The 1151217-nt window shown below is 46.9% G+C and overlaps 11 protein-coding genes and 1 pseudogene across 24 annotated transcripts; 4 read left to right on the plus strand and 8 right to left on the minus strand.

Annotated features, from left to right (window-relative positions):
- Positions 1-13029: 13029 nt before the first annotated feature.
- On the minus strand, positions 13030-79495 carry PIK3R5 (phosphoinositide-3-kinase regulatory subunit 5). Of its 2 annotated transcripts, none has more exons than XM_081162507.1 (19): positions 79355-79492; positions 36596-36714; positions 34746-34846; positions 32658-32726; positions 31779-31917; positions 24445-24514; positions 21607-21781; positions 20890-21043; positions 20150-20233; positions 19157-19886; positions 18871-19030; positions 18431-18556; positions 17790-17918; positions 17512-17605; positions 17246-17322; positions 14899-14992; positions 14738-14820; positions 14069-14181; positions 13030-13931 (listed from the first exon to the last, which is right to left on the minus strand). In XM_081162507.1, the coding sequence occupies exons 2-19, from the start codon at positions 36699-36701 to the stop codon at positions 13784-13786; spliced, it is 2652 nt and encodes an 883-aa protein (XP_081018633.1). In that variant the 5' UTR covers positions 36702-36714; positions 79355-79492; the 3' UTR covers positions 13030-13783. The 2 variants fall into 2 exon arrangements, with proteins under 2 accessions (XP_081018633.1, XP_081018632.1); XM_081162506.1 differs by having other exon boundaries at positions 13031-13931; positions 17790-17921; positions 79355-79495.
- A 21165-nt stretch (positions 79496-100660) lies between these two features.
- On the plus strand, positions 100661-287770 carry NTN1 (netrin 1). 2 transcript variants are annotated; one of them, XM_081162896.1, is made up of 7 exons: positions 100661-100739; positions 116178-117259; positions 228476-228664; positions 240789-240938; positions 242347-242400; positions 273443-273517; positions 287440-287770. In XM_081162896.1, the coding sequence occupies exons 2-7, from the start codon at positions 116242-116244 to the stop codon at positions 287766-287768; spliced, it is 1815 nt and encodes a 604-aa protein (XP_081019022.1). In that variant the 5' UTR covers positions 100661-100739; positions 116178-116241; the 3' UTR covers positions 287769-287770. The 2 variants fall into 2 exon arrangements, with proteins under 2 accessions (XP_081019022.1, XP_081019021.1); XM_081162895.1 differs by lacking the exon at positions 100661-100739 and adding an exon at positions 115646-115739.
- Positions 186555-186998, minus strand: LOC308569258 (multiple coagulation factor deficiency protein 2 pseudogene; annotated as a pseudogene). Its single transcript has one exon. The product of its transcript is annotated as a multiple coagulation factor deficiency protein 2 pseudogene (transcript).
- On the minus strand, positions 251324-518250 carry STX8 (syntaxin 8). Of its 6 annotated transcripts, none has more exons than XM_081162901.1 (9): positions 517642-517819; positions 511701-511800; positions 505908-506002; positions 497470-497580; positions 473539-473663; positions 458744-458836; positions 380793-380894; positions 290732-290786; positions 251324-251348 (listed from the first exon to the last, which is right to left on the minus strand). In XM_081162901.1, the coding sequence occupies exons 1-9, from the start codon at positions 517656-517658 to the stop codon at positions 251339-251341; spliced, it is 708 nt and encodes a 235-aa protein (XP_081019027.1). In that variant the 5' UTR covers positions 517659-517819; the 3' UTR covers positions 251324-251338. The 6 variants fall into 6 exon arrangements, with proteins under 6 accessions (XP_081019027.1, XP_081019024.1, XP_081019025.1 ...); XM_081162898.1 differs by lacking the exon at positions 251324-251348 and adding an exon at positions 277814-277978; XM_081162899.1 differs by lacking the exon at positions 251324-251348 and adding an exon at positions 285551-285602.
- A 139-nt stretch (positions 518251-518389) lies between these two features.
- CFAP52 (cilia and flagella associated protein 52) lies at positions 518390-558291 on the plus strand. 2 transcript variants are annotated; one of them, XM_081162391.1, is made up of 14 exons: positions 518390-518526; positions 526967-527166; positions 527771-527907; positions 531669-531797; positions 533713-533812; positions 534657-534773; positions 538083-538183; positions 541156-541326; positions 545922-546070; positions 549063-549208; positions 551940-552091; positions 554108-554210; positions 556673-556784; positions 557630-558291. In XM_081162391.1, exons 1-14 carry the CDS (start codon positions 518457-518459, stop codon positions 557803-557805), a joined length of 1863 nt encoding a protein of 620 aa, XP_081018517.1. In that variant the 5' UTR covers positions 518390-518456; the 3' UTR covers positions 557806-558291. The 2 variants fall into 2 exon arrangements, with proteins under 2 accessions (XP_081018517.1, XP_081018516.1); XM_081162390.1 differs by having other exon boundaries at positions 518399-518526; positions 533713-533824; positions 557630-558288.
- Positions 558292-559897: 1606 nt separating this feature from the next.
- USP43 (ubiquitin specific peptidase 43) lies at positions 559898-617182 on the plus strand (the record flags this gene model as incomplete). The annotated part of the gene is made up of 15 exons (XM_081162536.1): positions 559898-560407; positions 569041-569172; positions 576368-576471; positions 584355-584447; positions 586085-586220; positions 588966-589101; positions 590356-590491; positions 592686-592800; positions 595656-595759; positions 599979-600056; positions 600968-601094; positions 601197-601545; positions 603630-603788; positions 604750-604914; positions 615475-617182. 15 exons carry the CDS (start codon positions 559898-559900, stop codon positions 616518-616520), a joined length of 3390 nt encoding a protein of 1129 aa, XP_081018662.1. The 3' UTR covers positions 616521-617182.
- An 8963-nt stretch (positions 617183-626145) lies between these two features.
- DHRS7C (dehydrogenase/reductase 7C) lies at positions 626146-641857 on the minus strand. Its single transcript, XM_081161967.1, has 7 exons — positions 641706-641857; positions 641334-641493; positions 633140-633252; positions 631152-631362; positions 629183-629275; positions 627991-628146; positions 626146-627056 (listed from the first exon to the last, which is right to left on the minus strand). The coding sequence occupies exons 2-7, from the start codon at positions 641485-641487 to the stop codon at positions 626848-626850; spliced, it is 936 nt and encodes a 311-aa protein (XP_081018093.1). The 5' UTR covers positions 641488-641493; positions 641706-641857; the 3' UTR covers positions 626146-626847.
- A 23018-nt stretch (positions 641858-664875) lies between these two features.
- Positions 664876-724743, plus strand: GLP2R (glucagon like peptide 2 receptor; the record flags this gene model as incomplete). Its single annotated transcript, XM_081162050.1, has 13 exons — positions 664876-665019; positions 671479-671566; positions 673545-673649; positions 678021-678160; positions 689203-689309; positions 691387-691540; positions 693429-693588; positions 694781-694841; positions 696287-696356; positions 708056-708144; positions 715192-715330; positions 723076-723117; positions 724408-724743. The coding sequence occupies 13 exons, from the start codon at positions 664876-664878 to the stop codon at positions 724741-724743; spliced, it is 1635 nt and encodes a 544-aa protein (XP_081018176.1).
- Positions 724744-730508: 5765 nt separating this feature from the next.
- Positions 730509-736456, minus strand: RCVRN (recoverin; the record flags this gene model as incomplete). The annotated part of the gene is made up of 3 exons (XM_081162392.1): positions 730509-730630; positions 733518-733629; positions 736076-736456. 3 exons carry the CDS (start codon positions 736454-736456, stop codon positions 730509-730511), a joined length of 615 nt encoding a protein of 204 aa, XP_081018518.1.
- A 4086-nt stretch (positions 736457-740542) lies between these two features.
- On the minus strand, positions 740543-945658 carry GAS7 (growth arrest specific 7). 5 transcript variants are annotated; one of them, XM_081115676.1, is made up of 14 exons: positions 945023-945658; positions 820567-820687; positions 796820-796900; positions 786232-786317; positions 778305-778358; positions 770676-770765; positions 767354-767469; positions 764508-764582; positions 759743-759821; positions 753180-753308; positions 752336-752459; positions 748564-748643; positions 747051-747149; positions 740543-746377 (listed from the first exon to the last, which is right to left on the minus strand). In XM_081115676.1, the coding sequence occupies exons 1-14, from the start codon at positions 945203-945205 to the stop codon at positions 746264-746266; spliced, it is 1431 nt and encodes a 476-aa protein (XP_080971802.1). In that variant the 5' UTR covers positions 945206-945658; the 3' UTR covers positions 740543-746263. The 5 variants fall into 5 exon arrangements, with proteins under 5 accessions (XP_080971802.1, XP_080971805.1, XP_080971806.1 ...); XM_081115679.1 differs by lacking the exon at positions 945023-945658 and adding an exon at positions 848836-848937; XM_081115680.1 differs by lacking the exon at positions 945023-945658 and adding an exon at positions 848556-848635.
- Positions 945659-1013216: 67558 nt separating this feature from the next.
- Positions 1013217-1060387, minus strand: MYH13 (myosin heavy chain 13; the record flags this gene model as incomplete). The annotated part of the gene is made up of 39 exons (XM_081162051.1): positions 1013217-1013231; positions 1013606-1013740; positions 1015058-1015153; positions 1015240-1015344; positions 1017491-1017661; positions 1017953-1018078; positions 1019915-1020118; positions 1020196-1020504; positions 1021232-1021356; positions 1021984-1022149; positions 1022761-1022944; positions 1023305-1023501; positions 1025204-1025322; positions 1025408-1025534; positions 1027824-1028213; positions 1029013-1029103; positions 1029197-1029342; positions 1030353-1030529; positions 1030886-1031128; positions 1033111-1033366; positions 1034949-1035085; positions 1036173-1036296; positions 1037432-1037549; positions 1040469-1040556; positions 1040653-1040726; positions 1042782-1043091; positions 1043871-1044041; positions 1044160-1044309; positions 1044962-1045080; positions 1048332-1048470; positions 1050750-1050853; positions 1050957-1051055; positions 1051148-1051211; positions 1055243-1055335; positions 1056175-1056286; positions 1056376-1056403; positions 1057893-1058049; positions 1058134-1058277; positions 1060184-1060387. 39 exons carry the CDS (start codon positions 1060385-1060387, stop codon positions 1013217-1013219), a joined length of 5817 nt encoding a protein of 1938 aa, XP_081018177.1.
- A 29967-nt stretch (positions 1060388-1090354) lies between these two features.
- On the minus strand, positions 1090355-1119604 carry LOC308546572 (myosin-8). Its single transcript, XM_081115675.1, has 39 exons — positions 1119561-1119604; positions 1117841-1118074; positions 1117019-1117162; positions 1116777-1116933; positions 1114096-1114123; positions 1113884-1113995; positions 1113700-1113792; positions 1113506-1113569; positions 1112738-1112836; positions 1112543-1112646; positions 1112219-1112357; positions 1110927-1111045; positions 1110662-1110811; positions 1109452-1109622; positions 1106837-1107146; positions 1106660-1106727; positions 1105054-1105141; positions 1104853-1104970; positions 1104363-1104486; positions 1104124-1104260; positions 1102373-1102628; positions 1100461-1100703; positions 1100195-1100371; positions 1099969-1100114; positions 1099796-1099886; positions 1099315-1099704; positions 1098771-1098897; positions 1098328-1098446; positions 1098004-1098200; positions 1096766-1096949; positions 1096518-1096683; positions 1096297-1096421; positions 1095072-1095380; positions 1094188-1094391; positions 1092871-1092996; positions 1092615-1092785; positions 1092324-1092428; positions 1091666-1091761; positions 1090355-1090630 (listed from the first exon to the last, which is right to left on the minus strand). The coding sequence occupies exons 2-39, from the start codon at positions 1118042-1118044 to the stop codon at positions 1090478-1090480; spliced, it is 5814 nt and encodes a 1937-aa protein (XP_080971801.1). The 5' UTR covers positions 1118045-1118074; positions 1119561-1119604; the 3' UTR covers positions 1090355-1090477.
- Positions 1119605-1151217: the final 31613 nt, after the last annotated feature.

Genomic DNA, 1151217 nt, shown 5'->3' on the forward strand with positions numbered 1-1151217 from the left:
GGGGAATCTTTTTTCTGCCAAGGGCCATTTGGATATTTATAACATCATTCGAGAGCCATACAAAATTATCAGCTTAAAAATTAGCTATGAAAAAAGCTCCTAGATTTATTGAATTTCAAGTCCTGCCTGCAGCTGCCTTGGCAGGGCCAGACCTGTGTCATTCCCCCCTTCCCGGTTTAAAGGGTCAGCCTTCCCTGCGCAGGTACAGCATGCACTTGCTGAAATAGGCTCGAATGTGTCTACACATTCTGCTGTTATGAGGGTTTGGGTAGTTTACGGCTTTGGAAAATTAAGAGTAATGCTATGCACATTCCTGTAAATGTCTTCTGGGGAACATGTGGGTGCATTTTTGTGGAGTATTTCTGCACAAGGAATCACTTGGGACATCGGGATGCTTATATTCAGAGTCTTCCTAACGGGTGCGCATCCGGTGCTCACACCTGCCCTGGGAGAGTTTGGTTGCTCCCAGCCTCGCCCACAATTGGCATTTCATGACTTTTCGTTTTAGCCATTCTGAAGGATGTGTGAAAGGCACACAGAAAGCTCAGAAGCTGCTGGGTAGCCCACAGATCCTGGACGTTTGCAGGCAACAGAAGGGCAATCTGGTCAACCTCAGTCGCTGCTGGGCGGTTCCTTAGCATCTGACGGAAAACAAAGAAGGTTGAGGAGCTATTTTCGCGGCGCGGGGCGGCGTTATCACCACAGGCTCTCGAAGGGATCACATCCTGGGAGACACACAATTTGGGGACAGCGGCAAACAAAAGCTCATCGTTCCAGATGGTTACTAGCCGGCGTCTTACACCCTTCCTGCAACTCTTGCGCAGGTGGGTCAGAGGACCTCCTGGGCAGTACCAGCAGCGGACCGGACCCCACGTTCGTCTGCAGCCCCCCAGCTCCCGCAGAGCGCCCGCTGGCGGGGCGGACGGGCCCCATCTAACGCCAAGTTCAGACTGTCTCTGAGATAGAGGTGTGGCTTTCTTGGGGGGCAGTCCAGAGGTCAGCAGCGGCCGTCTGACTGCAGGACAACTGCAGACAAGCGGGGGGGCCAGGCCCAGGGAACCCTGAGGGACACGGGGAGGCCACCGCCGAGGCCGCCCCACTGCCCGCTGAGAGCCAGTGCGCCCCCCCCCCCCGCGGCCTGAGCGGGCGCAGCGCTCCCGCGGGGCTGAACCCGCTGCTCAGTGCACCCCGCTTGTGGAGTCAGTGGACAAGCGGACAAGAGGGACCCCCCTCTGCAGGCCGCGCCCACGGAGACCTAGCGCTGCGGCCGCAGCCCGGAGGAGCTGCGCCTCGGCGCCAACCAGCGCAGCCAGCTGCCCGAGGCCTTCTTTGGGCTCCTGAGCCTGCGCAAGCTGCGCCTGAGCGACGGAGGGACCCCGCGGCTGACCCCGGGGGTCGCCAACTTCGTGCAGTTGTCGGAGCTGGACATGTCCGGGGACACATCCCCGAGATCGCCGAGAGACTGCGGACTACGGGGCATCCCTTGTGCAGGCTCCTGGCTGCACTCGGCTGCACAGCCTGGCTCGCCGGCCCTGAAAGACGGACCCTGGCAGGCGCTGCCCGGGAGTCTGGGCAACCTCCCCAACCTGGTGGCCCTGGAGCTGCGGCTGAGCCTGCTCAAGTCCCTGCCCGCGACCTTGTCTTTGGGGTCTGGGAGGCAATGATGTGGAAGTGCTGCCTGGCACCCTCGGGGGACACCCCGGGGCTCTGCCCACCCTGCGGAGCTGTGGCTGGCCCGGAGCCAGCCGCGGACACTGCGCCTGGAGCTCGGGAGCCTGCGCGCCTGGGGTGCCCGGGGGTGTGGAGAGCCGGCTGGAGGTGGGGGGCTGTGTGGCACTCAGTGTCCTGAGGGACGAGCGCCCCGCCATCCTGCCGCCGGAGCCCGCGCACACGGCGCAGCTGCGGGTGCGGGCCGGGTCTGGCAGCGGGCTGCAGAGATCGCGGTTTTCGCTCCCCCGCCTCAACCTCAAGGCCCCGCGGCCGGCGCAGGATCGGGCGCGGCCGGTGCTCCGCTTCCAGACCTGGGACAACGCCCCTCGGTGCGAAGGTGCGCACGGCCACCTGCTGTCCCCGCCGCCCCTGCCCAGCCTCGAGGCCCCGGGGCAGCCCTTCTAGAGCTGAAGCGACACCCTGCTCAGCCAAGTCGGTGTCCTCCAGTTCCCGGGGACCCCTCAGGCGACGAGGACACCTAGGAGGCAGCTGCGGAGAAGCAGGACCCGCAGCATCGGCCCCGCCCCGCCCCGGCGCGCCCAGGTGACCGGGATGCGCGTGGAAGAGCCGCAGAGCGAAGCCTCCGCAGGGCTCGCCGCCCGCGGCCCTGGGAACAGCGCCCCCGTGCGGGTGGCCGGAGCTGAGCGGCGCCGCCCGAGCGCCCCTGTTCCCCGCCCAACGCAGGCCCTGCGGAGGGCGCCGGGGTGACGCTCGGGCGGTTCTCAGGGAGTCCCAGGGGGACGGAGCAAGCGGCTGCCCACCTCCCCCCGCCTGCGCTCGCCTGGTCACTCACCCCCTTGGAAGACCTCTGCCCGCACGCCAGCACCTCCCCGGGCCCCCTGTCCCTGGATTTTGCTGAGGAGCTGAGGCTCCTTGGAACCGTCTATAGGCCCTCGCCAGATGCCACGAGCCCCAAGGGGGCGACTCTGTGCTGCGGCCAGGACTCTGCGGTCTGGGCCTGGTGCCCTCCTAGAGAGTCGGGTACCTCCCCCGGACTTGGGATGGGGGCCCTGCAGAGTCCAACACCACACTTACCCAGTCTTTTAACCTGGGTGTTAGTACTTTATTTTTTTATTTTATTTTTTTATTTTATTTTATTATTTTATTTTATTTTATTAAATATATATTTATTGATTTCAGAGAGAGGAAGGGAGAGGGAGAGAGAGAGAGAAACATCAGTGTAGAAACATCAATGATGAGTCATTGATCGGCTGCCTCTGTGCCCCCTACCAGGGATCCAGCCGGCAACCTGGGCATGTGCCCTGACCCAGAATCGAACAGCGAACTCCTGGATTGTAGGTCGATGCTCATCCCCCGAGCCACGTGGGCTGGGCTGGGTGTTAGTATTTTAAAGAGATCCCTCAAGAGTTCTGGTCCCTGACTCACTGCACCCTCCCCAGCCTCTTGGCAAGACTGTAACTAGTGATGTTTGTACAACCAAAGACTATTTTGTGGCTTAAGGAGAATAAAAGTGGCTATATTGTACCTTTGAAAGCAAAAGAAATGTTGCTTTTGTGATTTTTTTTTTCTTCCTCAGTGTGGATCAGACGTGAAAACCTGATCATGTGCATTACAGAGGTTAGTCACAGCTTCCTAGGGGGTCTGGAAGGATGCTCTCTTGCCAACTGAAGCCTACAGGCACTCAGATGGGAGCACTGTCGGGAAGGGACCTGTTCTTCAGCAGCGATTTTTCCTCTTTGATTAAGAATTTTGTGCTTACCAATCAAGACAGGCTTGTGAGACACATCCTCCTGGCGTGTGTAGGTGTCCCCTGCTCTTGCTTATAACTTCCCTTGTCTTGACCACTGTTTCCCTCTGATTTGCTAAAGTCAGCAGAACAAAGGACCTGTGCAACCATAACACTGCATGACCTGGAACTCAGTGTTTTCTTTTCTGTAAATGCAGGGGGAAAAAGTGCATTTTCTGGGTCAGTCACTTCCGGAGGAAAAAAACTCCAGATGCTAAGAAGGTGCGTCTTCCTTGCTGGCTTTCCCCGGAGAACCAGCCCAATTCCAGATTTCTGAAGGGAGTGAGGATTAATAGTGCAGTGCCAGAAAATGCCTTTCTAGAAAGACCCGTGGCCTTGCTTCCACGAGCAGTTGTATTCCCTTTACATGGCACCTGTTGCTGTCCTGGGGGTTGGGGTACGTCTATGTGTGAGTTGGTGTGGTGTGATTGCATGCACGTGTGTGTGTCTTTCCTCTGGAGTTATACCCCCCCACCCTTACAGAGCAAAATTTCATTAAAAAAAAATCCCTTTGCCATTGCTTTATGGTTAGAGGTGTGTTCTCTCTCTACCCTAACTGGATGTCCTTCAGTGCCACTCTGACACTGACCACCCAGAGTTACTATCAGATCCTGCAAGTGAGGGACAAAGTCCTTTCTTCAGACACCAGCCACACTTTGGGGACCTCCAGGCCTCCCACATTTCCAAAAGATGGGCTATAAATTCAGGGGTTCCCATGACACCTTAAGTTTGACAGTTCACTATCAATGACTCACAGAACTCAGGAAAGCTCTATACTTGTTATGACATTTTATTATAGAGGGCACACGTAAGGCGAGGTCTGGGAGGGCCCTCGGAGCAGAGCTCCCATGCCCTCCCCCTGTGGAGTCAGGGCAGCTCGCCTTCCCAGCACATCAAACAAAAAATTCCAGTTAGCTGTGCAGTGTCCAGCATTTTTATGGAGGTTTCATTCTGTAGGCATAATTGATTAAAGCGCTGGCCACAGGACTGGAGTCGGTCTCTGCCTGCCCTCCCCTCTCCTGTCTTTGGCCTTGGTTACTTTATGGCGACATGATCACACCTGTCTGAGCATCTACATTGGGTGCAGCATTTATATAACAGATAAAGCAATAGTATCAACATGAATATACCTAGTATTTGGAGGAGTGAGTGTGGGGTACACATAGTAGGTTTTTAGTTTCAATGTATTTCTCAATACGCTTGACTATCAATATCGGTTTTATAATTTTACCAACAATGCCAGTGTTAGACCATATTGCAGTGTTGGTAGATGTAACCTGAAAAATAAAGGTCAAAAGGTACTAGCACATTCCTGGAATTCCTTCTAGTCGATAATTAGTCCAGTCTATCACCACATCTCGTGATGAAAATGTCCCCTGGGGCAAGGCCACACAGGTGTGCAGCCTTTATTTGAGGCTCAGGTTCCGAAAGAAGGAATGGTCTCAGCTACAAACTGCTTCACCCTCGCAGGCATCTGGCCTAATAGAGCTAAGAGCCTTGTGTGAAAAATATGGGATTTCTCTCATTGCACAACCCATGGCTTCATTCCTTTACCCTCAGCTATTATTTCCCCTTTTTTTCCATTGGTACAGGACTAATGGGTGATTCCTACCCCTAAGCCATAAAGGTGTTCTCATCCTTAACCCCATTTGTGCCAGATGCAGTGAAAGCACAACCCGCTCAATCAGGGCCTTAGGAATTCTGACATAAAAGTGTAAAAGCATATTTGCAATTTCTTGCCTAGGAATCATGCCTACTTCTGACCATGGTGGTTGCAGCCCAGTCCTGAAATTACTGCCTCAGGTAGGAAAAAGTTGTGATGTGGGGAAGAAAGTAAAATATATAGACATACCATTATTTCCTGCGATGGGAAGGGTGGCATAGTCATACCAGCCTCCTCTCCCCCACCCACCCGGGCAACCGCAGTATGACTCTGATGCTAACCACCCAGAGTTAGCATCAGGTCCCAGAACTTAAGGGCAAAGGATCCCATGACTGTCCTTACATCAGATGCAATTTGGAGATCCCTAGGTCACCCATACTTGTGACAGCTGGGCTATATATTCTGGGGGTCACACAGCCTGTCAGATTCAATGATTCTGTGGACACAATTCATAGAACCAAGGAAAGCACTATCATCACAATTAGAGTTTCATTATAGAAGAGGCACATAGGTGAGGCCTAAAGGGTTCTGGCTGCAGAGCTTCCAGGCCCTCTCCCTGTGGACCCCACCTCCTCACCCTCCTGACACATCCGTGTTCACCAACCTGGAAGGTCCACTGAGCACTGGCTTCCAGAGATTTTATTGGGGCGTCACCATGTAGGCATGATTAGCTACATCAGTGGTTGAAGGGCTCTGGTTTCATGGAACCCTGGAAGGTCTGAGCACTGCAGAAGCAGCAAGGCCTCACGAGAAGTAGGAGGAAGGGGTGAGCCCCTCTCTCTTATCACCTTCTCGCTCACGTTTACGTTTCTAAAAATTGGGTGGTGGAGGGCATATATGACTTGAGCAGCGAGGATGAAGACTCTCCACGTCAGTGACAACGCTCAAGGTCGGATCCAACCGGAGTGTTACCACCAACAGTCGGGCTACACCTGCTGCTGTGGAGATTGAGGAAGTGGGGTATGAAGTCAGAAAAGGTCATATGGAGGTTTGTGCTGCTTTCTTTTCATATTCTAACGACATTTAGTAAGAGGTATCGTGTCTACGGATTTAGAGTGCGCTGCTTTTGTAGTCATTTTTTGTTGCTGCTTTGTTATGTAAGGTAATCATTTCCAGAAGACCGGTTCTTGCTGTGTCTGCTTCCACCAAATATCAAGTCCTTTGGTTATGTTGGGTTGGCCTGTCTTGGGAGTTGAGCATGAGATGGGCTGGGCTGAGCTGTGATGGCAGGAATCTGGTGGGACACAGCTCTCTCAAAGACACTTGATCCCTAGTGTGCGAGCCAGGGGTGAGCCGGGGGATGGGTGAGAAGTAGACCCCTTTCCTCTGCACTCTCAGGTCTTGCAGCAGCACCTTCGTGTTTTGTCCTCATGTCTACTCCCTGGTGCTAAGAGGGGCTCCCAGGGTTGGTAACATAAAGAATGTTTCCTCTCAGCTTTGTGCACATGCTCCAAGATCTTTCTGGAGAGGTAGGTGGGAAGCACCTCCTGAGGCACATTTCTCACCTCTACTCTTCACCCAAATCCCAAGTCATAAGACTAAGAATGAAAACCGCACTGGTTTCCACAAAAGAGAGGCCGATGTCCAGCTGCCCCCCCCCAGACCCTCCAGGGCTGGCAGGAATTCTAGAGGACTGTGTGAAGGGGCTACGTGGCCTGCTCCACTTACTTGCTCTCTCAGTCCCACTGACCTGGTCTCTGGGGATTGACCTGGCCCAGGACAGGGCCTCCAGGCAGTAGGGCCAGGGAGTCACTGCCCCTCTCAGAGCCCACTGCTCCCCACAGCCCAGTCACACCCTCCCTGTGACCATGCCTCAAGCTGCCCAGGACCCCCACCCTCCCAGTCCTTCCTAGTCTTGGGGACAACCCTGGAAGATACCATGTATTTACGTGCCCACACCTGCTGTGGAACCCCCATGGCTTCCCTTACAGACTAAAAGAGATTGAACAAGTTATTGTATCCCTAGTTTCATGTTCTCCAAGTGGCTATGGAACTTACAGGGCTGTTGTGAGGATTAGATGTCTTCCAAGTAAGGTCACCACAGGCACAGGACAGTCACTTGTTATGTGGAGTTGGTTGTCACTCTGTCCCAGAGCCAAGCCCAACCCCAGGCCCATGACAGGTGCTCCATGGGTTTGGATGGATTGGCTAACTGGTCAATGAATTGATTAGGGAGGGTGTATATAAAGTACGCGCGTTGGGGATTTTCTATCTTTACTGCCAGCACTGTTGTTCCGTGGAGTGTGCCAGCACTAACTGGGGTGATAACCATGGGAAGCAGAGTTGTACTTTATATCCATCCACCCTTTTAGCTGGTCGTCTTATTTTGGGGGAGGGGAAGGGAGTTTTGATCTTTAACACCATCAACATTTTTTTAACTTTAGCGTTTAAAAAAATTACACAAGTAATTCATAAATACTACATTTTCATTATAAAAATACTCAAACATTAGAGCAGTACATAGAGTTAAAAGGAGAGACCCCTTCTCCTCCTTCCCAGTTTTGTCAACCAAAGATCATCACCATTAACTGAACGCTAACAGGAGTCCCCACTCTGCTGAGGGGCGAGGGAGAGACTTCATTTGGAAAAAAGAGCTCCGCTGTGAGGCCCTTGAGTCGCAAACTGCGGACCACAGCCACCTAGATGCTCCCCCGGCGCCGCGGGCAGCTGGCTTATATAAAGAGAAGCTCCGGCCCCTGCCCCTGATTGGCCCATTTTCATGCAGATGAGGAATCCAAATTCACACGGTTTCATTGGTCCCAATAGCACCGTCCTGATTGGTCGGCTCCATCGTTCTGTTTGGTCAGCAAGATGCAAATGAGGGTATCGTTTGGCAGCTCTGATTGGACAGGGCAGGGCTTCAGCCCATTTGTCAAATTTTGATCCTCAGAGCTCTCTTGTGAGGGTCAACTCGGCAGGCAGGCGCCGTGGGGGGCTGGCAGCAGCCGGCGGCTGGTCCCTGACATGCAGTGTGTGCCGGGGCCTTTGTAAGTAATGACTGTGAGACTCTAATTATGAATTTGAGCCCAGTTAACCACAAGGAGTCCTTCTTGGCAGGTATATTCTTTCTCAGGGTTGAAGATTTCTTTTCCCTCCCCACCCAGTGATAACCACAGTCAGGAGCTGGGGTGATTTATACAAACTGTTCTTCACTGGCTTAGTTTCTTTGGAGATACTTACGTATCAGTTTGTAAGGATTAACCACCACATTGTTTTCTTAAATTTAAACGTCTGTGTTTTCTGGACGAGTAATACATTTACATGGGACGAGATGGGAAAAGATGCAGAGAAAATCAGCTCACTTCCGCTTCCACAGGCTACCCTTTAAGTGGGTGAAGAAAACCTTGTGAGCCCCTCCCCCACCCCAGGCCTCTCTTTGCAAGTGTACCTGTCCCCCTCCAGACTCCTCATACCCTGGGGCCACTCTGGAACAGGGTGAGGGACAGAGAGAACTTCAGGTTGCTGTGGAAAGTGGGGTTTGGTCTCCCCCTTACTTCTCGTGTTCTCAGGGTCAGCCTGGAGAGGGAGGCCATGGGGACCCTCTCTCCCTGCCCCAGCCCCATGTCTTTGTTTCCCTCATACCATAGGCTTATCCCCGGGGCTGGAGGAGCAGAGTAGGGGAGAGGTCTGCAAACCTCCCAGAATTTGGAGGAGGAGCTGGAGCCTGCTGTCTGTATAAAATACCATCATAGTCACTGTTTCCTTCTTGCAAATGAATTCCTGCCAAGAAGGGGGACTGGCAGGCAGGTCAAGAAGGCTGGGGGTTGACTAGGAGATCAGTGAGAAAACTCAAAGACCTCAACCCTTTATTACCTATGCAAATTGCCTAACTCTCACTCCCTGGCACCAACACACACACACACACACACACGTTCCCAAAAGGGGGCACATGCTACCTGTCTGGACTCTCATCCTTGCAAGCTTCTAGCGGCACAGCACAGGCCCCTCCTCCTCTCTGGGTCTCAGTTTCCTCGTCTGGAACCTGAGGCATTGGAGAGGATGTCTGCAAAGCCCTTGCAGTTTTCTCTGTCCCCAGACAACCCTGGTTCTGGCCTCTGAGACTTGTGGCTCCAGATTGCTCAGAGAGGGATTCTGGTGCTGATGCTGGGAGGCCCCAGGAGAACCTGATTTATGGGCAGGGCTGGGGGAGGGCACAGAAGCAAGAAGCCCTAACATCCCAGTGCTGGAGGGGGTAGTAGGGTGATAGCAGGGGATGGGAAGTCTGGATCTCTGGGGGAGGCACCCATCAGTGGGGTCCACCCTCATCTCCAGAGCCTGCAAAGCTGCAGGGGCCGGATACCTCTGGTGCTTCCACTTTGAGCAGACTGAGGGCTATGGGGGGTCCCTGCCCCACAGTTGTGGGAGAGCTGTTTCTCTGGAAGAGGCATGGACTGCATGTCAGGACCTCAGGGACAGGGCTGAGAATGGCGACAGACATTCTGGGCTCCAGAGGAAGCTCCAAATTGCCAGGAGAGAACAAACTGATAAATTGGGCTTCATTAAAATCAAGACCATCTGCTCGGCAAAAGGCACTGTTAAGAAAATGAAAAGACAAGCCGCAGACTGGAAGAAATATTTGCAAAACATGTATCTGAAAAAGGACTGGTATCCAAAATATACAAAGAAAACTTATAATTTAACATTAAGAAAGCAAACAACCCAATTTAAAAATGGGCAAAATATCTGAACAGACACCTCACCAAAGAAGATATGCCATGGCAAATAAACACATGAAAAGATTCTCAACATCATAGTCATTGGGGAATTGAAAATTAAGGCAACAATGATATCACTACATACCCATTAGAATGGATAAAACCCAAAATGCTGACAACACCAAATGCTAATGAAGATGTGGAGCCACAGGAACGCTCATCCATTTGGTGAGAGTGAAAAGGGCACAGCCACTTTGGAAGACAGTCTGACATTTGTTTTAAAACTAAACATGCTTCTACCATATGATTGAGTAATTGTGCTTTTTGGTATTTATCCAAATGAGCTGGAAATACACGTCCACACAAAAAAGCAACACATGAATGTTTATAGCAGCTTTATTCATAAATGCCCCAAATTGGCATTTACCAAGAAGCCCTTCAGTAAGTGAATGAATAAATAAACTGGGGTGCATCAATACGATGGAGCATTATTCAGCAACAGAAAGAAATGAGCTAGGAAACCATGAAAAGACATAGAACAGCCTTAAATGCATATTGCTAGGTGAAAGAACTCAATCTGAAAAGGCCACATACTGTATGGTTCCAACTATATAATATTCTGGAAAATGTGTAACAATGGAGGCATTAAAAAGATGATTGGTTTCCAGTCTAATTAAGAAGATAATAGTTTGAGTTTCTTTATTATATATTTATTTCTTTTTATCAAATTGGCAAATTATATTTTTGAGAAATTTCTTCATTTTAATCCAAACTGCCAAATTTATTGGTGAATATGTAATACCCTTTTATTACCATTTTTAGTGTGTAAAGGACTTGTAGAGATGTCTAATTTTCATTCATGATATTGATAATTTGTTCTCTCATCAGTCTTGCTCAGGACTTATCAATCAGTATGTTGGTTTTCTAATTTATAGATTCCTGTTCTTACACTTATTTCCTTCCTTCTACTTTCTTTAGGATTGATCTACTGTTCTTTCTCTTGCTTTTTGAGATATAAATGTAAATCATTGATTTTTAGTGATTGCTCCATCCTAAGATATGATTTTATGGCAATAAATTTCCTCCTAAGCATTGCTTTAGCATCCCAAGAGTTTCAATATCATACATTCATTATTAACCAGTTCAATATATTTTCTAGCTTCCTTTTTAAAAATTTCTTTTCGACTTAAGATTTGTCTATGGATGTTGTGCTTAATTCTCAAGCAGTTGGGATTTTCTAGTAATATTTTTGTTATTGATAGTTTAATTTCATTGTAGTCAGATAACATACTTTGTTTGGTTTCAATCATCTGAAATTTGATATTCTACTTGTATTTAAAAGTAATGTGAATTCTGTTGTCAGGCACAGTGTTCTATTTCAAAGAGGTCACATTTATTAATTGTTTTGTCCAGGTCCTCTATATCACTACTGATTTTTTGTCTATTTGTTCTATCAGCTATTGAAAGAAGTGTGTTAAAGTCTTTCATTATGGTTGTGGAGATGTTAATTCTGTCAGTTTCTGCTTTATAGTTTTGTTTTTTTTAAATTTTTTTAATTTAAAAAATTTTTAAAATATATCTTTATTGATTTCAGAGAGAGGAAAGGAGAGGGAGAGAGAGAGACAGAAACATCAATGATGAGAGAGTCATTGATCAAACCCACAACCCGGGCATGTGCCCTGACTGGGAATCGAACCCTGATCGCCTGGATCCTAGGTCGACGCTCAACCGCTGAGCCATGCCCGGCCGGGCTCTGCTTTATAGTTTAAATGTATGTTATTGGGTGCATACAGATTCATGATTGTGGTATCTTTTTCTTGGACTGACTCTTTGATCTTTATAAAATGTCCCTCTCCTGTAATGCTTCTTGCCTTAAGATCTTTGTCTGAAGTTAATATAACACCACCAGCCTTTTGGGTCAGGTTTGCATGGTGTTATCCTTTTGCTTTTAGCTTTTCTATGTCCTTAGATTCAAAGTGTGTCTTTTGTGAACAGTGTATAATTTCTTTTTTTAAAATCATTGGACAATACTAGGTATGAAATTCTAAGTTGCGCACTTTGAGGGTGTCATTTCGTTGTCTTCTGGTTTCCATTGTTTCTGCTGAGAAGAGAGGCCTCAGTTTAATTACTGATCCCATGACGAGAAAGTGTATTTTTTTCCTTGGGCTCTCTTTTTTTTCATTACCTTTTTTCCCCCCAGGAATTTGACAATGAGGTGCCTGTGTGTTTTAAAAAGTAAACTCCAGAATTTATTGGAATTTCACTAGCTTTTCTATTATCTCTTTCTGTTTCAGGAGCCAATCCAGGGTACTGCACTGCATTTAGTTTTTGGGTTTCTTTAGTCTTCTTTGGTCCTTCCTTGTTTTTCATGACACTGACTGTCTAGAGGAACTGGTCAGGTGATCCTGTGGAATGTCCCACAATCTGGGTTATCTGATACTTTCTTCATGATTAGAGTAGGGTTATGGGATTTTGGAAAGCAATCAGAGGTGAAGTGCTCTTCCCATGTAATTTTGTTTTTATCCTGTGTGAGATTTGCTGAGTTTATTGAATCGACGAGTTGATGTGCTCCTTTAATTTTGGTCAATTGAATGTTGGGAGGAGATACTGTGCCAGGCCCAGACCCTAGGAGGCATCACATATCTCTACTTACCTGTCTTGTGCTAACATGCTGGCCCACGGTGCCTGAGAGACCCACCAAGCAGACTGGAACCCAACCTGCAGCTCGGAGTCAAGCCACTCTGAGCCCAACCTAGATCAAGGGATCCCTAAATGTCCTATAGATGCGTGAGCAAGAATAGATAATCACAGTGTAGTCTGCAGAGTATTAGTGTGCTTTACTGTTGGCAGTGGCTGGCTGATGCAGAGCTAGAGCCTCTCGCGGTTCCTTCTTCCTCCGCCTGAGCAGCTGTGTTTGGAGCCTGGTGCTTACGTACCTCTCCCAGGTCACAGGTGTCCTCCCCCATCCCTTTACCTTCTCTTCCCTCCCTCCCTATGACCCAATTCTAAAAACTGCCCCAGGCTCAGAGCCCAGCATTGAGCTCACTTCCCTTCCCCTCAGCAGCATAGGGCTTAAATGGAAGTGTCGGAAAACTTAAGCACAAGTACATTTTCTGCAGCGAGGAAAATTACAAAAAGAGAAACAGAACAACCCCCAAGAATCTTATTTTTGCAATATGTGAAATGTGGAATGATTTATGTGAACTGCCCAGCTAGCAGTTAATTGTCATGCAGCACAATTATTCCAGGTCATTAAATACAAGACTAATACGTTTTATTTAACAATAATATTAAATTTAATTCATTTATACTTGGACACCCATTGGTAATGTAGTAGGACAACCTGTTCACTCAACAAAAAATATTGAGGGTGTATGTCTGACCACTCTCTGGAGCCTGGCCGGGGCAGGGTAGGAGTGGCGCCACCGGACAGGAGCTGGCTGTGTCCGTGTCTCAAGTTGTGAATACTCTGGGCTGGGGTTTCATGGGCTCCTACAGGCCCAGAACCTTTGGAACAGGACAAAGCAGGAGAAGGGGAGGAAGAAGGGGCTCTGTGCGGGATACAATCGTCTGCGTCCCCTGAACTCCAGGCACGAAGGGCTCCCCCAAGCCTTTGGCAAAGGAAGGAGTGGGCCTGGCTGCAGGCTGGGAGGAGCCCTAAACCACACCCCAGAGCACCAGAGCCTCCAGTCTTTCTTCTAGAAAGGATTCTTGACCATGTCAGTGGCCGGGGCCTTCAGAGATCGGCTCTCCTTTCTACCTCGAGGAATCTGAGGGGCTGTATGGCCAGGCCCCTCACTCCCTAAAGCTTGTTTTTGTCCCAAGGCGCCAGAAACCACCGATGCCCTGCCTCCTGCCCGCTGCCCAGTGCAGGGCCCACAGCAGGAGTCTGATCCAGCACAGGGCCAGGTGGTTCTCCACAAAGAGCAAGGCCCTCACAGCGGACTGCGGGAGAGGCTCAGGACAGGCTGCTTCATGGTTTTCTGTCCTTGCTGGTGCAGGGCCTCGCTAGGGCAGAGCTCCGCTGAAAGTCATGATGGGCAGGCAGAGGAGGGAGCAGAGGTCCGGTGTGGCCTGGGCCAGTGGGTGGGGCGACCTCTGGGGTTGGGGGCAGAGGTTGCTCTTCTCTGGCTTGTAGCAAGGTGAGACCTCACACCTGTGGGGCAGGGAGGGAGAAAGGACAGGCCTCACATCCCTCCAGCGACTTCCAGGCCTCTGGGTGGGAATGTACAGAAACTGACCCCTTCCCTCAACCTCCCTCAGCTGAAGCAGAGCTAGGGCCCCCTTTCCTACCTGACCACACTCTGTAGGATCTTCCTCTCATCTTGGTCCAGACACACTGCAAAGGGGCAGCTTCTGGAGCCGATAATCTGTACCTTGTCCACTTTGATCTGCGAGGTGCTTATCTAGAAGGAAGGCCCAGGTCAGGCCCAGAGCCCTGGCCACAGAGATCCCAGCCCTCCGCAGTTCCTTCCCTGGGAACTGCCCAACCAGTTCTGGGGCAGGGGTAGGGGTGGGAGTGTGTCTGGCAGCGCTTTAAGGCTACTGGCCAGCTCAGGGGAGGGGCTCTGAGGACTCTATCAGGCCCTGGCCCTTCTCCAGTCTCTGCCCTTTCCCAAAGCAAGTGCCCTCCGAGAAGCTGAGCTGTTCCCTGCCCTCCCTGGGAGGACCCTGGGGCTCCGACCCAGCCGCTCTGCCCAGGCTTAGGGCGGAACCCTTCCAGTAACAAATCCTCTCACAGAGGACCCCTTCCTCCTAACATCCCACAGCACTCCACATGTGTGTGCACCCCAAACCACACCCCTCACCTGCCTCTCCTGCCACCCACAGCCCCCGACGGCCCTGGACACCCTTCCTCTCTCTCATACACACACATGCACGTGTGCACACACACACACAGGTGCATGCACACCCCCTGTACGCCTCCCGAGGGTGAGGCTTCAAGGGGAGGGAAGCCCTTACCTGGTTAAAGCCTTTCTTGGATTTGGGGTTTTGCCTCTTCACCACTTCCGTCAGGTTTAGCGTCAGGGCCTCTATGCCAGAGTCTGCAGGGCAGGGGCGCTCAGGCCAGGCTTAGAAATCCTCCCTGCCACCCCCACCCCGTGCCCTGCCCACCCACTAACCTAGCTCCTCCTGCTTTCGGCAGGCCTTGTTGAGGTTGATGGAGGTGCAGACCTTCTCCATGTTGCTCCAGCGACTTCGCCCACTGATGGCCCCCTGGGAAGGCAGCAAAGCCAGATCCTCTCAGCTTGGAGGCCCCGGTGCCTGCTACCCTCCCTTCTAAGAGGAGGCCCAGATCACCAGTGACAGGGAGCTGCCTGTCGTCAGCACACCCAGGAAGTCTCTCATTCACCCAGGTCTGCCATCTCCTTCACTAAGAGCCCCTGACCCCTGTCTAGACCTTGGTGACTCCGGGGAGGGGTGTCATGTCACTGGCTTGGTCCATGGGTAAGCCTTGTGACCAGTCCATAGGACATAAATGCTGAGAGCACCTCAAGGGGTGGTCTTGATGACCTCCCGCTGAGCCCAGACAGAGGAAGAGAGGGGCCCACAGGCCTGGAGTTCCTGGCAGAGCCAGTCCGGATACCCCCTTTCATTGGGGATCTCCATGTTGCCAAACCCAAGAGTGTTTCTCAGTCCTTGGGCAGTCCCAAGGTCAGCTCATTTGACCTTACAGGAGAATCTGATTCTGTTCACCCCTCTCCTCTCCGGGGCTTTTGGGATGGCATACTCCTGGTTCTCTACCTTCCTGGTTGGGCCTCAGCCTGCAGTCACACGTCACAGGTCTCAGGACCTTCTCCTGCTCTTTGCACTCCTACTTTCTCCATTAGGGAGCCTCGACCACCTATACACCCATCCTCATGTTTCACGTCTGAGTTCAGGCCCATCCATCCAACTATTCTGACTTCTTCCTGCTACCTCTCAAGGGCACTGCAGACTCACATGTCCCACATTCATGATCTGTCCCTACCGGACCTGGGCTGCTTCTTAGAAAACTGTGCTATTAGTCTCAGAAGACTGAAATCCAGGAGTCTGGGCTTCTCCTTTTCCAACCCATCCCTAAGCCCTGCTGCTCACATAATCCACATGTAGCTCCCACTTCTTTCCATCTCCACCACCACCAGCCTAGTGCTGGCTGCCCGCATTTCTCTCCTGGAAAACCACCAGAGCCTTGCTATGTCCCCTGGGGACCCCTCCAATCTGTTCTCCACAGAGCTGCAGAGGGAGCTTCCAAACCTCAAATCTGATCATGTCACACGCATTCCCAGCACCACCCCAAACTTAAACCCCTTCAAGGGACGCCCATTGCTCTCAGGACAGGACAGAACTCCCCTCATTACAATCAAGACCCTTGGTGTTCCGGCCCCGCCTATCTCTTTAGCCTCACTTCATCGCCCTTAACGTTCGTGTTCTTCCGCCACGGGGCCTTTGAACATGCTGTTTCCTCTGTCTGGAGAATACAGCCCTCTCTTTTTAGCTTAACTAACTCCTGGTTTTCTTTCCAATAGTGACTCAATGTCGCTTCTCCAGGAAGCCTAGCCTAACTTTCCTGACTGGGTTGAATAATCCCCTTAGAGGTTCTCACAGTACCATGTACCTCTCCTTCATCTGATGGTCACAGTTGTAATTACACATCTGTGGGTTCATCTAGCCAATGCCTACCATCCGCCCTAGGCTGTAAGCATTTTGTTCACTCTTGAGAACACACCTGTGCCCAGAACCACGTCTGGGACACGGTAGGTGTTAACAGACACCTGGCTCACAGCTCTCAGGCTCAGTCCTCCTGCCCACCTCCATGGCCACCAAATGTAATGTAGCCCATCATCACCATCCCATCAGCCCTCTGATTGCCTCGCCATCACTCACCACTCTGAAGTTATCTTGGTCATTTCCTTGTTTCCTTGCTCCTTACCTGTCTCCTCTAAGAAAGCTAGAGAAGGCCCAGTCCTCCCTGCTTACAGGTTTCCCCTTGCCTGGCACAGAGCCTGGCAGGAGTAGGTGCTCAATGACAATCTTTTGAATGGTTGAAGGAAGGAAGAAAGAAAAGAAGGCAGGAGGGTTCCCCATTGATGAGGTCAAGCCTCTTGTGGCCTGTGCCCCAGGGTGTGACATGCTAAGAGACTCATGCCCTCTGGTGTGCTCATGGGCACCCCCTCCCACCTCAAACATCTCCTCAGTGCCTCACGCCATCCCACCTCCCACGCCAGGCACACCAGCCACAGACCATGGCCTCTCCCTCACTGTGCCTCTGGAGCCCCACCCTTGACCACTCTCCACCTTAGTCCAGTATCCAGGCCCTGAAACTTCATGGAAGCTGCTGAGCACACTCGGGTGGGGGGAGAACTACGGGTGGGAGGCTTTCTGCAGCCTCCAGCTTAAAAACTGGGGCCCAGGAGCCCGAGTCTGGCTCTGGGTGAGGAGGATCAGGAGCAGATCCCAGAAGGACGTGGGCCCTAGCATGGGTCTTACCTTGCTGTAAATAATCTGTAGTGTTAGCGGGACGGCCTCCCGGTCCCCATCAATGCCCAGCCTCTTGCTGCCGGGACCTGTGCCACACACAGACAGACCCTTCACTTAGTGCCACTTACAGACCCTGGGGCTCTTCTTCCCTCCCAACCCCCACTCATCACCTCTGGCCCTGCTTTCCGGTGACCCTGACTCCCAGGGCTCTGCCTCCTGGGGCCCCACCTCCTCACCCCTCTACCTGTCTCCACCGGGACCTAGGCAGCACTCACCTGAAGCCTTGATGGCTCGTGTGGCAGCAGAGTGACCCAGCTCCAGGGAATGAATGAAGATCTCCGATGTCTTCTCCCCGGTGATGAAGGTCAGCTGGAGAGGGCAAGACCAGGGCATCAGTGTGGATCTCCTGTAGGGGGACCCACCAGGCTCCTCCGGCACAGGGCTAGGGGCTACCATGGGGTGGGGACAGGACCTACAGGCCCAACAGGGCACAGCTGGGACCCGGCGATGGTGAGGGGGCCTGGCAGGAGGCTCGGGTGGCAAGCCACATTACCTCTGTCTGATACACCTGCAGCAGCACCGGCCTTGCGGCGAAGCGGCAATAGTAGAGCAGCATGTCGGCCAGGATGGGCAGCTGGCTGGGGGAGCCCTCCAGGGGTCGGGAGTCCGCCTTCAGGGACTGCTGCTGGGTAGGGGGAGCCCAGCCCAGAGGGACCGGTGGACAGAGAGTGAGAGGAAGGGAAGGTGAGAGGAAGAGAGGCCGAGGAACACACACACATGCGGAGAAGAGATGCAGAGGAGAGAGCCAGGGAGGGGAGAGTGAGACGAAAGCAGGAAACAGGATGGTCAGGGGAGGACCCACAGCTCAGTCTCCACACCTCTCCCTGACCTGGCACCTGGGCCTCGAGGAAGGCCCCTGGCAGAGCTGGACAAAGCTGAGCTGAGGATGGGGGCTGAGGCCTAAGGTCCCTGGATCCTTCTGAGGACCCTCCTGTCACTGTAGTGAATCCCCTCCTTGCCCACATTGCCCTGCATTCAGGTTCAGTTCTCCTTCTCATCTACTCTCTCTGCTCGTTTCCAAGTGTGCCTGGTCCTCCGTGGAATCCTCAAGCTGGACCTCCCCAAACCAGGGCCTTCTGGGTTAGGCTGGGCGACTGCAGCCTGGGTCACTCTTCTCTCCCCAGGGCCACTTACCTGGCATAGGACTTCGGGGGGCAGGTGCATGAGGCCCAGCACGTTGCGTTCATACCAGGGGTCGAGCATGCCGAGGTAGTGGGAGATATCATTGGTGCTCTCCTCCCACTGGGCCGGGCCCAGCTCCTGAGGCAAGGGGTGACAGTCATTCCCAGAGACCCAGGAGGCCTGCCATCATAGCTGGAGGGCCCTGGGTGGCCCCGCAGCCCTAATCTGAGTTTCCCCCTGCCCTTGGACAAGTCTGACAACTTTCAGTCTGTGTCATACAGCAAAAATACCACCCCCAAGTGCAGGGCAGGGAGTGAGGGCCAGGTGGAGGAGGTGTCCTACAAACACAAGTGACTGCTTTTGGTGACTTCCAACCAGCCCTTCAGGTACCTGGAACCTGCTCATGTCTACTCTACTTTCCCACCCGATTTGGTCCACGGCTGGGAACGTACTGCAGGGCTGGGGTGCCTCGGGGAGTCTGGGGGCAGTAGGGGTGTCTGGCTCAGAGTGGCTGGGGTGCTGGAGCTGGTGCCCTGGCTCCGCTTCACGGGCACATAGAAGAACTGTAGCTTGAAGAACCGAGAGAGGAGCGGGCGATTGCTCTCCAGCTGCCTGGCAACAGAAGATGGAGAAGGGCTCCTGGGTCCGGGTCAGACCTAAGCCTCAAGCCTCAGATGCCACCAGCACCCCCCTCCCCCGCTACCCAGGGCCGAGAGGTGCACCCAGCCCAGCTCTTACCGCAGGTTGCTGTACGCCCGAGCTACCTTCCCTGAAATGCGATCGGAGCCGAAGACCACAACGCGGAGTGTGGAGGCCTTGGGGTCTTCGTCCCCACTCAGGAAGGGGCGGCGGCGCTGGTGGCGGGAGGCGGGGGCCAGGAGCCAGCTGGGCAGCTGGGTGCTGAGCTTGGGCTGGGGCAGGGAGCGGGAGCGCTGGGCCCGGGCTGGGGGCAGCGCCGGGCTGCCCAGGGGGCTGCAGAGGCTCCCGGCCCGCCGCAGGGGCGGCACAGTGTCCGAGCTGCCCTCCAGGCCCCGAGAGTCCCTCCGCAGCACCAGCTGGCTGGTGCTCTTGAAGAGTTTATAGATCCTGTTAAACTTCTGCCCGGGCCTGCGGTGGCCCCGGCGCTCCTGGCTGCCGGGCCTCCTGGGCCACTCGGGGGAGCTCTCCTCGCTGTCCTCCACGTAGCCGCTGTCCACGCCGTCCGAGAGCCCCGAGACGAAGGAGGTCAGCAGCTGGCGGGAGAGGGTGGCCCCGGAGGCCTGGGACGAGGCGAGGGACAGGGCGGAGTCCCGGGAGGCCTCGGAGCTGGTGGAAAGCAGTGAGTCCCTCTTGGCACACTGCGCGTCCGTTTCCAAGTCCTCTTCCTCCCCCTCCTCCTCCTCTTCCTCCTCCTCATCGTCGTAGTCGTCCCCCAGGAGCCCCGGCTGCAGCAGCTCCTGTTCCTTGAGCAGGATCTCCTGCAGGACATCTGCACGGAAGCAAGGGAGGCACCTCTGGGCACCTGGCCTCGGAGACCCCTCTCACTCAGCTTTGGGAGGGTGGCAGGTCCAGGCAGAATGGACTCGGGGGGAAGAGGGCAGGGGGGCCACGGCCAGCCCAGGGCTCCAAGCGCCACCCTCTGCTCTGCCCAGGGCCTGCTCAGCTGGGAGAGCTGCTGGGGAGTGGGGGCTGCTGCACGGGCCGGGCAGTTTGGGGGGTGGGCACCACAAGGGCCGCCAGCCTGCCGCTTACCAAAGCTGTCCTGGTTCCAGCTGTAGGTGTAGCACCTGGCCACAGGGATGGGAATGGTGCGCAGCTTGCAGGGCTTGGCAGTATCTGTAAGAACAGGGTGGGCGGAGGGTGAGGCCTGGGAAGGAGCCTTGAGATTGGCCAGCCTAGTTCCTTCGCCTTAGAGAAGAGAGCAGAGTGGGAGAGGATGGGCCCCGGGCCACGAAGTTGGGGTGCCGGGCTCGCAGCCAGAGGGCCTTCTTTCAAGGGCACCGTGGGGGTGCCCTTTTAGAAGCTGTGTCACTGTGGCAAAGTCACATTTTACAGGGTCCAAGCAGGAAAACAGGGCACTATCTCTAGAGGTGTTGTGAGGATATTGTGCCCCTTTTCTTTGGTAACAGAGTTGTGGAGAGGAAATTCCCAGGCTCCTTGGGGTGAAGTGTGACCCTGTGACTAAAGTGAGCCAAGGTGACACATGTAGATGTCCCACGTGCAACTTCCATATTATCTTCAGTGTAAAAAGAAAGGCCTTTGCCCATGATGAGCACCCGCTTCTCCCCTTCCCACAAGCCCCCATATGATGGCAACCCAGCCTTAACCTGTAGGCAGGAGCCATGCACCAGGGATGGTGGAGCAAGGTGATGAGAAGCATGGGTCCCTGAGTGACCGTGTGGAGCAGAACCACAAGGCTGACCTGGACAGCTCACCGCGGGAGCCAGAGCAGATGATGGGGGAAGTGGGCCCCCCTACCCCAGGAGCCTCACCTAAGACATCAGGGAAGCCAGCTTTCTCTCCCACTGCCTTCAGCTTGGCCCTGAGCCACCTCCGGGCCTCGGCCGCATCCCCGATGCCAGATGCCAGCTCCTGTGCCTCTGCAGTCTCCGTGAAGATGTCCTCGAGCTCTGCCAGGGTCTTGGACTGAAATCCCAGGAGGAGAAAGGCTTGCTCCTTTACCATCGCCTGGCTGCCTGGCTCCACTTCCCAGGGTCTTACTGAGAGCAGCAGGGAGCAGTCCCCTTCCCAGCCTCATCACCCATCTCTACCCACAGACCAGGGAGCCAGGCCTGCCTCCAACCCCCTAGCTCAGGAAATGGTCATGAGAGGAAGGTTCAGAGCCAGAGCACTGCAGAGTTGGGAGGGACTTCAGAGGTCACCACTGCAGCCCAGAGAGGGAAAAGGGCTGTTCAGGGCCACACAGCTGACATGTCACAAGGTGAGGACCAGAAACCTGGTCTTCCAGCTTCAGTCTAAATCTCCTTCCTCTGAGGCTGTGCCCACCCACCCTGGTCAGGACCAGCACAACAGAAACCCTCTTGACAAGGCCAGCTCTCCAACCACTGCCTGCCATGCCCTTGGGGTGAGGGAGGCCAGTGTACCCTGGAGATTGCAGCACTAAGACGAGGCAGAGAGGAGACCCTGCCTCTCCAGAGAGGCATTCTGCTAGAAGGGGGCAGTGTTAAGCCCAGGCCCCAGACACATACCTGCAGCCTACTGTGCAGACCTGGGAGGTCACAGTGGGCCCCAAAGGTGGCCTGGAAGGCATGCAGGAGCAGGGTGATGTAGGCGCTATGCGGTGAGTGCCCGGGCGTGCTCAGCTTGTTGGCCACGGCGAGGAACTCTGCCTGCACCTCCACCGGGTTCAGCAGCAGTACGGTGCTGGGGATACAGAGGATGGCTGTGGGGATGGGGGCGCAGCCACTCACCTCGCACTGGGGCCGAGTCCCGCTGAGCCCAGGCGTCCTCTCAGCCCAGGCAGGGCCTGCGGCCCAGAGAGAGGTGGGGGCTCAACGGTCCTGGTTTCAAGAGGGAAGTTTATGGTCTACTTTTAAAAATATATATATATTTTTATTGATTTCAGAGAGAGGAAGGGGAGAGAGAGATAGAAACACCAATGGTGAGTCATTGATCGGCTGCCTCCTGCACGCCTCCTACTGGGGATTAAGCCCGAAACCCAGGCATGTGCCCTGACAGGGGAATTACACTGCGACCTCCTAGATCCCAGGTCGATGCTCAACCGCTGAGCCACGCCGGCTGAGCTATGGTCTACTTTTGAGTATTTTTCACCCAGTGTTTTCAAAGACCTTTTAAAAACTGTACTTAATTTTAAAAAATAAATTTTACCTTAATTTTTATATAAACATTTTTTTTCTACAGGACATCCAAATGGATATAAGATTACTCAAAAGAGGATTGTATTTTAGATGAGGTGACTTGAAGCCAGGTGATCATTTTGGGGAGGGGGAAGCAGGCACACATATGCTGTGGTTTAGAGGGGCTGCAATTCCAGCCCATGCACCCCTGCTCCTCAAGCTGAGGGTGTGGTGTGGGGTGGCGTCTGCCAGGAGGAAGGGAGGCCATGTCAGGGCTGCATCTCAGTCCTCCACCCCCAGGGAACCCTTTTCTAACGTGCCCAAGCCATCACACAGGCCAGCGTTGGGCTGGGGAGGAGTGTGCGCCCAGCCACCTCCGCCTCTCCTCCTGCTCCACCCTGGGCTCCTCCTTGGTGCCAGTGCTGACATTTGTTCATTATGAAAATTTCAAGCATACACAAATGTTAAGAGAATCACGAACTCTGGGGGTGTCGATCACTAGTTAACGGTTAACAACACAGGACTGTTCTCACTTCGCCCACGTGGACCCTCATCTCTGCATTTTCTCGAAGTGTACTAGAGCCATCGTGGTGTTATTAGACCTGTAAATGCCTTAGTGTGCATCGCACACATTAAATGCCTTAGTGTGCATCTCATGCTCTCAAATCTGTGCTGTGTTTACACTCAGCAGAAAGCAGCACCAGGCAGGTGGCCTTCTCTCCAGTCTCTGCAGACATCTGTCCTCGAGCGGGGCCCTGGGCTCAGGACCAGGCTCTGTCAGAGGCATCATCATTTGGGGAGAGATTATTTTTTACTTCTCTATTTGTAAGAAAAAGGAGGCAGGCTCACACAAGCAGCCCCTAAATGAGCCCCTCCCCTTTCCTGAGGGCTTGATCATTCCTTCCAGGGACGTGCGCTGAGCCCCACTGTGTGCAGGACGGGCCCAGCCACGCCTGTGCCTTGCCACCTGCACGATGCCTTGCTATCATTCCCATCTTACAGAAAACAGAAGCGAGGCCATCTCTCAGCCTGAGACCTTCTACTAACCTCTCTGCACCTCAGCTCCCTGACCTTAGAAATACCTTTTCCATAAGGTTAACATGAGGATTGGAGGAAGCAGCGATGCTGCCCGAAGCTCAGTAAGTGCCGGGCAGACGATGGTGAACATTCACCAGCCACCTGCCTCAGCTCCAGGAGGTAGCTTATTTACTTACTAAACTAGCATTTACTAAACACTTCTATGCCTTTCTGTCTCTCTTGAAACCTACCACTGGCTTTTTTGTTGCCGAGAAGGGCCTCAACAAATGTTTGCTCAGCGGGGTGAATGCGCAGTGACCCCCTGGGGCTGAGGATGGGGCGGGACTGGGGTGACTACAATTGCTGCTGGTGGAGGCTCGAGTGTCTGGGCTCCCAGGTGTCTAAATGAGGCCGCACCCACCCCTGGAGACCTGCTGGAGGGCCCTCAGAATGGAGGCTTCTTTTCTAGTGTTTGTCAAACTGCGGGCTGGGACCCGTGAGCAGGCAATGAAATCACTTTGGGGAGTCACAACCAGAACTGCCTTTTAAATGAAATGAACTAGAATGGGACAGAGCCCATCCTATGAGGTAAGGGTAAGTTTCGTTTCATGAAACTGGTTTCAGCTGTGTGTGTGTGTGTGTGTGTGTGTGTGTGTGTGTATGTGTGCACGTGCACATGCCAGGCTGTTGTATAAAATTAATTTTTTATTGTATATTCTGGTAAAAAACAGTTTGGAAAATGCTGTTTTAGTAAGAGGCAGAAAGACACGTGGAAAGAGCATGGGATTTTGACTAAGACTGAGGTTCAAATCCTGGCTTGGACGCTTACTAGCTGTGTGACCTTGGGGAAGTTATTTGGCCTCTCTGACCTCCAGTTTCCTCATCTGAAAAGTGGGGTAAAGTGAGGTAATGTCTGCCCAGCACCTGGCATGATCAATGCAGCTGATTCTTAACCTTTTTATTTTTTAAGTCTCAGACCTGTTTCGGAATCTGATGAGGGACCCTCAGCCAGTGGCTCTGTGCACAAAACATCACCAGCAATTCAAGGGTTCCCGGTCTAAGCCTGTCTGTGGGTGGCCTGGGTGGGAGGGGTGCAGTGAGAGGGAACACAGGATGCAGGGGTGGGGTGGTGTAGAAATGGTGTAACAGTGGGGGTGCAGTCCCATCCCTATCCTCACCCCACACGGTTTCTCCCTCCCCAAGAGCACTCACACAGTGGAGCTGCGGTGATTCCGAATGGGCAGGCCCTGCTCAGCCCTCACCAGTCGCTGGTAGGAGATTCCTGTGGCCGAGGGGGGAAAGAAAAGAATAGAGTTCCTGGGTTTACCTGTTCCTTCAGCACCCCTGGCCTGTGGTGCAGTGAGCAGGCTCGGACGGTGAGGCTGGAGTTCCTGGGTGAGGTCAGGACAAGGGGCCCTTTTCTTTTACTCTGTAATGTTTTTAATGGGGAACCCACACCCCATGGACTCACGGCTTCAGCTCCCCTTCTACCTCTAGTGACGGCCGAGCTGGCCACACAGCTGGGAGGGGGCAGCAGCCGGTAAGATCACTCTCCCTCCACATCAGGCTTCCTCCCAAATGCGCACCATCGACCATCTGCTTCCGAGCCCACTGCCCTCCTGAAGCTGCCCCCCTGAAGTCACAGAGCCCAGTGCCTCAACCTCATCAGCATTCCCCTTGAGTTGCCTTTTTTTGAGTCTTTGATCCTGCTGAGCACTTTCGCCTTGAAACTCGCTCTCCATCAGTCTCCACGACAAGGAACATTCTGTCACATCTTCTATTTCTCTACTTGCTTATACCTTAGGCACCTTAATGGTCTCACGTGGGGATCGCGGCGCAGTTGGAGCTGGGAGCTGCTTCCTATCAGCTATGCCGACTCCGTGTAACCTTGTTGTAGGCCTGATTTTGCTGTTGGGGGACTTTCAGGAGGACATCTGTGACCCTTGGCACACCCTCAGCCAGAGGGAGTTACTTCCAGAGCTGAGTATCCTAGATACCAACCGTTCCCAAGTGAAGCACAGAGAGTCAGATGAAACTTCCCCTCCTCGAGCCCCACAAAGACATTTAAAAAAAAAATCTGGTAGAAGGCAATCCAGGGTTGTCACAGTGGTCCCACAAACATTCCGGGCCAGGTTTCTCCCATCTTTCTTCTCCAGCATCCTTGGTGGGAGACATGGTCCTCAAGGTTGTTTCATTGTCTAAGACGGCTGCTGGAGTGCCGGCCATCATGTCCTCATTCCAGTTAAAAGATGGGGGGAAGTGAGGGGGGTGCAAAAAGTTTAAGCCACTGTTACTGTAGGCTTTCATTTATAGGCTCCATCCTAGCTAATTACACCTGTGATCTCCGGAACATCTGCCCTCCACTCCTTCCCCCAAGTCTCTCCCTATAATATCGTGATATAAGAAGAAATATATATTTGTATTTATTTGTATATATAAATATTCATCCCCAGTTCCTGAGACAGTACTCCTAAAATCTTTTAATTTCCTGAGTGTGGGGTGAGAGGAGCATCTTTTACTATTTATAACAAGCCCCTTTAACTGGACCTGAGTTTATGCTAATGAGGTGACTCTTGGTGGGTCCCTAGACAGCTTCCAGCTGGGAGCTGGTTGCCCTATGGAACCAATGATGTGATTGATTAGAGGGTTAGAACTTTCAGCCCTCCCCCAGCAACCTTCAGGATGTGGAAAGGGGCTGGAGACTGAGTTAATCATCAATAGCCAGAAGGGTGGTGCACCCCAACTCCACAGGGACAGAAGCTCCTACACTCAGGACCCTTCCAGACCTCACCCTATGTGTATCTTCATCTGTATCCTTTATAATAAACTAGTAAATGTAAGTAAAGTGCTTTCCTGAGTTCTTCAAGCTGCTTTAGCAAATTAATGGCCCTGAGGAGGGAGTTATGGGAACCCCTGATTTGTAGCTGGTTGGTCAAAAGTAAGAGACACCTGGGCTTGTGACTGGGCAGTCTTGTGGGACTGAGCCCTTAACCTGTGGGGTCTGCACTGACTCCACGTAGTCAGTGTCAGAACTGAAATGAATCACTGCACACTCAGCTGGTGTCTGGAGAGTTGAAGAATTGGTTGGTGTGGTGGGGAAACTCCCATGCATCTGGTGTCAAGAGTGTTCTGTGAGTAAAAACAGCACAGACCCTCTCCTACTAGGCAGTGTTGGTTGACTTTCCCTTAAGGGGTCTAAATCTTTCATCCCATAATCAGAGACAAAAAGTAGGAGATGCAAATGTTTATGATCAGTAATGTCCCAAGAGAAACTTATTGCCACTGAAGATATTCACAGTCCACCTGCCACCAGTTGATAGGCAGAACTGACCTCACCCATGTTTGTTCCTGATTGACAGGAGGTCCAAGGGTGGGAAGGCACTAAGTGAAAGGAAAGGGGCAGGAGAAATTGCCCAAGGGCAGAAAGTGCTTGGGATCCAGGATGGCCCAGGGTCTTTCAGTCATGCAGTCACCTGCCTAGGTCTTTAGGTAGAAACAAAGCATTATGCAATGTGAGAATGTAGTTTTTTGACTCAAGCAGACATGGGTTCAAGTGGTAGAGCTCTTGGTAGCTATGTGACCAAGGCAAGCTACTTAATTGTCTAGCCTTCAGTTTCATCATCTGAAAGATGGAAATACTAGTAACTGTCCAGGGCTCTGTCTGAGGATAGATGGGACTGACTCTCAGTATTTAATGCACCATAAGCACACAGGTAACTCAGCCAGTGCCACCACCACCACCACCACCACCACCACCATCATCATCGTCATCAACAACAACAATTACAGTCTTGCTTTTAACAAGGAGACCTGTCTCAGGTCATCAACTAATAAGTGACAAAGCATAGGTCTTTGACATACCAAGGCCCATGTTTCTTCTCTTACACTTGACTTTACAGCTTGGGCAAGAACCACCAAGCTCCTCTGAGTTGTGGTTGTTTCATGTAGAAAATGGGGACAATGTCATTTTTCCATTTAATTTCATCAGGCTATGGTCTGGGTGGCATGCAATCATTGAGGCTGGTGCACTTCGAGTGACTCACACATATGATGTCCACTGCCACCCCTCAGAATTATAGATAAATTCTTTGCAGTCAAGTATTGTGGTCACACAGCCATGCGGTCATGAAGTAAATATTCAACAAACATGTGGGCTTAACCTAAGAGGGCTGTGGTGGGCAGGACCTGGTGGCACTGACGTGAGGTTTCCTGCCACCCCCAGAGTGGAGGCCGTAGACACCCTATTGGGGGTGGAGTCAGGAAGAAGGGGGAGGCCCGAAGGCTTCATAACCTGCCCGCTTCCTCTGCTACCCAACCACATCAAAGTGGAGTAAACTGTTTCATTCATCTCCATGGCAACTGGCTCCCCAAGGCTCCTTGGGTGGAGGGCCAGCTCTTCAGGTTCCTTGTCATCTTCTCCCTATGATCTTGCCAGGACCTCTCTCTCTTAAGCTAACACACCCCAAACCCTATTGCCCAAGCAATGTGCAACCAATATAGGTCAGCATTTATCCTCACAAACTGCTCTTTCATGGAGATCTTTTTATACTGTGATTTTATAGATGAGGAAACTGAGGCTCCTATAAATAAAATGTCTTGCCAGCAGCCCCACAGCTCCAGAATTTGAAACCACAGGTCTGACACCTAGTACTGGTAACCGATAAGTGATGGGCCTCAGCCTCTCCTCCCGAGCTCACTCGCCGGCCTCCACTCCAGCCCCTCCCTGCCTCCTCCCATCGCCACCCTCAGCGGGGCTTCCTAGGGGTGGGGCACCCGGCAATAACTCACAAACAGAACCACAGGCCTCTAAAAATCACACTAAAGCATTTTCTGACAAGTCCACCCAAGGCTCCTGCAGATGAGGGTGGTTTTGTTTAACTTACTACTTGCTGTTGATGAGGGCCCCGGTTCTGTGAAATCAGAGGTTAACTGGAGGACGTGAGATGAGTGTGTTCTGTTCCACACAAAAGATCCCCTCAAGGGTTACGGTCTTATTCTCCTCCGTGGTATTAACTAATTTTATATCTAATTTCGCAGCCTTGTTCTAGGTTATACGAGAACCTTGCTTCAGCTCCTTACACCCTCCTCTACACCAGCTCTGTCATCTTGCTGGTTCCCTCCGTAACAAGAGGAACACATCTGTGACATGGGCTCGCTACGCGCTTGAATGAGAGTTCGTTTTTTTCATTGTTTGGGGACAACTCTGTGACATGAGAAAGAGATGGTTTCCTGTTTCAGTTCTGCTTTCCCTGGAAGAGAAGTTCTTAGCACCGGCAGCCCGGCCCGAGGATCCCTCTCCACCCGTCTGCCTTCTCCTAGGTCAACAGCATACCTGAGGCCTCACGGGGTCCCCCGGGCCAATGTCCAGGGGCAGGCCCTCAGCAGTGAGAGGCAAGAGCTCCAAGGGTCCTCCCTGCTTTGAGGCGCTGCTCTGCCTGGCCCTGGCCCCCAGGCTTAGAACCCCGTGTTTCAGCGTCTGGGCCTCGCCACAGCCCGCCCCTCGGCTCCACATCTGCTCGCCGGGCGGCCCCGGGGCACAGCTCCTGCTCAGCTGTCCCCAGAACACCTCCAGGCGCAGCGTGCATGCAGAGGGGAGCCAGCTGGTTCCTTGAAATTGGGAAGCGGTCTCCGCACACGCAGGTGACAGCCCTCCCCCAGCCCAGCATCTCCTTCAGCCATTTCAAAGTAAGAAAGAGCAGTTTAAATTTCTGGCATAGACTGAAGGCCCTGCCGAGGCATCTGCAATGAAATCTTTTCTGTCTAAATTATAAACAGAAAGAAAACTCTGCATTCTTGTTAAAGGAATTCTGGTCACCAGCAAGAAGCCCAGAAGTGATCTAGATCTACTTGTTTCGGGGGGCAGGGGGAAGGATGGGAATGGAAGAGATTAACCTCAACTCGTCTGTTCATTCAGGCCTCGGGAAGTTAGGTTGACAGTTTCTCGATTCATCATGTGCCCAAGCACCTTTCCCACTGCCTTCTCCTCGGGGTCTTCCTGATTTCTTAACTCTTCCACCCATGTCTCTCCCATAAGGTGAGGCCCATGTCAGAGGTAGACTTGGGTGACGGCCAGCCTCAGCCTGTGACTGCTCTGCTCTCTTGTAACAACACACAGCTGACTGGCTGGGGGCAGACAGGTCTGATGACTGGCTGGGGAAGGGAGTCTGAACCCCTCAAAGGACTCTGCAGACAGAGCGCCACTCCTGAGCTTCCTGGGGTTCACGGATTGTTGGGGAATAGGACTTGGTACTTCTGTGTGTGTTTAATGTGCACAGCGAGAATTAAACACTGTCAGTACGAAATAGGGCTTTTAAATCTTTTAAATATAGATTTAAAAGAAAAAAATGGGATTACAACATACACAGTATTTGGGGGCCTGCTTTTTGAAAACTCAAGTTACTCAACATCTTTTGAACTTGGTCATTGTATTTCTATATCATTTTTAATGATGAACTAGCATTCCACAAAACGGCATGCTACTCAACCACGTTCAATATTTAGGTTTTGGGGAATTGGTAGATTATTATAAAGAACGCATCAGTGAACATCCTTGTGGGAGAATCTTTGCATATCCATGATTGTTCAAATTTCTAGGAACGGAAATGCTGGGTGAAAGGATATTCTCTTTAATGTTTTAGAGAACACAGCCCCCTTTTCCAGACCAATACTGGTATTTAAAAAAAAAAATTGCCAATTTGTTAGTGGGAAAATGGTGTTTCACTGTTAAGTTTTGCATTTTTTTTATTACTAGTGAGGGCGAATGTTTTTTGGGGAGGTGTTCCTTTTTTCCCCATGACTCATTTGTACCACTTTGTTACATAATACATTTTTTTACTATTTCATTTGTTTCTACCTATTTTATTTTGTGTCAATATTTATGTATTCTTTTACCAATAGTGTATGATTTTAATAGCTATATATAGCCTTAGAGTACCTTCAAAGACCTAGTAAGGAAATAGCCATCCTCACTCTTTAAGAATACATAAATATATAATAAATGCATAGATAAATGCTATTGTAGAGAACTTCTTTCAGATAGACTTTATCTAGTTTGTTGAACTTTAAAAGATGTTGACATTTTGATCATGGTAACATATATTTCTATAACACCTGATATTACTACAATATTGACTCAGTCTAGCAACATGTCTTTTAAATTATTTATCCTTCAGTTAAATTTGTTTTCTCTATGTAGGTTAGTTGCATTTATTTTATATTTGTAGTTGCTATTAAAAATTGTGGGTTTTTTTTTTCATATGTCTTCTTACTGGTTAATATCATTATATGGCAAAGCTCTTAGCTTCCTGTTTACTAGTCTGACAGTTCTTCCAGTGATCCTGTCAGTCTTGATAAATAAGCAATTGTTTGATTTCTATCTATTAAAATTTTACCTTCTCTGGAAGAGGAAATATTGTTCTTTTTTTTGCATAAGCAAAATACTTATAAGTATGAAAAGATCACTGACTTCAATGGAAATGCCCCTACTATTTCACTGTGGATTGCTACCTTGTTAAGAACACTTCCGTATATTAATAGTTTTCGTATATTAGAGGGGTTTTAAATATCAGAAATGAATGTTGAATTTTATCAGATGTTTTAGAGGCACCTATTCAGGTGCCTTTAAAGTCACCTATTCAGGTGACTTTATTCCTTTGAGCTACTGATGTGATGAGCTACTCTAATATCAGGCCACCTCTCAGTAAACCATACTTATGTTTCCTCTTGTTCAACAATAGTTTTCTTCGACCTCATTTTCATGTGTTTTATACCATCTGCAATTTCCCAAGAATTCCTACTTTTCAGGTGCCACATATGAAAATGTCGACAGTACCAGGCCCTTGTCCACGCTCGTCACGGTGCCCATTAACCACCAGCCTGTCCATCCCTACCACCAGCCACCCCCCATGGCCAGAACTGGATCTACCCGCACATACATTTCCCTACTTGCTCCTGACGCAGAGAACAAACGAGGAGCTTGTGTCACTATGGTGGGGGCTTCGCTGTTTGACCTGGGCAGCCTCAGAGACCATTTGCAGAGCAGAGTAGAGGCACAGGCCACAGGGTGGGGTCTCCTTGCCCTGAACCCCTGCTCAGCTTCCCCTAAGAATTCTTCCTTTTTTTTTTTTCTTTTTATCTTTACCCAAGGACTTTTTCTGATTTGGGGGGGGGGCATTTATCGGTTGCCTCCTGTACACCCCTCTCCCTCTCCATTCCAGACACCACGCCAGGAATCAAACCTGCAACCTAGGCATGTGCTCTGACTGGTCATCGAACCCGAGACCTGCCGGTGTACCGGAAAACGCTCCTACCAACTGAGCCACGCTGGCCAGGGCGAGAATTCCTCCTCGAGTTCCTGCCCGCGTTCGCTTTCAGCCATCAGATGCTGGTGCACATACGGCACACACAGCACCACAAGGAGGAGACTCCAAGGCTTTGAAACGGGGCCATGGGCAGACATGAGCTGAAGGCTGAGAGGTGAGGGGATCGCAGCCAAATAACAGTTCCAGCAGAACCCCTGCTCCAGGGGCAAGCGACGCGTCACCTACCTGGGGCCTTGAGCTCAGCATCGATGAAGGTGAGCAGCTCCTGGCTGATGCTGCTGTAAGGGACGGGCCAGGTCAGGAACTGGTGGTAGGTTCTGGCTGCTTTCAGAAGGAGATCCGAGTCTGGCGGGAAGTGTGGTGTCTGGAATGGAGAGGGAGGGGCAAGCAGAGGAGTCTGGGTGAGAGAAAGGGCGCTGATATTCCAGAAGGGAGCCTGCTACTTTTCTGGAATGTTCCACAAAGGGCGCACACTTCCCGGGAGCAGTATGTCTAAGAACAAGGTCAGGAAGCCCTGGAAGGAACCCATCGGGAGGGGGTTACGGATAGGCAGGAGGGCGCCAAGGGATGTCTCTACGGGAAGGGCCTTGTTTTTACTAAACGCTACAGGACAGCACCTCCCTGAAAGGCTGGAGGTCACCTTAACCGGCGCCGTTGCTGCCTCGCACTTGGGGGGATGGCCTTCGGTGCCTGAACCGCATTGATCTTTCCTACAGGGAAGTGTTTGTTCTTCGGCGTGAACGGTCTCAATGTACATGGAATCATTTGATGCCCCTGCTCTGGCGAATAGGGGATGATTACCCTGGGTAAACTGCCCGCTGCGGTACAAGGTGCAGCGGACATAAAATCTCTTTAACAGGGTCTTCCCGCGGCCCGTGAGCAGGCTGCGACAGCCGTGCCCCCTGGCGCCCGGACACCCGGGCGCACAGCACCCGCACGGAGCCGCCGGAGGCCTCTCACGGTGGCTAAGCTGCAGCCACCGGAAGGCTGACAAGCACCTCGAGTGTCCCTGCTGGACAGTGTTCTCTCCGGTGCTTACCCTCGGAGCTGTGGGTGGCTCTGTCCCCTCCCCAGGCCCCCAGCCCAGCCCACCCTGGAACTTACGCAGAGGACAGTGGAGTAGAAGAGCAGGGCCAGGGGGGTGAGGAGGTCATAGGTGCCCTCCTTCTGGACCTGTGGAGGGGACAGGGGCGGAGGGTGAGGCCCATTCACGGGTGCGGAACACAGCAGCGCTTTCTTGTTCTTTCTCAAGTGGAAAATCAATGCAACCACAAGACAAAAATTTGGAAAATAGAAGCTGGAAAAAAAAAACACCCCACTCATAATGCCCCCTTCCAAACTCAACCGCAGCTAACGTCTCAAGATACCTCTCCTTACACCGGTTTTTTCTGTGTATTTTCCACTGCAAAGTTGTAATCCTAGTGTGTATATTTTTACTCTTAATGTCTTTTACATATAATATTATAAATGAATTTGTTTTGTTACATGACCTCTAAGACCACCTTTTGTTCCCCTCCTGGTTATACATTTATCTGTTATTTGTATGGGAAATGTTCTTTTCCAGTTTCTTGCTTGTCTTGTTGAAGTTTATGGACTTATTTTATGTATGTGAATTATGTGTTAATTTTTTCCTTTTTGGATTTTTGCTTTGTCATGCGAGGATCATGTGAATACTCTTATAGATTTTCTTCTTTTCTTTTGAAGCTTTACTTTCTTAAATTTAAGTCTTTAATACACCTACAATTCCATGTGCTGTATGGTATGAATTAGGATTCTCACTCTGTATTTTTCCAAATGTTTAATCAATTTCCTCAAAGCCATTTAATAAATATTATTGATGTAATTTTATTACATATTAAACTGTGTTAATATCCTTTGATAATGTCCATTATTTTTTTAGCTGCATAATATTCTTTCTGGTAGATATCTATAATTTATTAGTTTCATTTTAGACATTTGAGATTATTCCTTGCTATTTAATTACTTTGGCAATGAAAACCTTTGAGCAAACTTCTTTTTCTGTAATTTGTCTGATTTATCTAGGATAGAGTTCAAGAAATGACTCAACTGATCAAGATTATACACATATTTATGACCTTGGAAACATATTGCCAATTGCTTTCCAAAAGGATTTTGCCATTTGTAGTATCTTATATGTGGGAAAGTACCAGCTTCACTATACCCTTCTCTGCATTGCTGATCATAATTTTTTGTTAATTTGCTAGGCAAAGGCCGTCTCATCATGGTTTTAATTTGCATTTTTTTTTTTATCACTGGGGCAACATTTTTCCCGTATACGTTTACAAGTTCTAGTTATTCTTTTGTGCATTGTCTTTTTGATAGTGCTCACCCACCACAGCACATATGTACCTGTCTCTGCTGTGCCTGGTGACCTCAGCAGGCTCAAATGTAAAATTCTCCTTTTCTTTATCCTGAAGAGACCGTGCATCTGCTCCCCTATCACTGCACAGCAGTTGATCTTTATATTTGGGTTTGTAAGTTAAGCACCCCAGAGGAGGGTTAGCTCTCCTAAGGTGGTTTGCTTGTAAGTGCACCAGGTAAACAGTGGTGCTAGAACTGGGATCTTGGGTGTCTTGATAAACCAAGTCTTTCTTCGTATAGGTAAAGGGTCAGCTAAATGAGAAAGTCAAATGTTTCCAACTCAGTCATGTATTTAAACAAAAACAAAACTTTAAGGAGAATTCTTTAGAAAAGAGCCAGGATCTTCCTTGGGGACTCACAGCTGTCCTGGAGCCCCAGCCCAGCTCAGCATTAAGTGAACCCTTCCTCTTAGACATAAAAGCCTACTATTCACCTGTTAGAGGAGGTCTCAGTTTACCTCCCCAATCAGTTTTCTCTTGTGTGTCTTTGTTTTTATGGATCTTCTTGAGGAAAGGAATTCAGTTGGCTTCCTCCCTTCTTTCTAGGCAATACCTTGACCTACAAGCAATGTCTGTCTTAAGCAGCTTACAAGACCCTGGTTCACGTATCATATGTTCTCACTCAGAGGGTGACATCCCTTTCCACAAAACTTCAACCCACAGCTGACACAGAGAGCCCGCAGGTTCCCAGTGCCTTTGCCAAGCCCCTTGGTGGCCCAGGCGCCCTAGAACTGACATTCTGTGGGGGCCTCTTTCTTGACTCCACGAGGCAGATCCCAGCTCTGCCCTTCAGCCCCTGGGCGGCCCTCACCTCTCGTGTTTTCTGCAGTATCTGCTCCAGGAGGATGAGGAAGTGACCCGGGTCCCTGCTGACCAGCTCCTGCAGGCTCCAGCAGTTCAGACACAGCCCGGCTGCAAAGGGAAGGCCAGAGGTCAGTCTGGGGTTGGAGAGAAGTGGGGATCCCTGGGCTCTCACTGGAGCATTCCTTTATAAAGTAAGAGTCTTAGAAAATTCTGGATCAACACTCAACCCTATCATGCCCCATTAAGACATAATGACAAGTTTCTTATTCCTAAAAGCTCAAGAAACACAGAGAGGGGCAGGGCCGATGCGCTGGCCCCGACTCTGGTCCCTGTGCATCTGGAGAGCACCAGTTCTCCCACTGCCTGCCCTGTTTCCCACAGTAGGTGCTGGAACCTCCAAGATGCAGGGAAGGAGGGTAGAGGCAGAGCTGGCTGAAGATAAGAAGAAGAGCCATGGTGACCCCCACCCTCGCCCCAACACAAGGCTGAGTCTCTGACAGCCACGGGACTTCCCAGGACTGCCTGGAATGGAGCCCAGGAAGGGGAAGCTGCATTCATTTATATTTTGAAAGCTACAATGAACACTTTATCATTCTAACTTCCCCAGACTTTCCTTATTTTCTCAATTTCTGTTTCTCTACAGTCAGCAAGGGTAAACCCCTAAAAATGAAAAGGGTAGTTCCGGAGGCACACACGTGCGTGTGTGTGTGTGTGCGTGTGCACAGTGGGGAGTGAGAGCACTGGGGGCACAAGTGGCTAGACCGTGAGTTTCATGGAGCTCCAGGCCCCCTCATGTGCACGGGCTCCTCCCAAAGTCCTGGAGGCCCCTAACAGTGTGCTTCGTGTGGTCGTAGGTTTTTGTAAAATTTGTAAAAGTCAGATATTTTTGTATTTTACTTAATGATGGCCCTGTCAACTCTATAAGCGTAAAACCTGGGTAGGAGGCAAGAAGAAAAATACTGCCACTTATTGACCGCCTACTATGTGCCAGGCCTCTGCATACACTATACCCATTGAACCTGCCATCCTCCCTTGGAAGGTGGGAGGAAGGTGGTTCCTATTGTTAATATTTTCACTTTACAGAGAAGACAAGTGATGTCCTGAGAGGTTAAGTGACTCGCACAAGTTTTTATAGCCAGTGAGAGTGAATTTAATCCAGATTGGTTTAATTCCAAAGGCCAAGAAAAGCCTCTCAGAGAAGGTGATGTGTGAGCTGAGACCTGGATGAGAAAGGCCCAGCTGCACACAGTTCTGAGGGAAGAATTCCAGGCAGCAAGTACAAAGGTCCTGGGGTAGGAAGGAGCCAGGTATGTTCAAGGAGCAGTGGGTATCTCTCTCAAGGGGTAATTAGGGAAATAGGGGATAGGAAAAATCTTTACAAGCATAAGGAATTATTACAATTAGCCACCGGACTTTCAGAGACAGAACTGCCCCAGCCTGCAGAAACCGCCATTTCTCAGTCCTGGGGAACATGGAACATGAAGGCCCCCAGCTCCCTGTAAACAGAATTCTGGGGAGAGCTGTCTATGAATTCCCAGCTGTTCTTTCGGAATCAGCTGGTGCGGCATTTCTCAGCAGGTTCAATAGCTACCGTGCTCCTAGCATATGCTAGGGAAGCAGGATCCAGCCCTGAGAAGGGGGAGGGAGAGAGCATGGAGGAGAAACTGCCGCATACTGAGGGCCCCCTCTCCATCAGGTGCTGTGCCAAGCACCTGCCCAAGTGAGGTCCAGGGGTTTGCAAAGACACACAGAGATGGAACCAGAATCTGCCAGCTTCCATGCCCGGGCCAGTGCTCACTGCAGCCCCTGAGGCTTCCTTGGGCCTTAAGAGCACCTCCCTAGTTCCCGCAGACCTACCTGACCAGGAGGTGGAGCGGCGGCGGTTGAAGCTGAGTCCGTGCAAGCAGCGCTCCAGGGCGTGCAGGATGCGGTCCTCTGTGCACGTTGTGGCCCCTGGCTGCATCCTGAGTCATTGCCTGCATGGAGACAGACTCGGTCAGCCCGGAGACCCCCAGGTGTGAGAAGGACACGGCACTCACAGCCCAGTGCCACCAGCCTTGCTATTGCTTGGGTGCTGTGGGCACAGCATGGGGGGCTTACAGCTGCCTCCAGGGCTGGAATGGCCCCTGGGGGGTGCTGCTCTGAGTGGCAGGAAGGGGTGCTCCTGCAGCCCAATGGCACAATGCTACAGGAAGTAAGGGACAGGAGTGAGAGGTGCCTGCCCCATGAGCAGTGATGAGTGTCTCCAAGAGCCTGGGGAGAACCCAGGGAGTAGCCAGACCCAAGTAGGCTGGGCAGGAGGACCTCAAGGGAACCATCAGAACCACTTGGGGATTTTTTTGCATTTCCAGGCCTGCATCTCCCAACCCCAGGGATGGGCAGAGCACAGAGATCCCCCTCAGTGCACTGGGCACTCCAACGCCCCCCCAGCCTGCCACAACCTCTGCTTGGGTGCCAGAGCTGCGGGCACCTCTTCCTTTTCTGCCTTCACCTCCACTTTTGCCATTTTTCTTTCCTTTCTCTGAGGCTTGGCAGTGTACCAGTTATCCAAAGACCCTGATAGGCGCCCCGCCCTTGTCCTAGTGAGGAGAGACCCAGGGTGCTTAGCTCAGGCTGGAGGGCCACTGAGGAGGGGACTTAAGAGGGGGTTTTAGCACCAGATGGGGAACTGTGGAAAGTGCCAAATTCTAAGAGCCTCCAGAAGGTCCAGCCCTGCTTCTCAGTTATGTGGAAGGGTCCTCAGGGTCCCCTGATGTCTTAATGGTGGATGTGCTAGGTAAGCTTTCAGGACATGGAAGCTATCATGCCCCAGTCTTTGCCACAACTATTTCCCTAGGGAATTCACTGCATTTACTGGCCAGGCAGCCTCCACTGCTGGCCAAGCAGGCCAGGTGAGGGAGGGAAGCTGAAGAAGCAGCGGTCCAGCTCTGTGGAACTGGGGACAGACCAGGAAACCACAAGCAGAAGCACAAAGCTTAGCTGAGCCATGCAAACAACATGCAAAGAGTTATGTGATCTCAAGCTGGACTCAGACACGTGATGGGCAGTCAGCTCACAGGGGCCCCAGAAGGCACATCCCCTGCTCCCCCAGCCAGGGAGGAACCACCATCCAGGGAAACGTAGCCCTTGTGAGCTGTCCAGCATCACATCACTTCAGTGATGTCCCTGGGATGCAGCGGTCTGCATGCATTTATTCTTTCATGTCGTTAATGACCACCTACTATGTGTCAGGCAGTAGGGACACAGCATAGAATGAAGCAGGGTAGCTCCTTGGTAGGCGACAAACATTAAAAAACAATTTATCAGACAAAGAAAGAGTTCATCGCAGAAGGTGGCTATAAAGAAAGTGGTGGTACTGGGAGGGGGCTGGATGGGGAGCCCACTCTAGGTTGTCGGAGGTCAGTGAAACCTCTCAGAAGGGATGTTTGAGATGAGGCAGTCAGGAGAAAAGTTAGGGGGAAATGGCCCAGAAAGAGGAGACAGCATGTGCAAAGGTCTGGGCATAGGAACGAGCCTGCCAGGGACTGAGAGCCTGGAGCACAGGCCAGCTTTCCAGGTCCCACACCTTCCAGCTGCTGAGCTGGCTGACTGAGTTCAAAAACCTCTCACTAGTTCTTCAGGTCATGGACCTTGGGCATTTCCATTTGTGGCACCTCAAAGCCTGAAGATGCCTTCCAGGGCAACTTTCACAGTCTCCTTCGGGCCTTTGTCGGCTGATTCCCCATTGTAGTCCAGGCAGTGAGTCCGTGACCCTGAGCCAGGCCAGCAGAGTTCAGGTTTCTAGGCCCCTCCCTCACCTGGGCTGTGCTGTTACCTGGCCTGGATGCAGGTCCCTGGGAAGAGACACTTGTGATAAGGCCTCACCCTTCTGCCGTCAGTGGCAGCCCAAACGCAAGAAGCGTTCAAGCCTGATCCTGCTCAGGCTGGGGACTAACGGTACCTGCTGGAGGAGCTGGGACACCAGGCACCTTCAAGGGATGAGCTTGGGACATAAACGGCTAGCTGGCCGGAGTGTCATCAGCAGGTCTTTGTCTCCCCTGGCTGATGTCTTCCCTTGAGCCCCAGGGCAGGTTATTATTATTATTATTGATTTCAGAGAGAGGAAGGGAGAGGGAGAGAGAAATAGAAACATCAGTGATGGGAGAGTCACCGAATGGCTGCCTCCTGCACGCCCCCTACTGGGGACTGAGCCCCTGGCGTGTGCCCTGACTGGGAACTGAACCAAGATCTCCTGGATCACAGGTCGATGCTCAAATGCTGAGCCACACTGGCGGGCCCAGGGAAGGTTTTTGGAGGGAGCTCAGGGGTCAGCCCCCTACAAGTCCTTCATTTCACCAAAGGGGAAGCAGAGACCCGGAGGGGAGGAGGGGCTGCCTGGGGGGGGGGCAGGCTGGGATGATCAGCACGGGTGTCTGCAGACAAGGGTGTCAATTAGGACCGCCGTGTTCCCAAATGGTGCCAAGGCCCAGCCCTGAGGACAAAAGGTGCCTGATGACCTATCAGCTGAAGTTCTGGGAGTCCCAGTGAGCTGTCAGGGATGGGGACCAGCCACCGCACCGGGGGAGTGGTGGTGGCTGACTGGGAGGCGTTGGTGCAGAAGCGGAGCAGCGGCCACCGCCCTGCTCTGTGGGCACAAGGACACTGACACTGGGGAGAGGCCGGTTGCCAGCCAAGGACAGAGGGCCTTTAAGAGAAGCCAGTATCCAGGCTGCCGGCTGGGGACTCCGCCCTTCGGTTCTCAGTTCACTCTCCACGCAGCCAGCGCTTTTCCTTCTGTGCTCCCCGCCAGCCACGCAGGGCTGAGCGGAGGAGCAGAGGGGCAGCTGGCAGGGCCACTGCTGGTAAGGCAAAGACCTGAGCTCCCTGTGGGGAAGGGCAGAGGGGGACTCTAGAAACAAAAGCGGGACTTGAGCAGTTTTGCTGATACTTCACCCTGGAGGGCCCCCAGCATGAGGGAAGCTTAGCAGTGGAGGCCTGAAGGTTGGATCACCTTTGGGGGCAGCTGGGGGGGGGTGGAGCAGCAGGATGAAGAGCTGGAAAATCTGTGGCACAGAGAAGTTAAACAGCTGGCCTAAGGTCATGCAGCTAGGAGGCTGCAAAGCCGGGGTATGAACCCAGGGAGTCTGGCTCTGACCACTACCACACATTGGCCCTCAGCACCATCAACCGCAGTTACTAGAAGAAAAATAAAACCAATTTGTGCTTCCACCCCACAAGTGAAGACAATGAACTATAATATGATCTTGCTTTAAGTGGTCCCAACTCCCGGTTGCTGGGAATCTTGAGGCCACATGTCTGTCTACACAGCTGCTGCCTCCAAAGACAGGACCAGGGCTCATGGAAGCAGCATTCTTGGCTGAGCTGGGCGATGAGCACTGTGGCCCACGGCGCCCAGGTGTCTCCAGTCTGGAGCAAGCACTTTACCATGGGAACTGGGTGTAAACACACCCGCTGCCCAGCCAAGCTGCAATGGATAAGTCGGTTGGTTGTGTCACGAGGCAGGAATGAGTCACCCTGCTCTATTGCGCCCCACTATAGCTGATGCAAACACAAGATGCAAATGAACAGTCTCTGCCAAGGCCCTTTCTGCCTCAGCCCCATCCTTAGGGGTCCGAACGCAGTGTCCTTCACAGAGGCTAACGGCTGCTCCCCACACACCTCCAGTGCCTGCCGGCCCCTGCTCTTTCCTTCTCCGGCCCCTGGGACTTTCCCACCTCCTGGCCTCAGAGTTCCTGGATGCTCACTGGAGGCAGCCTCGGCCTCCTCCACTGATGGGCACTGGGCAGAGCTCCCAGTATGCCAGCCTTCCTGGCACTGGAGGCCATTTAGAGCTTGCCCCCAAGCTCCTCTTAGAGGCAGGACTTGCCCAAGGCCATGGGGGCCCAGCAGGGATCCTCAGTTGAGCTGCCCTGGGGGTTAATCCAGCTCACTGCCTGGTCCTTGGGCACCATCATTTCCGTTTGATGACTTAATCAGCAGCTGTTTCTTGTGACTCGTCAGCAGAGTCAGCAGAACTCAGTGGTTTTGAGGTGGAGATGAAGGGGGAAGAAAGTGGCACCTCACTCTCTCCAGTGATGATGCCCTGGCACCCATGCCAAGCCCCCCTCTCCACCCTGCTGCAGCAGCTCCATTGTGAAATTCAGTGGCTGCCGGGAATGGGAATGCCCCCACATCCGCGGTGGGGAGTGTTGAAACAGTCAACAGCGGGGATTGCCCCCATCTCCAGTTCCTCTTTTGAGCCAGTAAGGATGAGTCTTTACTGGGGACCCTGAACAGGACAAGGTGGTGTTAACATGACCCATTGATGCAAAACAGGGGTCATCTTCCCTGCTGTGCAGGACTGGTCAGAGGGGCAGGGTCTGCCTGGTCCCAGCTTCCTGGGGCAGCCCCACATGGGGCAGGGAAAAGGGCATCTTTTCTTGGGGGACTTCTCAAACAGGGGGGAATGGCAGAGTTGGAGGGCCCGCATATCATAGGGAGGGAAACACGATCCTCCAGACTCTGGCGGGCACCCCACACTGCTTCTCTGGTGTTCTGGAATATTCCAGGCCCATGCTTGGAAGCCTTAGTCCCACAGGGGGAGTAAGAGAGACACCAAGACTCTGACCCCACCTGCTTTGGTCCTGGGTCACTCCCCTGTGGCTTGACCTCCCTTCCGGTCCCCACTCTCCTCCTCATGACTTTTTAAGGCATAATCTCTTCTGAGACCTAAGTTTAAAGATTCTCACACTTCCAAAATAGGAGGTAAATAGCAGAAACTAAAGAGATCGGGATGCAAAGGGGAAAGAAGAGTAGTGAGACGGGGGTGGGAGTGAATGAGAAGCTCACTTTCCTGGGAATGGCTTTATGTATGGTTTTGACTCTTAGGACCACAGCAATATTCTACACACCCCAAATTAAAGAAAGAGCTCAAATGCAACAGGATCCTGGGGAAGGGTAAAAAATGAAATGCGAGCAATAACAAATTAACCTAACTGTGTTATAAACAATTACCATAAACACATTGAAAGGGATGGACCGTGAAACAACTAACCTGAGGAGCCCCTGAAAGTAGCACCTTGAATGGATCCTATAAGGCTACGGACAGAAAGGACTACATATAAACACTGTTTTCTAGTCACCACACCTGTTTCTCATAGGGATGTGGGCGAAAAATCCTGGCACTTCTTTATGTGTGTGCTAGGATTGAACAAAGAAGTAAATATATCACAGACCCTGAGAGTCAGTGTCTCGCTGTTGGAGAAAGAAGCTACCAAAAAAAAGGGTGTGAAAGTCTAGAATGAACCAACCTTATGGTGTTAGGCTGAAATTGGAGAGATCGGCATGAACTCATGGTTTTTAATGTATATACAGATAGATGCGTATGGAAGTAAGAAAATGTGTATATGCTTGGATTAATATGCATACATATATTTTCCACCTCTGTCTGCTGAGAGAGCCTAGAAGCGACAACGTCCCAGTAGCAGTGAGCTCCCCTAATGCCCAGACCTTGGTTTCTAAATACCGCTCTCTAATCAAAGGAACTAGGGCTCCTTAGAGAAATGGCTGATTCTAGGTCAGGGGCAGAAAACATACAAGATAAACCTGGAGCACCTTGGAGTGCCAGGAAACAAGTTAATACTTGCAGAAGGATAACAAGTGTCAAATGGACATGGGAGCTAGCTTGAAGGAGCTTTCAATGGCCAAAGCCAAAATAATTTGAAAAACACAAAACATATAATGAAAGGGCTGGGTTATAATTCATAGGTTGAAGTAAACACCCATGAGTCTACACTATTGTTATAAATAATAAAAATTTTAAAACAAATGCAGAAGAAACAGGTTTCCTTGACAAAAGAATTACAATTAACACATGTGAAGAATAAGAGAAATACAAAATCATCATTAGGCAAACACCACAGTAGCAATTTTACAGGCAAGAGCCACTAATGGATGCTAAAATCTATGGGTGAAAATCTGAGAGGAAACAGAATATTTGCATAATCTCAGAGTATTTCCCCCAAGAAACTGATCAATTATAAAGGGGAAGATAATAATTTTAGAGTGGAGAAACTCAGCACCACCTAAACCTTAAGATCAAAGTTAGTATCACCAATAAGAAGACATCAACAACACATATCCCATGATATGATGTATGATGCACTGAAAGGGACATGACATCATGTCTGTCGGATGCTTCCAAAAACACATAACTGCAATCTAATCATGAGAAAAGATCATTCAAAACCCAATAGAAAGAAATGCTATTTGACTGACCAGTACTCACCAAAGTGTCAAGGTCATAAAAGATAAGCAAAGACTGAGGAACTGTCACCGATTAGAGGAAACTAAGGAGACACAAAAAGCTAAATGCAATGTCACCATAAAGTGTTCATGCCCAGTTTGCATTTGTGTCTATCACTGATTTGGTGTCACCTAAGAGGATAGGACATGCCAGGTGTGATCTTGGAGTCTGCGAGAGCTCAAGGTTGATCAGAATGAATATATGGAAAATGTTTGGAATAGTGCCTGGCACAAAACAACCATTCAATAAATGCTGCCTATTAACTATCAGGGTATTTTCCTGACATATGTAGTTCTGCTGCCCAACCCTAGATGCCTTTGAGACTGGGCTGAGAAATAAAACACTCCCTGGATGATTCTATGCATAGTCAGGCTCCGAAGGTAATGCTTTCTATTTTACAAATACTACACATACACACACACTAGACTGTGAGATCAGGAGGGCACCTTAAGATACTCGAGTACAACTCTCCCATTCTACAGAGGAAAAATGGAGACTCTGAAGGACTTCCTCAGATTAGAGAGTGGCAAATCTATAACTAGAAATGGAGCCTAGAACCCACCCCAGGAGAGTCATGGCACCTCCTGCTTAGGTGGGAGTCTCACTGCTGCCCCTCAGCGAGTGACCTCAGCGCCTCTCCTCTAGGCTATTTTTGGAATCCTTCTGCAATTTCTCACATGTCAATTCTGTGAATTTAAGTTTTTGACAGTATCATTCACTTTAATCAAGATTTAAAATTTCATTAGCAAATATCTGAATCTAGAATTCCTAAATAAAATTTAAAATTATATCTGAATCAGTGATTTTAGACCCTCGTTCAATCTTAATGTTGTAATATTTTATATATATATGTGTGTGTGTGTGTATATATATATATATATATATATATATATATATATATATATTCTCACCCAAGGATATGTTTTTATTGATTTTAGAGAGAGAGGAAGGAGGAGAGAGGGAAACATCAGTTGCCTCCCATTTAAGCCCTGACCTGAGATCGAACCCTCAACCTTTTGGTGTAGGGGATGGTGCTCCAACCAACTGAGCCATGTAGCCAGGGCTTAATGTTGTAATAGTATGTCTTCTTTTAACTCAGGACTGATTTGTAGTAAGTATTTTTACACTACATCACCATTCTTTAAGTAATTATTTTTGACATTTATAGTAAATGTAATAACGAAAACAGCAACGTTTGTTTGTTTCATTGCTGGTTGTTTTGTTTGTTTAGTGCCACGCCATCCCTATTTACGAGTTCTTTATTGTGATTCATTTCTTGCTCAGCTGGGGTATTTCGAGTAAGTTCAGGAAGAGTGTGTGGGCAAGGTACTTTCTAAGACTATATGTCATATGTCATTGCTGAGGCTCACTATAAATTTTGGCTTTGCCAAATATAAAATTGGCACAATTCATTTTGTTCACCCCCAAAATGTTTATAGAAACCCAAAATAATCAACTGAAAAGCTGGCTATAACAAAAAAAATAGAATTAGGTAAGGGGGTTGGGTACGAATTAAAATAGAAATTTAGTTTATTCAACTTTACAAATAACAAGACAGAAGTTATGTTACAAGAAGACCCCCATATATAATAGCAACAAAAAGAACAAAAGAAGAAAAAACAAACTTTACAAATGTGCAAAATCTGAATGAAATAAAACTTTTGATGGACATAAAAGCAGGCAAATAACTGGAAATGCACACCCTGTTGTTAGACATATAGAATTAATTCAAAATGGGCCAGAGACAAAATGTAAAGAGCTTAAACTATAAAACTTTTAGAAAAAAATCTAGGTGCAAAGCTTCATCACATTAGACTTGGCAATGGTTTCCTGGACACGACACTAAAAGCACAAGCAACAGAAGAAAAAATAGATAAAATGGATGACCGATAAAAAATAGATAAAATTTGAAACTCTGTGCATCGAAAGAAACAACAGAGTGAAAGGGAACCCTACCGCATAGGGGGACATTTTGCAAATCATATATCTGATAAGAAGTTAGTTAATACCAGAATATGTAAAGATCTGCTATAAACTCAACAATAACAAAACAAACAACCCAATTTCAAAATGGACAAAGGACCTGACTAAGCATCCCTGCAAAGAAGACATACAAATGACCAATAAGCACATGAAAATATGCTCAACATCACTAATCATTAGGGAAATGAAAATCAAAACCACAGCGCGCTCACACCTGCCAGGATGGCTCCATCAACAAATCAACAAACAAGCGCTGGCGAGGGGGTGGAGAAAGGGAGCCCTGGTACACAGCTGGTGGGAATGCAGACTGGGGCAGCCACTGTGGAAAACAGGATGGAGGTTCCTCAAAAAATTAAAAATGGAGCTGCCTTTTGACCCAGTGATCCCACTCCTGGGAATATATCTTAAGAATCCCAAAACACCAATCAGAAAGAACATATGCACCCCTATGTTCATAGCAGGTTGTTTACAATAGCCAAGATCTGGAAACAGCCCAGGTGCCCATCAGTAGATGAGTAGATAAAAAAGCTGTGATACATTTACACAATCGAACACTACAGGCTGTAAAAAAGAAGGAAATCTTACCTTTTTCGACAGCATGAATGGACCTAGAGAGCATTATGCTAAGTGAAATAAGCCAGTCAGAGAAAGACACGTACCATACAATCTCATTTATATGTGGAATCTAATAAACAAAATAAACTGACAACAAAAGAGAACCAGAGGCATAGGATACATGGAACAGCCTGACAGAGGTCAGAGGGGAAGGAGGTGGGGGGAGTAGCTAAAGAACATATACACACAGCCCGTGGATACAGACAACAGAGTGGCGGAGGCCAGGGGAGGGGTGGCGGGGGCTGGGTGGAGGTGGGCAAAGGGGGAGAGAATGGGGGATATTTGTAATAGCGTCAACAATAAAAAAAAAAAAATAAGAAAAAGAAAGAAAGAAAGGAAGGAAGGAAGGAAGGAAGGAAGGAAGGAAGGAAGGAAGGAAGGAAGGAAGGAAGGAAGGAAGGAAGGAAGGAAGGAAGGAAGAAAGAAAGAGAGAGAGAGAGAGAGAGAGAGAAAACCTCACAATGAGATACATCTTCACACCCATTAGGATGGCCATTATCAAAAACAAAACAAAACGAAAACAAGTGTCAGCAAGGATGTGAAGAAGTTGCAACCTTTAGGCGTTGCTGGTGGGGATGTGAAATGGTGCGGCCACTGTGGAAAACAGTTTGCTGGTTCCTCAAAAAATTAAAAATAGGATGACTACAATCCAATAATGCCAGTTCTGGGTATACATCCAAAAGAACGGAAAGCAGGTCCTTGAACAGACATTGCACACCCGTGTTCACAGTGGTATCATCCACAATAGCCAGAAGGGGGAAGCAACCCAAGGGGCATGGACAGGTGAATGGCTAAGCCAAATGGGGTTTCTACAAACAGTGGAATGCCATCTGGCCTTGAAAGGGAAGGGAATCCTGACACCTGCTCCAACATGGATGAACTTTGAGGACATGGTGCTAAGTGAAATAAGCCAGTCACAAGAAGATGACTATGATTCCACTTACGTGGGGTACATAGGGCCTCTTCGCGTCCTAGAGAGTTCTAGGCTGGGCTCAATGGGACAGGAAACAGAGCGGTGGTTGCCAGAGGCCGGGGGAGGCGGGGAAGGGGGTGCCATGTTTAATGGGCACCGAGTTTCAGTTTTACAAGATGAAAAGAGTTCTGGAGATCAGCTGCACGATGTGAAAGTACTTAACACTGCTGAACTCCACACTTAAAAATGGGTAAGACAATACATTTTAGGTCAAGCGCATTTTACTACAGTGTTTAAAAAGAGCTAAAAAAGAATTAACGTCTTTATGATATTATATAGGAATGTCAATTGTCTTTAAGTTTCAGTCTAGAAAACAGGAAGGGAGGGAGGGAGGGAGGGAGGGAGGGAGGGAGGGAGGGAGGGAGGGAGGAAGGAAGGGAGGAAGGAAGGGAGGAAGGAGGGGAGGAAGGGGCTGTTCTGTGTCAGGTACTATACTGGGCACTGTCACCTGACTGTCTAGTCTAATGAGCATACTCACCCCATAACATGATCACAGTTGTCACAATTCCTGCAGTACAGGGAGTTATTTGCCCAAGTTCCAGCGGTCGCCGTTCCCATGGCCTGAGCTGGAAGCACATCAAAGTCGGCCTGACTCCCGAAGCCCACGTTCCCTCCTTTGCCATGTTCACAAGAAATCATTTCTACGGGCTTCCAGACAAGAGCCTGAGAATGCGGTTTCGCCTCTGCGTTATAGTTGAGGCTTCCAGGGAAGACGTCTTGCATGAAAAGTGCCTGAATTCCTTCTCACTGTCAGTGATTCATTCCCATGGCGTAGGGTTACTCACTTCCTCTGTCCTACCTTATTTTTCAAGATGTAAGATTCCCAGAGGGACAATTAGCTAAGAAATGAATCTATTACGGCAGCAACAGGGGATAGTGGGCAGAGGAAGGACTCCAGGGCCAGGAGAGGGAGGAAATGTGAAAAGGTAGGTGGAGACGGCGTGGGGTGGGGCAGGGGGCAGGAGGGGGCAGGGTGAAGCACAAGTGTGCACAGAGGGGACCCGCTAAGGGGGCACAGATAAGCCTCTGCCTACTTCCCAGCTTTGCTCATGTTCTTCTTTACCAAGGAAAGGGCCCAGGAATGCTCAGGAAAACCAAGCGGTGGTTCAGACCAAGAAGAAATGAGATGAGAAATGGAGGAGGTAAGGAGAAAGATGCTAACACGCATACAACAGTGACTCTCTGCCGGACAATGTGCTTAGGGCTTGAAGCACGTGACCTCATTGATTCTGAACAACTCACTAAAACTCTGAACATCCAGGGATGGGGAAAGTGCAGCTCCAGGTGGTAAAATGGCTTTCCCAAGGATGCACAACAAGCAAGCAGCCCAGGCAGAATTTGAACCCAGGTCTGTCTGGCTCCCTTCTGCCCAGGCAATCATCTGGAAGAGTACTGAAAAGAAAACACGATGCCTGCAGTCGCCTTTGCATATAATAATTATAATAATAGCAGCTAATGCTAATTGAGAGCTTACTATGTGCTGGGCACTGTCCTGAGTGTTTTCTATGAATTAACTCATTGAATCTATATGAGGAGGGTACCCTCTTATTTCCCATCTTAAAAATGAGGAGGCAGGCACAGTGTTCTCTTGGCTGGTAAGTGATGTAGGTACTTTTTTGGCATGTCCTAGGCAATTTTGCTTCTCTATGCACATGAAAGGAAACCATAAATGGAGCCAGAGATGGGTGAATTGAAATGACTGCCAAGATGGGGAACCAGAGAAAGACTAAGAATTTACCAAGGTATAAACTCGAGGCAGCAACCAAATTCTACGGGCCTCTAGGCTAACCCATGGGCACCTGGCCCTGGAGACTGTCCAACCCAGCCACCTTTCAAAGGTAGAGCCTCCCTTGTTAGCCAGCAAATGCTCACAGAATGCCAAGGCAGAAAGTGAAGTAGATGTAAAAACTCAAGAACGGCCAATTACACGTGTGTTGGCAGCCAGCCGATTTTTCGGGATGTGGAAAAGGACTGTGGTTGTGACAAATTGCACTCATCACAGGCTGCTCGCTCTCTGCAGAATCATTTTCCGTTTGTAAGACAGGCATGAATACTTCATAGTTTGGGGCAAAGAAGATTTTATGGAGCACTATGACTTCCAGATGCTCTACTAGTGGAAAAAATGGGGCACAGATGGGTCTAATCCATCATCTCCTCCGCTGGCCATCTTTTCTCCCCTCCCAGGGTGAAAACCATGTAGCACCCCATTGTCTCTCTGTTAATCCAACAGCAGGTAATTGCTCTCAGACACAGGCATATCCATCTTCTTTAGTCTCCTTTCCTCTTCACCTCTTGCCCAGTTATATAAGAGGAGTCTCTCCCCTCTCCCCTCTGCACCCCATTCATGAATACGGCTTATTCATGCCAGAAAAACTTCTCTAACAAGGAAAGAAACCATCAATGTTTGTGGACAGAATTGAAATCAGACACTCCTCCTGATACTTGGTGTGATTTTTACAGCTTTTTATGAAACAGACACCGATTTCAAGAGTCCCACTTAGCCAACCTAGAACTCCCTGGCACTCTGAGGGGCGATTTACTGTGACACGAGGACAGCAGGCATTGACGCAATCTCTCCCAACTTCTTACCAGATATACCCATGAAGACTAGGACAAAGGAAGACCATGGGCACAGGGTCCAAACTGAAAACCAAGGACAAAGGGAGACCATGGGCACAGGGTCCAAACTGAAAACCAAGGACAAAGGAAGGCCACGGGCACAGGGTCCAAACTGAAAACCAATACTGACAGGCTGGAGTCAAGGGCTGACACCATGTCTAAACCAGATGGAAACGGATTAAGGAAACCTAGACTTCAGTGCGGGGCAAAATCTCTGCAGAAGGTGGGCAGCCTTTTCAGATATTTGATCTCCTTCTGTCTTTTCCTTCAATGAGAACTGGTGGGTCACATTTGCTGAAAGGCGGAAATTTGGGAAGAAGACAATTTGAGAGGGGAAAACAAGCGTCCTACTTTGTCCCGGTGATCGCCCAGTTTGACCCCAATGGGGAGGTCTGGGCGGCAGCTCTGACTTCGGGAGTTAACTGAGTGCACTGGTCCCTGACACTGTGAAGTGTGTCGGGGGAGGGAGGCGCCCAGGGCTCAGCTCTGGGGTGCCCGCTGTTAAGAGGCGGCACATGAAGAACCAGCAAAAGGGCGCTGAGAAGGTGCAGCTCATAAAGTGAGAGGACAACGTGATGTCACAGAAACTCCAAACAAGAGTGTTTCAAGGAGGGCGTGTGGAAAGCTGCTGCGAGATCCACAGAATGAAGGCAGAGGCGCGGCCACTGGACTTGGTGACACGGAAGTTTTTTGTAGCCTTGGAAGAGTAAGCGGAGGGTGATAGGACCTAATGGAACAGGCAGAGGAGACAAAGGGAGGTGGGAGAGAGGCAACTCCTCTGAGTTTTGCTTAGAAATGGGGTTTATGAGATGCCTCAGTATCCTTCTGCTAACTTCCTTTTGGTTCCTTACATAGCACAAGTTCATTTCTGGTAATTTGACCAAAAGGACCCTAAGATGCCTCTAATTATGTTTTTTAAAGATCTATATCTACATCTAAAAAAAACTATTCTATCTGACCACTTGCCAAAGTGTTAACATGTGGTTATCTTCAAGAGGCAGGATGAGATATAGTTTTTATTTTTTCTATAAACATTTTAATAACACATTTCACGCATTGTTGTGATCACACAGATTATAGGTGTTAAGTATATAAGAAATGAACAATGGTTCTGGGAAAGTGGAGTAGATGTACTTTTCCCTATTCCTCCTGCTAAGTACAAATACAAACCTGGGACATGGATATAAAAAACTAACATAAAAAAGACTCTGAAGGTGGAGAGAAAGCAGACCAGGTAGAGACCTTGGACCAAGAAGCAACATGGTGGCAAAATCCCTGGGATTTCTTTTTGCCTTGTATATCTTAGACTTAGAGCTAAAGAGCCTCCAAACTGGAAACACCAATGGGTGCAGACAAAAAAAAAAAAAAAAGCCCCCAAAGAAAAGCCTACTCTCTCTAGCCAAAGGACTAGGAAAGGGATAGTTTAGCAAGACAGAAAACTTTAAGACAATAATCTCTCTATTCCAGCCAAAACCTGCAGAAAAAACTATAGTACCATCTCCACCAACAAAGGCCTAGATGGGGAGTGTAGTCTTCACTCTGGTCAGGCACCCCTATATATAATGAGGTTAGGGGTGCCCTAACCATGGGTGGTATCTGAGAAATCCAAGTAGGGGGCCAAACTTTTCATACTCATTGGCAGTAATGAGCTCCCTTCCACCCTCCTATCAGTGGAGACCTCTGGGGAGCCTAGACTTTCAGCCCACCAGACAATAAAGAGCACCCATCCCTGGGGCGGTGTCAGAGGAAACCTAGCCAGGGAGTCAAGACTTTCACTACTGCCCAGTGGTAATGAAATCATTTCCTCAACCCTGTGGTGTCAATGGACAGTGATGAGGCACTTCTGTCCCGCCCAGCCAGGAGGGTATTAGTGAAGGCCTAATGGGAAGCCAGAATTCCCACTTCCCCCAGCAGTAATAAGCAGCACCTCCCAGATTTCAGTGGAAGCTGAGAATGGGATGTGGATTCCCATCCTCCCCTGACAGTAATGAGGCGGCGTCCCCCACCCCCGTGCCCCCTTTCAGGGACATGTTAGAGAAAATGAAAGGTTTAAATAGATCCAGAGCCTCATAACTCTCATCATACCCAAAATGTCCAGGTTTCGATAGAAAATAACTTGTCATATCAAGACCAAGGGAGAGCTCAAACTGAATAATAAAGGCAATCAACAGATGCCAACAGCAAAATGACAGGTGTTAAAATTGTCTGAAAAAGATTTTAAAGCAGCCATCATTAAAAATGCTTCAATGAACACTATAAACAAATGAAAACTAGAAAAGTCTCAGCAAAGAACTAGGAGAGATAAATAAGTATCAAATGGAAATTTTAGAACTGAAAAATACAATAAATGAAATTTTAAAAAACTCAGTGGATGGGCTCAACAAGAAGAATGGAGGGGACAGAGGGAATGATCAATGAAATTTAATTTAAAACAATAACTTTATCCAGTCTGAACAACAGAGAGAAAATAAACTGAAGAAGAATTAACAGAGCCTCAGAGATCTGTGGGACTATAACAAAAGGTCTAACATTCATGTCGTCCGAGTTCCAGAACTGAAAAAGTACTCAGAGAAATAATGACTGAAAACTTGGCAAATCTGGCAAAATATATAAAACTACAGATTCAAGGAGCTCTGTGAATCCTAAACAGGATAAAGCCAAGAAACACACACCAAGACACATCATAGGCAAACTTCCGAAAACTAAAGACAAAGAAAAAAATCTTGAAAGCGGCAGGACAGGAACAATACCTCCCCTTAGAGGAGAAACAATTCAAATGACAATGGATTTCTCATCAGAAGTCACAAAGGCCAAAAGGCATGGAACAACACTTTTCAGGAGCTGAAAGAAAAGGACTGTCAAACCCAGAATTCTATAACCAGTAGAAATGTCTTTCAGGAATGAAGGGGAAATCAAGACATTCTAGATGAAGGAAAACTAGGAGAATTTGTTACCAGTGTATATACCTTAAAAGAATAGCTAAAGGGAATTCTCTAAACAGAAAGATTATAAAAGAAAAATATCTTAGAACATCAGAAATGAAGAAAGAGCATGGCAAGAGAAAATCTAGGTAAAGACAATAGACTTTCCTTATCTTGAGTTTTCTAAATTATGTTTGATAGTTGGATCAAAAATGATAACATTGTCTGATGTGGTTCTAACTATATGCAGAGTAAATATCTAAGACAATTTTATAACAAATGGGAAAGGTAATGGGGCCTAAAGGGAGGTAAGGCTTCCACACTTTATTAGAATTGGTAAAATTATGACATCATTAGACTGATAAATTATGTATATATAATGTTACTCCTAGAATAACCACTAAAAATGCTATACAAAGAGACACATACAAAAAACATCGATAAATCAAAATTAATTCTAAAAAATATTCAAGTAATCCATAGGAAAGCAGAAAAAAAAACCCACACAGAAATGACAATAAAAACAGAAAACAAATAATAAATAGCAGATTAAAGCTTAAGTTTAATAATTACATTAAATTTAACTGGGCTAAACTTACCAATTAAAAGACAGAGATTGGTAGCGGATTACAAAACATGCCCCAACTATTTGCTGTCTACAATAAGATTCATTTCCAAATATAATGATACAGGCAAGTTGAAAGTAATAAATGTATGAAGATATATCATGTAAATGTTAATCAAAAGAAAGCAGAAGGGGATATTTTAGTACCAGATAAAGCTGACTTCAAAGCAAGGAAAATTACCAGAGACAGAGAGGGACACTATATAATGACAAAAAAGTCAATCCACCAAGAAGATATGGTAATCCTAAATGTGATTTCACCAAACAACAGAGTTGTCAAATATGTGAAGTAAAAGCTGATAAAACGGAAAAAAGAAATGGACAAATCCATAATTATAGTTGAAGACGTCAACATCCCTCTCTCAACAACTGATAGAACACGAGCAAGGATACAAAAGAACTCTAATACCATTGGCCAACGACCTAATCAATATTTCTAGAACACTTCAGCCAACAACAGCAGAATACACATTCTTTTCAAGTACCCATGGAACATATACCAAGTTAGAACATATCCTGGGCCATAAAACCAACTTCAACACATTTAAAAGAATTGAAATCATAGTGTGTTCTATAACCACAATAGAATCAAACTAGAAAGCGATAACAGAAATAAAAAAGAAAATCTCCAAGCATTTAGAAACTACATATACAGCTAAATAATGGGTCAGAGAGAAAGTCTCGAGGTAATTCCAGAAATACATTGAACAGAATGAAAATGAAAGGAAATTTATAGCACTAAATATATACATTAGAACAGCCACGTGGCCCAGCAATTTCACTCCTGGGCATTCATGTCAGAGAAATGAAAACTTGTGTTCACACAAAAACCTGTACATGAATGTTTACAGCACCTTTATTCAGAATAGCCCCAATCTGGAAACAACCCAGATGGCCTTCAGTGGGTGAAGAGTTAAACTAGGGTACATCTCTGTACCCTGGAATGCTATTCGGTGGTAAAAAGGAAAAGAATTATTAATATGCACAACATCCAGAAAATTATGCTGAACTAAAAAGCCAGCCCCAAAAGATTACCTACTATATGACTCCATTTCTATTACTTTTAAAAAAAAATCCTCACCTGAGGATTTATCTTTATTGATTTTAGAGAGAAAGGAAAAGAGAGGGAAACATCCATGTGAGAGAGAAACATCAATCAGTAGAGAAACATTGATGTGAGACAGAAACAGCCATCAGTTGCCTCCCATATGAGCCCGACCAGGAATCAAACCCATAACCTTTGGTGTACAGGACAATGCTCCAATCAATTGAGCCACCCTGCCAGGGCAATACATAACATTTTTGAAATGACAAAAATCATAGAATGATCACAGGCTGGGAGAAATATTCACAATACCTATATCTGACAAACTTGTATTCCAGAACTGAACAAATAGGAACAGCCGCTTCACAAGAAATATCCAATGTCGATAAACACATAAAAATATGCTCAGCATTAGTCATCAGGGAAGTGCAGATTTAAAGCTGTACGAGATTACACTACACCAGAACTGCTAAAATTAGAAAGACGGACGACACCACGCTGGCGAGGATATGGAAGGACCATACACTACTGGTAGAATCATAGAATGGTGCGATCACGTTGAAAATCAGCTTGGTATTTTTATAAAGTTGGCAAATACCTATCCTTTTGACCCAATAATTCCACTTATTTACCCCAAATACACGAAAACACATGTCGACAAAAGAGACTTGTGCAAAAATGTTCATACCAGTTATATTCCTAATATATGTGTAGTAACAAGTACAAGGACAAAAAACATGTGTGGATAAAGCCGGACACAGGTGTTTTACGGTTCCATTTACAGGAAGTTCTAAAACAGGCAAAACGAATCCATGATGAAATAATCAAAAAGGTAGTTGGATCTGGGAGGCGCCGGGAGAGACGACCAGGAATCGGGACGAGGGAACTTTCTGGGATGATGGAAATATTCGATATCTCGATAGGAATATAGGTTACGTGGGTGTATGGATTGTCCACAACTCATCAAACTGTACAATAAAATTTGTGCATTTCACTGTATGCAAACCGTACCTCAATTTAAAAAATTTTTAAAGTCATATAACACTAAGTATATAGAATAAATCTTCAAAGTTTTCTTAGCCTGACCATTTAGCTGTGCCCCACACACACTCTCTCTCTCTCTCTCTCTCTCTCTCTCTCTCTCTACCTCAGTTTGGCCTCTTACCCTTCCAGGCCTTTTTAATGCTTCCATATGCCCGCATCGATAGCCGCACACATGCATTTCCTGCTCACACACATGGGATCACAGCACAGACACTGTTCCATGCAGAGCTGTCTCCCAAAAAGTGCATCTGACTGCCATTCCCTTCCTGCCCCTTAAAACTTTCTGATGGTTTTGTCCCAATGCCTTAGGACACAGTTTGACCTCCTAACCCGGCTCACACGACCCCCAGGGGTCTGGCCCTCCTTCCTGAGCAGCCTCAGGCCCTCGCTGGGCCTCTCCTTAAGGAACCCTCCTGCGCGTGCTCCCTCTGCCCGAGACGCCCTCCGCCTGAACCGTTTCCACCGGCTGCCCCTGCTTTTGATGTGGCTCCTAATGTGCATTTTTCTGTCTTCCATTTACAAGGTCACTTTTTCAGGGAAGGCCTCCTGAGGCTCCCCCGGGCTGGGTTGGGGGCCCACCCCACCCTCTCTGTTTCCTCTAGGCCTGTGTTTTAACTGTTTTGTTTTTTAAATTTTTATTTTACTTACTGATTTGAGACAGGCTTTGACTTGTTGTTCCACTTACTTATGCATTTCACTGGTTGATTCTTGCATGTTCCCTGACCAAGGCTCGAACCCACAACCTTGGCATATCGGGATGATGCTCTAACCAGCTGAGCTGCCTGGCCAGGGCTGTAACTGTTTTCTCTACTGGACTTTCAGCTTTGATGACAGTGGCCCTCCACCAGGCTAACGGTTCTAGCCCCGGTGTCTTGCATAGGGCCCAGCCGGATTCTCCCTGGACAGTTACCTGAATATGGAAATATGCCCTGCAAACCGAAAGCCCCACCCAAATCTGTGGCCATGATGCAGTGACCACAGGAGCAATAGGGGAGATTCCTCAGGCCTCAAGGGAAAATCACAACTATTGTAACTTCCCAGTGAGTCAGTCCTCGGAGGTGTCGAACAGGTCGCTGTTGGCCACCCAGGGTGTGGCAGGTTGCCTCCAAGACCTGCTTCCTCCCGTATTTCCTCTGCCAGAGGCAAAGGAAGGGATTCTGGTCAGAACCCAAGCTTTCTAGGAGCTGTTCCTCAGGCCACAGAGGACAAACACAGGACAACTTATGGTGCTATTAAATTCTTTCCTTCTGTACATTGTTCCCGCCCCTCATTCTGTCCCATGCCAATAAGGCAACCACCTTGGGGGAGGAGGTTTGTGGCAGAAGAGTTACAAAAACTGAGCTCCTGGGAAGCTCCTGGCAGGATGGATGGGGTGCAGAGCTGGTTTCAGTTGCTGTAAGGAGGTGAAGATGGTTCTTTCTTTTCTTTTTATTAACTTTAATTCTTAGAGCAGTTTTAGGTTTTGCCCCACTCCACAGCCTCCCGCCCACAGTTTCCTCTCTTATTAATATCTTCCATTAGTGAGGTATATTTGTTACAATTGATGAAACAATATCGATACTATAGTATTAATTAAAGCGCAAAGTTCACTTTGTTGTACAGTTTTACAGGTTTTGCCAAATACAAAATGTCATGTATCCACCATTACAATATCACACAGAATAGTTTCGCTGCCCTAAAAATCCCCTGTGCTCTATCTACTCATCTCTTCCCCTCTCTCCAACCCCTGGCAACGACTGATCTTTCTACTGTCTCTATAGCTTTGCCTTTTCCAGAATGTCACAGTTGACATACGTTATGTAGACTTTTCAGATTGGCTTTTTTTCCACTTAATAACATGCATTTAAGGCTCCTCCATGCCTTTTCATGGTTTCACAGCTCATTTTTTTCTACTGCTAAATAATATTCTAGTTTGTGCAAGTCCCATGGTTTGTTTATCCATTCACCTACCAAAGGACATCTTGGTTGGCTTCTAAATTTTGGCACTGATGAATAAAGCTGCTATAAACACTCATGTGCAGGTTTTTGTGTGGAAGTAAGTTTTTAATTCACTTGAAGCATGATTGTTGGATCATATGACAAGACTTCTTAGCTTTCTAAGAAACTGTTAAAGTGTCTTCTAAAGTGGCTGTGCCATTTTACATTCCTACCTACTAGCAGTGACTCAGAGTTCCTATTGCTCCACACACTCGTCCACATTTGGTGTTGTCAGTGTTTTGGATTTTAGCTATTCTAACAGATATTTAGAGGTATCTCACTGATGTAACTTCCAGTTCCCTAATGGCATATGATGCTGAGAATCTTTTTATATGCTTATTAGTCATCTGTATATCTTCTTTGGTGAGTGATTCAGATCTTTTGCCTACTTTTAAAAATTCGGTTATTTTCTTACTGTTGAGTTTTAAGAATTCTTTGTATATTTTGGATACAAGTCCTTTATCAGATAAATGTTTTGCAAATACTTCTCCTAGTCTATGGCTTGCCTTTTCACGGAGCAGAAGTTTTAAATTTTTCTTTCATGGATTGTGCTTTTGGTGTTATATCTAAAAATTCATTGCTGCCTGGGTGGGCGTGGCTCAGCGGTTGAACATGGACCTAGGATCCCGGCGATCGGGGTTCAATTCCTGGTCAAGGCACATGCCCGGGTTGCGGGCTCAGTCCCCAGTTGGGGGAGTGCAGGAGGCAGCCAATCAATGACTCTCATCATTGATGTTTCTATCTCTCTCTCCCTCTCCTTTCCTCTCTCTGAAATCAATAAAGATATATTTAAAAAAAAAAAAATTCATTGCCAAACCCAAGGTCATCTAAGATTTCTTCTGTTATCTTCTAGGAGTTTTATAGTTTTGCATTTTACCTTTAGGTGTATGATCCACTTTGAGTTCACTTTTGTGAAAGACTTAAGGTTAGTGTCTCAGTCCACTCTTTGCTATGGATACCCAGTTGTTCCAGCACCATTTATTTATACTTTCTCTAGCGAACTGCCTTTGCTACTCTGTCAAAGATCAATTGCTTATATTTGTGATGGTCTTTTTCTGGGTTCTCTATCCTGTCCCATTGATCTGTTTGCCTATTTTTTCACCTATGTCACATTCTTTTGATTGCTACAGCTTTACAGAAAGTCTTAAAGCCAGGTAATGTCAGTTCTCTAACTTTGCTCTTTTTCTTCAAGATTCTTTTGGCTGTTCCTTACAAGGTTGTGTCGGATTGCTTAATTCTTGGTACCAGAAATCCTTATATACAAGTATAGGCACCTGATTTTTTTTAAAAGTCCCTTTGGAGCAAAAAAGGTAGGTAATTACTATTAATACTATTATTATTTTTTTGCAAATCAATCAAAATTATACCTATTTTTGTCAGATCGGCCAAAACTATATATTTTGTGTGCCGCAGAATTTTAGTAACTAGTTTATGTGTGCCACAAAGTGAAAAAATGTTGAAAATCACTATTGTAGAGAATTCCTATCATTTGCTACTTAAATGTTTGGTAAAGTTTACCAGTGAAACCATCTGGCCCTGGTGCTTTCTGTTGGGGAAGCTTATTAATAATTGATTAAATTTCTTTAAAAGATATAGATGTATTCAGATGATCTATCTATCCTGTATGAGCTTTGACAGACTGTGTCTTTCAAGAATTGATCCATTTCACCTAAGTTATCAAATTTGTGGGCACAGGGTTGTCCACAGTGTTCCTCGGTTATGCCCATGAATTGGTAGTGGTTTCTTAACTTTTTAAAATTTGGATATAATTCACATAACATAAAATTGAGCATTTTAAAGTGCACATTTCAGTGGTTTTTAGCATATTCACTACATTGTCCAACCATAACTGTCATCTAAATCCAGAATATTTCCATCAGCCCGAAAAGAAACCTCATATTTATTAGCAGTCACTCCCTTCTTCTCCCCCCATCACCTGGCAACCACTAATCTACTTTCTGTCTCTATGAATTTCCTTTTTCTTTACATTTCATATAAATGGAATCATATAATATGTGGTCTTTGGCATCTGGCTTTTTTTTTTTTTTTTTTTTACTTAGTATGTTTTCTAGCTTCATCCACGTTGTAGCATGTAGCAGAACTTTTTTATGACTGAATATTATTTGATTGCATGGACATACCATGGCTATTTCTTAAATCAATTTATGGACCAACATTCATATTGGACATCTGGGGGCTACCTGCTCCCAGCCCAATGCCAAGAAAAAAGACGAGACATTATCCTGGGGTGCAGTTTTCCCCTCTGCAGGAGGGACAGTAATTAATGAACCTAGGCTGGAGTCTCCTCTGTAATGAAACAGAATTCTGCTTGAGCCTCGTGGGCTTAAATAAACTGCCGCCACTGTGACCAGCTATGGTGAAGTTCTCACTTCCTGCCAGGCACTAGACCAGGGAAGCATGGGCACATGGAGAATCCTCCAAAGTAGGCCTTGACCCCCATTTACCCATAAGGAAACCATGGTTCTGAGAGATAAAGCCACTACCTCAGGGTCTGTAGCAGCAATGCCAACGCCGGGCTGCCTAATACCAAAGCCCCCCCTCGCTGCCTAGTAGCAGGAATTCCTGACCTTTTAATGCCCTAGACCCATGTGGCAACCTGGAGAAACTGACAGACCCCTCTTCAGAAGAATGTTTTAAAGGCATGAAATAAAATCCCTGAGACTGCAACAGAAGTGAATTACACTGAAACGTAAGTATCAGTTTTTTAAATAATCAGGTTTGTGACGTGGTGTTACACGTTCTTCTCATTAACACGCTAAATAACAAACTCCAGCAGGAAGGCTAGTCACTAGGATCACTTAGAAGTAGTAAAAAGCATAAAAGACACTTGAGGTACCTTCACAACTACAAAGGAATACAAAAACATCTGGATAAGAAAACATCTGGACCAAGGCACAGGTGCTAGTAATATGACCACGGTTTGTTGCCTACATTTGTAACTGAAGTTCAGTTAGAGGAGAGCGCAAATAAAGATGCTGTATGTTTCCCAGCGAAGCCCACGGACCCTTGGGTAAGAGTCTCTGCTCCCCGGAGGAAAGGGAATGTGGGCCGGGAGAGAAGGGCGACCCGCCCCTCCCCGGGCCTGTTGGTGCCTCAGGATGCCCGTCACATTCAGCAGTCCTGGTGTGAGGAGGGGTCACCTTCCCGCCCACTATCTCTGCCTAGTCCGGGATTCCTCGAACCTGCTTCTTTTCTGGGAAGCTCCCTAAACAGTGTTTCAGTTTCTCATGCTGGTCCCCTTCTGTCTTAGTCGTATACGTCCTATCTCTCGTTGGACAGTTTAATGTCTTTTAAAACATCCCCTGTGAGGTTTGGGGAGTTTCTCATCTCTCATATCAGGCTTCTTATATGACTTCAGAAGGGCAGCCCCCGAGGCGGTTCCCCTGGGAGAAGGGGCAGGCCCAGCTGAAGGTGTGGTACAGAGGCACAGCCAGGAGGGGGGCTCTGGGGCACAGCTCCCGGCATAGGGAGCCACTGCCCTCACCTCCTGAGGGCCGGGCTTGGGCGCGGACAATAAAAGCCATGTAACTTCTCTGGACGTCAGTTTCCTCATCCATAAAATGGGAAACGGGCCTCTCCATAGTGGCACATTATGGGATGGGGAGTGGACAGCAAGAAGGCTTGACTACATCCCCAAAGCTGCTCAGAGTTCATCCCTGACAGGATGAGACCCAGGAAAACCTTGCCAGGGACATCTGGAAGCAGCAGCTCTTCCTTGCACTTGACTGAAGGCCCAGTGCACACACCGTCACAGTCCCCACCCCACCTCCACCCCTGCCTCCTGCGTGTCTGAGAACCACCTAAGGAAGGGTGGTCTGGGGCAGAGCCAGAACTGGGACCCAGACCTCCCCGCCCCCTTCCCTTTCCTCCTCTCTAATCAAGGATCTGTCTATTCTGGGGCCCTTGGAAAGTCCCCAGCTTCTCTCAGCCTCAGTGTCTCCATAGATAAAGTGACTTCTGAGGGTCCCTCCAGCTTCATTCTGACCCAGGAGGGATGAAGGATTTCCCTTCCCAGCCACATCACCCCCGTCGGCCGGCAACAGGACAGCTGCCCCAGCTGCAGCAGGTCCTGGTCCTCAGAGACCACTCTGTTTCCTGTCCAACCACCGTGATAAAGGTGGGGGAGGAGCGGGGCGGAGGGGAGAACGGCAGGTGCAGGGAAGCCCGACTCCAAGCTGCAAACGTGACCAAGACACCTGTTTCCAAGGTCGCCTAGACCTGCCCCCTGCCCACAGCAGTGATTGGGGAGGGGGAAGAAGGTGGCCTGGGCAAGAGGGACACGGTATGCACAGGATGGGGCTGGAAAGGCAGGGCTGAGCAGAAAAACCCTTAACACAACCTGAGGCTGAGACAGATGAAAGGGGTTCAAAAACAAAAACAAAAAAGTCAAAACGTACACCAGCAGCCCCAATGTTTCCTGTTTTTCTAACAAATCACCAATGATTTCCAAGAAAAGCAAGCTGTGCTGTGCTGGGCCTTGGGCACAGCCGCAGAATTTGCACATCTGGCCTGTGCTTCGAGAGAGCAGCAGGACCGGGCACAGGATGTGGCAGGGCCACCCCAGAGGTCTGTTGCTCAAGGAGCACAGGGCACGGGCCAGGAGCTCTCCAGGGATCCAGCTGCCGGCCATGCCTCAGTTTGCTCAGGACCCCAGGGCAAGCAGGAGGCTCCTCCCGTGCTTAGAGGGCTCTTTCGGAGGACTCACACGGACGGGCTTCCCCGGGCCTGTCTGAATTCTCTGAGAATTTCCAGGCAGCAGAGTGTGGGGGCGCCAGGGAGGCCAGGTGTTCTGAGAGACTGGGAGCAGATAGCACAAGGACAAGGCACTCTGATAAGTGGGCCCCTAGCCCCCAACCCTCTCCACCCCTTCTCAACTTCTCTCCCTCTTGCTTGTCTCACAGGGTTCTGGGCTTTTTCCAAAACCCCTGGAGTGATGGGCAGACCCTAGAGCTGGGGCTAAAGATCAGTGTCCTCAGCCCAGGACCCCCACCCTTCTTACCGGGGCCACCTGCTCCTCCCTCAGCCTGCCACAGCCTGCCTGACCCCCCTCCAGAAATACACAGCAGCCCCCTGGAGAGCCCCCCATCCCACCCCACCCCGTGGCAGCCCTGTCCCAAGCCCTCTTCTCTCCTCCATCTCTAACCAGAGCCTCCCCTCTCCAGCCGGCTCACCACCACCTTCCCTGACGGTTCTTCTAGACAGAGGGCCAAGCCTTTGTTCACATAGAAAATTGAGCGACCCCACCTCACCCATTCAGGCTGGGGGGATACAATCCTATGCAGACCGGTATGCCCCTGCTGAGCCCCACCAGCACCAGCCGTCCCCAGGGCAGGGCCGGGGGCAGGCTGTGAGTGGGGGTCTGGGATGGGAGCCCAGAACCCTGTGAGAGCCCAGCCTCATCTGCCTGCAGCCTTGTTCCTATTTGGCTGATACCCCAGTGCGCAGACCGACCCACAGGTCAACGCCACACACACACATTTATTTTGCTGAACTGTTTGAAAGTAAGTTTCAGGTTGAAGACGTCGTGATGAGTCACTCCTAAATATTAGATTTAACCATATTGAACAGGAGCAGGTATGAGCAAGTTCATATGGTTCAATCTAAGACTTTAGCAAGGATCCCTTGAGAACAAGGAAGGACATTCTCCACCCTGTTGATACCATTCCTGCAGTAAGAGAATAACTATTACCCGTAGCATCTGCTGTGCCCCAGGCATACGCACTCTCGCAGGACACCCGCTCAGTGCCTGAGCACCCACCTTCCCCCTGCTGCGGGACCTCACACTACAGGGGCGAGCAGTCAGGGAGGCAGGCCGCTGGCTTTGGCAACCATCTCACGCTGGCAGTTCACTCTGGACAGGGTGCAAAGCAGACATCTGAAAATCCACTACAGCCCAGTGACAACACCAAGTGAGAATTCCTCCCCAGGGAAATAGGAGGTACATTCTGAGACTGTATTTTCCGAAGACGCTCGCATCTTCCATCCTGTAGCCTCTTCTACAATGCAGCCTTGCCACGTCCCCATTAAGAGGTGGAATCTAATTCTCCTCCCCGTAAATATGGGTGGGCTTGTCACTGCTTCAACCAGTAGATGACAGCGGAAGTGACTGTGTGTGGCTTTCTGAGCTAGGTCATTAAGACAGTGCAGCTACTGCCTCATTTGCTAGAACACCGGCACTTGGTGCTCTGCCCTCTCCTGTAAGTAATCTGACTGTCCATCTAGGGGTTGGAAGCCCAAGCCAGTTGGAGAGGCCACTGTAGGCATGCCGACTACAGTTCCAGTCCCCAGCTAGTCAGGTCTTCCCAGCAGAGGCCCCAGGGTTGTTGAAGACAGACAAGCCATCCCCGGTGTGCTCCACCCAAATCCCTGGTTCACAGAATCCATGAGCAGGTAAAAATAATCCCAGTCTCCTACCATATGTTTTGGGTCGTTTGTTGCACAGCAATAGTATCTGGAACATACATCTGGTAGAGGCCCCACCCCTTGACAGCGACCAGGCCACATAACCAGAAAAGCACAGATGGAGCAGCTAGAGACAAAGCTACTCAGAGATGGGTGCCATCCCCCAGGCAGCTAAGTAACCATAGCATTTCAGAAGTAAAAGGGCCCCCCTAGAGGGTTGACTAAATAAACCATCTTTGGTCCAACCCAAATTCACTGATTCAAATAATAAGTTTCCTTACTAAGTGAATATGACCACAGATACTTTGCTGGGTGCTGGGGCAGACCCAAAGATGACTAATTCGCTGTCCTTCTTTTCAGATATTAACATTTGCTGATGCCAGCCTGGAAGTTGCCACATTCTGAAGATGAGAATGACCACAGCAACACACCAGGAACACTCCTGCCTCAGGACCTTTGCACTTGCTGTTCCCTCTGCCTGGAGTGCTCTTTTCCCAGATGTCCACTTGGCTCACTCCCTCACCTCTGTCCAGTTTTTGTATTATATTCTCAACAAGGACTTCTGGCCAACCCCACCTCTGGCACATCCTGCTTTATTTTTCCACCCATCTTATCACCGACTGACACACAAAACATGCTTCTTATTTATTGCGCTTATCATCTATCTCTCTTCTCCAGCCCCATTAGATTAAACTCCATGAGGGCTTAGAAGAGTGCCTGGCACATATCTGCTGGATGAATAAATGAATATTGAATGAAGAAGAAATGATACAGAGGTTTGAAAGAAAATAAAAGAAGAGAGAAGCACATGGGATCACACACACATAGCTTAACTGAGATATGGATGCTGCTTCTCACATGAATATAAAATTGACCCACAGAAAGGCCAAGGGAAGCAGCATTGCACCTTGGCAGTACCTGGGAGTCTCATTAGGTTAAAACCAGGCTGTCCGATAAACCCTTGCTCTTCTGATCAGGAGGAAGGTTGAGGAACTATCTCTTGGAAGGCTGAGGAAGCAGTAAGAAAAACTATTCCATTTTGTGTCTTTGATTCTGACCAAGAATAATGAAAGGTTTGTAAAATAGGAGTGAGGGGAAGACAGGGAGAAAATGACCATGTCACCTCAAAGTTTAGACTAATCACGGAAGAAAATGCTAGACAGTCAGACACATGTCTTAGACTTTAAGAAAGTGGAATCAGAGAGGGTGGCATAACAGGAAAAGAAAACTCTGAAAATTAAATTCTGAAGGCACAGAGTCTCATGAGAATATAGGGGCACCAGTGTGACTTTCTGGGGTACAAGCAAACGATGAAAGTGAGGTTGCCAAACACGAATGGACACAAAAGAGCAAGAGTGAGCAGGCATGAAAGGAAGTCTTGAGAAAAACACCAAAGACACCAAGAAGGGCCCATAGAGTTGTTTTCAGAGCCTAAACTTGGACAGATTAGTCCAACCCCTCAGGACAGGTGGGGCAGTCGTCACAGATGCCCGAGAGAGAGCAGAACTGCTCCACTGTTATTTCCTCCATCTTTTCCTGCAAGGAGGATGGTTATCTTCCTGGAAACATGGACCAAAGATGGTTTATTTAGTCAACAGACCATATATATATATGAAGGGCCTATTATTGGAGGGACTTTACTGGGGAGAGGTGTCCAGAAATCTCAAGGAGCTCATGGCCAGAGGGAAAGATGGACATCTAAGAGGCCCATCATCTCCATACAAAGTGTTAGGAGCTGCAACAAATACAAAAAATACAGACAACCCAATAGAAAAATGGGCAAAACACTTGAATAGACCCTAAGAGGATATCCAAATGGCCAATAAACATGAAAAGGTGCTCAATTTCATTAGTCATAAGAAATGCAAATTCAAATCATGATGCAATACCACTAGACACCCACCAGAATGGCTTAAATGAAAGAGATGGAAAACGCTGCTTGTGAGGGTATGAAGCACCTTGGACCCTCAGGGCTGCAAGGGAGAGTGTGAACTGGTACAGCCACTTTGCAAATGGAAAACCGGTTAGCAGTACCACTAAAGCACAAGCTGGGCATGCCCTACGGCACAGCAACTCCGCTCCTAGGAGTGTACTCAAAAGTTCACAGCAACACCATTCAAAATAACCTTCAAACCAGACACTACCCAATGGGTGAGTGTCCCAGTGGAAGTTAGGATGGGACAGATGCACTAGGAACTTGGAGGAGGGAGAAGGTCAGTTAGCAAAGCTTCCCCAAGAGGATAGCTTCTGAGATAGCTCTTCAGGAAGGAGAAGCTGCCCTGGGATTCGGGCATGGTGGAGGGAAAATGGACAGAGGCAAGAGGTGTGAGCCTGCATGGTTCCTTTGGGGAATGGCCAGGCATTCAACCCCACTGCAAGATAAAGTATCCTGCACAGAGCATGCTGGGCAATGAAGCTGCATGAGCTGGGGTGGCAGATGGCACATGGCTTTATATGCCAAGCTAAGTGCTTAAGGGTTTACTCAAGGGCCACATAGATCCATTGCCAAATTTTCAACTGGTACGTCCACTTTCCAAGTGGAAATGACACGTCAGCCTTGTATTTAGAAGACTATAGCAGCCGGGGGTGAGGGGGAGACTGGGGGGCAGGGTCCAACATGGAGGGCTCTGAAGTCAAACAGGGGGTTGACTGAAAATGAGTTGAGGATTGCAGATGGGGATAGATAGAGACACCTCAGAGTCATAAAGAAACTTGAGGTTGTGAAAGGGAACTGCCACTGATAACCTTTGAAGAATCAGAGAAAATGAAAGATGCACAAGAGAGACAGAGAGTGAGACAGAGTAAGAAGGAGACAGACACTAGAAAAGGCTGTCTCAGTTTTGGAGAACATGAAAAAGGTAGACTCTTGGCAACTACAGCCTCTGAGCTCGCCAGCCCCCTGGCAGTGATCTCCACATGCGATGAGGAGACAGCTCATGAACACTCAGCAAATGACCTAGGGCTCACCAGGAGCTGGAACAGTCACCAACAGCACAGGTATGACCAGAAATGCCACAAAAAGAGCATATCGGGATTTTGTGTATGCTTTTAGATCGTTAGAATGTGCCATTTAAAAAATTGTGGCAAAATAAAAATAACATAAAATTTATCATTTTAACCACTTTTAACGTACAGCTCTGTAGCATTCAGTATACTCACACTGTTGTGTAACCATCACCACCATCATCTCCAAGACGTTTCCATTGTCTCAGACTAAAATTGTACCCCTTAAACACTATGTCCCCATTCTGCCTCCTCCCAGCCCGCTGTAACCATCATTCTGCTTTCTGACTCTGTGAGTTTGACTCATAGGTACCTAATATAAGTGGGATTATACAGTATTTGTCCTTTTGTGTCTGGCTTATTTCACTTAGTATAATGTCTTCAAATTTCTTTCATGTTGTAGCATGTGTCAAAATTTCCTTCCTTTTTAAGGCTAAATAATATTATTCCATGGGATATATATACCACTTTTTGTTTACCCATTCATCCGTAGATAGACATATGAGCTGCTTCCATCCTTTGACATAGCATGCTATTTTTTAATGGATGGTTGTCAACAGGACTTAGAAGGCATGCTTACTGTACAACAGAAGGGATGAAGAACACTTATATGACAGTGAAGATCCACAAAGATCTCAAGCCAGTAGAGATCAGATGTGGCTGAGACTCAAAATTGTCCTTCTACATCCATTCACCCCTCTTCTATAGTAATGTAATTTTTGGAAATTTTAGATTACATTTCCCAGATTCTCTTGTAACTAACTGTGGTCATATGACTAAATTCTGGCCAATGGAAAAAGAGCAAACACTGACGGGTGCAATTTCCAAATGCCTTTAAATGGAAGAGGCACGTGTTCTTCCTTTCTCCCCCTCCTGCAACTGGAATGCAGATGTAATTGTAATTGCTAGAGCAGCCATCATGGGCCATGAGGTGAAAACTATGTTGAAGGAGGGGGAGCAACAAGATAGAAGGAGTATAGGTTCCCAGCCTATGAAGATGACATGTAAAGTCTGGATGACTTATTCTCAGACTATTACATGAGAGAGACATTAACCCCTATTTTATCTAAGCCGTGACTATTTTGGGTCTCTCCACTATAACCTCAAACCAATATACTAACTAATATTTCAGTCGACAGTGAGCTAGTCTCAGAAGCAACACTGTGTTTTTGTTTTTCATTTCCTGTGTCGTTTAGATACAGCTGGTGGGATTTTTCCCAAATTTGTAGAGTATGTTTCATGGTCTGACCTTAAATAGAGACCACATGGTGTACCCAAAATTCCCTTGTAAGGGGACACCTCATAACAGCTGGAGGCATCCTCCAGAGAAGCAGCATACACCTTCTGTACTGCATACCCACCTCTGCGGATCCTACTCTGGGGCAGCAACAGCAGAGATGCAGTTACTTAAAGGTCAGACATTCTTTGGAACAAACTGGGTTGGCCAGCTAGTGTTGAAGCAATTCAGGTTGCGAGAGTACAGTTTTGGTAAATGAATTAGATCTAATCTCTTACTGGTCAATAAAAAGGTACCATGAAAATAAAGGATGGGCATTATAAAACTTTTCCTCCTTAAACAAGATAAAAGAGTTTAGTGAAAGATAATGTTTCCAAGGCGAACCTATGGAGATGGTAAAAGATCAGTGATTGTCAAGGGCAGGAGGAGAGGGAGAGATGAATAGGTACAGCATGGAGGAATTTTAGGGTAGTAAAAATACTCTATGCTGTTATAATAATGGATATATATCATTACACATTTATCTAAACCCATAGAATATACAACACCAAGAGTGAACCCTAAGGTAAATTATGGACTTTGGGTGATTATGATGTGTCAATGTAGGTTCATCCATGGTATAAAAAAATAATGTGCCATTTGGATGAGTAATGTTGATAATGGGGGAAGCAATACATGAGTAGGGGCAGGGGACCTATGGGAAATCTCTGTACTTTCCTCTCACTTTTGTTGTAAGCCTAAATTTCCTCTAGAAAATTAAAAATTCCTTTAAAAATAATAATGTTTCCACCTCCATCTACTGAGCAGGTCTTACAAACAATGCAGCCAATGAGAAGAAATTCCTCATCTTTGATGAGAAGACTCTCTGAGGGCACTGAGCTCTGGACCTACGGTGCAATTCAACTGTGGTCCCAACCCAACCAATCCCTTTGAAATTCCCTACACAGGAGCTTTGACGGAAACCCAGTAGGGTTAAGCCATGGCCCACGAAGAGGCATTCTCGGTCAGCCACGTCCATCTCAGAGGGAATGTTGACCATAATAGTGTCTTCCTTGGGCCAGGGGTGGGAGAAGACTAGCAGCTCTTTCTTTATCCACTGCATCCCATAGGTGGCCTTGTACTGAGGGTTTACCTCTGGGAACTCCCACAAGTCCCCATCACCTTGTCTTTCTAACTGACTCAGGCATCTTCTAGAACAACCTCCTCTCCAGACCCCTAAGTAGCTCACATGCCTCGGGCCTAAGCTCCTTAACCTCACTAGTTCAGAAATGCATTTTCTTGATGCTACGCAAAGCTAGTCCTTGCTGAACCCCACCCCTCAGGCCAACCTCTATCTCTTTCAAGTAGGTTTTTATTGTCAGTTTTTTGAAAGGGCCCAGCCCTTTTCTGTTTCCCTTCCTTTGCATTTTATAGCAAACCTCCCTACACAAACCAGTATTATTGCACTATGACCTGCAGGCTTAGGCTCCTGTTTCGATGTCATAGGAGTCCTTCACACCTCTGCCCTGCAGCTGGGCAGCTCTTGTTCCACATCCTTCCTCTAATGGTTCAGAGAGAGAATTTACCACAGGAAACAACCTCAGTCATTGAAGTCAGGTGGTGAGGGTGAGCCCCGTCTTTGGGTCACCCATTCTTGGATCACCCATTCACCAGAAAGGAAATATGGAATATTCCTGTTCCCAGAGTCAAGAGAGCCAGAAGCACTTTTCTAGACCTATTCAGCTACTTGTATTGGGGCCAGAGATAGCAAGGGGTCCTGGACACAGGCTTGTGTTCTTGTGGGTGCCATGATGGGGGTTCCAGGCTGGTGGGAGGGTGCCCCAGGGCTGCCATGGTCCTTTGAGGAAGCAGGTGGGCATGGAGCAGGCATCACTGTCCATCTTGGGTGAACTCTGCATTGGAATGGGAGGCTCTCTCTCCCGGGGAGTCCTTTCCACCCTCAGAAAGCCCTCTTTCCTCTCCAAAGGCAATTCCTCTTCAGAAAAAGAGCACTGTCCTTGCTGACCCTGACCAGCACCTGCTTGGGAGCAATAGAAGGCTGTGTCTTTCTGCTCTAAACGGTTCCGCATTAGACTAGCAGGGCCACACTGGTGAACAAGTTTGCAAGTTCTAAAGGGCAATATGCAAATTACTAATGATGATTAGTAATACTTTGTTTTCTCCCAATTTAAAAGCCTGAATTCTACATCTTCCTTGACCTCTTCCAGGGTCCCTTCACTCAGGCACCCCCTAGGGATGTTTGAAGAATCCCCAGAAATCCTCCAAGCATTTCTTTCCTCCACTCCCCCTGAAAGCATAGCTCCTGATTGCCCCACAGCTGCCGGACTGGCAGAACAGGAAGCCCCTCTGCCTAGTAAACACCCTGTTGCAAACAGATACTTCCCCAGGCTCCTGTAAAGCAGAGGTCACCAGCCTGGGAGGAGCCTGATTGTGGACAGTTCCCCAGGTCTTCCCCCATCAGACTTAGAGAACTGCGCATCTTAAATCTGACTAACCTGGAGGGTGGGGACAGGACTGCCAAAGGGTGGAGGCTCAGCGTCTGCAGCTTTCCAGGGGCTCATGGGGTCTGAAGCAACTCAGAGGACACCTGGCTTGCCCACATTGGAGGGAAAAGACACATGGTTTTGTCCCTTCAGATACCCAGACAAGGCCAGGAAGGTGCCTACAGGGTGCAGTCCTTGAGGGGGAAGATGACTGAACCCCACAATGATCTCAGATGGGGGACAGCCCAGCTGCCAGGTCAACAGCTATCCTAGGTTGAGGCTGCTCAACCAGGCAACCTTTCATTCAGCAAACAATGACTGAGCACCGCCCGACGCTGGCCCTTCCAGGCACTGGGCAGTCAGTGCTGACCACAATGGTAGGGAGAGCGTTGGGAGGGGCAAGAACACACGTTAGGTCTTGGGGAAACTGAGTCTGGCAGTCTGGCTAGAGGAGAGGGAGGGAATTCATGGAGAAGACTCAAAGAGCGGGACTCACCTTGGAAACCTGAACAGAAGACAAAGGATTTTGGACTTTCCCTATGAGGCAGGGTAGCGTTGAAGGTTTCCAAACACGATGAAGGAGCTTTCACAACAAAAATCTCCTGGCGAAGCAAGGAGGAGACTGTGGCCCAGAAGCACCCTGAGCAGACACAGTGACGAAAGCTGAATTAGACGGCAGGGGGAACGATGGGGAACTGAGAGAAGCAGGAGCCCCGGGAAAGGAAGCGCCCTCAAAACAGATGGGAAGGAGACTAGACTCGGGCCGTGAGCACACAGTGCAACAGGCAGACAATGTACTGCAGAGCCGGACACCTGGAACTTAAACTTCCATATGTTACTGACCAACGTTACTCCAATAAATTTAATTTAAAAAAAAAAACTGGCTGGATAGTGAGACCAGGAAGATGGAGGGAAAACTCAGAGATGACTCTAAGCTTTCAAGACCGGGAGTCTGATTTCACTAGAGACAAAACGGGGAAGTCTGCGGAGGAAGCTTGCTCTGTGGACGAAGAGCGGGGCTCTGGACGGTGCTGAAGACGAAACAGTGAACATAACCAGCAAGGGCTTGGGGGAGGGAGACGAGCACGTCGGGGAGGCAAGAACGGGAGTCTGCAGGGGAACAGGGGGACGTATAAGTGCTAAGAGAAAAGGCTCCAGGCGGAAATGTTGGGTATAAATGCCACAGAAACGTCAAAGAGAGATGCAGGCTGGGAGCAGGCCATTGGAATTTGCCATTACGAAGCCACCAGTGACCTTAGAGGAAGCCACCCAATAGAGGAGCATGGGCAGGGGAAGGTGTGGGAACACGATGGTCTGAAGAAGAATCAGTAGTCGTGGGAGTCCTGCCATAAGAAGAGCACCATGGGGGAAGAAGCAGGTCCCCCCTCGGCTCAGCCCAGCACAGTAGGTCCCACTGTTGAAGGAGAGACTTGAAAAACTCACTGGATGTCAGGACAATAGAGGCTATTTGATCCAGGAGGGAAAAGCCTTCGGGGAGATGAAGAGGTAAGCAAGGGACAGCTGGGACTTGAGGTCCCATGTCCTATTCCCATCCTCTAGCCTGAACGTCACACCACAGCCCTATTTTCTCTTAAGCGCAATACCAGGCCAAGGAAAGTTCTCTGAGCTTTTAGTTCTCTCAAAATGAAACCCCCAAGATGTCAGTACAGACATGAATGCAAAATGCAAAGGCCTATGAAACGCTGGCTCAGAAACTCCAAAAACAAGAGGCCATTCATTCCCAGCTCAGCCTGCAGGCTGGGTAGGTTGGCCTTGAGAACTTATCTCAGTCAGCCACAGAGGAAGGGGAGCTTCAGAGTGGAGCTCCATTCCTTTAGTTCACCAGGTGTCGGGGGGAGCCAAGAATAAGTGACCCCAAGAGCAGCCGGTGCTCTGGCATAGGCACTGGGGGAGGGTCCCGCATCCTGTGAGGGCCCCAGTGTCCTTCACCACGGAGAGCTACAGGATCTAAGCACCAAAGTGCTCCTGCTCTGGGGGAACAGGCTGGGAAGCAAGGCTACGGGATTTGTGAGGAAACCTCCCGGCTTTGGTATTTGTTTATTCAAGGCCAACAAACTTCCTAATTCAAATTATGTTCTCAGAACCACCAATTTTCCTACAACCAGTCAGACACAGCCAGTACGATTTGGAGAACTAGACACTCTCAGAAACGGCGCGATCTTGGTCTTCATTCTCACAGCTGTCGTTTCTAACATCTGACATGTATTTTCCCTGAATATTTCCCCCAGCAGGGAACTCACTACAACAAGGCCGCCTGTCCACAGTTGCTCGGTGCTGGATTTCTCCAAGATCTTCCTTGCAGCAAGCTGAGGTCTATGTCCTCACAATGTCTCTTCATTAGTGCTTTTTCCTTCTGGAGCGAGATCTCCACAGAGGAGGCCTTCACTTTTCCCAAAGGATGCTGCCGTTCAAACATCTGAGGCGAGATGTTACTTCGCCTTGGGTCCTCTTCTTAGAGGGAACATCTCTATTTCTTTAATCGTTCTGTGTTTTGGCACCAGCATCTCGGTTACCTTTCTCTGGGTACAAAGTGGTTGATCACCATGCCCACTAAACGCGGCACATGGAGCTGAACTGCCCTCCAGATGGCTCCAAGCAGCTCAGTGTTGGAAATGGACCAAGAGTCAGACATGGCTCTCAGGTGCCGGTGTGGGAGCATGAGGTGACAGGTGTGTGCCTGAGAGAACTAAGGAAGAGAGGAGAGGAGAGGAAGCTCAGGGAGTAGGAAACCAAGAATCCAGCAGGAAGGGACCTGAAGGCCAGAGCCTTTCTCCCAACTTCCAGGGGACAGACCATTGCCCTGCAGGATACGCTGGCCCCCGAGTGGAGGGAAAAATGAAATGCGTCCCAATAACTTTGTGAAGTCAGCACATCAAACCCCGACAACAGCGGGGACAGGAAGGGAAAAGCCAGGCCGACCTCACTTGTGAGTATAGATGTAAAAACCCTCCAGAAAATCACAGCAAATCAAACCTAGCTGTATTAAAAGAATAAAACTTTGACCAAGCGCAGTTTACTCCAGAAGTGCAAGGAGGGTTCCACTTAAGGAAGTTGATACAGTGCGCCACATACACCTATCTCAAGGTGAAAGAACACAAGAATTTCCCAGCAGCTGCTTAAAGAAGCATTTGACAAGCTTACCTTCCATTCCCGCTGTTTAAAATCCTTAGAAACGAGAACTGAAGCAAACATGTTCACACATGGCGCCTGACTTCAAGGCACCGGCTCTAAAGAGCTGTGACCACATCAGAGAAACAAAGGCCCAAGCCTATGCCAGACCCTGGAACCAGCGGGGGGAGGGCACGGATATCTGCGCAGCAGCTGCCCCTCTGCCTCCTTGACCTTCTCTACGGATGTGAATGGCCACGAACACCCATTTTCTCAACTCTCATTCCCAGCCTTAAATCTAGGTCTCTGGTTGGGGTGGGGGAGGGGATGGGGAGCAGAGGGCTTCTTGTAAGGGCACCACCAGCAAAAGTGATGCTCTTTAATCAACTGGGAATGGGTTGAGTTCAAGACTTGATGAGAAATGCAGAAAGCCTATGCGAGGCGGTGGCTCCGTGAGTGGTGGGGGAGCTCAGCCCTCCTGCTGCTGAAATCCTGCCAGTGAGTCCAGCACCCTCCCTCTGCAGTCTGCAGGTCTCCGTGACCCGTCACCACCCCCAGCTTGCCTCCGACAACAGCTGGGGTTATTCAAAGAAATCGGTGAAGAGCAAGTCCCGTTTTCTAGAGCAAGGGGATATTAAACTGGGTTACTGGGTGGACTGCAAGGTTTGAGAAGACCCTGAAGTTTTATCCAAAACATTGAGAGAGAGAGAGAGAGAGAGAGAGAGAGAGAGAGCATGCACAATCGCGCACACACGTGCTTTTTGGGAAGAGGGGAAGAAGATCTATCACTCTGTTCAGTTTTTCAAAGAGGCCCGTTATCTAAAGAGAGTTTGAAACTCGTCTTTAGAGCTGTGGGTGTATCACCACCACCAAAGCAGTATTACATGAAATGTTAAAGAGTCTTCCTTAAGAAGAAGAGAAAAGATAAAATAAAATAAAAAATAAAAAAAAAGAAGAAGAGAAAAGATCCAAAGTATGAGCAATAAAATGGCAATAAATACATACCTATCAACAATTGAATCTAAAAATCAAAATACATGAATGAGGAGTCTAATAACAAAATAAACTGATGGATGAAGTAGAACCAGAGACATGGAAACATGGAACAGACTGAAGGATCTCAGAGGGAAGGGGGGAGGAGGGGCAGGGAAAGTATAACCGAAGAACTTCCATGCATAACCCCGCACAGGGAACAGTGCGGTCAAGGCCTGGGGTGCGGTGGGACCCGGGAGTGGGGGGCAACGGGGGGACAAAAGAGGGGAACATCTGTAATACTCTCAACAATAAAGGCTTAAGTAAAATTTTAAAAAGGGCTGTAGGTGTAGATGTGATCTAACAGACCCAGAAAATGCAAAGAGGAGGCAGGTCGCCTCAGCCAGGCTGTGTGGAAGTGGCTGTGTGAAGATTTGCCTGACAAGAGTCAAAACCACCACACCACTCAGGAGGAAATGCTCAGACTCCAAACCCAGAGATCCGTCTGCAACGTCTTCGCGGCTCTGGGGCGACAACTTGGGATGTGGGGGCTGAACAGGTGACTTCATAGATGATACAGAAAACCAGAGTTTCTTAACTCTGCAAGAAGAGCAGCTCCCGAGAGGGACGTAAGGAAGGCCCAGCAAATGCTGCGATGGCTTTCTGTAGACGGGGACACCCTTTACCGTTGGTGGCCAGCACGAAAGCACACCTGCAGAGGACCCCGGCACGGAGCAGGCAGCCTCACCGAAACGCACTCCCTCGTGACGAGCGGCAAAGGAAAAGGGAGGCCTGTAACAGTATGTGTGGCCACTGTGGTTAGGCTAGGCTTTGGAGTGGGGGAGGCAGGGAAGGAGGAGATGCAGGGGATGAGCCCTGGTCACTGAGCGAGGTGCCTGCCGGCAGTTATCTCATCGAATTGTCACAGGGCAGGAAGCCTACATAACCCCACAGAGTTGTTGAAAGGAATACCTCAGAGGGTGCACCCAAAGAACACTTAGCACCTGTCTGCTAAATGCTAGGTATTACTATTACTGGCATTACTATTTTCTCCATTTCATATCTCGAGTCTCAACTCAAATACGACTTCTTTAGAGAAGCCTTTCCTTAACTCCCAAACTATCCCGGGCTCCCTTTACACGCTCTCACAGAACTCCACAATTCTCGTGATGGCCATGAAGTGATGTATGTGTCTAGTGTCTTGCCTACTAGACTATAATTTCCATAGGAGCAGGAGCACTGTATGTCTTGCTCAGGAGGAGTCCAGCACATGCCTGGCACACAGAAAGTGCTCCATGTTGAAATGCTGGAGGTTAGGAACGGGGCACAGAAAGCAACCGGTGCCACGCTGCCATACAGATGGGGAAATCGACACCCAGAGAGATACACGGATTTACCCAAGGTCACATGGCTAGGAGGGAAGGACTCAGGCAGAAACAAGAATCCCTAACTCCATGGGAGGCAGAAGCCCGGAAGCCACCTTCAGCCCTCGTGCCCAAGCCCTGCCCCCCACAAGGGAACCACACAGGCTTATTTGCCTAGATCAACAACAGCAGCAAGACTCTGGAGGACATGAAAATGAAAAGCACACCACTCCCTCCTGACCCCACCCTCCTGCCCTCCACATTCAGGCAGCTTCTACTGTTAATGTGCATAGACTTCTTGCTTAGGAGACCCTACAGGGTTTCATGGTGACAGCTTAACAGCCACACTGAGCATCAGGTGGCTCTGGTGAGCAAGCCACCAAGCCACTGGTCAGACCCTGCAGGCCAGGCTGGTCCGTGCTCCGGTAGGAGAATCTAATAGACATGACAAGCACAGAAGGAGGGAGTGCTCGGTGCTGTGGAGCGAGGAGGTTGAGGAGACTTCAGAGATGACGATGCTTGAGCTGGGCATCCAAGGATGACTTCATGGTCCACAGGCAGGTAGAGGAAGGCGAAGGGCAATGGGGCAGAAGGACTGGCACGTGCAAAGGCACCAAGGGTTGCCTGAGCTTCCGAAGATGAAGCAGGCTGGGCGGCGGAAGGCTTCCTAGTCACGCTAGTGGGGATGGGTCTTCTCCGGAGGGCAGTGGCAGCTCTTCAGGGTTTGCAGCTGAAAAGTGACTTGCTCTAATTTGTTGTCTTACATCACCATGGCAGCTGGAGAGGGGCTGGACTGGGAGTTGGGGGCAGCTGCAGGCTGGAGGCAGGAGTTTCCCACTGGGACCAAACTCTAAAGCCCAAAGCCTAGAATCCAAATTGGTAACTCACTAGGCTCAAGAAGGACCCAGTGTCTACTCTGTGCCACCAAAGTCACCCACTTCTTCCTACTCATCGCCCTCACCCTACTATTGGGTACACCTTGCTATAGCGATATCTCACTTACCCAGAAGTCACTTAAGTGATAACTCAACTATCCAGAACCTAGCTGCTAGCCTGGAAGCAGACAGAAAAGACCTGAGGACAGCCACATTTATGCCTCAAAAGTCATGCCCCACAGGGCATGAACTTCACACCTAAGAGGACACACAGGGTGCCCCTCAAGCTTAATGATCTCTGGTCAAGAGCAGACGCCAGCCAGAGTCAGTCCAGCTCTACCACTTTCTAGCCATGTGGCCTTGGCCATCAGTTTGCTCATGCATAAAATGGGGACAACAGCTGTGGCTATTTCAGAGTGTGGCTATGAAGATTAAAGAAGATGAAATACCGGGGGAAAGGAGAACAAGAAAGATGAAACAAACAGGAAGAAAACGTGTCCTGAACAGAACCAAGGTACAAAGGAGAATGGCAGGTAGAACCATGTGATATTTTCAAGAACTTACTAAATCAGACACAATGTACTACATTTATAAATGCAAGCAACAGCACATTTTACAAAGATTTCCTTTAGAACTAGACATATTGAAAAGTTTTGGTGTTTAGAAGGTAGAGCGACTGGAAAAATTAATGTATGCAAATTTATTTATGGGAATGGCAATGCTGTGTGTACCTGTGTACTTCTAAAGTGTCCCTCAAAATTTGTAAAACATACATCATGTTTAACAGAATCTAAGATGTCATCAATTGTAAGGTGCACCATTCTTTTGTGTGCCACTAAGGAAGAAGCATTGCTATCTATTCTAATGGGAAGATCCCATAGATGGTAAGATGCATCTTGATTTCAGAGTTGTTAAAATGTGAAAGTATGTACATCTTCAAGTCAATGGAAATCCGAATATGCAATGTGCTTGCTGTGGGAGTGTCTCTTCCTCCCCTTGGGCAGAAGTAAGATATATTCTTTCCTTCACCCACCCCCTATCTCCATCTAGGCCAGAGGCTCAAAAATCAAACATAACACCTCTCCTTTGACCTCCTGGTGATCACTCTATCTTGTCCTTCCAGAAGCTTCCTCTCTCTCTCCAGAAGCTGATCCAGAAGCTTTCAGCCTACCTATAGCTCAGCCAAACTATGGTTCACAGGGGTCCCACAGAGCTACCAGCTCAGCCCCTTGGGGTGAGCCTCTTTGAACCAAGGCCAAGTTTGCACAGCTTGAGTGCTCAGCTGAACCCAAGATGGTGTCTCCAGCTCTAGGCTGCGGAGGCAAAAAAAGGTCCGGGCTCTCCTCTTCTCCCACTTTTCAACCAGCAGGCCCACAATCAATGACTAACCTGGGCAAGTGCAGCAGCCTCCAGCACCTGCCTCCTCAGCCTTCGCTATGGAGCCTCTCACAATCACCACTCCAGTAACCCAAACACACTTTGGCCCAGTGCCACCTGTTATTCTTGGAAGAAACAAAAGGGGTGCATGGGACGGAGAACAAGCAGGCAGGGGAGGTGGCTTCCACTGCAGCTTGGGGAGAGAAGATATTCATCATCCCCCACCCAAGCTAGAGATAAGGGGGAAGGATTTCTTAAAACCCTCATGAAGCCCAGCACACAGAGAGCCCTCCTGCCCCACAGTCCTCTCCGGTTATGCTTCAAAAAGTGAGGGAGGGTATCCTGAAGCAGGAAGAGAGAGCGTGACCATCCTACACCATGGTGACCACACCAAGGAAGAGATAAGCCCTGACTCCCATTCTTTGGTTCTGCAAACACCCAGAGAACAGCCTCCCTGGGCAGCTGCTCTTATCACACTTTTCTCATTCAATAGTCCCACAGCCCTGAGAAGTTGCTATTAGAGCCCATTTTACAGACAGGGAAACAGGCTGGGAGAGCGGCAGTAAGATGCTCAAGATCACACCGCTGGGCCTGGCTGGAACTCAGGTGTCCTTTCCATGCCACAGGGGGTCCCCAAGCAATGCTCCAGAGCCATGCTCCCGGAGCTCGCTCAGGCTGCAGACCATGGATCGCGGCCCCCACCTCTGGAGCGCGGCGCTGCGGGCCAGGCCCTGGAGAATGTGCTTTAACAAGCCCGGGAACCTGTGCCTTCCCAGGTGGTCTGAGGCCGGGAGGCAGGAAACGGTGGATGGAAAGGTACAGCGTCCACGGGAGGCGGGAAGAGGAGGGCATCCCGGAGGGGCCGGGCGGGCAGACCTGGCCTACTTTCAGTCCCCATTTTGCCTAAACCCACCCCTCCCCTCCGCACCCAGGCTTGTTAACTCACTAGATACCACATCCTGCTGCTTTCATCTCGCCTTCCTTTTCCCTCTGAACAATCTCCTTCCTCCTGCTGACCTGAACTTCTTGCTTATTTACCCCAGGACCCGGACGGGCCAGCCGGCACGCGCGCGCGCAAACCCATGCACACGCACACGCACATGCACACGCACACACACACACGCACACTCACGCAAAGGACAGGCGGGGTGTCAACCCAGATCCCCCGACAGTGCCAAGCGCGCAGTTCTGCAGACCGACGGCCACTGCCAGGGGCGCGCGCTCGCTGGCGGGGGGACGCGCTTCTACGACTCCCGGGTCCTGCCGGCAAAGGACCCTCGAGGCCAACGCTCCTTGGAAGAGTTCCCGGGAGGAGAGGTGCAGGCTCCTTGACCCCACGACGCCCGGCGGCCTGGGCAGGCGGCAGGAAGCCTCGGCCACACTCGGGTCGCACAGAGCCAGGCGGTCCCGCCGCAGCCACCTAGCCAGCGGCAGACGGTCCCCGGAACACCCCTTCTGTCTCCAGGATTACCGGGAACGCGGGTGTGCGGACCCCCCGCCCCGGCAGCGGCTCCTGTCCACGGAGCCCTAAGACAGCAAGACCTGTCCAGCCTGCCCGCTGCCGCAGAGCCTCCGCTTCCCGACCGTCCGCGCCCGCGCCCGCGCCCGCTCCGGCGCTGCCCGGAGTGCCAGGCTTGCCCTCGACGCCCCCCGCGCCGGCCACACACCTGCGGTCCCCGCCGGGCGCCAAGCCCCTGTCCAGCGACGACTCCCCGCGACTCGGGGTGCGGTCGGGACCGCCGCACCTGGGCAGGAGTGGCCGGGCAGGTCCCGGCATCTGCCCAGGCTCCTCTCCAGCTGCGGGCGGGGCCTCCCCGGGGCGGGGCGGGGCTTGCTCTGGGGCGGGGCCGGGCGCGGCGGCTGCTCGGCGGGCCTCCCGCGCCACCTAGTGGCGGGGCCGCGCGCGGGGGGCGGGCCTGGCCCGCGCGCCCTCGGAGCCCGGCGGCGGCCGCGCTCTCAGCCCCGCCGCCCTCGGAAGCGACGGGCCCTGACCCGCGGGGCCAGGGTCCGAGGGACGCCAGCACCGACCCCCGGGAGTCAGGCGCGGATCCGCCGCGGGACGGACGCGCGTTCCGGCCCCCACAGGAGAGGGGGCGGGGCCGGGGAGGCTCGGGTGGGGTGGGGGCTTCGGGGAACCAGGAGAAAGGGGAAGCTCCGAAGAGCCGCTTCCTTCTCGCGCCGAGCCCCAGCGCCCCACTTCCTTTTACTACTTCTATTTTCTTTCGGTGCTCGCAGCATCCAAAAGTCTGCGGCACTTCTGCGCAGCGAGGCGCCTGGACCCGCACCCTCCGCAGAAACCCCCCAGAAGCGCCAGCCCGCCCGGACTCGGGGCGCCGCCCCGCCTTCCCGCGCCTCGTCGGCTCTCAGCTCCCCCAGGGGCACAGGGGTCGCCTCCAGAGCCAAGGCCCTCTTCTTGCCTCCCCTTCTGTCCCCACAGACGACGCAGCAGGTGTCGTTATGCCAAGAGTTGGGTCCCGAATCCTGGGGGGCGCTGCACGTCCCTGTGCCTCGGTTTCCCCAATAACGCGACGGCGACAGGAAGGCCGGCCGCCGGGCGAGGCAGCCCCCTTGCCGTGAGAGAGTCGCCCTTTATTGTGGAGTTAGCAAAGGGCAAGGCTGCCGTTTTCACTTCCACTACTGATGAGACTGTGTCACAATATCTGTCAGAGGCGTTCAAAGCCGCCACAAGGCTGTACGTTATTGTGGGTCGAAAGCCACAGCCCTACCTGAGGCTTTGAGGGATGTGAGCACCCATGACTTTTCTCTTCCCGACTCCCTAAATGCCCCCCCTCCAAAAGCAACTTCCCCAAAGGCGCAGAAACAGAAAGTACCCTTGGGTGAACACGGGGGACTGGCTCCAGCCTATAGCAAGGATTCAAATTCACCACTGCACCCCCACCCACGCCACCATTTTACAAATAAGGAACCAGGGCCACCAAAGATTGTGAAAGGACACACCTAAGGTCATACGACTTGATGAGTGTGGGCAACGAAAAGGAGAGGGGGGGTGGGCAAGAAGGAGGTAGCCCGGAGGTGGCCGGAGTCAGGGGGGGCATTGCGGGCAGAGGGGGTAGAACTGCTCTGGAATGAGGAACAGAGTGGCAAGAGTGACGCCGTGTGTGCCAGAGCGACGTGTGGGATTATGAGGTCACTTTGAAAGCTACAGAAGACGCTAGAGAGGTTATGGCATCTTTCTCTTCTTCCGTGTCCTTGGCTTTCCTAACACTGAAGACTGGGAGCTGAAGCAGAGGTGCCCCTCCGAGGTCCCTACCAGGAAGCCTTGCATCCCATGCAGCCCACTTAGTCCCATCCTGCATCCGCCCGAGGTGGGCATCCTCTGCTCCACCAGCAGTGAGACCCAGATGTAGAGATTTCACGTTGTCCCACCGCGGGCTCAGGGAGCTGCGCCTGTGTCTCCCTGGGCCTGGAGGGCACACAGGCCACCAGCCCCAGGCCTGATCAGCACCTGACACCTGTTGGCCGCAACGTAGAACTACAGCTACTGGGGCACCTTTGACTGCCACCTCCCCGAAGCAGCTGGTGAGACTCAAGGTGCCTCTGTCACTCATGTGGCACCTGATCTTGTACCACTTTGTGCAGCTCTGTTGTTGCTTCATTTAAAAATATGTCTATTTTTATCTCAAAGACGAGTCTGGCTGTCTCCACTTCCTCATCTGACATTTATTTCTCAGTTTTGAGGATTACCCACCTTGACTTCTCCTCTATCTCTGGCCAATGTTTCTGTTTTCTTTTCCTGGCTTCATACTCCTCTTCATTTCTTAAACACAGGAATGCATGAGGTTTCATTGGAGGCTGCTTCTCTTCTGCCTGGGCAACCCTGACCCATGCCCATCATATCGATCCCTTCCAAATCTACAGCCCAAGCTTCTCTCTGAGATCCAGACCTAGAGTTCCAAGGGCTGACTGCACATCTAGACCTGGATAGCCCAAAGGCAACTTAATCACTCCATGTCCAGAAATGAATTTATCTTTCCCTAAATCTCTTCTCCTGCCTTACCTATCTCAGTTAACATCTTAACTACCCACCCAATCTCAATACTAGAGACCTCGCTATATAAGTAACATATCCAGAATATGTAAAGAACCCCTATAACTCAAAAATAAAAAAGACAATCTAATTTTAAAATGGGCAAAAGACTTGAACAGATACTTTACAAAAGAAGACTTACAAACAGCCAATAAGTGCGTGAAAAAGTGCTCATTAGTCATTGGGGAAATGCAAATTAAAACCACAAAGTACCACTTTAAAGCAATTAGAACAGCACCAAATGTTGACAAGGATGTGAAGCCACTGGAACTCGAGTGCATTGCTTATAGCAGGGTAAAGTGGCATATCTGCTTTGGAAAACTGATTGGCAGCATCTAATAAAACTGAATATACATCTCCATCTGGCCCAGCAGTTCTGCTGTTGGAAATATATCCAAGATAAATGAATTTATATGTCCACACAGAAACATATATTAATGATTATACCAGTTTTATTTATAATAGTCCAAGACTAGAAACTACCCAAATGTCTGTTAATAGGAGAACAGATAAAAAACAATTGTGGGGGGCAAAGGGGAGAAAATGGGAACATCTGTAATATTGTCAACAATAAATTTTTTAAAACACACACAATTGTGGCACATAGGGTGGGACAAAAGTAGGTTTAGAGTTGTTCATATGGAAAATAATACAAAAATAAATAATAATACAAGAATAAACTGTGTTTCGGGTACTTATAACTGTAAACCTACTTTTGCCCCACCTTGTATTTTTTTACTTATTTTTATTGTTGACAGTATTTCAGATGTTCCCCATTCTCCCCCCCCCAAATAAATAATGTCAGTCAGGATGTGATAGGAACACAAAATTGAATGCCAACGGTAGCACATGAACCCGACCCTTTACAAATGAATTACATAACTCTACTGAGGAGGGTGGAGACAAAACCACTAAGCTAAATAAACCAGGAAAACTGTATTTTGACTGCATACTGTAAGGCTAAAGACAGAAGGAACTATATACACACACTAGTCTCATTAGTAAATCTGTTTCTCACAGGGCTGAGGGTTAGCAGTTCTTAAACTCTTACATTCTTAAGACTGAACAAATAAATAAACGTATTATAAATAATGAGAGCCAAGTTTCTCACTGCTGGTGAAAGAAATTACAGATATGGAAAAGTAAAAAGCTAGAATGAATCCTGTGTTATTAGACTGGAATAGCGTGTGCTTATGGTTCTAGATAAATAGATACAGACAGACCAACAGACAGACAGACACAGATACTAATCGATCTGCATTTCCTAGCTCTGTCTTCGGAAAAAGGTCAACACTATCATAATGAGACAGAGCAACATTATTTATCTCTTGATTTGATGCACCAAGAACAGCACAACATCATTTCTGTATTATTTTTGGCAAAAATGCCTTACTTCAGTCCAATCAGGAGACGCATTGGACTAATCCAAACTGAGGGGCAGTCTATAAAATCTTCAACAGTATAAAGGTTGGGAAACACAAAGAAAGACTGAGGGGCTGTCACAGATTGTCACACAACACTTCTGGATTGGATCCTGGACCAGAAAAAGGACAGTAGTGGGACAGTTGGCAAAATTTAAATAAAGTCTGTAGATTTCAATAATCATACTATGTTTTATGTATAATGCTAACATTTGGGAAAGCTGTGTGAAAGTTTTATGGGAACCTTATGCAACTTTTTATATAACTCCGATATTATTGCAAAATATAAATTTTAAAAAGCAAAAAATAAATGTTGCAAATATTACAAACTTTTGAAGAACTTCCCGTTTTACTTTCCTTATTACTAAAACTTAAAAAAAAAAAACTATAGACCACTCTTTTCTATGATACAAATATAAAAATCTGAAACAAAATAAGTACAGCCCTGCCAGAGTAGCTCAGTTGGTCGAGCATCATCCTGTGCATGGAAAGGCTGCCTGTTGGATTCCTGGTCAGGGCACAGGGTTGTGGGTTCGATACCAGTTGGGGCTAGTAAGGAAGGCAACTGATCGATGTTTCTCTCTCACATCTCTCCCTGTCTTTCTCTCTCTCTCCCCCCCCCCCCCGCCTTCCTTTCTCTAAGCATGTGGTTGGGTGAGGATTTAAAATAAATAAATAAGTGCAACTTGTATCTAGCCTTTAATTAAAATAGTAATATGCTGTGACAAAGTAGGATCTGTTCAAGGAATGCCAACATTTACCTGAGCCTAAGGGGATTCGGGCATATTCAGTGGCTCGATTGGACTGGTTGCCCACCAGCAGCGATGAGTAAGAGTCAGGGGCCTGCCAGGGGGGGGTTATGGGTGGGTCCTGGGTTGCAAGATGAGGCGTGGTCTCCAGTGGAAGCTCCAGAGATCAATATGGGAAACTTAAGGCCTGACTGATCAATTGCCATTCTAAAGTTCAGAATGGACATTTGGGGAGGAGCTGATGAGGGTGGGGGGGCCAGCCTTCACCCTCCATCCCTCCCAAGCCAGCCCATTGATGTTTCTACGGGTAAGGGTGTGACCGCTGTCCCAGGTCAGCCTCACAGGTTGGCATCTGAACCTTATGGAGGAAAGATCTTCAGGCAGCAGTGTAAGAAGCAGTTTCCGTTAAGGTCCTGGAGACCTGGGGGACAGCAGCAACACAACAGGGTGGGGTAGGTTTGGGAGGGGAGCACACAATGAAGGAAGATTTGAAGGGAGCTGGAGGACTGGAGCAGGGGTCAGAAGCTCAAATGTCTCCAAGCGCCAAACAGGTCAAACTCCTGGGCAGAACTGGTGAGATGGTGACATTTTGTGGCAACATTGTTTATAGTCTGTGCCTCCTGAAACAAGCCCTGTTGAAATTTCAACACCCCCCCCCCCCCCGAGTTCAATAAGGTTTTCTTTCCCCACACAGCTTTTTCATATTCTTCTCATGATTTCTTTTCTGGAGGCATTTTACATTGTACTCTTTCAACAGGCACACTGTGTATATTAAACATAAAGGAATAGTCTTCACTTCCACCAAAAAATATGCCTCCTCCCAGTTTTCTGGAAGCATATATCCCTCTTGGCCTCTTTTATTTTTCCACATTTGCTAGAGACTTGATTACAAGAAATATTTCACTTTTACCTAATTCCAATATAAGAAAAACAATTGCACAAATACAAAAACTGGCACCTGACCCCTGACCTTGACGTCTGGGAACAATAAGGTATGGAGACAATAGGGTTTGGAAAGGATGCAAATGAGGAGACTTCTAAAGGAGGCCCCTTGGGGGCCCAGCTTCAGCCCACTGTGGCCATTGGACATGCAGAAGTGATGTGGTCAGATTTTACAATTTTTAAAGAAAGCCAAAAATTGGAATTCTTACTCTGAAATCTCCCAGTTTTTAAATGTTAGAAATTCAAAATAATATTTTAAAACTCCTTGCAGACCAAATCAGACATGACCTGCTGGCTTTCAGTTTGTGACATCTGTTCTATATTGTTCAGGTGGGAGCTGCAGCAGCGAGGTCTGAGTTATTTCTGCTAATGTGAGCTAATTTGTTCCCACTGGCTTGGGAGACAGTTTATGCAAAGGAGGGTCAATGTTAAAAGTTTATTAATGTTGTTCATCATATGAATGGGACACAGGAGAAAAACTGCAAAATTATCTTAATAGGATGCACCCTGATGAAAACTCTTAGGGACTAGGAATAAAAAGACTTTGTCAAGATGATAAATGTATATCTCAAGCGAACAGACAATATGATACCCAGTAATGACCTGGAATGGAGAGCGAATGTAGTCCTTTGTAACAAAGGCATTGCTACAAAAACAAAGAGCAAAGCAAGGATGTCATACTGTGAATCCTGTCAACAATATTCTGAAATTTAAGGAAAAACAATAAGAATAGTAAATAAGAGACATAAATTTGGGGAGGAAGTCAAGCTTATGATTATTTGCAAAAGATACAATTGTCTACCTGAGACACCCTAGCACATGGACCAGGGAATGTTTAGAACTCATGGGAGAGTTTGGTAAAGTAGCTGAACAAAAATATATATAATTCAGTAGTTTTCTAGACAACAGCAATGATCAAACAGGAAATAAAGCTCATTCACCCCAGCAACAAAGTGCTGAGGAATAGGAAATTCAAGGGACATAGAATAGCCAAAACATCTAGAAAAAGAAAAGGGAAGTTGGAGGACTCGAACTCCTTGATTTAAAAACTTATTGCAAAGCTACAGATACAATCTGTGGAGTATAATTGAGAGTCCAGAAATAAACCCTCACATTCACAATCAGGTGATTTTTCGCAAGGGTGCCTAGACAATTCAAAGGGGAAGGGATTGTTGCTGAGGTAATTGGATATCCATATGAAAAAGAATGAAGTTGTGTCCCTAACTCACACCACACACAGAAATTAATTTGAAATTGATCAAAGACTTAAATGTAAGTGTTAAAACTATAAAACTCTTAGAAGAAAACAGATGTAAATCTCTGTGACCTTGAATTAGACAATTTTTTAAAGATATAACATCAAAATCACAAGCAACAAAAGAAAAATTAAATAAGATGTCCATTATCAAAATTGAAAACTTTTGTCTTTCAAGGACACCATCAAAAAACAAAAGACAACCCATAGAAAATTTTTGAAATCATACATATGATAGGGAACTTAAATCTAGACTATATAAAGAACTTCTACAATTCAATAAAAAGACCAATACATTGAAAATGGACAAAGGACATGAACAGATATTTCTCAAAAAAAGATGCACAAATGGTCAACAAGCATTTGAAAAATTTCTCAATATCATTAGCCATCGGAGAGATGCAAATCGAAGCCACAATGAAATACCACTTCACATCCACTATAATAAAAAAGACAGGTAATAACAAGTGTTGAGAGGAATGTAGAGAATTTGGAACAGTCACTGCTGATGGGAATGTAAATGGTGCAGCTGCTTTGGAACACAGTCTGGCAGCTTCAAAAGGCTAAACATGTCGAATATAAAGAGTATATTAGAGTTTATTTGAGCCAAACAGAAGATATGCCTGGAAGCAAGTTCTCAACATTTATATATGTTTAATTTTTTATTTTTCAATTATAATTGGCATTCAGTATTATATTAGTCTCAGGTTTACACCACTGTGGTCAGACACTTACATAACTTACGATGTGATCCCCCCAGTAAGTCTAGTACCCAACTTGCATCGTATATAGTTATTACAATATTATTGAGTATATTCCCCATGCTGTACTCTGTATCCCCATAAGTATTTTTAACTGCCAATTTGTACTTCTTAATCCCTTCACCTTTTTCACCCAGCTCCCCAAACCCCCTCTCATCCAACAACCGTCAGTTTGTTCTCTGTATCTATGAGTTTGCTACTGGGTGTTTTTTTAATATTCCACATATAAGTGAAATCACATGGTATTTGCCCTTCTCTGTCCGACTCATTTCACTGAGCATAATACCTCCCAGGTTCATTCATGCTGTCACAAATTGTAAGATTTCATTCTTTTTTATGGCTGAGTAGTATTCCATTGTATATATGTACCACCTTTTCTTTACTCAATTGTCTATTGGTGGGCATTTTGATTGCTTCCACATCTTCACTGTTGTAACTAATGCTGCAATAAACATAGGAATGCACATATATCTTTTAGGAATTAGTGTTCTGGATTTCTTCAGATAAATACCCAGGAGTGGGATTGCTGGGTCATAATGTAGTTCTATTTTTAATTTTTTGAGGAACCTCCAAACTATTTTCCACAATGGCTATACCAATTTGCAGTCTCTGTGGGTCTATTTCTTGATTCTCTGTCTTTTTCATTGATTTATGTGTGTATCTTTATGCCAATACCACTCTGTCTTGATTACTGTAGTTTAATAATGTCTTGAAACAGGTAGTGTAAATGCTCACATTTTCAGGTAAATTTTAGACTCACTTTGTCAATTTAAATCCAAAAGATGCCTACTGGGATTTCACTTGGAATTTCATTGAATCTATAGATCAGTTTGGGCAGAATTCATATCTTACAAGGATTGAGTCTTTTCATACGTGAACACGATATATCTTTCTATTTATATTGGTCTTTTAAAATTTCTCTCATCAATGTCTTATAGTTTTCAGTATATGGGTCTTTAATCTTTTTACCAGATTTATCACTAGGTGCTTCATATTTTCTGATGCTACTGTAGTAAGAATTGTCTTTTATTTCAATTTTCAATGACTTGTTGGTAGTCTATAGAGATGTAATTGATTTTGCATATTGATCTTACATCCTGAAACTTTGCTATGCTTCTTATTGGTGCGAGTAGCTTTTTGTACATTCTTTGGGATTTCTACATAAACAATTATGCTCTCTGTGAATAAAAATTATTTATTTAGCTGTCTACTTTCTGTTGAGCTGTGTTGAATTTACCAGGAGTGCTGTTAGATCCATCCATTCTTAATTTCAGATATCACAGTCCTTGGTACTGGAATCACCACTTGATTCTTCTTCAGATCCAATTCTCCACTGAAGTTTTCCATCTTTTCATCCATTTTGTCTGTCTTTCCTCTGTTTTCTTTAACATACTTATAAGAGTCATTTTAAAGTCCTTGTCTGATTACTCCAACATCTGGAGCACCTGCAGATCTGCTCCCTTTCCCCCCCTCTTGATAATCGGTCATGTTTACTGCCTCCGTACTTGTCACATTCATTTTTATTGTGTGCTGGACAATGTTTATAAAAGAACCAGGGAGACTGAAGTCAATGTTATTTTCTTCCAGTGAGGGTGTGTCCTCTCCTGGGTTAGGCTCATCGAATGAGGGGTTGACCGTCTCAGTCCGATCAGAAACAAGTGAGTTCAGGAATGGGTCACAGCTCTGGCTCCCCTCAGTGCTCTTCTGCTTTCAGACGTCTCCATGGCGAGACCTGTCATGTATTTCTTATATGCCACTCTCTCTAGCAGGACTTGGACTTCTAAGCACTAGAAGACCACAGGCGACTTCATGCTACATATACAACCCAGCTCCCCAGCCCCATGCTACCCCAGCTCTCAGCAAATACCCCTCAGGGAAATCCACCGTTCAGCCTGAGAACCCTCTGGATTCCAGGCCCCGTGCAGGCCATGCGGCGGCTGTTAAAGGCACTGCTGGTCTCTCTTCCCCCTGCTGAGGCCCGATCCTCAGTCTGTGCTCAGGTTCAACAAATGTCCTTTGGAAGAAAAAGGTTATTGATCTTGGCTCACCTAAGACATTTTCTTCCTTTTCTGAAATTTTAGTTAATCTAATTTTCTTTGCTTCCTCAGCTCTTTGACATGCTTAAAAATATGATTTCTGTAATTTCTCCAGTTGTTTCTAATTGTTGCAACAGAAGCTTCCCACTACTTACTACATTCTAGTTGGCACTAGAAGTTCCCATACAGATTAAACATTTAAATGTGAAGAACAAAACTTTAAAACTTTGAAGAGAAAACATAGGGGCATATCTTTATGACCACAGGTTAAAGAAGGATTTCTTAAACATGAAGGAAAGTTTTAATCATAAAATAAGGTTAAAATATTTAAACCGCCTTAAAATTCATATTTCTATTAATTAAAAGACACTATAAAGAAAGTAAAGACAAACCTCAAACTTAGAGAATATATTTCCAACACATGTAACTAACAGTTAATATCCAGAATACTATACTCATATAAATTAGTAAGTTAAAGAAAACATCTAAGTAGAAAATGAGTAGAAGACATGAACTTGCATTTCACAGGGGGAAAAGCATATAAGAAGCACAATCTTATTAGTAGTCAGCACAAACATCACAAAAGTGGGGGTAGTGGTTGACTTTACAAAAGAGATAGGGTTGTGATCGGAGAGAAGGCCATGGCAGGCTTGGGTGGGAAAGGGGTAATATTTTATTTTTTGGTGGTAGTTAACACATTTTATAATTATTTATTAAGCTGTGCACATGCACTGGTTTTAAAGTTCTTTCAAGATAGACATCTTGTTTCTTTATATCAACAGGCACAGCAATATTACACTTTTTAGACCTGGGAGCCATTTCTCTCCTTAAGATAATTCGATGTAGTTTGACTTTGTCTCACCATATTTTCATGTTTTTCTCATAAGGCGACCTCATCACTAGCATTTGCTGGCACCTGGGAGGAGCCTCACTGCTATCCTCATGCGTTAACACCAGCAGGATTTGGAGATTCCAATTCTCAATGTCTCGACTCAAACCACTGTGTCAGCTGTGCATGGCCTGAGGCCCAACCCTGTGGTCATCACCCCCCCCCCCCTTCTCCTTGATCCTGGCTGTCTTGCATCCCCTACCTGCACTAGGGGTCGGCAGCCCCTCCCTCGGCAGCAGAACAGGACCCGATTCTTCTAAACCAGCTGCTTATAAAGCAGGGGTCTTTAACCATGCTTATGTCAAGGACCTGTTTGGCAACCCAATGAAGCCTATGAACTCCATTTTAGAATAAAGTTTTCAATCCATAAGATAAAATACATAAGACTCCAAAGCTTTAACGTAAATTTTTAAAAACTGGAAATCCGGTAATGCGTGCTTCTTTATTAATGTGTTAAACAACATGACCCAGTGACGGGTCTAACAGCTGGCAGAATTGTGACATAGCGATAGGTGAAAATGATATTTCCAGTTATCTGCAGCACTGTATTGTGAAATAAAAAGATCTGCTCATTGCGACAAAGTCACAGGTACTGTTTGTTGACACTACTATGATTTCTTGCGTGCATTCATTACTAAAGGGAATGCTAAATTTCAGTGAGAGGCCAGTGAAAATTAAGGTGTGTATTTTTCCTCTGTAAGGTGGGCAGCTCCAGGTTAAGAATCCTGAAGTGTGGATGGAAACTTACTCCCACTAGGGGGCGCTGGCATTTTAGGAAGGAGAGTTAGCTCCTAGCTGAGGGCAAGTAAACTACCCAGGACAGGCTCCTGCCCTCTTCTCTGGTGGCCTCAGCTCTCACAGCCCCAGACCACCTCTTCTTCACCCCTGCCCACCTCCCTCACACACTTGCCTTGGTGACAGGGATGCATAACTCTTGGTGTAATTGTCTGTAACTCACACAGAGGCTGCTGGGGATGAATCATCTGCCTACCAGCGCTCAGAGGGTTGCCAACGGGGTGGACACCACTCAAAGCTGCCCTTGGCTGTAACAATAGCCCTCGCTCCGGGTCAGCCCAGCCAGCAAGAGCTCACAGGAGTATCACAGGCTCTGGTTCCAGGCCCACTGCCTGAGCCCTGCCATTCCTCTTTCGGTGGCTGGTGGGAAGCCAGGGCTCACAGGGGCAGCTTCTAATGAATTCTCAGTAGGGCCACAAGCCTTCTGGAAAGTTCTCTCCTCATATTTGGGGGCCCCTCAGGAGAGAATAATGATCTGCATGTTGCCTGCACCTTGAGTGGTGATGCTGTGATAGTCAGGGCCGCCTATGGTTGCAGCTTCCCTGGCTAATTCCTCCAGGAATGAGAGTGGAAATAACTTCTTCGGGAGCAGGGTTTGATTCCGTTGCTGTCATTTTCCATGTATGAAGCAGAGGAAAGTGTCACTCTTGCTACCCTGTGTCCCCACTGGTAGTTCAGCTGGCTTTGGAATCCCCTGGGAGGCAGTGCGATGGAGTGGTTAAGAAGCAGACTCCAAACAGCCTGAACCAGAAACCTTGGCCCTGCCACCTACCATACATGTGACTTTAGGAGAGCTATTTAACTGCTGTGCCTCCGTTTCCTCCTCTCCAAAACGGAGATACAAATAGTCCTGACCTTACAAGGTTGTTGTGTAGATTAAATGACATGTCACACAGAAAGCACTTAGAAGAGTGCCCAAATCACAGTAAGTGTCAAAAGGGATTTTGCTATTATTAATAATTGGCATGAATGTTATAAAATAAGTAAAATATTTCAGCTATTTCTTCTCTCCTTTGCTCCACTTACCCAAAATTCCATTCCAATTTCTCCCTCCTTTCATGATTCTGTTTTTATCTGAGAAATTAGTCTTTTTCCCCCTTTCTTAAGAGTTTATTCTTTTTCCTCCAAACTTGCCCCGCCCCTCCCTATTGCTTTTTATGGGGAGAGCAGTGGAACAAGGATAGGAGGTGGAGCCCAAAGATCTGCATCTAGTCCTGCGTCTGTGCTTCTCCTCCATGAGCCTCAGTTAAACGTCTTGGGTCCCTTTTATTTAAAGTGTAGGTTTTATTGTTATGCAGGCATGGTGAGGCCAACTGATCAGGAGACAACCGTTACTGAAAAGAGAGTTTCTTACAGTTCCCGTGCCCTGCAGGGCCACAGGAGGAGGCACCAGGGTCAGTCATGAGACATAGGAATGAAAGGAAAACAGGGCAAGAGGCTCTATTGTGGTTTTCATGGGAAAGGCAAGGCAGAGCAGGGTAAGCCGGTTCAGGATTGGCTAGTTTGAATCAGTTCAGCGGGCTCTGAGGAGAAGGGATATCTCTAATTGTGGTTACATGGCCATAAGGTAATTAGGACTGGAGAGATAGTGGCCTAACCTGTGATAGCTTGGGTATGGGCTCTGAGTTGGTTGGTTTGCATATCAAAGGCATGCTCACAGGGGAATGGTTGACTATCTCTAGGAATTAAAGATAACCCTAGGAGGCCTGTCCCTCCAGAATCGGCAAGGCCCCAGATGCCAAGCATCAAGGATACGGCAAATAAGAAAAGAGAGTTGATTCACCCTTCTGCTGTGGATGTGGTTTCATCGGTCTCTTTATACATGTCCAACATATATATTTCTATTATCACCATGACTTTTGATCTGATCTAGAGGTTAAGGATATGGTCTCTGGGAGTGACATCACCGAGAGGGCGAGGTAGGAGACCCCAGCCTCTGTACCCTGACAAAGACCCATAATTAGACAGCCACCCACAAACAAAAATAGCTCTGGGAGAGTTCATTTAAGAAACTTTAGTCCTCCCAGCTGTATACCTCCATGTCCCTGGCCTGACTCCTTCCACCAGCCTTTACTGCTATGTGCATGTCCAAGGTGAAATCCTGCAAGGCACACCTACAGTCAGGGCTTCTACAACCACCAGCATGCCTATAGTTGGCCCTGGCCCTTGCTGCTGGCCTTGGCCTTCACCACTACGTGTGTTTGTGTTTGCAATCGACCTAGCCACTACACAAGCCCCTACAGCTGACACCACAGCCCATTGTATGCACACCACTGGCTCCAGCAACCACTGCTGCCTGCCTTGGTCCCTAACTGCTGGACCTGGAGACACTGCTGAGGACCCTGACAGCCCTTGCAGCCACTACAGATGTCCCAAAGCACTCATCAAGAATCATGCAGTTGTTGATGCTGTGGACCCCAGTGGCCTGAGCTGATGAGACATCACGCCTCCCCTCTGACCCAGAGCCTCCACATGCACCTGCACTTTGTGCCCTGCACTACTAGACCCAGGGTCACAGCACGCTCCAGCATTCTCCAACCACAGGTGAAGGTCTTTCCTTGTTGAAGTCCATCTATAAAGTCTGGAAAAGGTGAGTGCTTTTTCCAATGTGCAGATACCTGTAAAAGGCTACAGGGACCATGAAGAATCAGGGAAACGTGAGACCACCAAAGGAACATTTTCAATAACTGACTCCAAAGAGATGGAGATACATAAATTGCCCAGCAAAGAATTAAAAATGATTGTTCTAAAGATGCTCAGAGAGTCATAAGAAAACACAGATAAACTCTTCAATGAAATCATGAACACAATACAAGAACAAAATAAGAAGTTCAATAAAGAGATAGAAAACATCAAAAAGAACCAAACAGAAATATTGGAGCTGAAGAATACAATGACTGAACTAAAGAATTCAAAAGAGAGCTACAATAGCAGATTGGGCCACGCTGGAGAAAGAATCAGTGAGTTGGAAGACAGATCCACTTAGATGATCCAGTCAGAGGAGCAAAAAGAAAAAGAATAGAAAGGAATTGGATAAGGGGTTAGTAGCCAAATATATAAGGAACTCATACAACTCAAGAGCAAACAAAACAAAACAAAACAACAAAAAAACAAAATTAAAAAAACATACAACCCACACAATCAGATTAAAAAATGAGCAGAGGACTTGTCTTTTTTCTTCAATGCAAATGGCCAACGGGTACATGAAAAGATGCTCAGCATCACTAAATCACCAGGGAAATGCAAATCGAAACCACAATGAGATACCACCTCACACCTGTTAGAACAGCTATTATCAAAAGGGCAAGAAATAACAAGTTGGCAAGGAGAAAAGGAAACCCTTGTGCACTGCTGGCGGGAACTTAAATAGGTGCAGCTACTACAGAAAACAGTGCGGAGGTTCCTCAAAAACTAAAATTGGGACTGCCATATGATCGAGCAATTCTAACGTAGGTATATATGCAAAGGAAATGATATCTGCACCCCCATGTTCACTGTAGCATTATTCACAATAGCCAAGACATGGAAACAGCCTAAGTGCCCATTGACAGATGAGTGGAGAAAGAAAATGTTTATTTATGTATGGATTTATTTACTTAGTGGAAAATTATTCAGCCATAAAAAAGAAGGAAACCCTGCCATTTACAGAAACGTGGATAGTCCTTGAGGGCTTATGCTAAGTAAAATAATTAGACAGAAGGACAAATACTTTTTGATCTCACTTAAATAAGGAAGCTAAAAAAGCTTAATTCATGGAAACCAAGAGTCGAATGGTGCTTTCCAGGAACTGAGGGGTGGGGGAAATGGGGCAGTGATGGTCAATAGGTACAGACTTTCAGTTATAAAATGAGTAAGTTCTGGGAATATGCCATGCAGTGTGGTGGCTACAGTTAACAATACTGTATTTGTCTACTTGAAAGTCATTATGAGAGTAGAGCTTTAATGTTCTCACTGTAACAAAAACAATGACAACAAAATATAATTATGTGAGGCGAAGCATGTGGAAACCAACCTTATTGTGGTCATCATTTCACAACATATTTATGTAGCAAACCATCACATTGTACACCTAAAACTAGCATTATGTTGTATGCCAATTATATCTTAATAAAGCTGGGGGAGATTTTTCTTTAAAAAATGATACAGCCTGGCCGGGCGTGGGTCAGCGGTTGAGCATCGACCTAGGATCCAGGAGATCGCGGTTCGATTCCCGGTCAGGGCATGTGCCCGGGCTGCGGGCTCGATCCCCAGTCGGGGGCGTGCAGGAGGCGGCGATCAATGATGACCCTCTGTTCATTGATGTTTCAACTCTCTCTCCCTCTCCCTTCCTCTCTCTGAAGTCCATAAAATATATTAATTTTTTTTAAAAAAAGAGAGTCAGATGACCTGGGCTCAAATGCCGGCTCTGTCGTTCTGTAGCTGTGTGACTTTGAGACAGTTATTTAACCTGTCTGTGCCTCCGTTTCCTCATTTGTAAAACAGGGATGATAATATTTTATTTCATAGCATCGTGAGCATTAGGAGGACTAATACTGTACAGCTCTTAGAACAGGTTGGGCACATAGTGAGTGATCAATAAATGTCCACTAGCATGATTTCCTGACCGCATCAAGTTGCCTTCTGAGCCAGGGCCTGCCCCTTGCTGCCATGGTTACCAGAAAGGCTCCTCCCACTCTCTTCACCTGGATAACACCTTCTCATCCCTTAGATTTCAACAGAAATGTCACTTCCTCGGGGACATCGGTGTCCCTGCCCCCTGCTCTCTATAGCCATTGTTACAATCCCTCACAGGGTTCCTATATTCCTCGTGGCGCTTACCTTCCCTGCAATCACATAGCTGTTTGTGTGTTGTTTACTGATGTCTGTCTTTCCCCTCAGGCTGTGAGCCCTGTGAGAACAGGGACTGTGTCTGCCCAGTTTCCTCTGTACACATGGTGCCTGGCATGCAGGAGGTGGTCAATAAATGTCTGGGTACTAGATAAGTGACACAGGCTTACGCTGCAGGTGTATGGAGGAGCCATCTGGACTGTTGTCTGAAGAGCAGAGATACAGAGTGAGAGGCTTCTGACCTTTTCATTTGATGATGGGAAGGCTTCTGGGCTCTTCGTCTGCCCCTTCAGACCAAAGTCTGGGAAGGAATTCTTGAGGCATTCGAACCTGTGTGAGATGACCAGCTGGCCCCAAGACATCAATTGGCAGAGGTGATGGAATGTGTGCAGAAACACGCAGCTGCCCTGCTCAGGAAAGATCCAGTCTTGGTTTGCTAAAGCAGCTGAATTCCAGGAATACCAGCAGGGAGATTGGGTCATGTCATACCTGCCTCTCAGGACAAACAAGCTGACAGTCAGGGCGGGGTGGGGGAGGTACCGTAGCCGCTGAGAGAAAGGAAGGGCCAGATGCAGGGACCGGAAAAAGCCCCGTAGCAGGTCGAGGTGGACATAATTGATGGAGCCCGGTGAGCGAGCCTGTACATGCCAGCTTGTCAAAACCTTGTCCCAAGGAGTCCTGGTCTCGCCAGCCCCTCCCTGAGAAAGCAGAGCAAGAATAGCTTGAGATTGACATGCCAAGCAAGTGGACGGCAGGAAATTCTCACAGACCAGGGCTTGCTCAGAGGCCCCGGCCCCTCTGGCTAAAATCAGGATTATGTCTGCGCTGATTTACTTCCCAGCTGGGTCTTAGGAAAAGCTCGAAAAGACCCCTGGGTTATGCCAGAGACTGGCAGGCGAGGCCAGCCTCCCTTAGGCCTCCCCTTTCTGGACAAAGAGCCAACACAAAGAGGGACGGAGGAAAAGGCCCCACCCACAGCCTCTTTCTCTCTGGAACCCCTTTGAGTCCCAGCTCTAGTCCCAGACAAGAGTATTTGTGCGGGCTAGAGAAAAGCAAGAGCCCTTTACAAGTTGAGCCCTTAGCAGACTAAGTGCCCACTTTGCTAGAAATGCCCACAGCAATTTGACCCCAGACCAGAGGTCCTCAACAGAGTAGTCAGGGACCGGAGGTGCCAGTAGTCTGCAGCGCACACAGGGGGACACTCCTGCACCACACAATGTCCCATACATCTTTTATTTATTTTTATTTTTTATTTTTAATCCTCACCTGAAGGTATTTTTTCCATTGCTTTTCAGAGAGAGTGGGAGGGGGAGAGAGAGAGAGAGAAACATCGATGTGAAAGTAACACATCGATTGGTTGCCTCGCTCTTGCACATGCCCAGACCAAGGCCAGGGATCAAGCCTGCAACCCAGGGACGAGCCCTTGACTGAAATCGAACCCGGGATCCTTCAGTCTGAGAGCCGACGTTCTAACCACTGAACCAAACCGCCTAGGGCCCATACATGTTTTAAAAGTTGCACTGGACATTCATTAAGAAGAAAAATCATCTGTGCCCAGAGTCTAACTTTATTTTGTCTATGAATACAAAGGTTTGGTTTACTTTTGTCTTGATGAACAATTTTAACATTTCCAGGAAGGCAACTTGACCAAGAACTGTTGGCCACTTTGGAAAATCATATTGTTTCGTGCAATGCCACTCAAGATGTTGGAATCACCAGAAGGACACACCTGTATCAGACATCATATGTTCTTGGTAATTCTAATTATAGATGGAGGCATTCAGTTATTTCCTTATGTCATCTAATGTAGCTGCGCCAAGCATTCACACACTGAAATGCATGTTACTTTACTATATGTGACTTTATTTTCTTCCTTATATTACCATCAGGTCGTTTGTTGATATGGGGGAGGAAATTATGTGTGTTGGAAAACTATATTGTCTATAAATTTCATCTCAGAATGATAAGGGAGGGTGTTACAAACTATCTGTGATGAAGAGGAGGGGCTGCTGTGGGAAAACTCACAAGTGCTTCACTGCCTTGGTTGGATGGCAGGACATCCGCTGGGATGTGGCTGATGTTTTACCTTAAGCATGCACTTGGTTTGTAGACATGCACTGGTTTCTCCGGGTTGGAGAAAATTTTGTCCAGTGAGTGGCACTGAACAGAGAAATTTGCTGAATTATAGGTGATATTGGTATATGTAGCTCACAGATGGAACCGTCACAACAACAGCACTAGCAAATAATTTGCATGGTTTATCAAAGCCCAGAGTTTACTGTGCACGGGACCCTAGGGCCCTTTTCATTGCCCGGAGTGTTGCGCCTCCGCCATCTAGTGGGACAAAGGAAAGTAGCAGGTATGCGAGAAGCGAAGCACTTTAATTTGCAGATGGTTAACAATAATAACTGAATAATATTATCAGCAAACGCTTATGGAGTGCCTACCACAGACTGTCATTTTCTCATGATAGTTATTAACTCACTTAATCCTTACACAATCCTTATGACATGGGCACTATTATCCCCATTTATCACATGAAGAAACTGAGGCACAGAGAAGGTAAGTGGCTCGACTATGTTCAAGGCAGGGCTGGGATTTGAACCCTGGCGCCTGGCTCCGCAGATGCTCTTCTTAATCAATGCATTATGGCCTTGCAAAGCTGAGAATCAAAAACTATACTGAGTCTGCAGGGCTTCCTGCAGCCGTTTCTTTCAGGGCAGGAGGATTGACAAGAGAGAGGAAGAACAGAAAGTTAATATTAGGACATGGTAAGATCCAGAAAACCCTTGCCTTTGCATGAGCCATGAAAATCTTTGTGCACAAGTGGAGGAGGGTGTTTCATTCTTTTGGCAGATTGTAGGGCCCTGAAATTGCTAAACCCCAATTGTGTTGTAAGCTTCATGAGGGCAAAGCCCACATCTCTTTGTTTACCTCTGTATCACAGGTACTTACTCCAGTACCTGGCATGTATTGAGTGCTCAATAAGCATTTTTTCATATACTACTTGCATTGAGACAGAATTCGCACACCACACAATTCATCCATCTAAAATGTACAATACAGTGGTGTTTCATATAGTCACAGAGTTGTGCAAACATTGTCACAATCAATTTTTATCACCACAAAAAGAAAACCCAGTCTCATAACCATTCATTTCTCATTGTGCCCAACCCCCATCCTTAGTCCTAGGCAACCGCTAATCTACTTCCTGTCTCTCAGGATTTGCTTGTTCTGTGCATTTTATAGCAAATGGAGCCACACAATATGCGGCCTTTGAGAACTGCCTTCTTTCACTCAGCACATTGTTTTCAAGCCTCATCCATGTTGTAGCATGTATCAGTACTCCATTCCTTTTTAGGGCTGAGTTACATTGCACTATATTGCCACATTTTATTTATTCATTCATTCGTTCTTGGCCATTTTGGGTTGTTTCTACCTTTTGGCTATTGTGAATAATGCTGCTATGAACATTTGTATCCAAGTGCAGGCCCTTCTGTTGGCATCTCTCTGGGGTGGAATGATTATCCAGGAATGGACTTGCTGGGTCACATGGTAACTATGTTTCACCTTCTGAGGCACTGCCAGGCTGTCTTCCAATAGCTGCACCCTGCTTTTCCATTCCCGCCAGGAATGTTCTAATATCTCCACATCCTCACCAGCACTTGTTATTATGTCTTTTGATTTTAGCCACCCTAGCTAAGTGGTATCTTAGCTAGGTGCTGTGAAGTGGTATCCTTGTGGCGGGGCTGCTGCTTTTGCATCAGAGACTAATAGACTCCCAGGCTGTTGGAACTGGATGGGGCCTTGGCAATCACGTAGCCTAATTTGTTCATTTTACAGGCGAAGCAGCGAAGGTGAAGAGAGAAGGGGCTAACCCAAGCTCACGTTAGTAAAAGAGGCAGTAACATAATCTATAGAGTTTTTTTTTTTCCTTTAAAAGGTCAAGAAAACTAAAGACAGATGTCTAAAAAGGGATGGGAGCCTGACTCCCATTATTCTCTAAGTCTAGAAGTTTCTACAACTATAAAAACCAGAAGACAATGAATCAATAACTAATAACTGACAGTCCCAAATAGTTCCGCTCATGGATCCTCTATGAGTCTCAGCCATGGAGCCAACTAAGCACTTTTCATTCGCTTCCCTGTTTCATGCTAACAAGATCCCTACCTTACAGAGCTGTAAGTGTGAATTAAAGGTTTCTGGATCCTCTATCCTGTAGAAAATCCTAAGCCTAACTACTGTCTGTGATAAGTTAACAGAGACATTCTTGGACATGCAAAGACTCAGAAAATCCACCGTCCACACGCCCTTCCCCCAGGGGTTACTCAAAGTAGCATTTCAGTTGTGTGAGAAAGTAATCAAAATAAGCAACTGAGGAACGAAGAAGACTTTTATGTAACAGAAATGGTAAACAATGAAGACCAGAAAACTGTGTTAACTATTAATGCACTTTGAAATCTCAATGCAAATACTAAACATAATTTTTGAAAGAGAAGACAGATGATGTTAACTATTAGTAATGGCCTGAAGCTGCGTCGCAGGTGAGCTCCGCGGCGCGTCCCGGGGCCCGGGGCGCACTCCCTCCCCTGCGCTTGGAGGAGGCGCGGGGAACAGGGGTGCTCCGGCGCTTCCCAGGCCGGCTCCCGCTTCTCGCCTGACGTACGCGGAGTCCCCTCGCCCTTCCCTTGGGTCCTCTTAAACTTTTCTGTTTCAGGGGTGTGCATGACACATTTCCCCAGTTTTCGGTGGCGACAGTTCTCCATCGCTTCAGTCATTTCAGTGGTGATTGGAGGAGCGTGTCCCTCGCCATTTTGGACCAAGGCCGAGAGCACCAGTTTGACAAGGACTTAGGGCGCTGCCTGAGATGATGACAGTGGGGGACATAATCGCACGTCCTTGGACAGGATTTCTCAACCCTCTCTAGCCCTTTCCCCGGCGCCCGCAGCATCAGTGCTCCCGCCCCCCTCTCCATAGATTTCTCCATCCCCAGGCCAACCAAAGCTACAGTGGGTAGGATGGCTGGCTCTCTCCTGGGTATCCGCGTGTCCCGAATGATACCCATCCTGTCCTCCTGTGCTTCTGGCTCAACTCCGCTGGAGCGGGCGCGGCAGGGCGCGCAGCGGCAGCGAGGGGCCCGGGTTCTGCCCGGGGCGGCCTGGGAAGCAGGGTGGCCGCGGGGGCGAGGAGCCGCGAGAGCCCGGCGGGCCTGACACCACCTGGCGGAGTCTCGGGGAAGAGTCTTAAAGGCGCGCGCTCCTCGGCGCCCCGCGCACTCCAGCGGGAGCCGCCGAGAGCTCGCCTCCCTTCCCACCCCGCGCCTCGGGAGGTAAGTGCCGGCCGCCGGCCGCAGTCGGGGTCTCCGTGGGGGAGGCCCCCGGGCGGCCTGCGCTCGCCAAGCCCGGGCCCGGGCTGCGGTTGGAGGGCGGCGCCCAAGTTTTCTGAAGGCCTCGGAGGGGAGCTGGAGCGGCGCAGTGCCGGGGTGGGGATGGCGCGGGTGGCCGCGAGCTGGGGCCGTCTGGGGGCGACCTTCCGCGGCGGGGCTTCGGGGAGAGACACCCGCGCGCGGCGCACGCGCGAGCCCCGGCCCCCGCGCCCCGAGCGCTTGGCGCGCTCTGGCCGCGGTCCCAGCGAGCCCCAGCCCGCTGGAGCCGCCACCCTGCTCCGCGCCTTCCTGCCCGCCCGGGGCCCTTCGCAGCCCTCTCGCCCCGCGGTCGCGCCCGGTCACGCCGGCTGGTCGCGCTCGGCGGTCCGCCAAGCGCGCCCTGGCCCCGCCGCGCCCGCGCCCCGGGCCACCCCGCCCGGCCTCTCGGCGCTGCGCCCCTCGCCTTCCCCACCTCCAGCCGCTCGCTATTTTCACACCTCCCAGTGCCCCGGCCCCGGCGCCCGATTCAGTTCTTAGTAATTAATTTGGCGTTTCAGAATGGTCACCGGGCTGGATAATGGGCGCATTCATCCCTCGGGCTAATCTGAACAGAGGTGGGAAGAAAGGCTTTCACAGACAGAAAATGCCATTCGCCGAGCGCTCAAAGGGGCTGTCACTCCGGGGATAAATCGCCGCCGCGCCCGCCGGCTCCTCTGGCCATTTCCATACAGCCCCGGCCGCGCTGCGGACCCGCCGGCCCCGGCCCGGCTCCCGGGGATCAGTCACTCGAGTGCCTCCGACGGGAAAGTCGGGCGAGAGCGAGACCCGGGCAGGGGCCAAGGGGAAGCGAAAAAGCAGGGGCTCGGGTTGAGGCCGCGGGGGACAAAGAGCTTGATTAGAAAATCAAATGCTAATCGAGAAGGGGGCGCGGCTAATTCCAGGCGCCGGCGTTGGGGCTGGCGCTTGGGGAGCGTCCGTCCCAAACCCCGCGGCTCGCAAAACAGGAGGACCCGCGCGGCCCACGGCGGTCCGCCCGTGCCTGGGACCACACAGCAAGTTTCTGGGTCTCCCAAACTGTGCGTGGGACCCGATGCACACGCGCGGATCACAGAAGCAGGGCCCGCCGGTGCAGCCCTGGACCCTCACCAGAGGTTTAACTCCTGGTTCCCTGCGCCCGCAGGGGTGGGGGGGTGAATCGCGCCCTCCGTGGCCTCCCACGGGCCATTCCTGCCTGGACCCCAGGGTGTGCCCCGGGGCATCAGCTGAGGGTGTAGGCGGCTTTATCTTCTGACCTCTTCTTGACCCGGGGTCGCCCCGAGTGTTGGGCACAAACGGCCTCCGGGCTCTGAAGACTGGGGCCTTTCCTTGGCGGCGCCCCCTGCCCTTTGGCCAAGCCGGATGGTGCGCCGCAGCGGCAGCCCAAACCCGGAGCCCGGGGCGGGGAGCAGGGCCGGCTGGGCTCTCTCCAGGGTGCGGCTCCAGGCACTTGACTTTTCTGCCCTCGGGGCTCACGGTGTGAACGCCTTTTGGGGCCCCGTGGGACCCTCCCATCTGGGGGAGAGAAGGAGCCCTGGGCTTCTAAGTTCTAAGCTCGGCTTGGCTGACAGGCTGGAATGACAAGGGAAGCAGTTGGCCGGTCAGAAGCGACATTCCTGGAATGGCCAGATGGGTGTCCCAGAGTGAATAGGGGGCCCAATCCCATGCCACTTCCATTTCTGAATGGAAGTCACACCTCCCTCGAGTCTCACTTTCCTTGTCTGCAAAGCAAGACTGAAATGGGATCACATTAGGCTCCAAGGGCAGTGTCCCTCAGTGGAAGGATCCCACACAGGGATCCAGCCACAGCCCCTGGCATCTCTCCAAGTCTCACCAACACCTCTCCTTGCAGCTTCAGTGACTCCCCCATTTTTTCTCGGGCTGCTTCCATCCACCTTTGCTGCTCCTGGGTTTTGGTGTCCAGCTCTCCTTGAAACTAAACATTCTAAGAGCTGGAAGGGGCCTTTCAAAGATTCAAGGGCCATTGCGCAGATGGCGATACTGAGACCCCAAGTGCCTGCCAGCGTCATGCAGCTTGTCAGAGAACTTGAGCTAGAGTGGATTTCACAGCAGAGTGAATCTCAGACTCAGCAGCAGCCCCTGTCCCCACCACCAGAGAGAGCGTCCCTTGGTCTGGGGAGGAGCTTAGAAACCCGCATTTTAAACAAACGTCCTAAAGCATATTGATGTAGGTGGTATGGGGGCTGCTTAGGGAAATGCAGCCCAGACTGGGCTTTCCTCCACAGCCCCTTCCCCCCCATGACCACAGACCGAGCTTTCTTTCCTGGGCTCATGTTCCAACAGCAGCACTGTCTTGACTGTCTCCCATCGCTATTGGAGGCCCGTATGGGCGGAGTCTCCTTCTAGGCGATGCCTCTGGATCCCCTGAACTTGCCACCTGTAAGGGAGCAGCTGTAGGCAGGCCAAGCACCCCACCGGATGAGGAGTAGTCTAAGAGGGCCCCAGACTCCCTGGACATTGAGCCCCAACACACTTTGGGGCTGTACCTAACACTGTGCATCACAAACCCCACACGGACAGTACAAATATGCCCCGAGGGCCCCTTAGCAAGACAAACCCTGCCATCACCAGGGACAGAGCGGCGTGCCATAGGGGATCCGTGCCAGCAATAACCTGGGTGCAGGCTGTGGCCCAGAATACCCGACACCTGCTCCTTCACCATGCTGGGGCTCGGAGGAGAGAAGGTGGGGGGCAGGAGAAAGGTCTGGAAGAGTTGGGGGGAGGAGACACTGTTAAGAACAGAGAGGGGGCCGGGGAGGGGATGTGTCCTTATTTATGTAAGCCATTTGTAGCTGTGGATTGTAAAACTAGGCAGGATTCTCTGGAGTAATTCATAGTGTTTGGACAAGACAAACATTGTTCTGCTTTAAACAAACCTCCAGAAAGGTCAGCCTGGTTCATCCCTTTGCTGCAAGTTGCTGAGACTATCCAGATGATGAGGAAAGCAGATCCTAGCGGAGGGGCCCGGGCAGGAGCAGTTGTCTCCTGAGCCTTTTGGATCCAGGGTGAGGGCACTCAGCCCAGGGACGGTCCTTGGCCCCCACTGAGAAGGGCTGGCTCCTGCTCTGGAGCCAAGAGACATGGTTATGTGTGTGTGTGTGTGTGTGTGTGTATGTATCACAGATGATGAGATCTTGATGATGCCAAAGAACATCCAAGTTCTGGAGCAAGGCCAACATGTCCTGCATGGTGAGTCTTCTTTATGTGGGTGAAGAACTGACGGGAAACGAAGGTTTGTGGGTACAGACCCAAATTAGACCCACTAAACCCAAGCCTAGATATGCTCCTGGACACCAAGAAATCACTGTTCCTTTCATATGGATGCACTGGCTGCCCCCCCCGCCCCCCGCCCTTGCTCATTTTGCAAACATTTTTTGAGAGCCTGCTATTTGCCAGGTGTTGAGTGTGCAGTAGCAAGCAATCAAGATGTCGCACCCAGTCACGGAGACTACATTCTGACTCCTCCACCCCAACCCCACTCCTGTTTTCCCTAAGAAGAGAAACTTCTCACAGTTTCACTTCCAGCACCTCTATTATCGCCACTGCCTCTATAAGGCCCTGGCTCAGACAACATATCAGTTCCCAGACCGAGCCTGGGAGCCAGCACAGTGTTCTGTAGGTGTGAGCCGTCGCTGTGATTGTAATTACGACTGTGATCATAGACTCCACTCTCGAGGGATCTACCTGAGCCCAAGCTGAAGTGAATACTTTTTATTGATACTCATTTTTCATGATCATTGACTTATTATGACTTAGTGAATAGTAAAGTATTGTTAACACTGAGTCCAGTCTTTCTGTAGTGCTAGTTGTCACTGTCCTATACATGATCTCCAGTTGCCCAGGGCAGCTTGTCATCTCCTCAAGAGGGTGGTGTCCCTGTGGTAACCATGGTGATGGCAGTGGCACTGGTTAACTGGTTCCATACAACTTTATAAATATTACATTTGTTTAGGGCTTTGGACACTTCAGGGTCTTTTGAATATACTTTTTTACTCAGTACTCCTGATATCCATGGGAGACTTGGATGGATGGAAGGAAGGGAGGGAGGGAGGAAGAAAGGAAGGAGGCAAATAATATTACTCTCCACATTTTTCAGAAAAGGAAATTGATACTCAGAGAGGTGAACTGACTTGCCCACTGTCTTAGTTCAGGCTGTATAACAGGATACCATAGATCGGGTAGCTTGAGCAACGAACATCTGTTTCTCATAGTTCTGGAGGCTGGGAAGTCTAAGACCAAGGTGCTGACCAGTCTGGTGCCCGATGAAGGCTCTTTCTGGTTTTTAGACAGCTGCCTTCTTGCTGTGTCCTCACATGGTGGAAAGAGAGATTATGTCTCTCATATCTCTTCCGAAAAGGGCACTAATCCCACCACTGGGGATGAGGGCTTCGATACATGACTGGGGAGGGGCACACTCATTTAGTCCATAGCACCTACTGTTTCAGAGGTGTGAAGGTCAGGGGGGGTGTATGGCTGGAGCACAATCCAAGGAGTCCTCTTGGTCCTGCATTATCCTGCCCACCACCTAAGGAGCTTTCTGCAAACAGGGCTAGGAACCTGGGCTCCCTGGGAGACCCCATAAACCAGGTGCCCAGTGAGAGGCTAGGAGGTAGCTTTCTAGGCTAGACCATGTCCATCCAGCCTATGTCTAGTTTCTGGCATCAATCTGGGTGCTAGCATGGTGGCGATCCTTGCCTGATGTTAGCATCAGTGAGAGAGGCCCTCTCCTTCCCCCCAAATTCTACTTATCTTTAATACCTTGTTATGGTTGAATAATTCATGTACTTAACCAATCTGTTAGGAATCAATCATCCAAGTCTGTTTTCATCCTGTACCACCTCTTGAAATGAAGCCCCCCTAAATTTTCTCCTCATGTGATGTACAGACCAGTCATACCTGATTTTACTATTTGGGGAAAATAAGCTGTTTTACATAGCTGACTTTTTGCAGTTAACAGATTACTCCTTTAAGCATAAAAACTTTTTATGTAATAATATTTCATGAAAAACATTTTCCCATCAAAATCATGATATTTTTCCACCTAAGTCAGCAGGATTGAATATATAGAAGGTGCTCCCTAGGTGTGGTTGAATGGATGACCCACAACCTATTTTGATGACTTAGCCATCCTTGGGAACATCAGCTCCTAGGTAATTTGCTCTGCCTCCTTGCCTCAGTTTCCTCACTTGTAAACTGGGGAGCACTGGATGGATGCTCTCTAGGGGCTCCTTCTCTTTTTCTGTCTCCACTGAGCTCTAATACAGTAATAAATCTGGGTGGGACCTGTCCTGAGTCCCTGGGTGGTGGTTGGGGTAGATTCTACTGTTGGCTGTCAGTTCTCATCATAATAATGTCCAGTAGTCACCCATTCCCCCGAGGATCCTAACCTGTGTTTCTCTGTGATCCTGGAAGAACAGACGATGCCTGACCTCAGCTTACAAACCCTCCTAAGTGAGGAACTTCTGGCTCCCCTGTGGACTAATGTCCCTGATATTGGGGGTCTTCTTCCTCAAATGCTCAGGAGGCTACCAACTTACTTCTGGAATATGTTCAAAATAATAAACAGTACAGCAACCTTGGCCTCCAGAAAAGGGGGTTTACACTACCTTAATGTTAAGAGCAAAGGCTTGGTAAGCTTATGTCGAAGGCGCTGAACTCAGCATTGTAGGAGGTAAAGGACAGTGAGACATGGCCACAGCTCCAAAGACCCAAGGGAAGACTTCACGAGCATTTCAAAACCAGAGTGTTAGTTCCCTCTCTTTGCTCCTTTCCTTTACCCCAAGCTTGCCTTTTAATATTTGCAAGGGATCTTCTTAATTCTGGCATTTCTGGGGTTTTGGTGTATAAGCTTCCCCTGGCAACTGTAAGAAACTCCCACAAACTGGGTGGCTTAAAGCAACAGAAATTTATTCTTTCACATTTCTGGAGGCCAGAAGTTTGAAATCTCTATCACTGGATTAAAATCAAGGGATGCGCTCCCCCCACAGGCTCTGGAGGGGAATGAATTCCTTGTCTCTTTCAGCTTCTGTGGCTGCCGATATTCCTTGGCTTGTGGCTGCACCAGTCCATGCCCCTGTCTTCACATGGCCATCTCCTCTTCTATCCTGTCAGATCTCCCTCTGCCTCTCTCTTATAAGGACATTGTGATGGCATTTAGGACCCACCCAAATAATCCATGATGATATTCCCTTCTCAAGGTTCTTAACTTAATCGCATCTGCAAAGACTTTTTTTTTTGTCGTGTAAGGTAACATTCACAGGTTCCAGAGATTAAGACATGGATATTGTTTGGGGGGGGGGCATTTTCAGCCAAATACAGCTGGTCACTACCATCAATTGGCCATAATTCTGTGGTCTTTGATTAATTTTAATGAGTTTGTAGCACTCTTCTATTGTGTGCCAGGCAGGCTGTTAAACACTAAAGATTCAGAGGGAAGAGACACAATTCCTTCCTCAAGAAGCTCATGGATTAATCAGGGGAACAATATAATATTAGAGCTATGGAGGAAAGCAACTCCAGGGCCTTGGAGGTACCTAGGATGGATCCCAAAGAGTTCAAATTACATATCAATATCTGCAAGGCCCTGCATTCGCTGCCCTATACTTACCCCTCTGACTTCACCTCCTCCCACTCCCCACCTGGCTCACCAAGGCCCCACCAAGCTGGCCTCCTTCCTGTGCCTTACTTAAGTCCAGCTCTGCCTTAGGACCTTTGCACTTGCTGTTTCCTCTGCCTGGAATGCACGTCCCCCTCTCCCCAATATCCCACAGCTCCCTTCCTCACTTATCTCTGCTCAACTGGGTCCTTCTCAGAGACCCCAACCCCAACTACCTTGTCGAAAACCCACCTTTCCTCTTGGCCCTCTCTGTCCCCTCCTCTGCTTTGTGTTCCTAGCACTTATCACAATCAAGGCACTTGTGTCTGGACCACCTCTACCTCCACAAGCATTTTGAGATGTGATAACTTAAGAACTTCCTAGAAGATCCTAAATGCATATTTTCAGTTTTTATTTCTACTTCTCTTCCTGAGAATGTATTTAGCTGTTTTTGGCCTTATTAAAACAACGGGCTAAATTTCCAGTAGATTCGAATGGGGTTGGGCTCTTCTAGGGGGAATTTGTAAATGTGAGAAGGAATTTTTAAGTTGTCATAATGACTAGTGTGTGTCAAGGGTGGAGCCTCCTGGCATTTAGTGGACAGGGGGCAGGGATGCTCAGTGTCCTGTAGCGGGCAGGGCTGTTCTGCCCAGTGAAGAATTTTCTGATCCCAAATGCCAGTAGAGCCTCTGTGGAGAAACACTCTTAAGGAAGTAGTTTGTATTCGATTCCTAAAATAGTATTGTTCAACCTTAATTGATAACCTTTCATCCTGTAAGAATATTTTGAATTATTTCTCCCCAATGCATCACCTTCTGCTAAACCTGCCTGCATTCCGTGGCCCATTCACACAACCTCTTGACGTCCTCCAGTTCACCCCTTTCCTCTTGGCATCAATCCAGTGTCACCTCTAAATTTTGAGGTTTCACTGAGAAGAGTCCCTCCCCTTCATATTTTGTCTAAATATTCAATGACATGAGCCCCAATTTGGGGCTCAGAGCCCCACCTAGAGAACCATCCTTTTATTTGCATCTTTTGTTTCCTGCCTTCAAGGCCAGGCTTCCATCCATGACAAAGCTTCCCCCATGGTGCCCCATTCTCTTTATTTTAATAGCATTCAGGGTGGAACCTTGTCAAAAACTTTTTGCAAATGAAAATAAATTACATCTGCTGGTTCCCCTTATCCACAGGCATTTCACCCCTTCAAAGACCTCTGGTAGATTAAAGGATTTGCCGGATTTGGGGTTTGTATGGTTTCTATGCCCAACTCCTGAGTCCTCAGCCAAGAAGCCTGCAATAGGAGAGGCCTGAGCTGAAGATGCAGATAAACAACACTGAAGAAACAGACACATCTCCAGGAACCCTCCGCGCTATCCAGGCCTGCTCTCCCTGCTCTAAAACCTTTCCAGAACAGCCACACTTCCCCAAGTCCTGCCCAGGGACCTGGGATGGAGCCCTTGAGCAATCCCCATGAGGCGGGTTAGGTGAGCTGAGCTCTAGAAGCCTTGAGAGGATGCCCCGAATTCTTCCAGGGTGAGGGATCTGGGAGCCTGATCTGACAATTATAAATATTTTAAAAACCCTCTGAACTATCGCATGCTGAGTCTCTACTCTGTTCCAGCTTCTTTCCTTTCAGATACATCTTTGTAATCATCCTGACAAACCTATAAAGTGTGATGACTCCCATTTGACCATGAGAAAACTGATGCTCAGATGGGTCAAGCAAGGTCATATAACCAGTTAGTGGCAAATTGGAATCAAATTGGTCTGGGTTGAATTCTTTCCGTTTCCAAAAGAAACACAGTGGAGCCAGGCTACACTGACCCTTTCGGACGGGCCAGATGCTGGGACTACCTCTGTTGCTACAATTTCCAGCCTATGTTGTGAGTCTCGCAAATCAAATCATTTAATGTCTGTCTTCTTAACTGAACTAGATAGATGAGCTCAGAAGCACGGCTGAGCCAGGTCACAGCTCATATTTCTGGTAGACCTGACTTCCTTCCCCCTGTCTCCAGATCGCCAAGACCCATTTATGTTGGAAAGCTTATTGCAATCAAGCCCCTCTTGCCTATAGGTGCTAAGAGCTTCAAACACTGGAACCAGACCATTTTAGTTCAAATCTCTGCTCCTCTACTTACCAGTGATGTCATCTTCAGCAGATTCCTTCTCTGTGTCTCAGTTTCCTCCTCTGCAGAATGGTGATAATAGTACTTACTTCATAAGGTTGTTATGAGTATTATGAGTTAATGACTGATAAAGTGCTTGGAAGAATGCTTGGCCCAGAGTAAGCATTACATACATGCTTGATGTAAAAAGTAAAACCCCAGTCATGCCCAATAAGAAGGCCCCTCAGGCCATCTCATTTCTCCTGAGCCCTTACTCTCTTCCTGTCCTCTGCTCACAAGCCACTAGCCAGTGCCATCTGGTGCCCCCATCCCTGAGAGATGCCCTCCCCTGCACCCTCCCCCTGTTCACCAATTGCCCCACAGCCTTGCCCCATGCACACTGCAGCCCCCTTCAGTGGGGCTCTCCTCCCACACCGAATACACCCAGTGCCCCGGATGGGGGAGCTGTTGTCATCCTCAGTCCCCAACATTCCTTTCGTCTCCACTAAAAAAAAAAAATCCAGCAACACCCTGTTCCTTTAAGGCCAGAACCACACAGCTGGTCCACCTTCCACATCTCATGCTTGGAATCTCCTCTCCATCTAGGTCAGTGATTTTCAACCTTTTTTCATCTCATGGCACACATAAACTAATTACTAACATTCTGCAGCACACCAAAATATATATTTTGCCAATCAGACCAAAAAAAAAAAGGTATACTTTTGATTCATTCCTGTCAGATGGCTATTGTTGTGTTGGCTGTTGTCATTTTTAAATTTTTATTTGGCAGTCTAAGGGAAATGAGTTCAGTGCCCCTGACTAAATAGTCAGGTGTTGCAGGTTTTAAAAATTCTGCGGCACACCCGTTAATAATCACTGATCTAGATCATTTCCCTTTCTTTGAAGACACCAGCACCTGGTTCAGTTTTCATCTCTGCCCCAAGCCTTGATGTTGGTCCCAAATGTATTTAATACCCAGGTGGATAGCCCATTGGGTACCTTGACCTCTCCAGGCATCTTCGCCTGGGCTTCCCAGCAGAACCTAACCCTCAGTGGGCCTAGTCACCACCCAGAGTTGTTCCACCCTGGAATCTTCAACTCAGACTCCTGGTTTTGGGGTGCACAATCTCCTAAGTTATTCCCCACATTTCTTTTATTTTCCTGCATCCTTTAGACCAGCTCTGGCCACTAGAACTTTTGGTGATGGTAGAAATGTTCTTTATTGACTCTATCCATATCAGGGGTAACTGAGGAACCTTGCTTCAGACTTTATTTAACTTCAATTCATTTGAGCTGAAACTGAAATAGCTACATGTGCTTCCTGGACATCATATTTAACAGCACAGCTCTAGACCCCGGGCATCTCTGTTTCCCCTTCTATCCAAGCCCCGTCTTCACTTCCTTCTGTCTTTAGCTTTGTCTCCATGGCCTGTGACATCAGCTACCCTTGCCCCCTTGTCCTTCTGTCCCACCGCCTGGAACAAACCCTGAACTCTAGATTAATCCAGCTGTTCTGCTTCCTCTAGGTCTACACGGGAGGCTGCTGAGCAGTGCCGGGGGGAGGGGAGTCCTGTGACTTTGCTGCTTTGCTGGTTTGCATTCTTTCTCTAGATAGTCACCCACTTCAATGGGACCTTTATCTGCCGGCACACATTACCCTTTCTGTAATGACCCAATCAGGCCCTCTCCCGATTCCCAAGCTCCTGCTCCCACCTGCTCCCTCACTCTCAGCAGGTGGGGCCACTTCCGATTCCATTGTAACAGGAGCAGCTTTCCGACCACCTGACCACACATTTTACAAGGCTGGTTTTCTCTGTCCAGCCTTTCTCCTCCTGTGCCTTCCTATCAACATTTAGGCAAGTTTAAATAGCCTTATCTTATAGACAACAATAAAACCCCCAACCTTCCCTCCATCCCCTGCTATCACCCTACCTCCTTCCTACCACTTGTTTTCACACTTCTCGAAAGGTGTCTACACTCACTGTCTTCTACTTTCTCACCTCCCGTTCACTGCGTAACTTGAGGCAGTCTGGCTTCTGTCCTCACCACTCCTCACGGCCACTGCTGGCCAAGGTCACCAGTGGCTTCCTTGTATTTTAGTCCAAAGGGCTCCTTTCAGATCTTATCTCGACCTTGAAAGCCTGTGACACTGCTCACTGCCCCTCCTCCCTTGAACTTGCCTGTTGGTTTCTAGGACACCTGACTCTACTGTTTCCCTCCTTCTGTTTTGGCTACTTGTAAGTTTTCTGGAAACTGCCACATTCTCTGCTTCCTAGGGTGACCCTCAGGCTTCAGGTAAGGCTGGGTGCCAAGAATGGCAGCTCCCCCTCCTGACACAGTCCTTGCAGAAACACCTGGGAATTTGCTCTCTCACCCAACAGCCACATAGTTGTGTTTTGAACTCTAGTTTGTACCATGGATCCCACTGCTTAGAGCCTGACAGTCTGTGCGGCTGGGTATTTACAACCCCCACTTGTAGAAGCTCTCACAACACTTGGACATCTGTTTTTTTCATCTGTCCCCTCAAAAGGTAGCATGCTTTTGGAAGGGACAATGACAAATTAGAGGGCATTGGGAAAGTCTGCGGAGTAGTCAGAAAACAATGTCCCGTGAGAAATCTTTAAAAGAACCAGGAACATTGAGCCTAGAAGACCTAAAACGGGGATGGTAGAGAGCCGATTTCAAAAATGTGAAGAGGCAGAACCTTGGTCTGGGCTGCTGCGTGGAGCTGGAATTGGACCAACCGTACAAGTGACAGGGAGGTGGGTTTGGATGGAGGTAGACAGGTTCTATTGTGTCCCAGAATGTTCCAGGCCTCCAATATACAAGGTGAGACAGTCCTGCTCACCAGGAACTACTAAAGAAGATAAGCTTAGGCCTAGGTGACCACGATCAAAGTGGAAAGCTTTCCCCCAACTCCCCTTCAGAAGACCGCTGACCTAAGCTCAGCTGGCAGGGAGTGTACTTTCAAACCTGTTGCCACTCAAGGGCCATCAGAAGCTCTGAGGACAGAAAAGGCAGCGGAAGGAAGGCAGGCTTGGAGGGCGCTTGGTGACCAAGCAGGCTGGGTGCTGAGCGGGGCGCTGATTTGCCTCTGTCAGCCCCTCCTTGTCAGTGTGTCCTTTCCTGTGTTTTGGTGTGCTGCCATCAGCTGATATTGTGGCCATCACAACAACTGCCCCACAGAGCCCACTGCAGTGACGGTTAGGGGATGTTGCTGAGAGTGTTTGCTCGGCACCTCCCACTGTGTTCCGTTTATGACCCCCCCCCCCCCGGAAAAATTCCTGGTTGATTTTAGTCTCAAGAATAGTTGTAATTCTCTTGAGTAATAGGTCTGTTTTTATCTCATGGACATGGGGAATTGTGTAACTGACACGGTCTCCTTTTCATTTTGGCTGGTGGGGGTAGGGAGGTGGGAGGGGGAAACTTAGGGACAAATTTTCGGCCCACCCACAGGAGGTGAAAAGGGCACTCCAGGGTGCATTTTGGCTTCATTCCCATCTCTACTTGGTCTCCCCTTTTGGTTTTTCTTTTTCCTCTTAGCTTTCCTTCTTATTTTACTACACAAAATCGAGAATATACGAGCAAAAATAAATAAAAACCACCTCTAATCTCACTATCTAGAGATAACCACAATCAACAATGCTGTCTTTGTATGCATATTTAAAAAAAAATAAAAATGACAGTATACTGTGCATAGTGTGTTTTGGGCTATTGCTTTTTTCATTTTATAATTTTATTAATTCAATTTATTTATTAAATAATTTCAAATTTCTATAAAGATCTAGCAAATTAATACTAAGAACTAACATTTCTACATCCACCTACTATGTGCCTGGCTTTATGTATATTTACATATACATATATGTGAACATATATTGATGTAGATTATATAAGTACAATATTTATACATATTATAAGCTATAATATTCCTGTCAACTCATTTGATGCTCACAACCCTATAAGGTAGATGATATTGTACCCCTTTTGAAAATGAGGCACAGAAAGTTGCAAAACGTGCCAGTGGCACACTCTGGCTCCAGAGCATGTGCTCCTAACTGCTATGCTCCCTATCCTACCACTGGAATTTCACAGTCCACAGTGGTTAAACATTTCACTTATCTCCTTTCAGCTTACTTTCTAATTCATGTTGTTTTGCTATGATTTGGTACCCTTGTAAGTTATCTGAAATCCTCTCTGCCATAAGGTCCTAAGGCATAACTAACCAGTGTAGAGTGGTAGTGACACAAGAAGGCAAAGCTAAAGTGCTGCCCCAGAGGAGAGGATGGGCCCAGGCTGTCCTGCAAAGGAATGGATGTAGCTCCTTGGGCTGGGTGAACTCTCATGCCTGGAAGAGCTGGCTTGGGTGGCTGTCTCTCAGGGGTGCCGGGAAATGGTTCTTCCAAGACAGAGCTGGGCCAGAGGAGCCCTGAGGCCCTTTCTTAGAGTCTCAGAGTTTATGAAAATGCCAATAAGACAAAATGACGCACTTAATGGAGCTAATACAGCAAGTCAGCTTTTGGGCCAGAACCAGGACCCTGGGCTTTCAATGCAGATCTATGACTAGTAAGTAAACCAACAGAAATTTAGTTCCAAACTCTCAGCCCAGTGTATTCTTTTCCCAGAGCTCTTTGGCTGAGGCTGCAAGACGGTCAAAGGATTCTGTCACTGCCCTCAGTCCTTTTGTTAAGGTGGCAGAGAATGAGGCAAGACGGAGAAGCTGGGTGGCCTTGAGCATACCCCATGAGACTATAATTGGGTGGGAATATCCATTCGACAAATGTGAGGAGAGGAAGGAGCCCAGGTTTCTATTCCTGGATTTGATGTTTTCTAGATGGGAGATTTGGGCAAGTTTCTTCACCTCCTGAGACCTTAGTGTCCTCATCTGCAAAAAGGGGTTAATACCTGCTTTGTGACGCTGCTGAGGGGCTCCACGAGATAGTTTAGGATGTAGCACCCTTCAAAACCTGAGCCAGAAGGAAGTACTATAAGCCTGCCTCAGGGGGTCTGGGGAGGCCTGGGCTGGGCTTCCCCCAGCCTGAGGCTCCGAAGACCGGTCCAGAGGGGCTTAGGCCAGTGCCCAGGTGCTGTCCCCGCCTTCCTTCCCCTTCAGTCTCCTGCTCACCTCAGCCCCTCCGGCCAGAAAGGAGCCACGTCCCTGTCAATAGGCCCAACCGCACAGTGACAACTGTGTGTGTGGGGGGGAGGGGGAGGAGTACGAAGGAGCAGCCCCTTCTCGCCAGACCCCGGGGGCTCGGGGCAGGAGGGGTGAGCAGGCAGAGGTTACACCCTCCTCTGCTTCGTGACCTCGGGCTGTTCGCGACAGGGGCGCGGCGCTGTACGCGGTGCCACCGGGGCCCTAAGGCAGGGCTAGAGGAAGGCCCGACCTCGGCGCAGCAAAGAAAACAAACACAGATGTGTTCGGATGGGACCGGGAGGGAGACGACCGTCCCCTCCCCCACCCCGGCTCGGCTCGCGCGCTCCCGGAGGCGCGGGGCTGGCGGAAACCTGCGAGCCTCGGAGCAGCGCGGGGCCGGAGCGAGGCTGACAGTCCCGGGCCGGCCCCTCCTCCCTCCCCGGGGTGCGCGCGGGCCCAGCCTCCTCTCCGGGGTTTCCCCGGGCGCTCTTCTAGCTTTCTCTTTGTCTCTGCTTTTCTTCCTCGGGCTCCCGGGTTCCCACCCGCCGGCGCTCTCGCGCTCTCCCTCCCCGCGTCCCAGGCCGGTTCCCTTTAACTTTCTTCTTTCCCGGGGTGAAAACTTTGCTCCCGAGCGGGCGGCTGCTCGCCGACGTTATTGGCCGGCGCCCCGCCCGGCGGCCCCGCCCCCCGCCCCCGCGCTCCCCTCCGCCCCCCACTCCGGGCGCGAGTGGCCGCAGCGGCGGAGCCTCGGGAGGCGTGCGTGCGTGTGTGTGAGTACGCGCCCGCGAGCGTGAGTGTGCGTGCGCCCCGGGCGCGGGCTGGGCAGCGCTCGCACCGCGGCGGGAGACTGGCGGCCGCGTCGTCACTCGGGCGAGAGAGGCGGCGGCGGCGGCAGCGGCCGGGCCGGGGCCGGGGCTGGGGAGCGGCGGCCGCGCCGGGCATGGAGCTGACAAGCCCGCGCTGAGGAGGACGCGTCCGCCAGCAGCCAGGGAGAGGCTCCCGCCGTCCGGCGTGCGGGCTCCCCGGCGAGGGCCGCGCAAACTTTTCTTTCTCTTTTGCCCTTTCCAGAGGTAAAGTCCCGAATGCGGAGTCTCCGGCGGGGACGCGACCTGGGGCAGCGGAGAGGGACCTCAGGCTGCGGGAGGAAGGGGCGCGGGTCGTGCGGGGTGGAGGGCCCCGGCGCTCTCCTGCGCCCGAGACTCGGGGTGCTGGGCGGGCTGGCTGCGGACGGGAAGACGGGCGCGGGCATGCCCCTCGGGCGGCGTGGAGGCGGTGGCGGCGGGGAAGCCGAGCACTCGCCCGCGGCCCCGGTTCGGCCCCGGGCCGGGGAGAAGCGCGGGCGATGCTGGCTTGGGGGTCTCCGGAATCGCTTTCCTCCGCGAGGCGGGCAGTCCTCCGCGGGATGGGTGCTGGGGAAGCCGGGCGTTCGCCCGCACCCCGGCTCTTTGCCCCTCGGGGGTAGAGGGCGCGGGGCGGGCGGGCTGAGCGCGGCTCCCCTCTCTCCGCAGGCGCCTTGTGCGGCGGGCCGACCGACTCCTCGGCGCGGCGGGGCCGGGGCACGCTGGACGCGGCATGATGCGCGCCGTGTGGGAGGCGCTGGCGGCGCTGGCGGCGGTGGCGTGCCTGGTGGGCGCGGTGCGCGGCGGGCCGGGGCTCAGCATGTTCGCGGGCCAGGCGGCGCAGCCCGACCCCTGCTCGGACGAGAACGGCCATCCGCGCCGCTGCATCCCCGACTTTGTCAACGCGGCTTTCGGCAAGGACGTGCGCGTGTCCAGCACCTGTGGCCGGCCCCCGGCGCGCTACTGCGTGGTGAGCGAGCGCGGCGAGGAGCGGCTGCGCTCCTGCCACCTCTGCAACGCGTCCGACCCCAAGAAGGCGCACCCGCCCGCCTTCCTCACCGACCTCAACAACCCGCACAACCTGACGTGCTGGCAGTCTGAGAACTACCTGCAGTTCCCGCACAACGTCACGCTCACGCTGTCGCTGGGCAAGAAGTTTGAGGTGACCTACGTGAGCCTCCAGTTCTGCTCTCCGCGGCCCGAGTCCATGGCCATCTACAAGTCCATGGACTACGGGCGCACGTGGGTGCCCTTCCAGTTCTACTCCACGCAGTGCCGCAAGATGTACAACCGGCCGCACCGCGCGCCCATCACCAAGCAGAACGAGCAGGAGGCCGTGTGCACCGACTCGCACACGGACATGCGCCCGCTCTCGGGCGGCCTCATCGCCTTCAGCACGCTGGACGGGCGGCCCTCGGCGCACGACTTCGACAACTCGCCGGTGCTGCAGGACTGGGTCACGGCCACCGACATCCGCGTGGCCTTCAGCCGCCTGCACACTTTCGGCGACGAGAACGAGGACGACTCGGAGCTGGCGCGCGACTCGTACTTTTACGCCGTGTCGGACCTGCAGGTGGGCGGCCGCTGCAAGTGCAACGGCCACGCGGCCCGCTGCGTGCGCGACCGCGACGACAGCCTGGTGTGCGACTGCAGGCACAACACGGCCGGCCCCGAGTGCGACCGCTGCAAGCCCTTCCACTACGACCGGCCCTGGCAGCGCGCCACCGCGCGCGAGGCCAACGAGTGCGTGGGTGAGTGGGGCGACGCGGGGGCGCGGGCAGGGGCGCGGGCGGGCGCGGAGGCGGGCGGCTGTTCCCCGGCCTCGCAGCCGCGAGCTCTCGCGAGCGCCGGCGGCGGCTGCACCGAGGGTCATCCGCGGCGGTGATGCGGCCGGAGCGGTGGGAGGCTCGTTCCCGGAGGTCGTGGACCCAGGAGCGCAGGGAGCAGGACCACTCGCCCTCGTGGTGCTGGCCCTGGACTCTCGGGTTCGCGCCCAGTGCGCTCTGCACAGCCAAGAAAAAGCACGAGAAATGCTACGGGGAGAGGGTTTTGCAGAAAACTTGCCGACCCGTCCCTCTAACCTCGGATCCAAATGCAAACACTCATTGCCTTACCCTCAGTTTGGCGGGACCCTGGGATCCACCTCGCTCCCCCCACTTGGCCCTTTCCTAGCGCTGCAGCTGGGCTCGCGGTTGGGGATCCCGGCCGGGTTCCCGGGATGTTCTAGCCACACAACCAAAAAAATCCCTTGGGAGATGGCAAAGGGATTTGCAGTTTGGGGCCAGTTCAGTACCCGACGAATATCCCTCCTACGCCCTCCGTTTATCTTTTATGGTTTGAAAAAAAAAGAATTTTTTTTTTCCTTTTGGACAGCGTGTTTGTGTTAGCAAAAGAATGATGTGATTTAAATTAATTGCTATCTACAGATTACAAAGGAGAGTTCAGTAATTATTTTAAACGACTTCAATTCTGGTTCAAAAAATAAGCATACCAGATTTGTTAGTGTCAGAATTTGGTGAAATTAAACAGTTTTAAATTAACTAAGGGTCCAGATTCTCCCTGTTTAATGGGGTTTCAGTTCCTGAAAGAGAAAACTGACAAAACCGGCACTGGCAAATAGTTTTGTCAGAAATGAGGCTTAAAAAGGGGGATGCTTTCTATTTCTGAATTGTACAACTTTGCTGCTATAGAAACTCTCAGGCACCAGTTTCTCCCCGGGAGGGGTTGGGAGGAGGGGCAGGTAGTAAGACAATATTTTACGTTTCCAGTATGGGATGTAAATTCCCAAATCACTCTTTTTATTTTAAAGAAAATTACTTAGTTTGTAAAGTGCCGTTTGGTGTGCATCTTTTGTGAACGTATAGACTTTTCCTCCGCCTCTTCCCACCCCCAAACAGCCAGTGTGAGTCTCTTCAGTTGCTTTACCCTCTGAAGCACATTACAAAGTAGGCTGGTCCCCACAAACACACGTTTTAAGGTCTGGTTCTGATTAATTGTGTCATGTTGTTGTCGAATAGTTTGTGCCTCATGACTGTGGATGCAGACTTTTGAGCAACTGAATGGAAAACATGTCTTGGAGAGCTGGGTTGGCCTGGAGGCCCAGGAAGGCCTCCTGGTCTGCGGAGGGCTGTGCCTCCTGTTGCATGGCGGGCCCTCTATTTTTGCACTCAGTGTGTCCCGATTTTGCAGACCTAATTGTTTGTGCTCCCTCCTTTAAGAGACGGAACTGGTCGCCAGTTTGAAGAGTCTTTTCAGGATTCCGTAGTGAGATAGTAGTTACACCCGGAATTAGTGGCCTTTGAGAATAAAATTCCTTTGATCTGCTCAAGTTCTTCAGAAATATTGGTTTTTCCCATCTCTTCCCCCTTTCCTCTTTTCTTTTCTTCCTTTTGTGCGTAAAACCCCGTATTGACATTCCAAGGGCCTCCCAGGGTTTTGCTATCAGTTTTAGTTTGTATGTGCATATGAAAGATACCTTTGAATTGTCACCAGCAGGGTCTAATTGGACAGATGCAAGTGAATACATTGAGGAAAAGAAACTGGGTGCCGTGGTAACACTTTACTGGTTTGAAGATTTGTCTTAGTGCTAGATTTGTTCAGATTCATCAGCCAGCCCTCTCTCTCCCTGTCTCTTTGGATGTGGAGACAGAGCCCACATTTGCTGTAACAATAGTCATGCACTTGAAATAACCCCTATAGTTTAGGATTTTGTCTTTTGACTACAGCACTAACTATGCACAAATTGGATTGACCGTTTTTTTTTTAAGCCAAATTGAGCAGTCAACATATTAACTAATGTAATTAGTAAGCCTTTTTGCTCAAAAAGTTTAATTAGGCCTAATAAGTACATAATCTACATGACAAATAATCAGCTAACAATATTTTCTGTTTTTTTTTTACTGAAGTTATTTTAATTCTCAGTAGTTAAAGCATCTTTAAGTTTTGCCAATTAGCCAATTATTCGGTCATCTTATAAAAAAGCAAAGCCAATTCAGCTCTCTTAAAAGTTATTTATAGTTTCTTTTTTTGAATAGATATTCTGATATCTTGTAGATGCAGACGAGAAAGTCAGGTTGAAGTTCCCATAAAGTCTTAATTGAAGTCTTAGTGATTTTTCCATCATTCTGCGAAAGAGAAAGCCAGCAAAGACAATTTAAAAGTGATTTACAATGAAAGGTCGAGCTTTTTATGAAAAGGCCCTGTAGTGGAGATGTGTGAATGAATTAGTATTTGACAGGTGTTCTGAGACACTACAGGGCACTGTGCTAGGAAAAAGCTTTAATAAATCCTTCAAACACTAACTTTTGTACTATCAGCGGCTCAGACTTTTTTCTCCAACATAATCCCATCTTGTGAATTTCACACTGTTGACATATAAATTCAAGCTACCCAGATTATTTACAACTAAGGCAAATTAAAGAAGTATATATATTTTTCATCCCAAAAAATCAGTCTTGATAAAAATGAAGCATTGTCACTATGCTATTCTGTCTTTGCCTTTATAAAGTGAGGCATGATTAAAAATAGACCGAAATGTTGTCCTTCCCCAGGTTAACCCTCCTCCGCCCTAAAACTCTAAAAAAACTTTTGATATTGTTATTTCACTACATGGTTCTCCTGTTTAGGGCCAAAGTACTTTCAGATTACTAAGAAATGCATTTATCCTGTAGGTTTTCTTTTCTTTGGTCAAACTTTCTTTTTGGTGGTGTTTCAAGGTTGAGTTCTCAAATGTGGACTTTTGTAAAATCCAACTTTATTTTAAATTCAATTTTGGATTTCTTCCGGGGGGGAAAAAACCCTCAAAATAATATGAAGGACAAGACTATATATAACGTTACAGCCTCGACAGCTCTCAGTGGAATAACTAAATACTTTCTTCCGCCCATATGTATCAGCAGTGTTCACATGCTTTTATACACATGTGCATTTACATTCATGGTGTAAAGAAGCATCCATGCATGGTGGGGGGGGAGTACATTCAAGGAAAAATGCATGAACAGTTTTAAGCCACCTGGGTTGCTAGGCCCTTTTTTCCCCTTCCTTTTTTTTTTTTTTCCAAAAGAGCATCTGAAGACCATATTGTGTTTCATAAATTATTGACATCAGTTTTAATCAGTGTCCCCCTGACTTCGGAGCTGTGTTAGTATTTAGTGCCTGACTAAGCATGCTGTTTAATCTTACTGTGGGGATGTCAGCATGAACCCCTGCCTGGTTTGTGACAGGGTGAGCTTGTGAAAACTCGTTTTGCGACTCACTCTCTGGTTTTGCATTGCCCAGCTGAAACCCAAAACCCACACAAAAGACATCTCTGCAAGATGAGCACCGTGCTGGGCTGGCCTGGCCTGGCCTCCTATGGTCATGGGTACCTGCAACATAATGCTCATAATTGTTTAAACATGGCTTTGGGAGGGAGTTTTTCATGCTGCAGTTGGCTCCAGTGTTTGGGCCTACCATCATCCCAGCAAGAGAGGGAGGTTATATTGGTGGTGGTGCCATGAGAAATCCAATGCCCCACTAAAGACGCTTGCAAAGTCAGAAGGCTAAGAACATTATTTGCTGCCTGATCCAGAGTCTGGCACATAGCTGTAGATCAGTGAATGTTTTCTTAGTCATAGTAATTATTATAATTATTGTCATTGTGATGATTAACTCTTGAGGGCTTATTTTTTGCCAAGCGCTCACATTAACTTAGTCATTTAATCATTGCGACGATGCTAATCATAGGCACTATTATTGTTTTTATTTTACAGATGGGGAAACCATAACCTAGAGACATTAAAAGGTTTACCCAAAGGGCACTAGCTATTAGTACTACCTATGGCTAGTAGGTGGTGGAGCTGGGACTCCTGTCTGATGTTTATGCTTTTATAGCATCCTCTGTGCTGCCTCTCCATAGAATGGGTGGATGGATGGATGGATGGATGAGTGGCTGTTACGCATCCATGTATAGGAGAAAAGTTGGTACAACCTGTTACTTCTTGCTAGGACTGCAGGTGGTCCCCTTGTTATATTACATAATACTGTTGTGTTATCATATTTCTTATGTTTATACATGCTCAAATACGAAAGCATATGTAAGAAGTTGTCCTGTGTGTTAGCCACCAGGCCTCATGGGAGCTGCAGTTAGGATTATAAGTGAAGAGACTTTAGATACTTTCTTGCAGGTGCTCAGAATCCACAGGCGTTGCGATGGCCCAGTCTTTCTTGATTGCAGGGCCTGTGATCTCTCTCAAAGATGGTAGATCAGAGCTCATAACCAGAAAATCCTCTTTAATAAGGCCTCCCCTTTCTCCCTAGTGCTCAGATTCCTCTGCTTCTCTGGAACATATTGAAAAAAAATCTAGACAGTGGCCAAGAAGCGTTGTTAAAAAGAGGAGTTTAATGGCATATCCTGGTCACCAGTGTGGTGCTGGTAGGTGCAGCTTATGTGTGTCAGCAGCACAGGGCTATCATTTATCTCTGTTGTCCCTGTGGCAGCTGGAGTGAGGGTCTTTCTGGGATCCTTATGAGTGCCTGGTGGGCAGGGAGGCTGGGCTCTACTGTCTCCAGGAAGAGAGACAGAGTTTTGTCAGGGTAATCCTTGTGGGGTGGGTCTCTGCGATTCCAGGCTCTGCCAAGCTCTCCTTTGGCCCTCCCCAGACTTCTCTCCAACCTCTTCCTCCTGTAGAAAAATGAGATCCTCGGAAAAGTATTAGAGACTTTATGTCCAGAGAAAATATTGGAAAGGCAGTGGGTTGAAATTCAAATGTTCCCTGGAAGGAATCCCCTCATTTTCTGCTCACAGCTGGTATCGATATTTCCTTCTTGAGATGAGTTGTGCTTTTCATTAAGTCGATTTTTTGTCTTGGGATTAAACCAACATTGTATTCTTAATAGACTTTTATGTTTACACTTCAAAAGTGCACTGGGTTGGTATTCGTGTTATCTTGATGGCTTCTATGGTTTCTGCTATGCACACTGGCCTCACCAAAATAAATGGCTCTCTGGGGAACTGGATTATAAAACAGCCTTATCTGTGGATGCACAAGTATGGATAGCTTGTGAGCCAGGATTTTTTTCTCTCTTTTAGAAGTGGCAGACATCCTTGGGTTTCCGAAGTGCCTTATATTAATGGGAGACCAGAGGTGTAGGAGGGCTTATGAACTGCTCAGGACTTAAGCCTAATACTTGCAGAGCGGCCCACAGTGTTTTGCCTGTCATCTGGAAAGACTCACATCAGCACTTGTGGTCTCCAAAGCCTTGGAAGGTGTGGCACTGGTTGGGATGGCGAGGGAACTGCAGAGTTTAGGGTGTCAGTCCACAGTGGTTGTCAGGTTGCATCCTGAAAACAGACTACAAACCCCTACTAAATGCCAGCCATGGTACCAGATGCTTTACATGTGCTTTGTTTCAGTTAATCAGGTCGCCACAAGGAATGGAAGCTTTTCCAAAACAGATGTCCCTGCCACCAAAGGGTAGTTTTTGCACAAACTGAACTAAGTGTGGACAAGTATGCAGGGTGCATACTGGCTTATTCAATGACACCACTGGATACAGAATAGGGGTATCAGCAGTGCTTGTTTTTTAAAATATATTTTTACTGATTTTTAGAGAGAGAGAGAGAGAAAGGGAGACAGACAGAGACATTTATGGCTGCTTCCTGCACGCCCCCTACTGGGTATTGAGCCTGTAACCCCAGGCATGTGCCCTAACTGAGTATTGAACCAGTGACCTATTGGTGCATGGGAGGACACTCAACCACTGAGCGACACCAGCCAGGCCAGCAGTGCTTGTTTTGAAGGCTGATTGGCATAAAAGCTGTGTTCTGTTGTAACCAGCTCCAAGGCACTGTATTTTTGAATAGCACCTGAAATAAGTGAGCTGCCTGGGACAGTCCTCCAGACACAGGGCTCTTTGCCTTCATGCTGACTACTATCCTGAGGTTTGACTCATGTAGCACAACACAGTGAATTCAGTATTACCTTCCCTTATTCTTATTTTAAAAATGTATCTCCATTGTAAACTCAGAACTAAATTTTATTCTGCCTTTGAAATTTCGTATAATGTATGTGAATCCCCTTCACACCATGTCAGAAACAGAGACCCATTTCAGTTGTCAGTCCTTTGCCTGTAGAAGTAATGTTCCTCCTCATCCCCAGCTTCTGGGAGACCTGAGCTAGGTGGGTGTTCAGCCCTGGCCATGTTATTTTGTGCCAGTTCTACCCTCTGACAGAGAAGGGACTGTGGTCCTAAGATGGATGAGATGGGGAATGCTTCTCCTCTGAGCCTTTTCCTTCTAACACTGCAGTGCCTGGCCCAAACCTCCTTTGCGATTGATATTTCCATCAGAGGTGTTCTCTGGCCCTCAGAGAACAAGGGAAGATATCGTTGAGGGGACAGGTGTACGGGAGTACTGCCAAGGAATGGAGGAGTGTGCTCTGCCTTTTCCTGTGTTAGGGCCATTCCCAGAGATTACTGGTCCTGCTGCTGGGATTAGCATAGTAGCTGCAGTTAAGTTGAAACAAATTCATGTTGCAGCACATTTATGCACATAAGGAAGACCCAGAAGAAGTCTCTGTAGGTATGGTGGACTTCCAGGCTTTTTAAAGGGGTGGCTTTCCAGAGAACAAAGAAAATATTTTGGGCAGAAAGTAACACCCTACCTAGTTCATTATATATGAACTATAACTAATAAATCTTCCCAACTTAGCTAGGGCCTGGAAGAAGACTGGAAACCTGCAGCTGTGGAGGATTCAAGACTAGAGCATGCAAAGTGCCAGCCCTCCTTACATGGTCAAGTTCTAGTTGGGGACCCATCCATGTCCCCTCCTGGCTGTTGCTGTTACTAGATTTTCTAGATTGTTCCCCCAGTCCTTTCCTGCCTACAAATGAGAGCATTGGTTGTCATGTCCAAGTTTTACACGTTCCTGAGGCTCCACACCTGTTAGACAATCTGTAAGACCACAGGGATCTTTGAAAGGGCAGGATCTGAATAACTGAGTCCGAGGTAACAAGGAAATGAGATATCTCTTTTAATTTCTGGGGGCCTAGATATTGTGCTATATTCCATATCTGAGGTCCCAAAGTAAGCCCTGGCCAGTGTGGCTCAGTTGCTGAAGCCTCTCTCCATGCACCAAAAGGGCGCAGGTTCTATCCCTGGTCAGGGCACATTCCCGGGTTTTGGGCAGCCGATCAGTGTTTCTCTCTCTTCCCCTCTCTCTCCAGCTCCCTTTCTCTCTCTCTCAAATCAATGAAAATATATTTTTAAAAATGCATCCAAAGTGATGGACACTTCCTGCCTGCCCGCTGGTCAGTGTCAGGGTTGGGAGTGGCCGTGGTGAGGACATAGTAAGTACACCAGCACTCCCCAGCTCCGAAACCAGGGCAGACATTGCTAATCAATCACAGCACTCTTTTCTCCTAAGTTCAGAAATGGTCCTAGGGTATTGGAACCCTTCTCAATATAATACCCTAGGCAGCCATGACTACTTATCCAGAATTAGCCTGAGAGAGGAAAACCATACGCCGCTTTCAGTCTCAGAAGACTTTCCCCTGCGCCCCAGCCTGCAGGTGAGCAGGTACCCTGTAGGTGGATATTCCTGGAGCGGTCAGTGGTCAGGTGGCTCTGCTGGCTCTGGGATGTAAAGAAGTATGAAGTGGATGCCCTCCCCGCAGGTGGAATACACTCCCGTCTGGGAGGCTGTGCATGTGGGAAGATGAATACTTGTACTAATCGTAAACATGGGTGGGCCTTCAGAGTGAGGAAATTTGCCAAATGCCCGGGACACAGGGGAGGTGCTGAGGGCCTTGATGCGGGTGTCTGATTGGGCTCCTGTGTCATGGGAGCACTGGAGTGTAGATCACTTCATGTGTTTCCTCTGCACTTGTTCTGTCTTCGTGTGTTTATTCTTTCATGCCAAGCTGGTCTAGAGACCAAAGTTCCCCGAAAAGGGCAGTCTTCCTGGGAGCCGCAGCTCTGCAGGTGCCTGTGTCCCTCAGCTGGGAGAGCTCCAGGGCTGCCTGGGGCTCAGACGAAAGCTCCCCACTGCCCACAGTGTGAAGGAAACCACACCCCAGCTGGGGTCACACTCCCCCCACTGCATGAGGCTTGCTGGGGCCCTGCCCAGCTTGGGGTGTAATTTTTCCCACCTGAGGAGTTGGACCCTTGACCCCAAACCCTGTCCTTGTGGCATTGAGAAGCGAGGACTCCCCAAGCAGGCCACTTCCCTCGCTGGCGCTCTGCTTACATTTGGGCCGCGCAGAAAGTGCTGAACAATAACAGCCCCAACCCCAGCATGAGAAAGGAAACACATTGTGTTTACAGATACAGAATTTGGCATCCGAAACATGAAAGTACCTTTGGGTTGGGCGCCCCAGGGCAGGGCAGGGCTGTTGGACACCAGCCCCCCTGCTCTGAGTCCTGCGGCCAACTTGTTTCCTCTGCCCGAAGCCAGACCTCAGAGGTGGGCAGGTTGATCTCAGCCAACTCTTTATTCCCAGACCCAGCCCTGTCTCACTTCATGGCTCAGACCGGGGGAGAATTCACGGCGGCGAGAAAGCGCTTGGCCTTCACAGCTGCCACAGGGAGGAAGTTGCTTCTCACTCCAATCCACAGAAATCAATTCTCCTCAAGCCACATTTTCAGGCAGATTTGCTGTCCTGATACCCAGAAGTGCTGGGGGAAGAATGGGCTGGGCATTCCCCTGTATTTCCCACCCTATTTATTGCTGGAACCAGGATTCGACAGCTGCTTTTGTTGTTGTTGGGTTTTGCTTTTTTATAAATCAAAAATCTCTGCAGAAGAAAATGACCCAGTGAAAGTGAAAAGCAAGTATGGCTTTTTCTGATCCACAGGAAATAGTTCTAAAATCAAGATCAGAGAGCTCAGCATTTTATTTAATAATGTACAAAATACCAAGTGTATGTTGTAGGGGTTATGGCTGAGAGCCCGTCTCTAGCTTCAGACTGCCTGGGGCTAAATCCAGCTCCCCCCACAGTGTGTGAGCGTGGGCACCCTCCTTGAGCTGTCTGGGCCCTCGCTGTCTTAGTGTCCTGGGGCTGTGCTCGAGACCACGTTGTATGTGGGGCAGGATGGGGAGTGAGAGGAACCCTTGCATTCTGCTAGGGAGGGGCTCAGAAGAGGGCTGTGAAGGACGCCCAGAGGCAGGGTGCTCATCCTCAACTTGGGGCTTTTGTCAGTGATCATTTCTGTAACTCGTACTATCACCATGCTCAGTTCTAAACACTTGATAGATATATTACCTCTTTCAGGCCTCATAACGGCCTTATGAGGTGGGGTCTATTATTATTAAGTGAACTTTATTCAAGTATAGCATACACACAGGAGAGCACATGAACTGTAAGCGTACAGCTCTAAGACGGCTCCCTTTGTGACCACACCTGCATAACCACACCCGGAAGCCGCCCCATGCCCCCTTCCCGTCACACGTGGCCTGCCCACTGTACATTGGGTTTGACTCTGTTTTTTGAACTTTCTATAAATTGAATCGTAATCTGGCTTTTTTTGCTCAGTAGTAAATTTGTGGTATTTGTCCATTGTAGTCGTAGTTTTATTAGTTTTCATTGCTTTATAGTGATCTGTGATATACACATGATGCATTTATTTATTTGTTCCATTTATGGTGGACATTTGGGTTGTTTCCAGATTTTAGCTATTAAAAATAACGCTGCTGTGTCCATACCTGCCCATGTCTTTTCATGCACATATGGACGCATTTCTGTTGGGTATGTATCTAGAAGTGGAATCACTGGGTCCCAGGGTAGGTATCTCTTCGGCTATAGTAGAAGGTGGTTGGTTATACATTGGTTATACATTTTGTAGAAAGTTTTATACATCATTTTATAGGTGAAGAAATAGAGGCACACAGAAGTTACCTAATGTGCCTGAGGCCACACAGCTATCTAGCAAGTGGTAGAGTTGCAACTGGAATATAAGCGGTGTGGCTCTGGAGTCTTGCCTTTTCACCACCCTACTTGGTTGCCTCTCATCTTTAATCTGTACATATCCCGTCAAGGAAAACTGGTAACACCGGGGGGTGGAGGTGGGCAGAGGTGACTTTGGGTAAGTTCCTTTACTTCTCTGGGCCTTGTTTTTCTCTTCTGTAAAATGAGGGGTTGAGCCATGAAGACCGTCTTCAGCTCTGATACTCTGTTCCAGTGGGATGCCCCTCCTTGAGGACTTTCCAATCTACATTACCCACCGCCCTTCAATCCCATCTCAGCCAGAAGCAGCTCTACGACTTGAATGACGTTCTTAACCCCTCCATTCAATGGGGGCTCCCTCAAAAGACAGCTTAGGCTCTGATTGGGGGACCTCACTTGGGCCTGCCCTCCAAGACTACTGGGAGTTTCCCCACCTCTCACTCACCAGCTCTTCCATGTGGGTGTGGGAAGACATGGGACCTGTCCTTCCTTACCCTCTGGCATGTCAGCTAGCCAGTCCTCTCTCCACATCACACATGTGTAGTCTGCTCATCTGTGTCACTAGCTCAGTCATTAAGAAATATTTTCATAAGGCTCCCTTATGCCCTTTTCCAGTTATCCACCCCCTCCCCCCACTGTGTTGACTTCTAACACCAAGATTTCATTTGCTAGTTCTTGTGCTTCATGTAGGTGAAGTTATAGTGTATGTTCTCTTTAATACCTGGCTTCTTTTGCTCAATGTTATTTCTTTGTAAAGAGTTTTAAACATAACTTATCCTGTAGTCCTTTTTAGTTTGATGGATGGTCTCAGCTTCTTGGGGGGGACTGATCCTCCTGTGTTTTGTTTGCCGACCTTTCCTTATAGTGAATGATTTCCTTGTGTGCTCTGCACTGTTTGACTGTGAGACTGCTTATCTTTATTGGGGATTTTGTGGAAATCCCACTGGTCTTAGTTCTGGTGGAAATGTTTCTGTTGAGTGATTTTGCCAGATATCCTAGAGTTATCATTGGCTTGGGACTGATTTTTCCCTTAATTAATTATCTTGGAAATTCCTGTATCCAGTGAGGAGTGTGCCTTTTGCCTCTGATCTGTAGCAGGCCTGAGTTTCATTTTCCTACTTAAGGCTTTTTCTCCTTTTAGAGTTTCGCTGTCACCTTCGGTTGATGGACTGAGACTTCTAGTCTCCCTTCCACTCGGGGTACATGCAGAAGGTCCAGGCTTTTTTGCCACCTGGATTACTGCTAGAGTCCTAACTGGTCTCCCTGCCTCTATCCTTGTCCTTCAACCCCCCTGTGTGTTCTTACTGGTAGTTCTCTCAGATATCTGAATGGATGGCTTCCCCAGCTCCTCTAAGTCTTTTTGATCAGTTGTCATTTCTCAGTGCAGTCTGCCCTGACTATCCTGTTTAATATCCTAAAACCATTTCCTTATCTGTGCCTGACTGTCTGTCCCTTCCCCCCCCCCACACAAACACACATACACACTCTCACACTCCTGATCACTCTTATCTGGCTCTATTTTCTATCCCCATAATACAGGGGTGGGCAAAAGTTAGGTATATAATTGTTCATATAAAAAAAATAAAGGTTATGATTATTACAGTAGCTTTATTGGCCCTGTGTTTGGCATACTCACAACTGTAAATGTATGTTTGCCCACCCCTGTATTTATCACCTTCTAACATACTACGTAGTTTACTTATTTATTATGTTTATTAACTGTCTTCCCATCCTCCCGCTTGTTTCATTCTAACTCTTATTAGATATAAATTGATGTAAAGGCAGGAATCCTTGTCTGTTTTGTTGACATGGGGCCTGGCATGTTAGTAGGTTCTCGTTTCTAACTCCTGGCCTTGTAAGAACCAAGGCCCCATCTGTGTGTGGATTCTAAAACCCAAGCCCATAGCCAGTAAGGCCTATTCCAGGTCTAATAATGTTTCTTTCCTCTTATCTTCTCCCTCCCTCCCCTCCCACTCATTCATACCTCATGATCACCATGGCCTCAGTGTTTCTTTTAAATACTTTGGCTTTCTGATTTTTATTTCCTCTAACACCTGGGGATTTCCTTCTATTTCTTGTGAGATCTGCTACACATTAAATATTTTTAAAAATTACATTTCATCTAGGATTTTTAGATGTTTGCAGTGGTAGGAGATCTGCATTAGCTCAGTCTACTTGGTTGCCAGAACTCAAGCTGTATGTTTTCGTCTGTCGTGTATCTGGCATTGTGACATACGGTGTGAAGGTAAAGATTTCCATTTTTCCATCAAATATTTAGCCAGTTATTCAATGACAGTTATTGAAAAAAAGTTATTCTCACTGATTTGAGATGCCACATTTCTTATAAAGGCTTAAGCATTGTATAAACTTGGATCTTTTTTTTCGGATTTTCCAGTTTGTTTTCCTGATCTGTCATTTTCCTGCCACTTCCTATCTGTCTGGGTCGTATGTTTCAGAATCTGGTGGGTTCAGTATTTCTCATTCTTTCCCAGATATTCTCATTGCTATTTTTATTTATTTATGCATAGACTTTAGATGGTTTGCCAAGTTTCAATACAAATGCCATTAGTAATTTGATGGCTGTATTGTTAAAATAAACTTGGTGAACATTGATAATCTTACACTTTTTAAATTGTAACAGTATCAATATAACTGTTGCACTTAATGATTTGGTTATTTAAATGTCTCCATTAGGATTGTTAGGATATCAAAAGGGTTAGGATATAAGTCTGGATAAAATCACAAATTGTGTGTTTCTCTTTGGTTCTTCCAGATAAATTTTAAAAACAGTCTTATTGAAGTATAATTGAAATTCAGTAAATGGCACATATTTAGAGAGTGTTATTTGGTAAGTTTGATATATGTGTATACCTATGACATCATTACCACACTGAAGGTAAAGAACATATTCCTCAGCCTCACATGTTTCTGAATGCTCCTTGGTAATCCCTCCCACACCTCTCCCCCTTTTCACCATTGTACTTTCTGTCACTTTATATTAGTTTGCCTTTTCTAGATTTTTACATAAATGGAGTCATATAGTATATACTCTTTTCTGTCTGTTTTCTTTCAATCTGCATGATGATTTTGAGACTCATTCATGATGTTTTGTGCGTCAATAGTTCACTTCTTTTTATTGCGGATAGTAGTCCATTGTATGGATGGACATACCACAATTTATCCATTCACCTGTAGATGGACATTTAAATTATTTCTAGTTTTGGGCTTTTACAGATAAAGCAGCTATGAACATTCCTATACACATTTTGCATGGACATAGGCTTTCATGTCTCTTAGGTAAATACCTACGAGAGGAATGACTGGTGATATGGTAGGTGTATGTTTAACTTCTAAAGAAACTGCCAAAGTTATTCAAGAGCCAGATGTGATGTCGCAAGGCAGTTTTATTTACTTGCAGCAAGTAAAGGAGACGGGGATTCACATCTAAAGCTCTCTATCCCAGTGGAGGCTTAGTTAGCTATTGCTTAGATACGCTGTTTAGTCAGTCACACATTGATTTCTTCTTTGCAGTTAGCTACACTTATCCTGTTGAGTTTCTGTCAAGCCCATCCTGTTTGCATCTGCATCTGCATCTGCAATATATCATGTGTTACATTTTAACATTTAGCAAGAACAACTTTTAGTTTAGCACTGCCCAGACCTTAAGACCCTTGCCCTATATAACAATTCCCCCGAGAATTTTTAAAAAAAAAATATCTATTGATTTCACAGAGATGAAGGGAGAGGGGGAGAGAGAGAGAAACATCAATGATGAGATTCATTGATCAGCTGCCTCTTGCACGCCCCTGACTGGGGATCAAGCCCGCAACCCGGGCAAGTGCCCTGACCGGGAGTCGAACTGCGATCTCCTGGATCCTAGGTCAGTGCTCAACTGCTGAGCCACGGCCGGCCGGGCACCCCGAGATTTTTCATTCCTCATTCTCAAGGGAATGTGGACGAGGGTCATACTTCTGTAACTGCTTCCTGCCTGGACATGGACCCAGTATGTCTTTGAGTTAGGAGGAGTGAAATTCTCTGGCTGCCTGGCTTACGAAAGTCTTGGTTCCCCTAGGTTCTGGGGTTCCTGAGAACAGGAGTGCATAAAGAGAGCACTACTCTAACAGGAGACGTATGCTGTAAGAGATGAGGCAGAGGCCAGGAGATATCAAGGAGACCGAGACCCTGCCACTCATAAACTCACACTCTGGTGGGGATCTAATGAGCAAGATGGGCCAGAGTGACAGCCTCCCTGAGAACAAAGAGCTCTAAGCCTCTCAGAATTGATGCCAGCAAGGGAGAGAAGGGGAGGTGCTGTCACATTCAAACCTCTCCCCATATGATCCAGGACACCAAACCATGATATTTGTTCAGGAATCACATATCAAGCTGCTGGTCTATCCAGATCTTTGGAGGAGTGGTAGGATCTGGGCAGGATGTGACTGCAGAAAGGGGGAGCCCAGTGAATGGATCGCAGCAGTCCCCAACGGGGAGGGGCTACCAGCTGTGACAGTTCGACACCATATCCAGCCATTGTCCCATGGTTTCTCAAGCCCAGTGATGCTTGCCATGTGGGTGAGTGAAAACCTGCATTTTTGTAAGACACTTTGGCCTGGGGAGGGAGGACAGCTCGGGAGGAAGTCCTAACGTAGCCCTCTGCATCCGCTGTCTTGGGACAGGGCACCCCAGAAAAGCCCCCCGTGGTGGCAGGAGGCACTCCCGGGGAATCCACACAGGAGGAGTGTTAAGTTAGATAAAGCCAAACACGTGAGGCCATGCTGTCAGGCCCACCCAGCACACGGCCCTCTATGGCCAGACATCCCATCAGACACCGTGCCCTAGTTAGCTAGCTACACAGCTACAGCTCAGAGACTGAGGCCCTTCTGAAAATAAAGATTCAGGGAGAGACCACCGCTCACTCACTACACCTCTTTTTCTGGTGCCGGGACAAGCCTTGCGATGAGTAGATCACTTGAGATCTATATAACCACAGTTGACATCTTTCACAGAGTGTGGCTCCTTTACCCCTTGTCCCCAGACTGGGAACAGTAGGAGCTCAAGACTGAAAGTAGGAACAGGAAACAGCTGTGGGCACAGGTAATGCAGCAGGGGAGAAAAGTAAGGAGAGTCAGCGTGGGCACGAGGGGCTGCTCACAGAAGGCATCACCCCACTCACTTCTTGGCTGCACCATTTCCCGGGGCCCCAGATGCCCACACTAGCAGAGTCACCTGCAGGTACAGGTCCCAGGTCCTCTCAGTTCCTCTGGCTTCTGCACTCCTAGAGAAGATGGGCTGAGAAAGCCCTTCCCAGGGTTTCCCCCCCATGTTCCAGACAGGTGGGGACTGTGAGAGGCAGAGGACAGGCCCAGGATGTCTGATTTAACAGTCATGGCTCACGTGGCACAAACTGCTTAAAAGGAAGGTTCTGGGTGGCATGGCCTCCCTGCCCCTGGCCTGTTCCAGCTCCCCCCTCAGCAGTGCAGTACTCTGTTCCTATACTTCTGTGCCTGCCTCCAGCTGTGACAAAACACTGGGCTGCTCCACCCTGCTTCTACCGCAGGCCAGGTACCGGGGCAGCCCATTCCACTGCCAGTCAGCAGGTTCCCAGAGCCATAGGGGCTGCTGCCCAGTCTGAGTGGGGACCACTCCCGAGGAGGGGACGCAGCTTGGAAGCACCCAGTCCCACCTGTGGATGCAGACAGCAAGCGCGCTCACCTTGACCTGCTAATAGAACATCTCTATCAATGAGACGTTTTGAAGAGCTGTGACATGTAACTTTCCCCCTTTATCCTTCAGGGGAGGAGAAGCAGCATGAGTCTCATTCACACGGCTCGTAGGTAAAACTAGTATTTCTTCCCATATAACCCAAGGTCATAAACACCATTAGTCATGGACTGGCCCCCTGGACAGCCAAACCTTTGCTGCCCAGTCTTGCTTGTAAGAGAGCCCCTCCTTTATCCCAGATCACCTCCACTGGAAACCATGAGCTCACTTGCTGGTCCTCAGTGAAGGCGGTGCGGCCTCTATGGTGGGACCCCACTGCTGTTTAGGGAGCTGCAAGACTTGGAGGCCATTCCCATTTCCCATTCTTAGTTCTACCCTGGCTGTGGGTGCTCTAGAAAGTGCGCTCCTTGGGTGGAGGTAAGGTGGGGGTTGTGTGAGAAAATGTATGTATAAAAAAGTGATTCTAAATGATCTCAAGGGAAACCCTGAAACCCACGGGATCAATGAAGCTGTACCAGGAAACTGCCTCCTGATTCTATAGTAGACCCCCAGCCTGGAGCAAGGCTGCCTGGGACAGGGCAGGCAGCTTCTTACCATTGACCCATTTGTTATATTTCTTAATTTATATAAGTGCCTTATTTCTAAGTCAAATAAAAAGATCCAGTTCTAGAGAATGTACCCCAAGGGGCTGCATTCAGGGATAGAATTTGAGCTTCCCATATCTGGCACATTTACATATGTGACAGACAAGGCAAAACCAAATGTCCACGTAAGGAACAAAATCTAACTCCTGCAGGACAGACAGCCTTGCCAGAGATTGTCACCTGAAGGTGTCTTCGAGTGGTCACCAGAATGGAAACTACGTTTCTGACAACCCTACAGCCCAAACAGAAATAGAACTGCCAATTAAAGGGACCACAGGGGCGGACCTACCCACCTCCTTTCCAAAATGCCGAACGGAACAGGTTCAGGTTCTGCTTCACTGTTGAGGCAGGCCAGGCAGCCGTTCCAGTGGTGAGCACCAAGTCAGAGTCTCCTGTAAACAGATCCTCTGTCCAGTGGAGACGCAGATGAATGAGCCCTGGACGAGCTGCCACTGCCGACTGCTTCACCAAGTGTCTACACCAGGCCGAGAGGGAGTCCTTTTAGGGGAATCCTAAGTCAGTCGTCAGATTTGTTAATGAACTCAAGGGATTCATCTCTTGGGGTGCTGTATTCAAGGATGAGAGGTGGCTGTGTAACAGGGTAGTTTTATTTACTTGTGTAAAGGAGACGGGTGACCCACATCCAAAGCTGTCTCCCAGAAGGGAAGTTTAGCCATTGCTTATATACACTATTTAGTCAATTACACATTGATTCCTCCTTTGCAGTCCTGTTGAGTTCCTGTCAAGCTCATCTTGTTTACAGCTGCATCTGCAAAATACTAATACTGTGCTACATTTTATCTTTTAGCAAGAATAGCATTTAATAATAACATTTAGAACTGTCTAGATCTTGAGACCCTTGTCTTATCTAACAAAACTGTTTTCCAAAATGCTTGTACCACTTTATATTCCTACAGCAGTGTATCACAATTCTAGTTTCTCCAGTTCCAGTTTGCTCATTAGCATTCAGTATGGTCAGTCTTTTTAGTTTTAGTCATTCCAATAGGTATGTTAGCAGATAGCTTTACAATTTTAAGTGTTGTAATCCAGAAGCATTGAACATTTCCATTTATTTATGTCTTCTTTTATGCCCTTCTGTAGAATATATAAATATCTTTGTATTAGCCTCACGCTTAAAAATTTATTTTTGTATATAGCTTTTATTACTATTATGAAAGGGAGTTTTTTCCTTCTCATTTTATTTTCTAACTGGGTATTGCTGACATGAAGGAAAGCTATTGATATTTATATTTATATTGTGTATTGTGTAACTGCAGCTTCACTGAACTCTTTAAATTAGTTCTCATAGTGTTTCAGTTAGTTATCTTCTCTTGGGTTTTTTTCTTGTTCAGCTATAATTCACAAATCTTGACTATTTTAGTTCTTCTTTTCCAATCCCTGCACTTTTGCTTTTTTTGTCTTATTGCATTGGCTAGAACTTCAAAGTTATGGTATAATAATGGTAAGATAAACCCTTGGGTTGATCCTGACTTGAGTGGGAATGTTCTAGAGTCTCACCATTAAGTATCTTTTTTTTTTTTTTTTTTATATCTTTATTGATTTTAGAGAGAGGAAAGGAGAGGGAGAGAGAGAGACAGAAACATCAATGATGAGAGAGTCATTGATCAAGCCCACAACCGGGCATGTGCCCTGACCGGGAATCGAACCCTGATCGCCTGGATCCCAGGTCGACGCTCAACCGCTTGAGCCACGCCCGGCCGGGCACCATTAAATATCTTGTTTGTTACAAGTTTCAGGTAGATATTCCTTACTGTGCTCAATGGAGTGACCTCTAGTCTTGGTTTAGTGGGAGACTTGCTCCTTTTTGTTATTATTGTTTTAAATCAAGAATATGTGGAATGTTAATCCTTTGGATATCAGTCAGAATGATCATACAATACTTCTGCTTCAACTGTTAATGTAATGAATTATATTAATTGATTTCCTAAGTTCTTTAACAGTTTTATTTTGAAATATAATTCACACACCATACAATTCACCTATTTATAGTGTACAATTCGGTGGTTTTAGTATGTTTAGAATGGTACAACCATCACTAAAATTAATCCTCCCTGCACATTTTTCTCATCTCTAAAAGAAACCTTGTACCACCACTCAAGCTCTGGGCAACCACTAATCTACTTTCAGTCTCTCTGAATTTACATATTATGGATGTTTCAGATAAATGGATGTACATTGATTTACAGTATGTGTTCTTTTGTGACTGACTTCTTTCAGTTAGCTTAATATTTTCATGCTTCCATCCATGTTTTAGCATGTGTTAGTACTTCATTCTTTGTGTGGCTAAATAATACTTCACATCTCATTTATTTATTCATCAGTTGATGGGCATTTGGGTGGTTTCTACTTTTTGGCTGTTGTGAATAATGCTCCTGTGAACATTGATGTGTACAGGTTTTTATATGGATATGTGGTTTTATTTCTCTTGGATTTATACTTAAGAGTGGAATTGCTGGGTCACATGGTAACTGTGTTTAATGTTTTGAGGAGCTGCCAGGCTGTATTCCAATGCAGCTACACCATTCTATAGTCCCACTAGCAACACTCAAGGATTCGAATTTCTCCACATTCTTGTCAGTACTTATTCTCTGTCTTTTTGATTAGAGCCATTCTGGTGAATGTGAAGTGATACCTCATTGTGGTTTTGTGGTTTTCTGAGTTTGAACTATCCTAGCATTCTTGGAATATAGTCTTCTTGGTGATACGTTGTTCTTTGCTAATACTTTATTTTTGATTTTTATGTCTGTTCAAAAGTGAGATTTGTCTGAGCCTTTTTCTCCTTATATTGCCTTTTGTATCAGGACTATCCTAATCTTATGAAATGAAGTGAGAACTTTCCATTCTCTTGTATGCTCTGGAATAATTTAAGTGGCATGAGAAATATCTGTTCCTTGAAGACTTGTTAGAATGAGCCCATCTGGGCCCTGGGCCATTGTTGGAGGTAGTTATTTGATAACCATTTCAGTTTCTTGCATGCTTGTATGTTTATTCAGGAATTTTTCAACTGCTTTTTTAGTCAAACCTGGTAATTTCTTTTCCAAGAAAATAATCATTTATCCAGATTTTCATTTTTAAGCATAGTTGTATATGGCAATCACTAAAAATATTTTTAAAAATTTCCATATGTGGCTGGCTCTATTACCTTTCTAATAGTGAATGTTTATTCATACTCTCTCTTTGCCTAAGTTTGTTTGTTTTCTTGACATTTTTTAAAGTGATGATGATAACACCTGAAGGGCCCTGTGCTAAGTACTTTGCATGCACAGTCTAATTTTAAAAATCTTTACAACTCTGTGAATTGAGTACTATTATTCTCATTTACAGGTGGTTGAGAGATTTAGAAATTTAACTTGTCTGATGTCACACAGCTGTAATTTAAACAAGATCTTTCTGCTCTCAGAACTGGGGATCTTATCTGCTATTTTAGGTTGCCAGTTACTTTTGAATGCTTTATTGTTTTTAAGTTTCTAATTTATGTTTATTAATTAATTTCTTATTTAGGCTTTTGTGGACCTCCTAATAGTTTTAGTTGAATGCTAAGTTCAAATAATATTATTATTTTCTTATTTCTCTTTAGCAGTAAAGCCATCGAAGGTAATGACTTTTTCTTTCTAGTGTTGCTTTGACCACTTACATTAGTTTCAGTTTGCACTGCTCTCGCTGCTGCTGTTTTACAATGAATGCATCATAATAGTTTTGATTCTCATTTGGCTCCTGGAGTTACTTAAGAATTGGATTTTCATTTCCAGGAGCAAATATCCTCAAAATATATATTTTGTTATTAATTTCCAATTTTATTTTATTGCAGCTGGTACTTTTCTAAAAATAATCTTGTGTGTGTATATAAGGTCATTTTGTTGCTGTTCTATGGGACGTGATGGAGAACTCTGTTTTTAGGGTATACACTTCATTGTATTTCTTAAATCAATCTTACTGATTACATTCTTCAGGTACTCTGTCTTCTCAGTTTTAGTTTTGCCTACTTGGAGCAAAAACACAATATTAGTGGGAGACTCTCACATATCACTCTCAGTATTTAACAAGTTAAGTGACCAAGTCACCCAGCCTTTTCAAAGTTAAGAGATGTGCAAAAGCATGGAAAGCAAATGCACATCAAGTAAAAGCAGGGGTCTCAACATCGTATCTGAAATGTAGAGTTCACAGCAGAGTGCTCCAAGTAGGACAGAGCTGGTTGTTTCATTCTGACAGTAGAAAAAGTGCATTGCCTCATGAACTTTAATGGACACCCCCTGGCCTCTGTCTGCTCCTTGGGGGAAGGGGGGAGTTGGAAAGTGATTTCTCAGTCCCTTCCAGCACTCCCATTCCATGATGATGGTTTTGGGGTTCCCTACCAAGTGGTGCCAAGGAGGGAATTAACTGGAAATGAGAATCAGAAGCAAAGAAAAGGTCAGAGTGACTCCTAGCTGAAACTGGCACAGTTTGAGCTGACAGCTGGGGCCGAGATGATTGCTTTGGCTCATTCCTGTCTTTACACGAGCATCTGCCTCATTGCCTTTTGGCCTGGCAAAGGAGATTTGCTGAAATAGAAGCCAGTCTGCAAGAACAAGATGGTGAGGCCGCAAGAACTCACTGATACGGGGTGCCACCTCCTGTAATGAAATCTGACCCCAAAGGGCTTCATGTGGCTCTGGAATATGCCACCACCACCCTCCAGGAGCTCTCAGCTGTCCGGAAGGCCGTTCTCATAGGTGCCTTCCTGTGCGAACAGGCCAGTTACCCAGCCCCATGCCTGCCTCTGTTTCTCCCCATTCTTCTGCCAAGGGGTGATTCATTCATGGGAGAGAGCGGCATGCGTTTCACAGGGTACCAGAGCCATGAGAAAGACTGAAAAATAATGAGCCATGCATCTAATTTAGGAAGTTTAAAATAATTAACAGAATCATCCAGAAAAAATGGCGGGGGGGGGGGGATAAAAATAAGAGCAGGAGTCATTGAGCTACAAAACAAATATTCAAGAGAGGATCAACCAAAGCCAAAAGTTGGTTGTTTGGAAAGACTAATAAAATAAACAAATGTCTGGAAAGACAGGTTAAGAAAAAAAGGAGAAAGCACAGATAAACCACATCAGGAATGAAAAAGACATAACTAGAGATCTGACAGAGCCTAAGAAATAATACTGTGAACAACTTTATGCTAATAAAGTTTAAAAGTCTGACCTCTAGGATCTTGGTCAGACCCTTGGAGTAGTTCTCATATTGCTGTCCAGAGGTGATCTACATCAAAATTTCTCAGGAACCAAATAAAAAAACCAGGTAACTTGGATGTCATCAAAATTTAAAATTTGTGCTTCAGAGGAATGAACAAACAACCCACAGAATGGGGAAGTTTTTAAACACCATATATTCGATGTATCCAGAATATATAAATATTATAATATATAAAGAAATCTTACAACTCAACACAAAGACAACCCAACAAAAACAGTCAAAGGACTTAACAGGCATTTCTCCAAAGAAGACATGCAGGTGGCCACATGAAAAAATGTCCACGTAATTGGCCATCAGAGAAATTTAAATTAAGACCATAATGAGATACCACTTCACACTCACCAGGACAGGTAATAATCAAAACAACCGGTAATAACCAGTGTTGAAAGGATGTGGAGAAATGGGGACCTTTGTTCAGACACTGCTGGTGGGAATAGAAGGTGATGCAGCTGTCTTAGGAAATCGTTCCTTACGAGGTTAAATAGTCTCAATGCGACCCAGCAGTTCCCCTCCTGGTGTGTACCTGAGAGGTGAAAATGCATATCCACATAAAAGCCTGTACACAGATGTCCATTTCAGGATGATTCTTCATAGCCAAAAAGTGGGAACAGCTCCACCATTGAACGGGCAAATGAAGTTTGGTGTGTCCACACAATGGAATATTTTCCCCCCATCTGAAGGGGTAGAGTACTAACACGTGCTTAAACATGGATATGTCTTGAAAACTTTGTGATCATTGAAAGCCAGTCACAGAAGACCACGTACTGTCTGATTCTACTCATAAGAAATGTCCAGAACCGGCAAATCCGTACAGAGCCTGAAGGGAGGGGTAAGTGGGGAGTGACTATTTAATGGGTATATATTTTCTTTTTGAGATGGCGAAAATGTTCTGGAATTAGGTAGTGTTGATGAACAACCATGTGAATATACTAAACACTATGGAATTGTACACTTTTGAAGGGTAAATTATATGGTATGGGAATGATAACTTAAAAACTCTTATGGGGGGTGGGAAATGCTCATTAAAATGTGTATTTCTGAGTCTTCCCTAGCTTAATGAAGTCACATCTTTGGAGGTAGGGCCTAGAAATCGATACTTTGGTTAATACTGCAGATGAAATCAGTACCCAGAGAGGTTTAAACATCACTGCCCACATTTCCTTTTAGTAGAATTCAAGTAGTAAACGTAAAACAGAATGATGGAACTAGAAAATCACTCTCTGGGGGGAAAAATCCCAACAATAGTTGTAGAGAGTCACAATGTTTGCTAAAGTTGGTGGGTGAAAGTGCGATGAGAATTAGAAAACTCTCAGAGTGTCAGAGTATCTCCCCACAAGTTCAAAAGGAAAAAAAAGTCGCTTTGCAGTGAAGACACCAGGCAGAGAGCGCCTAACCAAGTGATCAGAATGAACATAAGCAGTGATGGGATGACTGCTGATTCCACATGCCTCCTGATAGGATGCGCTGAGGAGGAGCCTGCTAAGAATGCATAACCTGAGTTTAATCATGGAGAAACATCAGATAATCCTAAATGAGAGACATTCTATAAAATAAATGGCTAGTACTCTTCCAGCATATCAAGGTCATTAAGGACAGAGTGAGAGACTGTCACAGCCCGGAGGAGACGAAGGAGACATGAAACCTACATGCAGTGTCTGATTCTGGATTGGAGCCATTCTGGCCCAGGAAAGGACATGAGTGGGACAGCTGGCAAAATCTGAGTAAGATCTGTGGCTTTCAATGTCCTAGATTTGATAACTGTGGGATGGGTGTATTAGATATATACATTTGGGGAAGATGGGTGAAGGGTATACAGGAATTCTTTGCACCATTTTTCAACTTTTTTGGTAAGGTTAAATTATTCCAAATTTGAAAAATTAAAAAAGAAATCTCTATCCTAGAGCATGGTGGGCCCCAGTGTGCAAACCACTGGTGTCGTAGAAAGAACTCTGGCTTTGGAATCAGCAAGTCTCAGCTGGACACCTAGCTCCATCAAAGACCAGCTAGACCTTGAGACTCTGAGCCTCAGCTTGTCATCTGTGAAATGGAGATAATCATGTCTATGTCCAAGAATTGTTGGATGGTTAAAATGAAACGATGTAGGTAACATCCTAAGTGTCTGCATATATCAAGTGCTCAGGAAATGCCACCCCTCCCCAGCGGTTCACACCCTCGGCGTTATCTCCCCACTTGTCCACCTCAGGTCCCTCGGAGGATCAGTCCTCTGGGCTGGGCTGTTCTGGCCTGGCCAGGGGCCATCTGAGCTTCCTGGCCTGGCAGCTGAGAAAAGGTGCATCATGGGAGAGGGGGATTTGACCGAGGTTGCAGTGGGGAAAGCCTGGCCTGGGAGCTTTCTCACAGGCTTTCCTTGGCAGGCTGCTTAAAGTTACACCAACTTCAAACAAAAAGAGTTTTCAGACACAAAGAAAGGCTCAACCTGGCCAGTGCCAGGCCTGGTTTGGCATTTGAATTCAGAAATCCAAGTTCTCGGTGCTCAGACAGGCCAGACCATCCTGGAAGTTCTCCTGCCCCCACTCCAGGAATGCCAAGAACCTACAGTAGAGCTCTCCTCCAGGCCTGCTCCAATTGTTGACCCTGGGTCCAAATTAATGAGAGTTAAATAAGAGCCAGTGCCCCCACGGAGTTTATTCTGCTGACAGCTGAGACTGGGCGGCCGGCCCAAAGGTGGAGGCCCTCCTACCTGCCTTCACTTTTAACTCCTCCCCACTGTGCAGCATGTGGGTGTGCGGGCTGGGGTGGTTTTCTTTACTGATTATTTAATTTATTTACTTTTCCAAGTTTTTGGGAAAGAATTGACAATCACTGTATAAGGTTTAAAGGGAGGTGTACATACAGCATGATAGTTTGATATACGTATAGCATTGTGAAATGATTACCACAATAGGTTTAATTAGCATCCATCATCTTATATAGACACACTGAAAAGAAAAAAATTATTGTGATGAGAACCCTGGCTCTCCTCTCTTAACAGCTTTCCCGTACACCATATGGCAGTGTTAACGACAGTCATCCTGCTGAAATCACATCCCTACTGCTTCCTTATAACTGGAAGTTTGTACCTTTGTAGCATATCCCTTTTGTTTAAAAACAGCAGGCAGTGTTAGCTTCCCATTGGGCCAGGTATTTTTTCGGTTGTGTTTTTACTTAGGCCCCTCTATGTTCTGTCACTTGGGACGTCCCTGTGACAAAAGGGACCCAAGAGGGTGAGCCAGAGTTAAAGGCACAGTTATAGAACATTGGAATGACCGAGTGCATTTTAAATGTGCTTTCCCCGTGAACTTGGCAATTCCACCTCTCAGTGCCCACCCTAGAGAAACACACACGTGCACAGAAAGGCACGTGCAAATGTGTTTGTCCCAGATTTGTATAGATCTAGATCCATCTTTCTCTATTACCTTCATTGTTTATTGTCTTGCTATTACCCCCCCCCCCCCAGAGGACACAGCCTTAAGAGCTACCAATAAGACAATGGCTAAATAAACAGGTATACACATGGTAGAATTTAATGCGTCAGGTAAAATCATAAATCCCTGTGTGTGCCCAAGGACAGGACTCCGTGATACACGAAGTATGATACCACTTACATATCAAAACAAAATCACGCCTCGTCTGTCTCTGGTGCCCAATGCTCCCCCGAGCAGGGGGGCTTCACCCTCCTTGACTCTGTCCTGTCACAGCCCTGGCACAAATAAGCTCTCACTGGCTCCTTTAGCAATAGCTGTAGTTTCAGGAAATTTGTGACTTAACTGAGTTTGCTGTTATTATGTGGATTATAATATTCAATCATTAAATTAATGAAGAACCAGGCTCAGAGTTGATTCTTTCTCAGTGCTGAACTGCACCATGTAATTGGCAAACTAGAGCCTGTGGGCCAAATTCTGCCTGTTGCCTGTGCTGTAAATAAACTTGTATTGGAACTCAGCCACACCCATTTGTTTATGGGTTGTCTGTGGCTGCTTTCCCTACAGCAGCAGAGCTGAGTAGTTGCAAGAGACCCTGTGGCCTGCAAAGCCTAAAATAGTCATTATCTGGCCTTTTACTGAGTTTGTTGAGCCTTGTCCTGAATCCTTCTAGACCAGCTCCGTTTCTTGCAGTACCTGGGGGATATTGAGAGGAATTTGCCCTTCCTGCTGTTGCTGTATGACTCTGGGGTTTGGAAGAGCTCTCTGGAAAAGCCTGAACTAAAGGTTGCTTTATTATGAATCAATCATTAAGAAAGTTGCTGCAGCCCTGGCCGGTGTGGCCAGTGGGTAGAGTGTCGGCCGTTGCACCGAAGGGTGGCAGGTTTGATCCCCAGCTCTGTCGTGGGTTTGCTTCCTGCCTCCGGTCAGGGCGCATGCAGGAGGCAACCAGTCAATGTGTCTCTCTCACGTCTGTGTTTCTCTCTCTCTCTCTGCCCCTCTCTCCCTCCCTTCCCCTCTCTCTGAAAAGCAATGGAAAAAAGTATCCTCAGGTGATGATTAACCAAAAAAAAAAAAAAAAAAAAAAAGAAAGTTGCTGCATCCCCTTGATCTCCAGCTCAAAGTCCTGCAGCACCGTCCTGTTGAATGGAGGTTCTCTGTGGGCATTAGCTCTGCAACCTCTGAAATGCTTTGTTTCCTAAATCCCCAGCCCCAGCAGACTGCACAGGCCTCTGGCTGTTATCTTTGTGTCCTCAGGGCCTAGCAGAATGTTGGCACGTAGCAGGTGCGTAATAAATATGCAGAGGGTAAATATACCAGTGAATATTATTTTTTTAAAAATAGCATCATCTTCAGTTTCTTTTTGCCCCCGGATGGCCTGTTTAGAGAGTACCCACCAGGAATTAAAGAAATCCATTCACCTGAATGAAATGACCAGTTGTATGAATGTCTAGCAAATGGTTCACGGCTCTAGTGCTCCACGGGTAAAAGGGGAGTGTTTCTCTTCCGCTGGGGCCCTGATGAAGGTGGAAAGTGAGCTAGGTGCAGCGTGGAGCAGGCCCATTTTGCCACAAATACTTTGGCTCCACCAGGTCCAGGGACACACTTACCCATCGCTTTTGTTGAGGCTGCTGAGATGTTTCCCCAGGGACTGGGTGGCCCCCCCTTTTGCTTTGGCAGGGATCCCCTGATGGTTGCCTGACATCTGGTTTTGAGGTCATATGTAGGAAATGCGAGGCTGCCATGAGAAGGGGGACTCCGGCCTGATGGGAACTCAGGGGGACACGGGAACACAATTCTTTCTCCCAGAGAACCTAGCAACTGGGTTAGTGTTTCCCGAAGAGTTTTTGTCTGATTCACGAGCTAATTTCAGCAGCGGGCGATTATCTTGAACAGTGAGCCACAGAGTGACGTCCCTGACAAGCTGCCGTGTTAACCTCGGGAAGAACCACTCATTCGGGCCTGTCTCCCGCGTGGAAGCAGAGCAGCCCTGCCCAGGTTTATCCCCCCTGCCTCACGGGGAAGTGGCTCCTGCTTTCTCTTTGCACCAGGATGGAGGGCGAAGTAAGGGGGGTCAGCTCAGGAAGGATTAACCCCCCTGTTTGTTCTGTAAAGGGGATATTCATCTTGCCTTGTGGAGAGGGTCTTTATTGGGATGAAAAGTTCCCCCGTGCAATATTTATCAAAAGGTGCCTTCAGAAAGCAGGAACGGCGGGGGGTGGGGGGTGGGGGGGGACACGGGACACGACGCTTCAAAACAAGAGAGTACAAGAATACACTATCTCTATTTTGCTTGCGAACTAACAAGCAGAATAGAGACAGACTTACGGATAGAGAGCAGGCTGACAGCTGTGGGGGTGGGGGGGAGAAAGATCTCATGGACTCAGGCTACTGTGTGGTGATTGGGGTGTGTGTGGTGTGTGTGTGTGTGTGTGTGGAAGGTAAAGGGGGTGAATGGTCATGGACGGAGACTTGACTCGGGGTGGCGAATGCACAGTACAGTGTACATGCGATGTGTTGTAGAATTGTGCACCTGAAACCTGTATAATTTTGTTAATCAGTGTCACCTCCAATAAAGTCAATAAAAAGGAAAGAAAGAAAGAAAGAAAGAAAGAAAGAAAGAAAGAAAGAAAGAAAGAAAGAAAGAAAGAAAACACTCTAAATAACTGAAATGAGAGGGCAAGTTGAATCTGGCCAGTGAGGAGGGAGATTATGCCAAGTGGTGGAGCTTGCAGGGGCCCAAGCCTCTCCCTGGCCCACAGTCCACCCATCAGCCTCCAGCCAGGCGACACAGCAAGAGCTTTGGGATGCTAATGGCCCTTTAGCAATGCTAAATGGAGCATTTCTGCTGCAACAAAGGAGCAAAATGAGGGGAGAAAGGCATTATCGTTGTGAAGTTTCCTTAGGGTAGGACCAAACAGTGGCGTTTTGAATGGACAGTGTAAAAGTTTTATCTGTGTTATGAAAAAGAAGAGTAACGTGCACATGCCCCCTTGGCAGTGGCTTGTTGGGTTCGGTGGGGACCAGAGTGGCTCAGTAGAGGCTGGACTGGAGTTTGCTGGCTTGAGCCCCTCCTGGGCAAAGGGCCGCAGGTCCAGTTGACTGCTAGGGTCTGAGACACCTCTACCTGCCTCGCTGTCTTCCTTGAAGTGCTTGCTCATTCATGCACTCATTTACTCAGTCCGTTCATTCACTGACTCACTTTCCCATTCATTCATTCATCCATTCATTCAGTTATGCACTCATTCCACCAGCAGTCAGATGCTGAATACCCACTGTGTCCAGGCAGAGTTCTGAATGCTGCACACACGATGGTGGACAAGCAGGGCCTCTGCTCTCAGGAAGCCAATGTTCTTTCTGCGAGATAGATGTTAGAGAAATAATGATGGGGGGTGGGGTGGGGTAAGAGCTTGGAGGGCAGCGGCAGGCAAGGCTCAGGGGAGGCCTCTCTGAGGAGGTCGCTTCGGGCTGAGACCTGAATGCAGAGGTTGGAGGGGAGGCCATTCTCTGTTGAGAATGGTGCAGAAGTCCTGATGCAGCAAGGAGCTTGCTGTGTTTGAGGAACAGAGAAAAGACTGGTGGGAAGGAAGGTGCAGAGAGGAGAGGCTGCAGAGGGGAAGGCAGGAGGGCTGCGTTCAGCATGGGTTCTGTGGGCTCCGGAACAGGCTAAGTTTTATTCTGAGGACCATGGGAAGCTCTTGGAGGATTTCAGGTAGACTGGTGGCCTGTCTGGCTGCTGGTGGGTAATGCAGGGAAGAGTCCTGGGATGATGGCTGTGATCCAGGGGCTGCCCAGCTTGAGTGGACAGTGTGGGGTAGTGCTTGATGGCCTGGGGCTGTTTGGGGCAGAGGGAGAGCAAGCACTAGCATTCTTGTGGGGTGGGGCACCATTCATTAGCCCAGGTCATTGGGAATATGCCTGTGGAGTGTGATACTCAAAACAGGTGATCACTCACCCCAGCTTACCCAGGCTCTGCTCAGAGTCCAGAAATAGGATTTCCACCCTATGAGATTAAGGAAAAGCAGCAGAGCCCTGAGGCCCAGAGCCCTGAGGATGAACTTGGAAGGAGCAGTTATCAAGCACTGATGGAGGGAACCCTTCTGCTGAAAGTAAAAGGCAGGGCGATCACACCTGCAGAGAACAGCCTGCAGCTCTGTCCCTTTTATCTTCTGTGCCTGTACCTCAGCAATCCTTTGTATCAGACGTCCTTTTGCCCTACAGTACACCCCCAGTGGCCGGTAGGGAGGGACTAGGAGCATTTCGTGGAGCCTCAGAATGTAACTTGGACATATTCTTTTCATTATCAAGGGCAGGGGACACCAGGGAGAAATAAAATGATCAGCAATCTGATACCGGAGTACTCACTCAGGTCTCAGTCCAAAGGTACCTCCTCAGAGAGAACTCCCCTGAGCCTTGGCCCAGACTGTTGTTGCTGAGCAAGCCCTGAGACATGCTCTGAGGTCAGCTAGGACACTTTAACCCCTTGGGTCACAGGTGGCATCAGGGGACTGTGCTCCATTCAGGTGAGTGGGGTGGGGGGTGGATCAGGCTGCAGGCAGCAGGAAGGCTGTTACTGGAATCAGGAGAGAGAGCAGCCGTGCCTGGGTTGGTGGCCTAGGGGATGGGAAAGAAGTGAGTGGGTCTTTTGAAGGAAGAAATGATAAGATTTGGGGCTGGTCCAGTGTCAAGGATGAAGAGGAACTGGAGAAACAGTCAAGAGAACGCACTGTGCATGCGTGCTCGCTGCACGACCTGCCTCAGCAGCCAGCGGACACCCTCTGTGATGCTGTGGGGCTTGCCTCTTGCCCACCTGCTTGCCTTTCAGATGCTCTTTTATCCTCAAGATTTTTTTTCATACAGAATCTCATGGGAAAACTCAGAGGGGTAAAAAAGGTGAAAGTTGAGCTGCTCTGGCTGAAGGAGGTATTGGTGAAGGGGGCTGGCTGAAGTGAGTCAACCTGACATCTCCCCAAAGGACCCCTAGGGATCTGGGGGGAAATGGTTTGTAAAGAGAGGCCTGGAACCCAATTATACAACCTTTTATTTTTTACCTCACTGAATTTACTATGTAAACAAGCAATCTGGTACGTTGGCTGAAATAATTTCATCACTTACTCCTCAGGTTGATTGCACACAGTTCTGCGTGACCTGGAGTCTGTTTCCTAGTGGTGGCCCGGGGTTATCACTGTCTTGTTTGCTTTTGTTCTTCTTGCTGATCTGCTCTCCAGGGGCAATAGTCTGACCTGTTCGCCTCTTTCCTGGTGACCCCTTCTCACTCTGGTTAACGCACCTTCATCTCCCTGTTTTCATTGCTTTCTCAGGTATTTTCCATTCCTTAATACTTGGACTGCTATTTCTTCCTTGATTTTGTAATTCACCTGCTGATTGCAGTTTACAAAACATCTCCATAAAGATGTCAGGTGGGAAGGCAGTATTGTTGGCCCACAATGCAGGCCACAATCAGGTTTGAGAGATCCCATGTAAGGAAACCTTCCAGAAAGTTATAGGTGGCTCCTTCCAGTGCAACACTTTTTATATCATCTTAGTCATTTTGAATAATAGTCTTCCTGAAATGCATTTAGTTTTTATCTGCCTTAAACAGAGCACCCAAACAGTCTTTTTCTTAATGACTCAGGTGATCTGTATGAAGGTCGTTACTGCAGTTTGTTTAATGTAATGTACAGAAGTGTGTAGGACTCTATGCCATGGCCCCAAATGGCTCCAGATGGCTAACCAAGTCTTAACAATCAGCATTGTGTATTAAAAGTCTCACTTTTCCTGTCCATAAAATGGGGGCAATTATACCTATCCTACAGGATTTCGGTGAGGATTAGGGTCTACAGAGGATATTTGACCCATGGTAGGGACTAAGAAAACAAAAAGTAGCTTAAAGAAAAGAATGAAAACTTACAATAGATGCTAAGGAGGTCAGGTGTTTTTCACTGTCAGTTTTCTTACTGTGATTGATCTGATTTCGTGTTTGAGCCCCAGGTATCAGTAACCTTCCCCACCCCAGTGCTTGTCTATTAGGAGGTGAGAGAGACTGATGATGTAGTAGTTTAAGAGCCCACATTTTGGAGTCAGACTGCCTGGGTTCTAGTCCTGTCTCTGCCACTCCCTGGCCATTGACTCTGAGCAAGTTCCTTAATTTCTCTGCGTCTCAGTTTATGCATCAGAAAAATGGGGATAATATTAAGTACCACCTCGCAGGCCTGTTGTGAGCATTAAATGAGTTAATGCACATGAAACTCTTAGCAAAATGCCTGGAAGCTAGTAAGCCCTTTGTATTGTCATTCATTGTGATGCCTACCTACTGGTGTGCTGGGGCCTGGGTATACTGTGAGGGTGTAACATGAAGGTGTCTGAGGCTCTGTTCCTGCCTACAAATAACCCTGGGGGAAAATGGGCAGAAACACATTGAGGAACTCATGTAGATAAGCATAGAATTACCGTGTGACCCAGCAAATTCCACTCCGAGGTATATACTCAAAAGAATTGAAAGCAGGGAATGAAATTGGACCTTGTACACCAGTGTTCATGTCAGCATTATTAACAATAGCCAGAAAGGTGGAAACAACCCACCCTGGCTGGTAGTTCAGTGGTTAGAGCATTGGCCTGTGGACCCAAGGGTCTGGGGTTCGATTCTTAGTCAAGGGTACATACCTCCGTTGCAGGTTCCCCTCCCTGGCCCGGGCCTGTGTGGGAGGCAACCAACTGATGTGTCCCTCTCGCATTGATGTTTCTCTCTTCCTCCCTTCCTCCCTCCCTTCCACTCTTTCTAGAAATCAATGGAGAAAATGTCCTTGGGTGAGGATTTAAAAAAGAAAAGTGGTGGAAACAACCCAAATATTCATCAGTGGATAAATGGGTAAACACAATGTGTTACATACACACAATGGAATATTACTCAGCTGTAAAAAGAAATGAAGTACTGATACATGCTACCATAAGAACATGCTAAGTAAGTGAAATAATACAGACTCACAAGGTCACATATTATATGATTCCAATTTTGTGAAATATCCAGAATGGGCAAAGCCATAGAGACAGAAAGCAAGCTAGTGGTTGCTTAATGGGTATGGAGTTTCCTTTGGGAGCGATGAAATGGTTTGGAACTAGCCAGATGGTTGTACAACACTGTGAATGGACTGAATGCCACTGAGTTGTACGCTTTAAGTGGTTAATTTTATGTTATGTGAATTTCGCCTCAGTTTAAAAAAAGATTCATGCCGATGGGAAGACCCCAGAGGGCGAGTCTGAACCACCAGGGTCATGTGCAGCTGAGTGTCTGTGAGCACTGAGGAGAAGGAGAGGCTGGCAGGGGGCCAGAATGACGCTAGTCAGAGGAAATGGGACACACATTGCGTGTGTGTTAATGTGTGTGTGTTTATATTTATATAAAACACTAGCCATTATGATTAGGGTAGGATATATAGGGACAAAAGTATATTTTATAACAAGATGCGGCACCAGCAGTGGGCTTTGGGACATGCACAGCTGACAGCAGAGGAGGCCATCATGCTCTTTGCAGAATGCCAGGTTGTGTGTCTGTTTTGTCCTTGGCTAGCTAGCACTCAAGTGTGATAGCAGGGAGCAGGCAACAGAGGAGTAGGAGAAATGTCTAACTGAAAAAGCATTAAGTTGAGAAAATTATTTTATAACTAGTTTCTCTGCCACAGTTGCTTTAATTGAGTCACCTTAGGTTGGTTTACTTTGTGCTGGGGAGAGACTGCCATGTTCTGTTGTGAAAGTACAACATTCCAGTCCACCCGGTAGAGCCCCACAGTTCCCAGGGAGGAGAGGAGGTCTGGTAGGAGAGGAGGGGAGGGCTCAGTCTGGGTTACTAGGTTCTCTTTCCTAGGAAATTGAGACTTAGGTGATGGTGGGAGAATGGGTTGAGGAAGGTGGCAGATTCTGGGTGAGTACAGTGAGCGATGCTGGCCCAGAGGGAAAGTGTGGATCTGGCATTTTCAGGGGACATCCCATCAGTGGGAGAGTCTGGCTAGAACCTAGGCTTGGAGTGGGAGAGAAGTAAGGGATGGAGCAGGATGGGGCCAGGTTAACGAATGGGGGATTTATATAATGCAAGTGGTCGTCATACGTTAGCATGCATCAGAGAGTCAGTTACAGATTGCTGGGGCCCTCCCCAGAGGTTCAGTAGGTCTGTGGTAGGGCCCCAGAATTTGTACTTCTGAGAAGTTCCCAGGTAGTGCTGGAACCTTCTGGTCTGGCACCATACTTGGAGAACCACTAACAGGCAATGGGGAACAAGGACCAGTTTTTAGTAGGGTTGCGTCTGGTGGAACGATGCAAATGGTGGCCATGGGGCATGGCCGTGAGAGCAATAACTCCTTAGGTCAGGTGCCTTTGTTTCTCAGTCAGTCTCAGGTCTCAGTAGATCTTTAGCCTCGGATGCCCAACCTGTTAACACAAAATCTTTGAGGCCTTTATAGTGTGATGACCAGAGATTTTCTTTTTTTAAATATATCTTTATTGATTTCAGAGAGAGGAAAGGAGAGGGAGAGAGAGAGATAGAAACATCAATGAAGAGAGAGTCACTGATCGGCTGCAGCCCGCAACCCGGGCATGTGCCCTGACCGGGAATCGAACCCCGATCGCCTGGATCCCAGGTTGATGCTTAACCACTGAGCCACACCCGGCCGGGCCAGAGATTTTCTTTGTGTGAAGTTTCCCCAACTCCAAATTTGGGGCTGTGGGCTACCAGAATATTCATATGACCCTTCATGGGTTAGAGAAGCAATCTAGAAAAATGACGTTTCTAAAGTGCTGAGATATTCAGGAGGTTTTAATGAATTATAAAGACACTGAACAGAATATATAGATTCAGATCCTTTCTGGAAATTTCAGGCTATGTGATTGTTGAGCCAGAATGTTTCTCAAGCTTTTTGACACGTTTTTTGAGACCCCTATCCAATATTCTCCTGCAGAAATATGGCTTCTCCAGGTGTGCATTTAACACTGGCTTCTTTGCAGCCAGCCAAGTCTTGAGCTAAGGGAAAAAGCCCTCCTACCCTTGGTTTCAAAGGTTTTAAAATGCTAATTCACAGCCACGAAGAATTCTGACAGCCTGGAATGCTATTCAGGGCAATCAGGCACCTTGATTATTGCAGAAGTGTGAGAGGTAAATTGCTGCTACCCAAGAAGTCAGCCTGCTTTTAAAGAGAAAGCTCAGACAAATAGCACATTAAATTCTGTTCAGGCATCACATTTCATGTACCATGTGATGAGAGTATCTGACACCCAGTATATCCGTAGGTGTGACAATGTCAACTCATGGCAGAGATTCTAACAGCTTTGCCAGCATTGCTTCATGTTAGAAAAAAAATACAGGGTTGTGGCAAATACTTTCAGAATTTGTCACATGCCTATCTAAAACCCGAAAGCACATTTTCTGCAACTTTGACTTCTCTGTTTTCCACTGAGAAATCCTGCCCCAGAGATTAGACTGTCATACCTTTTTTTTTTTTAAGGAAAGACTGATTTTCAGCCATCCTGTAGCCTTTTATAGATAACATTAATGCCTTAAAGCTTTTTTGTGTTTTTGCCACAATACGCACAAAATGGTGTTTTTCCATGGTTCAACGTCAAAGGCAGGATTTAGACCATAATCGGAAGGTTCCACGCCTTTCTATGAAGGGGGTTAGCATGCGTGTTCAGTAGAGTGAAGATTCTCTTTTAGCCAAGACTGATACATGCCTCGAGGGAGCCATTGTCGTAGCCCGCTGCTTCTGGGACAGAGAGAAACCCATCTGGATTTCTTTACCCAGGGTTTTCCAGCATGATTTACGTACTTTTAAAATCATCAAGTAAGCAATACAGCGCATCCTAGTTACCAATCCCTTATTTGGCTATTTCTTGTTCAAGATCAAGTGGGTGGTTGTAGCCTGTTGCTGTCCTTGGAGGAGAGGAAAGAGGCATTGTCTTGTCTTGTAGGGATGCAGAAACCAAATCAGAGGGGAGGAAAATGTGTGTTTTGAGTAAATAGTCCTATTCCTTTGCTGATTACAGTAACTGGTTAGGGCTGTTTGCAGGTAGGTCTGTGCATCCATCCATATCTTGCACAGCCTTCCCTCCTGGCTACTCCTCCTCTACCTGACCTTTCCATTCAGGAGCTCACCCCGGAGTTCTCTCCTCTCCTTTGACATGTTCTGTCTGTAGATGACCTCACCCTGTCTCTTGACTTTACATAAAGCTATGCAGAGCCTCCTCTCAGTTTCACCTCTCTGGCCTTGACCTCTCTTCTGAGCTCTAAACCCCACCATTCCCTATTTCTCACCTCCACTGGGATATCTAATAGGGGCCTCAAACTGGTTTGATTCGTTTCCGCGTTTGCAGCAGGGGAAACACTCTCTGCTTTAAACCCCAAGTGGCTTCTGTTGCATCCCCTGCCCGTGGCACGCCAGCCTGCCTCTCAGTGTGCGTTCCCCACTCTGCAGCCACTCTGGCCTCCCTTCTTCAGACTCCCTGAGCTCCAGCCTGCTCTTTCTTTCTCCCTGACTAGCAGTGCTACAGACCCCTAGCATCATATCCTCATGTTTTCACCACCTGAAATGATCTTGTTTACATATTCGCTCACTCGTTTGATGCCTGTCTTTTCTGACACTGGACTGCAAATGCCCTTAGGGCAGGCACTGAGTCTGCTTGAGGCCTCTGTGTCCCAGTCCCTGGACCAGCATGTGAGTTCAGCAGAAATCTACACTGGACAAAGTAAGCCTGGAGGATCACGAGCGGACACTGTGCTGGGCTCCTATCAAATCGTGGACAGTGTGCTTGCGTAAGGGAAACGTGGAAGTTTAAACACTTTACCATTTACTGACTAGTTCCCAGAAAGGCAGGAAAGCTTAATTTAAACAAACTATTATAATGAACAGAGTTAACCATAAATGCACACAATCCTCATTTATCAATTTGCTAATCCTAGCTGCTCTGGGAGAATATTTACCTTTGGTTTAAGAGTATGTATAGTCATGTGTCTGTATTCAAGACATTAAAAAGTGGGTAAAATGCAATAACCTATATCATTGTCTGATTAAGAAAGTCACTAATTGTGTTAAAGACATAGGCTTGCATTGGTTGCATTCAATCAGAGGCAGTTCAGTAGAAGATATTCAGAACGGCTGACTTGGATCCATGGATCGTGTAAGTAAGTAGTACTGAGAATATCACCGTTGGTGTTGGTAGGGATGTGAACAAGGCAGTGACTCAAGCGACTGAAGGCGCCTTTAGCAGAGTGGGAAGTAGAGTAGGAGGAAGGTGTATGTGCCCCGAGCTTTAGAGTACGCCACAGGAAAGAATACGTACTTTGGATCTTAGTTTCTTTGAGCTTCTTTCTACCGTAGAATAATGGTTTCATGATAATAAATATACTTGTCCATGAAATAAATACATTTTATATAACTACGCTCCAGTCACCCTCCTTCACGTGGAGTTCGAGGCCCTTCTCAGTCTGTCCCTAACTTCCATCTTTCTAACTTGTTCGGCCACCTCCCTTGGCTCATTAAGTTTGTGCTGCACCAGTACCCTTGGGTCTGGGTGAGTTCTCCCGGGCATCTCTGCCTGTCTAGCCCCTCGCCAGGTGGGGTGGGGTAGGGGCTCCAGGCTTGGAGATGACTGCCTCGCCTCATTCCTCAGCCAGGATGCTCCCTGCCCAGGTGCTGGATCTCCGGGTACAAACTCACATTGGCTTCTGCCTCCATAGGGCTTAGGTTGTGTCTCCCAGCACAGCGCCTCTGATGAGATACTTCATAAAGGTTTATTGGCTGGATAAATGAAAAAACAGCCAAGCTAAAAAGGGATTGATGAGTTTATGAAGGACCTCTCTGGTGTGACTACAGTCAGATTATGTTCTCTAGTTAAGGCGCACCCCCTTTTTTATAGTTTTTCCCCCTCACTTTAAATCTTGAGAGGCAACAGTGTGTCAACCTCAAGTTTTCAGTGGGGGACCTAAGATGCAGGAGGGGTAGTGGCCTTAGGGATGCCCACCCACCCCTCCATCAGTGTGGGAATAAGCTCGCCTGCTTTTCTGAGTAGCACACTGAATTTTCCTATCCTTGCCCATGGCCTCTGGCTTCTCTGCCTGGCTCCCTCCACTGTTCACAAAGCCCGGGTACCAAGAGCCCTGTGCTGATGAGTTTCACAATCCTGTGGGGATTGCGCGCTGCTCAGACACTTTTCTCAACTGTTAAACTTGAACCTCTTCGACACCAAGATCTCACTTCCCCTCCCAGGAATTTTCCTATTAAAACATTTTAAAGGTCTATTCAACTAGTTTATAGTTATGGGAATTAAAAAAAAAAAAAGAGTGGAAATTAAGTTTTAGGAACATTTCTTTCTGGTCTTCTTTACAGATCAGTTTAATTTCCACTTTATTGGCTTGTTATTCCAAAGCAGAAGAATGAACATTTTTTTCTTTCATGTTTCATAATTAAAAAGCCCTCAGCAGACTACATATAAACTATTTTGGTTTGAATATGGATTCATCACTTTCACTTTGTTAAAAAAAAGTAATGGAGCCAAGAAGGTCCTTTTCTTTTCCAGAAGAGTTTGAATCTTCTGAGCGACGTCCTTCCTCAGACTGCCCCTGTTCTCCACAGTGGAGGCCTTACCGCATTTGCATCTCAGGGACCTAGCTTCTTGGGATTTGGGGACAGAAGGGCCAAATGGCAGTTTGAAGTAAGAATATGAGAGTCTGAGCGGAAGTGTTACATGGGGCTTCCTGTTGATCCTAGTGAAAGACTGGCCAGGTTGGCCCATACCCCCCCCCCCCAAATTAAGGAAATGTTTGAAGTTTTGATCCCCTATTTGTGGCCCTAATATGTTTCACCTTTGCCTCCCTTGGCGAGTGTACCAAGGCCCAGTGTCATGCTGCAGGCCTAATGAGTCACCTACGCACCACCCTCCTGGGAAGGTATTGGTGGGGAACCCAGATACAAGCAGGCAGCCTTTTGGGGGAAGGCTTGAGTTAGTCTAGCTGTGTTCCAGGCACGCGGCTGAGAGCTTTTCTACCCTGAGCACACTGGAAATACCACACTCGCCTCTCCTTAGTAGGCTGTGTAGTCTAGAGGCCTAAAAGGTGGGACTCCTGTGCCAGACTCTAGGCTCAAGCACCACTTCTGTCATGTACTAACTCTGTGACGTTCGACATGTGTCTTAGCCACTCTGTGACTTGGGTTCTCCTTCTCTCTCTTGGGGGTGATATTAATGCCCCTCTTATGATTGCTGTGAGTTAAATGAGTCAGTTCAAGTGCTTGGGGGACAGTATTTGGTTCAAAGCAAGTACTCAATAAAAGTTAGCTCTCTAGGTTTTACTTAAGCTTCTGGTTAGGACAACTTAGAAAATTTCATCTGTGGTTGTATGAAACTCATTTCACTATTCAGAGAGGTCCCAGAGACACAGGGAGCTATGGACATAGGACAATCACAACTCCTTTAGCCTGACCTCCTGGGACTTTGGAAAAGTACAGTGTGATGAAAAGATGGAATTAGAACCTAAATCTCTTATCTCCTTGTGCACTTGTACCACCACTCTAAGCTGCCACTGGCTTGGAGCTCACAGTTAAGAGACATGTGTTTTATGGGGTCACACCTACAACTGGGGCTTCCCAAGACTTCTGGGATACTCTGCAAATGCTCCTGCCGTGTGTGACTGCCACATTGCTTCCCGCCAGAGCCTTCTCTGGTCCTCAGCTCATCCTGCTCCCCACAGACCTTCGTTCCTTCAGCCTCTTGGAACTTTCCTATTGAGAGAAAAGCCACAAACCACGGAGGCTGCAGAGCTCCTGAACCAGCTCTTTTTTACCTCTGTCAGCTGCCCAACAGAGAAGTCTGCTTTCTCGGGACACAGATCTAACTTTGATGTCACATGGATTGCCTGACACCAATGCCCTTGGGCACGGTGACTTTCTTTAGTATTTCTCAAGCATTTAAAGGGCGGCCTCTGGAACTGCCACGGTAAGCTCCTGGCATGGTCCAGGGCTTGCTCTAAGCCTGTTTTGATCACTTTTCTAATACAATAATATCTCTTCACATTCTCAGTAATTAGACTTTCATCCCTCTGTTCTACTCTGCTTGACCTTTATCTTAAATTAAATTTTTTATATGAAGTTGGAAAAAAACCCCAACAAACCAAAATGTGTTTGCAGAGACAAAAATGTATTAAAATGAATTCTAGTTTCTACATCTGGCACTGGAGGACTTGGCTTAGCTGACCCTGGGTCTAAGGGTGTGCCCACCTGCCTGCCTGGGTGGAGGGAGACCCCCCACAGATACCCTTCAGCCAGAGGCCTGGAACGGAGGCCTGGGGACAATGTGGCAGTCACGCGGTGGCTGATTTCACTTGAATTGTTTCCCCTACAACCGAGAGGGACTTAAACTGCAAACATATGTCTCCGCAGTCATGTCCAGGGTCTCATTTCCCTCCAGGATTCCTAAGACTCTCTGAGTTCCAGCCTGATGTCTGAATAGATGCTGGTGAGTCTGAGAGATAGGGATGTGAGAAGTTGCCTTATGTGGCATGGTGGTCCCTCTGTTTCCCAGTCCCTAGCAGATGTTGCAGTTTCAGCATCCCTATGCAGGGCTCAGAAAACCTGCATCGGCCTTTGAGGGGTCTGAGCAGACAGGCAACCCAGAGAGATGGGAGGGAAGCCAGGGCTGGGAGACAGGGCTGTTTGCCCTTCACAGAGCTGAGCTCTGCCAAGATGTCTCTGGGCCCAGAGCCCCAAGGGAAGCACCTTCTGTGACCACCATTTCCTGGGTGTCTGCAAGAAGTCCCTTGCCCATCTCTCCAGCCTCACACCAGCCCCCTCCCCGGTGGCCCTGGAGCCTGGGTTATTTGCTGTTTTTTCAAACTAGCACCACACCCTTGGACTGTCTGCCAAGAAGGACCATTGTTCATGAGAATTCCTCCCTGGCTCCAGCTAACCCTTAGATGCACTTTTCTGGGGTTGTGCCCTGAATTCTTCCTTGTCTTTTTTAAGGGCCCCCCCCTCCTGACTTATTCTAGCCATCTCTGAACCCAGCCTTCTGGGCAAGCCAGCCTTTGTCATTGAAAAAGCTTTGGAAGGTCGGCAGGGGTGCAGAGGCGCAGTCCTTGGGGGAATCTGAAGTGGCCGCTTGACCGGGCTCTGAAACAACTCTGGGTCGTGGGCACGGCTGCAGAGAGGAGGCAGGGAGGCCGACCTCAGGTGGAGAAGGTGGGCAGGGCATCTCAGCTGGGGGTGCAGAGAGCCATGGGGAGCGAGTGGAGGTGGGGGTGGGGTGGGAATCAGAGGGAGGCTAAGGAATGAAAACCAGTATCTCCCCCACCAGCGCCGAGCTGATTAACCTGTAGAAGTGGAGGCCCTGCCAAGCCCAACTTCCTTGTTTCCAGAAACCTTGGCACGGAGGCCCCGCTTCTGGCAGAGGCCCGTCCTCATCAGGGAACCAGCAGAGCAGCTGCTGTGATTCTCTTTTTCCTCGCATTTCTGGCAATCTCAAATGGGACTGTTTACTTTTTTCTTCCCCTTTCCTTCCCCACCCTCCTGTAGCAGGGAGTTGGTTCTGGTTAATGTTGAAGATCATAACATGATTACCCCAAGTCTCATGAAATTAAATCACTTTTCTTCAAAGAGAAAGGGGTGGGGGGACCGTCTGGCTGGTAGGCCAGCGAGGGACGAGCGGATATTGAAAGCAGGCTGGCAGCCGCGCTCCAGTGTGCCCAGTGGAGGCGGGCAAGGAGGAGGCAGCCGCGCAGGGGCCCCCGCTTTGCAAATGGTGGCAGTGGCGGTGGCATTGGCAGTGGCTCGGAGGAGTCAGGTCTCCCACCTGTGCCCCAGACACCTGTCTCACAAGTGCAAGGAATGGTGGTGGGAGCTAGTGAAGGTGTGTGTGTGTGGGGGGGTTCAGAGAGCAGAACCTGAAGGTGAGTCATCTGGGAAGAAATTGAACCCTTAGAGCAAGTCCCCGTGAGAGATCTCCATCGCGTCCTGCCCCAGGAGTTCATCAGGGCAGAGCACAACTTAGGGCAGCTTTCCCATAGGCATAGCCTGGGAAGGTGATAACGTCAGTGGTGGGATGGGGCATGTGCGTGTGTATCTTTCTTTGCATCAGATTTTCACAGGCTCATTAAATTTTAAGGGTCCATTTTTCAGAGGGGACTCTAGTGATTCTCCAGCATCTGACCTCCCACCCAGTGCAGGGATCCCCTGGACACTTAACCCTGACCCAGAAGGCTCAGCTTCTGCTTTGTCGCCTCCTGCAGCGGGTGTCCACTGTCTGGCAAGGTCAGTTCTTGGAGAGACGTGCTGGAAGTCGCACCTGTTCATCCCAGCTGTGCCTTCCGGGAATGCAGAACAGTGTGGTCCAGCTTGCTCAGGGCCTGGCCCGTGGTAGGTGTGTGGAAAGTGCTTGCTGTGAGCATGCCCATTGCTGTCTCTTCGGCAGGGCAGGCTGTTGGGATCATCCATTTTCTTGGTGCAGCAGGTTCAGCACCCACTGTTTGGGTGTTTCCTGAGCTGGTTGCCCACCGTTTTTCAATGGTCCTGCAAGGGAAACAGGAAAGAGGGAAGCCATTTGGAAAAAGGACCTGGAAGATGCTTGATTCTTGTTGCCAGTGTCCCCGCATCTTGAGCTCTTTGTCTGGGGACAGAAAGTAGCCTGGGAGGCCCAGGAATCGGAGGATATGTTGAGTGAAGACTTTAGGGAATTGGTCTGATGGCAACAAGAGCCAGAGGGCACCATGTAGGCAATGAAAGGAACATCCGAGAGAGGGCATTGAAATCTAACTGGCGCAGGAAGGAGACTTAGGTTGGTGCGGGTGGCAGAGTGTGTAAGTTCGGCAGTTGCATTTTTCAGAAGGATTAGGGATGGGACTCGGCCAGCTCACTCCTGTTGGAGCTCCGTGCTGTGACTCACTCTCATCAGGGGTCACTGAGCGTCTCTTTGTGCGCGGCCTTGGGCTGAACTCCTCACCTGGCCAGCCTTCTCGAAAATGTGTGTCATTCCTTACAAGGCAGAGTCGTGGAGCGGTGAGCGGGTGTGCAAATCAGTGGAAATTCATCTCCACCATTGGAAAAAACAACTCCAAGTTCATGACTTGTTGGCTTCAGAGGTGTGACTGTAAAGGATGGAGCCGACTTTTGTGTTTTTCACCAAACAGACCCTACTTGACAGGTCCCCATCCACTTTAGTGGCCACCTCGGGAGGAAAAGCATTTCTTCCACTGGCCTGTGGAGCTGTTTTACCAGCCCCAGCGGGGAAAGCCAGTTTTGTTACTTTGTGGTCACGATTTGTTTTTATCCAACAACTACATCACCCAAGCGTGGTCCTGGAGGCTAGATTCACCAGATTGACACCCAAAGGCTGGGACTGGATATTAAAGTGCTCTCTGGATCCAGAGGTCACAGAACTGCCACCATCCAGGATGTTCAGAATGTTCTGAGGGCAGCTCCCTGAGACAAGTCCCAGAAATGTTTTGGGCGATGGTGTCATTGTTGGAGTAAATGAGCAGTCCTCACCCCACCTTCCCCAACACCCAAGGGTCTTACTCAAAGAATGTGAGGATGTGGAATGTTCTGGATTGTCAAAAGGTCAGTCTCACCATGCTGTGGTCGGGCCCAGTTGGTTTGTGTAGCACAACTCTCTTTGAGAGGCAGTATAGCACAGTGGTTAAGGGCATGGATTCTGGAGCCAGACTACCAGAGTTCAAATCTCAGCCTTATCACCTAATGATGATATGACCTTGGGCTTGAAGTTAGGGAGGCCCCATGGGCTTGGCCACCCCTCAACCCCAGGGGAGTCCTTGAGGTGATGCCACCAGATCCTGGAGCCCCTTGAGGTATTTTAGAAACGGTTGGTCAAAGAGATGAAGCCCAAGGTTATTTACTCAGCTGGTGTCACTCATGGGAGCTGTGGAAGACATACAACCCCTGTGTCCTTTAATACTCATGATAGCCACCACCTCCACTGATAAAAGGGGGCCCCTGTGCTGAAGTGGAGCAGACTCAACCCCAGGTGAATAGCCTGCAGAGCCCCCTGTCCATCCTGCCCCTACACACACTGCCACAGATGGGAAGTACTTCAAGGGTTGGTGATAGGGATGCTCAGACATGCCCCCTTTCCCGCTAGTTCACAGGTTTTCACCCTTCAGCATGCTCAGCAAATAACTAGAGTCCCAAATAAATACATTGACCGTGCATTTTGTGTTATTATTGGTGATTTAAATATTTTGACAATAAATTATTGCCACTCCTGTGTGACTTTATCAACCACCACCCAGGGTGAGTGTCCCTAAGCTGGGACTCAGGTGTCCTGGCTCCGTACAGTCAGAGGTGCTCCTTTGTTGGGAGGTGGCTCCTCTCCACTTATTCTAGGAAATCCAGTGCAGACCATCATCATATCCCTAAATGATGGTGATTTAGAGTAACTTGACTCCCAGTTTTGGGTCAAGAGTGTGAGTCCTAGCGTTTTGCTTACGTTGCATAGAAGTCAGAGGGGGAGGAAACACATTTTAGAAGCTGATACCTTGGCCATGGTGCCGCTTTCCCCTCTCTTTCCTGGAAGTGCACCCTGCCCTGTTCTGCAGCAGGCAATGGCCAGACAGTTGGGTGAATGTAGCCATGTTATTATTTTCTTTCCCATTTGGGGCATCTTGGAATCAACAAAGGAAAAGACAGAAGAAAGAACTGATAGCAGCTGGAGATAAAGGTCTCCAAAATGTGGGCAATGGAAATGGAAAGGTTTTTTTTTTTTTAGAGAAAAGAAATGGAAGAAATGATGTAGGTTTTGGCCAGGAAGAGGGACAAAGTTTGGGGCTACATGTTGTTTGAGGAGCAGACCCAGGAGAACTTAAGTTCAGATGCATTAGAGGTGAGAGGGAGGGCATCCAGAGGCAACAGGATATCGGAGGTGGAGCACTGGGCTGGGAGTTTTCAGAAGACTTGGTTTCTGATTCAGGCTATACCGGCAGCTCATTTTAGCGCTTTGAGCAAGTCACTTCCCCTTTCTGAACCTCAGTGTCCTCATTGCAAAGTGGAGCTAATAATCCCCAGCTCCCTCACAAGGTGACTGAAGAGCAAATGAGCTAAGACAAAGATGACACACTTTCTTTTTAAGGTGCCATAATAATAATAATAATAATTATTATTATTATTACTGTTACTTTAAAAAATATTTTTTATTGATTTCTAGAGAGAGAGAGAGGAAGGGACAAGGGAGAGAGAAAAACATCAGTGTGAGAGTAAAACGTCGATTGGCTGCCTCCTGCACACCTTCTACTGGGGATCAAGCCTGAAACCTGGGCATGTGCCCCGACTGGGAATAGAACCGGCAACCTCTCGGTGCATGGGATGACGCCCAGCCAACTGAGCCTGCTGCCAGGGCTTATTGTTATTATTGTTAATATGATGTAGCTTGTAGAAATGAAGTAGGGAAAGGTTGGGAAGATGAACTTCAACTGTTAGTAAAATGTCCAGGAGGACTGGAAAGATGGTGGAGACATTGTTGGAGGAAACTGAAGGCAGAAGAAGTGATGTATAAAGCACCCTGTTTCATCTCATCTTAGACAAGGTATCCAGAACCTCAGCCCCACAGGAGGGCTAAGCATCCCTCTGAGTGGCATGGCAGAGCCGAGGCTCCATCACCGTCTATGGGTCATCAGTATTTGTGGAGGCTTATGGGGTCCTAGGCTCCATGCTGGGAATGTGAAGGTCAACAGGTTTCATTACCATGACTCAGCTCTCGTGCTCCCATTCCCAGGCAGTGGGCAAGCTCTGCTTATCCGCACTGAGCATGGTTGGTTGTTCTGTCTTCTCCCTCTCTTGCTCCTGTTTTACTTTGAACCCTTTCTTTCGGGTACGTAGAAACCGAACCATGAGTCTGGGGTACATCAGGCTGGAAAGACATCACACAACTAGGGATGCTTCCAGTGGTTTCTATGGTCTCCCCAACATTCCTCCTCACCTGGCCCTGGGGGAGGAGACCCCCTGCAGGAAGCAGGCCTGAAATGGCGAGGCAGGAGAAGCTGGATGGAACACAGCTCCTGGAGTCCTCTGTGTGCAGGAACCGAGGTCCTAATGAAAGGGCCCCCTGCAGACCTCTGCCTCACGCTGTTGGGGTGGAACCCTGCTCGGGGACGGTGGTTTGTTAATCCTGGGGGAGGCAGGTGCCCAGGGGTGAGCCGTGGTGGCTGGTGCTTGATCTCCTCCAGCCTGGCTGCTTCTTCAGTGTCTGAGACACTTCTTCCTGAGCTCTGGGCTTGCCCCTGGTCCTCTGAAAGTGTCTTGCATAATGAGATGAGCGGGGAGCTTATCTTTTCTCCCCTCCCCTCTGGATTGATGGCTTCAGGGGTCAGCAGTGTTTCTTTTTTCTTGAACACCATCTCCTTCCCCTAACACCCCTTCTCGCTGCTTCTGGCCCCCGAAGGAGGAGCGGTCCCCCAGGCAGCCCTGATTCCTGGATCTCCACAGGCTCCCGCAGTTTCTTCAGCACATCGTTGAAACAGTTTACCTGAGGTAACCAATGACCTTGGTAGCTAGGTTCACTGGCCCTGCCTGCCATCCCTGAAGCATTTGGCCTCACAGACCTCTTTCCCCTTTGAAAGTCTCCTCACCCTTATCTTCATGAGCATGATTTCTCCTCGCATTTCTGCTCAGGCCTGGCCTCCTCCAGCTCCCAAAATGTGGGTGCGTCCGAGGTGAGCCCTGCCTCTATAGTTGTCATCCCAATGACTTCGCTTATTCTTAGATGTGAGATGTAAATGATTCCGAGTTGTCCATCTTTTCTAGTCATTTTGGAAACATCAAATCTCGTGATCTCAAACTTAGAACATCTGAAATCTCATGCACAAGCCAAAATGTATTCTCTGTTGTCTTCTGTGGATAGGCAGAGGAGAGCCCCCAGGAGCGCCGTCTGGGTCGTCGTTGCCTTCTCAACCAGTCGCCCAGTCTTGCTGGTTATCTCTTTGTAACATCCCATCGCACCTGTTCCTCCCACTCTTATTGCCGGCACCCACGCTCTCTTCACCTGGAGGCTTGATGACCCTCCCAACTAGTCTCCTAATCCGCCCCCTTCCCGCCAGATCCCACCTGTGCCCCAGATCCACACTCACTGTTGTAAAGCACCTCCTTCCATCCCGACACGTCAGTCAGGAAGCAGACCTGCTGGCACAGAGAGGGTGCTAAGCTCAGGCCTGCCTACCTTAACAGTTTTACTCCTTTGAGGAAAAGATTGATGACAGGCCGGCAAAGTTATGAATCGCAGGAAGCTGGGGTGTGTGTGGAGTGGGATAGCCATAGGGGAAGCCCTTTAATGTCCTGTAGTTGAAGGCAAGAGTTGGCTGGATAATCAAATAAGTCAGATAAACATTTAAATATTTGATTTTAACTTAAGACATGTAAATGTACATTCATTTGCCAAGCTTTTGATGTAGGGCCAAGGCATTTTCTTTGAGTTTGGGTCTGCTGGTTGGGTTCTGTGTTCTTTCTTGTGCATAAACCTTGCCCGCAACACATCGTCTCTAGTCTCCAGTTTCATTAAAGGGCAGCAAGTCTCTAGAGAAGCTTGTGAAGTTATCTGAATTCAGAATCTTATATTTTTTATAACTTCTTTCCAGTCTTTTCCAGATACCCTCTCACATCTCGGTTGACAGCACTTCTTTTGTAAACGTAGTGACTTGCTTTGGTTGAGTCTTTCCAGTTTTGTTTTTGTAGAAACTACAGAGCTCCTCACGCTGTTTTAAGTGAGCGGGGAACCCACACAACTGCCTGGTGAGAGCAGCAGCGCTCAGGCGCGGGGCAGAGAGCCCGGCAGCCACGAGCAGTGCTCAGAGCTGTGGACACTGGTCTGAGGGCTTCACAGAGAGGAGAAGGTGTAAGTTATACTGGTGAGTGCAGTGAGTAGAGAGAGTGGTCAGGAGAGGTTTTGTTTTATAAGTTTGGATGACAGAATTAACTGAGCTAACCTAATCAGATGAAAATTTTGTGGGGATAAACCTAAAGTCTTTGCCATAGGTCCAAAGAATGAATAGCATTATTACAGTGTGATGGATAAACATATTATACCAGAGAGACCTAAGGGTTTAGTTGAAGGGAAAATTTATGAGTCAACTATGCAATGCGGCTGCCAAAGGAATCTAATGGAATCTTCCATCACTGATCATCTCCCCGACGTTCCTTCCACCCCTCCTCATCTGCGTACAGCCCAGTCGCCCTGGGGTGAGGATTGTCTATGATTTGTTTAATCCAATTGGGATGACTCCATCTTCTTTGCCACATGGTTGATCAACACACAGCATTTCCCTGGCTACAGAAATTGATTCAGGAATAGATGTCTGACCCAGTTTGGTCCAAAGAGATGTAAGAGGACATTGGCTACAGGCTGTTGTAATTAGGTACCTAACTTCTGGAGAAGATCCTGGGAGCCAGCCCCTTTCTCTCTTTTACCTTGGATGGTATGTGGATACAAAGCCTGGAACTGCCTCATCCATTTTGCCACCTTGAGGAACACCCACCCTAGGAAGATACTGATACCACAGAGGCCTAGAGGACAGATAGAAGATGCCCAGGTCTTGATGACATCTTAAATGAAACCAGTTCTACCTCCAGACCTTTCAGTTACCCAAACCAGAAAATTCTCTTAAGCCATTTTGACTTGTGTTTTCTGTTAGTTGGCACATAGAGAATCTTAGTTGCCACAGAGCTGAGAACCCTCGCTTCCTTGGGGAGAGACACACATGCTTGGAACACTGCATTTGCTTCTGGGCTCTGTCTTGTAGGGGCGCATTAGGAACTACAGAGCGGCTGATACAGACCTGCTTGGCTCAGGAAGGGATGTGGAATCAGATTTTAAAAGCATATACGATGGGGGCAATGATTGACTTTGATGTATAGATTCACAACAGCGCTCATTTAAATGGACAGCTCAACATATACATTTTAAAAGGATACGGTTTTGTAGAAACGTGGAATGATTCATTTTTCAGGAGCACGTGTGTTGCATGCGATGAGATATACTTGCAGCCTCCAAGAACATGCCGGGAATAGCAAGAGAACATTTGCACAAAGGCACAGGATGATTTCAATAAAAAGAAGCTGTTTCGTCTAGTCATTTTGTGGGAGGGAACCCAAATCCCAAATTGTCATCATTCCAGTATAGAAATAGCCACCAGAGTGTTGTTTTCACAAGAGGCTGTCTCAGGGTGGCCCTCGAGGGAGTGTGGAATGACTTGTTCAGGAGATTTCGTCTGGGGAGCGATATCCCTTGAGAGCTGGCTCCTCTTCCCAGCCTCACTGCAAGCGGAGGTGGCAGGAGACCTCCAGACGCGCTGCAGCTCACCCCACCGCCCTGCGGGCTCCCTCAGCTCTTGTCCTGCTTGTTGCAGCTTTAACACTTCCTTCTGATACTTAGAGTAACAGGAGCGAAGCCAGCAGCTTCTCTCCCTTTACCAGGACGCTACAGAAACAAACAAGGAACGAGCTGTGCGACTTGGGCAGGGACTGCCTGGTTAGCTGTAGGCTGTTTCTGTAACGCAGAAACCTCAAAACACACGGGCTCAAGCAAAGTGGATGTTTATTTCTCTTTCACTTAATAGCTCGGAAGTAGGGGCTGAGCCGGGCGAATAGGCAGCTCTGCTCCATGATGTCGTTCAGGACAGGACCAGCCTCTGCCTCGTTGCCCTGCCGCCCTCTGGGGTGTTGTCTGACTGCATGGTAGACGCTGTTTCCCCAGAGCCCGGTGTTCATACCAGGCTGCCAGAGAGTGCAGAGTGATTGCCCTTAAGGAAGAGACATGGAAGTGGCATGGGTCATTTCCACTCACTTGCATCCCCTTGAACTTGTTAGGGCCACACCTAGCTGTAAGGTAGCCTGAGAAATACAATCTCAAGCGGGTGGCCATGTGCCCACATAACTAAAAGGAAGGGGCCAGATAGGTATTGGGGACAATTAGCTTCTCTGCTATAGAGCCTCGGTTCCTGTGTCTATAGAACACTGTCTGTAGGATCATGAACAGCCTCTCCAGCCCTTGCCTTAACCCCACTAAGCCTCAGTACCTTCACCTGTAAAATGAGCACCCAGGTGGATGCTCATCCCGCAAACCCTGAGAGGAGTCAGAGTTCACCCCTCTTTTCTCAGGACAGCTGCCCCTCTTATTTGGGGCTCTGGGCCTGTGCTGATTTGCCCAATAACTTTCAAATGAATTCACCAACTGATGGAGAAATAACAGAAGTACTGACCTCCAGACACACGGGAAAGGACTTTGCCCAGCACCCATGCATAGGTGGGCACTCGCTGAAATGGGAGCTGCCATTACAGCTCTTTTCATTCGGCCAGTCAACACATAGGTTTTGTGTTTGGGGTGCTGGAGATTCAGCAGTAAACACACCAGTCAAAAGCCCAGCCCCCGGGGAGCTCATGTTCTAGTGGGGGGGCGGGCAGGGGGACATACTCAGGGAGAATTGTCAATTCTTCTGACCTCCCTCCTGCCTGGCTCTCAATATTACCAAACATGGGATTTCCAAGGGGGGCTCTTTGCAGGTCTTCCAGGCGGTTGCTTGCTGTTAGCATTTATCGAGCACCTTCTACGTGCCCAGCACTGGGCCAAGCACTTTGCATACATCGTCTCATTTAATTCTCACTGGGACCATATGAAGTTGAATTAGTATTCCCATTTTAGAAGTGAGAAAAACGAAGCTCATAAAGGTTAGACAGCTTAACCAAGGTCACACAGCAAGTTTATCTGAGTCAGACTCAGGATTCAAGCCTAGGCTGCCTGCTCTGGAGCCTTAATGTACCCACCACACTAGAAAGAGGAGTGGGGTTGGCCAGGTGTGCCGGGGCCAGGAGCATTCCAGGGAGAGGAAGGTACAGGCCCTGGGCCCAGAGATAACAGAGTGCTGGGTGCAGGTGAGGACCCAAAGAGACTGTGTGGCTGGAGTCCTGTGGGTGCAGGGAGAGAAGAGGCCGGGCAGTAGGATCCAACCCACAAGCCCTCAGTGGCCACGTTTAGCACTTGGACTCCAGGGGACGGAAGTAGGAGGAAGATGTTGAAGGGCTTTAACCAGAAAGGGGGCCTGTGTGGATTTGTGCTTAGAAGGATCACCCTAATCGCAAAGGAGACGGAGCTGAGGAGGGGGAGACTGAGGCAGGGAGACAGCAGTTGTGGGGAGGTCTGAAGTGACTGCTTCCCCATGTGAAAGTCCTGGGGCCAAAAGAGGATGCTCCTTGGTACATGCAGTTATCCTTGTGTTCCCTCAGGGTGCTCATCCCGCAAACCCTGAGAGGATCAGTCAGAGCTCGCCCCTCTTTTCTCAGGACAGCTGCCCCTCTTATTTGGGGCTCTGGGCCTGTGCCGATTTGCCCAATAACTTTTAAATGAATTCATGAACTGATGGAGAAAGTGGTCGCTCTGTCTTCTATATATTTCCTTTTCGAAGGCTGAAGGAAAGGTCCACATTAAAGCAGGACTTGTGCTTCCTAAAGAGTCCACCCTTTTGAGGACTGTGACCTTGTAGAACATAAGAGAGGGAGGTTTACATCTGGGTGTGCCCTGAGTGCTCCTGTGCTGTGGCCACTTGACCCTACAACCTGGTCTGGGGAGAGTGCAGTGTGTGTCTGAGCCACTCCTCTCAAGGCTGGGGTCTGGCCCAGGAAGGGCAAGGTTAAGGGGTCCCCTAGGTCCCAGGGTAATAAAGATGGCTCTTGGGCATCCAGCCCCAGGGAGCTTATAATCTCAGAAGCAGATGTAGAAACACCCATTTCACGAGGAGGCTAAATGAAGCGACTTTGTCCCATGCTCCCAGATGCTGTCCCCTCCTTCCCTGGGGCTGCAGCCTGACTTTTGGTGACTTTCCTGGAGAGAGTGGGGCTGCTGTGTCCAGAGCTGAGGGCTGCATTGCCAGGCTGGGTGAGTGAGCCAGAACCCCAGCTCCTCTTAGCTGGCATCAGTAGTGAACAGGTGGCCCTGACGGGGAAAGGCAGGAGGCAGGAGGCAAGGGGAACAGCTGAAGGTCATGCTGAGATGGTCCTGTGGGCTCCCAGGTGGGCATCCATCTGCAGATCAGCCTCAAGGGTCCTGTGGCCACCTGCTCTGTGACTTTAAATTCCCCGTCGTCCTGCTCTTGAAGATCTGGAGGGATCCCTATGAGTTGGGATCAGGAGTTGTGGGTCCTAGGCCCAGGTTTATCACCAGTTCACTGGGCATTGTGGGGCCTACCCTTCCCCTCTCTGGGCCTCAGTCTCCTTTTTAAGAAACAAGGGGTTGGCGTTAGACATCATCTGAGGTCCCTGTCAGCTAAGAGGCTGGATGGTTCTCTGGAGCCCTTTGGACCCCAGTGATGCTAAATAGGGGTCCTAGATAGGTGAGTGGTCAGGCTCCAGGTCCATCTCTACACCACTACCAGGTGGATTGGGCATTTGGAGACCTCGGGCAGACCTGGAAGCCTGGGACACGTTTAGATGTCTCAGATTTGGGGTTTTTCTGCTTCAATTATCTTCTTTGCAGGATTTGGGTTTTTAGACAGGGTTGGCAGCTTGGCTGAGCCACGGTAACTATTTCCGAGCTGGCTGGAAGCATGCATGGAGGACCTCAGGGTTGAAAATCTGTTCATCTTCCAGTATCAAGAGTGTGAATGATTTTAAACAGCCTCGCTCTGGGTTCCTTGTGGCCAACCATCATGAAACCTCTCTCGCACCTATTCACCCTGCAAAGTGTGATGTGTCTGATTTATTTAAATGGCTGAGTTGACTGATTAATTTCTCTGTAGCCCCATGCCTGGACCTTGGCTGGCTGCCGGGATGGAGGTGATGGATGTGGGGTTGGTTCTCCCAGCCCAGGGGATGTTCCTCTCTGTTGTGGAGAACCGAGAAAACCAGGTGCAAGGAGCCTGATCTGAGCTCTCTTTATTATTAAATTAACACACATATTTTTGTTGCTCTCCAATTTTTACTTTTTATGCCTGATAAACACGTTGGAGCCACTCTGGAAGACAATAATTTCCTGTTGAGAACGTGCACCTTCATGGAAGTTTTGCTTCTGTCTTTCTGATGCTCCCTCTTCCAGGTCCCTGGGGGTTTCTTGCTGTTGGTCAAACTGAGTGTTCATTTCCCCTTGGAGCACCCCTGCTGTGGCGCGGCCCCTGCCCACACAGCCCCCTGAGCCTGGACGCCCTCAGCAGCTCTGGGACCTTCTCCCTCTGCTCCCCACAAACACTGCAGTGCTGGAGACGGGACTTGTGTTCACAGCTGCAGCCGCTTGTGCGTGATCGTCTTTTTCCAGTCTGGGGTTTCATCTCCCTTTTATAACCTGGCTCCTGCCACCAGCCTCCTGCACTTTCTGGCGACCACTTGTTAGAGTGGCTAAACAGATTTTTTAAAAATACTAACAAAACTATCTGGACACAGCAGCATAGTTACTAAGCAAAATTAACACTGCTCCATTTTGTACCCAGAAATCCCGAAGCCCATGTCACCTCCCATCCTTTTGAGGCCCAGTGGGGAGATGGCATTTGAGGACATGAGGGATCTGCTGAGGCCTCAGTACAGGCTATGGGCTGTGAGCAGAGAATGGGATTAACACCTGTTTCCTTCCAGCTTCAGGCATTGATTCATCTTTTGGTGGGAACTGGGGGCCAGTGCCCTAGGCTGGCTGTTCATTATTCTCACTTTCTCAGGCAATCAGGGACTCATCCTGTGATACCGAGGAAGAAAGTCATTTAATGTCTCTGGCCATTGGCGAGCAGAGATATGGGCGTAGCGATGCTGGTTTATGACGCTGGATGGTGTGCGAGGCAGCTGCTCTCACGAATTTGCTGGGGCTGACTTCTTGCTGCCTACCTTCCCTGGCCACCTCTGATCGGCTGCAGAAACCGGGGCAAGTGCCTGGGGAACATTTAGCTTTTTGTTGTGAGGAGAGGAGAATTAGAAAGTCAAATGCCCTTGTGGACTGGCAGCCAAAGAGAAGGGGGCAGGGATGCTGGTGGGGCCTGGCGGAGGCTCAGCCACACTCGGGGTGCTCGTCCATCCTGAGACTGTGGCAGGGAGGGAAGGGCTGGCCAAGGGCCGGGAGGAGGTCCTGCTGCCCCACCATACTCTCTAGTCCCGAGGCCAGCGGGGCGGAGCCGACCAAAGGGAGATGGGCTGAAAGAGTGCCAGCTTGAGAAGGGCACTGATGCCAGGCAGAGAAGTCGGCAGTGCCAAATGAAGGGCCCCTGGAGTGATGGTTATGTCTCACTTTCTACAGAAACACCTCGTCTGTTTGACCTTATCAGAGAGTATGCTTTGCTTCCTGAGTGGCTTCTAAAGAACTGAAGCTCCTCTGTCAGTCTTTAAAAATTGAACTATTTTGTGTGTTAAGCTTTTTAAAAAAATTGTGGTAAAATACTCATAACATGAAACTTACCATCTTAACCATTTTTAAGTGTACAGTTCAGTGGTGTTAAGTATATTTACATTACTGTTGTGCAACCATCACCACCATCTATTTCCAGAACTTTTTTTATCGTTACAAGCTGAACCTTCGTTTCCATTCAACACTAACTCCCCACCCTGCTGCCCCACCCCTGGCAGCCACCACTCTACTTTCTGTCTCTATGAATTTGACTGCTTTAGGTGCATCATATAAATGGAACCATACAGTATTCGTCCTATTGTGACTAGCTCATTTTATTTGACATAATGTCCCCAAGGTTCATCCATGCTGTAGCATGTATCAGAATTTCCTTTATTTTAAAGACTGATTATGTCCTATTCTATGCACACATCACATTTTGTTCATTTGTCCGTCTGTTGACGGACACTTGGGCTGCTTCCACCTCTTGGCTATTATGAATAGTGTTGCTATGGATATGGGTGTACTCAAGCTTTCTTTTACAAATAACTTTTGAAAAATGTTTTTTCTTATGTCAGAATCACTTGAAAACTTTTTAAAAATGTAGACAAGTTAACATCAAAATTACAATTAAATTACAGAACAGTTATCTATGAGAACCACCTGAAGTCTAGCTGAACAGGAGTCCTGTAACTAAGGATTAAAGAAGCCACAGTGAGACTGGTAGGAGGGGTGGAGATGCAGAAGGGGCTGATTCCACATCCATCTGTGGCCATTAAAAATTGGGAGGGATATCTCAGATGCAGAGGTTCCCCCCTGAGGAGTGAGGGGTCCCAGCCCCACACTAGGCCCTCTACCCCAGGGTTCTAGTGCCAGGAAGAGAAGTCCCCATAACTACTGGCTGTAAGAACCAGCAGGACCGTGGCTGAGTGCAACTAAGGGCTGCTACAGTCCCAGGCGCTCCTCTTAAAGGGCCAGTTTTACTCCAACTCACTCACTCTGAGCTTCAGCACTGGAGCAGCAGCTTGAAAGGCACACAAGGACACATGGAAGGAACTGAATTGTCTGGCTTCAGGAGAGGGCTAGCAGGGCAGCTTTCTCCCAGACAGAGGTGCTGGCAGAAGCCATTATTCCTTTGCTGAGACCTCCCCCTGCAGGTGCAGGTGGGCACCATATCTGAATCTCCACAACCTGACTAACACTGTTTAACACCCCCCCCCCACTCTTCCCTTCCCCACCACCCCACATTATTCCCTGAGACCCTGCCCCACCCAACTTGCAGGCCCGCCCAAACCCCTTCCATTGGCATTTCCATATAAGTGGCCTGTCTTCATGTAGTGGACTTTCCTAATATCTCTCAAAGATTCCAAACAAGCAGCATCTGGCTTTGGTGTACCCTGTACCTCTTGTTAAACAGCTCCAAGCCCTGCAATAGCATCAGCCAGCTTCCATTCACAGCTTGGCCTCTCCCAAGGGCCACCTCCAAATCCAGCACAGGGGATAACCATTTGCAGATTGTTTTGTAGCTAGCTCATGCAGGTCCCAGAGCCAGTGCACCCAGTGTACAGCTTCAGTTCACACTAGAGTACCACGCAACCCACCTCTGGTAGTGACACACTCAAGGAGCAGACTAGGCAGGTGCCAGAGCCGTGCTGTGAAGTGAGTCCTGCTCCATGGGGTGGGCCCCTGCACAACAGCTCCTCCCTTGTAGTTGCAGCGTGTCCTCAAATAGCCCTATGTGTGTGTGTGTGTGGGGGGGTGTGTGTCAATCTTTCTCATTGACATGCCCACAACAATCAAGGTTCAACTACAACAGGAGGATGCAGACAGCCCACATGGGGGACACACTTGGAACACCCCACTTGGGCGACCAACTGGGGAGGCTGTGCTGTTGGGCCCCACAGGACATTTACTACATAAGGCCACTCTATCAAGACTGGGAGATGTAGCAGCTCTACCTAATACAGAGAAACAAACACATGGAGGCAGCCAAAATGAAGAGACAGAAACGTGTCTCAAATGAAACAGGACAAAACTCCAGAAGAACTAAATAAAATGGAGACAGTTCCCAGCACTGGTTATAAGGATGCTCAATAAATATAGGGGAAGAATACTTGGGGTGGTGAACACACAATACGATATACAGATGATGTATTATAGGAGTGTACAACTGACACCTATATAATTTTATTAACCAATGTCACCCCAATAAATTGAATGAAAAATGAAATAAAAATTTGAAGAGTTAATTTGAGCAGCGCCAAATTTGGAAGTGGTTAAGAGCTCAGGGAGGAACTTTTATAAAGAAAAGGCAGAAGCAAAACACAGGGGAAGAACAGATCAACTTGGTGAGTACTTAAAGAGATAGGAAACATAAAAATAAAGATAGAAAACATAAAAAAGGGCCAGTCAGAAATGAAGAATACAGTAACTGGAATGAAGAATACACTAGAAGGAATCAACCATAAATTAGCTGAAGCAAAGAGATCAAATCAGCAATTTGGAAGATAAGGAGGCAGAAAACATCCAATCAGAACAGCAAAAAGAAAAAATTTAAAAAAATGAGCATAGTTTAAGGCACCTCTGGGACAACATCAAATATACCAACCTCTATATCACATAGGTGCTGGAAGGATAAGGGAGAGAGAGCAAGGGATTGAGGACCTATTTGAAAAATTAATGACAGAAAACTTCTCAAACTTGTTGAAGGAAATAGACACACAAGTCCAAAAAGCACAGAGAGTCCTAAACAAGAGGAACCCAAAGACTCCCACACCAAGACACATCATAATTAAAATACCAAGGGTTAAAGACAAAGAGAGACTCTTAAAAGCAGTAAGAGAAAAGCAGTTAGTTACCTACAGAGGAGCTCCCATAAGACTGTCAGCTGATTTCTCAACAGAAACATTGCAGGCCAAAGGGACTGGCAAGAAATACTCCAAGTGATGAAAAGCAAAGACCTACAACCAAGATTACCCAGCAACGCTATCATTTGGAATTGAAGATAAAGAGCTTCCCTGACAAGAAAAAGATAAAGGAGTTCATCACCAGCAAACCAGTATTACAAGAAAAGCTAAAGGATCTTCTTTAAAATAAGAAAAAAGAAAGATAAAAAATATGAGTAATTAAATGACAACAAGTACATATCTACCAACAATTACTTTAAATGCAAATGGATGAAACACTTTAATCAAAAGGCACAGGGTGGTTAAATTGATAAGAATACAAGGCCCATACATATTTTGTCTATAAGACTCACTTCAGATCGAAACACACACAGAATGAAAGTAAAGAAATGAAAAAAGATATTTCATGAAAATGGAAACAAACAAAAAAAGGTGGGGGAGCAGCAATACTTATACCAGACAAAATAGACTTTAAGCTCGGCCGGTGTGGCTGAGTGGTTGAGCATTGACACAGGAGGTCACGGTTTGATTCCTGGTCAGGTCACATGCTGGGTTTCAGGCTCGATCCCTGGTAGGGGATGTGCAGGAGGCAGCCAATCGATGACACTCTCATCATTGATGTTTCTTTCTCTCCCTCTCCCCCTCCTTTCTCTGAAATAAATTTAAAAAAAAAGGCCATATCAAGAGACAAAGAAGGATAGAGCAGTTCTGCTTCTGGGCATTTATCTGAATAAACCCAAAACACAAATTTGAGAAGACATGCATTCATATGTTCACTGCTGTATTATTTACAATAATGAAGATATGGAAGTAATCTAAGTGCCCATTAAATGGATACAGATGATTTGGTACATATATACAATGGAATATTAGTCATAAAAAAGAATGAAATCTTGTCATTTGCAGCAACATGGATGGACCTAGAGTGTATTGTGCGGAGTGGAGTAAGTTTGACAGAGGAAGACAAATTACCTGTGATTCGCTTACATGCAGAACTCTAGAGAGCAAAATTAATGAACAAACAAAATAGAAAGAAAGTCATAGATACAGAGAAAATTTTGAAGGTAGCCAGTGGTGAGGGGGGTTTGGGGGCTAGGTGAAAAAGGTAAAGGGATTAAGAAGCAAAAATTGGTAGTTACAAAATAGTTATGGGGATGTAAAATATATGGGGTTAGAGGGTGTGTGACTATAGGGAATATAGTCAATAATATTGTAATAATTATGTATGATGTCAGTTCGGTACTAGATTTATCAGGGTGATCACTTTGTAAATTATATAAAGGTCTAATCATTGGGTTATATATGCCTGAAACTAATATAATACTATACATCAAGTGTAATTGAAAAATTACAGGTCATTAAATTCTGTAAAGCTCTAAACATTATATGTTGTAATAATTATCAAAGATGGAAAGGGCAATTATTTAATAAAGCTGGAAATTTGAGAGTAAAAAAAAATGTAGACAAGTTAAAAGAAAAAGTCACCCATAATCTCATTATCCAGGGAAACTTTTGGTATGGATATGTTTACAATTTGATACATATACTTCTGTTTCACTTATTACTGCACGTATACATTCAGTTTCTAACAACGGGATTTTACGTTCAAGCATACACTATTTTGTAACTTGCTTTTTTCAACTTACCAATATCTTGACTCTATTGTGGTAACACAATTTTAATAATTGCTTAGTGTTTTAGTGCATGAATGTACCACAAATCCTAACCAGGTTTGCTCTACTTTTCCAGTTTTTCCCCATTACCAACAGCGTGTGAAGTGCATCCTTGGAGCTTAACCTCTTGTACATGTTTAGCCATTTCTTTGGGATAGATTCTTAGAATCACAATTGGTGGGTTAGAGGGTGTGTACATTTTTAAATCTTGTGAGTCTTTCATACATATTGGCAAATTTCCTGTCAAGTAGGTTTTACTTACTTGCATTTTAATCAGCAGCATGGAAGAGTAGTGCTTTACCCATCCCCTCAGATACTGAGGATGATCATTTAAAAATTCTTTGCCAATCTGAATGTAAGAAATACCGTCTTGGTTTAAGAAGTATGCATTTTTTTGAACATTTAAAAAATATGTTTGTTAGCTGTCTGTATCCTTCTTTTGGGAATTGCTTATTCATGCCCTTTGTGTATTTTTCCATGGGGGATTAATATTTTCTTATTAACTTATAAGAAACCTTTGTATATCAAGGATGTAAATTGTTTGTTCTATCAATTGCCAACAGTTTTACCACAGTTTGCCCTTTGCCTCTCAGTTTTGCTACTAGTGCTTACTGATATAAAAAATGCTTTTATTTTCATGTAGAGAGATTTCTAAGTGTTTTTAAGTTCTGCATCCAGTGTCATGCTTAGCGATTATGCTTCTCTAATATGTTATAGATACACATCTACATTTTAGTTTGTTCTAATACTTTCATAGTTAAATTGTGAATCCTTTTCACACTTAAATCTTGAATTCATTTCTAAAAAGATCTGATGTCTCATGTGAGATAAAGACTCCAACCTTACATTTTCCCAACACTGTCCTTCTACTTGTTCAAAAGGCTCCCTTTGTCATCTGTTAGTTCTCACATATTCTTGGTTCTGTTTCTGGAGTTCTTTCTGTCCAATGATATGAACCTCTGTTCTTTTGCCAATTCCACGCTCTTTTAATATTTTAATTATATTAGGGCATGAATCCCATGATTACAAAATTTCTTGGCTGTTCGCTTGCATTTTATTTCCAAATGAATTTTAGAGTGATTTGGTCAACTTGGAAGAAAATTCTTCTGTGATTCTGATTGAAATTGCATTAAGTTTGTGGATGAATGTTGAGGGAATTGGAATCTTTATAACATTGGGGCTGCTCATCTGGAACTTCAGTATGCCCAGCAGATGTTCACATGGTTTTTTCATATAGGTCCCTGTACACTTCTTAAGTTGACACTTGGGCATTTTGAGTTGTTTGCAGCCAGGGTGAATGTTATCTTTTCCCAGTATATTTCCTAATTGTTTGCTGTTGGTATATATACAAGAAATTGATTTTCATGTATTTAGTAATTGGCTTGCTCATTGAACTGAGGGATAGTCTTCCTGGGTTTTATGGCAGTTTGCTATAGCATCTTCATAGCATCTTCTGTCTTTCTTTTCAGTGTTTCTGTTATTCATTCTCTTTTCTTGTCTTGTTGCATTGGTTACACCATCTAGAACAACTGTAACAGTAAGAATGACAGCAGGCACCGTTGTCTTAATTCTAAGTTAAGGGGGAAGGTCTCTAGTGTTTCAAATGTCACTGCTAATCTTATTTTAATGTGTCAGATAGTACATAATTAAACTTCATTTTATAATACAGTAATATTCCAGGGTTAAATGGGTGTTACATTGACTGTGGGTCCCAAACTTCTATTTTTCTCGCACTCCCATTCTCTTTCTCTTGCAGTAGTGAGCTACTGAAACTTTTCTTGTATTGTTTCTCTTATTCCCAGGCTATTATCAATTGTTTCTGCTATCACTGGATCTACTTCCAAAAGTTAACCCTCTCCCCTTCTTTCTTTTTTTTTAAACCATTGTTTTAATTGAGAATGCAAAACATTTTAAGCACTACAAAAGTAAAAACTGGAAAGCAAAAAATTCAAACATTACAATAATAAGTGTCTCCCTCTCACAGCAAATGCTTGTTCACTTTGAGAAAGGCAGCGTTTTGTATCCTTCCAGATGTGTTCACTGCATATACCAGAACATATATGAATGTATATCTTTGTATTTCTTTACACAAATAGAAGCATACTCTTCACACAATTAAGTGTTTTCTTTCACTTAATACATTGTGGCAATCTTTCTAGATCAGCACATATGAATGCAGGCAACGTTGTTTATATAGTCCCTGGTGTATTTAGGTTTTCCCAGTCTTTTGCTCTAACAAAAACAGCTACAATGAACATCTGTACAAATATATGCCTTCACTCTTCTTTTCTGATTTTTTTTGCTTCTCATATACTTACTTCTCCCTCCCTCTCTCCCTCCCTGATTCTATAAGGAATATCCTAGATGTATATTTGTGTAAATTCATAATTTCTTTATAATAAATTCCTACACATGAAATTTCTGGCCCAAAGGATAAGCTTATTTTATTTTATTATTTTATTTTATATTTTATTTTATTTTATTTTATTTTTAAAAAATATATCTTTATTGATTTCAGAGAGAGGAAAGGAGAGGGAGAGAGAGAGATAGAAACATCAATGATGAGAGAGTCATTGATCGAGCCCGCAACCCGGGCATGTGCCCTGACTGGGAATTGAACCCTGATCGCCTGGATCCTAGGTCGACGCTCAACTGCTGAGCCACACCTGGCCGGGCGATAAGCATATTTTAAATTTAAATTCGCTTTCCAAAAAGATCAAAGCAATCATGTTTCTACCAGAAATACATGAGAATTCTTCAAACTCTTGCCCACAATAGTATTTTAAAAAAATTTTGCCTGTGTATTAGGCAAAATAATTATCACCTATATTTTTAAAAGTTGAATTGATTTTTCTCAATTTAAAAATCTACATATTTATTTTTTTACCTTTATTTTTAAAAATATTTTTATTGATTTTTTTTAGAGAGGAGGAGAGAGAGAAACACTGATGTAAGAGCAAAACATCGATTGACTGCCTTCTGCATGGGAATCGAGCCCGTGACCTGCGTGTGTGCCCTGACTGAGAATCGAACCAGCAAACTTTGGGTGCACGGGACTATGTCCAGCCAACTGAGCTACAATGGCCAGTGCCATTTAAAAATAATCTACATTATTTTTAAAATATTAAACAATGTAGAAAAACGGTAATGAGAAAAAGTTACTGATTAATCCGTTTCTGCTGAGAAATAATCACCACTTACATTTTAATGCAGTCCTTCAAGACATCTTGCTGTATGTAATTGTGCATACATTTTACCCTGTTTTGTTAGGAACCTGCATTTTCTGCTCAGCAATATGTCATAAATATCTGAACTGGTCAGTAAGAAGCTCTGCATGTTCATTTTAATAGCTTATTATGTGGATTTCTAGAATTCATGTAAACAACTCCCTTTGTCTACCTTATGATGCAAATAATTTTTTTCCATTGTGGCATTTGCCTTTTAATTATGTTTGTGGGTTTTCTTTTAATCCATAGGACGTGTCAGTATCTCTCTTCAAGGGTTTTACCTTTGTCATTCTCCTGCCAAACTGAAACTTTCTCTAGCCAGCTAACCTCTGCTTCCCTAACTTATGTGTTTTAGTTCATGCTGTTCCCTGTCTGGAGGGCCTTCCCTACCAGTGTCCAGCTGCTGAGATACCCTTTCCATTGTTCCTAGTCTATCTCAAACTTCCCTTCCTCCATGAAGCCTCCTCGATTCTCTATAAAAAGACATTTTTTTCTCCACTAGATTCACCAGGTCCTGCCTACATTATGTTCATATCTTACTTGTGACAATTATCAAAATTTTCCTAATAGTTACGTTCTTGTAGACCATACGCTCTTTGAGGGCTGGGACCATCTTCCATGTCTCTGACTCTAGTGTCACCCAACTCAATGCTTGGTGCATTGCAGGGCCTCCATAAGTACTTGCTAGACTGAATCAGATTCACTTTGGGTAGACCAACAGATCAGGTCTAGTTCAGGGAGCTCATTGGCATGATTCCTGAGCAAGACCAGACATGGGTTACTCTTAGTTCCTTTACTAAGGAACAACAAACCGAGTGGAGATTGCAGAGTCTCCATATTTGTGGTTTGTTGTTCCTAAGAATTGCACACTTGTTATTTGTTGGCTCTTACACATGCCGACCCAGTGACATCTGGCTCTCTTGGCGAAAGGCCTGGCCCTTGGGACACTGTTATGAGCAAACAATGCCTGAGGAGCAGGCCGGCTGTGTTTAATCCAGCCCAGGGCCCACAACAGTGACCTGGCGGGGTGAGTGGAGAATTTAGCCTTATCTTGTGTAACACACCTCGAGCCTGGGTTTCATCACGCGGCCTGGCTGCCTGGAAGGCATGGCGACAGCCTTGTAAGACATTGAGATCCCTGCTGTGTCTTCTTGTTGGGAGGTTTGTGAGCTGTCCCTAAAACATAAGAGAAAATAATAAACAGGTCAAGGCGCTCAGCTTCAGTAGTCATCAGGGAAGCACAGATTGAAAACCACAAGGCACTGCCGCTGCAGAGCCACCGAAATGGCTAAAAGTTTGAAAAAGAGAACATCAGGTATTGGCAAAATACTCTGCTGGCAGGAGTGTAAAGTGGTACAGTCATTCTGGAAAACTGTTTGGCTTTATCTACTCAAGTGGATATGTGTAACCATACAACCCGGAAATTCCACTGCTAGGTAACGCACCCGTAAGAAATGTGTACCTGTGCTACCAAGAGACGTGTGTTATAATGTTCATAGCGACACTCTCTGTAATAGTCCCAACCTGGACCCTAGTCATAAATACCTATCAACAGTAAAATAGAAAATAAATTGTAACGTGCCATTCAGTGGGGTGCCATACAAGAATGAGTGTGAACAGCCCACAGCTACGTGCAACAGTTGGCTGAACCTCACAGACATGTGCTGAGTAATAAAAGCCGGATACACACTATACGATTCCACTTATGCAAAGTGCACAAACAGGCGAAGCTAATGCATGCTGTTGGAAGTCAGGGTGTTGGTCACCCTGTGGCGGGGATGGGTGCTACAGGAAGGGCCATCTGAGGAGCGCAGTAGTGTCCTGGTTCTTGATCTGGGTGCTATTACGTGGATGTGTTCAGTTTGGGAAAATTCCATGAACAGTACACTTACCTGAGCAGTTTTCTGACAAATATTATACGTCAAGAACAAGTTTAGAAGTAATTGACAGGATATATACCCAAAAGAATTGAAAGCAGGGACTTGAATAGATATTTGTACACCCATGTTCATAGCAGCATTACTGACATTAGCTGAAAGGTGGAAGCAGCCCAAGGGTCCAGTGATGGATGAGTGGATAAACAAAATGTAGTGAGTGTGTGTGGGTGTGTATATATATATACACACACACATATATTTCTACACATATGTATGTATACACACACACACACACACACACATATATATGTATAAACACACATGCATACAATGGGATATTATTCAGCCCTAAAAAGGAAGGAAATTCTGCCACATGCTATACATGGAGGAACCTCGAAGACATTATGATAAGTGAAGTAAGCCAGACACAAGGTGACGAATACTGTATGATTTCTCTTATATGAGGTTCATGGAGTAGTCCAGTTCATAGAGACAGAAAGTAGTAGATGGTGGTTATCAGGGCCTGGGGGAGAGGGAGGGATGGGGGTTGGTGTTTAATGGGGACAGAGTTCCAGTTTGGGAAGGGGAAAGGGTTCTAGAGATGATGGTGGTGATGGTTGCACAGCAGTGTGGACATTCTTAATGCCACCGAGTTGTGGCATTAAAAAATGATTAAGATAGTAGATTCTGTTATGTGTATTTTGCCACACACAAAAAAGTAGATGATTGTAAATGATTATTGAGAGCACAAGGCCGAGAGGCCAGTGAGAAGCTCTGGCAGGAGGTGCTGCTGCTGAGCCCAGGAGGGGACCTCTGGGGGCAGAGGGTCTCTGGAAACCACCCGAGGGGTGGAGAAGGCCCCGTGTGACCTTAGAGGTAACAATAGGGTCAGAACCACTGGGCAAACAGGTTGACATGTCGAAACTGGCACATTTGCAAGTGCTCGTGCCAGCCGGAATGAACTCTGTCTTGCTGGCACGTCGGGCTGAGTGTTTGCCCCCACAACACCCTGGGCTGGCTGGTTTCTGCACTCAGCACAGCATTCCCGGCAGGTCCAGGAGACAGGAGGCTTCAGAGGAGGTCATTCGGCCTGTGGAAGGCAGGATTTCCCATGTGGGCTCTATTCTGTGGAGTGAGACGTTGGAACCACAGTCCTGACGTGACAGCCAGGGCCCACTGCCCACAGGACATTTCAGAGTCAGAGTAGAATTCCCCCGCACTGCGGGGCCAGGCCCGGGTCACAGTGAGTGCCTCCAAGTGGGACAGGGGTAGAAGACCTGTGGCCAAGTCTCACTGTGGCAGTAGAGGCCCTGCTGACCATGTGGGGCCCTGGGGAAGCACCTTGTACCCCGGGGCCCTTTGGGGGCAGAGCTCAAGCCTTCCATCTGGGACAGAACCCTGGGGAACTGTGCAGGCGGGTGCTTTGTCCTGAGTGTCCACTTGGAAATGGGAAGGCATGGTGTTCATTCTTTTACCAATAGGGACAGGGTCCCCAGAAAAGGTTCCTCCTGACACCTGGACTGCTGGGCCAGCCCTGGCTGGTCAGCTCAGGCCACTCTGTCTGCTAGGGCCTAGGAAACTGGCTCTTCCCCACCCCACCCCAGGCTTGTCTCTAGGGCAGCCAGCGCCTCTGTGAGCCTTCCCTGGAGGATCTGGAGCCTGGTATGTGTGAATGGTGGCCCAGAAAGGCTTAAGAACATTTTTGGGCTGAGGAAAGAATGTTCTCAGCCGGCAGGTGGATGTAGGAGGCATTAACCCAGAATAATTTTTCCTGCCCTGACAGCTTTGTTAGAAATCTATGGAGACATGGGAGTTCCTTGGTGTTTGTGATTTTATCCCTCGCTTCCGTGTGGAGAGAGTGGTGGGGGCAAGGACTCCATGCTAAGGAGAAACAGGGTTTGCCCCTAAAAGGTTTCTTATTTTGGTTGCTTGGGATCTCTCTCTTTCCCTCCCTTGTCCCTCCCTCCCTGCCTTTCTCTCTCCCTCTCCCCACTGTCCTCCATGACGTTGATGGAGAACAGCCAGTTCTTTAGGAGCTGTGGGAATCCCCCACCCCAACCCATGGGTGGGATAGGAAAGGAGGCTTCACAAAGATAGAGGGGAGAGGGCTGAAGAGAAGGAACAGAAATGAAGAATGGTGAGCTTACATGTTCTGGGGTTCTGATTAGAGTATGCTTGCTGGGGGGCAGGGGAACCAGGAGACCTAGGTCAGGGGTTCCTGAAGTGTGACCTCAGGATGCATCAGCATCCCCTGGGAAATTGTCAGCAATGCAAATTATGCAGCCTACCTCAGATGCACTGAACCAGAGCCTGCATTTTAACAAGGCTCTCCAGGTGATTCATATGAGAAGGGCTGAATGGGCCACACTCGCAGGCCTGGAGATGCGAGGTGGCGCGTCTGTGATCCCACGGGTGGTTAATTGCAGAAGTGAAACTTTCTACCTGCTGTGTGGGTGAGATGGGGCAGAGTTAGTACCTGACTCTTAGGACTAGGGATTTGTGCCTGGGTAAACCCATTTGCGTTTCGTATCTTGGGGACAGAAGTTTTACATGAGCTATGATCGTGGAAGGATGGTAGAACTGGGAAGACGGAGACCTGCCTCAGAATTCACGCACACAGCTGATTACCCGAAATGCTGTGGGCCTAGATCTCACCACCAGTTTGCCATCTGGTTGCTGACATTGCAAAACATACTTTGTTCGGTCAGCAGCAGCATCATTGTCGTCATCACAGCACTGACCCTTTTTCAGGCGTTACTGGGATCTGTGCCCTGTGCTTAACATGCGGGTTATCTCACTTGTCACACCAACCACACAGTCACTTAAAATTGAGGAAACTGAGGCTCACGTAGATGATGGAAGAGATGGAATTTGGATCAAGGCCCAGGTGACTCTACCGTCACACTTGTTTACACTGGGTAGGTTACATATGGCTGTAGTACCTTTTGTATTTGTGATATTATACGGATTTTATGGTTCTGGGGCAGAAGTTATCCTGAAAAGTGCCAAATCTGTTTAGTTATTATTACCATATGTTGAAGTAGATCAGACATTTTATAGTATAAATTCTAATGTCTGTATCAGTTTAAGTTTCCATATGCACTTTAATTGTTTTTTAATTATAAAGACTGAAATGGAAATTCTGTATCTCAGCCAGTTGAGAGAAAAGAATCCTAAATGCTCAAATAAGCGTGATTTATGCTGTTGCCAAAAAACACACAAAGTGAAGGACATGTGGGCACTGTCTCCTTAGTTATGATTGCTTGCAGATTATACATTTGAAGTGAAAGAGAAAGTTGGGAGTGGGGAGGCGCCCTGTAAACAGGGAGACATTGGATTACATTTAGGCTCATTCAGCTGGGAATGGGACGTAGATGGCCAGGGAGGGGATGGCCAGCTTCTCCCAACTTTCCCCATAGGTTGGGGCCGTTTTGGTGATTGGTTTATTGGTTTTTTCACTTTTGGTGGGGGGTGGTTGGCAAACTATGGTCCATGGGCAAAATCCAGCCAGCCAGCCCGCTGTGTTTGTAAATAAAATTGTATTGGAACGTAGCCACACTCGTTTGCACACTGCCCACGGCTGCTATCACACTACAAGGGCAGAGATGAGTTGCTGAGACAGAAACTGTATATGGTCTGCAAAACCAAGTGTTTACTGTCTGCTCCTTTACATTAAAAAGTTTCCCAGACCCTGACGTAATATTACCTTTTGGATGTTTTCTAAGTTTTCTTTCTGCTGTGTGTCATAAATGCTTGAAACTCGTTCGTTCATTGGTTAATTTATTTGTCAAATATGGTTTAATCATACTGGTAAGAAATCTTAGCTAAGGGGCCGTGGGTTATGAGGGGAAAGGTATAATCAAAGGCCATGGGCTTGGCCCAGCCGGCGTGGCTCGGGTTGAGCATCAACCTAGGATCCAGATCGCGGTTTGATTTCTGGTCAGGCCACATGGCTCAGGTTCTGGGCTTGATCCCTGTTGTAGGGCATGCAGAAGGCAGCCGATCAATGACTCTCTCTCCTCATTCATGTTTCTCTCTCTCTCCCCCTCTTCCTCTCTCTCTGTCTCTCTCAAATCAATAAAGATATATTAAAAAAAAAAAAAAAAAAAAGACCCTGGGCTTGATAAGAAGACACATTTGGTGAACTTGCCATGATCAGGGTTCTTAGCTACAGATAACAGAATTCACTAACTCAAGCAGAAAGGGACTCATTGGTTAATAATTTGGATAACTCTCAGAACTGTTGAGAGGGCTGAAGAAAATACAGGAGCAAAATCCCCAAACCACCCCCAGAACAAGCCACCAAGGGAGCTGCTGCCTCTTTCAGTCAGGAAGTTGCAGAACCAGGTAGCGGAGCTCCAGGACCACACCCCGCACGGCCTGTCCCTTGAGACGACGCCCGCCCTGGCTCTGCCCTGGCTGTGTCCCTGCGGACTCACATGAAGCCCTAGCCACGCACAGAACCTAGCTTCAGGGGAGTCTGAGGGGTTTCAAGCTCTCCAGCCCCTGGATGTTGATAAGACAGTCTGCAGCCGCGAAGCCACTACCTCTGTAGCTTTGCCTTGAAAGATAAATATAGAGTGTTCAACTCCTTTACCTCTGTATTAAATTTTGAGAACTTAACACATTATTCAGTAAACATAGCAAATGAGACTGACCCCGAATACCCAAGAGAGCAGGAGTAGGTACTATGGATGTCATTCCCAGACCCATCTCCCCATCCCACCTACTTACTTTTTTGTCCCATCAGTTCTATTTGTCATATAACCAGAATTTATTATATAAATATTTCAAAATAATTAGATTTTACGAGAATAGTTTACAGTTTAGCTATGATTGCACAAATACTGGAAACAGGAAACCATTTTTACAAATACATGTTTTCTTATAAGAATACTTTAATAAAGAAAATAAGTCTCTCTACTTCTTACAGGAAAATTTATGCAGTTTTCCCCTCATTCAACCATCCTTTTAGGTTTTCTATCGCGGCATGTCCACCACATCCAATAAACCAGATTATTATTTGCTGCTGCTGCTCATTTTCGACAGCTGTTGAGATTCACACTGTTAGGAGTTTTTAGGCTTCTTTTTCTAATTTTTCTTGAAAGAATTCACATATTTAGGCTAGAAGAGGTCATTCAAACAACACTCCTTCCAAATATAACTTGTATCAAGTTAATCACTGTGCTTGGTGGATGACCTTTTCACTTCTCACTTGGGCTACAGCAGCTAGCAGTTTTACCCCTGCTGTATCAAGCAGAAGGGATAAATCCTTTCATTCCCAAGTTTCTAAACTGCAGAAATGAAACCCTAGAAACAAGAGTTAAATAGAAATATTAAGAAAGCTAAAACATTTGCTGTTGATTAGAGGACACTTTTAAATCCAAGGTCTCTCCCAGGTTGAAGAAGACATAAAATAAAGTATAAGGATATGGGAGTAGTTTTATAAAATTTTGAACTGAAAAAAGGTTAAGCACTTAGGTCAGTGATATATCATATCCAAAGTGCCAGAAGGTACGGACTCTGGCTAGCTGAACTCAGTGTTTGACGCTCGTGTTATGCTGTGGCTTTGAAATAGCTTAATCGATACGTGCCCAAGGCAAGTAAGCGTTTAGCCAGGGGAACTTTACAGTTTCCTGACCACGTTTACCTTAAGAGACGGGACCCTCAAGGGGAAACATTTGGCATTCATTCCATTCCTTCACTGTTACTGAAAAGTGTGTCCTCTTGGCAAAGCTCATCTTACTTTTCAGCCAGCATGAATTAAAACCGAGAGAACACCACCGTTCAACAGTCAACGTTCCTGAGCACTCAGCTCCAGTTATCCACCAGTCTTCACAAAATTCTTCAATCAAGCCCTTGCCCAGCAGGAGATTTAACAGTACTTGGGGACTACAACATGTCCCGTGTCTCTTCTCTTTTATTTCTCTTGATTTCTCTTTCTCATTTCAGTGTAACAGTTGCTACAGGTTTTTACCAAAACACTTCAGCGGTAGTTGGAAAGGAGTCCTTTTGCATTGCCGAAAGTGTTCAATCACGTTATATCGGGCCATGTTTGCATAATAACTAGGAGATGGTAAAAAAATGCCTACTGTCGTGATTTTGCAAACTCAGGGTTGTCGAGGTACCCATCACTGTTCTTGTCATCCCCTCTTAAAACACCATCTATTAAGCAGTTCTTCCCTCCTTGGTGGTGCCTGTTCATTCCCCTCTTTCTCATGGACATCGGTGGTGGCTGTGGATAGTTCTAGGCCGTCAAGCAAATTACTGCCATCATAATCATGCATGTTGCAGTAATGGAGCTGCAGTAATGGAGCTGCAGTTCTTGTGGGGACATCTCCTCCTCTGGTTTGTTGATGACACCAAGATGTTCCATGATACGCTCTTCGTCGTGCACTGTGTTCTTGTCCAGGTCCATGCCGCCCAGATGGGAGGAGCCAGCCCCCGGACTCCGGGGCCCTGGCACCTGGGGCACAAAGGGCCCAAGGCAGGCCGCACAGGAAGGGGGTCTGAGCAGCTGCAGAGACCTCATAGTCACTGATACCCTTGCTCCCCTGCCCGCCCCATTTATCTTTCAGAGCTCTGGAGCCAGCACCTTCAGGTGGAAGGGGGTGGAAGGTCTGCATTCTCAGAACGCTGTATCTCACCACTTTCCAGGAAGTGGTAGTGATGTACTCAGTGTGTGTTTCTTCTATGTCTTTCTTTTTACTTACTATTATTTTTTAAAATAAGAGAACATTGTTGCCACAGTACCTTTGAAGGACCTTTCATTCTCCTGTTTGGTTCTATTAAACTCTCTTCTTCCCGGAGACAAATAGTATCGTCCACTTATCTTTCCATATTTTCAACTTTTACTCCATGTGTGTGTCTGTGCACAATACAGAGGGTTGTTTATGAGTTAATAGGTTTATCTAAAGGCTGTCACACCAGATGTATCATTTTGCAGTTTGCTCTGTTTTTGAGATGGATCCATGTGGCTTCATCGGGTCATATGATGTGACATTGTATAAACAAGCTACAGTTCATTTGTTCATTTCCTATTGATGGCCATGCAGCCTGTCCCCAGTTTTTGTTATTATAAACATTGCTGCAATCAGCAGCTCTGTCTGTCCATCCCGGGGTTGTGTTCAGATTTCTCTAGGATAGACACCGGGAACCAGAATTGTTCGGCTGTTTCCAGCACTACTGGGTCCTGTCAGGTTGCTGTCTAAGATGACTGCTCAAATTCCCACCAGTGCTACATGGAGGTTTTCATTTCCCTGTTTTAGCTAACACTTGATATTATCAGAGTTGTATGTTTTTGCCAGTCCAGTGGGTGTGTTGTTTAAATTTGCATTTGCATTGTTTTAATTTGGGTATGACTGATTATTAGTGAGGTTGAGCATCTTTTCAAATATATATTGGCTATTCAAGTTTCCTGTCTATAACGTGAATACTCATAGCGTGTGTGTGTGCGTGCCTGTGTGTGTTCTGTTGGGTTGTCTTTTTCTTGTTTATTTGTTGGAGCTCTTTATATATTCTGGTTACAATTCTTTGTTATATGTGGTACCATTATTTGCCCCTAACCTGTCATTGTCATTTTTCCCTCTGTCCTTTGTATCCTCTGACCTGGTTTTGCTTCATGCACATGCCTGAATGAGGGCAGAAAGATGCTTCTCCACCAGATGCCACCTGACTCAGAATGTCAGCTTCTGTATCAGTGAGAAAACCCGAAACCCTTTTAGCTGCTGCCCCTTGGGGGTGGGAAGAACAGAATCTTTTTCCTTCTTTCCACCTCCTACCTCTTTCTGAATCTAGGCATGTTAGTTTTCTAGGACTGCTGTAAGAGATTACCATGATCTGGTGACTTACAACAACAGAAATTTATTTTTCCATAGTCAGGAGGCCAGAAGTCCGAAATTAAAGTGTTTACAGGGATGATTTCTTTTGGAGGCTCATCCCTCTCTCTTAGTGTCTGATGGCTGCTGCCAACCCTTGGAGACACACGACTCCAGTCTCTGCTTCCATCTTCACGTGGTCTTCCCTTCTGTGGGTCTCAGTGTCATCTTCTTTTCTGTTTCTTATAAGAACACCCATCATTGGATTTCGGGCCCAACCTAAACTCAATTTAATTACATCTGTAAGGACCCTGTTTCTAAATAAGGTCACTGGGAATTAGGACATGAACATATATGTTGGGGACTATTCAACTCACTATGTTAGGCAAACTCCACAGATCCCAGAGAACAACTAGGCTAAATGCAGGGTGTCTATGTGTGTGTATGGGGTGTGTGGTGCTTGGGAGGGTATAGGGGAGGAAAAGTACATCCTGAGAGAGGTACTGTGTTCTGTGAGGTGCCATTTCCCCAGACAGGAAGAGCTGTATGTGTTGGACATGTAGTTTATTAGAGCCACAGTCCCAGAAAACAGGCTGTGGGAGTAAAGGAAGGTGCCCCTTAGGTGAGCAGGCACAAGCCAGGCAGAACCTTGGAAATGGCCACCAACCTGTACCCCTGCCATTGAGCTGAGCAGGTGACTGTACCCCTGCAAAAGTGGGCTGAGAGGGGACCAAGGGTGGGCTACTCTGTCCCTTAACAGATATTAAACTTTATAGGAAAACAAATAAGGCCCATAGAGAAAATAGAGCAGAACCAAGAAAAAAGAGCACCGCTGACCCTCCTTATTTGTGGAGTCCATATTTGTGAATTTACCCACTCACTATAATTTATTTGTATCCCCCAAAACAAGACTCGAGGTCCTTTCACAGATATCGTGGCCTGAGCAGAGCAGTTAGGAATCTATCTGAGTCACCTGCTGTGCATGAACCCAGCCAAGGGAGAGCAAAGCCAGGCTCTGCTTTCCTGTTTCAGCTCATGCTGTGAACAAGTATTTTTTATAGTCTAGTTGGTGCATTTTTTGAATTTTTGTGCTTGTCGATTTCATTATTTCAAGTGGCCCCCAAGTATATGCTGAAGTTCAGCCTAGTGTCCCTAAGCCCCAGGGGCTATGATATGCCTTATGGAGAAAAAGTGTGTAGATAAGCTGCCTTCAGGCATGAATTATGCTGCTCTTGGCCACGAGTTCCATGCTAATGGTCAACAATGAATCTAAAATGAGGTGTCTTTAAATAGGAACACACATAAAACAAGGGTCATTATTGATCCATTTGTGAAAATGTGGCCAGAAGCTTGCAGGAACCCAGGTCTGTATTTCCCTTAGGAGCAATGGTTCAGAATTCGCTAATCGAGGGTTGCCAGCAGTTTGATAGACTATGACTACCAGGAATAATGAGAACCAACTGAATCTGAAAGAGCCCACCTCTGAAGATGATTATACCATGAGATCCGGGAGCAGATGTCAGGAAATCGGCACCCTCTAGTTGCAAGGAGGCGCGCTCTCTGTGCAACCGGAGCCAGCGTTCCCCAGCAGAGAACAGTCTGAGATTAGAAGGCATCAGGATAAGATGGAGGTGGAGATGGAATATAGGGAAAGATTACAAGAAAACTAAAAAGTTAATTGCAGAGTCAAAATCCATACAGCGCAGAGTGAGGAGTAGAAAATGTGTCCAACAATAGATTCGTTCAATAAACACTAATATAGCTGTAAAGTGAACTAGCTGTGATTGAGCTACTAAGGTACTGTGCCTTACTTATTGACTTAAAAGGAGTATGGAAAAAGCAGAATTTAAACTGGCAAAAAGGTCTGGGTGACTGTATTTAAGGTGGGGTACACATTACCTTTAGTATACAACATGCTTATGTTTCTGTAGTGTTTGATTTTTTTTTTGCAAAAAAATATATTGATGCATTAACTTGAGTTAAATTAAAGTGGGGGTAAGGGGGAAAAAGGCATTGTCAATGTGAACTGCTGGGAAACACTTCCTCCAGTGGAAACACTTCCACCCCAGAAGAGGTGATAAGAGACATTATTGTCTCGTAGCTCCGGGTCCTCCCTGACTGCCTCACCACACCTGTGTCTGTGAGCATCTCCCTCTTCAGACTGTGGACCACCTGAGGGCAGCTTTCGTGTTTCTGAAGCCCCACACCGTGGGCGGCTTGTGTGAGATGCTCAGGGCCTTCTTCTTGTGGGGAGGAGTGGTGGAGGTGCAGGACCCAGCCTGGGGTTGCGTCCGAAAGCTCTGCCCCATATCCTTCTGTTCCCGGGCTGCCTCCACTCCTCTCCTGCCTCCAGCCCAGCTTCTTGAGGGCAGGAACTGCGACACATGGGAGCGTCCAGTGACGGTGGGAGAGAGAAGGACTGAGGAGCTTGAGCTCGTTCAGTTGGGTGGACCAGAAGGTGTGCAAGACTGATTCAGGAAGTTCAAGGCTTTTGAGAGACCTTTTAAGAGGTGGTTGTGAGGGGCTCTGCAAAGATCCACTATGTCCGTGTGGGCTGAGCACATCTCCCCAGGGCGGGCTGGGGTATACAGGTGTCCTGCTGAGCAGTTAACCTGTTGGTTTCCTTCTGAGAGCTTAAGTCAGGAACAGAAAGCAGTGTCTCTGCTAAAACTGTCCTTGTCCACAGAAGTTCCTGGAGCTGGACAGATCCCGGCTGAGATGGAGAGAAGGATTTGATAAATGCTGTAAATGCTCCCACTTGTCGGCCAGAGTTCATTTAGACACAGCTTCGCAGACACAATAGGAGGCCTCAGAAGGAAAGGAGGCAGGCAGGAGCGAGCTCTTTGCACTGACTCATCTTTCCCCGGGGCTGGTGACACATGGCTCTGACATTTTCTGAGGCTGCAGCTCCCAGAGACCCCTGGAGGCTCTGGGGCAGCCTTGGATGACCACTGCTCTTGACTGCCCCATGTGTGGAGGAGAGCCCGGGAGGTGGATAGGAGAGAGGTCCTTGCCGTCTCCTAGGCCTCAGAGGAAGGGATCCACGTCTCCCTCCCTGTGAACAGTCGGAGAATTTTCCTCTCATAAACAAAACAAACATGAGCTGATAGGGTGGAGGCCCCAGAGAGTCTGGGTGGCCCTTTCTTCAGCCTCTCTGCAGTTGTTTCTCCAGGGGGCAGAGTGTGGAAGCTTCTTAGAGGCCCAGAAAGCCGCCTGTAGGTCTCAGCGTCGTATCTGGTTAACCGGTGCTGGCCAGGGCTCTGTTGCTCTTGGAGAAGAGGCTGTGAGCTTTTCAGATCCTGTCCACACAGGCAAGTGGCTCAGCAGAACCCAGAGCGATGGAGCAGGTGCTCCCTGGCCAGGGCAGGCCATGTGGTGTCGTGGGCAGAGCCCCCCTGGGGCCAGGCGGCAGCACCCCGTTTTGGCCCACCCACCCTCCAACTAGCTGGGTGGCCTTCGCCAGCCCTCACTTCACGGGGCCTCAGCCGCCCCATCTTTTGCTCCAGAGGGTCACGCTGGATGGTGTCTGCCAGCTGTTTGCCTCTCTGAACCACTGAGATGGTGTGGGCTTCCTCCTGACGCCCCTCCTCCCCTGTCCCCCGTCTCTTCCACAGTCTCACAGACTTACCCCGTTTTGTTTCTGAAGCTGAAACCCCAGGCCTTTCTGTGGAGCTGAGGAAGATGGTGTTCCCCTCAGCCTGAAAACTGGGGCCAGAGAACATGCCATCCATCACGTCCTCATTGTCACTGTGGAAGGTCCCGGAAGGTCAGCTTCCAACTGCCTCCCCGTACAGAGTCCTGTCTGTATTGCTCGGGGGCTGCCCTTTCACAGAGCCAGTGGGAAAGTATCCCTTGTCGTCCCCAGAAGAGGTGATAAGAGACATTATTTTGAAGGTTGACAAGTAGAAGTTCGGAGAATGCGATGCTCTATTAAAGTACAAGGGCAGATAGAACTATTTTGAAGCGATGAGCACATCCTATTTATTTTATCGCTGATTGAGTATATTTTGTCTACTTTTGGGAAGGGTTTGTGGCCGAGGTACAAGGGGTGGCTTTTGATATGAAAATGTGCATTGTGACAACCTGAATGGGGTGTGGGAGGGGGGCAGAGAGGGCCCCCGCTTGGCAGAGGAGGGGCCCCGATGCGGGTCCAGCCCAGCCGGGGCGACACCAGGGAAGCGTCGAGGCGTGAAAGGGTGCTTTTAGGAAAGTCTGGATCAGACATGATGTTATAGGAAAAAATGCAGCGTCTAAGGAAACAGCGCGTGAATGGAGAGAAAGCCGAGAGACGGGGCAGGGAGGCAGGGAGGTCATAAAACAGATTGTCATCGGGAGCTGGGCAAAGGGGCCGTGCTGCTGGCTGGAGAGAAGATGGCAGAGACTCCCTGCTTCCCAAGGGAAGGCCGAGCCTCGGGGTGGAACAGCTGCGGGGTGGCCGGTGAGGCCACGGGCAGGCAGGCCTGTGCATTTCTGAAGCATGAGGACAGCAGCAGCCTCGGACAGAGCCACTGCCCCTTGGCCTGTGCCAGCGGGAGAAGCTGTGCCTGTGCAGGGCTGTGCCCTCTCACCTTGACCCCCAAACCTCTGGGGTGGGCAACAGGGTCTGCAGTGGGGGAAAGGACTCACCTTGTCCGAGACACTCTTTGGAGATGAGTGAGAGGCATGGAATCTGGCCCCCTTTGTCCACTCTGCGACAGGTACCTTGTCACATCCAGGTGCTGCCACTGTCCAAGTGACCTGGGGCAGGTTATTCTTTGTGCCTCAGTTTCCTCACCTGTAAAAGGGGGTTAATGTCAGTGCCTACCTCAGAGGGATGGAAGGATTAAATTAATTCTTTTTTTTAATGTCAATATTTTATTTATAGCCAAAATGGAACTTTTTTTTCTTTTAACACCTTGCTGACTGGTCACGAGTATACACGTTTCTGTGTCCGAACGTTGCTGACTGGTCGCAAGATAACTCATGTCTGCACTTGAATTAATTTAAGTAATTTTAAACACCTTGCTGACCGGTCACGACAGAAAAGTGTAGCCGGCCTCATGGGCAAGTTCTGGCTCGAAATAGCTGGTCAGCAAGGCTTAACTTCCCCAGCGTTAAAGAAGCTAACTTATCAGTGATAGTTTCATGTGCCCTTCTGAGTTTACCTCTTTTTCAAATCAGAGTGTTATGGGGTGTGACATTTTCTCATGAACCAGTGATGCATACGTAAGTTTAAAATTACTTTGATTACTGAAATGTTCTTTGCTAGAACATTTCTGTGAGTTGATTTAAAAAATAAAATAGCCCTGGCCAGGGTGTCTCAATTGGTTGAATGTTGTCCCGTATACTGAAAGGTCGCTGGTTCAATTCCTGGTCAGGGCACATACCCAGGTTGTGGGTTTGATCCCCCGTTGGGGTGTGTGTGGGAGGTAACTAATTGATATTTCTCTCTCGCATCAGTGTTTCTCTCTCCTCCCTCTCCCTCTCCCTCTTTCTCTAAAATCAATAAAAAAATATAAAGTCAAATCAAATCAAGGGAACTTTCTAATTTGTTGTGGGATATTAGTAAACGAAATGCATGAATCCGGTTTGGAGGAGCAGGACAGCTCCCTGGGCTTCCAGGAGGCTGGTGGAGGCCCGAGCTGGCTTACTGAGCCTTGTTTCTAATAGGGGCTCCACAGGCCCTGGGGACAGTGGAAAGTGACACCCTGCTGGCATTGGTGGAGGGATGGGGTATTAGCAGCCTTTACAGGGCCACTGGTAAAGGGGTTCATTCAACAGCAAGCATTAGTTTTGTTTTTTTTAACCCTCACTTGAGGATGGAGGGTGTGTGTGTGTGTGTGTGTGTGTGTATACACACACACACACACATATATATATATATATATATATATATATTTTTTTTTTTTTTTTTTTTTTTTTCCATTGCTTTTCAGAGAGTGGGAGAGAGATAGAAACATCAATGTGAAAGAGACACATCAATTGGCTGCCTCCTGCATGCACCCTGGACTGGGGCCAGGGGTCGAGCCTGCAACCAAGGTACGTGCCCTTGACCGGAATCAGACCCAAGGCCCTTCAGCCTGCGGGCCGACACTCTAACCACTGGGCCAAACTGGCCAGGGCACAAGGCGGTTCTGAGCCTGGAGTGACTTGTGAGGACTCGGCATGCAGTAGCAGGTACTCCGTGAGTGCCAGGCTCCTCCTGGAACTTCCACTCGTTTGTAGGTTCGTAGCTCCACCTCCTCCCCATTTTCACCTCAGGCCGGACCAAGGGGCACTCGATGTTTCACTTCTTGAGGAACTGCCGGACTGGTTCCCAAAGTGGTGGCACCATTTGACGTTCCCACAGGAATGCGTGAGGGCTCCACTTCCTCCACATCCTCACCAGCACTGCTGAGTATTTGCCTGTCGATTCTAGACATTGCAGTAGGTACGCATTGGTATCTCGCGGTAGCTTTGGGTTGCATTTCCCTGATGGCTAGGGCTGTTAAGCCTCTTTTCTTGTGCTTATTATAAGGCCATTGTGTATCTTCTTTGGAGAAATGTCCGTTCAGATCCTTTGCCGATTTAAACTGGTCAGTCAGTTGTTAGGAATGCTTGGAGGAAGGCCTTGCACATGGGAAGTGCTGGCGAGTTACTGTTAGGGAGAGTCCCCAGGACTTGGCTGCCCAACTACTCACCTACCCATGCTAAGGATTTAGGGGTGCTGCATAAATGACCAGGCATGCAGAGCTGGTGGCTCTATGTTCCCTTCAGATATTTCCCAGCTTGGGGAGAGGCTGGAACATTTGCCATCCCATCACAGGCCAAACACCCACCAGACTTTTTTTTTTTTTTTTTTAATATATCTTTATTGATTTCAGAGAGAGGAAAAGAGAGGGAGAGACAGAGAGAGAAACATCAATGATGAGAGAGTCATTGATTGAGCCCGCAACCCGGGCATGTGCCCTGACCGGGAATCGAACCCCGATCGCCTGGATCCTAGGTCGACGCTCAACTGCTGAGTCACGCCCGGCCGGGCTCCACCAGACTTTTTGGATGGGGGGTTTCCTCAAGTCCCTATGGTGGGGCACGGGCCTGCCCATACCTGACTGCCTTTGGTGATGACTTCAGTGCCGCTCAGGATCTGGATTCACCCATGCGCCCCTGAGCAGCTGCTGGCGGAGGTTGTCACACACACAGTGTCATGGGGGCCACATGAAGACCTCCTGAGTCCTGCCCACCTCTCCTTACAGCACCTTCCTCCTGTGCTTTGTCACTGCACTTACTCAGCCCGCCTTATTTGTACCAGCAGCTTGCTGCTCAGGTGGTACAAGCTTTGGCTCAGTATAAGCTTTCCTTTTCATTTTGTTTTTGCTTAAAAATACTCCGGTTTTTCCAAGAGGTGATCAGTCCTTGGTGACGATTGATCTTAGTTTGACCTCAGCATTTCAAGTACAGCAGGTCCTCAAATAACAAATGTTGTTTTGCTCAACCTTGTTGTAACGTTGATGAGAAAAAAAATTGATGCCGGGGCCACTGTGTGGAGTTTGCACTTCCATCCCATGTCCACGTGGTTTTCTCCGGGGACTCCGGTTTCCTCCCACATCCCAAAGCTGTGCCTGTGAAGTGACTTGGCAAGTCTCAGTTGTCCCAGTAAGAGTGAGTATGAGGGTGTATGTGTGAGGGATGGATTCCGCCTTGTGCCCTGAGCTGCTGGGGTAGGCTCCGGACACCCGTGACTCTCAGTTGGAATAAGCCGGTTGGAAAAATAATGATCTGACTTGTTTTTATTAATCTTTCTTATATGTATGTATAGCTCATGTTTTATTTCAGTGTTTAATAGTAGAAGTGTTTTAAGTCTTTATTTAGAAGTTTGGTGATGTCTTTGACCAGAACTATGCTCTAGAAACTTAACTCTTGTTTATGTCAGTTAACCTGTGGTGAAATGGGTTTTATTATACATTCATTGTTTTGCTTAAACTTGAGGTTTCCAAGAACCTATCGATGTTGGGTGAGGACCTCTTTGGCGCTCCCTGGAGACCTGTTGTGAGCCCCAAGAGAAGCGACAGCCAAGGACCTGGAGGATTAAGCGACCAAGCTATCTGTCATCCTGCCTGGTGGAACAAGGGGGGAGTCACCCTGTTTCCGTACAGGGCCATGAAGGGCAAGGAAAATTAGGGTGCACGGGTCTGGATGGACACATTGGGCGGATAGCTGATGTCATAATTTGAATGAGCCAGTCCTACGGTGAACTAGGTCCGGGCAGCCAGCTTGTTAGTGACCCCACTGGTGATAAAACTCCTGTTGTCTCCCAAAGGACAGTTTTCCCCTTTTCCTAGGGGCCATTTATATCCAACTTCTCGTTCCCATGGCCTCCTTCACTCCTTTCTCCTCGAGCGCCTCTGGCTGCCCCCTCTCCTCGCTGTGCTGGGGGGGGGTGCTTAATTTTCCCTCCCGCAGTATAATATCTGGCAATCGCGCCTCATCCTACTTTGATTTCCTCCCCACCTTCTCCGTTAATCCGTGCCTGCTGAAAGCGTGCTTCCTGCGATTTTCCCTGCTCAGCTCAGGCGCTGCTTTCCTCCCTGGGACCTCTCGGCGTTTCTGTGCATACCTATGATTATTACGATCCTGGCTCTGGGATAACGTGTGCTTGCTCACATGCGCTCCGCGGAGGCTCCGCTACCTTCCCACACCTCCCGCGCCCGTGAGGATCGTGATCTGCAGCATCCCGCACCTGGTCAGCCGAACCAGGGCTCAGCCAGGGTTGGCAGCTCCGGTCGGGAACACGTGTTTCCCTGGACACAGAGCACCTGCCCATCCACTGCCACAAAACACCCGCCCCTCCACCGCCCGGTCTTTTCCTCTCCCTGCGATCGCACCTACTTCCTTAAACCAGTCCTCCTGTTACCATTCCCAGACCTCTCAATGTCTCCGTCACCTCCCCTGAAACCCTTCAGTTGGTCAGTGACCCTCTTCTCGATGTGGGAAAGGTGGACTGTGACCCGGTCAGTGCCAGAGGGGTGTTACCTTTCTCAATCGTAGACATTTGGGGGTCTACAGAGTTAGTTTCAGAATTACACTTTTTTTTTTTTTTTTTTTTAGCAGCAACACTCCCCCCAATACCCACGAGTCCCCTCCAGTGTGATTCATAACTAACAGATGGTGACTTGGAAGGGAGGCGCTGGAGTTCGGGGCAGTGGCCTTAATGTCCCAGTGGTCCTCCTGTCCAGGGGACAGGGCTGCTGTAAAGAGAAAGAGTGGGTCATGGGAGTGTAACGTACCCAGGAGACGGGCAGGCTGTCAAGGCGTAACCCCAGCTCCTCATCTCCTGCTTTTGTTTCTGATTAAGTTTTTTTATTGTTTTTTTCTCGTGTTGCAAAGGCGATGCCTGTCAGTTGTAGAAAACTTAGAAGATAATGCTAGGAACAGTGAATCCCACCAGCCTGAGGGACTGTTAATGCCTAGAGTATCTCTCGCCTCGCAGACCTTTTCCCACGTGTGTGTGTTTCTGCTGTGCCTGCAGCCACACTACTTTTTACTTAATGTATTTTTGTCATCTTTCTGTGTCATTGAATAGTGTTCTAACCTGTGGTTTTGTGTGGCTGTGTAGTATTGCATCTTTGGATGTACATGATTCAGTTAATCAGGCATTTCAACGTGCGTGTTTGGGCTGTTTTCGCATCTTTTGCATTCCAAGCTTTGCTGTGTGGAATTGTCCTTCTGAGCTTATCCTCCTGCTGTTCGTTCTCAGCGTTCCCTACGGATAAATCCCTAGATGAGGGGCTGCTAGCTCAAAGAGCAAGCACATGTTTAAGACTTTTGATATGCGTTTTATTATTGCTTTCCCTAAAATGCTTGTCCCTGTTTCTTTATACGTATCCTGCATTAGTTACTCTAAAAAAATATTGTCCAACTTGGAAGACAGAAAGTGGTATTTGGTTGTTTTAATTTGTACGTCTTCGAAAACTAACCAGGAAGATTGAATAGTTTTGTAAGTTTATATTTTGTGTATTACCTTTTGGGGTATTTATATATTTTTCTAGTAAGAGTTCATCTTTTTTCTTAATGAATTCTTTATATGTTAAGATTGTAACTTTTTAAAATTTTTTTTATTCTTACCTGAGGACATTATTTCCATTGCTTTCCAGAGAGAGTGGGAGGGAGAGAGAAAGAGAAACATTGATGTGGGAGAGACACATCGATTGGTTGCCTCCTGCAGGTGCCCAGGCCAGCGATTGAGCCTGCAACCGAGGTTTGTGCCCTTGACTGGAACTGAACCAAATGACCCTTTAGTCTAAGGGCCAGTGCTCTAACCACTGAGCCAAACCAGCCAAAGCAAAGATTTTTGTAACTTTCCATCTTTTATCTTAAGAGTTATTTCTTTCAGGTTGCTATTGCTTTTATTGTTATTTAAATTTTAAAATGTGTGTGCTTTTTGACATAGACAGTTTAAAATTGTCATATATCCAGATATATGTTTTATGATTTTTTTACTTCTGATGTCATCCTCTGGAAAGCTCTTCTGACCTCCAAGATTATATGAGTATTTACTTACATTTCCGTCTAGTAATTTTTGTTTTACATGTAAACTTCTGATCTGTCTGAAACGTCTTGGTAGACGGCACATAAGTAGAGTATAACCACTACGCTTTTTGAGTCTAGACCAGCTGCCTTAGCACCGCTTATTACTCAACCTGTCCTTTTTCCAGTTTTCCCCTCATTTTATGAAGTAAACAGGTCTCACTTTAGACTTTCTGTTTGATTAAATTCTCTCTCTATTCTCATGCCAGTTCACGCTGTTTTGATTCTTGTGGCTGACGACACACTTTGAGGCTCTGGGAAGCCTTGGGAACGGCACAACACCATGCAAATGCAAAGGACTGTTCAGGTCGCCGTTCCCAGTCTTTGTGTATGTTACGGTCGCTGTCCTCCCCGGTGACAGTAAATAATCTGTGTTTATTAAAGCTCTTCTTTAGGGATCCTCAGTAGAGTAACTTTGCCGTTTGAACCAGCCGGTGCTCAGGTCTGTTAATAAATGTTTGGCTTGTCCCCTGCCCTGAGCTGTGCACAGAGCCCGGTACCCAGGAGAGAGAGGCAGGGCGGTGTCAGCCCAGGCCCCTCAGTTTCACTGCCATGTCATAATCACATCCGTTTTTCTTAAAAATCAGCAACCCCACTCTGCTGACTCATGTTCTTGACTCCTGGACGCTTTCTTCCCTAGCCGGGCACAATCCTTGCTTTCCCCTTCCTGATGGGGGGATTCCTGGTGGAAATGTGGTGGGGGACCCGGAGCTCGAGCAGGGTGGGGACGCCGCTTCCTCATGCCCTCGCTGGGCTGTTGCCATGACAGTCGGCCGGACAGACACGTTGTCCCTGTGCTCTCCTCCCTCCAGCTCTCTCTCACTCTCCTTCCTGAACTCAGAGGGAGTGTGTGGGTGGGAAGCTGCTGGGTGGTCTGCCCAGACTTCCAAGGGATCCTCGACCACACCCAGGGCCTAAGAGGGGCCTGGGCCTCCCTCAGACCACACTCAGCCGTGCTTTCTTTTCCAGCGATGCCTTCAATGATAGTGACGGTGAGGAAGAGCCGGTGATGACCAGGCAGTAGCCAGTGATGGGGTGGACACCCCGCAGAGGTCTCCTGTGCACAGATGCATAGTTGCGTTACTGAGCACCTACCTGCTTTGTGCCCGAAATGATGGTGGATACTGTGGGCAGTTAAAAGAAAGCTGCGTTTCAGCTTGCTCTCACTCTGTTAGCCAAGGCTGCAGTCAAGCAGTTGAGCTCCCAGCTTCCAGACCCTGGGACCTGACGGTTCGGTTTGAAACCCTGACTGCCACTACTGTGATACTTGGACAAATGACTGAAGTTTCTGTGCCGCAGGTTCCTCATCTGTGGAATGGGAGTGATGCTTCCCAGGGTCATTGTGAGGATTAAAGAGTTAGTATATAGGAACGTCACAGTGCCTGGAACATGCCGTGTTTGCAGTTATTCTTGTTGCTGTTGTTGCATGTGTATAACACGTGTCTTTCCTATACTCCCGCGAGCCGAGAGCCTGCTGTCCTTTCTGTGTTCACCGCTGCACAGCCTTCCACAGGCTGGACACCCAGTAAATACATTACTGATAATACGAATGCGAATTATTACTGATCCCTCCCTCTGCAGGCTCTTTGTTACGTTACCTGATCTAAGTTTCAAACAGCTTTTAAATGAGGGTTTATGTGTGTTTTACAGATGACGAACCCAGGGAGACTAAGGAACTCCCCGGAGGCTGCCCAGCCAACAAGTGGCTGGGCCATGAGTCACCCCCAGTCAGCCTGACCCCAAAGCAGCGTCAGGATGAATGGGCGAGTGACGAATGGGGTGGGGACATTTGAAAGAAGAAGAAGAAGACAATACAGCATTTAAGGAATTTAATAGATCTATTGGTGTGGGCGACGTAGAGAGGAAGGGCCGATGGGCAGTCAGGAGGGAGACGAGTGGACTTCACGACATTTGGTTTGTGAAGGAAATGAAAACACTCTTGGAGCTGAGGCGTGCTGTGATCCTGCTTGCATTTTCGTAAGATCAGCCTCATAAGGCTGCTCTGTTGGAGGCCGGGGGAGGACTTGGGAGTTTCCAGCTCAGAGATGATGGAGGCTTGGGTGTGGTGGGATGACGGGGAAAGTGGGCACATTCGGGATCCTTGTGGGAGGTGGTGCCACCAGAACTTGGTAGGTTACTTGTGGAAACAGAGTAAAGAAATGGACCTGAGTTCCTCTCAAGTGATTGTGCAACTCTGAAGTTAGGAGCCACTCGGAGGGCACGGGTGCTGTGGTGACGGGTGAGAGCAGTGGCTTCTGTGTCCCCAGTTTGTGACCTGAGGAGCATGGTGTAGGCTGAGAGTGGGACGTTCAGAGGGGGCGGCAGGTGCAGAGGAGGAGGGACCAGGCTCTGTGGCCTGATTTCCCTGGGTGCACTGTGCCTCTGCTGGGCACACTTGGCCTTAAAAACCACTTTGGGCTCAGGGAGCCGGAGAGGCAAGTACCATGTACCTGCACCATCCCCCCCCCCCTCCGGAATGGTAGAAGGTCTCCTGAGAATGTGCTTTTTTATTAATGAGACACAAGTGGCTCAGGGAGAGTTAATCTTCCTAGGAATCAAAGAAATGTCAAGTTCATCTAAGGGTATCCTAAGTGACCATGGCCTCTGTGGTCTGGGAGTGGGAGCTTCTGATTCGATCCACTCCCTCCAGAACCTTCCTGTGGTTTACCAGGAGGGTGGGAGGGTGTTGAAGGATGGGCCACAAAGAACACGATGCTTCTGGCAGTCAGCCCTGGACCCAGAGGACCAGCGGGAGGGCAGTGGAGGTGGCTCTCTAGCCTGACGTCTGTGCATGACCCCCCAGTGCACAGCCGAGGGAACACCCTCATCCACCCCCTCCCCCACCCCCTCAGACTCCCGTTTCTAGACTGATGTTCTTCATCTGAACCTAATGCTGTCCCTGGATGTCTTCCTTGGATTCAGTTCCTGGGAGGAGGAAGAACCCGGAGTCCTTGACGTGACTGTCCCTTTGGTAGATTACCAGGGCGTCCCCTCGCCCGTCCCTCAAGGCCTCTAGCGTGTTTCATCTCTGCCCCGTGTGAAGGGCTGCCTGGAGCCAGTTCACCTACACCGAGTGCGGAGTGGTGACCAAAGTCAGAACCTTCCTGGAATTTCCAGGCACTGAGCGAACAGAAAGAAATGGTCCCTAGAGCTGGGGAAAAAAAATCCCATTTGACGTTTATCCGAGGTGCTATGGAACAGAAGAAAGAGAATTTAAAAATGAACCAAGGGGCCTGCAGCCCCATCTTGGACGCTACCCCGAGTGACCGGGCCAGGGCCTCCTTTCTTCGCTTGCAAAACCGGGGGCTGGCTCTCATCTCCAGGCCCCTTTCGGCAGTAACACTATCCCGTGCAGCACTCGCTTTCATTACCTAGCCCGGCAAAAGAGCGAGGGCTGAGATTAACACCCTCAGTTACGTCTTTGCAGAGCTCAGACCTGAGGAAATTGAAAAACACTCCAGCCAGCATGGAATTGGGTTTACAGTGCATTCACTGGAGACGCCAGTGGGCCTCATTAAAAGGCACTTTATCTGCAAGGCCCCAGAGAGTGGCCCGAGCCGAGGAAGAGCAGAGACAGAAATGGAGGCGGACTCGCGGGCCGCCTGCTGCAGTGGAAAGAATGCGGGACTGTGGGTTTCAGCTGCGCCTCCTGCTCCGACTGCTGCACTCACCGGTGCTTTCATTCCCTGATGGCTTTTCCTCTCTGGGAGGAAACAGTCCCTTCAAGCGCCAGCATTCTGAGTGACCTAGTGAATTTCATCACGGCCGAGGTTTGTTCGCGTCTAAGGTTTGTGCATATGTTAAAAGGAAAAACAAAAACAAAAATGAAAATGGGAATGCCCCCAGAGCACGTCCTACTCGGCATCTGCCCCGAATCTCCTGACTCCGAGTCGCCGTCGCTGGTGCCTGTTTTCTACCGGTCCTCTCCCACGCTGCGGGTTAGAGGCTCATTTGTAGCCACTGACTCGTGAGCCGCCCCGATGGCCTGGCTGACATCTGTTCCAGAAATGGCAAAATGTAGAAAAATGTGTGTCCTCAGGATTGATCGACTCTCATTCAACAGAGAGTTTGAAAACTGTGGGCTCATGGGGCCAGCAGTTGTGTCTATACCTCCTCCAGGAACCAGGCCGCTTGGGTGTTGGTTCTAGGAGAAGGTGCCTTATTGGGGAGCAGGCTCTTGGTGTGCCGGTGCTCATGCTCTAGAAGTTACGTCTGTCCCTAAAGCCATCAAGGGCTCGCTCTGACACCCGTGATGGAAGCCTGGTGACGCCCGGGTCAGGCTGGTCGGTAGCTGTCTCTCCTGCTCTCTCTCCATGATGTGCGTTAGCGAGCAAGTTTAGATTTCTCACCTGTGGGAGGCAGGTGATGGGGTGGGGAGGGCAGGGCCTTTGGGGTGGGTCAGACAGGTTTCCTCCCAGCTCTTTCATTCCTGCAGGTCAGGCAGGTTGTCATGTGCTTGTCCCTTAGCCATGAGATGGAGGTAACCCTGAGGACTAAGGGAGGTGGCAGGGAGGCCCCTCCTCCCCTTACCTAGGTGCCGGGGGAGTTGCTCAAAGACTCAGAGCCTGTCCTCCAGGGGTTTCCGATCTTGTTTGGCAGTCTCTTTCCCCAAAGCCCAGGAGGGGACAGCTCCCACTGGCTGCCCCTCAAACTTAACCACCGAGGGCCAAAGACATCTGCTCCCCAGACCTGCTCCCACCCTGGGTTTCCCCCTTTGGCCCCTGACATCTCTTGGACCCTAAATACCTCAGGGCATTCCCCTTCTTAACATGCTGGTGTACAACCTCCGGGTCTGCCTGAGCCCCCCTCCAGTGGGTTTCCCCTTCTTTCCCCCCAGTCCACACCTGCAAGCTCCATAGTGTCCGTCCCAAGTGTGCAAGGCCTTGCAGCACAGTGGTGGTTCTTACCTGCCGTGAGCATTGTATCCCTGTTATCTTAGTGTCTTGGACTCTTGATTCTCTCACTGATACTGAGGCTAGGTGTGCTTATATCCACCGCGGAGCTCTCTGTCCCCCCTCTGCCTGGGGCTGGGTCAGGTGCCTCTCCTCTGTCCGGGCCCTAATTTCCTGTGTGTGTTGCAATTATGGTCTCCTGGCTCTTCCTCCAGACTGGCAGGCATACTCAGGGCCTTTGCACTGCCCGTCTCTTCTCCTGAAGTGTCCTCCTGCATCTCTGCATCGCTCACATGTCACCTACTTGATGAGGCCTCCATAGCCCCCTATTTAAAATCCCAACCCTTCTCTCTGACATCCGGTACCCCTGTCCTACGCCCCCCCCCCCGCCTTATTTCCCTTCATGACACTATCACCCTCTTATACGCCACACGATTTCTTCGGCGCCTTGTTGATTGTCCGGCTGCAGTCACTGGCGACAGGGAATTTTGCCTATTTGTTCCCTGCTGAATCCCCTGTGCCTGGCACAGTGCCTGGCGTGTAGCTTTCAATAGATACTTGCTGGATGAATGAGTGAATGAATGAAGTGCATTTTCCCCATTTTAAATGGTCCATTTTGGCCTGCCCTCCCCTCGATTCTGGCCTCCTGGAGGGCAGGGCCACGTTCTGTTTGTCTTTGTTTTGGCCGTAGTATTTCCTGGGTGCCTTTTTGATGAATGGATGGTGTCCCAGCCTCTGTCTGAATTCTGCCTGTAAATGGAAATCAGAGCATGCACTTTGGTCTTTGAAAGGCGAGCTTTTTGGGTGGTTTCTCTTCAGCATTCACCCCTTGATCACCTACCCATGTACCCGCTCTTTTCCTCTCCCCCAGCCCCTCATGCACACATTTTGGGCTCATTATTTCCTCATTTTGTCCACTAACAAGCCATGTGCTTTCAGGAACATTATACACGCCCACCTCCAAGCCTTTGCTCCTGCTGTCCCCCCTGCCAGGAATGCCCTCGCCCTTGGCCTCCTGGAAAACTCCTACGCATCCCTCACTTGCTTTGTACCCTTCTTCCCTGTGCACACCCTGAATGTCCCTCCCTTCTAGCAGGGGCCCACTCCTAGGTCATGCCTACCTTCTGCACTAGTATATGAACTTTCAAGCCAGCTACCACATCCTGTGCTCCTTTGTGCTCCTTGGCATGAGGCTGACCTGTACGTTTATCAGGCGAACCAGCAAGAAAATGAATATTTCCACCAGGCTAATACAAAGCTCCATCCACACTTGGGATGAGTGTGGTCCCGCCTGACTCCTGGAGCATTTTAAATGCCACTGGTTAGAGTTGTGGCCAGATCCCTGTGCCGATTGTAAATGCTCACAGCCTGATACGAGTTCTTTCTCCCCTGTAACTGCTGACCACATGGTCACTACTCAGAGCCATGCCAACTTCCCCCAAGCCCTGGGCAACTGATTAGTCTCCTTCCTGACCCCTCCCGGGGCCCTGAGAGTGCACCTCTCCAGTGGGGAGGTCTGCTGCTACCCCTGGGGGAGTCTGAGGGCTGATCGCATCCTCTGGGAAGGAGGCAAGTGTAGAGCACTGAGCTGCAGCTGCAGGTGTATCTCCTCGCCCCACTTGTCCTTCCGGGAGGAAGTCTGGCTGCAGAGCCGTGGTCAGGAGGTCAGGTGTCTGCCCGAGGACGTGCTGCCGGAGGAGCTGGGCAGCCCAGCGTGGGCAGAGCCACCTCTCCTCCCTGTGTCCTGGCATTTGGCTGTGTCTGAACCTGGGCCGTAGGTCTACTCAGCAGGTTTGGTCTAGACCTCTAGTGACCATGGGGTGTGTGAACTGGGGCCCTCGCTTCATTCTTGTCGGAGTTGAAAAGCACGTGGGCCGCCGTGGCCTTCTGTTCTGTGAAGGGACCTTCCTAGCGAGTGTGTGAAAGCCCCACTAGTCACAGAAATGGGGATCTCCCGAAATACGGACCCCTTTGTTCTGGGGCTGATAATAGCTCTCCTCTTGCCCTCAGATGACTGGTTTCTTGCCAGTTCCTCCTTAGTGATAACTGGGTGTACCCCCTGCACCCCACTTCTTGGAACTTCTAGGGTTGCAGCCACCTCTACCTCAGAGCAGTCTGACTGGATCTTACGTGAATAATAAAGGTTGGCTTTATCGGGGAGTCTTACTCCTTGTATGTTAATACCACCTGAGGAGCTTTAAAAAACTGCCCAGCCAGGACCTCACTTGGACTAATTAATTAATCAGATTAATCAGTTTCCTACCCATACGTTTTTCTTTTTAAAGCTTTCCCGGTGAGTCCACTGTGCAGCAGGAGGAGAGAACCGTCAGGACAGACGACCACTCCACTGCTCAAACCAGTTAGTCCCTTTGTACAGCCCTGTGCTTTCAGGGGCCCCCTCGGTGCACAGATGCCCACGCTCGGCCCGGGGGCAGAGTGAGTGCAGACTCAGCCCCTGCTTTGCAGGAGGCAGGGTTTAAGCCTGAGGCTGGTGCTCTTTCTCATGGTGGCTGCTTGTTAGGTATTTGCAGACCTGAAATGAACCTCACCAGGACCACTCAATATTGGATTCTGGGAGAGGTGAGCAAACTTGTTCTAGGACTCGACGGTCCAGTTTGGGATGCCTGTCCCTGAGCCCCAGGCCCCTAGGGTGCCGCCTTCTGAATGAACACCCCATCCACGTGCCCGCAGCCCCGTAACCCCGTTACTTGAACCAAACCCTCTGAGCTCTCTACCTGGAAACTGGCATCCCCATCCGCTCCAGGGACCCCGTGAGACACGGTGTCCCCCAGCTCCTGACTCTCCCAGGTCCCCCCTCCTTTTTCCATCCCCACTCCTCCAGCTGAGGTCTTCATCTTCACCCACCTTTTCCAGGTCTTTGCATCTCCACCCTCATCACCCCCTGATCTGGTCTTTCCTCACCATCAGAGGGTCCCTGTCCTGTGGAAAGTGTGTGAGACCAGCTGCCATCTGGGTCTGAAAGTGTGCCCCCACCCCCAGCACACCTTTGCCTACCTCTGTGCCTGTCTCCAGCTGCGACCCCCTCGTAGCCTTCCCACCAGCCTCCCACCGGCCAGACCGTGCTGAGGCCAGTCTCATGCAAGGTTGCTTCTTGCCTCTGAGCCTTTGCACGTCCTGCTCCCTGCCCTTGGAAGACTCAGGTTTCTCCTGCTCCCAGCAGTTAGTTCATTAGCCACTCTCAGGGGTCCACTACGTAGTCGTTTGTGACCTTCAGACTCTTGCCTGACCCCTGGAGCAGAGGATTGGTTAAGTCCCATGTTGCTTGGAGCCCATCGAATTCTGCCGCAATTGTGAAGACCACTGGCACTGGTGGGTGCTGATGGTGCTCACAGGGCCCGTTCCTTCTGGAGAGACTGGACTCTGGCTTCTGGCACCATCGTGTCACCTACAGATTGAGGTTCTGGAGTGACTGCAGTGGAGTCCTTGCCCTAAGGTCACCCCTGGCTTCCAGAGCTTGTAGGGCATTGGACTGGCTTTGCTTTGGGAGACCAGAGTTGCAGCCCTGGGCCCACCGGTGCCAGATGGGGGATAGCTGAGTACTGGCTGAACCCGGACCACACTCAGAGTGCACTCCCCACCCAAACGCATTCCGTGTCACAGCCCCGGCAGATACGTGTGCACTCGCACACACCTGTCCTCACGTCCTGCTGAAAACTCTGAGCCCATTTCCTCACATTTTCCTGGTACACCAGACCAGGCTGCTTTCTGGAATCTTTCTAGAGTCAGTCCCCGCTGAGGAGAAGCTGTCCCGGGCCGTGGAAGGGACCGCTTTCCCTGGATGGAGTGGGCGGGAACTTCTCCACCAGCCGGCCAGCGGCCAGGGTCAGGGAATGAGCGCTGGCCTCCGTCGTCCTCCCTGTCCCAAACCAACTGAAATGTATTTTATTCTGAAATAGTTACAAGGGGAGTAACAGTTAAGAGGATAGATAGTGTAGCGAATGCGTATGTGTCCACCTTCAGCGGCACCAAATGGCAACATTCTGCTTGCTTTCTTTTGCTTTATTCTTTTTTTTTTTTAAGAAATTGATCTTTAGGAAGCCCCACCCTCATCCCCACCTCAGTCCTGCAGAGTGGGAACGTGCAGTGTGGAGACAGGGAAAGGCCCCAGGAACCAGTGCTCAAGCCCTTCCCTCTGGCCCCGCCACACGCTCCTCACGGACGGAGGCTCTTCCGCAGTGGGACCCCTGCCCTCCGACCTTTCCTTCCCTGATGCCACTGCCCTGCTTCTCACTCGTGGGCAGAAAGTGGATGGAGGGAGGGCAAAGGGAGGCCTCCATCTCTTCAGTATCCAAAAAGGAACATACATGGATGGTAAGAAAAAATAAAGTTACTCTCCCTCAGGGGTCAGGAGAGAGAGGCTGATGACCCAAACTCCCATGTTGTTCTGTAGCTTTCCTCTGCCTGGAATGCCTTTCCCCCTCCCCCATATACAATCTTCTATCTGTTCCTCAAGGCCTAGCTCAGGTGACACCTCCTCTGTGAAGGTTCCTGTCAGCCAGTCAGAAGTGTTCTCTGCATTTGCTAAACCCTCCTTGCATATTATCGGTGCCTGGAATTGAGTTGTGTCCATGCTTTGTCCCTCCGTCCCTCCCTCCCACCAGGCAGTAACTTCGAGGAGGCCAGTGACTGAGTCTCCTGTTTATTTTTGTATCCCCCCACCCACTGGCCCAGGTGGGTGGGCATGAAGATTTGATGAGTGAATGAATGAATGAATGAATGCAGAGTGCCCTGTTGCTGGGGCAGGCATGTCTCTACTAGTAAGAGCTGGCAAGCATACTGGGTGTCCCGGGCTGGACCTGGAGCTTCCTCCGCGTCTGGTTCTGGGAAGGAGACAGGTGTTTCGGGACGCCCAGGCCAGAGGCTGTGTCCCTGCAGTTTGCTCTGGGCCGGCCCCACTGAAGTCCCGCTAGTCCCATCGTAGAGAATCATGAGCAACAGGACAGGATCCAGGTCCCCGCCCCAGCCAGCCTCCCTTGCTCCCCACAGTGAGGCCTGCAGCCTCCAGAAGCCACAAGGCCTGCCGGTTTGCAGGAATCCCGGTGTGTTTTTTCCCGTCGAGTGACTTTAAATCGTCTTTAAAATGATTGCTCAACTTGAAAACCCCTGCCGGCGGTGTCTGTGGTGGTTTGGATCCTGCTCCACATTTCATTCCTTTCCCCAAATTGTTCATTATTTCATTTGCATAAATTTCAGTGGTGAGATATTGCCCCAGGCCTAGGAAGCTCAAATAGACCTCGTAATGGGGCAGCAGAGATGAGGGGCAGACTCAGTCTGGCCGAGGCGTGTGTGCCTGATTTTCTCGGCTCTGTCTTCTGCAAGAGCTCCTGCAAGGGCAACTGCCCAGGAAGGCAAGAATGCGCTGCTTCCAGGAGGCGCAGGACCGCGGCCCTGCCTGTCCCTGGCCTTGACCCGTCCCCTTCTCTCTGCATGTTGTCACCAAAGTTCCTTGTCCAGGCGGGAGACAGAGCCAGACAAACCCTCGCTCCCACCTGGGCTCTGGCATCCCCTCCCCATCAGTCAATCCATCCACGCCGACTTATTGAGCGCCATGCAGGGTACTGACAGCCAGGCGCTCGGTGCTGCCACGGGCAGACTCAGAAGCGAAAGGCACAAGGAGATAAGACTCTTGTGCGCGGGCCAGTGTGGACAAGACAAGGCAGCTGTGTTAGGTGCCAGGCCAGGGTTGCAGGCAGTCAGAGCTTTGGGGGGGATGGGTGGGGTGTGGGGGAGAGAACTTGACCTGAGGGCTGAAGACGGGACTTATGGTAGTGAAAGTCGGCCAGCTCTCTGGCGCTGAGCTCCCCACCAGTGTGCCCGAGGCCGGCCTCCAGCTATAAGCAGCCCGCCCAGGGCTGCAGCCCCTCGGTGTACCTGAGGGTGCTGTTTCTTGACGCGGCATGTGGTGGAGGAGGTTAGGATGGCTGCTCTGGCTCAAGTCGATGGATGCCACGGAGGAGGGGGTGTAACAGGGGTCTTTGAGGAGAGTGAGTAGGGGGGTGGGGCTGGAGCACAGCGGAGGGGAGTTGTGGTGATGGGGTTGGGAAGATGCGAGGAGCCTCGAATGTCAAGCTCTGGAATCTAGATGTGTCCGTTAGGCTCAGTGGAGCCAGGGCAGGTTTCTGATCAGACAAAGGGCCTGATAAAAAACACTTTAGACCTGTCGGTTGAGCAGTGGTGTGGGCATAGGGGGAAGGAGTTGGGGGCGGGAGCTCAGACCTGACACCCACGTGGGCGGGAAGTGGGCACAGAGAGGGCAGAGGGGGCCCCCAGCCGGCAGCCTGGATTTCTTAGATGTGGCGCCTGCACCCACACTTCTCAGCCTCCCTTGAGGCAGCGCAGAGGAAACCCAGTTTCTACCAAACACTGGCTTCAGGGTTGAAGGTGAGGCTGTTGCAAGGACAGACTTGGCCTTCACCTGGCCAGGCCCAGGCAGGGAGCTTGCTGGGACCTAACAGATTTCAGTTCCAAGAGGAATGATTTCCTCACTCTCTCCAGAAAATCAGTCCATCCCACGTCTCTCAGCGTTTGCCAAGAACTTCTGTGAGCCCGCATGCTTCTGTGTCTGGTGAGATAACGGGGGAGAAGTAGTGCATGGCCATGTCCTCAAGGACCAACCAGAACCACATTCCGTGGAATTTAAATGAAACATTTTTGGACCATGACACACAGTAAAAATATATTTATCATTATGAATCATGACCTAGTAATCTATCTATCCATCCGTCCAAAATAAAATTGTAACGAACCCTTACAGTGTGTGGTTCACCTGATATTTTCTGTTTGCTTCTATTTTTTTAAATGCTGCCTCACAATCCACTGAACGATCTCAGGACCCGCTCAAGGGTTGTACCTTCCCTTTGCTAAGGCTGGAGAGTTGAAGCCAGCACACTCACACCAGGTGGAGTCGGGGGGAGCGGCATGCTGCTTAAAGGGCCGCCTGGCGGTGGCATGGCTGTGCGCGCTCTGGGTCACAGGAAAGGGAGGTTGGCGCTGTGGACCGTGGTAGAGAGCCGGCGCTCGGCAGTGATGATGGCCTCGCTTCCAGCTGACTCTGCTCCCACCTTGGGCAGTGCAGCAGGGATGGCTACCCGGCCTCTGAAACAACAGAAACAAAACTATAGGATGGCACTTTAAAAATAAAAACACAAAAACAGTGTACCACTGAGCTGACAAGAGAGTAAAGGCATCTGTTGAAGCCCACAAAGTGCAAGTGGAATTATAGGGGTGAGCAAGTACAGGACTGACCGTGGGCGGGCGGTTATATGCCCGACCCTTGGGACCTGGAGTCCCCTCTGTGGGACTCGGGACCACAGGTAAAGGCAGGAAGTCTAATGGGGGATGGCCACAGAAAGCTTAGACCCTAAAGGGCCATACTCCCAGTGTAAAGGCCCACAAGAAAGAGACCTGCTGTGCAGAGGGGAGGGTGAGGAGACCAGCCTGTCTTGACCTCCTCACTGGACAGAGGTGGGAAGGCTGACTCCAAAGAAGTCATAACCACGAGCCAGCTCTTGGGTGGGTTTAAACCCAAATTCAAGACCCCTGAGAGGTCACGGGTGATTGTGACTTGGACTAGGGACAGAAGTAGAAGAATGTGGGAGAGATTTGGGATTTAAGAGTAAACAGGACGTGGTGATTAGATAACAGGATTGAGGGAGTGGGGGGTGACAGAGGTGACTCCTGTATTTCCAGCTTGCACTGTGGGTAGATGAGAGCATCCTGCCCTGGAAGACAACTGCATTTGGGAGAGACTATCATGACTTTGATCTTGGATCATGTTAAGTTTGAAGTGCCCCTCTGAGATCCAAGATGCAGGGCAGGTAGTTGGATACAGGTGTCAGGAGCTCCAAGCAGATTTCTGGACTGGGGACATCAATCTGGGAGTCATTTTTTCCCCAGGAAGGTAATTGAATTGGGTTAGATTATCAAGGGAGATAGTCCAGTGAAAGGAGAGCAGGCCCATGTTCTCCTGGGAGAACTGCAGCTTTGATTAAGGACAGGCATGGAAGGGAGACAGGCCCATAGGAGGCAAACCAGGTGTGTGTGCTACTATTGAACACCGGAGGAAGCGAGGGCTGCCCAGGGGATGTGGTGAATGGTCTTAAAACTGCTGAGCGGTCTAATAGGGCAGATGGAAACAGCGATTGGATTCGCAACATTGTGGTTGTGGGTGACCTTAGCATGGTATCAGCCTGCTCACCCAAGAGTCGCAGGTTTGATTCCTGGTCAAGGGCACGTACCTGGGTTGCAGGTTCCATCCCTGGCTCCAGTCGGGGCCCGTGCAGGAGGCAACCAATCGACGTGTCTCTCTGCATTGACGTTTCTCTCTGTCTCTGTCTCTGTCTCTGTCTCTGTCTCTGTCTCTGTCTCTGTCTCTGTCTCTGTCTGTCTCTCCCACACCATACCCTTCCACTCTCTAAAAATCAATGGAAAACTATCCTCAGGTGAGGATTAACACGCAAAGAAGTATTCTGGTGCAACAATGGCACAAAGAAGGCAGAGCAGCAGGGCAGAGTGAGCCTGAGGGGAGGCGATGGCCAAGCTGAGCTGGGAAGGCCAGGAGAGAGGGTGGCTGGGGGAGATGTGGGCTGGAGGGAGGGCTTTTAAACAGGAGCGATCCAGAGCACAGCTTTCAGTAGAACGAGGGGACGAAGGGAGCCAAAAGCAAGAGACTGAGTACCTGAGCGAGAAGGGACGGTTTATTCTTCCTGCAGGAGCCGAGCGCGTAAGTACAGGAGCCAGTGTGGGGGCTGGTTCTGCACAGAGAGGGTGAGGGTGCTGGTCCTCCTGACGGGGGCTTCAGGGTGGGAGCAGCAGGTCGGAGGAGCTCTTGTTTAACGACCTCCATTTGCTCTGAGGAACAGAAGGTGAGGCCACAAACCGCCCCTGTGGAGATGAGGTGGGAGACGGTAGGGCTGGAGGTTTCAAGAGGGTGGGGAGTACTTGAAACAGGGAATTGTTCTAAGGAGTGGGAGAGAGCTGACAAGTCTCAGGACCCATTCATTCATGCACTCACTGACTCCCCAATATCACTGTGTATCTACTCTGCACCAGCCACTGTGGTCTAGGCCACGGGGGTGTATCAGTGAACAAAACAGACAAAAAACCCCCCAAATCCTGCCCTCACGGAGCTTAGATTAGGGAAGCATAGTAAATAAACAAACATATGAAGTGTGTACATGCTATGATATAATGAACAGAATCACTGTGAAGTATGTGTGTGTTGTCGGGTGATACGTGCTATGGCGGAAACTGGCAGAGGAGACGGGTGTGGGAGGGCTCGGTGGCGCGTGTCCGGAGCAGACCTCACCGAGAAGGGACGGGGGCTAAGACCTGAAGGCGATGAGGGAGTGGAGTGTGACTGGAGAGACCCTTTGTGGTCATGGATTTATGGAAGTGACCATCTTTCCTGTGGTGTGACTTCCCCAGAAGGGCTGGCCGTTTGGCTGGGAGTACAGAAGAAAGAAGTTCATGGTGATAAAGGGGCCACACACCTAAGGATCCCGGGCCTTGACTGACTTGTTCGGATGGATGCTGGTGTGGCCCGTGAGGGTGGCAGGGTGAAGGGTGGAGAGAAGGCAGAGGTGTGGCCAGGGGGCCTGGGGGGAGATGGACGAACCTGAGCCTTAGATGGGAAAGGAGATCCCCTGGAAGCTCTTGTCTTTGGCTGGAATGTGAGGGGTGCAGGGATTGCCTCTGAGGCCCCACCGGCGAGCTTCACCACCGGGCGCGCACCAGTTCCTTCCGTTCCCTGCAGCGGAGGCCTCTGGAGGTGTGCGGTGGGCCGGGGTGCGCAGTGGGCAAGGGTGCGCGGTGGGCCGGGGTGCGTGGTGGGCCGGGGTGCGCGGTGGGTGGGCCTGCGTTTCTGCTGCCTTGTGCCTCGTGTGCGCGGTTCTCCTCACCCTGCCTCTTGTCTGTCTGCCTCACTGCCGGAGTTCAGCTCCTCCTTCTCCCTGGGTTCAAATTCTCCGTAAATGAAAAGTAAGGACAATTTGGAGATGGCTCCTTCCGGGGCTAAATAGCATTGATCTGAGTGGGGAAAGCTGGTCACCACCATTTTGGCTCCTCAGAGAGACTTTTCCCTCCTGTACTGTTCTGGACTCTTCTGGATGGTTTGGGTCTGCGAAGGAAAGATCGTCACCGTGAGAGTCCCTTAGAACTCTGGGTGCAGACCCTGGCGGGTGACTGCGGGAGCAGTGGTGTGTGAAACTGCCCTCTGAGGTGGGCTGGTCTTGCTCTCCCAGGGACAGAGAGGCCTGTGGGGTAACCTCCATTCCTAGTGTTCCCCTCGCAGGGCATCCTGAGTGGATTGCTCTCTGCTTTTGGGTCTGTCTCCCGTGAGGAGCCCCTCCAGGGCACAGACCTTCTTAGCCCGTGTCACCAGCATCCAGTAGGCAGACCTTCCTCAGGCTCCTGAAACTGTTTTCAGAATGATAACAGGGACTGGTCCCCTGTGCCAGCTGCTGTTAACAGGGGAGCACCATTATTGTCCTCATTCCCAGATAAGGAAACTGAGGCACAGAGGTCAACTGACCGGCCCGAGGTCAAGTTCACTGTGCTGGCGTGTGACAGGCCGGATTGAACTGGTGCATCCAGCTCCAGGCTTACCTTCTGCACAGTGTTTTACAAGCCTTATCTCATCTGATAAAGGGGTGTTTGTAATTACTACTTCTTTAGGGACTGGTAGAGGTCAGGTGACCTGGCCCAGGTGGCATAGGTAGGAGATTGGAACAGGCTCGGATCCCCCTCTTGGCACCTCCTGCTCCTGCCTCAGTGGCATTTGCTGAGGAAACAGACCAGCAAATGGATGAAACCAAGTCCCCACTGGGCCTAATGAATCCTGCTGTTACAGCTTGTTTGCATTTGTTAAGTTAATTCGTTTTCCAGACAGAACCACAGACCAGTGTCCCTGCCTCCTTCCCAGTGTACCCCGCCCCCGGGGGCCCTAACGTCCGCCCTAGGCCATGTCAGTCTCCTAGCTCTGGGCCAGGGACAAGAAGGGGCTCGCTGGCCAGGACAAGAGGCTGACCATGAGGACAGTGGTGTCTGGCTGGGCTCCTTGCTCCCTGGCTGGGGCCGGCGCATGTAATCTGAACTGTGGAGGGAAGTTTACTGCACAATAAAGGGAGAATGGCCCGCTTTGGGGACAATTAAAGCCATATTACTGTGGAATTACAGAGGACGCCCGGGGAATTAGCCAAATCCAAAGCAGCCAGAAGTACCAGGGCCAAGAAATGTGGGGCGTTCACATGTGGGTTCCCCCACTCACACTTGTACAAGGAACCTGTCTGGTTCCCAAACCCCCTAATTTTAGGGCAAGGAAAGACATTTCCAAAGACTTTACCTGAGGGGAACTATTGTCATAAAACAACCCCCGCCTGGCCCAGCTTGTGCCTTAAATAGTTCTATTCTGGTTCCAAAGCCAACCGAGTCACCAGAGGAGGTCCAGCGGAAAGGGCTAACTAACCCCACCATATGCAGCTGGGAAGGGAGGGACGGGCCAGGATTCTGAGCTGGAGCCGAGCAGGGTTCCATTCCAGATCCCCCTTGAGCTCAGCCACAGCCTCGCTGTCCTCACCTGTGAAATGGGTGTGAACACGCCTTCCTCACCCACTGTTTGGGAGAATGTTGGGTGGATAAAGTCTATAAAAGTCAGCCCCCAGTGCCTCCACTTTTTTATTTTATAGCTTCCCTTGGTGAGAATAATTATAAAGTTGTACAGTGTTGGGGGTTTAGAAGACCAAATGTGTTTGCACTAGTTTTCCATCTGGCCCCCCCATGGAGAGGAAGAGGGGTAGGATTTTGTGTTTCTGAGGTCACTGGTTGGGTGGCTTCAGCTGTCTAGGGTCAGGAGCCCCCCTCGGGAGGCCTCCGCACATTCCTTGCTCGTCTCCGTGGCTTATTACCTTGAGAGTGGTGAATGCTTCATGATGGGGAAACTGAGGAAGTTTGGAAAGGGGCAAAGTGGGACACTGGTGATCCCTGCTTCAGGAGGTCGTGAAGGGGAAATGTAATTGTGGGTATCTGGTGCTTCCCTCGGTGCACAGACACGACTCCAGGTGGCTCACCTGTCACTGCTGTGGGGTGGCTAGGATGGGTTGCGATGGGCAGGTGTAAGCTGTTTTCACTTTCAGCCCTGCCCTCTGCTCCCCACCGCTTGCCTCTCTCACCCTTCAGGCCATGGCTGGGCACTGCTCTCTGCCTTCCCTTTCTTAGGGCCCCCCGAGGTGCCTCAGCGTACAGCTGTGTGGGTGCATTTCTGCACAAGATTGGTCTGCCTGAAGCCCTTGAAACCTTGGAAGACTGGCTAGCTTTTTAACTAAGCCACTGCTGTCGGTGCTGTTGTGCACCGACTCCTCGCTGTGAGGAAGTGGTGGCAAGTCCCCAGGCCGTGTTCTCTAGCTGTAGCTGATAACTTAGGACATCGCCCCAGAAGAGACATTTAGCTCGCTTTCTGCAAATAAATCCCCCATGTTTGCCCACCGGTAAGTTCTTCCGTTGTCTTCTTCCTGCATGCACAGTCCCTACCCCAAGGACGGAGGGTCATTATAGACTGGGAGACTTCTCAGGACGCTTCCACCAACTCAACTAAGACGATTGACAAGGCTGCCGTGGCTGGCTGGCGCAGTTGGTTACAGCATCGTCCCGATACGCCAAGGTTGCGGGGTTGATCCCTGGTCAGGGCGCATACAAGAATCAACCAGCGAGTGCATCAATAAGTGGAATGACTAATCGATCTTTCTCTCTCTCAATCATTTTTTTATTTTTATTTTTTTTAAGAGTGTTAACAAGGCCAGTCCTAGCCTCAAATCTGGAAGGTTCTCGCAGCCCAGAGGTGGAACAGTGTCTCCTCTAAGGCCCTTTGAGATGGAAGGAACTTTGTCAGTCTAGTTTGATCCCCTCCTCAGAGCTGGACTCTCCTACTGTGTCCCTGGACTCGAACGCCTCCAGAAGCAACAAGATCTCTCTCTCTCTCTCTCTCTCTCTCTCTCTCTCTCTCTCTCTCAGGGTGCCCCATTCTGTTCTTGGTCAGCTGGAATCTGCCTTTCCCTGTCACTTTCTCAATTCTGTGGCAGGCCACCGACATGCTTCAGTGATATGATGATGTTTAATTGAAGTCTTTCGTTGTAATCTCATGAATACTTCGCTGATATCCAAGTACATTTTACCTACTGGTTTTATTAAAATAACTGGATTAATAATTTGGGTTCAGAGTTTGATCAGTTTCACCGCGAAGCATGTTCTGATGAAAATGGCCTTTTTTGGGTAAAGATTTTGGGCCATTCTGGTCATAATTGCCTTCCTCCTCCAGTTTCTCCCTGAACAGCCGTATGAGTCCACATGGGGATCTTTGCATGTGGAATTGAGGCATTCTAGGGAACATCAGAGCCCTGCGAGAGCCTGGTGTGGAGTTCGCAGCCAGGAGAACACTTCTTGGGTCATCAGATGAGCTGGGTCGTTCCCTTCTCTCACATTTCCATGTAGTCTCGGGCAGGATTTCTGTTCTCATTTAGCAGATGGAGAAAGGAAAGTTATTAAGGAAGGTCAAGGTGACACCAAAGAGGAACCTAAGAATCAGACAACCCTTGGGGCTCAGAAAAGCCCCAACGGGCCTCTTTCCTGTGGGTCCTGTTGAATCGAGGGTCCTCTTAACCTCCTTTGGGGCTTGCAGGTATAAGAAGATCAGAGTTTCCTCTGATTAAAAATTGTTGTGTAAAATCACACGTTAGGTGAAGCCCATGTTTGATTGGGGTCTGCAGGGTGTTGGAGGTAGGATCACCAGGCAACACGTGGGCATACTTTTACTAAAAAGTATTTGTTGAAATTCTGATTTAACTGGGCATCCTGTATTTTTATTTGCTAAGCCTGGCAGCCCTCGGCAGGTAAATTAGGAAAACTAGAAGGCATGTTGTTGGTGACCTGGAGTGGCCCAGGGGATCCTCGTTTCAGCCTGTCTCCATTCACGAGCAAGAACCTCGACCTGTTGGGCTCACCTGGCTCTGTGCGTGGGGTCGCATTGCTGGAGCAGTTTCGGCGGCAGGTTAGGTTGGTGTCTGAGCTTAAAAACTCAAGTCAAAGTTAACTGAAGAGTTGAACTAAATAGCTGAGAGGGATGCTGCCTGTGGGACAGTGCAGGGAGTGATGGTGTCCTGGGAACTGCACGCTTTCCTGCCTGGTGTCACGGGTGTGGAACTGACTGCAAGTCGTTAAACCTCCCTCGCCGCCAGCCTCTCCCACTCCCGCTGGAGCCGGGCCTAGCATCTCCAGGCTGGCATGGCATCTCCAGGCTGGCATGCGCCAGACTCGGTGATGGGACCCATTACAGATGGGAAATGACTCCGGGAAGCCAGGGGCCAGGCCTGGCCAGCGTGGCTGGCAAATCAGCGCTCATCTGACCGTTTAATAAAGCGCAGGGAGTTTGCACCACCTCTGGGAAAAGGGCTGGAAGGGAGCCCTGTGCTGCCAGACAGGCATGTGGGCAGGGTGACGGGCCACAGGCAAAGAGGGTTTCATGGCAGCCCAACCGCGGGCGCAGCTTTCCTCAGACAGCTCTTCTAGTTGGAAAATTCTCAGCCTTCAGAAGTGGATTCCAGCAGCCATGGGGGTTTATCAAGTTCTTTCTGCACCGGCTGGCCGGCCGTGCCACCCTCACCTCCTTGCTGGAGGTCTGGAAAGAGCCCCGAGTTAGGAGTGCTCCCTAACTAGTTCCAGGTCCCTGGCAAGGTCGCTCTGCCCACTGGGGCCTCATTTCTCTCATCTCTCCATGACAAGAAGGGAGACTGGGAAACCTCGGAGCCTGCACCAGCCCCAGGAGCCCATGTCTACCCTTGGAGGACGCCATCCCTTCCCCCTGTGGCTGAAGATCTTGGGTGTGGATGGGAGTGGGCTGAGTGTTCATCAGGGTCCTGTCATAAGAAAGAAGCAAGACCCCCTGTCTCTGGGCCTCTATTTTGAAACCAGTACCCTTGAGAGCAAGAGAATTTGCATCTGGTAGCCAGTAGCCACCAAAAGTTGTGGAAGAGCGTAGTGACGAGGCAAGAGGAGTGTTTGGAGAGGGGCTGGGGTGGAGGGTGGATTGGAGTTGGGAATGCCACATGGTGGGCCAGGGCTGAAGTCCCCCAGGGAGGTGACGGGGCAGGGCCCGCTCTGGCCTGGCCGCCTGGGGAGGGCCCTGCAAAGGGAGCATCTGAGGAAGGTTGCAGACAAAGGGCTGAGGACTGCCCAGGGCCGAGTAAAGCCTCCTCGGCATTTCCTCCGCGGAGAGGGGCCTGCCCGGCCGAGAGGAGGATGTTTGTGCAGCAGGAGCCCAGTTATTCCTTCGCAGTGGAAGGCCTGGGAGACGTTAGGAGGGGATTGTTTCAAAGCCTTAGGGGGAGGTGCAGCAGCCAGAAAAGGGCAGGGGAAAGAAAAGGCTAAGATGTTTACAGAGAAAAAAGTCAGTGGAAAATATGATGGTGAGGTCAAGCCGATTCCGGGGATGGCCCTGCGCAGTCAACTGGGGAGGGGCCGGTGGCCCCGCACAGCGGGAGAGAATGCCACTAGGCTGTGCTTTGGGGAGAGCTGTCACTCCCTGCTACCCCTAATCTTCCCTGTGGCCCCATCCCAGCCCCACGAATGCCCCCTCTCTCTCCCCCCCCCCCAATCTGTTCACGGCCCATCTCCCAGCCCAGATGGAGTCCACATACCTGTGTGCTTGCAGGAGGCAGGACTCACAGACCTCAGATGTGTCCCCTGCCCAGTCCTTTCTCCAGAAGCCCCCAGAGGGTCTGGCTGGGTTTGGGCTCCCAACAGCTCTTTTGTCTGACATCTTGACAAAGGGGCCAGGCCTTTCCCAAGCCCCACAGGTGTGAAGAGCTTGTTACCCTAGTGTTTGTTCAGCCCTATTAGTGGCCTGAAGGACTGTTGACAGAGGGCCCCTTTGTGTGGGACTCGACTAAAGCTCTCTAAGCCCTCGACAAACACAGGCCACTTATCTCCCAGGACTTTATCAGAAGCCATCTAAAGCCCGCCTTGGCAGGGAGCTCCGGCCTCCTGACTGCCGCCTGCACTGGGTTCCTGAAGCGTTGCCCAGTTCCCTTTTGTTTTCCACCTTCCCTACCATCTCGATCCACCTCTTGTCGATTATGTTTCTGATATCAGAGATGAAGCCCCGGGCCAGGGTCAGAGATTCTGTGCTCAAGTTGGAGTTTTTAAAACAATGTGTGGCTTTGCAGGCCTGTCTCTGAGGCGGAGGTGCTGTCCGAGAGGTCGGGGGCTCCCCACGCTGAGACGCAGCTTCAGGAGCTCCAGGCCCACCAGGGAAGTTCCCTGTTGCTAACTGCCCTTGTGGAAAACTCTCAGCAAGGCCTCCCCAGCGGACCCCCACATGCCTAAAAAGGGGACTACTTTTTCCTCCTCAGAATGCTTTTCTCTGCCCAGTACCTAGAGGTATCCTTGCCTCACCCTCTCCTTCTGGAAGACCCAGGTGGCCACCGGTGCTGTCAGCGACTCCCCTTCTGAGGCTGTTCCTGTGCTGAAGGCACCTTCACCTTCACCTTCACCTTGAGTGACTGGAAGCCTACACGACGCCCCTTCAGGGCCATGGTATCACTGTGCCCCATCTGATCTACCTGCGCTGGTGGTGCTCTCACTGCTCGGCCCTGTCACCTGCCTGCGTAGTCCCACCCCTGTGGCGGGTTCGCACCTGCAGCACTCCCCTCATGAACTCCCAGGTACCCTCCCGGAGCTTCCCTGCTGGCGTGAATCTGCCCCTTACCTCCTAGGAGTTTTGGTTCCTGCAGCTATAGACTTTTAGGCCAGAAAGAACTCAGAGACCATCAGACCCAATGTCTTCATTTTATTTAAAAAATTGATTTTAGAGAAGAAGGTGGGGGGTGGAGAGAGACATCGATGTGAGAGAGGAACATCGATTGGTTGCCTCCCCTCCCGCACGTGCCCCAACCGGGATTCAAACGTGCAACCTTTTGGTGTGTGGGATGATGCTCTAACCAACTGAGCCACCCCACCAGGGCCCAGTGTCTTCATTTTTCAGATGACAACGTGGAGGCTCAGGGAGGCCATGTGGGCTTTCCAGGGTCACACACCTGGGTGAGGTACGGGGCCAGGACTAGAGCCCAGGTACCATGTCTCCTGGATCAGGTCTAGCTCTCTCTCCCTCATCCTTGCTGCCTTGTGTGCTGTTTGGTTTTTACTTAATAATAATTACATCACATGTGGGCTCCGAGATCCTTAGACATCTCCTTTCTCTTCTGCATTGTCAGTGGTTATTATTATCACTGGTTCTCAAAGTGTGGCCCGCAAACAGGCAGCTCAGCCTCACCTGGGAATTGTTAGTGCACATGCCCATGCTCCACCCACAGCCTACTGATCAGAGACTCCTGGGGGGGGGGGGGCTCAGCTGTCTGTGTGTTGATGGGCAATCCTGGTGATTCTATGGGCCCGAGTTTGAGAACCGTCACGTGTTGGGGGTTTTGGGAAGGAGTTAATGGCTAGTCGAACTGAAATAAGAGCTGGAGAGTAGGAAGATGGGAACAGTTTTGAGACAGAGAAATGCAGGGGTGTTGACCCCAGAGCAGCTGTGCTCCTCAGAAGCTGACACGTTGGGCTCCATGTATATTTGTTGGCTTAGATGTGGGTCCTGCTGGGGATGTCGTTGGTAACCCCATCTCATGTTTTGAGGTGCCATATCTTTCCTATGTGTTCTCTGGCACCCCCAAGAGTCCCATAGAACATCCTTACCTCACCTAGGCCCTGTCTCGCTCAGCATGGACTATTGACTCTCTTCTTATAGCAAAACAAGTCCCGTTCTCCTGGCCATTTCTGTGATGCTTTTTAACAGTTTATTTAAAAATAAAATTGACACAAGCACACCTGAAATGATTGCAAACCCTAGAGCCGTGACTGGAACCAAACTGCACCTGTGTGATGTTCTCTCTTAGCGGTTGCCCAGCCTCTTTGGCTTACCTGCCTGGTCGCCACTGCATTGTCCTGGCTGGTTGATGTCTCCGCTGACAAGCGTTAAACCCTGTGTTGGGCAGTGGAGGTGGGCCTTGGAGTGAGGTGGCAGTGACACTAGCATTAGCCAAGCTTTTATCATACCAGGTATCTCCAAAGACTCTGTGAGGGCAGAGATGACATCTTTCTGGCTCAGAGTGTGCCCAGGTGCTGTCAGGAGCCAAGTGTGGGGAGTGGTGACTGCTCGGCTTGGTCATTTCAGGAAAAGCTGAAAACTGGGCTCAGAGTAGACACCACTGGGGGCAGAATACTTAACATTTATAAACAAGGGTCAAACAATTTCTAAATAAATAGTGTACCAAATAGAGTAAATAATAAATAGAAGGAAATACAAACTACCCCAAACCCTTAAAAATAACTCTCAAATATTTTTATTATCCTGAAATAGTCATTTAAGGAGGTGTTTCTTTTGAAACCATGCCTCTGCCCACTGCTCCAATGCAGAGCCCCCCCCCCCCCGTCATAAACTCTCCCCTTTACCTTCCTGGGAACTGTCTCCCAGATATTTTTTTCTGTTTAGTTTCAGTTCTGCCCACCAGCAGCAGTAACATCACTCACCTGGGTGCTTGTTGGATTTGAAGGCTCCCAGGCCCAGCCCAGATCTCCCGAGTCAGAATCTGATTTGAACTGGGTGCCAGGGTGACCCTTGTGCCCAATGCAGCTGGAGCAGGGCTGGCAAGACTCTTCGTCTGGGCTCTGATTCTCTTCTCTTCTCCGGCCCTGTCTTCTGCACCGCATCCCATCCTCTCTCTCACCCCAGTAGAGCACATGGCCTCTCCACTGTCGGTGCTGATAGCACTCAGCTCGGGTGGAAACTCCAGACCTGTTAAGTGGCTACTAAAGCACTGCCCACTTGAGAACCACTGCTCTAATCCTCACGGCCCCCAGGAAGTTGTGGACACTGTATGTGGTGAGTAGGTCTCATGGTCCTTACCCAGCAGCCACAGGTGAAATTAGCAAAAGAACTGGTGAGAAGCAACACCCGCCCCACCCTGCAAGTGCCCATCATGCCCCAGCCTGCCCCGGGGGCCTAGACACATGGAAGTGGGCAGGTGTGAGAGCTGTGCTAACGGGTACACAGGAAGCCCAGGGCTGGGGACCAATGTCCTGCATACAAACCCCAGCCTGCAGATGGTGCGTATGGCCAGTTATCTTGGACAGTGAGCTACAGATATTTCAATCCAAAATTCCCTGTTATGCAGAAATAACATGGGGCAACCTTCTCAAAAGAACTGCCCTGGGAAGGAGGGAAGAGCGTTGGTGGGGATCCTGTGTGCTGGAAGGGCAGAGGAGGGTCCTGGGTCCAGCACAGAGCCTTGGAGGAGGCCCATCACCTGTGACCTTCCTGCTCCATTGAAAGCCCCTGAGCCGCATGAAATCTGGGGGAGCCAGGCCCAGACATCCTGAGAGACAGGGCTGGGATATGGCTTAACTATATCCGCTGGATTCTTTCTGGGCCTGGGATAGCCCTGGTGGAATTGGGGGTTAGTTCATCAGGGCCTTTCGGGAGGGGGCCAGCACCTGTGTCTGGTAAACTCCTCAGACCAGCGGATGCAGAGTCAGTAACTGTGTGCAAGGCCCTACTTGGGGTCTTCAGAGGAGTCCAGGGCATCCTAGATGTGATCTCTTCTCCTAAAGTTCTGCAGTCTACTTGGATGGACAGAAGCTGTATTGCTGAGTTAAAGCAATAATACAAGTTTTAAATACTTCAAAGCAACAATAAAAGAAATGTCGCAAGGCCATGCCTTGTCAGGGTGTAGTCTAGGCAGGCTGCACAATCTTCCGTTCATCTACCTATCTACTTTCTGCCCACCCACCCACCTGCCCATCCATTCACTGACCTATCCACCTATTCACCCACCTATCTATCCACACTCATCTACCCACCCACCATCCACTCATCCATACATTCACCCACTCATCCATCCATCATCTATCCATCCATCATCCATCCATCATCCATCCATCCATCCACCCACCCATTCATATTCTGACTGACTTACTCACTTTGCTGTCTCTCACTTGTGCAACAAAAACACTGAGGTCTGCTCTGGGCTGGAGGGTGTAAGGACAGACACTGTTCCTGTCCTCCAGGAGCCAACACAGCTGAGGAGAGCATTTGTCTCACTTTATCTAAGAACTTGCTGCTGAGAGTGCTCGTCTGTCCCTCCCCCTCCCCCAGAAGGGGAGCCCTGGACAGCTGAGAGTGCACTGCCCATCCGTGTCTCCCTCCTGGCTCGTGGCACAGGGCCTGGCAGGTAGCTGGAGTGCCTGGCCCTGTCTTGGATTGAACTGGCCTGAGGGTGGTAAAGGGTTGCACAGTCCAGATGGGTGGGAGAGGCTTGGAAAAGTTAAAGGAGTGGTGGTGAGAACTTTTCATAGGAGAAAAAAATAGAACCCCATCTCCTGGGCCCCATTTCCTGTCAGGTTTCTGGTTAGGGAGTGGGGGGCGGGGGGGCTTCTGCTGCCTCCCCCCTGCTCCATGTTATCCCCCTGGGTCTGAAATGCAGCCACATATGATGTATCCTTGGTGATCCCCACATGACAGTTGAGGGGGGCATAGAGCTTGGGGTCTAGACCAGGCCAGTTCTCTCTGGGTACCCGGGGGACCCCCGACAGGACGTGGTGCCTTGCAGGCTCCTTGGAAGTTGTGCTCCCCTATCCCCCGCCCTTCTCCCCAGGGCTGACCTCTCTGTTCTCACAAAGCTGCCCTTTCCTTTCCGCCTTGAAATCTGATAATGAAACTAATACCCAATATTTTTGCCTCCAAGAGAGGCAGGAGATAAACAGGAAGGCGCAAGGGATTAAGGTGTCTCTCTGAGAAAGGGGCTGGGGACAGGTTGGGAGTTGGATGACATCTCTGTGTGGAGCCCGGGAATCCAGATGTGAGCTTCTTTGCCTGATGCATTTTTCCATTTGTGCAGAGAAAATAAAACAAAGAGAAAAGAAAACAAGTTGTAAAATACTTTGCAAAAGGTTGAGCGTGGGCAATTGCCACTTGATGTCCCCTGACAGCTCCAAGAACGGGGAGGGAGGGGAGCCCTGCTTTTTGATGTTCAGCCTCCGAGTTTTCTTTTGTGTGACCAATTGTTTGAAGAACCTTTTGTTGGTGTAAGGTGCATATGGGAGAGAGATACCAGGACAAGGTTTTCCTTGGGGTGGGGGTAGGGTGGGACCCCTCAGCAGGGGCTCAGGCTGGGGTGGCCCTGTTTAGGGAATGGGGGACAGTTGAGTCATCCTTACAGAGGAGAACACAGGATTAGCATCTGCCTCCAAGAAGGACCAAGAAGACATTGCTACTGAGGCCTTTTCTAGGACAGGGGGCCTGAGGAAGTAAGACCTGGGTGATCTTTCCAGATCCCTGGTCCTGGGCAGGTGTGCAGGCCCTGCGACTTCTATGCTAGTAGGAGAGACCCCGTTCCAGGCTGTAGTCTAGACCCAGCTGTTGTTTCTTCCAGTGATGCGGGTCCTTTCTCCTGGGGCCAGAATACCTGGGTTCCAGTCCTGGGCCCCCCATTTACTGGCTTGGTGGTGCCAGGCTGCTGGTAGGTCTCCTAACCACTCTGAGCAGCCCCCTGTCATCCTGGACTGGTTGAGTGAATCCAAAGGGACAGTGAACTTGTGTATGCATGACGATCCCCTGTACTGGTGGGCTGTAGCTTCTATCTGTACTTAGTTGAGCTCAGCCCCAGGGCTGGAGGTGCTGAGGGATGCTTGGAAAGCTCTCAGGAGTCTGTCTCTGGCTTATGGTGTCCAGCTGCTTCCAGACCTGAGGCATGAGCTGCATCTTCTGTCTCCCCACTGAGCCTCCTCTAAGGCATTTGTCCATCTCCACTTGTAAATCAAGTGACTAATGGGTGCGTGATTTGGAGGGTGACTCCGGGAAGGACATTTAAAGAAGCTTATTTTAACATCACAGAGAAAAATTAAAGGGGCAAATATTTTGTTAAAACCACAAACGTAATACATGAATAAGAAACTGGTAAAAACATTTGCAGCTTTTATATTAGAAAAGACAAATGGTCTTTTGTGGTTTTTTTAAATCCTCACCAAGGATATTTTTTCCATTGCTTTTCAGAGAGAGTAAAAGGGAGCGAGTGAGAGAGAGAGAAACATTGATGTGAGAGAGACACATCGACTGGTTGCCTGCCACACAAGCCCTGGTCTGGGGCCAGGGATGGAGCCTGCAACTGAGGGTACCTGCCCTTGACTGGAATCGAACTCGAGACCCTTCAGTCTGCAGGCTGATGCTCTAACCACTGAGACAAGCCGGCCGGGGCAACAAATGGTTTTTAATCCATCATATTTAAGAGCGCTAGACATCGTGGAAAAAAACACCTTATTTGAAAACTAGGCAAATGGCATGAACAGGCAACGCACAAAAAATGAAATATAAATAGAAAAACAAACAGAGAAATGTCCAACCTCACTGGTAATCAAAGACATGCAAATGAAAATCATGTGTGTGTGTGTGTGTTTTCCAGACGAATTGGCAACGATTGAAAAAAAAGAATGCTGATACCAAATGCATATTGTTATTCTTTTCAAGGGTGTGTCGAAATAAGAGCTCTCATATCCTGCTGACGGGAGTGGAAGGCTTTCGTGAGGGGAATTTGGCAATTTGGATCCCAAGTTAAAACATGTAGACCCAGCCCTGGCCAGTGTTGTTCAGTGGTTAGAGCGTAGGCCCGCAAACCAAAGGGTTGTAGGTTCGATTCCTGGTTGAGGGCACGTAACTGGGTTGCAGGTTCCAACCCTGCCCCAGACACCGATGTGTCTGTCTCTCTCTCTCCCCTTCCATTTCTCCCTTCCATGTTCTCTAAAATCCAATGGAAAAAATATCCTTGGGTGAGGTATTAACAAAAAATGTAGACCCAAAATTTAACTACCAATTCTGTCTTGAGACTGTTGTACAACAGTCACCAGAGCAGAGTATAAATTGGCGAATTCAAAGGTGGTTATCAATGTGTTGTTTATAATAGTCAAAAACTGGAAACAACCTAAACCTAACTACCCAGCCCAGGGAGGCCCTGCTTTTAAATGCACCCACTGCAGATCCAGGCAGCCCCGTTACACAAATCCGAACAGTGGTGGACCAGACAAGCTTTCAAAATTATGAAGAACATTATCTGACACTAAAAAATGTTCACTGTTATGAGGAAATGGGCTGTGAACCTGAGAGGTACAAGTGTGATCCATGTCTGTAGGACAGAATTAAACAGCTCCACGGCTGAGCAGATGCTAATTAAAGCCTGCAAGGACGGACCCCCGTGTTAACAGCAGTTGGTGGAACTTTGCAGTTTTTTCCTTTCTGCTTTTGTTTTTCAAGGGTCTGGCATTAAACATGTATTTCCTTAAAAATTACATAAAATGCAATTTAAAACATGCTTAGCACGAAAGCAGGGCAAATTATGCTACTGGGGGGAACAAGGTTGGGCCGGATCTAAGCTGGAGTTATCTTGGTTAGAGACCTAAGGAAGCAGACAGTAGGCTTCCCAGGGTGCTATGAGGGGGGCGGTGTGGGGGCCGTGCCGGGTGCCTGGGGAGCCCATAGCCCTCTTGCCAAAGCCAGGCTGGTGGGAGGTGGAAGTGACCTGGAGACCAGGACACGGAAGATGAGAGGGATGCAGCCATATGCGGAGGGGGCTTGGGAGAAGAGGGTCCTAGGAGGCATTTGCAGCGTCATAGAGGGGGCAGGCAGGGGGTCCTCACACGGGGCATGCTGTAGAGACTGAAAAAAGTTTGCTCACTATTGAAAGTTTTAAAGTGAGAAGAGGAAGCAGAATCAGTGTGTTCAGAGCCCTGGAGGCCGTGGAAATGATTTAGATTTTATACAGAGGTACTGGGAGCACGGAATGATCTTCAGGAGGTAAGGGACATCCTGGGCTTGGTGCTGAGAGCCCCTGCTCTGGTGACAGTGTTGAGAACAGCCTAGAGGGCTCATCTCAGGAGACCCGCTGAGGCCTGGCAGCCTGCAGAGCAGTGGATGGATTTGGAGGACTCGCCTCTGGGGAGTGCAGACCCCAAAGCGGAAGCTGGAAATACGGGTTTGGGAGTCAGGAGCCCAGAGGCGGTCCTGCGACCAGCCGTGAGGGGTGAACGAGGCCGGCCTGGAGAGCAGCAGTGCAGGGGGAAAGGGTGCCGAGCCCCACGGAGCAGGAAGGCAAGAGGCAGAGGGGAGAAGGAGTGGGCAGAGGGAAGCCTGAGATCCAGGCGCTGGACCTCTCCTTGGTTTGCAGATGGCTGCCTTCTCCCTGTGCCCTCGCTTGGTATTTCTCTGTGCGAGTATGTGTGCCTGGTGTGTTCCTGCGTGTCCAGATTTCCTCTTCTGAGGACACCAGTCAGATTGGAAGAAGGCCCACCCTTCACAGCCTCATTTTAACGTAATCACCTCTTTCCAGGCCCAATCTCCAAACCCAGTCCCAGCCGCCGTGCTGGGGTTAGGGCAGCATAGGAATGGGGGTGGGCGCAGGAGGATGCCGGCTGCCCTCCCCACTCCGAGGTGTGTGCCTGGGCCGGGTGCTGCGGGAACTGGAATCTGCCCCCGGGAGGGAGCAGGAGCCTCGCCGGCTCAGGGACTGCGAGGTGGTGATAAGCGCGCCTGGATGAGCAGGCGAGAAAGGAGCAGCCCTGCGAGAAAGGACTGCCGTCGGGCGGGGGGCGGGGGCAGAGGCCCGGGCTCCCAGGTGCCCTCGCTGACGGCTCTCCTGCCTCCCCCACAGCCTGCAGCTGCAACCTGCACGCGCGGCGCTGCCGCTTCAACATGGAGCTGTACAAGCTGTCGGGGCGCAAGAGCGGGGGCGTCTGCCTCAACTGCCGCCACAACACGGCCGGCCGCCACTGCCACTACTGCAAGGAGGGTTACTACCGCGACATGGGCAAGCCCATCACCCACCGGAAGGCCTGCAAAGGTAGGTGCAGGGCGGGGGCCGGGCGCCAGCCCCTGCTGTCTGCTCGGCGCTCCCGTCCTGTGTCTCCTCTCCATAATCGCGCGCGCGCGGGGCCTCGCAGGTGCCCGGAGGTGTGCAGCGAAACAAAGGGGCGATGCAGAAGGGACTCCAAGGAGAGGAAAGGAGAAGGTGTGATCTCTGCGAGGGTGCAGGGCGCCCCGCCCCCTCCCAGCTGCTGTCCCTGCGCACAGGTGTGCCGCATACCACAGGGCGGGGGTCACGTCCACCGGGCTTACCGTGCGCACAAAGGACTCTCTTTTACCAAAACTGGGCAGACGGATTTCTTTGGATGTTTTGGGCACCTCCTGCCCCCACCCCCAGCACTGCACAGACAGACACTGCACAGGGGCAGGGTCTCAGAAGGAACATTTAATCCACCTGCAAATAGTTTTACTTCTCAGGACAAAAAAAAATTAAAGGGAGACTCTATTTTCGTTCACTGAAGCAAACGCTAATGTTTTTAACTTTGTGCTGTTTCTTTTCTCCCATGGACACAGATGAAGCAATGGTGGGGTGACTCAAAAGAGCTGATGAAATGCCAGGGAACTTCATGATGTGGGGCCCCCACCCCACATTAGCGTTTGGGAATTGCAGGAATCGGGGCTCTTTGGGTCCAGAATTTGGGGCCTGGAGCCAGGGCTTGCTGTGAGCATGGCTGCCTAAGATGATGTCTCTGAGGGCTCTTGGGCGACACTTGAGAGACCCAGGCCATGGCAGACTCAGGCCTGGATGATGAATTACAGCAGAGAAATCCTTCTGGCCTTTGGATGAAGCCAGAGTAGCATCATCTTAACAGGAAATCCACCAGATGTTGGGCACTTGTACGCAGGACCAATTACATGACTTGCGGCCTAAGTGCAAAATGAAAATACAGGACTTCTTGTTCAGGAATTACTAAGAGTATCAAAATGGCAGCAGTGGAGCTTCAACCAAGCACGTGCCCTTGTGAGCACAGGGCCCATGAAGCTGGCCTGGCTTGGAAGGGGACACTTTTCTCCAAAAAACCAGGTTCCCAGTCTGCATCTTCCAGGAGAAATCTGCTCCATTCCAAGTGAACAGGTGGCTCCAAGTAAGCTCTCCTTTCAGATGTGTGTACTTAAGGCTGCCTCTGGTGGTTGTCAAGAGAAATTTAAGCATAAAGGTAGTTAGGCTACTTCCACATCAAAAAAACAACTCATCCAGGTGAGAATCCCCCAGGAAACTTTGAGCAGGGACTGAGAAGGTGGCCTGGGCAGAGGGACCCAAGAAACGCCTACAGTGGCAGGAAGGCACAAGCAGGGACATGACCAGAGAGAGGGGGCTTTGGGTTTTCAGAGAACATAATTGGAAGGTAATCCAACTCCTTCACCTATGCCTGAGTGTTCATTGTATTTCACGTACAGAAGAAATTGAAGCCAAGGTCTGTAAACAACTGCTTGCACATAGAGTTCTTGGAGATTTGGCCAAGAAACTTTAATCAAAAGTGGCCACTCAGTTGGATAAATGGAGAAATCTGCCAGTGGGTGAGAAGGTCCGGGCTCTGCCTGTCAGTGTTTGCTGTCAGAGCAGGAAAGGTGTGTCCCCTGGAGAGACAGGAAGGAGCAGGGTCTTGGCTGTCTTGCCACTTGCCTCCCCTCCCTCTCCTCCTCTGTTGCAGTGGGAGGGATAAGGCCACGTGTGACCTCTTACCACTCTGAGTGAGATGTCACGAAGCCACAGGATTCTGGGACCCTGCAGATCCTCCTCTGGGGCTCTACCACCTGGTAAATGGTGTGTAGACACCCAGGAGGAACAGATGAAGGCAGGCGCAGGTGCGGTCCCATCTTACTGCTTCAAATGCTGTGGTCAGCCTTAGTGGCTGTGCCTTCTCTCTGGGCCCTGGACAGCAGCTGCCTGTAGGCTTGGGGGGAACACTGAGAGAAGAACCCACAGAAGAGAAATGTATAGATGGATACTGCTCAGAAGGGTACCTGCATATCCTGCTGGGGAACTGTGACAGGAAAGGGTGGGACTCTGTGTGTCCTGACTGGTGAGGAAAGACAGTGCTTCCAGGATCCTGCCACCTGATTGGTGAGGGAAAAGCATTCCTTGAAGGGCTTCATAATTGGTGAAAAGAGACGCTGCCTAAAAGAACCGCTCTCTGAGTAGTAAGGAAGGTGAATGTGGCCCGAAACCTCCTGCCGTTTCATTGGCGAGGAGAGGCGTCTCTTGGACGTTCTGGGTTTCCCCCTCTGCCCCTCTTTTCCTGATGTCACCCCCTCAGGCGATGTGGGAACTTTGAATCCTCAGTTCCCTCGCAGGACACTTCTCACCAAAGAGAGACCCTGCAGTCTTGTCAGGAACCAGCTACAGATGCTGGCTGGGGGATGTGTACCCTTGGGATCTGCTAATGGGAGTCTCTTCACCTCCACGGAGTCCACTGTCCCGTCTTCCCAGGGCTGGATGGTTTAAGGAAGTGAGTCCTTTGCTGGAAGCATTTGGCCCAGTATTTTGACCTCTAGTGGTTTGCTCTCAGAGACTTCCAAAATCTTGTAGCTGAGGAGCTGCCCCCAGGCCCTGGCCTCCTGGGGTTGACCTCCGGGAGCCCACAGCCCTCAGGTGAAGGCTGCACTCCTACTCCTTTGGTCTGTTTCAGATGCTTTTCACAGGGGAACTGGGACAACTGCAGTGGCTCTTGACTCAGGTTGGCAGTTGACTTGAGGAAGGTTAGGAATGGAATCGGGGCCCTCTTTACCCCCTGACTTCCCAGGGCCTGGGAGGAGCCCGGCAGGGGGCTGAGGCCACCCATACACTCCTGGCGATTGGCTGACTCCCAGCCTTGTTCAGTTTAGAGCAGGGGTGGACCCAGACAAGAACGGTTTGGAGCAAGGGCATTAGATTCCAAACGTGATTATGCAGTCCCCCATTTGGGAAGTTTCGTAGCAACAAATTTGTTGGGTTCTTTCTCCTGTCCTGTGGTTTAGAAGCAAGCCTGGCTGGCGGGGCTGGTGCATACAAAGGGCTGTAATAAACATGCCCAGGGAACAGGCGGCTGCACTCTCCGGCCATTCAGCGCAATTTCACAGCACTGGGAAGGCCTCATTATGGCGCGGGCTGTTGTCCTATACAAAGTCAGATGAGATGAATTTCTCTCTTTTCTCTGCAGAATGGTTTGTGAATGATACTCGTCCTGGAATCTGTCAAAAGATAGGCGTTTTGTTTACCATTTGTCTTCTTTATGGACTGGGGGGGGCACTTTCTCTTTGGAGCGAGCAAAGAAAATGTTGCCATTTAACCATTTCAGCCATGCCTTCATTTAAATGATATTAATTTATCATCTTCCCAAACCATCTGTGATGGATAAAGACATTCCAGGGGCCTCCCGTGAACCGAATTGCGATGAGAATTAAGAAATTAGCCACCGCATCTAGCATCCTGCACAAAGGGCTTTCGTTCCATCTCACTGAGCAGCCTGTTCCTTTCACTCATTGCCCTGCCCCCTTCGAGTCCACAGTCAACGGGCTGAATGCAGGCTGCGGGGAAGGTGCAGAGACCTCGGAAGACGCAGGCAGTGGCGGAGCAGCGGTCCTCACTCGCTGGGCCCGGGCGCACGAGCTGCTCCCATCCACCCGTTTCTTCGGGCGGCTCTGCCAGGGGTCGGGGAAGAAGCCAGCACCTCGGGCCACCCCCTGTGGCTCCCTCCCCACTGTGCATCTTTCCATTTCTTTCTCACTCTAGATTCTTTTCTTTCACATCAGGACATCCTCAGTACAGCAGGTTCTTGAATAACATCATTTCACTGAACGTTGTTTTGTTATGATGTTAATGAGATGCGTAGGAACTTGACTGGTTTATATCAGCCAGTCTATGGTAAAATTGGTTTTGTGGTATATTATTTCACTTAGAGTCACAGAAGCTGCCTGTATCTTTGTCTCTAACTTGTGTGGAGGTTCTCATATTTGGCTGTACTTTGGAATCACCTGGAAATTAGAAAATACTGATGCCTGAGTCCTGCCCTTAGAGATTCTGGTTTAATGCATGGGTCCAGGTGAGACCTGGGTCCTGGGAACCTGAAAAGCCTCCCAAGGTGGGTCAAATGTGTAGCCAAGGCTGAGAACCAGGGCAGTGGGAGAATAAGAAATGAGGACAGTGAGCTTGCTCTTGGGTTGAGAAAGGTGGCCTAGGCCCCAGGGTTTATTTTTTTAAGGGGAGAGACTTACTATCAGTGTATTTAAATGTTTTTTTTTTTTTTTTATGCCTCTTGATGAAAACTGGGTGGAGGGGGTGTGTAATTAAAAAATTTAAAATTTAAATCTTTCCAGGAGAAGCTGGGAGCTTAGCTAGTGCAGCCTGGTGTTCTAGTGTCCAGGTGAGAGCCTGGGATTGGGTGGACATCACTGCTAGGTTGTGTGCGTGTGCACGTGTGTGTACGTCAAGATGTGATCATTTGAGTGTTTAGTCAGAGCAGACCTAGGAATCTGGGACCCCACCCCTTCCTGACTCTAAGGTAGTGTCCATGCAGCCCATAAAAGCGTGAAAGCATCGAGTGCCCCTTCACTTTGTGGGTCCCTTGTCACATTTCCATTTCCTATCACTTCAGGGGCTGTGGGGAAAAGGGTTGGTCATCGTAGGCAGGAAAGGTACTCAGTGCCTGGAGCAGCTCCCAGCTTAGAGGGCAGAGGCTTCAACCCAAGGAGTGGACTCTATTAGGGTGCAATTAACACCAGTACCCCTGGGGAGAGAGGAAGTCAGAAGAAGAGAAAATTCCCATAGAAGCTCAAGGCTCAACTCCAACTGTGGCCTCTGTGGGTGCATCCTATCCTGTTCTTGGGGGGATTTGGGGAAGGGGGTCAGAAATCCTGATCTCCAGATTTTGGCTCTAAGTTTAAAGCCTATAGAGCAGGGGTGGGGAACCTTTTTTCTGCCAAGGGCCATTTGGATATTTATAACATCATTCGTGAGCCATACAAGACTATCAACTTAAAAATTAGCCTGCTATATTTGGTCAAACATTTAATTAACTCACCCCTAATGTGATGACTGGAACTGCTTCTCTTTGGTAAGGCCCTGGCAGGGCCAGACCAAATGATTTCTCAGGCCATACACAGCCCGCTGGCTGGACATTCCCCACCCCTGCTATAGAGGCAAGTCGAGTGACCTCCCTAGACCGAAGTGTCCACATCTATGACTCAGACTCAGATCTGTGGTCCTGAGCCCCATCCAGCTTTGATATTCCACATCCCGTGTGCTTTTTAAAAATAATCAACATTTTATCAGTCCCTGATATAACAGCACATTGTCTTATGTCAGTGAAGCTTGTGATCTGAGAAACTGGACAAGCTGCAGAAATCAGGCGGAGGTGGTTTTGTTCCAAGGTCTTTACAAATGAAGAGTCCTCACTCTTGTGTCTCGGCCCACACAGTGCCCTGCTCTAAACTTGCATCTAAACCAGCCCTGTGTCTCATTCCCCTGGGCATCTTTAGCCACTTTCTTTGCCTTTCTGGGTGCCAGTGCCCTGTCTCTGAAGCCCGCTCTCATCCCAATTCTCTGGTCTTGAGCAGAAAAGCCTCCTGACCTTGAGCTCCTCTGTTAACGGAGGACATTGCATTTGGGAAATAGCTTAAATAGCTTTTGCCACCAGGAGAGCAGCAGGTGGGCCCCAGACAGCAGCCGTGGGATGAATAGCTATTAAAAGCATGGACCTTGGATTATCGAGACCAGGGTTCAAGTGCCAGGTATGGACTCCTTGGTGCCTCAGTGCCTCAGTTTTCTCACCTGAAAATGGGTTAATAACAGTCTCCTTCCTCCTAAAGTTATGGTGTAGATTAAAAGAAGTGATGTACAGGAGGTTCCTCGCACGTGGCATCACCCCATACCGGTTAGCTCGTAGGGTTATTTGTGCAGTTAGGGGGAACTAGAACAACCAGAAGGTCCTGGGGATTTGTCCGAATGCCATTGCACACTCTGGATAAAGGATTTGCACACTTTGGGAGCAAAAATGACAAATGAATTGAACTGCAGAGATGAGCGTCTGGCAGCTGCTCGCGGAGGCCCTGTGTCTCCGGAGAGGTGGGGACAGGCTGTGTGTGTATAAACATGGTTGTGAAAGTGCCCCTAAGAGACAGGCAGCCCCTGCCCGCCTGCGTGCAGACTCGCCCGCCCCCGCCCCCGCCCCCCATGGGGAACCATCTGTAGGAGCTGAGCCTTTCCCCTCAGCTGTAAATCAGGTGCAGGAAGACTCTAGTTAACTAGATCAGGAGGGTCAAATAACCCAGTTTGGGATTACGGGGCTCCCCTCCCCTTCCACTTCCTGCTGTCTGCACCTTGATCCGAGAGTGGCAGGGGAAAGGAGAGGTCGAGCAACTTGAAACATTTATTCTTTTGTGCCTCGTTAGCGACTGCTGGGAGGAAGAAAAGCATAGCTGCGGAGGAGGTTGAGGCAGACAGCTGAGGTGAAGTTTGTGGATTATCTGTGGATTTAAATGCTCCTCCCTCCCTCATTAGCAGGGAGGGTCTAGGGGCAGGGAGTGCTCTGTGGCCAGGTGGGATCTGCGGGGGTGGTCCTCCCTGCTCGACCCCCTCGTTTCCTCCAGATTCACAGGGTAAGTCAAATTGGCCCCTTCCCCGGGGGAGGGCGGCAAATTTGCCCCCAGTTTGGTCTTTGATTCCGCAAGTATTTATTGAGCACCTGCTATTTGCAGGAACTGAGGTTACAGTGGTGCCCAAAACAGACCCCTTTCCTCGGAGCCTGCTCTCTGGGGGGAGGTTGACAATAAACAAAGAAGAAAAAAAAAGCATAAGATGATTATAAATTGTGATGAGTTACACGAAGGAAGTAAAGAGAGTAGAAGCAGAGTGTAAGTGGGGGGAGCCGCTCCCCACGGTGGCCAGGCCGGACCTCTCTCTCTGAGGACTGGACCTTTGAGAGGAGGCCTGGGGAGCGAGGAGTGAGCAGCTGTGGGGAAGCTGAGGACAGAGCAGCACCCGTGTCCGTAAGCAGGAAAGGGCTGGCAGGCTGGGGGCAGAAGGGAGGCGAGGGAGGGCAGGGTCCACTGCCGCAGGATTTGCCCTGACTCAGCCGCACACTCCCCCTTCCTTTGTGTCTGGCGTGCAGATGCACAGGCCAGTCTTACCCAGAGCAGGGAAGGATGGCTCACCCTCCCCGGTGCCACAGGTCGGTGAGCACCTTTGCGATGACCTGCAGGCCTTGGAGTCCCAGGCGGCCTCAGGGTTGGCTCTAGGGAGCAGCCCCGTCCACATCCACGGATAGCTGTGTCCTGGGATTCGGGGCAAGGCAGGGTCTCTGCCTACCACCTCTACACCTCGGAGGCCCTGTGAGTGCGAGGAAGGGCATTTCCCTTTGGACCATGGTTGGGGAGGGACTGCCTTCAGCACCTGGTGGTGGGGCACTTTTTTTGTAAAGGACAGGAAAGACACTGATGATACTGGATTAGGGCCCACCCTAATGACTGCGTCTTAATTAGCTCTTTAAAGACCTTAAGATATAGTCATGTTCTGAAGTATTGGGGCAAGGACTTGAAATGTTTGAATTTGGGGGGGGGGGGGCATAATTCAGTCCATAACGTAAGTTCAGGCCCAAAGCTGTCCTTCACGCCTGGCTGGTGGCCTGGCTGGCGGCTGTTGGTAACATCTGAAGTGAGGATCGGTGCTGTGGTTGGCCTGTCTCCCACCCTCATATGTCCTGGGATCAGTGCCATTTGAAGGTCCTCTCTGACCCCAAAGGCCCCTAGAGCCGGGTCTCAGGAAAAACAGCCAGACCTCCTGATAGGAGCCCAGGATGGACTCCCAAAGGCCATGGTGTGAGCCTCAGTGAGAGGGGGTTAGCCGCGGATGTGTGTCTTCCCCTGAGGGAGGCTGTGGGCCCTTAGGGATCCAGGACAGCTCCGGAAACCCTGGTGTACTGCTCTTAGCTGACAGAAACTGGGTCTCAACGAGGACACCCTGGCACTACTCGGTGGACAGTGGTGTCAGGCAGGCCACCGGTGGGTGTGGATGGAAGGCCTGATGTGTCCAGCAGTATAAGTGAGCACTTTCGCTGAACCTTCGGTCAGGACACTGCAATGAGCTGCAGCAGTGGGGTGATGGTCCCCGGGTCAGGCTGCCGCCCTGGGTCCTTGGACTGTTAAGTCCAAGGCTTGAGCTGTTAAGTTGAAAGTGACTTTAGTGGGAGTGTGGACCTCTGTCCTTACAGGTGAGCAAGCAAGGCACTAACCCAGGGTCACACTGGCAGGACTGGCCCAGATCTGGGTCTCCTGATGTCCACCTGGAACCACCTGTGTGCCCTGAGCATCTGTCCCTGTCTGGTGGCCCAGAGCAAGGACAGCCGGGCTTCTCCTCTGTACCTGGAGGCCCTCCAGCCCGCCTCGCTCGTGAGAAACCTAATCCTGCTGCCTTCTCAGGGCCCCGAGCTTCCGTCTGCTCTCACCTTCCTCTTGATGGAAAAGCCCTGGGGTAGATTGTTTCCCATGACCAGGTGCTGCCTGCTCTGTGCAAACGAGGTGACCTGCCTTGGAAGAGATTGACCTCTGCTGAAAAAAGTGGCTGACTTCCAGGGAAATGGGAGTCATGAAATGGGCTTCCTGTGGCGGAACACGTCCTGAGCCAGACCGAGTTCTCAGAATCAGGGAGGCTCTCTTCATCCCCTCAGCAGACCCCCTGCAAAGGAGACGACCTCCACTCAACTGAACTCTAGTTCTCTCCAGCTCAGCCCCGCCCCTCCCCACTGTGTGTCTGTGCGCTCACTTGTGTTCCTCTGTTTGTGTGTGTCTGTGTGTCAGGGTTGAAGAAATACAGCAGGATCCCTTTGGCTTTCTCCCTCTGAGGGTCAGGGCCTGGGGCCTCCCTGGTATCCGGTGGGATGGCTCAGCCCCCCCTTCCTTTGACACTGCTCGCTTGATTCCCTTGTCCCAGGCTGCAGAAGAACTCACTGTGGGTGCTGTCCCACTCCTCTTTGCACAGAGGGGTAATTTGGACTTTTCCTTATAAAAGGGATTTTGGGAGAAGTCCTTGCTTTGAATGCAGTGCAAGTCTGCCTGTTAGGATTGTATTTGACCTTGCGTAATGAAACCCATCTAGCCTTGGTTTCAACAGGTTTGAGCATGACTTTCTCCTTTCAATGAGAAGAGGGGTGTGAGGACCAGAGCTGATGACTATGAGAATGTGGACACCCTAAGGTGTTCACAGGTGTCTGGGTGGTGGCTCTATGTTGGAGGCATTTCTCTCTTGATGATCCCACTGCCTTGGAGGAGACCAGACTAACTTTCTGAGCACCCCCACCCCAACTCTGTGGGACCCTGGTGGCTTCTCTTCCTGGAACACTGACTTAAGTGGAAGCACAGTTAGCTTCCTTTAGACAAGGCTAAGGGCCAGTTGGTCAGAGTCTGCAGAATCTTGGGAGAAAGATTTGAAACCAAGATAAAGCATCCCCTCCTTTAATCATAGGATGGGTCCTTAGGAAATACCTGCTCCACCCAGCAGGCAGCTGCCCCAGCATCACAGAGGATGGCCCTCAGCTCCACCTGACCTCAGCTGGCCAGCTGAGAGGTCACCACAGACCTCCTGCTGCTCCCCCTATTTCTTCTCTGCCACCTTCTGCCACGGTAGAGATGACCTAGACTGATGCGTGGTGCCTGCAGGTGACTTAGCTCTGACCCTTCAGTGACTGTGCAGCCTTTGGTGACTCTGCTCAGCCAAGTCCGAGGGTCCTGCAGTCAAGCGTGCACAGCAGTGTTCTGTCAGCACTGAGGGGCGGTGTCTTGGCGTGCATCTTAGCCTTACCAGCAAGCTTTGCAAGCAGGCCAGGGACGTCGGCTGGCAGGAGCCTCTGGTCCACACCCGACTGGTACTGTGTCAGGAGCTCGGGACAGTAGGATCCTGTGCTGTGACCCTCTGCTTTCATGAGGCCAACCGAGAAACACTGCCCATGCGTGAAGGCCCTTCCCATCACAGGGGTGGGTTTAGGAGGCTGGAGGGAAAGGTCAGTGGGTTCTCCAACCATCCCCTCCCTCACATAATCCACAGCTTGCGTGGAGGCGGAGTCTTTTCTTACTGAGTAAACAAGCAAACAAACAAAAAGAAGAAAAGAAAAAACAATAAGGAATGAACTTGAATCTAGGGTAGATTTAAGAAGATGAGTTTCTAGCCGAAGGACTTACTGCTGTCTACAGGGGCAAGACGGGGACAGTCCATCCCCTCCTGTGGGTCCAGCACTGCAAGAGCCCCGCAGACCATCCACCAGGCCGCCTGCTTGGCACCCAGGGCCTTTTGCCCCAGGCCTGTGTCTCCCCTGCCCTCCTCTAACCAGGCACGGAGCACCCACCATCAGGACCCCCACTCCTCCAAGAGTTTCAGGAAACTCACACACGTCCAGACAGAACTTCAACAAACAATTCCTCACATTCCTCTCCTCTCTGCTCTCCCCTCCTCCTTCCTTCCTCTTGCTAATTCTCAGCAGCCACTCCTGGGCCCGCGGCTGGCTGGAAGAGGCTGCGTCTTCATTCTCAGACTCGAGCCTTCACCGCTAGCAGTGCTGGCTGGAGAAGCCCTAGTTTAGCTCTTTTAGGAGCTCTGCTCTTGGATTCCCCCCCCCCCCCCAATTTAGAGCAGAAGTACATAGCAGCTTGTGGCACCAGTTGAAATTGCTGCAGGATGCCTCCCCGAAGACCCTCCCATTCCCTTGGGAGTTGGGGAGGGAAAGGGGGAGAGAGAGGGGGAGACGGAACACTTGCCTCCTTCATCCCGGCTTCCCTTCCCTCTCCCACTCTGAGCCCATTGCCTGGACTCAGGGTGCAGCAGGGGATTCGGGGTCCTGTTGCTGGTGCGGCACCTTCTGCCCAGGCATCAGGTGTTGGTGGGTGTCTCAGTCAGCTCCGGCTGCTGTAACAAAACACCATAGACTTAGACAACAGATACCTATTTCTCATGGTCTGGAGGCTGCGAAGTCCAGGATGAAGGTGCCTGCAGATCCAGTGTCCGGTGAGGGCCCGCTGCCTGGTTTGCAGCGGCTGCCTCCTTGCTGAGTGCGCATGGAGATCTCTCTTGTCTTACAAAGGCGTCATTCCACCGGGAGGTCCCACCCTCATGACCTCATCTAAACCTAATTACCTCCCAGGGGCCCCACCTCCTAATACCATTACAGTGGTGGTTAAGTCTTGAACATAGGAATTTGGGGGATACAAACATTCAGTTCATAGCAGTGGGATGTGTCCCCAGTGTCCCCTGGCCACTGCATTGCTGGAATTGGGTCCTTAGAACACGGAGGAAGCATCAGGACACAGTGTGACAGAATGGGCGGCCCTAGCTCTCCGGCCTTTTACAAACCAGGAGGGTGGGTGTGGGGTGTGCTCTTCCGAGCAGTGGCCACTGGCCTGAAAATGGGGGCCTCACTTCACTGCCCAGCTTAACCATTTCCTCTCTGTGAGACCCTTGGGGAGGGTTCCTTCACCTCCCAGTTTTGCACATTTATTAAATGATTACTGTGACTCTTCCCAATGCTACGGTTTCTAGGCTTTGTGATCCAGAAGCCTCAGAGCCCTCGCCCAGCTGCAAATAAGGGCAGGTGGGCAGAGCAGGGGGGGGGCAGCAGTCTGGAGGGTCGCACCTCCCTGGTGACTCCCTCTGACCTGGCAAACCCCAGGGCTCCATCAGGCTTCGAACCCTGTCCCTTCCATCCAGAGGGTCAGCAAGGAAGTTTGTGGGGGCCAGCTGCGGGTGGGGTGGAGGAATGAGAATGCATGACCTCACCCCATCTAGAGGTGTACCTCTTAGTTCTGGCTCCTCCGCTCATGATCGGACTGCATTCCTGAAAACATACTTGAATGTTGGCCATCCTCACTGGCCTTTGGAAGGGCTCCCCAACTTCACTCTCCAGCTGCCAAAACAGCCCTTTTGAGTCAGTGCATTCTGATTTTTATTCCCCATTTCCAGGTAGGCAGGTGGCCAGTTATCAGAGCTTTGGAATGTGTGTGGGCTTGGCTGGGCCCACTCCCCTATTCCTGCTCTTCCCCTGGGGTGGGGTCCGTGGGGTGCCCCTGAGTGGGGAAGGACCCCAGGAGAGGGTGTGCACTGGTCCCTTCCTGCTGACCTTCCTGTTGTGTGTCCTCCACAGCCTGTGATTGCCACCCCGTGGGCGCTGCTGGCAAAACCTGCAACCAGACCACTGGTCAGTGTCCCTGCAAGGATGGCGTGACCGGCATCACCTGCAACCGCTGCGCCAAAGGCTACCAGCAGAGCCGCTCTCCCATCGCCCCCTGCATAAGTACGTGCTGGGTACCCTGCTCCTCAAGGCTCTGGCTGGGGTGCGGGGCGGAGGGCCCTTTCTGGAGGTTGGTCCTGACATCCAGTGAGTGCAGCCTCAAGGATGTGCATCTCTGTGCTTGGTGGGACCCCCAAGCCCCTAGCGCTCTTGCAGAAGCAGCTAGAGCTCAGCAGAGCCAGCCTGTCTGTGACTGTCCTGACAAACAGTGAGTCAGGGTGGAGGCGAGCCTCCCTCCTAAGCCCAGGTTCTGTTTCCATGTGCAACCTTGACCTTGGACCTGGGGTGGGCCTGTTCCTGGGGCCACCATTGCTGCTGTGGGAATTCCAATACCCCTTTCCCCTGGCAGATTCTGAACAGAAAGGACTGACCTCACAGGGCCTTGGAGGGACACTGGGCAGGGCTCCTGTGGCCCTTGTGAAGGATGGGAGCACCCCCGAGGGTCCTGGAGGCCCCATCTGGCCAGCCATTACCCCTTAGGTGCTGGAACTTGGAGACAGGGTGAGCAAGGTGGCAGGGGCTGCTCAGGGGCCTTGGCTCAGCTGCTCTTAATATTTTACAACTGGTAGAATCGCACAGGTGTCATAAGCAGAGAACTAGCCCTGGTGGAAGTCAAGCCTGGTTGAGTGCAGGACGGGCCTAAACCCAGAAAGGAGGGCAGAGGAAGGACCGGAGCCCAGCCTGCCTGGGAGGTTGGCCCAGCACCTGGTTTTATAGGCTTAAAGTTGTGTGTGTGTGTGTTCACCTTTTAAAAATGATTGAAACAGAAACCAAAAGAATACTGTTTTAGGATGTGTGAAAATGATATGAAAGTTTGGTATCTGTGAGTAAAGTTTTATGGGGACTCAGCCGTGCCCGCTGTTCATAAGCACCTGTGGCGGTCTTTGAACCGTGTGCACAGAATAGAGCAGTTACAACAGGGACCGTGTAACTGGGCAGCTGAAATACCCTCTAGCTGGCCCTCTACAGGAAAGGTTGGCCCTCCTGCTTTAGGGTTTCAGCGGCCCTCAGGTCTGGAGGGCACTGGCTTTTCTCGTCTGTCACAAGGTACTTGGAACAAGAGACTGGGGTTCCTCACCCCAGCAGTCCCCGTGGATCTTGCAGGGAACCCCTTCACACACACATCCCACCCTGTCTGCCTGACCTGCCTCCTCCCCGCTCCCGTCCGTCCTCAACAATGAGGAGTGTCAGCGTCCCTGCCGGGTGGAGGGCCAGCTGCCACAGAACAGGCACGTGCCTGGGCGCCCGCGCCTGCTTGGTCCGCTCCCCGACCATCCTTTCCTGGAGCTGAGGCGTGGTGGCGGTGGGGGTGCTGGGAGGCCGGGAGGGGTCTGTGCTGTGCTTTTTTCTCTAAGGTCAAAAATAACATCATCTCACCTGCTTTCTCTTCCTCCCGTCCTGAACCACGCAGAGATCCCTGTGGCACCACCAACCACCGCAGCCAGCAGCGTGGAGGAGCCGGAAGGTAGGCCTTCCCCTTCCTGATCATTTCTTGCTTTGGTTGTGGGGCAGGGTGGGAAGGGGAGGGGGGTTAGAGGGGCCAGAACCCTCCAAACCACCATCAGGACACTACTTGGCGTGAGTGGTACCCCTGGGCGTGAGTGGTACCCCTGGGCGTGAGTGGTACCCCTGGGCGTGAGTGGTACCCCTGGGCGTGAATGGTACCCTGGGCTGGACTGAGGAAGATGGAGCCACAGGGCATTTTTCTGTGAGGCCCCCCCCCCAAGAATAAAAGAAAGGGGGTTCAATTCAGAGAAAGATAAGAATCACATCATCTTACTCATAAGTGTAATCTAGTGAGCAAAATAAACCGATAACCAAAATAGATCCGGAGACCTAGGAGCGTGGAGCAGACTGAGGGATCTCCGAGGGAAGGTGGGGGTGGTGGGTGGGTGGGAAGAGATTAACCTAAGAACTTATGTGCGTCTATGCATAACCCATGGACACGGACAATAGTGTGGGGAAGGCCTGGGGCGGGGTGCAGGTTGGAGGGGATTGATGGGGGGAAAGGGGGACATTTGTAATGCTTTCAATGGTAACGATAAATTTTAAAAAAATAAATAAAAGAAGGGGGGTTATTAGCGCCTGCGGGCTAGCCTTTCCCCAAGCCCGGGATTCCCAGAGCTGCTCCTCTTGCTCATCCATGTTAAACTGCCTGCCAGCCCAACACCATTCGAGTGGGGGCCGTGTAACCCCTTCCCGGGGCTGCCGAGAAAGATCTGGGATGGAGGTGACAAAGGCGTTCTGAGCACAGGAACAGGAACACGGGTCCACAAACAGAAATTGGAGTTGGGGACAGGAGGAAAATCACACCTCCATTGTCCCTCCCCTCTCACTGAAACTGAGCATTTCCTCTGTGGCAAAGTTGGGCCACAAGCCACAGCAGGGTCAGCAGCACCGGTGGCGGGGCCCCAGCAGAAATCACAGCTCTCGTCACATCCGTTGGAGTTGGTGCAGATGTCATGAAGTACCATTCCACTCACCATGGCTTTAAAATTACGGGAGTCACTGACCTGCTGCTCTATCCTGATTTATAATCATTGATAAAGGAGCGCGTGCATTACGTAACGACCGTAAATCTGGGGTTTTGAAAATATTTGGATAAGTGTGTTTTAGTAGATTAGTTTCCTTTGTGATGTTGACGAAAACGTCCAGCCTTAAGGAAAAGCCTTACAAGAGTTTATTTGAGCCAAACTGACCATAATTGCAGGGAAGCAAAATCTCAGCGGATTGAGAAAATGCCCTGGGGAATGGCCGTTTTGCAGCTTATTTTATACATTAGAACCAAAGGAGGAGATTTTAGGCGGGTCCCAGGAAGTCCATTGGTGGTAGATTAAGGGGATGGGAGAAACAAAGCAGGGAAATCTCTGGGACTGGGTAAAAAGCAAAATGGGGGAGACACTTCTTTTATACATTGGTGAGTACAGGATAGTTAATAGGTATCATTTACAGCACATGGAGATGATATTGGGGACAGGTCACAATGAGGGGCTCTGTGGTCTCTGGTGTGGAAGTTGTGCCCTGAGGGGTCTGGAAAAGGAGATCACTCTGACGTTTCAAAGGCATGTTACCGTAAATGCAAAATGACACCAGACAGGCTCACTTAAGGTAAAAATTGACCTTTGTCAAGGAAGCTACAGGCCTAGGACGTAACCACCTGCCATGACCCACTTTTAGTTGGGAGTTGTATGTTCAGACCATCCTGTGTGGTTATTTTCAGTCTCTTGAGTTTGTAAGGCCACCATGCCGGCCTCCCCTGAGCTTGTCAGTTTAGCCTGTGGCCCCTTTTCCATCCACAGCAGTCCTATGTATTTTATTTTTGGATTTAAGACATTACTGTGAGAAAGGGTCTCTGGGTGTCACCAGTCCTTGGCACAAGAAAGATCACACGGATCTCAGAGCATGGCTGGATGGGGTGCCACGGGGCGAGCAGGCCAGGCTTGTACCCAGCATCCTGGTCTGGGGTCACACAGGCCTCTTGTGTACTGGCACCTGGAGTAGAAGTGGGAACGGGGGCCAGGAAGAGTGACAGTGGGGCCCCACGTGGACCTCAGTGCCAGCTCTAGGGATCCTTTCCCTCTCTCCAGGTAGTACTGTAGGGAGATGTGGGGAAGGCTTGCACACCTACGTGAGTGCCTGAGTATTTTAGAGTAAAGACAAAACTTTTTGAGTGTTGTCAGGTCACTGGGAACTTGAGAGAAAACAGATTTTAAACTTGCATGTAGGCAGTCAACAAACAGCCCTCAGTTAGGAAAGGACAGAAAACTTCAGGGAGCCCTGAGGCCATACCCAGGAGACCAGAGATATTCTGGCCTTAGGTCATGGGTAGAGTCTTCAGTCACCTTCGGTTGAGCTGTGAGGGACCCTTGCAGGAGAACTAGCGCTGGATCCAGAGGAAGCATCCCGGGCACCCGGGAAGTGCAATGGCAGAAGCCAGCATAGGGGTGGGGAAGCTCTTTCTGTAAACATACGACTCAAAGGCACATCCCCAACCCAGCCCTAGGGCAGCACGGCTCTGAGCGAGAAGACACTTCCATTTAACAGAGTCTTGACTCTTGCTTCCTTGATGTGACATCAGCTGCCTCTGAACTCACCTGGACAAGCTCTTTGGGCTGTGCACCCAGCTCACCTGAGGCCGAGGCAGGTCTTCCTCTCTCGCCTCCTGTTTTTCTAGTCCCTGCTGCAGTTTTGGCTTTTCCCCTTGCAAATCAGAAATGGGCAAATGGAAAAAAAATAGAGGGGAAAAGACGGCACCTCATGAGATTTCTGTGGGGGCCACAGAAGCTGGTGGCAAGCACCCACGATCGTCTTTCAACCAGACAGAAGATTCCTGAGCAAGTCTTTACAAACACTTGTAGCGTCCTCCTTTGAAAAGTCTTTTTAAGCGCTTGGTTAGTTAATTAACTTTCTGGCTCCTTTTGGTTTTGTTACTGTTTATTTCCTTTCTTCCTTCTGAACCTTTAAAAGCATGACCTAAATGGGAGCAAGCAGTAAATAAACACTTACAAAGCGCTTTTCTCACAGACGGGCTGGGCGAACAGGTGTGATGCCTATAGCTTTGACCAGACCCTTTCGGACCTTCTCCGGTGGTCTGTGGCTGCCCAGGATCTCTGGTGCCCACACCAAAGAAACTAGGGCCAGGCCTGGGCCTCAGGCGCTGGACTCTGGGCCTGCCACCGCACGGCCGGCCTCGTCTCGGTAGGCAGGACGATGTGGGCAGGAGGCCAGGGGGCCCCCCCGGGAAGCTGGGCCTGGGAGCATAGAACTTCCAAGCCTGTCAATTCTTGCAGTGTTTGAATAGGGAAGGCCTCCGTGCCAGGCTGCCTGAGAAAAGCTTATTTACTTTTGCCTGCGTAGCAGAGGAGAATTAATAAACTGAGAATTTGTCCTGAAAGCTGACGGACATAACCTCACCCTGAACCCATCCCCTTGCAGGGCCAGCTCCCTTAGGGAATGCTGTCCACCTGCTGTCTGAGCTGGCTGGAACCCCATCACGGCGCGGGGAGGCCAGGAACGCCATGCCCGTGGGAGGTCCGGAGCCAGAAGGCAGATAGGGACCACCCACTCCAAACCCACCTACTTCTGGTTGTAGAGACCTCCACCCCCTGGGCTAAAAGAGGCCCAGCCCCCTGCCTTCCTTCGGCCTCCATTGGCTGCCTGCACGTTTGTTGGGGTTTGTGGAGGCCACTTGGTTCAGCAGGATGAGTCCCAGTTTGGACCAGGGGATCTGGGGTTGATTCTCTACTGGCTGTGAGGCCTTGGACATGCAAAGACTTATTTCTGCCTCCCTCCCTGGGGGAAAAACGGGGGGCTTTCCTGCCTTGCTTCTCAGGGTAGGAGTGACCTTCTTTCTCCTGGTAAGTTTTCTTCCACTTCAAAAATGCCTGCTTGCTCTGATGATTAGTTTCCTCTATAGTCCCCTGCAAAGGTCTCTGTGGACAGAGGCACCAGTAAATAGTTAACTATCTGACTGGGGTAGGGCCTGATGCCTGGTGTTTGCCATTTTCCCTGGTGTAATCACTCCCTCATGGCTGGTTTCAGACACGCCATCTGATGTCATTGAACATATAGTTGGGAAGAGATGCGTATGATTGGCTCTCAGAGCCCGTGTGAGTTGCCTCCACCCAGCACTGCTGTGGGCTTCCCCGGGAGATGGACTATAGGCATCGGAACATGGAAATGCAGAGGCAGGAAGGGCCGCCTCTCAGCAGGCCGAGAGGCTGTGGTCTCTCATTGGCTTCCTTGGTGCCAAGGGGCACAACTGTCTTGTGAGTGGAGGCTGGACTCGGGATGGAGGTGCAAGAGCAAGGAGCCAACTCCTGGGCTCCCCACCTCCCAACAGGGTCTTGGGCCCTCCCTCTGGGCCCTACGTGGTGCCTTCTGCAACCTGCTTCAGTGTCCCCAGCCTTGGGGGGCTCACCTTAGCGATATCACACCTGGTGGCCTCTCAGTGCTTCCATTTTTTCATGGAAGAAAATTAGGTTTATGTAGACCTGCAACCCGGAGAAGCTTGGATTGCCCTCGTTTTAGACTTTTTGTTTTCTAGGACAGGAAATAGGTGGTGCGAATGAAAAACGAGCTGACAAGACGTGGGTGCGATACTGGCCAGGTGCTGGGGGGGCGGAGGGTGGAGGAGAGGACGCTGAGTTGGGAGCCCGAGACCTGAACTCTGCCTCATCTTGTTTCCTCCTCTGGAAAGCAGGGTATTGATGACACCCCTCCCCCGTGGAGGTGGCTGTGGGCACTAAATGAATGATCCAGATAAAGCACTGGAGTCAGTGGTGGGCTCACCACGAATGCCCAGTGGGAACCCAGTGGAGCAGAATGGGAATCGCAGACACCGCAGTGCATCGAGGGTTTGAGCCGAGTTCAGGTCTCTGTCGGCTCCTCATTGGGAAGGTGGGATTGGCAGTAGGAGGTGTGGCCTGAGGACTAGTGTGCAGGATCAGCTAAATGGAAAGCTCTTGAGGAGACCTTAGAGGGGGGAACAGGGCTGCCCAACACCAAGGTGGCTGAAGGAACTCCAGGCGGCCTCGTCACATCCTTTCCAGCAGCTGATGTTAGACCCTGAACCCAGCAGAGAGCTGGAGACTAGAAATCAATTACAGGTCAAATGCTTGCCTTCACAACAGCCGAAAGGTGGGAGCAGCCTGAATGTCCACCTGTGGGTGTCCATCGGTGCAAGAGTGGATAAACAGTGTGGCGTGTTCACACAGCAGAATAGTACTCGGTCATAAAAAGGAATGAAGTAGTGACACAGGCCACAACTCCGATGAACCTCAGAAACATCATGCTAAGTGAAAGAAGCCAGATGCAAGAGGCCATATAGTGTATGATTCCAGTTATATGAAATGCCCCAGATTAGCAAACCCTGAGACAGAAATTAGATTAGTAGTTGCCAGGGACTGGGAGGAAGGAAGCGTGGAGAGTGACTGATGGGCGCAGGCTTTCCTTTGGGGTGGTGGGAAGTTCTGGAACTAGGCAGTGGTGATGGGCTGTACAACCTTGTGAATGTGCTTAATGCCACTGGGCTGAATGAACTCTTTAAAAATGGCTAAAATGTCAAGTGCTTGAGGTCAGGGTCCCAGGGTGAAGTGGATCTGGCTTGTTGGGTTGGCGCGAGTGGAGGGCAGGAGCCACAGGGCCAGGGCGCTGGGGCATGAGTGTGCCTTCCTGTCCACTTGCTCACTGAGAGACTTTTGCGGGCAGGGGGTGTCTCTTAGCACCTCCCCACCCCACCTCCAAGCAGGAATAGCTCAGCCAGCACAAGAAATGGCAGGTGCCCTCTGCTGCCTCCCCGGCACATGGCCTTGTGTTAAGTGGAAGAGGCCTGGCTGCACAGCCTACAGCCTTTCTCCTTTTGGGGTCATATCAGCCCTAGGTAAGGGGGCCTTCAGCACTCCTGGATTAGGAGAAAGGGACCTGAGGGTCCGTGGGGGGATGGCTGGCTGGAGCCAGGGTGGCTGATGTGCAGATAGCCCAGGCCACATAGAAGGAGGTCTGTGCATAGACGGAGGCCTGGCTTTCAAAGCGCAGCGTGAAACAGGATGTGAGGCTGCCCAGGATCAGCTGTTTAGGAAATGACCATCAGCTAATTATTACCCTGAAAAGAGACTGACCCAGACTCATGGGAAAAGAGAAATCGATTCTGGCTAATGAAGGAGAAGCGACAGTGTTTACACAGCGCTTACGCTGTGCTAGGCTCTCTTCTCGGCGATTAACCGTTGAGTCATCTCTTCGCCCGTATGAGGGCGGTGCGCCTGGTTAGCCCCCGTTACCCGGGAGGAAGCTGGCAGGGAGGTCTCCTGGCCTCAGCGCCTGTGAATGGCATTGACCTCTGTCGTTCGGCCTCTCTGTGGTTATGCTAGTTACTTAATTTAGGATAATTTTTTTAATATTTCTGAAAGGGTGGTAACATCCTACCAAGACAAACTCACATGTCCACGGGGGACCTGAAACCAAGGAAGAGACAGAGGGGCAGCCACTTAACAGCCTACGCGTTCTGCCAGTGCCACTTAAAGTGGCCCTTGAGAGAGTGGTTGGTTAGTGTGTGGGGCTGGTGGGGCTGAGGCCGCAGGATCTGGGCATGGGAGAACCTGTTAGCAGAGCTCTGTCCCTTTGTCACAAAGCAGCCCAAGTGAGACAGGGCAGATGAATCCGCTTATACCAGAAAACCAGCTGGGGGCGGGGGGCGGGGGAGGGTTCAGGGCCTTCCTCACACGCAGGACAGCCCTTGCATGGCAAGTGCCTGTAGAGAATCAGCTGGAAATTGCTCAGAATTCTGCAGGGAGGCCATTACAAACTTAACACACAGAGGTCAGTAACTTTTCTTGTGTATCGACAACTAGTTACAAAGCAGTGTCCTAGCGACTGAAGAGCATGTAATGGGATATCCAGCCTATAGAAAGTGCTCCACGAATGCACATCATTTTTATGATAATGGAAACAAAATCGCAGTGAGAATAGCAACATATCAAACACAGAGAAATAAATGTAGCGATAAGAGTACAGAATGTACATTAAAAGAAAGGGTAAAGCTTTCCCAAGGGACACTAAAGAAGACCAGAAAAAGAAAGCGAACGGTCTTGCCATGTTCGGGGAGAGCAAAACTTAAAATTGTAAAATATCAATTCTCCTTGAAATAATCTGTAAGGTTAGCATAATTCTAGTCAAAGCCCTAATTGGATAGGACAAGATTCTAAAATTCAGCTAGAGAAATAAATGAGTGAGAACAGCCAAGAATTTTTTTAAAGCCAGAGGGATAAAGGGTGACTTGCCCTACCAGATTTTTTAAATATTGTAAACAGGATATTTAAATTAGTGTGATACTGACATAGGAATCAAGAAACCACCAAAGCTGAGTGGAAAGTCCAGAAATAGACTCAAATATAAACCCAAGAACTTAGTATGGTAAAGCTGTGATTATAAATTGATGAGGAAAGGATGATCAGTAAATAGTGTAGGGAAAACTGGCTATTTATTTTAAAATAATAAAATTATGTTTCTACTGGATGCTGTAAACCAACATAAATCCCAGTGGATTAAATATTTATATATATATATTTTAATGAATCCTTAAAAGTTCTAGAATAAAACATCAGTATCAATGCAATAATGAGATGTGGGAGGCTTTCTGGATGTGATACAAAGGTCAGAAAGTATAAAGGGAAAGATTTTAAGTAGATAAAAATAGAAAACTTCTGTATTTCAAAAATCTCTATAAGCAACATACAAGGCAAGCTAAAAGCTGGGAAAAATATATGTGACACGAATGACCAAAGATTAATAGCTTCATTAAATAAAGAGCATTTACAATTCAATAAGAAACGGAGAGCTCCTAATGAAAAATTGGGCTGAAAAAATGGACTAGAAGGTTAGAGAATTTGTACAAATGGCAATAAGCATCTGAAGTATTACACTCACGAGTAATAAAGAAATAACATTAACAAGAATACTATTTTTGAAAGAAACACAAAACATTAAAATGACACCATTTAGAAAATAAAAATTAATCCCCAGCGTTGAAAGGGTTGGGGAAATAGGCACTCACTACGCTGGTGATGGAGGGGTAATTTGGTACCACTTTTATGAAAGGTGATTTGGCCTCATGTATCAAAATGCATCTCTGATCCCATCCTTTCATTTCTAGAAATTTAGGCTAAGGAAATAGTGATGTGTGCCAAGATTTAGCTACAAGCTCACTCATTGCAGCGTCATTTATAATAACAAAAGAGGGAGACAACTTAATATCTTTCATAGAGTTTTGGCTACTCAATTATGGGACATCCCTAGAATTATGTTGTAAGAAAACATTTAAATAGGAAACGGGAAGGTGCAATATATTGCCAAAGCAGATTACACAACAGATTACAAGTGGAGGGTCAGCTTTAATTGGTGGAAAGTCTGGTTTATAGAGTATTTCAAATAAATTATTTTATTGTGCTCATATATTTCTGTGGTTCTCAGCCAGTGGCTGTTTTGCCCCCCAGAGACATGTGGCCATTTCTAGAGACATTTTTGATGACCACAGCTTGGGGAAGGGTGCTGCTGGCATCCAGTGGGGAGAGGCCAGTGGTGCTGCTCAACATCCTGGGTCGCCCGGGACCACCCACCCACAACAGAGAACTGTCTGACCCCAAAGGCTAATAGTGCTGAGGTTGGGAAGCCCTGGGTGTTATGCAGCATGAAGCCTATGTGTTCTCTCTGACGGTACTGAGGAGAGATGCCACTGTATTCAGAGATAACCGGCTCGTTTTTGAGTTACACATCACACCGACACGATGTCGCCGAGGGTTTAGAAAGCTGTCTTTTCTCAAATCAGCAAGCAGTGTCTGTGGGGCCACAGGAATGCTACGTTCTTCACGTAGGAAGTGTTTTGCCAGGTCTTTTTTCCATGGTGAAATTTAGCCCAACCTAAAATGAAATTTATCCCAAATTCTGAGTTTTACTACAAATGACCGTATTTTGAATTAATTTGATTATTAATTGTTAAACTTTTCATTATGAAAAAATCTCAGAAAAGCAGAGAGAATAGTGGTGGGTACCCCTGCCTGTCGCCTAGAAGTAACAATTGACATTTGGTCCCATTTGCCTCAACAGTTTTTTTGCTGAAATATTTTAAAGAAAAGCTGATGTGTGACATTTCACCCCTGAATCTTTCAGAATGCCATCTCTGGAAATAACATTCTCCCACATCTCAGGAGCATCATTACACCTAACAAAATGAACAGTTCTTCACTATCATCTGATAACAGTCCATCGTCAGACATTCTTGGTTATCCCCCCGATGTCTTTTATAGCTGGTTTGCTAAGTAGTTTAATTATTAAAGCATTTTGCAATAACGTGCTTCACAAAGCACTCTATTTAGAAGAACATCTGGGTCCCCAGGCGTGGGCTGCTCTCGGGGATGTGAGGCACATGGAGTGGCGTGGCAAACGAAACGTGCTAGCCACATGTTCCATGTCGGCATCATTCATCTCATGCGCTTAAAGAAGAGGCAGGGCCACATCCAGCCCAGACTTCAGCCCACCCTCTGGTTTTAGGGGTGGAGGGTTGCAAGTTCTGCGCTTCCTTCAGGGAACTGTCCCTAAGGAAGGGGCACCTCCATAGCGGAGGGGACAGAGAAGTTAGATCGCACAGTAAGTCCTTGCCACACTTCATGGTGGCAGCAGAGGGTTCAGAAGCTAAAAGACATTCAGCAGCGATTTAAGGTGCCCATCAAGGGCCTGAAGCCGGGCTTCTCGGTCCCTGGCACTGCCAACAGCAGGGCTGGAGAGTTCTTAGTTTTTTGGGGGGAGGGCTGTCCTGTGCATTTGGGACAGTACTCAGCATCTCTGGCCTCTGCCCTCAGATTTCCTGGCATCGGCCCAGTCCCCCAGAATGCTCCAGGAAAGGAAGCCAGAGACCGAGCCAGGGGACCCAGGGACCTGTGGGTGGGACCCGCTCACTCGCCCTGGCTGGAGACCAGACTGATCCCATATGTATTAGGTTGGACTGAAAGGGATTGCCATTTTATTTGACTATTTGTGACCTACAAAAATGGCAAGTTCATGTGGTCCAATGTACTGTTTACTTCCCCTTGGCCAGGAGACCCCTCTCCGGGCAGCCTGCATGAAGCAGTTTCTCACTCTGTCTCTGTCTCTGACTCTCTTTCTCTCTGAGTTTCTCTCTGGGTCCTTCTGTCCTTCTGTCTTTCTTTTCCACCCCTCTCCACCACCTTCCGGATCCCTCCCTTTCCCTGGTCTCCTCCCCACCCCCTTTCTCTCCCCTCTATGGGGGCTGCACAAAGGGCTGGGGCAGAGGTCAGGCTGGGGGTGAGCAGGGCTGGGAGAGCTCAGCTGCCCCCAGCCGGCACCCCAGGGAGCACAAAGGAGTCATTTGCATTGTGTGTTCCAGGCCCCCCATTGTTTCCCTGTGGCGGGGGCGTTGCAGGTGGAGCAGCCACCACCCAAGAGCAGGGTAAAGGGATGAGCTGGGAGGCCAGAGGGGCAAGGGGGCGTGGAATACTTAGCCCCTTTCCCACTGGGGACTCAAGGGGTATGGCTGATGGGAATGGGACAAGTGACAGGTGCCAGTGAGGGAGAGGATTGGAATCCCCAGGTCCCGCCCCATGTCACACACATGTCACAGGGTCCTTGTTGGCAGAGGAGGGGGCGGGGATGCCGACTGCAGAACTGGGCTGAGGCAGGGTGGATGCGGAGACTCCCTCCCTCCATCCCCAGGGTGGCCCCGAGGCCCTCAGCACACAGACGGTCCTCTTTCTTGTCTGGCTTGCTGTCAGGCTTGGGCAGGGAGAACGTCAACAGCCACTGAACTGGGGTGAGTCAAGTCCCCAATCCTGGAGGGGGGCAGTACCCACAGTGGTCCCTTTGATTTCCTAAATATCCTGCCAGACTTTAAACATCCTAGTGTGCTCTGTCTGCCATAACAAAACACCATAGACTGTGTGGCTTAAACAACAGAAACTTATTTTCTCACAGTTCTAGAGACTGAAAGTCGAGTTCAGGGTGCAGCATGGCTGGGTTCTACTGAGTACCTCCTCCTGTTTGCAGACGGCTCACTTCTTGCTGTGTCCCCACAGGGCAGGGAGAGAGCTCTCTGGTGCCTCTTCTTATAAGGGCCCTAATTCCATCTCTTGGGCCCCACCCTCTTGACCTCATCTAACTCTACTTACCTTCCAAAGGCCCTACCTCCAGACACCATCACATTGGGGGTTAGGGCTTCAACGTAGGCATTTTGATGGGACACAATTCAGTCCGTAGCAAGTAGTAATAGCAGCAATCTTAAATATAATCATTTACTTAAGAGCATGGATTTTGAATATTTCATGACCTTCCCCCCCTTCCTAATTAAAGTGTCCTGCAGGCCACTTGATAGTTTTGGGCTCAGTCTTCTCAATGGAATGAGGGAATTGGGCTAAGTAATCAATTTGGTCCCCTCCCAGCTCAGAATTCCCTGGGTCTAAGCTGGTTGGGAGACCCACTGTTCGCAGGGCCTGGCAGCCACAGAGCCCTTGCCTTAGAGATTCTTTCAGGGCTGTGTTGAGGGGACTGTGGGTCATTTGGACCAAGGAGGGTACTCAGACCCAAGGGAGGGAAGGAGAAGAGGAGAATGGCCTGGGGACACCACCTGTCTCCTGCCACATCTGGTATGACGCTCAGCCTCTCCCCAACCCTAACCCCAACCCCCACCTCCTGCTGAACAAGGACTCTGCTCCCTGCTGCACTGTCCCTGTGCTCCTAAAGCTATAAGCATGGACACATGAAAAAAGTCCCTGCTCTGCCCCAGGGTGTGACCACACAGATTGTGGACCTTGTGTCTTTGCCCCCAGGTGGAGCACAGAGCTTTAATTCAGTAAGAGCAGTGGCTCTGCATCTCAGGGGGCAGTGTCCCCTTCCTGTCCCTTCCACTGGGAAGGTCAGCCTCTCCCTAGGAAAGATGGTGGCAAGAGTCATTTGCACTGTTTTGTGGTCTCTGTTCAAGAGTAAAGTGTATTGTAGGATTGAGGAAAGGAAAAAGCCCTTTTGTAGAGAGTCTGAAATGAATTTATTTTGTGCAGTGAGATACCTGAAAACCAGGATGTTCTGGACCAGCTTGCATCTGCTCACGTGGGCTCATGAGAATTGACTGTGGGCATCTCTTCCCAGCTTTGCGTTCAGGGCATCATGCTGGTACTTTGATATTGGCCATGATGGGAATATTTACACTTTGGAAATAGGCACATGCTACAGCTCAAGGCTTTTCTTCTCGGACAGCTGGTTGTTAAATATTTCTCAGCATTTCTCTGAGAAGGTTTCCTGGGAGTGGAATTTTGGATCTCAATACCTGTAGGAAACCTAGAGATAGATCATACAATCTGGCCACCAGATTTGACAGATGGGGAGACTAGGCCCAGAGGAGAACAGTGACTTGCCCTAGGGTTGACGGCGGCATCCATGAGGACACAGTCTTCCACTTTTGTTAACAATAGTGCCTCAAGCAAGCCTCCTTTCAAGTGGTAAGCTGTGGAGAGAAATCAGACCTGGGGACTTGGAAAAGATTGCTCCTGCTGCAGAGGTTAGAAATTCATGATTGTTTGGAGTAGCAGCTTTAGTGAAACTGCTTTAAAATTTTCTTCAAGCCAAACTGGGTTAGGCTTCCACCTGCTGCCATCCTTGCTCACCACCCCCACTGCCCCCAACGAGCAGGTTGGGATACTTCCCTGGTTTCCTGGCCAAGCATTCCTTCTGTCCCATGAGGTCACCTCCTTCAGCCCCAGGATGGGAAGATGTACTTTAGCGACTAGATGTCCCTGCAGGCCCTGACGTCTTTACAGTAGGGCCCATCTTCACCAGCTGGAGAGACCTTGGAGAAGATGCTGATCTTTTAGGCCTGATAGTCTAGAATCATCCAGACTCTGGACTTCACCTGTCCTTCATCTTTATGGCAGATGTACTGCTGTGGATAGGACAGGAGGCGGAATTCCAGCTGTTCATTTGGGTAACCAGGGGCCTTGATGCCTAAGGGTCCCCAGGGAACCCAGACAAGGATTCTTGTGCCGATGATTTGACGAGGAGGTGTTCTCAGGAGAAACTAGTAAGGGAAAGAGGGAGGCCAGGCAGGGCAGGGGAAAAAGCTAGGGAAACACATGGGTTCAAGAGAAGTCAGGTGTCAGTGTGATCCCATGGGAGCTCTGGAGAGTGAATTGTGCTGAAGTTGTCCTGCTTAAAGCAAGAGGGCTGGGAAGTCATACCTGTCCACATAGCTGGCCATTGGCCAGAGCTTCCCGCTGGGGAGGGGTATGTGTAACCTCTCCCAGGTATTTCCAAGCAGAGCAGTTTTTATAACGCAAGGATGAGCCTTCAGAGAAAGCGCATGTGGGAGCTGTTAGCTGCAAGCACCACAGCAGCTGGAGGTAGGGGTTCTGGCCCAGAGGTAGGCGTACTGGCCCAGTGGAGAGGCTCTGGGCAGGGCACCAGCCACAGCTGCTCTGCTTGGTAAGTTATTTGGGGGAAAGGGGAGTTTTATTGGGGGAAGGAGAGTTTTATTGGGACTTAGGGGCCATCTGTGGATTTCTGTTTTGTCCACTCTCCAGCAGCCCTGTACCATAGAAAGACCCGGTGGAGGTCCTCTGGGGTTGCATGTCCTCCCTCTGATGTCCAACCAGTCAGTCAGTCGTGGCAGTTTTGTATCTCTTGTCCCTCTCTTCTCTACCGTGTGTACCGCCCTTGTGTTGGCCAGGGCAGACTACATGCTGTAACAAGCAGCCCCAATGGTCCGGTGCAGCATCACAGGTGTCCTGGTTGGGAGGCTACCTCCCAACCGTGAGTCGGGTCCAGGTATCTCCCACCATGTGGTTCTGCCATCCCCTAGGGCCTCAGACTTATTGCTGGTCTGGAGAGAGAGAGAGCATAGGGGAGTACATCAGAGACTTTTCTGGGCTGTGCCTGAAAGTATCATGCATCGCTTCTACCCGTGACATTGGCCAGAGCTTCATCACATGACCACAGCTAACCGCAAGGGGTGCTGGATAATGTAGTCCAGAGGCCCAGGAGGGAAATGAAATGGTGTTTGGTAACTACATGCAGCCTTCGCCGTAGACCTTTTTGTTCACTCTGCTGACTGTGGGCATTTGCGGCCACCTCTCATTGTGGAGCAGCAGTTATTGGCATCAGAGAGTGGTGGTGAACGTCAAGGGTCTTTTCTCTGTGTAGGAAGCAGTCCTGGCCGAGGGGTGTGCCTCCTGCAGGACAGCTGCCTGGGTTTGGGGTGTAGCGCCCCCCCTAGGGAACTAAGCAAAGGCGACACTGGGTTCCAAGGCATGACCTCATTGGCACTGGCTTAACCAGCTGGGTTAACTGGCCAGCCAAGCAGCCGGGTGGATGCTACGGGGCTGCAGGCAGCCCTGTCTTTCATGACCTTCCCAGGGAGCCCAGCTTAGTCTCCCCTCCTCCGGTCCGCTGAATTGCCCTTTAGTGGTGACAGCAGCTCTAGGCTGTGTCTACCATTGGCTCTTGCTGGAAAAGCGTATCGACAGCCAACTGGATCCCCATTGGGACAGCTTTGTTTTCCCTGCTGAACACAAAATCCCCTGTTCACTCAGAGAGCCGACAAGGAGACCCCGTGGGGCTGGCCCTGTAGGAGCAGATAGCAGTGAATGCAGCGCCCGGATGGCTTCAGCTTGTTAAAGGCGGGTACACAGGATAGCTGTGCCCTCCGAGGGAGGCAGAATGGGGGGCATGGAGCTGCTACAGCGGATTAGCAGCGCAGACGGCCGGCGGCAGGTGCAGCCTTCCTGCAGTTTGGAAGGGTTTAGGAAATGCCGATCTTGTGCTCCGCGATCCTGCCTGTGGCCTCATCTGGGCTGCAGGCTGAAAGGGGGCTTCTTGCCCAGCTAGGCTTGGTAGTGGTTTTGAGTACCCCTGCCTTCCCCCAACTCCCAGAATTCCCTGGGAATTCCGATCCGAGGATTTGTGCACTTGTCTGTTTATTTTCCTTTCGTTTGTTCATCGGCTGCGCATTTACTGAGGGCCCGCCCGGGTTAGTGCTGGGGTTACAGAGATGGTTGTAGAACACGGAGCCCTGGGTTCAAGGGCCCCTGGCTTACTGTGCAAGAACGACACATAAATAGGTGGTTCTGCTTCAGGCTGTTACCTGTTAGAGTGGACACATATCAGCAGATGCCCACATGGCCCTGTATGGGCCTCCCAGTGTCAGGCTGGGCTGAGAGCCTGCTGTGTCTGTTCTGCCCTCATTCAGAGGGTTAAGTCCAAGGGGGCATCACACCTCCAAACAAGCTGCTGTTTGCTAATGGCACTGATGGCAGGTAAGGAGAACCAATGGCATAGCTGGAAATAATCTGGGCTCCACAAGCAAAACCTCTACAAAGTCTGTCTTACATGGCAGAGTTTGCATCTTAAAGCTCGGAGGCTGTATGCCTTGGCTTTGCTGTAGGCTCGGTCTCTATGTCTTTCCCTGGTAGAGCTGGGGGCACCCCGTCTGCCCAGCCAGACACCCTTCTTCCAGCCTGGCAGCTCGTTCCAGGGAGCAGGAGCCTCCATCTGTACTCTCCGCTGAGGTGTGCAGGGCTCATGTCTGGTGCAAGAGTTTTCGTTTTGACTCTGACAGGAGATGTTTGAATCTGTTCCTTTGCTCCAGATTTCAATGAGCACATTATAGTGGGGAGGGGTGAAGGGGCTGGTTTGGACCTCAGGGTACCCTAAAGCCTGACCTCCTAAGGGCGGAGGCCTGTGAAGTCCAAAGGCTCTGAGTAGCTTGTCCCAGGGGCCCAGATACTTACTTCCCAGTTTCTAACAGGAGCTGGTGCCAGGAATGGAGCTAGATGGCGTTGCCCACACATGTGGCCTCCTTTGTGGGGGAAAGCTGGTTAGTCCTTTGTCCACCACATTGTCTCGGGAGCCTCTCCAGGAGGCCTGTGTGTGAGCTCGCCGCAGGCCAGGTACAACACTTGGGGGGAGTCTGTGGACTCACAGCCACGCCCTAGCTCCCGAGGTGCATCATTCATTCCAGCTCCCTTTGGTCTGTGGGTGGTGGGTGGGAGTTAGGGAGTGGACCTTGAGGGTGCCCTCTGAGACTGGGAGACATATGTGGAGCACCCATTGGAAATCCTGTGTTTGGGGAGTTCCTGGAGACAGAAGAGATGGTTCAGAAGCGGAAGACTGGTATAGAAGATGAACTAGGCCATCGTGCTAAAGCCTAGATGCATCCAGGTGGGGAGTGCAGGGCAGGGGTGAAGTTCAGAGTGTCCACGGGCCTCTTGGTGACCTTCAGCCTCTAGGCCTTCAGCGGCTTTCGGGGAAGACAGCAGGCCTCTTCCCGGAATGTGAGGAGGACTCTCACTTTCTGCAGGGGGCTTAGGCCTGTGGTTACCTGGAGTATAGAGAATTCTTTACTTAAACATAGTACTTTACCCCCAGCCTCTCCCCACCCCTGTGCATGGGAAGGCAGCACAGTCTGGTCTCGACAGGGAGGGTTTCAGTATCTGCCTGTTGTTGTGGAATGGCAGCCCCCGTAAATATGGTTTTCAGACACCTGAGGTGAATTCATTGACCTACCATGCACTTTTAAAAAATTTCAACCATTTTGGATGGAAATCCTTCCCAAAGGAAACCCCAGCTCTCCTGCCTTATTACGCCATGCACATGGAACAGGATTTCACCTGTTGGATGGTACAGCCGTCGCAAAAGCGGACTGGGCTGTGATCCAGTCCTAATCTCGAGTCTGTCTCGGCTGTTTGAGGACTGTTTGCTTCTGTTCAAAATAGCCCTTAGGTATTCTGTGTCTGCATTTTGTGGTTTCATAGTTTTTCGCCCCTTCTCAGCCCTCTGTTTGCTAGCTGTTCCTTCTTCCTGCTGATGGGTCAGTCTGTAGAGTCCCCACCCTTTAAATATGTAGATCCCAAGGTACTACGTTCTAGGAATGGCTGTAACATTTATTATCGGTGTTTGGGAGGAAAGGACAACTAACTATGAATGAAGACCTGAGGGACTTCCTTTGTGCTGGCAATTGGCTGCTTAGACTTACTCCTTCCTGGCTCTCACCTGTGTTCCAGAGACAGGTAAGCAGGTAAGTGGCCTGCAGTTAAGTAGGATTCTGTCCGTACTCAACACAGCTGTCTGGAAAGTAAAACGGAGACAGGCTTAGTCTCTTCAGTTCTCATGCCAGAGAACTGAGGACCAGAGAGGAGAAGAGGGACCAGCTTGGTGGGGGTTCTAAGAGCCGTGTCCTTGGGTTTGAGGAACCAGGAAGGCTTGAGGGGGAGGGGTGCTTTCTCTGAAAGTCCTGAGAGCTGATCTGTTGGTTAAACAGGCCTGTGCCGGGCTGATCCAGAAGGTGGAACTTAGGCCGTCTGGGAGGAGTTATAGAATCAGGTGAGCTCAGCCGGAGGAAGTCTGTTGAGGCAGCAGGATGGTGCCAGCAGGTGCCAGGGTGGACCCACCTTCAAGCGCCCTTTTAGCTCCGAGGCCGGTGTCCAGTCTGTCAGTAGTTGGCAAATGACAGAGTAAACAGGGATGGCAGGAATGTGCCAGCTCTGCCCAAGGAGCCAGGAGCACTGTATTGAGTTCTGGGCTCCCGTGGGCTGAGGTCGATTGGTAAAGTCTGTCGTGAGCCTGGGGGGGTGGGGGGGGTGGGGAGCTGGTGGCCTGTGAGCTGCCTGTTTGCTTCTCTTGTGTCCACACTTGCTCCCAATCAGGGCTCCTCTGGCAACCCTCTTTTTTCCCCCTAGAGATAAGTTGGTCATCATCAAGCCTTCCAGAGTAGGGACCCCGAGTTCCATGCCTGCACCTTCCTTCCCCTGGCAGCCTGTGGGCACAGCCGCATTTCCTAAGGGCTGGCTGGTGGGAGGGGCGGGGCATCGGGGTGGCGGCTGAGTGTGGGAAGGGGCATGGCAGGAGGGTGGATTGGGGGGAGGGGCAGGCACACAGAGGTTCTTCCTGAGGACAGGCCGCTGAGGGGAGATCCCTTAAGAGGGGGCAGCCACTGCATTGGGGTGGGCGGAGGTTAGGGTCATTGCCTAATGGTCATCAGGTTGCCCATGGCTTTCGGAACAACGCTCTGGGTGGCCCTGACCTGGAATGAAGGGCAGCTAGTGTTAGTGAAACTGCCCCCACTGGCAGGTGACCTTGGACACTGAATACTCTGGGCCTCAGTTTTCTCTCACGTGTAATGGGAGCGACAGTCCTCATACCACCTGCCTGGCCTCCTTACAGGTCCTGTGCTGCTCAGATCGAGTTGTGGGTGGAAGGTGCTAGTGAGGGCTTCCAGGTGTGGACTCTCACTGTCCCCTAGGGGTGGGCTGAGCTCCATCTGGGCCACGTGGGTTGGACGTGGTCTCCCCCTGGGGAGGAGGCAGCATCTGCAGGCAGGAAACAGGGTGAGCCCACCACCTGTGGGGCTGGTGCAGCCCTCTCCATGGTAGAATTGACCCTCTCAGCATAGTTCCCACTGGCTGGGGAGGACTGGGGTGGGCAGCCGAGGGCCAGGAGAAAATTCTAGATGTCCAGGAGCTGGTTCAGCCCACTGAGTCTCCTGCCTCCAGTCAGGAGGGCTTTTTGCAGCCCTGAAGGCTCTGGGCAAGAGGCTTTAATCTAATTACATGCTTTATTTGAGCCAATTTGTTTTCCAATCCATCTTGTTCAGCAAGAAGAAAGAACATGCTGGGGACTCACGGCACCCTCTGGTTCCAAGTGGAGAAGGGGCTGCTCTCCTGCCTCACATGGCCAGGGCAGCCCTGACCTCTCCCAGCCCGGCCACCCCACCCCCAAACCGGCTGCAGGTTGCCTTGCCCCCCAGGGAGGGAGCTGGAGCCGCTCAGCCGCTTACATCTGCTCCGGGAGAGAAAGCTTGGCTTGCTGGTCCCCCCTTCAGAAAGCCCAGCCCAGTGCGCCTGTTCCCTTTTCTTCCCGAGTCCCAGTGCACCAGGCAGGACTGAAACAGGATGGGCTCCAAGGCAGGTGACCTGGCAGGGACTCTCAGTCCCCGAGGTCACCCCAGCTCCGAGCCATTCTGGCTCCTCCTGTGAGAGCTGCCCTCAGAATTCCAGGCCCAGTATTTTAAATCTGCAAATCTATTTTCATAATAAGGCAGGGGATTTAGAATCTGTGTTATTGAAGTCCAAACAAAACACCAGAGCCCTTCAAACCTCCCTGGAGAGGGGAGATTTATCGGCTCCTGCTGCACTCCCCAAGTGTCAGCTTTTTGTTTTGTGGCATTTTCCAGGATTGTCTTTTTCCGCCCTCCCTTCAGAATCCTGCTTAGGGCCTTTGCTTTCCTGCTGTTTACACAGGCTCCTCTGGGCAGGCTCCCTTGCCAGGCGCTGTCTTCTGCCCGGGGACTAGGGAGTGAAGGGATCTGTAGGGCCACAGGTCTCGTTGTTGGCCACAGGTGGTGGTCGCCAAGGTCCGTTTTATTTAACTCATTCAACAAATACTTATTGAGGACTTGTACGTGTCCTGGGCCCCAGGGCCTCTGTCTTCAGGGAGGGAGGCGGAAAATTAACCAAACTGAAAAATTCATACTTGCACCTGGGACAAGTGCTGGGAGGGAACCAAGTCCCTAAAGACGACTTAGCTTTTCTGGACAGCAAAAGGTCAGTGCATGCTTGAGTGAGAAATTTAAAAAAATTTTAATTGGGTGTGCCAGCAATACGAGAATGATTTTCTTTTAATGGCTGTTAAATTATAGTAAAAAATAGTGATAGATAACCATTTTTAGAGCTTACCATGTCAGGCTTCATCTCACTAAAACTTCAAAGAATTACACACTCTCACCCCATTTAATAAATGAGGAAGCTGAGTTCAGAGAGGTGCAGTCACATGCTCACGAACACACAGCTTGAAAGTCACAGACCCGGCATTTTGAGGTTGTTTGTAGCCTAGCTGATAACTGCTGCCCAGCATCCCGCAGCCCTAAGTTCATCACTATCCCGAGACACACCTTTCCCACCAGTGCAATGGGACGTATCCCGGGTCCAGGGAGAGGCAAGCTGTCTAACGTACACTCCAGATCCCCAAAACATCAGGCCAGGACCTGCAGAAAGCTCTATTGCCCAGAGCTCGAGGCTGTTGCTTCTCAGATGTCAGCTGCTCATTCTGACATAGGTGTCCAGGCCTTCTGATTTCTAGTGCTACTAAATCATGCCCTTTGTTGTCAGAAAGCTTAGCAGGTTAAAAAGACGCCTAAGCCCATCACTCGGTCTTTCTCCCGAGGTCACCAGAATAATTGCAAAGGGAGCTAGCTGACTGTGTCTTTCATCCGGGGCGCCTGTATTTGTGGTTTGTGGTCCAAGCAGTCTTGTATCTCACAGGAGCAACTGCATGCAGCTGATTTTACACCACCGTGTTCATGGTCACATGCCAGTGGGTCAACGAGCATGCAGTGGTGACGGGCACTGCGGGAGAGGAGGCAGGCAGACACTGCCACAGCCTGAGAAGGGTGCTAGAACATAGAGGTGCCCAGCTGTGCCTGGGAGCAGAGAGGAAGGCTGCACCGGGAAATGACACAGGAATGGGTTGCAAGAAGGTCTCTGAGGGGAAAGGCATTGATGGCTGAGCTGTGAACGGCCCACCTCGGTCTTGGGCTTTCCCAGTGTCCATGGGGTGTGGTTCCCTTCTTGCCAGATAGTGTGCAGACAATAGGGTGCAGGCCCCACTAGCTGGAATGGAGGAGATGTGTGAACAGAGCAGATGTCCCAAGGCCCTGGACCTTGGGCACAGGCCAGGTCTTCCTGTGGATCTGATGTCCGCTTCATTTGGACACCTCTCTCTGGCTTGCTGCCTGGCTCTGGGTCCACAGCGTAACCCGGAGAGGGTCTTGGGGGCAGATGTGCTCCTCTTGGGAGCTCCTTTGCTCAGACCCACACCAGCTGGCTTCCTGGTTTGGGTTGGTTGTAAAGTTTCAGCTGAGGCCTGGGGCCAGCTCACTCCATCTCAGATCTGAGCTCGCCTCCTTGCCTCATGAGGCCCACTGCTGGGGCCCCACCTGCCCACTGCTCTGCCATTCACCATCATTCAGCTGGGGCCTCCTGAGGCCGCCTTGAGCCCATCACTCCCAGTTAGCAGCAGCTTCTCATCCTTCAGGTCCCAGCTGAAAGGTCATCTCCTTGAGAGACCATCTCTGACATCCCTTGTCACTCTCACTGCACCATAGTTATTTCCTCCTAAACTCTATGAGTAGGCAGGACGGTTATTATTACTACCCCCATTTCACTGATGGGGAGACTGAGGCTGGTGGTGGTCAGATAATGGGGCTGGTGATGCGATCCCTTTATATAAGAAACAACCACTTTCTTGGGAGCCCTTTTCAGTCCGTTAACACTTCCAGCCACAGAGGAGACATGGCCTTGGTGAGCTGCTGAGGGCATTTGGAGTGGAAACATCAAGGTCTGCTTTTTGGGGAGAAAGGGAAATGGGATTTGAGGTGACAGACCCGGGCCTGATGTTTGAAGCTGTCACCGCGGGTGGCTTTCTGGGGAAGGTATGAGAAAGGGGAGCGCCCGCCCCTGCTCTAACCAGCTGAGCCCCGGGACCCCAGCTGGGTGGGGGAGAGCACCCAGTGCTTGGTTCACCAGCACAAAGCCCACACATCCTACTTGTCCACCGGAATGTTTATTTGCAGCCCTTGAGAAAGAACAAGACTCCTCTGGCAGAACGGCTGGCTGCTTAGGCTTCTAAGAGCTTGGAAGCTGGTTCTTTGTAACTGCACAGAGTGGATATGGTGTTCCCCTAACCTCAGGTGGGAGGTGGGCCTGGGCGGCCCAGGGCCAATCACTGATAGTGAGAGAGTGAAGGCCTCCCTCATCCCATGCCACAGAAGACCCTACACCCAGCACCCCCCATGACCCAGGCCTGGCTAGAACTCTCGGTGGCTTTGCATCACATTTCAGATAGAATCCAGACCGTCTCCAGCCCCACACTGCGCTCAGGCTATGTGGCTCATCTTCTGTGCCTCTCTTCTCTCACTCTGGCAAGGCACCCAGCCTTTATCCAGTCCCTGGCCCGATCCTGCCTCCGGCTTTGCACAGGCTGTCCTTCCTGCTTGGAACGCTCTTGCCTCAGCTCTTAGCCCCACATCCTTCACACTGTTCCGGTCTCGGTCCTGTGTTACCTCCTCGGGAACTTCCCCTAACACCCTGGCTACGGCCATATCCTCACTCCCAGGCACTTCCCTGTGCACACAGTTGGCTGGCAGCTCACTTTTCCTTTGTCTCTTGGATTTAACATTTGTGGCATTGGGAGAGGGCGAAGCCACGCGCACACGCAGCACGTCTCAACAGGGAAACCCCATGGGTTAGGAATACAAGTGTGGCCTTGTTAAATACAGATGTCATCTCACTATAGGGTTCACCCCCACCACCTGTAAGTATGTGGTTCCCACCCTCACTGGAGAAGAGACTCACCTCAGAGTTTTAAACACAACATTGCGTACCCGTGGCAGTAAAACTAAAAATATAGACACGACAAACCAGACATAGTCCCACCTCCCAGCGTTTCAGTGCGTGGTATGTTCTAGAATAAAAGCCATACCCCTGCCATGGTTGACAAGCTCCCGCAAACCACTGAGCCTCATCTCTGGCTGGCCCCCCTCACCAGCTCCAGGCTCCTCCTTTTGGTCCCTCACACCTGCCTGGCCTGGGTGTTTCACAGGACTGACTCCTTGCCGTCTAAATATCGCCGCCTCACACTGGCCTTCGTATCTAGGTAATTCTCCGGACCCCTCCTCTCCCTGCTTGCTCCCCATTGTCTACCTGCTTAGCGTCTTCTTTGTTGCATTTCCCTGTTGGTTTAAGTTGCATTTCTCTGGTTATTTGAGATGGAACATTTTTATTTCTCTTTATTCCCTTTTTTCCTCTTTTGTGAGTTGCTTGTTCCTCTCCTTTGAATTTTAGGTCGCTTGTCCTTTTTATTGATTCAAGAAAGCTCTTTATATATTAAAGACACTTGTCCTTTGCCATCTATGTTGCAAACACTTTGGTGTGTTTTTCCAGTTATTTGCCCCCATAGGTTGCAAGGCAGCTCATGCCCAGCTGCTCTGATAGTGTATTGCTAGAGGCTGCCTTGTTTGGGGGGGGGGGGGGCCCTTGGGCTTTCTATGCCAGAGCCCAAAGTTAAATGGGCATTATGCTGTGGAGGCAAGTAGGGCTTGGAGGTGATACAGTAGGTGGGTGAGACCAGCACAGGTTTGGAGAGGTGTGTCGCTGCTCAAGAGTTGCCTTGGACCCCAGCTCTCCCAGAGGTAGCTGTTCCCTGGGCAAAGTATTTGTAGGTGAGGGTGCTAACAAGGTGGTCTTACCAGGGGAGAGTCATTTAGTCACCTGTTTTAGGACCAAGAGGTGAGAGTTGGCTTCACAGGGAGTGCCTCCTCCATCTGCACCCCACGATGGCTGTTATGAAACCTGTGGAGGGCTGAGGCATCTGGAAAATCGCACACACATCTGGAAAATCACACACACTGAAAACTGGACTCTGGCCTGAGGAGTTCCAGGCAGCTCAGTGGCTCCAGGTCCAATGTAGCCAAGACACACTCTCTGGGCAGACTGGCCTAACCTGTCTTTTGTCACCTGCTGGTGGGCAGAGTAGCTTAGCCAAAGTGGATGGAGCCAGCTGGGCACCACTTCTAGCCCCAGTGCCTGGAACTCTTGTACCCCGGGGGGGAGGGCAGGAGCTCGTCCCCTGCACCCAGCCCGTGGAGTCTGAAACTCACCCAGCCCTCCAGGTCTGTGTCCTGGGATGGACCCTGATAGCTGGGTGTTCATTGCTCATTACCCGCACAGCGCCACTTTCCTGAGTCCCACAGCCCAGAAGCAGAGGGGCAGGGGTACTGCTGAGAGCGAGACCTTGGCCAGCTCCCGCCCTGCTCCAAGGGAGGCGCCAGATGCAGCGCCCCTGGCTCCAACCAGGGATCTCTGGGCCCCGCCTGCCATATGCTCGGAGATGAGCTTCGATCTGCCGAGCAGGCCTGCCCAGCAGGATTTTTGGCACCTGGGCACAGGAGGCAGACCCAAGGGGCCAGCTACTCAAGGTGGAGGAAGAGGAGGGAGGGGCTTGGCCACTGGGATTGGGCCTGCGAGGCCCCTTCTTGGTTCTTGGCTGTGGGTTGGTCAGCAGGGCAGGTGGGAGGAATAAAAGGGAGGGTTGGCTGCTCCCAGGAGGAGCCAGGACGCCAGCCAGCCAGCCAGGATGGGCCTGCTGCGAGCTGCAGATGGTGGCCTCCAGGTCTCAGCAGCTCTCCCCGGGACAGAGCCATCCTAGTGGGGAGCCAGGCGGTCCCCGAGTTTTTCCCTGGCAGCTCCCATCTTATTGGGGAGGAAGGAAGGTGACACTGGTGCAGGGGCCCTTGCAGATCTTCCAGTATTTACCTGCACCCTTTTGTAGCCCCAGATGGTCCTCTAAGAGTGTAGGGGCAGGGCGCTTTTTGCTCACCCCTTACTCGCTACTTCTGTGTGTAGCCAGGGCTGGTGGGGGCCCAGCCACTGGGTCCAGCAAGGATGGGAACCTGCTGGGCATAAAATATTGGGGCCCATTTGGTAAATGAGGTCAATCAGCTGATCGGCAGGGGCTGTGTGTGTGTAAGCTTATGCTGGCTTTTATATTAGGGCTGAACCATATGAACCTGCTTTTTTTTTAAAGCTGAAAAAATGATTGATTTTGGGCACTTTCATGTGGTTCATCCTAATAGCTTTCCATTTTTCTCTGTGTTTCTGACCACATCACATTGCATGAAAAAGACACATCCTTTACATGTCCAAGTGGACTCAGTCTTTGAAACTGTCTGGATCCAGTGATTTCTTAAGATTATTTCTCTATTCAGATTTGATATCTCTTCTTTACTTCAACTTGGTCATTTATGTGATGTGTTTCATTCAGATTTCCAAGATTTTAGCCTGAAGCTATATGCAGTAGCCTTAGAATTTATAAAATCTTTCGTTTGTGGCTATGCCTCCTCCCTACTTCCTAATGTGCATGCTTTCTCTCTCTCTCATAATTAGACATGACAGTGTATTGTTTGTTTGGGGTTTTTTGTTCTTGTTTTTAGTTTGTTGGTTTTGGGGCTTTATTGAGAATCAATTCTTGGATGTATTTATAACTCTGAGATTTTCAGTATCTACTTTACCAATATCTACATCTGTTGTTATTAATTCTTTCCCCCTGCATCAGGTTTTGTTTTGCTTGTTTCTAACTTCTAGACTAGAATACACTTTATTTATTCATTCTTTTTTGCTTAAAATAAATACTATTTGTTACATCGTGGTCAGGAAATGTGGCCTGTACAGTTTCAGCTCCTTGGAATTAATTTAGCATTCTTTTATACTTATGTGTTTCTGTCTGTTCCTTTTTGTATTTCTAACAGTATTTGTTTAATATACTTCAGTAAGATGTTATTCCACACAAAACCACATTCTTTTAGAAGCCTACAACTTCTTCTTTAAAGTTGTAAACTTAAACATTTTCCTTTATTTAGTTGTGTCCCTCTAGAAAAGTTATTTAATATACTTGATCCGTTTTTCAATAGAGTTGCATCCATTCTACAGTCATTGTTTTGTTTTTAGATAGCTGCTCTTCTGTGGTCTTAATTTATCACAATTGCTTTTTGTGTATTCTACTTTTCCTGTTTTTATTTTCTTTTGGTATATTACCTATAATTTATTTGCTATCTTCTCTTGTGTTTTGTGGGTTTTTCAAAAAGCACTATTTGATCTAATAGCTCTAAATTGTCAGAGTAAAGCTCGTAATAGCATCTTTTGCATTCTGCCTACTTAAGACAGAGTGGTACTTCCTACCTCATTTGATTTCTCAGTTTTTGTTAATATGATCTAAAAGTTTCAGATCATATTTAAATCACATTAACATAAAGTTAGTATGATCTAAATTTCTATAGTCCTTTATACATACTTACGCATTTTCTGGTGTTCCCTTTGAAACATTTTAAAGTCACTTTGACATATGCCTTCAGTTTTAGAACCAAATTTGAAATCTCTATGTTCCCTGGTTTCGGTGCTCACCACTGGTATGTTCATACTGTGACTTTTCCCTCTTAAACTCCCCTTTTGATTCATTTCATGGTGGGAAAATATCCTCAAGTATTTCTCTCAAAAAGGATATATGATTGGAGAATTTTCAGAACCCTGTACCCTTGAGAATGCCTTTTGTTTATCATGGGCTGCACACATATGAGACAGTCTAGCTAGGTATAAAATTCTTGGGTCACAAACGTTTCACTCCTCAAGACCTATAGACACTGCCCCATGGTCTACAGGCCAGCTGCTGCTTCTTGATCTTTAATCTGTATGTGGTTTTCGCTCATCTTGGTGTTTCATAGGTTTTGCAAAGATATGTCTAGGTGTTGGTGTCTTTTCCTTGATTAAAAAGTAAATAAAATCAGTGAGCCCTTTCTCTGTGCACATGTAGGTCTTTCTTTAGCTTAGGAATACTGTCGTGGGTTATTGTTTCTATTCCATTTGGCCTCTGCTGTAGTTCTCTCCCAATTATATGTCACCTCACTACTCTTCCACTGTATCCTTATCATTTTCCCTTTCATAGTTTCCGTGTCTCTACCCTTTTCCTCTAAATTTTGGGAGGACTTCTTCAATTTATTCTCTACATTCCTGAATCAGCGTTCTACAGTATCATTTTTTTTTTTTACTGTTTCCAGAGTGGAGTTTAACTGTGCCACTGGGTTTTTAGGTTTTGTTTTTCCAGCTCTTCTTTCTCTCCTACGCCACCCTTTTTATGTCATCATATATGGCCATTTCAGATTAGCCTAGTCTCCCCTTATGGCTTTCTTCTCTTATTTCACAGAGGATATCTTGTTAGATTTTTTTTTTTGTCATATTGTCTATGACTGTTTTCGAGCTATGGCAACAGAATTTTGAATAGTTGTGATCAAGACCGTATGGCCTGCAAAACCTAAAATATTTACTTTTGGCACTTTGCAAAAAAAATTGCAGCTCCCTGTACGAGCATGACAGCTGGATTCCTGTTTGGCGCCAAGTGGGATGGTGGGGGGATGTATGCAGCTCCACCTCCAATCCCTGGTTCTACCAGACTTTTCCTGGATTCAGTCTGTCCACAGAGGTGGTCTTCTGTCTCCTCTGCCTGATTTTCCCGCTCTCTCCATCAGTAACTTAGAAATGCAGGTTCAGATATCCACTGCAAACACTGTCCTTCCAGTCCCTATCCTTCCGGAAGCTTCCCCCCAAGAAGGAGGCCACTGCCACCAGTGCCCCACCCACTTCCTGCCCACTTGTTTTCTGGTTGTCGTCTCTCTGCCATTTTCCCTTCTTTTAGGATCTTTCTGTTCATCAGACAAAGAACTGTGTCCGGAGGTAAAACCTGGACAGGTTTAGCTTGTTCTACCACCATCTGCCTTTAATTAATAGAGATTGCTCCCAGATTCCAGCATTGGGTCATCTATCAGTTTCGTTTTTGGCATCAGTGTGAATTTTCATTTTTTTCATTGTCTTTATAGCTATTTTGGAACAAAGCAAGGAGGGGCTACATGGGCGACTGCCAAGTAGATGCCATTTTGAAGAAGTCGAAGCTGCGCTTTAAAGCTGTGGCTTGTCCATCTTGAAGCAGTCTCTCTAGCTTTGTGTGTATTTGATAAAAGAAGAAAATACAGGAACATTTCCCTTATCCAGGGACCACTCGTCCAGTGACCTCAGTTCTCTGGCATACAACCAAAACAAAGAGTCCACAGCAGCCAGAGAGCTGCCGGTGTCCGCGTCCCGGGGGTTGTTCACTTTACCCAGAGGAGAGCATCGCAGCCTCTTACTCCAGGCCGTTTACCCGTGTTTTACGTACAGGCCAACACACCCGGTCTTTCTGTTTCCTTTCAACTAAATTGGAAGCAGCAAATCTGAAGAGAGTAGGGGACATTTTACAGCAAGAAGCACACTGCCCTGACAAGAGTTTCTGGCTGACCCAAAGGAAAGGCAGGACCCCCACACAAAAAATACACCTACACCTGCTCAGCGGCTGGCTCCATTTCCCGTAGGGGCAGCCAGCCCGCGTTTCTCTGTGTGAGCCCACTCCCCTCTTCCCACACTCACCTGTCCAGCCTTCCCCTGCCGAGATGGGTGCTCTGTGCAAGTCGTGGGTGCAGACACTCTGTCTCCTTCTGCCACAGCTGTAGTTGATCCAGACAGTGGTTTCTAACCCTGGCTGCACATTAGAATCACCTGGGGAACTTTATAAATCTGGACACTCGGGCTGTCCCTTAACCAATAACCAGAATGTCTTGGTGGGACTCAGGCATGGGTGTTTTTTACAGCTTCTGGCTAATTCCACTGCATGGTGCAGATTGGGAACAAGGGGATTAGGAGCTCAGACTCTGCAGCCAGACCACCTCATCTGTAAATGGGGCTGATGGGCAGGGTAGAGAGCCACGCAGCGGGCCCCATTAGTGCCTTGAGTGGCTGCCCCCCCAGAGGTGCAGACTGGATATTATGGGGATGGCTATGATTCACAAGCAGGGTCTTGAGCCGAGCTAACTAGGCAGTGATGGGTGCCACACGTTCTAGTAGGATTCCTGTCTCAGGTGGATGCTCGGCTCTGAAAAGAAGAGCTGTAGATGTTACTGGGAGGGAGAGTGGAGAGAGGGAAGGGAGGAGGGGAGAGCTGGAGGTGCAGGGGTGGGTTGTCCCAGGACTCGGCTACCTTCCCTTCCGGCAGTGCAGAGTTTACTTGGGGTGGGCACCGGGAACCTTTCTGATCTCCCATTTTCTGGTCTTTAAGGGGTATTTGGTCCCTGCCTGATGGGGTTGCTGTGAGGCGCTAAGAGCTGACGTGCTTCGAGGCTCTCTCTCCCTGGCTGTCAACCTCAGGGCTGAGATGCAGGATGTGGCTGGACCCACGCAGAGGGGGCAGGGTGCAGATTTCCTCCTGACCAGAATGCAATACTGACGGGGCCAGTGACTTTCCTAAAAAATAACCAGAAGTGACGAGAGTGGATTGAAGGCTGTCCCTGGAATAACGTCACCCAGCACCACTCACATTCCAATTCGCTTTCCTAAGTGGAGACAGCAGGGTGGGGCGCCAGCCAGTGTACCCAGGACCACAGGACTTACGCACAACCTGGTGTAGCCACAGCCGTGGCTTTGCTGTGAGCGTCATCTGTCCCTGAGCTGGCAGAGATGTGGCTGAGAGCAGCGGTTCCCGACAGTGAAGTGCAGTGTGACGATGGTGGTGACTGCCATTTATCTGTGTGCTCAGGCGACCTCCCCTCAGCTTAACCTCTCGGACTTGGCCATGGTAGAGTGCAGGCCACTCTCTCTGGATAACCAGTCCCTGCATTCCACGAGCTGCTTCCTCCAGTGACCAGCCAGCCAGCCAGCCAGCTGGCAGGAGGGACTGGCTCTATAGCCTCTGGTGCCCGGAGCAGGGCATCCTGGGTTTGGGGGGACCAAGGGCTCAGACCCCAGGGGAGCAGGCAGGGGACTGTTTTTTTCTCAATTCCTGAGACTGGTTTCTAACTAGGTGCCCCAGGAAGCTGGCTCAGGAGGCATTAGGGAGCTGCCAGTCTGTGATCCCAGGGCAGTGGGGTGGAGCTGTTTCGACTTTAATTGAGGCACCGTCAGTGTATCTCAGGCCCTTGAAGGAGGCAGCAACCTCCTATGGGGTGAGATGCTGACTTGGAGGTGATCTCTGACTATTTCCTGAGACCTCAGCCATGGGTTGCAGGGGAAGGGCGCTGCGAGGCCTGACTTCATGCTCTAGCTTTGTCCTGTGCTCCCATGCATATTGCTCCTTACCCCTAACTTGGCCTTGGTTTTCCACTCTGCAGAACGAGAGGCTGGCAGCTGCTCCTAGCCAGTCACTTATGTCTCTATATGTGTGTCCCCTTCACCTTTTTAGTCTCCCATCCCCACTCCTCACCGGGACATATACCCAGCCCGCAGTCCACGAGTTGCTGGGACGCAGGGTGCTCCTTATTCCCAGCTCTGAGCTTAACACCCTGCTCCCACCAAGGGGAATGTTGGTATTTACTGAGACACAGCATGAGCCCAGTGATTCTGACATCCCAGGCCTGCCTTCAAGACCCAGTCTCGGTGTTTGCTGTCTGGGATGCATTGGGCAGGTGGCCTCAGTTTTCGTAGCTGCAGAATGGGAATAGCACCCACACATCAAAGCATGGTTGTGAGAATTGAGCGCGAACCAGCACGTCAAGTAGTGGTGCAGGGCAGGCTGGAGTGGTTAATTGGGCCTCTGTGGACCTCAGGAGGGTGTTATACCCCGTCCAGAGAGCAGCAGGAGCTTGCAGGGAAAGAGTGTGATGGGCTGGGGTTGGAGGTGTGCTTTTGGTGGGCTGCCACAGGCCACCCTCAGGAGAAGCAGGCCCGATTTCTGGCGGGCCCAGGATCCTCCACTCCCTGCCTGGCTCATACTCGGCCTGTGGGAAGCCCCGCAGTGATACCTGGCAGCCGCAGGCCAGCCGCCCTGTCTCAGCAGTAGGGCCCATTAGAACTGAACTCGTCTGCAGGGGCATTTTACTTGCACACTCCAGTAGAGTGGACACCAAAGGGGTTTTCTAATACTTCATGGGCTGCTAATTTCCTCCGTGACCTCTTTTGTTGGGGCCTGACCCCAGCCAGAGGCTCCGCACCGTGAAAGCCAGCGCCTGACACAGACCCGGGGCGCGGGGTGACAATGAGGCCTCTATCGGCTTTAATCAGACTCCACTTGCGTCTTAAGAACGGGGGGAATTTGTGTGGCGCTCAGAAGCCCTGGGTGGCACAAAACGGGAGCCCCCAGAGTCCCTCACGGAGGCCAAGCGGGCTCTGTGTGGCAGCTAAAGGATTCATCAGACTGGAGGGGGTGGGTCCGGCAGGGGCCCTTTGTCCCAAGCGCCTCTTTAGAAGCCAGACCTGTCCTGAATGGCTGCCTGCTCAGCCTGGCCCATGGGTATCACAGGCCTCTGGGTATTTAGGGAGGCGGCCTCCCCACTTGCCCGCCAGCCTATTCAGCACCAGCCTAATTAGGTTTTGTCTGTGCTCTCCCCTCCCCTGCAGACTGTGATTCCTACTGCAAGGCCTCCAAAGGGAAGCTGAAGATTAACATGAAAAAGTACTGCAAGAAGGACTATGGTGAGTGAGGTGGGGCGGGGCCCCGTGGCCAGCAAGCAGCTGGGGTTGCGGTGCAAGTGGCCCTGTGTGGGTGATGAAGTCCTTGTGACCGAACAGGATCCGAGCTGGACAGATCCCACGCCCAGGATTTCTCATCTCTTCCATCCCAGTCCTTGGAGGCGAGGGGCATAAGGGCCACAGGGACTGGGTTTACACCCCAACCCTGCAGGGCAGCACCCAGGCCGGGGTGGGAGGTGGGGGGGGGTGTCCATTCTGCAAACATTCAACCTGAGACTCTGTTGCTCGAAGTGAGGTCCATGGTATGTTTAAAATGCAGATTCCTGAAGCTAGAGGGGCTGAGGTGGGTCAGGGAATCTGCCTTTTAAACAGCTCCCTGGTCATTCTGATACACCTGACGTTTCAACACAACCAATGGCAGCTACGGGGCTGCCAGCCCTGGGAGCCACCTGCAGAGAAATCCTGTCACCTGAGCCCTCAGGCTCCCTAAACTGGGAAGGGCTGTCCTGTCCCCCTACACTCTGTGCACTGTTCTCCCTTCCCTGGGGACAGCGAGCCCCCTGCACCCTTCCTCTGTTGAGCTCCCCTTTCCCACCTCCTTGTGCTCTTGTTGAGAATCTCCTGAGCCAGCCCCTCACAGTGGGAGGTGAGGTCCCTGAGAGTGTTCTCACTAGCCAGACACCATGTGACACAGGGTCACAGCCTGGCTTTGGTCCTGGGTCCTGGTGGGTAGGAGGCAGTTGGGGAGCCTGCAGGAGGAGGGGAAGCATTACTGGCCCATGGGCAGTTGTGTGCAAACAGCTGAGGGGGCGCTTCAGAGCAGGACAAGCAAACAAGTCCCAGAGAATCATGCAGCCGTCCACTGGCAGAGCCAGAAGGCCCCTGTGTAGAGACTGAGGCATCTGCGTGGGCAGCCAAGGTCCGGGTCACCCAGCCAGGAAGTAATAACACAGCCTAGGGCTGGCCTTCCCACCGTGGGCCCTCTTCCTGACCTGCTAGGTCTGGCTGATTTGGGCTGGCATTGGTCTTCCGTCTTCCAGACCTGGCTCCAGCTGGATATGACCAGGTCTCACCTGTCCGCTCTCCAGCTGACCCCTCCAGGGCCTTGGTGGCCCTGCCCACTCCAGCCTCACTCTGGCTCCCTCTTCTGCCTAGTTTTCCAGGTCTGCCCTGGTCATGCTCCTCCCGTGGGACCTGGGGCAAGTCCAGCTACTTTCCTGAGCCCCAGTGTCCTTGTCTGTGACACAGAGGTGTCGCACCTACTGTGCATGCATGGAAAGCACCCAGCCCAGCCCCAATGTCTAACAGGCTCCCAGTACAGTGACCTTTACCAGTTCACAGCGAGCTGGGTGGGCAGGGAGGAAGGAAGGACCAGAGATGGAAGACGGGGTGAGAGGTAAGGCCCCTGGATGAGGGGGCCTCACGGCACAGACCCTGCACTCCACCCCTTTTCACCCTGGGCCTCTGGGAGCCTGGCCCTGGAAGGCAGGCCCCATGGGGTCCTAACTAGGCCAGCTATCTGAACGGAATGTGAGGGTTTTTTTCTTTAATAAGGACAATGGTTGGGACCTTTTAGCAGAATGAAGTGAGTGATGAGGCCCAAAGGAACCCGAAGGAATCTTGAGAACTTCCGAAATGTTCTCATTTTACTGCGTGTGCACATACACGTGTGCTCACACACACACACCCCACTCTGCCGCCCTGGCGCACCCCCGCCGTGGCCTCGGCCTCCCACAGGATGAGGCAGAGTCAATTCCGAAGGGGCCAGGCCATGCACATCCCTGTTCAGACCCCTCAGCCGTTCCACAGTAGGTTCCTGAAAGCCCTTAAAGTGTTTGCATCCTGTGGCAATGCAGAAACTTCCAGCTCCCTCTGGAAAGCAAACCTTGGTTTTGAAAACAAACTTTGAAGTGGTTTCAAGGTAAAGGATGCCCTGTCTGTGAGCCAGGGTGGCAGCCACAAGGAGAGGCCCCGGGTGGGGCCCTGGACCCCTGAAAGAAGTGCAAGTAGGGGTGTCCCTCCCACACCAGGAGCAGGCCTGGGCCGGCCCAGGGGGAGATGAGCAGGAGGAGGGTGAGAGGAGGGTGCTGGCCTGGGGATCGGCGAGTAGGTGAGGCCCCAGAACAGGCCAGGCAGGGAGGCCGGGGCCACATAACCTCTACTCCGACACCTGGCAGGGAGCCAATTAGGAAGTAGGGTTCCTTCACCTACAGACAGCACGGGGATGGTCCAGAAGCTGCTAATTAGAACTTGGGTTTGCACCCCTGCTGGGTGATGAGCGGGCTCCTCCTCCAAGGCCAGCTGTTGCATAGCGAGGATTTGGGTCTCCATGGACCAGAGCAGTGGCTGGGGGAGGCGGGGCAAGAGGAATGCCTAGGGGCTGGCTGGGGGTGTGCGTGTCCTGCCCTGTGTTCTCGCGTGGCGTGCATGTTTGCCAGTGAGAGAGGGCCCAGCCTGGGTAGGGTTGGGGTGGGCACCAAGCAAGGCAAGAAGGCATTGGGGTGAGGGAGGGACTCAGGACCACACCCCTCCATGCTTCTCACATTTATCCGGAGAGAGCCCAGGAACAGGGAAGGGTGGTTGGTCCATTTCTCTTGTAGGGAAGGGAGCCCCAGAATCTGGACACAGATTCCTGATTTGCTCAGTGACTTTGGACAGGGATCCTCACCAGCCTGGGCCTCAGGGTCCTCATCTGTCAATGGAGGTGTGACCAAGGAGCCCTGACATCCTTCTAGATCCAGATCATGGCTCCACCATGCCAGGTGCCATCTCCAAGGGCAGGGGTCCACAGTGACACTGTCATTGCAGTACCCCCCCCCCCCCCCAAGGGCCACCTCAGTCCTCTGTTGCCCTCTAGGGGAATCCAGCTCACCTTGCAAATGCTTGACAGTGCCTGCGAGAAGGCTAGTGTGGGCCAGTTGTTCACGGAGGACAGTTTTTATTATTTTCAAGTGTATTAGCAGTTCTGCCAGCTTCTCAGGAAACCCAGCCTTGGAGGCCCATCCTTTCCGTAAATGCTCTAAGTGAGTGTGTGACTGCGAGTGGGTGTGTGTTCACAGGGTCTACATCCTCTGTTCTGATACAGGGCACAGTCAGAGCGTCTCTGCTGGAGTCGCCCTCTCTGATGCTTGTTCTGGGAGCCGGGCTCCCCAGCCTCTGCCAGTAGCATGCAGGGGATCAGGATGACTGATGACACCTTGTTCCCAAGCATCTGTTGTGTGAAGGTGTCGGGCCAGCCCTGCCCAAGGGCTGGGTACCTCGGCTGATGTGGGAAACACCCCTGGAGCCTCCCCACTGGCATGGCGTGGAAGAGGCAGAGGAGGGCCTCACTCGCCCACTTCCCTGACCCGCCCTCACCCCACCCAGGCTGGGCCTCAGCTCAGCCGACCCCAGGCCCTGGCTCTCAGCCTCCCGACTTTCTCCCCTTCTCCCTTCCTTCCTCTTTACTCATCCTGGCCCTGTTCCTTCGGAGGAGCCGGTGCTCACTCACCTCCTCATGTTTGCACAATCTCCCGCCATCTCACACAGCTGCTGTGCACAGTCACTCCCATGCACATGTACATACATGCACACACATGCACACGAGCACACAGAGCACACATGCACACACAAAGCCCAGTGGTGCATAGCCAAAGGAGTCCTGCTTATTTACGCACCTGTCCCTACCCCAAGTGCTTCCCTCCTTGTAAACTCGGTTGAGTGCCTGCTGGGTGGCCCATCCTGCTCTGGGTGCTGAGCTTACAGATATGGAGGAGACAGAAGCTTAGCCCCCAAGGAGCTTCCAGTCTAGGAGAGGTACAGACACAGATGAGGGCATAGGAGGCGGATGTGTAGCTGGGGTCCAGCCTGAGGTGGGCATAAGCAAGACAGCCTGCCCTCTGAACAGGGCAGGGAGGGAGGGCTTCCTGGAGGAGGGAGCCCCAGTAGCCAGTGTTCACTGGGCAAACCAGGGCTCTCAGGCAGAGGGAGAAATTCTCCAAGCACAGAAGTACAAACAGCTGGGGAAATGGAAGAAGAGTGTGGGGTGCTGGGTGCAGGTGGGGGCCAGGGAGAGGCTAGTGTGGGCCTCAGCAACCATATCCACGATCATGTCCAGAAACACTCTGACCCCACTGGGAGCCAGTTCAGCTCCTGCTGGCCCCAGGGGCTCCTGCCCACTCCCCGAGCCACTGCCTCGGGTGGCCCGTGTGTCGCTGCAGGCCTCTTCCTTCCCCCTGAGATTCAGACAGAGGGGAGACAGACAGTCACACTCTGGAAGGTGAGGTAATCTCACTTTTGCCAGTTCTTGGAAAAATTATCCATTCCCAGAAATGTTTATTAGTCACCCCTTTGTTGAAAGATGTTTTGGCACCACCAGATGGAAAAATCAAACGCCTTTCACAGGATGATTTGTCTCGAGTATTCCTCCTGAGATCCCACAGGGCCACTGCTGAGGAGACAGCTCAAGGGGGATTCTGTTGGCACCTGTGGGGAGAAGCTGGGTTTGTGGGGCTATGTAAGTTCACATGTGCTTTCTTGGGGCCCCATGGCAGAGGTGGGCCTGGGGACCTAAGCGGAACCCCAATTTGTAGCAACACACCCGGGTGTGCCCTGGTACCTCCCAGGGCAGTGGACACCCAGGGAAGAGCCTCGGCAGGCCAGTGACTGTTGGTCCCCGGCAGGCCCTGGCCCGGGCAGCCCACAGCCTCGTTCTCACTCCTAGTGAGCTCTCCAAGGCTCCTGCGACACAGGAATTAGTTTCGGTCGATGGGATCTCAAGGCTCAAGATGATGAAATAACATGCCCAAGATCAGGAGCCCCAAGGCTGAGGTCTCTCTACTCCCCCGTGCCAGGGCCTGTGGGCACACAATCCCTGAGGGCGCTCAAGAGCTGGTTCCCTCACAGGGCCCTTGACTCTGAGCTCCTGATAAGCGTCAGGGGAGGCCACAGAGATCTCTTCATTGGAGTCACCGTGCTGTTGTGATTGTCACAGCGGTGGGGCTGTGGGAGGTGATGGAGCCGAGGTGACGGGTATCATAGTGGGGATGTCAGTGATGGTGGCACAGCCATTCTGGTGAGGGGCCTGGCCTTGTAGAGGAGGATCATGGGCAGAACCACGATGGAGGACAGGGACACCAGCCGCGGGGGGGTGCGAGGGCGTGGGCGGTGGGAATGCCTGCAGGGGCTGTGGCGCTGCGGGGGTTAGCGGTGTGACGCCGGTGGAGACGGGAGATGATGCCCGGCCCTTGTTCAGCTGCTCACGCTGGGAATCAGATGCGCAGGGTGGGCAGGAAAGTCACACACTTGGGCCTTTCTTTCTCCAACTCGCCCCGGGCATATGGGGCCTCCCAACACATGGTGGCCTTTCCCCCTCTCTCTACCCCTTCCCCTTCCTCTTCTTGACCTCGGGGTCAGTAGCTATTCTGACCAAGACCAATCCCTTCAAGTGCGGAGAACCAGGCGGTTACCAGCCGTGTCCTGAAGACGAAGTTGCTGCGTCTGCAGGCTGCTGTGACTCCGGGCTTGGGCGTGGGTGCAGATGTTAGAGGAGCACTCTGGGCGCTGTCCCCCAACACGGAAGGCTGCCTGGGGAGCCGGGCAATTGGCAGAACCCTTGCTGAGGCCAGAGGCAGCTGGCAATAGTGAGGCCAGCCCCCTACCGGCAAGCATTGCCCAGAGCTCCGGGGAGCAGGAGCAGCCCAGCCAGCAGCACGTGGCGTGGTGTTTCAGAGGCTCACTGACCCTTCCCTGGGGGTCACCGGCCCCCTGGGGTCCTCCGATTTCCCCACCAGATGTGACCTTCCCCCCGCCCCCAGGGAGTACCGGCCCCATATGGAGGCCAGATGTGGAGCTGGGTCCGCATGAGTCAGCCTGGGGTCCTGGAATGCGGGTGACCACCAGGTTGGGCAGGGAGGGCTGGTGGGCCTGTGTGACAGCTCAACATAAAAGCCCACAGGGTGCTGCATTGATGGGGATCTCTTGCCACGGGTTGGTGGGTGGGGGGCACTGCAGTCCTTCCTAACACCGTGACTTCCATCCCCTCAGACGGGAGCTGAGTCAGGCCCTGCACCTCTATCCCTCCCAGCGAGCTCCAGGGCGGTGGCTCCAGTGAGGCCTGCCCTGGGGTCTGGCAGCTCCCAGCCCTCATCTGTCCCCTCTCTGGAGCTTCCTTCTGTCTTTGCTCCTCACATTATTTTCCCTCCTCTGGACATCCTGTTTTTTGGGAAGGAGGGGTGGGTAGGGAAGGCTTTAGGAAGCCACAAAAACCATATAATGAAAGATATACCTCCTCCCATTTTCCAGATGTGGACACTGAGGCTCAGAGTGGGGCTGGGGGAGACAGGGATCTGTGTAAGGTGCCTTGAAAGCTGGTGCAGTCGGGGCTGGGGACACAGGTCGTGCTTCTTGGACAGCCAAACAACACTTGTCCTCTCCCCTCTCAGCAGGGACCTGTCTCTGGAGTCACAGAGCACTTCTCCCACCCATGCTGGACTCAGATGGGCATTTTCCCTAGTGGGGTCAATCTGGTGGGTCTAGATGCTCCCCTTCCCCTGAGGTTAGTGCCTTTGGCACCAAGCACCTCAGTCACTGTTCCTGGGGCTTCCTCCCTGAGACCTGCCTGGATCTGGGAGGCAGTCTTCACATACCTACCAGCTCCGCCGGCCTGTGCAGGACCTGAGATGGGAGATTGGGGCAGGCTCATCACCACACCTGAGGTCACCACACCCTCCCCTGCAGCCAGGAGCTGTCACAGATCAGGAACACCTTTTCAAGTGCCCTTGACAACCAAATTGATCCCCCAGGTGAATGTGCCAGGCTAAGGGTCACACCCATCCTGGGGCTGTGGCCTCCCTAGCAGGGCTCTGGTGTCCAGTCTGGGTCTTGCTTTGTTCCAGGTCTGAGCCCCTTTTTTGGGTCTCCCTGGAGAAGCAAGTTTCATCCTTGGGGGGTGGTTTGACTTTTAGGAGCTGGAGCAACTGTGGTATTCAGAGGGGACAGGAGGGGACAAAAGTAGCTGTTGGGTGCCCACTCCCCTAGGACAGGGCTGTACACATGTGTCCTGGGGAGGAGGGGCTGCTTTCCTGCAAAGGGGCTCCCTGGAGGCTGGGGGCTTACTGGGGAAGTGGTTGTGGTCAGGACTGTTGCTGGGGGGCTCTTAGATGGGCCATGCTTCCCCGTGGAGTAGGATTAATTTGCAGCCAGAGCCCCCTCTGCACCAGGCGTTCTACGAACTCTGGAGGCTGAGGAGCCCCGAGGGACTTGGCAGTGATGAGGGCCTGGGCTGATGCCATGTGGGGGAAAGCCAACCCTCTCGCCTTCTTTTCCAGAGGCTGGGACCCCACTGATGCTGAGGGGGTGGGGAACCCTCATTGCCTGACCTCTCCAGTCAGGTGGTCCCCAGCGGCACAGCCAGCAGGCCTTGCCCTCCGTCTGTGGGCTGGTGGGGGGAGCAGGCTAGGTGCTCCAGCCAGCCTGGGAGCAGGTGTGGGTAGTGGAGCATCTCATGAGGCTTTGTGAGGCCCTCAGAGAGGGGAGTCTCACCCCTCCTCCAGGGTGACACTCTGGCAGCCCTGGCCATGCACGGGGGGGGGGGGGGGGCACGGGGGCAAGCACTGCATTAGGAGCCCCTCAGGCTCTCTCAGTTCCTCCTGACTGGGAGAGGGGGACATCCTGGGGTGTCCTCCCTGGTGGCGGGCTCTATCTCTCTTGGGCTCCTTGTCTAGAGAGACCAGCCGCAGTGATGAGAGCACCTAGCCTGGGGCAGGATATGGCCCACCCAGCTCCACTCTCCTACCTGATGTCTTTTTAAAGAGTTTGGCCCTCCCGTTCCCAGATGTCCTGAGGTCCCTTCCTCTGGGGATCCCTATGCAGTCAGATGGTCTCAGGCACCTAACCCCTGTCCCCTCCCAAGAACACAGCCTGAGCACTGCGACCTGGCAGGGGAAACTGAGGCAGCCTCCACATTGCTGTTGGTTCTCATGGGCGTAACATTCCTCCTTTGGCTGAGGGGAGGAAAGGGGAACCTTTAGCCAGCTCTCAGTTGGGTGATCCTACTTCACTCAAGCTCTGAGGCAGGGCCTTTGGGGGGCTGGGGGTGGGGCAGCCCCTGGATTCCTGAGGATTCCTGGAGGTGGGTATGTGGAGCTGGTGGCTGGATCTGGCCACAGTGAGCCTCCAGCCCCACCTCATTTAATGAAAACTGGGCAGAGGCTGCTGTAACTCCCGTCTCGGGTGTGTGGGCCCTGCCGGCCGCCCTGCAAGCCCCATGTGCTCCATGTGCTCCCCAGCCCACGGCAGGTTAGCTGCCCCGAGAGCAAGAGTTGGCCCTGCTCAGCGGTTCCTTACCTTCACAGGGGACTGGGAAACATGTGGTCAGAGCTGCATTTTATGAAAGCAGCTGCAACTCATGACATGCTTTCTATGCTGGGAGATTTATGGGGCTGCATGGTTTTAATGGTTTCTGTGGGGTTAGTGTCCTCCCCCCATTCATCCTGGCTGCTGTCTCAGAGGCAGATGGGTGACAAGCCTTCCCTAGCTGTACTGGCCTAACAGGAAGGTATGGCTGGGCTGGGGGGAGGCCAGGGGCTGACCACCCAAGTCTCCTTGGGAGGGGCAGCTGCTGGGAAGCCCCTGGGGGCCTGCTGCAAGCAGCCCGTAAATCTAGGAGACCTCCAGGAGGCAGGAAGCCTCCCTACAGAGGTGTCCAGCGCTCAGGGCTTGTGGGGAGAGGAACGCAGCCGGCAGCCCCAGGGGCCTGGGCCAGGGCCACTCCCCCGGGCCGCCCCAGCAGGTTGTCTGTCTCAGGTGGGCTGGGCCCGCAGAGGGATGAGTAACAACTGTATACTCCCTGACCTAGCAGCTTTCCTAGAGCCTGGCCAGGGCCTGGAGCTTTGATCCCAGCCCTGGGGGTGGCGCGGTATTGTCTCCAAAATCTGTGGGGTGGGAGCATCAGTCAGCTGGAAGCTGCCTCCTGCCACTGACTGTCCAAGGTGGTGGCAATGCCAGGTCCTCAGAGGGCCCAGTGCTGATGGCTCCAGGTCTCCTGGGCCAGGGCTGGCGCTGGGGAGGGAGAGCGGCAGGCTTTGAATGAACGGGTGGAGGACGGGGAGCGCGCCCCACTCCGGAGGAATCCGAGCACAGGAAGGGAACCAACCTGGAGCTTCCCACTTCTCAGATTGCCTTTGATGGCCTGAAAATTTCCCAGCGTGGGAGTCTGTAGAGGTTGAGGCACCCTGGGCAAGATAGCCAGAGGTCTGCTCCTCTGGAAGGACACACAGGTGCCTGGCACTGGGCCGGGGACAGCAGCTGAGAGGACTCCCCAGGGCTGGGCCAGGCCCCCGGTCTGCCCGGTGCCCGCCTCCTAGTCCCCTGCCCCTCGGCCAGAACCAACCCAGCTCCGGCACAAGCTCTTCTTACTGATTGGCCTCCATGGGCCTGGCCCTCAGTCCCCTCCTTGTTCCCTTGGGGTCACAGCGTCCCTCCAGAGCCAAGCACAGGCTTCTGCTGAGGGACAGAGGCATGTGCCTCTGCCAGTCCAAGTGGCAGGCTTGAGTCAGTCCTCACAGCCTTGCCCAGTGGCCAAGAAGGGTCACTTGCATGAAAGGCCTTCCTGTGAGCCCCGGAATTACTGGGGGGTGGCTGCTGCTCTGGCTGCCTGCAGTCTTGCTAACAGCTCCGCGCTGGCCAGCTGCAGGAAAGGGGTGTTGACTCCACAGGTACAGGCAGCTCAGGGACTCCGAGGCCAAGAGACAAGTGCAGCCTGGCCCCTGGGACCTGCAGGCCTTGCTCCCTGGGGCCTGCTCCCTTCCACCTCACTTTTCCATGGATGTCTGTTCCCTCCTGCAGACCCGCTTCCTCCACAGCTTGTTGGGGGCACCCCTAGGTGCCACGGCTGCGTGGGGTTTTCTGGAGCCAGCCTCATCCATCCCACTTTGTGGGCTCCGGTTCGCACCCCAGTGTCCGCTTTTGTCTGCGCTGAGAGCAGAGCTCCATGGGGCGTTTGCAGCAGTCGCCCAGCCTGAGCCCTCGTTTTCTGTGCGGGCATTCGAGGTGTGGACCCTGAGATGGGACCACTTATCTCTGAGGCTGGGTCCAGGCTACCTTTCTGGCCAGCGTCTGCCTCAGCCACTCCCTTGTCCCTGCTTCAGGGAAGGGCTCCTCTGCCTTCCAGCTGCGTCCTTTTTCCTGCAGACCAGTCTCTGGTTTAAGGGGTCTCAGTGCACCTCTTACTATCCTCTTCTAGTCTCACCGCCGGCCTTCGTGAGGGTCATCTCACCTCCCTCAATTCTGAATACAGGGTGGGGGGGTTCTCTCCATGTCCCATGCTCTGGTCTCACTGGGGTCAATTTAAGACCTCAGTTCAAGGGGGCTGAGGCGTCCTAAGGTCTGAGACTAATTGGCCTGGAGTGACTGTTGTGTGGGTGTAAGGGGCCCGCCCTCGGAGCCATGGTCCTGGGATGGGCAGAGCTGCCGAGGTCACTGTGCCCAGCCCCGGTCGGGTGATGCACAGCCCCCAGGAGACCATGGTCATTCCCAGCTCCCAGCAGCAGGGCTGTCGGAGGTGGCAGCAGCCTTGGTGCTGTGCCGGGCAGTGCCATGCTGTGCCGGGCTGAGTGCGCCGGGAGCGTGCTGAGCAGCTCTGCCTGAGGTCACCGCTTCAGTGTGTATTTTGAATATTTTCAGCTGTATGTGCACTGCGGGGACTTGGCCCGTGCACTGCGTGTGCAGCTCATACTTGGTGGGCTGTGTAATGTGCGGAGGCGTTGCCAAGGGCAGCGGAAATGTGGATTTTTTCCAGTATAATCACACGAATCCTACCACCACCCTCCCCAGCCCCTGCCCTGGGTCTGTGCTGTCTCACCCCATGGTGAGGGAGCTGCCAGGAGCTGCTAGGGTGGGAGGGGCACAAGGGCCAGCGCTTTGTCCCAGTTGACCGGTGTCCCCTGCTTTGACGCCTGGATTCTCTAGAATAGCGAGGTTTCCAGGGAAGGGTACCCCTCAGGCTGTGTCCTCAGCGTTAAGTGGAGGCCCTTCAGGCCCATGCTGGTGGCTCCTGGGGCAGTGTGTGTGGGGATGCTCTGGAAGCCCTGCCTGGTGATCAGGGCTTTCCCAGGGTGGGGGATTCAGATCAGGGAAGGTGGGGCCAGCTTCAGGCCCTCCTGTGAAGGGCCATGTTCTTTGGAGTCCAGGGAATAGGAAGACCTGGCCCTGTCCAGCCAGTCCTCAGAACGGATGGGGACCCTCAGGCCTGCCTCCCACCTGGCCCGCAGCTGAGGCCCAGCATCTTGGAGAGTCACTGATTCTAGTTGCTGGGGCTGCCAGGACGAGGCACCACAGGCGGGGGCTTAAACAACAGACATTTATTTTCTCACAGTTCCAGAGGTTGGAAGCACTAGATCAAGGTGTCAGCAGGGTTGGTTTCTTCTGAGGCCTCTCTCCTGAGCTTGCAGGTGGCTCTGTGTGTGTCTGTGCCCCAGTTTCCTCTTATGAGGGCAGCAGTCATATTGGATTGGGGCCCACTCCAATAACTTCATTGTAACTTAATCACCCCTTTAAAGACCCCATTTCCAAATATGGCCACCTTCTGAGGTCCTGGGAGTTAGGAATTCAACATATGAATTTGGGCATCAGTTCAGCGTGTAACACCAATAGATGCTCCGGGCCTAGGATCGATGTGAAATTCTCCAGCGGCCCCAGCCAGAGCTGCCTTCTGTAGCATCCTTATCAGACCCCCCGGCCCTCCCTGGCTGGGGAGACTGGCTGGCTGGGCATCTGTGGTCCCATCCAGGGGAACCGCCACGTCCTGAGGGAGGCTCATTCAGTATTCAGCTCAGTCCCGAGGAGAGGAAACCAGGGCTCTCAGGGAAGGAGGGGGGGCGCTCCCCGTTGCTTAGCTAAGGGGCACTCAGTTGCCACGGTGACCTCTCTCTGCACAGTCAAACACACACAACCCAGCCACTTCTCTTGGGCTGGAGGGTTCCCTGCCCCCCATTAGAGTTCACACTGAGTGTTGAGTCCCTTGGTGACAAAAACATGGAAACGGTTGCCATGGCAGCCATTCTTTGGAGCCCTCAGACTGGAGTGCAAAGTTCAGGATGCCCAGGAACAGCTGAACTGAAAATATGGGAAAATCTGCAACTTCCCTCATCCAGAAGGATGAGTTGGATGGTGTTTGATGCTTTCCTGGGCCCAGCCATCCCTGCCCCTCCCTACCACCCCGGGCACAGGAAGGGCCCTGGGAGTGAAGGTGGCAGAGTGGCCCACAGAATCCTTGAGAGAAGTCAGCCAGCAAGGGAGGCCAGGCTGAACTGTGGGTGGGCCCAGTGCCTGGAGCTGTAAGTGGGCAGGTGGTGACCCCTAGGCATTCCCCAGGGACACATCCTCCTGGTTGCTGAAGCCCCTGAGCCTGCTGTGACTCAGTTTCTTTACCTGTAATATGGAGGGACAAACTGCTGCTCCTTTCTCAGGAGGGCTCAAGTCCACTCAGCTGCCAGGGTAGTCTTCAACCTGGTCCAGGGGTGAAGGGTACAGGGCATTCTGGGTGGGCTCAGCAAGGGGAAGGTGCCCCTTTCTGACCAAGGGGATGGGGAATATGGCCCTGGGCAGTTGGACCTGGCCCAGAGAGCTGGGGTGTGGTCAGTTCCTATAGACTTCCTCTAGTCTCCCTGGATCCTCTAGACTGGGATCTGAGTCCATGAATGGAGGTCATTGTGGCAGAGGCCTCTCCATTTATCCCTTGGACTGGGGGGAGTGAATATGTATCCCTCCATCAGCAGTTCTCCAAGTAGGCCCTATGGGGCTCTGGTGGCTGAAATGCACCAAGCAAGAGGCTCTGCAGTCAGGGTTGTTTGGGAAATCAACACATGCATGTGCGCATGTGCACGTGTAAACACACACAATTTTTAGATTAAAGGCTCTGAAAAGTCCTGCAGTAAGGAAATCTCTTGACTTTAAGCTAGTACTTGAAAAATATATTTGAGCAACATTTTCCCTCTTTTTGTTTTAAAGTATTTTCTCCTATTTTTAAAAAACCTCTTAATATTCTGCAAAAATAACATTTGGTGACCTTGGCTAGGGCACTGATTTTCAGTGTGTTCTCTGGATCAGCAGCTTCAGCAGCACTTGGGAATTTGTGAGAAATGCTGCTTCTCCCCCCTACCCCAGATCTGCTGAATTAGATACTCATGTTTTGACAAGTCCTTTGATTCGAGGACTCCTACAGTAGGGGAAAGAGCAGAGAATTGGGAGGAAGAGGAGTGACCTGGCGAATTTGAGAGGTGAGGGTGGTAGGGAGGGCAGCCTGGCAGGGATGTGAAGTGGGCACTACAGGAACCGTGGACTCTGGAAGAGGTGCTGTGGGCACCTTGAAGGGCAGGTTCGGGGTGCACTGCACCTGGGCACTGAGATCCCATTATGATTTTCTCAGGGTCAAGGGCAAAGTTGTGTGTCTGGAGGTGTCAGGAGGCTTGGTGTTAAGTGGTTGGGGCCTTTGAAAATGCCTAGGGGCGCCCACCTGAGGAAGTCCTGTGTCCTGTCCATCCAGCACTGCTCTGAAGGCACCTGCCCTGGGCAGATGGACTCTACCCAGAGTGCTGGGCTCCGGGTCAGTTCCCGTAGGTTTCTTCTTGCCTTCCTGGACCCTAAGAACCTAAGAGGGGGCTTGTCCCCAAAGGCAGTGCTGGGTGCACTTCAAAATAGGCATGAGGTAAGGCTTCTGAAGCGGTGGCCCCGGCCCAGGTGTCAGGAGGTGGGGTTCCTCCTCCTGGCCACCATTCACCCATCCCGTGGGACACCCTGTGCAGTCACTTCCCAGCTCCGTCAGCTAGGCTGCCCCACTGTCAGCCTCGGAGAGGGAACAGGCAGACAGGGCCGACCTGGCCAAGGAGCTGGGGACACGGGCGGCACCCGGGTCCTGTGGCCCACCGCCTGCCTGTGCTTCCTTGCAGCCGTCCAGATCCACATCCTGAAGGCAGACAAGGCGGGGGACTGGTGGAAGTTCACGGTGAACATCATCTCCGTGTACAAGCAGGGCACCAGCCGCATTCGGCGCGGTGACCAGAGCCTGTGGATCCGCTCGCGGGACATCGCTTGCAAGTGCCCGAAAATCAAGCCCCTCAAGAAGTACCTGCTGCTGGGCAACGCGGAGGACTCGCCGGACCAGAGCGGCATCGTGGCGGACAAGAGCAGCCTGGTGATCCAGTGGCGGGACACGTGGGCGCGGCGGCTGCGCAAGTTCCAGCAGCGCGAGAAGAAGGGCAAGTGCAAGAAGGCCTAGCGGAGCGGGCGGCGCGGGCCTCCCGCAGGGCTTCCCGGGCGGGGCGGCGGGCTCGCGGCCTCTCCCGGCGGCCCCGCCCCTCGCCCCGAGCGCCGGGCGGAGCCGCAGCGGGGAGGGGGCGCAGCGGGCGGCCTGGGACCCGCGGCGAGACTTAGCTACCTCACGGCCCTTCCAGAGCAGGGACGCGCCTAGGGCCGGGCGGGTCGCGTGGCGGGGGCACGGGCGCAGCGCCGGGCGTGGTTCGGGAGAAGGGGACGTGAGGAGAACTGTGAATTCTCAGGCCCCCAGGTGGGCCGGGGTCCCGAGCGAGCCCGGCCAAACCACCCCCCAAACACAAAAGACCGAAAATCCCCCCCTTTCCCCCGACCCTTCCTTGTCACAGGACCCCCTGGTTGGGATCATTTGGGCCCCAGCTAAAAGGGGCTACGCAGGCATTTGGGGGCGGCTGAAGCAGCCTGTGCCACCAGGATTCCCCATGCGGGCTGTGGCCTCCTTTGCCACCTGCTGAGGTGGTCCTCCTGGGTGGGGTGAGGCAGAAGCCCCTGCTGGCGCCGCCCCTGCCCAGCTGGGGTTTGGGTGCAGGCCCAGGATTCTGGCCCATGCAGAGGGCCGTGGACCTAAAGACACCCCTGAGGAGCTCAAGCCGGGTGGTCACTGCCTCACACTGGAGCTGCCTGTTGGAGGAGGCACTGGGAAGGCACTACCTCCCAGAGAGTTTCCTTTCTGGAAACTTGGAACCAGCCCCTTTATGACATTTTCCAGGGGAGGGGGGAGGGGCACTGGCTGGGTTTATGGCAGTGACACTATTTGTGTAATGACATCAGCTCCCACAAGGCCCCTCAGCAGTGTCTACAGCTGGGAAGGGCCTGGATGGGCATGGAATGCAGGCTGCAAAGGAGGTTAGGCCCGGCTGGGGGAAGGGGCTGGCGGGAGCTGGGACTGGGTCTGCTGGCTCAGCAAGGTGCCAGCCTGCCTGAGCCATGGGCAGGCAGGGCCAGGAATGACCAGGTTCCTGGCTACCAAGGAGACCACGACCACTTCTTGTTGCTGCCCTCACTCCTGGCTCCCCAAGGGAAGGGACAGAGGCTGCTAGGCCGAGAGAGCCTATTGCAGCCGCCCCCGCCCTGGCCTGCCCCTGCACCTGTCTTGGTCTAGCCTGGGCAGTACCTGGCCTACACCTTCCCAGCTTCCCCCTTTGTGGAGGCCTCCCATGCCCCCAGGTGTGGCCAGACCCCCTTTCCAGAGCTGCCTAGAGACACTGTCTTCCAGCAGGCAGCCCAGACCCTCAGGTCCTAGTGTCTCGCCCAGGGCCTGTTCCTGTGCTGGGGCCTGCTGCCTCCTGCCCCTGAGCTCTGCACTGCCCAGAGGCCACCCCCGCACACTGACTTAGAGGCCTGGCTCCCTTCTCAGTCAGGAAACCAGTTTCATTTTCCTGCTGGAGTGTGCCTGCTCAGAGGGTGACACTAAGTATGAGGCGTGGTCGCCGTGGTCCGGCTCCCACCCTCCCCCGCCTCCTCTGCCTCGGCCCATACCCTGGCCGCCATTGAGGGAGCACCTGCTCTGTGCCTGGCACTTTACCCCTACACCCTCCTGTTGTCCTCACGACAACCCCGTGAGACAGGGATTCTCACCCCCACACTCACCAGCAAGGAAACTGAAGCACCTGTGCCCAAGGTAACCAGAAAAATAAGGGGCCGTGCTGCCCCTGCTCACTGCACACTGGCTTTGTGGCCTGCCCACCAGGTTCCCGTAGCAGGCTGCCAGGGTGCTCCTGGGGTGGCCACCACTGAGACACCAGGCCTGGTGACTGCTCTAGAGAATAGAAGTGTGTGTGTGGAAATGGGCACAATAACATCTTCAGAGGGGTGCAAGAGAGGTGGGTGAAGCTGGTTGTAAGTTCACCATAGTGCACCCCTGGAAGGCCCAGGTTCTGGACGGCAGGCCTTAGCTAACCTAAGATGAAGTAGAAAGGACATTTGGCTGCCCGGGGGTGTTTGGAGGGATTCCAGGAGACTGGCAGAGATGCCCCTGGGGGCAGGGAGAGGACAGAATGGCCTTGGGAAGGGATACTTGTCTCTCTGAATCCAGGCCCAAGACGGAGCGTAGGGACCTCTCTCCTAGCAGTGAGCCCTCTGACGCCAGCGTCGTTCGCTGAGTGCCATTAGCATCTAGGAGTTCTTGGCATTTTGCTGCCCATAATCCTTTATTGGCATTTACTGTTTGGGCTGTTGTCCTGTTTCTATTTACACCCGTCTGTCTTCTCTGCCCTGCCCAGAAGGGCCGTGGCAGCCCCACCACCTCCCACCCTGGGTCTGAGTCACCCCAGGTCCATCAAAGGGCCACCTCTGATGGTCTCCGAGGCCCCAGCTCTGGAGACAGAAGCCTGCCAAGCAATAATGCATCTTGCTTTAAATTCAACCAGCCTCTAGGCTCACCCTCCTGCTCAGCACCCTGAGGGCAAAGGCCATCCAGCCTACCTGGTGGCCTGGCCCCTGGGGAATATGTCAGAGTGGCCAGGTGGGGGTGAAGACATTGTTGGGATTTCAGTCATCATAGGCCTTCCGCATCTCACTGGCCCAGCCCGAACCCAGCCCACTGCTCCTGAATCCAGGTACCCAACTCCAGCAGTGGGGACCCCTCCTTGGGAAAGCACCCTCTTCCACCCCCGCCCGTCCCAGGGAGGAGATGGGAATAGGAATTGAGGTGCCCATCTGTACAGTTAGGAAGGGATGTAAAATGGAACTAGATTTTGATTTTGAAGAGTGTATTAACCAGAATTGTGATATGTAGATGTTTAAAGAAAAACCTACCAGATTAGTCTTTTTTTTTAAAAAAAAACAGATTCCCCAGTTGCCCTTTTTCTGGAGCCCCTGACAGTGGAGTGACCTTCTTTATTGACACGCAGTAACGCTGAAGATTGGGGTGTAGGGAAGGGGGAGGATATGGGGTTGCCCCAGACTCACCTGCAGGCTGTGGCTTCTGTCCTGAGTGCAAGGTGGGAGGCAGCCTCCGCAGGTCCTGGGAAATGGGAGGAAGTGACACCTCTAGTCCAACCAAGGAGGCTGTGAGCTGCCCCAAGGCCCCTAGTGACCTCCTGGAATTCTGCCTCCATAGTAGCGTGCAGGAAATGGGTACAGACTTTCTTGGGTTTACTCCAGGTTGGAATGAAATCAAGGAGACTCGGAGGGATCAGGAAATAGTCCCTCCAGGAAACTGAAAAACGTTGGGGTCTCAGTGCTCAGAGGAAGCCCCCTCCCCATCACATCCCACCAGAGAGACAGAGTAGGCAAACTATACTCACTGATGTGGTTCCTGGGCTGAGGTTCACGGCGCAGCCATGCCATACCCTAGGGGTATCACTCCTTGTGTCATTGGACATCCTTCCCACCCCCATTCCTGAGTGCACTACCCACCCTCCCTCCACTCCCTGCTGGGTTCTGGAATTCTGATCATTCAGAATGGTAAATGTTTAGTTGTGACCATGACATATTGTTTGGGTCAGTGTTCCTTTCCAATGCATACTAATATATTATGGTTATTATATATGAATATATTTAATGACATGGAAAAAGTTGTGGATTTTTTTAAGTTTTTTGTTTTGTTTAGAGTTGTAATGGACCCAGATGGAACTTGTAACTTGGGCCCCACATGATAGAACTAAATTCAGATATCAATTAAATAAACTCTTGTACACTGTTCTCTGTCTTCCAGTCTTTACTGGTGGTCTGAGCTGTGGGTGGTGGGCATGCAGGGAGAGAGAAGCATGGCAGGCCTTTATGCCACTTAAGGAATATCGATTCTGGTCTGAGAACTCCCAGCAAGCCAGAGCGCCACTGATTTTTCACAAAGCCTGAGACAGAACTCCACCTACCAAAAAAAAAAAAGGGCAGCTTTGCTTGTGAAGTCCTAGGGCCTTGCAGTCTCCAAGTGTGATTTTAAGCTAAAAGTCTCTCAAATGGGTCAAGCTGTATTTAAGTCCCCGAGAACCATCCCTGGGATCCATCCTTGCCACTCCTTGGAGTTCCAGGTCCGGGGCACCGCAGGGGAGGGCAGAGGTCTCCCCACCTGCCCTAAATTCAGCACCCCGGCAGAGTATACCTTGGAATATCCCCACCTGATTCAGAACCTGCAAGTGTCTTGCCTTTCACAGATCTAGTTTCCTCTATTAAAGCCAACAGGAGACTCACGAGAGAAGACAGCAGGATTAGTAAAACTCAAGAGTTTTTTTTCCAAGCCATTGCTAAAGGCTTTGTGCGGTGCAGGGATGGGGCCACTGCCAGCGCCACGCAGCCACCAGGAGCTGAGCTCACTGGGTTTCTGAGAAACTATATTTAAATCTCCGAATGGTTGTGATTTCTTTATTAAACAAACAATTCAGTCATTAGGAACATGTTGTGTTGCTATGCGAAGCGGAGCCGATCGTCACCAGGAAGTTGTAATTTCTGCACCCAGCTGTTTTGAAGACAAGTCTCCGCGATGGGCCTGGTCGGCCCCTCAGCAACACAGATCCCGCTGGCACCTGGGAGGCATGGGCGGCCTTTCCCTGCAGCATGGGGAGCTGGCTGAAGTGCCATTAGCCTCTCCTCAGGAAGAAACAGGCCAGCCCAGCCTCCTCAGAGGGTCTGGCTCTAGGGAACAGGAGCTGTGTTCTCAGACCAGGGGTCAAAGCCAGGGCAGCTAGATACAGCGGTGGCTGGTCTTATGTCAAGATCAGTCTCAGGTGTAAGTCTCTGCTGGCATGGCAGTTCCTGACACTGGGTGGTCAGGGGCAGGAAGCAAGTCTTAGGTAGCTGGACAGGCCAGGAATAAAACTAGCCTTTTCTGCGATCTCAGGCTCTTCCCAAGGCCAGTTCAGACCCAGCTGGGCCAGCTGCAGGATTGAGTGCCTGCCCAGAGACCAGGGTTCAGGGTTTGTGCTACACTTGGAAATGTGACTCTTGGCTTTGGTCATTCTTTTTTCTTTTTTTAAATATATTTTTACTGATTTTAGAGAGAGAGGAAGGGAGAAAGAGAAACATGGATCAGCTGCCTCCTGCACACCCCCTACTGGGGATGGAGCCAGAAACCCAGGCATGTGCATGACCTGGTATTGAACTGGCGACCTCTTGGTGCATGGGACAATGCCCAGCCAACTGAGCCACACTGGCCAGGGCTGGTCATTCTGTTCAAGGGTCCAGTTCTCAAAGACTTTCACAATGTGGCTTTTTCCTGTCCTTCTTAAAACAGTTGTCTGTGACTGTCTTCTCCTTCGGAACTCCACCAGTGCTGGGCATGCTGGCAGTTGCAGCCTGTCCCAGGCTGGAAGGAAACACTGTTGATCAGAGACACTAGAGGCCATCCCAGAGCCTGCTTAACTCTCTAGCCTGAGAGAGGTGGCACTGACAGCCGCCAGGCTCGACGCAGGAAATAAGCTGGGTCTCTGCTAAGTCCCAAGGTGGTTGGAAAAGTCCATTTCAGAGGCTGGGATGGTTAGGCACAGGGAAGCTGAGCGATCCCTATTAGGACTCAGGGCCCAGCGCAGTCAAAAGCCCAGGGCCAGCTGAGTGAGAGGGCTTCCCAGGGTCAGCCGACTTTCAGAGGGGTGCACTCATTCGCAAAGCCCACCCGGCCCTTCCCAGAGACAGCGCCCTGGGACGGGACTGCCTACTCATGGCAGAGACACCCCTGGGTTTCAGACTTCGTTGCACAGACACCTCTTTCTATGCTCTTAAGACTAAATAAAGACGTAAGAAATATGCCAAGAAAAACTGGGAGTGAATGACGAACAGAGCCAGTGAGAAATAGAGCAACGGATGGATGAACTCATTGCTTTATCAGACTGGAGTCTCAACAGGGCAGCAGCTCATTTCTGGACAGAGCTGAACTGGGAAGTCTGAAGACGTACAAAGCAACTGGAGGAAAGATGAATCTTGGCCCAGTTTTTTAAATAAAGGGGGAAAACCCCACTTAATCAGAGGGGCTGTTAGCTAGGCAAGAGGTGATCTTTAGTCTTTACCAATAGTTCTCCTGCAGCCCGAAGCTGAAGCAGGGATGAGGGTTCTCGGAAGGCTAGGCCCCTTTACTGACAGGAGGAAAGAGCAGCTGGGCTGGCCGCGGGTCTGACTAGTCAGGAGCCGTCCTGCAGCCTGGAGGAGGAGGAGGAGGAGGAGGAGGAGGAGGAGGGTCCCAAGCTCGGCCGGGCCCAGGAAGTCTTGCCGGGAACAGATTGTCCTGGGGCTAATGCAGACTAAGGTCTGTTACCGTTTCTACTAATGATGAAGTTTCAGCGGAGCAAGAGGACCAGTTGTAACCAGGTATCTGGATTTCTTTATATGGTATCCAGACTCAAAATGCTTATAATTAATAATCAGTTAAGTTAAACAATACTTATACTGTTATTTTAATTAAGTCTATTTTCATTAAAAAACATCCAAGGTATGGGTGCTAAATCCCAGTCTTGCCCCTTTTCTTTGTGCTTAGCTTAAGGTCTTACTGCTCACATGACAGGCTCAGAGCCTGGGCCATGGCAGCTGCACTCCTGATACCTTTGAAGGGGACGCGTAGGCCTGACCCACCCAGCCAGAGAATGTTACTCTAGAGTGGGTCTTGATGCAACAGACCCCCCAAGGTGGCTCGGGAATTCCTTTCCACTTCTGGTCTGCCCTGCGGCTCCAAGTGGGGTGGGTGTCTCATGGGAGAAGCCCCCAAGAAAGCTAAGGAGCGGGGAGCCTTCATGCCCAGCAACGCCCCTCCCTCTGGGCCCAGCACTGCCCGAGGCCTGGACAGCAGGTCCTTGCAGTCTAACCCGGCCAGCCTTTCACCCCCTCCCCTGCCTGCAGGTCCAGAGAAGTGAAGTCACTTGTCCAGGTCGCCCAGCTAGCAGTGCTGGCCGGGCCTGGAGCCCACTCATCTAGAGAACAGAAGCTGTTGTGTGCAGACATCAGCTCAGTGTTTGGCTTGAAAAGGCCTTTCCGTGCGGCTGAGCCAGAACGCCGTGGCTCTGGTTCAAGACGCCCACGAGTTGCCGGGGCTCCGTGCTGAGCAAGTCAAGAGGAGGTGAGAAAGTCAAACAAACCTTCAATGCTGCCTCCCATGAGCCCCAAAGTGGGGGGCTCCAAGGAGACACTGTTTATATAGATTTGGGGGTTTGCACGACAACACTGAGAGATGTGGCTCTCCAGATTCTTGATCTTCTGTTGGGTGAGCCATTAGCAACCACTTCGCTCCCACCCCACAAGCAAAATGCGTCCCAGGATGCCTTCCCGTCCGAAAACCCTTTGGCTCCCTGTCCAGCAAGGTTCCTCTCCTTTGGGAACATACCCATCTTGAGACAAGCCTGCTTCCACTTCCTCCCCTTCGTTCTGCAATCCAGTTCCCCAGCACCAGGGCTCATGCTCATGCCGGTCTCCACTCCCTGCCCTCTCATCCCCTTGGCACTTGCCATCTAAACACAGCCTGGCTGTTATGCTGAATCTGCGCCCAGGGCCTCACCATCTGAGGCCAGCCTGGGTCTGCGTGTTGGCAGCCCTGGAGGCTGGTGGGTGTCAGGGTCCACAGAGACAGGGGAGCTCTGCTCTGCTCTGCCCCACTGCATGCCCTCAGGAGTTTGCTTGGTAGCGGTAGGAGGCGAGTAGGACAGAATCCATGAGTATGGATCTGGAGACCACCTGGCCCAGCGGGTTTAGATTTGGGCTAGAAGAGTCCTATTTCCGCTGAGCCGAGCAGTGGCTCTGTGCTTATGTGCCCACCTACCCACAGCCGCCCTGAGGCGGGGGATGCTCTCCACTTTCTGGGGGGAGGACATATGGAGGCCCCCGGCCACACCGCTGGGAAGAGGTGTGGTCACTGCTGGGGCCATTCACCACCTAGCTCAGGCCCTCTGCCTTCAGGGCACTTTTGGTCCCGACCAGTGAACTGTGAACCCAGGAGATGGCTTACTTCTGAGTGAAACGCCACTGCTAGTGTCGCGTGCCTCCGCCAGAGCTCACAGTGGCTCTTCCACTGGCTCAGGTTCTGGATGAGATGTCGTCAGAGACCCTCATTGACCTGTGAGGGAGGGACTTAGAGCTAGAGCAAGACACCTAGGTCTGGGGCAGGTCTGGGGTGGGTCCAGGCCGCTCCCACTTGGGTGGGTGTCCTGACTGTTCTGCTGACCGGGAGACAGGGCTGGCTGCTGCTCACAGGAGAGGAGTGTGTCATCGCCACATGCACCCCAGGTGGGAGGATTGCTCAGCTGGAGCAGGGCCAGGTGGAGCCTTGAGGTGACCCAGCCCCTCTAGGGAACCGCTGCCAGGAACAGGGTCACAACACTTTGCAGTGATTTACACTTCACCACCCAGGAAGTCACAGCCCCCCTCCCCCGCAGGCTGGGTGTCTGGCCCAGATCTTCACACTACACCAGAGTCTCAGGCCTCAGGGTCCAAGGAAAAATCACTGTGCCAGAAGCACCTTGCTCTTCCTCCAGCCTGTCCCTGTCCACAGGGGGTCAAGTCACCCCCCCTAGGATTCCCCCACCACAGGCCTGTTCCCTGCTTTTATTCAGTGACATCTTGTACTTTGGAACTTGCCCTGTCACCAACCTAATTTCTTTCCCCTTTTGCCAAGGAGGGCAAAGCAAGGTGAGCTGGCCCAGCCTGCTCTCTATTCAGATAGGAGAGAGGGCACGAAGCTGGGCCCACCACCCTCTAACCTGGAACTTGCCGATGCTCCCAGGGGCCGGGGATCCCCTGCAGGCCTGCCCCGTCTGCCCTTTCCCATGCACGCGCACACGGACGCACTGTGTACATCGCACGCTGGGTTGTCAGAGCCAGTCTAGGAGCCAAGTAAGGCACTGTTCTCCTGACTTCATAACCACACCCTTCTCTGAACCCTAAGCAGTACTTCTCAGACTGATCACTTCCCACCCCACCCACCGCATGCAATAGACTTCACCCTGGCTGCCTGGACAGATGTTCAGCCTTGGAAATGGTTAACTCTTACAAAGAAATGAAAGAGAACATGCTTCTAGGTCTAGAAGGCGATTCCAGTAGAGCCCAGAAAAGTTCTCAGCAATGGCAGCACCACCGGGAGCAGTGAGCCTGGCGGGAGAGGGCAGGATGGTCACACACAGGAACAGGTGTCTGTGGCACTGCCTGTGTCACAGCCTCACGTCGCTCCCTCCTCGCCTGAACTGTTCACTGTTTCCTACATGGACATGTGACTTCCCTAGCAGACCAGACGCTCAAGGTTACTAACTGCCCATTTGTTCAGTACGCCCCAGGTGCCAGTGCACTTTGGGGTGGGTGGAATCACTAGTAGCCGTGGGCAGTGACCACCGAGAAACCTTGGGCTAGCACCGAAATGACAAAGGCAGGACCAGAAGGGCCACACTGAGCCTGAGGCTCCATTGGCTCCAGAGCCGCCGCACAATTTGCTTTTACTGAGGCAACACATCGAGAGTTCAGAGCTTTGAGGGAATTTATTGAGAGCAGCTTTCATGTATCAAAAGGGTGCTGGGCTTTTCTCCATCACTGGCAGGTGTCAGAGCTGGTGGTCCTTTTATTGCCACTATTTGGTAGGCCAGACTGCAACGACCACAATAGCCACGAGCAGCAATAAAATCACCATTATCATTCCTGAAAAACAAGCACAGAAGACGCCTTTCAGTGACTCGCTCCGACGAACATCACGATCCCAAGTATCTTCAGGGAGGACGCTGTGCGCAGTTCTCCCGGCCGCCTGTTCCCCGGGAGCCTTTCCTTTGTGCTTCGATGTGTGACGGTATCAGCAGCCCCAGGGCGTGGGCGCTGCACAGCTCTGGCTTTGTGGGTAGTGGGGTGCAAAAGGGAGGGCTTGGGGGACGCTGCTGAGGTTGCACCCCACCACCTCAAGTTGTGCCAGCAAAGTGTAGGAGCTCCTGACAGGACTGGGGGGACCTGGGTGAGCTCCCCCCTCATTCAGCACTTGAGCATGCTCAGCCCCCAGGTGTGCAGCCTGGCCCTGCTTTCTGTTTGTTCTGATGAGACACCAATAAAGCAACGGGCTTTCGAGTTCACGAGGAAATTCATTCTAGAATCCATTATCTCCACTATCCACATGGCTTTCCCTTTTCTTCTGGAGCCCAAAATACTATGTCATCCATTTGTAAAAATATCCACTAGAGGGGCTTTTTCTTCACATACACATTTTTATGTTAGTATTTTTTCTGTTTTATTTCCTAAAATTTTTGGCTGGGGAAGACAAAGGAGAGCACCAGCCCGCCTGGCCAGTCTGCTCCCTGGGCTCAGCTCTCCAGCTCCTGCATCGGGACTCTTGATCGCCCATTCCTGCAGCGCTGATGGAGGCGGCCCCTTCACTCACTCAGCTCACGTCTCCCACACTTCCCAGCATGTAGTGAGCGCTCGCCATGGCCAGGCACCCGAGGCCAGCATGGTCGTGGCATGTGGCATGTGGCATATGCCAGGGACAGGTGTGGCTACTACCAAGGAAGCACTCAATCACTGTTTGCCCACTGAAGCATCCCTGAGCTACTGAGGCCCCAAGAGGCAAGTGAGGAGCAGATGGTTAAAGCACCTGAAAATGCTCCATAAAGTAACAGGTGAGTCGACCCCACAGGATCATGTGGTTGTTGGCCACCAGGGCTGCCACCTCAGACGGAGCTGTTTCTGGAAAGGTCAGGGTCCTGAGAGTTCAATGACGTGCTCTCACAGGAAGCCATTAACATGTTATTGATCTCATTAACTAGATAACCGCTGGTTACATTTGGCTATTTCAATTTCAATTAATTAAAGGGAAATAAAGTTAAAAATCCAATGTCTCAGTTGCACTAACCATATTTCAAGTGCTTCAGAGCCACACATGGCCAGTGGGTAGCATGATGCACAGAGACAATGAAGAGCATTTCCACCATCCTAGAAAGTTCTTTTGGACAGAACAGAGAGCGTGGAGCTTTGATTACTTCATTCACTGCTGCACCCCAGCTGCCATGATGGTGCCTGGAGTGGGGCTCATTGAATGAATGAATGAATGGCTGCTCGATGAATTTTCAACACTCACTCTGCACTTGGGTAGCTTCCCACACTGGGAATTCTGTTTTTCCCTCTTCTTGAGTCAGTTTTGATAAATTATATTTTTCTGGGAAATTGCCCATTTTTTTCTGAGTATTTAAAAGTGCTGGCGTAAAACTGTTCATTATCTTCTTATGATTTGGATACTACACTCAATCTGTAGCCCTGACTGGGATCAGTTGATGAGTGTGTCGTCCCGATAGGCCAAGGATTCGGGTTTGATCCCTGGTCAGGGCACATGCAAGAATCAACCAGTGAGTGCATCAATAAGTGAAACAAGTCGATGTTTCCCCCCCCCACCCCATCTCTCCCTTTCTCTCTAAAATCAATAAATAAAAATTAAAAAAAATTTCAACAATTTCTTCTTTGGCCCAATTATTTAGAACTGTGTTTTGAAATTTCCAATGATATTGGAACATAATTATCAATATATATATATACTTTTAAATGCTGAGATAATAATGCATGTGCTATATTTTGATGTGAAAATATCTGTGATTTCTATTGGTGACAAAGTCACAAGTTCTACTAACATTACTGTGGCCTGTTAACTATCTTCTTAATTGAAGAAAATGCTAAATCTCAATTAGAGGTTAGTGAAAATAAGAATGCAATTAGCTTTCTCCTCCGCATCCACAGGCTCCTGAATTCCATCCGCAGATCGCAGGGTTCACTGTAGTTCAGTGTGAATTTAAAACAGCACGTCCACAGTTTTAAATACTGAGAAGTGACTTAAAAATATATGCAAGCTTCCCTGTCATCTCCCCGTGACAAGGGATACATGCTTTTCTAGTGCACACCCTTTCTCTGATGATCTGATCCTTTGAGAATACTCCCTTTGGGGAATTGAGACCCCCCCCCCCCCAACCTATCTTCATGTGAACATAGACCTAGGCCTCTACATCAGGGTTCAGCAAACTGTGGCCCATGGCCAAATCTGGCTTGTGGGCTGTTTCATACAGCCCATAAGCTAAGAATGGTTTATATATATTTAAAAGGTTGTCAGAAAAGAAAAAGAAGATGTCCCACTGTCCGCGGTCTGCAGAGCCTAACCTATTTACTATCTGGCCTCTGCAGAGCTGCGCTGGGCCTGCTCTGTGTCACTGTGGCTGATAATGATCCAGCTGCACATCAGTTCACTCATTCAGGTTCCGGTTTCCAGTTCTCTCTCCATTTATTTCATCTGGGGATTTCCTTTCTTCCTTGTAAATTCAGCTATACCTGAACATTATAGGGGGTGTTGTAATATTTTATCTAGCATTTCAAGATGCTTGTAGTGAGGTGTGTGCGTGTTTGAAGATTATCTCTATCGATCTTCTTGCCAGACCAGAAGAAAAAATCTTCTTTTCATTCATTTCTGCCTCCACAAACATCTTTAGTTTGATCAAGAGCTCCACCTGGGTAGGAATCCCACTACTGGACTGGGGTGGAAGGTTTATACTGCACAACATAAAAAATGGAAATGGGGAAAGCAGACAGAGTGGGGTGGAGCTTCAGGGGCAATGGCTGGCCCCCAGAGCCTAGGCTTGGCCTGAGACGAAGGGGAGGAGTGAGTTTTTGAGGAAGGGAGAGAGAGCATGAGTGGGGTTTCAGGAAGCGGCACTGTCACGTGCTCAGGCAGGATCAGAGTTGGGGAACACTTGAGTCCAAGAAGCTCCTTGTGCAGCAAGGGTTCTGGCCTGAGGCTGTGACGGCCCAAAGGAGAGGCTGACACAAGTGGCCTTGAATTTTCAAATCGGTGATTAGGAGAAAGCAGAATGAGCGATGGGAACAAAGAAACCAAGAACAGTAACTGGTTAGGAAGCAGCAGCCACGCATCCGGTTTTAGTCCAAACACACGAAGCTTGCAGGGCAAGGGAAGAGCCTCAAGGCATCAGTGGCTCCACCATCTCCTACTTGGGATGGGCCACTGCAGTGGACTGACCTGCCCTGCAGCTCCTTTTACCCAATCCACTCTCCACAACTTCGCTGGAATGGAAATCGGGTCAGGTGACTCCCAGGCTTAAACCTCTTCGATGGCTTAAACTCAAATCCAAACTCTTCGCCATGGCTGAAGACCCTGCAGCCTGGACCTTGCCGCCCCTGAAGCCACACTCCGCACCTGTGCTCTAGCCATCCCAGCCTTCGGTCCCTGCAGCAGGCCATGCTCCTTGTCTCCCAGCCTTACTCATGCACCCTTTCCACCCAGACGGCGCCGCCCACTCATGGCCCAGTTAATCCCTATGCATCCTCCAACCTCACATCAGTGTCCCTGAAGGACTCCGTCTAGACCTCCAGGTGACTGTACTCTTGTTGTCCCTTTACATCTCTCTAGTGGCCCTTCTTCAACCACAACTTAGGTCCTCAGTGATCCTCTGTCTCCATCACTGGCCCACGGGTATCTATGGCAGACACTGCCTGTCAAGTCAATGCTGTATCCTCACTCCTGGAACAGAGCCTGGCTCCAAAACGGGCCCGACACACCCTTTCTATATAAGCAAATAACGTCTGAATATCTGGATGGCACCAGAGAGCCAGTAACAAAGACACACAAGCAATATAGTTGGTAGTGAGAGAGTAGCTGAGCCAAGGGGTCAAGAAAAGAGACAATTCAAAAAATGGTCAGTGCTGGTCCCCAAACGCTGCAGACACACTAGAGGACGAAGAAACAGGTCTGGGCTCCCGAGGCCTTCAAAGCGCAGTGTTAGCAGAAGGGCGGCAGGTCTGTCGAACGACTATTAATACAGAGACTTCTCTTTAAGCTGCTAATTGCTCTGTCACAGAAACTGTGAACTGTACAAACGTGCCACAGTAAAGGTGTGACAGGGCACACAATACCTGTGAAAAGTGGAAATGCACTTCAGCTATGGACACCAGAGATAGTGTCACTGATAGTGTGTGATAAACTAGTCTTGTCCCAAGATGAAAAGGGGACCCTGAGAGCAATGGCTACTAAGACTTACGTTTCAAACCCTTTCAGAACAAACAGAGCCTTCGGGGCAGGAGATTTTCAACAGGTTTAAGTAAACTGGTGTGCCCCGAGGGTCAACGGAGGAAGTCATTCTAAGATGGCAAGTGACAGTGATAAGCAAAAGCCAGTTTTGAATTCTTTTGGACAAAGAATAGGTGTTGACACACCTTATCACCGCAGTCCCCCTCTTTAAGAGTGTGGCTCTCCCGGAATGTGACCGCGGCCCTGGCATCTTTCTTGAACGGAGGCTCTCTCCTCTAAGGGACGTTTTAGAAAGAGGAACCCAGGGCCTTCGGGAGAGCTCAGCCAGGCTGCAGGTGGGACAGTCACACACGTGGGTCTGTACTGACTCCATGGGGGGGGGGGTGTCCCCTCACTGAGTTCTCAGCAGCAGACAGTTACAGACAACAGCACTGAGGTTCTGGGAGGCTCGCTCTCCTAAGGCCCTAGAGCTGCTAAGAGGAAGAGCTGGAACTGGAATGGAGGTGGAGCTGACCCTTGGGCCATGCTCGTCCCCTTTCTCTGCAATGGGGGGGGGGGGCTGTGGCGTTCAGGGGACAGTGTGGGGCTGATCAGGGAGAGAGGCCCAGGCTTCTTTGGGCTGCAAAACTGGCGTAAAGAGTTTCTTCTTCCTTTTCTCCCTCCTTCTCTTTCCTTTCTCCTCCCTTCCTTCTTACGACGCTTAAGGGAGGAAAACTTCCACTACAAAAGGAGACAGAGTAGGATGAGCAGCGATGACCTCCTCCCTCAGCCTGAACAAAGGTCGCTCACGGCCAGTCTGGCGGCCACCTCACCTGCTCCCTGCCCCGCGTGTCACTCGCAGCGAATCCCAGATAGGCCTCATTAGCAAATACTTCAGTAAGTAACACTAAGAAGAAAAAGCTGCCACCACCACACTGCGAGGGTTTACAGGTGCCTTCCTTCTTTCTTTTCTGAAAATAGTTTATTGATTTTTTGAGAGAGGGAGGGAAACATCGATACGAGCGCGCAACATGGATCGGCTGCCTCCTGGGGACTGAGCCCGCAGCCCGGGCATGTGCCTGACGGGGCATCGAGCCAGTGACCTCCTGGTGCACGGGTGACCAACCAGCTGAGCCACACTGGCCAGGGAAGTTTACAATTTCTTAAAGACAGAGGCGGGAAGACTCTCCGACTCGGCAGAGGAGGAATGCGGTTCCAGCTAGAGGACAGGAGAGCGCCCGCGGGGGCCAGGAGAAGAGCTTGAACAGCATCCAGTCAGACGCGAGAGAACTTCTTTCTCTTGCCTCAGAGCAGTGCTTAACCCTCAGGGGTCCAGTCATCCATCCCCCAGCCAAGGAAATATTTGACATTTCAGGACGAGGAAAGACAGCGGAACTTCTGGGAACCTGCCAGCTTCGGGAACAATGAGCGCTCTCTGCCCCCACCCAGCACAGAAACACCTGGCGAGCTCCTGCTGGCGGGTCACTTCCTGGCGCTTCGCTAGGCCTGCACGGGCACCTGGAGGCAGGCTTCCCTTCCGACACTGGTGCCCCTTCCAGGCGGGCATGGGGTGCCAGTTACAGGAGCGGAAAAAATGTCCCTTTCCTTTGGTCAGTTTACCAGATGAGTATTACTCAACCACTTATAATATTTACAAGTCCAGCTCATAGCAATTAAAAAAAGATGTAAGAAAACAAACTCCTTTTCAAACTGGGAAAGGATATGAAACAGTCTCTCAGGAACAGTGTTGTTTTCTGAAGATTGTTCATCTGGATTAATGGTCCATATTTTTTTTCCAGTGAAACGCTGGAAACCTGCAAATTATGGAGGCTGTGCTGCCAACACCTCTGCCGCAGCTGAGCTAGGTAACAGCTCATGCTCACTAATGAGGGCTGGGGGGAGCCTGGCTTTTCCCCAGAGCAGACCTCCGACTGGCCACTTCTCCCTTCAGCTGTGGGAAATGCAGGAGATAAGAACGGTGGGAGAGGAGGGGGGATGGAGGGGTGAGGGGGTGGGAGGCAGGGGATTTGAAGGGCAAGTTTATCTGGGAGTCTTTTTATCTGGTTCTGTTTATCACAAGGAAAGCCATACTGGTTACCTGCTGTTGGTTGCTTTGAACCAAAATATATCTCCTATTGTCTGCCCGGTTCCCCACGCTGGAGACGTCAGGGCGGACAGACAATTCCCATGCAGCTAATGACCTCGAGAGATCCGCAGAGGACATTTCTGCAAGGATCCTGCAGGTGTGTTTTCCCCAGCTGTGCCCACCACCAGGTGACATTTGCTTAAGTATCAGCCAGTCGGTTCTCACTGGTTCGATTTTGGGCAGCAGGCTCCTGGTTAAGGTGGGGGAATAAGCAGGAGAGACGACCAAACTGGAACATTTGTTTTCAAAAGTTCATGTAAATGTTCCCTCTAATCCCATTACTGGGCAAATAAGCTAAGAAAAGAGGAGACGCGGCGCAGAGGTGAACACGTTTACATTCCGATTTTCAGACTGAATGGCTGGAGGCCTGCAGTTACCCTTGGGATCACCCAGGGCTGGGCTTGCTGGTTCCTGAGCTGTTTGCCTCGCTAGTCAGCTGCAGGCCTGGGCCCCTCCACCTGCCTCCAGTCGCCCACAAGCCTCAGCCGCACCAGGAACCCCCCTGGGACTCGGGTTTGCCCAGACACGGGTGGTGGGTGACAGGCACCTAGGGGCTCCGCTGACTATACTTCACGCCTCGGTTCTCCACTTTCATCTCCCCCAGTAGCACTCTCATTAAAACACTGTGCACAAGTCCCTGATTTGCTGAGTTTGGTTTTGTTCTTACCTGGCCTTCGCCCCACCCCTCTAGGCTCTCCTTCCTCTGTTGGTGGGTAAAGCTTCCCCTCTCTCCTCGGGTGACCTCACACCCTCTTCTCCTCGACTTCCTCCCCTCCCCCCGGGCCAAGGTGCTGAGCTCAGCCCAGATCCCACCTCCTCCGGGGAGACTGCTCGGCCCCGACTGAAGCGTGGCTGCCCTGGAGTCAGAGGCACACTTAACAGCCAGGCCTCTACTCTTACCTGCTGCCCTCCGTCTTTAAACTCTCACATTATCTAATATCTCTTTCCTGAGGTCACGATCTCTGAGGACAGGGCCATGCGGTAGAAGGGACACTGGTTTTGGGAGTCTGGGAGATCTGGCTTCAAGCCTGTCACTTTCTGGCTATGAGACGCTGGGGAAGTTCCTTAACTCTGGGTTCCAGCATCTGGAAAGCAAGCCTAAAAAGACCGATTTCTAGGCTTGTTGTGAGGGTTCAATAAGATGGACACGAAACTTCTAGACCCGACGAACTGGCACGCCGTAAATGGAAGCACGATGACAGTTATCACTGCTCCTGTAACCCACTGCCCGAGAATGGTGCCTTGTGTGCCCCCGATGCTCCCTAAACGGCCTGGGAGAGAGCTGGCCTCAGTCTAACAACAGAAATAAAATGTCGTTCAGAGGAGAGCAGCGAGGAGAGCAGCAAACACAGCGCACCTGGGAGGCATCTGGGTGGAAACAGCCCGATTCTAGCCGGGGCGGGCGGGGGCGGGCGTTGGAGAGGCTGGGAGTTCAGGGTGGAATATCTGGCAGCGACCGCGTCGGTCATCGGCCACAGGAAGGGCAGCTGTGCTGGGCGAGCACTGGCTGGGGTCCCGCAAGCGGAGCGCGGCCAAGCGGACGCCAGGTGAGCGGAGCTGAGCGGCCGCGTGAGGCCTTTGGGGGGGGGGGGGGGGCAGGGGCACCCAGGCGCCAAGGACGGTGGCAGGCTCCGCTCGAGGGGGTGAGAGCGAACCCAAGGGGGGCTGGAGGGTCTGCAGGAAGTCGGGGGAAGCGCTGAGGTTGTGCCTGGCTCTGTAGCCTGCTCAGCTACGTGGGAGGACGGGCGGAGAGGGGCTCAGGGCCAGGGAGCTGGGCCCTTCAGCTACGATGGCGCAAATGATGATGATAATGACAACAAAATAACGACGGCAAGACCAGAAGTGGAAACTACAGGCGGTCCCGCCGCGCCGCGAGGCACGTGCGCACACCGCTCCGTGCTTAGTCTTGCTCTCACCAGGCAGCGGGCTGAACAAAGTCCCTGCTTCACAGGTGAGGGCGGCGGCGGCCACCTGCCGCGGGCCCTGGGCAGAGCCGGGCTCGGCTGAGGGCAGGGCGGACTTGGGCGACTGGCCACGTTCTCTGGAGGGAGGGAAGTGGGGCTGAACCGGCCTGGGGCCAGGGCTCAGAGGGAGGAGGCGACCTGGAGGACTCGGGAGTCCTGCAGGTGAGGTGGAAACCCACGGTTTGTGACACAAAAGCGAGAGTGTAACTGTAGAAGGAACAGTGTCACTCCTCACAGAAATGCACCAGGAGGCGACGGCGGCCTAGAGTCCGCCCGTGGCGGTCCTGACTGCAGACAAAGCACCAGAACGAAACGCGACTTACCCGTCCCGCACTGAGCGACTGTGCTGCGTCTCTGCGGTGCGTGTTCCCCGAGCCCAGAGGGGGAAGCGGAGGGCCCAGGACCGCAGCCTGGCTCCGGACGCCATCTCTGCACCCGCTTCCTGGGGGCTCAGGAGGGAAAACGCGTTTCTCAAGGCTGCGGGGGTCACGTGGGCTCGTCAAGGCCAAGGGCCCGCACGTGGGCAGTGCTGACTAAACACTGGCTCCATTCCGCAAAGTGCAAGCTTCCTGAAGGCAAACCCCGCGGTCCTCTCTGAGGTGACTGTGGAGTGGCAAGCCCGGGGCCCCAGGCATGTCTAGGACAGATCTGTGCTGAGGTGACATAGGGAGGGCAGGGGCGCCTTCCTTCCGCTGGCACTCGGCCCTGTGCTCTGCCAGCCCGGGCCCACCTGGGGCAAATCATCCTCCCAGCCCCTGGGCTGGCGCCACCTCGATGCAGACAAGAGGCAGCGCTCTGCGTGAAGAGAAAACCATGCGAGAATCAACTCTAAGGAGAAGGCAACTCTGGGGGAAGAGAGCAGTGAGGGGGAGGCTGGGAGGGGACCGCTCTGGGCAGGAAGCTGAGAGGGGCGGGGCTGGGACGAGGGAAAAAGGGACTTGCCCAGAAACAGGAAATTAAAAGGAATTAAGACTGCACGAGCCGGGCAGAGGAGCTGGACGGAGGCCTGGTGAGCGGAGGTTCCCGGGTCCAGGCGTCAGGTGGCTGCCACTGCCACAGGTGGTGAGGCGAACACCCAGTAGTCAATGGAGACCCATGTGAGAGCTCGTCTCGCTGGCCCAGGGACAGTCAGGCCGCAGGAAGGGGTCAGACGTGTTGGTCAAGCTGTCCCAAGGGACAGCTGACCAAGGGCACTGTACCGGGTAAGGTCTGCCAGAGATAGTTAGATTGGTCTGCGCCAACAAATGTTCCCTGAGTGCCCACTGTGGGTCATGCCCAGTGGGTGCAAAGACACACTGGCTCATTGAGGGTCTCCAAGTCTCGTGAGGCAGAAAAACCAACCCAAGCTGCCTTCCCCTAAATGAAACACAGATGCTCTGCAGGTGACACCGTCCTTAGAGAGTCTAAAAACTCAGCCACTATTGTTGCTTCCTGCGCAGAAAGTGCTGACTAGTTTCTAGGCCGCATCCCGTCCTTAAAGTGCGATTCATTTCCCTTCCCTGAAACAGGTTCAGCCCAGCAATCACCGCAATTCAACAGCAGAATCCAATTGTAAATAGATAATCCGTCATATCGGCAGTCAAAAGCAGCCTAGGATGAGTTGTCAAGTCAACAATTTACTGCCGATTCTCTGGCGCTATCAGTGTTTGCTAAGAAACATCCCCTTGTTGTGCCGCGTGTTGCTCCTGGGAATGGGAATCTGTCTGGAGTCTGGCAGAAGTTCAAGTGTCTTTGAAAAGACAGTCAGGAACTCTGTTATGGATATCTTGTTTTGACAATTCCCTCTTGACTAAGTGTCAAAAGATTTCTGGATGGCTCCAGTCAGGCTGTGGATTCACCATTCCAGCCCTTCATCTGGGCTGTACAGACCAGCAGCCGTCACCTGGCATCAATCAGGGACGTGGGCGAGGCGGCGGGAGGGCGCTGCTGCCCCAGTTCTAACTCAGGTACGAGTGGGGCAGCCATCAACACAATCCTTTCTCAATACATCAAATGCTGATCCATCTGATTTTTTAAAAAGCAAATCATTTGACCAAGATGCAAAAGGCTACTGGGTGGTAGATCTGAACTGAGTCTCTGAATTCCAAATCTCAAAACAGCACTTTATTGGTGGGGGGCTGTCGCCATGCCTGTCCAACTTGACCCTGCCGCTATGATACACAGCTGATGGGTCCGTGGTGGAGCCCAACTGAGGCCAGCCAGGCTCTTCTCAAGGAATTTTGGCTTTTGGACTGAGCAGTGTGGGGACCAGTCACAGTAGCTGTGACAGTCTGGTGGGGTGGTCCACAAACTCAGGCGGAAGGTCCCAGGACATGCCTGTGTTCCGACTCCTCCTGAGACGTGGCTGGCCCAATTATCCCTCAGATTCTCGCAAGTAACCCAACATCATTCCAATAAATTACATGTTGTTTAACCTAAATGAGCCAGTCATTTCCTCTTACTTGTAACCAAGACCTTTCAGGAAAGACACCATCAGCAAAAGTAACTGTTTGTTTCTAATTATTTGGAAAAATATGAATAACATAAGAACAGTTACGCTTTACCAATTTACTGCTGAAAGGACAGCTTGAAGGCACTGCTTCTCTGAGGGTACAGCCTTGGGCACCCAGCATCTAACTGTGAACAGGCTGAGGTATGGACTGAAATATCTGTCTCCATAAAGAGGCCTTCTCAGACGCCAAGATCTTCTCTCTCACAGTCACATGTCCTATTTTACAAGTACCCTTTGATTAATGCATAGCTGTCCTGAGGAGTCAACGTGAGTAGGAGATGCATTCAAACAGTATTCGGAGCAAAGCTCAGGGCAGGAAGAGTGCCTTCTGTGTAAACAAAGCTGACAAGACCTCCCCCCTTGGGATCCCTCCTCCCCCAGGGCCCACCATGCAGCGCCCAGCAGGTGTCTGGCTTAGGCAGGTTCCAGGTGAACCCACGTTCCTGCCACCACAGGGCTCTTCCTAAGAGCCACTTCTACCACCATCAGCGGTGCGAGGCCCCTTATACGTTATATACACTCACACACTGAGTTGCTCAGTAAACGTTAAGTCAACAAACGAAACAGAAGGTCCCACTTCTGATGTTTAGGAAAGCAAAAACTATTGGTAACCTCTGGATTTGCACCTCTATTGGCTTTCGATTTATCTAACACATATTGATTGAGCCTGCACAGGGTTCTGGGCACTGTTCTTGGCACTGGGGACACAGCAATGAACATAACAGACAAGGATCCCTGCCTTCAACCTCACTGAGTTGCTGTTCATGTGTGTGCGTGTGTACGCGTGTGCTAAGGGGTGCAAGTGGGTGAAGACAGACAAAAACCTAAATGAGTAAATTGTGTAATGTGCCTGCTAAGTGCTGAAAAGAAAAATACAGCTTATCTCTCTCCTATTGTGAATGCTAGGTGGTAGCTCAAAACATGTATCCCCTTTCCCTCAGGTTCCAGGAGAACATGGAGGAAGGGGTGCTAACACTTGCCAGAAACTGGCCATCCACAGTGGGATTTGGAAACATTGCAGGGAAGATTAGGGTGCCTTCCTACAGGGCATCAGGAGCCTGCCATCCCTGAATGTTAATAATATGTAAGCTTAGAAATAACACATTACGAAGGTTTGCTGGAATGAAGGGTGATGTAATGACAACTGGAAACAGAAAAGGGACTTATTGTGGAGTGTAGAGAAGGCGAGCTGGAGAGGAAGAACTTGTCAGCGGGTGCCCAGCACTTTGCAGGGCAGGAACCCCTGGTCAGTGACCTCTGCGCCTGCCTGGCCTGTGGGGACATGGGTCTAACACGAAGCAGCGGCACCCCAATTCTTCCTTGACAGTCTTCTGCCCAAATGAAAAGTATGCTTCTTAAACTGACACTGTGGCCTGCACTGAGGGGTTCACTTTATAACAGCTCTGGCTGAGAGTCACCCGGTACCGGTCACCAGCTGGCTGCTGGAATCGAATGGAAGCCAGGTTGTGGTGGGAGAAGTAGGATGAAATAACAGACGCGAGATGTCACCAAAAGTTTGCAAGAATCCTGGTAAGTGCATTTCAACTGATGTGGGGACTGCTTAGCACGGTTTCTGGTGCTTTAGGTGGAGAGCCACTCTGTCATCTTGGAGGCCACATCTGCCCCCACCTAATCTCAGCATTCCTTTGGCCTCCAAGGTGACATGGATTATATATAACCAACAGCAGAAGAAAGATGGCTGTTAAGAGCTGTGGGAGCAAAGAAAAATAAGGGCTGGAGAGAGCAGCCAGATGCGGTCCTTTCCCTTTAAGAGCAGAGTCTTTTCCCAAATAACCAGAGCATATGTCATGATCACTCAGTTTGGCTGTGAAGCCTGCCCTCATCGCTGCAGCAGAAAAATTAGCTCTACTGTGTTCAAAAGGTCACCTGCTTTTAGTGGTCCCCATTCAGCAACTGTAGGCTCTTTGTCCCATTAACTTCTGCACGGTGTGTGCCACTTCCCAACCGTGTGGCAGAACAGTGGAGGATGGGAACGTGTGTGCACAAATACAAGCATAACAACTAGAGTTGCAACACGGGCTGGGAAGCCAGGTGTTTTGCATTCAAGTCACGGCGCTGCCATTGGGTAAGGGATCCAGTCCTCTGAGCCTAAAGTCAGGCGGACACCACTAACGGTGAGCTCCCTGACATGTCCTGGAGAAGAGACGAGGTCAGATGCGCCTAGTGCCGAGCATACTACCTGGCACATGGCATGTCCTCAAGTGCCACTAGCTGCTATTACTACCTACTGGAAACTGTTCTTGCTACAAAAGGGGTGTTCACAACCGTCAATGTTCAGACAGAAGACACTCTGATCTGCCCCCTCTCGTGATCACCTTGGCCACCCCCATCTTCTCCGTTGCGAGACAAGAGCACAGGAGAAAGGGACCTCTGAGGAGAAGCAGCCAGCCGCCTGCCCTCAGGCATGACAAGTGCCAGTGTGACCAATGTGGCTGCCACACTCTGCTTGGAAACCTCGACCTTGTTCTTCAGAGGCTCCATCATGAAAAGAGATTTTGAAATTTATGCTCATGCAAAATCTTCCAATCAGCTTTATGTGCAAATGTATAAAAACTCCTAAACAAAGCACTGCAATTTCTATTTGCTCTATCAGAAGGGAAGCGGGTCTCCTACTCAGAGATGCCTGGTGGCAGGGATGGAGTGGAACGAACAGGCACACAGGTCGGCTGCTAGCCTTTCCTTAGTAGCAGGAAGGGAGCCATCAGAGTTGTGAGCCCATGGGCAGCACTGACACTGGTAGAGCGAGAACCAAAGAGAGACTTGGAAGCTGCTCTGTACCGGGCCATGGAAAAAGGGCCTCCTACCAAAAGTAGCAGCAGGCTTGAAGTTCGATCTGGGAAACATGCAGGCGCAAGAGGGACATGCAGGCTACAGAGCTGGGACGCCCAGTGCATGGAAACACTACAGGCACAGGCACACCGTGGAGGGAAGGGTCTCTCCCTATATTGTAGGGAAGGCTGTGACGACATCATCTCCATTCAGCACTATCCTCACACACTTTTCACCCCAAGGACATCCTTCTGTGAATAGCACACCGTCCAAACCATAACCTGACCATGGCAGAGAGGGCGCTGCTGGTAGTGGTGACTCACGGTGGCAGCAAATGGTGGGCGCTGCTAAGTAAAAACTTGGCGTGGAAACTGGGTGCCCTCCAGAACCCTCTGACACTGTGCCCAGCTTTAGTGATGTCACCAGTGAAACCACTGAAAAGAAATGGACAGATCCCTGGCTATACATTCCAGAATGTGACTGGCCTAGCAACTGCTGGGCAAGGGTTCTGTTGGCAAGAAGATGAACAAGGGCATCTGAGGCCCAGGGACGCACGTAGCGGAGCCGAAAGCCTGGGAACAGCTGCTGTGAGGGAAGCGGACGGGACTCTCATGCCACTGTTCAAGGATAAGGCGACTGAGGTAGAAGGCCACCTCCTCCCCCTTCCTCCGCAGGTGGTCCAGGTGGAAGGGGCTGCAGTGGACCAGAAACAGAATCACGGGAAGGGACACCGATGCTACAACGGAGCGCCACGGGTTGCACGTGAGCCGGTTCCATCCAGTACCAGGTGTTTGCCTGTCACATCCCAGGCACAAAACCACCAAATATCTGCCCTTCCATGGGTATTGCTAGTGCAAATAACAAAAGTGTTTGAAGACAATATTAAAATGACATCAACGTTTCCTTATCCATTCTTCAGAAAAAAGTAGGACAGACAATTCCAAATGTCATATTTGACTTTAAAATATTTGTTGGCTTACGTGGTCTGTCAGATATTCCAGAAATCATTTCAAAGGAAAAGTAAAAAGTTGAGTTATGACCCATTCCCAGTGAAAGGACCCGGCTTCCCCCGGCCTCTCCTCCCCGCCGCCTCCTCGCGCCTCGGCGCCTGCAGGGACTGTGCGCGCGGCTTCGAGCACTGGCGGCTTCCACGGGCTTCCACCAACCCGGCACCTGGCACCCACCACCAGCTTTAGGCTTTAGCTCAGAAATGCTCCCTCCCTCCCCAGTGCCATGTGGCTCTCAAGCCCCAGGCAGTCTTAGGATTGCTTTTGCTAGGCTTTTTCTAAATAGTGAACCACAGGTTACAGAAATAAATTTGTTATTTGGGTAAATTAAAGATTGGTTCATGGTTTAAGTCTGTAAGTTCTTTCAGAGGACAGACCATGCATTTCCATGTCTGTGTCCCAGCATGTTGCACACCGGTGACCAGCACAGACATCATTTAATACACACTCAACATGCTTTTGTGTTCTGGCTGATTGGACTCAATTGTTTAGATTGTTTAGGCTCAAATATTGGTTGGATACTAAGAGTCAATAGTGTGGATTTCAAATGACATTTTTACTTGGTGGTAGTTAACGTGGAGATATTCTAGCAGCTAGAACAGTACTTCATACATAGTAAGTGTTCAATAAATGTGTGTTGAAAAATGAATGAGTGAGTGAATGAATAAATGAAAGGGTATAAACTATCAATGAAGTAGGTTACTAAGGAGTATTGGTTCTAAAGAACTATAAAAGAATGCAAGTAAAGTAAGTACAGTTGGTACTGCCAAACTCAAAATATACTGCCCATTAGTAATTTGAATATAAAATTCTAGGAGAATATATTGTATATGTATCTTTCAAATAAATAAATAAACAGAGTTACATTTTAGTGAAATGTTGGGATTTTACCAGATACTCATGGGTTTCTTTCTAATACAGATGATTCAGGCTCAGAATTCTCAGCCAAGTGGGCCCTTTTTGTATTGAATCCAAAAGTTCCAATTTAGATTTCATTCATTCCCTGTAACTTTTTATCACCCCTATTTGCAGATATTCCTGGAAAGGTTATTACCAAAAAATCACCTAAAGCTAGAAATGCCACGCTTATGTTTAGAGCAGCGCTACTCACTGCATGACCTCAGGTGCATCAGCATCGCCTGAGAGCTGGTCAGAAATGTAACTTCAAGGGCCCAACCTCACACCTACTGAGTCTGAGGCACTGGGGTCAGGGAGCTGGGTGTTAACAAGCCCTCCATGTAATTCTTCTGGCACTGAAGTTTGAGAACCACTGGTTTAGAGGTTAGGATCAAAAGTTCACTAGAAGTTCTCTGCAGTATATAATAAAATATCACCTGTTAATGTGATAGGAAGAGATGTGGCTTTCTCTGGGGACATGAAGACAATGAGTTGGGGGTCCCCCGCTAGTGGGAAGGCCACTGTCCTGGGGGCAAAAGAGGCACCCACTGACTGTCCTTGCTGGAGACATACAGTCTCATGAAGAAGTAGAGCAGTTGGGGTTGTGTTTGACACACAAACTCATTTGTTGTCACAATTCACCCTGTCCCACACCAACATTACCTTGGCCTCATTTCTTCTTGACAGGAGAGTTCTGTTCTGCGTAGGTCTGCAGGACCATAGCAGCTGCTGGAGTGGCCAAAAGACTGCTCACCCTTAAATATAGTCAATGAATCATCTCCGCTGGATCGACAGACTTTTCTATTTAGCATCAGGTTGAGCCAGATGGCCTTCCCTGCTAGGGAACTCTGACCCTCTTCTTGGTCACAGAAGCCCAAGGACAGGCCCAAGAGAGGAAGAAGAACCTGAGATGAGAACTACATGGCAGAAGAAGCTGGTATGATTTCAGTGTCATATGTAATCGCTGGACGCAAACGGGCCAGGGTGACATTTGTTTCCCCCCATCAGGGGTCCATTTGTATTTCTGGTGTGCCTGAAGAATGAGGATTGGGATGCTGGAGCACTGGGTGCAAACTAAGTCACGAGGACCAGCTGCAGCTGCCTGCCATCGCAGAGGGCCCCCAAGCCCGCGTGCTGGAGCTGGCTTTACAGCAGGGCAGACTCGCTGCTCACTGCCTCCTCTGAGCACCGGGTGAGGAAATGAGAGCGGGAATGTCCAATGATTAGTTCCTTATGGTCCTGACATTCTTGAAGTACACTCTTTACACCCCCTGGAACACTTCTGCATTCTTGATGGCAGGGCTGCAGTGTAAGTTTTTCCTTTTAGAGCACTCACTGTCTTTTATTGACTCTCAATATCCTAGGAGCAAGACTTGCCCCCCCTTCACGCCCCTCCTTCACCACTGCCACGCTCTCCACGCCATTCCTTGTTCTCTTTCTAAGAATGCAATAAACATTTCAGCACAATCTTTTCAATCCACATTATTTATAATATTCTGAACATCCATCGAGCCTGGCTAGAATGCTTGGTAATAAATCAAACTTAACAACAACAAAAGAGGAAGGGGGGAAAAAAAATCACCCTTTGGCTGGGCTAAAGCCTGAGACATTTCATTCCCCAAAGGGTTTAGTTATGTTAGGAAAAGTGAGATGGGGATGAGACTCGGGGTTTAGAATGACAGAGCCAGGAACTCAAATCTATAGGCATAATCATAACTTTGTAGAAATCTCAAACAAACTTACCTCTGAGGGGTGTCAGGAGGGTAAATGAGATACGTGGGAAGCACTCTGAGTGCCGAACAAAAGCAACTGGAGCCCAGTTCTCCTTTCTGGGTCCAAAAGGTCATCTTCTTGGAACGAAGAGGCTAAGAGCCCTCCTCCTCGCCTAGAGCCCACTCTTTGCTAATTAACATCCCTCTGCAGGCCCGAATGTGGGTGGGGGTGAGCCCTGAAATGGGGCCTGCAACAGAGCCCAGCAGGCAGTGTGATTATGGTGGCCTGGCCATGAGGTCCCGGCTCCAGTAGCCACCCTCTCAGCGGTGACCCTGCCCTCCCCTTCCCCCGCCAGGGAGGACCACGCCAGGCCACACACAGCCAGAGGTCCCTCTACAGAACGATTCGGCTCCTGCCTGGGGTGGGAAGCGGAACCTGTCCCACACCCATACTGGGTGGCGCTGTGCAGGTTTATATAGTCTGACTTTCTCCTCACAAAGAGAGGATCTGGCTCAAGAGCTTGCTGATGATTTCAAAATTTATCTAAACAAATGTGGAGGCCAGCACAGGCAATTGGCTAATTGCATAATTGGCCTGAGGCCTTCCTGCTTTGGCGATGTCCCCACTCATTCCGAATCTCGCCCTGGAAATCCAAGCTGCTCAGCCTGGCCGCGGAGCAGGCGTGTGTTTACGGGGCTAGACCTCAGCTGAGCGGCTCTGCTGGTGTATAGTCTGCCTGCTCGGCCGCCGGCTCGTGAGTGGCCCCTGACAGCTTCCTGGCTATGAGGTGCCGCTGCTTTTCCATTCTTGCTGAAGGCATTGAATATACGGTTAGAGTAACTGAATCACAACCATCTTTTTATCGTTGGTCTCAGGCTGGGGTGGGGAAATGGCCCTAACTGGCTGGTTATGAGACTTTTCCTTATGAAAGTCAGGCAAGAAAGTAACTTTTCTTATTAAAATTGTCAAGGTTGCCAACTAATCTTGTGCTTCACCACTCTACCACTTTACATTTCAACCTAATTTGCTCTTTTTATAGGTCAGATTTTGTCACCTGCTCGCTGGATTGGCTGGCAGTTAGGTCTCAACCAACGTCCTAGAAGGGATTCGGCACCAGCTTTGTTTGTTCATCACTTCCACCAGTGTCCAAAAAAAACAAACCAAATTTACGGATGGTACATTTGTTTAAGTCTTCTAAACCTGACAGTCTCTTTCTAATGTCTGTACATGACAGGAACCACAGCATCTCACTGCTTGACTATTACAGTTAATGGTCTGTTTACAGCCTCCACTTCTGCTCTCATGACACAGATGTCCTCTTCGCCCAGACTCTCAGGGCTGAGTGGTTTACCCAGACCTCTTGGGTTTCTTCCTCAGTATATTTCCACTCTCACTCCCAGCATCCATGTGGACTTCCTCCCACAGCTCCCACCTCCTAGGCTGAACTCTTCTACCCTTGGGGCTCCCCCCATCGCTCCTAAATAGAGGGCGGGTGTGCCTGACGCTGGGACACCACGGCTGCTCCCTCTGCTTCCTCCCTTAGTGCCCTCTCCCTGGTCATTCCACCTTTCCGACCTGACCACCTGTATACGCTACCTTCCTGTCTTTACTCATGTAGTGACAGTGACATGTCAGGAATGGTTCAGCCCATGACTTTACAGCCACACAGCTTTGGTTCTAATCCTGGCTACCCCACTGCCCATCGGTGTGATTACAGGCAAGGTACTTCACCTGTCTGGGCGGCACCCGTAAAATGGGGGTAACAGTAGTATATATAATGTACTGGGCATGGTATCTGTAACACAGTAAATACTCAATAAACACTCACTTTTCTTATTATGTATTAAGGCTTAGCAGACATGCTTTCTGGCGTGCCCAAAGCCCCTTCAAATGGGATCTGTTTTGACCAAAGCTCTGACTGGGGGATGAGCCAAGGCATCTGTGGTTTACACCTCATGATCCCACCCATCGAGCCACGGTGACGTGGGCACACAGAGGGGTCAGCCAGTCCACAGGCTGGCCTGCTGCCTCATGAAGCTGAACTGGGTAAACAGGTTTCCTCCAGAGTTGGACTGGGAGGTAAGGAGCAGTGCAGGCTTGCCAGGGCTGCCTTGGTTCCTAACAATGGCAACATGTGTCCTTATAATAAACCCACCTTTACTGGGCAATGTGAGTGATTCTAACTCCCCACCCCCACCCAAAAGATCTCCCAAAGAACAAAATTTTAATAAATACATAGCTCATGCAACAGATACATGCATTTTAAACAAAGGAAAGAATTTGACTAAATGGATAAATTGTGGGTCATCAGCAAGAAGGCTGAAAGGCCTTCACTTTTATTGTTGTTGTTAATCTCACCTAAGGATATTTTTTTCCAGTGATTTTTAGAGAGAGTGGAAGGGAGAGGGAAGGAGGGAGAGAGAAACATCAATGTGAGAGAGAGACATGCCCCAACCGGGGCTGGGGATCCAACCTGCAGCCCAGGTATGTGCCCTTGACTGGGAATCGAACCTGCCTACTATACCTCAGATGAAAACTTCCGAAGCTTTCTGGGCACAGGCTGTGGGCAGAGCTATGAGAAGGAACGGCTGGAAATGACAGCTGGCGAAGGTTAGTGAGGGTGGGGCTTAAAAGGTTCACGATGGGGTCCAGGCTGCGTAGACAGAAGAGAAGCAAGTCACTCTCCATCTATCACTAACTTACTCTGCGCTGGGTACCGTGTTAGGTGCTGGGAACAGATAGTGGTCAAGAGGGACTGACACCTGGGCCCAAGGCATTTACATGCTAATGGGTGAGGCAGACATCCAGATAACCACACAGTGAAATAATTACAGATCACCGGTAAGTGTTTAGGAAACAAACGAGGTGCTATGATTAGAGCTACTGTAAGGGAGTGGTCAGATAGGGGGTGATAAGTTGGGACCTGAAAGTAACGGATTCTGTCACAAAAAAGCTGGGCGAAGACCATTCCAGTTGGAGGGAGTAGTAACCACAGGATACTTGGGGATTTCTCAGACTGGGAAGTGAGCCACTGTGGCCAGAACTGCCCTATGAGAAAGAGAAATCAAGATGGGTTTGGTGATACAGTAAGAGAGGAGACTAAGTTCTATGGGGCCTTGGAGGCCATGGTAAGGAGATGGATTTTATTCAAGAACAAGGGAAGCCACCAATGGGTTTAAGCAGGGAGCTGCAATATCTCATTTGCATTGTCCAGACACTGTGCCACAGGGTGGAGACTGGACAGTCTTCGGGGACGTGTAAAGTTGACAAGGCCTTCTTGAGTGAACTCTCACAGCATCGAGGCAAGAGGGTAGGGGGTGGGGGATGGCAGTGGAGATGGAGGCATTTGAAATATATTTTAAGGTAGAATTCCCAGAGCTTCCTTTTGGATACAAAAGAAGGCTGTGATGCTAGAAGGAGAGGAAACAAGATTTCAACTTGGAATAACTAGGTCAGTGGTGCCATTTACTGAGGTGGCGAGAGCAAGAGGGTTCTGGCTATACTGCTCAGGGCTCGGATGAAGACAGCGTATTTGCAGCTGGGGGAGCGTACACATCTAAAGCTCAGAAGGCGGATCCTGCTCGGCATGAAACAGTAGCTCCCTGACGCCTGCTGCAGAGCTGTGTGCGGGCAGGAGGCGAGGAGAGATCACAGAGGGCCCTAAGAGTTGTCACAAAAGGAATCTGGGCAATGGGAAGTCCCTGAAATGCTTCATTTAGGGGGGGACTGGTGGTGGAGGGAAGGGTTGATACAAGCAAATCCACATTTTCCAATGCTCGCACCGGCTGCGGAGTGGAGATTGGCAAGGAGGAGAACTGGAGACGGGGAGATGGGTCAGGAAACAAGCGGAGTAATCCTGAAGGGGACGGGCAACTGAAGGAAAGGAGCACGGAAGGGCACGACTTCCACAGATACAAGGAGGGCGGATCAACAAGAAGAGACATCAGCTTGGATGTGGGGCCTGAGCGAGAAGGCGCGCCAGGAACAACTCCTGAGAACCTGGCTTGAGAAACCGAGTGGTTGGTGGTCTTGCTCATCAAAACAGAAAACAGAAGAGCAGGGCTGGAGAAGATCACGAGTCCAGTTCTGGACCTCTTGGGTATTATTTCGAGCAAGTTTTGACAGCACGATAATTTGTTTTTCTTCCACTGGGATTACATAGAACTTGTCTGTTGGGCCAGCAAGCCATTGAGGAAAGTTTCCTGTTCTGGGGGGCTTGGGGGCAGACCTGCATCTACTGTATGTATCCTACATGTGAAGCAGATACAGCTCCTTGGAGTGACTATAAAAGTGGTAAAAAGGCTCAGGTGTGGGTCCAGCACCAATGGCTGGTAGAGGCCTCCCTGGCAAGGCCCACTTTAGGGCCTTCTGCCCCCACTCCCCTCAGAGGCTATGTGCGAGGCCACTTCCCCATTTCCCCCTCTACCCCAAGACCCCCAGGTAGCCATTCTGTTTTGAACATTTGCTATTATTTGGGTTAGTAGTTGATGATATCTTCTTACTAAATCCCTCCTCTTTGACATCCTAGGATGCATTCCTTCATTCATTATATTCCTTCAAGCATTCTATTGTTCTAAAGATGGCGAGAGAGTTTTCAATGGAAAGGCATGTATTCAGAAGCCATGCTTTTATTAATGAAGCATTAGTGCCTCTGGGTATCTGTTTTCTTACAACGATTGCCATCACCTTGGTCCTTAGACTCGGCTTTTTGTCAGTGTAAAGATGGGTCAGCCAAAGGGAAGCTGGCTCCTCTCTCTACTTGACACTCGCTGGAAATCTATTTGGCCAAGAGCAGAGCTGAGGCTCTCTGCTCACCTGTGGCAGCACACCCAACAAAGGAGAGATCCTGGCAGCAAATATCCAGGGGAGAGCTAAACCTGCACATCTGAGTACATAGAATGAGCATATAGCTTTATGGGGATGAATGTTTTTCTTTACCCAAATAGGAGCTGTGTGCATCAGTCGTCTAGCAAACAGATACCCAAGACCCCAGCACAGGATGAAGCAGGAGTGCTCATGTGCTTGTTGTGGAACCCAGGTGAGGGCACCAGGGGGTAGGAGAGTGCAGGACATCAGACAGGTGTCCCCAACAGGAAAAATGGGGCTCACAGTGACAGACCCCAAAACTGAACGTGACCCCGGGCGATCAGCACCTGAGAGAAGGAGCTTTCCAGAGCTCACACGGCCGCCCGGAGGAACTTCTGAGCCCCCTGCCACCAAATGATCCCCTTTCCTCTGACAACCAGTGGTGGGGAATTAGAAATTACTTTTCTAAAATGAAGGAGGTTTTTCCTTTCTCAGAGTGTTCACTGCATGGGGGTAAAGTCTAAACTCAAGAAAAGGACTCACTTTGCCAACTTGGAATGCAGAGCTTTTGCGATGGATGGAAAGACACCCTTTTCATTTCATAAGTTTAAACATCTCTTTATATGAAAAACAATTTTCTTAAGCAACTAAATGTTTCCAACAATTTCTGTCTACAGGGATTAAATTATAGTTCTGGAATTATTTTCTTAATCAAACACAAAATTATTATTGTCTATTCCAAGAAGCCTGATGGAAAGTGTAACCTGAATAATATTCAGGGATTTTCTTTTGAAGCCGAGAGCCAGCAATTACTGTTCTGGAAAAGGCGGTTTCACTGCAGCGCGTTTCCTCGGGAGAGGAAATGATTTTTGAGAATACTGAAGCCTTTTTTATTCTAAAGCAGGCTCGCAACACCTGTACACAATCTTTCTAGACAACAATAAGACTTTTCTGAGGTTTCATGTCATGACCATTTAATTTAATAGCTCTGAGAGTTTAAACAGGACACTAATACCTCAGTTAACTGGCACGATTGGAGAACTGGGGATTCCAGTTAACTTAATTTTCCATCCACTAATAGTAACCCATTTATGCAATGAAATTTCCTCGGCAGGATATAGGGGATCTGGACATCTCTTTCCAGGTATGTACAATTGTATGTTTTGTCTCTCATTTTACATTTTTAAAAAGAAAAATCAGCATTTTGCCCTCCATAAATCTTCAAATTAGTAAACCATAAGCAACCACATATAAGAGGCCTCATAGGGGTGGGGGTGGGGAGGTCAGGGGAGTAACTTTAACTCTGATAGTCTTCGCTAAAGAAAACAAACCTAGCGAGGAAAATAAAATCTATTTCTCTCATCCACGAAGCATTTGCTCAGCATGCTGGGCATTGACCTGCACCCAGGGGACAGAGATAAACAATCCATGGTTTTTTTTGGACCTTAGAAGCTCACAGTTTACATATAGATAAAATCGAAAACTTCAGAAGATATGAGAAATGACAAGTGTTTAAAATTTTTTTCTTAAAAGCATAAAAATCTACTATTGCTTTTGAAAAGTCAAAGCAAATGAAACTTATTTTTTGAAATTAGTGAAATGAAAATAAATTTAAAGTTGTCTCTAATCTTTTAACCAGCAGAATAAGGACTTGTTTTATATCTTGACTTCAATTTAGCAGAACTAGAAAGCTTCAAAAGTTCTTAGAAATGTAACAGGTAAATGGCTAAAAATAACCCCCAAAGTTTCTAATTTGACTTCCGTGGGACCCAAAGACCCTAGGTCCTCCTGAGTCTCTTGCTAGATTTATATTTTAATTAACACATGTAAAGTCTTGTAAAGTCATGGGTGTGGCTCGGTTTCCTTCCTCTGATGGCTTCCAGCAGTCAACCTTGGCCTTAAGATTTTAAGTTTTCTGTGACGCTGGGTTCCATTCTCCCTGGTTCCCATGCCCCAACCCTCTGGAGATCTTGATTCAGTGGTTCTGTGATGAAGCACAAGAATTTGGATTTTTAGTAAGAATATCATGTGATCCTTATCATCAAAGAAATTTGGAAAATATGAACGTGGATAATATGATTTGCCTAAGGCTGGTGGTGGGAGGAAAGAGCAGATTCCCAGGCCCCAGGATCTGGAGTCAGGTTCAGTAAACCTGGGGTTGGGCTCAGGAATCCGCATTTTTAATGAGCACCTCAGGTAACATCTGGTCAACAGAAAATTGCCCTTGTTGCTGATGAGCCGCCAAATTCTATTCTGCAAGTGTTGGACATAAAACAACCCGAATCGGGAGGAATCAATGTTGAGATCCAAAGTAGTGACACAAAGGGGGGAGGGGGCATCCAGGACATCTTGGTGCACCTGGGCCCAGCTGCTTCCAGCAGTTCCAGATCTAACCCACATGGACCATTTCTCGAAGAACTGCCTCCGGAAGCCAGGGCAAGCCCAAAGCACTTGGAAAGGTGCCCGTCTGCCCCTTCCCTACATGGGGGAGATCTAGGGTGCCTTTCGGTACAACTGTGGTAAGTCTCACACAGCCATCACTTGAGGAAAAGACACACGAAGTGCCAAAATGTCTTTGGACTAGTCATGGCCGGGTTATATCACGCTTGGAAATCGCAACAAAACTATTACACGTACCATCACCCGGTCATAAGTGAACACGCTGTTTACTACAAATTCTGCTGAAATAAACCTGTCTTCACACACAGTTGCTAAGGCACTCGTGCTGGGCAAAACAAATACTTTAAAGACAAACAATACCTTCACATTTTCCCTTCAGAAGTGACTAATTTACTCAATACCTCGGACCAGCTGTAATGAACCGCTTCTGGAATCCCCATAGAACTTGCACTTCACACTTGCTCATAACTACACCAACCGCGCCGGGAATGCCAAGGGAAATAGCAGACTTGGTCAAGCTCGAAAAGAGAAAAAAACAGGGCGGATCATAAATGGGATAAGACTCCACTTGAACGCTTCCCCATGAAGTCAGCCCAAGGTTCGTCCAAATGGTTGAACTCCAAAAGCACCTCTGCAGCCCAGCTGCCTTGATTTCACTCTGCCCACACGGCTCGAATTTGCAACTTAAATATTCAGTACGGAAACAGTTACTGAGCTGTTAGCACAGGACTGCTCTCCAAAGGGAGACACAAAGGCCCACGTTTCAGGCCACACACACCGATCCCTGCCTTCTACATGTCCGTGTGCAACACAAGTGTTTGGGCTCTGGGAGACTATTCTGCCGGCTGGGTTGGGTGGGAACTTAAAACAAAGCTTGTCTTGAAGGCCGCCAGGGCTGAAGAGTTTTATGCGTGTGTAGCACACACGGTTCTTTTTCATTTTGGAGAGCAAAGGCGCTTTTTTAGAAACAGGTTGCGGGGAGGCTTTGCGGCGGTATTTCACCTCCGTACATCTTTCAAGTTTGATAGCTCATAAGCGCAGGGCTTTGGGGCTCGTCTTGAGCCTCAGACAGCTCTAAGCTGTCCGCAGCAGCTGCGGAGGCCGGTCTTTATGTGAAATGAAGAAATAATTGCTTTGGGGAACAAAGGGAAGGAAAAAAGCCCTGTGAGCTGAACGACACGGCCCCTGGGATTGTGTGCGGTATGTAGTCCCGATTAATACTGTTTAGTGTGGTAAAAAGGAATCCCAGAGCAGTCCCAGGGAGCCGAAGTGTGACGCGGCCGCGGGCGGAGGGTCCGAGGCATAGCTGGGATCAAACTGCAGCTATGCCCTGGTTCGCCCCACAACCTTGACAAAGGGCCTTCGCCTCGCAGGGTCCTTTCCTTATTTTCAAGGTGGGGACAGCACTGCCTGCCTCGCGGGGCTGTGATGAAGATTGGGGGGGATGGCGCCTGTAATGTGCTGATTCTGTGCAACACAGCAAATCGAACCCCCACGCTGCCCCCCCCCCCAACTCCACCTGGAGGGGGGAAATGATACAAATCTATAAACCAAAAGTAAGGGCAGAAAATAGTATCCAATCAGAATCTCGGGTAAAATGTGGGGAGCCAATGGACAAGTGATAAGTGACTTAGAGTAAAAGAGGAAACTGATTGGAGGGTGGGGTGGGGGCCCAAAGTAGGTCTTTGATTGGTGTGCTGGGTCCCTGGGAAGGCTCGGAGGTGGGAGGTATTTCTGAAGGAAGAGCTAACAACAGGGGGCTGGGTAAGACTACATGGGGCCCAGTTACACCCCAGGCCCCTCCTCCGCCCCACACAACTAGGCAAACTGCTCAATGGAGAAACTGGGCTGAAGGAGTGACAGGTGCAGAAGGAAGGGACAAGACAAGGGGGTGAAAATAGGGAGATTAAATACCAGTTTTCATATGAAATGGTGAGCTTGCTGCCCTCATCCACCATGAGGCTCCCAGGCGCTAGCAACGAAGCTTATACTCACCAGGCAGGAGATGACAGCAGAAGGGAAGGAGAAAAGAGAAGAGACCTAACAGATAGAGGTGTTTGGGGTCCCCAATAAAATGACTAGGTCCTTCTCTGTCTGATAACCCTTTTAGGAAACCCACAACTCAACACGCCCACCCACGCATGTGGAGCTTTTAGATGTCTTTATAGTGCTTCGTTCCCAAACATTAGTGGGTAGCCAAGCGTTGGTAGACATTTGATGAAAAAGTAGACATCCCCTCAACAACAACAACAACAACAACAACACAGAAAAAAAGAATTCGGCGAAAAGATACAATGCAAAGAACAGAAGAGAACTTTAGAGAAACACTAAGATCCTCAGAAACGTATTTTACCTCTATGAAACAAAACAGAATAGTATTTTAAAATCAGAAAACTTAAGAGTTACAAAAATAAGACAACAGTGAAGACATCTGGTAGAAGAATTTGAAGGTGTTGTCAAAGAGGTGCTCCAGAAATGAGCAAAAAGATGGAGAAATGGAAAACAGGAAACAAAACGGTAAGGAAATGGGAGGGTTTGCCAGGAAGGCCCATGTCATTCCTCCCGTGTCCTCTGCTGGAAAGGGCACTCTCTGGGGCCTTCCCCACTTGACCTAAGGCCAGCTTCAGGAGGCAGGTACCGCAGGGCAGTGGTGAGCGAGTTCTGGGAAGCAAGGTGTCTGTCAGTTCCAACAGTATCAACTCCAAAAGATGTCGCTACCCACCAAACTCAGGGAGTTTCTGTGTGCTCTATAAAGTCGCTGTTAAATTAGACGCTTTAATTACCGTGATGCACATTCAGTACTAGGGAAAGGCTTGACTTCCTTGAAAAAGGGTATTTCTTTTCTAGTAGATATTATCTTTGTGAAACACACCCCAGTTCCCTGTTTTGCTTTGGTTCTTCAGGATCCTGTTCTTGGTGCTAAACTGGATACTCAGACATGGCATCAGTTTAGCAACTTGGTATGTTCTATTTAGGTTTTCATATTACAACACATTTAAACATTTCCTATTTCAGATTTAGCAACTTTGAGATCTTACACACACACACACGATGTTGTAAGCTGCTCCCCCCCCCTTTGGAACACAGAGGTTACAAATTACAAATAAACCTATCGCGGGACAGAGCCTGGACTATCTTTGTTCGAGTTTGCTCTACCAGGTTCTTTATTTCAAGGTGGGGGAAGAGACCAGGCTTTGAACTGCCTGCAAGCCTTGCTAGCCTGTCTTCCTTACCCGCCATTGTATCCTTAAGTCCTGGTCTGCAGGCCAGACGCCGCGCGTTTACCCATCTGTTTATGATGTTGTGTATATTCTGCTGTTGTTTCCAAGGAACGGTTCTTTGTGAAATCCTCCAGTCTTGCCTAGCTGAACGAAGGGGAGCGGGACTGTTTTCCTCACATGTCTGTGCTCCTGAGTGTTGGGTCCTGCCAGCTCACCAGACCAGAACCGGAATTCGGGACTGAGCCATTAGAGCTGGGGGCAGATGCTGTGAATCCAGGGGGTATGGGACCAGGCCAGAGGTGGATGGGCGCTGTGCCTGCCCACTGGGCAATTCCCTTCCATGGCCAAAGGACAACTTCAGATGAATAAATAGATACTAAGTTTATGAATCTTATAAGGGTGAGAGCAAACGCGTCTTAAAAGTCAGTGGCGTAATCTCAGTCTTGGTGCCAGTTGGTGGGCTTCGGCATAGCTGGCTTTGGAGACCTGCCAGTGCGGGTTAGGTGTGTCACCACCACGGGGTGGAGGAGGGAGTGACAGGCACACAAGATCAAGAGGGTTCCTGGTTCCTGGTTCGGGAATTCAGAATGCTCAGCTGAACGATAGTTTGGGACTAAAATAGAATCTGTTTACTAAACTTGTCTCCTTTATAATACAACACAGACTTCAGAAAGATAATCATACAGCAAAGTAAAGAGAAAGCACCCAACTATTTCTCTAGCTACCTGCGAAGGCTAACCTCCATCATGCTTTATTCCAAGGCCTATAGGAGAAGCTTCCTCTTCCCACCTCCAATGAGAAGAACCCCCTTTGAAATGTCACCACCAAACCCCTCCACGGCGCAGCTCCATGCCTGGCTTCAGCTGGCAGGGCTTGCAAAGCCTCCCACTTAACCACCCTGAGCTGGTCTGGAAAAGCAGAGCCAACAAGTCTTCCCTCTTCCCCTCACTGGCTGTCCTCCGGCTCTTTTTCAGAATTTTCTCCTCAGTCCCTGGGCCCCAAATCCTCAGATACCACTGGGTATTCAAATGCCATGTCCTCTACCCTTCTCCCCAAACACGGGGCTGCACACCTGGCCAGCAAGCTGACTCTTTGAAGACGATTTTCGGTCCAGATTAGAGTAATCTGACAGAAGATGGAAGAACACATGAAGGCTTGACGGCTTTCATGATGGGTATTGGTTGGTTAAGCACATTTCAATTCAATTCACCAACATTATCAAATTGAGTAGAATCCCTGGGTAACTGCTGGGCGACTGTAGCCATATACCTCCATGTCTGTTGGATAAATGAGGAAAAATAGCAACAAATACAACACTGACTTTGCGCCAAGCATGCTTTCACTCTCTCAGTCCGCCCAAATTTCCTATTAGAGAGACTTCTCTACCTCTTGTTTCTTGTGTTATGCCACCCTTCTCACTAATAGTTCTCTGCTGGCCCTGTGGTCAAATTAGCAAGATATAGTGGCAAACGGCATAGCAATAGGTGTCAGCAAACCCGGACCCTCCGTTTCCAGGTAAGGAAATGGAAACAAGGTCACACGGCCAGTAGGTAATGGAGCTGGATTCAAGCCCAGAAAGTCAGCTGCAGAACTGCACCCGCAGCCACTGCATGGCAGCCTCCTAGACGCCAGTCACCGCGCGCTGACCGGTGCAGGGGGCGCCACAGGTCTGGAACTTCCCACTATTTTTTAAAATGAGAGCATTATCATTTGGGGAGAGGGATGCTGTACATTTGTGAGGCAGCTTGGAGAATTCTCAAATACTCGCTTAAGGGCCTTTTGAGTTGGTAACTACACTGACGTAGAAGATGTGATCAAGTCCAGTGACCCACCCAAGAAAACATTATCATGGGAAAGGACTCTTAAAAAAGCATGGGCGGAGGGAAGGTACCTCAGTGATGAGACATCAGGAAGTGGGGAGCCATGCGGGGGCCTAACCTAATAGTGCCAGTGTCCTCATAAAGAAGAGACACCAGAGCCCCCCCCCCCTTGTGCATCCATGGAGGAAAGGCCATGTGAGGGTGCAGCAAGAAGGCAGCCACCTGCAACTCAAGGAGAGGCCTCACCAGAGATCAACTCTGCTGGCACCTTGATCTTGAACCTCCTGTCTCCAGAACTGGGAGAAAATAAATTTCTGTTGTCTAAGCCACCCAGACTGTGGTATTTTGTTATGACAGCCCACGCAGACTAATACTGTGAGCCTTGGCCTGCCACCCCCCGGCCCTTGGCCAGCACGGATTCATCTTTCAAAACGTGGCGTTCTCTCTCCCATGCCGCCTTTCCCATCTACCCCACCCACCTTCTCCTCGATGCGCTCACCACATAGAGAGATCTTATCTTAGGACGCAGAACACTTCACTGACTTAATTAAAGAAACGTCTGTCTGCCCCTGCTAGACTCTGAGCCCTTTGAAAGAAGAGACTGTCTTATTCAACTATATATTCCTAGTCCCTGGCACGTAGCAGGCATTTGATCATGGTTTATGGGCTACATGAAGAAATGAGTGGATTTAGGACATTGTCTTAAAAAATGTACATTAGTATAAATGTTATGACATGATTTATTCACGTACTCATTTATTCAACAATCGAGAAGTAAGTGGATAGGAGAAAAAAGCAGTAAGTGGTTAAAAGAGAAGACTAAAAAATGGGGACCCTTCTAGATAATAAAGAAATGACAAGATGAAGAATTAGCTGTGCAAGAGAATAAAATATCAGTTATTTGTATGAACTGCTCGCCCTGTGGCATGATGATAGTCTGTAATTAAATGCGCAGGATGGCAGGATGGCAGGATGGAGGGTGGGCTAAGTGAGCTCCAAAGGGGGCGTGTGCTGGCTGACTCCTGCTTCCGCTCACACCAGTTCGGTGGCTCTGGGCAGGCTACTGAACTTCTCTGGGCTTCAGTGGCCTCATCTTTGTTTTAGAACAGTAAATTTTACTGAAGTATAACACATATACAGAAAAGCACACACGTTGTTAAGGTAAGCGCTCGGTGAGTTTTCTAGTTGCCACATCTCATCAACGGGGATGACAGTACCTGTCACACAGGGTGAGCCTGGGTTCAATGATACTACGTTCGTTGAGTACTCAGGATAGTGCCCAAAACACAGGGCGCCCCCGTAAATATTAGCTCTTATCAACTTATGTTTGCCTAATGGAACTGCAGGTCTAAGCCTGATTCAGAGATGCTCAAGGCTTCTATCATTATTCACGTAGCCTGGAAGCACATCTCCAGGCCCAAGGAACACATTGTGGGCACCACTCCCACTCCGCTGTGGATACAGAACTTTACCACCAGAACCAAGCATGAGAACCTCATTACTGCCACCTCTCCTGCCACTCCGGCTGGATGCCATCACTCTCCATCTGCTTAAAATGCCAAGTAAGCTTGGAGTTGTAAATAGGGCTAAAGGAGGCAAGAGAACAGATTTGGAAATGCTGCCTTGGTTGGTACCCGAGAGAGAGAAAATGAAAACCTTCAATTTCAACATGGGACCAGCTGAGTGAGGTTCCAGTGCCAGGCAGTGGCAGATACCCAGTAAAGTGTATTAGCCAAGGGCACAGTCCAAGGGCACATTCCTGAAAGGACACTCTGGGGCCCCCGTGGATGCTAAGCAGCATTCCTAACACAAGCTGTCTCCATGCACCTAACAGGCCAGACCACGTGGCCGCCTAGTTGGGGGTAACCTGGTAAGTAAAAGCAAGTCCTTTCTGCTCCCAATGTCCTCCCAGCACAGGTTCTGGGTGCCCGAAATTCTACCAAAGGGAGATTACAGTTGATGTCACGGTCATTCTCGTACTCTGCTCCCATGGGAAGGAGAAGTATCACTGGAGGAGACAACACTTTCTGTCCCCAACATCCGAGCATGAATGCACTTAGGGGAGTCCCTTGCTCTTAAGCAGAAGCAGGTGGAAAAGTGAGGCACGCAGGATGGAGGAAGGTGTGTGAGGAAGTGAGAAGCAGGGAGGGAACTGGGAGAAGAGTCAGGTACAGAAGAGGAACTGCCTGACCTCGGTGCTTCTGCCCAGGGCCAGCCAAGGCACCTGTAGGCATGGAAGAGGGCCTGGCAGTGAAAGGCAGATGGGGCAAAGAGTCCAGGTTTTCCTAAGTGACCTTCCAACATCTTCCTCACCCTGTCCCACGGCTGCCTTGTTTTTCCCCTCTTCCAAGTAACAGATGTACCTCTGTTGTTCACCTTTATAAAAAAACCGAAAACGTAACCAGAACCTGAATGGCATTCATCTTTGCAAACACTCCTGGGCAGCTCCTCAGAAGATCCAGGTTCTCCTAAGTAGTGACGCCAGATGTGGCTCAGAAGAAAGATGCTGGAGGGGATTTACAGCCTGTGACCAATTAGCCAGATGGGCCACCCTTCGCACCTGGCTTTCCTCTCGGTGCTCTGCGAGCCCTCTCACTTTCATTGGCTCTCCATTAGTTGAAGAAGGTCATTCCCTTTGGCCTAAGGGTTCATTGTCTGAGGGCCATCTTGGGTTCACATCTGCTCTTGGACTTCGGATGGCACTGGCGACCAGGATAAGCTTTCCCCAACGTGCATTTTAGCACAGGCGCCATGACCTTTGCTCCTAGATTCATATCTCACCATCATTTTCCATGCGTTTGGGAGCTCCAGCTTCAGCTGGTGCAAATGTGCTTACATGATTAATTCCAAACATATGCTGCACAGAATGCAAGGTCTTACCGTATCTGCATACCATTTACAAAGCAAACTTTTAGCTATGAAACCACTGGTGTGGAGAAGGGGACTGGCTGCCTTTCTGCATTCACTCCTGCGCTACTTAACCTAACACTGGTTACACTATTTCTTGCTTCCAGTCAGTGGCGCAGGGATACTTCTCTTTCTAGAAGCAATCCTTTCAAGTTCTTTGTTGCTCTGAATGCAATGTAAACTCCTTGGGTTTGCCTCAATCAATGGACTTTACCAGCTCTTGGAGGTGAAGAGAACTTTAAATGGTTATCTAATCTAGATCTTTGAACTTAGGCCTGGTACAAACATAAATCACACAAGATAAACATTTATCTCACCCATTTTTACAAATTTCCAGAGCTGAAAATTCCCCAACTGTTTCAAAAGCCAAAGAAATGAGACATGACACATATTTACAAAGGCATTAGCATGCCTTACACATGCACTTTCCCTCCCAGACGTGGGTTTACTTTCCCAAGAAGAGCGCCATTTGCAAGCACAAAACAAAATGACAAATGTCAGTTCTTCGGACCAGCATTTACTTCCCATGCACTTTCTGACTGACATTTCCTCTCCACCTTCCTTCTTCCTTTGGCTAGGGGAGGCAGCACATGCCATCTTGCTTATACCATCTCAGGCATCATCGAAAACTTTGTACAAGGTCAGGTTCTTACTCCTATTCCATAAATATCCTTACATTTAAACCCATGTCGACCACCCCCACCCCCAACAATTCTTCACCAACCAACCCCAAAATTCTTTTGTATTCTTGTCATTTCAAGTCAGATCTTGGCACTTTCTTTCTGTTCTTTTTATTTTGGCAAACTTATTCCCTGTGTACGAGTGACAAACTTACAGTGTCTAATATCCATCTTTGGTTGTAAAAGCCCTAATATAATAAACAGGATGGGAAGGGAGTATGCCTTTTATGTCTAAAGAAAACCCATAGCATGTAGTACTAGGAAACACTGAAAATTTGAGTGATGGAAGAGTGTCAGATATCAGGTCTCTGAATACCTAATTCAGAGTTCCCTGGGTTATGTAAAAATTATACAGGGAGGAAAGCTTTAAAAATTAGATGTCAACACTGGATCATATTTTAAGCCTAGGATAGAAGGTAAAATACTAAGATGAAGATACAGAAATTAAGCTGGTCCCCTTCCATTGGGCAGAATTTTCCTAGCCCACTGCGTATGTCAGTTACTGCAGAAGAACTTTAGAATCATGATGCCAAGTAGCCCCCAAGCTCCCTTTGGAATTCTAAATTAGATGGCATGAAATTTATATATTAACTTAGAGGAAACCTACATCTCCACAATGTGAGCCAGCCTCTCTTGGAATATAGCATATTCCTACATGTATTAAAATCTTCTCTGTCTGTAGCTCTAGCTTTTCCTGCCTATCAACTGTCACCCCAACCAACCTGCACACCATTTAGATAAAACAGCCTGTCTTCACCCTTGACCAAAGGCTAAGCCAAACACAATAACCCACCTTTCAGGGGGAGATGCAAGACCCCAGCCAGCCCACAGAGAACCCTTCCCCATGACCCTCCTAACTGCTGTAAGGAAGGAACCTTTCCGCGGAGGAAGGATGCGAATGTGGGGCTGCAGGGGCCATGCCCTCCGCCGCGACGAGCAAGCCGGTCTGTGGCGGGAGGGAGCAAGGCCAAAGCAGAAACAGGGACCAGATGGGATGCAGCCCCACCACTAACCCAAATGGTGTGTCGGTGTCTTAGAAACAAGTGCTCCTCGCCCACGTGCCACACAACTGCTGTCCTTGATACATAAATCGCCGCCGCCGCTGCCCACGGTGGGAAGCCCTTGGATTCAGGGCTGTTCAGAGCCCTGCGATCCTAATGGGCAGAGTCCTGGGGGCTTTGAGAGTCACGTTCCACTTCCTGAGGCCTCAGAGCGGCCCTGATTCCTGCGGCTCTCCCTTTGAGCTGTGACAGCCTCAATTACAGTTATGATTAACTGCGTCCACTCCTCCCCTTACTTTGCCTCACCCAGGGTTGGGCTTTGAACCTTAGAGGCATTTTATAGCTTTATTCATAGGTCCTACTTCTTGTTGAGTTTTTTGGTAGCTATTGTTAACATGATCTTTTCTCTGCTCCCTGTGACATTTTCTAACTGTTATGGGTGCTACATGAGAAAACAACTTTGTATATTTGTATATTTATTTTATAATTGGCAAAGGATTTGGCTTTCTTTTTAGTTCTTCCACTGATTCTCTTGAAATTTCCAGGTAGAAGGTTGTAAGTATTTACAAACATGATGATAATTTTAATTCCTCTTTATGAACTAATTTGTATATTGTAGAGGTTAGATTTTTAAGTTAGCGATACATATCAATGGTGCGAAGGGACATTCTAATTTTCTCCCTGAGCTGATCTTCTCACTTTTTTACCATCAAGGAAGATGGTAGCATTTAGCTCGTGAGCTTTTATGCAGCATGACAATAAAGTGCCCTTTAATGTCTACTTTAAACATTTCATTCCTTTTTTTAAAACTAAGAACAGATACTCAATTTTATTAAATGCCTTTTTAGTGTCTATTAAGGTGATCATATGGCTTTTCTCCATTTATTAATGTGGAGAATAATATTAGGCCCCGGCCCACGCTGCTCAGTGTTACAGGGTCAGCCTGCGCACTAAGGGCAGCAGGTTCTGGTCAAGTGCAGTAGCTGGGCTGCAGGCTCATCCCACCCCGGCAGGGGTGTGTTTGGGAGGCAGGCAACCAATCGATATGTCTCTCTCTCATCAGTGTTTCTCTCTCTCTGTCTCTCCCCCCCCATTCTACTCTCTCTAAAAAGCAATGGAAAAAATATCCTTGGGTGAGGACTGACAAAAAAAAAGAAAAAAAAAGAATTATGCTAATATATTTCCTAACACTAGCCCCTCTTTGCATTCTTGAGATGATTTGACTTGGGCGCAGTGCTTCATTCCTTTAAAAGAGTACTGAATTGCTAGTGTTTTATTTATGATTTTTCTTTTTAGGACAATCATATTCATAAGTGAGACTGGACTACAGATTTGTGTGTATATGTTGTCTTTGTTGGGTTTTGATATCAGAATTACTCAAACTTTATAAAATGAAACGGGAAGCTCTCCTTTCCCTCTATACTCTGAAAGCAGTTTACATAACATGGAAATTATTTTTTCAGGGATGTTTGAAAGAATTTGCCTATAAAAGTGTTTCGCACCAGAGCAGCTTTGGGAAGATGTGTGCTTTTGTTTTTTCTTTTTGCCATTGCACTTGACATACATTTACCTATTTGATTAGCCTTTTCAAGTAGACAACTTTGATGTTATTAATAAGTCTAATATTTGTATGTATTCAAGTACGCTAGTTACCCTCCTCTCAAAGCTATCGATAACCTTTTCTGACTATGGGTCATTACATTTGCATTCTCCATGTTTTAATATCTCATTGGACCTATTTCAATAGTAATCTCTACACAAGATGACTTGGTAAGAGCCAAATCCTCCCGGTCCTCACCCAATTCTACAGGGTGCTGACACTGCCTTGTAAATACCCTGTACCCCTCTGCCCACACCAACAGTGCTGGCAGTACTGTTTTTTGTGCTATTAATGACATTTCTTTATATGCTTGATTTTATAGGCCTGCTTTTTAAGGAATTTATTCACACTCACACAACTTAATCCTAAAAATTAGGTGGCAGGAGACTGCTTAACAGATTTCTATTAAAATAACTGTAATAACATAATTAAATATATTTAGAGATAATGCACATGTGGTAGTTAAAGAAATGAATGCTTCAACATAATTTGTTAACTTTAAGCAAGCCATTACAAGAAAGCGATGAGCTCATGCAAGAATTGGCCGGTTTATGAGAGGAGATGGAAGAAAAAAGTCTAGAAAAACGGGGCCTTCCGGAGTTGGAAAGGCCACGCTTTGTAGGACCTCGAACAGCGGGGGATGGGACTGTGGGTGGACCCAGCCCTTCTAATGGCCTCCATGAAGCCAAAGAAAGAGGTTCAGCCCAGTGGCAGAGGTCAGGTTTACTGTTGCCCCTCCCAAATCTATCATTTCAGGTAACCCCAAAGTAGCTGCTTTTAAAATGGGGAAGACAGCATTAATCCAGTCGGAAGTCAGAAAACCAAGCATAACTATGTACAGAAATGGTGTACAACTGCTGTACTCGAAGGTGATGCCTGGCACAATGAATGAAAGTTTTATATAACTTCTGAAAGAAACCCTACACCTGGGGATGAGATGGGAAGGAGAGATACACATAGCTTGTGTTTTAGTTTTTGAGGTCCCTAGACCATGGGGAACCACCTCAGAACCAGCTGGAGGCCTTCCATCAACTCAGCAGTCCTGGCCTTTGAGCAGGACTCAGGAAATGGATAGGGTTTGGGGTTGTCTCCCTTGGGAAGAGGGTGTGTTCTCTGTGTGAGTTGACTGGTGGCCTGGCCGCAGGGAAGATCGCTGGATTAGTCCATCGGGGTTCCCGTTCCGTTCCCTTTCTTCAACAGTAATAGATACGCTCCCATCTAGGTGAGCATGTGCCTAACTTCGCACTAATGGGCAGTGAGCAGAGGCGATGTGCCCCACTCCCAGGTCGGAGGACATCAGCGATGCATGTTAACACTCTCCTCTTCCTGAAGCGTAGCATGATGCCCCTAAGCCTGGCTTTGACCCTGGGGATGGGGGTCCATACAGCACAGGGAGACACAAGGCAGAGAGAGAGAGAGAGAGCGCCAAGAATGACCCCAGGAAAAGGCAAAACCAGCAGGAACAGGCTTCAGATCAGGGATCATCAGGGACTGGAAGGGGAGGTGGGGAAGGAAGGAACTGACCACTGAGGAGCATGAGGGAACTATTTGGGGTGGTGGGAATATTCAATATTTTGCCTGTGCTGGTGGTTACTCAACTATATTTGCTTGTCAATATTCCTGAAACTGGTCACATAAAAATGTTGAATTTTACTGTATGTAAGTTAAACCTCAATATATTTGACTTTAGCAAAAAGGAAAGAATAACCCACTGGAGAACTGACCTCCCTTTTTCTAAAATATTTTAAATTTTTATACAGTTGTAATTATCAATCTTTTTTTAAAAAAGTGTTTTTAGAATTGATTTTTAGAGAAAGAGGAAGAGAGAGGGAGAGGGAGAGAAAGAGAAACATCGATGTGAGAAAGATCAATCGGTTGCCTCTCCTATGTACCCCGACCTGGATCGAACCCACAACCTGGGCATGTGCCCTGACTGAGAATTGAACCAGCAACCTTTCGGTGCATGGGGTGATGCTCAACCAACTGAGCCACACCAGCCAGGGCTCGGTCTTTTATGATACTAAGATTTTGAGTCATGGCAAGGTCATCTCCACTCCAAGGACAAAAAGGAATTCTATGGATTTTTCCTAGAATTTTAATGGTTTTGTTTGTTGCATTTAAAACTTTGACCCATTAGGAGTTTATCCTGGATGGGGTATAGACCCACCTTTTTCTTTTTAAAAATAGCTATCAGTTGTTCTAATACCATTCATTTAATTTAATAAGTCCACCCTTATTCCTACTGATTATGGTCATAACCATGATTATATACTAATTTGGAAGATTAATTTTAAGTCCTAGCAATTTATTTTAACCTTTTGGCTTGAAATATATATAAGTTATGTGATATTCCTTAAAATATCTTCTTTTACATGTTGTAGAATTAATATATGTTTAAAAGAATTAACACATTTACTGAATAAAATATAAACAAAACTTGAAAAATGAAATAGCCCTAATTCTGCTATTTACCAACATTAATAATTTTATGTGTATATGATACACACACACACACACACACACACGGTGTTGAATAAGCTACTATAATAATCATATTGGAATCACATACATTTAACCCTTGAACAACATGGGTTTGAACTGCATGGGTCCACTTACATGTGGATTATATGCAAAAAATCATAAGCAAAGTCAAAAGACAAATAAGGAAAAATTATTTGAAACTCATTATCACCAAAGAGTCTTTTTCCTAATGTATAAAGGTCTCCATAAAACTGGTAAGACGAAGACTAGCAGTAGAAAAATGCACTAAGAACATCAACATGCTGTTCAGAACAAAGAGAAATACAAACAGTCATTAAAACATATTAAAAGGTATTCTGTTTCACTCTTAAGAAAAACATAAAACAAAGCTATTAGGCTGAACCATATGAAATCACTGAGGGCCTACCATTTCTGACCTACATAAATTGCAATTTCATGTGGTTCAACCTAATACAATGAAATAATATTTTTCATCAGATTGGCAAAATTCCAGAAGCTGAGCAACGCACTCTGAGTTCGGCCGTGGGGAAAGCTCTCACACAACACTGCTGGGGACACCCGGACAGTTTCCACAAACGGCGGCCTGGCAAAACTCATCAAAATTTCCGTGTCTGTGATCCTATAGATATACCTATGCGCACATACAATAACGAATGTGCAAGATGCAGAAGATACATATATAACATATATTATACATATATAATATGCTACCTTTCATAAGGGGGGAAGGAATATAACACACACACACATACATATATTTTTCCTATTTGCTTGTATCTGCAAAAAGAACACTAGGAGGAGACCTGAGAAACTGTTAGAAGGGGTTACCTATATGGGGAAGAGAAAGAGGCAAGAAGACAGGAGAAAACTTCTCAGGGTTTACCTTGTTCATTGTATCGGGGGTAAATCAAAATCAAAAGTAAATAGAAAAGTTAAAAAGTTAAATTACAGGCATTTGGGAAAATTGACCACTAAAACAATTCACTGGCCACAGTTGTAAGTAATCAAGGTCATTACAATATATAATTTATGTACTTCCAAAGATTTTTCTCACTACCAACAAAATAAACAAATCCCCATGAATCTAAACTCCCTCACCAGGCGGATTATTTTCCATTTGCCTCTCTGGATCCTTTCTCCATTCTTCTCTGCACTCTGGATCTGGGGTGGGGATGACCCCCACATACTGCATCACCTGGATCTCCTGCCTTTGGCTTCCTCTTGGGTTTGGCGAATGGAGGCACTGCCTGGAGGTCAGAGGTCAGGAGGAGCCAGGCTGGAGTATTCTGGTCTCTCCTTGGGTCAGCACCCCCCCCCCCCTCGCTGTCTGCTGGCCACTTCTCCAGCTCCAGCTCCAGCTCTCACTAAGCTTCAGCAACACTGTCTTCTCCCCTTGCTCCCTTGGGATGGGGGATGGGTACGAGCAATGATTTCCCACTGTTGCTAGTCCCCATGTACCCCACTATCTCTTGCTGGCTCCCTCATCCCTGCTAACACCTCTGTAAGTTACCCAGCTGAGAATGCCATCTATTTTATGCTGGAAACCAGGCTGATACATTCAGTCACCTGTTTCTTAGAAAAACCACTCAGAATTCATTCTTTTCTCATATTTATATCCCAAGGCCAGTTTATTTATGGAATATTTCACACACACACATTTTGTGAACCTATGCTTTCTAGGCTCACAATTTTTCTTCCCCTGTCTTCCTTTTAACAAGGGTCTTAAATTCTTTCTGGGGAGCCATCAGTTAAGCCACGAACTCGCCCCAATATCCTTCTCCAGAAATACTTTTAACAACTGAACTCTCATCTATCCACCCACTCATTCAGCAAATACTGTTTGAGAACTTAGGAGCTGAGATTATAATGGCATGAAAAAAACAGACAAGGTCCTGTGCAGGTGCTAGGAAGCAAGACGTGGGCGTGCACAAGAGTCTCTGGTATGGGGACGAAAGGGGCTTCCTGGAGGAAGTGAGGGCTGAGCTGGGATCTGAAGGACAGGAGCGCACTGACCAAGCAGAGAGGGCGAGCGGGCAGAGGGGAGAGCAGGCGCTCCTGGTTCCTGTTCCCACAGCCTTCTTCCCACAGGAACCTGCTCCCCTCCCTCTAACCTTTCTGAGCTTCCCCTAGGAGTCAGGTGATGTGGGAAACAGCATCTTTGTTCCGACCCAATTTCCATCCAACCTCCGCCCGCTTCCAGACCTTCAATTCTACATAACCCTCTCTACCTCTAAGGACATGGTGCAGAAGAGCTGCATCTCCTTTCAAAGTAAACTGTATTCCAGTGACTGTTTTCCTACATAGAAAATCCATTTTGACTTGCTAAGTTGATGGGTTTAGTACTAAACATTTCAAGAATATGAAATGAATCTAAAAAAAATACAATCAGAAAATTATAGGAAGAGTATTTTATTTTTTCCTAAATGATTTTTCTGCTTGTGTGCTTGCATATGGGCAGCTTATCCTCAATTCTGACAACTAAGGAAAAGGGGTTAGGGGTGGGGGCAAATGAGAGAGATCCGCTGGAAAAAACAGAAACAAAAACCTCCCCAACTTCCCCAAGTTGCTGACATCTAGAGCTATTTGCAAAGCTGCTAGTCCCATCTCCAGAAGGCATTTTTCTCACCCGTTTACACTGCAAGGGATGAAGCAAACATTTTTAAGATTTCAGCTTTTCGGATGCGAGGTCCTCGTGATAAAGGGTGTTTTCAAGACCTCTTCTTCACGGAACCTGCCAGCTAACATGGGAAACCATTAGCCCGGGCCGCTACAATTAACTCGGGGCTGCTTGGTGAAAGGCTCACACAATTCCCAGCTACTTATCATGCAAACAACCTGGGGGACTCATTTTCCTCGCAGTGCAGTAGGAGGGGTCAATTACTGAGATAAGTAGATTATTGGGGAAAAAGTCACCCGCAGAGGCCTTATGGAATGATTAAGCCCTGGGAAATTCATCCCCTGAAGTCCCTGGCCCGACAGTGCACACTCTTTCCTGACTCCTAGAGAATCGACAATGAAGAACCTTCTCTGGAAGCAATAAGTATTCCCACTGCTGAATTTTCATGTAACTTTCCAGACCAGTGGGCTCTTTAGTTTTGATGGGTGAGATTCACCAAACATGAAGCAAATTAAAGAAAAGGGGAGAGGTTATCAGATTTGTAAGATTTTAAAAAATTTCTAAAGTAGAAGTACAAATGCTAAAGCTAATAAAATGATTAGAAAATATAGTCTTACTGACCTCCTTGCATTAGCTTCAAAAACTCCATATAGCCCCGTCTGGTGTGGCTCAGCTGGCTGGAGTGTTGTACTGTGCACCAAAGGTGGCGGGTTCTATACCCGGTCAGGGCACATACCTAGGCTGCGGGTTCGATCCCCAGTTGGGGAGCATGCGGGAGGCAGCCGATCGATGTTTCTCTCTCACATAGATCTCTCTCTCTCTCTCTCTCTCTCTCTCTCTCTCTCCCCCTTCCTCTCTCTATCTATGGAAACCATTTCATATTTGATTAAGAGTCATGCTCAAGTCTATTGTGACAAACTTATCTTCTCTGTAAGAAGTACTTCCTTATACATTAGTCAATAATCAAGTTGACTATTATTAAAGTTGATGAACAGCCTGAAATAATGTTTCAGAAAAAATAGATACAGAAAAGTAACAGAAATAAATGTAACCATGATCCGGAGACAGAAAATGAACGCTTATTTTTTTCACAAGAGGGAAAAACCAACCAACCGACCAGGAGCTCTGATAACCAAGATCTAAATAAGAGGACTTCATGGAGGAGGCTGCTGGCATCAACGTGGACTTCGCGCCCGGCGACTGCCCTGGGAGCGGCTGGCAGGAGCACGCACGCCTTTCCCTGGGAGGAGGGCCCTCCGCGGCCACCAGAGACATCCCCAAGCAGGGCAGTGCACACTCTCACCATTCTTGGAAACACTCAAGGAATCACCAACTCTTTAAGTCAGGCTCAGATGGAAACACTTGATTTAACGGAGTGAAATTCCTCTGCTTGCTCTCCTACAGGCGGAGCAGTCACTGACTCCAGGAACTTAGGCTTCCTCCCACCTGCCGGATAAAGCCGAAGAGCTGGAGAGCATTCGCCTGAGCCAAGGCCGGGGGCGAGGACCAAGGCGGCTGAGGGGGCTTCTGGGGGAAGAGCAGGGAAGACAAAGCAGCGACTCTTCTTTTTTTTAAGGGAAGACTGGCTTTGTGGGGTACAATGTAACCTGTTCCTCTGTCTCAACATGAAACCTTCAGTAAACTGTACTTCATTAAAATTCTTAAAGCTGTTTTGTATGTGCACCATGGGTACATGCTCGTTTGGGGAGGAAAGTGTGACATGATGTACTGGGGTTAACCTTTTGGGGTGGGGTGTTTGGGGGTAGCGGTGGGAGTGGTCCACGGTGATCTGTTCCCATTCAGTTTATAATATGGCTGCCCCATTGCTACAGGTGGAACACCTGAAGCTTAAGAGGTTAAGGAACTTGGCCAAGGTCTCAGTGCTTGAGCTGGGGTGCAAACCTACACTGTCTGATTTTGGAACTCAAGTCTAACACCACGCTGGACTCAGAAGACAGGGGAGGGAAAAAGTAGCAGTTGACGTCCCAAACTGCTATGCTTCATTTATGAAAGTAAGCAAAACGGGAGATAACAGAACTGGTATTTGTAGGGTAATACAGAAATCCATCACCCTAGATATTCAATAGTTGCCTGAACACATTTATCAACAATAGCATAACACTATATCAAAAGAATTGAGATTCAAATCAGAAGGCACAGCAAGGAAATAATAAGAAAGCTAAAAGGGAAACTTTTTCATTAAAAGATGGCAGGTATATTAATGGAGTACTGCTTTTTGAAACCACAATATGAGATAGTAACAGTGAGATATTAATCATATTTATGATTAAACAGAAAACATTTTTAATATCCACATAAAGATGCACAGATATCTTAGCATCTTTTTTTTGTTGTTAATCCTTGCCCGAGGATATTTTTTCCATTGAATTTTAGAGAGAGTGGAAGGGAGGGAGGGGGAGAGAGAGAGAAACATTGATGTGAGAGAGACACTGACTGGTTGCCTCCCACACCGGGCCTGGGATTGACCTGCAACCCAGGTATGTGTCCTTGATGGGGAATCGGACCTGTGACCCTTGGGTGCACAGGCCGATGCTCTACCACTGAGCAACACTGGCCAGGGCTCTTGGCATCTTTTAAAACAGACAAAGGGAATGTAAACAGAGTCCAGTTATTATCAACACTGACAGTTTGAATCCCAGCTCAACCATTTACTAGCTGTGTGGCCTTGGGCAAATTGCTCAACCTCTCTGTGCTTCAGTTTCTTCATCTGTAGAATGTGAACATTAAATGCCCCTATCTCATTGGATAGTTGTGAGGATTCAATGAGTTAATCTATCGAAGTGCTTGGAACAATGCCTGGTACATGGTAAGCACTTTATAAGCATTAGCTAATATTACATTCTTATTACTAATCATGTGGGAGCAGGGGCTATGTTAATTAGCACAGCACATTAAGGGTTATCATAAGATATCATAAGAGACAGTGAACGTGCAGGTAGGTTGAAAGTGAGGAAACTGCATGCTGGTGGGTGTGTAGTTGAAATGAACACCTGCTGGGTTGAGACTTACAGGGAAAGAAAGCTGGACTAATATGTCAGCAGGATAGAGGCGACTGTGAGACAGAAGGTCCCTCGGATTAAGAGCAGGCCTGAGCGGAGTGAGAAAGTGGACTGATACATGGTTGGGGTCAGAGAGGGACTTCAGAAGTGACGCAGTTCCAGGTATGCGAACTCCAGGATGCAGCCGTGCAGGCGGAGAAACGATGAAACTACAGAGTTGGATACGTCATTCCCTAGCACAGCAGCCCAAAGGTGGGCCAAATGGGTAACTGTGAACTGAGTGTCAAAATCCTCAAGAAACCTGGTGGATGAGTGGAATGTCAAAACATGGTATCGGTGGGGGTTTTGTTGTTGTCAATGACAACATCCACTCTTGTTAGTTTAAGCAAAGGGGATTTTTTTTTTTTTTTTAAAGGGTACTGAGCGCTTAATAAAATCTTCAGGATGACCAGAAAACCAGATGTGGAGGCTACGTGACCAGGACCTGTAGAGCCAACCGCACAGGACAATCCCGCGCCACTGCTGCAGCTGCCCGCCACATGCCAGCAGGACCACAGGAACCAGGGGCTGCACTCTGCTGAGCTCCCCACAAGGAGGTGAACACCCCCAAGCACCACACCCGCCTGAACATCCCATCTCCCTGCGCATCGCTAACACCTCACAGCGGTCACTTCTATCTCAAGTCCTCTTAGGTAGAAGCCAAGCCACATGTGGATTCCTTGTGGCAAGGAGTCTGCGAAACCAGTTTTTAATTCTCCAACCTCTGTAATTCAGTGAGGAAAGGGAGGGCAGGGCTGAAGCGGGTGGTGCGGATGCCAATCACAACTGTCTGCCAGCACCAGCCAGGAGAATGGACAGAGGCTGATACTGCAGGGCACGGGCTTCCCCATGGGATTACAGAAGATCAGGGTGCTGAGAGGGGGGCGCTGGGGAGCTGTCCTTTCATGGTGCCCAGACATTCAAGTCATGAACAGTCAAGACCCTCAACTGAACGAGGTGCTGTCAGAGGAAATCTATGCTTTAATTAAGCCAGCGCTAGAAGCAATGTTCCAGGAAGAGGGAATTCCTCAGGACGACATATTGTGACCAGCTTTGAAATTCTGGGTCCAGCTGAGATGAATTTCTCCTTGTAATCTGGACTCACCCTGCACTACGCTCTCCTCACCATTTCCACTTGTCCACTTGTCTTTCAATGGGCCATTTTCCAATGAGCCTGTTTTAATTTCCCTCCCTCCTCACACACTTGCAGGAAGTAATTTCTTCCTTTACTTTAAACTCTCAGAACACTTTACCTGCACTGTTCTCATACCATTTCTCTCATTTTGCCTGGTCTTTAAGAGTAATTTATCTTGTTCAGTATTTATCTTGTTTAGTCTAGTAAGAAAGAAATACTAAACAAGATAAACGAATATTCTATAGCTGAGCACTGAGGGTGAGGCTGAGAAAATTCTGAAGGTGGGACTTGCTTACTGAAGATGTGCCGGTTTCCTAAGTCACTTAAAGGAGTTTCGGTACTCTACATGGCAGTTTTTGCAAAGTGTAACAATTCCATGACAATCAAGCTTTCCTGCATGCCAAAAAAAGAAGAAAAAAGTGTTTTAGATTCATCTCTCCTTAAGCCCAGGCATATATCTGATGGACTTCTGTGTTCTTCTCGGCTCGCAGCACAGTTCATTGTATTCTAAAAATCTTTGATGAATGAAGAATGAATGAGTTATCATATGCCCTTCACTGTATTATTTGCCAAGTTCCCATTTCTGTGAGGAAAAGGATTGCCAGGGAGCCAGATAAAATGTCTGAGGTTCATTCTAACAAAAAAGCTAAACCTATAAAAATGCACATAATTCTGGGCCTTGCTCTACCCACCTATGTTATGGGCTTCTCACTAGACTATGAGACTGGAGATATATCTTTCACATCTTTATATATCCTGTAATGCCTACTGTAGTACATGCTCGAAGAATATTTGTTGGCTTGTCTAAGCCCCAGATGTGGAGAGGCCCTGAACTCTGTCTTAATGAGGATGTCTACTAAGATTTCTATATGACACATCTGGATAGATGAATAGCAATATCAGGTATCAGATCAGATTTACTCTGGAAAAGATATGGTTTCAGGGGAGATAAAAAGGGTGAGAGGCGTAAAGGAGGTATAGCTCTGCAACGAAGAGAACTGGAGAGGAATCATCAGTGAAAGAGAGGTTTCCACAAAGTTCTGGAAGACAGAAGACAAATGGGATAGGGCTGACTGCTCAAGCTAAGGAGGAAGCTGTGGCCTGGAAAACACACGATGCGCCATAACTGAAGGGGGCGCCAACTTGCCAAGCACAATTTCTGAGAGGCTCCAGACAGAGAGAGAGCAAGCAGAGTGAGAAATGGAAATAAAAACAGGATTCAGCCCACTGGCATGGCTCAGCCACTGAGCATCGACCTAGGATCCAGGAGATCTCAGTTCAATTCTGCGTCAGGGCACATGGCCGGCTTGCGGCCTCGATCCCCAGTCGGGGGTGTGCAGGAGGCAGCCGATCAATGACGACTCTCTCATCATTGATGTTTCTATCTCTCTCTCCCTTTCTGTCTCTGAAATCAATGAAAAAATATATTTTTTAAAAAAACAGGATTCATTTTAAATTTTTTTATATGGCTCCTCCCACCTACCAGGTGGCAAAACCACCAGGCACCCGAGAGTTTATACCTATATAAATGCTCGAGTTACTAGAGCTGCTAGTGTGGGTCCTGCTGCCCCAGAATAGTCTTCTGCTTTTTGGCAAAAGGTGGGGAAGATGCTCCCCAGCAACCAGGCTTTGAGGCCTATTGGTCAACCATATACATAAAAAAGCTCCACTTACATAGAGCTTCCCATCAGCCTTTCTACTTCCAGATCTGCGCATATGAACTCATTCCCAAGGTTCATCAAGCATTTAAAGCAAAGCCCATAGCATGATAAAGCACAGAGGAACCAACAGGAAAACTGACCCTGGAGGATACAGAGATAATTCTGTTAACAGAAGAGAACTTAGAACAAAACACAACATGACCAAAATCTCTAGAGAGTATTCTTGAAGAGACTTGGGAAAAATACTACCCATAAAACAAAGGCAGGCTCCAGTAAAAAAGGCACAATCAAGACTAAGAAAGAGCTTTTACGAATTAAAAGACCAACGACCAGATGTGTTGTTCTGACATTTGGAAACCACAACAATAAAATAAAGACCCTGGAGAGAGCAGGACATCTGGCTTTCGAGGGGGAACCTCTATGCCACGCATGACGAGTGAGGAACTGAAAGATGGGTGATGTTAAGAGCAAGAGGCTTTTTGTTCAAAAGTATGCTGAGCGCCATACTGTGGCAGGGGAGGCAAGCACAAGGCTGGGCCAAAGCTCCATAGACTATTTGGGCGAAAGACAGGCCAGGCCCTGGATTTTCTTACATGGATGTCAACAAGAACAGAGGCATCACCCAGGGAGAGGCTACACTGATGGAGCATTTGGAGAGTCCCAAGAGGTACATCCCTGGAACAAAAATGATCTCTGCTGGCATTACGAAGAGTGCAGAAAGGGCAGGCCTGTAGCTTATATCAGAAAAGCTACTAGTGAGTAATAGTTGGCCACTACCTTATTAATTACAAACATCTCCTGGCTTTTTTTTTATGTGTGCCATATTTAAATTGATCTCTTACATCAGAATTCAGATCGTGAGTGGCTGACAGAATATTTCTTTAGGGCAGTCCAATTTAAGTAAGATTGGCTTGTGGTTAAATGAATACGATCAGCGAGCACTACCACTGATGGCCCTCCTGAAGATATGACTGGACCTGAGTCGTAACATTCAACGTTCCACAGGGGTGGTGAGTGCCATCTCAGAACTGGTAGGACACTGGTTTATATTTAGAGTACGCGACTGCTTGCATTAGTATGTTTAAACACTGAGGAAATCCCTTCACTGCCTCGTAGACCAGCAAGCTCGCTGTGTTTTGGGTTGCGTTCATCAGCCTGTTAAAGGCAAGGGCTGGAGATAAGCTGGCTGTGTCCACTTTATCTTTTTGGTCACAACTGTGTCAACTGAACTAAAATTCCCTATATCTATACTGCTGCCTTTTACTGAATGAAAGGCATTTTAGTGTGGTTTATGTATAATATCAAATACAGAATATTGAACACTTCTCACATTTTATAGATGCTCTATAAGGTGAGATGCTTTTAAAATTCAGCATGACAGCCCTGTCGGGCGTGGCTCATCAGTTGAGCATCGACCTAGGAACCAGGAGATCACGGTTCGGTTCCCCATCAGGGCACATGCCCGGGTTGCGGGCTTGATCCCCAGTGTGGGGCATGCAGGAGGCAGCCGGTCAATGACTCTCTCATCATTGATGTTTCTATCTCTCTCTCCCTCTCCCTTCCTCTCTCTGAAATCAATAAAGATATATTTAAAAAAACAAAATTCAGCATGATAAGATATAGACGCAATGCTTATGAATTCTTTAAGTCAGACTAAGTTATAATTCAGGACTGTCTTGAAGAGCTAGCTATTCAAAAACACAACTGCAAGCATGACCGTATACACATGATCGGCAGTGGCGCTTTTGCCAGCTCACGGGGAGGAGTAAAGTACAGGAGACTAGATCATTATCACAGAATTGTAAATTATGTGACCATAATGCTTAAGATAATTAGAAACAAAATCACAGATCAAAAGAAGAAGAAAAAAGAAGAAAGACCCTAAAAGCTTCCAAAGTGAAAAATAAACAATATGACGGTGACAGGATAAATAAGAACAGATCACAAACAAAGGACCAAGAATCAGACTGGCACGGACTTCTCCTCAGCAACACTAGACCTTATTAGACGTTAAAGCAAGTTCTGAGTAATTTACCAGTTAGAATTCTGCACCCAGTCAAGCCATTGGTGGAGCATGAGGCTAGAATAAAACATTTCTATGTGTGAGAATTCGTAAAGCATACCGACTACTTTTGCCCCCTTATTCAGGAAATTGAGGGTACTGTTCAGCAAAACGAGGGTTAAAATGCTGAGAAGAAGGACGACATGAGATCAGAGACATGGTGTAAGTACACAGGACAGTAACAAATAGAAATACCAGGGTGACAAACGTGCAAAAAGCCCAGAAAGAAACAAAAACAACCTAGTTCAGGTCAGAGTAGGAAGGGGGTCTGGAAGGGAAAACCTCCAGGAAAACACACAAACCAGCAAAAGGTAAACAACAAACAAATGAAAAGATAAACAAATAAAATCCTTGAGAGATGATGTGATAAATATTCCCATGTGGAAATTACTGTGAGGCACTTCAAAGAGATGTTGACACATTGGGAAGACTTACTCACAAACGCGTTGAAAACTGAACAAAAGGAAAAAGGAATTACTGAGATCTGGAAAATCAAAAAGTCACATAAAACAGAAAATATAACAGCATTATTCCACTTGATTCAGCAGTAAACATATTTACAGAGTCATAATTCCAACCAGATCAGAACAGGAAACCGAGGGTTTGGGGATTTAGGTTTCCAGGGAAAGCAGGGGATTCAGGTTAGAAAAACTTCAAAACAAAACAAAGGCAAGGAATGTAAGAGGAAAAGAAAGGCAACTGTAAACTCCAAGCAATATAAAAGGCAGTATAATTTTTCTGGTATAAGAAGCTGTTTAGAACAAGAGAATTAGAACAGAAAGCTGGTAGGCTTTTAGAAGAATGAAATGGATTTAAAAGGGTAGAGTTAGAAGCTGGAAGGCACCAGGGGTGCAGTGAAAAAGACACATGCTGCTCCTCCCAACAAGTGAAGAGGAAAAGCCACCAGAGGAATTACAAAACCAACAACAAAATCGGAAAATAATTTTAGCAAACTGAAATGTGGCGCGGTTTTAAACTGATGATGGAATGTAAGAAAAGAGAATAGACTCAGCATTCTCCTTTGACTTAGAATTTATAGGGAAGGAAATATAATCAACCACAGCGCACGCCCTGGTTCTTCAGTGCATGGTATTCACACAGGTGTGATAATATAAAAGCCATCTGCTGGCATTTAACTTGGAATGTACAGAAATCTTAATTGTGGTCAAAATGGGATGCTGGTTGTCAACAAGTGGGCAGAAGTGAAGGGTAAGAGAGATGAGAAGAGGTGGAAGTGAGGTGAGGCAAGCACACTGTCCAAAATCAGCTGAGGTTTAAGGGCTACTAATTAAAGGCACAAAAGTAATAGACAGAGGAGTATAGACAATGATGCTGGAAAGAGGAGCGGTATGCATGGAGTGGGAGTGAAACCCTATATACCGGACCAGGAAAGTAATAGGTAATGTCTAAAGTTGAGAAATAAAAAACGGTGTATAGTCCGGCCAGCATGGTTCAGCGGTTGAGCATCAACCTAGGATCCAGGAGATCGCGGTTCGATTCCAGGTCAGGGCACATGCCTGGGTTGTGTATTTGATCCCCAGCAGGGGGCACGCAGGAGGCAGCCGATCAATGACTCTCATCATTGATGTTTCTCTCTTTCTCTCTCTCTCTCTCCTTCCTCTCTCTGAAATCAATAAAGATATATATATTTAAAAAGATGTATAAATACATTATTAATTAATATCCAAGCAATCACCAGAAGAAGGAAAAGCCAAAACGGTTGCAAGTGATGGACTCTAGGGATCAGGAAGGGAATAGGAGGGATGAGGCCAGGGACTGGTTGATTTTTAAAACCCACGTACATGCATTAATTCTTTAGAAGTAAATAAATAGTGAATATTTCGGCTCATGACTGCTAAGAAGTTAACCTTTGACGTGTACTACTGGATACACTTACTTTTCCTAGTGTGCCCTCTCTCTGGTTATCGAGCACTACACCCAGATGGCATCCCACAGGGCACGAAGTAAAGGATGTAGGAGGTATAAATGGTGGGTTACCGGTCATCCTAGGGAATTTCTACTACACGTCATGAAAGAGGAAGATCTCCCCCGGGCTTACTGCCGGATAACCCTGGGTCTCACCAGGCTTCCATGCTCCTGCTGGACAGAATAAGTGAAATGTCTTATACTTTCCCTTTGAAAGCACCAGGAGCAGCTCGAGGATTTGCACAGCAGAATGAAAGAGGAGCTGTCACTTAGTTCCTTAGGACTCACAGCTTGAAAGGAAAGGGGAGGCCCACAGGGGGCCTGAGGACCAAGCCCAGCAGGGGAGGCTGAGCACTTCCACAGCCCAGGGGGTGGGACCACAGCTCTTAAAGCCACAGATCTCCTCTGTAGGCACAGAGACCCTCTCAGCAGGAATCCATTCACACCAGTCACCCTTGGAGACTGCTATTTATGCTAAAGAAATTTATCCCATTCCATTGTATGTTTCTTGTCCAGAGTTCTCTTGGATCCCTTGTTTAAGGCCTTAGTCCTATATTGTGAGCAGTGGAATGGACAGGCCATTTAAGAGGGCAGAGATGGCTAATGATGGGTCTGTTAGCTTTGCAGTCAGTCTTTCCTTTGTGAACCAAACCCAATTTGGGTGCATTTGCTTAAAAAAAAAAAAAAGAAAGAAAAAAGAAAAAAGCAACCCTCCATTCGTGGTTGAAGAAATGTTAGCTGTGTTCCATTTCTTTTACCAGGAAAAAACATCCAACGCTAATAAAAGCTTTATAATATTTATAATCCATCCTTTTGGTTGGAATACATATGCAATTATTTCAAGTGTAGGTGTAAACACTGCAGCTGTAGCTCCTTAAGATTGGAAGGATATTAAAAAATAGAAGGCCTTTTCATCACGACAAAGATGCTAATTTTTATCTCGCAAAAAGTAAGGGGAAGCCCCTTCTGAAATGTTCTCTTTTGAGGCAGAATTTAAACGTATGCTACTGCTTTCATGAATTCTGTGAGCCAAATCCTTATAAATCCTGTGAGCTGACAGATCAATTATTCCTTTTAACAGCTAATGAACTAATAACCCTTGGAAATAGAAAAAAATACTTCAGGGGAAAAATCAATTAAAGGCTACATAGCAATAAAAAACAATTAAATTCATTATAGCTTTTTAAAGAGAGCTATGTTTTGTTTGAAAGCTATGATTTTTAAATTAAAAACATGTCAAATAACCTTGTATTTTATAAACATCATAAATATTCCTAAAATATGCCTTAATCTCCTGTCAGGGGAAGGGAACTGAGAAAGGGCAGGAAAAAAGAAAGGGAGAGAGACAGGCACTGGAGAAGACATCAGTGAGATGGGGTTACCAAGCCTGCTCCGGGCAAGGCTTTGTGGTAGGCTCCCGGGGAACCAGAGAGGGCAGGGGCACCCGCGCACAGTGCTGGGGAAAAGGGAGAGACCGGAGAGAGGAGGGAGACACTGTGTTACTCCAGGATCCACTGGGCTAGGAGTGTGAGCACAGGAAGCTTGTACTAAGTAAATATTTTGCTAACAGAGGGGTCTGGGGGTGGCAGTGGTAGGAGCTGGCATATAGGAGAGGTTGGGCATTCAAGGGTTAGATTCAGAGAACACGGAGGGCTGGAATAGGTGACAGAAAGTGAGCAGGAAGAAGGGAGTGCGCGAGGGCAGCGGAGTGAGCTCTGACCCCAAGAATGAAACGGTGTCTTCTGGGCGAGCATAGGTCCTACGTTGTGGGAGAAGGTCAAGGACTTGAACGGTTCAAAAACTGAAGCAGTGGGAAGGTGAGTAAATTACTCGCCCAAGGTCATGTGGCATCACACACACCACTGTGCTTGTATGTAAAAGAGAGTCTGTATGCCTGCTGGTTTTTAATTGAGGAACTAGAGAGTGGTGATTGTCCAGCTCCTGGCTGGCGAGCACTGCTCTCCTTCCTTCCTGCAATGCAGTTCTTGAAAGGGAAAAGCAAAGTCTTATTTTAAATTGAGTGAGTCGTCTTTTTTCTACATTAAAATCTCTGGAGGATGATGCCCCAGAGCATCGTATGCCTTAGAGGCAGGCTCCAGAGCTCTCCACTCAGGAAGCTCCTCTGCAGGGTGGCACGGGGCATAGAAAGGGGAACTTGGAGTCAGAAGACCTGGGGTGGAACCAGAGCTCCTGTGTTATGTGGCCTCATTTGCTCAAACTGTAAAATGGGGATAATTAAATCACACCTCAAGATGTGAGTAGGAAATAAAATGAAATAACACTGATAAATCAGAATCCACCTGTGTAGCCTTATAAAGGACCCAGACCCAACTGTGGACCCATGGCCCTGTCAAGGTAAAGCCAGAAGGGCCCCAGGCTTGGTCTACTGCTCTGCTGTCGCCATCTGGATGTTCTTACTAACTTCTGCACAAGGGACGCTCATTTTCATTTTTCACAGGGCCCCACAAATTACGTAGCTCATCTTGGGTAAAGCTACAGGGTTGAATGGGAGGAGTTCAGGAAGATGTGCACCTTTGACAAATCACTCCCAGTGGAGCTGGAGGTTTGCAGTGGACACAGTTCTTTTAGTTGCTCAGTGCCTGAACCCATTTCTTACTTCTGAGGAATTCTCAGCTATGTGAACTTTGGTAGGAGGCAGAGTCGAAAGGGCCAAATGTTGGCATTCCTCTCTATCCCTGCCAGCTAGTCTGCAGCCAGCGAGGTGCTACGACTTTGGAGCACAGAGACTTCATTTTGATGGTGGTGGCAGCAACATCAGTTCTCCAGGGACATCAGAGGCAACCTCTCTAGCTATAGCCTCTGGTGTCTCCCGGTGAGTGCAAGGTAATGAGGGTGTCTAGCAGCTGTGGCAATGAGACCCTCCACTAGTAGGTTTTGGTTCTGTGGTGGGTTGTGGTTATGGTTCCCGCCACCTTTGGTTTCTCTCCATGTTCCAGCCTGGCTCTCCAGCCTTCTCAATGATTTATTTTCAAACTACTCAAATCCTTTTAATAAATTCTTTTTATACTTAAGTAATCAGAGATGGTTTCGGTTGTTTATAGCCACAACTTTTTCTGGTTCACAGTCGGACTCCGTTATGGAGTCACTACCCTGATGCACACGCAGCTGATAGAAAGCGGGTGAGTCCCATGTCCTGAGGCAGAACTTGGAGGGTCACGCCCCTGGTGATGACATGAGTGCTGGTACATGCCCGCACGGGGCGACCTAGGAGGTCATTGGGTCCACACTCCTTCTGAAAGTAGGAATCCTTCCAAAACAATTCAGTGTCTAAGTGAGATTCAAATAAAGTTGCTCATGACAGCCAGAGGTATGCTAGGCACAAAGCCTTACTGTGGGAGACAAGCCTAAGGCCTGGCAGCTCCCCGTTCTGCCCTTCCAGGCCATGGTCCTCTTAGCACTTGTGAGGATATCCCTACCTGTCATCAAACTGTCAAGGATGAAGTTCAGGGACATTTTCCATCCCTCATGGCCAGGAGACTGAATGCCATTCCTTCAGAGGATGTAATTAAGATGGTAGGAGAGTCGCTAGTGGATTTCCAGCGCATGACAGGTTACAGTGCTCTGGGACCCTCTGGAAACCAGGGACCACCCAGTAAAGACCCCACACAAATATTACTGCCACATAGACAACCGCAAAGTGGGACATGGTGATGCTGCTGCTGGCACCTGGGCCATGGACATCCCTGGAAATTATGTTTTATTCCCCATTTTGCCAAGGGTTGGGAAGGAGGCGAAATGAGAGTTCTGACAAGCTCTTTTCTAACACTGGAACTGAACTCCTGGCTGAAACAAAATCACCTGATCGCTGGCATTATAGCTGTCTCTACAGAACCACTTGGCTGGCTGGGTGGTTTCCCAGCCACTGACGAGTGACACCGGTTCCAGAATAGGGCCATTAGCCTGTTCCAGCAGAAAAACCCACTTACGTATGAGGGGCCTCCCTAGGAAGCAACCACCCAACTCTGTCTGATTAGCAGAGCAGGGACAGAAGGGCTGCAGTGACAGAGATGTAGTGGGTAAGATGCAGAGTCACTTCAGGTCCCGTCAGACCACTCAGGTCTGCAAGGTGGTTCTCAGGGCAGGACACTTAATGCCAAAGCAATGAGTAGGGTTCCTCCCCTCACTGCCAAGCGAATGGCAAGTGGAGAGTGTTGGCCAAGGGCTGCCAGGTATCACAGGTCAGGAGAGGCAGAGATGAAGGAATAAGGTAATTATCATTTATTTGGGATCTGAAACTGGATCTCATAAAGTCAGGCAAACAAGGGCCAGGGCTGGGTTACTAAGAGCAGCAGATCCTGAAGGGCACCTGCTCAGAGGAAGCAGCTCATCAGGCCAAGAGGAATGTAGGGTTGCAGGGCCCTGCCCTGGGGGGCGGGGGAGGGAGTAGAGGTACCCTGGGGGGTCAGGGCAGCTTCAAAGGGAAAGGGAGAGAGGTGGGCAGGGAGAGAGAGGGAAAGGGAGAGCCTCTGGCTCTTGGGCTTTCCAGAGAGTAAAGTGCTCATACCAGGGCTTTATTTGAATTTATCACCTCTTATTAGTGTCTTTTGAAATGCGAATTAGCTGATTAGCCGCCGCTCACAGCCTCCCAACTGCTCTTTATTCTCCAGCTTCAGCAACTTTGTTCTAAATCCGGTGGGCCACAGTAGCCCACCAGGGGGAAAGTATTCTCAAGGTTACAGAAGTGACCAGGCAAACTTCCCTGGCCCGGGGAAGGAGGCTGCAGGGAGACTGTGCCTGACGCCGGCTCCAGCCACCCCTGGCTGACATACAAGCCCTGGGAGGACACCGCTGGCCTCTCCCGTTAGCCCTCAGCCCGTCGGGGCGGCTTACTGCGCCCAGGACCGGTGAAAGCACATGCCTGGACTCCTCTACCCCAGCGCTTCTTTGTTTCCTATATTCATTTTATAAAAAGTTCATTAGTTCTAGGTCCCTCAGGAATGTCCTTGCACTTGCTTAGCTTTCTGTTGGGGCTCTGGGCTCACATTTATGAACAAGGGATGACCCCTGGCAGAGCCTCGTCCGCACTTGCTCCTGCCTCCAGTTTGGCAACACGACACAAAGGGGGAGCGGCGTGTATACACTTTCCAGGCTGCGCCCCTATTCAGAGGGGGCTGCAGCTTCTGCGTAATGGGCCCCCTACAGACAAAGCCAGCAAGTTTCTTAATTAAGTCTAAGTGAAAGACAGATCCCGCTTACAGCTTCAGAGAACCTTCCTTCAGAACTTCAAACACCCCCGAGACTGCCTATCAACTCCAGGCACCAATAACCAGCGAGCAATTTTTTCTCTTTTTTAAATATAGAATGCCAAGCCTCGGGCGCCAACTCTTCAGCCCCCTCTCACTTTCCCTGAGTTTTAGACATGCCTCTGGTTTATAAAACAGGAAACAAAGGGACTTCTTGTGTGTCGGGGGAGCCCTCGGAGGGGCTGCATTTCACTAGGGCCTTCCCCAAAGCGCAGTGCTGTCTAAAGGGCTCTTTAACTGGTTTCGTCTCATTAACATTTCCATAAGGTATCAAAGGGTGCGCTGAGAACCAGCGTGTGTCCGTGTGTCACGGAGGGACAAATCCTAGCATGGAATTATATGAAAAATTAATTATTAGCTAATTGCCTTTTCCAAGATGGGATTTCTCACCAGTCCCCACCCCCTGCCCCACTTTCTACCCCAGGCCCAGGAACCCTCTCTCAGACAGACCTTTCTGTTTCCTGGGCTTTGCTGTGATAATGTTCTGTGCAAACAGAAACCAATTATTGTGCAGCAGTAAGTCACCAGGAGTATGAATTGCTTTAATTTCCCCCCTTTTACCAGCTGCCCAGGGTGGGCTGTGAGGTGGCTGCAATCCTGACTCCGGAGTGAATTCTAAAGCAGCACCGAGGCCGGTGTCCCGCAGGGGAAATGATGGTCAAAAATAAAAACTAGCTTTTGTTGTGAGAAGCTAATCAGTGACAGACGGTTCCAAAAGCGCGCTTTCCACTCTGGGTTTGCATCCCCGACGCTGCTTTTCCCAGTGACTCCTGTGCACCTGACTAGCTTGTAAAAATGTCACCTTACTGTTCAAGTGCTAAACGCCCAGTCTTTCCTCGCTGTTCTCTTCTGCCTGCCCCTTTTTGCCTTTTTCCTTCTGCAATTCTTTGCTTTCTCATTAGAAATGCCCAGCAACGTCTGGCAGACAAAGACACTACAAACAAAGTGCATGGAAAGGGGAAAAAAATTAAAAAGGAGAAAAGTGCAGAGGAATCCTTCATTCACTGATGTCCAGAATACATTAATATCTGAAGCTGCTGGCACAGCGCGGAGGGCTCGGCGGCTAACAATGTGCGCAATGATTCCGAGGCTGGGATCTTTAAACAAACGCCGCGCTGTCATGGCCACCAGGACGGGGGATAATGGCAATATTAGCTGACCTTCGTTTTGTTGTTTCTTCAGACCTGACTGCTGGACCTCTGTTTGCTTGTTACTAGGATTTCTTGGCTAAAAAATTTTTAGCATTTCCCAGGCAATACAAGAGCCAGTTTATTAGGCAAATAAACTCAGCCTGAAGCAGTCTTTTCTGTTCCGCTGCCTAAAGGGAGCCGGGGGAACTGGAATGAGGGTGGAGCTGGCGTCGCGTCGGGAGAAGACCAAGAATCGGGATCTCATCATGTCCCTTCATCCGAAGCACCGACGGCCAACGGGGACGGATCTGACGGATTCTGCAAATCATCAAGCCACCATGCTGGCTTTGGGTAAATTAACCACCACTATCCACGGCGTTAGGAAGGCAAGGCTCACAAGAGACAAGGACAATATAGCAGCCTTCTTCCTCCAGGCGGCCAGCTCTTCGGTGGCATTTCACTTATCCCAAGTGTACGAGCCTCTGGAGACTATGTTATAACACATTCAAGTGGAGCTGACAGTATTGCATGTCATTCATCTGTCATAATTACCTAAACACACTTATGTTACCTAAACCACTCCCTGGTGACAATCTAAATGATGTTAATAAAGTAGGTGCTACGGAGCTGCACCCTCTTTCAGAGCCTTTAGGATGCAGAGGGTGGGCCTTCTGGCCGCCCAGACTATCACAACTGGCAATCACTACATTTATGTGTCTGTTTCCTGCCTCTCTTCCCTCCCTCCCCTGCAATATTAGCCCGTTAGGGCAAAGACCACCGTTGTACCCCACCTCACCCAGCACAGCACCCAGCACCCTATATATCCTCGCCTCGCCAAAGGAGATGACAGGATTTTTTGCCTGTCTTTGGAAAAATGCACCATATCTTCGAAAGCTTTCAGCTGCCACACCCAAAAGGTACGAGATGCAATACTGCCTACAGTGTGGTATTTCTCCTCTGAAAATGAACAGGAGAGTTCAAGTTTCCTGTGGTTCTCGACTTTCAAATGAAAATATATCTGATAATAAATGCAAGACATGTTTACTCTTGCTTAAAGAGGAGGTCACGTGAAAAGATATGATATACACACTTTTTCAATAAGGTATATGGTCATTGGAGTTGGAAACTATATAAAGACAGAGAAAATTTCAGACTCCAGGAAGTAAGAAAAGCAAGTTACATGGCACGTGCGATATGATCCCAAAATGGTTTTAAGAAGGTAGCACATGTAGACATAGGTATGCACCCCCGCACACGCAAAGACTGGAAACATACACCCCAAACGGTAAGGGTGGTTGTAGGTGGTGAGTTTTTATTGTGTTTACTATCCTCTAGTTTGCCATTTTCCGCAGTAAACCAATTATATTTAAAATCAGGAAAAACCTTCAATAAGCTTTTTGTAATAAGGAAATACCTATTAAATGAGCTACATCTCTGCCTCAAGAGTTTCGAGAAATAAATTATAGTTAAATTAAAACAACAGGCACCCAAATGGTGTCTTATACACATGTGTGCGTATTTGCGCGCGCGCGCACACACACACGTGCTCCCCGGGTGTACATGCCCAAGGCTACAGAGAAACACGAGGCGGGGTTCTGTGGCTATTTATTTATGCATTTATTTTTGAGTTTATTGAGACAAAGTTGCTATGAGTCCAGAGGAAGTTCTCTCTTAGCTTAAAGCAACCGGGTTTCCCAGGTCTGGGTTTAAAAGATTATAGGCAAGGACGCTCACATACTCTGAAGAGGTGTGACAGTCCAGGCTGAGGGGTATTTAGAGCTGTCAAGAGCTGTGAATTAGCATTTCAGATCCTTCTACAAACGTCTCCGGCGTGAGGCCTCAGCACCTTGTATAAGGCAAAGGCTGTGTGCAAAGCAGGTGAACACCCTTTTCCATAAGGAGTGGAAGCCAAAGGAATGTTAGAGACCCAGGGACCAAACACAACCTCACAGACACAGTCCACAGTGACCGTGTCAGCAGTTAGCAATGAGAACATTGCTTTAGATGTTTAATTGGGCACTTAGAGGGGTAGTAACAAGGCCTGAGGGAAAAGAGTCAGGGTGATGTGGGATATCTGATAGTATTTACTCATCAAGGTTCTCCTGTTAGCATCACTCTCTGTTCATTTCTACTCTAGTTCCTGCAAGGCAGCAGCAAGAAATGGGATGGGGAAATGAAGTTCAGAACAATTAAATGCCTATTTCAACTTAAAACGTTCCCTTGAGAATGTAATTTTAATGTAAAATGGCCCAACTGCTCAGGACACATTAGAAGGAAACAGAGAGCTTCACACATCAGAAAGACTCCCAGACGATGCCTAGGAAGGCTGGAAATACATTCCTGAAACATGTCATCCCTTCACGTGCATGTGAAAAATGCCTGGAAAATTCTCTGGGAAAAATACATGAAGGGGACCAAAAGTTTTATCACCCTGAAGCAGCTTTTTGGGATATGGATTTGGTTATTAAGAAACAAGACTCAGAAACTCTGACCCTCCTCCCTTTCCTACTCAAGAGATTCAGACAGAAAAACCTGCTTCAGGATGTTAGGATGTTCGTCTTAGCCTGACCTGAATTAAGTATGGGAAATAGGAGGGCTTCAGGCAGCGGCCTGTGAGCCAGAATCCCCCTATCCCGCGTGTGCCCCATTGTTTCTGAGCTGCCTAGAGAATGTGCCTGCCAAGTGTGTTCCTCTCTTCCTCAACCACCCATACACTGCCCACTCACTTCTGAAATCTAAGACCCAGTCCCCATCCTTGTCTCCTAGTCCAAAATGTTGTATATGCCCAACGTGGCCACACTCTTTGGAATTTTCATGCCTTCATGAATTCTCCATGGAGGAGGGAGGGAGGGAGGGAGGGAGGGAGGGAGGAGTGGGAGGAGGGAGAATATGAGCATGGGCTTGCGTGTGTGTTGGGGGCCAGTGTGGTTGGGGGCCTGGGGCCACATCCTGCTTGGCTACAGAAACCATGTTATGGAGGCTGGGCTTTATCCTGAGGGCCCTGGGGTGCCACTAAGCTGGGAAAGACTTGATCAGATCCCCTGCAGACACACGGCTCTGGCCCACTCCAGGGCTTCAGTTCATCCCACACCCTCAGCCTGAAGTTTCTCACTCATTTCAAACTTTCAAAATCTCACTCATCTTTTCTGCACCAATTCAAATGCCTTCCAGTCACCATGGCTGGAAATCAGCTCTCTCTCGACCTCGAGCTTCTATAGCACTGTGGATGGACCACTTGAATGGCCCTCTCCAAGCCACTCTATTTCTGCAGTCACACCTTTTTTTTTAAATATATATATATATCTCTTTATCGATTTCAGAGAGAGGAAGGGAGAGGGAGAGAGAGAGATAGAAACATCAATGATGAGAGTCATTGATCGGCTGCAGCCCATAACCCGGACATGTGCCCAGCCCGGTAATCGAACCCTGCTCTCCCGGATCCTAGGTCGATGCTCAACCACTGAGCCACGCCTGGCTGGGCTGCAGTCACATCTTATCTACCATCTCACCTCTAATACTAGGCTGAAGCTTTTCAAAGAATAGTTTCCAAGGATCGCCTATCTCAGGATCACCTGAGGTTGCTAGTTAGACAAAGAGGCCCAAGACCCCCTGAATGGGTTCCTCTGCATGTGGGGCTCAGATGTTTGCATTTTAAGAAGCACTCCAGGCGATGCTCATGAATACCAGGGCTGGAAAATCAGGGTACGGCCTCCTTGAGAGCCGGGCATCTCATAAATCCCACAGTCTGACACTATGCCTCTGTGTACAACCTTGGCCCACCATTTCTCAGGTACACAAGCAAATGAGGTGTTTTAACTCCCTCTCTACCTATCCACGATTAAATAACAAATCGTGGTGCTTCCAAAACAAACCGAGAACACTTGAGGAAGTTCTCTAAATACAGAAAAGGGCTCCCTCATCAGCAACCTGTACTCAATCTACTGGGCTACACTCCGAGAGGGCTTTTCCTCTAAGAGCGGGAATGTGTCTGGCTTCTCTCCTCATGGATATAAGACAACCCTGGAATCAAGCTTTCCCACAGAGGCGACGTGGGGATCAAAAGAGATGTGTATCTTTGAAAGCACCGTGGACACTACTTCCTCTTATTACCATTACCTTTTAAGCAGGTCATAGAGGAGCCAGGAAACCCTGATCACATTCTCCCTGTGTTACTGTGGTTGTGAGGTTTCTCTCTCTCTCCCACTAGACTTTAAGCACCTTACAGGCATGACCATGGCCGGTGCACCTCGGGACCCTCCCTGCAGCTCATCATTGCTGAAGGGACTCAATAAACATGTGATGAGTGGATGACAGATGACTATGTCACAGCGGCCCAAATGTAATAAATAATAGCTCATTTGGAATCTGCACCTGTGGGAGAATTCTCTGAACACCTGCTGAAGCCAGTACTCCTGTTTTCTCAGCCTATCAAAGAGGGCAGCTGTTCCATTTCCTCTGTGACTGTCCCCCACTCATCTAACCTGGAAAGGGCTGTGACCTTCCCCAGCATCCCAGCTCTCCCAGCATTCAACAGGCCCACTAAGTAGACTTGCCTTTAACATCAACTTAGGAAAATGCCTTTTAGAAACTGATTTCATTGAACATTTTCGTAAAATGAAAATAACAAGGAGCTATTAAAGGTATCTGGCTACATTAATTAATGGAGACGTTATAGCACTAATTTCACCTGCAGAAGGACAGAGTGATAAACACGATCGTATCTCTCTCCCATCATTTAAATCCCATCTTCATAGGATGACATTCAATTCCTGGTTTTCCAGAGGAATGACTTTTACAGATCCCATCCTAGGAAGCAGTGTCCCTTTAGTTTGTGTCTGTCACTGAATGCATTCCTGTTTCATATCCATGCAGCATGTGAGGTCGTCTTTACATTGTCACTTTAAGGGCCTGTGTTCCTTTGGTAGGCCCCACCTTTAAAGTAGGATGGGAAAATGTTAAATTAAGCAATTTCCCAGGGAAATTGAGACTTCTGACCTTCCTTGAAAAATGAAGGGGGCCCGAAAGGCTACCTTGCTGCAATTGCCAGGGGCTGACGCCTTTGAGGGAGGGAGCTGGGTCAATGGCCCACCCCAGGCTCACCTGTTTCTGCACCAGCCTGACTGCGCTGCCCCACGGTGACCACACAGGGGGAGGCCCGGCTCCTTTCCAGAAGATACTTATGTTCATGGATTGCTAATAAATACACACCCGCCACAGAGTATTAGCCACGACCAAAACCAACTCTTAAGTGTAGCTGAAGGAAGACTGGAAGTAGAACAACAACGGAGGGAAGGCCCCAAGGTGAACAAATGCTCAGAAGCAGAAATGGACAGGCTAGGTTTAGAGTGGAGATAACTGGTTTGGTTGGAGTGGAAGGCCACCACAGGGGTCCAGGAGGAAGGTGGTGGCTGAAGCAGAGGGGAGAGAGGCTGCAGAGGGCGTCAGATCCAGAGCCAGGGACCTGGGCTATGTTCTAGGGGCAAGCTGGAGCTCTGGATGGTTTGCCACTAGCAGCATGGCAAAATGGGAGTGCTGATCACAATGGTCACCGGGGGCCATATCGCAGATGCACAGGAGAAAAGTGAGACCAGAGACGGGAACACTGGTGAGCCCACGCACAAAGGTGCAGTAACAACAACCCAGTCCTCATGAGAGTGGGGACAGGGTGAAGCAGAGGGAAGAGACCGAGTGAGTAATACTGTGCCTGGGGAGCAGAGGGCACTGCAGGAAGAGGGGCAGAATGTGAAAAAGTGGTCCGGCTGGAGCTGCTGCAGAGCGGTGCTGCCACTCACAAACACCGGAGGGAGGCTGGCTGGCCGCTCTGGCTTCGAGTGTGTACAGGGATGCGTGTTTGTGGTAGCAGGGTGGGAGGCTGTCAATGACGAATTGGGTCTGAGACATGTTGAGGACCAGGGAGTGACAGGGCAGTGAGAAGACAGACGTGCAGACGGGAGCACACGCAGGGAGAGTGAGTGGTGAGGACGGCTGGAACCAGAGGGTGGAGGAGATTCCTGAGAAAGCAGAGCAGAGGATGGCCAGAGCCGCCAAACAGCAACACTTCTGCTCTGGTTCAAGAAACAGTGGAGATTTAAGTCTTCCATATGTAGCCTTAGAAACCAAACCCAACTGTTGTCCTGGATACGCCCAGCCTCTCCAAGTTTTTCCGAGCCTTTGGCATGATGGATGGGGCTCAGTTTACCCGGAGACAGTAAAATCAGATGAAGGGGGGTAATTACAGCTGTTCTCTCCACTGCTGGTGCAAAGCAGCCAAGACGAGGCCACAATAAAACTACGTCTATTTAAACAGCCAAACTGATCATCGTAACTGTTTCTTTTTTCCTCTTAAAAACCCCCCACACCTTTAGAGCTATATTCCTGCTTTCCAAAGCCTCTCATATAAAGAACCCTAAAGTGAAAGATGCCAAAATAATCCTAGACCTTAAAGAGGCCTTGATTTATCATTTCACAACTGGTTCCCATGCATCCCCCCTTCCATGCCCTTTCCACTTTTTCAGAACTTAACTATAAATTCTGCCACCAGATCAGGAAGGCAGGCAGGGTGGTGATGGATGTGAGACCGGGGTGGGGAGGGTGAAGTGCAGGTCCCGACTGGGAACAGATAAGCATGCACAGTGGCACGGCTGGAGGCTGCTTGCAGATTTCTCACAGGCTGTTCCAGTGATGACTCAACCGGCGACCCTCCCCCCGCCTGCTCCCCCCGCCCTCCCCATCTGCCCTTCCAGGCCTCCCTTCTGCTACTGACTCTAGCTCTGTGCACTGCTGAGCTGGGGAAATGAGGCTTCCACTCCTGGTTTAGGTTCTTTTTTGAAAAATATCAGGTTAATGAATTCTAATTAAAAAATAAAGTTAATTTTCTTTTTTTTCTTTTAATTTATCTTTACTGTTGAAAGTATTACAGATGTTCCCTTTTTCCTTCCCCCATTAACCCCCTCCACACTGCCCCCACCCCTCCTCAGGCCCTCCCTGCACCTGGGCTGGGGTTCCTTACCCTAAAAAAAATTTTCTTTTTAGAATAGATAATGAAAAAATGAGGCCCAAGCACAAGAACTGACTATGGTACAATGAGATAAGTTACAAAACATAAAAATAGCCACTTACAGCAAAGTTAATCTACCTTGCTCATGTCCCAGGACTTTAGCTGCACAGGTATAGGGCTCTTCTTTGCATTTACTTGATTTCACCTTTTAAACAAAGAGGAGCACTTCCCATTTGATAGGGGGATGGGGGACTGGGACAAGTAGGGTCCAGAAAACTGAGGAGACTCCAGGTAAAATGTGGAAGTCGGGGAGCCTGTCTTTTTTCTTTTTTTTTAATTACAGGAGAGAGAGAGGGAGATTAAGAAATATCAATGTGAAAGAGAGACATCGATCGGTTGTCTCCTGCACATACTCTGAACAGGGCTTGAACCCACAGCCTAGGTATGTGCCCTGACTAGGAATTGAACCCGCAAACCCCTGTGCATGGGATGGCGCTCCAACCAACGGAGCCACCGGCCAGGGCGGACAGTCTGTCTTTGACATCAAACTTTTCTCTCTTTCTGTGCTCCCCTCCTACCACCTGGTCCTCATCTGCCCAGCACCCAGGGACCCTGAGATCTCACTCACAATGCTGTCCCTGGCTTGCCAAGATGGCATTCTCCCGTCGCAGGGCTGTCCCTGGCCCAGTGCCACCTCATCCAGGCCTTCCCTCCCCCCCCCCCCCCCCCCCGGGTACTTATTTCCCCATTCAAGTTCCAACTTCCGTAATATGATTTCCTGGTGATATATATATTTTAAATCAAATTAAGTTACTGTAAAGGTAAAGAACAAACTCTCTGAACCCTTGGCCCCATGCACATCACACCAGCTTTTGCATCTACATTAGTAATTTGTTAACGTAAATCACTGGTCATAACCTGGCAGCGAGGGAGCCAGGTCCGGTCTGCAGCTATGTTCTGACCTGGGCACTGTTTTAAAAACTGGCAAGTTTCACATACAATCAGGATTTTCTCTTTCACCCTTTGCACCCCACCCCCCCAAGCCTCTCTCTTCTTTTTAAAGAAGGCAGCCGCTCCTCTGGCAGCCCAGGGCCCACTCTCCGGAGACTGAAACGCAAGTACCTGCTCAGGGCATGTGCTCCAGTTTGGAGGGTTCACCGCTCCCAACTGTTAGGGCCTGGTCCGTGGCTCCAATTTTCTTTATCGGACTGGCTTTGAATTTGTGACCTGGACCTAACTAACTCTCTAGATCAAGGGTGGGGAACGTCTGGCCTCAGGGCCATATACGGCCTGTGAAATCATTTGGTCTGGTCCTGCCAAGGCAACTGCAGGCGGGACTTCAAATTCAATAAGTCTAGGAGCTTTTTTCATAGCTAATTTTTAAGTTGATAATTTTGCATGGCCTTCGAACGATGTTATAAATATCCAAATGGCCCTTGGCAGAAAAAAGGTTCCCCACCCTGCTCTAGGTGAGGGCACAATTAAAGAACTTCGCAGCAGTGGGGAGAAGAAATCTTTTGAGGTATGGGCCTTTCTGCTACAAAACCAGACATCTGTAATGCTAATCCAGACATCCATGATCTTCACATTTATAATCCAACCAGGAAATCTGGAGACAAGTCACTGTAGGTTCCTCACTACTGAGACCAAGAGAAGGCATCATGTGCAGGAGCGGATTCCACAGGGCACACAGGAGGCTTCTCTACTTTCCCTTCTTTCCTTTCAGTACCACTCAGCGCCCCTTCTCCCCCTCTCTCATCTTTGAAATCTCTCTTTCCACTTCTTCTACCTGCCCCCCCCCCAGCTCTCCTCCACTCAGCCATGTATTACCCCAGGAGTGCTCATCTTGCCACACTTGGCCTGTCTGTCCCACTAACCTCAATCCTCAACACTCTGATGTGCCATGAAAAATTAAGAACGTTTGAGAGGCACCAGGGAAAGAAAAAGTTTAGCAAATGATGACCACAAACCACTAGCATTGGCTGCATCTGGTCACTTCCTGTACAAAACTCAAAAACTTTATCAAACACTCGATGGGGGGTCTTCTTGATTGCACAGGTCTGGGGGGAAATTTCACACGCATCCAAATCAAGTATTTTAGGAAACAGAAAACAAACTCAGCAAGCAGGCGGCCAGGAAGTGCACAGGCTCCAGGAGCTTCTGACTTGCTGACTGGTGACAGTGACCCCACTGCACAGTTTGCTGAATCAGATCCAGTGCTCCATCCTGGCCAGTCTTTATCACAGTGACAAAAAGGGACACACTCAGAGAGCAAGCTGCAAAAGTTAGATGTATCCTCAACTTATCCCCTGCTCACTTTAATAGCCTATTGTCATTCTATAGAAAACTGTTTTCCATTTCTAAGCCAGGAAACCCCAGTCCTCCCAAACCGCCTGTGCTGCCTGAAATCATAGGGTCCTAGAGAAGTAACTTTTAATACGAATTGGTCCTTGCTTTTAATGGCTTTTTTCTTTTTATCATTTTAACGTATACATTCATTGGTATTAATTACATTCACCGCGTGTACAACCATCACTACTATCTTTATCCAGAACTTTTTCATCATTGGAGAGGAAATCTCATACCCATTAAGCAATGTCGCCCCATTCCCTCCCGTTCTCTAGCCCCTGACAACCACTGATCTGCTGGCTGTCTCTGTAAACTTCGCTCTTCTAGACATTTTGTATGAATGGAATCATTCCATATGTGGCCTTTTGGGTCTGGCTTCTTTCAGTTAACATAATGTTTCAAAGTGCATCCACACTGTAGCATGTATCGGTACTTCATTTTTTTTCTGGCTGAGTAACATTCCATTGCATGGTGTGTGTGTAAGCTTCGCAAAATGAATGTTGGTGGCTCGGTACTGTGTGGCTGCAAGCAACTAAACTTAAGGGATTTACCCATATGACAGGTGGCATTTCTTTTTAGCAGTGTTAGACATCTGAGTATGGTAGACTACGAGGACAAAATCCAAGTGCACCTGACCCATACCATTCATACGTGGTAACTTTCTATCTGCATTCAAATTCCATCTTTCCAGACTGCTGAGTTGCTAGGTTGCCACACGGCTGCAGACTGCTAAATTTGATTACTCTGTTCATGTATCTTGCCTCCTCTGTAATTAATAAGGAATCCGTGATGATTTGAGACTAAGAATACCCTAGTTCCCACAATCTTTTACCCAATGGCTTAGCATTCATTGATGATTCTGAAACAATTATCCTGGTGGTTGCAAAATGGTGATTTTAGAATTTTATCCTACATTTATTAGCTTGCAAGAAAACCCTCTCCCTGCCCTCACCTCTGCCTTTTTTGACTATCATTGTGGACTCATGGATGCATTTTTAAAATTCAGTGTTTACGACCATCATTCCTATCATTTTCATTTTTATTGCTCTAATTGCCAAAAATTTGACCAGTGGGAGTCCCTGTACGCCAGCTCCTGTGTTCTTGTCATATGTCCTCCTCATTGTATGTCCATTTCTTTGATTTCTGACAAAATACACTGTAAGCTTGACTTATATTTCTCTGCCCCAGACCTGGAATTAGCAGTTTCTACAAGGAGCCTTGGTTCCTTTTTGTGGCAAATAGTATTTAGAACTCAAAATCTGGGTGCTAATTGTGCTCACTGCTACTGAAGTATCCTTGCTTCTAGGCTCTTTCGGTGGTTAAAAGTAGAAAATTAAAAATAAATAAACAAAGTAGAACATTTATTATTTTTTAGTCATGAATCCACAATGATACTGCTAATTCAAATCTAACACCATAAAGTTTGTTCTTACTTTTCCCATTTGCTCATTGCATCTCCCTGGTTCCTGGTTGCTACACAGATGATGAACAGAGAAGAGCAGTGGAGAGAGAAAGACTGGGAAGGAGAAAGAAGGGAAAAAAGACTAGAAAGAGAGAAGGTGGGAAGAGGCGAGAGGGAGAGCACAGGCATACAGGGAGCACCCAGCACTCCAGACTAGAGATGCAGCTTCAAGGTGGGTGTGTTAGGTTCCACGTGATTGGCTGTCAGAGTCCAGGGCCCATCCAAGTGAGCCCCTCGGGGGCAGCTAGGGCCACAGGGCTGGTTGCCCAGAGAAAGCTACTTAGGATTATCTGCAGCCTCCTCTCACTGAAGTGAAGGACAGGGACACCGACTTGCAGCATTACTAGGGAGGAAAGAGAAATTACTACCTGTGGGAGTTACTACCCTCAAAATGAACACATCAGCCCTGGGAGGAAAGGCTGAACAGAGAGCCTCAAGTCCCGACACAGAAATTCTCGAAAGGGCTCCTTATAGTCTTTCGTCACCTACAAACTGAACAGCTCTCCAGGTATCAGGTGAAGCCAGAGACACTCGCTTGGCTAACTGAACTGAGCAGTGTAGACAAGCAGAGTTTGTCTGCCACTTTGGACAGAAAGACTTAGATAATAAAACTCCAGGGTTCATGTTGAGGGTTACTATTGGTATAATCAGTAGTAATTTTATTTCTGTTTTTCTAAAGAACCCACTTATGTCCTTAAATAGCTAAATCTTCTAATTTGCCAAATCAAGTTATATTGTGTTCAGCTTGGAGAGGGTTAGAAGAGGCAGTCATAGGACAACTCCTTCCCGGGTGGTTTCCTTTACCCCGTCCTTACAGCAAGCGAGATCGCAGTCACAGTCTCCACCTTGCAGTGTTACAAACATGCTTTCTCAGCACTTACGGGCTAACAGGGCTTCTTTCCTGAAAAACTTGCCTAAGGTCCAGCATTTATTTATGCAACTGGCAAATGAAGCTATTTTTGTTGGGGAAGGAGGGATATTTAAACTTAATCATATTATAACTGTTAAACTGATCGGAGCCATCACATGCCACCAAAAATGTAAGCCGCAGCTTAAGGAATACTTATGTCAGGAGACAACCCCCAGGAAGCAGTTCCAGATCTCATTTTTTAAAAAAGAAAGAGAAGCAGAGTTAAAAAAGAGACAAAAGAGATGTAAAATTAGATCACAAAGAATAGCCGGTTTTTTTTGGAAGGGCTGGAAGTTTAACCTTTCTCGGGAACAGAAACATAAAACAAATTCAGTGTCACAGTAAGACGTGTCTGCTGCCTAACAAAAAAAGATGTTACTGAAATTACCTAAGAAGTATAATCTCAGAGGACTGAGAACAGGAATAGAGAAGTCTCTGCAAATCAGGCATTCCAGGCAGAAAACTTCCTTCCAGGTTCCAAAAATAAACTGCCAATATTTTAGATGTATGGGTACAGTATATCATTAATCAGTTAACTATGCTTTACTAATATTAATAGGATTGCAAGAATATAGTAACAATAATCCTTCATTCAGTTATACTTATCTTTAAAACATCCTCTAGTTTTTAAAGCCATTTTTGTTCCTATTTCTATTTTTATTTAGGCAAATCAAATAGATAATTATTAAGATTCTGTTACCACACCTTGTAAAAAGTGGCTGCGTGGACCAGTGTGGCACATTATTTTAGAGATGCCAAAGAATTTTAGAAATTATATTATCCTAACTCTGCTATAATTTTGTGGAATAGAGAGCACCAAGTATTTATTCAGTTTTTAATTAGAAAAAAAAGTTATTGTAATAAAATACACATAACATAAAACCTACCCCCTTAACCACCTTCAAGTGAACAGCTCAGTGGCATTAAGCATATTTACACTGTTGTGGTGCCGCCACCATATTAACTCATTTCTGAAAGTGACCACTTTCACCCGGGCAGGTGGCTCAGTGGCTGCAGCATCATCCCAAACACTGAAAGGCTGCAGGTTTGATTCCTGGTCAGGGCACATACCTAGGTTGTGGGTTTGATCCCTGGTCAGGGCAAGTATGGGAAGCAACTGATGGATGTTTTCTTTCTTTTTTCTTTCTCTCTCTCTCTCTCTCTCTCTCTCTCTCTTTTCCTCCCTCCCCTCCCCTCCCTTCTCCTCCCCTGCCCTTCTCTCTCCCCCCACCCCTCTCTAAATCAATAAACATATCCTCAGGTGAAGATATAAAAAAAAGGTAAAGTATTTTAAAAATAAAGTGACCATTTTTAGTTTTCTTTCCAATTCTCTGTGTATTTACAGGTATGAGGTTATACCAGACAAATGGCAACACGGTGATGAAAACCTTAGCTCTATTCCTGCAATCAATTTTTAAAAATAAGACTTTTCAGAAATCCAAGTCATTTTGAAAGGAATTGCTGCTTAAGGTCCAAAAAGGGGAGAAGAGCTCTAAGGAGTACAAATCAGGTGAGCAAACGGGCCGTTCAGGGCACGTGCTCTGCCAGGGCCACCGAGATGCACGCCTGCTGCCGTCAGCTCCCAGCGCAGGTCCGTGCGATACAGCAGCCCTGAGGTGCTGCCACGGGGGGAGGCCTGCGTCACGGACCACTGATACTCAGTCCAATACAAAGGTCATTTTGCTGCTAATCCGGAGAAATTGAACTCAGTGTTCACAATCATGGACAGAGAAGACCCAACAGTGATAGAAAACGAGCCCCAAATCAATTATTCTAAGGAATTTAACGCTGGTTCAGTGACTGAAAATTGTCATCATTGCCTGGCTCTGAAATACAAAGGAAATGTGAGTAAAAAAATAAATACCGAGTCCCCAGAGAGGCTCTGTGGGAGCTGATTAATGGATCCCTGGAGCTGATAAAAACTTTAATGAATGCAACAACGCAGAGAGTCAAGTTCTTTAAAAGTTAATATTAGGACTCGTAATATTGCATTTCCAAAGGGTTTAGTAAAGGAGACTTCTTTGTTTTCTGACCACAAATTCCCTTAAACTACCCAACCCCTCCTGCTCCACTCTAACACGTGCAGTTCGAAGTGGGCATCTGTGTTGTTAGGACCAAAAAGAAGTCACAGGGCAGGTCCTCTGCACTGTCAGCTCTGCTTTGCAACTGAGCCACTGTTCACATGGGCACCACCCTGAGGTGTGCGGCCTGGTGCCCTGCAGCAGCAGCAGGGATTCACTCATGGACAGAGCAGTGTGGCCAACAGAGAGGCTTTGTAGAGAGTTAGAAATGACTGCTGCCACTATGAATTGCTATAATTTCTAAAAATGTTATAAGGTCCTTCTTTAATTTTGCTTGTTTCTATGTATACCCTGAGAAAGTAGATACCTACTAAGACGGGCTTTTGGTGGCTACCTGGGCCCAAATTTTAAAAACCAGAGCCTAGCAGCTACTTCTACACAGGGGCCTCTCAAGCAAACTGCACTTCGGGAGAAGCCTGCACTGAGCTGCCTGCCTGCACTGTGTCCCTGCCATTGAGCAGCCCTTACAAAGGAGCCCCTGGAGTCCTATTTCAACCAACAGGACTGAGGCTTTCCCCATCCAGTAGGAGCTGTGTGGCTCCACACAACCAGAACACCTCTATTCTGACCAATCAGGACAGTGCCTTTTGGGCCAATCAAACTTCAAGGATTTGGAGTCCTCATTTGCATGATAACAGACCAATCAGGGACTAGGGGCAGGGACTTCTGTCCATAAAAACCAGCTCCCTTCTGGCTCAGGGAGCACACTTGCCCTTCCGACTAAGACTGCATTTCCATCTGCCAGAGGAGGCCAGCACTGTCCAGCCAGAGGGCCTGGCCTGGGGGCTGCCTCACAGTGGTGCTGTTTTCACAGCTTTGCTGTATCATGGTTGAGCTGTTTGCATTGAGTAAAGTTTCCTTCTTCATCACTCCCCAAATTGGGGATTCCTGTTGGGGTTGAACTGGGCCACTGGTTGACACGATTCAAGTCTATCAATCAATGGTGATTGTTTCTCCTTGGCAATGTGGGGTATCACGGCTAATAGTGAGGTCAAGCAAGCTCATTCTCTGAGTGCATACTAGTAACCGGCTGGGCTGGAGGACCTCAAACAGAATGACAAGCACTAGAAAGTCAGGAAAGCAATCTGACATTAAAATTTTTGTTTTGATAATACACAAAGAAGAGAATCCACTTGAGAGTAATTGTGAGTTTAATAACCTGAATCCAGCTACATGTCCACTGAATCCATTTTATTGTTATAATTCTTAAGGGGGGAGAGGCAGGAAACTCTCAACCAAAACTTAAATTTTAGGGAACTTTCTCAAAAAATAAAAAAATGCCTACCAGCTCACTTTAAAAAATATAACTAAAAATAGCCCCAGAGCTATAATACCAACTTGAGAGAAAAGCATAAGGAATCTCTCTATTCACCAATTCAGGACTGAAGACTTATTCTCAATAACCCATTCCTTAATTTTCCTATCCAAATACATACCACCAAACTTTCTCATACCTTCCATTGCAACATTTCCCTTTCTTTCTTGTTTTGTTTTGATGAGAAAAATTATGTTTCTTCAAAAATTTTTTCAACCAACACAGCAATACATAACACTTAAGGTAAAAGTCTGTTGAGGTATGATTTACCTCTGCAAGTATCCCACCTGGTGCTCACCTCCCTTGTGAAAGGAAGAAATTGACAAAGGTCTGACCAAGGTCTGATTCACTGGTGTGTGTGTGTGTGTGTGTGTGTGTAGAGGGTGGAGGGGAGTGTCTAGTTATCGTCAAAGGGGTATGGAAGGAGGATGAGAGAGTTGGATGGAATCTCAAAGACCATCTAGTCTAAGCCATTGATTTTATATGTAAAAAGACATCAAGTGACTTCCCTCCCAGGCTTACCCAGCCTGCGTGATTATAGTCACAGCAGAATCCAATTCTTCATTTCACTTCAATTTACAAATATCAAATCAAATCAATATATGAATGAGAAGCACTTAAGTGTAAAGGTGAACCCCTGAAGAATTAGGTTGGGCTGGCAAAATATCCTGAGCCACGACAGGGGCTCTTCCCCCACAGGCAAATAACAGAGGCAACATATACTTTGAGTACACAAAGCATACTTTGTCCCAAGCCTACTGATAGTCTTTCTAAATGCAGCCAGTGCTTGCTGGTCCCATAGGGCTGGGGGAAAGCTGATGAATTCATTGGCGGGTAAACATGACCAGAAAACACGCACAAACACGTACATCAGCAGTAGCGTGAGCCGAGGCCCGTACGGTGTAATTATTATTCCATAACAACATAAGCCACTCTTGGAAATCACACCTTATCTTTCCAAACCACAGCAAGCAAAAACAGTAATCAAAAAATGATTCTACTTTGTGATCATTTCTGACCCCCTTGATGATAGCAGAAGCCACTACCTCGGAACAGATTACAGGAGCGTGGAGGCCTCTGAGGTGGTCACGGTGATAGCACTGAGGCTGTCAGCCCCTATCAATCACCTCCCATTAAATAAAGGTTTTCCAATTTTGTGCTTCTCTCAAAAGCTTTGTTTTGCCTGGATTAAGCTGAAGCATCAACATTTGAACTTACTGTTCTTATTACTACTCCCTAAATAAATGCTATGAGCAGAAAAACTAGCATTTCCATAGTAGGAACTTGAAATCAAAGCTGACAACAGTGATGTGGCCACATATAAAAGATACCTGGCCACAAACACTTCATAGATGCGCATCATACAAACTTCACGAGCAACCCCAGGGCCCAGGAGGGAGGAAGCATTTAACGAGCCAAGAGAAGGAGAGGCCTGCAAGTTGTACATTTTAGCTCCTGCAATGAATACTGAGCAACTCCAGTGTATCTACCTGTGTGCCATGGCACTCTCAGATTTCAGAAGCAGGTCTCCTAAGAGTTTTACTACCTGGCACCTGTTACCTTCATAAAGGAGAAAAGTCATTTTTCTAAAATACAACAGATATTTTAGATATACAGCAGTTTATATATCTAAAATAAACAGATTTATTAGTTTTTAAACTTCCCCCATTTAAAATAAACAGGGGGGCAGTTTATATCAACTGAAAAAGGCATGTCTAAAAATAAGAGCACCTAAGAAGGGACTCATTTATCTTTGTAATCCTGAGAGCCGAGTAGACGTTTGCTGCATTAAGACACCAGACCCATAAGAGGAGGGTCCGCTCATGTAAATATAACCAAGGTTACAATCATGCACGTTCTTCTGTACCAACAGACAGACTTTTCATCCTGATCTTTAATGGCTACATAAACGGGACAAGAGCCAGGAATAGAGCGGTAAGAACAGAAAGTGATGAAGAGGCAAGAGACATATTTCAGAGTTAGTCTCAAACAGGCCTAGGGACTAACTAGTTAGATGTGAAAGAAAGAGGTCCCAAAGTACTACATTGTAACATGTGTTATTTGGCCCACACAGAATTTTTTTAAATGTTAATTTATTGTCAACATTAAAATATTGGGAGATTTCACTTAAAGATCTAGATTTCAGGCTTCTCTTAAAAAAATAAACAAACAGATGATCTGGCGATTCTAGGCCTGCACCCCCACTGGCAGGAATCTGCTGTTCATTCTCTCCTTTGCCACTGGAGATCATCTCAGTGGCCTACTTCATGAATGAAGGTTTCCTGTCTGGCCTCTGAAAGCATTTGAAGTGATTTTGGAAGGTTTGAGCCTGAAAAAATAGGAAGCATGGAAGAGGAAGCCTATTTGGGGATAAAGTTAATGAGTCTACAAAGAACATATACAGATTGAGAGGGTGCTGGGGACAGTCAAGAGACAGTGATTGTAAGCGGATGAAAACACAGGCCTTGAGGTTCAGGTGCAGTTCCGATCTGAGATGCAGAACGGTTAGCTGCCCATGACGTCACCCAAGAGTCAATGAAAATTGACTCTTAAAGAAAAATTGTTAAGAGGAAAAGAGCAGAGGACTGAACCCTAGGTACTGTCCTCAACAGAAGAAGAAAGAAAAGAATGAAAGAGACAAAGGGAGACTGAATTAGCACCAGAGACTCTCCAAGACCAGGTCCTACCTGTCCAGCTTCATTTTCTAGCCTCTCCAGCAGGTCCCCTCGATCCCAGCCAGCCAGTCCTATTTGTTGTTTGAGAAACCGAGTACTGTTGCCTGCCTTAGTGCCTCCTTCAGACCTGTTTCTCCTACCGCCTGAAATGCTGTTTTCTCCCCCTGCCTTTGTTACATTTCTATTCGACTTTCTACAACGAGCTTGAGTGGCCCCAGTGAGGTGGCTTCCACAGTGCCCTGTGTACAACTAGCAGGGCCCTCCTGGCGCTGCCCTCAGCTCGCTGCCTTCCTGTTAGGCTGAGTGCCAGGCACCAGGCCTTCTCCAGCTTCTGACCCTCAGTGCCTGGCGTGGCATCCAGCAAAGAGCAGAAGCAGGGAAAGAAAGGAGTAAGCAGCTGGAGCAGTAGATAGATCTCGGGTAGTGCTGTCACCGAAATCAAGGAAGAGCCATTTCTAATAGAACAATCTCGAATACCAGGAGTCATTCCAGGAGGCTGAGTGGAGGGAGGCACTGTATTTTAGCAAGAACCCGTCACTAGTAAGTTTAGGTGGGGGACGGTTTCTGATACATTATTGGCAAGTAATTTGGTAATATGTATCAAAAGGCTTACCACGGCTCACACCCCGGGTCTAAATAAATCTCTTTGGGAAATCTATCCGAAATGGACAACATGTTTTGTTTGTTTGGCTTTTCAGATTTAACTTTCATGTCCATTTTGAGGGAGCTCCCATCACGTGTCCTGGCAGGAGCCAATGCGCTGCTTCCCACTTGGGATGCCAACGAGGCCAGATTCTTCCTCTGCCCACCCCTGGCAGCCTAGCCTGGCCATCCCGGCACTCCTCTGAGCAGGGGAGGTGGAGAAGGTCAGAAACAGTGGCCTCACTCAGCAGCTCTGGCTGCACAGTCCGACCTGGCTCTCCCTGCGCAGGGACCACTGCTCTGACCCCCAGCCCTCTGGCTTCCTGTCACTTTTCTGAACCTCAAACAACCTTCTAATCAGGGCCCCATTTTTATAAGACAGCCAGAGCCAGTCTCTGATTCTGGCCCTGGAAACATCCTGATACCCTAACTTATAGGGAAAAAACACACACACCCTAAATACGGGGAAAAGCATGATGAATGCAATGCAACATTATCTATACAGCAAAATGTGGACATAATCTAAACTCCCCCAAACAGGAGTACTTAAGTAAGTGAGAGTACAGCCAGGTGAAAGACTAGCACTAATGGTATTAAAAGGAAAACAGGTTTACAATAAAATGTTACAAATAGAAGTTTCAAAAATACAGTATTACTGTACTCTTACAAAATTATTATTTGTAGAAAAAAAAATGACTGGAAATACCAACATATTGAATAGAAGTATCTTTTCCTTAAAATTTTAATTAATTTTTAAATTACAAAAGTAATACAGGTTTACTGCAAACAATTCTAAAGATACCTTAAGAACACATTGACAATTTCCTGTCACCTAGCTCCAAGCCTGGCCTCCCCGCAGCACCAGTGTCAATTAGATCTGCTGCCCACATCTTCTCCAAGGGCTACCGACCTCTACACAGCACTTACTGGATCCTTCCGTCTTCCCTCTTTCCCTCTATCCTCAAGTGTCCCTCCCTCCTTCTCTTAAAGGGGATTATAGATCCTGTTTATTGTAGTTTTGCGCTTTACCAAAAGAAGCTTCTTCTTTTCATCCCTCAGGACTCTGCTCAGTGTTGTGCCCTCTTGGAAACCTCTGCACCCCCTTGGCTGACTTAGACCCTTTTCTTCTGAGGCACATATTAGTGATTTACGAGTGTGTCCCTCCAATACACTCTAAGTTCCCGGGGGCAGGAGCTGTGCCCTGTGTACCTTTCAGCTCCAGTACCTCACCTGGTGCCTGACCTTAGGTGACGCCCAAGACGGTGCTGGCGTGGAAGAAGAAAGGGCAATACGGCTTTGAAGGCGCACAGGCATTAGTAGGGGACCGGGTATTTCTCCACAGAGACCGAACGAGCGATGACACGAGGAAATACACACACATACACGTAAAGAAAAGGGGAGCTGAGGGATTTAACTAGACTATCTCAACAAAGGCGGGCAAAGGAAAGAAGAAAAGTCAGGAAACAATAGCCAAGAAGAATATTCTGGTAAACAGTCAGGCAAATAAAAGAACCTGCACAGTTATTCTTTGGCTTCAGGTTGTTTGAGTTTGCAGAAAGCTTTAAAAGTAATCCCTTGAGAGATTAAACTGTCTCTAAGGTCAGTTAAGTAAACCAGACTGCCTGGAATTCACTTTCCTACCTGTGTTGTATTGGGCTCCAAAGAGCTAACGTAAGAGAAAGTGTGTCCAGTGCGATGTAAAGATCAGGTGGCACCATCCCAGCCCATGCATGCACCTGAGCGCGGTGCCGTTCACTAACTTCCTGGTGGGTAATGGGTGTCAGCAACAAAATTCCAAATTGCAGTAGTATTTTTAAAAAACCAACTGTTTCTAATCGTGGCTGACTTCATAGCTCCTGAGTGTCCCTGCATAACTTACTCAGGGTGGCACCACTGTCCCTAAAGGCCCCTGCGTGCTAGCTTCAAACAGAGCCTCTGAGTCTTATCTACTGACTCAGCTTTTGACAATCAACTTAAACTTACATTTTTAACATAGCTGGCCTTTATTAAGGACCCTCTAGAACCAGTCATGATGTCACCCAACTTGCTCTCATTAGTTTGCAGAATAACCACGGGTTCTAGTAATTGTTACCCTCATTTTATAGAGTAGGGAGCTGAGACTGAGGGCAAACGGCTCAACCCAAGTTGTAAGTGGCAGAGCCTGCACTGTGGCCCAGGTCTGTCTGGCTCCACACCCACGCTGTCCTGCGCTCATCTTAACCACTGAGCCGCTCCCCCCCCCCCCCAAGACGACCACCTTCCGAGGAGCCGAAGGCAAACCAGTGGTTTCAGGTTGAGAAAGTGTTCATGCAAATGTCAGTTAGGCTGATGTCTAACCACATTGCTGAAACCTTGCAAAAATCACAATAAATGTGCTTAGACAACATTACGTAATAGTCAATATGCTGAGAAGCAAGACTGTCCCTCACCCCGAGTCATTCAGGCTGCTTCGTCTGGCCCTTCACAATTGGCCCCGTCCCTCAGACTCAGACGAGCTCTATTTTGAATTCTAATGGGACCGAGGCGCGCTGAATATTTAAACTGCAGCTACACAGATCCTGCTTCTGCACAGATGTCCTCAGTACAAGTATCAGACCTGAAAATGCACGTAAGTACCAATGGAAAAGATCAGACTATTTTGCATTTAGAAGCTGGAAAAAGACAATATTGTTTTCTACTTGATGCTATAATTGAGGTGCGGGTAGGTGAAGAAAAGAGAGAAAAAAACCCCTGCAAAGATCTCAGTTAAAATTTTAAAGCCCAGGCTCCAAGAAGAAGGTTCACAAAGAGGTGCCTGAATCCTTTGTTAACAACTGAACAAACAAATTCATCACCAGGCCCTTCTGTGTGGCCCCCTCAAAATCTGTCTGTACTTATAACCGGGAATTTCCTCCCTGTGAAGGCATTTATGACTGATGATCAGACCGGCCGGGAAGATCTGCCGAGGACACGGAAACAAAAGACCATTTCACGGTTCACAGCCTATTTCGCACTCGCGCTCCCTAAAGTAAATGACGTGCCGGCTGCCCTCCCGGCCCGCTCAAGTGCAGGCAGGGACAGAGTGCCACTGACCAGCAACCCACTTACACATGAGTGAGCCACTACTCTCCACCCCAAATAGTTAAAACATACCTCGCTTGCAGTTTCATGTACGTATGTGTGTGTGTACATATGAAACGACCAATCTGGGCTCACATTTGGGAGAAGCAGGTGATTAACTCCCGGCTCTGTCTTGAGTCTCCCGGACCAAGGCCCTGCCCCCCAAACGCCTTTCTTATTAAGATCAGAAGTTAACTTCCATGGCCTTTGGCTATCCTCTTGTAAATGCCAACACTTCGAGGAAGGGGATATGGTTTATTCTTTCCTGAGCTGTCTCTCTGGGTGATGCTCGCTTCCACTGGTATCAAATATGTCCACCGAGTTTTGAATTTCAGGGTTTTTAAAAAATTTCTAGAAGTTCTACTTGGTCCCTTTTCACATTTTCTATGGCACTCTTTATAGTCTCCTGTTCTCTGAAGATACTTTCTTGCTTGTCATTTCTTTCTTTAAATGTGATAAGCATAACTGATTTTATAACCCATGTCTTATCATTCTAATGCTGCAGGTCTGTGTAGATGGGTTCCCTTGGGAGTTGCTGGTCCTGGCTCGTGTTCTGTTTCTATATATCCTAGGTTATCTTGACTGTGTGCTGGTCATTGCCCTGAAAAATTTATTTTGGGTTGAATCCTAGCGACTTAGTATAAATATGCTTTTCTCCAGAGAGGCATTTCCTTGTGTTTGCCAGGTACCTGGAGCTGTAACAGGTGAGTCCGCCTCAAACCAAACTCAGGGTATGAGGTTTCCTGGCCCACCCTGAGTGTGGATACCCAGGGTGTGAACCACACGAGGGCCTTTTTGTGACCACACCTGTCAGGAAATGTAATTTTTCCTTTCTTTTACTTCTCCTATTGTGTTCAGTGCCAAGGCTGCCTTCTCCACAATTCTCAAAGGCAAGTTTGCTTCTGGTTCACTTTTATCCTAAGGGTGCAGCTCTTTGGGGCCCCAGTTTAATAATAATAATAGTAATTATTATTAATAATAATAATATCAGTAATAATAGGAAGGATCTCCTATTACATTTCCCATTTGGAGCGGGCTCAGGGCTTGACGTTTGCTTGGCTTGCCTGCCCCTCTCAGGCTGTGGAAGTCCCTGGCTTCTGTCTGCAAAAGGGCTCTATCAGATAAAAAGAGAAACTACTAGAAAGTACCTGAGTTTAGAGGCTAGAGACAAGACAACGGGTCAGGTTAGTATGGTGGTTCCTCAAAAAAATGAAGCACCATTTGATACAGCAACTCCACTTCTGGGTATATGGACAGAACATCACGGACTTGAACCAATGCTCGTGTACACCTGTTCATAGTGGAATCCTTCACAATAGTCAAGAGTCCACTGACAGAAATGGACAAACAAAACGTAGTACATACACTCAATGGAACAGTATTTAGCTAAAAAAAAAGGGAAGGAAATTCTGACACATGCTACAACGTAGAGGAATATTGGACACATTATGTGAAATAAGCCAGACACAAAAGGATGACTACTGTGTGATTCCACTTATATGAGGTTCCTAGAGTAGAGACAGAAAGTAGGATGGTAACTGGCAGGGGTAGGGGAGGGTATGGGGAGTCAGTGTTTAATGGAGGGACAGAGTCTCAGTTTGGGAAGGTGAGAAGTTCTGGAGGTGATGGCGGTGATGGCGGCACAACCATGTCAATGTGCTTAGCACTGAAAAATAGTTGCAATGGTAAATTTTAGGGTATATATATTTTACCACAATAAAACACATTTTTAAAATAAAAGGTCTGGCTAATTTTGCCAAGGGCTGCTAGACCCACTCAGCAAAATTCCACAACATGCCTTGTGTTCAAAGGCTTAATACTGACCAATGAAAGTCTTAGAAGTTAATTGCTGGGTGTCATAAATACAAGTCTGACCTCCCTAGAGCTTCGGAGGCCACATGCTGAACCTGCATCAATGTGGGAAAACTAGCACCGCTTGTCAACAAACACATATATAATTACACATTTCCCTTAAAAATGTAAGTGCAACACGTGTTCCTTCAGAGGTATCAGGCATCAGAAATGGTATCAGGATTGTCATTCAGGTGTTGATCTACAATATTAATGGAACTGCTAAGTAAATATTAGGGAAAAATGGAAGGGATAAGAGATACAAATCTCTAAAGTATTTCCATTGGAAGAATAAAGAAATTTCTTCTTTTTGTACTTAACATGGTTGTACTGTCGCATGTCTCCCTTCTGATCACTATGTATAATTCTGCTACAGATAATATATGTTAAATACAATGTATACCTGCTATGCAGCCACTATGTAACAAACAACTAAACATAAATGAGGCATGAGATAAATGTACAGTTGAAATATTTTAAGATACAAAGTTTTGAAAACATGCATTTCAGTAATTCTGGGAGTCTCTGAACTTCTTCTATTAAAAAAGAAAGAAAAAGTTCAGCTCAGAAGGTTTTATGGAAATTTCTGGGTATAAAACCAACACTAGGTAATACCATAAAATAAAAAACTGGCAAAACAGTAGAAGTCATATCCTCTCTCTTTTTTGTTTGTTAATCCTCACCAGAGGATATTTTTTTCTATTGATTTTTTTTTTTTTTTTTTTAGAGAGACTGTAAAGGAGGGAGGGAGGGGGAGCGAGAGAGAAACATCAATGTGACAGAAACACATCGATTGGTTGCCTCCCACACTCGCCTCAACCGGGGCTGGGGATCAAACCTGCAACTTAAGTATGTGCCCTTGTGCCCTTGACCAGGAATGAAACCCGAGACCCTTTGGTGTGCGGGCCGACACTGACCACTGAGCGACACTGGCCAGGGCAGAAGCAGCATCCTTCACTGTGACCCCATGAATGGCCCACACTGAGGCCACTACACTGCAAACACAAAATTTACCGACATGCCTATGAATATGTTCATTTCCAAATAACAGCAGCACACGTGAAAAAGACCTCAGGAAAGGTACCAGCGAATCGGAGGAGCCTTCCTCCTTCGGACATATAGTGATAACAGCTAAGACTTGCTCGTTGCTTACTAAGCGCCAAACACTGTTCTAGTGCTGTGTACCTACATCTCTGCTTCTGTATCCTCTTTATCAATATCATCTAAAACTTCATCTGTATCCGTATCAATCCATTTACTCCCTACAACACCCTCTCGTTCCCATCTCAAGGATGAGAAACCCGAGGCGAAGGGGAGCGTGGGCTTCCCCAGGGTCATACAACTGGTGAGTGGGGAAGCTGGGGGTGAGTTCTGGCTCTAGAGCCCACTACCCACTATGCTCTGGGGCCTCTCCACATAAACACGGAAATTCGGGGAAGACGGGTAGCATTAGGCTCTTTCCACATTCTATACAGTTTAATTTTGATAACCAGGTCATTCACCTTTTTACAGCTGAAGAAACTAAGGCTCACCAAGATTAAGTTTATACAGAAATCAACAATAATAAGAGAGGGGGTGGGAGTGAACCCACGTTGCTCTGTCTCCAAAGTTTCAGGGTCAAGTGCAAAGAACAAAGACCCTGTGGGACCAAGTTATATGAGAAGGTTGGGAAGGCACAATCGAGGAGGCTGGCTTTTGGCAGGAGGAAGCAAGCACATGCCTCCAGGAACAGAAGCACGGAGTAGGTGGGTAACTGATGGATGAGAACTGGGGTGGGGGGAGCAGAACAGGTGATAAAAGGGAAGCAGGTAGGCCCCTCAGAGTTTCACCTCCCCTGAGGCTCTGGAGTCCCCAGCTGCCCGGTTCTCTCGCCTGTTGTTCTAGATTTCTGTTTAACCAGTAAACACAGGCGAGGAAGGCGGTGCTTCTCAGGGTGCACGGCTCAGGTGACCCTCGCACAGAGATCTTTATTCTAAAAGATCAGAGGGATCCATTATATTTTTCATACTGTAAGGGCTACAAGTTGAGCAAAGCATGTGCTCCGATCGATAGGTTTTCATCATGTTGTATTTTTATTTACAGTAAAAGCATTAGCTTGATAAACGGTGCACCTTTGTGGGATGAGGCACCATGACAATCACTGTGATTACTCCTAAGGTCCCCAGCACTTACCATCACTGGCCTCAGGGCAAGGCACTGGACTCAGGCTGTGTGTAATTTAAATCACACAAACTCGGCATCAAACTTCACAGAACAGCAAGTACCTGCATCAGCACTGCTTGGTGTGCTTGTTACATGGTGAACACTCTTGAACTCCGACCTGGCCCTACTCGCTCAGAACCTCTGGTGGGGAGGGGCTGGGAATCAGCCTTTTAAATCACTCTGAGTGATCCTTATCTTGGCATGTGAATGCCCATTTTACTTACAAGGTACTAAGAAGTAAAATGATTGCCAAAGATAACATCGCCAAATACAGGATTTGGACTCACTTGAGCTTCAGAACCTGGGCTCTTAACTGCTCTGGAGTTCTATCTTCAACAATTAAGCTTGTGATTCAATTAAAACCAGGCACAACAGTGAAAGAGATTGCCTTTAAAACCAGATCTGGCACCATCAATCTGCACACTGTCATCCAATTTCCCAAACTATCATTCTCTATAAGCACACAGAAGGTTTCTTATTTTAAATTTTAAAAAATTAATGCATTATACTTCCCCTGAGCTCCTAACAATTCATTTCAGTTTAACAGACTTAGGCTATCTGTGAGCAGTTTCAGTGCTTCATCAGATGGGACTGGCTGCGTCAGAAGCGCAGCCAAACCCCTGCAGTAATTAGCAAACGTGGGAAAGTCAAAGCAGAGCGGACCGCAAGCGGGCAGAGGCGGCACCCTAACTACGGCCCTGGCTCACCACAGGATGCCGACTTTCTGTCCACCAGAGTCACACGCCGGGTTTCAGTGCGGAGCCTCTCGTCTGTGTTCTCCACCAGGTTGGCAAGGTCATCAATTATCTCTAGAAAGGAAAACAAAGATGCATGGTTAACCCTCCAAAATACCCTGGCTCACAGCAGGCTAGCAGAGCTGCGGTGGTCCTTCCCAGGAAAAACTGTCCCAGGCAGCCAGCAGAGGCAAAGCACTCCTGTGTGTTCCTCGAAAACTGCCATTCTCATTCAGAAAAGGGGGGAAACGGTCGTGGTAAAGAAAAAACCTGGCTCAACACAATTTCCAGAGACAGGGGAGAAACATCAAAAGTTCAGGGGAAAGAAAGCATGCCCAACGAGTGTACGGGAAGCCAAGTGTCATTCAGGTGATAAAGGTGACAGACCGACTTCAGGGACAACTGGGGTCCTTCTTAAGAAAACTACTTGATGCTGAAATCTAGTCGCCAAGAATGGAGAAGCCAGAGACCATAGAGAACATGGCGCGCGCTGCACCCATTTAAGTGCTGAGCAGAGAAGAAACAGATAATGGGTTCGGTTACGGGAAGGTGAAGGCGGAACTACAGCTGGAAGCCAGGACGCCGGGGCAGGTGGAAGAAACTGAAGGGGAATCTCTTCATCACTCACAGCAGAGCCGCGTTAAGCTGTTAAAAAGTAAAACAGAGTAACTTAGAGCTTTATAAAATCACCAAAGCTTCAATGTTTTATGAAATGTTTTTTGTTAACCTCAGATGGATTTTTTTAGTAATTACTCTCTTGTAAAGAATCCTTTATGTGGTTTGTTTTTTCATTTTTAACACTAATCTTTTAAAAGCGAACTTAAGCACTAAATATTTAAGGTAGCATATATAGTATGACCCTAATTATGTAAAAATATTTCCACCTACCCTTTTATATGTGTAAACCTAGAAGGACATATCTGGATGATGTTAACCTATCGTCAGCAATGACTATTTCTAGGTGGTGGGATCCTGGGTGACCCTCCTTATATTTTCTTCAGTGTCTGAATTTTTTTTATGATGAAAATGTTATTTTTTCCATTTTGACTCTCTTTTCCTCCCTCCTTTCCCCTCTTCCTCTCTTGCTCACTGATTGCTTTAGAGGTACGTTGTCCTACACACATCACCACTTTTCTTACCAATAAAACAAACAAGGGCGTCAGGGGGCTCCTGGAACGAGGCTGAGCTGAGCTCCGAAGGCCCCGCGGGCGCGCCCTGCAAGGAGGGCGGCCTGCGGAGGCGGAGAGTGGCGCTCCCCCTCCAGCCTCCTGCGGCCATTCCTGCAACTTCTTTTTACTCACAGGCCCTGAGATTTTGTATTCTAATTATTTGTTTGCATGCCTTCCTTTCCCAGAGAGACTAGGGCAGAAACTAACTTGTATTCAGTTCTATACCTCCCACCCCAGGAGAGTACCTGGTACACGGCAAGATAACATAAATACTGAAAGATAAAGGCGATGAATGAATGGAGACTCCCAGATGAAAGCACTGAACAATTCCTAAGCACTTTGATGCTTCTTTAAAAAGTGAATCTAAGCCAAGTTTGTCAAGTACTCATATAACACCTGTCCCGAAAATCCACTATTCATTCACAAGTCTCTATGCCCTTGTCCACAATGACATCCTCTCTCCTGTCTGTCCTTTCACCTACCTAAAAGCTCTACCGAGGTCCCCTCTTCCTTTGAAATACTGGCGACCCCAAGAGTTGTTTATTTTTACTCTATAGTACTATCAGGGTGATTTTATATACCTTTTAGTTCATCGATATTTAAATTAAAAATGTGAGAGTTTTCTGCTCTATAAAGCTCTCCAAAATTCTTGACCCATACAGCCAACTGCCTACTACTTATCTCTACCTTGAAATTCCTACAAACTTCTGACTCTCAAGGTCTCTAAAACTGAACTCTTCATGTTTCCCCGAATCTCAAGTCCCTCCAATAATGGCACCGCCGCTCCTCTGCTTGCCCAAGACAGAAATCTTAGGACTTACTTGACCTTCTCCCTTCCCCTTCTCTTACACTGGACGCTCCATTTTTTGGCCACTCTCAATCCTAACATTCCTCTTAAACTCTACTATTACTAATATCTAGCAAAAATTTTCCAGTGTTGCTCAGACAATGTCCTAACTTACCTTCCTGTTTCTACTCCTGAGTCCTTGTGATCCATTCTCCATACTATAGCCAGGGACATGTTTTTTTCATATTTCAATTAATTAAAATTTAAATAGCCATGTGTGGCTAGTGACTATTATATTGAGTTACAAAGCTCTAAGTATTTTTTTCAAAAAAAGAAAACCCAAACACATACCCACTACCACTATCACCACCACAACTAAGTTATTGCTTTTAAAAAAAATCAACAGAGGGAATAAAAATAAATATTAAAAGTGCATGATTCACTTAAGAGGCGGCAAAAAGGCAAAGAGGAACAAAGAAGAGACAGAACAAAAAGAATCTAGGTACCCAGAAGGCAGACTAAACCCCACTGTATTAGTTGTCAGTTAAACATAAACGGAAAAACTGCTCAATTAAAAAACAAAGAATGTCAGGCAAGATTTAAAACAAAGACAACACAACTATATGCTTTCACAAGAAACTCATTTTAAATATAAAACACAGAAAGTATTTGCATGAGAAAGCTGGCTGGTTTTATTAACATCAGACCAGGCAGACTTCAAGCCAAGGAGCGTGATCAGAGATAATAAGGGCGTTTTCTCGTGAAAGAACACACGTGACAAAAATGGGAAAATCCCGGGTATCTGAATATTAGGAAACTGCCTGTAAATAACCCCCGGGATAATGACCATGACAGTCCAAAATAAGAGTTTGTGGGATGCAACTAAAGCAGTGCTGAGGGGGAAGTTTATTGCTTAAAACACATATATCAGAAAAGAAGAAAGGTATAAAAATCAATGATCAGACTACAGGCAATAGTCATCCGATCATTTCAATGAGTGCATGAAACGGATTAGGCAGAATTCAGTGGTCAATCAGGATACAGGTTCTCAACAAAATGGGAAAGAAAGGGAGGGCCTTCCCCCTGATGAAGGGCAGGTACAAAAACCTTACTTGAACAGCACCCTTAATGGGGGGCACAGAACACTTTCCCTAGGATCAGGAGCAAGGCGAGGGTGTCTGCTCTGACGACCTCTGGTGAACGCTTTGTTAGAAGTCCTACACTGTTTAACAGGAAGAAAAAGGCAGAGAGATTTAAAGAGAGGGTGCAAACGTGTATATCTGACATGACTGTGTACATAGAACATTCTATGGAATCCATTTAAAAAATAACAGATTAAGTGAATTTAACAAGTCCACAGATACAAAATCAATTGTAAAGAGCAATGTATTTCTATATACTAGTGACAAGTGAAAAAATGAAAGTAAAAAACAATATCATCTAAAATAGCATCAAAAACTACATCAAATACTAGAAATAAATCTAACAAAAAATGTGCAAGACCTCTATGCTGAAAACTATAAAACACTGTGGGAGAAATCAAAGACCTAAACAAATGGAGAGCTATACCACATTCATGGATTACAAGACGCAATGTCTTAAAGTTATCTGTCCATTCTCCTCAACTGATCTATAGGTTCAGTGCAATTCCAATCAAATTCCTAGCAGGCTTTAAAAATGAAATTGGCAAGCCAATTCTAAAATGTGCATGGAATGCAAGCGATTTAGAATTGCCAAAATAATCTTGACAAAGAAAAAAATTCAAGATTTATTATAAATATGTAATAACCAAGAGACTGTGGTGTTGGAATAAGTATAGACAAACAGATCAATAGAACAAAACAGAATCCAGAGATAGACCTTGTCTGTGTGTGTGTGTGTGTGTGTCCGTTAATTCTCAACAAAGCTGTCAATAGCAAAATCAGTCAAACAGGGAAAGAAAAGCCTTTTTAACAAATGATGTCGGGACAAGTGGATGCCTGTATGGGGAAATAAAAAAGAATCTTGACCTTTCCTCCCACCATACACAAAAAATTAACTTGAGATGGCTCATAGATCTAACTGTAAAACCTAGAATTGTACATCTCCTAGAAGGAAAACTAGAAAACACTCATGAACTGGGTGGGCAAAAATTCTTGGACAGAACATAAAAAGTCTATCCACCAAAGACAAAAAACACTGGTCAATTGGACTTCATAAAAAAATTTTTTTCTGCTCATCCAAAGATACCACTAACAAAATTAATATACAGACTGGTAAATATTTACAGGCCATATATCTAAGTATTTGTATTTAGAATATATAAAAAGAACTCCTACCTATTAACATTAAACATAACAAACAGACCTAATTTTAAAACAGGCAAAAGATCTGAACAGGTGTTTTGTTAAAGGAGATGTACAAATGGCCAATATGCACATGAAGAGGGGCATTAGTCATTAGGGAAATGCAAATTTCAACCACAGCAAGTACTACTCCATGCCTGTTAGAATGCTAAAATTAATGCTAATTACTGGGGAAGGTTTGGCACAAAATTAATTGGCGAAGTGTTTGTCAGTTTAATCAAGTTAACCATACGTCTACCCTATGACCAGAAATTTCACCCCTAAGTATTTAACAAACAAAAGTAAAAACATATTACCCAAAAAGACCTTGTACAAAGCAGTCTTATTTGTTAAAACCCAAAACTAGAAACGGCACCAATACCCATCCACAGGAGAATGAATAAGGAAGTTGGGGTTTGTCTGTACGATGGAATACTATTCAGCAATAAAAACAAAGAGCTACTTATCAATACAGCAACTGTGTAAACCTCAAAAGCACTTTGTTGGCTAAACTAAGAAAATGAAATCAATATACACGTGATGATTCCATTTATATGAAGTATAAAGATAAACCTAATCTGGATAGAAATCAGAAAGTACTTGCTCCTGGGGATGGAGGGACTCACTAGAAAGGGAAATGGAATTTTCCAGAGGATGGAAATGTTCTAAATAGTCACACAAATGTACATAGTTGTCAAAACACACAGAACTGAACATTAAAGATCTGTGCATTTTGTTGTATGCAAATTATACCTCAATTAAAAAACGTAAATCTGAAAAATATAAAGTTTACAATATTATACTATTCCTAAGATTTTCCAGGAAGGGAGGAAGGGAAGAAGGAAGGAAGGAAGACATGCAGACAGGTCTACATGCATAGATGCTGGAAAGACAAAGCGAATGATTCTAACAAAATTTTAGAGCTGAGAGCAGTCATGGGATCATCTCGTTGCTCCCTGCCTTTTAAGATACCCTGGCAGTGGAGCGGTTAATCTTTTGCTGAACACTCCCAATGACTGGTAACATGGAAACTCATGAGAAAGCCAGCTCCATGGCTGAGCTGGAGGATGACTAGTTATTGTAAGGCTCTGTGTATTGAGCTGAAAATCTGCCTGCTGTCAACTTCTACCTTAGTTATTGCTAGAGCAACACAATTCCAGTGTTCTTCCACAGGACAGTTCCCCTCATATCTCTTCTAGGCTAAAGACACTTTGCTCCAAACTTTAGCAGATCCTCAGAGGGAGAGATTTTTAGATCTGGTGACACCTTGATGCTTTGGGCACAGTATTCACCCTGAAATACATGCAAGGACTTGGATACATCATTTCAGTTTTGTCTAGTCAGCAAAGAGCACAGCTGAGTTTATTTTAGTAGCATATATACAAGTGGATTTTTACCATCCATTCCTCATGTCCTCTCAGGATATTCCACAGTAACACTTATGCATCCTATAGTTGCTTGGTACACTGTTTTTATGCAACCAATAAAGGCCAGAATTTCATGACATGCTTTAAGGTCGCAATATGTGATAGAACACTCAGGCTTAGTAAGCCTCTGTCACTATGAGCAAGTCAAGCACAAAATATTCCTTGTCTGACACTAAATATGTTAGCTGTCACATATTAACTGGGTTTCTTGATAGATTTCTTCTTGAATTAGTAAGTATTCAAAACTTTGAGGTAAATAAAAATTTTGTAACAGATAAGCTCAGCAAAAATCAGTAGTAAACACTGAAGGAGTTAATAGTTTAATATTAGACCAAATGCAAAGTTTTTCATTTTGGTTGGTAAATCTCTTCTGATTACTAGCCTGTTGTTTTTGTTTGTTTAAAACAACTCTATTTTTAAGTTATGAAAGTTATTTAATTGAAGTTTATAAATGAGGGCAAAACAGTAAAAAAAATATCCAAATGCCCCAGTCATCACATCTGTGTTCCATTCTAAGATTTGCCAAAAACATATATTTTTATATAATTGCGATATATAAGCCTTTGCCCCCCTTTAACGTGATATCATTTTTACTCTTTCATGTTGCTACACCACCTTCACAGTTATAATTTTTAATGGTTACAAAATATTCATTCATTAAATAAGCACTCATTAAAAATAACCCAGTGTGAAATACTTAGAATGCGTCTCTATTTCTACATGAGTCAATGAATTCTTCCCTCTATTATCATCTACCTTCTTTTGTATCATTTCCCGAAGTTAACCAAGTGTGATTATGGTGTCTACAGGACTTTGAAACACATGCCAGATCAGTTTCTAAAGGTTTATACTGCCACTGTTGGTTGGTTTGATAGGATTACTCCCCTTGCCAGTTACTATGACCTCAGGAGATTTCCCAGGGCAGGGAGGCCAGGGGATTCCCACCCTGCACCCGCCTCTAAGGTGGGAATTCCCCCAACCAGAGTCTATTACGAGCAAACTAAACACAGGTTTCAGGGCGCAGGTTCAGAAACAACCAGCTGACGCTTTCAGATTCCTGACAGTACTGCTTCCAAAGAGAAACTGATATTTGGCTTCCTGGTAAGTATTTGCATTCGGTTTCCAGAAGGAGCCTATATTTCTACCGTGCTAATTTGAGACACCAAGTGCCATTCCGACACTGAATGTTAAAAATGGGCAATGTAAAGTACGATGCAAAATTAACAGGATCTAAAGCAGTAACAAATATTATATGGCATCAAAATACCTGACTCCAATTATATTTCATGTTTTCTACTCCCAATTACTGTCTCAATAAATTCTATGTAAAGGCAGACAGTGTGCTGTACATTTTCAGATGATTCTGGTGCCTTTTTGTACCCATAATGGATGCTAGCAGTTGTAAAGTCATTACACTATTATGCCTCTCATTTATACTGCTAGTAACACTGGAAGACAAATATCAAAAAACAAACAGTGAATAAAGAGATTTTCTTGAGTGTATTAGTTTAACTCCCTCTATTTCCAATAATGGAAACAGAAGGGGGAAGTGACCTCTAATAACACCCAGTACTAGAAAAAATCATCGAATATATTACAGAAGCCAGGACAAGAAAGACCAGTGGGTGCCTCAGCAAGGAAAAGCCCTAACCCTCTGGCACCCGAGGGCAGGGCAGTGGGCAGGAAACTCCAGCGCCCCAGCAGAGCCTCTGGGGAGCGCCCAGGCTTCGGGGGGCCAGGAGAAATGGCCTTGGCCACCCCTGCTCCAGCATCCGGGTGGGAACAGGCGGCCGGGCTGGCAGAAAGCACAGGCGCCTTCTTTCCTCCTCTCCACTCCCAGCCATGGCCTCTCACTCCTGCATCTGGGCCTGGAAGCACGGGCCTAGGCTAAGCTGGCGCCCCCCCCGCCCCCCAACAGCAGACAGGCTCTGATCTCGGACAGAAGAGGAGCCAGCAGCCAGCAGGTACGAATACAGAGCTGGAAATGAGGGGCACCTGAGGGGTGTTCGGGGCACCGTCCTCTCCCCATCCCTCGTCCCTGCTGCCCTAGAAAACACAATTCCTTCCAGGTATGAGAAACCTTGAATCGCAGGCTTCTTCATTTTAAAACCAGACTCGAGAGGACACTAAATCAACGCGAGCAGAACAGAGAGCCTCCACTTAGATGGCTAGAAACGCTGCGTCCAGGCAGAAACACAACTGTCAAATTAAACGCCACAACAAAGGAGGTTAGACAGATTGTAATCTAAAGAAGAGATTTAGAAAACAAGCTTCAACCATCTCCCAGAAGCCACAGAAAAAGGGTAGAGAGGGCAAAGTATGGGAGGAAAAACTAAGAGACAGGGATAAAGATCTAGGAAAAGTGAAGGAGGAACAATCAGTGAATAAATAATAAGTTTTCTTTGAGCTGAAAAAACATTTGAGTTTTAATATTTTTAAAAAAACCACACCAAACTCTGAACATTAATGAAAGAGGTCTTGAAATATCTCATGAAGTTTCTGAATTTCAGAATAAAAGAAAAAAAATAATTAATTAAAAAATTAATTAATTTAAAGAATTAAAGAGAATTAATTAAACTGGCATCAGACTGCTCCTGTGAAACACTGAATATGAGAAGACAATGGGAAAAGGGTCCGAGGGGCAAAGGCCGTAACCTAAGGATTGGAAACCCAGCCGCGTGCGGTGGACGCTCATGGGAAGGAGGGAGGCGCCCTGCAAGGTCTAGGGCACCGCTCGCTGCCTAACGCCGAGTGAGGCAGGAAACAGGAGCACGGCCTGAAGCGAAACTGCACAGGCGTGTGACAGTCAAGTTCCTGGACCAAGAAAGGCTGCCACTCCCCTCTGCTTGGGCTCCTGAAGCCAGCCCGTGCCTTTGGCCGGAGCCTCACCTGGGGGTCGCTTGGTCGTGTTTTTTTTCACTCTTCCCACGCTGCAGTGAAGCCCGTGATGCCCTCCACGGCATCACAGGGCTGCCCCAACCCACCACCGCCTGCCCACCTTTAATCCTGGTGTCTGCGAGAGCACCTGGCGCTGCCACAAAACAGGTTTCACGATCCAGCAAGATCATCTTCCTACCTTTCTTCATGACAAACAGCAATATCACTCGGACACGCTATTCTGCCAAACAGCTCCGAACCGACAGAACACAAAATAAGTGGCAGAAAGACAGACCGAGTGCGGCAAATAACACAGGCCAGACGTTCAATGTAGGGGGCTGAGTGGCCGAGAGCTCTGCCCCAGGCTGCACTAAGCGTCACTGCCCGAGGGTGTGATCTGCTGGCCTAGCTCCCGTTCCCTGGAAGCGTGCAGAGGTACTCAGAGCCAGAGAAAGACATAAATGATCAGTGTGCCATAATGAACTGTTCCATGTGTGTTCTGTACGCATACATGTATACAGATACATTTATGTGTAAATAGATACATTTATGTTCATATATACATTTATGTTTATATACATATATGCATGTGAGTATATATATCTCAGAAGATAAGATATTTTATATTATATATTATTTTTCTGAGAGATACATATATCTTAGAAAAATATTTCAGAGACAAATATCATTATGAAAGCACCCCACAGTATTATGTATACCACTCAGATACCATTCCTAGGGGGAAAAAATTAAAGTATTTTCAGATGATGAAGAAATAAGTGGAAAAAAGGGAAATCAAGATTGATTAAGTCAGGATATAATAATATAAAATGTAAAATAAATCATAGTACGTAATCAATCTATTAAATATGAACTATAATCCACATACAGGAGAGTACATGTACAGTTCAATGAATTATTACAAAGTGAATACTCATTTAATTATCACTGAGGTCAAGAAAAAGGTGGCGGCAGGAACCTCAACACCCTTCTCCCTCCTCATCTCCCTGCCCCCTTATCATCACTACCTCCTCCCTCTTCCCGCAAAGCAACTACCATTCTGAATTTTATGGAATCACTTCCATGCCTTTTTGTATTGTTTTATCACCCATAAGAAGTCAAAGATTCACACCACTTTGCAACCACTTATGTACTAATTGATTCAGGGAAGGATCATCAATTAATGGTAAACCAATGGGTGAAGGGTTGTTGGGAAGCAGCATATTCATTGTCTCAAAGTATCATCTCATGGGTTCCTTCTTAGTTAGAGAGTGGAAAGGGTACCTTTACAATGATGAAATATGGCAGATATTACCTTAACCAAGTGAGCGAACTTAACCTCAGCAATGATGGGACAAACTATCATTTTAGATCTCCTTAGGTAATGCAATGAAAACTATATAACTATACTTCTGTGGTCTTTTACCAAAAATGTTTAACTGAAGTCTAGTAATAAGGAAACACTCAGACAAATCCAGATTGTGGGAAATCCTACAAGACAATTAGCACGATTCTCTAAAAATGAACATGGCAAAAATGGGGGAAGGGGGAGGTGTTCTAAATTAAAGGGCATTAGAGAGACAAGACAAATAAACGCGATCTTTAATCTGTGAATACTGGAGTGACCCCTCAAAAAAAATAAGAGATTGAATAACATTATTGGGGCAATTGGAGAAGTTTAAATATGAACTCCACATTAAACAATATTACCATATCTAAGTTAAGTTTCTTGAGTATGCTAATGATATTGTAGTTCCAACTTAGAAAGTTAGTTGGAACTTGTGGCCTCAAGTCAATCAAGTCAAATGCCTGCTAAAACACAAAAATACCAACATCCCTGTAGGATTTAAACAAGAGTCAGAGTCTCATAACATAATCATCAAAATGTCCAAGATACAACCCAAAATTACTTAGCACATGAAGAACCAGAAAATCTCAAGATATGTGAGAAAAGACAATCAACAGATGCCAATGCTGAGATGACACAGTTGTTAGTTACCTGACAAAGACTTTAAAGCAGATATAATAAAAATGCCCAACATTCAAGGTGAACACTCTTGAATTAAATGAAAAAGTAGTTTCAGCAAAGAAACAGAAAATATAGAGAAGAACCAAATGCAAATTTTGAAACTGAAAAATGCAATAATCAAATTAGAAAAAACCTCACTGGATGGGCTCAATATCAGTATGGAGACGACAGAGGAAAGAGGCAGTGAACTGGAAGATAGGAAAATAGAAATTATTCAATCCGAACAAAAGGGAGAAAACAGTGGGGTGAGGGGAATTACCACAGCCTCAGGGACCTGGGGACAATCACAAAAGGTCAAACATGTCGTCAAAGTCCCCGAAAGAGAGCAAAAGAGTGTGGAGCAACAAAAATATTTGAAGAAACAATGGCTGACATTTTCTTAAATTGGGCAGAAAACATAAACTTACATACATACTCAAGAAGCTCAGCAAACCCCAAACAAGATAAACACAAAGAAATCCATGCCCAGACACCTCATATCCAAACTGTTGAACACTAAAGACAAAGAAAAAAAATCTTGAAAACAACCAAAGAAAAATTTGACACACTACTTACAGGTGAAGACACATTACTTCCAGGTGAACAAAGAGTTGAAAGAAAAAAGAAAGTGTAATATTTTAAAAGTTCAACTGAAAAGACTGTCAACACAGAATTCTATATCCAGTGAAAATATCCTTCAGGAATGAAGGTGGAAGAAACATTGTCAGATGACTACGTACTAAGAAAATTTGTGTCAGCAGACCAAAAAACAAACAACAAAACCAAGCCAACAACAACAAAAACTGCTAAAGAAAGTTTTTCAGACAGAAGGGAAATCATACGAGTAGGAAATCTGGAACATCAGAAACAATAAAGGCAGAGCAACATAAATGGGAAGCATCTGGGTAAATATAACAGTGTTCTCCAAGTGAGTTCTTTAATATTTGTTTGACAGTTGGAAGCAAAACCTATAAGGTCTGGTTTCCAATACACATAGTATTGGAAAGGTAGGGTAAAGGAACCCATACAGTGGTAAGTTTCTACACCCCAATGAAGTGGTAAAAATATTGATTCTAAGCTGACTATAAAATGTAAGTATATATATTGTCTTCCCTAATAACAACTAACATAATCTATACGAAGAGACATAGTAAAGGACCTGGCTGGGTAATTCAGTTGGTTGGAAGATCGTCCCAATAGGACGAGGTTGCAGGTTCAATCTCTGGTCAGGGCACATAGAGGAAGCAACTAATGAATGCATAAATGGGTGGAACAATAAATAGATGTTTCCCTCTCTCTTTTCCCTCCCCCCTTTTCTTACTCTCTCTCTTTAAAAATCCATAAAGAAAAAAAGGAGATATAGTAAAAACACAACAGGAAAATTTTAATGGAATACTAAAGACATTCATATAGATTATCCAATTTATATGATATTCTCCAAAAGACAAAACTACAGTGCTGAAGTACAGATCAGTGGCTGTGGCCAAAGGTCAGGGATGGGGGAAGGTACAACCGCAGAGGAATAGCACAGGGGAGTTTTGGGGAATGATGGAACTGTTCTGTGTCCTGACTGTGGCAGCAGTTACACAAATCTATATATGTGTTAAAATCCACAGTACTTGCCCTAGCCAGTTTGACTCAGTGGCTAGAGCATCGGCCTGCGGACTGAAGGGTCCTGGGTTCGATTTTGGCCTAAGGGCATGTACCTTAGTTGCAGGCTCAATCCCTGGCCCTGGTCAGGAGGCAACCAATCAATGTGTCTCTCTCACATTGGTGTTTCTCTCTCTCTCCCTTCCACTCTCTCTGCAAAGCAATGGAAAAAATACCCTCAGGTGAGGATTAAAAAAAATAATAATGATAAAAAATCCACAGTACTATACACACACACACACACACACACAGAGTCAATTTTGCTGTGTGTAAATTTAAAATTTATAATGAACAAAGAGTGGTATGGGTAAAGGTGGAATCTCAGAAAACACTGTATATAAACAATAAGAAGAGTAAAACAGAAGAGGAGTAAAAATAGAAGCAATGAAGGAGGCAAACAGCCCTGAAGAAAACGCTGTGAGGGGAGTAGCACTGCAGGAAGGGTGCGGCACACGCCACGTCGGGCAGCCGGCGCGGGCCTGCCGACAGCTGCTTTGGGTGTGGGAGGTCAGGGGAAGCGGAGGGCAATTCTCCCGAGCTGCAGAAGCGAACGCATGCCAAATGTGGGAAAGAGGAGGCGGCCAGGCTGGACTAGAGAAGTATAGAAAGCTCACACTACATAAAACCAGAACAACTACTAATATTTACGAAACACTTGCTATGTGCTAAGCCACTGTTTTCCAATCCTGAGTTGTATATGCCTAGTTATAGTTAAAGTTAAAAAAGTTCTTCCACACCCCTGTGTTAATACGTGATTCTATTTAAGTTATTTAATTAAATAAAAAATAAATGTAAGTAAACGTTCTTTATGCTTACAGCTCTTTATGCTTACAGCTCTTTATTTCATAGTTCTAAGAATAAATATTCATATTAAAAATAAAAACCACAAAATTAAAATTCTAATAATAACTTAATCTTAACAGATAAAGCTTGTTTTGTGACTACTAAATGGCTGCTGAAAACATGGACATGATACTGACTAAGACATTGGTCCTTTGGACTGTCCTGCTATTCTTCATTCCAACTGTGGAGACATCCTTTACACAGTGCACAGGGACAGCCTTGGCCTTCTCCTGGAAGCAAATACATCGTTACGCATTAGGTGTATCTTTGTTTCTCATCAGTCAAGAACCACTGGGATCCAAGACAATTACACACACAGATACAAACGTGGGCAAGAACTGCATGGCAAGACACAATACAGTGGTCACCCTGATGACACAGAATATTCTTTTAATTGCTAAATATTTTTCTTAAATGTTACCATCAGTAGAAAAATACAAAATTTAAAAACAGTCATTAAAAACAAACCCAGAGCCCAGAGGAGACATCATCAGCCCTAATTTGAAGACACAATGCTAAAAGCATAACACACGTCATGTGAATTCAGGCCATTAAACAACCCTATGATAGGTACAATAAATAAAGACCTCACTAGTTCTCCTAGCCCTCAATAAAAGCTTTACTTTAAAAAATGTAAGCCACATCAGAATTCTTGCTAAATAAGGTAAGAAAAATATCCTTCCCATTATTTGAGAAGACTGGAATCCTGGCGATAATGTGCTCAGCTCTGACTGAAATGATTTATGGATAATCAACATGTGTTTTCTAGCACCCTGCATGCATAAAAAGGTTACATACTGTATGAATCCAATTATATGACATTCTGGAAAAGGCTGAACTACAGAGAGAATAAAATAATCAGTGGTTGCCAGGAGTTTGGAAGAAAGAGAGAAGGAATAAATAAGTGGGGCACAGGGGATTTTTAGGGAAGTAAAAATATTCTACACAATATTGTAATGGTAGATATGTGACGTTAGGCATTTGTCAAAACCTACAGAACTTTACGGCACAAAGAGTGAACCTTATGAATGTAAATTTTTAAGAAATCACTTAGGAGGCTGTGGGTTCCAGGAAAGAATGCAGACTGTGATAAGAGCATCTAAATGTTCTACAAATGTAGAAAAAAATACCCCTGAAAGGGGTGGAAAGGAAAGGTGATGACTTAAGTTACTATGGAAATGAGTGGCGGCTGTAAGACTAAAGGCAAAAGGCACTGCGCATAAATCAGCTCTGTACTCTGGGTGATAAAGTAGTTTTCTACAGGGGTATGAGCTAATTCAGGTACTGCTCAACATATATATTGAAACTGAATAATTAAGGAAATAGATGATGGATGGTGGGAGCCAAATTCTCACTGCTGGAGTGGGAGTTTAAAGAGAAGCAAGGGGATGAGGCTAGAATAATCCCTGCCATAATGAATTAGTTAGAGACATCAGTATGAACTCATGTTTAACTTAATATAAAAATGGTTACACATCGATATGTGTATATATACAGGTCAGTAAACATACATGTATTTCTGGGCTTTGTCAACTGACAAAGAATTAAAAAAAGCAACACTCCAGTAGCAATGAACACACCCAGTGCCCAGATCTTGGTTTCTAACACCCATCACTAATTTTAAAAAATGGCTAATTCTAGGGCTGGGGCAGAAAATACTCAAGAGGAGTCTGAAACATCTGATAGTACCAGAAACAAAGGAAATGCTTTAAAAAACAAACACATCCGTGTGGGTATGCAAAGGAGCACAGGACCCAACCAACAAAATAAAGTAGAAACAAAATAAAGTAGCTTTAGATTATAGCCAAAAGTGTAAAGTACATTTTCATGAGTCCATGCTGATAAAAACACATGACTGAGTCAATTTATAAATGGGAAGGACGAGACAAATCCCCTGTGCAGAATTCCAAATAGTTTATGCAGATACTCATCTTCAGAGAGAGGGGAGAGTAACTCCGGGGTCCTTGGGTGTGGGCTGCAGGTAGTGACTTCTTTCCAAGACGTCAAGCATGGAAATGAGGGAGGGGGCAGGCGTAACTTCATGGTGAAGCCTGGCAAACAAGACCTCAGGCAGGCTATCGAGGTCAACAATCAATCACAAAGCACGCTGACAGTATGTACCCTTGACATGGTCCGATAAAAATGGCACTTTACCTCTGTGGGCTTCCTCCTAATAACTTATAACTCGAGTCTTCTCATGAGAAAAACATCGGACAAAGTCTAGCTGTGTAGTATCCTACAAAATACCTGCCCACGATCCCTCAGAACTGTCAACATCATCAAACACAGTGTCTGAGGAATGGCCCCAGATGAGCTGCCTAGAGACAGGGCAGCGAAATATAACATGGTGTCCTGATGGGATCCTGGGACTGAAAAAGGACACCCGGTAAAAACTAAGGAAATCGGAACAAACTAGGGACTTTAGTTAATAATTATATATTGATACTGGTTCATTAAATGTAAAAAAATATACCATGCTAATAATGTAAGATGTTAATAATAGGGGAAACTACTTACGAGATATATGGGAAGCCTCCTGTACTACTCAAATTTTCTGTAAATCTAAAACTGTTATAACGAATAAAGTTTATTATTTTCAAAAAAAAACACCTACAGCTAACATACTTAAAGATGACACATTAAACATTTTCCCCAAGATCAAAAACAAGGCAAATATGTCTATTAGTCTTATTGTATCTTATCAATGTTTTAGAAAACAAAAAAACCCAGAGTTGGAAAAGTTATACCATCTGATGTCAAGGATTCCTATAAAGCTGCGGCGATCAGGACAGCCAAGACAGTGCGGTATGGACCGATGTCAAGGATTCCTATAAAGCTGCGGCGATCAGGACAGTCAAGACAGCGCGGTATGGACCGATGTCAAGGATTCCTATAAAGCTGCGGCGATCAGGACAGTCAAGACAGCGCGGTACAGACCGATGTCAAGGAACAGGAAAGGGCCCAAAACAGATTCACACGTGGGGCCTCACGAGTTTCCACTGATATCCACACGACCTCAGGTTCCATGAGAAATGTCAGCAGGCCTATTTCTTCAGTTTTCTTAGGAACCCTGCTTATGTGCAAGAGTGAGAACACAGTGAGGGAATGTACGAATTCTTGAGAGGCTCCGGAGAGCAGTATACTGTTTCTGCTAATCCTTAGGAGAAGCCCGTGAGGCAAGTGTTACCAGAGGTGAAGTTCAAAGGGGTTAAGTGATTTGCAGCTACGCAGCTGGTAAGTGGCGAAGTTGGTCTAAACTGCAGTCTGATTCCAGAGGCTTTTTAGTCACATTCAGAAGAAAAAGGAAGACACCAGATCAAACATCCCAAGGCTGCCTTGTTTGTTCTGTTCTGTTTTGCATTGTTTGAAAGATGACATCATTCAAGTTTCCCCTATGAAATATCTTCTAAACTGCTGTTAAGTAAATGTTTAATTGCACTTTATTACAATGAACAAATTAGTTTATTAAGCCAAATTTATGATCCAGTTGGGTGCTTCTGCATGCTGTGTATATACTTCGTAGTAACTCAGGGCTAATTTTTGCATAGTCAGTGGAATTGTGGAAATGCTATGAAACTAAAAAATAATCTTACTGCTATAAAAATGCACAGTTGTTGCTTGTTATGCTTTATCTTGTTGGTCATTATCATGATTGTCTAATACCATGGCTGTGGTCAAGAATTTAACTTCCAATGGAGCCAAGGTCATTTGCTAGCATTATTTTCCCTCTCACAATTGATTAAAGGGACCCAAACTATTAGATCTCCGCTCCCTCTGAAAAATAGCACATATCTCCAATCCAACAGGATATGTGTCTCTGAGTAATTTCCTTTCCTCCGGGACTCAAAAATGCTAAGAGGAGATCACAGCCTTTTATTTCCATATCTGGCCCTACAACTGAATATTTAGAGCATATTTATGATACTGAATATTTAGAGCATGTTCAAATTCTTATAACATAGGAAGTAAAACACATAAATCCAAAAAGAGACCATTAGGAATGGAGAAAGTCTCAAACATTATTTCTGGGTTCTTCCTCTTAGATCTCAACAAAACAGACTAGCTTTTAATGAAGTTCAAAAAATGGTGTTATTTCTAAGTTAGGGATTACGCTCCCTGTTTCAACTGGATTTCACATAAATGAAGAATTTTAAATATACTTATGATGATGGTAACACAATTTTAATGCACCGTAGCTATGTATTATTGCATCTGATACACCTTACAATCTTGAAAGGTAGATAGGGAAACTGTTACTGCATTTCATAGATGTCAAACAGGCCCACACAGATTATGTAACTTGTCCAAGTTACCCCACGAGTAAGTGGTAACGCACATGAATACGGGTCTCTGGATTTCAATTCAAAAGATTTGCTCAGTAGCTTATGCCTCTCATGTCTCAAATTTCAGGTCCATGTCTAACTCCAGACTAAACATAGTCTGCGTTTTTCCCATTCCACAGGAGCATCGCCTAGATTTCTCCTCATTTCCCTTTCTTACAGAAGGTCCCTGATAAAGGTCGGATAGTGGGCAAGACTTAGGTTCTGGGAGATTGAGTACCATGGCACCTACCAGTCAGGAGGTTGAAATGAACTGTGTACTTTTGTTTTCTTTAAAAAAACAAACAACTTGAAGAAGAAACATTTTTTCCATTCAAGAAGAAAACATTCCTCCTTTGCAGAGGTTACCTACCTTTTCCCCAACTAGTTTCCATACTCTGGACGTACTTTAGGTGTGTTTCTCCACTCGAAAAAGGGGGTGTAAAGGAAAGAAATCTACGCCAACATTTTCCTGAGGCCAGAATTTACAGGCAGGTCTCTTAGAGCCACAGTCCACCCACATATCTTTGACTTTCTGGTTACATACACAGTTTTAATAATCATAGTGTTTTACTTTATATGTATTTTTAAAACACTCCCAGCATAGAAAAAAAATCCAAACGCAAAGTACTATATGAAGCGTAGAACAAAAAATGGTGGACGGGGGTCCACTGATTAAAGAACTGTTGGCCTGAAAATGTCCCAATTTTATAAGATGTATCAATAGACTGATACTTTGCATTACATTTTATTCCTCTATGCCAGTAACCAAATCTACTGCCTCTCGGCTCCAAATTCACCATTCTTCACTGCTGACTCTGCCACTAATGGGCTGAACTCAAAGCATCTCTCCTTTGCAGTGAGCACAATGTTACACCTTATCAGTAGGGGGCGCTGGAGGGCCAATGCAAGAGGTCAGGGCCACTCCAGGGTCTGGTGTGCTAATGTTTTTCCTGCTGCTGTGCCTGTACCAGTGACTATGGGTACAAACAACATCCAGTAGTGCTGGGCCCAGTTGTGAGCCCAGAGTAACAACCCTTCAGTGCACTCAGAGCCTCAGCCTGGTGACCACCTTGTCATGGTCCTTCCGACAAGCACACCATGCACCATCCTGCCAGTGGGTCAGCTCCCAGTGCCAGGACTCCCGCCATGTGCCCGCCTATCAGCTTCCACCTGCCTTCAACCCCAAGAAGTGTTTCCTGCTCGCCAGTCCTGTCTGTGGCTTCTCACTAGCTGGCCTCAGTTCACCTTCAACTCCAGAGCAGAGTTTTCTGTGGACCAGCTCTGGCCTGGACACCCCAACGAACTCCTCTGCCATCAACTGGGCTGTGAAGTCCGCACCTTCTCCAGTGAGGTCTGGATCCCTGTTGGGAGCTCTGTGTCTGGGATACTGGACACTGCTGAGGAAGTGGGTCTGGTGTAATAAAAGGGGGATTACTAAATAAAAGTGTGCCTACTAAAATATATGAGCCCCAGTTCACTACCCCTCCTCCCTGAATCTCTTTCCCCAATCAGCACCTAGAACACTAGGGGCAGACACCCCCTCAGAGGAGACTGGAGGGTTATGGTCCGGAAACAGACTAGCCCAAGAGAAAAGATGTATATATTCTGACATTTCAAACTCCTATAATGAAATGGATGGGCCCCCCCTCTGCTGCCCTGAAGTGAGGCCCACCAGTTAAACTCCAGCCAACACAAGTCCTTCCGATCAATTTTTGGTTCCTCGCTTTAAAATACGAGCATTTAGAATCAACAGACATTTGAAAAAAGGTTCCAAAACAAGGGGGCGGGCAATACACACACACACACACACACACACACACGCACACGCGCGCGCGCGCCCCTCAGAGAGAAAAGAAAACAATGTATCCACAAAATTATTACCAAAGGGTAAAGAGGAACTCTCAGAGGACAAGAAAGCGTTCTTAGAAATTAGGATAGCAATAGCTGAGTCTTCATTGTGGTGATGGTTACATGAATCTACCCGTGACAGAATGACATTGAACTACAAGCACACACTGTCCCAATGTCAAATTCCTGGTTTGGATACTGTGCTATAATAATAGAAGATGTAGCCACTGAGAGAAGTGGGTGAAGGGAATATGGGGCCACTGTATTACCTTTATAACTTTCTGTGAATCTGTAATGATTTCAGAATAAAAAGCTTTTTTAAGAGGCTAGTGAAAGAGGGAGACAGAAAGAATTAGAAGGAAGCTAGAGCTGACATCATTTAAGAAATAAAGCAGTAACAAAGGACTGATATGCATATCTGCATAGCCAGTGGACACAGACAATAGTGTGGTGAAGGCCTGGGGGTGAGGGGCTGGGAGGAGGGGGCTAAGGGGGCGATGGGGGGACATCTGGAATACTGTCAACCATTAAAAAAAGAGGTAAAGCAGTGCGACAAAGCAATGACAAACAAGAGAAAAAGGTTTTAATTAAATGTAGGATCAATTCTTGAGGCCTACACTGACAAACAGGAACTACAGAGAGAGAGAGAAAAGAGAAAAATCCTATGGAGGAAATTAACAATCAAATAAGAAAGTTCCCCCAAATTTAAGAACATGAGCGCCCTGCTGAAAAGTGAGGAAGAAGTGTTGAGAACAATGAATGAAAAAAGTCACACCCGTCACACTGGGAAAGCTCAGAATGCTGGAGATGAAAAGGCTCTGAAAGCTTCCAGAAGGCGAGGGATGGAAGGAAGCTAGCTTGCGTGCAATGGGAGCCGGAGCGAGCCTATCCACCCTCAGCCCTGGAAGCGGAGCTCGTGGAGGGAAGTCTTCAAGCTTCCCAGACTCACCCCCCTCCCCAGGGCAGTCACTCTTAGAGAAGGTAGAATAAAATGATTTTCAAACGTGTGAGGACTTAACATTTTTTACCTCCCATACACCTTTTTTTTGGGAAGTTCCTGGAGGATGTGCTTCACCAAAAAGGGGGGAAGGAAGAAAAGGGAAGACCTGAGATCCAGAAAACAGAGGAATACACATAAGAGAGACAAAGACACCCCCCATTTCCAGGGCGGAGGCGCAGGGACATCCCTCGGGCTGGGAGGCAGCTGCCTGAGAGCAGTTGGTTCAGGTTGGACCAGCGAGGTACAGGCTCCAGCCACACGATGAAACTGGCAGACTACTGATCTGGCCTAAATTGTGGGCCCCTCCCCCTGCCCCCAATTCATATGATGAAGTCCTAGCCCTCAAGGCAGCTGTATTAGGAGGTGGGGCCTTTGGGAGGTACTTTAGCCCTGAGGGTGGAGCCCTCATAAATGGGATTACTACCCTATAAAGGAGACCCCAAGGTGCTGCCTAGCCCCTTCGGCCACTTGAGGACACAGGAGAAGCCTGCAGCTGGAGGAGGGCCCTCACCTGGCCATGCTGGCTCCTGATTTCAGACTCCCGCTTCCAGAACTGTGAGAAATAAATTTCTATTGTTTATAAGCCTCTCAGTCTGCGCTGTTTTGTCACAGCAGCCAGAATGGACTAAGGAAGCTACCCACAGTGTTTGTCTATATTGAAAGGAATTTTACAATTCTGTCAGAGGTTTGTTTTTGTGTTTTTCAAGGGAGGTGGGATAAAAAAAGTAGCAATAAAGACAACTAAGCAAATTAAAAAATAAGAAGGGCAATTACTGACTTTAAAGGGAAAATGGTATAAGGAAATAACATCTAATTCTAGTACACACCGTGGCTCGGGCATGAGCAATACTAACACAGTCATAACTTTGTAAATACTAATTTAACTAAAATGTGTGAGCAACGGGAGGGGGAAGTATGTACATATAGGGTGACTGTAGGTTAATTAACATCTACCTTTGGAGGAAGTCAAAAGAGTCTAAGATTGAAAACATTAAGAAATAGCAGCACATTATTTTGAAACATAAATATTGTACTATGGATGTGGACATATAAACTGCTAAAAAATAAGAAGTTACTACTTCTTGGGGGAAGGACTTTGAGGAGGGGAGGGCTGATGGGGAGATCTGCTTCTCCTAAGCCCTCTAAGTCTCTCTGATTTTTCAAACTATGTAGAGGTATTATTCTGATAAAAAATAAAATTTAATTAAAAAAAAAAAAAAGTCCAAAGAAGAACTTTAAATGAAAAACACTACATGTTTTTTACACGACAAAAATCATGAAGGTCTTGGAAACAGTGCTTAGGCAATGAAGAGCCATTGGAGGGTTTTAGCAAGAAAGTGACGAGATCAGAACTGTATTTTACAAAGAAATTATTGAGACAGAAAAAACAAAGGATGGAGTGCAAGAGGGAGAGTTTGAAGATGAAATTTCTAGTGGACACACTGGTGTGAGGAAAGAGCACCCAGGGCTCCGTTTGTGGTAGGAATATCAGAAGAGCATAAATGCTGGCTACCACGAGAATGTTGCAATATCCATTTATCTGGTAGTCCTCTGACCATAAGTTAGTATTCAATACAAGGAAGGGGAAAGCCAGTCCGAATTACCGTAGTCTTCTTGTAGGACATCTTCTCATATATGGACAAAGAACTACCCTGAGTTATGAGTCAGTCTTTCAAGAGGTTTCACCTAGTGTGGATTTCACCACGTCCCCATGAGACCACCCTTGAGAAAGCTGACCGGCCAAGTCCTGGACCTCTGGGCCGGAAGGCCACACCTTGAAAGCAATGGCGCTGGGTGAAAACCGCAAAGCTACACTTAGTCACACACCCTTTCACTTGTCAGGCTCTGCCTACACGTTTAGGAACAGAGATGAAAAAAACATCAGGTTATCTCTTATTTTCTTTAATAATGTGGCCACAAAAAGATGGATCAGAGAAAACGAGGTAGACAGTGTATCTGGATTTCAGGAAGACATGTGATGAAAGAACTGAAGCTATTATATCCTGCTATTAATCAATTAGAAATGAGTCCTAGTTTGCAAAACAGTGGGGAGGGAGTGCCCTGTGAATGTCCATGAGAACCGGGGATTCTGAGAAATAAGTACAGATACACCAGAAAGAAAAGTAAGAGTCATACCTACCCGAATGCACTGAGGGCCAAGCCACAAACTGGAAGTCAAAGTTAGGTCCAGGTCTGCCCCCAATATCCCCCCTTTATTGCTTAGATCCTCACTCCTCCAAGTGTGGTCCTCAGGCCAGCAGCAGGGGCTTCCCCGGGGGCCTGTTAGACAAGCAGGCCCCACCTCAGAACTAATGAATCAAAATCTACATTTTAACAAGGTCCCTTGTGATACTGATGCCCATTAAAGTTTGAGAAGCACTGACTCAGAAGAGGGAGAGAGGAATCCTTCTAGCCTTCTCCTCCCTGGTGCTTCTTCAGATGGTGCCGGAACCACCCTGGTGCCCAAAACTGCCAAGGCAGCCATGTGATGTGATGTTCACAGTGTGAAAGTGGGAAGGGGGATCTGGCACCTCAGCCTCTTCTAGAAATGGACTGCGGGACAATCAATTGTTTCTTAGGAGCTTGGTTTTACACTAAAATTAGAGCACAAGTATGAAGCACAGATTTTCCTTCTAGCTGCCTATTTTATTTAAACAAAAAATACTAAACATTAATTTTAGTTGTACTTAATTGAATAATTTCTCAGGGGAATAGTTCAGGGAGAGTTTAAAACTGCCTGTTTCCAAAAGCCATTACAAATTGGCATATACTCTAATGTCACCGTGCCAACCCAAACAGCGTGCTTCAGTGTCCCTGGGGCCGCCTTCTCTCCAGATGTGTTCTGAACTCCTAGTAATAGAATGCAGGCAAAAACCATATTTACACGAAGTAGTATTTTGAATACCCTTTTCCAATTATCTGGAATGAGATAATAGATCCCTAATTGGAAGCACTGGGTGGGGGGAAGATCAGGTCTGTGGTTTCTCCCTGTGAATGCTTTTTATTAGTACAAACTAAGAGCGTCTGAGCAAGAGTAAAAGAACTCTTCTTTGCCACACTTAATCATCTGAGCATCTATAAAGTTAGAAACTAGCCCATGGTCACCTCTAATTAACTGGCTGATTTTTAAAAGATTGATCTTTTCCTACGAATCATAAATACGAAAGGACTGGGGTTGGAGGAGGGAGAAATGAAACTCGAGTGAAAGAAATCCAAAAAACACTCTGGCAAGAGAACAGACCAAGGCGGGTGGTGTGCAGGTGTTGCTGCCCCCCACCGCCCCCCGACCCCATCCCACCCAAATGCCCTGGACTCTGCTCCAGGCTCACATGAATGGCACGGTCCTGCACTCCTCTCAGTTCCGACTTGTGATGCTGAGGACAGGCCTGCGAGGGAAGCCATCCTGTTCCTGACTGATTTCGTACCTCGCATCCCAAATTAAATCTGCCGATAAGGAATCATCTTTTTAATCTCTAACTTAAGCATGTATAGACAAAAATTAAGTAACGGATTTTACATTTTTTGCTAAATTGAAGTTTCCATCTTTACCATTTCTCTAATAAGCATCCATTTAAAATTGAGGTGTAAGTCAAGTGTTTCTGTACAAATCGGCCCAGGGTTCCGTCCCGGCGGGACTGGCCCCCACACCACACGCGCTGTAACGTGCCACGCAGTCACGGCGTGCGCGGTGACTGAAGCTGCCTGCTTCCACAGATGTCACAGGGAAGCCATCTGAAACACTGCGCATAAATGCAGCTGTTCCTGGCTGTTAGCAAGATACACTTGGAAATCTTGTTCCCTAAAGTGTTCAAAACTGGAAAGGGTTTTCTAAATAAAAGTTAATTATCGAATTCCATGTGTTGACAAGCAAACACTCTAATGTTTATGCTTCAACTTGACAAAGGAAATTTAAGCATATTACCCAGAAACCTCTAAAGAAAACAAAGTCCATGTATGGTATTTACTTCATTACATTTTTTTTCCTAAAATGTTTAAAAACACTTTTATCATGGAATGTAACATGCAAAGAGAAAAAAGACTTACATGTACAGTTTAACAGATAGCAGCAAAGCGAAAACTGTATAACCATCACATGTTTGCCCAGCTGGCACTGCAACACTATACCTACCAATCTACTTAGTGAAAACCTAAACTCATTCACGCAACCATGCAATCCACAAACTGCGTGCCATACTGTTATGTGCAAACTTAAACACTTTCCCAAATAGTACTTGCTAGCATATTTGCTCAAATAACTACCGCAAGTCCTTAATTGTCACCTACCTGAGATTCAAAGAAAATAACTACCTAACTCTATCATAAGGACAGGGGGCATTTTCCTCCAATAAATCTACACTAGAGGCTTGTGCTCTTGGGATGCTTAACAATATATCACTTCTGAAAGGACCACGAGAAAGGGCTTGGTGGTCAGTAACACCCAGATGTGAACTTTTCTCTCTGACCTGCACCAGCCGTGAGTGATGTTCCCACCGTCCCTCTGATTAACCCCTGAAGTTAGGCCTCTTCCCACAGAACAAAGGGCTCCCCCCTTGGGAGCTACTGAGAGCTTTCCCAAGCACCTTGCTAACTGGCTTCAACTTCACATCTGAAACAAGCATTTGTTCCAGTATAAAGACACTAAAATCCCTGGTTACAAGATTAATGTTCTTTTAGCTCTAAGAGAAGCTTAATCCATGGCTTTGCTTTAAGAGAAACAGTTTTCAAGTAAACTCACTTTGTGAGATTCTCAGAAGCAGCTCAGCTGTTTCCAAATCGCACATCGGAAAATTCCTATGTTACATAGTCCAGGATAATCAATGTTAAAACAATATACAAAACAGCATCATTTCCTTACTAGGCACCATTTCTTTCAGGAAAGGAGGGAGACATTTAAACCAAGATGGTAATTTAAGCCAATAATCTACAAACTCGGGTGTGCAAGATGATTCACTGGAATGTGGAAAGAAAAAATGGAAACTTCTATTAATGCGCTGTATTTTAAAAAATCTCAGCCTTTTCTAATTTTAGGAGCCACATAATATAGGTAACAGTAGTACATATAACCTTATAAATGTAATTATAAAAGAATATTCTAGAGAGTTGCCCATAATTTTTACCCATAATGCAATGCACGATCTAAAAATGTTGGAGGCCATCATATTAAGAGTGGTGTAGAGTATCTATAGAAAAATACAAGAAGATGTGAACCAAGAGTCTAAAAGTTAAATATCTTTGTCATTATTCAAGAAAACATTAAATACGCCCTCATAGATAATTGAGCATTTGGTCACCTTGAGTTGTGAGAAGGGTAAAAACCATACAAACACATCGTCCAAAGAATATAGGAGTGAAAAGTTCACATTCGGGAAAGTGGAATGAGGGACATAAGAGGATTCTCTGTATTAGTTTGGCAACTTCCCTACAAATCTACAATCAGTTCAAAACAAAACACTTAAAAGCACTTTGTAACTAATCATAGCACCAAAATTTGCAAATTATTTTCAATAAAGCAGAGTGCAGGTTAACCCTAACTTCTCCCTGCATTTCCTAACACCCAGGCTCTGCCGCGCCCCCCTCACCGTCGCTGCTCCACCCGTAACAGGGGCAATTAGGGGTCAACTCACCGCTCCACTTCCCGGCAGCATTTTGAGAGCTTTTGTCAAAATGTTTGTTCATGGAGTGTTCTTCAACTATAAAAATGATTTGTCTTGGGTTCTGACTAATGACGAAAATAGCTGAGAACTGGGGAGCCATAAAGGAAGTGAGAGGAAGGAGAGAATGGCCATAATCAAAGGGAAAGATAAGGGAAGAGTTTCGGGATCTGATTAGATGTTCGCTTTAGTAGAAAAATGGTAACGGGACAAAGATCCTTGACAGTCAATAGGTATTGAACCAACCATGTGTCAGACACTGGACAGAGCACTGGGGCCACGAGAGTGCCTGGGGCAGACACACCCGATCCCCAGGATGCTTACAGTCCAGTCTACACTAGAGCAGACCCGGGAGGAGACTGGCAGTGTGAGAAGTCACGGAGCGAGCTAGGCCAGTGGCAGGCGCAAAAGGAGAGGCCGGGAGGAGGGACAATGAGGAACAGAACTCCCTGACTTGTCACCATGAGAAGAAAGCCTCTGCTCACAGGCAAACTGATTAGTGCTCAGTGGGTCTTTTCCCTTGAGACACAGGATGGCGGGCAAACCCGACACTGTTATTGGACATAAGTCAGCGCTGGCCTAGCTCCGCTCCCGTGACTTCTCACACTGCCAGTCTCCTCCCGGGTCTGCTCTGGTGTAGACTGGACTGTAAGCGTCCTGGGGGCCGGGGTGTGTCTGCCCCAGGCACTCTCGTGGCCCCAGTGGCCCCAGAGGCCAATGGCAGTGGGATGAGGAGCTACGAGGTCAGGGGTACAGCTGTGACTGTCATAAGGAGACCTGCTTCCAGAAGTCTGGGGTTAGTCACAGCTGAGCACCCCAGAAGGAAGGGGCTTCCTGAAGGTCACACAGGAAGTCCTCAGGCCCAAGCTGAGGGCTGTGAAGGGTCGCCTTTATCTCTCCACTGCTTTCTCTTCTTTTCTTATCTACCCCAGCCAGGGCGCTGCCCAGGCCTGAAGGAACAAGCCACAGTCCTACAGGAACAACCACTGAGTTCCAGGCTTTCAAACTAACCCATCACATCTGTCCTTGGAATAGCTGCTGAGTGAATCAATGAATCCTGGATCCTGGGTCAGGAGCACCTGAGCGAAGGTGGTGAAGCAGCCATGAATGTGTCCCTCCCCTCCCCTCCCCCCTCCTCCCCTCCCCTCCCCTCCCCTCCCCTCCCCTCCCCTCCCCTCCCCTCCCCTCCCCTCCCCTCCCCTCCCCTCCCCTCCCTTCCCTTCCCTTCCCTTCCCTTCCTTTCCTTTCCTTCATCCATCCATCCATCCATCCATCCATCCATCCATCCATCCATGAAAGCAAATGCCAACATCCAAGAAGTGGTGACTCCCCAGCACAGAATCCTGGAGACGGAAGCTACAGAGCTTCCATAGAGGGGCAGAAGAGCATCAGTCAGATTGGAGGGGAGGGGACAGGACACGGTGGAGGGGAGGGAACAGCATACTGTAGTTCCCTGTGGTATAGGATTTAACAAAATTTCCAGCCTGTCATAGGCCAGTGCTTCTGCACAATGCAGCAAAAGTAAATTACTAGGAAAGTGAAATTGAAAAAAATCCACAACATGCAGACCCACTAACAGTGCATCTGGATGGATGTCACGGCAATGCCAAAATGCCATCTAAAGGTCTGAATTCTTCCTCTTGATTTGTGTACTTAGCTCAATGTGCATCTCTAACAAATAGTGGAGGGCAGGCTCCGGTCCAGTGACCACAGTTTGGGCCAGGGGACTTGCCTGAGCTGAGTTCACACAGCGAGCACACTATTGGTACTTCTGAAGTGCTCATCAAAACTACAGCTGCTGCCCAGCGTGTCCCAGGACCAGACAGCTCTAACCAGGGTCAACCACGAGAACCAGTCATGCACAACTCTGCTCACGTCTTTTTACCTTGCCTAGTCATAACACACAGCTTTAGGAGCTTGTTTTGACTTGATACCTGAAGCCTGAGTTCTGCATATCACACTTCCCCACAGCATGAGGAAGAACAGTAGGTCTCCAGGGAGACTTGTGGCCAGGGCAGTGGATGGCCTCTTCTTCTGGCACCTTCAGGCTTCTTTTCCTTTCTACAGACTCCTCTCCTTCTGCCTTTCAACACTCACCTCAGTCTGGGTTCCTCTCCTTGTGCCTTAAGCTTATTATAAAAAACCCTCAAGCCATCCAGTTGGGGATGTGCAGGAGGCAGCCAATCAATGACTCTCTCATCATTGATGTTTCTAACTCTTTCCCTTCCTCTCTCTGAAATCAATAAGGATATATTTTTTAAAAACAACAAAAAACCCTCAAGATCCCTCACTTGACCTTGATGCCCTCACAAGTTCTCTCCTGTCCTGATTTGCACCTTCCTATCACTGACAGGTTCCTGGCACCTGGGGTCTACTCCTGTGGGTCTGTAACCTCTTCAGATAAGGTCCTAGAACCTGGCTTCCACCCCTAATTCACTCAAGTGAAACTGGTCCCATATCAATCACCTCAAGATACAACTATTGCAAAAGCAATGGCTTTTCTTCTTGGCCACCTTACATCAACTCCCCATGGCTTTCCAAACAGGCTGGCCCCCTCACCTTTGAAAACGTCTTCTGTGAATCCCACAAAAGCACTCCCCTGTGTCTGCTGGCTCACACCCCTCTTCTACGCTGGCCTTTTCTTCCTCTGGTGTGTTCCCAAGTCTTTGTCCTGGGCCCCTCTTGCTTGTAATGGTAGTGACTCCTAGATTTATTACAACTTGACCACGACCCCCAAGGGAACAACTCCGGGTAGTCAATTCCCTTGCGCTCTAGCTCCCTATGTCCAAGTATCTCTGGAGCCACATCAATGTGAAGGTCCCACCTTACCTTACACAAGCTTCCCAGGTCTGGGGGCACATAAGAGCGCCTGGGGCTCTCTTAAGTAATACCACCCCTGGGCTCCACACCCAGAGATTCTGACCTGATTGGACCGGAAGTGGGGCTAAGTCTTTTTTCTTTAACACGAAGTGTTTAAAGGATTGCCAGAGAACAATGCTTTCTGAACATGGCTGCACACACTGGAAGCATCTGGGGGCTTTAAAAAGGCAGATGCCTGGTTCCTTCTCCCATAAATTCTGATTGAATTAGTTGTAGCCTAATAAACAATGCCCTTGGTCTATGACCCTGGGACTTCCTTAGTGACATGAGTATCTTTTGTTTTTCATAACAAGCCCCTTTCACCATACCCGAGTTTATACTAAGGGGGTGACTCTTGGTGACACCCCCCCCCCCCATAGCTTCAGGATGGGGGCTGGTCACAAGAAGGAACCACATGACTAGAGAGGACTGAAACATTCAGTCCCACCCCTGGGACTCTGGGAAGAGGAACAGGGCTGAAGGTTGAGTTCAGTCACCAAGGGTCAATGATTTAATCAATCTTGCTTGAGTAATGGAACTTCCATAAAAACCCTAAACAATGGGATTCTGAGAGCTTCTGGACTGGTGAAAGCATCTGCCTCTTGGTATTGGGTGCAGGCTGGACACTGGGATTTTAAAAACTCCCCAGATGATTCTAATATGTAGCAAAAGCCGAGAACCACTGCCGGGACAACGTGTGTACATGTGAACCTGCCTTTCACCCCAAGTAAGATCTTCCTTCTGATCCCAATACACCTTAGCTTCACAGCCACAGTGCGCCTGTTTCTTAAATCGATATACCAGTGTGACTCAGTGCTTCGTAACAGTCCGGTACACTCACTGCTGTTTTGCGTGCATGTGGCTTTCCCTCCCTGGGGCAATGCAGTTCTGAAGATTCACTGTTTTCTAGTTCCCTCCCCACACGCCCAGTGTCAGCCACACTGCCAGGCCTACAGCAGGTACGCAGCACACTGCTGGCTAAAAATTACTCTTCAGGCAGGAATGCTGAATCTAAGCCCAAATTCCTTGCCACATTAAGGCTTCTTGAGGGAAATCAGGGAGTCGTACACTTCTTTGTAATCTCCTGTGACAGCTATCATGGTTCTTTGCATTTTTTATACTAACTCAAGATTTATTAGTTTGTGGCCGCAGAATCTGAAACAGCAATCTTAATGTACTCTTTTTTTCCCCAGAGAGAAATTTTACATTGTAAAAGTGTTTATTTTGAGGGGGGGAAAAAGTTTTCACATCATAATTGATTAAATTGACCATTCCCTCCACTAAGTAGCAAAAACTTTTCCAGAGAGTTTTAAGAATTGAGTCAATCCTACAAACATTATTCTAAAGAAAAATGAGGCACTAAAAGGAAGTATAGAATAAATCCCCATTAGGAGATGGTTCTAGAGCTAAACCAGAAAAGACCAAGAAACCCAAATAAAATACAGTGAACTAGGTTCTCCTCAGAGCTTGCCCTTTGCCATGCTCTTTCCAGTTTTCTGGAAAATAGGAAAATGTCTTAATTGAGAATTGTCTTAATTGAATACCAACAGTCTCTAACTTACTTTACAAAAGTCGGTTAACAATCAATGACCTTTTAAAACAAGGGGGGTGCACTATGGATTCCAAACCCATGTGGCATCAGCCGGGATCAAGCACAGAAGGTGGGAGGTGGAAGCTGGACTGCAGCCGCAAGGTCAACAGATGGGGTAGATATTCAGCATCTGGTGATCGTTTCATAATGTATATAAATATCGAATCACTATGATGAACACCTGAAACTAACAAGATATTGTATGCCAATCATATTCAATAAAAAGAAAAAAGAACTCTGTACCCAAGAATGCCCAGGGCTGCTCACAGTGGGCGCTGAACACCTTCGTTACCAGAGCCAGTCACTGGGCCGTAGACAGGCAATGGCCTCAGGATCACCCCAGACTGCAGGGGCCACTCACACCTCCACTGGGAGGACTGTGTTTTCTGAGCTTGCAGTCCACTCTCTTGCTCTTACAGAACCCGATTTTGCTAAAACAAACAAAATGAAGGAGGGAGAGAGGCCGGAGGAACACATGTCCCGTCTAGCTACTAAGCCTCAGAGGATTCACAGGAACTCTGGATGAATTAGGAATTATCTGAGTGTGAATTAGGAATTAACTTCTATTTTAGGATACTTAGGATAACTTTTCAACGACTGTGTGAAGGTCGCCCTGTTGTGCACTGACTATCGTAGAATAACCTGTGCCATGGAATTAAACTACAATGGATCGACTTGCTGAACCCCTGCCATAGTCACCCTTCTGAATTAGTGTTGGGCTGTGCGGATGAAGAATTAGTAACACTTCTCATGCTCTCTCTCACAACACTCATTCTGAAAACTTAGAAAAGCAGGATCTCCTCAAGTATTCTTAGATGGGTAACCCCAGGGCATATGAAACACGCTCAATAAACATTCACTGACTGAATGAGTCCTAGGAACTCATCAATTGTACTGAACATCCGCCGCTGGGGACCCTTAGAAGTCCCTGTCCGCAGCAGCTGCCCCAAACCTCTGCAAGTCTCTAAGCCCTTGACCCCACACCCACCTCCTCTCTCCTTCTCAGCAGGTGCTCCTGCCAATTATCTCACAGAGAAAAAGGGGCCCTTTAGGAAAAGACACTGCCAAGTTCTCTCCCCTCTCTCTTGCTCTTACAGAACCCGATTTTGCTAAAACAAACAAAACGGAGGGAGAGGGGCAGGAGGAACTCATGTCCTGTCTAGCTGCTCCACCTCTAAACTCGCCTGCAGGCGCCCGTGGGCTCTGTCTCTGTGGCCTTTTCTCTTCCTCCAAGGAGGACCTGCCACCTGCCTGCTGGATCCCAATATGCGCCCCCGCTCTCTGGACCCTGCTCCACCTACAGCTCTCTTGTATCTACAAGGAGATGAAGATGGCTCCCTCCTCAGCCTGCAAACAGGCTCACATCTTTCCCTTCCTATTAAAAACCAGCCCTGAAGCTCATGCTTTTAGAGCTGCCTTCTTCCCTTTAACGCCAACCCTCTCGAGAAGCTAGTGTACACTTCTGCCTCCGCAACTGGACCCGCACTCACTCTTGTCCCATTACAGCTGGCCCTGTGCATTGTTCTGGGGACACTGCTCCTGCCGAGGTAAGTCCATGAGCTCCCTGAGAATCCCAATGGCTTCTTTTTAGTTTCCACCCTACTGACCTTTCTATGGAACCTGATACTTCTCAGGAGCCTGGACTCCTTAATTCCTCACTGCCCTTCTTCATGGATCTGAATTCCCATCTTCTCCCACCACAACAGGGTCTCTCAGCATAGGATTGTGAACCGGCATTTATGGGCAAATGTATGGCCATGTTCATAAAAAAGCACCAGCTTTTCAGAGGGCTCTATGATCTCCCCCAAAGTGAAGAAACACGGTTGGACTACTGTAATGGCCTCCTTACTCACTTCTCTGCCTCCATCCTTACATCTATCTAATCCTTACGCCTACCCAACTCCTAGCTAACCCAGCCTTCACATCACTATCAAAACTATTTTTCAGATTATCTCAGGTGGTGGCCAATCTGACCTGCCTTCTCCTACTATATTATAAAGTTTACAATACAATATACCGGAATACAGCCATGCTGACTCACTTACATACTTACCATGGGCTACCTTTTTCCTCCTGAGGTGTGAATGGCTTTTTCTTTTATTGAGGTGAAATTCACATAACACAAACTAACAATTTTAAAGTGAACAATTCAGTGGCATCGAGTACACTCACAATGTTGGGCAATCACCACCTCCATCTAGTTCCAAGCCTTTTCATCTCCTCAAAAGAATACCCTGCACCCATTAAACAGTTGCTTTCCAAAGTCCCCTCTCCCCAGTCCCTGGCAACCACTTACCTACTTTGTGTCTATGGATTTGCCTATTCTAGGCATTTCATATAAATGAAATCATACAATATATGACCTTTTGTGTCTGACTTCTCTCACTTAGCATAACATTTCTGAGGTTCATCTACATTATAGCATGTTTCAGAACTTCATTCCTTTTCATGACTGCATAATATTCCATCGTACATATCACATTCTGTTTACCGAACTATAGCTGCTTTTGTACTACAACTGTAGAGGTCAGAGAAGAATAGGTGGGGCAGAGGCTGTATGGCCTGTAGCAAAGCTGAAAATATTTATTATCTGGCTCTTTATAAAAAAAAAAATTGACAACCACTGGATTATGCATGTTTTGACGTTCAGACGTAGTGATTTTGAAAATCAGCATGTTAATAATCACTGAAGCACTATATGGAACAGAAAAATACTGGAAACGAAATGTCTATCACTAGAGAACTGGTTAATTATGATCAATCCACACTGTGTAATACCATGCACTCCTCAGAGGATTCAGGTAAATGTGTACATGCTGACAGGGAAAGATTTCTTGGTTGGATTAGGTTTAAAAAGCAAAGGATTACAATACATATACTATCTACGTATAGTATATATTCCCTTTTTCTTAAAAAAATGAAAAGCCATAAATAAGTACATATGTACATATCTGCATAAAAATTCCCTGACAATCACAGGAAACTTTCACTGACTACATTGTACCTTTCTGTACTGTCTGAAATTTCTAACTTTGCATGTGCATTTGTTAGCACTGTTAAAAGATATTAACGAAATGAGGAAATTATGGTCTATTTATTTTTATTCTTTACAAATCTCTGTATTTACATGTAAACATGAAAAAGCAATCTAATAAATATGTTTTTAAAGAGGAAAATAAAAGAGAATTCAAAACCTGTCAAAACCTGATGTGAGTTATGTTTTGTGTTTTTAAAATGAACTTTCTTTTTTTTCACTTATAGATCAGTGGTCCTCCAAAGAAAAAAGAAAAGTTTCTACCACAGCTAGACACCGCACCAGATGACCTTTCCAGATGCCACCCACGTCAGTCCTGAACTAGGTTTCGATCCTGGGTCCACTGATTATTATTGAAAAGCATACCATACCTGTCAGCCACGTGACACTGCAAATCTCCTACTGCCAGAGCTCAGGACGCGGTGACTTGGCCTTCCACACGCCAGTCAGCCATGGCAGGTTGGTTTGCATGGTTTATCTATATGTGCTGATGGTCCTTAAACATTTTCCAGATGTGGTGACCTCATAAAACTGCCACTACCACAGGCTGTGAAAGAATTGCACCAAGACTGTATTCTTCCGATCCCCCAACTATTACAACGCGCTGGGCTCCTGGCTGGGCAGCCTCCTAAGTTCTGCAGGTAGGTTGGGCACCAGTCTTGAGCCTTGACAACGATTGCCAAGCGGCTGGGCAGCAGGGCAACTCTGCAGCTGCCATGCCTTCCCTGTTTGTGCCCCAGGGCCAGGAACTTGCCCATTCCTTGTTCCTTGGGATTTAAGCTTCTGCTTTGTTCTGGGTTCCTGCAGGATTGGGGTCTGCCTTATTTTCCCAACCAGTCTATCCTTGAACCCTACCCCTTTGGTCAGGTCCCCATAACTTGCTGCTGAAATTCCCTGTCAAGTATCAACCGACTCCAGATGCCCAAACAGGCTAATGCTATTCTGCCCTTGCCTCCCAGGATCTCTGTGTGCCCGTGGCCTCCTCTTAGACCTGCCTCAGGTAGCAGGGCTGACCTTCCTCCCTAGATCCTTTCTTCTCCCACCGTGAAACTCTGGTTGCTAGATCCTTTCCCCTCCACTCTTGCCTACTACTGATCGAACCCTACTTACAGTATCAGCTTTCTCATCGAAGCTTTCTGAGCAGGTCACTGGAGCAAGATAGATACTTGTAGTGTATTTTCTTCCAGGTTACAAAATAAAATTAACTGAGGAACCGACCCCGAGTTGAAAATAGTATCTTCTTGATGCTGCCAATATACAAGGCACTTTCCTTCCAAGGAGGCAAGGATACGGCAGCCCTCTTCCCTCCCTTAGGGAGTTTGAAATTCAGTGGAGAAAAAACAAATTGAGAAGTAACTATAAATAATCCAGCACAAAGAACACTCCAAGACATGAGAGGCACAAAGTGCTCCGGGGTGTAAAGGCTGATCACCCCCAACGGCGAGCACAGGGACAAGGGGTGAATGAGGGGCGTCTGCAGTGGATACTGACGAACGACCGGGGTTTCTACAGGGTGGGATGTGGGCCACAGTTCCTGACTAGGAGAAAGTCTATTTATCATCTCCTGTATGAGTAGTGAGCAAATCTGGCCTCCTGTCAATACTGCTCCCTAATCAGCTGGCTTTCCATCTGAAACACTATATATTATATCATCCAAAGCTGGTCGGGGAAAACACTTCTTTTAGGGAGTCATCATTCACCCCTTTGTGAAACTGCAAAAACTTTTAATTTATCACATTCCCCCATCCAGCTTCTTTCTTTTCAATAGCCTCATATATTTACTGTATGTTTAAATTATGTATACTATTAGCATCTGTATGATAAATGTCACGCTTCCTGACTATCATTAAAACAAAGACATGGGCCTGAAGTGAGGGGCACTCTACTTGTTCACCCCACTTAATGATACAGGTGCCAGCCATCGAGCACGGCACGGACCTTAACCTCTGCCACCTAAAGGGGTTCACAGCGAAGCGTGAACCATTTCAAAAAATTTCATTACAATCCATTGTGATGAAAATTGTTATTTATTAAGATGTTACCTTCAGTAATACTTGCAGAATAATTGCAGTGCAGGATCTAATGCTTCTTTCTAGTTAAGTGACAGGTAAACTGTACAGCTTCGCCGGCTGTGCTAAGCCTGGAAGGCTCCCTGAGGTAGTTTGCTAATGTCCTGCTCAGCTCAGATCCCCGTGGTTCCTGGAGTTATGAATGTCAGCCCTGCAAAAAAGACTCAGCACACACATCGAAAGGCCTGCACATCTGCAGATGAGTCAGTCTCCGTCTCTGCCCTTCTCTCTTACACATACGCGCACACACATACACGCACACATGCACACACACACACATGCACTACATATAGCTGAAACATGGCTTCAAGGTTACATCCTTTCTGCTGTAATACTTGCCCCTCTTTTCTCCAGCAGGATCAGCCCACCACTAAAAGGCACCTTGCTAATTAGAACCCAGACAATGTCTTTTAATTTGATACAGTGCCAAAGTAGCCCCCAAACCCTGAATTTCGACATACTGAAGGATTTCTCCTATGTTAATAAAGAACTGGGGTGGAAAAATCTATTCTCTAAAGATTTTCAGAGGTGCTGGCCTGAGAAAACAAAATAACTCAATGTAAGTTATGTCTAGATGTATTTATTAGTTAAGAGGTGGAAAGGTAGTCTAAAATTCATATTTTACCACTAATTACCTTCTAATTTCTACAATTTTTCACCACTACCTTCAGCTTCCCAAAGTTCATGTTTCCTAGTTTCGCCTCACTAAATGGGGGTGGAGGCGAAAGTTGGTTTCTAGAGGCGTACAGGCATTTGCCAATTTGCAAAAAGAATGAATTCTAAAAGCATATTAGTGAGTTGGTTGTTTATAATTTAAGAACGCCAGAAGACATTTTCTCATAGAAATAATGTATCCATGGCAGACTGGTACCCTGGCAGCCCATAAAACCTACATACGCCTTATCTTAGGACTAATAGTATTAATCCAGTCATACCTGACACCATATACAACAGTCTCAACCTGAGTCTACTGTGAAATGCCAGGAACACACCTTCCCGGTGTGGCAGTGGCTGTCACCTTGGCATCCTGAGACTTGTCTACTAAAGGAGCAGGACAAAGTTCACGTGGGTGACCTACACGTTCCTGAAAAACCTTACATTCTGCAAAATCACACTCTCAAAATAACAGAGTTTATGGTGGAAAACACCGTTAGGGGCAGACCACTTGAAACCTATGTAACTTTGTAACCAGAGAACTAGCCAAAAGAGTAATTAATACCCAGGGAGATGAGTTGGACAGCCCAGGCAAGCAGTTCAGCTGAGGCTGCGGCTGCCTCAGGGGGTATTAAATATGCACGTGACAAAGTGGCAGGGTTGCCCTGCACATGCGGTAAGGCTGTGAGCCCGAGGGCTGCTGTTAAGCTGGACATGGAGGGAGTGCTCTTGCCAAGGGCCCAGACTCCTTTGAGGCTGGGGTGCCTTCTCTGGGGATGGGGCTCTGGGTGCAGCTGCTCATTTTTAATTTTCTTAAAATAGAGTTGAAAGGGTGTCTGCTGCCTGTGAGGGGACTTTTCTTTCTTGCCCAAGGCTGTAATTCTACTCCTGCAATTCCTGCTCCTCTTGCCAAAGAAAAAACAGCCTCTGAACCAATCCAACCTCCAGGATCTACTGATGTCATTTCTCTACTTTTCAGCTGAGCTATGGAACAGGGTGCTGTAGCAGATCAACAGTGCTCCTAGGGTCAGGGCTTGTTGACTCCTCAGGGTCTCCACCTGGTTAGAGGAAGGCCTTTCCTAGGTCTCTCATCTCCAAAAACTCTGAATTAGAGAAGAAGGGGCAGCCATCCGACAGGAGGTAACTTCTCTGGACATCACGGCAATTCAGGGAATTCTTTTGTATTCTACCTCGTCATCAGAAGTGATTCTTAATCTCTCTCAAAGTATGTGAATCCTGGGTAGGTCAGGCTGATTGCGAGATCAGCCCTGTCCAAGAGAAATGGAATATGAGCCACAAATGAAATAAAAAAATTTTAGTAGCTACATTAAAAAGTAAAAAGAAACAAATATACCTAATATTGTATTTTATACAACCTAGTATATCCAAAGTATGCTTGTTAAGTTTTAAACTTAACAAGATTTTTGCATTCTTTTTCTCCTGTATTATTTTGCCTACATAGCACATCTCGATCTGGATTAATCATATTTCAAGTGCTCAAAAGCCAGGAGTGGCCAGTGACTCCTGCATTAGACAGCACAGTTCTATTCAGATCTTCTGTGGAGAGCGAAGTATCATATTTCTAAAGGTTCATAATTAAAATAATATACAACCCAATGAAGCACAAAAAACATTTAAGTTCATATTCCTATTCCCACAAAGGGTACCTTTCACACGTTAGTTTCAATGCAAATTTATTAGTTCTTAACTTCCTAGAACATTCGTTAACCAGAACATCCCACTCCCTAACTACACTCAGTGCTTGAATTTTTAACAGCTTTATTAAGATATGATTCACATACCATAAATTCACCCATTTAAAGTATATAATTTAATGGTTTTTGATATATTTCATTAATTTTAAAAAACTGTGGTGAAGTGCCCAGCCCGAGAGGCTCAGTTGGCTGAGTGTCGTCCGGCGCACTGGAAGGTTGTGGGTTAGATCCCAGGTCAGGGCACGTGCCTGGGTTGTGGGTTCAATCCCCAGTCAGGGAGCCAGGGTGCGTACAGGAGGCAACCAATCGATGTTTCTCTTTCTCTCCCTCTCTTCCCTCTCTCCCTCTCTCCTTTCCCCTCTAAAATCAATGAGCAAGTTCTTGGGTGAGGATTTAAAAAATTAAAAATGGTATTAACTGTAATAGATTGAAGACACACAACTCTACCATAATTTTAAGTTAAAAACAAATATTTGAAGAAATAAAATTCTAATTCTAATGCTTTACTTCAACATTTGCTTCAAACAGGAAAACACTGCATTACGGATTTTTTTTTTAACCTGTTTTTTGTTTTGTTTTTTGTTTAAGTTCTCAAGATAAAATAAAGACGTTCTAATCGATTTTATATATTTTATTCTGGTAAAACAAGATGTGGAGAAAAGACTTCAGAGTACCAAACAGTTCATTAACTCGGCACGGCCCCTCACATGGGCAGCGCCCGCGGGTAGGTGCGCCGGCTGGCGGCTCGGGTCACTCTCGGCGTGTCGCTGGGAGCAACTCCCACTCCTGGGAAGAGGCTGGCACGCAGCTCGAGTCTGCGGCAAGCGCTGGGACACATGCATGGAAAAGTGGGATTTAATATCTCTTGATTTGCATTTGCCATTTATTTCCAAACCTTTGCATCTACATAACAAAAAAAAAAGCCCCGTACTCAGACATATACTATACTAAGTATTAGCTCCTGAAATAAAAGGCTAGGAAGCAATTTTAGGCACAGTTACCACAAATGTGTTTGGGGAACTTTCACCTTGTTTCTCATAAACTAGAAAGTGTACTTCATGTTTCTTTTGATTTCTAATGACCAATGCGTTTAAACTATTAACATTTCATTTGCAACACGTGTCTGTTTCAGAACTAGCAGCTGGACTATTTATTTTGCTAGCTAGTGATAGAATTAAATACAGAGTCTTTGAAAACATTTACCAGCTTTCCCTCTGACCTTCTGTGTACTTTCCAAATCAGGCGGCTTTGATTTTTATTAGCTAAAGGTTTACATACTGCAATGCTAACACTGTTACCTTCAGAATAAATTGTTTATAGCTCAGGTGCGGTTTGAAATATTTTCCTCCACGCAATGCTCTTGAGACTGAGGAGAAGAAAGTTGAACTCGGTCACTCCAGAGCAACAATTTTCCTTTGTGAGTCAAACAATATTCAGGCCGCACAGATATAGATGCAGTCAGGGAAACCAGTTGTGAAAACAGCCCTAGTCCTCTGCAAAACCACAGGCTTCCTCTGTGAGTTCCCAAGTGCTTCATAATCACAAAATCACTATCCTCACGGAGGGCCCCGTCATGCGTTCTTAAGATTTATTCCTTGACACTAGCGTTTTGACATGGTAGACAAGACATGAGCTTGGAACCCAGACCAATTGGACTTAAAATCACGACTCTTGCCTATTAGCCATAGAGTCTTAACCAAATACCTTAACCTGAGTCATAGTTTCTAGCTCTGCAAAGTGGAAATAACTATTCCTGCCTCATAACTTGACTGTGAGCACTTGCATTGAACAGATGCTCGATTCAGTGGTTTCTGATGGAGTCAAAACTCCCCCTTCACAAAGCCTTTCCCAATATCTCCAGCCCACAACATCGCTCATTACACATTCATTCATTCACTCAGTCAGAAACGACCTATTGGCTTCACTGGAGATGAAAAGACAAGTCAGATGGGGCCCTTCTCTTGAGGAACACACACAGTACGTCTGGGGGTCCCAGATATTAAGTGGGGGAAATCCAGACTAGTGAATACTTTAGTCACTTCAGCAAGTCCTGCAGGGGCCACAGAAGGCGTCACCTCTTCCTAGGGAAGTGGGGAAGGGTTTAAGGAGATAACATTTGAACTATGACTGTTGTTTAGATAAGGAAGGCGGGAAGAGCATCATGAGTAGAGGGAACGGCAAGTGTGAAGGCAGAGGTATAGAATGGACTGTTGTATTCAGTGTGGCTACTCAAGAGATGAGGCTGCCTAGGGCCCAAGATGGGCTATGGTATGCCAACCTCCACAAGTGGATATTTTATTCTCAATGTGACAGGAGCCACTAGAAGTTTTCAGCACGAAAACAACACAATCAGATTTGCTTTTAAGAAGCTAATTCTGTCTGTAGAGGGGACAACTGGCTGGAGCACAGAAAAGCCCAGTGACAGAAAACCTGCTGGGCTGCAGCCGCAGCCCCCAAAGGGGAAGATGGAGTCTTCCATGAAAACAGAGGTGATACACTGTGAGAAGCTGTGAGACGGTTTCAGAGGTGAAGTCAATGGAATTTAGTGTCTGGTGGCAGATGTCTAACCTGGAAGATAAGCTGGATAGTGACACCGATAACCTGAAAGAATTGCAAGGAGCAGAACAGGTTTGTGGGGGGAGATGATGAATTAAGTTTTTAGACATAGGGCATTGGAAGTACTTAGGTGAAGATGCTGAGTAAAGTTGGAAATACAGATCCAGGATTGTGGAAAATTACAGATTGAAACATGATCAGCATTTATATAAGGTTGAAGCCACAGGCACAGATTAGGGTGTGGATTAGCCCTGAGGAACAGAAAAGGACCCCAATAACAGCATGCAGAGTAAGAGGAATCAAAGAACAGGCTCGGATTTAAGTGATGCTTACCTGTATGACTCAGTATGTACTTAATTATATGTTGCCTTTTATCATTACTATTATCTTATATTTAAATTTTTTAATTTATTGATTTTAGAAAGAGAGGAAAGGAGAGAGAGAGAGAGAGAGACATCGATTTGTTGTCCCACTTATTAATGCATTCATTGGTTGAATCTTGTATGCGCCCTGACTGGGGATTGAACCCGCAACCTTGGTGCATCGGGATGACACTCCAACCAACTGAGCTATCCGGCCAGGAAGCCTTTTATCATTATTTATCTGCACTGTGAGAACATACAGTCTCCCCAAATAGATTAAAAAGATAGTGCTTATACCCATTGCTTAAGGAGCACCCGGAACAGTAACAGGCATGTAAAAGACACAGAATTGATATAGAAGAAACTTACATGGAGTACAAGAAAATTAGAGTTGCATTTTAAAAGGGCCTTAAGTATTGGCCTAAGGAATTTTAACATCAACCAACAGATAAGAAAACAACCAAAGTGTTTTGAGCATTGAAGTTATGAGACAAAAATAGTATTTTTAAAAGATTTATGGAGGGTGGAAGAAAAATAGAGCTTCTGCAGCAAAGGAACCCATTAGGAATGAACTGTGGAAGGGAGCCACTGGTCCTCGGGGAATGCTGGAGCCCAAGGGGATATAATCCACCCCGCTGACAAATGGAACAACATGCATGGGCCCCAATTTTTTAAAAATTGGACCCCGCCTCTGACTTGCCAAAAAAGAGACCAAGGATTGCATGAAAGGTGATTAAGAAGAGGGCAGGGAGAATGGGAAAAGTAGGCAAGGGTATCTATTTACTTAAAAAAGTGGTAAGAGCCCTGGTATACTTGAGATAACAGGAAGAAGGGGGCTAGGCACCTAAAATGGTTACAATTTTGAAAAACATCAATACAGTTGTCCCCCCTTATTTGTGGTTTCACTTTCCGAGGTTTCAGTTACCCATGACCAACCACGGTCTGAAAATATTACATGAACAATTCCAGAAATAAACAATTCATAAGTTTCACGCTGCACGTCGGTCTGAGCAGCGTGATGAAATCTTGTGCCGTCCTGCTTGATCCCAACTGTTTCCCTCTGTCCAGCATCTCCACGCGGTATCCACTCCCTGCCCATAAGTCACTTAAGAGTCGCCTTGGTCAACAGATCAACTGTCACAGTATTGTGGTGCTTGTGCTCAAGTCACCTGTATTTCACTTAATTACGGCCTCAAAGAACAAGAGTAGTTAAAACTTTATCATAGGGGTGTGTGTGCAGGAAAAAACAGTATAGGGTTCGGTACTATCTGCGGCTTCAGTCATCCACTGGGGGACTTGCAACGTCTCCCCTGCAGATGGGGGGACTGCTGTACAGACACATAGACACACGCAAATCTGTGGAGGGTCAGATCACCATGCTTAGGACAGAATCTTCTCTTTATGCTACTCGGGGTTTAATCATCAGAATAACAATTATGATGGCGATGAACATAATATAGTGGATGACGGAGAACTCCCTGAAAAGTCTGAAAGATATTTGGCCTATATCACCATAGCCGAGCTCTGGGATCAGGGATATAGGTGGATTTACCAAAGAAAAGGCAGCATTGTGTGTATGCTGCCCCCACCATCTGTTCTTCCCCTGGGTTAGCAGAATGAGACAAACTCTCTGGGCAAGATATTGATTCACATTTTTCAAGTGCTGACTCCTGGTTTGGATACAGAGCTGAGGTCAGAATTCTCGTGTCTTTTTCCAACCAAACCGATTTTAAGACAGGCAAGCAATCACAGAATGCTCCTCCATGCAATAAATATGAAAATACTTAACCTCCCGAGGGTATTACGAAGCATAAATCATGTCTTTAAAGGCCCCGTGACAAGTTGAAATGAAAAGCATTCAAAGTAGAAAAACACAATGAGAGCACTACCAGAGCCACTCACTGAATTTTGTGTAGATAGTTGTCCCATTAACTCAATGAGTTTTATGGTTTTGAAAGTGTTCATCAATAGCTAAACATTAGGTTGCTAAAATAGTCCAGGACTCACTCATCTGCCTAAATATGCTACAGACTCCACATTTATCAACTTGCTCAAATGGCTACTTTCTGTGCTTTCCTTCCTTCCTTCCTCCCCTTCCTCTCTCCCCTCTTCCCTCCCCCCCTTTCTCTCTCTCTCTCTCTGTCTCTCTCTGTCTCTCTCTGTCTCTCTCTCTCTTGTACTTCTTAAAGGAGCCATTAACAAGAGGATTCACTCATCAGGGCGGAAAATGACTTGCAGCTGGAAGATCTGACTACAGGCATGGATCCATCTAAGGCTGATAACAGATTTCAGGGAAAGGATGTGGGAGCCATGCACTCAATGGAGAGTAAGAAGGGCAGGGATTACCTTTGAACTGCCCCACGAGTGAACAAATAAAATCCCATGAGCGTGACAACTGTAGCCTTTTCAGTCACGAAAGGGCTGACTCAAGTAATATGAACTACAGATTAAACTATAAAAATCGCAGCTACACATGTACTCCATGAGCTTATTGAATGTTAAGCCTCGAAAGTTTGCTACTCCTCTTACAAAAGCAAACTAGTTGTTGTGCCATTTAAAAGAGATTAATCCAATTAATATTATACCTACCAGACTAGGCCTTGTATCTATGAGCAGTTTGGTTCTCTCTTCGCTTTATCATGTCAGCCAAAGAAACTAAGTTGGAGGAGATCACAACCACCACTTTCCTCTTTGGGAAAGCCCAACCACTCATCCAACTTAGGAATCTCCTCATGCTCCCAGCCTCACGTTTACTTGCAGCCACTGCAGTGATTCTATGATTGTATTTAATCATCAGAAAGTGCTTCCTAAGGTAAAAACCAGAGTTCCATCCATTGGTCCTAGTTTTGGCCTCCAGAGTAAAGTGAAACAAGCCTATTTCTACTTTAAACTTTGATAATCTCTCCTTTAAAACACATCTCTCTTTCCCCCTCTTAAATACCTGGGCCCTAGCAAATCCAAGGGTGATGCGAGGCCCGGTAGTTTGGGCCTTGTCTGGGAGCTTGTTGGAAATGCAGAGTCCCAGACCCCCCAGGCCTCCTGACTCAGAATCTGTAGTGTATGTAACAAGAGTCCCAGGTAATTCACTTGCACATGAAAGTCCGGGAAACGTTGCTTTAGACCAGTGGTTGGTAAACATTTTCTGCAATGGGCCAGATGGTAAACATTTTAGGCTTCGCAGGCCATATGTCTTTGTCACAACTGCTCAGCTCTGCTGTTACAGTGCAAGAGCAGCCACAGATAAAATGTAGCTGAGCAAGCAGAGCTGCATAAAGAAACTTTAGGGACGCTGAAGTTTGAATTTTAACTTTCACTTTGTGAAATCATTTACTGCTTTTGGGTTTTTCCACCATTTAAAAATATAAAAATGTAAACTCTTCCTTGTGTACTGTACAAAAGCAGGCAGTGGGCTGTAGCTTGCTGGGCCCACTCTCTACCCTGGTATTTCAATGGGAACATGACAATACTGCTAGTTCTACCTGGACCTGGCCCCAACTCTAGGCCATGTATCCCAGTTCCTCAAGGTGGCCTGGGCTGAACCAAACACAACAGGTGATGTTTAACATTATCAAGCAGAGCAAGACCATTATTTCTTTTTCTTTTTACACAGTATTTCTGTTAATGTAGACTGATGCTTAACACCACACTTACTTTAATATAGCAGTACACCACACAGCTGGATAGTGCATTTGTGAACAATTAAAAGGCATTTAACCTTTTGCAAAGTGGACTTTTAACTTCAATTGTCATATCTTCTCAAACTATAATTAATGGTTACTACTAACACTACCATACTTTCCTCTATATGAATTTTGCCGTTTTTATCAAGAAAGCACCATTGATATTCCTTCCTGATTGGGGGGGGGGGGGGGTTGGAGCTGGAACACACACCACACACTACCATTTTTAAAATCCTCACCAGAACGTCCCCTGTGCACATGAAAAGTAAAAAGGTACGTGGCAAAGGGCATTCTGTTAGTAGGTTCCTCTCCATGGAGGATTTTTCAAATTTGCTAAGGACAGAGAAGGGAAAGATGAGGGCCAAGTATGGTGGTGGCATAAAGTCACCCATTTCCAGAACCCTGGAAAATGTCACGAGTAAAGGGACAGGAAGAAGGAGCTCAGAAAGGAGCTGAGAGTTATATCCGCAATCTAATGGCTCCCAACCTGAGCTGCTCCACTACATCTTACACGGGAAAACACTGCATGAGATGACTTTAAAGACACTAACTCTAAAGTGTGGAGATTTGTCATTGGTGCCATTACTTATCTAGTTATCTCTTATACGTCCCCCTAGACCTCCCTTCAGACCCACCACCAAAGCTTGCGGATGCCTCCTTTTTCTCTCTCAAACGTACCCCTCTTTCCATCCTTATGGTCACCATCCTGGTTAATGCTTCACCCCAAAATTACTGCAGTTGTCTCCATTGGCCAGACATCCAGAGTAGTTCACACCACTGCCCGATTAAATCCACATGAATCACTTTTTGTGTTTTTGGTACCGTCCCTGTCCTCCTAAACGATCTTCAGTAGTTTCCCAATACCTAAAACATGAGCCCCATACCCTTGGTACACTTCGGTCTTCCCAAAGCTCCTACCCACGCCTCCTCCACATCACTATGACCGGCCTCCTCTCGGTCCCCAGCACCCGGGGGCTGATTTCACTTGTTTGCCTCAACCCTTCTCACGTGCTTCCCTCACCTCTAAGCTGGGCTCCACATTCCCACCTCAGGCCAAGTGGGAGGCATAAAAATATATTCAGATAACTGACAATCCTGACTATAGGAAGGCAAATGCTAAGATGGGCACGGGCACGTTAGAAGAGAACAGATTAAAATGAGAAGGGACCTTGGAGATTGTCCTCACTTTCCCCAAGCTCTCTGGCTGCCGCTACACACACCCTTCCAGTTAACAGTAGTACCCGCAGACCCCAGCCCTAGGCCCTCAGCTCTTTCCTGTGCTCAGCAGCCCGGCTTTGCTCACCTGCATACACGCTGACTCTCAGATCTAAAGTTCAGGTTCCTAGTTCTCCACTGAGCGCCACTCAAAAGCTAACCCTCTCTGACATGCCTAACTTAAGAGTATCTCAGGCACCTCTGAACAAAATCTGCCCACTTCCCTCCACTGTCTCCCCCAAACCCAATTGTTCCGGTCTAGCCCAACATTATCTCATGACTGAACTATTTTGAGCCACCTCTTAACTGGTTCCCCATCTTTAATCCCGATCCCCTCCTGTCCATGATCCACATTACCAAAAAGTCACCCTTCCTTTCTGCAAATTTAATTGGCCATCGTGGAGCCACGGGGGTAAGTCGTGGCGGAGGGAGGCAGGCACCGCCTCTAAGTGGAAGAGGTGAGCAGCAGCAGCGCTGTATTAGCAGCTCAGGATGTTGAGGACACGTAAGGCATCCTATTGGGACTCACCAAAATATTCAAAGAGGGGAGTCAGTGAGAACTTGAAATTAATGTTAATACACCCTCAGTGGGTATTAATATTAATATAAATTCATATATACTCAAAAGCTGGTGAAATCGGGAGTTGTTCTGGCTATAGATTGGTAACTATTTGGATCATTCCATAGACAGAAGAGCCAAGGGGGCTATGGAGAGTTTGCTGAGATATTTGAGAAGATCCTAGTAAACCATGGCAGTTCATATCTGAGAGGATAATCACACCCTTCTATAACATGTCCTCCTGGCACACAACCTTCAAAGAAAGGCTTGGGGCCTAGAGGATCTTTATCCAACCCAGGAGGGCAATACCACTATTCTTATGAGTCTGGAATATTCATGTTTGGGGCTGAATAGTTAAATCAACTATTAAAAGCAGCTACAGGGTCTTCAATCTTTTCCTCTTTGCTAAAACACAACTAAGAATTGAGTCACTCATTCATCAAACATCTATTGTGTGCCTATTATGTATAAGTGGAGAGCACAGAGATGACGCACACACACCCTCTGTCCTATAGGAACTTGAAATCCAGCAACGTGGTGCAGTCTGCTACAGCTTCATGTGGAATATACCGGAAGGTGCCATTAAGCTCATCTAATATAAGTGCTTACTAAACCAGAAATTGCTTCTATGGCTCAAGAAGAATGGCCCAGCTGAGCAGCAATTCGCAAAGTGATTTCCACTCTCTCCAGAGGTTCCTCCTTTCTGTTTCATCTACTTTACTTTCATTGGCTCCTCCACGGGGCTGGAGATCCCACTCTCTATGGAGAAATGAGTACTCCACCCACCCGACCAGGGAGTGAAGAACTCCATTGCTCCTTTATACCTCTGTACTGAATGACAATGGAATCTGTTTACCCAGCTAACATGACCATAGACAAGAAAGGACAATAATTTGTGTCACTAAGTCTCCACCAGATGATACACAACTTTTCCTTCTGACCCTTCTTCAAAGTTTCCCACTTTGCCTTCCCCTATCCATGAATGGCTTCCTCATCCGCCATTCATTCATTCACACACACCAAAAATACACCACAGCACTGTATTGGAGTCGGTTCAGTACAAAAAGACCTTCCTGGCACTCCAGCTTCCATCGCAGGTCCTCGCTCCATTCCTCATTCGCATAACCTTTCATGCATCCTTCTTAGTTACATCGTCAGCTCTACCAACTCAAATCCCTCTGCTAGGCCATGGCTTCGGGCCTACTCAGGCACCCCTCTGCCCTAGTGAACTTTAAGAAAGGTCTCTTAAAAGTTCACAAGTAATAAGACAACATTGTGTGTTACGATTAGCACTGATTCAATGGAATTATTTCCAGCCCAGCTGGTGATCAATCTGTGTTGGACGGCAACGTGTCTGCCGGTACAAATGAGCTGGTGCCCTCTGCCACATATCTACCTTAATTACTAATAATAATAAACTTAAATTAAAGCTTTATAGCATATTTCATATCAGTATCAAAATGTTGGCTTCACCTTGAGCTTGGAGAAATCAACTAAAATTCCAAACCCCAGGATCTTTTCATATTGCAGTGAGAAGTCTCCAGAGATGGTACAGCAGGCATGGGCACACAATCTTTACCAAAGAAAAACAAAAGATATTTATCATGTGAGGGGGATGTGTGTGTGTGTGTGTGTGTGTGTGTGTGTGTACGTGACTATATACATACATCTAGTTTTTCTTTTTTTAGTGCTACTTCCTGACCCCTCAGAACAATTTTCTTAGGACATTAGCTGTGGACATTTGCATGGATTTTGCAATAGCTGGCTGTGTAAAGGGAGACAGACTTTTTGTCTTTACCCCCGAAAAGAATGGAAACAGACTCTTCCTTTCAAAAGTTGGCAGAGCTAAGTGGCAGAGGGGTCCAGCTCATTTGTACAGGCAAACACGTTGCCGTCTAACACAGATTGATCACCAGCTGGGAAGCAAGTCATTCCGCTGTAGGCTCACAATAACATTGGCTCTCCGCTGCTCTGCTGACCATCAGCGGCAGATTGATGTGCAGCTCTCGGAGCGAAGGAGCTGGCTGCAGAGGAGCGCTTGGAGAAGCTAAGCAGGTTGCGAGTGTATTAGTCATGGACTCCCTGCCTAGAAAAACAAAAGTTTCCCACCTTTCTGACCTGAGTTTGGAGAACTATTAGGGGCCGAGTTTGCTTTGTGACTTGGGAGGCTGCGTACAGCTTTCCAGAGCAACATAAAAAATGAATACCTATTGGCACTTCCCGGTGAAATGCCAAAATCCACAAAGAGAAATGACCAAGGGGCATTTTTTTTCCTCTTTTCCCACTGCGAGTGAGAAAGAAGAGACATGATATTTCATGTCACTGCCAGAGAGTTTGTTTTGTAAAAACAAATGAAGACGTACAGCTTGTTACACCATTTGGAGAAGAGAGTCTAGGGTCTCAGAAAAAGAAGAACATTTTGCTGCGTTTCTTCTAGGATGATGAGACCGAAACCCCCGAAACAAAGAGCTTTAAAATGCCATGCCAGCAGGCGAGGCATGCTTGCTGCTTAGGCAAATGGGCACCTAAGTGACAGATTTGAAAAACAGGTCAACCTGCTGATGTGTTTTATTTTGTGTAAGCTTGAGTTATTAAATTTTCCAAAATTTTTGCACTTTTTAAAAACTATTAACGTGACACTTGCAACCTATTCCTTTTTAAAGCATTTTGAAACTTTAGGTACATTAACGTTTCAATAGTGGTTTTCTGCGCTGGTTTTTCATCGTCTTCTAATAACAGACATTTTAACCAAAGACAGTTAGCACAAGAAAGTGGAGTAATTACACGGGGGGGGCAGGGACTACCGTATGGCTAAAGCCGATAAGAATGCCTGGCACATAGCAGATCCTCACTAAGGATTTGCTGACTGACTGCCTATTTGAGGGAAGCCGGCTCAGCAGCACCATTACTTATTTTGCTAGCCTAATAGAAGGTTTAACGGCAAATTTTCCTGAGCAATCTTCCCACAACTTTCACATCACATCTTAATGAAGAGACACAATCGTGATTATACCATTTCTGCTATGACCACTTGGTCCACCATGAACACTACTAAATTAAAGCTGAATATAAAGAAGACAGCTAGCCCAGGGGATTAATTTCTGCAGAGCTAGTGAGGACACAAACTACTGTTTTCCTTCTCACGGGGGTGCTGTACGGGTTCCTCTCCACAAAGATAGGAAGAAATAAATATGTAGTAGTTAATGGCGGGGAGAAGCAACAGTTTTCTGGCAGTAGTTCAAAGCCAGGAAACGTCGCCATTTCCAGAGAGTTGCATGTACTTTTCAGCAAAAAGGTTTGTGATAGCACTTCCTAATGAAATGCCAAAATCCACACCGAGAATGACTGAGTAGCGGGGTTTTTTCTGTTTTCCCACTGAGAGTGAGATAGAAGATACATGATGTTTCATGTCACCGCCAAAATGGTTTGTTTTGTAACAATATATGGAGAGAGACAGATTATTACACCACCTGTACTATACTATGTGCTAGTATGTTAATAGGTAATTAATCTTGATTTGATAGGGTTTAAGATTTTTATTTTTTGGCACATATGCTCAAGCTATTATGTTATAAATCTCAAACATTTCAGCAAATGTCATCCTGATCGTTCCCTACTGCACAGAACACTACTAGTGAAATATTCAAGGTCAGGAACTTGGATTCTTTACCCACTGTATTCAGGAAAACCAATTTATTGTTCTGTCTTAGTAAAGAGGGGTGATTTCTTTGGGGCCTATATCATATTGGCAGCCAATCTAGAAAACTTAGAATTACTTTTAGGCAATGGAGGTTTGTTAAGTACATTAAGCTGTCTCTGTGAATTTAAACGCATACCCTGTCGCTATTACTATGATAAAACTTGAAGTTCAACATTTTATACTACTTTTTAAGAATTAATTGTGTGCTTGATATGTTTGAATGGTGCACAAGATCTAACATAAATCAAGAGTATGTTTTTGCAAAGGAGTAAAAAAATCTTAGGAAGGTTTTGAGGTGTTTTAAAAGAAACTGTAATATTGAATGGTAGTGGTTTAGCACGCTAATTTTCTCATCAATTTATTGGAATAAACATAATTAACTATGTTTGTCATTAAACCAAATTACTATGTAACATTATTTAAATTGAACAAAAGTTAAGCACTTTCTAAAATATAAAATGTAGGTGAATTTGCCTACTCACTGATATTTAGTTGTAACCCCCAAATATAGTACTTGGGGCATTTTGACAGCCATTACTGAACGCGTCAAAGTGGTGAAAACCTGTCACCTGACCGACACAACATTCCAGCAGAGGTGAAGCTAGACGGTGTCCCCACTTCTTGTTTTCACGTCTCATACCCGAAACAAGGGTCTCTTTCCTGGTCTATGTAGTGCCATATTTTTCATAGTTTTGTGCTTTTTGTTAGTGATTTTGCTTGTTTAGAGTAACCCACAAGTACCGGATGTGACGTGCCTTACAGGGAAAGTGCATGTCTTAGGTAAGCTTTGCTCAGGTTGTTGACCATGAGCTCAATGCTAATGAATCAGCAAAATTTATGAAATGATGTGTCTTTAAGTAGAAACACACTTAAAACAAGGCCACATATTGGTCAGTTGTGAAAATGCTGAGGCAAAAGGCTCGTGGGAACCTAACCCTGTGTCTCCCTTGGGAGCGGTGGCTTAGTAGCCACTAATTCGGTGTTCACGGTGACTTAATAGAACATAAGAACTGCAAATAATGAGAATCCACTCTAATTATTTTTTAAAATGACCTTAATACAAAACTTTCACTATTCAGAGAGTGTTCTCTACACTTAAAATGTATTAAAGAAACCAATTTTTAAAGAGATACTAAAAATGGCTAAATTTTTTTTAATGACAATACTAAGAGCTGACAAGAATAAGGTGCAGCTGAAGTTTTCATACACTGCTGGTGGGACTGCAACCAGTGCAGACACTCTGGGAAACAGTTTGTCACTGTCGTAGGGAACTAAACAGATGCTTACCACGTAAACCAGCAACCCCACTCCGAGGTATTTACCCAGGAGAAATAAAAGCATCTGTTCACGCAAAAATTTAAACATAAATGTTTGTAGCAGCTTTACTCAACAGCGTCAAGAGCTGGAAACAACTCCAACTTGGTGAGTGAATAAAGGAATTATTGTACAGAGATACAATGGGATACTCTTCAGCAAGAAAAAGAAAAAAACTACTGATACACACGACAATATGAGTGAGTCTCAAATGCATTTCTTCTTGATGATAGTCAGAAGAGCTATATACTGCATGATTCCATTTTATTCCATTTTGAAAAAGGCAAAACTGTAGGGACAGAAAATAAATCTGTGATGCTCAGAGGCTGGGGGTGGAAGGAGGAGCTGGCTGCAATGGGGAATGAGAGAACTTTTGGGGGTAATGGACCTGTTCCATATCATGATTGTCTATGTTTATTAAAATTCAGAACTGTTCACAAAAAGGACAAAATTTACTACTATACGTAAATAATAACTCAATAAACCTAACACACACACACACAAAGGTAACACAGGACAGTACTGCTTTAATTACAGACATCCCTTCAAATTCTCCTCTGATGTTTACCGATGTTCACAGGCACAGTTTTATCTAGCTATGATATAAAGTGATGATTTCTTCTGCTTTTTAAAAATGATTAATTTTGCCAGTCCAGCAAAGACCAGCATGATGATCTGGCCAGGTAAGACCCCTTAATCAGCTTCAAGTCAGCACCTTTTCTGTGCTCATGCAGAAGCATTTCTCATGACCTGGTTTTAGTTCTTGGTGGTCTTCTCAGGACTTCGTGCATATATATATGCTCTTAAGTACCAATGAAAGAAGTCAACAGACATTCTGAAACAAGGCCTCTTTGTGGCCTTCCTCCCTGAGAGGTGCCACCTTCTCCTGCCCTCTAACAACAGAACAATCATTCACAGAGCATAGCCTGGGTACCATGCCCCAAGCTTAGCCCCGGGAATAAAAAAATGGATCAACAGCTTGCCTTATATCACGTCCTCGCTCTAGCTTCAAATAATGGTGTCTCCATGAACTTTACCCCTCAAAACTTCTGGCATGAGTTCTATTTTAGAATTCTCTCCTTTGTTTATACTCTCTCCTTTCCAGCATTTATCTTCTGAATTATTCACTTCTCCCAGATTTAATCCTCACCATAATTCCATTAACTTCTTAAAGTCTGACTCAAAGAGTAGTCTGAGCTGATTCTGCTTAAATCCATCTTCTTGTGGAGAAAAAAACAGGATCACACAAGTCAATGTCATTTCATCTCATCTCATCTTTTCATCTCACACTTTGTTACTAAGTGTGCTCTCTATGACGAGAAACAATCCCAGTTTGAGAACTTATACAAGGCACCATTTCGATGTTTAATGTAATCCTCCAAAGTAAGCACTAATTCCCTTTGGGTACAATGGTTTTCATAATTTTTCTAAATGAAATGGTGTCTCTGACATAGATATGGCCCCTGCTAGAGTTCACGGTTTCTAATGACTTACAGAACTTAAAATATTATAGACTTTGTGGCAGGTAAAAGTAACTAGAATCCCTACTCCAAGAGTTATAATTTAGCTCCCACAATACACACGTCCAAATTATTTGTATAATTTTATAAATAAACCCGTCTCTAAGTTTTCCTTTCAAGAAAAAATGAGCACTTATGAAAGAATGAAAAAATACTCAAGGTGCTGGTTTTTCCCCAAATCATAGCAAACAAATGTGCAATTTAAATATACACATATATACATATATACACATTCGCACACACTTGCACATAGTTCCTGAATTCTTAGAAAACTGAATAAAAGTTTCACGGCTTAGAAAATCTGAGTTGCACAGTTTGCTTGTTTTCTCTTATTTGGTTTAATTCAAGCTGTATCTGATGTATGCTTCTCTCTTAATCCAATTAAGTTATCTTGATAATTTACATTTAAAATGTAGAGGCACTTACTGTAGTTTTTCTAAATATAAGGTGCATGAATTGTTCTATTCGCATCAAATAATAACGAGCAACTATAAGATATGTCCCAACAGCAATTTCACTATCATTATGATAGTGCTGTTATGAGACTCAAATTCTAGTTACTCAGCAGTAACTATAATGTAATCTGGTTTCTTCTTTGATGTTTCATTCTAAGTATCTTAACTTATTTTCACCCCAGACATTCCCAGTACCTGCATGCTTCTTGGTGGAGCCTTTGTCTTGCCTAGAAATACCTGAAACGATTAGCAATACTTTCCCTTCTTTCAAACACAAGGGTGCTTGTGGGGAAGAAAACTGATGCTGGAGAAAGGTGGGATAAGAGGGAAAGAAAATTCTCTTCAATCTTTAACGGAATTTAGCTAGCAAATTAAAAAAAAAAAATCTTTGTTCAACTAGAAGCTTAATATAAATGTGTTCCTATTTCTAAACAATAGTTCTTAGTTATGCAATTATAATGCTTCCTAGGAGGGGGAATCAGTGCTTTCAAACACACTATCGCTCTGAGAGATTCAGGTGGGAGGTAAGTACCCAACTTTGGGGGTTGATGCTGAGCCTGAAGAAGTGCAGCCAAGAATAAGCACAGTGCATATGGCCACACTGACAGGGACTTCTGGCCCTGGGTGACAGCAGAACAACTCAGGCTCTTGTATACACGTGAGCACCTGAAAGGCCAGCACTGCAGGGTCAAGTTACGTGAAGAGGCTTCCCCATGAGTGGACTTCCAAGTCCCCCCCAGCTGTCGATGCTGAAGTTCACTTGGGAACTCAGATAGCCAAGCGTCTCAGCAGGACGGGCTGGACCTCCACCTTTTTAATCCCTTCTTGTTTCTAGAGCCCAACTTGGTGAGAAATTGGTGTGGGGAGCCAAAAGGTCAATTTCCTAGGCCCCAAAACTCACTGATACTGGTTCATGGTGTAGGTTCATCCAACCCATTGTAAAAGTCCAGGAAAACCAGGACAGATAAGTATAAATCAGCTTAGTTGCTACAGCTCCAGTAAAAACACGCTTACCTGTGAAGAAAATACTATTGTTATTAACACTGACTTTACCCTAATAGGAGATACAAAGTACTGTTTGAAGGCTCTATCCGTGCCTATGTTGAGCCTTCAAACAGCACTTTATAACTCCTATTATCCATCTTTCTTGTAAAACAGTGTAATTCTCTGTTCACAATGCTGCCTTTGCCACTAGAGTGCATAATCTTTGGGGAGGGGAACATATTTCCATTTCTCTTTGTATCTAGTACCTCGCACAGTGCAACTGGTGGATGTTGAATAAATGTTTGCTGAGTTAATAAGTAAACGGTGCCATGAGTCTTGCTCTACTGGGAGGGCGTATTGTTAAGACCCTCTGAACCCTTCTATAAAGTCTCTGTCCCTGACTAGGGGGATGACAGAGAAGCATGGCTTATAAATAAAGAAGAGGGAAGGGTAGGGTGTGGGATGTTGCTCTATCCAAATGGTTTTCAGTGACAAAACACGCCAATGCCAAAGATGCAAAGGAGGAGTCCAAAAAAAATCATTTCATAAGATTAAATAGGAAAAGTCTATATTTATAAATATGTTTTCTGAGTTTTAAAATATGCATAATTAAATAATAAACTGAATAGCATAAGTAGATGATTATTTCAAGTATAGACTTAAAAGTATATATTTATTCCAAGTCGAGCAAGAAATTGGTAGGGGAGTAGGGTCTTCCTTTTGGAAAAATAAGGAATTATATTCACGAGTGCATTTTTACGAGAGAAGATAAATAGTTGTGAAGGCTTTTGGGGATACCAGGGAAGGCATAGCAAGGGAAATATTTTGGCATGTTAGTGTGAAAAAAAGAGCAAATGAAAAAATTACAGTATAGTAAGTAATTAAAACAATAGTTGAGTAAAAACCAGTAAGATTTTGACTATGGCGGCAGGAAGGGAAGGATAGGAAAGGAGGCGCCCCAGATACGGACGACAATACAGAAACCAGCACACAGTCAATGTGCTGTGCAGGTGGCACATTTCATTACTAACAAAGTAGGCAGCTATACTCGCACAGCTCTCCGTCCAGGACGCTCTCAAAATTATTTATAAAGCCTTATGACTCACCTACTGTAAGGGAAAGTCTGCAACCAATAAGCTGAACTAAGGTTCTGACCATTTCTCATATGAAAAACCACGCTCATGAACTCCTCTGTGGTATACAGCTCGTCCCCATCTGGGATTTAGGCATGTGATTTACTATGCCCGGCACACACACCCTCCCCCCACTGCCCTAACAATACAACTGTGGTTTACACAGAAGCCAGATCCTGAGAGGGACCATCATGACCAAAAATGTTAAGTATATTAAATATGCAATCAGTAGAGGAGGCCCTCACTAGATGGGCAGAGAGAGGCTGGGTGCCATGATAAGCGAAGTCCTGGTTTCCCATGGACATGATCTTCGTCTACTTTGGAAACAGACTGTGCTGGTGAAGGGGAGGGGGAGAAGGCAGTAAGGCTGAGCAACTGTATTTGGGACGTGGGGGTGAAGCAAATGCAGAGGTGGGTGAGGGTCTCAGGATGGTCTGTGGGGAAGAAATTACAAAAACTAATTTGAAACCCAGAGGTGGTAGAGAAAAGGCCTGGAAACCAACCGAAATAGCAGTTGATCTTTGGCCTCTCAGATCTTAAACTGGGCCGAGCCTCTGGCTGAGTTCACCGGGGCCATTGAGCAGCTGTCCGATGATAACCGCTTTCATAGTTGTCAGCAACATGTGGTCAGAGCCAGTCCTGGGGCTGTTCCCACTCTGTGGAGGTGGAGAAGGGGGTCTATGTTTCCCTTCATTTCTACCTCTGCTTGAGCTATCCTAAATTAGGAAATCATCTGGATTTGTAAAAATAATCACTTCTTGGCATGTTCACAGAGTCGGCTGAAATGTTATTTTGGAAAGGAGAATTTGAATGCCCCGAGGTCACAATAGGAAATGAATCTGGCAATTTGAAAGAGCACCTGCTGAAGTTCCAGGCCATCTCAGTATTCAAATAATTTATCCATCCTCCCAAATAGCTTTTGTGTGTTTTCTTTCTTTCTTTTTTTTTTTTTAAGAGTTTTAAGTTATTACACTTAGTATCAGAAAACAGCCCTGCTTCTTTATATGTGCATTCTGGAGCTTTTCTCCAACACTTTTTCACAATTCAACAAATACTCATTTAGAGTCGACTTTATACACAGTACTCTGCTAAGCACATATGTATCAATCAGAAAGCTTAGGCTGCAAGCAGCAGAAAATCATTCTCAAACTAGACTAAACAAACAACTTAGAAACTTGTCTCATGGGCTGAGGAATTCAGGGGTAGCTCCAGGGTCAGCTGATTCAGAATTTGAGCAAAGTCATTAAGTATCCAGGTTCTCTTCATCTCTGTATTCCTTTCCTGTTGCTGTTGTAACAAATTACCATAGACTAAGTGGCTTAAAACAACACAAACTTCTTACCTTACAGTTCTGGAGGTTGGAAGTCTGATGCGGGCCTCACTGGGTTAAAATCAGTGTGTCAGTAGGGCTGCGTTCCTTTCTGCAGGCTCAAGGGAAGAGCCTGTTTCCTTGCCTTTGCCAGGTTCTAGAGGCTGCCTGCATTCCTTGGTTCATGGCCCCTTCCAGCTTCAAAGCCAGCGATGACTGGTTGAGTCTTTCTCACACTGCATCCCTCTGACACTGACTTTCCTGCCTCCCTTTTCCACTTTTAAGGACCCTTGTGATTATATTGGGCCCAATGATTATCCAGATGGGCCCAATATAATACAAAATAATCTCTCCATCTCAAGGCCCATACTCTTAATCACATCTGCAAGTCCCTTCTGCAGTGTAAAGTAATACAGTCATAGGTTCCAGGGACTAGGAACTGAATCTTTTAGGGCTATTTGGCCTACCGTAATCTCTACCCCTCTAGACTCAGTGTGGGCTTTGCCTTCAGGTTTGTTCCTGTCAGAGTTCATAAATGGTAATTAGAGTAGCTCCAAGTCTCATATCCAGACTAACCTTCCAGAGGAAGGAAAGGGTGAGCCGCATCTTTCTTGCATCTCTTTCTTAGAAGGAAAAGGAAACCTTTGCTATAGGTATGACTGAGATGGGTCACCCGCCCTTTATCAATCCAAGTTTTGACAAGGAGAATAGGTTCACTGTAATTTCAGAGACTAATAATTTGGGATGGTTGTAGGAGAGTCAGCCACCATATTCACTAGAATGTAGCAAATGCCAAGAAGGGAAGAGAATTACTATTTATAGGATACTTATAACTAAAGGTCCACTCCAGTGCTGGATGTTTTACATGTCATCTTGCTTAATCTCACATCAATCCCATGAGGTAGGTATTAAACCAATTTTACCAAAACAACTGAGGCTCAGTCTGAATTTTTCTATTTATTCTAGTTATATATACTTTGTATATACCATTTCATCTACAAATGGAGATGCAGACATACTGGTTATTAAGGACAGGAGAGCAGATGAAATCCAGTGTTCTTTACCAAAAGAAGATCCTTTGATACTATGACAGTGTTGTCAAAAGTAATCACGACTCTGAGCAGCCTACCTATCGCTTGCTAGTAAACAGGCCAGGGGTCCTAACTTCAAGTCTATGGTTCTCCAAAGGTCAGAAATCTGAATTCCCAGTGCAGTGTGCACACACCTGAGGCTGCTTAGGCTGCTGCTCCCCGATAAAGACAATGACACGTGATGAAATGACGTGGAGGCTAAGCACCAAGAGTCTGAATTTTACAGGTGTATCAGTCAGGGGCCAATCGAAAGAGAAATACCAGTTATTTTAACAGAGAAAATTTAATATAGAGAATTGTGAACAAGGTATGAGGTTGTTAGCTAGGTAACCCTTTGAAAGGGTAAAAACACAACTCTAAGGTATTGTGGGGCAGTACAAGTACAAAAAGGAAAAAGTTAAAATTACTAAAATTAGGGAGCCTGGAGGTGCGCTCTAAGGAAATGATACCCAAGTTTTAGAGGAGGAGGTGATATTTAGCGGGTGTCAGGGTCCGGGGACAGCCCAGGGAGCTGATCCTACGAGTGCTGAAGAGCTAGCTGGAAACTGTGCGTTGGGCGGGCACTTCCAAAGGAGCTGTGCGAGGCGAGCAGCGGAGCAAACCAGGGCTCGGCCTGTCTCCCCCGCCCTCTAGTGCGCCCTACAGGCCGAGCTGATTGGGAAGCCAGCTGGCTGGCCAGAAGGAGGGTGCAGGGTGCCAGCCTCCACCCCAAGGAGAGCAAGGAGGGTGTCTGGGCTGAAAGACGACGGCTTAATACAGAGGACAACGAGCGACTATCCTGTGGTGCCAGCGGCAAAGCCTCATTTCAGGTCCTGTCCACTTCTGTGAATGATACAGGAGAGGCACGGGCTGATTTAAAGAACAGCAGTCACAGCTGTCACACTCTGGAACTGCTTTGTTAGCTTTTGGGACAGCGCTTTCCCCCCTCTACAGAACCATCACAACACCACTAATTCCTGAATGTGGCTATCACTCCCATTCCTTTCTGGGGGTGGAGGGTGGACAAGAATCTAGTCATGTTTGTATTATAAACAGCTCTTAAAAAGTGACTACATTCACAACTTATTTTTGTCATGCAGGGAGACAGTGGTTAAAAGAATCTACTTTGTCATCCGACGGCTCTGGGTTCAAATCCTGATTTTGACCTTAGTAGCCGTATGACTTCAGACAAGTTCCTTCACTGCCTCAGCCTCACTCTCCTAGCTGTTCCAGGGGGACAGACAGAAATAGTACTTACCCCATGTTTGCTGTGAAGATGAACTTAATTAATTACCACCATAAAACTTATTAAGTTGGCCGTCAACTGGTTTTTCCCCCAAGTCTGGGAAAGAAAAATGCTGCCCATCCCACTTTTGAGAAAACTGCTTTGTAGCCTTCCCACAGCATGCTCACCTCGACAGCTCCAATCTCATTGTACTGTGATTATTTTTAATAAATAATCATCTTTCCAAATAAAATGAGAGTTTCTTAAAAGTAGAACTGCATATTTTTCACCATGTACACGGTTCGGGAAAACAACTGTGGTTTTGCCTGACAGATCTGAACAATGGATCAACTTCAAATACGAGCTGACCCCCAGAATGGCGCACTGGGAGGGGTGGAGCTGATGTGGATCACCGTGGAGAGGGGGGATTTTCAGAGGCAGGAGGATGGTGATGGGGGGTGTCAGAATCACCTGGAACTTTCCAAAGGCACATCTCCTAACCTACCACCCCCCTAGATTCTGGCACATCCCCCTAAGGAAATTACGAATACAGAGCTCCTTTGGGAGTCAGAGAGAAGACGCTGCAGTGTCTGTTCCTCCAGGTTTCCCCACCCACTTCCCACAGGTGCTGGCTGCAAATTCACACTCTCCCTGGGTTTGGGTCTGGATAACTGGCTATCCTCTGGGCTTACTGTGAATCCACTCTTACTGAGAAGGCAAGACTGTCTCTTCTTTCCTCTCTATTGGCCTCTGTCTCTATAAGCACCAGAAGATGGGGACCCACTATCCAGGTCACAGCCTTATAAAGTTCAAGGGAGAAATATCCATTCGGCCTGGGCCCCGAAGGCAGTGAAGAAAGACCTCTCTAGTCTCCTACGAAGAAGGGAACGGAGTCTCACCGAGGAATCATGTAAGAGAACCCGATTCCAGAACAGGGCCCTATGCCTAATGGGCCTGACAGCACACAGCCTCAGAAGTCTCCACCGCTTCACTGCTTTGTGATCTCAGGCAAGTATTCAAGTCTCTGAGTGTCAGTTTCCTCACAGGGTTGCTGCGAGGATTAAATACACTACACACAAGCCAGGAAGAACAGTTCCTAGAACAGAGCAGGCACCCAATATGCACTGCCAATTGTATGGATTTTTTTCCCTACTACAGAATTACTGATGATAAAAAGTATCACTGGAATCTGTTTCATCAAGAGACCTTTTTTTTAGTATTAAGCACTTCCCTCCAAATAAAAATAACTCTCCAATTCAAAGTCAATATTTATCAAAGAACTGAAATATTCTGCTTTTCGATAGTTATCGTATATGCTCTATACCTTTCTTAAATCTGATTCTTAAAAATCAGCAGCTGCAAGAGGCAATTATCAAAAAGACCAGTTGCTTTAGAAAAAGATGTCCTAAGGTATTCCTATAAGTAGAAAGGTATGCTGAAGGGTTTAAGTTATGATCTGCAAGTCTGACTATTTTAGGAATACACCTACGGCACAGGCACACGTTTACACCTCTATTACCGTCCACCGCCAGCTACAACCCTGAGATCAGGTCTCAGACTTAGATGCGCCGTAGGCTGAGTGAGTGACGGCTGAACAACTGAACGCTTTTTCCTTTAGATTCACAAAGCAGCACAAGAAGGAAAGAAAGGCATTGAAATAGGAAATCAAACCACGATTTCTGGTCTCCGGTTTTTACTAAGTACAATTCTAAGATCCCTGGAGGGCTCTATGCGCTGAAAAAGTTCAAGTCTGTGTCTCTAGTGAGGAGTGTCAGGAGTGGGCACATGATAAAGGTTCCAAACAAGCGCAGCAGCCAGACGCAGGGACCAGCCACAGGACGGAAGTGCCCTCTGGTGCCCTTCTCAGCCTCTTAAGACACAGACCGTTGGTCAGGCCTTCAAGCTTGTAGGTTTAATATATTCCCCACCACGAAGCGATTCCGATTATTCCTCTGCCCCGGGTCATGCAATTTTCTCTCCTTTCTCCCAAAACACTTCCTCAGTAATAGGCAGAGGGTTATTACTTCAGGTTGTTGTTTTTTTAAAACTGGAGAAACGTCAGGCATGTTATTTTCAGAGTGATTTAAACAGCTCCAGTGTCATAACTAAACAGAAAGAATAAAGATGCTAAAATATTAATCATCCCGCCCAGTTGTCCACCCGGAATAGCTGAGCATGGCAACACACTGCTGTGTCCTGGCTCCGTGTCCACACTGCAGCTCACAAACACTCCCTTTCCTGAACATATGGAGCGATCTCAGCAAAGAATTCGCCTCAGTGAACCCTGACTAGCCAATCAAAACCAGAAGGTTCCAAGTTCAGTGACTAATATCAGGAATGAATTGTGCGTGGTGAAAAGGAAATTTTGTGCAGTGGAGAAATTTATACCCTGAGATCAGCCATATCACAGGTGTGCAGGATCACCTGGAGAAACTGAACTTTCAAAAAGGCGAGTTCAAACATTTCTTCAAGCAGCACGCCTGTCATCACCGGGGATGAAAAACTAAATAGCGCTCTGCGGTGTCTGAGCACCGTGACCACAGCAGGGCCGCCTGGCACTGTGGACTTCCATCCAGGGCTCGCCGGGGCAGTCACTGTGCTAAGTCCTGCAGAGGCCTGATGCTCTTTAGTTTAATCCTCACAGCCCGAAAGGTAGGTGCTATCGACCCTGGCCTGTGGGGAGAGAAGCCTGGAAAGATTAAGTCAGTTGCTCTTGGTCACACAGCTAGAGAATGAGGGGAAGGGAGGGAAGGGGCCTGTCTCTCCAATTCCAAGGCCTTTGTTCTTCGCCACCATACTACTCAGTATTCTTTAACCTCTTTCTTATGCCCTGAAGTTCACAGAAAAAGATTTTTTTAAAACCTGGGAAAATTAGAGGGAAGAAATATTCAAACATGAATAGACACAGGTTGAGCAGGATGGTCTTGGGAAGGATGGGGGTGGGGGCACCCATGTCCAAAGTGGACTACATTCATTAATCACCATGGGAGATAAATTAAGTACTACTTCCAAGACGAAAGACATTTTGGCTGCTGAGAGGGACCAACATTTTGACATTTCAACATAGAGTGTGTGAATAAGCATTGGAGAGACATTTACCAGCTCTTCAAATTCTATATAAAACCATAAAAACTCAAGAACGTATTACAGATTCTTAGCCAGTCTCAGCCTAAAAGATGTATGATATTAAACCCCCACACTCGTTTCCAACAACAAAGTGCTTTCGTCCCCTCTTCCCTGGCCCAACAGGGTGAACAAGGGCAGCGGTGGGGCCAGTGGTCCGCAAGAACCAGTAGAGCCTCAACTCAACAGGAACCACCTGCAAAGCACAAGGCACCGTGATGACAATCGCTTCGCATGTACCCAGCAGTGTGCTCTTTGTATGTTTTATAGCATTTAACTCTCACCAACCCTGTGAGATGAGCACTACTATTTGCCCACTTTAAAAATGAAACAACTGAGGTATAGAAAAGAGTTAAGCAATTTGCCTGAGTCTCATACTTAATCGCTGAGGCTACGCTGCAGGCCCCACAGAGTGAAACACGGTGCCGACCATCCAGATTTTACAATAATGTGAAGATAAGGAGAGGTTTCCCTAGCTCCAGGGTTAAGGAGCAGGGGAGTGGCCACCCACTTATGACACCTCGAGGAGTGGTAAGTGTGCTCAGTTAATTGGGGGAGGAGATCTTCCTGGAGGAGGGGGCTCACTTTGGAAAAGGAAGAGGGAAGAGGGAAGAAAAAAAACACAGCACCCAAGTGTCCCAAATCCAACTTCTACACTCTCCCGCTTCCCTGAAGGCAGACACCTTCTCCCTGGAGAACCTGGCAAGCTGTGGTGCTCACCCCACCCTGCAGAGTGGCTCAGGGCTGGGGAAGACTCCAGGAAGCGACTCCAGATCGCAGAGTCCAGGGGTCACCCGCTCTGACCCTCCCGCTTGTTCTAGTCTCGTCCAGGGCCTTTTGTCCAACACAGCAATTTCCATCCCCCGCTATTTTATCAAATTTTAATTAGAAAGGCTCTTGAGTTGATGTTAGATACACGAAAATACTCCTTGGGAAGGAAATACTTTGTTCTATTTTAAAAGGTAGAGAAAGCATAAAAGCTAAATCCTAAGGAAAACCATCTTATTTTCAACTGAATTGGAAGGTTGGTTCTTTCAGTAGTTTCTTGTGGGGAAGTTCACTGGTCTCCAATTAAAAATCTGCTCATTTCATCTTTCCTTTAATTAATTAGTTAGTTAGTAGTAAGAATTACCAACATGTGAAATTTTTAAAGGAATAAAACTATAAATCCAACTGGTTTTCTTTTTTAAAGTAAAAGGGGTGGGATGCTGAAAATGCAGTTAGGAGAACATTGGTGGGTATAAAATAAAGCAAATGATCATTTCTGCTGGGCGTGGGTTTTTTATTCTTATTTCCCAGTTCCTGAAGAGAAAGAACCCTTTACACCTGCTGACAGATTCCAGTTGTTTTTGAATCAGCTCTAACTGAGTAACAACTTTAAAACACAGAAGGCCCTGAAATATAAAGGTCCCATAACAATACATGTTGAACTATAAAAGGTAAGGAAAGATATAATGGTCCACATTTTCACCCAATTACTAACAAAGCTATGGTTAGAAATAGGGAGATGCAATATACTGATTTATTTTCAACGATTTATAAACATCTTTTGAAAAGGTTGGATAGGGGGTCAATCATTTCCAGAGACACACATTCTAGTTTACTCACATCCTATCTGACCTGTTGATTTCTTACTCTATAGACCTAGCAATTTTGAAACGCTTAAAACTGATCCAATATGTGGTGGACCCAAAGGAGAGGCACCACCCGGTTCCGTTCCCCCCTTATGGAAGGACGTTTTGGCCCTGCTGCTGCGAATGGTGTCAGCAGATGGCCTTAGGCCCTCGGCCTCCTTAGGACTGTCTCAAGGGCACAGAGCTGTCTTGCCCAAGGACATACTCTTCCCAAGGTATTCCATATTCACGACTGATCAAGATGGAGGTACAAAGGCTCAGACATGTGAATTCAACATGGGCCAACTCTGACAGACCGTTTTGGCTCTAGAACTGACTTCCCATGGGGTTGGCAGAGGCTGTGTCCGAGCTCAGCTTCTCTTGCCCATCCTGCTTGCATGGCCTCCCTCTCACAGGTGTTGACCTCACAGATACCCCTAATAAACATCCTGCACACTAAACTCCCTCCTGTGTCTGCTCCCGAGAGAATCCAACCTGTGATTCAATGCCTCTATGACTAAAAACAGATATTCCATTTCCAAGGTAAGTGGCACAAGTTAAATGAAGGGATGTGAAAAAATCTCGCATAATTATCTTGGTACTTTTCCTCCTTTATTGGACCTACACTCCATGGGGCTTTAAAATTTGACCTAGCCTGGCCGGGTGTGGCTCAGCGGTTGAGCATCGACCTAGGATCCAGGCGATCGGGGTTTGATTCCTGGTCAGGGCACATGCCTGGGTTGCGGGCTCGATCAATAACTTTCTCATCATTGATGTTTCTATCTCTCTCTCCCTCTCCTTTCCTCTCTCTGAAATCAAGAAAGATATATTTTAAAAATAATAATAAAAAAATAAAATAAAATTCGACCTAGAAGACCGAGCAGCTCAGCCTGCTTTGGTCTTCTGAATTATTCCATGTAAAGGAGCACAAGGGAATTCTCAGTAAGGCAAGGTGAGATACCTGGTTAGCCCACAAAGTCCCTGAGCAGCGTAAGTAGTACTGCTACCTGGTCCTTCAGTGAACTCCTAGGCCATCAGGTGTGTTCCTGTTCAAACCTAAGTCTAAGCCCACCTCTGTCTCTCTCCCGCTATCCCTCTCATTCACATACACATGCTCCATGTCTCTTTCTCTCCCTCCATATGGAAACCCGAGGTCTAGCTATAGTGGTGCTAGTCAGATTACATGTGCACAAGTGATAGAAGATGGAAATTGAATATGATCATCTCATTAATTTACATCCCAAACTACCACTTTGAGTCCAATCTCTGCATGAGCCCAGGGAAACATGCCCATAAGCGCAGCTACTGACTTCTTCCTAGCCTCCCTGCCCATTTCTGGCAAGAAAAAGTACAAGAGAAAGTATTATTTTTAAAACAAAGCAAAGGAAAAATGGATACTCTTACACTCTTTGATTGGATGACAAAATAAAATAGTAAAGGTGTATTCACCCTACTCCCATCCCCAGGGGCTGGCCAAGCTTAGGATGAGCTGAGTAGCACAGACCCTACGTGAGTTAAGAGGGAATCCAGAAACAGAAGTGTGGGTCACTTCTGTACACACAGCCTCAAGTGATGCCCCCCGAATGACTGCAGGGGCTACAGGAACACACTGGGGTCTCCCGAAGTTCACTTAGTCATAGGTGTACAACACTCACCACTGAAGCATACTTGAAGGCTCATTATATGTACAGGGGTAAGGAAAGCAGGTTTACAAGGAACCCTGTGCCCAAGTGCACTTGAGTCCAGCAAGCGGACCACAAGAATGTGTCAATAATGGAGGCCGGCAACGTGAGCGCTTAAGAGATTGTACCTAACTGCCCTATGCCATTGTGACATTCTTTCAAGTGAATAAAGCTATTACAATTATCATAACTTGCTTGCCTTTTTCCATACAAACAATTGTAAACCTGCTTCTGCCAACCCCTGTAAACATGTTGTAATTGACTAATTGTTAATTCTTTAGTATACAGTGAATTTTTTTTAACATTGTGTTTATAAATGTCAAATGAACCAAATTGACTGACAGAACCCTTTACCTTTGATCTCAACCCAGTTCCTAAAGTGGATGAGTTTAAAATAGTGACAACAATTGTATTAATAATAAAAATAAAATAAAAGGTCTTTATCACAGCATTCAAAACGTTTTCTCTAAGATTTCTCTCTCTCCTGGCAGCACCATCCAGACTGAAAGAGAACATGGTGTCCGTACCCAAAACAAACTGTCAAGACTGCGTTACCTGCCCGCTGCAGCAACTTTAAGGATCTTAAATCAATTGAAACTACTGCTCAGCAACTTCCGTCCCTCTCTTACGCTGTCTTTCCCTGCAAAGCACTTGGTTCTAATCAGACCACTTCCTTCCTGCTGCTTTGGTTTTTATTACCAAAGTTCTTCAGTCCTTTTCACCACCCCATATGCTAAACAACTTCCACTCTTAGAAGCACATTCTCTGAGACCCCTAAGGAGAAGCCAGGCTCAGCTAAAGGTCTTCAATAATGGAACCGGCCTTCAAATATTCTAGATGAAGCTGAGAAGAGACGGAGTTTGTCTTCAGTGGCTGTCACTGTTTTTCTGCACCCCTTTCCTTATGAAGGGCGCACTCCTGCTTTTCTCAGGAGTCAAGCGTTCTATCCCTCCCCACACCCTGCAATCCCAGGGAAATGGAGGAGCCCGATGAATAAATCACAGCTCATGTAGGCCTCTGTCCAGAAAAGAATGGTGCAGCAGGCCCAACCACTTTGCTTAGAAAGGCCTGCTTACAAAGATGGCTCCCAGCTCGGCGTCTGGGAACTTGAATCTGGGGAGGGTTCCCCAATTGGTAAGAGCGGTCACTGCTCCTAATCTGTATGAACAATATGGTTTATGCCGAACACCTGCTTTCCTTCCGGGGATCTGGAATCTGGGGAGCGGACAGGCAGAGGGGGCCTTCGTGACTGATACCCTCAAAACACCCTGGGCCCCGAGTCTTCAATGAGCTTCTGGGCTGGCAACATTTCACAGGTGTTGTCACCCAGGTTGTTGAGGGACTTAAGCACATCCTATGTGACTCCACTGAAAGAGGCCCTCAGAGGCTGGTGCCTGGTTTTCCCTGGACTTCACCCTATGCCCCTTTTCTCTTTGCTGATTTTGCTTTGTATCCTTTCACTGTAACAACCATAACCAGGAGTATAACTAGAATCGATTTCCATTATTCGTGGTAGTTATGTTCTAGAAATCACCATGAATGCTGAACTGACAAACACTGAACCACTGCTCCTAAAGGAAGTAGGAATATATGTGTGTGTACACATTTTATTTCTCTATATATCTACATACAGACATCTACATATATATATATTGCACATGGACTATATCGTAAATCCTAGAAATAACTCATGGTGGTAGATTCTATTTTCTTTATTTTTTTAAAGCGAAAACAAGTTCAGAAGTGTTAGCTGACCTGCCTGAGGCGCCCCCCTAACAGGAGCCAGAATTGGGATTCAAACCCATCCAAATGGCCCCAGAGCCAGAGCCTCCATCCTTTGGTCATCTCGGCATGAGAGCAGAAATAAAAAGGCAGAGCATTGCCTTATTTGACCTTGGCTGAGAATGTACGCAATAGATCACTCAAATTTTTCAACTCTTTACACGTGTCTGTGAATAATTGCAAAAGCACTGCTGGTATTGGTTTGGGGGTTAGCAATTTTAGTGAGTAGGCAAGTATATACTGAGTTCTATGAGTGCTTCTGGCAAATCACCAAACGGGAGGGTGGTCTTGGGCACCCCTGACATAGGCTCCAAGAAGAGCCCCAGGTTTCCCCTTCCTGCAAAGGCACCGAGGAGAGGAGCAATATTATCATTGGGCCAAGTGGCAGGAGGGTGAGCCTCCAGTGTGGCCTGCTCTTTGCAGCTGTGATCACTTTGGCCTTTTCTCTGAGATTCTCTTTGGTCTCTCATTTTGGCTTGCTTTTCTGCCCTCCATTCTCCAATTCAGTTGCTATAGTTGGCATGACAGCCTCCCTCTTGGAAGTCAAATAGGAACTGTGGTGAGCCCCAGGGGAAAGGAGGCCTGATGAATCACGAGGCCAGCTGTCCTGGGACCTGAGGATAAATGCCCTTTTCCTTGACAACTGTTTCCACAGCTTGTCCTTTGGAAAATCCTTGCCTCTCTCTCATTAGATGCCCTCTCAGCCTGACCAGGGTGAAGAAAAATATATGGGCCTAAAAAGAAAGGGGTAAAGGAGGCACTAGACAGAAGGGAGAAATAAGTCCTTGTGACCCAAAGTGGGCCCAACCCAGCTCATCATCAGAGTTACAGCTAGTGGCAAAGCCAGATGATAAACACGGTGCATGTGTCTGAATATTGTTTTTGCAGACAGCAATTTCAAAGACTCTGGGTTCCTCATGTAGCCAAAGATTTAGTCAACCATGCCTCTGTAATGAAGCCTCGGGAAAACTTTTGAACACTGAGGTTCGGGGAGCTCCTAGGTTGGTGAACACATTGATGTGCTTTGGGAGGACGACATACCTGGGGTGGGCCTTATGGGCGCACGCACCCTAACACCTTGTCCTAACTACTCTTCCATTTGGCTTTCCTGAGATGTATCCTTTATAACAAAACAGTAGGATAAGTATAGCATTTTCCTGAGTGCTGCGAGTCTTTCTAGCAAATTACTAAACCCTGAAGGGAAATGATGGGAACCCTGTGTTTAGAGTCATCGGGCAGAAGTGATCAGGAACAGCTGGGACTTGCAGCTGGCATCTGAAGCAACAAGTCTTTTGGGATTGAGCCCTTAAACCTGTGGAATCTGACATTAACTCCAGGTAAATAGTGTCAAGATTGAATTAAATTATTGGATACCCAGTTGGTGTCAGACAATTGTTGGAATGACACAATTGCCCTTGCTACCTCTCTCTCTCTCTCTCTCTCTCTCTCTCTCCCAGCAGCCCCCATTCCTATAAACTAGTCCCTTCCTAGAGATGAAAAATGAATGTTCAGATAAAAAACCAATTTTACACTTACCAAGCATTTAGTACTATAAGTGCATGGAAAATAATCACCTTGCATATCTCTGTCTTATCTTTAGGCAAATTCATCTATAAACACATTAGATGATAGCTTGGAGGTATCACTCAAATCACAAAAGCCCTAAAAAACAAGACTATATTACAAACTTGTTTAATTGAAGCTTCCAGAACACTAGCTGTTTCAGCAAAACAATTTCTATAGGTAGCATGACCTCATAAAAAATATAAAGATATACTGAGCTTGAGACAGTAAGCACACATAGCTGCCCATTTCCTTCCCAAGACACAATGAAATGTCAGTAAATATATTTTTGAAAGAATGAATCTATGGTGGCACTGAAAACACGAAGGCGTGCTAACAGTAAATAAGTGATTTTAAAGTCTTTCTTTAAAAAATGAAGATAATTGGGACTGTATTGACAAATGAACAAAAACTGAAAAAAATGCAACATTAAATACATGATCAGAGACACAGACCAGAGTTCTTTCTTCCCGATAGAACCCTGGAGAGGCTCCGAGCTTAGAGTCCATTTCTACTGGGGGCTAAAAAATGGCCTACAAAGAAGGGGCTGTCAGGCAGCAATCAGGGCATCTGAGCGGAGAGTCCTCTACAGAGCAGCTGAGCCAGTGTCCCTCACCCCGGTCCTCTGTAGACTGCAGTCTGCAGTCTTGGGTCCGAGCTAGGACCACTGGAGTAGCGCTCTCTAAAGAGGAAGGTTTGCCTGCGCAGTACCCAGGGTGTTGGGGTTCAGGTGAGCGAATGAATCAAAAGAAGAGCCTCTAGGATGGACACAGCAGAGTAAAGAAAGAAAATACATAAGTCACCCCAAGATTAAGGTTCTCCTTACCTGTGTAATTTTGGGGGAAGGGTTACAGCAAAGGGTCTTGAACCTGCTGTGTCTTCTTTTACTAACCACACACCCGAAAGGGAAACCTGCCTCCTGGTCTATCCTGCCCACTTATACTGAGTACACAACCAATCCTCCCATTCAAGAACGAAGGTTTGGGCCCTGCTGGGCATGGCTCAGCGGTTCAGCATCGACCTAGGATCCAGGAGGCTGGGGTTTGATTCCCGGTCTATGCACATCTCTGGGTTGCAGGCTCGATCCCCAGCAGGGGGTGTGCAGGAGGCAGCCATCAATATTCTCTCATCATTGATGTTTCTCTCTCTCTCTCTCTCTCCCTTCCTCTCTCTGAAATCAAAAAAGATGTATTTTTTGAAAGAGGGGAGGGGAGGGGAGGGGAGGGGAGGGGAGGGGAGGGGAGGGGAGGGGAGGGGAGGGGAGGGGAGGGGAGGGGAGGGGAGGGGAGGGGAGGGGAGGGGAGGGGAGGGGAGGGGAGGAAGAAAGAAGGAAAGAAGGAAGGTTTGGGGTAAATAAACCCACCTAAACACAAAGAACGCCTATGTCAGCTGCCTCTACTCATCGACATGGGTCTTTAATTCATAAATATGAAGTCAATGAAGAATTAGCAGCTATGGAAGGAAAAGCCCATAGCATGTATATGAGTTTGCTAGGGCTGCCATAACAAAGTACCAAGACCAGGTGGCTGAAACCACAGAAACTTATTTTCTCACAAGTCTAGAGGCTCGATGTATGAGATCAAGGGGCCAGCAAGATTGATTTCTCCTGAGGCCCCTCCCTTTAGTTTGCAGATGGCCATCTTCTCCCTGTATCTTCCCATGGTATTCTCTCTTCTTATAAGGATGTCAGTCATACTGGATTGGACCCACCCTAATGATCATATTTTTACTTAATTATCTCTTTAAAGACACTATTTCCAAATACTGTCACATTCTGCAGTTTGGGGAGTTAGGACTTCACATACGGATCTTTTAAAAAAATATATCTTTATTGATTTCAGAGAGAGGAAAGGAGAGGGAGAGAGAGAGATAGAAACATCAATGATGAGAGAGTCATTGATAGGCTGCAGCCCACAACCCAGGCATATGCCCTGACCGGGAATCGAACCCCAATTGCCTGGATCCTAGGTCGACGCTCAACTGCTGAGCCACGCCCGGGGCAGGCCACATACAGATTTTGAGGGGACGTAATTCAGCCCATAAGAAAATTAAAGAGAAAGACTGAGATGAACAAACCGAAATTTTATCAAGAGGAAACAGAAATAATGCGAGGAGCAGACGGAAAATTTTAAAGTTCTACCTAGTACCATTCAAAGGTTTAAAAGATTCTACAAGGTGAAAAACATACTTCTGTAAATAAATAAAAAAAAAGGTAACATGAGCATTAAAGCTTCTTGGTATTTAAAAGTACAGTTCTCAAAATTAAAAAAAAAATCAATTAGAAGAGCTAAGTAGTAGAATGGCTACAACAAACTTAATAGAAATCAGTAAAACATGTTGGTAAATCTAAACAAATACTATAAAAAGGGGGGGAGAGCCTTCCGTTTAAAACCACATGAAAGCTGTCAGGAGGAAAGTTTAAGAATCCCACATGTGATGTATTTAGTGACACTCATTTGCTCTAGACTTTGTTAGAAAAATGTAACTTAGGTGTGCATGTTAAAAATATAAGAGTAACTGTGGCCCAAGGTGGGTGGCCTAACTGAGCATCTCCCTCTTAGACGGGGATGGGGGCAAGTTTTATGAGTCTTCCCATAAAACTGCCATCTCCCAGCTCCTGGCTTTATGTGGGGAGCCCACTCTCAGCCCCTCCCAATGCACAGCGACAACAGCCTCAATTCCCATCTCTGCATGAGTGTTAGAATGCTAGGCCCCGAGGTCTGTATCTGGTCCGGTTTTCTGAGGGCCATGAGACTTCAACTCCACTCGCCATTAGAGGGTGTGCCTTCATTTCCAACACCTGAGAACCCCCTTTCTTGCTTCCAAACTCAGCTAAGAATTGGAAGCCAATCTTTAAAAATACAGGAGCAGGCAAAAGGAGGTTTACAGTTGTGAGCACATAAAAGAGTTTATTCTTGTTATTATTTATCGATTATTATATTATTTTCCATATGGACAACTGTAAACCTACTGTGCCCACCCCTGTATTTTATCTAATATTTCCAAGTGTTTGGAAAAAGGGAGTGGTGGGACTCCCCCTTCAGCCCAGCCTACCATTTTGATCAAAAGTCTATACTGTGAATAAATAGAGTTAATAATAAAAAATACATTTAGAGTGTTTACAATGTGTGAAGCGCTATCCTAAGAGCTTCACATATCAACTCATTTCGTCTTCATAATAACGCTGTAAAATAGGCACGAAAATCCCCATTTTAGAGACAAGAAAGCTGGGCAGAGGAAGAGTAAGTAACTTGCTCGAGGTCACGTAGCTAATATGTATCAGAGGCAGTGTGGCCCCTACCCGCTCAATACTGCCCCTGTGATAGTCACTTGTGCCATTCGACCAGCATTTTTGGCTCTCCTCCCCTCTCAGCAAGATACATTCGTATGATCAGACCTCCTGGTGGTTGGGTGGGGGCACATGATTACCTGCGACCAGAGTCGTGAATGAAACTGACACATCACTTCTGGGCCAGCGCATTTAACTGCAGGAACAGGGCCCTCTGGAGCTCTTGTAACTCTCTGGCACAGTGACCAGTAACATTTGAAATTGTGGCGATTCTGTCAGCCAGGGATCTTAAATAACTATGCCCACCACTGACCCAACCAGAGTTGGTTTTCTACTGTTGCTGTAACAAATAACTACAAACTTAGTGGCTTAAAACACAAACATATTATCTTACAGTTCTGGAGGTTAGAAGTCTGACATGAGTGGCACAGGGCTAAAACCTGGTGAGAGCAGGGCTGGATTCCTTTTGGGAGGCTCTAGGGGAGAATTAAACTTCCTTGCCTTTCCCAGCTTCTGGAGCTGTGGCGTTCCTTGGCTTGTGGCCCCTCTTCCATCCTGCAAGCCAGCAACAAGAGATGGAGCCCCTCTCACATTACATCACTCTGAACTCTAACTTCCACCTCTGCCTTCCACTTTCAAGGGCCTCTGTGGTTACACTGGGCCCACCCAGATAATCCAGAATAATTTTCCTAAGGTCAGCTGATTTAGCAACCTTAATTCCACCTGCAACCTGATGCCCCTTGGCCATGTAACCTAACAGAGTCACAGGTTCCAGTATGTAGGCATCTTTTTTTTTTTTGGCAGGGGGGCGGGGGAGATGTTCTTCTGCCTACTGCAATACTCTATACCAATCACACCAGCATCTCAGGGATGAGGCCCCCAGATGATTTCAGTGTGCTGACAAATTTGAGAACCAGTGCCCTTGTTGAATATGTGGAGAGAATATATTTAGTCTTCTACTTTAATATTGCCTCTCATACTTTCACATTAGATATAAATCCCACACAGGCACAGGAGACCATCACACAGGTACGTATCTACCCATCTGCCATTCCAGCCACAGACACTCTTATCATATTTTTCGCTGCTGTTGTTTTTTGTTAATCCTTACCCGAAGATATTTTTTCCACTGATTTTTCAGAGAGAGTGGAAGGGAGGGAGGGGAGAGAAAGAGAGAGGGAAACATCGATGTGAGACACATCAATTGGTTGCCTCCCAGATGCCCCCCCCCCCCCCCAACAGGCACAGGGATCGAAAAGGCAACCCAGGAATCAAACCTTCGACCCTTCAGTGGGTGTCACTCCAACCACTGAGCCACACCAGCCAGGGCTCTTCCCATCACATTTTAACCCCAACCTTTTCACTTCTTCCTCCACGCCTCCCCAATCCTCATCGTCACTCTAGCCCCAGCTGTGTACATGGATACAGAGACGAACGAGGTAGTTTTCCATTAGTTGCCAAAATAAGCTGGTTTCTCGGTGGTGGCCTCCCCGAGAGACTGAGTTACGCTGGTGGTTTGCTAACATGCACATTTGCTCCTCAGAAATAGGGCAGAGTCAGCCATTTTCTTTCACAGGAGCCGAGAGGCTCTGAGGATAAAAATGATATCCCTGCTAGGACTATAATCAGCCTCCATTCCTTTTGTAAAAATCAAAAAGGCCATTATATCTGTAGGTGCTGAGAACAGGGCCGCAGCTCCATCTGGGTTTTGCTTGTGACCTGAGTGTGCAATGGGGAATCTGGGACAGTGCAGAAGGACAGTGCTTTTGCTGTAACTTTTCTACTTGACTTACTGACCTACTGAACTCTTCCCTTGGTTTTCGTTAAATGAGAGAACAATAGGCTAAGATAAAGGCCAAGCAGGCCACTTGGGAATGAAGCATCAAAACCCTCTTGACAAAACACAACATAACCACAGAGCCGAAGGGCCAAATAACCATCCACTTAGAAATTCCATTTCCAGCTTTCTCGTGTAGAGCTGAAAAGGGCCTGACCAATACCAGTAATTATTCCGTTCATATGCCAGGGGCCACGCTTGATGAGGAAAAGGGGTGGCATGCGAGTGGCCGGCAACCTAAGTGTGTAGTGGGCGTGGGGCTGGGAGCTGCTGAAGGTGCGGGTGGGCAGAAGAGGGCAGTGCAGGCCTGACCAAGCCCAGCCCCTGGAGTCAGAGCTTAGTGCTTCGGTTCATGGTGAACGGTATGGAAGGCTGGGCACAAAGGGCTCCCGTGAGACTACCCAGACGCAGTCCCGAGCGAAGAGCTGTGTGCTGGTTTACTGGAAAATTCCTTAAAGTTCATACTCAAGAGGACAGGGCCTTTTGAAAAGAACACAAACGAGAAAGTGAACAGGACTGAGCTGACTGAAGCAATGTCGCTGAGGCCTAATTTTGGCATTGGCCAAACCTTAAAGTTGGCACCAAGAAGAGCCAGATGCACGGCTCTGGTGGATAAAACGGCTGCTCCACACATCGCTGCTCGTGTGCCAGTCCCCATCATTTCTCTCGATGCTCAAATACCCCCAAGTTGGCCAATCCTCTTTCTGTCTGTCAATCTTTGCCTTTCCTTGCTTTCTGAAAGAAACCCAGGAGATAAGGAAGACCACTTGTCTCAGCAGCAGCAATGCTGCCATTGAGGAGACCGGTGTGTCCTTTGAAAGAGCTAGAAAATAACGGCTATGCTCCCTGAAGGACACACAGTGATCAGAGCTTTCATCTACTTTCCAGTGAACTGCCATTATAAAGGTACACTAGAGCCCTTCAGGAAAGTATGCGGGAGGCTGAATAACATACACCCACATCCTGGCCCCTGGAATCTGTGGGTGTTACCTTATATGGCTAAGGGACTTTGCAGGTGTGCTAATAAATTAAGAATAAAAAAGGGGAAGGGATTAAGACGTAAAATTGCCAATATAAAGACAGTCACAAGGATGTAAAGTACAGCATAGGGAATATAGTCAATAACACTGTAATAACTGTGTACGGTGTCAGATGGGTACTAAACTTATTGAGGTGATCACTTCATAAGTTACATAAATAACTAATCACTATGTTGTACACCTGACACTAATAGAATATTATGTTAACTGTAATTGAAAAAATTTTAATTATAAATTAATTAATTAAAGATGAGATGGAGAGATTATCCTGGGTTATGTGGTTGGGGCCTAAATGTAATCACAAATGTCCTTATAAAAGGGAGGCAGAGAAATCTCACACAGAAGGCAATGTGACAACTGAAGCAAGATGCTATGGTGCTGGCTTCAAAGATGAAGGAAGGGGCCATGAGCAGAGAGATGCAGGGAAGATAATTCTAGAAGCTAGAAAAGGCCAAGAAATGACTTCTCCCCAGGGCCTTGGAAAGGACACCTTCATTTCAGTCCAGTGACACTGATTTCAGACTTCTGAGCTTCAAAACTATAAAGGAGTATTGTGTGTGTTGTTTTAAGCCACTAAGTTTGTGATGATAACTTATTAGAATAGCAACTAACTCAGGTTTGGCCTGGGCTTTGGGAGCTTTAAAAGCTCCACAGGTGATTCTAACATGCAGCAAAAGTATGATAACTACTGAACTAGAGAAAAGACAAGATAAGAACATGCTGGCATGATTGCTTATGTGGGAAAAATGTATGGTGATTTCCTCTGGGAAGTCAGCAAGTCACTTCACCAAAGAATGAACCATCAATTCTTGACCATCTACCCACAGTGGCCTATCTAAGTATATCATAGATGGCATGCTTCACCAGTGTGGTACAGACGGGGGTGCTTCACCAGTGCAGTATTAGATGGGCATGCTTCACCAGAGGGTCACGGATGAGCATGCTTCACCGCTGTGGTCATAGACAGGCAAGCTTCACCAGTGGGTAATAGATGGGCATGATTCACCAGTGGGTAATAGATAGGCATGCTTCACCACTGTGGTCATAGATAGGTATGCTTCACCAGTATGGTATAGATGGGCATGCTTCACCAGTGGGTCATAGATGAGCATGCTTCACCACTGTGGTCATAGACAGGCATGCTTCGCCAATGGGTAACAGACGGGCATGATTCACCAGTGGGTAATAGGTGGGCATGCTTCACCAGTGTGGTCATAGACACGTATGTTCACCAGTATGGTATAGATGGGCATGCCTCACCAGTGTGGTCATAGGCATGCTTCACTGGTGTGGTCCAGATGGTCATGCTTCACTGGTGTGGTCCAGATGGGCATGCTTCACCGGTGTGGTACAGATGGGCATGCTTCACTGGTGTGGTAAAGATGGGCATGCTTTACCGGTGTGGTCATAGAAAGGCATGCTTCACCGGTATGGTGTCCTTTCTAGTCTGACCCACTGCATAGGCTAAATTTCCTTGGGATAACGAACATTATACATATGATAGGCAGATTTTCTACAGAGCTAACTTTCTTACTAATACTGTCATTCACGGAAGGAATGAGCCAATGACTAAATTATATGCAAATACATGAATCAGCACATTCACAGGAGCACCATCAGGAAAGGGCTAAACTGTCTTCCCCTCTGTGCTTAAATGATGAAAAACCACTATTAGGATTATAAAGATGCAGAGTTTCTCCATTTGCTTTAACAATCTATTTGCCTATGATGAATTTATTTATTTATTGATGACACATAAATGGAATAGTGCTATGGGAACAAATGAACTCATTTTTCATGGAGATCAAGAAAAGTACCACTTGTACAATTTTGACAGGGGCAGCCCTCCCTCCGGAGCCAGCATTCGCCTGCTCCTGGGGCTTCCATGCTTGCTCATACATGATAACTTTACTTGGAAGCCATTCCATCATGAGCCTCCATAGTACTATCACAAAATGCTAAAACTTACACCCTCTCACGTTTTACTTTTCTCTCCCTATTTTGTCTTCTCTGGAGAGGAAGCTGGTGAGGTAGAAAAGGCAGTCACATTACATAATCTGAAAGCCTGAGTTGGAATTTCAGTTCCGTCACGTATAAATGATGTGATAGTAGGAGGTCCCTCTGCCAGTCTGAGCTTCATCTCTAACAAACAGAGATACCACTGCCTTCATGGTGTTGATAAAATGACACATATGAAAGTGCTTAGCACGTAGTAGGAGCTTCACTGAAGCTCAGCTTCCACACATCACCCCTATACTGAAGCTTCTCATGCCTCTTGTCTTTGGTTGTCCTCTCATGAGCTCTGGCACCGTATCTCCCACTGTCTACTCAGATCTCTCACCGGCATCTCCAACTGGACACATCTGAACTGGATTTATGATCTCCACTCACAAACCAGTGGCTTCCCAATTGCCCTGAACAAGCCCATCACAGTTAAAGCGCCACCGGTCCTCAGCCTCCACCCTCTCCTCTGCATTCCTACTCTCAACTCTCATGCAGGCTCCAGGACTGTCGCAACTCACACCTCACACGTCAAGCCCAAGAGCCTGGCCTGCAGGCACTTAAGTTAAAGCTCTGTCTCTTCCAAGCCAGCTAGCCTGTGGATTGCAAATGCATCTTCCTTCAAACAGATTCACCACATCAAGCCCTGAATAAAGATCCTCAAGCACTTTCTTGCCCTGCAGCTGGTATTTGTGATGGTTTGTGATGGAAGAGGAACCGCTCCACCAGGCTTGCAGATGACAGTCCCCGCAGCTTTCGAGTGCCTCACATCAGCGTACAATGCACTGAGCAACTTCACCGCATTACACATGAAGGAAAGCTCTTGGAATAAATGGATCGTAAAACAAGGTATTTTTAAAAGTAGCTCCAGAGAACTGGAAATTTTTTACCAAATTTCTTTATAGAGCATTTAGTAACTACAATCTAGATCTGCACAAACCACCCTCAATTGCATTAAATATAATCATCCATTGATATTAAACCATGATACATGCTTTGTAATATTAAAATCATTTAACAAATATTCGAGCCTTCAGTATTTATACTAAATGGCAAATCTGGTCAATCTCAGAAATGTTCTTACCATTTTGTTCCTCCAGCTCATTCCCAATCTCTTGCCCCATTTGTTTTTGGCGACTTATGATAGAGGAAAGGGCATCAAGGCCTGCATCCTGTTCTGAAAGAAAAAGTAAAGCAATTATCTAAAAACCAAAGGAAAACAATTTCATACCCAGGTCTGTAACACAACTCAATACATGACAAAAGTAACATTTTAAATTAGTCAGAAAAAAGAGAGAGAAAACAGTTAACATTAAATTTAAAAAATTAAATACCCACCTCCTACCTTAAACTAAAATGATTTCCAGATGAATTAAAATTTTAAATATTAAAAATGAACATAAGATTTGACTACATAAGCATTTAAACTTTTGAATATTTAATACATAAAGAGCATGTACAGATCAGTAAGAAAGACTTACTCTTCCAATTTTTAAAATGGGCAAAGATAGACAAGAAATGAAAATGAAAAAAAAAAAAAAGCTAATGCCCAGGGTTGACTAAAGTGTGAAGAACTAAAAGCTCCTAGGTACTGGGTCATGCGAGGACAGTTCACAGTCCTTTCTAGAGAAGAAACTGGGCCTAGCGTTTCATCTATCAATTTCACGGCTAGGAACGTATGGAAGAAACATTCGGGCCGCATGCAAGACGTCCACACAATGGCTTTCCTGGAAACCTCGCCTCCTGTGCTGGTTATCAATGTATTGCCTCTCAGCTCCAAATGGACCCCTTTTTGGCTGCTCTGTGAAAATAGACCTGGGCCCCTTAAATATTTTCTTCTTTGCCAACTCTGTCAGTAGAGGGGACTGCAGAGACATCTCAGGGGGCCAGGGTGGCTTCCGGCCTCCAGCCTGCTCTCTGGCCAGGCTCCCGCGGTGCACAGGGGCCAGCAGGACCCCAAGGCCAGCAGCTTCTGCCAATGCACCCTCTCCTTGGGCAGCTTTGTAGGAGAGTGCCTGCCTCCAGTTAGACACTCTCATGAAGAGCAGCCCCGGCACCCTAGAGGGCAGATTCTAGCAAGTTCTACCAGCTTGGCTGCGCACCACAGTGACTTCTCTGAAGTGGTTACTCTAATTTCCTGTTATAGTTAATAATTCTGCATATTAAACTTTCCCTGTTCAACTCTCTTTCTCCTAATTGGACCCATACCGATACATTTATAACAGTGAAAAACTGGAAACTATCCAAATACCCAAATACTGTGATTTGTTTAAAAACGTATAATATAGCCATATAATAAAACACTGCATAGCAATTCGAAGACATATTGTCCATGTATATTCTGATGTTGTAAAAGAAGTCCATGATATGTTACTAAGTAAAAAAGCAGGACACAAAACAATAAATAGTAAAATAGAATTTTTGTTTTAAAAAATGTATTGCTTTTCTAGATTTTGAAAATTTAAAGAGAAAAGAACTCAAGTTACAAAAGGTTCTTTCTTTAAAATTTGATATTGGTTTGTTCTTTGGAGTCTCAGTGATCTCTTTGTAAGGACTTTTTCCTTTGATTTCAGGTGTGTATGAAAGAACATTCTGAGGCTGAATCTGAGGGTTCTTTCTACTCCAGCAATAAGCCAGATGAGGGTAACATGCCAACTGTGGCTTCATTTGTTGATGGGGTTTTTTAAATGGCTCGTTCACATGAAGGCATATCTACAAAAGCAGAAATCTCAAAGGTCTTCTTATCCAAGACCACGTTAACATTTACTTATATTTTTTCCCAGTCTTTTTATGGAATTAAGCCATTACACTTAACTCGTTAATTCATCTGGAATTTATTTAAACTAATGGTGTGAGGTAAGGACCCCTTAGTGACATTTCTTGACACAACGTATTTTTTAAACTATACAAATGACCTGCTTTCTCCAGGGATCATTCTAAGGGACCATTTTATAGCAAAATCTCTTTATAATGAGGTCCTTTTGGTCTTTAGTAACAACCTCTTGGATGGCCTCCAAGAAAAATCTATCATCAACCCAGTGCAGCTATAGGATGACCGATATTATAGCAAAATTCCAAATGCATCCCCAAAATAATCTATATATAGGACTGAGGGTCAAGTATCAACATGAATTAAAAGGTAAAACAATTTAAAAAGAGGAAAGGAGATTCCTCTACAGCTTCCAAATAGAAAAAGAATCATTAAGGTTATGAAGTTGCTTTATCTAGTAGAGACATATATTATCTACTGTGAAAAATAGATATTCTGTACTCTTTTCTCTCAACTTCGACTCACTTCATGGCTTAACTACTTAAAGGTTCTCTCTCTAATGCAAAACAGAAAAAGGGCTAAAAATTCTGCTCCACTCACATCATTTCTGTAAGAACTTAGCACTTCGTCACTACCATTAAGTGCTATAACAAATCTTCATTCCACAGCCCAAAGACACAGACAGTCCACGGAACTGAGATACTGAATATGTAATAATGACATTGACGACCTGAGCTTCTTCCAAGTCCTAAAGTGAAATTTCCAAGGGGAGGTGGTATGGTCATCTTAGAGACAATGAACAAAATAAAATGCTGCTACTTACAAAAATATAAACAGTGAAGAATCTTGCAGACAGTCATGTAGAACCATGCAAAACTATGATGTCATACTGAACAGCGCAATACTGTCAGCTGCCCTACCCTACACATATCCCAAGTCATTACATCACAATAGGTCATCTGAAACACACCACACTCTATCAATCATTCTTCAGTTTTATAATGATGTTAATTTTAAAAAATGGATGACTACTGTGATACATAGAATAATGGCCCCCTAAAGATGTCCACTTCCTAGTCCCTGCAACCTGGGAATACATGACCTTACTCAGCATAAAGAACTTTGTAGTTGTGATTAAGATTAATTCATTTGAAATCAGAGATTATTCTGAATTATCCAGGTGGACCCAGTGTAATCATGAGTCCTTAAAACAGAGAACATTTTCTAACTGCAGTCACAGGGAGACATGAAGAAGGATCTGAGAGATTCAACTTGCTGGCTTTGAAGGTTGGAGAAGGTAACAATAAGCCCTGGGATGCTGGCGGCCTCTAGAAGCTGGAAAAGGCAAGGACATGCATTCTCTTCTGGTGCCTCCATCAAGGAACCCAGCCCTGCCAACACCTTGATCCTAGCCCAGTGAGACCTACAGTGAACTTCTGACCTAAGGAACTGTAAAATAATAAATTTGTATTTTAAGTCACTAAATTTGCACTGATTTATTATGATAGACTAGAAAACTAATAAAATCATTTTTGGAAATCTCTTTGGAATAATGAGGTGTTTGGAGATTTTCTATCTTTAGATATTCAGAAAAACCATCTTCTAACTAAATATGTAATTGTGGGAGGACTATCTGGTGGCTGTAGATTAAAAATAAAGAGACAGTCACCATACTGTATTCTTACCAAAAATAACAAGCTTGATTCTGATCAAGCCACTAAATCTAACTACCAATTTACAGAAAATATGTGGGACAGGGAAATATTTTAATATATGGGCATACAAACAGCAAGATCTAGATGATGGGAAACTACATGGGAAATGACCATTTCTTCAACCAAAAAACTGGAAAGAAAAAAAGAGAGAGAGTTGGCAAAGTAACCTATCTATTAAAGAAACTGAGGGACATCAATTAGTTGTAATGTACAGACTATATTCAGATCCTCAATTGAACCACCTAAAAATAACAAAACCAAACATCATGGGACAATCGGGGAAATCTGAGCGCTGGATGTTTGGTTATATTATGGAATTATTGTTAACTTGTTAAGGGTGATAATGGCATTATAATTATATTTCTAAAAAACAGTCCTTGTCTGTTAAAAACAGTTTTGAGATATATTCTGGAATATTCACCAATGAAATAATATAATACGTGAGATTTTCTTCAAAAATAATCCATGGGCTAGGTAGCTGGGTGGAGGGAGATACGGATGAAACAGGATGGACTAAGAGTTGGTAATTGCTGAAACAACTGATGGGTAAAGTGGAATCATTTTCTTATTCGCTCTACTTTTATATGTTTGAAATTTTCCACAGCAAAAAATTATCAACATTTTAATAAGTAAATAAAACAGAGGAACAGTTCTAAGAGCTGCAACCTCAGGCCCCTGAGCACATGACAAGGGCCCCAAGGGCCGGGCTGGGTCTTCTTTCCCTAAGTCTTGGCCCCAGTTCAGAGCCCAACTGGTGGCACAGAGCAAGTACTTAATAAATAATGTTTAAATCAAGGAATAACCAAAGGGTTTGTAGAAGAAGGAAATATAGTCTCTACTAGACTGGTCAATACAATACAGTCTTCTGAGCTCAGGTGGTAGAACAGTAATTGAGGTTATATTGTCCAGTGCCCAGGGAGAAGCAATGGAAACCCTCACATTTCACATACAGAAGCTCTCCCTGGGTAAGAAGAAACAAACGAGGAAAAGGTTAGGTCCAGCTGGGTAAGGTTAGTCACTTTATCCACACTGCAAAGAGTCTTAGAGCAAGATCTGAGAATGGATGCTTTTTTTTGAGATTTCAGTGAAGGGCTCCTAGTCTAGGTGACAGTCACAAGAAAGGATATCTTCAAAGGAAGCTGTCTGTGAAGGAAGGACTGCAGGGGTTCAAGTTCGGTACTAAGACTTGCCGGTGCACAATGGAGTCTGGCTAGCCACCTTCCCCACCATTGCTTCACATGAAAATATTTAGAGACCCAAGAACACAGAAATCGAGACCTGCCGTGCAACTTTCTGTGAGAATCTAGAAAGAACACCTATAAAATAACAGTTAAGAATAGATGGGACTAATTAAGAAACCCCAACAACAAAGACCTCCTGAGTGAATGCAGAACAATACCTCGTACCTTCTCCAAGGTTTGTCATCGACTCAGACACATGGGTCTGTACTAATCAAAAAGTTAGCTTCCTTAGCTCTATCTCAGGAATTTTTGAGGTGACCTAGTTACTGTCATCGCCTCACCCATCTTATGCCTAAGGTCCATTTGCGCCTCAAATTACAGCGCAAGTAACACAGAAGCCAAGATTGGCTAACTGGTAATAATGAGGTCTAGCTTCTAAGTTAGGAAAGGAAGGCATTCATTGGCTTAAGTCCAAGTTCTGCCAATAAACTGTTACTTTAGGATGACTTTCAAAGTGTTTCAAAGGGTCAACTAAAGTACAAGAAGGCTAAGAGAGTCCATGGGCAAAAGGTAGTTAGAAATGACCCTTCATGGTTCTGTATTTTTATTTAGTGCAGGACCTGGCGATGGAGCAAAGCCATAGTAACCTCAGAACATCACCACGACTCTTGAGGCAGAGAAAAGGCTAAGAATGGCTTTATGTAAAGATTTACTTCCATTTTTGTGTTTATTCTTGAAAATCAACTTGCTAGGAAAGCAAAGAGGGATATAGCATTTCAAAACACAAAGGTAAACGTAGATAAACAAACTGACCTACAATATGCGCTGCTACTCTCCTCCATTCCTTCACTCCCCACCCTCCAACAAGCCCCACAGGCTTTCCGAGGGTGGGCATCTCAGGAAGGATGCTCTGTCTTGGAAACTCACTGACAGAAACTTGCAGGTGGCATCCTGTCATATCCAACCTACGGCAATCTCTGAATGCAGCACCTTCCCAGTGAGACGATACTTTTCCCAACTGAACAGCTTTTCCTGGCAAAAAGCTACAATGCCAGAAAATTCCTGAGCATGATCTAGTAAGACCCACTTTTCAGGAACCGTGAATCCTTAAGAATGAAGCACTGCTAATGAGGGTCTGATTTTTCTACTTTGCTTCAAACATGACAATGGTGAGGTATGTACAATTGAAGATATGAGGGTGTCATAGTGGGTATTTTCACGATAGAATTATACTTCTGCTTCTGGCCAAATGAGTGGACACGGACCAGATTTACTTCTGCCCTGAAACTTGGAGGACAAAAACACACAAAACCAAAAGCAAAATATACAAAACAATAGTTTCAATACACAGACATCAGGAATTGCAGGGCAGTGATCCCTGAGATGGGAAACAAATGAGATGAGATCTTAAGCTGCCCCAGATTAGTGCCTTGAGAGAGTTGCCAGCCTGTGATGTTGGGACAGAGGAATCCAGGTAGACCCTGGCCATCTCCCTGAGTTGAAAAGAATCCAAATAGGTCAAGGTGGCTAGAGTATATAGGGCACAGGACCAGAGAGGAGAGAACACTGGAGGTTTGCACAGGGTCCACCTTGAGGCTTCAGCTGAGTGTTGATCAGGGCATTTCTGTGAGGAAACTAACCAAGGCTGGGGAAAGAACCACCTGAAAGGGACCTCTGGGCTCAAACAAGATTGGACAAAGTTCTTATTCCCACTGACCAGGTCACCCCATAATTCACAAGGCAGAGTACAGGCAGACATACCTCGTTTTATCACACTTCGCTTTACTGCACTTCGCAGATGTTGTATTTTTTACAAATTTAAGGCAAGACCCTCCACTAGCAATAAGATTACAACTCACTTTATTGTGATACTCACATTGTTGCACTGATCTGGAACCAAACCTGCAATATCCCCAAGGTATGTCTGTACTCAGAATGGTTTTGGCTCAGTAGTTGGGTAAATTACCGCTAGACTGGTGCCAGCAAACATTTTCTATAAAGGGCTAGATATTACATATTTTAGACTTTGTGGTTCATACAGTCTTGAGACCAACTGCTAAACTCTGCTGCTGTATCAGAAAAGCATCCATCGATAAAATGGATGAGCATGGCTGTGTTCCCATAAAACTTTATTTATGGACAATAAACTTCGAATTTCATATAATTTTTACAGTCACAAAATATTCTTCTTTTGACTTTTTTTGAACATTTTTAGTTTGTAAAAACATTTTTAGTTTGCAGACCATACAAAAACAGGTAGCAGGCCAGATATAGCAGAGAGGTTATGGTCTGCTAAACCCTGCTCTAAAGTAAACATTGATCTGGTACACATTGTAAAGCAAGACCCAAATAACTGTATCCCAGAAAAAAATCTCAATAATATTCCTAGAAATACAAAAATATCCAGTACCAAACAAAGAAAAATTCATAATACCTGGTTTTCAAATGAATGCTTCAACTCTAAGATTAGAAACAAGGCTAAGATGTTTGCTCTCACCATTTCTATTCAACTCAACACTGTATTGGAGGTCATAGCAAGGGCAATAAGGCAAGAAAAAAATAAAGCCATCCAGATTGAAATGAAGAAGTAAAACTATACCAACTGAAAAATAGAGACCATCAGAGTGGATCAAAACACAAGAGCCAACTATGTGTTGTCTACAAGAACCCCACTTTAAGTCTAAAACTATATATAGATTCAAAGTAAATATATGGAGAAAGATATACCATGCTAACACTAATCAAAAGAAAGCAGGAGTAGCTATATTAATTTCGGACAGAGCTGACTTCAAAGCAAATAAAGTTATCGGGCATAAAGAGGGGCATTATGCAATTACAAGGGGAAGGTCAATTCTCTAAAAAGACAATCCTTAATGTGTATGTGCCTAATAACAGAGCATCAAACTAAATGAGGCAACAAGTGATTGAAGTGCAAGGAGAAATAGATGAATCCACTACCATCATTGGAGACCTCAACATCTATCTTTTAGGAATGGACAGATCCAGCAGGTAGAAAATCAGTAAAAACATAAACTTAACACCATCAATCAACTGCATATAATGGACATCTATAGACTTCATTAAACAACAGCAGAATAAACATTGTTCTCAAGCTTACATGGGACAGTCACCAAGACAGACCACATTCTGAGCCTTAAAACACACTTACACAAATTTAAAGTAGAAATCATATGATGTTTGCCCTCAGACTCTAATGGAATTAAACTAGAAATCAATAACAGGAAGATAAATGGAAATTACCAAAATATACAGCGATTAAACAACATACTTTTAAATAACACATGCATCAAAGAAGAAATCTCAAGAGAAATTTTAAAATATTTTGAACTAATGAAAATGAAAACACAACTTATCAAAATTTATGGGATGCAGCAAAAGCTGTATATAGAGAAAAATTGATAGCACTGATGGCATGTATTAGAAAAGAAGATCTAAGAGCAATAATCTAAGCTTCCATCTAAGAAACTAGAAAAAGAGCAAATTAAAAAAAAAATAAGCAAAAGAAAAGAAATAAGAATTAGAGCAGCAATCAATAAAACTGCAAACAGGAAATCAAAAAACCAATGCCAGTTCTTTGAAAAGATAAAAAAAAATCAGTAAGCTTCTAACCATGTTAAATAAGAAAAAAAAAAAGACACAAATTAGTAGTAGAAATGAAAGAGGAAACATCAGTACAGATCTCATGGACATTAAAAGGATAATAAAAAATATTAAAATAGAACAACTCTATGACACCAAATTTGATAACCTAGATGAAATGGACCAACTTCTTGAAACTCACACAAGAAGAAAGACAATCTGAATAGGCTTATAGCTAAAGAAATTGAATTAACAATTAATAACCACCCCAAAAGAAAGCACCAGGCCCAGAAGGGTTCATTGTTGAAGTCTACCAAACATTTAAGGAAGAAATTAGAAACAAAAAAATACTTCCTAATTCATTCTACGAGGCCACCATAGACATGGCAACTTCCTAGGTCCTTAACATGCAGAACAGGAAACTGGAAATCTGGCAAAGACTTTTTAGATATGACGCCAAAGGCACTGAGGCAAATAATTGATAAGCTGGACTTCATTAAAATGTAAAACTTATGCTCTGTGAAAGACACTGTCAAGAAAATGAAAGGACAAGCCATAGAGTGGGAGAAAATATTTGCAAAAGACATATCTGATAAAGGTCAGTTTTCCAAAATACACAAAAATTCTTAATGGGCCAAAGACCTTAATAGATACCTCACCAAAGAAGATATATATGGATGGCAAATAAGGATATGAAAAAATGTTCCACATATGTCATCAGAGACATGTAAATTAAAACAATGAGATACCACCACATACCTATTAGAATGGCAAAATCTGAAACTGACAACATTAAATGCTGGAGAGGATGCAGAGCAACAGGAACTCTCATTCATTGCTGGTGGGAATGCAAAATGGTATCGCTGCTTTGGAAGACAGTTTGGTGACTTTTTGTAAAACTAAATATACTCTTACCATACAATCCAGCGATCACACACCTTGGTATTTACCCAAAGAGTTGGAAACTTACGTGCCCACAAAACCCTGCATGCAGGTATTTATAGCAGCTTTGTTCATAATTGCCAAAACTGGGAGAACTGGCAGGTCCTTCAGTAGATGAATGAATAAACTTGGTACATCCAGAATATGGAATATTATTCAGTGCTAAAAAGAAATCAAAATTGGACAGATGCATGCAAAAGAATGAAACTAGACCACCAACTTTCACCATACACACAAAAAAACCTCAAAATGGATAAAAGACTTAACTGTAAGTCATGAAACCATAAAAATCCTGGAAGAAAACAGGCAGTAAAGTCACAGACATCCCACGTAGTGGACTTTTCACTGATACATCCCCTAGGGCAAGAGAAACAAAGGAAAAAATAAACATACGGGACTACATCAAACTAAAAAGCCTCTGCACAGCAAAAGAAAACAGCCTCAAAATACAAAGGAACCCCACGGTCTGGGAAAACATATTTGCCAAGGATGAATCTGATAAGGGGCTAATTTCCAAAGTGTACAAAGAACTCATAGCACTCAGCAAGAGAAAGACAAATAACCCAATTAAGAAATGGGCAAAGGACTTAAATAGACACTTCTCCAAAGAGGACATACGGATGGCCAAGGGACACATGAGAAAATGCTCGACGTCGCTAATCATCAGAGAGATGCAAATTAAAACCACAATGAGGTATCACTTCACACCTGTCAGAATGGCTGCCATCAATAAATCAACAAACGACATGTGCTGATGAGGGTGTGAAGAAAGGGGAACCCTAGTACACTGCTGGTAGGAATGCAGACTGGTGCAACCACTATGGAAAACAGTATGGAGGTTCCTCAAAAAATTAAAAATGGAGCTGCTGTTCAACCCAGTGATTCCACTCCTAGGAATGTATCCTAAGAATCCTGAAACATTCATCAGAAAGGATATATGTACCCCGATGTTCATAGCAGCACAGTTTACAATAGCTAAGATCTGGAAACAGCCCAAGTGCCCATCAGTAGATGAGTGGATAAAAAAGCTGTGGGGCATTCACACCATGGACTACTACGCAGCTGTAAAGAAGAATCTCGTACCCTTTGGGACAGTATGGATGGACCTTGAGAATATTATGCTAAGTGAAATAAGCCAGGCAGCGAAAGACAAATATCACATGATCTCGCTTATACGTGGAATCTAAAGAACTTAATAAACTGATGAACAGAATAGATTCAATGACATGGAAGCATAGATGAGACTGATGAATGTCAGAGAGATGGAGGAGGGCGGGTGGGTGGAGGGGGAGAGAGTAACCAAAGAATTTATGTGCATATATACACAACCCAAGGACATGGACAATGGTGGGGAGAGGGACTGGGGAGGGGGAAGGAACAGGGTGGAATGGGTCACTGGGGAGAAAAAGGGACATCTGTAAAAAAAAGAAATCAGGTATCCTATTACCAAATGAAAGACGTCAATCTAAAAAAGCTACATACTGTATAATTCCAACTATATGACATTCTGGAAAAGGCAAAACATGGAGACAGTAAAAAGATCAGAGGTTACAAAGGATTGAGGGGAGAGGGAAGGATAAGTAGGCAGGGCACAGAGGATTTTTAGGGCACTAGAAATACTCTGTATGTTACTCTGATGATGGATACTTGTCATTATATATTTATCAAAACACACTGAATGTACAATACCAAGAGTGAACCTTAAGATAAACTTATAGACTTTGGGTGATTATGATAAGTCAACGTAGGTTCACTAAGTGTAACAAATGTACCATTCTGGTGGGGATGTTAATGGGGGAGGACTATGCATGTGTAGGGGCAGGGGTTATGTGGGAACTCCATATCTTCCTCTAAGTTTTGCTGTGTACCTAAGACTGCTCTAAAAAAATTGTCTTAGAAGAAGTAAAACTGTCTTTGTTTACAGACAACATAATTACTGTATTTAAAAAGTCCTACCTAGTCTACAAAAAATAACCTATTAGAACAAGTCATTAGGTTTTAAAAAGTTGCACGATCCAAGATAAATATATAAAAATCAATTGTAATTTTATATACTAGCAACAATCAGAAATAAAAATGTTAAAATGTCACTGAGAATAAAAATATGAAATACTAAGAGATAAATATGATAAAACATGTATAATATATGCATAGTAAAAATTTCAAAAACAATGCTGAGAAAATTTTTTAAAAACTAAATAAATGGAGAGAGATACTGTATTCATGGATCAGAAGTTTAATATTGTTAAAGTGTCAATTCTCCCCCATTTAATTTTAAGATTAAATATAATCCCAATCAAAATTTCAAGGTTTTTTTCTTGTAGAAATTGAAAGCAGATTCTAAAATTCACATGAAAATGCAAAAGACCCAGCATATCCAATAAATATTTTTAAAAATGTTTTCATTGATTTTAGAGAGAGAAGAAGGGAGAGGGAGAGAGAGATAGAAACACTGATGAGAGAGAAACATCCATCAGCTGCCTCTTGCACACCCCCTATGGGGATCGAGCCTGCAAGCTGGGCACATGCCCTGACCAGGAATCAAACTGACGACCTTCTGGTGCATGGGTCGACACCCAACCAACTGAGTGAGCCACACTGGCCGGGTTCCAAAAAATTTTTAAAATAAGGTTGGAAGACTTACACGACCTGACTTAAAGACTTACAAAGACTCTTATCTGAGACAGTATGACATTGATGTAAAGATAAACAAACAGACCAATGGGACAGAATGAAGAGTCCAGAAATAGGCCCACACATATATGGTCCATTGATTTTTGATACAGGTAGACTAATTCAGCAGAGAAAGGATAGTCTTTTTTTTTAAAAAAGGTGCTGGGACAGGTAGATATACAAATGCAAAACAAACGAATAAAAACCTACCCCCAAACCAGAATTTCTACTTATACCCCTCTACATAAAAAGTTAACTCAAAGTAGATCACAGACTTAATGTAAAACTTAAAACTGTAAAGTTTCTAGAAAAAACACACAAATCTTTGTGGCTATAGATAGTCAAAGATTTCTAATTGGACTTCATCAAAATTAAGAACTTCCGCTCTTTAAAAGATTATCGTTAAAGTATGAAAAATGCATAGATGGAGAGAAAATATTTGTAAAACTATATGTGACAAATAACAGATAAAAGGGTATATAAGAAAATTCTTACAACTCAATAGCAGAAGACAAACAACCCAATTAAAAACAGGTAAACAATTTGAACAGACACTTCACCAGAGAAGACAAACTGATAGCAAAGAAGTACATACAAAGATTCATTACAGTAAACCCTCGATTTTGTGGACCTTGGTTTAACAGACTTCGGATTTTTAAAAAAATATGTTTTTATTGATTTCAGAGAGAGGAAGGGAGAGGGAGAGAGAGAAACATCAATGATGAGAGAGAGCCATTGACTGGCTACCTCCCGCATGCCCCCTAATGGGGATCAAGCCTGAAGCCCCGGCATGTGCCCTGACCAAGAACTGTGACCTCCTGGTTCATGGGTCAATGCTCAACCACTGAGCCATGCCGGCCAGGCTTGGATTTAACAAACAAAATTTCCAGTCAGTACGTCATATGTGAAAATTAACACCCTCGTAATTTTAAAATGCTTTCAACCAAGATTTAATTATAATTAAATTAACAGGTTATTTTTTTTGTTTTAATTCACTGTTATTTTTAACGAATTTTAGCAAATAGGCCATATGTTGGAAAAAACACTGTCCTAATTTCACCAACGTAAATAAATATTACACATCTACAACTATAGTCTACATATTTAAATCCAAGAGTCACTACTCGTAAACAACGTTCGGCAAATGATTAGCATGTGATCATCACACACTGGGCACAGTAATCGGTTCTGTTGTCACATGGTGTGACTTTCTGCAGCAGTTTTAATGCACAGGCCCATGTTCCAACTTGTGTTGAGCCACACCCTAGCTGTGTGTATTTGTTTACTCTCGGTGCCTGTGAATGCACACATTTACTAGATCTATTCAGTATAAATTTAAAATTACTATAATACATATAGAAAACTTTTCTGTGAAATTATTTTCATACATACTTAAGTTACACAAAAGTGTCTATATAAGTCAAAACAGGAAAACTAACTGATTTGTCAATTTTTTAACATATGCGTTTGGAAAACCTATTTATTATATAATGGACTTTGGGCTTTAACAAACATCCTCTCACCCGAATCAGTCTGTTATATGGAGGTTTTACTGTAGTCATTAGGGAGATACATATTAGAACCACAATGACATGCAACACACACCAATTAAAATATCTAAAATTAGAAAGACCAGCTATACCAAGTTTGGTGAGAAACTGAAACAAACAGAAGACATTTTTTGATGGTGGTGTAATGTAGTACAACCACTTTCAAAACTAGTATAGCAATTTCTTTTACAATTAAACATACACCTACATTGACCACTCATTCCACTGGTGGGATTTACCTAAGAAAATAAAAATTTAGTCTATACAAAGACTTGCATAAGAACATTCATAGCAATTTTATTTGGAATACTGAAATACTCATCAACAGGTGAATGGATACAAAGATGTAGTCAATTCAAACCAGGTAATACTATTCTGCAACACAGAAGAATGAAATACTGACCCATTCGACAATGTGGATGAATCTTAAAATAATTATGCTTAGATAAAGAAGCCAGACTCCCTCCTCCCAAAAGGAGTACACACTGTATGATTCCATTTATGCAAAACTATAGAAAATAGAAACTAATTTATAGTGACAGGAAGCAGATCAGCAGCTGTCTAGGGACTGGGGGAGGGACAATAGTAAGAATTACAAAGAGAATTGAAGAGAACTTCTGGGAGTAACGATTATGTTCATTATTTTGATTACGGTGATGGCTGCACAGGTGCATACATATGTCAAAGCGGGCCGAATCACATACGCCGTGTGCTACTTATCATGTCAACTACACCTCAATAAAGCTGCTTTAAAAAGTAGAATTAGAAAGAATAACATGTCGATACTGACATGAAAAAATGTCCATGACACATATGAAGTAAAAAATAAAAAAGCTGTGGAATTATATATACCATAATCCCACTTATGCAAAATAGGTGAGCTTATACTGAGTATATATATGTATGGACAGACAGTCTGAGGAAATATATACTAATTTGTTTATATATTGGGGAAGCAATAAGGAGAGCTTTTTATTTTATATATCCCTGTACTGTCTGAACTTTGTATAACAATCATGCATTACTTCTGAAATTTAGAAAATAGAGGACAGTAAAAAAATAATTAGCAGGTTTAAAAGCCACTGGGCAAGATGAACTTGAAGGTAAAGGCAAACGGACTTATTTTACAGAGAAAAAGTCGGAGTCTTGTGTTTGGAGACTAAATTCCCAATTGTGGAGAAGAGGGGGGCACGCCTGCCTCGGGTTCCCTGGCTCCCCAGCCGCAGAGCTGCCGGAGCTCCCACTCCCAGCAGAGAATCAACACCTCCGTGTTACCCCAATGGATGATGCCACTGTCTGTTCTTCAGGTATCCTGAGGCACAAAACTACCAAGGGCTTTAAAAGACCATCAGTTCTGCCTCTGATCTTCGGTGGGTGTCAGGAAGATTCAAGGCTACAGTAAAAACCTGACAAGATTTCCGAGCCCACACTCCTTGGGTATTCAGTACCTTGTATGATCTTTTGCTGCTGTTGCCGGATTTCATCAAAGCCCAAGCCTCTGGTCTCCTCTGGCTCCTCAAAGAGCCAAGGATTGGGTACTTCTCGCTTAGCCCCTCCTGGCATCAGGCTGGACCTAAGAACAAGATTAAATGTGTTACAGAACTCAAAAAATATCGCTGTGCTGCAAACTACTCCCACCAGTGCGGAGGAGGCCAGCCTCGAATGCTTTGAAAATTCAATTCAGCCACAATTTATTGCATCCTTCGCTTATGCCAGCAACTGTGTTCAGTGCTAGAAGAGACACGAGGCCAAATAAGCACAAGCCTAGAGCTCTGGAGAATGACCGCCCGTTAAGGAGGCTATGGCAGCAGGTAATGCTCTGACTAATCCTCCGAGATATGCTTGATTCAATAATCACAAATGAGGGCCTTACATCTCAGAAACACAAGGCCAATGGAAGTGGCCTTTTTAAGGACAAAGTCTGTTCTCACAGGCTATGTAACATCAAAGGCACAAACTTTATCTCAAGAAGATACAAACTTGCGACGACAGGTTATAGCATTTAAAAATGACCATATAATTTTCTATTAATGGGTGTTTGGTAGCTTGCAGATAGAAACACATGCAGGGTTTTCAAATCCAATTTTATGAATATAATGTAGCATCCATAACATAATAAACAAATTCTGAATGATCAATCTTAATCTTTACCCCCTCTAGTACGCCACATGCCCGTCTGCACGAGACACGTTGGTCTCTTTGCTGTCTGAAGAACAAGGCACATGCGCTTTCAGCCCCAGTCCCGTGTTTATAGGAATCTTCTCAAGTGTCTCCTCTCCTGTCCCCACCTGCGCACATTCTGTCCAAGCCACAGGGACCATCTTGTTCATGAAACCATCTCTGACCACTTCAACCCAGATGTGAACAGTCACTCACTTTAGAGTTCACAGGATTCATAAAAAATGATGACGACAATGGTGACGTAACAGTAGTAGCAGTGACAACAATAGCTAACATGTATTAAGCATTTGTTATGTGCAGGGCCAGCTCCAAGAGACTCACATGCATTCATTCACATTATTTGTAATTCTTCCGGCCCTCTTTTCACATCTCTCCTATTGCCTACAAATACTGCAGCCCTGTTGTTTAACCGTTTGCACAAGCGAGCTTCATGTGGACTAGGTAGGGGCAGGAACTGAAAATCTCTGTGCCGGGACTGCGCACGGCCCGCAGCACTTCAGCATAAGCTCCGATCCTGGCTCCTCCACCTACCGGCACTCTAGAAACATCTGCCTCAGACAGCTGCTGGGGAATACATAAAATAATTCATTCACTTGAAAAACATCTACTTAGGATTTACTGTGTGGTAGGCATTGTTCTCATCAATGGGGATGAGGGACAAAAACAGAATATTCACAAAACAGACCAAAATCTCTGCCCTTACAAAGCACACATTTTGTTATGGGTGCTCCTTTCATTCTGGTTGGGGGCAAACAATGTGCAAAATGTGCACAAGTGCTTGATGCAGAGCTTGGAAGCTACTCACCATTCAATAAACGTTAATTATCATCGGTCCACCAATGGCCATACTGTATGCACGGGAGGCACTGAAATATGATTCTCCAATAAGTGATAACATCTCAAAAAGGCCATATTAGCTTCATTTTTAGCTCAGCACTATAAAACCTACGGAAGAACATGGTATGTACCAAGAAACAAACCCATCAAAACTGGAAGAAAATTAGATCATCTAAGATTTAAAGCACAGAGCCAGTCCCTCTACTCCAGTACTTTCTTCCACGTCAATGAAAAGGCAGACAGGCTTCTTTAAAGCCTCGCTTGACCTGGTTGGCCCCAAATATCTAAAACATCAAGGTTTCAGATTTATTCCCTATAATAATCATTCGATTTCATGTAATTTTGAAGACAAGGGAAGAAAGCAACAAAAAAAGGGAAAGAAAGAAGGACGTTTACAGCCAAAGGACACCCCAAACTCTTACACCATTGTGCAAGTGCCAGCTCTTGATCAAAACAGGAGTCGTGGGCTACTGCACACGGTCCACTGCAAACGCAAGTGCCGACACCAGCACGGCGGGTCAGGGGAGTGAAAGGGCATCTATCACCGCTGTGAGCATCCATTCAAATGAGTACACCGCACCTCACTTCACAGGAGACCCTGTCCCTCTAAAGCTAATGATGGAATGTCCCACTGGCAGTTCTTGCCACACCTAGAGCACATTATTTTTAATTATTAAGTAAGAAAATTGTTTCAGCAATCTCAAAAACCAGCAAATTAGAAATGCAGCCTCTAACTATATGTGTATTTACAACACCTATTAGAGAATAAAAGTACAACATGGGCACAATTTAATATTAATATCACAGAAAAAACAGCAGCACATCAACACCACACATACAGGAAAGACTGTCCCAGGGCTGAATTCAGACCTACAAACGTTCTAAGCACGCGCCCTGGCCGATGTGGCTCAGTTGGTTGGAGCTCCGTCCCATACACAGAAAGGTGGTGGGTTCGATTCCTGATCAGGGTACATACCTAGGTTGCGGGTTTGATCCGTGGTTGGGGTGTGTGCGGGAGGCAACCGATCACTCTCACGCGCTCTCTCTCCCTCCCTCTCTTTCTCTAAAAATAAAATTACATTAAAAAGTAAAAAAATAAAGCACAAAACTTAAAAAAAAGTTATAAGCACTGAAAAAGTTATCTTGGTTGTACTCTCACAGTGAGTTTCCTGTAAAAGCAATAGTGAGATGTGGTAAAAATGACTCCCTAGTGCCTTCTTTCTTGGTTATCTGATTCCAAAATTTCTGTTAAGTTTTTCAAGGCTGAGCCACCTCTCTCTCTCTTTTCTTTTGGTGTCTGTACTTTGCTCATGCCCCAAGCCTGTGGGCAATCCAGCAATGGCCATGCCCTTACTAACAAAGCAGGTAAGAGCACAGGTGTCACCATGTAGAAGACCTGACTTCCTTTTCCATAGGTTTTATGCTCAACTTAATCTTTGGACGGATGCCTATTAACACTCAGTATTCTCCTAGGTAAAAAGGAAAATATGAAAGAATTTATGACTTAGTTCTTGCTTTCAAGGAGTTTATAGTCAAACTGAAAAGAAAAATGAACCACACGTGAAGCAATTGCTAACTGAAATCAGAGAGCTGCAGTTTTGTGTCCCTGGGCACTTCCAGTAACCTCTTCAGCCCATAAAACTAGAGAACTAAGTAGGTCAATGGTTTTCAAAAGTTCTGGTCCAGCGCCTGAGGACTGAGACGCCCGCATTAATAGTGGGGCTGGGAGGTGAGCCGGGGGGCTCATCTTGGTGGGAAGCCAGGTATTCCTTTTACTCCTACAAAAGATGATTTTCTATCACCGGACATCACTGAATTAGATGATATGTGAGATCCTTACAGCTTTAATTAAACTTTTTTCTCATTAAGTAGTAAATTGCATTATTAAGAACAGAGGAAAAGGAACAATTTCCCCACAAAATCCACTCTCTTCTCCCCCATCTGCCTATTTTCAGTTCAAGACCACCACAGACCCACTGGCCCAGGCCCAACACCTTGGAATAATTGCTGACTCTCTCGTGCCCCACAGCATCTAACCCATTAGCAAATCCCTCAGAACATATCTAAAACCTGACCATCGCTCCTTTATCCTATTGCCCTGCCCTAGTGCTCCTGTCTCCAGCTTCTACTCCTACCCTCTACAATCGACTCCCCACATCGCTATCAGAGTGATCACTAAAAATAAATCTGCTTCCTCTGCTCAAAACCTTCCCATTCACCCTTAAAATACAACATCTTTACTGTAACCTATAAGCCACACTAGCCTCCTTGCTGCTTCTAGAACACATTGAGCACATTCACATCTCTGGGCCTTTGTACCTGCTGCCCCTCCTACCCATCACAGCTAAGGCACTCTCCCCCCAAAGATGGTCATGTGGCCTTGCTCCCTAATTCATTCTACTCTGCTCAAATGCAATCTCAGTCAGGTTTCCCTGACCACTCTAAAATAGTACCCTTCCCTATAACTCCTTAGCCCCCCCATCCTGTTTTATTTTTCTTTATAGTACTTAAACCACCTGCTATTATATAATATATATTTGTTGAATTTCTGTCCCCTACACAAGACGATAAACTCCACAAGGGTAGGGACTGTCTTGTTTGTCACTATATCCTCAGTGCCTGGAATAATGGGCACTGAAAAAAAAGGTTGAATGAATTAACTTATTCAGCAAAAAACACAACTGAATGAATGGTATAAACAAGCATAGTCAGGAAATGATAGTAGTATACGCTGGTGCTGTGTTTTGTGGTTTCAAAGGCATTTCACAAGCATTATTTCATTTGAATTGTACACAATCCTGTATGTAAGTCAGGGTTGGTATTACTGACAAGAAAACCAAGGTAAAGAAACATCACAGTGACTTTCTCCAGGTCACACACTTAGTGGCAGAGCTAAAGGTTCAACCCACAGCTTCTGACTCTTAACCCAAGGCACTTGCTGTCTACCATCGTGGGAAAGGTTTCATAAGGTAAGGAGGCTGGGGACAGCTTGAAGTAGGGGTAAGGTTTAGCTACGTGCAAGAGAGAGGGGTGGAAAGGCATCCCAAGGCAGGGTAAGAACAGCAACGATGTCTCCGAGGCAGGGAATGTGAGCCATATATTTGAGTGGGATAACAGTGGGTAGCGGGTGAAATTAGAGTGGCTGGATCTAGTAGTCTTGATTCCAAACGAGGGAGCCATCGTGAACTTCTGTCCTCCTAGACGATTTCATCCTCACACTTCCAGAATCTTGTCATTTTAGCCGCTAGCTGTTCTCCAGGCTAGAAATCCTCAAGCAACAACTCTCCTATTCGCAGCCAAACTTCCCTAAACAATGAACTTTGCTCATCAATTCTATACTTCCCGACCCTCCCAGTTCGTTCTTCAACCTCTATCAAGGTTCTTCTCACCCATAATCTTACTGCCAAATCTCTTCCCAGGTTTTACTCTGCCCCTCTTTGAGGCTCACCTGTCACGGCTAACCCTAACCCTTCCCCGTGAACCTCTCCTCTCCTGGCGTCTTCCTTATAGCTCTCTCCCACCGACAGAGCCTTCTCTGTAATGTGCAGGTAACTCTTCCTCCATCTGCCCCTTAAATATTAATGTTCTTCAGGAATTCTGTTGAGATCTCTTTTCACTTCGTTGTCTCTCTCTGGGCAGTTTTATCAGTTCCAGTGATTTCAGCTGTGAGAACAGGAGCCGGCAGTGCTTAAACACTTTATGCCCCAACACAAACTCGACAGTACACTTTCCCTTGAGTGATTACGGTGCTGGATTCTTACCTGGGGGTGGGAGAGAGGCACGCTCCCTTCCCTAGCAGGGCAATATCGGAATCTGGGGGCGGAGAGTGGACTCTAAAGAATGAAACAAATGAACAAAGAAAATAGGAAGAGACTCAGAGATAGAGAACAGGCTGATGGTTGCCAGAGGGGACAAGGGATGGGAGACTGAGTGGGTGAAAGAGGGGAAAGTGTTAAGAAGTACAAACTGGTAGTCACAAAATAGTCCCAGGCTTATAAAGTCCAGAATAGAGAATATAGTCAGAAATATTGCAGTAACTACATATGGTGCCAGGTGGGTACTGGAAATATCAAGGGAAACACTTTGTAAAGTATATGATTGCCCAACCACTATGCTGTTCACTTGAAACTAATACAAAATAATACTGAATTAAACTGTAATTGAAAAACAATTTTTTTTAACTGGGGGGGGTGGAGGAAGGAAAAGCACATAGTTAAAAAGAACCCCCATGTAAAATCCTGGTGAGGCGTGTCTTTCCAGCCCTCATTCTGGTGGAAAATTACTGTGTTAAAGGCCTCCAAATTTATCTCTACCCATGAGACTTTCCTACAGGCTCTGCATCTGCATTTATTGTTTTCATTTAGGACTCTCCAACTGATAGTCCGCTCCAAACCCAGTATGTCCAAAATCAAGTTCATTACTTTCACCCCGAATCCGTTTCCCTCCTCTGCTCCCTATGCTGGTTAGCAGCATCACTGTATTCCCAAATCATCCAAACCTTCCCCCACCCCACATCTCGTCAATATCCGAGGCCTCCCTCAGAGGTGGTCCTCAAGTATGTGCCCTCATTTCCGTTGCCATGGGCACTGCCTTGGCTCAGACTCTTGTCAGCTCTCATGTGAAAGATGGTCGTAGCTGGTCTCCCTGTTCCCAGTCACCCTCATTCAAATCATCTCATCCTCTGCAGCCAGAACTCTCTCTCTAAAGCAGTCTCGCCATCACATTTCCCTACTTGCGAACTTCCACAGCCCCCTAGAAGGTACAGATCAAGTTTAAGCTTTACAATATGGCCCCGTTATCTCTGCAACGTCATCTGCCAACACCCCCTTCCACCCCGCTTCCTTCAGCCTACAGGCTGCTCACCACTTCTCAGACAAAGGCACAAACTTTCACACTCTCATGTTTTTGTATGAGTCTGGAGGGCCCCCACCCCCACCCCTTTGTCCATCTGGCAAAATTCTATTCATCCCCTAAGGCTCAACTCAAATGTCACTTCTGCTGCTTGGTCTTTCCTGATCCCCATCTCCACCCCCTTCCCTCAAATCAATCATCCCCGGTGCTCCCATGGCACTTTGTTCAAAGCCTCTAACGTGGCATTTATCAAGCAGGATTGTAGTTCGTTATTTACTCATCTGTCTCCCTTCCTAAATGATGAGCTCTGTAAGGAAAGAGGCCACAGGACAGCCATGTTTACACCACTAGTGCCAAGTAAACAGCGCATGCTGGAGACGAAGCCTCAGTGCAAGTTTATGACACAGAACTAGGAAAACCACTGAGCTTATATGCAAGAGAGACAAAATGAGGGGGGCAGTTAACATTTTTATCATGAGATTTTTTTTAAAGCAAAGAAAATTTAATCATCTGCTACCCGCCTTTAAGACTTTAGCAGCAAAGGCTGATACTGCCCCAGCAGATGGAGAGAACAGTACTTGAAAGGGAATTCCATCACTAAACACCTTGTAGCTCGGCCCCACTTTTGGAAGGACAACGAAGGAGTGTTTCTCCTTTGAAAAGTAAGTTAAAGAAAGGAAATGCTTAAATACCATCCTTCCCAGATTAGGACAAATTCGAAATGGTTTTTTAAATAAATAAATACTTTTTATTCATAGTTTTTCAAGATGGAAGTTATCCAAAAAATGGAACTTGTCAAATAAATGCCACAATTAATAAATAGGTAGCTGTATCTTAAAAAGATTTTACCAAAAAATGATATAGTCACTTCTAAAACTATAAAAATATTGCATTTCCATCCCCCGAAGCAAATAATGTTCATTATTAAATTATAATACCTGAAGGGGGTCACAGATAATGCATGTTTTTCTGCTGACAAATGTAGTTGAAGCTCTTAGAGTTCACAGGGAGGGCGTTCTTATCAACTGAATGCAGAGTTGAAAAAGCAGTGAATTCCAAGAAGTAGCTTTCTTTCGCTTTGCTTAACATTTCAAAAAGATGTCAAAATGACTATAGAACATGTTTGTTTTATCTAAAAAAAAAACCTCAGTGAGTACTCACAGCCCACAGGGAGGTTTGCAGCTAGGACTAAGAAGGTATTTCTCCAGTGTCGGTGAATTGTGGAAATGCTACTATGGTATGAAAGGGTAATTCCTGTTTCAAAACTTTTTCTGTTAGTTTCTCCCTGTGATTCTAAAGATGCACAGTGGCTCAAATTTCAATCAGAAATAGATTCTTTGACATCAATTGTTTAGAGGTAAAAAAAAAATCTGGCAGCAACGTGCAGACTGGGTCACACTGAGGAGAGCTGCAGCCGGGGGGTGGCCCAGGGGCGAGTGTCCTTTAGGGGGAAAGTGATGAGGGTCTGGACACGGGAAATGACAAGAAGGAACAGCAGACTGCCAAACTCGGTGACTTGGGGGAACTAGCACGACTTAGGAAAGGGAAAGTTTTCATTTCCTTTCAGAATTTTCTCCAGCTTCAACACAGTTCCTTGTAACAACCCTGAAGTAAAATTGCTTCTTTAAAATCATGACCTATGGATGGATGTTTACTTGTAGCCGTACTGACTAAATGGATAACTTCTTCTGTCCAGCGCTCTGTCCTATTCTTTTCTCTATCCCACCCACCTGTCTGTCCACCTGTCCTTCCTGCAAACACTGAGGACTTTCTGTGCCAGGCACTAATCTACGGTCTTGGAAGTGAACAGGACAAATACCTGACCTCAGAGAGCTGATACTCCAGGGATAACAAATTCCTAAACTGCCCTTTGCAAAGTAAATGCTTGAAATAACTATTGTTTGTTAAGTTGAATAAATCATCTTTATTGTGCATTAGTCCAGAACAGTGAGAACTCAAACAAGGAAAATAACTTATGTGTCACCCAAGGAAATTCTCACCACAGCATCTTTAAAATCTACCGCGCTGAAATATGTTTCTAATTTTAAACAAATCCCATTTTATCCCTATTTGTTGGTGGCTAAATTTACCAATAAAAATTTTTAACATTAAATTAAAAACCTAACCAAACAGTTCACAGAAATACAGAAATGCAGGCTGGAAAAGGCCATGAAGGCATTATTTTGGCCTCCAATCTAAATGTGAGAAATCCCAGCGTGGTAATACTGAGAGTCATGCAGCAGTCTAGAATAAGACAAGTACAAGCAAAGGGACAATTCTTCACCTGAGTGTGGCTGTCGCCATACTCGAAGAGGGGCAGGGAGGGGCGCTATACAAAAACACAGAAATTCTAAGTGAAAGATGAAGCAGCTGCTCTGCAAAATTTATGGTGACTGAGAGCCATCTGCTGGTTACCAACTGAAGTTCAACTACAAAACATGTCAAGCGACCCAATAACTACCGTTTATTATAAGCAGCTCCTTCTTTTATCACACAATGCGCTCTCGGAAACATGTTTCAAAACGGAATGAGCCAAATACAATATCATGCTTACGTAGCACAAGGGAGTTTCTAGTGCCAGCGCTGTGCCTTTTTGGACCCTATTTTAAATAAGAAACACTCTGCATCTTCTTTCACTTTGTTCTGCACAACTGAACACTTACACAACAAATCCAATGAGTGCCCAACCAAGGTTAGCAATGTGCACTTAGGCATTTGGCACGCCCAGTGATTCCATCTTTGTGTCCACTCTACTGTTTTGCTCCACATTTGTTTCCATTCTCACTCATTTTATAAAATAAAGATTAAATGCACTAAAATATTCAATAAATTGTGCAAATTAACACTGTTCTATGGATAAAGATGCAAGTCTAGTGAAACAAAATTATTAGCTGGCAGTGAGTACAATTAAACACTCTACAGTGTTTAAACTCTAGTGTCAAAAATTTTACAATAGAATTTGCCAGCTGATATAAAAAATCCAAACCTGGCATTAAAAGACTACTTAAGGGTGTCAATGAATGATGTGTATATACTCAAAATGCACAAAAGCCAATGGCCACCTATACAGTCATCATTTCCACCTCAATGACCTTGCTTTTTATCACATCAATTAATCGGATACAGATCTAAAACCCCGAATTAATGATATGGGCACCCATGCTTTTAACTATGGCATGCTTTCCCTCTGTGGGCAGGGCCTGGAAGCTCCCAGGTGATTTTTATGCAACTAGTTGGGATCCTATATGCAGATTGGTACAGAGATTATTGGTCTAGAAAGGATAGGATTAGAGAAAGTACAAAAGTTGGCAGGAAAATATCTGGTGTACAAATTTATTCACTCCACATAGGCTATCTCAAGTCCCGTTTCTTCCATGGTCTTCTCAATTTCCTCCACCTCACGTGTCTCTCTCCTTTTTCTATGGAGGTCACTTATGGCCCACACCACACAATTCAGCACTTAATTATAAGCTATCACGAACTATTCTCTAATTACTTTGTGCAAGGTAGAAAGACCTCTCCAAATGGCATGCCACTTCTGGATCCCCTCTGCTAGAACAGAGACAGCAAGTGTTCATAATGTTTATAAAGCACTTTCCAAAGCAAAAATGTGCATGTTCCCATGTATTTATCTTATTTGAACTTCACAATGTTTTGAGGAGTCATGATTATCTGCATTTGACAGAAAAATGGAGTCAAAATTCAAACCTAGGTTTTCTAAACCCTTTTTCCTTCCACTGAATTATACATGCAAAGTTAGCAATATGCTGCTGGAACGTACGGAGGTAGATAATATTATCTAGTAGGTGCAACGAGCAAGAAGGCGGCAGTGTTCCCATAGCCAGTGAGAACTGCACAATGACAGTTCCTCCAAAGGAACCATGACAGGGCAGCAAAATTAAGAGAGAACAGGCTCGAGGGACAAAGCCATAGCAAAGGACAAGAAGGCTTTCAGGTTCTTTCTCTGCTGTTTACTTGCCTTGGGCACAGTGACTTCTCTGAGAATCAGTCTCCTCATCTGTAAACCAAAAAAGTTACCCCTTCTCTGCCTCCCTCTGAAAATTAATATGAGGGTCAAATAAAATAGCATATGAAAGTGCTTGCTAAATAGAGAAGAGAGGGAGGGAGACATAGGAAACTCAATAAAGAAGAAAAAATATTTTTAGCAGTTTCTTAAAAATTTCACTTATAAAAAGCGCAAGTTGAAAAGTATTAAATCGGCTTTTCAAAAAATCAACGTTAAGTGCCTTACAGAACGGTGTGCACAGGTAACTCCTCCTTCTGCTCACTCAGGGGCCAGAGCTCTCCCCCTCCAATTCCCAGACAATTTTTATAATTTAGAGTTAACGCCTATGGGGGTACCAAATCTTTTTATTTTCCCTGTCAAAAGTCACAACTATATCAGTAGTTAAGGACTGCAATGCAAAACAAGATGGCCATACTTCACTTGTCAGACGGTCAAACCCAACAAGTTCTATAACACACAGCCAGCCACGGGGTAGGGAAATGGGCTCTCCCATATTCAGGGGTGGGCAAAACCTATATAGGTGTAAGTGAAACACAGTTTATTCTTGTATTTTTGTTATTTATTAGTGTTATTTATTATTGTATTATTTATTGTATTACAGTTGTAAACCTACTTTTGCCCACCCATATATGGTAAAAGACATGGAACTATAAATATACATAATGTCAATTTCCTTTTTTTTTAAAGTATATCTTTATTGATTTCAGAGAGAGGAAGGGAGAGGGACAGAGAGGAAAACATTAATGATGACAGAGTCATCATTGATCAGCTGCCTCCTGCACGCCCCCTACTGGGGATGGAGTCCGCAACCCAGGCATGTGCCCTGACCTGGAACAGAACCCCAATCTCCTGGATCCTAGGTCGATGCTCCACCGCTGAGCCATGCCCGGCCGGGCTCAGTTTCCTTCTTTTGATATTGTACTATAATTACTTCAGATGTAACCATTGGGAGAAATGGGATTAAAGGTAAATGGGACCCCTCTGTTCTATCTTTGCAGTTTCCTAGTAATCCATAATTTTTTTCAAAATGAAATATTTTAAAAATGTTTGAATCAATTGAGTAGTCTAAGATTAAATGATTAGAATTAGAAAAGTATATGGCAGAGATTTTTTTTTTTTTACTTTTTAATTACAGGTTCAGGTAGAAAATCAAACTAAAAGGTCAGCTAAAACCATTAGGAAAAAAGCAAAGACTAGGGATAGTTACACATCCATGATCATAAATTCTAACATTTTATCAGGCAATCCTTGCGGGGGGAGGGGGGATAAACATAACAGGATAGGCAAAAGTAGATTTACTGTTGTGATTATGCAAAACACAGAGTTTATTCCTGTATTATTATTTATTAATTACTGTATTATTTTCCATATAAGCTGTAAACCTACTTTTGCCTCATCCTGTACTGCTGGAGGGGGCATTAAGCATTACAACTTTCAAGAAACAGACATGGCAGGGCCTGTTAAATTTTGAACACCCGTACCTTCTGTTCCAGTAATCCCACTTTGGGGACTCTGTCCTACAGAAATAGAAGCCACTCATTCTTTATGGATCTTTGCTGCAACATTGGCTGTAATGACAAAAAACTAAACAACCCAATATCCATCAAATGGAGAATGGTTGTAATGATTACATATTCATATTATAGAATAAAATAGCTACTGAAAATAATTTTGTTAGATCTAGTGATTTGGAGGAATGCCCAGATGTAAATGAAAAAAGTAAATTACAGCCCTGGCCAGTGTGGCTCAGTTGGCTGGGAGTCGGCCTGTGCACCAAAAGGTTGCTGGTTTGATGCCCAGTCAGGGCACATGCCCAGGTTGCAGGCTCCATCCCCGGTAGAGGGCATGCAGGAGGCAGTCGATCCATGTTTCATTCTCACATCAGTCTCTCTCTCTTTCTCTCTCTCTTCCTTCCCTTCCTCTCTCTCTAAAAATCAATAAAAATATTAATAAATAAATAATTTTTTAAAAAACTACAGAGTATGTATAGTACAATTCTGTTTTCATTAAGAAACAGGAAAAGAAAACCCCCATTTATGTAAATATATATGTGTAATCATTTGTATAAGCACAGATGAATGTGGGGAAGGAAACCCTTAAAACAGTTAACACTGGTTACTTTAGGAGACTGGCACTGGAGGGGAAGGAGAGAAACTGTAGACTTTGGGTTATACCTCAGTATGGTTTGACTTGTTACAATAAACATGTATCATGTCGATAATTTGTTTTGAATCCAATAAAGATGAGTCATTTCCCATGGAGAGGTGGGACAGAAGGGACCATAATAGGGGAACAAATACCCACAAAAGTAAAAGATGACAAGTGAAGATTGTTAGAAAGAGGTATTGAAAGCAAACCCTCTTCTTTCAAAATTAAGTGGAAACAAAAACTAAAATAAAAAAAAACACCAAAATTGAACATCTTTTCTGGGGGAAAGAGCAATGGAAGAGAAAGATATGAAAGGAAAAGGCAAGGAAGGCAGATTAGAGAGAGAGAGAAAGGAGAACAGACTGGGGGTGGGGCGAATGTCTACAGCCAGGCACTGGGAAGACAGTGAAAATGACAAGTGGGTCTGCAGGTCCACAAAGGAACAGGAGGTAGAGAGCTGAAAAGTGGGATGGCCCTTTTCTAAAGTTAGGCAGTACGAGCGATCCTAACATCCTCGCCTCGCCTTCAAGGGGGAAGAAGGCTAACTTTGCAAGATCTAGAATCTGGAACCAATGGTCTGAGGAACTTTCCCCTTCTACTGGCTTATATCTCCATCTTGTGGTCTGCTCAGAACATAGCCCTTAGTGTGTGTGTATGTATATATAGGCATGCATGCATATGTATGTGTATAAGTGTACATATGGTTATATACATACATAAATACACTTACGAGTATACATGCATTATATATACTTATATATCATACTTATATATAAGTATATGTACATAAATATACATATGTATATATAAGTATATATACATAAGTATACATGTGTATTATAAGTATACTTATATACAGAAGTATATATACATACATACACATATATGTATAATACATGTGTGTATTAAATAAAAATGTTTGTGTGTATATGTACTTGCATACAGATTTTTAAATTCAAGTAGAACATACAAACAGAAAAACCTTAAGTGTGTAGCTCAAAGATAATTCACAAAGTGAACACCCCCAGTAAATCACTATCCAAGGCAAAAAACAGCCCTCCCAGAACTCCAGGACCCCTCATGCCCCCTTCTGGTCACTAAGCCCCCAAAGGGAGATACTTCTGTGACTTATGACACCATAGAAAGTCAGCCTTTATAGGAAGGGAACCACAGGGCCTGTGCCCTTCTGTTTGGCTCGCTGTGCTCAACACTATGTTTGGTGCTTCACCCACTGTGCGGTGTGCAGTTGTAGATCATGCTCTCACGTTTGCTGGGCAGTATGGCTGTATAAATATGCCGTGATGCAACTGCTCACTATGGTGTAGATGTTCTTGGGTTGTTTCCAGGTAGGGCTACTAAGAATAATGCTACTATAAACAGTTTTGTACCTGTCCTCTCTACACTTCCGTTTTAGGAGATACAAACAATTTTCCAAAGTGGTTGTACAGCTGACAATCCCACCAGTAATATATGAGAATTACAGTTACTCCACATCCTAGTGACACTTGACTTGTCTGTCATTTTAATTCCGGCAGGTGCACTAATATGACACCATGGTTTTAGTGTGCCATCTCCTGATGGTTGGTGAGGTTGAAAACCTTTTCGTATGTTTACCAGTCATGGGGTGTTTTCTTTGGCTAAGTCCAACTCCAAGTGTTCTGCCTACTTGTTTTCTGCCTGTTTTTTCTTTCTTCTTGATTACAGACGTTCTTTATATGAGACAGTACAACTCCCGAGTCAGATAGATGCATTGCAAATACAGATTCCCGTACTGTGGCTTGCCTTTTCACTCTCTTTGAGATATTTTTTAATAAACAGAATTTCTTATTTCAATGAAATGCAACTTCTCGTGTTTCCTTCATATTTAGCCCTTTTTCTGTCCTGAAGAATCTTGCTCTCTCCCAAGGCTGTAGGAGATACTCTCCTGTTTTCTTCTAAAAGCTTTCTAGTTTTACCTTTCACACTGACATTTCCAATCCTTTTGGGGTTGATTTTTATGGAGGGCGACAGCAGGGGCTACGATTCATTTTCCCCACACTGCTACGCAGCTGGCTGAGCACTGTTCATGGAAGAGGTCATTTTTTTCTCCACTGCATTGCACAGTCACCTTTGTCATCAATCAAGTGGCAATGCATGTGTGGAACTGTTTCTGGACTCTTATTTTGTTCCATTGGCTTAATTGCCTATTCTTCAGCTAACACCACACTGCAGCTTTAAGGTAAGAGTTGATAACATAACGTGAGTCCTTAAGCCTTTTGTTCTTCAAAATTGCCTTGGCTTTCCTTGGCTCATTAACTGCCATATAAACCTCAGAATCAGCTTAAATGACAAACAAAAATAAAACAAAAAACTGGCTGGTGACTCCAGAGATCAGTTTTAAATCGACAGCTCAATTTTGAGATAACTGACATCCTTAAGGTATTTGAGTGTTCTGGACTGTAATCATGGTATATCCATCCCTCTATTAGGTTTTCCTTAATTTCTCTAAATAACGTTTATAGTTATGAGTGCAGAGGTTTCTTGTGTCTTTCACTTGATTCATTCCTACATATTTCATGTTTTTAGTGCTATTATAGCTTCTTTTTAATCATTTTTATTTGATATTTCTTTGTTGTCCAGCTTTCAAAACCTCCTGAGGAGAGAAACTACCAGGTTGTTACTGCTAACCTGTTTACGAATGGACTATGCAACATTATAAAGGATTTCAAGTTTTACTGTAATCCCAAATTTTAAAAAAAACAGTTGTGTCACCCTTTTCTGGAATCTGATTAGCTGATTCCAGAGGTCACATTAAAAAAAAGCAAAACTCTTTAAAAAGAAGTACAGTGACAGAAGAGTAGCCTTTTCATGTAACCAAACATAATAAAGCCTCAAAATTAATGGTACTAGCACCAGGGGTAGACAAAGAGACCAATGGAACACAGTACAAAGTCCAGAAACAGACCCAAATATATATGGGATTGAATTACATGATAAATCTCACCATCTCAAAATTTGTGAGGAAAAGATGGACAAGTCAGTAAAAAAAAAAAAAAATGTTGTCAGTCACAAAATTAGGGTAGCCAAAGTAGGAAAAAAGTTGGACTCATAGTTTTCACTAAATTAATTTACAAATGGATCAAATTTTTAACAATTAAAAAATAAAATCATGAAAGTACTAAAAAAAAAACAAAAGCGTGGGATAATTTCTCCATACTTAGTTCACTATAGTTACATATAATAACTACATAAAACTCTACTAAGAAATAATTAAAACTATCTGCAAATATAGAATATATTTGGAATAGGATACAGAAGTTTACTAAGACTCTCTCTGGGAAGACAATACGGGAACAGGCACTCACATAAATTGCTAGCACAAGTCATTCCTAGTTCTGTGAAAATCATAAATACATCCCTTTGACCTGGCCATCCTACTTCTAAGAACTTACCTAAAGGTACACTTTCACACGCATGACACCTTACATCTAAGGTTATTCACCACTATATTTTTGTGCTAGGCTTTGGTCCCTAGGTAAACTAGCTCCCCACTGATATTCTCTCAAAGCACAACATAAAGTACTCTTCTGCTGCACTTGCTTATTGTACGATCCTTTAATTCGTGCCTGTCTCTCTCACTGCACTGCACATAGCTCAAATGCACAAACTAGGTGTTTGTTGTTGTTTTGGTTTTTGCTACCACATTTCCAGCACTATTGCTTGGCACATAGTAGGCACTCAATAAATACCTACTTAATGAAAGAAGGTTTCTATTTACCAGACATTTTGGATTACTTATTTTTTATTAAATTAGCAGGGAATTTTAATATTCTTGACTATACTTAATACCACCTTGGTTCAGCTATCCTTGTGCTCACTGAAATAGAGAGAAAAGCAAAGCTTTCCTGATTTCAACACATCCTTTACACATCAGAAAACCTAGGAAGTTAATGTGTTTCTGGGACATACGTTGAATTTTCAGGGCTCATTCATTGTGACACATGGGCAGGCTAATGATGCAGGTATAAATCCCTTAGCAATTTCTTACTTCTAGAAGAGGAGGCTGGTCATACGTAAATAACTTTAAACAACATGAAGTATAAATCAGTGATTCTTAGAAATAAAGAATACATTGGAAGGAATAAACAGCAGGTTAGAGCAAGCTGAGGTTCAGATCAGTGAATTAGAAGATGGTGTAGAAAAAAATCATTCAATCAGAGATCCAAAGAGAAAAAAACAATTAAAAAACAGGAAGACAGCCTAAGGGAGCTGTGGGACAACATGAAATTTAACAATATTCACATCATAGGAGTGCCAGAGGAGACCTAAAGTAAGCAAGGGTTAGGGAACCTGTTTGAAGAAATAATGGCAGAAAACTTCCCTAACCTGGTCAAGGAAAAAGTCACACAAGTTCAGGAGGCACAGAGAGCCCCAAGCAAGAAGGACCCAAAGAGGCCCACACCCAGACACATCACAATTAAAATGCCAAAAATTCAAGACAAAGAGAGAATACTAAAGGCAGCAAGAGAAAAGCAATCTGTTACCTACAAGGAGCTCCCATAAGGCTGTCAGAAAACTTCTCATCAGAAACTCTACAGGCCAGAAGAGAATGGCATGAAGTATTCAAGGTAATACAAAACAAGGATCTGAAACCAAGACTACTCTATCCAGCAAGGCTATCATTCAAAATAGATGGTGAAATAAGGTGCTTCCCAGACAAAAAAAGAGTAAAGGAGTTTATCACAACCAAACCAGCATTGCAGGAAATGTTAAAGGGACTGCTGTAATAAGAAGAAGAAATAGAGAGAGAAACATAGGCATAAAGAATTAAAATGGCAATAAATAAGGACCTATCAATAATAACCTTAAGGACTTTAAGGGAGGGATCAACAGCAATACAGTCACAGTTGTGGACTTTAACACCCCGCTGACTTCACTGGATAGATCTTCCAAACAAAAAGTCAACACAGAAACAGTGACTAAATGACACACTAGATCAGATGGATTTAAATGATATTTACAGAACATTTCACTCCAAAGCTACGGAATATACATTCCTCTCAAGTGCACATGGGTCATTCTCAAAAATAGACCACATGTTAGGACACAAAGCCAGTCTCTACAAGTTCAAGAAGCATGAAATCATATTAAGCATCTTAGATCACAAGGGCATGAAATTAGAAATCAACTACAGTAAAAACACTCAAAAACATTCAAACACATGGGGGCTAAATAACATGTTATTAAACAATGAATGGGTTACCAATAAGATCAAGAAAGAAATCAAAAACTCCCTGGTAACAAATGAAAATGAATACACAACAACCCAAAATCTATGGGACACAGCGAAAGCAGTCCTAAGAGGGAAGTTCATAGCACTGCAGGTCTACCTCAAAAAGCAAGAAACATTTTTAGTAAACTATCTAACCCTACAACTTAAAGAATTAGAAAGCTCCCCTGTGAAGCCGTCCGGACCAGGGCTTTTGTTTGCTGGGAGGTTTTTTATTACTGCTTTGATTTCATCAGTTGTTAGTGGCCTATGCAGGTTTTCTGATTCTTCCTGATTCAGTTTTACATGATCTCACTCATATGTGGAATCTAATAAACAAATAAACTGAGGAACAAAACAGACCCAGAGTCACAGAAGCATGGAACAGACTGATGAATCTCAGTGGGAAGTCGGGGATGGGGGAGTGGGTGGGGAGAGATTAATCAAAGAACTTACATGCATATATGCATAACCCATGGGCACAGACAATAGTGTGGTGAAGGCCTGGGGGGGGGGGGATGTGAGGTGGAGGGGAATCAATGGGGAAAAAAAGGGGGAATATCTGTAATACTTTCAACAATAATGATAAATTTTTTTTAAATGTAAAAAATTAAAAAACAAAAATAAATCAGTGATTCTTTAGGAAGTCTCAGTACTATCGGATACAAATCATGCCTCTTATAAACCAAGCTTAAAATTCCAATAAAATATTCAATGATTTAAAATGGGGGAGGGACAGTACTTTCAATGTAATATTTAATGTAAATTTTTTCTTGTCTACATTGGCCATGATATGAAATATAAATTGGAAGTATCATACTTTCATTAGCAGCTCAAATATCTGAAGTTAAATTTAAATGAAATGTTTACATTTCTTTATCATCTTCTACTCTTTTGAGTTTAGCAACTGGTCTGCTCGTTAATACACTATTCCTGACACATAACTTCCATCTTAACCTCTAAATAACTTCCTATTTCCTCTAATCCTCAACATAGTGGGTGGTGTGAAGATTAAAGGTTAGCCAATTAGCCACCCACTATAGCCGAGTTAATCACATAATCTTCGAGATGGTCACAGAGCAGTGGAGTACGCAATGATTTTTTTTCTTTTTACAGACAAAGATTCAACTAATTGTGAGACTCAGCAATGCTCTCAAATATAAAGGGCAGCAGGGTTCAATCAGAAACTGTGTCATTGCTTTATAAGTCATGGCTTATCTTCTAAGAGACACAGAGACTTCTTTAACAAGTTTCCAAATGCCCTAAATTAGTGAACCATTGCTTATTTAGACCAAAGTCTCACATCAAGGCTTCCTGCTTTAGAATAATGATCAGTAATCCGTAAGGTAGAGCTAAGATTCCATCACATGACAGCTACGCATTCAATTATGCGATTGCCCCCACTAATGTCTGTCTAAAGGAAATGCTAATCCAAGCTGAAGTTTGACAATACTCTTCTCCTTAATAAGGCCACATACGAAGAGGAAGAGAAGGGGAGGGGGGCAGAAGGACCCCTGGGAACAAGGGATGGGGAAGAATGAGAGAGGAGGCAAAGGGTGTGGGTGGGAGTGAGAGAGAAGCACACAAAGGAGACAGGAAAGCGGTCAGAGCTCCAGAAGGACACAGAGAATCAGCAGGTTCCCAGTGAGTCCTGGTCGGGGAAACTGGTCTCGTGGGGCTGCCGGCAGTCATCACGGGGCTCTGAAATACTGATGAGCAGGTGAACCCCAGCTCTCCAACAGGAAACGTGCTGTGGTGATAACCTGGCGTTAATGAGAAATGTGCCATAGACAGCACGTCTACATTTTAAAGTTCCAATAAGGATTTCTGGTCCAAATGTTTCTGTAGGTCATGACCTAAAGGAAAGACACAGGCCACCACCACCCTCCCCCCAGTGACAGGGCAACCCGCACTGATATCAAGACTTACAAAAGCAAACAAAAATGTGGGAGCATTTTTGAGATTAGAGAAGCAAACAGAAACGCTGGAGGAGCCCAGAACTAGAAACTGACCATGAAGGGGATGGAGGAAGTCTCTGTGAATCACTGCAGATATCAGATACACTGACTGGCAGGAAAGGGAAAGGAGGTTTCTCCAAAGACAGAGCTGAAAGGTTCCTGACAGTTGGTATCAGAAATGATTAGGCAACCTGACAATCAGGAGGCAAGATGGAAAATTTGAACTGTGAACCAAAACTGGTCATGTCTACAACTAAATTCAGATCTTCAGAAGGCTAGGTCCATGCAGAAGAATTATTAGGGTATGAGAGTTGGGGATGGAACAGGAGGCCTCAAATGTGGGGTTTACGGGCTTAAAAAAAAAAAAAGGCAAAAATAACACTGACATAGGGAGATGAGCAAAATCAAAGACCAGAAACTCTGACCTCACATCTAATCTTCTTCTGGCAATCTACTTTAACTTAAACACTTACTCATTCACTTGTCCGTACTTACACTGTTTGACTCTAGAAAGCCTACAGGTGCTATTGTCCCTGACAAGTTGAGTCCATGCCATCAGGGTGTCCATTTCAAAGCCCCTGAACAGATTTCTGAGGGGTCTTTCTACATAGTATTTAAGAATGATTCTATCTAGTACACATTTTGTTATTGATCAGATTCTGCTGGGATGTCTTATGATCTGAACTTTTTGGACAGTTATGGGCTGAATTGTGCCCCCTACAAATAGTCATATGTTGAAGCCCTAACTCCCAAAACCTGAGAATATAACAATATTTGAAGACAGCTTCTTTAAAGAGGTAATTCAGTTGAAATGAGGTCTTTAGAATGAGCCCTAATTCATATGACTGGTATCTTTATAAGAAGAGGGACCGTGGACACAGATTTACAAAGAGAAATGACCATGTGAAGACAGAGAGACATCTACAAGCCAAGGAGAGAGGCCTTGGACAGATCCCTGCATCACGGTCCTCAGAAGGAACCAGTCCTGCTGCTCACACAATAGCTTTGGACTTCTAGACTCCAGAACCACGAGAAAACACATTTCTGTTGTTTAAGCTTCCAAGTGTATTAGAGCAGCTCTAGCAAACTAATATAGGCAGGTACGTGTAACATATTCCTGGTAGGGTGGGTACAGTGGGTCTGAAGAAGTCCTAGTGCAATAAGGATTCAGCAGTAATTCACCTTCCAGGTCACCTAGCACTCTCTTTTCTCTTTTACCTGCCTCATTCACTTTCCTCACAGAGACTAGTATCACAGCACCACATTAGTTTCTTACTCTGGACCAGACCCCATGCCATCTGGAATAGACCAGCACTGTCTGTTAGGGCCATTTTTACCTTTCTCCTCGCTTGTCAGGAGTCACTTCTACTCTCCAGTGCTTACCTACATCTAAACAGGCTTCTTCCAGAGGCTTATTCTGAACTGCTCTACACTTCTGGTCCTGAACAAAAAAGATGCAACGATATATATGCTTCCCTTTGTTTCATCTTGGAGCATGTCAAAAATCCTGGCAGGTTTCCTAAATTACTTCAAACACTCAAACATTGGTTACTGTTGTTTCGCAGCTTCTCCTCAGTCCCTGTGCCACCCCAACTGTTCACCAAGTGACACCTGTAGGCCCACAATGTGCCCCAGCGGCAGGAGTTCAAAGGTCTCAAAAGGGCTCCATCCCAAATACCTCTGCCATCAACCTGCCTTATCCCTAAAATTCTCCCATCAATTAATTTACTTTGGACTCAAGGAGGCTTCAGCTAAAACGCCCCCAGAAGATAAGTCACTGCCAGCCATGGGTCCCCCATTGTGAGATGAACGTGGGCCCATTTAATAGCACAACAAGCAACAAGCTGGGCGCTGAAAGGAGGTACACAGAACAAGATTCAGAGGGGCAATGGGAGGGCAGAGGACCAGGCGCAGAACACGGAACAAGACTGGCCAGGGAGGCCAGGACTTGAGCACTCAGGGGTGGAACAAGGACAGGAGGTCTCCTGGAAACAAAGGCAGCATCGTGAACCACCGTGAGTCACCTACTACCCCCTCCTCCCCTAACCGTGCACATGTTCCAGGAATAACATCTTACGTTTGTAAAGGTTTTAGAGCTTACAAAGCCCTTCACACGACAATCCTCATCTGGTCCAAACAACAATGAAAAAAAGGCAGAATACAGGTACCCATTTCAAGGTCAATGATTTGAAGCTCAGACGACTGAGTGACTAGTGAGCAAGAGAGCTGAGTCCTTCTAACTCCTGCTCCAGCTTTTTATGGCGCAGTGGATGAGTTCCCATCTGAAGACACAGAGACCTAGAGGAAATCCAACCTCTGAGACTGATTAGTTTACAATCTTGTGCAGCTTACTTGACTCCTCTGAGCCACAGTTTCTCTTCTGTAAAATGGGGATGTTATAAAGATCTCCTGAGCAAAGGCCCTTAAAGAGCTTAGCACAGTGCCTGGCACATAGAAAACAAACAGCAGACATAAGCCATTAGCTCTCATTGCTAGTATCCCACGACACAAAGCATTTCATTGCTAGTATCCCACGACACAAAGGTTTTACTTGCTGCCTGTTGACTCACCTGAGCAGTGGCCCCAGCATGACTGTCACCCAGGCCTCTCACCAGACTACTAATTCAGACTCTGCAAGTATATGGCCCAAACACTTGTATTTATTTTCTTTTCTCTCTCTCTCCTTTTTTTATTTCTTATATGCCTCCTGAGTGATTCTAATGCGAAGTGCCACAATTAAGAACAAATGCTACAGCCCAGCTGGGCGTGGCTCAGCGGTTGAGCATCGGCCTAGGATCCAGGAGATCAGAGTTCAATTCCCGGTCAGGGCACATGCCCGGGTTGCAGGCTCCATCCTCAGTCGGGGGCGTGCAGGAGGCAGCTGATCAATGACTCTCATCATTGATATTTCTATCTCTCTCTCTCCCTTCCTCTCTCTGAAATCAATAAAGATATATTTAAAAAAAAAAAAAAAAAGAACAAATGCTATAAAGCAGTTATTTGTCGAACTGCACGGGACATTCAAATCACCCGAGGTCTTGTTACAATGCAGACTCAGTAGGGCTGGGGTGGGGCCAGAGACTGCATTTCTAACATGCTCCCAGGTAACCTGGACACTACTCATATACAAGCCACACTTTAAATAGCAAGGATACAGAGGTTACCACAGGAGAGGAGGGGGTGACAGGAAAAAAAGGAGCGGGGTGAGAAGCAAGAGGGGCCCAAACAACAACCAAACCTCAAAGATCTAATGAACGCACAAGTTGGCCCCGTCAGCATCAGTAAATGACACAGTGAAGAGCATAAGCAAGGCCTGGCCTGGAGGACCCATCAAATGGTAACTGATGTAACTGTCTGCGGTGGGACGTGGTAATGGACCTGGGTCGAAACCACTGCCCCTGGGAAGTCAGATTACTCCTGAGCAGGAGCTAAGCAGGAACAAGCTGCCTCCCCACAAGCGCAGCAGCATCCCTGGTGGGGAAGAGGGAGAGGGAGTTTCTACCCTAAGCTCATTTCCTTCCGAGATTGTTCCCACCATGATTTGAAGGGAGTTCTGGAAGCAGGGGGCCAACTCTAAAGATGTAACAATTATGGCTCATTAACCTCAACTTTGGAAAGCTGGACCACTTCTCCGGGTCCTCCAGCAGAGCCAGGTACAGAGCGGCTGTCACCTCCAGGGAGTGTGAGTCACTCGCCAGCAAAGAACGAAGAATCCAACTGCTGCCTCCTCTGCCGCCGTGAGCCACAGACTAAATCTTACCAGGACACATTTTTTTCAAGGTGCCAATTGAAAAAAAAACGTTTTCCCAGATAAGTGCGTGACCTCAGGAATTTAAAGGGCAGCTGACACAGTGGAAAGTTCAACCAAGGAATGCAAAAGGTATTTTCTGACTCTGCCTGTATTCTACCTAAATATCCTTCCTTTAAGGTAGGATTCCGCTGAACATACCCGGTTTACCCAGACCTAGAAAATTAATGCAAACAAAACTGAACAGATATGATAGGAAAACACTACAGATGAACAGAATATATTTTACTAGTTAAAGGAATGAAGCCATTTGGGAAACAGTTGTACTCTACAAATAACCCTTCACCCACCACGCAATCCCTGTAAATGGAAACACCATACCTGATGAGATCTGGCTCTGCACCCTCGTTCCTATAGGATGCCAGGAGTAGTCTCTCTCGAGTTACAAGATCATCCAGTAGGTTCTGTCTTCGGTCCCCTTCAAGCTGTGTTCTGCAGACATCTGTTAAGGTCCAACAGTGCTGAGTGACCCAGTTTTACCTACAGCATTATGAAGTGAGTTCTCCAAGTCAGCTGGGACTGTTACAGACTCTAATCCATCCTATCAGAAGAGACTTGAACCACCCCTCTTCTCCTGCTCTGACCTTCAACTTCACTGGTCCTTCAAGTAAAGAACCTTGATTGACCATGGCAAGGAACTTACAAACACTGGCAGGGACCCACCACACAATTCCTTCACCGAGAAATACAGTAAATAAGTAGTATTTTCCTCCCAGCCACCAACACGGAAATGATTATTCCTGGCCAGCAGGACAGCCAGACTCAGTGAGTCCTTACGTTTTGAATTACAGCTGTCCATGGTCAAGGGTGTTTTCCTAGACATCAATACCCTAAATACTCTGTTAAAAAATTTTTTTAAAAAAAAGGTTTATATATTGCCCTTTCTGCCATGCTAACACCTATTAATACCTCAAATGTATTTTGTAAAGTGCTACTGTATGCAACAGATTTGCTCTAAAAGTTGTTACCATCAGTTCATTATTTAAATACACTGCATGATCTTTGAAGAAAATTGTAAGGAAATAATCATAGTTTACAACTGCTAATCTACTAAGTATGCTAGGCTAGGAAACCTGTTAGTCCACTCTTGACCAGTATCTATGTTCATGAACTAGTTATCTCACCTTTTTGGATCTGTTTCCTTCTGTGTAAAGCCAGATAAACTCTAACCCCTTTTTCCAGCACAATTTATAAGTTATGGTTAAAAAACTAAATAAATCAATACTAAATCCAGAGTTTTATATATTAGCTTTCTTGAAGCAAACTACATGAATTCTTCTAGGCTGAGTGTGTGTGTGTGTGTGTGTGTGTGTGTGTATCCATGTGTGCTTTAAAAAACAAAATAAAGGAGCTGTAGATGGAGAAAACTCCTGCCATAAAAAGAACAGGTTGGGAAAGCTAAGGAACACTTTTGAAAGGACATATCTGACACAAGGTGTAAAAAGTAAGCACAAAAATAAGTCACCTCAACATGCTACATTTTATCTGGCTTTTACTTTTTTATTAAATGGCCTTCGTTTTATTAGAGCTGAAACACTGGTGATTCAAAGTAGCCCTGGCCACCACTACCTAGCTCTAGTGAGAGTTAGTGAGAGTTAGAAAGTGCATTCACAGACACTTTTCTTTTTAAAAGAGGGGTAGCAACCGCTGCATTTAGGCGTCCCAAAATTTGAAGGAATTGGCAGGATCAAGTCGTAGCATCCCATTTCCTGGGTGGAAAAACTGTGGCCCAGTGAATCTACTTTTGTTAGAACTTTTGTTGCTAATTTTGAATACAAAGAGCTGGCCAACTAATAAAATAGTAAATAAAGCTGTAAAAGATTTCCCCCAGTAACAGACAGTCATTAGAAAAATCACATATCTCCCAAACCAATGTAGCTAAGTGTTAGTGGCTTTAGATATTAAATAAATAAATAAATAAATTCTCTCAACACTGCCGAATGTTGTGCTTTTCTGAATAAAATTACTACCACTGCTTTTCCATTTCCTACTTGACTATAGACACTAAGGTGCCCATCTTGGAAACCATGAAGCAACAACTGTAACTAAGAAACAGTGGGCTTAAGTACTTCTTCTGTATTAATAGAAGGACCAAATAGTAGCCTTTCAATCACTGCAACATCAAGAATAAATATTGATGTGCTTCAAAATAGTGGTAAATTGTCAATAAAGCAGAGGGCTTTTCTTCTATCCAAAAGAAGCTCCTCAGAAAACAAAAACAAAATGACAGAAGCTATAACATGAATTACACAGGACAAAATGGGAATTTTAAATTGTGGAATTAATTACATCTCAATACCATACTCAACCTACTCTGGCAACCACCTGTGACTTTCAGTGTCCAACCACCTGAGCAAACATAAGCTGAACTATAATCCAATATTACAAATTAAACACAGATTTAACCGGCTCAAGGACTTAAACATAAAAAGTAAAATGATAAGAGTATCCTCAGAAGAGACATAGGACAATAATCTTGAAGTAGTAAAAATCTTTTTAGATTGAAAACCTAGAGGCATGAAGAAAAAGATAAATCTGGCCATATAAAAATTTTAAATGTCTGCCAAAAAAATTACAAGTTACAGATTGATAGTGGCAAATTTAGAAAGGCAAAAGACATAACAGAGCACAAGGAAAAACACTAATAACTCTCGTCAAAGGAAAAACACTCAGTTTTGCTTTAGTAAAAGAAATGCAAATTGAAATAATATGTCAGTTTCAGCTATCGGGTAGGGAACTGTGGGGAGGCAGCTCCAGAAAGCGCTGGGGAATCAGGCACTCTCACATTCTTGGCAGGAATGTAGACAGGTTCAACCAATGGCCAGATTGCCTTCCAAATATCTAACGAAATTTAAATGGCACCTTCTTCGAACAGGAATTCCTTCTGCACATATAGTCACATATCTATACAAAGACTCAGAAAGAAAGATGTTCACTGCAGCATTATTTATAACAGCCAAATATTGGAAACATCCTAAAATTAATAAGGAACTAGTGCATCTACCCAGTGGAATGTTTTGCAGCTCCCAAAAACCAGGGAAGCTTCTTATGTACTGAGAATAATGATAATATTTCTGAGCACTGACATGTGCTTACATGAGTTATATGACATGGAATCATCTGCAAAACGCAGTGTTAAACCAAAAAATAAAAATAAAAAAAGCAGTAGCAGCAAAGAGCTAAACAGTAAGTAGCACATTCCCACTGCATTAAAAAAATCAAACAGCCATACATGTGTTTGTATATACACAGAAAATCTCTAGAAGAATATGCAAATTACTGCCTCTGAGGAGGGGGAGCTAGGAATTCCAGATGTGAGAGAGACTTATTTTTCATTGAATATTGTTTCTGTTGTTTGACTCTGCCATATGCTAATTAATAAAAACATGTTTCAAAACCATATGTATAGTATTATACCTGCATTTGTATTTACTTGTTCATGCCTAGTTGGGATGACAGGTCCCAACATTGACATCCTTAGCGATGAAGGACAAGATGGAACGGTGGGGGTGAGGAAAAGAGAGCAGAGTCACTGGTAAAAAATCTAACAAAAAGAAGAGTGTAGGAAGAAAGTACTTTTAACAATAAAAATAACAGACAAGTTTTAAAATTTAGCAGACACTAGTTACAAATTTAAGTACAACTTGGTGGTTATGTTTTGTAATATCACAGACGGTTACAGCTAGAAGAGGCCCGGAGGTCCCCGGCCCCAGCGTTCTTGCCCCCCACCAGGCCGCGGGGGCCCAGTGAGGCTAAGGCATGAGGCTGGGAAGGCAGTGCTGGGCTAGAGCAGGCTTTCTGCTCTAAACCAAGGCTTTCCCACCACATCGTGCTGCTCACTTCATCTTGCTACTTCTTAGCGTCCTGTTAAAAACAGTAGCAAAACCGGTGATGCTAATTCAGAACATTCCCAGAGACTCCCTGTAAACCCAGGCAAACTGAACAACACTCCACCTCTTCATGTTTCTTTTCATCTATTCATTCGGAGGACAGGGCATAGGAGATGGGGGTAGGGGTTGTTAACAAGAGGCTAAAGAATCATCTGGGCAATGATCCCACTGCGTGTATGCACACTCGTGGTAGGTGCGGTGTGGGGGACAGGGAAGGAAGGAACAGAAAACTGGGCAGTGCTGGGATCGCCTCTTCCACCAACATGGTGAATAACCCAGGAAGATCGGGGGACAAATGAGGAGAAGGGAGCGCTAACCACCACAGCGCTTTGTCCTCAGCGAGGATGACTTTACCTGTAATTATAGCCAATTCAAGGAGATGCAAGGTTGTAAGTGAAAGCAGGTCCTGATTTCGTAATACCCACGTTCCCACGCCCAGCTTCCCTGCATGGCCCGGTAAGCACTCAGAGCCTAAGACAAGCGGAGTGAAGAGGGTGCGCCCAGAGGATGCCCCACTGCTCTCCAGCTCCAGGGCTGTCTCTCTATTTTGCAGAAGGCTTGAGGGTCTAGGCAGCCTTCCTTGTGAATGAACTGCTCTGGAGAAGGAAGCAGATGGCAGATGATTCCTCCCCAGGCCAGGCCAGGCCAGGCCAGGCCAGAAGAACTGCACGCAGAAGCAGTTTAGACTCCGAGAGACCAGATTTTTCTAGCTCGCAAAGCATTTCGCTTTTTTTTTTTTTTAACCAAAACAAACTCTGCTCAATATCTGTCATGTACAGGCCAGGTTCTTACCTTCCTCAAAGCACTGATTACAGTTTGCAAGTGCTATTTTAGTACAATCACTATCTGGGTGCTTTGCTATAACCTCCTTACATTGTGATAAACACCACGAGGAAGGGCTGTCAATAAATTCTCAGTGGTGGCTGTAACTTTCACAAGAATAAAGTAACAAGTAGCAGCTAATCTTCAAGGAGGGCTTATTACAGGCAAAGCACCTTCCAGCATATAATTTAATTCTCACAGTCCTATAAACCAGGCCTATTTTGTTAACCTTTTTTTTCCACAGACGAGAAAAACCAAGCACAAAGAGATTAAGTAACTTGTCCAAGGTTACACAGTGAGTGTTGTCAACTACCTTTTATTAAACACCCACCATGTGGGGGTCCAGTCCTGGGATGTGCTATAAATAAAAATATTTCCTTCAACTTTCTCAACAGCCTCACAGAGTGTGATTACTCCTGCTCTACAAAATGAAACTAAGGTCCAGAGAGGCTGACTTGCTCAGTCTGTCTGGTTCCAGAGCCAGTGTCCCTCCTCTACCAGCAGCGCCCAGACCTGGGTTTTGTGGAGCAGAAACATTTCCAAACAAACTGGGGAAGGAGGGAGACTTATAAAGTTACCAACTATACATTTTTGCCATGTATGAGATTCAAAAAAACCACAGACAAAACTGCTTTTACTATCGTGCTGAAAAACAGGGAAATTTTAACACTAAAAACTACAAAGAGCCATGTGAGAGACCATAAATCAAAGTTTCTGTTGACATAAACACAACCTTGTCCTTAGTTTCCTCACATTACCAGGCACCAGGGGAAGCGCTCAAGGGCAAGTGCTGAGTTTGGGAACCACTTCACCTCCATGGGAGCCACGTGGCTACCACTAAAATCTATCCATTTAGCCTCTCCACACCCGCATTTGTTCGGGTGTGTTATCAGGTGATGGCTGCATCTGTCTATCTACCTATCTACCTACCTCCCCCCCCCAAAATAATACAAAGTGGGGGAAAGTTATTCATAAATTTTAACAAATTATTCTACAGAACTTCTCCCAAGACACCAAAATACCTTTTGATACTGATCCCTTTGTAAAGAGATTTTAAAATTCTCTTTATTTGCTGCCTTTGAAAACCCAAGATTCATGAAAAGCCAATCCTATGAATAATCTGAGTGCTACCTGCTTGGAGCACACACTTTCTCAACTGGTGAGGCAATTAAAATTCCCATCTCAAAGGAGCAATGTGAATAGAGGTTAATATTTTTCAGCAATTTAAACTCTCTGGCTGCAGGCCTTTGGTTTATGAATTGCAAACTAACCAATTCAAATGCACGGAACTTTCATTTTAATTTCACATTTATTCTTGCCAGAAGAAAAATACTTTTTCAGGAAAGTGCAATAACACTTATGCCTAAACTCCATGAATTTAACTGTTTGGAAGGCATTTTCATAGGACTTATCTTTCTGGCAACTCCTAGTGTTCTTTGGAAAGCTTCACAAATGCAGTAAGGCATAAATTTACTCAGTAAAGTACTATAAACTCTCAACTACCCGACACAGTAAGGAAATGTGGCATTCAAATATTCACATTTAAAAAGTCACCCAACATTAATTATGCCTCAAAAAACAGGATTAAAAAGTCAGTCTATTGGCGATTTATGGAGAAAACCTTTTCTAAGAATTACAACATCATAAAGTATACCTAATAAGCCACAGAGAACACTGTTTAATCTTTCTGATGATTAAGAAGGGTCTTGAGGATCTGCACTATAAACAGCATTTGTCTTGGCACTGCAGCAACGTGCCAATTAACAGGGAATTCTAGTTGAAGACAAACCAAGTGACACTTGACTGTGATTTCTACTAAAGGAGAATTCAGCTTTTAAGCAACTGGCTTTGGGGCCAGACAGCCCTGCGTTTGCATCTCAGCTCTTCCATTTCACAGCTGTGGGGCCCAGGGCAAGTTCTCAAAGGTTCCTCCCCTCAGTGTAAAAACTCCTCTGCGGGAAGGAAGAATTCTCTTTCCAACTCCATCAGTGCCTTGGGGTACAAAGTCTGACCTGGCCTCAATGCCCTTTTTGTAAAGAAGGGAAGCCGCCACCCAAACAAACAAACATTATGAGGTTAGCAGGACTGACAAGCTGCTATCTGATATGCCTTAAATCTGGAGGATAACTGCCACAATATCTACGAAGAGGAAGGTTGGGGAAGGGAAGATGTGAGGGGGAAAGGGAATTAAAAAGAGGCTTCATAACATAGACACTACATCTTTCTTTCCACTCTATCAAAAGAAAGCCTCCCTGAAAATAGAGGTCTGGAGCGCCCCCATGGGGTCAGATTATCTAAATTTCATCCTTAGTATTGGTTTCAGTTCCGGCAGAAACAGACCCAATTGTCTGAAAAAATATATAGGATTTTAAAGGAAACTGTCATATTCCAGTTCAGTTTTTTATTTCCCCTAGGAAATTCTAAATTATCCACATTAAGGTCCTTAAATATTTTCATAATTCTGTTTGGTATTTTTAAATGCTTAGTGCTTACTCCAGCAATTCTAAGATCACCACAAAACCAGTCTATAATATTTCAAAAGATGGTCAGCCCACGAGCACGGAGAAGAACAAAGTACATTATTACTGTGGAATGCCTACTACTCTCTATAATTAATAACCGCCAGAAATTATTAATAGAGAAAAGTAAAAGTTCTTATTCTGTATTTTTATGCTCTAGATGCTTAGCGCATAAATATTATTAGATGAATAATAATCAATTACTTCAATGAAAGTTAGCAAGTACATAGTTGTTAACTTTGCCTTGTGTAACAATACTTAGTTTCCTTTCTAATAAAACGTCACACCTTGGTCTCATGTGCAGACTTCCCCATACTTAATACTAAAAGTGGAGAAAATAGCCCTACCAATCTGAAACTGCTTGAGTTCTATGTATTAAGACCTGTCGATTTTGATAAAATAAAAACTCTTAATATAACAGATTAACTGTGCAGTAAGTAATAAATGATACCAGATGTAGGGTAAAGTTACAAACTAAATGTATCAGAATATTCCAATTATGTTAAAAAATAAGGTCCCACTTACTTAATGAAATTAAACTTGTACTTTGAAACCTTAGTCGGTTAATAACTGAATATTTGGAAAATCATGCAACTAATCTAAACAAACCTCCCTGGTGACATAAAGGGGGTTACACTTGGAGAAAAATATATTTCAAAACATTTTCTACTGTTTTATCTAAAAAACTACATTCCTACATTTTCCCATATTTAAAAGTGGGCAGTAACAACTATTTCCTGAGATACTACAATTTGGGCTTTGGATATGAACTGCTGACAGTTTAAAGAAATGATGAAGAGAGGACCAGTTTGAGGTCAGTTCTCAAACCAATATAAATTCAGGATTTATTAGTTAATAGAGGTCACATGTATTTTGATAAATTGATCAGATTATGAATTTCTAAAAAATAAAAAAAGTGTTTTAATACTTGACAGTGTTGGTGGAAGGTCGAGATGATGACACAACCTGCTTCAAGCAACTGCTCCCCCCTCAAAAAAATTTCCCAACCCTCAGGCAGTGTCTTGTACACTATGGAATAATAACAAGGCAAACAAGCTCCATCTCAATAATCTACATACACAGAAAAAAAATGTATGGTCTCTATTGGTATTGGCCTCTCGGAAAAGAAAATGGATCATTCAAAACTCAGGAACTCCCAAAGCAGTCACACTCGGCCCGCGGTGGAAGTTCCTGCCGGAGCAGGGCGGCCCTCCTCTGGGCAGTCCAGGCAGCAGCAGCGCGGGCTCTATGTAAACACACTGACAGAAGGCACTGGCTTCCTGCGCTGCAAAGGCTACACCCAAGCAAGTTCATTCCTTCAGGATGTCTTGCTTGGCCAGCATATACATTCACTGTAAAACATGTAACAGACACTTAGAACAGAAACCAACATTATAGGCAATATTTTGGAAACCAGGTCTTCCTCAAGCTGTGGAAAAATCTGGGTGGCCCAGATTACTTCCTTTCTTAAAATAAGACTGTTTTTCCGCCCACTCTAGGAAAGAGGTGGAAATGTTTACATGGATACATCTGATGTGTTGACACAGCTCTTAGCAATAAGTCCTTCAAAAGGGCGATCTTTTCCTTCAGATTCTGCAACAAAGCTCTGATTGTCACGGTAAGCTGAAAAGAAAAGAACACATACTAAGTATGCTGGTCCAGACGGATAGAATCTACTAAAAGTATCATGTAAACACTGCTTTATGCATATTAGTCCATCAAGGGAGGGCTGGAAGACACACTTAGCCAGCCTCCCAATGACAACCTCAGAGTCGAAGGGATCTTAATGGTCACTACAGTCTGACCAGGTGGTAAGCCAGTCCATATCTGAACACTGACATTGACCAGAAACTGTCACTTTGCCCTTATACTGACTTCTTTCCCCTGAGAATCGACCCTCTGATCCCATCTGTCCCCCTCAGAGCCATGCGAGAAACTGTTCCCCCGGCTTTGTTGCCCCTAGTGAGAACTCCACGATGCACTCAACCCTGCTTCAAACGACAAGACGTCAGGTCCCATTGCCACCAAGGCCAGTCTTCTCTAAACACACTGGTGTACTTATAATTCGTTTAAAAGTTTTATAGCCATGTGTTCTTTTTACACAAGAGGAATGTTAACCATACATCGCTCTTTTTCCAGGATTGTGTGAATTTTTTCCAGTCATTTTATAAACACACAGGAAATTTCTGTTTGTGACTCTAAGTGCTACTTTAAAGGATGGAGGAAGAGTGGAGAGAGCCTTTCGGGAATTTAGAAATGTGAAGAATAAAATTGCCCCTGTAAATTAAACACTGTCAGCCATGGATGAAACCAGAGATACGTTTAAAAAGACAAACTATCACAGGTTTCATTTGCTGTCTTGTTAAAAGTATACAACTACAGTGGAAGCAGGGGCTCCCTCCTTAGATTGACAGTGAACACCAGAAACTAGCCAAGGGTTACACACATGAAACAATCCTCAAAGGTATCAACAGCCAAGAAAAGTCTAACCTTAACTATTCTAATACCTCTGGGAACCACAGAAAAACCACCCAAGTGTTTATGGGGAAACAACAAGGAGGGGGGATTTCTTTTCATTCAAGAAGAGCTAAAAAACAAACAAAAAAGCAACACACACACACACACACACACTCCCTGGCCTAAGAAGGGTCTACAAAATTAGAGACCAAAAGTATTCAAGAGATGAAAGAGTATGTAGCCATTAAGAAGTATGACTGAAATATAAATTTGTTAACATAGTAAGATATCCATCATAATTTATTAAAAACAACAACAAATCAAGTCATAAAACAAAATGTCACCCGCATAGGGAAAAAACAATCCAGGAACTAAATACATCAAAATCGCAAGAGTGGTTACCTAAGCAGTGGGGAAATGATTACTTTTATAATCAGGAAAAAATTTTTAGTATCATAATTTAACAGAAACTTTCCAAAGCACAGAAAAAAGAAGAACACTTAATTCATATTTCAGGCTAACACACGCTGGTAACAAGCACTGACAGAGATACAGGAAAAAGGAAACCACATGCCAATCTCCATTAAGGATTATAAATATAAGTCTTTTTAAAATGTTAGCAAAGCAAATTCAGAAATATATTAAAAATTATAATATACCACCACCAAGTAGAATTTACCCTAGTAGTTTAAGAATAGTTTGATGTTAGAAAATCTAATAATAAAGTTAATAGTGTTAATGATTAAAAATGGAATAAACATATGATTAATACAGCATGGGAAAAATTAATTAAAAACAAAACAAAGAAAGAAAACTATGAATGGAACTCTACTGCCTTAATTGCAACATTATTTAACTTTGGTCTAGAAGTTCTGACCAATGCAATAAGATAAAGAAATATATAAGAGCTAGAAAGGAGATGAAATATCACTATTTGCAGATTGTTAATAGTTTATTTGGAAAAGTTAAGAGAATCAACTGAAAGATTACTAGAAACAGGAAAAGAATTCACTATGCTGATCAAACATAAAATGAAAAAATCAAGGGCATTCCTAAATTCAGTAATATCTAGGGAGAAGTTTTTCAATAATTATTTTTAAACATCATTAACAAGATCAACACAATCTAAATATTATCTAGCGCAGCACCTGGCATACAGTAACTGCAGAAAATACTGCTGAAGAAATGCGTAAAAGGAAACAATCGTAAAAATGTAAATGCTCTCCAGTTTAATCTATAATTATAGTACACATCTATTCAAAATCCCACTTGGAGCTGGCCGGGCATGGCTCAGCAGCTGAGCATTGACCTAGGATCCAGGAGACTGCAGTTCGATTCCCGGTCAGGGCACATGCCCAGGTTGCAGGCTCCAACCCCGGTCGGGGGCCTGCAGGAGGCAGCCGATCAATGACTCTCTCATCATTGATGTTTCTATCTCTCTCCCCCATCCCTTCCTCTCTCTGAAATCAATAAAGATATTAAAAAAAAAAAAAAATCCCACTTGGAGTTCTTTTATAGGAGAGGAGGTGGTAATTTGAGGCACGGCACAAAATTCTTTTTAACAAAGCTGTGAAAGATCACTCTAAAAGAAGGATGAATGAAGAAGAATATAGAAAATTTAGGATTGGTATAATAAAGGGGCAGTAAACAATCAGATATTAACTCTTTATAAAAACTACAAGAGTATGATGCTGGCAGTTACCAACAACTTCATTAGTGCAACAGAACAGAAGGTCCAGAAACAGTACAGTTGTGTAAAAATTCAGTGAATGAAATACAGAATGTTTTGTATGTTGGGAGGGGAAGGTAATTAATAATTTAGCAAGTGGACAGGGAGGATCAGATGCCTACACTATATCAAAATAAAACTCAAATATTATAAAGATTTATGTGTTTAAAAAATAAAAACAGAAGAAAAGCTTAAGAGGTAGGCACAGGTAGACAGCTATCCAAAGACATTGACAAGGTCTGTATATTGATACTGAACTCAGAAACCAATTGTTTGTCTTTACCTGTCTGCTAATGAGAAGTCATAATAATAGTTATACTTGTTCTTTGTTTTTTTCTATTTAATCTAACTATTTGTGATTATCGAACATGTATAACTATTCATACTCTTCTATGGCTTATGTTAATGTTATACAAGATGCCAAGTACAGAAAATGAGACAGACAGCAAAACTTGGATTATGATAATTCACAGGATAGAACTGATCCAGAGTGTTTTTTCGCAGAGAAGGCCGTAAGACCAGACTGCCTTCCAATTACCTGCCCTTCCTTTTGGGGGAGAAATTCGGCCTCCACTCAGATCCCATGGTAACGGCATTGCCCCATCCCCAAAGGTCAACAAGATGATGTTGATACTGAGACCTCCTAGGAATGAACCTTCCTAGACCCGAGAGACCACACTTTCTGACTAGAAGGTTGATCATCAAAGCATCCTTCGCATTGATTTATGACCAAAAGGGACAACTGTGGATGAAAAAGGGGGTTCTATGGAAAGTAACCTTAGAGGGTGATCTGACCATAAATCCCTAACTGGGCAGGTCATGGTGGGTTGTCGTGCCCCAGGCCTATAACTTCTTTAGTGAAAGGTTTTAAGGCAGCCCCATCCATTGTTCTTGTACATCTGGGTTAAAACACCTTTGAAATACCAGAAGTAATACCCCTGGAAGCGGGTATTACCCTCAAGAGAGCAAATCATCTTGTTAACTATCTATAATCCAATTTCCACTGTGCTTTCTCCAGTCTTCCTTACTCCCTCCTCAATCTCAGATGCATAAAAAAGCTGCAAAACTGTCCTTTTCCAGAGCATTTGCTATCTTGCTCCCTAGCATCGTTTTACCTCATAAAAATTCAAAAACAACTTAGACAATTAAGGAAAATATTATAAATAGAGCTCTGAGTGTGAAAGACCTTTTTTTCAGGTTTTTTTTTTTCTTTTCATTTTCAACTGACATAAAATATTATATTAGTTTCAGGTGTACAGCATAGTGATTAAAAAGCCTTTCTGAGTATTATCTCCCCTTCCCCTATAAGAAAAGACCACAAATAAAAATACTTGTAATTTCAAAAAAAATTTTTTGAAGTACATGTTAAAAAATGTCATTTATAAATCAAAAGCCAAATTAATAGAAAAATATTTGTACCAAGTATGTCCGATCAAAGTTTAATATAGTTAATCAGAAATGGTATAGAAATATAATCCTGTAATACAAGATTAAAATTCAAAAGGCTTAAAATTTTCTACAGCCTAAATTGAAGAATTTGCTCTAATCTGGACAATAATCTAGCCACAATGAAAACTCATTTACAATTAGAAATAATCTAACTGCCCAAGAAGATAGTACTGGTTAAATGGATCAGAGATCCAAATGTTAAAAAAGCAACCCATACATTTACTAGAAGAAAACAGGAATAAGTTCCTTTATAACTCTGCAAATATAAAAGCTATGAGTGAAAACAGAGAAGCAATTAAATGATAGTGAACTTAAAAAAAAAACACCTTCAATGAAAGAAGATACCATAAGCAAAGTCAAAAACATATAATAAAGGAGGCATACTAATTATACTATATAATAAAGAGCTCATCTGTCTAATATATAAGGAGCTCTCGAAGACTAAAAAGGCCAATAATCCAATAGAAAAATGGGCAAAAGACAAGAAGTTAGTTCACAAAAATATATATATAACAGTGCTTAAGCATGTGAAAACATACACTTAACTTGATTCATAAAAATCCAAATTAAAACTACACTGAAATATCATATCTCACTTATCAGATTGGCAAAAATTCAGAAGATGGACAACAGGTCAGCCTGTGAAGAAATAGAAACTCTCGCACATCCCTGGCAGGGGTGCCAAAAGTGATAACCCCTGTGGAAGAGAGTTTGGCAACAAGTAAAAAAAAAAATTCACACGTCTTGGTTCTGAGACTTTGCCCTTAAAAGACACTCTGCAAATACAAAGAAGAAAAGCACAAAGCTATTTATTATGGCGTTATTCATAACAATAAAAGACTGGAAACAACCTAAATGCCCATTTTTAGAAAACAGATTAAATGAGTACATCTACACACCAGAATACTATACAGCCCTAATGAATTAATATGGAGAGATTTCTGCGATATATTACTAAATAAAATGAGCAGGATACAAAAGAGCGTTTTGTTTAAAGGAAGAGAAAAATACACACACACAGAGAGATGCTCATTTCTGCAAAAAGTAACACAGGAGGAATAAACCCAAAATGAGCGAAAGTGGTGAGCTACAGGACACAGGTGAAGAAAGGATGGGGAAGTATGAGACAGAAACAAGACTTTAAGTGTAGCTTTGCATATAATTTTGACTTTTTTTAACAATATAAATGTTTTACATATTTAAAATTAAATCAACAAGGTGAGGAGGGAAAAGTAAACCCTAAAAATGAGCATAAATAGAAACAAAGGATAGCATAAGATGAAGAAAAAACAATCAATTTTACATTTTTAAATGTAATGTGTAAAAAAGACTTATTCTTTCAGTGAGAATGGATACTCACAGAAATGAGGACATTGCCTCTGGTCCTGCAAAACCTAAAAGATTTTCTACCTGGAGGGAAAGTGTACCAACCCTAGAACCAGATTAAAATTGTTAGAAACTTTTAAGCTAAAACAGAAGAAATTAAAGAGATGTCATGCTTCATTTAGTCTCGGTGATTAAGGAACTATTACCTGTTTGGTTGTGACGTCAATGAGGCAAACCTAAGCACATAGGCCATTGTACATGCACACGTATACACACACACGCACACTCAGAAATAGGAGGGTTTTCAGACCTCAGAGAGCAAACAAATCATTTCAAGTACTAATTCTCTCCTGGCCTTACCTTGGCTGTACTTTCACCATTTCTTTCATACTGGTTTCGTTGTTGAATTTTCTCAGCAATCTCTTGTGCAATTTGGCAAGTAGAATCGTATGTGGAGAACCTGGATCAGTCATAAACGGAGAAAAATGTTTAAGGCACTTTCAAAGAAATTTCTGCATTATATATTTATATACTATATATATGAATTTATATATATTTATGTATACAAAAAAAAAGAGCAGGTAATACAAGACATCAGGTAATTAAGAAAATAGGAGGGAGGCTCCTCAGGAAAACTGGGCGTTGGGCCCAGCTTTGCTACATTTCCTCTTTTTCTCCTCCATACTGTCATCTATAAAAAGAACAGCTTAGTGCAGGTATCACACTCCCTGGCCTCAAATTATACCAAAGCTACAATAACCAAAACAGTACGGCACTGGCAGGAAAACAGACACAAAGAGCGATGGAACAGAACTGAGAGCCCAGAAATAAACCCACATGTATAGGGTGTCCCCCAAAACGTATACACACCTTTGAATAATTATAAAGGCAGTGGTTGGTTGGTTGGTTGGTTGGTTGGTTTGCTTGTTTGTTTTTCTAATCCTCATCTGAGGATATTTTTCCCACTGCTTTTCAGAAAGAGTGGAAGAGAGAAAGGGGGAGAGAGAGGGAGAGAGAGAGAAAGAGAGAGAGAGAGAGAAAGGATGTGAAAGAGACACATCGACTGGTTGTCTCCCGCACGTGCCCCGAACGCGGCGAGGGATCGAGCCTGCAACAGAGGTACGTGCTTTTGGCTCAAATCAAACCCGGACCCTTCAGTCGGCAGGCTGGTGCTCTAACCACTGAGCAAACTGGCCAGGGCAAGGCAGTGTTTATTAAAATACATTTCATTTTCAAAATTGAGCTATCCACTGTTAGAGTGTGTATACATTTTGGGGGAAACCCTGTATGTGGGCAACTAATTTTCATCAAGGGAGTCAAAAACATACAGTGGAGAAAAGAAAGCCTCTTCAATAAATGGTGCTGGGAAAATTGGAAAGCCACAGGTAACAGAATAAAACTACACTGCTATTTGACACCATACACAAAAATGAACTCAAAATGGATCAAAGACCTAAATAAAAGACCTGAAACAATAAAATACATAGAAGAAAACATAGGTACTAGACTTATGGACATTAGTCTCAGAGAGGATTTTGTGAATGTGACTGCAAAGGCAAGGGAAGTAAAAGCAAAAGTAAATGAATGGACTTTATCAAACTAAAAAGTTTCTGCACAGCAAAAGAATTCACCAACAAAAGAAAAAGACAAACAACCGAATGGGAGAAGATATTTGCAAACAATACCTCCAATAAGGGGCTAATATCGAAAATATATAAAACACTCATACAACTCAACAACAAAAAAGGAACAATTCCATTAAAAAATGGGCAGAGAACATGAACAGACAATTCTCCCAAGAAGACATACAAATGGCCAACAGATAATGAAAAGATGCTCAACTTCACTAACTATAAGGGAAATGCAAATCAAAACCGCAATGAGATACCACCTCACACGTTAGAATGACTATTATCAACAAGACAAGTAATAAGCGCTGGCGAGGATGTGGAGAGAAGGGAGCCCTCATGTACTGCTGGTGGGAATGCAGATTGGTGCCGGCACTGCATGGAGTTTCTTCAAAAAAATTAAAAATGGAACTGCCTTATAACCCAGTCACTCCACTTCTGGGTATATATCCAAAGAAACCACAAACACTAATTTGAAAAAATATTTGCACCCCTGTGTTCATTGCAGTGTTGTTTACAACAGCTAAAATTTAGAAGCAGCCTAAATGCCCATCAGTAGATAAGTGGGTAAAAAAGCTGTGGCATTTACACCATGGAATACTACTCAGCAGTAAAAAAGAAGGAAATCTTACCTTTTGGAACAGCATGGATGAATCTGGAGAGTATTATGCTAAGTGAAATAAGCTGTTCAGAGAAAGACGAGTACTATATGATCTCCCTTATATGTGGAATCTAATGAGCAAAATAAACTAACAAATAAAAAAGAAACAGACTCAGAGAGAACAGACTAATAGCTGTCAAAGGGGAGGGGGCATTTCAGAGCTGGGTGAAAAAGGTGAAGGGATTAAGCAAAACCACCACCACCAAAAAAACCCTCATAGACACAGACGACAACAATATGGTGATTATCACAGGGAGAGGAGGGTGGCGGAGGCAGAAGAGTGGTAACTGGGATAAACGGTGACAGAAGGAGACTTGACTTTGGGTGGTACAGATGATATACAATACACTATACAGATATATTATAGAACTGTACACTTGAAACCTATATAATTTTATTAACCAACGACTCCAATAAATTCAATAAAAGTTTAAAAAAATAAAAAATTTCTAAAGAGGAGCTTAGATCTGGCTCTGTGGTTCCAGAACATACACATGAAAATCAATAACAAGGTATGCTACATCTCCCACCAAATGTGGGATATAATGGTATTTCTGGGGTTCTGAAGTGAAAGAAATTACTGTCATCGAGGCACTCAGACCTGACAGCACAAGGCCAAAGGTTACATCTTGGGCTGAGGCACCAGGTCAAAGCAAGCCTCTCATTCTGACAGAAGGGAGGGGCACATGTTAGACCTGGCAAAAGGCACAGGTGCAGGAAAAGATGAAAGGAACATGTGCTGGTCCATTCAGCTTAATGGTGGCCCTGGGTGAGATGGTAAAGTTTAAAATGATAAAGGGAAGCTAGTTTCTTTTCTTTTTTTTTAAATATATCTTTATTGACTTTGAGAGAGGAAAGGAGAGGGGGAGAGAGAGAGATAGAAACATCAATGACGAGAGTCATTGATTGACTGCCTCCTGCAGGCCCCCAACTGGGGATCGAGCCCGCAACCTGGGCATGTGCCCTGACCGGGAATCGAACCCCAATCGCCTAGATCCTAGGTCGATGCTCAACGGCTGAGCCACGCCCACCCAGGCAAGAAGCTAGTTTCTGAAGAGCTGAGAACACCAGCCTAATCAGATTAGACTTTTAAGAGAATTTCAGAGCTGTACGTGCTACTTTGACACATAAAGCAAGGCCCTGATTAGGTGGAAAGAAATGCTAAAGGGCAAAATGCAGGGATCTTGCCCCCAATCCTTACTCATATTCTCACTTTAGCCATAAATAGCAGCAGTTCTGAAACTTTGCTACATATTGAAATAATTGGGGACTCTTTAAAAAAACATCAAAAAAACAAAAAATGGCCACCAATTTCTGGCTCCCACCTCTGAGCATTCTGGTTAAATCCATAAGGGGTTTATCCTGGACAGGACGAGTTGTGAAGGTTCCTAAGTGGTTCCAATCTGTAGCAAAGTCTGGGAACCACTGGTCTGGAGGTAATAGGCAACCTCACCATGGTATCAAGCATACAAGTGCCTTAAGTACTAGTTTAGGAAAATTAACCTGAACTCTGTTTACATAAACTGTTGGGAAGGAGAGAAAAGTGGCAGGAGACCAGTAGAAGACTTCTCAAGCTATTCAATTACATAACCAGTCACCAGTATTTACTATCTGCAAGGCCTAAGGCTATAAAAGATTGGACTATGGTAGAAATAGCATAAAAGAGATTTAAAGGAAAAAACAAAGGCAATTTGTGAATAATCTGATGATACAAGGAGTGCAGAAAAAGTGGATGATTAGTTTTTAGGCCTAAGTGATGCCATGACAGAGACTAAGGAATTGGAAGAGGGAAAAATAAAAGAAACTTTCAGGCTATCAACTGGGCCTTCTTCTAGCACAAAAATACTGAATGAACAGTTAAATTGATAGATGTATAACATTTACATTAAAATACACTCAGAAAAAAAAAGATGTGAAGGACAGAGATGAAATTAAAATGGCAAAATATTGATAATTCCAGAAATTGGGTTATGAGTATAAAGGGACTCATTGGACTATTCCATTTTGTATATATTTTTTTACCTTCCATAATAAAATTTGTAAAATATAGACCCAAAAAAACCCAGTGTTTGCTAATTCCTTGTTTTTGTTACTAACAAAGTTTGCAGAAAATAAGTTCAACAAGAATATAAAATTTACGGTGTAATGTAATTTTTCCAAAAATGGTATATCATCAACAAATAAGTTGCCCTAGCAGTAAAACTAATTAACTTTAGCAAAGAGCCAGTTCAGAGACAATAATCATTCGCTACTTCTGTCACACAGTGAGCTTACCACTTGCTGTGATATGCCACTAAAACAGTAACTGCTGTATTCCATTTCTAAAAGCTAGGACACTACTCAGGAGTGAAGCATCATGGACTATGGTTTTCAACAGCAAGAAGGCAAAGCTACAGTCCAGTCTTTGTAAGTTTTTCAAAGTCCTGTTCCATATTCCTTTCTACCCTCCAGATCAGCAACCCATTTTACAAGGTAGCTGATGCTGGCACAGCCAAGTTCCCTCGTTTCTTTCAAGAGTCAAATGAGAAAGCCACTGAATCAAGGTGCTTGAGAGGAACAGGAAAAATTATGTTTTTTCAACATTAACTGTGGAAGAGGTGGGGGCCAGTGACAGCTTCCACCACTCTAAATGGATAACCTGGGCCTCTCCCTTATCTCTGAGCTTTATATTCTACCTTCTGTGCAAAGTGAGGGAGTCAGCTTTCAGGAGGTGGGGAGCAATTTAGTAATATGTTATTAAGGGCTTTAAAATGTTCAGCCCCTTGGATCCAATAGTTTCACTTCTCATAGGTGAGCCAAGGAAATGAGATGAAATAAAGGGGCAGTCTTTATAATAATTAAAAACAAAAAGCAAAACAAAAATACCCTAATATTACAAAGAGGTACAAAGAGGGCTTATTCATGGCATTATTATGCACCATAAAAATGTTTTCAGTAAATATTTAATAATATGGAGAAATGTTCCATTTTGTAAACATAGACATACACATATATTATATAAAGTTAGAAATTCATTTTAAAAATCAATAATGGCTATTGTTCCAAATGATAAAGATGCCATTTTTTTTTTTCCTCTGCAAATATTCAGTATTTTCTAAATTTTCTATAGGGATGTATACAATTGTCAAAAATATGTGGGAAAAATCAGTGTTAAGTCAAGCCATTGGCCCAGACAACCTAGACCTCAGGTAGTGCTAACTTTGATCTTGCAACCCATTCTCCTCATGTCCAGACTTAAGCAATTATAAACTATTAGAAATGTCAACATAAGACATACACTCCAGCAAGAACTTTATAGAACTACAATATGTTTTTAATTATTAAACAAAAGGCTCAAGTCCGATATGACATAGCAATATGTTCCTTGGGATCAGAACTGTGTCATTCATCATTCAGTCCCGGGGGATTTAATTGTTGAATAAGTTAAACAATTAAACGACTATTGTTTTACTGCCGCGGTTGCAGCTGTGGAAAGTCTTCATATTGACTCAGGTGTGGGGGGTAAAATACCTTATAAACAAACGCATCATTTCCCTCCCGGATTCCTACAAGTTTTCTGAAGGGCCCACAAGACGTAGGTCTTAGTGCCAAGAGGTTACGAACTGGCCGGTGACCGCGGATTCTGAACCCGTGAAATAAGGGGGTTCGCCAGATGGACAGGCACCCCGCAAGATTACTTTACACTTCCACAGGAGTCGGGGGACGCCGGCCTCAGCCAGCGCCACAGAACTCCCGGCGGCGAGACACAGCCAAGAAGGGACAGGGGAGTGTTCGCGTTTCAGCCCGAGCCCTCAGCCCCGCGGGTCCAGCCGGTCTCCCGCCCGGGCCGCCCCGCAAACACCGGCGCCGGCGGGATGCGGCAGCGTCCCCGTCGGCGGGGAACGGGTCCTTGCGGCCCCTCCTCTCATCCCAAAAGGCCTTCGGCCGCAGAGCCCCAGCTGTCGCCCGCTCCCGGGAGACACGGCCCACCCTCGAGACCCTGCGCTCGCGGCCGTCGGCCCCCGGGACTCACCAGGGGTCCGGAGCCATAGTGCAGCGTCCGCCGGCGCCGCGGACACTTCCTGCTCGCAGCCGCTGACTACGGCGGCCCGCGCGGCCCACGCCGTGCGCTCCGACCGAACGCGCCCGGAACCTGCAGTTTGAGAAGCGCAAAGGCTCCGGGTCCTCAACACTGTGAGGACGGAAAGCGCTCCCCCGGGGAACGGCGGGTGGGAGCGATCGGCTTCCGCTGAGAGACGCCGACAGCTGGGTGCACAGAAAATAAAATTGTTGAGCGAAATTTAATAATTTTCCCTGGAAGTGGGAGCGCCTCAAAACCCCAGCAGTTAATAGAAAATTGTATCCTGCTTAAAACAAAAGCGATCGCGGTGATAATTACATAAAGGTATAAATTTATTAAAACTCACTTTAAGTGATATGTATATTATACTTCAATAAAGCTTTTAATTTTTTTATCCAGCTTCAAACTGGATAAAGATCCGAAGAAGTATTAATTATATATTGTTTTAGGGCAGTCTTCCCATCAGAAGCAATCCTCTGTGTTTGATTAATTTTTTAAACGCCGTTAGGTACTTGAAAAAGGTCCCAGCCTCTTTACAGGGGGAAGAGTAATTCGCTCTGTGCATTCGGTGTCCCTTCCTTTCCAGAGAAACAGGAGTAGGAAGCCCCGCTCTATTTGCAAAACAGCGTGCAAACCAATCCGAATTCCCGGGGCTGGGCTTAGCGCCGGCGTGGACCTGGTGCGCATGCGCACGCTCGTTACCATAACGACCAGAAGACGCTGTGTGTCTGGAGGCTGAGACGAAAAGTGAAAAGTGTCTCGGGGTGATGGAGGTTGACATTTCGCCCAAGGCCGAGGTGGCCGAGCTGGAGCTTCAGGCTGTGATCGGCTTCAATGGTGAGGCCATGAGCACGTCTGGGCGGGCCGGCTCGGGACCCCGGGGTGGGCGGTGCGAACAGGAGCAGTGGGACACCGGGTGCGACCTGGAAGGCAGTATGGGACTCGTGGCGACCCTTCAGGGCCAAACACGGGGGGACGGGGAGACGACAGCTGCTCCTGCACAAAAGCCTTAGAAAGCCACTTCTTCGCTTAAGTCTCCATGGGCGGGATGATTATTGCCAGCGCCTGAAGGGACCAAATGCCTAAGAATGAGGGGGGGTGGCCGTGACCCTTCCCCGCCAGGTGGGCTTTCCCTGGCTCCAAGCGCCAGGCAGCTCGCTAAGCTGTCCGCCCCTCAGCAACCGCTGGCTCACCGAGTCCCTGACGGACCCTGGGACCAGCTGACTTCCAACGTCCCAGCTGGTGTATTAATAAGAAAGGGCCAGGAAGGGACCGTGCGTTTGCACAACCGCCGTAGGGATGATCCTGTGCTCTAACCAGAGAGGAGGGTTCTAACGGCGAGGGCTTCAGACCACGAACGGAGTCCAAAGGGACGCCAGGGGGCGCTGCGCGGGAGGGATGCTTTGGAGGAGGCCTTGCGGTTCTGCTCAAGTCCTTTATGACTGCCTGTGGTTTTGGACATTAAGTAAGGAAATGATGTTTGTTTTTTTCTGAAGGATGAAAACAAGCAATGGATTACATTTTAGAAAAGTGAACTTTTAAAAAGTGCATTGTAATGCCTGGAAGCTGTAAATTGTAAAACTATACATATGGAACAATCAGTGACCAAGATTTTAAGAGCATTCTAGGACATGGCTCTTGACTCTTATCTTCATTTTAATTTAGCCATCTCTGATCGAAAGTGGGCACTTGGTACACCAGAGGTATCAGCCACCTTTAGAGCTGGTTCTGAAATCACTGATAAAGAGAATGAGTGACCTGCAGTCTGTGCAGAGTCACACTGGTGACCAGTGAAGAGCCTCAAACAGAGCTCTGCAACCAAGTTCATGCTGTTTTGTGGAGCTCCAAGAGTAAATATATGGCAAATTATATCCCAATTACTTCCATGGAAATTAATTACTAATTATCTTGGCCTTTTAGAATGGCTCAAATTAATTGAATTGTTTTTACCTTGATGGTTTTGTGACAATTTATATTCTCTCCTAGTCAAATATACATTTATTTAGAACCACCATATGCCAAGTAGTATGCTATTCGCTGAGAACACAAGTACAAATTCATAGCCATACTTAAGAAGTGTTTTAAAAATTAGAAAAATACAGTGAAACCAAAAGAAAAAGCCATCATTACATTTCCCAAAATATGTGTTAAATTTCGCTATGATCCTTTTGAATATACACTTACATCGCTTACATATAAATATGGTGTATTTCTTTATAAAAGTGGATTCAGATGTATATATTCCTTTATAACAAGACTTCTTTCATTTAACAGTATGATGTATAAATCTTTCCTTAGCAGTAAATATACTCTATGCCATCTTTTTTTTTCCCAATCCTCACCCTAGGATATGTTTTCCATTGATATATTTCTTTTTAGAGAGAATGGAGTGGAGGGGGGAGGGGGGAGGGGGAGAGAGGGAGAAAGAGATAGAGAGGGGGAGAGAGAGAGACAGAAAGAGAGAAAGAGAGAGAGAGAGAGAGAGAGAGAGAGAGAAAGAGAGAGACATCGATATGAGTGAGAAACATGGATTGGTTGCCTGCTGCACGAGCTTGGACCAGGGCTGGGATCAGCCTGCAACTGACCAGGAATGGAACCCATGACACCTTGGTCCACTGAGCCAAACAGGCCAGGGTTATGCTATATTTTTGAGAAATATCTTTATTGATTTCAGAGAGAGGAAGGGAGAGGGAGAGAGAGATAGAAACATCAATGAGAGTCATTGATCCGCTGCCTCCTGCATGCCCCCCACTGGGGATGGAGCTGGCAAGTGGGTATGTGCCCTGACTGGGAATCAAACTGTGACCTCCTTGTTCATAGGTTGATGCTCAACCACTGAGCCATGCTGGCCAGGCTATGCCATAATTTTTAATATTTTAGTATAATATTCTATTGCAAAGATACGCTACAATTTACTTAAACAATACCCTGTTGTTAAGAATTTAGCATAATTTTCACTTTTTACATTTATTTTTAAATGCTACAAAGAACATCTGCATAGCTAACCTTTTAACTCTTTAACTTTTTCTTTAGGGTAATTTCTGAGTACATCTTAAAGACTTTTGATGTACCCTCCAAATTCTATATCTGATATGGAACGGAAATGTGTGTCCAAAATGTATGGGAATAATTAGAGTGACATTATTTCAAATACCTGAAGATTAAAAACAACCAAGTGTTCATCAAAAGTAAAAGGACAAACAAATTGTGGTGTATTCACACAATAGACTACTGTGCCGCAATGGAAAAGAACGAACTACCGCCGTAGCCGGTTTGGCTCAGGGCTTAGAGTGGTTAGAGTGTAATGAGCTTCACTGTGGTCTTGTGTATAACACCCCAAATATTGGAGGAAATAATCCAAATGTTCATTGATTAAAAAAACAACAAAACACCCACACACACAAAAAAAAAGTTTGAAAAAATTGATTAAAAAAAATTACAGTCCAGATATGTTTTGTAGCTAGATATAGGTGGTGCCATTGGATTGTTTATTTTTAAATGGTTAATTTTATGTTATGTGAGTTTCTCCCCAATCAATCAATCAATCAATCAATCAATCCTCAACAAAATATTAGCAAACTGAGTTCAACAATACATTAAAAGGATCATACACCACAATCAAGTGAGATTTATTCCAGGGATGCAAGACTGGCTCAACATCCGCCTGTCAGACAATGTGACATGCCACATTAGCAAAATGAAGGATGAAGGTCATGATGATCTGAAAAATGCAGAAAAAGCATTTTATAAAATTCAACATCCGTTTCTAATAAAAACTCTCAAAAAACACTTATAGGGGAATGGACCTCAACATAATAAAGCCCATATATGACAAGGACACAGCTAACATCATACTCAACAGTCTAAGATCAGGAACAAGACAAGGATACCCACTCACCACTTTTATTTAACATATTATTGGAAGCCCTAGCCAGAGCAAGTAGGCAAGAAAAAGAAAGAAAAGCCATCCAACAAAATGAAAAGGCAACCTACAGAATGAGAGAAAATATTTACAAATCGCATATAGGATAAGGGATTAATACCCAAAATATATAAAGAACTCAACTATATAGCAAAAAAACAACAACAATCTGATTTAAAAAGTAGGCAGAAGATCTGAAAGGACATTTTTTCCAAATATATACAGATGACCGACAGGTACATGAAAAGATGCTCAACGTCATTAATCATCAGGGAAAGGCAAATCATAACCACAGTGAGATATCACCTCACACCTCTTAGAATGGCTATTGCCAAAAAGACATGAAATAATAGGTGTTGGCAAGGATATGAAAAAAAGGGAACCCTTGAGCACTGTTGGTGGGAATGTAAATTGGTGCAGCCACTATAGAAAACAGTATGGAGTTTCCTCAAAAATTAAAAATAGAACTACTATATGATCCGTCAATTCCACTTCTGAGTAGTACTTATCCAAAAATGAAAATACTAAACTCAAAGAGATATATGCACCCCCATGTTCACTGCAGCACCATTTACAATAGCCAAGATATGAAAACAACCTAAATGTCCATTGATGGGTGAGTGGATAAAGAAATTGTGGTATATACCACACAATGGAATATTATTCAACTGAGCCCCGGCCAGTGTGGTTCAGTTGGTTGGAGAGTTGTTCCTTACACCGAAAGGTGGTGGGTTTGATTCCTTGTCAGGGCACATACACCAGTTATGGGTTCAATTCCCTGTCCGGGTATGTACAGGAGGCAACCAATAGATGTCTCTCTCTCTCCCTTCCTCTCTCTAAAAATCAATGAAAAACATATCCACAGGTGAGGTTTTAAAAAAAAGAATGAAATCTTACCATTGCAACAATAGGAATGGACCTTGAGGGCATTATGCTAAATGCAATAAGTCAGACAGAGAAAGACTAGTACTGTACAATCTCTCTTCTATGTGGAATCTAAAAGAAAAAAAGCTTGTAGATACAGGGTACAGACTGATGTTGCCAGAGGCAAAGGGTGTGGTGGCAAAGGGTGCAGGGGAAAGGGAGAGAGAGAGGCACTAGAGAAGGGGTCAAATTAGAAAAAAACAAACAAACACCAAAAAACCCCTCCCCTGGTGTACCCAATCACCCACGGAGCTGATTAAAATGCAGACTGATTGGCTGGAGCCTGAGATTTTACATTTCTCACAAAAAGAAAAAATGGTTAGTTTTATGTTACATGAATTTCAACCAAATAAATTATTTTTAAAATTATAGTCTTTTGTACAACAAAATGCTATATAATTCTAAGAAAAATGAGATAGATCTAAATGGAATAACAAGGAAAGATGTCTGTTAGAGTTTAAATAATGTGTGTGTGAGAAAGAGAGGGAGGGAGGGAGAGATGGGGAAACAGGGCCTATGAGCACCTACAGAGAAAAGAGAAAAAAGCGTTCATTGAAGTGGACATGTGTGACTACTCAACATCTGAATATCTTTCTATTTTAGGAGAATCTCAACATAGGTAGGAGCAGATTCTCTTCTCTTCGGTGAGGGCCTAAAAGGGAGCAGATATTTCCTCTCTTAACTCCTTGGCAGCCAATTCACAGACATGCACCATAACCGACTCAGCCACTCAGATGTTCCCACTCAGAACTTCCACTCTCAAGGGAGGAAATGCAAAGGAGCGGAGCACTATGGGAATCAGATGTTGCCCTGACTGCCGAGTGAGGGAGCAGTGAGAAGTCCAGAGTTCATGTGGCTTGGTGTTGCCTTCCTATTGGTCCCATCCATTTTTCAAGTATGATTTTCCACACTTCCTATCAATCCTGTGAGCTATTTCTGTTCCTCCCATGAAACTTTTGTCATTGTTGTTAACTTTAGCCAGAGATGACCTTTTATCTTTGCGTCCGAGAACCCTAATTACTAAATGCAAAGAAAATACTGTAAAGCTAAAGAAGAATACACAGCTACATGTTAACAATGATTATCTCTGGGCAGGGAGTATTTTAAGAGCACTTTTACTTTATTTTAATTTTTATCATAAAATTGTTCAACAAAACATCAAAATGATACACGGTTGTCCCTTGGTATCCAAGGAGGATTGATCCCAGGGCCTTCTCGTATACCAAAATCCACGTATGCTCAATTCCCTTGTATAAGGTGATGTAGTAGTATTTGCATATAACTTACGCACATCCTCCCATATACTTTAAATCATCTCTAGGTTACTTACAATACCTAACACAATGCAAATGCTATGTAACTAGTTGTCACACTATATTTTTCAGAGAATAACGACAAGCAAACAAAGTACAAATGCAACCATCATACATGTCGGCAACCAAATAATTTTTCCCCAGTTGTATTTTTGGTCAGCAGTTAGCTGAATCCACAGATGCGGAACCTGCAGATAATGAAGGCCAACTGTAGCACAAACCAAGTACCGAACACAGAGTTAACAAATTTCAGTATTTTCCCTGAGGGGTTAATTTTTTTAAGAAAGAAAATATTATACATTTAAGACCTTTCCCCCCCTCACACTATCCTCTCCTTTCTCCCTCTCTAGAAACAACCACTATCCTGAAGTTAATGTGCACCCGTGCCAGCTATGTTTTTAAATTTTACTATGTATGTAAAATATTGAAAATACTATACTACATCTAGTATAAAAGGGGACATCTGTAATATTTTCAACAATAAAGATTTTTTAAAAAAAACTATACTACATATAAACAACTTATAATGTAAGTTTGTAAGTTGGCATGTTTTTATATTTTACAAAAGTAGTATATCATGCACATTTTTAAATCTGCCTTTTCACCCAGCCTTATTTGTGCACTCTATTTGTGTTGATTCATGTTGATTTAATTTGCTTTAACTCCGCTACTACTTTGTATAAATATACCATTACTTATCTACTCCCCTCTTGATGGGTTTTTTAGTTCATTTCCAACTTTTTGCTAATATAAACAATGTCATGGTGAACATATTTGTGCGTAGCCCATGGGTGCAGTTGCAAGTATTTCTCTAGGTTATATACCCAGGAGTAGATTAATTTGGCTCTAGGGTGTGTGCATATCCAACCGTACTCAACACATTGTTTTCCAAAGCAGCTTTACCAGTTTACCCCTGGCCAAGCAGGGCGTGAGTGTTTCCTTTGCCCTCCACCATCACTAACACTTGGTATTGTCGGCCTCTTTCACTTTAGCCATCATGATGGTGATGAAATGCTATCTCATTTTTGGATGGAATTTGCATTTCCCTGAATACTTGTGAAGTTGCATATCATTTTTTTTAAATCATCACCTGAGGATATTTTTTCCATTGCTTTTCAGAGAGAGTGGAAGGGAGAGAGAGAGGGAGAGAGTGAGAGAAACATTGAGGTGAGGCAACACATTGATTGGTTGCCTCCCCTGCCAGAGCCGGGGATCGAGCCTGCAACTGAGGTATGCACTGTTGGCTGGAATCAAACCCGGGACCCTTCAGTCCACAGGCTGACGCTCTAGCCACTGAGCAAAACTGGCTAAGGCTGCATATCTTTTCATATGTTTGTTGGCTTTTTAATTTCCTCCATCATAAATTGTCTGTTCATACCCAATGCTCATTTTTCTGGTGGGCCGTTTGTGTTTGCTTTGTATATTCTGAATGTAATCCAGGCTTTTAATATGTATATTATGTACATTGCAAATATCTTCTAGTTTGGGATTTTGTTTTTCTTTTGTCTTTTGTCTCAGAAGTTTTTAATTTTAAGCATGGATGCATGTATTGGCCTTTCCTGTTAAGATTCACTCTTTTTTGTGTTATGGTTAAGAAGTCATTTTCTTGTATATACATTGAGTCTTTTTTTTCACATTTAGATCCTTGATCTACCTGGAATATATTGTTTGTGGGTGGTGTGAAGTAGAGACCTAATTTTACTTTTTCCATATGGATAGCCATATGATTATTTATAAGGAACCTGCAATTAGAAAAAAACAAATATGTACTTGAGTAGGAATAGATCACCCCCAGATATAAACCTCAGTATTATGAGAACTTACTGCATAAAAAAGGAATAATAACAAAGTGAGAGAAATCATTTACTCAATAGATACATTTGGCCATTCGAGCAAAAAGAAAATCTGTTTAGCTACTGGGATCACACTATGCACCAAAATAAATTCCAGAGGGAGTTAAATATAAAACATGAATTAATTAAAAGACCAGAAGGCTATATTAATAAATATTTATGACTCTTTTGGTGGTGAAGGGAAATAGCAATAACAAAGATTTTAAAATATCCAGAAATAGATGTAATAAGAAATGTGTGAGATCTCTCCAAAGAAAAATTGGAAATGCTACTCGGCAGGTGGGACATAAAAGGAGACTTCATGGAAAAACATACCCTTTTTTTAGAAAGGAGACATAATGTATCATTATGAAAATAATCTTTCCTTAAATTAATGTATACATTTAATATTTCCCACTAAAAATGAATTCTTAACAAGTCAAGCTGAATTTAAAGTTAATATTGTAAAATAAATATGAAGAATAACTGAAAAAAATCCTGACCAAAGATGAGTAATAAGGGAGGACTTGTGTCTACTTCACATTAAAACATATTACAAAGGCTCTGGCTGGGTAGCTTAGTTGGTTACAGTGTCAGCCCAATGCACCAAGATTGCAGGTTCAATTCCTGGTCAGGACACATACAAGAAACAACCAATGAATGCATAAATAAGTGGAACAACAAATCAATGTTTCTCTCTCTCAAAAAAAAAAAAATCAATTAAAAAAACTTATTACAAATATCTTGGCAAATATCTGGAAGATGGCGCCTTCCTGTGAGAGGTCCTAGGGCTTCTTCAAAGTACCTGGTGGAGACTTAGGACTGAAACCAGAATTTTATCTTCACCAAACTTATGCCCAAGGCAGTGAACTCATGTTTTCCCCATGCCTGTGCTCTCACCTGGACACTCACCGGGACAGGCTGGCTGCTCGTGCCTCATGGGCTCCTGCTCCTTAGAATTACAAGAATTGGCCCAAGGGCCTTGCTGTTCAAAGTAAAGAGTGTTTGGACCAGAAATTCAGCAGCAGCATTAGGCAGCTTGTCAGAAATGCAGGATCTCAGCCCCACCGCAGACCTAAAATGAGAACCTACTTTACAACAAGACACCCTGGGAATTTTATGCACGTTAAAGTTTAAGAAGTCATAGACTAGACTGACCTTGTCAGGGGATAAAATAACTTATTTTCGTTCAACTAAGGCTTATTTCAAAAATGTTCTCCCTTGTACTCAATGTTTTAAAAATTACCAGCCACTTCTGCACCTTCTTATTTTTGATCTCTCTTTAGGACACGTGCCCACTGGCCTGAAATGCCATCCTGACCAGGAGCACGTGGTTTACCCTCTGGGCTGCACAGTCCTCATTCAGGGGATCAATACCAACGAACAGAACTTCCTACAAGGTCACGGCAACAACGTCTCCTGTGTGACCATCTCCAAGAGCGGAGTATACATCGCCTCGGGACAAGTCACATTCATGGGCTTCAAGGTGACTGAACTGAAAGCAGCTCGCCGTGAATTGACACAGAGGGGCCTGCGCAGCAAAACTGCCCCGCGCGGGGCCAGCTCCGGGCCGAGGCTCACGCGTGTTTGCCCCCCGCGTCTCCCTCCTGACTTTCCCCGAGCTGGTTCTCACTCCATCAGGCCGAGCGGGGAACCCGGTGTTTTTACACCAGACGCTGCTGCTGGTGACCGGCCGCGCTCAGGAACAAAAGTCGCTGTTTAAAACCGTTTCCATTTGGTTGCTGTCATGCTTGTAGGACATGATGTCCTTTCTAGAAAAGTGACATTACTGATTATTCCTTTTTTAAAAAAATGCATTTTTATTGATTTCAGAGAGGGAGAAAAATCAGGGATGAGAGAGTCATTGATCGGCTGCCTCCTGCACGCCCCCTCCTGGGGATCGAGCCCGCAGCCTGGGGCACGTGCCCTGACCGGGAATCGAACCGTGACCTCCTGGTTCGTAGGTCCATGCTCAACCGCTGGGCCACACCGGCCGGGCCATCACTGATTATTCTGCACTGAGAGGGGTAGCCACCTCCTCGGGTTCTTTAAAGCCTGTCTGTGAGCTGACTCTATATTCTTTCTCCCAGGCCGATATCATTTTGTGGGATTATAAGAAAAGGGAGCTGATTGCCCGGCTGTCCCTTCACAAGGGCAAAATCGAAGATCTGGCCTTCTCACCAAATGATTTGTACTTGGTGTCACTAGGAGGCCCAGACGACGGCAGGTAATGAGCTAAACATATTTACTTGTGTTCCAGCAGGCTTATTTCTAGACATGTCAAGCACCCTCTTCCCTCTAACCTCCCTGTTGTGTAAAAGCCTAGGAGGAAAATTCCATAGGACAGCGGCTCTCAACCCTGGCTGTGCACTGACATCCACTGGGCCGCTTTAGAAAATTACCAATGCCTGGCTCCACCTTCAGAGAGTCTGATTCGAGTGGACAGGGCTTCAGGAGTAATAAAAGCTTCCCGCATGATTCTAATGTGCATCTAAATTTGAGAACCGTCACTGTAAAAAAAAAACACACAAAAAACCATCACCACTATTAGCAGCAGCAGCAAACACAACAGCTAATTTTTGTGAGCACTTACTACGTGGCAGGTCTGTGCTGCACTTTAACTGCATTATCTCATTTAAGCCTCACAACAACTTCGTGGGGTGGGAGCTACTGCTACCAGGAGGAACTAAATGAGGAACTAAAGCTATTGCGGGTCAGCAGCAGAGCCGGGAGACAAACCCTGGCAGTGTGGCTCCAGAGGTGGCATTTTTAACTTGCCTCACCAAGACATGATCTTTGTCCTCAAGGAACTCATAGTCAAGTTTAGGAGGCAGAGAATACATACAACTGAAATCGGGGTGGGGGGAAAGTATTTAAAAACATTAAACTGGGACGAGCCACCAGTGCAGTCCGTGTGCCTGTGTAAATAGCCTGTAGGAGAAAAACAGTAACATCTGAGATTCGTGTAGGATTCAATCCTTTGGTGCATTTTTACAGATAGTTTCTTTTTTAAAAAAATATATTTTTTATTGATTTCAGAGACAGGAAGGGAGAGGGAGAGAGAGATGGAAACATCAGTGATGAGAGAGTCGTCACTGATCGGCCGCCTCCTGCACGCCCCGCACTGGGGATCGAGCCCGCAACCCCGGCATGTGCCTGGACCAGGAATGCGAACCCTGATCTCCTGGATCCTAGGTTGATGCTCAGCTGCTGAGCCACGCCGGCCAGGCTACAGATACTTTCTTGTTTGAGCCTCACAGGTTTATTGCAAGTAAAATTTACATTACGTGTAGTTACATAGTGATAGCTCTTCGTGCACAGCAAGCCCACAGAATTTTCATGAGATTTCTTCCTCTAATAGTCATTCCCTTTCCCTGTCGAGTAGTCACAACTTCCCTGCGCCATCCCCATGTGACATTCTTGATAAGAAATGTGCCTAGAAATCCTCTGTTCATATTTTGAGCTTCACTTAAGGCAGTTGTTCTCAACCTCGGGTGCACATTGGAATCCCCTGAGGAAATTCTCAAGCTACTGATGCCTGGGTCCCACCCCAGAGATTCCTGGAGCTCGGCAATCAGGCCCCTTCCATTTCTACCATCTTTCTGCCAGAAAGATGCCAAGGCTAGGCCTTGGGGGAGAAGGACATGGCCCCTTAGCCAAGGTTAATCAGCAAAGTTGTTCATCTGTAATTTTAAGTTTGACTTTAGGCTACCTAAAATTCGCTTGCAGAAAATTGGAGGATATTGAGAAAAACATTCTAAAGAAAGTTTCTTTTCTTTTTCTTTGATCCTCACTCGAAGATATTTTTTCCATTGCTTTTCAGAGAGAGTAGAAGGGGGAGACAGACAGACACATCGATTGGTTGCCTCCCGACCGGGGCCGGAGATCGAGCCTGCAATCGAGGTATATGCCCTTGGCCAGGATAGAACATGGGACCCTTCAGTCCTCTGGCTGATGCTCTAACCACTGAGCCAAACCAGCAAGGGCAGGAAGTCTTTCCTAAAGAAAGAAAGAAAAACAAATCTTGCTGGACAAGAAAATGCACAATGCTCATCCCTAAATAGCCATGGTGGAGAGGAAGACAGGGTCTGAGGATTGGATTTGGATAATCAGAGGTCAACCCTGAACCTGTAGGAGGTCCCTTCTACCGAGACCACCTGGCACCTACACAGGGGAGGAGCAACAGAAGGGATGCTGGGAACGAACTGCGGTAGACATTTGACAGTTCGGATGTATGCATTTAAAAAAATATTTTGTAAACGATTTATGAATCTTTTTTGCATTAATATTGTCATATATCAGTGTTGTAATGCAATGTGCTTTTTGATTAACTTTATGCCAAGGATATAGTCTGTGTGTGTACATGTAAACATATGCCGCATTCTTTGCAAAGACTGCGTGATATTTCATTGTACAGATGTGCTAGAATTTATTCAGCCAACTCTCTGTCTAGGCCTTTTATTTATTTTAAAAATTTAGACTTGTTTTTGAAAAATTAAAGCTACACCTATCCATGGTTTATAAAGAAAGTATGCTTTCCTACTATGCAGATGGATTCAAAATTCATATCCCCCTCCACCATGAAGACCTCTTCTCTCCAGAGGCACTTGGATTCTTTTTTTACAGCTCTATTGAGATATATTTCACATACCATACAATTCATCCATTTAAGGACTACAGTTGAGTGGCTTTCAGCATAGTGGTTAGTTGAGTGGGTTGTTATTTATTTGCTAGAATACCTCCCCAAGGAAGTTTTTTACATGCTGTGTTGTGTAACAATCACCACAATCACTTTTAGAACATTGTCAACACCCCAAAAAGAAAGTCCATTCCCATTAGCAGTCACTCCTCACTCCCACTGCACCACCACCCTCCCAGCCCCAGGCAACCACTAATCTGCTCTCTGTAGCTATAGATTCGCCTGCTCTGGATGTTTCAAACGAATGGAGTCGTACAATATGTGACCTTTTGTGACTGGCTTCTTTTATTAAGCATAATGTTTTCAGGGTTCATCCACACTGTGGCGTGTATCAATACTTTATTCTTTTTTATTGTCAAATAATATTCCATTGTATAGATATACCACTTTTTCTTTATACTCATTAGTTGATGGATTTTTGGCTCTTTTCCACTTTTAGGCTATTATTAATAATGCTGCTATGAACATTCATGTATAAGATTTTATATATACACATTTTCTCATTTCTCTTGGGTATGAGGTACTTGGTTTTAAAAGGGGTTGTTTTTTTTGTTTGTCTATTATCAATATAAACTTTAAGTGATATGTCTCTCAATTTTTCCATTTTAGATAGTGTCTATCAAATTCTTACAAAGTAAAAAAAATGTATGGTTCTTATATTGTCTCCTACTTCCCCATTCTTGGAGATCTTGGTTATACCTTGATTTTAGACTACCTGTGGTAACACATTCTACATGTAGAAAACATGGGAAATATAAATAGACATGTTTTTACATTAACAGGGTTTGTAACATGCATATTCTATTTCTTTAATACTTTGACATAGTAAACACAAGCTCTAGGGTGGCTCCTAGCGTCCTCTGTTTTAACAAACCCTACAAGTGATTCCAAGACACGTTCAAGTTTGAGAATACTGCCTTAGGTCGTCCTCTTATTGCTTTTTTTTCTGGAATACTTCCCCAAGGAAATTTTTTACATGATATAAATGGGTGGTAAACTTTTATGCCTTGAATGTCTGAAAATGTCTTTATTTTAGCATCAGATTTGATTGATGCTCTCACTGGTTTCTAGTCTCATAATCATTTTCCTTCAAAAGTTTTGAGGCACACTCATGTGTCTTCTCATATCCAGTGTGATCGAGGGGATGTCTGGGGGTGAGGGGTCAGTGTAATTGTTTGTTCCTTTGTAAGGAACTGGTTTTTCGTTTTTTTTCTAGAACTACTGAAAATACTGTTTCTTGTTTTGAAAGGCCGGCTCCCCCTGACTTTCTCGTCCCTCTCTTCTGGCAGCGTGGTGGTGTGGAGCATAGCCAAGAGAGACGCCATCTGCGGCAGCCCTGCGGCCGGCCTCAACGTGGGCAACGCCACCTCCGTGATCTTCTCCAGGTGCCTGGACGAGGTGTTTGTCACTGCTGGCAAGTACGTGTCTGCAGGCGGGGGTCGCTTTATTTGCTCATGCAGAAAACATGGTCACTCCAGTTTGGGGGGACGTGCTTTCAATCCTGCAAATATATCTTAAAGCCTTAAATACAGTTATTTGCAGATTCTGTGCTTCCCACAGAAAATCTCCCGCTCATCTGCTCAGTCCATTTTCAGTCCTGGTTGTGCTGGTCCTGGTCGTGGGTAACACATTACCCACCATCTGTGCTCCCAGAGTGCCTTGCGCAGTTGCCCGGGTTCACTTACTGGTTGATGTTTGCTAGCACCTGCTCTTGATTTGGGTCTCATGGAATGATAGTTCGAGCATGAACTGCTCCAGGAAATTTCAAGTCTTTGACCATTAGCCACATGACATCATTTCCAGCGGGGACCAAACTGAAGGTCTGAACAGGGGCCAGCATCTGCCTAACAGCAGACATTAACTTACGGGTTCACCAGTCCCGTCTGGAATTGAAGATTAAACCTAAATAAAAGCATCCTATTTTATGTCATCTATCAGTTCAAAGGTCAAACATCTGTGACTGTCGGGGTGAAGTCTCTGCTGGCTGGAACGACGCTTTTCGGGCCCCCTGTGGCTTCCCGTCCGAGAGGCACACGTGGCCGCCTTTCCAGCCAGAGCCGAGCGTTGGTGCTGCTCCACATCTGTGCTGCTTCCGACGCGCAGCACACGTTTGTTCCCTGGGCAGTGATAAGGAAGGGTTTATTCAGAGGCCCTGACACTGCCTGGCTGGATGAAAGCCAGCCCCTAGGCGCGAACCTTAGGAAGACAATCCTCGGGCCCTGAAGCAGCTGACCCGTCCTGCCCTGTCTCCAGGGCCCACCGGGGACCGGGAAGCTCTCAGCTCCGTTCAGTTGGAGACGAGCTGAGGTGTTGGACGAAGCCTTTGCGTTATGGGGTCTCTCTGCCCCCCAGCTGCTGCTTAAGCACAGGCATCAAGCCATCCTCACATCTGAGGACAAGGTTTCTCCAGGAGTCAGAACTTGAATTTAAGCCCAAACAAAATTTTTAGGACAATGTCTAATCTAGGTCTGCTTCAGTTTCATGTGACACTGATAACTGAGCAAAAGCACCCTTAAGAAAGATTTCCGGTACGTGGCCCATACCCTGCGGTTCTCCACGATGGTCCCAATATTTTAGCATCCAAATGACAATTACCGGGAAGGGCAAGGAAAAGCTCTTTTTTTTTTTTTTTTTTTTTAGTTTAGAAAGTATATTCAAAATACTTATTGAACACTTTGAATAACTTTGAATAACTCTGGGGGCTAAAGAAAAAGAAAAACTGAACTTGATCAATATATTTTTAATTTTTTCTGCTTTAGGATACTAGCTGAAGTCTCTGTGATGTTGATCATGATATATTTATACGATTACTCGGATTAACTCAACATACAGTGGTGAAAGACCACCTATACTCCAGGCCTGGTGTTAGGTGCTGACTCTGTTGGGCTTTTTGTGCTTTGCCTCATTTCTCCTTCCTTGAAGACAGGACTCTCCATAGCGAAGTCCTTTCCTTTAAAGCAGTTTCTCACAGGCCGGCCGGCCCCTTGAAGGAAGCATACCTAGTGGACTCTGGTTTGCTCACTTGTCCCCTCTATTAGCTGCTCACCTCTCTAGCTCCAGGCTCGCGAGCAGAGAGCGCTTCAGGGAGAGCCCTGTAGACCCTTGCTCTGGGGCAGCCCCTGCCTGTTCCCATTTGGAGAGTGGGGACATAACCCTCCCCTGCTGGGCGGCTGTGAAGGTCAAATGGATGACCTTAGGTGGAGCACAAGGCTATGAGAAACCCTGCAATAGATCTAGTTCTCTTTAGCTTCAGCTTTAAGATGTACCGAAAACAGAGGAGACGGAGTGGCTGTGCAATGGGCGCCCATTTCACTGTGAATTTCCTTTCCACAGTGGGACAATTCGAGTATGGGAACTGGATCTCCCAAACAGAAAAATCAGGCCAACTGAGTGCCAGACAGGACAGATGAAAAGGATAGTCATGAGCATTACAGTAAGTGTCACTGTAAGTGATACTTTAACTATTAGTGCAAGTTCCTGTTAACAGCACTGACCAAGATGTGTGTGTGCGTGTGTGCGTGTACCTTGGGCTTGGGGTGGGGGTGGCGGTCTGGACATAGGAGACGCTGATTGAGGAGGCCCGGGTGAGGGAGAGTCTCACTTCTGGAGCTCCCTTCAGAAGGCAGAGAGGAGCCAGACTAGAGGAGCTAGACACAACTCTGGGTAGGTCTTGTTTTACTGGGACTTGGGCTGTCACATGGAGGGAAGCAGTGTGGCCAGAAGGCACATCCCTATGCCATTTATGTTATTTCTGCCACTGGAAATAAAGTTTCTAACAACGAAACTCATTGAAATGCAGCCTTTCCATAAAGAGGAATGATTCACATGTTTTCAGTGTGGCTTCATACATGTAGACATGGAGCTCCATTCTCCATTGACTTGTTTCTCTCGTCTAATGCAGAGTCATTTTATGACACAGACTTTGGAAAATATGAGATAAAAAATGCCTGTTGTCTTTGGAGGATACAGCTTCCTCCCAGGAGCCCTTTGGAGGAGTCTCAGCAGTTGGAGCCCCCAGGGCATGCACGCCAACGTCAGACACAGATAGACTTCCAGTGAAACGCACAGGCCAGATGCAGTCCAGTATTTCCTCCAGTTCTGAGTTTGGCCTCGAGCTTTTCTTACTCAGCTTTGGGTCTGAGGAAATAGAAGTAGCCATGCGCACCTTTGTAGGTCTTCTTGGTGTTTCAGAGAAATCCCATCCCACCCCTGACTGGGCTCATGGGCGTCAGCGGGCTAACCCAGGCCTTCGGGTTTCATTTCCCTCTGACCCCCAGATGGCCATGGATGACAGCTTCTTCTACGTTGGCACCACAACTGGAGATATTCTAAAAATGAACCCCAGGACTAAACTGCTGGCAGACACTGGGCCTGCGAAGGACAAGTTCAGTCTGGTGAGTGGAGACCTTCCAAGTCTACTCTGCTTTGCCGTTTCCTCGTGATTTCTTCCCTTCACTGCCAATACAGACTCTAGTTAAGAAAGAGTCTGTGGAAAGAGGAAAAGTCTGTGACGTACCTGAGGCCACACCTAAATTTGCAAGGTGCATTGACTGGTTCTCTGGGCCCTCATCTCTGTTTATATTCAGGGCAAAGGTATTCCTAGGTATCCTCAATTAGGGAATCAGAACCACACCCTTTTCACAGCTTCAAAACACAGGGCCTGTGGCTCTGTGATCTGTAACCACATTGGTCCCAGCATTTGGGCAGCCTATTGCCATGGGCAAGAGAAGTGTGCTGCTCTTTGATCTATAAGACTATGTATACATATAATTTTTTTATTTTTTTATTTTATATCTTTATTGATTTCAGAGAGAGGGCAGCAGACGGAGAGAGAGATATAAACACCAATGATGAGAGAGTCATTGGGGATTGAGCCCACAACCCGCGCATGTGCCCCAACCGGGAATCGAACCTCGATCTCCTGGATCCTAGGTCGATGCTCAACCACTGAGCCACGCCCTGCCGGGCTACATATAATTTAAAAAAATCTAATAACTAGATCTTAGATTTCAGCCTTAGCCAGCATTATAAGTCATGAGAAGACCTAGAAATTGCCAACTGTTTATATCTGCAGAATTCCTAACAATTCTGGTTAAAAGTCCAGTGAGAGACTTTGATATTCAACCAAAATAAAAAGTCTACAATCAAAGGATAATTTTACAGAGTGAATGCTGCTATTCCCAGTGCCCCCAGAAAGTTACAAGGGCTGTTTCTACTCGACTTTGAATTTGAAAGCCTGTGTACCTGCTTTTGTCCTGTCTGATAGTGGAACAGGTGGTTCTAACTAAACTTAGACACCTTCCAGCAGATAGTCCCAAGAAGCTTTGAAATACTGCACTGTGTTCCTGGGAACATGTCAGAGTCTTCTTTTTTCTAAATCCTCACCCGAGGATATGTTTTTATTGATTCTGAGAGAGAGGCATCGATATGAGAGAGAAACATCAATTGGTTGTTGCCCACACCCCCCTCGACTGGAGAACCAAATCCACAACCTCTCTGTGTATAGAAAGACGCTCCAACCAACAGAGCAGCCCGGGCAGGGCCATGTCAGAGTTTTCTTAATCATGGAATCATTTACTATTCATGCTTTTAAGGTCACCCATAAGAACGGGAGAAAGCTGTAATATAAGTAGAGAAGGGTTTAGAAATAATCCCACAGGAGATTGAGACGTAGTCTCGATGGATGTTTATAAAATTATTTTTAGGAGAGGGATTCCAATGTAGTAAGCAGGCGAAGGCAAAGCCGATTAGGTTAAGGGAGGGCCCTGCCAGTTCCGACTCCTGAGACGCCCCAAAGGGCTCCATAAAACACTACATGAAGACTGCTGGGCATCCTTGCCTCCCAGCACTTGGGATCTAAGTGCCTCCCCAGAAAAGACGCTGGCTGTCTTAGTGTTCCTGAAACCTTTGTCACTTAAATGCTATCCATAGTGGCACTCGATACGCTTATTTCCGAACCATTCGGGCCTGATGGTCAATTCCACAAAGCAATGATTCCACATGCCTTTTATACGGTGAAAATAAAATCATTGTTATGGGACGAAGGGATGGGAGGTATCACTGAAGACATTTGGTTGGAACATCAAGTGATCTTGATACCCATTTTGAAATTCTACTTAAATATTTGATCAACACTTAAAAAAGTAAAGAATTAAAATGGTTTCGAGTGGACCTATTAGGCATACAGCGCTAAAATGAAGAAGATGATGATCGTAACAATAGTGTTAACATTAAAAACAGTTCAATAAATGCTCTGACATGCTCCATAAATGTGTGTCAAAAGTGGAGCGCAGCACCCCCCTTGCACTGTCTCAGTGGACCCTCATTCCAGCCTGGTGAGATAGGCACCCCTCTCACGCATGCTTTACCGGCGAGGAAACGGGCACTTACCTCTCAAGAGCCTGTGGCCTGCAAGTGGTAGAGCTGAGCTGCAAACCGAGGCAGACTGGCTCCAGGACCTGGGCACTTGAACAGTGTCATCTATAGTATAGAAAAGCTTATTTAGAAATTACATGTATGTAACTCTGAGGCTCTGCTGAACTTCTTATCCCTTCCCCAAGTCCCTGAACAAGTGCCAAAAATATCGACTAGGGCTGTCTCCTCAGCGCCGGGCATCCGCCTGCTGTGCTGATGTGGCACTTTTGGAGTTGGGGGTTGGGGAGCGTGTCATTATGGTTCGTGCCTTCACATTCTCGAGCCTTGGTTTCTCTGCTCCAACGCCATGAAATGACTTTTGAACCAGAACAGGCAAAATTCAATTTAACGTAACTTGAAAGGATATAGTATTTGTTTTATAATATTTGAACTTGATTAAGACACAAGCCTATAAAGTAATGAGCTATATTGTTATTGAAAGTTTTAAAATGTAATATTGGTTGTGCGCATTTTAAAAGCAGAACTTCATAGTAGGGGACATTGTTAGAATTATATAAAAGTTAATGGCCACCGTGCATCCCCAAACTCTGAAGATGGCTTGGAATGGAAATGTTCTCTGTTATTTGTGAGATTATGCACTGCATGCTATAGTGCAGCAAAGACAGCCACCAAACAAGAAGGAGTCTTTTGTGCTTAGATGTTGAATATCGTCTCTCTGCATTGCAAGAGTTAAGTGAAATGGTGGCGCCCGAGGAGCGGATGTTGCTGTGGCTGTGGCTGTGCATGGGCCTTATGCTTTCCCTTTATTTGAGTGGATATAGAGTGTCCGCTTTTAACATGTTCGAAATGCACAGGTGTTTTTAAAGGGAGGAAGTGCAGTGAAGTATGTCTGCCCCTTGCGGGACCGGGAGGGCTCCTTCCAGCACAGGAGCTCGTTGCTGGCACTGAGTCCTTTTGGCCAGCCCTGGGGTGCATCGTAGACACACCTTCATCCAAGCGGCATATGGGGGCATTGATGTGGCCCTGGCCATGCCCATTGTGTCGGGCCACGCATTGATTCTTAAATTTGTTTTTTTAAATTGATTTTTAGAGAGAGGAAGGTAGAGGGATAGAGAGAGAGAAATATCGATGAGAGAGAAACATCATCGATTGGCCGCCTCCTGCACCCCCCCTACTGGGGACAGAGCCCACAATGTGGGCATTGCCCTGACCGGGAATCTTGGTTCCTGGGTTGATGCTCAACCTCTGAGCCACACCAGCTGGGCCACGCATTGGTTTTTAATAGTGAAACCTATTGGCTATATTCCTAATGTTTTTTCTCCCCCTAGGGAGTGTCAGCCATCAAGTGCCTGAAGATGGGGGGCTTGTTGGTGGGCTCTGGAGCCGGATTGCTGGTCTTCTGTAAAAGCCCCAGCTACAAACCCATCAAGTAAGTTCCAGGCCCCACAGGGTTGGGGTGGGGAGAGGCCCACCAGAGGGAGCTTTGCTTAAAGCTGGCAACTGAGTGATATTAGCAAGGTAACATCTGGTTAAGGAATTTCATCTTGCTGTTAAAATGAGTAGTTGGAATCACAATAGATGGTGGTTTCTTTGCCAGTGAAAAGATAATGGCTTATGTTGAATCAAACCAAAGTAGTCCACTATTACGCAGGGAAATACTTCTCTTCTAATAAATACATGTGTGTTTTTTTAGCTAATACATTGGTTCATGACAGAGGAAATATAAACTAATTCAACAAATAACCTCAAATTTCAAACTTTCAAAATTGGTTTATTTAATGAAATTTATTATGCAATGTTAATAGTTATACTATGTTAGTAGTTAATGCATTTGAATACAAGTTTTAATACAAATAGCCAACATTCACCAGCTATTTCTGTGTACCAGATATTATACTATGTACTTTTCATGGCTTTTCTAATTAAAATAAAATGAAAAATACTTTCTACATTGTTATTAACAAGTATTTGTTGAACACCTCCTGCATCCAAACCAACGTGCTAGGTGCTATTAAAAATTAAAGAAAATAAGGCATGGCCTTTGCCCTCCCAGAACTTACAGTCTGGTTTGGAGATAAGGTATGTACATTTACACACACACACACACACACATACGTCACTATAACATAAGATAATATAAAGCACCTCATGGTCTGGATAAAGTAAAATATTTCATAGATTTTGTAAAGAAGATCAGAGAAGGGAGTGATTTTGTTGGGATGACGAGGGCAGAGGAGCAGAGGCAGAACTTGAATTTAGCTTCAACAAAAGCCAGATCTCCCCTGGACATGCTGCACATGGCCTCCGCTAGCTCTAAGGGAGGCAGGGGTATTTCCATATGCATTGTAGAAACGGGCATCAGTTGTCTTCATTGGAACAAATCCGTGCTGCGAATACGTACCAGGTGCTGTTCTAGGTGCTTGGGACATATCAATGAACAAAGAAAATGAAAAAGAAGAAAAAAATTCCTGCCCACATGGAGCTTACATTCTAGCAGGAGGGAAAATACAAATAATAGACAAGCGAAGCACATAGCATTGAAGGGCAATGAGAACAGTGGATGCAGAGCTTGGGGGATTAGGGTTTGAGGGGAGGTGGGGACAGGTTTTAATTTTAAATCCAGTGCTCATGCCTGGCCAGTGTGGCTCAGTGGTTGAGCTTTGACCTATGATCCAGGAGGTCATGGTTTGATTCCCAGTCGGGGCACATGCCAGGGTTACTGGCTAGATCCCCAGTAGGGGGCATGCAGGAGGCAGCGAAGCAATGACTCTCTCATCATCGATGTTTCTCTCTCTCTCCCTCTCCCTCCCCCTTCCTCTTTCTGAAGTCAATAAAAACATATTTAAAAAAAAATGCAGTGCTCAGGATAGGCCTTATTGAAACTCTATTTGGACCAGTTATGTGTTTTTATGAGGGGAGAAAGTAAGGGAAGCAACTTAAGAACCATGTTGGGTAGATTCTGGATACGTGAAGTGAGTATAGAAAATTAACCCCCTAATTTTTTAATCCCTTGTTCTTAATGCGCAAATGTTTTCATTGTAGTGAAGATCCTTAGAGTCAGAGCAATTATTACAAGGTTTGTGCTATAAGTGTCTCCAAAATAACCCTGGGTGAAGCATAGGCTCAAACTGGAAGCGGTGATATCTGCCCCCTTGGGCTTGGGAAAGCAGCTCACACAAGCTGTCATGGGGATTAGTAATGTGATAAAAACAGATCCCTGACCTTGGCCCTCACCTCGTCCTCTAAGGAGCCCAGATGCCAGTGTTTAGCCAATATTTCTTGGCCACCCCCTGTGGGCTCCTCTGTGGTACCTCTATTATCTCTAATCTCCACTGCAATCTTGAATAAAAGGGATTATTCCGTGGTTGAGTAAACTAAGGCTCAGAGATTTCTAGCAATTTGTCCTGAGTCACAGAGCTCTAGATAGTGAAGGAGCCTTGGGGTCCACCCTTTCTTCATTTACTGTTCTATGTCCCACCAACACATGAATCTCTGTAAAATACTGCATTTCCCGTGCACAAGAACCCCCACTGAATTCTTATTGTCAAAACTAAATTAGTTTCAGAGAAGGTTGGGTTTCTAGGGCCTCATTTATTTACACTTTTTTTTTTTAAGTTCATACTCATTATATATTTGGGGAGCAGGGAGATTTGGAAAGTAGTAGAAGATAAAACAATCCCTGAAAGTTCAGATGAAGATAGCCACGATTAACATTTTATTTCTTCTTGTCTGAGTTATTCAAATAGTTTTAAAAATAGTGGTACTTATTTTGTATATAAAATTTTGTATTCTGATTTTTTACTTAATGCAAACAGATAAGCATTTTTAATATTATTATATAATCTTTTTAAAAAATTTGTGGTAATATATATATACATAAACTCCATAATCTTTTCAATATGATTTTAATGGCTAGGCAAATATTCTTTGAAGTTGCTGTCTCATAGGTCCTTTAACTATTCCATTACAATTGGGCATTTAGGTTGCTTCCCACTTTTCACGCTTTTAAATAAGGTTATAATAACATCCTTTGACATAAGGGTTTCTCCCCCCCGATTTTAGGATCATTTCCCAGAAATGGAATTCTTCAAGTGTTTAATCGCCCAGGTCATTTGTGCCCATATGGGTGCCTGGAACATTCCCTCTGTTCAGATCCTATCACGTTGCACAACCCGTTTCAGACGACATCTCCCTGATGAAGATTTCCTGTTGTGACCTATGCTTGCCTCTCCCCTTGCTGACCACGAGCACCAGTTTTGCACCTCCTGCCTTTCTAACTGTGTCACCTCCCTGAAGTCATTTCCCAGGTCACGTGCCTGATTTGTACCCTCTGTAATGCTTCGGATGGTTAATAAATAATTGCTAACTGGATCTACTTTACAATTTCGCTTCTCCCTAAAGGAAAATCCAGTTACAAGGTGGTATCACCTCTATCACGCTTCGCGGGGAAGGACACCAGTTTTTTGTAGGAACAGAAGAATCACACATTTATCGTGTCAACTTCACAGATTTCAAGGAGACTCTCATCGCGACTTGTCACTTTGAAGCTGTACAGGACATTGTGTTTCCATTGTAAGTAGAAGAGGAAATATTTTCACCCCTAAAAACAATAAGAACATGGAGATTTGGTGCAGTGTGCAAGGACGTTTAATTTTATCAATGCATTTTAAATATCTATTAGCATAATAAATCATAATAGATTGTGTTTATGTTTTTATTCTCCTTAATTTTTCTATTGTAGTGAATTATTTTAATAGATTTTTCTGTTTCCTTCACCACACAACTACATGAGGTTTTATAATTCAAACTGGGACTTCTTTAGAATGTTAGCTTTCCTATTTAATCCATCACTAAAAGGATAAATAGGCTGGCAAAACATTTCTCCATTTCTCCAGCACTGTCTGGAAAAAGCTGAGCAGTGCCTTTTTCCACACTTCTTCCAAGTCATTTGTTTTGCACCTTCGGAGTCTCCCAGAATTGGCAGACTTAATGGTGTGAGCATAGGAGCTCTTCTGGATGTAGTTGCCGTATTTCTGGGTAAACCCCACACAAAGCAAGGGACACAAATAACCATCAGCAGTTTTGATATCAAGAAGAGCTTCAGCCATAGTTTGCTCTTATTTGACTTTGAAACACATTTTGTCTTTGGTGAGATTCATTCCTTGTAGCTGGTCAGACAGTTTTGGCTCTGAACTTCCTTGGCATTGAGCTTGAATTTACAGAATTCACAATTATTGTTCCACAGGCAGCAAGACTCAGTTTGAAAACTCGGTCCTTAAGATCATGAAATGTAGTTTTGGTTGCCTGAGCCGTCGTGATTAGGTTTCCCCGAATATTTGTAGCAGTGAACATGGCTGGTGCTTCCCATAAGTGAACCTTTTTTGAGAATTGATTGGGCCTTTCCTTTTTGTCTCACTTGCCCCCTCTTTATCTAAGGAGCTTTGGGTGCCTTATATAAGAGTAGATTTTTAACTGTCCTTTCAAATTCTCATATAGTTATTGACCTATTCAGGTTTTGTAACTCTTCTTTTTCTAACCCCCCCCCCTTTTCTTTTGAAAAGCAGCCTTTTAGAAATATAGTTTAAAAGAATTGTCTTTTCCAACTCTTTATTTTTAACCTATTTGTATTGTGAAGTTTTAGATAAGACTTGGTCTTTCAAAGGACTTAATCCATTCATACTTATTACTATCTAATAAGTTCATAAATATTTCCTATTTAGCATGTTTCTTTTTTCCTTTTCTTGCCTTTTGTTGTTAGTGATCGTATTTTATTTGGTTCAGCCTTCCCCTTCCCCACTGCTGGTGGCTTGGAAATTATTCATTTTATTTCTCTTCATTTAAGGATTACCCTTGAAAAATTTTTTTAAAATATGTCTTTATTGATTTTAGAGAGAGAGGAAGGGAGAGGGAGAGAGACAGAAACATCGATGAGAGAGAAACACCGATCGGCTGCCTCCTGCAGGCCCCGCTGGGGATGGTGCCCGAAGCCCAGGCATGTGCCTGACCGGGAATGGAACTGGTGACCTCTCGGTGCACGGTCCATGCTCAACCACTGAGCCACCCCGGCAGGGCTACTCTTGAATTTTTAATATGCATATTTCAACCTATTTTTCTGTCAAAGACTGCAGTTAACCATCATAGATATTTTATTTTCCAAAGAAGCAAGAGCCTCAAGCTTTTATTTGCCTGTTCACCTTTCACCAGATTCCATGCTAACATTATTGAGACTTCCAGACCAGATTGTTTGATTTCTCTGTTCTCGTTGGTCTTTGCCTTTATCACTCTCCTTTTTGTCCACATCTTCCCCTTTGATTTTTTGATCCGTACTTATCTGAGTACATCTTTGTTTAACCCTCAAGCTTGAGCAATAGTTTGGCCAGGCATAAGAGGAATTTTAATGAACTTTATAATGAGTAAAATTACATATGGAAAGTACATAGATACAAGTAACCACCCCCGTGAACATCACTCCCATCTGACTACCACCCAGGTCAGGCAAGAGAGCCTTCCCAGCACCCCCACGCACCCTCCTCATCACGATTCTCACACTCGCCTTAAAGATGCTCGCCACCTGGGTTTCTAGTAGCAAAGATTAGTTTAGTCTGCTTTTGATCTTTATGTAAATGGGATAATTTAGTATATACTTGAGAGGTCTTTTGTTTTCTCTATGGAAGCTTTTAATGTTGTTAGCGTCATATGGCTCTTCTTGTTCTTAGTGATTTTTTGTCTCCTTGTTTTATCAGTTACTGAGAGAAGTGTGTTAAATTTTCAAGCAGTGAATGTAGATTTCTCCCTTTCGTTCTTGCTTTTCTCATCCGGTCTAATAATCTCTTTTCCACTGAAACATTTAGTCCATTTACCTTTAATATAATTTTGTATATGGTTGGATTAAGTCTTTCATTTTGTTATTTACTTTCTTTTGTTTCACCTGTTCCTTGCTCTTCTTTCTGGCCACCTTTTGTTTAAACCCTATATTGTTAGCATTCTATTTAACTTGTTCTACGGGCTTCCTACCTATAGATCTTCTCATTAATTTTTCAGTGGTTGCTCCGAGAATGACAGTGTATGTCTTTAGTATATCACAGTTTGCTTAGAGTTAATGTTAAATTACTTCAAATAAAATACAATTTAGGAATTTTGCAACAGTGTATTTCCCTTAAGGCCATTTTTATCCCTCGTGCCACTGTTTTCATGTATACCTATTTATATTATAAACCTAACCTACCGGTACAATATTATAATTTTTGCTTTAAACAGCCATAAATCTTTTTCAAGAATTTAATTATTTGAGCATTTCTGATGCTCTTCATTCTTTCTCAAATATTTAAGTTGCCATTTGGCGTCATTTCCTTTCAGTCTATAGAAGTTTGTTTAGCATTTTATAAGAATATAGGTCTCTGGTAAAGAATCCCCTCAGTCTCGCCTCTTTGCAGACTTTATCTGGCTGATTTCTGCTTATCCTCAATGCTTCAGGCCTATTTGATGATGATCTTTCCTGACTTCCTGTACTGTAAGGCAAAAATATGTATCTATATATCAACGTCTATGTCTGTTTCTGTCATCTCTACCTCTGTGTTCGTTTCCTGGGATTTTAGATGCGAGGGAGGAAGCATATGGCCGTAATGCACCATCTTGATCCAATCAGTTTGGTTATTTCCAGAACTTAACCTTTCAGATCCTAAACTAAGGACACCCTACTGCTCGAATGGCTCATTTTGGACTAGACTTGATCCTGAGGAAGTGGACTGTTCATCAAGGGTAGGGGGAGTTTGGAAAGTTCTCTAGGTGTATTCATTCTATGACATTTGATTTTCATGAGGGGTCCATATACCTCTTTAAAGCTCACATTCCCAAAGGAGAAGCTCATTCCCTGAAGGCAATATCCAATATAAAACTTCTCTTATTTTAAATAAATATTATCCTAAGGTTGGCTTTTGGTCTCTGTCAATTAGGACTGTTTGGCAAGGAGCTCCATCTTATCTGTTGTCCTGTTTAGCACTTACTATTTAAAAGTAACTAGTCCACCATAATAATTTTATCTCTGAGCCCCAAAGCTAAATATGTGGAAAAGATCCACTTATTAATTCAAAAGTGCGTAGATTTGCCCTGGCCGGTGTGCTCCGTGCTTAAAGGGTCAGACTGTGCACCCAGGGCTCGCGGGATCGATGCCTGGTCAAGGGCATGTACCCGGGTTCAGGGTTTGCTCCCCGCCCCAAGTCGGGGTGTGTACAGGAAGCAACCAGTCGATGTGACTCTCTCACGTCGATGTTTCTCTCTCTCTCTCGCTTCCCCTCCCTCCCTTTCATTCTCTCTGAAAAGCAGTGGAAAAATATCCTCAGGTGAGGATTGACCAAAAAAAAAAAAGTGAGTAGATCTTAAAGTAAGTGAGAGGGACTCTCTTTTCATGAATGCTTAAGATGAAATGTAGAAATTTTTTGAGAAGTACTTAAATCTAAAATTTAGCTCAGTCTCTACAGTGACCGTAGCTAGACATTCATACCGGTAGCGCGGATGGTCTTTATTGTACCCCCAGTATGACTCCCTTTTTATATCCAGATTGGAATGGTCTGTAATTTTTTGACGTATTGGTATTTTTCATTCTGTTTACAAGTTGTCCTTTAAAACAAAACAAAACAAAACAGACAGGCCAATTACTCTGGGATTCTCTCCCTTTTCCACAATCTTACATTTTCTCAGAACTAAGCACAGGAGTGTCTTGGGTTATTTGCAAACATGAATTCTAGCACCCTTTTCATTATCTTCTTTGAAATTATAACGATTATCTACTTTACAGGAAAAGTTTTGTTTAGCCTCTTTTAATATAAATATTTCACCATGTATTTTATTTCAAGAAATGATACTTACTATCCTCCAGTCTACCAGGACATTGGAAGACCTTTACATTGACATTGTCATTTTGAGCAACTTTGTCCCAGCCCTTTCTCAAGGGGAAGGACCACAAAAGATTGTTCACAGCTGATTCGGGGCACCAGATGCCATTTCACATCAGAAACCTGTGAGACCATCAAGCCTTGAGATAACTGGTGCCTCAAAGTCATCTATTCCTTTATCCTTACGAAACACATTTTAGTGTCAAACATGCATCTAAGAAACACTGTGCATCTTTTATGGCTGCATCTCATGTTCTCTCGGTGGATTCTTTTCAGTGGCACCGCTGAGCTATTTGCCACCTGTGCCAAGAAGGACATCAGAGTGTGGCACACACTGTCCAACAGGGAGCTGCTGCGGATCACTGTGCCCAACATGACCTGCCATGGCATTGATTTCATGAAAGACGGCAAGAGCATCATTTCAGGTAATGCTGACTTACCATGACTGGGCTTCGGGCTCTGGCGTGGCTTTGGGTCTTGTCGTTCTCATGACACACTAGTCTCTACCTGTGGATAACCTGGAACCGCCTCCCACTGTTCACCCGCCCCGCCTTCTAATCTAGCCTCTGTCTGGTGTTCCCTTCCAGCTGGGAGACTTTCTGAGCTAGGAAGAACCAAACTTCTCTTCTCCCAAGTTGCTGCATGTAGCACGTAGCTTTCTCTCTACAAATGGAATTTAGTAATTCAGTTACAGAGTGGATTTGAGTCCTTTGTGAGTGCAAGGCACTTGTATTAGAACCCCTTTTGTTGTTCAAAGGATAAAACTCTGACTCTAAATTATATCTCAAAGGGAACTAATTTTTAATTTGATTGATTATTTTACACCAAAATATTTTAACGTAAGTTATAGACATCATAATATTCCACTTATAAATATTTCAGTATACATCTCTAAAAATAATATTTTCCTATAAAATAATAATTTCTTAATGTCTCATGTTCAATCCATGTAAAAATTTCCTCAGTCATCAAAAAGTAGATTTACTGGTTCACATCAATGAAAAGTCAAGTGGGTTCTTAGGTGTGGCTGTTAAAATAGTGATATCAGAAGCTCATCTCATCCCTCTCTTCTTGGCTCTTGGCTCTGTTTCCTCCATGTTGGCCTCTCCCTTGGGCATGTTCTTTCTCCACACAGAGGTCACCAGGAGTTTTTGGCTCACGTTACCCTTAGAGCTAATAAACATTCAGGTCGTCATCACCTCTTCTTTCTCTTAACCCCACATTCGTTTGCCTCTAGTGATTCTCCCTTCAGAGTATATCCCAGATTCCATCACTTCTCATCATTTTCACCCTTGTCCTGGTCACCACCATCTCTCCCCTACATTACTCTAGTAGCTTCCTACCAGGTCTGTCTACTTCTGTCCCCACCCGCCACCCTTCTCCCTCAGGCTATTCTCCACACAGAAGCCAGAAATCTCATTTTAAAGTTAAACTCAGATCATGCCATGTCTAGGGTTCAAAGGCCTTCTACTATTATAGAATAAAAGACATTTCCCACAATTGCCTATAAGGCCCTTATATGCCCTTCTCACCTCCCTAGCCTCTACCTTTTCACCTCTGACTTTGTCTCTTCCCATGCGTCCCCACTAGCCGTATTGCTTCTCTGCTATTCTTTACACACACTGCACAGAGGGTCTTTGGTCTTGCTGCTCGGTTTGCCTGGAATGTTCTTTTCCCCGATAGCCCCATGACTCACCCCCTCAGCCCCTCACTTCCTCAAGTCTTTGATGAAATAGGATCTACCTTGAGCATCCTATTGAAAATTGCTGAGGTCAAGAGGTGACACTAAAGATAATGAGAAGGAGCCAGCCTTGTGAAGATGTGGGGGAGGAACATTCCAGGCAGAGGGGACAGCAAGCACAAGGGCCTTGGGTGGGAAACAGCTTGGTGTATTTGAGCACTAGAGAGATGACCAGTGTGTCTGACCTTACTGGGTAAGGTTGGCAGTCAGAGTTCAGGGAGAGCGGTCATAGAGGAGGTTGAAGCCTTTGAAGGTTCTTGATCAAGGAGGTACATGGTTTTAAGAGGTTTCACCCTGACTCCTGGGTAGATGATTGTAGGGGAGCAAGAGTCTAAGGCCAGGGAGGAAGATGTTATAATAAACCAGGAGAGAGGCGCTGGTGAGGGTGGCACAGTGGATGAGTTAAGAAGTTCAGATTCAGGACTTTTGTTTGTATGTTATTTATTTTTGTTAATCCTCACCAGAGGACATTTATTTCCATTGATTTTTAGAGAGAGTGGGAGCAGGGGGAGAGGGAGAGAGAGAGAGAAAGAGAGAGAGAGAGGAACAGAGACAGAGACATTGATGTGAAAGGGACACATCGATTGGTTGCCTCCCTCTTGTGGCCTGACCTGGGCCTAGAATTGAACCTGCAACCCTTCAGCCTGGGGATGGGGGGGGGGGGTGTGCTGATCCTCTAACCACTGTGCACACCAGCCAGGGCTGCTTGTTTTAAAAATATTTTTAATTGAGTTTTAGAGAGAGGATGAGAGAGAGAGAAACATCCATGGTTGCCTCCTGCATGTGCCCAGACGGGGGATCAAACGGCAGCCTGGGTATGTGCCCTGTCCAGGAATCAAACCCACCACCTTTTGGTGCATGGGACGATGCTCTTACCAACTGAGCCACCTGGCCAGGGCAGATTCAGGATGTTTTTAAACTGTAGAGCTGATGGGACTTGCTGATGGGTTAGATGTTGGGTTGGGTTGGGTTGGGTGGATGGACTAGAGAGGAATCAAGAATGACTCTGAAGTTCTTGGTCAGCCAGACTCACTCAGTTGGTTGAGCTTCACCCTGTGCACTGAAACGTTGCCAGTTCAATTCTTGGTCAGGGCACATACCCAGGTTGGGGTTCAGTCCTCTTTTGGGGCATGTACAAAAAGCAACCAATTGATCTCTCTCTCTCTCTCTCTCTCTCTCTCTCTCTCTCTTCCTTCAGAATGACTCTGATGTTCTTGGCTTGAGCCACTGGATATATGGTGGCAACTTCTATTGAGATGGGGAAGATGGTGGGAGTGGGGGAAAGAGCATCGGGTTTAAAGCCAACATTTATTTGGGGCTGGTAAATTACATACCCCAGGCGCTGTATCCAGCAGCTAGTTGAGTGTACAAGTTGTCCAGCTCACGGGAGAGCGGGAGCTGGTCCTTCTCCTTCCTCCCCATTCCTGCTTCTCCCCCCAGAGCAGGGTGTGCATGGGGGCAGGTTCAACTAAGGAGCCACTCCTTTCCCTCAGCCAGTGTGACCAGTTTGGGGAATCGGGAAAAGGTGATGTGATTCCTGGCAACTGGGGGGGACTGGCCTCTTCCCTCCATCGCCGCCGCTGCTCCCGAGTCGTGACTTTCCCCGCGACGCAGGAGGCACCGGCCTGGGAGAGAGCGGGATGCGCTGACCTTGCCTTTGTTTCCCTCCACGCCAGCGTGGGACGACGGCAAAATCCGAGCCTTCGCCCCGGAGACAGGCCGGCTGATGTACGTCATTAACAACGCCCACAGGATCGGCGTCACAGCCATCGCCACCACCAGTGACTGCAAAAGGGTCATCAGCGGCGGCGGGGAAGGGGAGGTAGAGTCCTTTTAAAAATAGCCCTCAATTTGGTGCAACTAAACATCAGGGGTCACTTATTTGATTTGTTCTAAGGAGTCAGGTGGGACCAAATTAAGATTTTGATGAAACCCTAAAATACATCAGAAATTAAAATTCAAATAATGTAAATCCACATATAAATACATTTGTTCATGGAAAGGACATTTACGATGCAGACATGAAAGTGTTCTGTATGGAACTGAGCTATGAATTCAAGGTGTGTTTTGTTAGAGTTTTGGAATATATACTTGCGCCCTTCAAAGACTGTAGTTACAGAAATTATCTTATTTATTTATTTATTTATTTATTTATTTATTTATTTATTTATTTATTTATATTTTTTCTTTTACCCTCACCCAAGGACATGTTCATTCATTTTAGGGAGAGGGAGAGAGAGAGAAACATCCGTCGGTTGCCTCCTGTACCAGCCGGACCAGGGATTGAACCACAACCTTCTGGCACATGGGACGCCACTCTCACCAGCTGAGCCACCCAGCCAGGGCTTTATCTTGTCTTTCAAAGGCGATGATGCTATTTTTAGAATCAATTCTTTAAACTGCCCAGATGTTCTGACCATTATTCTGAAATTATTACACTCAGCCTTTTCCTCCCATCGTGTCCGGGCCCCTACAGCATCTTTCCCTCAAACATTCATCTTAGTGTCTCCCCTCCCTCGCTGCCCAGCTGTTTTCCCATCCCACAGCCTTCCCTTTCCTGACACAGGATGTTTTCTTCGCCGTCTTCTGTCCGTGCTGTCAGGGACGGTGTCAGGGAGAAGACAGACACAGCGTGTGGATGTAGCCTTTAGCAGAGTCTGGGCCAAGCAGATGAGCGGCTGAGTGTTTGGGCTCTGGACCCACACTGCCCGGGCTCAGTTTCAGTTCCCGGCTCTGAGAACCGGGTGTGTCCTTTAACCTCTCTGTGCTTCGGTTTCCTGTGGTCATAGGAAGGTAACAGTACTCCTAGCAGTGAGCTATTTCACATCTTTACTTGTACTAAGTCTTCAAAATCTGGTGCGCATGTTACATTCAGAGCACATCCCCACCTGGACTAGCCACTTCCCAGGTGTGCTAGAGACACATCGAGCCCTAGACGATCCCCCGTCTCTGCCTGTCACCACCCTCACTGCTTTACTCCCTTCCCACGCTGTTGCTGACACCCTCGGCCTCCTTGCGCACTCCTGCAGCCTTTTGCAGCGTCCGCCTTGCTGATGCCCAGACTTGGCTTAAACCAGACCATCTGCATTCGAGGGGCCTGAACCTGAGCTGATGAGAGCTGTGGGAGGAAATTACACATTACAAAGTCATTGCCCTTGGCCCTGCTCAGCAATCTTCTGACAATGTCAGCTTTTCCTGCCATTCCCCAGAGCTATTTCAGAACTTCCCCTCCAAAAAGCACAGTCTTCACGGTCTTGACAAGTACTACAGACCAGGGCTGCTGGCCAGCAGGTGCGCACTGGTAGGAATGCAGTAGTTGCTAAAATACTCAAGCACTTTCATTTGCACTGGTAAATGGCCATTGCTGGGTTATGAAGACCCCAGTCCCACCACCTTGTCCCCCTCCCCCTAAGCATACCCAAACCTCCTCTCCATTCCCGCAACTCAAGGGCCAATGCCCGGTACCTCCAAAGTTCTTGTTCTGGGGCTCTTTGGCCGGTGCCCACACCATACTAGGTAGAAAAAGTCCAAATGTATGCCTCCCCATGTAGCGGGATCTCAAGATTGGAGATCTGCTTTCTTTGGCAAAAGTAATTATCCTATCCTGCCTGATAACGTAGGGAAATTACTTGGACACCCTAGAAAAGAATATAGCCCAGCTCATTGGGAATGCCTCACGCTGCCTAGTTTTCTTTACTAAAAAAGTGTTTTAGAATGTTTTTCTTCATTTAAGGTTATTTTCCTCTTATCAGGTGCGAATCAGTTGCTTATCCTAACACCAGTTTTTAATCTAGTGTTCACCTAGCCTGCTGTTCTTTCATCATCTTATATTGCACAAAATAGTTCCTGCTCTTCTCATTTATCTCAGGTCCAACATATTCATCCTAAGGAGGCATAAGCATCTGACTGCATTATGATGTTTTCTAGTATAGTTGTAGCAGAGTATTTACCCATTATAGGACATACAGTAATGACTAAACAACTGTCCTTTTTTGTTACGGTTAGGGCATCACATGACTGTTTTGAAATTTTGTGTGTAGGTAGTTGTATTACCTATGAATTTCACTTCAGGATAGCAGAGGGGTGTTATAAAAACATTATTTTAAAAATAAAAACTGAGTATTGGCCTTGCCGGGGTTGAGACCCATTGATTTTCACATGATTAACATTAAGCAGCTGATGTGAAAGTTTAAATACGGCTCTGAGTACTCAAGAGATTTCTTGGTGGCACCAGAAATTTGAGAGCAATGCCCAGAAGAAATGTGTAGACATATTATTTCCCTCGGGTCAGCAGCAGCCCTTGTGCTATCGGTTTGAGCAGAGGGAATCTAATAAATGTCTCAGCCCTGAAAGTAGAAGTAGGTGCAGGATCACTGGGGGCATTTTCCTGGCTCCAGGGAAGAATGTTCTGGCCCTACACTTCAGCATCCCCACCCCACTCACCCGAGGGCAGAACAAGACAAGCAGAGCAGAGGCGGAAAAGCTCTTGGAATGTTTTTGTCCCTTCAAAAGTCCCAGGTGTGTGTTGAGAGCCTGTGCTTTGTGGCTTTCAGGTGAGGGTGTGGCAGATTGGCTGCCAGACCCAGAAGCTGGAGGAGGCCCTGAAGGAGCACCAGTCCTCCGTGTCCTGCATCCGGGTGAAGAGAAACAACGAGGAGTGTGTCACGGCCAGCACGGATGGCACTTGCATCATCTGGGACCTTGTGTAGGTACCTGTGACGGGGCGGACAAAGCGGCGCTGACAAACCCAACAATGCCATCATTTCACTGAACTCGAAAGAAGATTCAAATGAAGGGTAGAAATCTCATTTAAGGCAACAGTAAAGCGATGCTCATCAGAAGCCGTTCATCTCCATGGCTACCCGTGGGTGCTGGTGGAAAGGGTGTAGTTGTCAGGAAGAACTGGATGCTAGAGGTTTCGGGACAGATAGGGGGAGTTGCTTTCTGGACACACACAGTGAAGCATGATTTAACTTACGCTAACTCAACTCCTAAGTATTTCCCCGAAAGGGATAAGGGAAATAACTTAAGCAATGCACACAGTTCCTCTGGTCATTCCACAGTGCAGTCAAGGCCAGATGAGCTTGCCTTGGAGGTGGGAGCAGGGGAGTGGAGAAAATTGCCCTGCCCTCAGTTGACCTCATTCTCAGGGCTCCCTATATTGTAAGCATATTGCTATCCCCATAGACTGCATGACTCCAAGCTGACTATACCAAAGCATGTAAATTTTAGCGTTGGGCTAATTAAAAGTATTTTCAAGGATTTTTTGGACTATAAGCAATTTTTCTGTGTTTTTTTTTTTTTTTTGAGAATTAGACCCTGTTCCACCAACCTCTCCTCCCTCCCAGCACCTCTCTACCACCACTAAGATGTCTCACCTCTGTGTATAATTGTATTAGTACAGAGGTGGAAGGAAAACTAGATAGATAGGTAGGTAGATAGATAGATAGATATAGCAAAAGAATATGAAATTTTCTTGATTGGAGAGAAGAGAGTGGGAACTAAAGGCAGAACATTTTTTATTTAAACAAAAACAGAGCACACCTCTGTCTTTGGGTTCTGTGTGTCTCTAACTTTGATGTGCATACAAATCACCTGGGGATCTTGTTAAAATGTTGATTTTGTTTCACTATGTCTAGAGTAGCGTCTGAGATCTTGCATTTGTAAAATCTCCCAAATGATGCCCCTGGTGCTGGTCCAAGGACCACACTTGCCGGAGGTGTTAGCCTTCACCTGAACTTCCCACTGGGAAAATACATAACTAGGAGGGCATATCTATGCTTGTTTCCATGGATGGTTTGTGACCATTTCAAAGCTTTAAGCCCCCTTGCTCTGTAGCAGGAATATTTGGTTAATTTGTGCCAAAATCTTTTAAAATACTCAGCTCAGATACCATGTTTGAAAACTTCCATAATGAGAAGAAACTGTGCAAAAGGAACATTATTTTAGCCCACGGAGCCCGGCCTGTGAGACGGCCACCCAGCCACCTCCTCTGTGGAAGGAGAAGCTAATTTACATATTTTTTGGTACAGTACCTAAAGCAGTGGTTGTCAAACTATTGTGCACTTTAGAATCAATTGGGATGCTGATTAAAAATGCAGATCTGTGGGCTTTATCCCAACCTACTGAATCCAAATCCCTATAGGCAAGGCCCAATAATATCGAGTTTTTATTTTTATTTAATTTTTATTTTTTTAAAAAAAATATCTTTATTAATTTCAGAGAGAGGAAAGGTGAGGGAGAGAGAGAGATAGAAACATCAATGATGAGAGAGTGATTGACTGGGCCCGCAACCCGGGCATGTGCCCTGACCGGGAATCGCCTGGATCCTAGGTCAACGCTCAACCGCTGAGCCACGCCCGGCCAGGCAATATCGAATTTTTAAAGCCCTTCACTTTAAAATGGCAACCTCGGGAATAAAGCACTTGGTATGGAAGATAGCAGGTTGACTCCGAGCTGAGCCTCTCCCCTCCCTTCTCACTGGAACTGGAGGCTTCCCACTTAGTCCTGTGCCTTGTGGTTAGAGAAGGGCCCCCTGCCCAGTATCTCCTGACTGCCCCACAGGTGCAGTGGGAAGACGTGGGAGTGAGTGGGCAGAGTAACGGGAAGGCTGTTTGGAATCAATGAACCAACCCTAATCCAAGCTGGTACCAAATCCAGTTTGAAGAGTAAATAAGTTCTCTAGGGGAGAGAAAGTCGAGCTTTTGAATCTATTTTTCAGGCGTCTGAGGAGGAATCAGATGATCCTGTCGAACACCTTGTTCCAGTGTGTTTGTTACCACCCTGAAGAGTTCCAGATCATCACCAGTGGGACAGACAGAAAGGTAAGCACTCCTGGCAGTTTCTCGATACATACTGGTTTTTATTATTAGGAAGTTTCTGAGGCCAGAAAGGAATTGCTGTACCCAAACCACTTGTTACTTTAACTAAGTTAAAACCGAATGACAATAGGACTCCTCATCTCTCATGGCTCTGCTTCATCAATATATTAAAAAAATCTTTCAAGTTGGAGAGTCCATGTCCTTGGGTGAAGATTGGTCCTTTTGGGGGGAACATTTCCCCTTGGAGCAAGTAAGAAGCTTTAGGAGAGAGGCACATGGAGAGGGGCAAGGATGCCAGGGTGCCATCCATACTGCCAGCGATATCAGATCAGCCTAATTATCTGCACATCCAATGAATGGACTTGGATTCCTCTAATTCAGACTTTGAGATCACCAAAGAAGAGGTTGCATATTTATCTTTTCCTAGCTACAGAAAAGGTTGATGAGTTAAAAGTATAAAAACTTTGTAGGGAAAATACTGAAGGTGACTCTCCCACCCCACACTACCCCCAAATTAGAACTAGGAGTGGGGCTTTTCCCTGTTTAGGCTTCCCAGGTGATTAGGGACTACTGCCCAAAGACACTGTGTCATAAAAAACCAAGAAATGCTGCCTGGTCCAGCCAGGATTTGCCTGACACATAGAATGCCGTGGGAGGTCGTGGAGACTTGCCTCAGTTCCGGTCTCTGTAGGTCGGCCTTGTTAGTTCTTTGTGTCTCATCCGCCCAAGCTGGCTTATGCCTGCCCATCCCCCAACCCCATGTTTGACTTTCGGTCTAAGTGGGCTTCCTCTTGGAATTGGGGTGGAATGGATAGTAGGGAGTTAACTACATCACTATAAACGCTTTGACATATGGTTCATCACATTTCTAAATTAGGGTGATATTTGCCATATTTTAGGTTTCAGTGTGTGAGACTGGAAACAGTATTCCCCTCTTATTAGAATTTTTACCAGAATATTTAAATCGTAAATCATAAACATAAAAGTATTCTAAGTGCTGGGGATGTGACAGTGCCCCTGCTGTCATGGAACTTACTTATTTCCTACATTTATTTTGGGAGGAAGGGGATGGATTTGGACAGCATACATGTAAACAAATACATGAGTGAACGGTGAGTAATAAGTGAGCAAAACGTTATGAGATGGTGAAAGAGTAAAAAGAAAATTGAACAAGTTATATGAAAAGAAAATTGAGAGGGTTATATGATACTGACTGGGAGGAAGAAAGCTGCTTTAGCTAGATGGTCAGTGAAGGCCTCCGTAAGGAGGTGACATTTGAGCTGAGGCCCCAGTGACAAAAGGACCCAGCCATGCTCGAATCTCAGGGAAGACTGGCCTAGGAGGAGCATATTCGGGAAAGCCTGAAGCCCAGTAGAACTGCTCAGGAGACGGTCACTGACTTCTTTGGCCAAGAAAGCAGGTAGCCAAGCACAAACCACTTGTATGGGTGAGCTGCCTAGAAACAAGGGTTTGGGTGGGCTTTTATAGTTCTTTGTGCTTTGACTATGGAAGCAGAGCTTTATGTTAAAGTGATCAAGCATCACATGAAGTTATACAGCCATGTGTGTACGTATGTATGTATGTATGTAGATCTCATACACAGTTTCTAGCCGGATTCAGAGGAATACAGATTCCTGCCATAATGATGGGAACACAGCAAGTTTCCAGCAACTGGAAACGAAGAGAGGGGTGAAAGGCATGCCCAAGTTCACACTCTGATTCCTGCTCAAGTGCTCTTAGTTTAGAAAGAAATCTTGGTTTGTACATTTAGGCTTCAAAGTTCAAAAAGTATGAAAGCAATATGTTCAGAGTAAAATTCCTCTCCTTGAGCGCCTGCTTTCCCCCCACCTCCACTCTCCCCTAACCTAGTTTCCCTCCCCAGGAGGGAACAGATATGAACAGTTTGTCTTTAAAACTTCACTCTGTGGAAAGCTTATTGCTTTGCGGCAGAAGAGAAAGTTGGGAATAAGGGTGGGGTGAGGAAGAGGGACGGCCACAGAGGCTTTGACTTTGTGAGGCCCAGTCTCCGGCGCTTTCTGGCCTCTCATTCTCCCAGCTGAAGGGAGGAAACGCTTCCCCTCCACTAGGCCCAGAGCCTCCCCCTCCCGCTCCTACTCCTGCTCCTGCTCCGAGAGCCGAAGTGGGAAGTGGCTGCAGTGGCCGTTTCCTTTTTCCCTGACTTCAGACTTGATCTTCTTTGTCTGATCAAAAGTGCTTCTGTCACAAGCTGGGTTTCCAGCATATCGACATCCCTTTAAATAGAATGCAAATTTAAAAACCAATACTAAAAATATTAAAGTGGTTTCTCCACCCCCTGCTTTAGCCTATTTATAATCTTAGCCGACATGCCATCCCATGATGTATTTTTGCTGCCTTCTATATAAAGTAGAGCCATCTCTTGTCAGCATGTGTGTGGATGGCTCCACTGAGCCGCATCCTGCCTAATGCTTCTCTCCCAATTCCAGATTGCTTACTGGGAAGTGTTTGATGGGTCAGTAATCAGAGAGCTGGAAGGTTCCTTGTCTGGGTCAATCAATGGCATGGATATCTCCCTGGAAGGAGTGCACTTTGTCACAGGTGAGTCCTGGGGTCAGAAAGAACGCCAAGCCTGACTTAGTAAGAGAGGAACACGGAGCTCCCAGGCAGGAGGCCACTGGAAGGGACCACAAAAGGGTCTAAAGGGCAACGGTGGTTTGATTCAGGCTTGAGCCCTGCAGCCAGTGTGGTTGGTAAAGAAAACCGCAGAAGTCACATTTCAATGAGAGGAAATGTTTGCGTAGGAGCCTCAGGGGCACAAATCAGAGCTAAGCCTTACAGGGCTGGCTTTTTAGGGGTGCGCCTCCCTGACAGAAATGGGTCTTTAAATGGCCTGGGCTGTCCACTGTGCCTTGTTCTGTTACTTCCTGCTGAAGTCTTAAAGGCCAGGCTCTTAAATCAGTATTTCCGGGGGGCATTTAGCACACAACATGCCTTTTGGAACAACATCAGTATCATTTCCTGCCAGGCTCTTTGAGTCTTAAGGACGTTGACAATGAAATGCCCCAAATGGATTAAAGTTTCATAAACACATTCATTGAAAGCAAGATATGAAAGCAGACATGATGTGATCCCAGTCACATACACAGATGTATGTATCTGCACTCACAGAGAAAAGACTGGAAGGAACTAAACCAAGATGTTGTTAGTGGTGACTTCTGGGTGGTGGGATCGAGGTGATATCACCTCTTTGTATCTTGCCCCCTCAAATTTACTACAACAGGCCTAGACTTATATAATCAAGGAAAAGAGTTATTATAAAGACAGGTTTTCCTTTCTTTGAGTTGGCCCAGGGGGAAATGTGTTGAAAATGCTCCAATTACTTGAAATCAGGGCTGTTTCTCTGTCTTCTATTATAGCAATGCCATAGAAATGTCTTTTTTCAGGTGGGGATGACCATATGATCAAAGTCTGGGATTATAACGAGGGTGAAGTGACTCACGTCGGGGTTGGACACAGTGGCAATATCACACAGGTCCGGATAAGCCCAGGAAACCAGTACATCATCAGCGTGAGCGCCGACGGGGCCATTCTGCGCTGGAAGTGCCCCTTCGCCGCCTGAAGCAGCGGAGGTCTCATCCACAGCATCGCACATACCGCTGGTGACCATCGAGCTTAGATGACTCCAAGACTGGTTTTGATTTCTCACATCTGTGTTTGTGTTCTTCCCATAAGTTTCTCCTTTCCTTTATAGGATGTATTTGACATTCTTGGACTGTATATTAAAATTGGAATATGTTCAAGAATAACTTGTCCAAGCTGTAATTAAAAGTATTTTTATTGTGAATAAACTTCCAATTATTGGTTTCCTGTCACGATCTCTTTTCTAGGACTCTGCCAAACCCAAGGCCTTTCCTCACGATATACCCACAGATAGCTTCACTGATCTCCTCTGAAAATAAGGAAGGAGAGCTCACCTCCTTAATCAGTATCAGGGCAAGACTTCAGTTTCAATCTGGATCTTGGGTAGTTTGTTTTTGTTTTTGAAATTCCCTGAGCCACTGTTTCCTCTTTTGTAATGCAAGAATAAATTCCTGCTTCAAAGGTTACTGTGAGAATTAAGTGAAATAATGCATAAAAAGCATCAGCTGAATTCCTGACACCTAGAGAGTTGAGCATGGACCACAGTGCTTTCTCCAAGAAAATGTGTGTCATCAAGGATTTTGGGGTGATTATCAAGCTTGAAATGTCATAGGTGCTGTTTTAGAGTTGGCCATAAAATCTTTCCCCTGTGCTTACCATCAGAAGGGCGAGGCACTGGATCTTGTGTATTGATCATCCAGCTGGGTACTCTTTCCCAGAGAGGGTAAATATTTCGCAGAAACACTGAGGTCCCAATATACAGTACAGTCTTTTGTTCTAAGCATATTCTTTATCCTTAACTAATGCTCCTTTTTTTTTTTTTTTTAAATCTGGCGACTTGCTGCCTATTTGATATATCAAGGCAGATATTTAATAAGCGGTGATCACTTACTTATCAAAAAATAAGTAACATTTCAGAGCATTGATGTAATTAATGCACACTGCCGATCTCATTTTGAGCTAGATCAATGAGAAATTCATTTTGCAACAGTTTGCCTGATTAATTATAAACCTGACAGTTACAGGATAGAGTGAGCGGAGTCCCGCAGTTACCCAGGGAACCAAGGGCCGGGCGAGGCCCAGTGGATTCTGATTGGGCAACAATTCAGCAAGGGTTTCGCCTTCAGGAAGGAGCAGGTGACCTGAGATCCAGAAAACTTCCTGGTGAGCAAATGCACTGCAGCGCCGAGGTGGGAAAGCGCCCGCCCGTGGGGCTGGCGGCCCACAGGCCCGGGGCGAGCTCCGATTTTCTGCTTGCGGCTCCTGCGGCCTCGGTAACTGCCTTAACCTCTCCCAGCCCGTTTCTCCACCAGCGCTGGCGAGGATGCTGAAGCCTGAAAGTTTTTGGAAAACGATTCTAACCTCGTCTGTAGTTTTAAAAAAGCAAACCATAACCATCTCGGTTATTCCACGCGGGGTCTCACGCGGCTCCCGCTTCAGGTCCTGGGACGGCGGGTGGGGGCCAAGGCTCTGCCTCCCCTGCCCCGCGGGCCCGGGAGGAGGGGCGCCCGGGGTCGGCGCGCGCCCGGGCCGCAGGGGAACCGGCGGTGCACAGAAGCGCTCCCGTCCCTTCCCGGTCCCCGGCGCGCACCTCTCACCTCGCCGGAGGCTGCCCTTTGGAGAGTCTGCCTTCACTTTTCAACATGTGCACCTGCCGTAATTAGAAGAAATTTAGAAATAGCCAGGACTTTGCATTTCCTAGGCGCTCTCAAATGTATCATTCCCCTCATTCCCACAGCTTGACGGCGGGGAGGGAAAAGGGGCAGAGGTCAGATTCAGGCCGGTTGCCTTATAAGAGGTAAGGCGGGGAGGGTCTGTGAACTCGGCGACTCCCGGGTTTAGTTCCCGGTCCCCGCCGCGGGGGCGGGGTGGCCGTCCCGGCGCTGCCCCGGGGCGGAACCTGGGGCCGGATTCCCGCGCCGGGCGGGGTGGCCCCGCCCTCGGCTCCGCCTCCGCCCAGTCCCCACACACCTGGCCCGCAGGTAGCCTGCGCCCGGGCGCCCGTCCGGGGCTGTCGGCGGCTGGTCCGCTTGGGCCCGCGGCTCCGCTCGGGGAGGCGCGTCGACGCAGCTATGGAGCGGGGCCCGGGGGCCGCGGCAGGAGGGGACCCGCCCGCGCCCCGGCCCCGCCGCCGCCGCTCCCTGCGCCGCCTGCTCAGCCGCTTCCTGCTGGCGCTGGGCAGCCGCTCCCGTCCCGAGGACTCGCCGCCCCGGCCCGGGCCCCAGCCGCGACACGGCGACGGCGACGGCGACGGCGACGGCGAGGGGGGCTTTGGCTGTGCCCCTGCCCCGGGTCCCGCCGCGCCCGGGAGCCCGCAGGAGGAGCGCGCGCCCGGACCCCAGCTGCCCGCCGGCGAGGGGGCGCGGCCCCCGGGCGCGCAGGGTCTGAAGAACCACGGCAACACCTGTTTCATGAACGCCGTGGTGCAGTGTCTCAGCAACACCGACCTGCTGGCCGAGTTCCTGGCGCTCGGGCGCTACCGGGCCGCGCCGGGCCGCGCCGAGGTCACCGAGCACCTGGCGGCGCTCGTGCGCGCGCTCTGGACGCGCGACTACACGCCCCAACTTTCCGCCGAGTTCAAGGTAGGCAGCGCCCCCCGCGGCGCGGCGCGGCCCGCCCCTGGGGCGTCGCTGCTGGGAAGCCGCGGGCTCCGCGGGAAGGGCTTTCCCCAGCTTCCCGGCGCTGGAGTCGGCCGGCTCCGCCGCGGGTCGCCGCCCTGGTTCTGAGCCGGTCGGTCCTGCCGCGGCTCGCACGCGTTCTCTTCCCGAATGAATGCTCCCCGGTATTTTGAGGGGTTGGACGGAGGGAGCTGGCGGGTGTGAGTACTGGGCTGAGCTTCCCTGCGTCCAGCAAACGTCCGTGGGAATATTGAAATGAAAGCCTAGGGACCAGGCAGCGCTCCAGCGCCAGGGGTGGCTTCCGATCTGGAGGGGTGCTGGGTGGGGGATCGGACATTGAAGGCCCAGGCCCCGCAGGAAGGAGGTGATGCTTGAGTTGAGATCTGAACGATGAGAGCGCTCAGCCAGGCCAAGATCCAGGAGTCAGCCGGGTAGAAGGAGCAGCATAGGCCTGAAGAAGCTGAGAACTGGAGGCACCGAAGGAAAAGTGTGGCTGGAGCCCGGGAGGGCAGAGTGGCGCCGAGATTAGGTTGGCCCGAGCGTGTAAGGTCTCAGGGACAAGTGTAAGGAGTCTGGGTTTTATTCTAAGCTCAATGGGGGCTGAGAGCCTGTGGCCAGGTACTGTGCTGAGTGCCCAGGAGAGGCAGTGGGTGTGCTGTATCAGAGATGGCATCCTTTTGTTTAGTGTGAATTAAACCCCCTGGGATGCCTTCGCAGGGGGTTGCATCCCTTGTCCCCAGGATCACGGTCTACTTCCTGGGGATGCTGCAGTGTCAGAGGCTTTCTTTGGAAGTTGTGTGTATCACTTCAGCTGGCGTTTGTTTGGGGGTCCCAGTTGGATTCAAGAGTTCCTGATAATTGATGCACATGGCTTGCTTCCTGCTGAAAAAAACCACAGCTCTAGGCAGAGAGCCGAAGCTCCCCATAGACTAGTGATTGTTGTTCTTGGGGGAGGGGGGAACCTGTCAGGGTTCATTCCACAAGCATCACTGCCCTTGAGTTTCAGCCTGAGAAAGCAGTTCCTGCCATGTGACCCACTGGGTTGCCAAGCCCCACCTTCCTCTCCTACTTCCTCTAGTGAAGCACTATGCTGCAGGAGTCAGTGGGTCAAATTGGTGCCAATATCTTTTTGGGGCAACATTTGCTTTTTACATAAAGGCAGCATCGTATAGTGGTTGAGAGCAATATATGTGGGGCTTTGTGACCTGGAGCAAGTTTCCAAATACTGCTCTGCCTCAACTTTCCTCATCTGTGAAATGGGACTATAATGGTACCTACCTAATTACAGTATATCCTTGTGGAGTTTGAGTTATATGTACAGCATTTAAAACAGTGCCTGGCCCCAAGGAACTTCTTATTATTCTATCTTACACTTCCTCACCTGCAGAGACCTAGAAGGAGGGAGGAAGGTAACGTTTGTGTACTTTTCTCATGCCAGATGCATTCTCATCCAGTTGCTGCAGGGATGGGAGAGGTTCCAGGAGTAGCTTGAAAAAAAAAAACCTTCGAAATTACTAAGCACCTTTGGTGACTCACCAGGATTTCCAGTCTCTCTCCTGCTCTGAAACCTTGAAGGCCTGGCAGCTCCCAGTGAGCCTTGGGGAATGGAAGGGTAATCAAGTTGTTAATATCAATGAGGGTGATATAATCTGGGGTTTCCTGGGATCTGCTGGGTAGCCAGCCTTGGAGAGAGTGGACTCCAGAATCCGTGATTTTAAATCTTGCTGATTGAAATCTAGCTGAGCTCCTCTTATTTTATAGATGAAGAAGTATTCATTCATCCAACAAGTATCTCTTGAGTGTCCAGACACTGTAATGGGCACATGTAATATATGAGTGATGAATATAAAACCTGAATCTGGGGCTGCTCTCCAGGAACTTACAGTCTGTGAGAGAGACGGCTGATAATGAAATAATCACATGATTAGAGTTGATGGCAAGTGCTAGAAAATAAAAATGCAAGGAGCTATGGCAATTCTGGCCGGAGGCTGTGATTTGACTGGGGGGGGGGTGGAGTGGGGAGGGGTGGGAAGGCTTCCCAGGAGAGATAACCATTGAGTTGAGTTTTGGAGGAACAAAGGTCAACTAAGGACATGGAACTGAAAGTGCCAGTCACTGGGGGTGGGGCTGAGGAGCTAGGCAGAATAAATGAATGGTTAAATGAATTAATGAAAGCCTGTGGGATTGGGGGTGACAGGCGGGAGAATCGGTTGGGGACAAGCCAACATAATGGTTTATAAAGGAGTTTGGTCTTCAGGAGGGACTTGTAGCTTCAGACAGAGGAAGGAAGGAAAGTGAGAGGGGTCCAGCATGCTGGAGTGAGTTGCCCAATCCCTTCCTGAGCCCTGAGTCCCACAGACAGCAGGACCACTCTTTGTTTTAATAGCAAATGAATAAATACATTTAAAACATCCTGTTTATGGCATTATCTATAGCACTTTGCTTTTCTAATGATGTGATTAAATATGTATTTGCTATACAAAATTGGAAAGTTCAAGAATGTAAAAAATGATCTGGAACTCCAATAGAGATAACCATCTCTAGAGGTGAATCATCATAAACATTGATGTGTTTCAAAGCATGTACAAACAATTGGAAATCCTAGTTTCCTAACCTGCTTTTAAAAAACTATTATCATAAGACTTTCTCTTGGTCATTAAACTATTCTACAGAACTTAGTTTCTAATGATTGTATAATATTTTATTAAATGAACCAATCCCTAACGAAGGCATTTATGTACTGTATAATTTCCCACATATCACATTGCATTAAAAATCCTTGTATTTAGGCCTTGGCCTGTGTGGCTCAGTTGGTTGGGTGTAGCCCCATGCACCGAAAGGTTGCCGGTTCGATTCCCGGTCAGGGCACACACTGGGTTTCGGACTTGATGGTAGGAGGTGTGCAGGAGGCAGCCGATCTCATATTTCACTCTCACATCAGTGTTTCTCTCCCTCTCTCTTCCTCTCTCTCCAGAAAATAAATAAATAAATAAATCCATGTATTTAAATCATTGTCCACAGCACTGTTCATTTCCATAAGCTTAATTCCTTGAAGTAAAATTGCATGGTCAAAACAAAGATGACTATTTTGTTATTTTTATGTATTTTGATTTTTAAATGTACCCATTTAAAAAAAATTGAGTTACATTTGACCTAAACATTGTGTAAGTTTAAGGTGTCTAGTAGTCCCCGCTTATCCACAGAGGATATGTTCCAGGAACCACAGTGGATGCCTGAAACTGCATATATAAATGCTATATATGCTTGTTCCTATGTATAAAGTTTAGTTTATAAATTAGACACAGGAAGAGATTAACAACAACTAATAATAAAACAGGACAATTATAACAATATACTGTAGTAACACTTAAGTGAAGCTTACTGTACTCTACTCACCCTTCCTGTGATTAGGTGAGATGATAAAACCCCCATATGATGAGGTGAAGTGAGGTGAGTGACGCGGGCATTGTCACATAGTCTTATGTTCAAGAGATACTTGAACACAGGACCTGAGATACCGAGACAGCCTGTCTGATAACTACTGTCTGGGCTGCTGAGTGACTAAGGGCCGGAGCACATGCAGCCTGGAGACGCTGGGCAAGGGATGATTCTGTCCCAGGCGGGACGGAGCAGGACGGTGAGAGCTCTCATGCTATTCAGAATGGAGTGCAATTTAAAACTTATTATAGTTTATTTTTGAAATTTCCCGTTTAACATTTTCAGTGTTCTGTGGACTTTGTGTCACTGAAAGCGCACAAAGCAAAACCAAGGATAAGGGAGGGCACCTGTATATCATATTGATTTAATATATTTATATTGCAATATGATTGCCATAGTGGCGTCAGCTAACATCTCCGTCACATCACATAATTATCATCTCTTCCAGTGTTGGGAGCTATTAAAATCCAGTCTCTTAGCAAGTTCAACACAGTTCTGTGGTCTATAATCACTGCACTGTTTTTAGGTCTGCAGGTCTTATTTGTTCACTAGTTGTAAGTCTGTACACCTCTCAATTGCCCCACCCCTCAGTCCCTGAAAACCACCAGCTTACTCTCAGTGTTTACAATTTTGGTTATTTCTTTTATTAGAAGTAAAATACAGGATTTTTCCATGCTTCTTACTAATCGTAAGACTGCTCTTGGAATTATCTGTTTATGCCATTTGTCTGTCTCTTCTGCCTTGATTTTAATGTTATTTTTACTTGTTTCTACAAGTTCCTCAACCATTGTCATATTTCCTGCAAATGTTTTCTCCAGACTTTCCTTCTTCCTATCCTGATACTGGAAGTTTTAGATTTATTTGTATCATACCTGTGATGAATATTTTCTATGTTTCTGGTTTTTCTAAGGTTATGTTAAGGATTTCAGCCATCTGGAATTTATCTTAGCTTATGTGCTTAAGGATCAGTTTTAGACCTATGGTTTTAGACACAGTATGCCTCAAGTGATATACTCAGGGCACTGCTGTTTAAAAAAAACAAGGAGAACTTCATCAATTTTATGTTTTGGAAGTTCTTGACAAAACTACAACATAAAATGGACATGGAGCAAAAAATATTAAAGAAACTTATCAAATGGCTCTAGAAATCCATATTTTAGAATTACCATTATCACTGAGGTCAGATACAAGATAGAAAGTCAAGAGCAATAACCATTTGTCACCATTTAGAACACTATAAAAATTAGATTTTATTCATAAAAACAACCAGAAATATGAAAGAACTAGGAATAATTTTAATAAGAAGTCTGTTAAAAATTATCAATGTTTGAGAGAGAGTGAAAACACACACAGATAGAGCGATGCCACATTGTAGGGTAGAAATACCAAATATTTTTGTTCATTCCTCTGGTTAGGACTTAGCTTTGATGCAGCTCTAGTCACATTTCAATAGACTTTCTATAGGAATGTCCTCTGTAGGAATTGATAGGTTATGTTATTTTAAAAATTCTGGAAAACACCTGCCAGATACTGTTATAATTTGAAAAAGACCAATAAAGAACAAAATTCACTGTAAAAAGAAAATTGCAATATACAAATGAGAATGAAAAAAACACAACCATGCACCCATCCTTCTATGATAACCATTTGTTAATATTTTTCCATATATTTTCCTAGTCTTTTATCTATCTAAAAATACATATAAAATAATGTCAAATAGATATTTTTGGATTCTTTATTTTTGCTTATTTTAAATATGTTTCTATTGATTTTAGAGAGAGAGGAAGGGAGAGGGAGAGAGAGAGAGAGAGAGAGAAACATCGATTGGTTGCCTCCTGCACACACCCCTACTGGGGATCAAAACCATAATTTGAGCATGTGCCCTGACTGGGAAGGGAACTGGCAACCTTTTGGTGCATGGGACAGTGCTCAACCAATGGAGCAACACTGGCCAGGGCACATTCTTTCTTTTTAAAGGACAGGATCATTTATTTTCTTTTTTTGTTAGTATTTCATCAAGCATAATTTTTTTTTTTATCTTCACCTGAGGATATGTTTATCAATTTGAGAGAAAGAGGAATGGAGAGAGAAAAAAACATCAGTGCTAGAGAGAAACACCAATCGGTTGGTTGCCTCCTGTGTGTGCCCCAATCAGGGATTGAACCCACAACCTAGATATGTACCCTGAGCCAGAATTGAACCGGCAATGTTTTTGGTGTATGGTACAATGCTCTAACCAACTGAATCACCCAGCCAGGGCCCCAAACATAATTTTTAAGGCCATCTAATATGAGTGTGCCATAGGTTTTCCCCAGTAACTTTGATACTTAGGGATATCTTTGTATCTCTCATTTCTTAGTCTAAATCCCCCAAAGTAGAATTACAGTTGACCTGTGAACAACTCTGGGGTTGGGGCATTGACCTCCTCTGTCCCCCCTTCAGTCAAAAATCTGTGTATAACTTTTTGGCTCCCCCCAAACTTAACTACTAGTAGCCTACTATTGACCAGAGCCTTACCAATAACATAAACAGCCGATTAACACATACCATGTATGTCATATAAATTATGTGCTGTATTCTCACAATAAAGTAAGCTAGAGAGAAGAAAATCTTAAGAAAATCGTAAGGAAGAGAAAATACATTTACAGTACTTACTGAAAAAAAATTGCATAAAAGTGGACCTGTGCAGTTCAAATCTGTGCTGTCCAAGGGTCCACTGTACTGAAGGAGCATTTTTAAGGCCCTAGCTTGTCTGTGTTCTTGAAGTTGTCAAACTCTTTCTGGAAAGGGTGTGTGGCTTGATAGCCGGGCTAACATGAGGAGAGTCTCAGTCTTAGAGGGTTAGCATGATTAGCAGGAGGGGAATAGATTCCACACGGGAGGAGGGAGGAGGAAAGGTGCAGACTTTTGAAGTGGGAAAGTACGTTTGGGGCACCCGAGTGGCTCATTTCCCTGGAGCTTTGAAACACAGGAGAGAGCTGTGAGACACAGGGATGTGGCCAGACCAGGCGGCGAGTGAGAGTCAGGAAGGTGTGGAGTGGGGCACGGCGTTAGCCTGCTGTGGGAAGGTGGGTGTGTTCTGTCCTGTGGGCAGTGGGTGGGCAGGGGCATGGTGCTGGGGCTGGGCTCCTCTGTAGGTAGGTATTGTCATCTGGGTAGCAGTAGTTAGGACTCAGCAGTGGGAGTGGGAATGGGAATGGGAATGGGAATGGGCAGAAACAATTTGGGACCCCGAATTCAGACTGCTTGACAACTGACTGAGGTGGGTGTGAGAGAGAATCTGAAAGGGGACACGGACATTAAGGGGAAGAGCTGATTTTAGAGATTTCCAGTTGGAGGGGCCTGGCTGCTCCCCCAGGAGAGAATATTGGTACTAAGGGTATAGGCTTGAGGGTGGCTGGGGGTGGGGTGGCCAGGTAAAATCCATGATGCCCAGTTAAATTTGAACTTCAGATAAAAATAACTTTTTAGTATAACTATATCCCCAATGTTTAATGGGATGTATTTATGCTACAAACATTACTTATTGTTTACTGCTTATTTATTATTCACTTTATCTGCTAAGTCTGGCAGCCCTACAAAGTGCACAGAAACTGGAGGGAAGGATCCAAACGAGACCATCCAGTGAACCAGACCAGTTTGACTGGAATATAGACTCAGCTCCAGCATTTCAGTTAATTAAATCTTGAATTTTGCTTCATCTCGTCCTGAAGTTTCCTCTAAATCCCAAGGAAACATTAAAAGAGAAGGAATCAAGCCCAGGCCCTTGGCTCTGGTTGGTGGTGGCGAGGCTTGTCTGGGGGCACAGCCCTGCTGGGACTGCTCCCTTTAGCGGGTGTGAGCGGAGCACAGACCTGGGTGCAATGAGGCCTAAGCCTGCCTCTGCAGTCTCGGGGGGGACAAGCAACCATATGTATGTGTGCACACACACAGGCGAGAGGATTCGCTTACACTCAGATGCTTGTGCTTGCACATGCATTAAAAAAATCCCCAGAAAGCCCAGCCGCGTGTGGCTCAGTGGTTGAGCATCTGTCTAGGATCCAGGAGATCTCGGTTCGATTCCCGGTCAGGGCACATGCCCGGGGTTGCGGGCTCAATCCCCAGTCGGGGGCATGCAGGAGGCAGCTGATCAATGACTCTCTCATCACTGATGTTTCTCTCTCCCTCTCTCTGAAATCAATAAAGATATATTTTAAATAAATAAATAAAGAGTTGATGGTCTATGAGGTGGACACAAACCTCATAGACCATAAAAAAAAAATAAAAAAAAAATCCCTGGAAATGTGCTTAAGATAATGCTCCGAGCAGCCTCCCTCTGGGGTGGGGTGTGAGGGATTGAGGACCAGTAGAAGGAAGATTTTCATTACTGTCCTTTTTTTAAAAAATATTTTGAATTCTTTTTTTTAAAGTATGTGCATGTACTACCCTTTGAAATAAAGTTTTAAAAAGCTAGACTGTGCATTTACACAGAAAATGACAAAGTTGTTACACAATTTAACGGGACAGCCCAAAGGGTGCAGGGAACACAAGTGTCCTGGAGGCAGGTTCTGCCATGTTCACGGTTGTGTTCCCAGTGCACATGGTGGGCACCCAGCGGATATTTATTAGAGGAATGAAGGCTGAAGATGATGAACCATTTTGTGATCTAACGAACCACAGAAAGAGAAGTTGCTCTTAGATCTCGCACCTATTAGAGGAGGCAGTGCAGGAGCTTCGTGCACGGTATTTAAGGAAGCGCACTGCACCAGGCGGTCTTTCGCAAGGGGAGCTGAAGCTGTGGGAGCGACTGAGCTCCCTGGGGGAGGGGGAGGCAAGGCGGACAGAGGCAGACAGCATGGAGTAGACTGACGGACAGGGACCAGGGAGCCTGCTCCCAGCGATCAAGGGGGAGCACATGGTCAACAGAATCAAAATATTCAACAGGGACCACCCTGTGGTTTTCAAAGGGCAGGCCAACATTAGCAGTCTTTCTGGAACAAAAGGTGCCTTCTCCTGTCCAGAAAACCCTTATAGCATCTGGGAGCCTGCCCCGGGCTGTTTCCATGAGGTCACCCCGGGTGCGGGCTGGAGAGTGACCGCAGGTAGGCCTGGAGCTCACAGGCCCTCATTTGGTTGTCGGAAGGGCCAGGATGACCCTCGGCTTTCTTTCGTCCTTCCAGAACGCCGTTTCCAAGCACGGCTCTCAGTTCCAAGGCAACTCCCAGCACGACGCCCTGGAGTTCCTGCTCTGGCTGCTGGATCGAGTGCACGAGGACTCGGAGGGCTCGTCCCGAGAGCCAGGGTCCGAGAAGGTCAGTCTCTCTCAAAACAACACATCGTATCTGATTTTCTTTTCTTCACTTGAATATTTACTCAGCTCCTCAAGGCCGAATCTTGAACTTGAGAGCCTCCTGTTCCCGTGTTCTGGTTCCCGCACGCACGGTGCCGCCCCTGCTCCTGCCTCTTAGCTCTGTTGTGGATGGTGCGTTTCCCCCACCGCAGTGTTTCCATCCTCTCTAATCCCAGTGATGCCGTGAAGAGGGCTTCCTTTTGGCTTAAAGTCCGAAAAATCTCCTTTCTGTCAGTATTCTGTGCATCAGTGGTCATCTGAAGCCACGCGTATCAGGGCTTATTTTCAGATGGTTTCATTTGAACTCGCCCGTTGCTTTCTCTCAGTTACGCATCCTACAGAGCAGTGATTCCCAGGGTTTTTGTCTCAAGACACAGGATGGACGATCTTTACATGTGTGCGCTTAGCATTCCCAGGTGGGGGTGAAACCCCAAACCTTTGGGGGTAAGAAAGCACCACGCTCGTGTCACAGCCACGGTTCGTTGACACATCAGCGGCGCTCCCTGTGGTTTGCTAGTAAAGATCCACGATGGGCACCGCTCTGCTGCTCTCCTTTTACCTCTCACTTGAGAAAGTGAAAGCGAGCCAAGTTATTACACCGTGAGTGAGCCGAGTTATAAAATATCCCTGAATAAGCCGCTGTAATGTAAAGCATGGCCCACACGCTATGGTAATTAATCAGTTACATGTTATTTCGATCGTCTCAAAGCTGACCCAGAGGCAGCTACGAGAACTGCTTTACCGGTTTTTTGTTTTAAATCTGGACACTGTGTTCCCATCCCGCTTGTGAATCAATTAAAACAGCCCCTGGGAGTCTTTAAGCCTTTCAGCCGTCACCTGCCCATCGTTTCATTGGCCTGGAGCCCATTGTTCACAAGTCGTGAAGAATGAGCGGCGGTTGCAGTCGTGTAGGATGAGTCAGCCAGAGCCCCAAGGCGTGTGCAGCAGGGTGACTGCAGCTAATGCTGGGAAGCTGCTGGGACAGTAGATTTCGGGTGCTCTTGCCACGTGCAAAATTGGTAACTGTGAGGAGATGGCTTGTTACTTTGATGGTTGCAATCATTTCTCTATGGGTACGTATGTCAGGTCTTCATGTTGTACACCTTAAAGATATACAGTTTTTATTTAGAAAGAAAAATAATGAATGGCTCAGGAAGCGGAGTCATTATTTTTAACTTTTCCCCATAGCCAGTTATTGTCTCTGTTTCTTTCTCTTTTAAAATGGCAAGTTGCAGCTTTAAAAAAAAGAGAACAGAATTGTATATGTCTCAAATAAGAAAAGATTCATTTTAATATTTTTTTAAAATTGATTTTAGGGAGAGAGGAAGGGAGAAGGGGGAGAGAAACATTGATGAGAGAGAGAAACACCAGTTGGCTGCCTCCTGCATGCCCCCTACTGGGGATTGAGCCGGCAACCCGGGCATGTGCCCTGACCGAGAATTGAACCTGCAACCTCTTGGTGCATGGGCCTATGCTCAGCCAACTGAGCCACACTCGCCTGGGTAAGAAAAGATTCATTTTAAACAATTAACATAATGTAATTATAAGGTAAGAATTAGAGCTGCAAAAACAGCCCTCATGCCCGAGACAGCAGGTTGTCAGACGTATGGAACAAGGGAAGTAATGGTTGGACAGTACTCGGTATTCCTCAGATCACATCTTGGAGTGTTATATACAATATGAGTAACTGTTGTCATGTATGGAGAGGTGCTAGGGTTATTATCCTCATTTTATATATGGGTAACATCAGAGAGGTTGGGTAACTTTCCCAAAGCAACACAGCTAAAGAAGGGACAGAATCAGGATTCAAGTCCAAGAAGGGGGAGGGGGAGTCTAGCTTGAAAACCTGTTTCCTTATTTTAAAAAGAACCACGCCAGTCACCTGCAAAACACGCAAATGAAACAAAGCAAAAACATCAGCACAACAGAACCTGGGAGGAACACATACTCCAAGGTTAGAGTAGTTTCCGTGGGTTGTAGGATTATGGGTGATTTTACTTTTATGTACAGTGATTTTCTATTTATCTTATTTAAATCCTTTTAGTTACAAGTAACAGAAATTTAACCTGATTCAACTTAAGGAAAGGACATTTATTGGCTTTTATAACTTGTAAGGCAAAAGGTTGAACCAGCTTCAGATAAGGCTTGATCTAAGTACTCAGATGATATGACCAGGCCTTTGGCTTTCCATGTCTTTTCTCTGGTTGCATTTTCAGACCGGCTCTGCCCACATGGTGACAAGAGGTGACCCTGGAATGTTCAAATGTTCTTATGAGTTTGGGATTCCAGAAAAAACCCGGGGACGATGTGATTGTCCCAGAATGGTTCATGTGTTCATTGCTGGGCAGGTGGTCTGCAGAATGAAATATTCTGATTAGGCTCACCTGACTCACATGGCTGTGTGTGTGTTGGGGCCAGGGCATAAACTCTACCCACATCAATGGCCAAGGACAACTTTTTTTAGGTTCTGGCTGTGTTACTTCCCCAAAGGAAGGAATGCTGAGCAGATAAACGTCCACTACACTGTGTATTCCATAGTCTTAGAGTGAACACATTTTGAAATCAGAATGATGTAATTTTTTTAAAGAAAGATACTGCTTCTTGAATATCTGTTATATGCCACGCATCTAATTTGATGCTTTTGATGATTTATTTTACTACCGACACATAGGAGACACTCAATAAGCTCTTGAATGGTTGAATAAAGTGAGTAGTTATCATGCTTTAATGTTTGAAAGGATAGCTCATATTTTATTTAACAGGAATTTAGGTTAAGTTGCCCAAAGTCACTCAACTTCTACTTGGGAGAAATAGAATTGAACCTGAGCCTATTTCAAAGCCCATTACTTATGAGTGTCTTGTGCCTCTTCATCCCCACCAGGGGGTGGAAGAAGCCTGCTCTGCCTCTTTCTGGGGGCTGGGTAGGAAAGGCCTCTGGTCTTGTTCCCCCTTCTCCTGCTCCCTGGCTATGCCAGGCAGCTCTTCCTACCTGGAAGATAGGAGGGATCAACAGCCTTCTGAATTGACTTTCAATCTTCCTCTTTGTCTCTTGGTGGCAGATAAAGGCAGGAGAACAGAGATGTTAAGTAACTTGCCTCAAGTCACACAGCAAGCAAGTGGCAGAGCCAGGATCCAATCTAGGAAATACAAATCTAAAACAGAGTTTCTTAACCTTAGTACTTTTGATGTTTGGGGCCAGGCAGTTCTTTGTTGTGAAGGCTACCCTGTGCATTGTAGTATTTGTAGCATCCCTCTATCCAGTAGATGTCAACCGCACCCCCAATTGTGATCGATGACCAAAAATGTCTCCAGGCATTGCCAAATGTCCCTGGGGGGCAAAAGCACCCCTCCTTCCACTGGTGAGAGCCTTTGCTTTCAGCCAAACCTTTCTTTAAGACAGCACTGAATTTATTTAAGCCAAGAGGACCCGCAAATAATTCTTTTTAACAACTTCAACACCCATGTAAAGCAGCCATAATTCCAATTTCCAATATGCTGCACTATTATATGTTTTCCACACTATAGCCAGAGTGATCTTTTCAGAAAGGAAACAAGATCGTGTCACCCTGCTTAAATTCCTCAGGTGGCTTCCTATAGTGCTTAGAACAAAATCTGGACTCCTATGTGGCCGACAGGGCCTGCCCTGCCTGGGCCTGCCAAGCACTCAGCCTGATTCGAGGCCCCTCTGCCCCTCGCTCATTGCTCTGGCTGCCCTGGCTGCTCCCTGATCCTTTAAGGGGCAGGAGTGTTAGGAGTACCCCATGACTGGGCAAGGACAGCCAGAGAGAGGAGCTGCCCAGCTCTTCATTTAACCTGATTGAAGCCAGAAAAGCTCTTTTTCTCTGTCTGGGGTTGAAGCCGCCACTGAAATCTTCCGTCATAAAATTGGGCCCCCTGCGGAGATCTCATTGCTGGAGCTGGAAGGGAAGGAGCAGAACTGGTGGGTTGATTCTGCACGAAGCTTCGTTGTCCCTTCCCAGGATGGAAGGGGCCTGTCCTCTGCGTAACTCTGAACACTTTTTCTTTTTGAGGTTATTTCTGTTTCAAAACATATAAAAGCCAGATAGATAGATTTATTGAAACGGATAGAAACTGTAAGGACTACTTTCTTCTCTGTAACTGTAATGATTCTCAAATGTTTTCATGAAAGGGCCTATTTTTACTCTCCTATGGACACTCTCACACGAGCAGTCCTTTTGGCAGTTTATCTTAGAGAAAGCACCATCTTTCAGAGTTAAGGAAAGGATGAGACTGGGGGGAGGACCAGGAAGCTAACATTTATTAAACACCCACTGTGTGCCGGGCAGGATTCTCATGTCATCTTTTCTGATTTTAACGGTGGCCCTGTGAGGGGTGTGGGATACTCCTGTTCCTTTCAGATGTGGAGTGAGGCTCCTTGGCCAGCAGAGGTGAGCCAGCCTGGCCTGACCCCATGGCCCATGCTTTGTGAGTGCTCCTCTGCCGCCCCTCGCCCCAGCCTCTTTCAGGATTTCCTCTTTCCACACCCCAGCCCTGGGTGATCCCGTCCACTGCCGCTCCTGATGAGCTGCTTTATGACCTTGATGCAGAAGCGTCCGTGTCACTGTGAGGTGTTCAGCTGTCTCAAATAGAAGGGAATGCATGAGAAGGCAGAAGGGTGGCACACAGGACCAAAGGGAAGGCTGAAGAACCAGGCTTGGAACCTTCAAGAACCAGACAGCTCTGGGGCGGGGCTGTGTCTGTGGCAGGACTACTCTGGCCTGGATTCTGCCAGGATCACTGCTTTCAGCCTTTTGATCACTGTGCTTGTGATCCCCGTGCAAGGCCAGCTCATCGCAGAGTCTAGCTGGGGTCAGGTGCCTGTGCTTCGGTAAGGAAGAGCAGGGTCCTGGTTAAAGAGCCTTCCCCAGCTCCCCCTGGATTCAATGTTCCAAAGGGGGGCTTCTACCAAGAAGAGGAGTGAATCCTGGGCAGCCACAAACACCATGTCCATTCTACATCTGAGTTCTCGCCTCTGAGCCCTTCGTGTATTTGCTGTCAGCTGTCCCTGCTGGATGTGGATGCCCCTCAGACTCGCATACCCTTCCCTGACCCACTTCTTTTGACTCTGGGAATGGACCAGGCATTCTCCAGGTACCAGGTTGGAAGCTTGGAGCTGGTCCTGTGTATCTGCCCCCTTCTCTCCCTCTGCTCCCCCATCAGGTACTCAGCGATGAGCTGCGCACACGGGTGTCTGAGTCCATCCCTCATCCTTTTTACGGCTCCTACTCTAGTTCACCCCATTGTGACCTGGACCCTGAGCCTCCCAGTCTGTGTCTTAACCCCAGACTCACCCCCTGCCTCCTGTGCACGTCTGTCCAGGTAAAGCATCTCTCCATGCATGTTGCCACCAGGAGGTTCAAACCATTCAGATACTCCCGGCTGTGTAACACCACTTAACAGTGCTCACTGTGTGCCAGCCACTGCTTTCAGTGTTTTCTATATATTAACTCTCTTAATCTGAAGATTTTTCTATCAGGTGGGCATTATCATTCATTATCCTTTTATTACAGTTGGGAAACCTTGGAGTAAAGAGATTAGGTAAGTTATGGAGCTGGCTCAGAGGGTGAGTAACCCTACCTACCGGCCAGCTAAATTCCAGTGCAGACATTGGAACCCAGACATTCCGACTCTAGAGGTTAATTTTTAACTCTGGTACTATGCCGGTTACTGAACCAGGCAGTCTTCTTTCGGACATCGAAGGCCCCACCCAGTGTGGCTCCAGACTCCCTCTCCAGCCCTGCTTTCTGCTTCCCTTTGCACATCCTGTATTCTGGTCATATTGGGCTTAATAAAAATACACATTCTGAGTATTTGTCACCTTAATTTGCCCCACTGTTTTATTATGGGAAATTTCCAACATATAGACAAGTTGAATTAATTATGAAGTGAACACCTCATACCTACCACCTAGACTCTCTAATTGTATTTTATTAAAATCGCTTTATCACGTATGTACCCATCTGTTCATCCTTCTATCTACTCACCATCTCCTCCCTGTTTTCCTCATCTTATAGTTTTGATGCATTTTAAGTTAAATTTCAGACATTGGTATACTTCACCCCAGACCCTTCACATGCTCCATTTCCCTGGCTCTTTGAAGATGCTGGCCTGGAGCCTGCAGTGAAGTGGCCGCGAGCCACTGGATTCCTGTAGCCACCAGGAGTTGGGAGAGGCAAGGAATGTCCGGAGGAAGTGCGGCCTTGCCAAGGCCTCGGTTTGGGGCTAGTCATTCTGATTTTGGTTGCCTGGCCTGGAGAACTGTGAGAGAATCCGTTTCTGTTGTTTTAAGCCACCAGTGTGTGGTAACTTGCTACAGCAACAACAGGAAATGTAAACATAAGGGGATGCAAGGAAAGATTCAACAGAGCTCATCTGTGAGCGAAGGAGGCTTATGCATTAGCCTGCGGTGCAGGGTGGCTTGTCTGAGAGGGTGGTGGTCACATGAAGCCTGGCTCACTGGAAAGTGTGGACAGAAAGGTTTAGAAGGTGGAAACTTTGGTGGGGATGTGTTTGAAGTCATGGCCGCGCGTCGCGGTGAAATGTACTAGAGGCATCTAGACACACGAGGCCCAGCCTGATGGAGAGAAAGAACAGGGTAGTTGCCCCGGCCGGTGTGGCTCAGTGGTTAGAGTGTTGGCCAGAGCACTGAAGTGTCATGGGTTCGATTCTCCATCAGGGGGTTGTGCGTGGGTTGCAGGTTGATCCCATGGGAAGGAGGCAACCAATCGATGTCTCTCTCACATCGATGTTTCTTTCTTTCTCTCTCCCTCACCCCCACTCTCCCTTCCATTCTCTCTAAAAATCAATAGAAAACAAATACCCTCAGGCAAGGATTAACAACAACAACAAAAAAGAACAGGGTAGTAAATTCAGGGGTAGGAGTCAGGGCTGGGTGAGTATTCGAGTGTTCACCGAGGTTTTCGTGCTTCAGTTCTGCTCTTTCAGCTCATCCTCTCAGGGAACTTGGGAGGTCAAGAGATGGAAGGAGCAAGGAATTACGGCAAAGGCAGCACTGAGGTTCTGCAGGGTCCAGGCCCCGAAGGGGTGGCGTGGCCAGGAGGAGGCCCAGCCGCCGCCGTCTAGAAGCTGTGGAGTGATGGGAGGTGTATTAATTTCCTTTCCTCATTTCTTTGCAGCTTCAGCCCGAAGCCAGTAAAACCCCTGAGAACCACCTGTCGCCATCGGCTCCGCTTTCTCTAGGTCAAAGCTTTGTGCAAAGCCACTTTCAAGCACAATATAGGTAAGAATGGGATGTGTTTAGAGTCACCCAAGAGTTCAGCAAACTTATATGCTGGACGCCAGTCTCCCATGGCCTGGTTTACCCTGAGATTGCAAAGCAACAAAAGCCACAAACACCCTTCTCTCCCGCATTATAAATCCGAGTTAACCACTCACTCCTAGGCTTCTGACCTTTAGTATTTCCTCTTTTCCTCCTTGCTGGCCTCTGAGGCTCCCACCTCCCCTGAAGGAGGGGTGATTGGAGGGTGGTTCTACAGACTGTGCCTGTGGGGACCAGGACCACCCCAGGAGGCAGTCATTGGGGGAGACCCTTCCTCTTTGTTCTTTGTAGCCAGAGAGCCCAGCTTAACAAGTTGTTATGAGTTCAAGACTTCCTAGCATTCTAGAGGATATCCGACTTCAGAGGAGTTGTCCTTTCAAATATTGCAAAGTTTTTTTCATATAAATATGAAGCCATATTTTATTCCATATTAGACTTTTAGAAGCAATTTACTATTTTTTTTATATTTCAATTACAGTTGACATTTAATATTTTTATAATAGTTTCAGGTGTACATTTATATAATTTACAAAGTGATCCCCCCAATATTTCTAGTACCCACCTGGCACCATACATGGTAATTACAACATTATGGACTATGCTCCCTATGTTGTACCTTACATCTCCATGACTGTTTTGTGACTACCAATCAGTACATCTTAATCCCTTCACTTTTTTCACCCAGCCCCCTCCCCAAACCCCCCTCCCATCTGGCAACCATCAGTTTGTTCTCTGTATCTATGAGTCTGTTTCTGTTTTGTTTGTCCATATATTATGTTCTTTAGATTCCACATATAAGTGAAATCATATGGTATTTGTCTTTCTCTGATTGACTTATTTCACTTAGTATAAGGTATTACAGATTTTTAATGAAAGCACTAATTGCAGTGAGAGGTCAGAAAGGAGAGAAACCCCCCTGGGGTCTCAGAGGGGGTGTGCCTTTTGATGGCTCTGAAGGATGACTAGGATTGAATGGGTGGGAACATATTCAACAAGAATGAAACACGCTTAGAGATGGAAATGAACATAATGATCAGGATCCAGGGGAACCCGTTGTTACAGAGAGCCTCCTCTGAGTGACATGCTCCTCGCCTAAATGTTTTTAAATGTATTCCTTATAGGGGCCTCAGGAGATGAGTTATGGCCTAGGAGGTTGGGCTTTTTGGGAGCTCGCATGCAGTAAGTGGCAGAACAAGGGTTTGACTTCTGGTAGATCTCTGAAGCCAAGTCCTGCTTTTGCTTCCTTCGTAAGTCTTCCTCTTCGGCTGCTTTTCCATCTCCCCTTGTCGTAGGGGATGTGCCGCTGCTGCTTCAGTGGCACGGAAGCTCTGCCTCCTGTTCTCTGTTACGGATACTGAACTGGTTTTAAAATCCTTTTCTTCTGGGTGCTGCAGTAAGTCTTTTTCAAAGGTGTGCTTTTCTCTGAGCTTCTGGACAGTCTTCTCTTTCCTTTACTCTGCTGTGCTTTTCCTAGGCCTCCCCTTGGCTTTCCTCTTATTTACTTTAAACCAATGGACAATTATTCAGCCTTCCAGAGTTCACTTATATATAGCCATTCAATTCCGCACTCTTGGGGCACTTGCATTCTTTGTGTTTGGGAAGGAGGAGGTCACTTAAAATTGCCCAGAAACTCCCTCGATTTAGGATTTATGTTCAGTAATTGCCAATCGAGTGAACTGGACATGATCACTGCCTTTGAGGTGGTTGTTGATTTAGGAAGACCAAACAGTCTCTGAAACGCTTTGGAAAGATGCCAGGGTGGCTTTTCACTGGAATGGAAAACCCACAGCCCTGGAGAAATTCTCCCTGTCCCTGCGCCACCAGGGAGGGGGCAACCACGGGGCACACACTCCTGCCCTCGGTTGCTCAGCATGCTGGGTAATTAAAGTCTCTTCTGAATGAGCCCGGATCTCATTGTTGTATGGGACGAGTGGGCCACTTATTTCCCGAGAGGCGTGGTGATGCGCGGCAGGGTGCAGAGAGGAAATCTAGATTTCACGCTACTGACCTTTCTGGCCCAAAAGCTACTTGTAGAGCATCTGTTTCACCTTCAGTTGCCCAAAGCACAGGCTGCTGGAAACAAAAATGAGACAGAGGAAAGGAAAAGAAGACTAGAGATGGAGAGAGAAGAACACACAGAGGAAGAGAAAGGGAGAATGGGGCGTGGACGTGTTAGGGAGCAGGGAAGGGTCACCAGTCTTTGCCACCAGGCACCGCTCATTGGTGTTCTTGCACAATAAAATTCACTCCTTTCTCTGATCACTCCGTTCTCTCTGCCCTCTTCCCCCCTCGTCTACACACACTCTCTGTGTTCTTCTTTCAAATATCTGAGCGTCCGATATTGCACTGGGCCCAGCAGTTACAATGAGGAACATGATAATTTCTTGCCCATGAGAGAGACAAGTACTAATTAAATATACCCATTTATTCTCTAGATAGTTCTTTCGTGCCTACTATGTGCCAGGTTCTCTCCTAGGTGCTGGGACTTGAGCTGTGAACAAGACCCAGCGCCTGTTCTCATGGAGCTCACATTCTGCTGGGGAGGGTTAGATGATACACAGCCCAACAAACAGCCTGCACAGTGAGAACTGAAATGATAAGGAACTTGGGAGGTGGGGAGCAGCCGGGCTCAGATAAGGTGGTCAGGGGAGACTTCTTTTCAGAGGGGACATCTGAGCTGAGAACTGAGGGACAGGGAGTCGGCCATTCACATACTTGGGGACAGGGTATTCCGGGCAGAGGAAATAGCAAGGACAAAGGTCCTGGGTGGGAATGATCTTGCCAAGTTCCAGAGACAGGAGCTGCCAAGTAGTGAGGGCTGGGAGTTGAGGCTGGACAGGTGGATGGGGCCTGGTAATGCAGGTGTCCGGTTCAAGTGCGGGGTTTGGTCTAAAGGGCACAGGAAGCCACTGCAAAATTTAAAGCAGGGTGTGGTCTAGATAACAATTTAAGAGTTGATGCTGGTTGTTACGGGCAATGAAGGGAGGCAAGACTGGGAGCTGGAGCAGCGGCTGATGGCATCAGTCGTCCCAGTGGCTGAATGATGGTGGCTGGGACCCCGGAGGTGGTGGTGGAAATGAAGAGAAGTGGGTGAGGGTTGGGAGGGGATATGTGTTGGGTGGAGAGTCCACAGGACTTGCTAATGGGTTTAAGGGTGTGGGTGGAGGGACTGAGGGAAAGATGAGAACCTCGGTGGCTCTGGGTGTTTATATTGTCACGTCTGGTGAGTGCTTTGAAGTAGTCACGGGTGTGAAAGAGGAAGGGGCCTGTTTTCTTGCACTGCTCTTCCCTTCTGCCACACTTACTTCTGAAGCCAGATGTGTGGGTGTGTTTCCCACACAAGCAATTCTGCAGTTCTCTGTGGCCACCAACCAGTGTCCTACAATTTAACTCAATTCCGACACTATCTACCTGGAGATAGCATCAGTCCCACAAGACTGCCCCCTCCCGACACTAATTACAAGCTCCCGGTTGTCACCTGTGCTTCTGGCCGGCTGGCTATAAATCAGAGGTTCCCATGACCGCTCTTCAGAGCCGATGGTTTGCTAGAGCAACTCTCAGAACTCAGGAAAACAGTTTCCTTACTAGATAACCAGTTTATTATAAGAGGGTACAACTCAGGAACAACCAGATGGCAGAGCTGCACAGGGCAAGGTGTGCGGAAGGGGTGCAGGGTTTCCATGCCCACTTGGGGCACCCTCCTCTCCCAGCACCTCCAGATGTCCTCCTACCTGGAAGCTCTCCAAACCCCTTCTGCTAGGGTTTTTATGGAGGCATCATTATATAGGAGTGATTGATTAAATTATTGGCCATTAGTCATGAGCTCAACATCTGTCTCCCTTCCCTTCCCCAGGAGGTGGGGGCTGAGAGTTCCAACCATCTAATCACATGGTTGGTGCCCCTGGCAACCAGCCCCATCCTGTGGTTATCTAGGGGCTTTCCAAAAGTCACCTCAGTAGTATAACTCAGGTGTGGTTGTAAGGAGTCTGTTATGAATAACGAAAGATGTGCTTTCTCACCTCTATTCTTGCTCTTATCAGGAAATGTCAAGGGTTTTAGGAGCTCTGTGCCAGGAGCAGGCGTGGAGACCAAACGTATATATCTTATTAAAGTCACAGTATGGCAAAGTGCCCTGCTGGCACAGGGTGTCAGGAGAGCATTCCTGAGGACTTGACATTTGAGCCGATCAGATACTGAGGACTGCTGTGCCCTTTGGGGAGATACTGTAGGATGAGCAGGCAAAAGTGAGGTGTTCCTGCCAAAAATGTATTGATGGCAGCTAAGACCGCCTGCTCTGTGCCTGATAATCTACAGTCAAGAAAAGTAATGGTTAGGGATGCCCAGCAGCTGGGCTTTTCAGGTCTGAGGGCTGATTTCTGCAGCTCGTCAGTGGGGGCCCACTCCACACGGGTGCCCCCCCCACGGATCACTGGTGCCTCCTGAGCAGAGGTGCCTGGCGACCTGGCTCAGCCTTCCTCTCCACTTGGGAGGGCTTGCCTGGGACAGAGAGTCGCCCTGGTGTCCTTCTTTATAAGTGGAAAGCTGGAAGAGGTGCTACAGGCTAACAGAGGCCCTGCTCACCGAGGTTACCCTCCTCCACCCCCACCCCCCTTTAGGGGCTGAGTATTTGACTTTGGCCAGAGGAATACTATTAGGGTGCTGGAGATTTGGACTAGAGGAAACATAATTAGCTATTCTATGTGATGGTGGCCACAACCTGAAACATCTGCATGTTTAAAAACCAAGGACTTGTGGCTCTGTTGGAGTTTTGCCTGGGGAAGGAATGTGTGCGTGTGTGTGTGTGTGTGTGTGTGTGTGTTTATTGCCCCCTGCTCTTCATAGCTTAGGCAGAATATGCTTGAGAAGGCTCTCTCAGGACAGATCTGGGAGAGGCGACACCTTGCTTACATGTCATCATAATTACGGTTGGTGGCGTAGACATCAGTTCCGCTGCCCGGTAAGCAGGTGAAGTGTGCGTTTGGCAGCCGAGGAGTCAGGGGTGAACTGTGTGGTGTCAAGGACCAGGGCTCATGTCTGGCGTCTGTGACTGGGGGAGCAGAGCAGTGCTGAGGTTGGGTGGCAGCTGGCCGGCTGGGCTTTAGAGCAGAAACCGTGTGATGGAGAGCAAACAGCTAGAGGGAGGGGTGAGTGAAACTGCGGGCAGCGGGGTGATCTTCTGCCCCTCTCCCCTGTGGGTGGCTGGGGGAACATTAGGACAGGGCTGTGGTGCTCTGAAGGGAAAGGACCCGACTGAGGTATAGCTGGAGCCTGGTCACTTCTGGATTTTCTGTAAAGGTGACCCTGGCCCTCTCCCTGCTCTATAGGTGCCACTCTGTCCTTCCTCCCCATCCTTTGAGAAACGGGTGTGTTTCACGTCCTTTCTGTAGTTTATTGTGCCAGCAACGTGTATTCTTCATCCTTGAAAGATAAAATTAGACCCTTGTGTGTTTTTTCCAATCTGCACAACTCTTGCTTCCTGCCAGAGATTCGCGGCTCGATGTACAGGCCTGTCCCTGAGCCAGGTCAATACGATGCGACTCTGCAAGGAAAAGCAGCCTAGCCTAGTTTTGGTAGGTGTAAAAAAAAAAATAGGCAAAGAAAAAGATTCCTTTTTATTCATTCACTTAAATGTGAAACAGAGATTTGGAAAATTTCCAACAACAGAAATGCATTCTTCAGACTCTGTTACGTGTAGGAACGTGATGGGTGACGGTGGGCGAAGGGCTAGAAGAGAAACGGGCGGCAGAGGAGACCCCCCGATGCCAGGTCCCCTGATGGCGGGAGCTTGAGTCCGATACACCGCTTTTTGCCAAACCATTTCCATGGCTTTCTGGGGGGCAATTTACTTGAGACAGTGAGAGTGAGTGAACATCACATATTCGGGTCTGTTTTCTAAAATTATGGTTGGCATCTGGTAGCTTGTATCCAGGAGAGTGACCTGCTGTGAACAGGTCACTCGGGTCGCCTCAGACAGCACCCGGAAACCCTCAGGGTTCCTTGCCTGTCCCTGCTTTTTTCTATTTTGTTTGCTCAACAGAAAACCCATCAAGCAGGACTGGTGCTTTCCACAGAGTCAGGCACCCTGGTTTCCATACTAACTGCAGTTCCCCCCCAGGCTGTCTAGTGGAGGGAGCAGACTGCCAGCAGGCTCCTGTCCTGCGTTCCCAGGGAAGTCAGTGCAGCTTTGGGATAAGGTCTGCAGCATCCAGAAACCCCTTATGTCTTGGAGGAAATGGTGCATTACATGATTAAGGAAATTAATTGGAGCGCCCCTGTGGAATATCAAAGGTGCGCTTCTCGTTTAAAGGTACTAAAGTGAGGGATGTTGAATTTAAAAGAGTTTAAAGAAGATAAATAAACTGTGTTTCTACTCTAAAACAATGGATGCCTCACTCACTTATATTAAAGACTCTGCAGGAGTGATGATGAGCATGGACTCTGGACCCTGAGCCAAGCTCTACCCCTTAAGAGCTGTATGTCCCTGGGCAAGTTACTTAACCTCTCTGTGTTTCAGTTTTCTCCTTTGTAAAATGGGGAGAATCCTGGTTTTTATGGGTAGCATGTGGGTGAATAGATGCACAGCGCTCAGAACAAGCCCGGTCTTAGTACATGCTGTAGCCTTGTTAGCTGTTACTATTAGCTGCGATTTCCTGAACTTTGTTTCTTCAGCGGAGCAATGAGGGGGATGGACTGCATCAGTGGTGTCTCCCCCCCCCCCCCCCCCCCGGCTGAACACTAGCGTCACCTGGGGAGGCTTTAACATTCTGAAGCTTGTGCCTCCCCTGCTTTCTTCGCAGCAGCATCTCTAGGAGTAGGGCCTGGACATCTGCATTTGAAAATAAGCGCTCCCTGTGTGATTGTGGGGCATGGGGAGACTGAGAACCAAGGGCGTAGGTGGTCCCGAGACCTTCAGCTTGAAAGTTGGCACACTCGGTTTCTGTTTGGAAGGGATCTCACTCCTTCCCACACTCAGCACACTAACACACACTCAGCACACTAACACACACTCAGCATACTAACACGCACTCAGCACACTAACACACACTCAGCATACTAACACACACTTAGCCTAGTTACTCTCTGCACTGACACTGCACTAACACACACTCAGTGCACTTCTGTCTGCACTGACACACTCTGCACTTACACACACTCAGCACACTAACACACTCATTGCAGTGACACACTCAAGTGAACTAACACAGTGTGATTAAACTGTTTTCCTTTAAAAAAATTGAGGTGAAACTCATATAACACGAAAGTAATAATTTTAAAGTGTACAATAATTTTAAAGTGAATGCAGCTGCGTTCACAGTGTTGTGCAGCCACAACCTCTTTCTAGCTCCTAAACATTTTCATTCCTCCAAAGAAAACCTGGTACCCAGTCAGGGTCACTCCCATCCTCCACCCTCCCAGCCCCTGGCAACCACCAATGGGCTTTTGGTCTCTGGCTTCCCTCATGCTGGATGTTTCCTATAAATGAAATCATAAAACATGTGGCCTTTTGCCTCTGACTTCCCTCGCTTAGCGTAATGCGCTCGTTTCAGCCTCGGCGTAGCATTGCCAGGACCCCGTGGCTGGACGGCAGTCCACTGCGTGGACACGCGTTCTGCTTACCCGCTCATCCGCTGGCGGCCGTTTGGGCTGCTTCACCCTTTGACTGTTGTGAATGATGCTGCTCGGAGCATTTGTGTACAAATATTGGTCTGAATACCTGTTTTCAGTTCTTTTGGGAATTTACCGAGGAGTGGAATTGCAATGGTGATTCTGTATTTAACTTTTTGAGCAACCACCGACCTGTTTAAGTGCGATTAAACTGTCATCTCTATTCTTTGCCCCCACAGATCTTCCTTGACTTGTCCCCACTGCCTGAAACAGAGCAACACCTTCGATCCTTTCCTGTGTGTGTCACTGCCCATCCCCTTGCGCCAGACCAGGTACGTGAGCGTTGTGCCCAGTGCCCTGGACCTTTCTCCTGCTGGGAACCTCCTGGCCTTCCATCTGCAGCTGTCTCTCTCTCGCTTCTCAGTCAGTGTTTCTCCAGAAACCAGCTTTATAGCCGGGGGACATTCAGTTATGGAATGTGACAAAGTGAAAGGTTACCATGTCCCTTCTTTAGCTGAAGAAGGAATTATAAACAGCGCTTTTCTTGATCAGCACCAGGCTCATGTGTTTGGCCCATTCAGAAGCTGGCATGGGCCATGGGTACCACTCGGTCAGATGGCAGTCCAGAGAAAATCTGTCATCGCCTGCTTTCCCATGCTGTATTTCCACCTTCCTCCTTTTTGGGAAGGTGTGGGAAGAGGTTTATCTAAGGAGCAAAGGTAAAGGAAAGCATGATTGGAGGAGATGAGAAAAAGAAAAGAAGAGTTAGGACTGGGCAAGAGCCGTGGTGGGCCAGCTGTGTAGAAGTAAGAAGCACGTAGCGCAGGCTTCCCAGCAGCCAGGTCTCCACAGTGACCGGGAGGCGCCTGGCCAGCGTCAGCGTCGAGGAAGCTCAGTGAGCTCCCGGGCAGGGTGCCTTCCTGGGGTCAGCGGGGACATTTCTTCCTGTGCTCCCCACCTCTGTGGAGACCGTTTCTCTTGCCCTCTGTCTGTTGACGCTCCATCCTAGGATGCAGCCGAAGGCACGACCGCCTCAGAAAGACTTTCCCGGCATCTTAATCCCCTTTCTGCTCTGAATTCCTGGGCTGCCAATAGTTTATGCCCCAAATACAACATGGGCTTGTCCTGTCACCAGTGACACCATCAGATGATGTCTGCTGGTGGATGTGAGTGAAGATTCCTGGCTTGACACAGCATAGCACATCAGTTAGGACCACTGATGCTGGGGCCAGAGTGCCTGGGTTCAAATCCAGCTCTGTTCATTAGCTGTGTGAATTGGGTAATTACTGCAGTATAGAACAGGAGAGATAGGGGCTGGGCGAGCAAGGCCTGGTATGCTGGTGGGCTCAGTAGAAAGTGGGATCAGTGAAGGGCCCCGTCTTATTACCAAGGGAGACTTTCAATAAGAAAAGTCTTGACTGCTTGACTGCTTCTCAAACCTCAAAGTTTGGCCCTGGCGATATTGCTCAGTGGTTAGAGCATCGTCCCACAGACCAAAGGGTAGCAGGTTCCATTCCCAGTCAAGGGCATGTACCTGGGTTGCAGGTTCATCCCCAACCCTGGTCAGGGCATGTGCTGGAGGCAACCAATCTACATGTCTCTCTCACATCGATGTTTCTCTCTCCCTCCCTCCCTTCCACTCTCTCTAAAAAAAAGTCAATGGAAAAAAACACTTCAAAGTTTGTTTTTGGTTAAGATGATCTATTTAACAAACAGAACCTTGAGACCAGAGATCTGTATTATGATTATTAATCAAATACCTTTTATTTTTGACTTGCTGGAAAAGTACTCCGTTGATATTTTCAGAGAATTGGCTCTCCGGCGACACCTGGTGACAGTGTACCCGAGATGCAGTGACCTGACCTGGAAGCAGAGATGAGCCAAAGGGCTGAACTTGACCTAGTGTTAGAGGTATTGGTGACAGTTCATGGTAGTCCTTTAAGGATGTGGACTCTTTCCTGTTTTTCAGATTCTTGAGCGTCACCTTGGTCTTCCCCTCTAAGGGCCAGCGGTTCCTGCGGGTGGGCCTGGCTGTGCCCATCCTCAGCACAGTGGCCGCCCTGAGGAAGATGGTGGCTGAGGAAGGCAGTGTCCCTGTGGATGAGGTATGCTGGAATCGCATGGGGCCTGGTCGCTGGATGGCAAAATGCTAACTGAGCCAGCTTCTAGATTCTTTAGGCTAATTTCTGGTTTCCAGGTGACTCCAGAGTGATTCATGAATTTCTGTTTGATTGTATCCCTTGTGTCTGTGATGAGTAGGTCTTGACCTCTCCAGGCACTTACATAGAATAACATAAAAAAGACTCTACCTTTGTCTTCCAAGGTGGTGATGATTACAATTAGAGTAATTCCACAATAGCTGCCCCTCAGTAGTGGTCACGAAGTGCTGGGCACTACTCTGTGGACTTTATATTCATAACAAATTTAATTTTCACAACCATCCTGTGAAGTAGATTCTACAATTGTCCTCACTCACCAGGGAGCAAAGAGAAGGCACTGAGAGGTTGAGTGACTTGCCCAGGGTCACACAGCTGGTAAGTGGCTGAGCTAGGATTTGAACACAGATGGTTTGGTTTCAGAGCCTGAGCCACTATTCTATATTTTCACTCCTGAGAATATAAGCCAGGGTATTGAAGGGATAATCAATGAAATATGAGGACCACTGAGGGAACCAAGGATGTGTATAACAGGAGAGGGGAGAGTTGGGGGAAAGCGGGATTGGCTATGTTCTACTTATTTTTTTAAGGAGTCTTGATAAAGAGATTGGATTTTCTGTGACTTTGGAGGACAGAACTCATAACAGCCCCCCCCCACCCCACCCCGGTGAAAGGACAGGGTAGAAGTGATGGTGGTGAGAATCAATGGACTTGAAGAGAGGGGCTCAGAATGGGCTTCTAATTATGATTCAGTCACTTTGTAGTTTTCTGACCTTGGACAAAGTAATTGTTTCTTTCATTGTAAAATGAAAATTTTATACTTCCCTGATGACCTCATGGGATTTTTTTCAAATTAAAAAGTATTTTTAACCTTTTTGTTAAGGAATAACACACATTCAATAGCGTGTATGTGCCTTAAGGTTAAAATTTGTAGAATTTTTTCATGCATATACATATATGTAAACCACCACGATTACCAAACCTTCTCATCTCCCAGTGCTTCTTCTGCCCCCACCAAGCCAATCCCTCTGACCTCTACAACCATTTTATGAGGATCTCCAGTGGTTAAAAATGTTTTTATATTGCTTAGTAAACTCAAAGTACTCTAGAGGATCTATTGAGAGAGAGAGAGAGAGAGAGAGAGAGAGAGAGAGAAGGGGGCAGAGAGAGAGGACAGTAGGTGCATCTTGGGAAAAAATGTCAGTAATAAAAGATCAAAAGTCCTAGAGGTAGAGTTTGAACAAATAAGAGAGTGGAAAGACTGTTGGAATTTGAGAGGTGTGGTGTGTTTGTCCAGGGAGATACATATCACTTGGGATTCCTAAGTGTAGGAGTGGGCTCTTTGATTGGAACTTAAAGTCTATTTTGATATTTAGTTTTAACTGGCCACTTTATTCCATTTATATTATATATGATCAAGGACATATTTGGACTTATTTTATGCTTTCTATTTACCCTGCTTTTCCTTTGTTTCTTTTTCCTCTCTTCTTTATTGCTTCTTTTGGATTAAGCAATTTTTCTTCATTTTAATTTCTTCAGGTTTGGGACATGTACATTATATATCTATGCTCTTACTGGTTATCATTAAGATTTCAACATGTATAATTAACAAAGCCTTATGTTAATTTTCCTAAGCAACACAAGGATCTTGGCATGCTTTAATTTCTTTTATACCTTTTTGATTTAGACATTATTGTAGATGGATAATTTCTCCTCCCTGCTCTTCCTGGTTGTAGTAATATAGCCGTTGTTATAGGTTTATATAGTCAATAAATATTTACATTTACCAGTTTTTACCTTTTTTTGTTGTTGTTCATCATTTCTCCTTAAAACTCAAGTTTTCCTCTGGATTCAGTTTTGTTGTTTTTTTTTTAACCCTAAAATGTATCTTTTATAAGAGAATTTTTAGCCAGTGTGTACTGATTTATGTGTACTGAGAGATTGATTCTTTCAACCCTTGAAGTGATGGATTTGGGTCTGAAGCAACCAAGATCCTCAAGGCAGTCACCCCTCTTTTTCTCTACAAAATCATCTTCTGCTTACCTCAGTGGTCCATAAAATTATTTTTCATGTATGTCACAATGTGAAAAAAGGTGGCAATACTCTTTAAAATTTCTTTCAGTAGAGGTCTGTTAGTGGTAAATACTCTCACTTTTTGTTTATCTGAAGAAGACTTCATGTTCATCTTACATGATACTTTAGCTGGGTATTAAACTTTTTAGATTTTCAACTTTCTTCCCCCACCCTTCCCTAGGGCAGTTTGATATTCTATTGTTGCAGTTGAGGTGTCTGTGGTCAATCTAATTGTTATACCTACAGTGTTTTAGTACTAAAAATAAGTAGTATATCTCACTAGCTAGAAGGGAGGAAAGGGTAAAAGAGAGGTTTAAGCTTATCAGTCACTTTTATTATTTTTAAAAATTAAAATATTCAGTTACAGTTGACATTCAATATTATATTAATTTCAAGTGTACAGCATAGTGATTAAACGTTTGCATAACTTATGAAGTGATCCCCCCATGAGTCCAGTACCCATCTAACACCATACGTAGTTATTACAATATTATCGACTATATTCCCCATGACTATTTTGTAACTGCCAATTTGTACTTTTTAATCCTTTGGCTTTTAGATTTCTTATTTGTTAAGTTCCCTTTGAGAAATCAAGATGGAAAATGATCCTTCTCATTCCAGGTGATCTTGGTTGAACTGTATCCCAGCGGACTCCAGCGGTCTTTCTTTGATGAAGAGGACCTGAACACTATTGCCGAGGGAGATAACGTGTATGCCTTCCAAGCCCCTCCACCACCTGGCCAGGAGACACTCTCAGGTACAGTAGTGCTTGAATATTATGGGTTACAGGTTTGAGAGAGTACTCATGGGGTACTAAAGCATAAGATATTTCATTTTAGTACTTGGAACTATCAGGCCTATTTTCTCTGATATTTGTTGTACACATGGTTAATTAAATATTTAAAGATATTCAACGAATACAGAGGTTTTCAAGACCTTGATGAGTATCAGAGTCACCTGGAGGGCTTATTTAAGCAGATTTCTGAGCCCTACTCACAGAGTTTCTGATTCCTTAGGCTGGGGGCAGGGCCTGAGAATTTGCATGTGTAACAAGTCCCCAGGTGATGCTGATGCTGTTGGTCCTGAGACCACACTTTGACAAGCACTAATCAGAACAGGTGTTGAGTAATCTTTGTGTTCAGACTCCAGTGGTTCAAGGTCTGTGCTTAAAGTAAATTTTTTACAAACTGGAGCAGTAGATGCCCGAAGAGGTTATTAAATGACTTTTTGTTAATAGTTCCACTTCCGGATACTTGCCGTTCATAAACTTTAGATCGGCTAAGATGGCCAATTTCTGACAGTCTTTCATTGTAGGTCAGTATACATTTTGGCCCAATTAGCCAGTCAAGAAGGCCCATATTTAGAGGACCCTATGCCTGTGTTACCATATACCCCAGATGAATCCTGTACCCAAGCCCCATATCCTCAGCCAGCCTGGGTGGCAGGCTGTGGGGACCAGGGTCCTGCAGTTGTTCTGGGTCAACAGAGAGACTCTGGGCAAGGAATCTGGACCAGGACGTTGACTGGCCCTGTTTATGTTGTAACTTAGTGAAACAAGCCCTCATTTCAAATTCAATCGCTGTGACACCTCAGTACCTTAAAAGTCAAATTTTCAGAACTGACTGGAAGTTGAGGAAAGCCCAGTTCCCCTGCTTCCTCGAGGGTAAAGATTCTTACCTTGTCTGTGTGCTTATGATGGCTTTCTAACAGAGTGGATACTTATACAAACATCCAAAATAATTTTGGAGTATTTTTCAGATTGGCTTTGAAAAGTGTTAATTAAAATCCCTGCCTTTATTTTTAAGTTATTGGCTGAACACAACATAAATTCTCTACTATTTATATGACCTTCGTGTGCCAGGTGCCAGATGGCATAAGTGCCATGAACCTTATGTCTCTTCCCCTAAAGGGTCTCCCAGCGGTGGTTAAGAGAAAGAGGCGTAGGCAAGCCAGGGTTTTGACCCAGTGAAGCAGCTCCTTGAAGAATACAAACGTAGTTCTCTCTCTTCAGCTCATCCACCTGGTCTGTCCGTGTCCCCTCGCTTGGCAGCCACTGAGGGTCCTCGATTATCCCTGCCCGCCCATAGGGAGAACAAAGTGCTAATCCTCTTCTGTAACTTGGTGGGGTCAGGGCAGCAGGCTAGCAGGTATGTTTAATTTCACCCTTCTTTTTACGGGATGTCTGGGATGTGTAGGCGTGTACTTGGAATTCTGTCTGGAATAATTCTAATTTGATCGAGTTAAACATCCATTCTCAAGGTTAATCAACTAGGAGTAGGGAGTAGGGTACTTTCTGATGAGAAGATCAGAAATAACTGCCTTAAGCAGATGGCAAATACTGTCCTTAACAATTAAACATTGAAAGCTTTGCTTTTTAAAATTAATTCAGGAACAGTTATTATTGCTCTCATCACTATTATTTTTTACTATGTTCTAAGGCCTGGGCATGCAGTAAGACAAGGAAAAGAAACTGGCTCTAAGAAAAGAGGAGATCCAGTTACCGCTATTTGCAGATTAAATCATCGCCTGTCCAGAGAACCAAGAACTTGAAAGTGATTAAAACTAGTGAAAGAGTTCAGAAAAGTGACTGGTCACGTAACCAATGCACAAAAGCAGATAGTTTTCTTAGATAGTCCAAATGAAATGTTTAAAAGATATAACTCCAATAAAAAATTTTTAGATTGATAAAATGTTTGTAAAATGTATCTGGAATAATAAACTTGTAAGACTAGTCAGAAAATATTGGGGGGTGGGGAGAAGAGGGATTTTTCCATTAAAACAGAATGAAGTTGTAATTATTAAAATATTGTGATGTGAGCAGAAGAATCGATGGAACAGAATAGGCCAAAGTATATTTAAGTATCATGTGATAGAAATGGTATATTTCACATTACTAGATAGTGAATGAATTATTCAGTATATAATGCTGGCTTAATTGATTTCTTTTAAAATTTCGTATAATCAGTTTTTTACTCCCACCATAAATTCACATGTGTAAATTCCAGGTTGATTAGAGAGGTGATTATAGTAAAGGAAACCATAAAATAACTTGAAGATAAAGTAGGAGCATATTTATGCCTTTGGGTGGGACTATTTTAACACTTAAGTCGGGGACTATAAAGAACACGATAATGTTTTAAATGCATCTGCAATTTTGAATTAAAAGCGAAATTTGAAAGGCAAAGCGCAAAGAGGAAAAATATTGACATCATGTGACAGATAAAGGATTCAGATCCATCATATAAAACCTGGCTCTCAAATTAGTGAGATAAATGCTCCTTTAGAAAACCGAGCCTCGGAGATTAACGTTAGTTCACAGAAGAAATACAAGCTTGAGTTAAAATATTCTGCTTCCTGTGCTAGTAGGATAAATTCCTATTGCAATAGCGAGGTGCTATTCCTAACCTTTCCGAGCATTAAGGAACTTTAAAGATCAGTAAAGCTCATTCTGGGCACGTGCCGAGGGAACGGGGCACATGTCTCATTGGTGAAATGGTGGCCTCTCTGGAGGGCAGCTGGGGAATGAAGAGCTTTGGTCTTGTGTTTCTGCTTCTGGAACTTTATCCCAAAGAACAATTAGTCGTGTGCACCCAAAGGTGTATGTGTAAGAATATGGGTAGTGCCTGTTATAAGCAAACATTGTTCAAATGAAAAATCGGAAGCAACCTGAATGCCTACTAGAGGATAAGCTGGATAAACGGATGCATCCACACAGCAGCGGAGGCGCAGTGCGCTTGCCTGTCGGTTCACGGCCTCAGACCTGTGCTCTTAGCAAGGCTCATTCTCCAGCTTCACGTTCTTAACCCACTGGATCTTCACGCAAGCTTGTGTGGTGTGGCCGTGGCACAGTCAGTGGTCAGTGATGTGTCCGGAGTTCCCCGTGGCCGAGCTAGAACTGCTGGCACGGCCACATCGGGCGTTCTCAGCGTTAGCAGCTCACGGCTGCGTGTGCCCAGCGTGGGATGTGAGCAACAGCCCCAGTTAGGAGAATATTCCTGATGCACAAAGCCAGCGGTGCCACTGCGCTGGGTTCCCCTGGGTTACTCTCTGCTTGCTTTCCTCTGGCTCCAATGCTCTCTTACTCTGCTCTCTTCTGTGGGGCAGAGTTTCCCAGCTGGCCGAGCATTCGGAGCATCTGATCACCTTGCAGGGTCGCTCCTTGGCCTCTGTTCCCACCTCCGTGTCTCCATTGGCAGCAAGGTTCTCCGATGGGCCATTTGCACTGCGCTTGGTGTTTAACTCTTACCAGTGGGCAGGGGCTATGACAGAGCGTAGGCTCACAGCTGTTGGGTACTGTGGCTTTTCCTTTGCTGAAATAACCTGCTGTCCTTGGATTTTCAGGTTTGGGCCACCATTCCTGATCAGGGAAGACAGAACCATTTCCTGGGCCCAGCTGCAGCAGCGCATTCTCAGCAAGGTCCGCTATCTCATGAAGAGTGAGACCCTGGGACAGCAGGTCAGAGTGAGTGTGTGTGTGTGTGTGTGTGTGTGTGTGTGTGTGTGTGGTGAGGGGGTGGAGATGGGGATGGGAAACTAGGAGTAGCTCAGGAAAGACAAGAATTTGCTATTAATGAGGATGCACGTTGTTGTATAAAACAACTTTGATTTATGTGCAAGGAAATAACCAATTTATGACCTGTAGTGTCCCACTCTTTATGGCCTTACAAAATACCTTTCATGGGCAGGGCTTTCTTCCCGTTAAATCTTACAAAACACCATTGGAACCAAGAGTGGGAGTTACATTACCCTTCTCGCTTTTGTATATTTATGGCTTACCATAGTTCTTCCTGGAGGACAGCTTATTGTAATAAATTGTAACTTTTATGTTTGGATCAAAAACTTCAAGGGACTTCAGCTATAATTTCTGTGGAAAATTAAAATTGATGTTTCTGTCCAAATACGAAAACCTAGATATTAAAATAATTGTGTCCAGTTTTTGAAAAACTGAGATAGTAACTCAAGAGAAAACACCTCTTTGCCTTGCTCACTTATTTATTCTCAGGTTAGTAGTTTTCAATAAAAGCAACATATTCCGAAACCATTTCCTGTAGCCCCTGCAGTATCAGAAACCATTCTGATGGCTGCCTGGCACACAAGGTGTTGACACTTTTAGGGACAGGTCAGTAGTTTTGGGAGTTTGTTTGGCCCCAGCTATTTTCTTAGTAAGAACTTTTCATTTGGGGGATGTACCAGACTTAGTGGTAATTCTTTATAATTCACGTTCCTTCGTGTTCAGGGAGAACTATACACTTAATTTAGGATTTATGCCAAATAACACTTCGTTAAAGACATCTCCCTACAATCATACCCATCATTAGGTCTGAGGGACTTTGCTCTCTGTTCTGCCAGCAGATCTGCCAGAGCCCAAATTAGAAACACGAACTTCTCTCTAAGTAGGTCATGGTATCTAGGAATAGCTTTAGCCTCCCTGGACCCTGTGCCCTGATTCTTGAAAGTGGATGAACCACTTTCATGCGAACATTGAGCCCAGCTGGCCTCTTCTCCGCCTGGACACGTGTGTGCCTTTGCCTCTGCACCCTGCCGTCATTCTCACTTTAGAAACCAATCAAGCAAAAATGCCAGCAAAATTCACGTACAGGTCACCTCCAACTCAGCCAGTGGTAAGTGTGTGGCTGGACGTGATTTTCTGTAGGAATATGTATTCTAAATGGTTGTGAGCTTCCCAGGCTCACTCACCCGTGTAACTCATAATGCTTTTAGTAATATATTCGATACTGGCTTAATATGGTAATCATTTGAAAAGAATACATTCAGAATTCCCAACATTGAACTGGAGAGATGAAAAACAGTGAACATATAGTAGAGGTTCTAAAATGAATTTCTCTAGCCAAGAATAGGGAACAGGAAAGTGTCTCTTACAAAAATGACCCATTTGCTAGACAGGCTTAATTTGCATGAATTAGAAAAAAGAGATTTATCATTGCCGAGACATTTTTATGTGACTTTGTAAACTTTCTTCCTGTGTGGGCTGGGTTAAGCTGCCTCTGGGCAGTGTAAAGGTCTTGATTATGCTATGTTGCCATCCAACCAGCAAAGCTCAATTAGGAGTGTCAGGAGAAACAGTTTCCCCCAGGTTTAACGAACTTCTCCTTAGGAAGTACAGCAGGTCCTCAAATAACAATGCATCCATCAGTCAACATTGTTTTATTATAATGTTGATGGAAAAAAATTGATTTCTGGTCAGGGCCACTATCTGTGTGGCGTCTACACGTTCCCCCCGTGTCTGTGTGGTTTCCTCCCACATCCCAAAGATGTGCAGGTGAGGTGAATGGGTGTCTAAATTGTCCCAGTCTGAGTGAGTGTGGGTGTGGGTGGCCCTGCAGTGGAAGGGCGTCCTGCCCAGAGTAGGTTCTGCCTTGTGCCCTGAGCTGCCAGGAGAGGCTCTGGCCACCCATGACCCTGAACTAGAATAGTGGGTTGGAAAATCATTCTCTGACTTGTTTTTATTCATCTTTTAAATGTTATAGCTCACATTTATTTCAATATTAAATATTAGAAGTGTTTTGGGTCTTTATTTAGAAGTTTAGTGGTTTTTTTGTGACCAGACATATGTATTAGGGACTTAGAATAAAACCATAGTTGCTATTTCTTTTTTTTTTTCTTTAAGATTTTTTATTGAGTTTTAGAGAGAGAGGAATGGAGAGGGAGAGAGAGAGAAACATCCATGTGAGAGTGGGACATCCATTGACTGCCTCCTGCATTCCCCATACCAGGGATCGAACCCACAACATGGGCATGTGCCCCAACCAGAAATCAAACCAGCAACCTTTCGGTGCTGACACCCAACCAACTGAGCCACACCAGCCAGGGCCATAGTTGGTATTTCTTTATGTGGCTTATTTTGAAGTGTTTACTTAACATTTGGTATGTAAAATATACACTAATTTGCTTTTAGATTATTGGCTCATTTTGGTAATTTGGTGATGTTAATTATCTTTAAGTTAAATTACCTATTAATAATTCATTAACATAATAAATTTATTTTTCTAATGGCTGTGCCAGTTTCTGTTCCAATTAAACCTGAGTTATTTAAGAACAACATGTTTATCCTTTGGGAAAATTTAATGTGTTAAACAGGGTTAGATCACTGTGTTAAAAGATACAGTGTGTATCTTCAAAGGGAGATGAAGCCTTCACCTCTCTAGGCTTTAAATACTAATTATTAAGGGAATATTCAAAATAGACTATAAACAAACAGGATTACATTTTTTGAGTAATTTATTTGCCCTTAAGGGTCTAATTTAAATCAACAGGCCTAATGACCCACCTCTCCTGTTTTTGTCTTGGCAGAGCCCAGGGTCACTGTTCTCTATCCGGGTTGTGGGGCAATCCCTGGCCCTTAACTACTTGTCCCCACAGGACAGCAGGCCCCTCTGTCACTGGGCAGTTGACAGGTAAGGAGATGTTCCAGATTTGGTAAGAGAATGAACATGATCTTATTTGACCAGACTCCCTGAGGCTATGTGTCTGTAACGTTGATTGCAATCATAGCTACTCTTGGTTATTTACCTAATGCCTGGCTCGTATTAGGTCCTTAGACACATCTGTGCTTGAAGCCCTATGTCTAGAGAGGTACTGTGACGGCCCTTTCAAAGGTGAGGACACACTGAGGTTCTCGGAGATCAGTTAACTTGCTCACACTCACACAGTTAGGTAATGGCCAAACCTGAATTTGAACTCAGATCTGACTGAAAAACCCAAGTTCATTCAGTTAGTCATGCTACTGAATCCAACCTGAATTTCCCATCTAGGGCAGGGGAAAATTCTACCGCTGGACCACCCACCACAAATTGTAGAAGACTGTAGACTCCAGCTGTGGATTAAACCAGTGTGGCCATGTCTCCTGTGGTTCTGACTTCCTGACTCTCCACGTATCCACACCTTCCACTTGGCAGCCTTGCCAAATTGCCCACAGGGCCCCACAGTCCCCGAGAGGCAGCTTTGCTCATTTCCCCACAGACAGAGTTCTCAGTAAGGTTCTCTCATTTCCTGGCTTGGTCAACCAAAACTGACCGAGCCCATAGTGTAGGTAATAAGACTTATCTATTTGGGGTTCCCATTCTGGCACAGAGCTCCTAAAACCCTTGGAATTTCCTAAATGATGAAAGCATTAGAGATGTCTTATTATTCATAATTATCCCCTTTCAACCACACCCAAGTTTATATTAATGAGGTGACTTTTGGAAGCACCTATGGATGGGGCTGGTTGCCAGGAGAGCCAGCATGTGATTAGAGGGTTGGAACTTTCAGTCCCACCCCCTGACCTTAGGAAGGAGGAGAGGGGCTGGAGATCGAATCTATCCCCAAGGACCAATGATTTAATCAATCATGGCTATGTAATGAAGCCTCTATAAAAACCCAAAAGGACAGTGCTTGGGAAGCTTCCGGACTGATGAGCAGGTGGAGGTGCTGGAATAGTGGAGCCGGGAGTGAGCATAGTAGATGCTCCCCCCCCTCCCCACATACCTGGCCCTATGCATCTCTTCCCTCCGACTGTTCCTGAGTTACATCTTTTTGTGATAAACTGATGATCTAGTTAGTAAACTGTTTCTCTGAGTTCTGTAAGCTGTTCTAAGCAAATTAATTAAACCCAAGGAGGGGATCCTTGGACCCTCCAGTGTTTTATTGGGTTGGTCAGAAACACAGGTGGCATCCTAGACTCAGAATTGGTGTCTGAGAGGGGGGAGGGGTGGCTACAGTCTTATAAGACTGAGCCCTGAGCCTGTGGGGCCTGATGCTGTCTCCGGGTGGGTAGTGTCAGAATTGAGTTCATTGCTTGGTGGTATGGAAAAAACCACATGGGAATTGGTGTCAGGATCTGACTCGGTGTCAGGCTTGTAATAGGGAAGGGCCCCCTCCCTTTATAAGGAGACCAGGAACAGGATAGGGGGTGAGCCAGAAAGTTCTGTGCCCTACACCCCATCCACACCCTCGTTGGCTGGTGGTTGCTATACAGAGTTTGGGAGGCAGGAGAAGTGGCAGCCAGGGCCTGCGAGGGTCTGACAGAAGAGCGATCCTGGGGGTGGGGGTGGTGGAGGCTCTGAGAAGGGCCCCCCTCACCACACTCCACCTGAAAGAGTGTGTTCCACAGACTACCCACTGATTGTCACCGGTCCGTGACAAGAGCTTGAGAGGAAGCATTTAGAAGCATTAAAGCAATGTGACAGCAATTTAAAATATGATGGGTAAAATAAGTTTATTTTAATTGAACTTGTATTTTGTATATCTTCCCCCCCATTACATTTTTATTATAGTTTACAAAGGTATTAGTCTGCACTAGTTTGGAAACAAACCAAGAAACAGGTTTGTCACTGTAGGTAGCTGGAGAAACTCTGGAGACGAATGTAGGTGCACCTCAAGTTGGCCTTGCGAACGGGAGCCCTCCCCTGGGCCTACAGCCCTTCTGGTCCCCCGTCCAGCCCCGAGCCTGTCACTGCAGTGGGCCACTACTGCTCCCCCCTCTCCCCCACCTCCCTCGGCATCTGAGAGCGTCAACCTCTTGCCTCCATTATCCCAGCACCTCCTTGTTCTAGAAATTTCTTTTCTTTTAGATTGTGGCAACAAACACATAACACATAATTTACCAGCTTAACCATTTTTAAGTGGACAGTTCAGTAGCGTTAAGTGCACTCACATTGCTGTGCAACCATCACCCCGTCACCTTCAGAACTTCTTCACCTTCCTAAACTGAAACTGTCCCCATTAAACACTAGCCCCCATTCCCCTCTCCCCCCGGCGCCTGGAAACCACTGTCCTACCTTCTGTCTCTGTGAATGGGATGATCCTAGGGACCTCATATAAGTGGGGTCATACAGCGCTTGTCCTTTGGTGATTGGCTTGTTGCTTTCAACATCCTGTCCTCGAGCTTCGTCCATGCTGTGGCATGTATCGGAATTTCCTTTCTTTATAAGGCTGAATAATATTTCACTTTATGGATATGCCACGTTTTGCTTATCTCCTAGAAAGGTCTTCGTTTCCTTGAGTGTGTCTCTCCCTGTCTGGGGCCCTCGAATATTGTGGGGCCTCCGTGGCGCGGCCCGGCCCCCTGCATGCACCCTCTTCGTTTCATCCCTGGACCCTCTTGCCTTGGCTCTACCTTCCACCTTTAGGTTAGGTCTCTCACTCAGATCTTTGTCTCCAGCCTAGGTTTTTGTCTGAGATGCAGACCCACCTGGCCTTAATTTAAATGTCTCACAGACATGAAAACTGAACTTTTGCTGAGTAAGCCTTTTCTGTCTTCTGTGACTAAATGGTCACCACCATCTATCTACTTAGTGACCCAGGCTCATGACCTGGGAATCATCCTCAATTCCTCCTCCTCGCTTTCTCCTCACATTTAACCAACCACCAAGTCTTCTTTTTTTTTTTTTTTTTTTTAAATATATCTTTATTGATTTCAGAGAGAGGAAAGGAGAGGGAGAGAGAGAGATAGAAACATCAATGATGAGAGAGTCATTGATCGAGCCCGCAACCCGGGCATGTGCCCTGACCGGGAATCGAACCCCGATCGCCTGGATCCTAGGTCGACGCTCAACTGCTGAGCCACACCCTGCCGGGCACCACCAAGTCTTCTTGTTCCAAATCCTGGTGACGCCTTGGATCTCTTCCCTCCTCTCCACATTTACCACCACTGTATGAGCTCAGACCCTTAGCACCTCTTAGCTGGATGCCCTGGGAACCTCCACTCTGACACGCCTGCCTCTGGACCAGTGTCCCTCTCATCCATTTGCTTCTATACCTGTCTGTTTAAAACTCTCCAGTGGCCCACAGCGTCAAGTCCACACCTCCAAGGGTGGCACAGAGCCCTCCCTCCCTTCGAGGTCTGGGCCCACCCTCTCACCGTGTGGCCTGCCCCTCACCCAGCCTCTGCCCATCTTTCCAGCACATACCCCGCCCTTTGCCCACCCTGGGCCCTCTGCCTGTACAAATCTTTGACATCCCCCCTTACCACTCAGCTGGGCACCACCTGCTCACCCTCTGCAGGTTGTCCTCCCTGGTCTCCAGAGCAGCCTTAGGTGCAGACTTTTCCAGCACTTGCATGTGTCTCGTTGACTTGGGGACAAAGCTGCATGTCCTCCACCCTCTTCTTATCTCTTCTGTGTTAAGAACATCCAACCTGTTCTGAAACACACTGAGCCCAAGGAGCCGGGAAGAGCTGAAGTTGATTCACGAGGAGAGTTCCCGGATGTTTGAGGGTCTGAAATAGAAGACCTTTAGGTCGTGGACTAGAGGGTGCTCCATTCACATTGTGGCGGAGGAAAGTGAGCCTCTCATTTTAGGCATCGTCAGTCTTGGGGATTTGTGTAGGACACCCCAGTGGAGCTGCCCTCTAGACTGAGAAGGTTCTGGGGTGCAGTGGGAGAGTTGGTCTGTGTCCTTGCTGTAATCCAAATCCGCGGAGCTTGCGAGCTCCCAGGGAGGGAGTGGAGCGTGTCCCGAGGTAGATTAGGCCTAAGCCTTCAGCAGCCAGCAGCTCCCCAGACCCTCAGTCTGCACTCAGCGTTGGGCATTTCTGTTTGGAACATCGGTCCCGGGGTTGGGTCAGACCATTGGACCCTGCAGATGCGGGAAGGAGATGTCGTGCTTTCTGATGGCTCCCTGTTCTCTCCTCAGGGCTTTGCACCTCAGGAGGCCCGGAGGCCCCCCACACGTCAAGCTGGCTGTTGAGTGGGACAGCTGCGTCAAGGAGCGGTGAGTTTGACAGAATTTGACTCCAGCAGGGAGAGATAGGGCCGGCCTGTGCAAAGACATCTCTCTGTGCCCAGTGTCCCCAGTGACCGTGAGGCACTATACAAATCTCCTTGATGCCGTCTGAGAAACCCTTATGACAATTGTCTGTATAAACAGCGAGGATAGTACAGCACACCTCTGGGATACTGCGGGTTCGGTCCCAGACCGCTGCATTAAAGTGAGTGTCGCAATAAAGTGAGTTGTAATCTTTTGCTGGTGGAGAGTCTTGCCCTCAATTTGTAAAAAACCCTCAACGCCTGTGAGGCACAGTCAGCCGAGGTACGCCTGCAGTAGTAACGGTGATGGGGGTGGCGGTGGTGGTAGCAGTGGCCGGAGTAAATCGTTACGTTGACGCTTCCTCACCCCGTGCCAGTCATTCTCTGAGCACTTGACATATTTGCAATTCGTGTCATCTTTATTACATTCTGTGAGGTGGGCACTGCTATCACCCGCCTTTTCAGATGGGGAGACTGAGAGATCAACCAGTTGCTCAGCGCCACACAGCTCGTGCATGACGGTCGGGACTTGAGCCCGTATCGTCCGGCTCTGGGCCTTGCTCTTGATCACCACCCTCGGCTGAGTGTGTGACCCCGAGTGCATCCGCCCTGCTTTGACGGAGGACCCTGTTCCGTCCAGCGAGTGCTTATTAACCTCCCGCTGGGCGGTCGGCCCTGCGCTAGGGCGAGGAGACAGGGAGGACTGGGCCCCTCCTGGCGCTGGTGGGGGCAGAGTTCCAGGAAAACGGTGGCGCAGAGTCTGCGTGTGCGGGAGGTCCCCGCGGGCGCCTTCGCCTCCCGGGCTGTGCGTGGCGATCAGGAGGGGCCCCTCTCGGAAGTGAGAAGCCCTGAGCGCCGTGGGCGTCCCCTCTGCAGCCTGTTCGGGAGCCTCCGGGAGGAGCAGGTCCAGGACGCCGACAGCGTTTGGCGGCAGCAGCAGGCGCACCGGCAGCACAGCTGCACTCTGGACGAGTGTTTCCAGTTCTACACCAAGGAGGAGCAGGTCCTGCCCGGGTCTGCTCCCAGCCGGGACGGGGCGGGTCGCCCGGAGGCGGGGAGGGGGGCCCCCGCGTGGGGGCCTCACACCCTGGGGCTTCCCTTCCAGCTGGCCCAGGACGACGCGTGGAAGTGTCCCCACTGCAAGGCCCTCCAGCAGGGCATGGTGAAGCTGAGCCTGTGGACGCTGCCGGACATCCTCATCGTCCACCTCAAGAGGTTCTGCCAGGTGGGCGAGAGAAGAAACAAGCTCTCCACGCTCGTGAAGTTTCCACTCTGCGGCCTCAACATGGCTCCGCACGTGGCCCAGAGAAGTGCTGGCGCCCCGCCCGCGCCGGGTCCCTGGCCTTCCTGGAAGCAGCCAGCCTGCCTGCCCACCAGCTGCCCGCTGGACTTCCTGTACGACCTGTATGCCGTCTGCAACCACCACGGCAGTCTGCAAGGTGGGCATTACACAGGTGAGCTTTGCCTCTGGGCTGGTGGCTGCCGTGGCCGCATGTCGTGGCTGCGTGTGGTGGCCGTGGCCTGGGCCTCAGGACGCCCTGGGAAGGGGCGCTCTCGGAATGCCGAGCTCATTCGGCCCCTCGACGTGAGCTGACCCCTCACCCGCTGCACGCCAGGCACTTGCTAGGGGGCAGGGGCCTGGTCCCGAGGGCGGAGGCCTGGTCCAAGCCGTAAAGTTGAGCTAGGTTGGTGTTTGAAATATAAAGTGAGTTGTGGCCTGCATTTTTGACCATATCAAATATAGGAGGATAACTGTTAGAACTGAGAGAATATTTGTCCTCAACTGTGATTCAACATAAGGACTCTTATCAGATATTTTTATTTCTATGGGCACATTTAATTATTACCCTTCAGAGGAACTTGAGAGAAGCAGACGAATGGAAGGGCAGAAACAAGTAACTGGGTGACTTGTACAGTTGTTCATAGTCATATACCTTAGCCTATTCTATTCTAGAGTAACATAAATTATTTCATTTAAAAAAGGCTTTAAAATACTAATTTTCCCAAAAGTGCACTGTTGTAGTGTACTAATGTACCTATAATTTGGAAGACACTGAACTGTATAGAAACCCGTGATCATTGCTCACTCTTCCATTGGACTCATTCTGTGCCCGACCCTGTGCTGGGTGCTGGGTGCTGGGGTTGCAGTGATGAACAAGGCAAATGTGAATCCTGCCCTCATGGGGCTCCAGTCTAATCCCAGACACAGATGATAAGAGGGGTCTTCCAACTTCAGCACTTTCACTGCCTGGCATTGTGAAAAGCTGACTGACTGATTGATTGTGTCTGTGACAGAGATGAGGCCTCTCTGAGGATGTCACCTTTAGGTCAAGAGCTGAAGGCTGAGGTGGAACTAGCTATGTGAATAATGGGAGGAAAAGCAAATGGGCAGAGCTACTGGCATGTGCAAAGGCCCTGAGGCAGAGTTTTGGTGTGTTTGAGAACTGATGGAAGCCTGCTGTGGCTGAAGTGTAGTAATTCAGGGGTACGTAAGACAAGATGGGGCTGGATGAGAAGGCACTGTAAGCCATGGACAGGGGCTTGTATTTTTTCTAAATGGTGATGGGAAGCCATAAAAGGTTTTAGGCAGAGAGGACTAAAGGTGTAATTCTTTTGACAAATTGAAGTAGTAGCTGTGTTCTGTGGGGAATGGGTAGAAGGGAGCAAGAGTAGAAGTTGTAATTCCAGTTAGGAGGATGTTTCTGGAGCTCGAGCCAGAGCCTGTGTTGTCTGGGGCTTGGGTGATGACAATCAGGGTATTCAAGACACATTTTGGAAGTGGAATCAGTAAAACTGACTTTTGGACTGGGGGTGGGGTGGGAGGGTGAGGGGAGAGCAAAAATGAACTGCTAGGTGCATTAGTGCAGGGTCAGCAAACTATAGCCCATGGGCCAAATTCAGTCCAGCACCTGTTTTGTACAGCTCATGAATTAAAAATAGTTTCTGCATTTTAGAAAGTGGTGAAAAAGAACAAGGCTATATGGCTGACACTATGTGTGCCATATGTGACCTGCAGAGCCTGAATATTTTCTCTCTGTTCCAACAGAACAAGTTGGTTGACCCCAGGTTAGTGGGTTAGGGTACCATTCACTGAGATGTGGAGGGAGAGAAGAATATTTTGTTTTAATTGTTTGCAAGGTGGTGAGAACCTTATTTATGATACCATAATCCACCTGCCTATTTTCATTGCATACTGAGTTAGAGGTGTGTATCGTGAAGCTTTTCAGAGGAAATGGGGTGGACTTGGACATCATTGCCTGGCTAAATAATTTGGGGCTCCCTTTTATTAGGGATTTTGCTTGAGCAGGGCTACAACCTAAGGATTCAGTTTCAAGTAACGGCACACCTTATCAGTGAGCATCTGGGAGTGTAGCCAATTGATTCTTTTTTGGTTCCACAAAATTCATTTCTGGTCAAAAATGGATCAATATCTTTCATTCTGTTACAAACATGTCCATTTCTGAGCTCTGACAGTGGGGCATATCTTCTTGCTTTTTGGGGGCTCCAATAATGGGGCTTGGGGTTTGGACCTTTGCAGCCTATTGCCGGAACTCTCTGGACGGCCAGTGGTACAGTTACGACGACAGCACAGTGGAGTTGCTTCTAGAAGATGAGGTCATTACCCGAGGGGCTTACATCCTATTTTATCAGAAGCGGAACAGCATCCCTTCCTGGTCAGCCAGCAGCTCCATGAGAGGTAGGTGATGCTGCTCGGTACAGGACAGGGGAGAACTGGGAGGTCTCTTTCAGAACTGGGAGGATGCCTAGTCGGGCGTCAAGGACCAGAGGAGGTGGGCAAGGGTCTGAGAGAGAAAGCTGTAGCTGCTGCTGCAGAGAGTTGAACACCACAGGCTGGAATCCCATTTGTAAGGATGTGGAGTGGTCATATTGAAATGTAGGACTGGGGAAAGGAATAATGTTTTGTATCCGTGGTAGGTGACTCTTGATGGTGTGGGATTTCATAGTCCCAGTCTCACGCATGTCAAGCAAGATTTTAATTAAGCTTGTGCAGTAGAAACCTGTGTTAGTCCTGTTAGAAAGGGCGGTTGCAGGGTCTTCATAGGAAACGTAGCTGCTTGACTACTGCCTAGTGATACGTGTATTGTTAGCTAACCCCGACCTCAAACTTGCTTGCAAGTCTGGAGGGGAAAAAAAAAATCAAAGTTGACCTTTTTATGTAACTTACTTCACTCTGAAAACTAGCCATCCTTATCTTTGGGCTAAAAGAGCATTTTTTTGAAAAATTACTACAACAATTGTTGGAAAATGGCCAAATAAAACTAAGATGCGCCCTAAATGGTCTAAACCAACCCTAATGCAAAGTCTCCCTTCCTTTTACAGAAGATAGACACAGAAAGAATGGAAAACATACTCTGTTTAGAAAACTGGAGTTGGTGACAAGTAATTTCACGAAAAGCATTTCAATACTCAGCAGCTTACTTTCCTTTCTGTGCCCCAATGCCTGTCCCTAAATTTTCGGCTGGGTCACGTGATTAATCAGTTGCAGGTCTCTCCTCTGGCCCTTAACTTCCTCGAGTAGGTGATTCTGCTCTGGTCTGTTCCAGGGCTCGGGATGGGAATCGGGCCGTGAGAAGCCCCTCCCAGGGCCGAGTAGGATGGAGTGGGTCGAGCCTTCCCTCTCTGTGCTTCCTCCGCAGGGTCCACCAGCTCCTCCTTATCTGACCACTGGCTCCTGAGGCTGGGGAGCAACAGCAGCAGCACGCGGGGAAGCCTGCTGTCCTGGCGCTCTGCCCCCGGCCCCTCCCAGGCCCCTGTGCCCGACCCCCTCGGTTTCGCAAACAGCCTCTCCGGTCAGGAAAAGGGTACGTCTTACCACGTTGGTTAAATTTGCTGATTTTCTTTCCTTTAATGACCGCTACTCTCACCTTTATGAAAGGGCCCAGCGTCCACCCTCACGGGAGGTGTCTCGTCTCCCGAGCCGGGCCTCCCGTGGCCTAGCCCTGCCTCCCCCTCCTCACCCGCCATCTCCAGCAGCAGGCGCGTTCTCTCTGCGCCCGGGGGCTTGCTGTCCACCGGGAAGGCCACACGGACACAAGGAAACGAGTGTGGTGACATGATGTAAGGCAGGGACAAGGGTGGAGCCGTAAATCATCCTAGAAGTAAATAGCGAGGTCGGGGTGTGGGGGAAAGGGTGCAGGGGGCGTGGGGAGGCCTTTCTAAGAAGGAGGCGACTTGGGGCAGAGCGAGTGAGAGTGGGTCGTGGAGAAGTCTGGGAGTGGGAGTGGGAGGCGGGGGACACCAGAGCCGTGGCTGGAGCAGAGTGACTGAGGACAGTGACAGAGGTAACCAGGGGCCAGGTCATGGCGCCCCTTTGGCCCATGGACTAAGTTTGCATTTTATCCCAAGTACGGTGGGTGGCTTCGGGGGAATTTTGATGCAGGGAAGTAATCGATGTGATTTATATTTTGAAAATGTCTATTCTGGCTGCTGTGTGGAGAATAAATCAGAGGGACAGGAGCGGGAGACGGAAGGCCGGTTGGGAGGGGCGTGTGACTGTCCAGGTGAGAGGGCGGTGGCTTAGACTAGCGCGTTAGGTCAGAGACGCTCAGACCCGGGGGAGCTCATGGGGTTTGCTGAGGTGAGAGAAAGGGAGTGATCCAGGAGGACTTTGCTTCGTTAGCATCTAAATCTGGGTGGTTAGGTTAGCAGTACAGTTAATGAGATGGGCAAGAACTGGGTAGGAAACGGTCAGTTTCGGAGAGAAATCAAGAAATTGTGACGTGATAACTTTGAGACTCCTGTAAGACATCAAATCAAGATGGTTAATATGGAGCGGAGATAAATGTTTGAGTGGTCAGCACACGGATGGAATTTAAAGCCATGGGGCTGGCTGAGCTCTCCTAGGGGACCTGTACAGGCAGTGACCAGCCCTGGAGCTCTCCGGCACCGAGAGGTTGGGCAGAGGCAGAGCGGTCGGCAAAGACTAGAAGGAGCAGCCAGTGAGATAGGAAGAAGCCTGGGTGGAAACGAGTCACAGATGCAGAAAAGGAAAACCTTTCGGGAGGAAGTGGCCAACTGTGTCACATACGGTTGAGAGGCTAAGGTGAGGATGGGAAGTGATGGTCAGGCTGGAAGGCCACCAGTGACTTGCCAAGAGCATCTGCCTTGGGCCGGAGAGAACAGAAGCGGCACTGGGGCTGGAGAAGTGACAGTGGGCACACACTCCGTCAAGGACTGCGACTTAAGGGGCAAGGGGCAGGCGCGCAGAGGAATGTGGGCCTACAGCAACTTTTGTTTGTTTTTCTTTGCCAAATAGGAAATAATAGTTCATTTTAGCATTCAGACGATTTGGTCTAGGGAGAGAAAGTGAAGACAGTGCGGGAGAGCAAGGCAAAAACCGCAGACACAAAGCCCTTCGGGAAGAACTCTGTATGCTCCCTGAGATCATGACCGCTTCCCTCCTTTCCAGAGGGAAGTATTATTCTGACTTCTAACACCGTGGGCTAGTTTTGCCAGTTTTGGAACTTTGTATAAATGGGGTCACACGGTGCGTATTCTTTTTAGTTTGGCTTCTTTTCCTCACATTACATTTGTGAGATTTATGTCTGTCGTGTGTGGCAATGTTCTTTCATTTTATTCCATTGTCCAAAAAATATTTCTATATCCAAAACAACTCAGAGACATGCAGTTCTCTGTACAGGTGTTTAATTGTATATGAGAGAGAGAGAGAGGGAGAGTTGTCAACTGCTGACTATTGTCAATAAAAGTTTAAAAAAGCAGAGGCAAGGATTGGGAAAGGGAAGCGTGATGGTTGGAGTGGGGAGCACCCCTCCTCGCTGAGGGTTCACGGGTGGGCTGGAGTCGATCGCAGGCCTAGCCTGACTGGAGAAGTTCTGCTTGATCCTAAGGAGAAACACTTTGAGTCGTAGATTTATGGATTCTCGAGTTATTTGTGGATTCTCCAAACATCCATGTGCGTTTTGCTGTGGAGCATACGTGATGGGTTGTCTCTGAAACGCTCGCTGGTGTCCCTTCGTGGATCTCTACCTGGTGGCCGCACCACCTCCCTCATCAGAATCTCCCACTGTGCCAGGGGAGAGAACATTTTGCTTATTTGTTCTGTTGTGGTTAGATGTTGGGGTTGTTTCCGGTTCCCTCTGTTACTGGTGGTGTTGCTGTGGACTTTTTGTTTGTGTTGTTTCTGACGAATGTCTGTGTTTCTGTTGGGTGTGTACCTGGGAGAGGAATTGCTGGGGCACAGCGTATGTGGTTTTTCACCAGCTGCTTTTTCCTGCACCCTTTGTTACCGTTGCATCGAAGTAGCCAACACAGTACCTGGCGCGTACCAGGCTCTTGCTCCATATTGGTGAGTGAATAAATATGATGATAGGATCTAAAAGTGCAAATGGTTTTAGATGATCATTGCATCCAGCCCTCTGGTTTATAACAGTTCATGTAGCATGGCTGGGTTAATTATTCCTCAGTGTTTGAATTTTGGCTCCCAGCGTTTCAGCTAGATGTTGATCGGAGCACCTCTATGTGCACCGCACATTTGCCTGATTGCCTTAGAGTAGTTTCCATGTAGGCGCACTATTTATTTTTTTAAAAAAATATATCTTTATTGATTTCAGAGAGAGGAAAGGCGAGGGAGAGAGATAGAAACATCAATGATGAGAGAGTCATTGATCGAGCCTGCAACCCGGGCATGTGCCCTGACCGGGAATCGAACCCCGATGGCCTGGATCCTAGGTCGACGCTCAACTGCTGAGCCACGCCCGGCCGGGCTAGGCGCACTATTTAAAGCATTATGTCCTGACTCACCCTGCTGGCCGCCTCTCTTCCCCTCACATTTCATGACTGCACATTTAGAGTAGTGTCTATAGAACAAAAAAGGCATTCTTTCCAAGCTTCGCCATCCCCATCAGCGTGAGCCTCTCACGAGCTCATGAATTCGTCCCAGTTCTGCCCAGTGGCCTAGGGCCTCAGGCCGTTTCTCAGTTCTCCCCACGACAAATGTTTGACGTCCCCACAAGGAGGCAACTTCAAAGATGGCCCAACTTTTCCACATGGTACTCGGGTTGAGGGGGCACAGCTTCAGAAAGCTCCCCAGAGAGAGAGGGCTAGGATGGAAGAAGTAACATTGAAGGATACTGTCCTCCAGGCCCTTGAGGACACTTTATTGATCTTATCTAGTCATCAAAATCTCTAGGGCAGGTGAAGTTAGTAGCCCTTTACAAAGGAGAAAGCTGAGCCTTGGGGGTACCCAGTCACGAGCTCACCCTGGAAAGCGGCTGGGCTACGAATCGACCTGCTCCCTCTGGCTGCCAGAGGCCTGGCTCTGTGCTCTTAGACGTACATTCCAAAGTTGAGTTTTTTCTGTTCCGACTCTGGAAGAGCCTTGCTCCCAAAGGGAGCCTTCCTTCTTGGGGTTTAAATAAAATGGGGATAGATTTTGAAACCTGTTTGAGAAGCTCTCAGGTGGTTGAAAATACAGCCTTATTTAATCACGTTAGTTCTAAACCTGGGCAGGATCACAATCTAGCCTGTAGGTGTCCAGTAGCCGTTGGTCTGATCTCTCCCTGTGGCTATGCAGGAGAATTTTATTTATTTATTTATTTTTTAAGGCTTATCTCACTTTTTCTTTTTTTTTTTACTTTTTTTTTTTTAAATAATTTTTATTTTTGCTTAAAGTATTACAGATGTCCCTTTTTCTACCCAATGACCCTTTCCCCCCCGTTCCTTCCACCTCCCCAGTCATCAACAAATCAACAAATGACATGTGCTGGCGAGGGTGTGGAGAAAGGGGAACCCTAGTACACTGCTGGTGGGAATGCAGACTGGTGCAGCCACTATGGAAAACAGTATGGAGGGTCCTCAAAAAAATTAAAAATGGAGCTGCCGTTTGACCCAGTGATTCCACTCCTAGGAATGTATCCTAAGAATCCTGAAACATTCATCAGAAAGGCTATATGCACCCCGATGTTCATTGCAGGAGAATTTTAATTTTCAACCCTCACCCGAGGATGTTTTCAATGATTCCAGAGAGAGAGGGAGAGAGAGAGAAAAACATTGATATGAGAGAGAAACATCAATTGGCTGCCTTCCGTATGCACCCCAGCAGGGGGTCAAACCTGCAACCTGGGTATGTGCCCTGACCGGAATCAAGCCCACGGCCGTGTGGTGTACTGGACAGCGCTCCAGCCAACTGAGCCACACCAGCCAGGGCTGGGGCAGGTTTTCTCCTGTGGAAGGCAGGGCTGCTGTGTGCGCTGCTCCATACAGAATCATCCCTCCCGGATGCCGGCCGTCCTCTGTAGAGAGACACTGATAGTTTGGGAACGCCGTCCCTCCAGTGGCTCTGGTTATGGGACACTGTGATAACGAAGGAATTTTAAACTAAAATGAACAGATTCGCGTTTGTGCCGCTGTGCTTATATAACTGAGGACAGGTGTCGGAGAGGCTGTACAAGAAAATGACATAAAAACAGCTTACTTCTGCAACTTTCACAAAAACAGGACCATTTGGAAGTGTGGCTGGGGTCCCTGGCAATAAGGGGCCCTGGGACTTAAGCTTCCTTGGTTTTCAGCAGTAGAGGTGCTCCGATGATAACTTCCTTTTATGGCTTTAATTGGGCCTCAAAACCTTTGTTTTTCTCTCTTTCGGCGACTTTCAGATAGTATGTTATTTCAGTTCTGATTTCCTCTTTGATCTAAAGGTTATCTGGAAGTTTCAAGTAGTTAAGATTTTTTTTTGTCACCTTTTTATTTCTAATTTTGTGGACTGTGATCCAAGAATGTGGTTCTCAAACATTCCCTCTTTGTGGTCAAGTAAGCACATGAGTATTATTTTGTAAATGTTCTGCGCACATGTAAAATAATGTAGATCGTCTGTTTGGGGGATGTGAGCTTTATATCGTTGCTATTATGTTGGGCGAGTCGGTGGTCGTCTTCAGCGCACCTCTGTCTTTAAATTGACCTTAGGTGGGGCTGCCTGCCCAGGAAGGAGGTGTACTGACACCTTCCTGTATAGTGTGTTTTTAATCAAGTACTCCCAGAACTCTAACACTTTTTGTTTTAAATATAAACGTATGTTTAGCTGCTTTGATGACAGAGCATTATAAATTGTGTCTTTTCTTATTATAATATTGCTCTTTACCCTGCTTAATGCTTTAATCTTAAATTCTACCTTGTTCAAGGTGAATATTTACACCCCTCCAGCCCTTCCTTCTGTTTGCATTTGCCTGGTATCATTTTACCCTGCTCTTTTGCTTTAGGATTATTTCTTTTAGAGTTAGTTTCTAAGTAGTTTGATAAACACTATGTTGCTTTGTTTTAATGTCAAAAAATCAGAGTCTGTCTTAGAGTGGGGAGAGTTCAGTCTGTTTATATTTAATATAACAACTACAAAGCTTGATGTCATTTAAAACATTTCCATTACTTGTTTCTTTTTTCTTATTTTTTCACTGATTTGACTGTGCTGCTCTTTGTTCCCTCCCCCCGTGTCCATTTGGAAGTCCTGTTCTTTTCCATCTTGCTAATTGTTGCTTTATGTTTCCCCACAATTACAATCAAATGCCTTTTCCTATATGATGTGGATAGGAGAGGCCAACAATTTCCTGCGAGCCCTTCCATTTCCTCGCTGCTCTCTCTCCTCCCCGAATAATGTGAGGCCTGCGTGACGTTGCATGTCAGCGCCTCCGGGTGAGAGCTTCAGGTGTTTTCACCTGTTCCCTTGTCTGTGTTAAGAACTCCCCACCTCAGTCCCCAACTCCTAGATTTTGCTGAGATGGTTTAACTCTTCCAGGCTGTAATTAGAATTCCTCTTGCAGCACCTTTCCTATCCCAAACACACTTAACACTATGTTGCACGTTCGAAGACCATCTGACCCCCATGTGGGTGGGTGGTGCACAGATTGCAGGGTCCACTGAACACCACTGACTGTCTTCTTTCCGTCACCCTCTCTTTGGAGGGTGACATGTGCGTGTGGTCAGGAGTTCTTTTCAGGTGTGCGTGATATGCTCTCTAACTCTTTGAGTAGCCACAGATATTTTCTTTCACTTGGGAGTGAATGGAGCTTGGCTGCTGGGAGGACTCTTGGGTTGCAGCCCTTGTCTCTCGGGCATCTGCAGATGTCTTCCCACGGTCTCCCAGGCCTCAGGGGTGCAGGTGAGAAGCCTATTTTTTTTTTCACGTGAGAGTCACTTGTTCTTTCTGGCTGGAAGCTTTCAAGATTCTGTTTTTGACCTTGGGGTTTAGAAATTCTACCAGAATATGCCTAGGTGTGTATTTTGTTTATAAACCCTACCTAAGATTTGGGGAGGCCTTTCCTTCTACACATGCATGCTTTTCTTTAGGGAAATGTTCTTTTTTGTTGTTTGTTTAATTATTGTCTCACCTACTTTTCAAATTCCTGTTAGTTGCCTATTGGGTCTTCTGGATCTGTCCTCTAAGTCGCCTAGGTTTTCCCTGTGATTTCTGTCTCTTTGTCATTTTGCTCTATGTTGTGAGACATTGCTTTCACAATTATGGAATTTTCACAAATTTCAAGATAATTTCAGGCCACTAATTTGAGTTCCAACAGTGACCTTGGCTGTCTTCATTCATTTACTGAATTTAAAAACCTGAGAATTATATTTTCAGTCTCCTGTCATTTTATACTTGACTCTCCTTGAGAACTTTAATTTTAAGTTGTCTGTTTCCTCCGGTGGCTCTGTTTCATTAAGGGGCTCTTCTGATGGGTGCATGTTCTTATCCTCTGATTGCCAGGCCCCCTTATGTGTGTTGTTGTTGTTGTTATTTTTCTGTTTCTCCCAAAGGGCTCCCCTCTCCCCTCTCTGGAGCAGTGGTTATTGGAGTGGTGGAAAGGTGGTGGCCTCGGCTCCTGAGTTAGCCATTCTCCTCGCCAGCCTCTTCTGGTGGCTCAGTCTCAGAGGTGGAGAAGGCTCGGCTCATCTATGTAGCTTCTCCTTATCTTCTAAATGTCTGATGGTTAGGCTTGCCCCAAGCTACACTCTGCAACTAGAGACAGAGATGTCTGCAAATGCAGATGGGGGCTCAGAAGATGGAGACCCCTAGTGGGGACCCTTTTCTCCCTTGATTCCAACCATGGTGGTCTCTTTCCTGCCTCCCTGACCCACCAAGCTTACCTGTGCCTCAGGGCCTTTGCACTAGCTGCTGCCTCTGCCTGGAGGCTGTTTCCCCCAGATTGCCACATGGCTCCTTCCCTCTCTTCACTCAGGTCTCTCATCGCTTGTCACTCACTGACCACCCTATGTTGGCTCTTCATTCTTCCTCTTGGCTCCTGTCATAACATTCCAGGAGATCATATATTTTTATTTTTAGTCAAACCCCATAAGGGACAAGCACTTTGTATTTTTTTGACAACTGTGTATCCAGCACTGAAAGCTGTCCTTAGCATACAGTAGGCTCTTATTAAATATTTATTGAATGCCTAAGTGAGTGGGAACCCTTGGAGAGATGGAAGATGCTAGACTAGGAAAAGTCTGGTCCTGTTGCAGGTGGGCGGAGGAGGGTGGGGAGAGGCCCCTGCTCACAGCACACACTGGGAGGTCGGATCCATGCCTGATTTCATTAGCTAAGGATAAAAAGTCAAACAGGGACAGACGTGGCATTTCTCAGGGCAGCATCTGCTGGCTGCAAAGCCGCAGTGTGGGTGGGGCTGTGTTGGGGGCACGCTCACTGGCTACCTGGGTGCATCTTCGTGAGGAGGCCTTCTGTGGCTCTGGGAAGCTTGTTATGTATCTTCTGGGGTTTATATGACCTTCAGAGAGAACTTAACTGTTCGCCTCCTCAATGTGGCATAAGACCCCAGGACTTCTTGTTCTCAAGCCAGACTGGGCATGAGCAGGGCCACCAATTCCTGGGGTGGGGGTGGGGGAGTCCAGCACTCGGGGGTCTCTGAACACCTCCTCTGCCTCTGGCCCCCAGCATCTCCAGGGAGGAGCAGCAGGACTTCCCCTCCCTTCCCCCTCCCCCAGAAGCAAGTAAACAGTAAGCGCTGCATTTTCCAGTCCCTGGTTCCTTACGCCATTTTTTCCTCAATGTAGCTAAAGCCCTGGCTCTCTCTCAGGTCCAGCAGAGTGAAATAAATGAGAGATGGCAAAGGCGCTTTCCCGCTGCCCCCCGAGAAGGATGCTGCTGGGGCATCTCGGTTCCTTTGCAGTGGGGCTGCAGCCGTGCTGTGGGCCTGGCTCCATCGGGGCCCCTCCAAGCCCTTTGCACTCCAGGGCTGCTGGCCAAGCTCTTGTTTGGAAAGGCTGAAGTCACAGCTTTGTCCTCTTAACACAAAGCTGCTCTTTCTGCCCCTGCCAGGGCTCTGAAGTGGAAAAAACCCCACACATGTCTCAGACCCCAGAACGTTGTTTTTTTCCTCTGTGGTCTGGGAATTTAATGGTGAAGCAACGGTGTCAATCAAAACTGAAATCACAGAGCTTTTGGGGTGCATTTGTGTCGATTGCTGGCTAATCTAAAAAAATGCTTTAAAGGAAAAAAAATACCAAAAATGCTGTGTAAAGAGCTTGAAGGATGAAATTCTCAAGGAACCTCTGAGCTGCTGTGAGACTGCCCCTGTCACTGGTGGGCGTTCTGCTGCCCGAGGCCCGGCCGAGGTGTGCTGCTCTCCGCCTGCGGCAACATGTGGCCCTTGCACGCTGTCCCTGTGACCCCCTGAGCTCTCCCTGTGCCCGAGAGTCTCTGGTCCCTCTCCATGCGTGTCCAAGTTGGTGCGCTGCCCCTGGCGGGGCCTCTGGTAGCGGTGGCTCTTGCCCAGTTTGGAGTCATTCCCTTGCTGTGTGATGAGAGGACAGGGGTGGGTGCCAGTCTCGAGCGGTTGACCTGGGGTCTTTCTCTAAGCGCACGTGACTGTCCTCATTCCTTGTGGGGGGTGTTTCAGATGAAGGTTTCTTTCTCAGTGACTGCAGGCGTCTTACAAATCAAGGTCTTAGTGGTACAATGACTGGTGACTTTTTTTTTTACTTTTTTATTGTGTTAAAATGCTCATAAAATAAGCAAAATTTACCATCTTAACCTTTTTCCTGTATACAGTGGTATTAAATACATTCACATTGGTGTGCAGCCATCACCACCATCCATCCCCATAACTCTCTTCATTTTATAACCTGCAACTCTACCTATTAAACCCTATTCTCACCTCCCCCCAGCCTCTGGTAATCACCTTTATACTTTCTGTCTCTCTGATTTTGACGACTCCAACTACCTCAAAGTGGAATCATACAGTATTGGTCTTTTTGTGACTGACTGTTCAAGATCCCGTGAGATCCCATATGAATTTTAGGATGGGTTTGTCTATTTCTACAAAGGATTTCATTGGGATTTTGATAGGGATTGCACTGAATCTGTAGGTTGCTTGGGGTAATATTGACATTTTAACAATATTAAGTCTTCCAATCCGTGAACATGGGATGTGTTTCCATGTATTTGTGTCTTCTTTCTTTCAGCAGTGCTTTGCAGTTTTCATTGTACAAGTCCTTTGCCCCCCTCCCCCCCTTGGTTGAATTGATTCCTAAGTATTTTATTCTTTTTGATGCTATTGTAAATGGAATTATTTTTGTAACTGTATGTTTCTTAAGGAAAAAAATTACACAGCCTTGGTTTTATGTATGTTTCCTTTAGAAACATTGAGATATAGAAAAGAATTAAGAGGAAAATCAGTCATAGGCAGCACCCCCATCATCCGCTCTACACCTTGTCATTTTGGTGTTTATCCCTCCGTCCTTGTTTGCATGGTTTCACATGCATGCATCATACATGTGCACAAACATCTGCACACCTATATGAATACATATTTTCCCCCACTGGGTTCCACTATGTTTCTCTAGACTTGTTCTCGCTAAACAGTATACATTAAAGACATCTTTCCAGTTATATACCGATGTTGCAAACACCCAGTGGAGGCATGTATGGCAGCTCTGATCAAATCAAACACACAGTCCTTTTTTTTTAGCCCAGAAAGGATATCTGAGATTCTCGTATTTGAGAGGTACAAGCACCTAATTTCACCTGGAAAAGCAGGTCCAATAAATAGAATTTTTGCTGAGCGTTCTGTTTTATGGAAATATTTAAAGATGAGTGAAAATGATGTTAAATCTTAGGGCTAGACGCCCCGGGAACTGGGCTTTATCGGGAATCTTCACTGGCTGGGCGTGTGTCTACCTACCTTCTTTGGCACTGGTTTGCCCTGTGGCTGCAATATGTATATGGACTCAGTGGACCAGTGGGTGAAAACATGAGGGTAGGAGGTGATGTCTTGCTCACTGCTGTGTCCCCAGTGCCAGCACAGCGCCTGCTACACCAGCGGTGCTCAGTCCATGGCTGGCGTTGAAGTTACTCTTATTGAGCTGGGGGGATATTTGGGCACTGACGCTCTTGGTGTCTCTTTCAGGAGGCGAGGAGGCCAGGCCCTTGGTACGGGGCGTAAGAGGCCGAAGCATCAGCATGAAGGTGCCCACTCCTTCCCGAGCCAAGCAGGGGGCCTTCAAGACCATGCCCCTTCGGTGGTCTTTTGGACACAGAGAGAAACCAGTGGTTGCATCTGTCGAGTTGGTGGAGTACTTGGAGTCCAGACGGAGACCTCGATCCACGAGCCAGTCCATCGTGCCACTGCTGACGGGCGCTGCTGGCGGGGATGACAAGTCAGCGGAGCCGAGGTCAAATGCCACCGTCTCTGCTAAGGGTGAAGACAGTGAGCGAGGCGCCGAGAGAGTCCCCACCGGAGCATCCTGCCCCGCCAGCCGCCTTAGCCACTGTGCCGTCGCTGCAACCTCGGATGGTCTGAACCCAGCAGGGACACTCAGGGAACCTGCAGGACAGGCCAGCAGGCTCCCCAAGCAGTTGGACCTGCCCCTCACGGTCATGCCCTCAGTGGAGAGCGAGAAGCGAGCCCGGCCCGAGGGCCAGAGGACCTCGGACTGGAAGGGAAGCGGCCAGGCGGGGAGCAGTGACAGAGCAGCCTCCCCCGGGGACGCTTCAGCCGCTGCGGCCGGATCCGAGCCCCACACACGCCGGCATCCCTTAGCCAGGGCCAGGGCTACTGCGGAGGGAAGGGGCCCCGAGACAGACAGGCTCTCACAGGGGACCCTCACCCTGCTGAGGTCTGTGTTTTGGAGGAAGGAGAACAAGAAGAGTGACAAGGCTGAGGTGGCTCCCCAGGTGGCCCCGGCCTCCCTGGGGAGGGGCAGGCTGAGCCTGGCTGTGGATGAGCAGGCTCGAGTCCCGTCTCCCCTGAGGGTGCCGGGGGGCTCTGTCCGGTCTGCGCCCAGCTCTCTGCACCTCCCACGCAAGGCCAGCAGGCCCACGAGGGCCAGCGCCCCGAGCATGGCACAGAGGAGTGTGCCCGGGGAGCAGACTGCTTTTGGCGCCTCGCAAAGGGTGAAGTACCACACCCTGTCCTTAGGGCGAAGGAAAACATTACCGGAGTCCAGCTTTTGATGGTGTGTGCCAGTGTCGTGTGAAGCTAGCATCCTCTCCACTCTGCACCGAGCTGCTGCAGGCAGCCTGTATTGAAAGCGGGATTTTGGGAAGCCACTTGTCTCGTGATCCCTGAAAAATAAAATTTTTTTGGTCTTCACGTCTAGATTTCCAACACACCCAAAGACCTTCCTGTATTGTCGGCTGCTTTCCTCCTTACAGGACACTAGAGTGTGCTGTTGGGTCAGCACTAATTTCAGGACCTGCGTCCCTGTGCTAAAGAGCGACTGGATGTGAGCAGACCCTACAGCATAACTGTAGGGAAGGCTGGTTAATGCTAATCTTCAGTCTCAAATCAAATATTGTCAGTGGCTTCTCCTATTTAAAAAAAATTGAATTTAAATAGTTGACTTAACAGGAAAATATTTTCCTTTTAATGTTTCTCTGGGATAAAGCATTAAAGATGCCAAAAATGTGGTGGTGACAGTAAGGCAAGATTCTAGGAGAGAGATGATTGAGACTTTTAAAGAATATTTAATATATAACAAAATAATTAAAGATTTTCAAACTATTTAAAAAAGATAACTATTTTGATACTAGGACAAAAGGAAGCTCTTTTTTAAAAAAGTTTTAAGTATGAGATGTATGTACAATTTTAATAAAAGCCCATCAGTGAAATGTGGAAATGGCTGAATTATTCAAGTTTTATAAATGGTGTTGTTTTGTTCCTACTGAGTCAACTTGACTCATTGCTGTGGATATCAGACAGTCATTACTTGAGTTGTTACTGAAATTTGAAAATGCTTTTAAGTAAAATGACTTGCTTTATAAGAAGTAGAAAGCTCCTCGGGTCTCACTCCAGATCTCCCTCATTCTTGCGGGGGCCTGGGAGTCCGAGCCTGTCCGTCCCGTGTGCTGGAGCTTTGCACACTGTCCAGCGGCCACTCTGACAAATGCCCTGTCACTATTCCTGGGAAGCTGCTGAGCCTGACCCCAGGCCTGTGGCCCAACAGTTGAGGTTACTGATGAGTCTGTACTTAAACAGTCTGTTTTCTAGAAATACTTCCTTTCTGATGGGAACCATTTGTTCAAGACACCCAACTCCCCAAATTTAGTTTTCCTCATACATACTGCATGACTCATTGCTGTATCCCTACTACTTTTTTTTCTTATGAAGAAATAACGAGGTCCTTTTATTTTCCCTACGGAGAAAGATTGCTTACTTTTGAGTAAGAATGCTCAGATGGGAAGATCTGAGATAACAGAAAGCGAAAGCAGGAGGACCAGCCACCTGACTCACCTGGAGGGCATATGTACACCATGGACCTGTGTGCATTTCAGAAGCGCAGGTTCTCTTCCAGGCTTGGCCCACGTGCTCTCAGGCAGAGTGGAAGAAGTGGCTGTCCGTGCCCTCTTGGGTTATGGAAGCCTGGGAATCTTCCTGCTTTACCTGGCTCCTTCTCAGAGGTTGGTCATTTGCCATGTTTAGCTCCCATGCCCTTTCTAAGCTCAGCCTCACCTTTGTCCTTAGACGTGCACCCCCAGGCTTCTCCCCTATGAGGCCTCAGCCTTTAGAATACCCCTTGGGGCCTCGGTGACTATGGATGCTAGAAAGCCTGTCGAGGAGGAAGGAGCCTGAGCGCCTTCGAGAGGCTGCAGAGTGTGTACCCCGAGTCCCTGCCCTGGGACGTGAGGAAAGTCACTCTCCTTTGGAGAGCTTTCCCCTGGGGTCTGGAGGTGCCCAGCCAAGACCTTGGCTTCCTGCTGAGTAAACAAACCTCTTCAGAAATCCTAAGATGATGGAAGGGGACACTTAGGGGACCCTGGAAAACTTCGGCAAGAAGTAGTCTAAAAATTTTTGTCATTAAAAAAATATATGCAGGGTGAGGCAAAAGTAGGTTTATAGTTGTGAGTATGCAAAACTTTATTCTTGTATTATTATTTATTAGTTATTGCATTATTTTCCACGTGAACAACTATAAACCTACTTTTGCCCAACCCTGTACATTACCTATAATGTCAGGGTCTATTGAGTCCTATTAGATGCAGTGACGGAATCAGAAAGGAATAATTGTGGCCCAATTGGAAAATATATTCTCACGAGAGGAGCGGGAAGAGCTGGGCAGGTCATTGACGCGCAGTAGTGGCGTTGTGGCAGAGGAGGTGGCGATCACGGGGACTCCGGCACAGGCACCTCGGCTCGCTCCTTAACGCTTTGCCAAGGCCCCCTGGTCACTCCTTCGAGTCTTTTCCTGCCCTTTTAGCCTTTTAAGGACTGATCAGACCACAGTAACAGTCCATCCCGTTGGACAAGATGCACGAGCAGCTAGGTGCTAACGCCTTGGCTTTCGGGGTCTGCAGGAACACACTGAGTCTCTGAATGGGGAGCACAGGAAATCAGGACAAACTTGCTAGAAATGGTGGGTGAAGAAGGAAGGTGAGCCCTGGCCAGTGTGGCTCGGTTGGTTGGAGGAGGATCCCGTGCACTGTAAGGTCGCAGGCTCGATTCCCAGTCAGGACACATACCCAGGTTTAGGGTTCGATCCCTGGTCGGGGTGCATATGGGAGGCAACCGATCGATGGTTCTCGCATTGATGTTTCTCTCAGTCTCTCTCCTTTTCCCTTCCTCTCTCTCTAAAATCAATAAAAACAACAACACACACATCCTCAAATGAAGACTAAATTAAAAAAAAAAAAGAAGGATGAGTCTTTTTTTTTTTTTTTAAATATATCTTTATTGATTTCAGAGAGAGGAAAGGAGAGGGAGAGAGAGAGACAGAAATATCAATGATGAGAGAGTCACTGATCAAGCCCGCAACCCGGGCATGTGCCCTGACAGGGAATCGAACCTGGATCCCAGGTCGATGCTCAACCGCTGAGCCACACCCTGCCAGGTGGAAGGATGAGTCTTTATGGCTGAGCTAAAAGGAAGTCAAAGAACCTCTAGGGAGCCACGGCCCTTTTAGTTACTAGAAAGCAATCCAAATTTTTAGCCAGATGAACTTTTTGGATAGCTTTCTCTTAAAGCAGTTGAAGCTTTCTCACTTTTATGAGAATATTTAGTTGGCTTGATATTTTCAAAGGGTTTACATTGTGGACACAGCAAAAGTGGAGTATATTTATGTGTACTGCTGGCTATTCATGATGTAAACCCTTGAATACCTCAATATCTGAATTAGCATGTCCTTAGTGAATATACATGGGATGAGGTGGCCCTGGGCCCTCTTCTGTTGGGTGGAACCCCTAGGAGTGGCCACAGTTCTCCCTTCCTGACAGCCGGGCAGTACCGAGCCCACTACTCAAGGGCCCTTATCTCACAGAATCGGGGCAGTCTGGGACCAAGGTCTTCTCATCAAGAAATCTCAGGTTTAAGGAATTCTGAATTACATATAACTGATCAAAAGAAGGAAATATTCTAATAAATCTGTTTTCTTATTTCCTAGTGAGGAGGCATAAAAAAGTAGGTCAAGCCCTGCCGGCGTGGCTCAGTGGTTGAGCGTTGACCCATGAACCAGGAGGTCATGGTTTGATTTCTGGTCAGGGCACATGCCCAGGTTTTGGGCTCGATCCCCAGTCGGGGGCATGCAGGAGGCAGCTGATCAATGACTCTCTCTCATCATTGATGTTTCTCTCTCTCCCCCTCTCCCTTCCTCTCTCTGAAATCAATAAAAACATATATATTTTTTTAAAAAAGTAAGTCAACATATTTTTCTTGTTTAAGCATTGAAAACTCAGTTTAATTAGGATGGAATTAGATTACATTGGGAGATGGGGTGGGCCTTTATTTGGGTAGAGTTGCGCAATTAGACCAAGAGATAGAGATAGACTGACTTATCTCCATCCACCCACCCATCCACCCAATTAGCATTTATTGACTATATATGACCCATCAGACACTGTTCTAGGCTTTGAGGGTACTCTGCTGGTTAGAGAGACAAAGTCTTTGCTCTCACAAAGCCTACATTTTAGAGAGACAGACAAAAAACCCCAAGTAAACACTTCCTTATAGCGGCGTGTGCTGAGAAGGAAAGGAAACAGTGATATCCAAAACTACTGGGAGACGACTGGCGACTACTGTGGGTTCCAGTTCAAACCCCGTTGACTAGAGACATTCTTAACTCACAGTTAAACTTTTCTAAGTTCTTCTGCAGTGAATATTTGGGTCCTCTTTCTGAGATTTTTGTCTGGTTGGGTAAATTGCGCTAACAGGACAGGATTTATTTTGCTTATTCAAATAACAAATATATTTACGTGCAAAAAATCTTCCAGGAGAGGCATACAGGAAGGAAGCCATCAAGACAGAGGCTGTGGAATCCTGGAGACAAGAGATGGAGTTTACTTTATGGCTCTTTAAGTCTCCAGGGATCACACATAAATCAGTAGTGATGTATTAAGTTCCTCTCAACCTCTGTAGGGGGGAGCCAGTCCCTGTGACTCACTGGCATGTCACTGCTCCACACAGATGGCGCATCCCTGGAAGGAGAAGCGTGTGCTCACACACAACTTGGCGGGGAGGTTGGACCCAGGACCCTAGTGTGTGCCAGGAGAGCAAGGTGAGAAGATTGTGAGCCACGAAGGCAGGGTTTGCCCCATCTTGCCCTTCACTTCTCCACCCTGGCCATGTCCCCTTCAAACCACTGCAGCCAGCCATGCACACCCAAGGCTGTGGGTCCCTTGATGGCATATCTGACAGTTTCTTGTCAATGCCAAACATAATGCTTTCCTTTCTGTCCCAGTCCTGGTCCACCTCTCTACAGCACCGAAGAACACTGTAGGTCATTCTTTCCTTCTGGAAAGTTCTTCTTTAAATTTTTGTGACACCACTCTTTCTCAGTTCCCTTCAAATTTGGAGGGCGTGGGGTCGGGGAGGACCATCTTGGCAATGGAGAAGGCATAGCTGGAGGAAGCTTCAAGCAGCAGGCAACCATCCACCTGGGCTTAGAGGGATGTGGGCACAGGTCCACTGTGCAGGAAAGAAGGCAGGGTCGTGCTGGCCCTAGCCCACAGTCCATTCCCTAAAAGAAGCAAATAACTGAGATACCATGTTCTCTTTGTCTAGAGCTGAGGGTCTGGGGACAGCTCACATCAGGAGGGTCAGTGAGGTGTCTTTGAGCTCTTTAAAGCCAAATGCAACTAACTTTCAGGTACAACAGTTGTTCTCAGCCTGGGGGTGGGGGTGGAGGTGGGGTGTGATCTGCTCCCCTGGGGACATTTGTCAATATCTGGAGACACTTTTGATTGTCAACTTGGGGTTGAGGCAATGGCACCACTGGCATCTAGTGAGTAGAGGTTATGGGTGTTGGCAATCACCCCACAGTGCACAGGACAGCCCACAGCAAAGACAACCAGCTCCTAGTGCCAGGGCTGCCAAGGCCCAGAAGCCCTGATGGACACTCTCCTCAATCTACTGCTCTTTTTAAAGCCACCAGTTAGAATTTGTATTTTAATCATCAAAAGCCCTGTTTTAAAGGTTTATGAGCAACTTATTTTTTTAAAGGCACTTATCCTCAATAAACATAAAATCACAAATAAACAGTATCATTAAAAAAGAAAAAAAGAAAAAAGACTATGCTGGAATCACCTTTTGGGTGCCTGGATCTAACTATGCCTGAAATAGAACTTTCCAGCTGCTTGGGTGAATAAATGTTTGAGTTGGGTTTCTGCCACTTGTAACCTCAAAAGTTATAACTGACATAACATTTGACTTCTTAAGGATTCAAATGGTCAGCCACAGGGGAAAGCAAGGTAACAAGTGCAAGAGGCCTAGGACAACCAGGGTGGCCCCCGGTCCACTTTGACCCATGATTGGGTCATGGTGTATCTCCAGCAACCTACCAATTCACTCTGCTGATGTAACCCACCTACTTCCAGGAAGGGAGGGGCAGCAGGCTGACAGCTGGTGGGGTCCTTCTTGGCTGGGCAGACCTCATCTTTCTGGTCGGTGGTGCTGGGCCATTGACCTGGGTCCATGCCCCTACAGTGGATCCAGCCCACCATGTTGATTGGACCCTCCTCATTCAGGGCACCAGGGTCCAGTGTTCTGATCCTCTATCCATAGCAAACTTTCCTCCTGTAAGCCCTGCCCTCCCAGCCAAATGCTCTGCTGATGTGGAGTAAGACATGTCACTGAGCAGATCTGTTTGGAATATTATGGAAATAACAGTTCTACCTTATCGGGGCTTATTTTGGTGTCGGAAATTCCCACAAGCAATTTTGGAACATGTAGGGCCCTTTGATGAGGAGTTGCTTAATTCTCTGAGGATGTACAGAGCCAGCTGTGACTGTGGGCTCAGTCAATGCCCCAGAAGGATGCTTGTGTCTGCTGGAGAGACTGGCTGTTTCCTCTGGTTTTCGACTTCCCCCAAGGGAGTCTCGGAATTCTTCTGGTATTGGCTGTGTCGGTTAAGATCCAGGCTGAAAACAGAGATCCACTTAAATGGGGTGTATTAGTTTCCTGTGGCTGCTGTAACAAATTGCCACAGACTAGGTGACGTAAAACAACAGAAATGTATTGTCTCACAGCACCGGAGGCTGGAAGTCTGAGATCAAGGTGTCAGCAGGGCCCTACTCTCACTGAAACCTGAAAGGAAAATCCTTTGCCTCTCTCTGGGTTTTGGTTGTTTGCTGGCAATCATTGAAATTTTTTTGGCTTGCAGAGGCATAACTCCAATCTCTCTGCCTTGGTTATCACATGGCTTCTCCCTGTGTGTCTGTCTCCATATGGCTTTCTTCTTATAAGGACACCAGTCCCATTGAATTAGCCTTCCATCCTACTTCTCCAGTATGACCTCATGTTAACTAGTTACATCTGCAATGACCCTATTTCCAAATAAGGTCACACTTCTAAGGTACTGGGGTTTAAGACTTCAATATTTCTTTTTATGGGTGGTACAATTCAGCCTATATCATGGGGTATCCAGGAGAGTTTAAGGAAGGGGCTAGTCAAGGTCAAGGGAAACCAACAAGGTGATGCAGCTTCTAGGGCAAACGACAGCCAGGAGCCAGGACCACCCTGACATCTGAATGGGCAGAGGGAAGAAGCAGTTCCAGAGTGTAACCCGAGGGCACAGCTGCCAGACAGGAGCTGTGGCTTCATTGGCGGGTTACAGCAGCCTGGTAGAGAGAACTGGGGACAAAGTCCTCCTGCCTCTTTCTCTTTGCACCAGCCAACTACCAATGGCTGAACCTAGTGAGAGCATCCTCTGCTGCAGTCCTCAAGGCCGGCCTTCTGGGGAACTCAGGTGGGGAGGTAACAGGGCCTGCAGGGGCAGGCAGGTGCTCTCCTGGACACGGACACAGGACGTGGCTGTCTCCAGCAGTGCGTCTCTACGTGTGTCATCTTCCCACACCCATACTTTGGGTGGCCCCTGAAGCTGCAAATGGTATGCTCTCATCTCTAAAGATTCTGAGCCCTTCAGAGAAGTGCCCATGTATGAACAGTACATGCCAGGGGAAGTGTTTGTTTTCTCTGTTTCTTTATGCTTTCCCACTTTTCTAATTTAAAAATTTTTGTAGATATTGGGAGAAAAAAAGAGAGAACCACATTTATGTCACCCACGTGGAGTAGTGAGGGCTGTGTCAAGCTTGTCAGTGCCGCTCTGTGGTCTGGGATAGTCATTGGCCTCTGGAGTCCAGTCCTTCTGTGTCCCAGGGGCTCGCATCCTCAGGCTGCCTTAGGTTGGCTTAGAGGATCGCAGAGCACGCTCACCCTGTTTTCTCATCTGAAATGGATTTGTCAGCCCTTCCAGTGAATCAAAGTGGATGTGGAGACAAAATGGAATCTGGGAGGGGAATGCTCATCAGAGACTACAAATTGCATATAATTTTGTGGGATTATAACTACTAACCTCTACAGTGTTTTAGTGGAAAGTAGCTATAAAATAGGTTTAGAGCCATGGTGACATCTGGTGGCCACTCCTCATGTTGCATTACACTTTCCCCCCTTAATTAAAAATATTTTTTTTTTCTCTGTTTGAAGCTTTCCTGCGGGTGTTCGTTTACTAGGCTGGTGAGATACCCACTCCCGAGAGGGCAGCAGAGTGTGAGTGGACACAGGGACATCCGAAAGCCAATGAGGGCATCCAGTCAGAGGGACACCAAGGTCCATGGACAGGAAGTTCAACTTCAGGACGTTTGGTTCAGTCAGTCCTGAAGCTGGGTCCACCTGCAGGTCTCTGGCCGCCTTGGCTGCAGGGCACCCTCTGTGGGGCCTCCGGGAAAGAGCAGAGCAGACCCACTGGCGAGGGAGGTCCTATGCTCCGTTCTTTCAGTGAATCCCCAGGGGGTTGAGGTCTTTTCCCAACTCCAAGTTCTTGAGCTTCCAGAATGCAGCTCAGTGACAGTGTGGATGTGTCCCTGACTCAGCCCCTCCCTGCCTGCCACCCCCACCTCCACCAAAGGATCAGCCTCTTGGCCCCACTCCAATAAACTCACCTGAGAGGAGGCAGAGAGCCGGTCAGGACCCCATCGCCTGAGTCTGTTGTTCCCCCCACCCTAAGCTCCCACCTGCCCTCCAATGATTCTGGTTTGAACACCCCTATAGCATCCTACTCCCCAATAATAATAAAACCTCTCAAAAGGTAGCCGGGTACCTTGTTGACTCTAGGCCCGTCCTGCCTGCTCCTTCGCTGACTCTCCTGAATTCTGGTGCCGCATCCTGACCACCAGCCTCATCCCGGGTTTCACGGTAATGATGTGATCCTAGGTGCTTGCTTCCTAAACTAAGGTCTATATGTGTGCATTTGTGTACCATATGTATGTTAGTTTTGTAAACAGCATGGGCTCGGGGAGGAAGTGTGAGCCTTCTTTCACCTATAAATATTAGAAGGCTTTGAATCAGCAGTTACAATATTAGTGCAAGAAGTGTACCTCCACACTTTCCAAGATCCCTAGAATCATTAACTTTTGTGTAAGAAAAGCTAAAAGAAACACCCATCAATAACAAGGATGGCAGTTTTAAATGAGTTTGGCTTTGAGAATGTAAGCAAATGAGCTAGGTGGATACCCCCGGGCAGAAGTTCTGAACATTTGCTGCCCTTTAGAATCAACTGAGAAGCTCTATAAAAACAGTCGTGCCTGGGCCCCTCTGCCGACCAATTAAATCTAGGTAAGGGGCTCATTCAGATGTGCTGCCAGGACCGAAAATTACAGCTCCGCTCCGCTGCCAGCCCGGGAGCTCCTGGCCACATGTGGCTATTAAAATTCAGGTTAATTAAAATTAAACAAAATTAAAAATTCAATTTCGTAGTTGCACAGGCTACATTTCAAGTGCTCAACAGCCACATGTGGCTAGTAGCTGCCACACTGAACAACGCAGATGATAGAATATTTCCATCTGTGGACCAAAAGGGGGCCACACACTAAACCTGACAAGCTCAGGGGAGGCCTGCATGGTGGCCTTGCAAACTCAGAGACTGAAAGTAACCCCATAGGAAGGCCTGAAACTGAACAACTTTCTAACTAAAAGCGAGTCACGGCGGGTAGTCATGTCCTAGGCTGACAAAGGCCAATCTTTACCTTAACTGAGCCTGTCTGTTGTCTCTTTGCATCTATGATGACATGCCTTTGGAATGTCAGGGTAATTTCTTTCTTTCCGGACCCTCACCACACCAGAGCAGAGACCACAAAACCCCTCATTGTTATTGTTATCATGTTAATTGTTAACGGCTAACTCTCCTGTATCCACAAGTGTAAAAGGAATATGTGTCTATCATTTTACTTCTGATCCAGTCTCAGAGATGTCCCCACTTTGCTTTCTCCCACCTCCCTAACCTGTCACCAGTGGATTTCATGGAACCCCTTGTGCCTCTTCCTCTGATTCTAATGTATAAAACAAGGTGCAAAACTGCCATTCTCTGGAGCCTTTTCTCAACCCGTTGAGATTTTGCCAAATGAACTCATAAAAATCCTCTACAGGTTTAAACGTTTCTTCTGTTGACACATCACTGCAGACAGGTCTGCTTGGCAGGGCTGCCCTTAGGCTTGTTTTTGGAAGCTGATGCAGGCAAGTCGCCCTTAATAAAATGGAAGTGGTTTTCTGAGGGAGTGTGTGTGTGTGTGTGTGTGTGTGTGTGTGTGTGTGTGGTGTTAGGTCCATTTTGGTTCCTGTTTTTTTGCTCAGTTGTCACCCTACAGAGTCGAGAAGCTTCTGGAAGTGTGTCTTGGGAATGTAGAGTGGAGACACCCAGCGGCCCCCGGGCCACCCTTGCCAGGATGGTGGACATATCCCACCAGGAGGACAGGTTAGAAGGTGGCCTGTGCAGGGCCCCCGGTGCTGAGAGGACAGGAGAACCAGCCCCTGCCAGGAAAGCCTTTATTCCCATCAGGCTGAGCCACTGCCCTCTAGTGGTCAACCCTCCTCGGGGACATTGAGCTTCTCCTTCACCCCACAGGCCACCACGGCAAAGAAGAACTCTGGGAAGAAGGTGCGGATGTACACGGCGGCTTTGGGGATGGGGTTAGCCATGAACACCTCCTGCTTCTTCCGTCTCACAGTGCGCATCACCTCCTCTGCCACGTCCACGGGGTGCACCCCATAGGTCAGCTTCCTGGAAAAGACTGAAGAGCCCCGGGAGGGGGCAGGGGTTCAAGCCTCAGCAGGAGCGAGCGGGTCAGACCCCTCCAGGTGCCCAAAGACAGGAGTCACGGGCCACCTCTGCCTTCCACTGACCGTGAGGCCCTGAGCAGACACTTGACCCCTCTGTACCTCAGCTTCCCCATCTGTAAAGAGGGTGCAGCTTCCTGCCCTGTTAACTTCACAGGGTGGTTATGACCCGCAGAGGGAGCCGAGAAAATCAAAGGTGTCGAATGGGTTCCGGGGACGTTGCTGATCATTGCTGCGGAGCTGTGCTTGTCAAGACCTCCCACAACCATGTGCCCACATGTTCCCCTTGGTTCCCTAACGCAGATGGATCCCAGGACAAAGCGCAGCAGCTCCGGTTAGCACAATCTAGCATAATAACAATAAGGTGTGTTTCCAGAACACCTACTATGTGCTGGGTACTGTTCTAAACCCTCTGGGAGCCAGAACCTTCAGTCCTCCCAGTGACTCCATGAGGTGGATAGCACCATCACCCCTCATTTTTTAAAAGGGAAACTGAGGCATGGAGATGAAAGGAATTGGTTGTGCTCAAATGTTTAATATGTGGCAGAGGCAAGTGTCAGATGCAGGCAGCCTGGCACCAACTCACTCCCAGCCTCTACTCTTCCAGGGAAAGGGGGAGCAGGTCATTCTTAAAGACCAAATCCTGGCTATTCCACCTGAGGCCTGAGGACAGGCTGTTTATGGCCAAGGTCACAGAGCCTGTGAGTGGCTGAGCCCAGCTGGGCCCTGGTCTGTGGGTTGCAGGTTAGGGTTCTCTCTACCTGGTGCCTCTAGACTGAAGGTTTGGGGCCCCCTCCTTGCCATTAGGTGGTGCATCCCCCACTCCCGGTGTCATGCTTTAGGAACGCCCCCCCTGCCCAGTGAAATGTCTCCCCTGGAAAAGCTCACATTTACAAATGGAGGCCTCCCAGCTTCCCTGGCCTGGGTGAACGTTGTAGGACCGGATGAAGGTGGGGCTCACAGTGCTGACGACAACGTCATATTCCTCCACTTCGGCCCGGAGGCAGTCGAAGAAGCCCAGCGCGGCGTGCTTGGAGGCGGCGTCTGGGAGAGAGAGCAGCGGTGGGCCAGGGCCGGGCCCTGCTTCCCGGGAGGAGCGTGGAGACAAGCGCCGGGCGCCCGTTCATTCCTCCGCGCTCAGCGGGAGAGGCCCCGGAGCACGTGTAGGTGCGGCAGGGATGCCCCGGGAAGGGGTGGGCAGAGGCAGAGCTGGGGTTGAAGCCAGTTTATCACGTGCCCACTGTGTGGCTTCGGGCAAATGACACTACTTTCTGAGGCTCAGTGTTCTTATCTTTAAAATGGGGATGATATCACCCTTGCCAAGCTGTGAAAATCCAATGGGAACATATCTCTAAAATGCCTGGCCCAAGCTTGAGTTCCCACTCCCCCCCAGGAAGGCTGGGAAATAGGGCAGCTGCTCTGGAAAACGGTCTGGCAGGCAGCGCCTTAGACGGTGAAACAGTTACCATGCGAGCAATGAGAACATACGTCCACACAAAACCTGGTCCGTGAACGCTCACGGCAGCATTCATCATTCATAACGGCCCCAAAGTTGAAACAACCCAAATATCCATCAGCTGATGAGTGGATAAATAAAATGTGGTATGTCCATACCGTGGAATATTATTCAGCCATAAAAAGGAATGAAGCTCTGACACATGCTAGCACAAACCTTGAAACATCATGCCAACTGACAGAAGCTGGTCTCAAAGGGCCTCATATTGTATGATTCCGCTTATGAGAAATGTAAAATCTATAGTGACAATTGGGCTGGGGCTGTGCACCCACATCCGGAGCATGGCCTTCATCCGGCGTGGATCACGCTCGGCCAGGGCATGGCCTGACCGCCTGTGCCATGTGAACTTCTGGGGAGAGGGACCTTACTCTCATGTCTCAGGGCCTCCTATCGTCACCTGCATGCCATAGGTGCTTGAAAATAGGAATGGAGGGGATGAGAGGAAAGCCATTTCATTTCTGCACTGTCCTGTCTCACGTGACCTATGCCTAGTCCTTGACACAACACACTTAATCCTGTAAAACACATGACACAAGACGGAACATTTCTGTCCTGGCGACTTACAAGCTGTCCGGAACGGGATGCCAAGCTTCCCTTGGATGTTACTCACTAACACGATCTGGCCCGTCCTCCGGGAGATCATGTTGGGCAGCAGGACTGGAAAGCAAGGGACAGTGCGTCAAGGTTCCCAATCTGAGACCAAGTCAGGCAGCAGCAGGCGGACCTCCCCGCAGACCCGCCTCCTCCCCGAGCTCCTGTCCCCCTGGCTGCAGGATGAGCAGGGAATGGACACCCAGCCATCATCTGTCCCGTTTTCCTAGGAGTGGGCTGGGCTCAACCTGTGAATCGCTGGGCGGCTTTCCGAGGCCCGCCCACGCGCCTGAGCGACACGATCTCAACAGTGAGGAAGGTAACCCCTTCTCAAGTCTCCTCTCCTGGCCGGTAGGGAGTCTCATGTTGCTCTCGTGTGCCTAACACTGTCTTGCTAATCTTTTCACAAAGAGAGGAAAGGCCTTGGCCCTGTGTCTGCGGAGAATTTGCTACTTTGTTTTGATTTCAGGTTTTCTTCTATTTATGGAGAGAGAAGGGGGTTTTTAATTTATGGTGGTATTATAAAGATTTCCTCTTAAAACATTCATTTAAAACTGAGAAAATTCAGAGGAAAAATACAAAGTAAATAATAGTACAGGTGAAATAATAATATGGCAAAACCCAAAAGATGCAACTTTCTGACCGTTTGAGTTTGAGATGGGCAAACTGAGACCCAGACCGCTGAGCAGATGCGGGTCGTAGGGCCTTAGAGGCCTGGCCTCGAAGCTAAGCCAGTCCTGGCCGGTTCCACCCCACCTTTTGCAATCCTCACTTTGATGTCAGCGAACCCTGAAACCTCAGAGGTTAACTGAAGGACACAGCTTGGCGTGTCCCCAGGGACTGGGCTGAAGGAAACTGTTATTTATCTCTGGGGCACCATTTTAGAAGCTCTGGGAGGCCCACATGGCTCAGTGGTTTTGTGTCGACCTAGGATCCAGGTGATCGGGGTTCGATTCCCAGTCAGGGCACATGCCCAGGTTACAGGCTCAATCCCCATCAAGGGCGTGCAGGAGGCAGCCGATCAATGACTCTCTCATCACTGATGTTTCTCTCTCTCTCCCTCTCTCCCTTCCTTTCTCTCAAATCAATAAAGATATAGTTAAAAATCTATATATTTAGAAACTCTGAGAGATGATCTTTCTGCCCGAAATATTTTTTTGCTTATCTGCCATGGTAGCCATTCTCAGGGAGATCTGGGCTGTAGGGAGGGAAGCTCTACACTCACGCTTTCTGAGCCTCTGCCAGGGACCCCACTCCCTAGGTGGAGAAACCCCCCAGGCTTCTATTCTTCCTCTTGGGGTCCTGCTTTGATAAACTTCTTGTCGGGGAGGGACTTCAACTCTTGGTTCTGTTCCATGTCATCTCCAGCCCCAACCCCCTGGGCTTCAGACCCGCATTTGAACTTGGCAGCGAAAAATCTCCAAGCAGGAGCTGCCGCACTACCCTTGAAAGGGACTCCTGCCTTCCTTGTCTGCTGCAAAGGGATGGGAGTATTCTGGGTGTCCTGTACTGTGGGGATAAACGGTTTTCCTCTTCCTTACTGAGGATAGAAGCTCTACCCTTAAAAAACTGTCATGGTTAGAAGCAGACCCACTGCAAGGCTGATGGGTCAAAATGGATGCAAAACCTGAAGACAATGGTGCAGAGCTAGGGAGTGGGATCGGAGGGAGCCATGGATATAAATAAGAAGAGGGGGGAAAGGGAAGGGCTTGGGGAACGGGCCTCATGGGGGGGGGATATACCAGTAATATACTTCCAAAATCCCTTTCCACTCATCAACATGTACAGTCAGAATGCTGGACGCTTTCACCAAATAAGTAGGGACTTTTCTGAGGGCTGCTGGAGACCTCCTCTGGCATCGGATGACCGTCTGTCTACGTAAAGGAGCCCTCTCCAGCAGCTGGTGGCCCAGAAACCCAGAGGAAGGGCAAACTCACGAGACCTTTGGTCAGTGTGATGGGCCCAAAGTAATTGGCGTCCATGATCTTCCTGTCCAGCTCCAGGGAGATCTTATCGGCGGGCCCCTTCGCCTTCACGCTGGCGTTGTGTATGAGGAGGTCCACGCAGCCGTAGCAGCCCAGGACCTCTCTGGCCACGTCCTGCACGCAGCTGATGTCTGCCAGGTCTAGGAGGACCAGCTTTGGGGTGAATGTCTGCGGAGGCAGGGAGAGAGTCAAGACGCGAGCGGGGACACCTTCCTCTTCAGGCCGAAGAGCTGACTTTTCTAAATTCGGAAATTCAGAGCACATGAAATGACGACCAAACAGTGATGTGGGAAAAGCAGAAATGACCACAGGAGGAAGGAGGGTGATGCGGAATGCACCCTTGGGGACCAGAGCAGCAGCAGTGACAATAAAAATCCAAACATGCAAATATGCCGTCGTGAGTCTGCACTTTGAGCCACGGGGCCGCAGCCGACAAATCCAAGTGAATGTTGCCCTTCACAGCGGAGGCCTTCCTGGCTTACAAGTCACATCTAGCTTTTAAAAAAAATTTCTTCTTTTAATTTTTCAATTACACTTGCTATTCAGTATTATATTAGTTTCAGGTGTACAGCATAGGGCCTAGACACCATATAACTTACAAAGCGATCCCCCGGTAAGTCTAGTACCCACCTGACGCCACACATAGTTGTTACGATATTTTGGACTATATTTTTATGCTGTGGTTTGCATCTCCGTGACTGCTTTGTAATTGCCAATTTGTGCTCCTGAAACCACATCTAGCTTTGTAGACACATTTTTAAAAAAAAGTTTTAAATTAATTTTAGAGAGAGAGGAAGGGAGAGAGACTTTGATGAAAGAGAAACATGTATTGGTTGCTTCCCAAATGCCCCCCACTGGGGATCGAGCCCTCAACCCAGGCATATACCCTGACCAGGAATTGAACTGGCAACCTCTCCGTGCAAGGGAGGGCACTCAGCCAACTGAGTCACACCAGCCAGGGCCCACATTTTGTTTTTGATCAAAATCATGCACTTACCACAAGATTGAAGTACCATCTATGTTCCAGGCATTATGGTCAGTCCTACACACATGCTGCCATCAAGGCTCATTGTTGAGAGGGGTATGGATGGGAAAACTGATGATACCATGTGGTAAATGCAATCTCAGTGTTAATAAACTATAGTCCTGAGATACATCCTTGAAAAGAGGGTTTCCTAGTCAAATTTGTTTGGGAAACATAGACTATTAAGTGTTCTTTTCGGAGATACACAATGCACATTAGCATATCAAAGACTCTGAGAAGTCCTGTGGTAAGGTAATCAACCAGACCAGCTTGGCTTACTCAGTATTTTCCCACCATTGACCTCTGAACTTTGTTTTCGCTCAAGGCCTAATGACATCCCAGGAAACACACCTTGAAGAGTGATGTGTTGTCCTATTTGCTCCATCTTTTCAAAAACCACACTTAGGTCTGAATTATTTTTGGCTATTTCCAAAAACCAAGTTCAACATCAAGGGCAAAGATTTTAAAAAAAATCCTGACAAGAGCTCTGTAGGCAATTTCCTAAACAACTCTCCGGAAATGCTTTGAAAACCGCAGTGGCATTGAAATAAGTGTTCACCTCCCAGGTGACTTCTTAGAAGGGGACTTCATCCCACAAATTTTTTTGAAGAAAATATCTTTTGAGATATTACACCTGTGACATACCCTACCTTCTGGATCCTCTTTGGGTCTGACTTAAACAGAATGGGGGTGGGGGTGGGGAGTCAGTGGCTAGAGAACACATTTTGGCATGGTGAGTGATCAAAATGAGTTGACCCCTTATGACTGGCAGACATGCCTGTATCAAGATTAGCGAGGCCATTGCTTTACACCCCCAAAGTAATCACCAAATTTCAGCCATTTGACCAAAGAGCTGCTCTTTAACAACCCATGAAGGCTAAGGGTGCCTGAGTTACCCAAGCTGACCGCCGAAGGCCTTACCTTGCTGGGGTCGGCCACGCTGATCAAGGCATCATACAGGTTCTCTAGCCTCTCCCAGTTCTTTCCGCACAGCACCAGCCTCGCGCCGCCCGTGTGGAAAACCCGAGCGCACTCTGTGGGAAGAAGGAAGGAGGGCAGGGCACACTGTGTGGATGGAGCCACTGATTCAAGGGTCCAAATAATCTAAAAGTCTTAAGACCACAAAGTCTTTTAGAGGTCATTTCATTCAACCTCCTCCCTGGGCTGGAATTTTTTCTCATTTCTACTCCTGTGAATGGGAGCTCAGGGCGGGGGGCGGGGGGGGGGGCAGCCCCTCATTCATTGGATAGTTCTGATTATTAGGACTTTCTCCCTTAAACTGGACAGAGAGATGACCCTTTCCCAGGAGACCTCCAGGAACAGCCCTAAATAGATCTCACTCCAAGGATATTGGGAACAGCTAATGTATTTTTCAGACCAAATGCACTGGTTTTCTTTGCATTGTCTCTGTAGATAAATCCTCCAGCCAGGGTTCTTTTCATTAAAAAAGTAAACCTGCTTTCTGTCTAATTCCCAGCTCAGCCAATGCAGGACTTTCTCAAAGGGGCAATGGCTGGCAGACACACCGCATTCTTGTGTAGCATAACACCTATATTTAAGGAAAACAAAAGCTGACATATTTTGAGAATTTACTTGTCCCAGGGACTATTAAAAGAGATGTACAAATATTAGCACATTTAATTCTCACAATAACCCTATGGGGTAGTATCTGAGGTTGAGCTCCCTGGAAGCAGAATCAGAGACAGGGATTCGGGTGGCCTGGGTTTACTGAGGGAGTGCTCTTCAGAGAAAATCTACTGTGGAGTTAGGTGATGGGGTAGGTGCCAGGCAAGGATGTGGCCTCAGGTAAAGTCAAGCCTTGGCTGGATCCAAGGAAGGCTCTGGAGTGTAAACCCAGCTGCAGAGCTGTTCTTCCTGGAGGCCAGAGGACCAGCCTTTTATACACCCATGTCGACCAGACACTGGCTCTGTGCTGCCTCCCTCTGGGTGTGGGTGCAAAGGGTGTCTAACTCCTGGGCAAGTCAGTGTCCACCTGGGCAGCCACAGCACCTGGGGAATGGACAAACTGGCCAGGTGTAGGGATCTGGGAAGGGCACCACCACCACCTACTATCCGGGATGGGTACCTGTCACTGTCACATTTTACACCAAGCTGTGGCAGGCCTGGACTGACCCAGATGCTGAGGGATAGCTGGGCAGCACTGGGAGGCTGCAGAGCCTGGGGGCAGCCGCTCAAAGCGATCTATGGTTGTGATATTCTCCGCGAGCTCAGCAGCCTGGTGCAGGCGCAGAGAAGGGAGCCAGACAGTTGGCGGGACAGCACTGTGGGTGGGGCGTTACGGTGGAGACAGCGATTGAGGAGCTGGAGCGTGCAATCTAGGCCAGACAGGAGCAGGAGAGAAGGCAGGAGGGGCCGATAGAGAAGAAAAGTCGAGCCCTGGCCGGTTTGGCTCAGTGGCTAGAGAGTTAGCCGGTGGACTGAAGGGTCCCGGGTTCGATTCTGGCCAAGGGCACGTACCTTAGCTGCAGGCTCGATCCCCGGCCCTGGTTGGGGTGCGTGCTGGAGGCAACCAATCGATGTGTCTCTCTCACATCGATGTTTCTCTCTCTCCCCCCTTCCACTCTGAAAAGCAATGGAAAAATATCCTTGGGTTAGGATTTTAAAAAAAAGAAAAGTCAAGGTCTGTGAAGTGTAGAAACAGGTGTGGTGGGGGTGACTGAGAGCAGGGAGGACGGGAGCTGTGGTTAGTTCTGCTGACTGAGGAAAACCTGAACCAAGAAGTAACTGCGTTGTTCTCCTTTCCCGCCTGCACCCGGCAGGATGGCTCGTGCAAAGAAAGGAGGTGAGAAGAAGGGCCTTCTGCCCTCAAGAGGCCGTGACCAGAACACACCACCCATTCCCAAGCGCACCCGTGGAGTGGGTTTCAAGAAGCGTGTCCCTCAGGCACTCAAAGATCCGGAAATTTACCAAGAAGGAGATGGGACTCCAGATGTTATCATTGCCACCAGGCTCAACACAGCTGTCCGGGCCCAAGGAACAGGGAATGTCCCATATCGTATCCAGGTGCGGTTGTCCAGAAACCGTAATGAGGGTGAGGATTCACCGAACAAGCTCCACACATTGGTCACTTACGTTGTCACCACTTTCAAAAATCTACAAACAGTTAATGCAGGAGAGAACTAGCTGCTGATTATCAAATAAAACTATAAAACTCCAGAAAAACCCCAAACAAACAACAACCTCTGTTAACAATGTCACTTTGGATTATTAGGACCATAGAGAATGGAAGATTTCTCCAAATGCAGGCATTTTATTGAGAAATAGGCATGATGATCCTGGACGGCAAAATTCAATAAAGATGTCAATCCACCTACTGTGAACTTGAGGCAGTAAATCAAGATTCCAACATGTCTTGGAGAGTGACAGAAAGATAGTAAACTTTACTTGGAATAATAAATATGCAAGAAAAGCAAAGGACATTTTGATAAACAATAATGGGGATGGACTAACTCTCATTTATTAAAATGTATTATAAAGCAACAGTGGTTCAAGTATAGATAGAAATATTGATTAAAATAAGCCAAGTATTCCTAATAATTTAGTGTATGATAAAGTTAGTATGCTGAATCAGTGTGAAAACATATTTAAAAAGTGGTATTTGGACTACTGACTATTTGGGAGGGGCAAAATCTAGACACAACATACCAAAATGTATTAAATAATTAAATGTAAAAACAGGACCATAAAAGCACTACAAGGAAGGAGAGATGAATTTATAATCCTGCTTTGGGGAAAGATCTTTTAAGCATGACACTAAAGGGAGGAATCATAACAGAAATGATTTATAGATTTTTACCCTTAAAAGAACTTTCCTTACATCAGAAAACATAAATAAAAATTAAGAGCAAGATAAATTGAGGAACTTGTTTATCATATATATGTCATAAAAGGGTTAATTTATTTGATCTACAAAGAACTCTCATAAAGTAATAGAAAAGATAAAGACCCTAATAAAGAAATTGGCTAGTGAGATGAGTAAGCAATTCATAAGAGGTACAGAGCTAATATGCAGAAGATAAAAGTTCAATGTCAATAACATAGAAATACAGATTAAAACACATCACTAATTTTAATCTATCAGATAATCAAAAACGGAACTGGTAATAGTCACACATTCAGTGCTGGTGGGAGTGTAAACTGCCAAAATCTTTTAGAAGAAAAATTTGACCGAATTCTTAAAAGTAAGTATGGACTTTGACCCAATTATTTCACTTGTGGGCATTTATTCTAAGAAGATAATTTAGAATTACTGCGTATGTCTCGGTACCATAAAAAGAGTAAAGAATTGGAGGTGATTGCAAATATCCAATATTACAGGAGATTGGTTAAAGAAATGAAGGTAAATCTATGTCAGATATTTGAAGCCTTTATGACTGATACTGCAAAAATGGGTTACTGCAATGAAAAGAAGTTCATGATATAGGAACTAAAAAAAAAAGATTCAAAACAGTGTCCAATACAACTCCATACACTTGACTTTGTATATGTGTATAACTGGATGTTAAATTGAACATATGCATATGTAACAGGATTTTAAATTGGAAGTTTGACTGAGACAAATAGATATAAAATTCCAAAGTTAAATGCAGTTTTTCAAAGGAATCAACTAAAGGTCTGTTTCATAGAGCTATTTATCCCAAAATAGGACACAAATGGACCAAGAAAGAAGAGGGGGGGGACTTTGAAAGAGGAAGTTTGGGAGAAAGAACTGTCGTGTGAGCATTTGCCCATGTTCTCCACCCTAGAGAGAAGGGTGCCAGTGGGACGTCTAAACGGCCTGCTGGGAGTCCCCTGCAGCTGGGAGTCCCGACTATGCCTGAGTCACACCTGAGAAATCTATTGGGAGAGACCACGGGCCCTCTCCCGGAGCTGAGGGGAGGAGGGCTGTGGCTGTCCCACAGGCCCGTTTGTATTGAAGATGCCACCACATGGCCACAGTGGACCAGAGGTAGGGCGTGGATTGGCTGGGAGCTCTTTTGAACTCTGCCCAAGGGGACCTCTCAGAAGGGCAGTGGGCTCTGAAACAGAGGGCCTGGGAAGAGTGGACCCTCGAAAACTGGAGCTGAGCCGAGACTGAGCAAGTCGAGCTCACCCCCTTCACGGAAAGGGCAAACGAATGTTCCCAGGAGCCCCTCTGCTGGATGCAAAAAAAAAAATGCCATGAGAGACAGAATCAGACTTGGCCTCAGACACGTACTAGGCGAGGAGCTTGAGGCCATCTCAGAAGACCGTCAGGCAGGCAGACTGACTTCCCACCCTCCTCTGCCTCCTCCCTCCCTCCCCCCAGAGGGTCAGAAGGAGCAGCGGCTGGCAGGGAACCTACCCTCCAGGGAGGGGCGGAGGGCGCAGAGTTCAACTTCAATGAGAATTGGCACATTTACTGGTGTATTGGACGGGGCATCCCAGTTTCTGAGTCACAGTTATGGCCACAGGGTTTTGCATAATCTAATAGTATCAGAAAAGTCATGGGACTACCTGATTTAAAAAAAAACCAAGATGCAGAGGAGGTAATGGCCCCTGCAGGTCTCACCACAGCCCCGATTCCGCTGGTTACACCTCTGAGCATCATAAAGGAGCAGAAAGAAAACAGGAGGAGTGAGTGTTCCTGAGTGGGTGCCGTTCTAGGCGTGTTTTATGTTCTTTTTACTTAAAAATTCTTTCATATATATGGTCTTTATAGTAACAGAATTCGTTTGGAGGGAGGAAGCCTTTTGCTGCTCAGCTGTAATTCTGAGCGGCAGCCACAGTGGGTGTGGGGCAGTCATGCTGGTCAGTCACGTTGGTTGGGGTTTTAGAGACCAGAGAAGCGAGGTTCAGTGACAGGAAATGATTACCCAGAGTCACAGCTGGTCAGTGGTGAAGCCAGGACGTCAACCCAAGCAGCGACATTTTCCACACCAGGCTGCCTCTCGGCCGGTGCCCGCCGCTGAGAAAGGAACATGCTGGGGGTGGGGGTTGTCATCGCCCATTCTCCCACCCCCTCTCGTAAGATGGGCACGTACTCACAGGCTGGGCGCTGGGGCAGATGAGAAGTCTGTGGCCAAGAGCCGGACCAAACCTGTGGCCTTGGCCTCCTCAGCAGAGGAGACAGGAGTGTCCTCGACCACCACCCCATTTCCCCTCTTCTCTGCTAATACCGTCCTTTCCCGGGTGCACCCGGGAGACGGAGCCCAGGGGTGCAGCCATGCTCTGGTCCAGCAAACCCCAAAGGCATGCTCCCAAATACACGGTGCGCCGTTCTTGCTAAGGCGTAATGTGTACCGGGGGGTTCTTACTTCTATTTGTTTTGGGTTCGCTCAGTACAGGCTTTTCCTTTTCCATGCACCAAACACAAATGGAGCCCTCAAATCTAAGAAGCCATTGACTGTAAGGCACTTCCTGACATCGGAGAGGTTAAAATGCCAAGAGGTGGCCTGTGAATATTGTCAAGGGCTGTTGATTGAAAGACAATCAGCTGACTTCAGAAATGTTTGAAGGTGAATCAGTGTGTGTCTCAGAGGTGATGAAACAGGCAGGGCTGTGCTCTCTGAAGCGCGGTAGGGATTTTGCGAGTTACTCTTGCTGCAGAGACAGCGGGGACAAGTTGACTCGATTCTTGACTTGGCTGAGTGGTGTGAGCTTGGGTGAGGGTTAGATGTCCTGATCTTTGGCTACTTGATCTCTCTAGTAAACAGCTTGGCGCTGGGCTCCTTGCTGCTCCCACGGGTTTGGTCATGTTCCATGGACCAGGGCTGTGCTGTGGGCTGTGCACAGCCTGTGCCGTCTGCTCAGTGCCGCTCACTTTTCTCTTGCCTTGGGCCTGAGAAATGGAGCGGTTTGCACCTAGCATCGTTGTGGTCAGCAGCATGCTCTGGCCAGGTGTTTATTTAAGGTCACACACACCCAGTTACTTCTAAATACTTGGACTTAATTTTTCTACTTTGTGTTCCTTTCCAGGGTGGGTCCATAGCGTACAGTAAAGAAAGTGGTGACAATAGTGGTGACAGGACTAGACCATAAACCTGCGAAAATGCCATTTTGCCCCCGAGATATATTCCCTGGGTACCTGGTCTGTCCAGTGTGAGATTGAGACTTAATGAGACTTGAAAATAAATAGTAAGACTACTAAAACAAACACACAGCTCTCAGCAATAGCTAGAACAGTAACCTGTCTAGTAGGAAAGAAACAGAAGAACTGAACAGCTTCCTCACCAGCAAGAGCTAATGGACATTGCGGAACACTCTGCCCCGAAGCCCCAGGATGCACACTCACTCCAGCACCCACGGGCCATTCATCCAGACTGGTCACATCCTGGGCCATAAAACACACTCGACAAATTTAAAAGAATTGAAATCATGCAGAGCCTCTTCTCTGACCATATTGGAATCTAGTTAGAAACCAATAAAACAAATATATAACAGCATACTTATCCAAATGAGTGCCTCTGCTCATCAGATGGCCAATTTTAGAGGCTATTTATTAAGTAAACTTTTTTGGGAGGTATTTACTATATGCCAAGCTTTGAGCTAGGCGGTGGGGACACCACAGGTGAACAAAACAGTCTCCAGCATAGGGGTCCTTGTGTCTACAGACCAACCGGGAAGCACACGGGGCCAGCACAGTGAGAGGGGCACCAGTGTAGTGAGGCCAGCTCCTCAGGGACCTCAAGGTGTCAGGAAGGCTTCATGATGAAGGGGCCTCGTGTGGCAGCTGGTCTGATGCTAGATGGGCTTTTCCACTCAAAGAACATGGTTTCCCCAAAGACTTTGACTCCGAGTGTCTATAAGTGGCTGTCTCGGCTCCAACTCCCCAGGACAACTGCTGCTTCCTGTTCTTGTGTCTGGTCTGGTTGACAGATGTGTGTGCCCTGCTTTGTCCCTGTGGAAGATGGGGTTCGCGTTCCCCTCCCCTTTGAGTCCTGAGTATAATGGTCTAGGATATCTTCTTTGGGAACTGCTTCTGGGACCCACACAGGGGCTACACAGAGAACCTAGAGTATCTGCCTTGTGCTTAAAAAAAAATACATGGTGAACCCAAGCCTGTCACCCACTGAAATGGAGCCCATCACGGAAGCAGGCAGACTGGCCCCCACTGGGACGCCCAGGGGAGTGAGGCTCTGAGAGAATTCCCAGCAGGAGGTTGTAAATGTTCTCACGAGGGGCACAGTGGGGTTAGACACCCAGCCCCCAGAGGGACTCTGGAAGGGGCAGTGCTGGCCTCAGCACTCAGGATGCAGTGAACTTAGTGGACACGAGTTAAGTGACCTATGGGTGTTTAGCAGGGTGTGCTCTACATTTGATTAAAAATAACAAAACAACAGCAAAAATTACACCCTAACTATGTAACACATGGGGCTGCACTGTCATGGTTAGGAAGGACAGTCAGAATCTTACAAACCCAAGGACACCGTGTCACAGGTGTCACCAGGGAAAGGGCCACCCAAGACCATCTAATGTAGGGGCTGCAAACATAAAGGCCTTTACGGCCAGGAGGTAATGTGGCTGAGAGAGTTGGGTTCAGTGCGGTGCGTAGGGATCGCGGGGGTGCGGCACACGGGAGCCTCCCCGCACGGTCATCATTCTACCATTGCTCACACCTGCGTGGTACCCACCACCGCTCCGGCCGCTGCTCTAAGGGCTCCCCATCCAGGAATTCATTTATTCCTCACAACAATATTATGAGGTGGAGATTACTAGCGCCCTCACTTACGGATGAGAAATCCAATGCAGAGAAGTGAGACCGCCAGCTAGAAAGTGGTAGAGCCAGGAACTGAACTCGGCTCCCAAGTCTGGGTTTATAACCGGCACACTGCCCAGCTAAGGGCTTTGCATTTCAAAAATTTCTGGAGACTCTATGAGCACAAAACAAGTCACACCTGCAGATTGTGAGGTCTTTGAGTTTGCAGCTCCAGATATTTCAGTGCCCTCATCTCACAGGCAAGGAAGCTGCGGCCTCCAGAAGAGATTTGCACAATGTGTGACTTGCTGGTTAATGACACACTAGGAGAGAACACAGCCCTGACCCCGCCCGGCTAGCAGGCTTGCCCGCACCCCACCCTGGGGCTGCTTGTCCCTCAGGGCAGGAGGGGGTACAGTGGGGGTGACACCAGCTTACCCTTGCCCAGCCCTGAGATGGCATCGGTGATCACCACCACCTTGTTCTGCACGGCTGACTTTGACCACAGCCTGGACACCTCTTGGTAGATGAAGAGAAGGCCGCTGATTCCCAGGAGCAGCAAGGGCAGGATGAGCACAGCTGTCACCCCCATCTTGTTCTGGCGGAAATGGCGAAAGGAACTGGCTTTGCAAAGGGCCTCTGATCACGACGCTGGGGCCGGGGAAGCCCAAGGCTGCAGGGTGCAGCCACTCATGCACCAAGCCCTGCGTGTCCTCTCCAGGGAGCTGGGCTCTATGCAAGCCCCAGGGCAGATTCCGAGCTGAACACCCTGCTAATCCCCAAATGTTCCATAAAGAGGAAATTACTCACGGAGTCTCTGAAAGCAAAGTGAATCCAGGGGCTTGCCCTCCCGAAGGTTAATTATAAATTTAATTAAAATGAGTCTGCATTTTTGGAAGGAAATCCATGTGTTAAGGCCACTTGCTTGGGCCCTAATGGCTATTTATAGCTCTCAGTGCACTGAAGGGCTTTTCAGGGTAAATATAGTGTCTGTTCTGATATTGGGGACACATGCTGGCCGGCTCTGATTTCAGAGCTCTTGCCAGGGCTTTTACAGCTCTCTGGCTGCCTGACTGAGAGGCTTCCTCTGCAGTTTGAGGCTGGGTATTAGGGATCAGGACCTGGGATTCCAGCACAAGCATCCTTGCCCTCACTTCCTGTGACCCTCCTATCAGGTAGCTTCCAGGTGACTCAGGCAGGCTGGGCAGTGAGCCATGGGGCTTCTATTCTGGTTGGGGCTGAGAAGCATAGAAAAACAGAATGGAGCCTGTTGTACAATAAACCACCCGGAGGGGTGAATGAACTGTTAGAAAGCACAGTTTGGGTGTGTTTCTCATTAGTCACGGTAATCCAGCTCCCTGAGGCTTAGCTCCCTCATCTGTGAAATGGGCATAGCAGTATTGTCTTGCAGGACTGTTGGGAGGAAAAATAAGAAACTGCCTATCAACCTGGAATAGACCCTGTCTGACAAGAAGACAACTATTGTTATCTTTAATGATTAAGAATATTAGGAACTTATCCCAAATGTTAAATATTTTTTTAAATTAAATTTATTGGGATAACATTGGTTAATAGGATCATATAGGTTTCAGGTGCAGATTTCTATGATACGTGATCTGTATATTGTACTGTGTGCCAACCAACCAAAGTCAAATTATCTCCCGTCACCATATATTAGGCCTCTCTTCAACCCCCACCCCCTTCCCTCTGGCCACCGCCACACTGCTGTTTGTGTCGGCGAGTTTCAGTTTCATATCCCACATATGAGTGAAAGCAGATGGTTCTTAGCTTTTTCTGGCTGGCTTCTTTCACTTAGCATAATGTCCTCAAGGTCCATCCGTGTTGTCGCTAATGGCAGTATCTCGTCCTTTCTTATGGCTGAGTAGTAGTCCATTGTGTACATGTATCCAGCCCCCTATCGCAGGGCACTTGGGCTGTCTCCACGTTTTGGCCGCCGTGAATAATGCTGCACTCAACATAGGGGTGCATATATCTTTGTGAATATATGTTTTCGAGTTTCTCGGGTATATACCCAGGAGAGGGGTTGCTGGGTCAAAGGGAAGCCAGAAGGATTAAAAATGGGGAGATTTAAATAGTTAATCTCCAATTCAAGTACTAACACCATTAAACCCAGAAGGCCTACCGTAGTGACATTCTAATTTGCGTGGTGAGGACAGTTGGGCTGACCAAGAAGTGGGCCAAGGAGCGGTGCGGGGGTGGGGAAGGGAGGCGAGAAGATGCATTTCTTCCTTGGAAATTAAGACTGACCAGGAACATTAAAAAACCAGCAACTTTTTATTGACTGCAATCTCCTAGAAATGTGTACATATCCTAAGTGTGACACTTCCTGAATCTTCGTAAACTGAACACGTCCCTGTAATCAGCACCCAGATCAAGAAACAGCGCGTTGGCAACATGTCCCGCCACATCTCTCCCAGCCGTAAGGGTAACTGCTTCCTAACATTTAAAGGCCTCTGTTGGTCTTACCTGTGCTTGAAAACATTCCTTATATTTAAATAGATCACAAGTTCTTTCTATTTTGCTGAGCATTACACTCGTGAGATGCATCCATTATTGTCGTGTGAAGTTGGTGATCTTTCATTTCACTGTGTGAAGACACCTCACATTTTTTATTTATTCCTGGGAGCGGGCACTCGGCTGGTTTGCCGTATGGCACTGTTACAGATAGTGCTGCTGCAGACACACATGGCTTTTGGTGACATGAGCACTGTTTGAATGCGAACGTATTAGGCCTTTTGGATGACAGAATAAGGAATTTTGGCTCTGATGACCTTCACGTCTGAAGACATTGGCTGCAAAAAGGAAACTGAAGAGGTAAATGTGAAGTCTACCCACTGTCTTAGTGTCAGGATTCCTTGAGCTAAGTCCTGGTATGTCACTCCACACCCACAGGCAGGGAGGGAGGTATTTTAAATTCACTGAAATTACGAATTAGAAAACTTCTGAAGAGCATTATTTTGGAGGAACAGCTTACATTGGGAGCCTTAAAATATTATTAATATTATAATGTCTCCATGCCAAGGTTGGTTTTATTAATATTGTGCAAATGTGGCCACTGCTGTGATTGATACTTTACAAGTCCTTTGTTTGAAGATCAGCCCCCAGAGGTACAAGATCCTTTGTAAAAGAGGCTGTATCTGGGTCTGCTCTGGTGTTGACGGCAGGCCTCTGTTTAAGTAGATTCAGCTGATGACAGTCACCCACCCACGTGTCCTAACAGCTCAGCCACCACTTCCACACAGTCATGCAGCCTTCTAGGTGCAGTCTTCTATGCTGCTGAAAACAGTGAATCACTGGACAGTATTCCACCTAAGAATAGTAAACATCCCAGATTTCAGCTTAATGCTTCCAGGAGATGACTCAAGCTGTCCATACATATCGTTCAGATTCTTTAATTTATTTTTCAACCATTATTGTTGCACAGCTATTATGAGCTGGGCAGTGTTCAAAGTCTGAGGACCACAGCTGTGAATGAAATAAAGGTAGGTTTTTAACCTTTTGCGTTGGGAAGTGGATAATAAATCCACAAGTAAATAATTGCAGTGTGTCAGAAGGTGATAAGTCCTGCAAGAGCAAAACAAAATCAGGAGAGCAGTTGTGTCCAGGCAGGAAACAAAATCACCCTGGACCACTCAAGTGGAGAGACTTTAATGGAAGATCCTTACAGGGCTATGGAAGGGTTAAAGAAACACACAAGGGCTGAGAGGCACCCAGGGGCCAGCAACAAGGGATGGAGAAAGAGTTACTGTAGCCCAGTGAGAGGTGGAGCTTGGGGGGTGGGCATCCAGCAGGTTCTATAGTCATGAGGAGTCATAGCTACTGCCAGTGATAAAGGGCCAAAGCACGAGGACACACCTTGACGCCTCTTTCTCCAGCCTCTGATGCCATGGCCACATTAAGCAAACATGGGGCAGGCTGGGAAGATAGGCCAACCAACAGTAACTGCCTGGGTAACTTGCCGACCTGATGAGTAAGAGCTCCTGTGTGATGATTACTCCCTGGAGAACATTCTCACAGTTCCAAATATGTTCAACTCGGTGTCATTACAAGAGGAATGTTCATACACCCATTCCCCCAATTTTCTTGTCACCAATTTTTTCCCCATTGTCTCTGACCTATTGGCCAACGCGTTAGCCAACCGCTGATAGGTATGAGTAGATCTGTACCTCAGGCCATCTTCCTTCCAAAGAAAGCAGACAATAGTTATTGTTCAAAGTTCTGTGCATAGAAGGTTTTCCTTCTCCACTGTGTGTCAGAGCCACCCTTGATGGGACAGTCCACCTCTAGCTGATGCCAGTATATCAGGTTCATCTGCAAACCAGTCCCACCTTTTCCCTTTAACAGGGAGCAAAGGCAGCCAGTCGGCACAGGTAGGTATCACGGCGTGTTAAGGCAATGCTCTAGTGCCTTTCCACCTGCTTAGGTCCAAGATCAGACCTCTCTACCTGAGGCCACCCCTGCAGGGCTGATAGCTGGCTGTCTGCTGACTGCACTACCGGCATCCAGGGCAACAAGTCCCTTGTTGAAGAGGAGTCGGGGTGGCGCATCACAGTGTCTATCATAGGAGAGGGGCGGAGGCAAACGGAGAATAAGTCACTCTCAGAGGTGACCAGAGGAAGTCTTGGTGAAAGAGGGCATTTGAACAGATGCCTGAAGGAAGTGATGAGGTTATATGGGGGCAGAGTGGGTTTGATATTTTCAAGGGGCAGCAAAGAGGCCAGTGCACTGTTGCACAGTGACAAGGGAAGGGCGAGTAATAGAGAAGGTTAGAGAGGGCATTGAGGGTTTACATGGACTACAGGACATGGTTATAACTTTGGCATTTGCTTAAAATGAGATGGTGATCCTCAAAGAGGTCTGAGGAAAGGAAAGACATGATTTAACTTTAATTTATATGTATGGTACCGGAATAGATTGTAATGGGACAAGGACTGAAGTAGGGAGACGAGACGGGGACCTTTGCAACAGTAGCTCAGGTGAGCGGTGAGGATGGCTTTGATTTGGCTTCACTGGGTAGCATCTAAGGTGGTCTGAGGTGCCGGGGTTTAGACATATTTTGAAGGTACAGCAGACAGGATTTGCTCACAGGTTGGATAGAGGGAAATAAAGGAAAGAGAGGAATAAAATTTACTCCTGGATTTTTGGCTCAAGCAACTAACAGGATAGAGTCCCTTATTTTTTAATTATTATTATTATTATTATTTGAGAGGAGAAAGGCTACAGGAGGCAAACATTGGGAGTGGGTGGGTGCATTAGGAGTTTGGTTTGGTCTGTATTAATTTTGAAATCCCTGTCAAACCTAAGCAAAGGTGTTGAGTAGAAAGTTTGGTCTGCCAGTCTGGAGGTAGGTCCAAGAGAGAGGTCTAGGCTCAGGATGCACTTTTGGGAATTATCACAGGTGGGTGGTATCGATGGACATGCAATGAGATAAGGTCACCTAAGAGATGAGTGTGGGCAGGGGATATCTGAGGACTGAGCCCTTTGCACTCTAATATTGAGAGGTTGGGGACTTGAAGAGGAATCACTAAAGAGACCGAAAAGGTGTGGCCAGTGTGGTGGCGGAGACACTAGAGAGCAGTGTCCTGGGGTCAAATGAAGATAGTCTTTTAAGAAGAGAGATGACCTTTTGTGTTTGATGCTGCTGATTGGTCAAGTAAGACAAAGTCTGAGAAGTGACCTCAGCTTTAGGGATGTAGAGTCACTGGTGCTGTCGACAGGACTGTCTGTGAAGGTTCTCCTGAGTTTTCAGTTCTCCGTCAGCCTTACTGTCAGTGGTTCCGTAATGAGCCAGCCCTGCAAGGTGGTTCACGATTCACCCAAACTCCCTATACCTTACTCTTTGAAAGCACAGTCTTCTGCACACCTTTTATGGCCTCACCAAGTCTGAAAGATGCTCAGACTAAAGAGCCACAAGCCTGCAAGATCCTCAGAGCTTGGTTGGGTAACATTAGGCAGCTTCAACTTTGACCCATGACCCTAGCGATGGGGAAGAGACAACACAGGGCAGAGGGTCCTCTGGCGTGGAATTATGTTTGCACTCACAGTTCTCAGGGAAGTTTTAGGTGTCCCAGTGAAAAGTCAGATCCGCTAAGCTGGTGGGGGTTTCCTTTTCTTTCAACTTAATTGCCACAGACAGGAGATGTTCCAACCCAAACACACTCTTTAGAATCAAGAGATTCTTGTTCCAAATCCCTGTCTACTTTACTGCTCTTCTTAGGAAAGAAGCCTGGAAGGGAGTGGAAGGGAGGGAGAGAGAGAAACAGCAATGTGAGAGAGACACATTGACTGGTTGCCTCCTGCGCGAGGGGGGCGAACCTGCAACCAGGTACGTGCCCTTGACTGGGAATTGAACCCATGACCCTTTGGTGCACAGGCCGATGCTCTAACCTCTGAGCAACACCCGCCAGGGCTCTTCTTTTCTAAAAAAGATCTGTGACAACCATGACAAAGCCTCTACTTCTGACAAATCTGACTGGTGGGTACACACATGTCTGTTACATTATTTTATAATATTGAAATGTTTCCTAATTGAAAAGAGAAATAAAATAAAATAAAATAATAAAATAAAATAAAAAGAGAGAGAAGCAGATGGATCCTGTCTGATATCCTAGGACCTCATCTGGCCTCACAAATTCTATGTTCACGTTGCTGTCTTCTTTCCTTCCATGTTGTCCCCTGGGAAAAGATGTCTCTCTCACGCTTCATGTGACCATTTACAAAAACAAGCACCTAGTTTTTCATGCGGTACCTTATTTCTGTCTTTCTGGTGCAGTGGTTGATTTAAGAAGAGTGGGTAATACAGTCGGTCAGCCATCTAAGTGACGGAAATGTCCTTTAACTTTTAACCTTGGCTGTTCTCCAGTCCCCCCAACGTCCCTCCTGCCGCACAGCACTGACTCGTCTCTACAGTTGGCCCCGAAGGCAGCAGTGCGTTCTCGGCCATGCTTGCGTCTCCACGACACCACGCAAAGTTGAAGGAATGAAAAATGTTTACGTGAACAAATGCAATTAGTCTCACTGGCAGGCCCGCTAACCTTATGCTGGTCGTCAAAGAAGCCCCCCTCAGGCCGGCTCCCAGGTGTGGCTCCCCTCGGGGTTTGTCTGATGACAGAAACGCAGCTACGCTGCCAATTCCAAGACCATAATCAGTGAGACAGACTCTGAGCCAGCTGGGTGAGCTCAGGGCTGAATTCGCTAATCTGGAAATAGCTGGCCTGCTGGCATCGGACTGCTGCCTCCTCAGTCCTTCATCTCCGAGCACCTTGTTTCTTCTTGCCCAGCCGCCTTGGGTCAGCTGCCACCCTCGTTTGCCACCCACTGTGTAAAGCGGGGACATCCCCCCTCGCCTCCTGAGTCCCGGGCCTGGTCGGGAAGGCCACCGAGCGCCAGAACTGGTTCTTCCCGATGGCGGTTGCTTTGCAGAATAGCCGCCGCTCTGGAAACTGCCTCTTCTGCCGGTGCACTGTGTAGACAGTAGACATGGGTCGGCTCTGTAACGACGGACCCCAGATGGGCATTCCTAGTGCCAGGAAAAGAAGAGGTTGAGCCCTTCCTCCTAAGAGAAGTGGTGGGGTGCCCGGAACAGAGCAGGCACCTGATCAAATTCTCTGAATGGCTGACTGAGGAGGGTTGGCTTCCAGGCTAAAAACGCTTGGCGGATTTGCACTCATTTGGTCCTGGCTTTCTCTGGGACAGGGTCACTGTGATTTCGGTGTTGTTCCCCCAACTCGCTGGCAAGGGCTCCGATTCTCTCTTGTTTCCTGAATACTCAGGGACCTAAGCAGTGCTTTGCACATGCAGGTACTATCAGTTCATCGTCCCGTTGTGCTGAATTGTAGGCCTTGCTCTAAGACCTTCGCACGTAGCAGCATGCTAAGTCCCCACCACCCTTCAAAGAGACAGGAGTGTTCTCCATACGAGAAAGCCGGGCTCGGAGAGACAAGTGACTCTCCCAAGGTCAAGATGAGGAGCTGGGAATTATATTCAGTCCGCCTGGCTCCAGAGTCCATGCTCTTGGCCATGAGCTATATTACTTCCCACAAAATGCTAAAAAATTCTACTTGATAGAGTGTACACACACACATACACACACACTCATTTGATAGATAGATTCTTAACATATACACCCATATACATACTTCCAGACATGTCTGTATGTGTGTGTGTGTGTGGGGGGGCTCTATTTGCCAACCATTGTTCTAAATGCTGGGGGTACAAAGAATAGTTCTTGCCATAGACAAGTACTTTACAATCTGTAAGAGGGAGCAGATATTTAAATAAATTATCTTACTCTACGAAGGAATTAAAATCTGCCTGGGTCTGTGTTCGAGCAAAGGTAGGAGAAAACGGGATGCCTCTGTCTGTCTCTTGAGCTGGGTGCGGTACAAGGCTATACTCACTACTGGAAAATTCATTAGGCTCTCCACTTAGGATTTGTGTATTTTTCTCTACATATGTTAAACTTTAATAAAATCGGCATTAAAAAGATTTAAAAGTGCCTCGGGGGCTCAGAGGACGTGGCACAGGATCGGTTCTGAGGCCAGCCTCCGCCTGCCCGGGTGTGGGATTGATCAAGGCTCCTCTCCCCAGGCACCACCTCTGCCATCCGATGGCGTCAGCGTCCCTCACGTGGCTTCAGAGCCCTCACTCCTTCCTCGGCGCCTTCAGCTGCATCCTCCACAGATAGGAGCTTTTTTAGAGCACTAAGTGAGTGAGCGCTTAGAAACATTTCCAGGGCATGTCCTTCTTGCTAGGCTCAGACTCTGACTCAGTGTGATGGTGACACAGGGTGTAGGCAGGGGCGACGAGTCATAGGCCAGGGCACGCACCCTGGGGAGGGCAGAGGCTGTGCGCGCAAACCCTCTGCTCTGGGTGAACAGACGCCCCGGGGGCCCAGCTTGCCTTCTCTGTACGGGGCTTATTCTGGAAAACTCCATTTTATATCTCTTATATAGGCTGCATGCCACAAAACACAGACTTCCATGGGACTATCATCTGTTAGGCAGGTGCTTGAGTGTAGCCCAGACATGAAGAAGGGGGCTGGGTTTTCCCTTAGTCTCCGACAGTATAAATGTTACAGTTCAGCATAAGCAGATTGAAGGATTTCATTTGAAACAGCTTTTTTTTTTTTCCAGAAATGATGTGTTCACTAAATACATTTTTGAATGAATCTGAGCAAGGACATATTTAGCATTGCTAGAATTTGGCAGTCCATTTCCCCCAAATCTCAAATTATGTGTCTAACCTGTGGCCTTAATAAAGTGTTACTTTATTGAGATATAAGATATAAAATATAAGATGAATTTACACAATATTGTAACTGAGCACCTCAGGGAACATGCAGTACCCTACTGCTTCAAACGAGACTTGCCACTTAGCATTGTTTATTTTTAGAAGCAAAAGTGCCTGGCAATTTAAGCACAACCGTTCAAACATTTGTTCCCCGTAGCTGAGATAAGATGTCATTCCATTCCACTGTCCTCATTTTGTTTCATCCCTTCAGTATCCTTGCAAACAGATTTTACTGTAGGTAGAAACTGGAAAATTTAAAAGAAAAAATAGTTTTAAACATAACACAAAACTTATTTTTAAATTCATGTCTTTTCAATGAAAATGAAAAAGAAAGTATGGGATAGTTACACATACTACCCATTTGTGTGTGTCAGTGAAGGAAAAAATTCTGGACTCTTCTGTCAGCAGACCTGGGTGGGCGACAGTTACATTCTTTGCAGCAAAAGCCTCGCTCCCTCCCTCCTGCAGCTCCATTCCGCTTAGTGCTCATTTATTAAACTCACTGCCAGGAAAGCTGGAGATGTTCATTTAAACTAGAGTGTCAATGATTGATATCTTCAGTAAGCATTATCCCACTTAGAGATGCTGGAAGTAGAGGCTGAAGCCAAAGGTGTTTAGTGAAGGATGAGAAGTGAGTGGGAGCTGCAGCCGTCTGAAGCCCACCTCAGGGGTGATCACTGTGAACACGAGGCCCGGCTGGTCCTGTGCAGCTCCGGCAGCCACAGCACTGGCTCGCACATGGACACCTGGACTGGGGCCCCTGGGGGCAGATGGCAGGGAACTCACGTGGACGTGCCCCATGAGGCTGGGAGCAGCTTCTGTTTCCCAAACATTTCCCGAAGCCTCGGGTTCCAGGAATTTGTGCTGAGAGCGCCGGCTGCCTTTCTGTGCCCGCTGCTTCTCCATGAGCCCAGGCGGGCTGCCGCGTATCTCCCAGGGCCAGGGCGGTCACGGCCTTGCAGAGGGCCACGGAGCCCCAGGCGAGGCTGTCACAAAAGGCACAGTGAGGACAGGGTGTGGGGCTATATTCCAGGGCTTCCTGATGCGGTCAGTCTGGTGAAAATCCAGCTCCCAGTTCTACCCAATTTGGACCTGGCTTTTGTATCACAAGTTTCAGAGCCCAGCCAGTGTGTCCTTGTAGATGGGTGGTTAAGAGCGAATTCTGGAGTCATCGTGCTCAGTTGCCCTGGGGGTTTGCGTCCATCTCTTATTAACTGTGCAGCCTTAAGCTGGACATGTCACCTCGTCTGCAAAACTGGAGCAACAGGAACAGGGCCGCAGGGTGGCTGTGAGGGACTCAGGGAGCTCACCCGTGGGAAGTGCTCAGTATAGCATCTGCCACACCTGTTACTTTTTGTCATTGTTGCTGGCTCCAACCAAGACACTGGCACTGGGCATTGCTGTTTTTCTGTCTCCTCCCTCTGGAAGCCTTGTGCCTTCTGAGATGATGGTCCTCACTTGGCATCTTTCACAGAACCCAGCAGAGGGGTTGCTGAGAAAGAGCCTCTCTAACCTGACATCTGTGTATGTTTTCGTGGACTTGAATTTTCAGGTAAAATAGGTGGCTTCATACTCAGTTACCTACCAAACAAGCCTATGAGTTGGGTAAGTTCTGACCCCTCTCCAGAGCTTCCCGCCATCCTTAAGTATGGCCTGGCGGTCAAGAAGCTTACGGGTAACAGTAACACAGGCATGGTCACCAAACCCTGGAACCGTGGTTGGCTGTGCTATTTTACAAGGAAGAAAGGAACCCAGGAGTTGTACAGGATGAATGTAAGTGTATGTACATGTATGTGTAAGATGAAGCTATCGCTCAGAGGTCCCCGTCAAAGAGAACGCTGTGGCCTTGTACGACCTGGCCGAGTCTTTCTGCTAGAGACACAAGTTCTGTGACACGGCCTTGTCTTTCCGTCAGAAACAGCGGCTGGGTCTCTACCCATTAAAGTATTTATTAGGAGTCATAGCTCAGGACTTTTCCCCCTAAGCTGTGTTTAAGAATGGAATGACAATGACTTCATTTCTTTAAGATTTTACTCTGTGCCAAGTATTTTTTTTATTTTTATTTTTTTGAATCCTCACCAAGGATATTTTTTCCATTATTTTTCAGAGAGAGTGGAAGAGAGAGAGAGAAACATTGATGTGAGGGAGACACATCGATTGGTTGCCTCTCGTATGCACCCCAACCAGGGCCTGGAATTGAGCCTGCAACTGAGGTACGTGCCCTTGGCCAGGATCAAACCCGGGACCCTTCAGTCCCAGGGCTGACACTCTAACCACTGAGCCGAACTGGCTAGGGCTGTGCCAGCATTTTAGAAACATAAGTTCTTTAAATCTATGAAAACATTTGAGACTGGCATCCCCACTTCACAGATGAGGGAATAGCTACAGAGAGGTTAAGAAACTAACCTGGTCACAAGAGTAGCAGGTGGCAGAGCTGTGACCAAGGTCGATGGTCCTCCAACACCTACGTGGACCCTTGCTGGTCCGTCAGAACTGGAGCACCCTGGACGACAACTCAGCAGTATGACCAGCAGTAGTCCCACGTGTGTGGCCTCCAGTCCTCTAGTCCAAGGTCCACAGTGATTTGGAAATGGTTGCATACATCATGCGGGCCACCATGCCCAGGGGCCCTGAGCAGGAAAGCCTTGTGAGCCCCAGTTAGGGATGGGGAGTCTCTACCTGGCACGAGTTGGAAGCAAAGAGCCCACTGGCATCCTCCTTGACCCCTTCTGAGCAGTCTTCATGTTTCATGTAGTCACTAATTTCTTATAGTCACGAATCCATGCAGTGCTATGTGTCCCCCGGCTGTGTCATTTCTTCCATAACCACCTCTTTCCACTTATCACGCCCCTGTGTCCCTATGCTCAGAGGCACCAATGTGACAGCACAGAGGCGGGACCTAAGCCACACTCTACAGTGTCTTGTTATATTATATTTTTTAATGTGAATTGTCTGCTAAAACTTAAAAACTAGGATACTTTACACAAAAATCTGAATACGTTCTGACAACACTAGATTCGCATGGCAGTTATCAGTGGGGACTGAAGTCAGTGCCATTGTGATTTTCTTTCCTTTGTAAGTGACTTGGTCTTTGTGCCTGGAGACCCAGAGGACTTTCTTCTTTAATAGTTTTAGCAGGGTATGTCTGGGATGTGAAGGTACTGTGACATTTTTTCCAGCTATATGGAGGGAGCTTTCCATATATAGATTTTGTTCTTTCATTCAAGAAAGTTTCCTTGAATTTTACTTTGAAATATTAGTTGTTTCATTGCTTTGTCCTTTTGCAGGGACTCTAGTACAAATACGTTTTAACTTAGCAACTGTATGGTGGCCAGTGGCCAGTGGCCAACTGGGGATCGGCTTCAGTGGTCCAAATAGAAATCAGTTTAACTGGTGGGGGCAATTATTTATATATTAATGGAAATGTCTGAAGTCCCTAGGATATACCTGAACTGAAAAATCCTTAAACATTCTAGCAGGCATCTCATTCACACAGTTGAAACTAAAAGAGACATCCAGAAAGAGGCTTACTCAAGACCTTGAGAGACCTTGGGGGATGTCAGGACCTGGAGAGGAGCCTCCAAGGGTCCATGGCCTGGCTCTTTGCTGTGAAAATCCAGACATTGGATTTTGACATCCTAGTCACTGATGATAAGACTTGGGAAAGGTGTTTTATACTCACCAAGCCCAGAAGGGATCTACCCACTGGCCTGATGCTAATTAGCTTACAGAGCTTTGTGTATCCAGCCCGAGAAATGAAGTCATTGTTCAGGGTTCTTTTCTTGGTAAAAGGCCCGCTTAGGAGACCAAACTAAGTTGCTCTAAAAGCTTCTTGGAGAACACAGAAGATGAAAAAAGAAATTCTCTGGTCTTATGTACACCAAACTTGGATAATCATTTTTGAGAAGCTACCATTTCAAACTGGAACATGGAGACCCTAGTATCTTTCATGTACTCGAATCAGAGTTTTGCTTTACTTCTTTGATTTTTTTTGTTCCCAGCTAAGGTTAATCTTTACAAACTCCTCTTTCAAGCCCTAGGAGCCCCCTTTCATTGCCAGCTTTCCCAGATTCGGCAGAGGTATCTGTGTCTCACCCTTGGGGTTTGTTGTTTATTTGTTGTTGTAGAAGTGACCTAAACTAAGGCTTGAATATCCTGATAGTGCTGAATTCCACATGCCCAGCACCTCTGCCTCCCTACACTTGGCAGCTGTGCTGTGGCTGTCATCGGGGCTGAGGTCCTGGATATCCTTCTGATGTTGACCAGTGCCATCCTGCTGGGCTCCACGGTGAGCTATCACAGGTCTGGGTCCACTGGTTCAAGGCGGATGCCTCTGTAGCCAACCTCACGGTGTTCGCAGGTACTCCCAACAGCATCACTCCAACAGGCACACTCCCTGCAGCCTGCCCCAGAGGGAACTGCAAAGCTTCAGGCTGGCTCTTTCCTGTGGGTGGGGAGTTCAGCAGAATAGCTGGTCCACTGGAATGGTCGCTGAGTTAATCCCATTGGGGGAAGCAATGATGCTATGGACGACTGATGAAAAGAAAGGGGGTAGGCACAGATGGTGAATAAAATTTATCAATGTGTGTTATCAACCCTGGGAAGGGAGTCCACTGGCTCTGAAAACAGAAATTGCCTGATTTAGTACAGTGGTTAGGTGTGAGTCTGTGGAGAAACCCTGTCTGGGTTCAGACCTCTGTTACTTAATGGCTGTGTGACCCTGGGCAAGTTACCTAACTTCTCTAAGCTAGATATCTCAGGAGGCTATGGTATGACTAAGTAAGAATGTACCTAGTATATAGCAAGCACCTAGTATATAGCTTTGCAGTTCCCTCTGGGGCAGGCTGTGGGGAGTGTGCCTGTTGGAGTGATGCTGTTGGGAGTACCTAGTTCCTTGAGTGTATCCAGGGTCATTATGAACAAGGATTGGGGAGTGTGGCACACTGTTTTATTGTTCACAGACATGTAGTGCCCCTCACTTCCCATGGGAACATGATACAATCCTACCCTAGGGTAGCCAGGCTTGGCCACGTGACTTTCTTAGGCCAATGAATTGGGAGCAGAAGTGAGGTGAGTCGCTTCTGGTCAGAAGCTTGCAAAGCCAATGTATTGTCCACCTGGTTTTTATTTCCTTGCCTCTGTGATCACAGAAGCTCATGTCTAGATAGAGCCTCCATCAGCCTGGGTCCCTGAATGGCTACAGTGAGAAGACATCCCCTGTCACCCTGAAAAGTACACATAGAATGAGCTACAAATGAATTCGTTGGTTTAAACCACTGGGATTTGGGGGTTGTTTGTTACTGCAGCAGAACCTAGCCCAGCGGGACTGATACCTCCAGCCTCAGACCAGTCTTTCTCAGCCTCCCAAACAGCATCCATTACGATACTAGTCTCAGATAATTTGTTTCTGGTTAGAGGGAAAGGAACAAAGTTAGTAATGATTTTTTAAAATGAATTTGAACAGATTCAGAACTATGTCTGTTACTAAGTGACCCAGTTACTTGCATTCCATCATGCTTTCTGGAGTATGAAAGGAAAGGAAGAATTCACTGCGCACGCACCAGGTACCGGGCGGGAGCCACCAGTAAACTTATTTTGTGCCCCTGGGAGGTGTGCTTTGCCTTTATCATTGTCATGTTGCACAACTGCTGGCGAAACACGCATTACTGCCTTAGCTGTGCGGTTCCTTTGAAAGAGCTCAGTCCGTGAATATCCACTTGGTGTATGGATGTAGCCAAATGCTGGTTTGGGGGTGAGTGACAGATGGAGGACTGTCCCCCTGTGGGGTTCTGCCCCAGGTGGGTACCCACTTTCTCCCCATTAAAACTTTAGCCCAAAATTGATTCATAGACTGTGGAGTGGGAAGAGCCTGGGGAATCACCCAGTTTACAGGAGTGTATCCAGAGACCTCGGGGGCACAATGACTGGTAAGAGACCAACAGGTAGAGCAGTTGCAGCATTAAAGCTCAGGTCTGCAGAGGTCAGGTCAACATTGTGCCCACCACATCACTGACTTAAAGCAATCTAGCAGGACAGTAGGGAAGGTGCCAGGGGTGCGAAAATGTCTGAGAACAGGGAGCTGCTCCCCATCGGGGCTGGTAGCAGCTACAATGGATCAAGATGCAAAAGCTGAGGGTATAGGTCATCCACTCTTCAAAGGAATGGCTTTCCTAAAAGTGGTCCAGTAGTCCCCACATTAGCCTTGCTTTGCAAATTAACTGAGACAATAGATAGGAAACTTCTCTCACAGTTAATATGCACTTAAACCTTTTTGGAATAAAACGAGCCCTGTTGGGCAGTGCAGGTTTTATTGTGCTTCATTTTATTGCGCTTTGCAGATATTGTGATTTTTACATGTTGAAGGCAAGACCCTCCACCAGCAAAGAGATTACAGCTCGCTGAAGGCTCAGATGATGGTTGGCATTATTTAGCAATAAAGTATTTTTAACTAGTATGTACATTGTTTTTTAAGACTTAAAGCTATTGCACATTTAATAGACTACGGCATAGTGTAAACATAATTTTTATATGCACTGGGAAACCAAAAAATTCAAGTGACTCGCTTTATTTTGATATTAGCTTTATTGAGGTGGTCTGGAACTGGACCAGCAATATCTCCTAGAGGCTGTCAACCTTAAGATTTGCCAGCTCGTCCTCCTAACTCTGGGCCTCACTCCTTGCACTCCAGCACCACCCCTCTGCTGGGATACTTTCCAACTTGCATGTGTAGCAGTTCATCTGTCATATAACTGTCCACAAGTGGCCCGAAGGAGGGCATGCGCACCACCGGGGCTGAGGGCCAGAGTCAGGGACCCAGCTGCTAATCCTCAGCTGCAGGGGCCTCATAGCTTTTCACTTAAGTGAACTTTGGATTGATGTAGTCGATCATTTTTCCTGGTTGACTCTCTGATTTTGGCAGCAGTGGTGGTATTATGATCACAGTAGCCATTGAACCTGAGTTCTACCAGGAAGGCCCCATAGCACTGGGGAAATCTCAGCACTCACAGAACACGGTGGGGCTGCTGCGGCCCTTTTCCCATGTCATCTCATCCCATCCTCATTACAACCCTTTGAGTCAGGCGGCAGTGAGAGCAGCAGATGGACATCAGGGAGGGAATGTGGCAGTTACATCCGAAGGCCTGGCTCTGCCACAGGCAGTAATCCCAGGAAGTTTCTTGACCTCTCTGAGCCTTGTTTTCTTCATCTGCAAAATGGGGCTAATAAAAGTCCTCCAATGCAAAAGTAGCTTGTGAACTGCCTTACACTTGTTTTCGTGTCTAATTATCGATAAAAGAGGCAAGTACAAACGTCCAGATATTGCAGATCTGATGGCCAGGCTCGAACAGGTTGGGAGAGCCAGGAATGAAACTGGGGTTTCCCACTTGAGACCCCAGTGTCTTTTTCTTCGTCACCACCTGCTGTCTTTCCACACAGTGCAGGGACGACTACGGGTCCGTCCTGTCTTCTGAAGAGGCTGCCTTTTCTCATGGAGCAGGGCAGAGGCCAGGTACGGAGCCAGGGGCAGGGCGGGAGGAGGCCGCGGCTAGCCCAGGAGAGAAGGGAATTTACAATGGCTTAGAAGGGTGAGTGCAGACAGAGACCACAGTGACCCCTAGATTACTACCAATCCTCAGAAGTGGTGTTCCTTTTGAACAGGCCAGCAGGATTAAAAAGAAAAATCTTTACAAATCCCATGAAGCCAGAGTGGCGGCTGCTACATAGCTCAACAGTGCTTGGCCGGCCAAGCGGCGCAGCCAGCCAGCCTGGGAGGTGGTGTCTGAGTCCCCAGAGATGGCCTCTGTTGTGCCACCTTTGCTTGTTCCCCCACCCTTCATGGGGTGCCCAGGCCCCCTGTTCTTAAACTTTTTGAGCTTGGCAGAGCAGCATAGAATCTGAAATGAACACATTTTGCTGACTGCTTCGTTCTCCTAAGGGAAAGGACATTTTGTCCAACAGGACAACGTCATTTCAAATGTTCATTTCAGAGGTGCCGGCCCCCCTTAAAGGCATGTCAGGTATTGGGAAGGAAGCGCAGAGCTGTTCCAGGTGACTCATGCAGAGGCTGTCCTGAACTAGCACTCGGGTGAAGGTCCCCAGGGGGGTCAACCTCCAGGGGTCAGAGAGGGAGTTGATTCAGAGGGAAAGTATCCAGTGAGCCCCTTTCTTGGGAGGCAGGAGCATCCTCTCAGGTTGGAGTCCTTATGGCCAGGTCTCCTTGGTGCCCCTCACCCTTGCTGACCTCTCTCTAACGCACTATTTGGGTGCCTTCGCATTTGCCTCCGAATCTCCCAGGCCTTGTATAAATCGGTGAAGCGGGGGGAGAGAGAGAGAGAAACCTTGATGCGAGAGAGACACACATCGATTGGTTGCCTCCCACACCCACCCCAACTGGGGCTGGGGAACCAACCTACAGCTGGGGTACATTGCCCCTTGGCTGGGAATTGAACCCGAGACCCTTTGGTGTGTGGGCCGATGCTCTAACCACTGAACCACACCGGCCAGGGCACCTTTCCTCCTTGTTAATAAAATGATGACAGTATTTAGAGACCCTGGTTTCCTGGACGACCATATATTAAGAAACATAAAAATGTGAGTAGAGGCTTTTTAGATTGCTGGACACAAACTTGTTTGTTGATAATTATAAGACAATTAATTCCCTTCAGCTAAGTTTTGGGTATTGTGGGTAACAGGCCAAGTCTGGCTAAGTTAAGAAATGTGATCCCCTCGTCTTCTTTATCAGTATCCGGCCGCACAGTCTTCCATGGGGGCGCTTTTACCTCCAGCTCTGCCATCAGAAAAATGAATCTGTTGTTCTAGATCAGCCTTTTCCAAAGACCTTTCCACTGAACACGCCTCTCAGAATCTTAACCCTTATTTTACACAGACATTTTTTTCTACGGTCAACTAATTTGAGGAAATACTGGGAGATGGAACAGTGACAGGCTGCTTTATTGTGGGACTTCTCAGATATTTTAATGGACTAATGTGCACTGTGAATTCCCCAGAAGAAAATATAATAGGTGACATTTTCCAAATTCATTTAACTATTCAAACTCTTTTTATTTAGTTTTACAAAGAATATCTTAACAGGCATCTCTGTGGAGTGATCTTTGAGTAAGCCCAGCAAGGCGCTTAGTAAAGTCTCTTTCTGGCTTGACATCAAGTATATAAGATGCACATAAATCAGAAAGGGGTCAATACATTCTGTGTTTCCATTTGGCCTTGTCTGTGAATCACTGAGAGCATCAACCCTCCCTGGATTTCTGCATGAGTTCCTGACAACATATGAGAGCCTCTCAGTGCTGTGACCCACGCGAAGGTGGTGTGTGGTAAACACTCCAGGGTTGACAGAAGCTCCAAGGGAACTCTAGTCTCTGGAGAAAGAAGCCTGAAAGATCCCTGCACAGACCCTGACTGCACTTTCCTGTTTCAGGTTGAGAAAGGCCCCTCCTCCCACCTGGGTAGCCTTTTTTTTTTTAAGTCAGGAAGCCCAGGGGCAATTTATCATCTGTCTGCATAGTGTTTGTGGAAATATAACGAGGCACATGCCATATGCAGGTAGACAGTTTGCAGCTGGTCTGCTCCTGCCTCAATCTCATAGCTTCTCTGTTGCTTAAGAGATGAGGTTTCCAATCCCCTCCTCTCCTCAAGCCCAGCCCACAAGAAGTCCTTTCTCCCAGTCCCCGTGTCCCTGGGGAGGCAGTTCCCATCTACCTGCTTTCCTAACTCCTGTTCTCAAGTTCAGCTTCTACCACGGCCTTGCCTCTCTGACATTACAAATAGTGACGCTTCTAATTTTTCCCAATTAGGCTTTTCATACTAGGGGATGTTGTCCCATCCAGTTCCTTGTCCTGGAGTGACCATGACCTTATGTTGCAGGGGAGGCGTGGCCTCGGGTGACAGTGAGAGCCCGGGGAGTTAAGTTCTTCTGTGTGAGGCTGCCTGCCTCCCTGCTTTGTGTTTGGATACAGGCACTGGGCTGTCCTGCCTCGGACCCTTGCTCACTCTGCTGTCTGTCTGTCGTATCTTCATGCCCGATCTCCATCTGTTACAACCAGCTCCATCCGCTATGAGGCCTGTGCAGCCGCCACCTCCTTCCGAAAGCTTCCCCGGCCCCGAGCTGTAAATAAGCTCTTCCTCCTTTCTGAGCCCACACCCCACACGGTCCTCATTACAGCCGTTATCCTGTGTTCCCTAGTTTTAGTTTCATCTCAGCTCTTACCCTGCGGTTCAGCAGCTTCGCATCCCCTTGCTCCGAGCCCTGTGGCCATATGGACATGGTTTTTAGTGAATTCATTCCAGCTACAGTGAGTCCCCCGTCCAGAGGGCTTTGCTCTACCCTGGGGCATGGGAGAGCTTATCAGAAATACAGATAACACCAGATATAGAAGAGAGGGGAGTAAAAAGCAATGCTCCGAGGGTGGGAAAAGAAAAGGAAACTAGATGCCCCAGGAAAAGTAAAGAGCTCCACAGGACTTAAGCAATGAGCCTGAGGTCAAGAGAGAAACTGGGAGGGGACGGTCCTCTCCTTCCCACACCCAGCTGTGCTTTTCCAGCGGGAAGGGCGAGCATCACGCAGCAGGGGCCTGGGGTGCAGCCAGGCTCCCATCACCGAGGAGTCCAAGAGGCAGGAACACTCTTTCCTGAAACACGTGCTCCCAATACCCACCCTCCCCTTCCCTCTTTCTCCTCTCCCTTCACCGTTTCCCTCACCACCAACCTGCCAAACCCACAGGAGTTCAAAAGATGTTGACGAATCGGGACCGAGTAATAGGGTGCGGAAGGGAATGGGCTTGTCACCTATGAAACAGAAACCTCTCTGAGCCTCAGTTTCCTCATTTGTGAGCTGAGGAAACAATATTTTCTTTGCTGGGTTATGTCAAGGGCAGCCAGAGAGGTTTAACTTGTTAAGGGCTTTGCTTCTGGCAGGTGCTCCTCAAAGGGGTCCCTTCCCATGGATGATGCTACAGGTCTGCTTCCCAAGGCAGCCTTCCAGCCCTAGACCCTTAAAAGTCGAGCGAGGTCACTTTTGATTCTCCAGGAATTGGGTGATTCTCCAGGGATTGGGTGATTCTCTAGCAAACGGTGAAAGCCAATGTTTAATAAATACTGCTACCACTTCAGGCACTGTTGCAAGTGCTTTATGTGAATCCGGCCACTTGATCTTTTTACTACTATTGTTCCTATTTCCTAGATGAGAAACTGAGGCTCAGAGAGGTGAAGGGACTTGCTCAAGGATGCATGTAGGCAGCCAGCAGCCGAGCTGGGATTCGAACCCGGGCAGCCCATCCAGAGCTCCTGCTCTTGGACACTGTCCTGCACCCGCCACCCCCAGAGCCTGGGGGCACGCTCACCTGCGCTGCCGAGGCTCTCCTCGCAGGACTGCCAGCCCCACGTGGAACCTGCGCTGGATGAGCTTGCTGTCCCCTGTGTCCCAGATGTACCGAACAGCCTGGCTCTCACTGTCCCTTCTACTGTCACCACTGCCCCTGCTGAAATGAATGCAGTGCAGCCCTCCCGCATGGTCCTGGCACAGTGGCTTTGCCACCCTAGGGGTCCCCTCACACCAGTGGCTGCTGCCTAGGGCTGTGAGGGAGAAGGCCGGGGTGAGGCAGATGGGGGGAGGGCCAGCGCCCTGTCCATGGCTGAGGTGTGCAGTCAGAATGAGCAGTGCCCCCCCCATCATGGTACCCACCCTCCCCAGCCCTGCCATCTGGCATCCTCACAGTCTTCTTCGATGTTCCCTGGGGAGTTGGTGCACTCCAGCCAGTGGCATCCACGTGAGTACTTGTGGCCTGAGGGAGCCAAGTGAGAAAGCACAGAGCTGGGACGTGCTCCCATCCCAGTCCTCCCCAGGGCATAGATTTAGGAGGGCGTTGTTTTTCAACTTTGTTTTAATTGTAGTGAGACATATGTAATGTAAATTTTACCATCTTAATCATTTTAAAGCGCACAGTTAAGTGCACTCACATTGTGCAATCTGTCTGCAGAATTTTTCATCCTGCAAAACTGAAACGCTGCACCCATTCAGCACTAGCTCCCTAGCCCCCCACAACCACCACGCCACTCTGTCTCTATGAACTGGATGACTCTGGGTATAAGTGGAACTTGTCTTTTTGTGACTGGCTTATTTCACTTAGCAAAATGTCCTCAAGGTTCGTCTATGTTTACACGTGTCAGAATTTCCTTCATTTTAAGGGCGGAGTAATATCCCCCTGAGTGGATATACCATATATTGTTTACCCATTCATCTGATGTACACCTGGCTTGTCTCCACCTTTTGGCTATTGTGAAGGGTGGTGGTTTTTGACGGAAGATCAGAGGTGGTTTGGGTGGGTTTCTGGATATCTGGATATGGTCTCCCCACCTTGCTTTTTGCACTGAGCAGGGTCCTCAGCACTGCAGTTGGAAAATCTCAAGGCCTGCACTGCCTGTTTCCTGCCCAGCCAGTGAGGGGGGACTCCCTGTTGGAGGGACTCAGAGAGACTCGAGGCACAGACAGCCTGTTTCAGGCCTAAGTGCTGTGCAGAACAGGGGAGGGTGCTTGCACCCCACGTGGGTACAGAATTCAGCACTATCCCAGAGCCTCAAAGCTGGCAGGCAGCACCCTTGGCCCATCACTCATGACCTTTCATAGGGGACGCTGCAGCAGTGGTGACGCCAGGGAGACTTAAGTTGCTTCTTGGGCAGAGGACATTCATGGAGCAGTGAGGGCAGGAGAGCAGCGGAAGATGCCACGTGGATCTGAAACATACAGGCTCTTGGTTACCTCTGAGACACCTCCTGAAGACGCCTGGGTATAACTGAGAATCTGCCAGCCTGGGCGGGTAGGAGAAAAGGCAGTGCCCTGTGGGTTGGCATCGCTCATCTGTGCTTCCCTGCTGGTGAAGGCTGGGAAGTCTGCTGTCAGGAGCCCGGGAGTCGTGAGCAGTTGGTTTACCAAGTTTTCTCACTAGATGGCATCCATCTAATGGACGGGGAAGTCGTGTGTGGCCCCAACCCCTGTACCTTCAGAAAAAAGATTTTTTTTTAAGAAAAACCGATTAGATAGAATATTTGTACCAACCAGGCATTTTCTTTGCCAGTGTGCAACTTGGAAAATAGCCTTAAATGTGCAGTTACAGAACAACCTTACAGCCATATCAAAAGGCTCAGAGCCCGTCGCCCGAGTACTTTTCTCCCTCTGCGTCACTTCATCCTGCACTCTGTTGTCCCCAAGAGATGACCACATTGATTCCAGAGGTTACATCGTTAAAAGAGTCCATTTGGGGTCTTTGTTCATTATGAACATTCATTGCTAAGGTTTAAACTCTTGTCACAAAGAGTTTTTAAGACTCGCAAGGATTTCCATGAAGGGATGCTCACCTGTTTGTCTCCAACTGTTCAGAATTCACTCAGTTGGAGAAATTAGCCAAGGTGAGCTCCCATGGTTCAACTTGAATGGGGGGAGAAAAGAGAACAGGTTCTTTTTATTTCTTGAGGGCCTACATTTCATCCAACCAGGGTGCGTTCTCCCAGGGTCCTCCAGTTCGGGAGGCTGACAAGACTTGGAAGGGGCTGCTGGGAGCCGGACAGGGAGAGGTGAGGCGAGAAGGGCCAAGCAGAGCCTTTCAGAGGCTCAGTGATGAGACTGCTGGAGAAACGGAACTCGCCTGGAGAGTTAGGGTAAGATAAGACGACTTACCAAATAGCTGTGGTCAGGTGACTGGTCAGAAGACCTGGGTTAGTCTCTGCCACTTACTTGCTGTGTGGCCTTGGGCAAACAACCTAACGTCTCTGAGCCCCAGTTTCTCAGCTGTCAAGTGGAGAAATATCACGCTCTCCCAGGGGTATTGTGAGGATGAATGATAGAGGATGCTGGGTGAAAGGCTTTTGTAAATGTGACTTGTCATGAGCAAGCACAAACCCCGTAGTTAGTAAGTGGTGGGTCATGGATTCCATAGCAGGGTCGGCCAGGTGGACTGAGCGACATGTTCAGAGCAAGTGGGCAATGAAGAGGAGGGCTTATGGGACTTGTCACATGTTGTTTTGCTACTGTGTAGACAGAGCCTCTGTCTTGAGTCTCTGATTGGGTTTTTGCTTCAGACTTGGGTCAGAAGCTGCTCTCTCCTGGGCCTGGCAGCTTTCTCGTGAAGTCTTGGCACAAGCAGGGCCCAGAGGAGGCCTGGACAACCTTGGTGGCTGGCTCAGCCTGGCCTGGACAACCTTAATGTCTTAGTAAGAAATGGGCCCGTCATGAAGACACCCACCTCAGAACTGGCTCGAGGTCTGGCCTCTTGGCCGGCTGTTCCTCAGTGGCTCCAACCCGAGCCTGTCACGCACCCGGGTCTTGTGTCCTGAGCCAGGCCTTGGGGGTGGGACCCACAGATCGCTTTGCTTTTTCTCCTCGGCTCTGCAGAGGACGTCCCAGAAAACACAGCTGACTTGGGGGAGGTCTGGGAAAAATCTCCCTGCCTTTGGGGGGGCCGGGAGGGGGCCGAGCCACGGCTGATGAGAACTTGGGAGAGTCAGGAGCTCGGTCTAGACGGGCGCAGGCGCTGTCGCCGCGGCGTGCAGAGGAGCTGGGCCAGCATCGCCTCGCGGCGCGCAGGGATGCGAGAGGAGGCTGCCTGTGGGACATCTGGGGCTGGACAGATGTGCCCGCGCCTGTGAGGGCACCGCGAGGAAGATGAGGCGGGAGCCGGGCAGGGTGGGGCCCGCCCGCACCCCTGCCTCCCCCGGGGCCGGCCCTCTCCCCGCCCGCGGGAAGGGCTCCCTCCAGCCCCCTGCGCGGCCCTTCCTCGCTCTGCTGCTTCTGGTTTCCGTCAAGCAAGTAAGAGCAGTTTTTATTATTATTATTGTTATTATTATCAGTTGTACATACTTTCTGATTACAGAAGCAATTCAGGCCTCTCGTAGGCAATTTGGAAAATATAACACGGTGTTAAAACAATAATGATTCACCATAATCCTGGCATCCAGGGGTAACCGCTGTTAATATTTCAGCATATTTTCCCCAAATCCTTTTTCTATGCATTTTTTTTACATCGCTGAAATGGTGATGTGTAAAACATTTTGCATCCTGATTTCCCCTTTCCATCGTATTATAAGCTTTTCCCATGTCAGTGTGAACTCTGTAAATGGCATTTAAAATCTCTGCGTATATACTCCTGGCTGCTTTTATCACTCTCACGTTTTCTTTTCTTTCCTCTTATTATAAAAATATAAGCTGTTCATAGTTTAAAAAAGTAAACTTATAAAATCCAAAGTATAAATACAGATGACAGCTCACTGTAATGCCACCACCCAGAGCTCAGCCTCATTCACATTTTAGGGCTCGTGCTTCCAGACGTTTCCTACCATTTACTTATATATAGTTTTTCTTTTAACAAACAGGGTCTTACTATAAATATTATCTTGCAATCTGCTTTTTTCCTAAACAAAATGCACTAGTAACACAGGCTAACATTTTTTTTGAACACTTACTATGCTAGGCGCCTCCCTTATATGACTTCACGGCAAGCTCTCAGCAATCCTGCTAGGGGAGGTCTTTAATCCCATTTTACAGATGAGAAAACTGAGTCTCAGGGCGGTTGAATATTCTTCTACATCAGTAAATGTAGCTCCGTGGCATGAGGTTTAAGGGCTTCAAGGATGTGGTCTAAGCTGTGTAACCGTTCTGTTTAGTCGGGCATTCTGGTAGCTCGTCTTATCTCATCCAAGGAGCTGAGCCTTTTCAGGATTCCATTTTTATACTGGGCCATGACGAGAAGAACCCCAAATCCATTCATCTGAGTAAAGACTTGCCTTCGGGAATGTTCTCGTATTCCTTTGGTCCATGGGCAGCCTTGGAGTTCTAAATCCCTGCTGCCCCCTAGAGGGAGGGCTGGGGTGCCGGCTGTCAGGTGGTCACCTGACCAGGCTGTCTGTGGTGCTGGCCCAGGACCAAATAGGCAGAAACCCCCCAAAATTTCTACACCCCAGTTATCTCAGAGCTGCCTTCAAGCCTCATAGCAGATTGTAGCCGTGAGCCCAGTCAGTGGTTTCATGGAATCCTTGCATGATGGCAGCAGCCCCATGGTTAGTGACCAGAACATTTCGGGGGGCAGGTGGCCCTGGCCTGCCTCCTACCCCAGGACTTAATCGGCCAGTGGTGGGGCCATTGTTGGGAAAGTTGACGCAGAACCCTAACCCTTGCTTCGGTTCTCTGTCTCATAGAGAACTGATTCAGCTAAATTATCTAGGTTTGCTCACCTTCTATCCACAACTGTGTATTAGGCGCCGAGCACTGCTGAACTTGCATTTGTCATAAGTCACCTTGCTTGAACCCTGCAGCGAGCCTCTGAGAAAAGTATTATCACTGAACCCGTTTTACAGACGGGGAAATGAAGATTCACAGGAGTTAAACGATCACCAGTGGTGGTGTAGCTCAGGAGCAGTGGAGACGTTCGTATTTGAGGAGATGGCATCTTCCTTCCTCAGCATCCCTTGGAAGCTGTTGACATTCGAGTATTTGTATGTCAAAACAGCAGACTCTGCGGGGCCTCAGGCCCTTTGCTCTGGGACTTGGGACTTTCATAGTCAATCATGTGCCTGTTAACATGTCCCCTCCCCCTCTGCCACCCAGTCTGTTTTCAGAGCCTCTCTGTCTGTCTGTCCGGCAGTGTGTCTGTAATCCTGATGGCCCTCCTCTGGGTTCTCTGTCTTAAAGCCCACACTCTTCTCCTCATGTTTACGTTGTAAGACATTGTGCAGACTTTGGTGGTGAATTTTGCTCCTAGATGTTTTCCCTGCATGGATTATAAATGACCGTGGTGTGTTTTCTGGCAGGAAGTCTTCATAAAAATCCACTTAATGAGAAAGTCTCAGGGATAGTTTTGTTTCTAAATTCAAGCAGGGAAATAATGTTATTGCCTCCTCCCTCCTCCCATCCTCACAACTCATTTAAGCTAATTAGCAGTTGCTTGGGCACCAAAAACACACAAACTCTTTAAGGTTTTCAGAGAGTGAATCTGTGGCTTCTCCATGCATTGCTGATGGGATTGTAAAAAGGTACATATTTTTAAGTTAAAAATTTTTTCGGCGAGGATGGATAGTTTGGCAGTACATTATCAAACCCTTAAAAAATGTATACTTTATGACCCAGAGATTCCAACTCAAAGAATTCCTCCTAATAAATATGCACTCAAGTGTTTAACTCTGGATATTTTCATTACAGCATCATTTATAATAGCAAACAGCTAAAGCAACGTAGCTGTCCAAAGCCGGAGAATTTAAAAAATAAATTATGTCACATGCATCCCTAGAAAATGATGTAGCTGTTAAAATGGTGTTTTAGGAGAATAGCACTTAAAATGGAAATATATTGACTATACATCTTCTAGTGGAAAAGAGGCTACAGAACAACATGATTATTTCCTTTTCGGTTAAAATAAAAAAGGCAAGGGTGCATGTGTGCAGAGATGATCATTTCTGAGTTATATCCTTGTGATTTTATCTTCTCCCTTTTTGCTTATCTGTAATTTTAATTTTATTCACAATGAAGCATATTCCTTCTGTAACAAGTAATATTAGAAGATTTATTTAAAGCAAGTCAACAGAGGCTTCTTTTTTTATTTCCCTGAATCCCTTCTCAGCCACGTTAGTCATTGATGCTGTTACTTGAGCAAGAAAAGGTGGAATCAGAATGGAGCTGGACCTTCCCAGTCAGGAAGCGTCCACTGGTCTATGTCCCTCCCTCGTCACCGTGTTTGGACCTGGCTGTGATTGAACTTAGATTTGCCTCTTGTACTTTTGGTGTCTTTATGATGCCTACCTGGGAAGACAGTCTGAGTTTGTCTGGCTCTCCTACGCTGTCCAAATTCAGTGTTTCTACTGTTTTGTATTGTTTTCTGTTTTCGAGCATGGCCCTTAGTCATGGCAAAGAGCACGGGGACAGGAGAAGGCTAGTCCAGGGACAGCTCACATGGAGGACTGATTTTATCGTCTCTTCCTCAGCCAGGTCCCAGTGAGGTCCCCAAGAACACACACAGCACTCTATCCAAGAAAGGGTTTTACTTTTGTGACTTTAAGCTGTGTGTGTGTGTGTGTGTGTGTGTATGTGTGTGTGAGTGTGAGTACCTTTAGGTGGGGTGTCTCCCCAGTTTACAGTGGGCCACTCCACTCCCTGTGGTTATACCTGTCCTACTTCATTCTTTCAGGTCACCTACCTGGCCAAGAAAGCATTTGAGTTTGTTTCCCCTCGGAAGATTCTGGAAGCTTACAATTTGTGTATCAACTTCTCTGCTAAATTTATAAAAACAATATAGAGTTATTTATGGTCAAATTAGGATGTAAAACATCCTAATGTGTTGACAACTTTTATCTTGCTCTGTCTTGGGCCATAATGCAGAGAGATGTATTATTAATGGAGATTCAAAACTCATTGGAAACTGAAGTCAAGGGATAAATGCCAATTATTTCATATCATTATCACCATTATTATTATTTATTGGCTAACATGTTTCCCAAGTGGTATGCTAACGTACCCCGGGGCACTGCTGAGAATTCACAGGGGTGCTGTAAGATATTTCAAATTTTCAAGGGAAGCAGCATTCCCTGACATCTGCCAGACACTATGTGATTTACTAGCTCGAGGCAGTTTATGGTTTCAGCATTATACCATGCTGCATTCCTTTCGATGACGTGTTTTTGCAACCCTGGTTTTTCTGAAGTTGCTGTGATAAACAGCAAATACTGCACAAAAATCAGTGGAACAAAGGTGGTGGTGTCCAATCTCAGTCCCGGGTTTGAGAAGTTGTGCGATCCCCTGTAGGCACTAAGTTGCTAGGACGTAGGTACTTACTAAGTTGTCTGGACCTACCTACTTACTAGGTGGGACTTTAGATACTTCCTTTCGCTTAGGGGTGCTGTGGAATAATTATTGAGACACCAAAGGCACCAGGAATTGAGAAAGTTTGGGACCCTCTAGTCTAATGATGACCATAACAGTTCTTCAAAAAGTTGGCTGTGTGAGTCCCTGGAAGAAATGCAGAGAATTCCTCACAGACCCCATCATGGATGCTATAGTATTGGGGGGTGCGGCGAGCTGGGCAGAGGGGCGTGCAGATTGAGTGAATTACTCAGAGGTGAAAACTGGCTACGGTTAAGCTCATAGGTTTGTTTTTTTGCTTGTTGGTTGGCTTTGTTTAAGCTGTGTGTGTATGTGTGTGTGAGTACCTTTAGGTGGGGTGTCTCCCCAGTTTACAGTGGGCCACTCCACTCCTTGTGGTTATACCTGTCCTACTTCATTCTTTCAGGGCACCTACCTGGCCAAGAAAGCATTTGAGTTTGTTTCCCCTTGGGAAGGGAGACAAAGCCCAGGGCCAACTGCTTAACAGGTCGACCTTAGCCCAGGCCACATATTTAAACCCTCCCATGGTCATGTCCCTCCTGCCCTGCTCCAGCCCATAACTGTGCCTCTGTTTCTTTAGCTGGGAGATGAAGGGGTGTGAGGACAGTAACTCGGCCCCTACTGGGGCCTGGTAGTCAGAGAGGAAAGGCATATCTTAGCCCTCACAGCACGTATAGGGTAGTGAAGGTGACAGACAAGTGACTCACCGATGACAGCACAATGTGATGGGCCCTAGGAATCAGTCGTGTGCTGGTTAAAAGGCACTAGGAAGAGGGACTACCAGCCCAAGACTTCAGTAAGAGAGATGGTCAAGTATGACCAGGGCTCATTAGGCTTGAGTTGAGCCTTGAGGGGTGACTAGGGAGTGGCCAGGTGAAGACGAGGGTGGAGGGGGTGGCAGCGGGGCGTGCAGAGATGCGAAGTCATGAAAGCGCGGGACTCCGGTGCAGAGGCTTGGGTGGCCGAGTTAAATCTTGAGTCAACAAGGCCAAGAGGGCAAGACTTTAGGCAAGAGTGCCCTGTGCTCAGGCTGCCCTGTGGACCTATCGCTCTGGAACCGTGTGAAGGGGAGACAGTGGCCAGGCCAGAGGTGGAGGAAATGGGAGGCAGGTATGGACAGAAGGGAGATTTAGGACAAATCTGGTGCCTGTGCAGATGTGGGGGTAAAGAGGGGGGAGAAGAAGACAGCTCCTGGTTTCTGGTTTGTGACTGAGACGACAATAATGCCAATACTGAGCCACTAGGGAAAGAGCCTGTTTGGAAGCATAGGATGACTTGGCTTTTTATGCAGCCAATATCTACAGTTGACCCTTGAACAATATAGGTTTGAACTGCGCAGATCCACTTATCCGTGGATTTTAAAAAATAAATACCTGCACTCTTTTGATCCGCAGCCAGGGGTCCAAGGATGTGGAGGGCCGACTGTATGCATTGATCCACACCATTTTATACAGGGGACTTGAACATCCGCAGTTTGGCATCTGCAGAGGGTCCTGAAACCAGTCCCCTGAAGACACCAGGAGACAACTAAGTTTTGGGGAGTCAAAAGTTATACATGGGTTTTGACTGCATGGGGCACGGTGTCAGTACCCCTAACCACGTGTTGTTCAAGAGTCAACTATCTTTGCCTTCTCTTGAGCAGCTTCTAAGTCCTTTAAAGCAGAGAATGTGTCCTGCTCACTTTTGTATCCCCTTCAATTCCTCCCTAATGCAAAACCTGGCACACAATAAATGCCCAATAAAAATGAGTAAATTGAAGAAGAAAAATTCCCTTTTAAAGCCAAAAGAAGTGGTACAGATACACAATTAGAAATTGTTAGACAACCCACTTACCTGGAAGGCCCCAAAAGTATACTCTGTGTATCTAAGGTTCTATAGGATGAGACAGTTAATGTCAGAAAGAAAAAAATGCCAAAGCCTCGGTCCAGTAGCAGAGTATCTGTCTTCTTTCCACTCTGGACCCACAGGCATGAGGCAGGGGTTGTGCAGGCCCCTGCAATTCCTCTGGCCCTTCTCTGACACATGATTGAGTCGTCTTAGTGCTTTGCTCCTCTGTTTGAAATCCCCATGGTCTTAGAAGCAGGCAGCTATTAGTTTAGTAGGGTGTAAAAATTCAGGGTGAACATATTGCATCCTTTTGAAATGTCAACCTGACTTGAAGACTTTGAAAAAAATAATCTTTCATAGTTGTATTAAAACCCATATGATTAGAATATGGAATAAATGCACAATTTATATGTATCTTTTAAATAGAATATAAGATGTCAAGGAAATCGTATTTCTTGGTGCAGCCTTCATGGGCACTTCAGCAGAAGGTTCAAGAATGATGGTATGAGAAGATCACAAGACCACTCTGTGCTTGCAGCTACTAGGGGGTCACCATAGTTTTTTTCTGCTCAGGTTACAGGATCTCTCCTTGAGGAGACAACTCGAAAGTGGGCTCAGTACAAGGAGAAGTGCCTGAGAGACTTACTCAAAGAACCTTCTGGTAAGCACATGTATTAGTTATTCATGGCTGTGTAACAAATGGTCCCAAAGGTTAGTGGCTTAAAATGATAATAATAATCATTTTCTATGTCTCACAGTTTCTATGGGTCAGGAATTTAGACCAAAAACATTGGCAATGGCTTGTTTCTGCTCTACGATGTCTGGAGTGCTGTTGGAAGACCCAAAGGCTGGGGGGAAATCATGTGATGTCTTGTTCACACCCGTCTTTGGGTTGACACCAGCTCTCAGCTGAGAGTGGAACTGGGAGTGCTGGCCAGAAAACTTCCACATGGCTTCTCCACGTGGCCTGGGCTTCCTCACAGCATGCTGGCTGGGCCCCAAGGACAAACACAACCAGAGGCCAGGTCGCCTTTTGGGACCCAGCCTCAGAAGTCACTTTTGCCATGTTCAGTTGATTGGATAGTTACAAAGGCTTGCCCGGGTTCCAGGGGAGAGACCCCCATCTCTCACTGTAAGAAAGCATATGAGATGGGATACATATACTGGTGGCCATCTCTGGTAACAACCTCTGTCACAGCACACTCACTGCCTAATCACACAACTTGAGCAACTGTCATAGATTATTAACCTGGGAATCTATTGAGTGTGTACTGGGTGGGGGTCCTCAGTCTCCCAGGGTGTTAACTGAAGCGGAGTCATGACATTTCTCTTACCCACAGCTACACTAGGTTCAGAGCATTCTAGCAAATTTGTTAGTAGTTTGGTCAGTCCATGGCCTCTTCTGCCCATACACTGGCTCTTTGGGTGTGTCCAGATTCCCTCTCCCCTTTTTTTAAGAACACACCCATTGGCTCACTGCCTCCAAACACTGGGGACTGTGGATGAAAGCTGCCCCCTCCTTGTTTTCTTGGCTTCTTCCAGGTCATTTCATTCGGGGCCCTGGAGGGTGACGAGACACTATAAACTCTCTTCCTTTTCCTGACGCAAAGGCAGTGCCAACCTTCGAGCCACAGCCTCTCCCTGAACGATTCCTTCAGCCCAGGCAGGCAGCAGTCAAGGCTTGATCTGTTACAAGAGCCATCTCCCACTTCGGGGAGCACTGCTTTCCGAGTCGATGTAGAGCAGGGCCTCTTCAACTGGAGCCTCGCTCGAGCAGCTCAGCACCGCCTCACACAGATGCGGTGCCCACACCTGGCAGCCAGGTCCCCGAGGGGCCTGAGCCAGCTGCTAAGCCCAGCAGATCTGCGTTTTCTGGGTTCCAATGCCAGTAACCTGGCTATTCTCCCCGAGTTCTAGCCTAGTAGGGAGCAGATGGTGGGGCATGATGCTTGGTTCCTGGGAGTGAGGAGCCTGTGAAATAGACATTTGGGCTCCATTCTGAAACTCCTTCATTTGATTCCGGGAGGCCTATAAGGCTGGGGTTTCTGTGTGTAGCTTCTCATCGCCAAGCCCTGGGGTGTACACTCTCCCCTGAGCTCTAGATGTCCCAAATATTTCATAATGATCAACAGATGGTATTCAAATGGAGAAATATGACCAGGTAGTGCTGTGTCAGGTACATATGACAAAAGACTTCAATCCTGTAGATGCCCTTATATCCACTGGTCCTTTCACCCACTTGGCAGCAAGGGTGTCCCAGGATCTAGTTGGTGAAGGGTTGACAAGTATTTCGTTAATTATGGAGCAGAAGGTGCTGGTTGAACCTCCAAGGGTCCTCATGACCCCGAGTTTCTGTGAGAGTCAGTTCATGTAAACTAAACCAAAGTCAGCGTGACGCGCACACTGACGTAATTGGCAGGACCGCTGCCAGAGGTCAAGTTGGCTAGACGAAGCCACAGTGCTCGGGCCTCATGGAACATCCCGTCCTGCGCACACTGCTCTCCGGCTCTGACCTGTCTGCGCAGTGGGATGCCCATGCCGGTCCCTGCCAGGAAGGCGGCCGGGCTCCCGGTGCCCTGTCTCCGTCAGCGGGCCGGGGCCCCAGCATTGTCGTTCACTCGGCTGTCTTCTCTCCGCAGGCACATTTTGTAACGGAACCTTTGATCAGTATGTCTGTTGGCCACATTCTCCTGCGGGAAATGTCTCCGTCCCCTGCCCTTCCTACTTACCTTGGTGGCGTGAAGGTAATGTCTTCTTTTACCAGTTCCTGGCAGCTTCCTTAAGGGCTGGGCCCTCCTGGTAGACCAGCCAGGGAGCAGTTGGAGAAAGGGCTCCAACCAAGAGCTTTTCTCAAGTTTCCTGCCATAAAAGGTTTCCTTCTGAGCCGTTGGTGGTACATGTTCCTTCTCTCGGTTTCTCCTGTCTCCCTGCAATTCTTCTGTGCCTGGATGTTCTATTAATATAATAGCCCTCTTTTCTTTGAAATGATAGGGTCCAGGCCTGGCTCCCACAGAATTTGCTGCAGTGAGGGTAAGAATTACCACCATCGTGCAGAGGAGGAAGAGGTGGGGGCGAAAGATGGGTGCTCACATCCGTGCAACTTGGCCTGTCAAATAAAGAGGGAGGACAGCAGAGCCACCCTTGCAATAGCATCGGCAGGAAATGCCAGTGAACTGCCGTTTTTAAGCCCCGTGGGACTTGGATGGAGAGTTCAACCACTCTGCTTGCCCTGATCCTGCTTAAAGGAAGTGACTGTTAGTCAGGACTTCAGGATACTATCCCACCCCCACCTGCCCAGCAATCAGCCTCTTGGTTGATTCACTGGAAGGAGAGAGAAACAATTACTGGTTCGAACTCCTTTGCCTTTGACCAAAGACCATGAACAAATCTAAGAACAGGTGAAATCTAGAGAACTATTTTCAAGAAACACAAGCAGTTACAAAGTTCCAGGCAGAGCAAAGTGAGAATGGGTTTCTGAGAAGGGGAGATGGTGATATTTCATATTTAATTTCAGCCCAAGAAATGATCACATCAGGTAAAATTTGGTTTCAGTTTTTTGAGACCTCTAGTGCGAAGAGAGACTTTTCAAGGAAGATGCATTTCTGGGTGGGAGTGCTCATGAAACTGTTCCCCGGGGAAACTCAGCTGGAATCAGCCCAGGAGACATGAGGATGTGAGGTTCAAGGGAAGGCGGAAGGGAAGATACTAGAGAGTTTGCTGGACTTGAGTGTTCAGCTCAGTGAGAAGTAAAGAGCACTGGACATGGAGTCAGGAGCTCTGAGGTTAGACCCCATCCCTCTATTCTACAGTCAGCCTTTTGGCAAATTGCCAGAGCCCTCTGAGCTGTGGTTTTCTTGTCTATAATAGCAAAGGTCATCCTGAGGAATAAATGAGAAGGCACATACCGAGTCTGTCACACAGAAGCTGAGACTGAGTCCTGGCCCCTCGACCCCTCCAGTTCTTTAAGGCCCCACATGTGCTTGGACTCCTCAGGGCCACGTGGAACAGGCCACCACCACCAGCCCCACCTTCTCCTGGTCCTTCCCAAGAGCTAAAAACAGGTTCATTTCACTTTAGGGGGAAAAGCAGTCACAAATTCAAACTTATAAAGAAGTGCAGTTAAGGCTCAAGAAAATGAGTTGTGGGCTTCTTGAGTGTACTAAGAGGAATGTGACTTGAAAAAGGTGGGCAGTTGTATTTCCACGCAATCTTTTTTGTGTTAAATCTTTAGAATCCCGATGGGCTCCTGCAGTAAAAGGGAAATGTGGAGCCAGTAGAAGGATGTAGAAAAGTAGGGCTGGAGGAGCACTCTCTTGAGATACAATTAGAGGCAGGAACATTGTACTATGAGAAGGGGGCCTTTGTAACGGTGGGTACAGGCTGTAACTGCGTGTAAGGCTGAGGCTGAGGCAGGAAACTGTACGTTATGCTCCGAGTGTTTAACTTTCCTTTGTAGAAAAAGATTATGTGGACCTGCTGAAGGTGTTGAGGCATGAGAAGGACATTTGCGGTGCAGGGAGCTGACGTTGGTAGCCTGTGGCTGTTGGACTGAGGCGTGGGGTGGGGGCGTCGGGGAGGCAAGTCTGCAAGCTACTTCAGTGGTTCAGAAAAAGAGATGGTGAGGGTGTGGATTCAGGTTGGAGAGAAGAGGAGAGTTAAAAAATACTGGCGGTTGGACAGTCAAGACTTGTCATCAGGTGAAGTGGGTATTGAGGGACAGAGAGGAGTGAGAAATGGAGAGAAAAGCACCCTCACATTCCACCCGCCCCCCCATCCAGCTAGTAGCCAAGGCCCCTGGCCCCCCTTCCCGCCCACCCCCGCACTGCTCATCTTCACTCTCAGCTGTTGCTCCCCCTGCTCCTCACTGGTCCTCTGCCTCAGGTCTGGCCCCCTTCCAACCACCTCCACAAAGTTCTCTAAAATGCACATTGGATTACTTTGGCCCATCCCCAATACCACTAAATGGTGCTCAAGAACTTCCATCACATGGCCCTGCTGACCCCTCTAGCATTTTCTCCCATCTCCACTCCAGCCAAATAAACAACTCCCAGGCTCCTACACCTGCTCAGCCATTCCCACCCGGGGCCGTTGTCCACACTTTTTTGTCTATAAACCCAACTTTAATCCTCAGCTTGAAACTTACATTCTTCCAGAAAATTTCTCAGACTACTCCCCACCAATGCAATGGCCCCCACCTTTCTGAGGCCTCTTAGGTTCCCGTGCAGTCTTCCATCTTAGCATTTACGGTACTTGATGACATTTACAGTACTTGATGAGCATTTATAGTACTTGATGTGAAGGTCTCCTCCCCCTTGCTAGACTTGGAGCTGTGTCTCCTTTGTCTTTGCACTCCCAGCACAGAGTAATTATGGCTGGCATGGAGAGCACCATGTCAGGCGACATTATTGTCTTTCACTCATTCAACAAATATTTATTGAAGACCTACTGTGTGCCAGGCATTGTTTTAAGTGCTAAGGATGTATTAGTGGCCAAAAATAGAATAGAATAAAATTCCTCTCCTTGTGGGGCTCACACTCCAGCAACAGACAAATAATAATCAGGAAACATCACAAATAAGTAAAGTGTAGAGTGTGTTTGTGATTTATTTTAAACAAGACGAGAGGAAAGAGATTGGAAAGTTGGAGTGGACTTTATGACAAGGTGATGATTTAGTGGAAACTTCAAGGAGGTAAGGGATTTAGCAAATAGAGGAAGAGTGTTCAGCAGGGAAGGAGTCAGTGGGTGCAAATTGCGCTCCACTTGGGCATGTCTGATGTGTTCCTCAAAGAGTAAGGAGGCCGATGTGTCTGGAGTGAAGGGGGAAGAAAAGCAATAGGAGGTCAGGTCAGAGAGCACTGGGCCAGACATTACAGGACCTTGTGGGAGGCCATGGGACTCTGACTTGTTTTCAGAGAGCCCTTGGGTGACTTTGAGGGAGGCGTCACATGACGTGACTGACGTTTGTTTAAGCTCATTCTGACTTCTGGGTTCACTGCAGCCCATGACATTGGAGGCGTTTACAAGTATTGGAGGCATTCACAATAGTCCAGGTGAGAGATAACGGTGGTTCCAGGTAGGGTGGTGGCAGGAGGTGAAAAGCGGTGCTTGGATCCTAGTTGTATTTGAAGGTGGTGACAGCAGGATGGACTGATGGAGCCGATGAAGGGTATGACAGACAGAAAGAGAACAAGGGTTGGGGCCAGAGAACTGGGAAGATGGGTTTGCCATCAACTGAGGTGGGAAGATCTGTGGGTGGAGCAGGTTTGAGGAGAAGATGAAGAGTTTGGTTTAGGGGATGTTTTTTGAGATGTCAATTAGACACCCTAGTAAAGCTGTCAGGTGGGCAGGTAGAAGCACCATATGGGGCTTGATCAGTTGAATTCAGCAAATGGTTATTGTTGGCCCGCTACATGCAGGGTCAGGAGTAGGAAGTTCCAACAAACTTCGGTTTCTCTTTTTCAAGTTTGGTCCCTGGTCGTCCAGGTAGGAGGAAAACCCCTTGAGGAGGTGCTCCTGGAATAGATGTGACTGAGTCACAACATCCATTGTCCTGGGCACAGCACTTTGCCTGTCACTTGCACACACACACTTTCACTTACTCCGCCCCCAAACTATGGGGGGTCGGTGCCATCATTGCCCCTAGTTCTGATAAAGAACCTGGAAGGGGGAGAGAGGGAGGGCGGGCCAAGGCCGCAAAGCCCGTCAGAGTGGAGCAGGTTAGCGCTCCGCTTTCTCCTTTCCATGGACCGCCTCCTGAGCATCGGAAGAGATGTCCCGCTGAGTGAGCCCCGGGAGCCCTGGAGGGTGTCTCCAGCTGGCCTGGCCTTGGAGAGCTCACCTCTCTGAGTCACCGGTGCTGTTCTAGCTCCAGAGACTCTGGTAAACACAGCAGCCATCAGTGGACCATGGCTCCTTCCGAAATGTAGAGGCTTTCGTGGTTTTCTTTCCATCCCAAATAAACAGTGGGATGCTAATGAGCCCCCCACCCTCCTCCTGCCCCCTGCAAGGGGAAGTAAAAATCCCCTTTCCCTGGGATTTTCCACGGCTTTGCGGTGAGGGCCAGGGCCTCACCGCATGCTCAGGGAGCCTGCTGCGTGTTCCGACCTTTCCCCCAGAGCTGTGTTTACTTTCAGAGAACTCAGGAAGGGCCTACAGACGCTGCCTGGCTCGGGGCACTTGGCAGACGCTGGAGAACTCCACGGATATTTGGCAGGATGACTCCGAATGCTCTGAGAACCACAGCTTCAAAGAAAACGTGAGTCCCCTTGGCTTGGTGAGAACATGCTCTGGGGCTGAACCACCCTGCCACCCTCCACCAGGGAGCTACATGGCTTGTTGGCTTTAGGGGCCACACAGAGAGCCTTCCCACAGCATGTCTGCCCTGGACTCATGGGGGGAACACCATCAATCACATAAAACAGCACCCCCTGTGGCAGCCACAGAATTTCTTTTCCTGCGAGGGTGAAATGTAAACCCCGAAGGGAAGTCAGCCTTTCAGGCTGGTCCTGGCCTTCTCGCTGTTGTTCCCTCTGCCTGGAACACCTCTTTTCAGCCCTTCTGTGGCTTCTCCTTCTTATCATTCAGATTTCAGGTCAATGTCTCCTTCAAAGCGAAATCTTCAAGACTTCAAGGGTGGCCACTACTCCTCCGTCACTCTCTGACATGCTCCTATGTATACTTATCTGTAATCTAGCCCCCTCGTTAGAAAGTGGATTCAATGGTAGCAGGAGACACATCGGCCTGAGTGTCAGGGTTAGAACACACACTGAGCCCAGGAGTTCCAAGCCAGACAACCCAGTTTCCTGTCCAGACTCTTTGATTCTTAGCTCTTCATACACAGACCCTTCATCTCTCTGTCACCCTGCCTCTCATCCATCCCATGGGGAGAGTATTTATTGCATGGGAACACTGTGAGGATTTAAACAGACACACAATGGTTAAGAGACATACAATTCTTCGGAAAGAACCTGACCCCTAGTCAGCACACCTGTGTAGGAGTGACTGCTCTGTCACCAGGATCCAGCACTATAACTGGGCAGTAAATCATCATAGCTGCTCAGCAGATGTTTATTGGGTGAAGAAAACAATCTATGCTTCAGGCTTCTATCCACACATTTTCTTTCTAAGATCCTATTCTGCAGTCCCCTCAGGCATGGCTCTTCTCCCCAAAGACATCCTGTTTGTACAAATCCCACCCACCTTCTTTCAAAGTGAAGTGCAAAGGTGCTTGGGAATCAGATGTCTAGGGCCACATCTTGGTTTCTTTTAGAGTCAGATGTGGAGTACCTACTATGTATGAGATTTTTTTGCACTAGTCACTGGGAATAAGCAGTGAGTAAGACATAGATACTGCCTTCAAGGAGTTTTGAGTCTCAGGCGGCATAGGGACAAGGTGGAGATCTCTAGAGCTGCCACCTTGGAGAGTTAGAACTTGGCACAGTTGAAAAGGGGAGGGACACCACTCTGAGGAGGCTTCAGAAGGATTGCTCTGTCAAGTCAGAGAGAGAAGGCAGGGATAGGGCCAGGCTGGGGGCAGAGGTAGGGAGAACGGACAGGAGCCATCCTAGTAACTCAGCCCAGATAGAGAGAGAACGTAGTGCGGTGGAGAGAAGAGGCAGGTTGGATTTAAGTTACCGAAGAGGCAAATAGTATGGTCAAATGCTGGGGGTGCGGTGAGAAGGGAGTCAAGGGCAACAAAAAGCTCAGGTTGGCATGAGCCCCTGAGGAGCTTTGAAATGCCCCTGATTGAGACAGGGGACAAGGAAGACTTCTCCTCCCAGGTTCTAGATATTTCGTGACCACTTCTCAATTCTTTGGCCTAATTGGAAGCTGCAAATCACACCCTGCCCCCTGCCCCCTGCCCCCTTCCCCCTGCCCCATTGTGGCTCACTTCTCTCATAATGTAGTTGGAATTTGAAATTTACTGTGGTTTTCTTAAATCATTTTAATATTTTCCCATCAGATGCTAAAGATGTTTTAATAAAGTTTGGGGATGTGAGGGGAGGTGAGGAATTCTGTTCTAGAAAAACTAACTGTGTGACTTAAACCACAGAACTTCTCTCCAAGCACCCATAAAATGGGGTGGATAATGCCAACTTTGCACAAGCCAGTGGTGAGGTTTGATGGGACAGTGGGCACCACATCCTGGCACCCACTAGGCACTGGATAGTTACAATTATTGCATTTCAACTCCTCAGGTTGTGTTCCCTGGTCCCCAACAAGCACAATTCTCCCTGGGCCTCTCTCTAATCCTCTCCAAGGGCAATGATCATAGTCTACTCGTGTGAGTTTTTGGTGTCTTAGGGTGGCTCTTCTGCAGTGGCTTTTTTGAGTTTATTTTAAAATACATAATATTTCATTTGACTTTCAAAAATAAAAAAATAATTTTCTGTTACTATATATATTATATATATATGTAAATATGTAAAATTTTATACCATCAAAAAGGCCTTTGATTAGCTTTTGGTGCCACATACAAACTGGTAATTTTGATGCCTTTTTACATTTCAAACTGCATTAAGACACTTAAAATATTAGATGGTTAAATATTTTAAATATCTTAAATAGTTAGAACAAGCAAATCGTTAATTCTAGTTCATTGAATGCATCAAGCTTATCTGGTGAATCTTAAATTTTCTTAAATTAGTCAATACTGTTTTCAACTTAATCTTAAAGTCAAGTACTTCCTGACGTATTTCACACTGGAGCCACATTACTAATTCTAATCCTCTAATATGCTATATGCTCTAAGCAGTAATACCAATTACATACAGATTGTGAAATAATTTTTAAAAGCTTCTACACAAGGGTAACTAGAAAGATGAGATGACACCAAGTAAAGTGTTCATGGTAGAATCTAGGTGGTAGGTATGCAGGAGTTCTTTGTAAAATCCTTTAACTTGGCTGTCCGTTTGGCCGCCCTGGTTGTGGCTCACTTCCTTTAGAGCCTGGTGGGAGTCGGCATGCCCTTGGCTCTCCCAAGTCAGTCCTATCTTCCCATCAGGCATGAAGAGCCTTCCATTTGTTCTTCTACATCTACAGGGAATTCTTTCTAAACCTCTTTTTAACTTTATCACTTGATTTTAGTTGACAGAATTCAGTTTCTTGTTTTAAATTTTTTTACACGTCTTTATTGATTTCAGAGAGAGGAAGGGAGAGGAGAGAGAGAGATAGAAACATCAATGATGAGAGAGTCATTGATCAGCTGCCTCCTGCACGCTCCCAGCCCAGGCATGTGCCTTGACCAGGAATCTAACCGAGATCTCCTGGATTCTAGGTCAATGCTCAACCCCTGAGCCACGCCAGCCAGGCTGATTCTGTGTTTTTTATACAGTTTTACCATGTGACAGGTCACCCCTCTTAAAAGTATTGAAAGGATACCTGTGACTGAATTGGATTCAGCATATCTCAAGCATTTGTCTGACTTTCATCAGGACACTGTGGCTAATTGCATGGCTTGAATTAGGCAAATTATAGGGATTTCTAACCTTCCCTCCTGAACTCAGCTATTTGAAAACAATGACCAAATCATAGTTACATCTGAATACCACCCCCCTCCTCCCCCCTCCGGCCTAGTACTGGGATGCACAGAAGCCTTTGCATACAGTGGACATGTAATAAATACTGAATAAATGGGTCTGTAGTGGGGCCCGGGAATGGGAACTGGTGCTCACGTTCCCCGGGTGGTTCTAACGTGCAGCCAAGGGGAGGAGGAATCCTCAGCAGGTACGAGATGCTGCTGCTTCCCCTGGGCCTAGGTCTGCAGCGGCCCAGGTCAGCGGGCGGGACAACAAGATTTGAAAACTGCACTTTCCAGGACAGGAAGTAAAGATTTCTCTCTTTAGAAAAGTGAGGACAAGGGCATTGCCTCCTCTCCTCTGCAAATGGCTGTATTTCTAAGAATTCAAATATTTAATATTTTTTAAAAAGCACAAAACCAACTTCTGGCCATGTTTACCTGTGTTTCTAACAGAGGGTTGAACTTTTGCCCAAAAAAGGCTACTGTTAGTAAATCTTTGTCCTCTAGAGTTTTGGCAAACAAAATATGTTATGTTCTTCCAACTGACAACACACTGGGGGCCCGTATGCACATTATAGGGTACTTTTTAAAGAGGTTGTGTATGTGTGTGTATGTGTCTGTGCGTATGTGTCTGTGTGTATGTGGGGGTGTGTGCACGTGCCTAAGTATTCACAAGTAAGTTTAGATTCCTTGGTATAGAATTGTGCTTAGTAGTGTTTAAATAAATTGTGATCTCGCCTTACTTCAAGCTGTTTTCTTTGTCCTTATGAAAATTATTTCTATTCTCAAATATAAAATTTCATTGCTATATATGTTATAATTTTAATGATAAATTTTAATATTTGATATAACCTATAATACATATAAATTGATATATATCTACCTTTCCAGTATTTTATTTTGAAATATCCAAACATATGGAAAATTAAAAGAATAAAAAACACTCATAGATCCACTATCTAGATTCAAATGTATTAACATTTTGCCACATTTGCTTTCTCTCTCTTTCTCTCTTTATAAAATATTTTAAAATAATTTGCAGCCCAGCCAGCATGGCTAAGCAGTTGAGCATCAACCTAGGATCCAGGAGATCAAGGTTCAATTCCCAGTCAAGGACACATGTCCGGGTTGTGGACTCGATCCCCAGAAGGGGACGTGCAGGAGGCCACCGATCAATCTCTCTGATCACTGATGTTTCTATCTCTCTCTCCCTCTCCCTTCCTCTCTCTCTGCAATCAATAAAAAGATATTTAAAATAAATAATTTGCAGGCACCATGCAATTTTGCCCCTAAATACTCATCACGCACTTCCTAATTTTAAGGACATTATTCCATGTATCGATAATGCCATTGTTCCAACTAAATAAAATTAACAGTAATTTCATCAAATCAACTAATGTTTCAGCCACATTCACATCTCCCCAGTTGTTGTCCACACCCCTGCCTAATTTTTATCGCTTTTCTTCCCTGGACCAGGATCTAATCCAGGTTCATATATTGCATTTAGTTTTCTATTACTTCAGGATTTTCTAACGTAGAGCAGTGCTCCCACTCCCAGCCCTTCACCAATGACACTGGCTTTTTTGCAGAAGCCAGAAGAACTTCATCTATAACACAATCTAGATTTGTTTGGCTGTTTCCTTGGCTTATCATAAATGCACTTCTCCATCTTCTGCGTTTCCTGTAAGCTGGAAGTTAGGTAAGATTCAAATTAATCCTCACAGGTGCCGTGCATGGTATCTCACCAGGAGACCAAAATGCCGGAGGTCACACTATAGTGATGCGACGTTTGATCACTTGGTTGTTAATAAAAATAATATAAATGGAGCCACTTTCAATGGAGCCTGAGCTGCCATGCCAGAGGACTGCCTTGCACATCTTATCCCTCAGGCCTTTGGGGTGCGAAAACAGGGCACAGTAACCTTCGGCCTGGGCCTAAAGCAGCACTGTGACCCAAAGAACAGTTTGCAAAGATAACAAGAAAGCAGTTATTATGACTGCCGGACTGATGACACCCAGAGTGAAAATTTTTAAGTATGTTAAAAATTAGCATCACTATTCATGTTCTCTGCACCAATAGAAATGCCTTCCTTCTATTGATGTGACTGTTCCCCTTCCCTTTGTCTCCTAATCGGAACATTATTTTAGGCTTCTGCCTAAATCAGTGGGTCCAGAATAGATATTCTTTTGTTCTCAAGTAAATGCTTGTTGCCTCTCACTTTGAAAGGCCTTTTCATGTTTAGGTTAACATATCGAAGGTAGTGACAGCCAGCTGTCCATGGCGAAGGCACATTTCTCTTTTGTACTTGGTAATTGGTGGGATGATCCTTCGGTACCAGGTGTTTATCTTGGTCCCTAACAAACCTTCCTCAGGGCCCTAGTGTGCGCTGATGATGCTTACTGGAGTCCATTCAAGCTCTGTCATTCCTGCCACATTTATTAGGTGACAGTTTTCTGAAAAGAAGTCTTCTCCCCTCTTTTCCTCCTTTCTTGAGTATCACTATGGACTTACAGATTGTTGCATTCACTTATTCTTTTGTTTTTTTAAATCCTCACTGAAGGATGTTTTACCGACTTTTAGAGAGAGAAGAAGTGAGAGAGAGAGAGAGAGAGAGAGAACATCAATGAGTGAGCGAAACATCAATTGGTTGTCTCCCGAACGCTCCCCTATCAGAGATCCAACTGGCAACCTGGGCATGTGCCCTGCCCAGGAATCAAACCGGCAACCTTTCGGTGCGCTGGACAAGCTCTAACCAGCTGAGCCACACGGGCCAGGGCTATACTCATTCTTTGGAAGATACCTGTTTTCTAGATTTAGTTGGTAAAATCCCTTCAAGCTGGCGCTCCCGGCCTTTTGTTATAACCTATTAGCCTTTGAGCACTCCCTTATTTTCTGACACCAGAAGATGGCTCAAGCTCCTCTTGTGTTTGCCTTGCTCCAGGCACAAGTCAGCTGTTTCTTCAAAGAGTCCTGGACTTTTTAAGTGGAAGAATGAATAGTGTTTGAAACCAAGACCTCAGTGTTAGGTGTGCTCATTGCCCCCACTACTAGGTTCTAGAACCTTTAGTGTACAGACTTAGAAAAATCTTTTTTAAAAATCAAGACTTCATATTGATAATTCTGATTCAAATTTAACATTTAGGATTTTTCTGTATCTTCTTTTATTTTGTATTCTGTATCTTCTTTTTCTTTCAGTGAAAATTTGCATCCCAATAACATGACCATAATTATTTATTTACCTTATCTTACAGTACATATAAAATAGTTGCAACTTTAATATTTAAATTGCCACTAAAAGCCCTAGCCAGTTTGGCTCAGTGGTTAGAGCATTGGCCTGAGGACTGAAGGGTCCGGATTCAATTCCAGCCAAGGGCACATACCTCGGTTGCAGGGTCCATCCCCAACCCAGGTTGGGGCTTATGCAGGAGGCAACCAATCAATGTGTCTCTCTGTCTCTCTCTCCCTTCCACACGCTCCGAAAAGTAATGAAAAAATATCCTCAGGTGAGAATTAAAAAAAAAAAAAAATTGCCACTAAAAATATAAACCTATTTGGGTAAAAATGTCTTTGAAGGTCTTTATGTCCTTAGACTATATCCCATGTTCAGAGTACTATGTTCATAATTATTTGAAGTAATTACTTTCTCTATGTGGTCATGTGATTAAATGGATATATAGTTTTATTTGTTTCTACTAGAAATAAGGGTTTGGCTTTTTCATTCTTTTGTCTCTACTTTTTAAATAAATAAAGTACCGGTAAGGTTTGAAAGTCAAAACTATATAAAAAGTATACTCAGAGAAATTTTACTTCCATCACTGCTCTTAAACTGTTTCTACCTAATGCCTATAGTTAACCATATGTATTATTTTCTAATTTGTCCTTTCTCTCTTTTTCTTTACTTTTTATCAAATTATAATATATATCTTACATTTCTTTGTGCAAAACCAAGCAAGTATGTAAATATGTTATTTCCCCATTTTTCTTACACAAAAGGTAGTATACCAGATACCTTATTCTGCATCCTTCTTTTCTCCATTACCACATGTTCTGGGAATTACTCTATATCAGTTTCTAGAAACATTTCTCTCTCTCTTTTTTCTTTTATAGCTGCATAGTACTCCACCCTGTATATTTACTATAGTTTATTCAGCCACTCTCCTATGGCCATTTGGATTATTTCCAATTTTTTATTACTAATGATGCCACCTTGAATAACTTTGTATGTGTATGTTGGTTCTTATTTGTGGGAGCATATTTTTTGGAAGATTCCTAGAAATGGGATTGCTGGATTAAAGGTAGATGCACATGTAATTTTTTCAGATATTGTCAAATCCCACCCCTCTTATAAGGGTTGTACTGTTTTGCCCTCCCTTCAACAGTGTTTGAGAATGCCAATTTCCCTGGTGAGTGCATATTACACACTGATTATGAAGCATTTTATAGAAGTACCTAAGTGATTTCAGATTCACCTCTTGGTACTGAGAGTGAGCTGGAGACTATCTGGGTGTCTGAGACCTCTAGTGAATTAGCCAGGTTTTGGTAGATACTGAATGTAGAGGACAGTTTATGAAACTTTTCTATAGAGTGCAATTAAACCAACTGTCCCATATGGTGTCCATCAACATCCCTTTGCCCTAACCAATTCAATACACAACTTTCTAGCTTCTAACCATTAGTACACGAACTTGTATTTTTTATTTTTTGCTGGTTTTCTGGTTCTTGGAGCCCACTTTGTCTGCTGAAAGGCAGGCCAGATGTGCTGGGGAATTAATGTCTCCCCCTGTCCTGGAGTAGCTTCCAGAAGGGTCACTAACACTAACACTCTGCCAAGACTCTGATTTTAGCCCAGTGAAACTGATTTTGGAGTTCTGACCTCCAGAGCTGTAAGACAATAAATCATGTTTTTTTAAGCTACCAAATTTGTGGTAATTTGTTACAGCAGCCACAGGAAATTAATATAAAATTGCAGCTGACATCATATTAATTGGTGAAAAAGTAAATGCTTTCCTCTAAGATCTTTAACAAGGTAATACGTTCACTTTTTCCACTTCTATTTAACTGAAGGTCCTAAACAGAGCAATAATGCAAGAAAAAGAAGTAAAAAACACAGAGTTTGGAGAAGAATAAACAAAAATGTTATTCACAGAGAACATGGTCATCTATAGAAAATCCCAAGGAACCTACACAAAGTACTACTGATATTAATAAGTGAGCTTAGCAAGGTTGCAAAATACAAACAAATATATAAAAAGCAGTGGTATTTTTATATACTACCAATGAGCAATTAAAAATTAAAATTAAGAAAGAAATATCATTTATTGCAGCATTAAAAATATGAAACACGTATGAATGAATTTGATGAAAGATGAATAGGACCTATATACTGAAAAATTCAAAGCTTTGTGGAAAGAAATTAAAGAAAATCTAACTAAATGGAGGGATATATTATGTTCATGGACTCTAAGTTGATCCATAGTTTCAATGTAATCTTAATAAAAATCCCAGCAGAATTTTTGTAGAAATTGACAGCTGGATTCTAAAATGTATATGGAAATGCAAAAGACCTAGAACAGCTAAAACAAACTTGAGAAATAATAAAGGTGGAAGGCTAACACTAAGTGATTTCAAGACTTAGCATAAAACTGTAGTAATCAAGCCAGTGCAGTATTGGCATAAAGATAAATATCAGAATAATGAAGTAGAATATAGAGTCCAGAAACAGACCCACACATCTGAAGGCAACTGATTTTTTTAAAAAGTGCCAAAGAAATTCAATGGGGAAAGAATAATCTTAGCAACAAATGGTGCCAGAACAATTAAATACAAAAGACCAACTTCTATCCTTACCTCACACCATGAATGCAAATTAACTAGAAATAGATCACAGACCTAAATGTAAGAGCCCAATCTATTAAACTAGGAGAAAACAACTGAAAATCTTAAGGCCCTTGTATTGGGTAAAGGTTTTAAAAATAGGAGAGAAAAAGAATAAAGTATAAAGCAAAAAGTTGATAAATTGAAAAAAACTTCTGCTCCTCTTCAGACACTGTTAAAAACACACACACAAAAAGGCAAGCCACAGAATGGGAGAAAATACTTGAAAAACACAATCTGGCAAGAGATTTATATCTAGACTATATAAAGAACATTTACAATGCAAAATTAAGACAATTCAATTTAAAAGATGGCCAAATATTTGAACAGATACTTTACCAAGTAAGATATACAGATGGCAAATAAGCACATGAAATTATTCTCAGCATCATCAATCATTAGAGAAATGCAAGTTAAAACCACAATAAGATACTATTACATACCCATTAGAATGGTTAAAATTTAAAAGACTGATTATATGAAGTGTTAATATAATCTAGAGCAGCTGGAACTCTCATACACTGCTGGTAGGAATGTAAATTGATACAACTTATTTAGAAAAGAATTTGGCAGTTTCTTAAGAAGTTAAAACATACACCATACTACTCCTCCAGTCTACATCTAGATATTTATCTGAGAGAAGTGAAAATCCATATCCATATAAAAACTTGTACAGAAATTTTCATAGCAACTTTATTGGTAAAAGCCAAACTCTGAAAACTATCCAAATGTCCATCAATAGGTGAGTAGATAAATGAATTGTGGTACATTCCCAATGGAATACTAGTCAGCAATAAAAAGGAGTGGACTATTGATACATGCTATGACATGGATAAATCTCAAAATAGTTATTCTGAGGGAAATAAGCCTTACAAAAAAGAGTACATATCATAAGATTCCATTTGACATAACATTTGAGAAAATGCAAACTAATCTCTAATGATAGAAAGTAGACCAGTGTTTGGGTATAGGATGGTAGGAAGTAGTGAGAGGAGAGGTATTACAAGGGGTCACAGGAAACTTTTGGGAGGTGATGAAAATGTTCATTATCTTGAATATAGTAATGAAATCACAGATATACTCATGTCCAAATTCATCAAGGTTTATACTGCAAATGTGCAGTTTACTGTACATCAATCTTACTTTAATAAAACTGATAAAAGACTTACACAGAGAAGTTTAAGAAGTAATTTAGTAGGTTGGAGACCATAGCTGTCTAGCTTGGTGGTCATGTCTGCTCTTCCTCTGTGTCCTTCTGCAAATTTACTTAGAAACTCCATCAAGATTTTTTTTCTAAATAAATTTTGTAGAAGTACCCATAATATCTTAATGGTGATATATATGGCGGACTGAATGAAAAGGTGAGATTCCATTGGAAGATTTTACTTAACAAAACAGAATTTCCAGTAAATCATCCTCTGTTCACAATCAGGTTACCCTGGGACTCAGAGAAAAATATTCCAGTGTTTAATTAGGTCTTTGTCTAAGAGGTAATCTATGAAAAGTTATTTTAAGTAGGAGGCATCAGTTGGAAACCTGGCCCCATTTTTGAAAGAGAGAGAGACTACTATACTCTAGGGGCAACACACCCAGGGGCAAAGAACCTGTCCTCATTCCCAAGGTACCCTCTTCTCCTGGCACAGTTCTATGACATTGTGAATCTTGGTGCACCAATGCTGGGATGTGGGACTAGCCATGAAGGTGAGACCCAAGGTGGGCTCCTCACTCATCAAGGCACCTTGGCCTCTTAGATGCTTCAGAGAGCAGTCTAAGCTACTTTACATGGGTGTCAGCCATTTTAGGGTGCATGCCTGAACCCTTGGTGGTCCTGGGTATGGGGCTCAGGGTTGGAGACCATAGCTGTCTAGCTTGGTGGTCATGTCTGCTCTTCCTCTGTGTTCAGGTGGAGCACCATGCCTTGCTGTCGACCTTGCAGCTGTTGTACACCGTGGGCTATTCTCTCTCCATAGTCTCCCTCCTCCTGGCTCTCACTCTCCTCCTGTTTCTTCGGTGAGTGGAACTCCTGCGGGCATGTGTTCAGGCGGGTACCCTGGAATTTGCTCATTGGCTACCTCTGGAAGGCAGTAGAAGACTGGGCTGGGTGATGACATGGTTCATCAGAGCTGGAAAGGGATCTGAGCGAGGCCCTCATCCATCCATCCCGCTGTGCAGGTGAAAGGGGAAGGGATAGCAGAGGTCCCCTGAGAGGCAGTGAGTCACCCCAGTCACGAAGCGCAGTAAGAATTGGAATCTGGGGCTCCTGACTCAGCTTTCTCCTCTTTTGGATAAGACAACCTATGTGTCAGGCCCTGCTCCAGATTCTTATCACGCCCATTACTACCACAGCCCGTTCTCACCACTACTCTATCAGAGGCATTATTTTTACAGAAGAGATTAAGAAACTTCCCCAAAGCAGATTATTGAGTGGTAGAGAGGGGATTTTAATGCAGGGCCCACAGGCTCCAATTAGCTATGCTTCCTTGGTGCCCAGGCACTGCTCTAAGCAGGCTGCATATACTCAGTCATTCAAACCTCTCCCTAATCAGAATTAAGTTTAATCCTAATCCTAGGAGATTAGCATTGTTATTACCACTGTTTTATAAGTGAGTTGACTGAAATATGGGGAAATAGAGGAACTTTCCCAAGATCACACAGCTAGTGAGTGATGGAGCCAGGACCACAACCAGGCTGTCCAGCACCTAAGCATTTTCACTCCCTAATACTCTGTCAGGATCCAAAGGCTCAGTGCATTTTATTAAATCACATTTTTAGAAATTACTCAAGTGAGATATTTATAGAGCCATCAGGGAGCCCTCTCAAGCTGTATCTCGGTGCAACCCTTTCAGGAACATAATGTGGCGGAATGAGAGTTCAGCATGGGTGCAGGAGACCTGGACAGGGACCATGGAGGCCTGGATGCTAGCTCCAAAGCATCTCCCCACCTGGGCTCTTCTAACCCCAGGTCTGGCCCTCCCTGACCCTTAATCTCAGGATGGTCTATGGCTCCTGGAGCAGAGCTGTAACCATCTGCCCCAGTGCGAGAGCAATTTTTGAACAATGGGACAATTGCACAGCCAGCCTGCTCTCTGTGACTGCCTCCACTCCCCCTCCCAACGTCTCAGAACCAAGCCAGGAGGAGACACGTGCCCGGCCCTGCAGGAAGGAACTTTAGCAGAACCTGGGCCAATCAAGGGTCCGTTTTGCCTCAGGCACTGGGGTAGAGCAGGGCCCAGTCCCTGCCCTTGAGTAGCCCCCAGTGTAGTTAGGGAGAAGGGTGCATAGATGGTAAAACACAAGGACTACTTCAAATCTAAATGGTAAAACACAAGGACTGCTTCAAATCTCTCTTCGAGATGAAAAAGAATAGCTCTAAAGCAAGGCAGGGCGGGGTGTGTGCCTCACAGGCCCAGGCAGGGCCGAGAGCGCAGTGATGGGCGAGACTGAGGACGCGTGTTTACATCGGCCAGGACAAGGCCAAGGCCCAGACCGCGGGGGGCTCCGGGTGGGTGAGGCAGGGGCTGGAGAGCTGGCATGTGCTGGGCATTTATTACGTGCCCAGGTGCTGTGTGAGCTCTTCTCGCCCACTCACTGCCCGAGTCCTCCCGCAGCCCTCTGAGGTAAGCTCTCTTGTTCTTACAGGCAGTAGAGCCTCGAAGAGCCATATTTTGGCCTTAGAGTTTCTGGGTTCAAATCTCAGCTCTACCACTTGCCTCTCCGTGACTTTGGCCAGGTGACCTAACCTCTCTGCCTCGCCCTCCCCAGCTGTAAAATCAGGGCGACAGCACGGCCTGCTCCCCCAGTGCTTGTAAGGAGCCAGGATGCCCATAAGTCCCTCCCCGCCTGTAAGGGCCTGGGACGGGGCGGCATGCTGACCGTGCTCCCTAGGGGTTAGCTATTGTTATCCCCATCTTACAGGTGAGGAAAGCGAGTCACAGGGAATAGGTCTCATAGGCCAGCCCGCCAACTCGGGAGCCTGCGCTCTGAACCTCCCCACCTTAGCGACAGACCCGCCCCCGGTGCCCGCACAGGCCTGTCGGGCTGAGCCAGGCTTTGCTGAGGGAAGGCACTCGGTTCTCTCCCTGCACAGAAAACTGCACTGCACACGCAACTACATCCACATGAACCTGTTCGCGTCTTTCGTCCTGAGAGGCCTGGCCGTGCTGGTGAAGGACATCATCTTGTACAACTCCTACTCCAGGCGGCCCGACAACGAGAAGGAGTGGGTGTCCTACGTGTCCCAGGTGTGTCCTCCCGCTGGTGGGTCGGTGTGGGTCGGAGGGCAAGGGTGGGGCTGCAGAGGGGAGGAGGCAGACACAGGGGTGTCCAAGGCTTTGTGGTGAGATGTGTATCACCTGACTTAAAAAAACCACAACCATGGAGAGAGTGGGGTGGGGTAAAGAAAATCAGCAGCAGAAAAGCTCACTGGGGGGTTTCTGAATGGCCCCTGGGTGGGAAATGTCTTCATCTGTAAATAAAAGAAAGAATTAAACCAGATCAACCTTTTTTATTATTACTGTTTTTGAAAAATATATCTTTATTGATTTCAGAGGGAGAGAGGAAGGGAGAGAGAGAAACATCAATGATGAGAGAGTCATTGATTGGCTGCCTCCTGCACGCCCCCGACTGGGGATGGAGCCTGGGGATGGAGCCTGTGACCAGGAATCGAACCGCGATCTCCTGGATCCTAGGCCGATGCTCAACTGCTGAGCCACACTCAGCCGGGCGCATTACTATTTCTTTAAAGCAGCAAAGCTTTCCACATTGAAATCTGTATCTGTTGACATGGTTTTTCCTTTATCCCGTCAATAACAAATGCAGTAACTTGCTAAACTAACTTTGCGTCCCTGGAATAAGCCCAGCTAGGTTCTGACACATCCTTCTTCCTCTTACATTGCTGGGTCCCGTTAGTTAACACTCTGGTTTAGCATTGCTCATCTACGCTCGTGAATAATTTCCTTTTCTAGTAAGTGTTTGGATCAAGTTTATGCTGACCTCTTAAAACAAATCAGACTTGTTCTCTCTTTCTCTCTTCTCTGGGAGAGTTTATTTAACAGGGGTATTATTTCTTCCTTAAATGCCTGATAGATTACAACAGTGAAGCCGTTTGGGCCCATAGTTTTCTTCATTGGAAGGCATGCAATTATGAACCAATTATGACTCTTAGATTTAGATTTCCTGTTTCTTCTGGTGGCACAAGGTAACTTGTGTTTTTCTAGGAGTTTGTATACTTCATCTCTTCTTTCAAGTTTATTGGCATAGCATTGTTCATAGTCTCTTAAGATCTTGTGAAGTTCTGTTGCGTCTGTAATGGCGTTCCTCTTTTCATTCCTGATTTTTATTATTTGTATCTTTGCTCTCTTTCCCCCCTTAATCATCCTTGCCAGGGGTTTCTCAGTTTTATTGGATTTTTTTTTTTAAATACTTTTGTCATTGTTGATTTTCATTTTTATGTTCTCTATTTCATTAATTTCTGCTTTCATCTTTATTGTTTTTCCATGTACTTTCTTTGGGTTCAATGTGCTGTTCTTTTTCTGACATAATACTTAAAGTAATTGATTTTTCAGCTTTTTTCTTATAATTAATGCACTTAAGGCTATATGCTTCATTCTAAGTGTGGTATTAGCTGCATAGCACAGATTTCGATATGCAGCATTTTCCATCCACTCAGTTCAGAAGTAAGTTCTGATTTCTGTTACCATTCTCCTTTGATTCCTGAGTTATTTAGAAATTCATTTCCAATCATATGCAGATTTTTTGGTTGTTAATCTCTAGCTTAATGGAACTGAGATCAGAGAACATACCCTTTAGTGTTCCCTTTAGGGAAGTTGCTGATGAGGTTTCTCTCTGTTTTATTTATTTATTTATTTATTTATTTATTTATTTATTTATTTATTTATTTTTGTCTAAAAATGTCTAAAGCGCCAAGGAAGAGGCTGGGCTTTGAAACCTACATGAAGCACTCCTTCACATTTTGATTCTGTGGCCACCTCTCTGAGGTGGTTGGCAAGGGTTCCGGAGAGAAGGGAGTGAAGGGGGAGGGGTTCTGCGCAGGGAGGCCCTTCTCCACCCTCCTGGGGTCCAGGTCCTGGGAGACCCTAGACTCACCTTCAGGGGCTCTGTTCTCTACAGATATCTGCCTCCTGCCGCTCGGCCCAGGTTCTCCTGCACTACTTCGTGGGCACCAATTACTCCTGGCTTCTGGTGGAAGGCCTTTACCTCCACACGCTGCTGGAGCCCACCATGCTTTCTGAAAGGCGGCTGTGGCCCACATACCTGCTGGTGGGTTGGGGTGAGTGACCTGAACCCCCAGCCTCTTTTTCTGGGGACTCCTCAGAAATGGGAGCCCAATTCCCAACTGGAGGGGGGTTATGAGACAGATAATTCCTCAATGACAAGAGTCTCTGATGAAAGGTATGTGTGTGTGTGTGTGTGTGTGTGTGTCTGCATGTGTGTGAGCAAGCAATGCACACACACACACATGCACAAGTGCCACAGACTCAATGCACACACACACACACACGCACAAGTGCCATAGACTCAATGCACACACACACACACACATGCACAAGTGCCATAGACTCAATGCACACACACACACACACACACATGCACAAGTGCCATAGACCCAATGCACACATTCAAAAATTGAGATTTTTTTTTTGTAGAATCAGATGACATTTCTCCTACCCTGTCCCCAACTGTATTTGTGTGCTCAGGATGTCATGACAAAAACCCATAGGCTGCTTATACAATAGACATTTACTTCTCACAGTTCTGGAGGCTGGGAAATCAGGATGCCACCATGATGAGTTCTGGCGAGGGCCCTCTTTTTGTCTTGCAGACAGCTGTCTTCTTGCTGTGTCTGCACATGGTAGAGACGGTGGGGGTGGGGGAGAGAGAAAGACAGAGAGAGAGAGAGAAAGCAAGTAGCTAAGCAGCTCTCTGGTCTCTTCTTACAAGGGCATTCATCCCATTATGATGACACCCCAACCCCCAACCCCCAACCTCCAACCCCTTCCAGATTCAGTTACCTCCAAAGGTCTCATCTCCAAATATCATCATGTTGGGGGTTAGGCTTCAACATATTAATTTTGGGGGAGCACAAACCACAACACCAACTAAGCCTTCAAGATGAGGTCTGGAACCCCTGCTGTCTCAAGCTTTTGGGGAATTTGAGGCTGCAGGATTCAGAGGAAATAACCTTGGCCTGCAATTCAGAAGATTTTGGTAATGCCTCTGAATTTACTCAGAGCTGCTTTGTGACATGTGCATGTCTGTTCTCCTCTCTGCTTCCTGGGTGGCCTGACAGTGAACAGTGGACGGCTCTGTGCTCCGCTGGCTCTACAGTCCCCACAGCCCACAGTGCTGCAATGTTCGGCTCTTACAAGATTTAACCAGCGGAGACTGGCCCATCAGGCCGGCATGGGGCCAGGCAGGTTTGGCCAACCGGCTCCTAACTACATTCCCTGTTCTCTCCCCAGCCTTCCCGCTGCTGTTTGTCGTGCCCTGGGGTATCGCCCGTGCACAGCTGGAGGACACAGGGTAGGTAATTCACCTGTTTTCTCATTTCTGTGAGCTAGTAATTCCCAAATACTCCCAAACGCAGGTTATATATCATTTTCCTAAAGAGACTACCCACCCCCTTCCATTTTTGCCATCTAAAATGTACCTAATGGGGGGCTGAGTGGGGGGAGTGGAGGGATTGAGCAAAAAAAATGTAAATGGAAAAACTCATGGACGTAGACAACAGTGTGGTGATGGCTGGGGAAGGGAGAGAGGTGGAGAATGGTATAGCGGGGCGAATGGTGATGGACAGAGACCTGGCTCGGGGTGGCCAGCACACGGTGCACTGTACAGGTGGTGTGTTGTAGAATTGGGCCCCTGAGGCCTGTATGATTTCGTTCACCAGTATCACCCTAATAAATTCAACAAAAAGGAAATGAATAAAAATAAATATAGATTATATCTAGGAGTGTAGATAAAAATAATCAAAGATTTTCCTTATAGTAATTAGGTTATTAATATATTAAGTTACACCTGCAAATTAGCACAAAATTAGCACCAGCTAGCACAAAAATTTGCTGCATGCCTTCTCAGTGACCCTGGGTATGTAAGGATATAGGTACAAGAATGGTTATTGCATCATAGTTCAAAGTGGAGGGGAAAAGGCAAAATAAAATGGATGAAAGTGATCCAAAAGTTCAAAATTCCAGTTATAAACAAGGAAGTCCTGGGGATGTCATGGACAGCATGTTGACTAGTTAACGTTACTGAACTGTATATTTGAAAGTTGCTAAGAGAGCGAGTCTTAAAAGTTTTCATTACAAGAAAAAAAAATTATAACTATGTGAGGTGATGGATGTTAACTAGACTTACTGAGGCGATCATTTCACTATATATTTATATACTAAATCATCATGTTGTGCACCTGAAACTAATTTAATGTTAATATGTCAATTATATCTTAATTTAAAAATAACAACAACAACAAAAAACCCTAAACAAACAAACAAAAAACCCCTGAACATCCATCAATACGGGGATGAATGAATAAACTGTGGCCTACCTACACTGTGGAATGTCATGAAGCTACTGAGAAAACACGTCAGTTCTGTATCTTCTGGCTTCTAGAGGCTGAATCTCAATGACACACTGTTAAGCCTATTGCTGAATAATGCATATCATGTGATCCCATGTTTTGCTCCAAATAATCACCACCCAAAAGTCCGCTATATAATTAAGAATTTATATTTCTATGAACGCGGAAACAAGTAGAGGAGCATATACACCAAGCTTTAATGGTTAGAAAAGGCCACACTATCCTAGGAGGACGCAACGGAGTCCTCTCTTCTCCCCTGCCCCCCTCAGAATGACGGGCTGAAGGTCAGTCTTGAGCATGAGTGTCTTTTTCCTGGAGGGCATGAGGCCTTTGCGTTTAAGCTCATCTTGATTTAAAGTCTTCTTCTGCGGTCTGCTCTTTGCTGTAGGTGCTGGGGAATCAACAGGAATAAGAAAATCTGGTGGATCATCCGAGGACCCATGCTGCTTTGTGTAGCAGTAAGGACCCACCCGCCCACCCTTTCCCCTCTGAGCTCAGCAGCTGTGGAGGACTCTGCCCCCTCCCTCACCACCAAATTCTCTGGCTCAGAATGAGCCCGGGCCAGATCCCTTGAGAAGGAGACGCTGAGCTGTGAGTAGGATCTGCTGCAGGGAAGGGAACAAGCTAGAGACTTCTCCTTGTTCTGGCTCAGGACCTAAAGTCAGGGTCATGCTACAAGCCTCCTCTTTGGGTCTTCAAACTATGTATAGACACATGCTCGGTGACTGCGTATTGAAAGGTTGTGTTGGGGATACAGGCGTCTTCAGCCACGGGCCAACCCAGGGATAGCAAAGCTATTGGGTTTTAACACCATTAGTAGGAGGGAGGGGAGGCCCAGGAAGCTCCTTTTAGAGGGGGAAACATGCAATCAACATGTGATGGGAGTTAGAGTTAGGAGATGCTGCTGCTCTGAGACCCTGAGCAGGAAGAGACCTTATTCCACGTGGCCCAGAATTTTGGGGCTGGGGAAGGAATGCTTGACCCAGAGTCCTAAAGCTTTTTCAGATGATAGTATGTGAGAATGAAATCTGCCGAAGAAGCTCGGGCAAAGGACAGGAGGTGTGCAGACAGTTGGAAGGATCCGCAAGATCCTGGAGGGAGGCCGAGAGTCTTCCTACCTAGGCATAGGGCTGTCACCTCCGGGTGCCCACCAGCCAGGCACTGCCCTCGCATTCTCCTCAGTCGCCTCTCCAAGGGGTCGCTGGGCACTCTGTTTTTTTCCATTTTATGTAAATAACGTGGTGTTTGTGGTTTCAGGAAAGAAAAGTCTTGTTTTTATAGAAGCATGTCGATATTTGTCAATGATAGGAGGCAACTTTCTGCCCAATGGTGGTTATAACCGAGGGGATAAAGAAGTTCATAGAAATGGGGGGAAAAGCAAGAGTGTGGAGATGATCTAGTTGCTTCTGAGGCCTGGGTCACACCCATCCTGAGCAGTGGCCTGCATGCTGCTGGTTACCTCCCCCCAGTCACCCCACAGGCAGCTGAGAGCGAACGCTCACTGTGACGTCTGCCCACACGCATCCCAGGGCATCACGGGCCCTGCCTCACCCCACCCTGTCACCACTGCTCCACGGTCCCTTCCTCCCCAGCCACACTGCGCAGCTGTGGTCCCAGCACTCAGCTCCTGACTAGGAACCTTCGCTACTGCCCAGCAACATTTACTGAGCGCCTCTTAGACCCCAGCCCATTCTAAGTGCTTTGAGTGTGTGAACCCATTTACTCTTCCAACAGACCTCTGAGGTAGGGGCTACTGTTTTGTTCCTTTTATTGGTGATGACGCTGAGAAAAGGAAAAGTCACTTGTCTAAAGTCACAAAGCCAGTAAGTGGGGGCCCAGGATCTCAGCCCAAAGGGTCTGACTGGATGACACACTTTTAACCACAGCACCAGGCTGCTGCCCCCAGTAGTTGCTGCCTCCAGCCACCCGCCTGGAGCACTGCCTGCTGCGGGCTCTTTCATGCGTCAGTACCTTGCTTTGGATTCTCCTTGGGTCTTAACTGCCTCTCTCTGCCCCCTCACCCACCAGGCTGCTGTACCCAGGCACCCACCTCACAAAGTAGAAACGGCCACACTCGCCGTAGTGCCCTTCCTGGATTCTGTACAGACCTCTGCCACAGCTCAGCAATGTTTTATTGCAAGCATTTGTCTAAAATCCGTCTGCTGACACTGTGTGCCCATGTTCTAGTCATCCTGGCAGCCAGCCCAAGCACATGGCAGGCTCTCTATAAACTTGCTGGGTGAACTCTGACCCTCACTCCTGGGCATTGGCGGATTCTTGCTAACCAGACAACACACAGCAGGATGGAGGTCAGCGCCCTTCCTAGGATGGAGTTCGGGCTCCCTCCAGCTGGATCCCTGCTGTTCACCTGCAGTCTTCTCGAGGCTTCATCAATGGCTCTCACTCTTGGTTGCTCTTGGAATCACCTGGGTGTCTTTAAAAATCTTTGGCTTGGGTCTTGGCCCCAGAGATCTGTGTTTCATTGGTCTCAGGTGTGGCCTGGGAACTCTGATGCTCAGCCAGGGTTGGAAAGCATTTTGCTCCGCTCTTGCTGCTCAAAGCACGGTCACCTGAGCTGTTTTTATAATCCAGGTTCTCGGGCCCCACCCAGACCTGCTGAATCAGAACATGCATTGTGGCAAGACTCCCGGGCTTCAGGTGCCTGCTGAAGTCTGCGAAGCCCACACGCCAGCGGGCCTCAGAGCTGGGTGTGCATGAGAAACGTCACTGCGGCTCAGCCCCCGGAGGATGTGTCAGAAATCCTGGAGCAGGGCTGGGGCAGCTGCAGTTTTAAAAGCTCCCAGGGGATTAAAAGGACAGCTGGGGCTGGAGCCACTGCCCTGGGCCTCGCTGCTTGGCCGCCTGGCTGACCGACCTGTGTGCTAGTTTCCACGGGAGCTCCCTGTCCCGGAGCCACACTCTCGGCCACCAGGACCAGAGAGTGTGCTTGATCTCCCCATCTGGGATAAAGTGACCTTCACGTGCTCCTGCTTCTACAGCCCCACATAAGGCCACAGTCACCTTCGCGCGCATCCTCCCGGCCACTCCGTCTCCTCCTCCGCTCTCCCCACCCAGTGAATGAGGCCACCATCCACCTACCGGCCACCCGGGCCGGAACCCTGGGTGCCCCCCAGCTTCTACCCTCTCCTTCCCTGCAGGCTCCCCTCAGGAGGTGTCTCGTCTATTCTTCTGCGACCTCCCCAAGCCCCCCCCCCCTTCTTCGTCCCATTCTGCAGCTTCTGGGCCTCACTTTGGCCAGAGCCCCCTGTTTGGCCTCCCTTCCCCTCCTGCCCCAGCAGGCCATCCTCTGTGTTGCAACCAGAGGAGTCTTTCCTGAGCAACACTTGACTCTGTCTCTTTTCTATGTGTGGCTTCAGCAGCTCATTACTGTCCCCAGGCTTGTTCCCAGCTCCTTGGAGCGGTGAGCACCGCCCTTCCCGGCCGGGCCATCCTGCCCAGGGCGCCCATGCTGCCTTCCCGTGGAGAAACTCATGGTTCCCTCAGCCCATCCGGGCATTTCACTCCCTCCTGCTTTGCACAGGCCGTTCCCTCTGCCTGGAAAGCCCATCCGAGGGCCCCATATCTGCCTGGGGAGCTCTCCTCCTTGGAGGCTGAGCCTTTTTATTAATCTCTCTATCCCCCAAATTAAGGAAAGTCAACAGGCCCGTGCGGAAGGGACCATTTTACAATCACCCTCAGGTCTGTAAAGGTCTTACAGAGGACGTGGCTGGACTACTGTGGTCTGTGTCTACAGGGACTTGGACAGGAGGAAACGGGCTTGAAGAGAAATGGGAAAAATTTCCCTTAGTCACAAAGAAGAACATTTGACATGAACTGGCAAAACATTGACTGGACATGGACCACAGAAAAGAGCTTTGGGTTGTCCGCCTCTATTAATTTCCAAGAGGAGGATCTGTCCTGAAGAACAGGGAGCTGAACCTGATGCCTTCCCAACCCCTCCAGCTCTGGGATTCCAGGATTCTGTACACCGGCCTCAAGGAGAGTGGAATTTATGTGTCCTACCAGACACGAAAGGTAAAACAGAGGCTGTAGGGTGAGGTGGAAGGAGCCCATCTGAGAGTCAGGCCAGGTATTTTTTAAACCTCCCAAGTCATTCTAATGTGCAGCCACTGTCTAGCTTAGGGTTCCTCAACCTTAGCGTTATTGGTATTTGGGACAGGATCGTCTTTGTTGTGGGGGCTGTTCTGTGCACTGTAGGATGTTGAACAGCATCCCTTGCCTCCACCCACTAGACACCATGAGTGACAGTTAAACATCCCCACCCCAGTTGTGACAGTTAAAAATGGTCCAGACATGGTAAATGTCTTCAGGGTTGAGAATCACCCTCAGTTAAGAACCATTGGTCTAGCCCAACTCTAATTTTAGAGATTAGGAAACAGAAGCCCAGAGAGGTCAACTCAGTTAAAGGGCACCCTTCAAGATCAAGATGACAGCATTTGGCATTTCAGAGCACTTCACCATCTTTCATCTTGGCCAAATTTGAGGCTGGTACCTATTTTCTGGAGCATGGAACATGGAGCAGAGTAGTGGGACCAAGGAATGTCTCCCATCCAGACTCAGACTCCCTGATGAGCATCCCCAGTTATCATGGCTGGGCTTCTCCCACCAGCTCCCACACTGGGTCTGAATTTGTTGACCAACGTCGGGGTGAATGTGAACATACATCATGCCGGATTCCCACACGTAGCAGCTGACTTCTTCTGCTGCTCTCTTGATTCTCTGCTTGAGAAATAATCACAATGGGACAACCTGAAGAATCCAGATACTCTTTGGATCTTTCACCAGAAACAGAAATTAGATAACTCTCAGCTCCTTCAGCATACAAGACTTCACCACTCAGATTGACCTGGTATCCTTGAGTGTAGAACCACAATGAACGTGGTATATTCTTATATCCTAGTAGAAAATTCATAAGGCCTTGATTAGTCCCACTCGCCAATGACAGCCTCACAAATGACTAAACTGTGCAAGACTGTTCTATCCATGTCCCGATTCCTGGAGTCAACAGTTCAATGAATTGAACCATGTATTGACTTTTTGAAGTTGTAAAGGAAAATGCCTTCATTCACTCTTATTGAATGTCCTCTGACAGCCTCAGGACTTGGCAAAGTTGAGAAATTAGTAAAACCGGTCTTCACTGGTCTTGTCCCTCTCCAGGTCCACTTTCCTCACCAGGAACACAGGGGTTTTCTGTTACTCGGGTTTCCAAGACATCTTCTCACTCCATACTCTCCTCCTCTGAAGAGTTACAATGGGAATTTCCCCACACTTTGGATTTTCCCACCTCATCAAAACTTCCCTTTGTTAAATCCCATCTTCTGTTTTCCATGGTGAAAGTAAGTCAGATCATACATATTTACTGAATTCTTCATTTTTGTAAAAATGAATGAACGAATGAATGAATGAACGAATGAGGGATAGAGAAAGGGCTCCTTCCCTTCTCTCCCAGTTGCTCCCTATCTTCTATGTGATGTGTGCACTCCAGCAGGGCTCTTGAGGATGGCATGTTTTGACCCAAAGGAGTATCTCTAAAGGTAGGCATTTTAACCCACACAGCAGGTCAGAGGAGGAGGGGCTTGGGGGTAGGAGGAGGAGTTCGGGGGTAGATGAGACCTACCTCTGATCCCCAGCCATGCTGGCAATTACCTCTGCCAACCTGTAGGCCCAGATCTGAGCACGGAAGTTGGGGTGCCAAGGATGTGTCACCAAGAATGTTACATCTGATAATGCATTCTGTATTGTCTAGGACCTAAAAGGGAGCCTTGTATGTTTGTGGTCCTAAGTGCCCTCCTTTTGGTCACAGAATCCAAGAAGAGTTGGCTGGGTTCTGAACAAATTTTTTCATTCAGCCCCTTTCCTGTTTATGCACAAATGACAAATAGCATTTTCCAAATGTGTTTGCTGACTCTGGTCTCTGGGGCGCCTAGATGAACAGGGCTCCATGGTGAAGCAGGCTGGTGTTCCATCCCATGGCATTGAAGGAGTGCTTCCTCCGGATGGCCCACTGGCCGGTGCCCACCTTCCACTATCTGCTCTCTGGAAGACATGCAGAATAGCAAATGGACCTGCCGCTCATCAGAACCCTTCATTTCTTAGGAGACTGTCAGATTGAAATTAATTTGCAGAAATATGTGCCTTTCCCCTGTGAGGCTGACTTTGTAAGAAAAACACCCAAGTTCAACAAATCCCTAAGGCAAGGACACAACGTTTTCCCTTTATGATGAAAAAAAGATACCCCATTAAAAGAGATAAACCACCTGGTCTCACTTAGTTTGTATTTAAGTGTTCTGTTACCAAATATTCTTTCACTGGGAATCTCCATCATTCCTGTTGGCTTGTGGATGGGATAGCCTTTTGCCTAAAACCTTAGTCTTTTAGCTTTAAGCTTTGATTCTCCTGAGGCCAGTAAAGCAAATCAAAATAGGTATGTGTAGATTCTGCAACTGCATTTCCATATGTAGTTAAAGGGTTTTGTTTCTAAAAAGTACATTAGTACTATGTTGGCTCAATGTCTGTAGAGACTTTACTCCATTAATTGTCACTCAATTGCAGTGTCTACTAGCTCTTTCCCCATAGCATAGAGGCATTCTTACATCTTTTCTTTTTAAAAATTTTACTTTTCGATTACAGTTTACATTCAATATTATTTTGTATTGGTTTCAGGTATGCAGCATAGTGGTTAGACAGTCATATACTTTACAAAGTGGTCCCCTGATATTTCAAGTACCCACCTGGCACCGTACATAGTTATTACAGTATTATTGACTATATTTTCTATGCTGTACTTTACATCCCCATGACTATTTTGTAACTACCAATTTGTACTTCTTAATCCCCTCACCTCTTTCACCCAGTCCCCAAATCCCCCTCCCTCTGGCAATCACCAGTCTGCTCTCTGTATCTATGAGCCTGTTTCTATTTTGTTAGTTTGTTTTGTTCTTTAGATTCCACATATAAGTGAAATCATATGGTATTTGTCTTTGCCTGACTTATTTCACTTAGCATAATACTCTCTAGGTCCATCCATGCTGTCGCAAATGGTAAGATTTCATTCTTTTTTATGGCTGAATAATATTCCATTGTATATATGTACCACCACATTTTTATTGTCTATTATGGGCACTGGGGTTGCTTCCATATCTTGGCTATTGTAAATAATGCTGCAATGAACACAGGGATGCATATATTCTTCAAATTAGTGTTTTGGGTTTCTTTGGATATATATACCCACAAGTAGAATCACTGGGTCATAAGGCACTTCCATTTTTAATTTTTTGAGGAAACTCCATACTGCTTTCCACAGTGGCTCCACCAATCTGCACACTCCCACAGTGCACAAGGATTCCCTTTTCTCCACACCCTCGCCAGCACTTATTGTTTGTTGATTTATCGATGGCAGCCATTCTGACAGGTGTGAGGTGATAGCTCATTGTGGTTTCTATTTGCAACTCTCTGATGATTAGTGATGTTGAGCATCTTTTCATATGTCTTCTGGCCATCTGTATGAAGTCTTTGTAGAAGTGTCTTTTCAGGTCCTCTGCTCACTTTTTAAATGAATTGTTTGTTTGCTCTTTGGTATTGAGTTGTCTTGAGCTTTTATAAATGTTGGATATTAACCCCTTATTGGATGTATCATTGGTAAGTATCTTCTTCCATTTAATAGGTTGTCTTTTTGTTTTGTCTGCTGTGCATAAACTTTTTAGTTTTTAGTCCCATTTGTTCATTTTTTTCTTTTGTTTTCTTCACCCAAGGAAATACATCAGAGAAAACATTGCTGAGGGAAATGTCTTACATTTAAGTTCTTAATACGTTTTGAGTTTATTCTTGTATATGATGTAAGAAGGTAGTCTAGTTTTATTTTTTTTGCATGTATCTGTTTAATTTTTCCAACTCCATTTATCGAATAGACTGTCTTTACCCCATTGTATGTTCTTGCCTCCTTTATCAAATATTAATTGACCACATAAGCATGGGCTTATTTCTGGGTTTTCTATTCTGTTCCATTGAGCTCTATATCTGTTTTTATGTCAATACCATGCTGATTTGATTACTATAGCCTTGTAGTATAGTTTGATATTAGGTAATGTGATACCAACAACTTTGTTCTTTTTTCCAAAGATTGAATGGCTATTCAAGGTCTTTTGTGGTTCCATATATATTTTTGGATAATTTGTTCTAGTTCTGTGAAATATGACATTTGTGTTTGAATAGGAATTGCATTGAATCTATAGATTGCATTGGTAGTATGGGCATTTTTTGCTGCTGTTATGAATCCTCACCCAAGGATATTTTTTCCACTGATTTTTAGAGAGAGTGGAAGGGGAGGGAGAGAGAGAGGGGGAGAGAGAGAGAGAGAGAGAGGGAGAGAGAGAGAGAGAGAGAGAGAGGCATCATGTGAGAGAGGCACCTCAATTGGTTGCCTCCCTGACTGGAGCCAGGGATTGAGCCTGCAACCAAGGTACATGCCCTTGACCAGAATCAAACCTGAGACCCTTCAGACCCTCAGGCTGGAGCTCTAACCACTGAGGAAAAACAGCTAGGTCCAGTGTGGACATTTTAACAATGCTAATTTTTCCTATCCATGAGCACAGTATATGCTTCCATTCATTTGTATCTCCTTTAATTTCTTTCTTGATATGAACCCTCCTGTTGTAGTTGAGTCTTGACTGCTGTTGGATGGTCTCTGCATGGAGTTGACCCTCAGGCTGGCTGACTGTGAGGATTGATCCCCAGCCATAGTGTACCAGCTGCTGTGTAGGGAGGTGATCCCACGAAATGGATTTTCCCCAGCAGGGTCTGCTGTTTGCGAAGACCTCCTTTTGGGTGTGCTGCTTGTAGAGCCAATTAGGTCATGTTCTGATGTGGTCTAAAGCCAGCCACTAGATGTGTTGGTTCTGAGACCTCTTGGGAGGGACTCCAGTGCAGGTCAATGTCAGATGTTGCCTGTGACTGACCCTAGGCCATCTGTTATGAGCTACAGGGTGATCCACAGTTGGCCCTCACTCCAAAGCTAACACTCAGTCTTTCCTTACATGTCTCTGGCACTCCCTGAGTCTGCTCAGAATTTCTTGAGGGTTTTTCAAGAAAGGCTGCGATGCAGGCCCAGGCTCACTGCTGCCAGCAGATCCCACAGCCATGTGCGAGCTTGGCAGGGCAGTGGCATCAAGGAGTGGGCAGGGTAGAGCTAGTGTTGCTCCCCAGGCCAAAGCTGCATGCTTGCCCCAGGAAAGACGGCATGTGTGAGTGACGTGGGAGAGGGACTCAGCACAAGGAATTGGCAGCTGTCCCTCTAGCCCTCTCTCCAAAGCCACACAACTCAGTCTCTCCCTATAGGACTCCTCTCCCTTCTGAGTCACTGTCCCTCTGCCGGTGCCCAGGGCAAGTGCCCAGGGAGAGTGCCGGGAGTGGGACTTTGTGCCCTGGCCCTTTAAGAGGGCTCTTGGATTTCCAGTAGTCTTTGTCTCACCCGGGCAGACAGGATCCCTGCCAATTCTCACAGCCAGATGTTATGTGGTCCCCTCTTCCTGCACTGCTTCTCTGAGCTGGGGAGACTGCCATGGGGTCTTGGCGCCTCCCTCCTCAGTGGGGGGCTCTGCAGCCAGATATCCGTCTGGATTCTCAACTGCTGCACGTGATTGCAGGGCCAGGCCTTTCCGACTCTGCCCGCCTAACAGTTTTGACGTGGCTTCTTCTGTGTATCTTTAGTTCTAAGACTGTTCAGCTAGACCAGATGGTTATCCAGGTCGATTGTTCTGTAATTTAGATGTAATTTTGATGAGTGTAAAGTCCACCTACCCTACCATCTTGGATCCTTTCCCTTAAATCTTTTCAATTTTAAGAACAACTACAATCAGAATCTTTTAGCAGCCCTGCAACTAGAAGCGGGGAGACACTGTCTCCATTCTGCATCCCTGTCATCTGCTGCTCTATCAGCCTGCCCCCCCTTGCAGCCACGCCTCTGCCACGTGGTCTACCTGGGCTGCCTCCCCTTCTCATGTTTCATTCACAAGACAAAGCCCTGCAGGTGGCTCATGCTCCCACCTTTGAACCGCAGCTTCTCTTAGTAAACTCCTTGTTGCTAAATGCTGTCTTATTTTACTGAAATTTCATGTCGAGTTTAAATCTTCTTAAAACGCTCCCTTTTGTGAGCTACCAGGATTCCATTTCCTCGTGGTTCACTCCAACCGCCCCAGCTACTCTTTCCCGGCCTTCTTTGCTGTCTCCACTGTCTCAGCCTCTCTCTTTGTGACAGGGTGGTTCTCTTAGCCTCCTTTCCTCCCGGTCTACACAGTGTGTCCCTAGATAATCTCACCCACTCCAATGGGCCCTTGCTCTGGCTGGAACCCCCCTGCTCAGGTCCAGAAATCACTGTCTCACTGCCTTGGGACATCTCATGGACAAAATTACTGGACGTTTCCCCCTTCTCCCTCCAATGTGCCTCCTCCACGTGGTCACTCTCTTGCTGAATGGCACTGCCACACATTTGAGATCTACTGAGAAACTTTGGGGTCATCTTTGACCCCCTTATCCAACAAGTAACTAAGCTCACTTGACTGAAATTTGTTAATGATTTTGAACCCATCTCCTCCTCGCCATCACTGATGCACCAGGGCTATTGCCTTACTCGCTTCTCTGTCATCTTCCCCCAGGAACTCTGAGACTGCCTCTCAGGTGGTCTCCTGTCTTCCCACTTGCCTTCGTCCAGCCCATTGTCCACATTGATACCAAAACGATCTTCCTAAAATTCAGAATGGAAATCTGATCAGGTCACACTTGCCTGCTGAAAATTCACCAGTGGCTCTCCGTTGCCTTCAAAAGAAAACCCAAAGTCCTCAGTGTGACCGCGAAAGGCTCTGGAGGAAGTGGTCCTCCCTCTGTCCCCAGTATCACTTCTCACAAACCTTGTTCTCATTCTCTGAGCCCTGCCCACACCCAACCCCTTGCTCTTCTGCCTCCCCAGGAGACCCATGGTTTCTCACGAGGCTGCCGTCAACATGTTGGCCAGGGCTGCAGCCACATGAAGGCTTGACTGGGGCTAAAGGATCAACTTCTGAGGTGGCTCATACACACGGCTGGCCAGTGGTGCTGGTTGATGAGTGATGCTGGCTGTTGGTAGGAGGACTCAACACCCCCACGTGGGTCTCTCAGCAGGCTCCTTGAGCTTCCTCACAACATGGCGGCAGGCTTTCCCCAGAATGAACAAAGAGTGAGGGGAGAGAGAGAGAGAGAGAGAGAGAGAATAGATAGATAAATAGCCAGAAATACAGACAGATAAACATCAGATGGAAGCCATCCTTTTGAGGACCTAGCCGTAGACGTCACATCGCATCACGTTCACCATATTTTTTTCTTTAGATGCCAATAACTAAGTCTAGCTCACACCCCAAGGGAAGGGGTACATTAGGCTCAACCTTTTGATGGGAGAGGTGTCAAAGAATTTATAAACATATTTTAAAATTTCTACCAAAGCTGATAATGAAGAGCTGAATTTTTTTAGTTCATACAGTTATAGAAAGTAGCCTAAATAGTGGAGAATATATGCTTTCCAGTGAATTCTGTGGCAGCAGCAGGAAGTTCTTTACAGAAGGGAGGCTGTGTGGCTTTTTTTTTTTTTTTAAGTGAAAGGAAGTTTGTAATCAGATAAATCTAGATTTAATTACTGACTCAGTCACTTACTAGCTGTGCAACCTTGGGAACTGTACTTGTCTCCTCTGTGCCTCTGTTTTCTCATTGTGTCATGTCATAAAATAGCATGGCTCCTCAGAGGGTTGTTGTCAGGATTAAATAAAATAATGTATGGAAAGTTAGCCAATGCCTGGCATGGTAAGTACTTAATAAATATTATTAGTTAATAATGATCATGTAAGCATCCATCCACCTTTCTTAGATGGCTGTAGTGGTGGGCATCCCTGAGGCAGAAAAATACACTAAATGCCTTTTTGGGATCCATTCCCGGCTTTCGGTTGAGATGGCCTTAGGGAGAGTGGAGGTTACTGCAAGTTCTTACTACCTAACTGCTGACCGCCAAATTGCCCCTCGTTTGCATGGACAAGGATCTGATGGCCAGGCCCAGAGTGACTCAATGTTCATAGCCATATGGAGCCCATCACTTACCGGTGTCTGCTTTTTCTTCAAGGTCAATTTCTTCATCTTCCTGAAAATTCTCAAGCTTCTCATTTCTAAGCTCAAAGCCCATCAAACGTGCTTCAGAGATTATAAATACAGGTGAGTGGCCTGAGGTCAGTATCCAATAGTCTGAGATTGTCTTGACCCCTTCTGGCTGTTCTGGCCAGTGCTGCAGCAGGGAACAAGTTGCATTGGTATGTTTATCTCTTAAAACAAGGGTGGAAGGGAGGGTTGCTCTGAAAAAGGAGTTGTGGGATCATGTAAGGCTTTTGCCAATGGTGAGGACTTTCTGGCCTCATGAAAATGAAGTGGTGCGTTGTCAAGGGCACACACATTTCCCCAGGAGGAATCTATTGAAATGATCCTAAGAATGGTTTACAGGGAAAGGAAAGGGTCACATGAAGGGAAGTTAGATAGTCGCTTACCTTTGGGAGGGATTTGAGGTCACAGAATAAAAGGCATATTCATAACTCAGAAGAGCATATTTGGGTATTTTTAAAACCTTGGGATATAAGACCACAAACTTTTGGGAGTCCAAGGAAATGCAGCCTTCACACAGTCACTTTTCCTTTGTGGCTTGCCTTTGCTACGTCCCATCTTCTGCTTTCCACAGTGACAGCAGCCCCAGTTCACAGCAAGTCAGATCATAGGTACTGAGATCTGCATTGTTGTAAAAACAAATGAATGAATGAATGAACAAATGAATGAATGGCATATAAAGACCCCTCCTTCCTTTTCCAGTTACTCTTTGCTGTCTACGAGACATGTCCCCTTCAGCAGGGCTCTTGGGAAAGGAATGTTTTAACCCAAAAAAGTAGCTCTCAGGGTAGGGATTTTAGTCCATGTGGCAGGACAGAGGCGGAGGTGTGAGTGAGGATGGCTGCACCTGTTTCTCTCTCTCTCTAAGGCCAAAACGGGGCCTGTCTCAGGTGTGCAGGAAGGTAGTTTTTCCATTTATTGGGCAAACATGTAATGAATGTTTGTGCCTGAAATTGTGCTTGGAACAAAAGGTAAATGCAATGTGGGCCCTGTCACAAGGAGCACAGGTTCTAACCTGCCAAGGACTGGGACGTTGGTTAGGAACGAGCGTCAGGAGGGCTGGTGCTGGCCATGAACCCAGACTCACCCACTGACCTTGGGCAAGTCACTTGGCCTTCCTGGGCCTGTTTTCTGTAGAGTGGGAATCCACACCTCCTCCTAGGGAGGGTAAAGGTCATAGACACAGGGGTCCCAGTCTAATCGGATGTGGTGAGTGGTATTTGCCCAGGATTCAGACCCCAAGTCCTAACTACCTAAAACTCTTCCTCCAGGTCAGAAGGATAGTCACACATGGCTCAGGACTAGAGAAGTATATATTGTAGTTGGCTCAAGTATTTTGCAAACCACCCATGGGCCACTTGGGCTGGCCTGGACCACACAGAGCCTCGCTGTCCTTGGCGCCTCTGATCAAGCCTCCAAGTGGCTGACAGTTTCTCTGGTTCCTTTCCCAAGGCTCAGCCTCTCTTACCGCTCGCTGAGGGGGGAGGTCCAAGGCCAAGAGCAGAGCTACTCTCGTCTACCCCGTTCGGGGGAGCAATTCTCTCACTAACCAGGCTCAGGGGAAACCCAGGCACCCTGGAAACCCAACAGGAGACAGCATTCCCAGGAGACAGAAACAGGAAGCAAGCAAATGCCAAAGCACTGCCTTCCACAAAGCCTGAGAGCCTAAACCTGTTATTTTGTTCCACCAACGCCCACCATGTAGCACGTGGTCTTCCCATGCTCCAGACCCACAGCAGTCCTTACGGTGGCTCTCCATCCTGGCTGCTCCTAAGCACCTCCTGACAGTCGGCCAAAAGCAAAATCTGGTGAGCCCCCCACGGAGTATCCTGACTCAGTGAGTGAGGGGTGGAGTCCCATCGTTGGGCTTCTTACAGTTGAGTTATCAGGAGATTCTGGGACATAGCCAGATGGGGGGACCACTGGATCAGATGCTCTAGGGGAACTAGGCATGGCATTTTCTGGTTGGGCCATGGCAAATGTGTTTCTAAGCAGCTTTGATTGATATCTCTTTTCTGAGGTCTCCTTCAGAGTTATCCAAGATACTGGTTTCCTAACTTTTCTGTTCACGCATCTACATTAGTAAAGAAATTTTGAGCATGACCCTCATCATCTATACACATGGTCTGCTGAACTATTATATACATTATAACATACATCCAAATACAGAAAATTATAAAGGATGGGTAAAAATTAATATACACAGAGCTTCTACTTTCTTTGATCATATTTTCTTCCAATACCAAATGGATCACCTTGCACAGCACTGGCGTGTGGCACCCCATTGGGAGCCAAGGATCTAGGGAAGTGTGAATAAAGATACTGGGGAGACCCTCATGGCTGAACAGTGATTTAAAATGGCTATTTTGGGGAGAGAAAGGGTAAAGGTGTCTGATGTACACAGTGTGTCTGAGAACTTCTTTTTCCTTTCCCCACTCTTATATAAGGGACGGGCTTGAAAAGGGGAACCTGGGTGCATGCCTACCTGGAGGCCTTCCAGGATGAGACCACTCCTCTTGGCAAGTTTGCCACCACCTGGGGACTGTACAGGGAACCTATGAGTGTTCCCAAGAGGCTGAGACTTTGGTGGGCTGACTGATGCCAACTGAACTCACAAGAGACTAATATATAAACCAGTCTGTACAACTATTCATTCTTAGAGACTGTGGAAAGTAGGGGTGGTTAGGGGCTCCTTCTAGTGCCTTCTAGAAGATCCAGAAACACAGAGCGTTCACTAGAATATTATTGGTGATCATGGCATCCAAGCAGAGCGACTGGTGATGAGGATCCTTGACGGCGGCCTGAGAAACCAGCACTGTCCACCTACCTGGTGGCTGAGTCCACCTACCCGGTGAGAGGGAAGTTCACTCCCCAGTCTCCCCAGGTAGAGCTGGATAAGTTCTGGGCACTTCCTGCTTTTTGGTGACATTTCCTGCCATTCTGGTTGACCATCTGCTTTCTGTTTACTGACTCTTTCAATTGCACAGTACAGTGAAGTTGATTAGCTTATGCGTATTAATTAGCAAAATGTCAGGCCCTATCTCTTGGGACATACTAGGCCACCTTAGTTTACTCCCTGGGCTGGTGGATCCTACAGCAGCGATGAGCACACTTGCCCGCTTTTCTCTCGAAGCCGTGCTGACTCCCTCACCTCCAGGTTCTGGGAGGGCTGATTCCTGTCACCACCACAGTCACCAGCATGGCCTGCGCCCACTGTCCTCTTCCACATCCCTTCCACGTTTGTTTTCCGTTGAAGCCCTCTGCTAGGGTAAGGAGAAGCGGGGTGACAAACTCCGGCAGGAACAGCTCTACCTCCAACTTTCCCAGATGTTGACAACTTTCAGAATGTAGCTCTCGAGATTTGGTCCCCCCGCAGGAGTCTATTTTAGGAAAGTTTGAATTAAGCACATTTAAACCTTGCCAAAGAAACATTTGCTAGGACCCAGAGAACCTTCTGTAGTCCCAGCCCCCACTTCTAGGCTTCTACTACTCAAGTGGAGGAAACTCTAACCAGCCCATCTGTCTGGCCTGGAGAGGGAGAGCCAGAGCCGAGCCACACCTGAGGGGGAGCACTGGCCCTGGGATGCGGACAGACACCCGCAGCCCCTCGGCGTGGTCGGAGAGCTCTGTTCTTTGTGGTTCCAGCATGGAGGTGGCTCACTTCCCCCAGATAAACGGCCTTTACTGTCCATGTGATGCATGGGGCAGAGCTCTTAATGAATTTATTAAGGAGAATCATTTCTTAAGATGCTCAACCCCAGAGCCCTTTCTGAAAGGACTTCCTGGTGGGCAATCAAAGGTGAAAAGTGTCACAAATGGAAGTAAGTTCATCAGAGTCATTGGGGTTGTAAGCGACTTGAGGGCAGGGATGGCTTCTTTAAAAATGGGGCCAGCTAAATTAGAGTGATCATTCATCATGTTTCAGACACCACTTATTCTTAGTGTTTACCATCTGTTAATCCTTATTAGTAGTAATGTTTTATTTTAATTTTAATATTTATATATTATTATTTGTATAATTCTCATTTTTTCCAGTGAAAAGATTAAATAATTTGCCCAAGGCCACATCGCTAGCAGTTGGCAGGGCCTGATTTGAACCCAGTTCCCAGATACCCCGAGCCCCTCCTCTCCCACTGTACTTGCTCATGTGCCACAGCAGATGTAAATATTTATTGAATAGCTAAATGACAGTAAAGTACGCCATTTGTTTTTATTTTTATTTTATAGATTTTTTTATTGATTTTTGGAGAGAGAGGAAGAGAGAGGGAGAGAGAAAATCAGTGTGAGATCAATACAACAACCGGCTGCCTCTTGCACACCCCCTACCAGGGATTGAGCCTGAAACCCAGGCATGTGCCCAGACGGGGAATCGAACCGGTAACCTTTTGGTGCACCAGGAGATGCCCAATCAACTGAGCCACACCTGCCAGGGCACACTAAGTCACTTAAATAAATGATTAAAGATGAAAAATAAGCATAAACCCAGCTTGTGAGAGTAGGCTGCTATAGATATTTATTGATTTTATCTGAACAGAGGTACCAAGAGCACTTTGTCTAAGGAGAAAGAGCGAGGTGAGGACTGGGAACCCTTTCTGACACCCAGCCCAAGATATGATAGTTATAATATGGCCCAAAACTTTATACAAAGGTGGTCGGTCATTCTTTAAAAATCATCCCATACAAAACATGGGATCTTGGATTGGATCCTAGTACATGAAAAGAACAGCAGCGGAAAAACTGCTGAAATTCAAATTAAGTCTGGACTATAGTTTTTAGTCACATACCAATATGTTGGTCTCTCGGTTTTGACAAATGTACCATGATTATGTAAGATTTTAATATTAGGGGACGTGGAGTGAAGGGTATCTGGGAACTCTCTGCACTATCTTGGCTGCTTTTCTACACATCTAAAATTATTCTGAAATTTAAGGTTTATTCAAAAAGCATAATGCCATAGCAAGGCCCTGAGAATACGATGATGGTGCCCCGGCCGGTGTGCTCAGTGGTTAGAGCATCAGCCCACACAAAGGAAGATTGTGGGTTCCATTCCCTGTCAAGGGCGTGTGTGAACCTGGGTTGCAGGTTCGATCCTGGCCTGGTTGGGGTATGTGCTGGAGGCAACCAATGGATGTCTTTCTCTCTCCCTCTCTCTTCCCTTCCCTTCCCCCCTCCCTTCCACTCTCTCCAAATTCAATCGAAAAATATCCTTGGACAAGGATTAACAAAAGAAAGAAAAAAATAAGTTGATGGTAAGACATGGATCCACGTGTAAGAACGTAACCCAGAGCAAGCATCGCAAACTCAAACGCTTTTGAGGGCCCAGCAGGCAGGCTGGGGGTTGGAGAGCACATGCTCCTCTAGGGAACAGCCACCAGCAGGCTGTAGCTGATAATTTCCAACTGGGCAGGAATTTGGGCCCGATCTCACCAGTTTTCAAAAGAGGAAATCTGGGCATCATTGCTTAAAATCTCCTTGTCATTCAAAGGTGGCTTCAGTAACGAAAAGCAGAAAATATCTGAAAGTCGAGTACAAACTCATGTTTGCCATTTTGCAACCTCCCCTCCAGAAGGTTTTATAACACCTCTGGAAATTAAAAACAACAACAAAAAATGCTCTTGAAACAGTCTCTCTTTGGGAGCACCTTCCTGGGACTTAGCTAAGTGAGTGCTGCGTGGGTGGATCTGCGAGTAGGAGCACCCGTGAGCTTGGCACAGGTGAACCACATAACCAGGGCCTGAGTCTCAGACTCCCACTCCTCGGCCACTCCTTGACGGTCAAGGCCATGGGATGGCAGCTCACGTGCCTGGGTGGAGTCCCTCTTTCTTTGTGACTTCTGTCCAGCTCTTACTGGCTTTTTAGAGCATAAAGGTGAGTTGTTTTGTTTCCTTGATGCTATGCATTTAGAAGGCGCTAGCAGACACAGGATTCATGGTAAGAACTGCTCTCTCTTGGAGAGAGTTACACCTTCCCCAAGACACTGCCCATGAGCTACTGCTGACCTTCCATGTTTCTACATCTTTAATTCCACAGGGCTTGGGGAAAAACCCCTAGTCTAGCCCTTTAAGAAAGGGAGTTGGGCTAAAAATCATTATAATTAAGCTCTTTTTCCACAGTGTGTATAAAACAGTAGCTTTGTTTGTGCCCTGACTATGAATCACCATTGCTAATGTAGTTAGTTCTAAATCAAGAAGCAGTTCAGTGGTAAAGACCAGCTGTTTCCAAAGATGGCTCCTTAAAAATTCACATTCTTAGGACTCAGACACCAGAGGTTTTGGTTAAGAGAATCATCACTGGGACCAGGAAGATGTGTGTGTATATATAACTCTGTAAGGAATTCTGATAGTCAACGAGCCATATTTGGGAAGCACCGGTATTTGATATGGAATGTTGGGCCCCAGCTGTGCACTTTGCATGTGGGTGGTACAAAGGATGTCTGTCTTTTTTGTGTGGAGTGTATACAACAGGGAGCTTCCACACAGCACTTTTTATGAGGATCAGTTTCTCATTTCCTACAGCCCTGGCCATGGCCAGGGTTGAGGGGCAGCCCTGGGGCTGGTGGTGGAGCCTGTGCAGAGTGTGCAGGGCCTGAGTGTGAAGTCAGACGCCTCACTTCCAGGCAGGTATTTGGTGCTTAGTGGCTCTGTGACCCCTTCTCAGGCTGAGTAAAGCACTGAAATTGGAAGTCCTGAAAAGAGAGAGACAGAGGCATCAGCTAGCCAGGTAATAGGACATTTACCAAACCTGGTAGAGATGTAGTGCCCCAGGTGATTTCCATGTGCATGGAAATCTATCCACCAGGCAAAATGTAGATATATGTGTAGGTGTTACATCATAATCTATATGGGTAAATTCATTCATTCATTCATTCATTCATTCATTCATTCATTCATTCATGTTTTCTGAGAATTTGCCATGAGTTAGGTGTTCAAATGCACCAGTGAACAAGACCACACTGGCCCTTAAGGCATCAATGTGTAGCCAAAAAACAAACTGGAAAATCAACTGCTCATCAATACGCTAACAGCTACAGTAGAGGCATGCACAGATCAGGGAATGTTGCCTGTTCCTAATGTGGCCATCAGGGTAGTTATTTGGTTGTCGTTGCAGATTGGCAAAGTCCACGCTGGTTCTCATCCCTCTGTTGGGCGTTCACGAGATCCTCTTCTCTTTTATCACTGATGATCAAGTTCAAGGATTTTCAAAACTTATACGGCTCTTCGTTCAATTGACTCTGAGCTCCTTCCATGTAAGTAAGCACCTGAACCGAGATGTCTTGGCTTTGTAAAAACAAAATGTCCTTGATCCAAACAGACTCGAAATTGAGAAAGCCCACAGATGGAAAGAGTTCTAGAACCAACGGGCTTTAGCAGTGAGCCCCTTTGGCCATAGAAGGGTGTGCAGACGGAAGTGTTGCCTTGATCCTGCTGGCATGATGTGGTGACTAAGAAGAGAAAAGTGGTCTGTCTCCTGGGCTTTAATAGGTGGTGTGACTTGTGATCATATTAACTGTGAGCATCAACATGAAGCCTTTTATTAAGTGCTTATTTTTGCTGGGTTCTCTGCAGAACATTGTGCAAAATGAATGTTGTATATACTTCAGGTGATGTACTCAGAACACAACAAAACTTGGGTAGGGACCAATGAGTTGAGACCAGGAGGCTTTTGAACCTTGACAGATGTGTGGGGGCTGAAATAAGAAACAGGAGGCCAGATATGGTTAATTTACCTGGATATTTTCATTATCCGTTGCTTGAACTGTTATCTACTACTCAGTAGCTTAGTATGAAAATAATTATTCTTCCTCTCATGGTTCTGGGGGTCAGAAATACTAGAAGGACATAACAAGGATAGCTCCCCTCTGCTCCACGTGATGCCTGCTGGGGCTGGAACTTCCAAGGTGGCTTCTCCACTCACATGCCTGGTGCCAAAGCTGGAAAGGCCCTAATGGCTGGGGCTGGCTGGAGCGGCTTTACTTGGGTTGTTTCTGGGCTTCATTTCTCACTGTCAACTACATTCCTCAGTCCCATCCAGTCTTAGAGCCTCACACTTGCTGCATGTTCTCTCCCCATGGTTTCTTTAGCAGGGTAGCTGAATTTAATACATAGCAGTTCAGGGCTCCCAAGAGCACAAGAGCAGGAGCTCCCAAGCCTTCTAAATGCCCAGGTCTGGAACTCACATGGTGATACTATTAATACAGCATTCTACTGTTTAAAGCAAGTCAAAGGCCTAATCTGGATTGAAGGGAAGGAGTCTGCACAAGGCATGAAAACTGGGAGGCATGGCTCATTAGCAAAGGCCACTAATGCAGAAGACAAGTAGTGTGGACACACAAAAATAGTAATATTGAAATTAATAATCTTTTTTTTTTTTAAATATATCTTTATTGATTTCAGAGAGAGGAAAGGAGAGGGAGAGAGAGAGCTAGAAACACCAATGATGAGAGAGTCATTGATCAGCTGCAGCCCGCAACCTGGGCATGTGCCCTGACAGGGAATCGAACCCTGATCGCCTGGATCTAGGTCGATGCTTAACCGCTGAGCCACGCCCAGCCGGGCGAAATTAATAGTCTTAAAATGCTAGTATAGGAGCAGGTTTCCAGAATGGAGAAGAGAGGATCTTGGCAATTCCTTTCTGCAAGAAGCAAATATAAAATTCCACAAAATTGTCAATAATATCCATTTCAGGACCCTGGAAATCAACCAAAGGCATACAAAAGATTGAGAAGAGTTTATTCAAGAAAAATTACTGAACTTGAGTAAGAGCAGTGGGAATCTGTGTTGTTTTTTCTTGAGTCTGTACTTGTTCTCCAATCCCTCCTCCATCAATGAACAAATTCTAGTGAAAACTAGCAGCTTCACCAAAGAAAGGGGTTGGCTTGATATAGATCAGAGAGCATAAAAAGCCCACACCCCTGGGCATTGTCAGATGCAGTAATGATCTTAGTGGCAAAGGAACAATGTCACAGCCTGAAGCTGTGATCCTGGTTGGGGCAGAGAGGCTAAACATCAGACTAAGGTGACAGAAGAAAGCATCAATGAACTTGAAGAGAGTTCAATTATGATTACCCAGTCTGAGAAAAAGGAAAAAAAAAAATGAGAAAAATAACAGAGCTTCACATATCTGTAGAATGCCATAAAGAAAATCAACATACACATATGGGAGTCCCAGAAGGAGAGGGGGGCTAGAAAAAGGTAGAAGAATCATTTGGAGAAATAATGGTTGAAAACTTCCCAAACTTGATGAAAAACATTAATCCAGGCATCCAGGAAGCTCCGTGAACTCCAAAAAGGATAAAACAAAGAGATGCACATCTAGAAACATTATAGTTATACTGTTGGAAGCCAAACACAAGAAGAAAATCTTGAAAGTAACAAGAGAAAAATGACTCATTACAAAGGGGCACCAGCAATACAATTATAGCTGACTATGATCAGAAGCGATGGAGGCCAGAAAGCAGTGGTATGACGCAATCAAAATGCTGAAAGAAAAAATAATTTAATCAAGGATTCTATATTTAGCACAATTATATTTCAAAATTATAGTAAAATAAAGACATATTCAGATAAACAAAGACTAAGAGAATTTACTGCTAGCAAACCCTCCTTAAGAGAAGTGTCAAGGCAAATCCTTCAGGCTGGAAGAAACTGACAGTAGCCAATAACGCAAATCCACATGGAGAAATAAAAAGCACTAGTAAAGGTAAACACATAGGTAAATGTGAAAGATATAAATATATTTTTCTCTTTTACTGAACTGATTTTAAAGGCATAAGATTGCATCAAATAATTATAAACTCTGTTGTTTTAAGCTGTATTATATAAAGATCTAGTATATTATGACTATAATAGCACAGAAGAACAGGAAGGGAATGGAGTTGTATTGGAGGAAAGTTTCTATATTTACCAGAATTTTTAGTATTAATATGAATTAGATTATGACGAGTTAAGATGCATGTTGTAATCTCTGGTACGAACACTAGGAAAATAGCTAAAAAAAAAAAAAAGTAAGAATACCAGCAGAGGAATTAAAATGGTATGACTATATTATACCATTTTAAAAATGAAGGAACTGAGACTCAGAGGAGAACTTGCAAATACTAATAAGTGCCAGATAGGAGATCTGTATGCAGAGGTTAAGCCCTTGCTTGTAACTATTATTCCACCATGCCCCTCAGGGTCAGAACCAAGAGACACTCAATTCCCTGTATTAGAGTCTTACAGACGTGGCAGCAGACAGGGTCAGGTACTGCGATTCTGTGAAAAGAGAGGAGACAATGTGCCTGCCCGCTGCACATTCCCAAAAGGCCACAGGGACAGAGCCTGAGGAGCAGTCTGAGTAGTGGACAATGGCTTTTTCCTCCTATTAGAGCTGAATCTTGTGTGGCTTTGAGCTGACCCAGAGGACCAATCGGTAACTATTTTTCATTACAAAACCATGTTTAATTTATGTCAATCTTTTGGGAAATTTCAAAAGCTAAGGTTTAGTAATTTGGGTTTCCTATATTGTTTGGTCTTAATTTTCTTTCAAAGGTAATCCCAAATTAGAAAAAACAAAACAAAAACAAACCAACAACAAAAAGCTGCAGCTGTTATATCAGTAGTTTTTGGTGGCCTTTTTCCCCTAAGGGACAGATTTCTGAGAAGGAGTTCTAGCCTATCATACTCCCCGGCAAGGGAGCATGTTTGGGTCATCTATTGCTATGTAACAAACTACTCCAAAATTTCATGGCTTAAAGCAGTAGCCATATTATTGTCTCTAATGAGTCAATGAACTGGGCTATCTGGACTCAGCAGGGTGGTCCTTCTGATACATGTAATTTTTGGCTGGGGCTGCAAACATCTGAAGGCTTGATTGTGCTGGAACATTGAAGATGGCTCATTCACGTGGCTAGACATTGACCTGGGCTGTTAGCTGAGTTCAGCGGAGGCTATCAATTAGAGAGTCCCAGTTCTCCCCTCTTTGGCTTCTCCATGTATCTTAGGCATCTTCACCATAGCAGCTGGACTGTCAGAGCATCCCAAAAGCAAATGTTCTGAGAGAGAGAAAGCAGAAACCTCCAACTTTCTTGAGGCATGGCCTTGGAAGTCCTAGAATGTCACTTTTATCACATTGCATTGATAGAAGGAGTCACAAGTTCGCCCCAGATTCAAAGGAAAAATAAGGTCCACCTCTTTCTTTTTTAAATTATATTTTTATAAGCATACATTTAAAAAAATTGTTTTTATTGATTTTTAGAGAGGGAGGAAGGGAGAAGGATAGAGAGATAGAAACATCGATGAGAGAGAAACATCATCCATCAGGTGCCTCCTGCATGCCCCGACTAGGGATTGAACCCACAACCCTGGCATGTACCCTGACCTGGAATCAAACTGGTGACCTCTTGGTTCCTTGGTTGACACTCAACCACTGAGCAACCAGTGGGCTAGGCAAGGCCCACCTCTTTTTTTTTTTTCTTAATCTTCACCCAAATATATTTTTTTCATTGCTTTCAGAGAGAGTAAAAGGGGGAGAGCGAGAAACATCAATCTGAGAGAGACACATCGATTGGTTTCCTCCCGCACCTGCCCTGACCAGGGCTGGAATGCAGCCTGCAACCAAGGTACGTGCCCTTGGCAGGAGTCAAACCCGGGACCCTTCTGACATTCTAACCAGTGAACAAAACCAGCTAGGGCGAGGTCCACCTGTTGATGTGAGGAGTAGCACATGCCTACAGGGAGGGGAGGAATCGTTGGGGCCCCTCTGGAGACCAGCTACCACACTGCGTCATTTGGTTCTACAGTCACATAGAGCTCTGCTCACCACCGCGCAATACTGAGGAATGAGAGCAATCAGAGTGGCTCTACAGGCTGAGCCAGAAAACACTCTTGGAGGGCTTGCGCATAGTTAGAGGCCTCCCACCTTCTGAATAGCCCTGCACTGTTCCCCTCCATCCCACCTGGCGGAGGTGAGAGTATGGGTGGGCAGATGAGCGGGCACATATCTGGTGGGTTCTAGCATAGTGAATCAGCAGGAATCAGCACTGGATCCAACAGCTTCCTTTTCTTGCTGCTGTGGAGGGTCCTTCACTCCTCCAAGGGCTTATTGCTTAGCGATTTTCATCAGCTTCTTACCATCAAGGAATCTCTAGAGCGACTGCCAAGTGGTGGTGATGCATGTTTCATGGCACCTCTCCCATCTCACTTGCTTTATCTAGAATGAGAGTTAACCAGACTCCAGGATGTTCCAGGAACAGTGAATCAAAAACCCGAGGGAATGAAGACATGCTTGTGATGTGGAACCCTATTTTAGCTAGCTCATTCGTGAGGTTGCTGCACGGTCTAGGCCACGCTGCTAATACATGTGCCCAGAGGCGAATACCACTGGCCCTGCCAACTAGACAGGGCACCTGTGAACCGCCAATGAGGTTGCATGTGTGCAGTGATTAACTGGTACCACCATGTCCTGTTTAGGAGCTATATCCTTGGAATATCTAGCTGCATAAGAGGAGGAAAATTCCACACTGGTGGGGAGAACCCAAGCATTTGATTGATGTGACAGCCAGCATGAAGATTTCTGGCTTCCATGAGGAAGAGCATAAAAATCTTCCCCCATATTTTATAATTCCTTCTCAATTTCATCATTTTTACCAGTACTGAACCTCCCTTACCAGCAACAGGGTTGAGAGAAATATTCTTAAGAGAAGTGGGAGAGGCAGCCTGCATTGTGGCCTTCACGTTGGAATGTGTTTTTTCCTGGTGAGTTCTGGCATTCTATGAGCTTCTTCCCGTAAACACTCAAGGAGTTGGGTCCTGTACACATAGCCAGCTTCATATATCAGACACACAGCCCGAGTCCCACAGACCCTCATGTCACAGGACAAGCCATGGCATGTAGGTTATCACATGTGACTTTAACAGATCAGGAAGCGTAGGAGTCTGGAAAAACAGTGGAAACAAACATCAGCTCAAGCGTCTTTGATTCCAGACCTCTGGCAGTTAAGCAATGAATCCAGAAAAAATTTCCGACGTCAAGAGATGACCTCTTTATTGAAACTTCCCGGACACAAATCCTTTATAATTGAAAATGCCATATAAAGGTGGCCTGTTGTTTTCATCGTTACCCTTGTGTCCACAATTATAAATAACTAGGGAGAGAACAGAAAGAAATGGTCCTATCGTATTTTACAAGGTGCCTGACAATGTACAAGGCAAGGCTCTTTTAGTTGTGACAGAAACCCAACCCCTTCACTCACTCATTCAGCAAATATTGTTGAGCTCCCATTATGCGCCAGGCATTTGTTTTACGTGCTGGGGACCTGGCAGTGAAGACTAGGTGAAGATGCTAGTCTTGTTTGGGTGGCCGGGAGTAGGGACAAATAATAACCACCTTGACAAATAAATAGTATAATTCTGGCGTTGTGAAAAATATAAAATATAAAACAGAGTTCTGTGAGAGACTAGAATGGTCACCCTGAGTGGTCAAGAAAGTCCTCTCTTTTAGGTGCTATTTGAGCTAGGACCTGAATTTTGAGGAGTGAGTTAGGCAGAGATTTGAAAGAAGGGAGGTTCAGAAGACAAAAGGTAAGAAGGGGCCTGAGGAGCTGGGCTGTGGTAGTCGGTCTCCAGTGTGGCTCCCAACGCTTTTTATCTCCTGGTGTTCGAGGCTTTGTGTAGTCCTCTCGCACACTGAATACGGGGGACGTGTGACAATTAAAGTAGTGTGGACTTGAAGGTATGTGACTTTTCAGGGCAGGTCACAAGGAGATTGTGGCTTCTGCCTTGCTCCCTTGAATTGCGCCCTCTGGAGGAAGCCGGCCACCGTGTCATGAGGACACTCACGCAGCTCTCTGGAGAGGCGCTGAGGCCTCCTACCAACAACCAGCACCAACTTGCCAGGCATGTGAGCCATCGTGAAAGTAAGTCAAGCCTTCAGATGACGAGGTTCCAACCAACCTGTTGACTTCCACCTGAAAAATGACCCTGAGCCAGACTACCAGCTGAGCCACTGCCAGATTCTGGGCCCATAGAAAGTCTGTGAGATGATAAACCTTGATTGTTTTGGCCCACAGAGATATACAACAAAATACACAAGCCTGAGATGCTGGGGAAGCCAGGAGGCCTGTGTGGCTGGAACATAGTGGCTGAGGGGCAGCATGGTACAGGGTGAAGTCAGTGACACAGACACAGCCCAGATCACCTTACTGCCTTCTGTGGTGACATTTTATTTTACTCTTAGTGTGATGAGAAACCACTGGTGTGACATTATCTATCATTTCAAAAGAAATATTTTGACAAGAGAAAGGGGTATTTACTATCTCACATAAATAAAAATGTGAGAATCAGGCATAGCTGGATCCAGATACTCAAACAATATCATCAGAATTCTGCCTTCCACCATCTCCAGCCTCTGCTTTTCTCTCTGTTGACATCATTCTCAGATGGTTTTTCACCATGTAGCTGGCAAGATGCCCAGAAGTTGCTCCAGGCTTACATTAGCTACAACACTGGCAAGTCTAAGGAAGAGAGTACAACTCTCTCTGCTTTCCAGTGAAAAGAACTCAGCTTGGCCTCGCTTGGGTCACATGACCATTTGGGCTGATTATATTGTGGTGATGGTCATCCTAGAACATGGGGAGCATATGGTTGACCCTGCCAGAAGCCTAGGGAGTGGGGAGGGTCAGTTTCCAAGAAGAAAGGATTCAAGTGAAGGAAAAAATTAACCAATAGCCACTATGGACGAGTAGAAATGGGGCAGTGGGCTCGGACAGGATTTGCATAGTTGAATGAATGATAAAATCCTCTCACTGACCTACGAGCACCTAAGCAAACGCCAAGGCTGATGTGCATGGTGGGTGTCACAGTAAGAAGAGACCTCACGGTCAGTGCAAGCAGCATAGCTGCCTGCCTCTCCTGTGGGCTGCTCGGAACAGGAAGGCCTTTGGACTTTCCAAGTAACTCTCAGACACATCTTCTACCGAATCAAAGTTCATGCCGCCTCTCCTCTTCATTGCAGGGACTGCTTGTGGCCTTGCAGTATTGCTTTGCCAATGGAGAGGTATGTTTTCCATGCTCCCATCCTAGCTTCCTGTGAGGCTGGCCTGGTGTCCTACTGTCCCCAGGGTTTCCTGTCTTTTGTGCTGGGGCCATGGGGAGTGTTCAGTGACCATCATGCAATGGGACAGATTTGTACTTCTAGGGGTGAGAGCAGGAGGCAGCTTAGAGAAATGGGAAAAGGGGATGGGATGAGTGTAAGGAAGCTTAGAAACCCAACCTTGGCTCTGCTGGAGACGTTCTGGGAGTGTTAGTGTGAGAGAGGAAACAAGCTTGAACTTCAGAGTCCAAAAATCTGGACTCAAGTTATCACTCACTCACTTAGGAGCTCTGAGTTAGGTCACTGTGGCTCTTTGAGCCTCAGTTTCCTCATCTGTAAAGTGGGACTAACTACCCCTATCCTCTAATGTTGCCCTGGGCATGCTGAGCTCATGGTAAAGTCCCAATACCTGATAACTAGGATTATTTTTATTAATTTTTTTTGTTAATCCTCACTGAAGATATTTTTTCCATTGCTTTTCAGAAAGAGTAGAAGGGAGGGGAGGAGGAAGGGAGGAGAAGAGAGAGAGAGAAATATTGATGTGAGAGAGACACATCGATTGGTTGCCTCCCGCAGGTGCCCCATCCAGGGCTGGACATCGAACCTGCAACCCAGGTTTGTGCCCTTGACTGGGAATCTAACCTGTGATCCTCTGTGGGTGGGCTGACGTGCCAACCACTGAACCACACTGACCACGGCTGATTATTCTTATTATTAATATTATTACATATCCCCAACCAGCTCTCTGCTCCTCTGGAAAGAGGCCTGAAAGGGGCAGAGGCCAGAACAGTTTTCTCCTGACCATAGAGTTGGTGGATTTCCAGTCCCCCTCCCCTTCTTTTTCCCCTTCCCCTGTCCAGGTTTAAATATTTATTTCTGTCTCCTCCCACTGGAGTGCAAGCTTCTTGACAGCAAACCCTGTTCCACCCTGCTCATGGCTGCTGCTTCTGTTTCTTCACCCATCAGGCGGGCCTCAAATGCCACCTCGCAAATGCCACCTCAACACCTTTTCCCTCTGCTTAACCATATCCCAAATTTTTGTCTCCTTCCCCATTGTCCGGCTTGTGGATTCACGGTGCCAACACCATCTTCGAGGCTCACAGGTGTTTGTTCGCTCTTCTTTGTTCATCTCCCCCAATTTGAAGACAAGTTTCCCACGGGTCCCATGGAGTAGCCTCTCAATACATACCTGTTGAGTGGACCCACGACCAAATGACTCCGAGACAGTAACACTGCCCTCCTCTTGCCTGGCAGGTGAAGGCCGAGCTGCGGAGGCACTGGCTCCGCTTCCTGCTGGCCCACCACTCGGGCTGCAGAGCCTGGACCCTGCAGAAGAACTTCCGATTCCTGGGGAAGTGTCCCAAGAAGCTCTCCCAGGGAGGCAGTGCCAGGGCACTGCAGAAGCCGCTGTCCTCGCCCGGCAGTGGGCAGCTCCTGCAGCTGACCGTGCAGGGCCAGGGGGAGCAGGGTGCCCGGTCCCCCCGCGGCCACACAGCCTGGCGCTGGGGTGGCAGCCTGTCTGAGAGCAGCGAGGGGGACTTGACCCTGGCCCATACCATGGAGGAGATTCTCGAAGAGAGTGAGATGTAGGCAGGCTCCTGAGCTGGAGGAGGGAGGGGATGCTGTGGGTGCAGTCACCACTCTTCCCGTGCACTGGGCCCACTTTGACCTGAAGTCTGTTTCAAGGTTCCTCATGCTCTGATGAGGTTATGTGAACACTCACTACTCTGCCTGCCATTGTCATCTACTAACCCCCACTGCCATGTGTTCCAGAATGACCACCGGCCTCCAGGGTGGGCTGTAAATTCAAGGGAGTGGAGGCCCAAGATGTAGAGCGATGTCTGCTATGAAATAGGGGGCAGCCAGCATCTCTTCCTTTACCCCTTATGGCACAAGGTTTACATCTGAGGCTGGGCTTAGGGTGTAAAAGGACCGCCTGGGAAGGTTTCACATGCAAAGCTCGACTCCTGGCAGGTCCTAAGAGAGTGAGCCTGGGGTGACGGCCAGCAATGGGAGCTGTGTGACAAGCATCCCAGGTAATTCCGATGCAAGCTGGGGTGTGCAGGAACTAACAGCCTCCTGAGCTAGCCAATGACGGGACAGAGACGTGGTGTTCTGAAGTCAACTGTCCAGCTGTGACATGCCAGCCCTCCTCAGACGGTGTGGAACCCCACGCCGCCCAGAGCCTGATTCCTTTTCTCGTCCAGCCTTTTCTTCCTCTGCCACCTCAATTGTTCATCCATGGTCCGCAGAAGTTCTGTTTGATTCATAACAACCGCTTCCTTCCTCTCAGGGTGGGCCCCAGCTCCCAGGCCTCTCTGAAAGTTGTCATTGGTCCTTTCCTCCCCTTTCTGGCTCCCGCCCTTCTGAGCTTGGCTTCTTCAAGCCTTTTTGCCCTCCCATTCTCTGCCATTTTTGGTTTGCAGCTGCCACACGGGTGCTCCAGGCTTGCCCACTGCTCTCCCTGACCTGATCCCCACTGATCAGAATTCTACTCCCCCTATGGGAATGGATGCTGAACGCCGGAGGGGCCCGGGGAAGGGATGGGGCTGGGCTGACATGCAGAGGGGCACGTGGAGGGCCAGGCCTGTGGGGCTGGGTCTGCCCAGGAGGAATCGGAGTTGTGCTCCAGACCCTGAGAAGAGGGTGCTTCCGGAGGCTGAGGGGCAATTAGGGTCTGGCTCAGTGGCTGAAACTGCGAGGCAAGAAGCTGACAGAAGATCAAAGGAGGAACATCCTATGAGAAGGGGGTGTCAGTGCCCAGGAATGTCAGTTTCATAGTGTGTAAAATGTATGTGCATGTGGGTGGGGTATGTTGCCATGGGACTAAATACTATATGTTCTATATGTTACTTCTCAAGTAGGGTTGCCAGATTTAGCAAATAAAAATACATGATGCTCAATTAAATTTGAATTCCAGATAAAAAATAACCTTTCTGTATAAGTATATCCCATGGGACATACTTTATCTAAATTCCATGTTAATTGTGCACCCTGTATTTTACCTGGCAACTCTTTTCAGGGACACTTTGCAGTAGGGCTGGGACAGGAGGCAAGCGAGGATGTCAAATTTAAGAGAGAACTAAAGAAAACTCAATTCTCAAGATCAGGACTATTTTAATCCAATAATTTAAAAAATCAAATCCGCAAACTACAGCCCACGGGCCATTATACAAATAATGTTTTGCTGAAACCAGGGCCACAGTGAGGGTGAGGAGAGTCAGTCCAGCTCATGCTTTTATGATCCTGGCTTTACTGAACATTTTAATATTGCTCATTATGGACATTTTAGCATTAATTTTTATTTTTAAATGATTGCATTAAAATACTATTTATTTTGGTTACTGAGTTTTCTGCCCCCTCCCCTTCAATTGTGCATCTGAGGCCACTGCTCATCTTTCCCTCGCCTGGTCCTGGCTCTGCTTTGTGCCTGGGGAGACCGAAGCAAAGGCACAGGCAAGTGCAGGCAGAAGCTTGGTTTTCAGTGTCCAGATTATCCCCAGTGCAGTCATGTGTTCTGATTTTTCCTTTCTGCGAATGTCCCTGCCACTTCTCACGAGCTGCTTCGCTCCTGGAAAGCCCGGGCCATGCGGCCTTCCCGGCGTGTACCCCGCGCAGCTGCTTCAGAGTGGGTGCCCTCTATAAACGCATCAAGTGAGACACGACAGAAATGCCCCGGGAGTGGCAGATGCTGTCGGGGTTATTTATTAACTATCCAGGACCCTGTCATTAATAGGAGAAGGAAGTTGTTGTTTTTCCATAGCATTTGTAAATATGTCTGTCACCCTCACTCCACACATGAGGTGACATACACACACTACTCACTTTTGTCCTGCTAATGATTAAAATAATGAGTTTATTGAACAGACTGATGATTCTCAGAGGGAAGGCGGGGGTGGGTGGGAGCTGCGGAGAGATCAACCAAAGGACTTACATGCACGTGTGCGTGACCCCTGGACACAGACGACAGTGTGGCGAAGGCCTGGGGGGGGGATGGGTACGGGGGAGAAGGGGTCAATGGGGGGGAAAATAGGACATCTGTAACACTTTCAACAATAAATATAAATTCAAAAAAACAATAAAATAGCAAGTTTTTAAATTTGATTTGTATTTTGTTGATTCTTTCGCATTTGTTTCTCGCTGGAGCTAAAGGTCTCTCATGCCCAAGAGAATCGGTGCACTGTTTCTGGCACTGAGGGGAATGTTGGTGAATCTGTGCAGATGCTAAGAAATACCCAAGGGGCACCACACACAAGGCTGGGATCCTGCGAGAGCAGATGGCAGTAGGGGACAGGGTAGTTTGGCTTATTGTTCTTGATGAGACACATCTCTGCCCTCAAGTTCATGTGTACACGAGGAAGCAGAAATTCAGAGGTGAAGGGACTTCCCGAAGTGTCCATAGTGGACATCTGTTTTTATAATTCATCCGTCTTATACTAATAGCATCCCCATTTTCCTCTTGGAAGCCACACATCTCCCACTCCTGGCCCCAGAAGTTGAATTATCCCAACTCCACCCTTAGCCCCAAGGATGGACATGAAAATCTGCCCGGCCAGTCTGAGCATGACTTCCTCCTGGCACCAGATATTGGATCAGGGATGGGCATTTAGCCAATCAGAGACAGTCCTGGGATTTTGGCTAAGGCTCACAATAGAAAGGCATTTTCTCTTTTCTGCTGAAATTAGAAACATGAAGTCAGCCTGGATCTGCTGGTGGCCTCTTGCCAGCACGGGGGAAAGCCTGCCTGAGAATGGAGGCCCCGCAGCAGAAAGCTGACCCAGGAGATGGAGAAGGAGCCCTGAAACACTGTGGGAGTCCCTCGATCCAGCAAGACCTACACCTAGTGCTGCTCCTGGCATGTCAGTTACATGAATCAGTAGATTCCTATTTGTGCCACAACAATCCGTGTCGGGACTTCTGACCCTTGCATGTGGAAGAGTCTTGATGACATAGTTCATCACTACCTTCCTTCCTTCTGTTTTCACCCGTCATGTTGGGCTTGACACTGATTCTGGGTTCTCTAAGTGTCTTCCCCAAGGCAGCCCTAGAGCTATACAGGACCCCGGGCCATGTAGCCTGGGCACCCCAAGCTAACGTAAGATGTGCTAATTAGGCCACCACTCTTGGGTTCTTCCCTGGCCAGTAGGAGATTCAGTGGTCCCTTTACATCTCTCACTGAACCTCAGACCGACACTGTCATTATGCAGTATCTATCGTTTTAGACTCAAGTGACATGGATGCCCTGACCTCAGAGAGAAAAGCCCCCAACCTCACATCCCAACCCGCCAGAGTCATTCATAGAAGGTGGTGTGGGGGACGGAGAAGGAGCACTATAGGAGGCACTGAGACCTTCGGTTCTATCAAGAGACCACCCTGGGCTAGACCCAAGTCTTTCTTCTCCCCTGTGTTGGCTCCTGGGTGGCCCACTGTGTCTGATACCAGAGGGGTGTCTTGGCACTTGATTTTAATCTTAACTCTCCTCCTCCCAAACCCACTGGACCAGATGTTGTGTAGCCCCCTCTCCCTTCCAGCTTCAATGTTGTAGGATCACAGAATTCTCTATCCTGTCATCTCCAGGTCATCCTATCGAGGCAGCCTAGTGCCATCAAAGGGACTCGGGTTTAAGTACCCAATCTTACTCTCACTTCGTGGCCTCAGTGTCCCCATCTATACCATGGGGATAACACTGCCATCACTGAAATAAGCCTGAGCATCTAGCAGGATGCCTGGCTTCATACCTAAGTTTTAGGATTACTCTCAAGTTCCCCCTCCACAAAAAGCAGCACTCTCTGGTGGTGGTGACTGTGCCATCACTGTGGCTAAAGCAGGGGGTGGGGGCAGAAATCATCCCCAACTCCAGCCAGCTGAGACTCCTCTGCTTCAGGCGGTTGCACACGGGTGGGTGAAGTGTCCAGGACATCTGTATATTTTTCTCACCTCATCTTGGAACTTAAAGCTGGAGAATAAGTGGGCCTTCCAAATAATGACTCCAGTGATCTTGAGAACCCACTGGAGGAGTGACTTCTGGGGTATCCCAGGCCCCGGAGCTCTGCTAAGGCAATGCAGCCAGTGGCAGCCTTGGCCTGGCCTCTGCTCATGAGCTGGCTGACCCAGGCAAGCTGCCTCTGGGCCTCCTCTTCCTGTCTCTAAAACAAGGAGCCTCCAGGACACCTGGCTTTACCTCTCACCATATCAGAACTAGACTTGCCATTATCCCCTGAAAGCAGAGATAACACCATTTCCCATCTGGGCAGGTGGCATCACTATTCCTCCAGCACCCAAGCCGCACACCTGCTTGCCATCCTTACTCCGCCCTCCTCCACCTGCAGCCGGCCAGGTGGATTCTCCCTCCTGGATGCCTCCAGAGTGGCCCCATTCTCTCCAGCCCACTGCTGTTCCCCAGACTAGGCCACCCAGGCAACTATGAAGATGTCATCTCCAGGCCCCTGCTCCCAGTGTTGCCGTCTGATTTATTTCTACCCTTCAGAGGGCACCCTTACAGACATAGATCCCCCCTATTCCCAACCCCACAATGGTGCCCACTCTCCCCAAGGGGAAGCTGAATGCTTCCCAGGGCTGCAGGGAAGGCCTGGTGTGGTCTGGCCCCGCCTGCCTCTCAGGCTTAACTCCCCATGGGCTGTCCCTCCTCCCTCTGCGCTCACTGCCCTGGCCTCCTCACAGGAAATGCTCATTCCTGCCTCGGGGTCTCTCTGAGACACCATGCTTCCCCACCCTGCCCTTTCCCCCATCAAGAACACCTTCTCTGATCCTCTGGGCCGGGCAGCCCCTCCTGTTACATCTCACGGTGCTTTGCACGTCTCCACGGTAACCTCCCCACTTGAAATGGCCTCTTCCAGGTCTGTAGTCCCCTCTGCTCCCTGAGCCCTGTCCCCCTCCTTCACACCACAGTCCCAGCACCCTGGTCTGACTGCAATGGCAACGCGCCCCCGCCTTTGAGGCTGAGCCCGCAGAACTCATTTCCGTTTCCAGTTCGAGAACAACCAGCCGCCGTGTGCCCCGCAACTCTTGCATTTATTGGAACCTGCTTACCCAGCAATCCACAAAGGAGCTTACACGGGGGGATATTTAGGACTCCTGTGACCTAATCCTGGGATTATCATGGGAGGCATGGGCTGGTGGGCAGGGGAGGGCTGGCGGTTGTGACAGGGGAGGAAAGAAGCAGTAGACTGCTAAAGACACTTCCACTGGGCAAGGAGTTGGGCTGCGGGTTTAATGTGCGGGGGGGTTTGGAGGCCTCTCTCGGCTGCTGGGTGTGTTTGTGCGCATGCGCGTGTGCACCTGCGTGCGAGGGTTTATGAGCGGTAAGGGGAGGCAGGAAGGCTGAGCGGTTGGCATCAGGGGTTCTTTTCCTTTTCCATTAACCTTTCCTTCACTTTTGGGGGCTCAAATTGGATCAGCCGCAGGATTTCCTTATTGGCCAGGGTCCCCTCGATGAACTCCTCCTCTGTAAGTTTATCTGCGAATGGGAGAAAAACATTAGTCAGGATTGGCTGAGTCGAGCTGCGACAAGGCCGACACCCGCCAGCATGCCCTGTGCAGGTGCATCTCTCATGAAAACCTTGAGTCCTAGTGCCCCAGGGCATGCCCACCGCCACCCCCACCCCAGATACCCAACTTGTCCCTTGGACCTCCCCATGAGCCCGCAATGAGAGGGTTAATGACTGTCACTACTGAGGGGTCCAGGAGGCATTTCAGTGTTATGCTCTCTTCTGGTTGGCCGGTGCCTCTGCCTTGCTGGGGATTAAATAGTTTGAGCATCACCTTAGGTCTCAAGCCTCACGTTCTGGAAGACCTTTTTGGGGATGGAGCAAATCAAGTAGAGTTTCAGTTGAGAAGTAGGGAACAGCATCTGCTCCGGGGGAAGGGAGTGAAAGTTGAGGGGTCCGGTGTGGTGCCAGGGAGAGCCTGGCCTGTGAAGAGACCCCTCTGACTGCACCCCCAGCACATGGGCAGCCCTGTGGTCCTCAGCTGACAGCCCCACGATTCTTCCCTGTGCATCTCTGCACCCTCCAGCCACCTCCCCACGTGGGACCAAGAGGCAGCCTTGCCCCACCTACTGTATCCAGTTCTATCCAGCTCAGTGCTGTTCACTAGCTTTTCCTCTCAGCCAGAGCCACCGTGCTTGGGTTGAGGTCACTTCAGGGGGCAGAGGGCAGGGTGTGGCATAGGAGGGAGTGACATAAAGTCCCTGGCCCCGGGAAACTCTCTGTCTGGTAGGGAAGGCAGTCACATGTAGAAATAACTCTAGAGACAGGTGCTCTTCAGATCATGGTTATGCTCATAGTTGCCTGCACATAGTAGGTGTTCAACAAAGCTCAGCTGAATGGAATTGCACTTCCATTAGCTTAAATTTCAGGCCTTTTGAACATCCTTAATCTTAATCCCGGATTAAGATGCAGGCTGGTTCCCTACATAGGAATAGGTGGTGAAATTTGGGTTTTAAAGTCCCAGCTGCCCTGTCAGTCTCACAAAGAGCTTGAAACTCCATCAGTTCTGGAGTGAGGCATTGTGCCAAGGTGGGCCACGTGAAAGAAAACGCACACGTCACTTGGCCAGAGTAATATGTCAGCCTAACACCACCACCTCTGGTGATGTTCACCTGCATCGGTTTTTAGGTTAACGAGTAGCAGAACAGGGGACGCAGCATATGGCAGACCCAGAGGATGTCTGAAGGGGGTTAAAGAGCCAGTAGGGCTGAGGTGCCACAGGGAGTCATCTTAAATAGCCAGGATCTGTGCAAACGAGAAGGTGCTCAGAGGGGCAGTGGCATCAAGGCTGGGACTAAGGCAAAGCAAGTGAGGCACCTACCCTGCCCAATCTAAGTAGGCACTCACTTTCAGGGCCCTGCGAGCACAGGCGGGCCCTGAGGATGGGTGCCCCCTTCAGTGTTGTGCCCAGGCACCTCCCTTGCCTCACCCTGGTTCTGGCCCTAGAGCCAGTGACCGTCTTGCTTTTCTGACTTCTTCCTAGACAGCAGATTAGTAGGGCCAGTGTCATTTCTATCTGCCCTTACTTAATGTCCTGCTGAAGCCTGGGCCCTGGAGTCCTCGTGAGAGAATGTCCCAGAGATCACAAAGGGCCACTATTGGACCCTCAGATATGCTTGGGCCATGCAGTATTTCATCGATTGAGACACTTCAGATTTTAAAAGTGTCAGATGCTAGCTCCTCTCTCTAAAGATCATATGATGAGGCACCAGTGGGCTCTGCATTCCCACGTGGAAGCCATCAGGCCAGAAACCTACTCTCTATTATTTGCCAGTCCCCATGCTTAGTGAGGCTACTTTTCACTTTTGTCACTTTCATCATCTGAGCCCCTGTGGCCACGTGTGTTTGCAACACCTCCTGACATCAACTCCTCTACTATCCTTCCCACAATGGCCATGAGTGTTGGGCACCAGCAGCCCCAGCTGCCCAGTTCTGAAATCCTTCACCGCTGGTCAATGCAAGACCACACTCCCCACAGGCTGCTCCCGGGGAAGCCTGGACAGGCAGGATACCAAGCCAGGCCAGGTCCTGGAAGAAGGGGCTGGAGGACACCCCATGAGCTTTGCCAAACTTTCCGTAGAACAGCACTGCAGCCTGAGACTTCCCCACCCCGCCTTCCCTCCTTGCCTCTCTACCCACATGGGTCCCATCTGCTTTGCAGTCTGATGGCTTTCCCAGCTTTCTCTAGATCCCTCCCCACTTCCCCTCAGAGGCCTTTTCCCCAATAAATCTCCTGCCATCTAATTTAAATCTAAGCTGACCTGGCAGCGCTTCTCGGGGGACCCACATTAACTTCCTAGGTGAAACCACAGAAACTGAGATCCCACTTTCTTGGGACTCCATCCTGATTCCGACGCAAACTGAGCTGAGGTTTGCCCCGCCCTGACCGTCAGAAAGCATTTTTTAAAACAAGCGAAGTAAACTCCAGTGTCCACGAACGGAGACCCCACTTACACAGAAAGCAGCTGGAATTCCTCCAAACCCAGGGTCTGCGCACAAACCTCTAATAGGCTGCTGCCTTTACGTCTTACTGTTGTTCAGTGTGGGCCAGCTCTGCCACAGCCGCAGATGTTTTCCTACAACAGGCCTGCACCTTCCAAGCCTTCCTTCCTCCGCAGAGACTCTCAGGCAGAGACGGGGCTGGGTGAGCGGGGGCTGCTGCACCACTGCCCTGGCGATGGGCTGGACCTGCCTCTGCCCCTTCCCCGAGGCCCTCCAGCCAGCCCTGCAGTGCAGGGGGGGGGAGGGCGGCCCTGTCCCGCCGGGGCCCTGGGACCGGGAAGCCTCAGTCTTGTCGGAATCAGCAGGAAACGGCTGTGACTGTAAAGCAAAGGCAGCGAGGGAGCAAGCACTCACCATGATCCTTCTTCCCAAAGAAGCCCCAGATCTTCTCGGCTCGCTTCTCCGGGGTGTTCTCGTCGTCTGGCAGGTGCTTCACGTCCTCAGGACGGATCATTTTGAAAATCGCCTGCACCAAACCAAGAGGAACGACTTGTGAGAAGGAGCAGTAGGGGCTGCCAGGCCTGTGGGTAAATGCAGGTTCCCAGGCCCAGGCTGGCCCTGCTGAATCAAAGCTCCTGGGAGCGGGCCGGGTTGGCTTATGGTAACAAGGGCTAACATTTGTGGAGCGCTTAACACGTGCCACTTTTCTAGCATTTTTACATGTGACCTTCAGAGCCGCATGGGGGCATTATCAACCCCATTTTACAGATGAAAAAACTGACAACTAACCTGCTGAATGTCACCCAGCTAGAAGCAGATGAACAGAGCTTCTAACCCAGGCACTCTGGTCTCGGTTTGCATTACGCCACTTGCCAGCTTACTCTTGTGCCTTGGAGAGCACTCCAATGGTTGGGGGAGGGAGAGGGGAGGCATCAACGAGAACTTTCCAAAGGTCTCCCCATGGCTCAGGAAATCTCCCAGGTATCCTTCCACTCACTGAGGGATCCATGGAAAGGTTTATATTCAAGGGTCTTTCTCACTCCCCTCCACTCTCACTAACAAAGGAGCCTGATATGTGGATGTGCAATGGGGGGCAAAGCAAGAAGTGCCTCTGCACCTGAGGTCAGGGAAAGGGACAGGTGGTCTCGAGGGGCCCCTCCAGCTCCAGGCACCACCTTGCACAGCCTCAGCCATGGGTGCTCCTCCCCCCTCCCCTCTGCTCCCCTCCTATGCCCCCCTTTTCTCCCTTCCTTCCCTTTCTCCCCCTCCTCCTCTTCCCCCTCCTTCTTCTCATGGAGCACCAGCTTGTAGGCCTCTGCTGGGCCTGGCATCCTCTAGGTGGTTCTGAGGATGTGGTCTCCACCCCAGGCCACCTGCCAATCCAAGGAAGTTTGATCTGGAGGCCCTGAGGTTTTCACACATGCCCCCCCCCCTTCTTAATGGGAGGCCTGAGCAGAGTGCCCTGATTACAAGCTGCAAGCTTGGCTACTATATTCATGGTATCTCCTAATGAGGGTGGAAGAATTGTACAAATGACAGCAGGATTATAAATTTATATAATATGAAACATTCTTCCTTTTAACAGGAACAAAATTAGAAAAATAAAGCAAGTGGCATGACGTAGGGGGATAAAAAAGATCAGGTAAAAAGATACTAAATGAAGGTAAATATAAATAATATAATAGAAAAAATAGAAACATCCAAATTGTCCAAAATATAGAAATGGTTAAATAATTTTATGACATTTTCATAGATGAAATTCTAAGCAGCTATTAAAAATGGCTTTGAAGCCCTAACCAGTTTGGGTCAGTGGTTAGAACATTGGCCTGCGGACTACAAGGTCCCGGGTTCGATTCCGGCCAAGGGCATGTATCTCTCCCCTTTGCAGGCTTGATTCCCCGCCTCGGTTGGGGCACATGCAAGAGGCAGCCAATCGATGTGTCTCTCTCACATTGATGTTTCTCTCTCTCTCTCTCTCTCCCTTACACTTGATATGGAAAAAAATATATTCTCAGGTGAGGATTTAAAAATAAATAAATAAAAATGGCTTTGAAGAATATATACTGATATGAAAAACATGCATAATAAAATAGTAACTGAAAAAGAATAAAAATCATATATGAATAATTCATAGTTCTGAAATCATTTAAAAATATATAGCTAAAAGGCTGGAAATGTATATACCAATATGTTGACAGTTTTCTGTAAATTAAAGATAATTTTAATTTTCTTTTGCATATGTTTCTAAATTTCATAAATTACTTTTACATCAAATAAAACTGTTTTCAAGACACCTAAAATCTTCACAACGAATGATGTAGAACTGGGCCAGTGGCTCCAGGGGCGGAGAATGCGCGTTGGGAAGCGCTGGCCTGCAAGGGGCCTGAGGATCGGGGGCTCGGGCCAGAGCACACGGCTGAGAAAGCTGAGGCTCCGGGGTGCACATGGCTGAGAAAGCTGAGGCTCCGGGGTCACAAGCTCTGAGGACCATCAGAACCAAGATTTCACATCCTCCACTCCGGCCTCTTCCTACTGTGTGTTTGAAACATGCTACGGAATCTGAATATGTGCTGTTCAAGGTTTTGCAGAGCATTTTAAATGACCAAAGGAAGGAAGGAAGGAGGAGAGGGAAGGAAGCAAGAAGGAAAGGAGGAAGGATGGAAGAACAACAAAAGTAAATAATAGGAAATACCCAGACTCTTTTTTAGGAGGAAAATGAAGCTGTGGGAAAGTGCCCGGCCTTCTATTAATATCAGTATATTAGAGACCCCCCCACCATGCCCTCAAGCCAGAGTCACAAAGCCTGGACCCCACTCCACCCGCCAGCCCCGCCCCAGCTGCAGCCCCAGTGCGCCCAGTGCGCCCAGTGCGCAGCAGCAGCAGCAGCAGGGGGCCCTGACCTTGGGTGACCCCAGTCCTGCACAGGGGGGAGGGGAGGGGGAGGGGAGGGGGCAGGGGGCGTCCACACTGACCATGACGATCTCGAGCACTTCGCTCTTGCTGATGGCCCCGTTGCCGTCCACGTCGTAGAGGGAGAAGGCCCACTCCAGCTTCTGGCTGGGCTTGCCCGCCGTGGTCATGTGCAGGGCGATGACATACTCCTTGAAGTCCAGGGTCCCGTCGCTGTTGGCGTCGAAGCTGCGGAAAACGTGCTGGGCGTAGGCCTTGGGGTCGGCGTCGGGGAAGAACTTGGCGTAGAGGCTCTGGAACTGCTGCCGCGTGATGCGCCCGCCCGGGCACTCCTTCAGGAAGGAGCGGTACCAGGCGCACAGCTCCTCCTCCGAGAAGTGCGTGCTCAGCTGCAGCTCCTGCAGGATCTCCTTGGACAGGGGCCCGCTCCTGCTGTTCCCCATGGGTGCGGCGGCCGGGCCGGCCGAGCGGTGGCGGCCGGGTGGGCGCGCGGGTGGGCGCGCGGGCGGGTGGGCGCCGCGCGGTCTAAGGCTGCCGGGGCTCCGGCTGCAGACGACGGACACCGAGATGCTGGCGGATTAGGGGGATTTGCTGCAGGTTCACCCCATACTTGGAAGGAGGAGGGGCCGGGGGCTTGGGGAACAGTAGGCAAGCTCCCAGACCCCCCCCCCCCCCCCCGAGATTAAAGGAAAGAGCTGACCGCAGGTGCTCAATCCATTTTGGCCTCTGGGAGGACAGGACGGGAGGTCAGAACCTTCAGAGCCCAAGCCCTGGGCCAAGGCCTTCCCCGCAGCCCCTGGTTCGTCCCTCCCCCACCCGCGACTCCAGCCCCCTAAGAGCAACAACTCCTGCCTGGCCTCAGCCGAAACTCTGCGGTCTCCCCTTCCATGGAGCCCGACAGTGCAGGGGTTAAGAGCCAGGCTCTGGAGACCACCTGGGTTCAAATCCCAACTTTGCAGTTTACTAGCTGTGTGACCCCAGGCGCGTTTCCTAGCCTCTCTCTGCCTAGAATGCCCTTTAACCCTTCACCTCCTTCATGACTGTCCTTAAATGTCACCTTCTCAGCAAGGCCTATACGGTCCACTCTATTTACAATTGCACACCCCCCCCCAGCCACCAGCACCCCCCCAGACTGTTTGTCCTGCTTTATTTTGCTCCCTCTCCCATCCACCTTCTGACTTACTGTTGACTTATTCCGTGAGCTGTCAGTACCCTCACGGGATGAAAGCTCCATGGAAGCGAGGATCTGTCTGTTTTGTTCCCAGCTGTGTCTCCGTTGCCAGAACGGTGCCTGGCAGGGCTGGGCCTTCAGTGAATATTCCTTGAGTGACCAGGCATAATAATAGTGTCTACTTCATTGTTTTTGAGGCTGAAATGAGTTAATATGTGCAATGTACTTAGAATAGAGCCTGGCACATGCTAAGTGCTAAATACATGTTAGTTTTTGTTACTCATTCACAACAAGGGCCAAAACCTAAACTGCCTACAGGAGCCAGCAAGTGGAGGGAGGGAGTGAAACAGCTCGGTCCGGGAGACAGTAGTGAGTGGTGAGGCCTGTGTCACGCGTGGGAGGGGTTGCCGATGTTCAGCTCCATTTGAATGTGGTCACATGAGATTATGGCCCAGTGTTACTACACTTTCCAATTATTCAAGAGAAATCCTGAAATCAGATTTTTAGATGCTATTTCCAAACTTTTAAACTTTGAGAGTTAATTCAAAAATTTTAAAAACATGGTGTGGGCCAAATACAGTATATCTGTAGTTCAGCTTCAGCTTGCAGGCTGTCAGTTTGCAATCCAGTCTTATGCCCGGCACCAGCAGACAATAACATGCTGGTTGAGAGAGGGAATGGATACATGAAACACAGAGAGTTCTGCAAGGAAGACTTCAGGCCTGCAGTCACCTCAGTTCCCCGTCCAGGACACAAGGAAGAGCCCTAGTGAGTATGTTTTGTACCTGAATTCTCATCACCCAAAGGAAAGGTTGGCAGTGCCGTGGCTTGGCTGAGCTGGAGGGGAATGAGCCTGGAACCCTAAAATTGCCAAATTGGATGAGAGATGTCTCCTCTTTGCCCAGGGGTCATAACTACAATGAATAAACTCCACAATCTCTAAGCAGGTGAGTAGGGTTTATACCCTTTCATAACAGGCTAATGGCAGGGGACAGCAGGTCCCTGCTGCTGGGAGAAGGCCACCTGCCAGGCCCCCCCCAATGTTGCTTAGGAAGGACTGAGAAGTTCAGGCACTGACCATGCTGACCCACACCTCCTGCCCACCCCACTCCCTGGTTCCAGAGTATTTCTCAGGAAGCCTTATGGTGTGTGTGTGTGTGTGTGTGTGTACGCACTGTTTCCCCGTTAGTTTGTGAAAGCATATTATTTCTTATTGGCAACCCTTTCTTTTTTTCTAGATTTCATGATCCTGTAGCAGGGCATTTGCTCTCAAGAGCAGTTAGAAACAGGACAGTCACCCAACCTAAAGGCAAACAAACAAAACCCAAGCCGTGAAGTGAGGCTGGAGGCTTCACCCCTTACCTCCCAACCAGGTGTGAGAGGCAATCAAAAGTGCCTCCTGGGTTCCAGGCGCATCCACACCAAGCCTACAACTGTGGCAAGGCCGGTGTTACACAAAAGAAACAGAGCTCCATAATGCACATTCCCTGCCTGTGTCACACGGCTGCTAAATGGCAGTGCCAGGAGGAAGGCCCAGGTCTGCCAGGCTCTTCTCACTACAGTACAAACTGCCTGAGCTGAAGGGGCAAGAAGCTCCATTTCTGTAGGTGAGGAGCTGGGGTTTCCATGACAACAGAAGATGTAGGCAAGGAAACAAGGCCCTGGGTTAACACAGAAGGCAGCTAGAGCCCCCACCTTCTCTGCCCTTTCCAAGGGCAAGGAGGAAGGAGCTGGAACCGGTGGGAAACAGCCTGGCACTGTCCACGCTCTTCAGGTCCCTGCGCCTGGAGGGGCCCGACCGCAGGAGGGGACCACAGGCAGCTGTGTTGATGCTGCTGAGAGAGGGGTCATGACCTGGAGGTTTGTTTGAAAACCTGCATAAACATCTTCTATCAGAGGGAGAGTTTATGCTCCTTAGTCAAACAAGTTGTTGGAGATGATGTATTGTGAATGGATTTGTTAAGTCTGAGCTGGGGCCATAAACTCTCCCCGAACCCCAAAGACCACTGGGGAGAAGGCTCGTCTCCAGTCAGTCTTGGTGAGTGTCTTCTCCCTGGGCTGGCTGTGACTAAAAGAAGCCGGCTCTTCCCAAAGGTTGGCCCTGCCACACCCCAAGCCAGGAGTTCTCTTAGCTTTTAGCCAGGGCCCAGCCCCAGTCTCCCCCCCCTCCCCCCCGCCCCATTCCTCTACCTTCCCCTGATCTGAGCTCAAATACAAGATGACTTTTCCCCTGTGGCCTGGAACCAGAGCCCACACACAAGTCTGCACTGAGAGAGAAAAGGAGAGGTGGGGTGGGAGGCAGAGGGTGGGAAAGAACGCTCCTCCCCCGGCCACTCCCTTGCTTTGAATGAATGGCAACTCATACTTTTGGTTGCTTGGACTGAAGTCCTGTCACACCTCAGACCAATATATCAGAAATTGTGCGAGCTCTGCCTACAGAGGACATCCAGAACCTGACCATCCTCTCCACCTCCAATGTGCCCACCTCCTGTAGCAGCGAAGTCAGGCCATGCGCTCCTGGGCTCGAATTCCCAGAGGAAAAGCCATAGGCCTCCCACCTCTGGCAAAGCCCTGCCCTTCCCCACCACCTCTCTGCTCCAGCTGCTGGCCTCAAACAAGTAGCCTGCCACCCCCAGACCACCCCCCCCACGCACCCAGCCTTTATCCCCAGCTACCTGCCCTGCTGTCTCCCAAGACTCCTTGTCTTTGAGCAGATGCCACCCTCTCAGTGAGGTTACCTCAACTCGCCTATTTAATATAGCAACTTACCCACTCTCACCCCTAGAACTACCAAGCCCCTCCATGTGCTGTTTTTCTCTCTCCCTAATGCTTAATACCGGCTACACCCACACTACAGACAAAAACATTGTTTTTGTCTGTTTCTCCTTGCTAAAAAGTAAGCTCATGAGGGCAGGGCTCTACCTGCTTTATCCACTGTGTTCCCAGGACCTAGAACAGTGCTTGGAATGTAGTAGGAATTCAATAATTATGGCAGGAAGGAAGGGAGGGATGTGTGGATAAGATAAGAAACAATAGCCAGGAGCCCCTTCTGTCCACAGGGACAAATCACCAGGAGAGGGGACTGGGGCTGGGGTTAGGTGGCAGCATGGTGCCTATTTGGGGGGACAATGTCCAGGTGCCTTTTGTTCCTCTGCTAAGTCATCAGGAGCAAATTTATCACCAATCCTGGGAGCCTGGAGGGATGCGAAGATCATTTGTACAAAGGAGAGAGAGGCAGCGCTCCAGGAAGGAGGGTCACCCCGCGGGACCCAGCGTCTCTGGACAGTTTATTTCACATGGGGTGAATCTAAGCATCTCAAGTGTACACACAGAGCCGAGGACAAAAAATGGGAGAGCATTTAACTTCCTGAAAACGCTTTATAATAGTGCAGACAATTATATATGGCCAACGCCTTCAAAATTTAAACCCTTTAAACATTTAATTCTTCATCATTAATACACACAAGTGCTATTATAGGGGTGGGAGGGGTGGGCAGATTGCAGCCCCCATAGGGATCAGAGTTTCAACAGTGTTACTTATAAATTATATTACATCAATTTTATTTACTGATCTAGGCAGCCAGAGGGTGGAAGGATATACAATTTGGAGTAAACACATTCATACTGGGATGAGGAATGCTGGCAGGAGACACAGCTTTATAACATTAAAAATGTATAAAGTATTTAGCAAAAGTTACAGAAAACAGACCAAACAAGCAAGTTTATTTTGTTAGAAAAGTCCACTTCCGTAGGGTTTGCTGATGTGCTCATGTCTGTGAAAGGGCCGCGCCCCTCCCGCCCAGTTACCTCCTTCCTATGGGTAGGGCAGAGATGTGGATTTGGGGCCCATCACCAAGGGTGGCTGGTGTCCCTTTGACTGTCTCTCCCCCTGGGTCCACATGGCTGCCTGGAGGCTGTGGCTCCCAAGAGCCAGTCTGCTGCTGCATATGAGGCTGGAAGGGGAGCGTCTCAGTTGACAGAAGAGTCCACAGAGGTCCCAGGAGGGGATGTGACAACTTCAGGTTATAGGGCAAATGAGACAGTAGAGTAGGCCCAGTCCAGTGTTCTTGCCCCTGGGACTTCTCTGTCCCAGTGCCACACTGTCCCCATTAGAGCATCCATGTGCCAGACCCTTTGCAATCCCATTAAGAATTTCCCTGAAACAAAAAGGATGAATGTGCCCTGAACAGCACAGAGAGCTCAAAGGTGGTCACTGCCCCTCTCCTTCTGAGGTACTTCCCAACAAGGGCCCCGAGAGCCTGGATCCAGCATCCAGAGGGCGAGGGAAAGTGGAACATTGCTTTTTTGTCACCTGTCTTAGTCTCACCCAAACCTGCTGCAATAGGAGTTGGGTCCCTCCCCTTCTGGAAAGGCCTGACAAAAATAATTCTCCTGGGGATGGGTGTGAGGGGTTGATAAGTCGTCCTTAGCAAAATTCAGCCCAGAGCGTCCCAGCAGCATAGCTCCTTGGCCCTGGCCTGGACTCAGGTGTTTTCAGTTTGCTTGCAGAGGTGCCTGGTTGCCTTCCAGGGCTCACCCGTCACTAAGCAAGGCATGATTAAGACATGGCTTGGAGGAGCTGTCACCTTGGTGGTCTTAAGGAGGAATTACTTCATTCTCAATAGCTCACAAAATGTAATTTTAGCTTCATTTTTGTCTAAATGGAGAAATGCCAGAGTGCCCCCCTCATGAGGACTTTAGGTAACACCATGCACTACTGCACTGATGGGACCCAGATTAGGTATGAAAAGGGGGAAGTTAGAGTGCAGTAACTGCAGAAAGCCTGAGAGACCTTCTAGAAGAATACCCTCAGTTTGCAGATAAAGCAGAGATCTAGGAAAGGGTCGTGAGGAACCCAAGGCCAGCCCCCTGCCTTCTCATCCATGCTACGTCCATTTGCCTTTCACAGCCCCTAATGCTCAATAAATACCAAGGACTGATATGAGGGTCCCCAGGAGAGAGGGAATCTGCTAGCTGAGGTGCAAGCTTCAGGGTACAGCAGAAGTGAAAGGCAACTGAGACCCCAACCACCCTTCACCCAATCCCTGGCAACTTTCTGCATTGTCAAATCCCAGCATGAATCCAAAAGGCAAGTGTGCGCCCCCAGAACTACCTGTGGGCACAGGTGGCATTTGGAGGACCCTTGGGGGCTGCAGGAAGCAGCAGGCTGAAGTGGCCATGCAAATAAGCTGAAGACCCTAGAACAGGAACTTCTGGGGCAAACAACTCATTTTAAGAGCAAGGAAGCCGTGGGGTACATCCATGCAATGAAACACTACAGACACACAACAGCATGGGTGACCCAATAATATTCTAGAAAAGGCAAAACTGTAAGGCCAGAAAAATCAATCAGTGGCTGCCAAGGGCTGGGGGGGTAGAAGTAGTTTGACTATGGGGCTCTGGGGGAATTTCTGGAGTGATGGAAATACTATGTTGATTTTGGAGATGGTTATGAGGCTGTATAAGTTGTCAAAATTCACAGAACCATATAGTTCAAAAGGGTGAATTTCACTTTATGTCAATAAACCTCAATACTGTACATCAAATTCCTCAATAAGCCTGGAGAAAGCAAAGGCAGTGTGTCTTACAGGGGTGGGGAGGATGAGGGGAATAGACTGGGTGTGGCTGAGTAACACACTGCGATCTGCACCCCACTTAACGTTTGTAAAGTGCTTTCCTACCTACACAATAACCAGCAGGTCTGCAGAATCCTGTGCAAACTCTCCATGCCAGGGCCACTCACAACTGGAAGCAAAATCACTTCAACAAGCCGAGGTCTTTGACGTCCTTTGAATTTTATGGCTTGCATTTCCAAGAAGGGACTTGGGCTCAGCCAAGATTTTTATGTACCCAGCCACTAATCTAGTAATTGATTGGTTTTCATGAAGGGAATGGGAACAAATCCCTGGTTCATGAACGTGCACTGTTTCTGTCTGCTCCAGTCGTCAATCAGCCCGATAAGCAGACAAGTGCCTCCTAGCTCAGAAATCCTCCCACCCACAGGCACCCAGCGGAGGCAGAAAGGAGGCCCAGGGTGGTCCCGCTGGCAGAACCTCAGGACAGCCATCCCTGTGGTTCAGTTGGCAGTGCTTTGCAATACTGATAAAAAATACTACCAAAAAAAAAAAATGAGAGGAACAAGTGGCTTTTCCTGGAGGTTGTCATGGCAACCAGCACACTTTGAACACCATTTGTCATTGAGATTTTTTTTTAAAAAAAAAGGAGGCAGGTGGGAGGGGCTCACTTATTCTCAGAAATGGAACAATAGATGTGCTCAAGAACCTAGATTCACTCACCGATTCTGAATAAACTCAGCCAAATCCTCTTACAACCTAAACGCCAGAACATAAGCAAAACAACAGCCCAGAGAGAGTGTTTGCTGCTGCGATACTCTGGACTTCACCCTGATCTTGACTTCACCCGGAGGGGCCCCGCTGGCAAGGACAGGGAGCTGGACTGTCTGCTCCAGCTCCGCTTAGTTCACTGTGTTCATGTCACCGCACTCACTGGCCATGCTTAGGGTTCCTCCTCTTTGTAAAGTGAGACCTATACCTATTTAAAACTAAAAGAAATCTTATAAGTTCACGTTGCACATGGGCTGCGACGGTCCAGCAACCAGGTGACCGAACCCTGTTGCTGTCACCTTCCACCCAGTGGGTAAATGCAATGTGGCGGCAGTTTGTACTATAATTACGGGCTGCCGTGGGTTAAATGTGGAAGGTGACACGTTCTTTTCCAGAAAGGGCTACATGGAGAACAGAGGGGACGGGGAGACTGCTTGCATGCAGTCACACAGCTGGTAACCCGCGCAGCGCCTGGCCTGTCCCAAGTACCTGCTGAATGAATGAGTGGGTGCAGGTCAGCACAACAGGCAGTGTCTCTGAAAACCCCAGTGCTGCGGAGAGTACCTGTGTATGAATGCCAAGGTGACTGGCCCGCGAGGACCCTGGAGAAAAGATGTCTACACAAAACAAGCCCGTATCTTATCCTCGGAACTTAGCACACTGCTTGGCTTCAGCTAAATGCTTGATGAATGAATAGGGGAGGAAAGAAAAACAGAAAAAGCCAACAGGACTGAGGCGAGGGGATGGGGCGGAAAGAATGACTTCATCAAACAGACTGGCGCACGCTGGGCCAGCTCAGGCTACCCTGGAAGAGGCAAGAGAGCTCCCTCTGTCCCAGGGAGTAAGAGAAGACTCTGGAACCCTCAGAGGCAAATGAGAAAATCAGTGAGCATACCACTCAAAATATGTGTTCATAACAGAGCTATTGGCTTTGAATATTTGGACATCACAAACTAGTTTACTAAGCAATTACTACTAGCACCTGTTTTTAATAAACTAAGAACTGATACCCTGAAGTTGGCGGCTGGTATCACGGCCCAATCCCAGGTCCGGAAGGAGTAGTTCTCCATGCAGGGGACAGATTCATGCTGGTGAAGGCCTTCACGTTGACCTTTCCGGTTGGGATGCTTCAATAGGAGAAGTGACAAAGTTTGGTTTGCTTTAGTATATTGGGCATCTTTCTACCATAAACTACGAGAGAGCGATTCTGACCCAATGAAAGAAGTACCAAAAGATTAAAGATTAACAAGTCATCAGATACTAGCATGTAAGAATGAAAGACCAGCTGGTTATGCTCTGAGAATTCTGCACGCTTGGGAAATGTATGGGTCCTGTAAGTCCAAAGCAATCGACGGGGAGGACAAGAAAGATGGGTTGGTTCTCAGGGCGTGGGTCCCAGGCCACAACCTGCCCTTGCTGGCTGCATGTCCTCCTTCAGGTCCCTTTTCTTCCTCTGGTCCTTTTGAACTGATTCTCAAGAATCAATATGATGGAAAATATGTTTGCTGTGGTTGGGAAAAGGGGATAGTAATGAGCAGACCCGATGGCAGCCCTAAAAGCTTCCTAAGTCACACTTTGACCAGATTTTTCTAGGAATTGGGAGATGAAGGGAAAGGTGGTACCAGCACCAAGCAGGGGCTTGATGTGGGGCTCTGGAATGTGTCGAAGTCGCTGAGAGGCCACGGTGGTGGGACACTGCCTAGTTGGTGACAACCTACTGTGGCCATTTTAGTCTTCAATGCCTGTTCAGTGACCACCAATGAGACAAAGCCATACAAGGGACAGTGAACCCAATGCCACCACGCACAAGCAGGTGGAACCATCTGGGGGATGTCAAAGACTTGCCTCAACCCATCTCCCACATGGGCTGACCCAGCCCCTTGAAGAGTGGAAGGGGGTGGGGGCAGGAGGAAGAGCATCTGAGGGTGGGGTGGCCTGGGATTTTCAGAGTGGAAGCTTCACAGAGGATGTCTGATCTACTAGGAAACGCCATTCAACGCTCTGACTGAGGGCGAATTTGCTGAATGAGGTAGTTCCATCCTGACCTCTCCAGGCAAGGTCAGTCTGGGAAGACAGGAGCCAAGCCTTCTTCCCAGGACTCTTGATCATGACAGGTGACAGCCAAGAGCCAGGATGTGGACTCCCAGAATGCAACGGGGAAAAGAAATAGGGAGGGCTGCAGAAGATTTGGAGTGTGGGCTGTTGAGCTGAACGGTGCCTTCTATTCATTCTATCCGCGACTGTGATCCTGACACGTAGCTTGGAGACAGAGACCTCCCTCCCCTGACCCTCCAAAGCCCTGGAGACAAGAGGGCCAGCTGGAGGAAGGACCTTGGGGCTTCCAGGGACACAGGCATGGGACACAGCTGGCTCTAGGTGGGGAAATCACCCCTACGGTGCTCAGCAGGGACCACAAAGTTCCAGCCTCAGTTTGTTCTTGAAACGGCAAGCACAGCATGGGAGTTGGGGATCTTCGGCCTTAGAGACAAGGGCGGGGCCATGGATCCATCTTCTTGGCCTGAGAACACTAGGGACCACCCAATGAGGCCATCCAGGCCACCATGCTGGAATCGCTAGCTGCAGCCCACACCCTCCCCTCTCCTCAGTGGACCAGGAGAGTGGGTGGGAGGTCAGCTCCACTTGGCAGCAGGCCCCATGGTGGGAACCACCACCTCTTCTCCATGGGACCCCCAGCCCCTCTCCTTGGCAGGACCCCCGGGGCCGCATGTGCCCATCTATATCTCCATGTCCACAGGGCGGATGTTGCCTGTCTTGTGCTCTCTGACCCACAGCTCCCTGTCTTTGGCTGGGTCCACTTTTCGAAGCAGTTGGTCCACAGGCTCAACTGTCTGCAAGGGATGGAGAAGAGAGGATACCATCAGAGGGGGCAGCAGAGCCAGGGACATTGCCCTGAGCCATGCTGCTCATATCTTTGCCTGTCAGAGCAGCGTCTCCAGAGGGTTTGGGGCCCCAGGGGAGCCCCATCAGAGGGAGAGACGTGCAGAGGCTGTGAGAGTGGAAAGCTGGGACCTCTCACCCCACCCTGCTTCTCACTCGGTGCACTTGACCCTTTGGACCTTGGGACTGGATGAAAGGGCAGAGTGTCTCAATGGCTCCAGGTCTGTGACCAGTTCTACCATTTGTTCCCACGGTTACCATCACAGAACAGGGCAAATGAAATTTTAGCTTCAGATATGCTGAATAGTTCTAGATTTTTTTTCCTTTTTGGTAAGAAACTCACTGGGGCAGGCAATATCATCTCCAGCTATAAACTATCATGAGCCCCTTTGCCCTCAGGGTAATGGCTCATGTGTGTTGTAACCATTTCATAGGCTGGGGATGGGTTCACAGGGGTGAGCAGGACCATCTACAAGTCCATCCCAAGGTTGTCCACCGACCATCTTCAGGACAGATTCATTCGTAGTGACCACTTAACCTGCCACAGAGCAATGGCAGGTGGCTCTCCTGACCCCGGGTCCCCCTCGGGTCCCACTGGCCTCCGCCCGGGGGCGGGGAACTCACGCTTTGGTTGAACATGTCTGTCTCATGCCGCAGCTGTGTGTACTGGCACAGGTGTTGCCGGATCATCTCCACCCTCTCCACCTCCAGCCGCTCCAGCTCCTGTGCAGGAGGAAAGACCGAGACCTCTGGGCATGTCCCCTCAACACGGGGCCCTTCCCACCACGCAGGTCCCAGACCACCGTCTCACACAATACCAGTTGCCGCCTGGTTAGGCTGGATCCTGTCTGACCCCCTGGGGCCTGATGAAAAACTCGACCCACATCTAGTGGTGAGATGACGCTGACACAGCAGCTGTATTTCCTGACTCCTGCCTGCCAGGCACGGCGGGTGCTGAGAGGTGTATAGGTGTTCCTTAATTGTCCTCATAACAATAACCTTAAGAGATAGGTTCTGTTCTTATCTGCATTTTCCAAACAAGGGAATGAACATCCAGAGAGGTAACGTCGCCTTCCCAAAGCGACATGGAATTATGGGAGGAGCAAGATTTGAACCAGGGTCTGCAGCGGTCTTAACCGTGATTCTGCACCAGAGCAGCGGCAGCTCCGGTTCCGGGTGGGGTGGAGAAATGGGAGTGTCTGGGCCTCCCTGGGCCTCTGCTGAGCAGCCTCTGTCCTCTGTCCACCCCTGTGATCAGGGACAGACCAGAGGACAGGCCAGAGGAGGAAGGGGGCTGGGAGCGGGGTGGACACTTTCAAAGGGAAGAGTGGAAAGGGTTTGTCCCTTGGTTTCTAGGTGGTTCCACATCTATGGAATTTAGGAGACTGGGCTGTGATTCTCTGCACAACTAGGTCACTGCTCCAGCGATTAACCGAGGAGGGGGAGTAAAGTGGGGGCTTAATTAAGAGATTAACCAGGATGGAAACCAGGTCACTGTCCCATGCTGGATGGACGGGGGTGGCTTCAGCAACGGGGCGATATGATAAACACCCGGAGTGATGCTCCTTCCTCCTCGGGCCCAACGGCCCCAGTGCCCACCACACTTCACTACACACTAGTGCTGACTGAGGGGGAGACGCTGCCCCTTCACAAGAAAAGCTCCTGAAGGCAAGAAAAGGGCTCCAATGCCTATTCCTCACAGCCCCGATCATGGGCCTCCCCCCGCTCCTCCTGCACAGTTCCCCAACCTCACCATTTACACGCCCTGCAAGGACCTCCGCCACAGGAGCTGCAGCTCTTCTGGGCGGTGAGAGGGCCACGCTTCCTACAACTTGACTATTTGTCCTAAGGGGGCCACTGTCAACTCAGTTGAACCTGACCCCTTAGGGGACAGCCAAGGAAGATACAGCAAGACCCAACCCTCACCCATGTTTACACAGCTAGGAAATGCCAGAGCAAGGGTGTGAACCAGCACACACTTGCCCAGAGTCAAGGTCCTGACCCCAACATGAGCAGATATCATGACCATCTCCACAGTCACCTCCACTCTATGGCCTGCATGCCCACCGGCACCCACCCAGGGCGTCCTGAGTGCCAGTCACCATACTGGCATGCCTATACATCTCTGGGCACTCACCAACGTGGTGGTCACCATCTCTTCAAACCACTTGGACTGGGCCTGGTTGTAGAGGTCCACACAGCGCATGAGGTCATCTCCTAGAAGAGGCCAGTGTCACGGTCACACTCTGTCCTGTCCTTGCCATGGCTGCCCTGTCCCACCTGCACCCACAGCCATGCCTTCTCCTCTCCTTGGGGTCACAGAGGCCATTGGAAAGTGGGAGCAGGGAGTAAAACGCAGAACAGAGAGGGGCAACCCAGTACCACAAGGGACCAGCTTCAGAGTGTGCAACTGCACTTGGCCCCAGACACTAAGAGTTCAGGATAGAGGACCCTCAGTGTGTGGGGGTTTCTGGGGGTGGGAAGAGGGTTATTCCTAGGACCTCCCACACCCTATCACAAGCCCAAGAAATGCTTCCTCTCTAAAGACGGTAGTTTCATTTCACACTGAAGAGTCTTTTTTGGTTCAAACTTGTCACAAGAGTCTTCTTTGATTAAAACTTGGTACTATTTAAGAGTTAAAGAAGAAAATTTGCAAATTATGTCTGTTGTGTGTATGTGTGTGCGTGTGTGTACATGCGGCAGCTTGTCATTCTGAAACACAATGTGTCTGAGGGTTTATGGTTCACCCATGTGCAGCAATGGTATGAAAACACGCACTAGAGTGCTGTCCAGGATGGTGCTCACACTGGAAACAGAGAATGGGTGGGTGGGAGGAAACGAGCTCTTTCTGTAGCATTTTATTTCATAAGAGATCTGAAACACAACTATTCAATTTTGATGGCTAGTCTATTGTTTTCTGTAAACACTTTGTAATTAGAAAGAAAATAAGCTATACTAGTAATTGCCAACATTACTAAGGTACCAGCACCCCAGACCCCTGCTACACAAAACACAGCTCGTAGAGCAGCAGCGTCAGTATGCCCTGCAGCTTGCCAGGGGTGCCGCTCTCAGGACGCACACTAGGCCTGGCGAATGGGAAACTGCGTTTCCCAGGACTGCCAGGTGGTACACGTGCACCTCGGGGCTAGAGAAGCCTGGCACAAACCAAACCGCAAGGCTAGGAGACAACAGGAACAAAGGCTGAACTCATGGAAACCTAAAGGGTTTATTTTACATTTGGCTCAAAGGTGAGATCAAGTCACAAATAACAAAATATCTAGAATATGAGTATGAAAACTCTGCAAATCAGAACTTGTGGAATATGGTTTAGGCAGCGGCCTGAGGAAAAATAAGTTTCTGGCGGCCTAAATACAGGGCGGAGCAAGAGTAGGTTTACAGCCGTACGTATGGAAAATAATACAATAATTAACAGATAATACAAGAATAAACTCTGTGTTTTGCACACTCAGAACTGTAAACCTACTTCTGCCCCATCCTGTATTTAAATATTTTTAACCTGATGCAAGAAAAAAAAAAATAGTAAGAAAAAAAGTGATTAAAAAAACTCTTGAAAGGGGAAGCTCTTTCTAAGTTAGTCACAAAACCTAGACTATGTCAGAGAGAAAAGATCACTATTCAGAAAAATAACAAATAAGCCAACTCCCCTGCAAAAAAATACAAAGAGCCAAATTAAAAGATAAACAACCACCTAGAAAAAATATTTGCAACTCAAATGACAAAAGGATAATCTTCCTAACATATAATCTCAGTCAATCAGAACACGACCAGCCACTGACTAGAGAATGGGGAAAGAATATGCTTTACTCGCTTCAGTAAGTCTGTTTTTAAAATGCTCAACTTCGCTCAAAAAGAAACGTAAATTAAATTAGCAACAAGATATTATTTTCCGCGGAGAGTATGCTGTCACGATTTGATAACACACAGCGCTGACAAGAGTTCAGGGAACAGCCAGCCATCAGTGCTCTTGGTGGGCACCCCCCGGAAAGCAGTTTGGAGATGCCCAGCAAGATGGGTACAGCACTCTGACCAGGAAAGTCACCCCCCCGCACCCCCTCGCAGGGCCAGGCTCGCACGCAGACGCTCACAGTAACACCACGGGAAAGGCCTCCCGCAGTCAGGGACGCGATGGAATGAAGGTGGACACCTGGATCCCATGCAACCATTGAAAAAGGCTGATGGGCCAAAAAAAGAGACATCGTCCATCCCCAGTGAAATGCAAGGGATCCGCTTCTCTACCCAAAGAGGCACCACATCAGCGACCTACTCCAGACCGACAAGATCTAGAACTTCATTTTATATCTGATGAAGAGATGGAACAAATAGAAGGACCGAAAACACCACTTACAGCTCGGTCCGACAGTGACTGATTATGAAACGGACGACCAGGATTTGAACAAGATTTTGACCGTAACTCAGGCACCACTGCACACGAGAAAACACCCTGCAGGAGATGGAAGAGGCAGCCACATGTCTCGGGCGCAACGTCCATCGAGCTCGCTAACGTTGTCGGTGGCTGCGGGTGTGATGGGAACGGGCCCGGGGCGGAGAGCGTGGGAACACGCAGCAGGAGTAACTGCTGCGGGCCAGCACCTTGCTGCCGGTGCAACGCCGCGTTGTACGTTGTTGCTTATGTTCGCCTAAGCTTCTGTTTTTGTTTTGTTTTATGGGGCTTTGGCTTATAAAATTTTAAATATAAATAATTGAAAAATTTCCCAGAAATCTATCTGATAGTCACAAACTGAGAAATAATTTTATTTTATTAAAATGACAGTGAAACAAATACTGAAATTACAAAGAAAAAAAAGTCTGATGTACGTGAATGGATGGGATTAAATATATAGGTAATGGAATAGAGCGATCTCTAAGATGTGCCAATTAAAATGTAACTTCGGAACATAGAGTATATGATCTAATGTGTGTAAATTTAAATATAAATATTAAAAACATTTAAAAAATTAAAACACTAAGAAGTATTGATGGTGATTATATTTGGCAAATAAAGATTTTATATTCTTGTGAGCTGATTAAAAATGTTTTCCCAAGCAAAGATAGATTTTGTAATATCATTTTAATAACTTAATTAATTACATGAATCTAAATATGCCTCTCCTCATCCTGGGTTTTCCTTCCCAGTCTCAATAAGTATATAATGCCTTCTATTTCTGGACCCGGTAATTTATCACTGTGCATTGTAAGATCTTTATATCATATGTTACATTTCTATTATTTTTCTATTGACTTATTTTTAAACCATCTTATTTCAAAATGTCCATAAGGTGGCTGCTTCATTCTATAATGAGTTAACTGTACCAGGTTCGCCAGAAGTTGAGGTGAAAGGGACCTAGACCATCTGATCCGAGCCCTAATCCTACATCACACACTTCAGTCCCAGAAAACAGTGTGCACTGTCCTTGCGTGCAGTGAAACACTTTTTTTAGAAATATTTGATAAGTTTGTACTAGTTCTAACTGGCCCTTCTCCCCTTTCCTTGGGCATTAGCTAGCTTTCACCACTAGGTGGAAGCAGAAACCAACTCACTGGAGGCATCTTTGGGGGAGAATCTGAAATGTGGTTATTTCATGAACAACCAGGGCAAGAGCCCATCACCATAGGTGCCATTGGTGACCCTCTGGAGTATCACTCCCTGCATGGGTGGGGCTTGTACTTCTCTTTGGGGCTCCACACAGTGACAGGCGCCCTGAATTCCAGGTGCAGGGAGGAGCAACCACTTCCTGGTGAGAGCCAGGCCTGGAGACGACCTTGCCCACTCCCCACTCCACAGCCCCTTCCCCGCCCTCCCGGGGCTGCACTTCCAGGCATCCCATCCCCCGGCCTTTCCTGTGCTTCCCTGACCAGGGGAGGACAGGTAGGTGTGGCCCGGCACTCACCGGCCTGCGTGGACTTCCTCCGAGCCTTCTTGATGTCCTCCTCTGTCTTGTTGCTCAGCTTGATCTCCAGCTGCTGGGTCTTCATCTCCAGGTCTCTCTGCCGCTCGGTGAGTGCTTTCCGGGCCTGGGGGCCAAGGACATGGAAAAGCTGCTCACAGGGCTCAGAGCCAGGAGGGCCCCCCGGGGCCTGGGGCCCGGCCTCCCCCGTTTCTAGGTAAGAGTCCTTTCTTTTCCGTTTTTGTGGATGATGCCACCAAAGCCAGGAGAGGCTCAGCAGTGAGACTAACATCCCTCGGCCAGCCAGTCACCGTGCTGAGGCTTCAAGGCGTCCCCTTATCCCCATCTCTCAGCTGCACCCTGGCTTGGCCTCAGCAAGCTGGCAGAGTCTAGGGTGCCTGCAGCCATATGCTCCCCCTTCTCTAGCACCCTAAGTCACTGTGGTCAGCCCCCAGGGAGAGCTCCCTTCCCTCCAGTGCTGGCCATCAGCAGCTCCCACCGAGCTCAGACGCCACAGATTTTTGGGAGGGGGTGATTCAGCCAGGAGAGAATCTGCAAGGCGAGGCCCAACCAAGGGGCACGTGTAGACCAGCAGCACATCCAGGCTCCGTGTCGCACGAAAGCACGGCTGTACCTCCTCTCAGGGACCTGATGGAGCCCACTGCATCTCCCATGCGGGTGCAGCCCCCCTGCTTCCCCTGGCCCTCTGGGCAGCGATCTGAGTGCCACAGACCGCAGCTCCTACCTGCCCGTTAAGGTGGGGGGCTCCTCAGGCGTGGGCTGGAGTCCTGCTCAGCCCACCCTCTTCCAGAAGACCCCCTGCCCCCCAGGGTCCTGGGCCCCTCACCTTCTCCACGGCAGCGTAGCGGCTGGCAAGCTGCTTGCGGAGGTCAGCAATGTGGTGGTCGCACTTTTTCATGTCTTTCTTGAAGTTCTCACGGAAGTTCATCAGGGGCTTCTCTACCTCGCTGTGAAGCTGTGGAAGAGACAGCGAGGGGGACATACTCAGGACCCAGGGCATCAGCTACTAGTAAGTGAGGAGGGAGGGAACTCCACCCCCGCAGGTGAGGTGGGGTCTGGGGCAGCGGCCTGGCCCCTGACAGGAAGGGTACAGTTGAGTGGCCACTTATGAGGTCAAGGTTTAGGAAGTCACCTTAGCTGGCCAGGCCTGTGTTCACAGTGATGATGGACAGGTTAGACTCTGGAGCTTTCTGAGCCCCTTGTTGGCTACTTCCTTCCTCCTCTAAGCTCCCACAGTTTTTTTTTTAAATATATCTTTATTGATTTCAGAGAGAGGAAGGGAGAGGGAGAGAGAGAGATAGAAACATCAATGATGAGAGAGTCATTGATCCGCTGAAGCCTGCAACCCGGGCATGTGCCCTGACCGGGGATCGAATCCTGATCTCCTGGATCCTAGGTCGATGCTCAACCGCTGAGCCACGCCTGGCTGGGCACTCGGACAGTTTCTTGGAGGGCCCTTACCTTCCAAACTGGAAGCTTCCTGGGGCAGAAGCCAAGCCACCACCTCCATGTCCCCAGGCACTGATCACTGGCATGGATATAACTTAATTTAGGTGATCGGAGGTCAGTGCTGTTTGAGCATCTGCTCTATGCCAGGTGCAGAAACTATGAAGGAGATCTGGACACGGTCAAAAGCTCGAAGAATCTACGGTGGGAACCACCTGAGACCCAGTGGAAACTCACAGGGCCGCTCCGGTGCACTGTACCCGGGGGAGGGGGTTGCTTGTCTCACTGGTCTGCATGGAGACTGGCACAGGTCCCATCCCAGCACAAGGACCCAGCCTGGCATTCTGAAGGCCAGAGAAAGAGGCTTATACTCTGAGAAGAGCAGGTGATATTTTTCAAGCATTTTCCTTCTCTTTTATTTCCCTCTTTCCCACTCCTTTTTGAGGGAGAACTTTCACTTATAACGCTTTTTTTGGTGTGAACATGAGATGTATTTGATAAGAAAGATCACTGTGGACCTGCTGCCCAGCCAGGTGAGCAGCCTAGGGCCTGGCTGAGTCAGCCTCTCAGAGCCCCCACCCAACCCCTGAACCTAGAACCACATCCAGCTCAGCCTCCTGCCCCAGGGCCCCTTGGCCTCCCCCGCCCCAGAAGTGCCTCTGAAAAGTACACCTGCATATGCCTGGTCAGAGGAAAACATGCACACACACACATACACACCACACCCCACACCCCACGCTGGGATTCTGGGATTTCTCTCTTCCCCCTCACAGGCTCTTGTCACGTGATCTTTTTCTCTGGCGACCTCGAGGGCTTACGTGTTTCTACTCAACGGGTTACACTGACTGTGAGTTCCAAGAGGGCAGGGGCCTCGCCGGCTTGGCCACTAGAGTCTCCGCACGTGGCTGGAGCTGGTGCGGAGTGAATGCCCTTTCACAGCTTGGGTGATGACAAAATCTTCAGTGTCCAGTGCCTTGGGTGACAACAGCTTTGTTGTTGGATGACTTTAAAGACTAACAGGGAGTGAGCCGTCCAAGCACCCCTCTCCCTCCTGATGTTAGCTGTAATTCTCTGCTAGTATTGTTCTGATCGCAAGCAGTTTCCTGTATGGAAAACACCCCCACCTGGTGGCAGTTTGCAAGATGCTAAAGACTTGAAAGCTATGGAGGACACACAACCCCTTTCCCACACAGGTGAGGTGTCCGCTGAGGAGGAGCTGCAAAACTCAGCTACCATGGCATCCTGCTCCGGACTGGGGTCTCTTTCTGAGGACATGGAAAGAGCTGATGTCTAGACTTCAGTGCGCCCAGGAATGACCTGGAAGGGCTTTTCAACACTCAGGATTCCTGGACCCCAGCCCCAGGTTCTGCCAACACAGCAAAATGCTTTCCCCAAATTCCAAATCACATCTGAACAAAGAATGCTACTAGCTGCCAGAGGTGACTCAATCCCATGGATTCTCCCTCTGTATTTTATTTTTAAATATATCTTTATTGATTTCAGAGAGAGGAAGGGGGAGGGAGAGAGAGAGATAGAAACATCAATGATGAGAGAGTCATTGATCGGCTGCCTCCTGCATGCTCCCTACTGGGGACCGGGCCCGCAACCTGGGAATCGAACCTCCATCTTCCGGATCATAGGTCGATGCTCAACCACTGAACCATGCTGGCCGGGCTCCCTCTGTATTTTAAATATTTTTAAAAGACATACTTTTTCTTTTTAAAAAAGTGGGCTGGGTGGCTTTTTATACTCATTGTTCACTGTTAAGCATCTTTGTAGCTGGGAGTCAAGCCCTCAGAGCCGTGTCCTCGTGAGCGCTCGGGCCGGCCTGTCTTGGATGGGACAGGCTACTGGACCCATTCAGGTGGCCTGTTCGAAACTCCCTCCTCTCAGCTCCCCCTCCTTTCCCCTCACACAGGAGAGTAAGAGAAATCTCAAGATGCAAAAAATGGTGAGACTGGTCCAGTGTTTTTCAAACAGCGGGCAGCTGGGCATAGTGAAATCAATTTAGTGGGTCAGGAGCAGCTTTCTGCTGGGAACAGACCAGACATGAGGAAGGCATCAGAGTGCACGACAGGCTGAAAGACAGTGCCGCTTCCTGAACCGTGTGTCCCCTGCATACGTGTGTATCTATGCGGACACTGGGTGTGGAAAGCTGAGTGCTGCGGGGGGCCACGTAGATGCATTACTGTGGGTCACCACCAAATAAGTTTCAAATGAAAAAACGGGAGCTCAGAGATGCTGAGTGACTTGCCCAAGGTCAGGGAGCTTGAAGTGGCAGCACTGACGTAAACCCCTCCCGGCTTCCACTCTGCCCCGCAATCTTCTGACTGGGTGCATGGCCTCTAAACGCACGATCAAGTTTCCTCCCATCACAAGGAATTTTCCAGGCTCCTCCTCCAGCAGAGCCAGGTACAGCTTCCTTTGTGTACAGCAATCATTTCTCTTTAGCAGCCCGTTGCTGTTAACAATGGTTTGAACTAGTAGAGGAGGAAAGCCTGGACCATTGTGTAAAAAACTGCATTTCTTCAAGGGCTCTTACCCTGACACAGACAGTGGAATTTCAATGAGCCTTCTGGAGCAGGGGTTAAAGTGCGTTTGGGGCATATTGAGCCATATTATCTATGGCAAACAATGAGTCCTTGGAGCTCCTTTCTTTTCAGAGAACAGCCACACAACCGCTGGGCAGCGACCACATTTGCCTAAGGCCACGAACACTGACACAGGCTGGCAGCAGCAGAGGTTCTCAGAGAAAAACCTGTCTTCTGTACATATTCCTCATACGCTTTCCACCAGCGAGTCCTGGGCACCTGGAGGGCCAGCCGGACAGCCCCCGGGAGAGGGCAGAGTGCTCCTCAGCAGGCCACTGCCTGCCTGGAGAAAGGTCTGGGGTCAGGTGTCCAGCTCACGCAGTCCCCTCCACTGAAGCCTCAGTAGCTGAGCCCTCCGGGCTGTGTGACCACAGGCTGTGACTGGACCTCTCTACCCCTTCTCATCTGTGAAATGGAGATGCTGTCCTACGGGTGGCTGATGAAATTGAGAGTAATGTTTTCTATCCTGCACGGGACCATCTAGAACACTCACATGACTATGATTCTGCGATCTAATAACAAATGTATATGTCGGTCCTTATCTTCGGCTCCTGGCCAGGCTCCTAAACCTCTGTGATTTCCTCATCGATCAGGGTGCTGGGAGCATCTTCTGTTCTAATATTTGGTCACCGACCCTGGTTCCTGTCACAGAGCTCCTGAGTCCCTTGGAACTTCCTGGGTGACAGGAACCCCTTTTGTTCTACTGAGGTGACTCTTGGGTGGGCTCCTGAGTAGCTTCAGGATGGGGCTGGTCACCAAAAGACCAAGCCATGATTCAGAGCTTAGAACCCTCGGCCCCACCCCCAACCTCTGGGGAGAGGTGAGAAGCTGGAGAGTGAGCCACCAGTCCCGCCTGCGCGATGAAGCAGCCATAAAACTGTAAACTGCGGCGTTTGGAGAGCTTCGGGGTTGGTGCCCACGACACATGCCAAGAGGGTGATGCACCCAACTCCACAGGGACAGAAGCTCCTGGGCTTGAGACTCTTCCAAACCTGGCCCTGTGCACCTCCTCACTTGGCGGTTCACCTGTATCATCTGTCACACCCTTTAACACATAGTAACCAGGTAAATCTACGTAAGTGTCCCCTGCATTCTGTGAGCCACTCTAGCAAATTATCAACCCTCAGGAGGGCGCTGTGAGAACCCGATCTGTAGCCAAGTCAACAGAAGTGTGGTAACCTGGGGACCCACGACTTGCAACTGGCATCTGAAGTGGGGACAGTCTTGTGGGGCTGAGCCCTTAACTTGTGGGATCTGTTGCTACCTCCGGGTACCTAGTGTCAGAACCGAGTTATACTGTGGGCCACCCAGCAGGTGTCAGAATCGGTCAGTGTGGGAAAACCATTTGGTGGCCAGAAGTGTTGGTGTGAGTAGCAGTAGTTAAAGGAAATAGAGGAAAAGAGAGCGTGGGAAAATGCCTGGTCACCTGAGTACTCTATAAACAACCCGGTCAGGGGTCCTGCTGATGGGAAGTAGGCTCCACAGGGATTCCCAGGGACCCAGCAGGAGCCCTTTCAGAAGCGGAGGCAGACTGGCTCCCAGCCCCACCCACCGCAAAGGCAGCCTTGCCATTCACCTCGCCAGTCAATGGAGGCTTCTACCCCAGGGAACAGAGCTGCTGGGGGCCAGGAGAGAAGGGAGACCTACAGGAAACAGTACCCGCGATCTGCAGCTGAAAAAGAACTCGCTGCTCTGCATGCAGGGCGGAGAGGGGCCTAGTTCACTGAGCTCCCTCCCCTCCCAGGGCTGGCCTGGCAATTTCCTGAAGTGCCTGGTGCCTGCGGTGGGTGTGCTGTGAGCCAGGCGCTCTCACTCCCATCTGGGTGTCCGCTCACTCCTGGGGCACTAATACCCTTCAGCAGCAAGGAGCTGGCAATAGCACTGTTTTCCCCCACCCCAGCTCCTCATATAGCTCCTCCTCAGTCTCAGCTATGGGAGTCATTCATTCTGCCCTGTGTGCGGGGAGCCATCCTGCGAGGGGGTGGGGAGGCCTGACACAAAGCCAGACTCCTGTCCTCTGACAGTGCACATCCCACAGCGGACCCCAAGGCCCAGAACTGCAACTGCTGTGGGGCACACACTAGAAAAGAGATAGGACCCGTGAGCACTGTGTGGAAGCCCCTGGAAGAAGCAGCCATCTTTTGGGGGGAGGGGGGGTTGAACCTTCAAGTAGTGAAGGAGTTAGTGTGTCCCCTAATTTAGAAATGGGGCTCAGAGAAGTTAAGCACTTTGTCCGAGTTCCCTCTCAGGCTGTCGTCTGGCTGGTGATGGATGGGGGAGGGCAGAGGAAAGAGTGTGGACCCCAGGAGGCTAAGGTCACCGGGAATGGTGTGCTCTCAGGGTCTCTCTTCTTTCAAAAGGCAAGCATGCTAATGGGTAGCCCCACCAGTCATGCACACTTTAGTGTGAATTATTTCACTTAGACACTTGCTTTCTTTTTCCCCTGAAAAGTAGCCAGCAGCCTGAGAGGGAATTTGGAGGCGTGAGCCAGGGAACGGGGAAGAGAGGGTCATTTGGAAACATGGAGAAATCTGGAGAAAAAGTAGGCCTGAAAAGAGTAGGGGCTCCAGAGGAGATCATCAGAGGGCTCCATTTATTCATTACTCCAGAAAATATTTACTGGGTGTCTCCCGTGCACCAGGTATAGCCCTGAGTACCGAGGGCAGAGTGAACAGAACAAACAGCGCTCTCCTTGAGGTCACGGTGCTAGAGTCTTCTTAACCGGTGAAAGAAAGGTCAGTGACCCAGTCTGAAATTGTGTGACAAAAACAAAACACTCCCCCCGCCCCCCCCCCAAATCTCTCTCTGGCATAATGTAGTCTCTCCTGACACCAAGAAAAAGTAGAAAATGCAGGTGTTTTCTTTTGAAAGCCCAGCAACGTGACGGCAGGGTGTCGTCCTTCACAGGTGACCTGAGGAGCTAAGGGGACTCCCCCCCCCCCTCACAGAGGCATGCTGGGTGGCCTGTACTGGCTCCAGGTGATAAATCTGTAAGAATTTTATGAGCTGGTTGCTAAAGACAGCCAGTATTAAAATTTAAATGATTGAAATGTAAAAGGAACCAATTGTATTAAAAACAAGGGTACTAAATGCTCAGCATGTGTCACTTCCGAACTATATTTCACTGAGCTCTGTGCTCCCGATGGGTATTTCTGGTTACTGACACTCCTGCATGGGACTGGCAAAAGCACTGTCCCGTTGCATGCCACCGGGCATCTCTTCCCAACCCCGGGCATGCACATCACAGAAACGGGTCAACACGCACACAGGACAGACAGCCAGACAACGGTTACAGGCTCGGCAGCCCACGGCTGTGGGAGAAGCGCAGCGTGCCACGGCCCGGGAGGGTTACCTTGGCGGAGAACTTGAGGTGGACCTCTGCCTCGTCCGCGAGGCTCTTCTTCACCTGCGCCCACGCTTCCCCCAGGGAGCTGCAACACAGAGGAGAGGGGACTGTCAGGCTCAGAGGGAGCTGCGGGGGCCCGACGGCAGAGACCCTGAGACCGGGCTTGGAGGAGGCTGGCCAGGCACAAAACAAACCTGAGCACCGCGTTTCAGCCCAAGCCTTCCCAAACCAGCCATCCCGAACCGAACCGAGTTGCTGGAAGAACAGACTGTAGCAGACGGAAAAATACCCAGAAACCCGGAGACCGGGGGGAGATGCATGAAGGTGGGGTGCAGCGGCAGGGAGGCCTCCATCGCCAGCCGACTGCTCTCCCCACGCCTCCCCTTCACCCCTCCCTGGTTTGCTGATGAGGGCACAGACATCTGCTGGTAAGTCACAGGGGCAGGACAGATGCCTTCTTGGGGAACAGCCCTTCTCAAATGGAAGATGCCACACAGCCCTTCCTGCGTGCAGGCAAACTTCTAACAACCTGCTTCCAGGAAGGGCAGAGGAGGACCATCTGGGTCTAGGGAGCTCCAAGGGATGCCCACATGGCAGAAAGGCTCTCCATCATCATCGGCAGGACTGTGGCCCGCCGCTGGCCCTGATTCTGGACTGCAAGCCTTGGTGCTGCACACAGCTTTACTGGAGAACAGAGTCCTCGAGGCTAAATCACTTTGCACTCCAAGATGCTTCACGTAGAAGCAATCTCCTGAAGTCCCCAAGCCCTTGGAATGCAGGCCCCCAGGCTACACTCGTAATTTGCAACTCTTTAACCCCAGGCTCCGGAGACCTTGCTGAGACTTCTAAACCCAGGCAGTAAACCCAGGCTGAATGTTCAGTTGACATCATTCCATCAAAAAGCCACTTCCCCCAGAGAATTCATTACACTCGAGTAGCAAAAGCTGCTTAAAAGACAGCATGCTGAGAGCTTCTGGGTTTGGAGCTGAGAAGCCAGCAGCTGAGATTTACCTAACATCAGAATGGGTCCCTTTGGTCACAGCCGAGGCCGTCTGGCTGTGGTACTGGCTCAGGCAGAGGTGGGTATCTATGGGAAATGACTGACTGAGTTTATCTAGGAGTCTGGCAGCTAAGAAAGCTCCCCTTGGGCAATCCCAGCTAGGGAGCCCATCAGAGAAGAGACGGAGTGAGAAACAGGAAAACCCAAGCTGCTGACATTTCTCTTGGCCTCAAGGGTCTGAGCTCCAGGGAGCTGTGTTGGGGCAGCTCTGGGTGGCCTGGCTCCTCACCTGACCCAGGAGGCGGGTAGGAGGTCCAGGGCAGGGGACGGAGGGGTGGAAGCAGACGAGGTCATCATACAGATGTGGGACTAGAATACCTGGTCCAGAAACAGACTCACAGATGCGGGGGACCGATGTGCAATGGAGGACAGTCCATCAACAAATGGTGCAGGGACGACTGTATATCCATCCATAGGGAAACAAGGAATCTGGACCCTGACCTCATGCCATACATATGGATTATCTCAGGATGGATCACGGCCCTAAACTGAAGTCAACACTATACACAGCTACGGAAGCAGCCCTGGAGGAAGTGGGAACTTGATTCGAGGGTGATGGGAGAGGTTCGTCCTGCAGCTGAGATATATACATCTTGGTGAAACAAGAGCCCAAAAGCCCAAAAGGCCCTGGGCAGTCCTGAGAATTTGCATGTCCACCATCAGCACAGCATGTGGTCAGTAACTGGCACAGTGACAGCTGTAGTGGCCTGAGCAAGTCCTCTGACGGCTACTGGAAGAACAGGAGGAAGCAGTCTCAGGATCAGGACAATGTCCTTGTCTCCACCTTCACAGGTGGGAGGGTGTCACTCTAAACATGCCATTGGTCTGTCCGAGCTAGTACATGCCCCACGCACTCCCCAATATTCCAGGCCCCTTGAAGCCATTTCACAATTTAGAATAAAGAAATTTATAAAGTTTTCTCATTTGAAGAAACATTTTTCATCAGATAAGAGGGTAATGAAAAATCCAAAATCTGAGATATATTTCTACCCCAGTATACAATCCAAGGCATGCCACATCAAAATGCATGATGCTGTCAAAATTATCACCAGAAAAGACCCAAACCCCATTCCCTTTCCACGCAGGAGAGAAAAACTGAAGGCAGAATGAATAGCCTGCTTTTGTTTATTTACCAATGTGCACATATGCTGTGGAATCTATTTTGGACACAGCACTCGAGGGGCAAAAGCAGCTTGAGTCTCCCCATCAGCACCTTCCCAGGCTGCCCAAATCTCTGGGCTCCAGCATTGCGCTTTGAATGTTTCTAAGTAGACTGGGCTGATGTCCAAAGCTGCGTGTAAATGCAAAACAGCATAGCTGCACACTGTTCATCCCCTCACCCCCACCAGTGCCTGCTGGAAGGAGTGCGTGTGCTGGGTTAGCGTGTGTGCAATGGCCATGGGGCACGTGTTCCTGCCCACGCTGGAGGCGAGTACCGCTGATGCACCTATGTGAGCATGTATTGAGTTCTCATGTGTTTGTAGGTGCATGTGTGCACAGCATGGCGGTGCAGGCCTGACTCGTTCAGCCGGGAGCATATGCTGTGCCTGTTGGCAGGACTGAGTGTCCTCGGCAGCAGCCCAGGCTGAGGAGGTGGAAGCGGGAAAACTCTGGGCAGCACTGTAGTCACAGGGCATGGAGATGCCTAGAAAAGCGCCTGTCCAGGCTGGTGGAGTGGCTCCTCCATGCTCGTCCTCCCTGCCCTCATCTCAGGCCCAGTGCTCGGAGCAGAGAGAGCCAGAGATAACCTCATTTATGTCCCTGGAAGAGACACTGGCCCTGTAGGGCTGCCCTGTGGCCTGTGGCAGGTGGGTTGGTGAAAACCATTCAGAGGCAGCCTCTTGGCTGCACAGCGAGCCCATGCAGAGGCCTTAATCAAAGCCACATGTGGTTGGCAAAGCCCTGTCCCTGAGGGATTTCAAGCCATGCAGGCAGGTCTGGACTTGTTTAACATCACAGCTCTGTGACAACCACAGTCATCCAGGACAGAATGCCTTCCTTCCTCTGGGGCTCACTTCCCCTCTCAGGAGGAGTCAGACACTGCAGAGGGAGGGAGCACTAGATAGAGGACCTCAGGGACCTTCAATTCTAACTTCCTGAGCCTTTGTTTTTATTATTGAGGTGAAATCGCATTTTAGTACATTCACCATGTTGTGGAACCACCACCTATATCTAGTTCCAAACCATTTTTATCATCTTGCTATGGACTGAATATTTGTGTCATCCTAGATTCCTATGTTGCAGTCATAAACTCCCAGTGTGACTGTTAGTTGGAGATGGGCTCTCTATAACAGAAAGTGAGGTTACATGAGGTCATATGGGTGGGGCCCTAAACCGGTAGGATTAGTGTTCTTATAAGAAGAGACACTGGAGAATCTGCTTTTCTCACTGGGAAAAGCCACAGCAAGAAGGTAGCCACTTGCAAAGAAGAGGAGAGCGCTCACAAGACACCAACCATGCTGGAACCTTGATGTTTGACTCCCAGCCTCCAGAACTATGATAAATTAAATTTCTGTTGTTTAAGACACCCATTCTATAGTATTCTGTTATAGTAGCCCAAGCAGATGAATACACCAGGAGAACCCCATGCCCATTAAGCAATTACTCCTCACCCTCCTCTTTCCCCAAACCCAGGCAACCACCAATCTTCATTCTGTCTCTATGAATTTGTCTATTCTGGGCATTTCACATAAATGGAATCATATAATATGCAAACTTTGTGTCTTGCTTCTTTCACTTCATCCACATAGTAGTATGGATCTATACTTCATTCCTTTTTATGACTGAATAATATCCCATCATATATCCATATATCCCATGTGGGCATACCATAATTTGCTTATCCATTCATTTCTTACTGGATATTTGGGTTGTTTCTATCTTTTGGCTATTGTGAATTAGGCTGCTATGAACATTCATGTACATGTATTTGTTGAGTATCTGTTTTCAATTCTTTTGGGTATAAACTTATAAGTGGAACTGCTGGGTCACACAGCAATTCTAGGTTTAGTTTTTTGAGGCACTGCCAAGCTGAGTTTCTACAGTGGCTTCACCATTTTACATTCCCACCAGCAGGCTGAAACTCTCTAACAAGACAGAGCAAAGACTACAATCTTCCTTCCACTAGGGATCTTTCTGTAGCTGGGAGGGTGGGGCCGAGCCTCCCCCAGCTCAGGTCCCACCCAAGGAGGTCTGAACTGTTGCAGCTGGAAGGGGACGGGAGCTTGGGCTTCAGGTCCAGATGAGAGAATTCTGAAAGAGGGGCCAGTGTGGAATCCTCTCACACCCAGTTTCCTACCAGCCTGCCCTCAGAGAAAGGGAAGCAGGTGTGGGCATCTGAATAATGGTGTCCAGCTACCAGGGGACAGGGCAGAGGGAGTCCTGACATACTCCAACATATGGCAGGAGGCCCGAACCTTGAGAATGCATGCCCACACCTGGAGCCATGAGTGCCCATCTTGAGCCATGAATGCCTGCACCTGGAATCATGGGTGCCCACCTTGAGCCATGAATGCCTGCACCTGGAATCATGGGTGCCCACCTTGAGCCATGAATTCCCACCTTGTGCATGGATGCCCACCTTGAGCCAGGCCTATAGAGACTTCCCTATGCAATGGGCCCACGGCAATAATCAGTGATCAGTGAAAAACGGTCCCTTGTCCTGAGGGTCTCCTCTTCCTCCCCACTCCCACCGCCGTCCTCCCCACTCACCCCTCCTCCTGTGCGGCCAAGGAGTTCTGAGAGAGCTTAGCCAAGTTCTTCGCATATTCTTCTTCGATCTTTATCCTGCAAAGGGAGAAACCCAACACGTCAGCTCTCCAGTGGGTCTGACCTGCAGCCCTGCCACTTACTAAGCATGTAAAGGAACCCACTATACCATATGCTCTGCGAGTACGTGGCTCGTCTGTCTGCCTGACACATAGTAGGTGCTTAATAAATATATCTGTTGAATGAATGAATGAACGGAATTGTCTGAACCTCCGTCTGCTCATCTGCAAAGCGGGCTATTCCCAGCTGTCTCCCTAGGTTGTAAAGATGAAAAGCTGCATTTGCACAGCTCCTAACACGGGGCTGGATACATGGGAGACCCTTAAATAAATGCATGTAACTCATGATGGACCACAGGGACACCCAGGATTGTCCTCTCCCTTCCAGCCCCAGAGCTCTGGGATTAGACCCTCCAAGGTGGCATCGGCCCCTTGGACGCAGAAATAGAACCTCTCCTTACCTTGTCCCAGCCCCCAATGCCTCTAAGGGCCAGGCCTGCAGGGCACAAGTATTTCCATGGAAACCAGGCAGTGCCCAGAGCTGGCTGGTTCCATTTCCCCAGGGAGGGGAGTTGCCTTGGATTTTGCTTCCAGCAGGCAGGCCCTTGACACACTTTCAAGGCAACTCTCTGGGGAGTGTCCCGTATTATCTGGCGCATCCGTGTTCGGTGTGTGGTCGGGGTCTCGCGCCCCTGCTCCAGCTACCAGGGGACAGGGCAGAGGGAGTCCTGACATACTCCAACATATGGCAGGAGGCCCGAACCTTGAGAATGCATGCCCACACCTGGAGCCATGAGTGCTCCATCACTCGGCAAGTGGGAAGCCCCAGAGACGCTCCGGGCCGCAGCACTCACTTCCCGCCGCTCAGGAGCTGACTCCTGAAGGGTGCGGATGATGCAGACGGCGGCCTCGCCGAGGCCCAGGGCAGCACTTTGAGTAATAATTATTTCATGATTTGGTGCTGAGAGACCCACAGTCTCGCTCCTTCCCTTCCTTCCCACACTGTTCTGCTTCCAGGGTCACCTCCAGCCAGTCTCCAGTTCTTCTCATGTCATCACTTCTGTTTCGTTCACTCTGCCTGAGTCCCACCCTTCCCAGGGTGACCGGACAGGCAGCCGGCAGCCTCCAGCCTGTAGCCAAGAGATCTCTCTAGAAGCATATCTAACCATGCCACACTCTTGACTGCAAACCTCCCAGGGCTCCCAATGACAACCACATGGACCAGGCACGAGGCCCGTCTGCTTCCAGAATATCACCTCCAGTGCCAGCACCTACCTCACCTCCACCCCTGCCCGCTTCCCTATCCGAGGCCACAGCCCGGCTCGTCTGCCCCTGGCCCGGCTCGTCCCAGTCTTTGCCTCAGCCTCCCCTCTCCTGGCTCTGAAAGGCCCTTCCTGCGAGATCCTGAGGGGGACTGAGAAAAGCTGCAGGTCTCAGGAAAGACCAGAGCTCTCAAATGGTACATTCCATTTATTTGCAAACATGACACTTTTATGAACGTATAAGCCATCAGTGTGTTCAAACTCCGGCTTTTACAACCATTTTCCGATTCACCTGTTTTATACTGTTGTTTTCTTGCACCTGAGCTATATAAACCTCTCAATTCCCTGCCAGTTTAATGGGTCATAAAATAAAAATTTCATTATACAACAGAAAATGGGGCTCCGAAGGAGAAGAGGTGCTTTAAGATGCCACAGAATGATTACCTGATTATTGTTGTTATAATTAAAAAAGAAATAGTATCAAATATATTCCATTTACTATAAATATTCCATTTACTATAAATATTTTCAGCATGGCCTGGAAACTCCAGATAGAAAGTTGTGTGCATATGTAAGCATACGTGCGTGTGCAAGCATACGTGCGTGTGCAAGCACCGTGATTTTATGCAAGCACATGTGTGTATGTGTGAACATGTGTGCAAGCACACGTGTGTGAGCACATTTGTATGTGTGTGAGCATGTGTGTCAACATGTGTACACAAGCATGTGGGGGGTGATGTGCACATGGGAGGGGTACAGGTGTGTGGGAGTGTGAAGTTACTTAACAGGGTTTCAGAACTTGGGGGTGGGTGATAGATAAGGAATTTTGTCTTCTTGTAGCTTTTCATATTTCCATCAGGCTGAATTTACTGACTCCTCACCCATGCTCATCTAAACCACTATTATAATCCCTGCACTTTTCATAAGCACTTTACTTGACTCTCCCATTAGGCTGGGTTCCTGAGGCAGGGGTGGGACTGGGGAAGGGGTGGTCTTCTCTATGCCCAGGTCCAGGACACAGATTGGGTTCAAAGATTAACTGAAAGGTAACACTCCCCTTTTATGTTATGCGAAGGGACAGCGCTTCAAATGAGGGCCATGTAGGTAAGTAAAGGACCAAGCAGTCTGTGGGGACCGTAGGGAGTGGTGGAGACTGTGGCAAACTGGGAACACATGCTCGCTCTACAGAGGCAGTTGATACTCAGCTGCAGCCAATTGACACATGAAGGATGCAGAGCCACTGCTGCCAGACTTACTGCTCTCTCCAGAGATGCTAGATACCCAGATTTTAATGTAAAAATCTACCAATTTAAAAAATGTTGGTTCAAATCTTTAAAAACACTACACAGGCCAAAACCACAGCCAGCCAGATCTGTCCTGAGGGCCTCAACTTTGTGACTCCAGTCTCATTCTCCCCTTGGTGCTAACCAAGCCCAGAGCTGGGTGTGCAAGGCTCACTCCTCTCAGGCTAAAGGGCCAACACAGGCACTGTCACCAGTGGCCTGAGCAGGGAGGGCCCAGGCCTCACCTTTCCCGAATGAATTCTGACATTTCCTTCTGCATCTGTTTGCCCTTCAGTTGTTTCTGAAGCAGTAGTTCAAACCCAGCCACGGTGCCGTTGCCTTGGGGGTCCTTCTTATCAGCCTACAAAGGAATCAGAAGCCTGAGTTTAGGTGATGGTGGGAGCCAGAGGGAATGGAGCAGAGGAAGACAGACCCCAGGAGGGACCGAGACACCCTGGGCACCCTGACCTCAGCCTGAGAGGGAGGACAGGAGCGGCCCTGGCTGCCCTGACCCGTGTCTCTCCTGGTGCCCACTCCCACGTGCTCTCTGATGGTTAAGCCACCCCACGCCCATACCCCTCAACCTCCCAACCTGGAAAGAAGAAAAGGAAGGACAAGTGGCCCAGAGCACAGGATCTGGTCCCCAATGGCCTATTACTTTCAACCAGGTGGCTGCTGAGGCTGGCTGGACCCTCTGGGGACTTTAAGCTGCAACAGTCTGTGACCTTGGGGGCATGTGCCCCTAACCCTAAACCATGCCATCTCCTGCCAGCTTCTTGCACTGCTGGGCAGTGACATCTTCCAGTGCACATGCGTTAATAGTGGCTCTGGAGAGAAAGGGATTGAAGGGAAGCCAGAGTGGAAGAGGGCAGGCTGCCAGGGTCGATGTCCCAGCTGGGGGGACTCAGGAGCAGTTCTTTTCTCACTCCAAGCCTGAGCTGCTCCGTATGTGATACTGGAGCAATAACGGCACCCACAGCACACGGTCACCTCAGGATAAACGACACGTGGAAGAGGCTGAGAACAGTGCTCAGCACATACTAAGTACTCAGTAAATAGCATGTATCTACGACTAGTGACTTTTGAATAAAAGTCAGGACTCAGAAAAGATGGCCAAGTCAATGAAATGGAAACTTAGTATCCAATTCATTTTGCAAACAAATACTCTTAAAATTTCAAAATTAAATGTTTCTGCTTGTTTTACCTGCACTTCTTCAAGGACACCTGAGTATCTGTTTCCTGCTCTCCCCCTGCCCCACCTCCTTCCTGGCACCCGCAGCATGGCCTTCCCTGCAGGACATTCGTCCGGCACCTGCTCTCACAGCCGTGGCTGCTGGAGAACAGCTCTCGAGCCTCTCCAGGTCCTGGCTGGCACCTCCTCCATCACAGCCTTTCCCCACCAGAAATCCAGGGTCAAATACTTTGCTATTTAATGGAAGGAGTTAAAAATATGTCCTCTGACATCACAGGCAGTGCGGGTGCATCAGGGAGAATCCTGGCCCAGGGTCAGCTCAGCCACTGTGTGACACTCAGCTCTTCCCAATCCTGGCTGTGTCCTCTGGCCCCCATTTTAGGAAAGGGCAAAGGAAAGGGGTAGTGAGGAGCCCACTGTGAAGTAGATGAAAGGTTTTATGGACGCCTTCCATTCCCTCCCCATGTGGGATCCTTCCCTTGGCTGCCCTGACCCAAGGCCTGCTGAGCCACACTGTAGTCCCTCTCGTGACAGGGAGATCACCACCACCAGCCTGCACCATGTCACAGTGGGGTTGCTCTGGCCATTTACAAGTTTCTCCAAGAATATTTAGGATTTGTGCATTTCGTCATATAAATGTTACATTTTGATAAAGAAAAAGAAAAATTATCCGAAATACTGAGCCTCAATATCCCCTCACATAGGATGAATATGCTGAGCGACTCGGCCACCCGGGACAAAACAGCCTGAGAAATGGGCTTTTATGACCGTGTCAGCAGAGAGATTTCTATTGGCAGAAAAGGCCCTGATGGTCAAGGAGATAAACCCCAGAGCGCGTATCAGTCCCAGGGCAGCCGAATGAAGGTGAGAACTCACGAGTGTTGAGCTCTTAGATGCTGCTGAACAGCAGCAGGGTCACCCACTCCCCGACACCTCCACATGATACCTTACATGCTGACCCCGAGCTCCCTGGGGGCCCATTTTGGGGCTCGGGCTACTCTCCCCCGAACGCTGTTTCCTTCGTTAGGGGTGAGGCCTCCAACCCCAGCTCCTTTTCTCCATCTCCACAACCCCTTCATGGTATCCTGTGCCCACCTGCTTAGGGGCACCTCCACCGGTTCACAGTCCTCCCTGCCTGGCACATGTAAATCAGATTACATCACATTCCTGCTTACAACCCTCCAGCGTCTTCCTACCACAAACAATAAAAGCCGAGGTGCTTGCAGGGCCTGTGAAGTCCCGCACGCTCCCACCCCTGCTCACCCTCGCCTCTGAGCTCACCCAGCAGGTCTTTCTGATGCCAAAGCCAGAGCCGCTGTTATAAAGTCTGCTGCCTCCACACAGATCTCAGAAGATCTGGAAGACACAGCTGGGCCAATAGGAGCTGTCCCTTCCACGGGACAATAGGAACCACTGAGTATCTTGTAAAGCACAAGAGATTTGGCAGAAATAAAAAACACTTTTGTCTTATACTTGGTGAGCAAATCTAAAAAGAGGCAGATGATCCATTCTGCATGGTGGTAAAAAAGTGTTTTTATTTTATTTCTTGTTCCTCCGGGTTTTTGCCAAAGTTTTTATTTTTTTTTTATGTGTGCAATTCAATGGTTTCTAATATATTTACAAGGTTGAGCAACTATCATCACTATCTGATTCCAGAATGAGGCGATCTCACTTTGAAAGTCGTTGCTGACTTTAAAATGCAAATGCCCAGGGCTTACTGCCAGTTTCTGAGGAGCTGGACTGTGCATTTGTGAAAAGACATTTACTTGTGGAGAAACACACATAACATTAAATTTACCACTGTGACCATTTTTAAGGGCACAGCTCGGTGGCATTGAGCCCATTCACACTGTTGTACAACCAGCACCACCGTCCTTCTCCAAAACTTTTTTCATCTTGCAAATGGAAACTCTGTACCCATTAAACGCTATGCAGAGATTCTGGAACACGGAATTGTTAAAGTTGGAGCTCTCCACAGATCCTTGAGGCCAGCCTCCTCCTGACTTCGAAGGAAACAGGGGGGCCCCAGGGGTGAAACACTTCTCCCAGGTCACCTACAAGCGTGACAGAGCAGGCCTGGAGGCCAGATTCCTTTACTGAAGTCGACTCCAGTCTCCTGCCTTTACCGAGCAGCAAGGACAGTAACCCTCTGGCTTACCTGCCCAGGGTTTCCGTACTGCCACGAATGAAAACCCTACCAGTTCTCTGAGATTTACGGAATGATCTGGACTCCAAAAGGGTCTTAACTTTCTGCCTCAGGTGCTGAATCTATGGCCAGCCCTTTAAGTGTGAGCTCGAGGCCCTTCATGGCCTTCCTGGGTGTCTGCTCTTGGTCTTGGGGGCCACAGTGTGGGGGAAACTGAGGCACCACTTACCCAGAAATAGTCGCAATAGCTCCACTCCGTTGGTTTCAGCAGCTGCTGCTCCGGCATCGTGTCTGGGTGAGGGAACGTCACACAGTTTATCTGCAGGGCACAGGACAGGAGAGAAATGACTCAGCTGGAGGGTTGGGAGAAGCTGGGAAGGCTCTGCTCCCAGAACACAGCCCTGCAGAGGCCTCCGTTTAGGGTCAGCTTCATAGAGTGCACACTAGGATCTGAGATGATCCAGCGGTCAACATTTCGCATGGGAAGCCAGTACTCACACCCACCCGAGAGGGGCTGCCTTCCGTAGAAACTCTCTGGAGGGCAGACTAACAGTGTCTATCAAAACTGCAAACATCCAGAATCTTCGACCCAGTGAGTCGAAGATTCTATCCTACAGGCGCGTTTGCACAGGTGTGCACTAACACCCGGACGCGGTGTTTCACCCAGCACTGTCTGTGATAGCAAAAGGCTGGACACGAGTCCACTGGCCATCAGCAGGGGAACCATTAAACGAAGCAGGAGACAGACGGGCAGCTAGGGAACTGGCCTGATAAGGAAGGCGTGTCAGGACAGGCTGTGGGGGGAGGGAAGGGAGCAGGTGTAGAAGAATACTTACTGTATGCCACCATTTGCGTAAAAAAAGGGGGGGTTACATACACATTTGGTTATTACATATAGAATACTTCTGTGGCTGATAACTCCGTTTGCTCCCAGGGAAAGGAATATGTGGCTGAAGGTCAGGGGTGAAAAGTTACCTTGTGAATTTTATCTCATAAAATGTATTCGATGAACAAAGAGAGGTTGAAATACTAACCCAGGTCCTGCGTGGAGAGTGCGAGCAGGAGCTGCTGGGATGGCCCAGACCCCTGAGCGTGCTCCTGGAGCCCGGCCCTCCCTGCTTGGCAGGAGTGGCTTTGCCAGTGCTCCTGCCAACGCTGCTTCAAGCCCTGTCCTCTCCCATAGAACCGGCTAATTTATGTTCGTTGTAGGAGCTGTTGAGCCCGCAGCCTAAGCTGCAGCCTGAGCCCCGTCTGCGTTTGACCCCTCAGTGCAGCCCCAGCACCTGCTGAAGTGGCGGCCACCACACGGTCAAGTAAGAGCAATGCAGAAAACCTCAGAGGTTTTGACCAGAGGCGGCAAACTCCAATGCCAGGCAGCTCACACAACGAGTGAGGTGCCCGTGTCACAGAAACTGCAGCTCGGGTGGGGGGAGGCGAGCCTCCGTTTCGGGAAGGGGTGGGGTCTACGGAGACCCATCTGAGGGCAGACTGCTCTCAACTCCACCAACGGTCATCGAGCCAGAACGAGGAGCCCGATGTCAGGTTATGTGATGACTCGAGAGAAGCTTAAAATCGGGAATTTTATGGGAAATGTCTCAATTTTGAAATGTTGGCCAATTAATTCAAGGCTAATAATAACAAGGTCAACAACAATGTAAGCAAACCAATTCCTCTGCCAGCTGAGCCAAGCCCGTGGGCCGCCAGCCATGACCTATTTCGGGGGCCCGAAGGCAGCTGGACGTAAATCTACACGCCCCTTCCCCAGGCTGGCTGCCAGGCTTTGCTTGCAGTCCTGGGAGGAGAGCATGGGAGTCCAAAAGAAAGAGAGCCCCCTCCTGCATCCACAGTGACCCAAGGTGTCACTGCCTGCACAGCTTGCTTGGGGGAGGTCTAGCCTCTCAATGCCCAGGGACTGCTAACAGTCCCCAACGCCTCTTTTTGGGTTTAACACCAAGGTGTGTCCAGAGGTGTTTTCTTTGGGGCTCTGATGACCCCCTGCAGCAGGGGTCTCTCTAGTAGCAATTATGTCAACAAGGGATGGATTCTGAAGTTTCACACAGTCCTCATTTCACGTTCCAGCTATTCATTTCAACAAATGATGGTGACCACAGTCCATCTTCATTTTACTTAATAGTGGAGTCCATGAAAATGTCAACCAAATTTAATGATAAATTAGCTGACATTAGGTTGAGTACTAAGAATCACGGAACTAAGAGGTTGAAAGCACTTGGAGCGGCATAAACATCTTCTCAAGCGCCAGGTGAGGGATCTGGAAGGTGAGGGGTCCCTCGCATGGCCCTGTAGCAGCCACCGAAGGAAATGAGCTGGGCTGGGGAACGAGATAAGGCCTCATCCCTCTTGTGGCTTCTGCCACTATGTGAGGACACTGGTCCTTGGATGGACTGGCCGGTGGGGCGGGGGGGGGGGGGGGGGGCACTGTTCCTGCCTCTGTCAACTATGGTTGGGGGATTTCTCACTCCCAGCTCTCCCGGGGATTTCTCTGAATCCTCACAGAGCCCTGCACCCCCCGGAGGGCATCCCCAGAACTGCACTCGCTGCCTCCAGGAGGCAGTTGTGATGACTGGAATTCCTGGGGGGCCCTTACTCAGGCGCCCTGCCAAGAGCTCTGCAGGTTTTCTCACTTCATCTTCTCAACAACCCCACGAGCTGGGTAAGACCGGCCTCGTTTTATATGAGGAAAGAAAGGATCGCTGAAGTATTTGAATGCAGGGGATCGACAGCAGAGCTCACACCCTGTTCAGTGGACACCTGCTTGTCCACTTGCCACACTGAATGGCTACTTGGTGTCCACCGAGCTAGATCTAAGCTAGATCTTCCCGGCACCTTGTATACGTACATTGATATTTATATTTCTCCTGACTGTTTATTTCGCATCTATCTTCCTTGCCAGAATGTCTGATCCATGAGGGGGGGAAGACCACCGTTTCCTGCTGTGTCCCGAGTACCTGGCACAGCACAGGCACCTGGTGGGTGCTCACAAAGTGTTTCCTGGTGCAATCACCGGAGGCTAGAAACAGGAGGTATAGTCTCTACCTTCAGCAGTTTTACAGCCTCATGGGGAGGGAATACAATAAGTAATTGCAGTACTTTGGGGAAAATCTACCCCCTGGGGTAAGCATGGGGTGCTGGGGCTATGCGAAGGGGAGGAATCTCAGAGGGAGTGATACTTAGGTAATAGAGTGGGGTCGAGGCAGAGGGGGGGTGGAAGGTGAAGAGTGTGGCAGGGAGGAAAAGGGCCCTGGGGTCTGAGGGTGCACCACGTAGATGGGGAATGTGCCGCTCTGTGGCCGGGGATCACAGTCAGGGAGCAGACAATACCGAGGCCAGAGGGGACCTTGCTGGCGTGGGGGCCACGGAAGCATCTGGCCAGGGAGTGACGTGACTGGGTTGCTCTCAGGGTGGGCAACTGGCTGGACCCACTGCAGGGAGAACGCAGCTGACTTCAGTCATCTACCGGGGAGGCTCCCCAGTGACCAGTGGGCATGATGGTGGCATCGGAGCAACGCAGTAAAGTGGAAAAGCAGAAAAATGTGGGGCAGACTTCGCAGGCAGACTCCATGCTACCATGAAGTTAACTCGGTGACTGTCTACTGGGGTGACTTTGCCCCCCTCCCCGCCCTGGAGATATCTAGCAATCTGGAGACCATGGTGATCATACCTGGTGGGTAGAGGCCAGGGATTCCAGTAAACATCCTACAATACACAGGGTGACTTTGCCCCCTTTGCCACCCCCTAACAAAGTTATCCCACCTGAAATGTCAATAGTGTTGAGGCTCAGAACCCCTAGTATAGTGGGGGGAGAGTCCGTCTGGGGAGAGGGGGGCTGTGACAGTGGAGGGGATGGTGAGAGCTGTGGGGTATGCTGATGTCCTGAGCATTTAGAACTAAAATGTTCATTTGCAATGACCTAGTGCAAGCTCACGCACAGATGAGGAAACAGGCACTGAGAGATGAAGTCCCTGGCCCACTATCACGCACCTAAAAAGTGGCAGAAAAGGGTGTGGAGTTGGGTTCCTGGGCCACCAGCCTTACCACTGCCCTGAGCTTCCATGACCTCAGGCCTCAGTCAAGGCTCACATGTCCCTGAATCAGAAGGGCTGGAAACAGGCTGACCATGGGCTCCATCCAGCAGGGCTCCAAAGCCCAGAGAAGGAAAGGAAGCTGGGAGAGGCCTTTCTCCACAGAAACCTCCATGTGTGAATTCCCACCCCCTCATGGGTGACATTTTCCATGTGGTTAACACAACCTCTGCACCTCTGGGACAGAGCCTCCCAAGGCCTGGACACAGCAAGAGCCTCAATCCCACTCTCTACCTGCCTATCATAAGGGACATCCCAAGAAACCTTCTGCTCAGACAAGAGCTAATAACGTGGCAGCTACTGTACTAAACGTTTACTTCACATGTATTACCTCACTGAATCCGCACAGCAACCTGTCAGGCAGGTACTGCAGGTATCCCCATCTTACAGACGAGGTGACTGGGCACAGAGAGGTTGAGTAACTTATTCAAGATCACACAGTCTGTGTGTAGTGGTGGAGACAGGGTCTGTAGCCAGGCAATCCCAACATGTTGAGGTGTAGATATGCTATATCCACACACAATGCAAGGCTCAAGGTGGAAGGGGAACTCCGACAGGGAGCAGGAGAAGGGCTTATGCCTCCCAACGAGTACTGTTTGGGAGAAGTTCCAGGAGCCACTCCTCTTTCCCTCCCCCTAAGATCACCATCCTCAACCAGCAGCATCTTCACTCTGGCACCAGTCCTGTTTGCTCCAACCCTCAGATAAATGGAGTAACAGCTCCTCCCTGACAGTGAGGGTGCTCATGGGGCAGCTGAGGTCCTGCCAGGCCATCCTGCACAGGGGAAGCAAGACCACGAGGGGGCTAGAGCTGCCACTAAGGCACCTGGTGTGACCCACCCAAGGGGCTGACTGGAGAGGCCCTGAGCACACCCTGTTCCCCACCCTCAGTCCTGGCCCCAGCCCAGCAGGTATCTGTGCTGGAGGGGAGAGGCCACAGCTCCCTGCCCACCTATCCTGCCAGCTGCCTGTGCACAGAAGAGTAGATGATTTCACAACCAAGCAGGCCATGAATTTCCTCTGGAGGGAGGCTGATCTATGAGGGCACAAGAGAGGAAAAAGTCAGGGCCGAGTCTGCGGAAACAAATAAATACTCCCAAGGAGCCCCTCTAGCTCACGAGCTCCCACACCAGGTTCCAGGGCCCTCAACAGGCCACAGAGGTCCCGAATTCCTCTTTCCAAGAGGCATGTGGCTGTGCAGCTTCATTATCATTTTGATGGACTCCTCTAGATCCTGACGCATCGTGTTTGTGCTGAGGGCTGTGAGCTGCCATCAGCTCCTGTCACTCTGATCAAGCCTCCTTCATCACTGGCCTGGCCCACAGCCCCACCACATTCATCTGCTTTTCAAAACTCCACCCAGTCCACCGGTGGGTGGGGAAGCTGGAGTGTCCGAATCAAGCTTAGTTCCCACTCCTCAGCCCCAAGACCCAGACTGGCACCTGGATGTGCCACCTTTCCCTGCTCAGGCCTGCAAATTTCTATTCTGCGGGATCAGACAGAGTGGAAAGTTGCCCACCCACCCCCAAACGCTGGAGAGAGGTCAGCTGTGCCCCAGGCTCCTGGCCGTCCCTCCCACCCCACGCCCTGCAACATCTCTTTGGGAGACCATGAGCTCTGGAGGGTCATCACCCAGAGGAAGGGGCTGGAGCCGAGAAGCGTGAGTGCTGCATGGAAAGGAAAGGGCAGTGCACAGAGGTCTCAGCCCACCTCCAGCCTGAGGATGGGTGGGGCTACCTGGGTGAACTGGCAGGCAGTAGACCAGGCCAAATCTGGGCTCTGCCAGTCCCTCCCATCCTCAGTTTCCCTAGCAAATATTCCCCAGGGCTCGAGCGTTTACCGAAAACCCTGGGGGTGTTGGTTACAATGCAAACTTTCTATCTGGGCCCCAAGAGATGGACTGTAGTCTAAGATTCCACAGAGGGATCCTGCATTTTAACAGTATTGCAGCGGACTCAGATGTCGACTTCACTTTGCAGGCTGGCTCTTGAGAAGCGCTGATTTAGGTCAGCGGGAAGGAGGAGGGAAGGTGCCAGGCAGAAATGGACAAGGTGTGTTGGCCCGGAGATCCCTGGTCAAGCCCCACCCATTTTGACAGGCCGAGTTGCTGGCTCTAAGACAAGGCACAGCAGGGAACTGGGGCTCCATCTGCTGGCCTGGGCACCATCACCAAAGTCCTTTCAGGCAACTCTGGGAGGCCTCACACTCTGCTCTTCGCTTTTCATTTCTCTTTTTCACCTATCTTCTACAATTCCAATAAACCCCCCACCACGTTCTTCTACTCTCTCCCCTTTCCAGAAACTTCTGGGAGTTCCTGCCTGGCTCCAGTACTCTCGGCATTCTGTGGCAATTCGAAGATGAGGACGGTGCCCTCGGGAGGCTGCACATGCCCTGCCCTGCCCCACAGCTCCAGTAACAAGGAAGCTGCTGCTGACCCCGTCCATCTGGGCTCAGCCACCCTTCCCTTCCCCCCCAGGAGGCAACTTCCACTGTGGGACCGGTTGCGGGGAGGTAAAAGCTCAGGTCTGGAACCCTAAAGGTTCCCAGCTGTGTGGCCTTGGGCGAGGTATGGCTCTGTTCCTCAGTTTCCTCATCTGTAAACAGGGCGATGAGAGTAAGACTGCGCACTGAGCACTTACTATGTGCCAGGCTTTGTGTTAAGTGTTTTCCACATGCGGACTCAGTCCTCACACCATCCCCAAGGTGCAGATACCCACCATCTCCCCACTGAACAGATGTGGACACTGAGACACAAAGATGCAGAGAAACTGGCCCCAAGCTGCTGCACAGCAGACAGGCCTGTAACTGACACACTGGCTCCAGAGCTCAGGTTCACAGTCACCATCCGGCACTGGTCCCGTCACCTCCACCGCGCAGCAAGTGCAGAGCTACATGAGCCGCTTGGAACACTGCTGGTGCGTAATAAACACACGCGAAAGAGGCAGCAATCGCTGTTGTTACTGTTTGCCTCACCGTTCTTCCTCCCAAGCAGGATTTTCAGTCTGCACGCCCAGGGAGGACACCCACTCTTGGCTTCATCTCCGTGGGGGCAGTCAGAAGGCTCAGAACTGCGTGTGACGGAGCCCCAGAGCGACTCCCCGCTCCCAGCTCTGCTGTGCTTGTCAAATGGCACAGCGAGGACCACATTTCACTCTCCACGTCCTCGGCTGCTGGAGCACCTGGACCCCTCGTCTGGGCGCTGACGTCCAGAGCCCACCTTCCCCAGGCACAGAGCTGCCTTCTCAGGTGGGGGGGCTGCGGGGGGGGGGGGGCTGGACCGGCTGCTGGAGGAGCCCTGGGAGGCGGTGTGGCCACTCCAGCCAGGAGCTGCTTGCATCCTGTCAGGAACTCCCAGGAACTCTATTCTTAGGGCTCTCTCTCTTGCTTTTAACTTTGACATCTTCCAGAAGTTACCCTGCACAAAAGCAGCCCTGCCGTGGCTGTAATTTATCATCACGGCGCCTCCACAGAGCACGGTCCACCCCCCTCATCCCCCTCCACCCGCCCTGGAAATGGCTTCTGCCTCATTCCAGCCTCCACCCTCGCACCTGTTCCCCGGAGAGAAAAGTGCGGCGTGAAGTCGACAGAAGGGGGGCCCCAGGGGGAACTCTGGCTACCTCCGAGCTCTGGAACTTCCCCGGTTCCAGGCTGGGCATCACTTCCACTCTCTGTCCACGTTGTCATGGCAACGGCCCATCTGAGGCGAAAGCCCCAGTTTGCCGCCCACCCAGCGAGCACGCTGCTGAGGGAGCCACTTACCGTGATGGTGTTTTCCTTGCTCTGTTTTTTGCCTGGTGACGAGGACCCCAGGTTCTGGAGAGAGAGACAAGAAGCATCGTCAAAGCTGTTTTCCATACCGGTCACTCCTTCTCAGTGGGTTCCCTGAAGGGGGTGGGATGGGATACAGCCGCGTGCTGGCAAGTTCGGGATGTTCAGCCTGCTCTTAACCCCTAAGTCACCATATTCTGGGAGAGGTCGGCGGGAGTGCCCCTGACCCCACACTGCTCCGGGCGCCTGTGCCAGGCTTGAAGGCTCCGGGGGAACCGCTCCAAACCCGGCTGGCCTCCCCTTCTCCATCTGCGATTTGGGAGTTAACCCCTTAGCTGCCCTCTGCTGGCAAGTGGCTCCCTGTGCCGCTTGCTGCCTGAACCTGCAGAATCCGCTGGGAAGCAGAGAGTTAAGGCAGACTGCAGGCCACCACCTCCTGGCAGGAGGATTCAGAAGAGCAGCTCAATCTGAACCCTGATCGGACACATCAAACCCTATTTCCATGCCCTGAGCGCTGGGGCTCAGCAGTCTCCCTGCACCTCTCCAGCCCCTAAGCAGGAGGCGTCTCTCAGCCGAAAGCCTCATTCCGCTTTCATTCAGACTTTAATCTGCCCTTTACGTCTTCCCATTGCCGGCAAGAAAACCGCTATCCCAAGTCCATCCGAATCCACGGTCCTCAGCAGCCTGCCCCCGTCCGAGGACGGTTCTGGTACAGAAAATGAAGGCTGGCAACTGAAAACGCCACGCTGGTGATGAGCCTAGGAACCTAAAGGGAAGGGTCAAGTCTGGGTCTCACTGTCCCACTCTTCGTGGTTACATTAGAGATTCAGTAGGGTCTCCAGGCAGGGCAGGTGATGTCCACTCCTGTCCTGAGCCACACACGGCCCAGGAGGCAGGCTCGCCCCTAAGGCACTGCGTGCGTGGCCATCCTGCGAGTCCTTCCTCTTTCTCTAGTGGAATGTAAGGAAGTGGCTGTCAGATTTTACAGCTAAAGACCCAGAAAAGGCGTGGAGGGGCTTTTCCAGCAAGCCTCGGGGACCAGAGAGCCCCCGCCCCCAGGCAAGGGGAATGGGGGGTCAGCCCCGCCTCAGGAGCCCCTGCTAACGGGGCCACACAGGGAGCCTGCCTGAGTCGCTGCTCTGGGTCTCCTGGTGCCTTCACTCCCGCCCAGACCTACTATGACTGGTAACGGAAGTCAACTGACAAAACCAATACCCTAGGACAGTCTAGATAAAAAGGACCTCACAGATCATCCATGTCACAGACGAGAAAATGGACTCACTCGCCTTCACATCCTCCCAGGTAATGTGACTTCTCTGAGCCTCAGTTTCACCATTTGTCATCAACAGTCCTCAAGCTTCAGAGTGCATCAGAATTAACTGAGGAGCCTGCCCAAATCGAGCCCTGGCCAAGTCTCCCAGAGCTTCTGATCCAGCAGGCCTCGGGGGGGCTAGCGTCTCTGACAGTCGGGGATCTCCCTGGGCGGCGCCCTGGTCTATGTTCCATCACTGCACCGAGGTTCCCTATTTCCAGCAGCTCCTCTAGCAGCCCTAACAGGATTTGGGGCAAGAGCATGCAGGTAACCAAGCACAGCTCTGTCAACCTTTTCAATGCATCAACTCATCCAGCTCACCCAGCCTGGACCCTCTCAAGTTTTCAGTTCTGCCCCAGGGCACCTCCCCAAGTTGGGCTAACCTGGAGGAAGGCAGACAGAGGCTGCATGGCTGCACCCAGGTGCCACCCTCCAAGGAGGAGAGACAGGTGCAGAGCCCTCTCGAAGGTTCATTCATGCGAGGCACTGGCCAAGCAAACACAACTGACCCTTGACCAGCACAGGTTTGAACTGCACGGGTCCACTGATACATAAGGTTTTTTTTCAATAAATATACAGCCTGCCCTCCATATCCGGGTTTCACAACCTCAGATTCAACCAGTACTTCCGATCTGCGGCTGGAAATGCGCCAATGCAGAGTGGGCTGCGTGCCTTGCTCCACACATTTTATATAAGGGACTTGCATATGTGCGGATTCTGGTATCCACTGGGGGTCCTGGGACTAATCCCCTGTGGATACCAAGGGACTGTAGCTGAGTTTTGGAGAGTCAAAAGTTATATGTGGATTTTCAGCTGTGCACTCCCTGTAGCACTCCACTGAAAGGGCCCAGAAGGAGCGACACCTCAATCACGGTGAGAACCTTTACTAGCTAGAAGTTGGTTTCTAAATACTGTTACCACTAAAAGGAACCCAGGGTCCCTGAGAAGCGGCTAATTCCAAATGTCCGAGTAAACCTGAAATACCTTATTGTTCTGGAAGGTAAGAAAGTGTTCAAAAAATGATGTGACATAACCAAAGGACACAGAAGCTAGCTTAAAGGGGCTCCCATAAGCCAAGTTTGGACAATTAAAGCATGAATATGAAAAATGACTACGAATGATTAACTCCAAAAGTGGTGGTGGGGGAGGGGAGGGCAGAAGTCTTTACAGAAAAATGTCAATTAAAAATGTATAAAGAATTAGAAAATCACCATTTGCAAACCCCAATGTCAAAACAGATTCAGGCCACGATCATCAGGATGCTAGAAGCACTCAGTGAAAAGACTGCCAGGGACCAGGATACGCACATGGTCTCGGCCTACCACCCCACAGATTGCCAACAAATTAAAAAGCAAAAGGTTCGCTGTGAAAGAGAAATCTGGTCATCGCCACATTAAGTGAGAGCTCAATCTTGGCATCCTCCCAAGGGTGGTAAGCTCCAGACACACCGGGAGAAATACTCAACAGGCCCCAGGTGGTATTCTTGGCAAAAGGGCCGAACCTGAATCTAAGCAAAAGAAAACAGACCAAGAATGCAGGTCCTTCTACAAGACACCTGACCTGGACTCTTTCCCAAAAAAGTCAATGTGAAGAAAGAGAAAAGAACAAATGTGTAGGAAAGATAGTCTAGATTAGAAGAGACGAAAGTGATCATTTATATAAAACGGTAAATCTGTGCAATGGAATACTATTTGGCTATGAAAAAAAGAATGACGGCTGATACATGTCACAACATTAATGGACAGTGAGACAGTATGAAAGAAGCCAGACACAAAAGACCACATGGTATGACTCCATTTATATGAAATGTCCAGAATAGGCAAATCTACAGGGACAGAAAGTAGATCAGTGGTTGCCTAAGGCTTAGGGGAATTCTTTTTGGGGTGATAAGATGTTCTAAAATTGACTGGGATGAAGATTACACAACTTTGACTATACTAAAACCACTGTGTTGTACACTTAAAATGGGTAATTACATGCCATGTAAATTCTATCTCAGCAAAGATGTTTTAAAAAGAGAAACTAAAGAGATACAGCAACCAATGTATCCATGTGTGAAACCTGAATGGACCCTGGATTTCAGAGGAAAGCAGCTATAAAAGTCATTTCGATATGCATAACCCATGGACACAGATAATAGTGTGGAGAAAACCTGGGAGGGGCAATAGGGACAGAAAGGGGGACATCTGTAACACTTTCAACAATAAAGATAATTTTTTAAAGAGTCATTTTGAGGACATTTGGGGAGTTTGAATATGGATTATATGTATTAAATGTTATTACTGAAATAATGTTTTCTTAAATGTGCTAATGGTATTGTGATTATGTCTTCCCCTTTGGATGCATTATAAAATGTTTACAGTTAAAACAATGTGTCAGGAATTTGCTTTAAAATAATCCAGTAGGGTGAGGGGGAAGGACTGGGAATGTAAACGAAACGAGATTGGCTGAATAATTGTTGAAGTTAAATGACCGATCGTGGTCCTTTATTACACTATTCCTTTTACTCCTATAAATGTGGGCAAATGTCCATAACAAAAGTTGTTTTTTTGGCTTTTTAATTTCCTTTGCCTGTGATTCTAGGAAGTTTTTCTCCTTCCCTTTTTAAAAATCCCTCTCCAGCTTGGCCTCCTAACCTCGCTGAGCGGCTCTGCTGTCGCTGTGGGGTGAGGACTGGCTGATGGAGAGCGGTGACAATACCCACGGCGGGGGCTGGGACACTGCAGCAGCGGGGAGGGGGTGTCGTTCACAACGGACTCACAAGCCCCCGCTCTGCATATCTTCTCCACCCCGTCTCCCTGCCCTGTGGACAGTCGGGTCCCACCCCCTCAGCAGGCAGGATCCAGTATGAAACCTCTCAATGGCTCCCAGTACTATTAGGACAAAATCCAAGCTCCTCACAATAGGCCTGGTGAGATGCTCCAGCCCCATATTCCACCCCCTACCCCTGCTAAGTTAGTGAACCGAAGCCCCACTCGGCCCCACGGGTCCTCTGAAATCAACGCTTTTCCTCCCTGCCTCCAGGCATCCGCGTGTGCTGTTCCTTTCACCTGAAATGCTGTTTCCAGCCTAAGCCCGTGCTCATTTCGTCTTAGCTTAAGTATCTTTCTCAAGGAGTCTTTCCCTGACATTCCCACTGCTACTCACCACCACCCTGCCAGGTCCCCGTAGCACACCCCTCTCCAGCTCTCATCACTGCTGAAGCGGAATCCTCATTTCTCTCATGGCCACAGCGCCAGCTACACCTGTCTGTGGCTCAGTGCCGGGCAAAGAGGACTTGCTCAGTGGAACGAGTGTCACCGAAGGGGGTGGGGGAAGATTAAGTTAATGAGCTCTCAGTATTTCTCCTGTTCTCTACCTCAAACTCTATTCTCCAAAGGGTCCCTTACATTTCCAAGCCCTTAGTCCCATTCCCTTTCCCCTCTCCTGTGTCTTCCTGGGGGGAAGTTCAAAGAAACCCAGAACAATGGGGAAGTGGGTCACAAATGGCCTGGGCACTGATGGGCAGGTCCCTTGCCCTCCTCATACCTGCTAAGGCATCTGAGAGGGTCCCCACCACCGCAGCCCCAGGCAGGCAGGGGACAAGCTAGGATGTGCTTCTACAAAGGCTGGCAAGACGATCAGCCTTTGATTCCCCTGCCTCGCCCATCAGGTGGGCCCCATTTGCCCAGTACCCAGAGGCAGCCTCCCAGGGCTGCAGACTTGAAAAAACTTCCGCCGGGTGGCGCCAGATCACCACCGCCAATGCCCAGCCAGGAAGGTCTGCCAGGGCTGGGAGAAGGAGCGGCAGGCGTCCTGGGCCTGCTGGACACGGAGCCATCAGTCCTGCCCATAATAAGGCACAGTGGGGACACACTCCTGGTTTCCATGAAGATTAGGTATGCCCCCCACCTCGCCACCCCCAACCTTCTAATTTTCCGGATGAGCTTGTTCAGAGAGAGGCAGCTACCAAGTAGCGGGGGAAAAAACCCAAAGGGGGGGTTGAAGAAGCTACTTTGTCCGCCCCCACCCTGCACTGCAATTAGCCATGTGTTCATTTGCTCATTCATGCATTCTTCAGATATTCAGTCATAACTGTTATTAATCATAACCGACAGCCTGGGATCGTGTGAGTAAATACCATGCAGGCTGGAGAGAACTGTATACACTTTGGGGATCATCTGTTGGCAGCACTCTCGGTAAATACCAACCCTTCTTATCCCATTTCCATGACTGGCCCCTGCACCTTTGTGGACAGCCAGCTGTGCAGGCTCCCAAACCCCTTCCCAGCTCACAGAGTAACGACTGACCTGAGGGTCTGGGAGCCTGTGCACAAATGCATGTTTGCCCTCTCCATGTACTGCATCATTTATTCTTGTTACTTGGATGGTACTTCAGTTGTCAACATTATCATCCGAAAAGAATACACGAGACTTCACCTGTCCTGATCAGGGGCGGCCTGCCCAGGCCTGGGTCTCTAGGGCTCACCTCCCCTGCACCCCCCATACCAGTACCTCACCTCTAACTTAATGTTCATTCTATCTGCCTTCTATAAAAGTAAAAATACTCGCTTCAGGAAATTTGAAAGATAATGAAAAGTATAAAGAAAATAACTATTACCAAGAACAAGGTTTCTCAACCTCAGCACCACCCGTCTTTTCAAACCCGGTAATTCTTTGGTGACAGGGGCTGACCTGTGCATTGTGGAGTGGTTAGTAATATCACTGACCCCTACTAACTAGAAGCCAGCAGTACCCCCACCCTGGCTGTGACAACCAAAATGCCCCCAAACATGGCCAAATGTCCCTTGATTGAGAATCACAGTCTCAGGTGCAGACCAGACCACCATCAACGTCTGGTTTATTTTTCTTCCAGTTACGTGTCTTTGCACAAGCGTAGATACCCCCCCTCGGAGGCTGGCTGTATGTGCAGTCTGTGTTCTGTTTTTCCCACTCAATAATATGTTCCCAGCATTTTCCTAAATCCTCAGGTTTTCTTCGGAAGAATGCTTTTTTAATGACTGCAGGATGGCCCTGGCAGGTGCCACAGTGCCTCCTACCCAGCCCCCGGTGCTGGGCAGTTAGGGTGGTGCGGTGTTGTGGTGCCGTCCACGCTGTGGAGAAAGCCACTTCACACATAAATCAGAGCCCCAAGTACATCCCAAGAACAGATGCGGGGCGGGATCCCTGGGTCACAGGCTCATGCTAAGTGGCTTCTGAGAAGGTTGTCATCGGCATGCATTTTGTTTTAAGTGGCACAGTAACGACTCCGTAGTGTTTCGGGGCGGGGGGCTCATGGTCTATTAGGAAAGAAAGGAAGAATGAAGGGATTGTTTCCATTACCCTTCCTGAGGATGCCCAGGGCAGCCCCAGCTTTCTCAGTGGCTGACAAACCGCAGCAGGACTTAGGCTGAAGTCTTCAGAAAACATCCCTCAGTCAGGTGATAAATAAGCTTCATTTCAAACAGGGACAGAAGCTGCGTGGGAGAGGCCACCTGGGGGGCTCAGCAGCAAACGCACCGGGCCAGGGCTCTGTCCTGTGCCATGAGCAGGGGCATGGAGGGGACACGCGCTGTGCACCATCGACTGTGCCTAGATCTTCCCTGCCCGGGGCACGCCCCAGACCAGCAGCAACACCTGGGTACCGGCTTGAAATGCAGAGCCTCGGACCCCTTTCTCAACCTCCTGATCAGAATCTGCATTCTAACAAGAGGCTCAGGTGACTCTTCAGTCCGTCTAAATACAGGAAGCCTTGGCCCATGCAAATGTCCAAATTGCCTCCCAGAGTTTTAACTGAGCTGAACCTGAGCCCAGCGCTCAGCTTCCTAAGACAACAGTTGAATTACATTTCCGCAAATTAGCGCTCTCGGGGCCTGGCATGTTAACTCCTGGAAAGGGCTGATGGAGTTTGGTGGCTTCATTGAGAATATCTAGATAATGTGTGAACAGACTAAATAAGTAAGACTGGTCCTCAGGTCCTTAGACGCAGATTAATGCAGCTGTGAACCATGGCACCAAGTCCAGTCTGACCACTGATGTCACTCTACCTGTACCACTTAGCCAGTCTGGGCCTGGGTGACCTCACCTGTGATGTGGGAATTGTCCTGCCACCTACCTCGTGTGGTTGCACACGTGTCACTGAGATGATGAATGCGAAAGCAGTCTGGGAATCTTAAAACAGACTCCCATTCCTTTCTGTCTCCCTGTTGCCTCTAGGATGGATCAGTAAATGTATGAAACACTTTACACAACTCCATCCGGGTGAGGGCTGGGCAGGAAGGGAATGAGTAGAAAACAGAAATGGCGCGGCCACCTCTGTAGTCTTAAAGACGTGGAGACCTAGGCTCTGTATCAGGAATCCTGACAGCAGGGTAGAGCCCTAACAACAGTTATCACCGTCGCCCACTCCAAACCATGCCCAGCTTCCAGAGAGAACCAAACAAACCACAGGCGCCCCTCTCTCCCGATCGTGGTACACTGGAGTGACTTAGATGGTCAACGACTTTCAACTCATGGCAGACGTGGGCTGTATGTGGCCACCTTCCCCCCGACGGTGGACCCATCTTAATGACACCTCCCTAATGCCGCACAAACACCTGCCCCTCCCTCCCATAACAGGACCCCTTACCTGGGGATCACCGGTAGATTTTCGGACACTCATGTGGGCAGTCTCAGGAGGATGCGCTGGGGTCCCTGCTGCATGGTATCCATTCACTGCGGGGACAGAAACACGGCTCAGACGCTGTGCTGACCACAGACGGCACCTCTAATGTCCTGCAACTGCGGCCCTTTCTCCCACCTCGTGGCCCGGTTCTGAGAGGTCTCCCGTGGCTCCATCTCTCAGGATCTTTCCAGTATTTACGGAGCTGGGGATGTTGAGAGAATCTCTCTAACCCCAGCACCCGATTACTAAACACCTGGGGGAGCAAGTTTCTTTCTGAACCAGAGAGGAAAAGGAATGTCCGTGTAAGAGGGAAGGCCATGAGGATCCAATGGCCATCGCTGAAAACGTCACATCGGCTGTGGCCACTGGTGCTGAACAAGGGCCCAACCTCTCTCTCTGGAGTGAAGAGGCCCCCAGCACCTTCCTGTAATTCCCCTCCAACAGGTACTCTCCGAGGAGCTCTCGCCCTGCTGGTATAATGGGAAGAGGACTGTTTACTGGTTTCCATGAGAACTGCTTTGCCAATTAATAACCAGGTGATCATGACATCCTTCTTGAGTTGGTTTTCCCAAAGTTAAAAAAAAAAAATTCAAGGCTCCAAAATTCTACCCCTGTGACATTCACTCAAGCTCCCGACGTGAGCAAATAGACCTGTCCTCATGAATAGACCATGACTCATGTGTGGGTGTGGGTGTGGAGGGGGGAGCTGGTTCGCAGCATTTACCAAATCCTGTGGCATAAATACCCGCATCATAGCCGATTCGCAGCCCCAGCCCCACTGCACGCTCCTGACACACACAGGCGGCCCTCGCAGCCTCAGCTCCCACAGGCGGCGCTGCTCTCCCGGGTCCGGTCATGGGAGCCTGGGGAGTGGCTCCTCCTCCTGAGCATTAGCTTCTGCAGCTATAAACTGGGCATAATTCTACCCAGTCGACAAACCTACTTTCTTGGTATGAAAATCAAGGGAGGCAATACCTGATCTGGAAATTATAAAGGACTTCATGAAAAAAGAGGGGGTGGAGAGAGGGAGGTTTACTGCTTGTTCCTAAATCTAGATGCCTTGCACCCCAAGGCTGCACAATCACTGGAGACCAAGAGAGCCTGCCTTGCTCACGCCCAGGCTTGGGGGGACGGCCACAGCACACACTGCGCAGGTCGGGCTGGAGGGAGATGCCCAAACTGATGTCCAAGCCAGCTGCTGTCGAGAGAGCTCTGCAGTGTGGCAGGAAACAAAGGCGAGAGTGACTACAAGTCAGCAACGGCTATTTGTTTGGAGTGGCAAGGGTGGGGGGCAAGCGACGGATGGTGAAGGCCACCCCATGGAGGGCCTTTCTCATGCTGGGGGCACCCCATCCTCCACGGCTTGCAGTGAAAACTCCAGGGCCACCTATGAACGAAGCCACACTGAGCAGACTCCTGCGGGCGGCAGGGCTGCTCCCCGACCTGCAGGGTGGGCCCGACACTCCAGGAGAAGGGTGGGCACAGACACACTGGGACAACAGAAAACTGGGCAGAGCTGGCTCCCAGCACAGTGGCTCGGGAAACAATAAGAAATAAATGAACCCCACGTGGGCAACCACAGTCCTGGTTTACACGCCCCTCAGGCAGTGGGTCAAATGCTGACACTGTCCAGGAGTCCCCCAGGTAAAGGGAGGACAGGATTCCAAGAGCTTCAGAGAGAGTGCCATGCCAACGGCCCCGGGACCATCTACTCGTACTGGCATAAGCTGTGCCACCAGGGGCATTAGATTAATGCTAAATCCAACCCAAACTGAAGGCCTAACATTCGAAAAACTGTACGTATCAGGCAAAACAGCACTGAAATGGAAAAAACACAAATGCTAGAGAACCTAAGAGAATAGCAGGAAACCTTAAACACAGCTTTCAGTCCATGACCGATGAGTGGATGAACGTGGGGATGTGGAAAATCTCCGTAACTTAATTGAAAAGGCTCCTTGAACTGCATGTATGAAACACAATACCCTACACACAAAGATAATATCTTTTTCCAAGCAGCCATGGAACATTAGAACAAATATACAAGTCCCCATCCCCCCAGCTCCCAAATGCTTAGAAATATAAGAAAATGGCTTGTTAAATAATCTGAGGTCAGAGGAATTTAAAACAGCAATTACACAATATTTAGAAAATAATGAGGAAGAACATATCGAAAACAAATGGGACAAGGCCTGAATTATATTTGGAGGAAAATCTATAGCCTTAATTATTTCATTACCAAAGCCAAGGACAAATAAAAATAAATGAACCAAATGTTCGATTTAAGAATTTAGAAAAAAATTAAAAAGCCAGTGAAATAAAGCAAAGGAAAACAGAGAAAGAGACAGAAATATGGCAACAGAAGTTCATGAGTTAGGAGACAGGATAACATTAACAGCCCGCTGGTTCTCTCTGTGTGCTTGGGGGGGGGGCCAACATGGAACAGGCAGATCAGCCTGTGTGATTTGAGAGAAAGAGCACAAATGCTCAGAACTGGGAATTAGAAAGAAAACAAGCACAACCACCATAGTAGAGGTGTTTTTTATGCAAGAGCATATGATTTATAAATTCTATGCTAATACAAAGCCTCCCATAAGGTTCAAATTATCAAAAGGGTTTCAAAGGACACTAGAAACCCCAAAATAAATAAAACCTTTGAAAAATGACCTTCCTTCCAAAAGGCACTGGGCCCAGATGGTTGTGTGGACAAATTCGTTCAAACGCTCAACAGAAAAATACCTAGGCACAGACTGCACCACAGTACGGAAATACGTGGTAAGTTTCCCAGTTTATTATATATGTCAGCATTACCCTGATCCTAAAATCTACCCACAACAAGAACAGAACCACCATTCAGTTTGACCAGGACAACAGAATACGTAATCACAAATCGGAACTAAGGCCTGCTCGGGCAAGAACTTATAAATCATATGCTCTTTGATAGTGTAGATCCCTGTAAACCAAGGTTGTCCCCAAGTCCTTGAGGGCAGAGGCTGCCCTCATGACCTCTACTTACTCCCTTCACGGCACCTCGAAAGTGCACCCTCAAACCCACCCTGCTCTTCCTTTGGCTCCCAGCATCCTCAGGCCCACGGCCCACAGCTAACAGCAGCCAGGGGCTGTCTAACGCAGGGCATTCTGCCCCTAATCCATTCTCTTGTTCTCACTTTAGTTCTGGTCTGTCAGCTGTTGGCTAATTACTGCTCATGTCAAAACAATTACTGGAAAAGAAAAAATAATTTTCCATTCAACCATTTCTCCCCACACAGCAGCTCTCTTCCGACACCCTGTCTCGCTACATTTCGCTCTCCGTCCCGGGCACATTCGGCAAAGTGGTCAGTGGAGATCTGAACAGTCTGGCTCACCCACCAGCATCCTTCACTGGTATTCCCAGCCCTCCAGGCTCCCAGCTTACCAAGGGTCACATACAAAACTGATGAGGCCAGAGGGGGGGTGCTTTTGAGGCCTCCAGCTTCTGGGGGTGGGGGGAATATAATAAAATTGATCAAGGATCATGAATGATTACTCATAGCCATAAGGAACATCATTTAGTCTGGGGATACAAGAAAGAACGCAACATGCCAAATTAGCTGTTTTCAAGATAAGAAAAGGGAACACAAAGCTCTATCTAGTAACTTTAGTAACTTCAGATACAAATATAAACACGCACAAGCTCGCATTTCGTTCCTCTTTGTGGGCAGTTACGCAGATAGAGAGAGGGCCTGGGAGACGTATAATGAGAGAAGGGGACCGATGTTTGTGTAGGAAGGAGGAGAAGGAGGTCTTTGGGGTGGGGAAGAGGGAAGTGGTTAACAACAGAAAAGCAACACGGGAAGGGTCGTTAAGAGGCACAGCAACAGAGAAGAGCCAGAGACGTCCGCCGCCCAGAATTCGCCGCCTGGGAGCTGGGCCGCACGTCCCACCTCCCTCCTCTGAGCCCCACTGTCCAGGCTCCTGCTCCCCAAAGAACCCCAGAGCAGACACACTTTTCCAAAGATGTCATCCTCAAACACCCCCTCTTGCCTCCTTTAGGTCTGGCCAATCTCCTGCTCTCTGGAATAAACAGGAACTTCTTTCCTCAAGGTTAAGACCCCCGGGCACCCAGGGGCCTTCTTCCTGAATCTGTCCCCACCACCCTCCCTAGCGAGTGGAACAGAATGTTTCCCTGCGGTGACACACACACCAGTTCTGCAGGATGCTTATTATAACGACAAGCAGTGAAGGTAAAGGGTCCAAAGAGTTTGGGCAACAGCCCCCATTATTCAGATTTAAATTGGTTTGTTTACAGTGGGTCTTTTAAAGTATGCGGATGTACCCTGTGAATCTCAAATGAGGCAACAGTTTGCAGTATCCCTGCACTTATAGGGACACAGCACCTGGGCTGGGCAGAATGCCATGGAATCCACTTTGACAATCACAACGGTGGCTGTCGAAGGTAGGTTTCAAAACCAGGCAAACCAAGGCAAACACTGTAGCCAGTTGTGTGCTCAGCATCCCTGAAGGCACCGCCACCACCACATCCAGTAAGGCCTTGACATTGCTCTTCCAGCATCATACGCACCTTCTCAGGTGCATGCAGTGTCTACCTTGGTCTGTTTGGAGGAGCAGTTACACAATTACAGCCCTCTGCTCTGGAAATACCTGTCTGGACACCTGGTCCCCGAGGTTTCCCCTGGTTGTCTAAGATGTAAATTGTATTCCCCAAAATAGAACTCACAATACGTTTGTTCATGTGGTTGTGAATGGTTAAAAACCTGGTGCTTTTCTCCAGGCCATCAGAGATTAAACAGGCCTTTGTAAGGTCCCCTCATCCTGCGGCCTTGGTGATGAGAACCCTGTTGCTAAAGGAACATGCAAGCTCTTTCCAGCAGGGAGTGCCATGGCCTTCCCTGATGTCAGTGGTGAGCTCTGGCTGAGGGCCTGGCAACACGCGGATTTTGCAATCAGGGAAGGTTCGGCTTTGCTTCTGTGGGGGAGGGAAGCAAGTTCAGGGCTTCCTGATCTAGAGCAGCAAGTGTGGTGTGGGTGAGGCCTGGGGTCTCCAGCCCCTTTCCCAGGAGTCCCCTGCCCAGGAGAAGCACACTGTCTGTTTGCACAATCCTGGTGGCTCCATAGGTTCAAAGGCAGGCTCTCTCTGGTCCTCACTGGAGCTCCCCTTTTATCTGGCTTCCCGGGACTGGGAGAGGAAGTTATTTATCTGAGGATGATCCCTTAGTGGGCTCAAGCTCCAAGACGGGACAAAGTCAGAACCTGAACCCAGGTTTGCTGATACCCCCCCCCCCCCAGGAAAACTCAATAAAAGATAGATTTCCTCCATCTTTAAAAACACACAAATTCAAGTTCAATGCACATCTCAGGCCCAGAAGCTCAGAAAGGAATTCCCATTCCACACCTGCCCCATCTGATGAGGCAGCCGCCAGCCACAGAGGGCTAGTTAAATTCTAAATCATTCGATAAAATCAAAATGCAATGTGGTACCCAGGATTGGATCCTACAACAGAAAAAGGACAATACTGGGAAAATCGGTGAAATCAAATAAAATCTAGTTTCGTTAACAGTAATGTACAACGTGCGTTCCTTAGTTTTGACAAACGTGCCATGGTTACGTAAGAGGCTGACATCAGGGAAAACCGAGTAAAGGGTACAGGAGAACTCTCTGTACTGTCTTTACCGTGTTTCTGTAAATCTAAAATTATTCCAAAATTTAAAAAGTATTAAATGAAGTTACACTAAATTAAAAATTCAGTTCCTCAGGAACACTCGTCACATTCCAGTCCCCACTGGCCACCTGTGACCGGCGGCCCCCACACCGCGCAGTGCGGACACAGAGCATTTCCATTTTCGCAGCGCGTCCTACTGCAGACTCCCCACGTGGCCCTTGGGAGGCTGTGACACACAGGAACTCCCAGGGCCTCACCGCACTCGCGTCCCCTCTCCCTCTGCCCCTTTCTGTTTCCCGCTCCATAAATCACTGTTTCCACCCTGCATGTTAACAGCCCAGAGATGACTTTTAATATTCGCAGTGGCTGCCTAACAGCGCCGCTGTTGGTTTTCTGTTTGGGTTTAGACTTTACTTGCACAGACCTCACCCAGAGGCCTGGCATTAACTGTCCCTCGCAAGGCTCCTGAATAAACACAGCGCCCACAACCCTGGCGACAGAGGGAGCCAGCAGGTGACATCCCCGGCCCAGCGGTCCAGCGCAGGCCCTACCAGCGCCCAACATTCAAAGAGTGGAAGCCAACTCGTGGGGGCACCGGGCAAGTCCTCAGCCCTCTCCCCAGCTGGTCACCTGGCTGGCTGTGCCTGCGCCCCCCAAGCCTGCACTGAGAGGAAAACCAACCCTGTCTGGACATGGCCCTCTCCTCAAGCTCTCGAAGCTGCAACTCAAAAGTAAAACCGAGCCCCGTAGCTTCTTCACCACCACCCCCCGCCAGTCCATGCAGGGGAGGCCACCTCAGCTCGGCTTGGCTGGCTTAATGTGTGGTTACCGCTGACATCCTTCCTGACCTGATTTTCCATGTTCTTCTTCGAGAGTGACCATACTGCACGTCCGTGGTCAATAAATGTGGTTGAGTTTTCCACATCGCCCTCACCCCCCCACCTCCCTTGCAGGAAGGACCTCAATCCCCATCACGGCTAATCCAGAGCAGTCTTCACAGCTCCAGGCTGCCTGGCTGCTTCAAGGAGGCAGCTTCTCTCAAAGGCAAGACATCTCTGCTGAATTTTGCTTTTGGGGACACTGACCACCATGTTTAGAATGAAATCCCAACACCTTCCTCCATCTCAGGAAGCCCGGCAGAATCCACTGACCGACTGCCTTCCCTTAATCCCCCACCCTCCAGCCACTCAGGGCTGCTGTCCGTTCTCAAACATGCCAAGATCACTCCTGCCCCAGGGCCTTTGCACTAGTTATTCCCTGACCTGGGATATTTCACCACCACCCCACACTCTTACATAGCTTCTCACTATCTTTAAACTTCACCTGAACAGTCACTTCCTTCCTGAAACCTTCCCTGACTCCCCAGTCCCTCTCCCCTATTTTCATTCCTTGCTTTGGAACACACAGGGAAAGTGTGACAGAGTTCCCGTGTGCTTGTTTGTCCAGCTCCCCTGCTCGATGTAGGTTCGTGGGAGTAGGGACCACACAGGTCTTGCTTGTCTGTGGCTATATCCCCAACGCAGAGAACAGCATCTGGCATATATTTTGAATGAAAAGGTTGGAAACGCCATCACTGTTGCTTTGCAGAAGCACAAGCCGAACAAAAGGGGCTGAGATCCAGGGCCCCGAGCGCTCTCAGGAGGGGAGTCAGCAACCCAGGAGCGTGAGGATGGGAAGGCAACCTCTGGTCCTCACTGGTCTATTTCTCTCCCCACAATAAAATTCAGTCTCCAGAAAGCTGCTTGTAAAACTGAATGAGAGAAGGGCTAGAAAAACCTAGTGTTCCCCTGCAGATGTGGATATTGTTTTATTCTTCAGTTATGAGGTTTAGGTTAAAAAAACCAGAGAATATTGTCAAAATATCCCGGACCCTGCTCTAGGCTTCTGGTGAGCTCTCTTCCCTCCACCCCAGAGTGGGTGGAAGGCTGACGTGCACTCATGGCCTAGGGTAGAGAACACCACAAACCACAACCCTGGAGGGCTGGACGGACCTCGGCCCAATCTTCCTCCAGGCCCTACGCTTACGAATGGGCACGGTGAGGCCTGGCAAGGAGCAGCGAGGTGCCCGAGGCCCCGGTCAAACAAGGTGCAACTTCACAAATCCAAGACAGCATGGACTGTTGGAGGCACCCTCATTTTAAGCACCCTAGGAAAGAAAACAAGACGCTTCCAGTTACACCAGGATCCACCACTGACTGCAGGGTGTATCTGATTTGCAAGATACAGGGGTAGGCGAAAGTAGGTTTACAGTTGTTCATATGGCAAATAATACAATAACTAATACATAATAATATAGGAATAAACTGTGTTTCACATGCTCACAACCGTAAACCTACTTTTGCCCACTCCTGTATTGAAAAATGGGTGGGGGAACGAAAGGCGGGTCTCAGAATCACAGAACTGGGGTTCAGGAGGTTTTGCACCACTTCTCATTTCACTGAGCCGCGGTCTGTCGCCCAGTGACCCCTGAGCAGTGCTGGCCCGATGATCTGGGTCACCCTGGAACAGAGCTTCTGAACCCCTGCACCAGTGGCATCTGGGGCTAGGCAGTGCTTTGTGCTGGGGGCTGTGCTGTCCTGTGCACTCTAAGACGCTAGCAGCATCCCTGGCCTCAGCCCACTAGATGCCTGCAGCACCTCCCTAAGTGGTCACTGCCAAAACTGACAGACATTGCCAGATGTCCCCTGGCGGGCAAAATCCCTGCAGAGCTGGGAACCACAGCACTGGAGACCGAGAAGCTTAACAAGAGTGGACAGTGTCCCCTTATCGAGCTTTCATTTTCCAAGATTTCAGTTACTCGTGGTTAACCACAATCCAAAAATAGTAGATGGAAAATTCCAGAAAGAAGCAATTCACCGTTTTAAGTTGCTGCCATTCTGAGTAGCATGAAGAGATCTTGCACCGTCCTGCTCCGTGAACCATCCCTTGGTCCAGCGGCTCCACACGGGGTGTGCTCCTGCCTGTTAGCCACTCAGTAGCCATCTCGGTTATCAGATCAGCTGTCACCGTATCACAGCACTTGTGATCAGGTCACCCTCATTTCACTTAGTAACGCCACATTCACGTAACTTTTATAACAGTACGTTGTTATTTCTACGTTACCTTTAGTTTTTGTTGTTAATCTTTTACTGGGCCTAATTTATAAATTAAACTTTATCACAGGTATGACTGTATAGGAAAGAACACAGTATATACAGTGTTTGGTACTACATGCCATTTCAGGCATCCACCGGGGGTCTTGAAACACATCCCGCACGGACATGAGGGGACTGCTGTGTGTGACCGCAAACAAAGAAAAGGGCAGAAGCACCAGGGTAGCAGGCGTCTCCTCTCAAGCCTCTCTGAGCCTTCAGACCCCTGCTGTGCACGGTGCGTCCCCAAAGGGGAGACAGGAGGTTTCCAACTGTACTTGACTACAAAGCCCTTTTTTGGCAGAGAACTTGATAGACCTGGGCTCCCCGGGACTCCCCTTGGGAAACACTGCTCTGGGCCTCTGGAGGGAGGGGCAGAGGAAGCAAAGTGGGCGTCCACACGCTGTCTCAGTGTTCACACTCTCCAACGCCTGGGCCACCTCGCCAGTTCTCACCACTGACCCTGACCCCTCGGAGCCCCAGCACCAGCTCAGTGCTGGGCAGACAGGGCTCTTATTGTGTTTGTCTGCTGAAAGTAATTTGTCACACCACACCCTCAGGCTAGGGGGTTTGAGCCAACTATCCCGGTCCTCCTTCGAAGCCCACAAACAGTGGAAAAGGGATAGGATGCCGCCTGCGGACAGCATCAGGGAGAGCAGGGTTTAAAGAGGTGACCCCACTGACTCCAAGGACAAGTTCCCTGACCAGCTCTGCCAGCACAGCAGGCTGTGACCTCTACACACCCAGCCTCCTCTGCCTGTGTCCCTGCCCTGTCCTGCTCCGTGGACCACTCTGGCTGGAAAAGACAATCGGGTTTCTTTCTCACTTCTGGCTGGCCTGGAGCCCACCAGGATAGGGGGCCACACCTCGCATTATTCACGCTGGCATTTCTGTTGTTAAAAACACACAAGAACAACAAAATAGAAGTCAGCGTGCCCAGGGCTGCCTGTTGTCAAGCGACAGGTCGGAAGCCGAATGGGCCTGTTTCTGGGGACTTATCTGGTCCTTGATAAAGTGGCATTCACCTCTCCCTAGGAAATCAGGAGTAAGTGCCCCATTTCCCTTCCCCACAATGGAATTCCTTTGTCTAAATACACACACACACACACATATATATTTTAAGTCAAAAAACCAAAAACATATATATACATTTTTAAAAGTTACAAGCCTAGAAGAATTTTTCCATAGGAAACACCGCTCATCCCCTCTCCCTCCTCAGCTGATCCTCCATCCCGCAGCATCCTGGAATTTGGTGTCTTCTAAGAGTAACAAACCTCCCACTTATTACAGGAATATCTAGCTTGACCACCTCCCCTTGATTACTTTTTCTGACGGAGAATTCATACCCTCCCAAGGAATCCCATTTCTTTTCCAGAAAGTTCTGTTTGAAAGTTGCCCTAGAAAACCTCGCTTCCCTTTCACTTCTACTCCTTGATGCCACTGGGGACTGTGTGGAGCAGCTCTGCTCCTGCTTCAGGTCCACGTACTGGCGGACAGGTAAGAGCTCTGATGCCTCACCTCGCCCAGCCGACTCCTCTCCCTAAGGACCTGAGCAGGAGTGAGGGTGAGCTACCAGGTTGTTGCTGGCACTGCCAGGACAAAGCCATCTGGCAGGGCAACCGGCTTATAGGGCTTCCTTCCCCTCCAGGTCCCTCCTCGGGTTTGGTCTGTAAGATCACCAGTCAGGTGTCAACCCCAGGATCCAGAGTCTTGCCCTGGCCAATGAAGGCGGGCATGTGGCCCAAAGGAGTGAGTGAACAGTACCTGTTGGAGGCAGAGCGCTCCTGTGAGTGCCGGGGCTGGCTGGAATCCCAGGAGAACTGCTGGGGCGCTCCCAGGTGGTCTCTGGTCAAAGAAGGAAACAAAAGAGCTTTCAGAATTTCATAAGGTATTACCTCAGAGGGTGGCAGAGCAGAACGAAGTAATCAGACCTGAAAAAAATAGTCCTGGCTGGTCACTTTCCTCCTTAAACCCAGGGACTAGGAGCCTTTCTGCTCCCACACGCATCCCACCTCCCATGACAATAGAACTTCTCTTTGCTGGGGACCCTTTTCCACGTAGCTGGTGCCTTCCAGCTGGGATCCTCTGAAACATTCCCCCAGTGTCCCCCTCTGTCACCCACAGAGGCTGCCAACTCAGGGATCTCCTGGGCCTTTTTGTCTCTAGTCCTGGAATCCTAGCTGCCAACTGGATATTTCTCCCTGCATGCCATTGTCACCCGAAACCCCAAAGCACAGAGGAAAGAGCCCTGGCCCGGGGGTCTATCCAGAGACATGGTCCTCTGTCACAGGGAGTGAGTTCCAAAGTCCGTTCTATATCTTGTCTGAATTACAACTGCTGCCCCCAGCGACACGGTGCAGCCAGAAGTAAAGCCAATACTGCAGCTATATTATCATCTCCCGAACACCGCTGTACCTATTTCACCGCTATGAACAGGCTTGTCATAAAATTATCCAGTGACAAAAATAATACTTTTTTACCATATAAAATTGAATGCTATAGAAAAGCACAAAGAAAAAAGTATCACCCATAACCCCACAGCTTGGAGGTCATTGCTACCAATACTCTGGTGTCTGTATGTCGATCTGTTTTCTTGGCACATACACATCTTTAAAACAGAACAAAATCATACTGTACGTTCTTTCCATGAATAGGCTTTTGTGAGTATCTTTCCAAAATCGTTAAAGGTGCTAGATAATATAGAGGTTAGAATCTGTTAACAGCAGAGGATCTAGAGCCAGGCTGCCCGAATTTGAATCCGCGCTCTGCCTCTTACCACCAGTGTAACCCTGGCCAAGCTAATTGTCCTCTCAGTGTCTCAGTTTCCTCCTCTGTGAGATCAATAATAGTATCCACCCAAGGCGGTCCTCGTATTCAGGCCAAATGCCCCAACACAAGTGCTTAACATAACATTGTAAAGGTTAGTCCAATGGCCCTGGCCCTGTGGCTCGGCTGAAGTGTAGTCCTGTACACCAAAAGGTTGAGGGTTCATTTCCCGATCGGGGTATATACGGGAGGCAACCAGTCGATGTTTCTCTCTCACATCAATGTCTCTCCCTCTCCCCCTTCCTCTCTCTCTAAAATCAATTAATAAAAACATATCCTTGGGTGAGGATTCAAATATAACAATAAAAATAAAAAATAAAGTTAGCCCAGTGTATGAATATAACATTAGTTAATGAAAAAATTCTAATCCTGAAAATGCAATTGTCTCAAATATTAAAAATAAAAACAAGCAAAATTCTTTCAGTGACTTCTCTCAATAAGGATTCAAAAGAACTGGGTTTTTGCCTCAGCTTTGCCTCTAATCTGCTGTGCAGCCCAAGGCAAGACACTTTACCTCCCTAGTCCTCCAAATCTTAATCCAAAAAGAAGGGGTTGGGCTAAATGGCCTTTTAGGCCTCAATACTCCTCCCTGAAGCTTTGATTGGTGACCCTAAATCTTTAAACCCATGGCACTCAGATTCCACGACATGGAGACTCCACCAGGGCTCCAGCAGAGACAATGCAGCTGCCTGAAGGATTTGTCCCTGCCCATCTCCCAGTCTTGGCCAGCTCTAGCCAGTCCAAACACAAAGCCACTGAAAGCCTGGGGGAGGAATGAGGCCAGGACAGGCAGACATCTGGAGAGAGCCACCAGGGCCCTGGCTGAGTGACCTCACCAGCAGCAGGAAAAATCACCCAGATGACCATACCACCCACAGGGAGGAAACCATTTCCAGGTCTTTTGCAATAAAAGACTCGCTAATCTATTTACAGCACACCAGGCCCCTCGACTGAGCCAAAGCAAAACTGCCACGACAGCTCAGGGCCCACATTACTCTGAATTGAGGCCCTTTTGCATTTTCTGAGGTTCCATCCCTGGGGTCCTAGGTGATTCCAGATGACCATCCAGACTCAGAACAGAGTCACTGTCATGGAGGTCCAGAGGCTCTGGGAACATGGTACAGTCAGAGTGGAAGGAGTAAGAGATACTGTCTCAGAGAGCCTGTCCAAAGCAATTCACGAGAAACACGTTTTTTCCTAAAGGCAACTCCAACTCAATTCAGATCTCTTCCCCTGAAACCAGGGGAGCCCGACACACACAGATGAACTGACTGTAAATCAAACCAGCCTGAGGGAGGCTGCTCTTCTAGCCATCAAGGCTACAAACCAGAAATTGTCATTTCCCCATCAGTGGGTCACAGTGCTACCCTACGTAAACTTTTAAAGAGAGAGGACACCTGAAAGGTGGAAAGTGGTGTAAATCTGCGTTTCAGACCACAGGTGTGCCTTTCTTAAGATCACAACAACAATAGTAATACTGATAATAAAACAGTACATGAGGTCCAAATTATTAATTTTCAACAGTCACTCTGGTTTAATTTCCCCTTGATAAGACTTCATCCTGCTTGCACTAGAGGCATTGGCTTCCAGTGGGAAAGTCACAACAAGCCCCTGGACCTAGGCCACTGGTCAGGGCGACTTGCCTTGGGCCCACCTGTAAACCTTGGCTCCCCCCTTACTCCCCTAATCCTTCCCGCCCACCCACCAGTGGGCTCCTGCACTGACTGGTCCGTTTCCTTGGCTGTGGGGTGGCTCTCTGCTGCCCCCCGTGGTTATCAGGGGAAACACCCACAGGTACCAGCCCAGGGAGAATTCAGCTTTCAGGTACTGGCTGGAACCTAAGATTCCTGTAGTCCCCTCCACTTTGCCTCTTTTTATATCATCTTTCTGCGATTCTTATTCTCTCTGCTCCCCCATCTCTTGTTTCTTCTTTTCCCTTGTTTGGTGGTGGCCTATATCGCAGCTTCTCTCCTGGCCTCTGTTTTCCTCACCAGGAGGGTCTGTGGAATCAGGTTTTCCTAGACAGACAATAGCCCTGCTGCTCCCTTCTCCAGCCCTGTCCCTCCTCATCTGGAAGCTGGGTTACTACCAGGCTACTCTGCCATGTCCTCTACCCCAACCAGGAAGGCAAGTCCCAAGAGAGTCCCAGGAGCCTCATGACCTAGTCCAGGGGTTGGGCCAGCCCTCTGAGAATGCAAGCTCTGGCTACAGTATATTCCTAAATCCCTCCCTTAGTTAAATGAGAAACTACTACTTTCTCAACATCCATTTGTGTTGGGTCCACTTCAAGTCCCCCCGCATTGTGTGTCTCCCTCAGAGATCACAGAACACTATGAAACGGGCGCTATCGTTCTATTTTTTAGTGGAAGAAACTGAGGCCTCAGTGAGAAACAGCAGAGTTGAGACTCAGCCTGACAGCAAAGACCACCACATGCCAGTCACACCAACACCTCTGAGCTATGAGCTGGGCTCTGGGAGCTGCGGCCAAACTGTGCTGTTTTAATCTATACACCACTATCTATTTGAGAACCACCACAAAATTAGTATTATTATATTAACTTAATGTAATACAATAAATATTTGTTATAAACATTAGAAATATTTATAATCTAAACACGTGATAAATTATAGTATTGATTATAACATTAATATGTGATTTTACATATTTATATATTATGAAATATCATTATATTTGAGGGCCTACTCTATATCCAGCACTGTTCTTGGCACTGGAGCTACTGCAGGGCCTTTGACAGGTTAAACTTCTCCTTCAGTTATATTCTAGTGGTCGTGATACTATCCTATTTTTGAATATCAATATATAAAATTTTTGATTAATGAAAATTTAAAATATATCTAATGTGGGTGGAGGAAGGAAATCGTGCCAGGAGACAGGTGACAAATAAGTAAAACATCTTAGGTTAGATGGTGGTACGTCCTAAAGAGAATAAGGCAGAGAAGGGGGTAAGAAGTGGTAAGATGTAGTTTTGGTCAGGGGGCTAGGGAAGGCCTTGCTGTGAAAGGCACATTTAGTATTATCTATTGCTGCATCACAAATTACCCCAAATTTAGCAGCTTAAATCAACAGGCACTCATTGTCACAGGGATGCAGTGAGTCAGGACTCGGGAGGGGCTGAGCAGGGCGGGTCTGGTTCAGGCTCTCCAGAGGCTGCAGTCAGCGTTCCCTCATCTCTTGCCTCATCGAGGGCTTGACTGGAGCTGGAGGTGCTACTTCCAAGGTGGCTCTCTGGATGCTGGCAGAAGCCACAGGCTGTTCACGCACGGCAGCTGACTGCCCGCGAGGGAGCGAGCTGAGAGGCAGCGCAGCCGTGACGTCTTTATAAGCCAGCCTCAGAAGCGATGCTCCAAGTCGGCTGCCCAGTTCTCCTGGTCACACAGCCCGACCCTGGCAGAGGTGGGCGGGACTCACACAGGTGTGCGTGACAGGATGTGAGCCATTGGGGGGGCGTGCTGGGCTCTTCCCAATCCCCCCTAGAAGGAGGGGCAGGGGCCAGACAGTGTACCCTGAGTGAGACAGGGGCCGTCCAGGCGCCTTTGCCATGCTGCGGACGGTAGGTAGCGCCGCCTCCACCAGGAGCCAAGACACTGTGGATCTGGGGGTGTCTCACTCAGGCAGGGTCAGGGAAGGGGGTGCCCCAGGCCAAGACAACCCCCCAGCTCTGGAGCCATACTCCCCGTGCTGCTTTCAGACCCTATGGGCGTGGAGATGACCCCTGAATGACCTAGTGCCATGAGGAAGAGCAGCTTGACTGAGAGATTCTTGATTGGGAAGCTTCATCCAGATCCACCCCCATGGGGCTGCCACACTGCCTGACCCTGTCCACACACAGCTGAGACCCTCTGGAAGGCACAGAGCAGGTGAACGCTCAGCCAATGGAAAGACACAAAGGCTCGTCACAGACACCTGCCCGAGCCCCTGCCAGCAAAGATCTGCACCCTGCAGGCTCCTCGGGTCCCACCACCCGGGAGCCCTGCTGAGCCCGGGCTGGGACTTCTAGTCTCAGGAGCCAGAGAGACTTCGCCGAGGCCCCAGCTTCAGCAGACACAGACCCGGGCCCTGCACACTGAGGTCTCTAGTGAGAAATGCATGGCAGGAGTCAAGCCTGGGCAGGGAGAGACGGGGGTGGTGGTAGCTAACACCCCCAGTTCCCCGCATAGACCCCGCCAGCCCTGGGGCAGGTCCCTGAGCAATGAGACTTCTCGTGCTCTGAGGAAGAGAGCTGGAGACACCCGGACTCCACTGTCACAGAAGGAAATAAATGTAACGGAGACCCGGCCCTGGTGTTTGCAGCAGCCCTCGAATGCTCTGAGGCAGCCCAGAGTTCCTCCTAGAGCTCAAGTGCAGGCGCCGCACCCAGGTGCTTGAACCCCAGGCCCACTGTTTAAATGAACGGTCGTGGTGCTCGGCCTGTGTCCTCAGGTGAGCGGGGACAACAGCACAGTGCCTGGTGTTGGGTGAGTGGCCAACGAGGCACAGGCAGCTCCCGGCAGTCTGACATACAGTGCACCCTCCAGACACTAAACCACGTAATGCTAATGAAACAAAACCCTCACCACGCCTGCCTCCTCTCTGCTCCCACCTTCCGCCCTCCAGGCCCCCTCCCTGCCCCATTCCTCCTTCCCAGGCCCTCACAGGGCACATCTCCCCTGGGGTGAGGGAAGGGCTCCCTCTATGGGAGCCAGAGGGGAGATGGTGCTGGGGAAGGGAGTGCTGGGGGAAGGGGTGCTGGGGGGAGAGGGTGCTGGGGGGAGAGGGTGCTGGGGGGAGAGGGTGCTGGGGAAGGGAGTGCTGGGGGAAGGGGTGCTGGGGGGAGAGGGTGCTGGGGGGAGAGGGTGCTGGGGGGAGAGGGTGCTGGGGGGAGAGGGTGCTGGGGAAGGGAGTGCTGGGGGAAGGGGTGCTGGGGGAAGAGGGTGCTGGGGGGAGAGGGTGCTGGGGGGAGACGGTGCTGGGGAAGGGAGTGCTGGGGGAAGGGGTGCTGGGGGGAGAGGGTGCTGGGGGAAGAGGGTGCTTGGATGCCTTCTTAGCATTTCTGAGCTGTAGGGGTGTCCCCACAGCTTCCTACTTCCCAGCAGCTCAGAGGATCCTTACGCAGCCCTGCGATCCAGGTGGGGCAGGGCCTGTATGCCCATTTCACAGATGCTACAGAGGCTGGTGAGAACCTGGCCCTTTGATATTGGCCTGAACCAAGCCCTCGACTGGCTCCAGCCCACACAAAAGGCCTGGGAAGGACAGGGCCAGGGGCATGGAGGGAGTCTAGTGAGGGGAAGGGTGGGCTGCCTGGAACTCTCTGAGCCTGTCCTGCAACCCCTCCAGGATCCCTGATGTACCAAACTCCTTGGAGAGTGCACACCTGGGCAGACGCACTGGGAATCCCTGAACTTGGTTGACGGGTAATGAGGGTTGACGACCATGTAGGAAAAGGGTGTCCTGTCATTGAGCCAATAGATGTTGGTAGCCAACTGCCAGTCCACAGATATTATGACCCCCGATTTAGGATTAAGAAAATTGGAAGTAGATGCCAAGGAGGAAAATGTATAGAAACCAAAGCCTGGACACTCAGGGTCCGAAACCTAAGCATAGGTATCTGGCAGAGCTCCAGTCTCATTTCCCAAATGTAGTTATCAGGACCACAGGGGTCACTTGTTAAAAATACTGATTCCCAGACCTCGCACTTCAAGGTTCTGGTTTAGCAGGTCTTGGGTGGAACCCAGAAGTCAGCATTTTAACAAGAAGTCTCAGTGACTAACCAGATGGGGGGAAACTGGTAATCCATAGTAACAGGGTCGTGGGAACCAGCCACAGACTGGGGGAACCCAGATGAGACATAACCCCAGGGCATGGGTCAGACATAGACTCAACCAAGGTAAGAAGCAAGATATGTGGTAGCAATTGAGGGTGACCCCCCAAAATACCCATCACCTCTACCCCAACCTTCTATAACTACCAGGCTCACTGCCCCCAGAGACCCTTGCTTTGATATGAGGCTTTGTTATCTGTTTTGGTTCCTGGGGGAGACTTACGAATTAGAGTAAATGGTCATAAACCCTTTAGCATGACTGAGTCCTTAGAGTCTCTCCTAGTACAGGGGGGTGGAGAGGAGAGAGGAGAAAGCACTGCACTGCAGGAAGCCCGGGGGGAAAAGGCACCAGGAGAAGGTTCCAGTGAGCGACACAAGGTGGCAGGCAGAGGGGGAGGTTGCTCCAGCAGGACCCGCCCCCTTCACAAAGACTTATCTTAAACCCTGAGGGCAAAGTCCTGAGCTAGGACAAGAAAGATGAGTTTTATGCAATCCTGTTCCCAGGTGTTGGGGTAGACAGAGCTGACAGAGCAGGGCTGACAGGGTTACTGTCATGCTGTCTGGGACATGGGGAGAGTCCCAGTCACCTCATGGTCCTGTCAGCTCCCTGTCAACATCACTCGGACCTTCTGAGCACTAACTCTGAATAAGCTCCAGGCCTGGGGAGGAGCTGGAGCTCACAGCACCAACCCTGCCCTCAGGGGGCTGGCAGGCTACAGGAGCATGGCTGACCTCTTCCTACCACAGCTGTAACACCTGCTTCCAAGTCCATCCCTCCTGCCAGGTGTACTCGGAGGGCAGGGACCGTGTCCCATAAGTGCATGCCTGTCTCCCAGGCACCGAGTGCAGTAGGCACTTAATAAGTGCTTAATGAACAAAGATGCGGCTCAAAGCGGCTGCTAGAACTACATTGGTTGCATGGCCAATGTTTGAGTTAAAAAATGAGCGTGTGCGTGTGTGTGTGTGCGCGTGTGTTCAGATAAAAAGATGTAAACAGATGGAAAGACAGGAAAGGGTCAGGGAGAACAGACAGAGCACCAAGTCCCTTCATATCACATGAATTACAAATCAAGCAAGCAGCAAACAAAAAAGAGCAAAAAACATATATGGGTGGTTCACAGAAAAATGGTTACAAATGACCAATAAGGAAGGACAGGTGCTCCTTCTCTCTCAAAATTGGAGAAATACAGAACAAGATGACAGTAAGACACTGTTTTTTCACCCACTGCTTATACACAACATCTCTAGCTAGCAAAGCTCTGGAAAATAACCTGGGGATGGCCCTGAAAGGCAGTGCGTAGAGAGCTATCAAAATCCCAAAGGCTCGCACCCTTTGACCTGACAACAGCTCCAGGTGCACAATGACATAAGTAGGAAGATATGTTTTGGAGCGTTTTTGTGGGGTTTTTTGTTAGAGGGAAAACAACTCCAGAGAAAGGCTGGGAATGCCACTAAAGGGGCCTGATGATGCTGTTGACGGGGTGGCGCTGCTGCAGCTGTTGCAGTGAATGGGGCACCTCTGGGGGTGCGGATGCGCACAGCCTCCCCGGCACACTGCTCCGCGGTGCCCAGTGCACACGGGTTCTGGGCACATTGATAACAGGGCCTAAGTCATATGTGTCCGCAGGGAAACTCCTGAAAGACTACACAAGCATCTGATGCTGGCTAATTCTTAAAAATGAAACCAAAGGAAAAAGACTCTATTTTTACGGTACATCCCATTTGAATATTTTACCGAGTACATTAGAACTTCCCATGAAAGAGACAAAACCATGTAGTGCTGGTGCGGGAACAAAGAGAAAAGCGACAGAAAAGGAAAAGCAAGAAACAGACCGAGGCCGACTGGGGTGTTACGTGGTGAGAGGGGCTTCTCAGGGCGGCGGGGGAGGAGGAGCCGATCAGAACAACAGGCCAGAGATTTGAAAATATTAAGGTAGGCCCGCTTCTCACACACTTCCTGAAATTAAATTCCATCTGCATTAAAATTTTTAAGAAGTGGGGGGGGGGAAATGTCCATGAGTGTGCTAGAAAAAAATACTACTTTCTTTTGTTAGCAAGGGCCTTTTGTAAGTGTGACCTCAAAAGGTAGAAGTTGTAAAGGTAGAGATTGGTTAAACTCTCTATAAAAATAGAGTTACAAACACACAATCAGAATTATAAAACATCATAAAGAATTAGAACAACCTGTTACCCATGATCGGGACCCTTCTCTAAGAACTGTCTGAACCCCAGAGCACGTCCGTGCAGATCCGCATCCTGGGGTGACCCTGCTCGGCCACAGCTTTTTGGACCAGCGAGCACTATGCAGAACAGGACGTGGGTGGGTATCTCCCACTTACAGTGATGATTTTCTACTTAACAGCTGCTAAAGAACACAGGCAAGTCTGTAGAGTTTTAAAAAAAAAAGTATGAAGCAAACCCAGGAAAGGGGGCAGAGGGTGCATAAGACATGACAGGGTCCCAGAGGCGGGACGATCAGCTCAACAGCTGATTTTCCAGTTCTGAAGCGGGGCTGCTCTGAGATGCCCCATATCCTTCTAAAATGTCCTTTTTCATAAGCAAGTATGAGTGGTTTCTATTCCTACAACAGGACAGCCCTGGCCCATCCACACCCACTGCCCTAAAACTGCCAACGCCAGCGCCGAGGCTATTAGATCCACATCTGGAATGTTCTGTGAACATGCTGAACTGTGGCTTCCTAACATGCCCCAAGTAGGTCTCCCACAGCCTCTGCGTGGAAAAATCTCACGCCCGGCTGCTCAGAAGCTTCTCTTCCCAGGAAGCGGCATTTTCCACTCACACCTCACCTTCCTGATGTGTTTCCTGAGAAACTCAGCCTTCGGGAACTTCACTCGCTCTGCACTGCTAATCCATATTTAGAAGACTTTCCAGTAAAAGGTGTGACTTTCCGTTTAGAAATAATGCTCAAAATCCCAAAGAGTGTTGCTTTTCACACGATGGAGGGAAGCTGTCGGAAAGAGCTATGGTTATTTTGGGAAATACGAATAAGTAATCATCTCTCTGAGGTGCAGCCACAGAGGCTCTTCCAAGCTGCTGGGTTCCGGGGAAGGCCACAGTCCCCAGTCACAAAGGGCCCCAGTGGCTCCTTCAGGCACACAGAAGAAGTCTTTATCATGAACCAACACTGCAAAAAATGTATAGAAATTCTGAGCAAAAGAAGCTATTCTCAAACATCAAAAAATGGCATTCAGGACAGAGGCGACCACACAAAATGGAGACGAAATGGACACATTTGGGGGCTGAATGAAATTAGATTCCTTGGCAAATCTCATAAGCAAATTTGCAAAACCTCTGCAAAGAGGCGTGAAAGACTTATTCATGCAGGGAACTGGTGGAATGCTATGAGCAGGGGCAGCCTTCACGGTGGCCTTCAAGGTGGACCTCCCTCACCTGAGAGTCCGTCAGCATCACCTAGGGGACTGGTGAAAGCAGAGCCCAGAGCCCAGCCCCAGGGTTTCTGTTTCTCAGATCTGGGAGGCCTGAGAAACTGCCTTTCCAACAAGTTCCCAGGTGATGTTGACGCCGCTGTCCCAGAACCCCACTTTGAGAACCACAGGCCTAGAGGAAGACAAGGAAGGGCAGAGTTCTCTGCAACAGCTCACCCTGTCTCCAGGTGTTGGCAGTGGAGCTATTAAAATTTTTTTTAAAGGCACAACAATTAAAACAACCCACAAATTCCTCCTGACTTGAAAGCATCCGCTGCTTATGTCATTTCCTCCAGACAGGTGGCGCTGCTGAAAACCACAGCGAATACTTAAGCTGACCAGAGAGGAGCAGAAAAAGCAAAGTGAACCGAACAGGGCAGATGCGCTGAGAGCAAAGAAGAGGCCCACCAGGACCACAGCTATCCAGGTTGTCACAGAACCCTCCCGAGGGTCCCATCCCAGCTCCAAAGCCCGCCAGCTAAGACGATTCTGCATTTGCACATCTGGTATAAGAATTCACCTTTGGTGTGCAAGAGGTGAGCCAGCCGGTGGGGATGCGGTGTCCAAAAATGCTGCATACTCCCTGACACTGTCTGCTCTTCCCCAAGGCTTTGCCCTGCTGTTCCCTCGGTACCCTTTTCTGTAGTGTCCCCACCGACACACAGCAGCAGAAAGCAAGCAAGTCTTTATCTGGGGGGGAAGAAGGAAGGGAGGGGGTCTCCCTGGCTCCCAGCCTGATACATTGCTCCTTCCTCGACAGAGATCACGTGACCCAGAATCCTTGGTGTCCCTCACACCATGTGAAAATGACCAGGGTCCTTTCAGGCTCGGGTTTATGCATCTCGGCCCTGGAAGAAACCGCAGAACACAAGGCCTCTTCCTCAGAGGAGCCGAGGAGGGTCGGATGTTATGCTGGGGAAAGGACAGCAAGAGGACAGAGAGGAGCTGGGCCCTGTCTGCATGGCAGTCTGTCCCTCGAGGGAAATACAGAGCTTGAAGGGCTTTCAAGACCAGCCCAATGCCCTCTTTTAGAGACAGGGAATCAAGACTTCAGGTGCTGGGGATGCACAAAGGGACTGACAGAAGAGCAGAGCTGTGGGCATCACCTTCTGCCAAGTTGTCCCTGGGACACTCAAGAGCAGTCAAGAGAAGGATCAGAGATCTGAAAATCAACTGCTTTGTGGGTCTCTTTTCTAAGCTTGAATAAAAGCTCCTCTGCACTTCTTTCTACGGGGACCATAAAATTCTGGGGCCCAGCCAGAGCCCATCCCCCACATTCGCTGATAGACTGACAACACAGCTACCTGACCCTCACGCCAGGTGCCAGAGATGTAGGTGACAGACTGCACCTCTCCAGGGCATCGCAGAGGACACAGTACCACTTGCTAGGCTTAGCAGTGTCCACAGAAACCACCAGTGCCACATTATGCTGGGGCATGGGAGGTGTACTGGTTTTCTGGGGCTGCCCCAAAACATCACAAACTAGGTAGGTAGCTTAAATACAAAAGTAGATTGTGTCACAGTTTCGGAAGCTAGAAGCCTGAGATGAAGGTGCTGGCAGGCGGTCCCTCCCAAAGGACCTGAGGGAGAATCTGTCCCAGGCCTCTCTCTCCCAGTTCCTCGGAGCCTTCGTCATTCTGTGGCTCACAGACAGCTTTCTCCCTGTGTCTTCACACTGTCTTCCCTCTGTGTCCAAATTCCCTTTTGCAAGGACTCCACATATTGCCAGGGCCCATCACGCTCCAGGACGACCTCAACTTAACTTGGTCATCTGCAAAAACCCTATATACAAGGTCACATCACAGGTACTGGGGGTGAGGACTTCAACATCTCTGGTGGGAGGGGGCACAATTCAACCCATATCAGGAAGCAAAAGACTGAGCTGGGTGGGGCATTAGGAGGCCAGGATGGAGGTCGAGCTAACACATGGAGTTGATTTGGGGGCAAGAAAGTCTATATCAGCAAGAGGCAGAAGCACCAAGGGATTCAGCAGCGGAAGGTCTGGGTCCATGGCAGGGCCCAGAGGGGCAGCAAGGAGACCAACCATCAGGGACCAAAGGCATCCAGGGACCAGATGGCCCCCAGGCAGAGCACACGTATATGGTCAGGCTGCTGGTGAAAATAAAGAAAATTTCCTGTACCTGTTGGAACACCCTTTGTTCTGACCTCCCACCCCAAGAGCCCTCAGTCACCAGGAGGACCCCCTCACTAGGTCCCCACAATAGCCACTGACGGGTTAATGCCTGGGGTAAGGGGAAGGACCCCCCTCTAGCATATTTTCCCCACAGTCCATCCCTGTGCTAGACCACTCAGTAACTTCCTCCACTCTCCCCAGTTCCAGGAGCCATTTCTTCTCGGGCTGAGGGTATCTTTGGGCACTGACAGCTAAGCAGTTTCCACAGCTGGCAAGAGGGCAGGAGCTTCATTCAACAGGAATGTCCAGGGGGCCCGCTGTGTGCCCAGGGCCAAGCTTCTGATCTGCCCAGGGACAGCAGGACCCTTCAGAGCGGGGTCTCGGTGGCCCTGTGCACAGCCCAGCACCCAGCAGTCAGCAACCAGGGAGTGGCGCGCAGTAAACAGGCGTCTTGCATGACTAACACCTCACCCCGCTCTCCTCCCACGCCTCTTGGATGAGTACTGCCTACTCGGGAACCCAACTGGGACTGAAATAACAAAAAAGCTGTTACCCTGCTCCATGATCTGCCTTCAATAATAAAGATCTCATAATCAGGGAATCGTGCCAGCTTTACATATGGAGGCAAATTCCCAAACAGTGGGGGGTGAAGAGCATGTTGGTGTTATAACTCCTGGTTTCATAGAATTTCAGAGCCGGAGGGCGCTTGAGTCAGGCAGAAAAGAAAACTGACTCCAACCCACAAGGAGAGTCCCACCTAACAACCTCCTCTCCACTGCAGGGGGTACTGTCTTCGAGGACCTGTAGCCGTTTGCACGGTGCTTGCCCACACCACCCCTGCAGGGAGCCATTCAAGGGGATAATCAGAGCTGGGCTTTTAGCAGACACTTGTTGCTTGATAACCAAGTCACCTGTCCTTGCCCATTCACTTATCAGAATATAACCTACAGGTAATTTCCATTTTGCTAGGAGTTCCACTGACTCCATGGAACCTACCCCTTTAGGCGCTACACTGGTTATTCCTGCTGTGGCCGTAGGTGCCCATGGCCCCTGCCCCCCAACACAAACACAGGCCTCACGCAAGCCCCAGAGAGGCCAGGCTTCCGGCATTTCCAAGCTGCGGGAATAAGGCAGAGCATGGGATGAGTCTGAAGGTCCTTCTCTTGAAGCTGATGCTTCAGAACTGTTGACCAATGTCAGCCATTTCTCCTCAGATCTTTCATTCTCTTCCCTGGTCCCATTTCATAATCTCCAATTTTCAAGTGCATGGACAAAATATCTTTCTGACTCTGTGTGTCTCATGCCAATTCTCCCCTGCAACACTTGGTGCAAATCCACGAAGCTCTGTTTGAACACAAGTCAAAGTCAATACCCTCAAGAACTGGACACATAAAATGCATGCAAAGCCAACTGTATGTAAGGAAAACGGGGGGTAGTGGCAACCTTCTCAGCTCCACCCAGTTGTGTTCAGGCAGGTAGGTGTGTCCAGCATGGCCACGCCTCCTGATTTTTCAAGAGAAGACAAGTATCATTTAGGAAAACCTCCGAATTTTTCAACGTTGGCAACTGACTGAACATTTTCAAACTCTGTGTACACAGAATAAAGTGCTTCTGTGGACAGCCTCTGGCTCAAGACCACCTAGTATGTGACATCTACTACACTTTATCTTTGCAGGACAGCTCACAGGACCTGGAGGTCCTGACCATTACACCTGCCACCACACAAGGGCCCTATAGTGCTGCTTCCCTAGAAATTCAGTCACCTTTTAAAAAGAGTTCAAACCAAGCAAATGTCATTCCTTATGGGCACACAACTCACAGTCATCTTATACCCTTTTTGGCTTTTTAAAATATGTATATATCTTTATTGATTTCAGAGAAGGAGGGAGAGGGAGAGAGAGAGAGATAGAAACATCAATGATGAGAGAGTTATTGATCGGCTGCCTCCTGCACGCCCCCCACAGGGAAATGTGCCCTGACCAGGAATCAAACCGTGATCTCCAGGATCTTAGGTCAATGCTCAACTGCTGAGCCATGCCCAGCAGGGCTACCTTTTTTGGCTTTTAATTAACAAATACTGGTCAATCTAATGACTGGCAGAGATCCTGCCACTTGATACAAGTTAGCTCAGTACACTCAGATCTCTCTGGAATCTGGTAGGCCATGGGGTTCTGCAGGGTAACGAATGGTGAGAGGACAGTGACTATCCACTGGCACACAATTCCTAACCAAGCAGAGGCAAAAGTCTCTGGAGAAGAGAAAAATGAGGGAAGAAACTTGACAACTCCGCCTCCAAAGCCTGAATTGTCCCACTGGACTCTGAGTGGCTCGGGCAGGGACGGTGCTCCTTTGGTCCAGATGTGAGGGTGCGATGTGGGGTAGGAAAACAAAAATAGTATAACCCCCAAATTCTCTGACCTGGCCTTTGCCAGAAACAAAGTTGAAACCAGAGTCCACAGGTATTTTTAAAACAGCAAAAATGCTGAGATAAAAAATAAAAAGTGCTGTTTATTCTTATCCGTGTAATAGGATGTAGTGGTAGGTCTTAGGATTTCAACCTGCCGCTACATCCTATTACACAGGTAAGAATGAACACTAGAAACTACAGCCGGCTCTCGGATCTGCAAGTTCGCATCCGTGCACTCAATCCACCATGGGCTGAAAATATTTTTTTAAGTTATGTTCCTGCTGACATGTACTCCGTCATTAGGCCTATGATGGCTGCGTCTCTACTGAACGTGTACAAACCTCCTTTCCTGTCCTTATTACCTAAACAACACAGTATGGCAACTATTTATGTAACACTTTCATCATATTAGGGATCGTAAGTAATCTAGAGATAGGACTAGGGTCTCAAGGTCTGGCGATTCTTACTAAATGCTAGTCTTACTAATGTTAGAAGGTAGCGCAGTATTTTGCAGATGCAGCTGTAACCTCATGAGACTGATGGGAACCCAACTGATAAGTTGATTCAACTGCAAAGAAGAAATCAACACCTAATTAACCAAATAGTGTGTCTAAGCAATGGCTAAGCCTCTGGTTCAGGAGCCAGAGCTTCGGGTGTGAATTCTGTCTCCTTTACTTGCTGCAAGGAAATAAACTACTTAACAACAACCACGTCTAGGTTTTAAAGAGGGCACCCCAAGAGGGAAACCCCTTGAGTTCAGTAATAAGATGATTTAAAGTATATGGGAGGATGTGCATAGGTTATATGCAAACACTATGCCATTTTATATAAGGCACTTGAGCATCTGCTGATTTTGGTATCCACAGGGGTCCTGGAACCAATCCCCTGCAGATGCCAAGGGATGACTATATGCACAAGTCAGCGACCCTGACAATACTTAAGAATATAAACATTTGTCAGGTAAAGTGCCTTTCTTGTCAGCTTTACACTCATTCTGTATCTTGTCAGCATAAAATCGAGTTATTTGTCTTCATGTAGCTCTTCCATGAGTCTACTTTAACCATAATAGTTTATGGTTACGTAGCCTTTAATCTTGAGACTATAAGGCAGATTTACTTGTTTGAAGACAATTGTATTTTCTCATGGTATTTCCGTAAGAGAAAATTGGGTTTAAATTAACTCTTCAACTTCATAAAAAATGATCCATCGACTATGCCTTCATCAATCTTGTTACTAAGTCTTCTTGCCAAGTTATAAATTGGTGATGACTACTAGAAAACACTTAAAAATATAAAGCAGACATTTTTACTCTTTTTAAATAGCAGATCCCGATTCAGTAGGTCTATGGTGGGACCCATGTATTGGTGTTTTTTTTTTAACAGACTCTTTGGGTGCTTCTGATGTCACCAAAGTTTGGGGACTGAGCAGAAGGAATCTCCAAATGAGGTGTCTAAGGAACTGTTTCTAAATGACACCGAGAAGGTCACCAACTTGTCAAAGTCCCCAGTATGCCTGTTTTTATTAAGAATTTTAATGTGATGTAATTCATATACCATAAAATTCACTCTCTAAAAGCACACAATACAGTGACTTTTAGTATATTTCACAGACTCATGCAACTATTACCACTACCTAATTTGAGAACATTTTTATTACCTCAAAAAGAAACCCCCTACCTGTCAACAGTCACTCTCATTCCCCTCTTCCCCAGTCCCTGGAAACCACTTACCTACTTTCTGAGTCCATAGATATGCCTGTTCTAGGAATTTCATGTAAATGGAATCATACAATAGGTGGCGTTTGTGCCTGGCTTCTTTCACTTAGCGTGATGTTTTCAAGGTTCACCCACGTTGTACCATGTGTCGGGGCTCCACTCCTTTCTATGGCTGAATAATATCCCATTATAGGGATGAACTACATTTTGTTTTCCTGTCACCAGCTGATAGACATTTAGGTTGTTTCTGGCCATTATGAATAATGTTGCCATGAACATTCGTATATAGGTTTTTGTGTGCACCTATGTTTTCAGTTCTCTTGGGTATATATCTAGGAGTAGAATTTCTGAGTCACACTCCACATTCTCTTTGTTTCACTTCCATATCTGAACCATTTGCTGCTTATCAGTGACTCTACACAATAGCCAAAGAGGAAAGTTCTTACATTGTTTACCAAAAGCAGTCTTTTTCAAAGTAACTCAACTTTCTAGAACACAGCAAACAATAAAATGCTTTCTGTCCTTGTCTTTTGACTTTTATGGGTCCTCAACTTACTGGCGGTGTGAGTGACTCTCTAACCCACTTGGCATCTGCCAAGATTCCAAGAGATTATGGGTCTTAAAAACTGGTGAGAAATGGGGGATGTGTTGTACACTCAAGCATTAACTTAACACTACAAATTAAAGTGGAATCTCTGGAAGAAAACACAAAACCCAAACAGAGGAGATTAATAGTAAGCTCTACAGTCTAACAGCCTTCCACTAAGAGTCCATTAGAGAAAAAAAATAAAGCCAAAATAAGAAAAGTTCACACACACACTAATTCAATCAACCAAATGTGCCAAATGAAAGAATCTTTTTAGCCTCACATTTGTTCAACACAGATGGACAGAAGAAAATAAATCGATGTTTTTTGGGTGTAGAAGTTTCTCAGGGCAACTTTTATTTACAGAATTATCAGGGCTGCTCTATCCCAGGAGTTAGAAAAGTACCCAATTATTTGTAACAAAGAAAGGCTCAAAGAAGCTTTTGAAAGTGTTCTACTGGAAAACTTATCCAGAAACTCACATTAGCTCCTGGTATAATAAAGTGAAATGGGAATCTACTCATTTAAAGAAAAATTAAACCAAGAAATCAAGAAAACAACCAACTATTTGGCAAACAAATCTAAAAGCTCAAATCCTGGTTTAATCCTCTAAGTTTCACTCACAAACATAATAAAACATTTACATGTATGGATTCTTTGTCAAAAGAGCTTAAAAACAATTCCTAGCTCTCCTGGGTTTCAGCTGACACTCTAACAAGATAGTTAAGTTTCTCTTAAAAATAAATGTTATTTCAGATCATTTTTTCTCCTAATCTATGAACTCAGCTGTCCTACTGCTAAGTAAGTCACCACCCCCCATGGCTATCTTCCTAAATACTGAGGCAAAAAAAATCAAAGATTAGAAGCCTGGGGACCTAGGCCTACCCAGGCATATGAATGGCCAGGTGACTAAGTAAGTCTTTACCACACGGGGAACTCCATTTCCTCATGTGTAAAAAGAATTGTTCAATTTGTTAGACCAGGGATCATCAAACTTTTTCTTTCAGGAGCCAGATAGTAAATATTTTTGGCTTTGTGAGTCACGTGGTCTCTACTCAACTCTGCCATCCTCATGCAAAAGCAACCTTAAACTGTATTGTAAACACAAGAACACGCTGTGTTCCAATAAACATTTATTTACAAAAATAGGCTACAAGCTGCATTTGGCCCATGGGCTGTACCCTGCCAACTCTGTTAGCTGATTAAGTCATTGGCTGCTGAAACCCTATGAGCAATCGAGTAAGTCATCAGGTCTGACACTGGAGAGGGGTGTACACCGCAGCGTGCAGTTCTACAGGAGTCTCTGCATGAGGACGCGGGCTCTGGGCTCTTCCTCATATTTCCACCAACCGTCTCCTCCTGTTTTGGTTGATGCCTCACCCGCTCTCCTCCACTGACCTTCACCATGACCTTGGATGAAACATCACTATGTGGGGGTGGAGTCAGGCTTTCTGATAGATTGCTGGGGTCAGATGATTCAATGCAAAAGTATGGGGAAAGAGATCTGCAAGGGGAGAAGCCTGGCCAATGGGAAATAAGAGGTGAGAGGGAGGCAAGCACATTAAACACCTCTGCTCTCTCCTGGACTACTCCACCCTTTCCGAGAAGTGAACACACTTGCTGAGTGACCCACTGGGTCTCTGCAGTTCACTACCTACACTAGCCAGCAGGCTGGCATCTCCCTTTGTCTCCCCTCTCTCACCCAGTCTCACTGCTCTGGGCACATACCTCCCAAATAAGAAGTTAACACTTAATCCTTGCCTTGGGTCTGCTTTCTGAGAAAGAGAGCTATGGCATCCCCCTCAAGTGACCTTCTTTCTTCAGAAATGAAAGGCATAGATAAAATAAATACAACTATTGGACTGAAAGTGTACAATGATTAACACATAAGAGGTAAATTAGTGATTCATATATTAAGCAAGACTAATCTTGGCCTTTATTACTGGCTTGTAATAGCCCTTCAATGTCCAAATGGTAAAATCTATCCTAAACATTGTCTAACAGCATCTCTCCAAAAAGAAGATCTGAATACCCATAACCATATCACTGTTGAGTGATTAAATGTGCATATCTGGCTTTCCAATTATAAATGGAACAAATAACATTGTGCTATATCTCTTGCAGTGCAATTATCTGTTGTTCAAATGAGATGTCGCCCGTTAACACCAGTTCAGGTCCCTGGACAGGCCAGGCTATATTGATAATAGTTCACCATCCAAGAACTAAACATATCCGAATTTTTGGCAATAGAGTCGATTTTTGGTGAGAATAAAGCATTTTCTGAACTAGAATGGGATAAGCAATTTCCTGAGAGCAAAAACCCCTACACATAGGGGTTTGGGAGCCTGAGCTCAGGGCCACCCTGTATGCCCAAGCACTCCAAAGAGCCAAAAACATGGAGCAGTAAGGGGAGATGGGGACTTCCCAAAGTCTCATAAAAAGCATGCTTTGATGGCCTTACTGAAAACAAGAACCTTATTACGTTAACTTACCCACTGAAACTTCCTGTTAGCCATCTGGCCCAACATTGTTTATTAAATAATTGATGCTTTCCCCATTTAAACTATCACCCCTACCATGAATCTGACCCATATTTCAGCCAGTCTCTGGCTGCCCCTTCCTAACAGTCTTCGTTCCCGTGCCTTTCCTGACATGGCCCTCTCGTGGATTCCTGGATCCTGCGTACCTGACAATTCTTTCAGTCTCCTTTGCCCCTCCCTTGAAGGCTGCTTTGCAGGGCTCTCCGGGAGGCTTGCCCTGGGTGATCTGCCTTCTCATGACTTCACCTCTCTGAGGATGAAATGCAAATTCTGGGTTGCCACCTGTGGTCGTGCAGGCTGGTCACTGCACAACAGTGTCAGGCCAAACGGACATATAGGGATGAAATCCATTCTGCTCTCTGCCTGCCAAGCCACGCACCCACAGAGCTCCCCAGATTCCTCTCTCCAGCCCAGGTGTTCCCTGAGTCACAGGCCCATCCATCCAAACCTATGCTAGCCGTCCCTCCCGGAATGTCCCCCAAGGAACCACACACTCGCCAGGGACTCCCCTCCCTTCTTCCACGGCCCTCCGCCCTCGCATCCCTCGCGCTCACTGCCCGGCTGCTGCACGCAAGGCAGAGAGCTTGGAGGGACACAAGGCAGAGAGCTTGGAGGGACACAAGGCAGAGAGCTTGGAGGGACACAAGGCAGAGAGCTTGGAGGGACACAAGGCAGAGAGCTTGGAGGGACCCGAGCGCTCTTCGTGCCCTGCCCTGAAACAGCCTGTCTGACAGATTCTCCCTCCTCCCCGGCCACAGCTGTCCCCATTACTGACCCCATTACTTCTCTTCTCATTTAGTCCGCCAGGCTCGTGCTGGCTGTCTCAAACCCTTCCCACTGCTACCCGAGCAATCAGATCATGTCTAGCCGCCGCACTGTATCCTACTGCAGCTCCCCACTGCCCACAGGGCCAGGCCCCAACTCCTCAAAGTGCCCGGGGGGCCTTTACTGGGTCAGGCCCCTAACCCCCTCTCTTACTTTTCAGTCCCTTACCAAATACATCAGTCTCCTTGCTGCCTTGCCCTTGCTAATGCAGAGACCTCAGCAAGGAATCCCTGAGTCAAGCGTCCCCTCTTGGAAGGCTTATCTGATACCCAGATAAAGTTGATGACTCCCTTCCTTGAGCCCGCAGATTTCCGTGCGAACACCCACAACGCTTGTTGGTGTCTGTATTTCTCTGATTCCATTAGGACTTGGGTCTTTGAAGGCAGAGATGGCCTCCCTTTGGATTTTGTATCCCCACTGTCCAGCCGAGCACCAGGACAATCCCCATCCATAAAATCCTGAGTGGATTTGAAAATAAGCAGGTTAGCCAGAGCAAAGTAATACAAATGTAAATTGGACTTTAAACTAGTTATTTCTGTATGTGGTACAAACACAGGGACAGAATGCCTATTGTGCCCAAGCACAATCCCTCCAAACATGACACTTTGCTATCAGGAAGGCACTTCCCATTGGCAACCCTTTCCTCATCCTTCCCACCTGAGCTGAAGGGTACTTCCTCCTCCAGGAAGCCTCCCCTGACCTCCCAGGGTCTCAAATGAACTTGCTCTCAAAACGCCCTGGGCTTCTCCTTCACAGCCCTGCCCAGAATTATAATCAAATACATATTCATTTAAATCCTGTTTCCACTATAAGGAACAGCACTTTGAGGGCAGGGACTGATTCCTTTGTATCATTATATCCCGAGCATTCAACACTTTGCCGGGAAGATATTTGAGGCTCATAAGTGTCTGCTGAATGAACAATGCAATCAAACAAACAGATAAAGAACTAATTAAACAACAAATGAATAAAACTGGCATGTGTCTAGAATGCAAGACCAAGGTGCCAGGCTTACCCTGAACACATTAGAGTAGGGCAAAGAAGAGAGCCGGGACAGTCCTACTGCAGATGACAGTGAGGCCAGAGCAGGGTCTGCAGCCAGCAGGGGTACAGGCCTACCCCAGCCCACCCTGTTATCATACAGCCCGTGGCTCCTAAACTAACATCACCTTTTACATTGTTAAATGGTTGAAAAAGAAGACTGTTCCATGACATGCAAAAGTTATTTGAAATTCACATTTCAGTGTCATAAATAAAGCTTTATTGGCACATAGCTACACCCACTGGTTTATGTACTGTCCATAACTGCTTTCGCCTGAGAGTGGTAGAGTTGAATGGCTCTGACAGAAAACATATGAGCCCCAAGGTCTAAAAGGTTTAGTATCTGGCCTTTTACAGAAAAAGTTTGCTGAACCCTTGCCTAGAGTCTCTTGAGATCGCTATGTCCCAGGACTCACAAAAGTCCTGACCCTGTGGTATATGCTGAAATCTGGGCCTCAGAAAGAAAGCTGCCGGACACTGTCTGTTATTGTAAAATGGGACTTAAATACCCTAAATAAAGAGGGGCTAGTTAAACTAATATCATACACTAACGATGGACTACTACACAGCTGTTTTTAAAAATGGGTTAGGCTGAACTGTACAAGTATAGAAAGACGTTCATAGTACATCGTAAAAGCAATTTCTAAAACAACACAGACAACGGTTCCAATTTAGTAGAAAGAATAATTGTATATACGTTTAGAAGGTGAGAAAATATGAGTATCTTGGAAAATGTGTGATAAATAGCTCTAGGGCATTGGACCAGGGATTTAAATTTTTTATTTTAAATACTTTTGCACTCAGTGAATTTTTTACTGAGAGTATGCTATTCTCTAATTTAAAACACACACACACAAATGCTGATTTTAGAAAGCAACTTGTACCCCCAGCATGGGTCCCAGTTCTTGATGATCTCAGGGTCATATGGTCCAGTTTCTGCATTTGGGGGAGCTGCCCATAAACCACTTTGCTCTGAAACTTCAAAGTCTGATAACACTGCAAAGCTGCTCATATGTTTGTTTTGAGGAAGCTTAAGATTAGAATGGTCAGAAATAGTTCTACTTCCCTTTTCCTAGAAACCCTGGGTACCTATTCAACTAGAACACCCCTCCCGAGCGCGGGGAAGGCCACGTTGCCAGGGGATATGAATAAACTAACCGCCTGAGCGGCAGTTGCCAGCTGCTTTCTTTGCCACTCCCTCTAAACACAGCTGGCTCTCCAGCCACCAGGACCCCTCCGAGTGCGGGCTCATAATCATCAGCCCTATTAATGGTCCCGTGGGTGGGACGAGGTAGCAATAAGGCGAGGGAAATGAGAGGCCAAGCCTGAGCCCACAGGTAGATTCCCGGTTCTGCCTTGGCACACACGCCCATGATTCCTACCAAACCTAAGTTTCTGCGTTTCTAACCTTTGTTCTCCTGTGGCAGTTTCCCTGGAGAGTCCTGGGGATCAAGAGGCAGAGTGTTAGCGGGTTCTACTCTGCCCTGCCGAAGACCGCAGGCCTGCAATGCCTCTCTGCTCACCTTGTCGTAACCTGCCACCCCTCCTTCACCCTGCAGTCAATATCCTGGGACCCTGGAGTCACCGTGAAGGCCCAGGAAGTCCATAATAACCGGGCATGGAGGCCCTGTCCTACTTCAACTCAGAAATGCACACAGAACCTGTGTTATCTGCTAGAATAAATCCTTAAGTCGCCCCAGCATTCCCCAAAGAACACGCCAGGCAGTGAGATCATTCAGGTACGAGCAAGATGTGTGGGCAGGTTAGGAAAGCTTCACACCTGCAATGCCTGTTTGGGAACTTCTGCGTCATTTAGTGCATCCAAACCCCAGGACAGCGTAGCATGCACAGTGCAACCTGCTCAACTAGATTTAAGCTAGCTGTTGACCACAGCCCCTTTCTCGAGCCCAACGTGGCAAACACGGTTCCACACCAGGAGGCTGGGTTCAGGAAACACGCCTGAGGGGCCGTGAGGGTCCGAGGATGACCCTAACCTTGAAGGGCAGGCTTCGAGATCCAGGCTCAGACCCCTGCCACCCAGCACTGTGGAGAAAGCAGCCTCTGAGGTCGATTTCTGAAGAAAAAGTCTAAAAGCCCGGAGGCAGAGGAGGGGGGAGGAAACCCCAGGACAGAAGCCCAGGCTGGCACAGGACACTGCCCGGGCGGGACTCACCGTTGGTGCTCGTGTTGACATAGTAGCGCCGGCCCTGGGGAGACAAGTAGCTCTGCCAGCCAGGTGGCAGCACCACACTCTGGCTTTCCTCTCCGGGCGGAGGGGGCACCATTCCAGGCTTCTGTTGAGGAGAGAAAAGGTCACACACGTTTGGCATTTTTGCAGCTTTTTCAACCAGGAAGTCAGAGGCAGCTGAAGCCACCCTGGGACTGCCCACCGTCGGCGGTGCGGACCAGAGCCTCCCTGAGGGAGGCCAGAGGCCACACTTGTGTAATTTTGGAGGTTGTCTGAGCGTAAAGTGTGAGGAGAGCCTACTTTTTCAGAACCACTGCAGAAGGGGCATGTTTCCCTCAAGGACAGAGGGAAGTGGCAGCCAGTTAACAGAGCTGGGCAGTCTCCTCTGTTAGTCCTTAGAAAGCCACTTACAGGGATGCTGAGCTTTAGGGGGGTGCACTCAGCACTCCCCGCTGTGGAATCTGCAGCCTGAAATCCCAGGGACCACCAAGCACAGCGGCAGACGAGGCCCAGGGCCAGCCAGAGGAAACTACCAGAAGTAATTAATGCAAGTCTCAGCAGAGCGAGCCATAAAACCTTCTATAATAATGCCCAGAATCGAAGAGCAAGGGTTTTTTTTTCCAAGTGTCCAAGTCACCATGGCAAAGAGAACTGAAAGTCTGACGACAGAGATGGCTCTTTCATCACGTGCACTTACATGCAGCTTAATTCTTTTAACTATGTGCACAGACTTTTCATTTTTAAAAAATCAGAGAAAAACAGAACATAGAGAAACTAAGTAGAGACGCAGATGCTAAACGGGTAGTTTCTGGTGGTAGGATTATGGGCAGTTTGTCTTCCCTTCTTTTTACTTAACTCTTCCATCTAAATTTTCTTTAATAAACACAAAAATAAAAGCTGTTAGTTAAAGAACATTTAAATATAAGAAAAGAGGGTCCAAATTAGCTCACAATTTCTGTGCGTTGTGGAGAAAGTAAACTAACTAAAGACAGGATTCTAGCCACAGCAGACAGGAGCCATGATGTTCTCAGAGAGGCCGGGCCCTGTTCAGAAACATTAGAACTAATCAGCCCCTGAATGTCATCAGCTTCCCCAGCCATGCCTAAGAGGCCGGTTTGGGTCACTGACGACCACGGCTTAAGATAACAGGTGGAGTGTGAGCAGCAGGGACCTGGCTCCCGAACTGCTCTGCTTTCTGCAGACTGACACCCCGTGTGCTTCTGATGCCTGTGGAGCCCGGGTGCCCGCAGCAGGATCGGATCAACCCGAGCTGCTCCGGGCACTTCCAGTACACACAGCCTCCCCGCGGCCCTCGGTGTATGTTTCATTATGGAGTTTCACAACTTAATTAAAACCCTTCCCCTATGCCCTGAACGCTTCTGTCTCCCACACCCGTTAACCTGCAGTGCCTCTTTGATTCCGTATGAAAGAGCTGGCAATCTGAGACAACACATTAAATATCCCACATTGTAGGAAATACACATTTTGGCCGAGTAGGGCGGGGAGTCAAGTCAGGGGGTTTGACTGAAGTAGGAAACAGCCTGGAACCAGGCTGCCTCCGCCTGAGTCACAGCATCTAAGATGGGAAGGCCCGACCAGTGCTTGGGGAATAACCTGGGAGGAAACGGGACATTGTGAAAGGCATTAAGCAAGGGCCAGAGACTGACGTGGCCAGAACGAGGTTGCAGAGGAGAGAGGGACCCAGCAGCACAGGGAACGCGGCCCTCCAGCCTGGGGCTCAGTCCTCGCTGAGCCGCTTAGCAGCCCATGACCCCGGGGAAAGGACACAGCCCGCCATCTGACCGTGCCGCATCTATAAAACACAGGGTCATTTTGGCCCAGTTGTGGAGGACACTGTGGAGACTAACAGTAAGAAACTCAGCCCCTAGGAAGGCGCCTGTCACCAAGAATGCTCAAGAAATAGGGGTTTCCTGGCCGGGTCAGGGTGGCTCAGTCGGCTGAGCATGGTCCATCCTGTGCACTGAAAGGTTGCAGGTTTGATTCCCAGTCAGGACACATGCCTAGGTTGTGGGCTCAGTCTCCAGTAGGGGGCGTGCAGGAGGCAGCTGATAGATGTTTCCCTCTCACGTGGATGCTTCTCTCTCTCTCCCTCTCTCTTCCTCTCTCTCTAAAGATCAATAAAAAGATTTCAAATAAAGAAACGGGGGATTTTAGTGGAAGGGGGTGCCCTCTAGGTGCTGAGTGAGACCTCTGCCTACGGTGGGGTGAAGTTCACCCAACCTCACCATCACTGCGTCTAAAATGTCACCATTAACAGTCACTTCTCCCTGGTTTCTGTTTCCAAGACGACCTGACTTAAAAGGCAAACGCAAGCCTGCTGGGGAGGTTATTGCGTTAAGACCTTGACTACTATGTTCTGGTGAGAAGCTGGGCAGCAAGGGGCACTCTCCTTAGCCGGGCCGGCTGAGGGAGCGAACTGAACACTCTGACCCTCCTGTGAGGTAACGACGACGCCTATCCCATCTCCACAACTGCACGGCACTTTTCTCTTTAGCATGACTAGTTAATTTATCTAAATAAGCGGTGGGGTCAGAGAAAGCCCTGGTTTCTGAAGACGCTGATGACTGGGGAGGTACCATTACCGCCCTGAGGGCTCCCCATCTAGGAAACGCAGGACCCACCATCTTGAACACTACAGAAGCTGCCTGGGGAGAGGCACCCCTGATACTGAGCCAGGAAGGGCCAAGGGATCCTAAAAGGGGGAGGAGGGCACCCAGGCCAATTTCCTAATTTGACCAACCTGGGAAAGGTGGTCTCCACATCCCCCTGCAGTACGGCCATGGGGCACCCGCTCTCCCATGGGTGCACCCTGCCTGCCATCTGACTGTGCTTTGCTTCCACCCCCTCAAGGCTGCCAGCCTCCTTGCCCTTCCCCTCTCCCAGAAAGAAGTTATTCCTGTTGGCTGGACTGAAACAAGTCAGGAGTCGAAAGATGTGGAGACAACTGGGTACACACCCAAGAGAAGTGAAAACAGCGCTCAAACACTTGCACTCCCATATTCTAGCATTATCCACAATAACCAAAAGGTAGAAACAACTCAAGTGCCCATTAACTGATGAGTGGATAAACATAATGTGATGATGCATCCATACAAAAGAATATTCAGCCATGGAAAGGAATGAAGTAGCGATACACGCTACAATGTGGACAGCCCTGCAATCACGCCACGGGAAATAAGCTAGACATAAAAGGCCAAGCTTTGGAATGATTCCCTTTATATTAAATGTTCAGAACAGGCAAACTCATAGACACAGATAGCAGGCTAGTGGTTGCCAGGGGCGGGGGCAGGCCGGTGGGTACAGGGTTTCCTTTTAGGGGTATTGAGAATGTTTGGAACTAGAGAGTGCACAGAACTGTGAATGTAAGAAGTGTCACTGATGATCAATTTTACGTTAGGTGTATTTTACCACAAAAAGAAAATTTTAGAAAGAAGTAGACGAGGCAGGAGTTGGTCTGCCAACCTGCAGGCTCTCATTTAAGAGGCCCGAACCCCCAGCGTTACCTCACCCCTCGTGGCGGTGGAGGTGCAGGCCCCTGAGAGAGCTGCCCCAGAGCCACCGAGAGGATACAGCATGAGGAACTACCCGACAATTAAGGTCTCTGCCCAACTTATTCTTCTAAGCAGTTTCCTTCCAAGTTAAATCCCCCCTTCCCTTCCTTAGTCCCCTGGCTTCTCCCCTTCCATTCTGTCAGCTCTTTCCCACGGGAACAGGAATGAAAAGCAGGGGACACAGGTCCCCCTACAAGGAGCAAGGACAGAAGGAGTGGGAGTGGGCAGAGACGAAGATGCTTTTCTCAACCCAGGAATTCTTAACCCAATTCCAAGGACAGCTCTGTGGGAATCAGAAAACGCCGCCTCTTCCCCTGGATGGGCCACCCCAGGGTGCAAGGCTGGGTCTCGGCCTCCCTGGGCCCCTCATCTGGGTCCCCTTGTTCAGTAAACAACCTGCTCGGCTACATATGGAAACCCATCCGCTGAGAATTTGAGTTAAACTGGATCTTCTGTCCCCAAAATGGATGCATGTGTATGCACACACTCACACTATTTTATCAGGAGGCTTCGAGACCACTTCAGAACCCTAGTCTAATAGGTACTTAAGAAATATCTGGTCCAGCCGGTGTTGCTCAGTGGTTGAGTGTGGACCCATGCACCAAGAGGGTGCTGTTTTAATTCCCTGCCAGGGTGCACGTGGAGTTGCGGGCTTAATCCCCAATAGGGGGCATGCAGGAGGCAGCTGATCGATGTTTCTCTCTCATTGATGTTTCTCTCTCTCCCTTTAAAATCAATAAAAACATTTTTTTTAAAAGAAATGTCTGCACTCAGATCCCATTTCTGCCCATTGATAAAGACTTTGATCACTCACCAAATGTCTATGAGTGTGACCAGAACTGGGTCAGGTGCTTCACACACTTACCTTTAGTCTTTACAATAAGCCTGGCACATAACTGCCATTTTTTCCCATTTTAAAATGGAACTCGGAGAATTTAATAACATGCCTCTTGTTACACAGCTAATTATATGATAAAACCAAACTCTAAAATATTAGCTTTGTTCTAGCTACTTCCATCCAGTTACCTAAATCCAGGCTACTCTCAGTTCATCTCCCCCAAGCTCTCCATAATCAACTCCATTTCTTCAATGGACCAGCAGACACCCTATCTCCCACCCAAGGAGGATGACAACTCAGGCCTGATTCTCCTGCCTGATTCTCGCAGTCTCCAAGTGTGCACATGCCTTCCCAGGAGATGTGCAGAAATATCACCGCCCACATCCAAGCAGTCATGTTCCCCAGCTGTAGGCTGACTTCCTTGTCTCCTCATTTAAAACAACACAGCCAAAGAAACGGTCCTTTTAATGATGGCTACTGATTCCCCTGAGGGGAAAATGAGCAGGCAAGCAAAGAGAAGTCACCCAGAGAGTAAAAGAAAGTCCCATACATCAATGTTTCTCAAAGTGTGGTCCCTGGGCCGCCCTGTCACTCACCTGGGATGTGGGTTAAAGTGCAGATTCCAGAGCCCTGATCCAACCACCAAAACAACCTGGAGCCCAGAAACAACCTTTAACATACTTCCTAGGTGAGTGCTACACTCATTAAACTCAGAAGACACAGAGAGAGCAACTAAGAGAAAACATTGCTTCTGAAATCAAAACCGGGAACATAAAACTTTAATAAGCACGATTTATAAAAAGACAGTGTTTAGCTAATGACGACTTATTAATGAAAAGAACCCTATCCCCCAGCCCAAATCCTTCAAACAGATTCTTTTCAGAGAGATTCAGTCTTGTCTCTGCAGCCCCCAGTAAGTGCCAACCCCCACACAGCTCCCCACAGCCTCCACCACTCTTCAAGTTCAACCCGGGACTCCTTCCCCTCTGGAGGTTTCTGGGAGCACCTGATTCTTACCTTCTGTGGGTGCGAACAAACGTTACTTGCCGATTTTAACGGGTGGTCGTCAGACACTTGATTTAGCAGCCAGATCAGACAGTGTTAAGGTCCCCCACTCCAAGTCTTCTCATACCCCAAATCCAAAAGCAATAGAAGCTCTAAAGAAAGGCATACCCACTGGGCCCCACACCCCCACTCCCAGATCTATATATAACGTGTCTGAAGTTGTCTGCCTAACAAGCCACTTTCTGGCAGACCCGTTGCCATGGCAATGACTGCTAATGAGCCGGGTGCCGTGATTGGCACTGCTTGAAGGCTGCTCCATAAAGGGCTCTCCAGCAAGTCCTCCCTTCCACAACCACAGAGCCAGCTGGACACCCAGAACCAGCCAGGGCATGGCTGGTGGGCCGGGAAGGCCTCAGTCCTTGGGAGCCAGTTAGTTACTAGTGAGCCCCGAATAGTCCCAGACCAGCAGCCAGAAGCGGCCTCCACTGTCACTCACAGGGAGTCAACCAATTAATGACAGGGGCTGCAAGGGAGCCACCAAGAAGACCAAGGCCCAGCTGTGCCAGAGGCTGGAGGATCATGTCCACTCCAAACCTTTCTGCTGGACACCAATTTAGAGTGGAGAGATTCCTACACAACTGGGAACAGCTTCCCAAGAAAAGATCATCTCCTCTGGCTACAGGTTAACACACAAAGCATGAAGCAGGGCCCCACCTCCACAGCAACACTGCTGCCTCAGGGTCTGCATCTATAAGGACACTGGGTACCTCTCCACTGCCCTGCAGGTGGAAGTACTGTTCTCTCCAGCTCTGGAAGCCTTTCCATGCACTCAGATAGAGCAACTCACAGAAAATAGCTGGGAGGAAGCAGGGACTGTGGCAATGGCACAGTGCATTCTGGAAAGCATATCCCTACAAGCCGTATTATATATAGGCTGGTGGGGGGAAGATGGACCCTGGTGGCATCTTCATTTCTTCTAAGGGTGAGAGATTTGGAGACCTGGCCAGAGGGAGGAGAAGTAGCCACACAACAGAGAAACAGGCTGTAACATTCATGAAGGCAGGGCCACAGCGATCTTGTTCCTAGCTTTAGTCTCAGCATAGCACCCAGAATACTGGATGCAGGGAAGCTGGGACTGAAGCAGAAACTGGCCTTTAAACAGGTTTGAAGTCGCTGTTTCACCGAACAAGTACACAGAGAATGGCAGTCCGAGCAATGGGCATGCCCCACCTGTGAACGAATCCCAGCTCTAATGGATCTGACTGAGTGGGCTGTCCAACACTGAATACAGTTTGCTGGGGGAGACAAGATAGCTGTTTCTTTAACTGCAGAAAATAAGCTGAGGAACAGTATCCAGAAGCCTCAGGGAAAGCACAACTTCTAATCATGACCTCATATGATACACAGAAGAAAAATTCCAGGAAGCTATTTAGCAACCTCAGTAGAGGGCAGAAAAGTATGGCACCCATGATACCAGAGTAAAAAAGCAGAAGGTGAGAACAAGCTAATTTTAAAAGGGCAAGTTGGTTAGAAAAGGAAAACAAAATGATATTTAAAAAGGAACAGGAAATTATCAAATTGTAGGGATATTTAAAAGGTAGTAACAGAAAGAGTATCCATATTGGCTGCAATGGCATACAGAATTAGTATTGCAAAAAAATTAATTATGTACAAAATAAATTTAAGAATTTTTTCCCCTGAATGCAAAGGAAATGAGAAATAACGGAAACAGAGGGAGAGAAGAGAAAGCCAAGATATGGATTGATGTCGTCCTAAAGAAGAGACTAGGACAAAGGCTGAACAGAAAAGAAACTATAAACCAAGGCTGATGGAGGAGGGAGGGGGAACACCCTCAACTGAAACAACAGGTACGCGCAGGGTGGAAGGTCCAGCGCTGCTCAGGGCGGACAGAGCTGGGAAGCCCAACAGGCCGAGCCACCCTAGCACTTTATTTACACGGCAAAGATGGGGCTGAAGTCCTACCATCGTCTGAGGGGGAGGAAGGTGTCTCAGACCAAGGGGCACAAACAAAGCTGCTCTCAGACTTCCTTGTGACCGCATTTCAGAAGACACCTCTGGATTATAACGTGGAAAGGGTGGGCCCTTCCTGCTTGGCCAAGGTGTCTCCCTCAGCCGAGGTGATCGCGATACATTCCTCTATAGACCAGGGTTCAAGAAACAGACCACTCTGTGACCTCCTTAGTAAAAGTGTTTAAAAGATGTACTCCCCAACTACCTTAAAAATCACGACACAGACAAAGAAGGAAGTAGTCAAGGTGTAAAGGACCAGGGCTGAACATGAAAGCAGCTTGAAATATGTGTAAATAATTATCAAAATCTAGTTACAGAATATGTGTGTGCCACTGTTCTCAATATAGAGTGTAAAAAAGTGAAATAACCTGGATCACAAATTCCACATAGTACTAGAGAAGATCAACAGGTAGGAGGAGAAAAAATAAAAACAAAACAAAATCACCCCTTCAATAAAAAGTCCCAAATCCTTAAAAAAAAAAAAAAAAGGGTAGAGGGAGAAGTGAGGACACTTCTGCCTCCAGCCAGGGCTATCGGGTACCTGCCAAATTTGCTTCCATCTTCCAGCACCTAGTAGCTGCTCTTGTCTTTTTCTTGGAGATGGACAGGTTTCCAGCCAGAGAGAACATGGCAGAAGGGAAGGGTCCTTGGATCCACAGACTCTTTACTGGATCCAGGTGCTGTGACTCTGACCTTCAACCACCTTTTTTAGGCCCATGGGCAATCATCTTCCACAGGGAGCTCGGAGCCCTGGACCCATCAAGGTGGACAGGGTGAGACCAGCGCACTTTGAGGGCTGACAGAAAACACAGCAGAAAGCCAGGACTTCCTGAAGACTTCACTCCTTCCACCTGTTTGCCTTGGGGAGTCCTCAGAGCATTCCAGAAGCCAAAGCACTCAAGGGTAGTATTTCCCGGTCTGAGCCTGGGTGTTTCTGCTTCCCTGGAAACACTCTGGTTGGACCTCTGTTTCTAAGGGGGTCAAGGGCATGAGGCTCACCTCTAGCTTTTTATCAATAAGCTGCCTTCTTCCTCCCATTTCTCGTTTGCAGAATTTCTCAGTAAATGTGACTGACTCGTCAGAGGTTTTGCAGAACCTCCCAGGTGTGTTAGAAATCACCCCTCTTATCAAAAAGGGCCTGGTGAGCACAGCTGTTTCTTTGAGTCCATTAAAGGAACTTTCCAAACCAGGCCTTAACTACTTAAATGCAAACGTACCCAGGACTCTTTCAAACCTGGTACAACCCGAGGGTCCTCAGGCCTCACTGTGCAGGGTGGGTGAGTGGGTGGGGACACATTCGCAGCAATAATCTCACTGGCTTGAATCCGTCACTTGCTCAGGCCATACCTCCACCCATGAGAAGCCTCCCTAGATGAGGTCTACAAGCACCCTGAGGGTGACTCACTGGGCTCTCCAGCTCCAGTCCTCCGGGAGCTTCCTTGCCGCACCGGCTAACTTCCCCCACATCCTCACCCCACCTTGTCCCTGTCCTCTGTCCACGGAGCCACCAGAGGAAGTCTTACACTGGGATGTCACTGGCACCCATGACAAGAGGCGGACATCAGTGCCATGGGAATTTCCTTCCAGCACCCACAAAGCTGCCGGCCGTGGGCCTGAAGGCCAGACCACTGAGAGCACTGCAGACATGTCAAGCTCCCGAGAAGACTCAGGGAAGGTCCCAGCCACCCCGACTCTCCATCTGCAAGACAAGCCACTCATTGGGCCTGTTGTGAGGACTGGGCAGGGAGAGGACACAGAACAATAAAGTCTATTTTCTGACCCTAGGAAGGAATGGAGTGATCTGGTGACCCAGGAATTTTGATGAACGCAGTTACAAAGAAGTCCATGCAAGGGTACAGGAAGTCGACCCTCCCAGGACTGGGAAGGAGCTGGAAAACATGGGGTCTGCAGTGGGGCAAGGACTGATGAAGAGTTTTGAATGACTCTGGGAATTGCAGGGATGAGTCAGGTGGCTCCTCTTGGTTCAGAAGCCATTTCCGGACCTGAAGTGCCAGGGGTCATGCAGCAGAGGGCCGCAAGGCACCGGTCCTGTAGGAAGTGGCTTCCATGCCAGCTTTACACACATTCCCGCGTGAGCCCTTAATTCACTGACACTGGAGGAAAGAGATTTTATTATCATTGCACCTGCCATGCAGATACGAGATAGAAGGAGCAATTAATAGGGTTCCAAAGGAGACAATGTAAGAAATGAAGAACTCTGGCTCTCAGCACACTTGTCAGGTCTGAGTCGGCTGGGGCTTTTGCTGATGGCCTCTGCCCAGTGGGACCAAATAGCATGACAGGGATCTGAGAGACATTCACTTCGGAGAACCTCAGTATTGGCCAAACAGCGAAACTGTGCCACCAAATATCAGGGTCACTCCCGCTGCTTACTAAGGTTTGGAGCAGGTGCCCAAAGGCCTCGTGGCTGTGTTTAGGGCCACTCTGGGAGAGGGTTCCCACAGATGCTCCTGAAATACAAACAGCTCCAGGGGCCACATGGGAAGCTGTGGCTGCTTCCTCACATTAGCATCTGGGGCACTTAGGGAACCCCAGAGAAAGGCCCTAAGTTTTTCCCCATTTCTAAGGCCAGTCTGATCCTGACGTTGCACAGCTAGGAGGGCAAGGCGGTGCTCCTTCAGCCAGTCCCTGTTTCTGAGCGATTCTCCTGGAGACCCGTGATGAATAGGCCTTTTATTCAAACGCTCAACTTCCTGATGGGCTGTCAGGGAAGGTTGGTCCCACCACTTCCCAGGCAGAGCAGATAAACATCACACAGTCCCTGTGCCAGCCTACCTGCACCTTGGCACCACAAAGCATCAGGGGGAAGCACACAGGCCTGGGCACAAACACACTGTCCCAGACAACAGGTTGTGATTTACAGGCCCCTGTGCCTCTCTAGGCCTCTGTTTCCTCATTTGTAAAACCAGAGATGCCAAACCTCAAGCACTGGGTTTCCACCACCTGGGGAACATCTTTCTCTTTCGTCACAGAGATCAAAGCCACCCCAGGGGAAACTTCAAGGCATTTAAATGACCAGTGCATGGGTACAAAAGCAGCAGCCACATAAACCAAAGAGGTGACAAAGACCTCCTGACAAGAACATAAATGTTCCTGAAACATTACTTTGCTTTTGGTGGTTCCTCCCCACCCCCCCCAATAGTTTTTTGAGCTAGAGATACAGTTTCATATAGTCAACCAAATCTGACTCAACTGGGGGAGAGAAACGCTGTCTGAGACTGGCGTGAAATGAAGGGATTTAACAAAAACTGGAAATCATTAAGTATATGCCCAAACTGAGGTACTAAATTGTGGGCGTTACACCTCAGACTCCCTTTTGGCTGCAATCTACTGTTTGGGCGTTTGGGGCTGAAATGTCCCGATCTGTCACAGGAAGGAGCTGGGCTGGAGTTCAGAACTCTCTGTGGTCCTAAAGAATCTCAGAATACACCCTAGATTTCCCCTCCGAATTATATCCCTAGAAGATGCCCTAGAAGATTCCTTTGGGGGACATTCTGAGGCTCACTTCCCTAGGAGGCTCGTCGTAGCGTGAGGGCGCCCCAGGTGACTCCTGGGTAAATTCCCTTTGCAGAGGGAAAAGCCCGGGAACCAGAGTCTGCCAACACTTGTATTGGGAGAGGGAAAAAGAAAAAGAAATACTAGTAAGGCCCCCTCCCCAGCCTTCCTTTAGTATAAGGTGCAAAACCCCTCTTAAGGAAACCCTGTAACCAAATTTATCAAGAAATCCGTTTCATTCTAAATAGACTGAAGAAGAATAGTGAGGAGGGAGCTGAAAGTGCTTGCTCAGCTGTCACAGGTTTGTGCCTGCAGAGCGGCCTGCCAGGGACTTCAAGGACAAGGCGCAGCGGCTGCCCACAGAGCCCTGGGGGCAAAGGCGGGCTTCCTCGGGGCGCTGCACCTCATTAGGCACAAGGGTGGCCGCTGCCGCTGGCCCGCTGGCCCGCTGGCCCGGGGCTGCGATCCAGCTGGCCCAGCTTCGCGGTGGCTCGTTGGGACGAAGGGCACCGAAAGGAAGCCAGGGCGGGGAGCCTTCTCAGCATGGAGACCATTCCAGCAACTCTGCATTGCTGGCGCCTGTGCTGAGGGATGCCATCAGAGACTTCTGCCCACAGACCTGGTTCCCAGAGAGGCCTAACTGGTTCTGAGCCATGGGCACCAGAGGGAGGCTGAGCAGTTTCCCAGAGTCAGTACAATCCCTGCCAGCCCAGGTCGGCTGGCATCGTTGAGCCTCTCCCACTCGTCATACAGACCTAGACATGGTGGGAGCCAAGGCCTTACTCTCGAGGGTCGGACTGGCCACCCTCCATAGCACAGCATGTGAACTCGGAGGCCTGGGCTGCCGCTGTCCTGCTGTGAGATCTTAAGCAACCCACTTCATTTCTGCCGCTTGGCCTCAATTTCCTCATCTTGAAAATACGGAAGTTGGACCAGATGGTCTCCAGGCAAAGTCACGTTCAAGTGTAGACTCGGGATTCAGAGGAACCTGGAACACTGCCCAGGCCCCAGCCCCCTGGGATTCTGCCTCCTGCCCAGGAGTTCTGTGCTTCCACCTCTCCCCATGGTGAGTTCTTCTGTCCTGATGGGTCTGCATCACCTGCCCCTCCCTGTCATTCTTGGAGCCGCACTCAGCTGAGCTCTCTTTGCCCAGCACTCAGTTTTCTGCCCTGCATCCTGGAGTTAGAATTCACCCCAAGGCAAAGGCAGGCACCAGTGGAACTGTTCTGGGCCTACTAGTGGGAGCTCTTCTGTTCACCACTCACCCTGACCCTGAACACATGGTCCACTTAAGCATGACTGCACCCTGCCGACGGCCCACACCCACTCACCTCAGCGTCTGCCTTACCCACTCCACCGAGAGTTTTGCCTGGGCCTTTCCCTGCTCCCTGAATGTCCCTAATGTTCATCTTTTTTGTTAATCCCGCTTTCCCATAAACCTCCCAGACTCTCCAAAACCCCCACCCAGCACTCTGCAGCCAGGTCCCGGGCAGCTTAACTCTGTCAGAATCTGACTGATTGGTCTGGGATTTCACAGCAGTCTCTCCAAGTGTGGTCCCGCATTGGTGGCATGGACAGCGTGGGAAGCTGATTAGAAATGCAGAGTCCCAGGCCCTGCCCTAGAGACGATTAAGATGTGCCCTAACCTTTGAGCAGCCCCTCGGTGAACTTTCCTAGGAGGTTAAGCGGCCCGTTAGAGGCTGCCCCTGGGTGACAAGCACCATTCCTTCTCCTGGGGTAGGTTCAGGCCCCCATCAGAAGCCGAGCCAATATCAGAGATCCTGACTCACCCGGTCTGCGGGAGAGGGGGTCTCGGAGGGAGATGAGCCTTTCCATAGAAACCGGACCTACCCCAGAGCCTCAAGGCCGTGCTCACTGAAGTCTAGGCTGAGAGGGTTCTCTTCCCAAAGAAAGGGGGTGGCCACCCTCTAGGGGCAGGACAGTTGGCAAAATAAGCCAATTCTACCCGAGTCTCAGGACAGCATCCGTTATTTTCATTACAGCTGCTGCCGCCACCAAACTGGACAGAAGCATCCAGCCCAGCCTGGGACCGCCGTGCAGATGCTCGGCTTACTGGGCAAGTATTCAACTCCTTTCTGGGAGCTATGTCCCTTAATAGGCTTTCACCCTGCAGTGTCCCAGCTAGGATGGGCCATGGGGCAGAAGGTAGATGGGTGGGTAGGTATAAGCCAAGCTTCACATTTTAGAAAAGTTACCATGTGGACTCCAATCCCCACAACAGAAACCCAAGTCATCACTCTGCTGCTCGGGTAACCAGGGGAGCCGAGGCTCCCTTTCCCACCCCAAACATCCCTCTTTAAATCTTTCTCCCCCGCCCCTCCTCTTCTCCTGACTTCTCACACAGCGGCCCAGGATTCTTTTCTCCCTGCTCATGTCTTGGGCCCGTGAAAGGTGCCCCCCCAGCACACAGGGCCCCCAGACCTCCTAAGCGTCACAATTAGAGCCCACATGTCAAGGTTCTCAGAACTGTCCCTTTAAAACATCGAAGTCATTTTAGAAACACGCAGGAGAAAAGCCAGCTGAGCACACACATCTGCAGGCGAGCAGACTGATTCTTACCATCGCAGGACAGCTAATCTTCCTTGGGGCCTGCTAACTTGGAGGAGAGGCTCGGGTCCTGTCGGAAGTCCCCAGACTCAGGGCCAGGTCCCTGCCAGCTTCCTCCGCATGGCACCCTCTTCGAGAAACAAGGCTGAGGCAAGCAGCTAGTCCAACGGGGGTCAGGGCTCTGGGCCCCCGGAGGATGTTCCTGTGGCTTTTCTCACTGCTGTTCTTTCACAAAGAACCCGCTACATTGCACAGTTCCTTCCAAATCTGCTCCAGCCCTTGTGCGGAAATCAACAACGTGCTCTGGACTTTCCAGATGCAGTTTCGGGAGGCTTTCTTTCTTTCTCCCCCCCCCCTTTTTTTTAACACTCTCTCTCTTTTTCCCCTTTCTCAGCTAAAAAAAGTTGGCTGAGGTCACGACATACAATGGCCAAGCCTGTGTCACTGACCAGATGCCTCCCACCCCCAGGCCTGTGGACAAGAGCGCCTTTGTCCACTGTATTTTAGGCGGGACTCCCTGGGCCTGCCCAAGCTCTGTTGGGGAATGTTCCGCCAACTTCTTCCCAACCCTAAGTCAGGGTTCTGGCCCCGGCCCCGGCCCTGGCTGTGTGAACCCAGATAAAACCCAACATAAAAGGAACAGAGCGTGGTCCCCCAAGGAACCCTGTTTTAGACCTTTCCAGGGCTGGGACACTGGTACCCAGAGGATAAGATGAGGGTCCCCTGCCTTTACTCTGCCCTCCCACCTCCAAATCTGGACAGACAGCAGGTGAAAGATGCTCTGCTTCTCAGATAAAAAAGGCCTGAAAATCCCAAAACTGTTAGTTGCAAATTGAGAAAGGATTGTACCTTGAGAACAATACTGCCTCCTCACACGAAATGAATTTAGGTAGGGACTGGGGTCCTTAGTGACTATGCCATGCCACTCCATTTAGAAATTTTTTGGAGCAGCTGAGCATTTAGCCTTAAAATTCCACATTTCTGTGTTTGCTTTCAGAGGCAAACCTATGGGATTTGAGGAAGTGATTCTCTATATGGGAGTAAACAGGATTTTCTGCAGGGACCAAGGTCCCGAGGCCTGGGTGGTTTCCTAAAAAATCAATTCTCTTGAACATTTGTGTGGATGAACTGTTGACTTATGAAGCCGTTTCAATGCCAGCTCCTTGGGTGGGGCTAGGAATTCTGTATCATCTAGAGACCAGTCAGATCAGGGTCACGCCCTTATTGATTCATCAGCTGTGATACAGGGAGCAAAGCTTCTGAACTGGTTCCTTCAAGGGTAAAACAGACCATCAAAATCTAGTTCTCAAAAGGGGGCTGAGAAAATTTAAGGGGAAAAGTCCATACAAACACTTAGCATGGCGTGTGAGGGGGAATGTAAGGACTCGGTAAAGGCTGATTGAGGTTACTGTTGTCACTATCAGCAGTGGCCGAAGAGTAAGAGCTGCAGTTTCCTGGACACAAAAAAAGTTTAGACTCAACAACGAAAACATATAACCTAATTAAAATGGGCAAAGGACAGTTCTCTAAAGAAGATGCACAAATAGCCAATAAGCACATGAAAAAAGATGCTCAGCATCACTAATCACTAGGGAAACGCAAACCACAATGAAATGTCACCTCAGACCCACTGGGATGGCTACTATAAAAACAAACAAACAACAAAAAAACACAAGTGTTAGCCAGGATGTGGAGAAACTGGAACTTTTGTGGAATGCTGGTGGGAGTGTAAAATGGTACAGCTGCTACGGAAACTGTATGGCAGTTCCTAAAAAATTAAACATAGAATGACCATATGATCTGGCAATTCTACATCTGGGTACATACCCAGGAGATACGAGAGCAGGGACTTGTATTTGCACACCCGTTCGTAGCAGCACTATTCGCAGCAGCCGACGGGCAGAAACAACCCATGTATCTACTGATAGATGAAGGAATAAACAAAATGTGGGGTGATAAACACAATGGGATATTATTCAGCCTCTAAAAGGAAGGAAATTCTGACACCTGCTACAACACGAATGAACCTTGAGGGCATTATGCTAAGTAAAAATAAGCCAGTCACAAAAGGACAAATATTGTCTGATTCCATTCCAATGAAGTTCTTAGAATACTCAGATTCATAGAAATAGAAAGTAGAATGGTGGCTGCCAGGCGCTAGGGCGTGTGGGGGATGGGAAGTTATCATTTAGAGGAAGTTTCAGTTTTGCAAGATGACTGGAAATAGACGGTGATGATGGTTGCACAAGAAGGTAAATGTTGTTAAAGCTACTGAAAATGGTTAAACTGGTATATTTTATGTTATGTGTATTTGACACACGCAAAAGTTAGTTCAGATCAAGGGACCCTGGTCCATGTGACACCTGAGCCACATCATGAGATACACAGGGGCAGGATCTCCAGGGAAGGTGAACCGTGCACCGGCCCCAGCCTCTTGGTGAGTGCAGTGATTAAGAGACTAGAATATGAGGTCAGGGCATCTGGAGCAAGACTCACTATGGGCCAATCTCAGGGAAACTGAGGCAGCACAGTCAGCATCTTAATGTCAGCTACAAGTTTCTCTGCTTAGGCATATGGGACACTCAGGGGCCCCTGGGGTGAATGGCAATGTGGATGCATCAACTCCCTGTTTTCTGGTCTACAGGCCACCTTCTGGTCCTCCCCTTTCAAACCCCAGGGCAGGGTTCACCTCTTCCTTCTCAAAGCCACTGGCATGGCTACCTGGGGGACATGACTTCCCCTCTACAACTGCTGGGCTCCAATCGGCTCCAAGAGTGACACCACCATCCCTATCTCAGAGCTCACTCTGGCCAGGCATTGCTCCCAGGGCCTCACATGTCTTATGTCACCCTGTCTCACAAATCAACAAGGAAGTTTCCACTATCATCCCATTTAGTAGAAGAGAAAACAGAGGCTCTTGAGATGGATCAGAAAAGATGGGTAGGAAGAATAACTAAAGGGTTCGATCCTTCGCGTCCAGCATGAGCAAAGGCCCAGAGAAAGCAATATGGGTGGGTGTGGGGATCAGTGGGTGGGCCACTTCCATCAGAATTTAAGAGGCATGGAAGATGAAAAAGTAGTAGCTAAGGATGGAGTCTGATCATGGAAGGCCATGAGAATATCAAGGCTAAGACACTCAGGCTTTCTTCTCTAAGCAAGAAGAAACCATGGATGGGTTTTGAGCCTGGGAGGAAACACCACCAGCATTGCACTCTGGATATATTATCACAACTGCAGGGAATAAAATGATCTAATGTCAAGAAGAGACTACAAGCAAGGAACTGGCTATGGGCCCCCCTCTTTTCTTTCGCCCCGTGAAAACAAAAGAAATGCTTAACTCGACATTTGTAAAATGGTCCCAACCCAGCCACAAGAGAAGAAAGTGAGCATGGTGTCCGGAGGTGAGGAGTCCGCCAGCGGGTGCTGAGTGGTCTGCGCCTTCTCTATGGTGTGGGAGGGGAGCCAGGGGGCAGACCCACACCCTGACCTCAAGGTCAGCCGTGCAGTGGGAACACACAGACAGGAGCAGGTGCATCTCAGCTCCTGGACACAGGCTTCCACCCACGAGAAGATAAAAGCAAACTTTCATTTGCACCTAGACAGCCAAGACCTTCACCTCAGCCCTTCAGGTTCTATGGAATTAAAACAGCCACTGAAGCTTTCACAGCTCGTAACTCCTTGGTTTTATAACAGCAAAGGGACACTTTTAAGGCCGTTCAGCCTTGACACCATTCTGACACTGCATCGTCACACAAACAAGCAGATTCAATCACACACAATACTCCACAGCTATAAGCAACAGAAATTGTCAGGGTGGTTCCCACTGTGGCCTCCTGCTGACAGCAAGGGACCTTCCTGACCTTTATAAACCAGAGGTTAATCCGCTCTGGCCCGAGTCAAGCAGCACAAACCAGTCCAAGGACGTTTGAGTTCTCAGGCTGACCGAAGTTATGTCAGGGTGAGTGCGACTTGCAGACGCGTTCGAATGGGTTTGCCATCTGGGGTTATCCCAGCCTCGAACGCAGAAGTCCCTTTAGTTTTGCTTGATTGACAGTCCTCTAGCATTAGAGTTGCTGTGGAAAACATGACTTGTTCCCCCCTTTTGGATCTTTGCAAACAGGTAGGTTTCTACACATGGGGCCAATGCAAGCAAGCGAGAAACAGCAGGAAACCCGTGACCCCTAAGCGGAAAGACTGACAACCATTTCTGCCGAGCTGCATTTTCCAGAGTTTAAAGGAGTCAGATTCGACCAGCCCTCTTGTTCTCATTCTTTGCTTCAGAGGAGTTGAAAACTGTCAACCCAAACAGGCCAGATTCGCCCTAGGCCCTGTCTTCTCTAGGACGAATGGTGTTGTCTCACAATGGTAATTGACAAGAAAACATCTGGGGATGGCGATGACTCACTTTTTCTAAACGCTGCAGGGTCATGAAGCAAAAGTTATTCACCAGCCTGTGCAGTCTCCAGGGTACAGGACCTGGAAGCCCGCCTGCCCCCCATCCGCAGCCCCTTGGCTACGAGATCAATGAGGCACCTAATAGTTACTAACTACCTTTTCCTGGATGCCGCAGGCAAGAATAATACGAAGGACTGGATGTCTAAAATGTGGAAGATAAGGCACAGACACAAGTGGGGGGAAAAAGAAATAACTACACAAGGGAGCCCGTGGTAAGTGCCAAGCGATAAACCGGCAGACAATGGGGCTTTCAGAATCCAGAGGCGGCGACATCGCTTGCGGCCGGCGGTCAGGGGAGGCTTGGGGAAGACAGAGAATCCGCCTGACAGCAGGAATGAAGAGAAAGGGCTTCGCCAGAGCAGAGGCGCCAAGTGAGAAGCAGAATAAGCCTGGGCGACTGAGGAGACGTGGAGGGGACAGGAGAAAGCAGAGGTTGACTCTGAAGGGAACAAGAGAACCAGAACTAGTGGCCCCGGCCCCAGCTGCGGTGGGAGGCGGGTCGGGGGAGTGTGGCAGAGTGCACAGGCCTCACACGAAGTTCACGGGGGCCAAGCAGGGCTTAGCAGCCCCCCTGCTAATCTCAGAAAGAGGGGCGCGTGGGAACCTGATCTTCACGCACACGGGGCTGTGAGTGCGATGCACACGGGGAAGGGAGGTCAGATATTAAGACAGATGCCAATATAGAAGCAAGCAAGTGGGTGAAGGGGCTGCAGGCAGGGGCCGGCCCCAGGCCGGCTAGACCAAGGGCTCCCATGAGGTGACTGGCAGCCAGTTTTTTGCACTCAGCATGGTCAGGCCCAAGGCCCTACATCAACTCAGGAAATCAGAGACCCAGGCAGCAACACAGCAGTGCACCAGCTGAGGGCCAGTTTGAAACCAGCAAGTGGACTGGGAGGTGTGCGCATCACTGAGTCTACCGCAAGCCACCGTGGAAGGATTCACCCTCCATCCAGGGCACAGAGTGCCAAGGCCAGCGGCAGACTACGTGCACACACTCTGTCTGCTGGGACACGCGGAGTCTACACAGATCCCGCCTTGTTCAAGAATCAGCAAAGAAGGGCAGGAAAGAATGTGGAAGAAGGGTGCATGTGTGCCATCCTGAAGGATCAAAGGAAGAGCACATCTCAGAAAATAACTCAGAAGAAAATGTCAGGACACTGCTAGAGTGTAAGAAAAGTTGTGGGCCCTTTAAAAGAGGAACAGAAATTCATAATGGAAAAAAACAGCCAAAACAGAAAGAATGACACAGAAGAAAACAGATGAGGTAAGGATTACACGAAAATCGCTCATTTAAATCCCCATTAGCAGCTGTGAAAAAATAAAAATGTAAAAAGTTAATTCAATCAAGTGCAGGGTAAACTTAAACAGAACTCCCTAAACTACAAAGTAAAAAAGACAGAAAAATAAAAAGCAATGTATGATTAAGAAGTGTTCCATTAAAAAAGACCAGAATAAAGTCAATAATCAATTACGAACATAATACAAGATACTTTTAAAAGCACAGGCAAAGGGAAACGTTCCCTAGGAAATCAGTGTTTTTGCTCACTGCTCACCAGGGCCTGGCATCAACCCTCTGAAAGTGCTAGAAGGTTGTAGAAGAGAAATCCCACTGAAGTCAAAAGTTTTGTGGGGCATGTTCATCACTTTGTTCATTACTAAGGGTGTTCAATAAACATGTGTTGAATGGTGGAACAAACTGAACTGCAAATATGAGTTTCTGTCTGAAAAGTCTAAGATCTAAGACATACATATCCAGGCCAGATGCATCAGTATTTCATGTGCAAGAAATAGAAGGTCCCCTTGGGCGTGCAAGTAAGGATACCACCCACTCACTCTCCAGGCACTGGGAGAGAAAGCACAATTAGGAAGATGACAACAGGAAATAACCATATAAATGCCCCTGTGACTGATTTCTACTCAGTGCAGACCCCCAACTCAGAAACCCAGCTGCCTGTGTGCCATCTGCTGGGATTTCCAGCTCAGGGCTGAAGCTTGGGGCCCTCGTGTTTCCTCCGTGTCTGCTCCCCTCTCATCCTGGAACATGTTTCTCCTGCAACATCCTTTAAGGCCAGCAAGGCGAAGCCTCTGGCCATGTGTGGGGAGCACTTATAACTGATGTTGCCTTTTGCATCCACGCACTTGGAGACAATGGGGGGACTATTAAGGCTCTGGGGACACTGTTCCGGGAGATTCACCAAACAAAAGGTCTTTGTTTCCTCCGTCCACCCAAGCAATGCCACACTGTGTAAAACACCACAGTGGCAACTTTCGTTGCCTGAGAGCTTGAGTAATGATTTTCTGCATATTTAAAACTCATTTGAAATGAACCAAGTCTTTTTTCCCCCCGTTAAGTCAGTAAAGACTAATAAACCACCCAGTGACCGTTGCTGTCATCAAAACCCTCTTTCATATCATCTTCTAAGAGTTGCTCCAGCTTTAGAAATCAGAGTTCGCAGCATGATCTCAACGACGGAAAATAACACTGTCCCCACCCCTATGAAGAACTACGGAAACACAAAAACAGTAACAAATGTTATCTTTGTATGTAGGATTCCTCTGGCTGTTTTAATTATACTATTAATTCTACTACATTTAAATTTTTAATTTAAAAAATAAAAATATAATTTTTTAAAATGTGTTTATTTCTTTTACAATCAAGAAACCACCACCCTTCCCCCAAGTCAGCATATTCAATTTCAAATATACCATATGATCCTAATTATGTAGACAAACATATACAGTAAAAAAAGGAGGAGAGAATGCTGAATATTTTTTATTATTTCTGCTTTTCTGCATTTTCCAAGTTTTCTATGATGAGCATATTGATTTTAATGCATTGTGAAAAACCTTTATTCCATCATGAGCTAACATATGAATATAGCCTTATTTAAAATACTTAGATAATATTTGCTAATAAAATCCCCCTTGACTTATCCCATCTCACTTGCCATCCCCTAAAATGAACACTGTTTATCAGATTAGGCTTCATTATATGTTTCAAATGGCAGAAAGACTTGGGGGGTGGTATTTTTAAGAAAATGAACTGAATTAAGATAACATGAGCAACAATAAAGAAAATGCTCAAAATTAGCAATGGAAAGGGGCTTAGAGATCATTTGATCCCGTGCTGCCATTTTACAGATTGGGAAACTGAGGCCCAGAGGCAGATGGGAATTGAACACCAAGGCTCCTGGTCCCAAAGCAGAGGCCCTTTTTCTCCCTCTTTGGCTGCCCTAAACCTTGGTGCTGATATTGCCATCAGGCTAAGGGACTAGTTCTGGTCAGATGGCAGAAGCCAGAGCCCCACCTAGGAGGGCTCCTGGGCTGACCCCAACACTATTCTGTGCGAGGTGACCCTGTCCATCATGTCTGGCTCTTTGCTCAACCTGAGCCACTTCCCACGTCTGTGGCCAGTGAGCCCTATGAAAGGGGGGGGGGGGGCAGAGAGGAAACATCTGTGCACGCAAGAGGAGTGAAGTCATAAATGCACTTGATTTTCCCTTTGGCAAATCCTCTTCTGCCTATTTTTTTCCACTCATTGAAATGCAAAACTCCATTACAAAAAAGGAGCCTGGAAGATTCCAGAAACTTCTAGAAACCATAACCTCCGCCCTGTGACAGGGATTCCCAACACAAGGTGTGCATGGATGCTTTGAGATCTGGGGGTGAACAAGACACAAAAGCTACGACCCGCACACATCACTCAGTTGCCCACAGACATTCGTTTGCTTGTTCCCAAACCCAGCTTCTAGGATCTCAGGCAAATTGTGTCACCTCTTTGAACCTCTTATTTTTTTCTTTCCCACATGTAGAAATGGAAATACCACCACCTACTTCACTGAATCCTTGTAAAGAGTGAAGGGCCAAAACCATGGTGGATACTCTGCAATATGAGCCTTGCCCCATACTTCCTGTCCCCGTTAAATCTCTGAGCAACCTTTGAGGAACGTCATCAGCTGAAGTCCCCAACATTGAGTCACTCACGTTGCACTGCCGGGTTTCCCAGCAGCCCAGGCCAACCTCTCCAGAATGACATACTCTGACTTTTCTGACATAGACTAAGCTCATCGCAGGAGCAAGAAAGGGCATGTGGAATGGAATTAAATGTTCAGTGGACAAGACTGGAATATAGAGAGAGGACCATGAGCCGAGAACACCCATGTCGACAGGGGCCACTGGAAAGCGGGCAATCCCCCAACAAATCAGACCAAGACCAACACAGCCCTGGACAAGAGCTGCAAACCAACCAAAACAAGGCCCTGGCCACCCTCCTGGAGCTGCCTGCCTACCCCTTCATTTGAACCCTGTCGCCATCACCAAGGATACCCCAGAGAACACCCCTCCACACGTAAGGCTCCTAAAAATGAGACTGGCTGGATAAATAAGAAGGGCAGAGGGTTAGGTCCCTTTTTTCTTCTGCACGCCCGCAAAGTGGGTCCCACTGCCTGAACTCCACCCCTAGATGCTGTCAGCTGCTCTTAGTTGCTGAAGCACCGTCTGCTGTGGGCCAGCACCTTGTACAGCCCGTAGCTTATCTGACCCTTACGAGAGAGCATTAGGAGAGAAGTAGTCTTACTTCATTTTATAACTGAATAAACCAAGGTCTTACCCGAGGTTTTACAACTAACAAGACACAGAGCATCTGAACCCAGTGTCCCGCGTCCAAGGCTAGAGTCACTCCTCCTCACCCCACCCCCACAGTACCCCAGGCTCCTCCGCAGTGTGTCCTGGAATCCTCTGTCCAAAGGCAAATACCGCAGGTAGAAGCTGCAGTGGAAGCCATGGCCAGCCAAGCCTCTAATTACCAATTTCACACAGGAGAAGGTAATAGGTGATGGCCAGTGGGGAGCCTCATTAACTGCAGGCAGATGTGCCAGGGGAGAGAAGGAAAGTGCCAAGATTAGCATTTCTACAGCCAAGAGCCCTGACCAGCAACCACGGGTGAAATGACACCTGAGAAGAAAGTCAACTGAGCACCACAAGCTGAGAGTGAGCTGGCGGAGCTGGGGGAGCCCCCCCATCTACATGAAGCAAGAAGACAAGGCAACATCATAGCTCAGCTCCCGTCCAGGCTGAAATCTGGAAGCTCGGGTCAACGCCCCAGCCGGGACAGGAACCCACCCTGCTCGGCCCCTCACTTCTTGCTGTCTCCTGAGAGATGCGGCCCCCTCCCAGCCTGCTTCCCTCTCGCACAGGCTGGCCCACTCCTCACCCCCGCAGCAGCAATATGGTCTATGATGAACAGTCCTCACCAAGTTCCCAGGCACAGAAAATGTCCCCAATGAGTACGTGCCAAATAAAGGGAGTTCCCCTAGTCTCTGACTAGGATTTGTCAGCCCACTTAGACAGCGGGTTTCTTACTTTCCTGGGGTCACCTGGGCACCCAGGTGAGGGTAGAGGCAGAGAGGGAGGCAAGAAGGTGGAGAGAGAAGCACTGCCCATGTGTTTATCTGTTTACACAGGAGGGGCTAACATACTGAAATGCCTTCGGAGGCCCCCAAATTGCAAATGAACAGAATGCGGGTCATTGATGGCTTGGCAGGGGTCTCTGAAAAGCCTCTCATGGGTCTAGAGCCCTCCAAGTAAATACATTTGGAAAAAATGCACTCTCTTGGCTTGCTTAGCTGTCCACTGAAGTAATTAAAGGCATCAGCCAGAAGAAGAGCAGACAGAGCCAAGTGACCATCTATGACAACAGCAGTCTGAGTGAACAGTGCTGGTCTTGAAATGTGCATGTGCTTGGCTTTTACCCATATGGTTTTAAATGGTTTTTACTGATTGACTGATTTTAGAGAGAGAGGGAAAGAGGGAGAGAGATGAAAGGAGAGAGAGAAACATCCCTTTATTGTTCCACTTATTAATGCATTCATTGGTTGATTCTTATATGTGCCTTGAACATGTGGATCGAACCCACAACCTTGGTGTATCAAGACAATGCTATAACCAACCAAGCTACACAGCTAGAGCCTACCCATATGATTTTTGTTTTTATAATTAAATTTTTTTTTTTTTTTATTTAGAAGGAGAGAGAAACATTGATGTGAGATAGAAACATCGATCAGTTGCCTCCTACACATGCCCCAACTAGGGATCGAACCCGCAACCTGGGTATGTGCCCTGGACTGGAATCGAACCTGCCACCTTTTTTTTTTTAATCCTCACCAGAGGATATTTTATCCATTGATTTTTCTTAGAGAGAGTGGAGGGGAGGTAGAGAGAGAGAAACATCCATGTGAGAGAGACTCATCATCGACTGGTTGCCTCCCAAACGCTTCCCGACCAGGGCTGGGGATGGAGCCTGCAACCGAGGTACTAGCTCTAGACTGGAAATCGAACCCGCAACCCTTCCATCTGCAGCCTACACTCTAACCACTGAGCCAAACCAGCCAGGGTGAACCTGCCACCTTTTGGCATATGGGATGACACTCTAACCAACCCAAAAATGTGCCCAAGGCACACAGGCCAGGGCACATTTCTAAAGAACTGGCATAGTACTTTCACCTTAGGACAACCGGCCCATGAATGCCTGGTCATCTTTGATAAGCTCGAGCCACCAGCCTGATCTCTCACGACGTGACTCAATTCCCTGCCCTCTTTTGCTACAGTCACACATGCTCCTCCCATGGGAAGCCGGCCTGGTGACCATCCCTCTGTCAGGACAGCTGAAGGCACTCTGGAAGGCCACCCACCACTGAGGCACCAGTGGCACCCACAGGTGGAAGCCCTGAATAGGTGGCGGCCAGACAAAGAGGGACTGGGACTTGCTGAGATCCCGGAGCTGGCAGGACTCCTCCAGCCCTCACAGCACACACAGAACTCTGCCTGGAGGGTGTGGGAGGAACCCTTAAGTCCTTCCTTAGGCCAGGGATGCCCGCCTTTCCTCCCCTCTGGGTCTTAAAAGGATGGAGAGTGACGACAACAGGTGCAGGCATCCCAGCCGTGCCTCGGCTCTTTCTGTCGTATCAGAAGGGCCATTACAACAGACTGCGGGGTCACTCCCCCCACATTTCTGAATCAGTAGGTTTAGGTGACACCCAGCAATCTTCATTTCTAACAAGTTCCCAAGGAATCACACTTTGTGAACCACTGACTTCGAGAGGGAAAAAAAATGAGTCTGTTTTACCTCCATTTCTAGAAAATTAATCGTTAGGAGACTGATAAATTCACTTTCAGAAAGAAATAGACTCAAACATCTTGAAAAACACGGCCCTCTTATCTTCCCTCTTTTCATAGACATGTGCACAGGATATAGTTCGCATTTCCCTAAACATAAGAAAAATATCACAAGTCAAATGAACAATGGCAACTGTTCCATTATAGGTCTCAGTGTAGGAGACAGCAGAGATGGGTGGAGACTGCGGCAAACTGGAAAACCTGCCACTCATCATTGGCATACTGTTGCCATGCAGGACAACTGGCTCGGTGTTGTCAAACCTACTCATTTTGCAAGAAAAGCTGGAAATCTAAATTCTTAATGTGAAAACTGCTGATTTTTAGATATTGGCAACCAACTCAAAAGTTTCTAAATGAAACCATGGGCAAAAACGAAAACAAAACATACAACCAAAACCCTCTTGGTTTTGCCCACTGGCCACCAGTGTGCAACTCCTGTTTTAATTGTTGGTTCTTTGCATAAGCAGTCATTTGAAAAGAGTGCTCCCTAGTTTTAAAGAATTGAAAACCACCATCCTAGATTGAAAGTATGAACGAGCACGTCCACCCCATACTAACCATGCTTTTGCTAAGACCTCTTTAACTATCAACATCTCCTGGTGGGTGCAGCTGGATGCCAGCTTCCAGGGTATCGGTGCACACTTTCCAAGGGCTGCAAATGTGTGGCCAACTCCCTGTCATCCCAGAGCGGGGCACCCCAACCTGGGTCTAACTTTCCTTGGAATGGAAGCACAGAATAATATATCAGGGGCAGAAGGAACCCTGAAAAATCTTCCTTTATCTATGGAGAAGTGGTACCCCAACAGCTGGTGAGAAAGTTCAAAGGGGAGGAGGTATGTGAAGAAACTGGATAAAACAGCTTAAGGAGTGAGGCACCCACCGCCAGCTGGGGACAGAGGCAGAGAAGGTGGTCCAAGGCAAAGCCCTGCACTGAGCAGTCTGAGAGACGAGCAGGGATTCGGGGGGCTGGGGAGAAGTGAGCCAGGCGCAGCAGCCTTGGGGAAGACACATGCACATCCACAGGGTCTGAAGGTGAAATGACACGATTGCCACAATGGGCAGACTCCCATGGGGTAGCAAGACTTAAGAGCTGTAAGCCAGCCCCTTGGAACATGCCTGGTGGGCAGGAAGGTTAGATGGTCCCTCCTGGGAGGAATGTGGAATCCAAATGTGCCGGGCTCGGGGCATGGGAACCTGTGTTCCGGGGCTACTGGAAAGAGTGCAGGGTGAGCAGGGCCGTCGCTGCAAGAATCACAGGTGTCCTTCTCAATCTGCCAACGGGGAGCTCTCCCCAACCTCAGGCCCTGGGAGAAGGGGCTGCCAGCTCCGGTCCCCAGACCTCAAGCTCCCCAACTGGCCTGCTTGTCCCTGTCTGTGTTGCCCACTGCACCACATCAGCTCCTCAGAATGAGGCTTGTGAGGGGCTCTCCCCCACGGAAGGCCCTGCCATCTCCTCCCAGGCTTTCCTTGGAAAGGAAATCCACAGCCCCCTGCAGGGAGAGTTCAGGTTCATCTGGTCACCACTCAAAGCCAGCAGTTGTCATACATTTGTTTTGAAAGCCTGACCCGCAGTAAAGAGCACATTTGACTTCACAACCCAATACACACAAAGCAACGCACTCACGTCGCAGTGCTCACCTTACCAGTAGCGTGCAGCACACTCCGACATATCCCCATTCTCATTTGTATGCTCCTTAACACGGATCACATACATGACGTGGTTCAGGACTCAAGGGTCAAAAAATACTGCTTTATCTGGTCCCAGCCTCCTTTTTTAGAAGGAGGCTGGTCCCCCCCTTTCCCTCTCTTCATGGGAATCAGAAATTCCTCTAAGGAAATCATTCCCTCCACTTTTCTGGGCTGCTGGGCAGAGGGGAATCTCCCAGCCCCTGCTGACTGCGTACCACTCAGACACTCCGATTATAATCACACACAGTTTCCCCTTTCGAGAACAGGGTCCAAGTCTTTGGGTACACTGCACCTAAAATGTTTTTGGAGTGATGTTACAGCACAGATCGCCTGAATGAGACTTTCAGCAACAATAAAACTGTGCTATGCTTGGCAACACCCCAAGAAACCCAGGCTTTGGAGAGCTCTACTGCTGGTGGCACTCTCCCTGTCACGGGGAACAAACCTGTGTGGACATCTTACGGTTCCCAGGCCGTCTTGTCCTCAGATGCATTACCCCCGACAGGGCCCAAACAATGTCCTCGACAGGTTCACCCAGGGCTGACCTGACCCCCCACAACGTGCTGGGGAGATGGAGCCTCAGAAAAGTTGACACAACTGTCAGCCAGGAAGTGGCTGAATCCACACAAATCCCGGTTTTCTAGACTCTAACTTCCAAGCTCTTTCCAGAACCCTAAATGGCGCGTCACCCTGTTACATAAGCCTGTGTTCATTACATGCCCCCAACTCGCAACACGAGAAAGGAGCACCCCGAGTGTGCTGCCCTTTCTGTCGCCCCCGAAATGGATGTGTGCACAACAGAACACGCACACACAGCACACGTGCGTGAACCGGAAGACCCCTGTGGACCTGGTTCCTGTCTCTCTTTCTCTCTCCTGGTGTGTGACATCTGGCAGAGCACAGCCTCTCTGGGCTTCTCCCTTATCTAGAGCCCAAAGGAGCTGAACCTGCCGACTCCCAAGGTCCCTTCCAGGCTTCTCCTGAGAACTCGACCCACACCATTTGGAGCCAACTGGCCCCAACAGGGACTGGTCACACTCAGGAATTAAGAAAATGCAGAACGGAGGAGGAGGCGAAGATCCAGAACAGGGAACTGAGACAAGTCAAAGGAAGCAAGAAAAACTCACTTTGCACTGAGCTCCCCTCGGACACCACCCCGCCTGAGAGGCTTGCTCTTCTTTCCAGAGCCCTGGGTCTCAGGTCCCCGCACAGCCCAGACTCGCTGAAGGAATGAGGAGGGGAGATGTGGGGAAACAGAAGCCCCTCCGAGGCAGAGCCAAGCCCCTGCCCCGCGGGGCTGTCCAGGGAAGGCTCCCCTCCCACAGGAGTGGCGGGTCCTCCGTCGCCCGCTCCAATGAGCTGCGAGCACCTGCCTGCAGACGACAGCGGCCGCTCCCTGCCACTCACCTCAGCCCCCCAGTCCCTCCTCCTGCAAATCGGATGTGCTGGTCATTTTCTGCCACCGTCTTCACATCCGCTGCTTCCCAGTGCCATCAGCTAATTCACTGTGCAAAGCAGCATTTATATATAGAAAGTTGCAGCCACGCAGGTTAGCATTAAAATAGGGACGGCGTTGCCACGGCAACCAAACAAATGATATTCAAAATGAAAGCGAAGTATGCTGCAATGGGGAAAGCATGTCCACAGCCTTCCAGCGCAGCTGCGCCCGGTCCCCCAGGGTGGGTGGGACGGCCTCGGGAGAAGGGAACTTCCCTTCCATGAGCCCCCTCCTCCCCAGTAAGTCAGCGCTTCGCTTTCAGTGTGGCCACGGCCCCTGCACAAACTCCTTCCCAAAGCCAACTCCTGCCTGGAGCAGCCCCGAGGCCAAGGTGCTGAGGGAGTCTGGTGAGCTTGACCGAGTCTATCAGTCTGCAGAAGCTGTTCTTCTTAGGCCCCAAGGGGAAGCACCTGTGGCCCTGCCGCTCTTACTGAGGATGCTTCTGGAAGCAAAGCTGGCTTCTGCCACTGCCCCCCATAGGCAGAGTCAAGAGGTACCCCTGAGCTGAGTGACACTCGGCAGGTTGCCTCACCTCTCTGAGCCTCAGCCTAAGAATAAAAAGGAAATAGGGGGATGGAAAAAGTAGCCTCGTGCCCTTCACCTCTCTGATTCAAGCGCATGCATCTTTCCTGCTCGGTCACCTCCCTTTTCCACTTTCCTCTTGTTTCCCCAGTCCCTGGGCACATGCCTCACTTAGCCCCGCCACACATACCTCGGTATTGCTGGGGCCCCTGAACCCGCACAACAGCTTCTGCTTCTAGCTCTCATTCAGCACAGTCACCACCCAGAATGTTCACGGCCTCAGGTGAAAAGGGCTGGATTCCAGTACTGGAGGACCAACAAAGAGGCTAGGGCCTCGGACAACTAACTCTCTGAGCCCTTCTGAGCCTCATTTTCACAATTCAGACTCAGACATGACCCACAGAGCAACTGGAACTCTCACCCGCTGCTGGGGGGGGACGCAAAATGCTACAGCGGCCCTGGAGAGCAGGTGGGCAGTTTCCCATAAAGTTAAACATACGCTTACCGTAGGACCCAGCGAGCCCACTCCCCGGTATTTACCCAAGACAAATGAAAACATATGTTCACACTAAGTCTTATACATGAATGCTCTCCCCTCCCCCCCCCCCGTTTTTTGGGTTAATCTTCACCCAAGGATATTTTTTCCATTGCTTTTTAGAGAGACTGGAAGGGAGGGAGGGGGAAGGAGGGAGAGAGAGAAACAGAGTGAGAGAGAGAGAAACATCAATGTGAGAGAGACACATTGATTGGTTGCCTCCTGCACACACCCCAACCAGGGCTGGGGATCAAACCTGCAACCCAGGTACATGCCCTTGACCAGAAATCAAACCCATGACCCTTTGGTGTGTAGGCCAACACTCTTTAACCACTGACACACCAGTCAGGGCAGAGCTTTTTAAAAATAATAATCCCAAATTGGAAACAACCCAAAAGATCATCAATAGGAACTGATGAACAAACGGTGGTGCCTCCATGCAGTGGAGTAATATCTACCAATACAAAGGAAGGAACCACTGGTGCATGCAACAACCTCCACACTTCGCAGATACATGTTGAGAAGCCAGTCTCAAACGGCTACACTGTCTGATTCCATTTATACAACATTCTCATGTGATGAAACTGTAGGGATGACATATGAGGAGTTGGGTGGGGAGGGGTGAACACAGAGGGAGAGCATGAGACAGCATCCTGGGGTGATGGGACTGTTCTGTATCCGGCCTGAGGTGGTGAAATCTAGACTATGTATTAAAATTCATCAAATTCATGTATACCCCCCAAAAGTCAACTTTACTGTATAACAATATAAAAAATAAAATAAATGTTACTTTCACCTTGAAAAAGAAAAAGGGAATCACAGATGATGACACCATCCCCCCAGAGGATTATCCAGATCAGAAGCAGACCCCCTACACAGAGATTGCAAATCCTGAGAACCAGTAGTTCTTACTGCGACCATCAATTACAAAGACGCTCTTCCTGTTCAAGACCAAAAGTTCTCAACTGTGGACCAGCCTCATCGGCATCACCTGAGAGCTTGTTTGAACATATGAACTCTCCAGCCTCACCCCAGCCCTTCTGAATCAGAAACTCTGCAGTCGGTTTGAACGAGTCCTCCAGGTGAGTGACTCTAATGCAGCTGAAATTTGGGGACCACTGGCCTCCACACACCAAGTATCCAGTTAGCCGGCCCATCACTGGATGGTCTGCTTGACCCTTTAATATCAAAACCACGGATAGAGGCGATGTCTTCCTCTATATCCTGTTATTTACAGACCTCCCTTTTCTTCTGTCCTTCAGTCTGCCCCCCTGCATGGCCAGCTGGTGCCCTGCAGGGAGGAGCCAAAGGCCATGGCTCCATCTGACTACCTCATGGCAGCAGGTGACATGGAACTACCTGTAGTTTCAGCCGGGACCCCTGGAACGAAGAGTCTCGGTGACTGAAGCTGAGGACCAGCAAGGGACTCCTGGCTGTGCAAATCCACTCTGAGCTCCTGACCGGGCCCAGCTCCTAGGCCAGCACAGAACTGATGGTGCCAGCCCACCTCCCCCTCTCGACTCTTGGAGTGCTTCTCAAATCCAATGGGAACCTGGTGGTTGTCCCAACAAACCCATGAAAAGCCGTACTTCCCACTTGCCCCAGAACAGCAACTTCAAAGTCGGTTTGCATGGTTTCTGGCTCCAAAGCCACAGAGATGATGGATCACAAAGAAGAAATCAGAACCATATGGATTTCATATTCAGCAAAATAAACAGAATTACAGCATCAGGGTGGGGTCCAGAGACCAGGGGGCTGTGACTCTGGCCCAGAGCCCAGGCTTGTGGCCCTCAGCGCAGGCTGGGCTCCTGGCCTCTCCTCCCCCGACTCCACAACCGGTGCCAGCAGCGCCCGGAGTGCTGACCCTCCCTGCTGAGCTCTCTGCCTGCAATGCTGTTTCAGCTGACAGTTCAGTGTTTTATTGAGTTTTTATATTCTCTTTTATGGTGCAGTTGAAGATGGTTCAGCTTCTTTTCTGGTTTCATTCACATATGCACAAGCACCGACAGGAATACCGTGCCATTAACGGCAGTGTGACAGCTCCAGGGGCCTCCGGGAGGGTGTGGGGGAGCAGCTGTGGCACTCACCCCTTTCATACCATCGGATCCTTCCTCGCAGAGCCAACCACGAGGGGTGTGCCCCCTCCCAACCTGATACTCATCACAGAACAGAGAAAGTCACTCCTCCCCCACTTTCTGGGCAAACAATACGGATTCCACATAGGCAGTGTTTCTGAACCAGGGGCGATTTTGCCCCCAGGGGACATATGGCAACGTCTGGAGACATGTACTGGTTGTCATGATGGGGGCCGAAGATGTGGGCAGGTTTATCAGTTTCCAATTGCTGCTGTACGAATTATCACAAGCTCAGTGGCTTAAGACAACAACATGAATTCCTTATCTTGACAGTTCTGTAGGTCAGAAATGGGTCTCACTGGGCTAAAATTAAGGTTTTGGCAGGGCTGCATTCCCTGTGGAGGCTCTAAGGAAGAATCTGTTTCCTTGTCTTTTCCAGCCTCTAGAGGCTGCCTGCAGCCTTGGGTGGTGGCCCCTTCCTCCATCCCTAAAGCCAGCATTAATTGGTCAGGTCCTCTTCACACTACCATCTCTCTGGTTCTCTCTCTCTTTTCTTCTTCCACTTGTGGGACTCTTGTGATTCTATTTAGCCCACTGGATAATCCAGGATAATCTCCCCACCTCTAAGTCAGCTGACTTGCAATCTATTCCACATGCAAGCTCAATTCCCCCTTGCCATGTAACCTAGCACTCACAGGTTCCAAGGGTTAGGACATGAACATCTTATGGGGGTAAGGGGGTCATTACTGTGCCTACCAGAGGGGTCTATTGGCATCTAGTGAGTAGAGGCAGGGATGCTGCTAAACATCCTACAATGCACAGGATTGTGCCCACAAAAAGTATTATCCAGCCCGAAATGTCAAGAGTCAAGGCTGAGAAATGCTGGTACACCCTAACACTGACCATGTCTTAGTTGGTTCCTAGTGACCGTGACTCCAGGCCATTTCCACAGAGTGGTCACCCATAAGGCTTTTGGAGGTCACAGAGAAGCTCTGACCCACACTTAAGGAGAAACTCTTTTTGTTATTTTTGTTTTCCTCACCTGATGATATTTTTCCATTGATATTTTTTAGAGAGAGTGGAAAGGAGGGAGGGTGGGGGGAAGGGAGAGAGAGGGAGAGGGAGAAACATTAATGAGAGAGAGAGACACGGCGCGCCCAGACAGGAACGAGCCTGCAACCCAGGCACGTGCCCTTGACAGGAATCACACCCGAGCCCTTTGGTCCGCAGGCCGACGCTCTAACCACTGAGCCAAGCCAGCCAGGGCAAGGAGAAACGTTTTTACTATTCTGTTAAATATTTTAAAGTAGATTATATAACTATTCTGGAACCATCCTCAAATGATTCTTCTCTGATACACAGAAAATATACACAGATGTTGAAAACATAAAATGCATCTTGTTTACAGAAGGCCCATGAACACATAGATCATTTAAATCTTTATGTGAATAACTTCAAATAACAGGCTAATTCTGCTTGGCTGGTGGGGTGCTTTGGTCTCAGAAATGCCCGAATTAGCAGCCAGGGCGGCCCACATCCCAGTCCCTCTCCCCTCCCCAGTGTGCTGAGCCACCAGCAGCAGATGAACATTCCTAATGACCTGCAGACCTCAGTCCCACACCAAATGCCCTCTGTCCCAGAGCTCCGGTGGGTACCCAGGGGAGTCCTGTGTTCTGTGGGTGAGGTCTGCAGCAGCTGGGGCTGCCTGGGGGAGGGGGCGGTTCTCAGGAGGCCCTGTCCAGCCCTACAGATAGCAGGAGGCTGTCTTCCTGCAAAGGATGGTCCCCCAGCAAAGCTCCCCCCACCTCTGCCCCACCCTGTCGTCTACATTGCTGGCTGGGTTTCCCAGAAGGGCAGCAGAGGGTGACTCGGCAGACCCATGGGGGCTCCCCTGCAGGGACAGGAAGGCAAGGCCTGCTGACACCACTTTTTTGTCATTCTGACAAAAGGAGTCCCTGCTCCCTTCCACCCCCATCAAAATGATGAGCAGAGGCCCAGTGGCACCTAGTGTGTGCATATGTATGTGTGCACCCACATGTCACCGATACCCTAGGCGAATCTTGCTACCCTGTGATCTCTACTGGGCACAGCGAGGCGCTTACTTAACTTCTCTATTGCATTTATCCAGCATTTTCTCCACAGCCACATCTCTGTCCCAAAGCACGGAAGCCATGGCTCCTGCAAAGTCCTGGCACGACGTCAGAGATACCTCAGGGCTTGGGACCACCACCTGTGTCAAGATATGACCTGCAGAGCACACTGCATCTGTTCCCTGGTCCATCCAGCAAACGTTCGCTGTGGGTCTCCTATGGACTAGACACCCCCCTTGACCCAGAAACCACAGCAGCCAGCACAGGGAGCTGAAATCCACAGGGAGACGGGGAAGGCCCCACTCTAAACATTTATATGCATTATCTCATTTAATATTCACACCAATGTTGGAGGCAGGTAACCTTAAATAGCCTCCATTTTCAGAAAATTACAAGCACAGCAGTAAACACGTATGAGCCATTCACTCATTCAACCTTCACCACCCCTCCTAGGGTAGGTTCTATAATTATACCCCTTACACGGGAGGTTCGAATAGTTAGCAGCTGGCACTGGACCCCAGGTGGTGCTGAGCCCTTGTCAGGGGAATAAGCCCAAGGTCACGCTCCTAACAGTAACGCTGGAGGAGGGCAGAGCTTGCACATCTGGCTCCGGAACTCCCAGTGCATCACCTGCGCCTTCACCTGCTCACCGGGACAGCTTCCTGACCAACACTCAGCACAGCTCAAGTACTGGTCACCCTCCCTGGCCAGCGCTCCTTTAGGACACCCAGGCCGGGCCTCCCACTTCCAAGGGGCAGACCAGGGCGGGAGGAAGTGCTGCAACCACAGAAGTTCCTCTGTTGCTGTCCCCGAGTGAGTCACTGCCCTCCAAAGATCGTTGCCAAAGACAGACCCGTAGTAGCAGGAGTGCTCATCCCACTTCCCTTTTCCATTTCCCAAACACAGCTTTCCCCAGATCTGACATTAGTCATGTAAATGCCAGCTGGAGTTCAAAGATGCTTTGAAAGTGGGGTTTTCCACTCCAAGGGTCCGGCAGCGACAGCAGCTTCCCGGCTTTCCCACTCACCCGCGTCTTGCCCGGGACCTCCCGAGTCGGCTTCCCCATCTCCCATCGTGAGTGGGGCTGCTGCTCTGGTTTCACACTTGGCATTTTTGTGGCAAAGGGATAGCCTCAATGGCATGATATGACATTTCCAAGCACATGATGGGTGATATGGTGGCTTGCAAACCACCCTAGGCTCCCAAGGTGTTTTACCAACCACCAGGCTGGCAGCAAATATTATCTTACTTAGAAAAAACGGGAGGGGGAAGGAAGGATCTTTGCAGATGTAATTCAGTTAAGGATTTTGAGATGAGGAAATTATCCTGGATTATCCAGCTGGGCCTAAATGGTGTCCCAAGTCCCCTGACAAGAGGGAGGCAGAGAGAGATTTTACGACACACAGAAGAGGAGTACACTAAGGGAAGTGGAGACTGGAAAGATGCAGCCACAAGCTAAGGGCTGCTGGCAGCCACCAGGAGCTGGAAGAGGCTTGTGGCAGCTACCGTATCTGCTGTGTGTGCCTGCCCTCCAGCCATGTGCACCCCTGCTTCTGGCGAGAGTGCCCTGATTTTCCTTTGGGGAAGCACCTGTCCACCCACCTCTCCAATGAGCAAATCCATCCCCCTGGCCATGGTGACTAGTTCAGGGATGGCAGGTGACCCAAATCAGTCATTTGAGGCTCAACCCTTGGACTCTGGTTGGAATTATTGGGAAAAGAAGTCGTATTATGATAGGACGCAAGCCTGAAGCAGCTGACACCTTACAGGAAAAATCTCCCTGAGAGTGGAGCCAATGCAGAAAAAACGGGGTTGGTGGGGAAGACAAGGAGAGAGGCCAAGAAAGAGCACACAGTGCTGACACTGAAGCCCCTTCATGGAGCATCTGAAGCTGACACCCTGGGAATGTTCCAGTTACACCAACCTATCATTCCCCTTTCCGTTCGAAGCCCAGTTGAGTGGGATTTCTGTAACACACGTTGGAAAGAGTCCTGATGCTCCCTTGGGAGGTCAGGTCCAGCGCACCTCAGGAAGTTTTCCCAACACCAATGCTTTGCAAAGCCCTGGCTGGGGCTCCACAGAATCATAGGACCAACCTCGCTAGTTGTGTGGCACTGAGAGAAGAAATAACAAGTGCTGGAAAAAATGGGCTCAGAGGAGAAGATATGCAAGAGAGCAGAGTGCCAAGCACAGCTCAGCAGGGCCGGCACCTCAGCAGGAGAGCTGGCGTCAGGGGCCTGTGTGCTTGGTGGTAAAATGAAACCTGACATCAGAGTAAGATGAAGATAATTAGACTTCTCCCCACATGCACCTAATCTCCCAGTGACCAGGAGATCTGTGGGGCAGGGTAGGGTGGAGAGGTACCTTCTGTATCGGAAGCAGGAGGGAGAGGTGGGGGGATTGAGGGAGAGCAAGAGATGATGACAGGGATCCGAGTCCAGCTGAGACCGTTTCTTACAGCTCAACTGATTCTGTCCTGTAGCTGTTGTAAAGTGGGTTCTGGCCCTGGTTGGCGGAGGGGGGGCGGGGGGGGCGGGGGGGCGGTCCAGGCCAGAGGGGAGGAAGGGGAAGGGCCACCAGCTGGAGAGCTACCAAGGTATCAGGGTAGACCCAGATCTAAGCTGGGTGACGGCTGCTGCCACTCCCAGAGAGAAAGTCCCTGGGCTCTGACCACATCCCAAAACCCGCATCTGCAAATGGAAGTGTGTCAGGTCACACACAGAAAACACAGGGCAGAGATGGCTCGAGGGAAAGGCAGTGATCGAAGCTGGGCTAAGCTTTCCGCTGAGGTCTGCAGACCTGCATCGTGAAGCAACGCAGCACACTGGGGTTTCCAAAAGCACGGGGGTTCCCACAACGCAGCACTCAGATGATCCCTTAGCTAATGTACAAAATGAAGCTCATGTTCTAGGAGGCTCGCTTTTAAATAGTCACGTTTCTTTTAGGAAAGACCACATAACTAGTATATAAAGCCTGTGATGTCGCTGTCATTCTGCAAGTCGGCCATGATCTGCTTTGACTGGCTCCTCGGGGGTCACTGAATGCTGGAGTCGGAAGGGACCATTTCTAGGTAATCAAGTCACAGTGTCATGGTGAAGAGGGAAGAGGTAGGACGAGGGGACCAGACCTCTTAGGTTCATATGGAGCTCGCCTGGGAAAGCTGTGTGAACTCTCTGGACACACTGGGGAATCCCATGAAAATGGAAATAATAATACCTCGTGCACAGATTACATGAGTTAATATACAGAAAGCATTGAAAATTGGCCTGCCCTGGTTACACCCCAGAGCTCACCATCCTTTATACAATGTGATGAAATCTAGGTGGTTCCAAGCCTCCAGCCCATGTCAGCCAGGCCGCCTCAGGCCCATTTCATCCTGACTCCCTCCACTCCTCCGCGCAGATAGTGCCCTGCCTCCCTGAGCCTGCCTCTGTCCCACCTCCCCTCACTTCCACCGGGGGGGTTGTCAGACAAAAAGGCCAGCAGGACCACTAGCCAAATACCTTTCTGGAAGCCCACACAGAAACACCAGGCCACTGCCCTGCCAGTCTCAAGCCAGGGATGTCTGCTCCTGTGGCCATCTGACCATGAAGTGACAGTTCTCTGAGAATACAGACACTCTACATGCCCTGCCCTACCCTGGCTCAGGGTGGCTGTGACCAAAGATAAAAGATCATCCCCTGGGCCCTGGCTGGGGTGCTCCAGTGGTTAGAGTGCCAGCCCAATATGCCAGTTATGGGTTCGATTCCCAGTCAGGGTACATACAATGAATGCATAAATAAGTGGAACAATAAATCAATGTTTCTTTCTTTCCCTCTCTCTCTCCCTCTCTCTTTCTCTCCCCTTCCTCTCTCTCTCAAACCAATAAATCAATTAAAATGAACTCATCCCCTTCGGTCTGAAGAGAACCAAATTAGTAGACACGATTCCAGTTCCTCCCGTAACTGAGCTGGATCCCTCAGAGAGAAGTTGATAACAACACTCTTTAATCTTAACATTGACCCCTGAGGTGCGGTCACATCAGTTTGTAAAGGGTGGAAGTGTGGTGTCTCAGACAGTACAGGTGCCAAACCTACAATCTCCCCTTGGTCACTCCTGGGAGAACTGGTCTGGGGCTGTGATCTGTCCTGAAGAGATTCAGCAGGAGCCACAGCTGAGGCAGAAGCCACACACGAAAACGCCCCCGAGCCTCCCTGCCTCCTCAGCCCCTTCATGGAAAGCTCAGCGAGGCCACCCCGACGTGCCCCAAGAGGCTAGCTCTTCCCAGAAGCAGCATCAGCCCCATCGCACCCCTTCCCTCAGTCTGACGCTGGGAGGCCAGCTCAGAGGGTCAACGGAGCCCTGGGTCTCCTCTGAGCTGAAGGCAGACGCTGGCCATGTCAGGGTTCCCAGAATCACCCTGGGTTTGATGGTTCAATACTCGGCTTGTAGTCCTGCTCAGGGCATGCTGATTCCAGCGAAGGAAACAAAGCAAAATCAATAAAGGGAAAAGGTACCCGGCAAGGGCCTGAGGTAACCAGGTGCAAGCTCCCAACAGTCCTCTCCAGGGGCAGGCAGCTGAATTCCTCCCGCAATGAGCCGCGTCGGTGGTGGGAAGTGCCCACCAGGTAAGCTCAAGGGTGCCTACAGGACCAGCCCCCAGTGAGACCCCTGAAGCTCAGAGACTCAGGGCAGGGGTCTCTCTGGGGCTGGTCCTGTAGGCACCCTTGGCCTACCATGCACCCAAATTGTAGATCACAGAGGAAAGCACATGGTCACTGTAAACCCGATTGTTTGTGGAAAAGTTTAATCTTATCATTTAGGGAATGATGGGAACCTTTCCTAAATTCAAGTTTCCAGACGCCAGCCAAGGGCCCACAGTGCAAACAGGGCTTTGTAAGGGGAGCACCCTCAGGCCTGTGTGTTCACTGGTTCTGCACACTGGCTATTGAGTGTCCATTAGAAAGGACGTCCCCTGCTGTCAGGCCCATTCAGTAGCATATTCTTGCCATCAAATCCCAGACAAGTGAAAAGCCTCTGGAACATCTGTGCTGACAGAGCTCACTCCCCCGCAAGACATGCTAGTCAGTGGCTGGCTTGCACTCACTGTTCGCACGTTTCCCCAGAAGTACCAGCTCCAAGTGCCATATTTCAGGTTGATGAACACTTCATATAATAATGACCACCACTTACTATTATTCTGCCGCAGGCATTGGGCCAGGCATGTGGCATACATTTAATTTAATATTAAATGAATATTAATATTGATGCTCATTTAATATTATTCACAGTTTACAGAAGAGTCAACTATGGCTCAGAGGCATGAAATGACTTGCCCAAGATCCCACTGTCAGTGACCTTTACCACCTACACCCAGCTTCTCCTGGGAGCCTGTCCTTTGCTGAGCACGTTATCCTTTTTAGCATATCATACTACCTTTCGTCTTGTTCACTTAATAGTTTTTGTTGATTCGTTTTTACTTTTTAAAAAAAAACCTATTTCTCAGAAAATGTTATAGTAGTCTCTGAACAGAAAGCTAGTAACATTTGCCAGAAATCCACAGTGAGCACAAACATAACAGCAACGAAAATCAAGCAAGGTCTTCAATCTGAGCTGGATAGGCAACCTGCTGAGGCCCGTTCGCACCCAGCACCACCGGAATCCTTTCCTCAGTAGAACCAGGAATTCCGTCAGACCTGCAAAAGGAAAACCCTTCTCCCTTCCTGAGTCAATGGTACTGAAAGCCCTGTCCACAGACTATCTGAGCCCATCTTTGCACAGTCTCTTGGGAAACTCTACACTATATCGCATGTGCTACACAAACCAGCCCCGTCTGGGGCTCCCACGTCCTGTGTACCCTGCTCCACAGCCATGTCCTGAGACATGTCCCAGCTCCTTTCTCCCCCATAGTTCTCATTTGTTTGCCAGTCTCTGCAGCCACCAGCCCGGCTCCTTGTTCTCTCTTCATTCCTAGATTCTGCTTCCACAGGCTCCACTCAGCTGGCCAGGCTACTGGCCTGGCCTTTGAGAGGGAAAACAGCAGCAAAGAGGCCATCCCTCCAGCCCATTTCCAAAAACAAAAGGAGGCCATGAAGAGAAGGGCAGAGGCTCCCTCATGGGCATGTCATATCTAGAAAGTGGGGGTGGGTGTAAGGGGCAGAGAGCATACAGAAATCAGAAATGTGCCATTTCTCTAAAGCAGGGACTACATTCCAGATTCCCACTTCCCCATCCTTACCCAACCCCACATAACACTCTGGTCGGCCCCAACCATGGGCTCCGAGAAGTCACCCAATCAGAGTTAGAGGGTCCCACTCAAAGGCCATTCAGTGGGGTGTTCCAGGCAGCAGGCCAGAGGGCACCGAAGAACTCTAAGCAGAGCTCGGGTTTATGACTTTTCACATCTGAGAAATGGGACCAAAAATAGTATCTACCCCATAGGGTTATGGGAAAAAGCGAATGAATCACCCAGGATCTGTGCTCAGTAACATATCATTATAGAGCTGGGCTCTGAGTCTGGAGCCAAAAACAAAAAAAGGGAGGAGGTCAGGGTGTGTGAAGGTGAACTCACGCAGCCACCTGCGCTGAGAACTGCCAGACTGCTGGCACCCACCCCACCGGCGTTCATGGCAGAGGTGAGGGCTTACCCCATATGCAGACCAGGGACTACAAACTGGACTGTGGGCCAAACCCAGCCCCCTTGCTTTGTGTGGCCCATAGACATCTGAAAAATATTCAATTTAGTTGCCAACATGTAAACACCAAGAAATTTCCCATGAAAAAATAAAGATTTCAATTGTTTCTTGAAAAACCAAGGCTCTGCTGAAGTTTCTCCTGAGGGAGGGAGAGAAATGGTACCACTTTCCCTCTCATTCTCAAACGCAGGCTTTTCAACCCTGGCTGCCCAAGAGAATCACATGGAAACTTTAAAATCATCCTAATGCCCAGGAATCCCCAACCCATTCAACAGGATCTCTGGGGAGGGATGGAGCTCAGTGACCTTTTGAACTTGCTAGATGATTCGAATGTATGGCCAACGGAGCTGCGCTGATGTTTCCGTGGGCCTGACCAAAGCCCCTCCACCTGCCTCACAGGTGTTACCAGCCTGGCCCAGACACTAGTGGGTCCAACGGCTTGTCCTACCAAAATTCAGAAATAAGGGAAAGAAAGGTGGGGCCACAGAACACAAACCACGCGCAGACCCCTGCCAGCAGCCCCTGCTTTAACCAGAGTCCATTCCTCCACATCTCGGGACCCAGTACAGAACTGGCAAGGTGCTCTGGCCTCCTCTCAGGGCCTTGTCACCTCTGCCCAGCCTAGGAAAAGCAAAGGACAAAGCTTGCCGAGGTCCAGGAGTATGCTGGAGACAGCCCTAAAAGGTTTCAAATTTTCCTGATGTGTAAGAGGTTCAGGCTTAAAATACTCTTTCTGTAAAACCCTGGGGATAGATCATGGCCAGAGCAACCCAAGTCCCCCCACTTACTGATAGAACGACCCCTGTCCACAAGCCTGCCCTCCACAGGAGTCGATATGAACATAAGGAACAGAATAGAACAGACCACTTGCCAAGCACCATTTGCAAGGTGAAGGAGGAGCCGGGGAAAGAAGCTTGGGGACAGGTAAGCGCCTGTGGTCTGTCCAGCCCCAGGACTGTGCATTTGTGGCTTATCTGCACTTTGGGGCACTGCCCACTGGATTTGTGCCATTTTTCAAAATGGGAGCTAAAAATTAAGAAGAAAGTGGGTGTCAGGATGTCATCGCTCTCCAACCTGTATCATAATTCTGAGTGTGCGGAGCGAGGCTGCCTCTGTCTGGAACCAGGGCAGGCAGTGTATAGGGACAGAAGAAAAGGGCCTCCCCACCCAGGGACCAGAGTGACAGCACGGCCAAGCCTTGCGGGAATGAGGCGAGGAAATGCGATTTTGATTGCACAGATCAAGTGTGGCCAGAGCCAGTGACAAGTGATATGTGAATGGCAAAAACAAGGGCTGCTTTCCGGCCTGAGACATGTCCAAACAGGCCGTGTGGCTTGGCCTGCGAAACAGGCAAACAGGGAGGAGTGTGATCACTGCCAGGCGGTTCAGCGGACCCATCCCACCCCAGGCCCGGTGCGAGGCTGGGGCAGGCCTGTTCGTGTCGTGCAGTTTGAAGCCAAGGGGTACCCCTCCCCGTCCAGCGTGGGCTTGGATCTTTCAAGTTCACAGGTAATAATCCTGGAAGTTAGAACAGTTCCCATCTGAGCCTATTTTCCGAGCCACTTTGTCATTGTCCCGGGGCACCTGGGGAAAGCCTCAGTGTAGGTGGCAGCCCAAAGCCTTGCTACATAAAGCATGGTCCCCGAACCAGCAGCAGGGAGCTTGTTATAAGTGCAGCATCAGCCCCTCCCCAGCCTGCTTGCATCACAATCGCCACGCTAACAAGCGCCCCAGGTGAACTGTGCAAGGTTAATGCTTGGGAAACACTCACTTGCAGCATCAAGGCTATTTTACCTGCACAAGGTAAATCTCAGGGCACTGCCATGTACTTTAACATAACAGCTACCCAGGCAGCTGAGGAATTCATAGGTGGTTTCAGTTTAGGCAGCTCCCAATGACTTTTCCCCAGTCGAATCCAAGGTTGCAGGTACCTCCTGGGTTCCCTACCTCACAGATCAACCAAGGCGATCGATCAGATTAAAATGTCTCCCCACAACCACTGAATCTGACAGAGTAACATTTCAGGATTTATTTGCCCATCTGTTCACTTATTTATTTGTTTGCTGTGCTAAGTCAAACATTTACGGGGCACCTACTATTCGTCAGGCGCTGAGAATGGGCAGATAAAGAGTGACGGCTGTGCGGTGCTGAGGGGAAAAAACAGGGCGGTCCATCCAGGAAAGCTCTTCAGAGGAGGCACTGCCTAGGGCATCATTGTGATGTGCTTTCTCCTTGCCAGGCCTTTCTCTTTGCTTTTTCTGCTCCCTCCTGTCTTGCTTTCTAATGGATTGATTGCATTTTCTTTATTCTCCCTCCCACCTCCACACACTTGGCATTTATAGGGTCTATTTCTACTACTTGGGTGGTTACACTGACATTTTTAACATGTACACTTGACTTTAAGCATAAAGTTAATCAATAGCTCTTTTCTCCTCCTGAATAATACAAAACCCTGCAAAGCTCTGACTTCGATCTCTTCCCTCCTACCTGCAAGGTGCTGGTAGCATGAATCAGCTGAAGGTGCTGTTTTCCCACAAGTCTTGAAACCAACTGGTTATTAGCTATCTCCTGTCACTGATAATTTTCCAGAAAAATAAAAAATTCCAAATTGACTCAAGAGGAAATAGAAAACCTGAATAGATCTGTAACCTTCAAAGAAATTGATCCAGCAGTCTAAAGTCCACCTTAAAAACCTATAATGGATCTATGTGGTTTTACTGACAAGTTTTTCCAGACCTTGAAAAGAGGACGACACTTATACAATCTCTTCCAGAAACAGAGAAAAATACTCATTTCCTTTTAAAATACCCTGATACCAACCTTTTAAAAAAAAAAACAACAACACACACAATATAAGGGAAATTTTAAAGCCTGTTGCCTAACCTCACAAGGCATAGGTGTAAAAATCCTAAATACACATTAGCAAATCCTGGGAATGGAGGGATATTAAGCCATGCAAAAACTCATTAGTTAAACTCACCACATTAAAAGATTATTTTTTAAAAGTAAGATAATCTAGGTGCAGAAAAAGAATCTGACAAAACCAAGCACCCCCCTTTGTGATTAAAACTCACAAACTAGGACTAGAACAAATTTTTCTTAGTCCAATCAATGCTAATTCTCAGAAATTAAAATAAACATCATATCCAATGTAAGTCAGGAATAAGGCAAGGCTGTTCACCACTACTGCTTCTTTACAACACTGTACTGAAGATCCCACCACATAGTAAGGCAATATATATATATATATATATATATATATATATATATGTATATGTATATGTATATGTATATGTGTGTGTGTGTGTGTGTGTGTGTATATATATATATATATATATAGAGAGATTGCAAAGAAAGAAACTGCTGTCATCTTCATATACCATAACTGCCTACCCAAAATATCCAAGAAATTCTACAAACATTCAGAATTAATAAGACAGTTCAAGATCTATTTATAAAAACAAGCAGTATTCATTCCTAAATATTAGCAACAATCATAAAACAGAATATTTATGTTTAAAATGGATGACTAAAAACAGGTTGTTTATCTTCATGCTTTCCTAAAATCCCATTAGAAATGACTGGGGGGGGGGGGGGGGGGAGGAATAGGTACAAAGCCACAAAGAGAAAAAAATGAAGTAAGAATTGACAACAAAAGAGACATAGCCACAAAATTTTGGACAACTGAAAACAACTAGATAAATGATAATGATTTAGCACAGAGGAGAAAACTGAAATCTTCATGACGTCAGAAGACGATATCAACAAGAAACAAGCCAATTTATAACGCAGAACTTCTGAGAGGCCCAGGAAGACTCACAGGCACAAGGTATCTATAAGGTGTAAGTTTTAAAAGGAGGTGGGGGATTGCTTCTTAGATCACTCCCTACCCTTGCTGGCCAAGTGACTCCCACTACCCCACCTCAGGGTACTCAGAGGGAAACAAATTCAGAGGTCCTGGACTCAGGGACACCTAGGGGACAAGGTGAGAAGTGTTCATGAAAATAGGGGAATTAGGCAAATGATTACATATTGCAGGTTTAAGATAAGACCCACTTTCTTTCCAGTAAGTTACTGAAGTATGTGCTCCAACAAAACAAGGGAGAAAACCAAAAAAGAGGAAAATGTGAAACCCAAAAAGTGGCCAAAAGTAGAAGAGAAGCAAAGGAAAGTAATGGGACAATGGTGAAGGAAGATCCCAAGATGACAGCTGATCATAGACCTGAAGAGAGCAAACCAAAGCAAATAGATTCTTCTATCACCAGTAGGGGGGAAAACCAACAATTCCTGTGTTGACAGGATTCAAGGGAATTTTACAGGTGTGCTGAAGAGTCTGGGGGAAGAACTGGTGCAAGAGACAGGGCACACTAGCAAAAAAACCCCAAAACAACAACACCTGTTTTTGTTTTTATCTACTTCTTTAATTAAGTAAGGAAAATAAAAAGTTGTCCCATCAAAGAAGCAGAAACCAATAAGTAGCTCAGCTATAACTAATTTACACAGACATACAATGTAAACACCAGACTCTAACACAACAAAACCTGATGGTGTCACTATTTTGGGAGGTGAGGAATGGGATATAAACATGGGTGGGGGGACAGAATGATGTTAGAAGATCCAAGACAATATGTGATACTGGGACATGGGGAGAGAAATGAAAGTGTAAATAAATTATTTAGAAAAATGGAGATAAAGCCCTATAGACAAAAGTAGTAGCCTCGGCCCTGGCCAGGTAGCTCAGCTGGTTAGAGCGTCATCCTGATACACCAAGGTTCTGGGTTCGATCCCTGATCAGGGCACATATAAGCAGCAACCAATGAATAATAAGTGGAACAACAAATTGATGTTTCTCTCCCCCCCCCTTCCCTTCTTCTCTCTCTAAAATCAATTTTTTAAAAAGTGTTGGCCTCTGAGAAGAAGGATTTGGGGGTGGAGTGAGATAGGGGAGTGCACTACTTTTTAAAAATTCTGTTACTCTGATAAAAATGAACATCAAATTTAAAAAGAAAACAAAACTCTAAGTTAGCTGTGAGTAAATGTGACTGAAGAACATGAGACTTGCATAAAGAAAAGGGCCAGACCAGCCTGAGATACGTCAGAGACCTAAATCAACAGGCGGCTGCAGTTTGTTTCCACACGCGAAGGCTCAGCACCACTAAGGAGCCTTTCTCTCCGTATTAATCTCCAAATGCGATGCCATTTCAACAAAATCCTCACACAGTTGCTCACAGAACTGGAAGAGTTAACCCAGCATTCACAGGATTAAGCAGCCAGCCAAGAATATCCAAGACCTGTCTGAAGAAGGGAGACTTTTCTTGTCAGAGAATAAGCCTTACAAAGTTATAATAATTAAAATAGTGAGCAGAAGACAAACAGACCGATGAAACAGGAGAGCCCAAAAAGCAAGCCCACATGTAGAAAACAGATGGCAAAGCTGACCATCAAATCAGTGAAGAGGGGACAGGTTATTTTAAAAATAAGTAGTAATAGGCCCTGGGGGGTGGGCCCAGTTGGTTGGAGCACTGTCATGCATACCAAAAGGTTACGGGTTCGATCCGGGTCTGGGCGAGTACAGGAGGTAACTAAATAATAAATAATAAATAAATAGTAGTGGGATAATGTGTGACTTAGGAAAAAAGTAGAATTGGGTCTCTAATGTATAGCAAACACTAGAAGGCAATTACAGGTAGAACAAAGATCTCAGCGTCAGACACAAAACTTTAAAGCATTTAGAAAGTATAACTTCAGATTAATAAAAGTTTTCTTAAATAAGACATTAAAAAATGCAACCCATAAATAGATTAATAAATTTGACTAGTTTGCAATTAAAGACTTCAGTATGACAAAATACGCAGTAAAAAAAAAAAAAAGTGAAAATAAAACAGTAATTAGAACACAACCCAGTAGAAAAGTGAGTAGAGTATGACTAGGAAACACAGAGGACAGGAGATCTAAACTGCAAATACACACGTGAAAATACACACAGCCTCACCTAGCAGTGAAGGAAGTGCAGAGAGAGTTAAGCCCAAGGTGCGATATCTCACACCCCCAGATGGCAGGTGTAACTCTGACATGTTGGCAAGGGGAGTGGAAATTCCAACACTCTGTGGGTGGCAGTATATATGTGTGTATTTGCGAAACCTCTTTGAGAACCATTGTAGCACTATTTAGCAAAATCCAGAGGTACGTACTCAACCAGAAATTCTCCTTCTAGGTATCTTGAAGAAGAAACACTCACATGAGTGAGTGAGATACTATGCACAGGGAGAAAATCTATAGATAGCTTTAAACAACCTGAAATGTCCCCCAATAGGGATAAACTGAAATACACACATGCTAGAAACTGTACAGCAGGTAAAACCGTTTCTGTATGTTTCAATGTAGATAAACCTCAAAAACATAAGGTATAAAAAAAGTGAATCGCAAAAAGATAAATACAGTATGACATGTTGCGTGTCAGTTTAAAAACACACAAAAAGCATTAGTGAATACTACTTTGGATTCATACATGCTAATACAAATGTTAAACATGTTTGTGGAAAAGATACACCAACCACAAAGCAGTGGTTACCTCCAGGGAGAGAAGAAGGGAAGAGAATTAAAGGAATACACAAGGATTTTTAATGCCAAGTAATATGTTATTTCTGATTGACGTTTGGCAAAGGTTAATACCTCTCAAATCCAGAGATGAAGATAGGCACATGAAAAACGTTCAACATCATTAATCCTTGGGAAAATGCAAGTTAAAAGCACAGTAAAAACTACTTTGTAGTCACTAGAGTGGCTACAGAAAAATATTGGCAAAAAGCTAAATAACTGGAAGCACATACACTGCTGTGAGCGCTGAGGCAAGTGGAGTGGCCTTCAGAAAATAGTTCCTGTTTTGTTTTTTGTTAATCCTCCCCCGAGGATATTTTTTCCAATGATTTTTAGAGAGAGTGGAAGGGAGGGAGGGAGGGGAGAGAGATTGACAGAATGAGACAGAGAGAGACAGAAATATCGATTGGTTGTCTCCCGCATGCCCCCCCAGTGATCCAGCAATTTCACTCCTAGGTATTCCTGCCACAGAAATGAACACATCGGAAACAGCTGCACACCGCTGTTCACAGCAGAATTATCGACAATAGCTAGAAAGCGGAAAAGACCCAAGTGCCCATCAATTGACAAATGGATAAGCAAATCAGGGTAGATTCAACTAATGGGATCTTACTTAGCAATAAAAGGTAATGAACCACCAGTACAACAATATGAATAAATCTCAGACATTATTCTGTACAAAAGAAACCAGGAGTACATACTGCATGATCCACTTCTATGAAATCCTACAACAGGCAAAGCTAATCTATGGGATAGAAATCAGAGGTGGCCTGAGGAGATGAGTGGGAGAAGAGAGATTCACTGCAAATGGGCAAGAGAACTTTCTGGAAAGATGTCCTGTACTTTGATTAGAGTGCTGGTTACATGGTTGCATGCATTTATCAAGTCATTGACCTGAACACTTAAAGTTGGTGAATTTTATTTTATGGTAAATTATAATTGATTTTTTAAAAATGTGGATGGTAGATACATTTATTATAACGGCTAATTTTCTGTAAACAAAGTTTACTAAAAATTAAGTGCCTTTTATAATACATTGGTTATTAATTATGTATATTGGGGAATGGGAGGTTTCAGGAGAGAATGGAAAAACTCAGAAGGAACTAATAATGCTAATTCATATTTCTCCCCAGTGGGAGAGTTGTCTATTTGATTATTAGAGTAGTCCTATTAGAAACCAAAGGGCTCTTTGAGACCATCTAGGTCAATAGTCTCATTTCAGAAAAGAAGCCCAGGGTGAGATTTGTTCAAAAGCATGTAGCAGACATTTGTTGCTTAAGGTGCCTGGTGTCCCAGGCCCATCCCAATAGCACCCACTTCTTTTTTAAGGAATCCTCTCTCCCCCACTGGGCACTGTGAGGCTATTAATCCAGGAGCCAGCCCTCCCACTACAAATCCAAAGGGGTCCCAGGTGGCTCCTTCGTCTTTCACAGGGAAAAATGTGTGACCCACATGTGCCTCCAGATGCTCTCTGCTGACACCTGCAGAGACAGGGAGCGATGGTCCATCACAACCAAGCAAACCTGACCACACTGTTTATGCTCTAAGGTTGTGCCTGCTGCCCCTACCTCCTGGTCTCACTCAGCGCAGCACCTTGGTTTTTATCTGTTTTCAGGTTTTCCCAGCCTTCTGCCCATTCTGTTACCTTCCAGGATTTCTAGAGTACGTTCTACTTTGCCTACATCCGCTAGAATCAGTTTTTCATGTCTGCGACCACAGAACCCCGTGTGACACATCACCCAACTGGCGCAAGGCGGACCTGGCCCACAGCCCAGTTCTAAATTCTAGACAGCTGGCCCTGGGTGTGTCAGCCACCTGGCTAACTCCTCAGGATCCTCAACACCAACACCTCAACGGCTGCGGGGCACAGGATGAAAAAGAGTGGCCACTTACTAAGTGACAGGCCAAGTTCTTTGACAGGCTGTGATTCAGCCCTTCCATAGTCTAGTAAAGCAGGGATAATCCCAATGTATCTCTGAGGACACCGAGGAGGAAGAAAAATATTTTTTCAAGGTTATAGAGCACATGGGTGACAGAGAACACACTTGAGCCAGATCTGTCCAACTTTAAAGCCCCGTTCTTGTCACCTCACCACGCTGTCACACCTCAAGAAAACAGTGGGTCTTCTGCTTCCCCCATTCTATGATTAGGTCACTGAAACTGCAAACGAGGCATCAGAGGGGTGACCGGACACTGGCTGCACCTACAAAGTAGTGAGAGGTGAATTGTGTCCACTGGACCAGGACTCCCCCCCAGGAGAGAGTGACGCTGGGGGGGGGCGAGGGGAAGGAGGAGCACACTGCAGCCTTAGGGAGAACAGATGTGCCTGGGGAACGGTGTGGGAAACAGCCACATGCCAGAGCAGCGGAAACGAATTCTTTCTGCTTTGAGATGAATACATGTTCCCGTTCCCATGGCAACGGAGCATGCTCACAGCAGTCCGTACCTGTAACTGAGGGACTCACATTTTTGGCCTTGCACGAGCCCAATTCAAAGTCATTAGCTAGTCAGCCTAGAACGTGTACACTCGCCCACTGACGGCGCCTTGAAGGAGAAACAGCATCTCCGTGTGTCCCTCTGAGGCTCTGGGAGCAGCCGCCAGCTCGTAGGAATGCACCACAGCTACTCAGAGACCCAAAAGAGAGACGAGGTGGGGGCAGTGCTGGAGCCTAGACGCCAAGGAGACCCGCGTGCCAGTGGCTCTGAGAGGAGAGGAGACCTGGAAGCCACAGGATCCCACCAGGCCGACCTGGAGAACCCTGAGTGGCTCCCGAGTTACTCAGTGATTCTATCAAGTTAGAGAAGGCCTTCGACAGGCGCCAGTAGCTGCTAACCCAAGGGTTACAAGAAATGTGTTTTTCCTCCCTCTAAACAAAAGGAAAACCTGTGGCTCCTACTTAGTTTCTTGAGTCAGTCAAGAGGTTTGGGTGTGCATGGGGGAAACCCAAAGGGGAAATCCATCAGGGAAGGACAGTCCAGAGTAAGGAGATGCCCCACCTGTCCAGATTCAGAGTGAGCTCGGCCTGGAAGCCCAGGAGGTCTGTACACACAAACTCAACAGCACTACATGGGCTCAGCTGACCCGATTCCACTAAGCAGGCAGCCCTCACCCCAAGACGTGACCACTGAAGAAGTGGACCAGGAGTCTGAGGGGTGCTCATCAGCAGCACCACCTCAAGAGCACTTGTCATGAAAGGTTTCTGGGAGGGGCATGGCCCATGCTTGTCCCAGCACAGCAGGAGAGCGTCAGCTCCTGGCACGTGGAGGCCAAGTGTCTACTCCAGTGTCTTCACAGCCCACAGCATCCTGCAGACATGCTGAGCCCATTGTAGAAATTCAATAAAGGTTCACTGAATTGTGTTGAATAAATAAATGAATGAAGAGGGCTTTCTGAACAATTTCCTCAGACTTAATTCCAAGTTTGGAAACTTTCATCATTATAAAGAGGATCGACTCAGCAAGCCTCTAGGTCGCAGAAGAGCCAGTTGGCCACCGCTGAGCTCGGAAAGAAGGCGCAGCCGTCCAGGGGCAGATGTGCCGTGAGGGCCTCTGGACTGCAGAGAAATGGAAGCAGTGAACTCATTTCTCACTCCTGAAATCCACAGCAACCCTAAGAGTCCTCTATACAGAAAGTAATTGAAAATAACGAAAGGCATCTGCGTATTAGGAGGTGAATTCAGAAGGAGGGAGGGAGGGAGGGAGGGAGGGAGGGAGGGAGGGAGGGAGGGAGGGAGGGAGGGAATAAAACTGGGGGGCTGGGGGCTGGTGGAGCTTCACCTGACTGTGAAGGTGCAACTGCACGAAAGACAAGTTTAGGATATAAAAGGGAAAAAAGGCTGTGCCACTTAAAAAAAAAAAAAAGAATTAGTGAGCCAACAAAACTGTGGCTCTGTTAGGGGTCCCAGGGAGATGGGCCGTGGATGGAAGGAAGGAAGGAAGGAGGGGCAGGTATAAGACCCAGGCAGCCTGGCTGCTGGCGACCATCCTCCTTGGCACTGACATGCTGATATTCATGCCCTACTCTGAGGCGATGAGTGGTTCAGGAAAAAGGGACCCAAGTGTCCCAACAACAAGTTCCTTGGCTGCTGGCTGCCTCTAGTTAAACCAGTGCAGGCCCAGCTGGAGAGCAGCTCCACGGGGTAATAGCTGTCGAATATCTTTTACAAGTTCAGCCCAGCACTCTGAAGGGGTCCACGGTCAACGCTCACAGGCCCGATGTCTCTAACAGACAAATAAATCACCCTTAATTACACAGGGCAAGCTGCCATGCGGTCCTATTTCTGGAGGGGAAAGTGCAGTGCGGGCGCAAAGCGCAGAGAAGGAGCGTCAAATTCAGCAGGTCCCATCTCAGAGCAGCGAGGAGCTGGGACGTGCAGTGCAGTGTCTGGTGATGGTCAGTAGAGAAGAGAATTAGTGACTGTCCCCATGCTACATCTTCCCCGATCCAGACCCCTAGAGTGCAACATTAGACGAAAGGGAAATAGGAGCAGAAAAAAAATAAGATGAGACCTGGGTGAGGTCAGGGGTCCCTTCCATCCAATCTTCCAGCACAAGAGGTGGGCCCCAAATTTGGCAGAGAGCTTTGCAGCCAGTACAAAGAGGGACACGTGTTTGGCTAAATGGTCCTCGGTGTCCTGAAGATTAAATAAGCCACCTGCTCAGGGGAGCACATCCACTCCTGCCCTAACACTAGGAGAAATCCCTTCCAAGGGTTCACAGAAAGAGAACACACCGTTTTAAAAAGTCTTTAAAGACCACGCGTTTCATAGCGCTGTTAACTTTAACCCTTGTTTGAACCAAGTCCTTAAAGAGCAGTCACCGGGCATCAGTTCCGGCTGCAGTGGCTACCACCCAGGTGTCAGAGAGGCCTGGCTAGCAGAGGAAGTAAAAATATGAAGCGAACTCGCACATTTGGGGGGAAAAGTAAGGAAAGGAGGCGGGGTATGGTGTAAATAATTCCTCATCTTCCATTACAGGGAACCAATATAGTGCTGAAGTTAATAAATCTTGAAACATTTTAGCATTTTATTTAAAATTTTCGAAGTAACTGCCAGGAGAACTAAAAATAAAATGTGGCTGGCAAGGGAGAAGTGGGGAGTAAGTGCGCTGCTTTGCATTCTAAGCCCTTCAGTTCAACTTGATTTTATTTTTAATCGTGCACATTACCCTTTGGCTCAAAGTAAAAACAAAGGATTTGAAGCTGCAGCGAGGAAAATGAAGAACGAACACACTAGAATGAAATGCAAAGGTGTGTTGTTATAGGGAGAACCTTGAGTTTAAACTCTGATTGATAACAAAAATAAATCTCTGCAATACACCCCACAACCCACAGACACACAAGCACACTACACCCCACAGCGGAGGCGCTGCTCCAAGCCACCCCAGAAGGTCCCAACGAGGCCAACAAGGCAGGTTTCCTGAGCTGACTTTTTCAAGCCAACTAACTTTCATGGAAATTCAATCTGCTTAGGAACTTAGGTCCACTTTCCACATCAATCAGGCCAGCCCTAGCTACAGCCTGCTCTTGGCTTTCAGAGCCTACTGAGGACATGGAGAAACCCAGGTAAGCAACACCAGACACCCAATTTCCCAAAGGCAGACACCTGAGCATTTGCACAAAGGGTGGGGATTTAGTCCCAGGCACAAAATCACTGAATTATGGAGTCTCTGTTAATGTCCTCAGTTTCTGGTGAGGGTTTGGAGGGCTCTGATGTGAAGTGGGATTGGCCAGAAGTCTTAAAACTCTGGGGTAGTAACCTCAGAGCTGGGTTCCTGGGAGCTCCGATCCAGCACTCTCTCACTGTGTCGGGTCTCCTGGACCACTCCTGCATGTGAAACAGCTACTTGAAAAAAGGGGTTCAGGTCAAGTGTGGGGTAAACCAAGTTTCTCAGAGAATGGAACACATCCTGAACCCAAACTTAAATCACCATCTTCCTCCAGGGCTCTGCCCCTGCCTCAGCCACAGCACAGCCACCCTCTCTTTTACCTCAAGCAGCAAGAACCTCACTGCTCTCCTGGTTTTTACCAAGGCCACGGCCTCCCACTCATTCTCTACCCAGCAGCCAGAGTGAGTCTTCCAAAAGACACATCAGAAATCACGAGCTGGTAGATAATCCAGAGACCAAGAGCTGACTGGTGATTGCCAGGGGCTGGGGAGTGTAGGCAGTGACACTTTAATGGGTACAAAGTCTCCTTTGGGGGTGGTGAAAATGTTCCGGAACTAGACAAAAGCAGTGGTCACATAATATTGCAAATGTAAAAAATTGCGAGTGAATTGTACACTTTAAAATGGTTAATTTTATGTTCGGTGAATTTTATCACATTTTTAAAAAATTAGGTCATGCTTCAAATCAAATCTCCCAGTGGACCCCCATCTTCCTCCGAGTAAAAGCCCATGTCCACAGTGGCGTGAAAGGCCTCCCGTCTCTCCTCCTCTCTCCACTACTCCAGACTCTGTGAGGAGGCCAAGTGCACGTCCACCTCCTGGCCCATGTGCATTCCCTCTTCCCTCCCCCAGACCACTCACGCCTTAGACACCCATAGGCTTCCTCCCTCATTTTACTAGGGTCTCTGTTCAAATGTTAGCAACCTCAGACCTTCCTGTCAACCCTATCTGAAACAGCACCTCCTGCCACCCTCTGCTCTGTGAGAGGAAAACAGCACGTCATTAGCCTGATACCGCATCTCATGGTTGTGTATTTTATTTATTTATTTATTTATTTATTTATTTATTTATTTTAAATTTATCTTTATTGTTGAAAATATTACAGATGTCCTTTTTTCCCCATTGGTCCCTTCTACCCAGCACCCACTCCCCGCCCCAGGCCTTTACCACACTACTGTCTGTGTCCATGGGTAATGCATTTATGCATATAAATTCTTTAGTTAATCTCTTCCCACCCAATCCCACCTTCCCTCTGAGATTCATCAGTCTGTTTATTGACTGCTTTCTCCAACAGAATCTAAGCAGTGAGGGCAGGGACTTTGCTATAAATGCCCAGCACCTAGGGCAGGGACTAAAGTGCCACAGTTGCTCACTAAAAATGAGTTGAATGAATGAATGTTCATTTGTTCAAGGTTCAAAGTTATTTGACCAGGGATCACTTTTTTCCAAGGGGCAAATTGGCAGGCAAGCATCCAACATGCTGACTTCGACAAATCCTCATTGTATTAGTCTTTTACAGCTGCCGGAACAAATACAGTCGACCCCCTTATTCAAGGGAGATACGATCCAAGATCCCTAGCGAATGCCTGAAACCGCAGCTAGTACCAAACCCTATATATACTGTGTTTTTTCCTATACATAGATACCTATGATGAAGTTTACACTATTCTTGCACTTTGGGGCCATTATTAAGTAAAATAAGGGTTATCTGAACATAAGAACTGCAATACAGCAACAGTCAATATGCAGAAAAGTGGGAACACATTCTCAACTCATGGACTAAGGGGAGGGCACTTGAGTTCATCAAACCAGCTTGCAACTGTGGGGGCACCTCTTTGTGGCGATCTCTTTCAGGGTATGGAAGGTGGGCCACAGCAGCAGCCACGAAAATGAAGAACATGGCCTCGGTCCCGGGCTACAGGCTGCTGCTCACTAACATAAGACCATGATCAGCCTCTTGCCGTCCCTGTCTGCATCCTTACGGATCACTCCCAAACCCCCACTCAGGCCCCCAACTCGCGTGACAAACCACATTCTGCCACAGAGACACATGCCACTAATGCCTCTAATTCAACACGTCCAAAACCAAATTCCATTCCCAACACTCGCTGCCCTAAATTTATATTTATGATTATATTTATATTCCTAGCTCCCTGAAGCCCAAAACCCAAATCTGCCATCTTTGATCTTTCCATTTATCAAATTCCCCACACTCAATCCCTTCCAAAATGGTCTTTAAACATCATGAGTTTCCTAGAGTTGTTTATTTTAACCCTCAATCTGAACTGAGTCCTTAAGAGACAATCCCTGGGTGTCCGTTTCCAGTTGAGTTCCTACCACCCGGATGTGCACGAAGGCCCTGCTAGCAGAGAACAATCACATTCGGGAGGAAGGTAAGGAGGGGACCTCCCAAGTCCCATCTATTCCACCACCAAATCTCTCCACATTTTCTCCCGGCACCAGTCCCTCTTCTGTTGCCATGACTGTCGGTTTACTGCACGGCGTACCAGATAAAATCCTTCAAGGATCTTCAGCATTTTGGTGAACCAGTGGTGAACATCTGTTAGCTCTGCCAGCCCGTCCCCAGTCCCTTCTCACACCGCTAGTGCCCCATTTTCCCTGTGGGCAACACTACCCTCCTCCCGGGCCCAGGGACAGGGCCCATTGCCCAGCCATCTAGTACCTTCCATCCCCTAGGCAGCGTGTGGTTCCAGAAGAACACTTGATTCTATGGGGCTTAATCTTGGGACTTGATGGACAAGCAGCTCTCTTGCTGATGGCCTCAGAGCCGCAAGGGCCAGTCTGAAGCTGCCAGAATGTTCTACCTGGGCCTGGCCTAGAAAGTGGGAGGCTACGCAGCTGAAGGGAAAAAGTGCCCATCCGGACAGCTCTGGAGCCTACAGGAGAGTCCAAACACTCCCTTCTGTGCTCAGGCAGCACTGGGCTGGGTTTTAACACTTGCAGTAGAAAGTGAACCTCCCAGGCAACAGCTTCCCTCCTTCCTTCATCCTTTCACCCCCACCCCATCCCTCAGCCATGCCAGAGCAAACATTTCCTAAATCAATACAAAACCCACACTGTTCCAGCAAGTTCCCGTATTTAATACCCAGGCACTCCTTTGGTCACTCCTTGGCTCATGCTGGTCCCTGGCCTGGGCTGCCCTTCCCTCTCCGGCCTCTGAGAATCCTGTCCGTTTAGAGGAGACGCCTTCTCTTCCGTGGAGTCCTCTGCACCCTCTCCCGGCCCCTGTGACACTCTGTGTTTACTACCGCTATGTTGGCAGTGGCCATCACTCTCCTCTCCGCGGCTTACCCAAGGGTGTCAGTGAGCACTTTCTCTATGGGCTGGGAGGAAGGCGGCGCGGCAGAGGTGAGACACACCTCCCCTGGGTGATCAGACACTCAGGGCTCGGCCAGGGGCCTGGGACACCCAGAACACGCTGGGCGTGTAAGTCAGGAGAAGGCGGGCATCTGTGCTCGGCGAGTTCGTGGGCTCCGCTCCAGGCTGCCCTGTTTTTCACGTTTTCACACACATACCACCTCAGAGCTGCACCTCAGAGCTGCAGAAACTCACTTGGGCTCCAACCTTTGGCCAACTCTGCAGGTAGGCATAGCAGGTGCATACTCAGCAACTTCTGGCCCTCACTCCAGGTCTGGAGGGACCCAGTTCTTTTTGCCCAAAAGACCCTGAGGAGCCCCGACTTCCTGTTTGGTCCCAGGGCTCCCATGCATCACACTGCCCCTCTCTCCTGCCAGGGAACCTTTCTGAGAGGCTGGGTAGACAGAGCACCTGGAAGGAGCAGCACCTGCGGGTGAGAAATGCCTGTCCCTTGCCCTTTCCCCTCTTCCATGCTGCCCTTTAGTGACTTTTCTGCTCAGTTATTTCCTCTGCATTCACTGCACAGAATGGACCTAATGGGTGGTCCAGGCACCAAGTAGGAAGGAAGCCTTCATTTGCCTAAGGTGGGCCAGGGCTTCCTGTCCAGTGACCACGATAGCAAAAGAAGAGTAAAAGACAGGATTCGAGAAGGGTCAGCTCAGGGCTGCAGGAGCCACACATGCCCTCGCCCCGCCCCCAGCCAGGCATTCACCCCCTCCTGAACATAAATCATCAAAAAAGGTTAACCAAGGGACAGAGTTGTGGCCATGGGCATGGAGACGAGACATAGGTACCCGACGTCCATGAGTTGCTCCCAGGACCTCTAGGAAGCCCTCCTTCCTCGTGCTTGTGAAACAGGCCTGTGGGATTTGATGATCTATCTCTGAGGCCCCTTCCTGCATCGCTGCCTATGAGTCACTGGAAAAAGCAGAGGAAGCTGGGGCCACGCCAGCCCAACCCTCCCTGTGCCACGCCCCTGTTTACCAAATAGTGCTTGGGCCACCTGCCCACCTCATTCAGGATGCATTCCTCGGAGCTCCTGGAACAGGTTCCACAGGCCTGCCATGCAGAGAGCCCTGCTGGGCTTCCACCATGACCCCGAAGCCTGAGCAGGCAGGGACTCTGCAAAGCTTTCTGACCAGTGAAAAGTTTCAACACGGTCACAGTATCAAGTGATCTGAGAGGCATCTTCCCACTGCCCGGGGGGCGGGGGGGCTTGGCAGATGTCGGCTTCCTACCCTGGTGCTCAGTCAGCCTCTCCCGCGGGTGCCGAAAGTGAAGACTAAACTATGTTTCTTAATTCCTCCTCCAACATACTGCCCCCCAGGATTCTTGCTTTAGGCGACGCAGTCGGATGGTTAAGCATAAGCTGAATCCTCTCACCCCTGCAGGCCCGGTGACACAAGGATACCAGTGCAGTAGGAAAGAGAGCCACCAGGCAGGGCAGCCAGCGCAAACAGGCCCACGTACATGGCATTTGATTTTGAAAAGAAAACTGAATCTCTGTGACCTTTGCAAGATCAGTCTCCTGGGTGCACAGCCTAAGTGTGCCAGTCCATACAGTGCCCTCTGCCCAGTCTCTCTCCCAGAGCTAGACTCTCACAAACCTAACATACCCCAGACTCAATAGCACAATTAGCTAACTTCTTCCCAAACTCAATGGAAACAGCCTCCATTTCATACCAAAGGCCTATGACAGGGACAGTGAAAGGCAGGAATTTCCTCTTCTCTCCTGCTGGGCCTGAGGACTAATCTTAGCTTAGGGGTCCAGCTCTTTAGCACCTACATTGGAGACTAGGGAAGGAAAGAGAGAGGAGGAGGAGGGTAGAATCCAGTTATTGCCCTCTTCCTTAGTTCTAAAGGCCCAGAAGGAGGAAACAGAAACTTGTTTAAAGGAAGGCTTGGTGGAATTATTCAGCTTTAACTGATGCTGAAATGAGTAATTTATAGGGTTCCTTGCAGCCTTGCCTTTTGTGATTAATTTCATTATATTTCTAGCCCAACCTGTAATTTTGTCTCCTATTAACACACGTGGCCAAAATCTTGCTGTCAGACTCCTCTAAAGAATGGTCTGTCTCCCTGCCTGGGTGTCCCCACCATCGTTCCCTTCTTAATGACTTTGCATGGATATGGGCACACACAGTCTCCCACCGTTAAAACAGGGAGCACTGCTTCCCGTAGGCCTTTCTCAGCCCTCATTCCCCCAGCCTCCTTGAAGCCTTTGCCTTCAAACCTTGAGACTTTCCCACTGGCTTCTGTGACACTAACCACTGAACTTCCCTCTCTGCCTGAGAGCTGGGCCAGTTCTCTCAAATCCCATCCAGGCTAACATTAAGGATTCCATCACTTCCATATCTCATCAGTTACCATTTTGGACATATTTCCATTCTCCTCCATCTAGCATCAACTGACCTTGATTTTCCTTTGGGTACCACTCTCAACCCTTTCTCAGTCCATATGATTAGGATGGGGCTGACCCCACCTCCCAACCATATCACCCAGGGCTCTATTTGAAAGCTGCCCCCTGGTTTTCTCCTTTCTTTCTTTTTGGACTTACTGAGAGCTTTTAGAGTCTTTCTGAGCAGGTTGCTAGCATAGAAAGTGAAGCCAGCGCAGAGGAAAGGAAAGCCAAAACACGGAGACTCCTGATGCTGCTGCTTTTGCCTCTATTAGTTGTACACTGCTGTGTAACAAATTAACCCAAAACTTAGTGGCTTCAAACAACAAATAGTTATCATCTCAGTTTCCGTGGGTCAGGGATCTGGACACAGTCTGCCCAGACCTTGAGCCTTACCCAAGGTCTCCCACGAGGCTGCAATCAAGGTGCCGGCAGAGCTGCAGTCATCACAAGGCTCATCTGGAGGACAACCTGCTTCCTCTATTGGCTGTCAGCAGGCACTGGCTATGGAAGCACTGGGTCCTTGCCACAGGAAGAGACGTTTTAGTCCCTGACTTTCATCATGAGTCCTGTCATGAGTTTTGACAAATGGATGATAGGATCCATCCTGTAAGCCGAGCTCTCAGCTTTCCAACCTTTTTGCTCCTCTACTCTTGTTCATGACTAGCCTGCATTGCTCAAGGGCCATACCATTTGAGTGCCTGTTTTGACATTTCCTAAGGTGCCTGGGACTAGTAAGGGTTGGCAGTACCATCTGAGTAACCCCCACCCCAGGCCCAAATAGGTTCTCCCACCCATCAGCTCCAAACATAAGGTAACCAGATGCTCCAAGGAGCTCTGAACTGTGTGCCAATAGGGTCATCCAGGACAAGGTGAAGATTCCAGAAGGGCAGCCTGGTGAGCAGATTGCTCTGCTAGCTGACACAGTTTTGGGTGGGACTATGTAAGAATGAGCACCTCGAATAGCCTCGGCATGCTGATTTGGGGTGACTCCAATTGTTTATGTATACAGGGGCCCACATATCCTAGGGGCAGTCCTGCCTCCATCCCACCTTGGCCACCTACTCCCATAATCATCCCCATGACCTGGTATTTTAAACCTGTGTTTCTTAAGCCCGGATAAACATCACCAGGGGAACTTTTTAAAAAGAGGGTACCTGGGATCCATACCAATTAACTCAGAATCTCAATCAAAATAAAAATCCCCAGGCCCCTTTTTTAAGTTCCCCATATAATCCTAACATTGAGCGAATCTGCTTTAAATGGATGGCCACAAATCTCAAGGTACTCAACTCTTCCTACTCTGCCCTAAATGTAAGTTCAATGGACAAATAATTTAGACATCTCCTGGACACGTTAGAAAATTGTGTGTCTTCCTACGCTTCCCATTGCAGAAGTGCTGTGGAGTCTTGCTTCCCAATGTGGGGTCCAAGGACAGCAGCATCAATCAACTGACCTGGTAGCTTGTTAGAAACGCAGAATCTACATTTTAACAAATCCCCAGGTGACTCACTTACACATTCAAGTTTGAGAAGCACAGTTTAAGTCATCTAGCCACCCTACTGCAGTTACCCCATGAATTTGTTTTCCATCTTCAAATTGATTTCATACTCTTTCCCAGATAATGGACTTGCTCACATTTCACTTAGTCATAAGCAGTCTGCCGGTAACTGTTTCTCAACCCACTGCTCAAATTCCATCCTACCCATATCAGTGCCCACACTCTCAGCCTTCCCTCTCGTTAGTGACTAAAAGGCTGTCCTCCTAGCAAAGGCAACCTACCTGCTTTCTACCTATCAGCACATAACACCTAGTTCGGGGGGGGGGGGGGGGGGGGGAGAGGAAAGGGAGGGAGGGGGAGGAGGGGGGAGGGAGGGGGGAGGGAGGGAGATATCCTTTGACCCCTAACCCTCCAGTCCTGGCTTATTCCTTCACGTCTCACCTACTTTCTTACCTCTCTTACCCACTGCTTTGAGCCTGCTCTCCCAATGTCACCAGTGAAGTCCATACTGTTACCAAATCCAAGGGCACCTTGGATTCTTCTGAAGTCCTCGGCCAGCCAGCAGCACTCAACATCCCCTCCTTCTGGAACCCATGACTTCCCTTGGCTTCCAGGCATCTCACATGTTTTCTCAGGCAGTCTCTTTCTAGATCTTTCTCCTACGCCCAGTCTTAAATGTTGCAGCCGTCTCCTGCTCCTGCCCTTACTCACTCTCTTCAGTGGCCTGACCCTGTTCCATGGCTTTATATACCTTCTGTTTCCTGTTGACCCTAAATTCACATCCTTAGCCCTGACCTTTCCCATTCCCCCGGCTACATGCCTCATTTTAGCAAATGGCACCACAATCCTTCCTGTTGCTTAAAGCTTAAAATCTAGGATCATCAAGTTCTCCCACCTTCCCCACTCACTCTCTCTCCACTCCTGTCAGTTCTACCACCCAAACTCGTCCGGAATCCACCCACGCTTCTCCATTCTCAGTGCCACCGCGCTGTTCCCAAGGCGCCATCAGCACTCCCCGACAGCATCACAATGGTCTAACTGGTCGTCTTGGTCCATTTTTCACCCTTTACAATTCATTCTCAACATGGCAGCCAGAGGGCGTTTATAAAACATTAATCAGATTATGTCACCTTTTAAGTACAAGCACCCGAAGACTTCTCACGCCTCTTAGAAAAAAGAAATCCAAACGATTTAGCCTAATTTACAAAGCACTGAAGTCTGCCTTTTTCATCTACCTCGCCTTGCATCGTTTTATGGCCCCGCTCTCCAGCCACACTGGCCTTCTAGCTCTGTGCCGCTCAGTACAGAAAACACTAGCTGTGTGTGGCTAAAGTTAAATTTAAGTTAGCTAAAGCTAAAATAAAAAGCAAAGTTCAGTTCCTAAGTCTTACTAGCCACAATTCAAGTGCTCAGTTGTCACACATGGCTGGTAGCCACATGGCCAGCGCCAACACAGAGCATTTCCATCCCCGCAGAAAGGTCTGCTGGATGGGGCTGCTCCAGCTATTCCCTGCGTGGGGCAAGTTTTGCCTTTCCTGATGGCCTTTGCACTCACCGTCCCCTATGTCTGAAGTGCCTTTCCCCCACCTTTTCCCACGGCTGGGTCTAGACATTGGCTTAAATGTCACTTCTTTGGAGAGGCCTTCCCTGAACTCCCAATCTAAAGAAGCCACCAGTTAGTTACTCCCAGTCACAGGAACCAATCTAAGCCTCCACGGCATTTGCCACGGGCTAGTGCTCTTCTGGTTTACTTGTGCTTGCTTAGGGCCTATCTCCACCATGCCACCTCAGCCCAAAGTATACTTATGCGACCAGGGACCTTGTCGGTCTAGCTCACCAGCACATTCCAGATTCACCTCTGTGTTCGTGGGGTAGAGTGCCTGACACACTCTGCTCAATTAGTGTTAACTGATTGTTAGACCCGTGTCACTTTCATACTCCCTCCTACATCTCTCACAACCGTCACTGTTTCTCCATTTCCCTGCCACGACCCTCTCCAGGCCTCCATCCATTCCACCCGACAGCACTACACAAGAATCTTGCCTCTGCCCTCTGGTCAGCCCTGCCAACACGAGGTGGTTCATCTTACTAGTATCGCTCTGGTCAAATCAATTCCCTGCCCCGTCCCTCTGTCCCCAAATGGCCCTCATGGCCCCAAATGTGGCATGCGTGTCCCTACCTCAGTGCCGCTGATGAGGTCTATCCCTTTGCCTGCAGCACTCTCGCTGCTTCTCGATGAAGCCACACCTCCTCTTGCCTTCCAGGTGTGGCACAGGTGGCAGCTCCTCTGCAGACACTGGCCCCTCCTCTGGTCTTCTCCATAGCTTCCTGTCTGCAGCCCTGCTCTGGCACTTACTCACAGAAGACAAGGAGTTCCGCCTCCCACATGCACGCACACAGATAATCCCTGAGATTATTACTAAAAGCAATGGTTCTCCAACTCTGCTGGGGATCAGAAGCACCTGGAAAGTTAATAAAGAACACACGAGGCCAGGCTCATTGAAGTAGGCTGCGGTCTGGGCCTCTGGCCTTTGTCCACATTTCCTAGGTGACTCGGACACCCACCAAATTTGAGATCCGCTGCATAAGAACATCAGACCTCCAGCAGGAGTTGCTCAAGTTCTGCCACTGCCACCAATTTAAACACCTGGAAGTGAGCGACTTAACAGCCTTTTCTCACACAAAGCTGCTCTTCACGGAGTCCTGAAAGCCACTCCAGGGGTAGGCTGAAAATGCCTCCCCACACACATCCGCATCCTAGTCCCAGGAACCTGAAAATGTTACCTTATATGGCAAAAGGGACTTTGCAGGTGTGATTAAGGATTTTTAGACAAGTACGTTATGTTGGACTACAAGAGGTATACTCAAGGGGCCCTTATAAGAGGGAGAAAGAAGAGCAAAGAGGACAGGAGCCTATGTGAGGACAGAAATGGGCGGAGAAGAGGCAATATGATGGGCCATGAGCCCAGGACGGAGTCTCTAGAAGATGGAAGAGAAAAGGAACAAATTCTCCCAGAGCCTCCAGCAGGAGCTAGCCTGTGACATCTTGGTATTAGCCTCATAAAACCCATTTCACGCTGCGGCCCTTCAGAACTATGAGAGAATAAATGTTTAGTTTTAAGCTAAGTTTTGTCGATTCTTTACAGCAGCAATGGAAAACAAATACACCTCCTCTTCTTACCACCAGGTAAAGTTCTTTTTAAAAATTTATTTCTCAATTACAGTGGACAAACATTGTATTAGTTTCAGGTATAGAGCATAGTGATTAGACATTTATATAACTTACGAAGTGATCACCCAATAAGTCTAGCACCCACCTGACATGATACACAATTATTACAATATTGTTGACTATAATATTCCCTATGCTGTACATTACATTCCTGTGACTATTTTTTAACTGGCAGTTTGTATTTCTTTCTTTTTTTTAAAATATACCTTTATTGATTTCAGAGAGAGGAAGGGAGAGGGAGAGAGAGAGAGAAACATCAATGATGAGAGAGTCACTGATTGGCTGCCTTCAGCACACCCCCGACTGGGGATCAAGCTTGCAACCCAGGCATGTGCCCCGACGGGGAATGGAACCTCGATCTTCTGGATCCTAGGCCAATGCTCAACCACTCAGCCATGCCCAGCAGGGCACAATTTGTATTTCTTAATCCCTTTCAACAAGGTAAAGTTCTAAGTGTACAAGGATGATGATTTTTCTAAACTCATGTATCTCTATTTAACTCATGTATTGGAAAATAGCACAAGCTCCTCCACCTGGGCAGGGCTAGTTTGCTTTGTTCACTTCTGTAGCCACAATGCCTAGCTCAGGGCCTGCTGTGACATCTGTGGATGTCGAAATTTCCTCCAGGAAGGCCAATATTCCACGTTGGAATTTAAGGCCCTCCCCGATGGGCCTGGTAACCTAACTCCAATGGTGCTTCCAATAGGGAAATTCAAAAAAATCCAAAAACAGGTCACCAACTCTGGACACCTGGGGGAGAACTGCTGCTGTATTCTGGCTTGAAGGAAAACAGACCAAATATACTCTGCTCCTTAGACTCTCATCTCATCCCGAAAAGTGTACAGATTAGAGGTGTGCTGTTTCCAACATGGTAACCACTATGCACATGTAACTATTTAAATATAAATTAATTAAAATTAAATTGAAGACTCAATTTCTCAGTCACACTAGCCATATCTCAAGTGCCACATGTTAGTGGCTACTGTATTGGGTGGCACAAACATAAAACATTTTCATCATCGTAGAAAGTTCCAGACTGGGCTGGCTTAAAGCATCTCTCTGAACATTCTTGGCTGCAGCCCCACCTCCAGCCTCTGACTAGAAAAAGTTGGAGAGAAATGCAGCCACCACACCCCATTCTACCCTGGAATCCGCTCTTGAGCATGTGTCTGAAGATGCACAGCTAGAAATGGTATCCAGAGATATTCGCCCAGGTCTGACTTGTCACTAAATAGATGGCTCTTTGGAAAGTGAGAAGCAGAAGTAGCAGAGTGAGGAAACTGCTATCAAAAGATAGGATCATGGAGGGGTGCGGGGGTGGGGGGAAATTGAGATTAGAGAGAGGGAGAAGTAGGAAAAGATAAGGGAGTGGCACATAAGAAATGGATTCTAGTGATGTTATCAAGAGCAGAAAATTCAGATGCCAAAAAAGGAGACCTCCCTTGAGAGCCGAAAGCACATAAACAATCTGCTAGACCGCTGCTCAGAGAGGGGTCTACAGAACAAAGGGTCCTCTCCCCGGGCCCTCCAGAGCCTGGAGGGACCCCACCCACTCACTGTCCTGTGGGAGTCAGTGATAGCTCGGGGCAGAAATGGGCAGAGGAAGCCAACTGAAAGCAAAGACACTACAAATCTCTTCCATACAGAAAACGTAAAAATTTGAAAGCACACCGTGCTGGCGAGGCTGTGGGGAAACAGTTCCTCCTAGACATCGCTGGGAGACAGGTAAGCTAGAGCTACCGGACGGAGGCAATCTGGCACTTTCTATCAAAGTTACAAACACCGACTCTCTGCTCCAGGCTTTCAACTTCAGGATTTGATCCTTCAAAGACACTCAGCCATGTGCAGCACGATGGACTTGCAAGGGTATCCTCAGCAGGTAAAGGTAAAAGGGAAAGATCAGAAGCAACCTGCATGCCTATCAGCTCGGGAAGGCCTTAGACAGAACAAGGGCACGCTCTCCACTGACTAAACTTCAGGGTATAGCACTGCCTTTAAAAATAAAATAGTAGCAACAGGGGGGTGCAGGAGAAAGAAGGAGCTACCGCCTGTGTGAAGGAAAATAAAGGCAGACGCCTGCACTATTCCTAAAGTCTCCGCAGGACACTGGTGACGCGTGTGCCTCGGGGGAAGGGAATTGACAGGTAGAGGACAGGAGTGGACCGGGGCCAACTTTTCACCCTGTATTCCTTAGTACCTTTCAAAAATCAGACCTCATCTATGTATTACCGAGTCAACAGGGTAAAATTAGCAAAGATACGCCTCTGGGTATATATTCAACAAAAGGTCTACAGCGCACCGTTCGCACCATCTGCACTGGCCCTACGATCTCAGCGGAAGACAGCGCCCGCAGTCGCAGCTCGCAGGAGTGCCAAGGTTCACGGTGGCCTGTTTCCTCTCCCTGCTGTGGCTGGGGGGGGAGGGGGGGACACACACACAACCTCTGAGGAGGAGTTCCCAAACCCCCGCCCTCTGGCCCTCAGCAAATCTGGGCCATCACCCAGTTTTGGAACTAACCAGGGATTGTCCTCCCCCTGCCTAAATCCCAGCCTGGGGGTCTTGTTTCCGACCAGGGTACCAGTACATCCCAGTGGCCCCTTGAGGGCAGGGTGTCCCGTAGCTACTACTGCTGAATGCCACCACCGAATGATCCCCTGCCAGTTCTCACTGGAGGGACGAAATGAAAGCAAGTCCCATGGCTACTGTCTGATAATCACTGTGGACACCAGATACCAGCCTGTATCAGGTCTGGGTCCAATTAGCCACCCCCACAACAACGCCATAGCAACAAAGGTAATATTATTGTTCTACAAAGAATAAAACCACACACACACTGTGTTGTGGGGCAGCTTTGAAAACCACAGAGATAACGTTTTTCCACACCCTTCAACTTTTGCCTCTCACTTCCCGACAAGGCGGCTTCTTCAGTGGGAAGTGGCAGGCTTGTAGCAGTCACCTCGGCACCCCACTCCAAGATGTGTGCCCTTATAGGAAACAGGCTTGGGGACGAGTCAGTCCCAGCCAAGCCAAAGTGGGGCTGCACGCTGGCCTCAGCCTCCTTTTGGAGGCAGGGAGGGGGCCTGGCCAGCTGGAAGCAGGACAGCCTCAGAGGTGCCGGTCCAAGCTGCCCTCTGTCCCTCAGTCCCTGTCCAGCTATCTGACTGCCTTCTCCATGCCAGACCCCAGCCGGGCACTGGGGGTTTGGTGGTTGCAGCAACGAGCCAGCCACACACTAATCTCCAGACCTAAATGTGGAAAGCATTAACCCAACTAAGAAGACATAAATCAGGAGGGAGCTCATGGCGCGGAGGAAAGCAGAGCTTCTCAGAAAAGGAGATGCGCATTGCACAAGAGGGCTGTGAGTCACCAGCCAGCACAGGGGGGACCGGGGGACCAGGGGGAGGAGCAGGCAGGGAGGGGCCTCAGCGGGGCTGGCGAGTGTACAGGCAGGGCGTGTGGTGCGAAAACACAGCCGTAGGTTCCTAACTGAGCACATTCATCTGCACAGTCTGCAGGGATGGGGCAAGACGTCATCTCCCCTCCCCAACTCGGGAAGCGCTTCAAAACGTGCCCTCCCCACATTTTGAAAGGGGTCTTGCTAACAGCCACCTGGTCTCCCTGGCAGCCCGCAGCCTGGGGTAGGGTGCCAGCCGGAAGCCCTCTAGGGAGGAGGCCTCCCTTTTCCTTCCTTGCTGCTCCCTGGTTGTGCCCGAGCCCGTGGTGACCATCGAGGGCACACATTTCTTGTCCCACCTGCTCACCCATCCTCCCTACTCTTTATCTTTTCCTACTTTCCTTCTTTCTTCCAAACACCCCGCCCTCCACACAAGCTGCTGTTGATGAGACAAACCCCTCAGTCTCCCGCAGTTCCCCGGGGGAACCTCCTACCTTCCTTTAAGACCCTGTCTCACCACCAACTGCTCCGCCAGAGCTGACCTCCAAACTTCCAGTTCTACGTACCTGCCACGAGGGAGGCCCTGCGGTCCCTGGGTGTGCCGGTGGAGGAAAGGAGCCCGCAAACAGATCATGCAGCGGGGAGTGACAGCACCAGGAGTGCTGAGCCCGGGGACTCCACAGATTACCACGGCAACGTCCTAACTTTCAGCAGGACCCGCCCTCTCTAGGTCATCCTCACCTCACTCTGATGAATTAAGAGACTGGGTTTACAGGTCACCTGAGCCCCTCAGCGTCTGACAATGCTATGTAAGAAACAAAACAAGCCCTAGAGTACTGGGCTGTTGTGCGACAGACTTCACAGAACATGCAGCGTGGGGGCGCCTTGGGCAGAGTGGGGCTGGGCAAATGGCCAGCTCACCTGCCATCACTGGGTGCACAGTAAGAGCAATCAACAGGAAGCACCGTGGCACCCTGGAAGGGAAATGCGCACAGGACAGACTTTACGAAGAGGTGAGACCGAAATGAAGTTAGAGGACACAGGCAGAGAGGACAGGGGAGGAAGTGAGGACAAGTCCATGCCAAGGAACCATTCATTCATTCACTCATTCATTCATTCATTCACACATTCATTCATTCATTCACACATTCAACAAACGTGGACTGAGTGCCTCACATACCAGACACAGCCGTGGGTACTGGGGCACACCAGCCAACAAGAGGAAGATTTGTAACCCGGTGGGGCTTTCTTTCTTGTGAGGCTGAAATGAGTTTGACGGGGCTAAAGTCGGGGTGCTGACAGGGCTGGTTCCTTCTAGAGGCCCCAGAAGAAAACCAGTTTCCTTGCCCCTTTCTGCTACTAGAAGCTGCCTGCTTTCTTTAGTTCATGGCCCCTTCCTCACATCACCCGAACTCTTGCTTCCATTGTCCAATCTCCTACTGACGCTGGCTTTCCTGCCTCCCTCGTATAAGGACTCCTGTCGTTACAATGGGCCCACCTGGATAATCCAGGATCCTCTCCTCATCTCCAGATCTGTAACTTAATCAAGCCTGCAAAGGCCCATTTGCCATGTAAAGTGACAGTCACAGGCTAAGGATAAGGTCGGAGACCTCTTTGGAGGACCATTACTCAGCCCACCACAAGGAGCCAGCTGTGCGGGCTGCAAAGGCCCTAGTGAGGAAGCGGCCTAGAAGGTCTGCAGGGGCGCCAGGGAAGCCAGTCTGCAGGGCAGCAGTGAGTGAGAGGAGTGGGAGGAGCGACCTGAGGTCTGGGACACAAAGGGCCTGATCATGTAGTTCCTGGTCTGCCACTGTGAGACTTCTTCAGCTTTTACTCTGGCCATGTTCTGGAATGTTCTGGCACCCACTGGAATGTTCTGAGAAGTGGGGCATGATCGAACTTGCTGTGTAAAAGCAACAGATTGCAGTCTGGCCAACCGGTCAGGAGGCTACCGCAATAATCCAGGGGCACAATGATAGTGCCTATACAGGGCTCAGACCAAGATAAGGGGCGTGGGGGGTGGAGTGTGGTGGTGGGAAACAGAAGTTGGTATTCTTTAAAATATTTTTTCATTGATTTTAGAAAGTGAGGAAGGGAGAGGGAGAGAGAGAAACATCGATCAGCTGCCTCCTGCATGCCCCCTGCTGGGGATCAAGCCCACATCCTGGGCATGTGCCCCACCTGGAATCGAACCAGCGACCTCTCGGTGCATGCGTCGATGCTCAAGCACTTAGCCACACTGGCCAGGCAAGGGAAGTTGGATTTTTAAAAATCTTTTTGGAAAGAGGTGTCAACATGCTTACCTAACAAACTGAACAGTGGATAGGAGAGAAAAGGGAGAGCAGAGGGCTTTGACCCAAGCAGCTAGGAAGACAGACTTGCCATTTACTGAGTAGGAAAGGCAGCAGGTGGCCCGCACCTGGGAGGAAAGACCAGGGGTGACGTTTTGGACAGGTTGAATGGAGATGTCAAGCAAACAACTGGATGCATGAGTCAGGAGATCAAAGCAAAACTGTGAGCAAAGATTAGGAATGGACTCGAGGGTCTACAGCTGAAGGCTCTCAGGGGGAGGCTGCTGGAGGTCTGGGCGGGGGTCTAGCCATGACGCTGAGAATTTGGGTCTGGACTTCACCCTGAGAATAATGGGAGGCATTCAGGGTGTGGAGATGGCCATGACTACATCGGATTAAGTCTGTGAATCGGGCACTAGTTGCAAGACAAGAAGATAGAGGCTGAGTAAACAGGGATTTGCCTTAGCTCTCAATTGCTCAACCATTTTTCCACTTCTCACAGCCCATAGGGTGAAAGCTGAGTTGCAGGGAAAGTGGGGGGCAGGGAGGGATTAAGGAATGCAGTCCTACCAGAGGCTCCAAAATCCCTTGCTGCTTCTATCTGGTGGGCTCTCCAGCTTCCCTGGGGGCCCTCACAGCCCTGTGATGGAGTCTGGACAACCTTATATGTCTCAGCATATGCAGTGTCTGTGTGGTCTTACTTCAAGTGTCCAGTAAATCATGAGGACAAAGCAGGGCCAAGCACAGGTAGCCAGACAGTATGAGCACCTCCCAGGGGACACAGGTACCCACTCATGGGACACCAGCCCAACAGGCAACATGATCAAATGGAGATGGCTACTGCAAGCAGATTCCCAGGGACAGGTGGCACAGGTGAGTGCTTCCTTGGCCCTTTCATCCACCCGTTCATTTGACAGATATTTACTAAGTGCCGACCAAGTGCCAGGCACTGTTTCTAAACATTTGGAGCCCGTTAGTAAATGAAACGGAAGGGAAAAACCCTGCCCTCATGGAGCATTCATTTCAGAATGGGGGGTGGGGATGGGGAGGAAGCAGAAAATAAAAACAGTATATAAATAAACCATAAAGAATATGAAAAGGTGATGGAGAAAAAAACAGAACAAGGTTGGGGAATCAGGAGTTTGAAGTGAGGGGAGCATAGGAGTTTGGGGAGAAGGGTGGCAATTTTTAATAGTTTAAGATGTTACAATTGCTTCTAAGTCACAGTTGAAGATGTTTCTAGCTCATCTGCTCACTTCCTTCCTTCCACCATTCATTCATTCATCAACTTCATCAAATGGTTACTGAATGTTCACCGCAGACCTGCCCCAGGCACTCCCTGCCCGCAGAAAGCTTACATTTCATTCAGGAAGACAGAGTTAAGACAACTAATTTAGAAAGGCTGTGAGTGAACAGAAACTCGCTGTCTAATAGCATTCCTGTGAGCATGCCAATCAAAACGAAACACAAAACACGCTGGGACAAAGTGCTGCGTGTCCCCCACCCAGAGAATGACTCTTGGTCAAGGGCCTCATACCCTTCCTTCCTCCTGCTTCGCGTCTCCCCACACCCCTCATCACCACCGCAACCTGAGTCAGGCCACACTGCGCTCTCCTCTGCTACCAGAAACCACAACTCAGTGTTTTGGCTGCAAGTTGCCCACAGAATGTCCTTACACTTTGCCTGGTCGCTATGCCAGAGCATCTACTGGTTTTAGGGCCTCTCAACTACCTAGTCTGTTCCATGCTATAGACTCGACATCTTCTGGAGAAGGGCCAACCACAGTACTGAGTGGGCCGGGCAGCTGCCATCTCCTCTAAGTATCTCTGTTAGACAAGTTTTGCTTCCTCCTGCCTGGCTGTGCTCACTCCCAAGGCCACAGCAGCCTGGGGGTAGAGGCTGAGCAGAGGATGTCACACCTAGGCTGTTTTGGCACCTAGGAGACAAAACTAGCGTGGCAGCTCACACCTCTGACCACAACTTGGAACTCTCTCAGCAGTGCTGACCATGGGGGGCTCACAAGTGAGCCAGGCATGAAGGCTCTTTCTATCCAGAGGAAAGTGAAGTCGGACCTTTGGTGTGCACCCCTAACAGTCTCTTGGCCTCTGGACCCTCCATCTCTTCCCACTCCACATCCAGCCGTGAGCAGCGGGACCAGTGCTGGCCCGAGGCCCCAGTGGATGACACAGCCACCGATGAAAAGGAATAGCCTCCAGGAACTTGTCCCGCCATAAACTCTTCCAATCTGGTCTCCCCGCACAGTTGCGGAGACTAGAGAAGATGGGGCACTATTGTTTCTCCTTCCCATGCCAATACTGTGTCTACCCCAGCGGTTCAGCTAGACCAGGACTCAATCCCAGACCACAAGTGGAAGGTCCGTTCTTCAAAACACAAGCATGATTCTCAGCAAAGCTGCTCTGAGCCCTACACACCTCAACAGCTTCACAGAGATGCTCAACAGAGATGCCCAAGAGAGATCTCATCAGATCAGAGGAGATGGCGGTTGCCTGGCCCGCCCAGTACTGCGTGAGAAGATGTTGGGTCTGCAGCATGGAACAGACAAGGTAGTTGAGAGGCCCTAAAATCAGTAGCTGCTCTGGGACAGCGACCAGGCAAGTGTAAGGACATTCTGTAGGCAGCTTCCAGCCACAACACTGAGTTGTGGTCTCTGGTAGCAGAGAAGAGAGCAGTGTTAACTGACTTAGGTGGGGGTGGTGATCATGGTGGGGGGAGGAGACATGAAGTAGGAGGAAGGAAGTGGACGAGGTCCTTGGCCAAGCTGGGAGTGGAAGGAGGAGGCACACAGAGAAAGGGGGCAATGGCGGGCCTCTTCCCGACTCCTCCCATTCACTCCCATTCACATCCTTTCTTCCCCTTCACAACGGTCACATGAAAGCAAAGACCTGCTGGGACTCTAAACTGAGGAACTGCTTAGTTGTTCACTTGGGTGTGCAGATGCATTTAGGATGGGGTAGTGACAGAGCTGCAGGGGTTGCGGGTCCTCCACTCCCCTCTATGGGATGGGAGACAGAAGGAAGGAGTACGTAGCGGTTTAGATCATGGGCTCTGGAGAGAGATGGCCTGGGTACAAACCCTGTCATTGGCTGGGTTACACTGAAGAAATGGTTTAACTGCTCCGTGACTCAGTTTCCCCATGTGTAAAACAGGCCTGGCAACATTTATAGGCTGGCTGTGAGGATTAAATGAGTGTTTAGAATGGTGCCTGAAATACAGTAAAAGCTATGTAAGTGCTGTCTATTATTATTAAATATTTTTGAATAGACAAATCTGTGTTAAAACATTCTATCCACCTATGAGGCCGCAGGCCCACTTACTGGTTGAGAAAGCATGGTAAGTATAGGTACAGAGGATCTAACCTCAGACCACTGAGATAGCTACTCACTCCTTGTCAACCTCTCTCGTTCGCTTCTCCAACCCCATTCCTCCCAACAGTCTCAGAAGCTTACAGGATTTCTGGGTGCTGTGGGCACCCCAGCAAGGAACTCAGCAGCCCTCCCCCGAGCACGGCACAGGCATCTCAGAAAACGTGAAGCCTGTCATGGGAAAAGATTTGGGAGGTGAGAGGTCAATGATCTGCCTGGAGCTCTGTGGCCCCTGACACAAAATCCCCAAAAGCTTGTAGTGACAGCCTCACCTCTCACCAATGGCATCAAGATGGGACTGAGAAGCTGGCCATGCAAAGTTCATGCTCGAACAGCACCAAAGCCCCACTCTCCCAAAGGTGTCAGCACCACCGCCCTCGGAGGTGGCAAGATGGAGAGAAGGTCAGGGGACGCAACTTACTTATCAGAGGTGTGTCCTAAATCTGCGAGAGTGCTCTGTCCTGCAAACAGTGGTACTGTTCCTGCAGACCCATGCAGAGGCTGATGCTGCAGAAGCCCCTACAGCCTGAAAATCAGTCAGCCCCTGTGTGTTCATCCACTCTGTCTGCCCTCAGAAAACTAGCAAATAGTGTCTAAGCCAGCATCCTTTAGAAAGCCACACCTTCCCTCCCTCCCAGGCATCGCATGTTGAGATAGGAACCCAGGGACCCTTCACTCATCCAGGTACCCTTCACTCATCCAGGCATCCTTCACTCAAGGCACTTTCCCAAATACTTGGGCTTACATGTGTGACCCTACTCAAAAAGCACACTCTTTTCCTCAGATTCGCAAGGAGCCACCTGGGCCTGGCTCACCAGGAGCTCCCCACCAGACAGGCAGCCTCACCTCTACCTAGGGCTGCTGATTTCAGGTTTGGTTAACAGCCACAGAAGGGAGCGTAGAAAGCCCCAGCTCCTAATCACATCTCCACTGCACCAACAAGTTATTTACCACCACAAGCCTTGCTTATTTCACCCACATACCCAAAACATGACCTTAAACGGTTGTAAAATTAACTGAAGCATGTGACATGTGCAAGTTGCAGATCTTGATTTTTTAAGACCGGATGGGAGACTCTATGTTCAAACAAATATTTTTATATCTCTGTATAAGGATGCCTTTAGATGGGGCACATGCCCTCATGGGAGTCCCCTGCCAGACCTGGAAAGGCACTGAAAGCTGTTTTTCAAACACGCTCCTCAGAGCAGGGGTCCTGGGTCTCTGGAAGCGGCTGGGCTCCCTGGAGGAGAGCACTTTCCACACAGGCAGGGAGGCTGGGGGCACTTGGTTTCTGACTGAGCAGGTCTGGAGGTGGGGCCTGAAACATGCATCTTTGGCAAATTCCTGGCTACCAGTCAGAAACCACTCTGCAACAAGCCGCCTTAGACTCTTGCTGCTAGAAAGTGCACTAGGCATCGCCCAAAAATGGTCACAAGGGAGCCGGGAGCACTCTGCTCCCCAGGCCTGGTTAACAGTGCTGGTCCAGTCCTGCCGTGGAACTCAGGTAAGGTTGCTCCATCTCCCTCTGCAGACACAGGGGGGTGAGGGTGGATGCCCCCCAGCACCAGTCATCACTCACATAATCTATGGCCCCTGCTGGTTCCTGTTTCCTGTCCCTTGGGGTTGCATAAAGAGGCCACTGGGATCCCCAGACTATGCCTTCAATACCCAGCCGTTGGCGTTCTCCTAGAGCTTGCTCCCCACTCAAAGCAAGGGCTCTATTCCCCCTTCCAGGAACAGAGGGGCCTGGCTACTCATGGAGTTCTCAAAGCTGTGAGGGTCGAATCCGAGGCCCCAGGGAAGGAAAGGGGCACAGTAGAGCCCTGGGGCAGCTGATTCCAGGCCAAGCCCCTCCATCCTGAGCAGAGCCTGGAGACAGCAGGGTGGGGTGGGGGTGGGGGGAGCGTCCACGCATGCACACTGTGCCCAGTGTCCCAGCCACACAATGCACAAGGGGCCAGCAGGGCAGGCAGCCAGGGCCCACTCATGCCAGTGCCATCTGGGAGCCCTTGCCAGGCCTTGGAGGGCCAGCTGAAGAAGCTGACTCTGTCCTGGGGCACAGTCAGGCTCTATTCTTATCTCAAGGGGGAATGCGTGACTCTCCTTGCAGTGAATGGAGGCCTCTGGCGAGGGGGAGTAGGAAACAGAGCCCTCACTGTGCCCAAGAGGGCTCCCCACACGGCTCCCGGCTCTGACCGGCCCCTCGTGGTGTGGCCTTGCACAAGCCTTCGACAAGAAAAGGCCAGTCCAAAGGTGGACAAGGAAATGGGTGGTCCAGGGCAGACTGGCCCTCACTTACACTGCAGGACTCAGCTCACAGGAGTCCTAAATGAGACCCGCAGAACAAAGTCCTACAGGGTACACAGCCTCCGTGACAGTTCCCTACCAAATCCCAAAGGAGGGAGCCCAGCTATCCTATGCACCCCACACGCGGGGTGCATGCCTCCCTCTCCCCTAGCTCCCCTAGCCCCATTTGCAGGTAGCAAGGGATCTCATTAAGAACTCCCTTTGGGCCTGCAAATCCATCTTGGCCAGCAAAAGAGGCATCAGGTGCTGTAAAATTCACAAGGGATGGCCCCGGCTGGTGTGGCTCAATTGGTTGGGCATCACCCGATGCACCAAAAGGTTGCTGGTTCCATTCCCAGTCAGGGCACATGCGGGGTTTCCGTTTCAATCACATCGATCTTTCTCTCTCCCTCTCCTTTCTTCTCTCCAAAAATCAATAAAAAACATTTTTTTAAAAATCCTCAAGGGCTGTAAAATGGGTGCATCACTCTTCTTTCCAGGGAGTCAATCTCAGAGCAGAAAGATGCCATCACAGGGAATGTCAGCTTCAGTGATTTCGATAATAGCAAAAAAACAAAAACAAAACGGAAGCAACCTCACTGTCCATCACTAGGGGATTTAAATAATAAATAGTTCATCCAAAAAATGAACTAATAGCAAACACTAAAAATAACGCTTTAGATTCACTTACTAACAAAGAAAGATATTCAATATATTAAGTTTAGAGAAAAAACAGATTGCACAACTGCATGTAAAGTAAGATTAAAAACAGAGAAACAAGCAGATTGTTCTTCCTTTCCCAATAGGATGGGTGAACGAGGGGAGCCAATAGTGACAGGATGATTTGGGGGGGTTTCGGGGTGGTGCTGGGAATGAGGCTAGGGTGTGAGGGGCGGCTGAGGGTGGGAACCACTGGAGCACTTAGACAAGGTCCTGTTTAGCCTTCCTCTGGATCAGCCTTACAGGACTATGAAAACATCCGGAAAATATTTAGCTAGTAAATCTTTTAGAAGCCCTCCGCCCTGTTTTATTTAGTAACGCTTTCCTCCCACGCCCCCACCCTCACAGACACCCAACCCCCCCATTCCCAATTCCTATCACGGAGCCAGAGGGACGTGGTCGAGGTGGACTCTGAGTTCCCAGGGTCTGACCACTGTGGGTGCTGCCAGTCTATGGCCTGGAGTCGGGTCACACCTGGTTCTCCATTTCAGAGCAGTCCCCTACTCCCCAAGGGGGCCCACAGCAGGGCTGAGCCTGGCAACACTATTTGTGTTCCCTGGACACCAACTCGGCAGCAGTGACTGACTCAGTAACTCAAGGACTGGCACGGGTTAAAGGGGCCTTTCTCGCAAAGGGGAAGCTGGTTCTCAGAAAGAGAGATGTATTTGCTCCAACTCCTTTCCTTCTGGGGAATTCCTTGGAGTTGTCAGGGAGGAAATCCATGAATAATGAATGAGTGCAAGGGAGAGGAAGGAGAGGGAATTCACATGCACATATGCGCACACGCGAGCACACGTGACCACACGCCCTCAAGATTTCCTCCTGTTCCTAAAAAGTCCACAGAAGTCAGGGAAGCTGTTTGCTGGTCCAGCAACAGCCCTCTTTTGAGAGTCAGAAACCAACGCGAGCTGAAGGAAGGGGATACGCTGCGGAACCAGCAGACCCGAATTCTCATCCCAGTGACAGCAGAGCGGATAGAGCCAGCTGGTTCTGGGTTCAAATTCCAGCTCTGCCCTTTACTGAGCCAGGTGAGCTTCCTTGACCTCGTTGGGTCTCCATTTCCTCAACTGGAGAGTCCTGGTCTGTTGACCGGATACAGCACCAGAGCTGGGAGTCTAGAACTGGGGTGTGAGTGCAGGCTGCTTACCGGGTTGGCATTTCTACTCAGGTACAGGGATGCAACCTGAAGGCTGGATCCAGCCCACCGCTGGTAGGTCTTGGCCAGCACATTCACTGTTTGCTGCGTTTTTAATTTGAATCAATTTTCCAACATTACAAGATAGGGAGATTTCATATTTCCATCTGGGCATATGGTACCCACAATTGCCTGATGTTGCCTGTTTCCAGTGGCACATAATTCCTCGGATCTTAGTGACCTACCTGGGCCTTGACATCTGCACCTGTCACCACCCACTAGAAATGATCCAGCATTCCGGGATTGTGGGTATCGGCTCTGCTCTGAACGCTGGGGCTAAGTCATGAGCAGTGACTCGCGGATACCGGAGAAGCCGCCAGCAGTGCCTCCATAAGGCCCTCCTGGACCCAGCTCCAGCTTACATCAAGGGGCCTCCTAGTGTCCAGGGGCCACCGCATCGCCCTCCCACTTTTGCACAGCCTGCAGTGTGCGGCTGGGCCAGCGCGGGCTGACAGGGCAGGGGCAGGGGTTTTGCTACCTAGCTCCAGGGTCTGAAGGAGACCTGGGCTCGTGGTACCACATGGAGTGGTTACTCCTTCCTTGTGCCGAACTCTTATCAACAGCCCTATCCAGCTTCCCTGGAAGCATTTCAACTATATACTCGTGGAGAGGCAGACTCAGAGCTACAGACAATGTTATCTGAGAACTTTGATTTTAAAGACACTAACCTGAACCAGGGAAATGCTGGGCCTAGGCAGAGGATGCCCTAATCCAGAGCTCTGAAGGGATTGCCCTCCAAGATGTGAGCCCCTGTCTCCGTCCCCTAGGCCCTTAGGACAGGGCAAGCTACCACAACCAGGCTGAGTGGACTAGGGGAGAAAGCTCTGAGTAAACCCCAGAACCCCACACCCCTCCCTGGAAATGCTGATTAAACACCAGAACCATGCAAAGATCTGAGCCAATTGCAGAACCACCTCTGGGGCCGCATAAGCTCTGGACAGAGCACAGACAAACACTGAGTCAGGGCTCTAAACATCTGGGGCTTAGCTAATCCTCTGCTCTCGGCGTTCAGCCTGGGTGGACTCCCAGGAGCAGCAAGACTGGCGGGGGCTCCGGGTCCACTTTCCAGGGAGCCAGGCCAGGCTTGGGAGCCCAGCACACAGTCCTGCCTGGACTGGGGCCCCAAGTCATACACGAGGCCATGCGTGCATCCCCCTGGCCCACACCCGAGGTTCCGGGGCGGCTCCACCGCCCAGCCCACACGTGGGAGGCAGAGGCCACAGTGCTCCAGAATTCCATTCTGTGGTGGAGGCTTCTAGAGGAAACAATTCCCTAATCCCCTTCCTAAATCAAGGCCAAGAAACAACTTGCAGAGTGTCCCACAAATGACTGCTCCTCTGCCCGGCTGTCCCTGCACTGACCTCCTGCTGTTGAGGAACCATTACGGGTGGGTGAGTGGAGGTGGGACATGGGGACCCTGTGTTCACAGACCCACAGTCCGGGCTCACACACGTGATGCACACAGCTCTGATTTTCAATCCACAGACTGTCGAGTTTCAGAGCAAGCCGAGGCCAAGTGCCTCCCCCGTAACTGGGCCAGAATATAAAACTCAGTATTTCATTACTTGTGTTTATCCAAGACCATTGTTCATTGCCTAGTTTCATGTTCAGTGAAAGTTTTCATTGAAATCTTGTTTAAAATTGCAAACAAAAGAGTCTTTTAATAGAAATGATCCTTGATTGATTTGATTTCTCCCTGTGGGTCAGAAGATAAGAAGACGTTTCCCTGCAACAATACAATTAAAGACGTCGCGATGGCAAAAGTGCCAAAGCTATGACATGGCAAAAGAACTGTCTTTTTAACAAATGGTGCTGGGACAACAGATGCCCACATGCAAAGAATAAAGCTGGCCCCCTTTTTCACACTATTTACAAAAATTAACTCCAAACAGATCCAAGTTCTAAATGTAAGAGCTGAAACTATACAACTCTCAGATGAAAATATAGGTGTAAATCTTCATGACCTTGGACTAGGCAATAGTTTTTTAGGTATGACAACAAAAGCACAAGTGACCAAAAAAAAAGACATCTAAATTAAAAAACCTGTGCTTCAAAAGACCCCCATCAAGAGAGCGAAAAAGAGAACCCACAGAATAGAAGTTCTGCAAATCATATGTCTGATAAGGGGCTTTTATCTGAAATATATAAAGAACACTTACATCTCAAGGATAAAAAGACACTTGTTATTTAACTAAATTTTCTTAAATGGGCGAGGGCTCTGAATAGATCATTCTCCAAAGGAGATACAAGAATGGTCAATAAGCACATGAAAAGATGCTCAGCATCATTAGCCTTAGCCTTGAGGGAAATGCAAATCAAAACCAAGGTGAGGCACCCACCACTTCACATCCACTAGGATGGCTGGAATCAAAGAGACAGCCTAGGATGAGCACTGGCAAGGACGTGGAGAAACCAGACCCTCATACAGGTGGGAATGTAAAACGGCAGAGCAACCTTGGAGACTAGTCTGGCAGTTGCTCAGAGGGTTAGTTACCATATAACCCAGCAATTCTGAATTCTTGCTCCCAGCCCCACCCCGCCCTGCACAGCCCATGTACACACAGCTGATTGCCACTCACCATCCGCATCTGTCCCTACAGCTGTGGTTCAGTCTCCCGAAGGTGTCACATTGGAAGAAACATCACTCAGGTGACCAAAACTTACTTCAAAAGCAATCTGATTTTTAACTAAAATCTCTTTAAAGGGGGATGGAGTAGAGGGGACCTTCATTCATAACACAGAGCAGAGCTTAAAAATCTCAGCCTCCCTTTCAATCTGACTCCCAGGCAGCAGGCCTTTCAATCCCCCACCCCAGGCCCGGGGCAGCCACCACTGCGTGTCTTTCTTCCCTGCAGGCACCCTTCCACGGACAGCAGGCAGACCCTCACATGCATCTTCAAGATCAGTCCCTTCTCTTTCCCTGAAGCCAGCCCTCCAGACCTCTCCAATGTCGTCCCTGTGCCCACTGCTCAGCCTGGCTCTCCACAAGGAAGGCCAGGGCCTGGGCCGGCCAGAGAGGGTTCTCCTCAACTAAAAAGGGTGGGGGAGCAGCTACCAATGCCCAGCGCGCTCGCTGGTTTACGCTTATGTTTCCGATTTCACCTTTTAATATTCTTTTTAACGTGCCTTCCCATGTCGGCGTGGAGGGAGGGAGTCGGCAGGGCAGGCACAATGCGTTCTTGGCCTTCCCTCTCCACCCACAGCGCCCGGTGCCTCCTCCTGAGCCCCAGCCCAGGGAGCACACAGGCGCAGCACGGCCATCCCCAGGCCTCAGAACTGGGGGGCGTGTTGATGGGGCGCCTGCTGCTGGCCAAAGGTGGGGGTGGGGTGCACGGCTCCGAGCTAGATGCCTAAGCTCTGGGAAGGAAATTAAATTTTCAGCAGAAGATCAAAGGAAGCAACATGAGCAGAAAACAGTGGGGAAGACTTGAAGCTGTAAGATTTAGGGAGAGACAAGACTTCTCCCTGGTCGAGGCAGGGGGGAGTTTAAAGAGCAAGGACATAAACTAGCCACGTGGCCCCCCCGGGGGAGGGAGATGGGTTCAGGCTGCAAGGCAACAAAGGGCTGCCTGAGGGACTAGATGCCCCGAATGAAGGCAAATGCCTCTCAAATGCTGTCTGTGTTTTATTAATTAATCACGATGTCACCCGTGGCGAAGTGTCCCATGACTAATGCCGACTGTAACGGGGTGGCGTGGGGCCAGCCTGCTCATCTTCGATGACCCACAGGGAGGCGGGGGGGGGGGCAGCTCCTCTTCCGTGGATCGGATCAACCCCGGAGCATGTGTCCGGGCCTGGCCTCGGAACCCAAGGACATCCAACCCCTCCATTATTTTCATCTCTCTGTCAGGTCAGAGGCTTGAAGAGCTGCTGAGGGTCCTCGGAGTTTCTCCAGACTCAGCACGACGGTGCTGTAGAAAATGCAGGCCAGGTCCCCCGACTGCAGAGGGGGGCTGACACATTTCCTTCTCACAGGAAAAGCCAAGGAGCTGCCTCTAAGATGAGGCTGCCATCCATCTGCAAACCCTGTCAGCGCCTCCTTCAAACTGGACCCTGGATCCGAAACTTCTCACCACCTCCGCTGCCACCCCTCCAGACTGAGCCACCACCCTTCAGGTCTGTCTGCCTCGGCTCACACCCGCTTAAGGCCATTCTCCACAGGCAACCTGTGACCTGCTTAGGACAGGAAACCTGATCGCGTCACTCACAGCCCATGGTTTCCCTTCACACTTAAAAATAAGTGTCCTGTCCTAGCCAGCTTGGCTCAGCGGTTAGAGTGTTGGCCCGTGGACTGAAAGGTCTGGGTTTGATTCCCGCTCAAGGGCACATTCCTCAGTTGCAGGCTTGACCCCTGGCCCTGGTCGGGGTGCATGTGGGAAGCAACCCATCCATGTGTCTCTGTTACATCAATGTTTCTCCCTGTCTCTCCCTCCCTCTCTCTCTCCTTCCTCCCCTCCACTCTCTCTAAAAAGTCAATGGAAAAAAATATTCTCAGGTGAGATTAAAACAAACAAACAGAAAAACAGTGCCCTGTATTATCCGGCCCTCCGACCCTCCATGTCTCAGACCTCCAATCCTTTCCCTTTCCTCCTGTGTGTTCACCCAACTCAAGCTACATGGCCTCAGGGACTTTGCACTTGCTGTTCCTCTACCCAGAGCATTCTCCACCCCCACCCCATCTCTACAGGCTCATTCCCTCTCTTCACCTAGTTCTCTGCTCAAAGGTCACCGCAGAGAGGTCTTCTCTGACCACCCCACTTAGAGTACGCCTCCCCCAACCTGCCTCACCCTCCACCCCCTCTCTGCTTTACCCATCTTCATAGTACCTGTCACTTAGCTGGCATATGTGAGAGTGTGTGTGTGTTTACTGGAATATAAGCCCCGCAGAAGGGAATGAGTCAGCCTTGTTTACCACCCCATGCCATGTCAGGGAAGCTCCTCACTCAGTGCAGTTGCTCAATAAATATTTGTAGGATAAACAAGCGAATGAACAAAGGAATCTTGGCTGACGATGGTACAATAAGAAAGATGATGATACCCCGCCATTTGACACTTTTTTCATGGTCCTTTTACAGAAGGGAAAGCATTGCAATAAATGTAGAAGGAACTAACGCTTCACCATTCCCTCTCCAACCCACTAGTACGAAAGGAGGGAGCATCCCCACGCCCATTTCACAGGTGAGGAATGGGGGACGCGGGACATTGTTAAAGGGGTGATGCAATGCACTGGCTCGTCCAAGGTCAGATTTGTAATCGAGACTCAAACCAGAACCAGAATCCAGGTCTCCTCTCTGTCCCATGCTCTCCCCATGGAACTGCCTCTGATGTCAACATTCTGCCCTCCTAGAAAACCTATTAATATCATTAATCATATTAACATTCCAAAAATAAAAAAATACGATTTTCTTGACAGATACTAACAAAGCATCGTTGGATAAAACTCCAATCTATTTGTGGCTTCTAAAGTGCCTCTTCTTGGTATTAGGACCAGCCTAATCTTATGCTCTTCATGAGGACACAGAAAAACACACATAAAAGGGATATTAAAATGCTAAATAGAAATGTGCAGGCTCTCTAAAACCAACAGCCAGTATCGGAGTTATCAGGAAACCCCAGAGGAATACCCATTAAACACAGAACGTGACTATTTATTAACATCCTTCGGGAATCATATATCATAAATAACCAATTTTAAAACATAATTAAATTTCACTCACAAGAAGAAATTTCAACTTCCTAGGAATGAATTTAATGCAGGGAATACACAAGCCCTATGTGAAGAAGCCATTTATCGAGGGGACAGAGTGAAACTTAATTATGGGGTAATATTATGTTCCTGGATGATGTCAAAAACTGTGCCAGGGCTAAGATTTCTTACCTTAGGTCCAGAAGCAAAGTGAGACACCTGACATCATTAATTCCATTTCATCTGCCCAATCAGTGTCTGTCTATAAAGACCAGATAAGTTCCCTAAATTTAGGCTGTTCTGTCTCCCAAACCTGCTGTCTTCCCACCAGCTCACCCAACCTTCTGGTGGTATGATGGCTTTCTTTTCTTTTTAAAAAAAATAACCCTCACCCAAGGATATGTTTTTTTTAAAAAAACTGTTTTTGAGAGAGAGAGAGAGAAACATCAATGTGAAGGAGAAACATCAATTGGTTGCCTCCTGGTGGCGCCCGATCAGGAATCAAACCTGCAACCTAGGTATGTATGTGCCCTGATAGGAAATTGAACCCGCAACCTTTTGGTGTACAAGACAACACTCCAACCGACTGAGCCACACCAGCCAGGGCTATGATGGATTTCTAATATGTCAACTCGGCAACGCTGAACTTCAGTTCCCAGAACTCCTTTTCTTGTATGTTTGGTTAGGGTGGACACAGGGAGATTCTTGGGGGGCCTGGAGGGCACAAAGGAAGCTGACGTGCTGATTCACTCGGTGGCTCGAAGCAGTGGCCTGGCCACAGCTGTCCACCCTCCCCCGAGGCTCCCTCTGCTTCTCCAACTCCTGCGCCAGGTGCGTGTGGCTCACTCTGTGACAAAGGGCCCGGCTTCAGCAGGACCCCCACCAACTTTAGTGCACCTTGAGGGGTTCCAGCTCATGATCTTCCTCCCGACTCGCCCTGTCCCATGGGCTTCGAGCACCACTATCAGCTGTGGAGACCACAGCCTAACAGAGACTGTCTAACCAGCCCCAAATGGCCTGAGACTAACACCTTCCAAAACTCGCTTTAAAAATGTATGTTTTTGTCTATGTGTGTGCCTATGCCCACATGTGTCTGTACATGTGTCTGTGCATTATGTGTATGTCAATGAATGTGTCTGTCTACACACGTGTCTGAGTCTACAGGTGTGTATGTCAATGTGTGCGCACGTACGTCTACATCTATGCGTGTATCTCCTACTGGCTCAGCTCCTCTGGCTGAAGCCTGGCTGACACTGCTGCTAAGGCGCCCCTCCAGAAGTCCCCAGAGGACAGGGGGTCGTGGAGTGGGAGTGTCACTAGAGAAACTGGAAATGGGCACTGAAGGCTGGGTTGTGGAAAGCAGTAGAGAGGAGGCACCACTGTGCCCCTCTATGCCACCACACTGAGTAAAAAGAATTTCTGAGTCCCTTCTGTGTCCACAGCACTGCTGACACAGAGCTAAAGATGAAGGGCCCCATGCTGGTCACCACCCCACTGTGCCTCAGTGAATCCCCCAAGCAGGGGTGGAGACACACAGGGGGTCTCCCTCAGTACTGCAGGCTGCTGAGCTGACTCCACCCAACCTGCATCCAGCTGGGCCCATCTGAGGGCCATGGGAAGGCTGCTTCTGGGTGCCCTAAGGCCTTGGCCCTGACTCTACTCTGGAATTTCCTGCCTTGGCAGGCTGCTCACCGGCCACATGAAGCGACGTTAGAGCCACTGTTTGCATGAGGGTTGGGACAGCCCTGACCAGACCCTGCAGATACCCCAGGGCTGGTCTGAGCACCTGAGATGTGCAAGTCTGAACTCTCCCCTCCAGAGAACCCAGCTCCAAAGAAATAAAAGGCAGGGAACAGGGGTGGTCACCCCAAACGTGCAAGCCCAAGAAGTCAGGGTTACGGACAGGGCTTCAGAATCAGCCCCTGGAGCACCTGCACCAGGTCAGATTCCCGGTCTCCAGATACTAATCCGAGTGGCCTTGGACACGTTTTCTCTAAACTTCTCACCTTTAAAATGTGATAATAGATACTTTACAGTGCAGGGTTGTGGAGAAGATCAAATTTTATTACTTTTTAAATAAACTGTAATAAATGTTCCTTATTTTTGTTAAGATTATCACTCTTCATAATAATTTTGTCACAGCTCATAGCAGTGAGTCAGTAGGTACATTTAAGGAAACAAGGGTGGAGTATATCATAAAGTTTCGTAGTAGTTACAAAGGCATCTACAAAAACTAAAAGCAGATTGTAAACCTTTCAAAGAACCACACAAAATAAAGTCAATAAAACAGACTATATAGTAAGTATATAGAAACTACATCTTTTTAAATAAAATGAGCACTAAACCCAATCATAATCTTACATAAAAAGATTCTTAGACGTTTCCAATATATTCCACTCTTATATAACTTTTATTGTTTTTTTCCAAATTTCATGCAACCTTGATCAAGCCACACAGGGGCTTTATGCAGACACAAGATGAACTCACAGGGGTTCAGACAAGAATAACAGAATGTGTGATACAAGCTGAATTGTGTTGCCCGAAAATCCACGTTGAAATTCTAACTCCCTGGACCTCAGAAGGTGACCATATTTGGAGATGGGGTCTTTAAAGGGGTGATTAAGTTAAAATGAAGTTACTGGAGTGGGCCCTAATCCAATATGACTGCTGCCCTCTTATGAGGAGATCGGGACACAGGCACACACAGAGGAACAACCACGTGAAGACAGTGAGACTGCGCCACCTGCAAGCTCAGGAGAGAGGCCTCAGAAGAAACCAACCCTGCTGGCACCTGGATCTTGAACTTCCAGCCTCCAGAACTGTGAAAAAGTAAGTGTCTATTGTTTAGGTACTTTATCTGGCAGCCCAAATACACTAATACAGTGTGTTGAATGGACTCCACAGGCAAAGGGGGTGTCGCAGTTCAAGCTGGTGAGCATGGAGAGTAAAGGAGCTGACAAAGAGGGTCCCAGACCCATCCCTACCCCAGCCTGGCCCAGGACTGAGAACAAGGCCCCGGCCAGGTGGTGGGCTCCGCACTCCAGGGGCTTGGAGGAAGCAGACTAGGTGCTCACTGTGGTAGACCAGCAGCACTCTCGAAATGTGCTCATTAGAGACCCTAGTAGCTTCAGACTCTGAGACATGGGGAGGCTGATGATTGATTCCATTTTGGGGTTCTGTTTGCAGCTGAGGAATCTGCTGCTGTGCCCACCTGTACTCCCTACTGTCTCTAAAACAGAGCCACTCACTGTCCCTAAAACAGAGCCAGGAGCGTGTCCTGACCACGGCTGCTGAAGTGCTCACCAAAAGGTGTGTAGGAGGACAGATGGACCTCTGCCTCTTATGGGCACTGCAGTCACAGGGACACCGTCCCCAAGCGAAAGAGAATGACTCAGATCAGAGCATGAGGCCTCAAGATACACTTTTGAGGGCCTGGGTCTATCAGACCAAAGTGAATTCTATGCAAAGTTGTGAGGTCAGCCCAAAGCAGCCAATCTCTGCAGAACCCCTACTATCAGACAAGAAAGGGTCTGAGAAATGACTATACAAATCAATATCCATAGACATTGGTTTCTAAGAAAAAGTACTATCTTTCTTTAAGCCAGAAGAGAAACACATGGCAGACACCACTGGCCAGATCAATAGCTCCTGCCTGCCATCTGACCCTCGGGACACCAAACCCTTGATCACAGACCGGCAACTGACTGAGGAAGTGAAAAGAGCACCTGACAGAAGCCACCTGGTACCAAAGATCATGAGTGTTTTCTGGATTCTAAACTATGGCGCCCGGCTGGGCGTGGCTCAGCAGTTGAGCGCTGACCTGGGATCCAGGCGATCGGGGTTCAATTCCTGGTCAGGGCACATGCCCGGGTTGTGGGCTCGATCAATCACTCTCTCATCATTGATGTTTCTATCCCTCTCTCTCCCTCTCCTTTCCTCTCTCTGAAATCAATAAAGATATATTTTAAAAATAAATAAACTATGGCTGGGCCACTCCACCAAGATGGTGCAAAAAAGGCTAGTTCCCAGGCAGAGGGTGGAAGACCAGCAGAAAACCCCCCAGCCTGTCAAGAACCTCACTTAGCTCAAGCTGCAAATGCCCTGCTCTGGGACTATCTGCCCTGGGCATGGCAGAGTGCTGGTAAGGAATGATCTAATGCAGACCCAAAGGAAGCCAACAATCTCTGTGGATCAGAGAAGCACTGGGAAGGGCAGGCAGGAAGGAGAACAGAACATAGAGCTCTCAGGTTCCTCCGGAACAAGTCACACCCAGGCTAGTCTAAGTGAATGGTGCCTGGGGAAGCTCAGGCGCCATGTAAGACTGGAAGGGCACCCAACCTGTCATTAGGAAAGTTACTTAAGGATGCGCAGAGGCTTAGGAGGAACCTTCAAGACAACAGAACCAGAGGCTGGAGCCCTGCCCAGCCCCCGATGGTCTGTCAGACACAGCATTGGGGTTAAGTGGCCCCCACGGCCCTCAGGACCAGGTTTCAGGTTCCTGCAGGTGTGGCAGGCCCCTCTGTGCCCTGCTCCCCAGGACCTCCTGGTCACTCTGAGGCCAGCTCAGCTTGACTGCACCACAGCTGGAAACTGATCACTTCAGTGTGTGACAGGCTCCCCTACTGTCAAGGGGTAAGAGCTTCAAGAGCACTCGTTTGCCTGCAGTTAGACAATAAAAATCCTTCTTTTAGGACCCACTATTTAGAGTCCGTGCTCCTTTGGGCATGCTCAGTTGAGATCTACCTATTACATCAAAAACTGTGATCAGCCGGAAAGAAACCAAAAAGTCCTCTTCAAATGCTTAGCGACCAACTTTACTTTCATTTTTTTAATGTGTTAATAGCAACACTTATCTGTACCTACCGAGTTAACTTTAAATCATTTTAAGTATTTTGTTCATCACACTTGCACAGGATCCACCATGTGCCTGGTTGGGGCTTATGAACAAAGAGGTGATGTCACACTTGCAGGCAACGCTGCAGCACCAGGGTTTGGAATGGTTTTGGAGGGGGCTGTATGTGTCCATCTGTTTAACCACAGTGAGGTATAAATATGCAACTGCTCTCTGAAACTTGCAAACCCCTCAGACAACCTCAACTAAGTTGATTTTTAAAATACTCAGACAAGAGGAAACATCCCAAAAATTTCTATAAACGGTTTTCGATCCCACAGCTGAGCCTATCTACCAGTTTGGAATTTACTAGCTATTTAAAGCAACGGGAACATCCTTCTATTTCCTCTTACAGCTCAAAGTGAGACTCTAAGACCGGCCAAGCTGGGTAAGAAACCTCACATACAGAAACGGAAAATAAACTTGTAAAAACATACCGGGTAACTGTCTGTACCCACGGGATGGATCGGGGGTACACACGGTCATTCTTCTCTCTCACGGCAAAGACCCAACCATGACTTCATCAAAGTTTCCCAAAGCCGAGCTCAAACTCTCTTACTAACGTGATTCTTTAAAAAAAAAAAAGAGTACCTTTATCTAGATTTTTAAATGAGTGTGAACACCGCCAAGAGCCCATCATAGAAGAGCACAGAGCTCCCAGTGAAAAGGTCTGAATGCTGTGTCTGTCCGTCCCTAACGGCCCTTCCTAACCTGGAGCAAATCACAAACTCCGAGCTCTGAGGCTCCCGTGTCCACGCCGTACGATCGGGGTCCTGAGCGGAGTAACTGCTGCCCGAGACACGGAGCCGCTGTGGGGACCCATAAAGGTTACACGTGAGGACACATGAGAAACCAGAAAGCTCCCACAGACGGACCTTAATTACTGCCAGAGCAGGCATTTCTGATGGAGGAGCTTGGGAAAAGGGGGTGCTTTTTCATTTCTTGGTGGCATTTTGGTGTTGGGGTCACTTTTGTGAGGTGAGGGGTTTGTTTCTCTGTTGGTTTGGATTAACCTGGACCACTCTCCACCCTTATCTCTCCTATGACCCTGTCCTGCCAGTCAAGTCACCATGGGAGGGTTGTCTCTCGGGATGGACATTTCATCCCCAGGTGGACTGGACGGAAGCCCGGCCTGGATGAACCCACAAACCAAGTTCCTGATCCAAAAGGATGCTGCCTGGCGTCTCGGCTTCAACAGAAGATACCGTGTCCCATCTCACGGAATTTTAGGGGACTGCAGCCCAAGACCACAGACACCAGGTTATATTCATGCAACCTTCCATAGAGAGCACCAAGGATTAGCTGTGAAACAGTCCGGCATCCCTCCAAAACTGAAGTGCGGGGTGACCACGTGACCCAGCAATTCCGCTCATGGGCCCACACCGAGAGAAATAAAATCGTGTCCACACGGGAGCCTGTCCACAAATACGGCAGCATCGTTCCTAACAGCCCAAAGGTGAAAGGGGCCCAAACGGCCAGCAACTGGGGAACGGATAAGTCAAATGCGTCCTGCGCATACGACGTAATATTCCTCAGCCAAAAAAGGAACGAGATACCGGCGCAGCTACAGGATGGGTGAACCCTGAGCACGTATGCTCAGCGAAAGACGCCACGCACAAAAGGCCACTCCTGTATCATTTCCTTTCTATGAAATGCCCAGGACAGGCAAATCCACAGACAGAGAGTAGGTTACGGTTGTTGGGGGGGGGGGGGGGCAGTGTCTATTAACGGGTATGGGGTTTCTTTTTGGGGTGACAGAAATGTTCTAGAATAGTGAATATATACTGAACTGTACACTTTAAAAGGGTGAATTCTATGTTATGTGAATTATTTCAATTTTAAAAAAACAAAGAGCTATGAATAACTGTTAACCAACTAAGATTTAAGAGGCCAGCCTAACAAGAGGTAGTCACTAACTCCCAAGAGAAAACTGGTGAGACATACACAGTTGATTCCACCTTCCCCTCAACCTCAGAGCCCCGAGTACTCTCTTGTATGCAAATTTTTTCCTCCCGCCCCCTCTCCCACTCCCTCTTGCCTCTCTTCTCTCTTTCCTTTCTCTGTTTTTCTTCTCTTTTATTTCTTTTTCTCCCTTTACAGGTTAAGTCCTCAAGAAAAAGAAAAGTCAGTAACTGAATGCAGTTTAGGTAATGGACCTTTTAAAAATAAAATAAAACAATTTTTCTCCTTCCAGATAGCAGTTGTTCAGTAAACGCCTGTGAGGGACAGAATGCTGGATTGCTCAGTCGGGAGAGAGGCTGCTGGGTTTAAATCCAGGGTCCCCCTGTGGGACTGTGGACACTTCTATACCTCAGTTTCCTCACCTGTGAAGTGGGGATAATAGTAGAACTTACCTCATAAAGTCGCTGTTAGGATGAAAAAAGAACACGCCTGGCACATAGAAAGTACGCGACAAGTGTTTGATAAATAAGAAAATGAAAGAAACCTATGGACGCAGGCGGGTTCTGAGGTTCCCCACACCTGACTTGTAAGCACTTTTCCCGATGTAAAATTTATTTCAAAGATCGTTTTCTAATTGCAAAACTAACACGTCCATTGGTGATATTTTCCTTCTTAAGTATTCTACATCATTTAACGGAAGCACAGCATTTGATCATAGGATGAAACTGTAAACACATTTTAAATAAAACCTTCCAGTTTTGACTTTTTACTCACAACACTCTTTCTCTTCCCTTTGGCTCACAGGCAAGAGAGATAATTGCTGCCTTCCCGGAGGGAAGGAAAAGAGAGTCAGGACTTTCAGTCACAAGTGGCAGAAATTCACTCCACAAGTTTAAGCCAAGAGAGGTGGAGAAGGGAATTTATGGGTTGAGATTACGGGGTAGAGTTCAGGGTGACTGGTTCCAGGGGCTCATATAATATCAACAGGGTGCCATTCTCTCACCTCTGACTGGCCATCCTCTGCAGGCAGACTCTCCCCAGTTAGGGGACATTTAGTAACTTCCTCCCAGCCTAGCAACCTATTTTGGTTTACGTCCAACCAGGACCACATGGTGGGGTGGGGGTAAGGGGAGTTCCCCCAAAAGATGCAAAACAGGACATCACGTTAGGAACATCAAAACAAAAACTATAGCAATTCACTTTGGAAAGCCATGGACTTCCCAGGAGCAATTTTATTGGGAAACTATTATGTGCTCAGCACTGGCTAAGGCATTCTAGTGGAGCACAGGAGGATTCATTTAATAATAGTACCCTGAGTTTCTACAACATCACTTCCAGTGAAGAGTTGATTTCACATACATTTCTCTCGTCACCCTTACAGCTCCCAGTATTACTAGGTTATTTTTACACATAACAAAATAAGGCCCACCAAGACTGTGTGGCTCATTCACAGTCACAGAGCCAAGATGTGAACCCAAGTATACAGTCCCCAAAACTTGGTGCTTCACATATCACTGCACAGGGGACAGAGATCATGTTACAATCACAGAAATAGCCCTGGACAGTGTGGTTCAGTTGGCTGGGTGTCTTCCTTTGCACCAAAAAGTTGCTGGTTCAATTCCAAGTCAGGGTATATGCCCAGGCTGTGGGCTTGATCCTGGGTAAGGGGAGTGCAGCCAATGGATGCTTCACTCTCACATCAATGTTTCTCTCTCCCTCTATTTCTCTAAAAATCAATAAAAATATATATTTTAAGAAAATCATAGAATAAATAGATAGAGCCCCTGCCTTCAAGGACCTCTCTATCTCAACATATATGCTTTAAAACTGCCAGTTCAGGGTGCTATATGACAGGTGCTACCTCCCCAGGAAGGAGAGGCTCTGGAAGCTGGATGACCAATTAGATTTCCTGATGAAGGACCTTGCAGGACACACAGAGGTGGCGGAAGGGCCAGACAGGCCAAGCCAGGGTGCACAAGCAGTCATTTGTTAAGACTCCTTCAGAAGGTTCCCATAAGAAATCAGCAGGGGGAAAAAGACAATTAAAAAAGAAAATCTATGAACCACCGTTTTATTTACATATATTAACTCCTTTATTTAATTCTCCCAACAGGTCTATGAAATGAATCCCATTATTACGCCCATTTTACAGATGAGGAAATGGATGCACTGAGAGGTTTGAGTAGCTTGCCACAGGATTAAGGCCAGAAGGACCAAGCAGAGATTCAAACCCAGTTTGAACCCCTCAGGTTCTCTGTGCTCTTAATGACTATATTATGCTGCCTACTGGTGATGCTCCAAGCCAACTAGAAAACATCTTCATTACAGTTGAAAAGAAATGTTCACTGAACTGTGTTCTCGGAAGACTTGCCCTGGAGAAATGTTTCATAAAAGTCGAGTCACCATCAACCCCAACCTCCCCCCTCCCCACCCCACCACACACACCTAGAATCCATCTCCACATGCTTCATGGGAACCTCCACCCTAACTCCTTCTAGCCAGGAACTCTTCAAGTTGAGAAACAAAACATTTAAGCAAAGTTTTCCTCTCCCTCCACCTCACTTCCCCCAACAAGCTTCCTTCTGAAGCCTATGTCCTCATGCTCTCCCCCAACTTTGCCCTATTGAGAACTTAACCATCCTCGTACTTATTCATACTAATGTGTAAATGGCTGGGGAGCTTCTAATAGCTGCCTCTGTGACAAATGGCCAGCCTCCAAATAGCAGCTAACTCAATCCAGTTTCCTTGGCTCGCTTCCCACTGTTACCTCAAGGATCAATTTGGATCGTGGCTTCCTTCCCATTTTCTCTTCCCTGATGGTACTACTCTTCCTCTTCCCCACACCCCAAAAAACTGCTCCACTTACTCCTTCCCAATGTCAGGGAACCAGAAGGCTAAACCATAAAGCAGTGGTTCTCAAGTACACACTAGGAACCCCGAGGAGCTTTAAAACTCTGCTAATGCCCAGCCTCCAGGGATGGATGCTGGCTTAATTCACGTGGTCTGAGCAACAGTTGGTGGGGGTTTTTTGGTTTTTTGGTTTTTTCCTTTTATTAGCATTTATTTTATGATGAATTTACACCCGGGCCATAAGTTTTTGTCTCTTCAGTTTCTTCTGGGATATCTTTTTTCTTCTGTGCAACCTCCTCTTCTGGCTTAGGAACAATCTGCTCTTTTCAGTAGGATCACGTCAGTGAGGCAGGAAGAGCTCATGCAGGGGTTAATCCACCCCTGAGCTCTGTAAGTTCTGTGCCGCATCTTGGGAGCTTTGTTCAACTGGTTGTGCTCAATGACCAGAGAATCTACATCTAAACCCTTAAGCTCTACATTCCTTTCTGCATTTTTAAGCATGTGCAGCAAAAATTCAGCACTCTTTTTGGGCCACCAACCCTGTGTCCAGCCCCACTGTTTGGCCTGGGCGCACCTGCCAACCCCGCCACTGTAGCGATGGAATGGCACATATTGCTTCTATAAAGTGACATCTTCGGGTACTTGGTGGCCTGGGCAGTTTCATGAGTGGTCCTTTTTTTTTAAGATTTTTTAGAGAAACATGAAGAGAGAGAGAGAGAAACATAGATGTGAGAGCGAAACATCACTTGGCTGCCTCCTGCACACCCCTTACTGGGGATTGAACCAGAAACCCGGGTATGTGCCCTGAGAACTGAACCGACAACTTTCTGGTGCACAAGATGACGCCCAATCCACTGAGGCACACAGGCCAGGGCCGACAAGTGTTCTTAAAGTGAACATGCAGATGCGAACCTCTCGATTTGCATGATTTTGTGGGGTTTTCTGGGTCAAGTGAATAGCAACCCATTTTCAGGGGTCACCTCAGGCTGCTTCTGGGAAGAGCTGGCTATTTCTAAATAACAGTCATGTAACCGATAACACTGGTTACTCTGTGCTGGGTGTTATTTTAAAGTTTATGTCTATTTACTCATTTGAGCCTCAATAAACCCTATGAGATAGATATCACAGTGCTCCCATTTCCAGATGAGAAATCTAAGACGTGGAGAAGTCAAGCGATCTGCCCCCAGCCGCACAGCTAACAGGTGGCAGAAGAACCCAGCACTCGGGCTCCGAGTGTACACTCTCAGCTGAATCCCACACAGCCACGGGTGGCACCACATCCCAGGGGCCAAGTGCCAAGGGACTAACATCTCTTCCCACCAGCAACTGGCTTAAACTCAGCCCATTCCACAGCCCTCTGCTCTTGGCACTGGGCTTAGAGACTGGGCGCCCCAACTCTCACCTGCTCTTTCTCCCACTCCGCGGTGACCCGTCCTTCCCGCTTGGCACATCCTTGGCTCTGCCACAAATCCCCCCCTTTCCAGCTCTTTTTGGTACAGGGTAATACATCCTTAATAAGCAGACTTCTCCGGTGCCTTCCCCCTGGGGAGCTCATTCTGGCTCCCACCACCTCCTCAACCCACATTTCCTCCCAGGTGCCTCTGTTGCCCCAGCCCCTGGGGCCAGGGCCCGTGAGCACCCCTCTCCCACTGTTTCCTGACTGAGAGCCAAGCAGAGGGAGAATCTCCATGTTCAGTATCCACACCCCACATCTCTGCATGTGCTTTCACATCAGTTTCTAGGCCTCAGCTCCCTTCCAAATTCACCACAGGGGTTTCTGATACATTCCTCCAGAGCAAGTATCTTCGCACTAAACATGGCACCAAAGTCTGGCAACACCTCCTGGCTGGTAAATCTCTGCTCGCCCATCTGGATCGACATGTAGCCCGCTCTGTGCACCAGGAGGCTGACCTGGATGGGCTGCCCTGGATGGACCTGGCTTCCAGGGCTTCAGCCAATGGGAGAGACAGTTCAGGAGGGTGGTGGATTTTCACCAGCCCCTCCTGTGTGTTGTGGGCTGGCTGTGACTTCAAGCAGTCTGCCCCTCCAGCTCCAGGTCTCTCTCCAGTTTCCTGTCACTGCTCCCTCCCAGTGCCTCCCCTGGGCATGTGCACCAGCCCCCTGGTCCTACCCACGCCCCTGAAAACAGCCCCTTCTTTAAACTCCCCACTGTCTCCACACTTATGTTTGTTTCCCCTCTGGAACCTCATGGATACACCCTCCTATGGTGGAATTTGGACACAGTTGCCAGGGAGAAAGGCCCGTTGAGACGCCTGGGGCATCGTGACATTTGGGTGACCACCTCCGCGTATCAGGCCGTTCCTTCACAAAATAACATCTGATAAGAATCAGAGAGCTAAGGAGGCGTGAGCGACCTCACTTCTCCCCACTAGCTCATTCTTCAGGACAAGGTCACATGTGGCATCACAGGATTAGACGGACAGGGCCCCCGCGAAGGAGGAAATATTCACTGCTTACAAGCTCACAGCAAACCCAGAGTCCTCAGCCTACGATGGGACTGAGGCCGGGGCCAGGGCCAGGGCCAGGGATGGGGACAGGCATGGGGATGGGGCCTGAAGCCCTGCAATGCAACACTTGCCAACCTTGTAGCCAACCAGGGAAATACTTTTTTAAAAGATCTATTTCTGTCACCTGCGCTGAAAACCTCCGCCCTGACACCTGCAGCCTCGCCTTTCACTCTGAGGCGGGCCTGACACGCACGTGGGGAGCTCAGAGTCACGCTTCCCCGGCAGCTGCCGGTCAAATCTCTTTATCAATCTGCTAATGATGAGCTCTCCTGCCTGACTGACACTCATTGGAAAGAAAGTCTTATAACTGGAGATGATTAAAAGATAAAGCTTCAAGTGACATGCTTAAAAATGTCACCACTTTACCCAATTTTTAGGTGAGTTTTTAACAAATCAGCATTTCCTTGTTGGTAGTCTTACAGGGTGTGAGGATCCCCTTTAATTAATGGCAGACACCTTGGAAGAATACTGTCACAGGAATGTGCTCTTGGTCCCCCCACACCACCAAGCAACTGGACTCTTTCCCTCATCCTTGCTCCCTTCCTCCTACAAAAAGATTAAAAATCATCCTTTGACAATGTTACAAGAGAGAAAACCCAAGTGGCCAATATGCACATCAAAGGGCGATCAGAGTCATTAGTCATCAGGAAAATGCAAAGTAAAACCACAATGTGACTCTAGAGTGAAAAAAAAAAATCAGAGGGATGGCTGCTTCTGGCAAGGGTGAGGGTGGGGATTAACAGGGAAGGGTTTGTGGGTGGTGGTCATGTTTTACAATCTGATAGGGGTTTGGGCTGCACAAGTGTAAGCATCTGTCAAAGCTCAACAAATGACACTTAAGATGTAAGCACTCAACTGTAAATTAAACCTCAAAAGAATAAAATAACTATAAGCACTGTACTGTGGTTAACGTTCGGTATGCTGAAATGTTCAAGGTGAAGTGTGCTGACATTCCCAACTTACTTGGAAGTGTTTCGAAAAAATAAGATTGAAGATCTGTACCTGTTGCATTTCCTCACCTTCTGGTGTCTGTTTACCAATCAGTTAGGCCTTCCCAGACCACCTTTTAAAAAACAGCAACCACTTCTCAAAAAGAAAAAAATAATAATAAGGCTGATAGATGAACAGAAGGATAGATATGCGATAAGCAAGCATAATAAAATGTTATCTAGGCAGAATCTAGGTGACGGCACAGGAGTGTGCACTGTAAAACTCTTGCAACTTTTCTGCAGGTTTACAAATCTGCATAATAAAGTGAAAAAATTTTAATTAAAAAGGTAAAGCTAAAACACACACTCAACAAGAGACCAATGCACACTCACCCAAGTGACTAAAGTTAACAAGATCGACTATGGCAGTCTCAGACAAAAACGTAGAACTACAGGAACTCAGACGTTGCTGGTGGGAATGAAAGTATTTACCAAAGCTGACCATCCGCACTCCTTATAACTCAGCAATCCTGCAGCTAGGTGTATACCCAACACAAATGAGGGCTTTCGTCCACCAAAACACGTACAAGAATGTCCGTGCTAGCACTATTCACAAGTGTGTGAAACAGCCCAAGTGTCCACGAGTAAGATAAATAACTATTGGTATATTCACAGTGACATGCTTTATAGCAGTGAGAAAGAACTGCTACCCAAAATGTGGGTAAATCTCACAAACATGATGTTGAGCATAAGAAGCCAGACACCCTCCCTCCAAAACAGAATACCTACTCTAAGCTTCTGTTTAAGTAAAATTTAAAAATGGGCAAAACTAATACACAGTATAAAGCCAAAATCGTGATTACCTTTGAAGGAGAGCACTGACTTGGAGAAAAGAAGATTTCTGGGGTGAGGTTCCATGCCCTGGTCATTACATGAGTGTTCTCAGGTTGTGAAAATTCACTGAACCATACTTTTAATAATTTGAACAATTTTCTATATGTAACTTGTACTTCATTTTAAAAGTTCATTTTTTAAAAAAAAAAAAAAAAAAGGTGGATCCTTAAGCAATTTGTAGCAATCTGGAGTTTGGAGTCATTTTTATTTGTTTGCTTTGGGGTTTTATACCTATCCCAACTGTCCATTTAAACCATGGACATTAAGTATAAAACTGTTACAGGATCAAATAGAGCTGAAAGAGACTTCAAAGAACAAGTAGTTTAATGCCCCACTTTTTAGGTATTGGGAGCTTTGGCTCAGAAAGGTTAAGAGACTTGTCCAAGTTACCCAGCCAGTGAGGGCCAAGGCACCCTAGAACCTGTGAACCCCAACTCCTCATGTAGCAGTCTCTCCACGGCATATCAAGCCTCAGCAATCTCTCTAGGACTTCATGAGTCCATCCTTGCCACCAGGCAAATCACATCAGTGCTCACGATATGGTGCTTCCCTCTACAACAGCACAGAATAGGTTGCCAGCCACAGGACCTAAACCGAATTGTTGTAGATATTCTCTCTCTCTCTCTCTCTCTCCCTCACACACACACACACACACACACACACACACACACACACACACACACAAAATGGAGGGCTAGCAGTGTTTATCAGCTAACATAACTTGAAAGTTCAGGAATGTACTGTCTTCGGGTAGCAATGGATCCAGGTACTCACACAATGTTATCTTAGCTGTTTTCCTGAGTGCTAATAGCTTCATTCTCAGATTCCCCAAGTATTAACAAAGACAGTCATGGTAGCTCCAAGTTTATAATTCTACTAGCTTAACAAATCCAGTGGTGGGAAGAACATCTCTTTCCTAAACCGTACAGCAAAAGGTCCTAAGGAGGGAGGAATCTTACAGGACCAGCTTGGGTCACATACCCATTCCTGGATGGCTATCCAGAAAGTCAGGGCAAGGTTGAGTCAAGCATCTACCTTTAGAGTTCAGGGGTAGCACCAGTTCCAGCCAAACCATTCATTTTCTATGACTCCACTGCACCTTTGGTTTTCCAAAGAAATACTGAGGTGCTATTACCAGAACAAGAATTAGAGACAACAAACAATACATATCTAGAACAGTAAATGACACCCTTGTCCCCTAACTCAAGCATTATAACAGAATGCTACCATGTCACCAGGAAGGAAGGTCACAGACTTTGAACCTGAGCTTCCTGCAGACTCTCATTCCCACACATTTAGCTCACCACTCAGCAATTAATCTCAACAGACCTCAGTCATTCCACTCAGTGATTAAGTATTACTTGTAAATCAAATATGCCCTCCGGTACTAGCCAAAAACATCCCATGACAGACGAGGGAGTCAAAGACAAAATGTCAATTTGCCCATGGCCTCATAACACACCTTCCCGGCATGTCCCAGGATCCTTCCACAGGCTCTTCCTCTGCTGTGCTAAGGTCTCCAGGCACATGCTGGGCCCTCCGTCGGTGCAGCTGACAACAGCGACTTGGCCCAGGACCATCCTGCTCCGGCAGCTGGGCCTGAGGAGCTGGAGCTGCCCGGTGTTAGAATCACACAGCCTGTGTTCAGAGGCTGGGCACACTTGTTTCAGGGAGAAATCACACGAAGCCCCTCTCTCTAGGAGGGAGCTGCATATTTCATGAATAGTGTGAATTACTCCTGGCTGTCATTTCCTACATTTATTTGAAGAACTGACTATCCTTCAAGTTTCCCGGGGCCCCCTCCCACTCACTCTTGACAAGCACTCTAGGGGAGCTCATATCTTCTGATCATTTATAAAAAGGAAGAAAAAAGGAAACTCGAGGAATTGCAAAGGTCCCAGTTTGCTCCATGGGTCGTTTTTAAAAGTTCAGTCATTTCATATCACTGGCCATTTGTCACGTTGCTTTTCCAGGCAGGTATAAAGTGAGATAAGCCCATCACAAAAGGAGAAACACTGTATAATTGCATTTATATGCGGTTCCTGGAATGGTCAGTTCATAGTGACAGAGAGTACAATGGTGGCTTCCAGGGGCCGGGGGAGGGAGGTGGCAGCTATTGTTTAATGGGACCCAGTTTCACTTCTGCAAAATGAAAAGGTTTCTGGAGATGATGGTGGTGATGGGTGCACAACAATGTGAATGGACTTCATGTCACTGAGCTGTGCACTTTAAAAAGATGAAAATGATAATTTTTATGTTATGTATATTTTACCACAATTTTTAAAAATCAATACTAAAAATTGGACAAGGAAAAATGTGTTTTTTTGGTGTGTTTTTTTTTAAATATATCTTTATTGATCTCAGGGAGAGGAAAGGAGAGGAAGAGAGAGAGAAACATCAATGATGAGAGAGTCATTGATCGGCTGCCTCCTGCACGCCCCCGACTGGGGATCGAGCCCGCAACCCGGGCATGTGCCCTGACCGGGAATCGAACCCCGATCGCCTGGATCCTAGGTCGACGCTCAACCGCTGACCCACGCCCGTCCGGGCAAGGAAAAATGTTTTAGATAGGAAAATACATGAGATACGAGAACAAGGTTTAAAGAAATGAAAACATCTAGGTATAGAAACACCGTATAAGGAACACACAGATTAGAACACACTGAAAGAAATCAAAGATCTTTCTAATGCATTTTAGTGAACTAACATATGGGAACCAATTTTTTTAAAGAAAATGTTTGCCTTTTCTGCTTAGTCGGCGAAGGCATAGGACAATAAAAACAACTTTGAGCATTCTAATATTTGAAAGGTAAGGAGAAAATACGGAACCCTCAGCTGAATAAAAAAAATAAAAGACTAGCATGCTGATCAAGCCAGGACCCGTCCTGCCACAGCCTCTGTCCTGGGCAGCCCCCCAGGCACAGCTGATCAAAGACCCAAAGGACCCTCAGAGTCACCGTCACCTGCCATGGACAGAGACGCTCCAGGTCTTCATCTTCCACTACCTGCGCGTGACCTCACACAAGTTATTTTAGCTCTAAACGTCAATGTGCTCAGGGCATGGGAAAAAGACCTGTCTTTGGGGGTTGTCACAAAGATCAAGACAGCACGGCCCGGGCCTGTTCCGGAGCCCGCAGCGAGCCGGGAGGGTGGCCATCAGACGCTTGGCCTTCTCCATCTCCATTCCTGAGGCTCCCGCCAGGTCGCAGACAGCTGGCCCTACCTCCCAGGGAGTCCTCTTCTCCTGCTACCCTCTAGAAAGAGTCATCAAACGTGGGCACGCAGGCAAAAACAAACACGGAGACAATATTTTTAATAAGAAAAACAAACAAAAACTTAGAAAACTCTAAAGAGGAAAAGAAAAAGCTAGAAACACTCTCAATATCCATCAATAGAAAATAAACTATGCCACATCCATACTATAGAATACCATACAGCTTTTGTAAGTAACCATTGATCATTGACACATATGTGCTAACCAGAAAATATCTTCAAGATATATCACTGAGTGAGAAAAAAAGAAGTTAAGAAATAATACATTCTGGTTATTTATGTAAATTAAGAACTAAACCCACAAATCAAGATATGTTTCCACAGGGTACTGGAAAGGACGTCAAAGGGGACTTTAATTCTGGTTTCTCAACCCTTTTTCATGATCACCCTCTCTAAAGAGCCTCTGAAGACACATGCTTCCTAATCACTTCCCACCACCATGAAATTTTAATACCACAGACCTACTGTGGATCTGTCTGTGTACCATGACCTTTGAAGAGCCGCAAACCACTAACAGACCTAGGTTATTTTTTCCATCCAAGAACCAATTCCTCCTCCCCACTCCAGATGTACATATAGTCTAATTCATACATTACTTGTATGATTAAAAGTTAATAATTTTTAAATTTTCTTTCCTCAATCTCCTTCCCCAAACTATTTGTGGATGGGTCTGCCAGTGAGGACTGGGTGGTATTAAGGGAAATGCAAACACAGACCTTAGCCACGCTAATATGTTTCTGTTTGTAGTAAAGGAACACTGACAAGACTAAAAAATGCACATGAGAGCTGTAAGGGCAAGCCTTATCTCAGATTTTGTTTGGAGTGTGCCTAGTATCCCTTAGTGTTGTCTAACCCTTGAGAACTCCCCATAGGGTCAATGTCCCAATGACCCTGGAGACCTTCTCAGAGCCCAATTCCAGACTGTTCTGGTCTCCTGGTTTTCTTCCCACTCCCTGGCTAAACTGTCTACTTTGCAGTTGGCTTTGGACCCCATCCCTGGGCCTCTTCTCTTCTCTATCCACCCCATTTCCTAGGTGATCTTATCCAGTATGGCAGCTTGAAGATCATCTACACCAGAATGACTTCAAAATTATAACTGCAGCCCAGACTTCTCCCCTGAACTCAACAATCATCTCCCCAAATGCCTACTCAATATCATTACTTGAACATGTAAGAATCTCAAATTTAACACGTCCAAAGTCAACTCTTTATATTTCCCCCAAATCCACATCTTCTAATCCTCATTTTCTCATTTAATACCAGCTCCTTCTTTCCAGTTGCTTAAACCAAAAATCTTCAAGTTCTCTCTCAAACCTTACACATCCAATCCATCATGAAATCCCATTGGCTTTACCACCAAAACACCATCCAAAACCCAACTGTTTCAACCATGTCAACATCTATTACGTGGGACAAAGCCACCATCATCTCTTACTTGTATTATTGCAATAATCTCTTTACTCATCTCCCTCCTTCCACCCTTGCTCCCTGCTCCACTTGCATCCCCCACATCCATTCTTAACAGAGCAGCAGAGTAATCCTTGTAAACGTTAAGGCTGGTGACATCAATCGTCTGTTCAATGGTCCTCCAATGGCTCTGCCTGGTACTAAAGGTATGTCCTCACGCCCTGGGCGCCTCTCACCTCTCACTCCAGTCACCTTTCTGCCCCCATCTCCAATACTCCCCACCCCACACATGTTCTGCCCCAGCAACAGTGACCTTTTCAATGGCCCTGAACTTCAGGTTTAGGTATGCTCAGGGCCCAAAGGGCCTTTGCACTTGTTCTTCTCTCTGCCTTCTGGCAGGAATGTTCTTTTACCAGAAATCCACACACTTGCTCCATCATTTCTTCTAGGGCTTTACCGATATGTCCTCTCCTATAAGACCTTCCCTGCCCATCCCATTTAAAATTATAAATCTTTTAAACCACTGCACAGTTTACTTAGTTTTGTTTACTGACTGTCCCTCCAACTGGAATTTAAACTCTACCAGGACAGAGATGTCTGCTTGCTTTGTTTACTACTATCCCTCCAGCTTTGAGGGTGGTCGCTGGCACACTGTACGGCATTCATTCAATGAATGAACTCCTTGTCTTGTGACGTGCCAAAAGGTTCCAATGTCAAGAAAGTGCCCTTTTAACTTTAGATCCTATACCCAGCTGTTCTATCACCTCAGAGACGGTCACTAAGCTTAAGAATACGACACACACACATCCATCACATGCACACAATGCCACCACAGGCCCCTGATCAACTCAAAGGCTAGTGGGCATTTTCTATGGCTGAGTTAGCAAATACCACTGGTATCAGATGTTTTCTAAACTCAGCAATTTGCCAAAGGGCCAGCCGAGGGCAAGAGCCCCTCCTGACTGTCAGACACTCATTTTTTCTCTCTCCATAGCTTCACCTGAGCTTTGAAGATCCTAGGAGCCATCAAGCTCTGAGTTCTATTCACAAAAAACTCTAAAACTTCCTTCTCCCTTCATCAGAATCTTTTCCTCTTCGGATTTGGAAGAGACCCAGAGGTGTTAAAACGGAACATCTTGACCGCATTTCCTCCAGGCAAGCTATCCTCGGGCTTACTCACTCCAACAAGCCCGTCCCTCCCGCCAGACTCAGCTGGAGCCAGACTTTTCAGTGACTTGGTCCAACGCAGAGCTCCGGCAGTGAACCCGGAGCCTGATTCCAAGCTGCACTGTTGTTCGGAGCTGGCTCCATGCCTGTCACCAAGAATGACAACAGTTCCTCTGGTAGCAAATGAGGAACACACCAATTTAGCAGGAAACCGGCTTTCCTTGAAGCTTCTCTGGAGGCTGTTGAGTAAAAAGGAATCTACTGTGATTGAGTAACAGGAAAGGCTGCCTACAACGGCATTGGGACTTCAAAATTCTAAAATGTTAAGAAAAACTATCTCAAAAATGAACATTGTCCAACTACACAGAATTTATTTCCCATGTCCCTAAATCAGTGCTGCCATATGGTTCTTTTTTGCTACAAAGTCCCTGTGTAGAAGGGGGAAGCAGCAGAGAGCACCGGTCCCAAGCAGGGAGCCCAGATGCACCTCTGGCCAGCTGTGTGTCCTAAGCAAGTGTCTTAACCTCTCTGAGCCTTAAGTGTCTTTTTTTATTTTTTAATTATCTTTATTGATTTCAGAGACTAGAAGGGAGAGGGAGAGAGAGAGTTGAAACATCAATGATGAGAGAGTCATCACTGATCAGCTGCCTCCTGCAGGCCCCCAACAGGGGATAGAGCCTGCAACCTGGGCATGTGCCCTGGCCGGGAACTGAACCGCGATCTCCTGGATCCTAGGTAGATGATGAACCGCTGAGCCACACCTGGACAGGCAGCCTTAAGTGTCTTTACTCAAGAAATGAAATCTACTTTCTTAGGCTGTTGAGAAAATAAATAAGAAATCCTATGTGAAAGCCCTCTGTAACCATTATAGGACTAAATGACGTTAACAATATATTCAACACCATTTATGTTCAGAACTCTCTGGGGGCACCACGAGCAAGCACAATGGGGAGAAATAAAAGAGTGCCATCGCCCTTGCCTTCAAGAAGCTTAAACTTCAACTGGGAAAACACACAGAGAACTGCAGAAGACTTAGTATTTGCAAAGCAACATACCAAGAAAAGCGCACACCTCCATCTGCTGCTTTCCTCACAGTATCCCTTGGGTCTGTTTGTTTGGATTCTAGTATCTGCCCAAGTATCCATCAATCTGGCTACTCTCTGGACTTCAAAAAGCTCAAAGCTGTCAGTAAACTATGTCTTCAAAGCCAAGCCAGATGGAATGGCAGAGCCGTCATAGTCCACGTTCTGCCTGCTCAGGCCCAGCCGTGGCTGACTTCACCCCATCACCCAGCCAGTGCTGCCAACAGCCTTCTTCATCACCTCGCCCCGCCCTTCCCAAGGATGCCCCACACAACAACCCATTACCTTGCTCACCTCCAGTAAGGTTCTGTACTGAACACTACCTACTATGTCCCCAGGCCAGCTGAAGAGGAAAGGAGGAGATAGGAAAAGAGAATTCAGATTCAGCCATCAGCCAAGGGAGAAAAGAGGAAGCAAAGGGAAAACAGAAAGTGAGAAAGTCAAAGGAAAATGCAGAACATAAATAACCATCATTTGACATCCAACTTCCAGCTTATAAAGGGCTTAACCTCACATTCTATAATCTGGGCCAACATCCTACAGGGCCGAATAAGGAAGGCAGAGAATCTTATGCCCATTTTGGAAATGAGCAAACTGAGACTTGACAAAATCTCTCAGATGGAGCAAGAGCTAAGACTGTGAACTTGTCCCCTGATTTCACAGCCAATGCTTCCTCCACTGCCAGTAGCCATGCAGCCTAGACTAAAACTAAAGAGCATTTGGAGGCAGAACTAGAGACAGTTGAAGAAGTGGAGGGTACTATTCCCATAGGCAAAGTATGGAAACAGCTCGAATGTCCATCAACCGATGAATGGATAAGCAAATGTGATATATTCATACAATGAAAAATTATTCAACCGCAAAGAGGAATGAAGCCCTGCCATGGCCATGAAGACAGTGTGCTAAGTGACAGAAACCAAGCCCAAAAGGTCACATATTGTTTGATTCTATTTACATGAAATGCTTAAAATGGGCAAATCCATAGACACAGAAAACAGATCAGTGGTTGGCAGGGGCTATGGGGAGTGACTACTTAAGGGATATGGGGTTTCTGTTTGGGGTGATGAAAAAGTTTGAGAACTGGAGAGCAGTGATAGTTGCACAACATTGTAAATGTATTAAATATCACTGAATTCTACAGTTTTAAAATGGTTAAAGTTGTGAATTTTATGTTACATGAGTTTTACCACAATTTTTTTTAAGCGGGGGTGAGGAAAATGGAGAGAAAATTGGATGCAGAGTAGAAAGAATGGGAAGTAGCCAGAGACCCTTAAGCTAGTCATAAGTTTCCCCAAATCAGAATGGGGGGGGGGGTCTGCTGCTCTTTTTACACTGAAGAGGTAGCAAGAGGCCTGAATCAGTGGGGCTGCAGAGAAAGAAAGAACCTCCAGCAGCCTGGGAAGGAGAACAGAGCAGAGAGCAGAGGGGAAAGGGGCTTTCAGACATGAGCTGGCATTCCTGCAGAAAGACCAGCTGAGCCCACTGAGAAAGGCTCAGCACTTACGTATCTGTCCTGTATACCAACGGAACTATTCTTTCATCAAATATGAACCCAACTCCAGGCCAGCCACTGTCACTGGGAGGAGGGGCACTGCAGTGATCACAGCCATGGCCTCAATGAGTTAACCTAACTTAACCTAACCCTCTGCATGGTAACAACGTTCAAACTCACTGGCTGGTGTGACCTGGTTTAATAGAACCTGCCGCTCAATCCACCAAGTGTAAACAAAAACTAATAAATGAACCTTTCTTTTCTGATTTTTAGCACATTTTAATCACACTTGGTGGCTGGGTAGAGATTAGAGAGTATACGCAACACAGTCTGTAGAAACAACAGTCAGTCACCTCGCAGGGTGAGCTCTAAGCAGAGACTTGAATGAGGAAAACCAGCTATTTTAATTAAAAATTCTGGATTTCGACCCAGAGTAAAGAATTTGACTTCAGGCCACTGTTTCAGATGGAATTCATCCAAAAGACATGTTCCAGTGCCCATGGGGGCCTTCACCTGTGCTCAGTCCAGGGGGCCCTGCAGGGAACATACCAGACACAGAGTTCTGTCCCCGTGGGGTTCCCATTCTCATGAAGGAGACACGCAATATGGAGCATACTGCATGTTCGCTAGAGACACGTGTTAAGCAGAAAAACAGGGACGAGCACAGGGTCCCTGTGTTTTTCAAGGTTTCGATCCCACACAGAACTACGTAATTAAGTCTGCTACCCAAATCCAGGTTAAGGGCCCTGGATGAGTCGGCTCAGGATGAAATACCACAGGCTGGGGGCTTAAAGGACAAGAATCTATTTTCTCACAGTCTGGAGGCTGGAAATCTGAGATCAAGGTATCAGCAGGGCTGGTTTCTTCCAAGGCCTCTCCCTATGGATTGCAGATGCTGCCTCTCTCTGTGTTTTCATGTGGTCCTCCCTCTGTGTGTGTGTCCTAACCTTCTCTTCTTATGACGATATCCATGACCTCATTTTCACTTAATTACCTTTTTAAAGACCATACCTCCAAATACAGTCACATTGGGAGGCACTGAGGGCTAGGGCTTCAACACAGGAATGTTGGAAGGTGACAGAACTCAGCCCATCACAGGTCCCCAGTGCTCCTATCACCCGGATTGCTTCTAGGGCCCCTCACTGCATAGGGCAGATCTCCCTGCGCATGGACACTGAGCCCTCTGACCAAGGATGCAGGAGTCTTACCCAGTCAGTCTCATGCTCGGCTGCATCTCTAAGGCCCAGAACACACCTGGGACCTCAGGGGGGCTCGATTGAAGGCCAAGGGGAAGGAGGTGATGCAGCCAACTGAGCTCTTACTCCAAATGGTTAAACCTTGTCAGGGTCAAGAATTTCAACAGCTTGTTAATCACCCAAGCAGGGGAGGAGGAGGTGGCCCCAGAAGCAAGTTCAGAGTCCACTGGGGGAAAGGCCACCACAGCATAGGACAGAGTGGCTGGCACAGGCCAGGGAGAGTGGAACAGCTAGGACCACAAGCACCAGCCTCCCCATATTTCTTGCACAGCCTCTGCTACAGGCCATGTACTTGTCCTTGGCTTATCCCTGAATTTTAAAGCATGCCCACATGCACTGTCACCTTTAAAATCCTTCCAGTCAACCTAAGAGGCAAAAGAGTGGTTGGCACATTCTTTTCGGACAGATGAAGACAATGAAGGTCAAAGATTTTAAATGAATTTTTACAAGGTCAAAGAACAAAGAGGTATGTGGAGTAGGAGGTCCTACAGTTGGAACCCAGGGCTCCTGACAGCTGTCCACGAAGTCTTCAGCTACCCCCACTGAGAAGCAGGACGGGGAGAGAGGACCAGTCCATGGGACACCTGCTCATCTCTGACCTTGGGTGTCCTGTCCTATGGCCCAAAGGGCCTTGTTGAGCTGGTGGCCTTACTCTGATGTGCGGCTCTCTGAGCTGACCTGGCTACACCTCTTGAACCTTGGTCCTTCATGGCCCCAAGCTTCGCCTCAGGGCAAGGCCATGAAGAAAGGCTGGTTAAGCCATGAGTCAAAATCAGAGCAAGACGTGCCTAATTCTCCAAGGCCAAGCTCCCTCTTCAGCCTCTTTAATTCAACCTTTCATCCGGCCGGCCATCAAATACTCGGTGAGCCAGACCTCGCAGATGTCCAGCACTGTGCCAGGCCAGGCAGTTATGTGACTGAGGAAGCAGGTTCCCTGCCCTGGAGGAGCTCAGAGCGCAGTCACAGGAACGAGTCACTGTGGGCCACTGTGGCATGTGGACACCGGTGTGGGGCCCTATGGAAGCCAGAGGGAGAACAGGGACAGAGCCAAGGCCACACTTGGGCTGGGTCTCGATGAGGACTCTCCTTTCCTAGGCATGAGGCAGAAGGGATTCCAAGGCAGCAGCAGTGTGTGCAGGAGAGGACAGCAAGAAGGCTGGGGAGGAGGCTGGGGCGGAGGCTGGGAAGGAGGCTGGGGCGGAGGCTGGGGGGGACAGGCCCCCGTCAGCCCCAACAGGAGCACCTTGCCACTCACAGCAATGGGAGTCAGGAAAGATGACTATATGGGACCCAGGTTTTAGGAGGCCACTATGGATGGCCATGTGAGGTTAGGGTGAGGGTGGGGACACCAGCCCGAAGCCTGGGTTCCTGGCTCAGTGGAAATACAAGAAATATTTATAAAGATAAGGTTAACAGAAAACTCGTTTATTCCCAGGGGATGTCTGGCACCTTCAAACCACTTCCCTCCAGCCCACTCACAGCAGCCCAGCCCTCCAAGAACAACTGTTGCTCTTCCTTCCCCCATAAAAGATGAGAAAGCCAAGTGCAGGGGACTCTGGTTATCAATCATGCCAGCTGCACTTTGCATCGTAACCCTTTCTAGCTCGCCTGTGTCTCACATCAGTCCTCATTTGCAAGAGACTTGCAGCTCCAGCTGAATATATAGTCTTGCTGATTTGCAGTGAGGCATAATTTACACCTTCTACTGCTTCCTGGAGAAACCGTTTCTCCAAGATGAATAATAAAACAGAACAGCCACCCAGAGGAACAGAGCACCCTCAAGCACTGCCTGGGAAGTGACCGCAAACAAACCAGAAGGGCACTCACGTTTGGCACCCCCTAGAGCAGGGTGGGGGGAACAACCGGCCCATGGGCCATATATGGTCAGCAAAATCATTTGGTCTGGCCCTGCCAAGGCAACCATAGGCAGGACTCGAAAGTCAATAAATCTAGGAGCTTTCTTCAGACCTAATTTTTAAGTTGACAATTTTGTATGGCCCGAGAATGATGTTATAAACATCCAAATGGCCCTTGGCAGAAAAAAGGTTCCCCACCCCTGCCCTAGAGCAATCCTGATGGGCAGAGAGGAATGTGAGCCTGGAGCATTAGGTAATACTGGGCTTTTCAAACTCACAGCCCTACGGCTTCCAGGAGGAATCTCCTGGAGTCACTCTGAAAAGGAATGGAGTGAGCAAGGGCCCACCCCACAGTCCACGGGAGGTGTGTCCACACAGACTGAAATCAGCGCCAGTGAAAAGCAGGTCTGGGAGCACCCTCAGACTCTCCTCCCTCCTGTTCAGGCTCCAGCATAGCTGGAGCCCTGGCCCAGTCAGGAGCAAAGGGCTCAGACCAGAGCTGGCCCTCCTGTCCCCGTGGAGTCCTGGTAATGCCTTCAGCAACCCCCATTCAAACATCTCCCCCACTGACAGGGCTTTCCCACCCACCAAATATGCTGGGAGGACCACACAGAGGAAAGCCATGAAATTCTCAAGTTTATCAGGATCTCTGTGGCCACACCCACCATGAGGCTCCTTAATAAGCACAGATCAGGCCTCCTAAGCTTGCTTTCCCTATCAACACCCGCAAACCCCAGCCCACTGTCTCTCAGATCCCAAATTCCTAACCAGCTGCATGAGTCTGGCCAGAGCAGCAAGCAGGCCCCTTCGGAGGAATCACACAATAGGGCCAGATTACAGGGCCAGGGTAGATGGGAACTGGAGCCCAGCAGTTTCCCACTACTGTGCTCTGGTACCCTCCTTCCCCTAAAGAAGCTACAATGGAGCTCAAAAATTCAGCGGCTGGCTGGCCGAAAGCAGGAATCAAGTCTCCTTTGCCATCTCACAAAACACATCAACATGAAAATATCCACAGGTCCTGTGATCCCAGATGAAGGTTGGGTACTGACCAGCACTCCAAGCAGTGACTTGTCCACAGGCAGGGCAATGTCACAGGGGCCTCTGGATGCAATCTTCTGCAGAAAATCTGTGATCACAGGCTGCTTTATCTGCCACGTGCTCTAAGATAAGATTCCCCTTAATTACTACCTGTAGCTAAGATTCTCATCCTGGTCACACCCAGGGAGGGTCCGGATGAGAGGAGTTTCTGCTTTAAGTTTGTAGTGTAAATACTACGACAAAGCTGAAGACCCATCCACAGCAGGGCCCTGACTTCCTTTGACAAACACATCTTCAATGAAGAGGCTAAACGGGACAGAAAGGGAAGTGGAAGAGCCGAGATGGAAACTGACTAGAGGCGACAAGAGCGAGAAAGACAAGGTCACCACCAGAAATGGAGACCAAGAGGTCTGGAGTGGCTCAGGGAAACAGATTTCGGTTACTAAAAAAAAAGCAAATAATAGTGGTCAGCACTAAGAGACATGGGAAACCAGGAACTCGTAACCGCAGTGGCCACCAGTACATCCTGAGCACTGACACCAGGCTCTCCACGGGGCATTTACGGTAAAAGGAGACAGTTCTAACTTTCACAGTGATCCTCTGATGTGGGCTTATCTTCCCCATTTTAAAGATACATCAACGGAAGTCCAAGGTCAGGTAAGCAATGTACTCCACGTCTCATGCAGCCAGCACCCAAAGCCAGGTGTGATCAGCAACAAACACCATTATAGCAGACCGCCTACCAGCAGGCCGCTCCCATTCTGGGACTCCGGGGGTGCCCCAGGAATCAGCCAGTTCCAAGGCAGGTCTAGTTCTCAATGCCTGTTCTGCTCTCCAGCAGGAAATAATAATGGCTTCCTGCCCTTTATATACAGAGTGCCAGTCCTACTGCATGTAACCTGAGTTATTCGCTCCCACAGCGAGGATGCTGTACTGCGTAGAGCACTCTCTTTCCCAATCTGTCTTCTTACCCAGTTAGTTTGTATGTGTGAGGTGCCTGGGTAGGGAACAGAGATGCCGTAAGAGTGTCACTCTGCAAACTCTTTATTATTATTTTTTCCCACGTGAAGCCAAATAACTATCATGGGTATTATTTTTTCCCACGTGAAGCCAAATAACTCTCATGGATAGCAAACCCAGAATCTTGCACTCATCAGCACCATAGCAGAAATGACTGAACTATGGTCCTTTGTTTTTAGAACTGAGTGCCTATGCCTGGTTGTGGGCTACGGGCCGAGTCTATAAGGATCAGAGACCCAATCCTTGACCTTAAAGAACCAACAATGTAGTGAGGACAGCAGACAGCTCCAGTGCAGTGGGGTGAGTGCCGAGAGGCCTAGAAGGATGCAGGGGCTGTGTCGGCAGTCTTCCCAGGAGATTGACACCAAAGCCAAGGATTGAGAACAAGTTAATCCAGCTAAAAAGGAAAAGAAGAGAGTAACAAAAAGGTGAGCAACCCCGTGAAAAATGGGCAAAGCGTCCATGCCGCGGCGAGTCAGTGCTCACTCCTTCTTCTGGCTGAAGAACACGGTGTTGCACGGATACGCAGCATTTTATTTGCCCACTCATCAGCTGGTGGACATTTGGGTTGTTTCTCATTTGGGCCTATTATGAGTCTTGCGCCTATGAATATTTGCGTACAAGTTTTTGTGCGGATATATGCTTTCATTTCTCTTAGGTATATACTTAGTAGTAGAATTGCTGGGTCCTTCGGTAACTCTGTGCTTAACAATTTGAGAAACGGCCAGACTTTTCCAAAGTGGCTGCATCACTTTACAGTCCCACCAGCAGTGCAGGAGGGCTCCAGCCTCTCTGTATCCTTGCCAACACTTGTTATTATCTGTCTTTTTAATTACAGCCATGCTCGTTGTGGTCTGGTAACCACTCACTTTTCAGATGACCGATCACGCTGGGTATCTTTCATGTGCTTACCAGCAGCTTCTATGTCTTTAGAGAAAGGTCTATTCGGATGCTTTGCCCGTTTTTCACTGGGTTACTCATCTTTTTGTCACTCTCTTTTCTTTTTCTTTTCCTTTTTAGCTGGATTAACTTGTTCTCACTTCTTGGCTTTGGTGTTAATCTCCTGGGATGACTGCTGACATAGCTCCTGCATCTTTCTAGACCTCTCAGCACTCACCCCACTGCACTGGAGCTGTCTGCTGCCCTCACTACATTGTTTTTCTCTCTCTTTCTCTCTCCCTCTCTCTCTAAAAATTAATGAAAACATATCCTCAGTGAGGATCAAAAAAAAGACAGCGAAAGTAAAAGAGCTGATGGGGAAGGTGACTTTGGAGAGAAGGAGCGGCGTGTGCTAGGACACAGAAGAGGAAGCCAAGCTGCAGCCCAGAATTAGGCGGTTCCACGTGGCTTTGACAGCATTATGCATGTGAAGAAATGGCCAAAAACACAGCTGGGGAAGGAGGCAGAGGCAATAAAGGGCCTCATAAGCAAAGCTAAGGTGTATTACATGGTAGGAGTGATGAAAAGCCTACGAAGGGTCTTCAACAGGAGCACAGAGATCCAACTGGCTAGAAAAATCACGGCAGCGTCGCCATGGAGATGGACGTCACCAAGGCATAAAAGAGACGTTCCTGCTGCGAGTGGTCAAGGGCAGTAACCCAGGCAGAGAGGGGTCAGCTCCAGAGCACTGCGGACCCGAGGGTCCCCCAGGGGCTGTGGGGAAGCCTGCTTTGTGGGACTAACACCGTCTCCAGTTTCCAGCCCCAAGAGCATGAGCTTCTGAGCAACTTTAAAGAAAGCATGTCCATCACCTAGAGGTCGGTACCACTTACTCCCCTTCACCTTCTGCACCCATAACCCCCCCTGCCCCCGGCAACCATCAGTTTGTTCTCTATGAGTATGTTTCTGCTTTGCTGCGTTTGTTCTTTTGGTTTGGGTTTTTTTCGTTTGTTTTTTTTAAGATTCCATACATCAGTGAAAAAAAGTCACGCATATAATATACAGCACAGGGGGAAAAGTCAATATTATTGTAATAACTTTGTATGGTGACAGATGGCTAGTAGACTTAGTGTGGTGATCACATTGCAGGGATTATAAATGTCGAATCGCTATGTTGTACACCTGAAAATAACATAATATTGTATGTCAACGATACTTTAATAAAAGTAAATAACTGAACAAAATAAATCAAGAGAATTTCCACCCAGCTCCGTGAAACAAACCTTTCCCTGGCTCTAGGACTAGGCAAAGATGAAAGAAATGCTTAAGCCCTTTAGGAGCCTCTTGCGTTTCACCTCTCCCAACAAACAGCCTTTTCCTCATTACAAGAACCTCTTCTGGGAGCATCCAGGCAGCCAGAGGCCCATCAGACCCAGGTAAGAAGCAATTAAGACTAATTAGCCCAGCAGCAACCATCATGCAGCAGCTCCGAATATACCAGAACCGGCCGGCCTTACTTGCTTTAACTTGTCGAACCTGTGTCCTGAAAACCCCCGAAAAGTGCTCTATGGTCCTGCTACTCAAAGTGTGGGCCCAACAGCAGCAGCAGCAGCTCCTGGGAGCACGTTAGAAATGCAGACTCTCAGGCCAACCCCAGACCTGAATCTGAGTCTGCATTGAGTAAGATGCTCACGTAATGTGTGTCCACGGTCAGAAGACCTTGGCTGGACAGTCAACAGACTGTGACCTCAGAGGGGTTCATGGAAAAAGGTTTCTCCCACACCAGCAGCCCCCTAGTGCAAGCCCCAGTTAACTTGGCAGCTCTCAGCATTCAACTGGGCATCATCCCCAGAACATATGGGATATACACTCCATTAACAGTGTCCCCCAGCTACCCTCACCAGAGCCCTGTGAAACTCGCAAAGATCCTGCCTCTTGCCCAGGGTCTCACAGGCAGCAGAAACAGAGGTAGGATTTGAACCCAGAGCTGCCACTCTTGCCCTGCCCTCTACAGCCTGCATGGGTAGAGGTTCTGCCCTGCCCTTGAACATGGTCTGGGCACTCTACACTGTGGTTAGCTGCAGGGCTCACATTCTAGCCCACAACCAAACCACACAAGGCATGCAGCATCCCTGGGAACCGATAAACAGCCTCGAGATGTGGAGGCCCTGTTTCCACTCGTGTTTTTCCTAACACCGTTGGTATCTAGCAAGTCCATCCAGGCTCTCTCTCTGCCACTGTCAAGACCCTGGGCCTGCCACACTCTTGCCACTCACCACTCTGCCCTCCAGCCTTTCTTCCTCCATAGCCTGGTCCTAGCTCCTGGAAAGCATTCCTGAGTCCCTCCTCCACCCCTTGATCAAGGAACCCCTCTGGCAAATAAGAACACCAGATACCACTCTTCCGGACCTGCCTTTACCACCTCATATCTCTGTCCTCGCATTAAACAGACTCAAAGAGACGACTAATTCTAAAACCTGCATTCTTTCCAAGACCCTGTATAGCCTCATATAATCCACTTAAAAAAAGAAAGGGAAGCCCTGGTCCGTGTTGCTCAGTTGGTTGGAGCGTCTCCCCATAGACTAGAAGGTCGGAGGTTCGATCACCGGTCAGGGCACATACCAACGGATGTTTCTCTTTCTCTCTCCCTTCCCCTCGCTCTAAAAATCAATGAACTTGTCCTCGAGTGAGGCTAAAAAAGAAAAGAAACAAAATCCAATCGAATTTCAGGATTGCAAACTTAAACCTCCTTAGGTACTCAAATGCTTTGCTGCTCAAATTGTGGCCCACAGACCAGCAGCGTCCGCGTCACGTGGGAGTCCGAGAGATAATGCAGAGCCTGGGCCTCCCCAGACCTACTGATCAGGATCTGCATTTTTACAAGAGCCCCGCGTGATCCGCAAGCATCAATGTCTGAGAAACGCCAGGCTCAGTGCTCTGAGCTAATGTAAGGCTGTTCAGGTAGGTTCTATGTGCCCACCCCAGGAGACAGGCCCCAGGTGTTCCAATCCTTCTTTAGTGATATGAAAACATCTGGCTGGTACCAGATTCGAGTTGGGTTGGGTGTGTCCCTGGTTATCAAAAATGCAACATCATTTTATTTTTCACTCAAGCACAACAAAGGCTTGTAGCTATTTATCAATAAAACACTTGCACAACGAGAACAGTAGACTCCAAATTCCTATTTCTAGTTCTAAATTATATTACGAATCAAAAACAAATGCCTCAGTGACACTCTTCTGTGAGCCACTGCTAAAATAAGGATCCTCTGTCATGACTAAATTAGGACAAGGGCTCATTTGTGTAGAATTTTTAAAGTATCATCTCTACAGAGTTTTTATAACTTAATTAGTTTTTTGTTGACTAATCCTGAAGTTCGCTGTGCATTTGACAAGCAAATGAGAAGGGAGGAGGAATTAAGGCATCTGAGAAAAAAACAGTGAATGCTGAAAAGTCTAGAAGGCCTTTCCTTCCAACAGAACAAGCAGGAAACTTGTCTTTAGAGAGGCAACCTGCCACAGCCACCTGGAGGGGAGAGCACACCCCCAAGGGCCCCCCAAGAGCTGCTAACCTCAGCTTGAAGTCTTGGCTACATCCTTTGAGCCTTGCAGGGAGCAGGGCACACAGTAGGTGCTCAAATATAAATATTTGTTTTTGTTGAACCGAAGGTTATGACAGATGTATTTACCATGAAGAAAAAATCCTAGAAGTCTGGGTCAGGCCAAATATAGGCCAACTATCTACTAGTGTCCCCAGCAGTATGCAGGTGTAAAGATAGCTTGTGGGAGGGGAGACCTGATTTGAGAGAACGTTGTAAGAGTTCATCCTGGCTCTCAGGAGCTAAGGGTACCTGCTGAGGCTTGCACTGTGGCTTTAAGTCCTTGTAGCAGTGGAAGTTGGTCAAACCTGCTGGAAATCAGGCCTCAGCCTAAACCTACTGAGTCAGAATCTGCATCCAATAAGATCCATCAAATTAACTTTGAGAAGCCTTGCTCTAGAAGCATTGAAATCGATTTGAGAGAGCCATCTTGGTAAAAAGCCAAGACTGAAATGGAGCAGAAATGGGGCATCCCCCAAGTGAGTGCACATGTGGTGGTCAACAGAGCTATCCATGTGAATCCAACCTGCTCTTTTTCTCCTTCTGGACACACTAGGATTGCACTTTCCCACCCACTTAAAGTTAGGTGTGGCTATGCTTTAGTCAATGAAATATGAGCACAAATATCACGTGTCACCTTTGGGCAGAAGCTTTAAGAACCACATGCTGTTTTAACACAATCAATGACAAGGTCCCAGATAGTGGTTGCTCCATCATCCTGGGTCCCGGAAGGTCTTACAAACCTAAACCAACTTTCAACAGACTTGCAGGGTGAGGGAGAAGCAAAACTATGTTGTTTCAACCACTGAGATGAGGGGTTTGTTATGGCAGCAAATCCTAACCCATCCTGACTAATACAGCACATAAGCACACAATGCAGCCGTTTTCAGAACATTTGTTACCCTCCCCCCAGGGAGAACTACTCAAACACTTCATTACTTGAGGGTAGGACCTTTTAAACCCTAGACAGCATTACCTACCTCAATTAGCCTCTTCACTCTTCAGCCTGCACTATAATGGTCATCTTATTTTCTCCTTTCCCCAGATTTCCTCACATAGTTATGCTTTTATCTTATTGTACCGTATGCTTTTTGGTAAGCTGCTTTAAATTCTTTTTGCAGCATGGTGATAGACACAGTGATAGTCACACGTACAGACACACCAGAGTTGGCTCCAAATGAATTTTGGCTGTTTCCAAAAAAAATCAAATCCACCCCTCGAAAGACAAAGATTTGCTGTTGCTGAAGATATTTAAAAGAATGTGGCCCTGGGCCAGCAAGTATTTCTTCAAACTGTTCTTTCCAGAAAACGATACTTATAGAATGCATGGCACACACAGTCCCTGCTTTAAAAAAGCAATTCATTCCTGGACACACCCTCTCTTGTTGCTTCATCATAGGCAAAAATCTGAACTATGCTAGCTCCATAAAAACCCTTGGCATCATTAATCAAAAGTTTTATTTTTCAGTTCAGCTTCATTATAGTGACTGAGCCCCTTCTGCATGTCTGACCTTGTGCTGAGCACCGGTGAGCCTTATTTTAACCGGTGCACACTCTATGAGAAACAAGGCTGCAATGGGCATTCTGGTGCTCACGGCTCATCTATCAGACGCTTCCTGAGTCCACATTTCTAGAAGCGGAATTGGTGGATCAGAGGGCATGTACGCTGTTCAGTTTTAAGGTATACTTCCAAATTACCCTCGAGGGAGCATCTGACAAATGTTCCTACACCCTTGCCCATACGCATTGTTTTTTTTGACAGTTTTTATTAAAGCCATCTTTTAAAAAAACTGCAATTCTCTGATTACTAGTGAAACTGAATATGCTGATGACTTTGTGTATCTTGTATTATCCAAGATCTTTGCCCGTTCTTATACTGTGTTCCTTTGTTTTCGTTTTTAAAACAATTCATATTTGCACTTTCTGCATTAAAGATGCTGGCTTTTGCCCAATTTTTATTTGCTTTTTACGTCATTTTTCAGAATGAACGATTCACAAATGAGGAAAATCTAGTAGGAAAAAATGCATCACTACCGATGTGCACCCCCTCACCCCACCCCGGTCCATCAACCTGCTATTACATTTCAAATTCATCCACTTCTCACCATCTCACTTCTACCAACCTGCTCCAAGCTTCCCAACTGGTCTGGCTTCCCTTCCAGCCCTCTTCAAACACATTCTCCACATTTCAATCAGACCAAAGGCTTCTGCTGCACTTAGAAAACCATCTCCAACCACCAAAAAGAAAGCGTAATTATATAATATAATAGAGATGCTAAATATTGCTACAATGGCAATCATTTACAATATATAAGTGCATCAAATTAACACCTTAACTTTACCCAATGGTATATGTCAAATATACTGAATTAAAAGAATCATTAGTAGCTTGAAACATACAGCTATGGTGGGAGTATTTACACCCCTGAAATTGGCAAAAGCTACAAATTGGGCTTCCTTTTCTCCACCTTCAACCCTCTACTCCCCAAAACTGGTTGTTAAACATTTACCAGCACAACAGCGGAGGAGAAAGAAGAAGACTTGTCCTCCCAAAAATTGCTCAGGAGAGGAGAGAGCTCCAGATGGAGGGACCCCTCAGACAGGAGACTGTCTCTGGCAATCACATGGACAGACAAGAGAAACCCATGCGGGGGGGGACAGCTCAGCAGATGCCCAAATGACATCAAGGAGCATCTGGACCCTTGGAATGATGTTCTTAGCTAAGCCCCCAGAACATAAATGCAAACCTGGGGAAAAAGAAAAAAGTCCTAAATTATTTGACAGGACATTTCTCCCACCATACAGAGTAGGGACTCAAAATGTAAACTAAATTCTTATAGAAAAGTAAAGCTACATATACTGCAGGGGGAGACTATCCAACTACCTTCCCCCTCCGCCCCATCCCAACCTCTCTTGCTCTCGTTGACCGCTCTCTAACCATTCTGGAATAGTCCGCTCTCTCACATACACCAAATACACTGTCCTCTTCGGGGCTGTTGGCATTTGCAGTGCCTCCTGCCTCAAATCATTTCTCCCCAGATACTCTCATGGCTGCCTCCCGTGCGTCGTTCAGGGCTCTGCTCCAATGCCACCGCCGCCTTGGAGAAGCCTCCTTCCCTGACAGTGTTGCCTGACTCCCCCACTCCTCCCACGCCATTACACTGCCCTGTTTTATTGGCCCCATCCTAAAAGGTAAGCTTCTTTTCTGCATCTTTCATGACTTCACCTCCAGCACCCACGACAGTGCTCACAGCCCATTGCAGGCACTGAATTAGGGATTGCCGGGTGAATGAATGATCCCCTTTTGGACAGGGACTGGCCAGCTACATACAGCCCTTAAAGTAAGAATAGCTTTGACATCTCTCGATGGTTGAAAATAAAGCAAAAGACGACGACTTCAGGGCACATGAAAATTAAAACAAATTCACATTTCAGTGTCTATAAATAAAGTTTTATTGGAGCACAACCACTCCCATTAACTTGCGGATCATCGTGGCTGCTTTCCCGCTCCAAGGGCAGAGCTGAGTGGCTGTGACAGGGACCATATGCGCACTCTCACGGCTTCTCGCTGCCTCTGGCGCATGCAAGTGACAGTGACGCAGCTGTAACTCGACTTTGCCTCCTGGCCCACAGAGTCTGAAATGTTTCCTGGCCCTTTACAGAAAAAGCTTGCCAATGCAAGTTAAGAAAGAGAAAGCTTTGAGAAATGTTTCTGGGGGAGAACAGACAAGGCTTGCTAACCTGAAGCAGGCAAGGAAGGGAAGGGGGGCCGTGACGGGGCGAACAGGGAGGCGGTGGTGACGTTCACTCCAGCACAAAGGGTGGGGTAGAAGGCAGTGACGAGAGGAGAGGGATTGAGCTTAGTCTGGACATGTGGGATCTGAGTACCTAGGGATCGAGTCTGGACACCAGCTCAAGAAGTAAGGCAAATACAGTGAACCGGAAAGTTAGCCTAAAAAAGAATCTTTATCAGATGACAGACACGGAAAACACGAAGTGTGAAAGGAGGTGGGAGTCCTCTGCTGCATCCACAGGAACCTCACATGACTCATACACCTGTTACAACTAAACCTCCACAATGTCACCCCAAGCCAGACCCAACCTCACCTGCTCACCACCATTTCTGCTTCTCTCCATAGTTACAAACGCCACCCAGGAGCCTTGTCATTACAGGGCGAGGCATACCCTAATTTTGTAATTAAGTACAAGAGGATCAGTCCTGACATTCTGTTAGAAAGCTTGTCTCGTGTCACCTTGCTGCTGTAATAAGGGAGCAACCTGGGAAAACAATCTCCCCTGGAGTGGCCTGATAAAAAACTCTAATATCACCCTGGCTGGTGTGGCTCAGCTGGTTGGGTGTCGTCCTGTGCAAGGAAAGGTGGCAGCTTTGATTTCCTGTTAGGGCACATGCCCAGGTTTCCGGCTCCATCCCTACAGGGGGTGTGCAGGAGGCGGCCAATCAATGTTTTGCTCTCACATCGATGTTTCTCTCTCTCTCTCTCTCTCTCCCTGTCCCTCCCTCTCTCTCTAAAAGCCATTAAACAAACAAACAAAAAAACTAATACTAGATGTTTACAAGGCCTCCTGATTTACCAAACATTTTCTTTCACCAGGGAATTAGGGACCAGCCTCCATGCTCCTAGATAAAGTGAACTGGGCCATCACATAAAAGCTGGGCTTTTACAGGCTGAGAAGAGTACAAGAAGGTCAGCATCTCATTCATGTTTCTAGCTGGTAATGGACGCGGGGACTCACATGGTGGTTAACAGATGTCAGGGATTCCTGCCGACTTGTTGCTAAGGGAACTTTTGTGGAGATGCCCCAATCCATAGAATCTATAAGCCCTGCCCATTCTCTGAGGTCCTGAGGCGAAGCCACCTGACTAGACCAACGCGTGACAGTGAAGAGGCGGAGGCTCCTCCTGAGCAGATGCAGCAGGGGCTGGGCCAAAAGTAAATGTGCAAACAGCAGGGGTGACGAATGAGGGCCCCAGCCCCCCAAGTCAAAGGGCAGGGTGACTTAGTGAAGTTGCTGAAAGCAGCACCTTAGTTTTCCAGGTCACAATTACATACTCCACGAGCCACCAGCCCTAATTGCACCTTTTGTGAACAGAGTTGATGGCCGCCTTAAAAATTATTGGCGTGAGGGACAAAGCCACACCCACTTTAGGAAATTGTCACATTAAGAAAGGCCCTGTATTAAAATCAATTTGTGTAACATATCAACCATCTACCAGATGTCAGGCATCTCTGTGTCTATTAATAACCAGCACCAAATAGCTCTGACCTGAAAATGCCAGACTGGTATGTCAATGGGCCAGTGGACAGACCCAGGCTTTAGGGACAGGAAAATCAGGTTGCAAATTCAGCTGCATCATTTACTGTGTGGCTTTTATAAAGCAATCCCTGGCACTCTGAAAAATAAAAAAATCCTCCCAGGATGGCAATGGAGGACTTCTTAGCAGACAGCCAAGTCTCCTGTATTTACCTCCCTCTGGAGCCTCTCTCTCCCATCTGGCCTGGCACTGCCTCCCCTGTAATGGATCATCTGTCCCCAGTGCATTCCCCAACCTTCTGAGGTAGCTACTCTGCAAAATGGTCCTTAACGAACCTGGTCTCCCTGTCTCCACACCTGTAAGCACTCCCCTACCACACTGAATGTGGAATTACTTTACCAAAATGCCTTAAGAAGGCCTGACAATGTGAACTTTTGCTTTCTTGGAAGCCAACCACCACGTGAAAACTTCAACTGCCCTGCTGAAGAGAAAGGCGGAGTGGAAAAGCCCTAGACGATGAGATGCCACATGGAGAGAGAGAAAGGGCACATGGAAGAACACCAAGACACCATCTTCGAGGTTCCAGCCCAGGGGAGACTCCAGGACCCCAGCTCCAGTCATCATCTGCCTACAAATGCGTGGAAGACTCCAAGATAGACCAGCAGAAGAGCCATTCAACCGAGTCCTGTCAGCCCCCAGAAATGTGTGCCATAATAATAAATGGTTGTTTTGAGACACTAAGTTTTGGGTGGCCTGTTACATAGCAATGGGTAAAACATAATTCCTTAATTATCCATAGCACAGCCCCCTCCCCCGGCTCCACATCTCTGTCCCGCAGCCACGACTTGTAAACTCTATAGTACAACCACAACATGCAAGAGAAGGTGGAGAGAAGACCAAGTTCGAGGGTGGCTCTGCAACCATACACAGTAGTCCCACTGGCAAACAGCATCATATTCTGTCAATACCTCTGAGGTCCAGGCCTTCCAGCCAGATCTCGGATTCTACGAACGAACAGCACGTAGGTCAAGGAAAGCTCTGTTGTGTTTGCATTCCAATCTCATTAACCCCAGAATTATTCCCCAAAAGCTCTGGGAGTTATTCCAGATGTCTTACAGTATCTTCCAGTTCCCTGATTTCTTATCTCAATTCCAGGTAAAAGCAGGTCACAGGGAATTCCTGGGCCAGGGTTAGGCCCTCCAGCTACTGAACCTGTCCAGCCATTGGACCATGTCTGACTCTCCAGCTCTTCCCTGGGGATGGAGATCCGGGCTCCCTCCTTCATCTATTTTTCCCAGAAGCTGTTTCTCAGCCTCCAGGTACCCCAGAAGTCGGGTGGAAATCTCCTCCCCTACAGGACCTCCAAGTCTACGGAGGTGATCCCGGGCCAAGCTTGGAGCCCACAGAATGTGCTTCTATAGACTCCAGCCTCATCTCAGGTCTCCTTCATCACAGCTCCTCCTCAACCAAGTCTCTCAAATGTTAGAATAGTTCTCAACTCCTCTCCTTCTTGTTGGCTGAAGAAACCAGACCCTCAAGAAAGATTTTTCTGGCTGCTTTTATCTATGGGCCTTTATATGTCATAGGCAGCAGCTGTGGGTCTTATCTATAGGTCCCCTCCCTTTCCTGGGAGGAGCTGATTCCCTCCCGCTGGCAGCCCCCAGAAGGCTGCCCCATCCCCTGAAGAGCCAGGATCCTTGGGGTCAGTCCTTAGTCCCACCAGGGCCTCCCACACTTCTCTGTTGGGCTGAGGTTTTTCTGGAAGCTGCCCCATTTCCTCGGAGTCTCGACCAAAGAGATTTCCCCAGTAACCAGGATCAGAATCCACCAAACCAGCCGCTCCCCAAGGACTGGCAGGCGGCCAGGGCAGATCTCTCGGCCCTCTCAGGGTTAGCTCCCAACTCCCCGTCATGGGCTATGCTTCCTGCGAAGCTGGGGCTCTCAGTTCCCCTTTTTTTCATATGAACAGGGAAGAAATCCTTGGGGAGTGTCAATTTTGCACATATTGCTCTCAACCCCTAGCACCATCTTCCATCAAGATGGGGTTTCCTGGCATCACTCCTTTTTTTTTTTTTTTTTTAAATCTTCACCTGAGGATATTTTTTCCATTGCTTTACAGCAAGCGTGGAAGGGAGAGAGAGAGAGAGAAATCTCAATGTGAGAGAGACACATTGATTGGTTGCCTTCCACGCACGAGCCCCGTGCCAGGGATCGAGCCTGCAACCGAAGTATGTGCCCTTGGCCGGAATCAAACCCAGGACCCTTCAGTCCCCAAGACGATGCTCTAACCACTGAGGCAAACCGGCTAAGGCTGGTATCACTCCACCAGAAAGTGAAAGGTACACTGGGGTGGCGGTTCCCGTGGAGGTGCCATTCTCAGCTGTGCACCCACCATCCCACTCCTCCCGCAGAAGGCTGGTGTTGCCCATTCTGTCTATACTGCTGTCCCCAAAAGCTCCCCTGGCCCCAGCAAGCTCAGTGCCAGCCACCCTTTTAGCAAACATCCCATGAGGTTAACCACTTTCAGGATCAATGGGCTCCTTCTCTGGCTTCCTGGTCTCTGCATTAACTCTCAGCCTTGGCAAACATCTGGCTAGTGTTCCTCCAGACTCATGTTTCCATGTGCTGGCCAGTCCACCACCACCGACTCCTCTCAGAGCTCTGCATTCCCCACTAAGTCCGTCTGTCTTGGAGGACTCACCCCATCCCAAGGGGCTTCTGGCATAGCCTCCATCCCTGCCCAGTCCTCAGCCCTGAAGCCCAGTCTGCTCATGGATGAGATTCACAGACACAAAGGGCCTGATCTACAGTCCTCTCTGTCAAAACTGCATCACTTTGGCCCTGAAAAGTGCCAGCCCCCCCCACACACACACACCCCCTCCACTCCTACCCCCACCCCCGCTTCCACCTGTGGGAAAACCACCTGGCTCTGAGTAAAATCAAACTTCAGGGTAAGCGGGAGAGATGCTCCAAGTGGGAAGGAGCAGCTGCCCGCATTTTAGACCCAGTATTTCGGCCTCCACTTAGGGATGCTGTCACCATCGTCTTTCCCACATGGATCCACACTCTTCCCTCACCGGTCTTTTAGCACAACTGAGCTCTGGCTGCCATGTTTAAAAGAGACACAGGCGCAGGGGTAAAACTGAGCCACCTGAACTGCTAAGCAAATAGGCAAGCATTGCTCCTTGGGCAGTTTCCTTCAGTTTGCTTGCCTGTAAAATGGGGACGGTGCCCCCCTCTTCACAGAGCTGTCAGGGGAACTGGTGACAGCATATGTACTATGCCTAGCACCTAGTAGATACTCAACAAATGAAAGATCTTCTCATCAGTGCTGCTCACACAGAGGTGCTTCTGTGAGTCCCAAGGGGAGTTGCCTGAGAAAGCCCCTTAAGCACCAGAGGTTTCCCAAGTATGTAAATGCCACGGGATGTGGGATGTGACGGGACACACCCAAGACTGTCCCAGCTGATCATTCAGCTTGTCCCCTGGGTCTGGTCCACCCTCTCTTTCCCTCACTAAGAAATGCAAACACTGCACTTTTACTAACTTGTCTACAAACCCACCAGCCTCCAAAGCCTACCAGTGTACAAAGCCCCCACCCAAAACACAGCTGGCTGAGACCAGCCAGGGACGCTCCACTCCTCGCCAGGCAGACAACCCAACAGCCAAATTTCCACATCGGTATTTCCTTGACAAGTGTGGCCACCCGAGGAACTCTAAAATAGAGGTCTCCCTCGGGGCTTCTGAGCTAGAAAAAAAGGGGCTGCAGGTCCTCATAGGAAGCAATACACTTGCTTACCTTCACATCTGGATCCACGCACCTGAGCCTCCCCTACACTCACGGGTGCTCAAAATACAGAACCAAGGGGGTTAGGGAGCATAGTGTGCTGCCAGCCCAGGAGAGCTCCTTCCAGCCTAAACTTTGCTCAAACGCTACCACGTAATTCATTCAGGAGGGATTTTGTTGTTTTGCCCTGGAAGGAAACACAGTGTACCTGAGGCCAGGCTCCATCTCTGCTGATGTTTCCACAGGGTACATCTCAGGTAAACTCACCCTGTAACCATTTCACCTGTACCTTTCTTTTCTTTTCTTCTTTCTTGAGTTGTACAGAACATTTTCAGTTAAAATTTGCTACTTTGTTCTTTGTGAAGTGGGTCAGGGGTTAAATTAAAAACAAATTAGGTCTCCATGATTTGAGCAGTTTTACCAGAATGGTTCTGTGCAGTGCACAATTGCGGGGAACCGCTCATTTGATCTTCACAGGACTCCTGGGATCAGGCCTTTTACCAAAGGAGGTGTGTTGTAAGGTCACCCCCTCACCACCCCCACCCCACCCCGCCCCCGCCTCCAGGGCTACAGAAACTTCCCATCCCACTCAGGCTGTGACCCTGAGCTCAACGATTAGAGGACACAGAAGCTTCCCAACTGTCACTCAGGCAATAAACAACCAGTCGAATTGGCTCAACAGGTCCCCTGCAGCCCTGGGGTCGGGCCAGAACCCAGAAACACGCCACTTTCAGGTTCTGAAGGGGAGGGGGCTCTGGCTGGGGGCTGCGGCACCCCTGAGTCAAGCCTGCTGACCGGGCTCGGGCCGGTGGCCAGACAGGCTCAGCTGACCAGCAAGTGGGCGGCCCGAGGCGGCCAGGCAGCCCGGTCCGAGGCAGGAAGACCGTCCACGGGTCAGCGGGCTGCGGGCTGCGGACTCCGGGATGGAGACCCGGGGCTGCGGGCCGAATCGGTGCCACTCTCCCGATCCCCGATGCTCGGTGCGTCTCCCGCAGACCGCGGGACTCGGCAGCCCTTCGCCCGCCCCTGCCACTGCCGGGAACGCGCCCGCCGGCTCCAGAACTCGCACAGGCAACAAGTTCTCGCTTCCTCAGGGCGCCACGATGTGCCGGGAGGCCCGGCACGGGGGGCTGTCAGGGGGTGACCCCGGCGATGCACACGCCCAAGGGGCGCCCGCTGCCTTCAACGTCCACAGGAGCGCGGAACTACGAGTCCGGCGCGCAGAGGCTGCCCTCGGAGCGCCCGTCGGATAGGGGCGGCTCCGGCGGCCCCCGGGCGGGCAACAGGTCTGCGAGCGCGCGGAGGACCGCAGCCCCGGATCTCCCAGGCCCCTGCCCTCGCCCCCTTACCTCCAGCAGCTGCACGTAGCTGGCTGGGAACCAGCCGCGGAGCCCGTCCTCCTTCTCGCCTTCCCACCAGCCTCCGTCCGGGACCTGCAGCAGCGTGATCAGCTCGCCGGCGGCAAAGCGCAGCCCCTGGCCGTGCCGCTCCCCGGAGAAGGGGTACAGGGTCCGGCAGCGGGAGCCGGACATGGCCTTGGCGCCCGGGCTCACAGCGCAGCCTGCATCCCTGCCGAGCCCCGCGGGCTGGGCAGTGGCTCCGCGGGGTCCCAGGCGCCCGGCGCTCCGGGCTCCCGCGCTCTGAGCGCGCGCCGTCTCGGGGTTGCGCGGGGGTCCCCAGCCAGGCGGGGTACGCGCGCTCCGCGCAGGGAAGCAGAGACTCGCTGGTTTCGGAGAGCAAGCGGCGACGCCCCCGGGCCGGGCAGCTCGCAGATCCCAGCTCCGGGCGCGGGGGCGGGGCTCAGGGGGAGGAGACCCAGGCGCCGCGGGCTCCGGAGACAACTTCCCGGGGACTCGGAACACGGGCAGCCGCCGCGAGCCGGCCGAAGCGGGGGCCGCCTTGGCACGCGGAAACGCGCAGCTCCCGGGGGAGGCGGCACCCCGAGCATCACCCTCCGCGAGGCTCCGCGGCGAGGGAGTGGCGCGGCGTTTGCGGAGAGGGGGTTGGCGGCCGGGTGGCCGGGCGCAGGATCTCTCCGCGGCGGCGGCGGCGGGGGCGGGGCGGGGCGGGGGCTGGACCAGGGCAGCCACGCCCTCCGAGGGCTGGGCGCGCGCTCGCCGAGGGGCAGGTCGCGGGAGAAGGGTCTCCCCGTTCACGCCCCCGCACCGACTGCTGCTGGAATAGAAATGCCGCTCTGTGCCTGTTTTCTAGGGGTGGTGGCGGGGGGCTGTGGACGCCCCCTCGGAGGCAGCCGTAGGGCACTGTGTTGGTGACTGTCACTGTGGTGGTTGAACCTGGGCTTGAACCTGACTGGCCGGAAACTGAACAATGGGTGAAGGACAGGTTTGAAGCCTGGCGCCAGAGCCGGGAAGCGGGTGGCAGCGTGTTACAAGGAGGCACCACTGGGAGGCGACGAATTGGAGTTGGTCGAATTAGAAGCAGGCCCTTGAGGATTAATGCAGGGAAGGAGAAAGGTGAGAGCAGCGGCCCCCACCGCTGTGCATGCGAACGGGCTAGCCCAGGGTACCAGTTCCCCTGGCATGGAGATGGGCCACACTCATTTACTCAGTCAACAGACATTCCTGGGAGGCTGCCATGTGCCATGCAGTGTTCCAGACACATAAAAGATCACTTGGACAAGCTCTGGCTCTCCAGGGATCAGTGGACAAGGGAGTTGATCTTAAACTGAGGGTATAGAAGTAAAAGAAAGCTGGTTTCTTTGTTAGCCTACTAGAAAAACGTAAAATCCATTTTCTAAACTATAAATAGCTGGACCTTCTCTGTATACTTCTAACTGCCTACCATTACACCCTGCTCAGTAACCTTCCATGGCTCCCTATTGCCTATTAAATTAAGTAGAGACTTCTCAGCCTGTGCGTTGCAGGCCCTGCACAGTACCTCCCCTGACCTCTCACTATGTTTGCCTAGATGTACTTTACAAATCAGGCTGGGCTATAAGAGCTTTAAGATCTTGCACATCCTTTATGTTTTGAGTCAGGGGTTCTCAGTCCCGGCTGTACATTAGAATCATCCGAGTAACTTTAAAATATGCTTATGCCCAGGCCCACCCTAGCTTTGAGAATCACTATTGAGCCACACCTGAGCAACCTCGGTCTGGCCTCTGGCCACGGGCAAGTTGACAAATGCAGATTGTTACAATGCTCCATTGATTGCAAATTCATAAACCCTTGCTTGGCTTAGAAACATGAGGAACAACTCTTGACCACAGCCACCATTAAGAGTCCCGTAATGCTGAGCTGCAAAATTTGTTATAGAAAACAGTCACTAAATGTAACTGGCCTAATCAAGTGTTTAAAAGGACTAAAATTTCTTGAATCAGGCGAACATGTGACCGTTAGCAGGCTGACCTCAGGTTTCTATCTGCTGATAAGACTCAGCTTAAGTCAGGAGAGCTCATCCAGCGCCTTCCTTCCACCCAGAATCCTCTAGATGCTGTGAGTAACCTGTGATGCAGTTTGGACTTGAGAAATCTCAGCCTATGTAGACAGCGTTCCATACCCTTCAGCTCCAAATCACCCACCCGAACAGTTCTGCAGCACCAAAACGGATAATGGCTGTCAGTTTCTCCCAATTCTCTCATTTCATCTTGTAATCATATGAGCTGGTGTGGTCACTGCCCCCAGTATACAGGTAGAGAAACTAGGCTCTGAGGGTATGACTTGCCCACCACTGTACAGCTGGTCAACAGAAGAACCGGGCTTTGAACTCAGATCTGGCTTATTGTACATCAAGTGCTTCTTCCTCTAGTCCATCTTGCCCGAGTCAGGAAACTGTATCCTTGTAGGCCGTCCACAAGGAGTATCTTAAGAAAGGGCTCTCTGGAAAGGCAGGGGTGGGGAGTGGGGGGCGGGAAGAGATTAGTCAAAGAACTTATATGCATCTATGCATAACCCATGGACACAGACAATAGTGTGGGGAAGGCCTGGGGGTGCCGGGTGGAGGGGATCAATGGGCAGAAAAAGGGGACATCTGTAATATTTTCAACAATAAAGATAAGTTTTAAAAACAAAGAAGAAAGAAAGAGAGAGAGAGAAAGAGAGGAAGGAAGGAAGGAAGGAAGGAAGGAAGGAAGGAAGGAAGGAAGGAAGGAAGGAAGGAAGGAAGGAAGGAAGGAAGGAAGGAAGGGAGGAAGGAAGGAAGGAAGGAAGAAAAGAAGAAAGAAAAGAAGAAAGAAAAGAGGGAAGAAAGGACTCTCTAGTGATACCCAACTTCGGTGTTGATAGAAGTGAAACTGGACTAACAGTCAGTGGAACTCCTGTGCCTGATCTCATGTCTCATCAGTGAAGTAACCTCAGACAAGTCCCCTGATGCCTTTGGGTCTATCTCCCCATCTGTGATTGGAGACTGAATCCAATAGCTGGAATACCGGGCCTTGAGATGGTTAAATGTGTAAGCTCTGCACTCCCTGTATCCAAACCTCAGTTCCGCCATTTTCTAACTCTGTGTCCTTGGGCAATTTACTTAACCTGTCTGAGCCTCATTTTACTCATTATTAGAAGAAAATAATAGTAATATTTATATTGTAGAGTTATTAAGGGGATTTATTGAGTAAAAATGTAAACTAAAGCAATGCCAAGGACATTAAGTACTCAAATATTAGCAATTATTATTATCTATCTAGTCCTGTGGCCCCGGTTATTCATTATCTAACACTTCTTTTTTCCAGTGCAACAATGGAAGTGGAAACTCTTACATCTTTGGAATGCCAGAAATGTTAAAGGAACACACTCTGGGTTTCTGTTTTCTTGCAAGATCTTGAAGGAAAGATGAGTTTCTCCCTTATCTGTTTTCCCCTTTGCCTTCCTCCTCCCTGTTCTTCTATTGCTATCTTGAACTTTTATTTGAATTTTTAATTATTTAATGCTTTGATAACTAAGCCTATCTTTCTGATTAGACTCGTAGGAACTCCAGGGAGGAATAGCGTGTTTGTTTTAAACCTCCATCTATCCCTCTGAAAGCTTAACATTGAGTCTTGTAAAAAGTAGGCATCCAGTACTTCCTGAATTCATGTTGCATAGATTGTCTGGACCCCTATTCATATTCTAGTTTTCCACATTAGCAAGTTACTCTATAAACACATGTGTTAGAACATCCAGATTAGACTGTAAATGCCTAAGAGCAGGCTGTAGTCTCTTAGCTTTCTCTGGACACTGCGTTTATCAACTATGTGCTGGCAGATGTTTCTTTTCTATCCAAGACAGTCTCATATGCCTTTCCATCATGAGACTCTGGATGGCAGAGAAATATGAGGGTTTCAGTTTCTTAAAAAAGTTGAACATAAATTTGCCATATAACCCAGCAATTCCCTCCCTAAGAGAAATGAAAACAAATGGCTACACAAAAACTTGTAGTGACTGTTCATAGCAGCACTATTTACAATAGCCTAAAAGTGGAAATAATCCGAATGTCCATCAGTTGATGAACACAAAGACAAGATGTACTTTATCTGTGCAATGGAATATTCACTCAGCCATGAAAACGAATGGAGCACTGACACATGCTACAACATGGATGAACTTCAAAGATGTTACACTAAGTGAAAGAAGCCAGACACAAAAGCCTACAGACTGTATGATTGCATTTATATGAAATGTCCAGAAAAGGCAAATCTATAAGAGACAGTAAATAAATGAGCAATTGCCTGGGGCTAAAGTTGGTAATAGAGCGTACATAAGCTTGATTTCTGGGGTGATGACAATGTTCTAAAATTGGATTGTGGTAATGGTTGCATAACTCAGGAAATCATTGAATTGTACACTTAAAACAAGTAAATTTTTGGTATGTAAATTATACTTCAATTAAGCTGTTAACATAAACCAAAAAGTAAACAAAAATATATAAAGGCCTCATTCATTCAACTAGGGTATTTTTCCCTGCCATGTGTGCTAGTTCATTCTACTACAAGCTGAAGAGCCATTAAGCACATGCTATAAAACAATGTGCTGGGCCTGGAGGTAGGGAGATAAAAATGGCAGCATATATAAAGAATTCCTTTTTTTAATTTATTTTACTTATTGATTTTTTAGAGAGAAAGAGGAGTGGGGACAGAGAGAGAAACAGCGACTTGTTGTTCCACTTATTTATACGCTCATTGGTTGCTGCCTGTATGTGCCCTGCCCAGGGACTGAACCCACAGCCTTGGCATATTGGAATGATGCTCCACCCAGCTGAGCTACACGGCCAGGGCTAAAGAACTTCTATAGATCCGTAAGAAAGGTGGCACAATAGAAAAAGGGCAAAAGACTTGAACAGGCATTTCACAAAGAAAGATACCCAAATGGCCAAGAAATTAAAAGATTAACGTCATTAATCATCAGGAAAAGCAATCAAAATCATCAGGAGGTAACAATATACACTTTCCAGGCGGTGAGTCTAAAAACAAAATGGAACATACCACATATCGGTGAGGAGGTGATGCTCTTGGAGCGCTCACACCCTGCTGGCGGGAGCCCGGTGAAAATGCACCATTTAGCAAAGCTGAACATAGCGTCCTCTGTGACTCAGCAGTCCCCTCCGAGCTATAGCCCCACTGATGTGTGTCCACATGTTCACTGAAGACATATACCATGTTCACAGCAGCGCTATTCAAAATAGCCCCAAACCGACAACAGCCCAAGGTCCATCAATGGGAGAGTGGCTGAATGATAACATTTATACAGTGGGAAACGCTACACTTTGAAAATGAACAAACTATTGCTATGTATAAGTGAACCCCACATTTGTAATGTTGAGCAAAAGAAGCCAAACACTAAAAGGCACATATAGTGTGGTTCCATTCCCGTGAAATTCCTAGAAATCGGGAGAGTGGTTGTTTTGGGAAAGGGTGGCAAGGGCATAGCGAGGTATCTGGGATGCTGGTAATAAACTACTTCTTGACTTCCATGCTAGTTACACAGGACTGTTCTCCAGGCTGTCTACTTATTTGTACACTTTTCTGGATGGGTACTATATTTTAATTGTTTGTTACAGAAAATAATACAGTCCCTGACCTCAAAGAACACATGATCTAGATTCTCCAGATGCTCTCCAAGCTTTTTGACTGTGTACCTCTATCAGTAAAACTCCCAAATATATGTATTTCTATTATTTATCAATTAAATATTTGAACTCCTAAACTAGTATCTTATAAGACACAAAATTAGAATTTTAAAAGGATTATATTAAAATACATATTATATACAAATAGAAATTTGAAATTTTTCCCCCTCACCGCAGTGGATGTTTTGTGCACTCTTGGGAATCAGTGATCTCGAGAGTCAGCTTCTAGAAGACAGTGGGAAGGAAAAGAAAGTTAGTGGACCAAAAATAAGAATTTTGGACTCATGACTTTGAAGAAGATAAATGGATCCAGTTCTCCCCTTGGAGTCTTGGAGAAACCTGGCCTTGGGCTCACAAGGAAGAGAAAGGGTTAAGAACTCTCAGGCCATCCCCTCCCCAGTTCTTTCTGGAGTCTGAGCCAGAGGTTCGGGTAAATAAAGATTCTGAAATTGCAACATGAATGAGAATCCCGAGTAGCTTGTTTAAAATGATTATTCCTGGGCCCTGGCCAGGGTGGCTCAGTTTGTTGAGTGTCATCCCGTGCACCAAAAGGTCGCCAGTTCCATTCCCGGTGGTCAGGGCACATGTCCAGGTTGTAAGCTAGGTCCCCAGAAGGGTGCATGCGGGAGGCAGCTGACTGATGTTTCTCTCTACCTCTCCCTTCCTCTCTCTCTAAAATCAATAAAAACATATTTTTTTAAAAAGTGATGCCTATTCCTGGGCCTCACCTCCAGAGATTCTTATTTGGTGGACCTGGGGTGACACCCAGGAATCTGTTTTTAACAAGGCCCCTAGATTTTTTCTGCTGGAGTTTTCAGACAGCACTTTGAGAAACTCCATTCTGGAGCAGACCATCCTAAACCCCAAGGTTGCGATGCTTTCAGAAATTAATGTACCATCAGAGGACATTGTATTTTATCAGTAAGTAGGGTTTGCATTCGCATCCTGTTGGGCCAAGCACACCACCGTTTTAAAAGACCGCAGGGGAGACGCACGAAGTGGGAGGCAGAGCCCAGAGCAGGCAAGTGAGGAGAGGAAAGGGCCGCGGGGAACAGGGCAGGCAGAACACTGAGGAAAAGGGAAGGGGCACAAGAGAGGTGCTGGGCGAGGGCAGGGGGGCGAGGGAAGAGAAAGGCGAGCCCATCTTTCTCCCAGCGGACCCCTGGGCCCCCCGCACGCCCACTGTCCAGCCGGAGGAGACCCCGGCCCAACCCAGGTCCCAGGTGACAGCCAGAGGGTCCATTTGCAAAAGGAGCAAGACGGGAAGAAAGGGAAAGGGGAGGGGAGAAGAGAAGAGGGGCCTCAGAGAAAGGGAATGAGCTGTGGGACCAAAAATAACATTTAGAAACCAAATTCCGTCTTTTCGCTGGTCTTGCTGGGTGGATGGCAAAGGAGTTCTTGTCTCTTTCCCACCAGTCCCCAGCTGCAGCAGAAGTGTGGAAGTGACGGTGCCCTTTGGGGTCAATAACAAAAGATCCCCCAGGAGCCATGCTGAGAGGTGCAAAGCCCATGAAAGCGACCGACAGTCCCCAGGGCCTGGACCCACCTCCAACTTGATGGCCCTTATTAACATATCCAAGCGTGGAAAAGCCGCCGCCCAGTGGGCCGAACTCTGCAAACTCAGAAAATAAGTTTAAGGGGTTTAGGAGAATTGCTGCTCCTGGGCTCTGCCCTCATTGAGGTTCACATACACACACAGGCACTCACACTCATACACACATGCGCTTACACAGACGCACACGCAGAGGCCTACACACACACTCACACACTCACTCTCTCTCACACACACACAGGCACTCACACTCATACACACATGCTCTTACACAGACACACACGCAGAGGCCTACACACACACACTCACACTCTCTCTCACCCCCACACACAGACACTCACACTCATACACACATGCTCTCACACAGACACACACACAGAGACCTACACACACACTCACACACTAACACTCTCATACACACATGCACACACACACAGACCTACAACCACACTCACACACACACTCTCACACTCAAATGCACATTCACACACACAGACTTACACTTACACACTCATGCAAACTCACTCACACACAGACCTACACTCACATACACACTTTCACTCACACTCATACACATTCACACACACACTCACACATACTCACACAGTCTCACTCACACTCTCACACACACAGATCTACACTCTCACACTCACACACACACACTCACACCCCGGCTACCCTTTGTTTAGTATCCCATCCTCAGTCTCTTGCCCCAAACAAACCAGACCCTAATTTCTTTCCCCAACAGTGTGGCTGAAGCCGGGTTTGATTTGTGGGTGGTGCTCCTCTCACCCAGGTGTGAAAATAGTTCTCCAGGGTTCATTCCAAGTAGCTCAGGTTGACACAAATCCCTGGGGACCCTTGAGCTCGGGAAATGCGCAGATGAGCGGCTGCGGTTGTGGGTTTTCTCCTGGGAGAGGGGGCAGCCCAAGGAAAGCTGACAGGGATGGCACGTTCCTCGCTCAGAACAAAGCCTTGCCACGCGTCTCCATTCTTTTGAAGACTAAAAATAAATTCGGAATTAATCACAACAGAAAAGGAACAGTGTCAATTATTATAATTAGCTCTCTGTTCATTAGTGAGACTCAAATTATTAGGCTCATTCGAGTCCCCACTTTTTTGCTTACTAATCACAGGCCTGGGACAAGTGGCTTCACCTCCCTAAACCTCCACCTCCTCGTCTGCAGAATGGGGTCCCTGATCCCTGTCCCACAAGACCGTGCAGAGGACCACAGGAGGCCATCCGGGGAATGTTCTTGGTCAAGGGCCCAGCTTCATCCAATGCACACAGGGGTGGGTTCAGGCCAGAAGAGAACTCACTCTGGGTATTTGAGAAGCCAGAGAGAGAGCGGACTGTGGAAACTTCCAGGCCTGATATCATAAAGAGGTGGAAGTAATGAAAATTCCTTCCCCAGCCTCCTGTAACAACTGTGGGAAGGAACTAGGACACACGTGAGGAAGTTGACCGCAGGCAGGTTTACATTCCTCTGACCTACCCAGCAGGACTAGAGGCGGGGGGGGGGTCCCCTCCTGCAGCCACCAGATGTCAGAGCCTGGGGAGCATGAGCTGCTCCGTGTGGGCCTGGGAGCCGCCTGGAGACTGGGCCTTGGAGCGAGCTGCCCATGCCAGCATGCACCTCATGCCAGGGGTCCTCTCTGGGTACCCACAGTTGGCAACAGACACTTCAGGAATCCAGAATTCAGCAAGAAATTTTGAACAAGCAAAGCGAGAAGTGTGTACCATGTTGTTCATTGTCGAAATTGCCCAACTTGTAATGAAGGTTCATTATACTAGTCTCTTTACTTTTTAAACAGGTCTTGTTTAAATAAATAAACCAACGAAGCCACTTAAAAATGGAGCCATAGCTGCCATCTCAGAGGACCTGCCTTCCACTCTTATGCCTTGAATGTTTGGGATGTTAAAACAGGGTTTAAAAATCACCTTCGAACTGGGCCTAAAGCAATATTGGGCCCCAAAGAACTGTTTGTGAAGATAACTAGAAAGCAGATATTATGCCCACCAGACTGAAAATTAGAAACATTTCTTAGAATTAATGTCACTATGTTATCTGCACTTATGGAAATGCCTTCTATTGGTGTAATTGCTCCACTTGCCTTTCTCATACATGCCCCTTGCCTTTGTCTCCTAATGAGAACATTATTTGAGCTTCTGCCTGAATAGTTATCCTTTGATCTCAAATAAATGCTTGTTACCTCTCACTTTGAAAGGCCTTTTATTTTTAACAGTTTGAAATTTCCCATAATGAAAAGGGAGTTTATGCACCTGAGCCTACTCTGCACACCTAGCTCTCACGAAAGTCCTTCGCAATCTGCCAGAGCCTCTTCACTCAGGGTTTTCAAAGAAGTCTAAAAATCTAATTTTCCTGATCTAGTTTTTCAGTTCCTGGCGTGTGGAACAAGGTATCTTGACTGCAGGAGGATGTGCCAGACGACAATTTGACACTGGGTTTGGGGGGAGGGGAGGAGGGATCAGGGAGAATCACTATAAAAGTCTCAGGAAAATAAAAAGTATCTTATCCAAGAGCCATCGTGCACGTGTCAAGAGCCCCTATGATATTGGTAATGAACCGTCAATAACATGCAGGGCAGCGATATAGACAGCGGGGACAGAGTGAGTGAGCGGATTCAAACTAAGCTTGGAAAACAGGCAGTGTGGACGCTGGCCTGGACTCCGCCCTTCCCAGGGAGGGCCTCGGGTCCTGGGCTGGGCAACAGGAACACAGCGCCCCTGTGCTCTGCGCCGCGAACCTTAAAAGCCCGTCGGAAGAGCCAAAGTAGGTGACGCATCGACAGGCGGCCTGCGAACTACAAAACATTCGCACACATACAGTATTATAAGTGTGACAATGACCCCGAGTCCTTCCATTTTAAAGTCAGGGCACTGTGCTACACTTTTTAGAGTGATCTTTGTCTCAGTCCATTCCGGCTGCCATAGCAGAATGCGATAGACTGGGTGACTTAGAAACAAATTTATTTTTCGCAGGTCTGGAGGCTAAGGTCCAAGATCAAGGTGGTAGCAGATTTGGTGTCTGGTGAGGACCCGCTTCCGGGCCCGTAGGTGGCTGCCTTCCCCCTCAGTTTTCACGTGGCAGAAGGAACAAGGGAGCTCTCTGGACTCTCTTTTACAAGAACACTAATCACGTCCAATAGGCCATGCCCCCTAATACCATCCCTTAGGGCAGTAGGTTTCAGCATATGAATGGGGGGTGCATGTTCAGCCATTGGCAGTCTTACCCGCGTTGCATCGATTAAACTACTTCAAGTTATTTCTAGTGTTTGCAAGTAAAAGGAACAGTTTTGATAAGTGGGCAGATTCATTTATGAGGAACAGCTCACTTAACAAAAATTAAATGAGGTGGCTGCTCACATTAGTCACTTGGTGGGAAAGGCACAGAGACTGGAGGGGGAGGGAGGGAGGAGATTACCCTTCTTTATAAACCTTGACATCGTTTCATTAGTTACAATGAGCTCCTATTACTTCTGTAATCTAAATCTTAAAAAGATTAATAAAGAAAATGAGGTACTCCTAACAAGCAAGGCAATGATGGACATAGATCTCGCGCCTGGGCCCTTTGCCAGGTTAGGTGGGAAAGGGATCTAGGCGCTTTAGCCCAGGTGAGTGCCACTGTCCACTAATGCTCTTCCTACAGCCCTCCTCACAGGGACTGGGTCAGCTGGCCTCCTGCAGGGAGTGGGTCCTGCAGCTACGAGCAAAAGGCTGTACCTGCTAAGGTGGGGAATCCAGGTCGACGCAGGTCACAGGATGAGATCAAGAATTAGCATCAGGAAGATAACTCTAGCAAGTGCTATAATTGCATGTACAGTGGTGTCTCAGTTTTCGAACGTCTCCATTGATGAACATTCCAGTTTACAAAAGCCATAAACCTGGAAGTAAATGCTTCAGTTTTCAAACACCCCTTGGGAAGTCGAATATGCCACGCGGCCTCTGCTGAGGGCAAGATCCTGAGGCCTAGCTGTCAGCTGTTGATCCCTCGGGTTTTCAAATGTTTCAGAACTCAAAAGGTCTTCCGGAATGGATTACATTTGAAATCTGAGGTACCACTGTATATCACATACAGGCCTCCCTATGGGGTTACTTAGAACCCTGAACTCTGACCCTCCCTACTGAGTTGGTATTAGGGTGAACCAAACAAAACTAACAATGCCAGATCCTTTGTTGTTCATACAATAGTAAGCTTAACTTCATAGTTTCAATGCAACATCCCCCATTCAGACCTACCCCCAAGAGGTAAAGTGAGGCCTATCGAAGCCCCAATCCACCCCATTTCTTCCTCATTCCTTAATAGCCATCCACCCTACAAAACCTTGCCTTATGTTATGCTGGATTTGTGATATGAAATGCCAGCAGCTCACCAGACTCATTGAGAGCTTGTGACAAATTCAGATACTGAGACCAACCCAGGAGATTTGGGTTGAGAAATTCTGGGGTGGATGCATTCTGAAGTTTCCCAGCGGCTCTCATGCACAGCCCTGGCCAATACCCTTGACATAGAGCACAGCTTCCCACCTTTGCTACACATCAGAACCACCTGGAGATTTTAAAATCCTGATGGCCAAGTTGTACTCCATGCCCATTAAATCGAAATGTCTGGGAGTAAGGCCAGGCATCAGCATTCTGTAAAGATCTCCAAGTGATGTCAATGTGCAGCCAAGTTTGGGAACCACTGACATAGCGAAAGATGAAGTTTAATGGTTTTCATTTCCATAGGAAGGTGTCACCTGCAGTCCAGAATGGATCACATCATCAGGGAGTGAAACTAGTGTGGGGAGAGCAAAGATCTGCCCACCTGGGTGGCTCACGTCAGGCTCTGGGTCAAGCTCACCCCTTCTCTAGCGCCGGACTCACTGGTTTTGCCCATCTTTCTGCCTGCCTCTTGACACGGGACACCCACTAAGCTTGCTGCCTTAGCCCCCTCTGTTTCCGGGGCGACCTTGCTTTCTGATGCCCACTCTGTGAGGGACACACACTGGGGACAGCTTCCCCTGCCTGGGAGTGCAGCCCAGGACCCACTGGGGAGTGTGTTGCCATGACGATGGTGGCATCCTGCTCCCAGCCCCCTCTGCCACTGCCAAAGCCTTGTGAAAAATCAGAATTCACAGGGCTTTTCAAACTGCCTGGACCTCTCCGCAGGAAGGGGATGTGGGAGATTTTTTTTCTCCTGTGCTTTGGGAAGATGGGGCAAAGGGGAGGACAGCAGCCTCAAAACCAAACCAAAGACTTCCCAGTCTATTGGGATACATAAATCAATCTACATTCTTATAGCAAGGATCATCAACTGTAATTGTTGTCCTGATGTTTGTCAAGAGGAAAATGGGGACGGATGAAGGAGGGACTATTTTTTCAGGTGGAGGAGGAAGGCAGGAATAAAGAGAAAGGAGAGGAAGTGTGGGGGCAGCACCAAAGGGTGATTCTTAGAGAGGAAACTGCAACTGAAGAAAGCGGATGAGGCTGAGGGGCTGCATGGAGCAGGGGTGGGTAGCCTGTTAAGGAAATGGGGAGTTTAGCCAGGAGGAAGGGATGGATCTGGGAAGAGGAGACTGATGAAGAAGAGTGGACTAGTTACCCATTGTTGTGGAACAAATTACTGCAAAATGTAGTGGCTTAAAACATCAATAAATATCTATTACCACTGTTTTTCTGTGGGTCAGCAATTCTAGCAGCTGAGCTGGGTGCTTCTGGCTTGGGGTCTCTCACGAGGTTGCAGTTAAGGTGTCAGCAGGGGCTGCATCATCTGAAGGCTCGACTGGGGCCGGAGGAGCCACTTCCAAGACGTGCACTCATGTAGCTGGTGAGCTGGTGCTGGCTGTTGGCAGGAGGCCTCAGTTCTTCAACATGTAGAGCCTCTCCTGGGGCTGCTTGAGTGTCCTCGTGACATGGCAGTTGGCTTCCCCTAAAGAGAGAGTGATCCAAGAGACAGTAAGACAGAGCTACAGTGTCTTTTATGACATAGCTTCAGAAGTCACTCCTCTTATTTCTATATCTTACTGGTCACACAGTCAGCCCCAGGCAACAGGGCTGGGAGGGATGACAGAAGTGTGTGAATTCCAGGAGTTGGAGATCATTGGAGGCCATCGGGGAGGCTGGCTACAAGGAGAAAATCCTTTCTGAGTCATGGGATTCCCAAGTATGGCTGCACAGGTTAATACTTGCACAGGACACCCAGCAGAAAGAGCCAACTGTGACTGAATTCCAGGCTGATCCTTGATAGCCTGGCCACGCCCCGGCCAAAGCAGCAGATAGGCCTCTTTGCAATAGGGCCTCTCTAGAAGAGGTGCGTGCACTATTCCTACAAAGGTGCAGCTCACGCCTCAGCCTCAATTTATCAAGATACTTTAAAGTGTAAGTAATAGAAAATCCAACTAAAAAGTAAAAAGGATAATGTATTGATTCATGTAAAGAAAGGGTGCAGAGGTGTGAAGCTTCAGGCATGGCTGGGTCCAGGGTTTCAAACAATGTTGTGGCCTCTCTCTGTATCTTAACTCTGCTTTCCTCTGATTTGATGTAACTGTGTCAACTCTACTGGCATAAAGCTCTCTCATTACCATGGCACCCAGCAGCTCCAGTTCTACTGACGGAGGTTCAGCCCGGGTCTGGGGATTCCCTCTTCCAGCATTTGAAATGAAAGTTCTGAGTCTGACTCTTTTTGATCTCCTCTGCTAAACATTCACGGTGTCCAAGGAGATGGGAAATGCTGATTCTCCTAATCTTCAATATATGCCACCCCTAGAAGGAGGCTGCTCAGCCCCACCCAACAATTTCAAAGAAGTTTCCCCAAAGGGAAGTCCTGGATACTGGTGCCAGGAAAAGGGAGAATGACCCTGGGAAGGTAAAAATCACAGCAGCCCCAAGTCAGCATTTCACTGACAGGCACCTTGGGTGACTCTGGGATCAGAAGTCGGGTCAGCTCAGCACTGAAGCACAGAGACCCAGGGAGCACATGTGGCCGCTGACTTAGGTGAGGCCAGAGGCTTGGTTTTCCAGACTTGGTAGGTGGAGCCTCAGATCACAGGTTTGTGATCCAAGCTATACCCTTTTTGGAATTAAAAAGTATAATTTTGTTATCAAATTCCTTTTCTCAACAGTAGAAGCAATGTATAAACTAAAAGAGAGAAGCTATTCACTTATCAGCTTTTCCATCAAATAGGTTTGAAGTGCTACCTAGGTGCCAAGACGCCCTGTGACGAAACACAGTGAGAACAGAGGCCACATGCAATGATGAACACAATGTAAAGGATGGGGAAATATAAGTGCAAATCCAGGGTTCGCTCCTTTTAGAGGTGAACTGTCAGTACCCTTTGCTTGCCCATGTCTGCTACCAGGCTTACGCAGGACTACCCTGACTTTCTTCGGAGCTGGAAGCCTCCCTGGCTGTGCCTATTTTGACAGTTCCAACTTTTGGGGTGCAAGTTTGCTGCTTTGCTTACTCCCTTATTTAAGTCACGGGAAACTTGTTAATAATCATCATATTCTGCTCCCGTTGGGGGCCTTACCACCTCTCGGTATTAAAATTCCTTAGGCCCTCCCTTACACAGCAATTCCAGCTCTACCCTCTGTCCTGGGGCAGGGAAGAGAGAGAAATACATGGAGACCTGTGATTCTGGATCAGGCTGGGAAAACAAGACCTCCGCTAGCTAGATTCTGCCACCTGATCCAGCTCCCTGCTAGCGCACTCTATGGCTCCCTCCTTCTCTTTTAAGGGTCCTCATCTGTATGCTAGTAACTCTACCAGGATGATTGAAGATTCTGCTAAATTCTGCATTTTGAAATCTGGCTCTGTGAAAATTTGCAGGAGAAATGGCTTCTATTTTTAAAGGGGCTGAGTCTTTCATTTTTTCCCCTGATAATTTTCAAGTGAAATTTGAATGTAACAGAGCAGTGCTGAAAGCCCAGCTGTGCTATGGATTCTTGCTAAGCTGAGTGGAGCTGGATCAGTGTTTCACAAAGTGGGGGTCACTTCACTGGTGGTCAGTGGTTCATCAGATAATTGTAGGAGACACTGGAAAGAGCATTTAAAATAAGTTGAATATTTTTATAGTATCAAACTTGTGATTTCATGACTATTAGTGGTAGCACAAGGTGAAAGTAGATAGCTGTGTTAGCTCAGGATTGATTTAAACAAAAACTTTAATAAACAATTATGCTATTGGTAGGCAGAGCTGGCAAAAATCAGGAAGGCGACTCTTAGTTTCCTGTGGCTGCTGTAACTAATTAGAGCAAGTTTGGTGGCCGACAGAAACACGCTTCTTCTCTTAGTGTTGTGATCAGAAGTCTGAAGTCGGTTTCACTGGGCTGGGCGGTGGCCAGTGTGGGCAGGGTGTGCTTCCCCCAGAGGCTGGGGAGGGAATCCTTCCCTGCCTCTTCCAGCTTCTCCGCAGGCTGCCCAGCGCCCCTGGCTCGCAGCCACCTCCCTCTAAACTCTGCACCTCTCACCGCATGGCTTCTTCCTCCTCTGTGTGTCACAAAACCTCCCTCTGCCTAACTTTTCTTTTTTTTTTTTCTAAATTTTCTTTTTTTTTTTTTAAATGTATATCTTTATTGATATCAGAGAGAGGAAGGGAGAGGGAGAGAGAGATAGAACATTAATGATGAGAGAGTCATTAATCGAGCCCGCAACCCGGGCATGTGCCCTGACCGTGAATCGAACCCCGATCGCCTGGATCCTAGGTCTACACTCAATCGCTGAGCCACTCCCGGCCGGGCTGCCTAACTTTTCTAAGAATACATAGGATGGCATTTAGGGCCCACCTGGATACTCTCCCCATCTCAAGATTATTCATTTAATCACATCAGTAGGGACCTTTTTCTCTCTTTTCTTTTTCTTTTTCTTTTTCTTTTTTTGCCAAATAAGGTAACATATTCATGAGCACCAGGGATTAGGGTGTGGATATCTTTTTGGATATCTTTGGGGGGGCATTATTCAGCCTATCACAGTAGTGCTGGATGAATGGAAGGCACAGAGCGGTGGAATCCCAGGGTCTCTACTGCCCCTGTGGCATGGATTTTGCTCTCTGCCCCCACCTCCCTATCACCGAAGACACTGGAGAAGTGGGATGTACCGGGAAAGGACAATGTTTCCAGGCTCCTGCTGCATTTGCAGAAGAAAGACTTGTGGGAGGAACCCTAAACTCATTCACTCACCATAATCTGAGCGTCTTGAATATGGCTTGATTTACTGGTACAATAGTTGGCAGCAGACAGCCACCTTAGAAAACATGATTTTAAATGGCCCAGATTCCAGTGAGTGTTGCTTTACTTCAAACAGATCACTACCTTGGGGCCCCATCTCAGATTTGCACTGTATTTATTTAAATTGCTTTTGAAATGTTAATCACCGAAAGTTACTAAACAAAGTAATTATTTTTGATTTTCAAATGGGTCCCATTATTAAAGGGAACTGATATTATTCATGATTTCATGAGGAAGCAGGAGATCTGTGTGAAGGCTAATGTGCTTTCCTAACAAAATTACTGAAGGCATTTTCTTATTGCATAAGCAGTAAATTAGAAATGGGATTATCGCATTTCAGGGGAAGGTGCCATAACAACTTCTCTCTCAGTCTGATTAGTGCACTCACAGCCAGCATTTTCTCTTGGGAGCTTTTCTGGAAGGAGGGCTTGTCAACTGAACTCAGGTAATTCAGCAAGGTGAGTTCGAGTGTGCCAGTGAGGCAAGTGGGAGAGGGGGTAGGTCTTCAACAGCTTGATCAGACCAGGCCTGCTCCCCACCCCCACCCCCGCGCCTGCCCTCCTCACATCTGCACTGGCCTGTGACTGCTCTGCTTCTAGTGGCACCAGCAAGTGACGTCTCCTTTGGCTCAGCAGACAGAGCAGAGCAAAGGAGCCAGGAAGCTCTGGGCGAGGGCATGTCACTCCGCAGCTGGTGAGAAGAGGGAGCCAGGGCAGTGTTTAGCTCTTTCTCAGAGCAAAGCCCTTAGAACCCTGGCAGGGAGGGATGTTCAAAGTGTCCCCAAAGGTGTGACCTGACAGTCTTTTGTTTTGTTTTGTTTATTACTCCTTACCTGAGGATATTTTTTTCCCATTGATTGTTTAGAGAGAGTAGAAAGGAAGAAGGGAGGAAGAGAGAGGGGGAGAGAGGGAGAGAGAGAGAGAGAGAGATATTGATGAGAGAGAGACACATCGATTGGTTTCCTCCCGCACATATCCGGACCGGAGCAAACCCACAACACAGGTACGTGGCCTTGACTGTGATTCGAATCAGCAACCCTTTGGTGCACGGGCTGACACTCTAACCACTGAGCCACACTGGCCAGGACCTGACAACCTTTCTCTGACACTGCCTTTATTAGGGCTCATTAGGGTGAATAGGAAATGTTGCTTCGGATCCACAACAATGGACCCCCATTATTTTCACACTCAGCTCCTACTTCCTACTAATCCTGATTCAAATTCCCAGTAGGGTCTTTTCCTGAAATAGAGTCCCTTTAGATGAAAAGGTGCATGTGTTGTTAGAGATGACAGGAGGGCTTCATTCCTGCGACGAGGTCTTTAGTGAAACACAGCGCAGACCCCCTCAAGGAAACAGGATGGAGTCCTGCAGGGAGGGCCATAGGGGTCGGAGACACAGGGGAGGGACCCCTTGCTGGTTTCATTCACAGGACCTTTCACTACTGGCCAATGGAAGCAATAAAGAAAGGTGTAAAAAAAAATTTAACAAAAAGCTTAAATGTGGCTCTAAAGGACCCTCTGGTCCCGCGAGTCTGCTTTGTGATTCACTTACACATCTGTGTGGATGGAGCCACGGGGTGGGCAGGAAGTGGGCTCTGCCATGGGACAGCCCTAGTTTGAGTCCAGTTCCACCACTCACAGCTGCGTGGGCTTGGGTTTGTCACTCTCTGGGTCTCTTGTCCTTGTCTACAGAAGTGGAGACACCACCTCCCTCACGAGACAGAAGGACTTTGGGGCAGGCTGCCAAGTCCAGCTGTTCTTGACAAGCTGCTTGTCCTGTTGGTTTGAGGAGCAGATTCCGGTCCCCAACCCCCACCCCCCCCACCCCCCCCGCATGTGTGCACTGAAGCTTCTGGTCATAGTTCCAGCTGGAGCCTTCCCATCTCTTCCTCCCATCCCTGGTCTCTCCTTGCTCCTGCTTTGCTCTTGCAGGTGGACACTGCCCAGGCACATCTGGGCACCCAGAGTTTGGGAGAATGGAATCGAACCAGGGGAGCCAGAAAAATTCCACTACAGGAAGGAAAGGCACAAGAGAAATCCCAAGAGAGGTCTGCAGAGACCTGGCCCCACGGCCCCACTGGCCTTAGACCACTTTGCTTGTCACAGGAGATGTGCCCCCCCACCCCCTTGCAGCAATGCCTTTCCTCCCTAGGGGTGGAGAGTGATCCGAGGGGAGGAAGTGGTGAGCTCCCTCTCGTGGTCACCACCAAACATGTCAACAGGGGCCTAGAGGGGCTGTTGGGGTCCCTGTCCTGCTCCCACTCCATACCACCTTTTCAGGGCCTTGTCCTCTCTGAACCTGCATTCAAAACCTGCCCACTGCTCCTCACATAAGGCTGGAGGCCATAAATTAGGAATCCATGGCTCTAATTTACTTGGCCAGCATAATATTAAAGAAAAAATTTACATGCTAACACTTAAACATCAGATTTGATGTAAAAATCCAGTTAATGTGATTTCTCTTGAAAAATCAGAAGCTCTGGCAACAAGGGAATTGGGCTCCTGCGTAGCAACAATTGGTCAGGGCAGTTTACAAAACAAGCAAAAATTCCTGCCCTCATGGAGCTTCCAGTCTAGTGGGAGTGGGGAGAAACGGCTGCTTAATAAAGCCCATTATGATGCATGTGGGGTCAGGTTGGTCAGACTGCGCAGGGTTAGAGGCACCCTGGGGGAGGTGGGCCATGGCCAGGTGGCTCAGTTCGTTGGAGAGTCATCCTGTGCAAGGAAAGAGTGCAGGTTCGATTCCCAGTCAGGGCACATGCCCAGGTTTCGGGTTCGATCCCCAGTCAGGGTGTGTGCGAAAGGCAACTGATCGATGTTTTTTTTCTCTCTCTTCCAGTTTGTCTCGCTCCAAGATCAATAAGCATGTCCTTGGGTAAGGATTTTTTTTAAAAAAGGACATTGGCTTTTACTCTGAGTAAACAGGGAGCCACTGGAGCCGTTTTTGTTGTCGTTTGTTTGTTTTGAGGAGGTTAGGGACATGGTCTTACATTTGCCTGGATGGTTCTGGCTTCTATGTAGACTGCAGGACATGGGGACAGAGCAGGAGGTCCCATTGGGAGGCTGTTGTTATAATTCAGGTGGGAGGAAGGTACCTTGGACTAGGGCGTTAGTCAAGGAGATTGGAAGCAGTTGGTACCCTGGAGAATGAAAGTCCCCCAAGTGTGTACAGAAGTATCTTACCTCCCCTATATCTCCCAATTTTTCACCCCGGCAGAGGGTCCCTGGTTGTGCCTCCATCAGCTGTGGCCTGAGCCATATCCACTGGAACTGATGGGTCCCCCTCAGCTTCTCCACAGAGGGTACCCCACATCCATTCTTTGTGGCTCTCCCATGTTCCTACCATTCCAGGGGGTCACTGCCCAGGGCCCAGGAGAGTAGCAGCTCTGCATCGCAGTGGGGCTGACAGATCAGTTAGCAGTCACTCGGTCCTGCTGAGGAGCCAGGCTCTGTCAGGTTCTCGGATTTCCTACATGCTCCTCTCCTTCCTTAGAAGTCCTTCCCGCCACCTGACCAGCCCTTTCCAGCTTGGCCATCTCCCCAGAGATCTTCCTTGACCCAGGGGCCTGTGCGGGGGGAGGGGTGCATTTCCCAATCAAGAGCAGCCCCAAATCCACCTTACACAGGACGGGCCACCTTACACAAGCGTCTGGCAGCTTGGAGCACCTCCTTAAGTTCTGCACCCCGGGATCCCCCTCACCTCGCCCTGGGGTGGGCCTGGCCAGGTCGACATGTGGAAATGCTGAGCAAGGGGCCTCCGCCTGGCCCTTCATGTCCCTGAGACCCTTGCCAGGATGTGCCAGTGAGAGGCACTGGCGTGAGGCTGGGAAGAGAGAATAGGAGCAGAAGCCTTCGTTAACTCCTGTCACCTGACTCACCCTGCAGCGACCTCCTCACTCCCGTTGCCTTCCAGAGCTCACCGACAGGGTACTGCCAGCTGCTGACAATGGTGAGAGGGCCCCTGGCATCCCACACCCGGGCATTTCCCAAAGGGGCGGTCCTGACCTTCCCTCTCCACGCCTCTGTTTCCTCTAATAAACCTTCTAGTCTCCTAAATACCTCGAGTGGCTTCCACTCTTCAGGCTGAACCCTGACTGACCCCGCCCCAAGCCCCCCAGGAGGAAGAGTCAGAGGCCCAAGCCCCAGGCCTGCAGCCCTGTGCACCCCGCCCTCTGAGGCCAGGCCTCCCTCCCTTAGTGCCCCCCTGGCCCGTGGCTCTCGGTGTCCGCCTCCAGCAGCTTCCTCAGGAAGCCTTCCCGGTGCCGCCCTGAAATGGGAGCCCCTCTCTGCCCTGCTGAGCTTTTCCCCTCACAGCTGATCCTGCCGTGTTTCTTTGGTTGTTTAGTAACCACTGGCCTCTGTCTGCAGAGGATAAGATCCCCGAGGGCAGGCGGTCTTGTCTGCTCTGGTGTCACGTGCCTGACACAGTGCCCAGCGCCTGGTGCAGGAGCAATTTGCAAAATGAACAGCAGGCACTGGGTAAATAGTCTGTTGCACGGAGTTGCATGAAGCAGTCAGCATCCATTGGACACTTACGGTAACGTCAGCTCAGTGACAGACCTGCTGGGAGGTAAAAAGTAATCCATGAGCCGACATGAAGGGCTAGGTATTGTGAAGGCGCTTGCTCCAACTGGCTGTCAGAATCTCTCCCCTCCCAGCAGCTCTTGTTTCAAAGTAACTTTGACACTCCTTTCATCAAAGGTGGGTCTATGTCCCCTTCTCTTGAGCTTGGGTGGGATTTGTGTCTGCCTTGACCAGCAGAGACCAGCAGAAAGGTGACAACCAGCCATGCAGCTGCCACCGTAGGGAAAACTCGCTTCTGAAGTTTTCGGATAAAAGCAGTGCCACTGCCCCGAGACTGCCATGCTGTGCGGAGGGCCCAAGTCCCCAGCGTGGAGACACGGGCCCTAAGACTCCTGAAGCAAGAAGCACAGCCAGCCCCCCTCTGCTCCCGCCACTGTCTCATCACAACTGCATGAGACCAAGGCCAGCACCGCCCAGCTGAAACCTTCCTGAATTCCCGACCCGCAGAAGCGAGGAGAGATAATAAAAGGACAATTTTTATTCTAAGCCCCTGAATATTGGAGTGATTTGCTATATAGCAAGAGATAACTAGAATAGCTCTTGACTTCAAGACACTCAAAATCAAGTTGAAAAGCCAAGTGAGTGAACCTAACCAAGCGTATTAGACAGAACCAACAGTGCTGGGGTGATAAAGGCCCAGACTGCAATGTCCCGTTTTCCCCCTGCCATCCGTTCCCATACCTGCCCCTTCCCCTGCCCATAGTCTTGACTGGTCCCCCAAATCCTTGACTCCCATCACATGCCTGCAATTCACTGCGGGGCTGACACTTTCTCAAACTCTCAGCCTGCCAGAGGCCTGAGTTAACAAGCTACCTGGTCTCCCCGGCTTCGCTTGGATCTACTGCAGAGCGTGGAGTCAAGGATGTTTAGACTACAAATCCCCGGTCCTGGCTCCTGGTTCTTGGCAACAGTTATCACATAAATTTTCCAACAAGAGACACATCCGCATAATGAGACCAAAGATACCGCAGGCTCAGACACATGCGGAGAGGGCCGGGCTGGGAGAAGGGCGCTATTCATCAAAACCTCATCATAAATTCAAGTTGAAGGATTAGAAAGATACAAAACAAAAACATGGACACTTCCCAAACTCTGCAGCTGGACCTCTCACCGAAATCCTGAATCAGTGCAGCTCAACCCAACATCTGGGAAAGGAAAAAGAAAAATAAAGATTTAAAAAGAGCAGACGCTGGGCAATTACCAGTTGAAGTGTGGATTGGGAATATAAATTCTCTGAGAGCCTAAGGACGGAAATATACATTGGCACGTGGGCCTTGGACTGCGAATTTCACCCAGCTGTCGCCGCCATTCCTTTTTATTATGGCTAATATTTAGTGAGCAAATGCACTTTCTCAGCAATGAGCGTAATTAGGTTCAGGTTGACATGACTGAATTTTTCCTTATTTGACATTGGCAGTGGACTAAAATGTCCAAAATGATTTTGGTGCTTAGAAATAACGCACCAAAGAACGTTGTATTTAGATTTAGACCTGGGTGTAAGCTCTGACTCTTCCATTTATTAATTGTGTCAGGTTGGCATTACTTAACCTTTAAACTTGTGAAGAAATCTACACATGGAGATAAAACCTGCCTCACAGAGTTTTTATGATTAAATTAGGTAACATACCTTCAAAACTCCTGCCACATTGCTTTCAGCTTTTTCACCTGTGAAAGTGGATCAATAGTCTGTCACAGGGTTATGTTGTAAGGATTCCTTAGCTTATGGTATTATTTAAGATACTTTTAAGATACATAAGGTACTTTTGGTTATAAGTAACAGAAAGTGAGACTTCTAGTTGCTTCAAAATGAAAGGTATTGAATTGTCCTAGTTAAAAAGGAAACACGTGAACCGTGGTTCCAAGGTAAGATCAATGATATCAGTGATCCGTCACATATTAAGGCTTTGAGTCAAATTCTCTGCAATTCATGCGACTCTTCCCTCATGGTGGCAAGATGGCTGCTTCAGCTCCAAGCATCACATCTTTATTATACCAGAGCACCCAAAGCGTGAAAAGAGAGGACTCTTTTGGCATAGCTCTCATATCAAGGAAGAAACATTTCTGAGACACCTCCCACAGACTTCCCTTTACATGTCATTGGCCAGAACTGACCCACAGCTGTCTCTTGCTGGGCGTGAGTCTGGGGAAATGAATTTCCAGCATTTCTAAAAGCTAGCATGGGAAGCATGGAAGAAGGGAGAGAAGACTGACTTTGGGGCCTGCTACTGTGGTGTATGTGAGAGCGCTTAGCACGACAGGACCCAGCGAGGTAACATTTATTGGGTACCTACTGTATGCTCGGCATCATTTTAAGTGTTCTGCATGTTATCACCTAGTTCTATCCTCTCAGCATCCCCATGAGGAGGTACTACTATTATCCTTGTTTTATCGATGTGGAAAATGAGGCACAGAAAAGTTAACAAACTAGTCCAAGGCTACACCAGTGAATGCTGGGACCAAGATAACTGATCTGAGTCACAGCAGACTGAGTCTTCCATGAGGACAGAGGTGGGTGCTCACTCGGTTCACCTCTAAGACCTTGCTGCTCAGCCTGATTCTCACCTCAAGTTCAAGTGGGTTTGAGTTGCCACGTAGTTGTTTGAATATCTGTCTATATTTATCTATGTATCTTAGCGATGAAGGTGTTCATGAAGCATTACCATAAGTAATGAGATCTTTAAAATTGATAGAATATACATTTTCAAATTGTGGTGATCGTTGGGGAGGGGGTCTCAGGGTCAGATTCACTGGGACTGTGAGGTCAGCTACCCAGACTCAGCCTAGGATTAATTTGCATCCATCACTTTACATGGGGACTGAGTAATGATCGCAAGTGGAGTTTAGTTTTGCCCAGGAGAGTCTTGTGAGCTGGGTAGGAGGCCACCAGAAGAAAGACCCTCAACACAGACTCCGGGGCCCTGGGGAGAGAATTTGGGCTCGGCCACAGGCTTGAAGGCTCCAGGTGCCACAGGGTGACTCTTCCCTGAGGAAGAAGGTCATGTGTGAACCGTAGAGCATCTCTAACTTTGCATGACCCCAGGTCAGACTGCAGAACAGTGAGAGGGGAACCTTTTTCCCAAACCCATCTGGAAGTGAAAAACCAGCCCCAATATTCCCTCTTAGACCAGAAGAGAGCCGACTGGGGTGGCACCTGGGGTGAGGCAGGGCTGCTGGTATAAGCAGAGTGCCCCCACCCCACCCCAACCTGGGCAGAGACAGCCACAGGCACGCCACCAGCTGCGGACAAAGGCCTGGCTTTGACTTCCTTTCCTGTGCCAGGCCTGGGTTGACCGAGTCCTGCCCTCTGCAGACCTACTGACAAATAAACAGGAAACTAGATGAGTGTGCTAAGTACCACGATGGGGAGGGTGCGGGGAGGGGGCGGGGGGAATGCAGGGCCAAGAGCGCCCCAGGAGGAGCAGGACTTCCCAAGCTCTTAGGAGCTCCTTCCTAATCTCCCGAGATGCTTCCTAATGCTCCTGCTGTCTCTTTCTTTGCTGCAGCCCCAACCGGGGGCTGCCAGACCTGTCATCCTGTCCAGCTTTTGTCATCATCACCCCTCCCCCAGCCCGAGAAATTTTAATATAATTTTAATATCATGTATATCTTTATATATTATGCACATATCTGTGCTCTCTATATAAAGAGGATAAGATTCTTTCACCTCCAAGACTCAGTTTTTGCCCCCTTTTTGGCAAATTTGCTCCCAGCTGAGAATGTATTTCCCCAAAGAATAAGCCCATTTTCCACTAATTGGGAATATAATTGCCCTTGGCTATCTTTTTTTTTTTTTTTTAGAGAGAGGACGGGAGAGGGAGAGAAACATAGATTGGTTGCCTCCCACACATGCCCCATCGAACCCACAACCTGGGTATGCACCCTGGCCAGGAACTGAACCTGCCACCTTTTGGTGTGTGGGACGACACTCAACCAACTAAGCCACATGGGCCTGGGCACCCTTGGCTGTCTTTATGTAAAGCCTTTCAGTCTTTTTTTTAGGAGCCATTAGCAGAGCCCTTTAAACTGGTGCCGGCAAGTTAAGGTGCAGATGAACGTTCCCCTGGGTAAGACTGCACGTCAGTGGTTGTGTCTACTGCTCATAACGATTATTCTGAAATTTAGTGACTTAAGACATACATGATCTTTCCGTTTCTGTGGATCAGGAATCTCGGTGAGGCTTAGCTGGGTCCTCTGGTTCAGGGTGTCCTCAGGCTTCAACCAAAATGTTGACCTGGGCTGAAGCCACCTCAGGCTCAGCTGGGAAAGTCCATTTCCGTGCTCATTCACGGATCATTGGCAGGTTTCTGTTCTTTACAGGCTATTGGACTAAGGACTAATTTTATAATTTGGGAGCTTTCTTCATTGTGTGTGTGTGTGTGTGTGTGTGTGTGTGTGTGTGTGTGTGTGTGTGTGAGAGAGAGAGAGAGAGAGACACACACACAGATACACAGAGAAAGAGAGGGTGAGAAAGAGGAAGGGGTGGGGAAGAGAAGGGGGGGAGATGAGGGAGGGAGAAGGAGAGGGCAAAGGAAGAGAGAGGGTGTGGAAGACAGAAGTCACTGTCTTTGTAACCTGTCTCTGAAGCGCCACCCCATCACTCTCCATGCTCTATTCCTTAAGAGTCCCTGGGGGGGTACCAGAAGGCAGGATCTTTGGGACCCATCTCAGAAACGGCCTATTGCAAGGTAAACTGAAAGCAGGGAACATACAGGTCTAGGTACAGTGGATGGTCAGCAATTAGTCAAGCAGCAGGAGACCTGTCATTAAGGCAAAGCCGTGGGCCAGGACCAAGAAGGCCGCACAGAATCAGGCATCTGCAGAAGCCAGAATCCCAAGCAAGGTGTTAGGTCAAGTCTGGAAGGACACCCGGACCCTGGGAGTCTCCCCTGCCAAGCAGCCCAGGCAGCAGAGACTCTCAGGGCAGCAGGAAATGTCTAAAACTCAGTAACAACTGTTTCCGCCAGGAGGCCTCTTACACACCTTCCCCCTAATAAAGGTTGATGCTGGACCTTGGTGGGTCCAGGGCCTGCAGGTGGGAGCCGCGATCCTCTCTACGGAGAAGGGGAATTGGGCAGCCTAGAAGCAGAGCTCGAATAGACGGGGAGGCAGTTCAGGGAAGCTCTGGAACGGGGCAGGTGGGCTTAGCATCCCAGCCCAGACATTGAGCAGTTGCAAGTAAATTCACCTCGAACCCGAATTTTTCCTTCTCTAAGATAATCCTTAACTCTTAGTGAGGCCGAGAAGATGAAAACACTGAAAGCTTTTAGTGCAGTGTCTGCTGCAGAGCAAATATTCCATACATGCCCATTATTGTTTATTATTGTTATTATATAAAAGTGATACATTTAGAAAGGAAAATGATTCCATTCCTTAAAATCAAACAACAACAACAAAAAGAGCCAAATCTTCTCTGGTTTAGCAGATGCCAGTTCAAGATCTAACCCAATTTCGTATTTGCCAGTGAGAGGTGGTAGGCAGGGTGGGGCCTAGGGTTGTTGAATGGCTATTTCATGTCACAGACATGGAGCTAGGTGCCTTATAAATCTACCTCTGTGTCATTTTTTCAACCCACATATAAGATAAGAGTTATTCATCCTATTTCACAGATAGAGCAATAAAGACCCAGAAACACTGAGTGTGTGTGCTGCTGAAGGTCAGGCAGTTCACAGGTGTCAGAACTGGGGTTGAACACAGGCCCTTTGGACTTGAGCCCAGGACTCCCCAAAGATGATTGAACCTAGTTTCCATGAAAAACCTGGTTGGGTAAAGCTGTTAACCAGAGCCTACCTAGCTTCTTGAAGGTACCGGGAGGAGCTGGTGGTTGAGTCCATTGCGGAGGACATGGCAAGAAGAGATGACGGGTTGGCCAGCTCCCCAGGGCGGTGGGTGACGTTTACACCCATGGCCTTTCAGGGGAGGAAGAAGGTTCCTCTTCCGCGAATCAGAGTCAGAATACAAGATAGGAGAGAACCATGTTCAACCTTATTAATAGGTACCTACTCCTTATTATTGGGGTTTCCCCTGGGAAGAAATGCCCCCCTCCAACCCATCCTCGCCTACAAACGGACTTAAATTTACACATGGTCTCCAGAAGGCTTCTGGGTTTCCCAGGAGGTTTTCGTTAAGGATAAAAAATACCCTAACCCAGTTTTTCAGATACCACAGCTCCATCAGAACACCTTCTATGGATAATTGCGTACCAAAGGTCAATATCAATTGTGGATTCAATACTTGAGGTTCTTAGTTGTAGAAAAGTTTAAGCAGAAAAGATTTGCTACAAGGTATTACGACATTCCTAACATGCCCAAGAAGGCTGGGGAGCCAAGTGTGGATGCCACATAGCCAGGAGCAATGCAGCCAGCTAACCAGCCTGTAGGACTTCTCTGGTTTTAATTCTGTATTAGAAGATATCTAGGATCCACTTCAAAATAACATGGGAGTGAGGAAGAGCACATGGGGGTATAGGTGTAAGAAATTGGCCCCAAGTTCATAATTGTCGAAGGTGGACCAGATAAATGCAAGGTTTTTGGTGTGTTTTTTACTACTGTCTGTTTTAAAAACAGATTTATTGAGGTATAATTTACATACAGTGAAATTCACCCATTTAAACTGTACAATTTAATGATTTTTAGTATATTTACAGAATTGAGTCACCATCACCACAATCTAAATTTGGAACATTTTTATCAACACCTAAGGAAACCCCCTATTCCATTATCAGTCACTCCCCTTTCCATCTCTTCCCAGACCCTGGCAACCAGTCATCTCCCCTCTGTCTCTATAGATTTGCCTATTCAGGACATTTCATATACATGGAATCAATCATACAGTGTACGGTCTTTCATGACTGGCTTCTTTCACTTACTATAATGTTTTCTAGATTCATCCATGTGTATATCATGTGTTAGTACTTCATTCTACACATGGTCTAGAATATCATTGAATAATATTCCATCATATGTATATATGTATCACAGGTTGTTTATCCATTTATCTGTTGATGGGAACTTGGGATGCTCCGACCTTTTGGCTACCGTGAATAAGCTTCTATGAACATTGGTGTAAAAGTATCTGTTTGAGCCTCTGCTTTCATTTCTGTTGGATATACACCTACGAGTGGAACTGCTGGATCGTATGGTAATGCTGTGTTTAACTTTCTGAGGGACTGACAAACTGGTTCCCACAGCAGCCGCACCACTTTCCATCCCCACTGGCAATGCCCAAGGGTTCCAACTTCTCCACATCCTTGCCAACACTTGTTATTTTTTATTCTGGCCGTGCTAGTGGGTGTGAAGTGGTATCTCATTGTAGTTTTGATTTGCATTTCCCTGATGGCTAATGATGTTGAGCATCTTTTCAGGTGCTTATTGGCCATTTGTATAACTTCTTTGGGGAAATGTCTATTCAAATCCTTTGCACAGTTTTAAATTGGGTTTTGAAAAATATTTTTAATTGATTTGTAATACTCCTTTATATACTCTGGGTATAAGTCCCTTATCAAAAATATTTGCAAATATTTCCCCCCATTCTGTGCGTTATGTTTTCACTTTCTTTTTTCTCTTTTTTAAATCCTCACCCAGGGATATGTTTTTTATTGATTTTTATAGAGAGAGGAAGGAAGAGAGAGAGAAACATTGATGTGAGAGAGAAACATTAATTGGTTGCTTCCTATACCCACCCTGACTGGAGAGCAAACCTGCAGCCTTTTTGTGTACCTGATGATGCTCCAACCAAGTCACCCTGCCAGGGCTGTCTTTTGACTTTCTTGAGTGTATTGTTTGAAGCACAAACATTTTTAATTTTGATGAAGTCTAATTTATTTTTTTATTAGTTATGCTTTTTGTGTGATATCTAAGAGCCAGAATTCTGCTATCTGTTTCAACATTTATATAAGTGGCTTCCATCCTCAAGGTTGCCTCATGCTCACAAGGTAGTTGCTGGAACACCAGCCAACACCTCTGCATTCTGAGCAGGGAAAAAAAAATGGTAAAAAGGGAGTCATTCCTCTTTAAATAACTTCCTTGAAACCAATTTAAACAACCTGGGATTACAACTCACTGGCTACTTCTATGGCAGGGAGGCTGAGCACATTAACATTCTCATCAAAGTAAGAGTGGTGACAGTAAGCTTAGTGCATAGGAGTGGATATCAAGTAGCCAAAGCATCGGGCTGTGGTGGAGAGAGGCAGTTGCCATTCTTTAGTATCCATAGCGTCCAGTAGAACTGTGGGATCATGAGCCCAGTGTTGCCAGAGCTTCCATGTTTTAGAGGCTTGAATTCTGCATTTTATATGTACCCTCCAGATTTTTCAGTGCTGGCAACCAACCAATAAAAATATTTAACCTTGTCTGGGCCAAGCACAACACATTTGTGGTCTATATTCCATCTCTGCGCTGCTTGTTGGCAGCCTCTGCTTTCAGGTGAACTTCAGAGCCCTTTAACCACCTGAAGGGCACAGGAGTGGTGTTACAGTTCTTCTGTGCAGCTCAGAGCCAGCAGGTGGAAGTCTCAAGGAAGCAGGTTTGGGCTCAACTGGAGGAAGAACTCCATCCTCAGAGCTGTCAAAAACAGAAGGAACTGCTCGGAGAGGTAGGAATTCCCTATGACTGGAGGTGTTTGAGCTGATGCTGGAGAACTGTTTGGCAGTGACTTCTAAGGTCTCCCCAACCCCAGGAATCTCTGAGGCTGTAAGAAAATTACCATGCTGTCCACTGCTGCCCAGATGACTTGCGGTAAGGAGACCCCGTAGGAGGTGAGAGGAAGGCGAGATGCTGTGAGTCTGGATTGTCAGGGAGCTAGAAGCCCACCGGCTGCTGTGTCCCTCCCTCCCACTTCACCTCCTGTGGCAAAGCAGTGGGAAATGGGATGTGCCCTCTATTAAGTTCAGCCTGTAGAGACAGCAAAGATTTCCCTCCTAAATATTAACAAGCATAATTTGATTTCTCTCCACTCCTGGCCTAAGAGTACACAACAGATCTATGACTTTTCTTATGGAGGATGATTCAGGCTGTTCAACTTCCTTATTTCTTCACACTTTCAGGGCTGCCTTTGTGGGCCTGTGACCTGTGCAGGTGCACAGGGACCCGCATTCAGAAGGACCCATGTTTGGTTTAATGTTCCTTTGTCATCTTCTAAAAATTCTTAATCATTTTGAACAAAGAATTCCACACCTTTATTTTGCACTGGATCCCGCAAGTCAAGTAGGTGGTCCCCAAACTGTATTACTCAAACTGTATTCAACGTCTACATGTGCCAGGCACTGAGGATGCAGAGCCACACCCAGCATGCTCACAGTCCAGCTGGGGGCAGGGAGGTGGGTGAAGCTGAGAGAGGAGCAACCACTTAGGTAACTGCTGTGTAGTACACTAGTGTTTGCAAGAGGGACATCTAATCTAGACAGAGAGGTTAGGGGGTAGAGAAGGCTGTTCAGAGGAATCAAGGTCTGAACTTCAATGTTTGTTGAAATTCATTTTTCCATTATAAAAGAACTATAGGCAGGCACATAGCTGTTTAACTAGAGACTACATTTCCCAGCATCCTCAGCATTTAGCTGTGACCATGTGACTAAGTTATCTCAATTATCACCAATAGAATGAGTGGAAATCATGTGGGCCGCTTCTGAGGCCGGACTTCAAAATATCCTAGTGTGGTCCAGCTGGCATGGCTCAGCAGTTGAGCATCGACCTATGATTCCCGGTCAGGGCACATGCCCCAGTTGCAGGCTCAATCCCCAGCAGCGGGCATGCAGAACATAACCAATCAATGACTCATCATTGATGTTTCTCTCTGTCTCTTTGCCTCTCCTTTAATCTCTCTGAAATCAATACAGATATATTTTAAAAATATATATCCCAGTGTGTGTGCTCCTTCTTGCAGGTGGAATCTGCATGTGGTGATGACCCAGCTTCAATCACATAGATGTCCACAAGGGCCTGAGGCTGCAGAGCAATGACTGGAAGGAATCTGGGTTTCTGAATAATCACCAAGCAGAACTTCCCAATCATTTGGACTGCTCATCTCAGAACTGTCACATGAGCGAAAAGAAAGTTATAGTCTTTAAACTGCTGCAGTCTGGGATGCCTTCTTTAGCCTGCTCTACCCAATACAGTGAGTAAATAAAAGCCTGCCTGTGACAAAAGGGGGAAAAGACAGACTCCAAAGCATCTAGTGAGAGAGAAGGTGACACATTCAGGGAGCTGGGAGTAGTTTAAGATGTTTGAAGTGATGGCTGTGGGAGGGAGGGTGTTGTCTCTTAGCCAGCTCAGGTTGCTATAATAAAATACCTTCGGCTGGGTGGCTTAAACAATAGGCGTCTATGTCTCACAGTTGTGGATGGTGGAAAGTCTTAGTTCAAGGTTCATGGCGAGCATTCTCTTACTGGCTTGCAGATGCCACATTCTCACTGTGTCCTCTCACAGCAGAGAGAGGAAGCTCTGGTCTTTCTTCCTCTTCTTATAGGGACACAAATCCCATCATGGGGCTTGTGACCTCATTTAACCCTAATCGCCTTCCAAAGGCCCCACCTCCAAAAATAATCTCACTGAGAGTTAGAGCTGCAACATATAAATTTGGGGCGCAGGAGAGACACAAACATTCAGGCTGTAACAGGTGGGAAGAAGGAAGACTGGGCCACACCTTGGGCCTTGCGTGACAGGCAAGGAGCTTGGATGTCATCTTGTGGGCTGTGGGGAACCACATGATCGGATTATCTTTTTGGTTTGTCAGCTTGAGTTGTAACCTGCACATGGATAAGGCCAGAATGGAAACAGGACATGTATTATCGAACATGTAGTGTATCCTTAGCACTGTGCCAGGTACACATATTGAAGAAACAGCCACACTGGGTGGAAAAAACAACTTGTGCATATCCAGAATGAGGTGACTCCCTTCTGAGATCAGGTATGGCATGCTTGGAGGACACTGTGGTTCTGGAGCCCAGATACAAGGTGTAGTGGAATATTTGCATGGAATCTCCAGCCATTACATTGTCTACTTCTGATTCATGTGCAGATAAATGGTGCAGCCAAAAGAAATCTGAGGTATAGCTCTGGAAGGTTTTAAGGCTCTGAGAAGGGCTTTGAAAGATTTGAAGATACAGGTGGTGTTCCATATTTTCATCTGGCTAATGGTTGTGACTGTGGAAGAGAAAGGGGAGGATACTGGGAGTGTGATGTTGATGGTGTTGAGGAGTTTCATTTCCTGGGCAAGAGATCAAGATACTAGACTATGAGGTTACTGGCAAAGGACAGAGACTGCCACAATGACAGGGAAGGTGTTTGGCAGATTTCCCAAATGGCATCAAAGGGAGTTAAAAAGATCATTATGGGATACACAGTGGACAGCTGTTGTTTTTGTCTGCTCAGCATCCATTTGCTATCTGCTTTAACAACCCCTTTATCTTTGAAAGGAAAGTATCTATCTTCTACTCATAGTCTATGTGATCAGCAAGGGTTGATGTCATCCTTTGGCTTCAAAAAGTCTATCAAAATCTCAATGACTGGTTCAGAGGTGGCCACATGACCCAATCTGGACCAATGAGAGTTGTGTCTGGGACTTTGCTCAAGTGACTAAGAATGAGGTATGCTTCCTTTCTCCACTGGAGAGGCTCAGTGATAGATTATAAGCTTGGCACTGCTGAATGCCACCCTGCCTTAATGAGACTGAGAATACAGTCAACACAGCAGAAAGCTGAACCCAATGATGGAGAGAGAGATATTTCTGAAAACATCAGAATCCCTGGATTTAGCCATGTCTAAAAGCTAACCCTACCCCTTGGACATTTTAGTTATGTGAACCAATATCATTCCTCTCTCCTTCCCTCCCTTTCTTGGTGTCTCTCTGGTTTAGTGTAATTTCAGTTGACTCACTACCACTGATAGTTGGGGAGAAAATGGAAAAAAGCCTTTGTGATATAGACAGAAATCAGGTAATAGAGGCAGTGCCGCTATCTTAGAGCAAAACTAAAGACAACTGGGCCAGAACCTTATTTGTGGCCTTACATGTCTATTTCCCAATGCAAAGGGTATAGAGAATAGATGAGGCAAGATTTCCATGTTATTAAAAGAAGAAAAATCTAATTTCATAAGCACCTCTGTCACTTGCAGGAGATTCATAACTAGAAACTGACAATGATAGGACAGATGTTGTTTAAAGATGTAAATGTAAAGAAAGGGAAGATTGTGTAGCGTCATCTGCCAAGAAGGCCTGCCCATCAGTGGACAGTGGAGAGTTTTGGTTAGGAGTAATGAGGAGAATCACACATACGAGACCTCCCTCCACCCCCAGGCAGAGGAAGAGCCCAGAGGAAGTGGCCAGAGGAGGCTTCCTAATACAGACCATGAAGCCATGGGCTGGGTTTTCACGGGGAATTCCACTCCTCCAGACATCAGCTGAAATTCTCCTTTTGCTAAAGTTTAGAACATCTGATAAACTATCAACTCACTTTGCCAGCAGTTTCTCAGAACACCCAAGTAGCAATGGAAGAAGCTGTTCTTTTATTTTAAAAAAATCATTTTCCTTCTTGAATATAAAAGAAAGACATTGTTTTGTGGAAAACTGGATACTATGGAGGCGCAAAAGCAACCACTTATACATCTATTGCCCAGATCTAAGTTGGGACCTGCACTGTCTGCCAGATGCTGGCAAAGTATTTCATAAATAGGCCCAGAGGGTCTGTGCCAGTGGTTCCAGCTGTTGGGGAGGCAGCCACGGCCATGTGTCCATCACCGCTTCCAACATGGGCCTCCCCCCCTCGCTGACCTGGGGGTGCTGGCCGAGCTGTTTGGGACGCTGGGCGCCTGAAGCAGGCCGAGGACAGGCGCACCACATGGTGCAGTCGGCTCTGTGGGCATCCGCTACCTGGGGCAAGAGGCCCAGCCCTGATCCAAGGGAAGATTAAAGTTCTGGTGGGAGTTGGGGTTTCTGAGGCCAACTTTTCAGAAATGACAGAAGCCACTGATCACATCTTCACGGTCCCAGCGCAGCAGCAGATCTGGGAGCTATTGCAGAAGTCCTCTGAGGAGTATGGGGGCGATAGGAGCTCCTGGAGGCAGCGGGCCTGTAACCCAGGAAGTGCTTCAGGAGTGTCGGCAAGTGTCCCCAGGACCCAGGAGACTCGCTGGCTGCTGGCACTCCCACGGCAGTCCCATGAAGAAAAGGAGATTTAAATTTTTGGATAACTGGGACAGCTTTAACTCTCCCCTTTGAGAGAAACAAAAAATCATTTAAAATCATGTAATTGGCCCCACCTGGTGGCTCAGTTGGTTGGAACATTGTCTCGTGCACCAAAAGTCTTGGGTTTGATCCCGGTCAGGGCACATACCTAGGTTGTGGGTTCGACCTCCTGTCGGGGTGCATGCGGGAGGCAACCGATCATGTTTCTCTCTCACATCGATGTTTCTCTCTCCCTCTCCCTTCCTCTCTCTCTAAACTCAATAAACATATCCTTGGGTGGGGATTAAAAAAATCATGGAATTCATTAAAAGAAAATAGACATTTTTAAAACCCTGCATTTATAATGTGGGAGGTCTTGAAACAGCGCAGCGCCTGCGTGGGGCGAGCAGCTTAGCCTCCAGGAGGAAGGAGGCCGCAGCCCGGGTCTCAGCGCTCCCGTCCAGCGGGCCCCGCCGGCGCCCGCTGCGGGGCGGCTTCATTTTCATAGCTTACCTCCTTTCCTCTAACCTCCCCCCGCCCCAGCCCCTCCTTATGCTCAGCAGTGAAAACCTGAAGTTAGGGCAATCGTATAAATAGAACGTGTCCAGCCACTTCCCAGTGTAAAAGTCTCATTTCACCTTGGCCGCTGTTGCTCAGTGGTTAGAGCATCGGCCCACGATGGGTCTTGGGTTCAATTCCTGGTCAAGGGCCATTCAGAGACTCTTATTTCCTGTCTAAGTCGAGTTCAGAGCCCCTGCCCCGGGCTTGAGAAGCAGAGGACCGCGCTGTCTGGTGGCGCCCCTTCCCGTCCTCCTCGCGGCCCCGGGCCCGCTCCAGAGTCCCCTGTGGGAACTGGAGGACGAGCCCTCTCCCCTCTCTGCCAGGACCAGCTCTCAGTGCCCATCGGCAGCCGCGCACTTGGCTGGACCCACCTCTGTGGAGTCCCAGGAAGGACTCGGCTGGGATGCCATTCTTGGTACACGGGTGACAGCCCAGGCAGTGTGTCTCTGTCCTAGGTCCTCGGCTGGGTGGACCCTCAAAGGCAGGTGGTCAAGCTTCAGAGCCTCAGCCACTCCCACCCCAGCAGCACACTTGGCCTACTGGGATGTCTCTCCCCGGTCAGCCTGTACCCAGGATGGTGGGACCTGCCTGGGCCTCCTATGAAATCCGAAATGATGACCCACATCCTCTCTGTGCCCAGGTGTGCACTTCACAGCTGCTCACCAGCACCTGCTGGGCCTCTGCCAGTTACCAACTGCCAGTTACTCCAGGAAGAAGGGGGACATCCCCCAGGTTCTGGAGTCACCCTTCTATCTCACAGGTATTTCCTGGAATCTCCCAAAGAGGGGAGAGAGATCAAGGGTCTCCATCTTGCACGGGGGAGGGTGGGGGGATGGCTAAAGATAGAATTACTTATAGGGAACTCTGCTCCCTCTCAAAGACGTCCTCTTGTTCCCTTTTGTGCCCCTGCCCTTTTCCTTACCTCTTCCTGGTGCTAAAAGCCATAATCCAGTTTAGAAGAGTGTATTAGTTATCTCTTGCTGCAGATAACTTAGCAGCTTAAACAAACTATTTTCCTCTCACACAGTGTCTGAGGGCCTGGAATCAAGGTGGGCCTGGCTGGGAGGTTCTGGCTCAGGGTCTCTCACGCGGTTTCAGTCGCGATCTCAGCCGGGGCTGCACCATCTGAAGGTCTGACTGGGGCCGGAGGCATCACATCCAGGGTGGTGCACCAACGAGCCTGTTGGCAAGGGGCTTTAGTTCCTTGCCACCTGGGACTCTTCATGGCCCTGCCCACGGAATGGCAGCTGGCTCTCCCCAGAGCAACTGAACCAAAAAAGGAAGAACACCAGGATGGAAGTGTCTCTGGGAACCTAATCTCAGAAGAGACATAGCATCTCTTCTGTCATATTATGTTCATCTCACAGGCCAGCTCTTATGAAATGTGGGAGGGAAGCCACCTGAGGGCAAGAATACCAGGAGGCAGGGATCCTAGGGGTTGATGGAGGCTGGCTGCCGCGATGAGGTTCATGGACTGTGAGGCTCTGGCTGGGAATCAAGCTCTCTTCTAACTTAATCTTTTAGAATTTAGCCAAGTTGCTTTCACCGTGCATGAAGTTTTCCAGGTCAGACCCAGGAAGTGTCTTTGCTGCAATTGCCCCGATACACCTACCTATAAAATTACATTTTGTCTTTATTACACCTTTAACATGTATTAATTGCAGAAAAGGAAACACACGGACAAGTAAAAAGGAGATAAAAATCATCTTTTAGTCCACCCCTCAAAAGTAAGCTCTGACATTGTTTTGCAGAATTTTCTTCTGCATGAATGTTTACTTTTACAGAATTTTCTCTGTTTCTTCATGCTTTTAACAGTTATTTTTGAACATCTATTATGTGTCAGCAATTCTACTTCCAAGAATTTACTTAAGGAAATATTCAAGGCCATGAGCAAAGAGTTAGCTGCCATGAATTTAATCCAACACATTACCCAATAATCTTGATGTTGTTTTAGATTTGTCTGTATTTCATATTTAGAAATCATTTTTTTAATGGTTTCTGGTTCCAGAAGTTCTTATTCTTATTTAACATTACATAAATTAATATTTAATCAGTGGGAGTTAAAAAGTTGTTTCTCCTTTTTTTGCATTATAACCAGAAAAGGCATAGCTATGGCCAGTCAGTGTCCTCCACAGCTTCATGCTTCCTTCTTCATTTTTTGTTTCTTTGTTTTTTTTCTTGGAATTTTGGAAAAAAATTTCAAATTGGTCCCTACACCTAAATCTTCACTTTTTAATTTTAAAATCCTTTAAATATTTAATCAAATAATTAAAGCATATGAAATAATATTCCTAACATATGGATAAGATATAAGCAACCGCCACTGGTTTAAGAAATCAAATAACACCAACACCTAAGCTGCCTCCCCCTCCCTGTTAACCACTATCCTGAAGGCTGTGCTTCTCATTCCCTGCATTTCTTGATATTCTTACAACAAACTATTCTTCTGCAATGCATTTGTCCAGTGATGCAATTTTTCCCTTAGTAATTGCAACCAAGTTGTACATGCTCTCCTGTGATTGCTTCCTCTCCCTCCCCAACGTTGTGCTTGCGAAATTCATTCATATTGATGGGTGTGGCTGCAGTAATTTCCACTGTGCTGTAGTAGCTCCTTGTGCGAATGCACCACGTTGCATTCTACCCTTGGGCAATGGGAAATTTCTGGGTTCTCACGATTACAATGTGCTGTGAACACTCTAGCAGATGTCACCCAGGGCACACACACAAGGATGTCTCTAGAGCAGTTGTTCCCAAACGTGGTTGCACATTGGAGTCACATAGGGATCTTTAAAAAGTACTGATGGGTGGCTCATACCCCTGAGACATTCTGGTTTAATTGGTACAGGGTCTGACTTGGGTGCCTGGACTTTAGAAAGCGGGTCATTCTAATGTTGAACGTTTGGAACCATTGTCTTAGAGTAGAGTGGGAGTGGGTGCGTGGGTCTTCAATTGCGCTGGATGTTGTTAAAGTGTTTCCCATGAGGAATGCACAAGAGTCCCAGTTGCTCATTGCTGCAGATCTTCGCCAATGCATGGTATTGTCTGATTCAATACTTTTTGTAACATCGATTTGACTGTTTGTGAAGGGAGTTGTGACTTTTCATCTGCCCACACTCCTCCTTGATCACCCTCCTAATGCTGCCTGTTGAGCTCAGCTGCTGCTTTTCCCCCTGAGTCTGTTCTCCTTATGATTCCACATTACAGAAAGGCCATGTCTTCTGCACGGTAGATGTGAAAAGTTCCCTGGCATCGCCCTGTTGATCCAGTGATGGGTGTTTGTGGGTGGTTTGCTCTTTCTCTAGGCTTTCTACTCAGGCAGCTGGTATTTTTTCCCTTCTGTATTTTTTCACATACTTCATGCTGGTTTTGTTCTCTCTTTTTTTAAAATACGTTTTTGTTGTTTTCAGACACAGAAAGGGAGAGGGAGAGAGAGAGAAACATCAATGATGAGAGATTCATTGATCAGCTGCCTCCTGCACGCCCCTGACTGGGGATCAAGCCCGCAACCCGGGCATGTGCCCTGACCGGGAATCGAACTGTGACCTCCTGGATCCTAGGCCGATGCCCAACCACTGAGCCATGCTGGCCGGGCTGGTTTTGTTATCTTAATTCTCTCTTAAACAAAACATGATCTGATACTTGGCCGCAGGTAAGAGGCAAATTGCCTCACAGGGGCAGAGCTCTGTTTCCTGCCTAGTCTACAGCTGAATGGAGGCTTCACATGCACAGATCCTGGTCACGTCCTTCATAAGACAGGCTTTCACTTGGGATTCCACTGCTGTCTGAGGTGGCATCTTCCTCTTGTTCCCACCACAGGCTTTGGGGAGGGACAGATTTAACTGATTCAATGCCAGGTCTGCCTGAATTAATGGTGGGGCAAGAGAAAATTAAAGTGTCAGCGGCCTTTTCTGAAAAGTACCAATGATAATAATGTCTGGGGATCAATTGCACAGAAAGGGCTCAGCATAATGCCTGACAGATGACAAGTATTTAATAAGTGGGAGCTGCCACCATTATTATTTTGTTATTGTTATATATTGGTATACTGTCTGCTTGCATGTGATATCAGGGACATGTAGTTGCAGTAACAGTGTTCACCTCACTGAAATGGAAACTACAACGAATGTAGGGATTTTTGTCTAATTTGTTCATTTCTTTATCCTTAGCAGCTAGAACAGTGTATGACACATGGTAGACACACAAGAAATATTTTTGAGTGAATGAAATTTTGAGAATTTGGAGAGGTTATAGTAAGAATTGCACACCATGTGCCATTTTGAATCAGAAGTTGGCAGTGTAATTTACAATAGCAAACAATTTGAATCAACCTACGTGTCAAATAGCAGGGGTTAGTTGAATAAATTGCAGTGTGTTGCATGCTGGAATGCTGCATCCCTATTGCAAATCATGTTGTGCAACACTCTTTGATGGAAGAAATGTTTATTTGTATTGTTGGAATGAAAAAAATGGAGTTACAAAACAGTATGTACAGCATAATCTCAAATATATAAAAGTGTGTGTGCAGAAAAGAACTGAAAGTAATGTAACAAAACACTCATAGTGATTGTCTCTGGTGGTGGGATTAAAGATGATGGTGTATTTGCCTCTTTGAGATTTTCTGTATTTTCCAGATATGTTTATAATAACCATATATTATTCTTGAAATAAGAACAAAGTCATAATTTTTAACAGACTTGTACCAAAGATGAATTAAGTGGCATAAATCCCAGGGCTGCAAGGCAAGAGTGCAAATGTAGAAGAGTAATGCCAGGAAGGCTAAAGCTAAGAATGGTGTAGGGCTCAAAGGAAGTTTTAAAAGGCAACAAATGGATCCTGGGTCAGCCTGCATTTTTAGTTGCAAGCAACAGAAACTAACTCTGGCTGATGTAAGCAGCAAGGCAATCTAGTGACATGGTAGAGGATAGCTCACAGAATGGCCAGGAGGGCTGCGGGACGAGTGTCAGCAGCTATCCAGTGAGAAACAATGCTTCAAGCCCATCACAGAACTGTCCCAGCTTCCCCTGATGACACCGGTGCAGTGCCACAACCCCAGAACCACGATCACCAGAGAGATTGCTACTCAAAGTGTGATCCTGGAATCAGCAGCTTCAGCAGGTGTTAAAATTCTCAGACCCCGCCTCAGACCTACAGAATCAGACTCTCTGGGGGTGGGACCCAGCCATCTGCATTTCCACAACTTCAAGGTGATTCTTAAGGGCATTAAGGTTTGAAAGGCACTGCTCCATAATCGCTGATGATTCTTTGCATTCAAAGTCCAAGAAGACTGTGTCTGATTGGCAGACCCCAGATGATGTGCCCACATCCTTGTGGCAGGAGAGCTGGGAAACTGGGTATCAGCTATGTCAGCTCTGCTTTGTACCAAGACTTATGGGGGTGAAGAGTTCTCAAGGCATAGAGAAAGGGTTCAAATGCTGACCCGCTGAAAGGTAGGACAGGTGTCTACAACTTATCCCAACGTCTGGAGCAATCAGAGAAGCAAGAAGGGAAAGGTCCCTGTCAGGAGATGACCACAGGGACAACAGCATCACTTGCTAACTATTTTGCTCTGGTCTTTGTCAGAACCAAGAACTGATCTTCAAACTGAAAAATGCACAAGACATTGTTTAAAAATAAATTACAAACAAAATTATTAGGAAAGAGGTTTTGGCCGATTCAACAACTATTTCCAGTCTGATTAAAGAACTGAAAGTACAAAAATAATTTTTAAGATATTTAAATAAAAATGTATAAGACTATCTTTTTTATCAGTGAGGTAGTGAAGATTTTTAAAAATCAAATACAAAGGGCATAAACTGTAATAGAAAAAAAATGGTGAGTTCAATTATATTGAATATTAAACCTTTGCTATCAAAAAAGCACCATAAATAAAGCAAAAAAAACAAGCCAAAGTCTGGGGACGACATTTGTACTCATATAACTGACAGAAGATTATTGTCTAGAATATTTAAAACAATTTCTATAAATTAATAAGAAAGAGAAAAACAACCCAATAGAAAAATGTCCCCAAAATGCTTTTTTAGTTATTTGTTGCTGCATAAAAATTACCCCCAAACTTAGCAGCTTAAAAGAGCAAACATTTATTATCCTCTAAGCATCAGGAATTCAGGAGGACGTCAGCTGGTCCTTCCAGCAGGTCGTTCTAGCACTAAGATGTCCCCGAGGCTGTCCTCATCTGAATTCGCTTCCAGATGCACGCATGTAGGTGTTTGCTGGGGGCCCCAATTTCTTACCGCTGCGGGCAGGAGGCCTCAGTTTCCTGCCTCGTGGGCGTCCCCGTGGCGCTGTTCACAGCAGAGCAGTGGCCCCCTCCCAGGCCGGTGATTCAGGAGAGAGACTAACGGAGCAGAAGCTGCACCGGCCTTTATGACCCAACCTCAGGAGCGACATGCCGTCTCTCCTGCCAATCCCACCAGTCACAGACCACACCGACGACACAAGATCTAATACCCAGGGACAAAAAGTACTGAGGAGCTATTTTATACTCCAAGGCCCGGTGGCTGCGAGTAAGCCCGACAATATCCAAAGCTGGTGAGGGGCTGGGAAAAGGAGCTCAGGCGCCGCAGGAAGAGTCCCTGGAACTGACTGTTGTCTGCCTTGTAAAGCAACAGGGTACCCCAAAGCTGAAGGTGCTCAGACCCCAGGGCCCAGCAACCCCACGATGCGATTGCCTTAGACTCTTGAATATGTGCCTGAGGGATTGTGCTCAAGAATATTCATTGCAACCGTCTTTGTGGAAATAGTCTAATTGTTCTTCAGCCAGGGATTTGTTTTTTTGTAAATGGGAGATTATAAAGCAGTTAAAATGAATAAATTATATCTATATATATCAATATGGATACACTTCAAAAACAATATTGAGGAGTCTTCAGCAGATACATAAATGTAATGCTACTTATGTAAAATATTCAAATAAAAAATTAGTAGTGTGCATTATTTAGAAATACATATAAGTGTGCTAAAAGTACAAAAATGCAAAGGAATTACATTCTCTTTCTTTTCAGGTTAGGAGGGGTATGGGAGTGTGCTTTAACTGTATTTGAGAAATCTTACTGCCAAAAAAAAATATTAAAAAACACAAAAGATATCTGAGACAAAGATGGAAAACTACTAGCATCTGCTTCATCTTGGTAGTGGGTACGTGGATGCAAGGATGACATTAATAATATTCACTGACACACCCTAGGTATCAATCAGCCAGAACAGACACTGATTCTAGTGTGGGAGTCCAGCCATCACCTTATTAGCTGCTAGACTGTGGGCAGGTCCTAGAGCAGGACAGGTGAGATGTAAACTGCCACCAGAGCTGTTAGGTGGGTGTGTAGATGACTACCTCTCAGGCTGAACACGCCTAGTGGATTGCCATGCGGCCCAGCTCTTTGCTCCATTCTCAACAATGTTATCTGCAATTTGAAAGAAAACATAGCAGGGACATTAGTCAGATCTGCAGTGATGCAAAACCAGAATGAACGAGTAATTCCACACTCCACCAAATCTCAGACTCAAGCTCATACTTGACTCTCAAGAGTCAAGACTGAGGCTCTAATGCAATAATCTCAAGAGGTGGAAAACAGACACTAGAACCAATTAAATAAAATTAAGGAAGTATAGCTAAAAATCAATTACTACTGTAGGATGGGAGACACCTGGCTAGGCAGGCTCTCATGTGAAAATTTCAAGTGTCTTAAAGGCTTTTATCATCTGCCCTTGGAAGTGTAAATTGGTTTCTGGAGGGTAACTTGATGATAGATAATTAAAAGCCTCACAAGAAAACATATCTTTTGACCTAGCAATTCAACCCCTAGAAATTATTAAGAAATCGTCATAGCCCTAGCCCGTGTGACTCGGTTGGGCATTGTCCCATGCATGCAAAGGTCAGTGGTTTGATTTCCTGTTAGGGCACATACCCGGGTTGGGGGTTCGATCCCCAGTTGGGGTGCATAACCAGGCAATTGATCGATGTTTCTCTCTCACATGGATGTCTCTCTTTCCCTCTCCCTTCCTCTCTCTCTAAAATCAATAAAAAGAGAAATCATCATATAGATTAAGTGAAATAACTCAGACAGAGAAAGACAAAACTGTATGATCTCACCTATGTGTGGAATCTTAAAAAGCCACACTTAACCCCGCCGGGCGTGGCTCAGAGGTTGAGCATCGACCTAGGATCCAGGAGATCGGGGTTCGATTCCCTGTCAGGGCACATGCCCGGGTTGCGGGCTCGATCAATGACTCTCTCATCATTGATGTTTCTATCTCTTTCTCTCCCTCTCCCTTCCTCTCTCTGAAATCAATAAAGATATATTAAAAAAAAAAAAGATAAAAAAAGCCAAACTCAGAGAAACAGAGAGTAGAGTAGTGGTTACCAGGGGCTGGGGTGGAGAAAATGAGGAGATAGTGGTCAAAGGGTACATACTTCTAGTTATAAGATTAACAAGTTCTGGGGATCTACTGTACAGCACCATGATTATAGCTAATAAAACTGTATGACATACCAGAAAGTTGCTAAGAGAGTAGATCTTAAATGTTCTCACCACAAAAAAGAAATGGTAATTATGTGGCTCGATGGAGGTGTTAGCTAATGTTATGGTCGTAATCATTTTGCAATATAAAAATTTAGCAAATTAGTGAGTTGTACACCTTAAACTTACACAATGTTATATGTCAATTATATCTCAATAAAGCTGGAAAAAAGAGAAATGTACAAAAATGGATGTATAAGAATATTTATCAAAGCATTGTTTATATTAGCAAAAGCAAAACAAAACTGTAAAGAACCTATCCAGAGGGTAGTTTAAATATAAAACAAACATTTGAATATTACATAAGCAATAGAAAAGACAATATAATAAGCATAGAAAATAGTTTGGAAGATTTTACAAAAACATATTTTACTGATTATCACTGGGTGGTGGGTTGTGAGGGTTTCGAAAAATTTATCTGTTATTTATCTGTATTTATAATTTACAAAGATAGTGTTACTTATATGAAGAAACAATGAGTTTTAAATTAGTTTTCGTTGACAATACATCTAATATAATCCAACAATGCAATGTTCCTGCTAAAAAAAGAAGTGGCCATTTATGTAATTAGGGAGGAGATTGAGAGAAATAATGAGCCCATTATACCCTTCATTTTCCCCTAGGGAACACATTTTTTAAAAAATATGTCTTTATTGAATTTAAAGAGAGAGGAAGGGAGAGGGAGAGAGAAACATCAGCCCTGACTGGGAATCAAACTGGTGACCCTTCGGTGTGTGTCACTATGCTCAACGAACTGAGCCACACTGGCCAGGGCTCTGGGGAACACGTTTTAAGGGTTCAGAGAACCCATGATGCTGACCGATTGTAAAATTACGTTCTACAAGTAATTGGTGAGACATCATGGCTATTTATTCTAGAAAGCAGATGACTAAGGGAAAGTATATTGTCCTCAAATGTTTGAATATCTACCATATGGAGAACATTGGCTCAAAGTTGCTCCAGAAAACAGTTGTTCCAGAAAACAGAAAAGGAGTCGAAGTTAGTTACATGAGAGAAAAGTTGAGTTTGCTATATGGAAGGACTTTCTAACAACTCTGGATTGTTACTAATGCCACCATGAGTTAGATCAGTTGGGGTTCTTTGGTTGCAAACAACAGAATCAGACTCCATTTAACGTAAGCAGAAAAAAATTATTGGAGGCTTGGGGGAGTCTCATAGACATAATATTGGGGAAGCAGGCTTGGAAAAATGACAGAAGCAGGAGATGTCTAGGGTACTAAATAGGAGGAAGAACTGAACAGGATGCTTCTGCTGGAATAAATTACACCTCCTTTCTTCTAAAGGTCTTGGCACCACTACACTCGAGATCTAAAGTTCATGGAGTGAGAGTTGGATGAACCTGGCTTGGCCAAGGGAAGGCAGGGTGTCTTTAGTGACAGTCCTTCTAAGATCTCATACAATGGACAAGAGGTCATTTGAGAGCGAGCGAGAGTGAGAGCTCGATGCTTCCATAAGAAGGGACAATGAATTCTAGGGACAAAAACAACCAATGCCAACACATCATTCTTCTGGGCCAACCACTTATTTCGTCACTGAAGGACTTGAAGCAGAAGCTGAGTGGCCAATGACTGATGACTGTCTGCTTAGGCTGCAGCGAGGGAATCCCTACGTTGGATTGGGGTGGGGCTGTGGACTGGGTGAGTTCTGTGGTCCCTCAGTAACCCAGCCAGCCCAATATTCTACCTCCAAGTCACACGTAGGGTGTTTTGCAGCAGCCAGTGGCAATTTTCATCCAAGAATATTGAAGATGTATTTCTTAAAACTCCTCAGGGCCCTCTTCGTCTGGTATGCTTTCACTACTCATCAATTGAGCAAACCTTTCATGAACCCATGTATGTTGTTACACCCTGCCTCTTCTGGGTACTTAATTAGGCCCATCGGTTTAAGAAATCAAAAAGCCCATTCCCATGTAAACGAGTACTTCTGTCTCTCAGTCCCCCAAATTCTCTCCTAAGCATTCACAGGTGTTCCCAAGCATCACGTTTTGGGGTTTGGTGAACAAGGCTATGTTTGCCCTCAAAACTCCTTTTGTTTTCAAAGTTGAGGGCAATTTAAAAAATTGCTCTGCTACTCGCCCCCTCCACCCCAGGTTTGCTCTCCTGTGAAATGATCTCTTATGGGAGACAGTGGAGCCAACGAGTATGAAATGGATGACTCCACACTTTCTTCCGTGGGAGAGGTTTTCCTCCCACTGATCACATAGTTAGAACAAGACTTGGGTGGGTAGAAAGACATTGAAAATAAGGAGCCCAAAGGGGAAAGGAGCCAATAGGACGACCCCACTCCCCAGCAGGCATCCTGCTAGGCGCTCTGTAGTCTGGACTCTTTATAATCACAGAAAATGACTGAGGCAGATTAAAGCAGAAAGAAATTTGAGGCTATTACATCGTCTACAGAATTCTCAGAAAGATTAGATAACCAGACGGAGCAAATAGACAGGAACAAAAGGGGACTTTGCAGGAAGGGAACAACAAAAAGCCCGCCACAGAACTGGCTCAGTCAAAATCAAAACACTGCTGGCCCCTCTGGCCTGGATGCTGGACGCCGAGGGGGGCACCACTGCCACTTGCTCCGAACCCAGCTCATTCCTCTTTCCTAGCGCCACCCTCATTCAACACCAGGAGTGTGTGCATCTGCCTGACCGAGCCCGCCACTGGCCGGGCCTGCGCTGCACAGCTGGCGGGGTCGGGGGTCGGGGTTTTCTGCTCACTCCCTGCAGCAGGGCTCTTCCTCTCATTCGGGAGGTCAGCAAACACCAAAGCTCTACGTCAGCACTTGGCAGTTTCCTAATCCAATTCTCTTAACAAGCCCGTGAGCAGGTATTCGCCCCATCTTACAGTTGAGTAAACTGAGGTTCAGTAACTGGACGAAGGTCACGCAGTGAGTGAGTGAACCCTGGTCTCCCTCCTTGCCTGTGGCATCATGATGTCTCTCATCTGGCAGGCACTACATTTAGCTCTTGACAAAACAACGCTATGAGCTAGGCATTGTTATACCCATTTCACAAACAGGGACAGACGTTCCCTCAGGGCTCCCCGTTCGTAAGTGGTGGGAAGCAGATAGCACGACATCAGAGGCAGCCCTGCAACTGATACGGGCACTGACTCCTGGGGGAGGGAAGCTGGGCGAATCCTCTCCTTCTCACGCATGCAGTCTTTGCTAGGCAGGCCTTGGGTGGGCATGGCAAGTCACCACCCGGACACCCATCTCAGGCAACAAGACACTAGCCACACCGCCACCTAAGATTAAAAGCCTGGAGCACTGTCAGCTCCTGGTTTCTCGCTCTACAGGCGATGAGCTGCCAAGTTCTTTTTCACATGCAAGATGTGTCTTCAGTTTCTCTTCCTCCTCATGGCCACAGCCACATCTCTGGTCCAGTTTGATTACTTTATGCGTGTAATCTGGCACTGTCTTCTCAACTGGTCTCCCTGTCCTCGGTCTCCCCCTTGAGCCCCTCTCCTCTGTGTGCCGGCAGCCAGGGCCTTCGTGGTAGACCTCATGGCTGACTCTCCAATATCATATCATTCCATCTCAGATTGTCGCTCTCGGCCAGCCATGGCAAATGCCCCTGTCCTTTGACAGGGCCATGTGAGCCAATGGGACCTGGAAAGGGACACCTGCTGGGAGGATGCTTTAGGATTTGATTGTGCCTGAATGTATTCCTAGAACTGCCATTTTGCTACCACCCCAACAATAAAGCAATTCGTGTTTGCAGAATGGAGACATGGAGAGATCATGGGTCTTCGGAGGAGCAATTATACTCTGCCTACAGCCTGCCTACCCCTGAGTTTCCAGTTAGGCGAGATAAGAAATGTCTTTATTGTTTAGGCCAGTTTTAATTGGGTTTTGTTACTTGCATTGCCACTGATAGTCTTGCCGAGAAAATACAAATCTCATCATTTCCCCCCTCTGGTTTGGCATTGCCTTTGGAATCAAGTCTACGTTATTTAACAGGTTCACAAAATCCCCAGGGTGCACCCGCAGTCCTGCTTTCTCTCTCCCTAACACTCTGCCCTTTGATGCTGTTTCGTCCCTAGAATGTTCTTTTCCTCTTTCTCCATCTCCTGGACTTCTATTCACCTTTCAGGGTAAGCTCAAGTGACAGTGCTTTAAAGTTATTCCTAGGCCCCCAGGCAGAATGAAGGAGTTCCTCGAGTGTCCCTGAGCACTTGTGTCTGTATTATGGTGCTTTCTGCAGCCTCACACACAACCACAGGCACTCATGTGCCTGCTTCTTTGCTAAAATGAGAATTCTTTAAAGGCAAGGACTGTGTTCCACCCAACTTGTAGCTCTGGGACCTTGCACAGGACCTAATTATTCTGGGGATACTAATGAAATGTTTATTGAGTATATTCTTGTTCATTCAGATTGTAGACAATCTAGCCTATGGCTATCTCTTTTTTTATTAAAAATCAAGCAATATTATCATCAATAATAATGCCTTGAGGACTTTGCAATTTAAGAAGCTCTTTAATACACACACAATTAATCCTTACAATATTCCTATCACACCAATATTATCCCCTCTCCACAGACTAGAAACTACGCACCCAACCCAATATGTTTGTTAAATGCCTACAATTTGCATAGTGTTATACCAAAGGCCAACTCTGGAAGAAATTTGCAAAGAAGTAAAAACCATAACCTCTCTCCTCACAAAGTTTACAATTTATTTGGGGAGATCAGAGATAACGCAGAATATTTTAATCCTAAGAGACAAGAACAATGCAATACAACAGTAAAGAGATGGTGAAGGCCGTGATTTATTACATAATAAAGGAGGGATGCAAAACCTAATACCAGAACAATTAAGATGGAAGGTAATATCGTGGGTCTACAGTGGAGGTCCATGAAAGGTCTTCTAAAAGAGAATTGAACCTGGACTCTAAGAATCAGTGGGATTTCACAGAATGGAGAAGGGAGAAGGCATTCCCGAAGGAAAGGGAAGGCTTAGCGGGGAAAAAGTGCATCTCTGCCCGGCAGGGAAGAGAGAGCACAGTGAAAGGCCAGGGAAATGAATGAGTGTTGGGTGGGGCGTGGGTGAATGGATGGGGTGTGGTTAGAAGGATAAATAGATAGTTTGGGAAGAGAGGTGGATGGTAGATGGGTGGGTGGGTAGGCAGATAAATAGATACATAAATCTGCAGGAGCTGGGGCTCATTTTACTGAGAATGTCTCCCAACGCAGTGGCATGATGACGAATTGGGTTCTCTCCACAAAGCAACTTGGTCCGACTTGTCAGATGAGAGAAGGGCACTGTGGACATCCCAGACCACTTGTTGAGTCGCAGCATTTGGATGTGGCCAGAGATACAAAGACAGGCCGGGCTAGGGGTGTAATCAGGCCAGGGCGGCCTTTAACATTCTGGGTGGGTGTGTTTCCTCACACACACACATGTGCACACACACACAAGACTTTGTTTGGGGGTTTTCTTTCCTTCTTTCCTGTATCATGCCAAACTTCTGTTTTGCCTGAATTGTCACTTTTCAATTTCCCGTTGTGGGAGCCCAAAGCCCCGTAAGTCAGCATAAATGAGACACTTGGACCCATAATAATGGTGCTAGTAAGTGTTTACATAACTCGGGAAAGGATACAATTCAGCTGGTGAGGGAAAGGCTATTCTTGATGGGAAAGTGAACTTGATTCCTTAGTTCCATTCATTTTTTTTTTTTTAAATCCTTACCCGAGGATATTTTTTCCATTGTTTTTCAGAGTGGGAGGGAGAGAGAGAAAGAGAGAGAGAGAGATTGATGTGAGAGAGACACATCGATCCGTTGCCTCTGGCAGCTCCCCAACCCAGGTCTGGAATCGAGCCTGCTACCGAGGTACTTGCTCGTGGCTGGAACGAACCCCAGACCCGAACCTGGAACCCTTCGGTCCATGGGCTGACTCTCTAACCACTGAGCCCAACCAGCCAGGCCTTAGACCCATTCTTATTTCTCACAAAAATCATGTCCTAATTTGATGGGCTCATGTGATCAACATGAGGTGGGAGTTGCCCCCTCCTTTAGCTTTTAATCCCTAACTGGCGAAGCCATGTTGTTAACATGATCTCTCCCATTCCTGCCACTGCGCACCATAGCCCTCCGTCTGGGCCTGGTCCGGAGTTCCTGGCCATGCCTCTGAACGCGGGGCTTTTCCTGCCGCGGAGGGGCTCTCCAGCCTCGGATTTTCCCTAAAATGGGCCTGGCCCTGGTCTAACTCGCAATGTTTGGGCTCAGCCTGAAATGTGCCCTTTCTTCTCGGTTTTTAAAATCTCCCAGCGTCCAAGCGCTTGAGCAACCCTCGGTCTGATGCCTGTGGTTTCTCTGTGAAGGCTTTTCTGGCGGACACTGTGTTTGCCTCCAAAAGCCGTTGCCGGGCTCCTGTCGCCTCTAACTATGGAAGCTGAGAATCCAAGTACAGAATTGCCCAGCCCCTCTTGGGCTAGATGTGACCATGCGGCCTGGCTTGGGCCAAGGATAACAAGAAGCCTACTTGGGATTCCTGGGAAATTTTTTCTCTTTTGCATGAGAAGTTGAGAACTCACTGAGAGCCCCTTTTCCCATCTTGGATGCAGAAGCGACATGCAGAGCCGGGGCAGCCATCCTGGGACCACGATGTACGAGCATGTGGAAGAAAAGCCAACACACCAAGAAGGGAAGAACAGAAAGATAGAAGGAGCCAGCGTGACGCAGCTGTGCTGCCAGACGGCGAGGCCACGTCCGGAAGGGCTGCGTCGCTTAGACCTGCGTTGTGGAGCTCCGTGACACTGGCAGCTGAGCGCATCTCAACCGGCACTGTCTGCCAGTGCCAGCTGAGGACGGTGGTGAGAAACAAGAACGTGGGCATTTGGATCTTAGAGACCGACCTTGGAAGGAACCAGGGGTGTGGGAAGCAGAAGCCTGGGAAATGGGTTGATGGAATCATTCCTCTGGCCATCTTCCTACTTGAGTTTTCCCAGTGTCTCCTACCCCAAATACCTCTTGATTTGAGTTTTAATGCATTAAATCCCTTTAGAGAAACCCAATGTGTTGTTGCAAATCTCCCACATATACTCCTATTAGTAGCAAGTTAAAACTTATTGTCCCTAGCTAGAGTCAGCTCCATGAGGGTATGAATTTCTGGCTCTTGTGTTCAGTGTTTTATTGCCAAGGTGCAGAACAGGGCCTGCCACGTAGTAGGTGCTCATTAAATATTTTAGGAGTATACTATTGAGACTTTGCCCGAAGAGGCTATTGTTAGTTTGCAAAGAAGAAGGTTTGGAAAATTAAAAATGATGAAGCTTATGATCTGATCATATGGTTTGCAGATTTCACTCTGCTTTTAATGTCTCTCATGTCAATATATACCTTAAAAATGGTGAAAAGGCACCAAGTTTGGAGAACAGGCTCAGAAAAAGTACTATTCCCTTGTGACCTTCCAGCTATACTTATGAAAAGAGGAAATTCTAGTGGACTTGAATGTAGTCTAAGAAAGGGAAAGGCTAGTTCAGGGACATTTGTGGACAGAGTTCTGACTAGCACATGTGGAAGGCTTCTTTTATTTCATTTTAATTGTACACTAAGTATAATGCATTTAGTCTTGAGTAGTTTGGTCCTAAACCACCTTTCAAACCTTACCTCTGCCTCTCTCCCCACACCTCATGGTGCAAGGCCCTTTCCCACCTCTCACTCAACCATCTCCCAATCAACCCTCAAGACCTAGGGTGGCCTTTTCCAACCCCCCTGGTAGGGATAACTGCTCTGATCTCAGGGCTCTTACAATCCCTCATTCCTGCCTCTTCCACAGCAGCTTGTCTGGCTGACTCACGTACTGAGATTATGTCCTTCCCATCTTTTTGCCTTTGGTACACACGGGGCTTGCAGAGTGACTAATGATCGTTGTAGGTAATGTTTACTCAAACTCACTTCATGCCAGGCTCAGTTCTCTATGTTTTACATGTATTGACTCATTTATTCTTCCCCAAAACCTTGAAACCTTGAGGTAGGCACTCCTGATAACCCCATTTTTAAAAAATATATCTTTATTGATTTTAGAGAGACGAAAGGAGAGGGAGAGAAAGAGATAGAAACATCAATGATGAGAGAGTCATCGATCGAGCCGGCAACCCGGGCATATGCCCTGACCGGGAATCAAACCCTGATTGCCTGGATCCTAGGTCGACACTCAACCGCTGAGCCACGCCTGGCCGGGCAACCCCATTTTATAGTTAGAAAAATTAAGGCACAGGAGGCTAAGTGTCTTGCCTGAGGTCACCCAGCCAGTGGGTGGCAGAGCAGCATTCACATCCTGCTCTCTCCACCATTCAGCTATACTTTCCCTTGTGAGTACTTCAATGTTGGGATGTAGCTTGAATTGTTAAGAATGTTCCATTGGTGAATTTAACCAATTATACAGATATTTACTGAGCTACTACTGTGTGCTTTGCACTGTCCTAGGTACCAGGGATACAGTATTGAACGTGACAGGAAGGGTGCCTGTCCTCACGGAGTTGACAGCCTGGTTCCCGGGAGGGCAAAGTCAACAAAGAAGTAAATAAATGGATGGCTCTCTTTATAGCCATCGGGCGGGCCTGGAGCATCAGGAAGGAACTTTCCAGGTCTGGGGAGTGAGAAGGGAGCGGACTAGGCCACCGGCTGCTACTATTAAAATACCACAGGTGAGGGCAGCTGAGGATGAAAGAATCATAGCAGGACATCTCAGAAACCATGAAAGGAAACGCGAAAGAGGCCGGAGCAAAGCAGGAGAGTGGCAGGGGTCTGCGGAGCTTGCGTCCGAGCTGCGGGGACAGAAAGGTGGTGAAGGAAAAGCCTTAAAACCCTGTTAGGGCAGAAGGAGCCCATGGTAATGAAAGGGATTCTTACAAGAGCCTGGAAATCGGCTGGCAGTGATTGCACAGGTAAAAGCTTAAGAGGCCTTTGTGCCTTTGTTGCATAAGGAAAGTCATGTGGCCACAGGAAATACAGGGCTCGTGTGTGTGTGTGTGTGTGTGTGTGTGTGTGTGTGTGTGTGTGAGTGATCCGGGGTGGGAGGCATTTTCTACCCCCAAATGCAGAATGACTGTTGGTGTCTATGCTGTACCTTGCGCCTGCCTGAGTAGAGGCGCTGGAACTGCCCCCTGGGACGCCCATGATGAAACCAGGCCTGGGGGTAGAAGGTTCAGATGTCATTGTACCTGAGTCACAGTGCATGACTTTCTGTGAGCAGCACAGCCCTGCTGGACCAGCAGTGGGGCACCAGGCCCTTGCTATGGGGTCCCAGAGCCTGCCAAGCGGGGGTGTGGATGTGACAGGGAGAAACAGGGACTGACTGCAGCTCTGAGAACCTGCCCCAAGGGCCTCTGGGTAAGATAGAGAACTAGTGAAGGTGGGATCCAAGCTGCCCTGAGGGGACCCCAGAGCTGTGTGGGTCCCATGTTCTGGGTCAAGCGAAGCCTGGTGAGCGGAGAACACCAGGGCAGGATCGCCTGTCTTTCTTGCCATCCTGCTATTAGTGGGCAGTGCAATGAGGTGCTGAACAGTGTGGGCTCTAGAGTCACCCACATGGTCAAATCCAGGCTCCCTCCCTATCTACAGGGTGGCTTAGGGCAAAAGTTAACCTCTGTGTCTGCATCTACAAAATGGGCACAGTGGTATCTTTCTCATGGGATTCTAGGGGGAGCGAAAAGCTTAAATGGTATGTAGAACAGAGTAAGCACTTAATAAATATAAATAATAGTAATTATTATTATGATTGCCCTTGGGGGTTGTTTGGCAGGGAAAGGGCACACACTTTTTGGAATATACCATTTCCCTATGTTCCTGAGTTTCAAGGGCAACGAAAACTTTTCAGTACAGAATGAAGTCTGAGGACAAATCTTAAAATAAAGTCCCCGGCCTCTCAGCTGTCCCTTCCTCTTTTGTCCTGGGTGGTAGACGTTAGTCTCCCGGGGGGTGTATCTTGGGTACTGAGTGCCAGGAGGTGAGCCTGGAAGCAGCCCTCCTCCCCAGAATTCTGACATCTGGGGGATCTGAGCTACAGCTGCCTCCCCCCAGGTTGAACTTCATCATTAGGAGACGATGCATAGTTTTCCTGAGCCCCGGCCTCCATGCCCATGGCACGCTGGCTTCTAGGCTCTGCCCAGCCAGGGCAGCCTCCCCTTTCTCTGCTCACTGCTCAGTTTCTCCCTGGTCCTGCGGACGAGGCAGGGGCAAGGGGGTTGATTGGCTTAACATTCGAAAACTATATTTTGGCAGCTTTTGTTAGATGCCAGGGGTCTTGTGAAGGGCACGGATGTTAAAGAGGAAAAAACAAAAGGAAATATTCTGGGAATTCCCAATTTGTTCTTGGCACCAGTAGGAATCCTAATGCACTGGGAAGTTTCTGTACCCCGATCCCCGCCACCCCACCCCCTTCCTAACGCTTCCTGAACTCTGCCAGTGCTTGGAGCTGATTTTAGCACGAAACAAGCCCTGAGAGGTTCTCGTGGTTCCCTTGGGTCCACCTCAGGAGATAACGTTTGCAGAGCAGGTGAGCTCAGATGGGGAGCTCAGCGTGTGTCTGAATCTCTCTGGAGTGTGTTGGCAGCCAGAGCCCTTTGGGGACTGGGGGTATCACTGTGGGCCTTGGCCTTGGCCTTGGCCTTGTCTCACTGATAGTCCTTGGCTTGGCCGGCTGCCCTCTGAAGATGTTAGATGGGGCAATAGTGGCAGCTGCCTTTTTGAAATGTTGAGAGGACTGAATGAGTACCTACAGTATACAAAACAGACTTAGAACCAGTGCCTGGCACATACAGGCACTTAATATGTATCAGTTATTTTCTGTAGCATATTATTATTTTTTGGTTAATACTCGCTGGAGGATGTTTTCCCATTGAGTTTAGATAGAGTGGAAGGGAAAAGAGAGGGAGGGAGAGGGAGATTGGTTGCCTCCTGCACACAGGCGCATGCGGGGGTGGGGAGTCGAACCTGCAACCCAGGTGCGCCCTTGGCTGAGGATAGACCCCACGACCCTTCTGTGTTTTTTAAAATAAATCTGCTTCTTCTTCTTTTTTTTTTTAATCACATTCTCCCCAGTGCCCCGTGGGTCTCTTTTGGAAGAACAAATCTTTCCTTCGTGTTCTTCTTCAAAAACGCCTTCATTATCCTTGAACTTTTGCATTTCCTTATAAAATTTAGAATTAACCTGTTAACTTCTGCTGAGAGAGAGACAGAGAGAGGGGGAGAGAGAGAGGGAGAGAGAGGGAGGGAGAGAGAAAGGGAGAGAAGAAAGAGAGGAGGGAGGGAGGGAGGGAGGGAGGGAGGGAGGGAGGGAGGGAGGGAGGGAGGGAGGGAGGGAGGGAGGAAAAAATTTAAAAGGCTGTAGAAGTCTTTAACTTGGATTGTACTGAATCTATAAATCAATTTGGGAGGAATTGATACCTTTATACTATTGAGTATTATGATCAATAAACATGGTATATCTTTGTTTCAGCTCTTCTTAAGTAGCTCTAATGATAAAGTTTTTTATTTTCTCTTATACATGTTTTATTTTATGTGCTGCTGGAAACTTGAAATTTTTATATTCAATTATAAGTAGTATAATTTTAAAAATCAGTTTCTGCCTATTTGATGGTGGCATACACAAGCACAACTGGCTTTAGTGTTTTGATTTTAAAATTTAAAAAACACACCCACTTTTTAGTTTAATTTTTAGATTTGCACAAAAGCTGCAAAGATAATACAGAGGGTTCCCCTCACCCAGTTTTCCTTAATGTTAACATCTTATATAATCATGGCTCATCTATCAAAACTAAGAAATCAACATTGATACATTTTTTAAAATATATCTTTACTGATTTCAGAGAGAAGAAGGGAGAGGGAGAGAGAGATAGGAAACATCAATGATGAGAGAGCCACTGATCGGCTGCCCCCTGCACGCCCCCCCACCTGGGATCGAGTCCCCAACCCGGGCCTGTGCCCTGACCAGGGATCGGGCCTTGATCTCCTGGATCCGAGGTCAGTGCTCAACTGCTGAGCCGTGCCGGCCAAGCCATTGATACATTCTTAATAAATAAACTCCAGGTTTTATTTGAACTTCACCAGTTTTTCCAGCAGTGTCTTTTTTTGTTGTTCCTGGATACACTCAAAGGTACCCCACTGCATTTACTGTGTTTTGATTTTTGAAAATCGTTGCTTTGCTAAACCCTCTTATTAATTCTAATATTTATATGTTGATTCATTGGAAAATTGTATGTATTCAATCAGCAAATGATGGCAGTTTTGTTTCCTCCTTCCCAATCTTTTTACTTTTCCCCCTGCTCTATTATATTAGGTAGGACTCGGATTAATAGAAATAATGGTGGTGGGTGTGCGTGTCTCATTCCCGATCTCAAAGGAAAAGCTTTCAGCATTAAGTCTGATGTTTCTGTAAACCCTTTGGTAGCGACTTTTTATCAGATTGAGGAAATTCCCTTTTATTCCTAGTTTAAGAAGGAACATTTTTAAAATGGTGACAGGGTATTGAATTTTATCAAATGTTTTTCTGTATTCATTGAGATGATCACAGGATATTTCTCCTTTAATCTGTTTATGTGGAGTATTGACTTTCTAATGTTAAATCAATTTTACAATTCTGGAATGAGCCCAATTTTATCCAGGATATATTATCTTCCTCTCAGTCTCTTTTTGTTAATACTCACCCGAGGATATTTTTCCCATTGATTTTTTAAAAAATTTTATTTTTATTTAAAATACTACAAATGTCCCTTTATCTCCCCAATAACCCATTCCACCCTGTCCCACCTCCCTCCCCAGGCCCCTCCCCACCATTGTTAGAGTCCTTGGGTTGTTATGAGAAAATGCTCATAACAACTAATCATAACACTAATCATCAGAGATGCAGATTAAAACCACAATGAGGTGTCACTTCACACCTGTCAGAATGGCTCCATCAACAAAGCAACAAATAAGTGCTGGCAGGGTGTGGAGAAAGGGGAGCCCTAGTACACTGCTGGTGGGAATGCAGACTGGGGCAGCCACTGTGGAAAACAGTATGGAGGGTCCTCAAAAGATTAAAAATGGAGCTGCCTTTTGACCCAGTGATTCCACTCCTAGGAATATATCCCAAGAATCCTGAAACACTAATCAGAAAGAATATATGCACCCCGATGTTCATAGCAGCACAGTTTACAATAGCTAAGATCTGGAAACAGCCCAGGTGCCCATCAGTAGGTGAGTGGATAAAAAAGCTGTGGGACATTCACACGATGGAATACTACGCAGCTGTAAAGAAGAAGGATCTCGTACCCTTTGGGACAGTATGGATGGACCTGGAGAAAATTATGCTAAGTGAAATAAGCCAGGCAGAGAAAGACAAACATCACATGATCCCATTGATTTTTAGAGAGAGTGGAAGAGAAGGGGAAGGAGAGGGAGAGAGAGAGAGAGGAACATCTAAGGGAGGCGGACACATCTACTGGAGGCCTCCTGCACGCACCTGTACCTGCAACCCAGGCGTGTGCCCTTGACCTGGAATCGAACCCGAGATTGGGTTACTGGCCAATGCTCTAACCACTGAGCAGCCCCGGCCAGGGCTATATTATCTTTCTTATACTGCATGTTGCTAGATTCAGTTTCCTAACATAATTTTTAGACGTTTTTGCATTTATGTTCACATTCATGGTTGAGATTGACCTGTAATTTATTTTTGATATCAAAGGTTACCCTGGCCTCACACGATGAGCTGGGGAGGGGGGTATACTTCCTTTTTTGTTTGTTGTCTGATTTTCCGGAAGAGTTTGGGTAAGTTTGGAATGATTTCTTCCTTAAATGTTCCACTCCAGTGAGCCAAGCAATGGGGTCCTGACTGCGTGTCTGTCGCTTCCCAGGGCCTCCGCGCTCCCCTCCTGGATGAGCTGCCCAGTCACCCCTCTGGGGCTCCCGAAGGCTGGAAGCGGGGGGCAGGCCACGGAGGTTCACACCATCTTTCCTTAGGCTGAGTGGGACAGTTGTTTCTGTGAGCTGTGAGCTGTGTGGTTTTTCTCTGGGTGAGGAGGAGACGGCGGCAGATAGAAGCACCCTGTGCGGCAGCAAATTCCAGTTCCCTGCAAAGCTGTCCATGAGAGCGCTGGCTGGAGGGAGGACCGGCCGGCCGAAGGGTGGTGACAGGCAGCTGTCCTGCTCTCTAGCCCTCGGCCTCCCTCCCCCCGCCCCCGGCTGGCAACGGCATTTTCAGCATTTTCCGTGATGGGAAAACCTCCACAGCCCAGCCATTTGGGAGGACAGGGTGTGACACTCCGAGGGAGGCTGGTCGGGACATATTCCAGGAAAGGAAGTGAGAAAAGCTTTCCTTTTCCCTTTTCCTAAACCGTGCCCTGGGGATGTCTGCCTCTCTGGGGCACGGGGAGGTCGAGCTGGGCCAGGGGAGGGGAGAGGAGGGGAGGGGAGGGGAGGGGAGGGGAGGGGAGGGGAGGGGAGGGGAGGGGAGGGGAGGGGAGGGGAGGGGAGGGGAGGGGAGGGGAGGGGAGGGGAGGGGAGGGGAGGATCTACCCTCCTTTCCAAAGCTCTGGCCACAGCAGGCCCCTACAAGGCTTCAAGTCCTAAGTTAGTGGTTCTCAAAAGTTCTGTTCTACAGATCGGTTTATACTTTTTTAAAAATATGTCTTTATTGACTTCAGAGAGAGGAAGGGAGAGGGAGAGAGAGAAAAACATCAATGATGAGAGAGTCATTGATCAGCTGCCTCCTGCACGCCCCATACTGGGGATCGAGCCCGCAGCCTGGGCATGTGCCCTGACCAGGAATCAAACCACGATCTCTTGGATCCTGGGTCGATGCTCAACTGCTGAGCCACACCAGCCGGGCAGATCTGTTTATACTTTAAAAAATTATTGAGGACCCCAAAGGACTTCTGACTCTGTGGAGCCTGCCTATTGATATTTACTGTACTAGAAAACAAAACCAATTTTTAAAAATATTTAATTTATTTTAAAAAACAATAATCAATCCACCAAAATACACTTAGATTTTTATGAAAATAACTGTATTTTCCCAAATGAAAAATAATTAATGAGGAGAGTGGCACTGTTTTACAATTTTGCAAATCTCTTTAATTTCTAGCTTCATGGGAGATAATTGATTCTCCAATCTGCTTCTGTATTAAATCGATTGCAATAAGCTTTTAAAAAAGTTTTTTTTGGCTAAAGTATATGAGGAAAATTCAGGCTTACATGTCTACATGGTTGGAAAAGAAGGACTATTTTAATAGCTTTCCAGATAATTGTGAATATTCCCCTTTGATCTTTCACCAGAACCTGACAATTGGTAATTTCCTAAAAGTTAGTCACAATGTACAGTCTAAAACTGTATCATTAAACTTTTCATACTCTGCTGCATTAGAGTCCATCAGTCTGTCTTACACTTCGAATGGATCGTTTGTTCGTGGATGATGCTTTAACATCAGGCATTGGTCACTGGGGAAATATCGGTTCACTGAGTTATGCAGATATTCCAAATGTTAACACATTTTATTATACACTACAATATAAAATCATATTTATTAATACCACCATTCTTGTCAAAAATTCATGGAAGAAGAGTTTCCAGATTCTTCAAGGTTGGAGGGGCCTTACAACCATCAGACCCAAACTCCACCCAAACCTCCCTCAGGTGGAGCTGAAGGGAGGGTCTCATCCCATCTGAACCACCAGGCGGACCTGCTTTGCCATGTGATCTTGGGCAAGTCAGTTTCTTCATTTGTAAAATAAAAATGATAAAATAATAACTTACCTCACAAGACTATTGAGAGGTCTGAGGGATACAGGGAGACTTGGGGCATTTTGTAAACAGTGAGCTCACCTGTTTCTGTGCTAGACAATGTTAGAACTTCCTTCTTTATATTAAGCAGGAATCTGGGTCCTGCAGATTCTTGCTCACTGGTCAGGACCTGTCTTCTAGTCTATAGCAATGGCTCTCACCATGTGGTTCCAAGACCAGGGACATCAGCATCATCTGGGAGCTGTGTGGAAATGCAGATTCTCAAGCCCCTCCCCAGAACTAGTGAATCAGAAGCTCTGGAGGTGGGCCCAGCAGTCTTCACCTTAGCAAGCCTTCCTGGTGAGTCCGAGGACCACTCATCTGGAACACAGCTTGTCAAACTGCAGTGAAGCACTTTTTCCTTCAATCCATGTGGACCTACCCGGCATGACTAGTACTACCCATCTCGCACCATATGCCAGACTCACAACACCAGCTCTGCAACACGGAAGATGCGCCCTACTTTGTGGTATGGGTCCACCGACCTTGAGCCTGGATTCATAGCAGTGTCAAATTGCTTGGAAAGCTTCCAAACACTCTTCATTGCTGTACTTATCCCATGGGAGACCATTAACGAGCAGTTCAGAGGTAGGCACTGGTCCTGGGAACACAGCATGAGAACTGCTCCAGATCTTTGCATCTCAAATGTAATGCGCTCACATTTCACCCGGAGGTCTTGTTAAGGTGCACGTTTGAGGTCATGTTGTCTGGGGTGGGGTGGGGGGAGCTGAGCATCTACCTGGGAGATTCTGCTGCTGCTGCACACATAGAATAGCAAGACTCTGGACTAGAGCAATGCATAGCACATTGTCTCTTCTCTCTTGAGTGGCTACCTAATATTTGAAGCTAACAATTGTATTACCATTTCCAGGCTTCTTCTCAAGGCTAAATATGACGAGTTCCCTCTACTGTTCCTTAGGCAGCAATGCTTCCACACCCCTGACCCCCAATCCAGCCTGCCCTTATGCATACTATCCACTCCCTGCACCTCAGCCCATAACTTCTCTCTTCACTCTCTTTCACGTCTTCCTGCCATTTGGAGCTAATTCTTTCAGTATTTCCTGAGCTGGCTCCTGTCCCTGGGGGATTTTCAGGTCACTCATGCTTCTGGGAAGCTCTTCAGGCTGTAGGAAGAAAATCATCCCAGAGCTAGACAGTGCCATGTGCATCTGCTCAGCCTGGACTCGGCCCTGGTGAGCCTCCTGCTCTCCCACTGCTCCTTTCCACACAGTCCTGCCCCCTGTCGGGAGTCACCTCAGTTCAATCCCAGTAACTGGGCTTTTCTATCTCCATCACTCCTTAGAACCATCCTGGGCCATTTGAGGGGCTGGGGGATAGCACGGCGAGGGCTCCTTCCTTAGCTGAGAAGAAGGGTCTCTCTCTGAGCAGGCCAAGACAAAGTAGCTTTTGTGACAGAGTTGACACTTTTGTGGCACTCTTCACAAGGACCCCTATCCACCCCACCCCACCCCAAAGTCTCCTCCTCTACCTCTCAGGACTTCCCCGAGCTCATCCCACTGCCCCAGAGCCAGCCTCCAGCCAAAGCTTTGCTTCAGATCCCTGAAGATGTGTCTGTTAGAAACAGCAGAATTGAGCCAGTCTTATACCCTAGCATCACAGCAAGGATTCATCTATCAAATCGGTGAATGGTTGTTCAGCCCCAAGGGCATAAAACTCAGGTGTAGATCACTTTAAAAAATTATACAGAGCTTTATAGGGAAATGACTCAAAGAGATTAGAAACTCCATTTCATTACCCAAATCATGAGCTCATCTGACACATCCATACATTTTCACGTGGCTATGATCAGTACGTACATATTAACTTAAGCTTCTTTCATTTAACTTCTTATAGTAAACACATTAATATATGCATCTTGATGTAGCCCAATGTTGTTTGTGCTTTTGCCTTTTAAAGTATACATAACCCACCAAGTATACAAACCCTTCGAGTAATCCTAGCTTGGGCCGCACCACTACTAACTGTGTGACATTAGGCAAATTCTTAACCTTTCTGAGCCACAGCTACAAAATGAGGACAACATAAGACCTTGCAGTATAGAGGTTTTGTGAGAATTAAATGAGATGATCATGTAAAGTTCTAAAAATAGCATCTAGCACATAGACATGCTTAGTTAATGTTAGCAGCTATTATAGTTATCACCATAGGGTATCCAGGCAATCCTTTATTACTAAAGGACTTTTGGCTAATTGAAATTTTTTTATTATCAAAATTCTATAATGAAAATTATCATTTCCAGAAACCTCTAGGGACTGCCTCATCTGTGCTAGAGGATTCTAAGACGATAGACAGTGGCCCTCAATGGAGCTGGCAGCTTAATGGTGGAGAGGAGCCGGGAAATGAATGATTACAACAATCAAAGGGCCCGGGGAGGAAGCGTGGGTTGGCAGACAGATGGGAGAAAACAAGTGTGGCAGGTGAGAATCAGGAACCACTCGGAGCAGCAGTGACATTTGAGATGAATTTGGAATATCTTTAAGAGGAAGGCACTGCTAATGCTTGTTATTTACGTCACTGCTGTGTTCCCAGTGCTCAGAGCTGCCCCTGGCATGTCACGGGCCCTCAGTCACTTCACTGTGCCGTAGATGAATTGCCTGCTTGCTCCCCAGAAGGAGCAATGCCCTGGCAGTGCCACCAGCCTGCTGTGGGCCAGCCCTGGGTTCAGATCCCAGCCTTGTCCTGGTGTCCTGAGCTGGGTCCAGATGTTTTGTCTGGCCCCACCCAGACCTCTCCTCCTGACTCATGGGACAGGAAACGCCTGCCTGCAGGGCAGCGCTGCTGAGCAATGGTCTCTCCCTGCGCCTGTCAGCAGTGAGAGGCCCTACATGGAATGTGGGTCATTGATGAGGGAGGAAATGATGTTGTGTTCTGAGAAGTCAGACACGTAGGGAGTGTGGAAGGATAAGAGGTTTCTGCTGGGTCTGAGTGCCAGCTGGTTCAGCAGGGAGTGGAGAAAACAATCCCATACAAATCCTCTATCTTAGAATCTGTTATTTACAGTGTTGTCTCTCTTGTGGGAAGGAGACAAGTGAGGATACATTTGGAAGAAAGGGAAATGCCCACCGCCTTTCCTAGTAGCCCACTTTGAGCCGGGGTTTGCCGACCTTGCACGGACTTGTCCACACTCTGACCTGTGGGAGGGCCTGGCTCCAAGTGAGGGGCAGACCCAGCAAGGGCACAGCCATGTGCTCCGGAGCCCTCACCGGGCCGGCTGGCGCCTCCCCACCCGCCCTGCTTCTGGGAGGAGGAAACAGCCCCCCTAACTCTCAGTTCACGGGCTGTGGGTGGGGTTGGCCCCCATGACTCAGAGCTGGCCTATCAAAGCTCCAAACTCTCCTACCCCCTCCTGACCAGGGGCCTGGCCATCCGGGGCAATCACAGCCAGTGAACCACCCCGGAGCTTTGCCTGCAACTGCGGGGAGGGGGGGTTAGGGTGCTAGCGTAGGACTTTAAGATACAGGATATATGCTGGCCATTGTATAATTCCAAAGGGTCAGGCTTCCTAGGGATGAATTAATTTAGAGGAAAGCAGAACTGAAAGGTGGAAAGAAAGAGAGAAGAAAGAAACCATCTGAAAACCTAGCTCAAACCACGTATCTGGGTTCAGTCAGCCTGAAGATCCGCTCCCCTTGGAATTTTCACTCTGGTGAACCAATAAATCGTCTCTTATGCCAGATACCTGTAGCTGACTTTCTGGTACAGCTGAACGAGTTCCTATGAGCAGGGCGGAGCCTTGGAGCGGGACTTAGAGGGCACTTCCCTCCGGTCCTCCCTACTTGGCCGCACTGTGCCGGGTGTAAGCCCAGCCCTGAGCAGTCCCTCAGCGCTGCCTTGAGGAACCTCTCTAGTGGGATGGGGGGTTGGGGTGGGCTTGGCCCTGCGTGACCCGGTATCTCTATATACAGAGTTGCAGATTTGTTTTTATTTGGATTTCATCAGTTCCACTTAGTGTCTTGCTGGTAAATGTTTAACAAGCAAACAAATTAAAAGCCCTGCTTCATAGTGTTTGCCAGTTTCTATGATGTGAATGTTTCCACCACGGTCTGCTTGAAGCTGCCACCGTGACATCACCGAGTGTGCGAGGGGACAAGGCTCAGGCAGCACACGGTTAGGTGGTATTTCCACCGCGCTGATCCACTAGCTGTAAATAACCCCCAGAGCACAGATAATAAGAAAACACATTAAATACTTAGGAACTTGGGAGTTTTGAATTTTTATTACCTTTGTAAGTTTATATAATTTAGCTTTTAATAACATCTGCATTATTAAATGCGGACCGGCGTGGCCCAGCAGTTGAGCATCGACCTAGGATCCAGGAGATCGTGGTTCGATTCCCGGGCAGGGCACATGCCCGGGTTGTGGGCTCGACCCCCAGGAGGGGGCGTGCAGGAGGCAGCTGATCAATGACTCTCATCATTGATGTTTCTCTCTCTCCCTCCCTCTCCCTTCCTCTCTCTGAAATCAATAAAGATATTTAAAAAAAATAATGTCTGCATAAAAACTGGCTCACAAAATTTCTTAAAAATTACTTGGCTCTTATGAGCTAGGATGAGCCGGTTCCAGTTATACCACCCATGCCACTTAGATCCCAGGGGAAATGACCGCTTCTTCGTGAGCTGTCTAAATAAGGGACCTGGAAGCAATCCTGAAAGCTTGATTTTGGTGAAGGACTGTGCCAGATTGAAATGTGCAAGGGAACTGAATGTGTCATTAACTGTCTGGATGGGATTTATGACCTGAAGATGTCCGCGGGCTGCAGGGCGGTCAGCTGGTCCTGTGCCATAGGAAGGGGCATGGAGTGATACAGATGTGCCAGGCAAGGGTCCTGTGTAAGTTAGGGCTCCAGCAGGAAACAGATGGCACACCCAGATTAGCATAACGTGGGGAGCGTTTGAGGAAGAGACTCTGTACAAGGGTGTGGGCAGGTATAGGGGAGCCACAGGGACACAGCGAACTCCAGGCCCAATAGCTCACGGCTCTTCCCCTGCCCTAGGCCTGAGGGTGCAAGCAGGGGCCGAGGAGGCCTGTTACTGGGCATGGGGACAGAGAGGGATGGGGGAATTGGGCAACTGGAGGAAATGCGACCTTTGACTGCAGAGAGGGATGCAGGGAATAAATACCCTTGACCTCCTTTCCTTCCGTCTGCTCTTCTGTCCCAGCTCCCCATTGGCTGGACCCATCCAAAAAACCAGAGGGCAAGGAAGACAACTTGAGCCACTGGAAAAAGGTAGAAGGGGTCTGACAGGTCCAATGACAGATATACACAAGGTTTTCATCTTGTGTATCTCGCTGTGGAGTGGACACCCTGATCTTTTGTCGTGGGTTTTTGTCTTGGGCCTTTTGGAACTGCCATGGACCATCTTCACCCCAGAAACATTCAGGCCTGGTCGCCTGCCCCTGCTAGGGGTGGGGGCCATTTGTGGAGGTGCACCGCCTTCTCGTCCAGCCAGAAGTCCCCTGGATCGGGAGAGTGAGGTCTGGGGAGCAGACCCTGGGCCATGGTTTCACCCTCCACTGCCGGGGCCATCACCAGGGAGCACCCTCTCTCTCCTGGCTGGTCCTACCTTTCCATATGAGAAACTCAGTTGGTGGAGCCTGGGAGCGGGGAGGCCTGGGTGTCTCCTTCCGACTACATCCTGAGGGGTTAACCGATCCTATCACTAACCTGAATTTTCTCATCTGCAAAACCAGGGACCAGATGACATGATTTCCAAGGATACCTCTGTCTAATTGTAAGACTTTAGGAGTGTCATCTCCAGGCTATTTGCCTAATGAAAACCCTGTCTTTCCACAGCCAGGAGGTGGCAGCAAAGCTCTATTTTGAAGAGGCCTGTAGGCCAGGGTAGGCCCTGCTCTCCAAGGCCCCAGGGCTCAAAGTCCAGGCTCGGTGGCTAGGTTTCACTGCTTAATAACAACAACAACAACATCATCGTCATTATCGCTGTTATTAGTAAAACAGCCACAATGCCATCCTCAGGTTGGGCAGGCCTGTAGATCTGCCGAAACCTTCTGCACAGTATCACATAGGAATCTCTCAACACCACCATGTGTAGGCAGGAAGTGCCCACACTTTCAGCCCCATGTTGAGACTGAGAGACGTTCGGGGACTTTCCCAAGGTCTCCTGGGCAGTGTGATGTGCCAAGACAGAAACTCATGCCTTGGTCCAGTGCACTGTCTGTCCCACTGTGTACAAGTCCCCTCTATGTCCCTCTTTATCTTAGAGGGGCCAAGGGTACCCAACCAAAGAGCCCAGGATTTGAATTTGGTTTCCAGCTGCCACACGGATGCTGGGGACAACGCTCAGCACAGGAACCTCATGTTCAGCCCCTTCTCTTTCCTCCAGTTCTCAGATAATTTTTTAAAAATCTTTATTTTGTTGTTGCCAGGGCATACTTGGTGTCTAGGTAGGAAAAATTCTCATTCATTCATTCATCTCTCCATTCAATAATCAGGATTCTGATGTAGTATAAACACTGTTACATACTATGAAGGCTATAGGAATATTCTTTCTCTTCTCACTCAGAGATCTGGGGGCCCAGGGCTGGGATGTTGGGGGCCAGATAAGTGCAGAGACACTTGGGGGTGGCCTCTTCCTAGGGAGCCCAGGGTGGACTGGGGAGCTCTTGAGCAGAGGGAATTCAGATCTGCTTCTGTTGGGGTGTCAGGGAGGAGTGACATCATAGGAATTTTTGTCGATGACCTCCAGCTGCGTGGTGTATTAACTCCTCAAACCAGAGGAAGCTCCTGAGAGCCGCAGCCCAAGACACACACTGTTGTCCATCACTCCTGACTCACACTCCACCTGTCCTGAGGCCATGTCTCCCCTTCCCCATCATAACAGGTTGCCAGAGTGCTAACTGTATGCCAGGCTCTAGACCAAGGGCACTTCTCGAATGTTCTTATTTACCTCTTAAAACAACCCTATGCAGTACATCGTTATATTCCATTTTACCTGTGAGGAAGCTGAGGCTTGAGGTCATAAAGTACTTTGCCCCTAATCACAAAGCTAGTGAGTGGTGGGGCAGGATTGGGACCCAGGCGGCTCGCACCCAGGGCCCTTAGCACTACGGCACACACCACACAGTGGGGAAACCCTCCATCCAGAGACCCTGCGCTGTGTCAAGTCTGAAGAGCTTCCCTCTCATTTCCTGCTCAACACTGGGCAAGCTGCAGAGCCGGCCTGCAACCCGCCTCATCTGATGGGCTTGTTGGGAGATGGAACCGAAAGGAAAAAAAATGGGCATGTGAACGCTTAGCATTGTATGAAATTGTTCAGTGTATCTGAGATGGTATCATTGATCTTATTGGGAGGGCAAGGTGGTGGGGTGGCGGGAGGGCTGACCTGGGGACTGGCCTCAGTTTCCTTGCCTGAAAAATTGAGGAGACTATAGAGAGAGTTGTCAATAGACTCTTTCATCCTGAACGTCCAGCAATGATGGTGGTGGTGGTGACCATGGTGATGACAGTGGTAGCAGTGACAGTGATGACGGCGACGACGATGATCATGACGATAGTGAGGACATGATGACAGTGACAATGGTGGTGTCAGGCATCTGAGGTCACCTGACCCCAGTCGTCTCCTGTCACCATCCTTCTGCCAGCCCCCCTCGGCTCTCAGCCCCACCGTGCCGAAGTCACGTGGGAGCGGGCTGTGACGAGATGGGAAGGAGGAACTAGGAGCCAGGGGGCGGGGACGATCTATGACGTTAGAGGACAGCGTGCTGTTCATTGCCTGGGACACCGTAAACCAGTACTTACTGTCGGTTGATGGGTTTACTGAGCTACTCTTCACATGCCATACAATTCGATGGCTTCTGGTTTATTCGTAGTTAGACATCCATCACCAGTCAATTGGGGCACATTTTTGTTACCTCTAAAAGAAGCCTGGCACCCTTGCCACCCCCGCTCTGCCCCAGTGAAGCTGCACTTTTTATTATTTCTGCCTTACACAATAAGAAATCTGCGGCTCAAAGAGGAGACTTCCTTGCCCAAGGCCTCACGGTTGGTGTGTGACAACATGGGGATTCCGTCCAGGTTTGCTGGAACCCACAGCCCATGCTCCTGACCACACAGGGAAGCACCTTGGCTTCAGAGAACATATGTGACCAACCCAAGGCCACACAGCTACAGCTATTAAGTGTTCAGGCTGGGACTCAAATGTAGTCCTGGCTCCTGATCCTGTCCTTACTCCATCCTGCTACATTTCTGCCCCTTCAGGGTAAGCAAATCAACCTAATCAGAATCAGTGGGATCCCTGGGGTCTGGGAGCCAGCCCTAAAACTAGCAGTAGCTCCTCTACTGGTGCCTGGGCCCAGCCTCAGCCCCGAGTCTGGAAGTCAATGGCTCCTGGGGCCCACCTGCTCCCCTCACTTTGCGGCCCTGAGCATCATGCGGAGCATCCATGCAGCGAGAGAGCAGTGACCCCAGGCGCAGGAGGAGCGAAGCTTGCAGGACAGGTAAGCCCCTGTCCACCTCCAGAAGCCTGTCTTCCCAGGAGCGCACGCACTTGAGAGCACCTACTGCCTCTCAGATGTAGGGGCGCTGTGGGTGTGCCCGAGAGCAGTGTAGACATGGCCCTAAGAGGGACGGGATGGAAAGCAGAGTTGCTTGGCGGAGAGAGCCCTGTGTGGAAGTCTGTGATCTTTGGGTCTAGTCTCCACCCGGCCCTGGACAACTATTTCAGAGTACTTGACCGACCTGGGCCCAGCTCCCCTCTCTGTAGATTTAGGGAGAAATGGGGAACTGAATTGGAAGGAATCATGAATTCCTAGGAAGAAAATGTGCTAGTCATGTAGAGGGGTCCTTATTTTGAAATGCTGCGGAAGACAGTGATTTATCTGGCAACGGGCTGGGCTCCCCCCTTCTACTGGGGGCAAGGAGCCTCCACTTTCACATTCCTTCCTCTTTACATGAACAAGCGATCAGGCAAGGATCCAAAGGCCACCCCGCGGGAGAGGAATGGGCGCGGTAATGAACACGGAGAGCCGAGCGTGTGAGCAGTCAGAATTTATTCCTCACAGTAGCCTCCTTCCACGCGCCCGACGTGCCCATGGTAACGGGCGTCAGGAGGGTCTCATTCTTCCATCTTCTGTGGGAGAAAAAATCGTACACAGGAAATGAGTCAAGCCGGAGGCGAGGCTGAGTGTCTGCAAGCGGGCAAGTGCGAAGGCTGCAGCCTCAGACTAATGCTGAGGAAGGCGTTACAAAAACAAAGCTGCACGCCCCGGGCAGGAATCCGCCCGGAAAGCGGGGCCTCTGGCAACGCCGAGGGATGGCAGAGAGAAGACGCGCGGCCCTGGTCTCTCGCCGCTTTTCTCCTGGGAGCCTGGAACCACAGGTCCTGTGGCATCTGAGAGCCAATGACCAGCACAGGGAAGAGGCACCCACAGGTATACCCTCGATCTCCCTGGGGCTCCCTTGGTCCTGGGGCTCGGGACCTCCAGGGAAGAAGAAGGCTCTCACCTGGCCCCCAACGTCTCGGCTCTTGGCCCGCAGCTTGTTGACCTGGGACTCAGCAATGTCAGCGCGCTCCTCAGCCTCCTCCAGCTCGTGCTGGACCCTCCGGCACCTGGACAGCTGCGTGTTGGCCTGCTCCTCCTGAGCGGAAGATGGGGGGGGGGGGGTAGGAGCCCCTCACTCTGGCTCTGAGCCCCCCAGCCCTGCAGGCCTCTGGGGAACTGGGGACCCAGGAGAGCTTGGATCCCAGCTTCACCGATGGCAGAGAGAAGGCCGAGCAACCCAGTGGTGAGGGTGCCACCTGCACCCGTTTCCCCCACCCCTCCTCTATGCCATCTCTCCCATTGGAGCTCTTTGAAAGAGACACAAGCCCAGAGTCCTCCCAAGGCACCTGGAGGCGTCAGAGACCAATGGCCCAAGTTCCTGCCCCCGGCATCATCTGCCTATGGCCAGGCCATTGTATGAGTCTGTTTCAGCATGAGCCACGGGTTCCTGACAGAGGTGGCCTCCTGGGCACCCTCCAGGCTGGCCAGTCCCACTGCCACTATACTAATGCGATGAGCAGGAGTCTCTCCCCTATGTAACCAGTTCAGATCTGTCTCCCTGACGTCAAGACGGAACCAACCAGCCTCCTGAGCAGGGAGGAAGAGGGAGAAAGGGAGAAGCCATATGTCCAGTCATTTGTCTAGGGCAGGGTCCCCCAATTTCATCCCTCAGAACACTAGTCCTGCGGGATGCTCTGCATATAATGAAAATGTCCCAGGCCCATGAAGCGTGGGAAATGCTACCTTGCCCCTTCCACTTTGGAGAGTCAATTTCATGTGACCTACACCATCCGAGAAATCCTTGAAGCAAAGTAACTGGTTCAACTTTTCTAACCCCACATTTCCCAATTGATTTCTTTTCTATAAAAGAGAGCACCCGTCCTCACTCCAGCCCCAGCTTCCTGCTATTAATGTCCCTCAGACCTAATGTCCCCAGACGATACTTTGGGAAAAGCCGGTTTCAGCCCATTTCATTTCTTCCCTGGTTTTCCCTGTTTGATCAAGGGCAGATAAAAACAGAGGGACTAGAGTGGTGGGATTAGGGAGGACCAGGGAGGGGACCAGGGAGGGGGCTGGGGGTGAGGAGGTGGTTAGGGAGTCCAGGTGAAGAGAGGCCAGCAGGTGGGCAAGGATGCTCTGGGATGGGTGGGGAAGGATAGTGTGAGGTGGGCTGAGGCTGAGTGAAGGGGTGGAGGGAGCTGGGTCCCATGGGGTGAGGCAAGGGCACAGAGGAGGAGGAGGGGACAGGATTGTGTGACACAGACCAGGGGAGGGAGGAGCACAGGTGTCCTTGTTTTCATAGCCTGTGGAAACTCAGGCCTCAGGCTCTGTGGCCTGTGGGGAACAGGAGCACCCCCCCACTCAGGCTGGGCACAGTCAGGCCCCGGGGGCTCCAGAGACCTCCCCTACTCACAGCCTCCTCGGCCTGCCGCTTGTAGGCCTTCACTTTGGCCTGCAGCTTGTCTACCAGGTCCTGGAGCCTGAGGATATTCTTGCGGTCCTCCTCGGCCTGAAAACACAGCATTCTCGCCAGGGGCCCCAGCCCACTGCTGCTTCCAGTCAACAAAGCATTCACTCAGGTTTGGAGCCCTCTACCTGGTAAGTCATCTCCTTGACTTTTCGCTCATATTTGTGGGTCCCCTTCAGAGCTTCGGCTCCCCTCTTCTGCTCAGCATCGAGCTCGTTTTCCAACTCCCTCACCTGGGTGTGGTGAAGGGAATGCAGAATTCAGGTCAGACTTCCCAGGCTTCTCTCATGGACTCAGGTGTCTGCTATTTTAGGGTGATGTCAAGATCCTCTAATTATTTTGCAAAAGGGTCTCCTCCTAGGACTCAGAAACCATACTGTATTCACGAGGCCACCACTAGTACATGTGGTGGCTTTATGCAAATGAGAACAAGGCACCTTCTGTGGCCATGGGCAGCCTTAGGTGCACATAGCTTGGCTACTGGGTCCAGCTTTGCAAAGATTTCCCTTCCTCCGGTGCCTTGCAGCCTGGTGAGAGCTGTGCTTCAGCCAGACTTGTCCCCACAGGTGAAAACTGCATGACTGCTCGAGGGGGTCCTAATTACTGATCGAGTGAGGCAACGGGGTCATGGAGAGAACCTGAGCTAGGAGCAGTCCAAGGCGTGCTCAAGTCCCAGATCCACTGAGTGAGCCAAAGCAAGGTAGCTGCCCTCACTGGGAATGAGCTTTTGTGAATTTAGGATGGAGATTTTAATTCCTACCCAAGCTACCTTCAATGAGGAGATCAAGTTAGAAGAAAGGTGTGGAAATATCTTTTAAAAGATAAAGTACTACACAGGTGTTGTTCATTTCATAGCTGCTTCCACCTTTCCTGAAGTCTTGATGGCAGAGGACAGCCATCGAGAACTCAGGTCACCAGCTGTGGCCCCAACTCCACAATCCAGAGAGAGCCAGGAAGTGGGGGTGTCCGTGAGCCACTGGGAATCCCAGCCACTCGCAGACTTACTAGATCAATGTTGAAATCTATCAGTGAAAAAGGCTAACTCTGGGCACTATTCCTATCCCTCCCCTGGCCCCCTACCCCATCCATGGATTCCGGGAAGCTGTCTTCAGGTTCTGCAAAACATTATCTCCCCGGGAGTGCTCTCTAGGCCTCTGTGAGGTTTATGAAGCCAAGATAACTGGGGAGCTGGCAGTGGAGGACTTTAAGGTTCTCATCATGCAAGGGGGAGGCTGGCTGAGGTACCCCTGCCAACCCAGGAACCAAAGAATCACAGAGGGTAGCAAGGGATCCAGTTCCTCCCTTCAGGGAAGGATCCACGAGCAGGACAGGCCTAAGCTCATTTTAATAGAATAGGACTGAAAATAATTAAAAATAAACATTTAAAGATATTTTTTTTGGAAGCTCTAACTTCCCTCGTGTTTACTTTTGCTACTCATGCCTTGTAGTTTTTAGCCAAAAAATCCTTCCACATTTAAAGTGTGCATGTGCTGCTGACCACCTCCTAGGGAGGCTGGCAGGAAGAACGGCTGCATCTGAGTTTTTCCTGCTGGGAGGAGTGGTCTCCTTCTCTTTGTCACCTCCTCTCTCCCTCCCACTCTTTCATTTCCTTTCTCCTGGGGACAAGAGACATCCTGACAACCTCCTCTACACAGCCCTTCCTCAAAACGTTAACTGGTCATGGAACCCATTTTAAAAACAAGTTAAATAAATAATCACAGGCCTGAAGGAGAAAAAAAAGCAAGGGAAACAAGAAACAAAGGGAATGATCCACAAAGAAACTAAACAACTACAGAAACTAAACAACTACTCCAGGATGACGGAAGAGCAGGACTTTCCTCTTGCACTGGCCTGGAGGAGGCGCCAGTCACCCTCCACAGGTGCAGGGAGAAGCAGCCCAGAGCTGCAGGCTGTGGTCAGGATCCGGAGGCCAGGGGAGGGAACGAGGCCTGGGAGCGGGAGGCGGAGGGACACCCCAGACCTTACACAGGATGCGCCATTGTTTATCAAAGTGGAGGTGGGTCCAAAATTGAAATCCCACTAAAATGTGTAATTTCATGATTGTAAAGTGCATTTCCCCCCATTTATGTGGATCTGAAACCCACAGAACCAGAATCGGATCATTTACAATCGCCCTTGCACTGCGGAGTTTGAGGCAGGAGCATTCCAAAGCAGGTTTGTGTGAGTTGCGGTGGAGGGCCCAGTGGAAAGGGAATAGGTGGGAAATGAGGCCCACGGGGAGTTCTGCAAGTAGTACGTAGTCCTCAAACTAAGTCTGCGGCCTGCTTAGCCGGCGGCCGCTTTCCCACCCCCTGCACATCTGGATCGTGGTTCTGCCTGAGGCAGCCGAATGGGGCGCCACTTTGAGAGCCAGTCTACCCGGTTCTCCAGTTTCTGGATCTGCTTCTTCCCGCCCTTCAGGGCCAGCTGCTCGGCCTCGTCCAGGCGGTGCTGCAGGTCCTTCACCGTCTGCTCCAGGTTCTTCTTCATCCGCTCCAGGTGGGCGCTGGTGTCCTGCTCCTTCTTCAGCTCCTCGGCCATCATCGCCGCCTGGTTAAGTTCACAGAAAACATCAGCGGGCCATGTGCCCCCATCCCTACCTGGAGCACCCGGGAGACGCTGCTAAGGTTGGTGCTGTGCGTGCTGGGGCCGCCTCCCTCCCTCAGCATCGCGGAGCGTGCACCGCGCTCCTCCCCACTTTGCCTCTCTCAGTCCCTCTCCCCGGGGAGCCACCACCAGCGGGCTTAGGTCTTAGGACATGGAACCTGCTCCGGAGCCCTGGCTTAGAAGCCCCTTCCCTATCTCTCAGAGGCACCTCTGAAGGGAAAGAACGGAGCTCACATCCGTGATGGCTTTCTTGGCCTTCTCCTCTGCGTTTCTGGATTCCTGGATGGAGTTCTCCACCTCTGCCTGGCACTGGGCTATGTCAGCTTCCAGTTTCTTCTTGATATTTAACAGGCTTGTGTTCTACAAGAAAAATTAGATACCAGAAGTGTAGGCTATATTCGGGCTCTTAAAGCAATTGGAAGGGGGAGGGCTGGGTGGGGAAGGAAGTAAACTGTGACCAGGTTCCATTTCTTATTTTCACACAGGATTTGCTACACACTGTTTCATTCTTTTTTTTTTGTAAATCCTCACCTTAGAGTATTTTTTACATCGCTTTTCAGAGCAAGTGGAAGGGAGAGAAAGAGAAACATCAATGTGAGAGAGACACATTGACTGGTTGCCTCCTGCGTGTGCCCCAGTCTGCAACCGAGGTACATGCCCCTGGCAGGAACTGAACCCAGGACCCTCCAGTCCACAGGCCAGTGTCTAGCCACTGAGCAAAATTGGTTAGGGCCACTGTTTCATTCTTGACCAAACAGAAAGTCCTGAGATAGACCCAAGAATTGCAGATAAAATAATTGAATAAATGATAAAAGTGGAGTTTCAAATATTTGAGGAAGAATAGATTATTCAAAAAAGGTGTTGGAGCAAGGAAATTATTTGTTGACATAACTATATACTGAAAAATAATTCTGATGATCAAAATATACCATAAATGGAATTGTAAAAATGAGGGCAAACTGGAATACATTTACAGTGAATATTACTGAAAAGTATCCCCTTTCTTAACATATAAGACAAATCAGTAAGGAAAAAAGGGCAAGACATACAAATAGGTAAGACACAAAAGAAGAAATCCAAGTGGCAAAAAATATGATGAAATGTTCTGCCTCAGTAGTAATCAAAGAAATAAGGATTTTAAGGGGGCCAATGGGGGGCGGGGGAAGGGGGACATCTGTAATGCTTTCAAAATAAAGATAAATTTTAAAAAGAGGTATTTTCAACAATAATATTGGTAAAGTTTAAAAAATAATAGCTAAGATCTTTGAGAATTTATAGGAAAGAGCTTTCATATATTTTCCCAATGGGTAATAAAAATTGGTACAACTTAATTAAAGATCAGTTTATAATATATTACAAATGTCTTTGCTTTTACTTCTAAGAATTTATTTATTTGTAGGAATATTAGGAAAATAATAATAATGGATATATGTGAAAACTTAGTTACAAAGAAGTTCATCATAGCAGTCTTTCTAATAGTAAATTTTTGGGAGGAATAATCTAAAACATCCAATCATAGAGAATTGGTTAAATAAAAATGCCATAATACACAACTATAATGGACTACTTTTCTGCCATTAAAAATAGCCATAGAAGACTCTGTAGCCCGGCCAGGCTTGGCTCAGCGGTTGAGCGTCGACCTAGGATCCAGGCGATCGAGGTTCGATTCCCGGTCAGGGCACATGCCCGGGTTGCGGGCTAGCTGATCAGTGACTCTCATCATTGATGTTTCTATCTCTGTCTCTCTCTTTCCTTTCCTCTCTCTGAAATCAATAAAAATATATTTTTTTTAAAAAAAGAAGACTCTGTAAAGATGTAGAAACATGTTCATGACACATTGTTAATGAAAATAAGTTGCAAAAAGTTTGATCACATTTTAAAAAAATAGAATATTTATGTACACAGACAAGGGCTTAGCACGAACGGTCTCCAATGTTAACGATATGGTTAGCAATTTTCTTCCATTTGCTTGTATTCCCTATTTTTCATTAAAAAAAAATTTTAAAAAGCTTTCATAAAACTAACAAAAACGATTCTTTTGGAAGACAATCCTAACTTTCTAAGATTAGGCTTCAGTGTGAAGCCTTCTCAGCCCCTTTACGCAGCAGCTCGTCCTTCCTGCCCTGGCTTCCCACAGACGCAGCACCTGCCTGTCCAGCTGAGGGGAGGGTGGCCCCGCCGGGGAGGACCGTGCACCTGGGTGTGCAGCAGCTGCACTCGGTCGCTGGCGTCCAGCAGCTCCTGCTCCGCCAGCCTGCGGGCGCGCTCCGTCTGCTCCAGGGCCCCCTTCATCTCCTCCAGCTCCTCCAGCAGCAGGCCGCTCCTGCGCTCCGCGATGGCCAGCTGCTCCGTGAGGTCCTCGTTGCTCCTCAGGGCGTCGTCCAGCTGCAGCTGGGAGTCCTTCGGGGAGAGCAGGAGTGAGGCCAGAGGCGGGGGGGCCGGGGCCCCGCCAGGCCCGCCACAGGCCGCGCGCCCACCTTCAGCTGGCCCTGGACTGCGCGCAGGTGCTTCTGTGTCTCCGCCAGCTGGCGCTTGGCGTGGCCCAGCTGAATCTCCATGTCATTGAGATCTCCCTCCATCTTCTTCTTCAGCCTCAGGGCGTCGTTCCGGCTCTGGATCTCGGCGTCCAGCGCGCTCTGCATGGCCTCGGCCGCCCGCTGGCCGTTTCTCTTTAGCTGCTCGATCTCTTCGTCTTTTTCAGTGACCTTGCGGTCAAGCTCGGATTTTACCTGGCTCAGCTCTAGCTGGACGCGCAAAATCTTGCTCTCTTCGTGTTCCAGCGAACCCTGGTAAAAGCAAAGGAGCAACTGGCAGTGCCGTGGGCACTTGAATACGGGTATTTTCATCCCCGTTATGATAAGATGGGTATGATAGCAATACCCATTTTACAGATGAATAGAACAATGCTCAAGGAGGGCAAGCAATTTGCTCCCGAATGTCCCTACTAGTCATGAAACTGGAACCAAAGCTTTGTTATTTAACCAGGCCTTGAGGGGAACAGAGCATTGTTTTGAAATTTGTGAAAATTTTATTGGGTGTGTGGAGCCAATCTATTCTCTAAAATGACAGGGCAACTGCTCTCCCCTTATCCTGCGTTACGCAGATTTCCCTGGAAACATCTCAGGCACCGGCCTGCACTGGCCACAGCTGAGTCTGACACCAGGACGCGGCACTACTGTGACTGCAGAACTCCCAGGAGCCAGAGAGGATCGCGTGCAACTCTGTTAAAAACGAGGGGTTCGGAGCGAGCTCTCGAGATGTTTGGTGAAGGATTTCTTGCTTCCCAGGAGGAAAACGTGGAGGACATATTAAACGAACCTATTTCTTTTCAAAAGGGGAAACAGGGTGGACTGGCGGACACCAGGAGATGCAGGGCAGAGCACAGCTGCGTCCCCAGGCGGCTGCATGTTCTTCCGGGAGCAGCCTCAGAGCCTCCTGGCAGGAAGGGCCCCGAAGGGGTGAGCTGGTCCCTTCCCTCAGCGCCTTGCCCTCCGGAGCTCCCCCTGCACTTGCCTCCACCTCCTCGAGGGCAGCCTGTAGGTCTGACTTCTCCTGCTCCACTTGCTTCTTGGTCCTTTCCACTTCCTGAAGATTCTTGCCAGTTTCTGCAATCTGCTCGGTTAGGTCAGAAATCTCCTCTGCAAAGGACAGGCTTGGTTTAAGCTGTTACGACAGGCCCCGCTTGACAGCAGGGCATTTGCCGGGCATTTTAGGGACTGGCGATCCATTCACAACACTTGTGTAGGAGAGAACATGTGAAGCCCTTTGGGTGAGGTGTCAGCAAAGCGCAGGTGGGTTGCCTCCCCTGAACTGTGCAGAGAGCATAGTGACAAGGGCACTGTGTGGCCCCAAACTTCACAAAGTATCCACCATGGTCCAGAGGACCAGAGAAGAGAATTGTGGAGAAAATGCAGAGGATCACAGTCTTTCAGAACTTTCGGGTCTGGTTTAGTTTTGTAGGTCAGGACTCTGAGGTCCTAAGGGACTTAGTGACATGTCGAAGGACAGAGCCGCATAGAGTCGGAACCTGGGGAAATGTTCTCTAACGGTGAACTTAGCACCCACCGTGCCCTCTGGTTTTGAGTATGCGGCTTTCTGCTACTGGGCGTCACGCAGGGCTCAGGCCTTGGGGTAAACTGAGCAGGTGTGAGGGTTCTGTGGGCCCTGGGAAGGAGGAGGGGTTTGGAGGTGCCTGTGGCCACAGAGGGGAGGGGCGCCAGACAAGAAGGGGAACATTACACACCTGCGGTGGGCAGAGGGCTCACCTTGCAGATTCTTATTCTCTCGCCTCAGCGTCTCCAGCTGATCCACCACCTCCTCGTAGGCGTTCCGCATCTTGAAGATTTCAGTGCTAAGTGACCTGGACTCTTTCTGAGCCGTTTCCAACTCAGCTTGACTCTCATCCAGCTTTTGCTTCCACTCAGCCAGGACCTAGGAGATTGCAAAGGGGCGTGTGAAAAGCAGGAAGGGCCAGAGGACTGTCGGCAACACCAAGGCTTTACTCTTCCATCCTGAGGACTAGAGAAATGGGCCCCCCTTCTAGATCAGAGACTCCACACTCTGATATCCCTACTATGATGTGCTGTAGTCTTCTTTTTTTAATACTCCCTTGAGGATATGTTTATTGATTTTAGACAGAAAGGAAGGGAAGGAGGGAGAAAGAGAGAGAGAAAAATCAATGTGAGAGAGAGACATCGATCGGTGCCTCCTGTATGCATTGGAATGAGTATTGAACCAGGAATCGAACCCACAACCTTTTGGTGTACAGGACAACTCTCCAACCAACTGAGCCATCTGGCCAAGGCTGATCTGCTGTATTCTTTAAGATATTTTCATCTCAAAGTAAACAAAATTAGCTTTAACTGAAAATGAAACTCCCTTTGGAGGGATGTCACCAAGGTAGAGACACCTCGAATCCCCAAAGCTCCCCAGACTGGGGCTCCATGCTCTGACCGAGGGCCTCCCGGCTTGTGCCCATCTCACACACGTGGGTACGAGGGCTGCCAGTCTCGTCACCACCACCGCCAAGCTGGGGGGAGGACCTTGTCGAAGTTCCTCTGCTTCTTGTCCAGGGTGGCGCAGGCTGCGTTGGCGCGCTCCAAGGCCAGCATCAGGTCGTCCACTTCTCCCTGGAGCCGCTGCTTGGTTTTCTCCAGGGACGCGCACTTGGAGCTCACTGCCTCCGTGTTTTCCTCGGCTTCCTGGAGCCTCTGGGCCAGTTTTTTCCTAAGAGAACCAGATGTTTTTCCCTTGGCAAAGGTGGACTGCTTCAGATGGGTTATATCAGAGGAAGAAAAACAGTCTATAGGGATTGGAACTTGCTAAGAGCAAGACCTAGAGTTTGATGAATGGAGAGGATTTAAGTAACATCTGAAGAGTCCCTAGGTGCTTGGTGGCCAAGCAGGTCACCGAGGGGGCACCCAGGGAACCAGGTGGAGTGGAGGGTACCCCACAGGAAGGACAGGGGCACCCTGCATGAATGCTTAGAAAACCCAAGGCTGGGAAGAGAGGTGCTCCGGGGAGGGTTCTCTGTGCCTTCACTTGTGCGTTGGGGCCACCTCTCCTACTGCAACCTGGGGCCCGTACTTGGCCTCCTCCAGCTCCTCCGTGCGCTGGATGGCGTCCGTCTCGTATTTGGTTCTCCACTGGGCAACCTCGCTGTTGGCCTTGGACAGCGCCCTCTGCAGCTCGGCTTTGCCTTCCTGCTCTTCCTCACACTGTTCCCGCAGCAGGTCACAGTCGTGGCGGGAGGACTGCAGGGCGTGGGCCAGGGCGTTCTTGGCCTGGGGAAGTACAGTGGTGACAAATTGCAAAAATATTTGGCCATTTTCCATGTTAAGGTATTTTCATTTAAACCAACATTTCCCAAGTCCAATCATTTCCTGGCAGCCTTCATAAACTTTGCTGTAACAGCCTATCACCTGCTTTATTCACTTAATTTTTAAAAAGTTGACTCCATTTTTACATTTAAATGTATTTATTGTAAAAGTAAACTATTGTGCTACAGTAAACAAACACCATTAACATTTGTCACGATTAGAAGGTGACTGTAAGCATAAGCTCAGTGGAAGTAAAGCATCACTTTCTACGTAGGCACTCGGCCGCTGTGGCTCTGTGCCCAAGGCCTGCTCTCTGCGTCGCAGCGAGCAAGTGCTGAGGAGATGGTATCCAAGTTGAGACCATTCCTCATGTAATCAGAACAACTGAACCCAAACTGGACGGGGCATAATTTCCCCACTACCTGATGCAATGTTATGAAATGCTGTGACCATGAAAAACCCAAAAGCATCTTTTGGTGTCAATAGTGGGCTGTTTCCCCACCTCTGTGAACTTGATCTGTGCCATTTCCACGCTCCTCCTCTGTCTCTGCCTCCTGAGCGGGGAGGACATGCCCAGAGCCCCCCACACTCATTCCTGTCTGGGAAGGAGGGCAGACAGTTCAGCTCTCATCACACTAGTCCCAAAATACTTTCTGGTGCCACCAAATGCAGTAATTCATGCATTTCTATCCTTTTAAAGACATGAACAAACAACAAAACTTTGCCCAAGAAGAAAAACAGTGGCTACTGGATCCTCGCCGGAGGACAGCCCTGCTCCCAAAATGGACCTTCTCATTACTTGATCAGGCTCCGGTTCTTGCCACTACCCTAGGCCCCAGTTCACCAAAGACCCTTAACCATGTAACAGAAAGATGGGGCAAATACAGCGCTTGTTCTCTTTTAGATAGAGCTTGAGAGAATTCCAAGAGATTGTGCCATAAGTCTTCGCCGGTGCACGGCAACCTCAGATTACAATTACACACTGTTGTGGACTCTCGGATTCTCATTCTAACGCTTGAACACACATTGGCAGCGTTCACTAAGCACCTACTGTGTGTACTGTTCTACTGTGCACTGTACCTGCTGTTTACAACTACAGTAGGGGAATTATTCTTGCCCTCTAGGAGTTCACAGATCAGTGGGGAGACATGCAACATCTAGATAGTGACATCAAGAGCGCGATGGTGATGTTCATGTTTATGCAGATGTCCCAAGGGTGCCCCTAAAACCATGCAGCCTCTTTTAAAGTAGGGCAACTTAAAATTAGGTGTTGCAGCAGGTGGTCCACAAAGTGTGATGAAGAAAAAGGGGACATCTAAGGGGCCGGCTGAATCGCTGGACAGTGTGAGAGAACATACAAAGGCAGAGCTGGTCCGGCTGGTGCTGTGATTGGGAGCAGATGCCCCTGGCTGGAGAGAGGAGTTTATCAGACCCCCCAGGGGGGCAGAGGAGCCCAGAAGATGGTGCACCCTGAATGAGCTTTCTAGCTCTGAGGAGGGAGATCCAACGCCAAGGTCCCTAACCCCAAAGATCAGGCTCCTGTCACTCTGCAGGCAAAGGGGAGAAGCACCTGCTTCTGTGGTGCAGCTCTGCCTCCCACCAGCTGAGCGGCCTCTCGGGCTCTCCGGCTCTCTCTGACTCTGCCGTCCCAAGAGGGTTGTCCTACCTTGGTTTCTTCATCCAGCTGCCTCTTAAGCTCCTCCAGCTGCTGGGTGAGGGCCTGCTTGCCTTTGGTAAGCTGTGACACCAGGGCCTCCTTCTCTTCCACTTGGTGGCTCAGCTCCCCTGACACACAGAAGAGGCTCCTGCATCAGCACAGCCGCCCCTCCCACGTGGCCGGGCCGCACCGCAGCTCCCCGGCCGTCCTCACCATTTTGGGTCTGCAGTCTTGCCTTCTGCATGTTCAGATCGTGGATTAACTGTGTCTGGTGGTCATCCTTGGCTTTGATCTCATTAAACTGGTCCTCCATGGTCCGGCACGTTCTTTCCATGTTACTCTTAAAAAAAAAAAAAAAAAAGTCAACGTGCATGGGAGATGGAACTGGACAGTCTGATAGTTTAGCTTCTTGTCAGGTAAAATAAAAATACAAGTACAGAGCAAAATCATTTCATAAGCCAGTCAGAGAAGGACAAGTACCATAGGATCTCACTTCTATGTGGAATCTAATGAACAAAGTAAACTGACAAACAAAATAGAAGCAGAGGCCTGGATGCGTGGAACAGACTGACAGCTGTCAGAGGGGAGGGGGTTGGAGGACTGGGTGGAAGAAGGTGGAGAGAGTAGTCGACGAACATATATGTCTAACCCACGGCCACAGACAATGATGTGGTGTTGGCCAGAGGGAAGGGGGGCTGGGGCTGGGTGGAGGTGGGCCAAGGAGGGAAAAATGGGACATCTGCAATAGTGTCAACAATAAAAATAAAGAGAAAAAATAAAAATCATTTCATATTTGCTGTATTTTTATTTGCGATTGCTGCTTAGTCACCAATAGCTGGGAAGAGCAGCTTCTGGCAGGTAAGTACTTAATGATTTGGGAACAAACCTTTGAGGAGATGCCACTCAAAGGAACCCTGGATCTTCTTATTACATAAGCAATTCTATTGCCATGTAAACAATGTGATCTCCTGATGTGTCTATTTGCAAGCAATATATTCAGGGGATAGTGCTGAGCATCTCATTTAATTACACAAAAAGCCCCCTGCGGTGGAGGTGATGTGGCAAGATTAGCCTCTGCAGCCTCTGGTTGTCCTGTATTTTTGTGAAGTTCGTTTAAAAACCTTATATATTCTGGAGACCTCTTCTCTCCCCCTCCCGGCTCATATAACATAAAATAAATATATTCAGCATATATTTGTCCTTAGACTGCAAAGTGTGAGACGCAGCAGAAGAAGCAGGGATGTTAGATTCAAGGAAGACCTCGAGGAGCTTAGGACATCTTTGAGAAGATGACGTATGGGCATGAAATAATTAAGTCAGGGGTAGTTGGAAAAGGGATGGGGTCTCACAAAGAGGAAAATCAAAGAATTCAACAACTTAAAAAATATAAGGCAATATAAAGTGCTTCTTCCACTGGATTTTAAATGAGTACTGAGCACGAAGCAATGATGGAGATAGGAAGGTTGTGGGGGGGTCTGCTTATAGGCACAGCATGTGGGTGATGCTGGAGTTTCTTGTAACTCACCCAGTCCTACAACCTGGCCTGGCTCGCCATAGGGGAGAGAGGTAGGGGGAAAGGAGGGTGGGAAGGAGGAAGAAAGAAAAGAGAGAATACATGCAGACACATGCCTTAGGGGAAGGGGGAAAAATGAGACAGGAGTTGCAGTGAGGAAGAAATCCAAAGAATGAATGAGCAGCATGAACCCAGACGCTAAATAAAGACGGCAAGAGGCACCATGGAGACCACCTTAGTTCTCTGGCCCATCTCTCCATTCCTCCCCTCCCCAGACCCTGGGACCTTCTGGGCAGCCCTCTGTAGGAGGTCCGCTGCCCCCTTCTGGGGCCACCCTTCTTCTAGCCCAGACGAGCAGCCCCAAGTACAGCCCTGAGCTCCTGGAACAAGGGCAACCTTTGAGTCTAAGAGCCCACAGGTCCTCTCTGAGGAACTCAGAGGCCAGTGTACCATGAAGCTGGTGACTCTTAGGCTCTGCACCCTCGCTCCCATGGGCCCCGACTGCAGGAAGAGGTAGATTCCAGGCCAGGAGGGGAAGCCAGTCAAGAGCAAAAACTGACTTCTGGGCAGGCATTTCCGACAAATGGCCTAAGGAAGTCTGAGAAGACAGGGACCTCAGTCTAACAAGGTGCCAGTAATTTGTGACTTATTTTTCTCATTCTATATAAATATTTACTTACATGCTTAATTTTGTATTCCTAGTTTATGTATATTTTCTTAAAAAGCCCCTCTCCTCCTGAGTTTTGTATGCTTCAAGTGGCACAAACCTGGGTCCTCATGGGCTCTGCTTCCTTCCCGGGGACTGACGCTCTGGGCCGAGAAGGAGGTGTGCAGATAACTACACCTAGCAGGGCCCCTTGTGCAATCCATCCACAGGTTTAGCTCTAGAAAATGCCAGATGGATTGGAAACTTTCTGAAAATACTCTGGAAGGATGGTGAGGGCTTGAGTCATAGCAGGTCATTGGATCAAGCTTGATTGACTTGAATTGATTGGGGAATTGGGAGCAGGCAGCATGGGGAGGGGGATTTGGGTTAGAATGTGTGGCGAGTCTGGGGCAGGTGCTGATACGTGCCCACTGGGCAGGTGGATGTGGCAGGAGCAGAGAGTTGGGTACCTTGGACTTGGCGACGGCCTCGATGCTGCTGGCCATGTCGTCAATCTCCATCTTCAGCTCACTCTTCTCCTTCTCCAGCTTCTGCTTGACCCTCTGCAGGTTGTCTATCTGCTCCCCAAGTTCAGCCACACTGTCTGCGTGCTTCTTCCTCAGCGTGGCCGCCGTGGCTTCGTGCTGCAGGGTGGCCTCCTCCAGGTCCCTGCGCATTTTCTGGAACTCAGCCTCCCTCTTCTTGTTCATCTCAATCTGGGCCGACGTTGCCCCGCTGGCTTCCTCCAGCCGCTCGCTGATCTCCTCCAGCTCCCGGGAGAGGTCCGAGCGCTGCTTCTCTGCTTTGGCCCGAGAGGCCCGCTCTGCCTCGATTTCCTCCTCCAGCTCCTCAGTGCGGGCCTGGAAGGGGCTCTGCATCAGCAATGTTGAGGGGCAGCAGCCCGCGTGGGGAGGGCAGGACGGCGGATAGAGGGCAGCATCGTAAACTAAAGAACATACTGTAGCATTAAATTAATGAAAAAACTCCTCAACCGTCCAAATGTCCCTCAGCAGGAAAGTGGTCAGATCAGCTGTGATGGAGCTGTGCCCCCTGGGAGTCCACAGCAGCTGGTCCACGTGCCGTGGACAGCTCTGCAGCACGAATCCCTACACGAAGGGAACACGTCGCCGAACGGTAGTCTCAGCATGAGAATATTTTTAACGTATATTTAATGTATATATTTTATATATTTATGAAAACATACATACAATATAGTTTACTGCTCTTGTTCCTTTATATTTTTATGTGTGTGTGTATATATATATAAGCAAACATATACATGTGTTATATATATATCTCATATATTTTGGGGGGTCTTATGTAAACGTAAGTCCATAGTGAAACATGCAAAAGGATGCACATCCAGCTGACACTGGTAGGGGCCTCTGAGACGACAGCGAGGGCACCGGGCTTAGGGGTGGTGAGCAAAGTACCCTTATCAATAATGTTCAGCCTTATTGGTAATATGTTAATTATTCCCCAGGAAATCTATTTATGTGTTACTTAGAAAGTTAAAATATTAATTTTAATAAATAAAGGGAAGGACGGGACATTGTCTCCAGCTCCAAGGGGAGGGAGAAAAGAAGCAGCTACAGAAGCAGAGGGGACAGGGCGAGGGGGCCGGCCAGGGGCGGTCCAGGGCCGAAGCTGCCCCCTCACCTGCAGCTCTTTAATCTTCTTTTGCAGCTGCAAACTGTGAACTTGTTCGTCGTCAATTTTGGTTTGTAACTGACTGATTTCAAACTCCTTCCTGCAAATAGATATATATGTATTTAAAGCAACGCCTTTTAAAGGGAAAGGTGGCTTTCGTGTCAAGCACAGAGGTGGAAGATGAAAGAGCTACTTTTTCAACTTCTCCTCTACTTGCTGCCTGTCGTTCTCTAGATCCATAATGGACTCCTGGGACATTTTCAGGTCTCCCTCCAGCTTCCTCTTCACTCTCTCCAGGTCGGCCCGCAGCTTCTTCTCCTGCTCCAAGCAGCCCTCAAGCTGGGAAGACATGGGTGGGAGGTTGGGACCCTGAGAGGAAAGCGAGCTTGGCCCCGTTGGCTGGCGCAGCCCCGCACATGCCTTCCCTAGGGTGTGGCTGCAGGCCTCCGGCCCCTGGGGGAGCAGGTATCCCCCCTCCGCACTCTCTCTCTTCCAGCAAAGGCTGCCCAGGGGGCTGGCGCCCTCAGAGGCTCCCTGGTGCCTCTTTCATATGGCCTGTCCCCGCCAGGTTCCCTGCAGAAACATGGTGCCCATAGGGTCGTGCCCTTGCCCAGACAGGAGCAAACGGGGCCTCTGGGGGTGGGCACTGCTGCAGCGGTGCCTGTGGGGGTCTAGAATGCGCACCATCGCTCCTCCCCCATGTACACCATGCAACCGCTGGGAAAGAATATGTGTGTGCGTGTGCCTGTGTGTGCGTGGGTGTGTGCACGTGTGGGTGTGTAGGGGGAGGGGATGGAGGGGCAGAGCACACCGGTTCTGGCCTCAGGAAAATTAGGAACATCCGGTAGAGTTCTAGCCACAACTGCGTGTGAAACCTGAAGACTGAACCTGGTTCTTACCTCGAGAACAAATGTAACAAGGTGGGGAAATCATAATTTTCATGGTCACAAGTATAACTCATTTTTAGCAGTGTTAGAACAGGACTGAAGCTTTGGAACCCAAAGATCTAGAAATGGATGCTGGTGATGACAATGACAACGACGACAACAGTGATGATGATGGTATATGTTAGCAGCTAATGCTTTACTAACTCTCTATGTGCTCAGCTTTCCATGGAAACCCTCCCAGGCAGAGCTAGTTGTATCCCCGTTTCGCAAGGTGGCAACAGAGGCTTTGGAGTTTCAGTGGCCTGCTCAGCAGTCCAGATGTGTTCGGAGAGGGCTGAGATCTCAACTCAGCGATTCCGATTCCAGAGCTCGAAGACTCAACCCCTGCATCCTGCTTAAACCTGCCTCCCCTGGGCTCCTGGGAGCCGCACACGCTAGAGCCCAGCAGTAAAATGTGCTCACGTCGTCTGCCTGCTGCTCCAGCTTGACGTTTATTTTGATGAGACCGTTGACTTTGTCTTCTTCAACCTGAAGATCATCCAGTGTTTGCTGATGGGCCTCCTGCAGAGATTTCTTCTCCTTGGTCAACTTGGACATGCTTTCTTCAAGGGCCGTCATTTCCTCAGAAAGATTCTTCACCTGGGAAAAGATCAACACCGATGGAACGTTCAAAGAGTTAATCCAGAAGCTTCTGGCAAAGGCTGCTGACTCTTCTACGGAAGGACATGGCTAACCAGTGTCCTCTCAGTGAAGGGCCAGGTGAGTGCAAATATGCTGCCTCTGAAGGGGAGCCCGCAACCCACACCCAGCAGAACACAGCCGCAGGAATGCGGTTACGGGCTGGCCGCTTGGGGCTTGGACGGAGAAGCCTGGGCCGCTCTCACTTGCTCCTGCCTCCCGCGTCCAGGCAGCGCTGGGCCAGGGGGAGGCCTGCCTGTCTCCCCACAGGGAGAGGTCAGAATCCGTCAAGGAACCGGGGCCGCTGGGGCTGCCACCTTGTTCTCCGTGGCGTGCTTCTCCTTCTCTGCTTTGGCCAGAGTCAGCTCCAGGTCATCAATGTCCCTCTTGAGGGAGGAGCACTTGTCTTCCAGGCTCCTCTTCTTGGCAACCAGCTCAGAGTTGGTCTCTTCTTCTTCCTCCAGCCTCTCGTTCAGCTCCTTCACCTTGGCTTCCAGCTGAATCTTGCATTTGATGAGCCCCTCACACCGTTCCTCAGCGTCCGACAGGTTTTCCGTTTCCTGAAAGAAACGGGGCATTATTTCTTTTTTTTTATTAAATGTAGTGGGGTGACATTGGTTAATAGGAAGCATTATGTTTTTTAAAAAGTATGTTTTTCATTTCCCTAGCCAGTTTGGCTCAGTGGTTAGTGTTGGCTTTCGGAAGGAAGGGTCCCAGGTTCAATTCTGGCCAAGGGTATGTGCCCTGGTTGCAGGCTCCATCCCCAGCCCTGGTTTGGGTGCATGGGGGAGGCAACCAATCAATGCGTCTCTCTCACATCCATGTTTCTCTCTCCTTTCCACTCTCTCTGAAAAGCAATGGAAAAAATATCCTCAGGTGAAAATTGAAAAAATATATATGTTTTTTATTGATTTTTAGAGACAGAGAGGAAGGGTGAGGAATAGAGAGAGAGAAACATCAATGAAAGAGAGAAACATCATCCATCATCGAATAGCTGCCTCCTGCATGCTGGGGCTTGAGCCTGCAACCCAGGCATGTGCCCTGGTGGGGAATTGAACCCATGACCTCTTGGTTCCTAGATTGATGCTCAACCACTGAGACACACTGGCTGGGCAGCATTATGTTTTGATCAGCCTCTTGACAAACCTTAGAAAGAAAGGGCTTTGCCCTCCACAAGCCCATTAACTAGTCCTAAGGAATGGGTCACACTCACACACGCACACACTCATGTGTACATGTGTCATCCACATGCTTTTTTTTTTTTTTTAAAACCACTAATGCCATCATCCACTTAATAAAAACTCAGCTCAAATAATTTCAAGCACAAGCATTCATGAAGTTTATAAGGCCTCTGCCAATTTGCCAATTTTGGATGCCCAACCATCTCACTCTGCCTACTACCACCAGCTAAAAAGTGACTCATCTCTATGCTATCACAAGCTAACTAGTATTTTCAAAACATCACTGCCTTTTAACTTTCAATGAGAGTTACTGCCTATGTCTCCTTAGCCCCGCCTCCTCGAGCTACAGAACAGAAAATTCAAAGTGGGCAGGAGTAAGAGATCGAATAAGTACCTGTCCCAGAACACTTTGTAAGGAGTCTCTAGGACAGGCCAACATTAGCCCTTAAACTTAATTGGGCTACAGCTTCTCACACAAGTATCGTAAGGCCTGGACACACCTTTCAAGGTTATGAATGAAAAAAGAGGGGCAAGAGTGAGCGCCTGTGTTTACTGAGCATGTGCTCTGTGCTGGGCATTGTGTACGTATGGGCTCATCCGATCCTTCCAGCAACCCTGTGAGGTGAGTGCACTACCATGCCCACTTGACAGATAAGAACACTGAGGATGCGCATCTTCCCGAGGTCACACAGCTATCAAATGGAAGACCTGGGGTCCAGACCCGCCAGTCTGCTTCTAAAACTTACCCTCTTGCCCACTATGCCTGGGAGAGTGCTCCTCCTGACCACGTTATGCTGACTGGGAAAGTGAGAGGAGGAGGAGAAGATGCTTTTCACATAAAGCAAAAGGTAAAGGCATTTGGGAGCTCAAGAGGGGCAAACGATAAACGCCTCAACTCTGAAATGGTCCAAGCACATGGTCAGAGTGTTGGCACTGTATACATGGCCTTCTTTCCCCATTTCCTTGATAAAAATGCGCATCTCTAACGCATTTTTTACTATAACCATATTATAGAAAATCATGTATGACAATTACTCTTTCTACTTTGAATTATTTAATTTTAGTGTTTTATTTCTACTTACAAACATTTAAAATACCTGCTACATTCCTGAGAGCTTTTATTATGATGACACATACTCACAGCAAACTAGGTCTAACTCTGCCCTGAAAGAAGGGAGCAGAGATTCATGTGCAGACCTGACGCTCTGCTTGCAGCGCGAGGTAGGGGCCAGGACCTCCTTCGACTGGCAGTGTGGGTGCTGCATGCTCAGTATGACCACTGGGTGGCACCAATGTCCCTTGAATAGCTGCCTAACGGGGTGTCAAGGCCGCTCCTTTTCTATCCGTAAGAAGGTACTTACAGTCTGGACTTGCAACTGGAGGTCATTCTTTTCCTGCAGCAGGGACACCATCTTCTCCTCCAGCTCCTTCCGGCGGGCCTCCGACCTGGCCAGCTCCTCCTTGGTCCTCTCGAAGTCCTCCTTCATGGTGGCCATCTCCTTCTCCGCCTCCGCGCTCTTGAGCAGGGGCTTGATCTTGAAGAACAGGTTCATCCAGGGCCAGTGCTTGACGTTCATGAAGGAACGGATGTTGTACTGGATGCAGAAGAGGGCTTCCCTGCACATCCATTAGGACTGCGGTTAATGAACCATGGCGGGGTCTCCTCTCCACCCCACGTACCCTATGGGCCCCAGGATCTGCACCGGTCCCAGCTGGGTGGGAAGGAAGTACAGCCGAGCTGTGCAGATCCTACGGGCTCCAGAGTAGGCTCTGCAAATGGGGCGGAGGAAACAGCACATGCAAAAGCTGGGAGGCGAGAGAGGGCTTGGCCATCTGTGGGTCTCCCGGTCACCCGCTTCCACCTCCAGCACCCTGCTGAAAGTACTCGGCCTAATATGCTGGTGCCCCCTAACTACCAATGAGATGGGCATCTTTTATTCTTATTTTATTGGATCTTTCTCCTACATTTGAAGAGCTCTTGCCTTTTGAAACTCCCCTCTGCCTTTGATTTCGTGATGAAACAGTTTTCCTGTTTCATAGTATTTTGCCGTATGGGCTTTGTCTTTATGCTTAAAGGTTGGGGTAGACCCAGGACCTGTCTTCAGTCTACTGATTGTCTCCCAGACTCCTGCCCTCATTGAATTGGCCTATTTTCCTAATTTCGACCGTTGCCTACATCCCAGTGACACCCACACCATCTCTCACTTGTCACCCTCCCCAGCTTCCTATCGCACAGCTCAACCCAAAACTTACTCTTCTTGCCCTTAAACGTACACTTCTTTGGGATATTTTAAGTTTCTGCACTGGCTTCCATTCATTTCACCAAGTCAGATACATTTTGTGGCCCATCTGGCAGTGACAGTGTCAGAGCTATAGGGGCATCAGAGCATCTGGGAGAACGGGCTTCCACCCAAACTGCCCTCTTCCTGAAGTTCCCACACGCAGCCAGCCGTCACTGCTGCTATGCCTTCTACGGAAGTATGGGAGGGATAAACTCATACATCCCTTCAGCCCATCCTCTCCTCTCTCAGCCACTCCCTGTTTCCTGACTTAGGTCCTTGTCATCTATTACTTGGACTTGTGCCACAGTCTGGTCCTGTCCTCTCTTGTCCTCTTGGCTCCACTCTCCGTGGAGCTGCCAGAGCGACCTCTCTGAGCTTCAAACCTGAGCCTCTCACGTGTCTCCTTACACTCCTTCCCCGGCTCCCCATAGACCAGATGATCCAGTATGGGCTCCTTAACAGGGGCACCTTCACTCCCTGCATCTCACTGGCTCCATGCTCCAAATCTTGTGACCTGCCTGTCGGTCTCCCTCCCAGGCCACACTCTCTCAGGCCATGCAGAACTTAGTTCAGAAAGTCCTTTCTCCTTATAGCCCTTTCATGCCAACCCCAACCCCAACCCCCAACAAGGCTGGGGACTTATTCTCAACAGTCCCCCACTGTCCTGAATATAACTCTGGCCCTGTGCTGATCACAGGCATTAAAACTAGCCACGGACGTGTATGCTTCCCACTCGTCGTGAGCTCCTGGAGGCCCAGGTTCCTGTCTGTATCCCCAGTGCCAAGCAGAGGCCCCAGCACGGAAATCCTGCTCAGTAAATGTTGGGTAAGTGGATGAACATTCCAGGCTGAAAAGCAGGAAGTGACAATCAGCTCCTAAGTAGGGGGGCAGTGTGAGGTGGGGTGAGGGTCCGTCACCTTCTCTCCTTCATCTTCTTGAACTCCACCCGCATCAGGAACCCCCTGCACAAGGCCTGCGTGCGCGTCATCAGCTTCACCAGCTTCTCATCCCTCATCTCCTCCAACAGTCCCAGGAGCCCAGCTTTGAAAAACACCTGCATCAGAGGAGAGACAGCCCTGCTCTGTCCCCAGCAGGTGAGCAGCCCTCGGCCCTCACGAGAACCTGCTCCTGCCCAACCCCAGCCCTCGACTTTTGAGCCCTGGGTGGGAACCGCAGCCACCCAGCTCCTAAGACTCAATTCTCAGCGGCTCCCATCTCCTCAGCAGCCCCTCCTGTGTCCTGTTCCAAAGCATGTTCCAGGCCCCACCAATCCACATGGACAGGCTCTGACAGGGCTCACACGCAGGAAGCAAAGAGGAGTCCAGAAAATGACCTCAGAGCCCAGCTGTGCCCAGACTGGGAGAGATTCAGACTTCTACCTCCCCATCTCCTCTCCCTCTGCCCATTCGAGGAGGCCGGCCCACCTCAGGCCCGCTCGCCCACTGCCCACCTAAGCAGAGCTTCTCTGGCCCCCACGATGTTCCAAGGAAGCAGGCACCCCTGGGGGCAGCAGGCTCTCCCTGGCGGGGCGGATGCTCCCAGCCCCAGCCTATCCCTTTCCAGGACGTGGAGTGCTGGGCTCAGGCCAGGGCTGAAGCCGGCCCTTGCCACTCAGCATCCATCTGACCATGAGCAAGTTTCTTGCCTCCGGGGAGCCTACATTTTCTCACTCTCCCAACAACCCCATGTGGTTGGCACCACCTCTAGCACCACCGGGTTCGTGGGAGGCTCAGAGGAGTGAGTAGGAGGACTTGCACCTGTGCTCAATAAATGGAAACCGTTTTTGTGGGTGATAGCTCTTCTCAAGCCCTCCCTGGAATTCTTCCCGTGTTCTCTTCTCTTGGGCTCCTTCTTCTCCTGTACAGTGTCTTCACTCTGCTCCCTCCAGGACACCGGAGCCCCCTCTGCTGTCTTCTGTGGCTGCTGGGGCTCTGGCTTCCCACTAGCCTCTAGACTCTTAACAAGCAGCATGGAGATGGGGCGCTCTGTGCCAGTCGCGGGGCTCCCTCTGCCCGGGCTGCCGGGCGGGGGCTGAAGGCTGAGACGATGGGGAAGAGACGCCCGTCTTCTGCCCAGCTGGCAGGGAGCCCAGGGCTGTGGGTACACAGGGGGAAGGGGGTCCCAGCCCCACCTGCTCTCACCTTGGTGTGGCCGAACCTGTACTGCTCCCGGTCCACGTCGATGGAGTTCAGGAGCTTCTCAGAGGCATTTTTGCTGTCGATGAACTGCCCTTCTGGAATGGCGCTGGCGTTGAGGATCCGGTACCTGGGGACCAGGACGCGGTCAGTCCTGGGCTGCGGGCGGTGGCAGCGGGTGTGGGCCGCCTGTGGGGGGAAAGGCCTCGGGCCACACAGCCCTTCCTGAGGACTGCTCCCCACTCCTTGCCGCTCAGGCCCAGGGGCCAGGAAGGCCATGCCCCCCTTTCCCACGGCTCAGGCTGGAACCGGGGTGCGGGTGGGAGGCTGAAGGAAGGCAGACTCCAGAGAGCCACTGTACCTTATGTGACAACAGTCTGCCTGCTGTCGGCCCGGCACACAGGATGCTGAGGAGACGCCTCACCCTCTCAGCCCTGCCCTGGGAGGCATGCCAGGCCTCCCTCTACTGAGATCCCCCTCCTCAGCCCGCAGCGGGGGGCAGGGTGGTGATTTCAGCTGAGGGATGAGATTCTCCGGGTGGATTCATCCCTTAAGAAAGGCCCCATACTTGAGACCCAACCTTCTAGAACCTTCTCCTGTTCCTACCAGCCTTAGGAGGAAGTGGAATACTGTACAGCTAGTCTGGCAGAAGGGGATTGTTGTTGTTTTTGGACTTAAGAGAGCCTTGAAATCAACTGTGACCTGCAGACCTCTGGTCCTCCTACCTCTGGAAGGTGCTCTCCCCTCCTCCACTCTGGACAAGGCCTGGACTTGTGGGCCCAGGTGGTAGCTGGGAGGAGAGAGTTGATCTAGAGCAGTGGGTCTCGACAGGGGTAGGGAAGTGATTTATCTCCCCAGGAGACATTTGACAATGTTTGGAGACGTTTTTGATTTTCACAGCTTTTGGGTTTGCTACTGGCATCTGTGAGTAGAGAGCAGGGATGCTGCCCAAATCCTACAAAGCATAGGACAGCCCCACGATAAAGATCATCTAGCCCCAAATATCCATAGTGCGGAGGCTGAGAAACTGGTCTGGAGTCTCAGTCAGGCTACAGGCTCTGGGCTCTGACCTTGGAGTCACTTCGGCCTGGCTCAGCACTCACTCTGGGCAGAGGATCAGTCCCTCCCCTCCAGCAAAAGACAGAGCCCGTGGACACCTGGGGTGGGGGACTTGTGAGCCCACCACACACCCAGCCCAAGGAGCACCTTTGGGGACTGCAAAAGGTGCCCTCCAAAGAGAGAGATGCAAAGATGAGACCACTTACCGCTGTTTGAAATCGGCGTAGAGGATCCGGCTGGGGAACCCTTTCCTGCAAATCCGGATGCCCTCAAGGACCCCGTTACAGCGCAGCTGGTGCATGACCAGGTGGTGGTCCATCACGCCTGGGGAGAGAGTATCCAAAGGCATGTTGGTGGCCTTCTCATTGTTTCCTTTGATGGTCTGAGCACCATGAGATGCTCTGACACACCCAGACTTGAGTGGAAAGGGTTGGTGCCAGCTCTAGGGTTGGGAGTGGCTGGAGTGTGCCTATAGTCTCAGTAGAAATAATTCAATTTCTTGGGTAGACTCTAGTATCCCATCCATGGGAGCAAGAGCCAACATCAAATATTCATCTTTACCCTGTTCATGGTCCTTGACTCTGTAGCTCGGCTCCTAGGGAGGGCAGAATGACTGTGGAGTACCCCTGGGCTTTCCATTAGGTAACTTGAGATGCCCTTACGTCTCTACTCAAATCAAAGACGCACAATTCACAGGCTGTGTTTTTAGTGGGAGAAGAGAAACAGAGAGAGCGGGGCGGGGGGGGGGGGCTGGGGTAGGGGAGGAGGGAGTTGAATGCAGGGCAGTCATCTGTCAAACACCGGGCAGCTTCTCTGCAAGGCAAGGTGAGCGCCAAACGAGGGGCGCAAGAAGAGGAGCCAGATGGACAAGATGCTGTGGGGAGGCACAAATCAAACAGAGACCCAGAAAATTCTGTCTGGCACTATGTGAGGGGTTAGAGGAAAGGTACTATGGCTACATAATGGCTTTTTATTCTGAGCTCCCTAAGTTTCTGGGGAGCGGCTAAAGAGGGTTTTGACTTTACCTTGTGGAAACTTTTAAAATGCTAAAAAATTCTCCTGGCTGCTGTGAGGAGAGATGATTATAAATTTTTACAGTTATCAAGATTCTGCTAGAGCTGCACTACTGTCTGATCCAGTCATTTTTGGCCACATGTGGCTATTTAAATTTAAATTCATTGAAATGAAAGAATCATTGTCTGAGTTGCACTAGCCACATGTCACATAACCAGCGGCTACCACACGGGACAGCTCAGATCTAGACCGTCTCCACCACGTGTACAATGTGCCTATGGGTGGGAAGGGGGCTTGCAATTTGGTCAAGGGCCATGGTTCCAGCCCCAGCTCTGGGAGGCCTGGGTGAGGCTTTGGAGTCTGCGTAGTCCCAATTCCCTCACCTAGAAAACAAGCAAAGCGTTGCCCAGGCTCCTGTATCAGCATGTTAGCCTAGTCCCAGAAATGGGAAAGAAAACAGAGAGTGCCAGAGCAAAGGAGATGCAAAGTGGAGAGGAAGGGACAGAGATTCTGTCAATGTTAACCTTCCAAAAGAAATAGTTACCCAAACCCCTGGGGCCCTAGAAGCACAGTTTGAACCCACAGACGTTCAGTCTACCCTCCTGTCATCTGACACTTGCGGGCCATGTGACTTACAGAAGAGAAATGTCACATGTACGTTTGATTTATACAAATACACATTCAATGACAATAATGGAAATTGATTTTCTTTATGACAAAACACCTTCATGCAAGCCAACAATGTCATTTGATTCCTAACGAAAGAAACAGCTCTGTTCCTACCCTGGAGGGGAAATAGGCTGAGCTGGGCTCTCTGGGAGGGGTGCAGCCTGCCCCAGACACTGTGTCAAAATGACACCGAGGTGTTTGCCTTTAACTTAGACTTCAGAACCTAACTGCCACGAAAAAGAAATTCCACTTAAATATTGTAGGCCAGGGACTTTGGGGAATTACAGTTTCTGGTTTTAAGTAATAGTAATGATAATAATAATTTCCACATTATTATACATAATATTATTCTCATAATAATAATTATAATCGACAGCCGACATTTACTGAGTGTTCACAATGTGTTCAGCCCTGTTTTAAATGCTTGACTTGTACTCACTCATTTAATCTCCACCACCCTCTAAGGTGGGTTAAATGAGTTAATATTTACAAAGTGAGTAAACATTTTATAAGAGCTCATGAAATAAATAAACGAATGAATAACTAAATGAATGAATGAATGAACACAAATGGTCTGCTTGCTTTTATAGAGCGGAAAGTTAAAGTATTCAGCGGTTACAGGCGGGATTTCTTTCCTCCGTCATCCAGTTCCTCTGCTCACTGTAACGTTGCCAACGCAGGGCAGTTACTGTCGGGCCAGAAACCTGCGTTTGGGGTAGAACAGACTGACTGGGGAGTGAGCTACCTTGTAGCCACAGCTCCTCATGATAGTTCATTTTTCTCTTTGTGACAAATGGCCCTGAAACACAGCTGTACTATAGGAATGCTTGTGAATCCAGGGTTGGGTGGGGGGAGGCCTGCCTTACTGCACTGTGCTCCCTGCACCGTGGTCTCATCCTCAGTTTTCTCATCTGTGAGATGGAGATCGTTGCACTTTCTGCAAAGAACTGTAATAAGCAGCCCAGATAATATAACAAAGTGATGGATGTACAGTATAGGCTCAGTGAACAGTTGTTATCGACGCTGTTTATTATGGAATACCTAAGATAATAATTTGCCAATTCTAGGGGTTCTTCACTTTGGAGGAAAGGGGACCACAGAGCCCTTTAAGACCTTTAAATCCATAGCCTTGTGAAAGTTATGGATTTCATGTGTCTATGTACGTATCCACATTACTTTAGATATATCACAGTAGGCATGCCCAATAAACTATACAAGATGCCCAGTTGAATTTGAATTTCAGATATACAGTGAATAACTTTTTAGTATAAGTATAGCCCAAATATTGCACAAGTCATCCTTATACGAAGACATTTTTCATTGTTTATCTGAATTCAAACTTAGTGGGGCGTCTGATACTTTTATCTGCTAAATCTGGCAGCTCTATTTCATAGACCACCTAGAGAGGTGACAGAGACTAGAGAGCTTTCCTCAGGGAAACACAGGTGCAAGTGAACACACACACACACACACACACACACACACACGCGTGTGTACACGCACACCTACAGAATTTTGCATACGTTTCAGGGAGCCCTGTTCTGATGGATTGTTACTCACCAGGAGTCTTGGTTTCATTGGGAATCAGACATCGCACAAAGTGAGGGTGAGTGCTCCTCAAGTTGGTCATCAATTTGTTTAAGTTTTCCTGGGACACAAACCAGAACAAGCACATTTACCTCAGCAGATGTTACTCTACTGGGCAAAACAATAACAGCTGAACGTGGAAGGCGCCAACACGCACCCTGAACACAGCTGACACGGTCTGGAAGGAGGACCCCTTTTTCTTCCCGGCTTTCTTGCTTCCACCGGAGTCACCTGGGGACAGACACAGAGGGCGTGAGATGCAGCTCTCAGGACACCACCTCTTCCCAGCCCTGAGGCTTTAGTTTTCTTTTGATAGAAGAGACCCGAGGGATTTGTTTGTTTGCTTGTTTTATAATGTGCCTATGAACTACTTAGATTTGGGGACATGCATCTTTATCACTGTGGGAATGGGTGGGGTGGGACATGAGTGGCATTTAGTTGGGAGTATAACTGAGGATCTCAGTATCCAAGGGGAATCTTTTCTTTCAGAAATCAGACATGAGGTTCAACCAAGTCATTGGCAAGATGGAGACATTCCTCTTGAGGACTATGGCTTATCTCATGAGGCTACCTTTTATATATATATATATATATATATATATATATATATATATATATATATATATATATATATATATCTTTACAGATTTCAGAGAGAGGAAGGGAGAGGGAGAGAGAGATAGAAACATCAATGATGAGAGAGTCATTGATGTGCTGCCTCCTGCACGCCCCCTACTGGGGACCGAGCCCGCAACCCGGGCATGTGCCCTGACCAGGAATCGAACCGCAGTCTCCTGGATCCTAGGTCAATGCTCAACCGCTGAGCCAGGCCCGGCCGGGCAAGGTTACTTCCTTTTATGCTCAAGTCCCTGCTGATCTCTTAATGAGGAAGTAACTGAAAGTAATACAACTGAGGATTCTCAAGAATATTCTACAAGTTGTTTTTTAAAATTCTTTTCTAAAAAAGGGAAACTTAATTTGGATTCAGTGCCATTGGGTCTATTTTTCCTAATGGCTCAATTTCCAATTTAGTCTCTAATATATAACCACGATTCGGTCCTGTGGAAAATGTCATGTCTTCAGTTTCCCCCGTACTCTTCTCACTCCCCTGTCCTGCCCCCGGGGCTGGCAAGGCTTCGTGTTTGGGTCGGGGCAGGAGGGGAGGGAGACGGCTTCCCCAGACCCACCGCACAGGGCCCTGCATCAGAGCCCTGGTGCTATCTCTCAGGGAGGTTATGCGACAGTTACTGAGCACCCCGATTAGATGAAAGGAAGGTCGTGTTAGTTGTTCTAATTTAAACTCGCGCCCATTAATTTTAAAAAATGGCCTAATTATAGAATGAATGATTATATTGCATACCTTTTCAAATTAAAAACATAAATTTGTCAAATTTATGCGTTTAAGAGAATCCATGATCTTTAAACCCTATTTTGGGAATTATTTTAAAAATACATGTATGAATAACCTTAAATAGTGATACTGGCTTGTACAGTCACTTTGGAAAACAGTTTCTAGAAGTTCTTCAAAAAAGTTAAACATAGAGTTATCATATGACTCAGTGACTCCACTCCTGGGTATATACCCAGGAGAACTGACAACATATTTCAGCACTAAACTTGTATACAAATGGTCATATCAGCATTAATCATAATAGCCAAGAAGTGGAGACAACCCAAGTGCCCATCAATTAATCAGAAGATGGACAAATGTGCATATACATACAATGGAATAGTAGTCACCTATAAAAAGTAGAGAAGTCCTGATACTACAACATGAATGGTCCTTGAAAACATTAGGTTAAGTGAAACAAGCCAGACACAAAAGACCACATGGTGTATGATTTCATATGCAAAATATCCAGAGCAGACAAATCCATGGAGACAGAAAGTAGACCAGTTGTCCTTAGGGGCTGGGCAAGCAGGGAGTGAGCAGCAACTGCTAATGTGTTACAGAGGGAATGAAAATGTTCTTGAATTAGATAATGGTGATGCTTTTACAACCTGGGAAATATAGTAAAAACCGCTACATTTTTTAAATGGGTATGAGTTACATCTGAATAAAAAACTATTAGAGAATGTGGTATTGGCTACCACGTCCACTGAGAGGTTTTGTTTAGTTCCATAGAACTCAATCTCTTAAGGAAGGTGGAAAATAAGAGAAAGGAAAATGGAGACCAGAGACAGGCAAATACAGCTTGTGTTGCACTACTGACTCTTCATAAGCAGCTTTGGGTTATGAGTAATTACACAGAGATTTCCACAGGTTAAAGAAATTAAGAATTTCACCTGCTTCGGCACCAGCATAGTTGGAAAAAAGGAAGGACAGCAGCTTCAGTGAAGACTTCTGGTACAGCCCGACCACAGTCTCGTTCAGGGGGTCCTTGTTCTTGTCAAGCCAGCCGGCAATGTTGTAGTCCACGGTGCCTGCATAGTGCACCAGCGAGAAGTGGGCCTCGGCCTTGCCTTTGACAACCTTGGGCTTCTGGAAGTTGTTGGACTTGCCCAGGTGCTGGTCATACAGCTTGTTCTTGAAGGAGGTGTCTGTGGCCTTGGGGAACATACACTCCTCTTCCAGGATGGAGAAGATGCCCATGGGCTAGAAAGAGCATAACAGGCAACACCTCAGTATTTAATACTAGTATATTCCAATGACTCCATTGTCTGCAGGAGCCAAAGTCAAGTTATTTGGTGCTGTTGCTCTGTTACTAGGAACATTGGGTTGTAAGTCCTGTGAGAACAAGGCTCTTGGTCTGTTTGGTTCAACAACAGACAGTGCTAGACATACAGTATGTGCTTAATTAATATTTGTTGAACAAAAGTACATGGAATGAATTATGTGTATATAAATGTGACTCACTTTTAGCAGTAGGTTTACAAAAAATGTAGTTATGCACATAAACATAAAGTAGTATGAGTAATATTTTAAACAATCGTATCTGGATTTCTCAGTAGCCACCTCCTTCCAACATGACCAGTGCTCAAAACACTATGGGAATTCTTTTTAAGTTAATGTTATCTGTTGTTTTCAGAGTGACATTGAACCTCACTGCTCCATGGTCCCTCCTCCATGGGTCCTTGGACACTCCAGGAAGGTAGGAAATGCCACAGTCCCTGCTGGGTCCCCATCACATTCTTGGGGATAACTGAGCCCTGGGATCTTAACCACCCATGCACCTCTCTAGGTGTCTGAACAGATTCTGGGTACTTTCCAAACACTTAGCTTTTATGCACAAGAGGAGCCAGCTATCTGAGGGTTCACAGCCTCGGGGAGTGGGGTTGGGGCAGCAACGTATTAGCAGGCAGGAGTCAGAGCAAAGAGGTGATGGTCCCAACTACAGAGGAGCTGTCCCTGGGGAGTAGCATTTATTTCTCTACCTTCTCGATGAGCTCGATGCAGGCAGCCAGGTCCATCCCGAAGTCAATGAACTCCCACTCGATGCCTTCCTTCTTGTACTCCTCCTGCTCCAGCACGAACATGTGGTGGTTGAAGAACTGTTGCAGTTTCTCGTTGGTGAAGTTGATGCACAGCTGCTCCAGGCTGTTGTACTGGGTGTTTCAAATAAAAAAGCAGTTAGAGTGAGTTTGGAAATTCAATGGAGATTCAGTAAAGCAGACACAAAGTGGAAGGGCCTTTTTAGGTCAGTCATCTACTGAAAAAACTCACATCAAAGATCTCAAAGCCAGCGATGTCCAAGACCCCAATGAAGTACTGCCTGGGCTGCTTGGTGTCCAGCTGCTGGTTGATGCGGGCGACCATCCACAGGAACATCTTCTCGTAGACGGATTTGGCCAGAGCACCCACAGAGTTGGTCACCTTGAGGAAAGATCAGCCACTCAACCCTCAAATTAGGGTGTTTATGATTGTATTAAGTTGAAACACATGAAGTTGACGTCTTGAAGATTAAAAGCAGTTGGAAATTGACAATTTTATATAGTTCAACCTACTACTAAATTTTCTTGAGGCTTTGTCCAGCTCATAATATTTCTCCTTTCCTGAGAACTATCTCATTTATAAATTTGGGTTAAAAAGAATGTCTTTCCTGAAAATTTGGAATTAGAATTAAGACACTGGTCTCAGTCTCAGGGTGAGGCTGGAACCACAGAGATATAGAGTTGGGAGCTACGGGTTGGTCGTGGGCAAGAGAGCTGGAGAAAACTTATCTGCCCAGTAAGGATACGACAAAAAAGAAGAGCCATGACATCCTATGGAGCCCAAGAGAAGGAGCTGGAGAGAGAGTGCCTGGCTCCAGAGGGCTCTTCAGTTTCTGGCTCCAGGCCCTCGGGACACCCAAGCAACTCCCTGATTTGCATTCCTTGATTTACCCCTGAGGCCTAAGAACGAATTCCCCCTTAATGTTGAAGCTAGTTGCATATGTATTTCTGATACCTGCAACCAAAACAACTTTAAGGTGGTGGTCAAAATAGCAAAATAGCCAAGTCAGCTAGAGTCAGAGCATCTCTATTACCTGCTGGACGTTTTGCCCTTTGGTGACATATTCATTCCCGACCTTTACCCTTGGGCAGCACAAGCCTTTCAGCATTTCTGCAGAATTCAGACCCATCAGGTATCCAGCTTTGTCAGCCACTGAAGGAAGAGGGGAAATGATATCACACAAAAGTAGCAGCTGCTAAAGTGTCCAGCGAGGCTCCGGGTCTTCCCAGAAATGATTTCTATAATCCGTCTTGATGTTTTTATGTTCTCCTATGGGCACCAGACCTGGACTTGACCAGTGAAGCTTAAATTTCATAGTCCAGGTTTTTAAAAAGTTTCAATTTGCCTTCTAGATGCAATCTTTAATTATAGGTTGATCTTGACCTCCTGGTATTTAAATTTCATTTGAAAATACAGTTACATAGTAATATTGGAGTCTGATAGTCCAACATAATGTTAAGCACCTTCTTAATTTGTGCAAGACACTGTACTAATAGCCAAAAGAGAAGTATAAAACCTTGACCCAGTCTTTTAAGTGTTGGTAGATGGTCAAAAGCAGTTGACTCTTGGCAACTTATAGTTCACCGAGAGTTCAGTTAATTTTGGGATGAACCTGGCTCCTGGCATTATGCTCATTGAGAAGGCAGAGAAGTGCTGGTCCCCAGGGGCAGCTCTCCCTTGGTGGAGACCATCACCTCATTGCTGGTTAGAGCATTAATAAAAATCCAGGGCAGTATTTGTTAAGCACTTGATAGGAGGCCAAATGCATGCTTGACTCCTTGCTCAAACTATCCTTTTGTCCTGCTGTGTCCACTTTGGTGCACGGTACCATTATTTGTCTAGTCACTTGAACTGAAAGCTTGGGGTGATTATGCCCTTCTTTCTCACACTGACATGCCTGTGTTCAAACAGGCACCGAATCCTGCTCATTTCACTTTCAAAGTAGCTGGCATCTCTTGTTTTCAAGAGTTGTGGGTATGGAATAGTATGGTGACAGGGAGCCTGGGCTCTAGAGTCAGACTACCTGGGTTCAAACACTGTTTGTGCTTCCTTATGCCTCAGTGTTGTCATTTGTAAACTGGGGAACAATGACAGTGCCCCATTGGTTGGGTGTTGTGCAGCGGGTCTGGTGTACAGTGAGCGCTCAGTGAGTGTTGCTTTGGGTCGGTATCATCGTCAGGGGAGCTCAGTCCCCCACCACAGAGCTCCACCTTCCCCTTTTCCAGGCTCTTCTTCATCCTGAACACTGAGCACATGGCTACCAGCGCTGGGAGAGGGCCTGGGACCCTGCTGTCATATATATAGCAATGTTGTCTGCTCTTGCTGAAGAGCCTGATACATTTTTTTCTAAGGTCCCACCCTCTTGGTGAGTCTGACTGCTTCCAGATTGATTCCAGGTTGTCACACATGTGTCTCCTGCTACTTGCAGCATCCATGGCTTCTTGTGCCTACCACATACATTCTAAACCACTTATCCTGGCACTCAAGGCCTTCCTAAATGGATGCCAGAATAACCGCTTTTATTCTCATCTCTTATAAATCCACTACACATGTCCTCTTCTGTACCCAAAGTGGACCACTCGCTGCGCCTCAGTCCCCATCACATTCCTTCCTCTGCCCCCTTGCTCATGACTTTTCTTCTGACTAGACTGCCCTCTCACCCTCACCTTTCAGAAACCTATCTGTCCTTCAAAGTCCCTGTCAGTGCCCCTTCCTCCATTTCCAGGCCTCTTGGGGCTGAGGCAGAGGGGAATTAATGCCCCGATTACCCCATTCAGAAGTGCTTCCTGCTCCCACACTGAGTTTCTCTCCTGTTACCTCACATGTGCACCACTGCAATAGGCGGGATACCAAGATGGTGCCCAAGATTTGCGCCCTGCCCCTGCTGTACATTCCCCATATAATCCCCTGAGTTGCATTTGGTGAAACCCATGAATGTGATAGGATATTATTCATGTGATAAGGTTACTAATCAGCTGATTTTGAGTTACTGAAAAGAAATATTATCTTGGGGCAAACCTAACCTAATCAGGTGGTCCTTTATGGGCATTGATAAAGTCATAGATATATTCTTGGCCTTTAGTTCAAGGCTATTGCTCCCTTCTATCATCTGGGGTTTAGCACGCACTCCTGCATGCGGAATGCAGTGCGAGAGACAGAGGCCCCACGGCCGGGCATCTGGTGCGTGGGTTCTGCGGCTGTTAGCCCCTCCCATTGAGCGCGCCCCATCTCCAGGCCTCTTGGGGACGAGGCCAGGGGAACTGACACACCGTAATGAACTAGCTATGAATAAGGGGAAAGGGGCAGAAGGAAGGCCAGCTATTATGGGCATGCCGTCTGTGCAGCTTTCCAGGAAGCTGCAACTTAGATACACGCCCAGCAAAGTCTGGGTGAAAAAGGAAGGTACTTGTGTTTCAGTCACACCTGGGAACAGGTCATTGGCCAGAGTAGGTGCGGCCACTGCAAGCCCTGGAAGGTCTGAGATACTTAATCTCCTAAACAAAGGAGTTTGCTCCTTTGCTTGCGGGTGCTTGACTCCTGGCCTGCGGGGCTCTCACACTCCCGCATTTGCCTGCATGACTCAAGGCCATATGGACTCCACACTGTGGACTGATGGACTGTAACTAGCCTAATGCTAAACCGGACCCAGCTCCACCATGGAACAGAAACTCTGGACACTGGCTTTGCTTTTAGCTCTAATGAATCCCCAGCTGCACCTCTTCCAGGACTGGATTAAGGAAAATGGGATTTTACAACCTGAGGGATATAATTCCATGCAAATAAAAATCACTCATCCTCCCATATGAGTCTCAGAAAATTATTTTTCTCGAGATATCATAAGGACCCCACTCCCACTTGCAATAAATGTCATCCATGCATTTCTCTGATAACAGAATGGTGAAATCATCCATATGAGAGTCATGAACAGGAAGATTTGTATAGCAGTCCTTTGTTCAGCGTCAAGTTCAATAGATGTCAGAGTGGAAGAGAAAGTGATGGGAGGCTGAAACCTAGCTGCCACCTTACTAAAGGCTTTGTCTTAGGTCCAGTGATTAAGAAAGTGTTCTAGATGTTAATAGCGATAGGCACAGAGAGAAGGTGAAGTTCACGTAACCATCTCCTCTCATAAATGTCCACCTTAAAATAACAGGTAAACTGTGATGGTGACAGTTAGCAGCGTAGATGGTGATTATTTGCTTATGAGAATTATGCCTTTTGTTTTCCAAGGATTCACCAGTATAGGATTCCTTGACTGAGTGAAGGAATGTCTACAATGAGCTTTGGACAACTCAAGTTCGGTTTGTACAATTTTTGAAGAGCAGCTCTTGAGATGAACACGAAGCTTATCTCACACACGAACACAGGGAGAGTCAAATCCCAGTCCCCTTCCCAGATGCGGTTACCTTCGGTGCCATCGGGCTCTGCCTGCTCCTCCCGCTGCTTCTGCTTGAACTTCATGTTCCCATAGTGCATCACGGCCCCTGTGAGCTTATAGATCCCAACTTTCTCCTCGGAGCTGAAGCCTAGGATGTCTATGGCATTCTGGGGATTAAAAAAAGGACAGCTGTCACAGTAGGACTCAGGGATCCGAATACGGCTTTTCCCTGGCAAAGACTCACCCTTTTTGTATGGCACGTGAGACAGCTTTTGCCTAAATAAGTGAGAGATGAGGGTCTAGTAAGTTACAGGTTAAAACTATTTCTTTATTTTCACATGTTTGTGTGGGTGGGTGGAGATTGTGGGAAGAAAATGTGAATAACTGTATTCTTTTATTCAATAAAACCTGATTTGGGGGATATTTTCTGGATGAGCCATTGGGAGCCATTGTATGATACAGGGAGATGGAAATCTTATAGATAGTGTCTGAGCAATGGTGTCCAACAGCTTGAGAGCTTGGCATTGTAATCCAGGAATTCCTGTTGTTCAGAATCAAGACAATATGGCATCATAAGATATCAGACCTGGAAGGGAAGGTCATCAAAGAGAACTCTACCATTTTTCAAATGAGAAAGAGCTAACTTTCGCAAAGCCTCTCTATGTATTAGGCATGGAGTGAGGCACCATCCATATGATACCTCATCCATATGAAAACCTCATAGGTGTACAGAGTTTTCTAAATCTCCAGGTGAATAATAGAGGTTCTCAGAAGGGTAAGTAATCTGCCCCAAGTCATATAGGCAGGATGTGATAAGAAGGGGACTGGAGATAGCACTGAGTCATTTCAGAGCTATAGCAGTTGCTGGCTTGGTTTTATAACCACTTGGCCCACCTTCTAGTACAAAGATTTAAACTAGAAAATCCTTCTCTGGGGTATACATATTGATTATATAGCTGGATTTGGAGGCTGAGACTAATCGATGTCCATTGGTAGAGTTGAAACATGTCTGCTGAGCTGGTGGGACAGATCCAGTAGGTCAATGTCAGCAGAATGGTATGGAAGAGTGAAGATCTCTTGGTGTGGTGCCCTCTTTTGGTGGAGGGAGAGTTCACCCCAGGAGGTGACTAAGGGGAGGAGATTCTGAGGCCATGATGACCTACCCCCATATCCCACACCAGCAGATGCATATCTGTGTCGTAGTGAGGGTTCGATAAACTGAAAGGAACCAGGCGAAAGCATTACTGTCTGGGTGCCTTTTGGAGAAAGCAGTCCTTTAGAGGGAGCAATCCCCTTCTTGGCCATAAACCCTCATGCAGGAGAAGCCCCATGGGAGGGGGAAACAACAGCAGCCCTGACAGCAGGAGATCTACAGGGAGGACCTGAGTCCCCCTGTGACTTTTAGAATTATGTGGGAGGGCCTTTCTCAGGGGTTGCAGGCTTTGCATCAGCCATTGACCTGCCCTTTCTGTGCCATCAGTTGGTAAAGGCTGAGGAAACCTGGTTAAAATTTTGTAATGGTTGGATTGAAGTTAACTGAAGCTCGTTTGATCATGAGCATTTTCTACTTGCTTTAAAATAATTAGCATCACCTGAAAACACCACAAAAGGAAGGCCAAGAAGCTGGGCACCAGGCCATGCTCCTAGGATGTCAGACAAGACCCCTTTCCAGGCTCTTATAGATTCTATGAGGGCAGAGCCAGCAGGGGTGAAGATTATTTGCTCAGAGATGGTGCATTTTAGTTAAAAATGCAGATTCTGTAGTTGAGCAGACCTGGGTTCAACCACTTTCTCTGTCATTTACAAACTTGTGTCTCCAAGCAAATTATGTATTTTTTCTAAGATTCTGTTTCCAGCTTTGTAAAATGGGGGCCATATGGTACCTCTCCCAGAAGGGGTGTGAGGCTAAACCGAGGCCCTGCAGTCAAAGACTCTTATCTTAGTTCCTAGCACATGCAAGTGCTCAGTGGATTGTGTTATTGTTATTATAGTTGTCAACCCTGTAGATCCTCCCTCAAGCAGAAGGCGAGAGACCTGACAGGCTGCTGAGGAGGTGGGGCCTGAGCTCAAGGTGGTGGCAGCAGGAGGAATGGAGCCGCTGCTACAGGCTGGGGTTGTCTCTTTCTGCTTTTTACTTTTCTGCAGTTTCTAAATTTTCTTAAAGAGCCATTTAGGTGGCTTTGTAACCTGAAAACTTCCAACGAAACCTTTACAAACCTGGCACGTGCAAAAATTTGCTTTAAAATGCTAGAGAATGGAACAGAAGTCCTGCTTGGAGAACTTTCTGAAGTGGAGCTCAGTGGGGAGGGTGCTAGTTCTCTGTGCTCTTGGGTATAATCGCCCAGCAGCCCTGGATCCCAGTTTTCTCATTAGGTCTCTAAGGTGCCTCTCAGTTCATAAGCTCAATAATTCTATGCTTAAATCAATCAGTCAACACAATGCTCACATCAGTTGCCAGCAGTTCTTCACTGTCATCGATGCTGGCCACCGTGACCTCTCCTTGGCTCACGAAGGGGAAGTCGAAGGGATTGGTTGAGATCAGAAGCAGGTCTGTGAAACACGAGAGCCCTTTAGCATCTCAGGTACCACTTGCTCTGGTGTTTTTTTCAATGTGACTGATTGGGAAGATGAGAACAATAATCTAAGAACTTACCAATTAGTTCTGGCTTCTTGTTTGACATGATTTGGTAAAAAATATGATAGCTTCTCTCACTGGATAACTGAAATGTCACTCTGGATTTTTCTAAGAGATCTAAGGTAACAAAAAATAATGTGATTTCAAGTTCCCGAGAGATGCCTTTGTGGCCAAATACCAAGGTATCAAATAGAGGGGTTTAGACTCACAGGTTTCAATGTCTGCCGATGCCAGTTTTCCTGTGGCTCCAAAATGAATCCGAATGAACTTCCCCTGTCCAATGGTGGGTTGACAAACACCACAGTTATGTCATTTAGATGGTACAGTGGCTGGCCTCTACCAGGTGTTACCACAGATGGGTAGGAAGTGCAGGGTCAGGGAAGAAGTAATGTCAGGAGCGTGAGGACTTCCTTTCACTGTTTGCCTGGCACCCAGAGTCCCCAAGTTGGGTCAGCCAAGACTCAGGTAGCTCTACCCAAAGTGCCTGGCCCTGTACCTACAGCTCTGGGGATCCCAAAGGCTCCCTCTCCAGCTCTCTGCTTGGGACCACCTCACCTCTCCTTGGTTTATCCTGCTCTCATGTATCTGGATTCTCAAAGTCTTTTATTTTTTTGACTTTTCATTGAATGTATTGGGTGACATTAGTTAATAAAATTATATAGGTTTCACCCTAGCCAGTTTGACTCAGTGGTTAGAGAATCGGCCCGTGGACTGAAAGGCCTCGGGTTTGATTCCGGTCAAGGGCATATAGCTCTGTTGCAGGTTCGATCTCCGGCCCCATCAGGGCGTGTGCAGGAGGCAACCAGTCATCGTGTCTCTCTCATATCAATGTTTCTCTCTCTCTCTCCCTTCCACTCTCTCCGAAAAGTGATGGAAAAGATATCCTCAGGTGAGGATAAAAAAATTACATAGATTTCAAGTGTACGATTCTATGATACATCATCTATATTATGTGTTCACCACCCCAAGTCAAGTCTCCTTCCATCACCATTTATCCCCCTTCACCCTCTTCTTCCTGCCCCCATCCCCTTTTCCTCTGGTAATCTCCATCCTGTTGTCTGTGTCTATGAGTCTTTTCTTAATTCCTTCCTTTTTCATCCAGCTCCACCCCCGGCCGCCAGTTCCCTCCCCTCTGACAGCTGTCAGTCTCTTCTCTGTCACTATGAGTCTGTTTCTATTTTGCTTGCTTGTTTATTTTGTTCATTAGATTCCACATATAAGTGAAATCATACGGTACTTGTCTTTCTCTGACTGGCTTATTTCACTTAGCATAATACCCTCTAGATCCATCCTTGTGAAAGGTCAGATTTCCTTCTTTTTTTTAAGGCCAAGTACTATCCCATGGTGTAAATGTCCCACAGCTCTTTTATCCACTCATCTACTGCTGGGCACTTGGGCTGCTTCCAGTCTTGGCTATTATGAATAACGCTGCCGTGAACACAGGGGTGCAAATATTCTTTCAGATTGGTGTTTTGGGTTTCCTTGGATATATTCTCAGAAGTGGAATGGCTGGATCATAAGGCAATTCTGTTTTTAATTTTTTGAGGAAACTCCATACTGTTTTCCACAGTGGCTGCATCAATCTGTATTCCCACCAACAGTGCAGAACAGTTCTCTCTGCTCCACATCCACACCAACACTTGTTTGTTGATTTATTGATGGCAGGCATTCTGACAGGTGGGAAGTGATATCTCATTGTGGTTTTAATCTGCATCTTTCTGATGATTACTGACGCTGAGCATCTTTTCATATGTCTATTGGCCATCTGTATGTCCTCTTTGGGGAAGTGTCTGTTCAAGTCCTTTGCCCATTTTTAAATTAGATTGTTTTTTTCTGGTATTGAGTTGTATAAGTTCTTTACAAATTTTGGATATTAACTCCTTATCAGATGTACAATTGGCAAATATGTTCTCCCATTCAGTGGGTTGTCTTCATTTTGTTGATGGCTTCCTTTGATGTGCAAAAAGTTGTTAGTTTGATGTAGTCTCATTTGTTGTTGTTTTTTTTTATCCCTTGCCCAAGGAGATGTATCAGAAAAAATATTGCTATGATAAATGTCCGAGATTTTATTGCCTATGTTTTGTTCTAGCATTTTTATGGTTTCAAGTCTAACATTTAAGTCTTTAATCCATTTTGAGTTTATTCTTGTGTATGGTGTAAGAAGGTGGTCTAGTTTCAGTTTTTTGCACATATCTGTTCAATTTTCCCAACATCATTTATTGAATAGACTGTCTTTAGCCCATTGTATGTTCTTGCCTCCTTTGTCAATATTAATTGACCATAAGGTGTGGGTTTATTTCTGAGCTCTCTCTTCTGTTTCATTGATCTATATGTCTGTTTTTATTCCAGTACCATGTTGTTTTGATTACTATGGCCTTGTAGTATAGTTTATCAGGTAGCATGATTCCTCCAACTTTGTTCTTCTTTCTCAAGATTGCTGAGACTATTCAGGTCCTTTTGTGGTTCCATATAAATTTTTGGCATATTTGTTTTAGTTCTGTGAAATAGGCCATTGGTATCTTGATAGGAATTGCTTTGAATCTATAGATTGCTTTGGGTAGTATAGACATTTTAATGATGTTAATTCTTCCTATCCACAACACGGTATATGCTTCCACTTATTTGTATCTTGTTCATTTCTTTCTTCAGTGTTTTATAATTTTTTGAGTACAGGTCTTTCACATCCTTGGTTAAATTTTCAAACTCTTCATAACACTTTTGACTATCTGGTTGGACCATCTGCCTGACTTCTTTTTGCTTCCTGCTGTTAATTCTGAGATTTCTTGCCTCAGTTTTCCTTACTGCTTACTATAGGCAACTTATCTCCCAGGCTCAAGACAGGTTCTCTGGCTCCCAAAAGACCCACTCAAAGTCTGAGTTCTCCCCTTGGTAAAATTGTGTGTGTGTGTGTGTGTGTGTGTGTGTACTCCCTTCTTACCTTATTTGCTAAAGTTGTCTTACCACACTGTGAGCAAATTTGAGGGCAAAATGTTGCCTTCCCTGTTTACTCACAGTCTGACATGTAGTTGGTACTCAAGAATATTCTCAATATTTTCTGAATAAAGCTTAAGAAGAGTTCATGAAGGGTCAGTGGAGATATATTTGAATTATAAGTGTTGGGTCTTCAGTATTTTTATCCGCTTAAAGGAAAATGATGGAAAATTTTGTCTGCACATGTCTGTTTGGAGGGTTAGAGGTGGGCAGAATAACCAGAATGATTATGACTTCTGGGTCAGAGTCAAGAGGAAAGACCTTGGACAAAATAAATGGGAGTGAGAATGGGAATTACCTAAAAGCACTGACTTCCACTTTAAGCTGGTGCCACGTTAGTCCAATAACTACTTGGTCCAAGTACGTGTAACACATCTCTACTGTGTAACACATCCCCAGATCCCCTGCAAGGAAGTTTAGTTGTGCACTGGGAAGACAGATGTGCAAATGGGCAATGCACAGAGGACCAAGGGGAAGAAAAACAGGTCAGGGCTTGGAGCCACAGTCTTTAATTCATGAATCTACCTTCTCATCAAATACCATTTTATCTTAGGGAGGTAGCAATAAAATGCAAGCTAGAGATCATCCAGTTATTAATATGTGTGAAGTTTTGATGCACTTTTGCAACTACAGGCATAAATGAAGGCTTCACCTCAGGGTTCTTGCTCCACTAGTCAGTGAAATTAGGTAGAAGGCTGGATTTTTTTTTGTATTTTGTGTGGGGATTTTTTTTTTGGTTTATGCCTATGTTTTTGTTTTTTCCAGCTTGGAAATAAATACATCTTTGATTGAGCTAATCCTAAATGAAAAGCTGATGGATGAACATATCCTTCAATATCAACTTATTCCCAATTTTTGAGCTTTTTGCCTTCAATAGGTTTTCGCTACACCCAATGCCTCCTGACTTGGAGGAGTTCAAATCTGCTAACTTAATTCACACTAAGGCTTCTGTGGCTAATAAGTCAATGGATATTGCTAAATAGACTTCTGCACTTTAAAATGTTTCCATTAAGAGACACCAAATTTAGCATAAAGGAATTGCTCTCCTCTTGTGGAATCTAAATCACTGATTCAGGATGCTCTGAGGTGATGTTGACTAGCTAGGGAAGAACAGTTAAATCTTCCCTCTGCCAGGAACAAGCCAACACTGTCTTCAAAATGCATGAGAATATCCCAGTTGGGTAGATTGATGGGAATCACCTGGGGATAAAATAAGGCCAGGTATACTCTAATTTATGTGACAATTTTCATATCTAGCACTGGAAGAAAGGGCCAGGTTTTGGAGGATAGTTTAAAATTGGACTGGGTCTTACAAATCTCGAGGAGTTGTCATTCCTCACGGTCTTGGCATTTCCAAAGGCCTCCAGCAGGGGGTTGGCCTGGATGATCTGATCCTCCAGTGTCCCCTAGTAATAAACAGGAAAAGAAAAGAAAGGACATTGAACGTCTTCTGAAGTAGCCCCTAGTGACTCAAAAGTGTGAATGCTCTGGGCAGGGCCCAGGGAAAGATGTTGACCAGCTCAGCCTGGTGGCCAGTGCAGATGCTCAAAGTCTACCCACAGCCCTACCTCACCCGAGGAGTCTTCAAGGTCCCACCTAGAGAGGGTCTTATGTGTACAACATCAGAGTGACTTCTGCCACATCAGATTCCAAGCTCCATCTTGATTTCTCTGGCTGTCTTTCTTTGATAATATTTCATTATAAATCATGGATTTTTAGAGTATATATCTCTGTTACTGCATGAATCATGACCCATCCAATATAGACATTTGGGTTCATAAATATAAATAGGATGTGAGCCATGAAGGTGACCCAAGAGATCATATGATAGGAACAGTGGTTCTCAAAAGAAATTTTAAGTAGCAAAAAATATTTCATGAGACTGATTCCTCGGAAGTCCACTTATAAAAAATAGAGTTTTTACCCTCACCCCCGCCCCCCCCCCCCCCATGATTGCCTATCGTTCTGGCTCCAGAGCAGTTTGGAAACTACTCTTGGTAATTCACGTATTCTCTGGATTGAGAACCACAGGCCCAAACCATTCCTTCTCCAGAGGAGGATGTAGAGTTGCTCAAGGTCACTGGGCTGTTATTGACGGAGCCGGCACAAGAGCCTGAGTCCACTAGGTGGAATCCCATAAGCACCGCTGGAGCTAGACCTTGTGCTGTGCATCTCTGCCGAGCACAGAGCCCCGCGTACGCTTGGCACTCCCCCAGCAAGCCTCCAGATGTAGGAAGTTGCTCACCTGCATTTTGCCTGGCTGTTGCTCCTTCCTTTTGTCCCCAGTAACTGCAATTGTTGCAAAGTACTGGATGACACGCTTGGTGTTCACTGTCTTCCCTGCACCAGATTCTCCGCTGTTGATTTAAAAGTAAGTGAAATAAAGGAGAGTGGAAGGGGCGGCACTGGTGTCCAAGTCATCATGGTGCAAATACAGGTTACTCACGTGATGAGAATAGACTGGTTGTCTCGGTCTAGAAAGGCATATGGAAACAAAACAAAATAAATAAGCAATAAAACTGAGAATATAAAAGTTGGGCTATGTTGGGGGTGGTTAGAGTCTGGCTTTGCCATGAACTAGAAATGTGATAATTTGGGCATGTCTAATCTGCTTTGAGATAATTTGTGCAGATTTCCCAAATGTGTAACATAGACAGCATGGGAAGTGAATCCCACAGTGTGAAAGTCATTTGTGTTCACAGATCTTAATTCCTCAGTAGCACTTTCTTATCTCCCTTTTTAACAAAGAAAGTGAGTCTCAGACTCAGAGCTTGTGAGAAGCCACATCTTCTAACTAGATTTTGTGGGCACTGACAGGTTGGCATTGCATTTTTCTTCTACCTTTACTTTCTACCTGTGAAAAGTGATGGTTTTCCATTTACAATAATGTTATGGGTTGAGTTGTGTCTCTCCCTCCTCAATTCATATGGTGAAGTCCTAACCCCCAGTACCTCAGGATGTGAGCTTATTTGGAAATAGGGTCATTGTAGATGCAATTAGTTAAGATGAGGTCATCCTGGAGTAGGTGGACTCCTAATCCAATATGACAGGTGTCCTTAAAAAAGAGGAAATTTAGAGACAGATGCACACAGGGAGAAGGCCATGTGAACATGAAGGCAGAGGTCAGGGTAGTGCTTCTACTAGCCAAGGGACACAAGATTGCCAGCAAGCCACCAGAAGCTACAGGAGAGTCATGGAGCAGATTCTCTCCTCAGCCCTCAGAATGAACCAGCTCTGTCTACACCTTGATCTCAGACTTCCAGGCCCCAGAGCTGCGACAATACATTTCTGTTGGTTAAGCCCCTAGTCTGAGGTACTTGGTTACTGCAGCCCCTAGGAAGCTACTATAAGTAGTGATACTAATCTTCCTTCTGAAGCTGATGTAGTTTTAGTCAGTTGGAAGAGCAATATTAAGCAAGCAGAATTGACTAGGATTGTGAATGTGAGATGGGAATGACTGAATTTGGATAGCATTATAGTAGATGACTTTTGAGTGTGGTCAGATCCCAGCTTCTACCTATATCTGTGCCAAATCAAGTCAGGTAAAAGTTGAACAGGCAGAAGTGATACTAGGCCTGACAGAGTGATGGTATTATCACACCTCTATTGCTTGTGTCATTCTGGAAATCTAGTGAAAAGAAAGAGAAGCCTGAGTTTGGGGAGGAAGACAGGTGAAGGGACATTGCTGTGTCCCTTTCTCCAACTTTGCATTCCTAAGTGGTTACTAACATAGTATGCCCACATTGTGGGGTGCTTTGGAGATTGGAGCAGGCGCCTCTTTGTGTTCCACGTTCCCCCAAATAAGCCTGTGCTTATGGAGGATATTGCACCTCTGGTTTTCCATCATGAAACCATCTGAATCTCCTAAGGTCACCTTGATCCTTGATCCATTCAGATGACCGAGGCCTGTGAAGGGCTCGAATTATTAACTATGAACTAATATGTATTGAAGGAATCACTCACCAGTCAGCATGAACTGATAGGCATTGTCCGAGATGGAGAAGATGTGGGGCGGGGCCTCCTGGCGCTTTTTGCCTCGGTAGGCAGACACCACCTCGGGGTTGTACACCGGCAGCCACTTGTAGGGGTTGACAGTGACACAGAACAGGCCTGAGTAGGTCTGAGAAAATCAGAAAGTGCAACATGTGGATTTTGTGTTTACGTGGAGAGATAAAAGGAATAAAAGATGTGGAAGGGCGCTCACGTAGATCATCCAGGCTGCATAGCGCTCTTTGAGGTTGTACAGCACAGCAGGCTCGTGGAGGTGGGTCATCATGGCCATGTCCTCAATCTTGTCAAATTTGGGAGGGTTCATGGGGAACACTTGGTCACTGTTCAGAGTCAGTGTCTGGTTATTAAGAGGAAGAGCACATGATGAGTGTGGAGGGGATGATCTGTACCCCACTCTACTGGTGTGGAGGAAGCAGAGAGATTGCAGTGCAATTACCCCAACACCATGGATAATCTTATGCATCATTTCCATGCCCAGAGATGATCCACAAATAACTGTCCCTGATTAACCTAATTCTGGTCAAACTGCGTAACTAATTCAGATCTGATGCCCCCAGTCAACATGCCATTCTGTGTGCCAGGAGTGGGTTATAGGTGTGCAGAGCGATAGAATCCTTCAGCCCTTGGGGTCCAGGTGGGACTTAGGATGGCCACAGAGAGGAAAACTTGCCTCAGTTTATCCCATTTCCTGTGAGTGCTAGGATGAGACAAAGTTCAGAAGGTTGGAAAGAACTACTCCAATGTATCCTGTGCATCTCCCCCTCAGTACCTCTGCTCATGTGGGTTCCTTTGTCTGGAACATCTTTATTGAAATGATGTCTAGAAAATCTCAAAGTTCAGCTCAAGTACCACCTCTTCCATAACGTGTTTCCTCTCTCTCCTGTCTTTTCAAGACTTTGATATATTTTTTAAAATCTTCACCCAAGGATATGTTCATTGATTTTTAGGGAGAGAAGAAGGAAGAGACACAGAGAAAGAGAAACATGGATATGAGAAACATCGATTGGTAGCCTCTCGTACACACCCAACCGGGGATCGAACCTGCAATCCTTTTGGTGCACAAAAGGATGCTCCAACCAACCAAGCCACTTGGCTGGGGCTAGACTTTCACAAGTTTTTGCACTTCTGCTCTGGTAGTTAAAACCTTTGGACTTGCATCGTAGTCCATGGCTGAACAATATTTTGAGACTATTATTTAATTTTCTCCTTTGTCTGTTTTCCTACTTTTCTCCCCCATTCAAGCATACCACTGGCTCTGCACTCCATTACAAGGGAAAGGTGAAAAATAGGGCAGAAAAGAGAAAGAGCCCATAGGATTTCTGGCTTTTGTTTTCCAAAAGCCTGTCACTAGAAGAACATTGAGGGTTTTACTGAGAAGAGAAGAGAAAGGGGATTTATTGGTATAGATCAAATCTCTTGAGGAAAGAAGACTCTTCCACCCACTGCCCTACACTGGGGATACACCCAAGGCAGCAGGAGGGGAGATGAAATGTCTGTGAATTCTGAAGCTTCAGGCTCTGGGACATGTTTCCTAGCAGATCCTTCAGGGAGGCAGTGAGACCCCAATGTGGTTCTGAAAATGTGGCACAAGCCTAGGGGGTGGGTAGGCAAGAATGATGGAAGAAAGCTTATTTTTTAAATGTATATTTTCCTGGTGAAAAGAGGCTGAAATCAGAGATTAATTTCAATATATATTTTTAAAAAGCTCTGTCTCGTTTGCCTGAGTTTGTGGCCTGAAGTCATACCTGCCATGTACATCTTGACTTCTACACTAGATGATAGGCTTCAGGAAGGCAGGTGCTGAAATTTGCTCACATTTGGAAAGTGATGGACACTGTGGCCTAACATGCTGGGCGTCCAGTAAGAACTGAATTGAATGGTGCACTGTAATTCTCTACATTAAATGAGGCATTGTCTCCGGAGCTCTGCTAAGCCTCTCTGGAGCCTGGGGAGCTATAGTTGGCCAGCCCACCCAGTAGCAATCAGCACCACTCTCTTTCTTAAACAGTTCAAGCTCTTCCACCCTTACCTTCCCCTCTCTCCAAGGCAAACATCACAAACACTCTCAAAGCCCAAGCCCTTAGAGAAGCAGCAGGAGCGAAGGCGTGTGCGAGGGCAGTTTTCGCCTGCTGCTTCCCTGGATGAATGTCCGAGTCCTACAGCCCAGCGTGCAATTCCCAATATTCCACCCAAGGAAAAGGAGACTGCCCCGATTATCAGCGACATCTGAGACCAACACTTACCCGGTCATCGAGGGTCTTGACTGTGACTTTGTCATCTTCCCTGCTCTGAATCATACCTTTCACGTACAATTCCTTGTCGTCCACTGCAAAGCAGGCTTTCTTAGAATCGAATGGGCGGTTCTGCGCTTCAATTCTCTCCTTTTCTGGTTTCCTCAGATAGGGAGCAGCTTCTCCAAAAATGGCCATTTCTGCATCAGAGCTCATGACTGCAGGGGGCTGGGAAGAGAAGAGGTGGTCTGCTAAGTCCAGAGTCTGGGGAACAGTTGAATCTGAAGGGCCCACACTGTTATTTCCACTCAGACAGGTAGCCAGATTGACAAGGTCCTGGGATTAACTAGGTCCTGGGAAGTCTAGGACTGGGTCTAGGGGCCTAGAGCGGACAAGTGGGAATGAGTTCAAGGGGATATTTTACTCTAAGGAAAAAGTTTGAGGAGTTGTTTTCATGTCTGAGTGTTGATTCTGGGAATCTCTCTTGGTTCACCAGAATTTCCTGGAAGGCTTGTTAAGACATAGATTACTAGGCCTCAACCCCAGAGATTTTGATTCATCAGGCCTGGGATGGGGCCTGAGAACCCGCATTTCCAGTGAGTTCTTAGGAGTGCTGATGCTGCCGGTCCAGGGACCACACTCTCAGAACTGCTGGCCTCCGAGTACTGCAAGTGTGGTCCTGGGACCTGTTAAGTCAGTGTCACCCAGAAGCTTGTTAGAAATTCAGAACCTCAGACTCACCCCAGGTGAGAGTCAGAATCTGCATTTTAAGAAGATCTTCAAGCGATTTCTATGCACAGCAGAGTTGAAAGTACTGGGCCTAGTGCAGTGATCTCCAGACTTTAGTTGTGTGTTGCGGTGCTAAGGTGTGACAGTGTTTGATTAGATTAATAGCTGCCTTGGACTCACTGCCCTGTGTGTGTGTGTGCATGCTACTAAGCATCTCTCTACCCCAGCTCCCACTCTCTCCCAAACCATCCCCCATTCATTGGCCCTTCTCTACGTGTTTTCCCTGCTTAGCAGCCAGAAAACCTGGCTGAAAGTCAGAGCACTGAACTCGTCAAACCACTTAACTCCTCCGGCCCCTGGCTGTTTCCACCTAAAGCGAAGAGGAAAGCCTAGCACATCTCCAAGGTCCCTGCTGGTTGTGCGGCTTTATGATTCCGTCTCCTCATCTCCATACTGATCATAAAATGCAGTTACATTTTACACCCACCCACCCAAGAAAAGTCCGTATTTTTTGAATAAGGCCTTTTATGTTCCCTATTAAAGGTGGGAAAGTTGAGCAGTTTACGGTTCTCTCTTGGAAGCTGTCTCTCCCATCTTCCCTTTATGAAACAGCTTCTCATTGCCAACTGCTGTCTCGGTGGGTCACATTTTCTCAGTTACCACCTGGGGGACGAGGGAGAATTCATTCATCCTGCTTTCCCCTTATCTGAAGGGGTCACTAGTGTTGTGATTTAGGTGGGGTTCACTGCAGCAGCAGTTCTCAAACTTTGTGTTCTCAGAACCCCTTCGCATTGTTTTTTTGTTTGTTTGTTAATCTTCACCTGAGGATATTTTTTCCATTGATTTTTATTTTTTATTTTTTAGGGAGAGTGGAAGGGAGTAAGGAGCGCGCACGGAGAGAGAGAAACATTGATGTGAAAGAGACACATGGGTTGCTTGCCTCCCACATGCACCCTGACTGGGGTGGGAGAACGAACCTGCAACCCAGGAACGTGCTCTTGACCTGGAATCGAATCAAAGGACCCTTTGGTCCATGGGCCTACACTCTAACCACTGAGCCAACCAGCCAGGGCCCCTTCACACTCTGAAAAACGAGAACACAGCAAGCTTTGGTTTATGTAGGTCACATCTACTCATCTTGACTAAATTAGATATTCAAATGGAGAAAATTTTAAAATATTTATTAATTCATTTAAAATTGCTATGTAATCTGTTACATGTTAACATAAATAACATGTTTTTATGAAAATGACTTTTCCAAAACCAAAAAAAATTAATGAGCATAACATTGTTTTCCATTTTTGCAACTCTCTTTAATGTCTGCTATATAACAGACAGCTAGATTGTCATGTCTGCTTCTGTATTCAGTCTGTTGCTGTTTTTGTTGTTGTTAAAGTAACTATAGAAAATCGGCCTTGCCCAGGCTGGTGTGGCTAAGTTGGTTGGAGCATCATTGAAAAAGGCTGCAGGTCTGATCCTCATTGGAGGTGCATGAGGGAGGCAACTGATCAATGTTTCTCTCTCACATCGATGTTTCTCTCTCTCTCCCTTCCTCTCTCTCTCAAAAAAAAAAAAAAAAAAAAAAAAAGAAAGAAAAAAACCCCACAGCCTTACACACTATGTAATTTGAAAAAAGAAAGGGTACTTCAAATAACTGTGGACATTTTTCTTAGATATTATGCCAAAATTTGACAAGTGGTAGTTTCTTAAAGGCTGGTGGCAATGTGGAATCTGAAATTATATCCACAAATATTTTGTATTCTGTTACATTAAAACCCATTGGTCTGCATTTGAGCTTTGAATGGATCTTTTTCCCGTGTAGAAACATCGTACATTAGCCATTTGAAAAATATTGGTTCATTGTAGAACTTTTCAATGTTGACACATTTCATTATAGAATATAAAGCAATCACAATCATTAATATCAGCACTGAACTCATTAGAAATTCTTCAAGCATTAGGAAGTTGTTAAGCTAGTGGTGGTAGACACAAGTTTTCCAAAAATCAAATTTTTTCTTGAAAACTCAAATAAACCATCACTAACAAACACTGTCAGTCATTTTCCTTGGAGCAGCAAGCATACTTCATTCCATCTTGAGAAAACGTTTGCTAAGTATCCAAGCCTGAGTGACCGTAGTTTGTCCACTCATCACTTTTTCAAGTAAAAATTATGCTTTTATAAATAAAGTGGCGAGTGCATCCTGAAGCTCAATCATCTGTACATGTGCTTCACCTCGAGACAACCACCCACGTCTGGTGTGCAGCAGGAGCACCTAATGGGAACCTCTCATTTCATGACATAGAATGTTACAAAGATGGGTGTGCAAAGTGACATATAGAACTGACCCTTGAGCAATGAGGGGGTTGTGGGTACCAACCCCCATGAAGTAAAATCTCCACGTATAACTTTGATTCCCTCCAGACTTAACTACTAATAGCCTACTGTGGATCAGAAGCCCTACTGATAACATAAACAGTTGATTAACACATTTTACATATTATATACTGTATTCCTACAATAAGGTAAGCTAGAGAAAAGAAAATATTAAAAAACTCATAAGGAAGAGAAAATACATTTACAGCATTTACATTAAAAAATCCACATATTAGTGAACCTGCATAGTTCAAATTGTGTCATTCAAGGATCAACTGTAATCAAATTAATAACTTTTACTGCTTGCAGCAAATTTTAAGTGTTTTTTAAAATTTGTTTTTATTGTTGGAAGTATTACAGATGTCCCCCTTTTCCCCCCACTGATTCTCTCCACCCAAGTTTGTCTCCTCCAAGTCTTCCCCACACTATTGCCTGTGTCCACAGGTTATGCACATATGCATATAACTTCTTAAGTCATTTTTAAATGAAGCTGGCTTTTTAAAAAAATTATATTTTTAACCCTCACTTGAGGATATTTTTTTCTATTGTTTTTCAGAGAGAGTAGAAGGGGGGGAGAGAGAGAGAGAGAGAGAGAGAGAGACATTGATGTGAGAGAGACACATCAATTGGTTGCATCCCTCACACAGCCTGACTGGGGTGGGGATTGAGCCTGCAAATGAGGTACATGACCTTGACCAGAACTGAACCCAAGACCCTTCAGTCCATAGGCCCAAGAAATGAAGCTGGCTTTTTAAATCAAACAAATTGTTTTTCAGTGCCAATATATGGCATAAAGAATACAATGACTACTAGTACATTTGTAATAAAGCACCAGAGGTCTCTCTGCCCTTGCTTTTGCATTATTAGGTCAACACAGTGAAAAAGGTGACTCCATCAGGGTAACACTATGAAATTGTTTTGACCTCGTGTACCTCCTGAAAAGTTCTTAGTGCTCTCCCAGGATCTGTGGGCCACACTTTGAGAACAGTTGCAGTGTAGCATGAGGGAATCTTGTTAGGTTACAGGCATACAACCTTATACTATTTACCTGGACTCAGTGTTAAGCATGGTACCCAAAGTGTTGGAAGGGGACCTATATCAAAACCATCTGCAGTGGAATCTCTGTGGTTGGGACTGGGGAATCTGAAATTTTCCCCAGGCCTCAAACACAGCGATGTTTGAGAACCCCCAGTTTAAAGCATTTTTTTGCTTCCTAACACCACTCTTTTCAAAACCATGGTATGGTCACACACAAAACGATTTAGGCAAATATTTCTTAATTTTAATAACTATGTTTATTTCAAAGTCTATTATCTTATTTTATCAAAATCTAAGATGACATCGATTATAAGATAGACGATTTTGTGGTCTAGAAGTAAAGAATAAAAACACAGCTAATTACAACAGTCCTTCCATTGATTGTAAGATGCATCTCAAGTTCAGAAATAAAACTTTTTTAAATGTGAAGAAAATTAAAATAGATAAAATAGGTAATATAGGCTTCCGATTCAGAGAGTGTGCTGTGTTTGTTATATGGTTGGTATAAGGCAGTGTTTTTCAAACTTTAGTTTGCATGTGCATCCAACTGGGAGTCTTGTTGAAATAATATTCTGATTCAGCAGGTCTGGGGTAGTGTTTGAGCTTGTGAATATCTAATGAATGTCTAGCAGATGCTGATGCTTCACTTTCACAGCAAATACAGGGGGTAACTTTTAAAAAAGAAAGCCTGAAGTTGGGGAAAGACTACAGTAGCCCATGGCCAAACTATATTTTTAGGCACCCCAGGAAAACAAGATTTTCCACCTGGGTTTCAAGTCACTACCAGTTTTGAGGTGGACATTTTTTCTCCTTTCACTTATGACTCTAACAGTGACTTAGAATCCTGTATCTTTTCTTTTTAAATCCTCACCCAAGAGTATGCTTTTATTGATTTGAGAGAGAGAGAAACATTGATAGGTTGCCTACTATACGTACCCAAGCCAGGATCAAACCCACAACTTGGGTATGTGCCCTGATGGGAAGTCTAACCCATGACCTTTCAGTGTAACGAATGATGCTCCAACCAAGTGAACCACACTGGCCAGAGCAGAATCCTGTATTTTTAAATTTTACTGCTTAGATGATGCAAGAATTGTCTCAGCAATATTCTTGCAAAGGTGTTGTCCAGCCTACTCTGCACCTTCAGGGACAGCATCCCCCCCCCATTCTGAGCAGGTTTCACAGGCCAAGTATTCTTCTTGCTTTAAACTAAAATCTGGCTTTCTGTAACTTCAGGATGACTGATTCTCATTCCCGCTCTTAGAAGCAGTAGGAACATTCAGTCCTTCCCACGACACACCTCTTCACCAATTGATGGCTGCTCTATGCCTTCCTTCGTCTTACCTTCTCCATGTTAAACAGCCCCAGCTCCACCGTCATCTGCTTCTTCCGTGATGTGCTTCTCAATCTTTACTATCAAGGTGAACCCACTGCTGTTAATCTGCTGAAGTGTGACATCCAAACCATGTGTCACCTTCCACCGGCATTTGCCCTCACCTCTCTTGACCCAGGTGCGATGCCTGAGGTGGTGACTGCCTGTTGGCAGCCCCATCCCACTGCTGACTCACTGTTCACTGTGAGCAAAGCCCCTCAATCCTCTGTGGGCGTGCAGTTGCTAGGTCAGATCTTCTCCCCATATTTATGCAACTGTGCTCTAGGATCCAAGGGTAAAACCATATATTCTTGGCTGATAAACTTCACCTTGTCAGGTCTGACTCATGGTGTCCTTGTATCCCACACACAGAAAGCCCCTTAATTAGCCTCTTCTCCGTTCTGAGACTTTGACTTGCTCCCAACCCTACATAGCTGTGCCCCTTCAACCACAGACTCTGCTCCCATCTCTACAGGTCTTCTACTTGAGATGGCCACACCAGTCCACCTAATCTCCATCACTACCTCCTGAGTGCTCTCCCTGCCTCTGTTTGCTATCAGTGCACCATGACACTGCTCTCGACTTTCACCCCTCTCCTGGGAATTTCTCAGCCACTGTATCTTGTCAACAGTGGTGTGACTATGACTCAATCATAATTTTTTTCTTGGTCCTAATTCATCTAGAATTGCCTCTAATAAACAGATTTTGCAGGTGGTGGGAAGAAAGGGTTTTTATTACCACACTAGGACTGGGTTTGAATCGATTTCTCTTTATTTTCTCAGCAACCCAGCTGGGTGGATTCAGGGGTGGAGACCCTGCTCAAGGAACAGCAAAGTTAGCCTGTGTGTGAAGGCCGAAGCCTGACCTTATGGACATCATGCTGCTCTGGTCCAACTAACAGTATGGACCTGGAGCTTGCATGTCAAAGTTCTGTACTGTATTTAATACTCATTAGTGTAATGAGCAAAGCAGAGGAATCATTCTTCTTTTGATAAAACCTGCATATTTTGTAGTCTGCCCTTAGGAATACTTAAGTAAGTGGTTTCCATTTCATCTATTTCAGCTTCTTATGAGTGCAGCAAGGTTGAGACTGTGTAAAACAGTGCTTGCTAATTTCAATTACTGTATTCCCAAGCAAGCTGAAAGTAACTCTTACCGTCTTCTTCCTTCCCCAAGTAACGGTCGGTGTCCTTCACGAATGAAGTGTCTTCTTGGGGGTTATTTCAGATAAAAAACAAACAAAAACAAAGAACAAATGAACTACACAGAGTTTAAATAAGTATAGAAACTGTGTTTGTTCCAAGTTTAGCTACATGTTGGTAGGTACACAGTAGATAATGTGGGATGGAAACAAATTTCCCATTTCCCCCTTTGGTTAAATCACCATTATTTAAATAAACCGATCAATTACAACATTTGATAAATGCTTTTTTTTAGTATCTTCTGTGTGTGCAAAGTAGCATATCAACTTCTTAAGGGGGTATAAAGTAGGAAAAAGCCTCTGCCCTACAGAAATGAAAAACTAAGTAAGGGTTAAGAAAAATGCTCAAATAAATCTTTGAACAAGAAAGGATAAGACAATGCCGTAAGAGTCTAAATGAAGTGCTGTGGGGAATTAGAGAGACCGCTTCTGGCTGAGAGTAGGGGCTGTGAGGGGTCAGGGAAAGAAGAAAGGAGGGAAGGACCTGATCCAGATTGCAATCTGGATGCTCGCAGTCAATGGCTGAGTTCTTTGGGCAACAGGACAAAAGTTGAGAATTGTAGACCTCTTTAAGGGGTCTAGAAAAAGCACTCTCTTAAATCTTAAATTCTCCTGGAGAAGATGAAGGTGGGAAGGCTGCTGAAAACACATCTAGGACTGAAGAATCTTAGGTCTAGGAGCTTATAACCTATGTGATGATCTCAAGGGGCCATGATAACTTTTTTAATATAAAATTTAATTTAAACAAACTTCCCATTTACTTTGCAGTACTTTTATGAAACCAGGAGAACATGTCATGACATACTGTCTAGGCAAGAGGACACATTTCAATCTTGCTTTACTGTTTTTGTTGTTTCCTTCCCTTTCTTTTACAAGTCTATAAGTCTCCAGCTATCTCCCACAATTCTCATGAATTTCTCAGGAGAAAAATGAAATGATTACATATTATATTCTGAATCTTTAGTTCAAAAGAAATAGGACTTGGGAGTAGAACCTCAGTTTTCTAATACCAGTTTTGCTGGGTAGCTGTTGTATTTCATTTGGGCTTTGGTTTGCTTCTGTAAAATGAGACAAATGGACCAGAAAACTCTTCAAGATTCCTCTTAGCCCTGTCAATCTATGACGGAAAGTACTCTGGTGGAGAAGATGACCTGAAATCAAAGAGTCACAAGTCTCCCAAAGCTGGAGTCCCTCTGAGGGATGCTACTGCAGTGTTCACACATGTCCCAGCCCAAAGTCCACAAGGCATGCCATGCAAGAGCTGTCTGGGAACCAGTCAATAATAACCAGACCATGATGGATAGGATGGGTAAAATACTTGGGACAATGTCTTCCCGCAATCATTTCCCAGAAAGCCTGACATGGGGCAAAAAATTTAAATGACCATAAAACTTTCAAATAATAGCTTACGACAATTACAGAAGAGCTATCACAAATAAACATGTTTATCTGCTGATGGCATGGTTTAACACTGCCCTATACAACTAAGGGGAATTATGCATCAGTTTCATTCTATAGGTTAAAATTTTTTGTCTCATAATTGCTTATATTCTTGTCTTTTTCCTCCTTGTAAATAACTTCTTGAAAGGCAATTATCTTTCTTGATGTATTGCTCCCCACCCAATATTGCCCTTCACTCAGGACCTTACACTTAGAAGGCCTTCAAAGTAAAAGCTACTGTATTGCCTTCCCTTCTTGACTGATAACTTGATCAGGTTTAATAACTACATGGAACAAAAAGTGGGTGCTTACCTTGAGATGCTGCAGTCGGAGCAGTTTCAAGGGCGTGACACCCCAGCTCTCTTTATACTCCCAAATCTGCCAGCTCAGCGCTCTAACTTGGCTACATTTGGGGGATCACCATTTACTTGTTAGATGTAAATGTGTCGTTGCCCTGATCTCTCACTCTTGTTAAGTTACTTGGATAAATAACCAGCGGAGGCTGCATAATGCCAAGTCAGCTGCGTAGGGATTTTGACGTTTGGACACAGATCTTTGAGACTTAGAGAGTCCTAGGGGCTGAGTGGAACTGGGGCAGAGTGTGCTAAGAAGGTCAGTAAAGGGCAGAACCACAGGATGAATTGCCAAGCAATGGACGATCAATAACATGGACAGTAACTGCATCTCATCTACCCAGCACTGATATGAAATGTGGGATCGTGTGTGCCTCTTCTCAGAAATTTCCCCCGAATTAAAGATTGACCATGTAACACATCCAGTGTTATTGATTGGTCGACTGTCAAAATAAAATCTCTTGATGGAGGAAGGCTTTCTAAAATGTATTGCTTACTATCTTGTTTTATTTAATCTAGAATCTTGAATAGAATTTAACTTTTTCCTGATCACTCAGGAGTCTGGGAGGTGATATAGTGAAGTCATCAGGGATATTAGTTTTCCAGTGAGTTTTGCCCTGCACTAATTGTTCCTGGATTCCTATGGATTTTTGTGTCTACTACTTAGGGTTTATACCTTCCCCTTCATGGTCAGCCTCTCAGGAGTGATTCTTTCTGTGGTTGCCTTTAGTAGCCTGATTTTGTTTTTTTCTAATATGCTATAGACTGGGAAATGGATTCCAAAGTTAAGATCAGGTTAAAGTAAGAGTCAACAAGTCCCAGCTGAAGTTCTAGAGGGTTCTAATGAAGATACATGGTCTTGTGACAATTCTTATGGTTGCTTGGGGGATTTTTTTGCTAAAACCTAAGTGATATTTGAACATGTAGTAACAACCATGCATGTAGAAGTTAGAGCCACTTATAGCAATAAAGTCTGACATGTTTAAATCGTATATGATCAATGTTTGCTGAATCAAGATTCCCTCTCTGGTCCAGGGTGTAGTCTCCTGTAGCTGGGGCATTTCCAAAGGACGGTTGGCATTAGTCACAGTGAAATGTGGGCAGAGGAGGAAGAGATAGGAATAGGACTGCCACATAGCATTTTCCAAAACACATTTGACAGAATGCTGATTCTTAGAGAAACTGTGACATAGATGGTTCAGTGGCTCAGTGACTTTAGGAAAGTGGCAAATTCTATTCCCTGCTGTTAGAGATTCACCATAAATTTTAGCATATTAAGGGATCTGAGAAGATCCCTAACTTTTAGTAAAGATATATGAGGGAGTTTTTTGTACCTGGTGATTTGATGGTGGAACATCTTATGCCCTGCTCCAGAAAACAAGAGGGAAACAGATTGGGAAAGAGATCACAAAGTTAAGATCAAGCTAAAGTAAGAGCCAACAAGTTCCAAGTGAAACTCTAGAGGGTTCTACTGAGGGGAGGGGAAAGGGCTGTAATCCATATGGATGGCATTTCTGTTTCTTAGCACCATTCGGCCCAGAAGAAAGCAATATCAGGCATAAACATGGCTGCTTTTATTGGGCAGCTTTTTGTAGATGGCAGATACTCAGTAAATGTTTGTTCGGTGACTACACGAATCAAGATGACTCATGGGAAATCTGTATTAAAAGGGGGCTGAAACGATAAGGCAGAAAAGAATGGAATTGGACTCAGTCTCGCTTTATAGTAATTGTTTACATTTATTAAGAACTCACCACATGCCAGGCTTTATCCCTATTGGCTTAATGAAGTTTTATAACAGTTCTGTGAGGTAGGGCTAATAGCATTCCCACTTTACAGTAGAGGAAAGTGGGTCACATAACCTGCCCGAGGCCACACAACTAGTAAGCGGCAGAAGTGACAAACCCTAGATCCTATGCCCATAGCCTTTCGCTTTTGCAGGCATATCACTTTTGCGTGCCTACTTGGTATAGGGCTCTGTGCTGAAAGTGGGGAATGGGGACGTGAAACAGGGTCACTGCCCCAAAGGAGCGGACAACAGGCAAGGCAAGAAAAGAATGAATCACTTTCCCAAGGCTACGCTAAGAGGCAAGATTAGCAGAACGCACAGTACATTACATGTATGTACATAGTGTCTGAAGCCCATAAAGTATGCTGTATATGTAAAATAGAATCAAAATTGTCATCAATGGTAATTATACTGCTTTGGAGGAGAGAAGCGATCTTTCAGTTTACATGGCATTTTTGTATATTTTATTACATCTATACAAGCCTGAGGGGTTTATACTATTTATATTATTATGGTTATTACTATCTGAGTGGGGAAACTGAGGCTCGAGGGGGTAAGTGATTGGCCAAAGGCCTCACAGCTAGTGGACAATAGAGCCAGCACTGAAATCCAGGGTTTCTGACCCCAAAGCCTTGCTTTTCCCTCTGACCTTCTCTCTCAAAGGAGGCAGACTTTAGATGGGCGAGAGGAACAGGATGGAGGTTCTGAGGGATCATGGTTGGAAACAAGACTTTGTTTCCAGGGTGTGTGTCAGGAAGGGAGACTGGGCAAGCCTGGAGTGAAGCGCTGGGAGGCTGGGAGGTAGTATGGAGGTGAAGGTTGGAGAAGTGGGCCAAGCTTGTTTGTGAAGGGCTTCCAATGCCCAGGGAAGGAGTCAGGACATCAGCCTAATATCATTAAGGAACCTTTTGAGGTTTTTGAGCAGAAAAGTAAATACTTATATATCTAGAATTGACGATAGGATACAATGGAGCGGGGAGAACCTGGGGGCCTAGAACCAGTTATCAAGTGTATGAAAAAATCTTGGCATCAAACTTTCCCAGATGATCACACAGGCTCTGATGACTTATGGGGGCAATAAGACAGTTAGAATCATCCCCTAGATGCTCCTAGGAGTTCAGATCTGTGATAAAACTCTTCATAGGCCAGAGAACCGCCTTCACACTGGTTGTGCCCAGGTGTCTCTGAGCCCACCCTGAAGACTCCAAGAGAAGAATGTTGTGTGGGCTCCAAGTTCTCTGCCTCACTGTCCCATTTAGGCATAGCAAGAAAAGAGAAATTTTACATCCAAAGAGGTGGAAAGACTTCTGTGAGCTGTAGCCTTATTTTTTGAGGCCCTACCCTACATTATATCAATATATTAAAATTCACTCAAAATATATTAGAATCCACTGGCATTGAATATAAAAAATAATTATGGTGTAAGATGAAGAGGGCCTTGATTAAGTAGGATCAAATGAGATTTAAAAGGGCAGAGAAAAGGTATGTCCTGAAGGTAGGATCCACAGGACTTTGTTGACCGCGGGGGTTTGAGGGGGAGCAAGAATCTGTGAATCCTGCCTTTTATCCAGCTCTTATTTCAGCCTGTTAATCTCGGGGCGTGAAACCAAGCAAGAGGAAATATGAAGGGGGAAGATGAGTGTTTAATTTAGACGACTGGAAATTTAAAACAGAAGTCAAGGCTGGAGATGTAGGTCGGGGGGGGGGGGGTGTGCGCGCACCGTGGCACAGGGGTCACCCTATGGAGGTAGCATTTGAACTCATTAAGGAGGCTGAGTTCTCAGAGGAAGGAAGGCTGTACGTTTAGGAAGAGGGAGGAGCAAATGAAGATACAAACAGTGGGGGGCGAGGGGCGGGAGAAGGTCATTCTGCAGGCAAACCAATACCTGCGGGAGATCTTGTTGGAGCCAGTAGAGCCAAATAGGTCCATATTTTACGTCTGCCATATAACTGACTGTGGGAAGTCACGTCACCTCTCTCAGCAGCTGTGGTGTTTTCCCTTCAGCTGAAAAAAAATCAGAAAAATAATTCCGTTTCTGCCCATCATGAGGATGATGCGGGGATCAAGGAGATACTATCTCGGCCCGCTAGATGTCGCTGTCTCCGCACTCGGCCTGTTTCTAGCCCTGCCAAACAGCTTGCTGTGACCTGCACCAACCTTGACAGAGGCCTCGGAAAATAATCCATTAACTCCCAAAACATAAGTGAGCTACGTAGACGTTACTAAGATTTTGTGGGGAAGACGTAGAAGAGGGTTAGATTACATGGCCGGGAGTAAAGTATGCAAAGTCGCCATCAGAAATGTCAGTTCTGCAAAGTCCATTTTCCTTCACAGTGATGCAGGGGCTTCGAGTCCTTTCTTTCCCTGAGCTGTTTTCATTCCTCTTCCTGATGCTCAGTGGTTCCTCTATTACAGGGAGTCGTTTAGCTCTGCCATAGACCTGCATTCTTGCTCATCTGGTTACGCAACAAAAGAAAAGTCCTCAGGTAAAGAAGGCCACTTGCATCCATAGTAAGCTTGGCAATCACATGTTTTTTTCACAAATCCTCTTTTGGGGGCCTCATCTTTATTCATCACTGTGCCCCGTAGAATATAACTCACAGCCCACCCCGTCACTCCATCTTTTCCTAACCTGAAAGGAGTTCTACGAATGAAGGTTTTTTCCAATCTTATTGCAAAATCATTTTGCTGACTCTGAAGTGAAGGGAACATTATTATTAGTATCAAAAGAAGTCAAGAAAGGTGATATTTTCAAGAAAGGCTATAATGAAGGGCACTCTGCAGAAAATGAAAACAAAAGAGTAGCAGGAACAAGAGACTGACTCATCAGGGAGGCGATCCTGACATTGATATCCGCCCACTGGTTGGGGTGGACGCCTTGAAGGTAATGGGTTAAGGAGTGAGCAGGTGCTCAAGAGCAAGAAAAAGTTTTCCTGATTTTCTTAGGAACAGATTTCTCCACCAATGACTACGTGAGATGCATTCAGAGGCCATGTAGATTATGATGGTGCAGGAAGCAGAAGTCAGGAGCAGGGCCAAACAGAGGACTAGCACACACGAGTGATCAAGGTCATTCCTCCGAGGGCTACTTGAGAAGAAAGGGCAATTACTTGCTCTGATAGCAGGATCATACCTCACCCCTCACAACTATCTAAGAGCTTATGGAACAGATGAAATTTCAAAAAGCAGCAGGAAGGTCCCTAGCCAGCAAGATAAATGTCTGGGTGAAAGTCACAGGACAGGTACATTAGTGAAAGACACTAATTCACATTTGAATTGAATTAAAGATTTAAGATTTAGTGAGAATATTAGATTCTGGAACTAAAGGGGGCCTTGAATATGGTCTAATCTAACCCTAAGTAACCTAACTGATGCTAAAGGTAGAAACAGACCCCTTCCCAGCCTATTCTCAAAAACCAAGGGAGCAAGTTCAGAACTTGCAATACATAACCTCTTCACACTGAAATTTTGCCCAGCCAAAGTTGACAGGGGATTATCAAGATAATTATTTAAATTGATTCTCCTGAAATCTCAATGAGGAGATAGATTTATCAGTTTTACTTGTGGAAGAACTGAGGCTTGGCAAGGTGAAGTGACTAGTCATACTGCCGTTAAGTGGCAGAGCAGGAACTAGAACAAACATCTTTGACTCCAAGTCCGGTTTGTCTTTTCACTTGAAGACAGCTGCTTGTGGCTTTGCAAGATCCTGTAAGACACTAATGCTCTCAGAATTATACACGCTCCTCAGAATTACACACAGCCAGGCATCCTTCTCCAAAACAACACGGAGAGGCTGGATGGCCTGGGAACATTGTGTTCAGAGAAGAAATCCTAGCAGCAAGGGCTGCTCCATAAACTGGATACTTCCCTGCCTGGCCTCATAACCTTGGCTGGTTCCTGTGAGAGACTTAGGGCCTCTGTCATTTGCTTTTTTCTGTCTATTAGCTGTGTTTTGGTTGCTTAAAGCCTCATTAGAACTAAGAAAAGCATGAGCAATTACTATTATTGGGGTCTTAAATGATGTATTCTAAATATATACAGGGTGGGGTGAAAGAACTTTTACAGTTGTGAGTATCTGAAACACAGGGTTTATTCTTGTATTATTACTTATTGGGTTATTTTCCATATGAACAAATGGAAACCTACTTCTGCCCTACCCTATATATATTCTTTACTGGACAGCTAAAATATGCATTGATAGTGTAGTAACTATGAATGGGCCTTAAGAGTTGGGATGCTGGGGTTCGAATCCTGACTTCACCATTTAAACAATGTGAATTTGGGCAGTTATGTCACTTTTCTGAGCCTCAGTTTCTTCCTCAGTAAAATAGGGGTCATAACAGTACCCAGCTCATGAGTTCTTGTGACAGCTGAGTTTGCGAACTCACGGCGGTGTTCTGTTTGGAAGTGACATGATAGTTTGTGAGACGAGAGGGTGGTTGGGGCCATGTGACAGGAGAGCCTGAGGTCTGGAGACCAGGAGCTTTCTCTAGAGAAAGCACCAACCACTGCCAGTGCTAGAGGGCTCTGGAAGTCAGGACAGCGTCTTTCCTGTGGCTCTTCCCCGTGTTTTATGTTGCTATTTGGGGGGGCCTGCCAGCTGACCACAGCTTGACCATTGCCCATCTAGTCCTCCCGTCCTACCTATTGCATATAGTCAATTTCCTGTTCAGATGGCTCAGAACACTCTTCAGTCAATTCCTCCACCCCCACCAGGACACACACACACACACACACACACACACACACACAGCAATAAAGCAAAACACGGAAGGTGGGGCACAGATGCCTGAAGTAGGGTGGCCAACCAGCCTAGTTTGCCTATCACGAAGAAGTTCCTGTGGCTTTCACTTTTAAAATCAGGAGAGTGCTGGGAAAACCTAGACAAGTTCACCACCCTACCTGAAAGGTTGTGGGTATGGTGGCAAAATCCTCAGGCCTGACCAAGCTGAGGCGACACGGACCTGGCTTGAGAGCTCCCACCAAGCCAGGGTGATGGCAAGAATTCACACCTAATGCCAATTATAAAGCTGCAATGCACAAAGCCAGCAACACAGCGAGCATGCGCTCATCCAATGGTTTATTCATCAGGCATTCACTGACTGCCTACTATGTGCTGGGAGGATTTTAAGTGCCCGGAGCGAAACAGGCAAAGCCTCTGCCCTCGTGTGTGTGCGCGCGGGGGACAGGCAGCAAGCAGATATCTAAGGTCAATTAGTGATACATGCTTTGAAGGAAAAGAAAGGAAATGTTGGTTGTGTGGTGTCTAAATTGATTGATTAGGGAAAGTTTCTCTCAAGAGGTGATACTGAAACAGACACTTAGCGAAAGGAAGGAGCAAGTCATGAGATTATCAGCAGGGGACAGTGGTCTAGGCAGAGGAAACAAATGCAAAGGCTTTGGGAGGTGAGTGTGCTGAAACAAATGCACAGGCTTTGGGAGGTGAGTGTGCTGAAACAAATGCACAGGCTTTGGGAGGTGAGTGTGCCTGCCTAGGAACAAAACACACACACACACACACACACACACACACACACACACACACACGCACACAGACCAACAGGCTGCAGAGCAGCGGTGAAGGGAGTGAGGGAAACAGTAGCAGGAGTGAAGTCGTAGAGGTGGCCAGGCCAGCGGGGTAGAGCCTGGCAAAGTAAAATAAAGATTTGGGGGTTTAAGCGTCAGCTGTTATTGTAAACGCAGCTTTATTCTTTATTGTGTGCTGAGTGTTGGCGCTATTATCCGCTCTTTTTCTATTCATGTTCGCTTCATTCTGGCCAACAAAAGTAATTTGAGCGCCTGCCCTCCATGTAACAAATGGCTTCCAAAGACACTTGCCGAGACATTGGGGATAACAAGCTGCGGATTTAGTTGGTGGGCGCGCGCACCACGCAGGACGAGCCAGCAGCGGGCGCTTTGGCTACTGGAAAGCAACAAGGTTTCAATCTCCCAGAGAGGGGGGTCACTTCCGGTGTGCCCCAGGGCATCATGGGAGGAGCGAGCCGCGGGGAAGAAAGGCGGGAAGGGGCCCGCCATGTTGGGACGGCCCCGAGGCGACGGTGGGACTTGCCGGTAAGCGTGCGTTTGCCAGTTTGTGAGGAAGGAAGGCCTTGCTCGGCCTCAGGACTTTTTTGGCGATTCCAGAGAGGGACTGCGTGAGGCGGTGGGGGGAGAATGAAATTGGATGTGGAGAGGGAATTTGAAGGCGGGGCTCTTGACGTGCCTGGGCCGGACGGAAATACGTGAGACATTCTGAATGCCATTTGGAGGTTTTCAGGGCCCATAGAGGCGCGTTACTATACTGCGTATACATTTACCTGTTTAATACACCGTGCTCAGTTCACCTTGGGCACTAAAATCAGTGGGTAGCAGTTGAATTATTTTTCAGAATGTCGAGAAAAAATAGGACTTCTTTGCTCAAAAGGTAGTACCTTTCCCATCCACGTTCTTAACAAAATCTCTCATAATCTGAGCCCTCGCGCTGCATATAGCACCTCAGTTTCCCCAAGAGAGAGCCGTGAGCCGTAGTTTGTGTGAGGAGACGAGAAATTAGTTGGCCCCCTTCCTTGTGAAGGCCAGGCGACGGGACTCTAAGGAAAGCCCCGTTTGGGGTGCCTGACTAAGGGAATGAGTTTCTCCTTCATCACCGGAGAGGCTTTGTTTTTCCCACCGGCAATGAAGCAACATCTTGGCGTCCCCTGGAGCCGGGAGGGAGGAACCAGGCTGGTGAGTTCCGTCCCTGAGTAAGGCTGTTTCCATCTGCCCAACAGCTGGCTCTGCTTCCCACTTAGGAACACACGACCTATGAAGGCTTCAGTGAAGGTGCCTGGGGACACTGGTATGTGGAACATGTGCCCAGATCATTGCCGCAGCCAGGAGGCAGCAGTTTGCTCGCTGACAGCTGCTGGGTTAGCCCTGGAATGTTAATCCTCAGCCAAAGCTTGGATGAAAGGCAACGGCTTTTAGCAGCTGTGCTAATGGTCTCATCCATCAAGTGACCCTCTCCTCCTCTTCACCTTCCTGTTGTCGGTTGTATCCTTGTCTTTGATGAGAAGTGGGTCTGATTGTTAAGAAGCAGCTTACTTTTTCATTTGTTGAAAAAAAAAAATTGAGCCTTTCGAAAAATTCCAAAAGTAATATACACCTTGTAGAGAGATTAAAAAATATAATCAGACACACTGAAGGAAAGCTTAAAATCACTCCTCAGATTTTAGCATAGAGATCATCTCTGCCTAAATTTGGTTGAAGTCCTTTCTCTTCCATGTTTCCATAAACACGTGCACAATTTTTTTTAAAACACGCAATTGAGATATCAGCCTGTAAGCATGGTTTTGTGTTCTGCCTTTAAAACTTAACAGATTATGAAAATTTTCTCATGGTAGTAACTCTTCTACATCATGGTTTTTAATTATTACATAGTGTTCCATCCTATGAATGTACCGTAATTTATCTAACCAGTTTTCTATTGTTGGGCATTTAGGGTGCTCTAATATTTTGTTCTTTTAAATATTCTGGTAAACATGTGCACACAAATGTCTATGTATATCTTTAATTATGAAATTTATAGAACAGACTTTCTGGGCAAAGGCTATGGATGTATTAAGGTTTACAATAGTGGTGTCACTATTTTTGGAGTCCTCACACTAATGATATTGCATAGGAAAACAATTCATTAATGATAGATGTTGTAAATATGCAATAATCAATGCAATATGACTGCAAAATAAAATGAGAAATTTAGCAAAAGTTGCAGAATTTAATGACGTTGATGAGAGTGGTATTAGAAATCTGCTTGAATTTTGCAAAGCCATTGACTAGTGTGGATGGAGCAGTATTGAACTAGTAGTTAATAACTGAAAACAAACAGAGATAATGATGCAGTAAGTGTTTCAAGAGAATGAATTCAGGATCAAAGGATTAAGAAGGCCCTTAAAAATATTAAGGAATCCCTGGCCAGGTTTGCTCAGTGGTTAGAGCGTTGGCCCTCGGACTGAAGAGTCTCAGGTTTAGTTCTGGTAAAGGGCACATACTTTGGTTGCAAGCTGAATCCCCACCCCGATTGGGGTGCCTGCGGGAGGCAACTAATCCATGTGTTTCTATTACATATATGTTTCTCTCTCTCTCCCACTCTCTCTGAAAAGCAATGGAAAAATATCCTTGGTGAAGATTAAAAAACAAACAAAATCAGTGAAGCCATCATGCATTTTCTTTGCAACAAAGGACATTCTTTATGATTGCACTGCAAAAATTTAACATAAGAGGTGCCGCATTATTTAAGATTGTGGGAACTATGTCCTTTTCCTCCAACTCTAATATTGATTCATTTTTTTGTTCTAAGAATTAGCAGACAGTTGCAACTATAACCTATATCTTGTGAAATGTAACAGAAAATAAACACTTCAATACTTTTGGCTTTATTTTTAAGATAAAATCCCAATCAGACTCCCCTCCCCCATTACTTACTATGTAATTTTGGACTTTAATTTAGATTGACTTTATTTATTTATTTATTTATTTTGCCTGCATTTTCTCTCTTTTTTAAAAAATATATCTTTATTGATTTCAGAGAGAAGAAAGGAGAGGGGGAGAGAGAGATAGAAACATCAGTGATGAGAGAGTCATTGATCGGCTGCCTCCTGCACGCCCCCAACTGGGGATTGAGCCCACAACCTGGGCATGTGTCCTGACCAGGAATCGAACCCCGATTGCCTGGATCCTAGGTCGATGCTCAACTGCTGAGCTAGCCTGGCCAGGCGCATTTTCTCTTTTAATAGTGATAACTATAACAATAACAATGAGAAGAGCTAACAGGCATTGAGTGCTCAGAGGCACAGTTCTCATGGTTTACACATCTGATCCTCTTAGGAGCCCAGTGACATAAGTTCTCTTCTTATTCTGATTCACTCTTTCAATGCTGTGACATGGGTTTTTTTGTGTTTTTTTAAAAATTTTATTTTTGTTTAAAATATTACAGATGTCCCTTTTCCTCCCCAATGACCCATTCCACCCCGTCCCATCCCTCTCCCCACCATTGTCCATGTCCTTGGGTTGTGCACATATGCATATAAATTCTTTGGTTAATCTCTCCCCCTCCACCCACCCGCCCTCCTCCATCCCTCGGACATTCGTCAGTCTGACCTATGCTTCTATGTTATTGAATCTATTATGTTCATCTGTTTATTAAGTTCTTTAGGTTCCACATATAAGCGAAATCATGTGATGTTTTTCTTTCTCTGCCTGGCTTATTTCACTTAGCATAATTTTCTCCAGGTCCATCCATATTGTCCCAAAGGGTACGAGATTCTTCTTCTTTACAGCTGAGTAACATTCCATGGTGTATATGTCCCACAGCTTTTTATTCACTCATCTACTGATGGGCACTTGGGCTGTTTCCAGATCTTAGCTATTGTAAACTGTGCTGCTGTGAACACAGGGGTACACATATTCTTTCTAATTCGTGTTTCAGGATACTTAGGATACATTCCTAGGAGTGGAATCACTGGGTCAAAAGGAAGCTCCATTTTTAATTTTTTGAGGAACCCCCATAATGTTTTCCATAGTGGTTGCACCAGTCTGCATTCCCACCAGCAGTGTACTACGGTTCCCAGTTCTCCACACCCTCTCCAGCAGGAGTCGTTTGTTGATTTGTTGATGGTAGCCATTCTGACAGGTGTGAAGTGGTACCTCATTGTGGTTTTAATTTGCATCTCTCGGATGATTAGCAATGTTGGGCATTTTCTCATGTGTCTCTTGGCCATCTGTATGTCCTCTTTGGAGAAATGTCTATTCAGGTCCTTTGCCCATTTCTTAATTGGGTTGTCTTCCTCTTGCTGAGTAGTATGAGTTCTTTGTACACTTTGGAAATTAGCCCCTTATCAGATTCATCCTTGGCAAATATGTTTTCCCAGACCGTGGGGTTCCTTTGTATTTTGAGGCTGTTTTCTTTTGCTCTGCAGAAGCTTTTTAGTTTGATGTAGTCCCATATGTTTATTTTTTCTTTTGTTTCTCTTGCCCTAGGAGATGTATCAGTGAAAATTCCACTATATGGGATGCCTGTGACTTTACTGCCTATGTTTTCTTCCAGGATTTTTATGGTTTTGTGACTTAGGTTTAAGTCTTTTATCCATTTTGAGTTTATTTTTGTGTATGGTGAAAGTTGGTGGTCTAGTTTCTTTTTTTTTGCATATATCTGTCCAATTTTCCCAGCACCACTTATTGAAGAGACTGTCTTTACTCCATTGGATGCTTTTGTCTCCTTTGTCAAATATTAACTGACCATAATGGCGTGGGTCTATTTCTGGGATCTCTGTTCTGTTCCACTGATCTGTATGCCTGTTGGTGTACCAATACCAAGCCATTTTGATTACAATGGCTTTGTAATACAGTTTGAAATCCAGTAATGTGATCCCTCCCATTCTGTTCTTTTTTCTCAAGATGGCTGCAGCTATTTGGGGTCTTTTTTGGTTCCATATAAATTTTCAAAATGTTTGTTCTAGGTCTGTGAAATATGCTGTTGGTATTTTAATAGGAATTGCATTGAATTTATTAATTGCTTTGGGTAGTATGGACATTTTAATATTAATTCTTCCAATCCATGAGCATGGTATATTCTTCCACTTGTTTAAATCTTCCTCTATTTCTTTTTTCAGTGTCATGTAGTTTTCTGAGTACAGGTCTTTTACATCCTTGGTTAAGTTTATTCCTAGGTATCTTATTTTTTTAGTTGCAATGGTAAATGGTATTGTTTTTTTAGTTTCTCTCTGAAAATTCATTGTTGGTGTATAAGAATGTCATTGATTTCTGGATATTGATTTTGTATCCAGCTACCTTGCCAAATTTGTTTATCAAATCTGGTAGTACTTTCATGGAGTCTTTAGGGTTTTCTGTGGACAATATCATGTCATCTGCAAATAATGACAGTTTTACTTCCTCCTTTCCAATTTGGATACCTTTTATGTTTTCTTCCTGTCTGATGGCTGTGGCTAGGACTTCCAGTACTATGTTGAATAAGAGTGGTGAAAGTGGACACCCCTGTCTTGTTCCTGTTTTTAATGGAAATGGTTTTAGTTTTTGCCCTTTGTGTATGATGGTGGCTGTAGGTCTGTCATATATGGCCTTTATTATGTTGAGGTATGATCCCTCTATTCCCACTTTGTTGAGAGTTTTTATCAGAAATGCGTGCTGGATTTTGTCAAATGCTTTTTCTGCATCTATTAATATAATCATATGATTTTTGTCCTTCATTTTGTTTATGTGATATATCACGCTTATTGATTTGCGGATGTTGTACCAGCCTTGCATCCCCGGAATAAATCCCACTTGGTCATGATGTATGATCTTTTTAATGTATTGCTGGATCTGGTTTGTTAGTATTTTAGTGAGGATTTTAGCATCTATGTTCATCAGGGATATTGGCCTGTAATTTTCTTTCTTTGTAGTGTCTTTATCTGGTTTTGGGATTAGGATGAAGCTGGCCTCATAAAAAGAGTTTAGGAGTTTTCCTTCCTCTTGAATTATTTGGAATAGTTTGAATAGAATAGGTGTTAATTCTTCTTTGAATGTTTGGTAAAACTCGCCTATAAATACATCTGGTCCAGGATTTTTGTTTGCTGGGAGTTTTTTGATTACTGCTGCAGTTTCATTAGTTGTTATCGGACTATTCAGGTTTTCTGCCTCTTCTTGATTTACCTTTGGAAGGTTGTATGCTTCTAGGAATTTTTCCATTTCCCCCATGTTGTCCAATTTGTTGGCATATAGTTGCTCATACTATTTTCTTACAATCCTTTGTATTTCTGTTGGGTCAGTTGTTATATTGCCTCTTTCATTTCTGATTTTATTTATTTGGGTCCTCTCTCTTTGTTTCTTAGTGAGTCTGGCTAAAGGTGCATCAATCTTATTTATCTTTTCAAAGAACCAGCTCTTGGTTTCATTGATTTTTTTGTATTTTTTTTAGTCTCTATGTCATTAATTTCTGCTCTGATTTTTATTATTTCCTTCCTTCTACTTCCTCAGTGCTTTTCTTGCTGTTCTCATTCTAGTTCTTTTAGTTGTTGTGTTAGATGGTTCATTAGATCTTTTTCTTGTTTCTTAAGACAGGCCTGTAATGCTATGAATTTTCCTCTCAGGACTGCTTTCACCGTGTCCCATAGATTTTGGGTTGTTGTCTGTTCATTTCTGTTATTTTCCATGAAGTGTTTGATTTCTCCCTTGATCTCATTGGTAACCCATTCATTGTTTAATAGCGTGTTATTTAGCCTCCATGTGTTTGAATATTTTTGAGGTTTTTTATAGTGGTTGATTTCTAGTTTCATGGCATTGTGATCCGAGAAGATGCTTGATATGATTTCAGTCTTTGTGTATTTGTAGAGACTTGCCTTGTGCCCTAACATATCATCTGTTTTTGAGAATGTTCCATGGGCACTTGAGAAGAATGTGTATTCTGCTGCTTTGGGATGAAATGTTCTGTAAATGTCAATTAAATCCATTAGGTCTAGTGAGTCATTTAAGGTCTGTGTTTCCCTGTTGATTTTTTGTTTTGATGATCTGTCCAGTGCTGACAGTGGAGTGTTAAAGTCCCCCACTATGATTGTGTTGCTGTCAATCTCCCCCTTAAAGTTCCCCAAGAAATTTTTTATATATTTAGGTGCTCTTATATTGGGTGCATAAATGTTTATAAGGGTTATTTCCTCCTGTTGGATTGATCCCTTTAGTATTATATAGTGACCGTCTTTGTCTCTTGTTATGGTCTTTATTTTGAAGTCTATTTTGTCAGAAATAAGAACTGCTACTCTAGCTTTCTTTTCCTTTCCATTTGCATGGAATATTTTACTCCATCCCTTCACTTTTAGCCTGTGTGAGTCTTTTGCTCTCAGGTGGGTCTCTTGTAGACAGCATATATTTGGGTCCTGGTTTCTTATCCATTCAGCTACCCTATGTCTTTTGATTGGACCATTTATTCCATTTACATTTACATTTAAGGTTACTATTGATATAAACTTATTTAATGCCATTTTTCTCCTTTATGCTGATGTACCTTTCTCTAACTATTCCTCCTTTTTCTTAAAGCAGTCCTTTTAGCATTTCTTGCAATGCTGGTTTGGTGGTACTGAACTCCTTTAGCCTTTTTTTGTCTGGGAAGCTCTTTATTTCATCTTCAATTTTAAATGATATCCTTGCTGGATAAAGCAATCTTGGTTGCATGTTCTTGCTTTTCATTACTTTGAGAACTTCATGCCACTCCCTTCTGACCTGAAGAGTTTCTGTTGAGAAATCAGCTGTCAGCCTTATGGGGGTCCCCTTGTAGGTCACTGCTTGACTCTGTCTTGCATCCCTTAATATTTTCTCTTTGTCCTTGACATTTGCCATTTTAATTATGATGTGTCTTGGAGTGAGTCTCTTTGGGTCCCTCTTGTTTGGAACCCTTTGTGCTTCCTGAACTTGTGTGGCTTTCTCCCTCGCCAGTCTAGGGAAGTTTTCTATCATTATTTCCTCCACCAAGTTCTCTGTCCCTTGCTCTATTTCCTCCCCCTCTGGTACTCCTATAATGTGAATGTTGTTTCGCTTCATGTTGTCCCAAAGCTCCCTTAGACTGTCCTCATGCTTTTTAAGTGTTTTTTCTTTTTGCTGCTCTGATTGAGTGATTTTTTTTCTACCTTGTCTTCTAAGTCACTTATTCTATCCTCTGCTTCATTGAGCCTACTTTTAATTCCTTCCAGTGTATTCTTGATATCAGATACAGCATTCTTTATTTCTGTTTGGTTTTTGTTTATATTAAGTATCTCTTTTTTCATGTTTTCCCTAAAGTCCTTGATCTTATCCTCTATTGCCTTGTTTTTCTCTTTTAAGTTCCTTGAACATCTGCATCATCAATACTCTGAACTCTGTTTCTGATAACTTGCTTCACTCCATCTCATCAAAGACTTCTTCTGGTGATGTTTCCTTTTCTTTAATTTGGGAGTTGTTGTTTCTGTGTCTCCCCATTTTGGTAGGTCTTAGTGTTTGTATCTATATATTAGATATATTTGCTGTCTCCCAGTCTTGTGGGATGGGATTTTGTCTTGTGAGTCCAGTGGAGCCCAGAGGTGTGTTTCCCTTATACTTCTGAGTCTTTGCTCTAGGCGTGTCCCTCTTGTGGTTTCTTTATGTTCTCGTGTTGTGGTTGGGTCTAGATTGTCGTTGATCAGTCCTTGGGAGGACTCTCCTCTCAGGTCGGCTAACTGTGTCTCAGCCCCAACCTTGTCATGTAAGCTGTTGTATGGGTGCTGGCAAGGCAGGACAATACACAACTAAACTTCCAGGAAACAAGGGGTATCTTACAAAATATCTTGACAGTCACAATGAAACCAACCCACGTGAAAATTGAACTGGGAGAGTAAAGGGAGCACACACACACAAAAAAGCTTAAAAAAAAGAGAGAAAGAAAAGTATCGCTTAGAGAGAGAGAGATGTATATTGTTGTTAATAGTGGTGAAAATTTAGAAAATAATAAACTAAAATGTAAAAAATAGAGAAGCTACTGGGAGATAACAGAGGCAGAGAAAGGATTCTGAAAGAAGGGCCAGCAAAAAGTTAAGGGAGAGAATAGGAATAGGATAATAGTTGAAAATGAGAAAATAAAAATCCAATAAAGAGAATAAAAGAAACTAACAGTTGAACAAAAAGACAGGAAGACAGAAGGGAGGAAGACAGAAGGGAGGAAAACAAAAGAACAAAAGAAAAGAAGAAAAAGAAAAAAGAAGAAAAAGTCATGTCAATGGATCAAAGGAGAGAGAGAGATATAGCCCAGGCAGGGAGGGAGTCTGGTAAAATATTTGGTGGCAACTATAGAGGAAAGCAGTAAACTTGGTTAAAGTCCCAGTCGCTATGCAGGGATATCAAGAAAGCCTAGATAGTAGAAGCAAGGGTAAAACAAACCAAAGGCAATAAACCAAACAAAGCTAAAAACAAGCTAAGCAAGACAAAATTCTTTTATAAAAAAAAAAAAAATTTAGTTAAAAATGTTTTTTAAAAAATTAAAAAAAAATTATTATAAAATTTAAAAAAGGAGAAAAAACAAATAAATTCTGCCCCCTTTCTCTTCTTCCTAATGAAAAAAGAGAAAAAACAAACAAACATACAAAGAAATAATAAAAAACAACAAACCAAAACAAAACACAAAAAAATAACAAGAAAAAAGACAGTCAATCAGGTGAGTTTCTTCTGGGCAGCGTATGTTGTCTGAGGCTCACTGTTTTGTATGCTGATTTCAGTTCTCCTGGGAGGTACTTGTATATCACCCAATGTGAGGAGCCATCTAGGTTTGGCTCTGGTGTCCTTAGGTAGATGGTTGATCTGAGACTCTCCGTGGGCCACCTCCTCTTGTCAGCTATTACGCAACCTTATAGTTGCCTGGTCTTGCTCCAGAATCTTCTGTAGAGTCTTTAGGGTGCAGGATGGCTAGTGTAGGTCAGGGTATCACTCCCCTTACTTACAGGTTTTGCTGTTAGGAACTCACTGTGCGGGAGTTTAGTCTCTGCTCCAGAGCCAGCTCCTCAGTCCCTACCCTGTCCTCTGATTCTAGTTCCCCATGCTCTGGCCTGCTGCAGCTTCAGATTGATTTCAGCCTGTTGCCTTTTATTTATTGGCCGTTTTAGCAGCCTGGGCTCAGTGGGTTCGATTAAAAAAACATTCTGGTGAGCCCTTTGCTTGCCCAGCCCCCAGCAGGGGTTTTCAACGTTTCCTCCAGTTCCCAAACAACAGTCCCTGAGAGTCTTATTCTTGTAATGTCCTCCTGTGAGCTGTTCTCCCTTCCCCCTCAGGACTGTGCCCTGCGGGGGTGTCTGGGGCCTTAGTGAGCAGGACCAGCCCCTTTCCTGTTGGGGGTGGTGCTCCCAGGCTGCGGGAGAGGTAGGCGGGCTCCACCCCTCCCTTCTTAGCTCTGGTTGGCTGGTCGCACCAGGCCCGCCCCTCAAACAGTCCCTTCTGCAGACCCCAATGCCAGCCTCCACCGGTCTGTCTGCCCAGTGCATGCTGGGAAGGTGGGAGCCAGTTCAGGGATCAGAACCCAAAAATGCACAAAGCAACACACAGGCAGAGAATCTGCCCTGCAGGGTCCTGCCCTCCGTGCGCCAAGGCACCCAAGGGAGGGGACCCAAAGTCGGCTCCCCGCAGCTCCCCGCACCGCTGGTCTCAGCAAAGCTGGGGCAGCTTCACATGCCACCACAGTGCCCCTCAGGGGTGGTCACAGATCCCAGCCTCTCCGCACTGGGAGCTCAGGGTGGGAGGGCACCCTCAGGGCTGGTCACAGATCCCAGCCTCTTAGCACTGGGAGCTCAGGGCGGGAGGGCTCCTCCCCTCCCTCTGCGCCACGCAGATTCCGTGCTTTCTGGGGCTCAACACACTGCCTTACAGGGAGGCAGAGGGTCCCTGTATGCGGCTGCTCAGCGCAGTCCTCTGGTCCCTTACCACTCTGGTGCCACACACTTTGGGACAGCCTTTCTTATGGTCAGCGCCCCGAGCATTAGATGCCAGTCCCACTAGAAGCTTTGTTTCGCTAGGAAGGCACTGTCCCCTCCTCGCGGACTCACTGCTCTTCTGGGTCCCTCTGCCCTCTGTATGGGGCGCTCCTTCCCCTCTCCTCCACTCCGGGTGTGAGATCCCCAGTTTTGGAGGCCAGTCTGCAGTCCCGAGGGGAGGGAACTTTGCAGCCTCCAGGCCTCTAGGCTCAGAGCCCAGCACAGGCTTCAGGGGGTCTCCCCCTTCCGACGCCCCCCTTCTCTTACCGAAATCTATGATGCTTCTTTGGTGCTCCCTACTCTCACTCTGTCATTTCAGGTATGTTTCTCTGGTTTTTCCAAGCTGGCTATGTAGAATTTTAGGAGTAGATCGCGTCTGTGGCTGGGACCTGGGGCGTTCTGCTGCTTCTCACAGTGTTGACATCTTCCCTCTCCCTAGATTGACTTTAAATGGTTGTTTTCTCAGATGACATGGTTTTCTATGTAGAAAATCTTAAAGAACTTACAAAAATCCTCTCAAAATTATTGAGTTCAGTAGGGTTTTAGGATATAAGACAAACATACAAAACCTAGTTTTATTTCTGTATGCTGTATGCTAGCGATGAATATGTGGACACCAGAATTAGGAAAAAAAATACCATTTACAATCCTTTAAAAACAGAAAGAAAAATAAAATTTTAGGGGTAAATCTAGCAAAACTTATATAGGACTTGTATGCCAAAAACCATAAACACAATGAAAGAAACCAAAGAAGATGGAAATAAATGGAGAAACATACTGTATTCATGAATTGGAAGAATCAACATATTAAACATCTTAATTCTCCCTAAGTTGATAGATTCAATGTAATTCTATGAAATATTATAACTCTGACTTTAAAGTTTCACATATAGTATTCTAATCACTGTTTTCCCAAAGCACTGTAATTGTAGTATTTCCCCATGACATACAATAAACTGTACATATTTGAAGTGTATTGACATGTGTATGCACTGTGACACCATCATCTGAACCAAGGTAATGAATTTGTCCATCATACCCAAAAGTTTCCTTCTACGCCTTCGTAATACCTCCTACTATTCCTTTGTGCTTCATATAAATCCTACCTCCTCATCTCTAGGCAACCACTGGTCAACTTTAGGTCATTAGAGATGTTTTTATTTTCTAGAATTTTATATAAATGTGATAAAAATTCTACATATTTTTTTTGGTCTGGCTGCTTTCACTCAGCATAATTATTTTGAGAATCATCCATATTTTTTAGTGTGTTAATAATTTGTTTCTTTTTATCATTGAGTGGTATTCCATTGTATGGATTTACCACAGTTTATTCATTCACTTGTTGATGGACATTTGGATTGTTCCCAGTTTGGGCTATAACAGATAAATAGGCAGTGCATATTTGTGTACACATCTTTGTATGTACCCATTTCTCCTGGGTAAATACCTAGGAATAGAATGATTGGAACAAATGGACAATTTCTTAACTTTTTAAGAAGCTGTCAAACTGTTTTCCAAAATGGCTTTGCCATTTCACATTATCACTTGCAGATATGAGAGGTCCACTTCCTCCATCTGTTGGCAACACTTGAACTGTTAGCCATTGTAATAGGTGTGTGGTGATATCCCGTTGTGTTTTAGTTGTTATTTTCTTAGTGACTCATGATTTTGAGCATTTTTCATGTACCTGTTTGTCATCTGTATGTCTTCTTTGGTGAAATATTTGTTTAAATCTTTTGCCTCTTTAAAAATTGGGTGATTTGTTTTCTTTCTTTGAATTTTTAGATTTTTTGTATATTCTGAACACATATTCTTTATCTGAGATATAATTTGCAAATATCTTTTTTTAGTCTGTGGCTTGTCTTTTCATTCTCTTTAACAGTTTTCCAAAGGCAGAAACTTAAAATTTTGATGAAGTCCAATTCATCACTTTTTTCTTTCATGGCTTGTGCTTTCGGTATTTTATTTAAGAAATCTTTCCATAAGCCAAGGTCACAAAGATTTACTCTTACTTGTAAAAGTTTTTGTGATTGTAGTTTGGGTTTCCTTTTTTGATCCAATATTTTGTTTAGGAGAGTATTTTGAAATTTTTTTGTTTTGTTTTAAACATTGTTATTCATTTTAGACATATTTGAGATTGTGCCCTATACAATTTATAGTGTAAAAGATTGAGACTGATGGGGTCGGGAGATGGGTGAGAGAAGATGCTAGAAGGTGGGTGAGAGAAGATGCTAGAAGAGGGACGGGGTGCATAATACACAAATTTTGTCTTGATTGCATTTTTGTTCTGCCTCCTCTCTTTCTGGAGACCAAACTCCACCTAATCTTTCTTGTCTTATCCTTGTTCTTTTCATAAGTCCTCTTTCTCTGTCTTTCTCTGACCCACTTATTTGTCCAATCTATCAGAAAATCCTATGTGCACCAGTTTCACAATGCACCTAGAATCCATCCACTTCTCATCATCTCCCAATGCTATATCTCTGTTCTAAGCCACTGTCATTTTTTAATCTTTTATTTTACAGTAAGCTCCTAACTGGTCCTCCAATTTCTACCTTTCCCCCTTAAGTCTATTCTGAATACAGCAACCAGAGTGATTCTTTTAAAATGTGTGTTAATTTACCTCCTTTGCTCAAAACTCTCCAAAGCTTTCCTATTCACTCTGAGTAAAGACAAAAGTCCTTAGGTGGTCCTTGGGCCCTGAGTGATCTCTGGGTCCCTGATTCCTCTCTTATGTTATAACTCTATCTTACTCTCCAGCCCTGCTAGCCTCCTCTGTCTCTTGTGACATGCCAACCTGCCCGTGCCTCAGGGCATTTGCATTTTTGTTGTTTCCTCTACCCTCATATACTCACTTGGCTTTCTCTCTTGCTTCCTTCAGGTCTCTGCTCAAATGTCTTCTTATTAGGGAGGTTTCCTTGACTACTGTATAAAATACTAACTGCCTCCACCATACTTTTTTATTTCCCATTAGCACTTACCATCTGACTTACTACATAGCTTCCTACTTGTTCATTGCCTTTCTCTCCTTGTAGAATATAAGCACCCAGAGGACAGGAACTATGTTCACGGCTATACCCACAGAGCTTAGAACAGTGCCTGGCACATAGTAGATGGTCAGTAACTATTTGTGGAATGGATAAATGAATGAGTCCTATCTGGAGGGGCAGTTTCAGGGAGTCTTTTCCTTAGTAATTTTTAACAATCTAGAGAGATTTAATAAGATCAAGATCAGCAAAAGATAATTATATGGAAAGAGGATGCTGGGTGGTGGGTGATGATTGAGGTACAGAATATGAATGCTCTGCAGTCATATATAAAATTAAAAATAATAGCTAGGTGAGAACTGTGTTTAAGAGCAAATAATTTTGGAAATAAGTGACAATCTTGTTTAATTTATAAGTTTACTGTAGCTTTTATTTACTCAACATTAAGGGGAAAACAAGCATCATAAAGTAAGTGACCAAAAATAGCACATTTTGTGCCTCTCTTCAGTCACTCCCTAGCATCAGGGCATGATCACTCTTCACTTATGACTCTTGTGTGAACCTCGCGGCTCTTCACCCGCAGCTTGTTGACCTGGGACTCTGCGATGTCAGCCCGTTCCTCGGCCTCCTCCAGCTCATGCTGGAGCTTGCGGAATTTAGCAAGATTAGCGTTGGATTGTTCCTCCTAAGAAGAGAGATAAAAATGTGAGAATTAGACTTTGTGGTTCTCATTGCACCTGTCACCAGACAGGATTATTTCTTTAACTCACCAAACAGCATTATTTCTTTAACTCAGATATTTCCTTCTTATGGTCATTTTGCCATATCTGACTTCAAATCTGGACAGAACTTATAACTTCAGTTACATTTTTTACTTTAAAGAATGAAAGAAGAAACCATTTTGAAATGGAAGGGACAACTTATGTCAAACCCATATAAACTTGAAATCCATTTATGATGTATGGGTTGGGTGGAAAGGAGGAAGAGACCCAGGCACCCTCCATTACAGGGTTTAGTAAGTAAAGGTAAGGCCAAATTATAACTTTGGGAAAATCCCACTTTAATTTTTTTTGCTGTATATTTTGACTCTGGTATACAGAGAAAGGGAAAAAGTGGGGCTAGGAAGAAAGTATGCCTCTGTTGGTTGGACTTCCTACTATTTGTGCCTCTCTCTTCTTTCCTTTCCTTACTTCCTACCTACTTCTTGCCTGCTACACTGCACCTGGAAGAATGGGAAACAGCTAGGAAAAGTGAAGCTGGAGGATCTTCTGGCATGTCCTTTATTACTGAATAGCAATGTGGAGAGAGGAGCCCCTGATGATGATACCGGCAGTGAGTGGATAAGTCAGGTGGGGTAAAAGATTTAAGTTTGGCTTTTGAAAACATTTGAGTTTGTGCATTTCTGGAGGGAGAGGAATATTTATCAGGGTGTTAGAGCTTCTACTGTATATCCTTTGCATTTATCAAGTAAGGTAGGTTAGTTTGAACTTCCTTTTTTCCCTTCATCCTTACAAATAGTTTAATAATAAAAATATATCATCTTGAAATCTTATTCTGTAATTAGGACTTTGGGGTAAATTTGTATTTATAAAATCATCTCTTAAAATATGAGTTGTATATTCTTACTTTGTCTCCTTGTTTCTCATTAACACTTTCTCTTTATATACTTTCTACCCTCCAGAAAGTTTTCTTCTTCCTCCAAAGACTTAAAGATACTTACAGCCTCCTCAGCTTGTCTCTTATATGATTTCACCTTCGCTTGTAATTTATCTACCAAGTCCTGCAGCCTGAGAACATTCTTGCGGTCTTCCTCAGTCTGGAAGTTTGAAAAAATGATCTGCATTCAACCCAATGAAATACGTCTACTATCAATGGTAAAATAAGTCATTTTAGTATGATGGCAGTGGGCCTGGGGTAAACGTGGTCAACTCTGAGGCTTCCTTCATAGTAATAACAGTCACCATTCTGATTAAGTGTCCACTATATGCAGGCACTATATTAGGTAATCATATGTACACATCTTTTCTAACCCTTATCTTCCTACCTTGGAGAGTAGATGTTACTCTGTTTAGGTGATGAAACTAAGGTTTAGAGTGTTAAGTAACCTACCCAAGTTTAAAAAATAAGAGAGGCCAAACTAGAGCTAATACCCATTATCTTGCTTTAAAACCTATATTCTTTCCTCTCTTATGCTATTATCTAAAAGCCTTCCTGATTTTCCAAGCTTAGTACATGTCTGTGATAAGCAACTGCATCATTTGCCTCTTAGGTGTACCAAGTTAATGTGTATCTATTTGTGAGTGACACATAAATCTTCACCAGGTTTCAAATTTCCCCCGGGCAGGAAGTCTGGATATTCTGGAAAGCTATTCCCTTACCTGGTAGGAAAGTTCCTTTACTCTTCTCTCATGTTTCCGCAAACCTTTAACAGTCTCAGCATTGCGTTTCTGTTCACTTTCAACCTCTCCTTCAAGCTCACGTACCTGCAACCAAGAATGATTCTTAGAGATTCAGTCTTGGAGGATATTAATTAGTTCAGGACCTACTGAAGGTATTAGGTGGATGTCCCCAGCCCCAGGACAAGCATGGGAGTCAGTATGTAGGAAGAGAGAAAGGTAGAGTGAGTGCTCTTTTCCACTTCCCAGATTCGGAAAGATTGAGATACCCACTCTGGCCTCCAGTTTCTGGATCTGCTTCTTCCCACCCTTCAGGGCCAGCTGCTCAGCCTCATCCAGGCGGTGCTGCAGGTCCTTCACCGTCTGCTCCAGGTTCTTCTTCATCCGCTCCAGGTGGGCGCTGGTGTCCTGTTCCTTCTTCAGCTCCTCAGCCATCATGGCTGCCTAATTAGCAAATAAATCAAGAAAATAAGGAAACCTGGTAATGGCAGTTTTCACACGCATATTATAAAACAAATGCTTATCTTACATCAGTGATGGCCTTTTTGGCCTTCTCTTCGGCATTGCGTGATTCTTGAATTACTTCTTCCACTTCACTCTGGAGTTGTGAAACATCATTTTCTAATTTCTTCTTGGTGTTGATTAGGCTGGTGTTCTGTTAAAAATAGTAAGTGGGAATTAGCAAGACTTGCATTTTGCCTTCTTGGGATTTTATAAATGTCTTACTTGTTGGCTCATGCAAGGGACTAATGGCAACATTTCACTAAACTTTGAGTATTTGTTCAGTACAGAATATTTACAAGGGTGGAACCCCCCCCCATTGCCCCAGGGTCCATCTGATTATGCGTAAGAATTCTGAGATTTAAGAATGTCTATATTAAGTAACTGCTCGTTCACTTATATTTCAACTGGACATCACTAGTATTATATCTTAAAAAGTTGGAAATACTAGAAAACAATAAATTCTTTTTGTGAGTGCCTGGCACTAGGAGTTTCTCATTTGGAAGGAAATCTAGTCTCTGTGAACTTTTGTGCTTTGGTACCTTGGGGAATGCTGGATTAATCTCATGAAAACATTTTCTTAACATTTCAACCCCATGGTTCTCAAAGGGAAGCACTACTTCCTCAATGGGTATTTGGAAATGTTTGGGGATGGATATATTTGGTTGTCAAAATGACTAGAGGGTGCTACTGTGTTTACTGTCTGGGCAAGTCAGGAATGCTCAACATACTATAAGGCTCAGGGACAGTAGACACAACAAGCTAAATGCTGAAGTGCCCCTGATAGGAAAGGCTGCGGGGAACGTTTCAGATTTTGGAGTCAACAGATATCTTTGTTCATGTTTAGTCCACAGTATGGTTTTCAAAATTAAGAACCAAACCTTATTTTTATTTTTATTTATTTATTTTTTAAAATATCTTTATTGATTTCAGAGAGAGGAAAGGAGATGGAGAGAGAGATATAGAAACATCAATGATGAGAGAGTCATTGATCGGCTGCAGCCCGCAACCCAGGTATGTGCCCTGACCGGGAATCGAACCCCGATCGCCTGGATCCTAGGTCCACGCTCAACGGCTGAGCCACGCCTGGTCGGGCCCAAACCTTATTTTTAAATAAAGAAGTAATACCCTCTTTTTTGGGGGTAAAAAAATCTAAAGGCAAATAGGAACACACACATAAAAACATTTATAACCCCACACCTCAAGATAACTGCAATTAATATTTTAGTTATATCACCCATTCTTTTAAAAATACATATATTTATTAAAATACAGTACTTTCACACTATAATTCTGATTCATCACTTAACAGTACACCAGCATTTGTTTGATGTGAGGGTCTCACCTGGGTGTGCAGGAGCTGGACACGTTCACTGGCATCCAGCAGCTCCTGTTCTGCTATTTTCCTGCTCCTCTCAGTCTGCTCCAGAGATGCCCGCAGCTCCTCTACCTCAGCCTGCAGCAGGTTGGCTCTGCGCTCAACCATCATCAGCTGCTCCTTCAGGTCCTCCTGGCCCCGGAGAGCATCATCCAGGTGTAGCTGGGTGTCCTGTTACATAAAAGAAAGGCCTTAGACACTCTGAAGAGGATATGAACATCCTTGGAGGTGAACTAAGAGAATGTACTGGTGCCAGGAACAGGAAATGACAGGCCTTTCATTTGAAAGAGCATAAATATGGTGATGTCACTAACTCACATTAGAAACACTTACCAGGAGACAGATTCTTGTTCTGTTTATGACATTAACTTGTTATTTTTTCATGTGCAAGTCCTAATGTCTATCATTTATGGAGCATATTCCATATGTTCTACCCAGTACTTGATATCTGTTGTCTTCCTTGATTCTCACAATAACCCTATATTCTACAAAGTAATCACTCTTATTCTTATTTTGTAGATGAAACAAAGATTCTGAGAGGTTAAATAACTTGCCTAAAATCACACAGCTAGAAAGTGACAAAACTAAGACTCAGCCTCAGGCCTGTTGGTGCCAGTCTTGCACTTGTTCTCATATTGTACCGTATCTCTGGGCTTCTCTTTGTTCTTTTATATAACATTACTTTAAAAATATTATATTCTATGTGTATTTAATTTAGTTACCACCATACTATGAGCTGTATAATTTGTTAAAAGAAAAAAAATGGATGGTTTAACAGGAAGGTATTTTGAAGAATGGAAGACCAGTAAGGTGCCTGACTTATCTGAACTGTTAAATGTGGACTCATTCACCTTCAGGATCCCTTGGGTGTTCCTGTAGTTCCTCAAACTCTCTGCAGCCAAACGGTTGGCATGGTTCAGCTGGATTTCCATTTCATTAAGATCTCCCTCCATCTTCTTCTTGACTCTCAGAGCATCATTCCTGCTCCTGATCTCAGCATCCAGCATGCTCTGCATGGACTCCACCACTCTAATGTGGTTTCTCTTCAGCTGGTCAATTTCCTCATCCTTTTCAGCAATTTTCCTGTCAATTTCAGACTTGACTTGGTTCAACTCCAGCTGGATACGCAGGATCTTTCCCTCTTCATGTTCAAGAGATGCCTTAACAAAACAGTGACCAATTAATATGGACAATAACTTGAATATTTGAGATGTATTTCTTGTGAGCCAAACTCTTAATATCAGTTTATGTAATTTTACAAAGTATAATACAATAGTTCCAGGAACCTGCTAGGTAAATCATTCTTTTGTTTATTCAGTCACAGATTATACAGGGCAGCTCTGTAGTAAAGGCGTTCTGTAAAGTATAAAGTGCTATACAAATATTACTCATGCAAATATTAACAAAAATTATATGATTAAAATTATGCAAACTTTTAATCTGTTTTATAAATTAAAATGTTCATGTGTGATATTTTAATTCCTGCTGTAGAAATTCTCAATTTTAAAACATATGTTTTTTTTCTGATTACATAATACATATTCACTGTAGAACATGGGGGTGATATATAAAAGCAAAGGGAAAAACTTCCTGTTTTGCCCTCACTCAGAGATACCCATTTTAATGTTATGCATTTTCCTAGTTTTTTCTTATTTATATATATTTCTACATAATAACATTATATTGTACATGCATGTATATTGCTTTAAAATTGTCTACCATAAATATTTTTTAGTATTAATTATATTTAGTCTCTGTGTAAAATTGCTCTTGGTACTCCATGAATCTCCCACACTTTTCTTAATCTCGTTCTTGGATTGGACATCTCTGTGCTTAAAGCTTTACTTCCATTTAAGATTATTTTCTTAGAAATAGAATTGATGGATCATGGTAGTTGCATTTTTAAGGCTTTTGATTACTATTGCCAAATTCCATTTATAAAGCTTAAGCAAGTTCAGCTTCTCACCAGCTCAGTGATAAGGTATATACTTTACAGTATCACTGCCCACTGAGTGTTTTCACTGATGTTTGTCTTTGATTCCCCCCCCCCGCCTCTAACAACTTAGTAATATATACCTCTGCTTCCTCTAAGGCAGCCTGAATGTCACATTTCTCTTGTTCCACTTGCTTCTTTATTTTTTCCAATTCATGGATTTGCTTCCCACCCTCAGCAATCTGCTCAGTGAGGTCAGAAATCTCCTCTGTGGGTGAACAGGCAAGGGAGAAGTGGTGAGCTGATGACAACATGGAAAGGTCCAGTCGGGCTATGTGGGGTAGGGAAATTCAAGAGAACTCACGCTGCAAGTTTTTATTCTCTCTCTTTAGTGTTTCAAGTTGGTCTAGCGATTCCTCATAGGCATTCTTGATCTTGAACAGCTCAGTGCTGAGAGAACGGGACTCCTTCTGAGAGGCCTCAAGTTCAGCCTGAGTTTCCTCCTGCTTCTGTTTCCATTCTGATAGGACCTGAAAGCAGTAAATTGTCAGCCAATGCATGGAGAAAGGGTAACCAAGTAAACACGGGTAAAGTTTAAGCAGGCTGGGCCACCTTGTCAAAGTTCCTCTGCTTTTTGTCCAGGGCTGCACAGGCAGCATTAGTTCGCTCCACATCAAGCATGAGGTCCTCCACTTCATTCTGGAGCCGCTGCTTGGTCTTCTCAAGGGAGGCGCACTTGGCGTTCACGGCTTCTACATGTTCCTCAGCATCCTGCAGACGCTGGGCCAGCTTCTTCCTGAAAAGTTAGCCAGGCATTTAAGGACAGTGGGCAAGCGGTAACCCCCTTGGCCTCCTTTCACTGTCCTGTTTCCATGGCAAATAACATGATTTTCAAAACTGGCAGCCAGAACTACTTTCTAGATAGATAAACGGTGATTCAAGTCCTTGGTAAGTTGTCGAATTCTTAGACACTGCTCTTGGTACTCCATGAATCTTACAACATAAGTAATCCAGAATTTTCAGGACTTCTCATTGAGTATGATTGTGGAGAATGTATGGCCAGGACAATTTTATTGATTGACTTATGTATCTTATCCCATTCCAGAAAGTACTTGAGGCTAACTAGATATTTTATTGGACAAAAATATACTGAGCATATTAATTTGCTTACTCAAAGTTTCCATTTTATTTTACGTACTTTTTCTCTGACAAAAGTCAGTTTCTTCTAATCAAAGTTGAACAGTCTCACTGGAGGAACAAGTTGATGGGTAAATCAGGACAACTCATCCAGTTTAAGCAAAGGCAGGTCTTTCTTTTCCCTTCTGGATCTCCTACATTTAAAATTCCCAGTTATGTGCCAACTATACATCCTTCAGATTCAGACAAGTCTTTAGCCCTGATGCCTAAGAAGATCTACTTGAAGGTCCCTTTTGATGTGTACACAGACTAAGGCTTTACTTGATTTATACCAGTCCTGATATTAGTATTGTTTAATGACCTCTAACATGAATTTTAAGAGCTATCTCTTTCTACTGCAATACTTAAGGTAGGCTCTGGAATCAGAATGCCTGGTTCTAATCCCAGTTGTACTGTTTATTAACCATATGCCCTTGGGTTAGTTGGTTAACCTCTCATAGCTTCAATTTTCTCATCTGTAAATAGGAATAAGAATAATAACACCAACATAAAACTAAATGAGCTAATTTATATATAGTATTTGACACATAGTATGCACTCAGTAAATGTTAGCTTCTGCTATTATTACATTTCCATCATCATCAGTATCATCACAACTGCTTCTGGGAATTGCTGAGTTGGGCAACTCCTCCCCCAGAGTTCACAGTACATACTTGGCTTCCTCCAGCTCCTCTGTGCGCTGGATGGCATCCGTCTCATATTTGGTTCTCCACTGGGCAACCTCGCTGTTGGCCTTGGACAGCGCCCTCTGCAGCTCCGCTTTGCCTTCCTGCTCTTCCTCATACTGTTCCCGAAGCAGGTCACAGTCATGGCGGGAGGACTGCAGGGCGTGGGCCAGGGCATTCTTGGCCTGGAGAAGTACCAGTTCAGTGACTTAAATTCATTTACTCAGTGATATTTAATTTACACATCCAAAGTAGAACCTCACTGGACATGTTTAGATTTGATTAGCCAAGAAGATCTTAGGTAACACTCACTTTAGTTTCTTCTTCTAACTGACGTTTCATGTCCTCAATCTGCTGACTGGATGCTTGTTTGCTCCTTGAAAGCTGAGAGACTAAAGCCTCTTTCTCATCTAATTGTCGGGAATATTCACCTAAGATTAATAAAAGTAAAGGAATTTGTTAATGGCGTTAAAAATTAACCTAAAGCTTTTATATTTATATATGTATGTATATCAAATATATACTTCTGAGTATTATAAAACTGGTTAGAACTGAAGATTAAAGAGCAGAGTTGCTATAGGAGTGTAACAAGTAAACTTGCTTGCTGATTCTTGCTTATTTTTTCTTTCTGACTTGCTCAGCAAATTCTTATAGTTTGTTTATCCCACTCTAAAATGGAAGTCTTACTATTTTTAAGAACCGCTGGAATCGTTTTTATCTAGTGCAAAGTTTCAGGTTCAGAGAAAGATCTTTACCTGCTTCCGTCTGCAGGCGAGCTCTCTGAGCTGTCAGGTCATTGATCAGCCGCTGCTGCTCTTCTTCCTTTGTCTTAAGTTCACTTACTTGGTCTTCCAGTGTGCGGCACATCTTTTCAAGGTTTCCCTATGGTACATGTGGCATTGAAGGATGAGACATTGTATACAGTAAAGTAAGTTACAACTTGGTTCTTTAAATATTTTTACAGTGAATGAATTTATGCTGTCTGAGTAGAGGGCTATGGCACCAACTCTATGGAACACACTGGGATTGAAGCATGGTGAATGCATAGTGGCCCTAAAAAGGTCATTGTTGGAGCCCATTCATTTATCTCAACAAGAGCGACACTTGCTTAAAGTGGATTTTGAAATAATCTTAATGGGTCAAATCAAGCATTTAAAAAATGAAGTAGAATGGATTATATTAGAATAGAAAATATTAGATTAATGCTATAAACTGCTTGCAAACAATGTTTAATGACAGAGAACAATGGATGTTCTAATAGGTTATTAATTAACCTCATTTAGAGACAGTGTTGGGTACCTTGGCTTTGGAAATGGCCTCTGAGTTACTGCTAAGATCATCGATCTCCATCTTCAGCTCACTCTTCTCCTTTTCCAGCTTCTGCTTGACCCTCTGCAGGTTGTCTATCTGCTCCCCAAGTTCAGCCACACTGTCTGCGTGCTTCTTCCTCAGGGTGGCTGCCATGGCTTCATGCTGCAAGGTGGCCTCCTCCAGGTCCCTGCGCATTTTCTGGAACTCAGCCTCCCTCTTCTTGGTCATCTCAATCTGGGCTGAAGTTGCCCCACCAGCTTCTTCCAGCCGCTCGCTGATCTCCTCCAGTTCCCGGGAGAGGTCCGAGCGCTGCTTCTCTGCTTTGGCCCGAGAGGCCCTCTCTGCCTCGATTTCCTCTTCCAGCTCCTCAGTGCGGGCCTGGGAGTGATGCAAGCACATTAACATAAATTCATCTCAGTTTCAGGCTTTTTTTGAGGGGGTGCAGAAAAATAGAGGTGAGATGACTCACCTGCAACTCTTTGATTTTCTTCTGGAGTTGAATTTCTACTGCTTGCTCATCTTCAATTTTGCTTAGCAGATTGCTGATTTCAAATTCTTTCCTTTAGAAATAAGAACAAGACGTATTAGTACCCATATGAATTTAAAGATGATATTACATAAGTTTTTTTCTGGAGTTCCTACTTTTTAAGTTTTTCATCAAGTTGCTGTTTGTCATTTTCTGTATCCATTGTAGATTCTTGTGCCAATTTTAGGTCACCCTCCAGTTTCCTCTTTGCTCTTTCTAGATCCATTCGAAGTTTCTTTTCTTGCTCCAGAGACCCTTCAAGCTAATGAGAAAGTAAAATTTGTTAAAAATTGAAAGTGTGTTAAAAAAACCCTTTCAAATGGTTATTAAAAATACGCTTACATCATCCACTTGCTGCTCTAGCTTGGCTTTAGCTTTGGTCAGGGTGTTGACTTTGTCTTCTTCTGCCTGCAGATCATCCAGGGTCTGCTGGTGGGCCTCTTGGAGGGCCTTCTTCTCCTTGGTCAGTTTGGCTATGGTTTCGTCCAGACCTGCCATCTCTTCTGTGAGGTTTTTCACCTAGAAGGTCAAGGAAGAGATTTCTTTACTCTGAAGCAGCCTATTGGCTGGTAGAACCTCTATAGAATGTAGCAGAATATGATTCACACCTTGTTCTCTGTGGCGTGCTTTTCTTTCTCAACCTTGGCCAGAGTCAGCTCGAGGTCGTCAATGTCTTTCTTGAGGTCTGAACATTCATCCTCCAGCTTCCTCTTCTTGGCCGTCAGCTCGGCATTGATCTCTTCCTCATCCTCAGCTCTCTCTGTCACCTCCTTGATTTTGGCCTCCAGCTGGATTTTGTTTTTAATCAGTTGTTCACATCTTTCCTCTGCATCAGCCAAGCTATCTGCTTCCTTTGAGGAGATTCAGTGAGATACTTAGAGAACTTGTTTCTTATGTTGAACTTGTTTGAACAAAATAGTGTTCACTGAATTTTGATGAATTTTTCAGTATGAATGTAAAATAAACTTAATTGAATATTATTACATGGCCTGTAGAAATACAGCTAATTAGAAGTAAGACTGTTGATTTAGAAGGAAATTAGTCTGAAAATGATTGGACTGAAGAAATTGACTATTTGAAAAAGAGTGCATAGAAGAGCAGAAGGACCAAAGGAAGCCTGGGGTCTTGTCCCAAATATGTCTCCATATGTCTGACCTTTATTGCTTTTTTTTCTCTTATGTTCATTTATCTCATATGTAATAAGCAGGTTGGAAGAAATGATTGCTAACCGCATTTCAGCTGTAATATTCAAAGGTTCTGACTTAGTCAAATTGGTTAGTTTTGTTTTTGAGCATATCCTACTCACCTCAAGCGACTAGTTACTATACTGAATTTTAAGAAGGAAAGAAAAAGACCTTATGTTTGCCTGTGAATACATTTCCATGCAGCGTTTTTATACACTCAAAACCTTCTTGATAGTCCATAACAGTGCTATAATTACCCAGAATTTTCATTTTCATTTTAAGAATTTTCTTAGTCTCAAAATGAATTTTAGAATATATAAGAATATATAATTTTGAAAAACCATATGGCTCAATAACATTTTTATAAGTTACTAAAGAACTCAAATAAAAATCAGGTCAACCACTAATTTATTAGATTACACTGGCCTGGATAATTTCTTTAACTTCTTGGTGTTTGTTTTGTTCATATCTTGTTTTTAAATGCTTAAATGGATGATATGGGGACTTCCCAGGGTTCCTTTGCATCTATTTTAAACAGTGATGCACTCAATAAATAATTTACTCACTGACTATCAAAGAGTTTAAGATGAAGAGACTGTGATCCTATGCTTTTGGGAAGCTATAACTTTCATATAAGTAAAGTTATCAGAAGGAGATTTTAAAACAGCTTAAAAATTTTAGGAAAACTTATTTTCACAGGTTTCTTCTTGACAGTGTTGGGCTTGCTGGACCAAGTAAAGTTGTGTTTAGCCGGAGTGTAGGTGTCAAACCTACCCCCCACTCTGATTACAACTCCTTCCTGAACCAGTAAACAGAGGCTTTAAGAACTTGGCATTTGTATCAAAAGAAGAATCATAGAGGACATGTCGCTCTACCTTATACCCTGGTAGTACAGTTAAAGTACCATAAGTAAGTTCATTGAGCTTAGTCTCAGGGGCTGAGGAAAAGAGATACAGAGAAGAATAAGAATACTATCATCTGTCTTGAATTTAAATATAGTCTCTACACTTGCATTCAGAAAACAAGACTATATTTTAAGGCTGGCATGAAGCAAGCAAGGCAAATGGATAAAATGAGATTTGGGGGCTTGCCTTTAAACCGCTTTCTTCATGATAAATTTATGATATGTGAAATACATTCTTCAATTTTTTTCTTTTCCATTTGTAATTTGGAAGTAATTGTGCCTTCCTCATAGGCATATTGTAAGCAAAGTGAAATACTAAAAACACAACTTGAGATTTTGTTTTTCAAGAAAACATCATTTATAAATCCAAAGTACATGTGAATTCCAGAAAAGCTTTAGTAACATGGTACATTCAGAACACAGAGTACTCACAGACTGAACCTGGAGCTGTAGGTCATTTTTCTCTTTTAAAAGAGTGACCATTTTTTCCTCCAGTTCCTTTCTCTTTGCTTCTGATTTGGCAAGTTCATCCTTGGTTTTCTGGAACTCTTCCTTCATGGTGGCCATCTCCTTCTCGGTCTCTGCGCTCTTGAGGAGGGGCTTGATCTTGAAGAAGAGCTTCATCCAGGGCCAGTGCTTGACGTTCATGAAGGCGCGGATGTTGTACTGGATGCAGAAGAGGGCTTCTCTGAAATGGCACAGAAATACCAGTGTAGGCTGATCTATTAGAGACGACATCATTATTTTTATTATATACAAACTCCCCTTTTAATGACCCCCCAACATATAAATGATATGTCAGATTCTGTGTATGTTATATGCAGGCTTTATACACACACTTGTACACACGTGCACATCTTCACACTCACACTTATAATAATACTCAGTATAACTACTTTGCTAATGTGTGCTGATCATATTGAACAATTCTGGGTTTTCCAGTTTCTGTCAAACTAGCAATGAAGCCGATATTAGAGGGGGAATACTTTACATGTATGAGCACCATGTACAATTTTAAGATCATTTGAAATACTACAATATTAGTGATTTGGGAGTGGATGTGGCAGTTGTAAATTGATTTAGCTGCTTGGCTGTTGGCATATGGATGTGAACTATGAAATGGCATAGGTTGCTTTTTGCTTTCTTAATTGCCCTACCTAACTTGAGCTTATGATTTGTCATGTCTTCCTTGAAACCTCTCATTATTTAACTCGCCACTGAGTTATCCACTCTATAAACTTTTGTTAGTTTCTTCAGATAATATACTGCCTTTTATCAAATTATTTGAAATGCCTCATTCTCACTCATTTTATTTTGAATATCTGCAGTGCATTCAGCACAGATTGAGCTCTAAAATTTGTTTTATTTAAATAAAATTATAAAATAATAAAAGTTATCCTTTCTGTAAACTGTAGCAATAGATTGACAAGGTTTGACTATCTGGTAGCAATGTGTATGTTTCTTCAAGCTTTCTAACAGAGAAATTCTATTTTTACAGGTCCAATTTATGAGAACCATAACTCTGAGAAGGCAGATACTAGGACACAGATCATAATGTAGACAGACACATGTAAATGACTTGGGAACACATGTTGCAGACCTAAATAAGTAGTTATTGAACAAAACGAATGCAAAAATGTGTGTGTGAGGACAGGGAATGGAGTAGTGCTGTGTAGATAGAGCTGGATGAAGTTAATTAAAGAAAGGAGGAGTGGAAGTTTTGAATTTATAAATAGATAAATCAGAATGGGGGAGAGGGCTTATACAAACCTGAAAATAGGAGATAAGCAAATTGTTTAGCCTGGCAGGAAAGGCTGTGTGGTTGGAAATGATAGATGAGATGGGGAATATAGAGGGCTTGACAGCCATGCAAGGTGACTTGAATTTGACACAGCAGACCATGGGGAACCACAAACTGAGATGTGGCATGATGAAATAGTGCTTACTGCAAATTATTCCTGCAGCTGTATGTGAGATGGATAGGAAGGGAGAAATTGGAGGGAGGAGAGAAGTTTTGGAGGGAATCCAAGTGAGAGGATCAGCAAAAGCTGATGTGTTGTAGGAGTGATTTCTTAACTGGGTGAAAAGCACACAGCCACAAAATGAAAGAGTTAGTGAGTGAGGGAGGCTGACTGATAGTCCCTAAAGGACCTTACAATTCTGATGTTCAGCACAGTTGTTACCTCCTTTGCAGCATCTTTTGATATTCTACCCTCATTAGGAATCCCCTACAGACAGCTTGAGTTCTTGTTATAATCTGGGCCAATTTGTCATCTCTCATTTCTTCCAGAAGACCCAGAAGGCCAGCTTTGAAGAAAACCTTTGAAGAGAAAGGGAGAGTTACAAAGCATCCCCCATACTACAGGAGACACAGAGGTGGCAGAAGGTACTTGGATCAGGTGTAAATAATTAACAGCTATACCTTTGTATGTCCAAATTTATATTGAGTGTGATCAATGTCAATAGACCCTAGAAGTTTCTCAGAAGCTTTCTTGCTGTCAATGAACTGTCCCTCTGGGATAGCACTTGCATTTAAAACTTTGTATCTGTTCAATCGAAGAAAGAAAGATTAGGAAGGTGTGATCATATATGAAAATCAAATTACACCAAAAAGAAACATCAATAAAAATCTCAGAGAAAGACTAAAATTAGAAAATCCATCTGTTCTTTAAGTTCAGATAGTAAAACAATATGATTTTTCCACTGTCTAAGCATGCCTCCTTCTTATTATTAAGAAATGCCACCTCTTCTAACCTGTTATTCTGTCCTACCACCAAGAGACTATCTTATTTGACTTCTTAATTTTATAATATTTACTAAGCAGGATACATGAAATACAGTAAACAGAGGACAACAATTAAGATGATTAAATATTCATGGCATTCAGTGAAATACAACAAAGACAGACTGGCCTTTGTTTAAAGTCCCCATATAAGATTCTGCTTGGGAATCCCTTCCTGCAGATGCGGATGCCTTCCAGCACACCATTACACCTCAGCTGGTGCAGGACAAGTTCATGCTCCATGGCCCCTAAAAATATATTAGAGTACTTACAGCTGGGCACTGAATTTTCAAACTTGTGCCTCTGATTATTTCATGCTCTTATATCTTACCGGGAGTTTTGGTTTCATTGGGAATGATGCACCGTACAAAGTGAGGGTGTGTGCACCTCAGGTTGGTCATCAGTTTATTTAAATTTTCCTAGAAACCAGATAGAAGAGACTTGATGAGAAAGTTCTAGTTCAGATTTCTATTTTGTAATTATATGGAACTAAGCAATATACTCTGTGAGGCTTCAATTGCTCTGTATTTTAAAGATATCAAAATTCTAGACTGCCAAGTAACCAAAAGGCCAAAATACTGGGAAGAAATGTAGCTGTCCAAGGTTTTAATTTCTAACACTTAAGATCTATCCTATAAGCAAACTGAAAATTCAGGATGCATAGGAAGTGTTCTCAACTGGGAATCAGAAGACAAAAGACTATGGTTTTGCTTTGCCACTAATGAGCTGCTTGATTTTACAAAATCGTTTTTGTCACTCTGGACCTCATTTGAAAATAATTGAGATTACCTCTAAGATCTCTTTCATTTCTGTTAGTGCTAATAATTTTCACAGTAGTGGTTTACAGTGGTAACCTAGGTTAGCAACTGTTCCAACTTTTGCCATTCCTTCCTTGAGTTTCTTCTTTTTGTATTTTTTTTGAAGAGTCTAAAATCATGAAACTCTATAACCTTGTAGGGGTGAATCTTAGGTACCTGAAAATGATCCACAGCCTGAAACGTAGGGGGTGAGTTATTCCAGAAATAAGGTAATTGGCTATGACAGATGATGGTGTTTTACTTAATCATAGAAAACTCGCATATAAATATTTCTCAGTATTTCTTAGATACACTCTTTGAGAAGGCAGCATTGTCTCCTCCATCTCATTAAACCATTAGGAAATAAACAAAAGTAATGAATTTCTAATCTTAAAAACATGTACAAAGATAAGTTATAAAACAATAGTCTAGGGTGAGATAGTGCAGATTGGTATTGAGAAAGAAAAAGAACAGGGCAGTTTTGCTGTTTAGGTCATAGGTTATATCTGCATTTAAAAGGAAATAAGCTTAGCCATACAGATTCTGACAAAGCAGCCATTAGACTGGTCGTTTAATACATTCTTTAAGCCACCTAAGAAAGTCACATTACTTGCGGTAAAATTATTGCTGTTTTAATCTCAGGAGACATTTTCTATCTTAATCATCTATATAAATCACTAGGCTTGGCTTTAGGTTATTTTCATCTATTACAAAAAATTAAATCTACCTCAGAGGACAAAGATGTGTTTTGGTGGAAAGATGTTTAAAAGAGTATATCTCAGGCTCATTCTCAAAGAGGAACTCAGGAACATTCTCAAGGGCAACATTAGTGGAAAAAAGATACAGCCTTCCACAGGGATAGCTTTGAAGTTCAGCTGTGCTTCTTTAAAAATCAGCCTTATTATATAATAAGAAAGCTTCTAAGGACTTTTTGGCATTCTTGAATGCATCAGACAGTCATAATGAGGAGCAATGGTAAAGCACCGACCCTGCAGAAGTATTGCTTTGGATGTACCCTGAGAAGAGTGAATATTTGAAGTGATTTTTATTAACATTCCATTCCCTCCTAATTTATTCTGAGTTCTATAATTATAATTCATAGAAACTTAATAGGTTTTCTGAATTAAATTTGTACTGTACCCTGAAAAGAGCTGAGACAGTCTGGAAAGAAGAGCCCTTCTTCTTAGCACCTTTTTTGGCACCAGTGTCTGAGGTAAAAAGAAAATACATCAATTAAAGTAGGATCCCAGAGGCGGGAATGGTATGTGAACATTCTGTGGGAATAGGTTTAAATTAGATTACGAGCACAGAAAGTACCTGCTTCAGTGCCAGCATATGTGGAAAAGAGACTGGCCAGAGCCTTCATTGAAGACTTCTGGTATAGCCCAACCACGGTCTCATTCAGGGGGTCCTTGTTCTTGTCAAGCCAGCCAGTAATGTTGTAGTCCACGGTGCCCGCGTAGTGGACCAGAGAAAAGTGGGCCTCAGCCTTGCCTTTGACAACTTTGGGTTTCTGGAAGTTGGCAGACTTGCCCAGGTGCTGGTCATACAGCTTGTTCTTGAAGGAGGTGTCTGTGGCCTTCGGGAACATGCACTCCTCTTCCAGGATAGAGAAGATGCCTAGTGGCTGAATTCAGAAAGGTAGACATTGGTGTCAACCTATCTTCTTTCAAAAGACATAGACATAGTATTTGATCAAATTATGATCATTCCCCAATTAATTATATTTATAAAGTATAACAGAGTCACGCCCTGCCGGGCGTGCCTCAGCGGTTGAGTGTCAACCTAGGATCCAGGCAATCAGAGTTCGATTCCCAGTCAGGGCATATGCCCGATGTGTGGGCTTGATCAATGACTCTCTCATCATTGATGTTTCTCTCTCTCTCTCCCTCTCCTTTCCTCTCTCTGAAATCAATAAAGATATATTTAAAAAAAAAAAAGTATAACAGAGTCAGAATGTTTATCACTAGAATGACCTTTCTACCATTTTTATCACATTCAATCCACAGCATAATTTTTTTGACTTTAAATAATTTATTTTTCAGTTATAATTGACATACAATATTATATTAGTTTCAGGTTTACAACTCAGTGATTAGACATTATATAACTTACTAAGTGATCATCCCGATAAATCTTGTACCCATCTGACACCATACATAGTTGTTACAATATTATTGACTATATATATCCCTGTGACTATTCTGTAACAATCAATTTGTACTTCTTAACCCCTTAACATTTTCACCCATACCCCCAAGCCCCCCCTTCCATCTGGCAACTGTCAAAATGCTCTCTGTATCTGAGTCTGTTTCTGTTCTGCTTGTTCGTTTATTTTGTTTTTAGATTCAATTATTGACAAATATGTATTTATTGCCATTTTATTATTCATGTTTTTTATTTTATTTTTCCTTCTTCTTAAAGAAGGCCCTTTAACATTTCATGGAATACTGGTTTGATGGAGATGAACTCCTTTAGCTTTTCTTTGTATGGGAAGCTCTTAAATGTCCTTTGATTCTAAATGATAGTTTTGCTGGGTAGAATAATCTTGGTTGTAGGTCCTTGCTTTTCTCAGTTTGAGTATTTCTATTTTTAGTGTAATTTAAAAAAATCCTCACCTGAGGATATGTTTTTTGTTGATCTTAGAGAGAGAAGAAGGGAGAGAGAGAAACATGGATGTGAGAGAGAAACATTGATCAGTTGCCTCCTGAACATTCCCTGACTGGAGATCAAACCCCTAACCTAGGTATGTGTCCTGATTGGAAATCGAACTGGCAACCTTTTGGTGTATGAAACTATGCTCCAACCAACTGAGTCACACTGGGCAGGGCCAATTTTAATATTTCTTGTTATTTCCTTCTGGCCTGCAAAGTTTCTGTTGAGAAATCAGCTGACACTATTATGGGAGTTCCCCTTTAGGTAACTTAACTGCTTTTCCCTTTCTGTTTTTAAGATTCTTTCTTTGTCTTTAACCTTTTGCATTTTAATTATGATATGCCTTGGTGTGGGCCTCTTTGGGTTCATCTTGTTTGGGACTCTGTGCTTTCTGGACTTGTATATGTATTTCCTTCACTAGGTCTGGGAAGTTTTCCATCATTATTTTTTCACACAGGTTTTCAGTTTCTTGCTCTCTCTGTTCTCCTCCTGGGACCCCCATGATGCAAATGTTAGTATGCTTGAGGTTGTTCCAGAGGCTCCTTATAATATCCTCATTTTTTTGGATTCTTCTTTTTTTGCTCAGCATTATTTTTATTAAAAGACGAGCTGGATACAAACTCCAGATGTCAGCACAGCATGTGGGGGGTAATCTGTTAAAAGGTTCTTTACTTATCATACCTTTTTCCCTATTGAGGGAATTAACCTATTGTCAAAGTTTTATTTTGCTATGAAAATACTAACTTAGAATGATGTTTACTTCATATACAATAATTAAATAGTATAAATGATCCAAACCTTATTTAAGACATTTTGTGTATTTAATCTCCTTAAAGATAGATTATGAAGAAGCATAAGCAATTTAACTTCTTGACCTCCAAACAGATTAACTTTCATATAAGCTGTAGCTGTGTTACCTGTGCATTAATTTTTATTTAGGAAAAAGACTTATTTTTATTGGATCATGATGGAGATAGAATTAGAACTAATGAGGTAGTTCTTCCAGTGAAGCAGACTATATCAATAAAGTCTTCAGTGCTGCTGTAAAATTGGATTTGAGTCAGTGTTAGAACAAAACTGGTTGGGACAAAATGAAAGTGAACACTCTGACCCCTCTTATGTAAAAGTTGAAAGGAGAAAGTTATTTCTAAATACTAATTTTCTAATTGGTTCTGAAATCAATCTATTGAAGATGAACATAATACTGTCTAAAGTTGCTTAAGACACTTGGAAAAGTTATCCTTAGAGTTCAGCCTTTCTTTAGAAGTCAAACAGACCTTCTCGATGAGCTCAATGCAGGCAGCCAGGTCCATCCCAAAGTCAATGAATGTCCACTCGATGCCTTCCTTCTTGTACTCCTCCTGCTCCAGCACGAACATGTGGTGGTTGAAAAACTGTTGCAGTTTCTCATTGGTGAAGTTGATGCACAGCTGTTCCAGGCTGTTATACTGCATAAAACAAAATTGCCAATATTGAATGGATTTTATAGCAGTGAAATTCATTATTGAGAAAATATTTTATTGAAAAACATGTAGAAGATAGTAATGAAATAAAATTTAAACTAATTGTTGTTTCTTCAAACATCCCAGGGAAAAATGATTATTTTTGACATGAACCCTTTTCATTAATTCTGGACATTATTTAAAGGCATAGGTATCAGTCACACAGCAAGAGTTCTGGTAGAATTTACCTCCTTCTATCTCTAAGATGCACGGGCAATATTATTCATTAAAAGTACAATCATGATCCCATGAGTTATGGTTTAGATTTAAGGGTAAAAGTAATTTGTTGGAAAACCTCACTTCTTTTACCACCCTCATTCTCCAATTCAAGCTAAAGTTCACATTTTAACTTTTGACTGTCACATTATTATGAAAAGCTTATATAATTTCTGTTCTATTCATATAAAAAATTTGGCAAATCCTTCTTGTCAGGTCTGTGAAAGTAGGAACCTGATGTGGTATAACAATTGAAGATCTGAGCCTTTGTTACAGTTTACATCCTCATTTTATCAATGATGAAACTGATGCCCCAGAGGGGAAATGGCATGTGTCACATGAACCTTTTTCTGCCTGTAGGCCCTTTCTTATCCATGAGTGATGCCTTGATCCACCAAGTGCTTCAGAGCTGGTTTCCTGTCCTGGCTTTGCCTTATAGAGTGTGTTGATTTTCCAGATCTCTTTTTCTCCACATGTTATTAGTAGTAATATTAATTACTCCTTGGTGAGTTGTTTGGAAGATTAAATGAGGTAACATTTTGAAGTGCTTAGCATAGTGTCAGAAATACACTGACTTCTCAATGAATGTTAGTTATCATTATTATTACATTCTGTTACTTCTTAGATATTTTGGAGGTAACTCTAGGAGCAGTGTTGGAGAAAGCAATGTAGAAACTACATATGTAAATGAATAATCATAATATGTAGTACATATATAAAAGTCCAAATTACCTTCCTCCCACTTTTTATTAAAATGAAGATAACTCACATCAAAGATCTCAAAGCCAGCAATGTCCAACACCCCAATGAAGTACTGCCTGGGCTGCTTGGTGTCCAGCTGCTGGTTGATGCGGGTGACCATCCACAGGAACATCTTCTCATAGACGGCTTTGGCCAGAGCACCCACGTTGTTGTATACCTTCATGGACAGAGTAATATTTTTGGTGTTATTAAAGGCATTATTAAAGGAATAATGTTTGTTGGCATTATTAAAAGGCCTGGATGTGTATGATTCCTTGGGATTGTGCACTTACCTGCTGTACAGTCTGGCCTTTGGTGACATACTCATTGCCGACCTTGACCCTGGGGAAGCAGAGGGCTTTGAGTAGGTCAGCAGAGTTCAGATTCTGGAGATAGGCTGCCTTGTCAGCAACTGCAGAAATAGAATTCAAGAACTGTAGTTTAATGGCTGATACCCTCTTTAACCTAATCTTTTCATTTTTCTCCAATCCATTTTCTTTATTATTTAAATAAAACATGTAAATAATTCTATAGAAGATCAGATGAAGCTCTCTGTACATGAGAGGATGTGCTTGCTAATAAGTAGTCAGTTAGTTACACTGGTCTTTGGTAATTTATTGCAAGCAGCTTTTGAGAAATTCATCAACAATAAATATATGTTCAGTGTTTATGGAAATATTTTATGTAAGGTATAAGCCATAGTCTCTGCTCTTAAGACACATTAGGTGTAGTTGGAAGGATAAGGTAAATACATCTTAATATCCTCTATTAGGGATGGGTAAAAGAATATATGTATCCTCATCTTAGTTTTACTCCTCCCAATTTCATCTCATTGGATCAGTTTCTTTATCTGAAAATGTGGGAAATAAATTTCACTACAGAGTCTCTAAAATTCTGTCAGTGACTGTAATATAAAATGCCACATGTCAGTTACAAAAGTAACTACTGAGAAGTTTAGGGGAGGGAGAGAGAATGTCAAGCTGGCAGGTCAGCAAGGACTTCAAGGAGCAGATAATTAGCTTTTGTGGTAGGTCCTATATGTTCCATAGTCTTTCCATATGTGAAGTATATAGTTTTTCTTTCTCAGTTTCTTTTTTATCTTAATTGTGGCCTAGACTGTGTACAGGTTAATATATAGACAACATACACACATACAGATGTCTAGGAACATCCTTCACCCTCAGCTGTGTTTGAGCAGATCCTGTTACCAGCCACCAGGTTTATCTAGCTAGTGCTGAAATAGACCACTAGGTCAAGTTATCTTACATACCTACCTGCCATTGCCAAGGCAAAGCAGGAGCACTATTCCATCTCACTCTCTTTCTAAATGGTATGACCCACCTCTGCATTGTGCTTTTTTTAGATAAGTGGCTTATTAGGGTTCATTTTAACTTATTTGGGCTGGATAGAAATGATGGAGATACTGAGATGTGAAGAAAGAATGGGGGTGAGGAAAGCATGCAGTGTGTATAAATGTGTGTATACCCTTCAGAAGTGTGGCCACAAAAGGAGATTTGAGTTTAGAATAAGCTTCCTGTCTTGCCATAGTCTCTAATTTGAACCCAGATGGAGCTTCACTTGGTACCTTCAGTGCCATCTGGCTCAGCTTGTTCCTCACGCTGCTTTTGCTTGAATTTCATGTTCCCATAATGCATTACTGCCCCCGTGAGCTTATAGATGGACACTTTCTCTTCAGGAGTGAAACCCAGGATGTCAATGGCACTCTGCCGGGAGAAATGAGAGGACAAAGATTAGGGCAGAAGACACTAACTTATTTAGAAGAATTTAAACTATATCTTAAGTAACCATAGCTACAGTGGGTTTGCTATTGCCATTCCCATACAGAATGGGTTTTTTAAAAAATGTGTGTGTGTGTGTGTGTGTGTGTGTGTGTGTGTGTGTGACTTACATCAGTGGCCATTAGCTCTTCTTGGTCATCAATGCTGGGGACTGTGATCTCCCCTTGACTGATGAAGGCATAGTCATATGGGTTTGTGGTGATCAGGAGCATTTCTGGGTACACAGAATTCAGGGGATACATTTTACATTAACAATTGTTAATAAAAATATTAACTTTCATATGTGAATTTAAGATCTTTCTTACCAATCAGATCTGGCTTCTTATTGGAAGTAATCTGATAAAAAATATGGTAACTTCTTTCTGCCTTTAGCTGGAAAGTAACTCTAGACTTTTCTAGAAGGTCTGGAAAGAAAGGGCAATAGATATTGAATTAGAAGAAAATATAAATGCTGCTGAGATAGTAAATGAACCTCAGTGTCTTCACTACAATTGGGACATATTACAGGCTCTATTGAGATTTCAATTTGGTGATCAAACCTCTTGGTGATACATATATGAATTTCAAATATTTCAAATACATATGGCAGCTTTCCAAGATTCTTACCATTTAAGAGCAGATACTGAAGCATACCTGCTCTAGGGAAAGTAAACTTTTCGTATGGCGACCTGTGGCCTCTGTATTATAATTGATCCTTAACATCCCTTCCTTCCTTATATCATCTCAGACTCTGTGGTCAGGGGCTTCCTTGGAAACAATTACCAAAGCTCAGATAAAGAGCAAATCACAGAGATATATTGTATATCTATAGGTAACTTGTAGGAACCCATAAATAGCCCTAGTGTTTGCCAAGGAAAAAAATTTCATGGTTGCTTCTGAGGCAGAGATTGCATAATATGCTACAGAACCATCAGCTGGAGATTGAGGTAAATGGAACACACAGCAGATCAGGGCTAAGCCTGGCATTTGGCTCACAGGCAGCAGGTTCAGTACCTACCAACTGTTGCAAAATATCCCTGCAAATGAAATCACTTGTTTCACTTCTTTTGATTTTCAATGGTCCTGTTACTCACATGTTTCTATATCTGCAGAAGCCAGCTTCCCTGTAGTACCGAAGTGGATTCTAATGAATTTACCCTTGAAAAGAGAAAGATTATTTAGCATTAAAAAGTTGAAGCACATAGTGATGCAGTTGCAGTGATAGGTCAGAGATGGCTACTATGGCACTTAAGGGCAGAGAAGACCCCTCTGTGACCAGGAGACTTACAAAGCGAGAAGAGTTGTCATTCCTCACGGTCTTGGCATTGCCAAAGGCCTCCAGTAAGGGGTTGGCACTGATGATTTGATCTTCCAGAGTCCCCTGCAAAGGCAAGAGCAGTGCTCACATCTGAGGCCCCAGACTTCCTGAGAGTCCTGGCAGTCTTGACTCTCACTCCTGCTATCGGACTCACCTTCATTTTGCCAGAAGTTTCCTCCTTCTTCTTCTCCCCAGTAACTGCAATTGTTGCAAAGTACTGGATGACACGCTTGGTGTTCACAGTCTTCCCTGCACCAGATTCTCCGCTGCCAAATAGAAACCAAAGAAGAGAGCAGAACTACAGCTCACATTGTCAACATCTAAGACAATCACCACAAACCAGAGAAGAAGAAAAACATCACATACGTGATCAGTATGGACTGGTTCTCGCGATCTGTGAAAGAGAAATCAAGACCAGTCAATATGAAGATTTTTGAATCAGTTCAGATAAAATCTAGCTTGTCTTTTTTAACATTTTGAAGATGTTGCTTATAATTTTTGTGTTTTGTTTAGCTCCCAAATAGCACTTGCCTCTTGGAGTAAAATTTGTGAAAACAAGAGGCAAATAATCATCTATTTCTTTTCATAATTTATTTATTTTTATAACTTTTGTTATGGGAAATTTCAAACATATACAAAGGTAGAGACAATAAAAGTAGAGACAATAAAGAACCCCCATATACCCATCATACAGCTTCAACAGTTATTATCATTTGGTCAATTTTATATAATCTATATCCCCAGCCAAATCTCACTAGATTTTAGAGAAAATCCCAGGCATCATATACTTTTATAAGTAAATACTTCAGTAAGAATCATAGAATTTTGAAGTTTTAACAGATAAAGAAGCTGTTAAAGACCCAGAAAGGAATAAGTGACTTTTCTAACAATTATATAGCTTGTTAAGGTCAAAGACATTCAGGCCTTTTAACTTCAATTTATATATATTTCTGCTACCTGGCCTCCTCTCAGTTCTTGATATCATTAATTTGACTGCTGGTAATATTAAATAAGGAAGGACTCTGGAATTGTAAATGTTTGTGTTCATTTACTTTTTTTGAAGACACTGTTTTAGAGATTCATTTCACTTTTATTATGGATGAACACAATCGCAGATTAGTACAGCTAGTTTCAGAGCTGATATTAGTAGAAATTATTCCAAGATTATTCTCAGGTCACAAATAACTAGAATCACATAAAAGGGGAAAAAATCCCACCCAATATAGGAAAAGATATCCTGTGTGTGTTTCCATGGCAGTGAGCTTATACATTCTCATAGTTTGACTAGTTACCTACCACTTACCACTTGTCTAATGGATTCATTTGGTCTCTTGGAGAGAACAACAGAAACTAACGATACCGTCTGGTACATATGGGCATATTCATTTTATGGTGGATACTGCTATAAAAACACTCAGGATTTAAGAGATTTCCTCTGCTGAAGGATCCCAAAATGCTTTATAAAAAGCATTATCATTTACTTTTATTCTTTTTATTTCATCTACATTTTTAAATAGTTAAAAAAAAAATTGTCACTAGTTATATGACTGATATGTTGACTTATACCAATCTTCTGATATGTTAACACTCTAATTCTGTAACTGATAGATCATAGATTTTAGAGAATTCTCAAATCTAAAAATCTATTCAGAGAAATAGATACAAATACGGATATTATTTAGATGCAGGTACAGATTTTAGAGAACTTTAAAGTTCTATTCAGGGAAGTATACACAGATTTTGGAACATATTCAGATTGATCTATTTTTCCAGTAGAAGAAAAACCATGAAAGATCATTATTACATTTAGTGGGAGCATAGATAAGAAAACAATGTTTAGTCTCTTGACAATACTAAAAAATAACATCAACCAGGTCCAGTGCCACAATTTTGCATGGTTTTATACATAAATCATGTTTGGAAGCCACAAATAATCTTGAATTTGGAGCAGTTCCAAAGATTAGGAGTACCTTGGTAGGGTTGGTGGCAGTGGTTAGTGCAGCTGCTGAGTATTAAAACCTCTGAAAGGAGCCAGCATTTACCTAAGTTCTGGACAGTAGTTAGCTTCTGTTGACAACCAAAGAATAGTTTAATGGCATGAAATACTTATAGAACTGCTGGCCAGTTAATAATAGAAGATTCCTATTTAATGCCTTTTTCTTCTCTCTTCTCCTTAAAAGGACAATTTAAAAACAAGTACAACAAAATAAACACAAAAAACGGAATAGAATAAAACCCTATCAGTTACCAAAATGCAGGAATTTAGAATATTTCCAAAGGCAATAAATTTGCTGTGTGAAGATAAAAGGTTTTAATGCAGTATTTGGGCGTATAATGTGTATCAAAGCTCTTTGTTTATACTTTGATGAGACAGGAATTACAGACTTTGAAATAATTTTAAAAAATTATTTTCAAAGAAAGAGGGATTTTAATTTTCTTCCATTCTAATAGAAAAATGCATCAAATTTTTTGGGAGGACAGTCATAGCTCTTTTCTTTCTTTAACTCTTATTCTACCCCAAAGGCTAGCAGTATTAGCTATGTCACTAAAGATAAAGAATTCACAAAGCTTTCCAGCTATAGCTGGTAACTATTTTCCTTGATTGCTGTGGATGTGGATATTTAAAAAGAAAAAAAAAGGGACATCTGTAATACTTTCAACAATAAAAATTAAACCTATTAAAAATATTAAAAAAAAAAAATCTATTTGAACATTTTTCTATCCAAATCAGAAAGTAAAAGTAAAAAATATAGAAAAGCAACAGATATGTTTACGGAGTTCTGTTAATTGTTTCAACTAGGCTTCCAGCGTCTATCTAGCTGGGTTAGCTTGGGCAGATCAGTGAACACACTGAGTTTCCCTTTATTCGTCTGTAAAATGGTGATGGCTGGTTGCTGGGAAGAATGTATAACATTATGGCTCTGGAAGTTCTTTGAAAACAGTTAAGCCCCCTGTGGCTGCAATGCATTATTATAATCAGGGCCAAGACAAAATCTGTTTGTTAAAATTTCTGTTAGCACATTTCTGTAAACAGATGAATCACTCACCAGTCAGCATGGACTGATAGGCATTGTCCGAGATGGAGAAGATGTGGGGCGGGGCCTCCTGGCGCTTTTTGCCTCGGTAGGCAGACACCACCTCGGGTTTGTACACCGGCAGCCACTTGTAGGGATTGACAGTGACACAGAACAGGCCTGAGTAGGTCTGAGAAAATCGGAAAGTGCAACATGTGGATCTTGTTTTTACTCAGAGAGAGAAAGGGAATAAACAGATGTGGAAGGGCGCTCACGTAGATCATCCAGGCTGCATAGCGCTCTTTGAGGTTGTACAGCACTCCAGGCTCGTGTAGATGGGTCATCATGGCCATGTCCTCGATCTTGTCATATTTTGGAGGGTTCATAGGGAACACTTGGTCTTCCCTGACAGTTAGAGTCTGGCAAGTAAGAGACCGGTGTTTATTAATGGTTGGAGGTAGGGTATATGTTTATCTGTTTGTTTTGGTTATATCGTACACTTGCAAACACTGTCCTTTAAAGTCATGAAAAGATATTCATTTCAGAGTTTGATGCTAAGAAAATCTGTTTCTTATGATGAGCTTGGATACTACATTTTTAAAAAAGATTTTTTTTCCTCTCACATTCCCTGTCCCAGGTTTACGAGATTATGTCCTTTCACTCTTATTCTAATAGGCTAAATTTTTTTTTTCCTTGCCATTCATTACAAGAAACTTTTATTGGGAGGCGGGGGGCGGGGTGCTGTAATGGGAGAATTAATACATTATTTAGCTTTGTAAATAGTATTTCTTCTGATGCGAGAATTCGGTTTTTATTTCTCCCAAGTGTGGGGATTTAACTGGGAATTGGGTAATAGAAGGGAAATGGTGGAGGCCAGTACTAGTGGGTTAAAGTTCCATGGGGAGCTGGGAAGGCAGGAAATGAGGTTACTGCTGAGAATTTCTTTTGCCTTCCAAATACGGTGTTCTCAAATGCTCTACAAAGGTGCTTGTGTTGGCAGTAGACTTGGCAATTCCTAACAAGTTAGGCTTCAACTCGAAGTGAGGAGATAGAGAAATAAATAAAACAGGAAGTATTTTCTCCATGTTTTTACTTACTGCTCCACCTTCTGTCTTTACAGTTACTTTTCCTCCTTCCTTGCTTTGTATGATGCTCTTCACATAGGCTTCCTTGGGCTCCGCAACAAAGACTGATGTTTTAGCATCAAAGGGCTTGTTTTGGGCCGCAATCCGCTCCTTTTCTGATTTTCGAAGGTAGGGAGCGGCTTCGCCAAAAATAGCCATCTCAGCGTCTGAACTCATGGCTGCGATATATTTAGAAGGGGATTCTGCCTTGCGGAAGAAATGGGAGAGCAAGAAAAGTAGAAATAAGTCATAATGGGAATTAGGATTTGAAATGAAAGAAATGTTGAGCCTCTATTGCCTAGGCTGTAACTATTCTTACAAACCGTGGTTATGAGTGTGCTAACACAAACACTAACACAGAACTGGTTTGGAATGAGATTGTTATTTGAGTCTTCATTTTTAGGACTTTGCAAATTCCCTTCCCAGACTGTATGTATCTTGATCCTTAGGGCTTGAGTACCTACAATTGACTGAGAAGGAATCCTTGCTTGTTTTAATCTCTAAACTGTAATTGTATATATAGCTGAAACTGTTGGTGGATTTTTTTTTATAGCGGCTGTCACTCTTTAATCCCCACTTTTTTCCTGCATGTTTTCATCTGCCATATGCTAGGGCAAGCATAGCGTTAGGAAGGAAAGTTTGTCTTGTGCAAATGATGGTTGATGTTTTCAAAGCTATTAAAAACATCCTTGCCTTTATAGGTGGCCTTTTTTTTTTTTTAACTCATAAGGCAAATAATTATTTTTAAACACCTACTTTATGTTAATATTTGGTATTATATCTCTCAGTGGGTCATTAAAAGAATCTCATAATAAATTCTCAGTACTCTGGGTTTTGTTGTCATTTGATTTGTTACCAAGAGACTTAGCATTGCCTTAACTCCAAAGCCTCTTTGACACTCTTTTCGGCATGAGAGATTTCAACTGTTAGTTAACGGATCTAACCATAGAGAAATGAGAGCTTCAGCATGAAGAAGGCCCTTTCCTCCCACATAAATTCCACAGCTTCTTTTCTTTCCATCCAGAAAAAGGAAAGAGACAAAAAGTTAAGGGTTCACCACATGCGTGTAAGCCATTGTCCTCTGATTGATAGATATGCCCTGACAATATTGGTATACTAGATTGATTCTTTTCTTTCAGATATGCATTACTTGGGGAGGGCCAGGAGCACTTCCATTTTAGGTACTATATTTAGCACTCTGTAATACTTGTCGCTTTTTAATGAACAATAATAAATCTATCTTAAAACCAATAACAGTGAATCATTAGAAAGTAGCTGAAATATTGTGTTTTTAGCAAGATGCTTGTTTGTTAAATTTTTAGGTAAGAATTTTTCAGGGGTGTTTAAAAAACCGTGGTAAAAATGTATTAAGTGTTCAACACTTGCAGTGGAGGGAGGTTGGCATGGAATAGACTATTGCCCCTTGACAGGTCTAAGTACAGCTGAGAATTCACTGTCAAAACTCATGCTGGCCTAAATGGTCCTTTAATCCTGGAACCCAAATGAGGGCAGTCTCTGAGAATAAGATGTTCTGAAAAAATGACTTGCTAGCATTTATTAGCAGTCACTCATTTGGAAGTACCATCTAACATAATTTCAAAAACCTAGAAATGGTGCGTAATTAAGAACTGTTCTCATCTTCATTAGAATAACTCCCCTATGCCATCAATAAATGAATAAAGCTGAGTCTTACCTCTGGAGTTCCAGATGAAAATGCAGGTTCAGAAGTGTCTAACACTGTAAAACAACAGGTGTGTGTGTTTTTAATTAGCTAAGCTCTGAAATTCTAGGAAGAAAGTTACAGAATTAATATTTCCCTGGCCTAAAGCTTAGCTCTATGAAAATAAAAGTCAAAGTTGGGAGGAGTAGTTTCATACTCAGAGATAGATCATGGGGTAAGCTCTTTCTGCCCCAGCCCCGGGATCCTTCAAGTCCCAAGGCCTTCATCACTTACCTCTGGGTTCTTGGAGATAAAGCAGTGGGATCTGTTGTGCTTATATAGGAACTAATGTGCTGATGCTGCAGCTATCTTCTCTTTGTTAGGGCAAGACATTTGGCAACATGAACCCTCAGCATAATTTGTACTGACATTTGGCATGTTTGGATATAATTAGAAGGATTCATATCATTTTGAGTATGTGAACCAATCTCCTATAAATAATTTTACAGGGGCATATCTGCCGGCAGAGAATGCTTTCTAGTATGCTAGGAAGGTAATCTTTGACAGTGCCTGGTGGGGCCTCAAAGTAAGTTCCCAAGAGCTATATTCGTTTTGGCAAATTCTTCTATGCATGCCTGCGGTAACTCAGTGATCAGATACTCAGTGACACATTGCTGTCAGGGCCCTAACCACTATTCCTTATTTGATTCCACAGGACCCCCCTCCCCCAGTTCTTTCCCTTGGGTCACTGCCAAGGCTCATCGTTGGAGTCTCAACTTGGGCAGCAGACCCAGTGTGAGAGGAGATTCTACACTGAGTTTACACCATTGGTCTGGTGCCCACCTACTCAACACTGAAAAAAATTATTTCATTAGAAAATAATATGTATTCAGTGTAGGAAAAAATCAGCAAAGAGAAAAAGTTATAATCCCAATATGCAGCAATAAAATAACATATAGACATGTAAGTAGGGTCATACTGTATATGCATATATAGAGTATATATGTCTTACAGTCTGCTTTTAAAAATAATATACCACTTTTGTAATTTATGCTCTACTCTTTGAACACATTATATCATAATCAGTCTTTTTAAATTAAAACCTTTTCTTTTTTATTGACTTTATTGAGGTTACATTGACCAGTGAAATTATATTGGTTTCAAGTGTACAATTCTGCAATATACTATCTGCATATTGCATTGTGTGCTCACAATCCAAAGTCTAGTCTCCTTCCATCACCATTTATGTTTACGCTCTTACACCTGCCCCCACTCCCCTTCCTTCTGGTAATCTCCATACTGTTGTCCATGTCCATGAGGGTTTTTGTTGTTTTTTTTTTTGCTTATTCCCCTCACCTTTTTCACCCAGTCCCCCCAACCTCCCTCCCCTACCCTCTGACAGCTGTCAGTCTGTCCTCCGTAGCTATGAGTTTGTTTCTATTTTATTTGTTTATTTTGTTCATTAGATTTCACATATAAGTGAAATCATATGGTATTTGTCTTTCTCTGACAGGCTTATTTCACTTAGCATAATACCCTCTAGGTGATCCATGCTGTTGTGAAAGGTAAGTTTTCCTTCTCTTTTATGGGTGGATAGTATTCCATTTTGTAAATGTACCACAGCTTTTTTATCCATTCATCTACTGATGGGCACTTAGGCTGCTTCCAAATTTTGGCTATTGTAAATAGTGCTGCAATGAACATAGGGGTGCATATATTTTTTTGAATCAGTGCTTCAGGTTTGTTTGGATATATTCCCAGAAATGGAACTGCTGGGTCATAAGATGGTTCAATTTTTATGTTTTTGGGGAAATGCCATACTATTTTTCACAGTGGCTACACCAATCCGCATTCCCACCAACAGTGCACAATGGTTTCATTTGCTCCACATCTTCACCAATAATTGTCATTTGTGGATTTATTTTTTTATTGTTGTTATTATTTTTAATTCTCACCAGAAAATGTTTTTTATTGATTTTAGAGAGAGAGGAAAGAGTAGGGGGAGAGAGAGAGAAATCGATGTGACAGAGAAGCATCTATTGGTTACCTTCAGTACTTGCCTGACCAGAGATTGAACCTGCAGTCTGGGTATGTGCCCTGACCAGGAATCAAACCCATGATGTTTATTTAGGTGTACTGGATGATACTCCAACCAATTGAGCCACACCAGCCAGGGCCATTTGTGGGTTTATTGATGATAGCCTTTCTGACAGGTGTGAGGTGATATCTCATTGTGGTTTTAATTTGCATTTCTCTGATGATTAGTGACATTGAGCATCTATTCATATGTCTATTGGCCATCTGTATGTTGCCTTGGAGAAATGTATATTTAAGTTCTTTCCAAATTTTTAAAAAATATGTTTTTATTGATTTCAGAGAGAGGAAGGGAGAGGGAGAGAGATATAGAAACATCAATGATGAGAGAGTTGGCTGCTTCCTGCATGCCCCCTACTGGGGGTCATGCCTGCAACCCAGGCATGTACCCTGACCAGGAATTGAACAGTGACCTCCTGGTTCATAGGTCAACACTCAACCCCTCAGCCACACCAGCCAGGCTCTTTGCCCAATTTTTAATTGGATTGTTTTGTTTTAAGTTGTTTGAGTTCTTTGTCCATTTTGTAATTGAATTGCTTGTTTTTTCAATTTTGCGTTGTTTTGAATTTTTTATAAATTTTGCATATTAACCCTTACCAGGTGTATCATTGGTGAATATGTTCTCCCATTCATTGGGTTGTCTTTTCATTTGGTTGATGGTTATGTTTGCTGTGCAAAAAGTTGTTAGTTTGATGTAGTTCCATTTGTTTACTTTTTCTTTTTCTTTTTTTCCCAAGGAGATATAACAGGAAAAATATTGCTATGAGAAATGTCTGAGATTTTACTGCCTGTGTTTTGTTCTGGGATTTTTATGGTTTCAAGTTTTACATTTAAATCTTTAACACATTTTGAGTTTATTCTTGTTTATGGTGTAAGGAGGTTGTCTAGTTTCATTTTTTTGCACATATCCAGTTTTCCCAACACCATTTATTGAATAGACAATCTTTACCCCATTGTATGTTTTTGCCTCCTTTGTCAAATATTAATTGGCCATAAAGGCTAGAGTTTATTTCTGGGCTCTCTATTCTGTTTCCTGGATCTATATGGTTCTGTGGGTTTTTTTATGCCAGTACCATGCTGTTTTGATTAATATGACTTGGCAGTATAGTTTGATATCAGGTAGTTTGATACCTTCAACTTTGTTCTTTCTCAAGATTGCTGAAGCTATTCAGGGTCTTTTGTGGTTCCATATAAATTTTTGGAATATTTATTCTAGTTCTGTGAAATATGCCATTGGTGTTGTGATAGGAATTTTATTGACTCTGTAGATTGCTTTCAGTAGTATGGACATTTTAATAATGTTAATTCTTCTAATCCATGAACATGGTATATGCTTCAAATTAGTATTTTATTTTCCTCAATTTCTATTTTCAGTATCTTATCATTTTCCAGGTATCAGTCTTTTACCTCCTTGGTTAAATTTATTTCTAGATGCCTTACAAACTCTTTTGTTTAAGTACAAGTATATTGAGCTATAATTTTTACACAGTAAAAATCACCCTTTTTGGGTAGGTGATGGTTGTATGCAGTTTTTTGGCTTTTATTTAAAAGAAAATTTAAACTTTGCAATAAAATTTACTCTTGTTGTATAGTTCTATGTGTTTTTACATGTGCATTGATTCTTGTAACCACTACCACAGACAGGATGTGGAACAATGACATTTCCATGAGTTTTGATAAAAATATGCAGTTGTGTAACTTCTTACATTATAATTTCATGAAAAATTAAAGCCTTATAGATTAGGTTAAAATTCCTTTTCGATGAACACTCACAGTACAGGTAACACCTTTCTTTCTAGAGGTAACCACCAATCTCAACTTGGTTTGTAATATTCCAGATCTTTTCTGTGCATTTTTTCTGTAAAGCTGCCCTAAGAAAAATGGTCAATCCATAGAAAATATATGATATAGATAGTAAAGATATATAATAAAGAGTGCTATAGTTTATGTATTTACCAACTTGCTTTTATTATTCTATACTCTTGGAACTTTTCTATGCTAGTTCATAAATAAAAATGTGGAAAAATTTTAAAAATATACAGAAGTAGAGAGAATGGTATAATGAACCCATGGTACATATCACCCAGCATTAATAATTATCAGTTCATGGTAAGTCTTATTTCATATATACCCCTACCCATTCCCTTCATTCCTGGAATATTTTGCTATTACTTATAAAAAGTTTCTGTGTAGAATTCTGTATGTTCTAGATTGTAATCATTTTTTTTTTTTTTTTTACACAAGTTGTGATAGGTTTCTTTTGGTCTAATAATGATCTTAACTTTGCATCTAAGTCTTATAGAAGTTTACAATTTTTATGTAGTCAGTTTTTTTCCTGTTTTTGCTTTTTTGTGTGTATTGTAAAAGAAGGCCTTCTTAATGCGGTTCATAAATATGTTCTCTAGTTTCAAACTAATGTTTGTAAAGAAAATACTGAGATTTGTAATTTAGGTCGATGTGTGTGTACGTGTGTGTGAGACAGAGAGAGTGTGTGTATATGAGAGAGGAAGAGGGAGAAGGGGAGAGAGAGAGAATGTAATCTGTTTCTGGGTACCACATTTTGTACCATATTTTTGTGCGAATAGCACAAAAATATCTGATATCTGATAGGGCAGATTTTCCTCAATTATTCATTTATTTCAAAGTTGTCTTGACAATTCTTACAGTCTATTGTATGAAGTTTAATATCAGATTATATGGAAAGTCCTGTTGGGATTTTGATTTGGATAAAATTGAATTAATTAATTTGATGAGAGTTGATACATTTGCAATAGTGAGTCTTTCAATCCACAGTATGATATAGTTTTCTATTTATTCTAAAAAATCTTTAGACACTTTTTTAGTTTTTAAAATTTATTAAATTTATAGGGTAACGTTGGTTAGTAACATCATGTAAATTTCAGGTATCCAACATGATAATATGACATCTGTATATTCTATTACGTGCTCACCACCTGAAGTCAGGTCTCCTTTCATCACCTTGTATTTCACAGTTTACCCTCTTCGTCCTCCCCTAACCTTCTTTCTCCTCTGGTAACCACTAGTCTATTGCCTGTATCTATGAGTTTATTTTTTTACTTATTTGTTGCTTTTTGCTTTATATCCCACATATAAGTGAAATCATATTGTTCTTGTCCTTTCTTGTCTGACTTATTTTACTTAGCGTTTCCTAAGATCCTAGGCTTTTTTTCATGAAGGTCTTATGTATTTCTTATTAGGTTTATTCCTAAGAATTTATAGGTTTTGTTGTTGCTATGGTGAACAGGATTCTTTTTTTCTGTTATACTTCCTACTTGTTGTTACTGGCATGTGGCAGATGAATTCATGTACTCAGAACCTCAGTTTTGTTTGTGGCAACAGTATGTCAATGAAACTTTTATTTCCCAGATTTCTTTGCATAGAGTAACCATTATACACTTTTTTGGCCAAGAAATGCAAGCAGGAGAAGCTCTTGTATAAAAGAGGGCAGACTCCTCTGGTACTCCTTTTCCCTTTTCCTTCTGATCCTTTTTCCTGTGTACAATACAGATGTAATGGCTGGAGGTATAGCCTTGAAAGAAAGATCAAGAGAATTTCAGACTTTAGCTTTGATATTCATGAGCTGAATTTTGTTAAATAAACCACTAATATTTATAAGGCACTGTTTATTCAGATTTTCTGTTAACACAAACACAGTCCCTAACAGGTTTGTGGTGTTTCTGAAAGTTATCGATTTTTCTATGTTATCTTTTATCTGGCCCCCCTGAAGGACTTCCTTATCACTTCTAATAATTTATTTGATTCTCTTGGGTTTTTGATGTACTATGCACAAATAATCACAATTCTGTATCTTCTTTTTTTGATAATTTATACATTATTTTTCCTTCTCTTATTGCATTGTTTAAGACATTTAGGACAATATTGAATAGTGTTACCATATTATTGACACTAGGATACTTCTATACATATTCTATACAAGATAAGTGATCCTTATCTTGTTCCTGACATTAATTGGATTGCATCTAATGTTTTATTGAGTATCATACTTGCTGTATACTTTATATCTAGTTTGCCAATAATTTTTTAAAATCCCAAGGATATGTTTATTGATTTTAGAGAGAGGAAGGAGGAGAGAGAGAAACATTGATTTGAGAGAGCAACATCAATCAGTTAGTTGCCTCCCGTACTTGCCCTGACTGAGGATTGAACCTGCATCCTAGATGTGCCCTGACTGGGAATCGAACCTGCAACCTTTCTGGTGTACAGGACAGTGCATCAACCAACTGAGCCACCCAGCCAGGCTATTCTGCCAGTAATTTTGGTCATAAAAGTGAATTAAACTGTTCCATTCCTAGGTATATGCCCAAGAAAATTGAAAACATATGCTTATGTTTGCACAATCATGAATCAACTAAAACCACTGAACTGTATATTTGAGTGGTAAATTTTATGGTATATGAATGATATCTAAAAATGCATTGGACTTTATCAGTGTTTTTCTGTATCTATTGAGGTTACTATATTTTGTCCTCTTTAACTTGTTAATGTGAATTTTGTGGTAGGTTTTCTCACGTTTACTGTTCTGGAGTTCATGAAATAAAACCTATTGATATAATATTGTTTAATTCCCTGCTGCTTTAAGTTTACTTTACGTGGAATTTCTGCGTCTTAATTCATAAGTGACTAGGCCATAGTTTTCTTTCCTTCTGCTATCCTTTTCCGGTTTTGATATCAAGATCATGCTGGTCTTGTAAAATGAGTCGCTTCCCATTTGTTTCTGTTTTCTGCAGGAGTGTGCTTAGGATGTGAATAATCTGTTCCATGACTGTTTGGTAGAGTTCCTGCAAGAACTTTTTTGGCCTCTTGCCTCTTTGGAGGATAAACATTTTACTGTTACTTACTTTTTATCATGACCATTGATTAGTCTAGTCAGAGTTTCTACTTGTTTTTTTTTGTGTTTGTTTTTTTATTTTGTGTGTGTGTGTGTGTGTGTGTGTGGCCCATTTGGAAGATTTCTATTTTCCTAGAAAATTGCCCATTTCATGTAAGATACTAGATTTTTTTTGACATTTTTGTGCATGCCTTTTACAGTTAAAAAAACTATGTAGTTATCTATTCCTTTTTATACCTTATATAATTTAATTTTTATTGTATTCTGCTTTTAATCTTATTAATTCCTTTCTCTTATTTCGTTAGGTTTATTTCATTGGTCTATATCTAGCATCTTAAATTGAAATATTCACTTGTTTTCACTCTTTTTATGGTCTTACAAGGTCAATTATGGTTATAAATTTTTGTTTGGTTACTACTTTGGCCAAATCCCACAGCTTGATATGTAATATTCTGATAGTCCTTCAATGATAATTATTTTTAAAATTTAAAAGTATTTTAAAATTTCTATTTTAAAAGAGGATTCTCTTTTAGCTGTTAGTTTTTTTATTGTGTGTGTGTGTGTGTAGTTTGTTTCCTAGCAGTCCCATGGAACAAGGGATGTGGTTTATTTGTATGAGTTTGTATGTGTGCATGTAAGTAGTTAAACAATTTAATAGCCTCCAGATATGAATATTATCAACACCCTGTAAACATCTCATGATCCTCCTCATTATGTTTTATTTTCCACCCTTAAAGGTAACTATGCTTTTTACTTTTATGATAATTTCTTCGCTTTTCTTTATAGTTTTGTGTATGCATCCATAAGCAATACATATCATTTTTGCCTGTTTCTGAGAATCAGATGAATACAACTTTATTTATTCTTCAGTATCTCACTTCTTTTGCCCAATATTATTGTTGTGAGATTTTTCCATGAAGTGGCATATAACTATTTTCATTCCTACACAGTATTACATTGTATGGTAATATGACAATGTATTCTACTGTAGACAAAATTTGGGGTTGTTCCAAGTTTTTTGCTATTGTTTTAGATTTTTTAATATGTATATATATATATATATTTTTTTTTTTTCAGAATGAACAGAGTATCACCTCTGTGATATCTTGTTCTAGAAATAGTTGATATTTCTTTTGTGGCTTTGTACATGGGTTAGTTATTTTTCGTCTTCCTACCCTACCTCCCACATCCTTCTTCTTTTAACAGTTTTATTCAGGTAGAATTCAGGTAGAATCTATGTACCTTAAAAGTTATCCATTTTGCCCGGCCGGGCATGGCTCAGCGGTTGAGCGTCGACCTAGGATCCAGGTGATCGGGGTTCAATTCCTGGTCAGGGCACATGCCTGGGTTGCGGGCTAGATCAATGACTCTCTCATCATTGATGTTTCTGTCTCTCTCTCCCCCTCTCCTTTCCTCTCTCTGAAATCAATAAAGATACATTTTTTAAAAAAATTATCCATTTTAAGTATACAGTTCAATGAGTTTTAATGAATTTAGGCAGTTGTGCACCATCACAATCCCCAGTTTTGTAATACTTTCATCAATCCCAAAAGTTCTCTTGTGCTCATTTGCATTCAATTCCGATTCCAACCCAAACCCCATGCAAACACTGATCTGCCTTCTGTCTCTAGAGTTTTGTCTTTTATAGAAATTTTGTATAAATGGAACCTTACTATGTGCATTCTTTTGTGTCTGGCTTCTCTTCCTTAGCCTGGTTGGGAGTTCATCAATGTTGTTGCATGTATCAGTAGTTCATTCATTTTTATTGATTAGTGTAGATGTGCCACATTTTGTTCACCCATTCACCAGTTGGAGGACATTTGAATCATTTCCAGATTTTGGTTATTATGACTAATGCTGTTAATAATATTCCATCCAAGTCATTGTGTGGACATTTGTTTTTATTTCTATTAGGTGTGTAACTAGGAGTTGAATTGCTAGGTTAAATATGTTTAACTTTTTAAGAAATTGCCAAATTGTTTTCCATTGTGGCTGTACCATTTTATATTTTCACTAACAATATAGGAGAGTTTCTGTTTCTTTACAATCTCACATACACTTGTATTGTCCTTCTTTTTGATTATAGCCATACTAGTGGGTGTGAAATGGTATCTCATTATGGTTTTAATTTGTATTTCATTAATGAATAATGATTTTGATTATCTTTTCATGTGCTTATTTGCCACATATATTTTCCTTAGGTGAAATGTCTTTATAAATCTTTAACCTTTTAAAAAATTGGATCATTTTTCTTATGATTTACTTGTTAGAGTTCTAAATATATATATTCTTGGTACAAGTCCTTTATCAGAGATATGATTAACAGATATTTTCTCCTGGTCTATGGCTTGTTATTTCATTTTCTCAATAGTGTCTTTTGAAGAACAGAAATTCTAAATTTTGATGAAGTCCAGTTTATCATTATTTTCTTTTACATATTATGTTTTGGTGTCATATCTTATAAATATCTCCTAATGCAAAGTAAAGGATATTTTTCTTCTATATATTTTATACTTATAGATCTTATATTTAGATCTATATTCCATTTTAAGTTAATTTTTGTGTATGGTATGAAGTAAAGGTTTAGGTTTATTTGTTTTTAAAATATGAATATCCAATTGTTTCAGTGCTATTTGTTGAAAAGACTATCCTTTCTTTACTAAATTGCCTTGGTACCTTTGCTGAATATCTTTAATGATTTTACTTATGTTAAAATTGAAATTTTTAAAATTGAATTTATTGGGGTGACATTGGCTAATAAAATTATATAGGTTTCAAGTGTACAACTGAATAAAACATCATCTGCATATATACAGATTTGTATTATAGAGTTGTACACGAATGATGTTTTATTGAGTTGTACACTTGAAACCTGTAGGTTTTATTAACCAATGCCACCCCAATAAATTCAATAAAAATGAAAAAAATAGAATCTGCTTTTTTTTTTTTAAAAAAAATGTCTTCATTGATTTCAGAGAGAAGAAGGGAGGAGGAGAGCGAGAGATAGAAACATCAATGATGAGAGAGTCATTGATTGGCTGCCTCCTGCATGTCCTCTACTGGGGATGGAGCCCGAAACCTTGTCATGTGCCCTGATCGGGAATCAAACTGCGATCTCCTGGATCATAGGTGGATGGTCAACTGCTGAGCCATTCTGGCCAGGCTAGAATCTGCTTTTTATGTAGTATATGCATTTACATGCTTCAGAATTTCAGAAGCACAGAAGAACATACAGTGAAAACCTTTCTCACATTTCTTTCCCCCAACTATTTAGTTTTTCTCTCGAGTAAACAACAGTTAGCATATTCTTGTGTGTCCTTAAAAGGTATCCTATGCATGTATAAGCAAAATAAGTGTATTCTTTTTCCCAACATGGCTTAATTTTTTGTGAATGTTTTAGATTATTGTGTGTTTTTTTACTGTGTTTTTTTCATTACTGCCTACTGAGGAGAAAAAATTATTTAAGTTAAGTTCATTAGTTAAGTTTAATTTCTTCTAAGAAATGAAATACTAAGCAATACGATTTTAAATAAATTTTAATTTAATTAATTTCTTCCTAACACGAAGAGCAATAAAATATTTTGCTGGGGAAGGTGTCAAAAACTTTTAATATCTCAGACTTTTTTTGTACCCCTCAGACCTAATTTTCACTTCTCAAATAGTGATATCACCTCCACTGAAAATGCATATGTTAGATGTTTGAAAAGCATTTATATTTTCTCATTGTTGACTATAAGATTTTATATTTATGTTTACAATAGAGCTTATTTGTGTTACTCATCTATGTTTTTAGTTTTATCTACTTGAGCTATTACTTTTCTAGTAGATGTAAGTTAAAATCCTCTACTATGATGGTTCTCAGATTTTTCACATTTTGTTTATATAATTCAAAGATGGTTGCTAACTCCATAGAAATGTGTGATCATTACATCTTTCTGGTAGATTGTATCTTTTAAAAAAATATAATATGAATTATCTCTGCCACTTTTTATATTATTTGGACCTGAATTCTATTTTTCCTAATATTTTGCTATATCTGATTTTGCTTTTTGGTAGCATATATATGGTTTATATTTTTTCATACATTTATTTTCTTTTTATCATAAATATGTTTTTATTGATTTTTAGAGAGAGAGGAAGGGAGAGGGATAGAGATAAAAACATCAATGATGAGAGAGTCATTGATTGGCTGCCTCCTGCACGCCCCCTACTGGGGATCAAGCCCACAACCTGGGCATGTGCCCTGACCAGGAATGGAACCTGCTGGTTCATAGGTTGACGCTCAACCACTGGGCCACACTGGCTGGGCATACCTTTATGTTCAACCTTTTTTACGTTATTTTATCTTATGTCAAACTTTTAAAATGCAAGTAGCTACTTTAAAAATCCATTATGAGATCCTTTTTTGCTAGGTAAGTTTTAAAAACAGTAACCTGGCTAGCATGCTTTTTATGGTATGCACCATGTTTTAAATATCAATGTAACTAGCCAGATTTTATTTTGTATGATTTTAGGCAAGTCACCTAATCTCTGTAAGCTGCAGTTTGTTCTTCTGTTAAAGGAAAATGATAATTTTCACTACCTCACAGAATTGTGAGTATTCAGTGAGAAATATATGTAAAGCATCTAACATAGTTATCTGACAATGTAGGAAGTATTTGTTAAATATTGGCTATTATCACTCTATTTAAAATTATGTAAGAAATAGGGCTCTGTCATTGTGAGTCATTGATATCACTGGAATCTTTTAAACAAGGAACTGATATCATAAGATCTGTGTTTTAAACACAACTGTGGTAGCAGTGTGGAAGATGAATTGGAGGAGTGAGACAGAGATAAAGAACCCACTTAAGCAGTTGTCGTACTATTTTAGGAAAGAGTTGAGGACCTGAACTAAGCCAACAGCTCTTGGAAAAGAAAAGAGAGGGATGAAGTCACGAGGTATTTAGGTTGTAGACTTGACTGTGCTTGCTGCTGGTGAAATAGAAATAATTTTAGATGTTCAAGAACCATTTAAATTTATTGTACCCTGGGACAGCTAAATATAAACTGAATTTCTTGAGTTTGGGAGTAATTTTTTCATGGAAAGGGAACAGACTTGGAAGTAACAGGCTAGAGACACAACTTGATGGAGAATTGCAATATTAGAATTTGTGGTAAAAGAACACAAGTTTCAGGAATAATAAGCTTTTACCAGACATTGAAGTAACAAGCCACCCTACTTGACATCAAGCATATTTTAGAAATAGGGTGATTAAAACTGTAAAATTAGTGTAGGTGAAGACAGGTAAATCAAAGTGGGTTCTTGAAGGGCTAGCAGTTTAGTATATTATAAGGTGGCATTTTAAATCACTGGGGGGAAAGGAAGGTCGAGACTTAAAATTTGAAAAAATATTAAATTAGGTTCTTGCCAGACACCATTTGTAAAAATAAGTTCTAGATGAATTGCAGTCTTAAGCATCAAGACAAAGCAAAACTTTAATATATGTATATATTATCCTTCAAATGAAGAAGAAATAAAGATTCATGTAAATAGAAAAACTAGCCAAAAGACAATTTGTGGAAGAGGCAATGGAAATGGAGGTGGACTTCAAGAGGTACAAGATCAAAAAACAGCCAGTATATTTCACTCATCAGAGTGACAAAAAATAAACAAAAAGTGATAGTAGGAAACAGTGGCGTGGGAAAGTGGATGCTCTCATATGCTTTGGATAAGGGTGTAAAATTCCATGGCAATTTGTTGCATCTTTTGCAATTTAAAATTCCAGTAGTTTCCCTTCATATTGTCTTTCCTTCAGAAGCACAGAAGAACAAGAAGGTATGCCAAGGCTGGGCATTAGCACTTCTCCTAATAGTAAACTTTGGAAACAACTTAAATGTCCATTCAGTTACTTTGCCTGTATTAAGTGGCCACCTGTTAAGTGGTGGTGATCTGATTATGGGGTCAGTGGTTGAAACCTGAGACTTTAATCTGAGACTTGGATCAACATAATGCATTTTCCATTTGTTTTCTTTAAGGTATAAGCCTGTAAATGAAAAACCTTATTTAAAATAACAATAAACAATGAAGTACAGAGTTTATTGGACAATATATATGAAAACTAAACTGTGAGATATATTTTACTAACACACATTTATTGGTATATTCCAACCCCTTTCCAATGTGCAGATATCTCTTACACAATTCTTGAGTGACAACTCATTTCTTTTAACTTAGAGTAAAGCTCTTCCAAGGTCTGGCTTATATCCCTTGTCCATGCTCTTCTGGCTAGTATCTGCTTACAATTAAGCCCAGGGACAGCATTAAGTTACTGTTTCTAATGATCCTTTTGCTCTGTGAGTCCTTGCCAAAAATTAGATTACAATTCCTTAGATTCCCTTTGCCCTAACAATTTCTTTATTTTCTCTCTCCAGTGAGGAAAAGCGGAGGAATAATAGCCACTTAAGACAACCCTACCTTTTCTAATACGAAACTCTGTAAGTATCTAATCTTCAGCCAAAGGAAATAACTTGTCTTTTGTAAGATGCCAAAGAGGAATGCCATTTAGATACATCTGTGTTATTGCACATAGTTCATTTCTTCTTATTGTTGGTGAGTAGTATTCCATTGTGAGGATATGCCATATTGTGTTCATCTATTTTATTGCTGATGGATAGTCTTCATTTTGTGGACATCTTTCATGTCTTTCACCTAAATTCCAAAGGAGTAGAATTGCTATATCGAAAGGTGTATTTTATAAGAAATTGTCAAACAATTTAAAAATAAGAGTTGCAGTATATGAGAGATGTAGTTCGTTGCCCAGCATCCTTGTCAACATTTATCATTATCAGTCTTTCTAATTTTAGCCATTTTTATTGAAGTGTAGTGGAATCTCCTTCTGGTTTTAATCTGTATCCAGTATATCCACTGTATACCAGTGATATTGAGCATCTTTTAATGTGGTCATTGGACCTTCACATATCTTCTTTTTGAAAGTGTCTGTCAAAGTATTTGTTTCTTTATACTGGATTGTTTTCTTAATGTTTTGCATGTGTTTTTCATTACAGTAAAGTCATTTGTTGCATATATGTTTTGCATATATTTTCTCCCAGCCTGTGGTTTGCCTTTTTATCTTCTTAACAGTGGTTTGGTTAGTGGTAGTTTTAATCGTGAAGAGGACAAGTTTATTATTTTCTTTTGTATTTACTGCTTGTTTTGTTCTGTTTAAGAATATTTGTCCAGGATGACAAAGATATGCTCTCATGTTTTCTTTTAGAAGATTTATAATTTTAGAATTTACATTTAGGCTTGTTATTTCTATTGAGTTAATTATTGTATATGGCATAAGTATTTTTCCATACATATATATAATTGATCTAGTATAATTTATTGCAAACATTTTTCTTTCCATTGTATTGGCAACTTAGTAAAAAGTTACTTGACTACATATAGTGGACTTATTACCAAATTCTCTATTCCTCTCTATTGTGTTCCTTCCACCTGTGTTTTTCCTACCCTTATACTAATACCACAGTGTCTTAATTACTGTAACTTTATAATAAGTTTAAAAATCTATTGAGTAAGTCTACTTTAACTTTGTACTTCTTTTTCAAGATTGCTTTGGCTATTCCAGGTCATTTATATTTCATATGCATTTTAATATCAGCTTGTCAATTTCTAAAAAAAAAAAAAATGCCTAATGGGATTTTGATTTGGGCTACATGAAATATTTAGATAAATTTGGAGAGAATTGAAAGATTTGCAATATTGAGCCACCTAATCTAAGAAAATCGTGTCTCTCTTCCCCCACATGTATATATGTGCATATGTATGGATATATATGTGTTTGTATATTTACATATACATATATGTGTGTGTATAATTGACTTAGATCTTCTTTACTTTCTCTTAACAATGATTCGTAGTTTTCAGTGTAGAGGTTATTTTTACATTTTTTGTTATATTCTGAGAATATTTTGTGGTATTTTTGATGCTATTGTAAATGGTATTGATTTTTTAAATTTTATTTTTCCAGTTTTCTGTAATATAAAAATACTAATTTATTCATTCATTCATTCATTCATTCATTCATTCATTCATTCATTCCTAATCCTCACCCAAGGATATATATTTTTATTGATTTTGTTTTTAGAGAGAGAAGAAGGGAGAGAGATGGAGAGAGAGAGAAATGTCGATGGGAGAGAGAAACATTGATTGGTTTCCTCCCATCTGCACCCTGACTGGGGATTGAACCCCAAATCTAGGTATGTGCCCTGACTGGGAATCAAAACCTCAACCATTTTTGGTGTATGATAGGACGCTCCAACCAACCAAGTTACCTGGCCAGGGCAAAATACAATTTATTTTTATATATTGACCTTATAATTTGACACATGCTCAATTTACTTCTTGGATTAAATAGTTTTTTTATAGACTTATTTAAATATTCTATATATACAATTTGGTCATCTGCAAATAAATACAATTTTACTTTGTTTCCTCTACTCAATCTTTGTGCCTTTTATTTTTTTCTTGCCTTATTTCATACGCTATAACCGCCAGTGGAGTTAGATGAAAGTGATGAAAGTGCATAACCTCTCCATAGTCCCAGTCTTAAACAGAAAGTCTTCACAATTTCATTATTAAGCATGATATTTTAGTTTTGCTTTTTTTGTAGATGTCTCTTATTAGATTGAGGACGATCTCTTTTATTGCTAGTTTGCTGAGTTTTTAAAAAATTTTAATCATGATTGGGTGTAGGATATTGTCAAATAATTTTACTGAATCTATTGAGATGATCATATAATTTTCACTTTTATTCTGTGAATATGATATGATGTATTACCTTGAGTTTTGAATTTTAAACCAACCTTGTATTCCTGTGATAAATTCCACTTAGTCATGACTTATTATTATTGTTAATATCATCATTATATATTGGCTGTTGTTAAATTTGATTTGTCAATATTTTGTTAAGAATTTTTGCATCCATGAGAAATATTGGACTGTAACTTTTCTGTACTGTTTTTCTGTTCTCCATTTCATTAATTTACATTCTAATCTTATTATTTTCATCTGCTTGCATTAGAATTAGTTTGCTCTTCTTTCTTCAGTAACTTAGGGTGAAAGGTTAGGTTATTGATTTGAGATCTTTTTTAAAATAGCGACTTACAGCTATAAATTTCATGTAAGCACTGCTTGAGCTGCATCCCATAAGATTTTGTATGTTGTGTCTTCATTTTCATTCCTCTCAAAGTATTTTCTGGTTTTTCTTTTGACTTTTTATTTGATCCATTGATTATTTAGTATTTTATTACTTTCCACATATTTGTGAGTTCTCCAAATTTTTTTCTATTATTGATTTCTAATTTCATTCCATTGTGACCAGGGAAACAGCCTTTATACTATTTCTATCCTTTTAAATTTACTGAGGTTTGTTTTATAGCCTAGCATATAGTCCTTCAGGAGAATGTTCCATGTGCACTTGGGAAAAGTATATATTTTGTTGTTGAGTGGAGTGTTCTCTAGATATGTGAGATTTAATTTATAATATTGTTCAAGTCTTCTATTTTCTTGATCTTCTGTCTAGTTGTTCTATCTGTTAGTGCAAGTGGGGTATTGAAGTCTCTATCATTGTTGAATTGTCTTTTTTTTATTTCTGTCAGCTTTGGCTTCATTTGTTTTGGTGTTCTGTTATTAGATACAAATAAATATGTATATAGGTGTTAAATCTTCCGGATGGATTTGTCCTTTTATCATTATAAAATATCCTTCTTTATCTCTTGTAATTTTTTTTGTTTGTTTTAAAATCTGTTTTGTCTTATATTAGTATAGCTACTCCCACATTTCTTACGGTTGCTGTTTCCATGGTGCATCTTTTCCCATCTTTTTATTTTCAACTTATTTGTATCTTTTAATGCAAAGTGGGGCTCCTGTAGGTAGAATATAGTTGGATCATGTTTCTTTTCCAGGCTGACAATCTCTGCTTTTTGATTGGATGGTTTAATCCATGCATATTTAATGCTATTATATTGATATAGTTGGAATTGCATCTTTTATTTTAATTTTGTTTTCTAGATGTTTCATTCTTTTTTTGTTACTCTATTTTACTTCACTGTTTTGCATTAAAGTAAGTATTTTCTATTGTAACATTTTTACTTCTTTAATAATTTTTTTCAGTGGTTGCTCTAGGGTTTATCATATGCACCTTAACTTATCAGAATCAGTTTCAGATTTATACTAGCTTAAATCCAGTGATATGAAGAAATGTTAGTCCAAAATAGGTCTACTCTTTTTCCCATTTTTGTCACATTATTATTATTTATATTATATCTCTTAATGCTACAAACCCAATAATATTGTCATAATTATTACTTTACTATCTGTAGTTATTTCCTTAACCCAATATAGCTTTGTTCCCACACAGCTACTTTGTGCTGTATTGGCAAATATATTGCACACATGCTACATTTCTTTTTTTTTTTTTAAAGTGAAGATGAGTTTATTACTATAATAGGAGAGAAAATCACGTATGGGTAGATATTTAAGGAGTGTTTAGCTTTGGTTTAACGTGGGTCTTTAATGCAAGTTTGAGTAAGATTGTGCAAAGCTTTAAAAAATTTTTTTAGCCCAGCCAGGCGTCGCTCAGTGGTTAAGTGTCAACCTAGGATCCAGGTGGTCGGGGTTCGATTCCCGGTTGGGGCACATGCCCGGGTTGTGGGCTCAATCCCTAGTCGGGGCGTGCAGGAGGCAGCCGATCAATGACCCTCTCATCATTGATGTTTCTGTCTCTCTTTCCCCCTCTCCTTTCTGCTCTCTGAAATCAATAAAGATATATATAAAAAAAATTTTTAAATTCAGATGACATATAACATTGTATTAGTTTTAGGTGTATAACAATGATTTGATACGTGTATACATTGAAAATTAATTACCACAATAAATTTAGCTAAAACCTATTCTTACACATAGGCACAAGCATGTTTTTACTTGTGATGGGAACTTTTAAGATCTTTCCTAGCAGCTTAAATTTACAATACAATATTGTTAACTATAATCTCTATGCTGTACGTTACATCCCTAGGACTTACTTATCTTATAATTGGAAGTCTGCACCTTTTGACCAGTTTACTCATTTCACCCATCCCCATTCCCCACCTCTGTCAACCACCAACCTGTTCTCTATATCTGAGTTTGTTTTTGTTAAGATTCCACATATATTGATATTATGTTATATTGATATTATATTTCCTTTCTCTCTGACGTATTTTACTTAGGATAATTTCCTCGAGACCCATCCATGTTGTGGCAAATGGTAGGTTTTCCTTTGTGTTGGCTAAATAATACTCTATTTTGTGTGTGTGTATGTGTATCATATTTTCTTTATCCATTCATCTGTTGATGAATACTTAGGTTGTTTACTTGTCCTGGCTATTGTAAATAATGCTGCAGTGAACATGAGGGTGCAGATAATCTTTTTAAGATAATGATTTTGCTTTCTTCAGATAAATATTCAGAAGTGGAATTGCTGGATCATATGGTAGTTCTATTTTTAATTTTTTGAGGAACTGATATACTCTTTTTTCTAGTGGCTACAACAGTTTACATTCTCACCAACAGTGCACAAAGGTTCCCCTTTTCTCTACAATCCTGTCAACACTTGTTTCCTGTCTTTTTGATAATAAGTATTCTAACAGATGTGAGGTAATAACTCATTGTGGTTTCAATTTGTATTGACCTGTCGATTAGTAATGTTGAGCACCTTTTTATGTTCCATTAGACATTTGTATGACTTCTTTAGAAAAATGTCTATTCAGATCCTTTACCCATTTTTAAATTGGATTTTTTTCTACTGAGTTGTATGAATTCTTTATATATTTTAGATATTAATCCCTTATCAGTATGTGATTTGCAAATATTTTCTCTATTCTGTAGGTTACCTTTTCATTTTGTTGATGGTTTATTTTGTTGTATAGACATATTACATTTATTCATGTCATTGTCCCAAGAACACATTATGCATGTATTATGTTATACAGTTGTTTTTTAAGTAGGTTAAAAGAAAGGAGAAAAATATGTATTTATACTGTCTTTTATAATTACTAATTATATTTGCCAGTACACTTTGTTTTTTTGTTTAATTTTTTGTGGATTAGAATTGCTGACTGGGATCGCCTGCTGTCCGTTAGAACTTTCTTTTGTATTTCTTGTAAGGCAAGTAAGCTAGCAGCAGATCCTCTCAGTTTTTGTTTATCTGGGAAAGTCTTTAGCTCTCTTTTTTGAAAGATAACTTTGATGGATATAGGTTTCTTGGTTGACAGTTGTTTTACTTTGAGCACTTTGAATATGTCTTTTCGCTGCCTTCTGCTTCCCTTATTTCTACTTAGAAGTCAGCTCATAATCTTATTGTCCCCCTCTAAGTATCATCATTTTTTCTCTTGCAGATTTCAAGATTTTCTCCTTGTCTTTGGGTTTCAGCATTTATACTATGTTATGTCTGTTTGCAGATTTATTTACATGCATCTCACTTGGGAGTTTGTTGATCTCCCTGGATATGTAGGTTGTTTTATTTCAGTGAATTCAAGGAGTTTTCTGCTGTTATATCTTCGAATATGTGTTCTGCCCCCCTTCTCTCCTCTCTTTTTGGCATTTCATTGCTCATATACTGGTGTGTTTAATGGTGTTTCACATTTCTCTGAGGCTGTATTTTCTTCATTTCATTATTTTGTCTTCTCTGTTTTTAGACTTGCGTTATCTCTACAGTCTGTACCCAAGTTTGCTTACTCTTCTGTCAGTTCAGATGTACTGTTACCCCTTTATAATGAATTTTTTATTTTGGCATTGCACTTTTCAACACCAGAATTCTATTTGGTTGTTTTAAAATAATTTCTGCCTTTTTATTTACTTTTAAAAATTATTTTACTTATTTTAATGTGTCTTTTTAGTCCAGTTTTGAGATATAATTGACATATAACATTGTATTAGTTTTAAGTATACAACAGAATGATTTGATATATGTATATATTATGAAATGATTACCTCAATAAGTAGATAATATTTGTCACCTGACTTACATTTTTTCTTTGTGATAAGAACTTTTAAGATTACTCTCTTAGATTATTTCACTTATTTTATTTTTAAAATTTTAAAATAATTTTTAATTTTTAATTACAGTTAACATACAATATTATGTTAGTTGCAGGTATTCAACATAGTGATTAGACATTTACTTAATTACAAAGTGATCACCCTGATAAATCTATTACCTATCTGACACCATACATAATTATTACAGTATTATTGACTATATTCTCTATGCTATAGTTTTCATCACCATGACTGTTTTGTAACTACCAACTTGTATTTTTTTTTTTTTTTAATATATCTTTATTGATTTCAGAGAGAAGAAGGGAGAGGGAGAGAGAGAAAGAGAAACATCAATGATGAGAGAGTCATTGATTTGCTGCTTCCTGCACACCCCTGACTGGGAATTGAACCCACAACCCAGGCATGTGCCCTGACTGGGAATCGAACCTTGATCTTCTGGATCCTAGGCTGACTCTCAGCCATGGAGCCATGCCTGGCTGGGCCCAACTTGTACTTAATTCCTTCTTTTTTTACCCATCTTCTCAAATCCCCTTCCATTTGGCAGTCATAAAAATATTCCCTGGATCTATGAGTTTGTTTCTGTCATGTTCATTTATTTTGCTTTGTAGATATGACATATAAGTGAAATCATCTGGCATTTGTTGTTCTCTGTCTGACTTATTTCACTAAGCACAATACCCTCTAGGTCCACCCATGTTGTTGCAGATGGCAAGATTTCATTTTTTTATGGCTGAGTCATATTTTATTGCATATATGCAGCACTTTTTCTTTATCCATTCATCTGTTGATGGACACTTAGTTTGCTTACATATCATTATTTACTATTGTAAATAATGTGACAGTGAATATATGAATGCACATGCCTTTTTGAAGTAGTATTTTGGGTATCTTTGGGTAAATACCCAGGAGTGGAATTGCTGGGTCCTTCTTTGTCTCTTGTTATATATAGCCTTTGTTTTAAAGTTGATTTTTTTTTCTGGTATAAGTATTGCTACCCCAGCTTTTTCTCCTGTTTCCATATTCATAAAATACCCTTTTCCATCCCTTTACTTTGTCTCTTGTAGACAACATATGTAAGGGTCTTGTTTTCTTATCCATTCAGCTACCCTATGTCTTTTGATTGGAACATTTAATCCATTTACATTTAGAGTTATTGATGATGGGTATGTAGTTATTGCCATTTTATTACTCATATATATATATTTAATCTTCACTCGAGGATATTTTTTCCATTACTTTTCAGAGAGAGTGGAAGGGAAAGAGAGAGAGAGAGATACAGAAAGAGAGAGAGAGAGGGAGAGAGAAACATTGATGTGAAAGAGACACATCGATTGGTTGCCTCCTGCACACACCCCAACCAGTGCCCAAGATAGAGCCTGCAATGGAGGTACATGCCCTTGGCCAGAATTGAACCCAGGACCCTGCAGTCGACACACTAACCACTGAGAAAAAACACCTAGGGCTTATTATTCATATTTTTGATCTTTTTTCTTCCACTTAAGTCCCTTTAACATTTCCTGTAATATTGATTTTAGTGGTGATGAACTCCTTTAGCTTTTTCTTGTCTGGGAAGCTATTCTTTGATTCTAAATGATAGCTTTGCTGGGTAATCTTGGTTGTAGGTCCTTGCTTTTCATCACTTTGAATATTTTGTGCCAGTCTTTTGGCCTGCAAAGTTTCTATTGAGAAATCAGCTGACAGTCTTATGGGAGCTCCCTTGTGGGTAACAAACTGCTTTTACCTGGCTGCTTTTGAGATTCTCTCTTTGTGTTTAAACTTTGGCATTTTAATTATGATGTGTCTTGGTATGGATCTCTTTGGATTCATCTTTTTTGGGATTCTCTGTGCTTCCTAGCTTGTATGTTTATTTCCTTTGCTAGGTTAGGGAAGTTTTTCATCATTTTTTCAAATAGGTTTTTTATTCCTTGACCTATCTCTTCTCTTTCTAGTACCCCTATGACACAAATGTTGGTATACTTGATGTTGTCCCAGAAGCCCCTTAAACTATCCTCATTTTTTAGATTCTTTTTGTTGTTGTTGATGTTCTGATAGAGTGTTTTCTGTTACCTTATCTCCCAAATTGTTGATTGAACCTTCTACTTCATTTAATCTACTCTTGATTCCCTCTAATGTAGTATTTTTAATTTTAGTTACTATATTCTTCATTTCTTACTGGTTCTTTTTTATGTTTTTTATCTTCATATTTAAGTTTTTTATCTCTGTTGAAATTCTCACTGAGATCATTGAGCATCCTTATAACCAGTGTTTTGAACTCTTCATCTGGTGATTGCTTGTTTCCATTTTGTTTAGTTTTTTTCTGGGATTTTGTTCTGTCTTTTTATTTGGAATATGTTTCTTTGTCTCCTCATTTTGGCTGCTTGTCTGTGTTTGTTTCTGTGTATTAGGTAGAGCTGCTATGTCTATCAGTCTTGGTAGAATGGCCATTAGTATTAGGTGTCCTGTGGGGCCCAGTGGTACAATATCCATGGTCACCTGAGCCAGGTACTCCAGTGTGTCACTTGTGTGGGTTGTGTGTGCTCTCTTGTTGTAGTTGAGCCTTGCTTGCTACCGGCATGTCAGTGGAAGGGATTGAACCTCTGATTGGTTCTGAGGACTGGCCATGACTACAGTGGAGGAGCTGTTGTGTAGGGGCTGACTCTATGGAGTAGGATTCCCTTTAGCAGGACTCTGGTGCCTGCTTAGTCTGCCCTTTGGGTGTGTCATTTGTGGAGGTGGTTGAGTGGTGCTGTGGGGTGGTCTGAAGCTGGCCACCAGGTGTGTTGGTTCTGGGGCCTTTTGTAAGGGGCTCTGGTGCAGGCCAAGTTTAGCTGCCTATGTCCTGCTCGGGGCCACTTGGTATGAGCTACAAAGTGATTTGCAGATGATTTCCCTTTGTGCTGGGCTTGCAGGTGCCTGGGAGATGCTAAGCTTCAAACTGAGGCTGGCTGCTGCTAGTGCTAGGCTTGGGGCTGCTTAGCAAAAAGTATAGGGCATGCTGAGGTCAGATGCTGCTTGTTTGGGGTTTGTAAACCTTTGAGAAATTTTAGAAAAGTCTCTAGCATGAGCCAAAGAGACTGTTTGTATGGAAAAGCCACTGGAAGCAGCTTGGGTGGGCCTGCAATTTTGATGGGCTGGGGGTCTCAGGGAATCACCAGGGCAGGGTGAATGGTGTTAGCCAGGTTGATGGAGACTCAGATATGGCCCCCACCAGCACATTTAGTTTGGGTGGGAAAAGGGCACAACAAAGGAAATGGCTTCTGCCAGCACTTCTGTCTGGGAGAAAGCTGCCCTTCCAACCCTCATCCTGAAGCCAGACAATTCAGTTCCTCTCTGCATGTCCCTGGTATCTTTTGAGTTGCCACCTCAGTGCTGGAGCTTAGAGCAAGTGAGTCCATCAGTGAGTAAGTCCATGCATGGGCCCTTTAAGAGGGGTACTTAGGACTCCAGCAGCCCTCCCATCTCACTCAGTCACAATCTTTGCTGGTTTTTACAACCAGAAATTATAGGGACTTCTCTTCCAGCACTGGAGCCCTGGGCTGGGGAACCTAGCATGAGCCTAGGACCCCTTAGTCTTCGGGGGAAACCTCTGCAGCTGAGATACCCCTGCTGATTTTTAACTACCATATGTGGGTGTGGGACCTGCCCATTCCACATCTCTGTCCCCTTCTACCAGTGTCAACGTGGCTGCTTCTGTACATCCTTAGTTAGAGGACTCTGTTCAGCTAGACTTCAGATAATTCTCAATGATGGTGGTCCTGTAGTTTAGTTGTAATTTTAATGTGGTCATGGGAGTAGATGAGCACAGCATTTACTTACTCTGCTATCTTGACTGAAAAGCCTCTTTATCTTTTTATTGATAGTCTCTATTTGATATGATGTTATCATGACTTCCTTTACTTTTTTCATCATGGTTTCATTTGCTTCTGTTAATATGTTTATTATAGCTACTCTGATACCTATTTCTGTTAAATCCAACATCTGATTACTGTCACAGGCAGTTTCTGTTTCCTTTTTTTTTCAATGTATGGGTCATAATTGGTTTTTTGTATGTCTCATCATTTTTTGTTATAAACTAGACATTTTTAGATAATATATTGTAGCAACTATGGGTACTGCCACCCTTACAACAGCTTGTTCATTTTATTTGTTTGTTGGTTTGTTTTTTAATTGTCTGGCTTATTTTAGTGAATTTTGTTCCCCACCCATAGTCTTTTATAAAAAAATCTTTTATGTGTTCATGGGTAATCATTTAATCAAATATTTCCTTATTCAGCAAATGTTTCTTAAGTATTAAAGGTGTGTTGGGCACTAGTGGCTGGGATAACAAAAGCAAATAAGTTAATGTTTCTACCCATAAGGAATTCATAATTTGGTAAGGAAGGTGGACACTGCTTAGTCAGCTTGGGCTGCCATAACAGAATACCACAGCCTGGGTGGCTTAAACAACACAAATTAATTTCTTCACAGTTCTGGAGGCTGGAAGTCCAAGATTAGGTACCAGCATGTTTGAGTTCTGGTGAGGTCTCTCTTTCTGGCCTGCAGATGGCTGCCTTGCTGTTTGCTCACGTGGGCTTTCCTTAGTGTGAGCTCATGGAGAGAGAGATTTCTGTCCCTTACTTCTTTTCTTTTTAATCCTCACCTGAAGATATTTTTTCTGTTGCTTTTCAGAGAGAGTAGAACGGGGAGAGAGAGAGAGAGAAACATCGACTTGAGAGGGACACATCTATTGTTGGCCTCCTGATCAAGCCCCGACCAGGGCGGGGGGATTGAGCCTGCAACCGAGGTACATGGCCTTGGCTGGAATCAAACTTGGGACCCTTCAATCTGAGGGCTGATGCTCTAACCACTGAGAAAAACCACCTAGGGCTCTCCCCCTTTTATAAGACCACCAGTGTTATCAGATTAGAACCCCACTCTTATGATCTCATTTAATCTTAATTACCTCTGAAAGACCCCATCTCTACATACATTCAAATTGGGAATTAGAGTTTCAACATGTGAATTGGGGGGGGTGGGGGGCGAGCACAACTTAGTCCATATCAGACACATACACGGGTCATTGTAATGCACCAACAGGAAAACACAGGATGCTGGAAGCACAAGCAAGAAAAGGCAGTGTGAGCAGAGCTTAGTAGCCCCAGGCCTTCCCCAAAAGGAATTGGCATTTGAATCAGCGTTGAGAGCCTGACAAACTTCCCAACCACAGTCTTAAACCTCTGGTGTTGCTCCTCTGGGAAGTACAGCTTTGGTAAGCTCACCTTGGGGTGACAGTGGTTTTAATAGGGCTCTCTTCCTCTCTTTCCTTGACCAAATTCAACTTCTAAATTCCACTAATTGCTGGCTTGTTGCTTTATAGTTTTTAATAATGTCCTTGGGCATAAATTGCTATATAGATGAATCCAATAGAATTATGGCTCCTTGAAAAAATAGTCCCTGAGGTCTATTTGATATTTGTTCTCTTTCTAGGAGGTTGTCTTATTCCATGGCTCTCTCCTGAACACTAGCTGGCCTGCAGTTTAGGCCTGTATCTTGAACCTCTTCTAGTTTCCTTTCACTACAACTTCTATTGTTCTATTAGGCTTGAACTTCTCTGCCTCTGTTGCAAATGAAATTACTTCCTTTGGGTAAAGATTAGAAGCTCTGTTTTTGATGTGCTTCTTCCTCAAGGCAAAAGCTCTGAGCTAGGCCTCTGGGAGCTGTTAGTGGGGACAATTTTAAACCTCTCTGAGTGACATTCCTACTCTCATAGTTGAGCATTATGTGGTGATGGTAAGAACAGCTTTTGGCTTGTCCCTCCTGGTGTGGAACCACCACCCTGTGAAGTTTTTATCAGGGTCCCAGTGTTCTAAGCATACTCCACCCATGATAAAGCTTGTATTTTGTGACTGGTGGCTGGGAAGAAGAATAGAGCCCCTATCTCTTGACCACAATTGCCAAGGACTTAGCCTCAGAAACAGGTAGCTGGGGGCAGAATGAGAAATAGTGATTGTCTTGCTCTTCCTTGGAAGAGGGTCCTCTGGCTGAGACAGAGGGGAAGAGGGAGCCCTGTGTTCTTGGACTAGTAATTTGGAGTGTAGTCCCTCTTTCTCTGAGTTGGAAGGCTGGGAGAGAGGAAATGATTTTAATTCAATACCACAGACCCTTGCTTTTCTTACAGAATTTCATAGATTTTCTTCCTAGATGTTTCTTCAGTTGCTGTTTTCCTTTAGGACCATTTCCAGAGGCTTTTACTGTTATTGTTTTAAAAATAATTTTCACTGGTTTCACTGGGAATAGGGTCAGTGACACTACTCAGGCTGTCTTGTTGGAAATTGATCCTTTCTATAGTGTGTGTGTGTGTGTGTGTGCGTATCTCTTTGCATGTCATTTTTTGAAGTTACTGTAGGTATGTCTATATGTAAAACATCACTGTCTTCTTTTGTTGTCATGTTGCCAGTCAAGTGAATCATGAAAAGCTTACCTCCCTTTAATTACTTTTCTCTCCCCCATTTATAATAAAATGATCTTAAATATTTCCTCTATATACATTTAGAACCACATCAGACAGTGATGTAATTTTTGCTTTAATCATCAAACATAGTTTAGAAAACTCGAGAAAGAGTATTGTATCTACTTCCTATTTTTGTTTAGTGTGTTTTTTCCTTTTTAATATTCTAAGGTTCCTTCCTTTATTGTTTCCTTTCTGTTTAGAGAACTTCTGTTAGCCATTCCTTTAGGACAGGTCTGCCGATGATAATTTTTCTTAGTTTTCATTCCTCTGAAAATGTCGTGATTTCCCTTTCATTCCTAAAGAATATTTTTTTTTCTGGGTACAAGATTCTGGGTTTACAGTTTTTTCCTCCCAGCACCTGAAAAATAGCTTTCTGGCCTCCATGGTTTCTGGTGAGAAATCTTACGTCATTTAAATAATTTTTCTGCTATAGGTAAGATGTCATTTTTCTCTGGCTACTTTCAAGGTACTTTTTTTGCCTTTACTATTTAAAAATTTATGATATGTCTTGCTGTGGATTTCTTTAAATATGTTCTCTTTGGTAAACTACTTTTTGAATCTATAGGTTTTGTTTTTTGCCAGAGTTAGGACTTTTCATCCATTATTTCTTTGAGTACTTTTTCAGCCCTACTGTCTTTCTCCTCTTCTTCCAGGGCTCTTGTAAAATGTATATTAGATTTTTTTTTACGTAGAACCACAGAACCTTCAGGCTCTGTACGTTTTTTCCCCCTTCATTTTCTTTCAGTGTTTCAGATTGGGTTAATTCTGTTGTTCTGTATTCCAGTTCACTGATCCTTTCCTCTGTCCTCTCCATTTTTTCATTGAGCCCATTCACTGAGGTTTTTATTTCATTACTCTTGGATGGGAATTGTAGTTATGGCTTCTCATATGGTCTCCTCTGACACCACAGTTTTTTGGGGGGAATACTACTGGGCAATTGTGAAAGTATTGACTTTCCACTAGGCCTCCTCTGGCATTGATAGGGACAAGAGGTACCTTGTTACTGCCAGGTGGCTGGGAGTCAAGGATCCCTATATTGCCTCTACTCACACCATTTGTGGGGTTCCATTATTGGCTAATAGGCATGAAAGTCTCATCTTCCTACTTGCCCTCCTCTGACACTACCCTAGTGGGAATTTTGGGGCACCTGATTTACAACCTCATTAGGGTGGAAGCATAAGCTTCCCACTCAGCTTTTGTGGGTGATGGGGTGGGGCCATAGTTTTTTCTATGTTGTTTCGCTGGTGTAGAGCAGTTATTATCTAAAAGCTTTGTGTCTTGCTAGGCTGTCCATTACTTTGTCCTTTGGCTAGAGAGAAAAGGCTTTTGGGGGGACTTTTTGTTTGTACCCATTGGTGTTTCTTCAGCTCCAAGACTGGGACATATGAGGCAAAAAGAAAGCCAAGGGAACTTACCTAGCTGGCCCATCTTTTCTCCATCTTCAGAATCTCTTTTGTTAGGTTTATGTGTACTGTCCAGGGGTTTCAGTTGTACTTAGTGGGAAGAATAGAGAAAACTTGATCTTCCTGGAAACAGAAGTCTCCTTACTGAATTTTTTAGCTCTCAATTACTCAATATCCTCTGTTTAGGATTTATTTTTGGATAATACATGTAAAATACCTAGCACTGTTCATGGCACATATTAAGTTCTTATTAAAATATTATACATTCCACTAATATTTCTTGAACATTTGTTGCATGACAGGCAATGTTCATTCAACTCACTGTATATTCAGTGGTGAACAAAATAAAGTCCTTTCCTTGTGGGGCTTATCTTTTAAGAGAGGGAGACAAATATTAAATAGATTACTTGTCAGTGGGGATCAGGTGCATGGACAGGTTTAAAGCAAACCAAGGGGATAAGAAGTATAGTTGTCAGGGAAGGGATAAAGGCTGCCTTGAGATACTGAGTAGCCAGGGAAGCCTCTCTATTAAGGTACAATATGACCAGAATCCTGCAGCTATGAAGGAGCAAACCATATGGATATCCCGGTGAAGAATAGGGACCTTTCCTCTCCGCTACTGAAATGACAGATTACCAACCTTGTGTGTGCGGGAAGATGTCATCAGAACCTTTCACTGGTCAGACTAGGCTAGAAATACAGGACACTACATTATTCCCAGGATGAAGAGTTAGAAGATCTTGGTATGGGTTTTGGTTTATAATTTATTAGTTGTACAGCTTTTGACAAACCACCATCATCTTTGTATCTCAATTTCCAAAAGGATTTTGTTTATCTCACATCCTGAGTATCCAGTGATTGGGAAATTGCACATGGAAGCACTTTACAAATAAAACAAAGGGTCCTATAGTTGTAAGTTATTAAACTATATCATAATGACTGACAGTGCTGCCCAACTTGGACTCAGAGGCATTTAGTTTGGATTTTAGAAATTATTTAGCTCAACATCTTCATTTTATGGATGAAGAAACTGAGGCCCTGAGAGGTTTGGCTGAATTTATAGGTGTAAACACGGGGCTACAAAATATCATATGTAATAACTTGGTGAAAGATTTGATGATAATAAAGAGCTGTGGTTTTCAGAATGTAGTCCTTGGACTAGCAGCATCAGTATCACATGGGAATTTGTTAGAAATGCAGATTCTTGGGCCTTAACTTAGACCTACTGAATTAGAAACTCTGGCGGTGGGACCCAATATTTGGTATTTTAACAAACCCCATGTGATTCTGATGCATGCTAAATTTGAGAACCAGTGATGTGGAGGTTCATAATCCCTAGACTCATGAGGAAGGATGCTGCTTGTCTTAATACCCAGAATCAGCCCTCAGCAAAATTGTGAGTAAATGGCTTTTATAGATGTCATTTTTTTATCTTCCACATTTCCCTCCTTCAGGGATTTCTCCCCTTCAGGCACATCTCAGGAGACCTCTTTATTTAGATGCTATTTTGGCTGGTTAACCAATAATTCATGCTAGGGCGTTAGTTGAAATTAGTATATTTTCAATTTAATAAAAGATTAAATAAAGTGAACATCCTCCAGGATGTGAAGAATTCGGTCCCTAATAGTAGGATATTTAGGTATAAGGCAGATAGAAGGGGAAGTAATGTTTTGGAATAAAAGGGTCATGAAATTTCTTTTTTTCTTGATATGTTTGGTTATTTGAACACTTACAAACTGAGTTGAGGAAAAGATTCATAGTATTTCCAAGTATCAGTATGTCAGTGGCCCCAGAACTCACTTACAGTAACCATGGTCTTTAAGCCTTCAGAATATGAAAAGTAAAGAAACTGGTCATTTTACAAAATCTTAGGGGATTTTATTAGTGTAATGATGCCTGGCTAAATACCAAAAACACTAGGAGTTGGTCATCTTTGCCTAATTCCCTGTGTATACATGTTAAATAGGTTTATCTACAAGTTAGAGAAAAAGTTTCTTGCCTTTGTAACAGTTCACAATCCTCTTCCAGTCTCAATTTCTTTCCCTCACAGTAAGTCATAGTACTTATCAGGGAGGAATAAGACTTAAGCTAGCTCCGTTGTTCCTAATTCATTGTTGTTCTTGGAGACAGCCTCCTGCCTTCTCCTTGCAGCATCAGTAGATTAGAAACAGTTTCCAAATCTCAGTGATCCCTCATATCAATTAAAGAAAAAGCAAAGAGCCCTGGCCGGTGTGGTTCAATGGTTAGAGTGTTGGCCCAGGAAGGGTTAGGGTTTGATTCCCAGTCAAGGGTACATACCTGGGTTGCAGGTTCAGTCCAGGCCCCAATCGGGCACATGCCAGAGGCAACCAGTCGATGTGTCTCTCTCACATGGATCTTTCTCTTTCTGTCTCCCCCCGCCGATCTCTCCCTCACTTCTACTCTCTCTAAAAAAATATCAATGGATAAAATATCCTTGGTTGAAGATTAACCAAAAAAAAGAAGAAGAAAAAAGGGCAAAGAGTATTATAAGTATTTCTAGATTCTCATGAATGGTTTTGTTGTAAGAGATAAGGAAATAAGTCTATAAATCACCTAATCTGTGAAGAAGAATATTAACCAAAATAGCTGTGACTCTGAATCCTTTCTGCTTTAATCAGGACCCCAGAATAATTGACCCATATATAATTAAATCTACTCTCAACTCTCTACACAAACAATTATTAAAATAGTTTGGAGACAGAATAATAAAGCAATTGCCCAGTGCTTTTGAGGCCAATAAGTTAACGCTACAGAGTTTAATTAAAATCTTATAATAAATGCCTACTCTAGGCAAGATATTTCATTAGTCTTCATCATGGCCTAGGTGAAATAGTCCTTATAATTATTATTTTTTTTAACCCCTTTAAATCCTCTTCTCTTGAAGCAGGCTTCTTACTACTAATTAATATTCCTACACTGGGGAAGGAGCTCCCTCAAGTAGCCCTCTCATTAGAAAGGTATATCCACCACCATAAAAGAATAAATTGGTATTCTACTACCTTATTTTTTAAATGTCCACACAGTGAAGCCAAATTATAAGCTTTAAAAAAGTATCAAAGAAAAAAACACTTTGGCAATGGCTATGATAAAATACAGTCATATTCTTTTTGCGCTTAAAAATAATTTCTGTTTCTGATTCCACCTTAAAATATAAATGATACTGAGAAAAATCAGGTTCCTTGGTAAGCAAAATTGTATGTAGAAATTAGGTTAATAGGAATAATTACCTAAAAACTTGTTTGCTTGCTTGTTTGTTTGTTTTGGAGAAGGAAGAGGTTCAGAGGAAAACAATTTTCCCCCAAAGGAAGTAAAATCTATAACCACAAAGAAACTGGGAAGTTTGAATGCTGTGCAGCTGCGTAGCTTCTTCAGTGCTCTTCCAGTCCTTTCTTTATACTGTCATCTCTAATTTGCCCATTTTATAGCCTTCCTAAAGTCATTCCAGGCTTTAGTCTTTCCCGTCCCACTCCATCCTCCATACCACGTCCAGAATTGTATGGACTCTCCTCCTCATGGAATTTGACCAGTTTGATGCATATCTTAACTCTCCAGCACTACATATGAGGCAGTGAGGTTTGAACTTCACGCCAGATTTTAGCTTCATCTGATGCCCTTTGCTTATGGAGCCTATGTTTAAACTACTCTGAAATCTCATGCTCATTTTCTCTTTTTCGAATCACCATCTCCATTTCTCTTTTACCTAATAACTTTTCTGCTCATCTTTT

The sequence above is a fragment of the Miniopterus schreibersii genome, assembly GCF_964146895.1.
Source record: "Miniopterus schreibersii genome assembly, chromosome: 16".
NCBI classification, from domain to species: Eukaryota; Metazoa; Chordata; class Mammalia; order Chiroptera; family Miniopteridae; genus Miniopterus; species Miniopterus schreibersii.

Bases quoted from the DNA above. Each gene is read 5' to 3' on its own strand.
- NTN1 (XM_081162896.1), top strand. From the start codon at position 116,242: ATGATGCGCGCCGTGTGGGAGGCGCTGGCGGCGCTGGCGGCGGTGGCG. The intron at 242,401-273,442 runs GTAGGCCTTCCC...CCTCCCCTGCAG, and splicing joins CAGCGTGGAGGAGCCGGAAG to ACTGTGATTCCTACTGCAAG. The intron at 273,518-287,439 runs GTGAGTGAGGTG...GCTTCCTTGCAG, and splicing joins GTACTGCAAGAAGGACTATG to CCGTCCAGATCCACATCCTG.
- GAS7 (XM_081115676.1), bottom strand. From the start codon at position 945,205: ATGTCCGGCTCCCGCTGCCGGACCCTGTACCCCTTCTCCGGGGAGCGG. The intron at 753,309-759,742 runs GTAACCCTCCCG...TCTCTTCCACAG, and splicing joins ACCTCAAGTTCTCCGCCAAG to CTTCACAGCGAGGTAGAGAA. The intron at 752,460-753,179 runs GTGAGGGGCCCA...CTTGGCCCCCAG, and splicing joins GCTACGCTGCCGTGGAGAAG to GCCCGGAAAGCACTCACCGA.
- CFAP52 (XM_081162390.1), top strand. From the start codon at position 518,457: ATGGAGGTTGACATTTCGCCCAAGGCCGAGGTGGCCGAGCTGGAGCTT. The intron at 534,774-538,082 runs GTGAGTGGAGAC...TTCTCCCCCTAG, and splicing joins CGAAGGACAAGTTCAGTCTG to GGAGTGTCAGCCATCAAGTG. The intron at 549,209-551,939 runs GTAGAGTCCTTT...TGTGGCTTTCAG, and splicing joins GCGGCGGCGGGGAAGGGGAG to GTGAGGGTGTGGCAGATTGG.
- STX8 (XM_081162897.1), bottom strand. The intron at 506,003-511,700 runs GTAAGGCCAGGA...TTTTCTTTTCAG, and splicing joins ATGGTGAAAGTACAGCCAAG to CTTACCGTGACAATCAGAGC. The intron at 286,001-290,731 runs GTGAGTCTGGGG...CCCCTGGACCAG, and splicing joins ACAGAAGCCACAGCCTGCAG to GTTGAAGACTACCCTGGCAG.
- PIK3R5 (XM_081162506.1), bottom strand. From the start codon at position 36,701: ATGCAGCCAGGGGCCACAACGTGCACAGAGGACCGCATCCTGCACGCC. The intron at 20,234-20,889 runs GTGAGGCTCCTG...CTGTTCTTACAG, and splicing joins TGGCTTCCCTGATGTCTTAG to ATACTGCCAAGCCCTGCAAG. The intron at 13,932-14,068 runs GTAGGAAAGGGG...CCTGCCCCACAG, and splicing joins ATCCTACAGAGTGTGGTCAG to GTGTGAGGTCTCACCTTGCT.
- LOC308546572 (XM_081115675.1), bottom strand. From the start codon at position 1,118,044: ATGAGTTCAGACGCTGAGATGGCTATTTTTGGCGAAGCCGCTCCCTAC. The intron at 1,113,996-1,114,095 runs GTATGTGATGTT...TCTATTTGGCAG, and splicing joins AACCAGTCCATACTGATCAC to CGGAGAATCTGGTGCAGGGA. The intron at 1,091,762-1,092,323 runs GTAAGGGAATAG...TCAAACTTCCAG, and splicing joins TAAAGGAACTTTCCTACCAG to ACTGAGGAAGACCGCAAGAA.
- DHRS7C (XM_081161967.1), bottom strand. From the start codon at position 641,487: ATGGGGGTGACAGCTGTGCTCATCCTGCCCTTGCTGCTCCTGGGAATC. The intron at 631,363-633,139 runs GTAAGGCCTTCG...CTGCCTCCGCAG, and splicing joins GCGTGGCCGACCCCAGCAAG to ACATTCACCCCAAAGCTGGT. The intron at 627,057-627,990 runs GTGAGCTTTTCC...GGGGCTCTTCAG, and splicing joins GGAGGCCTCCATTTGTAAAT to TCTTTTCCAGGAAGCTGACC.